At 46.1% G+C, this 882704-nt stretch overlaps 3 protein-coding genes and 1 pseudogene across 5 annotated transcripts in view; 1 reads left to right on the top strand and 3 right to left on the bottom strand.

The window, feature by feature from the left end:
• The window catches only part of UBXN4 (UBX domain protein 4), a 230193-nt gene extending 131846 nt beyond the window's left edge, over positions 1-98347 (bottom strand). Inside the window, exons 1-9 of one of the 2 annotated variants that reach the window (XM_078682452.1) lie at positions 98154-98347; positions 50861-50963; positions 50208-50236; positions 25716-25834; positions 25199-25325; positions 10800-10905; positions 10145-10199; positions 9985-10020; positions 9467-9631 (exon numbers count right to left, since the gene is read on the bottom strand). In XM_078682452.1, the coding sequence (XP_078538578.1) occupies positions 9467-9631; positions 9985-10020; positions 10145-10199; positions 10800-10905; positions 25199-25325; positions 25716-25834; positions 50208-50236; positions 50861-50963; positions 98154-98235 (822 nt within the window). In that variant the 5' untranslated portion in view covers positions 98236-98347. The remainder of the gene's footprint in view (positions 1-9466; positions 9632-9984; positions 10021-10144; positions 10200-10799; positions 10906-25198; positions 25326-25715; positions 25835-50207; positions 50237-50860; positions 50964-98153) is intronic. The other variant, XM_078682453.1, reaches the window with a different exon arrangement.
• A 63220-nt stretch (positions 98348-161567) lies between these two features.
• LOC144825603 (28S ribosomal RNA) lies at positions 161568-162714 on the bottom strand (annotated as a pseudogene).
• Positions 162715-240044: 77330 nt separating this feature from the next.
• Positions 240045-462119, bottom strand: EAF2 (ELL associated factor 2). 2 transcript variants are annotated; one of them, XM_078682450.1, is made up of 6 exons: positions 461865-462119; positions 390343-390437; positions 374046-374182; positions 304292-304437; positions 268670-268891; positions 240045-241005 (listed from the first exon to the last, which is right to left on the bottom strand). In XM_078682450.1, exons 1-6 carry the CDS (start codon positions 461965-461967, stop codon positions 240959-240961), a joined length of 750 nt encoding a protein of 249 aa, XP_078538576.1. In that variant the 5' UTR covers positions 461968-462119; the 3' UTR covers positions 240045-240958. The 2 variants fall into 2 exon arrangements, with proteins under 2 accessions (XP_078538576.1, XP_078538575.1); XM_078682449.1 differs by lacking the exon at positions 240045-241005 and adding an exon at positions 266992-267199 and having other exon boundaries at positions 461865-462105.
• Positions 462120-462850: 731 nt separating this feature from the next.
• Positions 462851-841503, top strand: IQCB1 (IQ motif containing B1). Its single transcript, XM_078682448.1, has 15 exons — positions 462851-463017; positions 480579-480641; positions 508694-508808; positions 508920-509082; positions 515183-515312; positions 525210-525303; positions 562723-562822; positions 573972-574144; positions 577610-577719; positions 587210-587319; positions 602935-603077; positions 628857-629005; positions 805735-805866; positions 811928-812084; positions 840970-841503. Exons 3-15 carry the CDS (start codon positions 508700-508702, stop codon positions 841263-841265), a joined length of 1866 nt encoding a protein of 621 aa, XP_078538574.1. The 5' UTR covers positions 462851-463017; positions 480579-480641; positions 508694-508699; the 3' UTR covers positions 841266-841503.
• The last annotated feature ends 41201 nt before the right edge of the window (positions 841504-882704 follow it).

The raw sequence follows: 882704 nt of genomic DNA, 5'->3' as shown, positions 1-882704 counted from the left end.
ACTACTGACATATTACTTAGTTGTTGGTGCGCTGGTCATTCTGGGCGAGCACGCTAGGACTTACTTGGTGTCTACGTTGACTGTTGCTCCTAAATGGCCCCTTTGACAGATGCACTTTACGCAACAAAATAGTTATGTTATGCTGCTATGTATGTTTGGTCGAACAATGTTCTCCAGTTGCAACTTGTAGTGGGGTTTTCTTGGGGGTTCACGACGGGTGCCAGACACACACATTGCTCCGACCTTATAGACCTGAATTGGGCGAATGCACGGAAATTATAACACACATGACAGCAACCCAACACTATAACTTCACCACTTGGAATATTCGTGGGATGGGATCAATTCATAAGTGACACTGAATATATGCACAACTGGCCAGGCGTGAGGCATATATAGTCTTTTACAGGAGACTCATCTGTCCACCTTGAAGGCGGCTAAACTTCAAAAGAAATGGAAGGGGCATCTATTTCGTACAGCATACTTAGCTTTTGCACAGGGAGCTGCGATCTGGATCGTGGCGGGGGTCCTTTTTATCACACAAGATATGCGTATAGACACCAATGGTAGATACACTATGGTTCGGGGCATGCTAGATTGCATACCAGTGACTTTTGGGAGCCTCTATGCCCTGAATATCATGTTCGCAACCTTGGCTTTATTATTGATGATTCACTAGCTATGCGTCAACAAGCCACGAAGGTTGCTGCAACATGTTTCACCATCTTGAAATGGTTGAGAAAAATTGTGTGGATGCTTCCTTGCCCTTCTCAGAGAACAGTAGTCCCAACTCTTGTTACATCTAGACTGGACTAAGGTAATATCCTCTATCTTGGAGCTAACAAAGATGCGATACGGAAGCTACAGAGAGTCCACAACTCCGCGGCCAGATTGCTCTGTCGAATTCCTAAGACAGCTTCTATCTCTGCTTCTTTGAGGGACCTTCACTGGGTAAGAGTTGACAATCGGATTAAGTTTAAAGCTCTAAACTATATGTTCAGAATCAAGCATGGTATGGCCCCCACATATGTGCAAAATCTAGTCCATCCGTATATGCCTTCACGCACCCTTAGATCTACTGCGCAGGCTAAATTTCAGGTGCCTAAGATTAGACTATCCCGTATGGGTGGCCGTTCTTTTTCTTATTTAGGCCCTGTTCTGTGGAATGTTCTTCCGATGTCTCTTCGTACACAGACGAGTGTAACACTGTTTCGTAAATCACTGAAACCTTGGCTTTTTGATTTGTAAGTTCCATTCCTCTTCTCTGGGTGTTTCTGTTGGGCGCCGGAAAACCCTTTTTGGGTAGCTGTTGCGCCTAGATATAAATTTAAATTAAAAAAAATGCAAAAACATGGAGAAAGACACTTTTCTTACCCAGGTGGGCGCAGCGCTCGCGTATTGGACCACATACCCTTGCATAGTGGGGTGGAGATTTTAATGCAGTCTTGGACACCAACTTGGATCAGTCCCACCCCCCACTGCCGGGTGTGATATCAATACGGGAGGCTAGAGCCCTACAGACGTGGGCTCAGGATTGGAAACTGAGGGATGCATGGAAAATTCGAAACATAGGTATGTGCAAATATTCTTATATACACAGAAAGTACACTCCGAGGTGGACAGACAGGGCAATCTGTCAGCGCTTTGATTAGGAATGCTTCCCAGCCTACACCGATACTTGAGCTAGTCACCCGACACAAACCTGTGTAACCACTATTACCGAAATTAATACACTTCGATCAAGGTGGTTTTGTTTCCACGCGCAGTACCTCACTAAATATATGCACGCTCTACCATGTCATGTCTGCCTGTCCAGAGACTCTCACTGGTGCAGGGTGCTTATCGCTGGACCTTCGCCAGGCCTTCGATACACTGGGTTGGGATTACATGTTGGCCACTCTTTGGAGGTTTGGGATCCCCACCATTTTCATTCATTGGAATAACCTGTTGTACACTACCCCTACTGCCCGGGTTTCGCACTGGGGCACATATATCACAGGCCTATGATACAAAGGGGCAGGAGACAGGGGTGTCCCCTCTCACCCATGTTGTTTGTGCTCACGCTCGAACCCCTTGCATGTCGTTTACGCACCGAATCAATAGACTGGGATATCCCTATTAACCATATGGTCCACGCACTGTCACTGTATGCGTACGACATAAGGCTCTACTCAAAAGATCTGTGGAAAAACTTGGATACGGTTGCTCTCACCTTTTCCCAGTTTGAATCCCTCGTGGGACTTCCTAAAAATTTAGAGAAATCGCATGTATTTCCCTTTAGGGACGATCTTCATCTACAAGCCATACCCTTTGTATTGTATTGTATAGTAATTGCATTTATATAGCGCTTACTACCCCATACGTGGCGTCGAAGCACTTTTTCGGCGGGTAGCACGCTACTCCAGGACCCATAGAGGATTAGTGTTGAATTAGTATAGTGAAACATGCAAGTACATTTTAAGTAGTGGATAGGTTAGTCAGTTATTTGGATTTGGAATGATAGCAGAATATAGAGGAGGACAAAGGTTTGTATTTATTTATCACTCGCTTGTTGACGCATGCTATTCAGGAAGCCTATAAAGGATTAGTGGTGAATTAATATGGTGAAATATGAGGTAATTTCAGTGATGGATATTAGTCTGTTACTTGGAGTGAGAAGGATAGCGGATGGATAAAAGGGGTAGAAAGATGTGCATTCATATAGCACTTGTTACCCCTGATGGGTGTTGAAGCGCTTTTCTGGCGAGTAGCACGCCACTCCGGAACCCATAAAGGATTAGTGTTAAAAATTAGTATAGTATAAATATGAAGTAATTTGAGTAGTAGATATGTTATTCAGTTATTTGGGCAGTATATTAGTATAGTTAAATATGGAATATGGAATTTGAGAATTGAACATGTTAGTCTGTTAATTTTGATTGAAAAGGTTAGTGGAGGGATAAAAGAGTGAAGGATTTTTTTTAAGGTCTTAGCAGTAGGAAGAGGCTTTTGGATGAGTAAAAAGGAGTTTTGGAGGGAAGGAGTCAGAGGGGAGAGTTTAGAAAGGTTTGTTTTAGGGGATCGGTGTAGTAAAAAGAGGTGTCAGATGATGCAAGGAGGGGTAGAGCAGGAGAGAGTCTAGAAAGGGTTATTTTGACGATCATAGTAGTGGTATGGGGTTTGGGATAAATGAGAGATTGGATGTAGAGGATATATTGATAGATGTATAGGATGAGAGATAGGGTAGTGCATTAGAAGGAGTTGTAGAAAGAAGTTTGAGATAAGTCAGAAGGTTGGGCTAGAAGATATATAGAGCGAAGTATAGGCTGAGAAATAGGCTAGTGCATTGGAAATGCTAAATTAGAAGAAAGTAATAAATATATAGATCTATAAGTACATTGAAAGTATATAGAAACATAAAGGAAGTAAGTATATTTAGATTAAATATATTGATAGAGGCACAGGATGAGAAATAGGGTAGTGCATTGGATATGCTTTTTCAGGAGAAAAGTAAGACACACAGATCCAAGTACATGGAAGGTACATAGATGCACAATGGAAGTATGTACATGTAGACCAAAGATGATTTTTATTTATTGATGAATATTATTATTATTATTATATTCTCTTAACATAATTATTTTACATGTTTTATAAAGTAATACACAAAGATAGGTACATATCTAAAGTGAAAACAAATGCTTAAATACAAAGGATATGCTGTAAATTTCTTTTTCCGTATGGTGCTTATGTGGGGAAGAACCAGAACTTGAGTAGTTTTCTGAAGACAAGGTGGTTGTCGGTGGATCTTATGTTGGGGGGGTGAAGAGTTCCATAGTTTGGCTGCTTGAACCGAGAAGGATGTGCCACCCATGAATTTTTTCTTGTATGTTGGAATTTTTTGGGGGGCTATGTATGTATTTTGTGATGGTAAGTATTATGAGGTGTCGCGCTCTGAAGATCTTGTTGCGCTGGTGTGTGCGATATGTTTTGCTTTTGAGGTGTGGTGAAAAGGGGTGCTGATGTATATGTTTTATGCACCTGATTTGGTTGTGTAGTATTGTTTGTGAGAGGAGGTTGTGACAGAGGGGGTGGTGATGTGTTTATGAATAGAGTGTATGTTGTGTGTAGGAGGGAATGAAGTAGAGGTGAGAGTGTTTATCTTAGACTGGTTTGTTTCAAGAGTTACAAAGCGTGGTGGTGTGCAGTGTGTGTGTTGTGTGTTAGTGTTATGGTAGTAGGGAGAGCAGGGTGTTTGTTGGACAACTGATGGAAGGATCATTATATGTTTGGTAGTGATAAAAAGTGGACTGTTAGGTGTAATTACAGCAGGGGAGAGTGTGTCTGATTGGGATGTAGTTATGTATGGTGTTGATTGGTGTTGTGTTAGTGATGAGGGTATTGGTTAGTGGTATAGGATAGAGTTGTGTACTGTTTGTGGGTGATGGTGGATGTGTGGTAGTTGGGATAGTAGGGTGTGTAGATGTGGTGTGGTTGGGTTTGTGGTGCATGCTGGTACATTACTCTGTGCATAGGGTTGTGTGTGGTGTATATTTGGTGTGAGTGGGTTGCTCTGTTTGTGGATGGTGTGGGCTGGGTATTGTTAAATGAGAAAAAGGGCAGCATTTCTGGCCCTATTCCCGACCAGGCTCGACCAGGCAACTACCCTTGTCCTCTCTGCCCTTCACAGGCACAAACAGGCAACTACCCTTGTCCTCTCCGCCCTTTGCCTCGACGCCCGGGCTGAGACGCCCTAAGCCTGGCCTTTTTTGTAGCCCTAGTAATCAGGTGACCCCTTCAGCCAATGGGAGCCCTAACACTATCCAATCACAACACTAGCCCTAACATCTAGAGCCAATAGGAGACCAGGACCTTGCAGCCAATCTTAGCATTAGTCCAAGCACCCAATCAGTTCAAAAACCCTGATCTCTACGTCCAATAAAGGCCTTAGCCCTACCACTAGTCCCAACCCAAGTCCAAGCAGCCAATGGTACAGGTAGCCCTAGTCCCTACTTCCAATAGAAAGCCTAACCCTACTCTTAGTCCCACAACTGGTCCAACAACCAATCACACCAGAAGCCCTAAATAGCTACTTCCATTTAAAGGTCTAACCCTAGCCCTAGTCCCACCCTACTCCCAACAACCAATAACATAGGAAGCCCTAGTCCCTACTTCCAATAGAAATCCTAACCCTAGCCCCAACCCTACAATGATTGAATCACAGACCGAGAAACCAATCAGAACCCTCAAATACCCAACCAATGAGGACATTAACCCTAACCCAATAGAAACACCAGATACAACCACCAATCAGTGTACACATGTGCCAACCACTAGCAGACCATATAAGGTCCCAGAGACCTCAGACAAGGTTTGCTGGCCAGGGAGTTGGAAGCTGTTTCTCCTGTTTAGAATCTCCTAGGAGACAGACAGGCTCAATCCACAACTTTGGACTTCTGCAGGTAAAGGCTTCACTAACTCGAAATCTAACAATACTGTTTGAATAAAGCTTTACTCCCCCTGTGGCCCCCCACTACTTTTCGATATCTAGAGATACTGATATATAGAGATACAAATGACATACTGGATGGGAATCTAAAGAAGACCAATGTCTTGCTGCATTCTCAGGTTGCTTTCTGAACATCGCTCTCTCCTACGGTTGCAGGCCTACTGGCAATTTCCAAGATGGTGATGCTTCTGTGAATCCTCTACTTCTTTACAAATCTACCAGCAGTGATTCTTAGCTCAACTTTCCGCGCACTAAACACACTTCTGGTTGAATTAATGTGAGGTGCAGGTCGTCGTCGTATTAGCTTAGCGAAGCTGTAACTCCCATCTGAGGATAGAAGGATGTAGGCACCTGACTTTTGTGCATACTGCTTTGCGGGGCAACTACAATGGCTCTCATATTGGTTGGCGGGATGAAACCGTCAAGAAATAGCTAACACACCCCGAATGATAGACCAGGGTAAACATCATAGACTTATGCCCAGGGATACTAGTCCCAATGTCGGCCTGGTGCTACTCAAGACTGGACCTACTTACTGGAAACAAGCCCTGAAATACATTGCAAACACCACCAAGTATGCTACTTATATATAACTCCTCGGCCTTCCCACTCCCACGGGTACACTAACGAGACGCAAGCTGTCTCCATGGGCACGGGCGAGCATGTCAGAAGTGGAAGCACTGTTCAGAGATGGAACATTACTCACCCACAAAGACTTCATACACAAGCAAGGGCTCACTGGGCTGCTCTTTATGGTACATGCCAGTCTGGTACGATACATCCAGCGACATTGGGCACCAGATGGATGAGATTGAACCAGACACCAATTAACTAGTTCATTCACTACACTTGATGGGGACTGGCAGACACCTGATTCGCTGGTTGTATCGTAGTATCCTCTCACACCAACCCTCACCTCTTTTACCAGAACAGCACACCTGGGAGAGAGATATTAATAGAACGCTTCTAGACAGAGTGGAAGACTAGATTAGAATACCCCAAGAGGGTATCCCACAACTCACGACTCAAATTTATAAAATTCATGATAACACAGCGCACAGAATACACTCCATTTTTCCAAACTACAGCAGCGTGTCCCAGGTGCCGTGAACAAGATGCCAATTTCCTTCACATGCTCTGGGCCTGCCCAGCCCTGCTTCCATATTGGCGCTAGGTTACAAGAGAAGGTAGTTGGGAACACTCATGGTAGACCGTGGAAAGTTGCCCCATAGGTCTCTACCCACAGAGAAAGGGTTACGGAGTCCAGGCCACATTTGCAGATCTAGCACTTATTTTGGAAAAACGCAGCATCACCAGGCTGTGGAAATCTGCCGGCCCTCCCAGGGTATTGGCATGGAAAGAAGAAGTAAAGCACTGGGGACTAGCAGAAAGTGGTGCTCTTCGCTAGGAACAGCGCCATTGCCTACGGAAAAGACCTCTAGAAATGAGCTGGGAACTCTACCTAGAGTCCTTTAAGGCTTCAGACACAATTAACCCCCAGGGAAATGCCATTATTACACCTGCACGGCTCTGGACCAAGTTGGCTGTGTATTGGTTAGTTCTTGCTAGCATGCTCGCCTTGCCCCCCTGCCCTCCTCACTACTACACAAAAACATACGAACACAATGGGTTACAAAAAAGTCTTCTCGATGTATGCCAGCCTACGAACTTGACAAGAAAGGTACCTAAGCCGCACCACCCCTATCCCCCCCCACACTTCCCCCTACGCACCTGTCCCTTTGAATGTAGTATTAGGCAAAGTAAATTGATATGTTCCTAAAGCCGGGGTGAACTATTACAGGTAACCACGACTCTACCAACACGGTACCTGGCATTATGTATTCACTGCTGTAGAAGACATGGACTCTCACTCATTCCACAATATGTTGTTACCAAATGTGACCCACAATACTCACTGATATTGTATATGTATGTTATCACATGGAATGAGACGCTTTGAGAAACCCAATAAAATTTGTTATTAAAAGAAAAAAAAACAGATGCATCTAGAAACAAAGTAAGCAAGAAGGGGTGTCATCAACGCTCCCAAAACAACGACAAACCGGGTGTAAAACTGTTACCAACGTAGGTCAGATAAAGGCCGCAGAGGACTATGAACACTAAGACTATGGAGAGGGCATGCCCTGAAAAAGTTAACAAATGTAAAAAAAAGTACCTATCAACCCTTGGCAGCTCTGGATCCCATGTCTAAGGAGGTGCAGAAAAAAAAGCTGTATTGTCGCCAACACTTAAATGACTAACATCTCGGCTATCTTTGTATATTTCATATCTCCAATATGTCAATTGTGGTTTCAGTTGTGAGACATCAATCATGTAGTTGGAAGATGCCTCTTCGTAATATTAAGGGAATCTGATAACTAGGAAGCCATCAGAACAACTATTGCTTAAGAACACCCAGCTCTGTGGTAGGTGGATAATGAAGCAACAACAGAGATGTGTGAATAAAGAAACTGCTTTTGAGTGGGTTAAAGAATAGTGAAGAGTGCTGCTCGGGCCACCGATGGTTGGACTAAGGTGCAGAAACTGCCTTCTATGTTGAGGTTTATATGGAAATGGTCGAACTAAGTTGGTGGTCCCCAACTGTGAAGTTAGTGTTTAGGGAGACATGGATGTTGACAGGGACTTCAACAAGGTGTAGCACATGTTACAACTAGTTTGCATTTGGTACCACTGGCACTGACAAGGGGGGGCAGGGCCACTAGCATTAGTTGACAAACAAATAACCATGGAATGTCACCTGAGGAAAAAAGATCACACGTTTACAATCCCTCTATTCAGAAGAATCAATGCCAACAGAGGATGAGCTTGGGTTGCGTTGTGAGTAGGTTGTTTTGGTTAATTGGGATAAGCAAAGGCTGTCCATATTGGAGAGTGCTTCTTGGTCATGCAAGTAGGAGGGATCATCTTGGCATATGTAACAAAAAGCTAAAATGGCTTCCAGTTAGTCGAACTTTCTGAAAGCACTCTGCCCCAGCAATGCTAGCATTTTAAAGGGATGGGCCATTTTTGGAACTAGGGGACTTCTAGAAATCTTTTTTTATGTCAAGTCTGGGCAGCGCATGCGCTGCTCAGCGAGCCATGTTGCATTGGAGTACGTACTTGAAGCCCCGCCTACTCTCCGCCCATATTGGTCATTGGCTTATGCCATTGTCCTTCATAAATGCTGGCTTCTGATTCACTATTAGGCTTGTTAGTCCCTCCTTAGTGCTGCCTTGTCTTCATTGGTAACCTCCCATGAGGATAGGCCCTTTTAATTTGGTTGTTACAAGGTACATCTTCTTTAGTCTGTAAGCACTATTTCCTGTAATGAGTTTCTCTTACTGCAGGACGGTCTCTTGTGGGCAGTTGTGATCACCGGAATGTTTATTTAACTCATTGCAAATCGGGAGTTCTTCAGGGGCCAAGGAAGACAGAAGGGGGCAACTCATCGATGCCTTCAAACATTTGGAATGCAATAGGTTTCACATTTGCAAGAGTTTCAACTATTGGGATTGCAAATGACAATGCCTTTTATTTATGTTTTAAAAACCAAAACATTAATAAAAGGCATTGTCATTTACAATGCCAATAGCTCAAACTCAGATAAATGCGATGTCTATTGCTTTGCAGATGCTGGTTATTAAATAGGGAATGGTGTAAAATATGGCAGAATACAAAACGTGTATATCAAATGCTGAACTGTGCACAGAGGAAAAAAAGTGCAGCACTGAATTTAGAAAAGAGCAAGTCATGACATTTTCTTCTGTTAGTCACCTTGGGTTAGTTTTGACCCAAGGAGCGTAATAGTAGATATGCCCTTAAGCCACAAGTAAACTATTTTTACTAGAATACTATAGCAATGCCGGGTACATGCAGCATTGGGCTAATAAACATCTGAATTATATTCATACTATACAGTTTTTAAATTTGAGATCAACTTTGACCCTAAACTGTTTTAATAGCCAAAGCAATCCATACCAATGCAATCTGCTGTTTGATGCGGTCTCTGGCAGCTTTTTCTTCAGCCTTCTCTTTAGTACGCTCCTCCAATAATCTTTTAGCCAAGTCATCTTCATGTCTTCTTTTAAACTCCAAGACTTCTTTCCCAGTTTTTCTTCTTTCTATTTCCTTTTTTATTTCATTCTAGGTGGAAAGAAATCATAACTGGAGTGAAATTACAGAGAAATCCAATTATACTCAAGCAAATGGATGTTCCTTCATTCAACCACAGACCTCCATGTTTATTCGAAACTTGACAACTATGAACAGGATGCTGGCTTTAATAATCTTCAACACATTTCTGACAATGGTACTAAAAAAGTACAAACTCCAACCAAGCACAAAGGTACTCAGATAGTGGTGGTAAGATAATTCTGACCTATGTGATGGTAATAAAATAAATATTCTAGGTCGTGCATTATAAGTGACGGGAAGTGGTAAAAGCTGCATCTCCTAACACCGTAAAGGAACCAAGCTATCCTTGGAGTGATACTCACAGGGGCATTCTCATTCAGCCCTCTGCAGTTGAGGACCTGGTGTAAATTGGAAAGAGGAGAAGAAGGGAAACAAAAATATGGATAAAGTATTGACTCTCATGAGGAGGAGGAACAAATGGAGCAGGCAAATACAAATGGCATGTTTCGTTTTCAACATTACCTGCTCCTCTGTTTTCTGCTTTTCTTCTCGTCTTTCTTCTAGTTTTTGGGTAATTCTAAACAGAACACAGTACACTTTAGATGAGGTTTCATTTAAAATGTCCTAGTTTACATGTAAACATTTAACACAATGTAACGTCTGATATAAAAGTCAAAAACTGAAAAGTGAAGTAAATCTAGGTTGGGATCAAGAAAAGAAATACCTCTCACAAACAAATGTTCATATGTCAGAATTCAATGTTGTGCTCTCTTGCATTCCCAAACTAAAAACATCATGGCCTTTCTTAATTTTCCATTAATTTTAATTAGCCAAAACCTTTGAAATCAGAAAGGTCTTTTGTGGTCAAGAAGTGAAACATAACTTAATTAATGTTCAAGTGATACATGTACTGCGAGGCATTATGGCTCTTAAATGACACAAAAGTTGTATAACATGATACCACCCAAACATTAGAGAACTTGAACATACTGTCACAATTGGACTCTCTAGCCACCATGCCTTGCCAAGGATCAATTAACTGTGATTTAAGCAAAAGACCACTATTCTTGCCCTCTCCCATTTTAAATACAAATGAAAAGTTAATAATAAATATACTCAGTTTACACAACTCATTGAGAATGCTATAAAACAAAAGACTAAACATATAGAAACAAACCTTTCAATTTTCTCTGAAATCTCCTCTGCAGACCTCTGATCTGTTGATGCCTCTGTAGAACCAGAAGCAGCTTCTTGAGAAGGGTTAACTTCTACGGGATCTTGTACTGGTTTAAAAATATTCAGTAATAACACAATATAAGCCACTCAGAAATTACTTCTGATGAACAAATTGTAATGTGAGAATAGGTAATATGTTTCTATTCCACAGCAGTATAAATACAAATAGTAAGGTGAGATTGGGTAATATGTTACTGCTCTACAAAAGTATACAAAACACTATAAATAACACAACAGAGACATACAAAAAAAAGTAAAAAATAAAAAAGGTATTCTTGGAATAAAAACCCATTATATATATTTCATAGCATTCTGCATTTATAAGGGCACCAAGATATAAAATCTGATCCACATGAACCATTTACCATTATCTGGGAACATGTCCGGCTGCCATACTCATGCTGTCACTTTTACTGAGGCCAACCACTCTAAGACTGGTTCCTTCTCATTTGGGTTTGAATTATCATAGCATTATATGTGTTACCTCTATTTTATAAGCACTGTCAGTGGATAGTGTGTACATTTCACACCATTGTGCTTTTCATACCTTATAGAAGTTTAATTAAGCACTTGATGACAATAATCACATAAATCTACTCCATGCAATGAAAACGATTGCCATTTCATAAAGTGTTGGTTCTAACGCCAACACCAAATTCACACCATTGATGGACAACTATTATATTTGTTATCCATATCCTTCACTTGAAACGTGTGATGGACATTGTCTAGTTCCCATAATAGCTCAAGGTGAATAAATAAATCCAAGTCACCCTAACATGAAGTGACTATTCTTAGACCTGAAATGCAATTAATTCATTTTACAAGCCTTGAGTACAAGAGTTTTCTTTAAACCAACATCTGCTGTAGTATCTGGTATTTTTTTCTCACTCAGTATGATAGGTTTGTTTCATTGGACAGACTTAAAACCCTCAATTATTACAAGGATTAATGTTACAACAATAAAGCATTTAGTCTTGAAACTAAAAGACAGAATTATGAAGAGTGCATATGGTAAGAATGAATAGACAAGAAACAGATTATTATTCGTATTAACACATTAGGTTGGCCATGAGTTGGTGCCGGCTCTGTTGAAGATGTGGTGTGGGCATGGGTCTGATGGAGAGCCGGAGTGGATGGTGTTCAGGACTTTGATGGTGTCGTCGTCGTTTATATTGGTCCAAGAAAGCAGGGGACAGGTGCTGATGGTGGTCGGGAGGGGGCGGAGGTCTCCGTGGCTGTCGTGGTGGTCGAGATGATGAAACTGTTATGGATGTCTGCGATCTTGCGATGGAAGTAGGTGGCCGCATAGGTCTTGTGAGGGTGGTATGTCGTTGGAGCTGGGGTTGGAGAATTCCTTCACAATGTTGAAGAGCTCTTTGCTGTTGTGTGCGTTGTTGTCTAGGCGGTCTTTGAGGGAGGTCCTTTTGGCAGATTTGATGAGCTGATGGGGTCTAAGGGTGGTGTTCTTGTGGGCAGCGTAACTGTCCAGTGTCTGTTCGCTGTGCCATTTCTTCTCTAGTTTTCGGCAGGCTTGCTTGGAGGCCTGGATGTCCTCTGTGAACCAGTTGGCTTTCTTGCAGGTGTGTCTGTTTGAGGGTTTCTTGATCGGGGCGAGAGAGTTGGTGCAGTCTTCGATCCACTGTGAGGTTGCGGGCCGCGGTGTCTGGGTCTGTGCGGTCAGCGGGTGGGCTCCGGGCGAGGGTGGTGGTTAGCTGTTCTTTGGTGACTTTGCTCCAGCAGCGGCGAGGGATCTGTTGGGTGCGGTGATGGGTTTCCGGAAGGTGAAATGGATGATCCAATGGAGTTCGGTGTTGTGGCTGAAGGTTACATGGCAGCTTGCGGAGAAGATGGGATCAAGCGTGTGGCCGGCAGAGTGGGTGGGTGTTGTGACGAGCTGTCTGAGTGTGAGGTTGGCGAGGTTGTCAATCAAGGTGGTGGAGTTGGTGTCCTTGTTGTTCTCGAGGTAAAATTTCAGGTCTCCGAGGAGGATGTAGTCTGTGGAGGCGAAGGCGTGTGTACTGACAAGGTCGGCGATGGAGTCGCTGAACTGTGGCCGGGGGGGTCTGTAGACTAGGGTTCCTCTAAGGGTGGTGTTGGAATCGGTGTGGATCTGGATGTGTAGGTGTTCAGTGGTGCTGAGGGTGTCGTCGGTGTAGGTCGAGACCCTGAGAGTGTTCCTGTGGACGATGGGGATTCCTCCTCCTGTTCCGTTGGTGCAGTCCCTGCGGGTGATCTTGTAGCCGTCCGGGATGGCTAAGGCGATGTCGGGTGCCGAGGAGGGGTCCATCCAGGTCTCTGTCAGGAAGGCGAAGTCTGGAGAGGTTGAGTCAAGTAGGTCCCAGAGTTTAACAGCGTGTTTGTGGGCGGAGCGGGTGTTGAAAAGAATGCATCCGAGATGGTTGCGTTCTTTTCACGGTGGGTGGGTTGGTGGGACGGATGCTGGTGAAGCTGCAGTTACGGCAGGTGAAGGGTCCTTGGGTGCCCTTCAGGGAGGCCCGGAAGCAGGTGTGCGATCGACCAGTGTTGAGTGCGAGGAGGGTGTTTGCATCGTAGCGGAGACTGGCGTCGTGGCGATAGCGGGGGTCAGGGGTTCTGGCGCTAGGCACGGTCCAGGCACAGACGGGCTTGCCTTAGGCGTGCCCGCTCCGCGCAGCCACTCAGCGACCGCCATATAAGGGGAGGAGGGAGGGAGGAGCTGCTGGGAGGCGGGAGCAGGGTGGCGAATGGGCACTGAGGGGGCGGGCCGCATGGGAGTCAGCGGCAGGAAAAACGGCGGGAACGATCACAACGGGGCAACAGTAAAAACAGAGAATAAAGAAGTAAAATATGGGCAACAGTTAACAGGAATAAAGAAATAAAATAGGGGCAACAGTCAACAGTTAACAGAGGAGAAATAGCCAATAGACAGGAGCAAAAGTAGACAGTAGAAAACAGGAGGCACAACAAGAGACCAACAGCAGTGGCGAACTTACAGCAGCTGTGGGCAGGGACACGAACACACAGGTGGTGCTGTGTGGCGTGGGGAGCGGCCTACCCTGAAGACAGGGTCAAGGGTCGCTTGGGTGAGAGGTGAAGCTTTTGATGTGGTACTACTGATAGTTCCAACAGAGTTGTGAACCATGGTTGCCTTGTCCATGTCGGAGCAACTAGGATCATTGTGAGGGAATGTTGTTGGAATTTCATCACTAGTAATGGAATGAGTGGGAGAGGCAGAAAAGCGGAAGCAAATTTGCCTGACCAGTTCACCCATAGCGTATTGCCTTTGGACAATGGGTGTGGATACCTGGATGCGAAGCTTGGGCATTTTGAGTTTTGGTGTGTGGCAAACAGATCTATCTCTGGGTGTCCCCACATGTGGAAGAATGGAAGAATGGAATTAGAACTTGAGGATGAAGTTCCCATTCGTGGATCTGTTGTGTTTGACGGCTGAGCAGATCTGCTATCTGATTGTGTACTCCTGGTAGGTGTTCTGCCAGGAGGTATATCTTCCGCGGAATGGCCCATCTCCAGATGCTCTGTGCTAGGTGGGATAACTGGAGTGTGTGTCCTCCCCTTTCTTTTAATATGCAATACATTGCTGTGATGGTGTCTGTACGGATTAGGACAGCTTTCCCTAGCAGTTGCGATTGAAAAGACTCCAACGCTAGAGAGATTGCTAACAATTCCAGGTAGTTGATATGAAATTGTTTTTGTTGGGAGGTCCATAAACCTTGAACGGTATGGGTTTGAAGGTGTGCTCCCCAGCCGGTGAGCGATGCATTTGTTGTTAGCACTATCTGTGGGACTGGCTCGAGAAACGACTGCCCTTTGGAAAGGTTTTTAGTGGTCCACTTCTGCAGAAAGCAATGGGTGTGGTTGTCCACCAACACCTGATCTGTTAGTTGACCTTGATTAGCTGGCTTGGTTCCACTGACATTCTAGACACTCTTGTAATGGATGCATTTGCAGTCTTGCATGAGGAACAAGAAAAATGCAAGAGGCCATCATTCTTATTAGCTGCATGAACACACTTGCTGGTAGTGAGTGTTGTAGCTGAAATCTTTGAACTAGCATTTGTATAGCACTTATCCTGACCAGATTGGGATATGTTAGGGCTGTGGAAGTATTCACTGTAGCTTCTAGATATTGTTGTATTGTGCACGGTTGGAGATGGGATTTGCCTATATTTATTGTGAATCCCAGACTGTGACGCAACTGTGAAGCAACTGTAATGTACGGAGTGTGTGTTGAACACAGCTGTTGTGGGACTGTGCCTTTATGAGCCAATCGTCCATATAAGGGAAGACATGAATTTGTTGTCTTCTGAGATAGGCTGCAACCACTGTGAGGCACTTGGTGAAAACTCTGGGTTCTGTAGCGACTCCAAATTGGAGAACTTTGAACTGGTAGTGTTGACCATCTACCACAAACCTGAGATATTTCCTATGAGCAGGATGTATTGGAATGTGGAAGTAGGCGTCCTTTAGATCTAGAGTGCAGAGAAAGTCGCCTTGCTGTAGTAGTGGAAGCACTTGTTGTAAAGTGACCATGTAGAAGTGGTCGGGTTGAATGTAAAAGTTGAGTGGTCTGCGGTCCAGTATTGGCCTGAGAGGGCAGTTCTTTTTTGGGATTAGAAAATAAAGGGAATAGACCCCTGTGCCCTGATGAGGTACAGAACAACGATGCCAGTACTGATGTGGATAGTTCAATTAAACCAATAACCATCCAACACTAGAACAGAAATTCAAGAGTGGGAACTACTACTCAATATCATTTTATTCAAAGATTTTTTAGAGAATTAGTTTAAAAATTTAATACATAGTACAAAGAATATATATATAGCAAACACGTGGGACATTAAAACATTAACAATATACTTAATCTTTCATTCAATTGTTCAAGCATATCACAAACATCCATATCACATACACGCGCTCGGGGGAAAAAACAACTATTTGTGTAATATATATACAATTAAAGAGAAAGGAGGAGAAAGTGAAAAAACACACAAAACAAAAGGCAACCGGATCTGCAAATGATTTCCAAAATTAATAAAATACACTTTTTTTCAAAGTACATTCCTGTGTGACTAGCAGATTAATCAACAACTCAATAAAAATTAATCCTGCAGGGTAATGTACAAAATAGAGCTCAGGGTTCCGCTACTTGAATGCCCGGATGCTCTCGCAGACCGGTAACAGCAGGGCCTACGCGTTTCGAATCCCACTGCAATCGTTGGGGATTCTCTTCAGGGCCTTCTAAGTTCTCTGTGACAATTAAAGCAAGAAAGAAAAGAAAAGAAAAATATATAAGTTGCTGATATTCTACAGTTTAGGACAACATCGGGCCACATCTAAAGCACTGCCTGGCGATGCATTAACCAGTCTCTGTTGAGGCTTACCAATCGTGAGGGGTCCTAAACGAGTACTTAGAGGAGAAGATTATTGTTGCTAGATCTGATCCTGCGAAAAATAAAAATAAAAATAAAAAGTTCCACCATCAGAACGATGACTCAACTCTGTGAATCCTTTCCTTAAAACGGGAGATGTTGGGTATCCTAGATACTCAAAAGCTGTTATAATACTCACTTTTTGGTTAGAAACAGCGTATCTGCATAAAGATTCCACGTGTTCCCATGGACTGATGTCAGGGTTGTAGTGCACGGGAAACATGAAGGCTACCTAAAGACGAAGATGCTTAATTTAGACTTTTTTCACGGTAGAGTTGCATTACGGAATCAAGAAACTTGATAATATCTTACCCCTAGTACTGCAACATTTCTACTCGGGGCTGGTGGCCGAGTGGACGGTGGGGATGAATTAACGAGATCTTAACTGTAGGGCAAGAAACAACCGATTACTTTTACATGTGGGAGGACCCGTTTAACGTGCTGTCTATGTCGCATATTCGATCGGTCTTACCGGTCTTGTAAAAACTTGAAAACCAGAAGATTGTTGAGTCGGTTATTACACAAAATAGAGACGGTAGAAGACACTGCAATAGAAACAAAGAATTTATAACAATCGGCTCTCTGCCGCCCGTCTTTAAGTTCCGGTAAAGTTTTTTGGAATCTTACCAGTCTTATTCGATCTACATACTTCAAGGTACGGTGTGACAACTCTCTCGTAACGTTCTAACGGGAGCACTGTAACAAACACACACGAAAGAAACTATCATATAGGGAATTCTGTATATGTGGGGGTATGAAGGGGTCTTGGTATAACAACTCTTACCGGGAACATCGAGTATTTAAAGGTGACCCGTACTCTTGTGTGCACGCGCCTCAAGTTAGATCCTGGGGCGGGCGTAAAACGAACTCTATGATGGAACAAAAGACCATCAATATCAAAAAGGGGCAGAGAAGAAATCTAGCCTCTAGTACAAGCAAGACACTTACTGGTATCCCGGACATCCACACGGGCCGGTGGCGTTTGATTCAGCACTACTCTCTCGCGCATGCGTGGAGAAGCGTGCTCGGCGAGATGTGCGTTTTTTAAGCAAAATTGCGCAAGGCCAGCCCATAAGGGGAGTGGTGGATTGCTCGTGGGGCCAAGCACAAATATAGAACAAAAAAGGACACGAATTACCGATTACATAGATGGAACATGGATATAAACGAGCTCAGAGGTTCGGTATAGCAAGAACAAAAGCATTTCGCGGGATGGTATAAACAGATTTCTTTTCCAAAGGGCATCTCTATAGTTTATAAATTTCACTCAATTCATTAAGGCCTGATGTTGCCGTATCAAATTTGACTATAAGAAATGCCTCTCTCTTCGATAGTTTGAGATCCCAGTCACCTCCACGAGGGTCTTTTTCGACTTTAGATATAACCGTCCACCTCAAGTCAGAGATCTGATGTGGCTTCCGCCCCAAATGATTAGCCAGGGGTGCATTTTCCACTTTGTCACCTCGTGGAGGTGACTGGGATCTCAAACTATCGAAGAGAGAGGCATTTCTTATAGTCAAATTTGATACGGCAACATCAGGCCTTAATGAATGGAGTGAAATTTATAAACTATAGAGATGCCCTTTGGAAAAGAAATCTGTTTATACCATCCTGCGAAATGCTTTTGTTCTTGCTATACCGAACCTCTGAGCTCGTTTATATCCATGTTCCATCTATGTAATCGGTAATTCGTGTCCTTTTTTTTTTCTATATTTGTGCTTGGCCCCACGAGCAATCCACCACTCCCCTTATGGGCTGGCCTTGCGCAATTTTGCTTAAAAAAACGCACATCTCGCCGAGCACGCTTCTCCCCGCATGCGCGAGAGAGTAGTGCTGAATCAAACGCCACCGGCCCGTGTGGATGTCCGGGATACCAGTAAGTGTCTTGCTTGTACTAGAGGCTAGATTTCTTCTCTGCCCCTTTTTGATATTGATGGTCTTTTGTTCCATCAGAGTTCGTTTTACGCCCGCGCCAGGATCTAATGTGAGGCGCGTGTGCACACAAGAGTACGGGTCACCTTTAAATACTCGATGTTCCCGGTAAGAGTTGTTATACCAAGACCCCTTGATACCCCCACATATACAGAATTCCCTATATGATAGTTTCTTTCGTGTGTTTTTGTTACAGTGCTCCCGTTAGAACGTTACGAGAGAGTTGTCACACCGTACCTTGAAGTATGTAGATCGAATAAGACTGGTAAGATTCCAAAAATCTTTACCGGAACTTAAAGACGGGCGGCAGAGAGCCGATTGTTATAAATTCTTTGTTTCTATTGCAGTGTCTTCTACCGTCTCTATTTTGTGTAATAACCGACTCAACAATCTTCTGGTTTTCAAGTTTTTACAAGACCGGTAAGACCGATCGAATATGCGACATAGACAGCACGTTAAACGGGTCCTCCCACATGTCAAAGTAATCGGTTGTTTCTTGCACTACAGTTAAGATCTCATTAATTCATCCCCACCGTCCACTCGGCCACCAGCCCCGAGTAGAAATGTTGCAGTACTAGGGGTAAGATATTATCAAGTTTCTTGATTCCATAATGCAACTCTACCGTGAAAAAAGTCTAAATTAAGCATCTTCATCTTTAGGTAGCCTTCATATTTGCCGTGCACTAGAACCCTGACATCAGTCCATGGGAACACGTGGAATCTTTATGCAGATACGCTGTTTCTAACCAAAAAGTGAGTATTATAACAGCTTTTGAGTATCTAGGATACCCAACATCTCCCGTTTTAAGAAAAGGATTCACAGAGTGGAGTCATCGTTCTGATGGTGGAACTTTTTATTTTTATTTTTATTTTTCGCAGGATCAGATCTAGAAACAATAATCTTCTCCTCTAAGTACTCGTTTAGGACCCCTCACGATTGGTAAGCCTCAACAGAGACTGGTTAATGCATCGCCAGGCAGTGCTTTAGATGTGGCCCGATGTTGTCCTAAACTGTGGAATATCAGCAACTTATATATTTTTCTTTTCTTTTCTTTCTTGCTTTAATTGTCACAGAGAACTTAGAAGGCCCTGAAGAGAATTCCCAACGATTGCAGTGGGATTCGAAACGCGTAGGCCCTGCTGTTACCGGTCTGCGAGAGCATCCGGGCATTCAAGTAGCGGAACCCTGAGCTCTATTTTGTACATTACCCTGCAGGATTAATTTTTATTGAGTGGTTGATTAATCTGCTAGTCACACAGGAATGTACTTTGAAAAAAAGTGTGTTTTATTAATTTTGGGAAATCATTTGCAGATCCGGTTGCCTTTTGTTTTGTGTGTTTTTTCACTTTCTCCTCCTTTCTCTTTAATTGTATATATATTACACAAATAATTGTTTTTTCCCCCGAGCGTGTGTATGTGATATGGATGTTTGTGATATGCTTGAACAATACAATGCAAGATTAAGTATATTGTTAATGTTTTAATGTCCCACGTGTTTGCTATATATATATTCTTTCTACTATGTATTAAATTTTTAAACTAATTCTCTAAAAAATCTTTGAATAAAATGCTATTGAGTAGTAGTTCCCACTCTTGAATTTCTGTTCTAGTGTTGGATGGTTATTGGTTTAATTGAACTATCCACATCAGTACTGGCATCGTTGTTCTGTTAGTTAATTATTCGGCTCAGCCTTACTGATTAGAGCCAGCCCCCTGTTGTTTGTAGCTGATGAGGTACAGGAACTGGTTCTATTGCATTTTTTGTAACATTGCGAAGACCTCCTGTTTGAGGAACATCAGGTTTTCTAATGACATTGGACGCTGTTTTGGAGGAATGTTGGGAGGCGTCAAAGTGAGTTCCAGGCAATAACCATACTGGATAATCTGTCTTACCCACTTGTCTGTTGTGATGGAATTCCAGACAGGCAGGAACTGCGAGAGGCGTCCCTCGACAGGAGTGGGATGATCGGGGGGAAGCGTAGGGAAGTCACTGTTTGTTATTAGGGGAGTCGTTACCTCTGCCTCTACCCTTGTTGTTGTTCCCTCTGTAACCTCCTCTATTGTAGCCCCTGGTAAAGGAGCTCTGGTTAGGACTTTTATAGGATGAGGACGGGTGTTCTGATATATTTTTCTTGGAACCTGCTCTATAGAAAGAGCGACGAAAGGAGCCTTTGGCAGATGGTGACTAAGGCTCCCATAGACTTTGCGGTCTCCGTGTCCTTTTTCATCTTTTCTAAAGATGTGTCAACTGCAGGGCCAAAGAGGTGCTCCTGATCAACGGGTTGATTTAGGATGGTATTTTGTATCTCTTGTTTAAATTCAGATACCGTGAGCTAGGCGTGTTTGCGTAGCAAAACACTGGTATTTATTGCACGTGACGCTGGGTCTGCTGTGTCAAGAGCGCATTTAATGGATGTATTGGTTATTAGTTTGCCTTCCTGTATAAGGTCATTGGCTTTGAGGTAGCTGGGAATGAGCTTTTCCAGCTCATCATAGTGGGCCCTATCGTATCTTGCTAGAAGGGCTTGTGTGTTTGCTATTCTCTATGAGTTAGCAGCTTGAGATGCCATACATTTACCTGACTCGTCTAATAATTTAGATTCTTTGTCAGGAGGTGGTGGGTCACCTGACCCCTGAGAGTTTGCCCTCTTGCATGCATTGGCTACAACCAGTGAATCTAAGGGAAGTTGCACCTTGACGCATAAAGGGTCAGTGGGAGCAACTTTGTATTTCTGCTCTACTATGGGGTTAAGAACCCTAGCTCTAACTGGGTCTTTGAACACCTCAGGAGCGTGTCTAAGAAGGCCTTGTAACATGGGTAAGACATGAGTAGATTTTTGTGGTTGAGCAAAAGTCTCCAGTAGAAAATCCTCTTCTACAGGATCTGAATGAAGTTTGACCTTACGGTATGCGGCGGCCCAATTGATTAGCTGGGCAAGACCCACATTGTCATCTGGCGGGGATGGTTTTGAGGGGTAGAAATCTGGATCATTGGTTAGATCAGGATCAGTATTAGAATTATGCCATGGGTCTGGTTACTGTGGTGAATCATTAGGATCTTCAGTGGTACGACGTCTTCATCCTGTGAATGGTCACTATCCTCTGGTGTGGAGAAGGTGGTGGTGAAATGAATAGATTAGGGTTAACTGGTGGTGGAGGCGAAGGTAGTGGTGAAGTATTAGTAGCTATGTGTATTTTTTTGGGAGGAACTGGAGCATGTGGCAAATGTTATGGTTTTCTCTTTGTAGGTAGCTTGGTGACTATGTGACTATGTGACCAGTCTTTGGGTGATAAAGATGGTAGTCTGTTTTGGATCGGGACAGAAATGTTCTTCGGGATCGATAGATTTGTTTGGCGTCGAGGATTTCTCCTTGGAAACTGTTCTTGGTTGTTTCGGGGCAGTGTCCGGTACATAATCTTTCCTTGGCTCAGAGGCCCTCGGTGCGGGTTGTTTTGGCTCCAGAGGCGTTTGTTTAGGTTGCTAATTTATATGAGTTTGGTCCTTTAATGGTCTTGGCTCTGAAATTTTCGGTGCAGAAGTATGGTCTGTGTGCTTCGGGACCAAGGTTTTATCCGGCTGCTTCGGTACTGGTGCCTGATCTGGCTGCTTCGGTGCCGGTGCCTTATCCGGCTGCTTCGGTGCCTTATCCGGCTGCTTCAGTACCGGTGCCTTATCCGGCTGCTTCGGTGCCGGTGCCTTATCCGGCTGCTTGGGTGCCGGTGCCTTATCCGGCTGCTTGGGTGCCGGTGCCTTATCCGGCTGCTTGGGTGCTGGTGCCTTATCCGGCTGCTTGGGTGCTGGTGCCTTATCCGGCTGCTTCGGTGCTGGTGCCTTATCCGGCTGCTTCGGTGCTGGTGCCTTATCCGGCTGCTTCGGTGCTGGTGCCGGTGCCTTATCCGGCTGCTTCGGTGCCGGTGCCTTATCCGGCTGCTTCGGTGCCGGTGCCTGATTTGTCTGCTTCGGTGCCGGTGCCTGATTTGTCTGCTTCGGTGCCGGTGCTTTATCCGGCTGCTTCGGTGCCGGTGCCTTATCCGGCTGCTTCGATGCAGAGGGATCTTTTGTCGATTTCGGTGCCGAATGTTTTCTGGTGACGGTGGAGGAGGGCACGGCAACTCGGACGACTGAGCTTTCGGTGCCGAAGATGGCTTTTCGGTACTGGGTGGTTGGCTCAAGCCGGATGGCTTTTACTTGTCCTTCGGTGCCGGGTCGGAGGCGGGGCGCTCGAAGTTTTGGTACGGTGTGGACTAGAGCCTGAAGATGTTACTGGAGCCATTGGTATGGGCTTGGGTGAGGCGGGGGTCTCAGTACTCGCGTCACTTTGAGCCGGGGTGATGCCATCGTCGGAGACATCTGCTTCAGAGTCTGGGACCTGTTCTTCCTGTTCTGGCTCCGGAAGTCTATCGGGACCTGGATGGAAGATGTCCAGAATGGAACCTGTGCCTCGGGACATCTCACGACGTCGAGCTCGACGATCCCGGATGGTCTTCTTGGACTTGAAGGAGAGACAGGCCTCACAATTGTCCTCTCGATGTTCTGGAGAGAGGCACAGATTGCAAAAAAAAAATGGAGGTTCGAGTGTGCAAATTTAGCACCACACTGTGGACATTTCTTAAAGGGAGTCCATTCCATCGACATCAGTCTTTACCGGCGCGGGTAGGCCCAGCAGCCTGCGTCAAAGTCCGCAGGCGTCGAAGTTTATTCGAAGGTTGTCGAAGGCGCGCATCGAAGGCACGTAATCTAGACAATATCGTCGGTTAAGTGTGATTGCGCGTCGAAAGGGGGTTCGATAACGACACCGATCCGGAGCGCAGCAGGTCACATCTGAACCCGAAGGCGGAAAAAAACAATCTAACGATGGAGCCGATGCCCATGCGCTTTGTCCACTGAAGGATGAGTCACCTGTCTCATGACTACAACACTTCTTCGAAGATAAAAACAACATGCAGACATCCGATCCCAACACCAGATGGCGATCTATGCATAGTGTACAATCTGCAGCTCATATTCCTCGAAGAAAAAAATTATATATATATATATATATATATATATATATATATATATATATATATATATATATATATATATATATGCCCCCTGCAGGTTATTAAGTGCAGAAGGAGGCCCAAAAATTAGCATTTCTCAATTAAATCATCCAAAACTAAGTAGGTGTAGTGTAGTCTCCGACATCTACTTCTGAAGGCGCACAGGTAACATTGTACTGGCAAGACATAACTTCAGTATGAAAAGGGAGAAACACTATCGCCTTCCTCAGATACTAGAACAATATTACCCCAGACCAAGAGCAAGGGATAACAGCAAAAACTACATTTCAGTTGGATAGCAAAAGCAGAAGTCAAAAAACTAAAATCAACAAGAGACATTGGGGGGGGGGGTTATCTATAAAAGAATACATCACGATTGAAAGTCTGCTAGCTACTTTGCAGCTGATACACAAGTCAAAACATCCCAGAGTCCCAATAATCAAAGGATCAAAAACTGTATATCAAGGCTCACTGAAAGTGGTTTACAAAATATTTCCATTAGCAATAAAAGACAGCTACAGTTCAAACATGTGACCAGGGTCTGAAACCCAGAGTCAACTCCAATCTTCCCAGGGATCTTTAAAACCAACTTTGTATTATTTTCTCCATAATCGCTCCACAAGCCCCTCTATGTTGCCATCCACTAATGTGGTCTACGATTCCCTAATTTATAACCAATCTGCCATAAACGTTACATTATGGTTCTTCGCCTTACATGCAGATCTGCAAGAGGAAGTAAAATACCTGCATGCAGGAAACATCCATTATTAATATTTTTTATAATTTAGTAGTCAATAAATGTTACATTTAGATTTTTTTTTTCTTTTGAAAAACTGGCATTTTAACGAGGAAATGACAATTATATGTTTTTTATTTTCTGATGCTTTTCCCCAGTATTATTTTATATAAAATACAGCAAACCCTAGCAGTCTATGCTACTGCTTACTCTAGTATTTATTGTAAGTTTGTTCATTTGTTTTCACTAGACTGAATGTACTTATTTATAAGGAATCATTACTGGCAATTGCTACATGTAGATAAACTCTTTGAAAAAATCCCAATTGTTGCCTCAGTCTCCACTTCACATATGTTATCTTGGATGAAAGACTCTTTAATAGACATGATCTATCAATAAAGCTTCTTAAAAATACCTATGCAAATTACAAGGCACACTGAATGATGTGTTCAAATGAAGCTGTCTAGGCTAAATTCAACGATCCTATTATATTTAATGTTTATGCCGAAACGTTTTGCAAAATACTATCTACGTCATCAGATGGAAGTTACAAATGCACCATTTGACTTCATTTTACTTTTAATCGATACACTTCAGATAACACTTTTTAACCTCAAAGCAAATTGACACATATATACACACATGTATATTCTGGTATGTGTAACCAACTTTGTTTATCTACAGCATGTGTTGTACTAAGAGTAGTAAGAGTAAGCACTAATTTCACTTCAACAGTTAACTCAGAGGGAGCACCAAACAACTAACTATTTATAACCACAAAACCACATACTTCGGTTGTTGTATTTTACCTTCATCCTAAGATTGTCAGAAAATCCTCAAGTCAAGAGTTCGGTATACACACAGAAATATTCGATTTGCATTGGCTTTCATGCACGTTAAAAGAAATGCTTATGGAATCGTGAAATTACTATTACTATTATTTTTGTTTGTTCTAAGAATATCAGGCCCATAACTCCATGCTCTCCTTCTAGTGAGTGGGAAACAATAATCTTGGTACATTGTTGTTAATGACAGCACCAAAACTTTTGATTTCAGGCTGCCATAATCGTTTTGCGATATACATATGTCCATTTACAATTCTGTACTTTAACAACGCCAGAGAACTAAAACTTTCTATATGAGATAAATAAAAAAGTAGCTGTGGTTATTCATGCATCTGCACTTCTCACATCACACCTTTGGAAGAGATGTTATTCATCTCTGGAGGGGCAGGGTCACAGCTCTCTGCTTGGTTGGTAGCTTCAGCTGAACATGCAGAATGGCTCTCACTGCCAGTTGCCACATCATTTTTTACCGTGTGCATCTAAGGAGTCAGAATATGTGTATTAGTATCCATTATCACAGGCCACTGCTTTTCTAACTATTATTTGGTTGAACACATTTTAGCTCTATACAATTATTGGGAGATGATAAAAGGTAGGGACATAAAATAGTGTTAAAAAAATTATACCTTGCTTTTTGCCCTTTGTTTAAGCTCTGTACACAGTAGTTTTACCTAATTTTGTAGTACTCAATGTATTGATCTCAGAACGGCGAAAGACTAGTCTGTTCTTCTGGGATATCAATGACATTCAGGTGTCAACAGATGCTAGCAGTAAACATCTGTCTCAGAGAGCTGAGCTATTGTACAGGGAATAAAAAAGGAATTTATGTTCAAGTTCCATCTTTAATGAGTGGGTCTAAGTATTGTTACCTGCTTCACTTTGTCAATCCTGTTCACAAGTTCTTCTGTAGACACACTCCCAGCAATTACTTCCAAAGGAACACCATTGTCCCCTATGAAAAAACTAGACGGTATGCATACGACAGGGTCTAGAAAATTAATAATCAAGGAAAATAAACTCCAATTTTGTGGCAAACTATTTTTAAAACTTGGTTAATAATAGATAATAAAAACATAATCCATTGAGTCTATCTTCCCCCATACAGCCACTTAACATCATATTGTGACTCCACCAAAAGCATATTCAGTTTGGTTCAACTCTGCCTAAGAGACATCCTTAGAGTGCTTTGCATTTCCTTTATGTTACAGTATGGTGAGGGAATAAAGGTTTGCCCACGTCTACACTAACTTTATGCTATTTTCAAAGTTCTGTATTGAAGATCAATTCATACGAGTTGTTTTACACTACAGGTATTAGTACTCAAATATTCTACATTTTACCATGTTGAGCTACCATATACATTGCAACTTAAAAAGTTATTTAAATAATGTTATGCAACAATAAATTGTCCCTGTGCAGTTCATGCCAAAGAAAAAGTTGGCTCCAATAAATTATCAATTATTAGTTTAAGAATCGAGAGATATAAAAACACGGATGTATACAAGGGAAAGTTAATTACTTGTAATCCTAGTTCTACATTGTACAGCGCCCCAACAGAGCACGGGAGAGAGAGAGAGATGTATAGTGGATTGAAACACACAAAAAGTGCTATCAGTAACATAGCGATCACTATGGACCATCAGCGGGTCAATTTACCACAATTTCAAATGTTTCTGCACTCCATTTATTTATAGTATTGAAACCAAGGTGAAAACTCTCCTATAAAGGAAAGGCAGACCTCTTTGCAGCATAACGGCTACATGCTGAACTAATAGAGCTAATAAACATGTAGAAATGCAGGGAAATGTAACCAGAGAGCAGATTTGTAGAATTAAATAAAAGAGAGACTACCATTTTAAGAATCGAGCAACCTTCCTTATCTCATCATGCCTTGTACTGATAGTTGTTGTTGAGAGGCAATTGTTGGGGCGGAACTCAAATTGATATGTATTTATAGCAAACAATGATTCATAGTAATTCTTATGCAAGACAGAGAGGAGGAAGGATTGTTTATGACTTCCATGAATATACCTTCCAGGCAGAACTAGGATTACAAACAAGTAACTTTCCAATCTGCATCGTAGGATCTTTATCAATAGTCATGAACATTACACAAGAATAGCGAGTTTAACACCTACCCAAGCGTCTTGAATAAATGGGATACCAACAGACTCATCAATAAGACTCTAGCCAACTGCCAATCAACAGTTAAACAAAAAATGTTTTAAGTGCAGCCTGACCAACAGTGCATCTAGTTTAGCATCTAATTCCAAGCAATAGTCCTGGTAAATGCGTGCACGTTTCCCGGTTTTGATAATTTCAATTGCTCATATTGGATGATTTCAAGAGCATGCTGCAACATTCAAGACCTTAATGGAATAATCATTCCTGGAATTTGGCTTGCTTGGGAGCATCCTGTGAGGTGCTTTGGAGAGGTGAAGTAGATCACCACTTTCTTGCCAAATCTGAAGCAATAAGGATCATCCCGGCGCTTGACTGAATTTGACAAGCATAGATGGGATGAGAGAAATTGGGTGAATGTTTACTGACAAATGAGACAGACTCAAATACCAAGCCCAAATTTCAAACAGGGGATGTTCATTTAAACAAAAGGGTACAAAAGCTGCATGTTCGGAAGAGAACCCTTGTCTGGATAGATGTCAAGCAACAGCCACTTATTAGGCAAAAGGAAGAAAAGATATACAACCTCTGTAGAGAGAACAATTGTTTTTAAAAAACATCCATGGCCACCTCTTGGAAATGTAAACATAAAAGAAACTGCTAAAAAACACATAGAGGAGGTGGAAAACCAAGACAGTGGGACAGGGCAAGAGGAGATACAGGACCTGAAGTGAAGTGGAACTAGTGATCCATAAAAAAAAACAAATGGTCTGGGCATGGAAATGGGGGTGGAAGAGAATGTTGAAAAGATATTGAAAGAATAAAAGAATGAACGAATAACCAGGGCTACCTAATGTAAAACACCATGCAGTAACAAGAACTGACAAGGCCAATAGGTCTCGCCTATGCAAGCTATGACCTGTGTCAATTGTTTTAGCCACATCGCACAGCAAAACAGCTGCTGTGAAGCAGGGCTGAAAATAAAACAAAAGGAAGCACTATGACGCAGCCAGCACTGGGCATGCCATAGTGGCTTTTTTTATTTTTTATTGCTGGCGGGAAGGTGGGGAGGGAGAAATCTACACTTTCCTTGTTACACAACCTCCCTCAGAGAAGCCTACCACACGCCCTCCCATAAGCAATAGAATAAAAAAAAACATGTGGAAGGCTTCTGTCTTGGAGGCGGCAAGGCTTGGAGTAAACAGTGCAATCAGAAAAACTGCGAGGGCCATAGATACATCTTGTGAGGTCATACACAAGTCTTTCTTCATAGATGACGTTGACCTTTGCTAATTTTTTTAGAAAACGAAGACGTACACAACTTCCGGAAGTGGATTTTAGAGGGTCCTATATTCAAACGGTAGTGTTGAGAGTTTGGGGGTAGTGGGTGTTGGGTGGTGAAACACTCATTCACTTCGGTCTCCTCGGGTTCCTGCCTCAGCACTGTTTTTTCAGCCATTTAACCATGTGGTCCTTAACAACTGGCTTTGGATTGATGTTTTTTAAAGAAGACCGTGCAAGCCTGAAGAACAAAAACCTTACCAAAGTTACCAAGGTCTGCCTGCCGCCCCAACTATGCAGCTCACTGGTAGCCCAGACCTAACCGGCGACCTTACTGAAAGGGGCGCCGGTCATGAGCCACTATACCCAACACTCCATCAAAGAATGGTTACATTGGAACAGTTGTAAGGGGACAGGCCAGGATGCAGAAGCATGTGGGCAGAGACCAAAATTCACAAAGAGGGCTCTGCTACAGAACACTAGTGTGCGGTGAAGAGACAGTCACATCGCTGCAGCAGCCCTCAGATATCAGGAAACGGAGAGTCCTACCAAAGGAATGGTTCTAACAAAGAGTTCTGCTCTCAGCAACTGTGTAACTGTTTAATATGTATCCAGCCAAATTAACGGCCTCTGCTTCAAAAACATGGAGCGCGAGACCATAAAATTCACCCTAAACCACCAACAGTCCTTCTGCTTTGAGCTTGTGTTTGTGCATCGAATAGGGTACAATATACTACTCACACCTCCCAAAAATAACAGCTGCAAGTAACCCACTGTAATCTTACTTGTCCCACATGGTTTACTAAAAAGAATCTGAAATATAAAATATCCAAGACTCTTTGCTGAAGTTTCATATGCAGAGCAGTGTGCATGAAATGCTCCTATTTTTGAACTTATAGATAATGGCAAGCATAAGCAGGGCCTGCTGTCCAAAGCTCTCGATTTGCGCTTCCCAGAGATGGTCTCTCCTGTGAAACTGTTTGAGTAAACAACAGGCGATATCTAAACGCGTTAGAGAGTATTATATAATCAATACATATTTTTATAAATACCTTGTGTGGTTCTTTTTCTTTTAATCTATACCTATAAGATTGCATTCTGGTAAAACAAGCAGCTTTACACTCCTGGACTAAGCCTGAAGGCTGCTCTCCAATGTTACCACTTAGAGAGCTTTCTATGGTTTTCGAAGACCTCCTAAATCACCATAAGGGTTGTCTGGACTGGTGCAGGGTGCCTACTTACATACGTGTACATCATATACCAGGCCAGCTTCTCACAAGTGGGAATAGCGTTTCTACAAGAAACGCTCAGTGGATGCAGAAGCTGGCAAATTAAAGTCAAAATAGACAAAGCAGTTATACTCAACAACTTACTGATTGTATGAGCAGGGAATGTGCTTTTGGGTGGCTCCTGGGATACGGTTACATTTTTGAGGGGTACAAGCAGGTATGCAGGGTAGATTTATCTCAATATATGGCCTACTAGTTGGGATGGGAATATGCTTGATGGGGACCTGGATAGGTTTCCTCCAAGACACAGCACAAAACTAGGAATGACAGAGAGGGTGGTCGTGCTCTGGGTGGACTGTATAGACACTTGAAAGTCGTTCTAACCTACACAAAAAGAATTCACATTCTTTACACCCATGCACAACATGTACTGCTGGCTAGATAGAATTCTAATATGTTCGTTGGGAATAAACATACAATCTGAAAACGTCTGGGCAGGTTAGTCTCGGATCAAGCCCCACAATTACTCACTTACACTTGGGCCCAATATAATCAGACTATCCCCACTTGGCATCTTAGTTTTGAAGCGGTCAACCATCCTGTTTTTCGTGCCTAGAAGCAGTAGCAGAGGGATGTTTTGAGAATAACAGGAGAACAACCATAACCAGGGCAAAAGAATGGGATGCGCTGAAGGTCGTTCTGCATGGGGAATGCCTTAAGTAAATATATGGTATAAAATGTCAATTCTTGCAAAGGTACTTGCAATGAAAGGAAGAGCTGTTGGCACATCTGCAGAGGAAAGACCAAGGAGACCTACATACAAATAGTGACATAGTTGAGGTGAAACAAAATAGCTGACCTACGGGATAAGTTAAATGGATTAACCCAATGCCAGTATATGAAGAAATTAAATAGGGAGGGGAACAGGCTAGGGAGGCTAATAGCTTGGACCCGAAATACAAAACTCCCACAGCTACGAACATAGTCATTATGGGAAGAGGGTGTGTGGTGGTGGTGGTAACTCCGCCTGCAATTAACAATGCTTTGCAGATTTATTTAGTTAAATTGCACAAGAGCCAGCGCAGCATCAAGTAACGGAAATCATGGGAAAGAACTTTTGAGGCTTAACCACAGACCAGAATGGGGATATGGAAGACAGTATTTTGAAGGCGGAACTGCTAGGGGCCATCTGAGACATGTCCAGGAGTAAAATGCCAGGAACCGATAAGATACTGCAGGAATTTTATCAGTTATAAATTAAAATTACTCTTTGATCAGCTATCAGAAGGCTAAAAGTTTATCTCCTATTGAGAGTTATCTATGATCAACAAAGATGTCAAGGTATGATAAAAAAACAATAGCTAATAGATTACAGAAGGTGACTGGCATTTTATTTCACAAAGCTCAATGCGGTTTCATAATAAAAAAAAGCATCCTCATGAATAAATAGGCTTACACACATCATGCAAACTTTACAGGGCTCACACATGGAAGATCGCTTTGAATATTGAAAAGGCTATTGACTCTATTGTATGGGAATATATGTAGGCAGTACTGACAAAAATGGGATTTGGTCCTAATTTTCTGGGTTGGATCTCCTTGATATATTCAACTCCAACAACCAGGGTCCGATCTGGAGTGTATCTCTCAGACAGATGGCATACCAAGAGGGGAATCCAGGTAGTGTGCCCCCTTTCCCCTCTATTATTCATTTTAGCAATGGAGCTACTGGCTGCTCATATGCAAACTATGAGGCAATGGAACATTTGGGTGGGAGAAACAGAACACTTTGTAACTCTGTATGCAGATGATGCTCATATTTGCAGCAGCCACTGACATTTGTATCACCAATTGTTGGCAGAGACAATGAGTTTTGGAAGTGCCTCTGGCCTACATCGAAACCAGCTTATAGGATGGATCGTCTGGTTCTCCAGCCAAGAGGGTACCTCCAAGCGCTACACACTGAGCCACGGCATCTTTCGCTGGAAGGCCCCACGGCACTTACAGTACACTTATGGCACTCAACGCTTTCCAGACTAGAATGGAAGAATACAATTACCAAACCTACGCCCCTATGGGAATCCCAACAACTGGTTGCAATGGGAACTAGAAAAGGCTTTGATGAATGGGACTTGATCGGAATCTCGCAAGTGGGAGACATGTTTATGTGGGTAGATATTATGTTGTTCAAACAGTTTCAAAGAACCCACAAACTGGCCCAAACAGAGTATTTCGCTATCTACAGATCCAACATGCCATACAGACAGTGGTGTCCCGAGAGTCGGAACTACCTGAATCAGCCATTGGAATCCATATTGCAGGAAGAGCACTTAACATGAAGAGAAATCTCACTTGCATACCAAAAACTCATCAACAACTTACCTGAAACTCTTATATCCCTGAGAGACCATTGGGGACATGACATTACAGACTTACAAGACAGACTGGCCAGAAGCTCTGCCCTCCCCAGGAGAAGTAGCCATTAGGGCCCGCTTCAGACTGGTCCAGCTCAAAATCCTCCACAGAACCTACATTTCCTGTGTCGCACTGGTTAAAACGGGTAGAAAGGTGGACACAATCTGTTACAGAACCTGTGGTGAAGAGGGATCGTTCTACCACATACTGCGGACATGTCCAAAAATCCAGAACTACTGGGAGGCGGTAGTATTGTGTATGTGGAGAATAGTTGGAGAGGACTTAACACTCTCTCCCAAATGGTGCCTCCTAAATGTGTGGGAAGACACTGATCTGGGACGAGAGGATCAAACCAGGACTACCTTAGGTCTAATGACAGCGAAACGCAACATAGCTCCTCAATAAGGGGCAGATATCCTACCAGCTCTCCGAGCCTGGAAGAGAGCTATGGACTGGTGTATGGTGGCAGAAAAGTCAGTTTATGTGAACAGAGGGTGCCCAAAAAAATAGGGGAAAATATGGGACAAATTGAATGTGTATAGAGGGAATCCATGCACAGTCCCCGCAGGAGAGATAAGACATCCTCTGACTAACCCAGAGGCAGATTAAAAGTGGTAACTGATTAGACAACTAACAGTGTCTAAGGTAAATGAAGTTTACCAATGACTCACTGTAATACTCTTTGGTTGCGTTTTCATAATTATAATGCAAAGTGTGTTTTTATGCTCTGTCATAAGAAAAATATAAATAAAAAAATAAAGAGAAGTGTTGGTGTTTCCTTTGGCAGGTTTGAAGGGATGATCGCTGGAGATGCTGCTAAACCAGGGACTGAGAAGAAAGATCGAGAAATTATGCTATTTGGGGATGCAAGTGACACAGACATCCGACAAACAATAGGATTACATGCGCGCAGGATATGGATTGGCCTGATGGCCTGTATTAGATTTTTAAATAAACTACTATTGACAGTTGCCAGTAGTACTGAAATAGTAAAAATAGCCTTTCTAACTCAATGCTTACATGTCTTATAGAATTGACAGTACCTTATACTTAGGAGCATGTTGAGGGAAATTGATAGCCTGTTGATTTCTTTGACATGGGCAGCTAAAAGGAGTAAAATTGGATGGGGAATGCTAAAGCTGGAAACAGAGGGTGTGGGAAACTACGGTCAAAGTTTTAATGCGCAAACCCCTCTTCTCTGAAAAGCTACCAATTTGGTTTCTAAAAATTAGCAATAGCATGTCCATAACCCAGTGAGGGAGGATGTGAGACGCTGAGAGACGTGTAACCAGGAGATAGTTGTAACACATTACTGAAGCACTGGAGATATTTGAGATAGGAACGGAAATTCTCACAGTTTGCTAAACTGACCAAGACAGAAAAAGTAAGACATGTTTTCCAAACACACTGCAGAGTATGCACAGACTGGCTGTCCTATTAGACAAGGGATCCTCCAGACGCCTGGTCTCCCGTTTATGCAAGTCCTTAAAGAAGAACAGAGTTAAAATAACAATGTCATAAAAATCTAAATGGAAAGAAGATCTTACAGAGCCATTGATAGAGAAAGTTTGAAAAAGAGTATGCGCATTGGTTTTAAAGGTGTCCGGAAATTTTCAATTTAAGCACGCTCATTTTTATGTGGTGTATCTTACCCGTCTCTAACAAGACTACAAAGAATTCACCGGACCAGATCAGACTGGTGTCCAAGATGCAGTATAGAATATGCTGATATTTTAGACTTGATCTGGAGTTGCACCAAGGTGGAGCAATGCTGGAGACAAATAGTCCAATGCCTAAGAGAGATATTATCAGATTACAGGCTTCCATACAGTCCATCTTCTTGATGTTATCCAAGGCCCTATGGACAAAATGTTACACTGCAGATTTGCGCTGCTAGGGTTATTAGAAAAAAGAAGGATCACCTTCCGATGATGGTCCAGTGCCGCACCTAATCTGCAGGCATGGACCAAGCACCCTGCATGGTATGGGCCGGGATGTTACAGGAGCAGGTAACTCCCATGACAATAGCTTCCTTCACAGGGCACCAAAGTATGTAAATCTGCGCTTGGGACATATAAAGATGGTCATGCACATTATAAAGATTCATCGTGCTTGGATCTGAACATGAGGGTTACATTACCCTTATTTGTTTTAAAAAAGGGGTGGGGATACTGAGAAGAAAGAGTGAACACTCTTTTACACATAACGCTGGGAGAAGCGGATCGTCACAGCAATTGCTGATATGAGCCAACATTCAATGTATTTATAGTACAAATATGCGTATGTAATTGATTGGAGTATTGTAAACCATTTTGCATAGATCCTATTGCTCGCAATTAATGGCGAGCATGTCTAGGCCATATCTGTCTTTGTTCATTGTTTATAATTATATTCTACAAAACCAGTGAAATTCAGCAATTATATTTACATAAGTGAACTATAACTTCCGCTCCCGCAATGCATTGCTTATGACCTCACATATTACATCACTGATGACATGGTCAGTGACATCACTGATGACATCCACAGAACCACTCACACACCCACTCATATCCCTATACAACCTCTCATATGCCCACTCACACACCACCATAACCACTCACATACCCATTCACAGACCCATACAAGTACTTCGACAACCACTCAATTTCCATAGAGCCACTCACAGCCTGATCATACAACCGGAGATGAAAATGTGTGAGACTGCAGGTAATCCCATGAGTTTGGAGGTGAGCTCACAAGCCTGCAGTGAGGAATCTGTTAACAAAGACAATTCCAGCCACAGGGTTAGTAAAAGGTCCCCTTTAAAAATGCTTCCAGTTTTGTAATCACTCACGTTGCTGCTCACATAAGGACAGTGCTCCTTTAGCCCACCCATTAAACTGGTTCCACTAAAAGTTAAATGCTCATGGCAATAGTGAATAAGGGACATGAAAGATACAAGACGCCTGCAGACTCATCCGGACATTACTGTTGACCCAGAATCTTCTTGAATAAAACAATACATCTCTGGAATATTAGTCACCCTCTCTGAGGGCAGATAGATAATTATTGTTTAATAACCTGAACTGCCCGCATGTAATAGAAGGACTGGATGAGGGACCGAACAGATTTTTTCTAGTTCGCCAATAAGTTCACCTTGTACAGAAGCAGGAAAGATTCTGGATCCTAGGAGCAGCAGTATTTCTCTCTAGCCAATTACCTACATAAGAATATGGAAATTATCAAATGAAACTACTTTGTGATGGTGAATGAAGGGCAATGCTCATTAAAGGCAATTTAGCTGGTATTAATGTGAAGGCAAATTTGTAAAAAAAATATATATATATATATATATATATATATATATATATATATATATATATATATATATATATATATATATATATATATATATATATATATATATATATATATATATATATATATATGGCTTTACAATAACCTGCACTTCCCTGACTTCGAAATCATTTGGTCAGCCATTCTTGGCAAAGGTGAGGTCACCCTTTGTACACAAGTTAGTAGCATTTTACAGCAAGGTTACCAACATGGATGGATTTGATTTAATGTACCGCCTTCAGATTGATGTTCAGACTCCTGTAACCTAGCCCTCAGTGTCAGATTATAATTGAATCAGCAGATAAAATATACATTTATGTCACAACTTCTATCCTTCTGCTATACTCCTCATTCTTCAACCTGAAACCCTTTAAAACATCTCATGTGGCAGGAATTTCAAAGGAACACGAATCCAGAATCGGTGGGCAACCTACATGAAGGACTGTTTAGCCAATGCTGATCTTGCATGAATCTGGCATGCTCACATCTTTTTCGAAGAGACAGCTACACTAGTGAACAGGTTTGTAAATTATTAATGGATGCCTGTATGAAAGGAAACAAAGGAGACATTTCTGAAGGTGTGTTTTTATTACTTCTAATTTAAAATGTAAAGAAATGATGCTATACAAAACTTTCTCAAAACAATGACTCTTTCCAGAGATTTATTGGCAGAGATATCCTTTTAAAGAAAAGGTTTGAAGATACTCTAAAATCTAAAAATGTGTGTTGAGGAGAATGCCTACACTGTGAAATGTAGGATATGGGTATGCTTATAATGGTATACCTGCAGCTCTTACTCATTAGAAACTGTAACAGCCCTACAAGCAACTATGATTTTAGTTCCCATTTATTTAATGTCCTGTGCCCTGCTTACTCGTTTTTATGCTAATTTTAATTGTAAAGTTTTCAAGCAATCAAAAATAAATACTGAACTAAAGATGTCTGAGTGCTGGTGTCAAGTTGCCACAATGTGGTCCCATTGAGTCAAAAATGGGAAGGAAGAATCATGCAACAACTTGTAACTTGGACATGGCATTGAGGCAGCAAAAATGAGGCTCTCCTACAAGAGATTGTCTGTGTTTACATTCATACGAACAAGATGGAGCTGAATTTAAACCATAAACCCGACCGCCATTTAACTAACTGCCCCTTTGTTCTGAATTCTTAAAAATATCAGTGTTCGCATTTAAAGACAACAATAGGTTCAGATACACCCACTACTATATTATACAAATGATCAACATCACTGAAATGTCAATTGATTCAAATACCTTCTGCAAATGAAAAAATAAGCAAACCATGCCCAACCCGAATCCATTTTAAAGGTGGCTGTGAGAAATTACCTTTTTGCGTGGTTACTCCATTTTGTACGGAGTGATGCTGCTGTTTTTATTAATATGCACTGTGACACTGCTGACCAGTTCCAATTTTAACATTTAAAAGGAGGTTTACTCCTGTCAAATCGTTCATTTTGACAGGTTGGCTGCAGTCTTAAAACTGCAGATGCCAGGCTACAGTAGTAGGCCTGATGTCATGTTTGTGTTGTCATACAAGTGGATGGCCCAGGATTGCTTTAGTCAAAGTTGTGGAGTCCTCCTCGGATAAAGCCTGCTGCCTTGTCAAGTACAAGATTATTTTATTTGCATAGTTACCTATAACACTTACAATAATAACACCAGCAATAAAACATTGAATACACATGTAAGACTGTGTTACACGTATGTTAAGATAAAATCTTTCTCATATAGTCGGATAAAAACGTTCTTATTTGCTAGACCCAGTTAAAATTACTTAAAAAAAGTATTGTAATGTCTCCAGGAGAGGGGGGCAGCTGTAGCCTCCGTGGCCCTGGTTACAGAGGCAGCACCAGACGATGTTCCGGAGGTGCCGTGAGGCCCGGGAGGGTACATTGCCGGCGTCGGAGGGGGGCATCCCCTGAAGGTACTCTAGTACGTCCTGCTGGATGAGTGAGTCCCGTATCGGGAATTGGAAGACTGGTACCTATTTCCCTTGCCTTTGTGGCCTGTATTACGAACTTTCGTATCTCACTTTGTCTTTTTCTGCTCCTGTTTGGTTCTGTTGTGGGGGGGGTTCGGTGTGTGTGTTGGGGGGAGGGAAGGGGTGGGCAGGGGGCGGGGGGGGGACTCCGCATCGGACCTCTGCCGATTGTGTATGACTGTGCATTTATGCTGCTTTCCTTCATGTCGATTGGTGTGTGCGCACAGCGTGTGGGCCGGCTGTGCTTTGCCCTGGAGTTGCTTTGGAGAGCATGCGATGCTGATCTGGTTGGAGTGGGATGGCTAGGGAGCTAAAGGTGGTGAGCCTCAATGTCCGGGGGCTAAACAACCCAGTGAAACGCTCTGCAGTCCTGTCCCTCCTTGAGCAATCTGGGGGAGATGTATGCCTCTTGCAGGAGACGCACCTCCTCCTCAAGGATGAGCGTCGAACGCGAGACAAGAGATTCCCGCTTCAGTTGTGGTCCTCGGGCCCTGCTAAGCAGAACGGAGTTGCCCTCCTTTTCAGCTCCCGGATGAGATGTAAGGTTTTGACCCATCTGGTGGATATACGGGGGAGATTTCTGGCGGTGAGGGTGCAGTGGGGGGACATGACTTTCACCATTGGGTCCTTGTATGCACCGAATACACGGCAGGAGCCTTTTCTGCGTACAGCTCTGGCCCAGGTCCTTGCTTCCCCTGATGCTCTCCGCTTGGTGGTGGGGGGCTTTAATCTTGTAATGGATGAGACTCTCGATAGATCGGCGAATAGGCTGCACACTTCAGGGACTTGTCTGCAGAGGGGAAGCAATGGTTGACGAATGGTGGTTTGCATGATGTGTGGCGGCTGCAACACCCCCAGGAGCGCGACTACACATACTACTCGGCCGCACACCAGACATACGCGCGCCTTGACCACTTTCTGGCTTCTTCTGCCCTGTTGCCCCACCTCCGAGACGCAGACATTGGCCCTAGATCCCTCTCGGATCATGCGCCCCTGACGGTCACGATTGCCCTATGTGGCCTGCGACCTCCCTCAGCTGCCTGGCGGCTGCGCGACTCCATGCTCAACGCTGATTCCGTAGTGGGGAAGATTAGGGACACTATCACACATTACTTCGCCGAAAACCCACTTGGAGATACGGCAATAGCATCTGTTTGGGAGGAACTGAAGCTGGTAGTTAGAGGGGACTTTATTGCTTTAGCGGCTACGTATGCCAAGCTTCGCAGAGATAAAAGAGGAGCTGGAGGGAGAAGTGCGGGGCTTAGAATCTGTCCATAAGCGAACTAGGGCCCGCAGGTTTTGGAGGGAGCTCGAGACCAAGAGGCGCATGCTGAAGCATCTGGATCTCGATAGGGCAGAATACGCGCTGCTGCGCCTGCGACACAAGTTCTATCTGAGTGGGGACAAGGGTGGTAGAATGCTTGCACATCGTGTGTGGGCCCAGGCCCAATCCCATGCCATCACGGAAATCTGCGACCACCTCTCCGTGTCATGTACCACGGACTCTGAAATCGTGGCGACCTTCCGCCGTTTTTACCAAACCTTGTACACAAAGGAGGGCACACCGCCCGTGGATGGTGACCGATACATTGAGGCGGCAGGCATTACGCCCTTATTTGAAAATGCTGTTGAGGACCTGAATATGGAGATACGCGTGGAGGAGGTTATCTCTGCCATTGCCCGACTAAAATTAGCTATATGCCCCGGGCCCGATGGCTTCTCAGCACTTTTTTATAAAACCTTTTGCCGGAAACTGGCCCCATTTTTGACCAGCCTCTTTAACTCGTTCTTGGACACTGGTTCGGTCACGCCCTCTATGTCTGATGCCGCCATAACGGTCATTCTTAAGCCGGGCAAGGACCCTGCTGATTGTAGTTCTTATCGGCCAATCTCTCTCCTCAACGTCGATGCCAAGCTCTTTGCGGGCATCCTGGCGGCACGGCTTAGCCCTCTCCTGGATGGAGTGGTTGAGCCGGACCAGTCGGGCTTCTTTCCTACCCGCCAAGGTAGTGACAACTCCAAGAGATTGCTGCACCTGCTGGATGGAGTCCACCGCGCAAAGACCCAGGCCTTCCTCCTATCCATCGACGCGGAGAAGGCCTTTGACAGGGTTGAGTGGGGGTTCCTTTTCCGAGTATTGCAGGCTTTTGGTCTTAAAGGTAATTTCTTGCGCTGGATTCAGGCCCTCTATGCGTCTCCGAGGGCGGTCGTGCGTGTCAATGGCTGTAGGTCGGACCCATTTTTTATCTCCAGGGGGCCGCGGCAGGGGTGCCCCCTTTCCCCGCTCCTATTTGCGTTTTATATGGAGCCCTTTGCCTAACGTGTCAAGCCCCACCCCGACATTGCGGGCATTCAATTTGGAGCTGACGAGCATAAAATCAGTTTGTACGCTGATGTTATCCTGGCGCTACAGAACCCCGCTACCTCTTTGCGCTGCCTCTCCGCGGAGATTCGTGCTTTTCATGGCGCGGCGGGCTTTAAGGTTAATTTTACTAAATCTGAAATCTTAAACATCTGTCCCGCCAGAGGAAGTGGCTGACCTGCAGCGAGATTTTGACTTCCGCTGGACGCAGTCTGTCATCACATACCTGGGCATCCGCCTTGCTCCGACTGCGTCCCAGACGCTTTCCTTAAACTACACCAAACTGATAGAACAGACCACCAAATCTATCTCCGCCTGGTCACGACTCAACCTGGCCTGGTTTGGCAGATTGGCGGCTATTAACATGACTCTTCTGCCCAGAATACGTTACGTTTTTCAAATGCTGCCCCTGACACCACCGAGGGGAGCTCTGAAGAAACTCCAGGGCTTGTTGAATAGGTTTTTCTGGGACAACAAGCGGCCCGGGGCAGCGTTTGCGACGACTACACTCCCGAAAGCAGCTGGCGGTTTGGGTTTCCCTCATCTCTCAGCCTATTTTCAGGCCTCCTGCCTTCACTACGTGGTTGAATGGAACATACCTGAATCAAGTAAGCATTGGTTGTTCATGGACCAGACAGTGGCGGGTTGCAACATTTGGCGGGAACTCTGGCTGCCTCGCAAGGATAGGGCATGGGGGCTGTACTCTTCGCCGGTGACGTCCCCAACACTCAAGGCGTGGGATCAATTAGCACTCCGTAAGGGTTGGACTGCGTCCCAGACGCTTTCCTTAAACTACACCAAACTGATAGAACAGACCACCAAATCTATCTCCGCCTGGTCACAACTCAACCTGGCCTGGTTTGGCAGATTGGCGGCTATTAACATGACTCTTCTGCCCAGAATACGTTACGTTTTTCAAATGCTGCCCCTGACACCACCGAGGGGAGCTCTGAAGAAACTCCAGGGCTTGTTGAATAGGTTTTTCTGGGACAACTAGCGGCCCCGGGCAGCGTTTGCGACGACTACACTCCTGAAAGCAGCTGGCGGTTTGGGTTTCCCTCATCTCTCAGCCTATTTTCAGGCCTCCTGCCTTCGCTACGTGGTTGAATGGAACATACCTGAATCGAGTAAGCATTGGTTGTTCATGGACCAGACAGTGGCGGGTTGCAACATTTGGCTGGAACTCTAACTGCCTCGCAAGGATAGGGCATGGGGGCTGTACTCTTCGCCGGTGACGTCCCCAACACTCAAGGCGTGGGATCAATTAGCACTCCGTAAGGGTTGGACGACCTTCCCTTCACCCATGACGCCGATTGTAGACAACCCCGCCTTCCCCCCTGGCCGTGCTTCGCCGGTCTTCCACCGCTGGAGGGCGAAGGGTTGTAAGAGGGTGGGTATGCTTTTTGATCTAGAGGGGCTTGTCCCTTTTTCGGAGCTACGGTTGGACCATTCCCTGCTGGACGTGTCGGATGGTTTTTCTTACGCGCAGGTGATACACTGGGTGACGCAACCGGCTACGGTGGCGTTGATGTCATGCTCCCTCACTGCTTTCGAACGATGGCTCCTGCGCAAAAAAGTTGATCGGAGCCTTATCTCTGAACTATATGCCATGATTTTGCGTGACCCGCGGCGGCAGCGTACAAAGTCGCAAGTGCGTTGGGAAATAGAGCTGGGGCGTCCACTCTCGCAGAGAGAGTGGGAACAGGTATTTTACCGTGCGCATCACACTACTGCTAACACGGCGGGTACGGAGTCGGCCTACAAACTGGCGACGTACTGGTACTATACGCCACCGCGCGTTGCATCCTGGGGACAAGGCTAAATCCAGTCTCTGCTGGAGGGGGTGCGGTATGTCGGGTAATCTTCTGCACTTGTTGTGGCGCTGCCCTAAGCTAGAACGTTACTGGAAAGCGGTTCTTGACGAACTGGATGATGCGTTCCAGATCACATTGCCTAGGCTCCCCGAGCACACATTGCTGGGCCTCCCACATCCCTCTTGTTTTCCCCTGCGCACGCTGCTAGGACGACAAATTGCACTAGGACTACTGACTGCGCGACAGGTCCTGCTAGCGCGATGGGGCTCCCCGGACGTCCCGGATGTGCGTGACTGGTTGATGCGCCTGTGGCATGCATTGGCGATGGAGCGTCTTTCCTTGAATATGGATGGCAGAGGGTCCGAATATGCTACTTTGTGGGCCCCGTTTCTGCGACTTCTGTCTAAGGAGCTTAGAGAAGTTACATGTCCGAAGTACCTACAAATCCTACAGCTCATCCCCCTGGGTCCGATGGGTGCTGTGCCGGTGCCCTAGTTTCTAGAGACAGATCTGTCTGGGTCCTAGGGGTGTGTATGATACACTTAGCTTGGCTTATGGTTGATGCGGAGTAGGGAGGGAGGGAGAGGGGGGATTGGGGGGGGTCGGCTAGGGGGGAATGGGTGGAGGGGGTTGTGGGGGGTGTTTCCTCTGTTTCCTTTTTGGTTCCTGCTGGTTTTCTCTTCTATGAAAATTGCAGACTCCGCTTTGCCGATGGGGGGTGCTTATGGTTTTTACTACGCAGGACCACCCTCCGGGTTGTAGGTCCAGACACTGTGTTTACTTCTTGCTTGCTTACGCCCTGCCGGCGAGTTGATGTAGGCAGCTGGGCTGTGTATGACGCTATCTGGCCACATAATAAAATGTTTGATTCTAAAAAAGTATTGTAGTATTTATGCTAGCATTAACTATAAAATTACAATAGTAAAAAAAACTGTTTGCACGTGCACCAACTAGAGGTAGCAGTAGGAGAGTGCAGGAGAAGTCAATTGAGCCCTTAAGGAAAGGGGAGTAGGTACGAAGGTTCGGAAGCAGAAAGGGCTGTGAGCAAAAACAGAGACTGAAGGTCAGGGGAACCAGGATGGAAGCAGCTTCACATAAAATAAGAACCAGCCTGACTTGGGATCAATACCCATGTGCAAGAAGTGCAGGAGATCTGACAGTGCTATGTGCAGAAAGAGGGATTAGGAATTAGGCAGGTCTCCGCCTGGAGTGGTAACCAGAGACCTTATCTCAAGGTCCCTGCTCCAAGCCCAAGTACAAAAGGTGCTGAGTGCTGATAGCACCAGTAGTTTGTGGATGCAAGCTACCAAGAAGAGTCTTCTCAGCGTATCACATCCTTTGACAATTTCCTACGCACCAATGCGAGGAATTTTACCAATTGGCACTACAGCTGTGGATTGTCTGGGGCTAAGCCAACACGGCCTGTCTCCATGAGCGGATACCTCTTTGGTTAAACAGAACTATCAGTATTTGTCTTTTCTCCACCAGCTTTTCACAGGTGCATACCCAGTGCGGTATGACCTCAGTGGCAGTATCGCACAAGCAGCAGATGTTTGTTATGGATTCTCTCAGCCAATGGGGAAATTGAGATATGCATGATAGAAAGCCCAGACAACATTTCAAGAATTAGTCTTTGATGGTGACAGGAAAGCCTCAGTGATATTTTATTGGGGTGCTGGTTCAGTGTAGGTGTTTAATGACATCCAGACATGTGCTCTGGCGTAGAATTCCACCTGGTCTTCTCCCAAGGAGAGAAGTTTAACTGATTTTCTTACTGATTTTTTTCAAACACAGGATGGGTGGTTGGGGTTTCCCATAACTGGGTCAACCCGATCCTGGCCAGGGAGTCCTTCAAATATACTATGGCAGGCGAGAAGTCCCTCTGTTGGAGCTCCTGCCATAGGAAGTCGTTAAGAGTACCGGGAGCCGCTTTCCAGGTTTTGCCCTAGAGGTTGATGAATGCTCCTCACCAGGGACTTCTTTTTGAGGCCAACCCTCAGCCTGATTTGTGCTGGTGAGGTGTACTTGGGTAGACAGAAGATGACCCTATATGCTTTCAATTGTGTGCTGCCTAAGAGTTTAGCATCCCTACCACTTTGAAGCTCGCTGCCATACGTTATTGTTGGCATCATTTTGGCATACAACATCCAGAGAAGAGGGGCGAATGACGGTCTGTTTAATTTTAAACTCTATAGCGACCCTGCTAGTGCCAGGCCTTTCCTTTTGGTAGCGTCCATTTGTTGCACAAAGTTGGCAGCTTTGTCAACGATCACCCCTAGGTTTTTGTAGTCTGTAGCTGGCTGAATATGCTTGTTTACCCAGAACCATGCTGGGTGATTTGACCTGTTGCTGCCAATCGTCATAGTATGCGTTTTGACGGAAGTGACGGTTAATCAGTTTTTATCCGAATATTCCGGTGTTGTGTGGAGAAGGCACTGTAAGCCTCCCTTAGTATGACTGACTAAAATTATGTTGTCAGCGTACATGAGACTCGACAGCGCCAAGCACCCTAGCATTGTGGCATGGGAGTTGCAGGCGTTGAGTACCAGCATCAGGTCAGTAAAAAACAGATTAAACAATGTGGGTGCCAGGACACACCGTTGCTTGAGTCCTTTGCTTGTTGGAATTCGCCTTGAGAGGTGCTTTCCTCCTCCGTTTCACCTGCACCCATGTGTCCATGTGAAGAGTGATGAGCAGGTCCAGGAGAGTCCGGGGAATGCCCAATCATGCCAATTTGCTCCAGAGCCTTGCTCTGTCCATATGGTCAAATGCTGCCCTGTAATCAATGAAGCATAGAAGTGGCTGGTTTGAGGCTTTTGCCTCATCTATGAGCAGTGATATGGCTGAGATGGTGTCCTAACCGAGGTTTGGTTTAGTGATATTATTACTTTGTCAGTTGCTCACATTGAGAGTTCCTCTAGTAAGGTCCCTGCAAAACATTTTGCCTTACTGTCAATGAGGAAAATTAGGCAATAGTTATTTTGCATGATCCTATCCCCAGAGCTTGGAATTATGCTGCTGAGACAGATTTTATGAAAGAGCGGCTCTAATGCTCCTGCCCAGAAGTCCATATTATGCTTAAAGATTGCAGGGGAAATGCCATTAGGTCCCAGTGTCTCTTCTCTTCAGGATTGGTGGTTTGACGTACGATTGAATTTATTCTGAGTGACCTTGGGGAGTGGGTTTGGTCGATAGGTAACAGAGGAGAAAGTCTCCAAAGGGGTGTTTGACTGAGTGCTGGCTCCCACGTCTGTTGTGTATGGAGGGCAGTGCTGATTAAAGTAGTCCCCCTGGTACGTTGCCCAGGCATCTTCGGCTATGTGAGAGGTGATTGCCCCGTGTGAAGGGTATATGAGTTTATTGATTGTACCCCAGAATTACATACTGTCATTATACTTCATGCCTGCAAATAACTTTGCCCAGACCTAATCCTCTTGTGGTCTGTGGATGGTCCACTTCAGCTTTTTCAGTAATTTTTGCTGTTGTAGTGCACTTTGCATTGCGAGGTCCTGAAGTTCCATTGTAGGGACCTTAAAATGCTGTTTATAGATCTTTTAAGCTGCCTGAACTGAATCCTTTGTCCCTTTGGAATGCACCCAATCACGTTGGCTACATGGGAGTGATTTGTTTTGAGCAGTGCAGTGAAGGCCTCCCCCAGCTTGGTGGTAAAGGATTTTGCTGTCTGTTGAACCTCTGTGTTCACGGAATAACACCACTGCAGACTGAGATAAGTGCCCTATGGATGCCGGAGCGAACTTAATCCTCTTGTAGTTGAATGAGAAGACAGTGTTGGAAACTTCCTTCACCCTGTTGAATATTGGCATGGTTGCTAATAGGGTTGTCTCTTGCGGGCGACGATCGCCTCTCTCACTTAGGTGAAAAGAAATAACCAGTTGGAACAGTGGGCCGCTGGTGGATTGTATTCCTAAAACCTGCCTTTAAGAGCTCTTAGATTCAGGTGTTCCAAGTCGGCCAATTAGTCTGCTCCATCTTCATTGGGCAGCTCTGGTTGTTTCTTCCTTGCACCAAGATATCCCAGATTGGGGTTTGAGCTACCATAGTTTCATCTGGAAAGGCCCCAAGCAGGTATAATGTGAGTTCCCCACTGAGAAGGTTTACCGTTTCGCCCTTGCTTATTTGTAACACGAGCTGATCAACCAACTGCTTGGAAGCTTTGGTGTTGTGTTTCCGGTGGATATGTACATTGACGATTATTGTTTCAGTAGCCTCATTCTGAGGTGATGTGGTGATTTTGACTGCATAAATGAATAGCAAGGTGGTGTGCAGAGGGCTAGCTGAGGTGATTCAAGCTACTGAAACGTACATTGCCAAGCCTACCTGTAAGTGGCTGTACCTTGCCCTTTTGGCTGCAGGCATTGAAAAGCACATATATCCCTACAATTGATGTGGCTCTGACAGACAGGTTTCCTGCATCAAGATAATGTCATTATTTCTGATGTTGTAGAGAAAGTCTCAGTATGCTTGCGAGACGGCTGATGTTCCATGTGCATAGCTAAAGGGCATCTTTGAAGGGCATAGAATCTGCTGCCGATTCCATTGCCTGTCATCGGTTGCCCTATTGACAATGGATTGTTCTGGAGATCCACCTATGGTCAGTGACTGAATAGTTTGGCTCGATTGTATTCCGGCAGCTGCTGTGTGCATCCAAGGTGGTCCTCAAACTCCTTGGGGAGTGGCCCAGGGCTCCTTTTAAGACCGAACAGGTTTGGTTCAGCTTGCTCACTGGCCTTACCTGATGGTAGCAAAGGAGAGGGGTAGCCAGGTTTGCAGTATGGGGAGATGCTTATACCCCAATTCTCAAAGCTGCACTTCCTGCAAGACTTTTCTGTGCAATTGAGATAATTCTCCTGATTGTCTTGGTTACTTCCTCAGTGGGGCCCTCTTTTGCATGCCAGGGTTGTGAGATGGCTTGGAGTTTAGCGCTGTTGTAGGTCATGGCTTTGATCGCTGCTTCACAGGACCTTGCTGGTGGTGAGCCTTGTTCAGTTGAACATCTCTCAGGGTCCCCTGAGGATTCCCCTGGAAACTCTGCCATCCAGCTGGGTTATTCCATTGTTGTGTCCGTTTTTGGTATATTTTAGGCCTGAAGATTGGGTATATGTCTACTGTGTTATGGATGTTTTTTTTATTCTGGCCCTTCCTCCTTTGAAATGGCCTTTGCCTAGCATTTGTTTTTTATAGTGTTTTAGCTTCCGGGTGGACAGGGGTAGATCTCCTTCGACAGTTGTGTCTGGGCATGTCCTGAGGGCTGCCATGGCAGTTGGGTGTCCGGTTTGCGGGTCTTGGGGATTTGTACTGAGCAAGTAGTTGGAGAAGTTGGAGCAGGGACCTGTTCTTCGTTCGATTGTGTGTCTAGCCTTTTTTGAAGCCCAATGTGGTTACTCATTGCCTACTTTTATACACTGCTGAGCATAGAAGGTAGGGAGGATAATTTATCCACAATTGGACCACAGCTGCAACTGAGTTGTGCAGCAAGCAAATCGGATTGTGCCTATTTGAAGATTAACTTCAGATCCCCTAATTTCCCCATCGATGTCTGCAACAAAAACTGCCTAGGATTTAAGTATCGTCAGCTGAACGTTCATATTGTCCGATTGATATTGGAGCACTTCAACCAGTAGCTGCATTGCTGTAGTTTGTAGCAGAGATGCCCGGGCACTCTCCGTACTGGTTTAGTCGGTTCTTGGTCAGTCCTCTCTGCCTAGTTTAACATTTTTGCCTTCGGTTGAGCTAGAGGCCGCTGAACTACCTTGTGTGATGACTGTTAAGTCAAGGGCCAGGGGCGAGTCCTGTGAGAATGCTGTTAACATGTACTCCCATTGTTTCATGCCGAGGTATGATAGCGGACCATGCTCTTCCACTCGATTCCCTTTAATTTCCTCCTGATGCGCGGAGGATGAGTGATATAGTTTGTCATCATTTGGCAGAAGAGAGAGTTGTGAAATTGATCATGAGCTCAGAACCTTGGTTTTTGTAGGAGATGGGTTGTCCTCCTGGGTTATGGTTAAGGTCTCATTTAATTGGCAGTTCTGCAGCCTTATGCTGTGTCTTTTGTCTTTGCGTGCATCATATCCTTCTGTGATCCTTTTTTGGGGTCTAGGCATGAGAAGGACTGGGTCCCATGCAGTTATGATGGGGCGATGACCGCCACTGTAGGGTGAATCGGAGTCCGGGTCCTTATCATGGGCTGCAAGAACATCCGCCAGGAACGTTGGCCCTATTATTCTTAAAGTCAACGATGCCTGACCATTGTTTGGTGGACTTGTGGCAGTATCAGGGCTGGGACCCAACTGTCCTTCCGCCTTAGCGTTGGATGACTGGAGGGTGCTTCCCTATCTTGAGTGCTGGTTTCTAGTGGCAAAGGGTAGGCTGCAGGCCTTGGATGTTGCCGTTACTCGAGAAGAGGACTGAACCTGCGTCCTTCAAGAAGCAAAACGGAGTACATTTTTGGTTGAAATAAACTAGTGTTGCATTTCTTTTCGTTTACTGTTTCCTCGCCAGCATTGCTGCTTGTTGTTTCTTCTTTGTCTGACTCAATTTCTATATGCGAGAGGCCAGACTGCATTTGGGCATGCTTTGCAACCGATCGTGATTTCCACTTCGCTTTCCTGCGAAGGATTTGCTTGGGAGAGGCCTCCTTACTCGTCCTGACCTCTTTTGAAATTTGTTCTCTTGACTGCCGAGATCGGGGCCTGGTGGTCAATAGTCAATGGCCACTTCTTCTACTGGGCTTCGGCTCGGGCAGTTTGAGCACATGGTTGCCCTTTAGTTGGCTGTTTCTTTGGATGTGCCGACTACCACCCTCCACCCCTCCCTGCTGGTTCTTTCTTGTTGGGGGGAGGGGGAGGGGAAGACGAGCACGCACGCCTGGGGGGTAATGGGTGAGTCCGCGTAGGTGGGGAGAAGTGAAGAGAGTGTCGGAAAGTGGATAGGTGTTGGGCAGCACCAAGACCTGGCTTGGCCGCTTCTGCTCGCCTGCCCCTCCCCTTCTAGCATGTGACATTTTGCGTAGTTTCACTCATGCTGTGCTCCTGATACTCTTTTTGTCAGTTAATCAGTAGGCTGTCCTGTGATTATATGGCACTGCCACACCCCCTCTTTGTGTGTAATTGTTGGGTGGAGGGCACAAGCACACACGTCTAGGGGATTGAAGGCCAGGTCAGGCTGTTCCGTTGCCATAGCCTTGCTCAAGTGCGTTTTCTGTACTTTTCCAAGCTACCTCCCAAATTGCTCCAAAATTTCAAAGACTCCAGGGATGCTGTATGCTGCAGTTGTACCTTTTCACCTTAACTTGATGCAGTGTAGGGCCAATGTCAGGGAGCTTGCTGAGAGCTTTCTGGAATTTTGGCAGTATGCTGAAGTCCCTTCTTCTGTCTGCTCAGCCTCCGCACCCGGTCTGCGTGTGCCTTTTCTCATTCTCGATTGCTTGCCACTTTTCTCTTCCCAACCCTGCCGCTTGTTAAGGGAGCCAGAGCCAGAAGTTTGAGATGGCGGCGCCTGAGCTCCCAGTGTTTGCTGCCACGCCCCCTTAGCGCCACTCCACAAGAATACGCTGGGTGATTGGTTCTCTGCTGTCACCATTCTGAATCAGTGGAGCAGGCCGCCTTAAGGCACTGTTGGAGTATGACTTCCAGAAAAAAAAGACAAAGCCCCTTGATATAATCTCAGATCAGGTCGAACCTGGTTGATGTATCCAAACCGAGCTCCAGCATGGCCAGCCTGAAATCATGCCTAGTTCCCACCTACCACAACCATTGTTGCTTTGCAGAACTATTATCACTTAAAACTTTAAACATTCATATTCTGTTTCCCCTTATTGGATTTTTGTCATTTTAATGTCATTTTGTTCAATACATTTTACTCTTTGTATCTTAATTGGCATGGGATTTTTATTACGTTATGGTTTCACATTTTTAACAGTGTTGGTAATTCTAAATGGTTTACACAATTTCCTAAATTGAGCCTCTGTGCCATTCCTATCAGCGGTTGAGTTCAGAATTAAATATTGAAACCTTTAACTGGACCTTACAGGATAATGAATGACCTTATTACTTGTGCTGGAAAACTATCTACTCCAATTAATAATCCACTTTCTCTCATTGTCTATTTATACTAAATACATACATTAATAAAACTTCAAGGTCTACATTTTAACATTATATTGTGTCGCTACTGTTACTCCAACTCCAGCTCTTCCCCCTCTTAGCACTCTTCATCTTTTGTGTAGCCCTCCATTTTTCTTGTTCCTCTTTATTACCCATTTTACGGTGAGAGGAATACAACTGTTCTCATCCTTCCTCAGAGAAACTACAGTACACAGATGCCCAGCCGACCGATGCCTTCTCAAATGACAACATTCCGGTTTCTTTGGCGCCCTACCTTCTGGGTACCAGTTTAGCTAATATTGTTGCAGCTGGAGAAGGTTGAACAGGATGAGGAGTCGGACAAAAATACATGTCTGCAGCTTACATTTAGGATGACAGTCTTTAACAATTCAATGCGAATTGCATTTGCGGAATATTTTACAGATTCCTGCCACTAACTATAAATCTTAGTTTACTATAGGAGTTAAATGCAACTGAAGAGCTAACGGTAAATCATCATAGCATTCCTCAGTAAAACCAACAACAAAATGCACTAGAAGGTACATAAATACATAAAGCAAATAAAACCACAAAATCCAGCCATGGGTACGGACCTTGTGGAAACAGACAACTTACATTTTTGTAGGAACCCCACACAACCAATATAGCAACATTTTAATGCTTGCATAAAGGATACATATTTGAGAAAACTGAAAGCATGTTTCACTGTATGAGAGAAGAGAGAAAGTTAAATATTTAGTAAAAAGGCAACAAATCTAAATGTATGTGTTTTTTAGGAACATATCTGGGTTTAGCCAGCATCAAAAAAGGAACAATTTTGTAGACATTTGGGTGCAGAAATCACATAACTGTCAATTATACTTAGGTGAAAAAGGCATCACAGCAAATCCATACAAGTTAATATAGCAGGCAAATCCCACATCAACAAAACTAAAAAAAGAAACAGACGGTCAATGGACCTGAAAAACTAGTTATGAATTCATAACAAGTAAATATTACAGGTATGACAGAATCTCACATGCTCTTAACGAACATTTTCAAAGGAATAATAATTTGAAATCCAAGTAAAGTGAAGAATCCTAAATTTAATTGGTCATAAGATAGCATAAGAAAAACAAAGTGCATTTACCCATATTCAGGCAGACTCCAAATCTTTATAGAGGTTACATTAGAGATAACTGCTAGCTTACTTAATTCAATGTCATTAAAGTGTCATGCTCCAGACTTTAGAAGGGCTGATTTTCTAAACTGTGGCCAATGCAGATATAGACAACAAGCATCGCATATTGTGAATGCCTCATAGTTTAAAATGTTAACATGCAATCAAACCTTTTGGAGTCTATTTTAATTGCAACAAATCCCTCGGCGGCTGTTTTTGCAACATTCTCACTCGCCCAGCTTTCAGCCATCTGCGTCGATTGCTCATCATCACCTGCAAGAGGTAGCAGCTTATTATCACATCCAGGAGGCTGAAGTGTATAATTACCAATAAGGATCATGCTTATTAAAATGAGTTTGCCTATGATTAGGTAGACTTGCTATTTTTACAGTGGAAAACAGAATTGCACGTGTTAACCATAAAGACTCAATGTGTAGCATACTCCTAGAGATTACAATAAAAACACTAATTGGCACAGAAATGTTCTACTAAAGCACTGGTTGAAAACAAATGTTCGGCACATTTGCACATACATTAAAAGCTAAACACATCTGCTAAACATATATAGATCCAAAATACATTATTGGAAACGAAATGCACCACTGTATCCTTGGATGTATGCAAGACATTTCAATAGTATGTATGCTTGTGAATTAGAATCTCCCACTATGACGCTTTACGGTACTTCAAGGAAAAACAAATTGCTCTTGTTTTACATTCTAGCAAAGTGACATCAAGAGGCGTTGTTGTAGTGGTGTTTCATTACCCCGATATCTCACATGGCCTCGCTTTGCCAAAGTGGTGCTTCAATTTCTTGAATGAACTGTTAGCACTGATCGGGGTGAAGGAAGTGGAAGGATCTAATCGAGGCAAATAGTTGCTTTGCTATACTGGAGCAGAATAAGGGGCATTCTCAAATACAAGGGATGAAACACTTCTTCATAGCCCGAACCCTCATTTAAGGACTGTGCTTGTAAGTAATGCTCTGACCAGAAAAAAAGTAGGCACTGCAGGACACAGCTTGATAGGTGATGATCAGCATTCTGGTCATGTTGGAAAAGGAGCAAACTGAACACCAGAGTCTGATCCCACGGATGCGCAACATCCTGTGATTCTGGGCAAATCACTTAATCTCCCCGTGCCTAATAAAAACAAGCATTTGCAATGCAATAGGTCTCGCAGCATTAAAGTTTGAGTTACTGGCATTGTAAATGACAATGCTTTGCATTAATTTTTTTTCTTTAATTTGCAATTGGTATATAAACATTGTTTGTGAATGGTTAGCTGTTGCTTATGCGAGCATTGGAGAATAAGACACCATTGTACACTGGAACAAGAGACGGTGACCGCTAGGACAGGAGTCGCATGCAGTACACTGGGGCATTGGAAACGGACAGAATGGAGATGAGACACTGACATGTTCAATTAGGGAGACACTTATGTGCATTAGGATGGCAAGGCATTGAGTCAAGTGGCCGACATTCACTTACACTTGGGCACGGAAGACTGACTACACTCTAGGAGAGGAGACAGCACAGTACAGGGAGACAGCACAGTACAGGGAGACAGCACACTATAGGGAGACCCTGCTGTGACTATTTCATGCTTTTTGTCCTAACGAGCTGAAACTGGGCAATGAGACACTGACAGTGCAATGACGGGTATCAAGGACAGCACTGTCTGAAGGAGAGACTGTCACAGGGCGTTTAACAGGCACGAGCACAGAACAGTGTGACAAAGTATTAACAGGCAACACTGAAATTGTACTGGGGCAGGAAGAGATAGGCTAATTCAGAGACCGTAGATAGCGACACAGGAGACGCTAACGGACACTCGTGTTGATATACCGACATGCTCTGGCAGACGCAAAGAGACCCTGATATACGCACAGGGAGGATGGAACAGGGGCACTGTGACAGTGCACGGTAATGGGAAGTACTAACATGCTCAATTGGAGAGGAGACATGCTCGGTGACTGTTAAACACCGATGCGCTTTGGGACCGAGACTCCGTTCTTTCTGCCACAGGGCATGCCAATACCATGGAGACACAGACGTACACTGAGGCAGGTGGCACTGAAATGCACGCGGAGACAGAGGGACAGTGACAGGCAATGGCACAAGGAAGCACCAATACCCTCACTGGAGAAGGGAGACCCTTAACCATACTTTGACAGGGAGACACAGGAACAGGACAACAGGGCACGGGGATAGGAGAAAAGAATACACAGCGCCAGGAAGACAATGATGCACACTAAGACATGAGACACAAATGCACACTGGGACACGACACTGCAATAGCCGCAGTCATATACTGGTGACAGCATTTAAGCCAGGGCACGACCCGCCCCCCTCCTGCCAAAGCTGCTGCCATGAGGCAGGGGGGCAGAAGGACGAGACACACAGCCTGCACTGACGTCGGAGTACTCGAGGCAGCAACGTTACATCCTGCTATACTCCTGCCTTCATATCTGTATTCCTGAACAACATGACAACTCTGACAGCTAATGCCACATACGGGATAAGCAGACGTACAGGAGATGGGGATACATACGAGCCATGTGCGTTCAACAAGCCTCACGAGGGCCAGGTCCATCTACTATTCAAGAGGCCAAGAGACATCATCCGTGCACCCTCCTCTAACTGCCCCGCTTCTAAAACTCTTAGATATGTGTACATCCGGGGCTTGAAGTGGGCGGGGTATATAGCAGTAGCGATGGAAACACTCGTCTGTTAGAATTAAAAGCAATAAAAAGAAACACAAACTGGCATGATTACAAAGTCTAACACAGTAACCAAGACAAGACGTGAGACATGAGACACAAATGCACACTGGGACACGACACTGCGATAGCCGCAGTCATATACGGGTGACAGCATTCAAGCCTGAAGCGATACAAAAGGGGATGATGGACGGAGCGTTTGAGCAAATCAAACACTCACCCCCAGTCAACTGATCTGGGTTTAATCCATCACCATTCTTTAGCCCACTCAGCCACCCCATTTCAGACATGGCTATATGCCAATCAGTCTGACCCTGTGCCTCATGGGAACAGTCCAGCCCGAACTGCCAAGCCATGTCTTCCATGGACCGGAAACAAGCATCCTGGGACCGGTTTCGGATTCATAATCCTCATCAGCCAGGCTATCTTGAATCCAGTGGCCAAGTGAGCAAGGGACTCACGTCTGACCATACCCTGCCACCCTTAGGGCGAACAAAGCGATACAAAAGGGGATGATGGACGGAGCGTTTGAGCAAATCAAACACTCACCCCCAGTCAACTGATCTGGGTTTAATCCATCACCATTCTTTAGCCCACTCAGCCACCCCATTTCAGACATGGCTATATGCAAATCAGTCTGACCCTGTGCCTCATGGGAACAGTCCAGCCCGAACTGCCAAGCCATGTCTTCCATGGACCGGAAACAAGCATCCTGGGACCGGTTTCGGATTCATAATCCTCATCAGCCAGGCTATCTTGAATCCAGTGGCCAAGTGAGCAAGGGACTCACGTCTGAGCATACCCTGCCACACTTAGGGGGAACAAAGCGATACAAAAGGGGATGATGGACGGAGCGTTTGAGCAAATCAAACACTCACCCCCAGTCAACTGATCTGGGTTTAATCCATCACCATTCTTTAGCCCACTCAGCCACCCCATTTCAGACATGGCTATATGCAAATCAGTCTGACCCTGTGCCTCATGGGAACAGTCCAGCCCGAACTGCCAAGCCATGTCTTCCATGGACCGGAAACAAGCATCCTGGCGGTTCGGCTTGGCAGTTCGGCCTGGACTGTTCCCATGAGGCACAGGGTCAGACTGATTTGCATATAGCCATGTCTGAACTGGGGTGGCCGAGTGAGCTAAAGAATGGTGATGGATTAAACCCAGATCAGTTGACTGGGGGTGAGTGTTTGATTTGCTCAAACGCTCCATCCATCATCCCCTTTTGTATCGCTTTGTTCGCCCTAAGTGTGGCAGGGTATGCTCAGACGTGAGTCCCTTGCTCACTTGGCCACTGGTTTCAAGATAGCCTGGCTGATGAGGATTATGAATCCGAAACCGGTCCCAGGATGCTTGTTTCCGGTCCAGGGAAGACATGGCTTGGCAGTTCGGCCTGGACTGTCCCCATGAGGCACAGGGTCAGACTGATTTGCATATAGCCATGTCTGAACTGGGGTGGCCGAGTGAGCTAACGAATGGTGATGGATTAAACCCAGATCAGTTGACTGGGGGTGAGTGTTTGATTTGCTCAAACGCTCCATCCATCATCCCCTTTTGTACAGCATTCAAGCCTGGGCACGACCCTCTACAAACAAAAGGATGCGAAGGCTAGGGGTAGATCATGCTTAATGTTTCTTACCCGTACTACCCAACATTGATGATTCTTAGTACATTAATGATTCGGGTACAACAGTAAAAATACACGCAGGTACTTACAATAATTTTTTCTCTGCTCCCACAACACGAAACCGAAACCTTCCGTGGGGCGGGACTTCCGTCTTCGGAAGCCCGCGCACGCGCCCACGGATGGCCAGAGAAGCAGTGCTGGTGACGCGGGGCTCCCATGCCCGAGCGAGAGCCCCGCGGTGGCGGCTGAAGTCCGGAGTGGTGGTAAGTGGGCCTTAGTTGTAGAGGGGGAGGGGGGTCTCGGTGCACGTGTGTGTGTGTGTGTGTGTGTGCACGTGTGTATGTGTGCGACGGCGGGGGGGTCTCGGTGCACTCATGTGTGTGTGTCGGTGTGTTTGTGTGTGCGCGTGTGTGTGCGTGTGTGTATGTGTGCGACGGCGGGGGTGGGAGGGTTCTCTGTATGTGTGCGTGCGTGCATGGGCGCTCGTGTGTGTGTCTCTGTGTATGCGCATGCGTGTGTGGTGTTGGAGCTTCCCAGGAGACAGCAGCTGGCCACAGCGGCGCGTGCGCGTGGCCTGCTCCGATCGCCTCCTCGAAGAGGAAATGTGCGCGGCCAGGTGATGTCTCCTGGAAAGCTGCGTCGGTAACAATAGATCTCTGGCGAGACAGCGCTTCGTGCTGTAATTGCCACGAGACCTAATGAATGCGTCGTGATGTAACGTAACTGGGGCTCATGTAAAGCTCTCCGATACCCGATACCTTCGGGTCAAGTTCGCTCTATATAAAACTCAAAAAAAAGGTCACATGCCATCCTGAACTGCAAAGTCACTTGGATTCACCCTGTAAACAAACTTTACCTAAAGCAAAAATGTCTGTTGCCTGTAATGAGAGAAAGTAAGAATGCCTCTCAAAGAGAAACTTAAGGAGCTGCTTTCAAAGCCCTCATACTCTGATAACTGTATGGGGGCAAAGCCCTGCTCCATGGCATCCAAGAATCAAATTTGCAAATCTGGCTGACACGCTAACCACCTCCTGTGGCTTTTGGCACACATGCAGACAGAGCAACCTCAGATTGGAGGCAGAGAAGTGCAAAAAAGAAAAATAAGGAAACTGGTTATCCCTATTTAAACACCTGCGTTCTGGAATTACATCTTAGTATCCTTCAGAGCCGGCCCATCCCTGCTTTAATTTAGTAAAGATTTGAAGATGCACCTCCTTAAAAGAGCACTACATCACGATGAAATAAAAGTGTACTTCTCCTCCCACAATCCAACTGCCTCTTCAAAGGCAACTGAGCAGTGTTTGTACACCTGGCATGTGTTCAGACACAGCCTGGTCCTTGTGAGGCGATGTAGCTACTGCAGTTCAAACCTCCTGCAAAATTTGGAAATCTCGACAGCAATTGTGGCCTACATGCTATAAATATGTCATCTTTTATTAAATGCTTCACATCGAGAACTCTTGGGGAGTGCTTAGGCAGAAGCACACGTGCACTCCTGATTCCAGGTGGAGCCTTCTAGTTTGGCCGAGTCTTCTACAAGGACCAGGCACCAAACCAGTGAGAAGCCTGAGCTAGATTCTTGTATTTTTGGAATTTGTTCAACCTGATCTGAAGACAGATGAAATACTAAATATGGTGTTTTAAATTCATGGATCCTAATTACACCATAGGCTGTGGTGACATGAAAAGACAAAATGTTTGTGTCTAAAAGACTTGATAGACTTCTGGGTCTAATTTCCAATGGTGTGTGTTCAGCTATGTATGCATAAAAGGATCCCTGCTGAGATGCCAATTGCATGTTAGAATTCATGACATTTGCGACACAGACGGTAGATGTTGGTGCCAGAAAGACTCATAGTGATACTGTTAAGAGTGTATTTAAATTGGAAGCTAGTGCACGTCTTGTGCAGTAGTCTTTCACATTTCGTCTGAGTTATGTCCTGCTTAGCAGTCTTTTATGATACCAGGACTGTACACAGTGGTATAGGTAAATTTTCCATTATATCCAAGTCAACTGATGTGCATGTTAGATGAATCTAGGCACTCCAGAGTGGGAAAAACAGAAGCTGGACCCCAGAATACTCAGATAGGAAGGAGTTTCATCTGCGCCAATATTGTGGCATGACATTTTACAAACAGACAATTGAGGTCTAAGGTTTGTATGCTTTCCTGACAGAGATCATTACAGTAATCGGCATCCCTATATACCATAGCATTGTAACCAGAACTGGACAGCACTTGAGAAATCCAAATGTATTTAGGCATCTGGCATTTCCAGAGTGTTTAATGTGGATTCCTTTACAGCGGGATAGGATGGGATATTAACTGTCTTTTCTCTTTTCTAACAGCTGCTCTGCAAGTGGAAATAAAACCCATTTCATTTTCATGTTGTCTTTATTATTTTAGTTTGTTGTGGGTGCCCAAACCCCTCCCCACGGGGCATCAGATCGCATCATAGTTGTAAATATCTGATGGAAGTCATCTGGTCAGACTATTGTAGGGCTCACGCTCCCTCCTCAAACTGCGGGTATCCATGTTCAAACTGGGGTCGGCAGGGAAACAGCAACACACAACTCACTAATTTCCGCTTCTGGGAAGAGACGAGCTGTTTGCAAGAGTAACCTATGTCAGTCTAAGCAAGGCAAGGAGATAGATGACAGAGAGGGCCACTGTCCGAGGTTCTCCTGCAAGAACACTGGTACTTGAAATCACTGGTGCCCCGATGACAAGGCAGGTCCTTCTAGGCTTCAGACATGCTTTTGAGTCATGAGGTAATACACTGCAGGTGTGCCACTCTACCTAAAGGGGAGGAGGTGTTGTATGGCATTTTAGGACCCTAGTGTAATTTTCCCGATTCATGTCCTTATATAGGTATAAATCACCATATCCTTATATAGGCATAGAAATCATAACCATATTTAGACATAGCTCATGCAGTCCAAATACGGCATGGCTACTTCCACTAGTCCCGAAAATCCACAACGATTTCTTGGAAAACTCGGCTTCAGCAGCTAGGGACTTCCCCTTGCTTGAATATTATTGTCCAAGAACTCATGGAGTTTTAAAAGAACTGAGACTCTTTGATGACGTTATTATGTCCAACTTTACGTCAAACTCTGCACCTTCAAGGTATAAATATGCCCACACTTGCCATAGCAAACACACGGTGGCTTGGAGCAGTTCAACTATCTACTTGCCAGACGCACCCTGATACAGCAAGTGCCGAATGAAGCCGACCCTCCAGCAGACGCACTGAGAGAGACTCTGTCTTTTCTCTGGCCGAGAAATCCAGCTCCAGTGTTTCCAACCTACACTTGCGGGTTGTTGGGAAATCGAGTCCTGAGACTGACCTCCTTCATTCTAAATCAAGGTACGGAGCCGATTAGACCCTAGGAGAAATCTTGGATAGATTCTTGGCAAAAGAATACAGAACTTATGCTACACCACACTTACTTCTTCCCACGTACTAGACTTAGGTTAGGTACATCGGGGTAGGCATATTTTAGAAGCACCAGTTGAGTACTTTTTAGCCTTTGTTATTTATTTATGTATGTATTTATTTATGGTCTAGGAACCATACAATGCGTTTACAGTATTATTTTATAATACTCTTCTTACTGTACGCATTATACTTTGCAACCAGTATCACGATTGTAGCAGTTTATTTCTTCTGTTTGAGAAGGAAGACTGTTCAATAAATACTTTCATTGACAACGCCCGTCTCTCTATTTCTCTGCACCTCTGGTGAAACGAAGCATGCACGAATGACTGAGTAAAATATCTATCTATCTATTGTTTCCACGACTCTGAAGATCAGTTTTATCTTGGGGAAACAAAGTTGTCATGTTTATGCGGTTTTCAGAAACTAAATCCCTTCTTGTGAATTCGAGAACGTTTCCAGTGACCTCTGAGCTAGCTGGCACTCACAATTAAGTTTAATATATTCGATAGACACCTAGTAGACCTAAGTACTACATCACATCTACAGGATATATTATTCCAATGCGCACAGCCTATTGGGAATATAGGAACTACACTACAGAGGTTGGAGTGGAGGGGCAGCCACGGATGCAATTTTTAGTCACAGAAGCACAATATATGTTCATTGCTGATGGAGTCATTGAGGCTAATCACTACCTGGGCCCAATCAGCCTTAATTCTGGGTGCGGACATTTTCAGGCAATACTGTCTGTAACCCCCAAGGTTCCTCTATGCATTGCAAAACACCCCATTTCCGGTCCCTCTCACATACTTCAAAACAATAGACGCCGAAATCACAGCACTATTATGGGACGGAAAACCGGCCCGCATAGCACATTCCAAATTGATCCGCAGCTGGTACGATGGAGGGATTGCCCTGCCAAGTGTTAAACTGTACTACTGGGCTGCGCAACTAATGGTGGTCAATCAGTGGCTGCATGCCCCGCAACATGATCCAGCTTTCAGTCTAGATAGGACTATCCTCCCCCCAGATCAACTTATGAGGGCTCTTTACACTAACAAACGACGTCACACATTCACAGGCCCGACGGCCCACACAATTAAGATCTGGCACACGGCTCAGAGGGCCTTAGGTTGGGAGGGAGTGCTCACACTAGCCACACCGCTCTGGGACACACGTCGTCTAGGTACCTTAGTGAATACTAAGGGTTTTAGGCAATGGGACCTCATTGGGATCTCCCAAATAGGTGACTTGTGGATAAGGGGGGAGATCATCACCTTTCCAGCCCTGCAAGAAAAGTACGGAATGGCGGATGCTGAAGAATACCGCTATGCAAAAATCAAGCATGCGTTGCAGGGGGCCATTCCACCAGGTACGACACTGGCTGAATCCTCCCCCCTGGAGGACAGACTTCTCACTGACCACCTAGATAAGAAGGCTATCTCGCTCACATACCGCGAGCTCATTAACAATCTCCCTGACCCCACGGTAGTTTTCCGAAGCAAATGGGAGATAGACCTAGGAGACATAGATGATGAAGACTGGTTGTATGCACTAGCATCGGCACGAGAGGCCTCTATACCGTAACGCTTAAACTCGTACAGTTGAAGGCACTGCACAGAATATACTATTCCCGCACGCTTCTGCACAAGCTAGGTCGCATCCCAGACTCGAACTGCCTCCGGGGTTGCGGATCCCCGGGTACATACTTTCACATACTATGGGATTGTCCCCGAATACAATCATACTGGGCCGAAGTTCTATCCGAAATCTTTGAGGCGCGTGGGGTGGAACTACAGAGCGAACCTAGGTGTTGTTTATTAAATATTTGGTCACCCACAGATCTGAATCGAGGTTTACAGACCTGGGCGACGCTGGGTCTGGCCCTGGCAAAACGGAACATTGCTATGAGGTGGGGTTCCGGACTGACACCCTCGTGTACACAATGGGGGAATGATATGGATGCAGCTATGGTAGCGGAAAAGGCAGTTTATACGCATAGGGGCTGTCCCAAAAAATGGTCCAGAGTCTGGGGAAAATGGAACGAATATCGGGGAAACTTATGTGAACCTCCGCAAGATCTGTCTGAGACTGAGGCAACGCCATGATGGGATACACTTAGAAGATTAACGTCATAGTGGGTATATGATATTATGTGAAGTGAAACGATAAAGGTCTATCATTGTTACTTATATCAATGGTTACGGAAGGGATGGGTCTCCAACCATGAGAGGCCTTGAGCACACCCATGGGGGAGGGTTCTTTCCAGTTTCAATTGCTCACATATAGCAAACGACTTACGCGAATAAATGGCAGGTACTGTTCGCTCTATGATATGCTGTACTATGTAACGAGAAGGAATTGATGTATGTATATGCAGACTCAAAATGATTCATACCTGTATGGTGTAACATAATGAAAAGCCAATAAAATTGTTATACAAAAAAAAAATACTGTCTGTAACCATTGATGTTCATGACTGCTACAGGTCACACAGGCTCATTAAGGAATAGGGTAATTAATGTGAACTACTTTATGGGAACATTAAAACTCCTTCCTGATTAGGCCACTCATGTTTATTTCAGCCAGGGACTTGTTAGTTGCTCAGTGGAGCCTCATTAATGCCAACGTCGATTGGGGTTAAATTCGGACAGACAACATTAATCATAATGAAAAGATGGGTTTAAACAACAATCAACGGAATACACAGGAAGAAATGTGTCAGTTAAGGTTGATGCTGGCTATAATTAAACACCTAAAGAGACAAGAAATGTGCCTATTACGGTAATAGTTTATTCTTAACTACCCCCACCATCCAGTAATGTTTTCACACATACAGTAACACACTGTATCATCTACAGTATCATTAATGATTACACTGAGATGGAATCCCACTCTGAAATACAAAATAGAGGAAGACATCTTGCAATACCGAACTACAGTCATCCAATATCATAAGGATTTTTAATGACACAGGGTAAAAGGTCATGAAACTCCTAGAGATCAAGTCACACAAAGAAACAATTGTGGAACTAAAAATTGAATTCACGTCTCACTCCATAAACACAATGACTGAATCATTCAAACTCTTCATGCCCAGTGATATGTTCCATGTCTTACTCATATTTTCCATCATTAAGAATAAGTAACGTTATAGTGATTAATTAAAACTATTAAGAATGCCAACAGTAAACTTACGAATGCATATAAATGTATTGGAATAAATATCTAAAATTAATCTAAAGGTTAAAAAGTTAGGCTGAAGTGGAACGGAGTTAAGGAGATTTTTAAAAACAGACTGTAGGAATTTAGCATAGTTTAGTAATAGCCTTTGCATTCAAACAGAGCCTTGCTGCTTCCTTGCATGTGGTTAGTGTAAGGTAATACTTCTTTCTGCATGATCACCCCCAAAGTTTTGTCTGATGCTGCTGATTTTTCGACTCAGAGTGTGCGAGGCCTGCTAACCAGAACTCAGAGCAAGCATTCTTACCCTGAAGAGTGTATATGTGATTGGCTTATTGCCAATCTGCATAAATTAACTCATTTATAAGTCCCTAGCATATGGTACCAGGGAAACTTAGGACCTGTAAGTTAAAATGCCGCTAATGGGCTCTAGCACTTATTGAGCTTCCAGGAGTGTGACAAAGTAAAGCATGTCTCCTAGCTTGCCATCGCTGACTCGAAGAGCAGTTTTAAACTGCTAAGTAGACTTTGCCATTTAAACTAATGACACAGTCCAGACCTTCCACTTTAATAAATATATATCTCTGCAATGGACCCAGTGCCCCCTTCGTACTTCAGAAAAATTGAGTCCCTCCAGCGGCAGCTTCTTTGGGAAGGTAGGCCACTGATGGAGCGAGATAGAAAACAAAATTTTGTTTAAACTCGCAAAGTCACATTTCCATAACATGAATAAAATTATTAATGATTTGTGATATGTCGTGCTAATACAACTTAGATTAAACTTTACACGTGGGGGGACTAACATGTGTGCTCATAAACGTGCATAAATGTTGCATCTTTTTGTTCGTGCAAAATAATAAAATTAATTTATTGTTTTCGTTTTTGTCATTACTAACTGCTGCAAACTTAAAAGAAGCATGTGCTTGTTTTGCTTTTCCTTGTCTGTGTGATGTCATTTCTACTATTCTAGGTGCATATGGGTCTCATAGAAAAACGGAGACTGGTAAATATAAACGCTGCTTTATTTGTTTGCATTAGCTAGGTAACATTTTGATTAATCGGGTGGGTTAATTAATTAGTAAACCATGGGGTGGATACAGAATATACTTTATTTCTTACATTAATACTTTTCTTGTGTTTGTTTTATACTAGAAATCATAAGTTGCCTGCTTTTGAGGCCTAGTTATTTGAGCCGCAGAAAAAGAGCTGATCTATAATTCTGCAGAAAGTCACGAGACGCCCATTCTGAATTAAAACGTTTATTGAAGCTGCATTCACAAAGCAAAAACTGATGAGCTGACATCATTCTGTCGGACATGGCCAAGGTCGAAAATGAACTTTTTGTCAGTCCTTAACTTGGCATCCGCGGAAGTTGCACTGAAAGACTATGGAAGCTGCGAGGATGACTTAATACAAAGTTGCAATCGCAGGAAGCTTTTGGCTTCACGTGGAAGAGACAATGGTCTTTGTAAGACATGATTTTGTGGAACTTTTTAAGAATCGGGTGACATGTCACTTGTCACTCTCAACCAATGGGACGTCGTAGATTTCTGAAAACTTTCCTTTGCTAGTTTAGTTAGCGTAGAAAGGTATAAAAAGTCATGCCCTTAGGGTTGGGCTGGCTGCTGCTTTCTGACTTTCCGATGAGGGTGATGTGCTGCTGGACTTTGCGTGGAGCACGTAAGAATCCTCAAAGATCTTTTACTTTAATTTCTGTCTATTTAGCTCAGTTAGGGAAATAGGTTTTAGAAATGCTAAACTTTATATAATTTCTTTAAATTTGATTCAATTGCTTAAATTGTATTTTTCCATATTTCTTACCATCATGCTTGCTTTATTGCAAATAAAATTCATTTATAAAACTTACAACATATATACCATAATTTAGAAAATAAAATCTTACTTTTGACAAACAAGCTGGTCTTGATTATTTAGAAGTATAGGTTACCATTAGCTAGATCACGTCACCTATGGTGGTCGTTTAAATGGTTGGGTTTTATTCTAATGACAATATTCTTTCTGCAAATGTATAAATATGTATATAGTGTGTAGATAATGTGTATATAGATTTATTCTGACCACCTGATTCAGTAGGCCCAAAATATATCAGGTTCATAAATGGGTCCTTATTTAGTATAGAATTTTGTTTATAGGTTATGAAGTTGGGTAGCGTAGTTTATGATATATTTTCTATAGCCCGCTGGATCAATTCTCTGGTAGCAGAAATTGATGGTTGCTAAGAGGTAACCAAGGTAATATGTTGGTTGCTAAGGGTTGCGTCATGGTATGGAAATAGGATCGATGTTTTAACAAATGTTAAGTTCGTTTTTCGTGCCTATCTGTAAGCTATACCGGTATAGATTGTGTGACGAGAAATTAGTCACGCAAGCCATCTGTTCAGTTTGTAGTGATATCGCCGAGTATCACAAGAGGTATCGCCGTGTACCATAGTGTTGTCGCCGAGCAGCACAGTTTTAGGGCTAGGTCTGAATCTTGTATAGTGAGGATTTTCTAAGAAATCAAAGCAGCATGAGAATAGGGACAAAGCGCCTTCCATAAAACTCACTGTGATGAGAGTATTAGTTATATCCGAGCTTGAGTGAAGGGTAAAATTAACGTCGGTGCATGATTATCTATAAACAGGTTAGAGTCCTGTACGGGTACATGTTTCATATCTATAAACAGGTGAGAGCCCTGTATGGATAACGTCGTTATTTTGCTAACGGTGCATGAATTCTATAAACAGGTGAGAGTCCTGTACGGATTTCATGTGTGTTTGAATTTAGGGAATTTTCCGTGTAAAAGTGCGAGTTTGAATTGTATTTTATGTTCAAGTGGAACTCTTAGAACTTTCACTTCGCGGTGGGTTCAGAGCAAAGCGAGTTCATAATTATACGTGTTAGAAGGGTGGGGTAAGGTTACTCTACTGACAATTGAATATTATCCTTAGTGTGAATAGCGCCGTCTATTCCGAAGTGTGGATACTTGAATGTATGTAAACTATCCTAATTAGTGAAACGAACAGATGTCGTCTTTACCAGACTTTGGGGGCATCTTGCACTTACCGGGTGACAGCGCGTGTGGTCCCCAGCCGCCGCAGGCAAACGCGGCCGCTGGGTAGAACTACACTACCCAGGATCCCCTGGGACGCCGACTTCCGTGCTCCCCGGACTTCCGCGCCTGGAGGCGCTTAAATCCCAGCAGCCCCTCCGGTGGAGCGGGGCACTCACCAGACTTTGGGGGCATCTTGCACTTACCGGGTGACAGCGCGTGTGGTCCCCAGCCGCCGCAGGCAAACGCGGCCGCTGGGTAGAACTACACTACCCAGGATCCCCTGGGACGCCGACTTCCGTGCTCCCCGGACTTCCGCGCCTGGAGGCGCTTAAATCCCAGCAGCCCCTCCGGTGGAGCGGGGCACTCACCAGACTTTGGGGGCATCTTGCACTTACCGGGTGACAGCGCGTGTGGTCCCCAGCCGCCGCAGGCAAACGCGGCCGCTGGGTAGAACTACACTACCCAGGATCCCCTGGGACGCCGACTTCCGTGCTCCCCGGACTTCCGCGCCTGGAGGCGCTTAAATCCCAGCAGCCCCTCCGGTGGAGCGGGGCACTCACCAGACTTTGGGGGCATCTTGCACTTACCGGGTGACAGCGCGTGTGGTCCCCAGCCGCCGCAGGCAAACGCGGCCGCTGGGTAGAACTACACTACCCAGGATCCCCTGGGACGCCGACTTCCGTGCTCCCCGGACTTCCGCGCCTGGAGGCGCTTAAATCCCAGCAGCCCCTCCCGCGTCGCGGGAGCGCGCGGGGCCGCGCCGGGCTAAGCCCGGGCAAAGGGCGGGCCCTCTGTGGCCCTCAGAGGCACAAAGAGGATGGGACGGGCCACCACTCTTGGTCCTAACATTAGAGGTACAGAGTCACCATACAGTTTACTTCTCTATGTTCCATTGTCTAGTCTCGTCGATGGGCCATTCTTAGTCATCCGATGATGTCTTTTTGGGAAGAGCTCAATGTCGTGTGCGGAACTAACTATGTCCCTGATATATTAACTCCCCCCAGACTGGGCAAAGACATAGATCTCATAAACTGTACCACCCAGATTGTGCCTGCATCCCCTGATTTAATGCAATTCAACAATGAGGAAATTCCATTAAATGTTAATCTAATGTGTCGTAGCTCTCCATCCCTCCCTGCCAATCAAAATGTATTAACGCCACATAAAGCTGGGTCTACGTTAAACAATCCTGTTTCCCCCTCTCAATCGACCCTATTGGCCGATTTTGAGCGATTGTTGAATGCTGCTTTGTTACCCCTGGTCACTAAAATTAAGGAGTTGGGAGACAGGTTGACCAGTGTTGAATTATTAGTAAAAAGGTCTTATCCACCTACTGTAAATTCTGCTGTTTCCCCTCGTTCCACGCTCTGCACAAACCCGGACAAGCCTTTTCCTATTGAACTCAGAAAAGCACGATCAATTGACCCTGCCCTGAGTATACCCTTCCCAAGGGGCCATAATAACGCTCCTAACCCCACTAGTGCCCCTTTTAAAGCCCCTAGATATCCTCAGCCAAGAAGGCATAGAATTAATTTACCCCCTGAAGCTGCCCCCTACGTGTCCGTTCTTTCTGGGGTGCCTGAACTTGGTCAGGGAAATCAGGAAACAACCGAGGAGCTGCTAAATAAGACCATCTTTTGGCTTCACAACAATAGACCGCTGCCGCCCGCCCTAGATGGCGGAATTGTGAGCGTCAGGAGGGTGGGGTGGTTAGGCAGACTGCCTAAAAACATTTCGGGAGATCTGATATTGATCAGATTTAAACACAGGAACATTGTCCCTTTTTTAAGATTTTCTCAACCAAAACCCGGTGATGCCCTTATTTCTACTTGGGACTTGTTCGATTTTTACCCGGGTCCCAGAGTGATGAACAATAACAATTGGTGAAAGGGGACTCTGGCCACCATGTGTTTTACTCAGACATGTAAAATGGAAAAAGATGTCATTTTGTCTTAATGCATCAAGGACTAATTGATTGCTCCTTCTTTAGCTATCACTCTAAGTTTGGTTTTCCAGATCTTGCTTTTTAATTGGTTACCATTTATTTATTTTATTGAATTGACCAAATTCTTTGTTTTAAATTATTTTTGTAATTGTAATTGTATGTTTGTATGATATTTTATGAAACTCTTCGCTTATATGATATTTCATTGCTGAATATCGAATAAAGCATATTTTGAACCTTTGAACCTTTGATGTCGTCTTTATAGTCATTGTTAAGAATTAATTTACACTGAAAAATGTTCTTAAAATGGCGCTGTGAAAAGATTTTGTGAAGGAGGGGTAAGCGCCAGGAGTGAGAAGCGAAAAACCGCAGCTGCTGTGTACGTCACAGAGCCGCGCTGGGATTGGGTGACCTACGTCACAAGCTGTATTCTGATTGGCTCCTGAGTCTCTGACGGCCTGTGAGCTGATTGGTCCTTCGAAAATTCTCCAAATTTATTGGTCGAGCTGAAAAGTGACGTAGCTCAACTGCCATTGGCCTGTTGGTGTGTTTCGCGCACGGATTGGTTGTTTTGCGGAACATCCCGGAAATATTTTACGAACGTTTTTGTGAATTAAATTTAACTTTTAAAAATGAGTTATCATTTTAAACATGTTGAGAAAAAGACAACATTATTTCAGAAATTTAAGAATTTATTTTCACCTGACAAGAAAATCGAAACGCGAGGTGGTAAACTACTTCATAAGTATAAAACACCTGCAGCGTACATGGAAGGTGAATACGGATATCATACTGTCTTATGGTTCGACAGTTGGAAACGTTATACTAAAAACGATGGTGTTTTAGCTTGGCCTGATGATGGTTCATTTAATGTAAGAGTTTTAAGAAACTTACGAGAGAAAATGAATGCTCTTGTTCCAAAACCGAGACCAACTCAATTTGAAGCTTTAGTTGAGTGGGAAGACGAGATGTATCAGTTACAAAGAGAAGCTAGTGGAATTAAAAGACCTTCTAAAAATCCATCATGGAAAAGAGAAACTCATGAAGATAGATTGCGAATGTGGAGACAGGGAAACATGAGTGAAGGATTATATTTAATTCATGAAATGGTAATGGGTTCTCCTACAGGGAAATCTATGGAAAGTGAATCTGAGGATGCAGTTATGGAAGAAATATATACAACTGCTAGAAAGAAACAGCCAAATCAGCCTTTGAGACCTCCTAGATCATGGTCTACTCCGGTGGTTTCTACTGAAACTTCACCGAGTGCACCTCCAATTAGCGAAGCTCCTAAACTTTACCCAAATAATAGTGAAATCGCTGAAACTCCTAGAAGATCAGAATTTGAGAATGCTCGAAATGAAGGTAGACATTTTACAATGACTCCAAGAGCAAGGGAACCTCCAAAAGATTATGCAAGAGAGACAAGAAATGTTGAGGATGTTGATTATAATGAATATTTAAGATCTAAAGAAGAATTAATTAAAAGAATGACAAAAGGCATGGAAGCTGTCACAGTTCCAGTAACAATAGGTCCTGTTCAGCCTGTATTTGATCAAAGAGATACAAACAAAAATGGATTAACTATTCCTTTAAATACAGAAACTCAAAAGGCTACTGAAAAATTTTATACAGACTTGACTGAATTAAACACTTCTAGATCGAGAATGCCTGATTTAACCTTTAATGAGGATTTATCTCCAAAAACACCAATGGGTGCTATGTCAGATGTAGGAAGTCCTGAAGTTAGGGTAACCACACCAAAACTTGATGTGGCCAAATTAAAAGCTAATATTGAAGAATTAATAATTGGAACAATTGGCCCAGATAGTTTAAATTACTATCGGGATGATGAACTACTGTTCATTTGCAAAAGCATTCAGTGGAAAACGAAAAACAAATACGATCAATTAGAGGATCTAGCTGCAGAACTTGAAATCGATGTAAGTAAACAAAAGAATTTTGCAAAGCATTACAGATTAGACTTTTCAGAAAGTGACATTGAGAGTTTGAACTCAATGGGAAGAATAGTTCACATTAAAGATTTGATTGTCTATATCAAAAAGCTAGGAGAACTGAACAAATGGAGAGTGAAATGGACGAAAAGGAAGGAAGATGAAAGATTGGAAAAATTGTCAAAACAATTTCCAATGAGGGAAGTCGCAGGTGGAGGATATGTTCATGTCCCATGGTCAAGACAGGACATTCTATTATTCACAAATGACTTTCCAAAATTGAGGGAGAAACCAGTTGAGTGGTACAGGCAAGTCGATAGATTTATCAAAGTGTCAAAAGTTCTGTGGATTGATTTAGATGGATTTTTTGACATTGTAGTTCCATCTGATCTTTGGACAGAATGTAAAATATCTATTAGTTGGCCAAAAGCAGAACCTGAGCGAATTAAAGAAACAGGTGCCCCAAATCCACTTGTAATGGATTTTTACGAGAAAGTAATTGTTTGGATGAAAAACAAAATTCCACCCAAAGAAGTTGATTGGGTTAAAATAGAAAGAACAGAACAGGAAACAAAAGAATCAGTTCATTCTTTTTATGAAAGACTATTGTTAATCTTTAAACAATACAGTGGTTATGAAAAATTAGATGAAAAAGACATGAGTCATTTTATCTATAGATTTGTTTATGGACTAAAACCTGAAATTGGAGAAATGATCAGAACTAGTATTGTCGGATGGCAAGCACTATCTGTAGATGATATTCTAAGAAAAGCAAAATATTGTAGCGATGAATTAGAAGTAAAACAGAAGAAGCTGAAGGAGAAAGCCATGTGGGCTCAGGTAAAGGTGGCTGAGCAACAGATTGCCAGCATGGGAAACAAGAACACTAATTTTGTTCAAACTGGAAATACAAACCAGATACAAGGAAAGTTTAAAGGTAATAATTTCCCAAAGAAATTTAGCCCAAAGATAGAAGAGCTGAAACAAAGATTACCTTGTTTTAATTGTGGCGAAATTGGACATTGGAGGGACGAGTGTCCTCATCCTCCTAGAAACTCAAAGAATCCCTTATTGAATCCACAGATGCAGAATGGTGTTAACCTGCAGCAACAGCTACAGATGCAACAGGGGTTAAATGAATTTAATATTCAGCGACAGTTACAACAACAGCAACAACAACAGGTGAATAATCGTCAAGACCAATTGCCACAACCACCTTTTCCGAATTGTGGGGGAGTTCAAAAATATAATCCAAACGTGGGATTTCAGGGATGTGAACAGGTAATAAAACCACAAAAACAGCAAAAGCAGCAAAAGGTTCAAATGCAAAATGCTTCACAACAATTTTTATTAACAGAAAGTCAAAACAGTGATTCTGATGATTATTGCTGACGGTGCCCGAGAGAGGAGGAAGAGTGTGTTGTTGGAGCCACTCTTGAGGTTGACCAGTCTGGTCCTTATGTAAACGGGAAAGTTAATGATGTAGACATCACTTTTCTAGTGGACACTGGTGCTACCCGTTCTACTGTTAGATCAGTGGAAATTGAAAACCTACCTCTCTCTGGGGATACCATCCAAGTTGTGGGAGTAAGTAATCAGCAAATTAAAACAGATTTAACTGATCCAGTACCAGTTGAAATTGGAAATTACAGAGACAAACACAGATTTGTGGTTTGTAATAGTAGTCCAGTAAATCTATTAGGCAGAGACATCCTATGTAAAATGAATTGCAGAATATATTGTTCTCCTGAAGGAGTTGAATTACAAACAATGGAGGAAGATGGTTTGTACAGAATGACAATGATGATGATGGAAGCAGAACAAACAAAATTGTTTCCTGCATTTGAAGAAAAGGATTTACCTGAAGAGCTAAAAGAAACAGTGAAATCTGAAATATGGGATTTTACTGGAAATGAGATGGGTCTAATGAAAAATGTAGATCCTGTAAAAATTGCATTGAAACAGGGAATAGAATTTCCAAATACTCCACAGTATAAAATGAAAACAGAAACAATTGAAGGTATTACACCTATAATTGAAAAGTTAATCAAGCAAGGTGTATTAAAAGAAATGAAGAGTAGCTCTTGTAATTCACCAATTATGGGAGTTAAAAAGTCTAACGGAACATTTAGGATCGTACAAGATTTGAGAAAGGTTAATCAAATTGTCATTCCATGTTGTCCTGTGGTTCCAAATCCAGCAGTAATTCTATTTCAGATTCCACATGATGCTGAATGGTACACAGTCATTGACCTTTGCAATGCATTCTTTACTGTCCCCTTACACCCAGACAGTTATGAAATCTTTGCTTTCAGATTCCAAGGTAAGACCCTTGGATGGACAAGAATCCCTCAGGGCTATACAGAAAGTCCTTCAATCTTTAATGAATTGTTAAAAAGATCATTAGAAGATTTAGACTTACCAGGTAGGTCTACGATGGTGCAGTATATTGATGATTTGTTAATAGCTGCAAAGACAAGAGAAAATTGTGTAACAGACACAATAATTTTGTTAAATCGCCTTGCAGAAGAAGGACATAAAGTGTCCCCAGCAAAACTACAGTTTTGCAAACAAGAAGTAAAATATCTTGGTCACAGAATTGCAAAAGGAAAAAGACAAGTAACAATAGAGAGAATAAAAATGATTCAAGCAATGTTACCGCCAAGAACACAAAGACAGGTCAGAATGTTCTTGGGAATGGTAGGTTACTGTCGACAATGGATAAGTGGATTTTCAGTAATTGCAAAACCACTACAGAGACTGACCAAATCAGATATAAAAGATCCAATTATTCTCAATGATGCTGAGATGGAATCTTTTGAGAACCTGAAAAAGAGCTTATGCCAAGCTCCTGCTTTGGGTATGCCAAATTATGAGAAAGATTTTGAACTGTATTGCAGTGAGAGAGAAGGATGTGCATTATCTGTATTAATACAGAGACATGGAAATTTAAAGAAACCTATTGCATACTTCTCTGCAGTTCTTGATCCAATTGCAAAAGCATTACCAGGTTGTTTGAAAGCAGTTGCAGCTACAAGTATCAGCCTTGAACAAAGTGAAGGAATCATAATGGGATTTCCTGTGAAAGTTTTTGTGCCTCATTCAGTTGAAATATTACTGACAAGAGGTAAGACTCAACATTTAACAAGTAGCAGATTGACAAAGTATGAGAAAATCATACTGGGAGCAGATAATGTTTCGATTTCAAGATGTTTGAATCTGAATCCTGCTACATTACTGCCTGATTCTGAAATTGTTGATGACATTGAGACAGAACATGAATGTTTAGATGTCATGGAATTCTGCACAAAACCAAGAAAAGACATCAAAGACAGACCTTTGTCTGAATCGGATTTTGTCTACTTTGTAGATGGCTCATGCTTAAGATCCGAAGGAGGTGTCTTGAAAGCTTCATACTCAGTTTGTACAGTCGAAGATGTTGAAGAAGCATCATGTCTTGAAGGAGTTCGTTCAGCACAAGTGGCTGAATTGATTGCTTTAATTCGTGCATGTGAGATATCAAAAGATATAAGAGTTACCATCATTACTGATAGTCAGTATGGGTACGGAGTTGTGCATGATTATGGACAACTCTGGTCACAGAGAGGATACATGACATCAACAGGATCACCAATTAAAAATGCAGTTTTCATTAGAAGATTAATTGAAGCAATACAATTGCCAAAAGAAATTGCCATAGTCAAGTGTGCAGCGCACACTAGAGGAACTGATTATATTTCCAAGGGAAATGCCTTCGCAGACGAAACAGCAAAGTACTGCGCAAGGAAAAATTATTCTTACAATCGGAATAGGAGTAAAGAAACTGATTCAAATTCATTAATGCTAACAACTGTTGTAGAAACATGGCATGAGATTAGAGATTTACAAAACGAAGCAGATGATGAAGAAAAAGACCTATGGTTAAGATCAGATTGTAGACCACGTGAAGAAGATGGAGTGTGGGTTTACAAAGATGGCAGAATAGTCTTACCAAATTGCATAATTGCTGACATGGCCAGATTATATCATGGTCCTGCACATTTAGGAAGAGATTCTATGGTCAGACTTTTTAGAGAAACATGGTTCAATACCAAATTTAGAACCATTGCAGAATCTTTTTGTCAAAGGTGTTTATCATGCCAACAAATGAATCCAAACAGAAAATCAGTGGTGGGGACAGGAATAATTGGTCGAGAGGGTGGTCCCTTTACCAGGTTACAAATAGATTTCATTGAAATGCCCTTACACAACTGTTTGAAATATGTACTTGTAATTGTATGCTTATTCTCAAGATGGGTAGAGGCTTTCCCTACACGACATTGTGATTCAATTACAGTGGCAAAACTAATGCTCAGAGAAATCATCCCAAGGTACGGTTTTCCAGTCACTATTGAGAGTGATGGAGGAAGCCATTTTGATAACAAACTGTTGAAGTTAATTTGTGAAGCTTTGAGCATTGAGCAGAAAATACACTGTGCATACAGACCAGAGGCATCAGGTGTAGTTGAACAAATAAATGGAACTATCAAAAACAGAATTGGAAAAATGTGTCTAGAGACAGGTGTTAAGTGGACTGATGCTCTTCCACTTGTTTTGATGTCAATAAGAAGTACACCAGATAAAAAGACAGGTCTGAGTCCTCATGAAATTTTAATGGGAAGAGTTATGAGGCAAGCTTTTGTACCTGTAGGTAAACTGTTGAGCATAAATGACAGTGCAATTTTGGATTACTGTAAAAGGTTATCTGATATGGTAACTTCTGTGTCTAATCAGGTTGGAACTGAAGCTCAATCAAATGAAAAAGTTTTGACTCATGATCTGAGACCTGGAGACTGGGTCAGAACGAAAGTACATCGGAGAAGGAATTGTCTATCTCCTAGATGGCAGAAACCTAGGCAGGTAATCTTGATCACTACTAATGCTGTAAAGTGCAGAGGATTGAAGCGCTGGATTCATCCAAGTCATACTATTCCAATACCAACTCCTGAAAATTCTGATGTTGAAAGTGATACCACAGATGACTCTGATTCTGAAGCAGAAGACAGAACAGAAGGTGAAGTAATTCCAGATTCTGAAGATCGACAAGAAAGTCGACATCTGGAAACTGTGCCAGTGAATGGAAATCTGACAAGAAAAGACTTAGAAATAATTGAAATAGATTCTGAAGGTGAAGAGAATCTGTTAAAAGGAAAGATAACTGAGGATTCGGTTGTCTATATTGAAGACAAAGAAGCTGAACCAAAAGAAGTTTCAGACCAGGAGAGTATCGAAAGGCAGAGAACAAGCTCTGAAGTAAGGAACAGAAATCCGAAATCTGGGAAGCTAGAGGTAATTGAAGAAGAGGAGGAGAACGAATTACCGAGTACCAGTGATGGAAGACAAAGTGAAGTTCCTGAAGGAGTGAAATTGCCGAATAGAGAAGTTCCTGAGTCAATTGAAATTTCAGACTACGAAACTGAAGAAAGTGACGTGGAAGGTGGAAGTGAAAACGGAAAGAAAAGGACTTGGAAGTCAGAATCAAATAATTCTGAACCAAAGAAAAAGTACGTGAGAAAAGCAGACTACTGGCCTGGTGGAAGATTGAGAGTGAGATTAATCAAAAAGCCAATAGAACAAGTTGAAGAAATAAGTAGTCAAAAGAGTCCTGGAAAAGAAGTTGGAGTTGGAAGAAAAATAGAAGTGATATCGAGAAAAGGGAAGAGAATAATTAGACCAAACCAGAAATACAAGTCTCCTGAGTGGACTTACTTAGTAATTCCACCTGTTATAGACATATATGATAGTAGTGAAGAAGAAAACGAAATCCAAGAAATTAGTGACAATGATTGAAGTACAAAATTATTAAATTGGCAAAAGGCTGAAGAAATCCTGTTAGTTGACACAAGGTCGAAGAAAAACTGTTCAGTAGAAGAAAACTTATGTATGACATAAGGTCGAAGAAATCTTGTTTAGGGTTATAAAAGAAAAATATATTTTAAAAGGGGGGTGTATATAAATTTAAAATTTATTTTTATTTTTGAGGCTAAAACTAACCTAAAAATGCCTTACGTTAAGGAGAGCACTTCAAAATGTTCTGTTTTTAAAAGATGCTGTAAGATGACTCTGGTATGTCTGCTCATTTTAATTCTGCTCTGGTTGATACTAGCTGTGATTATACCTTTAGAAATGAATAGAGAATTACACAAAGTTAACATAACAAGCAAAGCTCTGGTTAGCCAAACTAAACATAGTACATCTGCAAAAGTAATTGATCATCAGCCTAACATTCATCAAGATAAATCAATAGGTGATTTCTCAAGCAATACATTCACAAAACTATTGAGTGAATATGTAAAGGTAATGGATGCAAAGGACTGTTATGTATGTGTTAAGTTACCCGCTTCTGTTTCTGAGGGAGTAACATATAATATGCTTCCTCTCACTTATGCTGTTACATGTAGTGTATTAACTAGTTTATTTTATCAAACTGGTCGTTTAGAATATTACTATTCAAATTATGATGAGATTTTTGCTAATGTTAAGATTGATAATGCTTTAAATAAGCATAAGAAAGCAAAACAAATGAGAGAATATTTCCTTGTTACTAACGAACTCACTTATGAGTATGCTTATAAGAATAATCTAACATGTAAATTAAGTGCTGAAGGAAAGAAATTTTTGAATATGGTTGAGGAGAGAAGAGCAATTTATAAGAGAAATGAATTAGTCAAGCAGACAAAGTCATCCTTCTGGCAAAAAGAGGATGAGAAATTAAATGGCAAAATGCTTGAAAATATTGCAATTCACATAGACAAACCTGTTAGTGGAAAGCTTTGCATTAGAAGAGATAATACACTTTTTGATAATTATTTTGTAGGTGCAAGTAACTGTGAAGATACTTATCAGATTATGGGAGGTTGGGGATTTAAAGGTGGAAAAGATCCTATCTTTCCTGGAATTTATTTTGTTTGTGGTGACAAAGCTTACTATAACCTTCCAGACCATTGGTATGGAACTTGTTATGTGGGAATTGTTTTTCCTAAAGTATTTCATGTTGACAGAGATTCAGAAGGATTGTTTAAAATACATAATTATATAAATAAAGCCAAAAGAGAAACTTTTACTGAAGTTCTGGGAGATATTTTCCAAGCTGTAATACCTTTTGTTGGTATAACCCTAAATGCAGGGAGAATCAGAAAATTGTCCACTATAGTTGATAGATTATCAACTGACACTGCTGATGGGTTTCAATTAGTGAATGTTGAAGTTATTGCAATTAGATCCATGGTAATTCAAGATCGTCTTGCTTTAGACATTCTCCTAGCAAAAGAGGGAGGAGTCTGTGGCATTTTACATGTTCAACATTGCTGTACATATATTCCTGATGAAAGTAAGAATATTGAAATGTATATTAAGAATATTACACAAATGCATTCAGAAATAATTCCTTTAGAAGAAGAAGATTTTACAGGGAAACTTTCAAAAAGGTTTCAAGCAATTAAAAACTGGTTTCAAAATATCGGAAGTTCAATTCTTGGCAAGATTCTGGCACCTTTGATTATAATAGTATTCATTTTTATTTTGACTAAAGTAGGTTGTTTGTTACATAAAAGAAAGAAACATTTGAAGGAAAAGAAGAGAATCTATAAACTCAGAAAAGAAGAGGAAAGGGAGATCGAGTTACAGGAGTTACATAGAGAGCGTCATGTTAATTGCAAAGATTATGCTGAAACAGACTTTTAGGTTTACTAATACAAATGAATTTGAATCGATTTCTTAAAAATTTAATTTACCAAAATTTTGAGTGCTGGTGTGGTGATTTGTTAATCACCAGATGAGGGAGTTGATGGAGCGAGATAGAAAACAAAATTTTGTTTAAACTCGCAAAGTCACATTTCCATAACATGAATAAAATTATTAATGATTTGTGATATGTCGTGCTAATACAACTTAGATTAAACTTTACACGTGGGGGGACTAACATGTGTGCTCATAAACGTGCATAAATGTTGCATCTTTTTGTTCGTGCAAAATAATAAAATTAATTTATTGTTTTCGTTTTTGTCATTACTAACTGCTGCAAACTTAAAAGAAGCATGTGCTTGTTTTGCTTTTCCTTGTCTGTGTGATGTCATTTCTACTATTCTAGGTGCATATGGGTCTCATAGAAAAACGGAGACTGGTAAATATAAACGCTGCTTTATTTGTTTGCATTAGCTAGGTAACATTTTGATTAATCGGGTGGGTTAATTAATTAGTAAACCATGGGGTGGATACAGAATATACTTTATTTCTTACATTAATACTTTTCTTGTGTTTGTTTTATACTAGAAATCATAAGTTGCCTGCTTTTGAGGCCTAGTTATTTGAGCCGCAGAAAAAGAGCTGATCTATAATTCTGCAGAAAGTCACGAGACGCCCATTCTGAATTAAAACGTTTATTGAAGCTGCATTCACAAAGCAAAAACTGATGAGCTGACATCATTCTGTCGGACATGGCCAAGGTCGAAAATGAACTTTTTGTCAGTCCTTAACTTGGCATCCGCGGAAGTTGCACTGAAAGACTATGGAAGCTGCGAGGATGACTTAATACAAAGTTGCAATCGCAGGAAGCTTTTGGCTTCACGTGGAAGAGACAATGGTCTTTGTAAGACATGATTTTGTGGAACTTTTTAAGAATCGGGTGACATGTCACTTGTCACTCTCAACCAATGGGACGTCGTAGATTTCTGAAAACTTTCCTTTGCTAGTTTAGTTAGCGTAGAAAGGTATAAAAAGTCATGCCCTTAGGGTTGGGCTGGCTGCTGCTTTCTGACTTTCCGATGAGGGTGATGTGCTGCTGGACTTTGCGTGGAGCACGTAAGAATCCTCAAAGATCTTTTACTTTAATTTCTGTCTATTTAGCTCAGTTAGGGAAATAGGTTTTAGAAATGCTAAACTTTATATAATTTCTTTAAATTTGATTCAATTGCTTAAATTGTATTTTTCCATATTTCTTACCATCATGCTTGCTTTATTGCAAATAAAATTCATTTATAAAACTTACAACATATATACCATAATTTAGAAAATAAAATCTTACTTTTGACAAACAAGCTGGTCTTGATTATTTAGAAGTATAGGTTACCATTAGCTAGATCACGTCACCTATGGTGGTCGTTTAAATGGTTGGGTTTTATTCTAATGACAATATTCTTTCTGCAAATGTATAAATATGTATATAGTGTGTAGATAATGTGTATATAGATTTATTCTGACCACCTGATTCAGTAGGCCCAAAATATATCAGGTTCATAAATGGGTCCTTATTTAGTATAGAATTTTGTTTATAGGTTATGAAGTTGGGTAGCGTAGTTTATGATATATTTTCTATAGCCCGCTGGATCAGCCACGAATCGCGTTTAATAAACTCACCCTGCCCTGGTATGACCGTGGGATCGGATTACCGGACCTCCGGAAGTATTACTGGGCCTCTCAGCTAGCGGCGATTAACCATGCGATCTACAGATCTCCAGGAGATCCTGGATACGAGATGGACAGGGGTCAGATGCCTGGCGGAGACTATACGAGAGCCCTATATGCTAGACAGAAGCAGCCCCCCCTGGTGGGACCGGAAGCGCATGCGATTCAGGTGTGGCACACAGCTTATCGACACCTTAAATGGGATGGGAAGATTACGCTTGCCACTCAGCTGTGGAGTTCAGAGGGCCTTGGTAGTCTGTGGAAATCGAAGGGTTTTGATAGATGGGATCTTATCGGGATTTCACAGGTCAAAGATATGTGGGGGAAGGATGGAATTCTCACGTTTGAAGCGCTGCAAGAAATACACCAGTTACGGGAGAGCAAGAGATTCCGATATTTGCAGGTTAGACATACCTTGCTGGCAAATATTCCCCTGCGAGCCGAGCTTCCAGAGGCCTCCCCATTGGAGGATCGAGTGCTGGACGGTCACCTCCCAACCAAGACTATTTCACTGATTTATAAAAAGCTTATTAACCACACGGAGGATCCGCTAGTTAAAATTAGAGACCAATGGAGAGCAGATGGCTTTGTGCTGGAGGATGAGGGCTTGAGAGAGGCAGTCTCTTCCCCCAAAATAGTCGCGGTTCAAATGAGACTAAGACTAGTTCAACTGAAGATCCTACATCGGTCATATGTCACGGGTCCCCGACTGGTAAGGATGGGTTTAGTGAATGATGGGAGGTGTCGTAGAGGTTGTGGGGAGATGGGTACATTCATACATATTTTATGGAATTGCACAGAAATAAAGGACTACTGGGTTAAAATACACGGCTAGGTTCGGGAGGTGCTAGGGGTAGAAGTGCCGGTGGAGGCCCGAAGATGTGTCCTCAATGTTTGGGAACCGACTGACCTTAATACGCATGGGAAACAATGGGTGACACTGGCATGCATGATAGCCAAGCGTAACATCACACAATCATGGGGAGCTAACCAGGTGCCACAGATGGGGAAATGGATGGAGGACCTAGATTGGTGCATGTTTAGAGAGAGATCAGTGTATGTAGCCAGGGGCCGACCGGGAAAATGGGGGAAGTCTGGGGTGCGTGGAATTCCTATAGGTGAGATATATGTACTCCTCTGTCTGTCGTTGAAGATGCTGTGACGTCGGAGTCTCCCGAGCCTTGAGTAAAATCCTCGATAAAATGTTTGATATGGAAATGTATGTATAATCGATGCGATTGATTGTCCGTCACCTGATGCCTTTTATATGATAATAAAAAGATTTTTAAAAATAAATAAATATATATCTCACCCTTGAGGCAAGCCTGTCAAGTTCTAAGACAGGGTGCTGTATATTAACAGTAGTACATGTATTTTTATATGCCCTAGCAGATAAACCCAAAAATTACGTTTTTACTGTACTGACAACTCAGCTCTCCTAACTTCTAAATGGGACTACTAAGTTGGAACTTCAATGTCTCAAAGAAATTCTTACACTTAACCCGACTTGATGCACAAGTAAAATTTATTGAAGAATTGGAAACCTGAAGAATAAACATGGAGAAAATGTTGATGAAAATAAGATTAAATTGTGACGAAGTGGTCAAAGATTATGAACTCATTTGATTAATGTATGTATATGGCTGTGCAGCTTGATTGGGGACCAGGCGAGGCTCCATTTCTTTCAAATTTGCCATTCAGCTGCCCAAGTTTTCCAGAGGCCATTTACAGTTGCTGGACACAAGATAGTCATCTGCCCTCCTGGGGAGAGGGGTGAATGACTCCCAAGAAAAGACATAATGGAGGCCTGCTGTTTGAAAAGGCGTTACCTCTCCCTGGCAGAAGGTAAGCTTTAAAGGGGGAAGTCACTTTTGAAGGGCAAATGGTGGACTCACACGAGAGGGGCTGCTGTTTTGTTCTGGTATACAGGTTGGCATTGGGGACAGAGAGGAGAAAGCAGCTGCTAAACCGGTTTTCCCATGGGTGTGTAGCACTCAAGTAGCCACACCTCTAAGGTGGGCTACCAAGCTATAAACACTGTGAGACATGTTCTGCCTTATTGCACTCTGTGATAGCTAGATGCCACACATTGCGGGAAGTCAGCACAAGGCAAGAGGGGACTTGGTAGCCCATTGGTTAGTATTCACTGACCCCCCCCCCCCACCCCCCAAGCAAGTTGTAGGCGTAAAAGTGTACTTCTGGCAAACAGACCTCAGATAACATCTGTACTGGAGTGAGAACCAAAAAAGGACTGCCCTGATGTACCCTGGATCTGGCAAAGAAAGGCTGCACCAAAGACTTGACTGCACCTGCTGCTCCTGGGATAGAATCGAGAACTATGCCTGTGGTGTCCTGCTCGAGAAAAAGTTATAGCTCCAGGGTCACAAGAGCTGCAGAAGGAGAGTTGGTAGCCAGAATTGCTTAACTGCCGCTGACCACCAAATCACAGGCCAGGAGACTGAGCGATCAACACTCAAAGTTGCACCCAAGTCTGCTGGACCCAGAAGAGTCGTTGGCGTAAGGTGTAGTGGTCACCTAAGACCATAACTAGTCGTAGTTAAATGGAACTACTTGTTTGCTTTGACCGGAGACCAGTCAACCTGTGGCAACTGGTTTTTGGCTAGACTTCAAAAGACATCGACCTAAGTGGCTAAAGTCACCTCACCATGTTCATTAACTGAGGGGTGGCACCAGTAAGACCACTGTCGACTGGATAAGCATCCGCAGCTTTTTCAGCATCCTGTATCACTTGCATCAGGACCTATGAGGACCACTGTATTGATGTCTTTGGCAGTTTGCCCACAGAGCCAGGAACTGGACTGGAGACTGCTGTGACTGAAATGTAACTGTCCTGCTAAGACTGATTGGCCCCTCTGACTTGCTCCCTGCCAGAGTTGGTCACCCAAAGCAGGCCGGACGACCCAACCATAACTTTATTAAAAGTTTTCAAAGCAGCCACAGCAGTTACCAAAGCTTGCGTTTTCATTGAAAAGCAGTGATTTGCTTAATAATAATTTATATCTGCAGAACCCTTTGGTGGATTTTGTTCTTTTTGGTGTCTAGAAATGTGTAAATAAAAAAAATAATCTACTTTTACATATTGGTGCTGGATTTCTTTCATTGTTGCTCTTCCATCTTATTCAATTGTTTTGGAACTTCTTTGTAATTGTTCTTTTGTTAACCCGTTGACTGCGGTGCGAATTTCACCACGGTGCGGGTGAAATAATGGGTAGTCGTGTTTCAGATGGCCCCCAGCCGTCCTCCGCACACGCCCACCGTGACGTTGGACCGGCCGGGGGCCGTCCGACGCACCGAAAGAGTTAAACCTGACTGCTAGAAGCCACTGCTACCCATGGTTGAGCTAAGATTTTAAAAACGAGCCTGACTGGACCGAAGACCAGTTTGTGAGTGATTTGCACGATGAGATCACACAACAACACTATATAATAAACTGCATTTCCTCAATGTTAGTTTGCCTCATGGCATGATCCATTTCAGACAGTTTTTCTCAGCTTGATGGAGAGGCAAAGTGTCTGGTACTTTTTCAGAAAAAAGATATGTATCTGATAATTAATTTTAACCTGAACGGCCTACAGTCTTTAACTTCTAGATGAAATTGTTGGACAGCAACCTCAATACACACCAGTTAATCAATAACCTATAAGTAGGAAGCTCCAAACCTACCCTAAATTCAGATAATAATCTGGGGCATGCCACATAATGCTAAAATTTCAAAACTAGGTCCAGCATTGCATGCTGCTAACTGGATTTTTCTTACTAGCCGGAAGTATGAGATCATGTTCATGAGGCATCAAACACTCAGATCTTCCTTTCTCCTGATTCGCTATTTCAGTTCCCTCCGACACCCATCCAGGAAGAGCGTGACATTGCTCTCCAAGTTACCACACTCACCAATGGCACTTTCTTTTACTTTCAACAACCACGTTGGGTATTGCCTAGCTAAAATGTCATAAAACTCCTTTGAAGTGGTCATTTCCATACCAACATTGTGCAATAACATTAAAACCTAATGCAGAAACTTAAAAGCACAACTGCTTCTTTTAACTCTCCGAAATTGCAGAAAAAGCTACACAGGCTTTTTATCAAGAAAAGAGCTCAAGGCACCGAATACCAACTGATCATCTGTCCAGTCAGTTTTAAAATATATCAAGTACGATCCCTTCTTGTGCAGACCTCATCACTATGGGATACCCACCCTAGGATACAAGTCTAGAAGAAGACTTCATGTTTTGCAGTGGACTGAAGATCCACCTCTTCCATTCGGTTGATGCGTAGCTGGGACACTAGCCTCTATGCTCTTGACCCATGGTCGTAGTCCGATTAAATCATCAATGTACATAGTTCAACAGACATCTGCATTTCAAAAACAATTTGGTACTATGATGTCTGGCTCATTGTCATCATCATGCGATCTAATACAACTCTACCCGTGTCTAAGCCAGAACTTCATTACCCGACATTCTTTGGATGTGATGCAGCAAGAAAACTCCTGCCTTTAAAAGAGTATCTCACAGATAGGCCCACGCTGTCTCCATGGAATCTTTACCCTTCCTCAGACAGTGCAATGATGTAGCGATAACATGGACAATAAAATCAAAATAAATAATACCAGATAAATAAATAGTCAAAATATACAGACAGAAGTGTGAACGTGTAACTGAAGTACGGAAAAAAAAGAGAGGCACAGAATTCATGAATATATATATATATATATATATATTACCTACTGGCGGTCGCCAGTAGGTATATATAGTTAGGATTTTTTCTCTATGGGATTTTTGAAAATTCTATGTCTAATAACTTTGGCGTTTGTGGACGGAATTGGCTGAAATTTTCAGGAAAATGGCACATTCTGTTTCTGAGCAGCCCTTGAAAATTTGGGGGGGGTTCGTCAAGGGGGGGCCGAGAAAAAAGGGGGGTCCCAAAACGTGTTTTTAACATTGAGTTTTCCATAGGGCGGTTGGCCTCACTTTTAGCCCGAACGGCTGAATGGATTTGCACGAAACTTGGCAAAATTGTAGGGACTGGTAGCCCGATGTGCCTTTTGTAGGTCTCAATATATGTGCTCCAGTGGATTTTGAGAAATTAACGTTTAAAAAAAGATATATATCTGTAACAGCGGACCTGGCAGCGTCCCAGGACGCATACTTTACGCGCAACGGAGCTTTGTGAAGCGAAGCTGATTGGTTCTCCGGCGTCTGTCAACATTCCAAAAAGTCCGTAGCGGCCGCCATCTTGTCTCTCGGTAGGATCGAGAGACAAGAGGAGGTCAAAACAAAGGGGGAAATAACTATAAGGGGGCATAGTAGATCCTCGCTGACCCCCTAGGTTTGATGTGGAGGTTTTAAAAGGGCCCCGCGGGGCAAAAAAAAATAATAATAATAATAATCGAACGGCTGAATGGATTTGCACGAAACTTGGCAAAATATTAGGGACTGGTAGCCCGATGTGCCTTTGCTAGGTCTCAATATATGTGCTCCAGTGGATTTTGAGAAATTAACGTTAAAAAAAAGATATATATCTGTAACAGCGCTCCGCTTCGCGTAACGGAGGTTTGCGAAGCTGATTGGTCATTCTGTCACTGGGCTATAGTTGGGCTACATCTGGCTGATATTTGGGCTACATTTGTTTTTTTGTGTGTCTGGCGGCCATCTTTGGGCTACATTGGGCTACATTGGGCTTCATTGGGCTACATTGGGCTACATTTGGGCTCCAACATATATATAGGCCAATGTAGCCCAATATATATTTTTCAAAGTTAATTTTCGTAAAAACCACTGGAGCATATATCTTGAGACATAGCAAAGGCACATCGGGCTACCAGTCCCTACAATTTTGCCAAGTTTCGTGGAAATCCATTCAGCCGTTCGAGCTAAAAGTGAGTCCAACCGCCCTATGGAAATGAAGGAAATGAATGGGTAATTTGTAATTAGCAAATAGCTAATCGCAAACTAGGAATGGTAAAGAATCGCTATTTATTCCTTAAAGTTCGCTATTTAGGAAATGCAAAAAACTTTGATGATACATATGGCGGTTCATCTCTAACAAGATAAGAAGCATAGGGATACATTTATGATGACTGGCGCATCACCAGGGATGTGTTAGTCATTCTGTGCCGCTGTTCCGTCACCTATGGTGTGCTGCATTTACAATGCGGCGCATCATGGGGCAAAAACAGCACAGATGCGTGATGTATCTGTGCCGTAAAGGTGGCGCATTGCTGGAGTTGTATCGCAAGTGTGATGAAGCTCCAGCAAGGGTCGGGGGTGCCCCTGTCGCAGGGTTTCTGTTCTCACACAGAACTGTGGACAGAGGATTGGAACCTCGGCGAATTAGGGTGTCCCAAAACTCACGTTAGTAATCAAAAACTCCTTAGCAAGCTAGGTACAGTGTCACATTGGATATAACAAACTCTCAATGTTTAGACTATCCAGAATATGAACTTATAGTACCTCAGGATACGTGGAACTCATGAACAGTCGGTCGTTATATATTTCTTAGAAACCAGAACATGGAGTTAAGAAGAACACATGTGTATTTGAAATGTTTATTTACTAATGCCGTCTTCTCAGGCGTAGTATCTTAGATAATACAAGTACACATATTATCAGTAGCAAAATTACCAGCATAGTTACTAGTACATAAAAAGCGAATGGTGATAGTATGTTAACATGCTGTAAATGAATAAGAGTTAGCAACACTTATAAGCAGCCGCGGGCCGTGGAGGGAGTTACGGTGAGGCAGGGAGGCGGGGAGGGGGAGAAGCAGGGTGGAGAATACAAGTACACATATTATCAGTAGCAAAATTACCAGCATAGTTACTAGTACATAAAAAGCGAATGGTGACAGTATGTTAACATGCTGTAAATGAATAAGAGTTAGCAACACTTATAAGCAGCCGCGGGCCGTGGAGGGAGTTACGGTGGGGCAGGGAGGCGGGGAGGGGGAGGGGCAAGGTAGAGAGGGCTCCACCCTGCTTCTCCCCCTCCCCGCCTCCCTGCCTCACCGTAACTCCCTCCACGGCCCGCGGCTGCTTATATCTCACCCTCCCTAATACACATATTATATTATTTGCTAAGAAGGTCTCTTTGTGTTGGTTTAGGGCGTGCCCATACTTTAGTGTCTTAGATTTGAAGGAATCACATCAGCATACACCAGCTCTCTCTTCATGTGAACCGCATCAACTGTTGTGTATGTGTGTTCGGCAAAGCAATATAAAACCCGCCTCATGCCCAGAATTGGCAGAAGTTGCACTTATGTTATGAGTATGAAGTCGTGGAGATCAGACCTCATAACAATTCTGTATCGTGTTGTTCTTGAAACTTCAGCACTCGCTGTACAGATATAGTTTAACAAGCAAAGCAGATAGTAGAGCAATAACATATTATTCTCATGTAAACCACGATGAACTACTAGGTGGAAAGCTAAAGCAACAACTAAGTGTCGTGTGCAGAAGTTGCAAAAAAGGAAAAATGGCGTTTAAACCGGTAATGAGCCCATGCTAACTTAACACGGTGTAAAGATATCCAGGACCTAGATGACACCTCCCCATGATCCGGAAACGAACTGAATAAGATAATAGAAGTGCCATCTCATGAGAGCAGATTGCAAGTTTATATGTGGACGGTCCGCAAGGTAAAGCATTAAAAACTAGGAAAATTTAATGCTAAAGAAAAATAAAACAGCCAAGTACTTTATCGAGTCTTAAGCCAATAGGCAAGGTAAATAATAAAAACTTGACAAATAAGTCAATGAATTGTCAATGAAATGCTAGTACTCAGCATATCAAACATGAAAAAGGTCTATGACATAACTGTGTATGCAAAATAAGCTGCAACAGCCTCCAATAGGAAGTCACCGTCTTCATCCGAAAACAGTTCAGCCATCCAATTTAAAAGCGGAAAAGAACATACGTGCTCTCCCAGCACCGGATCCTCTATCACCATCAGAGGACAGCTCGGTGGGTTTTCAAGAAAGCTCTGTTCCAAGAAAGACTGTGCTGCCGCCAGTAAATTCCAGGGACCAAGTAGTCCATGCATCAATGCCACAGCCATAATCCTTTCGCCAGGACAAACCAACTCGTGAGTAATGATAGGAGTCATCAGCTGATTAAAGTCGACGTCAGGAGAAACCGGTCCGCAGAGACACAAATCAATGGCCCAATCGAAATCACAGGTCAGGCAGTGAAATACAGGCTGGACACAGGTGAAGTAGGAGAATCGAAAAGATAATCCATATGCCGTGCTTAATATCGCCAACGGCATTGTGCCATAATATTCTAGCATGCGATTGCGGAACAGTGTCAGCAGCTGCAGGGTGGGAGGTTGCATAGGAGGGACATCCATATTTAAAAATGTAAAAAAGCACAAGAGCGTCCGCTGGTAATGCAAGTAAAAATGCCAATCCACGAACCAGAGTGGAGAAAATAGAATGAAAGGAAGCAGGGATGACTCCAAAGATTTTCTCAAATGAAGTCACGAGACCACTGGTAACAACTTTAAAAAAGTGTGCCAGGGTCTTTGTGGAGGATGCGTTAAAGATAGTCGGAACCATCTTGCTGAAATTGAAAGGCAAATCTGAATTGAAAAGGGTCTGCACCTCTGTACGGGTGTTCGCTATGTGAAGCGCGAAAGTTTCACGGGCCGAACTCAAGGCCACCTCTCTCTGAGACAAAAGAGCTCTTATTCTTGCCATGCCGTTGAAATCTGTCCCAAGGTTGGTATTTGTGGCCAGATTGAAAACTCCCTATGTTCATGTGTGGGAGGAAATAGAACATTTCTGCAGCAAATAACCCGTTCACTTACTGTTACGATAAAAGGAATACTTTTAATTAACTCAGAACAATCTTCATTATTGAGCATCAAATAACTACCATTTTCCAACAACTTGAACGTGGGGATGATAGCAGGAACTGGCGTGCCTTGCAACACGCAAGCCATATTTGGTCGGTGTTTGTTGCATGAACCGTGTAACTGTATGTGCCTACACATTAGTGAATGATCTGGCGTCTCAGTGCATTCCTCTCCATTCAGATAAACTTCTTGATCATCTTTGAAACATCTGTATGTGTATAAAAGCGACCAGACCTCATGAAGAAAAGCACTACCTAAAGGTTCATAACGACCTATTGGTATATATTTCATACAATTTGAAAACTTATATAAAGCAAAAGGCAGCGTTATTAAACCGTGGATAAGGCACGTTGCCAAAAAACCCGCAATCCTCTGCTGATGATGTCACTGAGCATGTCATGAATGATGTAATATGTGACATCATCAGCAGTGGATTACGGGTAATAGTATCTCTAGTTTACTCCCCTATAGCTGTCTTTCTTTTAACATAAGTGTCTGTTTCCTTCCCTTATACTTACTGTTTTTGGTTCGCTTCTGGTTCGCGTACCGGCGAGCGAACTGGGAAGCGAACTAAGAGAAATAGAGGTTGGCACAGTTCCAAATATTGTACCAATTTTTTAATAACGGGGAGGTAGTTCTGAAAAGAACTTTTTTTTTTATTGTTTTTGTTGTTTTATATTTTTTTTATTATTTTTCGGAACATTTTTTTACTTTTTTTGAATTTTTCTGAACAGTTTTATATTTTTTGGGGTTTTTCTTGGAGGGGGCAATGAAAACGATTCATTGTAAAGGGCTCAACAGGAGCAACAAAACAAAAAAAGAAGTATTTATTATTTTGGGCGTTTCGTACAAACTTGCATATGATAGTCAATAGCTCTGTTGATCAGAGTGATGCTTTTTTCTCCGTAGGAAATGAATCCATCGCAAAATACGCAGATGTGTTTTACTTCACCAAATTTCATTTGTATATTTGGCACCATCTCCCTGCCCTCTGGTCCCGTTACTTCCGGTACAACAGATCTTCTGGCCATAATAGGGAGATTATCTAGGTCGTTCCGAAACTGTGCAGCACTGTAGTTGTTAGGATGCCACCTAGTCATATGGCGATGCATTGTGTAGTTTCCGAAACTGTATTTTTTCTCGGTTCCTCTGGACAGTCTATCTTGACATATAAGGCAAGTTACGTATCTTGCATTTACTTTTTTCTGACCTTTGGGAATTTTAAAAAATTGCCAAATGAAGTTTTCTTTCCGGTGAGACGTCCTGGGCTGCTCAGGCAAAAACTGCCTCTCTTCGTGCTCGTCGTCCTGTTCCTCTTCTTCTTCTTCTTGTTGAATTATAACTTGAGCAGGTGGTCCACTCTTCCTTGGATGTGGTGGAGGTGGTGGGGAAGCACCAGCTGAAGCTACTAAAGAAGCCATTGCTCAGTGATCACAAAGGGTCTTTCTCTCACAATGATGAAAGTCAGAGTGAGGAAAGAAGGAGGGATTTTCATCATTTGGGAAAAACAAGAGTTCTCAACCAATCAAAAGTGTTCATTTTAGATTATATGACCTAGTCTTACATCATTAGGAAACCAAAAGTGAAATGAACCAATGAAAAGTGTTATTACCAAGTCACATGACTTGCTGTGTTTATGTTAAGCGCTTTGCAGGGCCTCCCGGTTTGCTTCCAGAAACCTGCGCTTTGCGACTCGCTTCGCGTACCAGTTCGCTAACGTAGCACGTCATATGACGTATCACGCGACAACGTGAAACGTCATGCGGACGGGAGGCGTCACGATGTTGTTTTCTAACGCGGCACTTGCGGTAAAGAAACGTTTACCGGCTCGCGGTCTATTTCGCGGCATCAAGGTCAGCTAACGGGAAGCTTCCCGATTCGCGAAGCGGGAACGAAGAAAAAAAAATATTTAAAAAAAAAATTATTCATAAACATATAAAATATATTTTGGGATTTAAAGAAGAATACATTTTACAGCTACAGATATTAGCTGTTAAAAAACCAATGAAATTCACAGAAAAAACCATAGGTTATAGACCATATATAGTTAGGAATTAGCATTTAGAAAACCTTATTTTACTCACACAAAACCATTGAAATTCCATATATAGTTAGTTGCACTAACTATATATCGCGCACCCGCAATCCACTGCTGATGATGTCACATATTACATCATTCATGACATGGTCAGTGACATCACTGATGACATCACTGATGACATCTCAAATGACATCACTGATGACATCTCAAATGACATCACTGATAACATCTCAAATGACATCACTGATGACATCTCAAATGACATCACTGATGACATCACTGATGATATCATTCATGTGACAATACAATGCATCTCCTCACACTTTAATATAACCTCTGTTACACCCAGTGTTAAATACAGAGTATAATTTTTGAAACCATTGACACACCAATACTAGTTACTACATACGCACTCACTGATTCCTATGTTTACACACACATTCACTCATTCACCCATACAATCATTCATACATACAATCACTCATCTTTACAACACTATCATATGCACTCATACACCTATACAGACACTCACACTCTGTCACTCATCCATGGAGTTACTCACACACCTAGTCAGTCCTGTAAAGAATCAATCACACTTCCATTTTCTATACAGTTAAACATAGAGCACCTTACATTTTGAAACATATACTAACACATACTTACTCTCTTATACAATCATTGATACAAGTACACATTGATCTGCACAGAGTCACACACCTCCCAGCCAGCCACACACACACTCAGTCTCCCATACAAATACTTGGGCAATCAATCAATAATCCATATAGTTACTCATATAGCTACTGATCAACACATGCAGCAGTTTACAGAACAACAGACATAATGATGCACAAATTAAGACAGTTTAGTCACTAACCCATGCACTCAGTGAGACACATTAATCACTCACTCATACATTCAGTCATGCACCTACTAAATCCTTCGTCCAGACACTTATACATCTACTCATTCTTCAATATGTAAGACATATTTTAACTTTACAGAAACATACAGTCACTGGATGTTGTCATCAGTGATGTCATCAGTGATGTCATTTGAGATGTCATCAGTGATGTCATCAGTGATGTCACTGACCATGTCATGAATGATGTAATATGTGACATCATCAGCAGTGGATTGCGGGTGCGCGATATATAGTTAGTGCAACTAACTATATATGGAATTTCAATGGTTTTGTGTGAGTAAAATAAGGTTTTCTAAATGCTAATTCCTAACTATATATGGTCTATAACCTATGGTTTTTTCAGTGTATATATATATATATATATATATATATATATATATATATATATATATATATATATATCCAGCCACAACTTGCTCCTTCAAACACGAGCCATGAGACCCTGGTAGGGCGGGTCGGTGTAAATGGGGATGGAGCCACCCATTAATAGATCCAGCAATTACCAACTTCTCTACTGAAAAGAGGCACACCGACACCTGCTTTAAAACAGAAACGTTCAATAATTAACGGAAAGCAGCATAAATCATGCTGCTTTCCGTTAATTATAGAACATTTCTGTTTGAAAGTGCGCTTTGAGTGAGAGAATGTGACCTGCGTCTTTAAATCACGTGGTCATTTCAAAAAACGCAACTTTCCCGTGACCAAGGCTCAATGGAGTTGAAACATGTTGGGATTTGCAGTACCTGTGCGCTCTCTCTTTGTGTGAAATAAAGCGCTTGAAACCTCTTTCAGCAGGTGTCGGTGTGCCTCTTTTCAGTAGAGAAGTTGGTAACTGCTGGATCTATTAATGGGTGGCTCCATCCCCATTTACACCGACCCGCCCTGCCAGGGTCTCATGGCTCGTGTTTGAAGGAGCAAGTTGTGGCTGGATTTAATGTACGTGAGCCTGACCCGCCGACCTTTACTGAGGCAAGACAGGAAAATTCCTAATGAAACCTGCAGTTATGTCGGAAAGAGAGACGAGAGGAAACATTTCCTTTTGCCAGCTGAGAGAGGAGAAAGCGTTACCTGAAGAACATTGCTTGGATATGCAGGTTTGCAAACTTTAAAGCGCTAAAACAGTACGATTGAACACTGGGACTGCAGCAATGTGACACTGGCATGATTTATGCTGCTTTCAGTTAAATATTGAACATTTCTGTTTTAAAGTGCGCTTTGAGTGAGAGAATGTGACCTGCGTCTTTAAATCACGTGGTCATTTAAAAAAACGCAACTTTCCGGTGACCAAGGCTCAATGGAGTTGAAACATGTTGGGATTTGCAGTACCTGTGCGCGCTCTCTTTGTGTGGAATAAAGCGCTTGAAACCTCTTTCAGCAGGTGTCGGTGTGCCTCTTTTCAGTAGAGAAGTTGGTAATTGCTGGATATATATCTATATCTATATATATATATATCTATATATCTATATATATATATATATATATATATATATTATAATATGTAGTGAACAGCAACTGGTTAATTTGCAAACGTTCTGTATAACACCTGTCACAGATGGCCACCGGATACCTTAACAAACAAGGTGACCTTTTTTAGATGCAAACATTAAGCAATCCAAAGTATGCTAAACTTGAGATCTGGTTACACTACATAGTTCTTCACTGTGTCATAGCAGTGCGCTCACTAAAAGTGACGGTACAGATATGCAGTTTGGCACTATGAGTTTTGGGCTGATGTGAAAAGCATTAGCTTAGAGAGCCAAGGCAAAGAGAATAGCAGCAACCTGAGATGATGCAAAACGGTTTTTAGTGGAACTCCGATATCTAATTGCTAAAGAAAAGATCCACCACTATCAGAAGCAGATAATAAGATGGAACTCCATAAAGCTAAAACTTGAGGAAAGTGAGCTGGTATACGGAAACAGAAAGAAGAGGGCATGCCAGTATACTCACAGCGGTAAGGAGTAGGATACGAACAGACCACAGATGGCGATAGGTGGGTGGGCACCAGTTAACATGTGCGGTGGGAAAGATCCAGCAGACGGATGGGTGGAGGGCAGGGAATACGTTCAGTAGATAAATCAAGTGGCATGTGTGTTAGATTGGGAAATCATCCTGCTATACTATGCTGCAAAATGCAGGGAATGGTGCTAAAAAAAATGACATTTTGAAAAAACTAAAGTAGAACAAGTGATGTGGTGAAGAATAGGAGCATTATTCCCCAAAACGCGATTTAATTCATTGGAAACACCAACAAAGTTGTGATGTTTGTCAAAGATATTATTTAGATAAAACTTCAAAATGTCTAAGTAAATATACCTAGAATTGTACAAATACCACGAAGCTCCTTTGCAACATATTAAATCAAGGCTCTGAACACTAGCTCAGGGGCTATTTTTTGCGGTTGGGAGTTTTTGAGGCTTGTGCTTTTGTGTGGTGAATGCTACAATCCTATAAAGTTATAAATGTGGAGGGAAGAGGAGCACTCCTAAACTGAACGTTTTTTTTTAAAGTTACTTTTTTGTGTACGTTTTATAAAACATTATTAAATGGGTGCCTCACTGTTGCATGTGTTGACATCACATGCGTGTAATAAACTGAAAATCTAACAGGATTAAAACCCTGAATGCGTTCATGAGGCGATATGACAAGGACACCTCATGTTCCAAATGCCGGTGGAACTTGGTCGTAATATAACGATCAAAATGCTCCGTAGTCGAACTGGAAAGAGATGTGTACCATTTTGGATAACACTGACATTGATGAGGATACAGTCTAAGTTTTCAACAAAGATACGCCCCTGAGGAAGAGACCATAGAGTCCCGAAAGGCATGGGGCTGCATTTCAATGCCATGATATGATTTGCTATTCTTAAGTCTGTTATTTCTTATATATACTTTGGTTCGGATTGTAAACCACAACGGCAATTTGAAGGTTATCTTGTTGTCAATTCAATTTTTTTTTTATTCAAAAAGTCTTTATTTCGATTAATCATCATAAAATACAGGAACAATAGCATACAAGGATAAAAACTCGTCCTAAAACTGTCAGATAAAACGGTTTAAAATATAAATAACAGAGATACTTTAAAACCACATAATAATTGATTAAATCAAGTATAATCACAAGACTTTTGTAAGTTCTAAAAAGGGAAACATATATAAGAATATTCGGTCAGTAAAGCCAATTAATACAAACAGTTCATTGAGCTAAAGGCACCTGCTCTTTTTTTTCCCTAATAGCCCACGCCCAGCTCAAGAATTTAGATACCCCAATAACAATAATCTCGTTAGACCCTGATTTTAATAACCTTTTAGCGGCCAATGCAGAGCTAGTACCCAAGTATCTGCATAGAGGTTTGAGCCACGTTCTGCGGGGGAGCTTGTAGGCTGGGCAAACATAAAGAAGGTGGTTAATATCTTCGTTAAGCTCCGGGCAGAACGGGCACGCCGCACTAGCCCCAGAGGACCATTTACTGGTAAATTTCCTTATAGGAAGAGTCTCCACTCGGAACTGATGGTAAAGCTTGCGATCTCTAGGTTTAGTTATTAGATCCCAATAGCTTTCCTTCGAGGATTCATCTTTAAGATCACAATAGGCTTTAGTCAAAGATGAACCAGTCAATGACGAGAACCGCTCAAATTTGAATAAGGTTCCAATATGCAGCTTTGAAGGCGGATTTGGAAGGAAATGACGCAGTTTCTGGACAATTCCATAAATCACTCATCCCCATCTTGCTAAGAAAAGATTTGATGCTGCTTAGCCATGCAATTTTGTTTCTCGTTGTCAAGTATTAAGTACAGCACACCGAATGATGTGTTCTATATGATTTGTTGATGAGTAATAATGTGTACATGATACAACATGACCGAGTTGTTTTTTGATTACATTTTCTGTTTTTGGATTTAATTCAAGCAAACTGTGTAAAAGAGATTATGGAACGGTTAGTTCTAAGTGAACAGTGCTCACTGCATTCTGGGTTTTGATCCGGTTAGATTTTCAGAAAGCTACAATCCTGCAGAACACACTCCGCTATGGAAAGCCACACCATTTGGCAGTGGGGTTGTGCATACCTTTCTCTTGTGCAAACCTCACCTGCGTCAGTCTTTATGCATAGTTACAGGCTGTCACTCAGACTGTGACTAAGAATGAAGAAGATAAGCCCTCCAGATCGGCATGAGACCCTGGCTTCAATTGCGCCTGATGTCACAAGCTTAAGTAACACGAGGACAGACTTTCTTGTCCCATCATTCTGCCACCTGTAGCTTTGCAGTTCCACAGTGGGCCGGTCATCTAAATCATGTGCGACTGACTACCAACCTCCACTTCAGTCCCAAGTACAGGACGATGCACTGTGTGGGTACAGTGAATCTTAGCCCCTAACTGTTGCATTCCGGTGACGCATTGTGCCTGAAACCCTATGTAGAAGAGAAGAGGATTCATACATTTGTCTAATTCTTCTTGCACGTCTGGAAACACGTCCAGCTGATGAATGAACGTATTTGGTGCACAGCAGGAACGCGAGTCAGGCACACATGATGCCAATTAAATGTTTGTGTGGCGGCTTCCAGGGGTAACCTTTGTTTTCATCACTTGGTGAGGGAAGCCTGAAGTTACTAGATTCACTCCTGTTAACGGAAAACTAAGTTCATAGTACTGGAATTCCCAATTGCAATCCATTCTAGTGAGGTGCATTAGTTCAATGGAAGCAAACACTAAGACTCCCAGAAAGCAGCAATATAATAAATAAAAAAAGCCCTAAACTTGTAACATGAAGTTATGCTCAAGTTGGACAATCAGGGAACTCTTTTTTTCTTTCTAGCACAAATATTATGAAGCACAGAGAACCCAGAGGATTTTACCAACTTTAGTTGCGACGTCAAGCAATCCAGCAGCAGACAGTAGCAGTTTCGAAAGCCCTGCACCAACAACACCTGCCCTCATCTAAAAAAACAACTCCACATAACAAACAGTGAAACTCTGGGTTTGCATGAACATCCTGGCTTGGCCAGAAGAACTTAAATAAACGCTCAACCACAGAGTTCGGGTTGTTCCGGACTTTTTGACCCGATGTACCACTTATTTGTCGTGATGCCTTTGTCAACACAAATTAAATTTAAAGACTATATATACAAATCAAAATCGAAATACCAGCGCCAGTACTTACAGCAATAATGGCATTCAAAAAGTCAAACAATAATCTGTGGCCACTAATGCATGTGTTTAGCACCAGTTCCTTAACACACATGACTATCGGTTTAGGTTGAGAACTCAGATGTACCAATATAAGGAGGCGCATCACCAGCACAGTGACTAACAGAGCAATGTATGAGTCCCTGGAAGGGTAAGCCTCTTTGAAGTGACACCGATTAAAACATTAATGTCCGTTTCATACGCCACATGCAATAATCCTATACTGAGAGAATTTTAGACCTGTTACTTTATACCAGCGATTTGTCAGTTAATGCTTGACTCAAGTACATTAGAAGGTGAAGCCCAGAACACAGACTGGTATGGTTGGTAGAAATGGGGGAGGGGGGCAATACAAGCAGAATTACAAGTAGGTTGGATCGTTTAAGATTTGGCAGGGTGATGCAAGCGATTGAGGTGATCTGGAGATGCCTGTAGCAATTAAGTGGTACAAAAGGGGGTGGTGATGGACGGAGCATCTGAACCAATCAAACACTCACACCCAGTCAACAGATCAGGGTTTAATCCATCACCGTTCTTTAGCCCACTCTGCCACCCCAGTTCAGACATGGCCATATACAAATCAGTCTGACCCTGTGCCTCATGGGAACAGTCCAGCCCGAACTACCAAGCCATGCATCCCTGGACCGGAAACAAGCTTCCTAGGACCGGTTTCTGGCATTTCAGCCGTCTTCAGCCAGGCTTGCTTGAATCCAGTGGCAAAGTGAGCAAGGGACTCACGTCTGAGCATACCCTGCCAACTTATGGCAAACAAAGCGGTACAAAAGGGGGTGGTGATGGACGGAGCATCTGAACCAATCAAACACTCACACCCAGTCAACAGATCTGGGTTTAATCCATCACCGTTCTTTAGCCCACTCTGCCACCCCAGTTCAGACATGGCCATATGCAAATCAGTCTGACCCTGTGCCTCATGGTAACAGTCCAGCCCGAACTACCAAGCCATGCCTTCCCTGGACCGGAAACAAGCTTCCTAGGACCGGTTTCTGGCATTTCAGCCGTCTTCAGCCCGGCTTGCTTGAATCCAGTGGCAAAGTGAGCAAGGGACTCACGTCGGAGCATACCCCGCCAACTTATGGCAAACAAAGCTTTGCTCACTTTGCCACTGGATTCAAGCAAGCCTGGCTGAAGACGGCTGAAATGCCAGAAACCGGTCCCAGGAAGCTTGTTTCCGGTCCAGGGAAGGCATGGCTTGGCAGTTTGGGCTGGACTGTTCCCATGAGGCCCAGGGTCAGATTGATTTGCATATGGCCATGTCAGAACTGGGGTGGCAGAGTGGGCCATAGAACGGTGATGGATTAAACCCAGATCTTTTGACTGGGCGTGTTTGATTGGTTCAGATGCTCCGTCCATCACCACCCCCTTTTGTACCGCTTTGTAGCAATTAAGTGGCATGAGTTTGTGTGGAAGGGGTATCCTGGAGGGTGGAATAGATTAGCCAGCAAACTATCTGTTGTTTATGTGGATTCTTGCATAAACTTTTGGCGGGAGGTGGCCCAGGGCATATCGGACATCACGGCCTCGATTGGGGGGCAACGGACAGCGAGAGATAGTTATGTTTTGTTATTTGACTGTTCTGCTGTGATTATAGGATTTCTCCTTTCAAGGTGAGAGGTTACCCGTTTATGATACAATGTTCCTGTTCGTTTTCATTGCCTTTTCTTGAGATTTGCCATGCTGGGTGTTCGGGCCGCCTCTGCCCAATTGCTAATGTTACTTTTATTATGTTCATAAGGCAACTGTTTTGTTGACATGGCGATACCTTGCCCAACACTCCCCTCCTTTGAATACCTACCAGGGCAGACCCATCGCCCTCCCTAGCGCCACACTTGTGCCATCCGTTCCTATCCAATAAAAACCGTGCGCCCCCACTGCATTGATGGACCCTCGACTTGACACACACACCGCGCTTCCAAATCAGATGACCATGACCCCCTTTCCGTTTTTCCCCCTCTCTTTTGCATTCCTTCATTGTTTATTTCAGAATGTTATTTCCTTTGTTGCACCGACATGGCTGGAACAGTTGTGATGAATCGCAGACATGATGTATGAAGCGGAGGACTATTGCATTGTACGACATGCCCCGCAAACATGACAGACATCTTTGAGATGTAGAGATATGTATGTTGTAGCATTCATGTTCTCATTCCTCCTGTGATATCAATAAAGGATATTTAAACAAAAAAAAAAATAAGTCAACTGTTTTGATAAACTAATATATAAATATATATATTTTTTTAGGGGGTTCTAGCATATTGCCAGATGTGGTCGGGGGACTCAGGCAGACGAGCACATAACATGTGAATCCCAGCAGTTAAGAAGGCAGAGCAGGGATTTTGGAGGGGGACACGGGTGTTCAAGCAAAGTGGCAGATGGGCTGGAAATCCAGCATTTTTTGGCAGTTTTATATACCGCGAACTCGACCCGGAGGTATTGGAACGATTTACACGAGCACCATTTACATTACACAAGAACACAGTGATTTAATTTTTTTATGCAAGGTGAGATTACGTGATTTGCTCTAAATCTAAGGATGTTGAGCCGACACATTGAATCTGGGGGATCAAGTCTAAGTCGGCAAATCTGGCCTTTACGCAACAGCCTTTCTCCAAAATTGGTTGAGAGTGGTGCAACTCTGAGCGTGTGGTTGGAGAGGACTGCGGCAGCAGGTTTGTGCGGGCCAAACGAGGGGACTCCATTCGAGTGACAGAAATACGTGCAAGAAATACAAATACACCCAGTGCACAACCCAGCAAACGGAGTTTTCAATCGGAGCTCATCACCATAACGATTTGCGTTCGTGAGGTGATGGCTGCGTACGGGCTAGTGTGAGATTGACCCTGTGAACTGGCAGATGTTGGGTAAGCAGCGACAATACACCAACAGGTGTGGGAGGGGATTCAGCAAACTCTTCAGTGTCCTCTGGGAATAGTACCAGAGCGACAGCTGGGTCTCAAAACAGCAGTCGGGAGACAAGACAGGCCACGGAACGAAAGTGACAGGCCTCGCTCCTGTGAGCCCTAGAGAAGGCTATCCGGGCCTACCTGTTACAAAAACCACGAACACGGCGCTGCACTGCTTAGCCCTGGCAATGGCGTCCGGGATTGTGCCTTGAAACCACAGCATCCTCGCCTCTCCCAGTCCAGGACTCCTGACAGCAGCCTGTCACCCCGACTGCCTCGTACCACAACACCCAAACTGATGACTAACTGTTCCCGGCGGCGGTCTGCGCTTGCGCGTCGGCACAGAGGCATCACGGGAGTTGTAGTCTTATTATCCTTCCGCATTTCGTCGCTACCACTGCACCACACCAAATAAGATCTCAAAGGTACCCCTGGGGTACCAAGGCAGATATAGTACCCCCATTGTTGCTCAGGTAAATAAATGAAGTGTGGAGGACTCCACTATCGCTCTTATATTCCCTTTGATTTCTGATAAACTGAGCCGCAACTTTGTGATCGAGATTTGTCAGTTGCCGCGTCCTTTGCATGTGGTGTGACGAAATAAGTCACGTGAATAACAAAGAGCATATTTTATTTTTTCGTCGTGGCATTCTGCTGGAATTCATGATTTTTTATCACGCAGAGTTTAGAATTTTGGCCGTTATTTAAAATAATTCACTTCTTTAGTGTGTAGCATTATTACGTAAAAGCAACGTATAATACAGTTTATGTTAGCTTTTACCTATATTGGTTGAGCATCCAGAACCCAGCCATCTCTCCCTCAGGCCAAGGAGGGGGCACCTTTCATTGATCCCCTTGCTTTGACCACGAAACCCTTTGCCTAAGTCCTACACCCAAAGAACCTGTCTTCCTGGCCCATACTCACATATAGCAAGGTATGCACATCTGGTGGTGGTCAGAGCTGGGGTTGCTCGTCCAGTACAGGAGTCCGAAATTCCACCACTCCTTGAGCAGCCCTGGGGCTGCAGTCAATTGCACCAGTAGCGTTTTGAACACTTCCATCTCTTCAGGGGCTTCCTACCACCCCCCAAAAAGGGCCTCACCAAATTTCTCTCCTTGCTTTTACCGCATCACACTGCACCTCACTTCAGAGTTACTCCCATCAGCCCTGCCTACCAGACCTGTACTATTCCCAGCTTCCTCCACCTGGTGTTGTGTTTCATAGGATTCCCCAAAATAGGCTTGAGTAGTCCCCTAACCCTTCACCTACATTTACCGTACCATTACACTACATAACAGGTTTTGGTATTGACCTTTTACCTAGTTAAGTGCTGCATAAATGTTGTGTGGTTTTCCCCGAAAACTAACCTCATTAATTAAACATGAAATTTCTCTGAATCACAGCAGGAATACCATCTCCTGCATAATAACTATGTATAAGCGTCATCCCTTCTGCCATCCTCGGCCGACATGACACAGCAAGGTAGAGTCCTCTGAGGGTACCTTTTGGGTATATATACACCATATATTTGCCAGGTCAGGCAGAGGAGAAAGACTTCCATGCTGACACACTGATGAGAGACGCTGAGGTTCCTGCACACAGACACTCCAGCTTGCAGTGGTCTGACATCCCTCACGGGGTGCCCATCTTGAGACCAAGACGGTGTTCCACAGTCTCTCACCCCAAGTAATGGGGTTGGCTTCAGCCTAGGGCGATCCTTGGCTTTACACCTACATGCATGCTAGGTACACAGAGGTACATCTAGTTAGGGTTTCATCGTAGGAGTATGCAATATTATTGTAATGTATTTATATGCTTGTATATATTCATTGTTTTTAGCACTATGGTAGAAATCTACCATCCATTTACTCTATTGGTGCTTAATATCGTTTATATCTGTTTCTGTCTAATGGTTGTTTCAGGACACCTATTTTACACTAGAATGACACTGGTTCAATAAATGCTCATTGAAAACGTTCCCACCTTTTATTCTGTGTATCTCTCTGAGACAAAGTGAGCACTAGTGACTGAGCGAAAAGTACTGTACTGCTTCCACGATCCCTGCTGGGTCAGGGTTGTCATGTTCGATAGTTGCCAAGAACTATTCTCTCCTTGGTATGAGGAGTTTACAGTGGCACTGTGAGCTAACTGGTATAACAGGCGATCATACCCGGTGGGGGTTCTGGAATCAGTCTGGACATCAATCCCACAGTCTATTTTGTCTAAACAGGCAGATCCTATATAGGTTTATAGGAACTGAGATTGGCTCCATTAAAACAAAACTTCAGACATGCATATAAGAAATACAAGGGAAAACTCACATTCTAGGTCATCCAATCTAGTTCCAAGCTCTAACGTTGATGCACACACATAAGATCAGCAACTTTTATGGCGTAAGGTCTAAGTGTTAGAAGAAAAAAACATAAAGCTTCAAATCAAGCAAGAAGACCTTGAGAATGGGAGTCAGTGTAACATACAAATGAGAGGGCTACGATATCCTGAGCTTCGCCCATGATCTACTACAGTCTAGCCGCAGCCACGCAGCAGCCCCTCCTATCATGCTTCATCATGCTCACAGAGAGACATCGGTGACATCCAACTCCGGCTACAGAGCAGATTTCATCACATAATAAACTTTCTGCTCGAACACCACACCAGGTAGCAATGGGGTAATCTTTTTAGCCTTGTGAGTCCCGAATGTGGCATTTCAAAGGGGTACTAGCGCTACAAGGGGGTTATTACTGCATTTCAGATTTTAACTAAATTTAGGCTGTTTTAACTCCATTTTAAGGGTTGCTAAATACCTTTCCTGCGTTTTGCACTTTTTGCTCACTGTGTTGTTCTTTGGCCTTGTTCAGTGCTTGGCCCGTGGTGATGATGAGAGAAACACTGATGCCATTTGGGTAAGCATACTAATCGTTAGGCTCAGCTGACCACTAAATGATCCTGAGGATGCAAATGCCAGGTTGAGTCCCAAACGTGCAGCAAACCCAAAGCCGCATTTCATAGCGGTATTAGTGCTGAAAGGGGGGTTATAACTACAGTTCAGGTTGATTTAACTATATTTTAGGCTGTTTTAACTACATTTTAAGGGTTGCTAAACACCTTTCCTGCAGTTTGCACTTTTCACTCACTGCGTCAGGCTTTTGCCGTGTTGAGAGTTTGGTCTGCAGTGAGACAAACTGTTGGAGATAAATCTCAGGTCACTTCTAGTTAGTTACATGTAGATTTATTGTAGGACACAGCTGAGCGCACACCTCGCCGGCGAACTAATTTACAACACAAATACTGATGCCATTTTGGTCAGCATACTAGTCGTTAGGCACAGCTGACTACTAAAGGAGCGTGAGGACGCGGACGCACGATGGAGTCTCAAACTTGTGGCAAAACCGAAGATGCATTTCAAAGCAGCAGTAGTACTGAAATTGAGGTTATAACTGCTTTTCCGGTTGATTTGACTACATTTTAGGTTGTTTTAACTACATTTAAGGGTTGCTAAATACCTTTCCGGCACTTTGCACTTTACACTCAACGCGTCATGCTTTGGCCTTGTTTAGTGCCTGTCCCGCTGTGTGAGAAACACTGACACCATTTTGAGCAGCATACTAGTCTTTAGGCTCAGTCGACTACTAAATAAGCCTGCGGATATGCGGTTGAGTCCCAGATGTCTGGCAAAACCGAAGCAGCATTTCAAAGCGGTACTAGCTCTGCAAGGGTGGGTATTACTGCATTTCAGGTTGATTTGAATACATTTTAGGCTGTGTTAACTACATTTTAACTGTGCTAAATACCTTTCCCCACTTTGCACTTTTCACTCACTGCCATGTGCTTTGGCCTTGTTCAGTGCTTGCTAGGTGGTTAGACAAATACAGACTCCATTTTGGGCAGCATACTAGTCTTTAGGCTCAGCTGACTACTAGATAAGCCTGAGTATGCGAACACTCCATTGCGTCCCTGTTAGAAATGGAATCTCTGGTTGGCTAGGGCTCGTGCCACAGCGAGGCAGAGACCACCACTCTAGTCAGGGGCAAGGGAGTTACACGCCAAAGATAACCCCTGCTCACCCCCTTGGTAGCTTGGCACGAGCAGTCAGGCTTATCCCGGAGGCAATGTGTAAAGTGTTTGCGCAACACACAGACACAGCAGCAACACACTAGGCACACCACAAAAGGAACTCCACACAAGGTTATATATAAAAATAGCCTTTGTAGTACCATAAACACATTAGATCATAATCCCACAATTTACACTGTGCCAACTGGCACTGAGCAGTATCTACAGGGAATGATATACACATGACAGGGTCACATGGACTATCGTCAGAATCATCACTTATTAGAAATTAGGAAATGTAGAACATATAATAACTCTAGCACAAAATATAGATGTAGAGCACTACCAGTAATTATTGGTGCAAAAATGACCTCAGCATTATCACATTAGGTATAAAACATATCCTGCATAAATACATTATGCATAAGCACCATAGCATCACATTAGGCCTCACAAGCGTAAACACCTTAGGAAACAGATTAGCATAAAAGCAGTGTGCCCCAATCGGGAGCACAACACACTGAACCTGGCCCAAGGCCAACTGGCCTCTCACAAGGGCTCAAATGCTCGATGTCCAGAATGTCCTGGCAGGCTGCGCATGCAACAAAAGTAGAGTGTGCAAAAGTTCAGGCCTAAACGTGGCAGCTGCCCACTACTTGCTGGGCAGCTGTAGGAATGATCACAGGGACCAGCGTGCCCCTTGAGCCCCTCTCTGGGACTCTAAATGAAAATGAAGGTGCCCAAACGTCGCAGCTGTCTGTGCTCTCACAGGGCAGCTGGCAAAAATGTGCAAAGGATGTCTGGCACTCCTGGTGCCACTTGGGCCACCACTGCGGCTTCTCAACGCAATCTGCCCCACGTTGCAGTGGCCCGCAACTGCGACGCCGCTGTGGACCCAAAGAAAGAACGGGCACAACTGTGCCTGCGAGCCGAACTCGGGGGACTCTTAGCCTGCGAGCCGAACTCAGGGGACTCTTAGAAACAAAAAGCCCGATGTTGGAGTCCCGCTCTCGGACTCAGAATCACCAAATAGCCAGACGTAGCAACTGCTGGGCAGCTGTGAAGGAGTGCGCGGGCACCAACACTGCGGCGCCCCTTCTTAGTAGCAAAATGCCCACGACGTAAAATAGGCTTTGACTGGCACTAATAATGCACACACAGAGCCCCCCAGCCCTTTTCAACTCACCCGGGCTGCTCTCTGGGGACTCCGTTCCTTTCCTCGACAGTCTGCCGGATCCAGCAGCTTCCTCCTTCGCTGCTCCCCGGCTTCCGGTACGGCGTTTGGCGGCTTCAGGGAGAAGCGCTGAGGCCAAGACACCCCGCGCCTTCTCCGCTCTGAGTGGCTTCCGCCGATCGAGCCTCTCAGTTGCCAGGCAATGCCCACGGTTGGGTCCAATCTAAGCGCGGCAGGCTCCTGACGTCAGGGGCACAGCGAGGCATCAATTGGGAGACTCCTGGTACAGCGGCGGTGATGCGGGGTAGGTACCACCAGAAGCGGGGTGGGCACCCGCCACGAAAACAAGCACAAAGAGGAGTGGGCACCCGCCGAACACAGCAAATCACAGGGTGGGCACCCACTCCTCCTAATGCGGCCGGTAATGCGGGGTGGGGTGGGCTCCTGCTCGAGAAGGGCACAATTGCAGGGGGATCCCCACTCCGGGGATTCCCTCTTGAAAATGATCGCAACTCCGTGCTGCAGCCAACAATTAGAAGCGCTGCTCCTCTCGGCAACAAGGAATAAAGCGCCCCTCAGAACAAAGGTCAAGCACTTTTTCAGAATGAATAATAAAGCGCTCCTGGGCGCTGCAGCCCCAAAGTCCAGAGAAAGTCTTTTGAAATGAAGGGAGGGGGGGGGTAAAGGCTGGGCCCAGGCAGGCCAGCTCACAGGGCCCTCCAGCAGGGAGGCAGTCCCTAGTGATGGTTCCTGCTGGCGTCCAGCAGCAGCAGCAGGCCCCCCTCAAGTCAGGAACAACAGAGAACAACTTCATGGGGTCACAGCCCCTTCTTTTATACACATTTTTCCTTTGTTCACACAGCACAGGGCTGGGGGAAAACCAGATGCAACTGGTTTGGGGAGCTTTGGAGCACTTTGTTGTGCTCAGCTCCTCTCTCCATTGTAAGGTGGGGGCTAGGTGCTCAGACGCACCACAGGGGTCGGAGCCAGCATTGTGGAGGGAAGGCACAGCCCTATTCAGGTCCCAGGTGCAACTCCTCCCTCCCATTTACATGCAGATCTCCCTATTCACCATCTCCCTATATACATGACCGACTCCCGGTGGAGCTGCTCCGACAGCTATAGGGGAGACTGGCTCTGGCACACCACTATGGCCGTCACCTACCCAGCCGGACTTTGGACATTTGTCTCGTTTTCTTCCCCGCTGCTGTCTCCTCCTGTGGTTTACCAGCTTTCCCCGTTCTTTCTGATCTTGATTTTCATGTTCATCTGGTTTTTTTTGGAACCTTATGTAAAGCCGTTGAGACGACATGTATGAGTAATAAAGGGGTAGGCCCTTATAAACTCGGGAACCTGGGTCCATAGAACAGTACAAAAACAATTGGGTCCGAGTTGTGGTTTCTCTAGTACCAAGGCTCACTTAAATTTATGTTTAAACAGACATACACCACAAACTTTTTAAACAATTGAAATGAAATTTTAGAGAAAAATATAGCAATATTTGAAACCTTCAGTAGCATTTATTTATGCAAGGTTACTCTTTCATTATTTTGCAACAATTTCAATCATGTGCAATAAAGTTTTTCAATGTAATTGTATAATCATTATGTACAAGGTGCTCTCTGTGAGGAGGGGAAGGGGTGTGTAGAAAATGTGAGGGACAGGGTAAAGGTGCTGTGACTTTTTAGAACATCGCGTTAAAATCAGAAACGCCTTTACAATCAAATGCATGAAAAAAGTTCCCAAATTGCATCACACACAGGCATGAATCAATTCCTCATTTTAATCCTATGGTGTGTTGGATTGGCGCAGTTCTACGTTTCGACCCCCATGTACGCTAAAGGGTTATTCAGGCCTCATGTTGGGGTCTTCATCAGGAAGGTGGATTAGAGAGCATCAAAAGACGGTTGCCATCTATACCGTCTGGTCGTGGGTCTTTGTGTGCTCCTATGATTTTTAGACGGTGTTCCTCTGTGAGGTGTACACAACGCCGTGTCAGCTGTAATCAAAGGAATCGATCAGAGTGCAGAAACGTCTCTCTTTCCTTTTTCTTTTTCTTAAGGGGAAAGGGCCGCTGCCGTCAGTCCTTCAGGCGAGCTTCGACAGATGCAGCGCGGCACCTGCTCCCACTCATTCCCACGTTTCCCTTCTCTTCTCCCCCTTTTCCCTGACCCCTATTTTCCCTCGCTCCATTGCACCTTAATATCTTCTATTTTTGTAATGATCTAATCATTAGATGTATCTGTATAACCTTGTTTTTCCTCTTCCTCGCAACGATCTTTCATGTAAATTTTGTAACGTTTGTAATATGCTAAATGCTAAATTCCTCATGTAACCTGTTACCGGTGTAATTCTATAATTTTGTGGAAACTTATGTAAAGACGTTGAGACAACATGGCCGATGCCCGGTGGAGCCGCTTGGTTCGGCTATAGAGGAGTCTGGCGCCCTCGGCCGTCACCTACCCAGCCGGACATTGGTGCATGGCACTCCTTGTCCTTTCGCTGCTGTCTCTTTATATCTTCTTCCGATGACCTCCTCTCCCTCTCTCAGAACCCCTTTTCTTGTCCCCATCTTCCTTCTCACCCTCTCCTCTGATCCTGACCTGCCGTCTTGTTCCGTCCTTTGTCAGTTCCTTTCTCCCTGCTCCCACTCATTCCCACGTTTCCCTTCTCCCTCTTTTCTCTCACCCCTATTTTCCCTCGCTCCCATTGCTCCTTAATATCGTCTGTTTTTGTAATGATCTAATCATTAGATGTATTTGTATAACCTTGTTTTTCCTCTTCCTCGCAACGATCTTTCATGTAAATTTTGTAACGTTTGTAATATGCTAAATGCTAAATTCCTCATGTAAAGCGCTCTGATACCTCCGGGTCTAGCAGCGCTATATAAAACTCTTAAAAAAAAAATCCTGGCTCCTGGAGCCAACCACCCCATCCAGCCCCTGTCAATCACAAGCCAGACATGCACTCCACATCAGGCAGGCAGACAGACAGTACACAGAAGTGCCAGCTTCTAAAAGTGGCACTTCTCCACCAGTCACAATAAATCTGCGCACACCATTGCGCAGCATTTATTCTCACAAACGCACATACTAAACTCGCCCATGCACTCCTCTCATACCAGGAATTACCATGGACACACATATCCCCCATGCATTCCTATGGGAGGGCAGGCCAATCTCACCACACGCACTCAGAGAGCGCACACACTTTACACTGGGACACAGTGCAAATGTGCGCAGAGGCCAAAAAAAACTAATATCAAGTCACATTAAAAGGCAAAAAGTTTAAAGGTGAACCTGCCAAAAGTGCCAAGTCCAACAGTCCCGAACGTGCAGCAAAACCGAAGTGGCATTTCAAAGTGGTACTAGTGTTGCAAGTGGGGTTATTACTGCATTTCAAGTTGTTTTAACTACATTTTACGCTGTTTTAACTACATTTTAAGGGTTGCTAAATACCTTTACGGCACTTTGCATGAGCATGCTGCACCAAAGCAAAGCCCATCTGCACCTGTCTGCGTCCAGGCGGAGCCATGGGCTAGAATGCCTGCTCATTCTCCCTACAACCTGACAGTTTATCAGAGAGATAAACTCCTGCTACTACAACAACCTGTGAGTAAGGACTGCAATGACAGTTTAAACTCTAATAATGTTCTGCATACAGACAACTTTATATGCAAATCCTGTAACAAAAATGGTAGACTTATCAGAAAAAACAATACATAACAATAAGCTGATATCTGAGAAGAATAAAAGGGAAAAGTATAGTTTTTACCTGGTCAATTCTAGATCCCTTCCCAGACATACATTAGATCTCTTCACTTTTCTTGAAGAGAATAAACCAGGTCTTCTATTTCTTACAGAAACCCATCTGAAAAGCTACTCTCTGCTAGATAGCTCAGTCACCCTCCCGAAGGATTACACCATTGCACAAGTTGCCCGCAAAAGTGGGGGTAGGGTTGCCATTATTTAAAAAAAAAGACTTAAATGGCAAAATGCCTTCCTTATCTCTGCCCGGTTGTGAAAATCTTACATTTGCAATCACACTGTCCAACACTTTTACGCTGTCAGAAATATTATTCTACAGCCCACCTGGTGCTCCCGCTCAATTTATCCAAGCGTTACCTGACGTTGTTGCTGAACAGTGCATGCAGAAGGCGAACTACATAGCACTGGGAAATCTCAATCTACATTTTGAAAATACTGAATGCTGTAATGCAAATAACTTAACTCAAGACCTGGAGTCTATTTAACAACACACAATAAGTGACACAGCCCACTCATAAAAAAGGGCACCTCCATGACCCCATATTTTCAAATATCCCAAAAACCCTCTTCCTCTGTGATCCTTTGTCATCTAACTAAAATTGGAGTTAAATCGATCCTTGCCCGTCGAACTAGGCTCTGTCGAAGCTGGGCCAAACTTGATGAAGATAGCTGGATCAGGCTCCTTTCCAGTTCTGTTCCCACCATTACAAGAGACATCTGCCAAACACTCCACATTTGAAAACTGGATAGACAACTCAATTAGAGTAGATAATCTCAAAGAGAACCCAGAAAAATAGTTGCACTCAAGCCCGGGCCCCTTAGTGTACAAATGAGCTACTAACCTTGAAGAAGGAATGCAAACAGAGGGAGAGAAGGTGGAAAATGCATTATGATATAGCCAGCAAAAAGAACTTTAACAATTATGTAAAATAATATCATTATGCCATTAGGAAATCTAGGAAATCTTTTTTTAGTACAGAGATTGAAAATTCTGCTAATTCACAAAGGAGCTTTTTAAAATTGTGGCCAAGATGGTGGGCGGGTATGACGTGTCTTTCTCGTCTCCTCATCCGCGCTGCCCGCTGATGCTGTATCCAGGGCTGGAATCACCTAGCAGGACTACCAATTGCCGCCTGTGGGAGTCCTGACTGCTGGAGCCCGGGTGGCCAGCCGTTTACATCCGGCGGGGTCGTAATCTGAAGCTAGCAGAGAGGAGAAAGCCAGCGGCCAGCACTACAAGATGGCAGCCGCGGCCTAGCCTGCGGTGCAGGTTCCCAGATGATTTTGCCAGGCCTGGAGGTCATCCCCCTGGAGAGAGAAGGAGTGCAGGTCTGAAGCGGGGTCATTGCGTGGGTGCTCCCAGACCCCGGCGAGGCCCCGAGTGGGACTCGCGCTGAAGCCCACAGAGAGTGAGCATGTTGAAAGGCTGGAGGCAGCGCCCCTGGTAGAGGCGACGAGCAGCCATACAAGAGTGTCACTGACGTTGAAAGACAGCCGATGGGAGAGGAGCCAATGACGGGCCCGGCCAAGTGAGCTGGGCCCAGGAGTGGTTGGGGGACCCCCCATATAGTCTTCCTGGGAGCAACAGAGGGTCCCGGAGGAGTGACCCAGCAGGGAGGCACCATGGCAGTGACACACTTGGATCCAGGGACTGGCGGATATCACACAGCAACACAGTGAGCCGGCGATGTGCCACACTGACTTGGCCGCCACCCTCCCCCTCCTAGCAACAAGCAGCGAGTCCCAGGATGGAGCTGCAGCAGCTGAAGGGCCTGCAATACCCCTGGTAGTGGCCTAGGGTGAGAGAGCACAGACTGGACACAGCCTGTGGGGGGGTGGCTCTGTTCCTCACCACTTGTGACCTGTAGCAGTGGAGAGAGGGCCCTGTGTGAAGAGCGCAGGTGAGACAGCCCCAGTGCGAATGTGACAAGGGGTTTCATGCAGAATCAGCTTCACACATGAGATTTGTCCCTCAGCACCTGAGAGGCGGGTAGCGCCTACACCGGCTGGGGGCGCCCATATGCCAGGGGTGACCTTTGAAGGGCCACACCATGCAGAACTCGCAGAGCACAGCGGCCATCCCCGGAGGTGGGGGGAACCACTCTGGGTTGCAGGTGGCTGATGGTTGCTCCCTACCCCATCACTAGACTGTAAGGCGGCAGAGACTGGGCTCCTTCGTGGGGCCCTCTCGGCACTGGACGTGTGCTGTGGGTATGGGAGCGGGACCCACTTGGAGTTGCAGCACCGCCCTAACCCAGCACATTGGAGCGACTGCACCTGGGGGCCAATGGCAGCTCACCAGCAAGACACAGGATGAGGCACGGGCCCCTCGAGACATGGCATCCACAAGGACGAAGAAGGACCGGTCCCTGAAGAACATGCTGACCAACCTTCCAGCTGTAGCAGTTGGGGACTGACAAATGTTGCCAAACACAAGCCAAGTGCAGCAAGCGGAGGGGAGAGAAGAACTGTCACCTGCTCCATCCTGGAGGCATTGTTCTCCTCCCTGCGTGAAGCTCTACATGCCCTCAGGGGTGATCTTTCAAGCGATATCAAGGATATTTTTGCACAATATTGACTCTATCAGAGAGAGGGTCTCGGCGCTAGAAGACCAGGAACCCACTCAGGATGAGAAAGTGGAACAACTACAACAAGAGGTGATCCGCTTGTGAGAACATCAAATCGACCTCCAGGCCCATGCAGAGGACCTAGAGAATCGCTCGAAGCATAATAACATTCGCATTAACGATGTGCCACCTTCTGCGGAGGGTTCTGACCTGGTCTCTACCTGAGGGACCTTTCTTGCTACGTCTTGGAAGTCTCCCCTGACCTAGAAATAAAATTGACCACGCAGACAGGGTTGCCCTCCGAGGCCGGCGTCTGCTTCTCCCTCGGACATCCTGGCCTGCCTCCACGATTTTTAACTAAAAGAAACGATCTTGCGCAAGGCCCTAGAGAAGCATCCACTATCGTTACAGGGACACCCCTCCCCACTCTATCATGATCTTGCTATGATCACTCTTCAGAAGAGATGAGAATTCCACCCTGCGACCTCCCATTTGTGGAAATTGGGATCGCATACTCATGGGGCCACACTTTTTGCCTTATCTTCTGCCTGGAAGGTAAGCTGCACCAGCTGTGCTCTTTGGCGGAGATCTACTGAATCCTTGGAATTGAGGGTTCCCTCGATGGGGCCCCCGAACAGGACTTGGAGGGGTCCATCCCGCAGGTGCCCAGGATGGCAGAGGCACCATCCGCCTGCTGGGAACATGAAGCCCGACCCAGCCACAATTGCACTAGAGCGGCAGCCTTTCCTGGAGTAGTTGGCAGGAGAACAGCAGAATAAAGACAACACGTGAGAAGGCTGGGCATGACATTAGCTCACTATTAATTGGCCGGCTGGACAGGTGGCGGGGACATGGGAGGGGGAACAGTGGGACCCGACATGCACCCCTCACTATTCTTACCTTTGCACTTGTGGACACGCTCTGCCGGTCCTGGTCTTAAATTGGTTCATTCATGTTTACATATTTGCCTGTTTTTGTTTTAGTTGGGTACCAGTACTCAGCTCCGCGGTCAACAAGGGATGGGACAGTTACACTCACACCAGAATCTGGGGAGGGGAGGGAACAAGGGCTCTCGAGATGGACACACACAGATCACTATTCCCCATTAATCCCTAGATATGTCATCTCATATAGTAAAGGTCCTTTCACTGAACACGAAGGGCCTCAACAACCCCACTAAGCGGCGCGCAATAATATTATACATAGAACACTCAGCGGCAGACATATGCCTACTCCAGGAGACCCATATCATGAGCAGAGATTGGCATTGTCTCCACTCCCGAGCCGTTCCTCGCCAGTTCTTTTCTTGTACATCCACTAATAAAAGCAGCGGTAGCTATACTTTTTGCCAAATCCTTCAGGGGCAGGATGGGACCTAAGGTCACAGAGTTGAAGTGTAGACTCCTCACACACAAAGTATACATTGGAGGCCACTCCCTGGTGCTGGGCTCTCTCTATGCTCCTAACACAGGACAAGAACAGTTTTTACACTCAGTGGTGTCAGAGGTGATGGCCCTGCAGATGTGGTGGGTACTACTTGGAGAAGATCTGAACCTCACGTTCGACGCAGATAAAGATAGATCCGGAAATCACTTTGGTCAGGCTGGGGCTTTGTCAAAGGAAGGGGCCAGTTGGCTGCGGAAGATGGGGTTGCTGGACCTCTGGAGGGAATCCCACCCACAAACCATTCAATGTACACCCTCATAAAACATACGCATGGCTAGATTATTTGTTGGGGACAACGGACGCACACAATCTTTTGAAGGCCTCAGACATAGAGCCAGCCGCACTATCGGACCATGACACGGTTACCCTCACAATGGAACTTCCTTTACAGGAAAGACCTTCTAGGATTTGGCAGCTTAGGGAGACCCTGTTCCAAAGCCATGCAGTGGTACAACAAATCACTACAGCAATACAAACATATATAGACTTCAACGACATCCCGGAGACCTCTGTCTCATCACTGTGGGAAGCATTGAAAGCTGTAGTAAAGGGTGAACTCATAGCAATCTTGGCAGCAGACAACAAGGCCTATAAAGACAAGAAGGAGCAATTGACCAATCAGGTCAGGGAGCTCGAATGCATTCATAGATGAATTGGGGCCCGAGAGTATGGTGTCAACTACACACAGCGTGCACTCAACTCGTTGGATTAGACATAAACAGGGCGAAATACGTTCCTTCTATATCAGGGGAGATAAACCTGGACGACTACTAGCAAATAAGCTGAGTGCCCAGTGACAGCAAACAGGGATCCACTCCATTCAATCGCAGGGGGGAGGGGAGCTAGTGGATGATAATTCCATTGCAACAGAATTTTGGGACTTCTATGCAGAGCTATACTTGAGACAGGACTTGGAGCCACAGACCATCGCTTTATATCTGCAAGGTGTACACACGTGCAGCTTCATGCCAGCTCAGGGGGCCTCACTAGACTCCCCCATTAAACTAGAAGAGGTCCACTTGGCAACCTCATGCTTGAAGCCTTTAAAATCCTGGGTTCCAGATGGATACCCAGCAAGTATTTACAAAGCCTTCTGCCAGATCTTAGCCTCCATCCCCACTAGATTGTTCAACTCGTTTACAGGCCTTGGTTCTATCCCATCAGCTTTGTTATCGGCAGCCATCGTGGTCATCCCAAAACCAGAAAAGGATAAACAACAATGTAGTTAATACCGGCCAATATCGCTCTTAAACGTAGACATCAAGCTCTTCACGAGTCTACTAGCAGCACGACTGCCCCCCCAGATGCCGGGTATCATTGCCCAATCAGGCGGGATTTATTAATCAAATTCAAAGTAGCAACAACACAAAACAAATCCTACATCTGATTGACAAGGCCGATCACTTGGACACCGAGGCCCTCTTGCTCACGGTCGACACTGAGAAGGCATTCAATCGTGTAAAATGGCACTACCTGGAGCAGACTCTCGCCCTCTTCGGACTAGGTGACCAATTCCGAGCCTGGGTAGCGAGCTGTTACAGCTCACCTTCGGCTACAGTTAGAATGAATGCTATCACCTCATCGCTCTTCCCCATCAGCAGAGGCACCAGAGAAGGATGCCCCCTGTCGTTCCTGCTGTATGCCCTGTACATGGAGCAACTGGCTCCATGGATCAGAGATAACCCAGGGATCACTGGAATCCCCTTCGGAGCTTCCTTAGTCAAACTTAGCACATCCCTTCCGGCCTTTCTCGAGGCGCTGTACATGTTTGGCTCGGCCTCAGGATTTTGCATCAATGTAAACAAATCATAGGTCCTTGCCCTATCAACCACTTGTGCAGACTGTCTCATCTTAAAGACCGTTTCCCATTACAGCGGGCTACCGTGTTGCTTCAGTGTACCTTGGTATTCAGCTCGCCCCCATGATTTCACAGACTGTCACTATACACTATAATAACCTACTCTGCCGGATCAGGGTAGACTTATATGGCTGGAAACGTCACCGCCTTTCTTGGCTTGGGCATATTGCCGCCCTTAAAATGACGATCCTGCCAAGGGTCTTGTTTCTTTTTCAGACGATACCGGACACTTCCCCAAGGGGATGCTTACCACACTGCAGAGGAAATTGAACATTTTGGGTGGTTTGGGGCCTGACCTCGAATGCGCAGGGAGCAGAGTTACCTTGCCTCCGACGAGGGGGCTTAGGGATACCCAACCTCCAGCGCTATTTTCAAGAGACGCAGATGTGCTACCTCTTGGAGTTGAGTATAGATGAATCAGAAAAGCACTGGCTGTTCCAGGACAGAGTGATACCGGGACTTCCCTTGTGGAAAGTACAGTTCATTAAGAGAGCGAATAGGCCACGGAGCTTGTAAAAGTCTCCCATCACTAAGACGATCATCGATATGTGGGACCAGGTTACAACTAGATGGGGGCTCACCATGTTCCCCCCCCCCCGACACCCTTGTTTGATAATGAGGAATTTTCTCTGGGGTTGCAGCGGGAGGCATTTGAGGCCTGGCACCAGACACCATGCCGTGCAGCAGGCCATCTTTTCAATGAGGACAGAATCATTTCTCTTTTGCAACTACGCCAGCAATACAACTTACCCGAGACTGAAAGTCTACACTACTTCCAATTAGGACACTGGCTCCTACATCCTTTTAACTTCTCTGTGGTGGGTAGACAGTTTACACGATACATCTGAGCTATACACCTTTCTGCGCCAGACCAATCAATAGCAGAACATACCCAGTCAAAAACTGTGGGAAGGAGAACTGGGGAGAGAGCTATATTCCAAAGAGTGGAGTGGAATTTATTACAGGGCACGTCACACAGCCTAAAACACAACTAGTATAGAAGTTGCTACCAAGATAGTTACTTACTGGTATTTGACCCCGGTGCATCTCCACAGAGGCAACCAGGATCGGAGCCCAGATTGCTGGCGGCGCTGTGGCTACCCAGGCACACTCCTTCACTTGCTCTCGGATTGCCTCCGTCTTTCGACCTACTGGACCTAGATCCTGGATGACATAGACCTACACTTTGATACCCAGATACCCCGGTTCCCTTCCTGCATGGTCCTGGGTCTGCCCAACCCGCAAACTTACCCACTCAAATCTTGCAAGGGAAGGCAAATGGGACTAGCACTGGGGGCGCCACTTCAGAACATCCTTACTCACTGGGGACCCATAACTCTCCCACACACCAGGGATGGCTTCACAGATTATGGTATATCATGGGGATGGAGCGGTTGACCTCTTCCCTCAAGGCCTCTAAGACCTATTTTTGGGAGATATGGCGCCCATTTATTGCCCATCTATCTACAGAATTCAGAGAACTCACATGTCTTAAATACCTGCGCAATGTCCGATTAGCTGTACTCATCTTCGACCCGATTACAGGACCTTTGTACTCTCTACCATTCCTATGTGAGTCTTAGAGTATATCCATTCCTATCCCTTCCCTATGTATATAGAGATAACTCTAATCACTAGTATATGCAGTAGACCTTTGTACTCTACCACTCCTATGTGACTCTTAGAGTATATCCATTCGTATCCCTTCCCTATGTATATAGAGATAACTCTAATCACTAGTATATGCAGTAGACCTTTGTACTCTACCACTCCTATGTGACTCTTAGAGTATATCCATTCGTATCCCTTCCCTATGTATATAGAGATAACTCTAATCACTAGTATATGCAGTAGACCTTTGTACTCTACCACTCCTATGTGACTCTTAGAGTATATCCATTCGTATCCCTTCCCTATGTATATAGAGATAACTCTAATCACTAGTATATGCAGTAGACCTTTGTACTCTACCATTCCTATGTGACTCTTAGAGTATATCCATTCATATTCCCTCCCTATGTATATAGAGATAACTCTAATCAGTAGTATATGCAGTAGACCTTTGTATTCTCTACCATTCCTATGTGACTCTTAGAGTATATCGATTCGTATGACTTTACTACCTTTACATTTGCAATGTTTTTTTGTATCTCTTCCTTGTGTGACTTTACAACTTGTACATTTGCAATTTTTTTCTCTGTTTGTATCTGTTATGTAACGCATGTAACCCTAAGTCCTTATGTATCGCAACTAGTTCTTATGTAAAGCGCTCTGACACCTTCGGGTAATGTTCGCGCTATATAAAATCGCATTAAATAAAATAAATAAATACAAAAAATAGGTAACCTGGGTATGTCTCCACCACTGCTGACACACTTTACATTTCATTAGTGTGCACTGGAGGGGCGGGAGGGGGAAGGGGGACTTTGGGGATTGTTTACAGTTTAGTTCTATTCATTTTGTTTCCTAAAACGTCTACATGCAGCGCGCTGCGACGCTCTTTCTTTTGTCTCGCATAAGTGACACGAGCAGAGTGTAATTTTGTTTCTAAGCCCTGGTAACATTGTTTGACGCACGTGAGTAAAAAGATTTAAAGCATAACATTGTGAACTCATTTAACCGGGACATAGGGAGGACTGTGGAAAAAGGCATTACACAGTGTGCGTATTTGCCCTGCACTGGCCCCACCAATTTGTTCCCTACTATGCAATGTCCCTACTCACCGAGTAGCCTTCAGAACAAAACAAATGTCCTAAACCCACATACAATAGGTAGGGATACGTGAATTGGCACTGCTGACCTGTTTTAAACTTGTTTCTTGTTTGAGAAGGGCGGGCAGGAAGCAGATCAAACCCAAGAGCAGACGTCCAAGTGGGGCACAAACCTCCTCACACACTGCGACTTTCTAAAGGTTGAGAGGGCAAATCCTATCAAACCTATCTCCCTGAATGTGAGGGGGCTTAATTCACCAAATAAAAGGTGTCAGATTTGGAGCTATTTATTAAGTAGGGACAACAACATTATGCGTTATCAAGAAACCAACCTACTTAAAAGGGACCAAACAGTTACGAACATGTAGAATACCCCCCAATTCTGGGCTTTAGCCAAGGGCAAAATAGCCCGAATGGCCATATTGTGAAAAACACATATAGTTAAGGGCAACATAAGTATCGACAGAGATAATGAGGGGTGTTATATAAATGTTTTTGTACAGCATCACAGGTCTCCCATAACACTCTTAAACATCTACACCCAGAATAATACACAAGGCTCCTTCTTTTGTAAGACACTAAATTACTGTTACTCTACACAAGCGGGGGACATCATGGTAGAAGGTGATTTCAATCTAACCTGGAACCCCAACAGGAATAGAAGCAAATATACATATTCAGTCATTGAAGCAAGGTCAGCACACCTCAAAAAAGTGTTTACTGAACTATGGCTTGTAGATGTGATGTAGATATTCCTTCTACTTCCACGTGCACAACACATATTTCTGCATAGACTATGTGTTTAACACACACTCCCTATTGTGCTATTTGATATGAGTGCAGATTTCAAACATATCCTTTTCACACCACCCCCTCAGGGAACGAAACTAATGGTGGCGCATGAAATTGGGCACTCTTAGGGACCCAGTGTACAGGTCCTCCATAGAAGTGGCAAAAAGACAATACTTTGCTCTGAGTTCACTCCTAGCTCTTTCCTTGCACACAATCTGGGATGCATTCAAACAACAATGTGTGGAGTGGTTAAATCTATCTAGACTGGCTGTAAGAGGGAGGCCATGTTGCTTTAAAATACGCTTTCAGCGGAGATTAATATTCTAAACAATAGGCCTAGCAAAATCCAGGTAAGAAAACCCAAAGACTATTGACCATCTTTATTGGCCAGTTGAAAGTGCATAGGTTAAACAGGGTTGAGCGATCACTGTTTAAATTGGGGTATTTCTTCTATGACAAAGGTAATAAGGTGGGAGCCACTCTACTAGCAAGGACAATTAGCCTTCAAAGAGCCAGAACACACTGGGAAAAAATGAAGATGACTGCTGGGCAGCAAGGGAACACAAGAAACAGAAAGCCTTTAGCCATTTCTATCACTTGCTATATAACCAGGGAAAAGAAAACCTATCTGATATAAACAGGCACCTCAATAAATGTGCTTGGAAGTCTCGCTCCCCAGATCACAAGAAAGCTACTTGAGGCGCCCATAGATATTTCAGAAATAAAGCTAGCATTGAAAAGGATGCCATTAGGGAAAACGCGTGGCCCAGTCGGCTTCCCATAGAGTCTTCCATTCTTGAGCAACCACGTTTGCCCTATTTAATTCATCGACTACCATATCGGGTCTGATTCCTACTGTGTGCAAAAATCTTTCCGATTTTTTGAAAAAGCACACACCCAGGCAGACTTTGGCTACAAGGAACTGGCTAAATCGCAACACATTTGTGTGAACACATTATGATAAATACACAAAAAAACAATTAGTACAACAGACTGTTATGATATCAAAAATATATTTTTAATTTCAATTTCTTTTAAAACATTATAAAAAGAAGGGTTAGTAAATATCACTGAATATATATGGTGTATGTAATTACGAATTTGATACATTGATTATGAATGGCAATTCCATGATATATTGATAAAACCAAAACAGAAAAGAAAACAATTAAAAGTCAGTTTCAGAGTTATTTCTCCAAATTTTTGTTAGACTTGGGCTGTGTCAACGCGTTTCGACAAATCTTTTGTCTTCATCAGGACTTTAGAGTATGCAGCCACTTTTTTTCATGTTTTGTTGCAGCTATTCGGAAGACAGGGGTTGAGAGTGAGGCACCTTCTTTATACTAGATGTGGGCGGTATGTGATATCTGAGGAAGCAGTGTTCACTGCAAACTTCCCACTCCCACCTCTGTTTACTCCTCGTTAGTCTTCAGCATTAAATAAGGCCACGCGTCGATTTCTGTAGCCGTAGGCAAAGGAACAGTCCACTTAATCGTTATTAGCGGGAAAATTCCTTATCTGTTAGATACAGTTGTTCTAAACCAGACAGTGCGTGTTGAAGACTCGGTATCTATCAGTAGCTGCGGTCTTTAGGGGCGTGGTTCAACTTCGCCGTTCCCAGCGTCTTACGGTTAATTTTAGTCAAACTTAGAACTACTAATTATTTAATTCTCCCAGAAACATTCTGTCGGATTCAATCCGATTCAAAGACCGGAGACGGAGGCGTTTTTATGTCTGTTCGCTTTCCAGGGTCCTATTGCCGTACGGTATCCCCGCGGAGATATCAGTTGCGTTATGCAGAGTGCCCGTTACGGTGCGGTATTGGCCCAAAAATCGTATTCAGGATTGCAAGATTCGGCGTGTCTCCTTCCGTCAGGGCTTCAAGTGAACAAATGGAAGCTTGAAGCCCTGACGGAAGGAGACGCGCCGAATCTTGCAATCCTGAATACGATTTTTGGGCCAATACCGCACCGTAACGGGCACTCTGCATAACGCAACTGATATCTCCGCGGGGATACCGTACGGCAATAGGACCCTGGAAAGCGAACAGACATAAAAACGCCTCCGTCTCCGGTCTTTGAATCGGATTGAATCCGACAGAATGTTTCTGGGAGAATTAAATAATTAGTAGTTCTAAGTTTGACTAAAATTAACCGTAAGACGCTGGGAACGGCGAAGTTGAACCACGCCCCTAAAGACCGCAGCTACTGATAGATACCGAGTCTTCAACACGCACTGTCTGGTTTAGAACAACTGTATCTAACAGATAAGGAATTTTCCCGCTAATAACGATTAAGTGGACTGTTCCTTTGCCTACGGCTACAGAAATCGACGCGTGGCCTTATTTAATGCTGAAGACTAACGAGGAGTAAACAGAGGTGGGAGTGGGAAGTTTGCAGTGAACACTGCTTCCTCAGATATCACATACCGCCCACATCTAGTATAAAGAAGGTGCCTCACTCCCAACCCCTGTCTTCCGAATAGCTGCAACAAAACATGAAAAAAGTGGCTGCATACTCTAAAGTCCTGATGAAGACAAAAGATTTGTCGAAACGCGTTGACACAGCCCAAGTCTAACAAAAATTTGGAGAAATAACTCTGAAACTGACTTTTAATTGTTTTCTTTTCTGTTTTGGTTTTATCAATATATCATGGAATTGCCATTCATAATCAATGTATCAAATTCGTAATTATATACACCATATATATTCAGTGATATTTACTAACCCTTCTTTTTATAATGTTTTAAAAGAAATTGAAATTAAAAATATATTTTTGATATCATAACAGTCTGTTGTACTAATTGTTTTTTTGTGTATTTATCATAATGTGTTCACACAAATGTGTTGCGATTTAGCCAGTTCCTTGTAGCCAAAGTCTGCCTGGGTGTGTGCTTTTTCAAAAAATTGTTGTTTCCCTGACCCAGGAGTCGATCCTTAACAGGGGGTCCCTGATACTTACCTAACAAAAATCTTTCCGACCCATTGCCCCACTTAACACAGATGTTAAGCTATACACAAAAATCTCCTGGAACCTCTTCTTCCTACACTGATTGATTACAATCAAGTTGGATTCATCCACAGCCTATGAGTGGTGGACAAAGGAATGAGGCTTGTCTATGTACTTGAAAAACCTCACAAAAGAAGGATCCTGGCCATTATCCTCTTGCTCAATGCTGAGAAAACATTCAGACAAGTAAGCTGGGACTTTTGCTGAGTGGTGCTGGACAAACATCAGCTGGGCCTGAGGATGAAGGGTAGTATCTTGGCAGGATACAAAGCCCCCACAACATCAGTTAGGATTAATGGCCAGCTCCCCCACTCCTTCCTGTTGTTTCGCGATACTCAAGTTATTAGACTATGTAAATAAAAATTCCATATTTCCTAAGTGATTCACCAGCAATGTTTTTGCCTGCAACACTTGGAACATTAGCCACCCAATGTGATGGCTGCCTCTAGACCCCTCACCCTGTTTGAAAAGATGGCCCACACTTTAACAGGTTCCAAAGCCCTTTATCCAGAACATACCAAACACTCCAAAATTCGAATCCACAAACTCTCCTTTCATTACAGACAGGAATATGATGTGGAGATCAAAATCACTGACAAGCAATGGACAGTGTAAGAAATTGGGTTACTGGTTGAGGGGGGGTAAAACCCTACTCAAGCATCAACGACAATCCTTGTCAGGGTAAAGTCAGAAGCAAACACCGAATTAATCAGTATTTCTGCAACACTTCAAACAGTGATAAAGTGAAAACACAACACAAGATAAATCCCACACAGATGTAGAAAAATAGAGTAGAATTTAATAAATAATTTGACACAAAAGCAACAAAAATCCAATCAGTAGAACTGGAGATAAGCAATTTATAATATTTAAGTGAAAATAGTGCCAAAACGCAGAAAGTCCCACTCACACCTATCTAATGGTAGGCCTAAAACATGTTTGCAAGGCTACTTAAGAGGCTCGCACAGAAAGTGCTGCATGCCCACTAGCAGCATTTAATTCATAGGCCCTGAGTATATGTAGTACAACTTTACTAGGGACTTATATGTAAATTAAATATGCTGATTAGGTGTAAGCTGGGTATACCGTGTGTAGGGGAGAGAGCACAAGCACTTTAGTTGTAGTTAGCAGTGGTAAATTGCAGAGTCCTAAGGCCAACAAAAACGAGACCAGAAAAATATGAAGTAGTAAGACAAAAAGTGTAGGGAAGACCACCTTATGGCTGACAAGTCTAACCGACAGTATATCTTGTGATATTCTGAAAACGCCCCACAGCATCTCCCAGAAAGAGTCTGCTTATAAGGATCAATAGCATCTTACACATGTATGCCTCAAATACATGTTCCCCTCTGGGCCCCATGAATGTTGGTATGTGGATGTGTACAGGCACCAGGAGCACACATACACATTGTGTGGTCTCGCTTGGTGATAGACTTTTCTGGAAGGAAATCTTGGGGTATATTATAGGGATACTGGGGCATCAAATTCTGGCATACCCTGGTACTTTAATACTAGGTCAGAAACCAGACCCCTTGGAGGAAATGATACAGCCAATCTGGGCCTTTGCTAGACATACGGCTGGAGAAGCCAAGCAACTTATTGCCCTGCACTGGAAAAAAAAGCCAATGCCTCCCATCAGCCTCTGGTTCAATAGACTTTGGCTTAGCCTTGGCATGGATCAAATAACTCACACCCTATCCCACTCAAAAAAGAAATTCACAGAAAGGTGGAAGATGCTGATTAACTACCCTTCTAGACTGGAATTCACATGTTTCACACACCCCATACTGTAGGCTCTACAACTTTAGCAACTAGCCGGCCTCTAATCCTTATAAAAATCTAAACAAATCTGCCAAACTCGACACTCAACACTCCACAGTCCTGCCCTTTCTCACTTGTTGCCCTGCTATGCTAGGCCATTGTTTTCACCATTAGATGTGCTGCCACACAATTGGTATTCCATATGACAAAGGCTTCTCTTCCCCTCCTCCACAAGGGTTAAAATTGGATGAGATGGGAGTGGTTTACCAATGTTTTGTATGGGATTGTTATGTTTTGAGCAGTTTTCTTTTTGTGATAAATGCCTGAACAGCAAATATGTCTTTTAACACCCTACTTATCTGCACTCATATGACGTGATATTAAGATTGTTATACATCCCTATCTGTCCTTTATAAAAAATTTAATAAAAATATTTTGAAACAAGAATTATCAATGACAGTTAACTGTTGCTCCTCCAGGTAGAAGCGTTTAGTTCCTGGAGCTTGGCACCTAGATATCCTGATAGTAGTGTGGGAGAGTCTCCTGTTGCATCATCCTTCAGGAAGTGGCTAGGAATGAGATTCAAGGCATTGACAGAACATGGGATGTGAGAAATCGTAGTAAAGCTCGGATTGGCAGTAATATTGCTCCCATTGTCAGCCGCCACAAAACCAACTTGTTAGGGATGTCGCTGCTGTCACTCAAAGCAAACACAAGGAGATGATGGAAGGAGCTCTGAAACTTTTCAGTTACTCACCCCCAGTTGAATCCATCATCATTCTTTAGCTCACTTCGCCACTCCAGTTCAGACCCAGCCATATGCAAATCAGTCTTAACTGTGTTCCTTATGGGGACAATCAGGCCCGAACTGCAAACCCAGGTCCTTTCTGGATCGGAAACCAGCATCCTGGGACCAGTTTCGAGGTAACACCCCTCATCAGTCAGGCTAGCTTGAATCCACTGCCACTCATACAACACAGGGTCCACGTTTGCCTTCATATCGGTAGCTGAAGGCAATTTGTAGGTTGACATTGTGTACTGCTGCAGTGGGAGACTCAAGAGGATATATCAGCAATAAAGCAAACCAAGCGCTTTGTGGCAGCAATAAAGTCTATGTGCACTAATCCACATGTCCATGGCTCAGTACACCAAACCCTGCTCCACATTGCTCTGTCCTAAATGTACTATGCTCTCCACCAGCTGGTAAGGTTCTGGCACCGCAGTCCTGGAAAAGTAGTGTTGACTTGGTATGTTCCAACACAGGGCCATGAAAGCACTGCCTGAAACCCACATTCTCCACATAAGAAACACACGCCTGTCCTGGGAGTGAGGAGATCGAGCTCCTGAACCAGCTGGTGCTTCCTGTCACAGGGCACCAGGTAATCTAGGATCACTGGCAGAGTTGAAGTCCGTGACTAGCATTTCTTGGCACTGGTCTTGGTAATGTTGTTGCCAGAGTGTCAACAGGCTTGCAAGAGGAAATTGCAGTGATTGCCCCCCCCACCCCCCTGGAAATGCACCAGTTTTTTTTCTTCCACCCAGACAGCCTTATGGCGTTTAATGAGGTGGGAATTTTGACCCAATGTCCCTAAATGTGAAACCAACTCCCCCGATCGAGAGGCCAGTGGCTAAGTGAGAAAATTGCTATGTTAGGCTTGTTGTTGTCAAGGGCGAAGCCAATAGCAATCCCACAACAGAGTTGTCCCAGAGGACAGCGACGCAGGATCAGCAGCAGTGAGTGTGCCCTGTCTGGGAGCCTACACAGCACCAGGTGAGACGTTAGGAGCTGCATGTTTGCATCCAAGTTTTCTATTAACAGAATGCTGTTGCAGTGTGGCTGGCTGAGATGGCTGGCTTGGCTACTTTGCTGAGGAAGCAGAGTTCCTCTGCTCCTCCAGGTGCTGATGATCACCATCTTGCACACTGCAAGGGCACAACTGTCCTGCCCCAGATTGTGGTGGCGACCGGTTGACTTTTACGCAAATGACATGCTGCAGGCTTTATTATAACTCTAGCTCCAACTCTGAAACTGAGGAACTAGTCTACTTTTCTTGTTGATGCTACTATCTAGATCTTCGGTGTTGTATTGCACACCCTTCCACCTGGAGCTCCTGATGTCTGCCAGTATCAGTTCTGTGCCAACCTGACGCCAATTTCCATTGACAATGTGTTCAAGAGGCTGCAGGAAGCAAAGGAAAATAGCCATCAAGTAAGTTCATGGAACTGGAGAAAAGAAATCAAAGGTACCTGAAAGCAGAAGCCAATGGTGGCAACTGCTTTTGAAAACTGTGGTCACAAAACAAGCAAACAAACTAATCTTAGAAAAAACAAGCAAAATGGGAAGCAAACATTGACCGAAACACACTTCACTGCAGGAGACATATGATGAGAGACATGTTATGTGAAATACCGTAGTCAAACCACCGGCCAAAGCAGAAACAAAGCAAGCAGCCTGCAGAAATGGAAAGCTACATGCATAATGGACACTACCATCCTTATACCAACTCCGCCTGCCCACAATCAGCCTCAGAATTCAACAAGCATTTGCAATGCAATCAGTCTCGCATTTGGGACCTTATGTGTATTTAGCTATGCAGCACATTAGCCTGCGTGCTGAAACATCCACTGTTCTTTAACATGGAGGGAAAGTAAGCACCAAACAGTTTGACACGCCAGGTATGGGAACACATGGAGAGAAATATTGCCTTTCAGCAGGAAATGGTATAGTCCAAAGCTCTCTTTTTAATATAAGAGAAGGGCCTCCGGTGGTCATATCACTGAAAATACAAGATTTAAAAAAATATTATTGTGTAAGAGATGCTCGTGGAAGACAATTTCTATGGACTGGAATCTAGAGAATGCTAAATTGATTCTGGTATTTTACTGACCTCTGCTGGTCGTTTTATATCAAGACAGTTAAATAGAGGCAGTTGAACAGAAAAAAAGTCCCTAAGCAGAAGCAGACAAGTCCTAGGGCTGATATCCACAGCCCACAAAGTACATACACATGTAAGTATATATACTAAAGTATATACAAGAGCTCTCGAATGCTCGACCTAAAAAAGGAAAAAAGAGTAGCCTGACCATCACTGAAAAAAGAAAGCAAGCAACCTATAACAGGCTTGTGGTAGGGAACTGGTGGTAACTGCCAAGATAACTCCAAAGCTTGTTGCTTTCGCTGTAGCTGCCACCCTGCCTTCCTGTGTCCTTTTCCCAGACTTCAGTACAGTGAGATTTTCAGTGCTTCCTGTTCACTTCTTACTCGAGCAAAGAGAGTCGTGACCTCACTGCCTCACAGGTTGCCTTTTATAAGCCAGTATGCCACACCTGTGCATTGAGATGACCAATGCGGGGCGAGGCCTTACTGGCCAGAGCTGCCAACTTAGGAGCTGGGCAACCAGGTTCGAGCCTCAGCCTCTGCTCAGCGTCCTATGATTCTGGGCGAATCACTTAATCTCACTGTGCCTACAAAAATGAGTGTGTCCAGTACCTTCGTGTCGAGTTCGTCCTATATAAATCTGCCAAAAAATAAATAAATACCAGAGGACAGCACCCTAACAGTAAGGAACCATGAAGAAATGTCACAAAAATTGAAGAAACTGGAAACGTAGCACGAGGAATGCAGAGGAACTCGATAAACAAGAGAAACAAAGGTTTATGTGCTCTAAAAACGGTCATTTCCACTGCGAAATCAGAAATTCAGGCATAACTCCCAGGATTTCGCATGGTTGCTGGCAACCATGGATTTCTCATGTTTCACGTGTTGCGTGAAAATTTCCCCTACCCCTGAAAGTAAGAAGAGCTGTTAACAGTACATCAAATGGGAATTCATTTACTCGACCCCACTGCATAATAATGTGTCATTAATAAGAATGTTTCCTCGAGTGTCCCGAAAGAAGGAAATGGAAATGTATACACCCCTGTTGTAATTCTCAGGGTCATTTTGATATACAGAGAGAACATATATAAGAACATTCCTGGATACAAAGAGATGAAGTCAGTCAATTCAATAACTGTTAATTTTATTCTGGCCAGAGCAGGCCTGCAAAAGAATCTACTGAAGCAGCAATGAAAATTAAAACCATGGGTGATGCAATTTTGAAGGCTTACAAGATTCTTCTCGAGAAGGGGATTCACTTGATGGGCATACACTGCCAGCACACCCTAAAACCGTTGAAGCAAGGGCATTTAATAGGAAATGTGTAATTACTACTGATGGAAATTGTTTAATACGCTGAACAAAAATGTTGTCACTTGAAAGAAGAAGTAAAAGTCAAGAGCATAAAAATACCGCTCTAGAATATCTGATTGTGGGAGTGGGAAATATTTCTGTCGCACACTTTGCATCATCAAGTTTTCCCATAACAAGCATGATGCTTCCTTGACTGTTCTCTCTTCCTATACCTGTACCTTGCTTTTAGGTCGAGCCTAGCGCGCATGCGCTGCTCTAGGAAAATGACCTCTTGGAATCACTCTGGACTTTTTGGGGGGCATTTTTTCTATTGTGCTTTGCGTGCGAAGACAGCACGCAATTGGGCAAAGGCAGGTGCATGTCCCATCTTTCCCATAAATTGTATCTGCCCACGGCCTACCGCTTGCTGTTACTAGCAGCGGCGCGCAGGCTGCCATCTGTTTTGTGTCAGGTTTCACGCTTTCCTGGGAACGCGCGAGCGCATGCTTCAAAACCATTTCAGCATGTCAGCATTTCAGCATGTCTGGCTGCAGTCTGATTCTGCAGCACTGAACTGTTTATAACATGTAGCCAGTGTACGGGTTTAGCTTGGTGGTGAATTTCACGTTTGATTGTCATCTCATTCCTCTCAAGATTGCTCCATTTGGCTGCCTGCCGATGTTTTAATGTTGGTGTTTGATTCCACATCCTTTCTGTTGTACATATAGCGTCGCGGTACTATGGCTACCCAAGGATAAGGAGAGGTATTGCTGGTCTAGGTATTATGCATTTTCCTAGCTGTTCTTGACATTTCTTCTCTTCTGTGGCCTCTTCTGCTGTCCACTCTTGCCAGCTTTATGCCCCTGAACGCTGGTGTATGAGGACTTGCGTATGACCTTTCATTTATGCCCTATATGCCATTATCAATATTTTTAAATGGTTACTGTGAGAGGGGAATTGCAGGAAGCACCAGCACCAGTGCTTTTGAATTTGGGGCTAGATGTAGGTAATTCTCATTTACCGACTCTAGAATACCGAATTTTACTGATTCGGTATTCTAGATTCGGTAAATGAGATGTAGTTAAAAATTCGGTATTTTTTACCGAATCTGTAGGATTCGGTAATTACCGAATCGGTAATTACCGATTCGGTAATTGCCATTGATTCCTATGGGCCTTGAGGTAAAAATACCGAATTTGCAAGGGGGACAGGGTGTCACTTTGACACCCTGTTGCACCCTTGATTTTGGCTGGTGTGCCATGTGACACACATACATGCCTTAGGCCATGTATGTGTGCCACATGGCACAGGTGTACATGCACAGATGTGCATATATACTGGAATTCGTTATTTACCGTGCAATAGTATTACATGGTAAATAACGAATCGGTAATGGCCTGTGGCACTGTTTGAAGTGCCACCTACATCTGTATTTACCGATTCTGTAAATTTACCGATTCGGTATTTTACAGAATCGGTAAATATACCGAATCGGTAAATATACCGATTCAGTACATTAAAGGCCACCTACATGTCAAATCCCAAATACCGGTCGGTAACGGCCGAAATCGGCCGTTACCGACCGGTATTTGGCGACCTACATCTGGCCCTTGATCTTTTGCGGTTGCTACTTTTGGAGTTTTATGCACCGGTCCCGTTTCTGAATGTATAAACCGGTTCGTAAGTAGAATGCAGAGCCCTTGTGAGTTTGACCAGGCATGCTTCATTCATAGGGAGGCGTTTCAACTTGTTGGTCTGATTTTTCAACAATGCTGTACAATAAACACAAGAATACAATGGGAGGACTAATGGGTTTGCAGCAGGAAGACCGGAACTTTCCCGGATTACATGACCCCCGCCAGAATAAACCCTGATCCATCAGTGCAATCTCGGGCGCCCACCGCCTCCCCACCCTACGACCTCTCCTCCACCCCAACAAAGTTACAGGTATCAATCAGAATGGAATTAAGGGTGAGCTAGCTTCTTACAATCGCGTGTGACATTTCAAAATATCTAGGACTACAAACTCCACAATGCACTTTGCCTGGCAGCCTTAATAAAAGCTTTTGTTTAGGCCACCTGCAAAAAAGAAACCAGTATCTATTTTCTTAATGACAACATTACTTTGCATTTTTAAACCGAGAAGGTGAAGGCTTCGGGCAATGCTAATTTACTGTTCTAACTCCAGGTATTATTACCTGAGACCGGGGTGGTCATTGTGGTTCTGTCCATTGCACTCGGTGTGACATTGTGAACAGTGGATTGTCTGCTTATTAGAGGATTGTGGCCAGCCACAGTCGTAGTATAAAGCTCAAATGTACTCAATTCAGAAGAAAAAAACCCTCCCAAAGAGCATCCAATTACCCTAAAATAGTACACCCGAGACCACGAGTAGCCCGAAGCAGCCGACGGGAAACTGCCTAGAGGCAACCAGTTGGTATGAGGCGGTATAACTGTTTTGTTGTGAGAAACATAGTAAGTCAATGAATCTCCACTTCAGAGTCTTACATAAGAATTGTCGTGCCACATCTGAGTCGGAGGAGGCGCATGTGCAAGCAAGTCGAGTTTGGTTAGAGAGCAACTTGTTTAACATAACTATCACAACCACCAGTTCTCTAGAAAACATAACAAACTGAATTCACTTGGCACTTTAATTATTGGGTTTACTAGCGACCAACTCGTTTTCATTCATTTAATCACCCTCACACGGATGAACGGCTGAGACGGTCAGTTTCAGACCCGACTAGACAGATCTCAACAGCAGAAGATGCACGAATCCACTCGGGTGGGTTCCTGGCAGCGGTACCTGTGACTTACACGTACAGCCATTGTGAGCTGCCAGTGGGGGATAATGTACTGCATTACTAAACACTTCTAAGGTCCCAAAAGCGAGACCTATTGGCTATGCCAATGCTTGTTTAGGTCGAGCATTCAAGACCTCTTGTTTATACTTTAGTATATATTTATATGTGTATGTACTTTGTGGGTTCTGGAGATCAGCCCTAGGACTTGTATGCTTCCGCTTAGGGACTTTTTTTTCTGTTCAACTGCCTCTATTTAACTGTCTTGATAGAAACCGACCAGCAGAGGTCAGTAAAATACCAGAATCACTTTAGCATTCTCTAGATTCCAGTCTATAGAAATTGTCTTCCACAAGCACCCGCAGACAATAATATTTTTTTCAAATCTTGTATTTTCAGTGATATGACCACCGAAGGCCCAGATTTTATATTAAAAACAGAGCTTTGGACTATATCATTTCCCGCTGAAAGGCAATATTTCTCTCCATGTGTTCCCATACCTGGTGTGTCAAGCAGTTTGGTGCTTACTTTCCCTCCATATTAAAGAACAGTAGATGTTTCAGTACCCAGTCTAATGTGCTGCGTAGCTAAATACATAGAAGGTCCCAAAGGCGAGACTGATTGCATTGCAAATGGTTGTTTTCTTTGTATCACCTTCTCTGGACCTGTTTTATTATTCTGGGTAGGTCAGTTGGTTTCTCTTTTGACGTTCATAGGGGCTGGCCATATTTCAGAACTATGTTTGTCTCCTTTGGGTCAAAAATTGAATGAGAGCGTAGACCCAGAGATAAAGGGGGGACACGCGGAGACTCTTGTAACTTTGGCTTTATTCCCACTGCACAATAACTAACTCCTCCTTCATGGACCCTCGCGCCTCTATATAGGCGGTCTGACCTCCCAAGTTGACTGCTGCCCCCACGAGTCTAGCAACTTCAGGGGATGAGGAGCCTCACACACATCTCTCAAACATGTTGCCGCCCTTCCAATGCTTAGCCAACATTAATATAAAACAAATGTGAGCAAAACAGCAGGTGGCACAACTGGTGCATCAGAAAGTAACAAATTCTTGGTATTGTGACGATGCTCAAGGGTGTTTGTACTGTGCTATACCAGACCGTCGGCCTCCACACTGACCATTCTAGCTGTTCTTTGGGCTGACATCTTCTGTCCGAGCTGTGATCACTTAGTCATCCCCATTCTCAGGTTGAGGTTCTGCTCAATCATCTGCGTCCATCATCATGCCTCCTTGAGGCGGGTTCAAATGACCATTATCCCCGGAGGGCAGCACAAACTTTTTTGAATTATTCATTTTTTGAGTCTCTGTGTTCCCTCCATGAGTGGTGGTGACCACGGTGCCCTTGATCTGTACAACCCTCCATGGCTCAGGTTCAAAAGGAAGCCTACATTTTGTCCCAGGATTGTGGTCTCTTACAATCGCATGGTCTCCTACTTGGATGGCAAACCTCAGGCTTGGCATTGGTGACTGGCTGCATCATTCTGCTGTTGCTGTTTCGTGGCCACAACTCTTTCATCTAGGGTCTCTGGTGCCCATATCGTTCAAAGTGTGTCAGAGCTCGTGTGGCATAGGAGGCAGCGACCCATTCACCTCCATTCTGTTGCGACAAAATGGCCGCTAGACCATTCGATGTGGTGTCCACAAAATCCCGCTCGCTTTGGTTGAATAAAAAAAAACGAGGGTGGTGTCAGCAGAAAGCACCCCCTTTTTTATGGACAGGCTCTTTCTGACTTTCACCCCAGCTCGACGGGTTAGCAGACTATAGCAACTCGCTTAGGGTTGTAGTGAGCGCTGTGAGATTAGTTATAAATTTCCCACAGTAATTAACTATATCCAGAAAACTGGGTACCACAGTGACAGAGGAAGGAGTCCTCATTGCCATAATGTCTTGTACTTTTGGGGAATCACAAGCAACTCTTTTGGCGGAAAACTGTTAACTGGAGAAATTGATGCAGTTCTTCAAAAACTCATACTTTTCTTTGTATATGGCTAACCCACTGTTCTGTAGCCTCTGGAGCAGCTGGTAAATTTCTCCGAGCGTTGTGACGTAGGTCACAATATCATCACTCACATTGATCACTCCTGGCAGCTCAGCTAATTCCTCATTGATCTAATTTTGAAAGACCTCAGCAATTGAGCCATTAGTATCTGCTTAGGCCTACATGGGTTGAGAAGGTGGAGATGTACCTCGACTCTGGAGTGTGACAAAAATGGGTGTATTATTGTAATTATATTTACATAGCACTTACTCCTGATGAGACGTCAAAATGCTTTTCAGAGAGTAGTGTGCTGCTCCGGAACCCAAAAAGGATTAGTGGTGGATTAGTATAGGGAAATGTGAGTTAATTTGAGCAGTGGACTTACAAGTCTGTTAGTTGGACTGAATAGGGTAACGGAGATATCGGCGAGGGAAGAGTTTAAAAAGTGTTATTTGGGAGATCATAGTCGTAAGATGAGGTTTGGGATGAGCAAAAGGAGAGATAGAGGAGGGAAGAGTCTCTAGATAGGAATTAGGGAGTTCATAGTAGTAAAGGTTTTGGGATGAGATCAAAGGAGGGACACATGAGGGAAGAATTTAGAAAGGGTTGTTTGGGAGATCATAGTAGTAAAATGAGGTTTGGAGTGAGCCAGGGATGGACAGAGGAGGAACTAGTCTAGAAAGGGTTATTTTGGAGATCATAGTAGTAGAATAAGGTTTGGGATGAGTCAGAGAGTGGAGGTAGTGCATATATTGAGAGAGGGATAGGGTGAGACAGATTAGTGCATTGGAAAGAGTCAAAGATTTGTTTTTGCTTTTTTTCCTTCTTTTGCTTCTACAGTAGGAGTAAAGTAATAAATGTATAGATAAATATCTACATAAATATTATTTATTATACTTCACGTGGAATACACTTACCAACCCCTTTAGGACCAGTAGGTTTTATTTGTTAAACCCTCCAGCTCAACCCTGGGTAATTGTGGCTCTGAGCAGCAAGACGTACGCAAAGGAACAAGTGTAAAGCATTTAAGCAGCACCAAAACAATTAAAGAAGAAATACACGAGACACTCAGGAAATCTGTCAACAATTTATAAAAATAGACTGCATTTTTATGTATTTGTAGACACCACAATGAAAAAGATCCTCTTGAGGGGTTTAGAGATATAGAATTCACAAACTATAGTAAATATGTACTTTTCACTTAATAGCGAACAAGCATTGACAAATTCAACAACTTTGACACTTTGAAACTTTTTCACAGAAAACTTTGGGCAAGTCTCAATGCAGTTACTTAGATGTACTTTAGGCGACCAAATCTTTTAGGGAGCCTGTCAGGGGGACCATCAAGGTTCATAGAAACAGTTACCTTAATGACAGAAGGAGTCGTCAGTGAGTTCCAGGCTCTTTTATCCCTTTTCTGTAGGTTCCTTTGGAGGGATTCTGATGCAAGAGATACAGGATGCTGAAGATGCTCAAGGATGCTGTAGATGTGATGCAGTCAATGAGCGTCTTCCTGAGACTACTCCTTAGTTCATGAGCTTGGTGCAGCGGTCCTGCCCACAGGGGGTCAATATCCCTCGAAGTCCTCTTGGCCCTGGCAGATGTCTACTCACCACCCAGTATTGCTGTCACAGTGGAATCCTTCCTTGGATGATAACTTGCTTTCCGGGGGACTGAGCTGCACTGTGACGGCTCTCCCAGGTTCAGCAAACTCGGTGGAACTTTCAGCATTGGGTCCTGGTCTCTGGTGCTGCATGGTGACGAGAAGCACTGGCTTTGGGGTATTAACTTGCCTGAGCAGGCTTCTTCAGCTGTTGTGGCCCTGTGCTGTGAACAGGAGGTTAGCTAACTGACCCTTGGAGTCTCTTGCTTCCTCTGGGCTCTGGAGACAACATCTCCACAAGCAGGATACAGCAGGTGCAGTTCCTCTCCTTCGCTGGACACCAGTTTTAGCAGGTGCAATCCACACCGGTTCAGCCTCTCTTTTTCATTTCCATGGTGCAAATGTTGAGTCCCCCCCCAACCCCTTACCCTGGGAGGAATGAGGGAACAAAAGGACTCTAAAACCCTCCATGTATATACAGGTAATTAGAGCACAAATGGATGGCATGCTACCCCTACTGTGAGAGGGTCATGAGGCAACCAGGTAGTAGGACAGTGGCGGGTGATGACCCTTAACAGTAGAGGGTCGACGAGCCGAGAGCCAAACCCAGTGGCAGGCACTGTTATAAATCACAATGCCTTTAGGGTCACATTCCACAGCTCTCAATCATGGCTCATTAACAGATTTTATAACAGGTTGTAACTGAGAGCTCTGGAATTAAGGCTGATGGCAATGCAAGTTTCTCACAGTTCCTGTAAGTGGGCCAAAAAGCTTAAAATAAAATGAAAAATGTACTTACTCATGCTTCCTCGTCTTGATTGCAGGCAACGCAAATCCTCCTGGAGCCTCAGCCAACTCCCTCTCCAAATCCAGATGCAGATGAGCAGCATGGGAGCAGCGCTAGGATTGGCTGGAGCGGGCTGCTTTGACATTCCAGGAGACATTCCTGTGCCTGCTCTCCACCAAGCTGTCTTAGACATATTGGTGGATAGGTTTAAAGTACTCACGTCAGGCTGGTCGTCGCAAGACAGACGGCCAAAGAGACATGCACATTTTAAACTGGCATGAGCACCACTCCCCTGCTGCCAGTCAGCAGCAATGGCCCCACCCGCAAGCACTGCTCGGTCAGGGAGCAGTGAAAAATAAAATGGTAATTCTCACTTTTGCTGCACTGGCAGCAGGGGTGCAATGCTCCTCTGCCCTAATGGGGGGGGGGGCACTGTTGTGGTAGGAGGTTCTCAAGTAAAGGAGCAGGTCGACTCACACACAGGAAAATGATGGCTCCAGGAGAAAGGGGTGAAAGGGTCTTCCTGTGGGCTCCCAGTGCAAGGAGAGCAGCTTGCGCAGACCTTTTATTTGGAGGTTATAGAACCAGAAAGGTGACCCAGGGCTTTGTGCTGGGTGCAGTACCAGTAAAGCCAAAAGGACAGTGTCAAGATTTGTCTCTACTGGTCCTTTTCCTGACATCATCACATCCCTATAGCATAAACACATCAACTGGCTAAAGAAACATTTGCGTTATTGTCTTAGGGGTAGTTAATGGCTGACCTCTAGATAGGATATGAGGGTGTGCAGAGGGGTGGTAGAGGACCAGGACACCAGCAAAACCAAGATGAGGACCAGCAGCAGGAGGTCGAGGACCAGATAGGAGATGGTAAGATCCTGTTTTGGAGGACCAGGAGCAGTATGGCCTTGTCCAAATAAAGAACACAGAGGAGACTGGTACCCAGAGATGGATGATCAGGAAGAGAACCTAGAAGAGAAATAGTATCAGGAAGAGGTGGAGGTCCATGACCAGGAAGAGGAGGATAAGGACAAGGAAGGCTTGCACAAGAATGAGAACTTGCACAAAGAGTGGGAGTGCAACAAGCGGGACTGCAAAGATGGCCAGGAGGAGGGTCAGCAAAAATATACGGGCAACCAGGAGGAGTATAATAAGAGAAGAAGGCCCACTAGGATGATATCTAGCGGAAGACCAGTGTTGATATAACAATTAAATAGTAACAGGATTCCAAGTTATTTATTTTGTGGATCTGGAGCCCTCTAGCGCGTGACAGATGAATAGTTTGTGGCAACTCTCTGATGAACAGCATTTAGCAGCTTTGACAGCAGCATTGTGCCAGGCCTGCCATCACACATCCTTCACTAGTCCTTGTGAATTGGTCAAGAGGTCGAGGTAGGCAGTTTGAGTGCTGGGTCCTGATATATAAATAGTAGGGTTGTGGTGAGCTCTGGCTTGATCGTAGAGAGAACCAGCAGAACTATGGTGGGGTCCGGCATGTGTGCATTGGCATCTGGCTGGTGGATGGCGGGTTTCAGTGGTCGGCGGAAAGGTCATGCTTGTTGGTAGTGAGGTCTGGCTGGTGGATGATGAGGTCTTGTTAATGTGTGTCCTGTGGCCTCTCTGGTACTCTACAAGGTTTGGCTGCTGGATGGTGATGTCGGGCTTATGGATGCAAGTTTGGCTATTGTTTGCTAGGTATAGCTGGTGAACTCTGATATGTTAATGTGGGACGTCAAAATCCATCTGGTAGATTCTGATGTCAGGCTGGTGGGTTTCAGTTTCAGGCTAGTGGAACCTGAGGTCTGGCGTGTATGTCCTATGACTTGGCTGGTATGTTTCGTGAGGCCCAGCTTGTGTGTCGAGAAGCCAGGCTTGTGTGTCCTGAGATGTTATAGGTGGATGGAGTGTTACCAATGTTGAATGTAGAGGTCTGACTTGTGGTTTGAGATGATGGCATGCAAGTGATGATAACCGGCTGCTGGGTGTGGAGAGACGTCTCATGACTGATGAGATCTGATTGTTGTTTGCAGGGCCAGGCTAAAGGGTTGTGAGCCCTGGCAGGTGAATATAGACATTCTAATAATGCGTGCCAAGATCCAGCTGCTAAGATCTGAAGTCAGGCTGCTAGTTTTTGATGTCAGACTAGTGAGTTCATGTTGTGCTGGCGGAACTGAAGATCTGTCTGGTATCTCCCCTCCTGTGATCTGGTTTTTGTGCCGTTAATCCTAACCTGATTATCCTTGTTGTACGGCATGTACCAAGTGTGGTAAAACTGTGCATTTGTCGGACAACGTAAACGTTGGGATGTTGCGCGTGTGATTCCCTGCAAGCCCTCAGGAGATGTTGGCCTATAATCTTGCTAGCTCACAATGCACCCTCCGAACCCCTAAACTTACAGGGTAATAGATGTGGGTGCAACCTCAGAACATGACAACCCTGATCCCCCAAGGAAATTGTGGTAACAGATCTATAACCTTTTCATTTGGATTTGCGTGCATACCCAAAGAAGTACAAAGGAAATACTCAGCAAGGCTTTACAATATTTATTATAGCATTGTGATTCTTGCATAAAAGACGTGTGCTGCGATTATGAGTAGAATGAAACAGATTAGCGTAGTTAGCATTACAAGAACAGTGAAAAGAATAAACATTTCCACCATTGTGCTAAGGCAGTGTGTATATGCAGTCATATAAGTACTGTGTACAGGTGTATTCCTAACAAGCGCTCCCTAAACTAGTCTTTGCCTCACCATCTGCCAAATCCCTGCTGCGTGGACTAACTCCACATTAACTGTGGGTAAGGGGCTTCAGGCCACCCGTCTTGGTGTAGAGCTGGACATCTCTCGTGGTGGTACGGAGGACTTCCAACATATGGTAACCTCATAGAGTCAGCTGGGTGCTCTTCTGCCTAAACAAGGAAGTGACTGAGTATTTATAACAATAGAACCCATGTGGCCATGTCGCAACCCCTATTTAGGCCACAGTTGTTTATTCTAGCAGGATAACGGTTTCGCCAACCGGATATATACAAATATGACATTTGCGCAGTGAACTTTATCCTGTGTTTTGAATGATCAAGGTATCGTGATAGAGTGCCTACAAAGATTAAATTAAAGCAATGCAGATTCAAAGAATGTTATCCTGCACTGACAAGCACACAAATATATGTCAAATGTCACCATGTGTAAAAAGAGAAGGCAACTTAAGAAACGTGAGCATGTGAATGGTGCTGTTTCTGCTAGGCCTATCATGACCGAGTGACATCCTGAGGCCCAGCTCTGTATCCTGAGGACTTCCAGATTTGCATACCGGGGCCTGTCTTTTCTATCTGGAGGCCTGGCCTTTGTATACTGATGGTAGGCTTTTGAGTCCTAAGTTGTGGCTGGTGGGTGTAAAGGTTCGGGCTTTGAAGGGAGCAGTCCAGCAGGTAGTTGTTTACGTCTGGCTGGTGGATGGTGTGGTCTGGCTCAAGGATGATTAGGTTTGGCTATTGGTTACTGGGTCTCTTTATTGGACTGTATGGTCCGGCTGGTGAGCTCTGGTACCTAATATTGGGCACCAAGATCCAACTGGTGGTGTTGTATGGCTTACACTTTCTCAGTAAAAACGGTGTGATTGTTGAACATAAACATCAGAATTCTGAGACACTGACTCTGCACACACCATCCGGTTATGTTAGCATTAGTCCTGCTAGCTCACAGTGCACCATCTGTACCCCTAACCTGACAAGGTAACAAATTAATTGAGCAACCTCAGAACAGGACAACCCTGACTCCACAAGGAAATCATGGTAACAAATCTGTAAACCTTTTTGTTTGGTTACTACTACATACCCAAAGAGATACACAAGAAATACACAACATGCAGTATCAATATTTATTGAAGCATAGTGATTCTTGAGTAAAATATGTGTGCTGCAATATTCAATAGAAGGAAACAGAATAATGTTATTAGCATAACAAGAACGGTGAAAAAGATAAACAGTTCAACCATTTTGCTGTTCACAGAGAATATATCCTTGTATATATGTACTGTAATATATTGTACTCCTACCTAGCGCTTCCTAACCTAGTGTGCCTAGGGTGAGTGGTTCTGCCACATCCCTGTATGGTGATCTACCTCCCTGTTACCTGTGGTTGAGTGCCATCAGTATGTATGTTAGAACTGGGGCTCCCTAGTTGGCCATGGCTTGCACCTTTGTCCACATAGAGACCCTTGCTTCTAGTCAGAGTAAAGGGGCTACACTCCCAAAATAACCCCTGCTCCACCCTGTGGTAGCTTGGCACGAGCAGGAAGGCTTATCTCAGAGGTAGTGTGTAAAGCATTTGTGAACACATACAGTGATACAGTGAAAACACTACAGATGGACACAACACCGTTTTTATAAAAATAGGTATTCTTTATATAGACTTAACACAAGACCCAAACGACAAAAATCCACAATACAGTATTAAGAAAAATGATTTTAAGATGGTAGAAATAGCTTAGTTCACTTTAGATGGTAAATGTGACATGCTTCTCACAAAGTACCTTTGAATGCGTCATGCAAGATAAACAAAAGGTTTGCAGGGAGAATGATGCGTCAAATCCTTGCTTTGGGGGAGGCGATGCGTCTGTTCCTCAGTGCTTGCGCAAAGTAGGCAATGCGCCTGTCCCTTACCGGAGAGGAGGTGATGCAACAATCTCGTGGTGCGGCCCAGTTGCGATGTGACATTATGGCACCTTGATGCGATGCGATGATTCGGTACGATGTGAGAAGATGGTGTCCTTGATGCGATGATGTGAAGGCGATGCGTGCACCCCCGACGGCCGTGCGGCGACTTTTTAACGTTGGAGCCGCAACAGGCCCTGCAACACGCTTCTCTGGTGATGCAACGGCGACCCTTGCGGTAGCGGCGCGTTTCTCCGGGGTTGCGATGACACACAGCTGCAATGGAGACACGCTTCTCCGGTAATGCGAAGGCGACCCTTGCGGTGGCGACACGCTTCTCCGATGATTCGACGGCGACAGCTGCGGATGCAACATGCTTCTTCTCGTTGAGTCATGCTTCCAGCTCCCAACAACATGCAGGCTTCTGCAGACAGAATTCCCAGTAAGGAAATTCAGGAGGGAGCTGGTGGTGAAGTCTTGTATCCCTGAAACTTCACCAGGATGCAAGCACACTTCAAGCCCTTGGAGATTCTTCTTCAAGATGATGAAAGTTGGAAATAAAAGTCTTTCTCCTTTCCTTGGCAATAAAGAAACCACTGCAGGCCAAACCCAGAAAGCAACACACTGGCACAGGGGAAGTAAAAAACTCCTGCAGATTCTTTGGTTCTTCTCCTTGGCAAAATGTCAGTTTTGATGTCCAGAAGTGATCTAAAGTTCTGATGTCTGGGTCCCCCTTTTTATACACACAAATCCTTTGTCTCTGAAGGCAGAGAGTGTCTGTACCTAGTCCAAACCAGTTCTGGGTGCATTCTACCAGTGCACAACTTCTTCCTTTGTCATTGTGGGCACAACAGGAGGTGGAGCCAGCATTGTGGAAGGCAGGGACAGCCCCATTCAGGCCTGGGTGTCACTCCTCCCACCACTGGTGCTACTCCTCCTACCACTCCCAATGCAGAAAGGGGTATTCAGCCTAGTGCTGACTCACCCTGCCTCCTGGAGCCCCCTCAGCCCCTGTCACTCACAAACCAGACATGCATGTAAAGTTTTTATTTAGCATAGTTACTTAAAATCGTTGCTACAAAATATCTCATTGCAGATTTAAAACCAATTAAAAGACATTATAACCTAATGATATTTGCAACGCATTATAACAAGCAATTATTGTAGCAGCCTTTGTCCTTATACTTATCTGCTGTGTGGTAATTCAGGCTTTGGCATTTTCTTCTCTACTTGCATTAAACATTTTACAAAGCAACAGTTAAGCTGCGTGTCCTCGGGTGCAAAACATGCCAACACAGCTTGTCTCCGTGTGCGAATGCCTCTCTGGTTAAAAAGTGGTTTTAAAAACCGTCTCCTTTCCTCAGTTAATTCTTTACATGTACAGAGGAGATGCAGCATATCTTCTTGCATTGTCCCACATAAGCGGCAGTTGGAATCAGATTGGGTTTTCAGCCAATGTGGAAAGTGCTTTGTGCATGGCAACAGGCCTAGTCTGTATTTCAAAAATGAAATTTTTGTATGTTTAGCAAAACCCAAAGCTAGATACTTCTGAGCCCCCAGAGAGGAATAGGTGCTCAGAATCATCCAACCATGCGACCTCCTTGTTAAGGCTGCCTTATCTTCAATCCAGGATTAATTTCGCACCAATTTCTTTGTTAGTTTTTTAAGGAGGTTGTGACTTGTGGGTGTTGCCCAAAGTTCTGTAAGACCCAGCGTTGCCACGCATGTTGCTAAATATTTCGCCGCTGGTGATGACTCCTTCTGTTGTACTCTGTCCATAAGTGCCAATTTAGGGTGCCAGGTTTAGATTTCCTTAATTTGTCCCAGAAGATGCTTGTTGCACCTTTCCTTGCAATGGTCTGTTTTTGCACACCAAACTTAAGCCTAATTTGCGCTGGAGAGACTCGTGTTGGTAAACCAAAAATTATTCTGTATGCTTTTGCAACCACAGCATCCAAGAGCTTCGAGTCCCTCCCCCTCTGTGCCTCGCTCCCATAGGTTATTGTGGGTAGAAGTTGTGCCCGTATAACTTCTACCAAAGGAGCCAGTGAAGGACCCGTCAGTCTGGAATTGAGGTTTCTCATTGAGACTGCTAAGGCTATGCCTTTCCTTTTAATTGTTTCTCTCTGGGTTACAAAGTGCCCGCCTTTATTAATGATCACCCCCAAGTATTTATACTCATTGGCTGAATCTATTTGAATCTTGTCCCAAAACCAGACAGGTGTTTTCTTAAAGTTCTTTTTAATTGTCATGGTTTTTGTTTTTTCCAGGTTGATATTTAGATCATTAACCTTAGAGTATTTACATGTGATGTCAAGAAGACGCTGTAGACCCACCTTTGTTTGGCTGATCAACACTAGATCGTCAGCGTAGAGTAGGCAAGGTAATATTAGATTCCCAATTTTTGGCGAATGCGAGTTGGTTGCATTCAGTAACGGAATCAGATCTGCTAAAAACAGATTAAATAGCGTTGGGGCCAGTACGCAGCCTTGCTTAAGGCCTTTTGTTGTTGGAATTTTTCTCGATAGAGTTGACCCGTCACCGAGTTTTATTTGCAGCCAGGTTTCAGTGTGCAAATTAATTAGCAGGTTCAAAAGAGCCTGGGGAATGCCCCAGCCTGCCAATTTCAACCAAAGTTTATGTCGGTTTACATGGTCAAAAGCTGCCCGATAATCGATGAAGCACAGGTGTAATGGTGTTCTTGTATTCTCAGCCTTATCGATTAGCAGAGCCATTGTTGTTATATTTGTTATGGTCCCAACAGATTTGGAAAAGCCGGTTTGGTTTAGGGGGATGATTGAGTTGTCTTCCGCCCAGAGTTGCAGTTCGTCCAGCAGCGTCCCGGCAAAATATTTTGCCTCATTGTCCAGAAGGGCAACTAACCGATAGTTCTTAGGTTGAGTCTTGTCACCTGATTTAAAAATTGGTGAAATTATCGAGGTCCGCCATGATGGAGGAAGACGGCCTGTTGTTCTTATCTCTCGGAACAGAGGACTCAATGCCTTCGCCCAGTATTCTGTATCTTGTTTGTAATGCACGGGTGGGATTCCATTTGGCCCCAGTGCCCCTTCTTGCCTTCCCTTCTTGATGTATTTATTGATAGATTTTATATGATCGTTAAAGGGAGTAAGTCCCAGTAATTCTCCTTCGTGCAGTTCCTCCGGAGTTGCATTTTCCTTATTTGGTTGATAGTTCCGAATCCTAGACTGCAATACGTAGTCCATGCTAGTTTCAGCTTGCAATGTGTTGTTTCTTTGAAGAAAATGATTTCCCAGGAAAGTGGCCCAGTCTTCCTCAGATATGTTTGAAGATAGACCCTCATGCGTTGGATGGGTAAATCTTTTTATCGTTTCCCAGAAGCTAGCACTATTTTTTAGCTTAGAGTCCACATGCAGTTTCGCCCATAAGGTATCCTCATTGTCATGCCTAGCTTCCCAGATTGCTTGCTTTAGGTATAGTTTCTGCTGTCGCAGTTCAGCTAGTTTTGTGTTGTCGGTTGGATACAGTCGCACTTGCCGTAAAGAGTAATTAATATTCTTTTTGATAGATTTTATCTTGCTCTTTTGCGGCATGGTGAAATTATAGGACCCTGCTTTGGTTTAGATTTGATTGGGACAGCGAAAGATGTTACCAAGGCATGCGTGTAGTTTGTCCATTTCTCTGTTTTGTTGTTCCCTTCCCGTGCTTCAAATAAAAGTTTAGCAGCTTCCTGAAAATTGTCTTGCGTTGCTAGCTTGAATTTTATTTTCCTAAAGTTGATGGTAGCAGTAGTGCCTGGTAAGCCTTCCCATTTCGTTGATCTTAAGATGTTTGTGCGCAATATATGTTCCTGGGGGCAATGATCACTATCTGCTTTGTCTCCCATACTGAATGAGAAGATTTCTTTAAAGAGAGTTAGGGATACAAAAGTATAGTCCAGCGTTGAACTTTTTTTAAAGATTGATGGGTGAATGCATGAGGTATATCACCTGTAGTTCTGCCATTTGCTGCACGCAGCATAAGATGTTCAAGATCCTCTATAAGAAGTTGTCCAACTTTTGATGGAACTGCAGTTAAGTTGGTTCTCTGTTGCGGGATGTTCCATAGCTGGTTAATTAAAGAAACTTCCTCCGCTTTAGATGACCCAACTAGATGCAAATTAAAGTCTCCTGTCAATATCGTGTCTGGTTTATTAACTTCACTCATACAAGACTCTACGAAGCTGACTAATTGCTTTGCATCGTTAGATTTCCTATTAGGGTGTATATATGTATTTATTATTACTATCTCCTTGTGCCTATTCCCTAGGTGCCCCTTTATAGAGGAGATTTTGATAGCAATGGATTCCGGTGTAGTTAAGGACACTAGTTTGACAGAATTTGCGCAGATGTTACTTGCGTAGGTTACCAGGCCTCCCTGCAAATGGGCAAATTTAGCTTTTTTAACGGCTGGTGCATAGAATCGTATATATCCCTGTAGATGTGGTGGATCCGTCATCCAGGTCTCCTGGAAAGCGATAATGTGGAATGACATTAGATAATTCATGAAGGCACGGTCCGACGATTTGCTATTTAGCCCGTTAATGTTCCAGGAGCAAATCCGTAATAGGTTTGTTTCACCTTCTGAGGTGTTATCTTTGCTGTTCTGTCATCTACTTGTTTCTTGGTTGGAGATTACCCTCGTACCCCATCCTGAGTCTTCTTGACAGAGGCCTTGATAAAGATGAATCGGATATTGTCTGCCTTTGTCCTGTGGCTGCCTCATGCTAACCGGCGAGGGTCCCCTTGCCCCTGTCAGTATTGACTTAGGGGTGTATCGTTCTATTGGTCGACTATCCCTTTGGCTCTGTAATAATGGAGCTGGATAACCAGGTGAAATAATCAGTTTTATTTTTATGCCCCAGTTTTCAAATATCGAGGCTTCCGATAAAATTCTTTGTGCAATGCATTCTGACCTCCATATTGTCCGTGTGGTCTCACCCTCCCTAGGATCCCCTCGGCTGATGAACTCTACTGAGACCAGGTCCGTTGAGTTTACCTCCATTAATGAGGGTATATGTGTGAATAAACGGAGGATGTTCCCACGATTTAATATGTCATGAGTCTCTCTGGATCTATAGGCTGGTGCAAATTCTAGTGTTTTCACATTCCTTTTTAGATCATTTCCTCGGTTGTCTGCTTGTGGTTGGTTAGTGGACTCGTGGGTGCTTGTGCTTACTTTAGATGACTTTGTAATTAGTTCTGGTCTACTCTGGGCATCTAGAGTTAAATTTGTAACTATGCCAGCACAAAGCTGCCCCAAAGGTTGTTGGTCAGACTGACTAACCGTTATGTTTGTAAAGGATTTCATTTCTTTGACCATCGGTCCTACAGCTGTATATTTGGGGGAGTGATGCTGTGTAATGGTTCCTTCTGGTTTTGTTCCGGGTTGCAGTAACTGATGTTCTGTTTTTTCCCTGGGTAGATTGTAATCATTTGGAGTTTGTGTTCCTCCTTCTTCCCCTGATAGGTTTTGTTGCAGGGAACCACAGGGAGGCGACTATTGATTGGAGTTTGAATCCAGCGTTTGCCCTGTGCATGGTGCACCTGATTGAATTTTGTCCTTTCCCTCGGGGGTAATCTGATTAGATAGGCCAGGTTTTGCAGGTGGTAACTGCCTGAAGAGACGGGCGAAATCCTCCTTATTTGTGTTCGTTTTTTGGTTTCTGCCCTTTCTCCTTTGTGCTCGCCTTTGTTTGGCATTGGAGAATACTCCTGATTCTGCCAGTTCTTGATCCGAGCCCTGAGAGAGTCCGGTTAGTGATTTTTGTTTCTTAGAGCTCTCGTCTTTTTTTTCATGACCTGTGCAAACATGGTTTGAGATAGAATTTGTCAGACCTAGATGTCTCATGTTAGTTGCAATTAATTTGTCCTTGATCTCAGCAGAGTAGATAGCCTTTTGACTAGGCTCGATGTTTTTCCGTGCTGACTCTTTGATTTGGGCGCACAAGTCCTCCAGAATCAAGGGGAGAGAGGTGAGTTTGTCCACTATTGGACAACAGCCACAATTTAACTCCCGGTCCTGTTGTCTCCCATATGAGCTCTGAAAGAGTAGATTCAGATCGCCAAGTTTTTCATCGATAGCCACTACAAACACTGCCAATGTATTTAGTAAGGTTAACTGGGCAACCATTTTGTTAGACTGATATTGGAGTGCTTCCACTAAAAGTTGGACTGTCTTGAGTAAACTGGCCCAGGAATTTTCAGAGTTTTGCTGTTGGCGAACTTTATCTGAAGTTCCTAAATCAGGAGTCGGTAAAAGGGTCTCGCTGCCCTGGGTCCCTTTCAACTCAACGTTCTCTAATAAAATATTCTCTAATAGAGGGGAGTTTAGGGAGTTCCGCCTAAGTTTCACCGGAATTTGTTGTGTGTGATTAATTGATAGATTATTCCAATCTCCTTCTTCCAATTTATGTGCTTCCTTTATATTATCCAACTCTTGTCTGAATACCAATTCAGTGGTGTGGGGCGTTGATGACAATAATTGATGCGACTTTGGCGATGGGGTCCAACTGATTCTTGATTTTTTTATAGCGGCTGGTGGTGTGTCAATCTCTGTTATAGACAATTCCTTATTAGTAGTACAGTTATTCACTCTTCCACTACTACAGCTTCTCTCAATCTGATTGTCCTTGTTGTTTATTCCAATTTGTCCGACATTCCCAGGAGGCTCTACCAACTTATTTGTTGTTTCTAGATTGCTTATTAAAATTGCTTTTGATATTTCAACTGCTTGCTGATCATGTGGCCCTTGTGGGAGTGGTTTAGTTTTACATTGCGCAACTAAAGTTAAAGCAGAAGAACTGTGTGATTGGAATAGGAGTTCATTTGGTTCAGAGATGCTTTTTATGCCGATTGTTATACTTTGATCGTTAGCTGGAGACCTGTTCTCCCCATTATCTGATAGTTTGAGTGGCAAAATTGGATTTGTAAGGCCTTTTGCCACAATCGAGCTTGATAAAAGGGCGTCCCCTGGGTTTTTTAAAAAGTGGAACTTTGTATAGATCTTGGGCTGACACCATTTGTAACACTTCTGTGTTGAACCTGTTTCCAGTTTGATGTCGCTTATAGTGGAGCCCATATCTAGGGACACAATACCTGGGGATAAAGTGCCTTCACTAAGTTTGGTTTCAGTGGGTGGTTCAACCATGCTGTCCTTGAGAGTTGGAGGGTCTCTTTTACGCCTGCTTGTTTTTGGCTCCTTTTTTGTTCTTGACGGACACCCCCTAACCCTACCAGATCTCATTTCCTTTTTGAGGGCTGAATCACTGATTATTGGCGAGCCTTTATTCAATTGTATGTTCAGAGCGAATTCAAAGAGAATTCAGAGAGGGAGGGTGGGTGCCCACAGCTGCTCACCTAACCTCACCCCCTCTCCTCCTCTTCTCAGGCTGTAACACCTTTTAATGCTCCACCACACTCTGTCTCCTTAATGACCGCAATGGGAGAGCTGGCGGGGACGGTGGAGTAGGTTATCGCGATAACAATTCACACCACGCAAGAAGAGGAGCAAGTACAAGATACAGCGTGGACCATGCAGCCCCTATTATGGCCAGAGTAGGGGATGAGATGACTATGGTCCAAAGCAGTCAAAGAACCAAGTGTGTGTATGTAGGGAGTTACAAACTGCAAACTGGCTGTTAATTCATTGAAGGGGTCGCCCTCATCCCACCACGCCTCACCTCTAGGTCGGGGGGAGGAGATGCCACACAAGCCAGCCGAAACTGCAGCATCCACAGTGGTCACAGTGTTTGGCTCCACAGTCTAAAGCAGGCAGACTGGCAGGCAGTGGCAGCCAGAGGCTCCTCACAGACAGACTTTGCCTCCAAGCAGCTCTGCTAAAATCATAAAGACTGGGCTGCAATTGAGACGATCTCTGCCTCCTCCTCCGCCTCCTCTAGCAGCTCCCCGGGCTGCCAAGAGGTTTTCGCGGCTTTCGCGGCTTCAGCCGTCACTGTCACCGGCGGGGGGGCTCGCGGCTTCTGGGGCTCCTGCCGCGGCTAAGGGCTGAAGGGCTGAAGGGCTAAAGGGCTGAAGGCCCTCCTCAGCTCCAACCGCAACAGAGCAGCGCTCACAGTGAAGCAGTGAGGCAGTGAAACTCCGACAGCACCGACAGCTCCCTCACTCGGCCGAATGCAAAAGCGTTTCCAGTGAAAGTACAACGACAGACCAGTCATGCAATACACAACCTAGCAGAGGCAGGCTGGATGGTTTAGGCAAGGAAATACCTACTTTCTAAAAGTGATATTTTCAAACAGAGAATGTTAAAACCAACTTTACTAAAATATGTATTTAATGAGTTCAGACATACTAAATTAGTTTTTCTACCATGTTCCCAGGGTCAGTTAGGATTATAGGGTGTTATAATCAAACTGCCCATCTGGCATATAGGGACAGGTAGCCTTGCAATAGTGAAAAACGAATTTGGCTGTAATTTACTGTCAGGACATGCCACACACATCAGGGCATGTCCTACCTCTCACATACAATGCACCCTGCCCTAGGGCCTCCCTTAGGGGTGACTAACACGTAGAAAAGAGAAAATTTAGGGACTGGTAAGTGGGTGCACTTACCAAGTCGACATGGCAGTACTAGACTGCACAAAGGCTCTGCAATAGCAGGCCTGAGACACACTTTACAAGCTGCTTCTGTGGGTGGCACAATCAGTGCTGCAAGCCCACTAGCAGCATTTGATCTACAGGCTCCGGGCACACATGGTGCACTGTACTAGGGCCAGGCAAGTAAATCAAATAAGCTAATCATGGAGTCCCTAATCCATTACAATAATTTACAATAGGGAGCACTTGCACTGTGGCACTGAATAGCAGTGGTATAGTGCATAAAGCATCTAACTAGCAAAAACATATCAAAAACAAAGGAGACAACAGTGAAAAATGGAAGGAAGGCTCACACCAATGGTACCAGGTCTAACACGTGTCCCCTCCAACTGAAATGTGGGGAGAACTACCCAACCTCTTGGGAGTCCTCTTCACTAAGGCAGAAAAATCTGGACAGACCATCAGCATTGGCGTGTTCTGTACCAGGGCGATGTTCCACCGTGAAGTCCATCCCCTGTAGGGAAATGGACCACCTCCACAACTTTGGATTCTCACCCCTCATCTGCATCAACCATCTTAGGGGCCTGTGGTCCATCTGAAACCGGAAGTGAGTCCCAAACAAGTATGGTCTCAACTTTTTCAGTGCACAGACCACAGCAAATGCCTCACGCTCAATTGCACTCCACCTCTGTTCCTCCTACTGATTAAGGCTACAAGTTGGTTTAGGCCCTCCTCATTGATCTGTGAAAGAACAGCCCCCACACCATGCCTGGAAGCATCTGTTTGGACAATGAATTCCTTTGAGAAGTTGGGCACCTGAAGCACAGATGCTGTGCACATGGCAGTCTTCAGGGCGTCAAAAGCTTTCTGACAGGTGTCAGTCCAGTTCACTTTCGTGGGCTGCTTCCTGGAAGTCAGCTCAGTCAAGGTTGCATCAATGTTGCCATACCCCTTGACAAACCTCCTGTAGTACCCTGTGAGTCCTCACCTGTGTCTGGGTTTTAGGGGGGTTCCCATGCCAGGATGGTATCAATCTTGGGTTGTAGGGGCGCCACCTGTCCGCTTCCTACCTGGTGCCCCAAGTACACCACGGAACCCTACCCGATCTGGCTTTTACTCGCCTTGTTCATGAGGCCCGCTCTGCGCAGCATCATCAACACTTCCCAGAGGTGGCGCAGATGTTCTTCCCAACTGGCACTTAACACTGCAATGTCATCCAGGTAGGAGGAACTGAAATCTTCCAGTCCAGCCAACATCTGTTTGACCAACCTCTGAAAGGTGGCAGGGGCCTTCTTGATTCCAAAGGGCATTACCCGGAATTGATAGTGCCCATCTGGTGTGGAGAATGCTGACCTCTCTTTGGCCCCATTAGTCAAGGCGATCTGCCAATACCCAGGCGTCAAATCAAATGTACTGAGGGACTGTGCAGCCCCTAGCCGATCAATGAGCTCATCAGCTCTGGGGATGTGGTGCGCGTCAGTCCTGGTGACTGAATTGAGTCCTCGGTAGTCCACACAGAACCGGAGTTCAAGTGCGGCACCAGGCGCGGCAGCCTTTGGGACCTAGACCACTGGGCTGGCCCATGGGCTGTTAGAGGACTGAATCACCCTAAGGAAAACATCTTGGAGACCTCCTCCTTGATGTAAGCTATGACCCTGTCAGTCACTCTGTAATCCTTGTGCTTAACAGGAGGACTGTCTCTAGTGTCTACATCATGGATGCATCCCTCAGTGACACCAGGAACCAGAGAGAACAAATCAGAGAATTGTCCCAATAGTTGGTGACAATCATTCTGCTGCTCAGGAGTCAGGGTGGAAGAGAGGATTACTCCATCCACTGACCCATCTTGCTCTGTTGCATACAGGAGGTCAGGAAGAGGCTCAGTCTCCTCCTCCATTCCAGCATCTGTGGCTAGGAGCATGCCCACTTGGGACCTTTCTAAGTGGGGCTTTTTGGTGGTTGACATGTAGGACCCGCAAAGGGTTCCTGGGAGATCGCAAGTTCACCAAGTAGCTGACATCACTTTTGTGCCCCACCACCTCAAATGATCCGGTCCACTTATCCTGGAGCACACAGGGCTCCACTGGGGCCATGACCCAAACTTTCTGACCAGGTTGAAGCTCAATCAGAGTGGCATTCTGATCATACCACTGCTTCATCTCTTCTTGGCTGGCTTACAGATTCACCTGAGCGAGTTGTCTGAATCACCTAGTCTGGTTCCTGGAGGCCAGCATGTAGCTATATACATCCTGGGGAGGTTTCCTGGGAGATTTCTCCCAGCCTTCCTTAACCAGACTCAGAGGTCCTCTTACCAGGTGTCCATACAGCAGTTCATAGGGACTGAACCCTAAGGACGTCTGTGGCACATCACGGTAAGCAAATAGAAGGCATGGCAAGAGGGCGTCCCACTTATGCCTCATAGGTTCTTCAAGAACCATAATCATGCCTTTGAGAGACCTGTTGAATCTCTCAACCAGCCCATTACCTTGGGGGTAGTAAGGAGTGGTGAACTTATAAGTTACTCCTCACTCATGCCACAGGGACTTCATATACTTAGAAATAACATTTGTACCACGGTCTGACACCACCTCTCTGGGGAACCCCACACTGGATAAAATCCCAATCAGTGCACGTCCCACTACGGGGGCCATCACTGTCCTGAGCGGGATGGCTTCCGGGTACCGGGTAGCATGGTCCACCAAGACCAGGAAAAACCTGTTGCCAATGGCTGTCTTGGGCTCCAGAGGCCCCACAATGTCAATGCCCACCCTTTCAAAGGGGGTGCTGACCACAGGGAAGGGCTGAAGAGGTGCCTTGTGCTTACCTCCCACTCTTCCCACTTGCCTGGCAGGTTTGACAAGTCCTACAATGAGTATCTGAACTCTTGCGCATCTGGGGCCAATAAAAGTGGTTGACAAGCCTTTCAAAGGTCCTGTCCTGCCTCAAATGTCCAGCTAAGGGTACATCATGAGCGAAACCCAGTAGGAGGGCTCTGAAGCGCTGGGGTACCACCAGCATACGGGTTGACCCAGGCTCAGCATCCTTAGGCTCGCTATACAGGAGGTCATTCTCCCAGTAGATCCAATGTGATCCAGACTAGTCACCTGCTGTCCAATATTTATATACTTAAGACCAGACCAAATATGATGAAAACATCTACAATACTATACTTCAAAATCTTCACTTATCAAAATGTGCTTGTAAAATAGTTCCTTGATGTCGATAGCTCCGTCCAGGGCTATCACGGTGCTATGAACAACAAATCCAACAGTTCTGGCAGACCTCGGGGTTGCAGGCCAACTACGTTTTCGGGAAGACCCGCAAACAGTACCTTTCAGAGATGCAGGGCGATGGGGCCCTTGAAGTCACTCGCATTGCAGGACGAGCTCCTTTCTGATGGGATCCGGAGCACTGGCGCCAATAGGCGTCGGATGCTGTGGTGTGAAGCGCAGTGGTACGGCGTGCAGTGCCCCAGGTCGCGGTGCGAGCAGCATCTCGGTGGCAGCGTCAGATGGCGTCGTCAGTGAGACCAGGGTCGCGGTGCGAGATGGAGGCAGTGCTCGTCACAGTGCTAGCAGGTCACGTTGCAAGCAGCTGCGTTGTCGTTGCTGAAGCACTGTCATCAGCTGACGAACTGGAGTCAATGACACTGGCGTCGGTGGCCAGGGCTGCGGTGTGGGATGAGGGTGGTGCGTCGTGTAACTTACGAACAGTGCCCCCTAACCACAGTACAAGCAGCGGCCTTGACTTCGGCAGGAAGTGGTGGCGTCAGGAAGGCCACAGCATCGTCGTTGAGCGAGGCGGTGCAGAGTGCGGGCCCACAGGTCGCGGTGTGAGCAGCGGCTCGGTGACGGCATCAGCAGGCGTCTTCGGTGAGACTAGGGTCGCAGTGCGGTGTGGTGTCGGTGCCCTCTGCTGTGTCAAAGCTTTGGCGTGAAGCAAGGCGGTGTGGAGTGCGGTGCCCACAGGTCATGGTGCGAGCAGTGGCTTGGTGATGGTGTCAGCAGGTGGCGTCAGTGAGACCAGGGTCGCGTTGCGGCATTGCAGCGGTGCCCTCTGCTGTGCCTTCAGGACATGGGTTCGGCAGGGTCGTTGTAGACGTCGCCGAGTGGCGTTCTTTGGGTTGCAGCACAAAACACACAGTCCCCAGTGCTGTGGGTCAAAGAACCTGAAGTCTTTGCTGTTCCTTAGACTTCGTGAACAGGGGGCAAGTTCTACCTCAAGCCCTTGGGGACTCTCACCAATTCGGATACAGAAAGTCCAGTCCAGGCCTTTCACTGATCAAGACAGAAGCAGCCACTGCAGGTCAGCCCAGCAAAGAACGCAGCAAAGCGGTCGTTCCTTTTAGCAGCTTCTCTGGCACTTCTTCTGTGCAGTCTTCTTGATCCAGATGAGTTCCAAAGTTCAGGGGTCTGGGTCCCAGCATTTGTACACCAAAATCCTTTTATCTGCCAGGCAGAGGGTGTCGGTGTCCACCCAAAATCAGTAGGGCCTTCTCTGGTGTGAATTCCTGGCAGGCGGTGGAGACGGCTTTGTCAGAGGCAGACCGGGTCCTTTGAGGTGCAAGGAAAACTCCTCCCTCTTCCCCCATCGCAAACCAGGTCTATGTGGCCCTTTCCTGAACTACCTAGTCTATCAGGAGCCACCTTGCTTCCCAGCCATCTGTCGTCCAAAAACCAGACAGGCAATCCACATTCCAGCAGAGGCACATGGGATGACTGAGCAAAATAATACCCACTTTCTAAAAGTGGCCTCTATGAACTCAGAATGAAAAGGGCACCCTTGCTAAAGGCTGCGTCTTTAGACGCTGAGTTCAGGCATACCAAACTTCATTCACTTATACCTTTTTTGGGCTAAGTACCTGGGTGGCACAATCCGGGCTGCAAGCCCACAAGTAGCGGTTTACTCACAAGCCCCAGCACCCGCAGTGCCTTTTACTGGGGACTGACAAGTAAGACACACATCCAATCATAACACCATTTACCACAGGAGCACCAGCGCTTTACCACTGATCAGCAGTGCGAAAAGCGCGCATAAACGGTATACCAGCAAAGCCAGAAGGACGGAAAGCAAAAACTCGGGGGAAGCACGCCAAAAGATGCCAAGTCTAACACATATGCACAACAATATAATTTCAACTGGATGTCATTATAAATTGCCTTATTCTTGCAATTGTTTTGTTCTTAGTTACAAGTACACTACTGAAATTGTATTCACCTATATGTACAATTTGATACTTTTTAAGGATGTTTATTACTATTTGACGTGTGAAATTTTGCATATATACATATAGTTGTTTATATGCATTACCATGCAGAACGTCACAGCTCCTCCATTCTTCTTAACTACTCCTGGTGATCCTCCACTTTCATGGCTTAAATGGAAAAAAGTATTTTCTCACTATGCTCAAGTTTGTGGTACTTCACTAAGTGCAGAGAGGCGCACTTCTTTACTATTACATTGCTTGGGGTCCGGAGGACAAGAAGTCGTTGAACATCTCCCAGACTTATGTTCTAAGGAGGCTTTCTCACTAAATGAATTTGGAATGTGTATAAAGAAGCTAGACTTACACTACCTTCCCAAGGTAAGCACTGTCCTTGAACGCTATCATTTTGGGAAAAGGATGCAGAGACATGATGAATCTGTTGAACTATACATAACCAGTTTACGCAAATTAGCTTCCACCTGCAATTTTGGTTCAACTTTAGAACAGCGCTAAGGGATCAATACATGTTGGGCTGCACACTAGACAAAGCAAGGGATGCTTTGTGGCAAAACGACTCTCCTCCTCTTCAAGAATTTCTCACCATAGCAAAAACACATGAACATTCTAAAGCTTGTATTAATTGGATTTGGATAGGGATTTGTAGAGCGCATAGCTACCCTAGGGCGTCCCAGCGCTAACAGATGACCTATAATACCAAGGGGGAAGAGGGGAACTATGGAAAGAGCCATGTTTTTAACTGTCTATGGAAGGCAAGAAGGTTGTGTTCTTTCCGGATGGAAATTGGAATGTCATACGTAAAGACTCCTCTACTGATAAGAAAGAAAATTCCGATGTTAAAGTAGTTGCAGATAGTACTACTAAAGGAGACAGTTCTACCAAACCTAAAACGTTTCCCACCCAAAAAGTTCTCATCCCACAAAACTTTCAAGGATGGTGCTTCAGGTGTGGTAACTCTGGTCACTTGGAGAATTTTAAAGGATGCCCATGATGGAAGACAATGTGTAAAGCATGTGGAAAAAAGGGACATAACTATAAATGCTGCAGAACAAACAGGGTACAAAAAAAGGTCAGGGAAGTTGATCTTTATGAGGATGATCTAGAGGAAATAGAGATACTCCAAGTAGGATGTGATGCAAAGGATGGTCCACATGAACTTGTGTTGGTCAACGATTCACCAGTCAGTATGCTTTTTGACTCTGGGGTCAAGATCACCCTGGTTCCCAAGAACTTTTATGAATCTAATCTTTTAGGCAAAGTTACTCTTCTAACTCCAGTTGTAATGGCCCACAAGGCCAATGGTGAGATCCGGCTCTGTGTGGATTTGAGGGAACTCAATAAGGCTGTCATAGTTGACCACTACCCTTTGCCCAACATAATTAAAATGTTGTGTTCACTTGAAGGGGCAAAATACTTTTCCTCCCTAGACCATATCTCTGCTTACCACCAGGTCAAGATTCACCCTGCCTCTCAAGATTTGACAACTTTCGTCACACCTTTTGGCACATTTAGGTTTCTGAGAATGCCCTTTGGTCTTATTTCTGTTGCGTCAGTGTTTCAGAGGGCAATGGAGGGTATTCTTAGAGGCCTACATGGCGTTAAAGTGTACCAAGATGATGTACTCATCTTTGGCAGGGATCTGGAGCAACATAACGCGAGGCTGAAGTCTGTATTGGAAAGGTTAAAGGATGCAGGTCTCACTATTAGAGCGGACAAGTGCAAATTTGATGTAAAAGAAATAGATTACCTTGGTCACTCTCTGTCTGCTGCTGGCATCAGACATAAATCTTCGTTGGTGAGTTCCATTAACAGTCGACGAGCTCCGTCAAATAAGGACAAGTTAGTCAAGTTACTTGGTATGGCAGAGTTTTATCATAAGTTTGTTTCAAATTTTGCCGGAAAAACCTTATGTCTCAGATCGCTGTTAAAGAAGAGAGGTGAATTTGTTTGGTCTGAGACTTGTGAAGTGGAATTCCAAAACATCAAGAATCACCTTAATGATGCACCTTGTCTAGGTAGTTTTGACCCAACAAAGGTTTTGTATCTGATGACGGATGCGAGTGAAACTGGTTTGAATGCTGTGTTGTTACAGAAAGTTGATGGAGAAGAGAAAACTATTTTATTTCTTTCCAGACCATTGCGGGGTGCAGAATGTAGTTATTCGGCGGTGGAGAAGAAGGCTCTTGTTCTGGGCGGTGCGCAAACTAAGAAAGTCTTTGTGGGGAAAAAGATTAAACATTTATACTGACCACAAACCACTTTAGGATGTGTTTCAAAAAAAGGAATAGATTTTGTTTCTCATCGCATAAGGAAATGGGTGGTGGCCTTACAGGAATTTAATTTTGATATTTCATATTTGTCTGGTTCCTTGAATGTTTTGGCAGACTGCCTGTCAAGGCTCAGTGGTGAAAATGATAGGTTAGATGACGATGTTGAGTAGTTTGGTGGTGAAGAGATTGAACGAGGAGAAAGAAAAATAGACGATGAATAGACGGAAAGATAGATAGGATAAAAGAAAGGGTGTGAAAGACACCTTTGTCAGTGTGGGTGACTGGGTAAAGACTATATCTCCAAGGAAAACTGGTGGTCCTTCAAAATTCAGTAGACCTTTTAAGATGATTAAAGTCTTCAAAAATGCAATAAAGACAAGTGACCACAGAATCTGGAATTTGGGAAGTGTGGCGAAATGTTCAGTTAGATCCACCTCTGATGCCAGCTCTAGGGGTTGTGCTGCAGCTCAAAATCCTGTTCCAGAAAATGTCATTGTGAGTGAGAGTGGTGGTAGACCTTGTCGCTTGAAGCTTATTCCTCACCACTTGAAGACCGAGGTCCTGATTGTAGGGAAGCAGGCGGAACTCTGGGGAGATCAGTGGTGGCCTCTCGAATTGGGGATGGCCCCCATCCCAGCGGCCGAAGTTAAAAATCTGGGGGTCTGGCTGGATTCCAACCTTTCTTTTACCAGCCATACAAAGAAGATAGCAGCCACCTGCTATGGCATTCTGCGAGGACTGAGACCAGTCCTCAAATTCTTCGACCCTCCCACTCGGCAAATGGTGGTGCAGTCCTCTATCCTTTCCCGGATAGACTACGGGAGTGCCTTGCTTCTTGGAGTCAACCAGGCTGAGGCGACTAGGCTTCAGAGGGTGCAGAATGCTGCTGCACGGGCCATTGTAGGTTGTCCGAGACGTTGTTCGGTCTCCCCTGTCCTGGCCTCTCTTCACTGGCTTCCGGTCAGACAGAGAGTCAAATTTAAGGCTCTCTGTTTGACATTTAAGATTCTGAAGCTTTCCTCTCCTCCGGCCCTGGCGAGTCTCATCTCTCCGTATGTTCCTACGCGGTCCCTCAGATCCGAAACTCACCATCTGGCGACTAAGCCTAGGTTTAGGCTGAGCAGGATGGGAGGACGTTCCTTCCGTGTTTTGGCGGCGGACTTATGGAATTCCCTTCCTGTACACATTCGGGCCCTCAACAGCCTGACTCTTTTCAGACGCGCCATCAAAACCCACCTGTTCACTTCTGCTATCTGAACTCTCTTCTTTTCAGCTCTGATCTGTTGTGTTGTGTACATGATCAGGCGCCAGGACGCCCCTTCGCTGGGGCAGCTGTTGCGCCCAATAAATGTTATTAACATAACATAACATAACTTGCAAGATTATGTTTCTTGAGTCTTTTGCTCATAGCTTTGTATCAGTTGCGTACCTTTGGCACTGTTTTGGTTACTCCTTTGTATTCTTTTCTTGTGTTGGATGCGTTACTTACTTTTAAACTTATTTATATGTATTTTGATTTGGTAAAGCTTGCACGAAGTTTGTAAGTTTACTTTGGATGGTGGAGGGGGAAGGACGTGTGGTGTCCTGAATGCTTCTTCCCTTCACATTCCTTATGCTCTGGAATGTGGATTTGGTTGCCAGGCACTAACTTGAAATGACTGGTTGGACAGTTAAGCTGACTCCTTCGCTGGATGGGGTCTCTGCTACTATGTGTCTTGAATAAAGCTTCTTTCTACACTACTTTGCCATCTCCTGCCGTGCTTACTGAAGACACCTACATCTACCCCCACCTAGCTGCCCATCTGCAGTCTCAGCCTCCTCAGCAGGCTCTTCCACCTGCTCGGAGGCATTTCTTGCTTCCACCCAGGCTCTCTGCGCCTTTTGGAACTCATTTTTCTTGGTGAGGCCTGGAGTAGCAACTTTATATTTTATACAGAAGGCTTTCAGCTGTTTCACATTGTAGGCCTCCAATCTTTCTTCCTCAACATTTAGATCCATAGATGCGTTGGATGATGCTTTACTCATGGCAATAAGAACTGGCAGTCTTTATCAAAAATAACAGTTCCAAGGAAAAACAAATTCTACCAAAAAATGTATGTGGTTGCGTTTGGTCTGCACTCACTAGTAGTGTACACCACTCACTGTTTATGAGTCACAAATGCAAGGCCAAATCATCACCGCTGACCACCAATGTTAGAATTGGGGGTCTCTAGTTGGCAATGGCTTGCACCTTTGTCCAAATAGGGACCCTTGCTTCTAGGCAGAGTAAGGGGGCTACACTCCCAAAATAACCCCTGTTCAACCCTGTGGTAGCTTGGCACGAGCAGGAAGGCTTATCTTAGAGGTAGTGTGTAAAGCATTTGTGAACACATACAGTAATACAGTGAAAACACTACAGATGGACACAACACAGATTTTTATAAATAATAAGTATTCTTTATATAGACTTAGCACAAGACCCAAACGACAAAAATCCACAATACAGTATTAAGAAAAAGGACTTTAAGATGGTAGAAATAGCTTAGTTCACTTTAGATCGTAAATGTGACACGCTTCTCACAAATACCTTTGGATGCGTCACGCAAGATAAACAAAAGGTCCGCAGGGAGAACGATGCGTCGGTTCCATGCTTTGGGGGAGGCGATGCGTCTGTTTTGACTCAATGCTTGCGCAAAGTAGGCGATGCGTCCGTTCCTTACCGGAGAGGAGGTGATGCGATGATCTTGAGGTGAGTTCAGGCACACTAAATTCGTTTTTATACCATGTTCCCTAGGTCAGTTAGGATTATAAGATGTTATAATCAAACTTCCCATTCAGGCCTATGGGGACAGGTAGCCTTGCAATAGAGAAAAACAAATCTGGCTGTATTTCACTATCAGGACAGGCCACACACATCAGGGCATGTCCTACCTTTCACATACAATGCACCCTGCCCTAGGGCCTCCCTTAGGGGTGGCTAACACATAGAAAAGGGAAGGGTTAGGGGTTGGTAAGTGGGTGCACTTACCAAGTCGACAGGGCAGTACTAGACTGCACACGGTCTGCAATGACGGGCCTGAGACACACTTTACAAGTTGCTTCTGTGGGTGGCACAATCAGTGCTGCAAGCCCACTAGCAGCATTTGATCTATCTACAGGCCCTGGGCACACATGGTGCACTGTACTAGGGTCTGACAAGTAAATCAAATAAAAAAAACATGGAGTCACTAATCCATTACAATAATTTACAACAGGGAGCACTTGCACTGGGGCACTGAATAGCAGTGGCAAAGCATCTCACCAGCAAAAGAATATAAAAAACAGAGGAGACAACAGAGAAAAAGGGAAGGGAGACTCACGCCAATGGTACCAGGTCTAACAATGCCCATCTTGGTGGAGAGCTGAGAAGCATATCTTGTGTGAGGTTAACAGGAATCAGCTGGGCTGTAATTTCAGCATGGAGCAACTTCTCAGTGCCAGTGAAATGCTTCCCTGTTTAAAGAAGGGAGTGATGTAATTTCTACAATAAACATCATCCATGTTGCCATGCCGAAGACCCAGTCAGGCCGCTATTGTTTACTCTATTTTGATAGCTCTGTCGCTGAATAGACAATAACAAATAACATTTTGTGCAGTGAACTTAACACTTGTATAGAATGTTCAAGGTATTTGATAATGCGCCTACGAAGTGGAAATGCAAGCAAAGCTAGTTCAGAGAATATTATCCTGCACAGGCACGCAAACAATTGTGTGCCAGATGGCATTGTGTTTAAGAAAAGAAGGCAACTTAAAAACGTAAGCATGTAAAATGGTGGTGTTTCTATTTAGAGTTATAATGTGACCACATGACAGTGGATTCTGATGTTAAATGGCAGGTTTCAATTTTAGTTTGGTAGGGTATTATGTCAAATTGACGAACTCTAACATTGTGGCAATTTTTGCATATCCAAAGACACTTTATAATTCACACATCACCATCCCTTTCACTGTGCCATTTACAGAAACACCTATTTTTCAGATTCTGTGTATATGAAATGTCCTTGCATTAATTAAATACCAGGTTCATTGCATATGTGGAAGCGTACACATTTGTTGTGCTCAGGAAGCCTAAACTTTAAGTGTCCTCCAATGGAAGCATTATCAATATTTTGATTGGGTACCCAGGTTCCCAGGAATATCAGGTTGCCCCTTAATATTAGTCCAGGGTTGGGAAGTCTGGCTGCTGGGTGGTGAGAGCTGGCTCATTACTAATGAGATTTCGCTGTTTTCTGCAAGGTGAGGTTTGAGAGCTGTGATTTCTGACTGATGAGCTCTACAGTGGGTGCCAAAATCTGGTAGCGTCTGAGGTCTGGGTGTCGTAACCAGTGGTCTGACTAGTGCTTTGAGTGGTCTAGCTGGAGAATTGAGTGGTCTGGCTGGTGCTTGTGCAGCCTGTTTGCAGGTGGATTGCACAACCGAAAAGATGTGCTCTATAGTCTGACATTTGGGTGGTACATTTTATTTGGTGGGTAGTGAGTTCTGACTGGTGGGCGATGAGTTCAGGCTGGTTAATTCTGACTTGATGTCTGGCTTGTAAAGATTGACATTCAGCAGTGTGGTTCTGAATGGAAGAGATGATTTGGCTGTGGGCAGTGGAGTTCCAGCTGTTGGGGACATAGTCTGCTTTGGAAGAAAAGAAGGAAAATGTCATCAGTTGTTTGAGAGCTTGAGTGAGACACAGATTGTGCCTACAGCTTGTCTAGCAAAGTTGGTGTGTCTGGAAACTAGCTGGTGCAGATCAAGCACTCTGATTATACGTTAGAATGTGGTGGGTCGTGTTTGACAAGGTTGTAGGGGATGTATAGATTATGAAGCTCCAGTTTGATAATGGATAGAGAATTCTGAAAGACAAAGCAAATGTGGCTTTAAAAAGAGGTCTGTAAATCAGGGGAAGAGGGGAAGTACAACAAGTAATGAGTAAAAGATTCTTGTAGATGACAGCAACTTTTCCCCGAGTTCTTGGTAGTGTGGGTCAGAAAATGGATCAGGTGGTTGTCTGACAGAATATTGCTAGAAAAATATCACATGGACAGACTATTGTGCAAAAAATAACGAAGACCAAAATATCTTCAAGTATAGATTTATTATTCTTAACTCCACCTCTATGCACCTATGTATCATCATGTGCATATGTGTGTAGTTAAGTACAGTAAATCTTTGCTTACCCATAGAAACTCACCTTCATAATATTTTTATCCTCGATATTTTTGGCACAATATTTTGTCCACACAATATTTTTCTCCAACATTTTTTCCAGACACTGATCAGGTACCCAGAGGATTACCTCATGGAAGATGAAGAAGTATCTAAACTAAGTTTTTGATATTAGGGTGAGGTCCCGGTTTGAATCAGAGATGAGGTCAAACTTGAAACAGGAAGTGTTTAACATGTCAGGTAAATAGCTCACTTTGGGGGCAGTAAATACCTCACTCTTTACCTGTCTATTCATAATCAGGACTAGAGAGTGGAATAGATATACAAGGTCCAGTAGGTTTTCATTTTAAAGACCAAGAGTATTGAAAAGGGACGTGGGTAAGGGGTGGGATAGGAGAAAGCACAACGCTTGGATTTATCAACTGAAATAAAAGTAAGCCTAGGACGAGAAGTGTAAAAGGTACAGTTTAGTCTGAAATGGGTAGAGTGAAAAAGAGGAGTATGGAGAAAGGAAGAAAGTGAAGGTCTTATTGAGTAATGAGGTAGGGAAGAAAATAAAGGAATGGATGTAGGAGACATGGTAACTGTTCACTGAGGACAATTGTGTTAGGAATTAAGGATAGTAATTGAACTAAGAGGGAATAACAATAAAGTTTGCTGAAATAAATTGGCAAGTAGTGGTGTCAGAATAGAAATGAAAAAATGTGGTAGGGGTGAGAAGTGAAGGAGTAGGATTGTAGTAGTCATGGGGAAAGGACGAGAACATCTGAGTGTGGGATTTAGAATCAACAAAATAGGAAAAGAAGAGAGCAATGGGAGTAATGCGGGCCAGTCTAGCATGATGAGTGGATGTCAAAGGAGAAGGAGGATGTAGAAAGTAGAATAGGGATGGGAATCGGTAAAGGAATCAAGTATTAAGTGAGAGCTTCACATGTTGATCTGAATCCCAATGATGCACAGTGATTTCTTTGAGCTAGAGGGTTGTCTAGCCAAGTATAGAGTAGAGAAGTTGAAGCACAGCTTCCTGGAAGTGTATCTGAGAAAACTTTCAGGTATGGACTCCACCATACCATGTGTTACTGGGTCAGATATAGTCCCAAGCCAGCCCTGCATAAGGCTCGGGTTATCCTTGAAACTAGAGAAGATGACCAAAAGAGCCAGAGGGTACTACGAAACTGTGATGGACTAACTGCAGAAAACGTGAGAGTCATAGTTTACTAACATTACCTAAGGACTATGAAAAACTTGGTGATCAAATAGGGGTTTCCACCCAAAATGTAACCAGTGTGCATCGAGTGCCAGAGGGGGACCAAAGGCGCCCATGTGCCCTGACCCCATGGAGCCCTGGCCAGGGTCGCGGGAGCGAACAAGCCCTCATCGGGACTCCCAGGTCAGTCCGGCGATCTGGTAGCACCATTGCGTGCGACCAGATGGCCGGGCCCGGAGGATCGCAATCTGCCCAGCCTGCGCCTTAACCAGAGAGCTCCGATCTGCCCATGGAGGGCTCAGGGGCTCTGCATCAAGGGGGCTCAGAACCCCAGCTGGGCCTCAGGCACAGGGCTGTGAGGGGGGAACCGGACGGACTTCTGACCCGGGGCCCGCAGGCACCTTGACACGCAGGCGAAGTGGGGGACCACTGCCTGGGCCCAACGGAACCACGTTCGGGGCCCGTGGCAGAGCAGCAGGCCGGGGGATGGAGCCCAGAGCATGGAGCACCTGCCCTGGGCTCTTGGATCTGGCGAGTGCTCCGGGGACAGGAAGCGCAAGGGAGACCACCCTGGGCCCACGGGACCCCATTCTGGGTGCTCTGCCATGCAACAGACCCGAGGACGGAGACAGGATGAGGAGGGACCCTGGACAGAGATCCTGAACCCAGCGAAGCTGGAGAGGGCCTGTCCAGGCCCACAACAGAGCAGGAGGCCAGAAGGAGGTAGAGTCCCGGTGCTTGGACCACCAGCCTCAGGGCCCCTGGACCCGGCTAGAGCATCCGGGCCCGGACGTGCACGAGAGGCCACCCCAGGCCAGCGGGACCCCATCCTGGGTGATCTGCAACCCAGCTGGTCCGAGGACGGTGCCCAGGATGGGGAGGGTGCCCTCCCCAGGGCCCTTGGGGGCTCCAGTCAGAGCTCCTGATCCCAGCCCTGTTGAGGGAGCCTCCCGGGGCCTGAAGGACGCCCGTCCCGGGTGCCTGGACTCTCAGCGGCCAGCAAGACGGGGGCTCCGGCACTCCAGGGCCCACTGGGGCCCGGTCCCTGCTTCTGAAAACAGCCAGGCCGGGAGGCCCTCCCTGGGCCCAATGGATCCCCGTCCTGGGCACCTGAACCCTCGGCGGCCACAGGACGGGGGTTCCCGCAGCCCAGGCTCAGTCCTTGCTTTTGAAACCAGCAAGTCCAGGGGCTTGGCCTTCATGCAGGGCTGGTCTCCACTCCTTGCTCCAGAGCCAGCAGGGCGGGGAGCAAGAGAGTCGTCCCCAGTTAGCAGCTGCCCTACCCTGGCTAGTGACTGTCACCCCATACCCCGGGCTCAGGTTGCTGACTCAGGTGGGTGCGTTCCACCTTCCTGAAGCCTTGGGAGCCATTGACGGGTTAAGCCCAGGTCACGTCCTATCCCCGCGGGCCTGCCTGGGAAGCCCATTTTCCTCAACTATTAAGCCCCTACAAAGCGGGGGCTTACAGAACACTGGCGGAGCACAAGAGTTGGAGTTAGCCCGGCCAGCCGGCAGGCCAGCCATCTGATCACGCAGCCTGCCAGGCCATCTGGTCGCCCAGCCAGCTAGGCTATCTGGCCGTGCAACCAGCCAACCAGATGGCCTGGCATGACCCGGTGAACAATGGGCCTGGGAAAGACCGGACCCAGTTGCACGGCAATCCGGCAACAGCAAGAATAGCCGGCCACTCCGAGGCCGGTGCTTGGGAGAACTTCTTACTGGGGGCTGCTCGCCTCCTTGCGACTTGTGCAGAAGCAGTGGAAGGGGGAAGATCCTGTCCGAGTTATCTGGTCATCCTGCTGACCCTCAAGGGATTGTGGCCCTCGTCCCTCGGCACGTGGTGGAGGTGTCCTCCTGAGGGCCTGCGTTCCCCTCCTCCACTTCCCTCCCACCAGCCTGGAGGCAGAGAGACCCACACCAGGGTGTAGTGGATTAGGGTCCAAAGGCGCCCACGGATGGAGACAAAAGCTTGGCTCAGAGGATGACTTTCAATAGATCACAGCGAGGTAGCTGCTCTGCTACTTATGAAACCCTGACCCAGAATCACGTTGTCTACAAATCATTTAGCACTGGGTGCCCCATGAACATGTGGTGCACTCAGGGCGATGGAGGTGGCTCCTTTCTGTCTGCCTCTGGTCCCCAAGCAAGTAGCTCTACACACCGGCCCAAGACGCCAGCTATCCCAGGCCAACCGAGGCTCCACAGCACTGTGGTATCATTATGGTTTAGGGGTGATTCTGACCTAGAGGCGTTCAGTCATAATCCCACAGATGGTAGCTACGCCCCATTGGCTCCTCAGCCAATCACATACATGAAATGTCTGAACCTGTGGTTCCTCTTGCACTGAGCAGGATTACTATTGCAACAACACATCATCAGTAGTGTGAAACTAACCTGTCTCACGACGGTCTAAATGCAGCTCACGTTCCCCATTAGTGGGTGAGCAATCCAATGCTTGGTGAATTCTGCTTCACAGTGATCGGAAGAGCCGACATCGAAGGATCAAAAAGCGACATCGCTATGAACGCATGGCCACCACAAGCCAGTTATTCCTGTGGTAACTTTTCTGACACCTCCTGTCAGAAGGATTGTTGAGTCCTGCTTTCACAGTCTGTATTCATACTGAAAATCGAGATCAAGTGAGCTTTTCCATTCTGCTCCTCAGGAGGTTTCTGTCCTCCCTGAGCTCGCCTTAGGACACCTGTGTTATCGTTTGACAGGTGTACCACCCCAGTCAAACTCCCCACCTGCCACTGTCCCCGGAATGAGTTGCAGAGCTAGAAGCGAGAACCCAACAGGGCTCACCCCCCGCCAGTGGCGTAACAAAGGCCCTCGCAACCCCTGCAGTGCGGGGCACCCTCAACATAATATCCTGGGCTGAAAGCTCCTGAGTCTATCCAGAGGGGGGCCCCCTCCAAGTACTTTGCAGGGGGCCCCCTCAAGTTTCATTATGCCACTGTCCCCTGCCTCACTGGGTAAGTGAAAAAACAATAAGAGTAGTGGTATTTCACCAGCGGCCCGTGGGCCTCCCACTTATCCTACACCTCTCAGGACGATTCCCAGTGCCAGACTAGAGTAAAGCTCAACAGGACTTCTTTCCCCGCTGATTCCGCCAAGCCCATTCCCTTGGCTGTGTTTTCGCTAGATAGGTAGGGACAGTGGGAATCTCATTCATCCATTCATGCCAGTGCTTAATTTGTAAAATAATAAGTGCCAGGAGGCCACTCCAGCTTGCACCACCCATTGCCCCTGTCATCCCTGTCAAAACAAGTACTAACCATCTCTCTTGCTTGCAAGTGCAACAGTTCAGATTATTCCTGGTCCCCAAAGCTAAAGGAATAGTTGGGGAGGCAGGTATTAGTAATTTTTTAATGTATATGTGTTTGACTTGTCCCTTTTGGCAGGTTCACCCCGAAACTTTTTGCGTTCTCCTAGCCTGTTTCTGTAACCTGGTGTTGGTGATTTTAGGCCTCTGCGCACTTTTTACTGTGGTCCAGTGTAAACTGCATGCGCTCTCTGTGTATTTGTGGTGAGACTGGCCTGCCCTTCCATAGGAATGCATGTGGGATATGTGTGTCCCTGGTAGTTCCTGATGTGAGAGGAGTGCAGGGGCGAGTTTGGTATGTGCAAACTCGTGAGATTAAATGCTGCGCGATGGTGTGTGCAGATTGATTGTGACTAGTGGAGAAGTGCCACTTTTAGAAGTTGGTACACCTGTTGTTTTTGCTTTTGTCACCCCGAGTGGGACGGGTATGCTCAGACGTGAGTCCCGTGCTCTCCATGGCACTGGAATCAAGCTATCCAGGCTGATGAGGGCTGAAAGCCCGTAACCGGTCCTTGGATGCTTGTTTCCAGTCCAGGGAGGACCTGGCTTGGCAGTTCGGGCTGGACTGTTCCCATGGGGCACAGGGTCAAGACTGATTTGCATATGGCTGGGTTCAAACTGGAAAGGCATGGTGAGCAAAAAACGATGGATTTAGGCCCAGATCTCTGTACTGGGGTGAATGTATGACAATGTTCTGCATTCTGTCCATCACCTGTTGTTTTTGCTTTTGTCACCCCGAGTGGGAAGGGTATGCTCAGACGTGAGTCCCGTGCTCTCCATGTCACTGGAATCAAGCTATCCAGGCTGATGAGGGCTGAAAGCCCGAAACCGGTCCTTGGATGCTTGTTTCCAGTCCAGGGAGGACCTGGCTTGGCAGTTTGGGCTGGACTGTTCCCATGGGGCACAGGGTCAAGACTGATTTGCATATGGCTGGGTTCAAACTGGAAAGGCAGGGTGAGCAAAAAAAACGATGGATTTAGGCCCAGATCTCTGTACTGGGGTAAATGTATGACATTGTTCTGCATTCTGTCCATCACCTGTTGTTTTTGCTTTTGTCACCCCAAGTGGGACGGGTATGCTCAGACGTGAGTTCCGTGCTCTCCATGCCACTGGAATCAAGCTATCCAGGCTGATGAGGGCTGAAAGCCGGAAACCGGTCCTTGGATGCTTGTTTCCAGTCCAGGGAGGACCTGGCTTGGCAGTTCGGGCTGGACTGTTCCCATGGGGCACAGGGTCAAGAATGATTTGCATATGGCTGGGTTCAAACTGGAAAGGCATGGTGAGCCAAAAAAAATGATGGATTTAGGCTCAGATGTACTGGGGTGAATGTATGACATTGTTCTGCATTCTGTCCATCACCTGTTGTTTTTGCTTTTGTCACCCCGAGTGGGACGGGTATGCTCAGACGTGAGTCCCGTGCTCTACATGCCACTGGAATCAAGCTATCCAGGCTGATGAGGGCTGAAAGCCCAAAACCGGTCCTTGGATGCTTGTTTTCAGTCCAGGGAGGACCTAGCTTGGCAGTTCGGGCTGGACTGTTCCCATGGGGCACAGGGTCAAGACTGATTTGCATATGGCTGGGTTCAAACTAGAAAGGCATGGTGAGCAAAAAAACGATGGATTTAGGCCCAGATCTCTGTACTGGGGTGAATGTAAGACTGTTCTGCATTCTGCCCATCACCTGTTGTTTTTACTTTTAGAAGTTGGCGTTTCTGTGTGCAGTGTCTGCCTGCCTGATGTGAATTATATGTCTGGCTTGTGATTGACAGGGGCTGGCTGGTGTGCTTGGCTTCAGGAGCCAGGATGGGTCTGCCCGGTGGTGAATAGGGAGATCTGTATGTAGATGGGAGGGAGGAGTTACACCTGGGACCTGAATAGGGCTGTGCATTCCCTCCACAATGCTGGATCCACCCCCTGTGGTGCGTCTGATATCCCTGACCTGTCTGGTGAATAGGAGAGAAGAGCTGAGCAAAACAAAGTGCTCAAGTGCTCCTGAACCAGTTGTATCTGGTTCTCTCTTAACCCTGTGCTGTGTCACAAAGGGAGTTTACTGTATAAATAAGGGGCTGTGACCCCATGAAGATGTTCTTGTTTTTGACTTGAAACTACCAGGGGCGTGCTGCTGCTGGGGCCCAGGCGAAGTATTGCCTCCCTCGGCCCTGCCCTGCCCCTGGATGCCTGGAGGAGTTTCCTTGCTGGGAGCTGTTTTGCTCCATCTTTGATGCCCAGGACTTTTGCCGCCTTTTTGCGCTCTGGGAGCGCTTTATTCTTAGCTCTCCCCCAGGAGGAAGGATCGCTTCTGCTGGCCATGGCAGTGCTGGGCTGCAGCTGGTGGGAGGGAATCCCGACGTGGGGATCCCCCTCCCTACCGCTATTGAGAGCAGGTGCTCACCCTGCATTTTGGCTTTTTGTTTTAGACTGAACGCGGGTGCCACCCCGCTTATTGGAGCCTTTTTGTGGGTGCCCACCCCGCTGAGGTATTCTATTTTTTGAGGGTGCCTACCCCTTGTTTCTGCTGAGATATCACCGACGCAGCCCGCGGCAAAACAGGAAGTCAGGCAGCGTAGTGCCTGACGCCGGGCGGGACTTCTGGTTTCAAAGGGAAATCCCGCCCCCGCAAGAGGAAGAAGCTGCCTGGGAGGAGACTGGCGCCTGCCTGCGCGGGTCTCCCATAGCTGAGGGAGAGCCCCGCAGGCACCAGCCAGTGGAGACAGAAGGCGGAGGGGGCAAGAGGCACATTGCTGGTGCCTGCCCCCACCGCGAGCGAGCGGAAGAGAAGTGATACCACCGCTCCGAGGAGTCCTGCCTCCGCCCCCCCGAGCCGATGAGTTCGGAGAGGGAGTCCGGGTGGGGAGAGGCAGGGTCTGAGCGGTCCCACCAGGAGAGCGGGCCACTCCAACCGGACATAGTTCTTTTTTAGGGCACAGAGGGGTCCAGGCTTTAATCAGAGAGGCCCGGGCTATCTCCAAATTTGGGGGCATATTCATTCCAGAGCCACAATGCCTCCAGCGTGTCCACCTTTGTGTAGAAGACCCCAGTGGGGGCCTCGAGGGTTCCACGATGGGCATTTGTCTCTTATAGGGCCGTAGTGGTCCATGGGCAGTTCCAGGCCCCACAGTTATTTTCAGAGCCAGAGGGCTCCAACGGTCCACATGTTTACCTTGAAGAGTCAGATGGCTCCACTGTGAGGCGCAACTCGTAAGAGAGCCTCTGAGAGGGCCAGAGGTGGCACAGAGGTGCCAGGCCTTCCCCCAGCTGCGCAGCACTTAGTGCCAGCTGCATTGTTTAGGCCCTCATGCGATGGTTCTCAGCTGCCCAGCAAGTAGTAGGCAGCTGCAACGTTTAGGTTTGCGCAGATGGCGCACCCTTGACTTCCGCTGCATTGGCAGCGCACCCTGACTTTGTGGACATAGGACATTTGAGCCCCTTTGGAGAGGGCCAGTTGGCGCAAGGCCCTAATGTGATTGATGTGCTCATGCGATGTGGTGCTAGGAAATGTAATGCATTTAGCAGCGGCGGCTCCCCCATTTGGGCGTTGGGGCGTTGCCCCACTGCTTTCTCGCGGTGGGAGAAGGCAGAAACATAAACGGTAAAAACTACAATTTATGTTTCTGCCTTCTCGCATTGCGAGAAAGCAGAAGTGCCTCTGTGCCTGGTTGTGGGTGGGTGGGTGGGCGGTCCAGCCCAAGGGCAGGGGGTGGGGCTTACCCACTGTTGTGGGTACTGACTGTTTGGGCGTCCTGGGGCCGCCCAAACAGTCAATACCCACAACAGTGGGTAAGCCACTCCCCCTGCCCTCGAGCGGGACCGCACACTTTTCCTTGCTCTCTGTACGGAGAAAATGTCCCGGCTGGGCGCTCGCCTCCTGCGCCTACCAGCCTTATGATTGGCTTGCGCAACGGGAGGGAAGTTGTCTGCTGGCTGCTTCCTGCAGGAACATGCGGCCCCATCAGTAGCGCTTGACCGGCCTGGAGCGAGACGGTGTTATTTTAATTGTTTGTTCCCCACCCGCGAGCCCCCTCCCTCGAGCATGCCGGACGCTGCTGCTGTATACTACAAGTCATTAACGTTGTTTACGCCGATTAATGAACATATTTGACAACACCTCACTCGCAGGGCTGTGAGCCACAGTCTGTGGGCTTCCACGGGCGGAAAGCTCATAGCAAGTATTTAGGAAATATCTCATTTGTTACGGCTGGTAGTGGCAAGTATGCTGCATAAAGCGCGCACTATGCAGGGACCCTCCTCGAAGCGCTGCCCGGCAGCTTGAGCCAATTCAGCTCCCGGCCGCGGCTGGTTAATGCCTGAAAACGTCATAAGATTTGGGGCGACAGAGAGGGGAATCCCTTCATCGAAATCGCCTTTGATGGCTACCAGTCAACGTCATTTGCAGTGGTACACTTTACCTGAGTTTCTTGTGGGGACCAATGACTTATGAAGGATAGGGAGAGGCTGCAGCCTTCACTCCAGGGGATGAACGAGGCACCGGGGAAAACTGGCGGAGCACTGAGCAGGCAGCCGGAATGAAAGTCAGCAGATAGCATCATTTATATTTAAAAATACTTTCATTATGGCACAATATGCCGCATGAAGATAACCGCTCCATTTGAGCAGAACAGAGCTTTATGTTTAAGTGTCTTTGATTACTGGCTCTTTCGGTCTGTGATCTGTCGATGATGCTCAATGTCATTATTCCATTCTTTTCTCCTTCCTCTCCTTCACACTCCCCTTTTCTTGTGTTTCCATTGCATTGCTCTAAGTTTAAAACATTTGGATGCTTTCCAGCATTCCTATTTTACAGTTGGCAACCGGTGCCATTCTTAGGTCGCCTCCGAGTGCTGAAGGGTCATTGTCTATGTCCAGTGCAGCTGATGCTGACTGTTGCGCGTCCCCAGGGCCCAGTCAAAGGTCCTGGTCTGTGTAAAGGGCAGCACTGAGATACCGCCGTTTTGTAGCAAAAACAGAGGAGCTTTTCTTTCTCACAGGAACCATTTGGTACGAAGGATGCCCATTATTGCAACATTTATTTCTATTTCACTATCTATTCCCACACATTTCTGACTTTTCTGTAGAGTATAACTCGGTTTATTGTAAAACAAGTATTTCTGGCCACGACTCCAAGAGAAGACCTTTTAAAGTGCCGTACGGCTGGGTCTGTAAACATTCTTTACATGCACACCTGACGCTACTGTAAGTGCTCCTCTGCTTGACAGGGGCTGGGTGATTCTAGGAGACAGGGCGAGTCAGTCCAGTGGTGAATAGAGAGATCTGCATCTAGATTGGAGGGAGGAGTTCCACCTGGGAACTGAATAGGGCAGTGCCTTCCCTCCGCAATGCTGGCTCTACCTCCTATGGTGCGTTTGATGTCTCTGCCCTGCACTGTGAAAGGAAAGAAGGAGTCATGTAAACAGAGTGCTCCAGGACTGACCAGAACTGGTTTGGACTAGTCAAAGGCCTCTCTGCCTTCAGAGAACAAAGAGAAACTGTGTATAAAAGAGGAGACCCAACCACAGAATTTTGGATCACTTGGAACAACTAGAAGAAACCTTTGCTGAGGAGTGGAACCAGAGAGACTGAGGAGAGAATATCCTAAGCTGAAGTGCAGCTTGGGGGATTGGCCTACAGTGGTTGTCTGACTGCCAAAGGAGAGAGGAACTTTGTGTATTTTATTTCAACATGTGAAGGATCTCCAAGGGCTTGAGAAAAGAGCCTGCCTCCTACTGAAGTCTAGGGGACAACAGACTTGACCCACCAGCTCCCCAAGAGTTGTTTGAAAGTGCCTGCAGTTGTGCTGGACTTTCTGAGGAACTGCGTGTCACAAGGAGCTGGAAGCGCGACTCAAGAACAGGAAGCGTGTCGCCGAACTACCGCTGCCACTTCCACAACACGAAGCACCTCACATCACTGGAGAAGAGGATCAGCATCGCAGCAGACGCCGCCGCATCACCAGGAAGAGTGTCGCAGAAGAATCGTTGAGTCATCGGAGGGCCACCGAAGTGCCTCGCTTCGCCAGGGGAGAGGATCGACGTCGCAGCAGATACCGCCGCATCACTGGGAAGCGTGACGCAGGGCCTGACACGGCTCATCGCCGGAGACGTGGATCGATGTCGCATCAGACCCCGCCGCATCTCCGGGAAGCTTATCGCAGGGCCTATCGTGGCTCATCGCCGAAGAAGAGGATCGATGTCGCAGCAGACACCGCGGCATCACCGGGAAGAGTGTCGCAGGGCCTGTCGCGGCTCGCATCGTTGTGGAAGCAACTGGCATCGCCATGGGAGAGGATCGACATTGCAGCAGGCGCCGCAGCATCACTGGGAAGCGGGTCATAGGGCCTGTCGCGGCTCGTGTCGTGTGAAGCATATCGCATCACCGGAGAACAGGATCGTCGTCTCAGCAGACGCCGCCGCATCTCCGGGAAGCGTGTCGCATCAAGAAGAAAGCGCCATCTTTGTTTCTTTGCACCAGATCTTCACCGCATCACCATCCTTCCAACACTTTCGTTGTCTTGCATTACAGCTCTTAAGGTACATTGAACTCAGACTGTCGCATTTACCGTCTTAAGAGAACTAAGCTAATTCTACTTTTTTAAGAACAGTATTGGGGATTTTTGTAGTTTGTGGTCTTGTGTTAAATCTATATAAAAGATACTTATTTTTAATATACAACTTGTGTGGTGTCCATCTGTAGTGTTGTCACTTGATTACTGTATGTGTTCACAAATGCTTTACACACTGCCTCTGAGATAAGCCTGTCTGCTTGTGCCAAGCTACCAAGGGGGTGAGCAGGGGTTATTTTAGGAGTGTACACCCTTACCCTGACTAGAGGCAAGGGTCCCTATTTGTCACAAGTACCGACCTATGCTAACTAGAGACCCCCAAATCTAACAACAATTAAGTGGCGGTACTGAGCACTGAAAACCACCGGCTCAAATTAAGCACTGATTCATGCATATCACTAATTAGATGACGAGGCATGTGGCTATGTTAAACATGCAACTCCAATAAACATACACAACAGGAAGCCAAAGGAACAAGAGGATTGGGTAAGGGACAGCACTCTAAGACTACACAGAACAAGGAATGAATTCTGAGATAAAACCATACAGAGGCTATTATGAACAAGTATTTATAAATGCATTAGGTTTGACCTATGTGATTAATAATAAGCTGTTTTTCGTTGTAGCTTGGTGAACAGCTGTGCAATATAAGTTAGTGAAACTCCGGTAAAGTGTTATGATATGCTTACTGAGAAAGGCAGTATATTGTGCTGGACATAATGTGTCTGGAATGGCCAATATTTTGGCAGTGGGAAAACATGCCTTGTCCCATGAGGATTACGATACTACATATTAATCCCCTTGCCTATATAAGAAAAAGAAACAAATACAGGCAGTGGAAAGACCACCCACCTATTTCTTAAAAGGCAAAGGTGGAAAGAGTACTGTAAGCACAACACTGTGATAGGCTGACTGGGCATGCAGAGGTCAAGCAAGTAAGAGAAGCTAAATCAGTATTTAACTTAGACACTATGTGCCCCCTCTTTTGAGTATAATATATTCTGATGTGGCACAAAATGCAGCCACACTAAGCTTTAGTTCTAACCATACATGCAGTGAAGGAAAGGTAAATGCAATAGGTCTCGCCTATGTGATTAATAATAAGCAGTTTTTTGTTGGAAGTTGTATTAAATACACTTAGGTCAGTTGAAGTGTGCCTCTCCCTAGCACACAGCAGACAAGCTGTAGGCGGAACATGGGGCAACCGTTCCCCAGTGACAGAGCAGAGCAAAACAGAGGCGCAAATTACACTTGGTTATTTGGGAAACTCCATAGAAGCAGCCACAGAACTCGATCAAGTCAGAAGTGACAGCTGTCCGTGCAAGGATGCTGCGAGAACTAACTGTAGACTATCCTCGAGATGGAAGTCTGATGTGTGAACTGGCGAGATCAGTTTAAATGTGTCATGTTCAGGTCAGGGGGGTAAACATCGACGGAGTGCTGCTGTCACTACTTACAAGTAAGGGGATCCAGGGAGATAACCAGGGCATGAGTCGGGGTACACGGGGGTGGACGAAACCCCCCCACTTTTTTCATAGGTTGGACGTCGCCCACCCTGCCAAGAAGTTAGGCCCCTCTGAAAAAGATGCTGAATTCGTCCTGGTGTAATTTCCAAACACCGGGACACTTTCAGCAGCGCCTGCACGTTATCCGCTTTAGATCGGGGTACACGGGGGTGGACGAAGCCCCCCCACTTTTTTCATCGGTTGGACGTCGCCCACCCTGCCAAGAAGTTAGGCCCCTCTGAAAAAGATGCTGAATTCGTCCTGGTGTAATTTCCAGACACCGGGACACTTTCAGCAGCGCCTGCACGTTATCCGCTTTAGATCGGGGGTACACGGGGGTGGACAAAGCCCCCCCACTTTTTTCATAGGTTGGACATCGCCCACCCTGCCAAGAAGTTAGGGCCCTCTGAAAAAGATGCTGAATTCGTCCTGGTTTAATTTCCAAACTCCGGGACACTTTCAGCAGCGCCTGCTCGTTATCCGCTTTCGATCGGCAACAACGTGCAGGCTGGGATGGGATGGGGCTCTCTTATTTCTTACTCCCCCACTTCGGGCTTATAACTAAGGCTGGATCTGAGGGGTCATCAAGCCTCCTTCTGTTTGAGTCTCCTGGATAGCAGCAGTCAGGAGCCTCACACCTAGAAGCAAATGCAGCTGAGGGGAAATAAAGGTTCACACCTTGTTAGCACTTCACTCATACTTAAGAGAGGCAGCTTTTCACTTTAACATTCATTTACTCCGCCTTCACTCCACCTTCAGGATTTCCAACTTCATTTAAAGGCTTCTGCCATCACGACTTTTACCTCCTTTGCTTATCATCCAGTTACTCCATGTTCAACACGCACCCCCCTGCATGTAATTTTTCATACCAGCACTTGTTTTAGTTTTTAATCCACCGTTTATGATACTTACTCCGGCACGTTCTAAGCTTGGCCTTACCTTTGTTTGTGTACTTATACTTTGGAGGCGGCTTCTCTCCCTGACACGTTGTACTCTTCATTTTCAGATTGCGAATTGGCCCCTGATGAAGGGCCACAGTCCCGAAATGCATAGGGACACTATCAATGCAATTGGATTCTTTTGAATATTGAATTGTGTATACATTTCTTCGATGCAGTTACTATGAATTAATATGTGACTTTCAAAATAAATACACCTGAAATGGAGTATTGATGAACAGTATATTTCCATTCTCGACCTTGCTTACATTTATTGAATTTCCACTGAAGAAGTTTCCTTCTCCACTCGGAGTGCCACAGGAAGCAGTGCAGGTGGTTCCTGCACTCCCCCAGCCCTTTTGTTAAAATTTGGAGCCCCCACTGGCCGGGAGGGGCTCTTTCCTGGGCACCCTAAGATACGATAACTATCGTATTTAAGTAGACCTTGTTGAACTTTCACAGAGGGTGTGCCGCCATCCCATTTCCTATAGCTTTTCACTTTGTTCAGGCTCTGTTTAGTAAATATGCATGCCTGAAAGAACGTCAGATGCGTTGATCTTTCCCAGTATTTGCACAAAATAAATAACATTTATGTAGCACTTACTACCCCTGAGGGGGCGTTGCAATAATTTAAATATCACTATTTTTTCTTTTAAAGCACTATCGGTAGAGGAAGCTTTACACTGATAAAAGGCAACATTGGTTTATGTAAAGCTTACAAAAGTGTGAATCCTCTGCCTAAATCAGGAGGGTTTTAAAGTATACTCGAAATGTGCTAAAATGTATTCATGATAGACCTGCTAAAGATATACGTGAGGGCTTAAGATCTGATGTCACTTCTTGTGATGCCACTTCCTGCGATGTCACCCTCTGTGATGTTACGCGCCGCAATGTCACGCATTGCGATGTCACACGCCGTGATGCCACTTGCATACTGATTAAATAGGTTAGTCCCCCCACTTCTTTTTCTAGGACTTGTGCCCTGGGGATAACAAGCACAAGCTCAAACATTTTCTACAGCATATCCTACCCAGTTTTCAATGTGCTGGTACTCCTTTTATCGTTCCCAAAAGGTGTAGCCTGTAGATAATGAAACCCAGGACTTGCAGGTTGGCAGGAGGCGAATCAGCCCACTGAGCTAGTGCTTTAAAAGCTGACTGACAGGGAGAGAACGTAGGGAGGGCCATGCCCGAACTAACAAACCAAATCATACGCATTTCAAGGAATTCACCCGAAAATCCAGCTTCACTGCTCTCCATTCTCAGGCTGTCCTCAAGAACGGGCATCTTAACATATTGAAAACCAACAGGCAGAAGGTAAGGCGTTACCGAGGTGCTAGAGGAAAGCGATGAAGCCAGTCCATCAAGTGTGTCAGTGCCAAACCAATTCAGAGAAAGCCACCAGACGTCACTGAAAGGGCAGAAAAGTGCATTGTCTGATTTAATTCATTTGGCCCATGCGTTTAATACGTACCCTTTGCCAACTCTCTCTAATAATTAAGGGGGAAGGGGGGCAGCGAAGATTCAAACCTCTGATCTGAAACCACAATGGTGACATCACACATAGGCCCTCAACGGGTGCTGACTGAGTTTTTTTAGCTGTTTCCGAACCTTGAGCTGAGATTGATACAATATAAATTCACAAGAGCACTTTTTCAGCGCGCTCTTGTGCTCGCTTTAATGTTTTCATGAACTTAAATGTGCAGACAATTTAAAGGATACATTTCCCCATCAAGCCGATAAGGAGAAAGTACAGACAGCAAGCACACTGGGGATTGTGAAGAGCATAAAGCCATTTTAAATTTTAATGCTGATTTTTAATGCTTATAGTCTTTGGCATGCAACTGTCCGACACTACAAATAAAGAGGCACAACATTTTAAAACACACAAAGAAATATCTGTTTTAAGCTAAGACGTTTCCCCTATTGGACACATTTCTACTGTGTTTCGTAAAATAAGTTTAGTTACAAATCTTCCGGCATAAATGACGCTGAGCACACTTTTTGACGACACGCCTCTTTACTTTTCAAACAACATTGGGTCATCTGCATGTGCAGCCATCAATAAAAGAAATATAAATTACATTTTTGAGCACCTTTATTAATAAAGAAAATAGAAGTATATCTTGACGAAGTGAATGACACATTTTCCTATGCCACCAATCGGCTTGTGAAGAAGTAGGATGACAAATTAAAATGAGACTACCAATAGAACTTACTTTCCGGCCACTAGAAAATAAACATTCCGGTTGCAGGAAAAATAGCACATAGCATGCCCGTTAGCAAACCAGTTCAGCTGAAGGATTTTAAGTATACAGACTTAATCACAAACTGCCACTAGGTAGCACTGTTTGATCATTTAAGTTGGCTGTATTTGTATTGTAAAAACAAAACAGCGCACTCACTTAAATTGCCGCAACATATAATTCTTTATTGGTTTAAGCTTCTGAGAAACAAAGTTTGCTTGATAACAGCTCCCAAAGCGCAGACAAGATGGAGGCACTGCCAAAAGGACACTGAGTGCTGAAGACAACGGTGTGGAAGGGAACAGACGCTCTTGTGCCGTTTGAGGTTAAGAGCCGTTCCGATTATTGTGGCGGCTCAGTAATGAAAGCCCCCAAGTGGCATGAGCGCTTCTAACAAGCGGCCAGCCAATACATTTTGGCAGTGGTTCCAAATCAGTGCGCCATGGCTACCTGGTGCGCTGTCAAAATTATCCAGGTGAGCTGCGTACCAAGTATTTTAATGCATTTAATGTTGAAGGGTTTGTTGGCTTTAGTTGAACTAATTAGACTTAAACATATTGCTGATTTGTAAGTGACATGCCTGGAGCAGGAAATGTAGTGCTTAATTGATGGCATGTCGATGGAGATGGCCTCCATATTTCACTGAATCCCCACTCCCAAAGTAAGCGGAAGTTGCCTGATTTATTTTGTTAGACTCGTTGATAGTTCAGTTTTTTTCCTAATGCAGTTTATACCAGTGCAAGTTATCTGGAAAGTAAAGTTGTCCTGTTTCTGAAACATACTAAATGTTATTAAGTATTGACATGTGTACTTGAAACATGGGTACTTCCAGTACACATTTCTTTCAGTACACACACATTTCCAGAACCGCCTGCTCTCTCCATGAGCACTGGGAAGTAAAACGCCATAGGCGGCAGAATGCCAACATTTGGAAGCAAGAAAGAGGGGCATAATTTAAAAAAAAAGAAATCTGTGAAATATATTTGGCTTGTATTAAATTGGAGGCAATTTTTAGGGAGGAAACAGCTGAAATAAAGCTGTATTTGGTTTAAAAAATCACGAGTCAGCCAGTTGAGACAGGTGTGCTGTACAAAAGGGGGTGTGTTGGCACGTATGACATGGGTAGAAATGGAAGTCCATGCAAATATTCTTCAAGCGCAGAAACACTTTGGCAATGGGGCCTACATCCATAGGCATGCTATCTAGTATTGTAAGTGGGGTCAGGCAAGGGATTAACAGATAGTAAGCACGTCAGCCAGGCCGACGAGCGGGGTGACAGAGCTGATGCAAGCGGCCAGAAGGCCGAGATTGGAGACACTGCAGATGATGCTGTGGGCCCAGATGGTGAGCACCAGGAAGAAGTAGGCGATCACTGAGGGATGCGACACAGCAAGAGAGTGCAATCGAGGCCCTACGGAGTCGGAGGCCTGGAGCAAGCTCAGCTGGAAATTGGACAAAAGGAGAGCAGTGCGGGAGCCCCGACCCCGCCACGGTGAGGAGATATGCCGAAGGGGGCTGGGAACCTGAGGGGCGGACGCTCCGGGCACACAACACCAGTACCAAAGCCAGGAGCTACCACGGAAATCCCTTCAAGGCCCATTGTATAGAACCTGGACAGAGGCCCAATTGGAGCCGGCGGAGAAAGTAGGAAGTTAAAATTAGTAACAAGACCGGTGGCAAAAAGCAACCCCGATTAAGGCACAGGGAAGTGTGTACTAACAACAAAGGCCTAAAGTGGGGGAGGGTTGTAGCGGCCTTGGGGTTAGATCTGTAATTGTGTCTTTGCTTAAACGGTAGAATGTACTGCAACGGAGTTACACCACGAGCTGCCTGACCCTAAAATGGCGCCTTTAACTAAATGTACGGGGCACCCCGAGCTTGGGATTTTATGCGCGGCGAACCGAGTATGCCTTAAAAGTGCCCATTGTTGCTAGATCTCCAGCACAATGCCGATTCTTGATAAATAGCTGAGGTTGCTTGTGTTTGTGTACTCCAGTGTGGAGGTTGCGTCTCCATAATTGCCAATCTTGAAATGGCGATGGCTCCCATCTAATTTACATATTTCATGCATGTCCATGTTTGACACGCTGAGCTGCTGCTACATACTTTTGGTTTTCTATGAATGCTCCCCAAGGTCAGGTCTGAAATGAGGGGCATGAGGGCCACCATGATCTTTTGGCAAGCAAGTTCTTAAGCCCTCTCTGTTACTATCTGTTAATCCCTTGCCTGACCCAAAGATGGCTGCAACAGTGTTCCCTACAACATTGTGCTACTCCTCTGAGAAAAAAACGGATTTAGACCAGACCTCGAACACATCCCCCATCCGACCTACCCTTCAGGATACCAATCTGTTAACCTACTTCTGACCGTGGAAACCTAGCTTTTTGTCCGATGCCTGGTAGAGCTACTTGATAACTAAACAGGAGATGGGCTGTGGACTACCCCTTCGGCCATCACCTACCTAGCCGGACATTGGGCAGACCTTACTTCGTCTCTCCATCGTACTCTCCTTCCTACACCTTTACTCCGCCCGCTTTCTCCTTTACGCTCCATTTATCCCTCATCTTTGCTCTCTAATTGTTTTCTCAATAAGACCTAGCTGCTTGACTGATTTCTGGGTGGAGCTACCTGATAGCTATAGAGGAGATGGGCTGTGGAATTCCCCCTCGGCCATCACCTACCCAGCCGGACTTTGGGCAGACTCTCCTTTGTCTCTCCATCCAACCTTTCTCCATCCTTTCTCCCTTCGACACCTTTACCCCACCCCTTACCCTTCTAAGCTCCATTTATTTCGTCTTCCAAAGCTCTTTAAATGTTTTCTTGTAACTGATGTAACTTGTAACTGATGTAATTTTGAAATTTTGTGGATCCTTATGTAAAGCGCTCTGATACCTCCGGGTCTAGCCAGCGCTATATAAAACTCAAATAAATGAATACAAAAATAGCAATATTGTTTTAGAGATGCCGCATTACTAATACGAAACACCCTGCGTATAGGATTATAATGCTGTTGTCAGCTTCATCAAAACTATTTTCAGGGAGAAAAATTGTAGTACTCCTGAGGCTGGGCTTACATCCTCCCACCCTCCCAAAAGAAGGAACAGAGTGGGGAGCTGCAGCCAATAGATCAAGGGCGTGGCTAGTTGAAAAAGTTTGGGAACCACTGCATTTTGGTAATTACTGAAGTGGATGTCTGTTTGTACCCCGGGACGGTGGAACAAGCACACAATGCTGAATGCACTCAAGTGGGTGCCTGTTTGTGCCCCCTGGGCACTAGATAGTGCGTGCTTTGTCGGGAGCACGAGAAGGAATAAAAGGAAAGTCGGAGGATCTCCAGGGAGATAATAGTAACAGCAGGCTGAGCACACGGCACTTGGGCAGCTCTGTAACTTTAACCCGTTCCGTGCTCCCGTCGGCCAACGGGAGCACTCCCTCCCTGGTGCTTCGAATGACCGTTGGCCGACGCAGCCCCGCCCACCCTTTAGAATGCCCGCACTACGGCGGAATTGCCGCCGCGGTAAATGGGTTAAAGAAAGAGTGTAGCTCTTGTTTTTATTTTGTTTTTCCGATCATTACGTGAGAGCTTAAAAGAATTTGCACCAAAGTTCATGAACACATCACTTTGCTGATGGGATACTGATAAGAGAAACACAGGACGAACAGGAAATAAAACACCTACAACTAATAGAAATGAGGAAAAGTAAAGTGACAATCAAAAGGACCAATAGGAAGTGAAGGCTTTTAAGATATATTTAATACAATAGATTTCACAAGCACACAGCAAGCACTGAGCAGGTGAAACCTAAAAACTGCTTATCACACCCATCAGATCAGCTCTAATTTCAGCTGCCCACAACGCAGCACAAACCACTACAAGGGCAGCATTGAGAATTATGTTATGTTAAATTATTTGTAAAGGGCAACAAATACCCAAGGGTGTCTTGGTGCTGAAGCAGTAGAGTAAGCAGCGAAAGGGGTGTGACTGACCTATTGATTGCAAAGCCAAGTTTTTAGAAGCTTCCTGAATTGAGATAGGGAGAGAGCTGATCTGAGATTGAGTGGAAGGAGATTCCAGGCTGTCGCAGCTCTAACCACAAAGCTGTTGCCACCTCATTTTGATTTTTTAAATCTAATGGTGTTTACTGTGTAAGTGCCTGATGATCTTAAATTTCTTGAGGGACTGTACCATGATAGGGCTTTCTTGAGAAACAAGGGTCCTGAATCATGGAGGGCCTTGTACGTCAGGCAGAGGGCCTTAAATTTGATCCTGTTTTTGACTCTCAACCAATGGAGATTCTTGAGAGCAGCGGAAACCGAATGGTGCCTAGGCAGGTCAAGAAAGAGTCTGGTTGCCGAATTCTGAAGAATCTGCAACTTATTCTGATATTGTGCTTGCAGGCTGATGTAAAGGCCATTACAATAGTCAATTTTAGATAATACAAGTCTGGAAATAATTGACATCCTGACTGAGATGAGCAAAGAATATAGAATTTTTAAAAGTATTCTCAAGGTGTTATATGAGGAGACCACTGCATTGATTTGGTTTCCCAAGACTAAGTGGACATCAATCATGGCACCAAGACTCTTTGCTTTTCTGGTGGGTACCGGAAGGGGGCCCATCTCCCCAGGCCAACTCGGGGCAGACCAAAGGTTAGGGTTATTGCAGAGTAAGATCATCTCAGTTTTTCCCGCATTAAGCTTAAGGTAGTGTCTGTCCATCCAACTATATATTTCATGCAGTCATGTATGCAATAGATTACTGCAGGCGTTAGCTGCTCCTAGGTTACTGTTACTCTCAGGATACCATAGTTTGTTATAACTGCTTATACTGTGCCCTCATTACATAGGTAGTAACATCAATTCCAAGGGCAGCAGAGACAGATACACTATTCTTGGTACTTTAAATAAAAAAAGAGTGCTTTATTGAGTTTTGTAGTCATTGTATGGTAACAGCAACAGGTATAAATATAAGCATAACAATGTACCCCAGCAAATCGTGTACAGGATAGCAATTTAATGTGACATTATAGTAATCGTCACTCAACAGTGTTGTGAATCAGTATGATAAAAACATTAACAATTATTTGAAACTATTAAAACCATAGAGCCTGCTTAGAGTGGAAATGTGACAGAGTGTGCAGCATGTGCTGGATAGGGAGGGTCTGTCGTTGGAGAAAAAACAAAGGCACCCTGAACTATATTTGTTTAATTCCTAGGACAGGGATAAACATAAGTGGAAAAACAATTCCTAGGCAATCATCTATGCATACATATATAGATATGCGGAGGGTATAACAAGCACACTACAGAGTTAGTTAAAAAGCGTACGTAATAATATTTATTCAGTACAAAAAGTCACAATTAGTTCAAAACAGTTACATAGAGTCAAAAAGCGTAAATGCAACATTCATCTTATTTGCATATCTTATTGCAAAAACAATAAAAATAATATACATAAAAATCTAAATCAATACACAATAGAAATTCATAAAACAGTAAACAAATTGTTGTTCAAGTAGTAATTATTATCCAACACGCGTTTCGGCTTATCAAACGCCTTCTTCAGGAAATTACCACAATTCCTACAAAAAAATCCATTTATACAATATTAAAACACACTTTTAATAAAAAGACACATTATAAAACATCTTCAAAAGTGATTATCTTAGTCTATGATAATCCACTCTCTGACTCCAAATATTTACAACAATGTTCAAATTTACACAGCCACCTATATATATTTATCTGTATTTGAATCTATATATACACACTAATAGTATACCACTCCATTATTCAGAACATAGACAGTTTGTCTCTTGATACATATGGCTTCTACACATGTAGGAGAACTCACATGAATATTAGAAGTAAAGAATTGATAATTTAAAAGAACGCCAACAGTTAAATGATATTGAAGAAATGGCATTTATATAAATTAGTATACATAAAGTTAATAAAATATACTAACTTGACTAAGTAATTCAAGGGCTAATTAAAATATATTACCTCTTGTTCTTGACTCGCTAGATTACATAAATCAGTTGTCTCTATGTGATAAAGATACAACCGGGCCAATTATTCTTAGGTAATAGTCCTATTTATTGTAACCCTCTTATCATAATTATCATCCATGCTGAAAAATCGAATGTGCTTACTAATATGACCCTCTCTGGTGAATATCTGCCAGAACGCTGTGGGGCACCTACCTGCTGGACGTCTTCCTGTCCCTGGGGCCCTGACGCTGTGGGTCTCGCCGCTCGCCGTTGCCGCGTTCCTACATCTCGCGGCTGGTGGCGGCTGGAGACTACAGCTCCCAGAGGGCAGTGCGACCACTTCCGGCCACTTCCTGCCGCTGCGCGTCCGGAGGCGCTACTTAACAGGACACTTCCCCCCGCGTCGCGGGACGCGCGCGGGCGTCGCCGGGCGGAGCCCGGGCAGAGGGCGGGCCGTCTGTGGCCGTCCGGGGACGACCTGGGACGGGACGGGCCACCCCCTTTATTTCTACATGTGAGTTCATCCAAGTAGCATATTGTGACTTAACATTTAAACATTTGATTTTATTTTCTCACCGTGAACTGTCCTCGGATTTTCCACTCACCATGTCTATTCAATCCACCCTACCCGATAACTATCTGTTGAAGGTGGTTACTAGAATAAATACGGATAGGAGGAAATCGTTGGGGAAAAGCTCTCCGGAAATCCCCCCTTTAATAGAGTCTTCGAACATTAATGATGTGGATACTAATACTCCCAGTGAACATGCTACATTAATTGAGGTGGAAGAGAACAGTACCATTGTAGATAGTACCGAGGTTTGTAGCAATACCATTGAAGTGGGAGGTGATTTGTGTGATACTTGTGAGGGCACCCCTCAACATCCAAATAGGGCCACAAGATTAATGAGAGCCTGTAGGAAAACTGTACCTAAAAGGGGAAACTATCATCAAGGTAGAAAACATAAAAAGGATCTAACCCATAAGGATAACCCAGAGGATATAGGTTCACTAATCAAAGAAAGTTGTGTCTCCATCGATCCTGACCAACTAGATTTACTGATGGGTTCTATCGATAAGAAATTTAAAATGATTATTGATCCACTGATTGCTAAAATAGAGGGCCTGTGCGGGGACGTTCAAAGACTAAGGGATGTGGTTGATCATCAATCTGTCATTCTAGATAAAACGGTATCAACTGTTAAAGATATATCTACCCAGGATAAGAGGCAACCAGGAAATATAATTAGCCCACCTGTTATTGTTAACAACGGGAAACAACCATCTAAAGAACAACCTGTTCCAATTACCTCAATGACAACTTCTGTTGCACAGGATAAGGGTAGACCGCCTCATCAGCAACAGAGAGCGGGGTCATCAAGTAAAGGACAGGTTAGTCCTAACCAGGTTGTTAGACCAACATTACCTTTAAATGGGGAGCAGTCTGGTCATGTGCCAGCTGCGTTACCCAATAAAGCACAAGTGGCTGTCAATGGTGGAACAAGTAGGGTTCCAGCTAGAGCAAGTAAGCGCCCTGTGGACCTCCCACCTGAATGCGTACCATACGTTGTGGTTTTAACGAATGTCCCACCTATCACACAGGCCCCTTATACCCAAGAATCAGTAGATTCACTTAAAAACAAAGCTATCTCTTGGCTTAGTCGGCACTGTGGTTACCCAGTTGGCTACTCAGACCAGATCATCTCCATTAGAAGAGTCAACTGGATAGGTAATACCAGAAAAACATGTGGGGGGGACTGCGTGATCATCAACTTTAAACATCCGCAACACGTTGCGACGGTCCTCTTAAGAGCGGCCTCGATAACGCAGTCAGAGACAGACGTTGTCGCAAGGCCACTGGGATATTTTTATAGCCACTTAAACAGGTTGCATTCAGTAAATAGTTGGGAGGGATCTTCGATTAATAATAATTCTTACCCAAATGGAAACAGATTAGGGCAACATACCCCCTGTTTTGCCCCCCAGGACGGCACATTTGTTGCTCAAATGGATATGATGAACCCGGTTCATGGCGGGAATAGATTTATAACACACGCACCTAATTTTCCACCAGTAAGCGATAGCATAATGTCACCACTTAATGGGATGTTATACCAAGTCCCAACCCAGAACAGGTTTCAGACACTGAGCTTCCTGGACCAAAACGATTGACATAAGGGTAAATTAGCCCAGGTGAGAGTGGATGCTGGAGAGTTAAAAATGCCCTCAACTGAAAACATTAATATTGTGAATAAGGATTGTATGTTTAATGGGGGTGAAGATGAACAGGTAGAGCCTAACGTAGAGCATTTTAATGTAAATAACAACGTGTCCTCATTTTTAGATGATAAGCCCCTTGTCAGTCTAGAGAGGGGTAAGGCAACGTGCCATATGGCTAGCTGGAACATTGCTGGTTTGACGGCCAAAGAAGATATGTTGGGTTGGAATGATTTTATTGGCTTATTTGCCTACAGGAAACATGGTGTAGAGAATATAGAGGGAGTGATGGCTTTGTTTCCTATGAACTCCCCGCATTGGCCTCACCTCATGGAAGATCTAGGGGAGGTCTGCTGGTTCTGATTTCAGTGAAGTTGCCTGTACAAGTAAAAAAGTATGTAAAAGTGGGGGTTCATTCTCAAATCCTTTGGCTTGTACAAAATGACTGTAGAAATGTTCTGTTGATCAATTTCTACAATAATATATTTGACGGAACTAGGCACACAGTTGTTAATGATTTACACAAAGCAGTGTGTAATATAGTAGAGAATTTTAATGGTGTTTTTGAATTTATTTTTGTGGGGGATTTTAATGTCTCAACTTGCCCCTTATCATCCCAGAATCTATGTGGCGTCTATAATCATTCAGGGGATGCAGAAGTTCATTTCCCCCATCATATGTATGGGGAAACCCTGAATAACTTTCTGATAGATTATGACATGGTAATCATGGAAAACTTAAAAAATGATCTGGGAGATAGCGTCCCAACTTTCAAAGGGAGGGGGGCTAATACAATAATTGATTTTATATGCATGTCTACCTACCTAAAACTTATGTGCTCTGAAGTCAATGTGGTTGATTTACTGTTGAGCGATCATAACTGCCTTACCATAGAAATTAAGATCTGGAATTCTACCACCACTCCCGATTCGGGTACAATTGTAAATATTGAACCGCACAGAACTAACGGAGTTAGGTTGAGGTGGAAGGGCGAGAAAGCCGAAGAAACATCTGACTCCATCATTAACAGCTGTATGATGGAAATTTCGGCTATTCTCGAACAAGGGGAGTCAGATGGTGCCAGTATCGACCACTTTGACAGAATGAATGTCACTATCAGTAAGAGGTTCACTAAAGAGGTGGGGCACGTAAATAGACAGAATATGGGATGGTTTGATCATCTTTGTTCTACTGCCCGGAGAGATCTTAAAGAAGCTTTAGCGGCAAAACCCAGAGACAAGTGTTTAGTGATCCAACTTAGGCAGGATTTTAAACTGGTCCTTAAACGAAGAAAGGCTGAGTTGCAGCAGGAAGCCTGGGACAATCTAAGCCAAGCAGCAGAACAAAGGAACTGCAACCTGTTCTGGTCTACGGTAAATAGCCCATTATTCAAAGACGAGAAGGTTCCAGTGCTCACATCTAATGTGAGCACAGACTCATGGATCCAACATTTCTCGATCATATTTGATTCTGGCAATAATATAGACCCCCCAGGAAACTAGGTGTGTAGTATTCATAACATGTATACCTTTACTAGACTAATAGATTAAACTAGGATTAATCACTATAGGTATGTAGACATCATGGTGATGAGCTTATATAAGCAAATCCCCCTTTTCTCATTTAGCTTTACATTGGCTAACATCAAAACCCTATAGAAAGTGACTACATCGGTGCGTTCCAACAATCATCGTTATCTGCAGGTGATCTGTATTCTTATGCAGGTAGGAGGCTTTCCTTTTATTGTGATATAGCCTCTTCTTTAACATTAAAATTAACGAACCCATGTTAAGATCTTGTCATCATTGCTGCCCCTGACAGATTCAGGTTGTCCTCCGTTTGTTCGCCATCTGGCCTTTTTACAGAGCTCTAATTATAACTCATTATGGAGTTACTAAATATACCTGTTAAGATCATTAATGCTATTCGGTCGATGAATATAATATGTAATCATTAAGATGAAAATTGGGTGTAAACGCGATAAAGTAGTGAGAAAGACAACTATGAAAGTAAAATGATTTGTTCACTGCTAAATAAATTCCATGTTTACAGATGTAAAGGAGGTCCTGATATTTTAACATTTCCATGATCGAACGTGTTTATTGAGGCTACAATCCCTGATCACCAGAGAGGGTCATATTAGTAAGCACATTCGATTTTTCAGCATGGATGATAATTATGATAAGAGGGTTACAATAAATAGGACTATTACCTAAGAATAATTGGCCCGGTTGTATCTTTATCACATAGAGACAACTGATTTATGTAATCTAGCGAGTCAAGAACAAGAGGTAATGTATTTTAATTAGCCCTTGAATTACTTAGTCAAGTTAGTATATTTTATTAACTTTATGTATACTAATTTATATAAATGCCATTTCTTCAATATCATTTATCCATAACTGTTGGCGTTCTTTTAAATTAACAATTCTTTACTTCTAATATTCATGTGAGTTCTCCTACATGTGTAGAAGCCATAAGTATCAAGAGACAAACTGTCTATGTTCTGAATAATGGAGTGGTATAATATTAGTATGTATATATAGATTCAAATACAGATAAATATATATAGGTGGCTGTGTAAATTTGAACATTGTTGTAAATATTTGGAGTCAGAGAGTGGATTATCATAGACTAAGATAATCACTTTTGAAGATGTTTTATCATGTGTCTTTTTAATAAAAGTGTGTTTTAATATTGTATAAATAGATTTTTTTGTAGGAATTGTGGTAATTTCCTGAAGAAGGCGTTTGATACGCCGAAACGCGCGTCGGAAAATAATTACTACTTGAACAACAATTTGTATACTGTTTTATGAATTTCTATTGTGTATTGAATTAGATTTTTATGTATATTATTTTTATTGTTTTTGCAATAAGATATGCAAATAAGATGAATGTTGCATTTAAGCTTTTTGACTCTATGTAACTGTTTTTAACTAATTGTGACTTTTTGTACTGAATAAATATTATTACATACGCTTTTTAACTAACTCTGTAGTGTGCTTGTTATACCCTCCGCATATCTATATATGTATGGATAGATGATTGCCTAGGAATTGTTTTTCCACATAGGGTCTGTCGCCAGCATGGGTCACTCAACAAGATGGCGTAAGGGTGGGACATTGATAATGATGGTGTGGGCTTGGGGCAGAGGAGTCTTGTTATAGCGTGCATGGTGGTTGGTGTGTCGCATTCAGTTGACACGCTGCTACAGCACTTTACAGCACTTTACAGTACTATTGTCAGTACATTTTACATCAAAAGGACCAATTGGGTCTACGCATGAGCCTTTAAGAGATTCTAAGAGGCAAGAACCCTAAACACAATCATAGAATTTACCTACAAAATAGGCATACGCATAAACATAGGAAATTTCACACAGGAAAATCCACTCAAGGCAAGGTTTAAAGTGCAAATCATGTAGGTTTATGTAATATTACGAATCAATACAGGAAGCAAAATTAATTGGTTAGTCATATCAAATAATGCAAAATGCAAATATATCATTGGCAGTGGAATTTGAGCACTAATCTAGTGAAGTCAGAACCTATTAAGGTCAAGCATAATGTAATAACAAACAAAATATCTTAAGGACTGCTCAGTTCAAGGCAGGAGAAAAACATGAAATTATTTTAAGTGCAGATCGATAAAGAGACTAATATGGAGTCAGTTCTCGAAGAGGGCAAGAGAAAGACCTAAGCAAGGTAATCCGACACAGGGGTCTGCCATTAAGAATAGCAGTGGAAAATCTTGGCTCTCCTCCCAAATCGAGTCTTCAGACACTTTTGTACAGAAAAACCTTACAGTCACTGTGGTGTTACAAACGAAGATACACTCCTAAACCCAACAGTAAAACAGAAAATACATCACATGGTATGATGGCTTTTGCTCTATAACCAATGAATACGCTGTACTATGCCTTGCACAGAAAACAAAAGTACATGACAAAATATAGGGCCTAATTCAGAGTTTGGTGAATGGGATAGTTCATAACAAATGATACAAATATCCCGTCCGCCGTTTTTTAAGTGTCATTGAATATAATGCACTTGTAATAAGGCGGATGAGATATCCGTCATATTTGTGACAGACATCCCATCCGCCAAACTCTAAATCAGACCCCTAATTAGCACCTCCGTTTGGATAAAGAAAGTGGCCTTCAATTGTATACACTTGTAAATCTGTCCTCACCAGCGGTGCTACACAATGAAAACAAAGACATAACATGGCCCACTCAGGCTAATGTAAGAATTTCATCATGTTAAAACACATTGCAAACAACTAAATCACATTTTTTTAATCTCGGTTAATACACAGAAATGTTTTTTTAGAATTCTCACCCACACTGTCTTTGCTGCTGGGTGCTGCCCCAGTGACATCACACACCTAACCTATTGCTGCCCTCCAGGAGGGAGAAAGATTTGTTGCTTAGGAGGCTTTCCTGTGTACCGAGGGCTGTAGGAGAGATTAACAATGATTTCTTCACATCAAGAAAAACGTAAGGCATATTCTATCATATGTACTGTCTGCCAAAGTCGGGTTCTGACACTCCAGTAAGCACTGGGGGCACCACCCTATTTCCATTGGCAGTGCCACACTGGTTTCACAGACTGATAGCACATCATATTACCTCAGACTATCCACCCTATTCAGGTCAGGCATTCTGTCATACCTTTTTTCCTATTGGAGACTGCCAGGGAACAAATGAGTCTTGTGAACAAGAAACCAAAGATATGTACGACCATTCCATTTTGCGGATCGCAAATTGAGATTTTTTGCGACATGCAAAACAGATTGTCCTAATGTGTCTCAGTCACATTTAGTAATTCCCAATAGGGTCGCAAAATGACCTGTCTCATCAATATTCATGAGGCAGGTCGCAATTAGCGACCTATTGGGAATGGGCTACATTCATAGGGATGGTGGCCTGCTGGGGACAGCAGACCACCATGTCTGTGTTTGCTTTTTTAAATAAAGAAACATTTGTTTTGAAATACAGCCCATGTTCCTTAAAGGAGACTCTGCTGACGGCAACTGAGGGCTTTAGTAATATTTTTGCTCTCCAGAGGACCAGGACCTACTGTAGAGGCTCCCAGAAAAAGGTGCATTTTCAAAAAGCAGGTTCTTCCTGCTCTAAGTTTGTGTTCTATAAAGGAAAAAGCTTCAGCTGGATTTCATGGTTACCCACAGGGGGATGTCAAGAACAAAAGATGTGTCTAAGTCCAAACATAGGATTTCTGATCTGGGCAAGATGAAAAATTAATTTGAGAGGCAAAGCATTACTGTTAGCTACTGAATTTTTCCCACTGACATCTTTTGGTGGCAAAACAGAAGGCTTCAGTTGGAGCTTGAGTACAACATATCCCAAATTGAGTGGCTAGTGGCTACACTAGCTTCAGCATCCCGTCATGCCTCGGTAAAGTATTTTCAGAACCAAAAAAGTAAAAACTTACAGGATAAATCTTAGACTGGTTCGTTATATTATGTTGATGTGCATAGCGCACTAATCACCACAGAGGGTATCCAGCCACTTGGGCAAGGTGTGTAGGTATGTGGTCCCAAGGAACTTATATGAAGAGCCAGGTCTTCAGCTTCTTGCAGAACTCAGGTGAGGAGGAGATCTGATGTGCTGAGGAAGGTCGTTCTATGTCTTAGGTGCAATGTAGGAAAATTAGCAACCTCCAGTTTTGCTTTTGGGGATGCGGGGAGTGTGTGTGACTGAGAATGAGGCAGAGCATAGGTGTTTGGTGGGTTGGTGAATACGTATGCAGCTGTACAGGTATTTTGGCCCTGTGTTGAGTAGGGCTTTGTGTGTGTGTGTGAGAAGTTTAAATTGGCTGTGCTCGTGAATGGGGAGCCCGTGAAGCTTCCTGATGCATGGCATGGTGTGGGTGTGGTGTGGGAGGTCAAGTAGGAGTTTGCACCTGCGTTCTGGAGGAGTTTGTGTAGGAGTTGTTTGGAGATTACGGCATAGAGAGTTTTGCCGTAGTCCAGCCTGCTGGTGATGACCCATCTGGTGTTCTAGGACAATCATTTGGAGATCTTTCACAGAATGTGTAGGATGTGGAAGCAGTAGGTGCACACTGTGTTGACTTGAGAGATCATGTTGAGCTGGTCATCTTGGATGATCCATAGATTTCTTGCAGGGTCTGTGGGTATTAGTCCTAGCTCCAACAGCCACCAGGTGGAATCCCATGGGGAGTTCTTTTTGCAGTTGAGCTTCAGGCAGTTGGTTCATATCCAGTCTGATACCATGGTCATGCAGCTGGTGAAGTTGATTCTGCTGGGGTTTGTCTTGTCCGTCAGGTAGAGGATGAGTTGGGCATCATTGGCATAGGAGATGCAGGTAATGTCTTGTGATAAGATGATGCTGGCGAACAGTGTCATGTAAATGTTAGAAAGGGTGGGATTGAGAGGACTATCCCTGTGGGACTCCGCATATCAGTTTCTTGATCTCTGTTGTGAAGGGTGGCAGCCAGACCCTTTGCATTCTTTCAATGACAGCAGATCCTTGTATGCCTATCTTGTGAACTTCTGATCAGGGTGTTTTGGCAGAGACTGTCAAAGGCTGTGGAGAGGTTGAACAGGATGAAAGCCTCTGTTTCTCCTCGGTCTAGGATTTTTCGTATGTCATCAATGGCCGCGATGAGCGCTGTTTCAGTGCTGTGGTTCTTTTTGAATCCTGATTGTGTGTTCTCTAGAAGATGGTGAAGTTCGAGGAGTGGTTTGACCCACTAGGTTTACTGACACGTGATTGATTGCGGTTAGTCTGAAATTGCACTATTTATAACCAATAGCAGTGCATGCTGCTTTCGAGACAGCAGCCACCAGCCATTGTTGTAGGTCCTACCCCGGGGACAGATGTCAATAGCACTAGCTCTGCATGCTGCCTTTGGGGCTGCATTCACCAGCTATGTTTGCAGATGATGCCCCGAGGGCATACACCAACAACCCAACACTGCATGCTGCCTGGGAAGCAAGGGAAGTTGGTGCATGTGGGCAAGGAGTGGTGCCCAGCCACTTAGAAGAGGAGAGGAAGAAGAGATGGATGGAACACACGAGCAGCTCAGTACACGGACTGGCTGCTCCATCAGTTGTGAGGTGTTTTTTTTTCCTTTGCAGGGCATGTAACTGAGTCTTAACTGAGGCACAAGTGAGAGTGCTTGCATCATGAAAGGGGTGTGTTTCCTTGTCTGGCCTGTAGTGTGATTAGCCCTGGGCAGGGCCAACTCAGTGACATAGGTTTCAATGATAGGGGGGCAGGACAGACTTGCACAGTCCAGGTATTACTGGGTGGTGCAGGCTTGCAAGAAATTCATGCCTCCTCCCTCCTTTTACTTTCGTCTCTCTGTCGTTTGGGCTTTGTTACGGGATCGGAGGAGTCGATCAAGCAGATGGACTCACCTTCTCCTATCTAGCCCTTCCTAACATCCAATCAGCAGAAGTGCAAATCAGCAATACTCCCTGCCTCCAGGAGAGCGTTGCACATGCAGTGCACTTGGAGAGTCACTCCCTCATGCAGTGAGTGCTCCGGCTCTGGCTTCAAGGCCTACTGCTGTATGCTACCTCTCCCCCAAAAGCTAGTAATGCCTGCAGCATGCAGCGTGAACAAGAGTCGAGTTAACCTTTAATGAGCCTCTGACAGGCCTTCTTAACAAGGCTCAGTTGGTGGCAAGAGGCAATACCAGCAGGTATTTCATGCTGTCTCTCAGCAGTACTTGTGCAATGCTTCTGCAAACCTTCCAGGCTGGCCAGAGTGCAGCACTGAAGCATCTTCACACTACTTCATGTAGATTAGTTTGATTAGAGAGCTTGTTTATTTATGTTTATATGGTAACAACTGTCCCCATCTCCTAAAAGCAGGTTGGGAACATTAACTGCACTCCTGCAAAATCGATTAAGGTAATTATGCCTTACCACTTTCTAAGTTTGCCAGCCGCCACTGCTAGGGAGCAGCAGTCATCAACCATGGTAGTTGTCACTGCACTGGAGCTGCTATCAAAAGCCCTAGTACTGCATGCTGCCTTGAGGTCAGCAGTCAACAGCCAAGGTTGTGGTTGTTGCCCTGGGGACAGACCCACCTGCATCAGCATGCTGCCTTGGGGTCAGCAGTCAGCAGTTGTGGTAGCTCTTCTTGGGGCAGAGGTCAACAGCCACAGCACGGCATGCTGCCTTGGGGGCAGCAGTAAGGTTTGTAGGTGCTGCCCTGGAGGCATTCATGAACAGTCCTAGCATAGTGCCTGGGGTGCAGCAGTCACCAGTCATGGTTTTGGTCGTTGCCCTCTGGCAGATGTCAAAATCCTCAGTACTGCATGCTGTCTTAACCCCTTCCGTGCGGCGCACCTTCAGCGGATGTCGCGTGCACTACCTCGGTAGTGCTGCGCACGTCCGCTGAACGTTCCGGCCCCGCCCGCGCAATAGAACGTTCCGCACCAGCGCGGAACGTTCAGCACAGCGGAGGGATTAAAGAAAGTAATCAACAGCCATGGTTGCAGGTCCTGCTCTGGGGGCAGCCGTCGACAGCCCTTCCTCTGCATGCTGCCATGAGGGAAGCAGTCACAAGCCACATTTGCAGGTGCTGCCTTATAGGCAGAATTCAACAATCATACCACTGCATGCTGCTTTGGGGCTGCAGTCACTAGTCATTGTTGCTGGTTCTGCGCTGGGGGTAGCAGACCACAGCCATTTTTGCAGATTCTACAGTGGAGGCAGCTGTCTTCAGCAATGGTTGTGGTACCTGTCATGGGGGCAGCTGTCAGCAGCTGTGATAAAGGTAGCAGCCATGGGGGGAGCAGTTACCAGAGATAGTTGTGGTAGGTGCCTAAGGTGCACAAGTTAATAGTCATAGCACTGTATGCTGCTTGAGGGGCAAAATACATTTTTCCTGGTTCTTCCCTAGGTTCAACTGTTGTCATCCATTGTCATGGTAGAAGCGGTCTGTTCATTTTGTTTTTCCTACCTATTGTGCAAAGTTTAACTCACAAAATGTAATGTATGCACTGTAGACATTAAAAAAATAATTGCACAGACCCCTTCGGGTGCCATTGCTCATCATGAGGAAGGAGAGACCATGAGGAAATTATTGGTTTGGCTTGATTGCAAGAGCAAAATTGAACAAGAGTAAAATAATGCAGATTGGGTAATGCTTATTTCGATATGTCGTTTGCCACGTTTTGCCTTGTTGGTCCAATACAAAAGGGGCTTGATCCACAAGCCCAGTGTGCCGTCACTTATACTGATGTTCGGGCAGCGCACTGGGCTTACCCATATGTAGGAGGCCATGTAAAGCCACCCTGCGTGCCTTTTCCTGGTCTCAGATGTAGTATGAGGCAATGCAGCACGAGTCTCTGCGTTGCCTCACACTGCCCCGAAGAGACGTGTCATAGGCGTTACAGTGGGTGTTCCCACAGGTAATACCCATGGCATTTGACACATTCCCAGATTTACAACAAGCTGTAAACCTTGGGAATACGCCAAACGCCTACACCTCCCCAGGGATGGCGTAACGGTTTTTATTGTGAAGGAAGGTGTCCCTTTCTCCACAAAAACAACCTGATTTCAATGCAGACACCCTTACACCATGGTGCAAGGCAGCCGTTTGAGTGCCAGTGCAGTAAGAGGACAGGTACGCGCCCTATCTCATGGATACAGCGCATTCCTGCCCTTTTCTTTTGCTGTAGGGCAGCATCGCTGAAAAGCTTGCAGCACTGCCCTATGCCAAAAATAACTACATGAGACCCAAGGTGTCTTGAAAATTGAGGCATCATATAATCTCTAGGTTTATTTTTGGTCAAAAATGCAGGTACACAATACTGTGTATCAAGGCACTGGGGGGCATATTTACGAGTGGGGTTGCATTGTGCTTGCACCAAGCAACGGGTGCATAAGCGACGCAAGCCCAAAATGCGATTCATGAATCCACGCAAGGCCACCTTGTGTGTCCCTGAGTGGCATCATAAACGCAGAGTAACGTAGCGCACATCGTTGAGTTACTCTGAGCCAGAGAGTCGTTCCATGGGCGTTCCCATGCAACATCCATGGATTTTGACACATTCCCACATTTACCAAAAGTGATAGACTTGGGAATACACCGAAATGCTACGCCTTCTCAGGTGAGGTGCCACGAGGAGAGATTTTTATTTCTCCTAGTTTTTCCCTACTCTGAGTGTGCTGCATTCTGCAGCACACATAGAAAGTGGAAAATGAAATAGGATTGTTTTTGTGCAGGAAGGTGCCCCTTCCTGCACCAATGGCTATATGCAAATCAGTCTGACCCTGTGCCTCATGGGAACAGTCCATTACCACCCCCTTTTGGCCGCCATAAGTGTGGCAGGGTATGCTCAGACGTGAGTCCCTTGCTCACTTTGCCACTGGATTCAAGCAAGCCGGGCTGAAGACGGCTGTAATGCCAGAAACCGGTCCTCGGAAGCTTGTTTCCGGTCCAGGGAAGGCATGGCTTGGCAGTTCGGGCTGGACTGTTCCCATGAGACACAGGGTCAGACTGATTTGCATATAGCCATGTCTGAACTGGGGTGGCAGAGTGGGCTAAAGAACGGTGATGGATTAAACCCAGATCTTTTGACTGGGTGTGAGTGTTTGATTGGTTCAGATGCTCCGTCCATTACCACCCCCTTTTGTACTGCTGGTGGGCCTGCAGCACTGGTTGTGCCACCCACAGAAGCAGCCTTGTAAAATGTGTCTAAGGTCTGCCGTTGCAGAGCCTGTGTGCATTCTGGTACTGTCATGCTAACTGTGCACCCACTTGCCAGTCCCTAAACCTTCCCTTTTCTTCATATCAGACACCCCTTTGGTAGGCCCAAGGGCAGGGTGCATTGCAAGTAAAAGGTAGGACAAGCCCTGATGTGGGCGGCATGTCCTAATGGTGAAATACAGCCATTTTCGTTTTTCACTATTGCAAGGCTACCTGTTCTCCATTGGCCAGAATCGGCAGTTAGATATTACATTCTTTAATCCTAACTGACTCAGAGAACATGGTAGAAATTAGAGTTTAGTATGCCTGGACTCAGAATGATAAAATGCAACTTTTAGTGTAGTTGGTTTTAACATTCTATTTTTGAAAATACCACTTTTAGAAAGTAGGTATTTTCTTGTCTAACCTTCCAAGCCTGCCTCTGCTAGGTTGTGTATTCCTTTCCTCGAGTTTGAGTGACAGGGCTGGGGGATTCAAAGAGACAGAATGAGTCAGCCAAGTGGTGAATAGAGAGATCTGCATCTAGATGAGTGGGAGGAGTTGCACCTGGGACCTGAATAGAGCTGTGCCTGCCTTCCATAATGCTGGCTCCACCTCCTGGGGTGCGGCTGATGTCTCTGCCCTGCACAGTGAAAGAAGAGATGGAATCCGGTCAACAAAAGTGCTCCAAGGCTGTGCTTTCCCTCCACAATGCTGGCTCCACCTCCTGTGGGGCGTCTGTGCTGCACTGTGAAAGGAAAGAAGGACTCCTGTAAAAAAAGAGTGCTTCAGAACTGGTTTTGACTGGGCAAATGCCCCTCAGAGGACAAAGGATTTTTTGGTATAAAGATTGAGACCCTGATCCCAAAAATTAGATCACTTTTGGACTACAAGAAGAAACCTTTTCTGAGGAGAGGAACCTGAAGAAACTGAGGAGAGACTATCCCTAAGCTGAAGTGCTGCTTGGGAGATTGGCCTGCAGTGGTTGCCTGACTGCCAAAGGAAGGAGAAAGTAACTTTGTATACTTTATTTTCAACTTGTGAAGGATCTCCAAGGGCTTGGAAAAGATCTTGCCTCCTGCTGAAGTCTCAGGGACAACAGACTTCAAACCCCAGCTCCCCAGAGTTCCTTGGAAGTACCTGCTGCTGTTTGGGCCTTCTGAGGTACTGTGTATCCCAAGGAGCTGGAAGCGTGACTCAAGAAGAAGCGTGTCGCCATCGCTGCTGCCGTCGCAAATCCGAAGGAGCGTGTCGCCGCTGTAGCTGTCATATTGCACCGCATCGAGAGAAGCGTCTCGCAACGAAGAGGAAGCGTGTCGCTGCTGCTGCCATCGCATCGTGAATGTAAGCGCTGTAGCTGTCTTATTGCACCGCATCGAGAAAAGCGCCTCGCATCCCCATAGAAGCGCACCACCATCGGAGCTGCTGCCGTCGCATCTTGGATGTCGCTGCTGTAGTTGTCGCACTGCGGAGAAGCCTCTCGCAACGTCAGAGAAGACTGCCGCAGCCAAGGCTGTTGCCGTCGCATCGCTGAACAAGGGTGTCGCCGCTGCCGTATCAAACCGAGACTTCTCACATCCTCAGAGAAGCGTGCCGCATCTGGAAGATCTTCACGTCTTTATTTCTTTGCACCAGAACTTTGATGCATTTCCATTGCTGCAACATTACTTGTTGTGGAAGCGCAACGCATCGTAAGGTATATTGACGCAAAGTGTTGCATCTTAAGAACTGAACTAAGCTAAAACTACCATCTTAAGTATAGTATTATGGATGTTTGTGGTCTTGTGTTAAGTCTATATAAAGAATACTTATTTTTAATATACAACTGTGTGGTGTTCATCTGTTTTGTTGTCACTGGAATTACTGTATGTGGTCACAAATGGTTTACACACGGCCTCGGAGATAAGCCTGTCTGCTCGTGCCAAGCTACCAAGGGGGTGAGCAGGGGTCATTTTAGGAGTGTACCCCCTTACCATGACTAGATGCAAGGGTCCCTATTTGTCACAAGTACCTACCTCTGCCAACTAGAGACCCCCAAACCTAACAAGGCACCCCCCTACCATGGTGCAAGGTTGCCTGCGCTGGCGCTAGGCAGCCAAATCCTCACCAGTACAGGGATAAAGGCAGGAATGTGCCGTATTCTTTTAAATACGGCACATTCCTGCCCTTTCCCTGTCACGCAGTGCAGTAAGGTGACTTGCTGCGCTGCATGACGTTGCCATAACTATGGGGGCATATTTATGAGAGGACTTACGTTGTTCTTGCACAACGTTGCGTGGTGCTAGAGTGACGCAAGTCCAAAACGCTATTGATGAAGCACAAATTACTACTTGTGTAACGATATATCTGTAAGAGACATTAGTTAGTGATAGATTATTTACCTTAGAATATCCCCATGCGTCAGACTGGATCAGGAAAACAGTACCCCTGCGTGTCGGTAGGTGGCGTTGTGCGGCTCCACGTCCATCGCTGGAGAAGTAAGCGCCGAGATGACGTCACGGAGACTACCCAGGCGTCACCCATGCGCGCTGACGTCAGTTCTGTACCTGACTTTCCGCACCAGGAACGCAGAGCCATGCAAGAAACTGACCACTGGTGCCATGAAACTAGGGCCCTGAAAGGGATGAACTTAACCCTAGAAATTAGTTCGCAGAACGGGAAGGATGGGTGGGGCGGTAAGGAATTTATAACTAACTACTGTCTCTTACAGATATATATTTACACAAGTAATAACTTGTGCATCTGAAAGAGACAAGTTAGTGATAGATTCCTTACCTTAGACTAGATACCCCAGCAATACCAACCCCAGTGGTGGGTCTGTGAATAAGTTTACATCAGAAAGTCACAGAGAACAGAACGGCCAAACAAGCAGTCTCTCCGGACTTGACTGTCAAGGCAATAATGCTTGGTAAACGTGTGCAGCGAGGCCCACTTAGCTGCCTGACAAATGTCCTGCAAGGGAACGCCGCGTCCCAAGGCAGTAGTGGCTGCTGTCGCCGTGGTAGAACGGGCACGCAGCCCCACAGGAGGCTCCTTCTTAGCCAACGAGTAACAGGCTTTGATGCAGAGAACGACCCACCGAGAGATGGTCTGTCTGTGCCCGGCCTGACCTTTTATGGCACCCACGTAGCCAACAAAAAGCTGGTCATCCACCCAGAACTGTTGTGTGCGCTTCAGATAGAATACCACTGGATTCAAGCAAGCCGGGCTGAAGACAGCTGGAATGCCAGAAACCGGTCCTCGGAAGTTTGTTTCCGGTCCAGGGAAGGCATGGCTTGGTAGTTCGGGCTGGACTGTTCCCATGAGGCACAGGGTCAGACTGATTTGCATATGGCCATGTCTGAACTGGGGTGGTGTGGAGTGTAAAAAAACGATGGATTTAGGCCCAGATCTCTGTACTGGGGTGAATGTATGACATTGTTCTGCATTCTGTCCATCAACTGTGGTTTTTGCATCAGATAGAACGAAAGCGCACGTTTTGGGTCCAGACAGTGGAGCCTCTCTTCCTCTTTTGAAGGGTGCGGAGGCAGAAAGAAGGTCGGGCAAAGTGATGGTCTGCCCGATGTCGAAGGGCATGACAAGAAAGAAGGACGGGTCCTTAAAACCACCTTGTCCGGATGAACCGAAAGGAAAGGAGGTTTGGAAGAAAGAGCCTGGAGCTCACTCACTCTTCTGGCAGAGGTGATAGCTACCAAGAAAGCTGTCTTGAGAGTGAGAAGACGCAAAGGACAGTTATGAAGTGAGCACAGCCTTAGTGGTGCACCATGCCACAAACTTATTCCATCTGCAGGCGTATACAGTCCTAGTGGAGGGACGCCTGGCTGCCAGAATGACATCACAGACTTCGGGAGGAAGATCCACTGCTGTCAACTGTCACCGCTCAATCTCCACACACAGCGGTGGAGGCTGGACAGGTTTGGGTGGAGGACCATCCCCTGCTGCTGCGACAGAAGATCCTCCCGAAGAGGCAGTCGGATCAGGGGAATCGATCGCCACGTTGAGTAGCTTGGGATACCAGTATCTTCGTGCCTAACCGGGAGCTACAAGGATGACTTGGGCCCGGTCGCGCCGAATCTTCTTCAGCACTCTGGGCAGAAGTGGTATAGGTGGAAAGTCATACAACAGACCGAAACTCCACTTGCAACGAAAAGCGTTGCCTAGCGAGTGCCGCCTTGGAAATTCTAAAGCTCAGAACTGATGACATTGCGCGTTCTATCCGGTGGCGAATAGATCTAACCAAGGCTCTCCCCACTGCAGAAAGAGATCTTGTGCCACGTCCGTGTTCAGACGCTTTTCGTGATCCATCATGCACCAGCGGCTGAGTTTGTCTGCCCTGGCGTTCAGAGAACCTGCCAGATGTTGAACCGCCAAGGTAATGCCTTGATGTTCCAGCCATGTCCAGAGGAGCAGAGCCTCCTGACATAGGGTCCACAACTCCACCCACCCCGTTTGTTGCAATACCACATGGCAGTGGTGTTGTCCGTGAACACCTGCACTACACTTCCCCGGACAGAGGGAAGGAATGCCTTCAGGGCAAGTCAGATCGGCCAAAGCTCCAAAAGATTGATATGGAGCCGGGAATCCGCCGGAGACCAGAGGCCTCTGATCTCCGCCTCTCCCAAGTGGCCTCCCCATCTCAGGAGGGACGCATCCGTCACCACTGTGTGGTCCGGTTGGGGAAGGGAGAGTGATCTGCCATTGACTGAAACCCAGGACAGAGACTGAAAGATCAGAATCATAGCCTGAATATCCCGGAATCGCTGCTAGGGAGGATAAACCCGAAACTGCGTCAACACCATAACCGCTTTGATGAAGGGAAGCTTCTGAGAGGGACTCAGGTGCGACTTTGGCACGTTGATGGAGAACCCCAGCAAATACAGGTGGTCAGCCGTAGTCTGAAGGTGGGTGACGACTGCCTGGGGCAAGCCCGCCTTCAACAGCCAGTCGTCAAGGTAGGGGAAGAATGACACTACGCAGATGAGCTGCGACCACCGCCATCACTTTCGTGAACACCCGAGGGGCGCTGGTAAGGCCGAAGGGGAGCACGGCAAACTGAAAATGCTCCTGGCCTACCATGAACCGCTGGTTACGCCGGTGGTCTGGCAGGACCGGGATGTGAAGAATGCGTCCTGCAAGTCCAACGCTACCATCCAGTCTCCAGCGTAGAGGGCATCCAAGACCTGAGTCACAGTCAAAATTTTGAACTTCACCTTCTGGAGGAAGCGATTGACATTCCTGAGGTCCAAGATGGGGCGCAGGCCCCCTTTGTCCTCCTTGGGACCAGAAAGTAGTAGGAATAGCAAGCACATCCTACTTCCGGCCCAGGAACTCGCTCGATGGCCCCCTTGGCCAAGAGGGCCATAACTTACTTTTGGAGAAGTGCAAAGTGATTCCCCCGACATACGGTGGAACTGAGGTGGCATGGCTGGGGGGGGGAGGAGAGACTCGAAGGGGAGGGAGTAACCCTTTCGGACAATTTGCAGCACCCACCTGTCCGACTTGACAGAACGCCAGTGGGGGAGGTGATGTCGAATCCTGCCGCCCACTGGCGTGCAGTGCACCCCAAAGCTCAGATTAGGAAGGATTTGAGGCGGATGCAGCGGGAGTGGAGGTGTACTGATCCGCATGCTGGCCTCCTGCACCGCCAAGGCGGCCTCCACTGAGGTTGGTTCTGCACAAGCTTTTGGCTGAACGAATGTGTAGGGGCGCCCCTTCTGTGGTCACGAAAGGTAGACGTGACCAGGCATGTGGTGGAGAGACCCAAGGACTTGGCCGTAGCCCGAGAGTCCTTGAAACTTATCGCCAAACAGGCAAGTACCATCAAGAGGCATGTCCATGAGGGAACTCTGGACATCCCCCGAAAAACCCCGTGCCCAAATCCAGGCATGGCGACGCAAGGCCACTGTGGTGTCCAGCGCACACCCAATGGCGAACTTTGCTGCATCCTTCCCCTCCGTAATTGCTTGGGAAAGTACAGCCCGAACCTCTTCCAGGCACTGGGGCAGAGTTTGCGCCACCGTGTCTCACACAACGTGAGAATAGCAGCCCAAGAGGCATGCGGTGTTGACTGAACGCAGCCCCAAGCTGGCAGAGGAAAACAGCTTCTTTCCAAACTGCTCCAGCTTTTTCGATGCCTTATTCGGCGGAGCAGTAGGGAAAGCACTTTGGGAGGTGGAGGCCTGAATAACAAAGCTCTCCGGGCTCGGATGAGTTGTTAAACAGGTAGGGTTACCCGGTGCCGGGCGATGACACCTGGCCACGTTTTTATCCACAGGAACCCCTGTGGCTGGTCTAGACCAGGTGCCCATCAAAACATCCGTCAAGGCCTCATTAAACAGAAGCAGAGACTCCAAACAACTTGCTGCCGGCTGAAGCACTTCAGTACGGAGGTTCGTTTTGAGGGTTACCGTAGGCAGATCAAGGTCAAGAGCCTCAGCTGCTCTACGGAGAACCACAGTGTATGTGGCACCTTCCTCCATGACAGCGGGAGGAGACACAAAGCCAGGCTCAGAGGAGAGGTCAAGGCCACCTGCATCCTCCGAGTCCTCTGCCTACTCCTGTACGTACTCACACTGCCGTGCAAGAGGGTCCTCCGACCCCTCCCAGTCATCCCCCTCCTCCACGGAGTGAGGCACAGGCGGCAGCGGTGGGAGAGACACAGGGGAAAATAAATGCTCCAACGGCGCCGGGAATGGCTCCGGTCGGCGCCGATCCGGCTACATGTCCCAATATGTGTACCAAGCCGGAGCAAAATTGCCCGGAAACTCGGGCAAGGGCGGAGGTGGGACGAACAGAACACAGTGCGGTGCCAGGAACGGACCTGCAAAGGGCGCCATGGACGGAGCCGCCGGCGGAGGACCCTGCGGCGCTGGTGCCGCCGGCGGACCTTGCGGCGCCAAGCAAGAGCCCTCAATAGGGACCACGGGGCCCGAAGGCGTGCCCGCGGGAGCCCTAGGCCTGAAAAGGCGGTCCATGGCGGCAAGGAACTCTTGAACCTGGGCCGGAGTCGCTGACGGATCCGGGTTATGCGGGTAGGGCGCGGGACTCTCAGGCTCCAACGGAGCCACAAGGAAAGGACCCCTGGCCCCCTCGTCCTCGTCCGGAGACCGACGGGGCGGATGTCGGAGAGCGTACGCGCTTCTTCAACTTTTTCTTGTGATGACTCTTACCCGATTCCAAGGGTGAAGACTTGGACCCCGAGGAGCGATGATGATGATGATGATGGCTCCGCGGTCGGTCCCTCGAGCGACCCCTGGACCTCGAACGGCGCGGAGATGACTACCGGGCCCCTGGCAGCTTTCGGGACCGCTCCTGCAGAGCCTTCGGAGCCATGGCCTGACAGTCGGAACATTACTGTCTGGAGCGTGACCATGACTCCAGGTAGAGACAGACGCCATGGGAGTCGGCCACCGACATCGTACAGTGGCAGGCCCCCCAGGATTTAAACCCAGGCATCCCTCAAAGACTCAAAAAGAAGTAGACACAAAATTCTCACGGACGTTAGTCAAAAAGTGACTAGGGTACGTGCTCTAACCGGATCTGCGCTTGCTGGCACGGAAAAAGAAGGAACCGACGTCAGCGCGCATGGGTGGTGCCTGGGTAGTCTCCGTGACGTCATCTCTGTGCTTACGACGCCAGCGACTGACACGGAGCCGCACGACGTCACCTGCTGACGCGCAGGGGTACTACTGACTAAACACTTTCCAGATCCAGTCTGACGCCTGGGGATATTCTAAGGTAAGGAATCTATCACCAACCTGTCTCTTTCAGATACCACACAAGACCACCTTGTGTGGCTTCATAAATCTGGAGTAACACAATGCAGCGCAAATCACTGCACTGCAATACTCTGCCCTGGGAAGGTGTTTCATGGGCGTTTCATGAGTCTTCCCAAGCAACTCCGATTATTTTTACACATTCCCAGATTTACAGTAAGTTGTAGACCTGGGAATGCGCCAAAAGATATGCCTTCTCAGGGAGACATAATGAGAAATACCTTTATTTCGCCTTGTTGTTACTTCTTTCTATGTGTGCTGGCTGCATTATGCAGCACACATAGAAAGAGAAAGATGCCTCTCAGGATTGTTTTTGGAGCAGGATGGTGCCCTTTATTGCACAAAAACAATCCTGCATGCAACAAAGGCACCCTCGCACCATGGTGCAAGGGTGCCTATGTTGGTGCTAAGCAGCCAAAACTGCGTCAGCGCAGGAACTAAGGCCAAAAAGCGCTGAATTCTTTTAAATACGATGCATCCCTGCCCTTTTTCTGTCAAGCAGCAAGGTGACTTGCTGCAATGCGAGACACTTTCATAAGTATGCCCCTGAGTTTATAGCAAAATTTACTTGTTTTTTTCATTCTATATATGAAAATATGCTTGCATTTTTTCATCCTACATATATTGGCTCAAAAGGTATATACGAGACCGTACTGGAGTAACATTTACCCACCCGATGTATTTTGTTAAACTATTTTCACCCAAAATGTGCCTTTCAAAGTAGCTCTTGCCTTTACTCTTGAATACACCCAAATCGATGTCACGAAGCTGCTGTATCAGACATTGGCACTAGAGAGAAAATAAATACACGTGTAAACATTGTAACAGCCACAGTAATGCAAGTGATGTACTGGTGCAAGAAAAGCGCACTCGTAAGTTAATTTACAGTGACATCACTACTTCTTCTATTGAATGTTTAATGACAGGCGTCACAGAAATCCTATCGCTTATGCCTCTTCCATATTTTTTTGGATTATATAACTTCAAGCCCAGCAGCATCATCTTTTTTTCTAATTCCAAGTGAGCGGCTGGACATGGACTCAACCATTCAGTGCCCAAACACCACTCACTGACGGTTGGCCCTTCTCCCACACTGCTCCCTTCGAATAACCAGCGTGGCAAGGGGACCCCATGGAGAAAAACATTAACACACTGAATAAAAAGTCTCGACAATGGATCTGAGGGCGAATTGCTCAATAACATAACCTATATGGGATACACTTTTTACCTGACTAAAACATGAATTGCATTTTGTACAGTTTTATGCAAGCTACAGCGTGAATTATTTTAAAAACTGGTAAAAATTTTTTGTAATAGTGGATTTTGATTTTAAAGATTATTTAATGTATGCAAAGGTTTTAACTAATCCTGCATAATAAAAATTACCTTACCTTACCACACTGCTCCCCTTAGTTCCTCTGCGCTATCACCCTACCCTTGTCACCACATAGTGCCTGTGCCTCCCTTATGCTTCCTTCTCACCCTTTATCCATTTATAAGGAGTGAGAGGGGATTACTTGACATGAGAGGAGCAGGTCATTTGTGGCCCTGGCCCAGTAAGAATCGTTTAATATATAAATCGAATGTCCCGAGGTGCAGACAGGTTGTGAGGATGGGCATTATGTTGAATATCCAATTTATTTTAAACAGAGACAAACGTACATTGTAAAATTCAATCGAAATTATGTCAAATTGTTTTCTTTCTTTATATAATCTTAATAGAAATGTTTGAAAAGAAATATAAATTTCATTTGAAAGCGTCTGCGCTTTCACGACAGAACACTGGGACTAGAACACCTATGAGCAGTGGCGTAACAAAACATGAGCACCCCCCTTCAAGATATGCTGAAGGTGGCCCTCTCACACTCACATCAGTAGGTGCTAATCGGGCCCCCTCCAGCATGGGTAAGCCTGGGTGCCCGCACCGCTGCGGAGGCCTCTGTTACGCCTCTGCAAATGAGGTCACAGGCCTTGGAACGAGATGCCACAAGGACCTGGTTATATGCAAAGGGGAGGCCTCCACTACGGCAGATAGAAAAGGGACCCACTGTTAGGGACGATGTGACGGGTAGCACAGGGTCTTTTTTTTCTGGATCATGACTGGGTCATTTTTAGCGACAGACCATACAAACTTGTATCAGTGGTGATGATACATTTCTTACCAATCCTAAAAGGTTTCAAAGTTGGAGAATTGATAATATCATGCTTAATATCAGTGAATGCCTTTTCTTGTTCAGCTTCCCACACAAATGTATTACTTTGCCTTAGAAATCTTCTTAATGGCTCCATTTTGGTAGCAAAGTTTACAACAAATTTACTGTAATATTCACACATGTCCGAAAAAGAAAGCAGTTGTTCCTTATTGCTTGGGGCTGGAGCACTGAGAATGGCATCCACATTTGATTTTTTTGGAATTAAACCTTCCCCCGATAATGTATGGCCCAAATACTCAACCGATTTCCTAAAAAGTTAGCATTTATTCTCCGATCGTGATCGCCAGACGTTCCAATGGTAAGATCCGCATGTGTATAGATTTAAGGTATTTAAATGATAACATCATTGTGGATCAGTTTCCTCTTCCCAGGATTGATGAGATGCTGACGTTAACCAGAGGTGCTAAATGGTTCTCAACCATTGACTTGTCCTGTGCATATCATCAGGTCTCTCTACATCCCATGAGTAAACATCTTACTGCATTTTGTACCCATTTTGGGTGCTATCAATTTTGCCGCATGCCATTCGGACTTGCGTCCGCGGCTGCAATCTTTCAGCGGTTGTAGTATAAATTGTTTGGCAACCTGAAAGGGGTGATATTTTTTCAAGATGACATCTTAATCATGGTGTCTAACAAGAGTGTGCATGATGAGCGTTTGAGAGAAGTGATGAGTATCCTGCAAAGTAAAGGTGTCACGGCAGAACCATCAAAGTGTAAGTTTGCGGAGAAGAGTGTCACCTACCTTGGGCACGAAGCTAGTGCGTCAGGGATAAAGCCTAAGTCTAGTTTGGTAAGTGCCGTCCGGGATGCCCCGGCACCAAAGTCAAAAGAAGACCAGAGATCATTCTTAGGTCTTGCCGAATTTTATGGAAAATTTGTGGACAAGTTTTCAGAGAAAACTCACACCATGAGGTCTCTTTTGAAGAACAAAGTACAATTTAATTGGTGCGATGTATGTCAGAAATCCTTTGAGGAGTTAAAAAAAAGCTATTGCCCAGGCGCCTAGTTTACAAGGTTTTGATCCTGCAGCTGATACCATTGTTATGACTGATGCCAGCTGCAAGGGTTTAGGCAGTGTTCTTACCCAGATTAATGAACGTAATGAAGAGGTTATCATTGCATTTGCCTCGCGCTCTCTTACTCCTACTGAAGAACGTTATTCGGTTGTTGAGAGGTATGGTATGGGCATTGGTGTGGTATGGGCATTGGAACATTTCCGTAAATTCTTGTGGGGAAGGAAGTTTGTAGTTCGGTGTGACCATAAGCCCTTGATTAAGTTGTTGACGACTGATGGTCTCACCAATGCCACAGCTAGAATAGCTAGATTATCTATGAGACTCCAGGATTTCATGTATGACATTCAGTATGTTCCTGGCGCAAGGATTTTCACTGCTGATTTTTTGAGTCGTATGTCTTTGCCTTTGATTGAGTTGGATAAAATCAGTGGAATGACTTTTCTATTGCACATGTATCTTTTGACAGTGCTCAGAATAGTTTTAGCAAGGAAGAGTGGCTTGATGCAGAAAACTCTGATCAGATTTTGTGTGTTGTGAAACCGCTAATTATTAAAGGTTGGAAGGGAATGGATAAAAAAATTGTTAATGACGACTTAAGAGGATTCTGGAAAGTTCGGGATGAACTTAGTATCTCAGATATGTTGGTTGTCCGTGGTAATAGAGTTGTTCCACCCAAAGGCTTGAGAGGAAAAATTATTGATCTGTGTCATGAGGGTCACTCTGGGATTACTCGTACTAAACTTCGTGTCAAGGAACTGTATTGGTGGCCAAGGATGGATGTTGAGGTTGAAAGGTGCGTTAGGTCTTGTGTTCAATGTGAAGTTTCTGATAAGACTTTTAAAACTTTTAATCCACCATTGGCACCACCGGATTGTCCAAAGCTTCCTTGGGAGGTTTTGGCTATTGATTTTATGGGCCCAGTCATGTGGCAAGATGGTGTACAGAAATACATTTTAGTGTTGATTGAAACGTTTTCAAGGTGGTTAGAAATTAGTGTTGTCAATGTTATCAATACCAAGACCATTATTAATTTCTTGGATGAAATTTTCTTGACGGAAGGTTTTCCTAGGTGCATTTTGTCGGATAATGGGGTACAATTTAAATCCCAGGAAATGAAAAATTATTTATTGTCTTCTGGTATACAACAGAGGTTCCCAGCTCTTTATCATACGGCTGGAAATGGTATTGTGGAAAGGGCCAACCGCAGTATTAAGGGTATGCTACAATTGGCAAACAAAGGCAATTTATCATGGGATTTTGAGTTAAAAAAATTACTTTGGTCTTATACGAACACTATTCATGGTTCTACAAATCAAAGTCCATTTTTATTAATGAGAGGTAGAATTCCACATACAAAGGTCAATCCAGGGTGGATGGATAAAGGTGGTATGACTAATTGTGATTTGTCTAAGGTGAGAGAAGACATTAAGAATTCTCAAATGAAGAATAAAACCTACTATGATTCTAAACATGGAGATAAAGAGGTTAATCTGTCTAAGGGGCAATGGGTTCGTGTAAAAAGTGCTAGGAAAACCATTAAAGGTGAGAGTAGGTACAGTGAACCCAGATTGGTGAAAAAAGTTATGAATAACACAGCTTTATTACAGAATGGAGAAGTATGGCATTTTAGTCGTCTTGCTCCTGTATCCAAGGGTGAAAACAAGGTGGAGGAGGAAAATTGTGCACCATGTTGGTGGGACATCAGTGCTGAGGGTTCTCAGTGTGAAGATGTCTCGTGTAATCTTCCACAATCTAGGAATGAGTGTAGGAATTCCGATATTCATGACAGTAATTCTTTATCGGACTGTAATTTACAAGTTGAAGAGAATGTGTTATCTGGTACATCCAACGTGATTCCTGGTACATCCAACGTGATTCCTGATGAATTTATTGATAAAATGCCGTTACCAAGTACATCCAATGTGATTCCTAGTGATTCTATTGTTAAAACTTCAAGTGGAAGAATTGTTAAGAAACCAAGAAATTTGGAATTGTTTGATTGTTCTTAGTCAGCGACCGCTGATCCCTCCAGCCTAAAACTGGTGGTCCATCTTCAGCTACATAAAGTTTGCAAATGGCCCTTCTACCTTTGAATTCAAACATCAAGGTTCTAAAACCTAACATGATAATTTTCTGCCCAGTGTAACTTTCAGGAATTACATCTGTAGGATGCAATTGTGTTCCAATCTCACACACAATTTTTTTAACCCAAATAGATTTAGGTATAATAGTAAATGGCGAACCAGAATCAGCTGCCACCTGTACATTTATGCCACCAAAAGAAACAACACATAACGGTTTGTTAGTGTCATCACACGTAATGTTCACAACTACATGCCTAACTTTGTTGCTAGAGGCATTTGAATTCTCTTCACAATAACTTCCGTCATCATCAGATAAATCAAAATCATCACTTGTTACACAAGCAACTTTAGTTTTCTTTTGAGAACCCCTTCTGCATTGTTTAGAAAAGTGACCAATGAGGCCACAAACTACACATTTAGATGACAAAGCAGGACATTTATCAAATCTTGCAGTATGTGATGCACTGCCACACCTGTAACAAGCAAAAAATTGGGAAGGCTTATCTTCCTTCTTAAAATTCTGGCGTGGTTTCCAATTTTGATATTGTTTCGACTGTTTAAAATTAGAATTCTTGTCTCTCCTTGTATCAATGATCTTATTAACAGTCACTTGATCACTGGAACTAGAAACAGCCTTCGCACACCTGTCTGAAAGTTCCGCTTTCTTAACTAGGGTGATTATATCCTTAAGGCATGCATCCCCTTCTATCCACAATTTATCTTGGACATTCTTATTCTTGTTGGACATAACTATTTGGTCTCTAATCATATCATCATGTAATGACCCAAATTTGCATTTAATGGCCAGATTTTTAAGCACAGAGACATACTCCTCAATGGTCTCATTCGCATCTTGTTTACGTTTGTAAAAAGTACGTCTGGAAACTGCCACACAAACAATTGGGGAATAATGTTCATCAAGATCCGCAATAGCGCTTTTAAATACATCTACATCCCCACTCCTTTCAACTTTCTGCATCTGTAAATATACTCGGAGACCTTCAGGTCCTAAGCAGTGCATAAGAATTCTCTTTTTCCTTTCAGGAGACATAATGCTGCCATTATCTTCTAGGGTAGCTACATAGTTTAAGAAATATTCTTTCCAATCCAGCCATTTGATGATTAGTTCCCCTGGATTGATTAAAAATTCTTTAGGATCACTCAAAGTAATACCCATGTTGCCAGAAGGAGTAGAAACTGGAACTGAATTGTTACCTTGTGCAGCAGAGGTTGTTCCTGAATCTTGGTTCATTGTTAATGATCAGAATAAGAATAGAAAAATAAATAATCAAAATCTGTAGTCTTACTTTAGAATGACACCATACGAGAGACTGATAAAATCGTCCCAGTAGTAAACGCTAGAATAATGTTGATATTCAAGAGGATGTCTGCGCTGTTGATCGCGCTGAACAAAGACGATTTTGAAGAGAAAAAAAAAATGTCCGACACGTTGTGTGATCCCAGCGTGACCTATGACGTCAATACGTAGGGTCTCCAGTGAGAAGAATCGTGATGAATGACGTGATGTGCGTCGAAATTCCAAAGAAGACAGCATGCGCTGGGGATGTGCACACACGCGCTGGTTGCTTTGAAAAGAAACAATGGCTCGCTCTCAAATCGGTAAACGGCTCTCTGTTCCCTTGCTGATTTCAAAGAATAACAATAAGTGCAGCGCAATACTATTTTAACGCTAAAGTTAATGTATAAAAGTTAAATCGCTTGAAATCTGCTTGCGCTGTAATGTACACGCATAAGGCTTAAGTAACATCACTAACGTCTTCAAGTTCGGAAAAAAAACAACAAATCTTGCACAGATTTTGTAGTTTAAAATCTCACGAACAGCAAGAATCCAGATACTTCTTTTACTCCAGAAGGTTACTGTTCTTCACGTCCGTATTAAGGAATTTGAAACGTTTACTAAGGTTCTCCAGAAGTCGTTTCTCTGGACTTATTTTAAATATAAGTCAATAAAAATTCTCCTTTGAAGGTTGCACTGGGGGCTCCTGGTCCTCGTCGCCAAATCGGTGTAGTAATTAAAAGAAACACCGGTATTCTCAAGTAGTCAGGGTCTTTATTTAAACCCCCAGTACAGGAGACATCAATAGTACAGCAGTAAGTATTCAGGCTCCTCTCATAACTGATCCAAAGAACCCCACAAGTAAACAATTCCAGAACACAGTTAAGATTCCACACATACTTCTTAGCTCTTAAAGCAACATACTACAAGGACCTCTCATCAAGAGAATGTATAGTGTCCATCCATGCCGCCCCCCCCCCCCACTCCTCATCTTCCTCTAACGATGGAAAAACGTGGTATCATCCATAGTGGTGATGCACTGGTGACGTATTGAATGTCTCCATTTTGACGTGTCCTTGGTATAAAAGGCTGGTAACCAGGGGCCTGCTGTATTGCACGCAAGTACACCGGACAGGGTGGACCACTGCAGGGGGCTGGAGCTGGGGAGACAGAGAATCCGGAATCTGCAGGGACTGAGCAGGCTCCAAAATTGGGTAGGGGGCTTGTGGAAGGGAAAAAACTAGTTACTTACCTGTACACTATGGTTCTCCAGTATTATCTTTCATAGATTTACATGCTTGTAGCTTCCCCGTCATCATGGTGGGAGTCTCCCGGTAAAAATAATAACCATAGCAATAAAAGAAAAAACTGCCTGGAAACCATAGAGGAACATAACATTAGGCAACCTCTCCTCCTCATTATGTGGTCCAAACCTCAGCCAATCAGCTGCCAGCCCCAAGATACACCATCCCCAGCAGAGCCAGCATACCTCAGATTTCCAACAGCCCAATAGTGAGCTACGGAAGAAACCAGAGATAAAGGCGGTCCTACCTAAAAAGAAACAGGGAGGTGGGCAGACGCATGTGAATCTGAAAGATAATACTGGAGAACCATAGTGTACAGGTAAGTAACTAGTTTTTTCTCCAGTATTGAATCTTTCATAGATTCACATGCTTGTATCAGAATAGATAGCAGTCCTTTTTCCAAAGAGCCTTTCTAGGCTAGACCCCTTTGTCTCAGGGTTCTGCTGTGTCTTTTTTTTCTTTTTACAGAAAGGAGTTAATAAGAATTTTGCAACATCTTTTTACAATTGCAAATATGTATCTATAATTAACGAATTGTAAAGTGATTAAAACAAGTACCTTAGTGAAACAGGTGCCGCAGAACTGCTTGACCCACTGCTGAATCTGCCTTCTACTCTGTGTCCAGACAATAATGTCTGGTAAATGTATGCACATTTGACCAAGTTGCTGCTCTGCAAATGTCTGGTGGTGAGACGCCTGCCAGTAATGCTGTTGAAGTTGCCATCTTTCGGGTAGAATGAGCATGCACTCTTGTGCACAAGGGCTTTCTCGCTTTTTCATGACAGAAGACAATGGCGGATGCAATCCATCTAGAAATGGAGGTTCTTGAAAGAGCTAAACCTTTCCTTGGTCCCAAATAAGCTATGAACAATTGATTTGATTTACAAAATGACTGTCTTCTCTATGTAAAATTTTAGACATCTCCCAATGTCCAAAGTGTGCAGAGACTTTTCTGCTCTGGTGGAAGGGTTCTTGAAATATGTAGGCAGATTCACAGGTTCATTGAGATGAAAAGATGAAGGAATTTTAGGGATAAACTTCAGATTTGTTCTGAGAATTACCTTATCTGATCTGAACTGTAGGAATGGATCCAGAATGGAGAAGGCTTGGATCTCGCTGACTCTCCTTGCTGAAGTGAGAGCAAGAAGTAGGGCTACTTCCCACGAAATAAACTGCAACTCAGCTTTGTGAATTGGTTTGAAAGGAGCTCTCATGAGCTGCGACAAGACCGTGTTGAGCTGCCAAGGAGGGGATGGATGTTTGATTGGAGGAAATTTCCTGAATAAACCTTTTAGAAATTCTCTAATTAGCCTGTGAGACCAAAGCGACGGACAGTCTGGAGATCTGCAGTATCTGGAAATTGCCGTTAAATTAACTTTTATTGAAGTATGAGAAAGTCCAGATCTGGCTAGCTGAAACAGATATGGGAGAATTTGCACTGGAGAAGAATTAAAACGATGTACATTATTTGAAACACACCAGTTACAAAATCTCTTCCATTTTGCTATATATGTCTTGTTAGTAGAGATTGCTGTAGAACTTGCCAGTATTTCACAACATTTTTGAGGAATATCTAGTGACTGAAATTCATGTTCATAAGGTTCCAAGCTGATAATCTTAGAGGTGTCAATTGTGGGTGAAGAATTTGGTTCATGGATATTAAATTCTGAATTATTGGAAACTGTATCCTGGGCTCCACAGACAATTGGAGAAGTTCTGTGTACCAAAACTGCCTCGGCCAAGCAGGGGCTATTAAAATTTTGTGGCATGGTTCTGAACTCATTTTTCGCAATATCCTTGGAATTAGAGGGAATGGTGGAAACACATAAGCGAACATCCCTGTCCAGCGAAGATGTAGAGCATTTCCTCTCGATCCTTTTTGTGGGAATCTGCTTGCGAAATGTTTGCATTTCTTGTTGCTTCGATTCGCAAAAAAGTTCAAATTCAGCTTGCCGCATAGATTGAATATTCGAAGAAGTTGGTCTTGATTCAGCTCCTACTCATGGCAAATGGCAGATGATCTGCTTAACGAATCTGCCCTTGTGTTGTCCACTCCCGGAACATGTTCCACCTGTAGAGTAATGTTGTGATGCAAAAGCCAATTCCAAATTTTCTGGGCTTGAGCAGACAGGGGCTTTGATTTCATGCCACCTTGTTTTAGGAGATAAAACATTGTTGTTGTACTGTCGGTCCTTACTAGGACCGAAGATCCAAGAATTCTGGGAAGACGGGAAGACTCAGAAAAACTGCTTTCAATTCCAAAAGATTGATGTGAAGTGTGGCCTCTTGAGGTGACCAATGACCTTGAATTTCTAGGTCTTGCAGGTGCGCTCACTAACCTTGTAATGAAGCGTCTGATGTCATGACGTAACTGGGAGATTGAGGTTCAAACAGAAGACCCTTTGTCAAGTTGCTCCTGACATTGCCCGTTTGATCGGAGTGTTGATGACAAGTTTGTCCTCAAATTAACCTAAGGCTTGAACCCATTGCTTGTCTAGGGATTCTTGCAGTGGTCTCATGTGCAAACGGCAGTTGGGAACTAATGGGATGCAGGATGACATCATCCCCTGTAAAGACTTTAATAACCTGATTGAAGTGGACCTTTTTAGGTCTCGCCTGTCGATGCGCATGCGCATCGAGCTTGCGAGACTATTGGGGCTTAAACAGTCTTTAACTAACTTGCAAGGAATCGTGGCGATTCCTTGCAGTGCCCGTGAAATTCAAGCTCAATGCGCATGCGCATTGAGCTTAAAAGCGCGTGCACATGCCCCCAGCCGCCTGCCACATCAAAGGTAGCCCAGCCCCCCTCCCACAAGCTTATCAGCGTGCTCATTCCCTAATTATTCACGGCCGGCCGTGACATGCCCCCAGCCGCCTGCCACATCAAAGGTAGCCCAGCCCCCCTCCCACAAGCTTTTCAGCGTGCTCATTCCCTTCATTGTTCACTTTCCTTTCTACACTAACCTGTAACATTTTGATGTATGAGCTTGTAGCACTGCTCAACATCATTTCTTGTCTTTATTTTTTTAGACATCCGGTAATCTGACTCCTTTTTATTGCGACCCGGAGAGTCACAGTTTTTACCTTGATTAATCATTCCCTGCTCCGTGAAAAGTAGAAGTCTGTTTCACGTGCGCTTTAAGGTAAACGAGGTTTCATCTTTTGTACGCCTATGAAAGTGAAGCCTGTAACACTGCCCAACACTACCTCTCACATTTTTCCTAGTTCCTAGATTACAGGCAATTTAACTCTTCTCTATCCAGTACGGAGAGCTTTGAACTTCCAACCCATTTCTGCTCCGCTAAATAGAAACAGCTGTTCAATACGCACCTGCAGGTAAAACAATTTATCGCTTTGCTAGTTCATGCCAGCGAGGATACGCAGACAGGGGTGCAAGACAACAAACACAGTGTGATCTCTGTACCGACAACGAACTACTCCGTGTGAAAGCTCTACTCTGGATCACAACTACAAGGACACGGTTTACGCGCAGTCACTGGTTTATTATGACAGAGAAGATCATGAGTGAATGTTGTACCTTGAACACCGCGTTTTCCGTGCGTCCCCCCCCCCCTCCCCTTCTCTGCCTTCCCTCCGTCTTGTCTCTTTAGGCCCCCCTCCTCCTCCTACTCTCCTCCCCCCCCCTCCTCCTCCTACTCTCCTCCCCACTCTCTCTCTCACAGCCTCCCCCAGCTCCGCCCCCTCACTTCTTGGTTGCACGGCCGCTAGGCCGTGCCTCCCCTACTCTCCTACCCCCTCCTCCTACTCTCCTCCCCCCTCCTCCTCCTACTCGCATAGGAGCGTTTACAAAAGCAGAAAAAAACGAGCTCTTTACGAGACACCCACACGGGTTTACAAACTGAAATTAATGTATTTACCCTGCCTTCTACATTGTACAGCGCCTCGCACATTTATGGGGTTGAAGCACTGCTCTGCCAATATTTGCCGTGACTCGGGCTATTGTGTTATACAAGGCTAATAATAAAGCAGCATTAATGCGCTTATTTTGAGGTCTTGTCATGAGCTGCAGCGCGTGGATTCTGCTTTTCATTAGCGGATATTTGTTTAAAGATCTGTCGAGGCGACTCTGAACACACAAAGTAACCACAAACTAAGCAGCCGGTACGCAATCTGCGGGTTTTTGCTTTTCCTTATGAGTACCAAACCAACCAACAACAGGCAGACAGGGGTGCAAGACAACAAACACAGTGTGATCTCTGTACCGACAACGAACTACTCCGTGTGAAAGCTCCACTCTGGATCACAACTACAAGGACACGGTTTACGCGCAGTCACTGGTTTATTATGACAGAGAAGATCATGAGTGAATGTTGTACCTTGAACACCGCGTTTTCCGTGCGTCTCGTTACTAACTAGTCTCTACCCATCAGGTAAAGGAGAAACTCTAGTACGTGTGCATTCAGCCAAAGTGGCACTGTCACAGGGACATCATCAGCGTCTTGGATCAAGCAAGTGCATGCTTTGGTTTTTCATCGCGTGCATCAGCACACAGCTCCCGTGAGCATTTAGCCAGGCACTTCAATGGGTCAAGCAAAGTGCACGCACTGCTCTATGCAACCTAAATTAATGCATGTGAGGGAACATCCGGTCTTAGGTTAAGCCCTATTAGGATGCTTCGAATTCTAGCAAATAAAAATGGTAACAAATATAAAAGACAGTAAGTCCAAGACTCCCCTAGATGCAACTAAAAGCCTCGTAAAGAGTTTACCACTAGCTACTGGGGAGTTTATTTAAAACCCAGTCGCTGCCCGAGTCTCCTCCACCACCCCCACCCCCTCGCAGCTGTTCTGCCTTTCGCTTTACTCTCGGACTTTAAATGCAGGAGATTCTTGTCTGGTACCATACGCATCTCTTGGGGTCTCTTATTTGCGAAGGTAGTCACAGTCATGCAAGGCAGACGTGCATTAGGCTTTTTAAACAGTAACGATTATAACTTCTGATGAATTCGAATGACTACACATTTCAGGTAGGGAGTTTTTAAAGCTTCCACCCCCAAACACTGCAAACAGTGCCACCTCGTGGTAACTGTGCAGCACTCCAATATAAGGTATGTCAGGAGCTAAGACTCGCACTTCCCTTCCCAACCACTCTGGGTGAGGACGCATGCTGCTATATCCACGTTTCTGGTTATAAAAGCCTTTTTAGGTCTCGCCCCCTCCCTTCTCCAACCCCTCCCCACTCTCTCTCCCAGCACAGCACCATCAAAAAACCCCAGCCGACAGTGCAATAGGTCTCGCAGCATTTGAGTTAGAGCTTTTAGAAATGTTTATGGCTTTTTTTATTTGTAATTCTTTAGCATTGGCTACAGGAAACAAAAATGCTAAAGATTTTCAAAAAAAACCCATAAACAATTCTAAAAGCACTAACTCTAATGATGCGAGACCTATTGCATTTCCAATGCTTGTTGATTTTATTGATGTTGTCAAATTTAAAATCTTTCTTATGAGTTCCTCCGATGGAAATGCTTTCGCTTCCTGAGTTTTTAATAGTGCCCTGAGGAATTGCAGTGACTGTGTTGGAGTAAGGAAAGACTTTTCTCTGTTTATCCGAAGACCTAATTTTCAGAAAAGATCCATACAAATTCTTAGACTGTGGCGTCTCTTGATAGGATGCGCCTTTTATTAGCCAGTAGCCCAGATATGGAAAAATCTGGAGACCTTGTTGCCTTAAATGTGCTGCGATTGGCGCCATACATTTTTTGAAAACCCTTGGGGCAGATTTGAGGCCGTAGGGCAATATTTTGAACTGGTAATGGCGCCGCGCCACCATGAACCGCAGATACTGTTTGTGTTTTTTGTGAATTGGGATATGGAAATATGCATCCAAGAGGTGTAAAGAAACCATGTAATCTCCCTTGGGAAGTAGAAGGAGTATTTCCTGTAAGGACAGCATGCGGAACGAAATGTTCTTTATGTATTTGTTCAGATCTCTGAGGTCCATTACCTGCCTCCGTTTGGTAGACTGCTTTTTCTTTATTAGGAAAAAGTACAAATAGAATCCTGTCCCTTGTTGTTCACGAGGAACTTTTTCTATTCCCCTTTCATTATGAGAGTTAAAATTTCCGTCTTGAAGGCTGATAGATGGTTTTGTCTTCTGTAAATAGGTTGGCGATTTGGAGGTTTTTGTGAGAATTCCAGGGTGTGGCCTTGTTTTATATTAGATCTAACACACATTTGTCTGATGTTATTGATTGCCAATAATTTAGAAATTGAGAGAGGTAATGGAACTGTTTGAGATGAGACAGGGTCGGTGGCGCCTGAAGAACGTCACTGCCTTCTACCCGAATCTTGGGTCTTTCCTCTTGCAGAACATTTTCTCCTTCCTTGCTGTTGATATGATGTGTTAGAGGACCGATACTGCTGATTGTTGGAGAACTGACGGTACCCCTGTTGATGGTAAGGTTGGTACCTATTTGATTGAAAGGAGGAGCGTTGATGGAATTGTCCTCTCAATCCTCTGCCACAAAAAAATTGAAAACGGCCTTGTTGTAAAGACCCCAGAGCTCTAGCTGTGTCAGTGTCTGCTTTTACTCCCTGAAGCGCCTCATTAATGTGCTTACCGAACAGACTCTCTTCATCAAAAGGCATGTCGTTGATTTTAGCTTGGACCTCATGTCTAAAAGATGTTGACTTTATCCATCACTGCCTACGAAGAGCCACCGCTCCAGCCATTTGCCTGAATCCCACTGACACAATATCCATCGCACATCAATGGACTCTGATGCTGCTCTGGCTCCATCTTGAAGAATTGTAGTCGCTTCCTCTTTTTTGTCCTCGGGGAGATGGGACAGAATTGGAGCGATGTCCGACCACATCTGTCTATTGAATCTACTAATTAGCGCCAGTGCATTTGCTGCCTTGATAGAAGTTGCCGCCATAACAGCAAAGCGTTTTCCTATACTATCTATTCTTTTACCTTCTTTATCAGGGGGGCCAAACATACAGTCACCGGATTTTTGGAACGCCTCTGTGCCGCTTGGGTAACCACTGACTCAGGACGCGGATGTCCAATCAGGCATGCTGGGGCTGTCTCAGGAGCACGGTATTTCTTTTCAGTTTTTGGAATTGAGGCTGGAACTGAGGCCGGATTTTTCATTAATTTCAGACCTTCATCCCATATATGCTGGCTTATCGGGATAGCTCTTACTGATTTTCGAGATGATTCTTTAAAATCATAAAGAAAACATTCACTTTCTTTTACAGGCATTGTAAGTTCAAATCTCTTCGCGGCTTTTTCAATCAGGTCATGGAAATGGGCTATGTCCTCCGGTGGAGAACTCGCTTGAAGTAACGGAGACGAAGGCGAAGTTGGTACAATGTATTGGTCCCATTCATCCCAAACTATGTCATCATGGGGAATCTCTCCTTCTTCTGCTTGGTCTTCTTGATCACTCTCCATTAGGTCATCCCTAATAGTTATTATTTTCGGGGGGGCTATTCTTTGCACTGGAGGCGGAGATTGCACCACTGGAGTTTCAGATACAGTTTGAGGAATACTTGTAGGAACAGAGGCTGAAGCGTTATCTTCTGGGAAACAGCGATAACTGTCAATCATGTGCCTCAAATCAGAGATTAAGGATAAAGGCACAGACATAGCCTCTTCCTGAATATTACGACTCACTTCTTCCTCTTCTTCATATTTATATGCTTGATGGAATGATTCATAAGGTTTTGAGCCTTGCACTGGTCGATCATTAAAAGAAAATGGTTCCTGAACTTCCTGAAAATCATCATCTTCCGATTCCTGACTTTTATTGTGAAGTTGAGAGGGGCTATAGGCTGCTCCATAAGAACCTTCCTCCTCAGATTCTTGGCAATCTAGAATTGTGGACGGCAGAAGAGGAGAAATTTTAGGAGTTGAAAATTCTGATTTCTTGCCTGTCGACGAGCCATTCGACGGGGCAAATCGTTTAATCGAGATGAAGGTTGAAGTTTTCGCCGTCGTCGGAGATCTAAAAACTCTCACCGTCGAAGACTTGCTCGTTGACGACGGGATCGTTGACGATCGTAGATGGGATCTTCGTCGACGGAGTCGTAATCGCGGTCGATGACGCAGTCGTCGTCGAGATGGTTGTCGTCGTCGATGAAATCGGCATCTGACAGGAATTTCCTTCGTTTTCGACGGCGGCAATGACGACGGAGTCTTCTTTTCTAAAGCAGACTTGTGAGGAGTTTGAGGAAGAGAAGAAGAAGATTCACCTTCATTGCTTTTTCCTGATTTACGTCTCTTTTGATCTCCTTTCTCCTCAGAGGAATCTCTCGTGTTTTCTAGAGGAATGTCCTTTAGTATCTCCATAAGACTCAGAGTCTGCGGTTTTCTTCTTTTGAAGCCATAGTAATAGGCGTGCTTCTCTATCCTTAAGTGATTTAGCAGAGAAGGTACGACAATGTTTGCAGTCCTTTGGAACTTGCTTGGGATACAAGCAGTACAAGTATTCCTTATGTGGATCTTCAGAAAATAATCTGGCTTTTCCACAGGATCTGCAAGATCTGAAAAGTCTCTTTTTAGAGCCTTCAGACATTTTGAAAGAAATAGGAAGGAAAATCAGTACCTCACTTCTAACTGTAGAAGGTCAAAAGTTCAGCAAAGAACAAACTGAGCTCAGGGAGACGCCTTCTCGTACAAAGGCGGTTGGAAATCGGAGGTATGGTGGCTCTGCTGGGGATGGTGTATCTTGGGGCTGGCAGCTGATTGGCTGCGGTTTGGATCACCGAATGAGGAGGAGAGGCTGCCTAATGTTATGTTCCTCTATGGTTTCCAGGCAGTTTTTAGGTCGAGGGACCGTAGGGCTTGGCCGTAGGCCAAGACCGGAAGTCCGGAGAATTATTGTTGTTTAGTATGCCAGCTTAAACCCGCCTCTGTCCTTGTCTCTCCTCCATTGGCTGGCTTCCTAAACGGAGGCCAGCCATTGGAGGAGAGAGCCGTCCCTCCAAAGAAGCTCCGTCTTTTTCAGATTTGGGGGCATAAGTTTTGCTGTTCTTTAGACAGTGACGTTGTCTGTCACACAAAACAGCAAAACACGCCCCCGAATCCGAAAATGGTCGGAAGCTTGTGGCCGCCATTTTGCTGTTCGTTAAAGATGAGGTAGGTCGCCTGCTCTCGCTTTCCTCGTTCCCGCCGTCTATCCTGCACCAACCCGTCCCCTGTGAGGTCGCCTCTTCAGTCACCTTGCAGCCTCCCTCTCAGCCCCTGCAGACTCCCACCTCCCTACTCCCTTTCGCTCTCACCCGTCCTCCCAGTCCGTAGCTCCCTGCTCCGGCAGGCTCCCTCTCGGCGCTTCTCGTCCTGCGCGCTCCTCTGCCCTGTAACCTCCCACCTCCCTGCACTCTCACTCCCAGCTCGCCTCCATCCAGTCTCCCTCCTCCCTCTACCCTCCCGTCCCCAGCAGTCTCTCTCGCTTTCCTCGTTCCCGCCGCCTATCCTGCACCAACCCGTCCCCTGTGAGGTCGCCTCTTCAGTCACCTTGCAGCCTCCCTCTCAGCCTCTGCAGACTCCCACCTCCCTACTCCCTTTCACTCTCACCCGTCCTCCCAGTCCGTAGCTCCCTGCTCCGTCAGGCTCCCTCTCGGCGCTTCTCGTCCTGCGCGCTCCTCTGCCCTGTAACCTCCCACCTTCCTGCACTCTCACTTCCAGCTTGCCTCCATCCAGTCTCCCTCCTCCCTCTACCCTCCCGTCCCCAGCAGTCTCTCTCAGATCTACCCATTGCTGTCCAACCTGCAGCTCTCCACTCGCTCCCAGCTCTCCGCCCTCTCTCTCTCTGCCTTCCGTCTCCCCTCCCGTCCCCTGCAGTCTCCGTCGCCGGCCTCCAGTCCCCTCCTCCGCGCAGCGCCCCCCGTCAGCCGGATGATTGTCTCCGGGGCCAGAGGAGGCGGGCCCGGCCTGTTCCAGGGATGATGCTGGGCTCCGGGCAGGCTCCGGACAGCAGCAGGTTCCCGCTGCATCACCTGGTCTGGAGGAACCGACCCCTGGAGCTGAAGGAGCGCGGCAGGTGGGTGAGGGCGGGGCGTGGCCACAAGGCATGGGGGTGGGGGAATACTTGGGAGGGTGAGTGAAAGCAAATCTGGAGGGGGTGAGGAGTGGGGGTAAAGGGATCAGAGGGTATAAGGGAAAACTAGGGTGAGGGTACCGGCGTGGTGTGTGGAAAGCACAGGTGTAAACGGCATAGATGTGAAGGCATGGGCGGGGGGTGGTTGGGGACTCTCTACTACTCTCTAATGCTCACCTATTGCCATTGTAAATGACAATACCATTTATTTATGTTTAAAAAAAAATTAAAAAAATGTCATGAGCAATGCCAATAGCTCTACCTTTAATAATGCCTAGCCAATTGCATTGTAAATGCTTGTTTCTTTTACTGCTATGGTTATTCTTTTTACCGGGAGACTCCCACCATGAAGACGGGGAAGATACAAGCATGTGAATCTATGAAAGATTCAATACTGGAGAACAAGGTAAGTACATGAGCCAAATGAAAATTGAACTGAAAACCAAATTGAACTCGAAACCAAACCGATAACTGATTTGAAATTCGTAATCCCCTAATTTCTTCACCCCTATTTTTTCAACTCATGCCCTTTCTAACCAGCCCTCTTCCCTTCCTAGAGCACTCTCATTTAGTCATAGCCTCCCTTCCATTTCACTAGCCTCCCCATCCCCTCCCCTTGCAGTTTCCCCTCCTCTCCCTCTCACTTCCCTCACCCTCCCATCACCTCACCGCTCTACTCTTCACTTTCCCTTCCATCTACTCCTCTCTTCAATTCCATCCCCTCTGCTTGCACCACCCTCCCAACCCTTCCTCTCCCTTCCCCGCTTATCCTTTCCTCTCCTCCCACTCTCTTCCCTTCTATTTCTCTTCCAACTCCCCATTTTTCTTCCACTTCCTTCCCCTTGCTCCTCCCATACCCTCTTTTTTCCTTCCACTTCCCTCCCCACTCCCTTCACCCTCCCATCACCTCACCGCTCTACTCTTCCCCTTCACTTCCCTCCCGTCATCCCCTCCTCTCTTCAATTCCATTTAATTTCCTTCCCCTCATCCGCTCCGTTTGCACTTCCATTCTACCTCCACCCTCGCAACGCTTCCTCTCCCTTCCCCTCTTCTTTCCTCTCCTCCATCTCTACCTCTCCCCTCCTTTCTCTCTTCGGTTTCCCTTCCGCTCCCCAATTTTCTTCCACTTCCTTCCCCTCGTTCCTCCCACACCCTCATTTTCCCTTTCCACTTCCATGCCCTCCTCTCCCATTTTCCTTCCACTGCTCTCCCCACCGTACTCCCATTTCTTCACCCCACTTTCAGTTTCCTCCTCTACTCCCCCCTCTTGCCTTCCACTTCTTTCCCCCCTCCGTGTCCTCTCCTCTTCCTCCCTCACATCTCCTCCCCTACTCTACCTCATCCCCCTTCCATTTTCCTCCCTTTCCTCTCCATCTCACCTCTCTTCCTTTCCACCCCCCCTCCATTCTCGTCTCCCACCACTTCCCTGTCCCCTCCCCCATCTATTCTCTCCCATCCACCTACCCCCTCTTCCCTTCTACTTTCCGCCTTCCCCTCCACTTTCCCATCTATCCCATTTCCCATCACCTCCCCTCCTCCTCCCATCCCCTTCTCGCCCTTCCCCTCCATATTCCATCTTCTTCTCTGCCCCCACTTCCCTACTCACACCACCCAATCCCATCCCCCTTTCTCCTTCTCTTCCTCTCTCCTCCCTTCCACTTTTCTTCCCTCTCCCTTCTCACTTCCCAGTCCCTCTTCTCTTCCTCACCAATCCCACTCCCCTTTCCTCCTTCCCACTCCTCATTACATTCTTCCATACTCTCCTCTTCCTTCCTTTTCATCCCTCTCCCCTCTTCCATACCACTTCCCTTCCCCTCTCTTCTCCCATCTCACTCGCCACTATCCTCCTCTCTTCCATTTTTCGCTCTCCTATTCCATCCCTCACTCCTCTCTTCCTCTGGTCTCACCCTCCCTTCCCTCTTCTTTCCTTTCTTCTCTCCCATCCCAAATCCCCTTCTCCCAGCATCAACCTTCTTTCCTTCCACTTCCCTTTACTCATCCCCTCTCATGCTCTTCGCTTGCATTTCACGCCACCCTCCCATATCTTCCTCAACCCTTACATACCTTTCTCTGCTTCCTTCCCATCCACTTTCATTCCATTCCCTCCTCTTACCTTCCACTTCACTTTTACCCTTTCATCCCCTACTCTTCTATCCCTTCTTCCATTTTATTTCCATCCACCGCTCTCCTTGCACCTCTCCCTTTACATCCCATCCTCTGCCCACTAATTCCCTTCTTTCGCCTCCCATCCCTTCCTCTCCCCTTCCTCTCCCCTTACACTTTCCTCTTCTTTCCCATTCCCTCCACTCTTCACTTTCTTTCCCCACCTCTTCCCCTCCCATCCACTGTTGCCCTTCCCTCTCGTCTTCCCCCTCCCATCCACTTCATCCCCTTGTTCCTTCTACTTCCCTTTCCCACTCCCATTCACCTTCCCGTCTTTCTTCCCACATCACCCCCAGCCCATACCATCTCATTCCCTCTTCTACTCCCCTTTTCACATCTACTTCACTCTATTCTTCCCTCCATGCCCTCTTCTCATCTCCCCTCCCTATCCTCTTCTTTCTCCTTGCTCTCATTTGTTTCCCTTCCCCTGCCCTTCCTCTTCTATCCCATACCCTACTCTCCCCCTCCCAGCCTATCCCTTCCACTTCCCGCATGCGCTGCTCTTTCCCCCCTCTCCCATCCTTTCCCTTCTACCTCCCTACCCTCTCCTCTTACCTTTCACTTCCTCCTCACTCTCCTCTCTAGTCTCTCCCATCCTCATTCCCACTCCCCCTACATTGTCATCTACCATCCCCAATCCCCTCTTCCCTTCCACTTAACTTACATCTCTAACCTCCCCTCCTCTTGCCTTCCACCTCAACCTCATCTCCCTCTCTCCATCCTGACCCCTCTCATCCTCACCTCTCCCATACCCTCCCTCACCCCTCTACACTCTCATCACTTCCACTATAATCCCATCCCATCCCCTTTCCCTCTACCCTTCCCTCCCTTCCATCCCCTTCTCTTTGCTTCCAACTCCCAGACCCTTTGCATCCTTTCCACTTCCCTTACGCCTCCACCCTCCCATCCATCCTCTCGCCCCCTCCATCCTTGCCCCATTCCATCCTCTATGCTCCATCGCTCTCGCACCACCTCCACCCCATCACCTCCTTTACCCTCTACTTCTCATCCAATTTGCTTCCACTTGCATCCTCCCACGCCATCCTCCCCCTCTTTCCTTCTACTTCCCTCACACCTCCCACCCCTTCTTTTCCTCCCCCTCCCATCCTCTCCCTTCTCCTCCACTTCAGTTCTACCCCTTCCCTCTATTCTTCCCCATCTGCCCACCGAACCATCTGATCCACTGCCTCACTTGTTTCTATCATCTCCCTACCCTTCAACTTCTCTCTTCAGCCTCCCAAACCATTCTCTACCCTCACCTCTTGCACATTTCCTCATCTCTGCTCCGCTCTACTTCCCTGTCACCCCACTAAATTCCATCCCATCCTCACTGCATCTCTTTCTTTGCCATCCTCCTCTTTCTCTCCTTCTCATTTCCTTCCACTCTCCTTCTCCCCACCCATCTTTTCTCCTCCCACTCTCCTCTTCATTTCCCACTCCCTCTTTCCTCCTCACCACTTAACTAATTCCTCACCACTTTTCGCTTCAAACTCCCCTCTTCCATTCTGCTTACCTTCCCCTCTTCCATTTCACTTCCATCCTCCCCTTCCCCCTCCCTCCAACACTTCCACTTTCTTTTCTCTTGTATTCCACCCCCACTCCCCTCTTCGCGTCCACTTCCCTCCTCCCCTCCCTTCTTCTGTTCCTTTCCACACTCCATCCTTTCCACTTCCCTTTTCCCCACTCCCCTTCTCTCCCATTCCTCACTCACCTCTACCTTCCCCTTCCAACTCCCCATCCCATCCCTCTTCTTCTTCCCCTCCCTTCCAATTTCCTCCCCTCACCCATACCCTTCTCTCAATTTCTTTTTTATTCCGCCCTCCCACCTCTCTTCTTTTTCTGTTCCATCTCCCACTTCCTCCTCTGACTTCTTCCCTTCCACTTACCTCCCACTCCCTTCTCTTCCCTCCACCTTTCTCTTCCACTTTCATCCATTTCCACCTCCTCTCACCACCGCTCCCCTCTTCTAATTTCTCTCCTCTCCCCTCCCCTCCCCTTCCACCGCCACACTCCAATCTACTTTTCTCCCCTCCCATCATTACTTTCTTCCACTTCCCACCCCATCCACCTCATGCCTCCCACACCCTTCCCTCCCCTACTCTCCCCAAACAGTTCCCTCTCCAATGCCCTCATTTCCCCTTTACTCTCATCTACCTCCTTCTCTGCTCCCCCTCGCATCCCCATATTTCCCTTCCTTCTCTTCCCTTTCCTCCTCTTGCTCTCACCTTGCCTTCCTTCCTCTAAACCATCCACTCTCCCTCCCAGCCTCTCCCTTCACCCTGTCCACTTCCCCTTCTATCCACTACTATTTTCCCTTCCATACCCCTACATCTTCTTCCATTCTGCCTCCCCACTGTCCTCTCCTATCCCTCACTCTTCCTTTCCAGTTCACTCCCCCTCTCTCATCCACATTATCCTGTTCCCTTCTACTTCCCTTTCTCACCTCCCATCCCCTCTTCTACCACCCCCTCTACTCATCCCTTTCTCTGGCCTTCTACCTCTACCCTCCCATCCCCTTTTGTCACCTTTTCTCCTCTTCGCTTTTACTTCCCTCTCCTCCTGCTATCATTCTTCTCTACCTCCTCCGCTCCCCCTCCCATTCCCCTATCTTCCCTTCCCTCCAATTCCCCTCATCTTGCCTTCCACTTACCTCCTTCCCATCTACTCCACTCTTCTCTTCCACTTCCCTCCCCCATCTCTACCGCCTTCCATCTTCCCTCTCAAACCCCCTCATCTTGCACTTCCCTCCCATTCCCTCCTCTCCCCTTCCATTTCCAATTCCTCTCCTCTTACATCTACTTTCCTTCCCCTCTCAACCCCCTTCTCTCTCCCACTTCCATCCCCTCCACCCCTCTTCCCTTCCACCTCCCCCTTGAATCCCCTCAACTTTCCTTACACTTCCCTCCTCTTTCATCACCCTAATGTACCTCTTCTCTTCTCTTCTCCTCCTCCTCTCCTCGCCACTTCATTTCCCCTCTTCTCCCCTTTCACTTCCCTCTTACCCCTTCCTCCATCCACTTTCCTTCCCCATCCCAACTCCCCCTCTCCCCATTCCCCCCTTCCATCACCTCCTGTCCCTTCTCTCCCAGGTGCATCCCCTCATGTCCCCTTCCTTCCCTTTCACCTCCACCCCCACGCCATTCACACCCCTCTTCCCTTCCACTTCTCTCGTCCCAGCCATTACCACCAATCCCTCCACTACCCCCTTCCTTCCCACTTTCTCCTCCCCTCCATTCTCTCTTCTTCCCCATGCCTCTAACTTTACACTTCCCTCACCTCACCTCTTCCCTCACCTCCTCTCCTCCACTTCTCACCCCATCCTCCCCTACGTCTTCGCCATCCTCCTTTCTCCTACCTTCCTCCTCCCATCTTCCCTACTTGCCACTTCCTTCTCGACTCCAAACTTCCCTTTTCTCCTCTCCAATTCCCTCATCACCACTTTCCTCCTCCTCCCTTCCCACATCACACCCCTTTCCATCCCACTTCTTTCTTCCCTACCTACTTCCCTCTATTCCCTCCTTTCCCCTGGTCTCCCCATCCCGAGCCATCCTCTTCCTTTCACTTCGCTTCCCCTCTTCCTTTCCACTACCTCCCCCCGCCTCCTGTCCTCTTCTCACATCTCCACTTTCTTCCTCCTCCCCCTAATGTTTTCACTCAGCTCATCACCCACTCTCATTCCTTACTTCCCTTCCCCTCCATCCCTCATCTAACTTCCCCTACATAATCCTCTCCTGCCTCCCTTCGTCTTTCCTCCTCGCCTCTCCTCTACCCCTTCCAAGCCCTCCTCTGCCCTCGCCTTTTCTGTTCCTCTACTCTCCATCTTCCCCTCATCTCCCCTTGCCTACCTGCTTCCATCTCCTCCTCCCCATATCTGTTACCTTCCTCTCCTCTCCTTCCTCCCCTCACTTCTCCCTTTTTCCTCCTCTCTTCTCCCACCTATCTTTGCCTCGCCTACTTTTCTCTCTTCTCCACTCATTTCCCCTTCTCCACTCTGCCCCTTTCCTTCCCGCCTCCCTTACCATGCCCTCTCCCCTTGCCCACTCCCCCCTTTTTTTTCCTGTCCTTTCCTCTCCCGCCTCCCCTTGTGTCCTGTTTGATGTGTCCACAAAAGAATCATATACAGTGAAAGTAAGTATATGCTTTGTTACTAATTATTCTCCTACAGAGATCATCCCACTCTACTCCTTCTCTATTCATCTGCTCCGGTGTGTCTAGCCTCTCCCTTTCCAGTTTCTGGCTTTCCTTTCCTATCCCGACTTCTATTTTTCTACAGGATCCTGGTGCCCCAAAAGTAATGATATCACAGTATTACACCCAACCCCCACTTACAAAAATTCGTCTCATTTCAGGAAAACATTTAAAGTTCTTCAATGAGATGTGTAGGTCTTCAATGAGCAACTGTGGCCTGCTGGCCAAGTCTCGGTCGGACTGCTCTTTTTCCAAGAAGGGAGGGAAATACAGACTCACTGGCCGGTACTGGACGGATTATTATTATTACTTCAGTGTCCTCAACACCGTCTATTTCAAACACAGCTGGTGGCTCTCTGGTTGTTGGCATACAGTTGCAAAATTGGGCGACTTTCCGAGTTATCCTCTTGTCAGAGGCAGCAGTGATCATGATGCCTGTTTGATTTGTTACGTGCAGTGGAAGTGCATGATATCGACTGTCAGTCTTTCCCGTGTTCCTGCCAGAAAAATACCCAATCTCCTTCCTGGATAGTAGATGGCCTGGCCCTCCGAATACTGTCCGCATATTCCTTCATTTTGGCCTTACTAGTTCTGACTACCTCTGCCAACTCTTCATGATCAGAAGCTTGACAGACAAAGCTAGCTGAGCTTTCCCAAATAGGCATTCTCATATGCCCAGTGCGGGTCAGTATCAGGGCAGATGGACACTTGTTCGCAGTGCTGTGTGGGGTAGTTTGGTATGTTTGTAGTACCTCATTCAGAGCGGTCTGGAGAGCACGCCTTTACAATTCAGCTTGCTGTATGGTGGTCTTCAAGGTCGCCATAAACCGCTCTACCATCCCATTGGCTTGTTTCCACATGGGAGTGATTTTTCGATGTCGAAAGGCGAGGTGATCAGCAAATTTGGTAAACTCAAGTCCGTCGAACGGAGGACCATTGTCCATTTTAACCACTTTAGGTATTTCCCATGCTGCAAAGACTTCCTCCAATACTGGCATGGTGGTGGTGGCTTTGGCGGATACTTGGTGAGCGATTGGGAATCAGGAACACTCATCCATTAAGACAAGAACATATATGCTTGATTGTAAAGGACCAAAGAAGTTTACTGCTACATGTTGCCAGATGCCATCCCGCAGTTCAGACATTTGCTGAGGTGAAGGTGGCTCTTCTTAACTGACGAGTTGACATTGTGGACAGTCTTTCAGCGTGACTTCGACCATCTGATCAAGGGGGAAAACTAAACCTGTTCGCGCAATGCCCTTTTTGTAGCCACAGTGCCCTTCATGTGCCATGTTAAGGGCTCCTTGACGCAGATGTTTTGAAATGACGATCCCCTTGTCCCTTAGTAGGAGTCCATCTTTGGCAATGGAAAATTCATCCTTTAATGTTGATGTTTTCGTTGGTCTGGGCTCTTCCAAGTGTCTCCACCTGTTTGTTTGAATGCGGTGCATCACATCCTGTAAGGTGGCATCTGCTAAAGAGACACCAAGGATGGCTTCTAGGGGAACTGCAGGAAGTTTTACTTGAGCAGTGACAAAGTCGAATGTATTCCTCTGCAAGAGATTGTTTTGTACTTGAGGATGTCCTAGTGTGTCATGACAGTCAGCCGGATTTACTGCTTTTCCAGGTATGTGAATTATTGTTCATGTGTATTTTTGGATACGGATGCCCCATCGCTCCATCCTGGGTGGCATCTTTGCCCAGGGGTTTCCGAATATGGTTATTAGAGCTTGATGGTCTGTAATGAGTGTAACGTGTTTCCCGTAGATGACAATGAGCAAATGTTCGCAAGCCCAGACCACTGTCAGGCTTTCATTCTCTGGCTGTGAATACACACTTAGTATTGGTCAGGCTGCAGCTGGCGTAGGCCACTGTGTGTCTTTGATCACCTTCCTTGTCGTATTGTGCAAGTATGGCTCCAAGTCCCCACAGGACTAGCATCCACAGTCATTTTGGTCTTCCATCGAGGATTGAAGTAAACCAGATTGCTGACTGACTCAACGGAGGCTTTGTGTAAAACACTTGAGCACATCTTATTTTGCATTTGAACGTGTGACTTAGTTTTGACAATTCACGAAAAAGATACCACTTAGTGGCATATTCCTTAAAATAGAACACAAGGTAGCTGGCCATTCCTAGAAATGACTGAAAATCTCATTTCGAGGACGAAAGGGAAGAGGTTCCTTAGGCGTCCACAGAGCTGTGACCTTTTCAGGGTCTGGTCTCATTCCTTCACACGAAAATATGTGTCCATAAAATTTCAATGTGGATCTGTGGAATTCACATTTGTCTTTGTGGAGTGTCAGGTTTGCTTCCAGGAGAGCGTGACACACCCGATCCATTGCTTTTTTTGTGTTCTTGTACAGTAGTGCCAAACACAAGTAGGTCATTACTGTAATTAAGGGTGTTGGGAATAGGACAAATGACCCTGATTGCTTCTTGGAAAATCTCAGCGACTGATGAATCCCCTAAGATTAGCAGTTTATATCTGAATAGGCCTTGATGAGTCGAAAAAGTGGTGATATATTGTGAACTCTTGTGGAGTTTGAGCTCGTAATAACCCTTGTTAAAGTCCAACTTAGAAAAGATGTCTGCCCCATTTAACAGCATGATCATATCACTGATGAGGGGTCCCGGGTGCTTTTCTCTTTCAATGGCAGTATTTCGGGATCTCATGTCTACACATAAAACACACTTAACCATCTGATCCTCTTTTGGGCACTACAACTATTGGGGACATCCAGGAAGTAGGTCCAGATGTTTTCTCAATGATGTCCGTCCAGAGGAGATCTTGTAACTCATCCTCCACGGCTTGTTGGAGATGAAAAAGCACCTTCCTGTGATGCTGAGCTACAGGTGTCACTTGTTCATTGATGTGAAAATGAACTTGAGAATTAGCTATTTTATAAAGTATTGTTAATAGCTTTGGGAATTTGTGGTTAATGTCCAGTTCATCATCCACTCAGTACAGTATTTCTGCCAGTTGGAGTCGTTCTGCAGTAGGTAAGTTGAGGAGACAGTCTGCTTCTAGCCCCTCAATATTGTGAATGAGAGCTGAAATGGTTCTGTCTTTCTAACTAGGAGATGTCTAAAATTGTCAGAAAGGGAAGAGGTTCCTTAGACATCCACATATAAACTCACAGTAGCTTTGTGCAATTGAGGATTCATTTTGTTTTCTACGACAGATGTAACTGAGAGACGATACACTGTCCAACACAAATTTGGCATGGAGTTCTCCCATTTGGTGATATAATCTTGGGCATTTCTTCAGTCTGTCATGATCCACAACCGTGCAGACGTACTCTTTACTGTCTTGAAATATTGGCCTGAGGGATCTTGACTCCCGGGATTCGGATTGTCACTACCTGTAGGTGACCTGCGAATAGAGGCTTGATCGCGATGAGTTGGAGTGATCTTGTTGGTCACGTACGGCTTTTGCATGATGGTGAGAGCTGGATTCCCTCGACTTTCTATGAATGTCTTTTTGAGATGAGTATCATCACCACCCCCTTTTCTGAATCGTTTTTGAGATGCTCTGCATACCTTCTCAAAGTGATTATCTTTGCCGCACTGCCAACATTTCTGACCAACAGAAGGGCACAACTGTGTGTGGGAAGTCTTGTCCACAGGTATAGCATTTCAGCTGGCGCTCTCGTCTCTTATCAGCCTACTTGGAACTGCCATGGCAACTTGCGCTTTGAGGATAACCCGTGGATTTGGATGACTGCCAGCCTTCAGAGGAGTGACTGTCCTTATGACGTGACTGAAGCCGGAAAGCCTGTTTGCGTTTCTCTAACTTTTCAGCCTTCATTTTCTTCAGCTTGATCGTTGACTCGTCATTTCTTCTATTTCATCCAGAGAGGAGATTTTCTTTATAAGATGTCTGCGCAGGGACAAGGTGTGAAAAGCACAGTAGCGTGCTAGCCATTTGAGACGCAAAATTAACTATCCCATGGATCTATCTTTTTCCTGGGAGGCCAAATTGAAGGTGTAGCATTCATAATCAATGTTGCTTTTGTGAAGGAATTTTCTGTTCAGTGCCTCATGAACAGCTCGATATGACGTGACATCTGCCGGACGTTCCTTGATGATCTGACAAACTTCTTTTCCAATAAGATTGAGCAAGGCAATGAGCTGTTTATCTGGGTCAAAGACCTGTGAACCTTTCATGAAGTCTTCAAAATCTTCCAGCTATTCCTGCCATCAAAGACCCATACCACCACCAGTACGAGAGCTAGAGGTTCCGGTGGGAGCAGTAAGGGAACTCCCAGCATGGCTGAACTGTGCTCCACCTGCGAAGAGCCAGGGGGCTCCAACCTGCCCCATCAGCATTAGGACCACTGCGTCGCATCGAGGTCGGTGATGTAGTAAATGAGTTTTCCAATGATTACTGGGCAGGAGGAGAACTGATGTGGTGGAGGTGAATAATTGGGAAGCTAGTCACCAGGTACAGACATACAGTTCAAGGAGGTGATGTAAAGGCACTGATACGCTGTTGTATAGAAGTTTTAGAACATAGAGAAAACGATTGGAGTGAGGATTTGCCACTGTCAGTATTTCCAGGTGGTAAGAAATGCACCGGATGCACAGAAAAGAGCAGTATTCCAATAGTGCCTGACTTCAAAATGGTCACCAGTCATTTCTCAATGCTCATTATGGGAGCTACCGGACTCTAAGATGGATGCCAAAAGGAGGTGTAGTCTTGCGAGATGTCAGGGAAGAGCAGACGACTCGGAGACTCACATGGACAACAACCGGCAGGAAGGGCTCCACTCACCGCCCTGAAGACACACAAGCAGGTGACCTCCAAGGATGTATGCGACGGGGTGGGCTCCCTAAGTTGCGTCAAAGCAGTTTTCTCCTGTTCCTCCACAGAAAGTGCACATGACTGGGGTGGACTTCCAAAGTCGCGCCCGGCTCCAGGTGAGAGATGCGGAATCGGGGTGGGCTCTTGACTCCGTGCAGCTGCCGTCACAGGCTCACGTCCCATTCCTCAGCACACCAGCGAGGACCTGAAGGCACACACGTGTGCACGGTCGAAGGCTGCTGTGACCACCTTCATCACCAGTTATTGTGATCAATATGCCCACGACAGAATCACACACCTTGAAAGTAAGTATACGCTTTCTTTTTTCTCATAGAGATCATCCCGCTCTACTCCTACTTGTCTATCTCTCTTCTCTTATCTGTCTAACCCCTCCCTTTCTAGTTCCTGGATTCCGCTTTCTTATCCTGTCTGCTCTTTGTCTACAGGGTCCTGGTGCCCCATAAGTAACGCTACCCTCCTATTTGCTCGTTTCCTATCATCATCTCTCCTTTTCTCCCCAACCCTGCTCTCCTGTCTCCTCTTCAATTTTCTCCTCCCTTGCACTTCTCTCCGCTGGAGTAACAGATTAGGGGAGAGAAAGAAGGGTGAAGCTACCTGATTGCTATAGAGGAGATGGGTTTTGGGACTTCTCCCTCGACCATCCCCTACCCAGCCAGACTTTGGTCAGTCTTTCCTTTGTCTCTCCGCCTTATATCCCTCCTACCCAGTTACCCTTACCCCCTTCCCCTCTACACTTTCATTTCTCTCGTCTTCCATGCTCGTGTAATGTTTGTCTAGCAACTGATGTAAATTGTTACTGATGTAATTGTGTGGAACCTCATGTAAAGCACTCCGGTCTAACCAGCGCTACATAAAACTCTTAAAATAAAAATAAAATAAAGGAATGGGAAGTGTTAGGGAGAGTAGGGGCTGAAAAGGATGTGGGGAAGGAAAGTTGGAGAAGGGAATAGAGCAGGGGAGATGAAAGGGAAGAAGGAAGCATGAAGGAAAGAGCAATGACTGGGCTGCAAGCTATGGGGGTGCGAGCCAACGAAAGGAAAAGCACGTTAGAGGGTGGGGTTTAAGCACAAAGGGAAAGGACTGAAGTAGATTGTAAAGGAGCAGGGGTGGAGAACAAAGGGAACCAGAGAGCGAGTGGGGAAGAAATGGGACAGGAGAGAAAGAATGGATGGGAAAAAGAGACATATTAGATTGAGAACAAATTAAGTGAGTTGGGGGCTGTGTGTTAGAAGAATGGGTTGAAGAAATTATGGATAAATGGGAGGTCAGAGTCAGTTTGGTTTCGAGTTCAGTTTCTATTTAGCTCGTTCATTCACCTTGTTACCTTGCCCCCATTCCTGTTCCCTATTCTCATTGGAGCCTGCTCAGCCCCTGCAGTTTCTGGATGCTCAGTCTCCCTGGCTCCAGTCACCTGCAGTGGTCCACCTGGTTCGCAAACGTTCACAATTGCGCGCAATGCAGCATGCCAGGTTACTAGCCTTTTATACCAAGGACACGTCACAATGGAGAGCTTCACACATGATTGTACATCACTATATATGAAACCGTGTTTTCTAGACTAGATACAGCCCGTCACCAAAACATAACAAGCACTGGCTAAGCCAACAGGGTCGCGCCCATGGGCAAGCTATTAGCTGTGGCAATCGGGTGGGATTGCCAAACAGAGGGATGGAGTGGGCGATGGGATTATTTTAAAAAGTGCAAAGTAGCCGGCGCGGGGCGCTTCATAGTACTATTATGGCCGAGGCTTCAGACTCTTGGGCTGGTGGGAAGCGTGAGAGGAACCAGAGCTGGGGTGAGAAGTAGGGAGGGGGTGTGCCTAACTTATAATTAAAAAAATACTGGTGGATTAGGGGAGGGGAGAAACAGAGAGGGGGGGAAACAGGGAAGTGGGGATAAGTTAAAAACATTTTTTTTTAAAGCTATGACACAGCCACATTGACTGTGTAATAGCTAAGAAATAGTAATTGTAATGATATAGCACTTACTACCCCTGACAAGGCACTAAAGCACTTTATGGAGAGTAATATGCTACTCCCTACCTTGGAAGCCAGGGATAATCTAGTGGGTATTGTGATTAGTTGTATGCTCGCAAGAAAAATGTGACGGCACTTACTCCAGTTACTTGTGATTATAGAATACCCAATAGGTCTCATTTATGGGACCTTATACGTGTTTTGCCAGAGCTATCGGCTATGCCAATGTCTTTAAGCTTTGTTGTAAAGCAGAGTGGCAGCTGTGCAGCATGTTGAAAATTTATAACAGAAAAAGTTTTATAATTTTTTTGTTACCATTTTCGTTACCTTCTATATAACAAGACATTATGTACAACTGAACAACCCTATTAAAAAAAAAAAGAACTGAAAATGTCTTCAAGATTTTTCGTCCTTGCAATGCTGCCAACTTCTTCCTGCCTGTTCTAATGCTAGTTTGTTATAACTTTTTGTTTTGTTTCTGAGGGGGATATAAAGAACAGGAGTGTGGCGGTTCAGAAATAGTACCTGAATTACAATACGAGCAGCAGATGGACACTAGGAGAGAATCGACAGATGCCATGTTCAGAGGGCAGACTGTACTTGTAGTAATGGGGCACATTTAAAAGTGTGTGAATAGAGTCTGCAATCAGTTAAATATCAATAGAAGCACTGGGGATAGAGAATGAAATAAAGGTAAGAGGGGTGTGTGTGTGTAGGGTAGAGTTAGTATGAGAGGAATAGAAAGAATGATACCCACATGAAGGACAAAGGGTGAAATAGAAACAAGAAAACAAGCACTGGCGTTGCCAATAGGTCTTGCAGTAGGAAAGTTGGAGCTATTGGTTTTGTAAATGACATTTTATATTTATGTTTTGTGATTTACAATGCCAATACTTTTAACTTTAGCAAATGTGACACTTTTAGCATTTGTAATGCCACATGTTTTGTATTGACTTTTGTGAAGATTATGTTCAGTGACGAAAATCCAAGAACAGAAGTGAAATATTAACATTTTTTTGTGACATTTGTAATAAAGCTTGAAACATTGAAAGAACATATTTGAACCAGTGATGCTGTGGTGGTGCTGAGTGATGCTGTGGTTGTGCTGGGTGATGCTGTGGTTGCGCTGAGTGATGCTGTGGTTGCGGTCAGTGATGCTGTGGTTGAGCTGAGTGATGCTGTGGTGGTGCTGAGTGGTGCTGTGGTGGTGCTGAGTGGTGCTGTGGTGGTGCTGAGGGATGCTGTGGTGGTGCTGAGGGATGCTGCGGTGGTGCTGTGGTGGTGCTGAGTGGTGCTGTGGTGGTGCGGAGTGGTGCTGTGGTGGTGCTGAGTGATAATGTGGTGGTGCTGAGTGGTGTAAGAAAGAGAGTGAAAGAGAAAGGTTAAAAGCATGTGAGAGATTAAGTGGAAATGAAGAAAGCGAGTAAGAGATACAGGGAGATGAAAAGCGAGGGTGAAGGGGAGGTGTGTGTGTGCATTTGTAAAATAAAGATAGTGGCAGTCTAAGAGTGGGAAAGCATGAAATACAGCTCTAAACAAACGCAAAAGGTTCAACAGTTGTAAATAAGAGGTTGGGCTGGGCAGAAATGCGAGTCACGGCCTAGCGGCACATGAGCCAATACGTGCAAATATGGCACTTGAAAAGGGCTAAGAACGTTTACAAATCTGGCCAGGTCATCTTGGAGGAGAGTGGCACTTTATAGTGCAAAGAAAGCCCTGCTGCCATGAAACGAACATTACACAACATTAGACGCACATGACATCAAGTGTGCCTATCTGAAAACATCGTTCGATTGCGTCAACCAAACAGCTGTGTTGTAACAAATAACTGCGCAGATCATGGTTTTTTAGTAAAAATAAAACATATATTGTGCCATTCGAACAGGTTTAAACAGAGCAGAGAAAGGTCGGGAAAACGATGAGTGAGAGAAGGAAGAAAGGCATGGACACAGATCAAGAAGGCTGCGAGTGGGAGAGAGAAAGGTGGGGGTGAAAGGGTGAAAGGCTCAGAGTGGATGTGGGGGGGGACAGTGGGCGTGAGAAAGAGTCTAAGGCGGAGTGCGAGCGGTTTGCAAGGCCGCGAAAGATAGTGTTTTTGAGAAAGTGAGATTGAAAATGAGTAAGAAAGAGAGTGAAAGAGAAAGGTTAAAAGCATGTGAGAGATTAAGTGGAAATGAAGAAAGCGAGTAAGAGATACAGGGAGAGGAAAAGCGAGGGTGAAGGGGAGGTGTGTGTGTGCATTCGTAAAATAAAGATAGTGGCAGTCTAAGAGTGGGAAAGCATGAAATACAGCTCTAAACTAACGCAAAAGAACAGTTGTAAATAAGAGGTTGGGCTGGGCAGAAATGCGAGTCACGGCCTGGCGGCCGTGAAGTGTGAAGCAGTGGGCGGGGAGGCAGGAGCAAATGGTAAGGGGAGCCTTTGAAGAGCAAGGCAGGGGGATAGAAGCGCGTTCACGAGCACGTGCACTTCTACAAATCCGCATCGTGAACTCAGCTTTCTGGTTTGACTGCAATAGGTCTCTCTGCGAGACCTAAAAAACATAGAAAAGGGTAGCGAAGAGAAAAGGAGGCTGGCAGAAGACAAACTACGGGTAAAATAAACAAGCATAACGCGGCAATAAATGGCAGGCACTGTAACGGAAGAGAAGAGCAAAAGAAACGTGCTGAAAGCCGTGAATCAAGGTGGGGGCCTGAAGCAGTGGAGTGGGAGAGGTGAGGGGGGATCACGGGGAGATTAAGGGACAGAAGGCAAGCAGATTTGCAGACCGGATGAGCGAGGAGAGGGTGCGAGGGATGAGTGAGGATGGGGTAGCAGGGGAGGGAACACGGCCTGGGGGAAGCTGGCTGGGGAGGGTGAGGAGAAATCCAAGTAAGGCTGTGTGCGGGGAGAGAGAGGGGAGGTGCTGGAGCTGGGGAACAGATGGCCGTGAAAGTTTATGGCCCAAAAGCGCGTGCCTGTGGCCACGTGAACTCGAAGAAAACCGCACCAAAAAACCCTTGGTTTGACGAGTATTTTGACCACTAGAATTCTCTCCATTTTCCATTCCTGCGGAATGGAAAAGGCGAGACCTAAAGAGCAAGAAATTGTGTGTGTGTGTGTGTGTGTGTATGAGCTTGAGATAGAGGTGATGCTGTTCTGATCCTGAGGTAGTGCTGCGCTGGGATTGAGTGATGTTGAGGTGGTGCTGCTGAAGTGACATGGAGTGATGCAGACTGGCACTGAACAGCTGCTGCGCTGATGCTGATGTGGTGCTCAGGTGGAGCTGCACTGGTGTTGAGAAATGCGGAGATGGTGTTCCCAACCCCTGAACATGCAAACAGGTCATCGAGGAGGATACTTTGAAATTAGCTCATAAACGCGTCCCTTTTGACAAGGATGTGCTTCCAAGTCCGAGTGAAGCACCTCAGCACAGATGGTCACACCAGAACAGACTTTCTGGGACAGAAAAAGAAATGATGCTGCACCTCTTATGCCTCATCAGATGAGCACTGCAGTGGGCGACAGACATGGGCAACAATGTCAACGTGTACAGTACACTCAAAGCATCTTAATTCACCACCTGCAGATATTAGCTGGTTAACCGGGGGCCAGTCTATCTAGCTCAACAAAGGCAGCACTAGGCATCCGCAATCTTGCTTGAGAAATTTAGACTCTGGACTCCACAGGTGAAACAGGCAGACGGTTGTGAAAAACAAGTGTGGCTGCTATTCAGTATGGCTAAAAGTTATTGGTGTAAAGCCAGGTGAAGTATTCTAAAGATGGATGAAGTGGTGTGGCAGACAGTGGAGTGAAGTGCCAGGCAGTTGCTTTGTACAGAGTGGAGTGGCATGACGTAGAGTGGCGTGCAGTTGCATGGAGTGGCATTGCTTAGAGCACAGTGGCTCTGCATAGATTTTAGTGGCGTGGCATAGTGGAGTTGTGTGGAATGGGATGGCATTGTGTAAGGGGGAGTTGCTTTTAGTGGCACTGAGTACAGCATGTGCTTTAGTGGCTGTTTCAACACAATATTAACAATATTATTGCACCAAAAACTAAGCTGAATGTCCAAGATTCTTTATGGGATATATATGCTCCAAAGTCTGCTTTGCAAAGAATTTACTGCACATGGACAAGTAATGCCATATGCCCAATACCACACCTTTTTATAGAATTGAGAATCAGTGACCAGAAACTATGAAGGGAAAGCAAGACTTTGCAGTCCAGGTATATGTCAACCCCAGCATTCAATATCACTAGTGGTCGGAAAAGCATTTTGCACCTGCAATTTGTTACTAAGAAATTAGGGATCGAATAAATCAACAAATTAAAATATAATTAAGTGATGAAAATTGGATTACATTGTTTAAATGTCACCGCCTCAAGACACCCGAGAAATCTATGAATTAAATTCAACAACACATCAAAATACAGAGCTTCCAATTTCTCTATATGTCTCTATATTCTCCTGGGTTAAAATGCGGGGTGCCTCTTATTGTTTCCCAATTAATCTGTGCATTTATTTCACACACTTATTTTTTTGCTGTGTAACATTCTGTGTAATAACTGGTGTGTGTGCCAACTAAACAAAAATAGATCAACCTGTTTTTATATTTTACTGTTTACTTTCAAAGTTCTCTATGCGAACATACAGAGGTTCAGAAAGACAATAGCAGAGGGAAGTGGAGAAAGGGAGGTGGAGAAAGCGCAGTATTCGCTTCAACGATCCAAAAGGAGGAAGCACCAACTGAGCTGTGTCAGGATACAAAGATGTGAGCTACAGAGCGCACATAGATCTGTCTGCAACGGATGGTCAACCCGCTGAGCTATCTTCATGGTGGCGCAGAACAGCAGCCTCTCTCGTTGAGAAGTTGCTACCGGGGAGGCAGCGGTCTCCTATCAGCAGCGGCAGAAAGCGGGTCTCTGACGTGACCTGTCAGCAGCTGAGACAACAGCCTGGGTTTAGTCCAGTTCTTTCTCTGCCTTGCCACAGTTGACCATGAGCGGTAAACTCACCCACCTCACGGTAGGCGGAAAGCTGACTGCGCTGAGTTCCACATCGGCTGTCGGGATCAGGGTGTCCAAGATCAATACCAGCAGGGCAGCGGTCAAAGTGCAAAAAAAAGTAAGGCAACAGTGATGCTGTGCACAATGTAAGTGGGGTCCAGAGGTGTGGCAAAAAACCTAAATATTCAGAAACTTTTTTCGGTCTTTCACCTTCAGGTGTGTACATATACAATAACAGCTTAAATGTAAAATAAAGGCAAGTTGAGTTTATCAGTGGGAAATGCACCATTGACCTTTTATGAAACCTCTATTAGTTAATGCACTGCAGAGCTCTGTGTCTGCAATCGGAGTGCCACAGAATTGAACCCTAGTAGGAGCAGTAGAAAACAGTTAGGAGCGTAACACAGGCCCTTGAAGCCCCTGTGGCGCAAAGGCCTGTGTTATACCCCTTTAAAAAGCACACAATGTACAGCTCAGCTGGTAACACCTTTCTAATACCCATCAAAAAGAATATACATCTGGCATCAGGTAGCAACAAGTTATTACATTAATTAAAGTCAATATTGTCTTCCGAGCTCCCTTTACATTTGCAGATTGATCCGTTGTGCACATTTACACGTCTTTCAGGTAAGCAGGCACCCTGTCAAGGAGGCTTGTTTAGCTGTCTGCTCGCCTTAGGTTTCACAGTACAGGAGACTCAATGCCTAACACTACTACTGAAGTATTTCAGCTCTCAGAATTAACCGACCCGGAGCGGTTGTCTTTTCACAGAAAGTGGGGAAACTGTTTTCTTAGATTAAAAGAGTATAGGCACGTCGCGCCCTTTCGATCTCACCCATTTCGACCACTCCAGCAGCATATGGAAAATCTTAGCACAGGAGCAGTGTCGGACTGGGACAGAAAATCGGCCAGTACATCAAAATAAAAGATGCCCCTATATAAAAACTAAGTGGCCCATATTTTCAAATCCGGTCAGTTTTCAATTTATAAAAACAGATGGGAGTCGCTGGTTTTCAATGTAGGAGAGACTACATGCATTTCTGCTTGCTGCAGGCAATATTTGTGGCAAAAGCAGAGAACAGAAAAAACAGGGTACCACGCCACAAAAATCCCACAAACAGCCAAAAAACGGGCCACACACTGACCTGTCAGACCAGCACATCAGGCACTGCCTGTCTGCCCTGTAGGCAGGGTCACTGGTATTATGCGATTCTGTGCCAGGGCTTTTTTGCATAGATAAGGATTCACCACATAATCTATCATCTGCTGCATAATTGACTGATTGTAACAAAAACAATTGTTTCAAGCTCAATAGGATCAAAAGTTATTAAAAATGTTGAGATATAGGTTTGCACGCTTTGGAAGACCCTTCGCAAAGGTTAACTGGTCACCTTTCAGTTACTTATTTATGTATTTGCTTGTTAAACTGGCACTAATGTGGCGAAACCTTTGCCCAGATAGTATTACCATGTGCAAAAATGACAAAATAATGAAGTTATGCTAACAAAAAACGTGCTGCATGTTGCCTCATAATTTGCCATTTCGTGCCGCATGAGTTAGTCAACCATGCTACATAATTTGGTACTCCTCCTACTGCATAGTTCCATTGGCCATGCCTATAGGCCAGTCTGACACTGCACGGGAGGAGGGTGGGAGTGAGGCTGGCTACTATTTTGCCAACCCCCAGCTAAACAGGAAAGTTTAGATAGTATGTAGCCAGCGGCCGGACAACAGCACTTCCATTAGAGGTTGAAGAGAAACACAAAAGTAGTCAAACTGGAGATTAGCATGAACTACATTTTTGTTGAAATTAAGCGGGGCACCTAAGTGTTTCCCAATGTGTACATACCTGGTAGCGTACACGTTTGGAAAGACTTCGGTCTTTTGACCAACGGATACCTTCTCCTGATAAAGGGCTTGTCCCGAAATGCATTCAGATTGGTTTAACAAAATGAAATACTAATTTACGTTTCAGTGTGTGACTACTTAACACAATGAGCAGGAATTATGAAATACTGATCAAATAAAGGATTTCATTTAAAAATCAAGATGATATGAACGAACATTAATTATTGAATGTAATTTACTCACGAGTGCCAGTGGGGACATTGCACTTGTTCAAGACAACCTAGACTGTACATAATCATGGTTTAGTCATGGTGTGGGACGCTCTAGTGCATTAGGGTAAACATATTTCACAAACTCCAAACAGTGCTCCTGAAAGAAACTACCCCAGCAGGGAACCGTGTGTGCACCCTCAGCCTGGAGGGTCCTCCTTGTGCTCCACGGGGGAGGTGCTATATGCAGGCTTTAAAACTTAATGCAATGACCATTAATGTAGTTAGATTGTCCAGCACCTAACAGCGCTGGACAGTGGACGAATTCCAAGTTCTGAGCATTTCTCACTCTGTGTAATGAGAAATTCTTGAGGGGCAGGACAGTCTACCTATGTTTCACCATAACTTTTTTTTTAATTGGGGGTAGGTGGATGCGAAACCAGTGGGAACGGGAGGAACTACCCTAAATTTCACATCGGTTTACCACTAGATTTAAGTGGCGTTTGGATTTGTAATCAGGAGATAAGACTGACAGAAGTTGGGAATTCAAGCAGGAGACAAAGGTTGAAAAGCAACATATTAGACAGGCAGAAAGTGCTAACATGGCAGTAGCAACATACTTTGCCCTCTCCATGTAACAAGGAACCTCGTAAAATCCAGGCACAAAAGCAAGTATCTCTTATGCTACAGAGACAACGGACCCTTTAAAGCATCCTAGATCACCAGCAGAAGTGATGCTGCACCTCATGATTTTAAGACTCATTACAAGCAACACGTTCAAAGGGATAAATGCACTTATAATTATAAACAAAATTTGCCTTGATGGAAGGCAATGGCTATTTTTAGTGAAACGCATTCTACTCTTTTGGTGCTTTATCCATTTTCTCGCACACATTTACGTAAACCTTCAGGATGGAAATTTTCTTTAAATATTGAAGGGCGGCGTTTAGGCTTTAAGAGCGTCAAGTTCTACACAACAGTACAAACAAATGTCAATGCGAGGACAGACACGTATTAAAATCATAAATATTTGCTTTATTAAGGCATCATGTGCCTGCCCCCAGGGAGATGTATTGCATTTTCTGTGTGGATTATTGCCAATACTTTATTGTGCAGTGAAAAGCAGCAAAATGGTAACTAAAACACAAATAACGGTCGGTGAATAACTAAAGGATGAGCAATTACTAAGGCAACCGAAACTGGGTGCTTCGATGAATAAGAAAGAAAAAGGTAAAACAGAACAAAATACGTAAGATGGGGTGTTGTGTTGGTCTTGAGGAGTTCAGTGCTACAGTGAAGTGGTGCTCTTTGCACGTAACTTGTTAGGCTTTAGGACGGAATGAAGGACCAGAGACATCAAGCCAATGCACAAAGGGTACAGAATATAAATGAACAAGACACCAAAAGAAAACCAGTCACAAAACAGGAGCTGTAAATAAAGCAGTCTAGCACATAACATTTCATCACAGAAGGTATTTTGAATAGGGCGTTGATACCCATATAACACAATCCACTCCAGATTTCAGATGAATTCATTAACTAGACCAACCCCAGGAGAGTACTTCATATCTACACCGAATAAAGAAATATTTAAGCACGCTGAAAGTCATCCATTCCGTAATTCCACTGCTTAGTAGTCAAATGATCATAGACCAAATTATAAGTACAGAAGTTAGCATGTAATGCATATCCGAATCGGACTGTAAACAGAATAAAGCAGTTAATTACAAAATCGTCCAGTTAATTGTAACACTTAGTTGTATCACTGATGCGATATGATCAGTGAAAATTAAATAACAGGGTCAAAGATCTTTATTACCAAACCTTTGAAGAAAAAAACAGTCCTCCAAATGGATTTTAGTGCAAAATAGATGGCAACAGCATTAACGATTGAGATGGTACAATACACGGTGGACCAGAAACTGTGATTAGTCATCACTGTCACTTCCAGATTCACTCAGTTGCAAGTCATTTCCTAAAAAAAGGAAAACAGTTTGTGGTTATAAAGTGAAATGCAGCAAGGGAACTCAAAAATCTATAGATTTGGTCTAAAGGGAACCATACTTTCTAACACCCAGTAATACGTATTTGTTACTATAAAAAGTTGTACTGTCAGATTACATCATGGTGGCGACTGTATCTTAACCCAGGATGCATAGTGAAGTAACATGTTACTTGCCTTTAATACTCATGTACTACCTAGAACTGACACCCATTCGTGCAGGCTGATCAGATGTTCAATAGCAATATATCAAAAGATGAGAGAACATTTGCAGAGCATAAAAGATTTACAAACTCCAAGTCCAGAATATGTCCAAGCCTTTCTGCAAGACATCCCATGCCACTCTGTTACCATAAGAAAACAGGATGGTGTTTAAAAATAAAGGTCATACAAAAAAAAAAAAAAAAAAAAAGAACAATTTCAAAGGTTTATAGGTTTCAACTATGAAGAGTATTATCTATTGCCTGCTTTTCCCCGGGATGGCCGCCGTGAGACTTTTTTAAGCCATACCAAATGCCATTCAAAGACCTTACAGATGCCACGTAGGCATAGTTTTACTTAAAGCACAAGAAAATGTACTAAAAGAAGAGGCCACCAATATCCAAGCATCTGTGACAGCTATCTTTACATTTTCTTATGCTTTACCAACACCTATTCAAACATGTCCTCCAAGCGTGCACATGCAAACATAGCAGTCATCTTTCTACTTTCTTTTTCATTTACCAATCCAGAATCAAGCTCTGCGGTTAACTGTGTGCTGTACTTGCAGTCCAAGGCGGTGTGGGAAAGACACCTGTAGTAGTCCAGCTCTTGCAGCAGCTCCTGCCTAGTCAAAGTGGGCGCTGCAGCCTTGCAATGAACATGCCTTGGCATTCTAAGTGCGTAAGCTTAGGCACTTCTTTTTTTCAACAAAATCTTTTTTTTTTTTTTTTTTTTAAACCAACCCAATGTGGTACATTTGGAAGAGAATTAATCACACTCTTGAAAATATTCCCTCACCTATAATGTGTACCTTCCAATTATAGATTGGGCCAAGAGGACTACAATTGAAGGAGCGTAAAAATAACCCCATCCCCCACATCGAGTGAACCCCGGCTGAGGTGTTAGATGTCATGTTCCATAACTAATGGATACTGTTTTGGACACGTCATATGTGTCTTTCTTTGAATATATTTAAGGTGAGTGACCATAGATAGGTCCCTCCGAGTTGAATTGGGGTTTTTTAAACAAGGATTAGCTGCCATCAACCACACAACATTAATATAGGGAATTTATCTCCTTTTAGACTGCCATTTGGTCTGGTTTAGTCCAGAGGAAGACCTGCCATGATGTATAGTCAATAACTCTTGAACACAGGGTCGAAACGTTGACATTACGTTATGTCCAATGTTAGCTATTCTTGGAATATGTACAGAAGATACAAGGATACACTGAACAAAACATGTTTGGGACATTTTGATTATATGTGGTTCCAAGGTCTCATGTTTGTGTATGTGATCACTGGGAGATTTTTGATTTTCACGATTTATATGTTATTGTGATGTATTGCTCTTTATGTTCTCCGGACAGACGTTGAAAAGAGAATTATGAAAAGAGATAGATGTACAAATTTTGACATATGAAGAATAATATATTTAAAACAAGTTAAGGGTTGTGTTGTGTCAGTGGTTTTTAGATGTCATTTTCTTGAAAGATTTGTGTTATTTGAGTCAGGAGAATTTTCACACATTTTAGGGATCATTTATAGGCCCTTTTAGTATTTAATGTTTAATGAAAAACATTATTTTGCAATTCCCTTTGAGATTCTGTTTTAGCTTATAAAGGTATAACCAGGTTCTGAGGGATTCAGGGTAACCCCACTATATTTAACGGTCTTCAATGTTGGCAGGGATGGCACCAGTCTCTCAGTCACGGCGGGCCGGTGATCTGGGTCCAAGCTTATATTTGCAGAAGTCTTGATGAGGTGTATGACCAGACCCTTTCATGAAGACTGGGGGACCCCTTCCACACACATGGCACTCCTGGCTAACTGTCTTTGCAATCTCTTGCACTCAATAGGCTTATTAGCGTGCTAGAAATACGCTGAGTTTCTCCTCCTGGACAGGCTTTCCTCCTGAAGGGCCAGGAACACTCCCCCCCTCTCTTACGAGGCACGTAAGCTTTTAGGCTGCACCTCAGCTTCTCAATATGAAAGTGCAGATTTCAGATTATGTCTTCTCACCTTTGGGAGAGTGACTGTTAAGTAGACATCAGTCCTGCTCACACAACCATCCTTAGAAAACCCTGCATAGCACTCCTTTCTTGGTCAGGAAAAACTGGAACAAAGCAGAGTGGTTTGGATCCCACTTTTTTACAGATGGGTTTCAGAAATGGTCAGGGGTGCTTGTCTTTCAAATGTAATTTTCTAGCTTTTCAGGACAAAGGAACAGGCCCTGCCTAAAATAGTCACATTGAACAACAGAAACTGCAGCTCTACCCCCCACCCCCTTTAACATTTCCCAAACAGCAATGCTCAGGAAGAATTCATTAATCAGCAGCCTTGTACTATAAGGACCTCATGACATTACTAAGGGGAGCACTAAAAAGGAGGATTAATGTCTAGGAGTAAAAGAGTCATTAAAAACATGAATATTGAGAAGTACACATTTTTTCTCTGCCCCCGCCTCACCTCTCAACTCAACTCATGGACCAGTCGAATGTCACCTTAATCCTCGGCAGGGGTGGAAAACAGCAAAATGGAATCCCAAGGTCAGGCATATTATTGTCTTTAACTTAGCTTGACCAAACTGTCTATATGACTCAACTACACTCTTACAAGATCCCTCTAGAGTACATCAAAGTGGAACACTGCACTAAAAAGTCCCTTAAGCTACCTGGGACATACAGCATATTTAGGACTACTTTTTCCCAAGAGAATTGTTCTTACATGTACAACACTCTAAACTACAAGACACAAAGCATGGATAGGTAGAGGTTTTAGAAACCTTCATACTTTAAAAATGCCAAAAAGCCCCTCGGACTTCCTTAAATCAATCCGCTTAAGTCCATTTCTTCGTCACTGAATTAGCATTCAGAACAAAAGGTGTGCAGGATTCAGGCACAGTTTAATGTACACAAACACATTTAAATGGCAACAACATGCATTGTATTGCTAGACAACGGCCGCCTACCTAAAACCAGATATTCTGAATATCATGTTTTAGGCTCAGAAGTTAATGCCAGATAAGAAATAATACATAAAACAATCCATCAAGTATTACCCCAACCTTACTGCATAAACTGCATATTAAAAATCTAGAAAATGAAGGGACAAACAGCCAGATAAGCAGCAGCCAAGGAAAGCTGAAAACAGATGAGCAGCATCCTTATCCCATTCATGTGTTTCACTAGCACATGCTCCAGAGCTTCATTTCTTGGGGCTGTAATTCAGAATAAATACTATGGAAGTTTCGATACTGACCTATTGTCAAAGAACTCAAGAATGTATAGTTTGCGACATCAAAGAAGATTCCTACAGTGCAATGACTAACTGCATTTTGCATCACAGAATCTTGACTATTTATTAAGTGTTCCGGGGTCCACTCTTCTAGACCAGGAAATCCTGGAGAACAGAACGTGCAAAGTGACCGTCCCTCCTCACTTCGGAATCCAAGCAATAATGCTTCGCGAAAGTGTGGAGGGAAGACCAAGTTGCGGCTCTACAAATATCCTCTACAGGAACACCTCTAGCCAATGCTGAGGTTGAAGACTTAGCTCTTGTAGAATGAGCCCTTATACCCTCCGGTGGTTCCTTACCGGCCAAAGAGTAGCAGATCTTTATACAGAGGACGATCCATCTCGACAAGATTCTTTTATGGACTGCTCTTCCTTTCTTGCAGCCAGCAAACCCAATGAAGAGCTGGTCATCCAAACGAAAGTCTTTAGATCTGTCCAAGTAAAAGGACGTCGCCCTTTTGGGATCCAGACGGTGCAACCTCTCCTCATCCTTAGAAGGGTGTGGGGGAGGATAAAAGGTAGGGAGGGTAATGGATTGACCAAGGTGGAAAGGAGTCACCACCTTAGGCAGAAAAGCAGCCCTGGTCCTAAGAACCATTCGATCAGCATGAATGGTCAAGAAAGGGGGCTTGGAACTAAGAGCTTGAAGCTCACTTACTCTCCTTGCCGAGGTAATTGCAACGAGAAGACTGTTTTAAGAGTCAGAAGCCTCATAGGACATTTGTGAAGAGGCTCAAAGGGAGCACCCATTAAAAAGGTCAATACAAGATTTAAGTCGCACTGAGGCACAATAAAAGGAGTAGGAGGGAACTTATTTGTGAGGCCCTTCAAAAACCTTAAAACCACAGGAGATTTAAAAAGAGATGGCTGGTCAGGCAAACAAAGAAATGCCGATAGTGCTGAAAGATAGCCCTTCACTGTGGCAACAGCAAGCCCCTGTTGCGCCAGAGAAAGGGCAAACTGTAGAACATCAGACAAATGGGCTCCCAAAGGGTCAATAGATTTTTCCCCACACCACGTGACAAATTTCGACCATCTATATGAATAAATGGACTTAGTGGAGTCACGCCTGGCTGACAAGATGACATCCACAACGTCAGGCGGGAGGGAAAAAGAATTCAGGTTGCCCCGTTCAATCTCCAGGCATGAAGGTGTAATGTCTGGAGGTGGGGGTGTAGAACTGCCCCTCCATCTGAGAGAGGAGGCCTGCCCTGAAAGGGAGACGGAGCGGCGGGTGAGGGGAGAGGTGGAGAAGATCTGTATACCATACCCTTCTTGGCCAGTCCGGGGCAACCAATATGACTTGGGCCTGGTCTTAGCGAATCTTCCTCAGAACCCAAGGAATCAAGGGTATGGGAGGAAACGCGTAAAGGAGTTGATTTCCCCAACTCAAAATGAACGCGTCCCCCAAGGCTCCTTGCATCGGATACTGGAGACTGCAGAATGACAGGCAGTGAGCATTCTTGCGAGTGGCGAACAGGTCCACCCGAGGAGTCCCCCACATCTGAAGGATGTCGTGAACCACCTCCGGGTGAAGCCTCCACTCGTGGTCGGCAGAGAACTGCCGACTGAGACTGTCTGCACGAACGTTCAGAACTCCGGCCAGATGATTTGCCATCAGACAAATCTGATGGTCCTCAACCCAGGACCAGAGACGCAGAGCCTCTCTGCAGAGATACTGCGACCCCACTCCTCCCTGTTTGTTGATGTACCACATCGCAGTCGTGTTGTCCGTCAGGACCTGGACCGAACGACCGCGAAGGGAGGGGAGGAAGGCCTTGAGCGCCAAATGTTTCAGCCGCAATTCTAGAAGGTTGATGTTAAGCAACCTTTCCTCTGGAGACCAAAGACCTTTGATCTCCAGATCCCTCAGATGAGCACCCCACCCTAGAGTGGATGCATCCGTTATCACTGTGGTCACCGGAGGAGGCAACTGAAAAGGTTTCCCCTGAGACAGGTTACCTTCCACGCCCCACCAAGACAGATCCGCCGAAGCTTCTCTGGAGACCCTCACTGACTCCCTGAGATCTCCGTTGTGCTGATACCACTGCCTGCGGAGGCACCACTGGAGCGCCCTCATGTGCCAGCGTGCATGGTTGACCAACAGAATGCATGAAGCCATCAGACCGAGCAGGCGAAGGACTTTCAGGACTGGAACGACCGCTCCATTGTAAAATAAAGGAATCATTTCCTGTATGTCGTGAATCCTTGGAGGAGGAGGGAATGCACGACATACAGTTGTGTCCAGTACAGCACCTATGAGCAGGTTGCGCTGGGAGGGCACCAGGTGAGATTTGGGCACATTTATCGAAAAACCCAACCTGTACAACAACTGGGTTGTCTCTTGCAGATGATGCAGCACCTTCTCCGGCGACTCCGCTTTGATCAGCCAGTCATCCAGATACGGGAATACAGGTATCCCCGACCACCTGAGATGTGCTGCCACCACTGCCATCACCTTGGTGAAGACTCGAGGCGCAGTAGTAAGCCCAAATGGAAGGACCGCAAAATGATAGTGCTGCGATCCCACCGTAAAACGGAGATACTTCCTGTGCGACTTCAGGATGGGGATGTGAAAGTACGCATCCTGCAAGTCGAGTGACACCATCCAGTCTTCTTCCAGCAGTGCCATAAGAACCGGAGCAAGGGTGAGCATCTTGAATTTCTCTTGTTTCAGATAAAAATTCAAGATCCTGAGATCCAGGATTGGACGAAGCCTGCCATCCTTTTTGGGAATCAGGAAATACCGGGAGTAGCATCCCTGACCCCTTTCCTGCTCTGGGACCACTTCTATCGCACCCTTTAACAGAGTTTGAACTTCCTCCTGTAGGAGTAACAGATGTTCCTCTGAGCAATATCCCTGGCAAGGAGGGTAATTGGGAGGGAATTCCCGAAAGGGAAGGGCATACCCATTTTCTACGAGATTGAGAACCCAAAGATCTGATGTAACCGATTCCCAATCTCGTAGAAAGTGGGTAAGCCGACCCCCCACCGGACCCAAAGGATCCTGAATGGCGGATCTAGGGCTGCTTTTCTGTGGCTGGGGGGTTGGAGGAGGTGGAGGAGGAAGAGGCTTTACGCCCTCGAGGACGTGACCTTTGCTTTCCCCTGTATGACCTATACAAGGTATTTTGCTGCTGCTGCTGCTGCTGCTGCTGCTGACCTTGTCTATAGGTACGAAAAGAAGAGCGTCCAACACCTCTGAATTTCCTGGTCGTTGAACCTCTAACTTGAAGACCAAGAGATCTAGCAGTCGCCCTGCTATCCTTAAATCTCTCTAAGGCTGTATCTGCCTTCTTGCCAAAGAGTCCTTCACCATCAAAAGGCAGATCTAACAACGCAGACTGAACATCAGCAGAAAAATCCGAGGATTTTAGCCAAGCTGAACGTCTTGTGGCAACCGCAGTGCCCATGATCCTTGCCACAGAATCTGCAGTATCTAGACCACTCTGGATAACTTGACGAGCTGCTGCCTGAGTATCCGATAAAACTTCCTCAAAGTCACCTCTGCAGTCTTCTGGAACCTTTGGAATCAATGAACGCATTGAGTCCATAAGTGCGTGCACATATCTTCCCATAAGGCAAGTGGCATTCGTTGATTTTAACGCCATACTTGCGGAGGAGAAAGTTTTCTTGGCCACTTGATCCTGTTTTTTTAGCTTCCGTGTCACCAGGCACTTGGGGAAAAGCACCCACTGACTTTTTGAACACGCAGCTTGAATCACCAGACTTTCAGGAGAAGGGTGAGATGACAAAAAGGCAGGGTCCTCAGGAGTCACTCTATATCTCCTAGCCACACCTTTTGAGACATCAGGAGCAGAAAGAGGCTTTTTCCACACCTCCATAATGGGTTCAGTCAAAGCCTCATTAAATGGGAGTAATGGTTCCACAGCTGAGCTCGCTCGGTGAATGGAGAACCTCAGTAAGCAGATTTGATTTAAATTCAACAGTAGGCAATGTTAAACCTAAAAGTCCTGCTGCCTTTTTCATTAACACATGATATGGCTGAACATCCTTAGAGGGCGCATCAGGACCTGATGGCAACACCCACTCTGGGGAAAATTCAAGACCACTAGCATCAGCTAGCTCCTGGAAATAATTTTCATCCAGCTCACCTTCTTCCAAGTCTGAATGAGACTCATAATACCTCCGTTCTTCCAGGAGACGTTGAGCTTCTCTCCTAGATCTCTGCTTAACACGGATTGCAGCCGGATCCACTGTCGACTCCGACGGCGCCGGAGCCGACGTCGGTACCGAATCCGCAGGTTTAGAAGGATGGTCCAGAGATTTGCTTGGAGCAGGCGACGCCGGCGCTGGAGTCGTCGACTTCGGTCGAGCCGGCGCCGACCTCGGTGGAGCTGGGTACTGCCACAGCGGAGTCAGGGCCGGCATATACGGCATGAAAGGTGCCGGGGCATAAGAGTGAGGCACACCCAAATTAAATGCCATTGGACCCATGGGACCCGAAGGCGCTCCAGAGGGGTACCATGACCTCGAGAACACACCATACATAGCGTTGAGAAACGCTGAAGGATCCTGACCTGGAGCTGGAAAAGGTGGAGGATCACCCTCAGGTCGATCTCGAGGCAGATTCGAATCTGTTTCAACAACAGGAGTCGATTCCTCTTCTTCATTATGAACTTCACCGACCTCTTCTTGAGCTGGAGAAGGTGCCGGAGTCGGATCGGAAACCGGAGTCGGAGAATGAATTTGCGACTCCGAAGGCGAGGCCTCGCCTTCTTGATCTGAAATCTCTTGTGGAGGGATCACTTTCGATTTAATCTTCTTGGGTGATATCGACCTCGAGTCTGACTTCTCACCCGAATGACGTTGAGATTCATGTCTCCTTTTCTTATGCTTCTTATGTGACCTCGAAGCATGATCCAATGAGGACTTCGAAGCAGACGCCTCCCGAGATCTTGATCTTGACTTCGACCTCGACTTCTTGGAGCGGGATTTTGAAGACTTCTTTCCTTTATCAGCCTTCAGTTTTGCCACAAGAAGCTTGGTCTCCCTTTCTCGCAGGGCCTTTGGATTCATTTTTTGACATGACGAACATCCATCCACGTCGTGGTCGGAGCTCAAACACCAAATACAGTCCTGGTGTGGGTCCGTAACGGACATCATCTTTCCGCATTCTCTGCAGGGTTTAAACCCTGTCTTCTTTGTCGACATAATAAAGAGACAAAGAGGCAAGAGAACAGAGAAACGAAGAAAAACAGTGACAGAGTTACCAAAAGCTACTGAGTATCCCGAAACCGTTAGCGTCGACGACACGGAAAAAAGGGAACTGATGTCATCACGCCGGCGTGGGCCTATTGTAGGCATCGGTGACGTCAGCGGAGTCGCGAGCGATGCCGTGCCTCTATGACGTACAAGTCCACGTCGGCGCGAAGCTACAAAAAGAATTTCCGAATGTTGCGGACGCAAGGGGATATTCACAAGGTGAGGAATCCACACGGCAGATGTATCTATCAGAAAATTCATTACAAAAGAGATTACATGATCCATAATTCAGGGTGACAGTGATCAAATGATGTGCAGAGACTGGCGTTATGTTGTCAGACTACGCGTGTTTCGGCATGGCCTTCGTCAGGACTCAGTCACAGAAATGGCTAAATGAAGTAACAGACAACATAAGGACTAGAAGTTAAAATGCCCGCTATTTAAAGCGAAATTAAATAATCCTCAATAAGAGGGACAGGTAACATATAAGATAATTGAAGACAGAGGCTAGTGTCTATCGTTGATGGCAGAGATTAAGTGGTAAAAGTCCAGATATCCGAAAAGACGTTTTGTGAGATAAGCATGCATCAATGTGAGAATACCAAAAAGACATGTAAACACATACACCACATGCACCTAGACCATAAAAGAATAGTGAATACTAATAGATAGGGTGCAGCACAGAAGCATCATTTTTGAGGCAGGTTGAGACACCACTTATATCCTGCAGGTGACAGAACACATTAATTGAATGTCCTTTAGATGTTACAGATGGGGACCATACCTTTAAAATGAGCAATGCTTGTGAGCTCAGCAGAAATATAAGGAGCATGAGGCAGGAGATTCACACTACAAATATGAAAAGAAAAGCACCCTTCCTGAAAATATATGACAAAAACAGGAGATTACAGACTTCGGGAAGAAGGTCAAAAGCGGTCAACTGTTGCCACTCAATCTACACGCAAGGAGGTGGAGGCTGGACAGGTTCGGGTGGAGGACAGTCCCCCGCTGCTGTGACAAAAGATCCTCCCGAAGAGGCAGTCGGATCAGAGAAGCAATGGCCATGTGTAATAGTTCGGGATACCAGACAATTCGTGCCCAATCTGGAGCCACAAGACGACTTGGGCCCGGACGCACCTGATATTCCTCAGCACTCTGGGCAGAAGTGGTCTAGGCGGAAAGGCATATAGAAGACCGCAACTCCACTCGCGATAAAAAGCGTCGCCGAGCGAGTGCCGTCCTGGAAATTCCAAAGCGCAGAACTGTTGACATTGCGCGTTCTCTTCGGTGGCAAATAGATCTAACCAAAGATCTCCCCACTAACGAAAGAGACCTTGCACCACCTCAGAATGAAAACACCATTTGTGATCCATCATGCACCTGCGGCTGGAGTTCGTTCGGCATTCAGTGAACCTGCGAGGTGTCGAACCACCTGGGATAAGTCCTGATGTTCCAACCCTGTCCAGAGGCGAAGGGCCTCTTGACATAGGGTCAATGACCCCACCCCGCCCTGTTTTTTTGCAGTACCACATGGCGGTGGTGTTGTCCCTGAACACCTGCACTACTCTACCCCCGACATAGGGAAGGAATGCCGTGAGTGCAAGATGAAGTGCCCGAAGCTCCAGAAGGTTGATATGGAGCTCGGACTCTGCCAAACCCCAGAGGCTTCTGATCTCCGTCTCACCGATGTGTCCGCCCCATCCCAGAAGTGATGCATCAGTCACCACTGTGAAATCTGGTTAGGGAAGGGAGAGGGATCTGCTGTTGAACCAATCCTGGTTTGCTAGCCACCACTGTAATTCGCGTGCAGTGCCCTCCGAGATCTGGACGCAATCGGACAGGTTCCCCTGATGTTGTGCTCACTGGAACTTCAGGTCCCACTGCAGAGCCTGCATATGCCACCTGGCATGATATACCAGCAGGATGCAGGAGGCCATAAGGCCTAGCAGCCGCAGGGTCATCCTGACCGAAACCCAGGATAAAGGCTGAAAGATCGGAATCATAGCCCGAATATCCCGGACTGGCTGCTTGGGAGGATAGACCCGAAACAGCGTTGTGTCCAGAACCGCTCCAATGAAGAGGAGCTTCTGAGAGGGGATCAGGTGTGACTTCGGCATGTTGACAGAGAACTCCAGCAAATGCAGGAGGTCCACCGTAGGGTGGAGGTGTGAGACGACAGTCTGGGGCGAGCCCGCCTTCAACAGCCAGTCATCGAGATAGTGGGAGACTGGAACCCCATATCTGTGCAGATGAGCTGCGACCACCGCCATCACTTTCGTGAACACCCGAGGGGCACTGGTAAGACCAAAAGGGAGCATTGTAAACTGAAAGTGCTCGTGGCCCACCTTGAACCGCAGGTAATGGCAGTGGGCCGGCAGGACTGGGATGTGAAAGTAAGCGTCCAGCAAGTCCAACGCTACCATCCAGTCTCCAGGGTCGTGGGCAGACATGACCTCAGCCAAAGTAATCAGCATTTTGAACTTCTCCTTCCGGAGGGAGCGGTTGACGTTCCCGAGATCAAAGATAGGACGCAGGCCCTTCTTCCTGGGCACCAGAAAGTAGTGGGAATAGCAACCACGACCTACTTCTGGGGCAGTAACTCGCTCAATGGCTCCCTTGGACAAGAGAGCGGTAACTTCCTTTTGGAGAAGGGCCAGATGATCCTCCAACATGCGATAGCACTGAGGTGGCATGGCAGTGAGGGTAGTCTCGAAGGGGACGGAGTAGCCTCTTGGGACTATTTGAAAAACCCTCCTGTCCGACGTGATGGTGCGCCAGTGGGGGAGGTGATGGGAAATCCTGCATCCCACTGGCGAGTGATGGGCCTGAAAGGTCAGACTAAAAGGGTTTGGAGGCTGCTGCAGAGGGGCCGTTGGTGGACTGGCTGGCTCACTGGCCCCCAGACCCACGACGGTGGGTCCCATGTCCCCAGCCGGGCCGGGCCTGACCAGCTTGCGCCGGGCTGTGGCCCTGGGTGTAACGTGGTGGGCACCCCTTCCGTAGCCACCAAAGGGTCGAAAAGCAGACGGCGCATGGTGGAGAGGCCCCAGGACTTGGCCGTAGGCCGAGAGTCCTTGAAGCGCTCTAGTGTGCGGTCAGCTTTGTCGCCGAACAGGCGAAGGCCATCAAAGGGCATGTCTATCAGGGTGGTTTGGACATCCCCGCAAAAGCCAGTCAACCTCAGCCAGGCGTAGCATCGAAGAGCCAAAGATGTTGAAATCGTCCGGCCTAGCGAGTCGGCGGTGTCCAGACCACAGCGGACGTTAAACTTTGCTGGGTCTCTCCCATCGCAACTGAATGGGAGAGCACGGCCCGGGCCTGCTCCGGGCACTGGGGCAGCACCTGCGCCACCATATCCCACACAGAGTGGGTGTAACGGTCCAACAGACATGCAGTGTTTCCCGACCGCAGTCCCAAAGTGGAGAATTAAAACATCTTCCCAAGATGGTCCAGCTCTTTGGATTCCCTATCAGGTGGTGCGCTAGGGAATGCGCCTTTGGACGTTGAGGCTTGGACCACCAAGCTCTGAATTTAGGGTTCGCCCGAGGCCAGGCAGTGGCGTTGGGCAATTATCCAATTGATGGAGTGGGTGGTGGTGGTGGTCTTGGAGTTGTGTTCCAGGCAGAACAGGCACACACAGTGCGGATACGTCCCTGGCATCAACCATCGGCAGGAAGCGCAAGACTTTAAACTGGCCACCAGGAGTCGAGGACTCAAAACGTTGTCGACAAAAGTCTACAATAAAAGTTAGACAAAAAGTGACTGGAGGTACTGCTCTCTCTGTATCTGCGCTGGCTGGTGCGGAAAAAGAAAGAACGGACGTCAGCGCGTGAGGGCGGCGTCTAAGTAGCTACTGCGACGTCATTCCGGCGACCACGACGCCAACAACCATTGCAGAGTTGACCGACGCCACCTTTCGACGCGCAGGGGTACTGCTAACGTAACACTTTCCGGATCCAGTCTGACGCCTGGGGGTAATTCACAAGGTAAGTAATCCATAACTAATTGTCTCTTTCAGATAGTCCCATCCGTCACGGAGAGGCGGAGTGCCTGGGATTTCACCTTCCTCCTGACCATCATCTGTTGACGATGGGTTGTCTCTTGGAAGTACACTATGTTTGAAGCAGGTGTCATCCTGGGTGTAATGGGCGGAGGCAGGGGTCTTGGAGTTGCAGGGGAGGTAGGCTGATGTGGAGTCACAGGTTGCGCCTGAGGTGGTGCCGGAAACCTCTTAAGATAGTCTTGCAACATGGCCTGCTATCTTGATAGAGAGATAGAGGTACTTGAACTCCCCCTTGTCTTGGCTATGGTCCAGGGTAACCTTGTTAAGGTTAGTGATATTGTTCTGGCTGAGAAGCATAATAATGCGGATAGTACTGTTGTTCTCACAGGTCATCATCTTTAATCTTGTTAAATAACCTGCAGCTCTGATGGGCTACGAGCTGAACCGAAGGGGCCATCCTCATCATCATCATCATTCGAATCCTCCAGGCCCAATAGGGGACTTGGTAGGAGAGGAGAAACATTGCTCTGGCAGGTAACCTCAGGTCATAAGGATGTTTCAACTACCTCAGAAATCTTTTAGTGACATAGGCGTCAACGAGGTCGTAGTCAAGCGAATGTCCATAGGCTTAAAGGCCCCCGACTGATTTGCTCTTGGTGCTGTCAATGCACTCTCAGTCGACGGGACTGTCGTCAATGGGGTCATCAATGGTTTCCTCGATGACTACTGTTGACCCAGACAGTGTTGTCGACGGAGTTCACGTCGACTGAGTTCTTGCTGATGAGATTCTCATCAACGGGATCAGTGAGGCAATGGCTGACGTCGTCATTGTCTGCGCCATCGACCGTCTCGACGATGAGATGGTAGCAACTGTTATGGCCGTCCTCCTCGACAATATCACGGACAACAACGTCGTCGACAGGACTCTTAAATGGGGTTTTTGCTTTGGCATCTACTGCAATTGTCAGTCCTGCTAGATTCTATTCTACTCAAGATGTCTTGTATAACGCACAGCAACCCCGAAAGGCTTCAAGCACTGAGACTGGGACACCTGAAAGGCCTTGACAAGCCAGAATTAGAATGGATGAGTCTTTAGGAGTTTCTGGCTGGGCCAGTCTCAAATTGGCAGGAAGCGTGTTCCATAATTTAGCAGTCAGAAAGGCAAAGGAACAGATGCCACACATAGCCTTTTTGACCTTAGGAATGGTCAACAGAAAATAATTCTCTTTGTCCACTTTGGATGTTGCACTGTGAAAATTTAACAGCACTTGTGAAAAGTAATCTGCAGGGTTTTGATCTGTCTGTATGACCTTACCACGCCTTCCTTCACCACGCATGTTTTTTACATCGCATATTTTACAACGCATACAACGTATTGATCTCTTAGGCGTGTACGGGCAGAGTAGTATTAGAATCAAAAGGGGGCCTTTCCTTGCTTCACTCAGTGCACCGTATGTAAGCCCTTGAAGTGTGTCTTGTTTTGTACTGGGAGCCAATGCAATGCAGCCAACGCTGGAGCTGCAGAGCGGTTTTTGGTGGAGCTGTAAGAGTAAACAAGCTGTGGCATTCTGAATAATTTGTAGGCGTTTTAGGAGATATTGAGGACTTTCCCAGAATAGGGAGGAGCCATAGTCAGGCGGGGAGTTAATTTATCGTTGTATAGTCACCCTTTGGAAAAGGGTGGTAGCCACTGCATGACTTTTCTTATTGTTTGCAATAGTCCGAAACACACTGCGGACAGTGCTGATCCCATGTTCGAGGACTACGCTCCCAAAATCGTTCTGTACCACCCGTCATTAGTGACTGGCTAGTGCAGAAACTAGTTTAGATTCAAGGTGGCACAAAGAAAGATGATTTATGTAAGGAAACTGAAGCAATCATCTAATATAAAGAAAACAGTGCATGAGAGACCTGTGATGGAACAAATAAATACCTTTTCAAAAGAACTTCATTCCAACTCTTACGAATCAGCCAGATTTATACATTTGAATTACATAATGTAAATAAAAGAGTAAGTTGTAGCCTAGGCCTTTTTTAAGGAAATGGACTCTTTAATGGAGGTATTCTAAATAAGGGTGGTCTTTGCCTATTATGAAAGTAGACTGAACGGCCGTTAGATGCTTGCATAGAGAAATGAATAGTAAGTCAGCTAGTCTCAAGGTCAATAGGTAATACTACAGTATGACTCGAACTACCTGCAAGGGAGCAAGCCTCTTCGCTGGGCACGATCCACCAGCAAGCTGCAAATTCAGCTCTGGTCACGAAACAGGATTTCTGCAGGATCTGCATGGATTCCTTCAGTTTTGCAAGTATTCAGACTAAGATTTCAATTTGTGTTCTGGATGCAAGATTTAAACTTCTGCCTTTTGGGATATTATGAGAGTTTCTCCACATCGACACGTTGGTACTTTGGCAATTAACAACAGATCTTCCCAATACCATTGAGTGATACACCACTCTTGCATGGTTTTATATGTTCATTGGGAACCATGGCAAGATTCCATCATCTCCAAAAGGCAAGTCCCACTGACCTGGTATGTTGGGGCTCATGATTGATCAGAAATGTCTGCATTCATTAAAAGGTGGGCCTAGGCATTCACTGGGTAGGAATTTCAAGCAGCCTTTAATCAGGTCTGGATTAGTTTAGGAATGGGGTGTGATTTGTTTTGAACTAATAAAGGACCCACTACAGACTGAACTGCTGCTTAGCTAAACTAATTTGCCTTTATTTCTGGATCAACTGCTACAGCAAATATATTGCTACCAATGTCATATTACCTAAAATTCTTAATGTAGTAGTGTTATAAGACAGAATGGTAAACTGATAACGTTTGACAATTGCAACACATCTGAGGTATTATTTATGGATCAGATTCACTTGCATGCAGAAATATTGATCCTTGAGTCGAGCACAGTCCCACATTAGCGATCCAACAACATGGGTACGTGTGGTTAAAACATTTTCAACTTGAAATAGGGGATCCTAAGCTACTGCATCAAAGTCCTTATTAAAAGATTGGCTTCAGTATTCATCCTTTTTGTGGATCAGAAAATAAACAGACTATCTCAGGGATTTTTCAACTTAAGGGACTCCCTATACAGCGCTTTCTGTAAAAGCTACACTTTCCTCAACAAGTGGGGCAGGTGGTCTGCTCACAATATTGGTTTTCATTGATGCTGCTGTAAGGTTTTTAGGTCTATATAGCATGATTATACAACTTTCTCCACTTTTCTAGTTACAAGTCGGAAAACTATTCAGTCCCCTATCTCCCAGACAGGCATCAAAGAGGGATGAGGACATAGGACCGGTCATTGCTGTCATCTGATCAATCAGATCTGGTTTTTATCACTGAAACCTGGGCTGACATCTTCCAATTCTGACCTTGTAGTAGCAGTTCACTCAGGTTTCGTATGTCATAGATTGGATAGACCTCTTATAAGGGGTGGGGAGTTTAGCAATCATCTACAGGGATCACTTTCTACCCAAATTTGATACAATTGCATCTCTACACCACGAGTAACGTACTTACGAAAAAGCAGCAGTAACAGTATGCTATCGTACCACACCCAGGATCGAAGAACTGCTTTCTAAAGCCTCTTGGTTCACTGCTGGAACACATGCATGTGCCAAAGATTTTACCATTAAAGGGGATCTTGACTTGAGGCCTCCTCAGATAAAGATACATAAGCCCTCCTTGAAATTATGAACACCTTTGGACTCTCGTAACTAGTTCATAAATTGACTCATCAGGCTGGTCATATGCAAGACGGAATTATATGAGTGTTAAGTAAGTATTATCATTGCTGTGATCGGACCATCATGCAGTTATTTTTCAAATTGACATACTTCTAAGTAATCATCCTAAATCTATACATGGCGGCTCTTCCACCCATTGGGCTCGGAAAAAGATGGATAAGGAACCACTTACCCAGTATCAGAGCAATCTCAGCCTTTCCTTTCTTAAGACCCCAATCAAGCCACAACATAACATGCAAATTGGCTAAATGGAATCTTTTCCACACTTTCTCCAGTTACAACCACTTACGACTACAGAAAATAACCCTCCGAGCCTTAGTTTATGGAGGCACCCAGAAAGGAAAAACAAAACTGTAGATGACAGGAAAGAAAGTGATGTTCAGATTAAAGTTCTTGTTGAGAAAGAACTGTACGAACAGCGCTTTAACCAAGTACAAAAGCTTACTGTCAAAAGAAAAAAGTTACAATTACTTGCAACGAATTGAGTCGGCAAAAACGCGTATACGGAGCTATTCCAGGTAGGGACTAAATTCACTTCGCGTCCAGGAAATAAAGCTGTAAGCAGCAGTCAATTCTTGTGCGACTAGCTTGCCATGAGCTACTAAGAGAAAGTAGACCAAATTTACCTGCAGTTTAACGTTAATAAAACCCACCTTTGAAAGAAAAAGGATCATCCATATAGCCTCTAATTTGCATCACTCTCAGAATTTTCTCCCGTCTCTAAAAAGCAGCTTGTCAACCTGACCATCCCACTAAATCAGGATCTGCATTAGATCCCGGTCATCAGTGATAACATTGGTTGCTGAGATCATTGCATCCAACCTCACCTACATTTTTAACTGTGTTTAAGGTGGGTCATTTCCCCGCCCAGTGTAAGAAACACAGAATAATTCGTCCCCTCCAGAAGAAACCCAGTTTGGATCTGGCAGACAGTAACAACTATCATTACATTTCCCGACTACCATTTCCTGCTAAAAGGGTTGAGAAAATTAGGACTAAACAACAAGCAAAATTTACCCAAGCTAACCAACTTCTGTAATCAATGCAGTTTGGGTTCAGACCTGAAAACAGTACTGAGATTGCCTTAATTAAAGCCACTGAGGAGATAACAGCAACACTGGACATGGGAGGAAATGCTGCCCTTATCCCCTAGGTCTGCCAGCGACCTTCAACACAGTCGACCACAGAGCTCTGATCGACCATTCAGGAAAGATCGGATTAAAGTTAACCCCTTCGACGCTGATGACGAGCTGGGCTCGTCATGAGGTAGCCTCCTCGCACGCTCATGACGAGCCCAGCTCGTCACGTAAAGTGCGCTTTCGCAAATCTCAGCGTACGGGCGGAATTCCGCCCGCACGCATGCGGTTAAGGCTCTCAAACTGCTAGATAATTTCTGAAAGGAAAAGAGCAAACTGGATCTAGATCAATCTGTCTCTAAACCATTTTCTCTGCCAGGTGGGATCCCTCAGGGATCTTCGCTTAGTCCTATGTTGTTCAATGTATATGTAACCACGTTAGAAATGCTGATTACATCGTTTGACCTCTCCCTTAAATCCTATGCGGATGACACCCTAATTGTGGTGTCTGGCCTTAAACAGAAAATCATTAAATTACAGGCCATGCAAAATGCAGCAGCCAGGATGATTTTGGGGATTCCTACATTTAAATCAGTTTCTAAAGGAATAGGTAAGCTTCACTGGTTACCAGTAAAGAATCACATTAAGTTCAAGGCCCTCTGCACACTCTATAAAGCACTACATGATACTGGGTCTGAGTTTCTAAGGCAGGCTCTTGTATGGTATGAGCCCAGTAGAAATCTCAGTTTCTCTGGGGCCAAGCATATAACAGCCCCCCCATTCAAGAGGACGAACAGAGGCGGTAGAAACTTAGGTGTGGCCAGTATCTGGAAACTTCTACCACTGTATATCTGAGCATTGACGAACATGTTACTTACCTTCGGTAACACATTATCTAGTAAAGACTGTCTACTCTATCATATTCCTTACCTCTGAATTTCAAAGGAATCAGGCTGAATCCGGAAACTTTTGCTGAGCAATACCCCTTGCACGCGACGTCGGGTGGCTCCATTTGGCTCCGCGTGACGTCGGTTATGACGTCCATTTGCCTACAAAGGCGCCACCCAGGGGCACGGACGTCAGTACTTTTCGTTTTTCCACTCCAGAAGCGCAGAGCCACAAAGTGACGGACGTAAACATGTGCAAAACTAGGGCCCTGAAAGGGGAGAAACTCTAGTCCTATAACATCAGTCAGTAAAGCGGGGAGGCATGGGCGGGGCCGTAAGGAATCTGCAGGTACATAGAGTCTCTACCAGATAATGCGCTACCGAAGGTAAGTAATTTGTTCATCTGATACAGACTTCTAGCTGCAGATTCCTTACCATTGAATCAGATACCCAAGCCATACCATTCCGGCGGTAGGTTGCAGACTCATGGACTAAACTAAAAAGTCTTGTAGGCTGAGCGGGCAAAGTGCCCATCCCTGCGCACTTGACCATCAAGGCAATACTGTTTGGCGAACGTCTGCAATATGCCCACGTCGCTGCCTGACAGATGTCTTGGACTGGGGCACCCCGAGCCAAAGCTCTAGTTGCAGCCTTTCCCCTGGTGGAATGGGCCCCGAATCCCTCAGGGGGCTGCCTCTTCACCAAGGGATAACAGATTTTAATGCAGAGAACATCCAAGCGAGAGATGGTTCTTTTCTGCACTTCCTTACCCTTCTTTGCTCCCATATACCCCATAAAGAGTTGGTCATCCACCCGAAACTCTCTTGTGCAGTCATGGTAGAACGACAACGCTCTTTTTGGGTCCAGTCAGTGGAGACGCTCCTCTTTCTTAGAGGGATGTGGGGGAGCAAAGAAGGTGGGCAAAGTGATGGCTTGAACCAGATGGAATGGGGTCACACCCTTTGGTAAAAAAGATGCCCTGGTGCAAAGCACCACCTTATCTAGAAAAGACATAAGATAAGGAGGCAAGCTGGATAACGCCTGTAAGTCACTCACCCCTTTGGCCAATGTAATCGCCACTAAGAAGGCTGTTTTGATGGTCAACAGCCGGAGGGGAAAATTGTGCAAAGTCTCAAAAGGAGCGCACATCAGGTAACGGAGGACAAAATTAAGGTCCCATTGTTGCATAATGAAGGGCGTGGGAGGGAAAAAGTGAACCAGCCCTTTTAGAAATCTATTTACAATATGAGATTTAAAAAGACATGGTTGGTCGGGCAGCCACAAAAAAGCAAACAGAGCAGAAAGAGTTCACAAAGCAGAGCGCAGCCGGGCATGGGTCCGAAAGAACAAAGGGTGAGTAGAAAGAGGAGCAGAAAGAGGGTCAATAGACCTTTCTGTACAGTATAATACAAATTTCTGCCAACTGCAGGCGTATACCAAATTAGTGGAGGGCCGCCTGCCGCCAGAATAACATTACAGACCTCAGAAGGAAGGTCAAAAGCTATCAACTGCCGCCAAACAATCTCCACGCATGGAGGCACAGAGTTGATAGGTTAAAGTGAAGAACCCTCCCCTGCTGCAGCAACAGAAGATCCTCCCTAAGGGGCAGTCTGATCGGAGGAAGATCTAGGTACCAGACTCTCCTTGCCCTGTCCGGCGCCACAAGAATGATTTGGGCTCGGTCGCTAATGATCTTCTTCAGAACCCTGGGCAGGAGTGGTATGGGTGGAAAGGCATACATCAGCCCTGAGCTCCACACACGACGAAACGCGTCGCAGAGCGATAGTTGCCTTGGAAAATCCAGCTCGCAGAACTGCTGACATTGCACGTTCTCTTCGGAGGCAAACAAATCTAACCAAGGTTCTTACCACTGCGGAAAGAGACCTAGCACCACCTCCGACTGGCGATGCCATTCATGATCCGCTAGGCATCGACGGCTGGGATCATCTGCCCTGGCATTCAGAGAACCTGCCAGGTGTGGAACCACCAGGGCTATGTCCTGATGTTCCAGTCATGTCCAGAGACGCAGGGCCTCTCGACAAAGGGTCCATGACCCCACCCTGCCTTGCTTGTTGCAGTACCACATGGTTGTGGTGTTGTCTGTGAACACCTGCATCAAGTTCCCCTTGACAGAGGGAAGAAATGCTTTCAATGCCAAGCGACTTGCTCGGAGCTCCAACACGTTTATGTGGAGCCCAGTCTCTGCCTGAGACCAGTGACCTCCATCTCTCCCAAGTGACCGCCCCATCCCAGAAGTGACGCATCCATCACAATTGTGTGATCAGGTTGGGGAAGGAGAGAGGTCTGCCTTTGACCCAATCTCGTTCGTTAACCACCACAGCAGATCCTTCACAGTTCCTTCCGAGATCTGCACCACGTCGGTGAGGTTTCCATGATGCTGTGCCCATTGGAACTTCAAGTCCAACTGCAGCGCCCGCATACGCCATCTCGCTTGTCGTACCAACAGGATGCAGGAGTCCATGAGGTGCAACAGCTTCAGAGTCAACCTCTCCGAAATCCAGGATAGAGACTGAAATATTGTAATCATAACCTGAATATCCTGGACTCGCTGCTTGGGAGGATAAGCCTGAAACTGCGCGGTCTCCAGAACAGCTCAGATGAAAGGGACCGTCTGAGAAGGAGTCAGTTGTGACTTAGGCACGCTTATAGAGAACCCCAGCAAATGCAGAAGGTCCGCTGTAGTCTGAAGGTGGGAAACGACTGCCGGGGGTGAGGACGCCTTCAATAGCCAGTCGTCGAGTTATGTAAAGACGGAAACCCCTAACCAGCGCAGATGAGCTACAACCACCACCGTCACCTTGGTGAACACCCAAGGGCCACTGGTAAAGCTGAAGAGGAGCACGGTAAACTGAAAGTGATCGTGGGCTACCTTGAACCGCAGCGAACGCCTGTGGCCTGGCAGGATGGGACTGTGAAAATATACATCCAGCAGGTCCAGCGTACCATCCCATCTCCTTGGTCTAAGGCAGACAAAACCTGAGCCAGTGTGAGCATTTTTAATTTCACCTTTTTGAGTAAGAGATTGACGGTCCGAAGATCCAAAATGGGCCTAAGCCCTTTGTTCTTCTTTGGAATCAGAAAGTAGCAGGAATAACAGCCACTGCCTACTTCTGTAAATGGAACCATTTCTATAGCCTCTTTGGTCAAAAGAGCTGCAACTTCTTCTTGGAGAAGCTTTAAGTGATCCTCCGCCAGCATTCCTGACACAGCAGAATAGGAGGAGGAAAAGAAATGAAAGGCACAGAAGAGCCCTCCAGGACGATCTGCAAGACCCACTTGTATGTTGTAATAGATCTCCAGCAGGGGAGATGTTGACGAATTCTCCCACCCACTGTAGTGTGGTCCTGCCGAATCAGTCTAGGAATGCTTGGATGCTGCGGCTGCCGGGGGCAGTGTGGTATAAGACTTCTGGCCTCCATTCCGAAGACGGAATGCACGGTGTCCATGTTCACAGAAGGCTTGGGCAGTCTGTGCGGGACGGAGGCTAGGATAGGGTTGACGTGGCTGGAAACCCCTTCCGTTGCCACAAAAGGAAGACTGACCACGAGGAGTAGTGGAGAGGCCCAAGGATCTGGCCATAGCTCGAGAGTCTTTGAACCGGACTATGGCCGACTCTGCCTTTTCCCCAAAAAGGCGGGTTTCATCAAAAGGCATGTCCATCATATTGGCCTGAACATCCCAGAGAAACCGATTGTGCGAAGCCACGCGAGGCGTCTCAAGGCCACTGTAGTTGAAATAGACCTGCTCAACGAATCGTTCGTATCCAAACCACACCGTATGGTGAACTTTGCCGCATCTCTCCAGTCCTTGACAGCCTGGGAGAGAACAGCCTGGGCCTCCTCTGGGACTTGTGGCAGCACCTGCGTAACAGTCTCCCAAAGAGAGTGGGAGAAACGGCCCAATAAGCATGCGGTATTCACCGACCGCAATGCCAGACTGGAGGAAGAAAACATAATCTTCCCAAATGAATCCAGTTTCATGAATTCCCTATTGGGAGGGGCGGAAGAGAATGCGCCCTGGAAGAAGAGGACTGCACCACCAAACTTTCTGGGGTGGAATGTTGGCTGAGGAACTTTGGGTCGCCCGGTGCTAGGCAATGGCGGTGTGCAATCGTCCTATTCACATGAAGCCCCTGTGCCTAGTGGGACGTCCGTAAGTGCCTCATTAAAGGGCAAAAGGGGTTCAGAGGTGGAAGCCCCAGGTTGAAGCACTTTGGTCAGGAGATTAGTCCTGACCTGCACTGGAGGGTAGTTCCAGTCCAAAGAACTCCGTTCAGATCAGGAGTGAGAGAGCCCAGGTCATCCTTGTGGCGCCCTTAACCACCATAGCATAGGATGCCTCCTCATCCGAGCCACTGTAGGTGAAGAGAGCATGCCAGTGTCTGGGTAAGTATCCAGACCACAGCTTCCCCAAGTTCCCCATACCAGCCCACTGTCTCCTCAAAGACATCCTGGTTCTCTAGAGGGTCTCCAGACTCCTCCCATTCCTCTCCTGAGCCTAGCACGTCCACTAAGTGCTCAGGCGACAACACAGAACCCCTGGGTTCTGTCGACATCTAAATCGTGCGACACCGTTCCAGCTCCGTGTCATTGGGGATGAGGTTGGGGCTTGCGCCACTGACAGCCGCCGGCTATGCCGCTGACCCAGACTACGGTTCAAAACTGGGGAAGGCTGTGTTGGTACGACAGACGTCGAACCGGCTCCGAGATCGGATCCCTGAGGCCCCACAGGCGCCGTGGCGAAGCCGACTGCGTTGAACCCAATGGGGCCCTAACCGACCCCGCGGGGTTCGAGGGCTCACCACCGGGGTTGTTCCGTCCAAATACGTGGCGCATGGCCTTGTAAAATTCCTTTATTTGAGCAGGAGTCTCTCTGGCTACCGGAAGTGGAGGTAGGCGCGAAGTTTGCTCCGGCTCCGGAGAACCGTGCCTAGAGCGTCGGTGCTCCTTATCTCTTTCGACGACGATAACAGTTGAGGTAAAGTCGAAGTCCGCTTGGACTTCTTCTTGTGCCTCTTCCCCAAGTGTCCAGATGACCTTGAATGGGAGAAAGAGGATTTAGGGCTCCGTGAGCGATCCCTTGACCTCCTCTTCTTCCAACGGGATCATGACCTCCTCCAAGTCTCGCTCAACGGTGTCGACTGCCGGACCGCGCGCAACTTCAATGCCCGCTACTTCAAGGTCTTAGGAGCTATCACCAGTCAGTCTGAACACGACTTCGGATTGTGGTTGTGTTCAAGACACCACAGACATACGCGGTGAGGCTCGGTAACCGACATCGTGCGGGATCAAGTCCCGCACGGTTTAAAACCAGTCTTCCTGCCCGACATCCCTCACACACTAAGCAGTCAAAAATATTGACAAAAGTCGAGAAAAAAGCCTGCCAAAAAGCAGCTGAGGGGTAGCTCTTCCTGGAATGGCGCTTAACTGGCACGGAAAGAAAAGAACGGACGTCTGCTGCACGCCTGGGTGGCGCCTATGTAGGCACCGTGACATCATAACAGACGCTACCGATGCCATCAACGTCACGCAGAACCTATTGGAGCCACCAAACGTTGAGCGCAAGGGTTATTGTTCAGCAAATGTTTCCGGATACAGCCGGAGGCCTGGGAAGTTCAAAGGTAAGGAAACCGCATCTGGTAGTTTCCATCAGATATCCCTGGTCTCCTTTAGAAAGGAGCTAAAAACATGGCTTTTTAAGAACTACGGGTCTTCCGATTGTGCTTCAGTATAGTTGGCGCCAAGACACCCCTGGGTATACGAGCGCTCTACAAACCGTTTTAACCAAACAAATATTCATCAGGGTGGAACCGCAGCACCAATAGCCATGAATTGTATTACAAAATGAGGCTGTGAAAATATGCCTGTTGTCAATATTGGTTGCATTCTAGCAGGCTGTGGTGCCTGTGCACAACGTATGGCTATCTGCATTGTAGATCCGTCAATTACTGCATTATGTCCACATCTGTGTCACGACAATCCTTTTCCTCCTCTCTGGTTATGTCATACCTGCCCATCAAGGCTTATGATGTAGCAATTAAATGTTGCCACCTTCGGCTCTGTGACTTTCGATCTGGATCTCTGGAGGAAGTCCATTCGTCTAAGGTGAATTAATAGACTGCATACGGGTGGGCGTATTACCCACCATGCCTGTCTCGGCACTACCACTTATGTACTACAGATCCTTTGGCACTGCATTGTATCTAGGTTCTAAATCAAGGATGGCGGCACATGTTGATGTACTTCTTTTCCAATCCCTTTTCCTACAGTGATCTTCAATATCGGAAAGAACTGATTACTATTCAGTCGTAGTGAGTGGTTCCAGGATTAAGTCTTGATCCTCCTATCCATCTGCACCCGATAGTGAAAGCAAAACTTTTGAGATTTGGATGAGATTCTCTGCTCTTTTAGAAGTCCAATCCTTCCTCAAGTGATGACTTGACCGGATACTTTTCCTATATAGGATCAAAATAACACTCCCATGGTGCTACATGCATCACTGACATCACCAGACACGGAGGAGTTAGGAATAAAGTAACTTTACCATAATTTGGTTTAACGTACGTAAAAATGGCAACAAATCAACTGACCAACAAAACACAGTTAAGTTACAGCACTGGAGTTTACTGGTTATGCCTAAAACAACAATACCTCCACTGGTTTTCACAGACCACAAACAAGCTAAGCATACTCTAGCACCGTTACTGCATTAATAATGAAGATAACAAGCATTGGAAATGCAATAGGTCTCGCAATTACGCGAGTCTGAACTATTAGCATTGTAAATGATAATGGCCTTTATTTTTGCGTTCTGGTTTTTAGAACATAAATAAAAGGCTTTGTCATTTACAAGGCCTATAGCTTAAATTTGCGTTAAAACGAGACCTATTGCATTGCAAATGCTTGTTTTACTACCTGTGCTGCTTAGTACTGCTGCCAGGGCTTTAAGTGGGTGGGGTCTTGCCTGTACTCAGCTCCAGCAGTTCTAAAAAATATGGAGTTAAAAGCAGAGAGGAGGCTGAGAGCGCGTGGCTAACTGAGAACATCTAAGCGGCCGAAAGGGGATAAAGGAGGTGCGAGTGCACGCCGAGGTGAAGGACTGTGCGAGAAGGGAGGGGGAAATGCCAGCAGCAGAGGAGCCTGCAGGCTGTTTAAGGCAGATGGTGTCTGCGTGCAAAGGACTGGGCGAGAAGGGAGGGGGAAATGCCAGCAGCAGAGGAGCCTGCAAAAGCGTCAATTACGACCAGTCCCTAAGCCAGTTACAATAAAATAGCTTTTATACACGCTGTGTCTTCTTTAGCAAACAGCCTGCAATTAAGTGAGAAGACATCCTTCTAGAGCAGAAAAAAACGTGATCCCAAGAATTTGGCCAGTTTTAATGTGAATAAGCTTTCACAAATTCCAAAAGCCTAGAATCAAAGAACCACAATAGGTGCTTGCAAAAGCCTAACATTTTATTATTAAACAGGCGAGAGCGTGTTTGGAAGGCAGGTTTGGCTAAGTAAATGATCAGTACCAAAGTACAGAGTACACGAAGAACGGGTCTAATTTTCTTTCGGAGCAAGTAAGAGCAGCATCACTACACAAAGTATCCTGGTGCATGACATGTATTAGCAATTCCAATCACATCTAAGTAGAACCGAGAAGTCCGGGTAGGGCATTGTCTTCTGAAGATGTAGCAGTCGCGTCTACTCTTCTGTCACCTGAAACAGACAGTTGTTGTTCATAAACTATATTTTGTCTTGAATCGGAACACTTCTGAAAAGCACCAACTGGTTACAACGTGTTAAATTACAGAACAGTGGTTAGTAGGCCTGAAAACCCCTAAGGTGCGTTATAAATTTAGATCGCAACGTTGCGAGTTAAAGCTGAATCTGGCAACGAGGTAAATGTAAAAGTTAATAAAAAGGTAAAAAAAGACTGCCCGCATATTGTAAGTCGTGAGGCGGGGGGGTGGCGGAGCGGGGAGAGCGGCGGGAAGCAACAGTTGTTGTTCATAAACTATATTTTGTCTTGAATCGGAACACTTCTGAAAAGCACCAACTGGTTACAACGTGTTAAATTACAGAACAGTGGTTAGTAGGCCTGAAAACCCCTAAGGTGCGTTATAAATTTAGATCGCAACGTTGCGAGTTAAAGCTGAATCTGGCAACGAGGTAAATGTAAAAGTTAATAAAAAGGTAAAAAAAGACTGCCCGCATATTGTAAGTCGTGAGGCGGGGGGGTGGCGGAGCGGGGAGAGCGGCGGGAAGCAACAGTTGTTGTTCATAAACTATATTTTGTCTTGAATCGGAACACTTCTGAAAAGCACCAACTGGTTACAACGTGTTAAATTACAGAACAGTGGTTAGTAGGCCTGAAAACCCCTAAGGTGCGTTATAAATTTAGATCGCAACATTGCGAGTTAAAGCTGAATCTGGCAACGAGGTAAATGTAAAAGTTAATAAAAAGGTAAAAAAAGACTGCCCGCATATTGTAAGTCGTGAGGCGGGGGGGGGGCGGAGCGGGGAGAGCGGCGGGAAGCAACAGTTGTTGTTCATAAACTATGTTTTGTCTTGAATCGGAACACTTCTGAAAAGCACCAACTGGTTACAACGTGTTAAATTACAGAACAGTGGTTAGTAGGCCTGAAAACCCCTAAGGTGCGTTATAAATTTAGATCGCAGCGTTGCGAGTTAAAGCTGAATCTGGCAACGAGGTAAATGTAAAAGTTAATAAAAAGGTAAAAAAAGACTGCCCGCATATTGTAAGTCGTGAGGCGGGGGGGGGCGGAGCGGGGAGAGCGGCGGGAAGCAGCAGGGGCCTTTGAAGTGAAGCTAAGCTTCACTTCAAAGGTGTGGGAGGTGTGAGGAGTTGTAAAAAAAATGCGGCTGAGGCAGAGCGCACGCTGGGGGGAAGCTTGTGGGGCGGAGCGGGACGAGCTGCTGGGGAACAGATGGCTGGCATTTGATGCTGTGCACGCGCATTTTAGGTCAATGCGCTTGCGCATTGACCTAAAAGCGCACGGGCGCACGGGCACAGCACCAAATCGCCAGTTAGTTAAACTCTGTTTAAAGCCCTATAGTCTCGCTCCGCTCAATGCGCATGCGCATTGATAGGTCACGAGACCTAAAAACAGGTCTGCTTGAGCGTACTAGCTGGTTTAATATCAGAAGCCCGGTTTGTGCACTTACTCAGTGTATTAATCAGCTGACCACCACTTTCCTGAGATTGTTTAGGAGCAGCTTCGACGGCAGAGGTTTGGGATCCCTGAATGGATAAGGAGTGTGTTGATTTGTTCGCCTCGTCATCAGAATCACTGGAACTGTCTTCGCTGCTCGAAGAGGAACTTTTGGAATCTGATGAACTGCCCGAACTGCTCATTTGGTCCATTACACTTGCTTCTGCCATCAGCTCTAGAAAATGAGAAAGAAACAGAAGGGTTCTTTTTGTAATGAAGCAGTTCTCTGGTAATGGTTTTGGTATAATGAATTAGCACGTCATGGTAAGTCTTATAACAAACATTTGCACTAGTCTAAGAAGAAAAACGCCAGTTGGGAATATACAGTAACTTCAATTTACCATCCCTCTAGTTATAGTATATGGTGATAGTGCTACTTTGAACCCAACACCTGAAAATGTACCAAAACTAAATGAATAGGTCAGAAGAAAATTGCCTTTCCTCCTATACAAACATACACACTTGTGTGTCCCATCTCTTAATTTGTTAAACACTACCAGCTCCAGTGCAAGGATGCAGAGATTTCCAAGCAAAGTTTTATTTTGCCATTTGGGTGGCCCCCTTTCACCCAGCAAAAACAGTACACCATTTGTTTCCACCTCTTATGGTCGAAAATCTAAAATATTTACTTTATTCGGTTAAAATTTAAAACCATGAAAGTGCAGTTCATGTTACTTTAAAACATTATGTTCAATACCAAAAGTTAATTACAATTCATATACCATTCACAAGAAGGCCATGGGCCAACATATAGAACACATTCCTACCAAAGACATCACTTGGTGTTTAAATAAATAGCAAAAAAGTTTGTCACATACCAATAACCATTATATAATAAATTAATTTTTGTCGAGGGCACTTAAGATATACAGGGTGGTAATTATAAAAGTAGTCTATTCCTACGCCTAACTGCCCCTGTAATGTAACTGGAAACACCAAAACAAACACCTGGGGAACTCAGCATTTGCAAATAAACTAATGCTGGCCTAACTTGCTCAAAATTATGCCCTCTTAAAAGTGGTATGATAAATTTAACGTAACGTAAAAATCACAGAAAAATACCATATGGAGGGTATTCTGCACTGAGAAACTGTCGGGGGGACAAGGACCCAACAGCCCCTCTTTAGAGAAGCCTTTTGGGAATGATAGTAACCAGGGCACCATATTATACTTAAATCTGATTAGTGCAAATAAGTGATAAGGCTGGTTTATGCAAGTCAGATATCGCTGCATCTGCCTACCTACTCAACATAACAAAGCTCCTCACTGAGGGTTTGGCTAATTCCCCTTCCTCCTTCATTAACATTGCTCTATTCAGGAACTGCTGCTTCAATCCTCTAATGGCAGCCTTACCAAGAGCCCTGGGATTTAAAAATAATTCAAGACAGCCAAGTGAATCCATTTGAGTCTTAATATAACGGATCCAGGGGATCTCAAGTCCTTTGTCTAATGACACGCAGTCCTGAATGATAAGCTGATTCAAATTGGGTGTCGGTTGCGCCCAAATTCTCAGCCAACATAGTAGTGGGGCAACTGCGATCTGATCTGTAATAAAACCAGCGCCTAAATACTCATGGAGGTTAAAAATTGGAGTAGAGGCCAGGAGCGACAGTAACCTACGAAAAAAATGGTTTTCAGCTGCCTGTATGTCACCGGTCTCAGTGTAACCCCATACATCACTCCCATAGGTCACCATTGGGAGGCACTTGGCATTATAAATCTTCATGAGGGCCGGCAGAGGTGTAGAACCTATTCTTCTTGCCAACCGTAGTATTGCTTCAGTGGCCCTGGCAAGAATGTTCTTTTTATGTGCACGCTGTGTCACCCATGAACGTCTTTCGTCAAAAAGGACCACTAGATATGGGAAGGCGGGAACTTTCGTAAGTTCCAACCCCTTACAATAAAATTTAACCTTCCTTGCCCTAGCCGTACCAATCGACATTGAATGTGATTTTTTTAAGATTTGTAATTAAATCTAGAGAGTCCATAAAATAAAAAAAACAATCTAAAAGAGATTGCAACCCCCGCGACGTCCTTACTACCAAAACCGCATCATCTGCGTATAATAATGCCGGGATCATTTTTTAGCCAGCTTTTGGGACACCCTTACAGGAAGAAATCAGGGCGTCCCCAAGTTTATTAATGTAAAGTGTGAACAACAGGGGTGCCAAAATGCACCCCTCTCTTTACGGCCCATGCTTCTGTTAGGCTGCTGTCCTCATTATAACGGACCGCAGCCGTAGTATTTTCGTGAATGGCCGCCAAAAAGGAAATCAAAGCCGGCTCCAGCCCGATGCTATCAAGGGAAGCCCATAGTTTTTACCTATTTACAAGATCGAAAGTAGTGGATAGATCCATAAATGCCAAATGGATGTCCCCACGCTTCACGACCGTATACTTCACTACTACTAGCTGGAGATTAAGGCATTGTCCCATCGTGCCCTTTGCCTGCCTAAAACCATACTGAAGATTAGAGATGATGGAATTTTTGTCTAACCAGTCTGTTAACCGGGCAAGAACAACCTTCCCCATTATCTTGCCTGCAGAATCCAAGAGTGAGATTGGTCTATAACAGGCCGGATCCTCTCTTGAACCCTTTTTACATATTGGGATGATTACCACCTTAGCTCAGGACGGGGGCAAGCCAACCTGTGTTGCAGCGTTAAAAACAAAGGTTAAAATCTTAGCCCATACAATAGGATCTGCCCTGTAAAGATCAGCCGGGACACCATCTGGGCCTGGTGCCTTACCCCTTAATGTTGACATAATTGCTTCAGTGACTTCCCCTTCAGAAAACAAAACATTTGAGGCGTGGGTGGATACCCCTTGCCAGCTAAATAGCCGCTGGGTCACATCAGAGTATATACCCCCAAAGTGTTTGACTCACCTTTCCGGAGGGATAAGACAATCTGTAATGGAGTTAGTTGATTCCTCAAACGTTGGACTATTAACCACTCTCCAGAATCTGGTGCTACTAGTCAAGACGCTCACTTGGCTGAGTTAATCCCAGGCCTTTTCCCTTAGCTGCATCTTTCTAGATTTAACTGCAGTTTTATAGGCCCTCCTAAGCTGTTTAACCCTATTAGCATCCCTTGGGGACTCCTTCAACTGCTCCATAAGATCAATGTCCTTTCACATGCGCCCGGCCTTGCCATGGACAGTTTCAGGGCTTGCATGCAAGATCTCGCATCCTGGATGTCCACTAATTGCCTTAAATTAAATGGCAACAAGACCGAGGTGCTCGTGGTGGGGAGGAACCCATCTGTTTGGTCGTCGGCGTGGTGGCCCCCATGCTTAGGTGAGGTCCCAACACCTCGTCAGGAAGTCAGAAACCTTGGGGTCTGGCTTGATGCTGACCTGTCTTTTGGACCCCAGATAGACCGGGTGACGGGTGTCTGTTTTAGCGTTTTAAAAAGCATACGGAAGGTCCTAGTTCTCCTCCCTACGTCCGCAGAACGCTGGTGCACGCCCTCGTCACATCGCGTCTAGACTACGGCAACCTATTGTACCTGGGAGCAACCTGTAAGGCAATAAATCGCCTTCAGGTGTTACAGAATGCGGCAGCCCGCCTCATTTTAAAATTCCCCAAAAGATCGGCCTCCAAAGCTGCCCTTCAGACCCTCCATTGGTTGCCAGTAAGGAGCAGAGTTGAATTTAAAGCCCTCTGTACTTGTTATCGCATCCTTACTGGGAAGGCGCCAACACCACTTCAGAACCTAGTCACCAAGTATGTACCATCACGCGCTTTGCGCTCCTCACATGGAGGCCTATTAAAGGTCCCTAGGGTGAGAAGGGCCCGCATGGGAGGAAGATCCTTTCGCTACTTGGTGGCGAAGAGCTGGAATGCTCTACCTCTTAACCTTCGCCTGGATCCATCTGAATCTAGCTTCCGGAAGAAACTAAAAACACATCTATTCTCTAGATAACCGGGCCCACTCCTTACTTCTGTTCTGAGTTTTTCAGTTTCAGCGCGGGGACACGCTTCCGAAAGTAACCAAGCGCTATACAAAATTCCCTTATTATTATTATTATTATTACTTGCACACGCTTGGTCAAACCATTTCTTCTATTTCTTGGGCTTCTTTTTACAATGGAGCATCAGATTGGCCGCTACCTGTCTTGTAATACGGTCAAAAGCACCTAAAATTATGGACGGGTCCGAATCCTCATCCATGCATGCTCCAAAATCCTCCTCACAACTCTTGTATAGGTTTTCAAGAAAACTTTCCGGAGTAATTACCTCCCATCTTAGCCTCCGTGCTTGGTCTTTTGGAGCGATATTGGAATTGGATATATGTGCCAAGGGTTTAGCTTTCTCCATGGCCAGGATGTTAATATCCAAGGTCAATGGGTTATGGTCACTCAGGCAACTATCAGTAACACAAAAGGTACCTAATAGGCCCATCAGTGGGCCTGAAACAAAAATAAAATCAATGATACTTTGGTGGTCTTGTCCAGTGTATGTAGGGATAGGAAGCAAAGTATCTGACTGTACAGGACAGAACAGGTTATAGGCAGATAAAAAGCTCTCTAGAAAGGCCCCAGACTTAGTGTGTTCAAAGTGCGTTAGCCCCTGTGGGCCATGCTCCTCCTCCAGACTTAAACAATTGGTAGGACAAACGTGAGTATTAAAATCACCAAGAATTAATAAATGGTAGGGTGCGTCATCCCTGGCCTCGTAATCATCCAAAAAGGTAGCAAGGGATCTTAAATGCTCCAAATCATCAGTTCTTGTGAATGAGTTATAAAAAGTAACCACTAAGAGGGTTGGTAAATTTTCACCTTTTAATTCAACTGCTAATATATTTGGTGTAGCTATATCTATTGGCTTTGCTTTATACAATAATTTAAGACTGATCAATATCAAAAGCCCCCCTCTCGATCTCCCCATAGTTGAAGGTACGGCCTCTTTGCTAAATGAGAAGTACCCATCCAAAAAATAGGGATCATTTCTGTCCCAGGTTTCCTGCAATGCAATAATGTGATGGATTACAAGGAAAGATTCCCAATTGGTGTCCCCTCTTTTTGACCTTAACCCAGTTATATTCCATGAAAGGATTTTTAGTTCCGAAGCGGTTACGGTCTGCCCCATAAGGTTAGGTTCAATATCTACCAACGTAGTAAGATTTGGATCTTCAGTGTGGGGAGTTACCAACGATACTAAATTTGTAAAGGAATGCGGGGATTCAATGTCAACCACTGCCTCATTACTTGGTAGTTCCTCTATGTCTACGTAATTTGCTAACAGTCAACCTTGATCGTCTAGGTTGGATAGGGCCTCAAATCTATTTGAGACTGCAATAAGGGGGGTAAGCACCCCATGAGATCTCAGCGGGGGCCTTTAAAAATACCCCAATAGAAGTGCCGCTATAGAGGTAGGAGAGGGAAAATGATTGTCATGGGCTTTAAGAGTCATTTGAACAACTGCAGGGCTTTTAAAATTAACTATGATGCAGTCCCCCCCTACATTCTTCTGAGATTGTCCCACCCAAGCGACTCTATGCACCATCAGAATGTTACTGCTAAGAGAAAACCGAAAACCTTTGTGTCTGGTTAACCAGTCCACGGTTTTATTTCTTAGCGGAGTCCAAGATTCGGGCTGGTCCGATCTCAACGGGGGGACACCAGCCAAGACTACAACAAGGGGACAGGCAGCTGCCGGTAAGTCTGTCTCTTGCCGGTTTGAGCAATGCATTATTTGATGTAATAGATGTAATACATCCACCAGCAGGACACACCGAATTGGTGGTTAATGTCCCGGGTGGTTCTCTTAGCATTTGCATGTTCTGGACACCTGCGCGAGGCATAATAGACTGCCTACCCGTGCCCTGTGGTATGACACTGGGTTGTAAGGGCTGCCCCCCTGAAGATAAACTAGTAGCCTGGGCTAATGAAGATGCAGAGGACGTCAATGCATTAGGCCTAGCAACTACACTATGGGTCACAACCTTATTTTGGATCCCACTTGGGCCGATATTCCTCAAGCCCGTTGTGGGTGCATAGCACTCCCCAACATCATTCAAAACATCCGTATTTGCCCTTGATTCAACGCCTTTTACCAAGAGGGCAACTTTTCCTTCAATTTCCCGTAACTTGGACCAAAAGGGAGCAAGGATGGATGAAATGAGTGTCTCCATACGTTTCCAGTAAGCCGGGTTATCCCCTATATCCGCCAGCTCAGTCACATTGGGGCTTAGCGAAGGAGGCACACCCAACTCAGATCTTTGGGGCAACTTCCCTTTTTGATGCTTAATTTTCCCTTTATCTTAGTTTTTGTCCCTCATGGCTAAGCCGCCCCTAGTACACTTCGCCAAAGGTTCCCCTGGGCCACCCACCACCTCTCCGACACTATCCCTTGCAAGTATCTTGGGTCTAGTCACCTGATCGTCTTGAGCAGCCCTGGTAATAATAGAAGGGTGGGATTGGACGGGATTGGGTGGGGTGGGGCTTGATTCCAAAAGGGAGTCTGGTTTCTGCGAGTTGGTAATAGCCTCTATGGGATAATGAATGACACCATGTGGGATCACTCTCGGGGGAACTAATGCCCTACGTAACACAAGGATCGGCCACATTTCCCTGTTCTAAGTCCAAGCTCTGGGACATATCAATCATACTTCCTCGCGGGATTTCTATGACATCTGTACTTCGATTATTTGTAGAATGAATCACTACCGTCGGAGATTTAGCCGTTCTTATTGCCCCAAGGATGATCTTTTCTGATTTACATAAGTTCCCATAGACAATCTTTGCTCAGTGAGCTGGATCTCGTGCTGAAGCATGGATTCAACCCTGTTTAAAAAGGCGTCCCCACCATCGCCGCCCCTACCCTTTGACCCACAAAATGTCTTTTTGTGGCCATAGTGCCCAATTACTCAGACCACTTAGCTCAGACTTAATATGAAGTGAAATGCTCAGGGCCCCTGGGGTGTAGAATGCTTATATAAACAAATCCCAATTGCTTGGACCCAACAAATAAAAATATACACAACCAAACCGAAGTCACTAACCAAGTCTGCCAATGAGTTCTCCGCGAGGGGCAGGAAAAAATGAAAGGGGCGTAGCCCAACCCAGTCTCCTCCTGGCTACGACGGGCATGGACGGGCCCGCCCTTGGCCCGCGCCCCCTCTTAGGCGCCTCCTGGCGCCAACAGCGTACTCCCGGCGTCACCGCCGCAAAGGCTGCTGGTAATTGTAGTCCCCCCGATGTCGGTGGGGAAAATGGCGGCTCCCTGCAGCGTCTAGCAGGGTCCGGTGGTCAGGCAAGTCCCCCAAAGGTAACAGGCAGCGTGGCGGCGAAACAGTAGATCAAGGGTGGGAAATACAACGGGCCCCAAGATTCATGAAAAGGGTATCGGGTCCCATCAAGATGTCCGGTTTAGGAGGAAGCAGATATAATAGCTACCGCGATTCTAACTAATATAGCTTGGTGGGAGAGGGCACGGTGGGCGTTGGTCACAAGCAGCCGATCAGAAAAAAGGATTTATCTCACGGTTGGCTGATGAACATGATTCTTTGCTTAAAGAGGAGAGACAGCTCTCTGTAGTTAGCGGTAATCTGTGTGTTTTATAACCACAATTCGGAACACTAAAAACGGGCTTGTTTAGGCGAAAAAGGCATCAGGACTGGTCAGCCTCAGCATCGACATCGACATCCGTTAATGCGTTAGTCCTCTTTGCAGCAGTTCTCATTACTTGCTATTTTGCTATTCTGCCAACAACCCCCGTACGTGCCTTCTTCAGAGCAAGCATACAGTGTGCTTACCGGCAAGCTTTCTTCCCTGTGTGGTGCCTCCTTCAACTCAAGGATGTCTGAAGTGCCGTCGTATCATCGCAGCAGTCTCGGAAAGTCAGCGGCGTCCACTCGGACTCGGGCTCTCCATCCCAGCCAGTCCGTTACGAGCTTTGCCTGTCAGCAGCAGCGGCGTCTTTCGAGCGTTCTCCGGACCAGACTCTAGCCCTCCTCTTCCTCCTCCTCGTTACAGGTGATCAGTAATCAGGCAGTCTTCTGGTCATTTGTGACAGTGGCATGAGGATGTGATGGTGACGCTCTTCTTTCCTGCAGGCACACCTCTTGGGGTCCGAGTGGGGATAAGAAGCCCTTGCTAGTTGTAGTTTGTCCAGCAGGTGCCTAGGGTGCTAAGTGGGATCTCCCAAAAGAATGCCTATAACCAGGAGGTCTACTTTCTCCTGCCTGAGGGTGCCTGGTGTGTGCACAATGGTATATTCTCCATGAGTTGGTGACACTGGCACCACGGCTCTCGCATCTCTCAGGATTTGATGGTGCTCATGAGTCGGTCTTTAAAGTATCAGACATTTCTTGGGCGATGGCTTCATCACGTTGCAGGAGATCATCCCTGGTGGTGGTGTTGCTGGCCTGGGGGTGCCCATTTCTCAAACTACTATCACTGTGCCAGGCCTGAGCCGTCCCTCAGACCGGTGCCTGGAGATGACCCCCCAAGTTCCCTTCACACACACTTAAGGTGCACCTTCTGGTAGTGAGATGTTTTACCACGTGAGGCTGAGTGTGGCTGTCAGCCTCTCCTTGCTAGAGTAAGGTGGCTCATCTGCCTAGACTTATTTTTTTGTGAAGACATTTGTTTGACTTTTATAATTTTATAATAGAGGAGAATATCAGAGCGACATGAGACGTACACTTTATCTTTAGGGTAAATCAGATAATATCATTAGTCCCCCTCACCACATGAATATTCTGGGCTGAAAACATAATACAATAACACAGGTAGCAACCGATATCTAACTATGCACCATATCATCATGATACATTATTGTATTGGTTTCTCGTATCTCAAGTATAGGTGATTTGATAAAGCTGGTATCTCGTTATTCATTTTCATATGTTATTATCCCTTTTACTAATTGACAATCTGCTATATTGTGTGTCTCCAGGGAAATATTTCTGTAGGTGACCCACCTCTTTAATATTTTGGTGTATTTTTGTGGGCAACCAGAGTGGTAAAGTTAGCGAGTTCCAAATCCATAATTAAGTCCATGCCTTTCTTCCAAAGCATTATAGGAAGGTGGGGTATCTGCCGTCTATTATCTGATAATGTCTTGTTTTGCTAGTGTGAGGCCTAAAAATAATAGATGCCTTTTATATCTATTTCCCCCTATTCCTTCTGCGCAGTGTAGGAGCGCAAGTTTAAAGGATCTAGGTAAGTCCCATGCAAACACCGCTGTCAGGCAATTTAGCACACCGTGCCAGAAGCGATCTAGGGCATCACATGACCAAATCGTGTGCAAGAAGCTGCCCTCTTCAGATTGACAACGTAGGCAATGCGGGGAATCGATGAATCCAGCCGTCCAAAATCTATGTCTAGTGTAATATACCTTGTGCAGCTATTTGAATTGTAGGAGGCAGAGTCTGGTAGAGATTGCTGCTTCTTGTGGTGATTGAAGTGCCTCAGCCCAGTCGTCATCATCAATGGGTCCCACATCGGCATCACACATTGCTCATAGGGTAGCCAAAGTTGTGGGGTTATCCGTAACCAGATTTGGTAGATTTTTGATATTTTGTGATCACCTAGGTCCCCCATCAGGAGCTTGCCTTGTAGTGAGCTGAATTCTGGACGATTAGTAAGGTCCTTAATATAGGGATGAAGGGCATGCCTCAATTGTAAGTATTTGTAAAATTGGGAATGGGGAATTTGTAGTGACTCGTGCTTGTTTGAGAATGTTGTTTCCTGAGAACACCTTAACCTAGGTGTTCTATGCTAAGGTTCTAGGACGGACAGTTGATAGTCTTTCCCTGAGGCTGCAGCTGCTCTGCTCCGATGGCCCGGCATTAATGTAGATTAAAAGACTATTAATCTACTTACGGTGTGTTGTCTTCAATCAATTACCACATCCTTTTTATGGCGACGAGGGCCGGGTCATCATCAAGAACCCACGACATCTCCATTTGCCAAGAATCACCGGGGAGCTGAACGAAGCCTGTTACACGTTCAACTCGACGATCAAAATCCAGAGTGATTGTTGAAATGGCATCCGGTGTGTGGACAGCATGAATAAACAGTAAGGGGAGCAGAGCGGATAAGAAAATTTTGAAAGTCAGTGACCTGGAACGCACTGTACAGACGTGCGTTCCAGCAACGGTAAAGAAACACGCATTACGTAAGACGCGTCTTGAATGATGCGCATTTGCATATTTGACGCTGCGCTTCGACAATGAAACGCACGACTGGGCTTCTGGGAAGTTGGATGTCATTTCGTCACAGTGCAATCTCCATGAGCGTTCCATGAGTGTGAAGGAACACAGAGATTCTGCCAAAACAATCTGTCCCACGTCACAATTAGACAAAGGTGGCGGAAAATCGGAGCAATAAGCAATCTTTAAGAGATTTTTTTTTCAATGTGAATGGAAAACTTTATTCAAAAATTCGATCTGGCATCGTTATTATATTCCATTGCACGTAAAGGAGCAAGATTAAATTAGTTTTATCATCCAAGTCCACAGATATTTTTGCAAAATAGAAAATAGAGTCTACTGATATTTTTTTAATGTCCATATTTATTTATTTTTCTTCGCTGATACACACAGCATTACTATTTTACATTACTATTGTGACATTTGTGTCAGTTATTTTTATTAAGAAAATATCTTTGCTGATACACACAGCATTGCCATTATTAACAAACTCTTAATAGTAGTGTTAGTGTTGTTATACTGCCATCTAGTGGTTGAATGTGTTATTTCATTTTTGTTCAATTTAACTAAGCAAAATACTGTATACTTTTCTTTATTATTTCAGACATTAATATTATATTACTCTAGAAATATGCAGTGTTACTTCTCCTGCACCTTTTTTAGAGACACCAGGTGATCCACCCATCAAATGGAAGCAATGGTATGATGGTTTTGAGACATATCTCGGTGCAATTGGTGCAACTAGATTCAGAGCGGAAAGAAGGAAATACCTTCTATTATATTCATTGGGATACGAAGGAAGAGAAATTTTAAAAAATCTTCCTGCTTTAGCTGTTGATGAAGAAAATCCACTGGATGAGTACCGGGAAACATTAAAGAAATTACAAACTAGATTTGATGTCCAGCCCAGTCTTGTCATGCTACGTCACAAGTTTTTTTTACAAAAGCAAAATTCAGGCGAAGATGTAGATACCTACATTACTGCTCTCAGAAGGCTTATAGCTGAATGCCAGTTTGAAAATTTTGCTGACCAACTTGTTCGTGATCAGTTTATTTGCCATTGTACTGACAAGACCATCAAACAAAAATTACTTTCAATGGGCAATCCTACAGTGGAAGAGTCAATAAAAGTAGCAAAGAGTATTGAGACGTCACTATTGTCAGCAAAAGAATTAGAAGAGAAAAAAGTGAACCTGTCTCTGTGGTTAAAAATAAAGACGTAAAAACTGTGGAAAACAAAACATTTGAACGTCAAAGTTCATCGAACAATTTGAATACTTTCTTTTCAAGAAGTAATATTTGTTTTAGGTGTGGTTACAAACCACATGCGGTTGGAGTTAGGTGCCCAGCTAAATTTGTTACATGCAAGAACTGCAATAAGATGGGACACTTTGCTAAGGTATGTCAGACTGGCAGAAGCTACACACTGGGTAAACCTGTTACAGTAAAATATGTTTCTCATCAAACTGTTCATGATGAAGAGGAGGAAAATGTTACCAAAGATTTGAGCAACATGGTAGTTGTAGTATGGGACAATGGGGTTATTGTAGGAGATCCTGAGTTGTGTGTGGATCCTTATGTAGACATTTTGGTTGGAGACCGAGTATTACGACTCCTTGTTGACTCAGGTGCTCGAATTTCCATGATCACCTTGGATTTGCATCAAGCAACTTGGCCTAATAGATCTCAGGTTACCTCCTGATCGTAAGGCTGTGTCATATGAAGGACGAGAAATTGACCTGTCAGGTTACATTGAAGACATACTTGAATATAAGGGTAGGAAGATTGCTGGGAAAATTTATGTGGCACATAAAGGCTTAACCATCTTGGGGTGGTTCCACCAGGGATTATTCGGCAAGGTGCTCAGACCGGGAGCCAAAGATCAAGTTCTTGCCATAAGAGACCATCCTGATCTTGAGAAACTTGTTAATGAATTTCCTCACGTGTTTTCAGGTGAGTTAGGAAAAATTAAAGATTTCAAACATGAAATTATTGTAAAGGAAGGTGCATGTCCTATCAAACAAATTGAGGAAAGTTCCTTTCAGCATCAGGCAGGCCCTTGAAAAAGACCTTGACTCCTTGTGTGCCAAGGGTATAATAGAACCTATAGAATCATCTTTATGGTTATCTCCTTTGGTAGTCGCACAAAAACAAAATGGTGAATTAAGAGTCTGTGTTGATATCCGGTGTTTGAACAAAGAGATTTGGGTGGACTCACATCCTCTCCCTAACATTAATGAGCTGTTGGCTAGCCTCAAAGATGCTAAAATATTTACAAAGTTAGACCTAGTGTCAGCTTATAACCAAGTTGAACTAGCTCCTGAATCAAGATGCCTTACTGCATTTGTATCACCGTTTGGCACGTTCCAATATGTACGCATGCCCTTTGGGCTTGCCTCAGCGGCCTCGGTGTTTCAACGCCTTATGTCAAAAATGTTGAAGGGGATTGATGGGTTGTCTGTATTTCAAGATGACGTACTTGTTTTTGCTCCTGATAGTAGCACGCATGATACTATTTTAATAGAAATACTTTCTAGGTTTCAAGAAAACGGGGTTGTTCTACGAAGAGACAAATGTGTTTTCATGCCCAAAGAAGTTGAATATTTAGGACATTCAGTGAGTGAGAAAGGCATTCTTCCTAAATCAAGTTTGGTTGATTCCATTGTTAAGTCCAAAGCACCTTCTGACAAAGCCACTCTAAAGTCTTTTCTTGGATTATGTGAATTCTATTCAAGATTTATACAAGATTGTGTGAGTAAATTGAGACCTTTGTCTAGGATGTTAATGAAAGGAGCCGTGTTTGAATGGACAAGTGAGTGCCAAGCGGTTTTCGAATGGGTGAAACAACAATTGGTTTCTCCTGTGGTACTTATGATGCATCACTTACCTGTGAGTAGATGCAAGCAATGTTGGTCTGGGAGATGTTCTTTCCCAAAAGAAAGGAAGTGAGGTTAGGACCATTGGATTTGCATCTAGGGTCCTATCTCCTTCGGAAGTAAAATATTCAGTTATTGAAAAAGAGCTTTTGGCATGTTGGTGGGCTGTCATGAAATTCAAAAAATGTATTTGGGGAAGAAGGTTTTGCCTGCAAACAGACCATAAGCCTTTGGTTTTTATCCTCAGTGGAAAGAATGTAAGAAGATTTACTCTCAAAATTGCACGCTTGTCATCAAAGCTTCTTCAGTTTGACTTTAGTGCAGAATATATTCCTGGTTCAAAAAATGGACGCGCACATTTTTTGTCTCGCTCTTCTGACATTGTGGAAGAGGAGTTAGAATCAAGGCAAGAAGACAAAGAGGATTTCATTGTAGCGGCAGTGGATTTACCATATTTGTGTGCAGTCTCAGAGCAAAATTGGCATCAAGCTCTCAGTGTTGATGTTTCCTTGGTTCAAGTCATGAGTTTTATTGAAAAGGGTTGGCCTAAGTAGAGGAATTTATCTTTTGATTTCAAAACATTTTTACAAGTTGCAGATGAACTTACTATTGAGATTGGTCTGTTGCTTAGAGGTGATAAGCTTATCCCTCCTGTTACTTTAAGAGCAAGTTTAGTTAGAGATGCTCATGAAGGACACCTTGGTGCCACTTTAACAAAAAAAAAGGGTGCAGATGTCGTTTTGATGGCCCTCTATGGATAACCTTGTGGATGAGTTTGTTAAATCCTGTGTGATCTGTTCAAGTTGTGACATGGCAGTTATATTGCGTACATCTCCGCTTTCTCCCATAGAATTACCTTCTGCACCTTGGGTAAAATTGGGATTGGACATTGTAGGTCCTTTCCATGCTTTTGATTCTTCTTCTAAATTTGGTCTAGTGCTTATGGATTACTATTCCAAGTGGCCTGAGATAAAGCTTGTCAAAGAAGTAACCTCCAAGACAGTTGTTGAGTTCCTCAATGATGTATTTCTAAAGGAAGGGGTCCCTGAGTTTCTAGTAACAGACAATGGGACGCAATTTGTTGCTTCTGAGTTTGAAAGTTTCCTTCACAAATGTGTTATAAAACAACTTAAGAGTTCGCTTTATCATCCACAAACTAACGGATTAGTTGAACGTATGAACAGGGTACTATGTGAATGCACTCAATGGGGCCTTTCTAACAAGTGTGTGGTTTCCAACTCAGTGAGGAGTATGTTATGGTTTTACCGTACTACTCCTCACTCAACTACAGGTGTGTCACCTTTTGAGTTGTTGAGGGGAACGCAGAGCTGCCACAACTTTTTGTCCTGCTTAGATGAGTAAATGGGTCAAGGGGACAAAATGGTCTGATGAGTGTTAGAAAACAAGTGAATCTAGCTCAGAACAAACAAAAAAACTATTTTGATGCTAGAATGCGTACCAAGGAAGTTGGGATTAGATCTGGTGATTTTGTTTGTATTAAAACACCTGCACATGTACAGAAAGGTTCTTCTAAGATTAGCTCACCTATTAAGGTGATAGATGTAAGAGGGAGTTTGGTCAAGCTTAGCAATGGGCAGTGGTGCAATAAATCTCTTTTGGTTAAAAGAATTGTTCCTAACACTCGACTAGATGGTGAGATCATTGAGAGAAGTGCAGATTGTGTGGGCAATTCTGCCTCTAGTTCTTGTGCACGTTCTGAATTTAGTTTAGATTGTACGGGGGAACCTACCCTGAGGCGCAGTGTGCGGATTAAGCAAATTCCTCACCGGTATAGGAAATAATAAGTATTTCAATTTTATTAGATTTTATTCTGTTTCTCTTTTCCGTTTCTCTTTTGATTTTGTTTTTCTTTTTCCTGCTTTTACTTTACCTGTTCATTATTTTCTCGTTTCTCCTATTCTTGTCTTTACTGCTTTTCTTTCTTCCTTTGTTTTGTGTTGTATTAAGGAAGGACCCATGTAGTGACTTGTGCTTGTTTGAGAATGTTGTTTCCTGAGAACACCTTGTCCTAGGTGTTCTATGCTAAGGTTCTAGGACGGACAGTTGACAGTCTTTCCATGAGGCTGCAGCTGCTCTGCTCTGATGGCCCGGCATTAATGTAGATTAAAAGACAATTAATCTACTTACGGTGTGTTGTCTTCAATCAAATTCCCACAGAATTCTTTTTGGAGGTCTTGAGAGGGTTTAATGATAAGCCCCTCCACTGATCAAGGTTGAGATTCCGATTAGATCCCAGCCGTAGAATCCCTAAAGGTCCGCTACTTGCGGAAGTAGGCAATTACGCCACAACGGGGTTTCTCTCATAATGCAGCCCCCCAACAAATTCGGCGAAGGGTCTCTCGCCAGGCCATGATCACTAAACGTGTCACTGAGGGAAGGTCTTTGGGATCGTCCTGCTGTAGAGGACTGAACGTAAGGAAGGTTCTACCAGAATCCAATGTTTGACTTTGTATGCAGGCTCAGCTCTGGGCCCAGACCACCATTCGTTCAGGCTCTGCAGATGCGCAGCTGCGTGGTAGGATTTATTATCGGAGACAGCTATACCACCGCAGTATGTGGATTGTGTGCAAGTGCGTAAGGCTACCTGGGACGTGCTACCCCCATAGGAAATGTCCCAGAATTGTGTTGATTTGACAGGACAAGGAGATTGGGTAGGGGTGGGACAGTAGTTGATATAGTAATCTAGGCAGAGAGACCATCTTGAAGATGGCTGACCTTCCGTAAAGGGACAAGGGAAGTGTAGACCAGTTCTTCACCTCAGTTTGTACTTTTCTGTCGTTACTTCTGGTTACATTTCCATGAATCAGCTTGGCTGTTCAACACAGATGCCCAAGTAGGTGAAGCTGTGTGTGACCAATGTAAGTCCTTGGGACCAATGTAAGTCCTTCTGCCCAATGGCCATTCCCCAGGGGCTCTCTTATCGGCCAGATCAGTTATTTAGCATTATTCATGTGAAGGCCATACGTCTCGCCGAAGATGCGCATTATATGAAGTACTCTGGGACCAGACTAGTGGGGGTCGGTAAGGAACAATAGGTTATCATCTGGGTACAATGCTATACGAGCGGGAATTTAACAAGCCCATTCTAAGCCACAGTGAACTGCATCCCGTCTAACCCAAGCTGCAAGAGGATCAATAACAAGGGCAAATAACAGGGGTAGAGGGGGCATCCTTGTCTGCTTCCCTGCTGGATTGGGCCGATGTGACATCTGCCACCCAAATGGAGGCCATAAGAGCTGTATATAATAATCTCACCAGTGCTATAAATTGGGGGCACATGTTTAAATGCCTCAACAGTATGAACATGTTCGTCCAGGTGACAGAGTCAAATGCCTTGTCCTGGTCTTCTAGCAGTAGGGCTGCTGGCCTGTGTAGTCAAACTATGGTGGCAATCGCATTGTGAACTCTGCAAATGTTATTCCAGGTCGCTCTTTGCGGCATAGAACTAGTTTGATCTGGATGGATCAGGTCTTTTGCGATGTGGGACCAGTCTATTCGCCAGTAGCTTGGCTTCGATGTTTAAAACGGAGATTGGCCAGTCGGATGATTCCACCAGCAGTTTTGTCTTTGGTTAGACTCGGTGATTCACTTTTTTCCACAGAGGTGTTGGTTCTTTCATTCTCAATGCAATCGACAGTGGGTAGCTACACCAGTGTTCATTGTCCTTTGTCACTAGCACTCCTTTGACCACTGGCTTGTAACCCTGGTCGTTCTGACGCTCTTTCTCATTGGTCATTCAATTTATAGATGTGCAAGATCACAAAACTTGCAGAATGCTTTAGATGTTCTTTGTTTTACAGTGCCCCCGAAGAAGGGATTGCATCCTGAAATGCATTGGGAATAACTTTGAATACAGTACAATATTGTAGTAACATGATTATATATGCTTGTTTGACTTAAGTTTGTTTTACACTTGTTTTTTTAAAACAATTTTTATTATTTTCATATCTTGCAAACGTACATAGAACGACTCTTATTTAGCCATGCCGCAGATGGCTCAGTGAGTATTGTTCAACGTTCCAACCCCCCTCAAAGAGTGCTTTCCCCAACTGTCCTAATCCCCCACCCCTCTGCCCCCACCCCCTGTCAGTGTGCCCTTCACGCCCTACTACTGCAAAAACAATCCGAAAGTTCCATTGAAGTTTGTTTTACACATGACACCATGTTCATGACAACAGTAACAAAATGTGTTTCTTCTGTTGATATGGTTTCTTAAACAATGAGCACAATGCTTGTATGTAGTATCTTGTGATTAATTACTTTTGACACTAATAAGTGGTTGTACAAAAACTTTATTGATTCACGTTTTGATGCAATTTGTATTACCGTTGTTCATATCTTTAATACTTTAATTCTAGCAGTGCGCCTGGCATACTGGTGGTAATTCATCAGTTCTTTTCTCTGGTTTCATAGCTTCCCATAGTGTAGTGGAGGAACTTGCAGTCTCCTCTTTTAATAAAAAGTATTCTAGCAGGGCTTGGTGACGGTTAGTTTTGTAACTGGGATTGTGCAAGTGCCAGGGCGATAGTCACCAATAGAGCGGGGACCGCCTGGGACCTATCCCTAACTGAAGCAGAACGGGGGAGTGATCGGACAGACCTCTAGGCAAATTCTCAGTCTTAACCAGCCTATGAATGTACTCCCTAGTGATAAAGATGTTGTCTAATCTAGAGAACGACCCATGAACAGTTGAGAAGTATGTGAAGTCCGCTGCTGCTGGGTGGAGAGTCCTCCATGAGTCTGACCAACCCAGTGCCTCCACCATTGTCCCCAGGCGATACTCTCTTTGTGTGTAATGTATGGCTGTGGGGCACCATCTGTCACGGTCAGGATGAATGATATCATTCCAGTCTCTCCCTATTAATGCAAGAACATCAGGTAATGGTCCCCAGGTATTTATAATACGTTCAATGAATGTTTAGCTAATAGGTAGGGTGGATATATGCTACTCCGCACTATAGGTTCTCCGCCAATTGTCAATCAATCAGGACATTTGTTAAGCGTGCTACTTACCCATGAGGGTCACAAGGTGCTGGCGGGAGGGAGGGGTGCTGCTACTGGTCAAAGAGCCAGGTCTTGAGAAGGCCAGTAGATCTTGGATCTGCGGTAGGTTGGTGAAGAGGGTGTTCCAGGTCTTGGCGGCGAGGTGGGTGAAGGATCTGCCGCCGGCGGTCGTTCTTCGGGTGCAGGGGACTGTCGTGAGTGCGAGGCCGGCAGAGCTTGCGGGTAGGGGTGTAGAAGTTGAGTCGTCTGTTGAGGTACGCTGGGCCGGCGTTGTGAAGGGCCTTGTGTGCGTGGATGAGGAGCTTGAAGATTAACCTCTTGTTGAAGGGGAGCCAGTGTAGGTCTCTGGTGGGGTGTGATGTGGCTGTGGCTGGGGATGTCGAGGATCAGTCGTGCGGAGGCGTTATGGATGAGTTGCAGCCGTCTCAGGAGCTTGGTTGATGTTCCTGCGTATAGGGCGTTTCCGTAGTCCAGCCTGCTGGTGACGAGGGCCTGGGTGACTGTTCTTCTCGTTTTGGTGGGGATCCACTTGAAGATCCTGCGGAGCATTCGGAGTGTATTGAAGCAGGATGAGGAGACGATGTTGACCTGTTTAGATATGGAGAGGGTGGAGTCGAGGATGACTCCCAGGTTGCATGCGTCGTTGGTAGGTGTCGGGGCTGTTCCCAGTGATGTCGGCCACCAGGAGTCGTCCCAGGCTGAAGGGATGGAGCCGAGGATGAGGACCTCCGTCTTGTCCGAGTTCAGCTTCAGTCGGCTGTTCTACATCCATTTGGCGACGGCCTTCATTCCTTCGTGGAGGTTGGATTTGGCAGTGTGAAGGTCTTTGGTGAGGGAGATGATCAGCTGGGTGTCATTGGCGTAGGAGATGATGTTGAGGTCGTGCTGTCTGGCGACGTGGGCGAGGGGTGCCATGTAGATGTTGAACAGCGTTGGGCTTAGGGAAGAGCCCTGGGGTATGCCGCAGATCTCTGTGGCGGTGGAGCGGAAGGGTGGGAGGTGGACGCTCTGAGTTCTGCCGGAGAGAAAGGATGTGGTCCAGTCCAGGGCCTTCTCTTGGATCCCGGCGCCGTGTAGGCGTGTTCGTAGTGTGCGGTGGCAGACCGTATTGAAGGCGGCTGACCGGTCCAGGAGGATGAGGGCTGCTGTTTCTCCGTTGTCGAGCAGGGTCCTGATGTCGTCTGTGGCAGAGATGAGGGCGGTTTCTGTGCTGTTGTTGCTGCGGAAACCGGACTGGGATGGGTCCAGGATGTTGTTGTCCTCGAGGTTGCGGGTCAGTTTGTTGACGATTTTCTCGGTGACCTTCGCCGGGAACGGGAGCAGGGAGATGGGACGGAAGTTCTTGAGGTCCTTGGGCTCCTAGAGTAGGGCGTTGATCTCGGCGTGCTTCCAGCTCTCCGGGAAGGTTGCTGTCTCGAAGGAGATGTTGATAGCTTTTCGGAGATGGGGAGCGATGATTGTGCTGGCTTTGTTGAAGACGTGGTGTGGACATGGGTCAGGCGGGGATCCGGAGTGGACGGAGTTCATGATCTTGATGGTGTCCTCGTCGATGTTGGACCAGGCGATCAGGCGGCTGGTGGTCACGGCGGTGGAGGTCTCGGTGATTGGCGGGGCAGTCATGGTGTTGAAGCTGTTGTGGATGTCGGCGATCTTGCGGTGGAAGGTGGCGGCCAGGGAATCGCACAGGTGCTGCGAAGGGGGGGGGGGAGGTCGTTGGTGTTGGAGAGATCCTTCACGATGCTGAAGAGCTCTTTGCTGTTGTGTGCGTTGTTATCTAGGCGGTCCTTGAAAGCGGTCCTCTTAGCGGTTCTGATGAGTTGATGGCATCTGCGGGTGGCGTTCTTGAGGGCCGTGTAGTTGTCTGGTGATCGTTCATTGAGCCAGTTCTTCTCCAGTTTCCAGCATGTACGCTTGGAGACCTGGAGGTCTTCAGAGAACCAGCTGGCTTTCTTGCTGGTGTGGCTGTTGGAGGATGTCTTGAGCAGAGCGAGAGTATTGGCGCAGCCGTCGATCCACTGTCGGAGGTTGAGGGCGGCGGTGTTGGGTTTGGTGGGGTCGGCTGGTGGGCTCTGAGCGAGGGTGGTGGCTAGCTGCTCTTCGGTGAGTTTGCTCCAGCAGCGACGAGGCGTCTGTTGGGTGCGGTGGTGTGTGGTCGGCTTCCTGAAGATGAAATGTATGCACCGGTAGTCGGTCAAATGGGGTTGAAGGAGACGTGGGGGCTTGCGGAGAAGATGGGGTCAAGCGTGTGACCGGCGGCGTGGATGGGTGTTGTCACAAGCCGTCTGAGTCCGAGGTTGGTGAGGTTGTCCATCAGGGTGGCAGAGTTGACGTCATTGTTGTTCTCGAGGTGGAAGTTCAGGTCCCAGAGGAGGATGTAGTCTGTGGAGGCGAGGGCGTGGATGCTGATGAGGTCGGCGATGGAGTCGCTGATCTGTTGTTCTGTGTCCAGGGGGTCTGTAGATGAGGGTTCCTCTGAGGGTGGTGTTTGGGTCGGTGTGGATCTGGAAGTGCAGGTGATCGGCAGTGCTGATGGTGTCGTCATTATTGGTCGGGCGCCTTTCTAACACATCTGAGTGACAACTTCCATCTCCTCTCCACAGAGAATCGCTTTCTGAAGAATGAGTGGTAAATTTATGGTTTAGTATAATCTAGTTATACTCCTGCCATTTAGTGTTGGCTTAGACGTTTGTAATTTGCTCAGACGTTTGTAACTTGCTCTTCTAAGAAGTCTGAGTCACAAGACTTGTGATTCCACCTTTGATCCACGATGCACACAGGCCCCCAACTCAAATTGTTTTGCATTCTGTAGGTGAGTATTGTAAGTGGAGTACAGTGTTGAAGACAGTGCGCTGTGCTTAGTAAATGGAGTAAAAAGTACATAGAGAAAAAACAACTCATCGCTGACTTCGAGGGGAAGGTGGTAACATGTCAATCAACAACACTACACGCAGCAAACAGATGGTTACAGAGCAACATTTTCAGTTTGTAGCATGTATGGCTGCAGATACACATGCTCTACACAATTTTTAACCCCTTCGCCGCGGGGGTAATTCCCTCACGGAGCCGGGAGGGTGGTGGGGCCCGGGGCGCCGCGTGACAAACCCAGCTCATCATGAGGCACAGTGGGGCCGTGCTCATGACGAGCTGGGCTCGTCACGACTCCGACCACTGATTGATTTGTCATGAGCACAGCTCCATTTTGCCTCATGACGAGCTGGGCTCGTCATAAGCATGGAAGAGGCTAAGTGAGTTCCTCTCCAAAGCCAGAGCTAGCTAGCAGACGATGGAGAGGTTTTGTAAGACTGTTCTTAGGACAACTTGGTTAACTAACGCTAGAAACTATACACAATAATGTTTAGTAAAAGTAGGAGGTTTTGATCAAGTAGCAGCCTGGCAGTTGCCAATTTGGGGGATATTAACCGAGAAGCCTAAGGTGGCCCCCTTCTAGCATGCGAGTGGGCTCTAGTGGCACAGGGAGAGTCATCTTGGCCTTAGCATTTCAAGTCTGGATGCACTTAACTATATATATATAGCGGTGACTGCTAGTAGTGGCATGACCCCTGTGGTGTTTGACAAAGCCTACAAAAAGGTGATTGGACTTTCTAAAATAGTTAGAAATATCAATATATTACATGAGCTTCCCCTTAACATACAAAGTGTGAAGGACTCTTTCTGCTACAGAAAAGACAGGCAGCACAATGGTCTGGTTCATTTTAAACCGTGAGACAACTTTCAGCCGAATTTTGGGGTTAGTATGGAGAACCACTCTTTGTTAACATGAATTAACGGTTCCTTGATCGTAAGAGTTTAAAGCTCACTAATGGATCTCAGTTAGTCAATGTTTTGTTACTGTTTTTATTTTTGTGGGGTTCATAAATGTTTCCTCAGCTACTATCAACAGCCGGGAACTGATGATAAGAAAGGTTTAGGTGCTGCCCTAGGCTGGAGTGTTTCTAGTAAAACCGCCACAGAATGCTGTGGTGTTTTCAAGGAGGATGGTAAATTTTAATGCCCCTCTTTCTAAGGTATCCTTTAAAGTGACGTCATCAATAGGGGATACATGAGATGGTGACTGAGCAGGAGATGTTGGGAAATAAGGCGTCACACCCGTATCAGTGTATGATGACAGGGATCTTTTATGTTGATATGAGGAGACGCGATTTATGTGGATATAGATGTTTCCACATTATTATTGGTGACAGAAGTCACCTTTGGCGTTTTTTTTGGTGGCAAGAGGCTTAATGAAGTCTGTATCTGATCATTAAATGGGGATAATCAGTTATAGGCAGATATGGCAGTGGAGCTGGATGTGGCAATGATGCTTGATGTAAGCGTGGAGGAGTTGTTGAGGGACTCCTGGGATGAGCATGATCATTTACAGGTGAAGATCTGCCAACCTGCGAGAATGAGAGACAGTTTTTGTCTCTTTGACATCAAGGGTGAACATGTTCTCTTAGCGGGCAATGTATCTGACAGTGTAGTGCATGTATGTTAGATTTGGGGGTCTCCAATTGGCACAGGTAGGTACTTGTGACAAATAGGGACCCTTGCCTCTAGTCAGGGTAAGGGGTTACACTCCTAAAATCACCCCTCCTCACCCCCTTGGTAGCTTGACACGAGCAGACAGGCTTATCTCAGAGGCAGTATGTAAAGCATTTGTGACCACATACAGTAACCCAGTGACAACACTACAGATGGACACCACACAGTTGTATATTAAAAATAAATATTCTTTATATAGATTTAACATAAGACCATGAACGACAAAAAATACACAATACTATACTTAAGATGATGGTTTTAGCTTAGTTCAGTTCAGTTAAATTTTTAAGATGCAACACTTTCCGTCAATGTACCTTACGAGGCGTTGCGCTTCCACAACAAGCAATGTTGCAGCGAGGGAAAATGCGGCAAAGTTCCGGTGCAAAGAAATAAAGACGGGAAGATCTTCCAGATGTGGCACGCTTCTCCGATGATATGAGAAGTCTCGATTCGATGCGTCAGCTGCAGTGGCAACACCTTTGTTCAGTGATGCGACGGAAACAGCTTCTGCTGCGACACTCTTCTCAGACGTTTGCGAGAAGCTTCTGCACGATGCAACAACTACAGCGGCGACATCCTTGTTAAGAAATGCGTCGGCAGCAGCTCCGATAGTGGAGAGCTTCTCGGGGGATGCAAGGGGCTTTCCTCAATGCGGTGCAATGCGACAGCTACAGCGGCGACACCCTTGTTCAGAAATACGACAGCAGCAGCAGCGACACGCTTCTTCCTCGTTGCGAGACACTTCTCTCGATGCGGTGCAATACGACAGCCCCAGCGGCGACACCCTTGTTCAGAAATGTGACTGCAGTGGCACGCTTCCTCTTCGTTGCGAGACGCTTCTCTCGATACGGTGCAATACAACAGCTCCAGAGGCGACACCCTTGCTCAGAGATGCGACGGCAGCGGAGGCGACGGCTACACACTTCTTACTCGTTGAGTCGCGCTTCCGGCTCCTTGTGACATGCAGTCCCTCAGAAGGCTCAAAACAGCAGCAGGCACTTCCAAAGAACTCTGGGGGGTTGAAGTCTGTTGTCCCTGAGGCTTCATCAGGCGGCAAGCTCTATTCCATGCCCTTGGAGATCCTTCACAAATTGAACACAAAGTACACAAAGTTCCTTTCTCCTTCCTTTGGCAGTCAGGCAACCACTAAAGGCCAATCCCCCAAGCAGCACTTCAGCTTAGGGATAGTCTCTCCTCAGTTTCTTCAGGTTCCTCATTAAAGGTTTCTTCTTGTAGTCCAAAAGTGATTTAATTTCTTGGGATCAGGGTCCCAATCTTTATACCCCAAAATCCTTTGTTCTCTGAGGGGGAAAAGGGCCTTTGCCCAGTCCAAGCCAGTTCTGAAGCATTCTGTTTACCAGACTTCTCCTTTCCTTTCACAGTGCAGGGCAGAAACACCAGACGCCCCACAGGAGGTGGAGCCAGCATTGTGGAAGGCAAGTACAGTCCTGGAGCACTTTGTTGACAGGACTCCTCCTCTTCTTTCAGTGTGCAGGGCAGAGACATCAGCCGCACCCCAGGAGGTGGAGCCAGCATTGTGGAAGGCAGGCACAGCAGTATTCAAGATTCAGGTGCAACTCCTCCCTCCCATCTAGATGCAGATCTCTCTATTCGCCACTGGGCTGACTCATCCTGTCTCTTGGAATCCCCCAGCCCTGTCACTCTCAAACTCAAGACAAGGAATACACAACCTAGCAGAGGCAGGCTTGAAAGGTTAGGCAAGAAAATATCTACTTTCTAAAAGTGGTATTTTCAAAACACAGAATGTTAAAACCAACTTCACTAAAATATGTATTTTATCATTCTGAGTTCGGGCATATTAAATTCGAATGTCTACCATGTTTTCTGAATCAGTTAGGATTATAAGAATGTAATAATCTAACTGTCCATTCTGGCCGATGGAGAGCAGGTAGCCTTGCAATAGTGAAAAACGAAAATGGGTGTAATTCCCTATTAGGACATGCCACACACACAGGGCTTGTCCTACCTTATACTTACAATGCACCCTGCCCTTGGGCCTACTATAGGGGTGACTGATATGAAGAAAAGGGAAGGTTTAGGGACTGGCAAGTGGGTGCACTTGCCCAGTCAGCATGACAGTACCAGACTGCACACAGGCTCTGCAATGGCAGACCTTAGACACTTTTACAAGCTGCTTCTGTGGGTGGCACATCCAGTGCTGCAAGCCCACTAGCAGCATTTGGATTTACAAGCCCTGGGCACTCCTGGTGCACTGTACTAGGGTCTGACAAGTAAACCAAATGACCCTGATGACCACGATCACCAGTGCGATAGACCAATAACCAAGTCTAAACACGCACGCCGCTATTTTTAACTTCCTAGTTCACACGCCTCAAGAATAAAATACATGAGTCTTGAATTTAGGAATTTTAAAGTCACTTTTTTAGTAAGAACACGCCCGTTCTTTTGATTTCTGGCCACTACTGCAAATCCAGTTGGTCTTCCTCCAGGTGGAGGTCTGCATAACGTACAAAGAAAAGACCCAATGATTATGCTGTAACTGTACACAAAGGCGGAGAATCAGCATATACCGGCCAACGCCTGTGTCCCTATATGAGTTTTTTTTTTACAATGATGGTCTGCCACGTTAGTTGAGACCCTGGTGACACAGGACAAGTGGTCCACTCTCCCCCTATTTGATTTTTAAAGTAAACCAAATAATCAATCATGGAATCATCAATTAATACATTCATTTACAGTAGGGAGCACTGGACACTGGACAGCAATGGCATAGTGCCCAAAGCATCTAACACCAGCAAAAATACATGAGGCAACAGCAAAAATGGAAGGGAGACCCACGCCAATGGCGCCAGGTTTAACAATGTAGGTGATCAGTATGACTGATGTCAGCGGGGAATGCCCTCAAGGTTTTGAAGTCTACTGATTTAAGTGTCAATGTGATTTTGTCGCTTCTGCCCTCTGCGGTGAACAGATTGGCACCAATGTTCTCGTCAGCAGCTTCTGTGATATCAACGTTGGTCTCTGATTTTTTTTGTTGTAAATATCTTTATTGCATTTTATCTTTTCTGTTGCACAAAGTTTAAACATCGGCATATGGTGTACTTATAATATTATTATCAGTGCTGAAGTATTATACATAACAATCAAGTTAATTCCTGCTTATAATCATAGTACATCCTGTATCTACGTCTCAGGATTCGACGTGCACTTCTAAAATAACATAGGCGTCAATAGCCCAGATACACCGTTATCCCTAATTGAGGAGTGAGACGTAATTATCATTTGTAACTCTTTCCAGCAGTGGTCATCATTGCATAAATACAACAGTGCATACAGGGGTACATGACCCATACTCAACTCAGCTTTGAGAGCGTAACATGCTATGCTTCATGGGTGAAAAAGATTATACATATGCCGTAATTTGTTGCTAGATATCCTCATTTTTCAACATTAAACCACAACTGATAAAACAAAATAAAATCAAAAGAAAGAGAGACATCAAATATTTAAAGATATGTGTGGCTGATACATAGAATGCCGTTCGAGTGTAGTCGCGTCTAGGTTTGCGTGGTCGTATGAAAGTGAGCTGTCATATGTGCCATGCACGGTCATATGGGTATTAGTGTCTTGTGGCAGAAGTCATGTCCAAGAGTTGTCATTAAGGAGCGTGAGGGTATTTCCCAACCCAACAGCCGTGTCAGAGGGTTCCCTTAATTGCTGCGTGTCTGCTACAACCAAGTGACATGTCAGGTATCGTCCCCTGTTTGTTGTGTGGGTGGTGCACGCGGTATGGCGTTAGATTGTGTAAGGGCTTTGAGGACATCATCCCAGGAGTGTGAAATAGGGTACTTTCACAGCCCTGTTGTTTCCTCCCCGTGAAGGATAGTGCTTTCTGCTTGCGCCCAAACCTCTAGGGATTTTATCCAGTGAGGTACCTCCGGGGGTTCTATGTGTTTCCATCTCTTAGTTATCTGTGCAATAGGGTACTTTCGCAGCCCTGTTGTTTCCTCCCCGTGAAGGATAGTGCTTTCTGCTTGCGCCCAAACCTCTAGGGATTTTATCCAGTGAGGTACCTCCGGGGGTTCTATGTGTTTCCATCTCTTAGTTATCAGTCGTTTTGCGGTTATTAGGCCTAGGTCTCTGAATCTAGAGCTTACTTTGTTGGCCTTAGTCTGTTTGTAAAAGCCCAGGATGCAGACTTCCCATGTGTCAGGCACCTCGTTACCGGTGCAGTTTGTAAGTGTCTCTGTTATTGTGCACCAGTAGGGTAGAAGCAAGGGGCAATACCACAGCATATGGCATATGTAGTAGGTCTGCGCCAGGGAGATGGCATCTTGGGCACTCAGAGGTATTGATATTGAAATATTTATTGATCTTATCTGGTGAGAGATATGCTCTATGTAGGATATATGTTTGTATAAGTTTAAATCGTGAATTACGCGGCACATGTGTGGCACTGGCCAGGACACGCTCCTATTCCTTGTCGGTCCAGGGTCGACCCCTGTCCTCAGCCTAACATACGCGGAGTCTTTGTAGTGGTTTCAACACATGAGTGAGCAGGGCCTGTACCAACCAGTGGACAACATGCGACCCCTCCCCCATTACATGTAAATACTGCAACAGCTGGTGCGTCGACGGTTCATTTGTCAGGTCTCTCCATGCTTGTGTCAGAGTCCGTATGATGGCTGCATGTAGAAGGAACTGGCCTATCGGTAAGTCATTATCCGCCATCGGGGTCGCGAAAGGTAGCAGGGTACCGTCCGCGTATAGGTCCCCCAGCGTCTCCACTCCTGAGTCATTCCAGGACGTTAATGTTGCATCAGTTATAGAGTCTCTGCCTCTGGGTGTCCCGATAAGTGGCAATATTGGGGCATATGGGACCGTGTCTTTTGTGAGTTGAAGGCTCCTCCTGTAGCATCTATAGGCTAATTCAATGTGCATCTGCTTCGGGCGGGGAAGTTTCGCCAGTGGGTGAAACAAGCTATACATCTGTGTCTGTCCCCACATCGATGCCTCGGTCGTTGTGTCGGTCAGATTTTTCCCACTTCGCAACCCACTGTAATTGTGCAGCTAAGTAGTATAATTCCAAATGAAGAACTGCCAAGTCTCCACACTCCGGTGGTGAGTATAATTTCCGAAATGCTATCCTGGGTCACCCGGTGCTCCCTAAATAATCGTACCGGGACATATACCGGAAGGTTTGCAAAATAATACAATAGTCGTGGCAGTACTATCATTTTCGTTAAAGTGACGTGGCTCATCACATTGAGCGGTAGGGTCTTCCAGAATTGCATCTGCGCTCTTATGGAGGAAATGACGCGCACCAGGTTACCTTCCAATATGTCCACAGGGGAACGGTAGATATATACGCCCAAGTACCTGAACGTGGTCTGGTACCAAGTAAGCGCAGTCCCTTTGAATACTATATCCGCCACGTCCTCGTGGAAAGAGTAAGCGAATGATTTACCCCAGTTCACCTTGAGGCCCGACACCTCCTTGAAGTTAAGGAACATCGCGGATATGGCCGGTGGCACAGCATGCAGGTCTCTTATGTACAGCAGCAGGTCATCCACGTATAGGGACACTGCATGGAGACCATCCTGCAAGGGGATGCCCCAGTCCTCACCACCTTCTCGGAGAAGAGCCACTAAAGGCTCCATGGCAAGGGAAAAGAGCAACAGCTATAAGGGGCATCCCTGCCTGGTTCCTCGCCTAACCCCGATTTTTTCAGAAATGAGCTTACCCGTGCGAGCCCGTACCTTGGGGAGCCGATACAGCAGCTGCACCAGTTATAGATACTGTTCTCCCAGTTCGTATTTACGTAGGACCGCTGCAAGATAGGGCCACCCCAACGAATCAAAGGCCTTCTCTAGGTGCAGCACAGGACAGCCAGCGGCCAGTTTTTCGTTGCGTACTGCTGGACTCTAAACAATCTACGAATATTGAGAGGTATTTCTGGTTGGGACAAATCCGTTCTGATCGTTGTGTACCAGTCTGCACAAATGGGGCTATCCGTTTAGCTAGGGTGGAGGCCAGTATTTTACAGTCTGTATTTTAACAGAGCCAATGGACTGTAGGAGCCCAGCAGCTCAGGGTCTCTGCCCAGCTTTAAGAGGGAGATCAGCGTTGCCTCATTTTGCGTGGGTGTGTGCTCGGAGTCATCTAGTGCCACTGCATATACCCGCAGCAGCTCCGGTATAAGTATATCGGAGTAGGCTTTGTAAAATTAATCCGGTAATCCGTCCGAACCCGGAGACTTACCGTTCGAAAGAGAGAAAATACTATCTCTTATTTCCTCTGGCAGTAGGGGAGCACCCAATTCTTCCTGTTGGTGTTCCGTCAGTCGCGGTAGCGTTAAGATAGAGAGAAAGTCCTGTATTGTGGCATCTGTGGCTAACAGACAGGATCTGTACATTGTGAAATAATGTTCCACAAAAGCGTGGTGTATATCACTCTGGGTGTGCATCGTGACACCTAGCGTGTCCTGTATGGATATCACAGGCACGGAGACTGCATCTTGCCGTATCAGCCACGACAGTAACTTGCCAGGTTTGTCTCCCATATGGTGGGTGTGTGCCGAATGTGCCGCATAGTTCAGGTTACAAAGTCGTTCAAGCAACCTGGAGTGTTTCTCTTTGTCTCGCTCCAAGGATCTAGCATTTCCCTCTAGCGCCTCCTTCTCACCTCGGAGCAGTTCCGTTCAAGGTGTGTGAGTTCAGCTTCCAATTGCCTCCACATACCCACCTGTGCACAGAGGCAATCACCCCTGATCACTACTTTAAACGCGTCCCATTCCGTCTGCGGCGTCGCAGCCGTGCCAGTATTTTCTTCAAAGTATTGGGTGATATTGGCGGCCAGCAGAATACGAAAGGGTGCGTCCAACAGTATATTTGGTTGTAGCCGCCAGGTTGGGACTGGCTAGCGGGGATGTTCCCATGATACCTCCAATACATGTGGGTTGTGGTCCGAATGTGTCCTGCCCAAGTAATAGACTGCAGTTATATGTGGGAGTAGCTCTTCTGAAAGCATGTAGCGATCTAATCGCACATGCAGGTCGTGGGCACCTGAGTAGTAGGAATATACCCTGTCGTGGGGGTGGCGATGTCTACAGGCATCCCTCAGGGGCCATTGCGCTGACCAGCCAATTAATGCCTACATGGCATTATGCATGCTCGTACCCAGTAGGGTTGGGAAGGAGCGGTCCAGTGATACGTCGAGCACACTATTGTAGTCTCCACCCAAGAACGTGGGGATGTCGTGCCATGGCACCAAGACGCGTGATACGTTGTCAAGAAAGGCAGCTTGCTCAGTGTTGGGAGCGTATAGTGATACAAGTACAACCTGCCGGCCGTCTAGGGTACCCTTAACCACAACATATCTGCCCTCTGTGTCCACCAATGATTGCGTAATTTTAAGCGGGACCCCTGGCGGTACCCAGATTAGTGTGCCTCTTGCAAAAGCCGAACACCCAGTGGCGTACAATTGACCACGCCATCGGCAGTGCAAGCGTTGAGTTTCTGTGGTGACCAGGTGAGTCTCTTGTAAAAGAGCTATTTGTATGTGGTGCCGCTATGAATATATCTGATACCTGCGTAATGGTGAATGCATGCCCCTCACATTCCATGTAGCAATTTTAAGTGGAAACATAGTTCTTATAGGGTGTGAAGTGGTCTTGTGTCTGCAGCAACCCAGCAAACATGCATGATATACATGCCTCGGCAACACATAACTCTCCTAACATACTGCCTTGTGGCATGTCATAGCGTATGACTCTGCTTACTTAGATGATGTCTCGCAATACATCAAAAACATTTCAATAAACAATTCCAAAAGGGCGAAAATGCAACCAGCAATCGTCCAAACTCTCAATAGAGACAAAAGTCAAAAACGATCGGGGGGGAGGTGGGGTGCTGCGTGCTAAACTTATATAACTTACAATTTGTACACCGTGTCGTAGAGGCTCCCCATCTACAGGCAAAATACAGTATGTAAAAAGAAGGCAGCTTATGCACACCGGCTCAAAAACATTCAGTAGGTAAGCAGAGTGGACTGATGTGCACGTGACTATAACAGAGCATGTGTTCAAATTCCGTACCTCCCTCCTACAACAGGATATCACCCCTTAACCTCATGTGAACTTTCAGAATAGTAGCAGCATCTATCTCAAACAACTATGCTACCAGCAGCTGCATACTTCATCACACAATACCTCAAATAGGGTCCCACAATGTTCACACTATTATGCCAGCCGTCTGCGGGGTGACATCCAGTTGTTCTGTCGAGTCCTGTGAGTTCTGTAGGCCATATATCTGCTCATCGTCACTAGATGGGTCTCGCTGGCTAGAGTTAGATGCATCCTCAGTCACCAAGGAGCCTCTGATTTCCGCTATTGCTTGCAGGGCGTCTCGTTATCCACCGAGATTCAAATCTGAGTACGGCCCTACAGATGTGAAGGTGGTGTTCGTGCTCCTGTCGATCTCCGCTCTCTCCGGCGGCGGCGGAAGGGACCTCTTAGCTTCGGTAGGGTCGCTGTCACAGTCTTATCTTGAGGTCCCGCAATAGTGAAGGTGTCCAGCCAGTCCTCTGCCTCTTCTGGTGTGACAAATAAGTGAGTTTTATCGCTTGCAACTACTCGTAGGCATGCCAGGAAGAGTAGAGAATATTTCAGGTTGTTATGCCGAAGGCGTTTTTTCACCGCTATGAATGAGAACCTCTGCCTCTGCACCTGGATGGTATAGTCCAGAAAGAACATTATTTTGTGATTGTCTATATGGAGGTCTTGTAGCTTCCTAGTTTCCTGTAGGATGGAGTCCCGGTCCAGGTAGTTGAGGCGTCAGAGCCTGTGGGAGGGCGTCTCGCCGGGACTCTGTGTGTGCGTTCTATGACAAAGTGTGAGGAGAGGGTCCCCTCAGGCAGTAGATCTCGAAGCCAATTTTCCATATGCATATGCAAGGTAGGGTCCCTTACTTCCCATCGCTCCGGCACGCCCACTATGCGTTCATTATTGCGTCGTGCTCACCTTTCAGCATCCTCGGCTCTATCCTCCAGGAACACCACGCGGTTCAATAAATCTTGAACATGTTTATCTGTCTGTGTCACTTGTGGTTTGATTTCAGCAAGCGTGGTCTCCAAGACAGTGGTGCGGTCTGTGAGCTTCCGGTGATCTACATGCAGCTGGGTAAGGTCGATAGCCACTTTATCAATTTTGGATTCCAGGGAGGCGCGGGTCTGATTAATGGTTTCTTCCAGCCGTTCCATTGCAGCCAGCACCGCATCTAGGTTATTTGCAGTTTGGTCCATGAGTCCCTGCTTCGCCATCTTGTCAGATTTTGGCTTGGACGGCGGCTGTAGGGTTTAAGCCCCTCCCGTGCCAGTCCGCGCCCGGGTGCCACCCGACATGCGTTGCAGTGGTCGTACCCAATGTTAGTCTATACGTGGCAAGGCCTCAGCGCAACATCTGCAGGGCGAGTGCTTCACAGCGGGTTTTTAGCCGACCCCAACGGGTCACAGATCGCGACCACCCCACAGTTCGTGACCCTGACGGCTGGGCTTCCCGGCTATGTAAAGGAACCCCCTCCACAACATGTCACTGTTCACACCGTACAGCCACTCAAGTCGCGCCAGATAGTGGTGCACGTCTTCGCCCCAAGGAGAGGTCTCAGTCTTGGCGCTGATGGCGTAAATCTCTGTGGGCGCCAGCTATTTCCACCTACGGTCACTTCCTGGGTATCTTGCGCGGGTCACTCAAGATGTAGCACACCAAAGCCGAGACATGCCTATGTCAATGGTGCATCAACCACCAAAGTCCAAGAGATGTGTATCTTAGCGCTGCCAGTGGCTGTGGTAGGTCGTGCACCCAGTTGGTGCCTGGGTATCCATACAGTGTCAGCCCAGAGGTTCACCAGCGTTTTAGGTTTCGGGCAGCAGGCAGGGTAAACTCAAAGCTTCCCCATAGACTTCCATGCATTTCTCAGAGGGGGATCAGAAGCACACCACACACTACAACGCTGCAGCTCAGCACGTTCCCGCCATCCTCAGCAACGTCGCAGGTATCAGAGGGAGAGGTCGTCGGGTTGTAGCGGGCAGCTCCGCATTAGTGGCGCCCTTTGCTGAATCGCGCTGTTCGGTTAATGGCTGTTCTGGCGAGTCCAGCAGCAGCTGCACACACTGTCCTCCCCCCCCCCTCCACAGCGGCAGCCAGTAGGTGGTCTAGAGGGCCTCAGGTGGCGGCAACATGCGGGCACGTCCAAAGGAGCCCAGGGGGCCCTCCAACTGCAGTCAGTAAACATCCATGGGGGAAGCAGCAGGGCGAGCAGCCACAGGTGTTATGTATTGGCGGTGGCTCATTAACCGCCTTCGTGCCACAGAGGCAGCAGCGGCTCAAGCGGTTGAGGCAGTGTCCACCCCTGCAGACTCTCCCCGCCCGCCGCGGAAATCAGAGGCCGATCCGGGGGAGCTCTGCAAGTTGTTTAAGGAGGTCCCAGTCGCAGGTGATTGGAATGCTGCAGAGCAAGCAATTGAGGTTCTCCTCCGCAGGCAGGGATCCACTTACCGTAGACGCGACGTGGAGGCAACAGCAGATCAGGGAGTAGGGCAGCGCCTCCCTCCACAGTCCACCCTCTTCCGACACGGCAGGCAGCAATTCGTTTATGGACCACGCATATCACAGCCAGGTATGTGACCTAGCAAGGTTCCCGATCTCTCTCCGCCAAGCAATTAGCAGTGTCCAGTCAGACGGCGGCGGCAGAAGCAACAGCCGCGACCCGCTTTCAGCACTTTATTTCCTCTGCGCCATTACTTGCAGCCAGGGGGGCTGAGTTAAGCCCCGGGCTCGATTAGCTGGAGCGAGCCGCAGAGGGATCTCAGGTCGGGCGGGCCATTTAAGCGGGATCAGCAAAGCGGGACTCGGGCAAGGCGAGACTCGCAGCAGCACCCCGGATTGTTGTCTCGGTGGGGCTGCGCCTGGTGAGAGCCTCCATGGGTGGCTGCATTCGGAGAGCAGGGCCTGTTTAGGGGAGCCTCCGACGGAGCTCTACTCAGACACATCTGCCTCCATTGCAGTCGTAGCCACGCCCATCAACGTTGCCCTCTGATGACGGTGAGAATGGTGTTTTTCCTCCCTTGATCTACCTCTGTGATGGTATTTTCCAGAGGATGGGCAAGACTAGGAGACTGGTTGAGATGTAGATCTCTCTCTAGTCTTTTTAATTTGCTCTTCTGCTCTCATGTGCTCCAACATTTATCTCAAGAGGATTTCTTCATTGTCTCATTGTTCAATTGGACCTTTTTATACATATGTCTCAGTCAGAGACAGAATGCAAGGAGGTAGATATACTATGCACCCTTTATAGGTGTCTGTCACAGCTTTCTTTCGCCCACATGAGGTACACACTGGTAAAAGGAATGGCATTTTGACAGAAAATCCAGTCAGAAATGAGAAAAAATATTTCACACAACAGGACTTGTTAAAAGACGTTCAGTGAAGTATATAGAATTATTTTTCAATGCTGAAAAATTCTCTAAATTGAGGTGAAAAACCTCCGCTGTGTTTCTAGGATCCTTCTCTCACGATCCAGAAAAATGAACTGGGTGAGGCAATCAATTGCCAGAGCAAGACTTGCTGAGAAGAGATCCCTCCCAGGCCCTTAAATGTTAAATGGCTAAATAGAAAGACTTCAAGGCTGCATTTTTACATTCATGTTCTTTATTCAAAGCTTCACTAAGCTATATTTTATACTGAAAGATGTTGCAATTCAGTTCCATGAAACAATTTGGAAGGGCTATTCTGAACATTAATGAAAAACTAGGCTGGTTCTCAAAAGATTTACAAAGAAGATTCATTGACAAGGACAATCTTTGACATTGTTTCCATATGATGAACTATATAAAAGTGTATTTTGGAGTCCATGCACACAGCAGCTAATTAAGCAATTGTTTAGGACTATCAATTAAGATTCTACAACACAGAACAGAACATGACTACCCTTTTTTGTTTCCAAAAAAGAGTCTTTAGTAATACCTGGTAGAATGCAAGACTTGCCCCCAAAAAATCTACGGACAAGACAGTTCAGCACTAAAGAGGGCCAGTACGAGGAACATCATCTGTGACAGTATATACAAACAATACTCAAGCTTATTAATAATTTGTTACTATTTGCGTGTGTGATAATGGTTGACAATTGTTGCAATAATATGAATAAATATGTGCTAAAAACCACATGCCCCTCAAATGGCTCAATAGTACACAAGTATGTGGCAGCTCCTCGCCATCGAAATTCTAACTCCTAGATTAAACATACAGAAGGGAAATTCACCCACATCTGGCAGACTTTCATACTCTTTGAGACTGGAACACTCGTGCTTCACACCTCCTAGGCTCAAGGCCCTTCAGCTGTTTGACGGAGCCTACACGTCCTACCCGAGTGGCTAGTCACCGCTCCTTGCCTCAAACTCCTCTCTCATAGGTCCTCCCAGGATCACTTCCTGTCCCAGATGGCTATCTTTAACCTGCAATCTACTGACTTCTTTTCACGCACACTATTTTCTTTGTCTTGTTGAATGTTTTTCCTGACCATGTTGAATAGATTGTTCTTAGGCCCCCTAAGCCCTTTGGCGATCCTGCAGTAATAACAGAAATGTAAAACAGCTATATTATGGCTGGTGGCCTTAGCGGTGCAATGTAATGGGATACTGTATACTTGAGGTATCTAAGAAATGTTTTTTCATTGTGTTTTTTGTAAATGGAAACTGATAATAAAGAGATGTCGGAGTAAAAATAAATATGTGCTAACAAAGGATTCTGAAAGAAGTTTGAAACTGAAGGAAGATTTAAAGGAAGGTGTATGTTTATATTCTTTTTGTTTTCACCAAATAGGACCGATAATATCACTCTTAATGATTCCTCCATTAGCGGTACAGGCATTTAATAAACAAAACCTTTTTTTAATAAGATATTAATACGGTAAGTAATAAGATATTGTAACTCACCTCTCTCAATGTCGTCCATTGGAGAGGTTGGAGACATTTTTTCTTTAGGTGGTGAGCTTTTGGCACTGCTGGGAGTCTTATTTGCAATCCGCATTTGCTGCTGCTGCTGTTCAATCCGGGACTGAACTTTACTGCTTCCTTCAGCTCTGTATGTGAAAAGATGATGTCCATTACTACTGCAACAGTTTTATTACAATCTGCTAATCTAGTGAAAGGCCATATTTCAAAAGAGAATCATGTTTGGTGATGAGCAATTCAAACACTTTGAATGAGTCTTCACTGATATTTCCGTCACTAGCATGTAAATTAATATGAAATGAAAGGTACTGCACCATTACAAATACATAAGTAGGATGTACTTTGATCATGTTTAACAATAAGCAACATCAATCCTGGTTTAGGGAAGCACAGAAGGTCGAATACTTATTTTAGAGAGACAAATTGTAAACCTAACTCCAGATGAGGGAACGGGATGAATAAAACTTCCGCACAGGACAATGGATCCTGGCTGGTACGAAGACATCATAAAAACAATCTCTTTGCCATAGGACACTGGTTGGTACAAAGATTTAGGGTGGTACAAAGACATAATTAAAAAAACAATCTTTTACCTGAAAAGGTATGAGGTTCTGGTCCATGGTCTTTTGGCCTTCTTCAGGATATTCAAATACTTTTGAGGTAAATTTAAACTAGGGCCACTATGCAGGATTGCAAATGCCATGCTGCCAAGCCCAAAGATCTCACGTTAGGATGATGTAACTGTCCTTGCATCGTGGATAGCAGATACAGTTTGCATAGCAGCTTTCACTGAGATTTTATAGACGGACGAAACAGCTCCGGACACCATCATTGTCATGGCCACTCAGGAGCAATAAGAATAACCGACATTTGAGTACCTTATCTTCCTTACAACTGCTTGAACCAATAGTAATGTCAGAAAAGCTCTGAACTTTTTTCTGACTAGTCTATTGTTCTCTACAAAGAATCGGCTGAGGAATTCTGCTTCACAGTTTTGAAGGCCAAGAAGAGGCACAGTGTTCAGGGAGAAATTTCTAACCAAGAACCAGTACCAAGCTGCTAAGGTTTCCAAAGAATGATTTCTGGATCTGGTGCCACCCAGCAAGTTGAGATAGTGATTCGTGGTTGTGTTTGTCTGGATATAACTTTTGGCCATAGTTGGACACTGCACAGAAGCCAATGAATTGTAAATGCATCGCTCTTAATTCCAGGACACTGATGTAAGAAAGATGTTCCTTGGCCGACAGCAAGTATTGAACCATCAAGTTTTATAGATGAGCTCTTTAACCCAGCAGCAACACATCTGCCACAATGGCGAGCTGAAGGGAACTGATCCTGAAGAAAGGAGATTCCTTTCAGGAGAATGATCCTCTTCCGCCACAGATGGAATTAACCTGTCCTCCCAGCAGTCCCACTGATCCTTTGAGCAGTGTTGCAGAGCCCTAATGTGAAGTCTTGCAACTGGAACAATGAGAATGCAAAAGGCCATTGATCTGACACTACGGTGGAAAAAAATCCCACAAGCAGCTGAAAAAGGAGTTTCATGAAAATCAAGGCCTTTCTGAAAAATGGCAGACATGCCCTACTGCAAAGGATACGTTACTACTCCCTCTGTGTATTAAGCAGTCCTTACGATGAGAATCTTTACAGGAATTGCCATGAATTTCTAGAAGTTGATTTGGAGGCCCATACATCAAAATAGCACAGTTGTTTTGAAATCTCGATGTGCACTCTGTAATGTCTTGGCTTTTATCAACCAATTGACAAGATGACGACAGATGTAGAGTTTTTTTCTGAAAAGATGTGCTGCCACTATTGACATTCACTAGGAAAAAGATTACAAAAAAATGGAGCACTATGTCCACTGCATAGGTGCGCTCTAAAGTGGTAGTTGCCTCCCTATCGCCTAGCAATTTCCACAGTAATGTATAACAATGTGTAAGCAGCACCCAAGAAGTATTGTATAAAATGTTGTTTCCTTCAAACCAATCCAAGTTCATTTATTGTAACCAAATTTACAAACAATTATGTTAAATACAGTGAAGCAGCCTAAATGAATACCCATGTAAGTTACATATTTAATGTTAAACACCCCTAACATTAGTTGGAGTGCATCCAAAATGGTAGTATTCAATAAAGATTACAGCAATGTATTTCAAACACATGAGAATGAGGAATCTGATGAAAGTACAGGCAACATGTATTTCACAACTCCTGAAGCTTTTTCAAGGCTGTAACAAAACAAGAAAGAGTAAAATCATCAAATGAGGAAACTTACAATTGCCCTTCACTAAAATATGCAATGAATTATCATGACAGGTAGCATATGTCCAAATGAACAAGTTACTTACCTCCGGTAACGCTTTTTCTGGTAGATACTATATCTGCCTGTGGATTCCTGTTATGTTATGTTATGTTAAAACTATATTTCTTGAGCGCACGGCTACCCAGAACGGGTGTCCCGGCGCTTTGGCAGAAAGTCGTGAACATAACCAAGAAAAACCCAGAGGCAGTAACGCTATAGACCCACTGGTTTAGGCGGAAAAGAGGAACGTTTTGAGCTCCTTTCTAAAGGCCATGAGATTGTTAGCCTTACGGAGTGACAGAGGGAGCTCATTCCACAGGCTGGCCGCCATAAACTGGAAAGACCGGCCGCCCATCCGCACGCGCTTGATCGCTGGTACCTCCACTTTGGCCAGGTCCGCAGATCTCAAACTCCTCCGGGGAACGTAAAAAGCAATCCGCTTCCTGAGGTAAGCTGGGCCAGTACAGTGGAGGGCTCACCTTGTGAATATCCCCTTGCGTCAGCAACATTCGGAAATTCTTTTTGTAGCTTCGTGCCGACGTGGATCCGGACGTCACAGAGGCACGGCACCGCTCGCGACTCCGCTGACGTCACCGACGCCTATAATAGGCCCACGCCGGCGTGATGACATCAGTTCCGCCCTTTTTTCCGTGCCTTCGAGGCACACGGACGGCCCGATGACAGTAGACATATACACAGTATACGCAGTATAGAAATCAAGGTAACACACACAGTGTGAAGCAAATGCAATAAAACATTTGAAATAAACAACTCCTTGACAATAAAATAATACATTAAAGAAACCCTGGCATAGAAGAGTGGACAACGGGGAGGCGGGTGGGTCAGTGAGGAATCCACAGGCAGATATAGTATCTACCAGAAAAAGCGTTACAGAAGGTAAGTAACTTGTTCTTCTGATAGATACATCTGCCGTGTGGATTCCTCACCTTGTGAATAGAGTCCCACAGCAGTCCCCACTCCCGGAGGAGGGTGTCCACTCATCTAGACCAGGAAATCCTGGAGGACAGAGCGTGCAAAATTACCTTCCCTCCTCACCTCGGAATCCAAGCAGTAATGCTTCGCGAATGTGTGGAGGGAAGACCAAGTTGCCGCTCTACAAATATCCTCAACAGGCACACCTCTAGCCAACGCTGAGGTTGATGATTTAGCTCTTGTATTATGAGCCCTTATACCCTCTGGAGGTTCCTTACCGGCCAAAGAGTAGCAGATCTTAATACAGAAGACGATCCATCTTGATTAAGTCCTCTTATGGACCGCTCTTCCTTTCTTGCAGCCAGCAAAGCCAATAAAGAGCTGGTCATCCAAACGACAGTCTTTAGTCCTGTCCAAGTAAAAAGACACCGCCCTCTTGGGGTCAAGACGGTGTAATCTCTCCTCCTCCTTGGAAGGGTGTGGGGGAGGATAAAAGGTAGGAAGGGTAATGGATTGACCAAGATGGAAAGGAGTCACCACCTTTGGCAGAAAAGCAGCCCTGGTCCTAAGAACCATTCGATCAGCATGAATGGACAAGAAAGGGGGCTTGTGACTAAGAGCTTGAAGCTCACTTACCCTCCTTGCCGAGGTTATTGCAACGAGGAAAACCGTTTTAAAAGTCAGAAGCCTCATAGGACATTTGTGAAGAGGCTGAAAGGGAGCACCCATTAAAAATGTCAAAACAAGATTTAAATCCCACTGAGGCACAATAAAAGGGGTAGGAGGGAACTTATTCGTAAGGCCCTTCAAAAACCTTAAAACTATAGGAGATTTAAAAAGAGAAGGCTGGTCAGGCAAACAGATAAAAGCCGACAGCGCAGAAAGATAACCCTTTACCGTGGCCACAGCAAGCCCTTGCTGTGCCAGAGAAAGGGCAAACTGGAGAACATCAGATAAATGGGCCCCCAAAGGGTCTATAGACCTCTCCCTGCACCAAGTAACACATTTAGACCACCTATAAGAATAGATGGACTTAGTGGAGTCACGCCTGGCTGACAAAATGACATCCACCACATCGTGAGGAAGAGAAAAAGAAATCAGGTTGCCCCGTTCAATCTCCAGGCATGAAGGTGTAAGGTCTGGAGGTGGGGGTGTAGAACCTGCCCCTCCATCTGAGAGAGGAGATCTGCCCTGTGAGGGAGACGGAGCAGCGGGTGAGAGGAGAGGTGGAGAAGGTCTGAATACCACACCCTTCTTGGCCAATCCGGGGCGATCAATATGACTTGGGCCCGGTCTTGGCGAATTTTCCTCAGAACCCGAGGAATCAAGGGTATGGGAGGAAACGCGTAAAGGAGTTGCGAGCTCCAACTCAACTGAAACGCGTCCCCCAAGGCTCCTTGCATCGGATACTGGAGACTGCAGAATGACAGGCAGTGAGCATTCTCGCGAGTGGCGAACAGGTCCACCCGAGGAGTTCCCCACATCTGAAAGATGTTGTGAACTACCGCCGGATGGAGCCTCCACTCGTGATCGGCAGAGAACTGCCGACTGAGAACGTCTGCACGAACGTTCAGAACTCCGGCCAGATGATTTGCCATCAGACAAATCTGATGGTTCTGAACCCAGGACCAGAGACGCAGAGCCTCTCTGCAGAGACACTGCGACCCTACTCCTCCCTGCTTGTTGATGTACCACATCGCGGTCGTGTTGTCCGTCAGGACCTGAACCGACAGACCGCGAAGGGAAGGGAGGAAGGCCTTGAGCGCCAGACGTATCGCCCGCAATTCTAAAAGGTTGATGTGAAGCAACCTTTCCTCTGGAGACCAAAGACCCTTGACCTCCAGGTCCCCCAGATGAGCACCCCACCCGAGAGTGGACGCATCCGATATCACTGTGGCAACCGATGGAGGAAACTGGAAAGGCTTTCCCTGCGACAGATTGCCTTCCACGCTCCACCAAGTCAGATCCGCTGCAGTTTCTCTGGAGATCCTCACAGACTCCCTGAGATCTCCGTTGTGCTGATACCACTGCCTGCGGAGGCACCACTGGAGTGCCCTCATGTGCCAGCATGCATGGTTGACCAACAGAATACAAGAAGCCATCAGACCGAGCAGGCGAAGAACCTTCAGAACTGGAACGACCGCTCCATTGCAGAATAAAGGAATCATTTCCTGTATGTCGCGAATCCTTCGAGGTGGAGGGAATGCACGACACAGTAGTGTCCAGTACCGCACCTATGAACAGGTTGCGCTGTGAGGGCACCAGGTGAGACTTAGGTACATTTATCGAAAAACCCAACCTGTGCAACAACTGAGTTGTCTCTTGCAGATGATGGAGCACCTTCTACGGCGACTCCGCCTTGATCAGCCAGTCGTCTAGATACGGAAACACATGTATCCCCGTTCTCCTGAGATGAGCTGCCACCACTGCCATCACCTTGGTGAAAACTCGAGGTGCAGTAGTAAGACCAAACGGAAGGACCACAAACTGGTAGTGTTGTGAACCAACCGTAAAACGGAGATACTTCCTGTGCGACTTCAAGATGGGAATATGAAAGTACGCATCCTGCAAGTCGATCGACACCATCCAGTCTTCTTCTAGCAGCGCTTGAAGAACCTGCGCAAGAGTGAGCATCTTGAACTTTTCCTGTTTCAGGTAAAGGTTCAAAATTCTGAGGTCCAGGATTGGCCGAAGCCTGCCATCTTTCTTGGGGATCAGGAAATACCGGGAGTAGCACCCCTGACCCCTTTCCTGCTCTGGAACCACCTCTATCGCACCTTTTCGGAACAAAGCCAGGACTTCTTCCTGCAGGAGAAGCAGGTGGTCCTCCGAACAATAACCCTGGCAAGGAGGGTAATTGGGAGGGAATTCCTGGAAAGGAAGTGCATACCCATTCTCTACAAGATTGAGAACGCAAAGATCCGATGTTATTAATTCCCAATCTTGTAGAAAATGTGTAAGCCGACACCCCACTGGGCCCACATGATCCCGAATGGCGGATCTAGGGCTGCTTTGCTGCGTTGGCAGGGGGTTGGGAAGGGGAGGAGGAAGAGGAGGAGGAAGCTTGACGCCCTCTAGGGCGGGATCTTAGCCTGCCCCTGTACGACTTGTACAGCGTATTCTGCTGCTGTTGTGGCTGCTGCTGAGATGGTCTGTAAGAACGAAAGGAAGATCTGCCAAACCCTTTGAAGCGTCTTCCAGTAGTACCTCTGGACTGGAGACCCAAAGATTTTGCAGTGGCTCTACTGTCCTTAAAACGTTCCAAGGCAGCATCAGCCTTCTTGCCAAACAATCCTGAGCCATCAAAAGGCAAGTCCATCAAAACAGACTGAACGTCTGCAGAGAACTCTGATGATTTAAGCCAGGCAGCCCTCCTAGTGGCCACGGAAGAGCCCATGACTCTCGCCACCGAATCAGCAGTGTCCAGACCACTCTGAATCACTTGTCTCGCAGCTGCTTGAGTGTCCGATATCACCTCCTGAAAATCTTTCCTCTCTTCCTCAGGGATTTTCGGAACCAACTGCTTGACAGAATCCATCAATGCATGAATATACCTCCCCATCAGACAAGTTGCGTTAGTTGACTTAAGCGTCATACTGGCTGAGGAGAAGACTTTCTTAGCGGTTTGATCCTGCTTCCTGGATTCCTTATCCCCAGGAACCTGCGGAAAAGCCCCAGCAGACCTTTTTGAACAGGCAGCCTGTACAACTAAACTCTCAGGCAGGGGGTGTGTTGACAAGAATTCAGGGTCACCTGGAGCAACTCTGTACCTCCTCGCTACTGTCCTAAAAACTGCAGGAGCAGACAAAGGCTTCTTCCAGACTTCATAGATGGGCTCAGATAAGGCATCATTGAAGGGTAACATAGGTTCAATAACAGATGAGGGTGAATGAAGAACCTCAGTTAAAATATTTTGCTTATAATCAGCAGTGGGCAGAGTAATGTTCAATAAACTCGCTGCTTTTTTAATAACAGTGTGATAAGGCACCACATCTTTCGACGGTACATTTGACACTGAAGTCCAGTCCCACTCAGGAGACAGTTTAAGCCCACTGGCTTCACCCAAGTCCTCAAAAGGATCTTCAGAATCCTGTAACTCCCCTTCTTCAGTATCTGAATATTAATATCTTTCTTCCTCCAGAAGTCTCTGAGCTTCTCTCCGAGATCTTTCCTTCACAATAGAAGCCAATGGATTCGGAATCGACTCCGACGGGGTCGGTGCCGGCGTCGAACCCGAAGTCGGATGAGGTCGTTTTATACGAGGTCGAGCAGAATCCTGCTTCGGAGTCTTAGGTATCGGCGTTGATGGAACCGGCGTCGACGGAGTCGGCGTCGTGCGCTTCGGCGTCGACGACACCGGTGGTGTCGGAAAATGCCAATGCGGTGGTATAGCCGGAATAAAAGGCATGAAGGGCGCAGGGGCATAAGCTTGGGGAACACCCAAGTTAAAAGCCATAGGACCCGTGGGACCAACAGGTGCACCAGACGGGAACATTGCCCTGGAATAAACTCCAAACATGGCGTTCAGGAACTGAGATGGATCCTGACCTATTGTCGGAAAATCCGGATATGGACCTCTTGGTTGTTCCGGAGGAGGCGGAGTCGAAACGACGTCGACCTCTTCATCGAGTCCAGGAACCGGGGTCAACGAACCCGCAGGTACCGGAACCTCGACTTCACCAGCCCCCTGCTCCTCACCTTCATCCTCCTGACCAGAAGGATTGGATAGAACTGGAGACTGGACCTGCTTCTGAGACTCGGGCGAATTCGGATGAGAAGCCTCACCAACAGAGTTATGATCTTCCGATTCCGAAACTTCCACTTCCTTACTCATAAGTTTGACCTGGGACTTCGGTCTTGAACTAGAGTCCTTTTCTGAGTGATGACGTGACTCATGGCTCCTCTTCTTGTGCTTCTTCTTCGAAGATTTCGAAGCATGAGCCGAAGACGACTCCGAGCGTGACCTCGAACGAGACCTCGACCGCCGAGATCGAGACTTCGAAGACTTCTTAACTCTTTTATTCTTTAGTTTTGCCACGAGGAGTTTTGTCTCCCTCTCTCTTAAAGCCGTCGGGGTCATCTTGCAGCAAGGACAATCTTCGACGTCATGGTCGGAACTCAGGCACCAGACACAGCATTCATGCGGGTCGGTTATAGACAAAGTCTTGCCACATTCCCCGCAAGCCTTAAAACCAGTCTTCTTCGACGACATCTCGAAGAAATTAAAGATAGACACAGTAATAGAATAATAGTAAAGTTACTGTGAAGCTACAGTCCGATCCCAGAAAACCGTTAGCGTCGACGACGCGGAAAAAAGGGAACTGATGTCATCACACCGGCGCGGGCCTATTATAGGCGTCGGTGACGTCAGCGGAGTCGCGAGCGGTGCCGTGCCTCTGACGTCCGGATCCACGTCGGCGCGAAGCTACAAAAAGAATTTCCGAATGTTGCTGACGCAAGGGGATATTCACAAGGTGAGGAATCCACACGGCAGATGTATCTATCAGAAAGTTTTTGTTTACATATCAGTTAATCCTGAGAAAACGGTGCAACTTAGTTAGAAAATTACATATTACTTTCAACCTTCCAACATGAAGAATTAAATACAACAGAGGTAGAATAATTATGTATTTGTTTCTACCTTACATCACGAAGAGAAGTAAAACACTTCCACGTATTGCTCATATGTAATGTGTTGATCTATTTTCAATGGAGCAAATATTTACCAAACAATATTTAGAGCTAACTCAAATCAGTTAAGTGAATAAGTCACATAAACATGGCATATGTGCATTACTACATCTACTTATCTTCCCTAGACAAAAGAGAACCAAGACCACTCAAGACAATTATGCGAGACAATCATATGGCCATAACTATAACTGTGAATTGAGGTGTGTGAAATGCACTCCTTTTTGCTCTATTTTGTACTTTTATGCAGTTTTTTGTTTGCTTATCCACGGGTGTGCTGGGAGGGGAGGAGCGGCCAGTCTCCACTGTGAATGAATAGAAGTGTACTAATGACAGTCGTCAATAGACCCTTTCCGCACTACCTTTAGCAGAAATCCATCTGCTTGTTGTGATCTGAATTAAGATCCATATACTTTTGAAGTTTTCAACAAGTTTATTAGTATAACTTTTCTCAAAAATACGTGATAAACGTTTTTCTTGTTACAAACACAATCTTTGTTGCTTCTTTGGTGTGCAACTTGCTCAATTAGTTGAGTTATGTGAACTGAGCTTCATTATTTAAAAAGGAAAAGTTTCCTATCCCAATGCATTTCGGGATGAAAAATCCCTTCATCAGGGGCACTGTAAAACAATATGATAAACATGTTTAGCCTCAGGCTCTCGGCACACTGCGTGATTCATAAATTCATTAGATACAAAATTAAATTTACTTTTTACGACATTCATCAATTGATATTATTTGCTACATGCAAAAAATCTGTAAAAGAAACCTCTTTTCAGTGTGGTATTGTATGCACATAAAACAATCATATCCCTATAGATACCTAAGTTGTCTGTGTCGCCAACTATAAAAAATTGAATATGCTACTTACCAGTATGCATCTGTTCTTGGCATGTAGGGCTGCTAACATTCATATCTTAGCATTAGATCGCCGCCTAGTGTTGGGTCCGGATGATCGCACATTGTTGTCCTGGAAGAGTCTTCGAAGTATCCTGAGATAGGTGGCTCCTCCCCTGGACTACAGTGCGCATGGGCATCGGCTCCATCCCCAGATTGTTTTTCGCCATTGTGGCAGAAGATGGAGTGAAAAGTGTAAAGGATGTCCATGCTAGTGATTGAATACAATAGTATATCTGCAGCTGCGACAGGCACCGGGGAGGAGGGTGGGCGATATGAATGTTAGCAGCCCTACATGCCAAGAACAGATGCATACTGGTAAGTAGCATATTCAGTTCGAGGCATGTGGGCTGCTAAATTCATATCTTAGCATAGAATACATAGCAGTCCCTCCATTAGCGGCGGTTGCCCGTGCCAGCTGCAGAAACCTGAAAAAGTGTCTTGAGAACAGCCTGTCCAACAGCAGCTTGCTGCTTGGAATGCACATCAACACAGTAGTGTTTTGTAAAGGTATGTGGTGTAACCCACGTGGCTGCTCTGCAAATGTCCTCTAAAGGAATGTTCCCTAGGAAAGCCATGGATGCCCCCAATTTGCGTGTGGAGTGCGCCCTTGGGGGTATCGTTAAAGTGCGCTTGGCCTTTTGATAACATATTTGGATGCACTTAACAATCCACCTGGCTATTCCTGCTTTGGAAATAGGGTTGCCTTTGTGTTGTGGTGAGAAGGCAACAAAAAGTTGTTTTGTTTTCCTAAAGTGTTGTGTCCTGTCTATGTAGTACATCAACGCCCTCCGTACGTCTAACGTATGGAGCATTCTCTCCGCCACCGTTTGTGGGTTTTGGAAGAATGCCGGCAAGTCAATAGTTTGGTTGAGATGAAACTGTGACACCACCTTCGGAAGGAATTTGGGGTTAGTACGTAGCACTACCCTATTTGGATGAATCTGAATGAATGGCTCTTGGATTGTGAGCGCGTGCAGCTCACTAACACGCCTCAGTGACGTAATAGCAATTAGGAAAGCTACTTTCCACGTTAGGAACTGGAGTTCACACAAGTGCAGTGGTTCAAATGGTGGTCCCATCAGCCTGGTGAGGACCACATTGAGGTTCCACACCGGAGCTGGCGGTGTTCTTGGGGGAATGACTCGTTTCAGACCTTCAAGGAAAGCTTTAATGGCAGGCACCCTGAAGACAGAGAGATGCTGCCTATTCTGAAGATATGCTGCGATGGCGGATAGATGTATCCGAATAGAAGTGAACGCTAGATTGCACTTGTACAGATGCAGCAGATAGCAAATGATGTTAGGGATAGATGCATCTAGCGGGTTGATGTCATTGGCTGTACAGTAAATGACAAAACGCTTCCATTTTGCAGCATAGCATGCTCTGGTAGTTGGCTTCCTTGCCTCCTTGATGATGTTCATGCATTCTGGAGGTAGGTTAAGGTATCCAAACTCTAGGACTTCAGGAGCCAGATCGCCAGGTTGAGCTGTTGCGGATCTGGATGCTGAATTTCTCCATGGTTCTGCGTCAAAAGTCTGGGCGTGAGGCGCAGTCTTTGATGCGGCACCACTGAGAGTTCGAGGAACGTGGTGTACCATGCTTGGCGCGCCCACGTTGGAGCAACCAGGATGAGAGTCATCGCGTGTTGCCTTAGCTTTCTTGCCACCAGCGGTATCAGAGGGGCTGGCGGAAAAGCGTACGCAAATTTGCCTGACCAGGTCATCCATATCGCATTCCCCTGCGACTGTGGGTGAGGGAACCTGGCGGCAAAGTGTTGGCATTTTGCGTTTTCCTTTGTTGCAAACAGGTCTATCTCCGGATGACCCCACTGCTGGAAGTACGGGTGGAGCACAGATGGGTGTAACTCCCACTCGTGCATTTGATGGCTGTGTCTGCTGAGCAGATCCGCCATTTGATTGTCCTTGCCCGGGAGGTGTTCTGCCATGAGGAAGATGTTCCTCTGAATGGCCCACCGCCACATGCCCTGAGCCAGATGAGACAGCTGTGGCGAGTGGGTGCCCCCCTGCTTTTGAATGTAGTACATCGCGGTCATGTTGTCCGTCCGGACTAACACTACCTTGTTGCACAGATGTACAATGAAGGACTTGAGTGCCATGAAGATTGCCATCAGTTCCAGATAGTTGATGTGCATCTTCTGTTGCTGCGTCGTCCATAGTCCCTGCACTGTGTAAGTGAGCAGATGAGCTCCCCATCCCTGGAGAGATGCGTCCGCTGTCAGGGTAATCTGTGGCACTGGCTCCTGGAACAGTCGGCCCTTGCAAAGGTTGTGTGGAGTCCACCAATGCAGAGAGTCGTATGCCCGACTGGTAACCAACACTAGGTCTGTTAATTGTCCTTGAGCCTGTGTCCACTGATTTGCTAAGCACTCCTGGAGCGGGCGCATATGTAGCCGTGCGTGAGGGACTATGAAGATGCAGGAGGCCATCATGCCTATCAACTGCATGAACACTCTTGCTGGAAGTGAGTGTTGTGGTCTGAACTTCTGGATTAGAGACTGCATGCTGTCTATCCTGACTTGGTTTGGATGAGCCATGGCCGTCAGGGTATTGATCGTCGCGCCTAGAAACTGCCGGACATGTGCCGGCTGAAGATGCGACTTTGGGTAGTTCAACGAGAAACCTAGATCGTGAAGGAGGTGAATGGTAGTCGACATGTCCGCGGCGCACTGTTCTTCCGACTTGGCTTGAACGAGCCAGTCGTCCAGGTAGGGGTAGACATGGATGCTCTGCCTCCTGAGGTGCGCCGCTACTGTCGCCAGACACTTGGTAAACACTCTTGGGGCTGTGGTGACTCCGAAGGGTAGGACCTTGAACTGATAATGTTTGCCTTGGATAGTAAACCTGAGGTATTTTCTGTGGGACGGGTGTAGTGGTATGTGGAAATACGCATCCTTGAGGTCCAAGGTTGCTAAGAAGTCCCCCTGGTTTAACAAGGGAAGAATCTGTTGCAGTGTGAGCATATGGAAATGTTCTGACAGTATATACAGGTTGAGGGGACGTAGATCTAGAATGGGTCTGAGAGATCCGTCCTTCTTTGGAATAAGGAAGTACAGGGAGTACACCCCTGTGCCTTCCTCCTCCGCCGGCACGAGCTCGATTGCGCCTTTTTGCAGCATCACCACTACCTCCTGCTGCAATAAGTGCAAGTGCTCTGCGGACATAGGCCGTTGCCTTGGTGGAATGTTGGGTGGAGTGGATCTTAACTCTAGACAATAACCGTACTGTACAAGTTGTCGCACCCACCTGTCTGTGGTGATGTTTTTCCAGACGGGCAGGAACTGCTGCAGTCTCCCTCCGACAGGTGTTAAGTGGTCGGGGGGCAGCGACAGAGAGTCACTGTTTGCTTGGGGCAGAGGAGCGGGAGTTGTTGTTCCCTCTGCCGCGTCCTCTGGTGCTGTTTCCTCTGTAACCCCCCTTGTTCTGTTTGGGGTACGAGGATTGTGCTCCACCTCTAGAGAATTGTGACTGTTGACCCATCTGTCCTCTGGTGACTCCACGTGCACCTGAGCGACGAAAATTATTGCCACGAAACTGTTGTGATTGTAGGGCCCCCATAGACTTAGCAGTTTCGGTGTCTTTTTTAATCTTTTCCAGGGTGGTGTCAACATCTGGACCAAACAGTCTATCAGGATTGACAGGCTGATTAAGTATGGTTGTTTGTATGTCAGGTTTAAACCCCGATATGCGGAGCCACGCCTGTCGTCTCAGCATGACGCTAGTGTTAATGGCCCTAGCTGCTGTGTCTGCGGCATCAAGTGCACACTTTATGGCTGCGTTGGAGATCAGTTTTCCCTCCTCTATAAGCAGTTTGGTGCCCTCCTGGTACTGCGGAGGCAGGTGTTGTAAAACTTGCTCTAGGGTGTCGTAATGCGCCCTATCATAACGTGCCAAGAGTGCCTGTGTATTTGCAATACGCCACAAGTTGGCAGCCTGTGCAGCTACTCTTTTGCCTCCAGCCTCTAGCACCTTTGACTCCTTATCCGGGGGAGGAGCTTCACCCGTAGTTTGGGAGTTGGCCCTTTTGCGGGCATTTGCGACCACCAGGGAGTCCAGCGGCAACTGTCCCCGAATGTATGCAGGGTCTGCAGGTGCTGGTCTGTACTTTTTTTCAATACGTGGATTGACCACTCTCGCCCTGGTAGGTTCTTTAAAGATGTCCGCAGCATGTTTGAGGACCCCTTTGAGCATAGGCAGTGTCTTTACTGTCCTTTCAGAGACTGAAAAAGTGTCAAATAGAAAGTCTTCTTCTACTGGGTCAGCATGCATGTCCACATCATGATTAGCAGCTGCCCTTTCAAGGAGTGCATGAAAACCTGCAGAATCTTCAGTTGGGGATGCACGTGCACTGAAAGGCTGTGGGTCAGGCTGTGGGTCTTGGCCCACATCCTGGGTGCCTTGGTCACCAATGTCCTCATATGAATCCGGCTGTGCATCTGGTTCATTGATGGGGAAATTGTACTGGTCATCTTCATCATATCCCTCACCCTCAGATTGTTCTGGGGAAGGAGTTGGGCTCCTTCTTGGAGGAGGCTGGATAGGCTCCATGAGGCCTGAAGCGTCCTGAGGAAGCCTTTTCTTCTTGAGGGGGATGACATAGGAGTCCACCGGCTGTGAAGTGATCCTCCTCTTGTAAAGGGTCAATTTGCCCGTGTCTGCGTCGATAAAACGCTCCGAATCCTCATCTGAGTCGAGTACCCGACTTGAAAGTGCCCCTGCCGTTGAAGAATCCGACTTCTTTGGCGTCGATTTCGTTGAAAAGGCCTTCGGCGCCTCTTTTGGCGGCAGAAGAAAGAGAAGTTTACCCGCAGGCTTCACCGGAATGTCCATCGGCTTCTGTGGCGATGGCTTCGGAGCCGACGTAGCAGAGGCCTTTTCCCTGATTCTCTGCAGTGAAGAGGCGATGAGGGACGTGTCACTTTCAGTGGCCTTTGGCGCTGACGAGGAGGTCTTGACCTTGCCCTCGGATCCGACGTCCTGGTGGCCCTTCTGAGTCTTGGACGAAGATGCCGCAGCCGCCGACCCAGAGTCCTTGGACCGATGCGCAGATGTACCAGCCTTCGATCCATGTGACTTTGTCGGCTCCGTCTCCACCACGCGTCCGACTAACGGAGTCCCAGTCGGAACCGGAGCCGTTTCGCTGGCTTTTGCGGGCTTTGACGGCGCCGCAGCGGTTGACCCGTGCCGACTACCCTTCTTAGAGGATCCCTCCACCGGCGTCGAATTTGACACGGTGGAATCGACAGATTTCTTCGACTTCTGTGGACCGGAGGTCGACGGAGTCGATGAAGCAGCGGGTTTGGTCGGTTTCGTTGGTACGGCCGCCATCTTAGGTATGCTCGAATCCATAAGTTTCGGTTTCGATTTTGGGTCGGCCATTTTAGGTGTAGTCGATACCGTAGGTTTCGGTTTCGATACGGCCTGCCCAGCAAGTTTGTCCGTGGCCGGGCCGGAAGGCGGGGCCGTGGCTTGCGGTACGGGGTCTAGGGTAAGGCCGACAGGCGATCCCGTGACCCGATCTCGATCTTCGTAACCTTCGGGGCATAGCTCGTCCCCTGAGCTATCTTCCGCGGCCCCATAAACCTCTTCGACGTCCCCTACCTCTTCGACGTATGCAAGGCCTTGACCCGCGACTCCGTCGCCGTCTTCCGGATCCGCCTCGACCTCCGTCTCGGGCGGGGAGATTTGAAGATGATGACTCTGGTCTTCGTCTTCTTGGTCGCCGAAGATGTTTTCTGGATCTGGGGCCGCTTGTCTGGCTTCAAGGCGCACCGCGCGCCGAATCTTGAGTGTTTCCTTGGACCTGAACTGCGCGCAGGCCCTGCAGTTGCCGTCGTCATGGTCTGGCGAAAGGCATTTGTTACAGACCGGGTGTAGATCTATATGTGGGTACTTGGACCCACAGAGCAGACAGAGTTGAAACGGACTCCGCTCCATGCTGTAAAGTTGCAGTCGTGTCGCGATGAGAAGGCCTCGATGTCCGAAGAGCGTAAGCACTCCGCTGATTCCGACTCCAAGAGACGGAAGAACTCGAGACCGTGCGCAAACAATACCGACGCTATGAAAACAAGGCCTTTTGGCCTTAAAAAGTTAGTTTTTCTCGGTTCCGACAGAGAGACGTCGAGACCGCATCCGAACCCAATGGCGGAAAAAAAGAATCTGGGGATGGAGCCGATGCCCATGCGCACTGTAGTCCAGGGGAGGAGCCACCTATCTCAGGATACTTCGAAGACTCTTCCAGGACAACAATGTGCGATCATCCGGACCCAACACTAGGCGGCGATCTAATGCTAAGATATGAATTTAGCAGCCCACATGCCTCGAACATATATATGCCAGAGATTTTAGGAGAACATAAACTATCATGTGATTCCTGATAAAAAAGGATGGAGGGTTAAATGACCAATCTCAAGTTTAGACAATGTAAAGCAATAATGGATGACTCTGACGTGGTGGCTGAGGTGAGCCGAAATTTGAAAACAGCTATAAAAAACGAACTCACCATGAGTACTCACTATCATATGGTGTTTAGAGAGAGTTCAATGACGGAGGATCAATGAATGTTCCAGATAACGCCTAAGAAATTAGTAATAACACTATGATTATTAAACTTGCTTTACATTGTCTAAACTTGAGATAGGTCATTTAACCCTCCATCCTTTTTTATCAGGAATCACATGATAGTTTATGTTCTCCTAAAATCTCTGGCATATATATATTTTTTATAGTTGGCGACACAGACAACTTAGGTATCTATAGGGATATGATTGTTTTATGTGCATACAATACCACACTGAAAAGAGGTTTCTTTTACAGATTTTTTGCATGTAGCAAATAATATCAATTGATGAATGTCGTAAAAAGTAAATTTAATTTTGTATCTAATGAATTTATGAATCACGCAGTGTGCCGAGAGCCTGAGGCTAAACATGTTTATCATATTGTTTTACAGTGCCCCTGATGAAGGGATTTTTCATCCCGAAATGCATTGGGATAGGAAACTTTTCCTTTTTAAATAATGAAGCTCAGTTCACATAACTCAACTAATTGAGCAAGTTGCACACCAAAGAAGCAACAAAGATTGTGTTTGTAACAAGAAAAACGTTTATCACGTATTTTTGAGAAAAGTTATACTAATAAACTTGTTGAAAACTTCAAAAGTATATGGATCTTAATTCAGATCACAACAAGCAGATGGATTTCTGCTAAAGGTAGTGCGGAAAGGGTCTATTGACGACTGTCATTAGTACACTTCTATTCATAACTATAACGGACCATGAGGCGGCCTTTTTATCCAAATCATTCTTTTTTACCATCATCATGTACCCCATTACAGAATTCAATTCATTGTGCACCTGACCTGTTGGTATAAATATGAAAACGTATGTCCTTCACCCGACTGTGATGCTATTCGGTTTGCTCCCCCATTCTTAACTTCTCGCAGTTAATGCTGATGGCAACAGGGATTAGTGTCAATAATATGACTAAAGCTGCAAGCAATACAGAAAATCAAACGATAAATATAAGCCTCAATGATTAAGGACAACTCACTATGCATCATTTATGAGCATTATTTTGAAAACATGTAAGGAATTGTACAACGTATCAAAGAGGTGTGCAGTTCCTAGTGAGAGGGACGGGGAAAGGGAGGTCTTTCTTCGTGTCACAGGCCACCACCCCTGCAGACAATGTGCAGTCTGTCCCCTAACAAAAGCCACCAAGACAATCTCCCTAACAGAAACTTGGAGCTGGAGGCAAAACAGTCATACCAACTGCAACACAAGTAATTGTATTTATTTAGTCACCTGCCCTTGCCATCTTCAGTTATATATAGGTATGACAACTCGCCCAGCAAAAACAAGGATGACCCAATATAGGAGCAACATCAGATGTAGAAAGACCAACACAAAGATCCTGGAAGCCTTCCCAAATATCTCAAAAGAAGCTCTATTTAGGAAGGAACAAAACTGGGTTTTCACACTCATCTGACACCCGGGGTCTCAAGGACAACATCCTTTGGGCTGAATTAAAACGGTTCTAGATAATGCACAACACCATACTTCCATCCATCGCACCGCAGTAATATGGTATTATTGGGTGCCTTATGACCTTTTAGACACCCCACATGGTCGTTGAGATACTTACCCCACTAACACCGGCCTTCTATGAGGCAGATCCTTCCTACCTGCCAGGGTCCTGCACTAGCTACTAAGACCTTGTTAATCAAGCTCCTTCCTAAGCCGCTAGGCTCATTGTTTACCCCTTTAACTCCTGGTATTTTCCCCTAGTGGGTAATGCCACCTACCAAAACGCAATTTTTAACCAAGCGCTTTGACATTCTTGTTTCTTAACATGATGCCAATGCATTATTGACACCCATAAACGTCCATTCGCAGTCGCCCATGTTGCCCGTGGCTTACATTGCTTACATGTCTCCCAGTCTTAATTTCATTTTTATTTCTTTATCAACACTTTTGAGCTTGTTTAGCGGCAGCAATTACAGCCACCACCTATACACCTTTTATGAAGTTGCATTGAAATACGCAAAACTAACCAATGCGTCTTTGCGTATTTCTAACCACTATGCCTACACATAATTGATGCCTATAAATATCCATTTACAGTTTCCCTGGACGCCATAATTATGCCCACCCCAGTCTTACTTTTGTATAAATACTCCTGGGCAAGTTCAGCGGCAGCAAGTACAGCCACTGCTTATACATTGACTGAAAGTTATTCAAACTACTACTCCCAAGATGGCCGCTCTGGTCACCATTCTAGCGCCGGGACGCTTCTGACGTCTCAACGTGTACTTAAGGATTGGACCCGGAAGTAGCCAGCACGGGGCCCAGAGCAAGGGTAGGATAGACAAATGTCGGCTGCCACCCTTTTGTAAGTATACCGCTTCCCTGACGCATCCACACCGCATGGACACCGGTAAGCCTTGCACTACTGCTTGCCTTTTGACCACCATACTCTTCTTACACCCACAGAGCAACAACATGCTCTGCCTCCCCCCCGTCAGCTGTAGGCACGCATACCACCGGTGAGTCATATGTCGCTACTTTTGCACTCTGGTTGTGTTAGCATCGGCATTCGCCGTTTTTATCTAAGTGTGCGCTTTGTTTGGGTTAATGCAATTACTTTGGGCACTTATGAGCATTTCCATCACTCTGCGTGTCCTGTGTGAATACGTCCCGCACACCATCATGGCACACGCCTGTGCTTTTGGCTGCAGTCACGTCACTGTGGAGGCTAATCTACTGAGCATTCCCAACATGGCTTGTCGTGTGCTAGAGTCACACCTACCTCTATGGCACACGATCAGCCTTTTGGCTCAAGGCATATCGCAGCTAGGGTTTTCTAAATATTTGGCTAAACTTGCACCCCTTGTCTGACATAAACCAGCACAGTATAAATAGGAGGACCTCCCCGCAAACGTGTACTACATCAGTTTTTGCCTGTGAAACTAGCTTTTGACCACCATTTTATTCGCTGCCTTAGTACGGAGTACTGCCTTAATAGGCGTACTCAGAGCACACTAGCGCACCAGTGTCTTTAACATCCTTCAACAGAACTAAGTAATGAGTGTTGTATAGCATTTTAGGACCCTAATGTAATTTTCCCGATTCATACCCTAATATAGGTTAGTATAAATCACCATATCCTTATATAGGCATATAAATCATAACCATATTTAGACATAGCTCATGCAGTCCAAATACGGCAGGGCTACTTCCACTAGTTCTGAAAATCCACAACGATTTCTTGGAAAACTCTGCTTCACTAGCTAGGGACTTCCCCTTGCTTGAATACGGACTTGTCCAAGAACTCATGGAGTTTTCAAAGAACTGAGACTCTTTGATGACGTTATGTCCACCTTTACGTCAAACTCGGCACCTTCAAGGTATAAATATGCCCACACTTGCCATAGCAAACACACGGTGGTATGGAGCAGTTCGACTATCTACTTGCCCGACGCATCCTGCTACAGCAAGGGCCGAAGGAAGCCGACCCTCCCGCAGACGCACTGAGAGAGAGTCTGTCTTTTCTCTTGCTGAGAAATCCAGCTCCACTGTTTCCAAGCTACCCTTGCGGGTTGTTGAGAAATCGAGTCCTGAGCCTGACCTTCATTCTAAACCAAGGTAAGGAGCTGATTTGAACCTTCGAGAAATCTTGGATAGATTATTGGCAAAGAATACTACATTTATGCTACACCTCACTTACTCCTTCCCTCGTATTAGGCTTAGGTTAGGTACATCGGGGTAGGCGTATTTTAGAAGCACCAGTTGAGTACTTTTTAGCCTTTGTTATTTATGTATTGATCTATGGTCTAGGAGCCATACAATGCTCTTACAGTATTATTTTATCCTACTCTTTTTACTGTACGCATTATACTTTGCAACCAGTATTACGATTGTAGCAGTTAATTTCTTCTGCATGAGAAAGAAGACTGTTCAATAAATACTTTTTATTGAAAACGCTCGTCTATCTACTTCTCTGCAAACTTTGGTTAAACGAAGCATGCACGAATGACTGAGTGAAATATCTATCTATTGTTTCCACGACTCTGAAGATCAGTTTCATCTTGGGGAAACAAAGTTGTCATGTTTATGCGGTTGTCAGAAACTAAATCCCTTCTTGTGAATTCGAGAAAGTTTCTAGTGACCTCTGAGCTAGCTGGCACTCACAATTAAGTCTAATATATTCGATCAACACCTAGTAGACATAAGTCCTACGTCACATCTATAGGATATATTATTCCAATGAGCAGAGCCTATTGGGAATATAGGAACTACACTACAAGAGAAGCACTGGCACTGTGAGATACCACACCAGCATGTTTTCCTCCCCTTTTTCCACTAGATCTCCTACCCCGGTGTAAGTCTACTAGGGTAACTTTTATTGCGTCTGGTTATCAGATTTAATCACTAGAACCAGACTTCTGACAGTGAACCACTCACTTTTAGCTTTTCATGGTCCTGGTGAAGTGCCATCTGACCAGTTAAGGGCAAAACCGGCACGAAACATGTTGACCCACCACACCAGCCCTGTAGGAACAATATATCCATTTAGGGCACCAACAATTTTTAATTAAGCCTGAGCTACCACAGTAATAAAAACATACAAGAATAGGACAGCTCTAGACTTATTTTAACCCACCTTCCTGTGCACTACCCATCTCACGCACCCTACGGCTTCTTCAAAAGATCTCCGCCAAAGAGCCCCATTTACGGGAGCCCGGACACTGCAGCACCGGCCCGACGAGGAGCTTGGCCCAATGATGAAGCAGGACATTCTTCGGGTGTGTGAGGGCATCAGGAAGAAAGACATCAGTTTCCCCGTCCCTCTCACTAGGAACTGCATACCTCTGATACACAGCTCTATTTGGATCTTGTGAGCAGGACCTGTTTGAATACGGCTCCTGGTCCCCCTTGTTTTTGATATATAGGAATTGTACAAAAACTAACTTGCGGCCCCGCCATGCACTGCTGATGACCTCACATCATATCATTCATGACATGCTTAGTGACATCACTGATGACATCTCAAATGACATCACTGATGACATCATCCAGTGACTGTTTCTATAAAATGTAAAGATGTTTCATGTACATGCCATGGTGTATTGAAGAATGAATGGGTGTATAGGAGTCAGGATGGATGATTTAGTAGGTGTGTGACTGACTGTATAAGTGAGTGATTAATTGAGTCTTACTTAATGCATGTGTTAGCGACTGATGCAGACATTCACACAGTTTAGGTTGTCAGTTGGTGTGTAAGTGGTTGCATGGGTTGGTGAGTAGCTAAATGAAGATCTATAGGGGCTATTGATTGGTTGTCCGAGTATCTGTATGGGTGCCTGAGTATCTGTGTGGGTGGGTGGGGGTGTGTGACTGTGCATAGATGTGTGAGTGGATGATTCACTGGGTGTATGTGTTCAAGACTATCTGTGAAGGGCTTTATGGCTGGGAGGGTATGGGTGTGTTGGTAAGTGAATGGATGCCTCAGTGGTACATGTGTGAGTAACTGCATATGTGAAAGGCAGTATATGTGAGTGTTCAAGTGCATAAATAACTATGTGAGTGACTGTTTGTGAGTGCCTAAATGGATTAGTGTGTGCTTGCATTAGTTATTGTATTAGAGTGTAAATATGCGTTCGTATATCTACATATATAAAAACGAATGTATGTCTGTCTGTCTGTCTGTTTGTCCTTTATGCATTACTACACCATTCATCCGATCGCCAGGAAACTTTGGGAAGTTGTTGAGTACACTCCTGCGAAGGTTTCTGGCATACATTTTTTTTAAATAGCAGCCCCCCAGGGCCCTCAATCTTTCGAAAACTGATGTACGCACCAGACTGAAAAACAAAAAAAATTGTGTATCCACAAACACTCGAATAAATAAATAGAATTAAAACGACACTTTGAAATGTTTTCCATATTAAAATGAACAAGTTTCAATAAAAATGACACAATGTAAATTGAATGTTATAACGAGTTTCCTTGAATTTCCTTTCTTCGGAGATCGCAGCAACGCGCGACGGGTAAGCTAGTGTTTAAATAAGTGAGGTGGTATGTGTATAACTGTAGAGGCGAGTAAATGAAAGTATGATTGATTATTTCCATGACTGACTAGGTGTGTGGATAACTATGAATGAGAGGTGGCCTGTGAGTGTCTGTATAGATATGTGAGTGCCTATGATAATGCTGTATTGATGGCTGACTGTATGTATGAGTGACTGTATGAGTGGACGTGTGTGTAGAGCTAGGAATTAGTGAGTGGATACGTACTAACTGGTATTGGAGTGTTCATGGTTTCGAAAATGATATTCTGTATTTTAGAGTGGGTGTATCAAGTGTTATATTAGGGTGTGATGAGGTGCATCAGATTTTCATGTGGATGATGTAATCAGTGATGTCATCAGTGATGTCATTTGAGATGTTCTCAGTGATGTCACTGACCATGTCATCAATGATGTAATATGTGACGTCATCAGCAGTGCATTGCGGGGACGCGAGTTATAGTTCGCTCAACTAACTATAACGGGGGAATTTCTATGGTTTTGTATGAGTGAAATGTCCAACTAACTATAACGTGCCTGAAACCTATGTTTTTTTTCAGTGAATTTCAAAGGTTTTTTTAAATGCTTATTTCTATCTATAACGTGCCTGAAACCTATGTTTTTTTCAGTGAACTTCAATGTTTTTTAATGCTAACTTCTAATTATAATGTTCATTTAACTCAGGTTTTTTCGACACCTAAGAGGGACACAACACCCACTGCCACAACCCTCAGGACCTCACCCAGTACCACCCCTCTCCCTACTACCACCAAGGCAGTGCAGAACAGGACAGCAAACCCTCCAAAAACGTCATGGTCCCTCAGTCATATAATAGCTCAATGTTGGAAAAGTGCCAATCGTTTTTTCAGTCAATTTGAAAAAAAAAATGAATACTAATTTCTAACTTTAATGTTCCGGAGATCAATTTTTTTTGTGAATTTCAAAGGTTATTAAATACTAATTTCTAATTATAAAGTTAAAAAAACATAGGTTTCTCAGTAATTTTGAAAAAATTTATATTGTATTTTGTAACTTTAATATCCTAAAAATAGTTTTTGTAATTTTTTTATTTGTTATTTAAACTATATAAATGTCTTTGTTTTTTAAATATTAAACAACTACATACAGTATGAAAGGGACACCAGCCCAGAGCCACATCTGAAGGCAAACACATGTTATAGACCTACTGATCAAGCAGCTCCGACACGCAAGAACGCCACAACACCCACCACATCTCCAGTGACCCCCCCCCTACCACCGAGGCATCGCAAAACAAGACCGCAAACTTTCCAAAAACAACATGGCACCTCAGCCAAACAATAGCTGAATATTGGGACAGAGGCGAACAAACTATATGTGAAGGAAGGAATTCACCCATGAATAACATTGCACACAATGCAAAGTGTAGCAGTTATGTGCTGGACACATCTCAGTATGCACAACACACACCTCTCCATGTGCACAAATACTACTAGTGCTTGTAGTATTATGGACAGTGGACCCAACGTGCTTCACTTGTGGGAAAGCTAAAGTGTCTGCCAGGGCGGCGCCCCTCACCCTGCCACGAGGCGGCTGTCGTGACCGCCAGCCTCCTCAGTCGATCGTTGGCTTCCACCACACAGGCCCCCAGCGGCATAGCACAGAGGACTTATGTCTGTACAAACTACTGCCTTCGATATACACTGCGGACAGCAAGGCTCACAATTAACATAGAGTCGCGATTGCCGATGACGCAGTCCAGTAAGCAACAGACATTGCTCAAGTCATCATCGGCAGAGTAGATCCCACACGAGCAACTGTATTTGAGTCCTGAATGGCAGTGACCCCAAGTCCGTGGCACCTACCACAGCACCAGACTCCCTTCGATCAGTGAGACATATTATCACTCAAAAATTGAATAGAGGCAGAATTCAATAGACAAAAGACATTGCTCCGAGTGCGCCCCACTCGGTCCACGCATCATTGCAGGGTACGTACATGCTGAGCACCAAAGGTACCACTAACTTACTGTACCATAAGTCATCGCCACGTGGCCTTATTTACGCAGAATTCAATAGACAAAAGACATTGCTCCGAGTAAGGCCCCCACTGGACCACGCATCATCGCAGGGTACGTACACGCTGAGCGCCAAAGGTACTACTAACTCAGTGCACCATAAGTCATCACAAAAAAGAGTGAACAGTTTTATGTCAGCAGTAAGGCATACTATCACTCGAAAATCACCCAAAAATACTTATAATATGAAAAGAACCATCGAGGAACATTAATGATTACAATGCGGTGATTTAGAAGATGTGGAACTAAAGTGCTGTTTCTTACTATGTCACGTCATATTACCAAGTATGAGTAGACCGAATTGAAAGAAATGTTGGGAACAAAATATTTTCACAGGAGAACATACTTCGCAACAAATTGTACAGCTTCAGCTTAAAGATGCTTTCACATCGAGAAATTAGATCCTACAAATGTTCACGTTGATAGACATCTGCAAGTTTATATATGCAAAGTCAAGGGGTATCATCTGGATAAGTCTGAGTCTTGCTGCAGCCTGAAATGGAGTTTTAATATAAATGATATAAAAAACTGTGATGATGATATAGAGTTACGTTTCTTTGGTAGTCAAGAGAAGTGTACAGAAAATATCAGTTTGACAAGTGTAGGTGTTGAAGAAGAGATGGAAGAGAATAGTGATGTAAAGTGTCAAAATTAAATAACAAAATTTAAAGTAGTTTCTGGTGAAAATCCCAAGTATAACGTCCCTCAAATCTACACAATATCCTTTTAGTATCCTTACTTCAAGAACTTGTTTTATATCACATGGTGCCACTGAACCTGAACTACGCAAGCCAATCCCACATGTGTAACTGTGTCCTTAATGGCACTGACCCCAAGACCGTGGCAGCGGCCACAGCACCAGACTCCCTTCGATCAGTGAGGCATATTTCCATATGCAAGGCCGGCAACACGTAGTCCCACTAACCCTCTTTAATCCTTACAGATGATCTTACGACTACAAACACTGGTGAACAAAAACTGACCAATACAAGTACCAGCATGATAATAATGGCTCCTTCGAAGCGGCTCAGACCATTGCCTCCATAAACAAGAACCCTCGGCATATTAGGTGTATTTTACTAAACACCAGGTCTATGGCGAAACACAAAACTCACTTAGAGTGTTTGATACAAGTAGAGGATCCGGACCTTGTATTTCTTACTGAAACTTGGGCAAATGAAAACCGTGACCCTGACTGGCACCTAGCAATTACAGCCGGATAAGTCGTCGCTAACTCTGACAGAAGAGGGGCAAAGGGTGGTGGAATTGCGATAATTTATCGATCCCAGTACAGTTAGATTCACTCCAGAATCTACCTTAGACGCCGAAGCAATGTCTTTCAGCATAAAACTTAACAACATAGAAGTGTTTCCAGGTCTGTTAATTTACAAACCCCCTGGTAACAGAGGGGATCCTCTTTCTCGACCTCCGTCCAGACATATCTGGAGTCATATTTAGACACAGAATCTTTCACCATACTAGGTGACTTTAACTTCCATCTGGAAGATAATAATAATCCGGACACTATCAGTCTATTAGATAAATTAGCTAGTTTTGAATTAAATCAAATTATCTGTGAGTCTACACATCTAGCAGGGCATACATTAGATGGTATCTGCACCAGTAACTCTCTTATAGAGGTTAAGAAAGTCTGCCCTATACCTTGATCCGACCATTCTGCAGTGCATTTTACCATCACGCTAGCGACATTAAATGGTGGGTGGAGGATTAGACCCTCGGCTGTCAAACATCGCGCCTGGAAGTCAGTCAGCAAAAACGATTTTATATCAGCACTACGTGAAATGCCTGCAATTCCTACTGACTCTAATCAAGCTGGGACAGTGTTCCACAACTGGCTAAATAGAGCAGCAAATATTGTTGCACCAGAAAAGATAATGCGATCGACAAAAAAAGGCCTTGTCCCCCTAGTACTCTGCAGACTTCAAACTAGCTTAAATCAAGTGCAGGCAAAAAGAACGCATCTGGAGATCTCAATATAATACTGCACAAAGGAAAGTTTATTGTGCTGCCCTTGAAGAATATAAGGTCGCAATCATACAGGCTAAAACTGTCTACTTTCCCACCAAAATCCAAGAGACTACAAACACTCCAAAAGAATTGTTCAAAATGGTCTCTACATTATTGAAGTGTCCGCGGGACACAACATTCACACCAGACCAAAAGTTTATAGACAAACTGGCAGGCTTTTTTCAAAGTAAGGTCCAGTCTGTATATAATGACCTCCTAAAATCAGCTAAGGATACAGTAAGAAATGTTTCAGCTCAGCCTGATGACAAGGTTGTGCACTGCGGCCTGTCGCAATTTCCACTACTGGCAGAGGAGAAAGTAGCACACCTGCTGTTAAAAACCAAATCAGGCTCTCTCCTAGACCCTTGCCCGCCATATATACTACATCTGGCTCCAGAGGAGATAAGTATTTTGCTATCCCCTATATTAAATCAAACTTTGACTTCAGGAGTCTTTCCAACGACCTGGAAAAATGCCTGTATTCCTCCTCTTAAAAAAAAAACCAAGCTGGATCCCCTAGACGAGAAAAACTAGCGTCCCATCTCCTGCTTGCCTTTGCCAGCCAAAGTTCTTGAGAAGGCTATGAACTCAGACCTAACATCTTCTTTAGAGACCAATAACATCCTTGATATTACACAACATGGCTTCCGTTCAAAACACTCCACGGAGACACCCTTGATCATAGCAGCAGCGGAAATAAGTAAGGTGATGGATGAAAGAGGAAGGGCTGTACTGGTCCTGCTTGATTTAACAGCAGCCTTTGATACCGTGAACCATGCGGTATTAATACAAAGACTACAGGATGTAGGTATAAATGGTAGTGCTCTCTTCCTTTCTATCGTCTAGGGAACAAGTTATTCTTTGGGATGGATATCGGTCTGAGGATTTTACACTTCCAGGTGGAGTCCCACAAGGTTCAGCCTAATTCCCCACACTTTTTAATATTTATGTAGCCCCTCTGGCCAGACTAATAAAAAGTTACGGTTTCACGCTGGTGTCATATGCTGATGACACACAGCTTATAGTGTAGGTAATTCAGTCAGTGAATGCCTGGGCAGCCAAATTTTGCAAATGCACTTCCGCCCTGATTGAATTCTAACTTTTTAAAGTTGAACACTGATAAAAACCGAGGTCCTAGAGTTTGGTCAGAAAATCTCAATTTGAAACCAACTTTGGTGCCCAACCGCAGCCGGCATCTGTCCCGCTCCAGTCAACAAAGCCAGGAACCTCGGTTTTATGTTTGACAAAGACCTCATTTGGGCCCATCATATTAATCAAGTTTCTTCCGCTCACTTTTTTATGTTAAAAGGCCTGAGGAAGATTCTCCCATTAATTCCTTTTTCCTGGAGGATAAGAGTGTTAGTAGCCACGATTCTGTCTACAATTGACTATTGCAACGCTCTATATTTGGGAGCAGGTGCAGCTCAAATGGCCAAACTTCAGTCAATCCAGAACGCGGCGGCAAGAGTCTTGCTCAAACTACCCAAACATCACCCTACATCGAACAGTATAAAACAACTTCACTGGCTCCCAATCCGACAACGTGTTGACTTTAAGAAGCTATGCTTGGTTCATAAAGCCTTGTTTGGTGGTGGAGCAGAGGATGTGCAATCCCCGTTTTCCTGTTATGTACCATCACGGTCTTTAAGGTCGGCCTCCCTTGGTTTGGTAAGACTCCCTAAGATAAAGAGAGTAAGGTGTGGAGGAAAACACTTCTCTTTCTTGGCATCCAAACTTTGGAACTCATTGCCCACACACTTGAGACTTTTACCAAATAGATCGGTCTTCAGAAAGGAAATTAAAACATGGCTCTTTTCCCAACCCTGAACATGCTGGCCTTTATGCCTAATCACATTACCCAGTGCCAAGACACCTCGGCAGTAGTGCGCTCTATAAATACCTTCAGTCAGTCAGTCAGTCAGTTGTTATCAAATCAACGTAAAAATAGTAATATTAGGCATGATATATCAAACAAAAACCTCTTAATACACACAATTAGAATAAATTAAATATGTAAACATATATACTGGCACTGTGTCATCATAAGTAGCAAGCGAATTATATACGTTCATTCATTCCATATGGCTTCATACCGTCCAATGTTTTTATCCAGTAGTTCTCACGCTGGAGGAGGTATTTTTTATAGTCACGACCTTCATTTTTGGTAACCACTTCAAGGATCCATAAGCAACGGCGGAGACAGATGGTGCCACTAACCGTCTTTAACACAAGCCGATCCCACATGTGCAACTGTGTCCTGAGTCCTGAGCGGCAGTGACCCCAAGTCCGTGGCAGCGACCACAGCACCACACTCCCTTCGATTAGAGAGGCATATTTCCATCTGCAAGGCCGGCGACACGTAGTCCCACTAACCCTCTTTAACACAAGCCGATCCCACATGTATAACTGTGTCCTGAGTCCTGAATGACAGTTACCCCAACTTTGTGGCAGCGACCACAGAACCAGACGCCATTTAGTTTTATTTGTTGTGGTTTTCTTTAAATAAAATGTTTTATATGCAAATTTATACATGACCGAGATTCTTCTTTGTCCAACTGCACAGGGACACTTCCGGGCCCAAGAAGGTTGTTGGGGGTATGTTGGTAAGGTGGGAAGCAGGTGAGTTACCTGCTGATGTGGGGACAGGCAGCGTGAAAGTGGTATCTCTCACAGAAAGAACTCCGGTATCTTTCCCGAAATGCCTCGGACAGATGCCAGCTGACTGACTGAATCACAAAATGATTTTTCATTTGTGTTATGAACAGCTCGCACCCAGGCTCGCAGAGGGACAGCTGGGGCCCCTGGGCTCAGCTTGCACAGGGAGAGCTACGGGCCGTGGGTTAGGCTCGCACAGTGTGGGCTACTGGCCATCGACTCGCAAACGCACACCAGCGTGCTGGCTTGCAGAGGGAGAGCTCGGCTCTAACTCGCAAAGGAACAGCCCCTCCTACACCATTCACCCCCAAGCTTTCAATATAGGAGCTAATCAAAAAAAGAGAAACTTTTTGGATAATTTCATAAAGATTTGTCAAACGACGCCAAAGTTACAAGAACATAGAAGACTCCACAAGGGGGGCCATGCAACCCCCCTCCTAACATAAGTGAAGCCTCTGGGCTGCACGGACCCCATCAGACCCCCGCAACCCATGCGAGCCACTGCTATTATTTTTTAAGAAATACCCCCAGAACCTAGCCCACCCAAGGGCCTCATTCAAATGAAACGTGAGAGCCCGTGACCCCAGTGCAAATTTCGGACCCCAGAGGACCCCCGCAACCCCTGCGAGCCCCTGCTATTATTATTTAATAAATACCCCCGGAACATAGCCCGCCCAAGGGCCTCATTCAAATGAAACGCGAGATCCAGCCTGAATTTTTGCCTTTTTTTTTTTTGATTATTTGGGCCCAGAGGGTCTTTCTGGGACCCCTTGAGCAGACCTAGGGGGTCAGCAATTTTCTACCCCACCCCCTTCTCTTGTTTTATACCTTTGTTTCTTCGTTTTCAAGTTACTTGCTTCTTCCAAGCCACAAAATAACTGCCAACACTTCCTGGTTTGGAGTGCTAGCCGCAAATTACAGTGAAGCTTGCGCACGCGACTTAGGCTCCGCCCAGATATCAAAATTTATTTTTCTAATTCCTCAGCAACTACTGAACGGATTTACACCATTTAAAAAAGTCACTTTCTGAACCAAGCTCTATCTTCCTGCCAAATTTGGGGTAACTCCGTTCAGCAATAGCTCATCGCAAAATTTCCTATGGAAATTAACATGGAGGTAACGACTTTTGGGACCCCCCTTTTTTCTTAGCTCCTGCTTGACAAATCACCCACAAACTTTCAGGATAGGAGCTGACCTGGATAGACTTTTTTTTTGAGAATGTCAGGAAGATTTGGCAAACGACGCCAAAGTTATTAGCAAATCAAAAAATGGTTTTCCTATGGAAACTAGGTTCTAACTCTAACTAGAACTACCTACTGGCGACCGCCAGAAGATTATGGAGATGAACAAGTTACTTACCTTCGGTAACGCTTTTTCCGGTAGATACAATATCTGCCTGTGGATTCCTCACCTTGTGAATATCCCCTTGCGTCAGCAACATTCGGAAATTCTTTTCGTAGCCTCGCGCCGAAGTGGACTTGGACGTCAGAGACACGGCATCGCACGCGACTACGCTGACGTCACCGACGCCTATAATAGGCCCACGCTGGCGTGATGACATCAGTTCCGCCCTTTTTTCCGTGCCTTCGAGGCACACGGACGGACCAATGACAGTAGTAATGTACATAGTATACACAGTACACGATAGTCAAAATAACACACAGTGTGAAGCAAATGTAAGCAAACATTCGAAATAACACATTTTCTTGACCACAAAATAAACACAATACAGATATACTGGTATAGAAGAGTGGACAACGGGGAGGCGGGTGGGTCAGTGAGGAATCCACAGGCAGATATTGTATCTACCAGAAAAAGCGTTACCGAAGGCAAGTAACTTGTTCTTCTGATAGATACATCTGCCGTGTGGATTCCTCACCTTGTGAATAGAGTCCCACAGCAGTCCCCACTCCCGGAGGGTGTCCACTCTTCTAGACCAGGAAATCCTGGAGGACAGAGCGCGCAAAGTGTCCATCCCTCCTCACTTCGGAATCCAAGCAGTAATGCTTCGCGAAATTGTGGAGGGAAGACCAAGTTGCCGCCCTACAAATATCCTCTACAGGAACACCTCTAGCCAATGCGGAGGTTGAAGATTTAGCTCTGGTAGAATGAGCCCTTATACCCTCTGGTGGTTCCTTACCGGCCAAAGAGTAGCAGATCTTTATACAGAGGACGATCCATCTTGACAAAGTTCTTTTATGGACCGCTCTTCCTCTCTTGCAGCCAGCAAACCCAATGAAGAGCTGGTCATCCAATCGACAGTCTTTAGATCTGTCCAGGTAAAAGGACACCGCCCTTTTGGGGTCCAGACGGTGTAATCTCTCCTCCTACTTGGAAGGGTGTGGGGGAGGATAAAAGGTAGGGAGGGTAATGGATTGACCAAGGTGGAAAGGAGTCACCACCTTTGGGAGAAAAGCAGCCCTGGTCCTAAGAACCATTCGATCAGCATGAATGGTCAAGAAAGGGGGCTTGGAACTAAGAGCTTGAAGCTCACTTACCCTCCTTGTTGAGGTTATTGCAACGAGGAAGACTGTTTTAAGAGTCAAAAGCCTCATAGGACATTTGTGAAGAGGCTCAAAGGGAGCACCCATTAAAAAGGTCAAGACAAGATTTAAGTCCCACTGAGGCACAATAAAAGGAGTAGGAGGGAACTTATTTGTGAGGCCCTTCAAAAACCTTAAAACTACAGGAGACTTAAAAAGAGATGGCTAGTCAGGCAAGCAGAGAAATGCCGACAGCGCAGAAAGATAGCCCTTAACTGTGGCAACAGCAAGCCCTTGCTGCGCCAGAGAGAGAGCAAACTGGAGAACATCAGACAAATGGGCTCTCAAAGGGTCAATAGATTTCTCCCCACACCAAGTGACAAATGTTGGCCAGCTATATGAATAAATGGTCTTAGTGGAGTCACGCCTGGCTGACAAGATGACATCCACCACGTCAGGCGGGAGAGAAAAGGAATTTAGGTTGCCCCGTTCAATCTCCAGGCATGAAGGTGTAATGTCTGGAGGTGGGGGTTTAGAACCTGCCCCTCCATCTGAGAGAGGAGGTCTGCCCTGAGAGGGAGACGGAGCGGCGGGTGAGAGGAGAGGTGGAGAAGATCTGTATACCACACCCTTCTTGGCCAATCCGGGGCGACCAATATGACTTGGGCCCGGTCTTGGCGAATCTTCCTCAGAACCCGAGGAATCAAAGGTGTGGGAGGAAACGCGTAAAGGAGTCGTCTTTCCCAACTCAACTGAAACGCGTCCCCCAAGGCTCCTTGCAACGGATACTGGAGACAGCAGAATGACAGACAGTGAGCATTCTCGCGAGTGGCGAACAGGTCCACCTGAGGAGTCCCCCACGTCCGAAAGACGTGACGAACCACCTCCGGGTGAAGCCTCCACTCGTGGTCGGCCAAGAACTGCTGACTGAGACTGTCTGCACGCACGTTCAGAACTCCGGCCAGATGATGGTCCTGAACCCAGGACCAGAGGCGCAGAGCCTCTCTGCAGAGACACTGCGACCCCCACTCCTCCCTGCCTGTTGATGTACCACATCGCGGTCGTGTTGTCTGTCAGGACCTGGATCGACCGACCGCGAAGGGAAGGGAGGAAGGCCTTGAGCGCCAAACGTATCGCCCGCAATTCTAGAAGGTTGATATGAAGCAACCTTTCCTCTGGAGACCAAAGACCCTTGACCTCCAGATCCCCCAGATGAGCACCCCACCCTAGCGTGGATGCATCCGTTATTACTGTGGCCACCGGAGGAGGCCAGCTGAAAAGGCTTCCACTGAGACAGGTTGCCTTCCACGCCCCACCAAGACAGATCCACCGCAGCTTCTCTGGAGATCCTCACTGACTCCCTGAGATCCCCGTTGTGTTGATACCACTGCCTGCGGAGGCACCACTGGAGCGCCCTCATGTGCCAGCGTGCATAGTTGACCAACAGAATGCAGGAAGCCATCAGACCAAGCAGACGAAGGACCTTCAGGACTGGAATGACCGCTCCATAGTAAAATAAAGGAATCATTTCCTGTATGTCGCGAATCCTTTTAGGAGGAGGGAATGCACGACATACAGTTGTGTCCAGTACAGCACCTATGAACAGGTTGCGCTGGGAGGGCACCAGGTGAGACTTGGGTACATTTATCTTAAAACCCAACCTGTACAACAACTGGGTTGTCTCCTGCAGATAATGGAGCACTCTCTGACGACTCTGCTTTGATCAGCCAGTCGTCCAAATAGGGGAATACCGGAATCCCCGACCTTCTGAGATGCGCTGCCACCACCGCCATCACCTTGGTGAAGACTCGAGGCGCAGTAGTAAGTCCAAAAGGAAGGACCTTAAACTGATAGTGTTGCGATCCCACCGTAAAACGGAGGTACTTCCTGTGCGACTTCAGGATTGAGATGTGAAAGTACGCATCCTGCAAGTCGAGCGACACCATCCAGTCTTCTAGCAGCGCTTGAAGAACCTGAGCAAGGGTGAGCATCTTGAATTTCTCTTGTTTCAGATAGAAATTCAAGACCCTGAGATCCAGAATTGGACGAAGTCTGCCATCCTTCTTGGGAATCAGGAAATACCGGGAGTAGCATCCCTGACCCCTTTCCTGCTCTGGGACCACCTCTATCGCACCCTTTCTTAACAGAGTCAGCACTTCCTCCTGCAGAAGCAACAGATGTTCCTCCGTGCAATAACCTTGGCAAGGAGGGTAATTGGGAGGGAATTCCCGAAAGGGAAGGGCATACCCATTTTCTACAATATTGAGAACCCAAAGATCTGATGTAACCGATTCCCAATCCTGTAGAAAATGGGTAAGCCGACCCCCCACCGGACCCACATGATCCTGAATGGCGGATCTAGGACTGCTTTTCTGAGGCTGGAGGGTTGGAGGAAGTGGAGGAGGAAGAGACTTGACGTCCACGAGGACGCGCTCTTTGCTTTCCCCTGTACGACCTGTACATGGAATTTTGCTGCTGCTGCTGTTGTTGTTGCTGCTGCTGACCTTGTCGGTAATTCCGAAAGGAAGATCGACCAAAACCCCTCAATCTCCTGTTGGACGAAGAGCCTCTGATCTGGAGACCTAAAGATTTAGCAGTCGCCCTACTGTCTTTAAATCTCTCCAGGGCCGTATCTGCTTTCTTTCCAAAGAGACCAGATCCATCAAACAGAAGATCCAGCAAAGTCGCCTGAACATCCGCTGAAAAGTCTAAGGATTTCAGCCAAGCTGATCTTCTAGTGGCGACAGCAGTGCCCATGATACGTGCCACCGAGTCTGCAGTGTCCAGACCACTCTGTATCACCTGGCGAGCCGCTGCCTGTGCATCCGAAATTACCTCCTCAAAATCCATCCTGTTGGCATCAGGAATCTTAGGAGCTAGAATACGCAAAGAATCCATAAGGGCATGCACATACCTCCCCATCAGACAAGTGGCATTAGTCGACTTCAACGCCATGCTTGCAGAGGAGAAGGTCTTTTTAGCAACCTGATCCTGCTTCTTTGCCTCCTTTTCACAGGGTACCTGGGGAAAGGCACTCACATTCTTTTTGGAGCAGGCTGCTTGAATGACTAGACTCTCTGGTGATGGATGAGACGTCAAAAAAGCAGGGTCTTCAGGTGCAACCCTGTACCTCCTTGCCACACTCTTAGATACTGCAGTAGCTGACAGTGGTTTCTTCCACACCTCCAAAATGGGCTCCGTTAAGGCATCATTAAACAGAAGCAACGGTTTTACCACAGAACTAGGTGAATGCAAAACCTCAGTGAGAAGATTGGACTTAAACTCCACCATTGGCAAAGTCAATTGCAAAAGTTCTGCAGCCTTCCTCATCACCATATGATAAGGCTGGACATCCTTAGAAGGTGTATCAGAGCCTGAAGGCAACTCCCACTCCGGAGAGAAATCCAGGCTACCAGCGTCAGCCAGTTCCTCAAAACAGTCCTCATCCAATTCACCTTCCTCCATATCAGGATGTGACTCCATATACCTTCGTTCTTCCAAAAGGCGTTGAGCCTCCCTTCTGGACCTCTCTTTCACACGCCTCGCAGCCGGATCCATCAACGGCTCAGACGGAGTCGGGATCGACGTCGGTATCGAATCCGATGGCCCAGCGGGATGCTCTCGAGGCCGTTCTGGAGCGGGCGACGCCGGAACCGGCGTCGACGGATTCGGCGGAGCCGGAAACTGCCATGTCAGCGTCGGAGCCGGCATATAGGGCATGAATGGAGCAGGAGGATAGGAGTGAGGAACTCCTAGATTGAAAGCCAGAGTACCCATGGGACCCGAAGGTGTGCCAGAGGGGTACCACGTTCTTGAAAAGACGCCAAAACGCCGATGGGTCCTGGCCTGAGGTTGGAAAGGGTGGCTGTAAACCCCCAGGCTGGTCTTGAGGAGGGTTCGGATTCGGCTCTTCGGCAGGCGCAGAATCCACATCCACCTGAACCTCTTCCTCATCTCGGGCCGGAGACGGATTCGAAGCCGGAGTCGGGGACTGCACCCGCGACTGCGAAGGCGAGGCCTCACCTTCTGGTTCTGAGACATCCAGCGTAACCACCCTTGAACGCACCTTCTTCGGTGACCTCGACCTCGAGCCCGACTCCTTACCGGAACGACGTCGGGACTCATGCCTCCTCTTTTTATGCTTCCTCTTCGACGCATGGTCTGAAGCGGACCTCGAAGACGACCCCTCTCGAGATCCGGATCTTGACTTCGACCTCGACCTCGCCCTTCGAGAATGAGACCTCGAAGATTTTCCATTTCCAGCCTTCAGCTTCGCTACCAGGAGCTTGGTCTCTCTTTCCCTCAGGGCCTTCGGTTTCATCTTCCGACAAGACGAACATCCATCCACATCGTGATCAGAGCTCAAACACCAGATGCAGTCCTCGTGCGGGTCAGTAATGGACATCATCTTTCCGCACTCCCTGCAGGGCTTGAAGCCGGTCTTCTTTGTCGACATCGTCGAAGATACAAGAAACAAAGAACCAGAAAGTGGTAACAAAAAGGCAACAAAGTACCAGTTGGCTACTGAGATTGCCGAAACCGTTAGCGTCGACGACTAGGAAAAAAGGGAACTGATGTCATCACGCCGGCGTCGGCCTATTATAGGCGTCGGTGACGTCAGCGGAGTCGCGTGCGATGCCGTGTCTCTATGAGGGCCAAGTCCACGTCGGCGCGAGGCTACGAAAAGAATTTCCGAATGTTGCTGACGCAAGGGGATATTCACAAGGTAAGGAATCCACACGGCAGATGTATCTATCAGAAATATATATATATATATATATATATATATATATATATATATATATATATATATATATATATATATATATATATATATATATATATATATATATATATATATATATATATATATATATCCATTACCTACTGGCAGTCCCCAGTAGGTATTTATAGTTAAAACCTAGTTTCCATAGGAAATCCGCAACATTCTATTTGGAATAACTTTGGCGCCGGTGGACGAATCTTCGCGAATTTCTCCAAGAAGATGGCCTGCTCCGCTCCTTCCCTGAAAGTTTGGGGGTTATTCGTGAAGTGGGGGTCGAGAAAAAAGGGGGGGTCCCAAAACGTGTTTTCCCCATGCAATTTCCCATAGGACCTTTAGCCGGGGCTACAGCCCGAACGGCTGAAAGGAATTACACCGAACTTGGCAAAAAGGTAGAGTTCTGTTCGCAGATGGGCCTTTTTGTTAAATGGTGTAAATCCGTTCAGTAGTTCCTGAGAAAATCAAACAAAAAATCATAAGTATATCTAGAGGTGCATACAGTAAGCTTACTGTAAGCTTACTGTTCTCTGTACCTTCCCGAGCACGAGCTGAATGCTAATTGGCTGTCAACTGGCTGTCAACACTCTAAACTAGAAAGTGTTGGCAGCCATCTTGTGCCTCGGTAGACTGAGGCACAAGAAAGCAGAAAAACAAACGTGTAGAACGGAAAAAGAGGGCAGGGTAGAAACACCCTGACCCCCTAGGCCTGCTCAGGGGGTCCCACAAGGACCCCCAAGGCCCCCCTCCCCAATTTAATTTTTTTTGACAAAAAATCGTGGGGGTACGAGTACCGTACGAGTACGGTAAGCTTACTGTACTCTGACCTTCCCGAGCTGAATGCTAATTGGCTGTCATCTGTCTGTCAACACTCAAAACCAAAAAGTGTTGGCAGCCATCTTGTGCCTCGGTAGACTGAGGCACAAGAAAGCAGAAAAACAAACGTGTAGAACGCAAAAAGGGGGCAGGGTAGAAACACCCAGACCCCCTGGGCCTGCTCAGGGGGTCCCACAAGGATCCCCAAGGCCCCCCCCCCCAATTTTTTTTTTTTACAAAAATCATGGGGTACGAGTACCGTACGCATACTTTTCCGAGTACGAGCTGCATGCTCATTTGCTGTGAACACTCCAAACAAGGAAGTGTTGGCAGCCATCTTGTGCTCGGTAGACAAAGGCACAAGAAATCAGAAAAACAAACCTGTAGAACGCAAAAAGGGGGCAGGGTAGAAACAGCTTGACCCCCTAGGCCTGCTCAGGTGGTCCCACAAGGACCCCCAAAGCCCCCAATTTCTTTTTTTTTTTTAAACCCGGTCTGCTTTTTTTCAAATTACACCCCAGGGGGAGCAAATTTCGGGGGCATAGTGAAAAAGAAGTGTGGGGGGGCTCCAATCCCCCCCACACTGCCCCGGGGACCACCCCCCCTCCCGGGGCAAAGCAACGCAGCCCCCTGGCGCATACTGTAGGTTCCAGGTGGGCTAGTAGGCCCCCATGGACCCACAGTATGCAAGGGGAATTGGTTCCCCCTCTGCAAACGCGCCAGGAGGCTGCGTTGCAGAGAGGTGTAAAAAGGAGGGTGGCCTTATTACACCTCTCTGCAATGCAGCCCCCTGGCGCATCCTGGAGATTCCTGGTGGGCTAGTTGGCCCCCAGGGACCCCCAGTATGCAAGGGGAATTAGTTCCCCCCTCTGCAAACGCACCCGGAGGCTGTGTTGCAGAGAGGTGTAAAAAGGGGCGTGGCCTCATTACACGTCTCTGCAACGTAGCCTCCTGGCGCATACTGGAGGTTCCCGGTGGGCGAGTTGGCCCCCAGTATGCAAGGGGACTCAATCCCCCAACTTAGAACACTCTACAGGGCGCGTTAGCACAGTGGTGAAGGTAGGGGGCGGGGCTTGAGGTGATGTGAGTGCAAACATGCCCATAGGCGCGTTTTAAGTTGGGGAATTAATTCCTGTTCAATCCAGAGGTCCCCTAGGGGGCAACTAGTACAACAGGTATCTCCAGTAAGCGCCACGGAGCTGTGTTGCAGAGTGTTGTAAAAAGGGGGCGGGCCCTTTGAACGACTCTCTGCAACACAGCTGCCTGGCGCCTACTGGAGGTACCTGGTGGGCTAGTTGGCTCACAGGGGACCTCAGTATTGAAGAGGAATTAATTCCCCAATCTAGCTCACTACTATTCCTGAAAAGTAAATGTAACTGTACTTACAAGTAACTTGAATTTCCTTCCATAGATCATTGCCTGCTATATAAAATATATATAAATTAAAAAAATATTATATAAAAACAAATATTACAAATTCAATATTTTTTCCAATTTATATTAAAAATGTGTAATGTAATTTAAAAAATAAAATATCTAAAAATAAATAGGTTAAAATAATGTAGTAAATCAGTATAAAAAAATAACAATTAATACATTTAAAAATGAGTGATGTCATCAGTGATGCCATATGAGATGTCATCAGTGATGTCATGAGTGATGTCACTGACCATGTCATGAGTGATGTAATATGTGACGTCATCAGCAGTGCATTGCGGGAGCGCGAGTAATAGTTAGCTGAATTAACTATAACGGGGGAATTTTAATGGTTTTGTACGAGTGAAATGTCCAGCTAATGTGTGAAACCTATGGTTTTTTCAGTGAATTTCTAAGGTTTTTTAAATGCTAATTTTGAACTATAACATGGCTGAAACCTATGGTTTTTTTCAGTGAATATATATATATATATATATATATATATATATATATATATATATATATATATATATATATATATATATATATATAAATATATAAATAAAATAAACATCATGGTTTTCAGCTACAATTGTGCCGATATTTCCATACGCGTTTCGGGCGTTCCTCGCCCTTGGTCTCTGGATCCGCAGCGGAGATCAGACAGCAATGATTTACATCGCACTTGTGATGGTTCTTATATATCCCGCCCCAATGGGCGTGTACAACAAATGCATTGTGGTTTTTGAAATGTATATTCCCTTAGTGGATGCCACAAAAGTCTCCATGATTCAATATTCAATGACACAGTGGGTGCTGTCAACTCACAAAGCTGACGCTCCGCTTTCTTGAAGTCACTGCGTGTACAACGAATGCATTGTACACACCCATTGGGGTGGGACATGTAAGAACGAGTGCGATGTAAATCATTTCTGTCTGATCTCCACTGCTGATCCAGAGACCAAGGGCGAGGAACGCCCGAAACGCGTATGGAAATATCGGCACAATTGAAGCAGAAAACCGCGATGTTTGTTTGCCCCACAGTCCTGCAATCAATGACGGAAATGTAAACATGCTGTGTGTGGCACCTTCACTTGGGAGCACTTACATTTGGAATATATATATATATATATATATATATCAAACACACAAGAGTTGCCTCGAATGATGGAGCCCTCACGGGTTATTTTTTTCTGCATCTCTTTAATGAAAACTGTGACACGGAAATTGCACCGCCAGCAGCACAATCATTAAAAGTCAATATGCTGACGCGTTTCGGGCTCCCGCCCTTCGTCACAGGCTGACTTTTGGAATGAGCCCTCGTTATCCATAAGCGCTGAATTAATGAAGTTCCCGCCCCAGTGGGCGTAGCTGCTCCTGCAGCATCCTGGTACTAATAGTTCAGCGCCGGTATTCCTCGAGTGAGTTAAACGAGGGCTCATACAGTAAAATTAAGTAAAATCCCGAGTGGGTAGCTGTTCTGTGCAAAACACAATGTCATTGTAGTCAGTTCTCAAAGGCAGCACCTCGTCCCCACAGCAAACGCCCGATGGTGTTACCAAGGTCCACAACAGCGGCGGGGCATCCATCGCGGCTGGGCTCGCCGCTTCACATCAAACACACAAGAGTTGCCTCGAATGAAGGAGCCCTCACGGGTGATATTTTGTCTGCATCTCTTTAATGAAAACTGTGACATGGAAATTGCACCGCCAGCAGCACAAACATTAAAAGTCAATATGCCGACGCGTGGGGGCTCCATCATTCGAGGCAACTCTTGTGTGTTTGAGATAGATATATATATATATATATATATATATATATATATATATATATATATCTCAATGATATTTTAAAGTACACATTATGATAAATACCTTTCCAAAGAAAACAAACCACTCAGTATCTGTCTCAGAGAAACAATGGTATTCAATCAGCAAAAGCAGCGACTAAAACAAATAAAACTGTATTTAACAACTTTATTGTTAGATTTGAGAACAAACTTAACAAGGAACCAATTTGCATCATAAAAAAACACAAATCCATTACAATATCGAATGACATACAATCAGTTGTTTTGAGATTCTACTTCCAGTTTCAAAGAAACTGAAATGAAAACCAGCAAGAGAGAAAGTATAAATGTAGAGGGTGAAAGGTATTGCCCAAAAAACGTAAATAAAAGGCAGGCCTAAAGTGTGTACGAGAATCAACCACATCTAATGTACACACCTTGCCCTTCATAATTAAACATACCTACCATAAAATGTTAACATGAATCCCAAATCTGCAATATGTGCTTAAATACCCATAAAGAATCATATAAACTACCAGGGTACTTAGATTAGAACAGCAAAAACTAAAAACCCAAAGTCCATTCAATTATTTCAACAAACTTATCAGTCCCCCAGTACAATATCACTCTTCAAAATCCAATGGCCAGAGCAGTCCTTTAATAATGTGCATGCATACCTAAGATATGCTGTGTACATCTATCATATAAAAGAAAAAATACCCTTAATCCCTCAGTGTTCCACAGTTATCCAGACAGGGTTCATAACCCAATTTCCAGACTCACAAGCTTACCTGCGACAACATATAGGATCCTCCAAAACCACATCAGAGAAAAAGGAGGGCATCCTGTCAACCAGGTTTAAATAGGTCACAAGAACAAATCTCAGAACCACTCAAAACTTGCTACTAATTAGATTCGACCATTATCACAAAAACAAACCACAGTGTAGATACGTCGTATGTAAGAGCCATCAATTAGAGCCGCTGGCTTTTAACTAAAAATTATAATCACATTTCAATACACAATGCACAAACTTAGACATCTTTTTTCACTGACAGACTGAAATTAAAATAAATGACCCATATTACAAAATATGATTAAACTTTCAGAGATAAAAAAAATAAACAAATGGGACTCAGTCTGGGGTTAACCCAGATCCATATTCTCAATGCTATCCTACTGTAGTAATTTGCATTGATTAAATTTAGGCTTATAAAAAAATAAAATAAATAGAATACGTCAAATCGACACACTAAACATTTATTTTCAATTACTACTATAAGTCTAAGGAGGGCTTGAATCTAACATTCTAAAAGCAATCCAATACCCTAATCCTCAGTGCTATTCTGCAGTGACAATTTACCACATACATTTCAGGCTCATCTATAAGTAGAATGAAGTAAATCAAAACAGACTTAGTACTCTGTAGCTAATAATTTATAGCTTCCATGATCTAGTATTCAGTGCAACCTTGCTCTGGTGATATCAGACAATTGATATCGAATGTACTACCAAGATGGTCATCATAGGGACACAAGCTCTAGTTTACTGCATTATCTTGCCTGCCTCACGCAAGAGGCCAGTAACTCCCCCCACACCTCATCCCACCCCTCCCAGGCGTCTCTTAACATTTTGAGTTCTAACAATATGAACTCTCCTTATACACTAATGGGTGGTGCAATCCATATTTTACCCAGATTCCATCATTTCCAACCATATCTACAAACTATATACAATTGTAAAGGTACCTTCGAATAGCTAAAAGAGGACACATCTCAACATCTTCAAATTAATGGAATTCCTTCTGTCTTTCAATCTATAGGAAAGCTTCTTCTAAAAGCCAAAACATATAACTGTCAAACGTCTAATCCAAGCCTCTAATATCATCTTACAACGCTTCTTATGAATTTTATGAGTAGGACCCAACTTGAATTACCTACATTATAAATATAGCTGTCACAAATGAGTGCACTATCTTCGTTTAAACTTTTGATCATACTCCGTAAACACAAATTCTCCATCAAGGTACAGGACCCAACATCCTATAATACACGGAAGTGCCAGAATCAATGGCAATCATTACCCAACTGTAAAATAAAAACACGGTTGGCTCTTCATCAAAGTATCTATTTCAGTGTAAACTTTACACTATCAGGTCAATTTAAGGGACAGTCCCTGTCCATATACGACAGGCAGTACATCATATCCTTTATCAGAATTCTATATTCCCTATATGTCCGTCACTATCAAGGGCAAACAATGCCCCTAAATTTGCTAGTTTAAACAAATAACAACAAAGGGGCAACTGATATGATCAACCCAACACAAATATATGTAGTTCCCAGTCTATGTTGAGTCCATAATCAACACATTGCAATGTGTCTATCCACTATGTGACACATTTTCTCAAACTCAGAATTTTGTGCCCCACTTCCATCAGTGTTATTTGTGGAATATCTACAAGTTTTATAATACATAGATTTGTACACTCATGGTGACTCAAAAATGTTTTGCAACTGGAAACGATTTATCCTAAATGATTATATCTCGTATGTGCTCTTTCCACAGAATGTTCAAAGCTTTTGTCTTTGAGAATGGAAGTAGAATTTCTAAACAACTAGTTGTATATTGTCTGATGTAATGTGTTATGTGGTTATTTATGACACACATTGGGTTCTTCATGCTGTAAATTTTGACTCGGATCTATGTTAAATGTAGTTTTCCGTTATTTCAATCACTGCAATCGCTGCTTGAATAATGATCTGTGGGAAAAATATCGGGTGATTCGCTTTCTGGGTAGGATACTTGCAGGTGTTTGTGAATGATTCATACTTCAAAATATCAACCCAACGGTGATATATTATAGATACAGACTGAGATAAAACAATATACTTTATAGTGATTACAGTTTATGCTTAGGCATAATAGTCCTCTTAACTTGTATTTTTTCACAATTTCTCCCATGTTTTGGATATAATACACCACAACGATGCGCAGTGAGTTAATCTTAACCATTGATCATTATATGTATAGTTCTGTTTTCACTAAGGCTTGCAGTTGCAATCATATTATTGACACTAATCCTTGTTGCGGTCAACATTATTTGCAAGAAGTTAAGAATAGCGGAGCAAACAGAGTAAAATCACAATAGGGTGAAGAACATACATTTTCATTTTTACACCAATGAGTCAGGCACATAATAAATTTGATTCAGTTTAGGGTAAGCGATTATGGTAAAAAAGAATGCTATGAATGTAAATATGTCCTTATGGTCAGGTGCCTATGCGATGTTCTCGCGCAACTGCCTTGAGCAGACTTGGTTTTCTTTTTTTATATGCATGAGGAGTAGATGTAGTAATGCAAGCATGCCACTTTTATGCAACTTTATCACTCGACTACTTTGGGATATATACTTTAATATTGTTTTGTAAATACTTGAGCAACTGTATATGGATCAGTACAATACATATGAACAATAAATGGGAGCATGCTACTTGCCTTCGTGATGGAAGGTAGAAATGAAATACATAATTGTTATACCTTTAGGTTGTACTGAATTCTTCATGATGCAAGGTTGAACCCAATATGTAATTGTTCTACTGCCAAGTTGTATATATTTTCAGGATCAACTGATATGTAATAACAAATACCTTAAAAAAAAACTATTGTCATGCTACCTATCATGGTAATTCATTGTATATTTTAGTGAAGGACCATTTTAAGTTTAAGTTTCCACATGAAATGATGTTTTTTTCTCTGTGTTGTTTTAGCACACCCTTGAAAAAGCGACGTGATATGCAAAATAAGCGTTCTTACAATTGATTCCAGTGTTAAACACACTGATCTAACATATCGAATACTACCTTTGTGAACACATCAAATTAACTTTAGGGGGTGTTTAACATTAGATATGTAACTCACAGGTGTATTACTTTCGATTGCTCACATGCATTTTATATGATGTGTTGGTGAATTTTGATATGATAAATTAACGGATTGGTTTAATGGAAAATATATTTTGTACAATAATTCTTGAGTGTCTCTTACACATTCTTATACATTATTGTAAAATTTACTAGGAAAAAGATTTTGACAAAAGAAAATAACTGTTTATTACTAATGGGATTGCCTATTGTTGAACCAGTAACGTCTTGTACATGATGTACAGCCATGTTCCCTGCTCTGCATGCCAGAACAACATACCTTCGATCCTTTTATTAGGTTACAAGGTACCAGACAAGGAAGTGGTTTGCTTTGCTAAAGATATCTTGGGGAATTTCAGAAAGTTGATAAAGGAATGCAGTCTGCCCATTGATTACCATTGGCTTTGTGGGTTTGTAACTCACATTTTCTGGTTTTAATTTGCTGGCTTTATTTGCTTTAGGTTCTCCAGGTTCAGTCGTCCCTCCCGTTGCCTAAACCGTGTTTACTGTATTCTTACATCATCTCACTTTCTGTAAACAAGCCTTCAAATCTTGTTCTTATCTGGTTACAAATGCTGTGCATTCAATGACTGAGGTCAAATTTCAGGCGTTGTCTTCCGAGGGAACTTGTTAACTTTTCTTTCTCCAACTTCAAAGAAAGAGAATTTATGTGACAATCCTGCTGGATAGTTGGGGGAAGGATAAAGCGTATTTTCTGAAGTGTGTTGAAAAGGATTAGTTACTTACCTGTAATCCTGGTTCTCTTCCAGGGGTATCCTCATCAAAATCATAAGAACTAGAATATTCCCGCCCATGATATATATATATATATTCCATCGGTTTCTGCGAAGGCAGAGGTTCTCCCGCACTCCCGGTTTCAAGTACGACTACACCACAATTTTAGTCGTTTGAATTTTCATTTATTTCCACAGCTCGTTATCAGCATACTCCTCGACGCGTTTCGCGGCACCACGCCGCTTTCTCACGAGGCAAAGAAAGCGGCGTGGTGCCGCGAAACGCGTCGAGGAGTATGCTGATAACGAGCTGTGGAAATAAATGAAAATTCAAACGACTAAAATTGTGGTGTAGTCGTACTTGAAACCGGGAGTGCGGGAGAACCTCTGCCTTCGCAGAAACCGATGGAATTACTAGCAGCGGGGCCCTGCTGCAATCTCCCTCGCACCGCCAAGAGAGCGCTCGGAAGCCTCTGCCCGGGCCAGTCTAGTGGGATATAGATATATATATATATATATATATATATATATATATATATATATACACACACACACATATGCACATACATACATACACACACATATATATATATATATATATGAAAATAAGCAAATGCAGCCTCATACACATCAGAGCTGAACAATGCTGTAAGGAATTCCCAACATAACATGAAATTATGCATTAGAAATAGGGAAAATAAAACATGTTTTGAAACGGTTTTATTGCTCAGCAGTAAGCAGAATACTCTCATAAATGACTGAAAGCATAGAAAGCTCCCAGGCTGCATTGCAAACACACAGTCTATAAAGACTGAAAAGCTAACTCATAGCACCACAGAAATGAACTGACACCGTGCCTTTAAGGCACTCATGACCCCCAGCTACCCATCATGCCTCAGGGGTGACAGTTAGGTCAGTTCTTTGCGGTGTCTGAAAAAAGACATGACACAAAGAGTTGATAACATTTATAAAACTTAAAAAAAGTCCTTTGTCCGGGAAGGCGGGAGGGTTGCTTATGACTTTGATGAGGATACCTGGAAGAGAACTAGGATTACAGGTAAGTAACTAATCCTTCTCTTCCAGGGGATCCTCATCAATAGTCATAAGCACTATAATAGAATAGCGAGCCTCACCTCATCTCCCTGCGGGCAAAGTAGCATAATCAGCAAATCAACCGACAAAGCTTAAAGAAAACTAAGCCACTACAAATAGACTGCTATCCAAACAGATTTCTCAAGGAAGCTTGGCCCACTTGAGAATCAGCCCTGGAATTGGATTCTAAACAGTAATGCCTTGTAAAGGTATGAACCGATTTCCAGGTCGCAGCCTTACACATTTCTGACATTGGAACATCATGCAAGAAAGCCACTGTGGCCACTTTTCCCCTAGTGGAACGCGCTTTAGGCGACAAAAGCAAGGGTCTTTTAGCTACCTGATAAGCCAATTTTATGCAGGACACGATCCGTCAGGAGATGGATCTCTTAGAGGCTGGGAAGCCTGTCCGCATGGCGCCATAATTCAAGAATAACAGGTCCGTTTTTCTTATGCCTCTGGTACCCTCCAGATGGAATTTAAGCACCCTCCTGAGGTCCAAGGAATGCAGCGACTTCTCCGCAGGGGTCGAAGGGTTAGGAAAAAAGGAGGGAAGGGAAATGGATTGATTAATATGAAAATCAGACACCACCATAGGCAGAAAAGAAGCGTGAGCCCTTAATACCACTCTGTTATGGTGGGAAACAGTGTACGGCTCTTTCGCACATAGAGCTTGGATTTCACTTACTCTGCGCGCCGATGTTATCGCTACTAGAAAAGCGGCCTTCCAAGACAGATGCTGCAAAGAGGCTTTGTGAATAGGCTCAAAAGGGGGGCCCATGGGCTTGGCTAGTACAAGGTTCAACTCCCATGGAGGAGAAGGGTTTCTAACCGGGGGATAAACTTTCTTCAACCCCTGTAAGAAGTCCTTAACTACCTGCATCTGGAAAAAAGAGCTGGCTGGGTGACTTTCTGTATGCTGTAATGGCTGATAAGTGAACCCTGATAGAAGCATACTTTAACCCTGATTTAGCTAGATACAGAAGGTAAGGAAGAATTACATCCTCCTGTCCCTTCGTAGGATCAAAGTGATGTTCTACACACCAAAAGAAGAACCTTTTCCACTTGGACGCATACGACGCTCTTGTGGAGGGTCTTTTAGCCGCTTTTAAAATGCACATACAATCTTGTGGAAGTTTTAAGTGTCCGTATTGCAGGACCTCAGGAGCCATGCTGCCAAGTTCAGGGAGGGAAGGTTGGGATGAAGAATCCTCCCGCCCATCTTGGTCAGCAGGTCCGGTCTGCACGGCAGTCTCCTGTGTGGAAGCACCAATAGCTGAAGAAGGTCCGGGTACCACCACTGCCGCGGCCAGTCTGGCGCTATCAGAATCATCTTCATGTTAGTCCGGATGAGCTTGGACACCACCTTCGGGATCAGAGGCAGTGAAGGAAAGGCGTAGGCAAATGTCCCTGACCAATCCATCAAAAGTGCATTCCCCCTTGTCCCTGGACGGTGGAATCTGGACGCGAAGGCGTTGCATTTTTTGTTTTCGTCGTCTGCAAACAAATCTATTGATGGACGACCCCATTGATGGAAAAGGTCTGCCACCACCTTGTCGTGCAGCACCCAGTCTGGCTGATGTTCGAAATGTGCCAGCTGAGTGCGTCTGCTTTGATATTTTGCTCTCCTGGGAGGTGTACTGCCACCACAGAGGTTCCGGGCTAGCAGCCAGTGCCAGATCGCAGGAGACTTCAGAGAGAGGGCGTGACCACGTACCACCCTGCTTGTTTAGATAAAAACATGGTGGTCGTGTTGTCTGTCTGGATCAGGACAGAGTTGGACTCGATCGCAGGTAGAAAAGCTTTCAGAGCAAGGTCGACTGCTCGCAGCTCTAACATGTTGATGTGGTAGGATTGTTCCTTTGCGGACCACCGCCCCTGCATCTGAAGTCACCCCATGTGCGCCCCCCATCCTTGCAGAGATGCGTCGGTCACCAACGATTGCACCAGAAGTGGCTGGTGAAAAGGAACTCCCACTATTAGATTCCGAGGCTGAGTCCATCACTTGATGGAGGATCTCGCTGCTTGGGAGAGCACGATCCGATCTTCCCAGCGACCAGTCGCTTGATCCTAATGGTCTTCTAGGGCTTGCTGCAACGGGTGCATTCTCAGCCGGGCGTTGGGGATGAGAAAAATGCAGGAAGGGGTCGTCTAGAGCTTGCTGCAAAGGGCACATTCTCAGCCGGGATTTGGGGATGAGAAAAATTCAGGAAGCCATGGATCCCAGGAGGGACGCCACCTGACGGACTGTCGGATCCTGCCCTTCTGCTGCAGTGAAGAAAGTCTCTTCTCCGAAGGAAACGCTCTTCCCATGTTTGTATCCAGAACGGAGCCCAGGTAATGGATCGTCTGGGTGGGCTGCTGCACGAACTACATGTTGACATGAAGGCCCAGGTCCTGTAACTGCTGCCAACAAAATTGGAAGTTGCTCCCTACTTGTCGAGGGGATGGTCCTTTTAGAAGCCAGTCGTCCAAGTATGGGTAGACGAACAGACCTCTTGGTAAAGACTCGAGGAGCTGACTTTAGCCCGAAGGGTAGGACTTTGTACTGATAGTGTTTGTGTCCGACCACAAACCGCAGACATTTGCGATGATGTAGGGCAATCGGTATATGGAAGTACGCAGTGGAGTGGTGTGGCTCACTGGGTAGAGGCAGCAGACCCGGAAGCAGAGAACAGCCTGGGGCCAGGGTTCAATTCCCGACGCGGCAGGGTCATGGACCAGGGTCAGCGGACTCGACAATTCTCGCCTCGGTGCCTACTCTAACCAGGGATCACACTCGGCAACTCTGGGCATTAAGCTTGCCTCATCTCTACAACGGCCCCCCACAGACGCCGGGGATGCCTGGTTTCACCTTGGAGATACCCAGAAGGGACCATCTCACAGGGAAAGCCAGGACGGGTTCCCCAGCGGTCTCCAGCGCCGGGACGCTTACGGGCAGCTGTGCGCTTTACAAGTCCAACACATTTACATTACATTACATTTACATTACATTACATTTACATCTTGGAGATCCACCAAACACATCCAATCTCCTACTTGCAGATGTGGACATATTTGATGAAGGGCCAACATGCGAAACTTCTCCTTCACGATGACTTTGTTCAGAAGTCGAAGGTCCAGGATAGGTCTGAACTTGTGCTCCTGATCTTTTTTGGGCACAAGAAAGTGCCTGGAGTAGACTCCCTTTCCTCTTTGAGAGGGAGGAACTTCTTCTATAGCTTGTTTTTGAAGAAGAGCCTTCACCTCCTGCCGGAGTAACTTTAGTTGGTGCGGACGAGATCTTTTCGAAGGAATGTCCTTTGGAAGTACACAGAAACGTAGTGCATATCCATTGCGCAGTATATTTAGCACCCAACGATCGTTTGTGATGCTGCACCACTCTGCCAGTTGTTGTGAAGCACTTCCTCCCACTGGAGTAGGCAACGGCGCTAGAGGAAGCCACAGCTCATGACTTTCCTCCTGCTCTAGCCGTGGTAGAGGATTGTTGCAGGTGACCACCTCTACCTCTGGTTAGACTTACGGCCCTGAAATTGGGACTTGCCCTGGTTCTTGTTTTGGGACCACTGAGGGGTTTGAACCCTCTGTTGAGATCCCTTGCGCTGGTTGGGCCTGTACCGACGCTTAAACTCTTTCTTCTTCTCCAGGCCGATGGCCTTGAGTGTCCAGTTAGGCCTTCATTCTGTTCATCTCATCTGCGTGTGTGCCAAAGAGAGAGGAACCAGAGAATGGGAGGTTCAAGATTCTCTGCTGCGCATCAGGTTTGAGACCGGTCAGCCTCAACCACGATGATTGTCTGGCGCAGATCCCATGCGCGCAAGAATGCACCAATAGCGTAGCGCCGTCCGCTGCTGTGCTGATCATTAGGTTTGCCACCAGTGATCCCTCGGTAACTATCTCATCGAAGTCTTTTTGGTCTTCCTTTGGCAGCTATTCTTTGAATCGTTCCAAAGAGTACCATAAAGACCTGTCGTATCGGCCTAACAACGCAGCCGCGCTGGAGACCTTCAGGGTTGAAGCCGCCGAAATGCAAACTTTGCGTCCCCAAGAGTCCTTGGACCTGCTTTCTTTATCAGGAGGAACCGATGAAGAAGCAGTGACAGCATGCGTTTTTCGTGCTGCAGCAACGATCACCGAATCTGCAGGCGGATCCGTCTTCACGAAGACGGGATCTGAAGAAGCCGGTTTGCACTTCTTTTGGATGCGAGCCGGTACTGCCTTGATGGTAGCTGGCAACAAAAAGGTGTCCATAACATGGTCAAGAATCCCTGGAACTAGGGGTAGTAATGGGCGAGACGCAGCTTTCTGATGCAGAGTCTCGAAAATCACTGTCGTTGCCACCTGAGGGACAGACATCTCGATGTTGAGTTTCTGGGCTCCTCTGAAGAACCTCATGGTAGGTGTTACGGTCATCTATCGGAGAGACCCTCGAGATAGGGCTGTCCGACAACGTAGGGGAATAATCCCTCTTAGACAAGCGGGTAGAAGAAGTAGATGGTGTTCTCCTACTTCTGTGATGGGCACTTTGTCTCCGCCCCCGTGATCTGTTCGCGCGTTTCTCACGTCTGGGGGGAACGTGACCGGTCATGCCTTCTTTCACGGGACCTTTCCGTGCGCTCTCTCCGTCTAGGAGAGCTCGCTCTGTCCACCTCTTGCACCAGTCTTTGTAGAGGTGACCTGTGGATAGGACTGGCATAGTCCTGCATTTGTCTCGTCGCCCCAGAATCCTTCCAGTCATGCAAAGGAAGAAGCCACCGTGGAGACCAATGTACAGCAGGGGAAGCCTCCCTCTGATGTGATGGACTCATGGGCAGGACCTCCAGCCTCTGGAGAGGCTGCTCTTGAAGAAGGCTGCCTGGAGGAGTGAGAGGAAGAGTGGCCTGAGGCTGACTCCGTCACCAGACCCACCGATCCTTCCTTAGATCTCAGTGAGGCAGGTTTCGACGACGGGCGTGAGCCCCTCGACGCCGAACCGGATCGCCTCCTAGACGTCGATCTTCTGTCTGAAGCGACTGGTCTCAATGGATTCTGACTTCTCGACGTCGGAGCGGACGCCGCCTGGACCTCCCGTCTGCTCGACGGCGACCGCCGCCGTTGGGAACCATGTGAAGGATGTTCATGCCTCGACGTCGAACGTCGGTGTAAAGACATCGGCGGAGGACTTCTTCTCAACGCCGATCGTCACCGAGACGACGGCAGAGCAGAGTCTACTCTCGACGTCTAAGGTCTTCGAGACGACGGCGGAGGGGTGTCTATCCTCGACGCCGAATGCCGTCGAGACGACGACTGAGATCTAATCCTCTACGTCGATCTTCGGCGGAGGACTCTCGCCCCTCTACGTCGATCGCTGATAGATTTGCGACGACTGTGGGGAACCTGCTCTCGACACCGAACGTCGTGTCTAGGACGGCGGAGAGCCTCTACTCCTCGACGCCGATCGTCGCCGGGTGGACGACGGCGGAGGGCTCTTACTCCTCGATGCCGATCGTCGCCGGGTTGACGACGGCAGAGGGTCACGAATCTTCGACGTCGAAGACCTACCTGAGTGACGAGGTCTTCTCGACGGCAAGCCCGCTGTCGAAGTTCTTTTCTTGGATAAATGACCTACCGGTGGATCTTTTCTCAGCTCCGAGCCCGATGTCGATGTTGAAGGACGTGAGGTCCTGCTTCTAGATGGTGTTCTAGACCTCTTGGATCCCTTACTCACCGAAGACCTTCCTCTTGAGTAATTTTCTGCCAGGCCATAGAGGCGAATCCTTTCTCCGTTCTTCAGAGTTCTCCTGGACAGGGTTTGGCAGTGAGGACAGGTCTTCGGGTCATGGTCCTCAGGTAAACAAAGGATACAGACCTCATGGGAGTCTGTCTTGGCCTTTTTACCACAAGAAGGACAGGAGTCAAAAAGAGATGGCATTATGAGATGTAAAAAATGTCTAAAACTGCCAAAAAAGGACAGTTCCTTACTTCACAAGGTGGAAGACGTCGAAGTAAGGTAAAAAAGTTCTGAAAAATAAAGATTATTTCTGACTAAAATCAGAAAGAAGTGGAGCTGTGTCACCAGGATTCTTCCTGAAGGAGCCGGAAAGAACAACTGACCTAACTGTCACCCTTGAGGCATGATGGGAAGCTGGGGGTCATGAGTGCCGTAAAGGTGTGGAGTGGTGTGGTTCACTGGTTAGAGGTGGCAGACCCGGAAGCAGAGGACGGCCCGGGACCAGGGTTCAATTAGCGGCACGGTTTTGGACCAGGGTCAACAGACTCGATAATTCTCGCCTCGGTGCCTACTCTAGGGATCACACTCGGCAACTCTGGGCATTAGCTTGCCTCATCTCCACAACGGCCCCCCACATACGCCTGGGATGCCTGGTTTCACCTTGGAGATACCCAGTAGGGACCATCTCACAGGGAAAGCCAGGACGGGTTCCCCAGCGGTCTACAGCGCAGAGATACTCCTTCGGGAGTCGATTCTAGCGCTTTAGAAACCCACAATCAATCAAAGTCATGGTGTCAGTTTATTTCTGTGGTGTTATGAGTTAGCTTTTCAGTCTTTCTAGACTGTGTGTTTGCAATGCAGCCTGGGAGCTTTCTATGCTTTCAGTCCTTTATGATAGTTTTCTGTTTACTGCTGAGCATTAAAGAAGTTTCAAAACATGTTTTATTGTTGTTTTTCCCTATTTCTAATGCATAATTTCACGTTATGTTGGGAATTCCTTACAGCATTGTTCAGGCTCGGATGTGTATGAGGCTGCATTTGCTTATTGAGATATATATATATATATTCGGTATGTAGACGTCTTCCAAAAGAACAACAGCTGGAAAAGTAGACGATGCAAGACCCATAGATAGTGCAGGATTATTTTTATTCAAAGACCCAACACCAGTCCGCCATAATATGTATATGTGGGGCACATATATGATTGTGTTCCTGGGGTCCCGCGCACGGGAATATTCTAGTGCTTATGACTATTGATGAGGATCCCCTGGAAGAGAACAAATACTTTAATATGATCAAAACAAATCATTACACGTGATGCATTTTTCACACATTTTTGATTCTGTACTGCATAGTTTTATTAGTAAAACTATAGGACTATGCAAATGCAATGGTTATTCCAATAACAAATGTGTTTTCTGTAATGGCAGTGCACTACCATAACATGCATACCCTGCTTTACTCCATTTCACACCATTTCACGCCACTCTACTCTGCATCACTGTCATCTAGGCCACTTGACTCCACTCTAGATCACTGTACTCGCCACTCTACGCCACTTGACTCTACTCTGGATCAATGTACAGTGCTTCACTGCACTCTACGCCGCAGTACCACTGTACTCCATGCCGCCACTGCACACCATCACGGTGCCACTGCACTCTACTACAGGGCCGCCACGCCACTGCACTCTACTACAGGGCCGCCACGCCACTGCACTCTACTACAGGGCCGCCACGCCACTGCACCCTACTACGGTGCCACCGCACTACTGTATAACGTGGCACTCCACTCTGCGCCACAGCTCTCAGCACTAATCCATCCTTCAGCTGGAGATTGCCTTGCTGGGCAGAGCATCCTTTCAGATAGAGGTCCAGGCCTAGAAAAGGACATGAAAAAGGTACACCGATCCAAGGTTCGAAGGAAGCACACCTGGAGAAAACATGCTCCATCTGCTAAAGCAAAAAACACAGTTGATGGACAGAATGTAGAACAATGTCATACATTCACCCCAGTACAAGGATCTGGGCCTAAATCCATCGTTTTTTTGCACTCCACACCACCCTGGGTTAGACACTGGCTATATGCAAATCAGCTCTGACCCTGTGCCTCATGGGAACAGTCCAGTCCGAACTACCAAGCCATGTCTTTCCCAGACCGGAATCAAGCATCCAAGGACTGGTTTCTGGCTATCAGCCTTCTTCAGCCTGGATAGCTTGACTCCAGTGGTGTGGAGAGCCTGGGACTCACGTCTGAGCATCCCCAGCACACTCGGGGTGAAATTGCAAAAAACACAGTTGATGGACAGAATGTAGAACAATGTCATACATTCACCCCAGTACAAGGATCTGGGCCTAAATCCATCGTTTTTTTGCACTCCACACCACCCTGGGTTAGACACTGGCTATATGCAAATCAGCTCTGACCCTGTGCCTCATGGGAACAGTCCAGTCCGAACTACCAAGCCATGTCTTTCCCAGACCGGAATCAAGCATCCAAGGACCGGTTTCTGGCTAACAGCCTTCTTCAGCCTGGATAGCTTGACTCCAGTGGTGTGGAGAGCCTGGGACTCACGTATGAGCATCCCCAGCACACTCTGGGTGAATTTGCAAAAAACACAGTTGATGGACAGAATGTAGAACAATGTCATACATTCACCCCAGTACAAGGATCTGGGCCTAAATCCATCGTTTTTTGCTCAGACGTGAGTCCCAGGCTCTCCACACCTCTGGAGTCAAGCTATCCAGGCTGAAGAAGGCTGATAGCCAGAAACCGGTCCTTGGATGCTTGATTCCGGTCTGGGAAAGACATGGCTTGGTAGTTCGGACTGGACTGTTCCCATGAGGCACAGGGTCAGAGCTGATTTGCATATAGCCATTGTCTAACCCAGGGTGGTGTGGAGTGCAAAAAACGATGGATTTAGGCCCAGATCCTTGTACTGGGGTGAATGTATGACATTGTTCTACATTCTGTCCATCAACTGTGTTTTTTGCAATTTTCACCCCGAGTGTGCTGGGGATGCTCAGACGTGAGTCCCAGGCTCTCCACACCACTGGAGTCAAGCTATCCAGGCTGAAGAAGGCTGATAGCCAGAAACCGGTCCTTGGATGCTTGATTCCGGTCTGGGAAAGACATGGCTTGGTAGTTCGGACTGGACTGTTCCCATGAGGCACAGGGTCAGAGCTGATTTGCATATAGCCATTGTCTAACCCAGGGTGGTGTGGAGTGCAAAAAAACGATGGATTTAGGCCCAGATCCTTGTACTGGGGTGAATGTATGACATTGTTCTACATTCTGTCCATCAACTGTGTTTTTTGCAATTTTCACCCCGAGTGTGCTGGGGATGCTCAGACGTGAGTCCCAGGCTCTCCACACCACTGGAGTCAAGCTATCCAGGCTGAAGAAGGCGGATAGCCAGAAACCGGTCCTTGGATGCTTGATTCCGGTCTGGGAAAGACATGGCTTGGTAGTTCGGACTGGACTGTTCCCATGAGGCACAGGGTCAGAGCTGATTTGCATATAGCCATTGTCTAACCCAGGGTGGTGTGGAGTGCAAAAAAACGATGGATTTAGGCCCAGATCCTTGTACTGGGGTGAATGTATGACATTGTTCTACATTCTGTCCATCAACTGTGTTTTTTGCAATTTTCACCCCGAGTGTGCTGGGGATGCTCAGACGTGAGTCCCAGGCTCTCCACACCACTGGAGTCAAGCTATCCAGGCTGAAGAAGGCTGATAGCCAGAAACCGGTCCTTGGATGCTTGATTCCGGTCTGGGAAAGACATGGCTTGGTAGTTCGGACTGGACTGTTCCCATGAGGCACAGGGTCAGAGCTGATTTGCACATAGCCATTGTCTAACCCAGGGTGGTGTGGAGTGCAAAAAAACGATGGATTTAGGCCCAGATCCTTGTACTGGGGTGAATGTATGACATTGTTCTACATTCTGTCCATCAACTGTGTTTTTTGCCATCTGCTAAAGCAGCATAAAGATGGGAGCTCATTACCAATTGATGTTTATTGTTGAGGTATTTTTTAAAGAAAGGGGTACTCCACAGCGTAGACTGTCCCTACTAGGTAGCCAAGGGATATGTTACACTGACAGCCAACTACCCAGAGGCAAAGGAACATCCAGGGGTGGTTTCTCCATTAGGGCTGTGGGGCTGTGGCCCTCTGAAAATTCCTACACATTCACATAAAAAAATATAAAATAGATCTATTTATTTAGAGATACGATCATATCTCTAAATACATCAATTTATTTAAGTCTGGGTTGTCTGTTTCAGGCTTCCTGCCCGCTTCGCTCTGAAGCAGGAGACGGAAGACGGGCAGTAAATCAAGTTTCTTAACATGATGCACAACAACGGGCTTTCTGTTTTAAAGCACTTTATTGACATTGGGGTCTCTGAATGTCTGCACACTGTAGCCCAGCGACACAATAAGCGGCATGGTTTCGGGCGTAGGAGACTTCATCCCTGCATTGTATCAGACGTCCGTCATTCAAAGACCTAGATCCCACCTTTTCGTCATACGTGAGAATGGATGCAAGCAATTCTGATCCGGTGCCTTGTTCTCCATGATGGTAAGTGATTGCAAGCGAATGCGGGGTTCTGTATATTGTGCAGAGACCCCTCATCAGTCTAACCTCCCTCATTGTGACAGCCCAGGCCCTCGCTGCACATTGCACGCTCCTTTAGAAGTGGAGCTGCAGCATTTGCTCCCTTGTGAAATGGATCCAAATAAGGAGCAGGGATCGTTCTTGCTCGCTTGCAGAAAGGGTCCAAATATCCTCAGGCCCAAAGCAAGAGATATGTGCTTACTGTGTAACATGTGCCCACAATGACCAATACTGTGATATATGGCATTCTGGTCCTGTGTACATGCCACAAAGTTAACTCTGATGCAAAAAATATGGATTAACTTGCAAACAATGAATGTTAAAAACGTAGAGGGAATGCATTTCAGCGATTTCTTTTACATGCTTTACTTAATCTTGCATTCCCCACGAGCTAGCTATTTTATAATGTTGTTTATCTGCAATCCACAAAGGACCAGTCAGTGGTTTGGCCTCTCTGCAAAGCACACAGAACAATGTTTGTGTATTCCATTTGCTACTGAAATTCTGTGGATGTGTGTGTGAAGGGAGTACACTGATGTCAAAATATTTGCAAGCAAAAGTAAGAGAAATTAAAGTGCTTAAATTTGAGGGAGTGCAGTGCATGTTGGGTGCAGTGAAGTGACAGATGAGAGGAAGGGCATTCGGGGAAGAGTGAAAAGAGAATGCTGAAGACGAAAGTGATGGGGTTGAAGATGTGTAGATGGACAAGATATCCAGAGAAAAAGATACATATCTAACATAAAGCACACATAATTTAAGGTCAAAACTCCTTCCACGAGCCTCAATGCTATTTAATTCACAGACTCACTATTTCAGAATTTAAACATTTCCAATATAGACATCATTGTTGTTACTCATTTAACTTAAACAGCTAACATCCAGCGGCCAAGCCAATCATACTGACAGGCTTTAGGCGTATGTCAGTTGCTGTGCCATTTATCTGGATAAAATTACATCTCAGAGAGAAAACAAAATACCGGTCTAATGGCACATTATGGGAATCACAGAAATGTGCCATGTTTTAATATTTCTTAACGTAGCTGAGTTAGTGAACAACTAACACTTTAGAAAGGTTCAATAAATCTGCTGTGGCCTTTCTTTACCAAAATTTGCTCCTTCAATTTGACAAAATCATCAATAGACAATTTCACCCGATGCACTCCATGTTTCTGATAATAGTACTTTGTAATTATTTGCTTACATCTTGTTGATGTTCTCTTTAGTTGTCTCCAAGGATAGTTCCCTTTGTTTTTAAGACTTCGCAAAGGTTATTACATGGTTCCCTTCGTTTTAGTACTTTAAAGGACAATACCCCATTGCAGTGTCAGTAAGCCCACAACAATGCTTTACAAACCCAATCCTTACACCCCCATAAAGCAATCTGTATGTTCTCCATAATAACTGTGTTGAAGCGTTCAACAGCACCAAACCCAGCTTGACAATATAGTAATGTGCGTTTCCTAGTTATGTTGTTCTTAATCAAAAAAGACTTGAACGCGTCTGAGACAAATTGAAGACCATGATCACAAACTAAATTTGGGAATATCTTTATGGAGGAAAATGTAATTAAAAAATGTAACAACCGTATTGGACTCAACTCTCTCTAGGAAGCATAGTTACGGTCAGTCTGAAAACAAGTCTTTTATGAATTGTCCAATCTTTAAGATTCATAATGGGACCCAAAGTATCAATGGCTAAATCTTCCTATGGCTTATCTGGAAATTTTAAAGGAAACTAAGGTGGTCTCAAAGTAACCTGGTCTTGTCAACACAGGAATAATCAGCACATTCCCTAATAAATATTTGTGTCTAGGTCTATCTAAACACCGAAAAAAGAAGAACCGGGGGTCTACAATGCCTCAAATCAGGCAGATCTATCGCACACTCTCACTAGTGGTGTGTTGTCTTATTTGTACAAAGAATGCACGCCCCCTTTTCCTACTATAACCGGCGCTGAGTGCGAGCGTCCAGGTTAGAACCACTACTCCTGAGGCGGAAGCCGGGAGCTTTTTACTGCTTAGCTAAAGAATCTTAAAAATTTACACTTGAGAGTCACGTTATTTTGTGTTGTGTTTTTTAAACTCACCAGCTTCTCTGTTGCTCAGTTAGGGCAGAGACCCTGACGCTGACATACCGCGCTGCGGACTTTAGCGCAGCCGCCGCCCTCCTGTAAACACCAACAGCTGCCGCCATCACCGGCGTGCACAGAGGCCACGCCCCCTCGAGACCACGCCCCCTTTTTTGCCTCCCCTCCTCCCATAAATCATGTGTATGTGGAGGAAGCGCAGCGGACGAGCGCAGCGGGCGCGACGACTGCGCGACGAAGGCGCGCTTAAGGCAAGCTCGTCTGCGCTCGTCCGCGCAGAGACCGGGCTTAGGGCTATCCCCCCTACATCTCAAGCCGCAAAGCCCAGGCATTATAGTGCCGATACCCTCTTGGGATTAAGGCCCCCTCGAAAGGAGTGCAGCCAGCATCTGCTTCATGTAGAAAAAATCCCACAAACCTGCCCTACCTGCAAATCCACCCTTAAACCCAAGCTGGCCCCAGACCAGTCGCATGAGTACCGCATGTTTATGCTAAACTGTAGATCCCTACCTAAACATAGGGATGAATTTGCACTACTGATGGAAGAACAAATGCCAGACATTGTCTTCCTGACGGAAACTTGGCTTGCCACAGATTTGGACCCTGCCCTGGTCACAGCCCTTCCGCCCGGCTTCCAAATCACTCGTCAGGACCGTCCCGAGGGTAGAGGAGGAGGCTTAGCAATTATCTATAAAGATCAGTTTCTCTGCCGAATCATCCCGGAAACCATTCCTAATTGCGAGAGCTTAGCCTTTAGTCTCGAACTCTCCCCTAATAACTGCTTCTCAGGTACCTTAATTTACCGCCCCCCTGGTCCCCCCAAGCAATTCCACAACCATATTGCTTCAATTGTGGCTGAACGGGTTAGTACCTCTTCTAACTTCACCCTGCTAGGTTTATTTTATTTATGTCATTTCTAAAGCGCGCTGCAACCCTACGGGCATCCTGGCGCTGTGAAAGTGCGACTAAAGAACTGAACAGCAGAGGGCAAGTGAGTGGAAATTCTCTAGGGAAGTTTGATTTTGGGGAATAGCCAAGTCTTTATCCTTTTGCGGAAGGGCATCAGTTTGTTGGTTTTCCTGATTGCCAAGGGAAGACTATTCCAGAGATGAGCTGCAGCTATGCTGAAGGCTCTGCCACCGTGAGTAGCTTTCCTAATCCTAGGTATACTAAGGAGATTGGTGGATGAGGAACGGAGGGTCCGTGTGGGTTCATACCACTTGAATATGTCATGAAGAGGTTTGGGACCCAAACCATGTGCTGCCTTAAAAACGGTGCACAGGGATTTGAACCGGATCCTCTGATGAACGGGCAACCAGTGCAGCTCAGCTAGAGCAAGGGAGGTAGAGGACCGGCGTCCTCGATAAAGCACCATCTTCGCAGCTGCCGCCTGGATACTCTGGAGTCTGGAAATCAAATAGGCAGGAGATTCCAGTAACAGAGCATTGCAGTAATCCAGGCGGCTGAGGATGGTGCTCCTGACCACGGTTGCTCTGGTGTGTGCTGGAAGTAAGGGCAGCAGCTTTCGGAGGCCCCGCATTAGGGCGAAGCAGCTGCTCACTAGGTGATCTTAACTTTCACTTTGATTCCGTAGCAGATCACACGGCAACCTCACTTACAGACGACCTAGCAGCTCTGCAACTAATTCAATTTGTCAGCTCTCCAACCCACGTCAAGGGTCATTTGCTGGACCCAGTATTCAGCAACTGTGTAGATCTGGCTACTAGTCTGCCAATCCCCCTCCCGTGGACTGACCATCTATTAGTTCCCTTTACCTGGACCACATCTAGGCCTTCAACCATCACCCCGATAGTAAGAATAACCAGACCCTGGTCTCGCCTACCAGTCGAAAAATGGACCACCAAACTGGCTAGCAGCCTACCTCTCTACAATGAGGACCCCTGCCTAGCAAACCAGACATACGAAGAATGGGTTACTCAATCACTCGACCACTCCCTCCCCAAAAGAAAAACCACAGTGAAACGTTCTCATAAATCTGCTCCCTGGTACTCAGAGGCCCTGAGGGCAAAAAAACGCCAGTGTAGGAAAGCCGAAAGGAAATGGCGTCTGGATTTCTCACCAGGAAATAAAATTCAATACCGAAATTTAATCAAAGAGTATAAAGAAGAAATCAAAGTCATCCAAGCAGCACACTTCTCCAATAAAATTATCTCAGCTAAATCAAAACCCAGCGAAATTTTCTAGATTGTGAAAAATCTCACAAAACTGCCACCTAGCCTACTTGAGACCAAATCCACAGAACACTGTAACAAGATGGCAGACTTCTTCCACCAAAAAATCAATAAAATCTACGAATCTTTCCCTCCCCTGGCCACCGCCCTCCCAGCCCTGTCCAACACAACTCAGACACACCCTTCATCTCAGCCTCCTCCCACACTGGACCACTTTCCCCCTCTCAACCTTGCGTCCCTGGAATCTGTGGCCCGGAAAGTCAAATCTGGTTCCCCGGACGACCCAGCCCCGCCAGACATTGTCATGTCAGCATCCCAGGTCACTCTGCCCATCATAATGGACCTCCTGAACTCTTCTATCACCTCTGGCACGGTCCCACCTGAATGGAAGCGGGCCATGGTCCGAGCCCTGCTAAAGAAACCCAGCCTGGACCCTTCAGACTTTAGCAACTACCGGCCAATCTCTCTACTCCCCTGGCTGAGTAAAGTCTTAGAGAGATGCATTAACGGCCATCTGGTCGCTTATCTAGAAAACAACCAACTGCTGGACCCCACTCAGACAGGCCTCAGACCTAAGCATGGAACTGAAACTGCACTCCTCATGGTCACCGAGGAATCCAGAAACATCCTGGACCAAGGAGGATCAGTGGCAGTGATCCTCCTTGACCTCAGTGCGGCCTTTGACACGGTCAGCCATGACATCTTGCTGAATCGTCTGACTAACATTGGCATCAAACACAAAGCCTGGCTATGGTTCAAGTCCTTTTTGAAGGACAGATCCTTCCGGGTATTTGACGGCGAGTCAATGTCCACTAGTAGACCACTAAGATGCGGGGTCCCACAAGGTTCCTCATTAAGCCCTGCGCTCTTCAACATTTATATGAGGCCACTGGCTGAGGTTGTCCGTCCGTTTGGGGTTAAGATCATTTCCTACGCTGACGACACCCAGCTGGTGGTCTCATTGGCGCAGGAAGCCAATAAACCAATGGGAGGAGGGCTCAGAAAATGTCTAGAGGAGGTAAAGAACTGGATGTCCGGCTAATCACTCAAAATGAACAGGGACAAGACAGAGCTGATGCTCCTGGGCCCGGCTGATCCCAGTTTCTTCAATGCTCTATGGCCACCCTGTCTGGGCATCTCCCCGGCACCCAAGGATAACATTAAGAGCCTTGGGGTGTGGCTGGACAGTTCCCTATCATTCGGTACTCAAGCCACCAAACTCTTGGCTACCTGCTTTGGCCTTCTTAGGATGTTAAAGAAAGTTCTTCATCTTTTACCTATGGAGGCTAAGCAGGTAGCCATTCAGGGTTTGATCCAGTCCCGCCTGGATTTCAACAACGTCCTCTACCTTGCAGCTCCAGATTATACACTGCGGAGACTTCAAACAGCGCAGAACTGTGCAGCTCGCACACTACTTCGGCTCCCTCGCTGACAATCTGTGAGAGCTGGCTTGATCAGCCTACACTGGCTGCCAATACGCCAACGAATCCACTTCAAAGCCATGTGTATCGCTCACCAGGCTTTTTGGGACACAGGTCCTCTAATCACCCGTAACCTAGTCTCCCACTATCACCCAAGCAGAAACCTTCGCTCAAACCAAGCCTTCATAGCCACATTACCCAGAATAAAAAAAGGCCAGATCAGGCGGCAGGACCTTCACCCATAATGCTTCCAGGATGTGGAACGCCCTGCCCCTTCATCTGAGAGCCAACCCCAATCTCTCCTCATTCCGGAAACAGCACAAAACATTCCTCTTCAACTCCCCACAGTAATTTTCTGCCAGTACTCCTGCTTCCGCCAATCTCATCTGCTGGTTCCTAGCGCTTGGACGCCCCCGGGCAGCAATCGCGCTCTACAAATCCAAATACAAATAACACTCTGACTCAAAACCAAAAATCAAGATCTATATAAGGGAGAATCCGCCTAAAACAGAATCTGAATAACCATCAACTCTTCAAGGTGATCAGTTTTATCATTTGGTCATTCAGTTTAAGGGCTGGTGTACCTCTTGATCATAGAGAACACCATATCTGTATGCATTCGGCTGGATCCCACCCAAATATATTGTGAACAAGTACAGTGAACCACACTATACTAGATCACTGAAAAAATGGAAGCAGTGCAAAACAAAAACCTGTGAGTGGTGAATTAAAATAGGGTGGTGTGCCCCAAATTAACAAACTTTATTCGATGTGCGGACACTACCCCCTAACTAAAAACAGAACAATGCAAGACGCAGTATGAATAAATAACTGCAAAAACGGGCCAACATGTTTCAGCCAAATGGGCCAACTGTCCCTAGGCTTTCTTCAGGGCCTCTGCTCTATACTCTTTGCTACTGCATCTATCGATCAAAACCTTAGTGAAAATTAATCATGCAAAATACTTGCTGTGATACATCAGTGTAGTGACGTGAATGAATATAAACATAATCCTCCACGTCAAGGAATGCAATTGGCATCCAGCTTGACTGGGGACTCGACCTCACCTCACCTGGACCGTGCTCAGGATATGGAGGCCCGCTCTGTAAACAGTGAGATAGAATGGAGAACTACAAAGTATAGAAAATGTGGAGCCACATATTAATTGGTCTCTACTTCAAGCTATTTACTCGCACCCCCATTCTACAATACCAACTGTCCAGAAGGCAAAATGTCCGAGATTACCCCAGGTTTATCATCTAACACCCATTGTATACATACATCTCTATACCGGTAAACTGAAACATATAAGATACTTATTCTGTCTGACATCAGATAGACTGCGGCTCTGTACTACCTCTGCCTTTCTTACAATTTTATACCATGCCACATATCTAAAGGCCAGCACTGCCTTCAGCTTTCCCGCAGAATACTCTGTGGTACGACTGGATAGGGTGGGTAAGAGGGGTGGAGGGCTAGCGATTGCTGTACATCCACCCTATCTTATTAAGACGTTTGACACTGTTTCCTCTCCCAACATAGAACTGTTGATCTTTAGGGTGGAGTCACCCCAAGCAACTGCCTGGTCTGGAGCCCTAATGTATCATCCTCCAGGAGAAAATAAGGAGTTCTGTACGACCCTATCAGAAAGACTGGCCCCATATATATTTTGCGTACGGATAAGTTCCTTTTGGTAGGGGACTTTAATCCTCAGCTAGATCTCTCCTCCAACACAGAGTCTCTGCTAGTCCAGTGTTGGCCATGGAATCACTAGGTCTCCTCAAGAGTTGTCAGTTCCACACAACGGGCCGGGCACCATTTAGACACAATTTTCTCCAATATGCAGGAATTGGTAGTTGAACCCCCACAGTCACTAGGTTGGGCTGATCATACGGCCTTGAGTTTTTACTGGGCATTTTCTAAGCCGCTCGCCCGACCACAAGGCCGTATAGATTTTCCTAGATCTTGGAAAAAGGTGACTGCAGTGGTCTTTGGCAAAATATTGACGGCCCCCTCACTTAGAGACTGTCAAGACTGCGATACAGCCTTAGGGAAGGTCGAGGCCTCAATTATAGAGGCCCTTGACTTTTGCCCCGCTAAAAAGGGTTAAGATGCAGGAGAGGGCAGCCTCTGTGCTTTGGTACTCTGATACTCTGAAGAGAGAAAAGACCCTTTGCAGGGCCAATGAAAGGAAACGGAGGAACTTGAAATCTGAGCCAGACGAAGCGCTGCATCGAACGGGCTCTCCAATCGCAGAAGCTAAGAACTCCTCGAGGGAGCTCTTTAAGATTCTGAAGGAATTTATGAACCCTAGTGCCAACAACCTATCCCTGCCACCCACCCAGGAACAATGTGAAAATTTAGCCAGGCACTTCACCAACAAGATCGATTCAATGTACCATTCCTTTGGGTCTGAAGAGACGCAGGACAAGGAAGATCCTACACAGGAGGCACCCACCCCTAGCCTAGGATCTTTTCCTGACATAATGAGTGAGCAAGTGGGTTCTGTAATCATGCACGTAAAATCAGGTTCCCCACTGGACCCGGTCCCGCCAGCAATTTTAGTATAACTTTCTCCTGTCTTGGCTGATGTGCCAGATGAAGTTTAGAACATCTCGCTACCCACGGCCACATTTCCCCGTAAGTGGAAAAATTCACGCATTAAACCATTGCCTAAAAAGGCATCGGTTGACCCGAATGATCTGCAAAACAATATGCCAATCTCTCTTCTCCCTTGTTGTTCAAAAATCCTGTAGACTATAATTAATAGGCACCTTTCTGACTATTTGGAAAAAATAACATATTGGACCCTTCCCAGTCCGGTTTCCAGGCCTCTCATAGTACAGAGGCTGCCCTACTGGAGGTTACTGACTCCATAAGGATGTTGCTGGACAAGGGAACCCCTACAATGTTGGTCCTTCTTGATCTCTCGGATGCCTTTGACACCATTTCTCATCGTAGCCCCTAGATGGGTTGCGAGGGTTTGGTGTCAGAGGTATGGCTTTGAAATGGATCCAAAGCTATCTGTCAGACAGGTCACAATGTGTTCAGCTGGACTCTCTGTCTCAAACGACCACGGTGGACAAGGGAGTTCTCCAGGGATCTATTCTTAGTCACACTTTCTTAAACTAAAAATATATGTGGCTCCCCTGGTCGGCATTATCAGAAGCAGCAGGTTTGTGACAATATCTTATGCAGACGACACACAGCGGATAGTTCCTATAGAGAAAGATGTCACAAAAACAAATGAAAAGTTCAAAAATTGCATGTCCACTATAACAAGCTGGATGAGGAAGAATTTCCTTCAACTGAACTCCACCAAAACCAAGATATTGCTATTTGGGACAGCAGAAGAGCTGTGGACCTCGGATTGGTGGCCTTCAGAACTGTGAGCGGCACCTTCCCTAAAGAAATGGGTCTAGCCAACAGAATCGACAATAAACTGTTGATGGAAGAACAGGTAAAATCACTCTCGGGCGCCTGCTTTGGAACAATGAGGATGCTTAGGAAGATATTCCCGTGGATCCCTCTTGAGGCCAGGAAGTCTCCGATTCCGTTGCTTTTGATCAGTCGACTAGACAGACTATGGCAACTCCCTGCTTGTGGGAACAAGGGAAGACATGGCATCAAAACTGCAGGTGGTCCAAAACACGGCAGTCCGCCTAGCTCTGAATAAGCCAGTACGTACAGCCTCTGCTACTCTCCTACATCAACTGTACTGGCTCCCCTCAAGAACTTACGGCCCATCTCTCTGCTCCCCTTCCCGGCCAAAGTAATTGAGAAAACCGTAAACAGACAGCTAACCCGATACCTCGAAGAAAACAAAATCCTGTACCCTTCCCAGTCAGGGTTCCGCAGCAACCACAGCACCGAGACTGCCCTCATCGCTGCCACCGACGACATCAGGACCCTGCTGCACTCATCCTCCTAGACCTCTCTGCCGCCTTCAACACTGTCTGCCACCTCTCACTACGCGCGCGCCTCCATGCCGCAGGGATCCGAGACAGGGTCTGGATTGGACCACCTCCTTCCTCTCCGGCAGAACCCAGAGCGTTCGCCTCCCCCCATTCCTTTCCAAAGCCTTCGAGATCATCTGCGGCGTACCCCAGGGATCTTCCCTCAGCCCTATGCTGTTCAACATTTACATGGCCCCGCTCGCACAAGTAGCCAGACAGCACGACCTCAACATAATCTCCTCCGCCGACGACACTCAGCTGATCCTCTCCCTCACCAAGGACCCCATCACCGCCAAAGCCAACCTCCACGAAGGAATGAAAGAAGTCGCCGACTGGATGAAGACCAGCCGTCTGAAGCTGAACTCTGACAAGACGGAGGTCCTCCTCCTCGGCTCCAACCCTTCAGCCTGGGACAACTCCTGGTGGCCGACGGCACTGGGGCAGCCCCGACACCCACCGACCACGCACGCAACCTGGGAATCATCCTCGACTCAACGCCCTCAATGACCAAGCAAGTCAACGCCGTCTCCTCCTCCTGCTTCAACACCCTCCGGATGCTCCGCACGATCTACAGATGGATCCCGACAGATACATGAAAGACAGTCACCCAGGCCCTCGTCAGCAGCAGACTCTACTACGGAAACGCCCTCTACGCTGGAGCCCCGACCAAGCTAATCAAACTACTACAACGCATCCAAAACGCCTCGGCACGACTGATCCTCTACGTACCACACAACGGCCACATCACCCCCCACCTGAGAAACCTGCACTGGCTCCCAGTCAACAACGCACACAAGGCACTCCACAAGACCGGCCCAGCCTACCTCAACAGACAGCTCTCCTACATCCGCAACCGCCAGCTACGCCGATCTCTCACTCGCCACCGTCCCATGCATCCGAAGAACAACCACCGGTGGGAGATCCTTCTCCCACCTCGCCGCCAAGATATGGAACACCCTCCCACTGAGCCTACGACAGACCCAAGACCTGCTGACCTTCAGGAGGATACTCAAGACCTGGCTGTTCGATCAGTAGCGCCCCCCCAGCACATTGACATCCTCGCGGGTATGTAGTGCGCTTTACAAATGATTGAATGACCAAAATCGCAGGCGACTCCCTCGCAAAACCAGTTCTTTTTTGTGATCGATAATTTTCAAGTCTCCACAGTAAGTTTTGGCCGATTTCCTTTTGCGTGCACTAGGCCAACCCAAACAAGTGAGGTACTGTCTTTATCGAGAGACTTCGGGGAATGCTGGGTGGGTGGATGTTTGTGGTATCCCGCAGATCCTAGAACTTTCCATCACAGAAATGTGAGGTAAATGTTTTTTTTTTCTTTACAAAGTTTGAGGTATGCAAGGGATTCTGAGTAACAGAATCTGGTGAGAGCCACACAAGTCACCGCACCGTGGATATCTAGTTTTAAAAAATGTCCAGGTTTGCTAGGTTTCTAAAGGTGCTGGCTGAACTAGGGCTCAAAATCCCCAACTAGGCGGAAAAATGTGATGTGTTCATGTTGCGTTTTGACTTGTATCCTGTAGTAGGCGCTAGGCTTATCCACGCAAGTGAGATTGTTTTTATTGGGAGACTGGGGGGACGACAAAGAATAGTAGGGCAAGTGTTCTCACTAGTTGTCTTTCTATGCATTTCTGCCTTCCAAATGTAAGACCGTGTGTAAAAAATCCCCACCTTATTCATATGCTAGTACGGCTACCCACTAATTCAGGGATGTGCAAATAACCACTGCTTCTAAACTCCATATCTTTTTCACATTTCGGAAATACATAGGTTTCCTTGATTCCTATTTTTACTCATTATATTTTACCAAATGAATTGCTATATACCCAGTACACAATGAAAAAACAAAGCAAGGTGCAGATCAGTTATTGTCTCTGGGTACCTCAGGGTTCTTTGTGAACCTTGAAGCCCGATAAATCCCGCAACCAGAAGGGTCCCGCAGACCTAACGGTTTATTGCTTTAAAAAATCTAGCAAAGTTTCAAGACGTTGGATGTATGCGCAAATGGCTGTTTTTTTTCAACTCAATTTCAATATTTATTTCAACTGTTACTTTCTATAGGAAAACCTTGAAGATCTTCACAAATGACCTCTTGCTGAATTCAGAATGCTGTCTTCTTTTTAGAATTGTATAGCTTTCCAGGATCCATTATTGTTTCACACCCATTCTACCACTAACTGGAAGGAGGTTGACAGAACACAAAAATAGGAAAAATAGGCTACGTCCCTGTAAAATGCCAAAACTGTGTAGAAAATGTTTTTCTGACAAAAGGTTGCCTGTTCCTGAAAGCTGGGTAGATGGTGATTTTAGCACCACTAACCATTCGTTGATATCATTTGCATGGAAAAAAACAGATGCTGTCTTCGGAGACACTTTTTTTCTAATTTTTCCCAAAAACCCAAAATGTAGCTGTATTTTGCTTCAATTCTTGGTCCCTTCCAGGGTAATCCTCAAACCCCGAGTACCTTTAGAATCCTTAGGATGTTGAAAGAAAAGTACACAATTTTGAAGTGGATAACTTTTGTGGACAAAATGTTATGGGGGCCTAAGCACAAGCTACTCCAGAGAGCCCAAATAAGATGTTGCAACGGGGAGAGGGGGGTGGGAGGGGTGAAGGTGAGAGATACTGTGGCATTACATCTAACATTTTCGCCAGATCATAATAATTAAAGTTCTCCATTTGGTTGCTACAAATGAACGGCAGAAAATATCTTGTGGGGTTGAAAGAAAGTTATATATATAAAAAAAATTACATGTCTCGACTACTCCAACTTTATTGGGATGATGAACAATATGTACATGAGCTGATAACGCAAAAAAATATTGCAGTTTGATTCATTATTGCACTTTGTCATGCATCTTTACACCACTGACTGGGTGAGCTAAAGACTACAGTAAAACAAAGTTCATGAAGCACACCAAGAACTGCCAAACTCTTTCTCGCAGTCAACCACTGGTCGTAGCACCATTAATATTTAAGTAGAACACTGTACAAAGTCAGCTTTATGTCAGTGTTTGACCACAGATTGTATGAGCTTCTCAGTATTTGTAGGCACAGGCATCATTTCTTATCTTGCATTACTTTTGCTCAAGTAAATAAGGATGTATTCCTTTTCAAATCTATAACTCTCAATGGACATTATTTTTTAGCGCATTTACTTGTATCAAAGTGTTTGAACTCCAAATGCTGCTTAACCTCAAGGAGTAAGTTTATATTTCTCAATTCGGTGCCTTTGGGCAAGTGTAACAAGGTAGTGCCATGGTTAGAATTCTGGATTGCACTAGTACCTGGATACTGGGACATCACGGTAAACAATAGAACTCATTGGAGATAAGACCGCACAGCTACATAATAAATTAACAAGAGCGGTTATTTAATGTATCACAATTGCTTTTTGCTTTTGGACCAGCCTCAATATGTTGGAAATAAATTTAGGCAATAAAACAAGTTTGTCAATAATCATGTATGGACTCACAAAGAAGGTGCTCTGTGATTAGCTTCTTCCTTTAAGCAATCATCAAGATAATAAGTAAAGTCACAATATATTTCCTACCTGGTTTTCTTGACAGAGATGTTGCTGCTAAGCTTCTCTAGTCTACATTCTCCTGTGTCATGGTTTACAATTAAAATGCATTCCTTCAGATAAGGCCTCTTCGACCCTTTAAAAACAGTTACTGGTGCAGTTGAACCCTGTTGAGATAAATAAACATGCCAAGAAAATATTCTTAGCATCAACCCATACATAAAAACTGTTTCATCAAGAATTTGAACTCATGAAGCAGTGAAATTGCTGTGTGTTCACAATACTGTTTCAACAATAAACCTACCAGGATGCATACTTGTAACAGGGCCAAACAGATAACAAATGACATTAAGATTGACACAAAATGATAAAAATACCTTCCGGGTAATTTCAGAACTTCAAGGTTCTTGCTCTCCCTTCTTTAGCAGGCTGGGAATTGCCTGAAGCGACTGAAAATTATAGACAAAATGAAGGCTGCCGCTTTTAATCGAGAGAACAAAAAAATCCCCCAATGCAAACAATGGCCACACCTTTGGAAGTGTCACCAATTGCCACACCCAATTCACAAGCTGCCTCGGATGTAGTAGAGTTACTGCCAATTGAGGAGAAAGTTGGATGGGTGTTAAGAGAGGCTAGACAAAAACACCAATATCGCCATGAAGGCATTTTTTGTCTCGGTTATCTGGGTCTCTCCCCCTCCCAAATGACAGGGAAATTGACTACATAAGTTAAAATGTTACCTGTGGGGTTCTGGGGTTGAGGCGTGGAGGTGGCTAGTGTAATTAGCAGTATTTTCCCAGACAAGCATCACACATCCTGCACAGAACTTTGGGATGGAAGACCCATCTTTCCTGTCTAGCAAAGGAAATTACTACAAAAAGCATGCAGAACTGTCCTTATACCATCGTCAGCAATAAGAATATGTCTTTCAAAGGCTGGGATAAGCAGAAGTATGTGAGTAATCTATATCAACAGCAAGAATGGGCTCGAGAAAGTTAACTGCATCTAAAAGCAATCTTGTGGAGAAAACCATTAGGTTTTTAAAAACAACCCTCACCAACCAACCTAGTTGGTGGCATGCTTCATCAATGGGTTCCTACCAGGGGTGTAGAGTGCATCCTAGGTGTGCTTCTAAGCCCGATTACAGCAGACAGGTTGTTTTCTTTGTGACAGTTTGTGAAAAAAGTGGGTTAAAACAGTCTCCAGGATCCCCTTCTTAACAAGGAGTATTTTATTAATGGGGTTCCGTGCAGGATTAAAAGTAAGAAGCAGATGACTCGGAGATATATTTCACCTTGTGCATCCTAAAAATGGGTCTACATGTTTCAGCCAGTTAGAGTGAATTGTCAAGGCTTTCTTCAGGACCGTTAGTGAAAGGTCATAAGAAATACGGCCTAAAATTATGTAGAAGCACGCGTGCCAAGGTATTCTAAGTGGTGGAGATCTCTCAGATTCCGAAAAAAAATCCTCCTTTTATGCCACCAGTGTTTGGGATGCTCCCACATATGCACAATATTCACCAGTCAGTACAGGTGCATGTTGATCTTTAATTTTCATTTCTCATTTGGCTTGCTCCCGCCAAAGTACAATATTTATCGGTCAGTGCGGGTACGCGTTGCTCAGTCGTTTTTATGCAAACATTTCTTGTTTGGCACGCATTGGGAAAGCGTGTGTGGGAGACAATGTGTGTCAACACTCAAACCTTTCCATCGCATACATTCGGGAGGTCAAGGCTCAATTCGATTCGGTTTCCTCTTTTGTCATTTGTCAGCAATGTGCGTTTACTTAATCAATTGTGCAGATAAACCTTTTCCATGCAGAGAAATCTGGGAGTTGTTTCATGTATTAGTAGTCCGTAATGTGCCAAAGCATATTTAAAATACTTCCCCAGCTCATTCAACAAATGTGTTAGTCATTTTTTTAAAAATAGGAAAACGATAGACGCCTTACTTGAGTCGTGATGATTCAGGTGACATGGATCCCGGCGGTGGCGCTGCCCGTAGTCACACATTAGCGAAGGGATAAAAGAGGGCTTGCAAAGTAAATAACTTTCATTGTGGTAAATCAAAAGAGTGTCCGGTGCTCCCCCGGTTCACCTTACTTGTTCAAGGTCCACTGCCTGTGTCAGATACCTATTGCGGCCCTGACACGAGATCCCGGAGATGCGCCAGTGTCAGCACCTCTTGCCTTAGTAATGGTAGGGGGCGCGACCAGCCTGAGCAACACACATATGACCTGGGGGATGCAGCTCACTATTGGTGCAGGCCGACAGGCCTCTAACTAGTTAACCCTTTCCGAGAGGGTTACAGAGGCGTTGGTCCACTCTCCAGATTTGTATGTGTGTGTGCAAATGCGGTGTGAGCATTATTTCATTTTGAGAAGTTTGCCCATCTATGGAGAATTACCCAAATGTTATTTTCACAGATAGCAATCTAGAAGCATGTTTTTGGACGTTACTACTATATTGTAATGCACAGTGTATATTACTGATGTAGATCCTTTTACAGTCAGTTTCAGTTTCATTAACTTTTATTCGATTATCATTTCAATAATCATAAAAAGTACATAAAAAGTTTTTAACACATGAATAAGAAGCACAATATAAAAGACATTTTTGAGTAGAAAAAATAAGTTTTTTTTTTAAATACTGTTCAGTTCTCATTTAACTAGAAATACTGCGACGTATTGTTAAAACTTCTTTAAGGAAGGTCGCTATGAATTTGGCTTCATGCAATGACTTTAAAGATTGCAGATAAAGGTATGCTGCGTGCGTTTGTCTGTGACCACTGATTCGAAGAATCGGAATAATCCATTTTTTCCTTGATGCTTTATAATATTTACAAAAAAGTACTACATGGATCGTAGTTTGTGGAGAAATTCCGTCACAGGGGCAGTTCAGCAAATTTGGCGACCAATTTTTCGTTTCAGGAAATGTAACTAAACGGAAAAAAATATTAAATCGGAGTCTTGTTAATAAGTACCTTTCATAATTAGATAAAAAATACGTCAAATAAGGCTGTATACATTTTCCAGTTTGTTGGGCGCCGATTTTTTCATTTATTGGTTTGATAATCTCTATCTGGTTCCGTAAATCCCTTAGATGGTTCAGACACATTGCCTTTAACTGCTTCCTGGAAATATCTTCCACTGAGGGTGGTTCTTCGAAGTAGGATTCGCGATCCAAGTCTTTAAAGAAGTTAGATACATAGTTTAGCCATGGAATTTTACGCCAATTTGCCAGGGCTAAGCAGTCAGAAATGAGGGAGCGGGTAAGATGACATTCAGGGTTGCACCATATTCGATGCCACAAAAGAATAGGCTGGCAACGAATGGTGTCAATGATATATTCCATGCCAAGCTCCCGATGTGAGGCTAATGTTGGGGAACTTTGAGGGAGGGACAGAATGTACTTTACAAAAGAGTTTTCAGTGACCTGTAATTGGTCAATACGACCATGGCCCCAGATTCCAGCACCATAAGTGGCCACGCTATGGCATTTTGCATAATATATAGTCAAAAGTTCAGATGGGGCTGGTTTCCCCAGTTTCCGCGAGAAAGATGTTAAAGCTGAAGTTGCACGTCGAAAGTGAAGATTCCTGGCCTCAATTGCCTTACGCCAATTCAATGCATCGTCCACTAGGATAACCAGGTATGGGTAGACCGGGGTTTTTTCCAGTTTGGTGTTATCTACCATTATTGGTTTTGTAGTTTTGGTCCTAGGGCCCAGGTGCATTGTGAAGGTTTTCTTGATGTTTACTTTGAGACCAAGTGAGTCCATAAATGCTGTGTATTTGTTAGTTTGGATCTGAAGTTGGTTTAAGGTCCGAGCTAGAATCACAGTCATCAGCATACAACAGCGTGGGTATCGGGCGATGATTTATCTGGGGGAGGTCCTGGCTCCCTTCCAGCATAGCCTGTTCAAGTCCATTAGTATAAAGATTGAACAGGAAGGGAGCCAGGACACAGCCCTGTCTTACTCCCTTCGTTATCTGAAATGGACGTGACAGTTCGCCACTGGTACCATAACGAACTCTGCCTTCGGCATTTGAATAAAGTTCTCGCAGGAATGTTGTTATCGGGGGATCCACACCCAGGTCGCTTAATATTTGCCAGAGTTTCGCATGCTGGACGCAGTCAAATGCCGCACTTAGGTCGACATAGACGAGGAAGATGTTACCTCCTTTGGCGTGTACATATTTACCAGCCAGTAAAACGAGATTCAGGGCCTGCTCCACAGTCCCAAGCCCCTTCTGGAAACCATATTGGAGGTCGGTTAAGATGTTGTTCTCCCGGGCCCAAGATTGTAAGCGGTCCAGGAGTACCCGACCTGCAATCTTGCCCATTGAGTCCAGAAGTGAGATTGGTCTGTAGCAAGCGGGATCGTTGCGGTCTCCTTTTTTAAAAATGGGCAAAAGGATGGAAGTAGACCACGAGTGGAAAAGGCCGATCTTGGTTACTGCTGACATGACCCGGGTGATTAGCTGCGACCAGAAATCCACATCATGGAGGAACAGGTCCATTGGGACACCGTCAGGGCCTGGGGCTTTGCCAGGTTTGGAGGCCCTGATTGCTTTTATGATTTCATTGAGATGAAAATGTATCTTAATTGGGTAGATGTTGTTGCTCGTTGACTGGACCTCATATGTTGTGTTTTCTGTTGCAGGGTCTAGTGCTGTTCCGAAGATTTTAGCGAAGTGGGAAACCCAGTTTTCCTCTGAAATAGCCACATCAAGGTGTTCAACAACTGTGTTATTGGCCAGGAAGGGCGATCTTATGGTTTGCCAAAATGCAGTGCTATCTTTTCTTTGGGCACTATCATGTAGGCGCAGCCAGAGGTCTTTTTTGATTTGTTTTTTACGATCTTGCCTTGCTAAATTATAGATCTTCCTCAGATAGGAAATTTCCTTGGGATCCCTGATAGGCTTATGCAAGGCGTCTTTAAGTAATGAAAGGGCCTTTCGACAAGCAGTATCAAACCATCTCGCAGTAGGGTGTTTAATCTTGTTTTTTATGTTGACAAAGAGCTCATCCCTTATTGTTTCCTGAATGTTTTGGAAACTGCTGACAATCGTCTGCGGTGATGCATTCAGAGTCGTGCATTTAGATAGCCACTGACCTGTTTTTTCGAGGACCCTCTGTGTCACCTCTTCAGGGTCGACCGTGGCCCATTTTACTGTGTACCCGTTCAGTTTGTTCATGGAAAGTGTTTGTTGTTTGAGGGAGCTCAATTTTATGGTATGGGCTCTTTTCCGTTTGATGTTAATTTTTTTATACTGAGCGGGTAGTGATCACTTGTTGGGTTTGACCCAGTTTCAAAGTTCGCTAATTGCCCTTTAAGCGAGGTTGAGGCTATTATATAGTCTATAATTGTACAGTAGCCTCGCCCGTGGAAGGTGGGCTGGAAATCCTGCTGCGGACTAACCAGTTTGTTCGCATAGTCCATATCTAAGGAGAATAGGATTTCATTGAGTTTGTTACCGCATAGCGAATGGACAAAATGAGGTATGGAGTCCCCAAGTTCGTTTTCGAGGCCGCAGTTTCCATTTATGTAGTTTGGACACAGAGGGAGATTGAAGTCACCACCCCAGATGGTGTAATTTGTGGTTTTAGTGTTATCATTTTGGAACACTGTTAAGGCTGAGGCAATCTCCTCTAAGTTTGACCGGCTGTCCAAGGTACCTAGATTGTTATAGTAGTTTATAAGTATATAGTTGTTATTGTCTTTGGATGCTGTCAACTGGGTAATTTCAAAGATTTGAAATGTTGATGACTCCTTTATTAGTTTCATTCTAAGGGGGAGGGTATTGGCTACATATGTCGTGAGCCCCCCTTTAGATCTGCCCATATTTCCCTGTACTGCTGTGGTGAAAAAAGTTTTGTATCCCGCAAGGTGGAGTGGGATTGTACACCAAGTTTCTTGCAGGCACAATATCTGATGTTCTCTTGCCGTGTCTAGCTATGGCCCTAGTGTTATTTTCGATAACAAGCCTGCGATGTTCCAGTATGCAATAGAGATGGTCAGATTTGTGGAGTCTGCAGGGACATGGGGTGTATCTAACGGGGTATTTACAGTTAAAATATCCTGGGGTAGGCGGAGTTCAGCCTGCGGGAGATTAGCAGAAAGTTTGGGAGCTGTTATATGCTGGAGATGCGAGCCAGTGTTGTTTCTATCTGTGACTACAAAAGTTTTGTCGATAACCTTATTTGAGTTACTTGTAGAGACAGATGGCGTTTCCGGGAGTGAGTTATCAGAGGTAAGAATATTGAGGAAGCTAGGGGAAGCAATTGATGTTTCCGGAAATGTGTTTCCAGAATTACAAGAAACTAGCTCCGAGGGAGCTTGAAACTGGATAGGGTTTATTTGTTGTGATAAGGTAGAGGTGTTTATGTTCCTGGGATCGACCCTGGGTGGTCAATCGACCATCTCCAGACAATCGAAGCGGTTTTGCGTTGGAAAGCCCTGCCAGCCTTCGTAAGATTGTAAGGGCCTGTCTTGCCAGTGTTGCCTTGGCCAGTCTCTCGGGAGGGTTTCTGCCTCCCTGATCATAGATGTACTCCGGCTGAAACCAAGGCTCTCTTGGGGTCTGGCGCCAGGATTCCCTAGGGGTCTGGTGCCAGTTCCAGGATGGAGTGTAGCGATGTTGTCGCGCAGGAGGGTAAAAAAAGAAAGGTGACGAGCGTCAATTCCCCCCTTTTTTTCCAGTGTGGGCCAGGCACAAATGTGAACCACTACGGAGGGATCTCTGCAGGTTACTATTACGCAGTCTCCGCGGGTCGTTTTTGTTGTTTTGCCTACCCATACTACCCTGCGGACTGTAGATATCCCTCCTGAGTGATGGGGTTCTAAGGGCCTATTTATGCTTAACCACTGCATGACCTTGTTTTTAAGAGACCATGCAGTTTCAGGTGTGTCATCGGTTAGCTCTGGTACTCCGGTGAGTACTAGCGTATATGGAGTGGCTTCTGGGGGCAGGTGGACTGGTCGTCTAATAGCTGATGTTTTGTTAGAGTTATTATTAGGAGAAGATTGGGGGACCGCTGATTTTGGCGGGGGAGGTACTGGCTTTTTTGTTGAGTGGGATTTGTTGGATTTGCTAGTCGTCGGTCCTGGAGTGTCTTGATTAGTCAGGCCTGTGTTGGACGTTGGCCGTTCTAGTACCACAGCGGTTTTACTCTGCTGTGGTTGGAGCTCTACAGTTTGTGAGTTATGATTTGTGACACTTTGTATTTGGTTTTTTAAGGGTGGGATAGTCAAATTTGGTCGTTTTATTGCTGTAGATGATTGTGGGTATGGATGGTTTTTGGAAGACTGGGGGGCATTTCGCTGGCCCTTTGTTTCTATACGTGTGTTAGTATCAAGTAGTACTGCCGAGAGAATGGTCATCTGGGCTTCCAGATTTCTAATGCTAAGTTGAATGGGTTTTAAGTACTGATACAGTAGATCTTTAACCGTAGTCAGGACTTGTGAAGTGACGTTGCATGTTCTACAGAGGTTGGCAGTTGCCTCATTCAGGGTTGTTTGATGGAAAATATTGACTGCCGGAGGAAGTGATGTGTTTTGTTGGAAAGACTGTACTGCAAGATTTAAGTGGTCTGTGGCATGAGCGGGGATTGGAGCCATTTCTGGTACACTGTCGATGGGTTTTGTGCTGCCTTGTTTTGAGATGGCTCCTTCCCTTTCTCCTTGGGAAAATGAGACAGAATTGCACTGGGATTCTGTCTGGGTTTGGATTTGGCAGGCCTCTAGATCAGGGGTTGCCTCGAGATTGTCCACGGTTAGTGAAAAGTCTGACTGTCTGAGTGACTGAAAGGCCTACTGTGGATGGTACTGTAATGGTTTCAGAGGCTGACATAGTCACAGGTAAGGAGCAGTTTTGGGAAGTAAGGTGGATCGGGGATGTGGCAGTTGCTATAGTTCCTAAAGATGATCGCTTCGCGTTCATAAGGTCCAGTGACACTCTCTTTTCGAGAAGGGAGATGCTCTGGTTTATTACCTCATGAGTACGGGTGATGAACAAATCAATGGGGCCGGTTATTTGTGCTACCTCCTGGGCGTTTTTGGATTTGTTCTTTGTAGTGCTCCTGGTTTTCGGCGGCATGTTAGTAAACTGCTAGGAGTGAATGCTGGAATAATAAGGGGGTGGCCCGGTCCGGTCTCTACCGGGCACTAACGGGCAACAACGGGCCCGCCCTTGGCCCGGGCTTTGCCCGGGCTGCGTCCCGCGATGCGCGTTACTGAACTTGCTTTAGTCCTCTTTTGGTAGCGAGTGGGCGTGGCACTGGGAGGGGGCGCGGCTCACACGGGAAGAGGAGACAGCTGGTGATATGGATTGCTGCTCCTCGCAGTCCCGGAACCGCGCCTCTCACCTCCTCTGCGGCCTCGCAGGTCTTGTGCTCCTCACGGTGGCAATAACAAGGGCTGGAATCAGGAATACGCTACTCCTGTAGCAAGGACAGAGTTCTCTCACTTCAAACCTCAGCAGCGAGCGGCACCCGCGAAGCGGGAGCCGCGAGAGGTTAAAAGCACTTGAATGTGGGCATGGCACTGGGAGGGGGCGCGGCTCACACGGGAAGAGGAGACAGCTGCTGATATTGATTGCTGCTCCTCGCAGTCCCGGAACCGCGCCCCTCACCTCCTCTGCGGCCTCGCAGGTCTTGTGCTCCTCACGGTGGCAATAACAAGGGCTGGAATCAGGAATACGCTACTCCTGTAGCAAGGACAGAGTTCTCTCACTTCAAACCTCAGCAGCGAGCGGCATTCATATTGAGAGTTGCCACTTGATTGGGAACCGGTGGCCCCGTCAGAATGACCTAGTGGTTATTTGAAAATATTCCCAGTTAGGAAGGGGATCCTGGAGAGAGTTTTAACCCACCTTTTTCACAAATTGTCGCAAAGAAAACAAGTAGCTCCGCAGTAATCAGGCGTCGAAGCACACCTAGGATGCACTCGGCACCCTAGGTGGGAACCCAACCAGGTTGGTAGGTGAGTGTTCTTTTTAAAAACCTAATGCTTTTCTCCACAAGATTGCTTTTGAATGCAGTTGACTTTCTCGAGCCCGTTCTTCTTGTTAATATGAATTATTCAGGTGAGAAGGATGCGCTCTTTCAGATCCTCACTCTTTTCTTGTTTAAATACAAGTCTGTGAGCAGCCAAAACACTCAAATATTGTAAGATTTAGAAATACAAAACATTATCTACAAAGTGGAAGTAAGTAAAAAACTTATTGTTTTTGATTAATGAAAACCATTACAAAAATAAACTCTAATAAAACATTTTTTGGTTAATTAGCCTTTTCAATCAGTACTCTAATAAAAGGCTTATGTAATAAAAAAAAATACAGAAATGTTTCCAAGATGCAGAGATCCTGATGTTTACATTATACTCTAGGCCTCTGGAGTCTACACGCAGATTACAATTGTAAAAGATTAAAGTTTATTGTTGGTTTTACACTCCCACAGGGTGCCACTGGGCCTTGCTTAGACCCTTCTAATAGCAGGAACTTGACTAGCTTCCCAATCAATTGAGGGTCCTTTGGATTAAAGCAGGCAAGTACTGCTGGTCACCAGGTACATGCCTCGTTCGGTAAAGTGGATTCTTAGGAGGCCTGCCCTCTTTTACCTTGGTACAGAAACATATTGGATGTTCAATGTCCTCGGATCCGACCCCGCATAGCCTGCATAATTTCCCACAATTCTCTCTCAGCCACGGTGGAAGATGTGGTATGGCTGGGAGGATTTCTATCCTATATTTTAAATAATATGTTTTTGACTTCCTGGAGTACCCCAGTTTGAAGTATGCCTGCGGCCCAAATGATTTGTTGCTGCCCAGAGTCATCCATGGATGGCTCCTATGTGCAAAGGAAGCTTTGTCTTCTGTGAGAGAAAGTTTCTTAATAACCTTATTTACTATATGCATAAAGTGCGAGTGCGAGTGCGATGTTGGAATTTCCCATAAATCGGCTAATCTGGTGATGGCCAGTGATTCCTCCAGGTAGGCTTTGGCCGGTGAGGTAGATGTGCTGCACAATTCCTGATAGAGCTGGTGGTTCAATGTATTCCTGGGCGAATTCTTGATTTTGTGCCAGCACTTGATGTATGAGAGTTGCTTTGTTAATCTAAACTTGAGTCGGATCTGTGCTGGTGAGGTATATGGCAGGAGGTTTAGCATGACTGTATGCTTTTGCCAAGGTGGTATCCTGCCTCTCAGCACTTGCTGCCATAAGTGAGTGACAGTGGAATTTTAGCTTGTGTAACACAACGGAATGGTGAGAAAATTGGTCCAGTTAATTTAGTTTTTAGTTGTCTTAGCGTTGTCGCTATCACCATCCCTTTCCTCTTAATGGCCTCAAGCTGTTTCGCGAATTGACCACCCTTATCAATTATGACACCCAAGTATTTATCCTCAGAAGAATTCTCAATTGGGGTTTTTCCCAGAGATCAAGAATGGGACAGTTTTTTACCATTGATTGTCAGGGTTTTGTTGGGGTTAACTTCCAGGCAATTTTTGGCTGCGTGTCCGTGCAATTTATTAAGTAGCCGTTGGAGACCTACTTGAGTGTGGCTTGCTAAAACAACATCGTCCGCATAAGACATACTGGAGATGGCTTTACCCCCTAGTCAAGGGGCATGAGCATTGAAGGCACTAAGGGCTGAGGTCATATCTGCTGTGTTAAAGGTTAAAAAGGGTTGGTGCGAGCCGCAGCCCTGTTTGAGACCTTTAGGTGTGGGAGGCTCCTCGAAAGATGGGAGCCATTACCCAGCTTAACCTGTATCCACGTGTTGGTGTGTAATTGTATGAGAAGATTCAAAAAAGATGAAAGGATCCCCCAGACAGGCAATTTCCTCAACATGTTAGCTTGGTTGACGAACGTCGCCTTAAAATCCACAAAGCAGAAATGAAGAGTTTGTTTGGTTAGTTTTGCCATATCAATAAGTAACGAAATTGTTAATAGGTTGGTTGTTGTACCGGTCTCTCTGCAGAACCCGGTTTGGCAAGGAGGGATTAGGTTGTGATCTGTTGCCCATTCATGCAGCTCTGTTAGTAGATTACCCACAAAGTATTTTGCCTCTACATCCAGCAGCGCAATCAAGCGATCATTTTTTGGTAGTGGTTTATCTCCAGCTTTATAAATTGGTGAAATGATGGGAGCCCTTCCATGATGCGGGCAAGCCCCCAGACTGACTGACAGAGCTGAAGAGAGAAGCCAGAGTTTGACCAGTATTCTGGATCTTGTTTGAAAAAAACTGGTGGAATCCTGTTTGGCCCATGTGCTCCTCCTTTCCTCCCTTTAGAGATTTGTTCCCTAATCATGGCAGCATCAATTTCATTGGCCTTGAGCTCATCAGTCGTCACAGTTTGAGTTGAAAGATCTTATGCCGTAATTGGCATCTCTTAAGAGCTGATGGAGTAATAGGAGACTCTATACCTGCTTCTCCACAAGTAACTTATAGAAGAAGCAAATCCTTAAAGGACATCTTAATGAGAAGCCATCATGAGTCAATCCCATTCGTACCACGCATCAGCTCTCTGACAGGATTTTTTCCGTGCCTGAAATGCAAGGCATGCAAAAGTATTAAAAAGGTTCTTTCATAAAAAGTTCCACACATATCTAAGCCTAGAGTCATCAACTAGTTTATGACATGTAATACGCGGATTTGTGTTTACTGCCTAGTCTGCCCCTGTGGGAAACAATACATCGGCAGTACAATTCATCCAACTAAACGCCGTATCTTCAAGAAAAAGTAAAATAAAAATACCAGGATAAACATAAATCTTAGGTGTTTCTCTTCAGAGCGGAAATTATTCATGCTTCCTGAAAAACCGAGGTATAGGTGCACTTTCAGTTGCTCTTAAAATCACAAGAGTGGCTCTTTTATTACACCCATACTCATGTTTGAATGTCCATACAGTCATCATCTGTTCTTCCCACAAAAATGCTTCCATCATATTTAGCCAATAAGGAGAGATCAGCAGAATTGAAAGGATTATTCATAGAGTCGGCGTTCTCAGATTTGTCAAATATGTACATTTATTATCTATCACCTCAGGAATCATTTCTGGTTTTAGATCAGAACTGGATCACCCCATTGTTTTTTCACACATTTTTGTGTGGGAATGCGTGGCACCACTGGGCTCACACAAATGTCCTCCCACCCAGTGTTCCCCCAGGTCTCCCGATAAAAATGGTACCTCACTTGCATGGGTGGCTCAAGGACCCGTGACAGGCAAGGGCCCCAAACCTAAGGAGGCGACATCAAAATAACCAAACACTAACCAACCTGTTTTTGAAAGGGGGTTGTGTGGGTGCCCCAAAGGAGAACAGGCTAAAAATGAATTTTAAAAAATTGTAGTATTTGGGATTGACAAATTAAGCACCTCACCTTAGTCACAGGCCTTTGGCCCACCCACACAACTAAAGTATCATTTTACTCAGGAGAACAAGGAAACGCTGGGCGGTAGGACATTTGTGCCGGCACGGAGATCCCACGCAAACATGTATGAAAGTGATTTTTTTAACCTAATTTTAAGGTTTGCAGGGAATTCTGGGTAGGTAAACCTTGGGGGACCCACGCATGCCATACCTCGCTGGACTCCCCCGGGTGTCTAGTTTCCAGAAATGTGTGGGTTAGGTAGGTTTCCCTACATGGCCGCCGAGCCCCGGGCCAAAAACTCATGGGAACCCCCTTGCAAAACCAGGTTGGTTAGTGATAGGTTATTTTGATGTCGCCTCCTTAGGTTTGGGGCCCTTGCCTGTCGCGGGTCTTTGAGCCACCCACGCAAGTGAGGTACCATTTTTATCGGGAGACCTGGGGGGACACTGGGCGGGAGGAAATTTGTGTGAGCCCAGTGGTGCCACGCATTCCCACACATAAAGGTGTGATAAAAACGTTTTTTTTCAGCAAAAAATGAGGTTTGCAAGGGATTCTGGGTAAGAAAACGTTGGGGGATCCACGCAAGCCATAGCTCCTTGAAAGCCCCGGGTGTCTACTTTGTAGAAATGTGTGGGTTTGGTAGGTTTCCCTAGATGTCCATCTAGCACGGGCCAAAAACCCAGTTGACCACACTCTCAAAAGCTGGTGGGTTTGGCAGAGTCAATGTTGAAGTCGCCAATGTCAAAACCTCCAGCTTTTGCTAGTGGGGACATCTGGGTTTTTGGCCCCGTGCTAGACGGCCATCTAGGGAAACCTACCAAACCCACACATTTCTACAAAGTAGACACCCGGGGGCTTTCAAGGAGCTATGGCTTGCGTGGATCCCCCAACGTTCTCTTATCCAGAATCCCTTGCAAACCTCATTTTTTGCTAAAAAAATTCGGTTTTTAGTCACACATTTTTGTGTGGGAATGCGTGGCACCACTGGGCTCACACAAATTTCCTCCCACCCAGTGTCCCCCCAGGTCTCCCGATAAAAATGGTACCTCACTTGCGTGGGTGGCTCAAGGACCCGCGTTAGGCAAGGGCCCCAAACCTAAGCCATAGCTCCTAGGAAGCCCCCGGGTGTCTACATTGTAGAAATGTGTGGGTTTGGTAGGAGCCCCGGACCAAAAACTCATGAGAACCCCCTTGCAAAACCAGTTTGGTTAGTGATAGGTTATTTTGATATTGCCTCATTAGGTTTGGGGCCCTTGCCTGTTGCGGGTCCTTGAGCCACCCACGCAAGTGAGGTACCATGTTTTTCGGGAGACCAGGGGGAACGCTGGGTGGGTGGAAATTTGTTGATCCACGCAGATTCCAGAACTTTACACCACAGAAATGTGAGGAAAATGCTTTTTTTTGTAAATTTTTTAGCTTTGCAAGGGATTCTGGGTAACAGAACCCGGCAGTCGAGTCACCCCATCCTGAATACCCCTGGGTGTCTAGTTTTCAAAAATGTATAGGTATGCTAGGTTTCCCTAGGTGCCAGCAGAGCTAGGGTTCAAAAACGAAAGGTAGGCTCTTTGCCATTAACTGCAAAATTGAGGTGTGACCACGTTGCATTTTGCGCCGTTTCCTGTCGCAGGCACAAGGCCGACCCACACAAGTGAGGTACCGTTTTTATCGGAAGACTTAGGGTAATTCAGATTTGTAAATCAACTGTTATTACCTATTGAGTTTTCATGCATTTCTCCCTTCCCAATGAAAGACATTGTGTAAAAAAAAAAAATCTTTTTGAAAAATGACCAATAATTCTCATGCTAGTATGAGTATTCCCAATTTTGAAAATGCGCAAATATATACTGTTTCTAAACTCTATAATTTGAACCCAATTCAGAAATACATAGGTGTCTTTCATACCGATTTTTCCATGTATACATTTTCCAAGAATAAGTGCTCTATACCCAGTAAAAAATAAAATACCATTGCAAGTTGCTGCTCAGTTTTTGGCTCTGGGTTCGTCGGGTTCTTGGTGAAACTACAAGTCCTATATATCCCCACAACCAGGAAGGTCAAACGGATGTAACGGTATATTGTTTTCCAAGAGCTATTAAAATTACAAGAAGTTATAGGTGAAAACGTTGAGACAAAAGGCTGTTTTTTTCAACACATTTTCAATTATTCCAATATTTAACTGTTAGTTTCTATAAAGAAACCTTCATGGATTTAGACAAAGGACCCCTTTCTGAATTCAGAATTTTGTCTACTTTTCGAAAATGTATATCTTTCCAGGATCCCTCATTTCTACCATTAACTGGAAGGAGGTTGAAAGCTCTAAAAATAGCAATAATAGGCTATGTCCCAGAAAAATGCCAAAACGGTGTGAAAAATGTTGGTTCTCTGACAAAAGACTGTCATTCCCTAAAAGCTGAGAACAAGGAGATTTCTGCCCCACAAACCCTTTTTTGATAACATTTGCAGGGAAAAACCCAGAGGCTTTCATTTGCAGCCGGTTTTTCCCATTTTTCTGAAAAAAACTAAAATTTCACTGTATTTTGCTTAATTTCTGGGACCCCTCCAAGGGAATCCACAAACTCTGGGCACCTTTAGAATCCACATGATGTTGGAAGAAAAGGACGCAAATTTGGCGTGGATACCTTATTTGGTCAAAAAGTTACAGGGGCATAAGCGCGCACTACCCCAAATCGCCAAAAAAAGGCTTAGCACAGGAGGGGAAAAGGCCTAGCAGCGAAGGGGTTAAATCTCTACACATTAAATGACGGTATGTACTTTAAATATATTCAAATTCAAGACTTTTTAGTTCGGAAAATGAAAATTAACGAAGTTGGTCATTCTGATATTTTAAATTGTCTCTATTCTGACCGGACTAAATCACTGATTAGTGAAGGCTATGGACACCTAATCCATGTGAAAGAAGAGGATTGTGGTAAATTAGCTGCCAAATGGACCACTAGAATGGGATTAAACATAACACCAAATCAGATCTCTGCGTCTCTGTCAAATTAACCAGTTGGTTCAATCCTCCAGTTTAAGACTTCAATCATATAGAACCGTCTGTCAATTATATTACACTCCTCAAAGAATCAAGTTGGCTACCAAATAATCAATCAAGTGATCGTATTAAATGTCCCAAATGCAATTTGGTGGCTGCGACTTGGAGCATATGCTTTTTTCCTGTCCTGCTTTGGTAGAATTCTGGAAAGGAATTTAAGGGGTTCTAATCAAGAAGCAAATTATTTTCCCGCCCCTTTCAGCACACTTGATCTTATTAAACTTACAGGATGTAAATAGCTCACATAAAGAGTTAAACATTATTTTATTTGCTTGTGCAAGATTGATAATAGCTAGGGCTTGGATCTCTCCGAACCCCCCGCATGTTATGGAGTGGTTGACTTTAGTCAATGAAATTCATGCCATGGAATTAGCACTCGCAAAGATAAGGGCCTCACGCTCCTTGAAAAAACGAGAGAGAATTTGGGGAATGTTTATTTGAATCTATGACTTTGTTAAGACTAGTACAATTAGGCTAACTGTTGTATTATCCTATGAAATTATTGTTATAAAGGATACCTCTGTATTGTTAATTTACTATGAGCTGCGTAATACTATGTTTAGATTGAATGATTTTTTCTGGTTTTTTTTGTGTCTCTCTTGCAATGAAAATAAAAATATTAATTAAAAAAAAAAAAGGGAACCCTGGGTAACTTCACAGGTGATGGGGATATTTTGTGACCTGGAGGTGTCCATGTGAACAAACTGGTGTTGGCTGGAAAGGTGGGAGAATCAGTGAAGGACATTGCCAGTGAATCCCATTTGTGACTTCAAAGGGTGTATGAGGGTCGGATGGTCTGCTGATTGACATGATGGAATGATCTGCTTTGAACCAAGTAGTATCAAACTTCAACTCGCAGTAAGAGGATTTTGTACATTACACAGAAGCATTCAAACTGACCTCCAGATTTGGTAGCGTTATGGTCACCTGTTCACCTTTACCAACTTCAACGTCACCTTCACAAGACGTATCGATAGATGCAGGCTTGAAGTCATCTAATAAAATATTAAACCAAATTAAACCTGTGATGCACTGTTCAAAATAACCAAAGGTTTTACACAGCAAAGCTTGACAAAGGTGTCGAAAATGACATCTTTCAATTCAAGAAAGATTGCATAATATGTACAAAACAAGATAAACCTTCAACCACAACACCTTTTTTCATTGAACAAATCTAGTGAAGTTAAATACAACATACACAAAATAAACATCAATTCACAATAAACCACACTACTAAGCATGAGTTACACATATCAACAGTAATTTAGGATTGCACAAAAAAGAGATAAACAGACTAACATCACTTTAAGTTAATAAAAAATAATTAAAACAAATTGTATGGAAAATAAGAAACCAAGATGTTACTCAATTACACTGAGAAATGAGGTTGCAGTCACAAAAACTTCAAAATGTCATGGAACTTTATCATGATTTGTGGAATCCTCATAACATGCCTCATGGGGTGCCTAAGTGCATTATAAGCAAGATTGAACTAAATAAAAAAAGATCCAATAACATTTGCATACTGAACTAGATCAGCCTACTAAAAGAAGTAGATCGGTTTTGAATTCCTTTCTGGAACTCAAAAGCCTAGTATGGTCTTATATCTGCTGGAAGAGCATTCCACTTCCTCGAGCCAATAACAAAGCATCATTGTTCCTCCTTCAGGCATAGCAAGTTCCTCAAGATCATCTGAGATCGTCAAAAATACTAAGATAGGGGGCATGGGGGACACACAGATAGTGGCAGTATTTACTAATGGTCACGTAGAGCTAGAATGGGGTTAGTTTGTTAAGGCATATGAAGACCTCCCCTCAATAACCGCATTGCAATAGTCACATTTGAAGTGTGTAACTTCGGGCAATCATCTAGAACATAATTTGGACAAAGAATAGTATAGTAGCTGTGTAATATGCTCCAATATTTTTATCTGGGGGTTTTGGTCGCATCACCCCATGGTCTGAAGGGCAAATAGTTTGTACATTTTACCATATCCCCAGGAGGAGTAATATAGGACTATATTGCGAATGCTAGCCATTTTATATATTATTATTTTTTAAACATTTTGGGGTAGTTAGCTTGAAAAAACCGTTTTCATCAAAGGTAAGTTAAGAAAGAGCACTGGCTGGAATTAGAATGTTTATGTTTTATTTACATTTCATGACAATTTTTGCTTGGTTTAGAACTTGGGTGCAATTGGACAAACCTGCATGAAACTTTTCCAATTCAATACAATGAAAGCAGCTACGTTTTGGTGAGTGCACGTGTCGTGTAGATCAGCCCATGGAGGTAAAATAAAATGTAATGGACAAAATGTGCAGTTTCTATTTCAACTCCCTAAGGAATCTTTGATCTTCGTAAGATAAAAAATAAACCCTGAACAGAATTACTTCATACTTGGCATGAAACTATAACTGTCCACAGAGGTGTGCCTATGCTAGGTCTTGTAAATCAGTTCAGGAGCTTTTCCAGAAGTAAGCATTACATAAAGGTGTCTAGTCTGTTTGAACCAGTTGAACTATACAGCTATTTTATCTGTTAATTAACCAAAACAGTAAACAAAACAAGAGTTGAAAAAATTAAAAGAAAGAATAGGACAATAAGGGGGAAGAGTGCTCATGTGCTGAGCCCCAGTCTATCGTGGGGAGCCCCAAGTGCATTGAAGTTAATTTAAAAAAAGTATAAGTTACAGGATTCCAACAGGTTAGGCAACATTCCCAGATACTGGACCTTGCCAATTCACAACATGGGATGGATACTAGTGGATGGATGGGAAATGGGCATGACCAAATGCCAAGCAGGTTCACCAACCCCTAATGCACGCTATAATGCACAGCAGGGACTAGCTATCCACAGAGTAGGTTGAATATTAGATTCTCTTATCAAGTGGAGAGCAATTTTTTCGAAACTGTCAGGAGTCAAGTCAAGAGAATTCACAAGAGATTCCCTCATCAAGGGGTAAGCTATACCATTGGGACTCAAAGAGATTTAGAGAAGATGAATATAAGACAGCTGTCTTGTGAATTTGAAGGAACAAGACATTGTTACAAATAAGTTTAAGAATTTTAGAATATTGGTGAGCCCTGAAGAAGCGACGGGGGTCGTAAAACATGTGTTGGATGTGGCTGTATTATTTGAATAAAGAACTAACTGGATTAGCTGTTGATGAAGTGTTGTTTTCTCAACTACAGGTTTTTGCTTATAGAACTTCTCAACGCACTCTAGGTCACCAGTGATCTAGGGTTGTAGGGCCTGGATTTATTTCTTGTCACCCAAACATATGTGTATGTATGTACACACTCACACACACTAACATTGTGCCTGGATCTGCTTAAATGGTAGCAAATATTACTTTAAAGAAAGGCTGGAAAAGCTCAGAACGCAGCGGTACTACCTTAGATCGCAGAACCGAGGGTCGACCGACGGGCATCCCTTTGGATTCCAGACCCACCTGTCCTTACTCCCCTTGTCTTGATAAAGACCCGCCGCGACCACCAATTGGGGCGCTATAGGGTCGAAACATCGACGCTCATACTTGGCCAAGATACCCCCCAGGAACTTGGACATTAACCATCTGTTTTCTTGGAATATTAACTTTGTAATACTGGCCTTCTAATGAAAGACAATACCCCTTCCCCGTCCCTCAACTGTATAATTTGTATATAAGTGTCACTATATGCTATGCACTAGTCACTTTGCACACAACAGTCACGAATCACGTTTTAAGCATCCAACCAAAACGGAATGAAGTAATTGCTGTTTTGTGTTCCCTGTTTTTACTATAAAAAAGTTTTTCTCAGAGAGGTTTGCTTGTGTGTTCTGAGCTTTTCCAGCCTTTCTTTAAAGTAATATTTGCTACCACCCGACAGAACCAATTTTGTTGTTAATCACGCTTACCCAGGTTCTGAGGGACACAGGGTCACCCCTTTTTTGTAAAACATGGATCTGCTTAAAGGCTGCTTTCAAAATGGCAAAAGACTATCACTCTAGCTCGGCATGGATTGCCCTGTGTTAATCCTATGGTTAGAAAACTGCTGGAAAAACAGACTTGTGGTGGGCAGATTCAGAGCAGAGCACATTTAGAGTGCTGGAGGTGTCATATGTGCTATATATAAAGATGCCACTCTTTACTTAAATGTGGGTAGTACCCAGAGTTCCCTGCTTCCTTTTTTGAAATATATATATATGTGCACGTTCAATGAACAAAACAAAAGTCAAAGCTTTGTTATAGTTATGAAAAGTGTATTCTTACTATACAGAACCGACTTAAAATACACAAGCCTTAGAAATTCTAAAATTAGTTCTAACTTGTGCTCCGTCCGAAATTTCCTATAACTTGTGCACCTCCGCATTAACTCTAACTCACCTTCTCCATACACCCTTTCATATAACCTCATTTATAGCATGATACATTATAGCATTCCTAACAAGACTTATGACCTGTTTAATTAAATAATTTATGACAACACTGCACATGATAGAGCGCCGAGTACACAGTTTAATTTTTTTAATTTCTGTAAGTTTCGTGGTACCTTCTAGATAGTACCACGGTACTCTGTAAATTATTATTTCTTTTTTTAAACCACTTATCCTTACCTTGACAGACTAAACAAAAAGGTATATATGATCAAGACCTCATGTGAGGTCAAAACGCGCCTTTTTGCTACCTGAATAAACACCTCACTTACATATCCTAATCTGGAGTGGCTCGGTTTTCTTACCAGGAAGAGAGAGAATATCTATCTCTATCTATCAATATCTATATATCTATATATCTATATATCTATATATCTATATATCTATATATATATATATATATATATAGATATATTACCTACTGGCGATAGCCAGTAGGTATATATAGTTAGAATTTTCAAAAATCCCATAGGAAAAAAATCCTATGTCGAATAACTGGCGTTTGAGGACAGAATTGGCTGCAATTTTCAGGAAAATGGAACATTTTGTTTCTGAGCAGCCCCTGAAAATTTGGGGGGGTTTCGTCAAGGGGGGGCCGAGAAAAAAGGGGGGTCCCAAAACCTGTTTTTCCCATGCAATTTTCCATAGGGCGGTTGGCCTCACTTTTAGCCTAAACGGCTGAATGGATTTACACCAAACTTTGCAAAATTGTAGGGACTGGTAGCCCGATGTGCCTTTGCTATGTCTCAAGATATAGGCTCCAGTGGTTTTTACGAAAATTAACTTTGAAAAATATATATTGGGCTACATTGGGCTATATATATGTTGGAGCCCAAATGTAGCCCAATGTAGCCCAAAGATGGCCACCAGAGACAAAAAAAAACAAATGTAGCCCAAATATCAGCCAGATGTAGCCCAACTAAAGCCCAATGACAGAATGTCCCAGAGTGTTCTAAAGAACAACTAGAGTGCTAACAGTCCTGCTTATTACAAAGGTATGGCACACCTGAAGCCATCTTGATTGGAATAAAGTGGTAACTCTTAAAACATTTAATTTAAAAAGGAACAAAATGAGGGGGTTCATTTTGCCATAGAAAGTATGATTAGCGAATATATGACGAAATCCCGCATACCATCAGTCCGCAAAAATAATCCCGCATGTACTATTAGGCCGCAAATTAAAATAACGAAAACTTTTAGAACGAATATGCCTTTAGCATACACTAAACAACTAAACTACCCTAAACCCTAAAACACTACCCCCAGCATGACCCTACACTACACAAACAGTACAACACTACCCTAAACCCTAAAACACTACCCCCAGCATGACCCTACACTACACAAACACTACAACACTACCCTAAACCCTAAAACACTACCCCCAGCATGACCCTACACTACGCAAACACTACAACACTACCCAAAACCCTAAAACACTACACCCCAGCATGACCCTACACTACGCAAACACTACAACACTACCCTAAACCCTAAAACACTACCCCCAGCATGACCCTACACTACACAAACACTACAACACAACCCTAAACCCTAAAACACTACCCCCAGCATGACCCTACACTACGCAAACACTACAACACAACCCTAAACCACTACCCCCAGCATGACCCTACACTACGCAAACACTACAACACTACCCTAAACCCTAAAACACTACCCCCAGCATGACCCTACACTAAGCAAACACTACAACACTACCCAAAACCCTAACACTACACCCCAGCATGACCCTACACTACGCAAACACTACAACACTACCCAAAACCCTAAAACACTACCCCCAGCATGACCCTACACTACGCAAACACTACAACACTACCCAAAACCCTAAAACACTACACCCCAGCATGACCCTACACTACGCAAACACTACAACACTACCCTAAACCCTAAAACACTACCCCCAGCATGACCCTACACTACGCAAACACTACAACACTACCCTAAACCCTAAAACACTACCCCCAGCATGACCCTACACTACGCAAACACTACAACACTACCCTAAACCCTAAAACACTACCCCTAGCATGACCCTACACTACGCAAACACTACAACACTACCCTAAACCACTGCCCCCAGCATAACCCTACACTACGCAAACACTACAACACTACCCTAAACCACTACCCCCAGCATGACCCTACACTACGCAAACACTACAACACTACCCAAAACCCTAACACTACACCCCAGCATGACCCTACACTACGCAAACACTACAACACTACCCAAAACCCTAAAACACTACCCCCAGCATGACCCTACACTACGCAAACACTACAACACTACCCAAAACCCTAAAACACTACCCCCAGCATGACCCTACACTACGCAAACACTACAACACTATCCTAAACCCTAAAACACTACGCCCAGCATGACCCTACACTACGCAAACACTACAACACTACCCTAAACCCTAAAACACTAGCCCCAGCATGACCCTACACTACGCAAACACTACAACTCAACCCTAAACCCTAAAACACTACCCCCAGCATGACCCTACAATACGCAAACACTACAACACTACCCTAAACCCTAAAACACTACCCCCAGCATGACCCTACACTACGCAAACACTACAACACAACCCTAAACCCTAAAACACTACCCCCAGCATGACCCTACACTAAACAACCACCACAACTCTACACTACACTAACACAACACTACACTACACAACACTACACTACACTACACAATCACTAACCCACGAAAAAATTAACACAAACCCACTTACCTCTCTCGTCATCGTGGTTTTCACAACGCAAATGCATTTACCATACATGCCTTTAAAACGCAATTCTTTGTAAAGGCATGCGCGATAAATGCACATGCGTTTTGAAAAAATGCGGGATAATGGCATGCGAGGTCAATGACCTTGCGGGATATTGGTATGCGGACTGAAAGTCTGCGGGATAAAAAATGCGGGAAAATGGCTGCAAACCATGATTAGCAGCAGACTTCCCTGGTGAGCACTAGCTTTACTACTGTGATCTAATGAGCAACTAGAGTGCTAACATTCAGAATTTATGGCAAATGTGTGACACATCTGAATGCCTTCTTGATAGAACCAAAGTAAACAAGCATTGAAAATGCAATAGATCTCGCCCTCGTTTAAGTTAAAGCCATTCTGTTTGTAATGAGGTGGCTTTTTAGCTTTGCTTTTATTAGTGTTTTTAAAACTTTCATGTAAATAACATGCATATGTATGCATATATGTATATGTATGCATGCATTTATATTTATATAGATATGCAGATTATATATGTTTATATATGTATATTACCTACTGGCGATAGCCAGTGGGTATATATAATTAGGATTTTTTCTCTATGGGATTTCTGAAAATTCTATGTCTAATAACTTTGGCGTTTGTGGACGGAATTGGCTGAAATTTTCAGGAAAATGGCAGAGTTTGTTTCTGAGCAGCCCCTGAAAATTTGGGGGGGTTTCGTCAAGGGGGGGCCGAGAAAAAAGGGGGGTCCCAAAACGCGTTTTTCCCATTCATTTTTCCATAGGGCGGTTGGACTCACTTTTAGTTCGAACGGCTGAATAGATTTACATGAAACTTGGCAAAATTGTAGATATGGTTTGCCCGACGTGCCTTTGCTATGTCTCAATATATGTGCTCCAGTGGATTTTGAGAAATTAACGTTTAAAAAAAATATATATCTGTGACAGCGCTCCGTTTAGCGCCCCGGTTCGCGTACCTGCCGCGTAACGGAACTTCGCGAAGCGAAGCGGATTGGCTCTCCGGTGCCTGTCAAGGTGTCTGTCAACATTCTAAACAGTCCGGAGCGGCCGCCATCTTGTCTCTCGGTACGATCGAGAGACAAGATGTGGTGAAAAATGAAGGGGGAAATGAAGGAAAGGGGGCAAGGTAGACCACTCCTGACCCCCTAGGATTGTTGAGGGGGATATTAAAGTGCCCCGCGGGGCGATTTTACGCCGTAGAGGCGCGTCCCGGTACGCGAACCGGGCAGCTCACCGGGCAGCTCACGGGGCAGCTAACCGGGCAGCTAACCGGCAGCGTAGCTGTCAACATTGTAAACAGTCCGGAGCGGCCGCCATCTTGTCTCTCGGTAGGTTCGAGTGACAAGATGTGGTGAAAAAAGAAGGGGGAAATGAAGGAAAAGGGGCAAGGTAAACCCCTCCTGACCCCCTAGGATTGATGAGGGGGATATTAAAGTCCCCCGCGATTTTTCGCGGTAGAGGCGCTTCCCGGTACGCGAACCGGGCAGCTAACCGGCAGCGTAACGGGAGTCCGCCATCTTGTGTTTTTGGAGCGTCCGGTTCGCGTACCGGGTAGCGTCCTGGTAAGCGTAACAAGGGAAAAACGAAGAGAAACAGTAAAAAAGAAATTAAGGGAATAGATTTCCAGCAAACTTGGCAAAATTGTAGGGACTGTTTGTTTGATGTGCCTTTGCAAGGCCTCAAGATATGTGCACGTGTGGATTTTGTCTAATTAAGGTTAAAAAAAATATATATATCTGTAAGCGTGCTCCGGCACGCTTACGTTACGGGTTTTGTTTGCGCTGCAGAGCCGATACGTCACGGTTATGCGACGCGTCATGAGGCGTCTCACGTGGCTAAGTGATACGTCACGTAATAAAGAATATATTTTACAGCTATAGATATTAGCTTTTAAAAAACCAATGAAATTCACTGAAAAAAACATAGGTTATAGACCATATATAGTTAGGAATTTGCATTTACAAAACCTTGAAAATTCACTGAAAAAACCATAGGTTAGAGACCATATATAGTTAGCTGGACATTTTATTGACATAAAACCAATGAAATTCCATATATAGTTAGTTGCACTAACTATATATCGCGCACCCGCAATCCACTGCTGATGATGTCACATATTACATCATTCATGACATGGTCAGTGACATCACTGATGACATCACTGATGACATCTCAAATGACATCACTGATGACATCACTGATGACATCTCAAATGACATCACTGATGACATCATGACACACCAATACCAGTTACTACATACGCACTCACTGATTCCTACGTCTACACACACATTCACTCATTCACCCATACAGTCACTCATTATTACAACACTATCATATGCACTCATACACCTATGCAGACACTCACACACTGCCACTCATCCATGGAGTTACTCACACACCTAGTCAGTCCTGTAAAGAATGAATCACACTTCCATTTCCTCATCTATACAGTTAAACACAGAACACCATACTTCAGTGACATCACTGATGACATCTCAAATGACATCACTGATGACATCTCAAATGACATCACTGATGACATCATGACACACCAATACCAGTTACTACATACGCACTCACTGATTCCTACGTCTACACACACATTCACTCATTCACCCATACAATCACTCATACATACAGTCACTCATTATTACAACACTATCATATGCACTCATACACCTAGTCAGTCCTGTGAAGAATCAATCACACTTCGATTTCCTCATCTATACAGTTAAACACAGAACACCATACTTTTCACACATATACTAACACATACTTACTCTCTTATACAATCACTGATACAAGTACACATTGATATGCACAGAGTCACACACCTCCCAGCCAGCCACACACACACTCCGTCTTCCATACATCCACTCTTTCTTCAATATGTAAAACATATTTAAACTTTACAAAAACACACAGACACTAGAAGATGTCATCAGTGATGTCATTTGAGATGTCATCAGTGATGTCATCAGTGATGTCATTTGAGATGTCATCAGTGATGTCATCAGTGATGTCACTGACCATGTCATGAATGATGTAATATGTGACATCATCAGCAGTGGATTGCGGGTGTGCGATATATAGTTAGTGCAACTAACTATATATGGAATTTCATTGGTTTTATGTCAATAAAATGTCCAGCTAACTATATATGGTCTCTAACCTATGGTTTTTTCAGTGAATTTTCAAGGTTTTGTAAATGCAAATTCCTAACTATATATGGTCTATAACCTATGGTTTTTTCAGTGAATATATATATACATACATACATACATACATATACTCTTTGCCAGCAGCTGTCATCCCCCGCAACTCATTAACAGTATTCCTTATGGAGAGCTATTAAGACTCCGAAGGAACTGCTCCAAGGACTCCGATTTCGAGGCGGCTGCCTCGGATTGCCTGTCCAGTTTTATGATCAGGGGATATGGCGAAAGTCTATTGCAAAAAACGCTGAAGAAAGTCAGAAAGATCTCAAGAGGGACTTTACTCACTGCCAAGCCCATTATGACTGGCCGTGATAGGGATACAACCACTAATAAAGGCAAATTCAGGTTCATCACTCCATACTCAGCAGGGGCCAACGATTTTAGAATGATGCTTAGAAAGAACTGGCACATTCTACAAACAGACCATGTAATGAGAGAGGATTTACCATTTTACCCACTGCTAACATTCAGCAAGGCAGTGGGTGACATGCTTGTCACTAGCCACTTAGAAAAGCCCCCGCCCAGAACTAACACCTTAAGGGATCAAAAGGGGTTTTACCCCTGTGGACGCTGCAAAGCGTGTGTTGGTAGTACTAGGGTCTTAGCGTACGTGATATCTGAAACAGGGAAGCAGATAGCCATAAAGAAATTCATTACCTGCAGTACGCAATATGTAGTTTATTGGTTGCACTGCCATTGTGGCCTTCGCTACATCGGCAGTACAATCAAGGAACTAAAACTGAGGGTATTGGAACACCTCAGGGCTATAGACAAGGCAGATTCTAGTTACCCTGTGGCCTGCGACTTCGCAGAAGTGCATGGCCGGAATCGCAATCACCTACAATATTTTGGCCTTGACACGGTACCTCCAAATGTACGAGGTGGAGACCGTTTGAGACGACTACGTAGACTAGAGTCGCGATATATCATAGATCTTTCTACAAAGCATCAGAAGGGTCTCAACAGCGGGGAGGAGATGGCTTTCCATATCGGAAAATGATACCTGTAAACATTAAGATCATTACAATGAAAAAAGAAAGAAAGACACGAAAAAATAAGTAGTCTGTAATCTGTATCTGCACCTGTTTATGGAAGTATATGACAATTAAGCTAATATTTTTTGGACATTTTTTGGACACTTACTGTGTGAATTATGGATGAAATTTGCCCCTTTTAGATACATTGCAAATATATTGTATATAATCGAATTTTGAGTTATGAGTGTAGACAGAGGTTCTGTTAGGGGTGCTTTGGGATCAGAGCACCAATTGAAAAATACAATATACGGATGATTTTTTCCATTACATCTTGCTCACTCATTTCTATACTTTTGTATATACAATTAAGAATATTTCATTCATTCTTTTCATATTATGTAATGACTGGAGTAGAAAATACTAAGATCACCTATGAATGTGACTTAAATGACCGAAATAATATGAAATCTGATGAATTGCTTCTTGATATAAATTCTCTACAATGGATTGGAAATGTATCTGTATACTAGCATATAGAAGCACTGTCATGTTGATAACAAATGGTAGAGGACATTAGCCGATCCACGGCTTTATGCTTTGTTGATGTTTTATATAACGTTTAAAACACGATATACCTCCTGTCTCCGTGTATTAGCCCATCGGTGGGCTTTATTTTACACCGTGAGTGCAGAGGGGTTAGTCCTCTATCCATTTCTGTGCTTAGGAAATGCTTCATTAACAAACTGGTCGTTGTACATATGTAATCACACTGACGAAGGTGGAAGACCGAAACGCATCTGTGTAACCGCCCGCTAAATAAAACTTGCGTGGTGAGAAAAACTCCTCGAGTGCTGTTTATTTTCTTCAGGATGGAAGAAATTTGGAGCGTGAGATATATATATATATATATATTTGCAGCAAAATTTCTTTTCCTTTGGTGGCCAAGCCTATCAACAGCTTAGGGGGGTTGCCATGGGGTCTTGCTTTTCCCCCAGTTTTGCGTGTCTCCACATGGGGCTGTGGGAGGAGCAGACCCTTATGGGACAGCACAGAACTATCGTTGAACAAAACATTCGACTATACCTCAGATATATAGATGATTTGTTTTTTGTCTGGAGGGGTTCAATGGACAGTGCTGTGGAATTTGTTGCCAAACTTAATACTAATGATGTGAATTTACAATTTACATCGTCAATTAGTGATGTTTCAGTGCAGTTTCTGGATGTAGAAGTCTACATTGATAGACTGAACAACAAATTGGAGACGAGACTGCATAGGAAAATTACTGCCGGTAACACATTGTTGCATGCTTCAAGTAGCCATCCTCAACATTTAATACGCAGCATCCCATATGGAGAGATGCTGCGCATTAAACGTATCTGCAGCACTGAGTCTGAATGCAGGTTAGCCCAAGAGCAGTGTAGATCACGCTTTTTGGAAAGGGGGTACAGTAAAAAGTTGGTGGAAGTTGCTATAACCAAAACTAACAAATCTACTCGAGAGCAACTATTAGGAATTCATCCAGTGGATGACGATGACCTAGCTGAAAGTCAGATTATAGTGAAGGAGAAAGTACAGTGTCGAGCCATTGTTACGTATAGTCAACAACATAGTGAAATACGTAAGATCTTTTCACGAAATTGGAATTTGGTTCGTGGTGATCCCATAATAGGAGATCTGGTAAAGAACAAACCTGATATCACTTTTAGGAAATCTCCATCATTAGGCAATGCCATTGTTAGCAGCACCATGGACGTTCCCAAAAAATGGTGGGAACGTATCACTGGATTTAAGAAATGCCAGAGCTGTAAAGCATGCAAACATGGCATAAATAAGACCCATTTTATCAGTCCTTTTCATGACACTCCTGTTGCCATTAGACAGAAGTTGGGATGCAAGACCGAATATGTTGTTTACGTATTGGTCTGTCCTTGTGGCCTACAGTATGTGGGGAGTACTCGTCTCCCGGCCCACAAGCGCATCCTCCAACACTTACGAGCAATCATTGGGAAAGATCAGGCATACCCCGTGGCCAGACACTTTGAGAAACACCATCAAAGTAATGCAGATCTTTTAAAGTACTATTTGGTTGATACTGTATTACCATTAAAGAGGGGTGGTGATAGAGATGGGAAACTTCGTCTCTTAGAAACGCGCTACATCCTCGAACTAAATAGTAAACAGCCTGGGGGATTGAACCATAGTGAGGACCTGTATACATGCCTTGGATGATCTATGGTTCTTTTTAAGAATTTACTTGCAGGACACTGGCTGTCGTTAGAGCTAAATGAAAATATATGTAAATATGTATATAAGGCAGCCTCTATATATCTGTATTTCTATTTTGAATAATAGATACAATTTTAATGCACGGTCACTTTACTATAAATTGAATGACCCCCGAGGAAGCACATAGTAGAGAATGGGTACGAATATGAATTTCAGATGATATAATGGAGAATTGAGGTTTGGTTCTGATCCAATTGTGATATTGTCCTGACAATTAATTTTGGTTATAACGGGAGTAAGGGTTGGACATTTAAACATATGAAATGAAGGTTAAAATTTTATATTTACTGACCTGAATATGCCAAGGGTATTTATACTCACACAAAGATTAACAAAGGGCTAGTTTTAGTCTGTCTTTTGAGGCAAAATGGAGTCAATGTGATATTTGTAAATAGGGTGTAAATATATGAAATTAGGATATGAATTTATACATATTTTTAAAGAAATAGAATTTTCTTTTCTTTGTTTTCTGTATTGAATATTCTTATTGGGTTTTTTCCCTTTTATATATATATATATATATGCCTTCTTACCCTGAACAATATCTTTGAAAAATGATACAAAATGTACATATATGATGATATGCCGTATCAATGTGGACATTGCAATTTTGAACCAAAAAATGATGAGAGCACTATGCTCTGTATTTTGTTTTCTCCATTAACTGTAAATTGGTGCATATCCCTTTAAATTTTAAAAGTGGAAGTACTGCCCATGTGATTATCACACTATTTATGTCACTTCCTCCTTCTTGACATGACATGTGATCAAGCCTCGGCTGAGGCGAAACGCGTCATGGCGACTGGTGGGCGTTTATATGCACAATAAACTCACTGGAACGAGAATCACCGAGTTTGTGGCTTTTTTCGAATTCTCGTCGAGCAGCGAAAGCGGATGCCAAGCTGGGCTTCGAGACTAATGGAAATATATATATATATATATATAATGCAATATATGCACTACAGTGCCCTTGCAATAAATTCTACATAGGGTGTACAACTAAACAGGCCAAACTGAGGATTCTAGAACATCTAAGAGCTATAAAAAATCTGAATCATCAGTATCCGGTGGCCAGACACTTTGCGGCTGAACACAACCAAAATCCTAACTTAATGAAGTTTTATGTACTGGACTGTGTTGAAAATACAGAAAGGGGCGGCAACAGATGGTTGGAATTGAGAAAACTCGAGTCTAAATACATTATAAAATACAATACAACACAACCCACAGGCCATAATTTAGGGGAGGAATTAGCAGTTCATCTACACCCCTAAGTATAAGCTGTATATTGTGATTATGCTTCGCTGCTGCCTAATTGGAATCTCCATTCTTTTAATTGTAACAATGTTTTAAATTTCTGACATGTGATCGTTACATATGTAATTTCATCAAGTAAATCGTTGCATTGTCCTTTTTTACAGGAACTGGATCTAACTGTTTAATATGCAGGAGTGCTGTAGCCCACTGGGGCAATATGTACGTTTGAATTGGAACATTACATAATCCAGGTTACAACATTAGAGGTGCCTATGAAAAGACGTTGGACATTAGCCCACTTGGGCAATACTGACGATTCCTTCTTTTAAACCTGGACCACTTTTGGATTTGATGATTCAAATATTTACTTTGTTTAATTGGTAGTCCTGCAGAATGTATAAAGTTACAACATTGTAAACTTTATTGTTCCCAACAAGCCTCTTCAGTTTTTTGAGATGTCATCAGTGATGTCCCTGACCATGTCATGAATGATGTAATATGTGACATCATCAGCAGTGGATTGCGGGTGCGCGAAATATAGTTAGTCCAACTAACTATATAGGAGCAATTTCAATGGTTTTGTATGAGTAAAATGTTCAGCTAACTATAACACCACTAAAACTTATAGTTTTGAGTGAATTTCAATGGTTTTTTAAATGCTAATACCTAACTATATATGACCTGAAACCTATGGTTTTTTCAGTGAATTTCCAAGGTTTTTTAAATGCTAATACCTAACTATATATGACCTGAAACCTATGGTTTTTTCAGTGAATTTGCAAGGTTTTTTAAATGCTAATTCCTAACTATATATGGCCTGATACCTATGGTTTTTTCAGTGAATATATATATATATATATATATATATATATATATATATATATATACACACACACACACACACACACACACACACACACACACATTACAGGGAAGCTATTGTTAGGCTCACATTTCACTCGTACAAAACCAGAGAAATTCAGCAGTTACAGTTAGCGGAGCAGAATATAATTTACGCCCCCGCAATGCACTGCTTATGACACCACATTGTACATCGCTATATATTTGTGTCACAGTCCTAAGCCAATTGTACGCCAGGAACAACGAAGTGCACCCACAAGAGTTCTTTTCATTTATTTATTGCCAAAAGAAACACTAGTCAGACGCATTTTGGCACTTTGCCTTTCTCAATGAGAAAGGCAGTGTGCCGAAACGTGTGGTGGGTGACTTCTTTTCCCCTAATAGAGGATAAGTACTTAACTACGATTACCTCAGCAGAACTACTTTTAGAGCTCCAGCTATTTAAGAAAAATGCCTTCTACAATTTGGCTTAGAATTCTTTACATTAATTATGTATAATTAAATAAAAACAGAGGAGTATAAAAGGATACATTTATTTGGGTTGTGGGGCAAAGCAACAATAAAGAAACAGTTTTTCTTCGACCTAGAGGGAATTGAGGATGGGGGTCCTGGCATGATGTTCAAAAGTAATATCAAAGAGTACCCACCAGATGATTAAAAATGAACAGTTGAGAAACTGGAGAAGAGATTGCAGTTTATGGATCAGGCAGCAATGGGTAGGTCTTCGTTAAAGAGGAGACATTCCAAAATGCTTATCTACTTATTTCTGTGAAAAAAGACCTGTTGGTTTAGGACAAAACAGCCATTCGACTTCATCCCCTCACCACCCCCAAAACAAACACGCCATCTATGTTAAGCCTTTATAAGACCCAGGCCCATCCTCTTCAGGGACGGACCCCTAATTCTCAACAACTTGAACCACGGTGTATGCCTCAACCAGATCATGTCTCCTAGCCACCTGCACATGATGCCAGATATTATATACCCCAGACTTCCTCACGTATACCCACACTAGTCATTGTATGAATTGTGTCTGTATGCTTCTGCTGGGCCCTTGTTACAAATGCATATTGCCACCTTACTTGAGACATGATGTACCAAATGAATGTTTGTATTTCTAAGTGTGTTATCTTCAATAAAAAGTCTTTTTTTTTTTAAAAACAACAAGCCTTTATAAGACAAACATAGAGAGTGTGTGATTTTATATGACCTCTTCATGCTGTAGCAGTTAAAATCATTTGAAGTTTACAAAAAGGAATTTAGCATTTAATGTGCAGGATAGATTACAATACATTCAACTAAATCACTTGGGACTGCACTCGCAGAACAAACTAGCGGCCACTTCACAAGGTTTTAACTATATGTAACACAATATAATGGCTCCAAGGGTTTAATCACAGATACATATAAAACACACAGCCCACTCTCAGAGCAATGACACATTCAAGTAGAAAGGGGTAACTGATTAAACCAGGTCACTGGAAATGAAGCATGGTTTGAGCTGTGTAAAGATTCCACACACCTTTTGAAGGATCACATACAGGGAATCAGCATACTAAGTCATGTATCAGTGGTGCTTGACCCCACAGCAGCAGCATAACATGTATTTTTCAACCACAGACATGTCTAGCTGCTCCAACAGAGTGGTTCATGTAGATCTGACGAAAATGCCCCTGCGTGCATATTTACTGGAAATAAATTCTTGGACACATTAGGGTGTGTCCTACAATTTCTTGCCCCGAAGAACCAAGCCTAATCCCGCTTTGTCTGAGACCCCCTCACATTGAGGATTAATGCTGCAGTAATGCCCAGAGAAAGCTGGGTGTTTCTAGTGCTAATGCTGTTGCTGCTAAGACATTGATTGATACTTATTGGAAATTAAAAGACAATCTGGATTCTTATTGTTGTTATTGCGGAGCTCTATTGTGTGGCTTAAACTGTGTTCTTTCCACAGATTCCCGATCGGCCGCAAAAGCGCTCCTCCTTGCGCTTACATTGCGGTATTTTCAGTTCACCGCTAGGCAGACCCCCCAGGATATAGCGGCATTGATTAGCAAATTTAGCGGCACAAAAATGGAAATTTAGCGGCACAAATATGGAAATTTAGCGGCAATTTAGCGGCATTTTATTTAGCGGTTTTTCCTACAACAAACACAGATATCTTCGTTTTTTTAGTTGTTTAACAACATGAAACCACGTATATTTGGTTTATTTACAATGTAGACACTTTGTTTGGCTTCAAGGCTGCATATAGGGCACAAAAATGTTAATGAATAATAATGCACACGATTTCAGTTTTTTGTCTTCACTTGTGCCATCGTGGAGGCACCTTATTGATTGGTTCACATACAGCAAGCCCTGAACCTCGTCACCACTTCACCCCCCCCCCCAAATTAAAAGTTTAATGTAGCATCATACTCATCTGGCTCCTTATCTCCATTATCATCATCTTCGTGAATGGATGGAAGTTATTTCAGTGGAGTTAACTGTCTGAACCCAAGCCACGGGAAAGCCGCTCTCCTCTAACATTAGTAACCAAGAGGCCATTGTTTAGCCCTCCTGACAGGTTCCACACCCACCTGCGTTTTACGGCATATTTCAAACAAGCATTACAAAACAGCTGAGCAAAACATCCTCACATGCACGCAATAAAAACACAGGCTGAAAAAAGTCTAATAGCGTTTGGGAAATATGTGTAAAAAAAATATGAACAACGTTTCCCATATTGCGAAACAAAAAATCCGACAATTGCTCTTTAACTCGTCACATTCTTAGTTTTCTCTTGATTTACACATTTAAATTTCATGAACATATTTCATACTTGACACTGTATGCTTTCTTCACATTCCTTTAGATGAAATTATAAGAGTAATGGAGAGAGGTGGGCGAGGGAGAGATGGACTGCTGTTAGATGAGGGTAGAGAAGTTTCTGAGAAATGAAAAGGGACGAGGTGGAGGGTGAGGTTTGGAGGGGTAGGTGGGCGAGGGTGGGGAGACGTTGGTGTCTGGTGAAAATAGAGGATGCTGCCAAAGCACGGGGAGGCCTCGGCTGGCACCGGTCTCCCCTGGGGCACACGCGTTGCTAGGTGCGCTGGCTTTGTCTCCTGCCTCAGTCCTGAGCCCTGAAGTTGGTCCCTGGTGGGGAGGGGGTTCAGTTCCCGTTAGCGCTGTTTTCTCTCAGCGCGCTGCACCAGATTGAAAGTGCACCAGCCAATCGCGATTCCCGGCTGCCTCCGAGCAGGGAAGCTCCAGCAGCACCGCGGCCGAGAAGACAGGGCAGAGAAAGGGACGAGCAGAGCCCCTCCCCCGCCGCCCAGCAGAGGCGGCAAGACTCAGCCCCGAGAGCCCACGAGAGAGAGAAAGAGGGGTGAATAACAATGCCTCATTAACAGGTGAATGGGTCTTTCAAAGACCTGTGAAGAGCTCCGTGCGGCTCTGTGTGTGCTCGGAAGCTGCCTCGGGCCCCGGCTGACACACACGACGAAGGGAGGGGGCGCACAGCCAATTAAAGGGCATTGTTTGTTATGCTGTCTCCCAGTAGAGTAAATATCGCGGCCAATATTGGTATTATCGCGGCCATCGCGGTAGTCTGCCGATTTCGCGATTTTTTCGTAAATCGCGAAATCGCGAAATGCTGGAGGGTCTGGCTAGGGGGGCTTCCCGTCTCGTTGGTCGGACGGCACAGATCCCCATCTGAGGAGCCGCGCTGTGTGAGCGAGTCGCGAGAGCATTGTCCCCGAACCGCCTCACCGGAACGCCCTTGTAAAAGTGTGTGTACTGCCCGCATTTGTTTAAAACAGCTTTCTTGAACACCCCTATGGGGGTCCGTATTGCGGTTAAACCGCGTGTAACGCCTGCGGGCTAAATTTGCTTCGGAGCACCTTGAGGGTGCGCTCGGAGGCAGGGAGAGGCCAGGTCCTGGGAGAGGGCCTAGCGTGCCTGGGGTTATAGTGCTCCCCCAACCTGCAGTGTTACTGCTGCCCCAACAGCTTTGCAGTCCTACGGTCTGCCCATATTTTACCCTCAAAAGACCCGGAGAGACTGTTTGAAGTGGCATTCAGGATTGTGCCCGTCTCTTTGTTATTAGTGCATGATGGAGTAGGACGAGGTCTATGTTGAGGAGGAGACTGAATATCTCCCTTATGATGATGCCTTCTTTGAGGCAGTGGATACATCCATTTACAGGTGTGTGAACAAAGTAGTGGGCCCCATGGAGCAGCGCCTATCAGAGCGCATTATTCAGGCGTGCGCCAAGTTGGCGCAAGCACGTTCCGAGGTCCCTGCGCAGGTCCCGTCAGAGATCCCTATCACTAATCCCACAGGGGAGGGTCCCCAATGAGGGTGACCCCGGGGACGCCCTAGTTGTTGCTAAAAGGTCATTCGGATGATGACACGGGGTCTTCACGTTCTTGGCGCCCGGCTGGCTCTTCCACCTCTCTGCCGCAGGACAGCTCAGGTATGCTGGACCCGGATGAGATTATTCTTCCCTGGTCGGCGGCATGGGCCCCTGGGGAGAGGGTGGCTAGGTTTGTGGCCAGCCGCCACTGCAAACCCCTAGAGAAGGCGGCGAGGAGTTACCTGCGGTCCGAATGTCCGTGCCCTACTTTGGAAGGGAACGTGGCCTGTACACCGGAGCTTGACTCTAAGATGGCAACCTTCCTGGTCGAATACATAAAAGACCCACGGAAGGGAATAGACAGGTCGTGGCGTTCCTGCCAAGATAAATTGCTGGACGCTTGTAACCCCAGGGTAATTCATAGCCTATTCTTAGACTAATAGTGACTATAATCTACTATCATTTCAGTCTTAGTAACATTTTCATTTAGTTATAGGGCTTAACTATGTACTTTGACAGGGCCTAGTGCCTTTTTCCCATTAGTTAGGCCTGTAGGCCCGAAAACTATAGGGCAGCCATCTTGGATAGCTGCCTCGTTCATTTTAGAGAGCTACCTCGTCTGTCCGAGGCGCTTGCAGAGCAAAGGTAATGTTTAGAATATAACTTATTATTCGCTAGTGAAGAACCGGTCAAGACCGGCCCTTATCGAAGGAATGTATTTTGCTCTTCGGCGGTAGACGCTACACGCAGGTGGCCACTGTGAGTGGTGTGAACGGCCGGACACTGGTACAGGAATTCGGTGGGAGTCGGCCTAAGGCTGGAAATTTCCATAGAGAAAGGGAGAGATATATTATCAAAGAGCACGTAGCAGACAGGGAGAGAGCAACGTGTGGAGCAGACAGATGAAGTTGGTCCAAGAGCTAGTGACCGACTTAACATCAATGAAGAGAGGAAGAGATCAAGAATCCTGTAAGGCTGAAACCCAGGAGTGGTAGAAACAGAGACTGAGTCCAGAAGAGGGTTCGAGTTTCGGAACCAAGGCAGCGTAGACGAGGTGTAGCGGTGCAGACGTGTACTCGTGAGCCATAGTGGGAGAGCAGAATACCGAGCGAGTGAAGACCCAAGAGAGAGGGATCAGCTCCGCTGCTGAGATGGAAAGACGCACGTTTAAGGTGAGGCGTTCTGAGTTAGTCTAGGAAATAACTAATCATTCCTTCTCCTCCCTTCTTAGGTTTTAGATGGAGACTAATTTCAATCATGTCTAGATTGCTAATGCTATTATGTTTAAATGTAGAATAAAGATATAATGTCCAATACATATATTTGAGTGTTGTTTCCATGATAGGACTAACCTTTCTTTTCAGCCAGATGCTGTCGTATAGAAGGATGAGGAGTTCCCTTCTAACAGGTAACTGAGAAATAAAGGACTGGGTGGTTTTTACCAGGAGAGAACTCCCAAATAGGATGATTAGCTAATTCTTCTAAATTAAAAATAGTACACATCGTCGGTGCACCTTAAGTGTACCGCCGACCCCTATAGAACGCCCTACTGGGAGACAAAAGGTCCACCAGCGGGAAGTATAGATAATATTGATCCTAAGAGTTAGGGAATAAGTCGCCGGACGTTAACCGAGAAGTCGCCGGACGTTAACCGAGAAGTCGCCGGACGTTAACCGAGAAGTCGCCGGACGTTAAGTGAGAAATAGTCGGGAGGCTCGAATCCAATAAGTCGCCGGACGTTAAGCGAGAAATAGTCGGGAGGCTCGAATCCAATAAGATGAGGTAAAGATAGGACAAGATATGAGAGTATTGTTAATTGTATAGGATTGTAAATAGCTAATAATCACCGTCTCAGGCAACTCCTCCAAATATCTTGCAAATAGCAACCTGAGAAGAGTGTGTTTGGTGACGACTGGGTTGGCCACCATTAGTGGGCATCCTGTTCTAAGAATCCGGTCGTTACACTTGGCGTCACGAACCGTTTTCGATTGTTGGGTGCGGGTAGGCCTTCGTGATTTCTTGTGGGGATCCGTGGGTTCTCGCCGTGTATGATTTTGTATATTTTTCATTGTTTGTAAATTTTTGATTGATTTCATTTTATTTGCGTTTATACTGTATAGTTACTATGTTTTCCAAAAAAGCGAAACCTCCTTTCCAATTGCCTGTGGATATTCTTGGTTGGGATGCGACTGCTTATGAAGCGCTTGCGCGTGAACGGGCTGATTCTACTGGTTTGAGTGAGAATTGGATTTCTTCCTTGGAACATGCCGAGCCAGCTCAGGTGGTTGCGTGCTTACAGAAAGTCCCGGTTGCGAAGGGTAATGAGCTCCCCATGTTGGGACGGAGAGGTTGGATTTTGTTGACTGCGTACAGGCTTGTACATGAGAATTGTTCCCGTTTGCGACGTGAGAATGTGTCCTTGGAAGAACAGTTTGTTCAAGTTCAGAATGATATTACTCTTTTGCGATGTCAGAATAAGTTGCTCGCTGATAAACTTGAGACGTATCAGACTGTAGCCGAAAGGACTGCTGTCCGTATTGCGAAGTACAAATATCGACGTAGGCGTGGAAAGGTTAACACTAGGAAAGTGCATATGGCTGTTGCGAAAGCAGGTCTCGATTGGAATCCCGATGAGTGGGATGGTGATATTTGGAATTCGTCGGATTCATTTTCTTCAACTGAGGAGAATGTTGTGCATGCGCCTTCTCGCGATAAGTGTCGAGACCCTTCTAAAGATCGTACTGGTATTTCTGCTCATCCGATTTATCGACGTAAATTACAGGGCAATCCTAAGGCTCCCCAGGGTATTCCGCTTGACAGCTTGGAAGATTACACACAACAAGAATTGAATGATATTTTGGACCGTTTCCGACAGAGGTTGGGTGAGTCCTTACTTACTTGGATGGTCCGTCTTTTTGACACGGGTGCTTCTGGTATCTCGTTAGATCAAGGTGATGCGATGAAGTTTTGTACTTTGAGTTCTGATACTACTGTTCAGGAGACTTTTCGCCATTTTAATGGCAATAATCAAACCAATCTTTTGCAGTTGGCGGTTGACGGCTGCAATCGTAAATATCCGACGGAATCTAATTGGCCTCTGAATGACAAGCCTTGGTATACTCTGAGAGATGCGTCTCAGCGATTGAAAGAGGAATGTATGAAGACCGCTATCTTTTTAGGTACGGCTGATCGATTGATGGATGCTGTGCTTAATACTTCTGTGAGGAACAGGATCATTCGTACTTCTCCTCCTGCTTACAAACAAGTGATGATGACTTTGTTGATTAATCAGACTGGTAGCACTTTGTCAGATGTGATTGAAGCTGTGCGTGAACTTGGTGAGTTGGGTGAATGGATTAAACCTGAAAGACAGTCTCGACCGGAGGGTGGCACTAATAATTACCGATTCACTAGACGTGATATGTTTCAGGCTCTGCTTAAGGACGGGGTCCGTGAGGAGGACCTTCATACTAAGGCTAATAATGTGCTTTGGGATATGTTCCAAAAGCGCGGTTTGGATAGAAAGGAAGGTGCCAGGAGGGTTCGTAAACAAGACTTGGACCACAACCGTTCTGATGGCAGTGACAATGATACTAGATCGTATCGAGGGAATGAGAGAGAGAGTGGGAGAGAAAGAGTGGGATAGGACACGAGATGAATCATCTTATCCTAGGAGAGAGAGAGATAGAGAGGAAAGAAGAGACCCATCTGTACAAGAGAGAGAGATCACTCCCCAGAGGTGAGAATGAGAGATAAAAGATCACGATCTCTTGAGAGAAGATCACAATATATTTCAAATGACAAAAATCCTTTTCATGAAGATTCAGGATATGAACGAAATGCGACACTACCCAAACAATATGAGAACCTTTACCCTGATTTGTCTTGGGCGCAAGAACACAGTAAACGAGACTAGGAAGTAGGTCAAGCTCCAGTGCGAAATTGGTCTTGTAAAGACCGTAGGCCTTATGTAGATATTGAGATTTATTGGAGACATCGAAATATACAGAGGGCCAGAGCATTGGTAGATACTGGAGCGGGGGCCACTCTAATTTCTGGAAATCCTAAAAAGTTTAAAGGACAGGGTTACACGATTACTGGATTAGGTGGTAAAGAGACCCCCGCAATACAAACTAAACTTGAGTTAAAAATAGGAAGAAATCCCTGAAAAGAAATCCCTGAAAAGAGTATCATGTGTTGGTGGTACCTCTTGATGAATATATAATTGGCATTGATATTTTAAAAGGTATGACATTGTAATTAGACGATGGATGTTATAAATTTGGACATGACTATTACATTTCGGCAAAAGCTGTAAGAGTGGGGCGTTTAATTATGCCTCCGATTAAGATTCCTCAAGCCACGAAGGTGGTTTCAATGAAACAGTACCGCATTCCCGGTGGGCACAGTGAGATCAGTGCTACCATTCAAGATTTAATGGGCGCAGGAGTAATAATTCCTGTTACTTCGGCTTGGAACAATCCTGTTTGGCCGGTCCGTAAGAGTGACAATTCTTGGCGCATGACAGTTGATTATCGAGAATTAAATAAACATACACCTTCTCTGACTGTTGCAGTCCCTGATGTTATTACTCTGATTGAGAGAATTCAGAAACATTCAGGAACATGGTATGCAACCATTGATATTGCCAATGCTTTCTTTTCCATTCCAATTGCTCCCGAATGTCAGGAACAATTCAGTTTTACATGGAATGGCCGTCAAATGACGTTCAGAAGTCTTCCCCGGGGCTACGTACATAGTCCAACAATCTGTCATCGGACGGTGGCAGAGCATTTAGATGGGGTGACTGTTGATCCCAAAGTCCAGGTGTGTCATTACATTGATGACATACTAATACAAGGTGAGACACAAGATCAGGTGCGAACACAATTTGAACAAATCATTGCACACTTACAAAGCAAAGGCTGGGAGATTAATCCTGACAAATTGCAGGGTCCAGCGCAACATGTGAAATTTGTAGGTATTCATTGGCACGAAGGAAATAGAGAAGTAATTCCTCAAGTGAAACAGAAAATTGCAGAATTTGCAGTCCCTAAGAATAGGAAGGAAGCTCAAAAATTCATTGGTTTATTTGGCTTTCGGCGCCAACATATTCCACATTTGAGTCAGATTTTGGCCCCCTTGTACAAGGTTACACGTAAAAAGAATGCGTTTGAATGGAATACAGCACAGCAAGATGCGTTTGATTTGGCAAAAGAAGTGATTCAGCATGCCTTGGATTTGTGGCCAGTGCGCGATGGTGATGTGGATCTGAATGTGTCTGTACAGGATATGTATGCAAATTGGAGCTTGTGGCAGAAGCAAGGCAACACTAGAGTACCGCTGGGTTTTTGGACTAAAAAGTTACCGGATGCTGGTGAGCGTTATACACCTTTTGAGAAACAGTTGCTTGCATGTTATTGGGCTTTGGTAGACACTGAACAATTGACATTGGGACATGATGTGAATTTGAGACCAGAAATTCCTATTATGCAATGGGTTTTGAGTTTGCCAAAAACTCATAGAATTGGACATGCTCAGGAATTGAGCATAATAAAGTGGAAATGGTATATACAGGACCGGGCTTGTGTGGGTCCAAAAGGAGTGGCAATGTTGCATGAGAAAGTGGCGCAGGCGCCGATGAAAGAAAGAGAGAATGAGTTCTCCGTACCTGTAGTACAGGAATCGCCTGTTAAATGGGGTATGCCGTTCGATGATCTGTCCGTGGAGGATAGAAAACACGTTTGGTTTACGGATGGTTCAGCCAGGTACATAGGAGAGATGAGACATTGGAAAGCCGTGTCCTATAATCCCAAAACTCAAAAGTTACTGAGCACGACTCGTGAAGGGAAAAGTAGTCAGTTTGCAGAATTATATGCTGTTTACCAAGTTCTAAAACAAGAATTGCCTGGAAAATGTTATCTTTTTACTGATTCATGGTCAACTGCAAATGGGTTGGTAATGTGGTTGCCTACGTGGCAGTCCCATAATTGGCGCGTTTACAATAAGGAGATCTGGGGTAAGGAATTATGGCAGGAAATTTGGGAGTTACTTCCTCAAAGTGATGTGACTGTTTTTCATGTTGATGCTCATATGCCTATTGATTCCCTTGACAAATTGTTCAATAATATTGCAGATGAGAACTCTAAAATTTCTGAGGCAGTGGTGGACCAACAGAATTCCGATTTGGCAGGTTTGGCGAAATGGGCCCACCAAAAAGCAGGACATTTCGGAGAGAAAATTACTAGCAGGTGGGCTGCTGAGAGAGGCATTTATATTCCTCTTGATTTGATTAAGACTGCCATTCTACATTGTCCTATATGCCAACATTCCCGACATAGAGAGGTGCCTCGAATAGTGAAAGGCCAGCTGCATCGAGGCAAATCCCCTGCACAGATTTGGCAGATTGGTTATATTGGTCCTTTGCCCACGAGTAGAAACTGCCAATATGTTTGTACAGTTGTTGATGCTTTTAGCGGTTTCTTAATCGCTTTCCCCTGTAAGAATGCTACACAAGTGAATACATTGAAAACTTTGGATTTAATTACATTGTATTATGGTACTCCACTTCAGGTGCAATCTGACAATGCTTCACATTTCAAAGGAAGATTAGTACAAAATTACTGTGCCGAAAATAATATAGATTGGATATTTCACATACCCTATTATCCACAAGCTTCCAGTTTAATTGAACGGATGAACGGATTGCTGAAAGATCAATTACGCAAATTGTCAGATGGTACCTTAAAGAATTGGAGAGATCATTTATCAGATGCTTTATTGATTTTAAATAATAGACCTTATCTGTACGAAAATTCTCCTTTAATGCGTTTATTTCCTCCAGCAGCTGATGTGAAACCTAATACGATTAAACATACAGTGTCCTATTGGGAAATCACCCCCGGAGCCTTGGCTCCACGTAGAGCTACCCCTGGATCTGCAGGCTTAGACTTGCATTCTTTAAAAACTCTACTTTTAAAAGTTAATGCGATTACAATAATTGAAACAGGAATAGGTGTCCAAATACCTACTGAGCATTTTGGTTTAATTGCCCGAGATCTGGTTTAGCTTTAAAAGGCATCCAGGTGCTTGGTGGAATAATTGACAGTGATTATCAAGGAGAAATTAAAGTTATTCTGTTGAATAGTGGCGATTCTGAAATTATGATTCAAGAAACTGATCGAATTGCCCAATTGGTCATTATGCCTGTTTTCAGTGGTGCGATTCAAAAGGGCACTGCTCCAACTCTATTAACAATGCGTGGAAAGGGTGGCTTTGGTTCTACCGACAATCCCGGAGCTAGAGTGTGGGTGCAGTCGCCGAATAATCCCCCTGAACAGGCCGAAATTATTGCAACAGGGTCTGATAATACAATATTAGTGATGAGGCCAGGTCAGTAAGGCTGGGATGTAGTCCCAGCTGATAAATGTTATCTGCGAGAATAAATGATACTCGATATTTGTATTGCAGATCATTATTTGGATTGCTGCTGCCGGATGTGTCGTCGTTGGACTCCCGTGGGTCTGCTGCGACGAGAGTCAAGAGAGAGTCCAGGACCGGAGTAGCCGTGTGGACGAAAGACATCATCCTGCTGCTTCGTGGGACATTACGACTAATTTCTGGGCGAGCTTGGCGCGAACTATTTCGAATTCATCCCATTTTTGTTTGACATCTATGAAATCCGTTAATGACCTTCTCACCACATGCCTTGTGGCTGTCCCAATCTCTATAGCCTCCCTTTTACATTTCTTTAATGTATCTGAAGCTCATTCTGAGTTCATTTATTCAGACTTTACACCCTACAGTTATTGTGCCTCATGTACTGTTCTAAATGGACAAAAACTTCCGCTAACCTTTCGAATCTCCACCTATAACATCACTGAGAGTAATGTCTGTTTTAATTTAACTTGTGACCCTAAGTATATAGGCAAATGTGCCCAATTGCGATTGCAACGTACTACTTCTTTTTCTACACATGAAAGAATTTTGTGTCAGACTAGAACTGCCGATTCATGCACTTCTTTCAACAATGGCATGAGCTGTAAACGTATAGTAGTAACTGCAAGTCATTATTTTCATGTGTTATTACCAACCGGATGGCTCTTTTCCTGTGGTAATATGTCCTGGTCCTATATCCCGGCAAATATTTCTGGAGGTCCATGTGCCTTAACGCGATTAAGTCTTTTAATGTTCTCCCCTGATGGAACAATGTCATCCCGTGTTGCACGTGATACTACACTTTCAAGTGATTGTGATTCATCACTTCATCTTTTCTCCACAACTGAATATCTTAGTTTAGCTGTATCCATTGTGGGTGTTCCTGCTTTATCTGCACATAATGCCAAAACTATAAGCAAACTTGCTTGCTGGATGGTGAAATCCCTTAATAGTACCTCAGCTATTCGAACTGATTTGTTATTAGATAATCAAGGAAAACACCGTGCCATTTTACAGAATAGAGCCGCTGTTGATTATTTATTATTGAAACATGATCATGGCTGCTCAGATTTTGAGGGTCTGCGTTGTTTTAACTTATCAGACCATTCCCAATCAATTAAATCCCACCTTAATAAATTACATGAGCTGACCCAAGAGGTGAGGGTACATTTAAACGGAGGGTGGTTTGATTGGCTTTTCAGTTGGCTACCAGATTTAAATTTCCTACGCCAAATTTTAGGCGGAATTATTTCAGTAACTTGTATTTTAATTGCCATTTGTTGTTGTATCCAATGTATTCCATCCTTTTTCCATATGCTCCGTCCACGTGCTATGACTAGATCTTTTAGTATTGTTTCTTATTATTCCTCAAACGATATACATTCACTATGAGATTGATTAGTTGCTGTTCTAATGCTTCAATGCTAGCATATTTAGTCAGGAGTGGAGTGTAACCCGAGGGTAATTCCTAGCCTATTCTTAGACTAATAGTGACTATAATCTACTATCATTTCAGTCTTAGTAACATTTTCATTTAGTTATAGGGCTTAACTATGTACTTTGACAGGGCCTAGTGCCTTTTTCCCATTAGTTATGCCTGTAGGCCCGAAAACTATAGGGCAGCCATCTTGGATAGCTGCCTCGTTCATTTTAGAGAGCTACCTCGTCTGTCCGAGGCGCTTGCAGAGCAAAGGTAATGTTTAGAATATAACTTATTATTCGCTAGTGAAGAACCGGTCAAGACCGGCCCTTATCGAAGGAATGTATTTTGCTCTTCGGCGGTAGACGCTACACGCAGGTGGCCACTGTGAGTGGTGTGAACGGCCGGACACTGGTACAGGAATTCGGTGGGAGTCGGCCTAAGGCTGGAAATTTCCATAGAGAAAGGGAGAGATATATTATCAAAGAGCACGTAGCAGACAGGGAGAGAGCAACGTGTGGAGCAGACAGATGAAGTTGGTCCAAGAGCTAGTGACCGACTGTTAACATCAATGTAGAGAGGAAGAGATCAAGATCCTGTAAGGCTGAAACCCAGGAGTGGTAGAAACAGAGACTGAGTCCAGAAGAGGGTTCGAGTGTCGGAACCAAGGCAGCGTAGACGAGGTGTAGCGGTGCAGACGTGTACTCGTGAGCCATAGTGGGAGAGCAGAATCCCGAGCGAGTGAAGACCCAAGAGAGAGGGATCAGCTCCGCTGCTGAGATGGAAAAACGCACGTTTAAGGTGAGGCGTTCTGAGTTAGTGTAGGAAATAACTAATCATTCCTTCTTCTCCCTTCTTAGGTTGTAGACGGAGACTAATTTCAATCATGTCTAGATTGCTAATGCTATTATGTGTTTTTTTTTTTTTTTTTTTTATAAGACCTTTATTGCACACGTAATTCAAGACATAGTGGAATGCCTACAACCTCTGGGGCCGGTCTCAATCAATTCAGCGATAAAGTTGGAATGTGGAAGTTTACACAGCCGTTTATTGGCATTCCTGAGGCCCGGCGGCAAACATATCTAGCGTGCATCATTACATTGTCAATTCTTATCGGTAGACATAAAGGTCTGCTTTTAACCTTAGAACCAAACAGTACCAAACAACAAGAGCACAGTCATCGATTAAAACCATAGAGCGTTCCCAGCGGGCAAACAGACTTGTATCCAGCATCAAAACATCATAACATTAGTGACGTAGGTCATGGCCCCTCCCACCTCCACCCTCCCTTGCTCTAGCCAGGCACCCACCAAGGCTGCAGATCACAGCAGCTCACATCCCCTCAGCAACATGCTAAATCTCAATCCGACAATCCCTCATCCAACTCCTCTCTCGGTGGTTCACAGATGTTTCCTCTGTATACGTTCCATGCCCCCCAGATCTGACCCCATTTCTTGGGGCAGCCCCTCCGGACAAACACCGCCTTCTCCGCCACCATTGCGTCGTCCATATCATTGCACCAATCTCTCAGTCGGGGCACTACAGGTGACCCCCACAGTTTAGCCACATTGCGCTTCGCAATCATCAGGCCCAACACCACCCAGTCCCGCTGTCGATGGGTCAAGTCCGTGGCCTCCCATACGTTTAGCAAGCAGCAGCGCGGGTCTGGCCGCAGGGAAACATTCACAGTCTGGGAGACAGTGCGGAGCACCGCTGTCCAATACCCTGCCAGCCTCCCGCAGTCCCAGATGGTGTGGTAGAACGTCCCCCTTTCTCCGCAGCCGCGGAGGCAGTACTCCCGATCAGCCTTTCCTATTTTATACAGAACCGTTCTGGTATAGTATGTACGGTGCAGGACTTTCAGTTGCACCAGCTTAAGTCTGGAGGGAATCGCCGACTCGCACGGGGACGAGAGAGCTTCCTGCCACTCCGAGTCATCAAGGTCACCTATGTCCGCCACCCAACTGGAGCGCAACTTGGACAACATGTCAGGGAGATTGTTAACTAGCTTCCGGTATGTGAATGAGGTGGCTTTTTGGGGCATGTGTTCAGTCAGCAAACGGTCCTCAAGGGGGGTAGACTCCTGCAAAGTCGCACCTGCTGGAATGGCTGCCCCTAGTGCGTGCCGTATCTGCATGAATCTGTACCGTTCGGACTCTCCCATACCATATTTGGACTGTAAAAACCCAAAATCAACGATTCTGTGATTTTTCCAAAGGTCCCCCACCACTGAAATTCCAATGTCGTCCCATGCCTTAAACCCTTTGGTATTGCCCATGTAACCCAACCTATGAGAGTCCCATAGGGGAGTCATCAGTGTAACAGTGTGTGCGCAGTGCAGGTGTCTATGTGCCTTATACCAGAGTTGGATCGTATGACGCGGCGGGCCCTGTAGCTCAGACGGGACGGTGCGACCATATAGGTTTCTCAGCAGACCTCTGGGTTCGATATTCTGCCTGTCCGCCATGTAGGCGGGGTCCGTGTGTGGGACATGCAACCAGAAGTTGATCTGTTTAAGGTGGGCAGCCCAGTAATACAGTTCAATACTAGGGAGTGCTATCCCCCCATCGTACCAGTCCCGCACCAGCTTGTTCTGCGCAATGCGGGCCGGTTTCCCATCCCAGAGCAGATTAGAAAGTGCCGCCGAGATGGCCTTAAAGTAGGCGGGGGGCACCGGAAACGGCGTATTCTCCAGGAGGTACAAAAACCGAGGCAGAGCAATCATTTTAAACAGGGCAGCTTTGCCCAGAAGAGTGAGTGGAAGGGAAAGCCATACCCTGACATCACGAACAAACCGCTCCAGTGGGGGTCTCCGGTTCAAAGCATGGAATACGTCCGGACTCGGAGTGACGTAATTCCCCAGATATTTAAAGGGGGCAGCAGTGTATGCCAACGGACAGCCCCTCGGAAGCGGGGGGGGGGGGGGTGGCCAACAAGAACGAAAAGAACTGATTTCGACCAGTTAATTCTATAGCCTGATACTCTCCAGAACTTCTCGCAGACATTGAGCAGCTCCGGGACCGACTTCCGTGGGGCCGTGAGGTAGAGCAGGACATCATCGGCGTACAGCGATATCCGATCTTCCCACGTTGGTGACCACCGGATACCCTTGATAGATGGTTCCCACCTGACCCAAATTGCCAACGGCTCAAGGATTAATGTGAACAGTAGAGGAGACAATGGGCAACCCTGCCTCGTTCCACGGCCAAGCGGGAAGGTCCTAGAGATATGTCCATTTGCCACAACCTGTGCCAGGGGGCCAGCGTACAACAGTCGGACCCACGCACAAAAGCGGGGCCCAAAGCCCATGCGTCGGAGCACAGAATGCTATTATGTTTAAATGTAGAATAAAGATATAATGTCCAATACATTTATTTGAGTGTTGTTTCCATGATAGGACTAACCTTTCTTTTCAGCCAGATGCTGTCGTATAGAAGGATGAGGAGTTCCCTTCTAACAGGTAACTGAGAAATAAAGGACTGGGTGGTTTTTACCAGGAGAGAACTCCCAAATAGGATGATTAGCTAATTCTTCTAAATTAGAAATAGTACACATCGTCGGTGCACCTTAAGTGTACCGCCGACCCCTATAGAACGCCCTACTGGGAGACAACAGGTCCACCAGCGGGAAGTATAGATAATATTGATCCTAAGAGTTAGGGAATAAGTCGCCGGACGTTAACCGAGAAGTCGCCGGACGTTAATCGAGAAGTCGCCGGACGTTAACCGAGAAGTCGCCGGACGTTAACCGAGAAATAGTCGGGAGGCTCGAATCCAATAAGTCGCCGGACGTTAAGCGAGAAATAGTCGGGAGGCTCGAATCCAATAAGTCGCCGGACGTTAAGCAAGAAATAGTCGGGAGGCTCGAATCCAATAAGATGAGGTAAAGATAGGACAAGATATGAGAGTATTGTTAATTGTATAGGCTTGTAAATAGCTAATAATCACCGTCTCAGGCAAGTCCTCCAAATATCTTGCAAATAGCAACCTGAGAAGAGTGTGTTTGCGTGACGACTGGGTTGGCCACCATTGGTGGGCATCCTGTTCCAAGAATCTGGTCGTTACAACGCTATAGGACCGTTAACTAAAATCTTGGATAAGGCGGAGGAGGCCAAAGATTCGGGTGCCACCATTTCCCCAGAAGTGCTTTCCAATTGGGCGCAGCGCGCCATTATATTCTTAGGCAACGCTAACTGTGCCCTGTCGACGGAACGTTGTTGATCCCTGCTAATTAAGTTGGACCCTAAGTTAGGGGACCTGGCCTCCACGGATGCAGGGGCACAAGGGGGAGCTCTTCAGGGATCCCTTTGTGAAAGAGCTTGGAAAGTTTGTGGCCACTTTCACCTTGCTGGACAAGGCGCAGACCAACATTAAGAGGGTCTTCCAACCCTGGGTCTCTCAAGGGGCCGGTCGCAGTAGGGGCCGGGCGACCGGCCGTGGCGCGCATTACGGTCCCGACAGGGAACAAGGCTCCGGATGTCATCAATACTCCACTAGCGCCACCTATTCCGACTTCTACCCCATGAGGGGGCAACGGTTCAGAGGCCGTGGTTTCAAGAACAACGCCAACAGGGAAAATAATTCCATTAAGTGTGTGGCCATCGACATGTCTTTGCATCGGTGGCGGCTGGCGCGGTTCCAGGACGCTTGGGCAGAGATTACAACAGATGCTTGGATTTTGCAAACTATCCGAGGGTTTCACATAGAGTTCTACGATACCCCTCGTCAGGAATACCACCCTCGTCACATTTCTTTCTCCGCCACGGATACCCAGTTGGGCGACAAAGAGGTCTCCGCTTTACTCCGCAAAGAGGCCATCTGTCGTTCACAGCTGCACCCTCGCGGGTTTCTCAGCAATATTTTCCTAGTGGAAAAGACAGATGGGGCAGTCAGCCGGTCATCAACCTGAAGGAATTCAAAAGCTGGTTGGTGTACCGACACTTCAAGATGGAAGGAATCCCTCTGCTCAGGGATATCCTCCTTCCAGCCGACTGGATGGTACGCCTGGACCTCAAGGATGAGTACTTGGTGGAGCCCATCCATCCGCCACACAGGCGTTTCCGCCAGTTCTGCTGGAAGGACCAGGTATACGAGTTCACCGCCCTTCCATTTAGTCTTTCCTCAGCACCTTGGTCCTTTACAAAGGTGCTTCACCCGGTAGTGGAACTTCTCAGAGCCCGAGGTATCTGCCTGATCGTCTATTTGGACGACATCTTGATCATGGCGCAATGCCCCAGGACTTTGTCGGTGTAACTTCATCAAGCGGTGACACATTTGCAAAGTCTGGGGTTCGTGATCAACTGGGACAAGTTTGTCTTGACACCGTCACAGGTTGTAACTTTTCTGGACTTTGTCATGGACTCGGTCAAGGCTTCCTTGAGATTTCTGTCCCGAAAAATTGCCAAGATTCGTCACAAGTTACGGCAAAGCATCTCCAAATCTCATGTCTCCCTCAGGCAGATTGCAAGGGTGGTGGGGCTTCTATCCTCGTCCATCCAGGCAACCTTCCCAGGTCCCCTGCATTATCGAGCCATGCAGCGATTAAAAGCGTCTCATCTTCGAAACGGGTTACCTTATGAGCACCTGGTACCCATTACTGCGGAAGTAAAGGAGGAGATGGCGTGGTGGCTCATCCACATTGAAGCGTGGAACGATCGGGCGATTTTCGGCTCAGTTCCGGACTTGGTCATAGAGTCCGACGCCAGCAGGTCAGGTTGGGGCGCACGCTGCGGGGAGTTTCAGAGGCGGCTTCTGGTCTTCCGCAGAACAGAGATTGCACATCAATTGTCTGGAGCTCTTGGTGGGGTCTTTTGCCGTCCAGTGCTGGACAAGGGACCAAGTCCAATCTTGTGTCTTTCTCAAGATGGACAACATCTCAGCGGTCCGTTATGTCAATCATCTGGGGGGCCCTCGGTCACAAGCTTGGCGAACCTGGCAAATGATTTTTGGGGGTACTGCCTAGCACATCATATCTCGGTGACGGCGGAGTACCTCCCGGGGCCTACCTACCAGGCCAACCAGGTAGCGGACTGGAATTCGAGGTACCTGGTCGATTCGAGCCAATGGAGGCTGGATCCGGAGGTCTTCAGGAGGCTGGCAAGTCTATGGGGACCATTTACGATGGATCTCTTTGCATCACGCCTGGATCATCAACTCCTGCGCTTCTTCAGGTGGAGGCTGGACCCTCTCGCGGAAGCCACGGATGCTTCCTTGCAAGAGAGGGGCATGGAAAAGGGTTATGCGTTCCCTCCCTTCTCCATGATCGTGCAGACGGCAGCCCAAATCCGCCAGCAGAAGGCAGAATTGGTGATGGTGACACCGTTCTGGAGGTCTCAAGTTTGGTTTGCGATTCTTCTGGAACTTTCTTGGGATTTTCCAATCCTACTCACCCGGTTTCCTCACCTCCTTCTGAATCCCAGCGGGGAATGTCATCACCTAGTCACAGAGGGGACTCTCCATCTCATGGCATGGCGGCTTTCCGGCAATGTTGGACGCGCACAGGCCTTTCGAGACCAGCTGAGGAGCTCTTGTTCAAGGCCTGGGAAGACAGCACCCCTAAATGTTATCGCTCCGCCTGGACGAAGTGGGTGCGTTGGTGTCTTAGATGGGGTTTGGATCCCATGGTGGCTGGAGTGGTTCTCGTCCTGAATTATTTGGCGGAATGGGCAACGACCGGGTTAGCATATTGTTCTATTAATGCGGTTCGTTCTGCGATTTCCGCGGCTCACTGCCCGGTGGACAGATCACCCTTGGGGAAGCATCCTTTTGTCTGCAAGTTGTTGCGGGGTATTCGACTCTCGTTACCTCCAGAACTGCGTTACTCATCCCTATGGGACGTCAATTTGGTCTTGGATCTTTTCCTTTCTTGGCAACAGAATAAGTAATTTTCTTTGAAGGAGCTTTCGGCCAAGCTGGCCATGCTTTTGCGTCTGGTGTCTTGTCGAAGGGTGTCTGATGTTCGCACTCTGGACGTTTCAGCGCGGGTCTTTTCACCGGATGGGGTGACGTTCACAGTGGGCCGCAGAACTAAGTCCTTGACACGGTCCATTTCCTATTCTGCGTTTTTGGACAGTGCCAAGTTATGTGTGGTTAACTGTCTTAAGGCTTACGAAGACCTTACTCAAGACGCCCTCTGGGCGAACGTCAACATCTGATTGCTTTACGAAAACTGCATAGAACAGTCTCCTACCCCACCATTGCCCGGTGGGTGCGTTGGGTCATGCAAGAAGCGGGTATTGACACCAAACAATTCGGTGCTCACTCAGTCAGAGGCGCAATGGCTTCTAAGGCGTTTTCTCTGGAAGCACGTTTAGAAGATTTAAGGCGAGCGGGGGATTGGTCCTCGGATTCTACTTTTAAGAGGTTTTACTTTAAACCGGTCTTGGACGTTGCTCAGTTGGTGGTAAGTAAGCTTTAAACTAGCATAATCAGAGCCTCCGGTCCTGACATAGAATCGAAATTTGCCTAGCATAACTAACAGTAAGTTTCAATTCTATTAAGGACACAGAGGCGAGGATTATCCCACCCGTTGCATGTTGATGCGAACCCGCCCGTATGGGAGTAAAAACTTCTTTTAATCTCCACCTCTTTAAGAAGTGTTTTGGATTCTGAATTGTGCTGTAGTAGGTACTTGCATGTTGAAGCTGTCCGTAATGTGCCTTACACTATCTTTGTCTCTTCTAGGACATGATGGTGTTAAGCAGAATCAATAAAACGGTTGCGTGATTGGCGCGAAGAAAGAGGAAGGACATCGAGGACAAGGGGACTATGTAGGGTGCATGGACACTGTTGAAGGACTTGTGTGGACAATGCCCCGGAGGATCTTGGGAGTTGTGGTCCAAGTTGGATTTTGTTTCTGTTTATGATGCATTGTTCTCGTTGTTTCCTTGTTTTGTGAAGGAAAACAATGAAATTATAGCTTTTCAGGCTGCTGGAAAAATTGTAATTGAATAAAGCGAAGAGAGAAAAGAATAATCCTCGCCTCCGTGTCCTTATTAGAAATGAAACTTACTGTTACTTATGCTAGGCAAATTTCGATTCCCTGAGGAAGTAAGGCACGGTCCTGCATGTGACTGATTGTCATTCCTACATCAAAAAAACTCCAGAAAAAACATGGATTATTAGACCTGAAATCCTGGACGACACCGCCTGCTTCCTGACTTCTTAGGGCTGTTTGTTAAGCCACCAACAAATGCCACTTTCACTTGAGCCTGCTTTTGTACACCTATACAGACAGGCACCTACCCCATGAAAGGGGCCAGGTTAAAGAAAGGGGGCATACCTCACCCACATGCTGACACTGGGTATAAGATGAGCAAATTCGGAACCTCTCATCAGAACCCTCCTAGACCTGTGAAGAACGGTAAGCCCTTCTGTCTAAGGAAGACGACTAGACCTGCTTGCCTTGAACCCAGGGTCTCCGGAAGTGATTCCAATGGTCAGTTGGCTGATCTCCTGTTTGAGCAAAAGAGTTGATTAAGCGTGGACGCCCGTCAGAGTCCTTCCGCTTTTCCGGTGGTTTGTGACCCTCTGACTCTTTTACAGTGGTTTGCTGGTAGGACTCCACCTATCAACTACCTGGTCGGTGCATCCTTGAGGTGAATTAGAGCCCCCATGCCCTGAAATTGCCATAAAGCCATCGACAATGAAACATGTCAGCTGTTCAGGTTAAGATGCTCTAAACATGATACTGTGTTTTTTTAAACAAGTACGGACACTATCAAAATTAAAGATAGGTGTGATATGTTTCCTGAACTCAGTATTAACCTTGTAGGAGAGTATATTTAACCTCCTTTGTAAAACGGGTCTCTGGATTGATTATCACTTTAAGAAAACGTGTACCAAAATAAACTACACATAATTGGGAGGTTGGTCACATTCCTTTTATGTTAGGTAAGTGCTAATGACATAGTGAGCCACCTTGGAGTACCTACCAGTTGCTCCCTTGGTGTTTATTACGTGAGGCACTTCCTGACTCACCTCACACACTTTTTTAGACCCACATAGTTATTAAAGTTTTGTAGGCTCCCAGCCTGTTCTGCTCGATTTTATAGATTAAAATGACACATATGGGTGGGCATGACTAGATAGTGAACCCTGTCCGGCCAAGAAGAAATGGTGCGATGTTCCCTTGAAAATTGGATTTATACATGTAGTATGTAACCAGATCTTAATATTTTGACATGGAGTGGAAGGCGTCCTTGTTCATTACCCCTCGTGCTCCCCTTTTGTAATATGAGCTACAGGGACACACGTTTCTAGAAGCCTCCCTTCAATTGCCCAGCATCAACTGAACCTGACTGAGCTCTCTGCTGGCCTCTGCTGTAGTGCAACCTGATCTTCCAGAGGAGTTCCAAGGTTCAGGAACCTCGACTTGCATCAGAATGTACTCAACTAAATGTGAAAATGCTAACATCTTGAGCTCAATGTAACAGTGAGCAGACTTCATGTAATGTAACAAGCAGATTCAACACGCTGAGAAAACGACATTCTGCGATGCCCCAACAAGGATTGTGTATATCATTTGAGAGGAGCTCTCATCTCTCTCAACTGCTAACCCAATTTCTTACATTGAAAACATTACAATAGTAACTGATTATCTATACAATGCTGTTTTATAATCAGTTATTGATTGCAATAAAAAATATAAGGCAACTGAACGTACTATCTAAATAGGTGGTATTTTCTGGAAGCATTCTGTACTTTTGCTATTTTAGTGAGGTTTTGATTCAACATGCTTTTTTCCAACTCACTCCAAATACTGATATTACAGCTACAGAAATGCCCAAGTATGCAAACCTTAGTTTATAAAATAGTAAGCGCTGGGGCCAAAGTATTTTTCAGAAGCCAGTGCTGTCCTACTTTCGGGTTGCCCAATACCAAGACGATCTAATTTTGATTTCAATATACGCCTCTCTTGCTCACCAGCACACACATTACACATGCATATACTTCTTGCAGCCTCACCGTGGATTTCGATCTTGTCACGTTTTTCCCATACTTCTGTCCCCCCCCCCCCCATTCCCTCTTTTCTGGGTTTTCCTCTTTTGTTCTGGGTCAAAGTCTGATGATGGAAAAATAAGTTCCTGATCCCACAAATGAGTGCTGGCGGAACCCACCAGCTCAAATTAAGCACATCATGAATATGTGTGGTATTTGTAGGGTGCTTAGACTGGAAAAGCCTGTTTTTTAGGGCTCTGCCTACGGCCCACAAAGTGGGCGTGGCCTAAGAGTCATTTTCTGAGGGCTTCGAAAATCGTACCTACCGAATTCCAGAAAGCTCGTGATTTTTGCTGGTTTTTTTTGCCAGCTGCATGGCAATTGGCCCTCGCATGCGTGTGTTTTCACAAGAGAGCACGCAATAGGCCATAGGCGTTAGAGTTGCTCCGCCTAGTGCATATTCCGTGCGGACACGCGCAGCAGAAGGGCATATTTCTTCAATTACCAGCTGTCAGGGCCCGCGGTAATTGAAGACAGATGCTGGGCGCGGGTGCACCACTCTCCAGTTTGTTTTATTTCAGCTGTGTGTGTGTGCGCATGCTGGCTCCCGGCCAAATCGTTTGTGTAGTGGAAAGCTGAGCACGATGACTGCGCGGCCACCCCCGTTGCACTCGCCCCAGGCCCCCCTTGCCTACGTAACATTTTTTTCTTGTGCTGGAGATTGTCATTTATTGCAGTATTTTACCCCTACTTGTACTTTGTAATCTTGGCAACCGCCACACATCCCCTTTTCCTCCTGTACTGTACCGATTGCTACCTCTATATTTTCGCTGTCCACTTATCACTTTTCCCATGCGTCGTAGCGTTCCTTTCGTAATTTGTTAATTTGCAATGTTCCCATGACCAGCTCTGGTCCTATTGTGAAGCACTCTGATGCCTTCCGATCAAGTCTGCGCAATCCCTTTTCCTCCTGTACTGTAATATAAAACGCGGCAGCTGCTTTGAAACTTATTACATTTTCATGTAACGCCTGCAAGCTCGGCTGAAAGCAATGGGCAGGATGTACCACTCAGTACGAGAAACGGCTGCAAGGTTGGCTGAAAGCTGTGGGCAGGATGTACCAGTCAGTACGAGAAAAATTATTTGAATGGAACATTGTCATCTAGTGTCTTAGAAAACAAAGTTATGATATCCGAGAGTTAATTTTAAGAACTTAGCACCCCTGTCCTTTTCCATATATGGTAGAGGTTTGCAAGAGCGCTCTGACGCTTTTCGGCTGTTTATCAGCGCTCCTTTCGTAATTTGTTAATTTGCAATGTTCCCATGCATCAGCTCTGCTCCTATTGTGAAGCGCTCTGACGCCTTCAGGTCAAGTCCGCGCAATCCCTTTTCCTCCTGTACTGTACCGATTGCTACCTCTATATTTTCGCTGTCCACTCATCAATTTTCCCATGCGTCCTAGCGTTCCTTTTGTAATTTGTTCACTTGCGATGTTCCCATGTATCAGCTCTGCTCCTATTGTGAAGCGCTCCGACGCCTTCCGGTCAAGTCAGCGCAATCTAAAACCCATAGAAACCCATTCCGTATCCTAGCTCCCCCACATTCGTTATTCCTGGGTCTGAGAAGTAATAATCTGAAAGCCGCATATAGCTAAATTGGACAAACTGATAGTACTAGAAAACTCTTCACTTTCCTAATTGGAGGCGCTCAAAATGCAAATTTGATAATTCGCAGCACATGTATATCACAGCACTACTGTTTGCTTAAAAGACTTTGCAGTATTCCATATACAGTCACTTTTATTCATGTGTACCATTACATACAACTACATAATGAAACAAGTTACTGTATTTCCTATAAGGTACATTTTAGTAATATAGACATTTACCTACAACTATATACTTATTCATACATTTGCAATATTTCATATCGTTGCATTTAATAATGTCTGCTCTTACCTCAACTGTGTAAATGAACACGTTTTCCTTTTCAATATCAATAAACAACTTTTACTTGCAAAAAGTGGGTTTTTTTCACAGACTGTAAATCAAAGTTACAAACACATATTTTACGTATAGTGTGTGAGTGTGCAGGGTAAGCAGTATGTGGGTGTCTAGGGCCAGCAGTGTATGATATCTAGGTGTCCATGGCAATCAGTCTCTAAGTGTGTGGGGTGTGTGAGTATGCAGAGTGAGAGCAGAGTGAGAGCAAAATGAGAGCACAGTAAGTGCAGAGTAAGTGCAGAATAAGAGTGAGTGCACAGAGTGAGAGTGAATGCAGTGCGAGTGCAAAGTGAGTGCTTAATGAGAGTGAATGCAGAGTGAGTGCAGAATGACAGAAGTGAGTGCAGAATAAGTGCAGAGTGAAAGTAGAATGACTGCAGAGTGAGTGAGTGCAGAGTGTGAGTGAGTGCAGGGTGTGCAGAATGAGTGCAGAGTGACAGTAAGTGCAGAGTGAGTGCTGAGTGCAGAGTGAGTGCTGAGTGCAGAGTGAGTGCAGGGGCAAAGTGAGTGCACTTGCAGGGTGAGTGCAGAATTAGTGTAGAGTGAGTGCAGAGTGAGGGTGAGTGCAGAATAAGTGCAGAGGGAGAGTGAGTGCAGAATAAGAGAGAGTGCAGAGTGAGTCTAGAATGACTGCAGAGTGACAGTGAGTGCAGAGTGAGTGCAGAGTGAGTGCTGAGTGAGTGCAGGGGCAGAGTGAGTGCAGGGTGAGTGCAGGTGCACAGTGAGTGAGTGCAGAGTGAGGGCAGGTGCAGAGTGCACAGAGAGTGAGTGCAGAAAGAGTGAGTGCAGAGTGAGTGCAGGTGCAGAGTCCGTGCACAGTGAGTGCAGGTGCAGAGTGAGTAAGTGCAGAGTGAGTAAGTGCAGGTGCAGAGTGAGTGCAGGTGCAGAGTGAGTGCAGGTGCAGAGTGAGTGCAGGTGCAGAGTGAGTGCAGGTGCAGAGTGAGTGCAGGTGCAGAGTGAGTGCAGGTGCAGAGTGAGTGCAGGTGCAGAGTGAGTGCAGTTGCAGAGTGAGTGCAGTTGCAGAGTGACTGCAGAGTGAGTGTGAGTGAGTGTGACTGCAGAGTGACTGCAGAATGAGTGTGATTGGAGAGTGTGTGTGGAGTGAGTGCAGGTGCAGAGTGAGTGCAGGTACAGAGTGAGTGTGAGTGCAGAATGACTGCAGAGTGAGTGTGACTGCAGAGTGACTGCAGCATGAGCGTGACTGCAGAATGACTGCAGAGTGAGTGTGCCTAGAGAGTGACTGCAGAGTGAGTGTGACTAGAGAGTGACTGCAGAGTGAGTGTGACTGCAGAGTGCCTGCAGAGTGAGAGTGACTGCAGAGTAACAGTGACTGCAGAGTGACAGTGACTGCAGAGTGACAGTGACTGCAGTGTGTGAGTGTGCAAGGTAAACAGTGTGTGAGTGTGCAGGGTGAACAGTGTGAGTGTGCAGGGAGAGCAGTGTATGAGTGTGTAGGGGCACTGTGTGAGTGTGCAGGAGACGAACACTCAAACTAAGTCCACCACACACATACATAAGACCACACACAAAACACCACACCCACTCATCACCACACACTCATCACCACACACTCACCACCACACGCTCACCACCACACGCTCACCACCACACGCTCACCACCACACGCTCACAACCACACGCTCACAACCACACGCTCACAACCACACGCTCACAACCACACGCTCACAACCACACGCTCACAACCACACACTCACCACCACACACTCACCACCACACACTCACCACCACACACTCACCACCACACACTCACCACCACACACTCACCACCACACACTCACCACCACACACTCACCACCACACACTCACCACCACACACTCACCACCACACACTCACCACCACACGCTCACCACCACACGCTCACCACCACACGCTCACCACCACACGCTCACCACCACACGCTCACCACCACACGCTCACAACCACACGCTCACAACCACACGCTCACAACCACACGCTCACAACCACACGCTCACAACCACACGCTCACAACCACACGCTCACAACCACACGCTCACAACCACACGCTCACAACCACACGCTCACAACCACACACACACACACAACCACACACACACACACAACCACACACACACACCACCAGTCGTTAGTGCACGCTTTCACCAGGCGCAAACACCACCAGCCATCAATGTACGCTTTCATCAAGCACAAACACCACCAGGCGTCAGTGCAGGCTTCCACCACGCACACAACACCAAATGGCAGTGCATGCTTTCACCAAACACACACACACACACACACACACACACACCCACAACACCAGCCGTCAGTGCATGCTTTCACTAGGCCCACTCGCCACCAGCTGTCAGTGCACCCTTTCACCAAGCACACACACCACCAGCCAACAGTGCACAATTTCTACAGGCACACACACCACCACCCATCGGTGCACACATCAATTGTTAACGCATCCACAATTAACTATTGTAGCAATTGCAATATGGTGCCCTTTACTTTTAAACATATTCATCTAAAGCGCAGCATGCCACCATTCCTACTATTCCAATCCAACACACATTTCCACTACACACCACCTGCATACACTCCATAACACATGGCTAAAAGACACTGCCATTTACAATTCTATTAGCTCTAACTCAAAATAATCCGAGACCTATTGCATTTCTAATGCTTATTCTTCATTGTACTTATCTGCTGTCTGATGGTCTCCTATCAGTTCAGTGGGTGTGTTGTGAGCCACCGGAGACCGGATAATTTCAGTTTTTATTATGTGTGTTCAGGTTAACCAGGAATGTTAGAACTGCTATTTAGTTTTAACTTAAAATCCCAAAGCAAAACAGATAGGTGGAGCACGACTTAAAAGAGTGTATTCAATCGTGAGAGTATTCGTTTTGCAGAGTGAGCATAGAGCCATATTGTGGGAATTTCCACTGCACACAACATTAGGCAAGGATGAATGCACAGTGCGTGTAATGACGGGAGGATTACTGGATATTGTGGTCACTCAAGGTTGGCTGAACAGTGACGGTAGTTGATGTACAAAAGCACAAAGGTTCAAAGGATAAGGAAGAAATACGATTTTAAAAACCTGCATTAGAATAGTCAGATGTGAGCTTAAAAAAAGGGACATTCCGGAAATCCAATAATCATGGTTAATGGCCTAGAGTCCAGCAGTTCACAGTTGAGAATGGTGGTTTGTAAGGGGCATGAATGTGGTATCCAAGAGAATTGAGCAATGTCAGATTGGACCCAGACCCTAGAAAACTAGCAAAATAGTTAAACAGTGGAGATACTGGATAAAGAAAAGGGAACAAAATCAATGATCACAAGAAGGGCCATCCATTAAATGTGTACATTTATTTATTTGCATAAGTTCATTAAAGCCATTGCATAACAGTAATAAAAAAGACAAGCATTTGCAATGCAATAGGTCTCATGTATGAGAGTTTGAGCTATTGACATTGCAAATAATGCCTTTTATTTTTGTTTTGTTTTTAAAACAAAGAAAAGGCATTGTCATTTACAATGCCATTAGCTTAAACTCGGGTAACTGCGAGACCTATTGCATTGCAAATGCTTGTTTTTAACTGGTAAAGAGTTGTGCCTTAGTGTTGCATGCCTTAGGAAAGCTATATTACATAAAGTAACAGCAGCACCTATAATTTCACATCTAATGAACAGGCAGCTTCTGACATTCAACTGTGTCTGTGGGCTATATGCCGAAAATTAGTTACTGTTGTCTACTTTATTTCAGCTAGACTTCTCTGTACATAAAAGGTACATTTTGAGTTTGCTGGGTTTACATTGCTTTGATGGCAAGTTTATGGAACGGAAACCATCAGACATTTTTAACATGGTTGGTGAATTCCACTATGAGAAAGAACTTCTTAATACACTCCGACTCAAGAATGGCTGCACAAATCTTAGATTGCCGAACAAGAGTTTGGAAGCGGTATTCCATATCGGTCCTGCTTACTATGGGCGACAGACAACCAATTGTGATACAAATAAAAACAAAACATATAACATAAGAGCAGACTTTGCTTGTGGCTTCACTGATATATTAATTACAGAATACGCAGTATTCGCGGTGATGCCGATTTCAACAATCAGATCCTTTCCCTATAGGCCATATTGCACCATTTGGTAAAGGTCTTGTCCTATAGCTGTTCTCTGGCATCTTCTGAAATATATATATTAGGTGAGGGCACGTGAGAGCAGCAGGCATCAGAGGATGCTAGACAGGCAGAGGCAGTGGTGTGACAGCGTGAGAGCTGTCCGTGGTCTGAGGGCATGAACGAGATAGGAAGTGATGCAAGAGCACGCGCAGTCTTGGACGGGATGTGAGGGCGCCTGCGAGCAACACCCGTCAAATATTGATCTGAGGGCATCCGCGAGCCGGGCAGTGATGTGAGGGCACCAGTTAGGAGGGGGCGAGAACCGGGCATTGATGAAGGGCACACGAGAGCCTGGCAGCGGTATGAGGGTTCGCACCTTGGTTTAAAGAAAAGTCTAAATATTGCAGTTGTGCAAAGTGATCACGAGGTGGTAACATGTTTCGTTCCCGCATCTCTGCTCACACCGCCCTAACGCTCTGAAGGCCCGCAAAGCACCTGCCAGCCTGGACCAGAGGTGTGCATAATATATTGGTGAGCAAAGGCTTTAGAAGAAAGCCAAAACAACCAACCCAAAGAACGACGCTGCTGCTCTGCGAGTGCGCGAGCAAAAAGGAAACAGAGATGGCGGAGCGAGTGAAAAGGCCGGAACGTGTGGGCGAGGAGAGGGGCATGCGTGCTTGGGACAGCAGTCTGCTCTTTTTGGAAGCACATACTCGTGCTTGTGGCGTGCACCCGCAAGGTGGATGCCGCCACAAGCACGAGTATGTGCCTCCAAAAAGAGCAAAGCGACGGCTAAAGGTCTCCTATACAGCGCATGCGTGCTGCGTAGGCGACACCCAAAAAAACACGATATTAAATCACAAAAATGATTAGGTTAGCTAAAAACATCAATTGCTTTCATGTCCGGTTGAAAGGTTTTTACATAAGCGTTGTGGCGGGCCCTTGCGTCAAAGTTCGCGATAGGCACAGTAGCTTCAGGTAATGTACAAGAAGGCACAAGCTTCTCGGGGGGCAGAACCCTGAAGGCAGTATCCCCAGAGTTCTATCCCATTAGTTCTCAGACTCTGTTGTGCTCACCCTTTAGTAGCACGTGTTTAGACCATGGGCCAGTTCTCTAGTAAAGGGCATGTGCTCTGTGCGATTAAGTGGCCTGAAAGCTTAGAATTCATGTTACTAGCATCCCCTTATTCAAAACGTTGGCCCCCAAAGACAGTCCACCTTCAGGTTCTTCCTCCATTTCCCTTCTGCAGTGCCTATTTTGCCCTTGATCCGTATTCCTTATTCAAAGTGCTTGTCCTTTGTACCGTCATGGAACCTATAGCCGACTTTTATAGAGTGAGCTCAGAGTGATGTGAGCTCCATCCAAGGCGTAGCTTTGCTGGAGTAAGGACATGACCTCATGATTTCATTTCGAGTCTGCAAATGGACCAACCCCAGGTTTCAGTTTAAAGTAGTCCAGTATCAGTATTTGCACTTTGTGGGGTCGTTGGAGAGTGCCAGGACGAGGCTGGAGAACATCTGAGGGTTTGTATGAATCTCCGACAGCGAGCCAATGTGGAGGGATCCTTTTGTGTAAAACATATGGCTGAGGCCTCTAGGCAGGGGCTTGCTCCTGCCCCTCAGATATAGTTCCCTAAGAAGGATTCTCCTTGCGTGGGCTGTGGCAGGACAACAAAATAAGAGATGTAGCCATGATTTGTGATTATAGTTACAGAGTCTACAGGCTCTTCCAGATGTTTGGATGGCCCAGGCCCGGTTGAAATCCGCAATTGGTAAGGCCACCAGTTGCATATACATTATCTCTCTTCTGGTTTTAGGATTGAGAGAAGCTAAGAGGTGAGGTTGTGGTTTGCTTTCCAGGTATGAGGCATTTAATGGTGCCAGGAAAGAAGAAGTTTTAGTGAGGCCTGGTCTTGCTGGAAGGAGACTAAATTGTACTTCGCTGTTAATGTTTTTTTTCCAGGTTGCATAGGGAATACAAGGCAGGACAAGTGCAGAATAATTTATCTCCAAGGTTACATATGCTTTCTTGAGCTGGGTGTTCCACGGGGAGCCGTTTTTTTGCAAATGTGACTGAGCCGGCTCTTTAGAGATTTTTCAGGTTATTTCACAATACTGATGTAGTATTGAAGAAAGTCAGCCCCAGTGGTTAGTACTTGTCTGACCAGTCCAAATTCCAGCCTGAGTCTGGTCCTAAGCAGATGCTTTGGTAATCAGAAAATCTTTTTGTATCCCACACACTGAGCCCACTCCATGATTTCATAGCAGGCTCCCTGGAATGCTTGATGTCCGTAAGAAAGTGCCGGGAGAAGGGATGCTTGAATGACTTTACTTATTCCCTCAGCTGACAGACTTTGTAGTTGACTGGTCAGACCATCATATCGTCACATTCTTCATCAATGAAAAAGTCAAACTCAACATGACTCAATCCTCCAGACCTAAAATATGGAAAAGAGACCTGAAAAAGCTCAACCCAGACTCCCTACCCCCGAACAGCCGCGACCTCCTGCTCCCTCCTACGGGCGCTACAGATGTCCAATCCTTGACTGACCACTATCTCAACGCCATGACCTCAATAATTAATGAGGCTGCTCCCATGCAGCTAAAAAGAGTCTCCGCTAAAATCTCCAATCCATGGTACGACGGGAGTCTCAATGAAGATAGACGAGCCATGCGAATGGCAGAGCGCACCTGGAGAACAGCTCCCTCTGCACTGCACCTGAAAACCCTGAAGAAAAAGAGAAACACCTACTTCAGGAAAATAAAGCGCTCAAAAGCAAACTTCTTCAGCCTCCAGTTCGACCAAGCAAAAAAACGTCCAAGAAAACTGTTTGAGCTAATCAGAACACAAGCCAAGGAACAACCCCAACCTCTCAGCACTTTGGGCAAAGCACCCTCCTGTGAAGACTTCGCCGCTTTCATTACCCAAAAAACTGACAACATAAAGAGTGATCTCCGCATTGACGCAAGCCTCTACACCACGCCCAACTGCATAACACCCACCGAACTAAAAAACAATGCTACATGGTCATCCTTTGACACCTACTCCGAAGAAGAAATAAGCAAACTGCTCAGCACCTTGAAACCTTCCAATCACCTCACGGATCCCCTCCCTGCCAACGCTGTCAAAGACTTCACCCCATGGCTCCTTCCACTGTGGACTAAAATTATCAACAGCTCGCTCCAACAAGGATCCATCCCTGACTCCCTCAAAGTTGGACAAGTCACACCTTTACTAAAGAAACCTACGGCCGACCCATCCGACCTAAACAACTACCGTCCCATTACCAATATTCCCACTCTCGCCAAACTATTGGAAAAATGCGTACAAATACAGCTGACTAAACACATTGATCAGTTTGATCTCCTCAACGCTCATCAATCAGGCTTCCGAGCAGGACACAGTACTGAAACTGCTATGACTCACATAATTGACGACGCCCTACAAATGCTAGATCAAAATGACACCTGCCTCCTCATCCTTCTTGATCTCTCCTCAGCATTCGACACTGTTAAACATGAGAATTTACTCGAACTTTTGAACACAAGAATGGGTCTATCTGGGACGGTTCTCAAGTGGTTCACCTCCTTCTTACACAACAGGTCGCAGAAATTCAAGAGTAACAACCTGATGTCCTCACCAATACCTGTTTCGTTAGGTGTCCCCCAAGGATCCTCCCTATCACCAACTTTGTTCAACTTAGTTATGGAACCTCTCACCACCTTGCTACAAGCATCCAATGTACTTTTTCACATGTACGCAGATGACACCCAATTATATCTCAAACTACAATCCCCCAATGACATTTTACTCCTGAACTCAACGATCAGAAGCACCCAATCCTGGCTTGCCAATAATCATCTCAAACTCAATGCTCTGAAAACAGAATTCCTTCTGATCTCACCCCCCTTCGAAGATCTCTACCACTCAAACCTGGCTCAAACAGCTAACTGCACTCAATGTCCTACCCACCATCGTGGACTCAGCAAAATCTCTAGGCATAACTCTCGACTCCAATCTCAACATGCAGCATCATATCAGCAAGGCTACTAAGGGAGCGAACTTCCAAATCAATACCCTGAGGAAACTTAAACCCTTCCTACCAGCCAAAGACTTCCAAATTGCAGTACAAGCACTGGTAATCCCGCGAATTGAATACGGCAGCATCGCCCTCTGCGGTCTCCCGTTAACCACCACCGCACCCCTAAGAGCCTCTCTAAACGCTGCAGCGAGACTCAACACTGGGTCAAAAAAACACTCGCATATCTCCCCTGACTTGCAATCCTTGAACTGGCTGCCTTTTGAAGCTAGAATACATCTGAAAATCGCCTGCATGACACACAAGGATGTACACCTGAGCTCTCCCGGATACCTCACCCAGAAGCTGTCAATCTCTGGCGGCTCTAGACACACTAGAGGCACAAACAATCTTCTGCTAAAACCTCGAAGATTCCGGAAGGAAAAAATGTATAAACGCTCTTTCTCAGGAATGGCACCCACGATCTGAAACTCACTCCCTCCTGAAATCAGGCTCATCTCCTCCGTCACACTTTTTAAGAAAGAAGTAAAAGCTATTCTCATGGCCAAATACACTTGAACTATTAACGTGGATCTGTAAAAGTCTCTGCACCGATCTGTATTAGTCTGCTCGCACCCTACGACTGTGTTTTTCCTGTATTATTCTGCTCGATCCCTACGACTATGTGTTTTACCTGTATTATTGATTCACTTACCTGACTATCTACTTGCAGTATTGATTTACCTGTGCTTGTATGCTCCCTCACGTACCTACCCATCCCACTTACTACCTATAATTTTGATATACCTAATGACCTGTTATTCACTCTCTTGTTGATATTCCCTGCTTTGTAAAGTGCTCTGATATCTGCAAAGATCTTGTTCGCGCTATATAAAACTTTCAAAATAAAATAAATAAATAAATGGCTGTAGCTTTCTTCTCAAAGTCATTTTTGTGAGCAGATGATTGAGCAGATTCTGTGAACCAGAACGGCAAGTATTTATACTTCGGCGCTGACGAGATGAACACTGGGCCCATAGTGCATACAACTTGTTTTTTTATACTTGAGCCGGCAGAATAAAAGGATTTTGTTGTTGTCTGGATTGATGGTGAGGACATTCTTTGCACTGTAATTGTGTAGGCTAGTGCACGTTGGGAGCCCCACTTTGCTGTGGTCCATGATGACTGTCATCCACATATTGAAGAATGTGAAGGAGGCAGTTGCCTAAGCGGGCCGAAACCAGACATCTATTCGCCAGGGCTTTCCCCAAATCTGCTGTGTACAAGTTAAAAAGTAGGGGTGCCAACACGCAGCCTTGTTTCAGACCCTCAGTAGTGCAAATTTTGGCAGATAAAGATGTAGGGCCTGTTCTCACTCGCACCCAGGTGTCAGAATAGAGGGAGACTATGGACGTCAGGAGAGGGGAGGGGATGGAATTTCGCAGCTTGCTAATTTCTTCCAGAGGGTGTGTCTACTGACATTATCGAAAGCTGCAGTGAGATCGCTAAAACAGCAGAACAATGGGGGTGGGTTCTGTTGGGTTGTTTGAAGGCAGAGGGTGGATCATTCTGTAATATTGTCAGTAGTGGCAGAGGGTGGATCATTCTGTAATATTGTCGGTAGTGGAAGCTCCTGCGCGGAAGCCAGCTTGAAAAAAGTGGAGCAGCTCGTTTTCTTTGGCCCAGCTTTCCAGTTTCTTCAATATTATTCAGGCAAATGCTTTAGCTTCCAGATCTAACAGTGCTATTAGACGGTAGTTGCTCGGTTTTAGGGGGGTCTCCTTTCTTAAAAACCGGGCATAGTATTGATCCTCGCCAGGCTTCAGGTCTTTTGCCCAGTATATAAGCGGTGTTAAAGAGAGGAGTTAATAACCCTGCCCAGTCCTCTGGGGCAGACTGGAAGATCCCAGCTAGGAGCCTGTTTAGGCCAGGAGCTCAGCTGGCCTTCATTGCCTTTATTAGCTTTGCTATTTACTAGGGTGAGGTTACGTCTTGGTCTTCTTCTGATTTTGACAGACAATGTAGCTTGGAGTGCGTGTGCTTGTTAGCAAGAAACAATCTGCTGATGTGGTTCTCCCAGTCTGATGCTGAAACCCGGTTTTCCAGTTATATCCTAAGTGATTTTAGGTTTTTCACGTACCTCCAAAAATGGGCTAGAGATCTTTCTATGAGCATAACAAAGATTTGTTTCCATTTCTCCTCCTGTTGAGCTAATTTCTAGGTCGTGAGAGCTTTTTTGTGAGCTCTAGTCATGGAATCCCAGTTTGTAAGAAGTAGTTCGCCTGATTGAACCCTTCACGGACCCATTTGCCAACATGAGGCAAGAGGAAGGGTTGCCACTTGATTCTCCTAAACAAAGTGTATGTTTCCGCTCCCGTCAAGATACCCAGCTCCTGGCCGTTGTCTGCTGTCAGATGATTTAGGTCCACACTTATGGCTAAAAGATTATATTCACTTTCTTCACGGTTTATTAGATCAAACCTCCAAAGATGAGTTGCCAGGAAATTTGACAAAGATGTAGCCAATTGTGGAAATATTCCTAAATGTGCGTTGCTTCTTATCCTCCGGGTCCAATTGGATCTGGTCTGCTGACTAAGCCTAATGACGTGAGAAGGCCATGAAGTTCTTCTTGTTCCTTACTCATTTGCAAAGCATTAGAGTGACTGCCAAGGGATTTGGTGTTAAAGTCCCATGCCAACATTACTTCGTGAGAAGTCTGGGTTTGAATGATTTCTTTTATGCTAGCACACAAGGAGCTCATGCCACAAGCTCTTTGGGTATTGAGAGGATTGAAATAGCAGTTGATAAAGAGCAGAGGGAGGACTTTCTTACCAATTTTTAGATCTTCTATGGCAAGGGCTTGCAGTTTAGGGTATCTTAGTCAATTTCCAAGACTGAATACCCGAGCGAGAGGAGGCCAGACCCAAATGACGAGACCTCACAAATTGTGAATGATGGGTTTTGGCAATGAAGTTTTCTCCTCTACTTATGAGGTGGCTGTTGTCTCAGCCTGTTGATATATTTTCATCCCAGCTTGTCCCTACCTCTGCTCATTTTTCACCTCCCTTATTAGACCCAAGGTGTTGTGAGGTATTTGACTGTTTATATAGGGGAAACACGCCTTGCAGGTCTTTAAAATGTTCCCTTAGACCCTCCTTAATGTCTTGTGTTTCGCAAGGGTTTGCAGATCCCTGTGAGTTTGTAAAGGGGAAAAGTGCGAAAATTATGGCGGATTGTTTAAAGAAAATAGAGAGACCCTCTGCAGGCAGTCCAAAAAGGCTTGCTTGCACTGCTAGTGGAAACACTTCATATAATCCGTATATTACTGTGGGGTTCAGTGACCACGTCTCCTGTAGGCAGCAGAGGTCATTACTTATAAGGAGTTTGCGACTAGCCTCGGATCGTAACGTTGAAGCCAGACCCGCCACATTCCAAGACATAATAGAGAGCTGATTATTTGATGCCTGCTTTCTAGGCTAGAGGCACAAAGGTGCTGAAATGGAGGATAATTCCATTTTGCGAGGTGGAGGAATAAAGATTGCTGCTCCTGAAAGTTGCCGTCGGAATTCTCCCCTCGTGGTCCTGAGCTGCTGTTTGAAGAGCCCCTCTGTTTAAGAAATTGAAAGGGCCGTTTGAGATGTAGTGGGGGGTGAATGCTAATCCCGCTCAGTGGGGGGTGAATGCTAATCCCGCTCAGAGGTGGTGCACCCTCCTCCGTCCAGCACCGTTTAAACAAGATGGTTTTAATTCTCCTGGTTGCTGGATAGGAAGATTGACGCAATCTTATGCTGGCGAGTCTCTTTGTTTGATGGTTCCAGAGGCCGCAGCCATCTGCACTTCTTTGTAGTTGGTCCTCACCTGAATGTATTGCAGGGGTCTGCTGCTATTCCCCCTTGTTTCCATGTCGACAGTCGACGATTTGTAGTGCAGAGAGAGTTATCACTTATTCGTCCTCTGGGATTGGACCCTGTGGGATGACTAGAGGATTCCTTGGTATTCATACTCTCACTAATCTGGCTTTCCTGGATCCGACCGTCATATCTCCACGAGACGACAGTGCTATCCTTCAGACTTACATGTTGAAAGGCTGTTCGAGTGGGCATTGCAGGTCTTATAGTGAAGGAGAAATTAGGAGTACTGGTGGTAGGGACTCAGTTCGGTGGAGCCAGGAGGTTTGAATTAGAGGGAGGGTCGAAGATAGCAGTTGGTACTGTTTGTTGGCATGAACTGGAGCCTTCTGGTTCCCCCAGTTTAGTTGTCCTATTCCCCAAGCAAGACTCGTGCACGATTACCTGTTCGGTATTGTGCCTTGTAATGTCCTTTATACAAGGTGGGGGCGGCAACAAGGCATATGGGTTAACTTGTGCTAGATTAATTGTGGTTTGCAACATTTGTTCACCTTTTTTTCCTCTTGTCTCAAACGTTTCCTGTGTTGTCAAGTTGCAGGCCCCTGGATGTATTTCGACTTTGTGATTTCACTTGAAGTTACGGCTTTCTTTGAGACTCTGGTTGAAAATTGGGAAGAATACAACTTTCTTTGTTGTTTGAGAGGATCCGCTATGAGTGCCTCTTTTGTAGGCGCTGTTTTTCTTTTAGAGCTTTTTCAATTTCTTTTTCGCTCTTCGAGAGAGGGAGGGTTCTTCCGAGGTAGGGGGAATGTCTGAACTGGGGTGGCAGAGTGGGCTAAAGAACGGTTATGGATTAAACCCAGATCTTTTGACTGGGTGTGAGTGTTTGATGGATTCAGATTCTCCGTCCATCACCACCCCCTTTTGTACCGCTTTTGACCGCCATGAGTGTGGCAGGGTATGCTCAGACGTGAGTCCCTTGCTCACTTTGCCACTGGATTCAAGCAAGCCGGGCTGAAGACGGCTGGAATGCCAGAAACCGGTCCTCGGAAGCTTGTTTCCGGTCCAGGGAAGACATGGCTTGGCAGTTCGGGCTGGACTGTTCCCATGAGGCACAGGGTCAGACTGATTTGCATATAGCTATGTCTGAACTGGGGTGGCAGAGTGGGCTAAAGAACGGTGATGGATTAAACCCAGATCTTTTGACTGGGTGTGAGTGTTTGATTGATTCAGATTCTCCGTCCATCACCACCCCCTTTTGTACCGCAGGGGGAATGGAACCATGCTGTGTTTAGTTTGTGTGTGACTGAGGGTTTGTGTAGGAAATGGAGTGTGCGTTAGAATCTGAATTAGCAACCGAATTGTTGCCACAGCTAGGAGTTACTGGGTTCGCTGCTGGTTGGTCTGTTGTTGAAAGATTCCAAGCGATAGTTGGTTATCTGCTAGTTTGATCCTTCGTATGAGGATTTTTTTTTTTGCGTTGTCGAGTAGAGCCCACAAGATTCCTGTTAGTGAGATCAGTCTGTCGATTAGTTGGGTGCAAGAACAGAATTGGCCCTCTTCTATCTGGCCTAGTTTGTGTTCTAGGAAAAACACCCTAGATCCTAGGTCCACTAGGCCAGTAGAAATCAACTGTATTGGAAAAATCTAGAGCTCCATTTTTGTGATTGCCAAAGAAGAGCTTTGGCTATTGTGTTCTGTTTAAATGAAGAATGATTCTGATTTGAAGTTACTAAGCTTGGGGGCGTGGCTTGGAGCTCAGCGAAAATGGCCGCACTGTAGTGCAGCTCCGCCAGCCATCGAGGGACACTTGCTAATATCCTTGCCCAATACCCTAAAAGTGGGAAATCTACGAGCGAAGTTATTTTATTGCTGTCCTGCTGCTGCTGAGCCGCCTTATTGGGTCGCTCAAAGGGACAACACGGCGGTGAACTGACCCGCGCGGCGGCTCCAACGACTCGGCGGAAAATGGTGGCTTGAGGCGGGCGACGGAATCCAGGGGGAGAGAAGGCTGCTGTGTACGGGCGCTCCCGGAGGAAACAACAGCGAAGCTGAGTAAAAATAGTGCAGAGGGCTCTCCCCCCCTTCATCCCAGCAGGGAGTGCTACAGGCCGCAGCCCAGGCTACCGTGAGGCACAAGGGGACAATCTACAGACCTCTGGCTCGCGGGGGGACCAGAACCTAATTAATGGTGGGAGCGCTGGACCATAACAGAGGAGTGAAGACGGCAGACACAGTGGGCAGTCACCCGCAGGAATCGCAGGGCCCAGCCTTGAGCACAGCAAGGTATTAACGCCGGGGCTGCCAGGAACACGCAGCGTGGAGTTGGGGACACCGGGGAGTAATTGATACCGTGTGAGAAGACCACGGCGGAGTGCACGACTGGCGCCATTACTGGCCCCCCACATTGTGAAACTATAGACCGGTGTACGAAGGGGTATTATAGACACTGTTGTAGAGAGACCTCGGCGGACAGCACGAGACTGCAAGGGCGACGGTTGCCAGCGGCGAGAATACACAGAGGGATAGCCCTGCTGTCGCGGATCTGAGTGTGTGTGACCTCTGGCTTGTGACAATGGGGAAACCGGACAAAACGCAGCCGAAACTTTGAACTGCGCAAAGGGGGGCGTCAACGGCACGACTCGGCGCCAGACACGGAGCGCAGAGAAGCTGCGATGCAGAGCAACGATATTGCAAAAACGCTAGTGGCGATACAGCAAAGCTTACAGACTATTGACGGTAAGATAGAAGTGCTCACAGGCAGAATGGATGACTTCTCGTCGAAGTTGGACAAGCACGCAGTGAGATTGGATGAGGCGGAGCAGCGAATCTCAGATGCGGAGGATGGCCTGCAACAGGTCGCGGACAAGACTAATGAGTTCGCCAAACTGCTATCACCCCTGTTTGCGATCGAACGTGCACACAGATCGCTTGCGGCGAGGCCTCCGCCGGGAGCGACTCAGAGGCCGATAATAGCACGGGTGTTGAATTTTCGCGATAGAGACACAGTTCTGAAAATTTCCAGACAGAAGGGATCCATCACTCACCAGGGAAATGTGCTGTCTTTTTATCCGGACTTCACACCTGCGGTCCAAGCGGCCCGCAAAGAGTACCAAACAGTGAAAGAAATGCTGCAAAAGGAACAAATCCCATATGCCATGCTCTACCCGGCGAGATTGCGAATAGGCATGTATGACAAGGGTAAAATATGTGCGTCGCCCAAGCAGGCTATGGAGTACGCTAAGACGCTGCAGCGGAATCAAAGACAGACCAACGCAGCAGCCACCTCGGACATAGAGGAGTGACCTGCACGAAGGGTATAGTATGTATTATGAGAGACATTACTTACCAAGTGGCGGTATGAGACCAAGAGCGTCTGCGGGGGCGCTATGGACATGGGCGGGTGGGATACACATGAAGAGATTACCACGACAGGGGTAAGAGGGAACAATTGTGATTCGATGGCTCCCCTCCCTTACACAATCTGGGAGTGGTGGGAGCGGGCACGACCCCCAATGGGTAATCCCCAAATGGACTGCAAAGATCTTAAGTTACGGTTTGATGGGGTGTTTGAAGGGGGTCATGTCTTTAGCGATTGGGGTGTGCTGAAGTGGGTGGAGGGAGTGGGGGGGAAAGTTGTCAGAGTTTGCAGTGTTGGGGTACTTGAATGTACTTCTTCTATATGGCAAGTAAAAGGGGTGGAATGCATATTGTACGATTATTTGACTAAGAATCATCCAGGATGGGTAGCACCACTAACGTGAGGGGCGCAGTGTACAAGGCAATATCGTGGAATGTACGCGGCCTAAACACGCCACGGAAAATAAGACAGGTATTGGCGCAGTTGGACAGGCAGAATGCTTCGATAGCGCCGCTTCAAGAGACACATTTAACGGGGGTAACAGAAGCGCTAGAGTAGCGAAAAGATGGGCAGCGTACAGATTGGCGTCCTCCTACTCCTCATACGCAAGGGGTGTGCTAATTTTGGTAAAGAAGGGGGTGATATTTCAGGAACTGGACTCAGCAACTGACAAGGAGGGCAGATGGGCGATGGTGTTGGGGCAGTTAGGACATGTACAAGTCACAATCATAAACTTTTATGGACCAGTCGTGGACGACACGACTGCTTATTTGAATATGTACAGAGTACTACGGACATGGCCAGATACAGCGATATTATGGGGTGGGGATTTGAACACACATTTGGATCCCACATTGGACAAGTCGAATCCACTAGGGGTTAGAATGGGCAGGGTTGCCAAGTGTGTAAAAGATGGCATGCTAGAGTTTGGGCTACAGGACGCATGAGACATTCACAGACGCTGGCTGGCACACACATAACACCCGCGACAAACGGGTGGTCTAGATTAGATTACTGGCTAGTCAGTGAGGAAGTAAACTGCTGGGTGGCTGATGTCACTATTCTGCCCAGAACACTTTGTGATCACAACCCAGTAATGAGAACGATGAACATCCCCCAAAACCAGAGGCCGCCATTCACGTGGAGATTCCACGCAGAGGCCTTACTAGACCCTCTATATGCGGACAGGATTAGGAAGGGCATTGAGATGTATTTTGCAGAGAATGTGGGATCAGTGGACAGTGAAGGGACGCTATGGGAGGCATTCAAAGTCACGATTAGAGGGGCGTGTATTGGCACGACTGCTGGGATTTTGAAGGATATCCGCAATAGATTGCACAGGCTGGAGAGGAGATTGAGAGAGCTTGAAACACAGTATGATGCCGAGCATGATGCGCAGACGCTGATGGATATGCGAGAGGTGGTGGATGAGTATAATGAACTTGCAGACTCCGAGATTAAATACCAGTCCAAACGTTACATGGCCAGACGATATGGGGAAGGTGGACGACCGGGCAGATCACTAGCGGCCCAGCTAACGCGACGAGCCATGCAGCCTCCTATAGATCGTATAGTAGATGATGAGGGGGTGGGAGATTCGTTTAGGCGATTCTACGAAACACTATATACCTCCAGGGGCGACACTGGAGGTCAGGCTATAAATGACTATCTAGAGGACGTTGCATGCGCGTGGCTGTCCGATGCCCATAGGAAATACCTCAGTTTACCAGTTGATGAACAAGAGGTAGTGGCGGCTATTAAATCACTCCCGAATGGGAAGGCGCCTCGACCAGATGGGCTGACAGCAGAATTTTATAAAGCACATACTCAGCTCCTTGTACCCCATCTATTGGCAATGTATGCTGAGGCTTATGAAGATGGCAAGCTGCCCCCGTCACTTCGACAGGCGTTAATTATAACACTTTTGAAAAAGGACAAGCCACCGGAGAAGTGCGATTCGTATCGCCATTTATCGCTTATAAACATAGATGCTAAAATCTTAGCGAAGATTCTAGCCACCAGGTTGCAGCCACTGATGCCCCTGTTGGTCCTACCGGATCAGGCGGGCTTTATACCAGATCGGTCCACGTCTCTGAACTTACGCACCATATTTGCAATGCTGCATGTGTTAAACCCTGAACTCCAAGCATTTGCGGTGTTATTGGACGCCGCAAAGGCGTTTGATTCAGTGGAGTGGGGCTACATGATACATGTACTGCATAGAATGGGCTTCCCCGTTATGTTCGTCCGGTGGAAACAATTGCTCTACGTGGAACCTACGGCACGAGTCCGCATCGGGGGAAGACATGTCTGACCCACTACGAATAGGCAGAGGCACATGACCGGGGTGCCCGCTGTCCCCGTTATTATTTGCTATCGCCCTAGAACCTCTAGCGTGTAAGGTGCGCCAGTTACACAGTGCTGCGGCGTTGAAGTTCGATACTAGACCGGTAGGGATATCGTTATATGCTGACGATATGGTCCTGTATGTGCGTGAACCGGCAGTGTACCCATCACCACTATTGAGGGAATACATAAAGTTTGGCCTATATTCCGGATTAAGTATTAATTGGCAAAAATCAGTGGTTATTCCGTGGACTGCTGCTACCACATCCCCTGTGATGGAATACCCCCGAATATGGTCCGCAGAACCGGTGAAATACTTGGGAGTGTGGGTACACAGAGATCCGGAAGTGGTGATCACCGAAAATTATGGAGCAGCATACGATGCGATTACTACACAGGTGGATGGGATTGCCATTATCGCTAGCAGACAGGATTGCTGTTATAAAGATGGTCATTTTACCTAAGCTACTGTACCGGTTTTGTAACGTACCGGTCCCTTTGACGGCGCATTTTTTTAAGACAATCCAAACGCAACTCCTTAGACTAGTGTGGGGCGTGAAACAGCCACGTATAAGTTGGCGCACACTGGCGCTTCCTTACGATAAGGGAGGATTCAAGGTGCCGGATATATATCTGTATTATCTCTGCTGCCAAGCACAATATGCATATTACTGGTTTAAACACCATGCATTCACACCACACGTGGCAGTGGAGCAGGGAGATGCGGATCCCACACCACTGAAGGGCATACTGACACATGCTCGTAGACACAGGCCTAAAACAGAAATAAACACAATAGATATTACGATAGCGGCCTGGCAAGCCATAGGGCGGAGAACACACAAGCTTCCATTGTAGGCGCCCGCTTTACCTATACAGGGGCACGCTGCACTGTTGGTGGCACAAGATACGGGGTCGATTAAATCCCTACGAGATGTGGGAATAGTCACCATGGGGGACCTTTATACTGAGGGGACGTATATGTCGGGAGACGACCTAACATACATCGAGAACCCGACATTGTTGTTCAAGTTTACGTGTCACAGGTTGAGACAGGCCGTCAGAGCACATTACTCTGACTTTCCGGCAGAACCGGCGCAATCACTCGCGTTGCAGTTGGTCATAACAGCCCCCACGAAAAAGAAAATGATGACTAAATTGTATAAAGCGATTCAGGCGGACACCCCACGCTCAGCGGATGGGAGTCTGACGCGTTGGAATAATATTTTGGACCCCCCGCTCACAGAGGTAGAGTGGGAACGGGTATGCGCGATAACAGGGAAATTGACCCCCAACAGTAATTTGAGGATCATTCATTTAAAATATCTCCATCAGGTATACCACACTCCGCACAAGCTGTGGAAAATAGGATTGAGAGAAGAGGGGAAATGCAAGAGGTGTGGAGTCGAAAATGCGGGATTCATACACCTGGCTTGGGAGTGTTCCCAGGTGCATACATACTGGGATGAAGTGCTCACTAATGTGGCAAAGATGACAGGCATTGAGATGCATAACGACCCAGCGCTGTGCCTGTTGGGGCACGGGTCTGTAGCAAAAGGTGCACTGGACAAACTGATTCAGGTGGCGTTGCTACTGGCAAGACGGCGTGTGTTGTTCACTTGGGACAATTGTGGGGGGGGTTGGATCACTTGTCCTGCTAACCTGGGTTTTCAGGTTGCTGGAATGTCCTTTGGTAAAAAACCCTCATACACGTGAGTGGGTATTCTTGTTGGTAGCGGTATATCTTAGTTCTCCGCTATTGCACTCTCGTGTCTGCATAATCACGGGGTTAGTTGGTATGCATCCTCCGCCAGGAGGTAGTAACACGAGGTTAAAAGCAGTAGTGTCCAGTGACAAGTGGTGAATGTGAAGTTAAAATAACTCGGACAGCCAGATTGGATATTTATTATTCCGGATTCGAGTTAGTGGTGAAAATATAGACAGATATGCGTAGGGAGAAATATTGAGGTTCTCACGCTATCAATTTTCGTAAAGTTAAAAGGTCGACTAGTTTCAGCCCTAGTTGCCTGGGAGGTCGGTGGGCTTTCTTCAGGACCGGGTAATGTATGTGTGGCAAAGCGACATATTAGTCCTTTGCTGGTTGAAGGTCAATGTTGTGCCTGTGAATATAAATAATAAGGGTGACCTCGGTGAGGATGATGGGGCTATTATACAGTACGTACTGTGCAAATTAAAAACGATCAATACTTGTTCGCTCACCATTTACTGCTGGCAGTTGCCACAAACTCCTGTACCTGGTAACTAGTTTTGTCATGCCTTGTTTGTTATTAAAAACCGGGGCTCTTAATTGCTAGAGTTGCAGAGGGTTAACACACGGTTCATATTTACATATTAAGTGCCGATTATATCTACGAGGTGTCTATGGTACCATACATGTGTGGTTATTCTGTGACAATCATTCGATACTTTCACATACCTCCGCGCACTCCGTTCTGCGCTTCCACGGGTAACAGGGAGTCTGGGGGAAAAGGGCTCTTTCTAAAAATAGTAATAATGAGGGGTAACAGATTAGTTTATGGGGGTGTACTTAACTGTAGGCACCATTAGAGCTCCGTTCACGATGTTACCTGTAGCTCCACGCTTCCCGCACAACTTGTGCTGACTCTGCCGTCCTGTACCCGGTAGAGTTAGTTTACTTCCGGGATTATTTATTCATCTCTTGTAAGTATAGAGCTGGAAAAAAGACTCTGCTACTCTCTCCTGCGTTAGTGGGTATGTTTAAGGAGAAAATCTTTAAGGAGAAAATATTTGTCGACAATTCCCATCAATAAATTTAAATTAAATCGTATAAGTTCTCTTCATGTCATAATGTTCTTTAGTTCAATACGGTCGACGTTTGACTTCAGTGCTATGTATGGATTCATCTGTTCAGGCTGGCCCATGGAATATTATCGTTCAGACCTCGCACATCAGTCCCTAGTCTGTGTACCCACCTCTGTTCTTTTTCGAATAGTATTCGTTCCGCATTGTGGTCCTTGGTTTTCAAGGTTTCGAGAATGATCCATTGCAGATCATTCACTGTATGACCTTGTTCTAGATAATGTGTGGCCATCTTAGTCGTTGTCTTACGACATTTAACATTGCTGCGGTGCTCGCAGATTCTCTGTTTTGCTTTTCGGCATGTCATGCCTATGTAATGGAGATTACATGGGCATGTGATCATGTAAATTGCATGGCTTGTATTGCAATTAGTGTGGTTCCTCAATGTCCATTTTAGGTGCGGGAGGAGTTGTATTTCTTTTGTTGGTCTGGTTAATGGGCAGACCAAGCATGATCCGCATGGGAAATGTCCTGTGATCGGCGGGAGATTCCAAAGGGTACTTTGATTCTGTGATGTGCTCAGTCTTGGTCTGGTGTGGACTAGGAGGTCTTTCAGATTTCTGGTTCGTTTATTGGCAAATCGCGGTTTGGGACAGGAGATGCTCGCAGAAGTCAAGATGCGCCAGTGTTTGTTTATTATTTTCTTTATTTTGTTTGAGGCTGGGCTGTATGTTGTGACGCATGTGAGCAGATCTTCAGTGGCCCTTTTGGTTGTTTCTAAGAGTGCCTCCCGATTTTGATTTCTGGCTCTCTTTTTACATTTATTGATCACCTTTTTTGGGTATTGTCGGGCTTCCAGTTTTTTACAGAGGTCATTTGCTTGTGCCTTTTAGTCATCGGTCTTGCTGCAGGGCAGATTCTCCCTCAGGGGACGTGGATGGTAACTGTTAAAGGATAAGAGACTGTTCTTTGCAGTGGGTTTAAAGAAAGTTCTGGTATGGAGGTGGTCATGCTCAACGTAGATGGTTATGTCCAGAAAGTCTAGGTTTTTCTTATCGGCAGTGTATGTAAATTTTAACCATTCATCCTGTGCGTTCAGCCATGTGTGGAAATTTAACAGACTCTCCATGTCGCCTTCCCAAATGAGGAGTATGTTGTCTATGTCTAGACACTTTTAAGACAAAATGTGAAATATCGGAATTCTGCCGAAAATTGAAACTAAAAGCCTTTTTCAAGGACCGAGTACAACCAATAGCAGATGGTGATACATCACTAAGGCACAAATCGAAATTCTGTCCCATGAACTCTCAGGTACCAATAGAAATCATAACATTCGAGCAGGCTGTAATAAAGGAACTAGACAACTTGGGCGAACACACAGAAAAACCTTTCCAGAACATGACTAAGGCAGAACAAAAGGCCCTGTACGAACTGAAGCACGATGACGAAATCGTAATCAAACCGGCAGACAAAGGGGGAGGGGTAGTTCTCCTCACGAAAGAAGGGTATCATAAACAATGCCAGGATCTCTTAGCAGACCAGAAATACTACCAGATCATAACAACTGACCCAACACCAAGGCAACAACGAACAGTTGCCTTGATGGTAGAGGAAGCCGAAATCAACGGTTGGATTTCAAAAAAAGAAGGTGAGTTCCTGGTGACCAAGACACCCAGAACACCTTATTTCTACTCTCTACCTAAGACGCACAAAGCGCGTCTCCCACCATCAGGCAGACCCATTGTTTCCGGCATAGAGTCCGTCCTTGAACCTCTTTCTCAATTTGCCGACGAGTATTTGAAACCCCTCGTACAAAAAACTCCAACCTACTTGAAGGATACTAGAGACCTTCTAAATCACTTAACACAAGTAACCTACTCGGAAAGTACCATGATCCTTGTAGGGATGGATGTAGAAAGTCTCTACACGAGTTTGCCACAAGAGAAGACATTGAATACCCTGGAGAACCTACTTTTCAACATGGATTGGCATTTCAAAACCCCCCGCCACTTTGTCCTGGAGTGCTGTAGACTTGCACTGACCGAAAATTATTTCGAATATGAGACAACCTTGTACAGACAATGCCATGGGACCTCAATGGGCAGTACATTTGCCCCGAGCGTGGCAGGGCTCTATGTCAGCAACTTCGAGAAAATGGTCATCAACAACATAGACAACCTTTACCAACATCAAATCCATTTCTGGAAGCGTTACATAGATGACATACTCCTCATTTGGGAAGGCGACATGGAGTCTGTTAAATTTCCACACATGGCTGAACGCACAGGATGAATGGTTAAAATTTACATACACTGCCGATAAGAAAAACCTAGACTTTCTGGACATAACCATCTACGTTGAGCATGACCACCTCCATACCAGAACTTTCTTTAAACCCACTGCAAAGAACAGTCTCTTATCCTTTAACAGTTACCATCCACGTCCCCTGAGGGAGAATCTGCCCTACAGTCAGTTCCTCCGTTTACGGAGGAACTGCAGCAAGACCGATGACTATAAGGCACAAGCAAATGACCTCTGTAAAAAACTGGAAGCACGACAATACCCAAAAAAGGTGATCAATAAATGTAAAAAGAGACAGAAATCAAAATCGGGTGGCACAGTTAGAAACAACCAACAGGGCCACTGAAGAAGATCTGCTCACATGCGTCACAACATACAGCCCAGTCTCAAACAAAATAAAGAAAATAATAAACAAACACTGGCGCATCTTGACTTCTGCGAGCATCTCCTGGCCCAACCCGCGATTTGCCAATAAACGAACCAGAAATCTGAAAGACCTCCTAGTCCACACCAGACCAAGACTGAGCACATCACAGAATCAAAGTACCCTTTGGAATCTCCCGCCCATCACAGGACATTTCCCATGCGGATCATGCTCGGTCTGCCCATTAACCAGACCAACAAAAGAAATACAACTCCTCCCGCACCTAAAATGGACATTGAGGAACCACACTAATTGCAATACAAGCCATGCAATTTACATGATCACATGCCCATGTAATCTCAATTACATAGGCATGACATGCCGAAAAGCAAAACAGAGAATCTGCGAGCACCGCAGCAATGTTAAATGTCGTAAGACAACGACTAAGATGGCCACACATTATCTAGAACAAGGTCATACAGTGAATGATCTGCAATGGATCATTCTCGAAACCTTGAAAACCAAGGACCACAATGCGGAACGAATACTATTCGAAAAAGAACAGAGGTGGGTACACAGACTAGGGACTGATGTGCGAGGTCTGAACGATAATATTCCATGGGCCAGCCTGAACAGATGAATCCATACATAGCACTGAAGTCAAACGTCGACCGTATTAAACTAAAGAACTTTATGACATGAAGAGAACTTATACGATTAATTTAAATTTATTGATGGGAATTGCGAACAAATATTTTCTCCTTAAAGATTTTCTCCTTAAACATACCCACTAACGCAGGAGAGAGTAGCAGAGTCTTTTTTCCAGCTCTATACGTACAAGAGATGAATAAATAATCCCGGAAGTAAACTAACTCTACCGGGTACAGGACGGCAGAGTCAGCACAAGTTGTGCGTGGAGCTACAGGTAACATCGTGAACGGAGCTCTAATGGCGCCTACAGTTAAGTACACCCCCATAAACTAATCTGTTACCCCTCATTATTACTATTTTTAGAAAGAGCCCTTTTCCCCCAGACTCCCTGTTACCCGTGGAAGCGCAGAACGGAGTGCGCGGAGGTATGTGAAAGTATCGAATGATTGTCACAGAATAACCACACATGTATGGTACCATAGACACCTCGTAGATATAATCGGCACTTAATATGTAAATATGAACCGTGTGTTAACCCTCTGCGACTCTAGCAATTAAGAGACCCGGTTTTTAATAACAAACCAGGCATGACAAAACTACAGACTAGTTACCAGGTACAGGAGTATGTGGCAACTGCCAGCAGTAAATGGTGAGCGAACAAGTATTGATCGTTTTTAATTTGCACAGTACGTACTGTATAATAGCCCCATCACCCTCACCGAGGTTACCCTTATTGTTTATATTCACAGGCACAACATTGACCTTCAACCAGCAAAGGACTAATATGTCGCTTTGCCACACATACATCACCCGGTCCTGAAGAAAGCCCACCGACCTCCCAGGCAACTAGGGCTGAAACTAGTCGACCTTTTAACTTTACGAAAATTGATAGCGTGAGAACCCTAATAATTCTCCCTACGCATATCTGTCTATATTTTCACCACTAACTCGAATCCGGAATAATAAATATCCACTCTGGCTGTCCGAGTTATTTTAACTTCACATTCACCACTTGTCACTGGACACTACTGCTTTTAACCTCGGGTTACTACCTCCTGGCGGAGGATGCATACCAACTAACCCCGTGATTATGCAGACACGAGAGTGCAATAGCGGAGAACCAAGATATACCGCTACCAACAAGAATACCCACTCACGTGTATGAGGGTTTTTTACCAAGGGACATCCCAGCAACCTGAAAACCCAGGTTAGCAGGACAAGTGATCCAACCCCCCCCCCCACAATTGATTCATAACATTACGTTCCAAGGAAAGTGGTTGGATCCAACTCTTTTTTCCTTCTCCCCACCTTATGATTTATGAGTTCACTTGGGACAGCAAACGTTCTCCTAAGGTATCGGGCTGGCTAAAAGATATGGTGTTCTGCAGAAACCAGCTTGAGACATATGCGGAAGAGTTGCCTGTGAAGTCGAAACCTAAAGACATATGGGCCCGCTGCGCGAATACCTGCAGGCCTGCTGTGCTGAACAGTCAGGGGACGATGAGTAAATGCTGGAAAGAGAGGGATGAGAGGTGGTCTGTCCTGGGGAAGTGTGGATCAGAACTAATACCAGAAAATGAGCTAGGGGGATGAGGTGTGATGGATGAAAGTATGTACGTATGTGAGACGTTCCCCCGAATGTGACTAGAACGTGATAGGAAAGTACGAGGAGTGTACGGTAATGTGCCCTGTTGAGTTTGCTCTACGTTTACACAGTTGACGTGTGCACACTGGCTAATGATTGCTACACAAGGTCAACAGGTATTTAAGTTGTAAAGGTTGATAAAAAAGTTGAGTTTAACACATGCCTGCAGAGCATAGGTTGCGCTGTGCCCTCTCTCCCTGTAAGATGCACTGAAGTCATACTGCAATGAGAAGGATGGGCATAAAAGCGATGTGGGAGAGGGGGGGGATGCGCAGATATGGTGCAGGACACCAGGCTGGCACAGTAAATGCTGATTTCATACGCGGCCGGCCCTATGTGGTTGTAGGCGGCATGCTGTGTTAATCAACGGCTTGGAAGCCAATACACCGTGACAGAACGCAAAGATCGAATTGTGAGCTGCCGGCCACGAAGTGGATGTAGGCGCACAGCTGTGTTACCTGCTAAACTATAAATAAAGATTTTTTTTGAAGACTCTAAAAAAAAAAAAAAGAAAGAAGTTACTAAGCTTGCGGGGCTGCCTGAACCACTGCCACCTACGTGGGAGTAGTGCGGAGAATTGAGAATACTAGTAGCACTCTTGATTAGTGGTGTTTGAGCCAGAGACGTTTCTATTTGTGCATCTACCGGAGCTTCTAGTGACGCTGACAACTGGTCTAATAGGGCCTCCTGCTCGAGGTCTAGTGTAGTACACCGCCTTTGCACCTTGAGTGGAGATTATAGCTCCGAAGATTTTAGAGAGCTTGGCTGGGTCTCAGTTCCATGAGGAGGGGGAAGTTGTATGGATTAGCACGGTTGTTGTAAAGCAATTATTTTGAGAGGTCCTCATATTTAGGTCGCAGTCTTGACAGAGTGTGAGGTGGGAGTTTACACGCCTGAGTTTACCCCTGTGAGCTCCGCAGGCACCGGGCTCATTAGAGGCAACCTGCTTAGGGATAGTGAATGCCTCATACTCTCCTTTGGGCTTTTCATGAGGTGAGAACGAGGGCTGATGGTTTGTGTAACTTTTTAAGTAGCTTTGAATTCGACCCCGGGGATTTGGGGTGAGGCGGGGCAGGGTGGTGGAGGCGGCGTGATATTTGAACCTTCTTTTGTGGGGCTGCTCTTCAGATGAGTTCCGGGTTCCATCGCTGGATGAGTTTGTGATTGTGGTTGGATAGCACCCGAGGTCTCGGATTCCTTGCTATCCCAGCTCCCCTCACACTTTCCCTCAAATTCTGGGCTCAGCTGCTGTCTCTCTTGGTGCAGGCACAGGCTCTTAGTGGGTTGGTCTGTTTGTCTATTTCTGGACGGATTTCTCTTTTTGGCAATGCTGTTAACCGTGCTACTGTGCCAAGAACGAAGTGTTGCGCTGCTGTTTTTGCCACTGTTTGTTAGAGGCTGATAGAAGCCCCTTTTCAGAGCCTTGAGACCTTGGGACTATCTGGAGAATTAGGCTCAGAACCTGAGTAACTGTTGCTGAAAAGAAAAGGGAGGCTGAGGGGGGTGGTGGACAGGAAGGATGAGCTGAAGATGGACTGGGGGCAAGCTGGAGCAGGTTTTGCACAGACCCTCCCGGTGTCAGCCAGCCAACTACCTCCTGTTTTCCTAACTGCAGGAGCGGCTGGTGGTGATCCTTGAGGCACGCTGCGCCTGGCTTGCAATCCTTTGCCTCCCTGGGCAGGATACTGGCGGGGCGGTGCGCCGAAGATCCACCCCCCCCCGCCACTCTTGAAGCATAGGTGTAGCTCCCATGGGCCTGGTGTTTTCTGCTGATTTCTACCACAACTTAAAAAGCGGCAACGCCAGCATGAAGAGCAACAGTGTGTTGCGCTTTGTGGAGCTAGAAGCGAGTGGGGCCAATCACTCAGCAGCCGCCGTCCGACGGCAACCGCACTCCCTGGGCTATGGCCGGCTCAGCCCCTTGTGCTGCCTAGAAGCAGACCGAGAAGTGCTGGATTGTACTGATCCGATAGGTGTGGGCGGCTGGTGGATCCAGGTGATGAAGCTCGGCGCTGCCCGCAACTCAGAGAAGCCGGTAGGCCGCCTGCGGAAAGAAAAGTTGGCAAAGCCACGGTATTGAGCCGGGCCTAGCTCCTACATGGCTCCTTCTCCTGCCTAGCACGTTGTACGTTCTACCACAGAGTTTTCCATTATATTTTCTATAACAATAAGTCCACTTCCAATGAGGACCAGTGAAAGGTGCAGTATATTTTGAATTTGTATTTTGCCATTTAAGGGAAAGCTTTGTTCACAGGAAACAAAGCGGTAACACTGGTGGGTCTCAGAGTATTGACATTTTAAATTTTGAAGATGGTTAGGAAATAAGTAGTGGAGGGCAGCCTAGCCTGCTGGTTTGCTGTTTTTGCGAGTGGTTTAAAACTGAATTAGCACTGTGCCCAGAAATGATCTGGTACCTATGGAAAGCAAAAGGCCAGAAGCTACAAAAATCGTACCTATCCTGTGAGAGAAGGGGCTTGGTAAGTTATCAAAGAGTAGGTTCACATAAAACACGTATTCCCAGCCCAACATTTCAATTACTATAAGCACAATGGAGTGTGCCATACAGTTATGCACTAGAAGGTTGACGGGACTAACGTTATAGCTTAAGGTAAACTGATTTCAGTTTAAGGCCACAAAGGCTTGAGGTAATTGACTGGGTAGAATGTACAGAAGAGCTTAGAGAAAGGACATAAATCAAGGGGCGTGCATGAAATGTTCAGAAAAGCCCCTCAATTTCCTGAATAATGTCCTGATAACCCTGCATTTAAAAGACCCTTAAAACACACAGAGTGAAGAAAAATGCATGGGTGTGAAACTAAGTAATGTGGAAACAGATGTAAAGCAACTGAAACTCAAGATTGTAAACAAAATCCAGGAATATTTTTTTTTTAAATGAACATTAAGTAGCAAACTCCTTTAATGACTTCACTACTGCCATGTATTCAATTCTGTCTACTTTGCTCGAATTTCCCTTTAACTGTCCTTGGGTCAACTATGCTTAAACCTTAGCAGCTAAATATAGGAACTAACTCTGAGGACCGAAAGAGAACCTAATTAGGGAGAAGAGGGATACTGTTCATATAAATGAGCAACACACAAACCAGCTACACAAACTTATAAAGGTAACAACATTTCTAGCAGGCCCTTCAATTGATTCTGCAACAGTTCACTTATTTTAATTCACAGATTAATAATCGAACTAAAGGACTGAAAATTAATCCAACTTAATCATTCAGTCTCTCAGAATAGAAAAGACATTACAGCTCATGTAAGCCCATGCGCCAACACACCTTGCAGGCAAAGATATGATTACCACTCACTACTGTGCTGCTCTATTAACAGAAACCTGCCTCACCCCCCCCACCTTTCGACCTAAACACCCTATTTCCATGTAACTATACCATTTAAGCACAAAAACCACAACACATATTTAGACTAAGGCTTACCATCATCCATAAAACATGCAGGCTATACACGTTACAGGAATTTGTTACCTTTCTCTGTGTGTAGCCCATGCTCTCTCTCTCGCTCTCTCTCTGCAGCACAAACTGCAATCTTCCACCTGATATACAGACATCTCTGCACAAACGAAATATTCCTTGAAGAAATCACAGACCAAAGTGACACCATCAACCACTTACACAACACTGTGGAAACTTCAACCACCCACAAGACCGGGCCAGAAAAAAAGCCAAGACATGTTGCCCAAGCTCCTCAACACTGTAAACTTCAATCAACATAAAGGCGACACCATCAAAATGCTAGTTACTTTCCATGTCAGTATGCTCTATTGCGTTGCTCTGGAATGTTTTAGATAATGCAGTGGCCATTCAACTGCAATAACAAATAGGTGCAAAGCAGCTACTAGACAACTGTCTGTACAGCTTCCAGTCATGTTGAAGCCCTGAATCAACTACCATCATAATAGTGGATGATGCCTTCAAGGTCACATTTTGGGAGTCCCCTACCTTTTGGTAGTTCCAGATCTCTGAATAACTACCATAGCATTGATCGACATGACACAATAAAGATATTTGCCAGATGTCACAGATTCAAGACCACTGTATTTTAGTGGTACACTACATATATCATTGACCATCAACTATTTATCCATACGACTACATTAAAATTTCAGAAACCTGAAGTGACCTATTTAAAGCCCAAGGGCCAGTCAGATTCTTCCTAGTCAACCTCAATCAAAGTACATTAAGAAGTTGAGCACAGCCAGTCTTATCTGAGAGTCTTGTCGGTCAATGGGATCCACGGTCCAAACAGATATCAACTGCTTACTTCAACGTAAAGAGTGAGTTGTCCACATTTTCTTTGAATGCCCGGACTATCGTGCGCCACGGATTCGTTGGCTCAAACCACTCTGTAGACTGCTGGGCATTCGTCAGTGTATAGTGGCAATGCGCATTTTAAAGACTGACACATCCCCCGTGATTGTATGTGCTGTGTCAAAATTCCTGAAATGCGCTTGGTTGATTCGCAATAGAAGGCTTTCCTTGTCAATTTAATCCTTGTTTTAATATGTCTAGTCAACTTTTGTACTTATTTTTATCAATTGTGTATAAAATTGTATATGTCATTTTTACATACTGTATTTTTGTATTGCTTGTATGGTATTTGCATACCGAAATAAAGCCTATCAATCAGTAAATCCAATATGAGAGAAAGAGAGCGCGAGCACATCACCGACAGCAGCAGACATTGCCAAATCCAGGGCTGTCTGGCACACAACTATGAACAATTAAACTCCTCCCGATTCCAAGTTGAAATTCCTAACTTCACCATCGGCTGCAACAACCAGGAAACATTGGCAAAAAAAAAAAAAAAGTTGCACGCTTTTAACAGATTTCATAACCAAAATTCGATTCACCACAAACCAAGTACAAGTTCCTGCCACACTGGATAATACAAAACTCTGCCTACTTATAGCCAGCCCCATATAGGGGAAAAAAACGGGTCCCGTTAAATAGAAATGTCAACGATCATGAACTCATCAGCAAATAACTAAAGAAACGTCACCACGTCACGCTGTCCAAGTAAATTTGATGACGATCCTGCGGGCCAGTATTAGCTACACGACGTGCTTCCTGCATCACATAAAACTGCTTCAAGTATTAATTCATCGTATTACTTGGAAGAAAAACAAACTTACAAGAGGACGGTAAAATGCAAAAATCCAAGAAACGACCACGCTTTATTGCAAGAAATGGAAGGGGAACAAATGGAAAATTAAACTCTAAATAACATAATAGCATACATAATTACTTATTTCATTTCAGCGCACATCGAGCGTGGCCTATTACTTCTGAAATTTGGAAAAAAATAATTGACAACTTTTGAAAGTGCATCTCTTGTAGCACTGTTAATCACCCAACTTGTAAGGGTCCGAGACTCAGCCAAAGAGACACACGTTCACATTCATTGCCAGATCATAGCCTCTTCTAAGAACGCTCTGAATACAAACCTCGCACGATCTGTATGTACAACGTAGTGTTACTTCTAGTCTCAGTTTGCGTTTTGAGATTAATACCATAAACGCCAATAGACCTGATTCTAACGGGAGACTCACGATTTTTAAAGCATGAAATGGCTTTATTATGGCAGTGAAATTGCCTCTGCTTCAATAGCAGTCAATGGGAGAAATATATTCTCCCGAATTTTTATTTTTTAAATCTCGGTGTCTAAAATGTTGGCATGTATGTAATACTTAAATCGTGCTTATCCAGAGACAAACGTGGCTAATAAAGGGTTGTTAAACTGTTTAATCCGAACTAATTCTAAACGATACCGATATAGTGTCTCACCATATTTACACCAAATGCATGCGGTGCAGTAAGTAGTAGCATCGAACAAACAGTTTATGACATTAACGCATGTGTGCTGCGCTAAAGATACAAAACAATACAAAGTTTCAAAAGTAACCGAGGAACCCTTTGCGGGGAACAAGGCGCGTCGGTTAACCCTCTTCCTCGCTATGTCACCCTTTCCTCCAACCACCCGTCACAGGACAGACTGGCTTTCTGCCGGGTTCTTACATCGGATGGTGTGGAAGCCACAGCGTGGCTGCTTCTCGAAGCTCTCTCCAAGTTTCAGGGCTCTCTCCTTGCTGTCGAAGATGGGGAAGGCTGCGCCATTCATCCTCCGACCCGGCACCCGCTGTCAACGATTACCATCTGTTGAACGCAAAAGAGAGGAAGGTGGGGGTAGCGAAGTCTGCCAAGAAAACTTTCCCTACTCAGCAGACAGGCGCGCGCACTGTGTGGTTGGGAGAATGCCGGGCTCGTGCGTTTGGGTTCCCAACGGCATATACACGTGTTTGTGAAACTAATAGTCAACTCCTTGTCAGCGTGGCGGACATCTTTTGTGGTCTAATCAAAGAAGTGAATCGTATCTCCTGAATGTTCTTGTATTTTCAACGTCAGCAAACACAGAGTCAACGAGCGCTAATTTACCAGCATTCGTTGATACAGTATTGGGAATCTTTCATTTGAACTGCCGGGGGTTTTGCACCATAATGAAGCGTTTGCGTGCTTTCACAAGAGCGCCCCAAGACCATCTTTAAACGGTATACTTTGTAGATTTTGTCGAACCACCACGAAGACGTGGCTAATAAAAGTTAATTGTCTGAAACGGTTTGAAGTCATTCTATATTAATACAATCTGGAAGATCCGTAGAAGGAATTATTTGGAAAACTTTTAGAAAAGTGTGAAGTTATCTGTCACGTGTAGTTTTCTCTGAATAACAACTGGGAGTTTCTAGCTCATCAGGACGCGGAAGCCACCCTGGTAGTAGGTCTTCACTCGTTCAGGAGCATTCAGTGACAGACGCGGCGTGGCATGAGATCACTTTTATCTGTGACGTTTAAGATGCTGTCGTGGACAGTCTTTTTATTTCTATTTGAAAACTCATTGTCCTTAAAGCACCGGAACCGCGCAAATAAGAAAGATCTTTTCGACTGCTGCAGCTGTAGCCTGTTTTAGCGAGATGTCAGAACCCCGTCCTCAGACTAGTTTCTCTTACCTAACATGGCCGCCGGTTGTTCCAAATGTTAGTGCGTGCCCTAGTGTTTTGAGACGCGTAGCCCGCCAGAGTCGCCCGTTGCTAGGGCCTGTTGGTATCATAGGACTGGTGAAGGAAGAAAGGGCGAGTGGGCGACTCATCTTCCCGTTTTTAATTGAAAAAATAAGGTAACTTGAAATTCCTCATTGCAGTCTGTTTGGTACTATTGGAGAGACCACTGCAATGCAATTGTTATTTATTTTGCGAACGTACTTTTTTGCTTCGTGTACTAATTCATTCCTTTGTAGAGAAATCGTCAATATTTTTCAGATTCCGATATTATTCGCTCTCCAAGGATGGCCTTTCAAACGGCTATTGATTTTTTTTAGTTTTTCCTCTAAAACAATTGATACAATACATACCTTGAGATGCTTTCTGTCACCGGGCTTCGTCCATTGGTCTGTTTACGACCAAAGCATGAGGCATGGTTCTGCCGACTTTACCCATTGGCTCAGACGTTAGTCATTTGCAAATCTGTGTTTTTAGGGCGAGGCCTCCGCCCACGTAAGTGGGAGGAGTTTCGAGATCCTAATGTTAAAGAAGAGAAAAAAAAAGTATCTCCTAGGGCTTTGGCGAGACACATTCCACACATTCCTTAGAGTGTTCTGTCATCTGGCCAGTGATTCGTCTTCGTTGTGGTGTCGTTTTAATAGGCTTGAAGTGATAGGGTAAATGTAGTTTTCGGACGCCATGTTGGGCATTTTTCGTGCGTGCTCGCGCAAAGAAGTACATTAATTATAATTAGGAGCTGTCAGGGTGCCTCCGTAAGTGAATCCAGATGGCCGGGCGCGTTCACCATTCAGCAGCGCTCCGCGCGCTGCTGCTGCATGCCAGGCCGGGAAAGGGCTTCATTAGCCTCACTCATCCGGCGCTGAGACAGCAAGACACGGGGGCCCACGCCCCCCTCCCTCATCGGTATCGGCGAAGCTCGGCCCACCCTGCCTACCACTTGCCATGCAAACGAGAAGCACCAGTATCGAACGACAACCCTCCTGCTTCTGGGCGCTATCGAAATACAGACGTTACTTTGGTGCAGTTGATGGCGACAGAACAGCCCAGCTGCCCCCTCGTGAGCTGGGTACTAGTGAGACTGCACCCTCGTGAACTGTGCAATAGTGAAACTTTGCTACAGCTGTGGCGACCAGCGCAGCTGCCCCCTCGTGTGCTCCGTGGCGTACAATCACCTGGTGGTTAGTTGGCATGGTTTGTTCATTCGTTCTGTCGCTTGTGACTGGAGCTGACCATGCCGCTGGTGAACAGCGCAGCTGCGCTCCCTACTGGCAGATATTAGTGAAACTGTGAGTAGCTGATGACGCGTGGTGCACGTTCACCAATTTCCATCTACACTGTGTCAGCGCGTAGAAATCCTCACCGGTGAGTGGTGCCACTACAAATCCTTGACTGAATGTCTGTCAGGAATGTAGTGACTGCGGGTCGTGTAGATTCGAGGAGGGCAAAGGTCACGTACTCAATGAGAGGTGGCAGCGGCTGAAGGCACGGAGTACAGCGGCTCCACTGTGTGGTCTGAGGCGCACTGAGCCCACAAGCACCTACCTCTTTTCCAATGGGTGAGAGTTTTGACTGACTGGTGTCAAACAGAGCAGCTGCACCTCAGCCTTCGGGCACAATTAAAGTTTTTTCGTCGTGTATGAAGCCAAAAACAAACACAAAGCGCCTAATTTGGGCTGGGTGCGTTTAAACCTCAAAGGGCACCGGCGAACACAAAGCACGGCTGCGTGACAATGTGAAAGCGACGACATTTTGTCATGTTGTGGCCCGAGTTTGCATCCTGGGGGGTTTTAAAGCTCTCTCCGCACCTTTACAAATTGAAATAAACGGACGGGGGTTTGCCCAAGATCACAACGTGTGGCCGAGGCTACCAGAGGCTCGCCATGCGTCCTCGACGCCACGAAGTAGGAGCCCCGTTGATGGTGGGATGCGCGAGTGACTACGTTTAAGCGCCTCGAAGCCCCTCGCCATCCTCATATAGGAGCTTCCAGGGCCCAGTACATATGTCTATAGGATAAGGCTGCCGAGGGGCCCTAGACCTCCCCCCTGAGGGTGAGTATAGCGCCCTCGCTTGAGCCTCTCCCGCCAAAAGTTGGGCGCTGCCCTCCACCGACCACCCGCCCCCTGTCCACCCGCTGTCACACCCGCAGATGAGAGCAACCGCCGCCGCGAGACTCCCCACCCTCCCTCCAGGCAGCGGCATTTTATTGTAGCGCCTTGAAGCAGGCCGGTATTCTGTATACATTCCCCATTTACTGCACGCGCAGTCCAGCTTCACTTTGAAAAGGGCGCCTCAGGTCACTCTCGAAAGACAGAACCACCAGTTTCTGCGTACCATCAAAGAGAAAATACCAAGTGCCCCGCCCCTACCCCCCCCATACCCAAGTTGGAAGCCATCCACACCATGGTGTTATGGGAAGGGAGGAGCATTAATAACTTTCAGCTGCCTTTGAAATACAGAACTGTCTTATTCTGGGCGCAATCCAGGCAGTTTGAGGGTTAAATTCAGCTGTTCTTTTTCAACACGTTCTGGCAGGCACCCAGCTCTGTATTTATAATACCTACACGAACAACTCCTGCTCTCATACAATGTACTTAAAACCAACATAATTCCACGGCATTTTAGACGTATTTATTTGTGAAGGCTGGGAAAGGATTAGTAATGTTGAAGAAAAAAACAAATTTACATAAACGCAGCATTTACATTCTTAAGTTTATGCCTTGCAAGGAGGCAAAGATGGCCATTTGTGCCAAACCGAGAAGTTGATTTAACTAGAGTAGTGGGCATGGCTTCTGGGCTTATTATTCTATGTTCCTAATTTTAATTTCGAGCCGTGCACGACGAGTGCGAGTTGTGCAGCACGTTCTAAACATGGGTGTCCAAAGTAGGCCCAAGGGGCAAAACCGCGCCAGATTTTAAGGCAACAAAGGTAAAATGATTTTATATGCAATTGATCAGAATCAAACTCTTTTACCTGGTTAGCAGTTAAACTAACAAACTTCCATGAATCCGGCTTATGGACAAATGCTGAACGCCACTGCTGCACATATTTGACCCACTGTTAAAATCAGTTTTTGATCTTTATTTGGGGTAGGAGGGCTTTTGACAGTGAGTGCAGAGTGACAGCAAGTGACAATGAATGCAAAGTGACAGCAAGTGACAGTGAATGCAGAGTGACAGCAAGTGACAGTGAATGCAGAGTGACAGCAAGTGACAGTGAGTGCAGAGTGACAGCAATTGACAGTGAGAGCAGAGTGACAGTGACTGCAAACTGAGTGCAGAGTGACAGTGACTGCAGACTGAGTGCAGAGTGACAGTGAGGGCTGAGTGACAGTGAGGGCTGAGTGACAGTGAGGGCTGAGTGACAGTGAGTGCAGAGTGACAGTGAGTGCAGAGTGACGCAGAGTGACAGTGAGTGCAGAGTGACAGTGAGTGCAGAGTGACAGTGAGTGCAGAGTGACACTGATTGCAGAGTGACAGTGAGTGACACTGATTGCAGAGTGACAGTGAGTGCAGAGTGACAGTGAGTGCAGAGTGACACTGATTGCAGAGTGACACTGATTGCAGAGTGACACTGATTGCAGAGTGACAGTGAGTGCAGAGTGACAGTGAGTGCAGAGTGACAGTGAGTGCAGAGTGACACTGATTGCAGAGTGACAGTGAGTGCAGAGTGACACTGATTGCAGAGTGACAGTGAGTGCAGAGTGACAGTGAGTGCAGAGTGACAGTGAGTGCAGAGTGACAGTGAGTGCAGAGTGACACTGATTGCAGAGTGACAGTGAGTGCAGAGTGACACTGATTGCAGAGTGACACTGATTGCAGAGTGACACTGAGTGCAGAGTGACACTGAGTGCAGAGTGACACTGAGTGCAGAGTGACAGCAGAGTGACACTGATTGCAGAGTGACACTGAGTGCAGAGTGACACTGATTGCAGAGTGACACTGATTGCAGAGTGACACTGAGCGCAGAGTGACACTGAGCGCAGAGTGACACTGAGCGCAGAGTGACACTGAGCGCAGAGTGACAGTGAGTGCAGAGTGACAGTGAGTGCAGAGTGACAGTGAGTGCAGAGTGACACTGATTGCAGAGTGACAGCAGAGTGACAGTCAGTGCAGAGTGACACTGATTGCAGAGTGACAGCAGAGTGACAGTGAGTGCAGAGTGACACTGATTGCAGAGTGACAGTGAGTGCAGAGTGACAGTGAGTGCAGAGTGACAGTGAGTGCAGAGTGACAGTGAGTGCAGAGTGACAGCAGAGTGACACTGATTGCAGAGTTACAGCAGAGTGACACTGATTGCAGAGTGACAGCAGAGTGACACTGATTGCAGAGTGACACTGATTGCAGAGTGACACTGATTGCAGAGTGACACTAGAGTGACACTGATTGCAGAGTGACACTAGAGTGACACTGATTGCAGAGTGACAGCAGAGTGACACTGATTGCAGAGTGACACTGATTGCAGAGTGACACTGATTGCAGAGTGACACTAGAGTGACACTGATTGCAGAGTGACACTGATTGCAGAGTGACACTAGAGTGACACTGATTGCAGAGTGACACTAGAGTGACACTGATTGCAGAGTGACACTAGAGTGACCCTGATTGCAGAGTGACACTAGAGTGACACTGATTGCAGAGTGACACTAGAGTGACACTGATTGCAGAGTGACACTAGAGTGACACTGATTGCAGAGTGACAGCAGAGCGACACTGATTGCAGAGTGACAGCAGAGTGACACTGATTGCAGAGTGACAGCAGAGTGACACTGATTGCAGAGTGTGAGTAGTGTGAACAGTGTGTAAGTGTGCAGGGTGCACATTGTGTGAGTGTGCAAGATGAGTCTGCAGGATGAACATTGTGTGACTATGCAGGGTGAACAGTGTGAGTGTGCAGTGTCAGCAGTGTGTGAATGTGTAGGGGCAGTGTGTGAGTGTGCAGGAAACAAACACTCAAAGTAAGTCCACCACACACATACATACCACCACACACAAGAAGACACACACACCATACACACACATACACCACACACACATACCACACACACACATACCACACACACACACACACACACACACCACACACACACCATATACACACCACACACACATACACGACACACACATACCACACATACACACCACACTCATCACCACTCATACACACCACACTCATCACCACTCACCCCCACAGACTCACCCCCACAGACTCACCACTACAAACACAACCACACACACAACAACACCAGCCGTCAGTACATGCTTTCACCAGGGCCAAACACCACCAGGCATCAATGCACTTTTTCACCAAACACAAACACCATCAGGCGTACAACACCAGGCAGCCGTCAGTGCATGCTTTTACAAGGCGCACTCAGCAGCAACCGTCGGTGCACGCTTTCACCAAACACACACCATCAGCCATCTCTGCACGCTTTTACCAAACACACACCCACCAGCCGTCAGTGCACCCTTCCACCAGGCACACACACCTCCAGGCGCCAGTGCACTCTTCCACCAAACACACACACCAACAGCCATCAGTCCACGCATCAATTGTTAACGCATCCACAATTAACTATTGTAGCAATCGCTGTATGATACACTTTACTTTTAAACATATTCATCTAAAGCACAGCATGCAACCATTGGTAAAATTACAATCTAACCCACATAATTCCACTACACACCACATGCACACACTCCATAACACATGGCAAAAAGACATTGGCATTTACAATGCCATTAGCTCAAACTCAAATAAATCCGAGCCCGATTGCATTTCTAATGCTTGTTTTATTATACTGTAAAAGTTTTACAGACTAATTTGCCTAAATAAACTATACTTTATTTAACTGAAAGATGCACCAGTATAAGTTAAATTACAAGTGAGCTAAATTCACATACAACTGCCCGGGTGCCTAAATTCTGTCTGTTTACCAAGTTGTCTAAGAACCAGGGTTACCACCTTGTCAGTTTTATTTACAGGCGTGACCAGTATTTTTATATTTTTTCCCGTACAAAAAGTAGGAAAATCACCCCAAGCCGAGGTTTCCTCCCCACCCTTATCAGTACATATTTTAAATAGTAAACATAAAAATAAATCACTTTAAAATGTGTTCTAGAGTAGCCTTGATGATCACTGACTTATAAATAAAGTAAACAAAGTCAGAAATGCCTTGTTTTAAATGATTACAACTGATTTTATATAAAGTTTTCTTTAAGTATCAAGTCAGGCCCTTTGCAGAATCTTAATCATCAACAATTGGCGGTATTTCTCTTTAGGAGAGTTGGCAACCTTATCAAGAATTCGGGTAATACTTTCCCTGACAATTATAATGCCTGTGTAAGCTTTCTTAATCACTGTTTTTAAATACGCTTTGTCCGGGTCTTTGTTATGCATCATATACTGAAGTGTATATTTACTGATAAGACCGGCCCCATCTTTACGCAATTTTGTGTGTGTGGTGTTGTATCACCTCAATTCAATAGGTCACAAATCTGGTAAATTAACAAACTGCAGTCATGCAACATTGTTGAAGATTCGGAAAGTTTTGTTTGCATGATGTTTCCATACAAAGCCCCAAATAATGGTACTCTTAATATTGTAATTATTTTACCATATATAGACTAGCCGAAGTTCTGACCCAATTTCCCAAAAGGCATTATCCTGGGTTTATGTATATTAATTGTCAATTTGTTTTCTTAGTTATATGTGTGAAGCACATTAAGCAGTCTGAAGAAACTACTGACATGACTGCAAGAAGGACCAAGTCGTCCGCATAGATCCTATCTTAGTTTACCATATGGCTGTTGGTGTTTTGTAGGATGGTAGATAGGTCATCCATATCTAAACAAAACAAAATGGCAAGATGCACTCTTGTTTAAGCAAGTTGGTTGTTCAAATGCTCAGTCAAGGAATCTGCCCCATTTGTTGCTTTTATTCTTACCCAAATATATTAGTGAAGTTGAATTATCAAATATAAAAACAAAGGTTTAATACTTCACTGTTAGTTAAACCATAGATGTCCCTGATCAACTTTGTCGAAAGTGAAACTGTAGTGCATGATAGGTGTACAATTTTGCTTTTGACTGACTGACTTCAATTGTGTCTGAAACCAGCCTGAGTAAAATCTACAAGACACTGCCCCTTGCTGCTTCTCCAGTAGGATTCTTACAGAGGTCTTGCCGTTCAGTCTAATAGTCAGATGGTCGCTGCTAGGCTCTCCCAAAATACGCCTTTCATGAATTGTTTGAAGAATAGATCCTTTCTGTGCTAGAGGCATAAATAAGACTTTAAATAAGGGTATTATTAGAAGGCCTTTCTGGTCTATCATTCCTTTCTCCCGCTTAGCGTACCCCCGCCCCCCACCCTCCCCCTCCATCCTCACTCAGGCACCAGGGTCAGGAGCTTCAAGTAGTGGGTTCTGAGCTTTCTATGCATATGGCTATCGCCCCAAGACACAGCTAGAAAAAGACAACTTCTTAACCGAGAGCAAAAAGGAGAGTATTATGTATATATTTTGATTGTATTGCAGCATAGTCAGTGAATTAATTCTGAATGATTGCATCAGAAGAAAACATATGAGTGGTGTCAGCTGGAGTATCCCAACAGTTATGCTTGAGGGGCGACAGATCACAGGTTACGTTTTGTTCTGTATTTTATCACTGACAATACAGATTGCTGTACAAAGCCTTCATCATTTCTAGGCTTGGTTTTCGGTAAGTCTACCATGGCTTTTTGCACCACAGTCCTAACTCCCTCCAATAAAAGCAACTGTACATTATGCACATATACTTTCACTAGCACAAACATTGCAACCATATCACTCTAATCCCCCCTTATCTTCATGTCCTGAATAGTGCCCATTGATTTAATTTCAAATTGTGTGCCTTGCTTATAAAGACTCTATGAAGGGATTGACCCTTTGAGGGGTAAAGGCCGGCAAAGTGACTCCTTCCTTTGGCGGCCTTGCCAGAAACCCAAGAAGAAACAAGCATTTGCAATGCAATATGTCTCGCATTTGCGAGAGTTTAAACTATTGCCATTGTAAATGACAATGCCTTTTATTTATCTGTTTTGCTAATTAACACATAAATGAAAGGCATTGTCATTTACAATGCCAATAGCTCAAACTCTTGTAAATGCGAGGCCTATTCAAAAAAGCGTCCGCCATTGTCCCAGGCTGCTCGGAAAGTGAATGCACGCATGGCGTGCTAAATGGTGCAGGAAAGCATGTCGTGCCTGCAGTAGGAAAACTCATTAAAGAAAATAGTGCTTACAGACTAAAGGGCCAGTCCTCATGGGAGGTTACAAATTAAATAAATATGAAAATACTTTGATGACTTATGCCCTACCGGGTTTGCACCCACGTTGAACAGTGAATCTAAAATTGGATTTATTTGAAACTATGTTGCTACGCTCATGCAAGGCGGAACATCTACGTTCAAGAAGCACGTTTATTTATTCAGGAGTTGGACGAACATTGAAACATTAGGAAAAGACATTGAAATATGAAAATGATAATGTGTTTTAAAGTTGTTTTTATGAAGTGGCACATACAATAAATGCTGATCGCAGGATTAACCAACGAGTATTAAAAGATTCAGATTAGTTGCACAGTTAAGGTCAGCACCTTGGTGCATTATGGGTAGTGTAGTGTTGGTGGGAAGCGCGGGAGAATAGAGTACGCGAAATCACGTGGGAAAAATGGGTGGTTATCTAAAAGGTTTAAATCTGGGGAGAGTAATGAAAGAGGTGAAAGCCGTTATGCAGGAGAGACGAAGATGATGTTAGACAGCAGGTACGTGCGGAAAAATAAGTTAGGCAGAGGTTGGAATTGTGAAGGGTGGTTGAGAATATAAGAGAAATGTTATTGGTAATACAAGCAATGAGTTAACTGGGCACGAACAGTCGAAGGGAGGTAGAGTGGGTGTGCAGAAAACTGAAGAGGTTTAGGCGCAGCTCGAGTTAAGTTGTGTTACATCAAAAATGAAGGAAGGAAGCACCGCCAGAGTAATTTCGAGGTGTAGAGGTATTACACATATAATGCCGTTGGTATTGAACATGGGAAATTGATGAGTAATTTTTTAACGAAATGTTGAACTTAAAATAAGTGAACAAGATTTAATGTATGTGTTATTTGTTATTATCAGTTGCCCCTGACGAAAGGCCCAAGAGGCCTGAAATGCATTGGGTTTTCTAAATAAACTGCTGTCGTTGAGCCCAGCGCTTGTACGTGTTGTAAATAAGAGGTTCGGATGGCCCGTTTTTAACATGAGAAACCCAGAAAAATGCTTACCTTGCATGTAGATTTGAACAGAGTAATGATCCCAATGAAAACAGAAAAGTTAAAGGAATAAACGGACAAAACAGAAAATATTGGAATAAGAAGTGCAAATGCAGTTTTCGGCAGTGCCATTGGAATTGGGGTGAAAGGTCGCCGCAAAAATGATGTTGTGTAGGTTACAAATGAAGACAAGGAGAGAGTAACAAGCCTATTAACGAATCAGAAGCTAGCATTTATAAAGTGCAATGACACAAGCCAATGACAAATATGGGTAAAGAGTGGGCGGGGCTTCAAACCCATACTCCATTACAGCATGCGCAGAGTAGCACATGCGCTGCACAGGCTCGACCAAAAATTGCAGACTGGAATGCATCCCAGAGCAGTTACTACTTGCTGAAATTTATTCAAGTATTCCGTCCACACATTTAATTCCTTCTGGGTGAATGAGGACAGATAGTGGAACTTGGTCACAAATGATAAGTCCAAAACATGATAGAATGGAATACAGAGCAGAGTAAGCAGCAGTTCTTTAGATTAAACCTAGCATTCCATCCATTCGTTCTTTCCTAATGAATGGCAACAGTCATGAAAGAAGAGGGAAAAGTGAGGTATGGGGAGGGGGTGTAGGAGTTCGAGTGCTCTTTCACTTTGGAGCTGTTGATGCTAATTCTGCATAGAGGAGTGATCGCGGAAGTGAGGATTGTGTGAGATGGGAAGCAATTTCCAGATAGGAGGAACTCAAAACTGACTGACATTTCTGTGGTGACAGTTTGACAAAAGTATCTACTCGAGACACATTCTGAATCTTCCACTGTACCCATCTCACTGAGAGGTGGGATGGAAGGGTTGGATAGTACAGCCTAAATTCACAGCATTACTCTTGTGGTCTCTACTTTGCCAAATGGGGCATCATGCCATCGGGTCTCACCCTTTGACCTGTCCTTCACAAAGATGTCTCGCTCGTGCCGTCTTTCGCACAGGGTTGTGGAACTGCAGCACACCATGTTCAGCTGCTGGAGGGCTGCGCCGCCATCTGGGTGCCACATAGGGTCACACAGTAGCATAAATCAGCCACTTTCCCAACTGAGCGGAAACATTCTGCGGCCTACTCCGTCACCAGCCTCCTGTGCAGACCTGGAACTACAGCTGGGGCAGGGAGACCGGGGTGGACGAGAGGGGTGTGCAGAAGCAGAGACAGAGGCCACTGGAGACAGGCAGAGAGCAGGCGAGACAGGCAGAGGGCGGCATACACAGAGGGGCTAGCAGAGGCAGAGAGAGGTCACTGGAGACAGATAGCAGGAGAGACAGACAGAGGGCGGCAGAGAGAGTGCGGCGAACAGCCGCAGAGAGGCCACTGGAGACAGTCAGAGAGCAGCCGAGACAGGCAAAGGGCATCAGGAAGAGAGGGATGACCAGCAGCAGAAAGAGACCACTGGAGACAGTCAGAGAACAGCTGAGACAGGCAAAGGGCGTTGCAAGAGAGGGGTGACCAGAGATGGAGAGAGGCCACGGGAGACAGTCAGAGAGCAGCCTAGACAGACAGAGGGCGGCAGAGAGAGCGGGGCGAGCAGCACAGAGAGAGGCGACTGAAGACAGTCAGAGAGCAGCCAAAGTGCGCCAGAGAGAGAGGCAGGGTCACGTCACTGGAGACAGCCAGAGAGCAGGCGAGCGGCAGAGAAAGGGAAACAGCAGCAGGGGAAGCAAGAGGGATGCAGGATTGCAAGGACAGAGGGCAGCAGAGAAAGAGCGGGAGATGCAGATACAGAGGAGAAACGACAGAGGGGCGATCAGGGGAGGAGAGCAGAGACAGAGATAGACCAGGAAGACAGAGTGAGAATTTGGCAGGAAGAGACAATTTTCAACGTAACGGGATGCTTAGGCACAGAGAAGTATTTATGCATTTTTTCAATCTGTAGATTTAACATCATTCTATATACAGATATATTTAGTATTTAGTATATGAAAAGCATAATAGATTCTGGTGTAGTCACTATCGTGGTCTGCATAATTAATCCGGAGCTGAAGGGAAATAGAAGACTACACAAAAGAAGACTTTTTAATCGATGTGCGCGAGGAAACATATAAATGTTGTGTTATAGGTTATGCTATTTTTTTGTATGACGCAATAACATTTCTATAGCACACATTGTCATTGTAGTGGGACCTCGTAGCACAAGGCCGCATCACAGGCCCCTGCAGCCCTTGCAGCGCATAGGGGACCCTCCAGAGGCGCCCCAACCGTTCAACAAGCATTTGCAATACAATCGCGGCACTCATGCTTTAGCTGTAAATATCTTAAGCTAAAGCGTGGGTGCTCTGATTGCTTCAAAAGCTATTTCTTTACTTTTGAAGCAATCAGAGCACCCACGCTTTAGCTTAAGATATTTACAGCCAAAGCACGAGTGCCGCGATTGAAACCAAAGTAAATAAAGAGAAAAAATGGCAGGCGCACGTTTTTTTCTCTTTATTTACTTTGGTTACATTCGCCGCGCTTGAACTGTAAATATCTTAAGCTAAATCGGGTGGCGCAAATGGTTCAAAAGTAAAGGAATTGAAAAAAAACCCTTTGTTTTCTATTTCTTTACTTTTGAAGCAATCGTGGCACCGCGCTTTAGCTTAAGATGTTTACAGTTAAAGCGCTAGAGTGGCGATTGAAACAAAAATTATAAATAAAAAGAACAAGGTGGCGAGTGGTGTGCGATGTGCGCGCGCGGTAAGGTTGCCCGCGAGCGGTGCGATGCGATGCGCTTAATGAGCCATGAGGAGAGAGGAAAGCCAGATGGCGCTTGTGCGCGTAACCGCGATTCAGGCCACACAAGCGTGTGGTCAGCTTTTTGAAGCCCACTTACTAAAAGTCTCGCCAGAGCAGCACATGCGCTGGCTCGGGCGAGACCTAAAAATCTTTTTTTCAAAGATAACTGGACCTTGTCTATAGTAGCAAAATTGAAACATATTTTCCCATTTCCTTAATGAAGGAGTCCCCAAATAGAAGGCGATTGGCTTGTGGGCCCTCTTCTTTAGTTGCATGGCTTAGAGTCTATTTTTTTTAGTAGAATGCTCTTACGTCTTTCTCAAGATATATATGTATTAGTGTTACCCAGCATACATATGGCATGCTGTGCCCAATTAGATAGGGTATCCAGGTCAACTTGCTCACCCTCCCTTTTTGCCTCCTCTGCAAAATCTAGAATTCTGAGAAAAGGCCCAACTAAATCCAAAATCCAATCCTGGCAATTCGACCCGGCCCTATCAACTTCTTTTTTTAGGTCCTTGCCAAACTTGGTGAAAAAAAATAACATAATGGGGTCTATGACGGGAGTATCAGCCACTTTATTGGAAAGGGATGGACGAGGGCATTCAGATTTTAGTTTATTTTTGGAAAATGTATCTTGGGCATGTCTTAAATAAGAAGAAACATAATCAGAAACATACCCAGAGGGGAACTACTTAGTGGCGTTGGGATGATGAATTTTAAACAGGGTGAAACATAGGTTTGCATAATTGACCCACAAGATCATTGGACACTGGATGAGACACACCACCATCAGAAGGAGAAATTTGAAACCTTTTCTCAGAAGGCCCATCAGAAAGGTCAGAAATTATATCTAAATTAGAAATAGCGTCCGCCAAGTTTTCATCATAATTATCATTGCCCTGTAAATTAGTAATATTAAAGGGGGAGGAGGGCAGCCCTGAATAAGAAACTTTTTAGGTAGGAGGACCAGCATAGAGAGCACACTTTGAAGTGCAGCACGTTTCTTTCTTTTTTAGAAGAAATGTCAGGGAAATTGTGAAATATTTTTGAAATGGAAGCCTCCAGTGACTTGGAACATCCAGCATGGAGACGGATAGTGCCTGCTGGACTGAGTTGTTAATGAAGGAGTTTACATTTTCCTTCAAAGCCTGAGACTTATCATCTTCAGACATAATGAGCAGGTAAAACTTTGTAAAACTGAATGAAAAGAAAAAGGGGTCTGAAAGGGTTAAAACACCAAGAGAGGGGTTGAAGGGTAAGTTAAGCTGAAGAAGGAATCTTCTTTAATGGGAAGGGCCTACAAAAGGGAATGGTGTGTTAGGAGGTGGGTCCGCAATCCGGGGAGTCTCACTACCGCAAGCAGCCTGCAGCGCATTGTGCCGGGCGCTCCAAACCCCACTGTAAACTTGGCGAAATCCCCACAGGTGATAGCAAGGAGCTCAGCCTGCAGCGCTGACAGAAATTAAAAGAGCGTGCTGGAGGGAATTGGGGCGTGGAGTGGGGTGTTGAGATGTTAAACTGAACGTTTCATGAAGCGCTGCATGTAAAGAACAAGCGCATTCTCATCAACACAGTAAGAAATCAAAGATAGATATATATTGACAACAATGCATAACAATAGAAACACTATGAACTGATAACAATAATAAATAAATAATATTTATGAGCAGAGTACCTATTTTGACTGCGAGCAGCAAGAAAAGAGGAATTGTTGTTTTCAGTCAAGATAATTATTATGGTGTATGACATCCTATTGGTTTTTCCATGATGATATAATATTTGTTGTTCTTTTCCCAGGATTTCTGAGTAATGTATTTTTATTTATTTATTGGCTGCTGTATAATAAATGCAAGAAAAGATAAGCATAATATGAGCCTCCGGTCTTGTAATAAAATCCACTGGTCTCATTTGGTGCGATGCGATAAGGTGTCAAATTATGGCAGCACTCTTATTATATTGGAGCCATGTCAACAGCTTCTCTGAATATACCAGGGTTCATAATAGGTCAAGCTTTGGATTCTAACAAATCTCTGATCATATCTGATTTATACTGGACTCTGACCATAGCAAGGTTCTATTTTTCTGAAATCTTTGAATATGCACATGCTAGGCATATGCAGTAAACAGTCTCTGTTCAGGCTAGTTTCCATTCACGATAGAGCTCTGATAATGCCTGCACTATCATGCTTGAGTTCTGATCATAGAAACGAGGATATGTCTTTGCACTCTTTGTTACTTAAATTTCCCAGTAAATGTCTTGTGAATTGTTCTTGCAAATTTACTTTTAAGCATTCATTTGATTTTACAAAATGTTACAGTTGGTAAGCTCAGATTTTCCTTGCAGCCCAGTGCCTAAGTTGCTGCCATTAGTGTCTTGGAAGAAAAGGGAATTGAAACAGTTCTGATATAGACTGCTTATTGGGAAAAATTCGTACATTGTTTGCAGCTATAGGCACAATGAGGAAACCGTACCCTCGCTCACTCACTTATAACTCAACACAGTATTGGGCAAAAACCCACCAAATAAAGGTCAAGGCATGGAAAGTATTGCAACAGCTACCCAACAGTGGCTCAGCAATGCGGCTGAGATTTGCCTACCAACCCGCACACTAAGGGCAATAGACATCGTCCCCCAGTCCCGTGGTTTAACGACTCACTTAAAAATGAGAAAACCAAATGTAAGGTACTTGAAAGACAGTGGCGGAAAGACTACGATCCTGGAAAGAAAAGGACGTATCAAAACGCAAGAAACCTATACCACACAGCATGCAAGAAAGCCCGCGCCCTGTACGTCTCTAATACCATCATGGAAGCAGTAAACAGGGCAAAAACACTGTTCAATACGGTCAAAGATTTAGCAGGGGCCCAAACTACTGCAACCACCCGCCCACTAAACGAGAGACAATGTCAGGATCTCGCTCACTTCTTCACCGAAAAAATAGACAATTTAATCGTAGAAATCAACATTAACAAAACTAACACTTCTTCTCAGGCTGACTTGGAGTATACCCCCAGTGTAAATCAGACCGTAGAACACTGGCCACCTATTACGATTGACACTCTTAAGTCCATCTTTAAGACCATCAAATCTGGCTCCCCGTACGATCCTATTCCTATTAATATAATGAAACAACTGGACACTCCCTCCCTTGAAATCATTGTGGACACACTAAACTCTTCCCTGGAACTCTCTACAGTACCCTCACTCTGGAAGCATGCCATGGTGAGTCCACTACTAAAGAAACCAACTGCAGACCCTGAAAAACTGTCAAACTACAGGCCCATCTCACTTCTCCCTGCTTTTCCCAAATGTCTGGAAAGACACCTGCACTCTGTTTTAACTCTCTTTACCGAAGAAAACTCTCTCCTTCATCCGTCTCAGTCTGGATTCCGAGCTGGTTTCTCCACGGAAACCGCTCTGCTGGGAGTCACCGAAACCATTCGGAAACTCCTTGACGACGGTCAAACGGTCGCCCTTATTCTTCTTGACCTGAGCGCAGCCTTTGACACTGTGTCTCATGAAAGGTTACTAACCATGCTAGAAAAAAACGGGATCTGTGGCAATGCTCTGAAATGTACCAGGTCTTTTTTGGAGCAACGGACATTCCAAATTACCTCATCCACAGCGTGCTCTGGACTTTTCAGCTCCCCCCACGGAGTACCGCAGGGTTCTATCCTCAGCCCGTTGTTCTTTAACCTTTACCATAGACCTCTGGCAGATTTAGTGGAGAGATCTGGACTAACCCTCATGACATATGCAGATGATTCACAGATTATCTTCTCTCTGTCAGAATCCAGCCCACTATCCCCGTCTCTCCTTAAACAAGGTCTCCAGAACATCTTCAGCTGGATGACTAACAACCAGCTGAAACTAAATGGAGACAAGACAGAGATTCTCCTTCTGGGCAAACAGCGAGATCTCTGGAATGCCTCACATTGGCCTTCCCAGATGGGAAATATCCCAACTCCAGTCACTCATGTAAGGAACCTGGGGGTAATTATGGACAGTTCTCTGTCCATGAAACAACAGACCAACAAGGTTGTGGGCCTTTGTTTTACCATCCTGAAGTGGCTTGGAAAGATCCTGTGGATGCTGCCCATCTCCACTCAGAAAACCGTAGTCAATGCCCTTGTTACATCTCGGCTTGACTACGGGAACATCCTGTACTTAGGTGCGAATAAAGCAGTCATAAAGAGGTTACAGCTTGTCCAAAACTCAGCTGCCCGACTTTTATGTAAAATTCCAAAAACAACCTGTGTTTCCTCCCCCTTGCGGGAACTACACTGGCTTAGGGTGGAAAACCGTATAAGATTCAAAACCCTGAACTAAATGTTCAAGATTAAAGCAGGCATCGCACCTAAATACCTACAGGCACTAGTTCACCCCTACGTTCCCAAAAGAAACCTACGGTCACAATCAGCAGCAAACTTTTGTGTGCCTAGGTTCAAACTCTCCAGAATGGGAGGGAGATCTTTTGCCCATCAGCGTCCGTCCATTTGGAATTCTCTTCCGCCCCATATACGCAAGGAGGTTAGTTACTCTAGGTTCAGGAAAGAAATAAAAACCTGGTTGTTCGATCAATAATCTGGAACAACCCCAGTGAACCTGTTCCACCTTTCTGCGCTGTGTCTCGGCGCCGGGAAACCCTTCTTGGGTAGCTGATTGCGCCTTATAAGTTCAAAAAATAAATACAAAATAAATAAATAGGATCACATTATACCCTGCAGTGCCTGCGACTACCTTGCTTCTTGAAAGCCAGCTGAGATTGTGGATGCCGGTCTAGGGAAACTGAGGCAGACAAGTTCAATATACTAGGCCAGGCATGCAGTGCAGCCTCTAATTAGCTGTGGATTAGTAACCAGACAGAATGATCCAGACATGAGACAGTTATGTGGATGTTAAGCTGTGGGCAGATAGCCCATATCTGGCTTCTGAGTAATTTTCAGACCAGCGAAACAGTGAGTGGACCTTGTGTCATGAACATACATATCAAACCACCAAGGAGTCATTACTGACAGATTCATCAATGGTCTGCGTTGATCCAGTTAGGGCCTACAAACGTATGGTGGTTACCAGCACAGGTGCATTCGGTGTAGAACTACTACAAGAGAAAACCCAGTACTCCAGAGTTCTTTGGAGTGTCAGCGGGAGTGGTGTACGCGGTGCAGGAGGCCCCCAAGCTCCAAAGGGGCCACATCAGCGCAGGATTCTGTGCAGAGAGCTCCTAATTGAGTCCGGAGGGGGCCCCTCCACATGCCTTGCAGGGGGCACCCATCAGTTTCTTTACGTCAGTGGTCAGCAGGACCCGTAGTTTGTTAGGACAACTTTCCTTATAATTCAAAACGTAATCCATAGAGATCATGTAGTGTGCCATCTACATCTATTCATGCATCTATTGTTCCTGACCATTCTCAAGCCACACATTCCACTGTATAAGGTTTGGACCCTCTTATGCAAATAAAAAAGAACCGGCAAAGCCAACAGGCCTTGCCTATAAGAGCTATTGGCTTTTGCAATGTTTTTGTAGCCATGCTGTACAGCAGCACAGCCACTGTGCAGCATGGTTTAAGTAATATTTAAAAAAGCATAATGACATGACTGGTGCTAATGCTTTTAATTTTTTTATTTTAAAGAGGCAACACGGAAGGAGGGAGAGAGAGAAGGACACAGGTGGAGGAAGAGGACATGCAAGATTGGTAAGGGAAGCATAAGGACAACCGAGGGTCTGTGGGAGGGGTTGGGGGAGCACACGGACAACAAAAGGTGGGTGGGCGGCATAGAGTACAGCAGATGCACAATGGAGAAAGGGCGATGTGACTGGCAGCAACCACACGCACAACAGAGGCTGGTTGGGAGGGTCTTGGGACAACCAGATGGGACACAGGATGGTGGTTGGTTGGGTTGCTGAGGGTAAGGACACAGGCAACAGAGGGTGGACAGGAGAGGCAGGGGTAACCACATAGATAACAGACAGTGCGTGGAGCAACCACTTGAACAATGGAAAGGGGGCACGGACAACCACACTTAAAATGAAGTGTGGGTGTCAGGTGCTCCAGTCTACCAGACAGACAAGTGAGGTAGGGCATGGGGGCAACCAGACTGACAGGGAAGGGTGGTCGGGAGGGGCTGGTGATAAGAAAACAGACAATGGAGATTGGCTGGGGCAAGCATACGGAGGGAGGGTGGGCCAAGTGACTATGGGAGGAACACAAAGGGGGAGAAGTACTCAAGGTTGAAAGTTGAAAAAGGACACACATTCGTAACATGCTTAAACAAAAAGAGTAAAAGCAGTATCTGAAAAAAGAAAGCGGTGAAAGGCACAGTAATGAGTCCACGCTCTAGGGTACGGACAAGCACATGAAGAGCAAGGAAGCCTAGATGAGTAAGAAGCAAGCAAATGAGAGTTACAATGAAGCCAAGCAATGGGGAGCCTCTTAGCCCCCTGTAAGGTAACAAAACATCTTGCAAGAGATAACACATGCTCTACTGTAGGTGAAACCTAGAAATTGATTTTACAGCTGCTAAAAAAAACAATTTGTCAGCCTGAGACAGACAAACTAGCAGAGTGTCTCGCCGTCCAAGACTTACCAACCTATTGTAATGCAAAGCAGTTGAGTATATTGAATAACATGCATAGATTATTTTGAGAGGTGCAACATTCAGAGCCACCAAGATACCGAACATTGTGCAAGCCGCTGTCTGGTTAATGCCTGTACGTGGGTGAGTCTAAGAAAGACTTTTCACTGTACCTCAAAGGACTAGAAGAATCTTCAAGCACTCGTGGACATCTAGCAGGGACTAATTGCTCAAAGGAGTGAATGCTTCAGGCAGGCAACTTTATTCTTCCATCCGATTCTCTAACCTGGCAAACTTTTCTGAGGGCTCATGAAAAATCAAAGTGTCACTGTTACCGGGACAGGGACCACAGGGGAAGGAACGTAGTCAGTAGTCGGGAAAAGTGCTGACCCGGGGCTTGGCGACGCTCTTCTCGCTCTGGCGGGCCGGCACCGACAGCGTGCCCCGGCCCCGCCTTCTCCACCAGCCCCTCGCGTGGGGCACAGGCCGGCGGGGTGGCCTCCCGCTCCGGTCGCTTCTCTCGGGGCTCCCTCCTCGGCACGGGGGCCCCGCAACGGAGCTTCACCCGGGTCCCCCTCCTACCTCACGGGGACCCGGGGCTTCGATTCCCCTTCTCCTGGCCTTCCCGGCCGATAGCCAATCCCTGCGCGGCCTTCAGGGGTCACGGCCGCGCAGGCCAATCAGTGCGTGGCGGGGGCGGGCCGATGACGCGGTCAGGCCCCCGTCACGTGACGAGGTAGACGGCGGCTTCAGGGCCTAGCGCGGCCCTCACTCCACTTCGGCGGCCCTCTCCTGGCACCAGGGGCCGCCGCAACGAGGCCCACAGCAGTGGGGGGGGTCCCACACACGCCGGGCCGCGGCGGTGATTCCCAGCGGCGATAAGGGGTAGGCTCCCTTGTAATTAATTAATTATATAGCGGACAGCGCGCTGGAACGAGGGTAGGCTCCTCAGCGCTATTCCTCCTCACAGTTTCCTCAGCGCCTGCACAGCGCGATTCTCCTCAGCAGATGGCGCTATTTACAGCGCACTGCTCCTCCCTCTGCACGCAGCCAGAATAGGGACAGTTCAGTCAGGCTACACAGTACTTCGGCGCTTCACCGTGGTCGCAGTTCTCCTCACACAGCTGGCAAAGGGGGCCACAGCTTCCTTGGGGGCACCAACCCTCCCCAGGCAGCAACAGTCTTTAGACACCCAGCGCTTAGGGGGCGATACTACAGTTTATGCCAGTCAGCTGTCCACAGCCCTTCACCATAGGCACCTCACAGCCCAGCGCTTCCAAAGGGCCTCACGCCACCTCAGCCAGCAACAATTCCTTTGGGGGCACAATCTTCCCCAGGGTGCTTCAGAGGGGCAGACAGTCCCACAGCAATTCCTCAGGGGCACACTCCTCACCTCCTGGGCGCTTCTTCACACAGCGCTGGCGTGGTACCCGGTCAAATAGCGTCAGTGACCTGGATAGGGGCCCTCCCTTGTCAGGGGCCCATGGGGACAGCAGAGCGGGGGTTTATAGGGGTGCAGGGCCCAGCTCACAGGCCCATGTGGCGGTAGCACCTCACAGCAGGTCCCCTCTCTTTCTTGTCCCTGCGCTGACTGACTCTCTGGTGACACTTCTCCCTATTTATACCCTCCTCCCAGGCAGTGCCAGGACCTTCTAGAATGTTGGCACATCTAGCCTAAACTGGTTCTAGGGGAGGGGGTGAGCACCCTGGGTGCCAGGCTTTCCCTCCAAAAGCTAGGGGTAGCTGGGTAATATTATCTAGACCGCTGACCTATGTCAGTCCAGTGGCAAAACCCATGGCCATGGCATCCATTTTAAAAGCAATACATTTCAGTCAGGTGCAGTTTTAAAATGGGGGTGCAGTTTTAAAATGGGGGATTTTACAAGTGCTCACATTATGTCAGGTAATTACATTTTCACAAGGTGTCTCACACCACTCATGGCCTATACAGGTTTAATCCCATGGGGGAGACAATCTAGATAAGGGGGTCAAAAGCGAAAAATTTTGGGGGGAAAAGGCCAAGTCCAACACGACTCCCCCCAGCCAAAAGCCAGGGTAGACATATCAATGCCTTGATGGGCTTCCCTGCTTGGGGCGGAAAAAGGTGGACGCAGGCCTGCAACTACAGGAGCACCTGCAGTCTCTCCTCCACTCTGGAACCCGATGGTTCTCTTTCGCAACCCTCCCTTCACCAACAAAACCACCCCACTGGTGTTCCCTAGTGGGATGTTTCTCCTTCCTAGAGTGGGAGGCTCTAGCCTCAGGCTTGTAATTCTCTTGGACCACTCTTCTCTCTCCAAATTGCCACTGGTCCACCCATCTGGGGTCTACACCCTCAGACTGACCAGCCCTTAGGGGCGAGGCTCTCCTCCCCCTACTTCTCCTCCTAGGGTTCCTCCATCTCCTACGCTGGGGGACACCCTCACACAACTCTCTCCCCAACCTGGAGCCGAACCCCACAGGCTGAACCGGTGACAGGGGCGAGTCCTCCCTCTCCCTGCACCCCCTCCCAGAGTCCCGCACCCTCCTAACTGGAGTAGTACCCCTGGGAGTCACTTCCGGGGGGACTCTGGTTACAGAGGTCCCTCCCACCAGAGCAGGCAAACCCTGTCCCTGGCCACCCAACCCAGGATCTGCGCCCTGTGGCTGAGCTGGTGACAGAGAAGAGACCTTCCTCCCTCTGCACCTCCTCCCAGAGTTCCGCACCCTCCCACTGGGAGTAGTACCCCTGGGAGTCAAATTGTAGGGACCTGAATTACAGGTACCCCACCCTCCAGGTCAGGCAACCCCTTAACCTTGAACCCCAGTCCAGGATCTAAACCCTGTGACTGGTCAGACCCCCGAACCACTGGAGCTCCAATTATTGATGCTCCGGGTCCTCCTGACATGAGGGGATCCCTTCCTCTGGATGACACATTGGGACAGCCTAGACTCCCAACCTGGGGTTCTCTTAAAGAACACTCCAGGCCCGGTGACCACAGCTGGGGCATCTCGGGACACCTCCCCGTCTCACTCCCTTCAGGATCACTTCCCTCAGCCTTCCCAGACGCTCTGGCACTTACCCAGAGGTCTGCCTCCCGTGCGAGTTCCCTGGGGTCTGAGAACCCACACCGCACCAGATGGTGACGCAGTCTTGGGAAACAACTCCTTAGCATGTGCTCCCGGATAACGGCATGGCACAGCCCTTCCCAATCCTCCACTGCTCTCCTCACCACCCAATCCTCCAGTACAGTCCAACACTCCTCCTCAAACTCTCCCCAGGACTGATGGAACAGCTTTCCCCTGCCCCTAAACACTAACCCGTCCTCCTCTTCCGGGGAATCAGGCACAGTCTCTTGGGCTTCGGGAGTGGGACTCCTTGCACTGGCTCTACACTCGCTGCCACCACTGGATCCCACCCTCTTCGGTGAATCCAGACTCCTGAAACCACTCTCAGGGGACAACCTACCCACCTGAGCTGATCTCTCTCTGGCGAAGGCCCTCTCCGCCTCCGCCATCCTCTCTTGGGCTAGGACTTTTTCAGTCTCTAGTCGCTGCTCTTCTACCCTCAGCTGCGCTAAGCCCTCGGCATGCCTGAGCTTTGCCAGCGCCAGCTGATACTCCCTTACTTCTCTCCTATCTACCCACTCTTCTGGGGACAGGGAAAGGGATGGGGCAGTGGCCCCAGGGCTGGACCCAGTGCGAGACTCCCTATCTTCGGTGTCCTCCACAGCTACTGGCGTCTCTGCCCTGCTAAACTCTTCCTCCTCCTCATCGGAGCAATTACCTCCCAGGGTTCTGGATGGGGAGCCCTCTCTCAGGTCTCTAACCCACTGACCCTTCAAAACTTCGGGGGGGTAGTCAGACAAGTCCCCATTAATCTCTAAGGGCTCTCCCCTCTTGAGGGCCTCATAGAGAAACAAATTCCTCCTAATGTTCCCTACTGGGGGTATCCCTCTCTCCAGGAGGAAGTCTATCACCTCCTGTTCGGTGTACTCCATCAGTTCCACTTCCTGGTAAATCAACCCCATCGTGGCGAGATACACCCGGGACACACCCTCAGTGGAACAAGGGGACACAATTGTCAAACACTTTCAGGAGGAAGCAATCAAAAACAATATTCAGCCAAACAGCAATAATCCCCACAACAAGGCTCGGATTACATCCAAAGCTCTATTTGCAGTGTAACCCGTGGCCGCTGTGGTACTGCGCAAACACAAGTCCTATCCCACCGCTCTGCCACCAAATGTTGGAAATGGGGGTTGCCCAAGTCTCAAAGGGGGTAGCATGGCATTAAGCGGGCAGGCCAAACTTCGAGGACATGTGAAGCACTCACGCAGTACCCTCAGTCAACACACCAGGCACACCACAAAAGAGGCAGGACACCAGTTTGAGTTGGAAAAAGATACGTCGTTTAGTAGGGTTTCCAACCTGCAAGGCAAAAGAATGCAAAACAGTAGTGTCACACAGGACGCCAAATGGCGCCAGAGCCAAGTGGATAAAGGGGGGAATTATTTACATAGGAAGTAGTCCATGCTGAAATAAAGAACAATTGTGATTAAATAACAGTAGACCTGGGGCCAATCTGGCGGGGCCAACTCAGGCTCTCATCCTTAGGGGGTTGGCTGAAATTGTAAGTTGCAACATTAGCGTAAGTACACCTCATGCGTGACCATACCAACCCAACCCCTGTTAGGGAAAGAAAACATTAGGGCATCACGGCATAACATGGGCAGGAACACCTGCAATAAATCAGCCTATCTGGCCCATCAATCTGGTACATAACAAGGGCCTGGAATAACATCAGGCCAACCCGTTGACCAACCTAGGCGGAATATACCCAGCATGATATCAGGTAGGGGCCCTCCTCCTAGATCAGGAACACCTGTCAGGACTCAACTAGGCTCCCTTTACCATCACTAAGGGGTATCAACATCAGGGTGTACACAGCAGTCAACCCTCCTTACTTCGGGACTCCCTTAGACATTTCCTTCCTCAGGGTACCTTAATAACTGGGGACCTCAGGGCAACCCGTACAGCAGGGACCTATATTTGCACTAAGGGAGAATAAAACTCTCTACCCCAAAATATGCGATAAGGACAACCGGCTTGCTCCTGAGTTGTCTAGAAGGACAGTTAGGTACAGGCGATGTAGGGCAGTTCAATACTTCTCGTGCCCAAGTTGCAGGTGCCCTCTGCCAGACGGGCCGCCTGATAAAGTAACACAGTCCCCGGGGCGGGCACCGGCAATGTACCCCGTTGCCCTCTTTATCCCCCACACAGTTAAATGTAGGCCCCACTCACCGGGCTCAATAGGTTCTGCGGGGCGTCCTTTGGGGTCTCCTCTGCAGGGGGGGAGCAGGCACCGACAATGTGCCTCGAGGCCCCCCTTTCCACGGCGTCACCCGGGGCCCAGGGGTTCCAAAACGGCCTCTGGACGGCCACACTCGCCTCACCCGGGCCTCCTTCTCTCACAGGGGCCTGGGGCTTCAACACAGTGTCTGGGCACCCGTGGGGGAAGCCTGCCTGGCTTTCCTCCCACGTTACAAGGCTCCTGCAGCCGGCTTCGTTGGAGGGGGCGGGGCTGGCACCGACAATGTGCCCCGGCCCCTCACTTAGGAACCGCAGACCGGCGGGGTGGCCTCCCGCTCCGGTCGCTCCAATTCGGGGCTCCCCATTGACCACGGGGGCCCCGCACCAACACTTCACCTGGGTCCCTTTCCCTCACGGGGACCCAGGGCTTGGCGACGCTCTTCTCGCTCTGGCGGGCCGGCACCGACAGCGTGCCCCGGCCCCGCCTTCTCCACCGGCCCCTCGCGTGGGGCACAGACCGGCGGGGTGGCCTCCCGCTCCGGTCGCTTCTCTCGGGGCTCCCTCCTCGGCACGGGTCCCCCTCCTACCTCACGGGGACCCGGGGCTTCGATTCCCCTTCTCCCGGCCTTCCCGGCCAATAGCCAATCCCTGCGCGGCCTTCAGGGGTCACGGCCGCGCAGGCCAATCAGTGCGTGGCGGGGGCGGACCGATGACGCGGTCAGGCCCCCGTCACGTGACGAGGTAGACGGCGGCTTCAGGGCCTAGCGCGGCCCTCACTCCACTTCGGCGGCCCTCTCCTGGCACCGGGGGCCGCCGCAACGAGGCCCACAGCAGTGGGGGGGGGGGGTGCCACACACGCCGGGCCGCGGCGGTGATTCCCAGCGGCGATAAGGGGTAGGCTCCCTTGTAATTAATTAATTATATAGCGGACAGCGCGCTGGAACGAGGGTAGGCTCCTCAGCGCTATTCCTCCTCACAGTTTCCTCAGCGCCTGCACAGCGCGATTCTCCTCAGCAGATGGCGCTATTTACAGCGCACTGCTCCTCCCACTGCACGCAGCCAGAATAGGGACAGTTCAGTCAGGCTACACAGTACTTCGGCGCTTCACCGTGGTCGCAGTTCTCCTCACACAGCTGGCAAAGGGGGCCACAGCTTCCTTGGGGGCACCAACCCTCCCCAGGCATCAACAGTCTTTAGACACCCAGCGCTTAGGGGGCGATACTACAGTTTATGCCAGTCAGCTGTCCACAGCCCTTCACCATAGGCACCTCACAGCCCAGCGCTTCCAAAGGGCCTCACGCCACCTCAGCCAGCAACAATTCCTTTGGGGGCACAATCTTCCCCAGGGTGCTTCAGAGGGGCAGACAGTCCCACAGCAATTCCTCAGGGGCACACTCCTCACCTCCTGGGCGCTTCTTCACACAGCGCTGGCGTGGTACCCGGTCAAATAGCATCAGTGACCTGGATAGGGGCCCTCCCTTGTCAGGGGCCCATGGGGACAGCAGAGCGGGGGTTTATAGGGGTGCAGGGCCCAGCTCACAGGCCCATGTGGCGGTAGCACCTCACAGCAGGTCCCCTCTCTTTCTTGTCCCTGCGCTGACTGACTCTCTGGTGACACTTCTCCCTATTTATACCCTCCTCCCAGGCAGTGCCAGGACCTTCTAGAATGTTGGCACATCTAGCCTAAACTGGTTCTAGGGGAGGGGGTGAGCACCCTGGGAGCCAGGCTTTCCCTCCAAAAGCTAGGGGTAGCTGGGTAATATTATCTAGACCGCTGACCTATGTCAGTCCAGTGGCAAAACCCATGGCCATGGCATCCATTTTAAAAGCAATACATTTCAGTCAGGTGCAGTTTTAAAATGGGGGTGCAGTTTTAAAATGGGGGATTTTACAAGTGCTCACATTATGTCAGGTAATTACATTTTCACAAGGTGTCTCACACCACTCATGGCCTATACAGGTTTAATCCCATGGGGGAGACAATCTAGAAAAGGCCAAGTCCAACAGAGGGTTTTATTTTTAAGTACGCTTTCTTTCTGCGATTGGACAGTCTTATTCGTGCTATCTTGTCAGGCTCCGTTCTGACGCCTCTAGGGAAACACGGGAGTTCCAGGGTGTGGGGGTGTGGCAGCCAGAGTGCAGACGTCCCGGCGACCTCCAGGCGAAGTCCGGGGTAGCAGCGACCACAAGGAAAGGAACAGAGAAACAAGGTATCAGGGGAGCGTCCTATACAATATGCTTAGGGACCGGGAGTGAGGGAAACCTGGTGCACAGTGAGTATTCACAATCCGGTGGTGATGTAGTGCTCGTGAGGTAGGGGGGACATGGGGGTCGTCTAGGCGGTCCGTACAAAGTGGATCTATCCACTCCAACCTGCTTACCCCGCAACCTTGCCCCGTACCTTTGTCAGCCACGCCCCTCCCGCGGGAGCGTGGCAGGGCGCTTCGCGGAAACGGTGGCCTCCTGGCTTGTGGTCTTCAGCTGGGCAGTCCTTGCTTTTCTCCGACGTCGGCCTCCACTCCTCCGCTCTCTCGTCCTCGATCTCCAGGGGAACTTCTTCCGGCGTCTTCCGGGCTCTTCCAGCTTTTGACGTCACGATGGGCGGAGCTTCGTCCTCGATGCACTCCGTCTTAAAGGGACATTGCTCTGGATCTGCCTCGCAACCCCACGGGTACACTGCGCCGGGGTCTGACCACTCTTCTGCTGGTAAGTATGATGGCTGCAGTGGGGAAAGAGAAAAGGGCGAGACAGGGACAGCTGACCACCAGTCAGGATACACGGGTTCCTTCACCCGGTCTTCACATGGGTGTCCCGCCGCCCCGTCACAGTCACCCATACAGAGATCCATCTAAGAGAGTAATTGTGGTGAAAAAAGTAGAATGATGCATTCTCTGTCAGTCTCTTTTGCAAACAGTGTTAAACACACTGTTGTACATGCCAAAGACACCTCGTAAATTGCGAGTCGCAAATGAGTCGTAATTTGTGAGGCGCTATTTTGCAGGTCGTACATCTGGCTTCAAGTGTGCAGCCTAGTTCACAATGGCCAAAGATTTCTCCTACTGTGTTTCTGCAGGTGTCCTTAAATTTAAATCATGGGTATAAGGTCAGCTAAACTGGTGATATGCAGGTTCCATCAGGAGATCAAAACTGACAAGGCCCTCAAAATCAGGGGATGGATTTTCATTAAACTAGCATTCTTTTTCTTCGCTAATAGTCTGAGGGATTTATGAAAACCTTTACCTTTAAAATGTTACTACGGGGGGGGGGGGCGTGATCAAGATGGCGGCGAGGTAGGATGCTTGTTTTCAAGCTCCTGCCTGCCGCCTGCCTGACACAGCACAGCACGGCTTCCTAGGGGCCCGTTCGGTGTGGGATTGACACTGTGAGCCCCCTAGGTACCCGCCGGTCCGTCTGTACCAGCGACTGGACTCCTGGCGGTGTCAGGGGCAACGGAGAGGCAAACCGGCCGCCATTGAGGGCGCGGCCTCGACAACGCGGTGCCCGTGGTGCGGACACTGAGGCCAGCTCCTTCCCTCTCCGACCGCTCTTCCGGCCCCATCCACAGAGCTAAGCCTGGCGGAGGATCCCCGGAGGCCTGTGCAGCGATGTGGGGGAATCGCAGCTGCCGCTGCACCTAGCAGGGGGCCCGGACTTGACTGATGCGTGGGGCTGCACTGGTCTCCGGCCTCGCGTAGGCTGGCCAAGGGTGCGGCGGAGACGGCGACGACCTATGGGAGTCCCAAGGCCTCTGAAGTGGCTCGCGGGTTGGCGCCGACTGGCGCCTGTGGCGGAATGTGCCCAACGTGACCCGCATAGTGTTCAGGGGCGTCTGTGTGCCCCGCTGGAGCCTCTGCCCCGCGGGCGTTGGGGTATTGACTACGCGACCCGCGGCCCACCACTAGCACTGGGAGCTGAGTGCTGTGAAGCCAGGCACCCCACTCGAGACACAGCGTACCGGGCTCACAGGAAAGGAATACCCGTGGAATTGGCAGCCGGGATATCACTCGACCTCCCCCTGCACCCCCCCCCCCCCCCCACCGGGCACGGGTTGAGTGCTGCGCGCGATCTGGCGCCGTGGAGGCGGGACGCGCAGATCCCCGGATTGGTGGGGGTGAGAGGGACTCTCCACATATCTACACACCGAGCAACAGGACGGCAGGTGAGGCCGGGGCAGTTGGGGGTCGGCCAGAAGATATTTTGACTTATCTGGACAGCGGGGGCAGTGACACCCCGGGCAGGGCCTACCCGGCTGCTCCTCGGGCCTGACGGGGGCCCTTCTCTGAGTCCCCCCCGAGCGCGTGTTGGGTGCTGCTTGCGGCCGGCCCTTGGCACCAGTGGGTTGTGCCGCGCAGATCCCCGGCTCGGGGGGAGGCAGACCTTGTGGCCCCCGACACGAAAGGGCTGGCTGTGGAGGACCTCGAGTGGCTGGGGGCTGATCTGGAGATAGTGCTACCTCCCACGCAGGACCTACAACGCGTGGTGCTCGGCGGCTTGGCTCTGGAGCACAGTTCTTGAGGGGTGCCTTGGTCTAGTGGGCCCTCCTCCCTGGTTGGCGCTGGCACACCTGCCCGACACCCGCCACCCTCGGATCCGGTGTGGGTCTGCTGCGCCTTGCCCTCGAGGCGCCCGGAGCGGTGGGGCTGGACACGAGTCTCGGTGGCGATCCTGACGACCAGGTTCATTCAGGGTGTGAGTCTTTGCGTCGTCCTTAAATGCATCTAGCCCGGGATTTCCAGAGCCCCGCATAGACGGCAAGTGGTGTTCCATCCGGGCCCGTAGTGACTGCATATCAGCTGGATCTACGCCCTCGCGCCCATCCTTACGGCGACTGGGTGATCTTGGGGCCTACCTCTCATACCCAATACCGTGCTCCGGCTGCCACCTCCGAGCCCCCACATTCTGTGCCACGCTCTTAGCTGATAGGGGTCTCCTACAGGCAGACCTGTGCTCACTTGGGGGATAGCCTTTGCCCGTTTGAGAAACCGCGAGCCATAAAGGAGCATGTCCAAAGCCAGAAGTGTGAAGGTGAAGCCTCTAAAAGACATCTTTGGCCGCGCTCAGTCCACCCCGGATATGGCAATGGCAGCTCCAGAAGTCGAGTCGTCCAAGCTGCCAGCGGCCCCCGGGGATGAGCCCATCACGAAGGCCTTTCTGGAGTCACTCTTCCTCACGCTACGAGAGGATATCCAGTCGGTAAAGGCCGAGTTTGCCACGGAACTTAAAGAAGTGCGCCGCGATGTCGATACTATTGGAGAACGAGTAGCCACGCTTGAAGAGAACAGTGACGCCACTGTGGCCGACCTGACAACATTCCAGCAAGAAGTTATCAGGCTACAAGACCAGAACATGGACATGCAGCTACATTTGGAAGACATCGAAAACCGCTCTCGCAGGCATATTATTCTCATCCGAGGGGTGAGAAGTTCCGACGACACCAGAGACCCGTTTGCCTTCACCACCAGCCTCTTCCGGCACATCTTAGGTGACTCCCACACGGCGGATGTTGTCCTGGACAGGGCGCACAGAGTGGGACCACCCCGAGGGCCTCAGGCTCCGCCAGCGGATATCTTAGTGTGTGTCCAGGACTTCAAAACTAAGGAAGCCATTCTCTCCATAGCGAGATCTCTGCACCCGATTTTATTCCAGGGCCACTCGCCGGTGCTGTATCAGGATTTAGCCTTACTTACGTTGCAGCGATGCAGGCAGTTCCGTCCGGTGACCGATCACCTACGACAGAAAGGGTTCTCCTATTCTTGGGGGCACCCATTCCGCCTCATCTTCCGATACAACAATAATCTGCACCAGCTACGCTCACTGTTGGACGCCTGTCGTCTGCTGGGCCTGACACCTCCGAGTAAGGAGGGGGACGCCGAGGATACGAGCACGAGACCTACTTTCTCTCCATCGGGCTGGCAGCAACAAGCCAGGAGACAATGTCCCCGGAAACCACCTGCCTCGGAAATCGCACGGAGCCAACGAGACGCCCTGGCAACAGCTACTGAGGCCCTCGCTGGAGAAAACTCAGATGACAAATGAGGGCGTGGAGAAAATCCCCATTTAAGATCCATTCTGATGCATCCTTGCTGGGTTTGGGCGGGTGGCGGTGGAGGGGTTTTTCTTCTTGTTGATTGACTATGATCCTCACATTGTTGCTTATTCCAGTCGGCCTGGGACGGTGGACTTTGTTCCAAAACTGTTTTGGTTCATTGGGTGTTTGGGCTACGGAGGGAGAGGAACACTTTGGAAGGGGTTTCGGGGTTTCCTCCTTTGCTCCCTGTGTTTTTTTCTTTTCCCCCCTGTTTTTGTCCTTTACTGGGTGGGTCCCCCTGTCCACTCTCCTACCTGCTTGCTACCACACATCATGCCCGAGGTCGCTGCGGCGGCCCCCTCACAGTACCCCTCTTGCGCCAGGCCGGCTGGGTGTCTAAGCCAGGTTTCCCCCTCTCTTCCCTACTAGATGGCACACAGCCCCCTTAAGGTATTGACCCTCAATGTACGGGGTCTGAACAACCCTGTTAAGCGGTGGGCAGTTCAGAGCCTTCTGGAGCACTCGGCAGCTGTTATATGCCTCCTCCAGGAGACCCACCTACTACATAAAGACCACCATAGGTTGAAATCCCAAGCTTTTCCCATACAACTATTCTCCTCACTGTCCACCAAGTCAGCTGGGGTAGCAATTTTGGTTTCTCGCACCTTCTGCGGTAAGGTGGCCCAGAGGTAGGCGGAGATCAAAGGCCACCTACTCACCTACCAATTCTTAGTTTCTGGTGTGTTTCTCATAATAGGGACGGTTTATGCACCTAATGAAGGTCAGGACAAATTCTTACACAATGCACTTCTTGCAGCAACAACCAATTCGGAGAGACGCCTGCTTCTGGGGGGAGACTTAAATCTCGTCTTCGATGACCTTACCGATCGCTCATGTCAACGCACCACTCAGGTGGGGGCCTTTTCGCGGTCTGGTCTTGCACACATCCGAGATCTGGGCCTCGTGGACCTGTGGCGAAACTTCAATCCCCACAGCTGATCCTACACCTATTACTCAGGGGCCCACAAAACGTACGCTAGACTGGACTATTTCTTGTGCTCTACTCCGTTAGTGGCCTTAGCGACGGACGCCGATATTCTTACGGCGGCACTCTCTGACCACTCCCCGGTAACAGCTTCTTTCTCCTTTCCATATACTCAATCGCTGTAGCGACATTGGCGTCTTCGCGACTCCCTTCTGCACCAGACCTCCGTCACCACCCAAATTCGGACCGCTATTTCGAACTATCTAGCCCTCAACGCCAATGCGGATACTTCTCTGGCGACACAGTGGACTGCCCTTAAGGCAGTCCTGAGAGAAGAGTTCATTGCCATCTCCGCGGCCATCAATAAAGAACGGTGCCAGAAGCGTGCCGAGCTCACACGAGTGGCAGAGCTGGAGCAGATGCACCAGCGTACTGGTGCAGCCAGGGCTTGGCGGCAGCTGTGTACGGAGCGCAAAAACACCTAGCGGCGCTGGACCAAGATAAAGCTGAATACGCGGCCCTTTGCCTACGCCACTCCTATTACACAGGGGGGGACAGATGCGGCCGCCTTCTGGCACACAAACTACGGGAGGTGAGGCAGAAACAGGGGGTTCAACACATACGCACTCCTGGAGGTGTCCTTGTCTCTGACGATGCTAACATAGCAGAAACCTTCCGGGACTTCTACGCTGGGTTCTACTCGGGGGACCCATAGCTGGGAATACCTCAACGAGGCACGGCTTCCCCCTTTAGACCCGGCTCAGGCTGAGCACTTGGACCAGGCGATCGGGTTGGAAGAGGTCATCGCGCCCATCGCACGCCTCCGATTAGGGAAATCACTAGGTCCGGATGGCTGCTCGGCAGCCTTCTATAAGGCCTTTTGCCCTCAGGTGGCCCTATGCTGCGTGACCTTTTTAACACCTTTGCCCAACCCGGGGCTATACCAAAGGAAATGCTAGAGGCCTCGATCATAGTCATCCCGAAGCCCGGGAAAGACGTCACCAGCTGCAGCGTGTACAGGCCGATCCCTCTACTCAACATCTGCATTAAATTATACACGAGTATCCTTGCGTCGCGCTTAACCCCGTATTTCTCTCAATTAGTAGAGCCTGATCAGGCGGGTTTTATCACTCAGCGCCAAACCAGCGATAACACAAAAAGGGTGCTACACCTCATAGAAACGGCGTCGCGCATTCAGAAGGACTGCATGTTATTGGCCATTGACGCAGAAAAATCCTTTGACAGGGTTCACTGGCCCTACTTAGAGCACGTGCTACGGAGGTTCGACCTGGAAGAGGTCCTGTGTACCCGTATACTAAATTGGTATCGCTCGCCTCGAGCCACGGTGCTGGTCAATGGCCAGACGTCCTCCCGCTTCCCTATTGACAGGGGCACCCGTCAGGGGTGCCCCCTCTCCCACATTCTTTTTGCGCTCTATATGGAGCCATTTGCGCGGAGAGTCCGACACCACCCCCTCATTCAGGGGATAAAATTCGGGGCAGATGTCCACAAAATCAGCCTATACGGGGATGACATTTTGCTCTCCGTCACTGACCCTGCCCAGACCCTCCGGGCCCTTTTTATTGAGCTGCATAAATTCGCGCAGGCCTCGAGATTTAAGATTAATGCCGATAAATCAGTTGCCCTTAACATCTCGCTATCAGAGGCCACACTGACCCACTTGCAAGAGGAACATCCAGTTCAATGGTCCGACGCAACGATTCCCTACCTAGGAGTGCAACTAGGTCCCACCATTCCAGCTATGATCACGGCTAACTATGACAAACTTTGCGCCCAAATTCGCAGGGAGTTGCGCAGCTGGAAGCATCACCCCATATCATGGTTGGGCAGAATAGCCACTGTCAAGATGACAATCCTCCCCCAGATACTACATATTTTTCAAACTCTCCCTCTGCGTCCCCCAGTAGGCTGGATCCAACAAACCCAGTCTGACCTTGCACACTTCATCTGGCAAGGCCGAAGACCAAGGTTCAAGCAGACTATTGCGGTCCTCCCCTGGAACAAGGTGGAGTCGGTATACCGGACCTGCATCTTTATTTTTATGCTGCGCAGCTCCGCTGTCTAGTAGAGTGGCACCGCCTGGAATCCGAGAAACACTGGTTGTTTCAGGCGGTTGCGGGTATGCCCTTGCAGGGTATCCCCTTTCTCCGGACGAAACATCGATCTCTTAATCTCTACGCCTCCCACATCACGAGTACACTCTTGGAAGCTTGGGATCGCACGGCTATATCACATGGGTTGACGTTGTTTCCCTCACCCTTGACGCCGTTATTCAACAACCCTGATTTTACTCCAGGGCTGGACCCCAAAGCGTTTGCGAACTGGCGCCTCTCCCCGTGCCGGTCTCTAGGGCACCTATTTGATTTACAGGGCATCATCCTGTTTCATCAAATTAAAGCAGACTATGGCATTCCAGAGACAGATAGAATGTATTACCTGCTACTTAGGCACCGGGCTCTCCAACTCCAAATTAAACCTGGGGCCCAGAGATTTTTAACTCCCTATGAGAAATGGCTGGTTACCCGCACCTCAGATGAAAAATTAATCTCGGATTTGTATAAACACCTTCTTGCGGCTAACATTCACACTTACAACGCAGGTCAGGCAAGATGGGAGCGTGATCTGGGCAGAACTCTCTCACACAAAGAATGGAGTGGTGTGTACTATAGGGCACGGCACTTCAGTCAGGTCTTACGGAGACACTAACCAAAATTGCTGCTTACTGGTACCATATGCCAGAGTGCCTACACCGTTTTGACCCTCGTAATAGTGATAGATGTTGGAGGGGGTGTGGTGAACTAGGCACCGTAGAACATTTTTGATTTCTTCCTTGTTTTGCCCCCTGAGTTGTCTATGGTTGACCCGCTCACAGCAATTACTTTGTAAAACGGACAGCGCTGACACTTGATGTCTGTATTGCTTTGTTTTGATGGAGCAGGGGGTCCTGTTTCCCTTTGTTATGTCTGAAATGCAATACAAAGATTTAAACCATAAAATGTTACTAAGAATTACGTAAGAGACATGCCACTGACCCACAATTGTCCATATTCAACTTCCAGTCTCCCATGAGATGCTCATTAAGAATATTGGTATTTTATTGTGACTGCATCATATATGCCCACATGGCACAATCTCGAGCACCAATAAAGAGAGAGTTGGAAGTAGAAGGATCTGTAATCACATGAGCAGAACCTGGAGAGCAATGCCATCTTATGTACAAAGAGGAAATCTGACATATATCCAAGACCATTTCAGATGCCATTGTGGGCCCAGCTAATCGGAGACCCAGTCCCTTTTGGTGACCTTGCCAAAAGAGCCATACCACCAATTGCATGTTTTTTATGAAGGTGAGGAAAGCAATCATGGAAGGTCCAGTAGATTGCTGACTTGGAGCCCTTAGAAGACAGTGGCGAGGGGAATGAACTTTATAATATATATTTTAACATCTCATCTGCTGAATACATTCCTAATGGATGTGAACATTCAGGACTCCGAAGGTGTCCGTGCTATTCTGAATGGTTACACCTTCATCAGGTAACAAGAGGCGCTCTTAAATATTGTAGTGCCATCATGGCCACAACTACAATTCTCAGTAAAAAGAAAGGATTGTATGAAGAAAACGTGCTTGATTCAGACTGGTTAGTATTTTGAGACAAACGTTATGACCCCTGACTTTGATACTGCAGGTAGCCTGTTAAAAAGACAGCTACTCATGCACCTGGGATATCTTGTCCACCTTGCAACCATCCCTAGAAAGCGCATACATTTTAAAGAGATATCTTGTGGAATTAACAGAGGGTCACTTATGTAGTTACTGCACTTGTGCCCAATCTATAATCCTTTTAAAAAATGTAACACTAATTACAACATAATTATGACAAAAACGTGTCTTAATCCTGCTGAAAGAAACTGGAATTCCATTCTAAAAATAATGCTCATGAGCACCCAATGCGCTTGTATAGTGGAGATGCCTAGAACCTCTTCGAGCAAGAGCGTCTGCTGTGCTTTTAGTTCTGGAGATACTGGTTACAGACATCAGGAGGAGCAAGAAGAACAATTTGGGTTATTTAAGGATGCCTAAATCCATGCACACTGGTAAAAAAAACTGTCTAGAATCCCGAGAAAGTGATGAATAAACGGATAATATAAATTAGAGGGGTGGTACCCTTATTACCCCCAACTACATATTATGAAGTCCTTGCTGGAATCAGCTCACGCAGGAAGAGCACTGACATTTAAGATCAAATGGGGCATCAACAGTTACACAATAACAAAGGTACATATGCCAAACGTGCATCAGGAGAAAACCCTAAAATCTACAATCGTGAGCATTCTAAACGGGGAAGGGGGGAAATTGATTATTGGGGGGACCTGAACCTGGTTATGGACACGCTGATAGCAGGGGCTTCTCTAAGGGATCACCGGCTGGCTATTGTACCAATGGAAAACATGGCGTAGGTCACAGATCTAGGCCTGTTAGATGTTTGGAGACACTGGCATCCAACAGCCAGGGGCTACTCCACCACACATAGTTGTTATGCTTGGCTGAACTACGTCCTAATAGGTCTTGCTCTTTTCCCCAGAGTGACCAAAACAGAAAAAGGATGCATTGCATTTTCAACCCTTCCTCCTTTAACACTAGACGTAACTCGCTCAGCATGCCGATAACAGCGTTCATTGAAAGCAGAATAACCGGGTATTCAGTAACACACTGGCACGGAAAGAACTAGGTAAATCCATGAAAGACTGCTTCAGAGAAGCAGGCACAGGGTAAGTTAAACATTATATGGTATGCTTTGAAAGTGATAATGTGGGGTCCTTTCATCTAAAAATTTCTTAACTGAATAGGGAACAGGGAGAGGCCCAGCAGAAATTATAACACCAATTGAAGAAACTTGAACACACACAAGAGAACAAATGCACTCAAATATACAAGGTAAAAATATCATAGATGGTGTAGGTGAGAGCTCTCAACAGTGACAAGGCCAAATGCATCCTACTTAGACTAAAGCAGAAGTACTACAGCAGAAGCAGCTGGGCAGGGAAGTTTTTGCTGGCACACTCTGGGCCAGAACCATGGGAGACATAATGAAAGGGATATAGTATAAACATGGACACCTGCACACACTTAATAGGAGCACTGGTCTTGTCTTCAGCAAGCTTTTCAAGGACCTTTATGAAGCTGAAGATGACTCATCCGACCAGGAACGGGTGAACCTAGGAAACCTCTGTATAACACCAACTGAAAAGATAATTTAGATGAACCCTATCACTGTAGAGGAAGTTAGCTGTGCAATAGCCATTTTCAAAATTGGCTAAACTCCAGGCCCAACCAGGTACGCTGCCCAGTTCTATAAATCTTCATGCACAATCATTGAACCCATACTAGCAAAATCCTACAGCTTTTTCAGCCCCTCATGGTAGGTTAGAAGAAGAAACAAGCATTTACAATGCAATGGTCTCGGCATTATTAAAGGTAGAGCTATTGGCATTGCTCATTATTTTTTAGGTCTCGCGACCTATCAATGCGCGCAAGCGCATTGAGCGGAGCGAGAATTCATGTCCTGAAAAATCCTCGTGAAACCAAGGGCTTCTTGCGCTGCGGTTTTCTTTAAGTTCACGTGAATCACGTGACCAAACAAGCACGCGCATCAGCCTCCCTCCCTCCTAATTGCATTTTTTTTTAACGGCCGCACAGCACATCAAAGGGCTTCGCCCAGCGTGCGCTCTGCGGCTTCTCGGCTTCTCCTCCCCTAATTATTCATGGCTCAGTTTCCCGGCGCACGCATTTGTTCACCTCTCATTTCACGTCTTTTGTTGGCTTCTTTTCCATTTCACTCCCTCAGCCGTTCACTAGATCTCCCACCTAGAGCTTTCGCCTCCTCGGCCGACGCCTGCTCCTCCCTTATTCCTCCTTCTCCTGCCCGCACCTCCTTCCCTGCTGCTCTGTTCCGATTACCTCTGTGTCCTCCACATCACCCGTTCTTTGACTCTAGCTTTCTCGTTACATGCCCATATACGTCTCCCTTCATTTTCCTCCACTTCTCCCAGGTCTTGTGCTGTCATCTTTTTTTTATCATTCCATCAAGTCCCATCCTTACTTTCTCTACCTTCTCTTTTTGACACCCTGCTGCTCTGTTCTTTGTTTTCGCAGCGCAATCTTACTTTTGTCCCTATTTTGATTTCCCTTCTTTTCCTTTTGCTGTGTCCTTTTGCTCCTCATTTTAGCCAGGTTTCCACTGTTGCTACATATCCGGCTTAGCTTATTCTTTCCTCAATTACTCTCTCCTTCCTACATCTCCTTCCTCCTCCATACCGCATCTTTTACATTCTGACATCTTCCTACTCCTTCCTCGTTCTCTCTGAGTCTCTTTACGCCTTCACTGTTGGCTTCCATTCCATTTCACTCCCTCAGCCGTTCACTAGATCTCCCACCTAGAGCTTTCTCTTCCTCGGCTGACGCCTGCTCCTCCCTTACTCTCCCTTCTCCTGGCTAGGGATGCTTCGTCTTTTTTTGGACAGGGTGGAGGTTGTCTATGCGATGCTGAACTGGGGCAGTTTTGTGTATCGATGTTCAGTCGCCCATCTTCCCCACGCTTTTTCCTCTGCAGACGGAACATGTCTGAGCACTTTTTAAAGGCAAGCATACATACAGCCCCCCACATCCAAAGCTTTAGCATCTGCGCCGCTTTTTAGATTCAGCAAGCACAGATGGGTATGCTGCCTGTCGTGCAGATGCTACTTTCATTTCTACAGCTCTACATGCAATAGTGCAAACGTGCTGAAGGAAAAACGAAGAGAGGTCAAAATACAAATAATACGTTCCAATATTTGTTCATTTATCCGCCTCGCACATGCTTGGTGGAAGGCACAGAAAATTTTGAATTGAAATTTTGATTGTGTGTTGCAGAGCAGGTTGTTGGGCGACATTATGTTAATGCTAAAAGAACAAAGAAACCTTTGGCTCGTAAGAACCATTTCCACCTGATCACGATGGAATCACTGCTGACGGATGCCTTAGCCCTCCAGGAAGTAGAGGTGGACGAGCCAACATATTAACACGGCGAGCCGAAGCCAGGGTCTGGCTTGGCTCTTAAAGTCGTGCACGAGCCGAGCCCTTAGAAAGTTTGCCCTGTAAAGCATGCAGAAACTTTGACATTAATTAGCACGTCACGTTACAGCGCTGCACTGAGAAGTGCTTTTTAAAAGAGGCAGTTTTAAAACCTGAACTTAAACTGTTCCTGCCCACCCTCCCCCCGACGACAGTACTATTAGTGAACTAAGAGGCAAGCAGTTGTCATGTGAACCCTGTGTGTCGCTAGATTCTTATAGACGGAGCAAAATTATAGTTTATTAAATCAAACACAATAGGTTTTGTACACCTGTTGTTCTGAACTTACACAGTGGCACACGCTTTGGGCCCCTCCCCAGCCAGCTTCCCCCAGGCCGTAGCAGCACTCCTCCCACACCTTTGAAGTGAAGCTTAGCTTCACTTCAAAGGCCCCTGCTGCTTCACACCCTCATCGCCGCTCTCCCCGCTCGGTCCCCTCCCCTGCCCGCCGTGTCGCATTTCTCCTCCCCCCCTCCCCTTCTCTGCCTTCCCTCCGTCTTGTTTAGCACTTGAAACACATGTTACGGCCAATCTATATACTTCTTAAGTATGAATCTCTAAGTATCCCTTGCAACGATTCCAATCTGTACCCTGCAGGATATAGACACTCGTCAGCAGCGAAACTCGTGGAATTGTAAGGTGGGTGTAGCATCAAAATCCCGCAACATCATCTGCGTCTCCACGAGGAATAAACACTTCTAACGTCATACCATTTTTCAGTGGAACCGTGTAGCAATTTGTGCACACGGCAACTAATTAACACGCACATTTCAAATGTTATCGGTCTCATGTTTGTAAAAGTTAGAGCACCTAATGTCTCCGATCAGGGAGACGTGGGTGTGAAGTACAGGCTGGGCAGCAGAACAAAACTAGGGAGCAGTCAAGGCTCACTCCAAGAGGTTGTAAAGAGATGTGAACTCGTACACAGGATGACATTTAAATGCTCAATATCCTGATGAACTATATTTTTTAAAATGGCTCGATATTAAGGAGGAATTATGAAATAAAACCAAAACAAACAAGCACTGGCGTTGCCAATAGGTCTCGCAGTAGGAAAGTTGGAGCTATTGGTTTTGTAAATGACAGAGCCCTTTATGTTTTTAAAATGAAAACAAAAATAAAAGGCATTGTTATTTGCAATTGTAATAGCTCCAACTTTCCTACTGCGAGACCTATTGGCAACGGCAGTGCTTGTTTTTTTTTTATTATAAGTAAATGGCATTGTCATTTACATTGCCAATAGCACAATCAGGGGGGCAGAGGCAAGAAAAATGGCACAATTAGCGGAGCAGAGGCAAGAAAAATGGCACAATCAGAGGAGCAGAGGCAAGAAAAACGTTTGCAATCAGGGGGCAGAAGGCAAGAAAACGAGCCCAATCGGGGGCAGAGGCAAGAAAAATGGCACAATTAGGGGAGCAGAGAAATGAAAAATGGCACAATCAGGGGAGCAGAGGCAAAAAAAACGAGTGCAATCAGGGGGCAGAAGGCAGCAGAAGGCAAGAGCTAGTAAAGCAGATCAAGCCTCAGGTGGGACTCTCCGCTCGAACAAAGCAGATATCACAGAGCATGGGCTACAGCTACACGTATCCACATTCTGAAGTCATTCCCCCAGCAAAGACCCTTCTTACCTTGTGATTGCCCGCCTCTCCCTTCTCGAACATCATCTTCAGGTTGGTGAGGGGCACATTGTACTTCTCGATCTTGGGGGACGGCTCCGTGCCCTCCCCGTGGGCTGTGCCCCTGTCCTCTTCCCCCTCGTCTTTCAGGTGGTCTTCCATGCCTGGGCTGAAGGGCGGCGAGCTCGGGTAGATGAAGTGCCCGCGGGCTCCGGCCGCAGGGCTGACGGTGGCTCTCGGGGTGAAGACTGCAGATGGGGGGTGGCTGTTCTTGCAGGGTGCCTCGGAGGTGCTGACCCTCGGCCGGACCTCAGAGGGGACACTGCGGGCAGCTTACCTCTGAGGCGAACCCTCCCTGCACGTAAGAAGCGTCTCAGCACAGCACCCCAGCACTCTCTTGGAAGAGCAGCAGGCACTTTCTCTTAACGCGAGAGCTGTAGGCAGCTGTCTCTCATTAGAGTAGCAGCAGCCCTCTCTCTGGAAGCACGGAAGAAGCATCTCAGCACAGCGCCCCAGCACTCTCTTGGAAGAGCACCACGCACTAGCTCTTAACGCGAGAGCTTCAAGCAGCTGTCTCTCAGGAGAGCATTAGCAGACCCCATTCAAATAGGAAGGGTTCACTGATCGGACACTGCGTTAGAAATGTTAATAAATTACATTGATAGTCAACTCGCATCGGTTTTTCAGTTCCATTTGCAGCATTCCTTTATACCGAGCGTTTGGGAGGCATCAGAATAAGGGCTCACGTGCGTTGGGAAATTTCCTGCTTTGTGATTGGCTGAGGAGGAGCCAAGCAGCGCTTCATGCTTAAGAAACGTAGTTACGTTTTGTTCTGCAATAATGTCGAATCTGGCGTTTTCACTGGTTTTGCTTTTAAAAAGAAGTCTCTTCTTTAAAGAAATTATTTGACTAGGCAGATACTTTCTGTGTGCGTATTGTTATATAAATTCCTGGCAGTAACATATTCCCTTCATGTCTGGATGCAAAGATATATTGCACTCTTTGATCTAATGTAAATAGAGGCTAATTAAAAAATTTCAGAGTGAACTGAAATGAACCGGTCTAATGAGCGTATTTTTATCTACGTTATTAAAAAATGGCAGAGCACTTTAAAGTACTTTGAAAACCGCTAACTAAAACAGATGATGTACTTCATCATAAAGCGAAAGCATATGTTTTTTAATGTAGAAAGCTAAACCTATTACTCTTCATTAAAAAATGTTTTCTTTTCCAACCATTCGTCCTTGCATCTGTTTGTGCATGGGCAGATCTGTAAATGGACCAATGGCATATGCTGCGCCTTCAACCACTTCTGGCTTTCTGGCCACTAGAACTCTTCAGTCTTGCAATGGTACTGTTCTAATGATGGACATTAACATTCCAGCGTGTAAAAAGGTGAATCCCAAAATCCCAAGGGTGCCTGGGTCACCAATTGCAAGGGACCACTTGGCAGCCGTACTCACCAAAAGTAGTGTTACCTGAAGCTTCAGAAGGTAAACATTGGAATGTTGAGGCCACGGCCGTGACTGCAGTCAAAACAAAAATGATGTGTAAGAAAGAAACGGACGAGAGGTCTGAGTAAGAGTCCACCTTGAGCCATGCTTTGATGCCCAGACCCAAGTTATGCTTTCAATGAAAAGGGGTGGAGTTTGGCCTTCTAGCATATACAAACACTGGCTTTACTACACACTTTACTCAGATTCCGCCAGCAGTGCATACAGAATATATGAACACAGATTGCTTTAAATGCATAATAATATCAAAGGGGGAGAAGAAGGCTTCAGTTACACAGTGACTGTCTTGCAACAAGAAAAAGAGTAGGCATATGGATGAGAGTGGGTGGCAGCAGAGGGACACTTGTCACTTCTCCTGCCGGGAAATCACAGGGACCCCACCCGATACCATCAAGAAGTAGGTGCAGATACTCTTCCTAAGACGCGTGGTCAGATGGACCTCTACTCCCTGCCTGCTCTCGCGATCCAAGCCAGGAGAGGAAGTGGTGGAGGGCAGTCCACGCTTCTGGTGCCCCAAGGGATCTCATGACAGGTGATCGTTGTAAGGCTTGGAGCTCCTGTGGATGAGGCCCCATCCCTGCTCGGCGGTGTCCCTCCTCTAACAGCGTGGAGTATGTAAATAGTCCAGACTGTGCAATGGTCCTTTTGGAAGTCGGAACTCTTCTACGAGCACGATTGAGTTTGTGTGGGTTTCAGCACTATCACTTCACTTGGAGGTGCCAGCACAGGAGACACCACCATAGGGCACAGCAGAGGCACTGACACTACATTTGAGATGGAATAACACAACTTTTACTCAGTCAAATACTGTGCTCCAGGTAACTAACATGAGAGTGGAGCTAAAGCACCTTGCTCAGTTTTGCCGTGGAATGACTTCAGTGCAGGGAAGGGGGAGAGAAGTGAGCATGTCCAGGGGTGTGAGAGTTGACGACTGGTTGAACCGCAGACTCGAGCCCCGCGCATCACTGCTGCTTCCACCCCCGGGGGCGACGCGGCTTCAACACAAACAGAGTGCAGGAAATGACAGCAGGCGGCTAATGACTGCACATACCTGAGGCCAGCAGCGGCCGACCTAATCAGCGGGAGGGGTCGGGAACAAAGACACGGACAGCGGGAGGGGGGCAGGAAAAAGACACGGCGGGGAACGAGAACAGCAGCGGCCGACCTAATCAGCGGGAGGGGGGCGGGAACAAAGACACGGACAGCGGGAGGGGGGCGGGAAAAAGACACGGCGGGGAACGAGAACAGCAGCGGCCGACCTAATCAGCGGGAGGGGGGGCGGGAACAAAGATACGGACAGCGGGAGGGGGGCGGGAAAAAGACACGGCGGGGAACGAGACAGCAGCGGCCTACCTCATCGTAAGGAGCAGGAAAATGGCGGCTGCAAAGCTCCTAACATTTTCGGATTCGGGGGCGTGTTTTGGCGTTCTGAGTGATGGATGACGTCGCAGGTGGAAAGAACACCAAAAACACGCCCCCAAATCCGAAAGAGACGGGGCTTGTTTGGAGTGACGCCTGTCTCCTCCAATAACTGGCCTCCGTTTAGGAAGCCAGCCAATGGAGGAGAGAGGAGGAGAGAGGCGGGTTCAAGCCCCCTTACTCCAAATCATTAAATCTCCGACCGGAGACTGCGCAAGCGCAGCCTTTAGGTCCTCGACCTAAAAAGGTAGTAGTAAGGAGGGAATACTAAGCCTATTGACCAATGAAAAGCGAAAATTTACAAAGGACAGTGACAGGAGCGAATAAAAAAAAATGGGCGGAAAGTGGGCAGAGCTTCATGCCAATCTCCTGAATATAGCATATCTTGAAGAGACAGCTCACGCTCTGCCGAGGCGAGACCTAAACATTATGATGTTGTGCCAAAACAAGTTGTTATTGCGCTCAGATAGCATGGTTCTCTGTGAATTCAAGGAAGTCTCGCTGATTGCTAATACCCACCTCTCATCCATGATGCTTATTTTGGTCCCGAAATTCCACAAAACGTTAATGATTCCACAAAGGAAATAGAAAATTGCCTTGAAAATCTCAACATTGCTCTAAATCAGCTAGAATAAAAACGCTATTAAGAATTCAAAGTGCAAATCGGCCAAATCGATCGAGGGTCTCATGACCTCAATCAGCAAGTACTCGTACCTGTCGGGATACAAGTTAAACAGAGATAAGTCCGAAGTTAAACCACTAAACATCTTCACCACCAAAGAAGTTCTTGGTACCTCAGGTCTAGCTTGGCAGACAGGAGCTATAAAATATCTAGGAATAGAGTTTACCGACAAATTAATGAGCACCATCACACACAACGAAACGTTGACATTGACAAAAGTTAAAAGAATCCTTGACGGCTGGTCCCCACGATTTATCACTTGGTGGGGAAGGATTGAAGCTATAAAAATGATGATATCACCGCTAATCAACTACCTGAGCACTATGCTGCCCCTCACATTCTCAAAGGATTTCCTTTCCAAACTTGATAAATTAATTTCCTCCTTCCTTTGGCAAGGGAAAAAAGCCAGAATTAGCATAAAAAAACTAAGGCTGGATAAATCCCTAGGAGGCGTCAATCTAGCCGACTTGAAGCTCTATCAAACCGCGTTCTTAGCTAGACAAGGGGCTTTTTGGCTCATTCCACACCCAGACTACACCCCAGTGTGGCTGATGGTGGAAAAATCCATTCTGCGTGGCCTTCCCCCTTCCACCCTCCTCACTACCAAACCACAACCCACTGTATCCTCAGGTACCATCTTCAGAAACACGAAGGCTGCCCTTCTTCACGTAAGCAAATTTTTACCGCACCAATTTTGTAAATCAAGATGGGAATCACTGTGGAACAACACCAGACTGCTATACAAAGGAAAACCAATGAATAATCCTACTTGGATAGAGAAGGGTATACACTTCCCTCATCAGCTGTTTGATGGTCCGTTGCCACTCACTTTCAACGACCTACAAAACAAGTTTCAACTCCAGAACATAGACTTCTATTACTTCTTACACATCAAAGTGGCCCTCTCCAAAACAGACTTATCCAACATCACCCCCTCCCTTCCTGGCTACTTACACACGATTAATAGACTGGGTCATCAGGTGTCCAGAATATACAAACTGATCCGCCCACAGTCCACAAAGCTGACAACATCCACACAGTCCTTCTGGGACTCATACTCTTCCACACCAACCTCGGAAGCAGAGTGGGCCAGAATATGGGAATCTGCCTCACGACACAAAATCAGCCCTACATTATCCCAATCTAAATTCTGGCTTCTCCACAAAGCTTTTTGGACTCCTAGGAGACTCTTCCTGCACAACATCAAGGAAGATGACTCCTGCTGGAACTGCATGGCAGAGGGTGGGGACCTTGAACATCTAATATTCAAATGCCCCTGTGTATCCGAATACTGGGATAGAATTTTCGAATTTATCACCAAAGTGCTGCATGTCTCGCTCCCGAGGGAATTTGCAACCTTAGTCATGGGTTTCACCAAAGCTGTTAACCTCAATGAAAATGATAAAGCCCTACTTGACTTACTTTTGACAGCAGCGGTCAAACTCATACTGAATAACTGGAAGGACACTGGCAAAGCTTCTTTCCCCCACTGGCTCAACTGGGTCTCGAACCTCAGAGGAGCCGACAATATTGCGCTGGCAGCTACACCTTGGCGCCCCCCCTATAGGAACCTATGGTCCTCGCTGGACGCTCACTTCGACCTATTTAAACCACCATGATTATGCACATATACACCCTGCCCATAGTTCGGGCTGCCTACCTGCCCAGGCGACTAACCTCATTGACTTATATGGCTACCTTGCTCCACCTATGACTGTAACCTTGTAAATGTACTGATGCAATGCCTGTGCTTTACATTATTATTTTTGTTTAAATTGATTATTGTTTTTAGTTTCTTATGTTAATTTAATTTACCCCTCCTTTGTTCCCGTTACACTTGCATTCTTGCTCTTGTTGATACCGGAACCATGCATGATTTCTGCTCACGTCTGTAATGCTTACTCATCTCTCTCAATAAAAAAAAAAAATGTGTGAAATAAAAAAGAATTCAAAGTGCATTCTGGATAGAATAAATCAGGTGCTAACAGTTCTGGTCGCTCTGAAAGAAGGTTTCTCATATTTGGACAGTCAGGTAAAACTGCTGCCTGTGGTAAAATTGTTACATTTTAGTATTGGAGGGGGCCGGCAGCATCCTTTGTCTGGGACTTCAAGTGTTTTACCACAATTTTCATCCAGTTGCTCTCTTGAGTGATAGACAGAATTGTGATTTACTTTTCTCATCCTTGGTGTGAGTCTACCATAACATTTCCGTAGCAGTAGTAGGAAGAGACTGGTGTATGTGTTTGTGTGTGTGATTTCAGTATCAACAATGTATTTGTATTATTGCACAAACATGAATTAGTGACGTTTTTGAATTTGGAATGATGTGACTGAGGTTATATTCTTGGGTTGTCCACAATGTGTAATCTCATATTTTCATTTCTGGTGTCTTTTTTCAGCCACAATCGACTAGTCAGAGATTTCTAGGTACAGACAATGTGCTGGTATGAGCTTAATAAAAATTGACACTTAACTTAGTTTTATGTTTTTCACCTTTATAATAGGGCAAAATGGCTCCTATGAAGACAGAGAATGTTGATGGAAGAATATTGTCTCTGGCTACTGAAGTTGCTGAAAGTTCCAATGACAATGTTCCTGTTTTACTTCTCAAGCTGAAAGGTAATTTATTTATAGTATACCCGTTCCCCCTCTGAATTCTGTGCACATAGTGAAGTCATTTTAATTTTTTTTCTCTTACTGCTGTATTTTAATGCCTTCTAATGTTCCTAGAAATATTAAAAAGTGTGCCATCAGTGAGCAAAGAATCAAAGAAACTCAAAGAAGACATATACAGCTACGATCTAATCCAATACTGTAGCATGGTTTTGAAGCAAGATTACTCTCGGGTGGCTGGTGGATGGTCAACTGCTGCAAATCTGTCAAGCATACTAAGGTAAACTCTCCTTTTATGTTGGACTTTCTTTAGGTCTGTTAAAGTATTGTTCTAATCCCAGCTCTTAACATAATTGAGCTCATAGCAAGAGGAAAGTTAATGTTTTTTATACCTTTCTTTACATACTACATATTTTTGGTAATTATGCAAGTGTTTTTGTACGACGTATTTGGTTTCAGAACTGCACCCATGTTGTTCTGGACCTTCCTCAAATATTAAGTGTGCAATGGCATGCCAGAGTACCAAAAGTAGAAAAAAAGCATTGCAAATTGACCAAACATTGGGCATTTTTCAGTTCACAGGTATGGTGTGGTATGGTGTGTATTTATAGAGCCCTCACTTTCTCTTGCTCCTCCTTCTCCCTCTCCCTCTCTCTCTCTCGCTCGCTCTTTCTCCACCCAGTCTCTCTTCCTCCTTCTATATGCAGTATGTATATTACATAGTGGGGATCGCCACTTTTTTATTCACGGTTTAGACACACTTGACGTTGAAAAGGCATTTTTTATTGCCTATAACTTTGGATCCCTTGCATGAAACTTCACCAAATCTGGCCTTCTCTTAGCATAAGAAGAAAGGTCCTGCGTGCTAATTTGTGTCCAGTTCTGTTGAGATGCCAAAGGTGATGGGATATGTCAAAAAGATGTATTTCCCATTTTAGCTGCAATAGGAAATTTTGCTCACTGGCACAGCAAACGGAGCTAAACAATTCTGCACCAAACATTGCATGAAATAGAACTTTACCTTGGTTTGGTCTAAACTTTTACAGTAGTTTGTGAGATAATAGCATTTGAAAAGGTGTCAGGCTTGAAATGGTTAACACTTTTCTGTAGCATAACATTTGAAACAGTATTTGTTGAATTGCCTGTAACTTTAAGCTCTGGTTGATGAATATATAGGAAATTTGGCTTGTTGAGCTTATCCGTGGTATTTTCAACTTTGTGCAGATGTACAAAGGGTTGGGGGTCCACTTAAAAGGTGGTGCCAAAAGTGATTGAATGCTAATAACTTTTGCACCGTGTGACAAATTTGCACACACGTTTGCATACGTTCAGAAGGATTGGATTTCTATTGGTATGTCAAGTTTTGTGCCAATAAATCAAAGGGGAGGGGCAATTAATGTTCATTAGTTATTAAGGGCCTGATTTAGATTGTGGCGGATGGGTCTCTCCTTTACAACGGTGTGGATATCCTGTCAGCTGAAATATAAATCCCATTATATCCCATGGGATTTATATTTTGGCCGAAAGATATCCATCACCGTTGTGACGGAGTAACCCATCCGCCAAGATCTAAACCGGTCCCTAAATTTGGCACTATTGGATGATTCTGCATGAATGTGGCAGGCAGTTAGCAAGCTCCATTCAGTGCAGGTATTCCAGTTTTTGTGTCCATATCCAGTAGGTCGGAGGGGAAGTGAGATAAAAATATTTCTTATTTGCTAATAACAATGGTACTATTTCATGGATCTGCACTAAGTTTGGCAGCCTCTTACCATGTTTAGTCTTGATTTTCTCAGTTGGAAGGTGATCTGATGAGGGTTCAAAGAATTGTTTATTTGGTAATAAATTTGGCACTGTTTAACAAATCCGCACAAAATGTGTCCGACACTTATCAGGTTTACCTTTATATTGCTATGTTAAGTTTTGAGCTAATCCACAAAAAGGGGAGGCAAAGATAAATGTGGGAGGGGCCATTCGTTATGATCAGGGTACTAGGAAAGGATGCCCCCTCTCCACTCTCCTTTTTGCCCTTGTCATCAAGGCCCTGGCCTGACTTATACGCAGTGATCCTCAAGTACAGGAGTGGGATATGGGACATGATGACCGCATTGCATTCTATTCCGACAATGTCTTCCTATTCCTTTCTAAACCTGAGGAACCTGGCCCACGTTTCCTTTGTCTCCTTCAACCTTAGGCAGAAGCCTCTAGTCTACAAGTTGACCATGTAACGTCAGCGCTGGTTCCTCTTCATCCCCCTGGTGAGTGTGTCAAGTGGCAAGACAACCTACTAGTGTAGCATTTGAGCTTCTGGTATATGGGCATCCATATAGCACTTTCTCCTGAGATGACTTGGACTCCTAATTTGACCCTGCTGATCCGAAAGTTGAAGGTGGACCTGAAAAGACAGCAACCCTATCTACTCAACTTGCTAGGATGGATTGCTCTATATAAAATGATGTCCTGCTAATGTTTTTATAATATTTTCCAAAACTTCCCACAGTTGATACCTCGACAGTGGTTCAGGGAGATGGACTCCCAGGCGACATCTTTTGTATGGCACAAGTCCAGGCTGCTGCTTGCTCTCCCAAGGTGTCAGTGGTCACCTTATGATGGCGGGTTGGCCAAAGCTAATCTATACATCTACAACTTAGCATGTCGGACACAAATGATTGGCCTAATGGGGGGTGATCAGACCCGGTATATCGTGTGTAGCTAACCTCACTGGGGTTTAGGGTGTGCTGGGGATGTTCTACGTCACCCGGCTCCCTAAGAGCCTTTCAGATATGACCAGAGTGGTCTGTCTTAGCTAGTGTGCCGTGCTCTGGCATTTCAGCTTGCACTCCAAACTCATTCAACAAACCCCTTTGTGGAAGGGGAGGTGGTTGCACAAAACTGCTGGCATTGAGGCATTTCTTCATTGGGATAGGCATTTCCCTGCTAGGGGATGTTAGGTCTGGAACCCGGATGTGTTGTTTTCAAGAACTTCAGTCTTTCTATGTCTTATCACCTGCACAATTTCATAAATACCTACAGTTGCAGCACGCGTTAAGGACACATATTTCCCTTGAACCAACATTCCCTTCACTTAGTCCCCTAGAGTCAAAAATCCTGATGGGCCTGTTATCGAAGGGAGGTATCTCCAAAATTTATCATTCATTGGTCCTTAATGTACCCGACACGCTGACACCCCTGCAGGCTGAATGGGAGGACTGGATGGAGCAGCTGAAAGGCGATGATTGGTGTGATACTATGATGACCCCCGAACTATCACGATTTCCTCTAGACTGCTGCTGGTCAGGACATATTACTTGTCCGGTGCCTACCTCACTCCCAGCCTCCTCCACAAAGCGCACCTTCTTTCAAGTCCGGCATGCTTCAGATGCCCATATGCTCCTTCAGATTTCTACCATATGGTCTGGACTTGCCCTGTTATTATGAGTTCCTGACTGTGGTGGCTGAAGAACTGTCGGAGGTGCTGGGGGGCGGGGGTGGGGGGGGGTCTCTCCTCCTGGGCATCTTGCATCTTTGTGGGACCGGGGGCACGAGGGCTGCTTGGGCACTGCTGGAGGTGGCCACCATGGTGACAATAAAGATATAGCAAAAAGATGGAAATCTCCCAATCTGCCCTTGATGTCTCAGTGATGTCGAGGGGTGGACTGGCATGCACAACAGGAAAAACCACTGTATGAAGCAAGAGTTTGCCCTAATAAACATGCAATGATCTGGAGTAAATGGTTGGACCACTTTGGCTTTGCCTGCTATGATGAATATGTGGGAAATATCTCCCCCAACTTGTCTGTTGTAGACCTTTTTCCTTGTCTGTAATAGTGATGCTATATTTTCTTTTGCTGATGACCAGCGACAGCCTGAAGGGGTCTGGATAACTGTTGTTGTTCAGAAAAAGAATATAGTTGTTTATAAAAAAAATTAGAAAAAAGTTGGGAGTGGCAATGTAAGTCCTGTTATTTAGTTACTTTGACCCTTATTGAGGAATTTCTATGAAATTCGATGGCCAGTGAGCAAATGAAACCTAGTGTGGAGATGTTTCATCCAGATCTCACAAGGGGTCACACCCACCGTCCTATACAATCACACACCTAACTTCATGCATCGACACACCATCCACTTATCTCAACACAGCCACCACAAATCTCCACACAATTACCTTCAAACATATACGCCCTTATATGCCCTCTCATATATAAATATAGGATAACGCTCCCACCATTATACAGCCAAACAACCAACTCATGAAAATGTCCCTTTGAAAAAACAATTCTGAAACTCACTGAACAAATACACTTGAAAGTAGGTTATGGTTCATGCAGTATTGAAAATTGGCAGTTCTGACACAGTACAAGAACCTTAACTTGCGCTCCTGCCATGCATGCTCATAACCTCACATCACACATGACCTCTCAAAACACATCATTGATGACACCGCTGACAATCCATATGATGTTCTATCCCCTGGGCTTATATTCATGGCTTATAAGGTTTTGCAATTGAACCATACATTGCTTTGACTTTGGTTAGTTTTGTGTGTGTGTGTGTGTGTGTCTGTCTGTCTACCAGATATTATGTAATATCTGGGATGTGTAGGATGTAACTGTAATATGCTCCTCCATACCCATCATGGGATACTCGTGATGTGATATAAACCACGATTGGGATGTCTGAGTGGTTTGTAAATATCACCAATCCCAAGATTGCAAACAAGCACTATATTACACACATAACCTGTTAAATATTGCTTATATTGCATATTCATTTTGTAGCAGTTACCCAAAAAACGGTGTATTTTCAGATGGAGGACTATATATTGAAAACACCAAGTGAAATACTGAACTATACTTTTTGTCTATAGTTAAAAAGGATACAATATTGTAATGGTTTAGACTTTGCCAGACATTGAATTAGAAGCTTGGAAAGGTATTTATTCTAGTTGGTAGTTGGTACAGCATGTCTGGGTTTTTAAAAATCAATCTTTTTTAAGTTAAACCAAAATAAACTAAAGAATCCCCAAACAGAAAGTCTGAGGCCTTAGATTCTTCTCACGTTGAATCTTCTTCAGAAGTGTACCTGCTTTGTCAAGATTAAGTCTTTTTTTATCAAAAGATATATCAGTGAGGGAGACTGTCTCTTGTACGAAGTGGTCAGTCGATATGATATGAGAAAAACGGGTATGTCACAGCATAAGTTATGCTCATAGAGAAAGACCAAAGTCTGGAAAAGGAACCACTCCAGACTTGATGCTAGTTCCATATTGCATGCCTGCTGTGTCCCTCTTCAATTCTCTTTCACACCTCTGGTCAATGCTGCTTCTAGTGTTTTGCTGCTTCCATCCCCGCTACAGCTTTCTCCTTTCTGCTCCTCCTCATTCTAAAAAGTCCTTCTTTCACGCAGCTTTGTTCCTTTGTTCCCTTCCAGTTCCCCTTTTCTTGTGAATGCCCTGTCCTCCAATCTGGGTTGGGTCATCTCGTGTGGGTTAAACTCCAATCATGGTTGACTCCGCTTGTGTGGGCCTCTCCTATTACCGTGGAATGATAAGGATACAGGGTAGGCCACCTGTGACAATTATGCTGTCAAAAATGTAAACCTTTGCTTTGGTAAAATACATTCCGTCTGAAGAAGGGAGTGATTGTTGAAGATGTGTTCTACAAAGCAAAGAGCAGCTATCAATGAGCAGTGATTAGAATTTTAAAGTTTTGTTTACTTTTCACAAAGAGAATGTTGATTATAACCGTGTAAAATAGTAAAGCTCTGCAGACTGGCTCGGAACTAACATGCCATTAATAAGGAATATAGAAGTTTGGAAACAGACATATCTTGCTTTAAAAAATACATTCTGCATGCAGACAGGAGGATTACTGAGCTGTGTACTGTAGATTGTTGCTAACATCGGATAGTTGATTGGAATTTGTATGTTCAGGTTTTGTTTACTTTTCATTAATGGAATGTTGGTTAATTAATTGCCAGTGGTGAAGTTCTGCAGAGTGGTTTGTAGCTGGTAGACAAGATTTGTCTTCAACACTGAAATTCACTCGAAGAAAAAAGGTCTGCAGTAAAAACAGACTTAATCGTTTGTTAGACTTGGAAAAGACTCCATGGCAGGAGTCCGAACCCCTGAGCTGTGGCAGTCATTCACAGTTTCTGCCTGTTATTGCACCCATCTCACTGGGCTTTAGGGAAAAGTTGCAATCAGCTCAACGGTTTATATCTGTGCTAATGGTTTCCTTCTGCTCCCTTAATATTAAACTTTTGAAATGAAGTAGTGTTTACAATTTTATTGTAGTGTTTATATGATCAAGAAGTTCTTATTGCTGAACACCTTGAAATGGTTTGCAATGCTAAAACAAAGTCTTTTGCTCTGTTACCAGTAACTGCTGTGTTGGCATGGACCCTGCAGAAAATCCAGAAGAATTTTACAGCAGTGTGCTTCCTTCAGCAGTTGATAATCTGCTATTTCTAGGCCGGCGACTGCAAGCACGTTTCATACGTGCAATAAAGGTATTAAAGTAAGACTTATTGCATTATGGGCCTATTTATTTTTCAATTCCATGATCAGTTTGTTTTGCACAGGATATCAATTTCTTACTCTTTTTAAATGGTTTTATTCAGTATTTCAAGGAAGTATTACAAAAGTAGCAAAATAGATAAATAAATCAAGGGTAACTCATAAATCAATATGAAAATAAAAGTAACTATGATCTATAACTGTCAAATTTAAGAAAAAAACTGTTATAAAAATTAAGGTTGCGGATTTCTGTGAGAGTATCTCTTGTTATGGCATTTTTAGTATGTCTCGTATTGATGTTTTATATACCTATTGTTGTTTTCAGCAGCATTTTTAAGTAAAGTTTTCTCTTAACAATTGTATTAAAGGTTCTAGGATTGAATCTATATTTTTTCTTGGTCGTTTTGTTCTGTAGATCAATTTATCACAAGAAGCCAGTTTTGACCGTTCTGCTAAATTTCAAACTGTGTTTTCTAAAGCGCTCCCTCGTTTAGAAGAATACATTGTGTAGCCACCAGTGGGTTTGTTGTTAGTCAAGATGTTCATGTTTTGTCAGACTAGATATGTCTAAGAAATTGTGGATTATATTACCTTGTCTGTCTGGGACTTGAAAACGTTCATGTTGTCTGTTTTCAGAATGATGGCCGTTGTCCAAAATGGCTGCTCCAAGTAGTAATTGAAGGTAATATCACAAAGAGACATGTGAAAAAGTATTCCTTGGGGACGTGGCCAACTGTCAAGGCCGTGTGGACGGAATCCACAGAGGCTCCACACCATACATCGAACATTCTCACTGTAAGGCTCTTTTCTGACCGCCAACCAATCATGGCTGATTCGATCCGGTGATCAGAGGGCCGGCAGCGACCCGGCCTGGCCCAGCCTGTCATCTGAGACCTGCCGCAAGGGTGTACCTCTGCTGCGGCCCTGTAGACCGCGTGACAGCATGGCGGCCAATGGGGCCAGTCCGGAGCCGCCAGCAGGAATGAGGAGTTTTAGTGAGCATCAGTGAAAGGGAATGTGCTCCAGCTGCCCCGGTGGTGTTTTCAGGTGAGATTGGAAGCTGTTGAGGCTGGAGACTGTGGCAGAGAGATTCCCCGGCACGGAGGCCTGACCTCAACATGGCTTCGACCATGAGGTGCCTACAGAGACTCCGGGAGATATCGGTTTTCACCCGGGACCACCGCGCCACCCAGCAGTAAGGTGAGCTGCAGCCTGAGTGCTCCTTCTCTCGTGGGGCTCCGCACGCCTCGCTTGGAGTGACTTAGGGCCATATGTATCAAGGTAACAATTTGCGATTCTGAATTAGCGATCCCTATTTATCTGCGAGAACCCAAAAAGCGATTCCTTAATCTCCGGAATTCGCAAATTAGCGATTCCTTAACGGAAAAAATCGCAAATTTGCGAATTTCGTAAATCAGCCAATCGGAAACTCTGGTGCAGCTTGATGACATCACTACCTGGAAGTGACTGACTAACCATGCTGCATCAGAGTTGCTGAGTGAGAGTCACAGTGAGGGAGAGAGGGAGAGTGAACAGTGCTACTGAATCACCATGGCTGAAAGTGGAAACATGCCCATGCCTGAAACACAGCAGCAGCAGCAGCAGCAGCAGCAGGAGGGAGAATGTGCCAGAAAAAGAAAACAAACATTCTCAGAGGCTGAACTGGAGACATTGATCCAGGAGATGGTGCCAAATCATGATTTACTGTTTGGCAAAAATTCCCTGACGGTGCCAGAGACCCGTAAAAGGCGCATTTGGGCTGACATACACGGAAAAGTGAACGCGCTGGGAGTGACACACCGGAGTGTGGATGTACTACGAAAGTGCTGGTATGACCTGCGCCAGCGCTCCAAAGAGAAGCTAGCTGCCAGGCTGGAGCAGTCACGGCACACCGGTGGAGGGACCTCAACTGTGCCGGACTCCACACCTCTGGAGGAACTTGTGGAGGGTACCCTGCTACCAGAAAGCGTGGCTGACCTAGACCGCTCAGATCAACCAGCATCTAGACCAGGTAAGAAGCATGCCATCACACCCCTAACACCCCCCAGACACCCCCCAGCAACGACCTAGGGTCAGGGAAAACACATTTGAGGCCAGAGCAGCTACACAGGCAGGCACAGCAATGCATCTTGGGAGATGTAGTCACATGAAATTCAAAGTTGAGTTAATCAGCCACGCTAGTCAAATATTGCATGTGCAGGTCAGGAAAGGGAAATAAAAAAGTAATGTAATCCCAAACTGTGAAATATTTTATTTTCACATTGCAAAAGAGTACAGTTAATAAATGTGTGCTGTTCTGTCCACAGCACCATCTACGACACAGCATATCGGCAGTGGAACAGTGACCGAACTTCCAGACCCTGGTGACGCAGGGCAGGAGCAAGAAACAGATGGGGAGGACAGCCCTGTCAATCCTCGCAAAAAACAGAGGAGAAACATAGTTAGACCACTACCACCAATGGAGGACGAGGCAGAGGACAACAATGGAAATTTGCACTCTGGAGACACACAGCCACAGTCCCGTCCACAAGACAGCCATGTCCCACAAGGCACAGCCAGGCGCAGACATCGCACGACCAGCAGTTTTGGAGATCAGGGTGATGAATCTGTGTTTGCCGGCCTGGAATTGAATATGTTGCAGGCGCAGCGCCTGCAAGCGAAAAACATTAAGGCATTACAACGAGAGGTGAGGGCAGGGCTCAGGAGAATACAAGGTGAACTGAGGGGTGCCATGCATGCGCTTTGTGGTGAGCTGCGCGCAGAACGTGCTGCTAGGCGCCGAGAGCTGGAGTGCATGGACCGCTATACACAGGCCATCTACCGCTTGGCCTTTGCCACTAACATCCAGACCAGGCGCAGCATTGTAATGCAGCGGGAGTTTGCCCATGGCATCCAGGACATCGCTACAGCAGTTGTGCAGGCAACATCTGCTCTTGACGAGCTGCGGGTAGTCCGTACTACAGGCCCTGGAGTACTAACTCCCAGTGAAGAGACGCACAGTCAGTGCGGAGCAGCAACACCCCATCATGGAGAGGCGCCGTAGTGGCAGGAACAAGAGGCCTGCTACGTACAATTAGGATTACGCGGTACAACAACCAGCAGGGGCCTTAGCTAGGCAGCGCCGCATATGGGGGGTTCATTGTGATACCATTGGGAGAGGTCAACTACAGACTTGACTTTGCAATCACTCCTGTATAATTGTAGCACTGTGACAAAAACATGTGCATGATAATAGGAGTGTGAATAGTTGGCATGAAGGACGTGTGGCATTGTTTCTCCTGCAATTAAGGAATTAAAACACAGTCACACACATAAGATTGGTCGTTGTGTCATTATTTCTTACCTAGAAGTAGTTGCGCGTAACCTCATCACGCCTCTGGCGCCCAGCTGCAGCACCAGCTACACCAGCTGCCATGCGTCCAGGTCCGGGCCCCTCCACGTCAGAGGATTCAGATTCACTCAGCTCCACTGGTGTGCCTTTCCTGGTGGCGATGTTGTTCAGCATGGAACATGCTACCACTATCTTGCAACATGTTTGTGGGCTGTATTGGAGTGCACCTCCACTTTTATGTATGCATCGGAATCTGCTCTTCAGTATCCCAAATGTGCGTTCAATGGTGCCTCTTGCAGAAATGTGTGCTCGGTTATATCGCCGCTCCCCAGCATTAGCAGGATTCAGGTAGGGTGTCCTGGTGAAATCCCGGACTGCATAAGCACTGTCACCTGTGGGTTGAAATGTCAATGGTTAGTCACTGAACTGCACATGGTAGTGAGTAGAAATGTGCCCTATGTTTAAATGCATTTACCTAGTAGGTATCCCTCGCCAAAATCACCTCTTGAGAGTCTACGGTATAGCCCACTGTGACGGAAGATAAAAGCGTCATGTGTGCTGCCTGGATACTTTGCTACTATGTCAGTGATGATGTTTTTGGCATCACACACCACCTGTATGTTAAGTGAATGGTAGCATTTCCGGTTCCTGAATATGTACTCATTGTTTGAGGGGGGGATATTGCAACATGTGTCCCATCTATACATCCTATGACGTGGGGGGAATTGGGCAATTTGGTAAAAGTCCTGCTTGGTCTGGGCTAGTTCCTGTGGGGTGCTGGGGAAGTAAATGTGGTGTTGCATCCTCTGTGCCATGCCATCGAGGAACGCATGGAAAAAGCGCGAAAGGGCACTTTGTGACACCACTCCTGCTGAGGGTATCACACCCTGAAAACTACCTGAGGCCAGCAGGTGTAGTGAACACAGGACCTGGATGTGAGTGGGGATGGCTTGTGTCCTGCGTGTGGGGTGTTCAAGATAGGGTCTGAGTTCTTCAATTAAATCTAGTATACTGTCTTCCTCCAGTCTGTTGTGGGTGTAGATGTCCTCCTCAGTGCGCTGGTAGATGGTGATGCACGCACGGAATATCCTCCCCTGGCGTCTCCTCCTCTGCGCAGCAGCTCTGAGTCGCATCCTCCTAGCTATCAAGTAAAGCCCCGCCATTGTTGGAAAGGGTCTGTTGCATTCTGGTACTCCTTATATAGTTTGCACCTGGTTACCACCTGCTCCCACTTGGTGGTAATTGCGATTCTGTATTTTGTGAATTTCGGAAAATCGCTAATTGCGATTTTTTCATACATTTCATTGTGATTTTTTTAATGCGATTTCCCATTTGCGATTTTCGCACAATTCAAATTTTCAAAAATTGGTATTCGCAGGAAAATCGCAATATTTTTACTTCTTGCAATTTTAGGAATCGCATTTTTAGCGATTCCTTCTTTAGCACGATATTTTCCTACATACATGCCATTTTGCTCATTCGCTTTTGCAAACGCAGAAATTCTGTGAATTTCGGCGTTTGCGACTGCGATTTAGCTTGATACATATGGCCCTTAATGCTGCTGACGCAGGGGCCCCTTCGACTGCTGAATGTAGGCCCTGCCTGAGCCATTGGTTTGAGCTCCATCTGGCCCTTTGCCTCTGATAACTGCTCCTACATGGCCCGGGCCGAGAAGACAAGCGCAGTTTGCACCACAGTCCTGGAGTGTGCACCACGGTCCTGGAGTGTTTCTGGCCGTGTGGTCTTCCCCCTGTGGACGCTTCAACAGCTCCCTCAGTTGCTAAGCACCTCGCATAGGAACTGTGCTACTGCCCTCCACTTTCTGGGGCAGCTCTGGGAATTTAGCCATATGCGGACCTGCAGTCACCTCTACTATTGCGACCCTCTGCACCCTGGGGCATGTTGGCACTACAGTGGAGAGCGGCGGAGGCTTACAATTGGGCTGGTCTCGTTGACTGGTGGTCCATGTGAAGACCAGGTTGCCTATGCCTTCACGACTGGCCGACAGTTGTGACATCCACATGCAGAGTATCACGTTAGCCCAGAAGCCCCTTTTTCCTTGACGAAAACCTGCGGGAGGCTGTCCCCTCCATTGATCCTTCGGGGACCCAGGCTTGATATTGGTGACAACTAAACGTCAATAGCCTCTGTGCCACCAAGGAGGGCCCAGTCTAATAGAGTCACCAGCTACTTTACTCAGGGAACAGGGCGAATCCAGGGAAACGCGGAAGGAGAGATGGTACTGACAAAGGAAGACATCCTTGCCTCGCTTGGAGACTTTAAGAAGGAGCTCAGGGAGGAACTAACAACAGACTAGACCTCATCACTGGATACCCTGAGGAAGAACATCAACACCTGGCTATCTTCCCTGGACCACGACAAGGCGACATGTCACGATCAGCGAGTGGCCCCACTGGAGGAGAACACAGAACTCATACGCTTCCAACTACAGACGGCACTCCTCAAGTGTGAAGACTTTAAAAATCGCTCCAGACGCGATAACATTCTTATCCGAGGGCTGGTTGAAGGAACGGAAGGCCCTGATTTAGAAGCATTTGTGGTGGGCATGTTCTCGAATCTCCTGGGTGATAACCTCCCTGAGGTGCGACTGGAGAGGGTCCACAAGGTTGTGCCACAGACGGCGGGAGATGGTAAATGCACTAGAGACATTCTAGCTAAGCCACACTCCTTCAAGACTAAGGAGCAGATTCTCCGTATCGTTTCAGGGAGCTCCCTGTTCCCTGTTCCAGGATGTGACACGTGCTACTTGGGTGAGAAGAATGCAAACTGGTCACTGACCATCTCCGAAAGGAGCATGTGAGATACAGATGGACATATCCTTTTGGCATAGGCTTTCAGTTGAAGAACTGGTCGTATCACTTCACTGAGTTGGAGGGAGCAGCGGCGCTGCTGGGTTTGGAGATCTCTGTCCCACAGGAGGAGAATTGGGCACAGAGAGAACCCTCCTCAGACCAACCCTGCGCCAAGACAGGAGGACATTAGCAACAGCAGCACAGAGGACGGCGCTCAAGCAAATGAGACGACGACAAACCTCCTTGGAACTTGGCTACTGAATCTCCGTGTGGGGACTGGGGGAGCGAGACTCACTTGCCTTGATCTGGACCGGGGAACTTGCCCTGTCCGGACGCATGTTCCAGGTTGAATTGCCACTCCGGCCCACAGGATTGATCGATGCTGCCCGGGGCAGGCTCCCACAGAAGATGCTGGATGCTCATTGTTTTTTTTCGGCCAGAGCCTGTGATCTCCAGCTCACTTTCAGATTATGCTCAGTGCACCTGCGGACATGGATCAAAGACCCCAGTTATATACTTATATCAACAGATACATTCTTATTGTAATAAGGAGCTCAAGCTCCTAAGCTCTGTAGTATTAATGAGTTATGTTTTGTTTTTGACTGCATGTCCAGAGATATTAGAAGAGGGGAAGACTGGGTGGGCGGGGAGGGTTGGGAGGGGGAACAGGCAGCTGTGGGGGAACATGCAGATATTCTTATCGGCTTCTCACTTAACAGACAAGCCTAACCACATAGAGCTTTGCCATGCAGTGTAAAACCTGTGGCAATCAATCTAGGTACCTGGAATATTAAAGGCCTTAATTCCCCACACAAATGATGCACATTCTAGAAATATATCTTAGACCGAACGTTTGGGATAGTAGCCCTGCAGTAAACATACCTAAAACGCACTGAGGAACATAGATTAAAACACAAATCCTACCCGCTGATATACAGGTCATCTGCAAGTTCTAAACATAATGTGGGTAGCCCTACTGTTTCACTCTTCCCTTAAATTACAAACAACCAACGTTAAGACCGAAAGGGATGGGAAAATGCTGATGGTCAAATGCCTCCGATATGGTCGCCAATGCACGATAGCCTTGTTAATGCCCCAAACTCGAATCAGATTTCCTCCTCCCCCTTTTCAGCCAGATAGGGGGTTTTGCAGATGGGGAATTAATGGTACTTGGAGATTTTAACCTCATTTGGAATCTCGGTTTGATGTACCCACCACCAGAGGCACCTTCTCCCAACCCGCGAAGCAGGAATGAACACAACTTGGACTCTCGAACGCATGACGTTCATTCCACCCACCACCAAAGATTATACCTTTTTTTTCATTCACATAGAACCTACTCCCATCTCGACCATGTCTTTGTGAGCCAAACACTACAGCAGGCGATTGTAGATACTAATATTCACCCCATAACGATTTCCGATCATGTTCAGGTGGAGGTTACCCTAGACTGGTCAGGGTATGACTTGTGTTCTTATTTTATGAGGCGGATTCCATCCAGACACAGCCTAAAACAGAACTTGTGATCAAATTAATTTGCAGGAATAGCAAAAAACAAATGCAGCCCCGTTATTAGGTCACAGGTGTCTGGCGACCAAGTGGTAACCAAATATTGTACACAGTAACTGCATGATGCTTGTGTGCAGACATGTATTTATCCGTTTGTTTACCACAGCAAATACGAGCCTTTCGTTGGCGAAACTTAATTACAGTTGTTGGATTATATGAAACGGCTCAACTAAACAGGCAGTATGGTGTTTAGCACCCAATTGCCTGTTCATTTGAACCGTTCTATATAATATAATAGAACAGAATATAAATCGTATAATTCCTTGTGCACCACTTTTGAGGATTTTAGTGTGAACTCCAGTGGAAGTCATTAGTTTCAAATGCTTTTCTACTTCTTCTACAGCAAACAGCTACAGTTTTAGCTGCAGTTTGTGTTTTATTTTGCATTGTCGTTCCTCTGTATACCTTCAGATTATTTGAAGAGGAGCACTATGGCTAAGAAGTGTACAGCTCATTTTATATAAAAGAGCACATACATTACGAAATCCTCATTTATGCACATTCGGTTTCGGCACCATCTCCTAGTGTCTTGGCGAAGAGCTCATTGATAGACATGAAATTATTTCCACTGCTTCATGGACGATACTGGCAGTGTGTTGCCAGGCATTGCTTTTCTTTGCAAAGCCGTTCCTAGAAGTAAAAACAAGGATTTCTGTTATGAGTTAACATATCATAATTAGAATTTCTTATTGATTTACACTATTGTAACATTGCAGTTGTACTTCTGTCACAGTTGCTTTCTGAGTCAAATCCTTTGAAGTATTGTGGGGCTTCCCAAGGATAGTAACCTACCTACCATCCTGGGGTTTGGGCACCATATGAAAAGCCCAGTTAAAAAATAATGCTCAGGGTTACTTTTTCATGTTTTTATGAATTTTACTTTGTGATTTTGCATGTACAAGTGACGTTGAGTATTGCAGAGCTGGCATATCATTTTATGCTCACCAGCTTCAAACCAAATCACAGGAATAAACAACATTTCATTAATTCTCCTCAAATTTTGTTATCCTTGCCTCGCATATCCAATATCTCCCACTTGGCTCTCTTCATAACCTCCTTACCTTTCTGCCATTACACCTATATTCTACTCACTCTGTGAACGTACTATCGTGACGCGATTTACTGACCTCCTTTCTCCATATTCTTCCGCTCACACATGCCTCCTTATACATCCATTCCCTGCACTTGGTCACTGGTCCTTCTCTCTTCCTGAGACTTACTCCATGTCCTAAAGGCTCCTTCTCCACATTCTCCACCAGCTTGCTCATTCTTATTTAGGAAGTGAGAAGAGGAGAAGGAAGTGCTCTAGGTCATGGGGGGCAGGTGGAGAGTGTTTGTTGCACTATTAGTTACATGCACCCTTTTGCGGGTGCTGTTAAAGCCTGCTTTCTCTTAGCAGCTGATGTCAACGTAGTCATACATATTATTGTTTGCTGACGCGTGTATTGTACAATACGCAAAAAAAATCCCAATAAGTGTGCCTTTTAAAATCTGATTGCTGTGGAATAGGGAATAAAAAAAAGACCAGGCTTTACTTGTTCGAAACAGATTTGGTGCACAATCTGGTACTCTCATACACATGGCTAAATCATGCCTTTTTCCATTGACTGAGGAGGGAGCAAGGCTGTTGGTTTCACCAACGGTGTTTTGGTTACTAGTAGCAATGCCAGCATTTTAAATGATTGGGGTTCAGAATAAACAAGGACCAGCACAACGTAATACAGGGTAACCTAGGAAGGCTAATAATAGCGGCTGCCTTGATTTTGCGTAAGGTGGCAAAATACATTTGAAACTGCTATTTGAAGCCCTATATTGACCATAACCCTCTCATGCTGTTTGTTTTGTACATGTCTTCTTCCTCACAGCTTATGTCAAACCTTATGTTTTTTGTTGGCCTGATAAACGTTTCAATAAACATGGGTGGGGGGAGGGGGAGTTTAAGTCAAGCAAAACATATTTCTTTCTTTTTACCATATTTTTTGTCTTTACTGTGTGGCTGAACTAATGACGTGAGGGGCTATTTGTACTCCTACAAAATGAATATCTGGTATGTTATTATATTTAAATGTCTTTTCATAAAGAATATGAACTAACCTGCACATTTAAAACAAAATAAAACAATGTTTTACTTGTTTAAACGTTGAGTTGACTTCTTTAAATTGTGCAATTTCTTTGAGGATGAAGAGAAAAGTGAATTTCTGAGGTGTTTCAGGACCGTCACAGATTCCCTATGCTGGCTGTTTGGTGGACATGTTCAGCTAACAGAACATGGTAAGTGAAAGTGTAGTATGCAGTTCTAAATCTGAAGACGCTAATGTAATTCTCACTGTGTCAGATTACAAACCTTTTGCAACACCTTGTGCCATTTTGATTGCTCTTGGGCCTCGTCTAGATAGTAGCCACTAATAAATGTTCTACGTTTTACTTATGTGTCTGTTCAGCATATAATATTTGCATCTTGTGGCAATCTTTTTAATGCCACTTTTGTTCCTTTGAAATACTATAATTGTTTTTTTCTCATCATGCAACATCTGCTTTTTTTAAAACAACATTGAAATCGTGGGTTGTTGATAATTCTTATACGTTTTCCTACACCCCTTCGACATATTCATCTGTTACATATTTTTCCTGGTTTTATAATGAGTTATACTTCATTTTTATTGAAAGAGACCAAGAGGTTTAATTTTAAAACTCCTAGGCTCCTCCCCATTTCTAGATATTTATAAAGAGTGGTAACTTCCCTCCATTTAGGCGATTTGCTTTTGCAGAGTCTTTCTAACTTTATACATTTATGACACAGAGCTACTTTTTTGTGCATCTGTTCCAGCCATTGTCCCAGCATTTAGTGTGGCAGGTCCAAAAATATCCTGTGCAATTGTTTGGTGCTTTGAAATATGTAATACCGTTAAAATAATGAAAACTTGATATTACTCTATCAGCATCGGTGCTGCTAGCCACTTGAGTTTGCTTCCCTATTTCAGACCTTGGATTGCCTTACATTTCACTATTAATTTATTTAGTGTTCATGGTGCAATCATGAAATCAAATCTCGAGTCTTTTTTTAAAATCCAGAACGCTTCACAATTTTACCCACTTATTTATAATATAAATGTCTAAACTTTTGTTTGCAATAAAATATTTTTTATTATCTTTTGTTTAAAAACATGCAGCTGATTTATTTTGCCTTGTAATTATGCTTAATCAAAGCTGCAAATCAAGAATTACATTAATGTATAACACTTTTTCTTTAAAAATATGTTTGACATCACTAAAAAACATAAGCCTTTAGACAACCAATATGAATGCTTCCCTCAAAATGTATAAGCTGCCTATTTTTCATAAAGCTGAACAATTCAAAGTAAACATTTTAAAGCAGTTCAGGGGAAAGGTTATCTGTGGTGTTGCGAAGTGGGTGCTATTGTTGTAAAACACTCAGTAAATTCAAGGAAGATGTCCTACAGGCTCACCCTAGATTATTTCTGCAAAACTATTATTATTATTATTTTTTAATATTTTGAAGTTTTATATAGCGCGAACAAGACTCATGTGAGTAACAGAGCGCTTTACAAGTCATATGTGGAAAGCACGTAATAACATACCATGATCTAAGTGAGAAAGTTATACACAGTTCATAATCCTAGAGACAAGGCTAACAGAAGATCAACTGTGGAGCGTAAAAAACATCATACGTAAAACAATACCGTAAGCAGTTATAGAGTTCACGTGAATTTAGCCATGAGGATCCCTTTCACTTCTTTTTTTAATGCGGCCGAGGAAGGGTTCATTTTTGTTTCACTGGGTAAAGCATTCCATATCCTGGGAGCCATCCCAGAAAAGGATCGGTTATAGGTTTTTTTTAAATTTCTATTAAGAGAACACATCTTTACAGATATGAACTGTATTGTGTAGGTCCTGAATCAAACTGAGAATGTTCTACATATGCGTACACATTTGTTGTTTTTGGTGTATAGCACTCATGCTAAAGGAAAATCTCTTTGATATTGGAGGAACAGCTCAGGCTAGCATGTAACTGAGAGCTCTCCCAGCTCCTTCCTTCTAGTCCGCAGCATAAGTGGTGAGTTGAGAATTAGGAGGAAAGAGACAGGTGTGACAAACAAGCAGATATCGCACCCGCTGTATTCCATCTGTTTGGTGGTGTGCCTTGCAGTCCTGCAGCACAACAAGCATTAGCAAAGCAAATAGGTCTAGCATTCAAATTCTGACTACAACACAAAAAAAATTGTGCTCCAGGGAAAAGCAATGCCCCCTCCAACCAGCACTTTGAAATGAAACCATGTTGCGCACACATTCTTTTGGTATTCCCATATAGGTTTCGTGCAGTCTGCCTTAGTATTTCATTCTTGTGGAAATTTACAGAGGTTTTTAGTATTACATTCTTGCGTAAATATTGAGGGGTTTCTAAGCATATTGTGTCCAAACACCAGAATACTTAGCTGTATGTTTAGATGGTGAAGCTGGCTCGCGGTATGTGCCCTATAGTCTTAAAATTACAGCTCCATCTCCCCTTTAATTATTAGATGCAAAAATATTTAGACTGACTCTGGAAAAACATTTCCTTACAGCCTGGAGGAGCAGGAGACTAAACATGTTGTAGAGTATGTTGAAATTCCCTGTGCTGTTCAGGTCTTCAGGCTGGCCTGGGGCTACAATTCAATGACCGAAGGGGGCCCATCAGTCCTTAACCTGCCATGTGTGCTCATGGAGATTTACTGTCCTAGAATTGCCATCCACTTGCTGGGAAGGGGGGCATGTGCTCAGTGCATGTCTGGCAGGAGGGGAAGAAGGGAAAGAGGGGGCAAAGGAACAGCTGGCACACTTCTGGGTGTCCTGCTTCCAAACTTGCATCCTTGGGGGTGGGGGGGGAGGGGTCAGGTGTCAGAGGCACAACCTCCTCCGCTGGTACATACGGCATAAGTCTGTTTCCAACAACCCACCCCACAGCCGAGGACAGTCCCGCCTCAGAAAGATCTAACGTGATGGCAGCATTATGCCTGCCAGCATCAAGCTCCTCTTAAACCTTTTTGGGCACTTAGTAATTTAACGTTTACTTTCTCTCACTGCAAAAAGTGCTATTGTACTGAATGTCAGTGCAGTGCGCCCACGAGGCAAAAGAGGAAAAACAAGCAGGCACCTCGTCTGCTTTGTATGCTGGAATACACCTCCATTTTGGGCCAGGGATCCTTCCATCCAGCAGTTAGCATCCTATTCAAGGCTGGGCAGGTATTTCCTCCGCTGCCTCTTCCTCCTCCTCCTCCTCCTCCTACTCTGGTCCCTGAAGCCGCAGCCATGCTGCACCAGCAAGCAGCCACCACCTGAGGGGTTGTGTGCATAGAGTGGGCTGGGAGAGCTGCCTCCAGTTCCTGTCGCCTGCACCTTGCAGCTGTCTCCCGCCGTCTTCTCTAGCGAAACCTCCGCTGAACATCAATATGGCTGCGGCACTGCTGTCTATGCAGCAGGAATATCTATTGGTACCCGGCACATGTAATCGAGCGGAGGAGATCCCTAGACAGAAAAATAAACTAGCTACTATATCCGTACTTTTGGTTTACAAAAACTAGTGACATTTCCTCCAAGATGCTCAGCCATGTCACCTATCGAACTTCCAGACTCAGACCTTGCTCTACTAAATCAGCTACTCACTATTGCCCTTAAAGTCATATTTATTTACTGGAAATCCTTTAACAAAGTGTCTTACCACACATGGTTGGTGTGGGTCATTTATCTTAGAAGTACACACACATCCCAATCACTTGACAAGGGCAATCCTGTTACATTGCAACTCATATGGAAAGTCTCGATATCTTCATTCACAATTTGTCACCATTGTAAAGGTTCTCTGTGATCCTGCTACACTGTCATAGGTGTCATATGCCACCTCAACAGTGGCAGATTATTTATTTATTTTATGAAATTTTTATAGCGCGCAAATACCCGGAGGTGTCTCAGCGCTGAAAGATAAAAGAACATAAGGTTGATAGGAGTCCTTCCTGGTTGAATAGCCACGTTTTTACCAACTTCCTGAATATCAGGAGGGATGGGCTGGCCTTGATGTGTAACGGGAGGGTATTCCACAATTTAGCGGTAGCAACTATAAAGGATCTGTCTCCCCATGATGATTTCTTTGGGTGTGGGACGGTTAGGCAGCAAGCTGAAGAAGAGCGAAGGGTTCTGGTGGGAATATACAGGCAAAGTGCTTTTTTCAGGTACTCTGGTCCAGAGTTATTGATTGCTTTATATGTTATGCATAATGCCTTGAATTTGGTTCGGCTTCTGATTGGTAGCCAATGTAATTGGTGAATAACTGGGGAGATTGAATTAAATTTAGGAGTCCCGGAAAGCATTCTTGCCGCTGCACTCTGAAATAATTGCAGTTTATTAAAAACTCTCTCCTGAGCATTACCAGCAGCTCACATAGCTCCCTCATTCCCCCTCCTTCTATCTACCTACCTTCTTCTTTTTAGCTATCTGTTGCTAAATTTTCTGTGTCGATTGCACCCTGAACTAAGGAGCAACCCAACTGTTTTGTTTGTTACCGGAATGACTTCAATCTCAACCGTTACTCGCATCGACTATATCGGTACCCAAATTTGACTCTGCGTTATCCATACAAGTTACTTTGATATCACCTCAATCATAATTGTTGTTGTCTTATTGTTGCAGTGCTCCTTGATCTCCCTACATCTCCATGTATCGACATTTTAATTATGTTATGCTTTTATTGTTTTACCTAACACGATAATAAAATATTTAGAACAACAAGAAAGCAAAACAAAAAGATGTGGCTACTCATTACGTTTGATGCTGTGGCTATCTTGGGTTATTAGAAACCCCTAGGGAGCCAATGAGGATGCAAACATTACTTTATTTTGGAGCAAGTACATGACTTCTGCCCTGTGAAATCCTGCACTCCTGGCTCCCAGCAAGTGGGCAGCGTGAAAGCCCCTCTCCCGTTGATTCTCCCAATATTGTCTGGCGAGAGCTGTACTGTGAAGCCAGACTATAACCAGTAATGTTGCATGAATACCTTAAGTGTTTGGCCTTCTTCCTTGTGCTTGATACCTCTGCCCTGGACCAAAAACTGATTCAGAAAGGCCACAGAAAGTTTATGCCGGCCTGTTTGCCTGCCATACCTGCATCCTCCCCTCCTTCCCCCCCCCCCCCCCCCCCCCCCTACGCCCAAACCAATGCATTTGGCAGTAATGACCCTTTTCATACAACTTGTACACTTGTTTGGAGAACAGGGTGCACATGTATACATGTCATACCTTTTGACGATGATAGTGTGCGAGGAAAACGGCGTCGGAGGTGGTCATGCTTTCCGAAAGTATCACTGTACATACAGGAAAAGCATTAAATCAAGAGATAGCACAAAGCAAAGGAGAGCACATCAAATCTTCTGGTTCTTTTATGTGCCCGTCCTTCCCTGCCAATCACCCCCGACACACATATACTTAAAAAAATGTGCTGGAAGAACCTGGATTGTCACTACAGGGTGTGCATAGTAAAACCTACTTTGATGTCTTTTCAAGTAATTATCTATCACATGGCTACCACCTATATTCATAATGTTTTTTATAGAACATTTTATATACAATTATTTCCAATTTGTAACTAGTGCACCTTTTAATTAACCTCCAAACCATAAGAGTCTAAGTCTATCATGCTAGAATTAAAATCTGAATCAGGCAGGTTACGTATAGATGACATCAGTAAGTGCTTAGTTCAGTTTTAGTTTGTCAGATCGAATTTAAAAAAACTTGACAGGTACACACAGATAACATAAATCAGTAAAAGTCAGCTTAACAGTGCATTCATTACCTTAAAAAAACAATTAAAACATGACCATTAAAAATACATGAAATCACATATCAAAAACATAATATAAAATACTTTTTCTTTAAAGCCCGAATGTATCACTTGCTCTGCAAAACTTCTTAACATACAGTAGGGGGAGAGCAGCCAGTATGCACAACCTAGCCAACCATGCAGCGTGCAGACATTTAGATACAGTAATTACCACACGTATACTAGCATTATTTTTACAAGTTGTTAATGCAGTAGTCTGGTTGGAAAATCTATTAACAAGTTTTTCTAAGCCCAGAGTGATCTTAGAAATTGAAAGGGTATCATCTGCAAAGAGTAAGGCAGGCACCTTATGTTCAGCTAAGATAGGAGAGTCATTTGCGCATTGTCAAAAATCCAATACAACTATTGATAAACAAAAGTATGCCCTGACATACTCTAATCTTTTTTTTTTTTAAAACCTTTATTTTTATTTATTTTCATATTGCAACACAGCATAAAGTGCATAGTAACAGGTGCCATTATCACAATCAAAAAATGCAGGCACGCAACTATCCATCCAGTATATTGGAATAATCTTTCGAGCTGTCAAAACATAATGTAAATTAGGAATACTCCATTCTTTGACCTCTCCGTTAGTTGACCACTAGTTCCCCCACCGGATCTGCGTGTATTTTCCCTCATGGGGACGCTTTATAACGTTAAGTAGGTCACTTAGCATGTCCATGTTGCACAATACTTCCCAAAGTTTAGCTCTCTGGACCAAATAAAAGGCAGCACGTAGGTCGGCTAAGACAAAGAAAAGGTCGCCCCTGCCAATGTCAACAGTCTTCCACTTGGTTAACCAGAAGTTTTGGGACAGGACTGACCCATTTGTGTCAGCAAGAGAAAACATCAGTAGGGGAGCAGGAGGTCTGGGCAGTTGCTCAATTCCTGGGGCAAAACAAACCAGTCTGAATAGAGGTGTACACGGGGAAGAGTAAAGCAGCCCAAAGTGACCTGACCACTTTTTCAGCTGAATGCGTACCTCAGGAGTTTTTATTTGATGTTCACAACCCTGGCTAACAATTTTCCAGAATGTTCTAGACTCTTGGCAGTTTTACAAAGATCATCCCCATTCCCAAGTCAATTTAGCTTGCCTTAACTCTTTTTTTATACAAGCCTCTAACCTCCCTGATCATTTGCCTATCTCCTTGTTTAATTGAGGCTAAAAGAGCATCCTTCTCAGACTGACATGCTTGGGAAAACCACTCCTGGGTTTTGTGTGGTCTATTTACCTTTTTATAATCTTTTTAGAAGCAGTCTTTCAGCTGTAAAAATAACTAGCTATGTACCTCAAGAACTGCATTAGGATGCTCCCAGTTCTTAATCATCAAGCCCAGGTGTTCTGCAACCGTACTACAAATTCTTGGAAGTGAGTTGACAGAAGAACAAAAAGCATCCCACTTGATACTTCTCAGGTTGTTACTCTGTACAAATGCATCCTCATAGATTGTCGATTGTGATGCTGAAAAAACCCCTCTGTAATGATCACTCTCGACTCTATGAACTACCTCAGTATTCTTAATTTTACTTCATATTCTCACATCTAGTATTTTATAATCTATATTACTGGTTACTCCAGTATTGGAACTTTCATAGATTCCCATTGCTTGTATCATTCCCCGTCGAAAATGGGAGTCCCTGGTAAATAAAAAATACGCGAGTTTCCTCATCTCCATTGACTTTGTCGACGATGACTTCGATGACGCCACACTCAGAGGTACCTTTTATCCAGTCTTCGACGTCGATTTTGACAACTTCCACATCGCCATCGACGACTGTAATGGTGTCGATGGCGACCAAGTCGACGACGACGTCGACAGCTTCAAGCCTAATAGTGACAACGGTCTCGACAACGGTCTCGTCAACGGCTCAGACTTCGTCGATGGCGGCTCAGTCGACGACCTCATCGACAATTCAAAATGTGGCAATTTTTATTCGGAGACGTTGCATTACTCCAGAAATGACTTCTCCAAGGAAAGTGACGCCCCTGCCTGCTGCTCTTCTTTTGGAAGAGGAGTTTTCTGAGGACGATGACTACATTATTCCGGACCCCGCCTCTCCCGAACCCTGATCAGGTGGATTCTCCTCTAGCTGATATTGGAGGCTTTGTGCCACTTGCTTCCGGCCTGAAGTCCAGAACAAGATCCTGGATCTTCCCTTCGACAGTGAAATGCTCTATGGAAAGCATATTGATGATGCCCTGCAAGACATAAAGAAAGATACGGATACTGCGAAGTCCCTTGGGACTCTTCAATACCGCAAGGTCCCTTTCCGTGGAGCGAGAGGTAGAGGTTTTTCAAACAGAGGCGTTATTCCTCTTACTCGCAGCCTTCTCAATCTTACAGGCCGCAATATTCTCAACGTCAAGGCCAGTCCTCTTCTTTCTCTCGCTCATCCTCTAGAGGAAGGCAAGGGTGCCAGGGGAGGGATTCCTCTAGGCGCCTGTGGCGGGGCCGGGATGGGAGGCGTGGAAGACTGGTGGACCCCTGACTCTAACTCCCCTCCTTCCCCACAGACTGGCACATCGAGGGCAGAATGGGGAACACAGCCGGAACAGGACGAGGAATACGATACCGGCGCCTTTAATTGGGCGTGTAATGACACCGGCGAGACCACGCCCCCGGATGACGTAGGAGGACCTGGATGGATGAAAGAGACGGAAGCCATGTATGCGGCGTGTGACGTCACCGCGAGGAAGAGAGACGGAGCCGGAGAGGAGAGACCGAGAGCGCAGCAAGAGGAAGACGGAGAGGACGGGAGAACCGAGAGCGGATGAGAGCCAGGAGGCCAACGACCCCGTGAACCGCCGTGCCACACTCCCGAGGGAGGAGTGTGGCTTTCTCAGGTACGGCGGCGTTGGGCAACTTGGGTGGGGAGAAAGAGCGCCCCTGTGTGAATAGTGTAGATAACCCCAGTGTGTGCCTTTCCTGTGTCCTTTCCGCTTCCCTCCAAGCTCCCCTTCCCTTCCTAAGTTCCTCACGTCACCCCTCCCTCCTGAGCACGAGCACTTTGTTTGGAGTTGTGCAGTTCACGGGTGCTCCCTCACAACCACTGGTCCTGCCCTGGGAAAGACGTTATCAGTCGTGACACTAACGGCTTCCCTCTGTTGGTCTCCTTTCTCCTTGGGTTCCGGAACCGCTTCTCCGGTGAGGAGGACGACGGGGTACCCAGGACGCCAGAACCGCTGCACCTGTGAGGAGGACGACGTGGTTACCCAGGACACCGGACATAAGACACCACCACCACGGACAAGCTGGAGTTTGCCAGAGACTAACGTTCAGAACGAAACGTACTATACAAATAAAGCCAAGTCTAAAGAAACATACCGGTCTGCAGCCTATTCCTGATAAAGAGCCCGTTCCCAGCACAGCGCCCGTTCCCAACCCCCCTCCCACGCTTACAGCGCCAGGAGCAGCTTCCCAGCTCTTCCTACTGTTCCTTTGTCCCCTGTATCACCAGTGGGGGGCAGGATAGCCCAATACTTCCACAACTGGCAGCTTATAACATCAGATCGGTGGGTTCTCAATATTGTTTTGTCAGGCCATACTCTGGAATTCCAACACCAACCACCATCCAAAGCCCCTCGCGCCACCGAATCCAGACATCTACACCTTCTACGTCTAGAAGCCCACCAACTTCTTCTCAAAGGAGCGATGGAACCAGTTCCCCTATCCCAGCAGGGAAAATTATTCTATTCCCGGTTCTTCCTTGTTCAAAAGACCGTAGAAAAATGGCGCCCAATTTTAGACCTGAGGGAGCTAAACACCTATCTCATAAAACTCTCTTTTCGGTTGTTCTCCTTACAGGACATTTTACGGCTTCTCAGTCCAGGAGATTACATGGCCACCCTGGATCCGGAAGACGCATATTTCCATGTTCCCATCCAACCAGCCCACAGGAAGTTTTTACGCTTTACAGTACCCAAGAGCCACTTTCAATTCAAGGTCCTGCCTTTCGGACTCAGATCTGCTCCGTGGATTTTCACAAAGGTTCTAGCACCAGTCACAGCTTTTCTCAGGAAACAGAGACTCCAGGTCTTTCCTTACCTGGACGACTGGCTGGTAAAAGCTCCATCTTATCATGCAGCAAAGGACGCGGTTGAAGAGTGCACTCAGCTCTTCCGCCACCTGGGGCTTCAGCTCAACACGGAGAAGTCAGTCCTATGCCCGTCCAAGTTGGCCAAGTTCCTGGGTTCCGTTCTGGACAAGACTTGTTGGAAGGCGTTCCCTTCAAAGGAAAGACAAGCAAGACTGATAACCTCTGCCCGTCGGTTACTAAAAAGAAGGTCACTTTCAGTTCGCCTCTACAAGTCCCTTCTAGGGTCAATCTCGTCCTGCATTCCCTTGGTTCTACATAGCAGGTTGAGAATGCGCCCTCTTCAAGAGCAACTAGATTTGCAGTGGCGACAAGCAGAAGGCTCTTTCGAAGACAAGATCACAATAACTCAGCCTATGAAGGACGCGGCCAGCTGGTGGACAGTCGGAGACAATTCTCTCAGGGTCTCACCTTCAAGGTCACACCAGCTCCTCTAATCATTACAACAGACGCCTCTCTAGAAGGTTGGGGAGCAGTCCTACAAGACCTTCAGGTCAGCGGCCGCTGGCTACCCCAGCATCGCCTTCTACACATCAATCTGTTATTCGATTCTGTTATGCGATTCGTCTGGCCTTACAGGCTTTCCTCCCACGGATCCGAAGATCCGCTGTCCTGGTCCATACGGACAACACGACTGCCATGCATTATGCCAACAAGCAAGGGGGAACAAGGTCTCGCCTTCTATCCAAGGAAGCTTAGGAGATTTGGGAATGGGCTATCCAAGAGGAAATATCTCTCTCGGCGGAGCATCTTCCAGGCTCCCTCAACAAGACAGTAGACCCACTCAGTCGCCTCAAGTCGGTGAGCCACGAGTGGGAATTAGACCAGGACACTCTGGAAAGAATTTTCAGTCTCTGGGGCACTCCGTCCATAGATCTCTTTGCCACTCCAGAGAACAAGAAATGGCGAGTCTACGCAAGCAGGGAGCACCATCTGGGATCATTGGGGAATGCGCTTTCAATGGCCTGGTCAGGCGCATTTGTTTATGCTTTTCCTCCAATCCCACTAATTCACAGACTTCTCAGGAAGCTCAAGGCGGAACCCTGCAGGATGATTCTAGTGGCCGTGCCAGTTTTGGTTCACGGAGCTTCTCCTTCTCTCCCTGGATCGTCCAATTCACCTGCGCCCAATTCCTTCTCTGCAGACGATGTCCCAGGGCCATGTGGTACATCCAGATCCGAGCTCGCTTCAGTTATCAGCGTGGTTCCTGAGCATCGAAAATTTCAGAATCTAAATATCAGGCCAGAGTGTAGAGAAGTGCTAGCGAAAATCCGAGCACCAAGTACGAATAAATCGCTTGAAATGGAAGCGTTTCTGCCTGTGGTGCCAGCAAGAGAACGTTCATCCTTACACTTCTGCTCCTCATCAGATTTAGCCATACATTTTGGGATTGGCTAAATCCTCTATCAAGGTGCAACTGGCAGCCATTTCTAGATTCAGACGAACTACGGCTGGACCTTCCCTCTGGTCAGCAAGGAATGTTAAACAATTTCTGAAAGGCCTTTTTACAGTTTTTCCAACAGTTAGGCCTCCACCACCTCTGTGGCAGCTGAACTTAGTCCTTACTCAACTAACAAGGCCACCTTTTGAATCAATTCATAGGGCGGATCTTAAATTCCTCTCATGGAAAGTGGCCCTCCTTCTCGCAGTGACATCGGCCAGGAGATTAGTTGTTGTTCTTACATTTTAAAAAGGAAACTCTGATTTTGAGGATGAATCCCAAATCTATCCCAAAGGTCCCTTCAGACCTCCATTTGAATGAAACTGTGATTCTCAAGTCCTTTTTTCCTAGACCTACTACTCTCCTGCGGAGAGGGCTCTTCACTCGCTTGATGTTCAAAGGTGTTTGACATTTTATCTCCATCGGACCAATGACTTCAGAAAGTCTACGCAGCTCTTTGTTGCTTTCAGTGCCCCTCGCAAAGGTTTCCCTCTTTCAAAACAGGGGGTTGCACGATGGATTGTCAACGCGATCCCATACTGTCACCAAGCAGCTGGTAAGCTCCTTAGGAGGGCGAGTCCGGGCGCACTCTATGAGATCCATGTCTTCTTCAGTCTTTCGCCGGAGTGCCGATCAAGGACATTTGCAGGGCAACGACATGGAGCAGTGCCCATACTTTCATGAAACATTACTGCTTGGACTCCTCCACGCGTAGTGACGCAGCAGTGGCATAGGCAGTCCTGAGGAACCTCTTTCAATAAGTGGTAAACTTTCCCTGCTAACCCTCCTTCCTTTTATTGGTTTTGCACATTTTGTAACCAATGATATTTACTTACTGTTTTTTGATAACTGGTATCTTTGATGACTGTATGCATCTTGCAATGTTTGAAACAATGTATTATTACACAAAATGTGCACTCTGACTACTAGCTATTCCGACACAAGCAATGGGAATCTATGAAAGTTCCAATACTGGAGTAAGAAAACAAGTTACTTACCTGTAACTTTGGTTCTCCAGTAGTGGTAACTTTCATAGATTCCCATGCGGCCACCCTCCTCCCCTGGGAAAGCTCAGCCTCTAGCATCTTCTGTTATACTGTTACACAACGGCTATGAAAATCTGAGGCTCTCTCAGGAAGGTTCTATGAGTTGAGGCTGTTCTGATTGGCTGTTCATTCTGTTTGGTCTCTTTTGCAAAAGGAGGTGGATATGCTACAAAATGAGATCAGGCCTAGGCCTTTTTTTCGTTTTTGTACCTATTTCTATGGTATTTTGTATTTCCCGGGGACTCCCATTCCGACGACGGGGAATGATACAAGTAATGGGAATCTAATAAAGTTACCAATACTGGAGAACCAAAGTTACAGGTAAGGGATGTATGACAGTACAACGCGATCATTTTGATTGCGGTACTTTACATCGCCGTTTTTACAACGCAAGTCGTTACAACGACTTGCGTTGGAGATAGCTGGATTGAGGATAAATATGATGTTCTATTCCAACTCCAGCCCACGTAACAGTAGGGAAGGTGTTGGAATAGAAAATCACTTTATTCCTTAACCTAGAGCGCCATCTAGCGCAAGTCATTGTAATAACTTGCATTGTAATGGCTGAGTGGTAAAGGTTGTGCGGTGTAAACAACGCTTCCCCATGTAAATAACTTGTTTTCTTCTTGCCCCCCTCCGAAAAGTTCGACGAACATTACTATCGTAGAGCAAGCGACCTTTAGAGGTGCAATGGCTGTAAGAACGACTTAAATGTCAGCCATTTGTAAGGCTGCCCTCGACAATTAGTTTTTTAAATGGGATGCTTAAAATTAGAATATCCCAATGAAAATCTTCATGTACTGCTAAATCCTGTATAATTCCAAAGGGCTTACATGTTAAATTTAAGTCATCTGCAAAGATCACATGGTGAGGGCTGATATATGAAGCCAGCATCTTATTTTGTGAAATGTTAGGGGCTTTTTCTGGAAACTAGAGCTTCTGTTATAGACATTTATTAAAAGAACTTGCTTTCCAGATGCCAGGGAAAATATGAATCGTAAGATATCTGCCTAGAGCACATCCACTTTTACAACTGAGCAAGGCAGCTGACGCTCCAAGGGGAGCTGTTCCGAATTGTAAAATCCTTCAATACCCTTAAATCGAAAAAGTCTCTGCCTAGTCCCTCAGAGGGACGCTGAAATAAACTTGCAGTCTATTTCCAAAACAAAGTGTCCTCCATTTACAGTGAACTCCAAAAGGGTAGAGAAGCCCCACTCACTGAACCAGAGACAATGCCTCAGGCCAAAGAAACAGACTGTCTCCATAGCTTCCCCCAATCACCGAAGAAGCGCTTCCGGTCTTGTTTGGGAAAGTGAAATCTGGCTCTCCTTTGGACCTGGACCCTCCCCATATTCTTGTGGAGGGAAGCCAAGAAATGTTTCCCATCATTCATGCATTACTTAACCTCTCCATCTCAACAGGCCTTGTCCCCCGAGAATGTAAACATACTGTGGTCAACCCTCTGTTAAAAAAGCTGAACCTCAACCCTGCTTTGCCTGGAAACTATAGACCTATCTCCTTGCTTCCTGCCATGAAAAAAAGTCCTAAAGAAGCATATTAATCTGCACCTTCCCCTACATCTGGAGGAAAATTTGCTCCGTGACCCTACCAAAAGGGATTCCTTCCAAAACACAGCACAGAATCTGCTCTATTGATGTTAACGGAGAACGTAAAATGAATTCTTGATATGGGTGGAGTGGCAGCTATCGCTCTCCTCGATCTGAGTGCAACGTTCGACATGGTCAAGCATGAGACCTGAGCACTCAGTTTGAGGGAAATAGGGGTAAAGAATGATGCCCTAAAATGGCTCCAGTCCTTTCTTGAGGAAAGATTCTTCCAGATTTGGAAGCCTCAGTGCTATTAAGAGGTGCTTCTCTTAAAATGTGGGGTACCGCAGGGGTCTGTACTTAGCCCCACGCTCTTTAAAGTTTATGTTTGACCGCTGGCCTCGATTGTCAAGGAATGTGAAGTATCCATTGTATCCTATGCTGACGACATGCAGCTGGTCGTCTCCCTGGCCCCCAGAGAGGGCTCTAAGCATCAGCTGGGCCCTTGCCTCGAGAACGTGGCCCACTGGAAGGTAAGCTGCTCACTAAAACGTAATTGAGACAAAACGGAATTGATGCTAGTGGGAAGTAATGTATCTCCACTGGCGTCACTAAGCTGGCTGAAAAGTTTATGGACCCTGCCAGGTCCCTCTTCTCCTATAAAAAGTTTAGGAACATGGCTGGATATAGTTCCTTTTCAATGTAAGCACAGGCAAAAAACTGACTAGCACATGCTTCGCCTTTCTGAGAACCCTGCGCAAAATTCTGGAGTTTTTACCACCTCTATAAAGAAGAATCGTGGTCCAGGCACTTATTTTGTCATGCATGGACTACGGGAACTCTTTGTACCTGGTTTCACTTAAATCTCTCTTAAAGAGACTTCAAGTGGAGCAAAATGTCACGGCCAGAACTAAATGCAAGTTACTCAAATGCTCGTCAGCCAAAGGTGCCTTGGCCTCCTTGCACTGGCTACCAGAGGAGAAGAGAATGAAATTCAAGACACTTTGCATGGCTCACAGGGCAATTAATTACAGGGGACCCAGTATGATTAGGGCACTTCTCACTTCTTACACCCCCAATAGGACTCTAATGTTCTCTAAAGAGACTTCAAGTGGAGCAAAATGTCACGGCCAGAACTAAATTCAAGTTACTCAAATGCTCGTCAGCCAAAGGTGCCTTGGCCTCCTTGCACTGGCTACCAGTGGAAAAGAGAATGAAATTCAAGACACTTTGCATGGCTCACAGGGCAATTTATTACAGGGGACCCAGTATGATTACGGCTCTTCTCACTTCTTACACCCCCAATATGACTCTAATGTTCTCTAAAACTGGTCTTCTGAAGGTCCCTCACATTCAGAAGATCAGATGGGGTCAAAGGTTCTTTTTCCTACATATGCCTAATCGGTGGAATTCAAAGCCTATTGGCTTGAGAACAGAGCCCAATAAACTCAAATGTAGAAAACTCCTTAAAACCTGTCTCTACTACAACTAATTCCTCTACCACATTGATGGATTAGAATAATGCTAACTCTGACAGCACTGGGAAGCCTATGGGTCGCCAGGCGCCCTACATAACCGCATACGGGTAAGATCATCAGAAGGAAGCCTTACTCCACACTAGCAGTACACCCGATGCTCTTCCTACTAAGGAGTTGGCCGCTGGAAAGTGGAAGCTTGTAAAACAACAACTGTAAACACTCTTCCTAGCCCAAGTCTCTTGGAAGATATAAATTCAATACTGACACACAAAAAGGACCCACTCGCTGTCTCCTGATCTGGATTTGATCCCTGCTATGTTCCAGCTTAATAATGCTACAGTGTTAACATCCGGAACGGATGATTGATAGAGACAGTCAGGAAGCTGTTGTACTAATGACTCCGGCCCAGACACGTCACTATATATACACACCTAACTGTTTCCTGCCCATCACTTCTAGGGCAAGAGGCATATTGCATTCTAAAATGTGTGCTACCATGGGAGGGCCTGGGGAAGGAGAAGGAAGAGGGGTGCAAGTAAGTCAATCAACTTCAGAGTCCTGTGGAAGGGCTGAAAAGTGATTCCCTGTGAGGATAAAAGGAGGGACAGACTGAGGACGTAGAACAGCAGCTAATCTCTAAGACTGGCATGTTATGGTGAAAAAAAGACCACGATGGTAGGGTCTTGATTGTCCCAGTATAAGCTGGATTCCAAGCCTGGTTGGTCAGTAAGCATCTGGGGATACTAGCAAAGCAAAAATGTATACAGTTGCCACTAAAGGTTTTATTTGACGTAGCAACCTTACGAACCATAAAGATATTGTGTACAGGTGAAAAGGAAAACCCAGCATTTGAATGTAGCTAGTACAATGCTTTTGTTTTTCAATTGGTCCAATGATTTCGTAACATTAGTGGCCAGTTGGGGGACATTTGTCAAAAGCTGGGGGAAGGTGTATTACCAGAGGAAGACATGCCCACTGATCTTCAACCACATCTATACCACATTCCCTCCCGCCCTCCACCATTCCACCCCTCTTGCATCACCCCCATCCACAGTGTCCTTGGGACAATCCGTGGATTCACACATGGCAGGAAGATGGTTATGGGACTCGACCTCTACTCACCATGCTTGGAAGCCCTCGGCTCCAGGAGGACCAGAATGTAACTTTAAGAGTGTACCAAACCGCCGTTTGGGGTACAGCAACATTAGCTTGTCTCACATGAAGTTGGGTGGGAGGAGCTAGAGAAATCATCTTAGACAAACGGACTTCTGTGGCCCCCAACTTCTCAAGTATAGGTCCTAAACTGGAGGCAAGAATGGAGTCAAGAATCGCAGACAGTTTAGAATGATCCAGCGCCCCTATAGAAAATATGCCATAAGCAACGCTACCCAACTCCACAATACTCACCATTAATCATAAATCATTCACAAGGCCCATAAACTAACATGACATATTTTGAGCAACTGAATCATGTGACCTAATTAATAAAACCTATTCACAAACTATATACATATTTATATACAACTGCAGTATAATATTTTCACCATGGTTATATAAAAGTTTGCATTTAATTAAGCCACTTAGGCGAATGAATCTGCTAATGGTAACCTAAAACTCATAAATAACAAGGCCAGCTTGTTTTTTAAGAATCTTATTTATTAACTATTATTCAAAGAAAAGTGCATTTTATTAGAATCTTTTTATTCAAGCTTTATCTTTTTAGAGGATTTAGCAAAAGTATTGACAGTCACAAGCAAAATCAGTTAGCATATTTTAAAAATGAATAAACAGTTTTCCATCACCTAAACCCTAACGTCCCTGTCTAAAACTCACTTTACCTAAAAGTATAAAGTTAAAGTCATTAGGCCTATTGATTCTTACGTGGTCCAAGAAAAAGTCCGACAGCACGTCTCAGTCTCAGGAGAAGATGAGCAGCAAGCGCGCCCTCCCTCCCAAGGGGTCAGTTTTTATACCTTTCTAACTAGTCTAAAGTAACATTATCGAACATTTTTTCGAAAAGCTGAACTCCCAATTGGCCAAACCACATCGGCCCACCATTAGGTCATTGTCCTTTGACCAAGTCGGGGCTTCATCACAGCCTTTATTGTTCATAGTTTTACCATCCTCTTTGCTTCCTCAAAAAGTTACATTTCCCGAGGAGGAACTCTCGTCTCTTAATCTTGGCGGGTTCCGCCGCATCCTGTCCTTGACAAGGACAGCAAGAACGCATCTCAACTCGACCATGTCTGATATCATTTAAACTTTGACTGTTCAGCGGAAAGATGACTTTTCTCATCAGTGCGACTGCGCATGGCTGAATTTGTTTTCTCTGGTCCAGTTTTCACAAGCTGCAAAACCCGCCATCCATTTTTGTCAGGCCCATTCGTAAAACTAATGCATAAAAAAACACAAAACATCAATTAATGTGAGAAATAAAGTTTGTTCTGTTTCCCACCCACCTTTGCTAATAATTACCCATTAATCTATGTTACCTAGCAGAAGCAAATGAAGCAACAAACAGATTCGTGCAACATTTAAGACAAGAAAACAAAACATGAGCACACAGAAATAAGCACATGCAATTATAAAGCCGCATTTAATATTGAAAAAAAAACGATAAACAAAATTAGTTTATTATTTCTCACATGCAAGCACTTTGCACATAATTGCACATATATGAGCACACATATTAGTTTCCCACATATAGTGATCTGCAAGTTTATTCTAGGTTGATTAGTACGTTTCACTGCACACCTTGTTAATATTATTATTTATTATGGAAGTGTAACTTTGCGAGTTGAAAACAAATTTATTTCCAAATCTCGCTCCATCAACTCCCTCATCTGGTGATTTCAAAATCACCAAACCACACCCAAAATGTAGCAAATTTTATCTTATAGATGAACATGATTCGGTTTCACTGTGTTAGTATTTCTAAAGACTTGTCTCAGCTGTCTGTCTGCAACTCTCATATTGTGCTCTACGGAACTTTTCCAGTTCGATCTCTTTCTCCTGTTCCTTTCTGATCTTGTAAATTCTCTTCTTTTCCCTCAGGTATTTCTTTCTCTTGTGTAACATGCAACTGATCTTCAACAAAAGTATCACAAAAATTATTACAAATAAAGGTGTCAGAATCTTGCCAAGAGTTGAACCACCAATTTCTTGAAACCAGGTTTTGATTGCTTGAAATCTTTTGGATAAACGTTCTGAAAAATCATCCTCTTCTAAGGGAACAATTTCTGATTGAAGCTTAGTAATGTTTTTAATGTACATCTCAATGTTCCCACTCTCATCTGGAATGTATGTGCAGCAGTGTTGAACATGTAAAATGCCACAAACTCTTCCCTCTTTAGCTGGGAGAATGTCCAAAGCAAGACGGTTTTGCATTACCATGGATCGTATTGCAATAACCTCAGTATCCACTAACTGGAAACCACCAGCTGTGTCAGTTGACAATCTGTCAACTATCGTAGATAATTTTCTAATTCTGCCTGCATTCAGGGTTATACCTACTAAAGGTATCACTGCTTCAAAAATGTCATCCAAAATTTCTGAGAAACGTTCTCTTTTGAACCTATTTACATGATTGCTGATTTCAAATGAGCCTTCTGCATTTCTGTCAACATGAAATATTTTTGGAAAGACAAGTCCAACAAAACGCGTCCCATACCAGTGATCTGGGAGGTTATAGTAGGCTTTGTCTCCACAAACAAAATAAATTCCAGGAAAAATCGGATCTTTGCCACCTTTAAATCCCCAACCCCCCATGATTTGGTAAGTGTCCTCACAATTACTAGCTCCAACAAAATAGCTGTCGAACAACGTATTATCTCTCCTGATGCAAAACTTGCCACTAATTGGTTTATCTATGTGAATTGCAACATTATCAAAAGATTTGCCATTAAACTTCTCATCTTCTTTCTGCCAAAAATTGGATTTGGTCTGCTTGATCATCTCATTTCTTTTATAGATTGCCCTTCTTTCCTCAACAAGGTTCAGGAAAGTCTTTTCCTCAGTTCTCAACTTGCATGTTAAATTATTTCTGAAAGCATACTCATAGGTGAGTTAGTTAGTGACAATAAAGAATTCCCTCATCTGTTTAGCTTGCCTGTGTTTATTTAAGCTTTTCTCAATTTTCAGGTTTGCAAAAATGTCATCATAATTAGAGTAATAATACTCTAATCGGCCAGTCTGATACAATAAGCTAGCTATTACACTACAGGGTATGCCGTAAGTAAGAGGAAGCATATTGTACGTCACTCCCTCTGAAACAGAAGCAGGCAATTTCACACAGATATAACAGTCCTTGACCTCCATGACCTTTACATACTCAGCCAGGAGTCTTGAAAAAGTATTTCTAGAAAAATCACTAACAGACCTATCTTGATGAGATTCTGGTCTATGATCAATAACTTTGTTAGTTTTGCTGATGCACTATGTTTGTCTTGTTTAACTGAAGCTTTGCTTGTCATATTGACCTTGTACTTTTCCTTATCGACCCCGAAAGGAAAAATGACTGCTAAAACTAACCAGAGCAGAATTATTAAGAACACACAAATCAGAGACATCTTACAGCATCTTTTAAAGATGGAGCATCTTGAGCTATTATTTACAAACACATAAGGCATTTTCACTAGACTTGTAAAGAGGAAAAAGAAAACAAAAATTTTAAATTGTCTAAATCTAACACCCCCCTTTTTCAAAAAATATATATTTTTTAAACCCTTTTAACCCTCTAACAGCTTTTCTACGACCTTGCGTCACAATTTGTTTTCCAGCTAACACAATTTCTTCGACCTTGTGTCACCTAACACAATTTTTTCAGCCTTACGCCAAAAACAAAACCCTAAATTTTAACAGAAAAATGCCTCAATCATTGTCACTATTGTCTTCAATTTCTTCCTGACTGCTACTGTTCACCTCAAGTACAGGTGGGATTATTATATAAGTCCACTTAGGAGACTTGTATTTCTGGTTTGGTTTAAGAGCTCTTTTTGTTTTTCTACTAATAACTTCTATTTTCTTTCCTGCTTCACTTTTGTTTTCAGGATCTTTTTGACTAGAAATTTCGTTAACCTGTTCTTTTGATTTCTTTACTAATTTGAATTTCAGACCTTCGTTTTCACTTGGCCAGTTATCACTTTTTCTTGGCAATTTCTTCTTTGGCTCAGTCACATTACATTCTGTTCTCCAAGTTCTTTTTCTGAAATTTCTTATCTGTGATTCTTCATCACTGTCTTCAGTTTCACTGTCAGAGATTCGGATTCTTGACTCAGGTACTTCTTTACTCGGCCATTTCACTCCGTTAGGAACTCTATCCTTGTAATTGGTACTTGGAAATTCGTCTTCTTCTTCTTCTTCAATTACCTTCAACTTCCCAGTTTCGGATTTCTTGTTCCTGCTTTCAGAGTTTCTTTTCTGCCTTTCAATACTCTCCTGGTCTTAAATCACGATTTGATCAGACTCTTCTTTTGCTACGTTTTCTAGCAGATCTTCATCATTTTCAGAGTCTACAACTATGATATCCAAATCTTTTTCACTCCAATTTCCATTCACAGTTTAATTTTCCAGATGTCGACCTGCCTGTCTTTCAGGTTCTTCTTCTGAATCTGAATCAGTTGTAGTATCACTTTCTTCATCAGAGTTTTCAGGTGTAGGCACACGAATTGTGTGACTTGCATGAATCCACCTCTTTAGGCCTTTGCACTTCACTGCATTTGTTGTCACAAGAATAACCTGTCTTGGTTTCTGCCACCTCGGTACCAGACAATTTCTTCTTCGATTAATCTTTGTTCTTACCCAGTCACCTGGTAACAGGTCGTGTGCTTGCTCCTTTTCTCTTGTCTGTACTTCAGTTCCCACCTGATTAGATATAGAAGTCACGACATCAGACAGATTCCTGCAATACTCCAAAATGACGCTATCATTAATAGCCATCAACTTTCCCACTGGTATGAAAGCCTGTCTCATGACCCTGCCCATAAGAATATCATGTGGGCTTAAACCTGTCTTTTTATCAGGTGTACTTCTTAGAGTCATCAAAACAAGTGGAAGAGCACCTGTCCACTTTATTCCAGTAGCTAGACACATTTGTGCAATCCTGTTCTTAATTGCTCCATTTATTTGTTCAACAACTCCAGATGCCTCTGGTCTGTATGCACAATGCAACTTCTGGTCTATGTGTAAAGCCTCACAAATCAATTTTAACAGTCTATTTTCAAAATGTCTTCCACGATCACTCTCCACAGTCACCGGAAAACCGTACCTAGGTACAATCTCCCTCAAAAGTAATTTTGCAACAGTAATTGCATCATTGTGACGTGTGGGAAACGCTTCAACCCATCTTGAAAACAAACAGACAAACACCAGAACATAACGCAATTTGTTATGCTGCGGCATGTCAATGAAATCCATCTGTAATCTGGTGAATGGACCACCCTCCCGTCCTATGGTTCCCATTCCCACAACTGTTTTCCTGATTGAGTTCATTTGCTGGCAAGTCAAACACCTCTGACAAAGAGATTCTGCAATTGTTCTGAACTTTGTATTAAACCAAGTCTCTCTAAAAAGCCTAATCATCGAATCTCTTCCAATGTGTCCTAAACCATGATACATCCTGGCCATGTCGGCAATCATTCAGTTTGGTAAAACTACTCTGCCATCTTTGTATGTCCAAATTCCATCCTCATCTCGCTGTCTACATTCTGTTTTCAACCATGTGTTTTTCTCTTCATCATCAGCTTCATCCTGTAAATTCTTGACCTCCTGCCATGTTTCAACTACTGATGTTAGCATTAGTGAGCTCAAAGCATGTTCATCATTCTTTTCCCGATTAATTGCAAAATTGTTTCTTGCACAATATTTTGCTATCTCGTCTGCATAGGCATTTCCTTTGGTAATAAAATCATCTCCTTTTTTGTGTGCTGCACATTTCACGACAGCAATTTTTTCTGGTAACTGAATGCCATCAATTAACCTCTTAATTAATTTTGCATTTCTGATAGGTGAACCCGCAGATGTTAAATAGCCTCTCTGAGACCAGAGCTGTCCATAATCATGCACAACTCCGTACCCATACTGGCTGTCAGTTATTATGGTAATCTTCAAATTTATTGCTCTTTCACATGCACGAATCAAAGCAATCAATTCTGCTACTTGAGCTGAACAAATTCCTTCAAGACATGATGCTTCAACAACATCAGCAACTGTGCTCTCAAAAAGCCTTCCTCTGTTCTTAAACAAGAACCATCAACAAAGTAAACATAGTCTGACTCAGGCAAAGGAACATCTTTAATGTCCTGCCTTGGCTTGGTGCAATATTCCAAAACATCCAAGCATTCATGAGCAACATCATTTTCATTTCTGATTTCAGTTACAGTACCATCAGGCAATAATGTGGAAGGATTTAGATTCACACATCTTGCTATCGAGACATTATCTAATCCCAGAATAATTTTCTCGTACTTGGTAAGTCTGTTACTTGTCAGGTGCTGCGTTTTGCTTCTGGTGAGAAGAATTTCAACTGAATGGGGAACATAGACTTTTACAGGGAACCCCATTATAATTCCTTCACTTTGCTCAAGACTCACACTTGTTGCAGCTACTGCTTTTAAGCAGCCTGGTAATGCTTTTGCAACTGGAGCAAGTACTGCTGAAAAATATGCAATTGGTTTTCTCAGCTTCCCATGTCTTTGTATTAACACAGACAATGCACACCCTTCTCTTTCACTGCAGTACAGCTCAAAATCTTTTTCGTAGTCAGGCATGCCCAAGGCTGGAGCTTCGCACAAACTCCTTTTTAATTTTTCAAAAGCTTCTATCTCTGTCTCTGTAAGTACAATTGGGTCTTTTATATCTGATTTTGTCAGTCTTTGTAGTGGTTTCGCAATTACCGAAAATCCACTAATCCATTGACGACAATAGCCAACCATTCCTAAAAACATTCTGACTTGTCTCTGCGTTTTTGGAGGTTGCATTCCCTGAATCATTTTGATTCTCTCAATTGTCACTTGTCTGATTCCTTTTGCAATTCTGTGACCAAGGTATTTTACTTCTTGTTTGCAAAATTGTAATTTTGCAGGGGACACTTTATGTCCCTCATCTGCCAAATGATTCAAAAGAGTGATTGTATCTGTAACACAGTTATCTTGTGTTTTTGCTGCAACAAGCAAATCATCAATGTACTGAACCAATGTTGATCTTCCAGGTAAATTTAGATTCTCCAATGATTTCTTTAACAATTCATTAAAGATAGAAGGACTCTCTGTATACCCTTGAGGAATACGACACCATGCTAATGTGCGACCTTGGAACCTGAACGCAAAGATTTCCTGGCTTTCTGGATGCAATGGAACTGTAAAGAACGCATTACAAAGGTCAATAACAGTGTACCATTCTGCATCATGCGGAATCTGGTAAAGAATCACTGCTGGATTTGGAACAACTGGACAACATGGAACTACTATCTGGTTAACTTTTCTCAGGTCTTGAACTATTCTGTACGTTCCATTTGGCTTTTTTGATCCCCATGATCGGTGAATTACAAGGACTACTCTCAATTTCTTTTAAAACACCTTGCTTTATGAATTTTTCAATCACAGGCATGACACCTTCAATTGTTTCTGCTTTCATCTTGTACTGAGGAATGTTTGGAAAATCTATTCCCTGCTTCACTGTAATTTTGACTGGATCAACATGTTTCATCAGACCCATCTCACTTCCAGATAAATCCCAAATTTCAGTTTTGACTGTCTTTTTTAATTCTTCAGGCAAATTTTCTTTATCAAATACAGGAAATAATTTTGATTTCTCTGCTTCAACCATTAACATTGTTAAATTATAAAGTCCATTCTCTTCAAATGTCTGCAACTCAATACCTTCCGGTGAGCAATATATTTTGCAGTTCATTTTGCAGAGGATGTGTGTTTATCTGTGTTTATCTTTGAATTTGCCTATTTCAATCTTTACAGGCTCTGTCAGGCTTGTTTTGATCTGCTGATTTGCTACACCAACTACTTGGATGGAATCCCCAGAGAGAGGGAGGTTTTCTATTTCCACTGATCAGTAGAACGGGTAGCACCAGTGTCCACAAGAAAAGTGATATCTACATCACTTTGCCAGTGATAAATGGACCAGACTGGTCAACCTCAAGAGTGGCTCCAATCACACACTCTTCCCCCTCTCTCGGGCACCGTCATAAATAATCCTCAGAATCACTTCCTTGATTTTCTGTCATCAAAAATTGTCCAGACAAATTTGGCACATTTACTCTTTGTGTTCTTATTACCTGATCACCTCCGCTGAATCCTGTTTCCGATTTATATCTTTGTGCACCTCTACTGTTTGGGAGAGGAGGCTGTGGAATTTGACTCTGCTGATTCGCTAACTGTCGCTGTAGCTGTCACTGAAGATTCAGCTCGTTTAACTGCTGCTGTAGCTGTTGCTGCAGATTTACATCATTCTGCATCTGTTTCTTTTTGTATAGCGCGTATATCTGTGGATTTAATGATGCATTTTTGAAATTTCTGGGCGGATTTTTACACTCTCGCTTCCAGTGTCCAATTTCCCTGCAATTAAAACAAGGCAATTTTTGTTTCATCTCTTCAATATTAATATTACATTTTGGCTTGTTAAAGTTGCCCTTAAATTTTCCCTGACCCTGATTCTGGTTGTAATTTACATTTTTATTCTCTAAACTTGCGATCTGTTCAGCTACTTTCACCTGTGCCCACATTGCTTTCTCTTTTAATTTCTTCTGTTTGGCATCTATTTCATCACTGCAGTATTTTGCCTTTCTGAGTATGTCATCAACTGAGAGTGCTTGCCATCCAACAATTCCATTTCTGATCATTTCACCAATTTCAGGTTTCAGGCCATAAACAAATCTGTAAATGAAGTGGCTCATGTCTTTTTCACTTAGTTTCTCATAGCCACTGTACTGTTTGAAAACCAACAGTAATCTTTCATAGAATGAATGAACTGACTCTTTTGGCTCCTGATTTGTTCTGTCTATTTTTACCCAATCTACTTCTTTTGGGGCAATTTTTCCTTTTAACCAGTAAATCACTTTGTCATAGAGTTTCATGACAATTGACGATGGAGCACTTGTCTCTTTGTCTCGAGCTGGTTTTACCTTGGGCCAACTCACAGCAATTTTGCATTCTGTCCAGAGATATGATGGGACAACAATATCAAAGAATCCATCAAGATCAACCCACAGAACTTTCGACACCTTAATGAAATGTAAATGTACAGGAATTTATATAGCGCAAATCACCGAGCGGTTTCTAAGCGCTTGCTTAGGGAACCCGTCCTGGTATTCCCCTGTGAGATAACCCCGGCAGGGTATCCGCAAGGTGAAAGCCAGGCATCCCGCCACGAGGGGCCATGAATCTGTCCACCTGTCGCTACCATTCCACAGGTTTCTCTCTCAGCCGAGGGATATCATTTGTGAACAACAAAATGTCCTGCCTGGACCAGGGAACATGCACATAACCACCACCTGCAACTTCTCTCATTGGGTACTGACTAGCCAATTTCTCCCTCCTCTCTTCCTCCTTCTTTTTGGTCCACTTCACCCTCCATTTACTTAAGTCTCCCAACTTTTTGATGTACACAATCAAATCTTTTATAGGCATAATTCTTCCCATTGCATTGAAATTCCCAATATCCCTTTCAGTAAAATCTAATCTGTAATGCTTTGTAAAAAATTTCTGTTTGCTCAAATCAATCTCTAATTCTGCAGCCAATTCTTCCAATTGATCATATTTATTCTTTGTTTTCCATTGCATGCTTTTGCAAATGAACAGTAGTTCATCATATTGATAATGCTTCAAACTGTCAGGACCAATTGTGCCAATTATTAATTCCTCTAAATCTGCTTTCAGTTTTGCGACATCAAGCTTTAAAGTAGGATCTGTTTTCTCAACACTCTTTTCTGGGGACTCTGCACCCATTGGTGTTCTGCATAATGAATCTGGATTAAAAGTTAAATCAGGCATCATTGTTTTTTCTCGATGTATTTCAGTTAAATCTGAGTAAAATTTTTCAGCCACTTTCTGAATTTCTGCATTTAATGGAATTGTTAAACCTGGTTGTCTAATTTCTCCTTGATCAAAAACAGGCTGAACAGGACCAATCGTTACTGGAACTGTCACTGCTTCCATGCCTTTAGTTAACTGCCGAATCAATTCTTCCTTTGATCGTAAATATTCAGAAGTATTTCCAACTTCCTCATTTCTACCAGTTCCTATTGGATTTCTAGGAATTTCTCTTTCCATTGGTGTCTCAGGAAAGTTTCTGCTTTCATCATAAACGCTAGAATTTGTTCTTGTTTCTAACCTTTCAGGAGTTTCAAAAGATTCGGAATTATTCGGGTACAATTTAGCTGAACTCACATTTAATGGAGGTGCACTTGGTGTGGTTCCTGTAGAAACCATCGGGGTAGACCATGAACAAGCTGGTTTTAAAGGAGTCTGTTTTTTATTGGTCATGAAAAAATTTTCTAAAACTTGGTCTTCTGATTCACTGTCTACAACCACATTATTTCTCTTTTGAGTATTCTTTTGACCTAGTATTTCTGTAATCATTTCCCTCACTGTATAAAGACCATCACACATGTCTGCCTGTCTCCACCGACGCATTCTATCCTCATGAGTTTCATTCTTGAAATTTGATGATTTCGGAGGTCTCATCATACCACTTGTTTCTCGCTGAAGTTGAAACATCTCATCCTCCCATTCAACTAAAGCCTCAAATTGTGTTGGTCTAGGCTTCGGTACAAGAGCTGTCATTTTCTGTCTTAAAGTTTTCAAAATCCTCCTATTGAAAGAGCCATCTTCCGGCCAAGCCAAAACACCATCATCCTTAGTGTAATGCATCCAGACATCAAACCAAAGGCAAGTATGATAACCATATTCACCTTCAATATAGGCTGCGGGAGTTTTATACTTATGAAGTAATTTTCCACCTCGCGTTTCAATTTTCTTATCGGGAGAAATACAAATTTTAAATCTCTGAAGCAATGTAAGCTTCTTCTCCTCTTTTTTATAATAATAACTCATTTTTTAATCAAATTCGCTTAATTGGGAATGATCGTAAATGTTTCCTGCTTGTTCCGCGAAACCAGCCAATCCGTGCGCGAAACACACCAACAAGCCAATCAGGTTAAGCTACGTCACCACCTTGCTCAACCAATAGAATTGCTGCTTTCTGGGAAAGCCAATCAGCTAACAGCTCGCCAGAGTCACGTGAACCAATCAATGCGCTAGCTGTGACTTATGTTAGCCAATCACAGCGCGAACCCTGTGACGTAAACAGCCGCTGCAGCTTCTCGTCTCTCACTCCAAGCGCTCACCCCTCCTTCACAAAAACTTTTCACAGCGCCATTTTAAGAACACTTTTTCAATGGATTTCAGTTATTAACAACGAATAAACAAACCATTTGTCTTTTTCGCTAAAATAAGGCGATAGTTTTTACAAACATTCAAGTATTCTTTGCATGAAATAGACAACGCTATTCTCACAGAATATACATTAGTTGATAAAGTAAACTTCTGTAGTAGGGGATCTCTGTGTATAGTCATAATCTAGTGAATAGTCCCGCCCATGTGCATGGACCCCGGAGCAATAAAAAATAATCTCTTACAGTGTCGAAAAAATGCAGAACTACACAGACACTTAAGAGAGAATTTAAAGACAGATAATGCAGCCTATAAAAGCTACACTGTCCAGTACTTCAACTAGAAATTCCACCACAAAACAGCAACGCCTGTACAGATTTCCCTTGCTTTAACAGCAAACACCCTCTGGAATGATAGAGAGGAGAACCTGGACAGACAAGCCCCATAGGCTGCCATTATGTGGCTCAGAATAGGATACTGTGCCTTCCAGAACTTCACAGTATCCCAGAATGCACTGCAGGTCCCAGTTACTTTCAGTTCTTTTTTCCGGCTCCTGCAAGCAGGACCCTGGAGCATTGAGCTCTCATTGTTTGCAATGGATACAGTCTTCGGTTCACCAGCCCTCCTCCATCGATTCCTCCGGTCAGCTCGCAGTATCAGCTGTGCGAGCTCCAGGCGGAGGCCGATATCCTGTTAAGGAAAAGGGCGATAGAAGTCGTACCTCTGTCTCAAAGAGGAAGAGGTCTGTACTCCCGGTTCTTTCTTGTCCGCAAGTAGGACAAGAACGAGTTCAGGCCCATTCTAGACTTGCGACAGGCAAACAAGTGGATTCGCAGAGAAACGTTTCGCATGCTGTCGTTGCATCAGATTTATCCTCAGTTGCAACAGGGAGACTGGCTGTGTGCCATAGACCTACAGCAGTGGTTCCCAAATTTTTGACTCCTGAGGACCCCCATTGAGTCACCACTGGAAGCCGGGGACCCCCAAGAAATTTGTATGAGTTAAATTTCAAATATTAAAACAGTAATTCGAAAAAATACACATGTGTGCACACAAAACAAATACTCAAAGTACTTAGAGGCAGATTTACAATAAGTGACGCATCCATGCGTATCTGGAGGGATGCGCCACTAATTGTGCGCCATGCCTCCGTCACCATTGATGCGCCGCATTTACAATGCTGCGCCTTGTGGGCAAAAAAGCACAGATGCATGACGCATCTGTGCCGTAAAGGTGGCGCATTGCTGGAGTTGCGTTGCAAGCGCAACACAGATCCAGCAATGCTCTGGGGGGGCGAATCTTGTTAATGCTGCATCAATCCTTACGCCTGCTTCAATCAGGCGCAGGGTTTTGACGCAGCATGGGCCCCAAAGTGACTGAGTGAAATCTTGTAGATTTCACTCAGCCACTTTTAGGAGGCGTTCCTGTGCCGGAACGCCTCTTTCTGGCGCAGGGCTTTACAACGTGGCGCATCTCTCAGATGCGTCACGTTGTAAATACCCTGCACCATGGCGCATCTTTTGCGTTGCCGCTGCATCACGAAAGTGAGGCAACGGTGGCGTAAAAGAGGAGCAAGGGGCTTGTAAATCTGCCCCTAAGGATTTTGGGGCCAGATGTACAACCATTTCATTTAGAGCCTCGCAATTGGCGACACATTGCGAGTGGCAAATTGCGAGTCGCTAAATGAAATGTACAACAGTGTGTTTAACACTGTTTCGGATTCCCAATGGGGTCGCAAATGGCGAGGTTCATTAATATTAATGACCCTCTCGCAATTTACGAGCCTATTGGGAATGCCAGCCCTCCTAGGTATGGTGCCTGCTGGGCTCTGCAGGCCATCATGTCTGGGACTGCTTTTAAATAAAGCAGTTAAAAAAAAAAATGCAGCCCATTTACCATGCATTTAAAAAAAAAAAAAAAATGAAACGTTTTCGTTTCATTTCCTGAGGGCAGGCAGAGGTCCCTGGGACCAATGCCTGCCCGTAGAAAATAATTTTGAATGCATTTGCAAAGGGGAAGGGGTCCCCTGGGGACCCCTTCCCATTTGCAAATGCATTACCATCTACTTGAAGTAAGTGGTAATTGCGAGTGTTTTGCGACCGCAAAACATTTGTACATGGTTTTAAGACTCGCTATGTGGAAGGGAATGTCCCTTCCAAGGGATGTCAGAGCACTTCACATCACACACATATAGAGACATTGAATCGTACATGTAAAACAGTGTGTATATAAAATGTTTAAAGAGTGCTTGGTCAGGAAAAGCACAAACTCAGGACTCAGAACATAACACAGTGGCTAGCACTGACTTTAACATTAAAAATGTATTTCCACCCAAATAAATCTTTTTAGCAGCATCAGGATAATGAATAACTGGGAAAAACAAAAGTTACTAACTGGTACCATGCAGTTTGCAAGCAGCTCTTTGGTGACAGTTTATAGGACCCTCTGCTACATTACGATTGTCACTTATGAAATGCACAGTAACAAAAGAATCTCTGTGACAAAAGCAGATAAAATGCTGCTTTTTAAAATGCATGTTACACGTTCTTTGCAGTAGGCACATTAACCCTCTGTGCTACATTAGTTAAGTCAAAGCTGCCACTAAACAAAACTCTCCTCACGCTCCAGCAGGTACATTAATCACTGTCTTTATCTTGACACTTTTATTGCTGCTGGAAAGCTGCTAATTATACAAGGAACTTTTCTGTGCTTTTAAAACTGTTGTCTGCGGACCCCCTGGGAATGTGTCACGGACCCCTGGGGGTCCGCGGACCACAGTTTGGGAAACACTGACCTACAGGATGCATACTTCCATGTGCCCATTGCACACACACACAGGAAGTTCCTGCGATTTCAAGTCGGCACCAATCACTATCAGTACACGGTACTTCCGTTCGGGCTGAAGTCTGCGCCCAGGACTTTCTCGAAGTGCATGGCAGTGGTAGCGGCACACCTGCGGAAGAACAAGGTGTTTGTCTACCCGTACCTGGACGATTGGTTGATCAAGGCCTCCTCCTTCTCGGAAGCTCGAGCGCACTTCCAGAAGACGTGCGTTCTCTTGAACAAGCTGGGGTTGCACATCAACATGTCCAAGTCTGTCCCGACTCCGGTCCAGTGCATTCAGTACTTGGGAGCCTCCATCAATACACTGTCAGCAAGCGTATTCGGAGGAGCGACGATTATCACTCCTTCGGAAGGCTCAGGCTCTCATGACCACTCCATCTACGACAGTGCGGAAGGTGTCTTCTCTACTGGGATCGATGGCCTCTTGCATCTTCCTGACGCCACATGCGCGACTGCACATGAGGCCGCTGCAGGAGTGCTTGGAGGATCAGTGGGACCAGAGGAGAGGATCTTGGGACGACAAGATACGACTGTCTCTGCATGCTCTTCAGTCTCGGAAGTGGTGGTGTTCAGCGGAGAATTTCCTGAGAGGGGTTCCCTTCCACAAGGACATTCCCACACAGACTATCGTGACGGATGCTTCTCTCCAGGAATGGGGAGCGCACTCCGGAGACTTACAGATTCAAGGGACGTGGTCCCCGACGGAGTCCACGTACCACATCAATTTCCTGGAACTCGGAGCTGTTCACTTGGCACTGAAGGCTTTTCACCCGTCCTTCCAGACCAACTCTCTGCTTGTACAGACGGACAACACGACCACGATGTATTACCTCAACAAGCAGGGGGGCTCGAGATCCCGCACTCTGTCGCAGGAGGCGCAGGCGATCTGGCACTGGCTTCTGGCCCGAGGACTGACGATAACGGCCACACATCTGCCAGGTGTGCAGAATGTTCAGGCAGACGAACTGAGCAGACTGATTCAGGAGAACGACGAATGGGTCATAAACGACGAAGTACTAGGAGAAGTCTTCGCAAGGTGGGGAACTCCAGACGTAGATCTGTTCGCCACCGCCGAAAACAGCAAATGCCGAGACTTCGCCTCCAGGTACTACCAGCCGGGGACGCTGGGGAATGCGTTATGGATCAACTGGTCGAACAGCTTTCTGTACGCTGTTCCACCCATTCCCCTGATTCCGACGGTTCTCATCAAGCTGATACCGATTGCCCCGGAATGGCCCAGGCAGTGGTGGTTCACGGACCTGCTTCACCGGTCTCTCCTTCCTCACATGAAGCTGCCGTGCAGGCCGGACCTTCTCACGAAGTTCGGGGGGCGGATGTTGCACCCCAACCTCTCGTGTTTGAGTTTGGCGGCATGGCTCCTGAGATAGTGCAATATGGCCATCTGAATCTCCCAGAGGATTGCATGGACATACTGAAGGAGGCTAAGCGACCTTCCACTAGGACTTCTTATGCTTACAAGTGGAAGAGGTTTTGCATCTGGTGCAAGTCCAAGAACTATGACCCTACGACATGCAAGGAGGATGTCATCCTTCCATATCTACTACATCTGGCGCAGTCTGGCCTTAATGTCCATTCCATTAAGGTTCATCTGGCTGCTTTGACTGCCTACAGGAAATGCCCTTCACAGACTTCCTTCTTCCAGATCCCTGTGATCAAAGATTTTTTGGAAGGCTTGAAGAAAGTATTCCCTCCTGTCAGGCTTCCTTCGCCTTCATGGGAATTGAATGTGGTGCTGTCCAGATTGATGAAGGAGCCTTTTGAACCTATTCATAAGGCTTCGTTGCAGCACCTGTCCTGGAAGGCGGCGTTCCTCGTGGCCATTACATCGGCCCGCAGGGTGAGTGAAATTCAGGCGTTGTGTTGCCAAGAACCTTATACTGTATTTCATGCTGCTAAGGTTGTTATGCGTACTCACCCTAAATTTCTTTCCAAGGTTATTTCTGATTTTCATGTCAACCAGACTATAACTTTGCCTACGTTTTTTCAGAATCCTTCATCTCCAGCAGAAAGGTCTTTACATTCCCTGGATGTTAGGAGGGTGTTGAAATTTTATCTGGATAAAACCAAAGATATTCGTAGGTCAGACCAATTGTTTATTAATTATGGATCAGTCAGGACGGGTCTTGCTACCTCTAAACAGTCCATTTCGAGGTGGATTGTGTCCTGCATACAATTGTGTTACTACAAAGCTAATAAGACCTTAGGGGGCAAACCTAAGGCTCATTCCACCAGGGGCAAAGCTGCCACGACAGCTTTGCTTCGTAATGTTCCCATTGCAGAGATCTGCAAGGCGGCCACTTGGAAGTCGGTCCATACCTTTGCTAAGCATTACTGCCTGGACACTGATGCCAGGGCAGACGCTCAGGTTGGGCAGGCTTCTCTGCGAAATCTGTTCGCACAATAGTGGTGTTATTTCTCTTTTCTCCACCGCCGCTTGGTGTGGGGACGGGCTTGCCATTCTATTCACTAGATTATGACTATACACAGAGATCCCCTACTACAGAAGGAGTAGTTTCTGTCCTGTAACTCCAGTTCTGTAGTAGGGGTATCTCTGTTATAGTCATAAGCGCCCGCCCTCCTCCCCGGTGGAGAGAGTTATTCATGTAAGGAATGCTACAGGTCTGGCGTGTTACGACCTTCAAAAAGAACTGAAAGTAACTAGCGATTCTGAGCGCGATGCTGAAGGGGCGTCGCAGACACCGTAAAACTACAGGTCCCAGAAAGCCCTGGGCCTTGGCAGTGCGGAACGGGCGAACAGGAAAGAGTATAAAAGCACCTCCCAGGAAGTAGGAGGTGCTTGTCAATCTACCCGGATACCGAGCCCTGACCCGACCTCGACTACAGCTGAACCCGCGGACGCTTTCTTTCCCGCTATCAGGAATCACCGCAGCTGAACCCGCGGACGCTTTCTTTCCCGCTTTCAGGAATCACCGCAGCTGAACCCGCGGACGCTTTCTTTCCCGCTTTCAGGAATCACCGCAGCTGAACCCGCGGACGCTTTCTTTCCCGCTTTCAGGAATCACCGCAGCTGAACCCGCGGACGCTTTCTTTCCCGCTTGCGGAGTGGAGGTAAGAGTTGCACGGCTGTGCAACTGTTATTACTGTTCTATCTTTGGAGTCTGAACCTAGTGCTTGCCTCTTCAGGCAAACTCCACGACTTGATAGGAACTGCGTATACTGTCGTTTGTAACCCTCTCAGAGTCCTGTGCGTTAACAGCCTGAGCAGCCTCAATTAAGTTCCCGCTCCCTTTCTATTTTCCAAGACAAGACTCCGAACGCAGTGAGGCATACCGTGAGTGTCTCCCCTTGGTTCTTACTCTATTGTTGTCTAGCCTGTTTCGTGGAACCTAGTAACAGTGTCCTTTATTTTCCAGTATCAACGAACCTCGCCAGACCAGACCTAGAGGATTCGTCCCCAGGATACATCCCCTCCCTCTTCCCCCAGAGTGCTATCTTTCTCCAGTGTATCCATCTCCTTGGGAGGGTTGGCACATAAGGGAATTGGGAGGCTTCTCTTCCGACCGTGGTCCCCGTGGGCAAGTTAAAGAGACAGGTTAGTGGTGCTCTGAACAAAGAGGGGTGCCGAACCTGTCGGACCTTGACAGTAACTGGGACCTGCAGTGCATTCTGGGATACTGTGAAGTTCTGGAAGGTTCTCTTAAAGGCACAGTATCCTATTCTGAGCCACATAATGGCAGCCTGTGGGGCTTGTCTGTCCAGGTTCTCCTCTCTATCATTCCAGAGGGTGTTTGCTGTTAAAGCAAGGGAAATCTGTACAGGCTTTGCTGTTTTGTGGATTTTGTGGTGGAATTTCTAGTTGAAGTACTGGACAGTGTAGCCTTTATAGGCTGCATTATCTGTCTTTAAATTCTCTCTTAAGTGTCTGTGCAGTTCTGCATTTTTTCGACACTGTAAGAGATTATTTTTGATTGCTCCGGGGTCCACGCACATGGGCGGGACTATTCACTAGATTATGACTATAACAGAGATACCCCTACTACAGAACTGGAGTTACAGGACAGAAACTACTCCTTTTACTCTACCATTCAAACAGGTAATAACGTACTCGTTTCTCTCTGAATGCACATAAAGTAGCAATTCAAAGTTTGACTCGAACGGAATTACAAATTCATTTACGCACTTTCAAACAGAAAGTTTCCCATACCACATGTAATGAAATCCTGGCAGGACTTTAACCAGCCATAGAAATCCACATTTGCCAGTAAAATAGACGACGCTACTTTTACCCTTCACACAATCTCGAATTCATTCTATTACTCTTTTCACAGTGAGTTTTAAAACAGGCTCCAAGTCCCTATACTCAAAGCTACGATTTCATAGACAATCCTCACTATACATTCTACCTAGCACACCTAGAATCCCTAAATTCGTGCTGTACGACCACAACACTAGTGATAACAATACCTCTATTTTGAAACAGAACAAATGCACTGTGCAACTTCACTTTGTCACACCACTCATATGCCGGCTCAACTAGGATTTTTCACACTGCAGGAAAAAAACCTTTCGACTACATATAACGAATGAACAAAACTCAACATGTGTTAAACATCGATCCTATGTAACTACCATGTAGCATATTGGTTACCATAGCAACCGTAACTCTGCTACCAGGAAATTGATCCAGCGCCCCTATAGAAAATATGCCATAAGCAACGCTACCCAACTCCACAATACTCACCATTAATCATAAATCATTCACAAGGCCCATAAACTAACATGACATATTTTGAGCAACTGAATCATGTGACCTAATTAATAAAACCTATTCACAAACTATATACATATTTATATACAACTGCAGTATAATATTTTCACCATGGTTATATAAAATTTTGCATTTAATTAAGCCACTTAGGCGATTGAATCTGCTAATGGTAACCTAAAACTCATAAATAACAAGGCCAGCTTATTTTTTAAGAATCTTATTTATTAACTATTATTCAAAGAAAAGTGCATTTTTATTAGAATCTTTTTATTCAAGCTTTATCTTTTTAGAGGATTTAGCAGAAGTATTGACAGTCACAAGCAAAATCAGTTAGCATATTTTAAACATGAATAAACAGTTTTCCATCACCTAAACCCTAACGTCCCTGTCTAAAACTCACTTCACCTAAAAGTATAAAGTTAAAGTCATTAGGCCTATTGATTCTTACGTGGTCCAAGAAAAAGTCCGACAGCACGTCTCAGTCTCAGGAGAAGATGAGCAGCAAGCGCGCCCTCCCTCCCAAGGGGTCAGTTTTTATACCTTTCTAACTAGTCTAAAGTAACATTATCGAACATTTTTTCGAAAAGCTGAACTCCCAATTGGCCAAACCACATCGGCCCACCATTAGGTCATTGTCCTTTGACCAAGTCCGGGGCTTCATCACAGCCTTTATTGTTCATAGTTTTACCATCCTCTTTGCTTCCTCAAAAAGTTACATTTCCCGAGGAGGAACTCTCGTCTCTTAATCTTGGCAGGTTCCGCCGCATCCTGTCCTTGACAAGGACAGCAAGAACGCATCTCAACTCGACCATGTCTGATATAATTTAAACGTTGACTGTTCAGCAGAAAGATGACTTTTCTCATCAGTGCAACTGCGCATGGCTGAATTTTTTTCTCTGGTCCAGTTTTCACAAGCTGCAAAACCCGCCATCCATTTTTGTCAGGCCCATTCGTAAAACTAATGCATAAACAAACACAAAACATCAATTAATGTGAGAAATAAAGTTTGTTCTGTTTCCCACCCACCTTTGCTAATAATTACCCATTAATCTATGTTACCTAGCAGAAGCAAATGAAGCAACAAACAGATTCGTGCAACATTTAAGACAAGAAAACAAAACATGAGCACACAGAAATAAGCACATGCAATTATAAAGCTGCATTTAATATTGAAAAAAAACGATAAACAAAATTAGTTTATTATTTCTCACATGCAAGCACTTTGCACATAATTGCACATATATGAGCACACATATTAGTTTCCCGCGTATAGTGATCTGCAAGTTTATTCTAGGTTGATTAGTACGTTTCACTGCACACCTTGTTAATATAATTATTTATTATGGAAGTGTAACTTTGCGAGTTGAAAACAAATTTATTTCCAAATCTCGCTCCATCAAGAAAACAATCACTTTCGGGAGCAGTTAGTCCCAATTGATAAGTGCTTAATTCACCTTAATGACAGTATACATGCGAATAAAGAGGTGGAGAATGAAATGGCATTATTCATAGATTCAGATAAGACCCACAACACCTCTGCAATTAGGCTATTATACATATGATAACATAAAATGCTTCAAAAATCTAAGAATGCACCCAAGAACTGCCTGAACTCTTGTAGAAATACTGCTGTATCTAAAAAGTTAATTCACTCCAAGCCTATCGGAGAGGTATATTGAAATTGCATGAATTTGAGAAAGATACTAAAGAACATGAATATAGGCAATTCATGTTTTCTTGTGACCAACTGTCTCTTATTCAACCTCATTTATTATTCCTCCTTTTAGAATTAGATGGACTCCAGAGATACCAGATTCCTCCTGTGTCCCTGGAGCCAAAAACAGTTTGTAAAAGTAGTTTGGAGGGCATTTCCAATCGTTGTACATGTGGTATCTTGTTCTGTGTATGTGTGAATGTATGTAAGGTATTTGAATCTAGAGAGAGTGTGTGTAAGTTAAGTCATTGTGTTCCTTGATGAGTGTATTCCATTATTGTTCATTGAGAATCAACAGTCTGTGATTGGAGAGCGTTATCAATTTCATGATCTGGCACGCTGTCTAGGAGGAACTACTTAGCTGCTACCTGAACTTTGTTTCCTGGAAATAAAGCCACCTATTTTTACCAGCTAGTCTACTGAGTCTACCAACAATTATGTTTTGTTTGAATGCTGCAATACACTTAAAGTAGTAACTGTCCCCTTGTATTTCCTGTTATTTTAGTTTTGAAAAATGAGCATTTTCTGCAGTTGCTGATGACGAATGATGTAGAAACAGGAACTATGGTGATATCTGTCCTGCAGAACACAGTTAGAGCCAACAGGTAAATGGATAGCGTAAACTGCAATCCCAAAATGCTGAATCCTATCTTAAAAAATATTAGATGTTGTTTTTGGGGCTTATGCTGGTTTTTCATAGCTTTAGCAGTCATCTCACAGAGAAATAGGCAGTACTTTGCTTAATTAACTATTACTTAGTTGAAGAACAAGAAGTTAATTTAAGGATGTGTTGACCTCCTGGCTGTTGTAATATATTTTCCTTTTATTCAGCATAATTTATTATTGTAGGTATACTTACATTGGCATACCAGTGTCCTGTCTTTCATTTTCAGAGTATTTTTAGGTTGATTATCCTTTAGATACTCTATGATGTGGCCCACGTTACCTAACATAGACAGACACGTCTGTCTAAAAACACACTTTATTCTATTAAATTGCTTCAAGCATTGATGTGATTAAAAAAGGTAGTCTCGTACTTCACTTTCAAGAAAGTGTCTCCTCCTCTGTAAACAGTCGATCCTCTTCCTTGTGATCCATCGATGGGTCAGCAGATTGCAACAGAGGCTGCATATTCAGATCCATTATGAACTTCAGATTGATTTATAATTTCTTATGGCGAGTGATGGTTTCTGGTTTAAGGAAACAATGGAATCGTGTTTGCCCTAAGGGTACCCATTTTTTAAAGATCTTTTTGTTGTCCATTTTATACAATCTCACCAAAACCCTTTCACCCTTCATCTTTATTATTGAGTGAGGAGTTCCTGACATGTCTTTTGTGGTGGCGTCAGACCTTCTTGAAATCACCATCATGCCCTTCAGCTGAACTTCAGACCCTCGGTTGTCCACAAAGATCATGCAGGTGGTTGCGGCCCATCTTAATAGAGTGGAGATACACCTATTTCCTTATCTCAACAACTGGCTCCTGACTTCATGTTCACATTAGTTTGTTTTTGGGCACCTGCAGGCAATGGAATTGTTCCGGTCCACCCTTGGATTCTGGCTTAACAAACTGATTTCCCACCTTCACCCTGTGTATTTATAGGGGCCATCCTGGACATGGTGGCTTCCAAGGCCTTTCTGCCCCTGCAACAGTCCAGGACATTCATTCTCTGATCCTGAAGTTTTCAGAGCGAGCACTTGTTTCAGACCACCTGTTACTGAGGCTTCTTGAGCTCTTGGCTACGTGCATCCTCCTGGATCCTCATGGCTGTTAACACAAGCAGGTCCTTGAATGGAACTTTCGCCTTCATTGGGCCCAGCTCTGGTGGTGCTTTTCAGACAATATCCACATCTGGAGTGAGGTGGACCTGGATCTGCGGTGGCAGTTTCCGTCCTAACCTGCAACTGACCATTCTCCGCATCCCAGTTTTCTAGTGGCGTCAGACGTGTTATCTCATAGTTGGGTAGGTCATCTGGATAAAGGGGAGATCAGGAGCCTCTTGTCGCCAATGGAAGCACTATTGCATTAATGTTTTGGAGCTCCATGCCATCCCACTGGCATTCAAGACTTTTCTGCCTTCTGTCAGGGGCATGCCAGTCCAGTTACTAACAGACAACAAGACTGTCATGTGGTAGTGCTACCAGGAGGGCAGAACGTGGCCCTGCAACCTTCTCTGGGGGCCCTGAGACTGTGGCAGTGGCTGGACTCTGATTAGATCTCCCTGACGATCAATCACCTTGCAGGTTCCTGCAACATCAGGGTGGATGAACTCAGCACACATAATTTTGCTGATCACAAATGGCATCTGCACTGAGAGGGGGCACAGGGCATTTTCGCCCAGTGAAACGTAGCCGTAGTAGATCTGTTCAGCACTTCGAGGAATGCTCAATACCCAGCCTTTTGCACTATTGAGTTTCATCCTTGAGGATCCCTGGTAGATCCCAAAGGCGTTAATAAAGTCCAGGATGGAACATGTTCAGTACTTCCTGATTACCTCAGACTCAAATCGTAAGTGTCCAGTACTAGGAGGTCCTGAATCTAAGCATATGTTCTCCTCATGAACTGCCTCTGTGGGAGGCCCTTCTCGTCCAGCAACCAGGCTGATTCTTGTATTTGAACCTCCACAATCCATACCTCTGTGCTTGGAGACTGAGCAGCGTCGACTGAGTGGTTGTGATCTACCTTCGTACGTGATGGATGTCATTTTGGCAGCTCGCAGTCTATCCACAAAGTACATTTACTCTGGCCGTTAGTCTACATTTATCTGGTGCGAGAATATGCAGGTTGACCTTCTGCAGACATATATGTCTTATGTCCTTTATTTTGCTTTGTACCTGGACCGACATGGCTTTGGTGTGGGCACTCGTCAATCATATTTATCAAACCTATCGACATTATTTGTTTGCTTGATTAGCCTTCTTGGCCTGAGTCACCTATTGTGATGTGTTTTTTGAAAGGGCTTTCAAACATGTCTCCTCCTGCACCCTTCTACGGTATATTGCATTGGGATCTGAATTTGGTCCTTACTTTTCCGATATGTGCTCCCTTTGCGCCTCTGCACAATGTACCTTTTGGCTCTTGACTCTAAAAACTGGTTCTCTCTTTACCATCCTTCTGGGCATCATGCAGGTGCGATGCAGGCACTATTCTATCTCCCTTTCTGAACAACTGTACTCTTCAGCCACTGAACCCTTTGTCCCTCTCATCCTTTTCCTTGTATGTTGCGTTTAGTCCCAGTTCTTCGTCGTGTTTTGTCAAGAAAACAATTCTGCCGAAATACCAATAAATTGAGTTCAGTGCACTGCCCGCCTACTCGAGGTGCTCCTGGCGCATCCACTTTGTCTAACTCCCATCTGTTGGTTCCAGATTTGTAAAGCGCGACTTACCACCCCTAAGGGTATCCAGGCGCTGGAGGGCATCGGGGAGATTAAGTGAGCTATTGCCCAGAGTCACATGATGCCGAGCTGTGCTGCCGCTGGCACCGGGAATCGAACCATGAGCCCGTGCTCTGGAGGCAGCCACTCTGGTCACTGCGCCACACCTCTCTCACCGTTCACTTAGGAGAGCAAACCTTCTTGCAGTTCAGCCCCTGGTTCCTGGACATGCAGTCAGCAGCCATTCAAATTCTTTACCTGGAATGCACGAAAATTACACCATCTGATTCACAAGGTGCAAGCAGTTAACCGGAGAAAGAGAAATAAGCTTTGGCAATGCCAACTGTTTCCCCTTTTATACCTTGACAAGATGTTTACATAACTGAGGTGTACACTGAAGAGAAATCAACAGGAAAATATTATTTTCTTCTAGTTGAACGGAAGCCCTACTGTGCCCCCCCAACTAACATGTAATTCATATTCAATAGTTTTACCAGCTTCCTGTTAAATGATGCAACTTTGTCAAAAAGTTTTTAAAAATATAAATTTCTTCATAACAATTGAGAGGATTTACACAGATAATGGCAATTATATTTTGGCTGATTTGTTATATCGAGATGGCTAATTCGTTCAGATGAGCACTGTTTGGAAAAAAAAACATTTTCTCCCTGAAATTTTTTTCTGATTTAATCACGACTCAACTTGTTGCAACAAGAGCGTCACTAATGATACATTTGTATATTTATTTATTAAAAAATGTGAACAAAAAATTATAGCAGGCAGTATTGGGATCAGTATACACATCTTTTAGTGTGTATACAAATAGTAAGTGAAGCGTTCTTAGAAAAATCAAGCTCTTTTTGTTAGGGAAAAGCACAATTTCAAGTATGCTTTGTAATTTAAGGAGGTAAACCAGTCAGTCGCAGGAAGGCAACAGTCAGTTTGCATTGACGAATGCCAGTATTTCATGTTACCACTCAAAGGTGATGTAGCATTAGGCACTCTTTGAATGTAAAAACAAAACGTGAAACCTAGAGTACGCAGATTCACAGGTCTGACTCTTTAACACGAATAACCCATTTTCCCCTGGTGGTGCTAAAGTGCTGCAAAGTCAAAACATAAAGTCAGAAAAATAGCACACTACAGACATCTTTAACTAAAATGAAACCTATGTCTGTACATGCCGAATGCACGAAAGTTAAAAAAAGAAAGGAAACTGACGTCAGCACTTCAATATAACTGCTTACTCAAAATCTGCATGAAGTCCTCCTTGGTCTCTCTGTAACTAGTATTGTAGTCAAGAGCCCTCCTCCGAAGTAGTATATTTCCTTTCCATGCTCCTCCATACTGAGTGTGCTACTGTTATACCTTGGAAACTAAATGTACAAGGTTGCTTTTTGGCCCTACAGAAACGTTGTTCTCTATGTACCAGTTTTATTTTCCTACAAAGCCCACGCATTTACGCCTGAGAATCTCTATAACGGGATCTTCATTAATATTCACAAAAACATATTAGGCCCACACTTCTGCGGGATCACACAATCTCTCCAAAGAATGCATACGAAAATGAAATATTTGCACATAATGAATCTCAAAAACTAATAGGAAAAATAATAAAACAATCTTTCAAAAATAAAAAAAAGGGGAAGAGGGGGTAATCTTGTAAAGGGGGCATGAGTGCTCTGAGTAAAAGGATATGCAAATTATGTGTAATTATAATTGGTAAGGACAGCCTAGCTGTAAGTCCCTAGTTTAAAATAGGACATGTAGATTTAGAGCCCAAATAGACTGAATGCACTTAAGCGTGCACTACTGTGGTGACCGCTGTCATTTTAAAGGCAGCAATGCCATTCAGGCTGCCTGTACCTTGCATTTAAATGCAAATTCGACTTTGGATTTAAAGGTACTTCCAAAGGTAAACAGCCTTTAGTGCACAATTGCTAGTGCGCATACCAAAACCGAGGTTATATTTTTCCACCAGCCCACGCCTCTGGACTCCAACTTGTGGTGGCCCCTTGAATTGAGCACACACCCCTCACCTAAAGACTCAGTTAAAAATCTCGGGGTAATTTGGGATACCAACCTCTCTTTCCAAAAACAAATCCAGACTGTATCCGCGGCCTGTTTTTCCAAGATGAGGATGATGAAAAAGTTCATCAATTTCCTCCCCAGCCAGACTAGGAAAACTATCGTGCAGGCTTTGATCACCTCCCAGCTGGATTACGCCAATGGACTGTACCTTGGTCTCTCCTTGGGCCTCCAACGGCGTCTCCAGACAGTCCAGAATGCTGCTGTTCGTCTGGTCTGTGGCCTCCCCCTTCATGAACGTATCACTCCCCACCGGCATAAGCTGCACTGGCTCCCCGTTGACAAAAGGGCGGAATTCAAGGCACTTACCCTAGCTCACCGGGCTGTCAAGGGAAAGGGCTCTGCATACTTATCCTCCTGCCTCCGTCCATACAGCAACACCAGACTTCTCCGATCGAGCTCTAAACATCTTCTTTCCACCCCCAGATTTAAAAAAGCTCGTTCTGGGGGAAAAACATTCCAAGTCTGCGCCTCTTCCCACTGGAACAAGCTACCTATGTCCATCCGGACCATCCAGGAGGAACTCCCCTTCCGGAGAGCCCTAAAAACCTTTCTCTTCTGTTCGTACCATCTGAGTCAGACACAGCATCAATTCTCACAGAAGCGCCGGGACACCCCGTTGGGGTATCTGTGCGCTATATAAAACTCCCTAATAATAATAATAATAATACCATTACTTCGCAAGCGTTACTACGCTTGCGATGTTTCAAAGCGTACCATTAGTACGTACGCAAGTTGTTACATCGCAAGCATTGTTATAATGCATGTGTTGTAATGGTAAGCGCTATTCTCATCGTTGTTTGGAAGGAGCTTCCGTTTCCAAACAACGTCGTGCAGATCTGACGTCGCTGGAAGCCGGAGAAGAGAGGAACCACGGAGGAGAGAGAGGTAAGTCTAGGTTTTTTTTGTATCGTACATGGGTAGTCTTTTAGGTTGTAGGGTTGTGTTTGAGTAGTGTAGGTTCGTGCTGGGGCTACTGTTTTTTGGTTTAGGGTAGTGATGTGGTGTATGTGTAGTGTAGGGTAGTGTTTTAGGGTTTAGGGTAGTGTCGGGGGGCCGAGCAGGGTAGTGTTTTAGTGTAGGGAACGGACGAGGTAGGGTCATGCTGGGGGTAGTGTTTTAGGGTTTAGGGTAGTGTAGTGGTGTTAGTTTAGCATAGGTTAATGTATTAGGGTTTAGGGTTGTGTCGGAGTGTAGTGCAGGGTAGTGTTTGGGTGTAGGAACAGGACTGGGGGTCGGGGAGGGTTGTGCAGGGGGTAGTGTTTTAGGGTAGTGTTGTGGTGACTGTGTAGTGTTGGGTAGTGTTTATGGGTTTAGGGTAGTGTTGGGGTGTCGTGCAGGGTAGTGTAGTGTAGGGAGAGGACTGGGGAAGGGTGAGGGTCGTGCAGGGAGTAGTATTATAGGGTAGTGGTGTGGTGTTTGTGTAGTGTAGGTTAGTGTAAGCATGATTTTAGAGCGATTTTTTTAATTAGCATAAAGGGTAGTGTTGTAGCGTAGTGAGCAGACTAGGGAAGGGTAGGGTTGTGCAGGGGGTAGTGTTTTAGGGTTTAGGTTAGTGGTGTGGTGTTTGTGTAGTGTAGGGTAGTGTTTAAGGGTTTAGGGTAGTGTTGGGGTGTTTGCAGGGTAGTGTTGTAGTGTAGGGTCCAGGCAGGGGGGAAGGTGGTTTAGGAGTAGTGTATTAGGGTTTTGGGTAGTGTAGTGATGTTGAAGTAGTGTAAGGTAGTATACGGTAGTGTAGTGTAAGCATGATTTGAGTGCAGTTTTTAATTAGCATAAACTATAGTACATTTATAACCATTTGCGTTATAAATGCATGCACAGTTAAAACTTGCGAAGTAATGGTTTATGCTAAGTAAAAACATGCGAAGTAACGGTTTATGCTAAGTAAAAACATCACACTAAATCATGCGAAGTAATGGTATGCGAAATATCAACATACATTCACTTCCAAAGTCTCAAGCTATCTTATATTTACATATAAGTCGCCACTTAGGTCTCCCCTAGGGGCAGGGTGCCTAGTAACTATAAGCAGGGACATTATAAAAGATGTTTTATAAGCCCTGGTGAGGGAAAAACGGCCAATTCTGTTTTCCCCATTGTAGTGAATGGCTCCATAGGCTAACATTGAGATATTTTATTTAAGTATAAATATTGACCGGAGCCACCTAAAAATATACTTCTATAGTTAAGATAAATCTAACAACTTGCCACTGTTAGATTTATAATATCTGTGAAAGAAAATAAGTTATTAAACTTTATTTTCTGTGAGCCAAAATCCAGCCTTTCAGCTGCTCTCTCCTGATTGCCCAGCCTCTGGCCAGGCTGCTCTGAGTTGTGAAAAGCCTTGCTCAAAAGACAATGGTTTCCTATGGATAGAGAAGTACAAGCCGCAGAGCAGATGGCAGAAAGTGGCCAAACTGGTCTTCAAAAGGAGAATGACACTTTAGGACAGCACAGGCTGACCTCGGCATACTGCCACCAGAGCCACACAGGAGCCCCTGTAATTAGATTAGGGACAGGGTTGGAAGGGGAGTGTTTAGGAAAAATAGCCACACGAGTAGGTTGGGTTAGCCTGATCCAGCTCCTTTTGAGAGACTTTCTCCATTTTGGATGTTGAGAGAATAGTACTTTCTGGGACAAGAATATGCCACATTTAGAGGAAGTGGTTATACACCTGGGTGACACCCTGCATCCCATTTGTCAGGGGTGCCCCCCCATCTGACACCCAGGAACACTGGATACATATGGAAGGGCTGCATAGCTCCTCTGATCTGATGACTGAAACTACAAGAGGAAAGACTGCCCTGCTGGGTTCTGGATCTGCACCCAAAGGACTGCACTCCGAAGGACTGCACCTGCTGCACAATCTGGTACTATAGCCCTAAAGACTTTTCCTTGCTGCAAGAAGGATTAAGGAGTGGACTTCTTGCAAGCTACAGGTTAACAGAGCACACCTGCATCATCGCCACCAAGAGTCCCCATCCTGCCGTGTGTGTTGTGGACTTTTAAGGATTTGGCCATGTGCATTGTGGTAATTGTAGTCCGGACATCCCAAGGACTATTAAGGAGATGCCAGACCCTTGGATTTGTAATTTGTGTTTTGGGCACTTTGAACCCTCAAAAGGAACTTCATGAAGAAATTCCAGAAGTTTGGAGCAACGTTTGGGAAAAGTTTCCATAAGGTGACCGACTCGATGTCAAAAGTCAAGTTGGCTACCTACAACCACGACCCGGTCTGGATTTCAAGTTCATCCTGCTGAAAGCTCCGCAGCTCCAGACTTCCAGGATTTGACCTGCGCCTTGTATAGAAATAATCCGACGTCACATTGAAATCAGCGTGCTGGAGGGGACCGCTCGATGTTGTGAGAAAATCCTTCAGAAAAGTTTCTAAGTCCGAAGGAAAAATTTAGACCGAGGCCTCCCGCTTAATGTAGCCGACCAGGGCCCCATCACAGTCGGCCTCAAACTTTGACTTTGTCCCTGTCAAGCGCGACCAGATGTCTCAAAGTGGCGCTATTTGTTTTTAAGCAGTAGAAAGTGTTTCTTTTTGAAAAAAATCATTTCTTCGGTTCTGTACATTGGATTTTTGTCATTTTGGTGTCTTATTTGTTTATAAATATAAATTGGAGTTTTATTTTTATTGTGTGTTTTGTCTTACTTATTTCTTGTATTGTTTTTTAAAAAAATGCTTTAAACACCTGTCTCCTAAGTTACGCCTGCCTGCTTATTGCCAGCTACCAAGTGTTGATCGAGGAAATAATTTATTGAGATCTTGACTGACCTTTTTTATTGTGTTTGTGGTCTTATTACTAGTGGTAAGTTACTACTTATCACTACTAATAAATCACTTTCCAATAGGGGTTTAGGGAAAGGCAAGCACATTCAAAACACACACCTAAAAAAGCATAAGACCATTGTAGCTCACCAAATAATATTAGTACAGCGCTAATAGTGTCAAAACACGCTTAAATATGCTCCATTTTAGTGTTGGAGTAAGTAAAGCACTACACAAGGCTAACTTCTAGTACTGCAGTACATTCTGAGAAAAAACTATGGAAGCAAGGATTTAATCAAAATTGTATGAATGTTATATTATTCTAAAATTAAAGTTTTATAAATTTAGTGGTAAATTAAGTGTAGTTATTGTTTTGAATTTTTTTGAATAATAACCTCAGTTTTAAAATATTAAACATAACGTTTTTTTAAGCATAAAAAATCATTTATTCGTAACTGTTAAACAGGTTTACTGCAAATTAAACCAAAACATGTTAGTGAAGTAGATAATGTTACTTTTTAATTATTGTTTAAAAATATTTATAATTTAAGTTAATATATTTAAATGATTTTATAATTTAATGCAGATCTTATTTCTGTAAGTAATATTGTAAATATGTTCTTTCATTAGTTTGAGGTTCATATTCATTACTTTAAAGTAATTTACGTATATATTTTACAATAAAATATTTTTTCAAATGAAATTCATTAACATTGTACTCATAAATTCTTTCATTGTAGAAACTACCTCCCACCTCCTTAGATGGGGTAGAGACATGTAAGTTTCCCCTTGGTGTAAGTCAGCACTTTGAAAATGTTAAGACCAAAAAGTGGAGAGTTACATCTTGGTGTAGGAGTAGATCTACATGTCAGTAGACCTCTACATGTAAATGTACCTTTGTGAATTAAGCCCTTCGTGCCTAATCTCAATAGAATAAGTGTGGTGGGGTCACTGACAGTGAGCTATGGAAGTGTCACCTTGCTGCCCCAAGAGAACAAAATGGGGCATTTTAAAGACAAACACTTATTCAGCCCCAGACCCTGTATACCTGGGAAATACAGAAAGGATGTCTGCTGATCAATGCCTCATAAACCTAATTGAAGTAGGATCAGTGTGTTGTTTGAGATACTAAACGACTTGAAGCATTCTTCCCAAATTACTTCAGATAAAGTGGCAGATGCATTATAAAGTGGAAATCACAAAGTGTGAGGTGTGGAACCATATACTGTTACATAGACACATGATATACAGCTATACGGCATGAATCTAACATCCAGGATCAGAAAACATTTAAACATTGCACAAGTGTCTCTGAACCATGTGGCTCCTTGACTCTTTACACATCTGTTTTCGGGACCTCTGGGTGCAGAACAGATGCATGATTCACTACATGTTTTCTGTGACATTATCTTGAGTGTCAAAGGGCACCTTGCAGCTATTTCTGAGCAGGTATCCTGATTGCATTAGCAAAAATACTACCAAACTATTCAAAAGTTGAAATAAATAAAAGCCCTTGAAAACATGTGAGCTGATTTACCATGTACTGACTACAAGTAATCCAACTATTTATTTAAAAAACTTTGACTGTTCACCAACTAGTTGAAAGGTCTTAATAAACATATCTTGTCAATCTTTTAGTTTCTGGTCCTAGATATAAAGAGAAGAGTATCTTAATGATATTTAGAGATGGGGATCTAGAAACTAAAATCATTCCAGGGCACCTACACAATCCAAATTCATATTATGTATTCAATTTAGAAATGTTTCTGCTTTCTGAGCATTACAGTTGGCAACAATTCAGCCGTGGTGTTTTGTTTTCCTTTTGAGCGGGGTAGATGATGATGATGATGATAGATGGTTCTTATAGGTTAGGGATCATTTATCTTGAAATATCTCTTTATTGTTGCAAACATGTTTAACATGTTTTTATTGAAACGTTTGCAGCATACATCATTTGTATCTATGACAGCAATTGCACAATCACGTTACAGTAGAACTCTAGAATTCACGTTATGAACTGTTTCGTATTGGAGCTTATGCAGTGAGACATAAAAGAATTTGGCATTATATTAGGAGTCAAAATAACAATCATTGTTTCTGATTTGCGTCTAGTTAGTCAGCAACCCAAGCGCATCTCCTCTCTAAACTTCATCGTCATCATCATCAGAGTTTTCTAGATCTTCCTCTGGCAACGGCTCACACAAGTCCCCCTCTGAAAGTATTCCATGGTGCCCAGATTTTGTTCCATTTGCGCGGACTTCCCCTGCTTTCATATACTGTGCGTTCGGTTACCATGATTAAATCCATGTTCCTGCACCACAATGCTAATGTGGGGGGGGGCTGCCGTGCACAAATATTTATTTTGCCACATTTCATTTGTGATTACCTTTCATGGTCTCAGTTTCTTCTACATTTTGAATAACAGCACACATCGCAAAGTCTCCAGAAAAATCTAGTGTTCTTTCTTTACTTTGGTAATAATGAATACCCTTTGTCTTTTACTTCTTTTCTATTAGTTCTGTGTTGCATCACATGGACGAGCAAATCATTCAAGCAATATTGGATGAGCTTATTTATAAGTTATCCTCCAGCACCAACCCTGTGACAGGAAGTGCTGCAACAAAAGCATTGTTGCTCATAGCAGAATCTCATCAGCCAATTGTGCTAGTACTGGACGTGCGCTACAAAGGTATGTTTGTCTTCACAGAACACAGCAGACAACCTAATATGCCGCAAGTAACTTTGGTAACATATGCATGTGCAAAACAATGGTTCACTCCAGACTAATTTGTGATTCAACTACAGGATAGACAGTGACTCAATCACTAATTCAATGTATTATTTGTTAGAACATTTGCCTGGCCTTAGTCTATTCAAAATGCATATTTAATAAACAGTAGTCACACAAAATGAGCGCTAAGACAAAAACATAAAGAGTCAAAGATGTGCTTAATGTCCTCAGTTATCGCTCAAAGAAAAATTCAAAGTACAACTTCAAAGGTGTATATACAATATTACAAACAATTATGCTCCGCAGGGTAGAGCCGGATAAGACAAGTACTATATTTTTTCATGTTCATACTTATTCTTTTTTTGCTAATAATTATTGTTTATTGAAATTGCATTCAAATAAAATAGGAGACTGCATAGTGAGTGTCCTGCTCAATAACCTGGTTGTTGGACCACATATCCCAGTGATCAGTGCGGCATACAAGAAGCGCCTTTTAGCTGCTTTCCCTACGAACCAGATCTGATAGAGACTTCTAGCTGTAGATTCCTTACCTTTGACTTTCCCAGATTTCAGGCTCGATCTGCAAACATTTACGTGCGCCATACCCCTGCGTGACATTCGAAGCCTCCGTTAGGCTCCGCATGACACTGCCGGTGTCATTAGTGTTGGTTATGACATAGCTGTCACCTATATACGTGCCACACAAGCGAGCGGATGCCAGTTCTTTTCTACAGGGGCTCTAAATACATTTGTTCCTGACAATTCATTACTTGACACCATTCGTCATGCTTGGATGACAGTCGGACTCCTCATAATTCCAGTTCTTACAGCCATCCCTTAGTTGGAGTGTGAGTGTCTTCATTCCAGGGGCCGTTTTTGGCGTAAGAACTCGTCTTTCCCGCTGGCTGCTGGGTTCCCACAGGCACCCTGCTGGTTGGTGCTCCACGTGGGAATTGCTGGGTATTGATCATACAACCAGCTTATGGAAAATACAGCTGAGTCCCGTCGCAGACCTGTGCGATGCATGGTTAGAGCCGCGCACGCTGGTTTTGGCACACTGTACGTCCTGCCTAGTCTTATACTTTTGTTTTACCCGTGACTTTGCCTGATTGCTTGTTTATTCTAGGCAGCGCATTTTTGTTTCCCTGACAACACTTACAAGAGCATGCTCACAGCATGCTCACAGACGGAGCAGTGCCTCGGGCTAACAGCCTACTTATTTATGCGTGCATGCTTTATTTAGGTCGAGCCTAGAGCCAGCGTGCATGCGCTACTCTGTGAGACTTGTTGTGGTTGAGTAGCGAATAGAAGCCCTGCCCACTCTCCGCCCATATTTGCCATTGGCTTGTGTCATTGTCCGTCCTAAATGCTGGATTCTGATTCGTAAATAGGCTTGTTAGTCCATCCTTAGTACCGCCTCCTCTTTATTTGTCACCTCCCTTGGCAACTGGCCCCTTTTCTTCGGTTATCACACGGTATGTGTTATCGAGACTGTGAGCACTGTTTTCTTTAACAAGGTTCTCCTATTGCAGGCACGACAAACTTTGTTGCCTTCTTTATCCGCCCCACTCTCACTCCTGTAGTCCGTGTCTTCTTCCCCCGACTGCCGTCCCTCCAATTGTCTGTGCCTTCAAAACACCAACACCCACCCTCCCTCTCGTTGTCTGTGCATTCTCCCCCCCGCCCGTCCACCCGTCCACCCGTTGTCCGTGATGCCTACCATTTGCAATGCTATAGGACTTGCGTAAATGAGAGGCCTGGTGCATTACAAATGCTTGTCATTACTATGTGAGGCATCCATTAAGCCTCTTGATTTTCTACTCGTCTGGAGAGAGGTTATCGCTGGACTGTTTATCATGACCCTCGGATTTCAAAGCTGCCTACTTTGTGACTTTTACCAGCAGGGCCGGACTGGGAACCAAAACCGGCCCCGGCAAAGTGCTCGGCCGGCCTCTGCCACCCCCCCAGCCCCCTACCCCCCCGGGGGTTGGGGGTGCCGCCGAGCTCTTTGCCAGGGCCGGTTTTTGGCCGATTTTGTTACAGGGCCGATTTTGCAGCTATGCTGCAAAAACGGCCCTGTAACAAAATCGTCCCCCAGGGGCCCAAAACCGGCCCCCACCCGTGCGGCGCACCGGGGGATTACCCGGTGCCCGCTACGGCCAGTCCGGGCCTGTTTACCAGTACTTAGGGTGTTCTTGCCCAGACACCCCCTCTTTCTCAATTCGGATTCCTTTCTTTTCTGATGTTTGATGAGGAATAAAGTATCCAACTCCTGTTGCCTGGAGTAGCAGCCCTTCCTTTGATGGGTGGTTGCATGTGTGAGTGTTAGAGATGGGAGCCATATGGTATAAAGGAAGCTCAATGTATGAAGAGTGGCCTTTTATATATGCTGGTTAACCATTTCCCCATTGAGAACTCAGCTGGACAGGTTGCCTGGTTATCTTGGTTGTTTTATCCACTCTTCCTTTCCCCTTGGGTGGGCAGTTCTTATTTGTCCCTCAGGGGAGGGGAGAAGGGGAGTGGTCAGACTGTCTTTTCTCCATCGCTCCTGTTGACTGGCTTACTCAGGTTAGTGGTTATGAGCTGACAGGTTCTATCCATGCCTTAGAGTAATGACAACTGAGTCTGGCATGAACTATTGATTTGTATGTGTGTAAAAGGGTATGGGTGGTCAGAGATGCCAAAGAGGAAGAACTTTGCATCAGCATAACTGGGATCTATAGATGCACCTAGTTTAATGCAAATAGTATTAAAACACAGAAGGTGGTTTATTGATGAGATTAAATATTTTTAAAAATGAAAGATCAAGAAATGTACATTTCTTATTATTTAATCATTCTTTTGGTTGCAGCATTTTGGAACTAAATGAGGAACCTTGGGGATGCAATAGCCTGTCCACTTGCCCTTATCTTCATTTCCACAGAGGAGTTGTTATTTTTTAGTAGCACTGAGGGTGAAGAAATCTAATGTTAATAGGTGAACACTGTATGCCTACAGCCAGATTCACCTCCTTCATACCCTCCATTACCCTCTCTGACACCAGCATAGTTAGAAGACATTGTATGATTCGGGCTCATGTATGCAGGTCTAGGCTGAGGAGGGAAAAATGCATGCATTCACCCCTGCCCAGGTCTGGATCTAAGGAACATTGCGCTTTGTTTGTTGATAGGTGTTCCCATTTAAAACAACAGAGGAAACTCTGCTGAACATGACTAGATAGATGAAAAAGGTATGTGACAGGTGATAGATTTGTACACCAATCAAATATTAGATTTACTATTAATTTAAAGCCATTTACCTTAAAACAAAATTGTCCACCCCTTCTGACTGGATAATACCAAAACCCGCTCCAACATGTAATTCCTTCTATGTGAAACAGGTGTTTGAAGAGAGCCGCAGTCATATTTTACTTTCTCCTTCCAGGACTGCAAACACTTCTCAGCAGACAGTGGACTGGGAAAGGGTTTGGTCGAGAACTTGGGAGACTTTTGGATATATTACGCTTTGGATCCTACCAGCAAGCTGAAATGCAGGTACCAAGTACAAAGGGGAAAAATAGCTGAACTTTTAGTTCTTTTTGATAATGCCTTTGTATGTTTTAAAAACACAACATTATTAAAAAGGGCATGGTATCTGACATCTTTGTTTAAATATTTTTATTTAAATGTTATAGTTTTTTAGAGACATTGAAACCATTGTTTAAAGGCCAGAATATGTCCTTCTTAAACTTTCCAAACTACCACTATGACCAGGTTTTGCATTGAAGGATCCAAATAAATATAAACATGTAACCCTCTCTCTGAAATTGAGGACATGGGGCAGGAAATTGTTCCTGCATCCTAGAATTAATACAGAGTGGCATAAAAAGCTGTGGTAAACATGAATATATCGAGCAGTTAAAGATCCTTTTGAGATGATGGATTGCAACACATTTAGCCCCTAGTTTTCTTTGCTTGCTCGACAACCCTGTTTTTTTGGAACTCTGCTGTGAGTCTCACTGAGTCTGTAAGCTCTGTCAAAATGGATTAGGAGTGCTAGCTCTCAATGCTGCCTTTTAAAATCAGATCTATTGCTGCACATCTGGGGTAAGAGGTTCTCGATCGATTACACATGCCAGCATACAAGCGACTTCTGAGAAAGTTCAACTTTCTTTGAATTTTTAATGAGAAGTGACTCTTCTTTTCAGGGTACACACCTCCTGTGGATCCTGACTACTGCATTCATCTTAGTTATAATATTTGAGTTCTAAATAATTCAGCTTTGGCTACATGCTATAGACGCTTCCCTGTTTCCTTTTGTAAATGACCAAGATGGCTTTTGATGCGATTGCACTTCAAGTTTTGAGTTTAATATTGCATGATCATTGCCTTGACAAACTCAGATTTAAAGGAAGAGAATTTCTGAATTAAATCATAACTGGTTATAATGAAGGAGCCAGTGATACACTTTCTGGTATGAGCGGCCTGGAAGTCCCCTTCAGTTCTTCCATTTAGGATCACACAATTTATTCCATGCAATGATTTCAGTAGCATTTTTCCGCATTTGTCTTCCTTAGCTTTAGGTGGAAAGATGGGGTTGGGAATGGACTAGGCTTCCAAATCTTTTTTTAATGGACTTTTATTGACATTTCTTAATAGAATAAAGAGTCTGCAGAATAAGCACTCACTTTTGGTAGTTTGATTTGGATGCATTGTTCTTGTGAGAAAAACAAAAAGGCCACCTTTGTCATGGCCCTTCCTGACTCTTGCAGCAGAAACATTAATAACGTAGTAATTGACCCAGTCAAATGTAACTACAGACAAGGTTTCTTGGAGACAGATGATTGCTGGACAGTAGTGCATCAGGCTATTCAGCTTATATGTTTCCAGGTTGGCCAAATTCCAGGGGATGATCTCCAGGTTATCGCTTAAACTGAAGCTTGGAGTTACTGTTCAATTATTTTCATTTACATTCCTTGAGAACTAAGACAAGGAGACGTCAGTTTTTGTATTATCCATTTTGGTCAGGCTTTGGTTTCATATCTGCCTACCTCATTGGTCAATATGTACTGTGAGAGTGTCCACAGAACCACTATCACGCTCATGGCCATTTCAGTTGCACGGAATGGCCAGGAGATTGACTCCCCTATCTGACGCCTGCCTTGAGAACTGTGAGACAGGAGACTTATAGGGGCTGATTATGAGTTTGGTGGTGTGGGAGCGGACCGTCATGCTGGCGGCCTGCTCCCGCACTGCCAAATCCTTGGTTGCCAGATTGCGAGTTTACCTGTGTCTGGCGGGCTGTTTTTGGAGTTTCCACGGTCATGCCTCTGAAAATGGACATTGCAATGGGAACGCCAAAAACAGGTCCTGCACAGCATGGACTGTAAAGTCAATGCCATGCAGGGATTGTGGTGCATGCACAGAGGGGGGCACATGTCGTGCCCCCCTACATGCACCCCAGGGTCCAGAGGCACAAGAGGGCCCGTAGGGCCCCCTTTGTTTCTTCTCCACTATTGTTTTCATAGAAGAGGAATCATCATGAAAACTTTGGCGGAGAGGAAACTCATAATATGCTTGGCGGGTCCGCAGCAGTCCTGCCAAGCATATTTCTGCCTCTACTCTGCCATGCCACCGCCAGGGATTGGCAGTTCCCTGGCGGCGGGCATGCTGCAGTGGCTGTCTGACCACCCTACGCGTAATGGGGCAGTCGGAGCGCCGGTGAGGGGGTGGCTGGACCGCCATGCCTGCGCGAGCCTATTGAAGATGTCAAGCTGGACAGCATCAGGGCCTTGGTCCTTTTTAAGAGGACAACATTTGAATAACTTTGCATACCTCATCTAATTAGAAAGTAATGGGAAAATTAGAGTAGTCAGTCAAACCACCGAAGGATGTGAAATTAGGCACATCATAAATAGATTTCAAATGATTGACCCAATCCACAGGCGAAATAGTGGGCAATAAGGCATGTTCCACTGCTGGCCTGAAAATCGGACGGTTGACAATTTCCCAAAACTTTTAGCTATCTCTCAGGCAACTAGCTGGCATAAATTCTTCCCAGGCTTCCTCTTTCAATTGCTTCTTGCGCTCCCCTAGAATGCTTTTGTATCAGGCAGACACCCATTTGTTATCTCTGAGAACCGTCTTTACTGCCGCCAAAAGTACTCTGTTAGCCCTGAAGCATTTAGCATCAAACCACTTTTAACATTACTAGTACTTATTAACTTGGGAGGTATATTACGGGTGATAACTTTAAATGATTTTACAATACTGTTAGCAGCAAAAGTTATATTTAAAGATAAATCATCTCAGTCCGACATAACAAATAAATCTCTATGAAATACTTCTGGGAGTACTGTGCTCAATCTCAATCGCCGGCCTTGTTAGGTAAGGCTCCCACTAAACAATGCTAAACGTGCTGCGCATTCGTGACTGGGGCCCAGTGTAAAGAAACTGATAAGGGATTGTGGTCACTTAATATACTCTAGGTCAGAGCTTTCCAAACTGTGTGTCCCGACACAGTACTGTGTCGCCTGCAAGTGGTGGGTGTGTCGCAGGATGAGGCACTTAGCACATAACTGCTAATTAGGAGGCATTCCTTTGAAAGAGTGTCTCTGAGTCAGCCACAGCAGCGCAGACTCCGAGACACTCTGCTCTGGTGGGTGGGGGGGGCGGGAGATTCACAACAAAACCCCATTAACAAGTAAATCGTCCTTTAAAGACTTGCGAAGTACTCTGCGTGTGTGCCCGGGAAGCTGGGCTGAGGTGCCATAGGGTGACAGGCAGAGGGAGGGAGACAGTGAGATAGAGGGAGGAAGACAGGGAGAGAGAGGGAAACAGAGAGAGGGAGACAGAGGGACGGATGCAGAGAGATTCAGACAGAGGGAAGGATACAGAGGGAGACGGAGACGGAGAGGGAGACAGACAGAGGGAGGGAGACAGTCAGGGGGAGGCAGAGGGAGACAGTCAGGGGGAGGCAGAGGGAAGGAGGGGGAGACAGTCAGGGGGAGGCAGAGGGAATGAGAGAGAGACAGACAGAGGGAGGGAGGCAGAGGGAGACAGTCGGGGAGGCAGAGGGAGACAGTCAGGGGGAGGCAGAGTGAGACAGTCAGGGGAGGCAGAGGGAGACAGTCAGGGGAGGCAGAGGGAAAGAGAGGGAGACAGTCAGGGGGAGGCAGAGGGAAGGAGAGGGAGACAGTCAGGGGGAGGCATAGGGAGACAGTCAGGGGAAGGCAGAGGGAAGGAGAGGGAGACAGACAGGGGGAAGCAGAGGGAAGGAGAGGGAGACAGTCAGGGGAGGCAGAGGGAAGGAAAGGGAGACAGATAGGGGGAGGCAGAGGGAAGGAGAGGGAGACAGACAGGGGGAGGCAGAGGGAAGGAGAGGGAGACAGACAGGGGGAGGCAGAGGGTGGGAGGCAGAGGGTGGGAGGCAGAGGGTGGGAGGCAGAGGGTGGGAGGCAGAGGGTGGAAGACAGAGGGTGGAAGACAGAGGGTGGAAGACAGAGGGTGGAAGACAGACAGGGGGAGACAGAGGGTGGGAGACAGAGGGTGGGAGACAGAGGGTGGGAGACAGAGGGTGGGAGACAGAGGGTGGGAGACAGAGGGTGGGAGACAGACAGACAGACGGAGACAGACAGAGACAGACAGAGACAGACAGAGACAGACAGAGACAGACAGAGGGAGAGAGGGAGGGAGAGAGAGGGAGGGAAACAGAGGGAGGGAGACAGAGGGAGGGAGACATAGGGAGAGAGAGGGAGGGAGACAGAGGGAGAGAGAGGGAGGGAGACAGAGGGAGAGAGGGGGAGCGGGACATAGGGAGAGAGAGGGAGGGAGACAGAGGGAGAGGGAGGGAGACAGAGGGAGGGAGACAGAGAGCGACATCCAGACAGAGGGAGGGAGACAGAGGGAGGGAGACAGAGGGAGGGAGGGAGGTAGACAGACAGAGACCGAGAGATAGACCGAGAGATAGACAGAGAGACAGACGAGAGACAGACAGAGAGACAGACAGAGAGAGGGAGGGAGAGAGGGGGAGGGAGACAGAGAGTGGGAGACAGAGGGAGGGAGACAGAGGGAGGGAGACAGACAGAGAAACAGAGGGAGGTAGACAGACAGAGGGAGACCGACAGACAGAGACAGACAGACCGGGGGAGACCGACAGACAGAGACCGACAGACAGAGACAGACAGAGGGAGACCGACAGACAGACAGACAGACAGAGACAGACGGAGACAGACAGACAGAGACAGACAGAGAGAGACCGACAGCGGGAGACAGACAGAGGGAGACAGACAGAGGGAGACCGACAGAGACAGACAGAGGGAGACAGAGGGAGACAGACAGAGGGAGACAGACAGACAGAGACAGACAGAGGGAGACAGACAGACACAGACAGACAGAGGGAGACCGACAGACAGAGGGAGAGAGAGTGAGGGAGATAGAGGGAGAGAGAGGGGTAGGGAGACAGAGGAAGAGAGATGGAGGGAGAGGGAGGGAGACAGAGGGAGACAGTTACAGAGAGAGAGAGGGAGACAGAGTGAGTGAGAACCCCCCCACCCCAGAACCACCCTTAGGTAGTTTGGGCTCGCTACGCTACGTTCGCTCGCTACACTGCCTTACTGTGTCCCAAAATGATGCATCTCCAAAAAGTGTGTCCCCAACATAAAAAGTTTGGAAAGCTGTGCTCTAGGTAATCTCGAGCTTGGTTCACAGATCAATCAAAGGGGGGGGGAGAATAAATAAAAATAAAATCAATATCACTGTTTGCACCACGACTGGTAAAGGTAGGAATAAACCCTGCCGGAGAGGTGACCATATCAGGAAAGAGTATAGACTAAGTTATGCTCACCGAAGAAAGAATTCATACGATCCCCTGCAGGAGTATGTGAGAAGTGCAGGGGTTCTACAAAAGGATTACTCGAGTCACCTGGCTGATAAAAAAAGACCTATTTATATAAGGGTGTTAATTAAAATCACCAGCTAGGATGACTAAACATTTTTTTCCCTCGACATGATTTGGGCAATGTGTCAAAAAAGCTTTTAAGAGTCTCTGTTTAACTGGGATTTTCAGGCTGGGAGGGTGCATTTTAAAAGTTAAATACCTACAGGCTAGGAGAATTAGTAATTTCAACTGAACAGGTGCTAAATTAGGAGAACCGGTATGAATTGTAGACACGGTACATACAAGGGTTAATAAACCAAAGTAAGAAGTCCTCCCCTAAACCTCCCATGAGTGGAAGGAACGGTAGTAACAGGAAGAGAAAGAAAACCATTAAAAAAAGTCAGAAGCTATTTCCCATGTCTCTTGCAGACATGCAGTGTTTAAATTGGCAAAAAGTAGTGAAGGGCCAAATTATCCTTCTTGCTGGTGATACCTGCTATGTTCCAACTGAATGAATTGATATCAAAAACCAACTTGTTGCCCTTAGAGTCAGCCAAAGGTGGGGACAGACGTCTGTCAGCAGGATTGGGCGTCAATCTTTAACACCTAGAGAGCTTTATGGAGTGAAACGGTTAAAGGTGGAAACATTAACCTCTGGCAAGGATGTTGTGATAGATACTAAAGGGCCAGTGGAAATAGCTGTTGAACCTATAGACCCCCTTAAAACAGGAAGGAGAGGTTTCAAAGATAACCCAAAGGAAACACAAAAATACCTGCTTTAGGCACAATGCTAGATGATAGCTGAGATAACAAATACGCTGCTAATTGTGGGTTATCAATCTTCACTAACACACAATCACCATCCAATGTCTTTGGTTGTGATCTAATCCAAGAAAATCTTCTGGCCATAAGAATTTCTTTAAACAGAGGAACACTACAGCCCACTCTGTTGTGCAATCATTGTACCACTTTGTTTTTGAGTGGACCTTAATTTTCAACCGCATTTGACACCTGCACTGGGACATTTGCCAAAATATTATAGGGTGTGGCTGATGGTGGACGTTCTAAGTTGTAAGGCCCAACATGTACTAATGAGGGGTTATTAACTGTTAAAGGATTAAAGTTTGTGTGGTCAACAGCAGTAGGGGATCTTGTAGCTGAATTCTGAGGATGTAGAACTTCTATCCTTGCAGCAAGGGACATACCTCTTGCCGGAATAGGGCTGTGGGTAGTAGGGCAAGCAGATTGCGGAACCAGTGCCTGAACAAGCGGAATCCCAGATTGAAGTGAGGAAACACAGTACCCCCTCCGCTCAGTTATTTAAAATTTTAGAGTTGTTGGGGCAGCGCTCTGATACCCTCACGGGTCAAGTTCGCGCTCTATAAGACACCAAAATAAATAAATAAATAAGACCAGATGTCCCCACCTCTCAGGCCTTTTATGTGACAACGCCACAAGTTGACCCTTCAAGTTATTCATTGCTCCTTCAATTTTAGCAAGTCTAAGCTCACAGGAAGAAAAGGTAGAAACAACCAGGGATTCCAGCTTCTTGGACAACAAATCCACAACTCTGCCTACTATATTGTTGGAAAAATTAATTGCCATTGGACAGGATAAATGGTTGCAAAAAGAAGGCTAGTTCTCTGCCTTGAATGAGGGCCCTTAGTATGTCTTTTCTTCAGTGGCAAAGTGGGCCTAGTCCCACCCAAGATGACTCTGGCATCAGCAAAACTAGAGCCCCCCAAAATGTCCTGAGAAAATGGGGCCAATGTACCCGAGGAAAACGAAGGGTTTACAGCAAAAAATGTAGTGGCGCTTACCGGTGTGCCTGATAAACTCATTAGGTCTGACTTTAATGACTGCACCCAATAATATTGTGTTCATCGTACGTCTGGAGTATTGTGGTTTTACGGTTCAGGTTTTACTCTGATGCTACCTTTTAGAGTGTATCACCATAGGAATTTCCATCTGCCATCTTATATATATATATTTGCAAGTTACTGTGTAGTATTGATTAGTGTGTGTGCTATAAAGTATTTTTCCTTTTCATAAGAAATTATACTGACTTGATGGTGATTTATTAAGTGTTATATGTTTTGCTTGGAGAGCTGTGTCACTAGCCACATCACCTCCCTTTAGTAGGCCTTGTACTGCTCTGCCTCACTACCCAGAGAGTCAAGTACTCCCCAGGGGTATTTTGATCTAGGGTCGAACTGTGACAAAATAAAGTGGCCCCATTAGAGAACTAATTAGCTAAAAAGTGTCGCATGTTTGCAAATTTGGGCAGTTTTGGAATTGTAAAGATTGCTGTTTCAGTGTCCTGCAAGGTATGGGATACTGCATGGATTTGAGCTTGGTGCCGGCAATAATTGTTTTAATTCCAGAGAAATCAAGAGTAAAAATAATTCCTGCAGACTATAAAACCGGCCCACAATAGGCAAACAAAACCGCCCACACACTAACCTGTCAGTCCAGCTCTTCGGGCAGTGCCTGATGGCCCTAGAGGCCAGTCCCACAATGCTTTGATCCCATGTTGGTAATTTTTTTTTTTTGTTGTTTTTTTTTTTTTAGAGTTTTATATAGCGAGAACTAGACCCGAACCGAATCAGGTATCAGAGCGCTTTACATAGTACCAGTTACATTACATGAGGACACACATGAATTTTTTGTTAGGCACGGGGAGATTAAGTGATTTGTCCAGAATCACAGGATGTTTTTGTTTTTAGCGTCGTTACCGAGACTCGAACCCAGGTCCCCAGGTCCGAGGTCGAACGCCCTAGCCATTACTTGTGAAGAACCCGCATCATCCCCAACTAATAACGCACTTTCTGACATTCCCCAAGAGCAGTGTCCTGCAATAATCATAACAAGCGTTTGGTACATGCTCCTAGTGTTCAGACTTAAGGTATCTAATTTATTTATTTGGGGTTTCAGACGTGCAGACAGCACCCTTGTGAGGTCAAAGGACATGTCATCTACAAATAAACTGGGATTGGATCAGGGCACACATAAGTTCCGTAGGTTGTTCCTCATATAGGATTCCGACTCAACTTAATCCAGTGTGCTGCAGGTTTCCCCAGACTAGGATTCCTTCTGGTTCAAAGGAAAGTGAATGTAATGTGGTAAAGAAACAGAATCGGGCTATTGGTCTAAGTGAAGGGGGTGACCCTCACATTTGCTCCTTGGAGCAATTCTTAATTCTGCTGCAGTGACACCTAAACCAGGAACATATTCCTGCAAACTGCATGACTGATACCAAGACTGAAGCCAGCACACACCCAAGACTTACATTAGGGTGCTTCCCAGGGCATGTGCTACCAACGAAGTTGGTGGTTGTATGTGGTATGCGACTCGTCATAGGTCTTGCACTACTTTAAGAAACACCATTTCCATATAGGCTATTTTGTGGCTCCTAGCAGCTTCTTGAACTTTCCCTCACAGAAGTGTGAGAAAAATCTCAGATTGTAACCAAAGTTTGATGTTTTCAGGGCTTTCTTAGTAAGAACACATTGTGGGATCCATGCAAGTTACACCAACGTGTACTCCCTTTGGTGTTTAGTTTTCAGAAATGTATGGTTTGTTATTTGGAACCAAGTAGCTGGCTCAAAAAACCTGGCACAGTGAAGAAGTATTTAAAACTTCTAATGTCTTGTAGCAAAAAAATAAAGAAAAGAACTACAGGATGAAACAATAGAATACTAAGGATGTACATGACTATACTGAGTGTGCAATAATTTTTGGTGATAAGGATTGTCAACAACAATCAATAAAGAAGCTGACCTTTCTGCTTTCATCAGGCCTCCAAACTGATTACAAATGGCAAGCTCTACTAACTCTACTCTGCTGGTGAACCATGGTAGTTGGCAACAAGGCTGTAATTGAGTGAGATGTTTCAATTCACTTGCACATTCACATGTCACCCAGTCTTTTATACATATTTTAACTGTCCATTCAAGTATAATTTGCCATATAAAGAAGACTAGTTTCCTTTTGTTTTAACTACTGCACATCAATCATTATGAATGCTGTTTACCTTTGTAAAGGAAAGATACCTCAAAGTACAATGCAGCCAATTGAAAAATTTGAATTGGCTGAAAAGCAGTTAGTTGATAAACAGACAATTTATATGCTGTTCTTTGACCTCATACTTTTGCTGTTTTGTTGCAGAAACTCCATCATGCCGCATGTTTAATACAAGCAGTTTGGAGAGGGTTCCGTATGCGGAAAAGGCTCAGGAACTTACCAAAAGCTGTGTCTTCTCTGCAGAGAAGTTTCAGGTGAAGTAATCGGTTCTCGAATAGCTGGAACCTTCTAGCGCTTTGTTGGTATATTTGCAACCTCTTTTGTGCCTTATGCAGATGTGTAAAGCACTGAGCTTATATCTGGAGGCGCCACTGGAGAGAATCTTTACACACATTTCACTTGGATATCAATATGTTAATGAAATAACTTATTTTTATAAAGCAGTCATGTATAAAAAGATTGGCTTTATGAAGAGACTGTCACACGGAGCACCCCGTCTTAAAACCTTTAACAAGTTTTGGTGGCAAGATGGCACAGTGAGATAAAATACCTGCTACAGACATCTGCTGTAAACTGTAGCTCCTGAGTTCAAAGCCCAGTCTGGTCAACTCAGCCTTCCACCCTTCTAAGGCCGGTAAATCATCGACTACTACTTTTTATTCCTCTCATAGGGGATTTCTATGTATAGTCATAAGCACTGAATAATCCCGCCCACATGCGGGAACCCTGGAGCACTTTATCCAATATATCTTCTTAAGTGTAGATGTTCACTTTTCTCCGGGAAATCCTACAGAATCACTTAAGAAAGGAGGAGACTATAATGGGCAAGTTCTTCATTTTGCAGATAAAAGAGGTTGCCTGGAGAGGTGTCTACACATATTAATGCATAATGCTTTTATAAAACAATTCAAATGTCTTTCACAATCCCTTTTTTAGAAGAGTGTAGAAATTAAGAAGCACAAGACAATGTAGTCTCATAGGCTGCCAATACAAGAGCTGAAAATAGGCATGGTGTCTTTAAGGCCCCAGAGACCTCCAGTATCCAGTCATGCATGGCTAGAGGCAGTTACTTCAGTTCTTTTTTAGGTGAAGAATGATGATAAATATAAGGGGGGAGGAGGGAGGGTTGCTTATGACTTATCATGGAAATACCCCTTCAAGAGAACTGAAGTTACAGGTAAGAAACTATTTCTTCTCTCGTTGGGGATTTCCATGTATAGTCATAGGCACAAAATAGAATAGCAAGCCCATACCTGCTTATAGCGGTGACAAAAACAGAGAGTGAATTGCAGAAGCAGTTTAAGCAAATAGAGTGAGGCCTACCCTACTTTGGCATCTGCCCTAGCATCAGAATCAAGGCAGTAATGTTTGATGAACGTGCAAATAGACTTTCATGTAGCTGCCTTCCAAATCTCTGTAATGGGAATATTACGCATTAGGGCAGCGGTGGCTGCTTTACCTCTACTGGAATGTGCTTTTGGTCTGGCATCGAGTGCTTTATTAGCTTTCTGATAACATAACAGGATGCAAGAAACCATCCATCTTGAAATGGATTGCTTAGAAGTGGCTAGACCAGTGCAGACTGGACCAGAATTAGTGTATAATTGGTCTGATCTGTGGATGTCGCGTGCTTTATGGAGATACAATTTTAACACTCTCCGTACATCTGAAGAATGAAGATCTCTCTTAGGCTCGTGTGGATGGATTCTGAAAGAATGTGGGATTAGCATGGAAATCTGAAACTACCTTAGGGAGGAATTCTTGGTGAGTTCTCATAACCACCTTAAAAGAATGGAAAACTGTGTAAGGTTCGTGAGAACACAAAGCTTGGAGCTCGCTAACCCTCTCCTGGCAACCTTTTTTTATCTGCAAAATGAAAAATTTGGCCATTGTAACCTCCTCCTACAGGCTGCTTAATATTTTCTCTCTTAAGTGACTCTGCAGGGCTTCCTGAAGAAAGTCGAACATCTACACTTCAGAAGATTTATTGGATAAAGTTCTACCTGCACATTGGCAGGACTAATCAGTGCTTATGAGTGTAATATAATGAGCTATGTAAAAAAAAGCCCTCTTCACTGGACATAAACATGGATTTTTATTGGGATGGGAAATGTCCCTTACATGTTAGATTGAGGTGCACCCCTGTCCTGAGTTACCCACCTGCAAGTGAATCTGGTATCAAGATTTTCTTTTGGGCCTACACTTGCAAAATCCTGTGTGTGCTGAGGATTAGGCCCAAAATTGACCATGAGACACAGACGCTGTCTTCCAATTCAATTGGAAAATGCCAAAAGCATACTCCTTTACTGACAGAAGACCACTGCTTTATCATGGTGCATGCACATGAGTGGTGGTAGCAGCATTCTGTGTATGAATCCATAGTGATTCAACAGTCCTTTCTCCCTGTTGCAAGAAAGAGAGCAATCCCTCTGTCCCACTCATCCAAAGTTCTGCTTGTGTATCCTGCCCAGACCCTGTGCTGGTAACTCTGTGTGTTTGTCAAGTGCATATTGTGTGTACAGTGCCTACTAGGAGGACTCCATGTTGTTTGTGAGTGTGTATGCTGTAGCCAGTGGGATCTATTGAGGATTGCTCTTGGTTTTGACATGGCACAAGACAGAGGTATTGATGCAGCCTCCCCAGGGAGTGGAAGTGTATTGCCTGCATTCCTGGCCTTGAGGATGTAGCTTCAGACACTGACGTGAAAGGGAAGGAGAAAGGGCTGCCTTTAGGATGTGCCCTATTTGGCATGGAATTGTTGGCTAGCCCTCTTGGAGCACTGGCATTTGGGTAGTGGTAGTAGAATGGGGGTGAGTCAGCAGATTCAGTTGTAAGAGGAAGGGAAGTTTCTAGGTAGGGCCTGGACCATTTGTCTTTTCATGAGGGGCCCATCGAGGACGGTTGATGAAAAACAGTTGCAAGAATTCACACTTATTGTGCCTATGTTATGGGCACTCCTACTTGGATCCATCATGATCACTGCTTTTGGGATAGCTATCAAATTACACGAAGAATTGCCTGCAATGCAGAAAGAAGATGAAGTTAGGAAAAGGAACCCCCGTCCAAACCGGTTCCTGAACTTTATATCCACATCCACTGTCTGAAAACTATTTATAGAAGTGGGGCTTAAACCTTCCTACTTTGTTCCACTTTCATGACCAAAGATGGGCTAATCCTCAGAGTACTCAAGGACCTGTGCATTCTAGGGCTGGTATCGCCAATAGCCAGGTAAAAGGAACATTACTTGGATTTGGAACATCACCTTAAATCTGCACATCTTGCTGGAACAGTTGTGGGTCTGCCAGAGATCTGCTTAGTGAGAAGGCATTGCCTTGTCCTACCGAATCTGCCTTCCCAAGAAGGAAAAGACCAGTTTTCAAGTCCTGGAGAGGAGCAGTCCATAAGAAGCAGACTTGCTTGAACAAGAGGGTCTTCCAATGTCACTGTATGGCTATGAATCCAAGTTCATAACCAACAATTCACCAGAGCTTCCAGTACAGTGACAGCCACAGCAGACTGGGGACATATGCTGATTATGCCTTCATTGTACGTGAGGATCTGTTCCTGCACCAAGGACCAGTAGAACAAGATACCCCCTGCAAGAGCTGTAACCACTTTCTCATGTGCCGTATCTGAGCCTCTGCAATCTTCAGTAGCTGAAGCAGAGAAAGAGGTATTGCCACTGAAACAAGCTTCAGTGACCCCTTGCCCCATGCAGACAATAGCTGCACACTGGGGCTTGGAAGTTCCAAGTGTGCGCTGTAAAGCAACAATGCCGTAGAGACATCAACTCTGAATTGTCTAAACAGACTTTGGTGGACCTTTACGAGATAGCTGCAAGTCACATACAAAAACTGCATACTCCAGGAATACGGACTGATCTAGGGTCACAGATTACAGGAAAGCTGCTCTGCTTTACCATAGTGAACCTGCAACTGCATTTAGGTCTAGGACTTTGGTTCTGTATGTAGTGTACCCTATAGACTCCGCAGTGTGCGTCCCAGTACATCTGCTTCTTCTTTATGAACTTTATTACGTTTTGGTGTGTCTTTTTTCTTGAAAGAGAAGCACTGGGCTGGACATTCGCTTATAGCTCCTTATGTTTGATTGCTTGAGCATTGAGGCTGTTAACCCGTACTACAAACTGACCCCAGGATATAAATGATGAATATCCCCAACCATATTGGTTGAGGCCCAGTAAACCGTGCTTGCCCTGTGGCCCTATGAACGGGTTCTGGAACTCTGGGTTGTTGATTTAGAAAGGTTCCATTAGGTCTGATGAATGCAATTACTTTTTGAGATTGCTTCTGTATATTGTTTTTTTTTATTTGAGGTTTTTGATGTTTTCATTCCTTTGTAGTATTTTTTGAGACTTTTGAAAAAGCAAGTCCATTTTAATTTAGTTGATGAATCTAACTAACCTACAAAATATCACAAATATATTTGTTCCCATGGCAAATCCTCCACTACTTGTAGATTGCTTACAATTCAATGGGCTCTATGGTATATTCTTTGAATGGCTGTCAAATTAATCCAAAGGTCTTTGATTCTTTTTCCCAAATAATCTCTTTTGCATTCCGATAAATATTAATAAATACAGTCTGCTTTAAACGTCCATATGGATGCAGAAAAACAAATAAAATTGTTGATGCATCTCCATAAAGTTCCTCCATACTATCACCAGAGGAGAAACCTTTTTAGCTGCGCGCTTTATAAAAGACACAATAATAATAATAATAATAAGCATCCCTTTATGCATTTGAGTTGTTAGCCCATCAGCGACGCGTTTGCGTCCAAACCAATGAAGGGCTGGTGGTCATGATGGAGAGGAGAGGAATCAGCATTTAAAGCAGCCAATCTAAAAGCCATGGTCCCCTGCAATGAGGTTTGACTCCACCACCGCTTCGTTTACCAAAGTGCTAGTTCAACCTTTATACGTGACAATCACAGAGAAGCAGTTCTAGAGAAGCTGGAGTCTCCATCTTGATTTTCTTTCCTGGCCTTTACTCCCTCCACAGACATACTAAAAATACAAGATTGACTCATCCAGGTTAATTCCTCGCATTGTTAGACATCCCTTTACTGAGGTGGGACAGAGTCAATTGGGCTCAATGGCAGATGCCCATTTTGCATGTAGGTCTCACTTCCGGTCTCCTACTTGCGGTCTCCTACTTGCATGCCCTGAGAGGCGAAGTATCACAGGAAGTAGTGTTTAAATAGACCTTAAAAGGAGAAAACAGAGGTTTCACCCTGTTAGAGATATTGCATAGGAGCTCCTTTGAGGCATATTGCCAAGAGATCAACTCCCCGCTCCCTGCCATGCTGATGAGATCCTGAAATGATGGTGATGTTTTGCACTGAGGCACTGGCCTGGAGCTTCGTTTCATGGAGCAAAGATGCACCAGAAGATTCTATGAAACTTAAGTAGATAATGGGTTGAATTAGGAAGGACCAATGAGTGGAATAAAAGGCTAGCCGATACCTCATTGGTCTCTCAGGACGGCCAAAGGGCTGTTTCTGAAAAGGGTGGGAGTGGAGATTGGAAATGGCTGTAGCTTAATAAGAGTGCACCGCTAAAGGAAGGGGGATGGTGTGGGGGCGGGAGGGGGGGGAGGGGTGTTGAAATTGCTTTTCATTCAGCTAGCTGTTTTTAGTTGCCATAAATAATGGCTACATTGGAAAGGAATGTAGGCATTGGTCACAGGAGGGGTCTTTAGAAGGACACTTCTTAGATGTTTAGAATATAACTGGATGGTGCAATTAAGCACATGCAATAGAACAAGCGTTTCGCTTCTGGAGCTCGGAAGAGAATAGGGATGCATTTTGAGGTTTTTTCTTGTTTGCAACAAGATATGTTCGGAAATTTGTCAGAGAGGACTTGGTCACCGAATTGCCAACACCCTCAACGTTTCAGAAAACAAACATTTGCAATGCAATAGGTCTTGCATTTACGAGAGTTTGAGCTATTGGAATTGTAAATGACACTGCCTTTTATTTATATGTTGTTTTAAAACCATATAAATAAAAGACATTGTCATTTGCAATGCCAATTGGTTACATTCTTGCAATTGCGAGACCTATTGCATTGCAAATGCGTTCATGCTATTAATTATTTTTTTAAAAGCTTGAGGAGAGATCAAGTCCTGCCTTCTTTTCCAGTCAGGACAAGGCTATTTGAGAAAATAGTGCTTGGAGGCTGTAATCGAAGCCATGTAACAGGGGGTGTCGCCATGGGAGGTTGCAAAATGACACAAGGCGGTACTAAGAAGGGACTACTAAGCCTATTGACCAATGAACCGCCCCAGATAACAGTGGGCAACGATACAAACTAATGAAAAATATGGGCGGAGAGTGGACGGAGCTTCAAGTCCCTACCTGAATACAGCATGGCTCGCAGATCAGCGCATGTGCTGCCAATACTCGACCTAAAAAAGGAAAGAAGTGTTCCACAAGGTACTGGTGACCTCCAGCACTGACACCAGCGTATGCAGAAGGAGAGGTGATCATTTTCAAAATAGTTTATTTTGGAGAAAGCTCGTGTCTGCATGGCATCCTTCCGCTCTATTACATTTTGGCAAGATTTTTCTTTAGGAGTGGCAGTATAAGATTGTTTTACCCAATCAAGTACAGCAACACTCATTTGAATAGATTTGCGGATCAGAATAAATAATTTGGAATTAGAAGTGATTTTTCTGGTAGCCACTCAGTAAGTGGGGCTGCAGAATTAAGAGGCATGCACGCTGAGCAGGAAAGTGTTGTTAATGCTACTGTCCCCAGCAGCAGGCATTATAATATCAGAAATCAACATTAATACATCAATACAGTGGAATACAGATATAATGTATTCTTATGGTGAGATGTTATGTGACCAGTAAATTGTAATAAGAAATTAGGGACAGACTTTTATGAAAGGATTACAGGAGTTTATGTATCATACTGAAATTCTGTAACTGTCAAAATGAACCTGGCTACTCACATTACAATAATAATGCTACAAGTCAGATGCTACCCTTAGTTTGAGACTTATCCAGGAGGAGAAGCTGCAAAAAAAGATTCAACATTTATAATATCCATGTTAACTAAAGCAAGAATACTTAGGCTTTTCTTTTACAAATTCTGATGGCACAAACACTTTTGCCACTACTGTCATACTGCAAGTACCTTTAGAATTGGCAGTCTGGAGCATTGGTGACATTGTGTTTGCTTGGTTAGAAAAGGCACCAATAAGTGGTCTACAAAATACAGTCTCAGAGAATAGGTGGTAGTACCATCCTAAACAGGACCTCTTTTGTGTCCGTGCCAGTACACTTCCCCTTGGTCTTGACTTGGGCCAGTGATAAAAAGGAGAATAGCCAGCCCCTGGCGCAACACTCGTACCTGTCATGACCTTGAAAAAAGATTGGGGTGAAGACAGCACTTATCCCATCTAGTCTATTTTTTTGTGTTTATTTATTGTGCTATTTATATATAGCAGACCTTTCACACATGGGCAGCAGAATGCTTCACGAAAACAACAGATTACATATACCTAGATATTAACACAGAGAGGCTCTGTCTATAGTTGTAGAAGAAACTGAATGTAAAATCACAAAACATTAAACCAGTAACAGTTGCAACCGTAGAATGTAGACACATTTCCTAGTTCTAGATGGAGTCTGAATAAGTGAGTTGTAGAGCTTTAGGAAGGCTAGGAGGTTGAAATTGCGCCTGAAATCTTCAGGGAAGCTATTCTACATTATGGGATCTTGACTGGAGACTGCTTAGTTGAGAGTTTTGGACACTTTTTCACAATAGGGATTTCAATAAGACATGTTGATTTACCTCTGGTGTATCTATGTCCTCCTTGATGTAGACTTTGCTCTGTGGGTAGGGCAGCTGACTGAGGTGTAGCATCTTGTGTGTTTGGCAAGATTTTTTGAAGTAGGTTCTAGTCTCAAGTAGTAGACAGTTGAGGTCTCCTAAAATGAATGTGATGCCATCTGATTTTTTGCTACCTTAACTAGGCTTTGCTGCAGCTACTAAATGGCATTGAGAGGTGGTATGGAGGCTTCAGAGAAATCAGCTAAAATGGCTAAGTCTGCCGGTAGGGTAGAAGGCTTGAGTTCCCTGCTGAGGAAAAGTTGGAACAGGTTAGGTTTACCCAGGTTAGATATATGGAGCTGCATAGTTATATTTTGTTCAATGATAAATTAGAATGATTTTTCTAAACGGACCAGTGTGAGGAACATACCAACAGAGGAGTATGTAAAGTCAGGATGGTATTGGTAGGATGGGTTATATTGAGCATAGGAGAAGAAACTCTGTTTTAGCTTGGTCTTGTTTAAGAGAGAACATGTTCATATCGTCCTTTAGTTTTACCCAGAAGGCCTTTCAAGACTGTTTCATGGGTTGGGGATTTTCAAGTAATGATAGTTATCATCTACATACTGAAGAATGTGTATTCCCTTTTCTTTTACCATGGAACCCAGTGCTAATAATTATTAAATAAGTTGGAGGATAATATAGAACCTCTGGTGCTCCCCACATTTTAGTGTTAAAGGAGATCTGAATGATTTCATCTGAACTAATTGAGATCTTAATGATAGGAAATGCGAGAACCATTTGACTTCAGTTCCCATCATGTTGGCTTGGATGGTGGGAAGGCTTTCATTGTTTCGAAAATCAAAGGTTAATAGTAAGTCTAGCATGAGTCACATCCGTCCAGGGTTTGAGTACGCCATCAAGTATCGCTAGTGTTGCGGTTTCAATGCTGCATTCTGGTTTCAGTCCTGATAAGTATGTTATTGATCCACGTATGTACCAGGAGTTTTATTGAAACAATTTTTTCAATGATTGTTCCCAAGAAAGGCAATTTGCCTTGGAACCCCTTGCTGCCGGTAGGGTAGAAGGCTTGAGTTCCCTGCTGAGGAAAAGTTGGAACAGGTTGGGTTTACCCAGGTTAGATATATGGAGCTGCATAGTTATATTTTGTTCAATGATAAATTAGAATGATTTTTCTAAACGGACCAGTGTGAGGAACATACCAACAGAGGAGTATGTAAAGTCAGGATGGTATTGGTAGGATGGGTTATATTGAGCATAGGAGAAGAAACTCTGTTTTAGCTTGGTCTTGTTTAAGAGAGAACATGTTCATATCGTCCTTTAGTTTTACCCAGAAGGCCTTTCAAGACTGTTTCATGGGTTGGGGATTTTCAAGTAATGATAGTTATCATCTACATACTGAAGAATGTGTATTCCCTTTTCTTTTACCATGGAACCCAGTGCTAATAATTATTAAATAAGTTGGAGGATAATATAGAACCTCTGGTGCTCCCCACATTTTAGTGTTAAAGGAGATCTGAATGATTTCATCTGAACTAATTGAGATCTTAATGATAGGAAATGCGAGAACCATTTGACTTCAGTTCCCATCATGTTGGCTTGGATGGTGGGAAGGCTTTCATTGTTTCGAAAATCAAAGGTTAATAGTAAGTCTAGCATGAGTCACATCCGTCCAGGGTTTGAGTACGCCATCAAGTATCGCTAGTGTTGCGGTTTCAATGCTGCATTCTGGTTTCAGTCCTGATAAGTATGTTATTGATCCACGTATGTACCAGGAGTTTTATTGAAACAATTTTTTCAATGATTGTTCCCAAGAAGGGCAATTTGCCTTGGAACCCCTTGCTGCTTGGATCCGATGGGACCCAATGATAAGGGGGCTGTGGTGGTCCCTCGGATGGGAGGACCACATATCTTTGTATGCGGACGACATACTGCTCTACTTGGCCTCCCCTAGAAAATCTCTTGTAGTAGTGTTAGATATCCTTACCATCTTCGGCAGATTCTCTGGGCTTTCCATCAATTGGGGGAAGCCCCTATTATTTGTCTTGAGTGGGGACCCTCCTGTCCCAGTCCGGAACTGTCAAATACAAATCAATACGGTTGGATTCAAATATTTGGGGATTTTTTTCTCACTCGCCCCCTCGGTCTGCTATGCCCGAAATCTTCTTCCCCCTGTTCAAAAACTCAGAGGTGACATCACCAGTTGGAAGACACTCCCTATCTCCCTCCTGGGCAGGGCCGCCCAATTCAAAATGATGGCCTTACCAAGATTCCTCTATGCCCTACAAAACACCTTGGATCTGGTTCCAGCCCATTACTTTAGGGAGATTGACGGCCTTCAGAGAGATCTATTATGGGACGGCAGGCCCCGCATAGCCCTGAACAAACTAACTATAAACTGGTACGATGGAGGCATTAGTCTCCCAGATATCAAGAAATACTATTGGGCTTCCCATCTGGCAGCCATCAATCACGGTACGTATGGTCGTGCGGACGATCCGTGCTACGCCATGGACAGGTGGCTCCTTCCGGGTGGCAACTACGGTAGAGCACTGTATTCCCGACCTAAACGGTTTTTGTTGACAGGCCCCACGAAACACTCCGTTCAAATTTGGCATGATGCTACCAACTCGCTTGGTTGGAAACATAAACTAACCTTAGGCACCCCTCTTTGGGATTCAGAGAAACTGGGCGATCTATGGAAAATGAAGGGTTTCGATAGATGGCATCTGATCGGAATTTCAGCTTTCAAAGATGTGTGGGGAGGAGGAGGGGTCAAGTCCTTCAGTACGCTTCAGAGCGAATATGAGCTTCCAGACACAAAACATTTTGTTTACATACAGTTTTACACTCACTCCAGTCTTCGTTGCCTAGAGAAACTGATCCCCCGGAGGCTTCTCCCCTGGAGGACAGAGTTTTGGACGGACACCTCCCCGAAAAAACGATCTCATTAATTTACAAAAAGTTAATCAATCACCTGGCAGACCCTCTCCAGACACTGCGGGATAAGTGGATTCATGATGAGATAGAACTAGACGTTGAGGATTAGCAAGTAGCAGTGTCCTCCCCTAAAGAGGTGGCTATCCCGGCACGCTTGTGAATAGTTCAGCTTATAATCTTTCATAAGATATACATAACGGGCCCCGGTTAGTGCACATGGGGTGGTCTGACTCGGGAGAATCTAAAAGGCGATTCGGCCTTACTGGCACGTTCATGCACACTATCTGGGAATGCACGCATATCAACTCTTACTGGCTCCAAATCCACGACAGTCAGCGAGGTGTTATGTGTGTCCCTCCGCCCGGAGGCGAGACAATGTCTTCTAAATATTTGGGAGCCCACGGATTTGAACGCTTCTCAGAAGCAATGGGCCACTCTAGGGTTCATGTTGGCCAAAAGAAACATCGCCCAACTTTGGAGGGGGCAGCACAACCGCCTACTTTAGATGCCTGGGGGAAAAACCTTGATTGGTGTATGTTTAGGGAAAAAACTGTATATCTGGCAAGGGGGTGCCCTAAGAAATGGTCCCGTATCTGGAACCCGTGGAGTGTTTATAGAGGAGAGATTTGTACGCCGCCTCGCAGTATTGAGCATGATGACCCCATTTCCCCGTAATGTTTCTCGTATGTGAAGTCAGTGTATCCTTCCACTCGTGCGTACTGTAATGTATAACTTCCACAACCCTCTGTATTGTATTACTTACCGATGTATTTTTAATAAAAAGATTTATAAAATAAAAGAAGGGCAATTTGGATACTAGTTTAAGATTTTGGAAGTCGAGGATGTCAAGGTTGGGTTTCTTCACAAGAGGTGTAAACTGTCCCTATTTTGGTGATATTGGGAAGGTTCCTCCTTTGAATCATGCATTGATAATTTTGAGTATAAGGGAAACAGTTTGCACCTTGAGTGCATGTTTTTATTAAGCTGGCTTTACTGGTTTAATTGACGTAAGATAAAGGTTTGTACTCTGAGGTTTTCTATATATGCGTTTTTACATATTTCGATCAGGTTTTACTAATGTATAGCTCTTGGTGTACCATGCATTAGAGATTCTTTCCCTGACAGATTTAAGAGTTAATGGCACTGCTGTATTAAAAACGTCCAGAGTCTCAGTTTTGTAGGTCTTCCATAATTTGGAAGACATTTAGATTCAAAGTTCCAGGTTTTTTTTGGGGGGGGGGGGCAATTCAGGGTGGAAAATGTCTGTTATGGGTGTTTTTCAGCTCTTCTTTAGTTTAGTTTGACCATTTGCACAGGGTTTTAGAAGGACAGTGTAAACCGTAATGGCTGAGTGGTCCACAAGTCTAGCCTAATGGTTTTTTGAATGTTTATAGTGTACTGAGAAGCTATGATCTGGCCCAGTCTTTTGTATTTGTTGTGATTTGGGGAAGGAAATACATTAATTGAGGTAATGTAACAAACACATTTCCAATCATCTGCAATTGAGTGGGTTGTAGCAATGTTCCTAGGAATGTTAGTCTTCAAGGAAACTACTGATGGAGTAGTGCATTGACATAGATGAAAGGAGATCGTTAAAAATGTTCAGGGGAAAGATGATAAATTATGTGAAGGCAAATAGTTTTGTTCTCTGTAAGCTTGATCAATGCTGACATCAGCTCGAAGAAGGGGAAGTCTACTACTCTACAGGACCATTTATGTTAACGAATAATGGTTAGGCTTCTCCCATTATGGCAACTCTGCCCTTGTGTAAAATGCCATTGCTGTAGGGCAAAAAAATGTTGAATCAAAATAAAGAACCATGTTTCTGCTAAAAAGAGTAGGTCTAGGTTATGTAAAATTATACGGTCTACAAACTATGCAACATGCTAGATAGGAGTCTTGTCTGGGTATAGTGCATTGCTTTCCAGTACTAGCAGTTTGCAGTAAATTCTTGCTATGAGTGCCTTGCTAAGGTTTGAGAGAAGGCAGAGAGTGCCTGATTTCCATTGTTAATATGGCAACGTGGATGTATTAATTCTTTGAGAGGCACATAGAGAAGGAGGGGAGTGGCGAGATGCCTCTGCCAATAAAGGGCAAAATTACTAGAGAAGAGGATAGGCTGCTTTGAAGTTGAAATGGCGGGCAGAGGGTTGGAAAAGATCCCAGAAGACAGGAATCTTTACACAGACAAGAGGTTGGTGTCAACCTATCATAAGGATGGTGTCACTCAGGCACGGCCCGTGCAGGGCGTTATACTGGGGCGGTGACGTCAGGCAGGGGAGGGTCAGGGTGGGGGGTTGTAAAATGCGGGATATGGACCATTAGAGATAAGTACCAAAATAAATTAATACAACGAATTTCGTTGCCCACGCTGTATCGCCAAATGTGATGCAGCGTGGGCAATGAAATTCGTTTTATTCATTTTTTTCGGTACTTACCTCTAATGGTCCATATCCCGCATTTTACAACCCCCCATCCTGACCCTCCCCAGCCTGACGTCACCGCCCCAGTATAACGCCCTGCACGGGCCGTGCCTGGTGTCACTGCTACCTGTCTAATGGCAGGTAGTGAGGGCTATAGACAATCTATAGGTGCTAAAGCAACATATGTATAAATTGGACTGAACAGCTTGAAGAAAATAATCTCTTGGGCCTGGAGCACTCTGAGTTTTGAAAAGAATGGAAAATAAGATCCAAGAGTGATTTCTCTTGAGAAGACGATTGGAATAGTGGCAGCAGAGCATTGCTTATTTATGTGGCTGCCGTAATGGTATGAAAATAATGTTTAGTCCTTTGGACAGAAGGTAGCCCTTAATGGATAGTTACCATTACAGACTTGATAATCAAACTCAATGAATGCCTGATGAAGCAGTGTAGCTGAGGCGTGTAAGAAATTGGGTTATTGGTTGAGGGAAGTGTGAGCTCTTCTCCAGCAACAACCTCAATCTCTTTCAGTGTGAAATACAAAATGTCACTACATGAACCTGTGCTTAACCTTCTGGTAGCTTGGCACAAAGCAGTCAGGCTTAACTCAGAATGAATTTGCAAAGTATTTATGCAGCACTTAAACAGTAATAAAGAGAAAACACAACATAAGGAAAATCTTACACTAATTTAGAAAAATAGAGTAAAATGTAATAAATTATTTGACACCACAACAACAAAATCCAATTAGTAAAACCGTAGATATGCAAATTTAAAGATTTTGTTCAAAATAGTGCCTATATGCACAAAGGGTCAACTGCAGTTATCTGGTTGTGGCAGACCAGGACAAAGTTGCACGTTCATGCCGACCGCGATGGAGTGTTAGCTGGATACAGGAACCAGGTTAGGCCTGCTGAGAATTATACCTTATGTTCTGGATGTAGGGTATTGTGCCATGCAGCAGCAATTCCAAGGTACATGCGTACCACTTTACTAGTGGCTTACAAGTAAATGTTAATGTGCCAATTGGTTGTAAGCTAATTGTACCGTATTTAGAGGCAAGAGCACAAGCACTTTAGCACTAGTTAGCAGTGGTAAAGTGCACAGAATCCTAAAAGCCAATTTAAATGTGTTCAGAAGACAGGGTGGTGAAGGCAAATGTTTTCAGACAGACGTTGCAAAGAGAGAGGGCCAGGTCCAACAATGTGTTTAGGGCAAAGGCTAGGTATCTGATTGTTGTCTTCCAGTAATTCTGCTAATGGTGTCTTGCAATAATGTTTCTGTTTAGAGGTTGCTGGATGATTGGCGGAAAGGTGTGATAGTATATTTATGCACTGTGGCCACTAGCGGAGAGTTAACTCCTATGTAGCTAATGGGGTGCCAGATCGAAAAATGATCAGGATTGGAGACGGATTTTGATGAAGTGACAAGATCAGTCCATCATTGAGAGCAGCACTAGCAATTGTACACTGTTTTCTCAAAGCTAGATGAGCTGATTACTGAGGCTCGTTTTATCAATCAAGTCAGAGCCTCAAGGGATTGTATGAAAGACCAGTGACTTGTTTTAGGGACATAGGTTCTTCCAAGTTCCCTGTAGATTTGTGTGAGATAAGGATGCAGCGGCAGCAGATAAACTAGTCTTCACTTGGTGTGTTGATGGTTTGTGTGAGATAAGATTGTAGCAAAAGCAGATAAACTAGTCTTCCCTTGGTGTGTTGATGGTTTGTGTGAGATAAGGTTTCAGCAAAAGCAGATAAACTAGCCTTCGCTTGGTGTGTTGATGGTTTGTGTGAGATAAGGTTGCAGCAAAAGCAGATAAACTAGTCTTCACTTGGTGTGTTGATGGTTTGTGTGGGATAAGGTTGCAGCAAAAGCAGATAAACTAGTCTTCACTTGGTGTGTTGATGGCCAATAGAATGCTTGTCATTGAGCAGTGTACTTCTTCTATGTTGTTTGCCTTACGAAGCCTCTCTGGTTCTCTAGCATTGTGTAGTTGAGACCTTTAGTTGGGTGATTTTTTAACAGTTGCCACTTGCATTCCAGGACCCAAGTCCTTTTTTTTAGGGCTTAATATTTGTTTGATAATGACCCCAGGGACTCTGAAGTCATTCCTTACCGCTTTGTCGTTAAAGTGAATAGTCCTGCATCGCAAGTCCTGGGGAAAATTACTAATTCACCTGAAGTGGCGGTCAACAACATTTTTAACAGGTGCAGCCCAGAGAATGGAATTACTGAGCACCTGTTGCTTGAACATTCAGTAGCTTTTCGAAGAAGGTGGCATGTGTACGCCTGACTCGAGCATTGTTTCTTACTTTGGGCTAGCAGATCTGCTCCAAATGACATTACTCTTATAGGCTACAGCTGCTTCGCTATATGTGGAAAACCCCAAGGAATCATCTCGAAGTCAAGCAGTAGATAGTCACAAACCTTTTATTTCATCCTCCTCACAGTAAATATTCATGTTTCACTAGACTGTGCTCCTTTTCGCCTAAGTTTGCTAGACATAGTTCAATTAAGTTCCCAAGATGCTTAAAGTATGCTTTGTGCCTGGTGCACAATATGTAGTGATGCACTGCTTTGTCCACAGGGATGATCTCAAGAAAGATTCATAGCTATGACTTCATTTAAATGAATGTCTTTTGAATAAGCATTTCACTTGATTCAAATTATTTACTTTAATTTTAGGGCCAAACGAGAACAAGAAATTATTATTTTACAACAACAGAAGGAGGAAGAGGATTTAAGACGGCAGCTACAGATCCACAGACGGCGAACTATGCGACAGTTTCATGAACGCCAACTAACAATGTTAGAAATTGTCCATGCTGGTATGTTGAGATATATATGTCAGGGAAGGAGTTGCGATAGCACTGCATAGATTTGGCAGTTATCTCTATGCTGTGTAAACTTAGAGGAGAATATTTTCTAATGTGTTTGAAGCATTTTATTTTGCTTCATAGAATGCTTATTAATAATGGTAAAAAGAAAAATTGGAGTTAAAGGCTAAAATTACCTTAGACATTTAAATGTAAAAAATGCTTAGGCCTGATTCAGAGTTTAGCAGGTGAGTTACTCATAAAAAACGTGACAGACATCCCGTCCACCTTATTATAATTACCTTGTAATAAGGGGGACGGCATATCTGTCACGTTTATGATGGAGTAACCCGTCTGTCAAACTCTAAATCATGGCCATTGTCTTTTGTATATTAAGAACTACATATGGATTTTAACTGTGAGGATACAGGAGTGTGAAAGCATGATAAGTGTGAGTGGAAAACAGTGTTGAATTAACGTATAACAACACTTTCAGTTGAACAAAATATACCTTGGAGCTCTTGCGTGATGTTTAGTCCAAACAAAGGAGACTTTAACCGTTAAAGAAAGTAAAGGGTATCAATGTATAATATATATGACATCATGATAGCAATCTAGAACATACATGCCTATAAGAAAAGACGTGTGTCCATTTTGTTTGTGTATAACATGATAAATCGGAGCGGGCGCAATACTGAAGTATAATAATAATGGAGGGGAGTTGTCAGCACTGCTGGGATTCAGGCATCAGAACCCAGGAAGCCTAGCAGGCAAAGGGGCATTGAGTTGGAGGATTCAGCCGCACTCTCAGCTTCTTCTCTGACAGTCTGCAAGAATAGTGTCCCAAGCCGGTGCGTGTTCCAAAGTGCCCCTGCCCTTGCGCTTTTAACGCAGTAGAGCAATACCCTCCTGGGTTGCCCATTGTAATACGTCAGCCTACCAGTCCTTACCTTTCTTAATGCCTAAATTGCATACCAAAGACTGTGTGCTGCTTTGCACTCCATTAACTGTATCAATCCAGCGGCCCAATCACTTTTAGATTCCTTATAGGTTTATCCTGTTTTATGGTGTTGCCTGCAAGGACTAGGAACTTTGGTTGTCATTGGCACTTCATGAGACACTGACTTCTGCTCCCAGATTTCTGACTGCTCCAGGCATAACCACACCAGCAAAGTAAAGGTCTTGCTAAAGAAGTATCCTAAGAGATTTTGAACTTCATCCTGAAGTTTCGGGGACATAAAGTGTTAAGGGAGGGAGAGTAAATACTAAGTGCTCGATTAAGAGTTTGGCGATCTTGAAGCGGGCCTCCCCTCTCTCCAGGACCACCAACCAGAGCCGCCGGGCGGCTGCCAGATTACAAATATTTGTGTACTCTGGCAGGCAGTCCTGCCTGGACTCCTACTTTCTTCACGCAAATCACGCCATTAGTTCATTGCCTAGAAGTCCTGTTTCGATTCATTGTTTCTTGCAAAGACACGTGATGTCAGATATCATTTTGGATCGTATTCTATCGGAACAGGTTACATGGTAAACGTACATTTCTTACAAGGCAGGGGACTTCAAAAAATCTACATCAGAGAATTCAGTTGTCATAACCATAATGATAACAGCCTTACTTACTATGATATGGGTTTTGGGTTCGCATCTTAATGATTGTTGGGTGGAATAATCTTTGCCTCTATGTCCTTAATAGAAATGAATTTTACTTTCATGTCGTTAGGCACATTTTCAGTCTATGTCAGGACTGGAGGCGAGGATTATGCTAGTTCAAAGCTTGCTCACCACCAACTGAGCCACCCTCACCACCTGCTTAAAGTAGAATCTCTTGAAGGTAGGGTCCGAGTACCAGTCTGGTTCTCTTTGACATGCTCCCAAAAAGAATGCTTTGAAGGCCATTGCTCCTCTTGCGGAATGTACTCCAAATTTCTTGGTATCTCTGCCTGCTTCCTGCATCACCCAGCGGACCCAATGAGCTATTGTGGATGAGCATACAGCCTTATATGGCTTCTTTAATGTAATGAGGAGCTGGAGGGGAGACCTCTTGGGTCATTTCCTCATATGTCTTCAGGCAGTGCAAAACACGTAACTTGGGAGAGTCATTGAACGCTGTGTAAGCAATTGTATGAGTATTTGATTAGGTATGCCGACTCACAGAAAAGACTACTCAGTCTAGGTAAAACACTCTCGCAGAACTGTCTAAGGCCCGCACATCCGAGACCCATGTACATGAAACCATGTAAAGTAGCATCAACAATTTAGCTGAAAGTTCCTTTTTAGATAAGTACTTGTTCGGTTGCCAGGACAGAAAAATGTTTAGGACTATATTGATATCCCACAGAACCGAATGGCATGGCTCAAGGGGAAGAGAAAGATGGATGACTCGAAGCAGCCAGCAAACAAAGGGATGCTCCCCAACCGGGGCCCTGTCTACAGGAGCATGCCCTGCCAAAGTGGCAGGTCCAACAGCGTGAATTGAATGGTAGTCTAATCCGTCCTCTGCTAGGTCTGATAGGAAATTCAATACCTGTTCTATATCAGCAATCAGGTTCCGTTGCAGACCCCAACAAACCCATCTCGTCCAGGAAGAATGGTATCATTTGGTGATACTGTCCGCCTAGGCCTTGGATAGGAGGAACTTAGCCTGTCGTTAAAGGCCTGAGAGCAACCAGCGTTGCCTGTAATACACAACACCATCAACTGGAGGGAACCCTCTGATAACAGGCGAGGCAGTGTCTGGTCCAGATTCAGCAGAAAGTGTGGAAGCAGGGTCAGATTGGAGAATAACAGGAAAGTTCCAGAAGAACTGGAGACCAAACTTCTGACCTCCAAATGGGGGCTATCCTGACAATCTCTGCTGCCTGCCGGCGGACCTGAGACAATGACTGAGGGATAATCGAGGAGAGGGGAAAGACATAGCCCCGTTTCTTGCTCCAGTCCTAGAGAAACACGTTGGTTGCCACCGCTTGTGGGTCCGGCCTCCAACTGAAGAACCGGGGTAGCTTGTGATCGAGATGGACAGAAACAGGTCTATTAAGACCAGGCCACAAAAGGCTGAGAGACACATTAAGGTCTGAGGATCCAGCTTCCACAGGATGGAGTCGTGAAGATGGTTGGAATTCTAATCCGCCACCTGATTGGCCTTGCCCGGAAGGTATTCCTCCATGACCAAGATGTGATGCTCCAGACAGAAGTTCCAGAACTCCTTTGCCATGTCTGCCAGAATCTGGTGCCCCCTAGCTGATTGATAGAGCTCACTGCCGAGACATTGTCCATTTTCAGTAGAACGCAGGATTGGATCCGGTCTTTGGTCCAAAACTAGACCACGAGCAATCCCGCCAGGAGCTCTAGGCAATTTATGTGTAGACTCTGTTCTTATAATGATCAACTTCCTCCTGTGGAGAATTCCCCACAACTGGTGCCCCAGCCCACCTACTGGCATCTGATTGCATGACCAGATCGGGGATGGAACCGAAGATTACACTTCAGTTTCATGCCTCCATATGAGTCAGCCACCAGGCAATGCGATCCCCTCTCTGGCCCCTTCCGTAAGGGGCACCGATTGGGTGTACATCAAATCCTACCTCATGTGGTGCGCCTTTAGGTATTGTAGGGACCGGTAATGAAGCGGACCCGTAAATATCACCTGAATGGAGGAGGAGAGGAGGCCCACCAGGCAGGCAATGTTTTGGAGAGATGCGTAGGTCCTGGCCATCGTCTGGCAAAGTTTGTGCCATATCATGGCCATCTCCCGAGCGATGCTGACGTGGAGTCCACGATAAAGCCCAAGAAGGTTGAACTTTGGGAGGGGGTGAGAAGCGATTTCTTTTCATTGATTACGAACCCCAGGCTTTGCAGGAGGTCTATCAACAACTGAAGCTGAGAAACCAACTTCTGGGGGCATTGGGCCATGAGCAACATGTCGTCCAGGTAAACGATTAACCGGATGCCCCGTGGAACTATATCGCTGGCTTGAACACCTTGGTAAAACACCATGGCGCCGACGATAGGCTAAATGGGAGTGTGGTGAACTCGAAAACTTAACCCGCCACCGGAATTGCAGAAATCTGCGATGGGGAGGAAAAACTGGGATGTACAGGTAGGCGTCCTTCAAATCCAGGGGCACCATCCAGTCCAACAGGAGCAGTCCATCCTTGAGATTAATTACTTCCATTTTGAAGTGGCGGTACACCAGCCACTCATTGTAATCTAGGAGATGATGACTGGCCTGTGGCCGCCGTCAGACTTGTCAACTAGAAAGATGTTTTCTTAGGAAACCTTTGGGATGCAGGTCCGCGTGTCTTATGGCTCCTTTGTGTAAGTGCGCCAAGACCTCGCCGTAGATAATAGACATATGTGCTATGGGTGTGAAACCTGAAAGAGTGGTCGTAAAGTTCTACTTGGAAGCTCTGAACCGCCTGCGAGACCCTAGCATCTGAGGTGATAGAAGCCCAGGCTGAGAGAAACCCTGCGAAGCCCCCCCCCCCCCACCACTCTGATCTGAGCAGAGGGAAGGACACTCGTCATTTGGGTAGGCATCGCCTGCTTGTCCTCTTGATCCATCTCCACCTCAAAAGCATTGCCCTCTTGTCGGGTAGAAGTTGTTGAAACATACATTATTTTGATATTGGCCGCGCATGGAGCGTTGTCCTCTGGGAGGGGTTTGGTATGAAGGGCAGCCGGTCGAGCAGCCCCTGCCTAGTCCTGCCCCATGGAAAACCTGCAGGATAAAAATGCGTTTAATATTGGATTGGGCCTTATCCAACGATGAGAACGTTTCTACAAACTTTCTAAGTTCCTTGACGAATGTTGGTGAGTGGCTGGAGGCTGGATGAGTCATAGGACAAACAATCACTTTGCCTGCCTTTTTCCCACCTCTGCACCCTTCCAAAGAGGAGGACAGACTCCAACGACTGGACCCTAAACGTGCGCTGTCCTTCTACCTTGACCACACAAAAGATTTCCGGGTTGAAGATCAACTCGTCGTTGGCTATGTAGGTGCCAAGAAAGGTCGGGCTGTTCAAAACCATATCATCTCTCGATGGGTTGTCCTTTGTATTAAAGCCTGTTACGCTTTAGCGAAAAAAGAACCTCCAGTGGGGCTGCTGTGCTCATTTCACTAGGGCTACGGTAGCAACCACTGCATTGGCACGTGGAGTCGCACTTCCTGACATCTGCCAGGCAGCCACGTGGGCTTCCTTGCACACTTTCACCTGACATTACTGCCTCGGCAGCCAAGTCCGGAGGGACGGCTATTTTGCCCGTTCGGTCCTCCAGGACTTTCTGTTGTGAACTTAGTTCGCAAACCCACCACCAAGGGTGGTATTGCTGGGGTATCTATTCTAATGTAAGGAATCTACAACTAACTGTCTCCTTCAGATGAACAACTTACTTACCTTTGCTAAAAATGTATCTGTAAGAGACATACAGGCACATGCATCAAAGCATTTTGCGATCGCAAACGGTGCGAATCGCAAAAATCGGCCGTTTGCGATCGCAAAAATTGCTTTTGGAATGCATGAAACAAGTAGCCCCTCGCAATTTAAGAAATCGCAATGCGATTGCATTTAAGGAATCGCAATTTACGATTCCTTAAATGCAATGCAAGAAAGTAAAAAGATTTGCGATTTCGCAATTAAGAATCGCAATTTACCATCACATGTAAGGTGATGGTAAATTGCGATTTAAAAAAAAAAAAACCCATTAAAGTGCATTTTTTACGGTCCCATGTTAAGCACACACATGCCTCTGGGACATGTGTATGCGTAACATGGGTGCACATATCAATTTAAGGGGTGCAACAGGGTGTCCTTTGGACACCCCTGCACCCTTGAATTCGCATTCTCCGTTTGCGAATCGCTAATTGCGATTCGCAGAATGAAAATGTCTTCCCATTCATTCCTATGGGCCTCCAGCCCATAGGAATGAATGGGGAGGGATTCCTTAATTGCGAGTCGCAAGTAAGGAATGTTTAGAAATCACACATTTTTCTGAGATTACTACATGCATAGGCATTTGCGAATTCTTAATTGCGATTCCTTAAAAATCGCAATTAAGAAATCACAAATGACTACAATGATGCATGTACCTGATAGTTTTGTTGTAGATTCTTTACCGCCCCACCCATCCTACCCGCTCTGCAAACTGACTTCTAGGGATAGGGACTCCCTTAGAGGGCCCTAGTTGTGGCGCACCAGTGGTTAGTGTTTTTCATGGCTCTGCGCTTCTGGCGTGGAAAGTCGTGTCAGAACTGACGTCAGCCGTCAAGATAGGTGTCTAAGTAGGAACCGCGACGTCATTCCTGCGACCACGATGCCGACGACTGACACGGAGTGGACCGACGGCACCTACCGACGCGCAGGGGCAATGCTAAGAAAAAATTATCCGGATCCACTCTGACGCATGCGGGTAATTCTAAGGTAAGGAATCTACAACTAACCAATGTCTTTTACAGATACATCGTTACTGAAGGTAAGTAACTTGTTCTATACGGTGGAATATATTCACCTAAACTAATCAGAACATGCCAGTATAGCCACTGTTGGAGCGAATACACAGGCCTCTTTCCAGCCAGCTTCATCAAGTTGCTGTGCCATTTACTGTTCATCTTACCCAAATTTTCAGTCATATTGTTAATCAATGTCTTGAACACTTTGTATACTACTTTCTTGGTTTTTGGGGTATTTGCAACCTATATTCTGGTGGGGAAAATTTTTACAGTCTGATTACTGTGGTATATCTATAGAGCACATTTTTGAGCTGTATGCTCTTCTGTGAATCTGCAGGGCCATATTTTCAAGCTGCTATTTATGGCAAAACTGTGGATTATTTATAACGAGCATGATCACTTCTTCAACTACTCTAGAGGGGGTGAGGGAATGGCTCAAATCAGTAGACAGAAAAGCAAGCATCTCGGGGAAGTGTGAATCCTGGAGAACTCACAGAGGCTCTTTAAGAAACACTGCAGTCAGAGAAAAAGCCATAGGATAGCTTCTGTAACTCAAAGCACACCAAGAGTGGTCATCAGAGAAGCAGGAACTCTGTGAGTAGTAAAGAACACTGTGCTTGAGAATGCTGTGAACATGACAGGCCCCAAACATAAGAGCTGAAAGAACAAGGAGAATATGAACATGTGAAATGGTGACAACCATTGGCAAAAATTCACACGTATTCTTGTACGAGCAGAATAACCCTTTTTATTGTTTCAGGAGGTTAATGGCAGAAGTTGGAAATGATTATCCTGAATTCCTGTTGAGGGAGAGGAAGTAGCTGTTGAAACAATACACAAATGTTAGTTAAAAGAGGTTATACAGAGCAAAATGACTCCTTGGTAAAATCTTGCAGATGCCGTAAATGCAAGAATGCACATAGGATTACTGTAGGGGACGTGATTTTGGGTCACTAACAGACATGCACAAGAGTTGGGTCTGTTGCGGTAGACTTGGCCCGGCAGCAAGAAAGCCTCCTGGTACACCGACGAACTCAAAACATCCAAGAAAAACTGCCGCACCCTTGAAAAAGCCTGGCGCCAAGACCAGACCACAGAAAACATGACTGCCCTCAAGAACGCCACCCGCAAAAACCACCAGCTGATCCGCACCACCAAAAGGACAACATTCAAAGAACGACTGGACAACAACACCCACAACAGCAAGGAACTCTTCAGCATCGTCAAAGAGTTCTCCAACCCCAACGCCGGAAACAACGACATCACACCCTCGCAAGACCTCTGCGACTCACTCGCCACCTTCTTCCACCGCAAGATCGCCGACATACACAACAGCTTCGGCGCACAGACCACGCACCCAACCACCGAACCAATGCCCCCCACCACCACCCTCTGCAACTGGACCCCGGTCAGCACCGAAGACACCACCCGCACGATGAACACCATCCACTCCGGATCACCAACTGACCCCTGCCCCCACCACGTCTTCAACAAGGCCGTCTCCATCATCGCACCCCAACTCCGGGACATCCTCAACATCTCCTTCAACACCGCCACCTTCCTGGAGAGCTGGAAGCACGCCGAGCTCCGCGCCCTCCTGAAGAAACCAACAGCGGACCCCACCGACCTCAAGAACTTCCGCCCCATCTCGCTCCTCCCTTTTCCTGCCAAAGTCATCGAGAAGACCGCCAACAGACAACTCGCCGCCTTCCTCGAGACAAACGGATCCCTCGACCCTTCGCAGTCCGGCTTCCGAGCCAACCACAGCACCGAGACCGCCCTCATCGCAGCCACCGACGACATCAGATCCCTGCTCGACAATGGTGAAACAGCGGCCCTCATCCTCCTGGACCTATCTGCGGCGTTTGACACTGTCTGCCACCGCACTCTAGTACAGCGCCTCAGCAACATCGTTATCCAAGGGATGGCTCTGGAGTGGATCATCTCGTTCCTCGCCGGAAGACCCAGAAAGTCCGCCTACCCCCGTTCAGATCCAAGGCCACTGAAGTCATCTGCGGCGTACCACAAGGATCCTCTCTCAGCCCCACCCTCTTCAACGTCTACATGAGCCCCCTCGCAGCCATCGCACGCCAACACAACCTCAACATCATCTCCTACGCCGACGACACCCAGCTGATCCTCTCACTCACCAACGACCCCGCCACCACCAGAGCCTGCCTACACGAAGGGATGAAAGACGTCGCCGAGTGGATGAAGAACAGCCGCCTGAAACTGAACTCAGACAAGACGGAAGTCCTCATCCTGGGATCATCGCCCTCTGCCTGGGATGACTCCTGGTAGCCCCCTGCCCTGGGCACCACCCCCAAGCCAACGGATCACGCACGAAACCTGGGCTTCATCCTGGACTCCTCCCTCTCTATGACCAGACAAGTCAACGCCGTGTCGTCATCGTGCTTCAACACCCTGCGCATGCTCCGTAAGATCTTCCGATGGATCCCCACGGAAACCAGGAAGACAGTCACCCAGGCACTCGTCACCAGCCGACTGGACTACGGGAACACCCTCTACGCGGGAACTACTGCCAAACTACAGAAAAGACTCCAGCGCATACAGAACGCCTCTGCACGACTCATCCTGGACATCCCTCGCCACAGCCACATCTCGACCCACCTGAGAGACCTGCACTGGCTCCCCGTCAACAAGAGGATCACGTTCAGACTCCTCACCTACGCACACAAGGCTCTCCACGACATGGGCCCGAAGTACCTCAACAGCCTCCTCACTTTCTACACACCCACCCGCCAGCTACGATCGTCCAGCCTCGCCCTCGCCGCCGTACCACGCATCCGCAGAGCCACCACTGGAGGAAGATCCTTCTCCTACCTGGCGGCCAAGACATGGAACTCCCTCCCCATCCACCTACGGCTGACCCAGGACCACCTCTCCTTCAGGAAACGACTCAAGACCTGGCTTTTCGAGCAGTAACGGACCCCCCCCACCCCCCCCACCCCCACCCGCGCCTTGAGACCCTACTGGGTGAGTAGCGCGCTATACAAATTGCTGATTGATTGATTGATTGACTTGATGATACCTATCATTGAAGTAGTTTATGAAATGTTGGCACTTAGAGTATCTTACAGCACTAACTACATCATTGAGCAGTAGGGGCTATCTTATTGCATAGAGTAGTTTTGTGTCTAAAATGGGTGGGGAAAAGAGAAAATGCGTGCAACATCTCGTTAGAAATGCCATCTGGGGTAAGGAGAAGTGGGGAATGTTCAGCACCATTCTAGCTCAGGAAACATAAAACATGTGGCGAACAACTAAAGCAATGATGTATGTGTGACACGTGAATAGACAGCAATACTGCGGGAAAACATTTGGGCACAGAGTAGAGAAGACATTGGAGGGAAGAAGAAAACGGCATGTCTCAACCGAGGGAAAATATAATATATTATTGTCCTCTCGGGGAACATTCAAGGAACAAATAACTATGCTAAAAAATATAGAGTCCATACTTATTTTAAACAATACGAGGGGGAGCATTATACCTCTAAGACACACATCTCACTAAATTAGAAGAAACTAAACTTCACAAAAAGTAGAGCAGCCATTCCTACACCTCATTGTTAAACCAGACGAAGTGGAAAATATATGGTAGTTCATGGGCTACTTAATGGTAGAGAGACACCCATGGTCAGTATTTAAGTGCCGAGTACAGATGTTAAAGATTTCTTTAGATAAGTATCACAAGTAGTAACACCCTATGTTCACATCTCTACGATAAGGGGGAGAAGGAAAACAAACTATTTCTTAAATACACAATTTGATAGCTACACTTGGAGAGCGACCATAAAAGCGAGCATGTTGGCGGTGCTATCAGAGGTTATGAGGGACTTGGGCTCAGTGTGTATATGACTAGTACAAAACCCCCAAAAATGTATTTTACTGTACATTGCATGCCACATATTTGAACATTTTCGTTTACAAGAGGGTGCTATTATAGTGTACATATGCGCAGTATCAGGATGAATCCTATTGGATCATTACCCACTGATACTGACCCGGGTGGGGATCGGGGGCCCCAATAGGACAACAGTCCCAAGCTGGAAACTGAGAGCTGAAGCTCTGCAGGCGAATGCCTTTGCAGAGATAGTCAAAGATACAGTCAATCTTCACCTTGAGGAAAATTGGGGAACAACTGTTTTGAGGGCAGTAGAATGAGCGGCCATGAAAGTCGTGTTGAGGGGAGTATACATGTCTACCATGTAAGGCACACACCTACAATTAGAACATGCTGATGACATAAGAGGACCACCTAGAATAGTTAGAGTAGATTAGTACCATTGGATGAGAAAAACAGGGAGGAACTTGTAACAATTGGAAGAGCCATTCAAGATGTATGATTTGACTGTCTCAGTTCACGCAGATTACACATCGACAAAATCTGTTCATGTAAAGGGATAAAACAGGTAGGCTTTGGAAATGACTACTGGAAAAAACGCCCAGAAACAATGATAATGTGACTAAGTGAGAGCGACAATACTACCTATGCATTCAGGTATCAATGAGGCCCTCAAAGAACTTATAGCAAAAGTATAACTGGCAATCACCTCAAGAAGACACTGCAGGGATCAACCCATATATTGACGGGCCTGCAATCCCTCGCCTGCCTGATGAACCAATAGCCAAATTAGAAGCCTCATTGACTGAGGAGGAGATCTTGGAGGCAATAGCTGACTTTTCAAAAACACCAAGTTCCGGGGAAGTGATAGTTTCCCAACAAACCTATGTAACAGAATATCTGATCTGAAAAACTGCTGGATATTTTTCTTAAAGAACTTGAAGTAGAAAAAACGCATGAGCCTCTTAGAACCATGATTCCTAAACTGGATAGAGACCCATTAGAAGGTATGTCACATGGACATATGATCATTGTAAAAAAATTTAGCAAGACACTAGCTAAATGACTGATGCCAATAGTTGGATCCTGTTCACTTTATGACCAATGTGAGTTTATCCTGGGACAAAGCACCACATACAACATATGCCAGCTCACACATGTCTTGCAAAACTCAGCACATCATTAGGCATTAACAATCTTTGATATAGAAAAGAATGAAAGTATAAAGGCTCTGGAAATAGGAAAGAAACAAGAATCATATTTGCCTGTGGGAAAGTTAGATACATCAAATTTATCACTGATATTGTGTAAGGAGCGAGACATAATATTTGGTGCTCTTAAGCCCCCAGGGAGCAATGGAGTGATAGTAGATAATCTACTGAGGAATAATGATTACAGTGTAGGCAAGCTCCAGTAAGCCCCTCCGACTGAGATAGCCAGATATGTTCTTTAAATGAAGAAAACACGTACATCAAGTGATAGGGGAGGCGGGAAGTGCCAAATGAGAATAGGATTACCCTATGGGCCCAGCATTCCTTGAAGGGGTAGTACATTCTCGACTAAAAGGCGGCGTTAGATAGTGGTGAGGAAAGTAGTAGTGGACAACTGCACCAAAGGTTTTAACATAGGCCAGGAAATGGTGTCATGTAGATTCAGAGAAAGGGTCTTGTAAAAATGGAAAGGACAGTTAATTTTTAATCAGGGCATAGGACACGAGGCCAGGGAATCTGAAGGAAAAGAGGGTCTACACACCAAGAGCCTACACAAAGACTATTTCATACTACCACGCACAAATAGAACAGATGGTCGCAGCGCAGCATGCCATAAGTGTAATTACCATGAATGCAGGAGCATGCCAGGTGCAAGCACAATTTATATGGTATGAGTCCCAAATTAGAATAGTTGGCCTTGGAGAGCCAGACCTCACTTACTGAATTTGGAGTATGATACAATGTTACTCAATGATGAGATCCAACATGTTCAATGTTAGAAAGTATCCCTCACTTCCCTTATGGATACCTACACAGAGATACCCCGCTCATCCAGGTCTAAAACATAGTTTATTATTTTTGGATTATTCTTCTAATTTTGTTAGGGGCTTAAACTGAATTCTGGAATTACTATCACCTCTCCAGTTCATTATTCATAATGCCAATCTGGATTTTTGTCCTGCTGCCTCGGAGTCTCATAATACGACTAACCTATTCCCTGGTTCTGAGAAACAACATACCACAGATATTGAGGTAGTTCACTGACTACACCTGAGGTTCTTAACCTGTGGTCCGCTGACCCATGGTGGTCCTCAAAGTCTACTCTGGGTGTCTGTGACTGCTTAGAAAATTAAATAAAATCAATAGATTAATAAAGTGTATATAAAGAAACAAAATGTACTAGTATAAGTTTTAACTGATCTATAAATGTGAAGAAATTTGAAAATGGTAGCTAAAAATGAAATTTGCATCCTCACATTGATTCGTGGAAGCACTGCAAGTGTATCACATAGCATATATTAAAATTATTTTGTAATCACTCTGCACAAAGGCCTAGTCTGCAGAACAGCCTGGGGAAGCATTTGAAAACACAAGCATTGGCATAGCCAATAGGTCTCGCTTTTGGGACCTTATAAGTGTTTAGTCAGAGCTTTTGGCTTTCCCAATGTCTTTAAGCTATGCTGTAGAGCACCATGGTTCCCGTGCAGTATGTTAAAAAGTTATTATAAACAAGCATTTACAATGCAATGGTCTCGGCATCATTAAAGGTAGAGATATTGGCATTGCTCATGACATTTCTTTTTTTTTCTTTAAATCATAAATAAATGGCATTGTCATTTACATTGTCAATACACAGCACACACCACTCAACAGCACACACCGCTCTGCACCTGCACTCACTGCTCTGCACACTCACTCTGCATTCTGCCCTCGCCACTCTGCCCTCGCCACTCTGCCCTCGCCACTCTGCCCTCGCCACTCTGCACTCACCACTCTGCACTCACCACTCTGCCCTCACCACTCTGCACTCACTACTCACTACTCACTACTCTGCACTCACTACTCACTAATCACTACTCTGCACTCACTACTCACTGCTCACTACTCTGCACTCACTACTCACTACTCTGCACTCACTACTCACTACTCTGCACTCACTACTCTGCACTCACTACTCTTCACTCACTACTCTGCACTCACTACTCATTACTCACTACTCTGCACTCACTACTCACTACTCTGCACTCACTACTCTGCACTCACTACTCTGCACTCACTACTCACTACTCTGCACTCACTACTCACTACTCTTCACTCACTACTCTGCACTCACTACTCATTACTCACTACTCTGCACTCACTACTCACTACTCTGCACTCACTACTCTGCACTCACTACTCTGCACTCACTACTCACTACTCTGCACTCACTACTCACTACTCTGCACTCACTACTCACTACTCTGCACTCACTACTCTGCACTCTGCACTCACTACTCTGCACTCTGCACTCACTACTCTGCACTCACTACTCTGCACTCACTACTCACTTCTCTGCACTCACTACTCACTTCTCTGCACTCACTACTCACTACTCTGCATTCACTACTCTGCACTCACTACTCACTACTCTGCACTCACTACTCACTACTCTGCACTCACTACTCACTACTCTGCACTCACTACTCACTACTCTGCACTCACTACTCTGCACTCACTACTCACTACTCTGCACTCACTACTCACTACTCTGCACTCACTACTCACTACTCTGCACTCACTACTCTGCACTCACTACTCTGCACTCACTACTCTGCACTCACTACTCTGCACTCTGCACTCACTACTCTGCACTCTGCACTCACTACTCTGCACTCACTACTCTGCACTCACTACTCTGCACTCACTACTCACTACTCTGCACTCACTACTCTGCACTCACTACTCTGCACTCACTACTCACTACTCTGCACTCACTACTCTGCACTCACTGATCTGCACTCACTACTCACTACTCTGCACTCACTACTCACTACTCTGCACTCACTACTCACTACTCTGCACTCACTACTCACTACTCTGCACTCACTACTCACTACTCTGCACTCACTACTCACTACTCACTACTCACTACTCTGCACTCACTACTCACTACTCTGCACTCACTACTCACTACTCTGCACTCACTACTCTGCACTCACTACTCTGCACTCACTACTCTGCACTCACTACTCTGCACTCACTACTCACTACTCTGCACTCACTACTCACTACTCTGCACTCACTACTCTGCACTCACTACTCACTATTCTGCACTCACTACTCACTACTCTGCACTCACTACTCTGCACTCACTACTCAGCACTCACTACTCACTACTCTGCACTCACTACTCTGCACTCACTACTCACTACTCTGCACTCACTACTCACTACTCTACACTCACTACTCTGCACTCACTACTCTGCACTCACTACTCTGCACTCACTACTCACTACTCTGCACTCACTACTCTGCACTCACTACTCACTACTCTGCACTCACTACTCTGCACTCACTACTCACTACTCTGCACTCACTACTCTGCACTCACTACTCACTACTCTGCGCTCACTACTCACTACTCTGCACTCACTACTCACTACTCTGCACTCACTACTCACTACTCTGCACTCACTACTCTGCACTCACTACTCACTACTCTGCACTCACTACTCACTACTCTGCACTCACTACTCTGCACTCACTGCTCTGCACTCACTACTCTGCACTCACTACTCTGCACTCACTACTCTGCACTCACTACTCACTACTCTGCACTCACTACTCTGCACTCACTACTCACTACTCTGCACTCACTACTCACTACTCTGCACTCACTACTCACTACTTACTACTCTGCACTCACTACTCACTACTCTGCACTCACTACTCACTACTCACTACTCTGCACTCACTACTCACTACTCACTACTCTGCACTCACTACTCACTACTCTGCACTCACTACTCACTACTCTGCACCCACTACTCTGCACTCACTACTCACTACTCTGCACTCACTACTCACTACTCTGCACTCACTACTCACTACTCTGCACTCACTACTCTGCACTCACTACTCTGCACTCACCACTCACTACTCTGCACTCACTACTCTGCACTCACTACTCACTACTCTGCACTCACTACTCACTACTCTGCACTCACTACTCTGCACTCACTACTCACTACTCTGCACTCACTACTCTGCACTCACTACTCTGCACTCACTACTCACTACTCTGCACTCACTACTCACTACTCTGCACTCACTACTCACTACTCTGCACTCACTACTCTGCACTCACTACTCACTACTCTGCACTCACTACTCTGCGCTCACTACTCACTACTCTGCACTCACTACTCACTACTCTGCACTCACTACTCACTACTCTGCACTCACTACTCTGCACTCACTACTCTGCACTCACTACTCACTACTCTGCACTCACTACTCACTACTCTGCACTCACTACTCTGCACTCACTGCTCTGCACTCACTACTCTGCACTCACTACTCTGCACTCACTACTCACTACTCTGCACTCACTACTCTGCACTCACTACTCTGCACTCACTACTCACTACTCTGCACTCACTACTCACTACTCTACACTCACTACTCTGCACTCACTACTCTGCACTCACTACTCTGCACTCACTACTCACTACTCTGCACTCACTACTCACTACTCTGCACTCACTACTCACTACTCTGCACTCACTACTCACTATTCTGCACTCACTACTCACTACTCTGCGCTCACTACTCTGCACTCACTACTCTGCACTCACTACTCTGCACTCACTACTCACTACTCTGCACTCACTACTCACTACTCTGCACTCACTACTCACTACTCTGCACTCACTACTCACTACACTGCACTCACAACTCTGCACTCACTACTCTGCACTCAATATTCACTACTCTGCACTCACTACTCACTACTCTGCACTCACTACTCTGCACTCACTACTCTGCACTCACTACTCTGCACTCACTACTCACTACTCTGCACTCACTACCCTGCACTCACTACTTTGCTCTCTGCACTCACCACTCTGCACTCACAACTCTGCACACTCACTACTCTGCACACTCACTACTCTGCACACTCACTCTGCACTCACTCACTCTGCACTCACTCACTCTGCACTCACTACTCTGCACTCACTACTCTGCACTCACTACTCTGCACTCACTACTCTGCACACTCTCTCTGCACACTCTCTCTGCACACTCTCTCTGCACACTCACTACTCTGCACACTCTGCACTCACTACTCTGCACACTCTCTCTGCACACTCTCTCTGCACTCACTACTCTGCACTCACTACTCTGCACTCACTACTCTGCACTCTGCACACTCACTCTGCACTGTGCGCGCCGCTGATATCATGGAATCTTCCACCACACTTTCCAAAACTCTATAGTCCGAAGCATAATAGGCACAGAACCAAAAGAAGGGTAGACATTTGCTTAAAATAATCTTATTGTATTTATGAGAAGCAAAAGCGAGACTGTGAAATGTGCTGAATATCAGTTTGTTACGAATCAACAGAGTGGAGTTAGAGAACCAAGAAATAGTAATTTAGAATCCGGGTTAGAAGGAGTAGTAATCACAAGCTGAGGATCAACGGGCGCAAAACAGCGTGGTGGGCGCACACGAGACGCAGCGTGGGCGTGCATATCAGCTGAAGATCGCCGGAGAAGACACCGAGCCTGCCTGCTGCCGTGACTGACCCGCTGCGGAAGGTAAGAGCCCGGTGAGTGGGGGTAGAGGGGGGGCGGCAGAGAGGGAGTGGGCAGAGAGGGAGGGTGTGTGTGTGTGTGCGTGTGTGTGTGTGCGTGTGTCTGTCTGTCTGTGTGTGTCTGGCGTGTGCCTGCCTGCCTGCCTTTGAGTGTGCGCGAGCACAGACCCTGGTCGGCTCGTGCACCGCTCTGTGTTCCCTTGCGAGCTTACTCGGCGACAATAGTTCTCGTTACCGAGACCTAAAAAGTGTTATAATCATTTTTGTTACCTTAACCCCTTCGACGCTCATGACGAGCTGGGCTCGTCATGAGGTAGCCTCCCAGCACGCTCATGACGAGCCCAGCTCGTCATGAACAATGGGTTTTTGCATATTCCAGCGCAGCAGGGGAAGATGTGCCGCAACGATGCGGTTAAATATTACCAATAAGACATTGTGTAGGCGAAACCTAAAAAATGAGGTACTGCAATTTATTTCAACGCCTACAAAGAGATTAAACATTGCTAAAAAATGCAGCATCATGGGCTGCTGCACAGTGGAAGACCCTTCCCAAAGGTTGATTGTTCACCTTTCAGTAGTTTATTGCTGTATTTGAATGTGAAAGAGTTATTAATAGGGTGAAACCTTTGATTTAACAGTATTAACATGTGTGTAAATGACATAATGTAGTAATAGTGTTACAAAATATGCTGCATAATTTGCTGTTTCTGCTGTATAATTTTGTTAACTCTGCCACATAATTTGGTACTCACCTGCCAGATAATTCCAGTGAACCTGGGTATAACCAAATGCTTATGCAATTATGAGAGTATGCTACTGCAGTGTTTTATATATAATAATGGATTAACCACACTTTCCATATAGTAACTACAAAAAGTGTGACAGGTGAGTGCCAAGCTTTGGCAAATGTTTGACAAAGGTTCGTTAATCACGCCTCAGTTGCTGTACTCGTGTGTTCAGTGCTACTAATAACGTGAAACATTTGAACTGACTGCATTAATCAGGGGTGGCTCCTCTGTTTGAGCAGAGGCGCTTCGCCAACAAAGAAAAGCCCCATGCCAGAGCTGAAAAATAAAATGGTAATAAAGTTTATTTATTACCATTTTATTTTTCAGCAACCGACCCGTCCCGAACTGAGTGATAGGGCGGGGCGGGACCAGTGTTGCCAAGTGGCAGGAGGGGGCTGTGTGCTTTAAAATGTGCATTTCTCTTTTGTCGGCTGTCTTACGACGGCAAGCTTGACATGTGCATTTTAAACTTCTCTAACCTAGCTGTCTTAGACAGCTGGGTTAGAGAAAGTGCAGGCCTCCAGTGCTCTTGAGAGCGGTGAGTGAGGCTTCTCCCTCCAATCCTGGTGCTGCTATCATGTTGGTGAGAGCAGCGCCAGGATTGGTTAGGGGAGTTGGCTGGGTACCACGTTGGAGCCTGCCTTCAGAAAAGACCGATTGCCCAGGACGTTAATTGTATTTTACTTTATTTTAATTTTGTTTGTGTCCCCCTGCTTACCACCCTTGGTACATGCCAGCCGCCACTGGCATTATTGTGGGTTGAAATTTCAAAATAGTACCTCATCATGCGTAATATTTAGCGCTTTCTAGCCACACAGTTTGTCAAAGCTGCCGTATATTTGGTCTTCCACTGCCACATAATTCTAGTGCCACTGGCAAAGAAAATGTGCTGTAGCAAGAAGCCAGCACGGTCAGCAATCCGCGAGGAGCCCATGCCGAACAGTAATACAGTCAGGGTGTTGTAATGACATGCTGTTAAGCTGTGAACTTTAAGTAAGGTTATAGATTGTGTGACAGATATCAGTTGCTTGAATGAGGACTTTATAATGGACGCTGGTTACAAACTGAGTGAATGATGTTGGATTCTTGAATGGGGATTGCATGATCGATGCTTGTTGCGGAATGTGTGATGGATGCTGATTACCAGAATGGGATTGCATGATGGATGTTTGTTGAGGTTTGTGTGACAGATGTTTGTTACTTGAATAAAGGTTACCCTATGGATGCTGGTTATGGATTGCCTAATGGATGCTGGTTACCTGAATGATGACTTCATGATGGACACTGATTGTCTGAATGGGAATTGTGTGAAAGATGATAGTTGCCCAAATTACAACTATGTGATGGCTATCGATTGTCAAAATTGAGATATCATGATGAATGCTAGCTGTCCAAATGGGGATATTATGACAGATGCCGGTTGCCCGAATGGGGATTGTGTGAAGGACGATGGTTGCCTGATTAGGGGATTGCATAACAGATACTTGTTGCCTAACTGGCGATCGCTTGCGATGTTCTAAGCACCCCTAACCAACTTCAGCAGAGTTTCTGCAGCCCCTAACCTTCAACAAAGCTGTGGTTAGAAAAAAAATGCCTAACTATAAATCATTCAGTAAACTGGTCATTTAGTGCCAGGTGTGGCCAGAGTCACGTCTCCAGGTCGCAATGGTCTTAACGCTCCTTAGACTAAGGTCCTGATTACGGTGCTCAAACACCACTAAACTTGTTTGCTGACCACCCGCCAGATTAGGAGTTTTCTCCTGGTCTGACTGACGGTGCTTTGGTTGTCCTTGGCAGTGAGCCTTAGAAAGACAACGCAATGGGAACACCAAAGCAAGACCCTGCACAGCATGGACTGTTAAGTCCATGCCATGCAGGAAAGGGGGGTGCATGCATACAGGGGGGCACACCATGTGCCCCCCTTCATGCATCCCCTAGACCTGAGGCATCAGGGGGCCCCTGTTTCCTCACCGTCACCTTTTTCTAGGTGGGCTCACCGCCATGAAAACTGTGGCAGTGAGGAAACTTATAATTAGGTCTCCCGATTTTATATTTTTTAAACAAATTTTAATTTACATCTGTATTGAGCCATATTTATTTTTTGCCCATTTTAACTGTATTTATCCATATTTATTTTGAGTATAAATGAAATTATAAAACAGTAAATTTCCATGTTTATTTAACTGATAGACACGCACTCATACTTTGATGTCTGTCGTGATCTTGCTATTTAAGCTGCCAAATATTACGTTACAATACATCTACTAAATATTAGCGTTATACCACAAATGTGTGTGGACATTTGTCTTTTTTTTAAAGAAATTTCATACTGTTTTTTTATTTCCCACGCTGTCAATCTGTTCAGCTGTTGGGCTACAATTCATGAAAGACAGCATGGCAAGTCACTTAAAAGAAGCACGATTTTCTGTATGTATCCACTTTTAAGAATAAATGCAGGCAGAAAACACATTGTTTTCTGTTTGTATTTATCTGTAAAAATCCATACAAATGGAAAACAGTGTGTCTTACTTGTAATATGCTTGGCCTTGCAGCAGCAGCACCGCCAAGCATATTGCGGGCCTCAGAATGCTGCGACACCGTCTGGGATCCCAGATTCCCGGCAGTGGTCCTTTGGCGGTCCGGTCCCCAAACTCATAATAGGACGCTGGACCGCTGGTGCGGTGGTGCCCGCACTTCGTAATCAGAACCTAAGTCTATTTTCTTTATAATTGCTTTTAACGTCAATATGAAGACCAGGCTGAAAATTGAATTTATTTTCCCCATGCTGAAACCAGCACATGATCACATTATGATAACAAGTTTTCTATGTAGTAATGAAAACAAGTACCTCCGCTTGCAACAAATTTGTACCGCAACACAAAGAGTTGGCCAACTATCTCATCTTTGGCCTCACTGCTAACACGCATGTAGCACTTAGAACCTGTACTTTTCTCCTTCCGGAAGTATTTTTCCTATGATGCGCAGCAATTTACTTGTTTACTGACTCGTTCCCATCACAGGAAACAATGCAGAACCATTGCATATGTCGCGTAATCCTACATCACAAATGCATGGAATGCACAAACACTGTTTACTAGATTTCTACTTTTCTGCCTTCAGTGGCAGCCTATTCACCGAATAGTCAACAGTGTGAGTTCTTACTGGGCTGCTATTGGTTGATCTTGGCATGAGGAGAAGCGACAGGTCGAGATAAAAACTAGGGGGGGGGCGTGTTGTATGCCAATGACAGGGGAAGAAAACAAATACAGCGCTAGGGCCGTAAAACAGGCGCTGCACATAAGATAAAGAAAAGTGCAAACCCAATGATATTGGTCCACTTTCTCCATAAAAAACAAAGACGAACAAAAATCTAAAGTTTAATAATAGAAGTGGACTATTTTCGCCGCAGAAAAACAAAAAATAACACAAATCTAAAGTTGATGTAAAAAAATAAAACACAACGGACATAAAGCCACTACCGCGTAAAATATACAAAATGAAACAAACACTGTGAATGGGGTTCAATTTCACAGTAGCAGTGCGGAACACATGAAACGGGAACAGCGCTGAGACAACAGCAAAACACGATCACTTTGAAGAAGTGCTTGTTCCACATAGACAAAAATGTGCCACAAATCCAAAATTCAATGACAGAAGTGGGAGTGTACAAGTCCTCCGGCAATACCCCATGGGAGTTAACAATTGAGAAAAGGTGGGACAAGTAGGAACAAGTATCTAATTAGAAGCAACTTTTTTTAAAGGCCATTCAAAAGTTGGAGGCGAGATCTAATCCCATAGACTGAATAAACCATGTTTCGAAGACAGAGCATGTGCGCTGCCTAAGGTCGACCTGAAAAGGAAACCACCACAACCTGTTCAGCCTATCTACATAATAATGTTTGTCAGTTCACATAGCATTCGAAATACTAATTCATGTGTTAGAAAAGAGTTTATGTCTATAAGCGCACATTGTTTTTGAAGTATAAGCGAAGTATGGTTGTGTGTATATATATTGTAAAGTTGCAGCACAGCACTGTGCCTCCCCCTCATACAAAGAGCCGTCTACTACAGTATTCTAATTTTGTATTAGTATCCCTAGCATGCAGTCGTTCATAGTGCTCTTAATCAGAAGAGTGGATGTTATTCAATATGACTGCTCTAGATTGTCCTTGCATGGCTGAAAGGTCGAGTGCCTCTCAGCTACAAGCAGCTTATGTCTCATCTCTCAAGAAATATGTCGACAAAATGCATTTTTTACAATGGAGCAATGTGACCGGAGTTTGGACTACATAGTAGGCCTGGGCGGTAAATTCCGTTCCGCTAGCGGAATTTAGGTAATTTTGTGTTCCACGGAGAATGCAAAATTGCCCAAAATTCTGTGTTCCGCGACATTTTTTGCTTGTTTGCGTTCTCAAAATGCGTGTTCGCGAGATATTTCCCCCCTGAGCACGCAAACAGCAATTGCGAACAGGAAAAAAGCATTGCGAACAAGCAATTCCGCATGTTTGCGGAATTTCTACGAGTTCGCAGAGAGTTTTTTTACTGTTTCGCAGAGATTTACGTAACACGATTACGCAAATTCCGCCCACCCCTAGCTAAGCGCGAGCATACAGACAGCATCAGAGTTTTTTTGTTTTTTTTAGAAGATAAAGCGGTCTCAGGTCATATTACTCTTGAGGACATTTTGGTCCACATTTTTTCTGACCCCTGAAAAAGGGACCGTGGGTCCCAAAATGCATTGGGCACCGAGTAAATTATTTTGTGGACTACACAGATGAAGATACAAATAGTGTCATTTAAGAAGTTTTATGTCGTGGAATGAACATATTCTAGTTTTATTTTTTCGATGTTATAATCGTGTAATATTATGTTCAAACACATATATGAATAATTCATTAAACAAATGTTTTGTTTGAAAATTGATGCTGATGTTGAATACATTTCTGAAAAGCAGTATATAATGTTGTGTTTAATTATTGATTACACACGAAGTTGAACACACCAAGCAGTGCACACAGGTGTTTCTGGCAATTGTTGTTCGGAATTCTCACTTTCTGATCAGGAATATAGGCAGTTCCCTTAACCTGTATTGCAAACACTCCGTGATTACACTACACGATGCAGTGGAAAAGAATAAATAGGTGTGCACCACCCATCATACAATTATGACAATATGAATGTAACATTCTGAAGCAGTGAAATGCAAGATTGCTGTTACGTGTGGTGTGCACTGCTATAATGTAATGATGCAGCCGAAGAAACCTTTCGAAAGAGACTTTTACATTCCCTGAAATGCACCTTTTTAAGTTCAAACCACAGACTGCAGGGCACTGTTTGAAGCGAAAAGACAAGGTCTGCTCCTCCTCCCCACCCCGAATCAACAAACAAACTGGCGTCTGGTTTCCTGAAAACAACAGCTAAGCTGAGGCGCCCTTCTGGAAGGCTGGGCCTGCAATCATGTGCCATTAGGGTGCCCTGCTAGAGTGCAGCGAGTCAAGGGGCACTTTGAAAACCAATACATGGATATGAACAAGCACATACATACTTATTATAGGAAAAACACCCCATGCATGATATTCTTTTATAAAAGCCTGGTCCAGTTTGCTGGGCGTCCAACCTGGGACCTTAAAGTTACACTATTCTTCCAATAGGAGCCTTGACCATCTGAGCCATCTCCTCTGTTTACACTCTTTGGAGACCCTCTGTGCACTCTCGAAGTACCCACTGCCCTCACTCGCTGTGCCCTTCGAGTTCAACGGCAGACTAGAGCGCCAGAGGCTGACTCACAGCAGCTCACACACTACTATAGGCGCCTCGTCTTCTGCCTCCAACCCAACATCAGGGGATCATGGCACTGATAAGCCCTATAACGCAGCACAAGGCAATCGCGTCCAAAATTCCAGGAGGAGGAGCAGCGGAGAACGGGGGCCATACCGAAGGCACCGTGGCGTTACTACGCTTCTGCGGACCCCTTTTGAAGCCGGAGACTTCGTTGGGCACTTAGACTCCCTTTCCCCTCTGGAGTTCCCCCGAGGGGTCCGGATTTGTTACTTTTATTGACCTATCATAGTGACAGCGATCTAATATTTCGTGGAAACTTGGACCTTCACTCCACTTGGATTTCAACATTAAGCATTCTGCAGGTACACATTGTGACCCACTGTGACTGCCCTTCAAACTGTTCTTGAAGAAGCACGATATCGAGAGTAACCGCACAGACTAGACTGTCTAAAACATGCCCTGATGAAATTCCCAAGGCACGAATGGGAATGAAACGCGTTGGCTGTGCCGCTGTACATGAAAATAAAGAAAACTTTTACAAATAAGAACCGAAGATCTACAATTCATTTTGGACTTCCGTATACTATTGACTTCACTGTGTGCGCCTCTCTGCTCTTACACAACCATTGGTCTGATATCCATCCTTGGCAGCGGATGGTGAGAGTAGCCGCACCGCCTAATAATTTTGAAACAGACGAAGTGGATGTGCGAAACCTTAGTCAGCTGCTGGGTGCTTCTGTTTATTATACCGGTACTCCAGACTGCATTGCCACTTGATTAGTGCATGTTGTTGCTTCAAGAGACTTGTGCCAAAATTCTAAAGATGAAAGGCCGATTGGGCTCTGTTGGAGGGAGGGTATGTGTTTTACCCGGATCTCTGCCTCGGCCCACTGGGCTATCTTCATAGACATTCTAGCCATCACCCACACCGAGGGCTCTCTGCAGCGGACTGACTCCCAAACCTAGGTATGGTTTGAGCGACTGTCAACGTGAACGCAAAGACTGCTTTGGAGGCTAGAAACCCTGCTATCAGAACTCGCCAGAAGAGTGTTCTCCTGTGCCCTACCCCCAAAATAGTACAATAATTCCGAGGTTAAATCGAGTCTCACTCCATAGTACATTTTCACCCCTTAATACTCGGCAGGGTACACTCTCGCCCTTAGCAACTAGGATGAAATCAAGGGAGTCTTGCTCCTTAGTACAATCTCACCTCTAAATACTCAGCAGGGTACACTCTCGCCTTTAGCAACAGGATGAAATCAAGGGAGTCTCGCTCCATAGTACAGTATAGAATTGTACTTTGGAAACAAGATTTTCCTGTTTAAGGCTTACTTAAGAATGTGAGGCAGCCAATACCTTGAGCCCTGGGTTGACAGTTTATGAGTGGAAGTATGGAATATTGAGATAGGCTGGACTTGATAGAAACTTCTAAATTGTAAATAGATTTGCTTAAACAAAATTAACAACAAATGTAGCCAATGTTAAGTAACAATGGGATTGAAAGGGTGTGAAATTCTGAATGTTTGAAAATACAAAAAGGTAGGTGTGTTTTCATTAGATACACAAGTAAAGTGTTTTAATAAGTATTATAAACTACCTCGATTTTTTGTAAAATGTTTATAGTAAAGAGACACATTAAATGATTTGTACAATATTATTGTTGGTCTTTCAGGGTAAAATAACTTATTTGCAAAGTAGTGAAAAGGGTAACGTCAGATTTAGAAATGGAAAACGAGGGAAGTGTGTTTAAGAGCTTTTCTTCCAACAGATAGTTTGAAAACATCTATACTAGGTTAACACCAAAAGAAAAAAACACGGGGACAATATCCTAATATTACTTGGATTAGTGCAGTTGTTCCAGAGATAGAAATAAAAACATGCCTCCGATACTGTCGGATCTTACCTCAAGAAGACAGCGGATTGATTTGTGTTAAGTCTTTATACACTTCATAGCTTGGAGAGCAAGACCTACATTGATTTGGTGAGTGTGTGTGCAAAATGGAAATATAAAGTAGCCTATGTTTCAAAAGTAAAAAGTTGAGAGACTTTTTTTTCTTTAACCAGTAAGTAAATTTTCTGAAAATTACAGTGAAGTACAATTTATCTGAACCCTTCTCTCCAGGTCAGATGGATAAACACATGCAGGAAATACAGGAGAAATCGGCATTGTTGGTGCAGAGACATTGGAGAGGGTACAGAGAAAGAAGGAATTTTCATAACCAGAAACAAGTGCTTAAACAGTACAAAGCAGCTGTCACAATCCAGAGAGCCGTAAGACCCACATTTTGCATCATTTGTCATACATAAACTTCTGCAACATTGAGGTTTCTTGTTTACAAATTCCTAAATCTGTTTATTTTGAAAACTGATGTTTTTCAAGAATTGAACACATTCTTTGCTGTGAATTCTGCTTCTATCGAGGTTCATGACATATTTTTTATTTCAAACATTTTTTGGCAAAAATATCCCTAGTCATAGGTGTATGAAATGCAATATGGGGAAGAGATCTATCGTTCTTAATAATGTATTTATTTTTGACGAAAAGCATTGTTTTTTTGGGACTTAGTACTGTGGATATTACGTTTATGGGTACTGTCAATTTGATTTTCTTTTTTTAACGGGGGACTGTCTCCCTCTCCCTTTTCCTCAACGCGACCTGTCTGTTCTAATACCTTCTGTCTCTCTGATCTTGCCCCATCCTAACATCTCTAGTCCCACTACTTTGTCCGCTTTACTTTTCTCATGTTTACAGTGAGTTACTTATCTGCCTATATTTTTTCGAATGTCTTTGTTTTATATGGCAGACCTACTTTGATGGATATTGAAACACAATTACAATCCTACTTTGTTAAACTCAACAACTCCTGACTGAATTTAGTATCATGAATAAACCACCTGTTGTTTTCCTGTCGAGAACTCTTTGGCCAGTCACCTTCGCTCTCAGCTTCTCATGTTCTTCTATCGAGCTTTCATGGTCAGAGTGTTGCAGCAGTCCCATAGTTTGTTTTTTCTCTGGCCTACCCCAATGCCTTTAGTCATTCACCCAGCTTGCTTACTAACCATTCTTCTCCTGTCTCATCTCACTCATAATCCACATATGTCATTGCAGTTTGGGGCCTCAATCTGTGACGGTTGCTTTGAAGAAGTTAAGCAGGGCAAATGCTACTTTAGCCTTTTGCTTTAGCCTAATAGTCCACTGCAGGGGCCTATAAAGAGGGAAAGTGATTTTTACAACCAGTATAGCCCTACGCAGAAGGGCTATAAAGGTGTTAGGACATTCAGCCCACAGAGAATGTTCAAAATGAATATTGGAGAAATAAAGTTAAACATTCTAATAAGTTTGGAGCGTAAAGCCTATAACAGCCATTATTGGCCCTAATCAACGCATTGTCTTTAGTAGCGCTCTCAACCTTCCAATGTTCTAATCTTAAGAAAAAACAAACAAGTTACACTTGGGTCATTTAAAGATAACGTTTTACCTCTTAGCATTGTGGATTACTTTTCTGCGATGGTAAATGGAAGTTTTGGCATCAGTGATAATAAGACTTCATAGCCTCAAAGAAGCAGTTGTTTCCTGGTATTGTGTTGTGAGCATAGAGAAATCCAGGAGTATACCTTGGTTTGGACTTTTGTGTTCAACTGCCATGGTGATGCTCTGACGTATTCAGGCTGCGTTTTCCACAGTTCCCAAAAAAAGATTATATATCTGCAGTCATAGCCCCATAGATGGGAGCCTCCAGCAGATAAATGTTGAACCAAGCATGGGTGGTACCTGTTGGTGGTGAGAGTTTATAGGTACTACAGTGGTGTAGGTTAGGAAAGCTGCTAGATTGGTTTAGGTCACCCTTAGTGTTGATCCAACCCTTCCTCAGGAGAGCGGACTGTGGTGGGTAGTCCGAAACTAATGGGTGAGACCACCGTGCTATCTGTAGCAGTTGGGGTTGCTCTGAGGGAGGAAACATCAGTGATCTGTGTGCCACTGGAATTTCCTCAGTCTCTCTAAACAACTAGAAGTGCTGGTGGATTTAGATGGGAATGGAAGCCCTGATGATAACTTACTGGATGCGTAAGAAATGTTGGCCTTGTTGCAGAGCTCGCAGATAGAAACAATAGCACAGGTTGCCATAGATTTTTTTTAAGGTCTGAGAACAAAGCTGGATGGTATAGGCTGTATCAAAACTTGTTTAGCATTCAAGCCTTGTTCAGGTCCCTTTACAGAAATGGTTTCTTGCCATACTTTTGAAAAACAGATGCCATGTAGGACATCCAACACTGAACCAAAGGTTTCTGCTATTTTTATCCCGGTGCTGAGCACAAAGAGAGAAACAGGAGTAACGTTTACGCAACCTTAGAAGGGCCAAATAGAATAACCGGTAAAAAAATATTAACAGTCAATGAGTAGTGTATGAACCCCCTGTCATGCCAGTGAAAACACAAGGAGAGAGTTATTACTGGTGCACGTGGGGATATATGGCAGTGAACCTGAATCTGCCATGTATAGTCTAATGTTCAGGACTTGCTCTAAGAAAAATACATAATTTAATGTGAATAAATTAAATTTAAATGAAAATGAAGGACTGGCTCTTACCATACTGGTGTTGGACTAGACAACAACATGGACTGAAGCCAGCCATATTTCACACATAGTGTGGATCACAAAGAAATGTGTGAATAATTGGTTGTTGACATATGATTCCATACACACCTATCAACGGATTGTGCCCATGACACATAATATAATTGTAACAGCCAGTAGTAAGGAAATTGTATTTCCATATCTGTGTGGTTCTTGGTGCCACACCAGTCAGAGCAAAATCTCCTCAAGGGACTGGTGTTTATTACTATGTACAACTGGTATGTTAATCAGATGCAGAAAGAACAATTGATAGATGGAATGCTGAACAATGTCAAACGTTCACCACAGGGTTGCTCAACATGCCATCCCAGTTTGGACCCAGCCATTATGTGTATGTTTTGCTTTATCGCCCTAAGTGGGAAGGGTATGCCCAGACATGGGTCCCATGCTCACTATACCACTGAATTCAAGCTAGCCTGGATGATGAGGGGTGATATCCCAGAAACCGGTCCCAGGATGCTTGCTTCTGGTCCAGGGAGGACCTGGTCTTGCAGTGTGGGCTGGACTGTTCTTATTGGGAGCCGGGTCAAGACTGGGTTGCATATGGCTGTGTCCAAACTGGAGCGGCATGGTGAGCAAAAAAAGAAATTGATTTAACCCAGATCTCTGAATAGGGGGTATGTTTGATTTGTTCTGCATTCCATTCATAATTTGTGTGTTTTTTAAACAGATGAGAGATGGCACTTATCAGTGTACAATCACTTATCAAGAACGGGTCAAATCACAGGTTTTAAAAATATACATTTGAACATGCACCTAATATTGTTTATGATACCAAGCAACACTAAATATCAACCCATGAGTGACATCAGCAGTGGCATTGAAGTTCATGTAACTGTCAGGTGGAAGAGAATTATAGTTATCCAGTTTTATGGGTATCTTTCATAGATTCACATGCCTGAATCATTCCCCGTCGTCGGGGTGGAAGTCCCCGGTACATAACAATAGTAATGTCATATAGACATATACATACTAATAGGCCAGAGGCCTCACATTAGTAACCTATCTGAGTCCTTTTGTAAAAAGGACCAAAGTTTGGCCAGGAGCCAATCAGCTACTACCACCCTCTAGAACCTTCTTGGAAGGAGCCCTAGTCCCTCAGATTTTCTACCGCACGTCGTGCTAAGGGAGTCTCCACTGAGCTCTGCTCAGCTTTCTAGTGTTTCTGGATTTATTCCATATTTTTTCTCACAGAACTTGTTCTTGTGGAGGAGTACTTCAGTCCATCATGTCTGACACTCCTAAAAAAGGGCTCTTCAGACCCTGTGCTTCCTGCAGCAAGTTGAGACTACATGTGGATGGCAGGCATGAAGACTGCCTTTACAGTCTCTATCCTGACCACTCTGCGAAGGATTGCAAGGTCTGCCGCACTTTCTCTGCCAAAACCATGACAGAGAAGGGCGCCTGCTTTTATGGCTCAAGAGACTTAAGGAGAAGGATCAGACAGTCTCTTCAGATGAGAGCGAGTGTTCCTTTAGGAGCTCACACTCCTCCAAAAGGCCCAGACAGTCATCTCCAGGCCGGTCTGCAGAGCCACCTCAGAAGAAGACGCCCAAGTCTTCAGAGGTTTGTACACAGGACATAGCAGGAAAAAGTTCTCTTCAGGATGTCACCTTAAAGAAGCCTTTGCTGGTCACTCCAGCCATGCCTGTGACGACGTCGACAGCAACTTTATCTACGTCGACGGCATCGTCCTTCTCCGCCATGACCTCTACCACGGCATCGTCGTCGACGGGTAGGTCGATTGTGTCAGTCATTGCTATTAAAAAGTCGTCGTCGACGCCTCCGTCGACGACATCCACCATGTCGACGCAAGCAAAGTCTTCGTCGTCGACGAGAGTCACTTCAGCGTCGACGATTTCTTCATCGACGGCATCTAAGACACCGTCGACGGCTCCATCGTCGACGAAGCCATCGACGAAGCCAACGACATCGACACCGGCGTCGAAGAAGTCATTGAGACCATCGACGCAACCGTCGACGAGACCGTCGACACAACCGTCGACGAAGCCATCGGCGACAGGTCCAAAGACGACACTGCCGTTGATGAAGAAGGACCCGTCGACGCTGCCGTCGACAGCATCGTCGTCGATGAAGATACCTGCTGAGGCCATTGACGCTCCGCCATCGACGACCGTCCCGTCGACGGGCTTGTCGACTACAGGATCTCCTACACTGCAGTACTCTTATACACACTATAGACTGACAAAGAGTACTTTGACACCAGAATTAACGTCGCCTAGCAGGGTCCAGTCACTGCCACCGACCCATCTGCTTGACACAGATGATTCCGACGACGGTTCAATGTTCCAGCCTGCGACTAGTCCATCAGAGCTCCATGTTAAAGTCCATGAAAGCTCAGACTATGAAGACCTGGGTCAGGATGAAGGACGATCTCAGGAGGAAGGTCAAATTACTCCGCCTCCTTCCTCAAAACCTATGGTGTGCCTCCCAGCATCAATAGTGACGGACCTGCAATTTCTCATAGCGGACTTTAAGCAGCGGTTTCCGCCCACTCCGCCTCCTCTGGTACAGCAACCTACACCTGTAATACCTCCTCGCCCTAGACAACCTCCATTGGTCATTCGTCAAGATCCTGTCACTTTACCACCTCTACCTTCTTCTGATGAAGAGGAGGAAGGTCAGCAGGAGGAAGGAGAAATTCAGGATGAAGAATGGAATAACTATGTCATTCCGGATCCTGCATCCCCATACCAGGCACAGGTGGAGTCACCCCCAGAGGATATCGGGGGTTTCATAATATCGTGAAAAGAGCTGCGGCACGGTTTAAAATCGAAATGACCACGCAAACACAGGATTGCTTCCTGTATGACTTCAAAGAGCCATTTAAGAAGATTGTACGATCCATCCCTATCATCGAGTATGTCTGGGATCAGGGGGTGAAGATAATGCAGAACCCCTCATCTCTGATTCTAGTTCTGCCCAGACTTGACAAGAAATATAAGGCCCCAGCCACGGCTCCGGCATGCCTTATAGGCCAAACGAAACCGGACTCTGTTATTACGCAAGCTGCACAGCATAAGTCTAGTAATCTGTCGGCAGCGTTGACTGCTCCACCGGATAAGGAAGGCCGTAAACTTGATAATATTGGTAAAAAGTTTTCGTCCATGTCGGCCCTTTCCATCCGGGCGGCAAATGCCATGGCCCTCCTAGGACTATACAATCGCCAGATGTGGGCGGATATTGCCCCATATTTAGGAGCAATACCAGAAGACCAGAAGGAGGAGGCAAAGAAGATACTCCTTGAGGGCGAGCGATCTGCCTCGGAAATGATAGATGTGGCGATGAATATAGCCACAACAGGATTTAGACAGATGGCAGGGGCAGCTGTCCTAAAGCGCCAGGGGTGGCTTAAAGCCACATCGTTACGCCCGGAGGTACAAACCAAAGTTCTGGACATGCCGTTCGATGGTATACAGCTCTTTGGGGAGCATATAGATGAGATGCTGCAGGGTATCAAGAAAGATACAGAGACCGAGAAAGCCCTGGGTACCCTCCAGTATAAGAATACTTCCTTTCGGGGCTCCAGAGGAACAGGACAACAGACAAGAGGTGGCTACCAGGGATACAAGACCTTTTATGGTTCCTCACAGCAGTACAAGCCTCAATACCAGCAAAGGCAGCAACAAGGCCACTCATCATACAACAAGCCTTCCTTTCGAGGACGAGGAGGAAATAAGGACGCAGCCAGAAGGCCATGACCTCTTTCTCCCACAGGCCTCCACATCTTCTCCACATTACGCAGTTGGAGGGAAAATATCGAACTTCCTTCACAATTGGCAAAAGATCACGACGGATCGTTGGGTTCTCCAGCTGGTTCGGTTCGGACATACCTTGGAGTTCGTAGAGCCTCCTCCTCCGAACCCCCCACGTCCTATGCAGCACAAGAATCTGCATCTCCTTCAAAAAGAACTCTCTCTAATGCTCCAGAAAAGGGCCGTGGAAAGAGTTCCCCGAGGTCAGAAGGGGAAAGGATTCTACTCCCGCTTCTTCCTAATACGAAAAAAGGAGAAAAAATTGAGACCTATATTGGATCTCAGAAGGCTCACAGATACCTCAAAAAACAATTGTTCCGTATGGTATCCATTCAAGAGGTGTTACAGCTACTCAATTCCAAAGATTTCATGGTGTCCTTAGACCTCCAGGACACCTATTTTCACATACTGATTCACAAGAGTCACAGACAGTTTCTGAGATTTGTGGTGGCGAGACGGCACTACCAATTCAGAGTGTTACCATTTGGCCTGAAGTCGGCACCACGCATTTTTACAAAATGCCTGTCTCCTGTGGCAGCGTACCTACGCCAACTCCATCACCAGGTTTTTCCCTACTTGGACGACTGGCTCGTCAAGGCTCCTACTCTGATAGGCTTAACCAAATCTTCCAACGCCTGTCTTCAACTCTTCGAAAGCCTAGGACTTACGCTTAACCAGGAAAAGACCATCGCAACGTCTCACTTTCCTGGGAGCAACTCTGGACACGCGCCAGGGAAAGGCCTTTCCTTCACTGGAGCGTCAAACCAAACTGAGGTCTCTAGCAAGCCGAGTTCGGACCAAAAAGACCATCAAGGTGCGACTCTTCAAATCATTGTTGGGGATGATGTCCTCCAATATCCTACTAATTCCACACTGCCGCCTTCGTATGCGCCCATTACAAGAAGCGCTGTCTTCTCAGTGGATCCAGTGTTTGGGGTCCTTCGACGATCTGATCAAAATCACTCCGATCATGACACAGGCTCTGCACTTGTGGCTACAAACAAAAAATCTGAACCAAGGCCTTCCTTTCCTGCTTCCAATCTCACCCCACGTAATAACAACAGATGCCTTGTTGGAAGGATGGGGTGTGTTCCTGCAGGAGCTCCAGATCAACGGCCAATGGTCACTGGCAGAAAAGGAGCTGCACATCAACCTGCTCGATTTGAGGGCAGTATACCTGGCTCTTCGAGCATTCCTGCCTCGGATCAGGAACTCCCCAGTGCTTATGAGAACCGACAACACCACCACAATGCACTATTTGAACAAACAAGGGGGTACTCGATCAATGACGTTGTCTCAAGAATCTCAACGAATTTGGAAATGGCTACTCCGCAACTCCATTTCTCTTCAGGCCGAGTATGTCCCAGGGGCAGACAATACCCTGGCAGACTCTCTAAGCAGACAATGTTCCATCTGCCACGAGTGGGAGCTCAACCACCATGCTCTCAGCGCAGTTTTCTCCCGCTGTGGCACACCTCACCTGGACCTGTTTGCAACAGAAAGCAACGCAAAATGGCAACATTATGCAAGCTGGCTTCCCCAGCCAAGATCTCTCGGGGATGCATTTTCGATGGCATGGTGCAACGTATTTGCTTACGCATTTCCTCCATTTCCCCTGATTCCCAGGGTTCTCCGGAAAATGAAGACGGAGCGTTGCAGCACTGGTTTACAGAACTCCACCTTCTATCGCTGGAGCCGCCGATCCCATTCAGGCCATACCCGAATCTCCTCACGATGAACCAGGGGCAAGTTCAGCATCCAGATCCAACATCTCTCAGATTATCGGCTTGGCTCCTGAGTTCAGAGAGTTCCAGGACTTAGATCTTCGTCAAGAGTGCAGAGCAGTCTTGGCCCAGGCCCGGGCAGACAGTACCAACAGGACGTATTCCCTTAAGTGGAAAAGGTTCTGTATGTGGTGCAAGGCTAAAAAAACTGCATCCGTTTTCGTCATCTCCAGCGCAGCTGCTGCCTTACTAACTTCATCTGGCTAACGCGGGATTGGCTCACGCCTCAATAAAGGTCCATCTGGCGGCCATCTCTCGATTTAGGCGCTCTTCGTCTGGAATGTCACTATGGTCCAATAGACTAGTCAAGCAATTTCTGAAAGGGTTATTCAGAACATTCCCTCCAGTGACACTGTTACCACCTACGTGGAAACTTAACATCGTCTTGGCTCAGTTGATGAAACACCCCTTCGAGCCAATTCATAAAGCAGATATCAAATCCTTGTCATGGAAGACAGCTCTCTTGTTGGCTCTCACGTCAGCAAGGAGAGTAAGTGAGCTTCAGGCTTTATATAGTCAGGACCCTTTCATTCAATTCAAACAGGACAGAGTCATCTTAAGGACCAATCCTAAGTTCATAACAAAGGTTCCGTCTACTTTTCATCTCAATGAACCTATTGTTCTAAAGACTTTCTTTCCGAATCCATCGAAGGCAGTGGAGAGATCTCTCCACACTTTAGACCTGAAGAGATGTCTGAACTTCTATATCCATAGGACAGAACAGTTTCGAAAAACCAGCCAACTATTCATTGCCTTTAGTAGGCCCAGAAAGGGTCATCCATTGACAAAGCAGAGTATTTCAAGGTGGATCTCTGCGGCCATCGCCTTCTGCCACCAACAGGCAGGACATCCTCTACCTTCCAAAGTTCGGGCTCATTCCACAAGAGCAGTCTCCACTTCCATAGCGCTCTTTGCTGGGGTGCCCATTGTCGACATTTGTAGAGCGGCGACATGGAAGACGCCTCATACGTTCACCAGGCACTACTGCTTGGACTCAGAACTTATGAAGGATGCAGCAGTGGGACAAGCGGTGCTCCGTCATCTATTCAAGTAGAGGTCAGCCTTCTTCCTTTCATCCCACCTTTCCTATTTCCTTCTTGCACATTTCTTTCTACTAATAATGTTTACAGGTTCATGGAATTGCACTACTGATAAGGTGTTATTAAGTGTCTTCCATGATGTACTAGACGAAATGTGCTGACTGTTGCTTGCTACTCTGATTCAGGCATGGGAATCTATGAAAGATACCCATAATACTGGATAAGAAATGCGTTACTTACCTGTAACTGCAGTTATCCAGTATTGGTATCTTTCATAGATTCACATGCAACCCACCCGCCTCCCCTGGAAGGGCTCACCTTAGTTCTCTCAGTAGGTACTACTTAGCACTGTGCTTACGAAAATCTGAGGGACTAGGGCTCCTTCCAGGAAAGTTCTAGAGGGTGGCAGTAGCTGATTGGCTCCTGGCCAACTTTGGTCCTTTTTAGGTCTCGGCCTAGAGACGCGCGAAGCGCGTTCTCGGCAGAGAACTATTGTAATCATGTCAGCCGCCAAAGCCTACAAAAGGAGACAAGAGCTGGGCACGCGCCCAGCAATCCTAATGGGAGAGGGAGCGACAAGTGCTGGCCACGCGCGGGTTCAGTCGCGCGCACGCTCACGGCGCCAGCGTCCCCGCCGAGCGCCGATCACTGCTCTCTTCCTGGCCGGCATCGAGAAGTTTCGCAAGGCAGTGAGGGCACTGAGAGGTAGGTGCTTGTTCAGAATGTTATGTCCTCTAATTGCATGGACTTGAGTGCAGAGTGGTGAGTGCAGAGTGGTGAGTGCAGAGTGGTGAGTAGTGAGTAGCGAGTGCAGAGTAGTGAGAACAGAGTAGTGAGTGCAGAGTAGTGAGTGCAGAGTAGTGAGTAGTGAGTGCAGAGTAGTGAGTAGTGAGTGCAGAGTGGTGAGTGCAGAGTGGTGAGTGCAGAGTATTGAGTGCAGAGTGGTGAGTAGTGAGTGCAGAGTAGTGAGTAGTGAGTGCAGAGTAGTGAGTGCAGAGTAGTGAGTGCAGAGTGGTGAGTGCAGAGTGGTAAGTGCCGGGTAGTGAGTAGTGAGTGGTGAGTGCAGAGTGGTGAGTAGTGAGTGCAGAGTAATGAGTGCAGAGTAATGAGTGCAGAGTAGTGAGTGCAGAGTAGTGAGTAGTGAGTGCAGAGTAGTGAGTGCAGAGTAGTGAGTGCAGAGTAGTGAGTACAGAGTAGTGATTAGTGAGTGCAGAGTAGTGAGTGCAGAGTAGAGAGTGCAGAGTAGTGAGTAGTGAGTGCAGAGTAGTGAGTAGTGAGTGCAGAGTAGTGAGTGCAGAGTAGTGAGTAGTGAGTGCAGAGTAGTGAGTGCAGAGTAGTGAGTAGTGAGTGCAGAGTAGTGAGTGCAGAGTGGTGAGTGCAGAGTGGTGAGTGCAGAGTGGTGAGTGCAGAGTGGTGAGTGCAGAGTGGTGTTGTGTGTGCAGAGTGGTGAGTGCAGAGTGGTGAGTGCAGAGTGGTGAGTGCAGAGTAGTGAGTGCAGAGTATTGAGTGCAGAGTAGTGAGTAGTGAGTGCAGAGTAGTGAGTGCAGAGTAGTGAGTGCAGAGTAGTGAGTGCAGAGTGGTGAGTGCAGAGTGGTGAGTGCAGAGTAGTGAGTGCAGAGTAGTGAGTAGTGAGTGCAGAGCAGTGAGTGCAGAGCAGTGAGTAGTGAGTGCAGAGTAGTGAGTAGTGAGTGCAGAGTAGTGAGTGCAGAGTAGTGAGTAGTGAGTGCAGAGTAGTGAGTAGTGAGTGCAGAGTAGTGAGTGCAGAGTAGTGAGTAGTGAGTGCAGAGTAGTGAGTAGTGAGTGCAGAGTAGTGAGTGCAGAGTAGTGAGTGCAGAGTAGTGAGTGCAGAGTAGTGAGTGCAGAGTAGTGAGTAGTGAGTGCAGAGTAGTGAGTAGTGAATGCAGAGTAGTGAGTAGTGAATGCAGAGTAGTGAGTAGTAAGTGCAGAGTAGTGAGTAGTGAGTGCATGCAGAGTAGTGAGTGCGGAGTAGTGAGTGCGGAGTAGTGAGTGCAGAGTAGTGAGTGCAGAGTAGTGAGTGCAGAGTAGTGAGTAGTGAGTGCAGAGTAGTGAGTGCAGAGTAGTGAGTGCAGAGTAGTGAGTGCAGAGTAGTGAGTAGTGAGTGCAGAGTAGTGAGTGCAGAGTGGTGAGTGCAGAGTAGAGAGTGCAGAGTAGTGAGTAGTGAGTGCAGAGTAGTGAGTAGTGAGTGCAGAGTAGTGAGTGCAGAGTAGTGAGTAGTGAGTGCAGAGTAGTGAGTGCAGAGTAGTGAGTAGTGAGTGCAGAGTAGTGTGAGTGCAGAGTAGTGAGTAGTGAGTGCAGAGTAGTGAGTGCAGATTAGTGAGTGCAGATTAGTGAGTGCAGATTAGTGAGTGCAGATTAGTGAGTGCAGAGTAGTGAGTGCAGAGTGGTGAGTGCAGAGTGGTGTTGTGTGTGCAGAGTGGTGAGTGCAGAGTGGTGAGTGCAGAGTAGTGAGTGCAGAGTATTGAGTGCAGAGTAGTGAGTAGTGAGTGCAGAGTAGTGAGTGCAGAGTAGTGAGTGCAGAGTAGTGAGTGCAGAGTGGTGAGTGCAGAGTAGTGAGTAGTGAGTGCAGAGTAGTGAGTGCAGAGTAGTGAGTGCAGAGTAGTGAGTAGTGAGTGCAGAGTAGTGAGTGCAGAGTGGTGAGTGCAGAGTAGAGAGTGCAGAGTAGTGAGTAGTGAGTGCAGAGTAGTGAGTAGTGAGTGCAGAGTAGTGAGTAGTGAGTGCAGAGTAGTGAGTAGTGAGTGCAGAGTAGTGAGTGCAGAGTAGTGAGTAGTGAGTGCAGAGTAGTGTGAGTGCAGAGTAGTGAGTAGTGAGTGCAGAGTAGTGAGTGCAGATTAGTGAGTGCAGATTAGTGAGTGCAGATTAGTGAGTGCAGAGTAGTGAGTAGTGAGTGCAGAGTAGTGAGTGCAGATTAGTGAGTGCAGATTAGTGAGTGCAGAGTAGTGAGTAGTGAGTGCAGAGTAGTGAGTGCAGAGTAGTGAGTGCAGAGTAGTGAGTGCAGAGTAGTGAGTGCAGAGTAGTGAGTAGTGAGTGCAGAGTAGTGAGTAGTGAGTGCAGAGTAGTGAGTAGTGAGTGCAGAGTAGTGAGTGCAGAGTAGTGAGTAGTGAGTGCAGAGTAGTGAGTGCAGAGTGGTGAGTGCAGAGTAGAGAGTGCAGAGTAGTGAGTAGTGAGTGCAGAGTAGTGAGTAGTGAGTGCAGAGTAGTGAGTGCAGAGTAGTGAGTAGTGAGTGCAGAGTAGTGAGTGCAGAGTAGTGAGTAGTGAGTGCAGAGTAGTGTGAGTGCAGAGTAGTGAGTAGTGAGTGCAGAGTAGTGAGTGCAGATTAGTGAGTGCAGATTAGTGAGTGCAGATTAGTGAGTGCAGAGTAGTGAGTGCAGATTAGTGAGTGCAGAGTAGTGAGTAGTGAGTGCATAGTAGTGAGTGCAGAGTAGTGAGTGCAGATTAGTGAGTGCAGAGTAGTGAGTAGTGAGTGCAGAGTAGTGAGTGCAGAGTAGTGAGTGCAGAGTAGTGAGTGCAGAGTAGTGAGTAGTGAGTGCAGAGTAGTGAGTAGTGAGTGCAGAGTAGTGAGTGCAGAGTAGTGAGTGTAGAGTAGTGAGTGCAGAGTAGTGAGTAGTGAGTGCAGAGTATTGAGTGCAGAGTAGTGAGTAGTGAGTGCAGAGTAGTGAGTGCAGAGTAGTGAGTGCAGAGTAGTGAGTGCAGAGTGGTGAGTGCAGAGTAGTGAGTAGTGAGTGCAGAGTAGTGAGTGCAGAGTAGTGAGTGCAGAGTAGTGAGTGCAGAGTAGTGAGTAGTGAGTGCAGAGTAGTGAGTGCAGAGTGGTGAGTGCAGAGTAGAGAGTGCAGAGTAGTGAGTAGTGAGTGCAGAGTAGTGAGTAGTGAGTAGTGAGTAGTGAGTGCAGAGTAGTGAGTGCAGAGTAGTGAGTAGTGAGTGCAGAGTAGTGAGTGCAGAGTAGTGAGTAGTGAGTGCAGAGTAGTGTGAGTGCAGAGTAGTGAGTAGTGAGTGCAGAGTAGTGAGTGCAGATTAGTGAGTGCAGATTAGTGAGTGCAGAGTAGTGAGTAGTGAGTGCATAGTAGTGAGTGCAGAGTAGTGAGTGCAGATTAGTGAGTGCAGAGTAGTGAGTAGTGAGTGCAGAGTAGTGAGTGCAGAGTAGTGAGTGCAGAGTAGTGAGTGCAGAGTAGTGAGTAGTGAGTGCAGAGTAGTGAGTAGTGAGTGCAGAGTAGTGAGTAGTGAGTGCAGAGTAGTGAGTGCAGAGTAGTGAGTAGTGAGTGCAGAGTAGTGAGTGCAGAGTGGTGAGTGCAGAGTAGAGAGTGCAGAGTAGTGAGTAGTGAGTGCAGAGTAGTGAGTGCAGAGTAGTGAGTGCAGAGTAGTGAGTAGTGAGTGCAGAGTAGTGAGTGCAGAGTAGTGAGTAGTGAGTGCAGAGTAGTGTGAGTGCAGAGTAGTGAGTAGTGAGTGCAGAGTAGTGAGTGCAGATTAGTGAGTGCAGATTAGTGAGTGCAGATTAGTGAGTGCAGAGTAGTGAGTGCAGATTAGTGAGTGCAGAGTAGTGAGTAGTGAGTGCATAGTAGTGAGTGCAGAGTAGTGAGTGCAGATTAGTGAGTGCAGAGTAGTGAGTGCAGAGTAGTGAGTGCAGAGTAGTGAGTGCAGAGTAGTGAGTGCAGAGTAGTGAGTAGTGAGTGCAGAGTAGTGAGTAGTGAGTGCAGAGTGGTGAGTGCAGAGTGGTGAGTGCAGAGTAGTGAGTGCAGAGTGGTGAGTGCAGAGTGGTGAGTGCAGAGTGGTGTTGTGTGTGCAGAGTGGTGAGTGCAGAGTGGTGAGTGCAGAGTAGTGAGTGCAGAGTATTGAGTGCAGAGTAGTGAGTAGTGAGTGCAGAGTAGTGAGTGCAGAGTAGTGAGTGCAGAGTAGTGAGTGCAGAGTGGTGAGTGCAGAGTAGTGAGTAGTGAGTGCAGAGTAGTGAGTGCAGAGTAGTGAGTGCAGAGTAGTGAGTAGTGAGTGCAGAGTAGTGAGTGCGGAGTGGTGAGTGCAGAGTAGAGAGTGCAGAGTAGTGAGTAGTGAGTGCAGAGTAGTGAGTGCAGAGTAGTGAGTAGTGAGTGCAGAGTAGTGAGTGCAGAGTAGTGAGTAGTGAGTGCAGAGTAGTGAGTGCAGAGTAGTGAGTAGTGAGTGCAGAGTAGTGTGAGTGCAGAGTAGTGAGTAGTGAGTGCAGAGTAGTGAGTGCAGATTAGTGAGTGCAGATTAGTGAGTGCAGAGTAGTGAGTGCAGATTAGTGAGTGCAGAGTAGTGAGTAGTGAGTGCATAGTAGTGAGTGCAGAGTAGTGAGTGCAGATTAGTGAGTGCAGAGTAGTGAGTAGTGAGTGCAGAGTAGTGAGTGCAGAGTAGTGAGTGCAGAGTAGTGAGTGCAGAGTAGTGAGTGCAGAGTAGTGAGTGCAGAGTAGTGAGTGCAGAGTAGTGAGTAGTGAGTGCAGAGTAGTGAGTAGTGAGTGCAGAGTAGTGAGTAGTGAGTGCAGAGTAGTGAGTAGTGAGTGCAGAGTAGTGAGTAGTGAGTGCATGCAGAGTAGTGAGTAGTGAGTGCAGAGTAGTGAGAAGTGAGTGCAGAGTAGTGAGAAGTGAGTGCAGAGTAGTGAGAAGTGAGTGCAGAGTAGTGAGTAGTGAGTGCAGAGTAGTGAGTAGTGAGTGCAGAGTAGTGAGTGCAGAGTAGTGAGTAGTGAGTGCAGAGTAGTGAGTAGTGAGTGCAGAGTAGTGAGTGCAGAGTAGTGAGTGCAGAGTAGTGAGTAGTGAGTGCAGAGTAGTGTGAGTGCAGAGTAGTGAGTAGTGAGTGCAGAGTAGTGAGTGCAGATTAGTGAGTGCAGATTAGTGAGTGCAGAGTAGTGAGTGCAGATTAGTGAGTGCAGAGTAGTGAGTAGTGAGTGCATAGTAGTGAGTGCAGAGTAGTGAGTGCAGATTAGTGAGTGCAGAGTAGTGAGTAGTGAGTGCAGAGTAGTGAGTGCAGAGTAGTGAGTGCAGAGTAGTGAGTGCAGAGTAGTGAGTGCAGAGTAGTGAGTGCAGAGTAGTGAGTAGTGAGTGCAGAGTAGTGAGTAGTGAGTGCAGAGTAGTGAGTAGTGAACGCAGAGTAGTGAGTAGTGAGTGCATGCAGAGTAGTGAGTAGTGAGTGCAGAGTAGTGAGAAGTGAGTGCAGAGTAGTGAGGTGAGTGCAGAGTAGTGAGAAGTGAGTGCAGAGTAGTGAGTAGTGAGTGCAGAGTAGTGAGTAGTGAGTGCAGAGTAGTGAGTAGTGAGTGCAGAGTAGTGAGTGCAGAGTAGTGAGTAGTGAGTGCAGAGTAGTGAGTGCAGAGTAGTGAGTAGTGAACGCAGAGTAGTGAGTAGTGAGTGCATGCAGAGTAGTGAGTAGTGAGTGCAGAGTAGTGAGAAGTGAGTGCAGAGTAGTGAGTGCAGAGTAGTGAGTGCAGAGTAGTGAGTGCAGAGTAGTGAGTGCAGAGTAGTGAGTAGTGAGTGCAGAGTAGTGAGTAGTGAGTGCAGAGTAGTGAGTAGTGAGTGCAGAGTAGTGAGTAGTGAGTGCAGAATGGTGAGTGCAGAGTGGTGAGTGCAGAGTGGTGAGTGCAGAGTGGTGAGTGCAGAGTGGTGAGTGCAGAGTGGTGAGTGCAGAGTGGTGAGTGCAGAGTGGTGAGTGCAGAGTGGTGTTGTGTGTGCAGAGTGGTGAGTGCAGAGTGGTGAGTGCAGAGTAGTGAGTGCAGAGTAGTGAGTAGTGAGTGCAGAGTAGTGAGTGCAGAGTAGTGAGTGCAGAGTAGTGAGTGCAGAGTGGTGAGTGCAGAGTAGTGAGTAGTGAGTGCAGAGTAGTGAGTGCAGAGTAGTGAGTGCAGAGTAGTGAGTAGTGAGTGCAGAGTAGTGAGTGCAGAGTGGTGAGTGCAGAGTAGAGAGTGCAGAGTAGTGAGTAGTGAGTGCAGAGTAGTGAGTGCAGAGTAGTGAGTAGTGAGTGCAGAGTAGTGAGTGCAGAGTAGTGAGTAGTGAGTGCAGAGTAGTGAGTGCAGAGTAGTGAGTAGTGAGTGCAGAGTAGTGTGAGTGCAGAGTAGTGAGTAGTGAGTGCAGAGTAGTGAGTGCAGATTAGTGAGTGCAGATTAGTGAGTGCAGAGTAGTGAGTGCAGATTAGTGAGTGCAGAGTAGTGAGTAGTGAGTGCATAGTAGTGAGTGCAGAGTAGTGAGTGCAGATTAGTGAGTGCAGAGTAGTGAGTAGTGAGTGCAGAGTAGTGAGTGCAGAGTAGTGAGTGCAGAGTAGTGAGTGCAGAGTAGTGAGTGCAGAGTAGTGAGTGCAGAGTAGTGAGTAGTGAGTGCAGAGTAGTGAGTAGTGAGTGCAGAGTAGTGAGTAGTGAGTGCAGAGTAGTGAGTGCAGAGTAGTGAGTGCAGAGTAGTGAGTGCAGAGTAGTGAGTGCAGAGTAGTGAGTGCAGAGTAGTGAGTGCAGAGTAGTGAGTAGTGAGTGCAGAGTAGTGAGTAGTGAGTGCAGAGTAGTGAGTAGTGAGCGCAGAGTAGTGAGTAGTGAGTGCATGCAGAGTAGTGAGTAGTGAGTGCAGAGTAGTGAGAAGTGAGTGCAGAGTAGTGAGAAGTGAGTGCAGAGTAGTGAGAAGTGAGTGCAGAGTAGTGAGTAGTGAGTGCAGAGTAGTGAGTAGTGAGTGCAGAGTAGTGAGTGCAGAGTAGTGAGTAGTGAGTGCAGAGTAGTGAGTAGTGAGTGCAGAGTAGTGAGTGCAGAGTAGTGAGTAGTGAGTGCAGAGTAGTGAGTGCAGAGTAGTGAGTAGTGAGTGCAGAGTAGTGTGAGTGCAGAGTAGTGAGTAGTGAGTGCAGAGTAGTGAGTGCAGATTAGTGAGTGCAGATTAGTGAGTGCAGAGTAGTGAGTGCAGATTAGTGAGTGCAGAGTAGTGAGTAGTGAGTGCATAGTAGTGAGTGCAGAGTAGTGAGTGCAGATTAGTGAGTGCAGAGTAGTGAGTAGTGAGTGCAGAGTAGTGAGTGCAGAGTAGTGAGTGCAGAGTAGTGAGTGCAGAGTAGTGAGTGCAGAGTAGTGAGTGCAGAGTAGTGAGTAGTGAGTGCAGAGTAGTGAGTAGTGAGTGCAGAGTAGTGAGTAGTGAGTGCAGAGTAGTGAGTAGTGAACGCAGAGTAGTGAGTAGTGAGTGCATGCAGAGTAGTGAGTAGTGAGTGCAGAGTAGTGAGAAGTGAGTGCAGAGTAGTGAGGTGAGTGCAGAGTAGTGAGAAGTGAGTGCAGAGTAGTGAGTAGTGAGTGCAGAGTAGTGAGTAGTGAGTGCAGAGTAGTGAGTAGTGAGTGCAGAGTAGTGAGTGCAGAGTAGTGAGTAGTGAGTGCAGAGTAGTGAGTGCAGAGTAGTGAGTAGTGAACGCAGAGTAGTGAGTAGTGAGTGCATGCAGAGTAGTGAGTAGTGAGTGCAGAGTAGTGAGAAGTGAGTGCAGAGTAGTGAGTGCAGAGTAGTGAGTGCAGAGTAGTGAGTGCAGAGTAGTGAGTGCAGAGTAGTGAGTAGTGAGTGCAGAGTAGTGAGTGCAGAGTGGTGAGTGCAGAGTGGTGAGTGCAGAGTGGTGAGTGCAGAGTGGTGAGTGCAGAGTGGTGAGTGCAGAGTGGTGTTGTGTGTGCAGAGTGGTGAGTGCAGAGTGGTGAGTGCAGAGTGGTGAGTGCAGAGTAGTGAGTGCAGAGTAGTGAGTAGTGAGTGCAGAGTAGTGAGTGCAGAGTAGTGAGTGCAGAGTAGTGAGTGCAGAGTGGTGAGTGCAGAGTAGTGAGTAGTGAGTGCAGAGTAGTGAGTGCAGAGTAGTGAGTGCAGAGTAGTGAGTAGTGAGTGCAGAGTAGTGAGTGCAGAGTGGTGAGTGCAGAGTAGAGAGTGCAGAGTAGTGAGTAGTGAGTGCAGAGTAGTGAGTGCAGAGTAGTGAGTAGTGAGTGCAGAGTAGTGAGTGCAGAGTAGTGAGTAGTGAGTGCAGAGTAGTGAGTGCAGAGTAGTGAGTAGTGAGTGCAGAGTAGTGTGAGTGCAGAGTAGTGAGTAGTGAGTGCAGAGTAGTGAGTGCAGAGTAGTGAGTGCAGAGTAGTGAGTGCAGAGTAGTGAGTGCAGATTAGTGAGTGCAGAGTAGTGAGTAGTGAGTGCATAGTAGTGAGTGCAGAGTAGTGAGTGCAGATTAGTGAGTGCAGAGTAGTGAGTAGTGAGTGCAGAGTAGTGAGTGCAGAGTAGTGAGTGCAGAGTAGTGAGTGCAGAGTAGTGAGTGCAGAGTAGTGAGTGCAGAGTAGTGAGTAGTGAGTGCAGAGTAGTGAGTAGTGAGTGCAGAGTAGTGAGTAGTGAGTGCAGAGTAGTGAGTGCAGAGTAGTGAGTGCAGAGTAGTGAGTGCAGAGTAGTGAGTGCAGAGTAGTGAGTGCAGAGTAGTGAGTAGTGAGTGCAGAGTAGTGAGTAGTGAGTGCAGAGTAGTGAGTAGTGAACGCAGAGTAGTGAGTAGTGAGTGCATGCAGAGTAGTGAGTAGTGAGTGCAGAGTAGTGAGAAGTGAGTGCAGAGTAGTGAGAAGTGAGTGCAGAGTAGTGAGAAGTGAGTGCAGAGTAGTGAGAAGTGAGTGCAGAGTAGTGAGAAGTGAGTGCAGAGTAGTGAGTAGTGAGTGCAGAGTAGTGAGTAGTGAGTGCAGAGTAGTGAGTAGTGAGTGCAGAGTAGTGAGTGCAGAGTAGTGAGTAGTGAGTGCAGAGTAGTGAGTGCAGAGTAGTGAGTAGTGAACGCAGAGTAGTGAGTAGTGAGTGCATGCAGAGTAGTGAGTAGTGAGTGCAGAGTAGTGAGAAGTGAGTGCAGAGTAGTGAGTGCAGAGTAGTGAGTGCAGAGTACTGAGTGCAGAGTAGTGAGTGCAGAGTAGTGAGTGCAGAGTAGTGAGTAGTGAGTGCAGAGTAGTGAGTAGTGAGTGCAGAGTAGTGAGTAGTGAGTGCAGAGTGGTGAGTGCAGAGTGGTGAGTGCAGAGTGGTGAGTGCAGAGTGGTGTTGTGTGTGCAGAGTGGTGAGTGCAGAGTGGTGAGTGCAGAGTAGTGAGTGCAGAGTATTGAGTGCAGAGTAGTGAGTAGTGAGTGCAGAGTAGTGAGTGCAGAGTAGTGAGTGCAGAGTAGTGAGTGCAGAGTGGTGAGTGCAGAGTGGTGAGTGCAGAGTAGTGAGTAGTAAGTGCAGAGTAGTGAGTGCAGAGTAGTGAGTGCAGAGTAGTGAGTAGTGAGTGCAGAGTAGTGAGTGCAGAGTGGTGAGTGCAGAGTAGAGAGTGCAGAGTAGTGAGTAGTGAGTGCAGAGTAGTGAGTGCAGAGTAGTGAGTAGTGAGTGCAGAGTAGTGAGTGCAGAGTAGTGAGTGCAGAGTAGTGAGTAGTGAGTGCAGAGTAGTGAGTGCAGAGTAGTGAGTAGTGAGTGCAGAGTAGTGTGAGTGCAGAGTAGTGAGTAGTGAGTGCAGAGTAGTGAGTGCAGAGTAGTGAGTGCAGATTAGTGAGTGCAGATTAGTGAGTGCAGATTAGTGAGTGCAGAGTAGTGAGTGCAGATTAGTGAGTGCAGAGTAGTGAGTAGTGAGTGCATAGTAGTGAGTGCAGAGTAGTGAGTGCAGATTAGTGAGTGCAGAGTAGTGAGTAGTGAGTGCAGAGTAGTGAGTGCAGAGTAGTGAGTGCAGAGTAGTGAGTGCAGAGTAGTGAGTGCAGAGTAGTGAGTGCAGAGTAGTGAGTGCAGAGTAGTGAGTAGTGAGTGCAGAGTAGTGAGTAGTGAGTGCAGAGTAGTGAGTAGTGAGTGCAGAGTAGTGAGTAGTGAGTGCAGAGTAGTGAGTAGTGAACGCAGAGTAGTGAGTAGTGAGTGCATGCAGAGTAGTGAGTAGTGAGTGCAGAGTAGTGAGAAGTGAGTGCAGAGTAGTGAGAAGTGAGTGCAGAGTAGTGAGAAGTGAGTGCAGAGTAGTGAGTAGTGAGTGCAGAGTAGTGAGTAGTGAGTGCAGAGTAGTGAGTAGTGAGTGCAGAGTAGTGAGTGCAGAGTAGTGAGTAGTGAGTGCAGAGTAGTGAGTGCAGAGTAGTGAGTAGTGAGTGCAGAGTAGTGAGTAGTGAGTGCAGAGTAGTGAGTGCAGAGTAGTGAGTAGTGAGTGCAGAGTAGTGAGTGCAGAGTAGTGAGTAGTGAGTGCAGAGTAGTGTGAGTGCAGAGTAGTGAGTAGTGAGTGCAGAGTAGTGAGTGCAGAGTAGTGAGTGCAGATTAGTGAGTGCAGATTAGTGAGTGCAGAGTAGTGAGTGCAGATTAGTGAGTGCAGAGTAGTGAGTAGTGAGTGCATAGTAGTGAGTGCAGAGTAGTGAGTGCAGATTAGTGAGTGCAGAGTAGTGAGTAGTGAGTGCAGAGTAGTGAGTGCAGAGTAGTGAGTGCAGAGTAGTGAGTGCAGAGTAGTGAGTGCAGAGTAGTGAGTAGTGAGTGCAGAGTAGTGAGTAGTGAGTGCAGAGTAGTGAGTAGTGAGTGCAGAGTAGTGAGTAGTGAGTAGTGAGTGCAGAGTAGTGAGAAGTGAGTGCAGAGTAGTGAGAAGTGAGTGCAGAGTAGTGAGAAGTGAGTGCAGAGTAGTGAGTAGTGAGTGCAGAGTAGTGAGTGCAGAGTAGTGAGTAGTGAGTGCAGAGTAGTGAGTGCAGAGTAGTGAGTAGTGAGTGCAGAGTAGTGAGTAGTGAGTGCAGAGAAGTGAGTAGTGAACGCAGAGTAGTGAGTAGTGAGTGCATGCAGAGTAGTGAGTGCAGAGTAGTGAGAAGTGAGTGCAGAGTAGTGAGAAGTGAGTGCAGAGTAGTGAGAAGTGAGTGCAGAGTAGTGAGTAGTGAGTGCCGAGTAGTGAGTGCGGAATAGGGAGTGCAGATTAGTGAGTGCAGATTAGTGAGTGCAGAGTAGTGAGTGCAGAGTAGTGAGTGCAGAGTAGTGAGTGCAGAGTAGTGAGTGCAGATTAGTGAGTAGTGAGTGCAGAGTAGTGAGTGCAGAGTAGTGAGTGCAGAGTAGTGAGTGCAGAGTAGTGAGTGCAGAGTAGTGAGTGCAGAGTAGTGAGTGCAGAGTAGTGAGTAGTGAGTGCAGAGTAGTGAGTAGTGAGTGCAGAGTAGTGAGTAGTGAGTGCAGAGTAGTGAGTAGTGAGTGCAGAGTAGTGAGAAGTGAGTGCAGAGTAGTGAGTAGTGAGTGCAGAGTAGTGAGTAGTGAGTGCATGCAGAGTAGTGAGTAGTGAGTGCAGAGTAGTGAGAAGTGAGTGCAGAGTAGTGAGAAGTGAGTGCAGAGTAGTGAGAAGTGAGTGCAGAGTAGTGAGAAGTGAGTGCAGAGTAGTGAGTAGTGAGTGCCGAGTAGTGAGTGCGGAGTAGTGAGTGCAGAGTAGTGAGTGCAGAGTAGTGAGTGCAGAGTAGTGAGTGCAGAGTAGTGAGTGCAGAGTAGTGAGTGCAGAGTAGTGAGTGCAGATTAGTGAGTAGTGAGTGCAGAGTAGTGAGTAGTGAGTGCAGAGTAGTGAGTAGTGAGTGCAGAGTAGTGAGTGCTGAGTAGTGAGTGCAGAGTAGTGAGTGCAGAGTAGTGAGTGCAGAGTAGTGAGTAGTGAGTGCAGAGTAGTGAGTAGTGGATGCAGAGTAGTGAGTGCAGAGTAGTGAGTGCACAGTACTGAGTAGTGAGTGCAGAGTAGTGAGTGCAGAGTAGTGAGTGCAGAGTAGTGAGTGCAGAGTGCAGAGTAGTGGGTGCAGAGTAGTGAGTGCAGAGTAGTGGGTGCAGAGTAGTGGGTGCAGAGTGCAGAGTAGTGAGTAGTGAGTGCAGAGTAGTGAGTGCAGAGTAGTGAGTGCAGAGTAGTGAGTAGTGAGTGCAGAGTAGTGAGTGCAGAGTAGTGAGTAGTGAGTGCAGAGCAGTGAGTGCAGAGCAGTGAGTGCAGAGTAGTGAGTAGTGAGTGCAGAGTAGTGAGTGCAGAGTAGTGAGTGCAGAGTAGTGAGTGCAGAGCAGTGAGTGCAGAGTAGTGAGTGCAGAGCAGTGAGTGCAGAGTAGTGAGTGCAGAGTAGTGAGTGCAGAGTGGTGAGTGCAGAGTAGTGAGTGCAGAGTAGTGAGTAGTGAGTGCAGAGTAGTGAGTGCAGAGTAGTGAGTAGTGAGTGCAGAGTAGTGAGTGCAGAGTAGTGAGTGCAGAGAAGTGTGAGTGCAGAGTAGTGTGAGTGCAGAGTAGTGAGTAGTGAGTGCAGAGTAGTGAGTGCAGAGTAGTGAGTAGTGAGTGCAGAGTAGTGAGTGCAGAGTAGTGAGTGCAGAGTAGTGAGTAGTGAGTGCAGAGTAGTGAGTAGTGAGTAGTGAGTGTAGAGTAGTGAGTGCAGAGTAGTGAGTAGTGAGTGCTGAGTAGTGAGTGCTGAGTAGTGAGTGCTGAGTAGTGAGTGCAGAGTAGTGAGTAGTGAGTGCAGAGTAGTGAGTGCAGAGTAGTGAGTAGTGAGTGCAGAGTAGTGAGTGCAGAGTAGTGAGTGCAGAGTAGTGAGTAGTGAGTGCAGAGTAGTGAGTGCAGAGTAGTGAGTAGTGAGTGCAGAGTAGTGAGTGCAGAGAAGGGAGTGCAGAGTAGTGAGTCGTGAGTGCAGAGTAGTGAGTAGTGAGTGCAGAGTAGTGAGTGCAGAGTAGTGAGTAGTGAGTGCAGAGTAGTGAGTAGTGAGTGCAGAGTAGTGAGTAGTGAGTGCAGAGTAGTGAGTAGTGAGTGCAGAGTAGTGAGTAGTGAGTGCAGAGTAGTGAGTGCAGAGTAGTGAGTAGTGAATGCAGAGTAGTGAGTAGTAAGTGCAGAGTAGTGAGTGCAGAGTAGTGAGTAGTGAGTGCGGAGTAGTGAGTGCAGAGTAGTGAGTAGTGAGTGCAGAGTAGTGAGTGCATAGTAGTGAGTGCGGAGTAGTGAGTGCAGAGTAGTGAGTAGTAAGTGCAGAGTAGTGAGTGCGGAGTAGTGAGTAGTGAGTGCGGAGTAGTGAGTGCAGAGTAGTGAGTAGTGAGTGCAGAGTAGTGAGTGCAGAGTAGTGAGTGCAGAGTAGTGAGTGCAGAGTAGTGAGTGCAGATTAGTGAGTGCAGAGTAGTGAGTGCAGATTAGTGAGTGCAGAGTAGTGAGTGCTGAGTAGTGAGTGCAGAGTAGTGAGTAGTGAGTGCAGAGTAGTGAGTAGTGAGTGCAGAGTAGTGAGTGCAGAGTAGTGAGTGCAGAGTAGTGAGTGCAGAGTAGTGAGTGCGGAGTAGTGAGTGCGGAGTAGTGAGTGCGGAGTAGTGAGTGCGGAGTAGTGAGTGCGGAGTAGTGAGTGCGGAGTAGTGAGTGCAGAGTAGTGAGTGCAGAGTAGTGAGTGCAGAGTAGTGAGTGCAGAGTAGTGAGTGCAGAGTAGTGAGTGCAGAGTAGTGAGTGCAGAGTAGTGAGTGCAGAGTAGTGAGTGCAGAGTAGTGAGTGCAGAGTAGTGAGTGCAGAGTAGTGAGTGCAGAGTAGTGAGTGCAGAGTAGTGAGTGCAGAGTAGTGAGTGCAGAGTAGTGAGTAGTGAGTGCAGAGTAGTGAGTAGTGAGTGCAGAGTAGTGAGAAGTGAGTGCATGCAGAGTAGTGAGTAGTGAGTGCAGAGTAGTGAGAAGTGAGTGCAGAGTAGTGAGTAGTGAGTGCAGAGTAGTGAGTGCAGAGTAGTGAGTAGTGAGTGCAGAGTAGTGAGTGCAGAGTAGTGAGTAGTGAACGCAGAGTAGTGAGTAGTGAGTGCATGCAGAGTAGTGAGTAGTGAGTGCAGAGTAGTGAGAAGTGAGTGCAGAGTAGTGAGTGCAGAGTAGTGAGTGCAGAGTAGTGAGTGCAGAGTAGTGAGTAGTGAGTGCAGAGTAGTGAGTAGTGAGTGCAGAGTAGTGAGTAGTGAGTGCAGAGTAGTGAGTAGTGAGTGCAGAGTGGTGAGTGCAGAGTGGTGAGTGCAGAGTGGTGAGTGCAGAGTGGTGAGTGCAGAGTGGTGAGTGCAGAGTGGTGAGTGCAGAGTGGTGAGTGCAGAGTAGTGAGTGCAGAGTAGTGAGTGCAGAGTAGTGAGTGCAGAGTAGTGAGTGCAGAGTGGTGAGTGCAGAGTAGTGAGTAGTGAGTGCAGAGTAGTGAGTGCAGAGTAGTGAGTACAGAGTAGTGAGTAGTGAGTGCAGAGTAGTGAGTGCAGAGTGGTGAGTGCAGAGTAGAGAGTGCAGAGTAGTGAGTAGTGAGTGCAGAGTAGTGAGTGCAGAGTAGTGAGTAGTGAGTGCAGAGTAGTGAGTGCAGAGTAGTGAGTAGTGAGTGCAGAGTAGTGAGTGCAGAGTAGTGAGTAGTGAGTGCAGAGTAGTGTGAGTGCAGAGTAGTGAGTAGTGAGTGCAGAGTAGTGAGTGCAGAGTAGTGAGTGCAGATTAGTGAGTGCAGAGTAGTGAGTGCAGATTAGTGAGTGCAGAGTAGTGAGTAGTGAGTGCATAGTAGTGAGTGCAGAGTAGTGAGTGCAGAGTAGTGAGTAGTGAGTGCAGAGTAGTGAGTGCAGAGTAGTGAGTGCAGAGTAGTGAGTGCAGAGTAGTGAGTGCAGAGTAGTGAGTGCAGAGTAGTGAGTAGTGAGTGCAGAGTAGTGAGTAGTGAGTGCAGAGTAGTGAGTGCAGAGTAGTGAGTGCAGAGTAGTGAGTGCAGAGTAGTGAGTGCAGAGTAGTGAGTGCAGAGTAGTGAGTGCAGAGTAGTGAGTGCAGAGTAGTGAGTAGTGAGTGCAGAGTAGTGAGTAGTGAGTGCAGAGTAGTGAGTAGTGAACGCAGAGTAGTGAGTAGTGAGTGCATGCAGAGTAGTGAGTAGTGAGTGCAGAGTAGTGAGTGCAGAGTAGTGAGTGCAGAGTAGTGAGTGCGGAGTAGTGAGTGCGGAGTAGTGAGTGCAGAGTAGTGAGTGCAGAGCAGTGAGTGCAGAGTAGTGAGTAGTGAGTGCAGAGTAGTGAGAAGTGAGTGCAGAGTAGTGAGAAGTGAGTGCAGAGTAGTGAGAAGTGAGTGCAGAGTAGTGAGAAGTGAGTGCAGAGTAGTGAGTAGTGAGTGCAGAGTAGTGAGTAGTGAACGCAGAGTAGTGAGTAGTGAGTGCATGCAGAGTAGTGAGTAGTGAGTGCAGAGTAGTGAGAAGTGAGTGCAGAGTAGTGAGAAGTGAGTGCAGAGTAGTGAGAAGTGAGTGCAGAGTAGTGAGTAGTGAGTGCAGAGTAGTGAGTAGTGAGTGCAGAGTAGTGAGTAGTGAGTGCAGAGTAGTGAGTGCAGAGTAGTGAGTAGTGAGTGCAGAGTAGTGAGTGCAGAGTAGTGAGTAGTGAACGCAGAGTAGTGAGTAGTGAGTGCATGCAGAGTAGTGAGTAGTGAGTGCAGAGTAGTGAGAAGTGAGTGCAGAGTAGTGAGTGCAGAGTAGTGAGTGCAGAGTAGTGAGTGCAGAGTAGTGAGTAGTGAGTGCAGAGTAGTGAGTAGTGAGTGCAGAGTAGTGAGTAGTGAGTGCAGAGTGGTGAGTAGTGAGTGCAGAGTGGTGAGTGCAGAGTGGTGAGTGCAGAGTGGTGTTGTGTGTGCAGAGTGGTGAGTGCAGAGTGGTGAGTGCAGAGTAGTGAGTGCAGAGTATTGAGTGCAGAGTAGTGAGTAGTGAGTGCAGAGTAGTGAGTGCAGAGTAGTGAGTGCAGAGTAGTGAGTGCAGAGTGGTGAGTGCAGAGTGGTGAGTGCAGAGTAGTGAGTGCAGAGTAGTGAGTGCAGAGTAGTGAGTAGTGAGTGCAGAGTAGTGAGTGCAGAGTGGTGAGTGCAGAGTAGAGAGTGCAGAGTAGTGAGTAGTGAGTGCAGAGTAGTGAGTGCAGAGTAGTGAGTAGTGAGTGCAGAGTAGTGAGTGCAGAGTAGTGAGTAGTGAGTGCAGAGTAGTGAGTGCAGAGTAGTGAGTAGTGAGTGCAGAGTAGTGTGAGTGCAGAGTAGTGAGTAGTGAGTGCAGAGTAGTGAGTGCAGATTAGTGAGTGCAGATTAGTGAGTGCAGAGTAGTGAGTGCAGATTAGTGAGTGCAGAGTAGTGAGTAGTGAGTGCATAGTAGTGAGTGCAGAGTAGTGAGTGCAGATTAGTGAGTGCAGAGTAGTGAGTAGTGAGTGCAGAGTAGTGAGTGCAGAGTAGTGAGTGCAGAGTAGTGAGTGCAGAGTAGTGAGTGCAGAGTAGTGAGTGCAGAGTAGTGAGTGCAGAGTAGTGAGTGCAGAGTAGTGAGTGCAGAGTAGTGAGTAGTGAGTGCAGAGTAGTGAGTAGTGAGTGCAGAGTAGTGAGTAGTGAGTGCAGAGTAGTGAGTAGTGAACGCAGAGTAGTGAGTAGTGAGTGCATGCAGAGTAGTGAGTAGTGAGTGCAGAGTAGTGAGAAGTGAGTGCAGAGTAGTGAGAAGTGAGTGCAGAGTAGTGAGAAGTGAGTGCAGAGTAGTGAGTAGTGAGTGCAGAGTAGTGAGTAGTGAGTGCAGAGTAGTGAGTAGTGAGTGCAGAGTAGTGAGTGCAGAGTAGTGAGTAGTGAGTGCAGAGTAGTGAGTAGTGAGTGCAGAGTAGTGAGTGCAGAGTAGTGAGTAGTGAGTGCAGAGTAGTGAGTGCAGAGTAGTGAGTAGTGAGTGCAGAGTAGTGTGAGTGCAGAGTAGTGAGTAGTGAGTGCAGAGTAGTGAGTGCAGATTAGTGAGTGCAGATTAGTGAGTGCAGAGTAGTGAGTGCAGATTAGTGAGTGCAGAGTAGTGAGTAGTGAGTGCATAGTAGTGAGTGCAGAGTAGTGAGTGCAGATTAGTGAGTGCAGAGTAGTGAGTAGTGAGTGCAGAGTAGTGAGTGCAGAGTAGTGAGTGCAGAGTAGTGAGTGCAGAGTAGTGAGTGCAGAGTAGTGAGTGCAGAGTAGTGAGTAGTGAGTGCAGAGTAGTGAGTAGTGAGTGCAGAGTAGTGAGTAGTGAACGCAGAGTAGTGAGTAGTGAGTGCATGCAGAGTAGTGAGTAGTGAGTGCAGAGTAGTGAGAAGTGAGTGCAGAGTAGTGAGAAGTGAGTGCAGAGTAGTGAGAAGTGAGTGCAGAGTAGTGAGTAGTGAGTGCAGAGTAGTGAGTGCAGAGTAGTGAGTAGTGAGTGCAGAGTAGTGAGTGCAGAGTAGTGAGTAGTGAGTGCAGAGTAGTGAGTAGTGAGTGCAGAGAAGTGAGTAGTGAACGCAGAGTAGTGAGTAGTGAGTGCATGCAGAGTAGTGAGTGCAGAGTAGTGAGAAGTGAGTGCAGAGTAGTGAGAAGTGAGTGCAGAGTAGTGAGAAGTGAGTGCAGAGTAGTGAGTAGTGAGTGCCGAGTAGTGAGTGCGGAATAGTGAGTGCAGATTAGTGAGTGCAGATTAGTGAGTGCAGATTAGTGAGTGCAGAGTAGTGAGTGCAGAGTAGTGAGTGCAGAGTAGTGAGTGCAGATTAGTGAGTGCAGAGTAGTGAGTAGTGAGTGCATAGTAGTGAGTGCAGAGTAGTGAGTGCAGAGTAGTGAGTGCAGAGTAGTGAGTGCAGAGTAGTGAGTGCAGAGTAGTGAGTGCAGAGTAGTGAGTAGTGAGTGCAGAGTAGTGAGTAGTGAGTGCAGAGTAGTGAGTAGTGAGTGCAGAGTAGTGAGAAGTGAGTGCAGAGTAGTGAGTAGTGAGTGCAGAGTAGTGAGTAGTGAGTGCATGCAGAGTAGTGAGTAGTGAGTGCAGAGTAGTGAGAAGTGAGTGCAGAGTAGTGAGAAGTGAGTGCAGAGTAGTGAGAAGTGAGTGCAGAGTAGTGAGAAGTGAGTGCAGAGTAGTGAGTAGTGAGTGCAGAGTAGTGAGTAGTGAGTGCAGAGTAGTGAGTAGTGAGTGCAGAGTAGTGAGTGCAGAGTAGTGAGTAGTGAGTGCAGAGTAGTGAGTAGTGAGTGCAGAGTAGTGAGTGCAGAGTAGTGAGTAGTGAGTGCAGAGTAGTGAGTGCAGAGTAGTGAGTAGTGAGTGCAGAGTAGTGTGAGTGCAGAGTAGTGAGTAGTGAGTGCAGAGTAGTGAGTGCAGATTAGTGAGTGCAGATTAGTGAGTGCAGAGTAGTGAGTGCAGATTAGTGAGTGCAGAGTAGTGAGTAGTGAGTGCATAGTAGTGAGTGCAGAGTAGTGAGTGCAGATTAGTGAGTGCAGAGTAGTGAGTAGTGAGTGCAGAGTAGTGAGTGCAGAGTAGTGAGTGCAGAGTAGTGAGTGCAGAGTAGTGAGTGCAGAGTAGTGAGTGCAGAGTAGTGAGTAGTGAGTGCAGAGTAGTGAGTAGTGAGTGCAGAGTAGTGAGTAGTGAACGCAGAGTAGTGAGTAGTGAGTGCATGCAGAGTAGTGAGTAGTGAGTGCAGAGTAGTGAGAAGTGAGTGCAGAGTAGTGAGAAGTGAGTGCAGAGTAGTGAGAAGTGAGTGCAGAGTAGTGAGTAGTGAGTGCAGAGTAGTGAGTGCAGAGTAGTGAGTAGTGAGTGCAGAGTAGTGAGTGCAGAGTAGTGAGTAGTGAGTGCAGAGTAGTGAGTAGTGAGTGCAGAGAAGTGAGTAGTGAACGCAGAGTAGTGAGTAGTGAGTGCATGCAGAGTAGTGAGTGCAGAGTAGTGAGAAGTGAGTGCAGAGTAGTGAGAAGTGAGTGCAGAGTAGTGAGAAGTGAGTGCAGAGTAGTGAGTAGTGAGTGCCGAGTAGTGAGTGCGGAATAGGGAGTGCAGAGTAGTGAGTGCAGAGTAGTGAGTGCAGAGTAGTGAGTGCAGAGTAGTGAGTGCAGAGTAGTGAGTGCAGAGTAGTGAGTGCAGAGTAGTGAGTAGTGAGTGCATAGTAGTGAGTGCAGAGTAGTGAGTGCAGAGTAGTGAGTGCAGAGTAGTGAGTGCAGAGTAGTGAGTGCAGAGTAGTGAGTGCAGAGTAGTGAGTGCAGAGTAGTGAGTAGTGAGTGCAGAGTAGTGAGTAGTGAGTGCAGAGTAGTGAGTAGTGAGTGCAGAGTAGTGAGTAGTGAGTGCAGAGTAGTGAGTAGTGAGTGCAGAGTAGTGAGAAGTGAGTGCAGAGTAGTGAGTAGTGAGTGCAGAGTAGTGAGTAGTGAGTGCATGCAGAGTAGTGAGTAGTGAGTGCAGAGTAGTGAGAAGTGAGTGCAGAGTAGTGAGAAGTGAGTGCAGAGTAGTGAGAAGTGAGTGCAGAGTAGTGAGAAGTGAGTGCAGAGTAGTGAGTAGTGAGTGCCGAGTAGTGAGTGCGGAGTAGTGAGTGCAGAGTAGTGAGTGCAGAGTAGTGAGTGCAGAGTAGTGAGTGCAGAGTAGTGAGTGCAGAGTAGTGAGTGCAGAGTAGTGAGTGCAGATTAGTGAGTAGTGAGTGCAGAGTAGTGAGTAGTGAGTGCAGAGTAGTGAGTAGTGAGTGCAGAGTAGTGAGTGCTGAGTAGTGAGTGCAGAGTAGTGAGTGCAGAGTAGTGAGTGCAGAGTAGTGAGTGCAGAGTAGTGAGTGCAGAGTAGTGAGTAGTGAGTGCAGAGTAGTGTGAGTGCAGAGTAGTGAGTAGTGAGTGCAGAGTAGTGAGTGCAGAGAAGGGAGTGCAGAGTAGTGAGTCGTGAGTGCAGAGTAGTGAGTAGTGAGTGCCGAGTAGTGAGTGCGGAGTAGTGAGTGCAGAGTAGTGAGTGCAGAGTAGTGAGTGCAGAGTAGTGAGTGCAGAGTAGTGAGTGCAGAGTAGTGAGTGCAGATTAGTGAGTAGTGAGTGCAGAGTAGTGAGTAGTGAGTGCAGAGTAGTGAGTAGTGAGTGCAGAGTAGTGAGTGCTGAGTAGTGAGTGCAGAGTAGTGAGTGCAGAGTAGTGAGTGCAGAGTAGTGAGTAGTGAGTGCAGAGTAGTGAGTAGTGGATGCAGAGTAGTGAGTGCAGAGTAGTGAGTGCACAGTACTGAGTAGTGAGTGCAGAGTAGTGAGTGCAGAGTAGTGAGTGCAGAGTAGTGAGTGCAGAGTGCAGAGTAGTGGGTGCAGAGTAGTGGGTGCAGAGTAGTGGGTGCAGAGTAGTGGGTGCAGAGTAGTGGGTGCAGAGTGCAGAGTAGTGAGTAGTGAGTGCAGAGTAGTGAGTGCAGAGTAGTGAGTAGTGAGTGCAGAGTAGTGAGTGCAGAGTAGTGAGTAGTGAGTGCAGAGCAGTGAGTGCAGAGCAGTGAGTGCAGAGTAGTGAGTAGTGAGTGCAGAGTAGTGAGTGCAGAGTAGTGAGTGCAGAGCAGTGAGTGCAGAGTAGTGAGTGCAGAGCAGTGAGTGCAGAGTAGTGAGTGCAGAGTAGTGAGTGCAGAGTGGTGAGTGCAGAGTAGTGAGTGCAGAGTAGTGAGTAGTGAGTGCAGAGTAGTGAGTGCAGAGTAGTGAGTAGTGAGTGCAGAGTAGTGAGTGCAGAGTAGTGAGTGCAGAGAAGTGTGAGTGCAGAGTAGTGTGAGTGCAGAGTAGTGAGTAGTGAGTGCAGAGTAGTGAGTGCAGAGTAGTGAGTAGTGAGTGCAGAGTAGTGAGTGCAGAGTAGTGAGTGCAGAGTAGTGAGTAGTGAGTGCAGAGTAGTGAGTAGTGAGTAGTGAGTGTAGAGTAGTGAGTGCAGAGTAGTGAGTAGTGAGTGCTGAGTAGTGAGTGCTGAGTAGTGAGTGCAGAGTAGTGAGTAGTGAGTGCAGAGTAGTGAGTGCAGAGTAGTGAGTAGTGAGTGCAGAGTAGTGAGTGCAGAGTAGTGAGTGCAGAGTAGTGAGTGCAGAGTAGTGAGTAGTGAGTGCAGAGTAGTGAGTGCAGAGTAGTGAGTAGTGAGTGCAGAGTAGTGAGTGCAGAGAAGGGAGTGCAGAGTAGTGAGTCGTGAGTGCAGAGTAGTGAGTAGTGAGTGCAGAGTAGTGAGTGCAGAGTAGTGAGTAGTGAGTGCAGAGTAGTGAGTAGTGAGTGCAGAGTAGTGAGTAGTGAGTGCAGAGTAGTGAGTAGTGAGTGCAGAGTAGTGAGTAGTGAGTGCAGAGTAGTGAGTGCAGAGTAGTGAGTAGTGAATGCAGAGTAGTGAGTAGTAAGTGCAGAGTAGTGAGTGCAGAGTAGTGAGTAGTGAGTGCGGAGTAGTGAGTGCAGAGTAGTGAGTAGTGAGTGCAGAGTAGTGAGTGCAGAGTAGTGAGTGCAGAGTAGTGAGTGCAGAGTAGTGAGTGCAGAGTAGTGAGTGCAGAGTAGTGAGTGCAGATTAGTGAGTGCAGAGTAGTGAGTGCTGAGTAGTGAGTGCAGAGTAGTGAGTAGTGAGTGCAGAGTAGTGAGTAGTGAGTGCAGAGTAGTGAGTAGTGAGTGCATGCAGAGTAGTGAGTAGTGAGTGCAGAGTAGTGAGTGCAGAGTAGTGAGTGCAGAGTAGTGAGTGCGGAGTAGTGAGTGCGGAGTAGTGAGTGCGGAGTAGTGAGTGCGGAGTAGTGAGTGCGGAGTAGTGAGTGCGGAGTAGTGAGTGCAGAGTAGTGAGTGCAGAGTAGTGAGTGCAGAGTAGTGAGTGCAGAGTAGTGAGTAGTGAGTGCAGAGTAGTGAGTAGTGAGTGCAGAGTAGTGAGTGCAGAGTAGTGAGTGCAGAGTAGTGAGTGCAGAGTAGTGAGTGCAGAGTAGTGAGTGCAGAGTAGTGAGTGCAGAGTAGTGAGTGCAGAGTAGTGAGTGCAGAGTAGTGAGTGCAGAGTAGTGAGTAGTGAGTGCAGAGTAGTGAGTAGTGAGTGCAGAGTAGTGAGTAGTGAGTGCAGAGTAGTGAGTAGTGAGTGCATGCAGAGTAGTGAGTAGTGAGTGCAGAGTAGTGAGAAGTGAGTGCAGAGTAGTGAGAAGTGAGTGCAGAGTAGTGAGAAGTGAGTGCAGAGTAGTGAGTAGTGAGTGCAGAGTAGTGAGTAGTGAGTGCAGAGTAGTGAGTAGTGAGTGCAGAGTAGTGAGTGCAGAGTAGTGAGTAGTGAGTGCAGAGTAGTGAGTGCAGAGTAGTGAGTAGTGAACGCAGAGTAGTGAGTAGTGAGTGCATGCAGAGTAGTGAGTAGTGAGTGCAGAGTAGTGAGAAGTGAGTGCAGAGTAGTGAGTGCAGAGTAGTGAGTGCAGAGTAGTGAGTAGTGAGTGCAGAGTAGTGAGTAGTGAGTGCAGAGTAGTGAGTAGTGAGTGCAGAGTAGTGAGTAGTGAGTGCAGAGTGGTGAGTGCAGAGTGGTGAGTGCAGAGTGGTGAGTGCAGAGTGGTGAGTGCAGAGTGGTGTTGTGTGTGCAGAGTGGTGAGTGCAGAGTGGTGAGTGCAGAGTAGTGAGTGCAGAGTAGTGAGTAGTGAGTGCAGAGTAGTGAGTGCAGAGTAGTGAGTGCAGAGTAGTGAGTGCAGAGTGGTGAGTGCAGAGTAGTGAGTAGTGAGTGCAGAGTAGTGAGTGCAGAGTAGTGAGTGCAGAGTAGTGAGTAGTGAGTGCAGAGTAGTGAGTGCAGAGTGGTGAGTGCAGAGTAGAGAGTGCAGAGTAGTGAGTAGTGAGTGCAGAGTAGTGAGTGCAGAGTAGTGAGTAGTGAGTGCAGAGTAGTGAGTGCAGAGTAGTGAGTAGTGAGTGCAGAGTAGTGAGTGCAGAGTAGTGAGTAGTGAGTGCAGAGTAGTGTGAGTGCAGAGTAGTGAGTAGTGAGTGCAGAGTAGTGAGTGCAGATTAGTGAGTGCAGATTAGTGAGTGCAGAGTAGTGAGTGCAGATTAGTGAGTGCAGAGTAGTGAGTAGTGAGTGCATAGTAGTGAGTGCAGAGTAGTGAGTGCAGATTAGTGAGTGCAGAGTAGTGAGTAGTGAGTGCAGAGTAGTGAGTGCAGAGTAGTGAGTGCAGAGTAGTGAGTGCAGAGTAGTGAGTGCAGAGTAGTGAGTGCAGAGTAGTGAGTAGTGAGTGCAGAGTAGTGAGTAGTGAGTGCAGAGTAGTGAGTAGTGAGTGCAGAGTAGTGAGTGCAGAGTAGTGAGTGCAGAGTAGTGAGTGCAGAGTAGTGAGTGCAGAGTAGTGAGTGCAGAGTAGTGAGTGCAGAGTAGTGAGTGCAGAGTAGTGAGTGCAGAGTAGTGAGTGCAGAGTAGTGAGTAGTGAGTGCAGAGTAGTGAGTAGTGAGTGCAGAGTAGTGAGTAGTGAACGCAGAGTAGTGAGTAGTGAGTGCATGCAGAGTAGTGAGTAGTGAGTGCAGAGTAGTGAGAAGTGAGTGCAGAGTAGTGAGAAGTGAGTGCAGAGTAGTGAGAAGTGAGTGCAGAGTAGTGAGTAGTGAGTGCAGAGTAGTGAGTAGTGAGTGCAGAGTAGTGAGTAGTGAGTGCAGAGTAGTGAGTGCAGAGTAGTGAGTAGTGAGTGCAGAGTAGTGAGTGCAGAGTAGTGAGTAGTGAACGCAGAGTAGTGAGTAGTGAGTGCATGCAGAGTAGTGAGTAGTGAGTGCAGAGTAGTGAGAAGTGAGTGCAGAGTAGTGAGTGCAGAGTAGTGAGTGCAGAGTAGTGAGTAGTGAGTGCAGAGTAGTGAGTAGTGAGTGCAGAGTAGTGAGTAGTGAGTGCAGAGTGGTGAGTGCAGAGTGGTGAGTGCAGAGTGGTGAGTGCAGAGTGGTGAGTGCAGAGTGGTGTTGTGTGTGCAGAGTGGTGAGTGCAGAGTAGTGAGTGCAGAGTATTGAGTGCAGAGTAGTGAGTAGTGAGTGCAGAGTAGTGAGTGCAGAGTAGTGAGTGCAGAGTAGTGAGTAGTGAGTGCAGAGTAGTGAGTGCAGAGTAGTGAGTGCAGAGTAGTGAGTGCAGAGTGGTGAGTGCAGAGTAGTGAGTAGTAAGTGCAGAGTAGTGAGTGCAGAGTGGTGAGTAGTGAGTGCAGAGTAGTGAGTGCAGAGTAGTGAGTAGTGAGTGCAGAGTAGTGTGAGTGCAGAGTAGTGAGTAGTGAGTGCAGAGTAGTGAGTGCAGAGTAGTGAGTGCAGATTAGTGAGTGCAGATTAGTGAGTGCAGATTAGTGAGTGCAGAGTAGTGAGTGCAGATTAGTGAGTGCAGAGTAGTGAGTAGTGAGTGCATAGTAGTGAGTGCAGAGTAGTGAGTGCAGATTAGTGAGTGCAGAGTAGTGAGTAGTGAGTGCAGAGTAGTGAGTGCAGAGTAGTGAGTGCAGAGTAGTGAGTGCAGAGTAGTGAGTGCAGAGTAGTGAGTGCAGAGTAGTGAGTGCAGAGTAGTGAGTAGTGAGTGCAGAGTAGTGAGTAGTGAGTGCAGAGTAGTGAGTAGTGAGTGCAGAGTAGTGAGTAGTGAGTGCAGAGTAGTGAGTAGTGAACGCAGAGTAGTGAGTAGTGAGTGCATGCAGAGTAGTGAGTAGTGAGTGCAGAGTAGTGAGAAGTGAGTGCAGAGTAGTGAGAAGTGAGTGCAGAGTAGTGAGAAGTGAGTGCAGAGTAGTGAGTAGTGAGTGCAGAGTAGTGAGTAGTGAGTGCAGAGTAGTGAGTAGTGAGTGCAGAGTAGTGAGTGCAGAGTAGTGAGTAGTGAGTGCAGAGTAGTGAGTGCAGAGTAGTGAGTAGTGAGTGCAGAGTAGTGAGTAGTGAGTGCAGAGTAGTGAGTGCAGAGTAGTGAGTAGTGAGTGCAGAGTAGTGAGTGCAGAGTAGTGAGTAGTGAGTGCAGAGTAGTGTGAGTGCAGAGTAGTGAGTAGTGAGTGCAGAGTAGTGAGTGCAGAGTAGTGAGTGCAGATTAGTGAGTGCAGATTAGTGAGTGCAGAGTAGTGAGTGCAGATTAGTGAGTGCAGAGTAGTGAGTAGTGAGTGCATAGTAGTGAGTGCAGAGTAGTGAGTGCAGATTAGTGAGTGCAGAGTAGTGAGTAGTGAGTGCAGAGTAGTGAGTGCAGAGTAGTGAGTGCAGAGTAGTGAGTGCAGAGTAGTGAGTGCAGAGTAGTGAGTAGTGAGTGCAGAGTAGTGAGTAGTGAGTGCAGAGTAGTGAGTAGTGAGTGCAGAGTAGTGAGTAGTGAGTAGTGAGTGCAGAGTAGTGAGAAGTGAGTGCAGAGTAGTGAGAAGTGAGTGCAGAGTAGTGAGAAGTGAGTGCAGAGTAGTGAGTAGTGAGTGCAGAGTAGTGAGTGCAGAGTAGTGAGTAGTGAGTGCAGAGTAGTGAGTGCAGAGTAGTGAGTAGTGAGTGCAGAGTAGTGAGTAGTGAGTGCAGAGAAGTGAGTAGTGAACGCAGAGTAGTGAGTAGTGAGTGCATGCAGAGTAGTGAGTGCAGAGTAGTGAGAAGTGAGTGCAGAGTAGTGAGAAGTGAGTGCAGAGTAGTGAGAAGTGAGTGCAGAGTAGTGAGTAGTGAGTGCCGAGTAGTGAGTGCGGAATAGGGAGTGCAGATTAGTGAGTGCAGATTAGTGAGTGCAGAGTAGTGAGTGCAGAGTAGTGAGTGCAGAGTAGTGAGTGCAGAGTAGTGAGTGCAGATTAGTGAGTAGTGAGTGCAGAGTAGTGAGTGCAGAGTAGTGAGTGCAGAGTAGTGAGTGCAGAGTAGTGAGTGCAGAGTAGTGAGTGCAGAGTAGTGAGTGCAGAGTAGTGAGTAGTGAGTGCAGAGTAGTGAGTAGTGAGTGCAGAGTAGTGAGTAGTGAGTGCAGAGTAGTGAGTAGTGAGTGCAGAGTAGTGAGAAGTGAGTGCAGAGTAGTGAGTAGTGAGTGCAGAGTAGTGAGTAGTGAGTGCATGCAGAGTAGTGAGTAGTGAGTGCAGAGTAGTGAGAAGTGAGTGCAGAGTAGTGAGAAGTGAGTGCAGAGTAGTGAGAAGTGAGTGCAGAGTAGTGAGAAGTGAGTGCAGAGTAGTGAGTAGTGAGTGCCGAGTAGTGAGTGCGGAGTAGTGAGTGCAGAGTAGTGAGTGCAGAGTAGTGAGTGCAGAGTAGTGAGTGCAGAGTAGTGAGTGCAGAGTAGTGAGTGCAGATTAGTGAGTAGTGAGTGCAGAGTAGTGAGTAGTGAGTGCAGAGTAGTGAGTAGTGAGTGCAGAGTAGTGAGTGCTGAGTAGTGAGTGCAGAGTAGTGAGTGCAGAGTAGTGAGTGCAGAGTAGTGAGTAGTGAGTGCAGAGTAGTGAGTAGTGGATGCAGAGTAGTGAGTGCAGAGTAGTGAGTGCACAGTACTGAGTAGTGAGTGCAGAGTAGTGAGTGCAGAGTAGTGAGTGCAGAGTAGTGAGTGCAGAGTGCAGAGTAGTGGGTGCAGAGTAGTGAGTGCAGAGTAGTGGGTGCAGAGTGCAGAGTAGTGAGTAGTGAGTGCAGAGTAGTGAGTGCAGAGTAGTGAGTGCAGAGTAGTGAGTAGTGAGTGCAGAGTAGTGAGTGCAGAGTAGTGAGTAGTGAGTGCAGAGCAGTGAGTGCAGAGCAGTGAGTGCAGAGTAGTGAGTAGTGAGTGCAGAGTAGTGAGTGCAGAGTAGTGAGTGCAGAGTAGTGAGTGCAGAGCAGTGAGTGCAGAGTAGTGAGTGCAGAGCAGTGAGTGCAGAGTAGTGAGTGCAGAGTAGTGAGTGCAGAGTGGTGAGTGCAGAGTAGTGAGTGCAGAGTAGTGAGTAGTGAGTGCAGAGTAGTGAGTGCAGAGTAGTGAGTAGTGAGTGCAGAGTAGTGAGTGCAGAGTAGTGAGTGCAGAGAAGTGTGAGTGCAGAGTAGTGTGAGTGCAGAGTAGTGAGTAGTGAGTGCAGAGTAGTGAGTGCAGAGTAGTGAGTAGTGAGTGCAGAGTAGTGAGTGCAGAGTAGTGAGTGCAGAGTAGTGAGTAGTGAGTGCAGAGTAGTGAGTAGTGAGTAGTGAGTGTAGAGTAGTGAGTGCAGAGTAGTGAGTAGTGAGTGCTGAGTAGTGAGTGCTGAGTAGTGAGTGCTGAGTAGTGAGTGCAGAGTAGTGAGTAGTGAGTGCAGAGTAGTGAGTGCAGAGTAGTGAGTAGTGAGTGCAGAGTAGTGAGTGCAGAGTAGTGAGTGCAGAGTAGTGAGTAGTGAGTGCAGAGTAGTGAGTGCAGAGTAGTGAGTAGTGAGTGCAGAGTAGTGAGTGCAGAGAAGGGAGTGCAGAGTAGTGAGTCGTGAGTGCAGAGTAGTGAGTAGTGAGTGCAGAGTAGTGAGTGCAGAGTAGTGAGTAGTGAGTGCAGAGTAGTGAGTAGTGAGTGCAGAGTAGTGAGTAGTGAGTGCAGAGTAGTGAGTAGTGAGTGCAGAGTAGTGAGTAGTGAGTGCAGAGTAGTGAGTGCAGAGTAGTGAGTAGTGAATGCAGAGTAGTGAGTAGTAAGTGCAGAGTAGTGAGTGCAGAGTAGTGAGTAGTGAGTGCGGAGTAGTGAGTGCAGAGTAGTGAGTAGTGAGTGCAGAGTAGTGAGTGCATAGTAGTGAGTGCGGAGTAGTGAGTGCAGAGTAGTGAGTAGTAAGTGCAGAGTAGTGAGTGCGGAGTAGTGAGTAGTGAGTGCGGAGTAGTGAGTGCAGAGTAGTGAGTAGTGAGTGCAGAGTAGTGAGTGCAGAGTAGTGAGTGCAGAGTAGTGAGTGCAGAGTAGTGAGTGCAGATTAGTGAGTGCAGAGTAGTGAGTGCAGATTAGTGAGTGCAGAGTAGTGAGTGCTGAGTAGTGAGTGCAGAGTAGTGAGTAGTGAGTGCAGAGTAGTGAGTAGTGAGTGCAGAGTAGTGAGTGCAGAGTAGTGAGTGCAGAGTAGTGAGTGCAGAGTAGTGAGTGCGGAGTAGTGAGTGCGGAGTAGTGAGTGCGGAGTAGTGAGTGCGGAGTAGTGAGTGCGGAGTAGTGAGTGCGGAGTAGTGAGTGCAGAGTAGTGAGTGCAGAGTAGTGAGTGCAGAGTAGTGAGTGCAGAGTAGTGAGTGCAGAGTAGTGAGTGCAGAGTAGTGAGTGCAGAGTAGTGAGTGCAGAGTAGTGAGTGCAGAGTAGTGAGTGCAGAGTAGTGAGTGCAGAGTAGTGAGTGCAGAGTAGTGAGTGCAGAGTAGTGAGTAGTGAGTGCAGAGTAGTGAGTAGTGAGTGCAGAGTAGTGAGAAGTGAGTGCATGCAGAGTAGTGAGTAGTGAGTGCAGAGTAGTGAGAAGTGAGTGCAGAGTAGTGAGTAGTGAGTGCAGAGTAGTGAGTGCAGAGTAGTGAGTAGTGAGTGCAGAGTAGTGAGTGCAGAGTAGTGAGTAGTGAACGCAGAGTAGTGAGTAGTGAGTGCATGCAGAGTAGTGAGTAGTGAGTGCAGAGTAGTGAGAAGTGAGTGCAGAGTAGTGAGTGCAGAGTAGTGAGTGCAGAGTAGTGAGTGCAGAGTAGTGAGTAGTGAGTGCAGAGTAGTGAGTAGTGAGTGCAGAGTAGTGAGTAGTGAGTGCAGAGTAGTGAGTAGTGAGTGCAGAGTGGTGAGTGCAGAGTGGTGAGTGCAGAGTGGTGAGTGCAGAGTGGTGAGTGCAGAGTGGTGAGTGCAGAGTGGTGAGTGCAGAGTGGTGAGTGCAGAGTAGTGAGTGCAGAGTAGTGAGTGCAGAGTAGTGAGTGCAGAGTAGTGAGTGCAGAGTGGTGAGTGCAGAGTAGTGAGTAGTGAGTGCAGAGTAGTGAGTGCAGAGTAGTGAGTGCAGAGTAGTGAGTAGTGAGTGCAGAGTAGTGAGTGCAGAGTGGTGAGTGCAGAGTAGAGAGTGCAGAGTAGTGAGTAGTGAGTGCAGAGTAGTGAGTGCAGAGTAGTGAGTAGTGAGTGCAGAGTAGTGAGTGCAGAGTAGTGAGTAGTGAGTGCAGAGTAGTGAGTGCAGAGTAGTGAGTAGTGAGTGCAGAGTAGTGTGAGTGCAGAGTAGTGAGTAGTGAGTGCAGAGTAGTGAGTGCAGAGTAGTGAGTGCAGATTAGTGAGTGCAGAGTAGTGAGTGCAGATTAGTGAGTGCAGAGTAGTGAGTAGTGAGTGCATAGTAGTGAGTGCAGAGTAGTGAGTGCAGAGTAGTGAGTAGTGAGTGCAGAGTAGTGAGTGCAGAGTAGTGAGTGCAGAGTAGTGAGTGCAGAGTAGTGAGTGCAGAGTAGTGAGTGCAGAGTAGTGAGTAGTGAGTGCAGAGTAGTGAGTAGTGAGTGCAGAGTAGTGAGTGCAGAGTAGTGAGTGCAGAGTAGTGAGTGCAGAGTAGTGAGTGCAGAGTAGTGAGTGCAGAGTAGTGAGTGCAGAGTAGTGAGTGCAGAGTAGTGAGTGCAGAGTAGTGAGTAGTGAGTGCAGAGTAGTGAGTAGTGAGTGCAGAGTAGTGAGTAGTGAACGCAGAGTAGTGAGTAGTGAGTGCATGCAGAGTAGTGAGTAGTGAGTGCAGAGTAGTGAGTGCAGAGTAGTGAGTGCAGAGTAGTGAGTGCGGAGTAGTGAGTGCGGAGTAGTGAGTGCAGAGTAGTGAGTGCAGAGCAGTGAGTGCAGAGTAGTGAGTAGTGAGTGCAGAGTAGTGAGAAGTGAGTGCAGAGTAGTGAGAAGTGAGTGCAGAGTAGTGAGAAGTGAGTGCAGAGTAGTGAGAAGTGAGTGCAGAGTAGTGAGTAGTGAGTGCAGAGTAGTGAGTAGTGAACGCAGAGTAGTGAGTAGTGAGTGCATGCAGAGTAGTGAGTAGTGAGTGCAGAGTAGTGAGAAGTGAGTGCAGAGTAGTGAGAAGTGAGTGCAGAGTAGTGAGAAGTGAGTGCAGAGTAGTGAGTAGTGAGTGCAGAGTAGTGAGTAGTGAGTGCAGAGTAGTGAGTAGTGAGTGCAGAGTAGTGAGTGCAGAGTAGTGAGTAGTGAGTGCAGAGTAGTGAGTGCAGAGTAGTGAGTAGTGAACGCAGAGTAGTGAGTAGTGAGTGCATGCAGAGTAGTGAGTAGTGAGTGCAGAGTAGTGAGAAGTGAGTGCAGAGTAGTGAGTGCAGAGTAGTGAGTGCAGAGTAGTGAGTGCAGAGTAGTGAGTAGTGAGTGCAGAGTAGTGAGTAGTGAGTGCAGAGTAGTGAGTAGTGAGTGCAGAGTGGTGAGTAGTGAGTGCAGAGTGGTGAGTGCAGAGTGGTGAGTGCAGAGTGGTGTTGTGTGTGCAGAGTGGTGAGTGCAGAGTGGTGAGTGCAGAGTAGTGAGTGCAGAGTATTGAGTGCAGAGTAGTGAGTAGTGAGTGCAGAGTAGTGAGTGCAGAGTAGTGAGTGCAGAGTAGTGAGTGCAGAGTGGTGAGTGCAGAGTGGTGAGTGCAGAGTAGTGAGTGCAGAGTAGTGAGTGCAGAGTAGTGAGTAGTGAGTGCAGAGTAGTGAGTGCAGAGTGGTGAGTGCAGAGTAGAGAGTGCAGAGTAGTGAGTAGTGAGTGCAGAGTAGTGAGTGCAGAGTAGTGAGTAGTGAGTGCAGAGTAGTGAGTGCAGAGTAGTGAGTAGTGAGTGCAGAGTAGTGAGTGCAGAGTAGTGAGTAGTGAGTGCAGAGTAGTGTGAGTGCAGAGTAGTGAGTAGTGAGTGCAGAGTAGTGAGTGCAGATTAGTGAGTGCAGATTAGTGAGTGCAGAGTAGTGAGTGCAGATTAGTGAGTGCAGAGTAGTGAGTAGTGAGTGCATAGTAGTGAGTGCAGAGTAGTGAGTGCAGATTAGTGAGTGCAGAGTAGTGAGTAGTGAGTGCAGAGTAGTGAGTGCAGAGTAGTGAGTGCAGAGTAGTGAGTGCAGAGTAGTGAGTGCAGAGTAGTGAGTGCAGAGTAGTGAGTGCAGAGTAGTGAGTGCAGAGTAGTGAGTGCAGAGTAGTGAGTAGTGAGTGCAGAGTAGTGAGTAGTGAGTGCAGAGTAGTGAGTAGTGAGTGCAGAGTAGTGAGTAGTGAACGCAGAGTAGTGAGTAGTGAGTGCATGCAGAGTAGTGAGTAGTGAGTGCAGAGTAGTGAGAAGTGAGTGCAGAGTAGTGAGAAGTGAGTGCAGAGTAGTGAGAAGTGAGTGCAGAGTAGTGAGTAGTGAGTGCAGAGTAGTGAGTAGTGAGTGCAGAGTAGTGAGTAGTGAGTGCAGAGTAGTGAGTGCAGAGTAGTGAGTAGTGAGTGCAGAGTAGTGAGTAGTGAGTGCAGAGTAGTGAGTGCAGAGTAGTGAGTAGTGAGTGCAGAGTAGTGAGTGCAGAGTAGTGAGTAGTGAGTGCAGAGTAGTGTGAGTGCAGAGTAGTGAGTAGTGAGTGCAGAGTAGTGAGTGCAGATTAGTGAGTGCAGATTAGTGAGTGCAGAGTAGTGAGTGCAGATTAGTGAGTGCAGAGTAGTGAGTAGTGAGTGCATAGTAGTGAGTGCAGAGTAGTGAGTGCAGATTAGTGAGTGCAGAGTAGTGAGTAGTGAGTGCAGAGTAGTGAGTGCAGAGTAGTGAGTGCAGAGTAGTGAGTGCAGAGTAGTGAGTGCAGAGTAGTGAGTGCAGAGTAGTGAGTAGTGAGTGCAGAGTAGTGAGTAGTGAGTGCAGAGTAGTGAGTAGTGAACGCAGAGTAGTGAGTAGTGAGTGCATGCAGAGTAGTGAGTAGTGAGTGCAGAGTAGTGAGAAGTGAGTGCAGAGTAGTGAGAAGTGAGTGCAGAGTAGTGAGAAGTGAGTGCAGAGTAGTGAGTAGTGAGTGCAGAGTAGTGAGTGCAGAGTAGTGAGTAGTGAGTGCAGAGTAGTGAGTGCAGAGTAGTGAGTAGTGAGTGCAGAGTAGTGAGTAGTGAGTGCAGAGAAGTGAGTAGTGAACGCAGAGTAGTGAGTAGTGAGTGCATGCAGAGTAGTGAGTGCAGAGTAGTGAGAAGTGAGTGCAGAGTAGTGAGAAGTGAGTGCAGAGTAGTGAGAAGTGAGTGCAGAGTAGTGAGTAGTGAGTGCCGAGTAGTGAGTGCGGAATAGTGAGTGCAGATTAGTGAGTGCAGATTAGTGAGTGCAGATTAGTGAGTGCAGAGTAGTGAGTGCAGAGTAGTGAGTGCAGAGTAGTGAGTGCAGATTAGTGAGTGCAGAGTAGTGAGTAGTGAGTGCATAGTAGTGAGTGCAGAGTAGTGAGTGCAGAGTAGTGAGTGCAGAGTAGTGAGTGCAGAGTAGTGAGTGCAGAGTAGTGAGTGCAGAGTAGTGAGTAGTGAGTGCAGAGTAGTGAGTAGTGAGTGCAGAGTAGTGAGTAGTGAGTGCAGAGTAGTGAGAAGTGAGTGCAGAGTAGTGAGTAGTGAGTGCAGAGTAGTGAGTAGTGAGTGCATGCAGAGTAGTGAGTAGTGAGTGCAGAGTAGTGAGAAGTGAGTGCAGAGTAGTGAGAAGTGAGTGCAGAGTAGTGAGAAGTGAGTGCAGAGTAGTGAGAAGTGAGTGCAGAGTAGTGAGTAGTGAGTGCAGAGTAGTGAGTAGTGAGTGCAGAGTAGTGAGTAGTGAGTGCAGAGTAGTGAGTGCAGAGTAGTGAGTAGTGAGTGCAGAGTAGTGAGTAGTGAGTGCAGAGTAGTGAGTGCAGAGTAGTGAGTAGTGAGTGCAGAGTAGTGAGTGCAGAGTAGTGAGTAGTGAGTGCAGAGTAGTGTGAGTGCAGAGTAGTGAGTAGTGAGTGCAGAGTAGTGAGTGCAGATTAGTGAGTGCAGATTAGTGAGTGCAGAGTAGTGAGTGCAGATTAGTGAGTGCAGAGTAGTGAGTAGTGAGTGCATAGTAGTGAGTGCAGAGTAGTGAGTGCAGATTAGTGAGTGCAGAGTAGTGAGTAGTGAGTGCAGAGTAGTGAGTGCAGAGTAGTGAGTGCAGAGTAGTGAGTGCAGAGTAGTGAGTGCAGAGTAGTGAGTGCAGAGTAGTGAGTAGTGAGTGCAGAGTAGTGAGTAGTGAGTGCAGAGTAGTGAGTAGTGAACGCAGAGTAGTGAGTAGTGAGTGCATGCAGAGTAGTGAGTAGTGAGTGCAGAGTAGTGAGAAGTGAGTGCAGAGTAGTGAGAAGTGAGTGCAGAGTAGTGAGAAGTGAGTGCAGAGTAGTGAGTAGTGAGTGCAGAGTAGTGAGTGCAGAGTAGTGAGTAGTGAGTGCAGAGTAGTGAGTGCAGAGTAGTGAGTAGTGAGTGCAGAGTAGTGAGTAGTGAGTGCAGAGAAGTGAGTAGTGAACGCAGAGTAGTGAGTAGTGAGTGCATGCAGAGTAGTGAGTGCAGAGTAGTGAGAAGTGAGTGCAGAGTAGTGAGAAGTGAGTGCAGAGTAGTGAGAAGTGAGTGCAGAGTAGTGAGTAGTGAGTGCCGAGTAGTGAGTGCGGAATAGGGAGTGCAGAGTAGTGAGTGCAGAGTAGTGAGTGCAGAGTAGTGAGTGCAGAGTAGTGAGTGCAGAGTAGTGAGTGCAGAGTAGTGAGTGCAGAGTAGTGAGTAGTGAGTGCATAGTAGTGAGTGCAGAGTAGTGAGTGCAGAGTAGTGAGTGCAGAGTAGTGAGTGCAGAGTAGTGAGTGCAGAGTAGTGAGTGCAGAGTAGTGAGTGCAGAGTAGTGAGTAGTGAGTGCAGAGTAGTGAGTAGTGAGTGCAGAGTAGTGAGTAGTGAGTGCAGAGTAGTGAGTAGTGAGTGCAGAGTAGTGAGTAGTGAGTGCAGAGTAGTGAGAAGTGAGTGCAGAGTAGTGAGTAGTGAGTGCAGAGTAGTGAGTAGTGAGTGCATGCAGAGTAGTGAGTAGTGAGTGCAGAGTAGTGAGAAGTGAGTGCAGAGTAGTGAGAAGTGAGTGCAGAGTAGTGAGAAGTGAGTGCAGAGTAGTGAGAAGTGAGTGCAGAGTAGTGAGTAGTGAGTGCCGAGTAGTGAGTGCGGAGTAGTGAGTGCAGAGTAGTGAGTGCAGAGTAGTGAGTGCAGAGTAGTGAGTGCAGAGTAGTGAGTGCAGAGTAGTGAGTGCAGAGTAGTGAGTGCAGATTAGTGAGTAGTGAGTGCAGAGTAGTGAGTAGTGAGTGCAGAGTAGTGAGTAGTGAGTGCAGAGTAGTGAGTGCTGAGTAGTGAGTGCAGAGTAGTGAGTGCAGAGTAGTGAGTGCAGAGTAGTGAGTGCAGAGTAGTGAGTGCAGAGTAGTGAGTAGTGAGTGCAGAGTAGTGTGAGTGCAGAGTAGTGAGTAGTGAGTGCAGAGTAGTGAGTGCAGAGAAGGGAGTGCAGAGTAGTGAGTCGTGAGTGCAGAGTAGTGAGTAGTGAGTGCCGAGTAGTGAGTGCGGAGTAGTGAGTGCAGAGTAGTGAGTGCAGAGTAGTGAGTGCAGAGTAGTGAGTGCAGAGTAGTGAGTGCAGAGTAGTGAGTGCAGAGTAGTGAGTGCAGATTAGTGAGTAGTGAGTGCAGAGTAGTGAGTAGTGAGTGCAGAGTAGTGAGTAGTGAGTGCAGAGTAGTGAGTGCTGAGTAGTGAGTGCAGAGTAGTGAGTGCAGAGTAGTGAGTGCAGAGTAGTGAGTAGTGAGTGCAGAGTAGTGAGTAGTGGATGCAGAGTAGTGAGTGCAGAGTAGTGAGTGCACAGTACTGAGTAGTGAGTGCAGAGTAGTGAGTGCAGAGTAGTGAGTGCAGAGTAGTGAGTGCAGAGTGCAGAGTAGTGGGTGCAGAGTAGTGGGTGCAGAGTAGTGGGTGCAGAGTAGTGGGTGCAGAGTAGTGGGTGCAGAGTGCAGAGTAGTGAGTAGTGAGTGCAGAGTAGTGAGTGCAGAGTAGTGAGTAGTGAGTGCAGAGTAGTGAGTGCAGAGTAGTGAGTAGTGAGTGCAGAGCAGTGAGTGCAGAGTAGTGAGTAGTGAGTGCAGAGTAGTGAGTGCAGAGTAGTGAGTGCAGAGCAGTGAGTGCAGAGTAGTGAGTGCAGAGCAGTGAGTGCAGAGTAGTGAGTGCAGAGTAGTGAGTGCAGAGTGGTGAGTGCAGAGTAGTGAGTGCAGAGTAGTGAGTAGTGAGTGCAGAGTAGTGAGTGCAGAGTAGTGAGTAGTGAGTGCAGAGTAGTGAGTGCAGAGTAGTGAGTGCAGAGAAGTGTGAGTGCAGAGTAGTGTGAGTGCAGAGTAGTGAGTAGTGAGTGCAGAGTAGTGAGTGCAGAGTAGTGAGTAGTGAGTGCAGAGTAGTGAGTGCAGAGTAGTGAGTGCAGAGTAGTGAGTAGTGAGTGCAGAGTAGTGAGTAGTGAGTAGTGAGTGTAGAGTAGTGAGTGCAGAGTAGTGAGTAGTGAGTGCTGAGTAGTGAGTGCTGAGTAGTGAGTGCAGAGTAGTGAGTAGTGAGTGCAGAGTAGTGAGTGCAGAGTAGTGAGTAGTGAGTGCAGAGTAGTGAGTGCAGAGTAGTGAGTGCAGAGTAGTGAGTGCAGAGTAGTGAGTAGTGAGTGCAGAGTAGTGAGTGCAGAGTAGTGAGTAGTGAGTGCAGAGTAGTGAGTGCAGAGAAGGGAGTGCAGAGTAGTGAGTCGTGAGTGCAGAGTAGTGAGTAGTGAGTGCAGAGTAGTGAGTGCAGAGTAGTGAGTAGTGAGTGCAGAGTAGTGAGTAGTGAGTGCAGAGTAGTGAGTAGTGAGTGCAGAGTAGTGAGTAGTGAGTGCAGAGTAGTGAGTAGTGAGTGCAGAGTAGTGAGTGCAGAGTAGTGAGTAGTGAATGCAGAGTAGTGAGTAGTAAGTGCAGAGTAGTGAGTGCAGAGTAGTGAGTAGTGAGTGCGGAGTAGTGAGTGCAGAGTAGTGAGTAGTGAGTGCAGAGTAGTGAGTGCAGAGTAGTGAGTGCAGAGTAGTGAGTGCAGAGTAGTGAGTGCAGAGTAGTGAGTGCAGAGTAGTGAGTGCAGATTAGTGAGTGCAGAGTAGTGAGTGCTGAGTAGTGAGTGCAGAGTAGTGAGTAGTGAGTGCAGAGTAGTGAGTAGTGAGTGCAGAGTAGTGAGTAGTGAGTGCATGCAGAGTAGTGAGTAGTGAGTGCAGAGTAGTGAGTGCAGAGTAGTGAGTGCAGAGTAGTGAGTGCGGAGTAGTGAGTGCGGAGTAGTGAGTGCGGAGTAGTGAGTGCGGAGTAGTGAGTGCGGAGTAGTGAGTGCGGAGTAGTGAGTGCAGAGTAGTGAGTGCAGAGTAGTGAGTGCAGAGTAGTGAGTGCAGAGTAGTGAGTGCAGAGTAGTGAGTAGTGAGTGCAGAGTAGTGAGTAGTGAGTGCAGAGTAGTGAGTGCAGAGTAGTGAGTGCAGAGTAGTGAGTGCAGAGTAGTGAGTGCAGAGTAGTGAGTGCAGAGTAGTGAGTGCAGAGTAGTGAGTGCAGAGTAGTGAGTGCAGAGTAGTGAGTGCAGAGTAGTGAGTAGTGAGTGCAGAGTAGTGAGTAGTGAGTGCAGAGTAGTGAGTAGTGAGTGCAGAGTAGTGAGTAGTGAGTGCATGCAGAGTAGTGAGTAGTGAGTGCAGAGTAGTGAGAAGTGAGTGCAGAGTAGTGAGAAGTGAGTGCAGAGTAGTGAGAAGTGAGTGCAGAGTAGTGAGTAGTGAGTGCAGAGTAGTGAGTAGTGAGTGCAGAGTAGTGAGTAGTGAGTGCAGAGTAGTGAGTGCAGAGTAGTGAGTAGTGAGTGCAGAGTAGTGAGTGCAGAGTAGTGAGTAGTGAACGCAGAGTAGTGAGTAGTGAGTGCATGCAGAGTAGTGAGTAGTGAGTGCAGAGTAGTGAGAAGTGAGTGCAGAGTAGTGAGTGCAGAGTAGTGAGTGCAGAGTAGTGAGTGCAGAGTAGTGAGTAGTGAGTGCAGAGTAGTGAGTAGTGAGTGCAGAGTAGTGAGTAGTGAGTGCAGAGTAGTGAGTAGTGAGTGCAGAGTGGTGAGTGCAGAGTGGTGAGTGCAGAGTGGTGAGTGCAGAGTGGTGAGTGCAGAGTGGTGTTGTGTGTGCAGAGTGGTGAGTGCAGAGTGGTGAGTGCAGAGTAGTGAGTGCAGAGTAGTGAGTAGTGAGTGCAGAGTAGTGAGTGCAGAGTAGTGAGTGCAGAGTAGTGAGTGCAGAGTGGTGAGTGCAGAGTAGTGAGTAGTGAGTGCAGAGTAGTGAGTGCAGAGTAGTGAGTGCAGAGTAGTGAGTAGTGAGTGCAGAGTAGTGAGTGCAGAGTGGTGAGTGCAGAGTAGAGAGTGCAGAGTAGTGAGTAGTGAGTGCAGAGTAGTGAGTGCAGAGTAGTGAGTAGTGAGTGCAGAGTAGTGAGTGCAGAGTAGTGAGTAGTGAGTGCAGAGTAGTGAGTGCAGAGTAGTGAGTAGTGAGTGCAGAGTAGTGTGAGTGCAGAGTAGTGAGTAGTGAGTGCAGAGTAGTGAGTGCAGATTAGTGAGTGCAGATTAGTGAGTGCAGAGTAGTGAGTGCAGATTAGTGAGTGCAGAGTAGTGAGTAGTGAGTGCATAGTAGTGAGTGCAGAGTAGTGAGTGCAGATTAGTGAGTGCAGAGTAGTGAGTAGTGAGTGCAGAGTAGTGAGTGCAGAGTAGTGAGTGCAGAGTAGTGAGTGCAGAGTAGTGAGTGCAGAGTAGTGAGTGCAGAGTAGTGAGTAGTGAGTGCAGAGTAGTGAGTAGTGAGTGCAGAGTAGTGAGTAGTGAGTGCAGAGTAGTGAGTGCAGAGTAGTGAGTGCAGAGTAGTGAGTGCAGAGTAGTGAGTGCAGAGTAGTGAGTGCAGAGTAGTGAGTGCAGAGTAGTGAGTGCAGAGTAGTGAGTGCAGAGTAGTGAGTAGTGAGTGCAGAGTAGTGAGTAGTGAGTGCAGAGTAGTGAGTAGTGAACGCAGAGTAGTGAGTAGTGAGTGCATGCAGAGTAGTGAGTAGTGAGTGCAGAGTAGTGAGAAGTGAGTGCAGAGTAGTGAGAAGTGAGTGCAGAGTAGTGAGAAGTGAGTGCAGAGTAGTGAGTAGTGAGTGCAGAGTAGTGAGTAGTGAGTGCAGAGTAGTGAGTAGTGAGTGCAGAGTAGTGAGTGCAGAGTAGTGAGTAGTGAGTGCAGAGTAGTGAGTGCAGAGTAGTGAGTAGTGAACGCAGAGTAGTGAGTAGTGAGTGCATGCAGAGTAGTGAGTAGTGAGTGCAGAGTAGTGAGAAGTGAGTGCAGAGTAGTGAGTGCAGAGTAGTGAGTGCAGAGTAGTGAGTAGTGAGTGCAGAGTAGTGAGTAGTGAGTGCAGAGTAGTGAGTAGTGAGTGCAGAGTGGTGAGTGCAGAGTGGTGAGTGCAGAGTGGTGAGTGCAGAGTGGTGAGTGCAGAGTGGTGTTGTGTGTGCAGAGTGGTGAGTGCAGAGTAGTGAGTGCAGAGTATTGAGTGCAGAGTAGTGAGTAGTGAGTGCAGAGTAGTGAGTGCAGAGTAGTGAGTGCAGAGTAGTGAGTAGTGAGTGCAGAGTAGTGAGTGCAGAGTAGTGAGTGCAGAGTAGTGAGTGCAGAGTGGTGAGTGCAGAGTAGTGAGTAGTAAGTGCAGAGTAGTGAGTGCAGAGTGGTGAGTGCAGAGTAGTGAGTGCAGAGTAGTGAGTGCAGAGTAGTGAGTAGTGAGTGCAGAGTAGTGAGTAGTGAGTGCAGAGTAGTGAGTAGTGAGTGCAGAGTAGTGAGTAGTGAGTGCAGAGTAGTGAGTAGTGAACGCAGAGTAGTGAGTAGTGAGTGCATGCAGAGTAGTGAGTAGTGAGTGCAGAGTAGTGAGAAGTGAGTGCAGAGTAGTGAGAAGTGAGTGCAGAGTAGTGAGAAGTGAGTGCAGAGTAGTGAGTAGTGAGTGCAGAGTAGTGAGTAGTGAGTGCAGAGTAGTGAGTAGTGAGTGCAGAGTAGTGAGTGCAGAGTAGTGAGTAGTGAGTGCAGAGTAGTGAGTAGTGAGTGCAGAGTAGTGAGTGCAGAGTAGTGAGTAGTGAGTGCAGAGTAGTGAGTGCAGAGTAGTGAGTAGTGAGTGCAGAGTAGTGTGAGTGCAGAGTAGTGAGTAGTGAGTGCAGAGTAGTGAGTGCAGATTAGTGAGTGCAGATTAGTGAGTGCAGAGTAGTGAGTGCAGATTAGTGAGTGCAGAGTAGTGAGTAGTGAGTGCATAGTAGTGAGTGCAGAGTAGTGAGTGCAGATTAGTGAGTGCAGAGTAGTGAGTAGTGAGTGCAGAGTAGTGAGTGCAGAGTAGTGAGTGCAGAGTAGTGAGTGCAGAGTAGTGAGTGCAGAGTAGTGAGTGCAGAGTAGTGAGTAGTGAGTGCAGAGTAGTGAGTAGTGAGTGCAGAGTAGTGAGTAGTGAACGCAGAGTAGTGAGTAGTGAGTGCATGCAGAGTAGTGAGAAGTGAGTGCAGAGTAGTGAGAAGTGAGTGCAGAGTAGTGAGAAGTGAGTGCAGAGTAGTGAGAAGTGAGTGCAGAGTAGTGAGTAGTGAGTGCAGAGTAGTGAGTGCAGAGTAGTGAGTAGTGAGTGCAGAGTAGTGAGTGCAGAGTAGTGAGTAGTGAGTGCAGAGTAGTGAGTAGTGAGTGCAGAGAAGTGAGTAGTGAACGCAGAGTAGTGAGTAGTGAGTGCATGCAGAGTAGTGAGTGCAGAGTAGTGAGAAGTGAGTGCAGAGTAGTGAGAAGTGAGTGCAGAGTAGTGAGAAGTGAGTGCAGAGTAGTGAGTAGTGAGTGCCGAGTAGTGAGTGCGGAATAGTGAGTGCAGATTAGTGAGTGCAGATTAGTGAGTGCAGAGTAGTGAGTGCAGAGTAGTGAGTGCAGAGTAGTGAGTGCAGAGTAGTGAGTGCAGATTAGTGAGTGCAGAGTAGTGAGTAGTGAGTGCATAGTAGTGAGTGCAGAGTAGTGAGTGCAGAGTAGTGAGTGCAGAGTAGTGAGTGCAGAGTAGTGAGTGCAGAGTAGTGAGTGCAGAGTAGTGAGTGCAGAGTAGTGAGTGCAGAGTAGTGAGTGCAGAGTAGTGAGTGCAGAGTAGTGAGTGCAGAGTAGTGAGTAGTGAGTGCAGAGTAGTGAGAAGTGAGTGCAGAGTAGTGAGTAGTGAGTGCAGAGTAGTGAGTAGTGAGTGCATGCAGAGTAGTGAGTAGTGAGTGCAGAGTAGTGAGTAGTGAGTGCAGAGTAGTGAGTAGTGAGTGCATGCAGAGTAGTGAGTAGTGAGTGCAGAGTAGTGAGAAGTGAGTGCAGAGTAGTGAGAAGTGAGTGCAGAGTAGTGAGAAGTGAGTGCAGAGTAGTGAGAAGTGAGTGCAGAGTAGTGAGTAGTGAGTGCCGAGTAGTGAGTGCGGAGTAGTGAGTGCAGAGTAGTGAGTGCAGAGTAGTGAGTGCAGAGTAGTGAGTGCAGAGTAGTGAGTGCAGAGTAGTGAGAAGTGAGTGCAGAGTAGTGAGAAGTGAGTGCAGAGTAGTGAGTAGTGAGTGCCGAGTAGTGAGTGCGGAGTAGTGAGTGCAGAGTAGTGAGTGCAGAGTAGTGAGTGCAGAGTAGTGAGTGCAGAGTAGTGAGTGCAGAGTAGTGAGTGCAGAGTAGTGAGTGCAGAGTAGTGAGTGCAGAGTAGTGAGTGCAGAGTAGTGAGTGCAGAGTAGTGAGTAGTGAGTGCAGAGTAGTGAGTAGTGAGTGCAGAGTAGTGAGTAGTGAGTGCAGAGTAGTGAGTGCAGAGTAGTGAGTGCAGAGTAGTGAGTGCAGAGTAGTGAGTAGTGAGTGCAGAGTAGTGAGTAGTGGATGCAGAGTAGTGAGTGCAGAGTAGTGAGTGCACAGTACTGAGTAGTGAGTGCAGAGTAGTGAGTGCAGAGTAGTGAGTGCAGAGTAGTGAGTGCAGAGTGCAGAGTAGTGGGTGCAGAGTAGTGAGTGCAGAGTAGTGGGTGCAGAGTAGTGGGTGCAGAGTAGTGGGTGCAGAGTGCAGAGTAGTGAGTAGTGAGTGCAGAGTAGTGAGTGCAGAGTAGTGAGTAGTGAGTGCAGAGTAGTGAGTGCAGAGTAGTGAGTAGTGAGTGCAGAGCAGTGAGTGCAGAGCAGTGAGTGCAGAGTAGTGAGTAGTGAGTGCAGAGTAGTGAGTGCAGAGTAGTGAGTGCAGAGCAGTGAGTGCAGAGCAGTGAGTGCAGAGCAGTGAGTGCAGAGTAGTGAGTGCAGAGTAGTGAGTGCAGAGTGGTGAGTGCAGAGTAGTGAGTGCAGAGTAGTGAGTAGTGAGTGCAGAGTAGTGAGTGCAGAGTAGTGAGTGCAGAGTAGTGAGTGCAGAGTAGTGAGTGCAGAGTAGTGAGTGCAGAGAAGTGTGAGTGCAGAGTAGTGAGTGCAGAGTAGTGAGTAGTGAGTGCAGAGTAGTGAGTGCAGAGTAGTGAGTGCAGAGTAGTGAGTAGTGAGTGCAGAGTAGTGAGTAGTGAGTAGTGAGTGTAGAGTAGTGAGTGCAGAGTAGTGAGTAGTGAGTGCTGAGTAGTGAGTGCTGAGTAGTGAGTGCTGAGTAGTGAGTGCAGAGTAGTGAGTAGTGAGTGCAGAGTAGTGAGTGCAGAGTAGTGAGTAGTGAGTGCAGAGTAGTGAGTGCAGAGTAGTGAGTGCAGAGTAGTGAGTGCAGAGTAGTGAGTAGTGAGTGCAGAGTAGTGAGTGCAGAGTAGTGAGTAGTGAGTGCAGAGTAGTGAGTGCAGAGAAGGGAGTGCAGAGTAGTGAGTCGTGAGTGCAGAGTAGTGAGTAGTGAGTGCAGAGTAGTGAGTAGTGAGTGCAGAGTAGTGAGTGCAGAGTGCAGAGTAGTGAGTAGTGAGTGCAGAGTAGTGAGTAGTGAGTGCAGAGTAGTGAGTAGTGAGTGCAGAGTAGTGAGTAGTGAGTGCAGAGTAGTGAGTAGTGAGTGCAGAGTAGTGAGTGCAGAGTAGTGAGTAGTGAATGCAGAGTAGTGAGTAGTAAGTGCAGAGTAGTGAGTGCAGAGTAGTGAGTAGTGAGTGCGGAGTAGTGAGTGCAGAGTAGTGAGTAGTGAGTGCAGAGTAGTGAGTGCAGAGTAGTGAGTGCAGAGTAGTGAGTGCAGAGTAGTGAGTGCAGATTAGTGAGTGCAGAGTAGTGAGTGCAGATTAGTGAGTGCAGAGTAGTGAGTGCTGAGTAGTGAGTGCAGAGTAGTGAGTAGTGAGTGCAGAGTAGTGAGTAGTGAGTGCAGAGTAGTGAGTAGTGAGTGCATGCAGAGTAGTGAGTAGTGAGTGCAGAGTAGTGAGTGCAGAGTAGTGAGTGCAGAGTAGTGAGTGCGGAGTAGTGAGTGCGGAGTAGTGAGTGCGGAGTAGTGAGTGCGGAGTAGTGAGTGCAGAGTAGTGAGTGCAGAGTAGTGAGTGCAGAGTAGTGAGTGCAGAGTAGTGAGTGCAGAGTAGTGAGTGCAGAGTAGTGAGTGCAGAGTAGTGAGTGCAGAGTAGTGAGTAGTGAGTGCAGAGTAGTGAGTGCAGAGTAGTGAGTAGTGAGTGCAGAGTAGTGAGTGCAGAGTAGTGAGTGCAGAGTAGTGAGTGCAGAGTAGTGAGTGCAGAGTAGTGAGTGCAGAGTAGTGAGTGCAGAGTAGTGAGTGCAGAGTAGTGAGTGCAGAGTAGTGAGTAGTGAGTGCAGAGTAGTGAGTAGTGAGTGCAGAGTAGTGAGTAGTGGATGCAGAGTAGTGAGTGCAGAGTAGTGAGTGCACAGTACTGAGTAGTGAGTGCAGAGTAGTGAGTGCAGAGTAGTGAGTGCAGAGTGCAGAGTAGTGGGTGCAGAGTAGTGGGTGCAGAGTAGTGGGTGCAGAGTAGTGGGTGCAGAGTAGTGAGTGCAGAGTGCAGAGTAGTGGGTGCAGAGTAGTGGGTGCAGAGTAGTGGGTGCAGAGTAGTGGGTGCAGAGTAGTGAGTGCAGAGTAGTGAGTAGTGAGTGCAGAGTAGTGGGTGCAGAGTAGTGAGTAGTGAGTGCAGAGTAGTGAGTGCAGAGTAGTGAGTAGTGAGTGCAGAGCAGTGAGTGCAGAGCAGTGAGTGCAGAGCAGTGAGTAGTGAGTGCAGAGTAGTGAGTGCAGAGTAGTGAGTGCAGAGCAGTGAGTGCAGAGTAGTGAGTGCAGAGCAGTGAGTGCAGAGTAGTGAGTGCAGAGTAGTGAGTGCAGAGTGGTGAGTGCAGAGTAGTGAGTGCAGAGTAGTGAGTAGTGAGTGCAGAGTAGTGAGTGCAGAGTAGTGAGTAGTGAGTGCAGAGTAGTGAGTGCAGAGTAGTGAGTGCAGAGAAGTGTGAGTGCAGAGTAGTGTGAGTGCAGAGTAGTGAGTAGTGAGTGCAGAGTAGTGAGTGCAGAGTAGTGAGTAGTGAGTGCAGAGTAGTGAGTGCAGAGTAGTGAGTGCAGAGTAGTGAGTAGTGAGTGCAGAGTAGTGAGTAGTGAGTAGTGAGTGCAGAGTAGTGAGTGCAGAGTAGTGAGTAGTGAGTGCTGAGTAGTGAGTGCTGAGTAGTGAGTGCTGAGTAGTGAGTGCAGAGTAGTGAGTAGTGAGTGCAGAGTAGTGAGTGCAGAGTAGTGAGTAGTGAGTGCAGAGTAGTGAGTGCAGAGTAGTGAGTAGTGAGTGCAGAGTAGTGAGTGCAGAGTAGTGAGTAGTGAGTGCAGAGTAGTGAGTGCAGAGTAGTGAGTAGTGAGTGCAGAGTAGTGAGTGCAGAGTAGTGAGTCGTGAGTGCAGAGTAGTGAGTAGTGAGTGCAGAGTAGTGAGTGCAGAGTAGTGAGTAGTGAGTGCAGAGTAGTGAGTAGTGAGTGCAGAGTAGTGAGTAGTGAGTGCAGAGTAGTGAGTAGTGAGTGCAGAGTAGTGAGTAGTGAGTGCAGAGTAGTGAGTGCAGAGTAGTGAGTAGTGAATGCAGAGTAGTGAGTAGTAAGTGCAGAGTAGTGAGTGCAGAGTAGTGAGTAGTGAGTGCGGAGTAGTGAGTGCGGAGTAGTGAGTGCAGAGTAGTGAGTAGTGAGTGCAGAGTAGTGAGTGCAGAGTAGTGAGTGCAGAGTAGTGAGTGCAGAGTAGTGAGTGCAGATTAGTGAGTGCAGAGTAGTGAGTGCAGATTAGTGAGTGCAGAGTAGTGAGTGCTGAGTAGTGAGTGCAGAGTAGTGAGTCGTGAGTGCAGAGTAGTGAGTAGTGAGTGCAGAGTAGTGAGTGCAGAGTAGTGAGTAGTGAGTGCAGAGTAGTGAGTAGTGAGTGCAGAGTAGTGAGTAGTGAGTGCAGAGTAGTGAGTAGTGAGTGCAGAGTAGTGAGTAGTGAGTGCAGAGTAGTGAGTGCAGAGTAGTGAGTAGTGAATGCAGAGTAGTGAGTAGTAAGTGCAGAGTAGTGAGTGCAGAGTAGTGAGTAGTGAGTGCGGAGTAGTGAGTGCGGAGTAGTGAGTGCAGAGTAGTGAGTAGTGAGTGCAGAGTAGTGAGTGCAGAGTAGTGAGTGCAGAGTAGTGAGTAGTGAGTGCAGAGTAGTGAGTAGTGAGTGCAGAGTAGTGAGTAGTGAGTGCAGAGTAGTGAGTAGTGAGTGCAGAGTAGTGAGTAGTGAGTGCAGAGTAGTGAGTGCAGAGTAGTGAGTAGTGAATGCAGAGTAGTGAGTAGTAAGTGCAGAGTAGTGAGTGCAGAGTAGTGAGTAGTGAGTGCGGAGTAGTGAGTGCGGAGTAGTGAGTGCAGAGTAGTGAGTAGTGAGTGCAGAGTAGTGAGTGCAGAGTAGTGAGTGCAGAGTAGTGAGTGCAGAGTAGTGAGTGCAGATTAGTGAGTGCAGAGTAGTGAGTGCAGATTAGTGAGTGCAGAGTAGTGAGTGCAGAGTAGTGAGTGCAGATTAGTGAGTGCAGAGTAGTGAGTAGTGAGTAGTGAGTGCAGAGTAGTGAGTAGTGAGTGCATGCAGAGTAGTGAGTAGTGAGTGCAGAGTAGTGAGTGCAGAGTAGTGAGTGCGGAGTAGTGAGTGCGGAGTAGTGAGTGCGGAGTAGTGAGTGCGGAGTAGTGAGTGCAGAGTAGTGAGTGCAGAGTAGTGAGTGCAGAGTAGTGAGTAGTGAGTGCAGAGTAGTGAGTGCAGAGTAGTGAGTGCAGAGTAGTGAGTAGTGAGTGCAGAGTAGTGAGTGCAGAGTAGTGAGTGCAGAGTAGTGAGTGCAGAGTAGTGAGTGCAGAGTAGTGAGTGCAGAGTAGTGAGTAGTGAGTGCAGAGTAGTGAGTGCAGAGTAGTGAGTGCAGAGTAGTGAGTAGTGAGTGCAGAGTAGTGAGTGCAGAGTAGTGAGTGCAGAGTAGTGAGTGCAGAGTAGTGAGTGCAGAGTAGTGAGTAGTGAGTGCAGAGTAGTGAGTAGTGAGTAGTGAGTGCAGAGTAGTGAGTAGTGGATGCAGAGTAGTGAGTGCAGAGTAGTGAGTGCACAGTACTGAGTAGTGAGTGCAGAGTAGTGAGTGCAGAGTAGTGAGTGCAGAGTGCAGAGTAGTGGGTGCAGAGTAGTGGGTGCAGAGTAGTGGGTGCAGAGTAGTGGGTGCAGAGTAGTGGGTGCAGAGTAGTGAGTGCAGAGCAGTGAGTGCAGAGTAGTGAGTAGTGAGTGCAGAGTAGTGAGTAGTGAGTGCAGAGTAGTGAGTAGTGAGTGCAGAGTAGTGAGTGCAGAGCAGTGAGTGCAGAGTAGTGAGTAGTGAGTGCAGAGTAGTAAGTAGTGAGTGCAGAGTAGTGAGTAGTGAGTGCAGAGTAGTGAGTGCAGAGCAGTGAGTGCAGAGTAGTGAGTAGTGAGTGCAGAGTAGTAAGTAGTGAATACAGAGTAGTGAGCAGGGAGTGTAGAGTAGTGAGTAGTGAGTGCAGAGTAGTGAGTGCAGAGTAGTGAGTGCTGAGTAGTGAGTGCAGAGTAGTGAGTGCAGAGTAGTGAGTGAAGAGTAGTGAGTAGTGAGTGCAGAGTAGTGAGTGCAGAGTAGTGAGTAGTGAGTGCAGAGTAGTGAGTGCAGAGTAGTGAGTGCAGAGCAGTGAGTGCAGAGCAGTGAGTGCAGAGTAGTGAGTGCAGAGTAGTGAGTGCAGAGTAGTGAGTAGTGAGTGCAGAGTAGTGAGTGCAGAGTAGTGAGTAGTGAGTGCAGAGTAGTGAGTGCAGAGCAGTGAGTGCAGAGTAGTGAGTAGTGAGTGCAGAGTAGTAAGTAGTGAATACAGAGTAGTGAGCAGGGAGTGTAGAGTAGTGAGTAGTGAGTGCAGAGTAGTGAGTGCAGAGTAGTGAGTAGTGAGTGCAGAGTAGTGAGTGCAGAGTAGTGAGTGAAGAGTAGTGAGTAGTGAGTGCAGAGTAGTGAGTGCAGAGTAGTGAGTAGTGAGTGCAGAGTAGTGAGTGCAGAGTAGTGAGTAGTGAGTGCAGAGTAGTGAGTGCAGAGCAGTGAGTGCAGAGTAGTGAGTAGTGAGTGCAGAGTAGTGAGTAGTGAGTGCAGAGTAGTGAGTAGTGGATGCAGAGTAGTGAGTGCAGAGTAGTGAGTGCACAGTACTGAGTAGTGAGTGCAGAGTAGTGAGTGCAGAGTAGTGAGTGCAGAGTGCAGAGTAGTGGGTGCAGAGTAGTGGGTGCAGAGTAGTGGGTGCAGAGTAGTGAGTGCAGAGTAGTGAGTAGTGAGTGCAGAGTAGTGAGTGCAGAGTAGTGAGTAGTGAGTGCAGAGTAGTGAGTGCAGAGTAGTGAGTAGTGAGTGCAGAGCAGTGAGTGCAGAGCAGTGAGTGCAGAGTAGTGAGTGCAGAGTAGTAAGTAGTGAATACAGAGTAGTGAGCAGGGAGTGTAGAGTAGTGAGTAGTGAGTGCAGAGTAGTGAGTGCAGAGTAGTGAGTAGTGAGTGCAGAGTAGTGAGTGAAGAGTAGTGAGTAGTGAGTGCAGAGTAGTGAGTGCAGAGTAGTGAGTAGTGAGTGCAGAGTAGTGAGTGCAGAGTAGTGAGTGCAGAGCAGTGAGTGCAGAGTAGTGAGTGCAGAGCAGTGAGTGCAGAGCAGTGAGTGCAGAGTAGTGAGTGCAGAGTAGTGAGTGCAGAGTAGTGAGTGCAGAGTAGTGAGTAGTGAGTGCAGAGCAGTGAGTGCAGAGTAGTGAGTAGTGAGTGCAGAGTAGTAAGTAGTGAATACAGAGTAGTGAGCAGGGAGTGTAGAGTAGTGAGTAGTGAGTGCAGAGTAGTGAGTGCAGAGTAGTGAGTGCAGAGTAGTGAGTAGTGAGTGCAGAGTAGTGAGTGCAGAGTAGTGAGTGAAGAGTAGTGAGTAGTGAGTGCAGAGTAGTGAGTGCAGAGTAGTGAGTGCAGAGTAGTGAGTGCAGAGTAGTGAGTAGTGAGTGCAGAGTAGTGAGTGCAGAGTAGTGAGTAGTGAGTGCAGAGTAGTGAGTGAAGAGTAGTGAGTAGTGAGTGCAGAGTAGTGAGTGCAGAGTAGTGAGTAGTGAGTGCAGAGTAGTGAGTGCAGAGTAGTGAGTGCAGAGCAGTGAGTGCAGAGCAGTGAGTGCAGAGTAGTGAGTGCAGAGCAGTGAGTGCAGAGCAGTGAGTGCAGAGCAGTGAGTGCAGAGTAGTGAGTGCAGAGTAGTGAGTGCAGAGTAGTGAGTAGTGAGTGCAGAGCAGTGAGTGCAGAGTAGTGAGTAGTGAGTGCAGAGTAGTAAGTAGTGAATACAGAGTAGTGAGCAGGGAGTGTAGAGTAGTGAGTAGTGAGTGCAGAGTAGTGAGTGCAGAGTAGTGAGTGCAGAGTAGTGAGTGCAGAGACGTGAGTAGTGAGTGCAGAGTAGTGAGTGCAGAGTAGTGAGTGCAGAGTAGTGAGTGCAGATTAGTGAGTGCAGAGTAGTGAGTGCAGATTAGTGAGTGCAGAGTAGTGAGTAGTGAGTGCAGAGTAGTGAGTGCAGAGTAGTGAGTAGTGAGTGCAGAGTAGTGAGTAGTGAGTAGTGAGTGCATGCAGAGTAGTGAGTAGTGAGTGCAGAGTAGTGAGTAGTGAGTGCAGAGTAGTGAGTGCAGAGTAGTGAGTGCGGAGTAGTGAGTGCGGAGTAGTGAGTGCGGAGTAGTGAGTGCGGAGTAGTGAGTGCGGAGTAGTGAGTGCGGAGTAGTGAGTGCGGAGTAGTGAGTGCGGAGTAGTGAGTGCAGAGTAGTGAGTGCAGAGTAGTGAGTGCAGAGTAGTGAGTGCAGAGTAGTGAGTGCAGAGTAGTGAGTGCAGAGTAGTGAGTAGTGAGTGCAGAGTAGTGAGTGCAGAGTAGTGAGTGCAGAGTAGTGAGTAGTGAGTGCAGAGTAGTGAGTAGTGAGTGCAGAGTAGTGAGTGCAGAGTAGTGAGTGCAGAGTAGTGAGTGCAGAGTAGTGAGTGCAGAGTAGTGAGTGCAGAGTAGTGAGTAGTGAGTGCAGAGTAGTGAGTAGTGAGTGCAGAGTAGTGAGTGCAGAGTAGTGAGTAGTGAGTGCAGAGTAGTGAGTGCAGAGTAGTGAGTAGTGAGTGCAGAGTAGTGAGTAGTGAGTGCAGAGTAGTGAGTAGTGAGTGCAGAGTAGTGAGTAGTGAGTGCAGAGTAGTGAGTAGTGGATGCAGAGTAGTGAGTGCAGAGTAGTGAGTGCACAGTACTGAGTAGTGAGTGCAGAGTAGTGAGTGCAGAGTAGTGAGTGCAGAGTGCAGAGTAGTGGGTGCAGAGTAGTGGGTGCATAGTAGTGGGTGCATAGTAGTGGGTGCAGAGTAGTGGGTGCAGAGTAGTGGGTGCAGAGTAGTGAGTGCAGAGTAGTGAGTAGTGAGTGCAGAGTAGTGAGTAGTGAGTGCAGAGTAGTGAGTGCAGAGTAGTGAGTAGTGAGTGCAGAGTAGTGAGTGCAGAGCAGTGAGTGCAGAGTAGTGAGTAGTGAGTGCAGAGTAGTAAGTAGTGAATACAGAGTAGTGAGCAGGGAGTGTAGAGTAGTGAGTAATGAGTGCAGAGTAGTGAGCAGGGAGTGTAGAGTAGTGAGTAGTGAGTGCAGAGTAGTGAGTGCAGAGTAGTGAGTAGTGAGTGCAGAGTAGTGAGTGCAGAGTAGTGAGTGAAGAGTAGTGAGTAGTGAGTGCAGAGTAGTGAGTAGTGAGTGCAGAGTAGTGAGTGCAGAGTAGTGAGTGCAGAGTAGTGAGTGCAGAGTAGTGAGTAGTGGATGCAGAGTAGTGAGTGCAGAGTAGTGAGTAGTGAGTGCAGAGTAGTGAGTGCAGAGTAGTGAGTGCAGAGTAGTGAGTGCAGAGTAGTGAGTGCAGAGTAGTGAGTGCAGAGTAGTGAGTGCAGAGTAGTGAGTGCGGAGTAGTGAGTGCGGAGTAGTGAGTGCGGAGTAGTGCAGAGTAGTGAGTGCAGAGTAGTGAGTGCAGAGTAGTGAGTGCAGAGTAGTGAGTGCAGAGTAGTGAGTGCAGAGTAGTGAGTGCAGAGTAGTGAGTGCAGAGTAGTGAGTGCAGAGTAGTGAGTGCAGAGTAGTGAGTAGTGAGTGCAGAGTAGTGAGTGCAGAGTAGTGAGTGCTGAGTAGTGAGTGCTGAGTGCAGAATAGTGAGTAGTGAGTGCAGAGTAGTGAGTGCAGAGTAGTGAGTGCAGAGTAGTGAGTGCAGAGTAGTGAGTAGTGAGTGCAGAGTAGTGAGTAGTGAGTGCAGAGTAGTGAGTAGTCGATGCAGAGTAGTGAGTGCAGAGTACTGAGTAGTGAGTGCAGAGTAGTGAGTGCAGAGTAGTGAGGAGTGCAGAGTAGTGAGTGCAGAGTAGTGAGTGCAGAGTAGTGAGAAGTGAGTGCAGAGTAGTGAGTGCAGAGTAGTGAGTAGTGGATGCAGAGTAGTGAGTGCAGAGTAGTGAGTGCTGAGTAGTGAGTGCTGAGTAGTGAGTGCTGAGTAGTGAGTGCTGAGTAGTGAGTGCTGAGTAGTGAGTGCTGAGTAGTGAGTAGTGAGTGCAGAATAGTGAGTAGTGAGTGCAGAGTAGTGAGTGCAGAGTAGTGAGTGCAGAGTAGTGAGTGCAGAGTAGTGAGTAGTGAGTGCAGAGTAGTGAGTAGTGAGTGCAGAGTAGTGAGTAGTCGATGCAGAGTAGTGAGTGCAGAGTAGTGAGTGCAGAGTAGTGAGTGCAGAGTAGTGAGTGCAGAGTAGTGAGTAGTGAGTGCAGAGTAGTGAGTGTAGAGTAGTGAGTGTAGAGTAGTGAGTGCTGAGTAGTGAGTGCAGAGTAGTGAGTGCAGAGTAGTGAGGAGTGCAGAGTAGTGAGTGCAGAGTAGTGAGTGCAGAGTAGTGAGGAGTGCAGAGTAGTGAGTGCAGAGTAGTGAGTAGTGAGTGCAGAGTAGTGAGTAGTGAGTGCAGAGTAGTGAGTGCAGAGTAGTGAGTGCAGAGTAGTGAGTAGTGAGTGCAGAGTAGTGAGTGCAGAGTAGTGAGTGCAGAGTAGTGAGTGCAGAGTAGTGAGTGCAGAGTAGTGAGTGCAGAGTAGTGAGTGCTGAGTAGTGAGTGCTGAGTAGTGAGTGCCGAGTAGTGAGTAGTGAGTGCAGAATAGTGAGTAGTGAGTGCAGAGTAGTGAGTGCAGAGTAGTGAGTGCAGAGTAGTGAGTGCAGAGTAGTGAGTGCAGAGTAGTGAGTGCAGAGTAGTGAGTGCAGAGTAGTGAGAAGTGAGTGCAGAGTAGTGAGTGCAGAGTAGTGAGTAGTGGATGCAGAGTAGTGAGTGCAGAGTAGTGAGTGCACAGTACTGAGTAGTGAGTGCAGAGTAGTGAGTGCAGAGTAGTGAGTAGTGAGTGCAGAGTAGTGAGTAGTGAGTGTAGAATAGTGAGTGCAGAGTAGTGAGTGTAGAGTAGTGAGTGCAGAGTAGTGAGTAGTGAGTGCAGAGTAGTGAGTGCAGAGTAGTGAGTAGTGAGTGCAGAGTAGTGAGTGCAGAGTAGTGAGTAGTGAGTGCAGAGTAGTGAGTGCAGAGTAGTGAGTGCAGAGTAGTGAGTGCAGAGTAGTGAGTGCAGAGTAGTGAGTGCTGAGTAGTGAGTGCAGAGTAGTGAGTAGGGAGTGCAGAGTAGTGAGTGCAGAGTAGTGAGTGCAGAGTAGTGAGTGCAGAGTAGTGAGTAGTGAGTGCAGAGTAGTGAGTTGTGAGTGCGGAGTAGTGAATCCAGAGTAGTGAGTGCAGAGTAGTGAGTAGTGAGTGCAGAGTAGTGAGTGCAGAGTAGTGAGTGCAGAGTAGTGAGTGCAGAGTGGTGAGTGCAGAGTGGTGAGTGCAGAGTAGTGAGTGCAGAGTAGTGAGTGCAGAGCAGTGAGTGCAGAGCAGTGAGTGCAGAGCAGTGGGTAGTGAGTGCAGAGTAGTGAGTAGTGAGTGCAGAGTAGTGAGTGCAGAGTAGTGAGTAGTGAGTGCAGAGTAGTGAGTAGTGAGTGCAGAGTAGTGAGTGCAGAGTAGTGAGTGCAGAGTAGTGAGTAGTGAGTGCAGAGTAGTGAGTGCAGAGTAGTGAGTGCAGAGTAGTGAGTAGTGAGTGCAGAGTAGTGAGTAGTGAGTGCAGAGTAGTGTGAGTGCAGAGTAGTGAGTAGTGAGTGCAGAGTAGTGAGTGCAGAGTAGTGAGTGCAGAGTAGTGAGTAGTGAGTGCAGAGTAGTGAGTGCAGAGTAGTGAGTAGTGAGTGCAGAGTAGTGAGTGCAGAGTAGTGAGTGCAGAGTAGTGAGTGCAGAGTAGTGAGTAGTGAGTGCAGAGTAGTGAGTGCAGAGTAGTGAGTGCAGAGTAGTGAGTAGTGAGTGCAGAGTAGTGAGTGCAGAGTAGTGAGTAGTGAGTGCAGAGTAGTGAGTGCAGAGTAGTGAGTGCAGAGTAGTGAGTGCAGAGTAGTGAGTGCAGAGTAGTGAGTAGTGAGTGCAGAGTAGTGAGTAGTGAGTGCAGAGTAGTGAGTAGTGAGTGCAGAGTAGTGAGTGCAGAGTAGTGAGTAGTGAGTGCAGAGTAGTGAGTGCAGAGTAGTGAGTAGTGAGTGCAGAGTAGTGAGTGCAGAGTAGTGAGTGCAGAGTAGTGAGTGCAGAGTAGTGAGTAGTGAGTGCAGAGTAGTGAGTTGTGAGTGCGGAGTAGTGAATCCAGAGTAGTGAGTGCAGAGTAGTGAGTAGTGAGTGCAGAGTAGTGAGTAGTGAGTGCAGAGTAGTGAGTAGTGAATGCAGAGTAGTGAGTAGTGAATGCAGAGTAGTGAGTAGTAAGTGCAGAGTAGTGAGTAGTGAGTGCATGCAGAGTAGTGAGTGCAGAGTAGTGAGTGCGGAGTAGTGAGTAGTGAGTGCAGAGTGGTGAGTGCAGAGTAGAGAGTGCAGAGTAGTGAGTGCAGAGTAGTGAGTAGTGAGTGCAGAGTAGTGAGTGCGGAGTAGTGAGTGCAGAGTAGTGAGTGCAGAGTGGTGAGTGCAGAGTAGAGAGTGCAGAGTAGTGAGTAGTGAGTGCAGAGTAGTGAGTAGTGAGTGCAGAGTAGTGAGTGCAGAGTAGTGAGTAGTGAGTGCAGAGTAGTGAGTAGTGAGTGCAGAGTAGTGTGAGTGCAGAGTAGTGAGTAGTGAGTGCTGAGTAGTGAGTGCAGAGTAGTGAGTGCAGAGTAGTGAGTGCAGAGTAGTGAGTGCAGAGTAGTGAGTGCAGATTAGTGAGTGCAGAGTAGTGAGTAGTGAGTGCATAGTAGTGAGTGCAGAGTAGTGAGTGCAGAGTAGTGAGTGCAGAGTAGTGAGTGCAGAGTAGTGAGTAGTGAGTGCAGAGTAGTGAGTAGTGAACGCAGAGTAGTGAGTAGTGAACGCAGAGTAGTGAGAAGTGAGTGCAGAGTAGTGAGAAGTGAGTGCAGAGTAGTGAGTAGTGAGTGCCGAGTAGTGAGTGCAGAGTAGTGAGTGCAGAGTAGTGAGTAGTGAGTAGTGAGTGCAGAGTAGTGAGTGCAGAGTAGTGAGTGCAGATTAGTGAGTGCAGAGTAGTGGGTGCAGATTAGTGAGTAGTGAGTGCAGAGTAGTGAGTAGTGAGTGCAGAGTAGTGAGTGCAGAGTAGTGAGTAGTGAGTGCAGAGTAGTGAGTGCTGAGTAGTGGGTGCTGAGTAGTGAGTGCAGAGTAGTGAGTGCAGAGTAGTGAGTGCAGAGTAGTGAGTGCAGAGTAGTGAGTAGTGAGTGCAGAGTAGTGAGTAGTGAGTGCAGAGTAGTGAGTGCAGAGTAGTGAGTGCAGAGTAGTGGGTGCAGAGTAGTGGGTGCAGAGTAGTGGGTGCAGAGTAGTGGGTGCAGAGTAGTGGGTGCAGAGTAGTGGGTGCAGAGTAGTGAGTGCAGAGTAGTGAGTGCAGAGTAGTGAGTAGTGAGTGCAGAGTAGTGAGTGCAGAGTAGTGAGTAGTGAGTGCAGAGTAGTGAGTGCAGAGTAGTGAGTGCAGAGTAGTGAGTAGTGAGTGCAGAGTAGTGAGTGCAGAGCAGTGAGTGCAGAGTAGTGAGTAGTGAGTGCAGAGTAGTAAGTAGTGAATACAGAGTAGTGAGCAGGGAGTGTAGAGTAGTGAGTAGTGAGTGCAGATTAGTGAGTGCAGAGTAGTGAGTGCAGATTAGTGAGTGCAGAGTAGTGAGTAGTGAGTGCAGAGTAGTGAGTGCAGAGTAGTGAGTGCAGAGTAGTGAGTAGTGAGTGCAGAGTAGTGAGTAGTGAGTGCAGAGTAGTGAGTAGTGAGTGCATGCAGAGTAGTGAGTAGTGAGTGCAGAGTAGTGAGTAGTGAGTGCAGAGTAGTGAGTGCGGAGTAGTGAGTGCGGAGTAGTGAGTGCGGAGTAGTGAGTGCGGAGTAGTGAGTGCGGAGTAGTGAGTGCGGAGTAGTGAGTGCGGAGTAGTGAGTGCAGAGTAGTGAGTGCGGAGTAGTGAGTGCGGAGTAGTGAGTGCCGAGTAGTGAGTGCAGAGTAGTGAGTGCAGAGTAGTGAGTAGTGAGTGCAGAGTAGTGAGTGCAGAGTAGTGAGTAGTGAGTGCAGAGTAGTGAGTGCAGAGTAGTGAGTGCAGAGTAGTGAGTGCAGAGTAGTGAGTGCAGAGTAGTGAGTGCAGAGTAGTGAGTAGTGAGTGCAGAGTAGTGAGTGCAGAGTAGTGAGTAGTGAGTGCGGAGTAGTGAGTGCAGAGTAGTGAGTGCGGAGTAGTGAGTGCGGAGTAGTGAGTGCCGAGTAGTGAGTGCAGAGTAGTGAGTGCAGAGTAGTGAGTAGTGAGTGCAGAGTAGTGAGTGCAGAGTAGTGAGTAGTGAGTGCAGAGTAGTGAGTGCAGAGTAGTGAGTGCAGAGTAGTGAGTGCAGAGTAGTGAGTGCAGAGTAGTGAGTAGTGAGTGCAGAGTAGTGAGTAGTGAGTGCAGAGTAGTGAGTAGTGAGTGCAGAGTAGTGAGTAGTGAGTGCAGAGTAGTGAGTAGTGGATGCAGAGTAGTGAGTGCAGAGTAGTGAGTGCACAGTACTGAGTAGTGAGTGCAGAGTAGTGAGTGCAGAGTAGTGAGTGCAGAGTAGTGAGTGCAGAGTAGTGAGTGCAGAGTAGTGGGTGCAGAGTAGTGGGTGCAGAGTAGTGGGTGCAGAGTAGTGGGTGCAGAGTAGTGAGTGCAGAGTAGTGAGTGCAGAGTAGTGAGTAGTGAGTGCAGAGTAGTGAGTGCAGAGTAGTGAGTAGTGAGTGCAGAGTAGTGAGTGCAGAGTAGTGAGTGCAGAGTAGTGAGTAGTGAGTGCAGAGTAGTGAGTGCAGAGTAGTGAGTGCAGAGCAGTGAGTGCAGAGTAGTGAGTAGTGAGTGCAGAGTAGTGAGTAGTGAGTGCAGAGTAGTAAGTAGTGAATACAGAGTAGTGAGCAGGGAGTGTAGAGTAGTGAGTAGTGAGTGCAGATTAGTGAGTGCAGAGTAGTGAGTGCAGATTAGTGAGTGCAGAGTAGTGAGTAGTGAGTGCAGAGTAGTGAGTGCAGAGTAGTGAGTAGTGAGTGCAGAGTAGTGAGTAGTGAGTGCAGAGTAGTGAGTAGTGAGTAGTGAGTGCATGCAGAGTAGTGAGTAGTGAGTGCAGAGTAGTGAGTAGTGAGTGCAGAGTAGTGAGTGCAGAGTAGTGAGTGCGGAGTAGTGAGTGCGGAGTAGTGAGTGCGGAGTAGTGAGTGCGGAGTAGTGAGTGCGGAGTAGTGAGTGCAGAGTAGTGAGTGCAGAGTAGTGAGTGCAGAGTAGTGAGTAGTGAGTGCAGAGTAGTGAGTGGTGAGTAGTGAGTGCAGAGTAGTGAGTGCAGAGTAGTGAGTGCAGAGTAGTGAGTGCAGAGTAGTGAGTGCAGAGTAGTGAGTAGTGAGTGCAGAGTAGTGAGTGCAGAGTAGTGAGTAGTGAGTGCAGAGTAGTGAGTGCAGAGTAGTGAGTGCAGAGTAGTGAGTGCAGAGTAGTGAGTGCAGAGTAGTGAGTGCAGAGTAGTGAGTGCAGAGTAGTGAGTGCAGAGTAGTGAGTAGTGAGTGCAGAGTAGTGAGTAGTGAGTGCAGAGTAGTGAGTAGTGAGTGCAGAGTAGTGAGTAGTGGATGCAGAGTAGTGAGTGCACAGTACTGAGTAGTGAGTGCAGAGTAGTGAGTGCAGAGTAGTGAGTGCAGAGTAGTGAGTGCAGAGTGCAGAGTAGTGGGTGCAGAGTGCAGAGTAGTGGGTGCAGAGTAGTGGGTGCAGAGTAGTGGGTGCAGAGTAGTGGGTGCAGAGTAGTGGGTGCAGAGTAGTGAGTGCAGAGTAGTGAGTGCAGAGTAGTGAGTAGTGAGTGCAGAGTAGTGAGTGCAGAGTAGTGAGTAGTGAGTGCAGAGTAGTGAGCGCAGAGTAGTGAGTAGTGAGTGCAGAGTAGTGAGTGCAGAGCAGTGAGTGCAGAGCAGTGAGTGCAGAGTAGTGAGTGCAGAGTAGTAAGTAGTGAATACAGAGTAGTGAGCAGGGAGTGTAGAGTAGTGAGTAGTGAGTGCAGAGTAGTGAGTGCAGAGTAGTGAGTGCAGAGTAGTGAGTAGTGAGTGCAGAGTAGTGAGTGCAGAGTAGTGAGTGAAGAGTAGTGAGTAGTGAGTGCAGAGTAGTGAGTAGTGAGTGCAGAGTAGTGAGTGCCGAGTAATTAGTCCCGAGTAGTGAGTGCCGAGTAGTGAGTGTCGAGTAGTGAGTAGTGAGTGCAGAATAGTGAGTAGTGAGTGCAGAGTAGTGAGTGCAGAGTAGTGAGTGCAGAGTAGTGAGTGCAGAGTAGTGAGTAGTGAGTGCAGAGTAGTGAGTAGTGAGTGCAGAGTAGTGAGTAGTGGATGCAGAGTAGTGAGTGCAGAGTAGTGAGTGAAGAGTAGTGAGTAGTGAGTGCAGAGTAGTGAGTAGTGAGTGCAGAGTAGTGAGTGCCGAGTAATTAGTGCCGAGTAGTGAGTGCCGAGTAGTGAGTGTCGAGTAGTGAGTAGTGAGTGCAGAATAGTGAGTAGTGAGTGCAGAGTAGTGAGTGCAGAGTAGTGAGTGCAGAGTAGTGAGTGCAGAGTAGTGAGTAGTGAGTGCAGAGTAGTGAGTAGTGAGTGCAGAGTAGTGAGTAGTGGATGCAGAGTAGTGAGTGCAGAGTAGTGAGTGCACAGTACTGAGTAGTGAGTGCAGAGTAGTGAGTGCAGAGTAGTGAGTGCAGAGTAGTGAGTGCAGAGTAGTGAGTGCAGAGTAGTGAGTGCAGAGTAGTGAGTGCAGAGTAGTGAGTGCAGAGTAGTGAGTAGTGAGTGCAGAGTAGTGAGTAGTGGATGCAGAGTAGTGAGTGCAGAGTAGTGAGTGAAGAGTAGTGAGTAGTGAGTGCAGAGTAGTGAGTAGTGAGTGCAGAGTAGTGAGTGCCGAGTAATTAGTGCCGAGTAGTGAGTGCCGAGTAGTGAGTGTCGAGTAGTGAGTAGTGAGTGCAGAATAGTGAGTAGTGAGTGCAGAGTAGTGAGTGCAGAGTACTGAGTGCAGAGTAGTGAGTGCAGAGTAGTGAGTAGTGAGTGCAGAGTAGTGAGTAGTGGATGCAGAGTAGTGAGTGCAGAGTAGTGAGTGCACAGTACTGAGTAGTGAGTGCAGAGTAGTGAGTGCAGAGTAGTGAGTGCAGAGTAGTGAGTGCAGAGTAGTGAGTGCAGAGTAGTGAGTGCAGAGTAGTGAGTGCAGAGTAGTGAGTGCTGAGTAGTGAGTGCTGAGTAGTGAGTGCTGAGTAGTGAGTGCGGAGTAGTGAGTGCAGAGTAGTGAGTGCAGAGTAGTGAGTAGTGAGTGCGGAGTAGTGAGTGCAGAGTAGTGAGTGCAGAGTAGTGAGTAGTGAGTGCAGAGTAGTGAGTGCAGAGTAGTGAGTGCAGAGTAGTGAGTGCAGAGTAGTGAGTGCAGAGTAGTGAGTGCAGAGTAGTGAGTGCTGAGTAGTGAGTGCCGAGTAGTGAGTAGTGAGTGCAGAATAGTGAGTAGTGAGTGCAGAGTAGTGAGTGCAGAGTAGTGAGTGCAGAGTAGTGAGTGCAGAGTAGTGAGTGCAGAGTAGTGAGTAGTGAGTGCAGAGTAGTGAGTAGTGAGTGCAGAGTAGTGAGTAGTGAGTGCAGAGTAGTGAGTAGTGGATGCAGAGTAGTGAGTGCACAGTACTGAGTAGTGAGTGCAGAGTAGTGAGTGCAGAGTAGTGAGTGCAGAGTAGTGAGTGCAGAGTGCAGAGTAGTGGGTGCAGAGTGCAGAGTAGTGGGTGCAGAGTAGTGGGTGCAGAGTAGTGGGTGCAGAGTAGTGGGTGCAGAGTAGTGGGTGCAGAGTAGTGAGTGCAGAGTAGTGAGTGCAGAGTAGTGAGTAGTGAGTGCAGAGTAGTGAGTGCAGAGTAGTGAGTAGTGAGTGCAGAGTAGTGAGCGCAGAGTAGTGAGTAGTGAGTGCAGAGTAGTGAGTGCAGAGCAGTGAGTGCAGAGCAGTGAGTGCAGAGTAGTGAGTGCAGAGTAGTAAGTAGTGAATACAGAGTAGTGAGCAGGGAGTGTAGAGTAGTGAGTAGTGAGTGCAGAGTAGTGAGTGCAGAGTAGTGAGTGCAGAGTAGTGAGTAGTGAGTGCAGAGTAGTGAGTGCAGAGTAGTGAGTGAAGAGTAGTGAGTAGTGAGTGCAGAGTAGTGAGTAGTGAGTGCAGAGTAGTGAGTGCCGAGTAATTAGTCCCGAGTAGTGAGTGCCGAGTAGTGAGTGTCGAGTAGTGAGTAGTGAGTGCAGAATAGTGAGTAGTGAGTGCAGAGTAGTGAGTGCAGAGTAGTGAGTGCAGAGTAGTGAGTGCAGAGTAGTGAGTAGTGAGTGCAGAGTAGTGAGTAGTGAGTGCAGAGTAGTGAGTAGTGGATGCAGAGTAGTGAGTGCAGAGTAGTGAGTGAAGAGTAGTGAGTAGTGAGTGCAGAGTAGTGAGTAGTGAGTGCAGAGTAGTGAGTGCCGAGTAATTAGTGCCGAGTAGTGAGTGCCGAGTAGTGAGTGTCGAGTAGTGAGTAGTGAGTGCAGAATAGTGAGTAGTGAGTGCAGAGTAGTGAGTGCAGAGTAGTGAGTGCAGAGTAGTGAGTGCAGAGTAGTGAGTAGTGAGTGCAGAGTAGTGAGTAGTGAGTGCAGAGTAGTGAGTAGTGGATGCAGAGTAGTGAGTGCAGAGTAGTGAGTGCACAGTACTGAGTAGTGAGTGCAGAGTAGTGAGTGCAGAGTAGTGAGTGCAGAGTAGTGAGTGCAGAGTAGTGAGTGCAGAGTAGTGAGTGCAGAGTAGTGAGTGCAGAGTAGTGAGTGCAGAGTAGTGAGTAGTGAGTGCAGAGTAGTGAGTAGTGGATGCAGAGTAGTGAGTGCAGAGTAGTGAGTGAAGAGTAGTGAGTAGTGAGTGCAGAGTAGTGAGTAGTGAGTGCAGAGTAGTGAGTGCCGAGTAATTAGTGCCGAGTAGTGAGTGCCGAGTAGTGAGTGTCGAGTAGTGAGTAGTGAGTGCAGAATAGTGAGTAGTGAGTGCAGAGTAGTGAGTGCAGAGTACTGAGTGCAGAGTAGTGAGTGCAGAGTAGTGAGTAGTGAGTGCAGAGTAGTGAGTAGTGGATGCAGAGTAGTGAGTGCAGAGTAGTGAGTGCACAGTACTGAGTAGTGAGTGCAGAGTAGTGAGTGCAGAGTAGTGAGTGCAGAGTAGTGAGTGCAGAGTAGTGAGTGCAGAGTAGTGAGTGCAGAGTAGTGAGTGCTGAGTAGTGAGTGCTGAGTAGTGAGTGCTGAGTAGTGAGTGCGGAGTAGTGAGTGCAGAGTAGTGAGTGCAGAGTAGTGAGTAGTGAGTGCGGAGTAGTGAGTGCAGAGTAGTGAGTGCAGAGTAGTGAGTAGTGAGTGCAGAGTAGTGAGTGCAGAGTAGTGAGTGCAGAGTAGTGAGTGCAGAGTAGTGAGTGCAGAGTAGTGAGTGCAGAGTAGTGAGTGCTGAGTAGTGAGTGCCGAGTAGTGAGTAGTGAGTGCAGAATAGTGAGTAGTGAGTGCAGAGTAGTGAGTGCAGAGTAGTGAGTGCAGAGTAGTGAGTGCAGAGTAGTGAGAAGTGAGTGCAGAGTAGTGAGTAGTGAGTGCAGAGTAGTGAGTAGTGGATGCAGAGTAGTGAGTGCAGAGTAGTGAGTGCACAGTACTGAGTAGTGAGTGCAGAGTAGTGAGTGCAGAGTAGTGAGTGCAGAGTAGTGAGTAGTGAGTGCAGAGTAGTGAGTGCAGAGTAGTGAGTGTAGAGTAGTGAGTGTAGAGTAGTGAGTGCAGAGTAGTGAGTAGTGAGTGCAGAGTAGTGAGTGCAGAGTAGTGAGTGCAGAGTAGTGAGTAGTGAGTGCAGAGTAGTGAGTGCAGAGTACTGAGTAGTGAGTGCAGAGTAGTGAGTGCAGAGTAGTGAGTAGTGAGTGCAGAGTAGTGAGTGCAGAGTAGTGAGTGCAGAGTAGTGAGTGCAGAGTAGTGAGTGCAGAGTAGTGAGTGCAGAGTAGTGAGTGCAGAGTAGTGAGTAGTGAGTGCAGAGTAGTGAGTAGTGAGTGCAGAGTAGTGAGTAGTGAGTGCAGAGTAGTGAGTGCAGAGTAGTGAGTGCAGAGTAGTGAGTGCAGAGTAGTGAGTGCAGAGTAGTGAGTGCAGAGTAGTGAGTGCAGAGTAGTGAGTGCAGAGTAGTGAGTAGTGAGTGCAGAGTAGTGAGTAGTGGATGCAGAGTAGTGAGTGCAGAGTAGTGAGTGAAGAGTAGTGAGTAGTGAGTGCAGAGTAGTGAGTAGTGAGTGCAGAGTAGTGAGTGCAGAGTAGTGAGTGCAGAGTAGTGAGTGCAGAGTAGTGAGTAGTGAGTGCAGAGTAGTGAGTAGTGAGTGCAGAGTAGTGAGTAGTGGATGCAGAGTAGTGAGTGCAGAGTAGTGAGTGCACAGTACTGAGTAGTGAGTGCAGAGTAGTGAGTGCAGAGTAGTGAGTGCAGAGTAGTGAGTGCAGAGTAGTGAGTGCAGAGTAGTGAGTGCAGAGTAGTGAGTAGTGAGTGCAGAGTAGTGAGTAGTGGATGCAGAGTAGTGAGTGCAGAGTAGTGAGTGAAGAGTAGTGAGTAGTGAGTGCAGAGTAGTGAGTAGTGAGTGCAGAGTAGTGAGTAGTGAGTGCAGAGTAGTGAGTGCCGAGTAATTAGTGCCGAGTAGTGAGTGCCGAGTAGTGAGTGTCGAGTAGTGAGTAGTGAGTGCAGAATAGTGAGTAGTGAGTGCAGAGTAGTGAGTGCAGAGTACTGAGTGCAGAGTAGTGAGTAGTGAGTGCAGAGTAGTGAGTAGTGAGTGCAGAGTAGTGAGTAGTGGATGCAGAGTAGTGAGTGCAGAGTAGTGAGTGCACAGTACTGAGTAGTGAGTGCAGAGTAGTGAGTGCAGAGTAGTGAGTGCAGAGTAGTGAGTGCAGAGTAGTGAGTGCAGAGTAGTGAGTGCAGAGTAGTGAGTGCAGAGTAGTGAGTGCAGAGTAGTGAGTGCGGAGTAGTGAGTGCTGAGTAGTGAGTGCGGAGTAGTGAGTGCAGAGTAGTGAGTGCAGAGTAGTGAGTAGTGAGTGCGGAGTAGTGAGTGCAGAGTAGTGAGTAGTGAGTAGTGAGTGCAGAGTAGTGAGTGCAGAGTAGTGAGTGCAGAGTAGTGAGTGCAGAGTAGTGAGTGCAGAGTAGTGAGTGCTGAGTAGTGAGTGCTGAGTAGTGAGTGCCGAGTAGTGAGTAGTGAGTGCAGAATAGTGAGTAGTGAGTGCAGAGTAGTGAGTGCAGAGTAGTGAGTGCAGAGTAGTGAGAAGTGAGTGCAGAGTAGTGAGTAGTGAGTGCAGAGTAGTGAGTAGTGGATGCAGAGTAGTGAGTGCAGAGTAGTGACTGCACAGTACTGAGTAGTGAGTGCAGAGTAGTGAGTGCAGAGTAGTGAGTGCAGAGTAGTGAGTAGTGAGTGCAGAGTAGTGAGTGCAGAGTAGTGAGTGTAGAGTAGTGAGTGTAGAGTAGTGAGTGCAGAGTAGTGAGTAGTGAGTGCAGAGTAGTGAGTGCAGAGTACTGAGTAGTGAGTGCAGAGTAGTGAGTAGTGAGTGCAGAGTAGTGAGTAGTGAGTGCAGAGTGGTGAGTGCAGAGTGGTGAGTGCAGAGTGGTGAGTGCAGAGTGGTGAGTGCAGAGTGGTGTTGTGTGTGCAGAGTGGTGAGTGCAGAGTGGTGAGTGCAGAGTATTGAGTGCAGAGTAGTGAGTAGTGAGTGCAGAGTAGTGAGTGCAGAGTAGTGAGTGCAGAGTAGTGAGTAGTGAGTGCAGAGTAGTGAGTGCAGAGTAGTGAGTGCAGAGTAGTGAGTGCAGAGTGGTGAGTGCAGAGTAGTGAGTAGTAAGTGCAGAGTAGTGAGTGCAGAGTGGTGAGTGCAGAGTAGTGAGTGCAGAGTAGTGAGTGCAGAGTAGTGAGTAGTGAGTGCAGAGTAGTGAGTAGTGAGTGCAGAGTAGTGAGTAGTGAGTGCAGAGTAGTGAGTAGTGAGTGCAGAGTAGTGAGTAGTGAACGCAGAGTAGTGAGTAGTGAGTGCATGCAGAGTAGTGAGTAGTGAGTGCAGAGTAGTGAGAAGTGAGTGCAGAGTAGTGAGAAGTGAGTGCAGAGTAGTGAGAAGTGAGTGCAGAGTAGTGAGTAGTGAGTGCAGAGTAGTGAGTAGTGAGTGCAGAGTAGTGAGTAGTGAGTGCAGAGTAGTGAGTGCAGAGTAGTGAGTAGTGAGTGCAGAGTAGTGAGTGCAGAGTAGTGAGTAGTGAGTGCAGAGTAGTGAGTGCAGAGTAGTGAGTAGTGAGTGCAGAGTAGTGTGAGTGCAGAGTAGTGAGTAGTGAGTGCAGAGTAGTGAGTGCAGATTAGTGAGTGCAGATTAGTGAGTGCAGATTAGTGAGTGCAGAGTAGTGAGTAGTGAGTGCATAGTAGTGAGTGCAGAGTAGTGAGTGCAGATTAGTGAGTGCAGAGTAGTGAGTAGTGAGTGCAGAGTAGTGAGTGCAGAGTAGTGAGTGCAGAGTAGTGAGTGCAGAGTAGTGAGTGCAGAGTAGTGAGTAGTGAGTGCAGAGTAGTGAGTAGTGAGTGCAGAGTAGTGAGTAGTGAACGCAGAGTAGTGAGTAGTGAGTGCATGCAGAGTAGTGAGAAGTGAGTGCAGAGTAGTGAGAAGTGAGTGCAGAGTAGTGAGAAGTGAGTGCAGAGTAGTGAGAAGTGAGTGCAGAGTAGTGAGTAGTGAGTGCAGAGTAGTGAGTGCAGAGTAGTGAGTAGTGAGTGCAGAGTAGTGAGTGCAGAGTAGTGAGTAGTGAGTGCAGAGTAGTGAGTAGTGAGTGCAGAGAAGTGAGTAGTGAACGCAGAGTAGTGAGTAGTGAGTGCATGCAGAGTAGTGAGTGCAGAGTAGTGAGAAGTGAGTGCAGAGTAGTGAGAAGTGAGTGCAGAGTAGTGAGAAGTGAGTGCAGAGTAGTGAGTAGTGAGTGCCGAGTAGTGAGTGCGGAATAGTGAGTGCAGATTAGTGAGTGCAGATTAGTGAGTGCAGAGTAGTGAGTGCAGAGTAGTGAGTGCAGAGTAGTGAGTGCAGAGTAGTGAGTGCAGATTAGTGAGTGCAGAGTAGTGAGTAGTGAGTGCATAGTAGTGAGTGCAGAGTAGTGAGTGCAGAGTAGTGAGTGCAGAGTAGTGAGTGCAGAGTAGTGAGTGCAGAGTAGTGAGTGCAGAGTAGTGAGTGCAGAGTAGTGAGTGCAGAGTAGTGAGTGCAGAGTAGTGAGTGCAGAGTAGTGAGTAGTGAGTGCAGAGTAGTGAGAAGTGAGTGCAGAGTAGTGAGTAGTGAGTGCAGAGTAGTGAGTAGTGAGTGCATGCAGAGTAGTGAGTAGTGAGTGCAGAGTAGTGAGTAGTGAGTGCAGAGTAGTGAGTAGTGAGTGCATGCAGAGTAGTGAGTAGTGAGTGCAGAGTAGTGAGAAGTGAGTGCAGAGTAGTGAGAAGTGAGTGCAGAGTAGTGAGAAGTGAGTGCAGAGTAGTGAGAAGTGAGTGCAGAGTAGTGAGTAGTGAGTGCCGAGTAGTGAGTGCGGAGTAGTGAGTGCAGAGTAGTGAGTGCAGAGTAGTGAGTGCAGAGTAGTGAGTGCAGAGTAGTGAGAAGTGAGTGCAGAGTAGTGAGAAGTGAGTGCAGAGTAGTGAGTAGTGAGTGCCGAGTAGTGAGTGCGGAGTAGTGAGTGCAGAGTAGTGAGTGCAGAGTAGTGAGTGCAGAGTAGTGAGTGCAGAGTAGTGAGTAGTGAGTGCAGAGTAGTGAGTAGTGAGTGCAGAGTAGTGAGTAGTGAGTGCAGAGTAGTGAGTAGTGAGTGCAGAGTAGTGAGTGCAGAGTAGTGAGTAGTGAGTGCAGAGTAGTGAGTGCAGAGTAGTGAGTAGTGAATGCAGAGTAGTGAGTAGTAAGTGCAGAGTAGTGAGTGCAGAGTAGTGAGTAGTGAGTGCGGAGTAGTGAGTGCAGAGTAGTGAGTAGTGAGTGCAGAGTAGTGAGTGCAGAGTAGTGAGTGCAGAGTAGTGAGTGCAGAGTAGTGAGTGCAGATTAGTGAGTGCAGAGTAGTGAGTGCAGATTAGTGAGTGCAGAGTAGTGAGTGCTGAGTAGTGAGTGCAGAGTAGTGAGTAGTGAGTGCAGAGTAGTGAGTAGTGAGTGCAGAGTAGTGTGAGTGCAGAGTAGTGAGTAGTGAGTGCAGAGTAGTGAGTGCAGATTAGTGAGTGCAGATTAGTGAGTGCAGAGTAGTGAGTGCAGATTAGTGAGTGCAGAGTAGTGAGTAGTGAGTGCATAGTAGTGAGTGCAGAGTAGTGAGTGCAGATTAGTGAGTGCAGAGTAGTGAGTAGTGAGTGCAGAGTAGTGAGTGCAGAGTAGTGAGTGCAGAGTAGTGAGTGCAGAGTAGTGAGTGCAGAGTAGTGAGTGCAGAGTAGTGAGTAGTGAGTGCAGAGTAGTGAGTAGTGAGTGCAGAGTAGTGAGTAGTGAGTGCAGAGTAGTGAGTGCAGAGTAGTGAGTGCAGAGTAGTGAGTGCAGAGTAGTGAGTGCAGAGTAGTGAGTGCAGAGTAGTGAGTGCAGAGTAGTGAGTGCAGAGTAGTGAGTGCAGAGTAGTGAGTGCAGAGTAGTGAGTGCAGAGTAGTGAGTAGTGAGTGCAGAGTAGTGAGTAGTGAGTGCAGAGTAGTGAGTAGTGAACGCAGAGTAGTGAGTAGTGAGTGCATGCAGAGTAGTGAGTAGTGAGTGCAGAGTAGTGAGAAGTGAGTGCAGAGTAGTGAGAAGTGAGTGCAGAGTAGTGAGAAGTGAGTGCAGAGTAGTGAGTAGTGAGTGCAGAGTAGTGAGTAGTGAGTGCAGAGTAGTGAGTAGTGAGTGCAGAGTAGTGAGTGCAGAGTAGTGAGTAGTGAGTGCAGAGTAGTGAGTGCAGAGTAGTGAGTAGTGAACGCAGAGTAGTGAGTAGTGAGTGCATGCAGAGTAGTGAGTAGTGAGTGCAGAGTAGTGAGAAGTGAGTGCAGAGTAGTGAGTGCAGAGTAGTGAGTGCAGAGTAGTGAGTAGTGAGTGCAGAGTAGTGAGTAGTGAGTGCAGAGTAGTGAGTAGTGAGTGCAGAGTGGTGAGTGCAGAGTGGTGAGTGCAGAGTGGTGAGTGCAGAGTGGTGAGTGCAGAGTGGTGTTGTGTGTGCAGAGTGGTGAGTGCAGAGTAGTGAGTGCAGAGTATTGAGTGCAGAGTAGTGAGTAGTGAGTGCAGAGTAGTGAGTGCAGAGTAGTGAGTGCAGAGTAGTGAGTAGTGAGTGCAGAGTAGTGAGTGCAGAGTAGTGAGTGCAGAGTAGTGAGTGCAGAGTGGTGAGTGCAGAGTAGTGAGTAGTAAGTGCAGAGTAGTGAGTGCAGAGTGGTGAGTAGTGAGTGCAGAGTAGTGAGTGCAGAGTAGTGAGTAGTGAGTGCAGAGTAGTGTGAGTGCAGAGTAGTGAGTAGTGAGTGCAGAGTAGTGAGTGCAGAGTAGTGAGTGCAGATTAGTGAGTGCAGATTAGTGAGTGCAGATTAGTGAGTGCAGAGTAGTGAGTGCAGATTAGTGAGTGCAGAGTAGTGAGTAGTGAGTGCATAGTAGTGAGTGCAGAGTAGTGAGTGCAGATTAGTGAGTGCAGAGTAGTGAGTAGTGAGTGCAGAGTAGTGAGTGCAGAGTAGTGAGTGCAGAGTAGTGAGTGCAGAGTAGTGAGTGCAGAGTAGTGAGTGCAGAGTAGTGAGTGCAGAGTAGTGAGTGCAGAGTAGTGAGTAGTGAGTGCAGAGTAGTGAGTAGTGAGTGCAGAGTAGTGAGTAGTGAGTGCAGAGTAGTGAGTAGTGAGTGCAGAGTAGTGAGTAGTGAACGCAGAGTAGTGAGTAGTGAGTGCATGCAGAGTAGTGAGTAGTGAGTGCAGAGTAGTGAGAAGTGAGTGCAGAGTAGTGAGAAGTGAGTGCAGAGTAGTGAGAAGTGAGTGCAGAGTAGTGAGTAGTGAGTGCAGAGTAGTGAGTAGTGAGTGCAGAGTAGTGAGTAGTGAGTGCAGAGTAGTGAGTGCAGAGTAGTGAGTAGTGAGTGCAGAGTAGTGAGTGCAGAGTAGTGAGTAGTGAGTGCAGAGTAGTGAGTAGTGAGTGCAGAGTAGTGAGTGCAGAGTAGTGAGTAGTGAGTGCAGAGTAGTGAGTGCAGAGTAGTGAGTAGTGAGTGCAGAGTAGTGTGAGTGCAGAGTAGTGAGTAGTGAGTGCAGAGTAGTGAGTGCAGAGTAGTGAGTGCAGATTAGTGAGTGCAGATTAGTGAGTGCAGAGTAGTGAGTGCAGATTAGTGAGTGCAGAGTAGTGAGTAGTGAGTGCATAGTAGTGAGTGCAGAGTAGTGAGTGCAGATTAGTGAGTGCAGAGTAGTGAGTAGTGAGTGCAGAGTAGTGAGTGCAGAGTAGTGAGTGCAGAGTAGTGAGTGCAGAGTAGTGAGTGCAGAGTAGTGAGTAGTGAGTGCAGAGTAGTGAGTAGTGAGTGCAGAGTAGTGAGTAGTGAGTGCAGAGTAGTGAGTAGTGAGTAGTGAGTGCAGAGTAGTGAGAAGTGAGTGCAGAGTAGTGAGAAGTGAGTGCAGAGTAGTGAGAAGTGAGTGCAGAGTAGTGAGTAGTGAGTGCAGAGTAGTGAGTGCAGAGTAGTGAGTAGTGAGTGCAGAGTAGTGAGTGCAGAGTAGTGAGTAGTGAGTGCAGAGTAGTGAGTAGTGAGTGCAGAGAAGTGAGTAGTGAACGCAGAGTAGTGAGTAGTGAGTGCATGCAGAGTAGTGAGTGCAGAGTAGTGAGAAGTGAGTGCAGAGTAGTGAGAAGTGAGTGCAGAGTAGTGAGAAGTGAGTGCAGAGTAGTGAGTAGTGAGTGCCGAGTAGTGAGTGCGGAATAGGGAGTGCAGATTAGTGAGTGCAGATTAGTGAGTGCAGAGTAGTGAGTGCAGAGTAGTGAGTGCAGAGTAGTGAGTGCAGAGTAGTGAGTGCAGATTAGTGAGTAGTGAGTGCAGAGTAGTGAGTGCAGAGTAGTGAGTGCAGAGTAGTGAGTGCAGAGTAGTGAGTGCAGAGTAGTGAGTGCAGAGTAGTGAGTGCAGAGTAGTGAGTAGTGAGTGCAGAGTAGTGAGTAGTGAGTGCAGAGTAGTGAGTAGTGAGTGCAGAGTAGTGAGTAGTGAGTGCAGAGTAGTGAGAAGTGAGTGCAGAGTAGTGAGTAGTGAGTGCAGAGTAGTGAGTAGTGAGTGCATGCAGAGTAGTGAGTAGTGAGTGCAGAGTAGTGAGAAGTGAGTGCAGAGTAGTGAGAAGTGAGTGCAGAGTAGTGAGAAGTGAGTGCAGAGTAGTGAGAAGTGAGTGCAGAGTAGTGAGTAGTGAGTGCCGAGTAGTGAGTGCGGAGTAGTGAGTGCAGAGTAGTGAGTGCAGAGTAGTGAGTGCAGAGTAGTGAGTGCAGAGTAGTGAGTGCAGAGTAGTGAGTGCAGAGTAGTGAGTGCAGATTAGTGAGTAGTGAGTGCAGAGTAGTGAGTAGTGAGTGCAGAGTAGTGAGTAGTGAGTGCAGAGTAGTGAGTGCTGAGTAGTGAGTGCAGAGTAGTGAGTGCAGAGTAGTGAGTGCAGAGTAGTGAGTAGTGAGTGCAGAGTAGTGAGTAGTGGATGCAGAGTAGTGAGTGCAGAGTAGTGAGTGCACAGTACTGAGTAGTGAGTGCAGAGTAGTGAGTGCAGAGTAGTGAGTGCAGAGTAGTGAGTGCAGAGTGCAGAGTAGTGGGTGCAGAGTAGTGAGTGCAGAGTAGTGGGTGCAGAGTAGTGGGTGCAGAGTGCAGAGTAGTGAGTAGTGAGTGCAGAGTAGTGAGTGCAGAGTAGTGAGTGCAGAGTAGTGAGTAGTGAGTGCAGAGTAGTGAGTGCAGAGTAGTGAGTAGTGAGTGCAGAGCAGTGAGTGCAGAGCAGTGAGTGCAGAGTAGTGAGTAGTGAGTGCAGAGTAGTGAGTGCAGAGTAGTGAGTGCAGAGTAGTGAGTGCAGAGCAGTGAGTGCAGAGTAGTGAGTGCAGAGCAGTGAGTGCAGAGTAGTGAGTGCAGAGTAGTGAGTGCAGAGTGGTGAGTGCAGAGTAGTGAGTGCAGAGTAGTGAGTAGTGAGTGCAGAGTAGTGAGTGCAGAGTAGTGAGTAGTGAGTGCAGAGTAGTGAGTGCAGAGTAGTGAGTGCAGAGAAGTGTGAGTGCAGAGTAGTGTGAGTGCAGAGTAGTGAGTAGTGAGTGCAGAGTAGTGAGTGCAGAGTAGTGAGTAGTGAGTGCAGAGTAGTGAGTGCAGAGTAGTGAGTGCAGAGTAGTGAGTAGTGAGTGCAGAGTAGTGAGTAGTGAGTAGTGAGTGTAGAGTAGTGAGTGCAGAGTAGTGAGTAGTGAGTGCTGAGTAGTGAGTGCTGAGTAGTGAGTGCTGAGTAGTGAGTGCAGAGTAGTGAGTAGTGAGTGCAGAGTAGTGAGTGCAGAGTAGTGAGTAGTGAGTGCAGAGTAGTGAGTGCAGAGTAGTGAGTGCAGAGTAGTGAGTAGTGAGTGCAGAGTAGTGAGTGCAGAGTAGTGAGTAGTGAGTGCAGAGTAGTGAGTGCAGAGAAGGGAGTGCAGAGTAGTGAGTCGTGAGTGCAGAGTAGTGAGTAGTGAGTGCAGAGTAGTGAGTGCAGAGTAGTGAGTAGTGAGTGCAGAGTAGTGAGTAGTGAGTGCAGAGTAGTGAGTAGTGAGTGCAGAGTAGTGAGTAGTGAGTGCAGAGTAGTGAGTAGTGAGTGCAGAGTAGTGAGTGCAGAGTAGTGAGTAGTGAATGCAGAGTAGTGAGTAGTAAGTGCAGAGTAGTGAGTGCAGAGTAGTGAGTAGTGAGTGCGGAGTAGTGAGTGCAGAGTAGTGAGTAGTGAGTGCAGAGTAGTGAGTGCATAGTAGTGAGTGCGGAGTAGTGAGTGCAGAGTAGTGAGTAGTAAGTGCAGAGTAGTGAGTGCGGAGTAGTGAGTAGTGAGTGCGGAGTAGTGAGTGCAGAGTAGTGAGTAGTGAGTGCAGAGTAGTGAGTGCAGAGTAGTGAGTGCAGAGTAGTGAGTGCAGAGTAGTGAGTGCAGATTAGTGAGTGCAGAGTAGTGAGTGCAGATTAGTGAGTGCAGAGTAGTGAGTGCTGAGTAGTGAGTGCAGAGTAGTGAGTAGTGAGTGCAGAGTAGTGAGTAGTGAGTGCAGAGTAGTGAGTGCAGAGTAGTGAGTGCAGAGTAGTGAGTGCAGAGTAGTGAGTGCGGAGTAGTGAGTGCGGAGTAGTGAGTGCGGAGTAGTGAGTGCGGAGTAGTGAGTGCGGAGTAGTGAGTGCAGAGTAGTGAGTGCAGAGTAGTGAGTGCAGAGTAGTGAGTGCAGAGTAGTGAGTGCAGAGTAGTGAGTGCAGAGTAGTGAGTGCAGAGTAGTGAGTGCAGAGTAGTGAGTGCAGAGTAGTGAGTGCAGAGTAGTGAGTGCAGAGTAGTGAGTGCAGAGTAGTGAGTGCAGAGTAGTGAGTGCAGAGTAGTGAGTAGTGAGTGCAGAGTAGTGAGTAGTGAGTGCAGAGTAGTGAGAAGTGAGTGCATGCAGAGTAGTGAGTAGTGAGTGCAGAGTAGTGAGAAGTGAGTGCAGAGTAGTGAGTAGTGAGTGCAGAGTAGTGAGTGCAGAGTAGTGAGTAGTGAGTGCAGAGTAGTGAGTGCAGAGTAGTGAGTAGTGAACGCAGAGTAGTGAGTAGTGAGTGCATGCAGAGTAGTGAGTAGTGAGTGCAGAGTAGTGAGAAGTGAGTGCAGAGTAGTGAGTGCAGAGTAGTGAGTGCAGAGTAGTGAGTGCAGAGTAGTGAGTAGTGAGTGCAGAGTAGTGAGTAGTGAGTGCAGAGTAGTGAGTAGTGAGTGCAGAGTAGTGAGTAGTGAGTGCAGAGTGGTGAGTGCAGAGTGGTGAGTGCAGAGTGGTGAGTGCAGAGTGGTGAGTGCAGAGTGGTGAGTGCAGAGTGGTGAGTGCAGAGTGGTGAGTGCAGAGTAGTGAGTGCAGAGTAGTGAGTGCAGAGTAGTGAGTGCAGAGTAGTGAGTGCAGAGTGGTGAGTGCAGAGTAGTGAGTAGTGAGTGCAGAGTAGTGAGTGCAGAGTAGTGAGTGCAGAGTAGTGAGTAGTGAGTGCAGAGTAGTGAGTGCAGAGTGGTGAGTGCAGAGTAGAGAGTGCAGAGTAGTGAGTAGTGAGTGCAGAGTAGTGAGTGCAGAGTAGTGAGTAGTGAGTGCAGAGTAGTGAGTGCAGAGTAGTGAGTAGTGAGTGCAGAGTAGTGAGTGCAGAGTAGTGAGTAGTGAGTGCAGAGTAGTGTGAGTGCAGAGTAGTGAGTAGTGAGTGCAGAGTAGTGAGTGCAGAGTAGTGAGTGCAGATTAGTGAGTGCAGAGTAGTGAGTGCAGATTAGTGAGTGCAGAGTAGTGAGTAGTGAGTGCATAGTAGTGAGTGCAGAGTAGTGAGTGCAGAGTAGTGAGTAGTGAGTGCAGAGTAGTGAGTGCAGAGTAGTGAGTGCAGAGTAGTGAGTGCAGAGTAGTGAGTGCAGAGTAGTGAGTAGTGAGTGCAGAGTAGTGAGTAGTGAGTGCAGAGTAGTGAGTGCAGAGTAGTGAGTGCAGAGTAGTGAGTGCAGAGTAGTGAGTGCAGAGTAGTGAGTGCAGAGTAGTGAGTGCAGAGTAGTGAGTGCAGAGTAGTGAGTGCAGAGTAGTGAGTAGTGAGTGCAGAGTAGTGAGTAGTGAGTGCAGAGTAGTGAGTAGTGAACGCAGAGTAGTGAGTAGTGAGTGCATGCAGAGTAGTGAGTAGTGAGTGCAGAGTAGTGAGTGCAGAGTAGTGAGTGCAGAGTAGTGAGTGCGGAGTAGTGAGTGCGGAGTAGTGAGTGCAGAGTAGTGAGTGCAGAGCAGTGAGTGCAGAGTAGTGAGTAGTGAGTGCAGAGTAGTGAGAAGTGAGTGCAGAGTAGTGAGAAGTGAGTGCAGAGTAGTGAGAAGTGAGTGCAGAGTAGTGAGAAGTGAGTGCAGAGTAGTGAGTAGTGAGTGCAGAGTAGTGAGTAGTGAACGCAGAGTAGTGAGTAGTGAGTGCATGCAGAGTAGTGAGTAGTGAGTGCAGAGTAGTGAGAAGTGAGTGCAGAGTAGTGAGAAGTGAGTGCAGAGTAGTGAGAAGTGAGTGCAGAGTAGTGAGTAGTGAGTGCAGAGTAGTGAGTAGTGAGTGCAGAGTAGTGAGTAGTGAGTGCAGAGTAGTGAGTGCAGAGTAGTGAGTAGTGAGTGCAGAGTAGTGAGTGCAGAGTAGTGAGTAGTGAACGCAGAGTAGTGAGTAGTGAGTGCATGCAGAGTAGTGAGTAGTGAGTGCAGAGTAGTGAGAAGTGAGTGCAGAGTAGTGAGTGCAGAGTAGTGAGTGCAGAGTAGTGAGTGCAGAGTAGTGAGTAGTGAGTGCAGAGTAGTGAGTAGTGAGTGCAGAGTAGTGAGTAGTGAGTGCAGAGTGGTGAGTAGTGAGTGCAGAGTGGTGAGTGCAGAGTGGTGAGTGCAGAGTGGTGTTGTGTGTGCAGAGTGGTGAGTGCAGAGTGGTGAGTGCAGAGTAGTGAGTGCAGAGTATTGAGTGCAGAGTAGTGAGTAGTGAGTGCAGAGTAGTGAGTGCAGAGTAGTGAGTGCAGAGTAGTGAGTGCAGAGTGGTGAGTGCAGAGTGGTGAGTGCAGAGTAGTGAGTGCAGAGTAGTGAGTGCAGAGTAGTGAGTAGTGAGTGCAGAGTAGTGAGTGCAGAGTGGTGAGTGCAGAGTAGAGAGTGCAGAGTAGTGAGTAGTGAGTGCAGAGTAGTGAGTGCAGAGTAGTGAGTAGTGAGTGCAGAGTAGTGAGTGCAGAGTAGTGAGTAGTGAGTGCAGAGTAGTGAGTGCAGAGTAGTGAGTAGTGAGTGCAGAGTAGTGTGAGTGCAGAGTAGTGAGTAGTGAGTGCAGAGTAGTGAGTGCAGATTAGTGAGTGCAGATTAGTGAGTGCAGAGTAGTGAGTGCAGATTAGTGAGTGCAGAGTAGTGAGTAGTGAGTGCATAGTAGTGAGTGCAGAGTAGTGAGTGCAGATTAGTGAGTGCAGAGTAGTGAGTAGTGAGTGCAGAGTAGTGAGTGCAGAGTAGTGAGTGCAGAGTAGTGAGTGCAGAGTAGTGAGTGCAGAGTAGTGAGTGCAGAGTAGTGAGTGCAGAGTAGTGAGTGCAGAGTAGTGAGTGCAGAGTAGTGAGTAGTGAGTGCAGAGTAGTGAGTAGTGAGTGCAGAGTAGTGAGTAGTGAGTGCAGAGTAGTGAGTAGTGAACGCAGAGTAGTGAGTAGTGAGTGCATGCAGAGTAGTGAGTAGTGAGTGCAGAGTAGTGAGAAGTGAGTGCAGAGTAGTGAGAAGTGAGTGCAGAGTAGTGAGAAGTGAGTGCAGAGTAGTGAGTAGTGAGTGCAGAGTAGTGAGTAGTGAGTGCAGAGTAGTGAGTAGTGAGTGCAGAGTAGTGAGTGCAGAGTAGTGAGTAGTGAGTGCAGAGTAGTGAGTAGTGAGTGCAGAGTAGTGAGTGCAGAGTAGTGAGTAGTGAGTGCAGAGTAGTGAGTGCAGAGTAGTGAGTAGTGAGTGCAGAGTAGTGTGAGTGCAGAGTAGTGAGTAGTGAGTGCAGAGTAGTGAGTGCAGATTAGTGAGTGCAGATTAGTGAGTGCAGAGTAGTGAGTGCAGATTAGTGAGTGCAGAGTAGTGAGTAGTGAGTGCATAGTAGTGAGTGCAGAGTAGTGAGTGCAGATTAGTGAGTGCAGAGTAGTGAGTAGTGAGTGCAGAGTAGTGAGTGCAGAGTAGTGAGTGCAGAGTAGTGAGTGCAGAGTAGTGAGTGCAGAGTAGTGAGTGCAGAGTAGTGAGTAGTGAGTGCAGAGTAGTGAGTAGTGAGTGCAGAGTAGTGAGTAGTGAACGCAGAGTAGTGAGTAGTGAGTGCATGCAGAGTAGTGAGTAGTGAGTGCAGAGTAGTGAGAAGTGAGTGCAGAGTAGTGAGAAGTGAGTGCAGAGTAGTGAGAAGTGAGTGCAGAGTAGTGAGTAGTGAGTGCAGAGTAGTGAGTGCAGAGTAGTGAGTAGTGAGTGCAGAGTAGTGAGTGCAGAGTAGTGAGTAGTGAGTGCAGAGTAGTGAGTAGTGAGTGCAGAGAAGTGAGTAGTGAACGCAGAGTAGTGAGTAGTGAGTGCATGCAGAGTAGTGAGTGCAGAGTAGTGAGAAGTGAGTGCAGAGTAGTGAGAAGTGAGTGCAGAGTAGTGAGAAGTGAGTGCAGAGTAGTGAGTAGTGAGTGCCGAGTAGTGAGTGCGGAATAGTGAGTGCAGATTAGTGAGTGCAGATTAGTGAGTGCAGATTAGTGAGTGCAGAGTAGTGAGTGCAGAGTAGTGAGTGCAGAGTAGTGAGTGCAGATTAGTGAGTGCAGAGTAGTGAGTAGTGAGTGCATAGTAGTGAGTGCAGAGTAGTGAGTGCAGAGTAGTGAGTGCAGAGTAGTGAGTGCAGAGTAGTGAGTGCAGAGTAGTGAGTGCAGAGTAGTGAGTAGTGAGTGCAGAGTAGTGAGTAGTGAGTGCAGAGTAGTGAGTAGTGAGTGCAGAGTAGTGAGAAGTGAGTGCAGAGTAGTGAGTAGTGAGTGCAGAGTAGTGAGTAGTGAGTGCATGCAGAGTAGTGAGTAGTGAGTGCAGAGTAGTGAGAAGTGAGTGCAGAGTAGTGAGAAGTGAGTGCAGAGTAGTGAGAAGTGAGTGCAGAGTAGTGAGAAGTGAGTGCAGAGTAGTGAGTAGTGAGTGCAGAGTAGTGAGTAGTGAGTGCAGAGTAGTGAGTAGTGAGTGCAGAGTAGTGAGTGCAGAGTAGTGAGTAGTGAGTGCAGAGTAGTGAGTAGTGAGTGCAGAGTAGTGAGTGCAGAGTAGTGAGTAGTGAGTGCAGAGTAGTGAGTGCAGAGTAGTGAGTAGTGAGTGCAGAGTAGTGTGAGTGCAGAGTAGTGAGTAGTGAGTGCAGAGTAGTGAGTGCAGATTAGTGAGTGCAGATTAGTGAGTGCAGAGTAGTGAGTGCAGATTAGTGAGTGCAGAGTAGTGAGTAGTGAGTGCATAGTAGTGAGTGCAGAGTAGTGAGTGCAGATTAGTGAGTGCAGAGTAGTGAGTAGTGAGTGCAGAGTAGTGAGTGCAGAGTAGTGAGTGCAGAGTAGTGAGTGCAGAGTAGTGAGTGCAGAGTAGTGAGTGCAGAGTAGTGAGTAGTGAGTGCAGAGTAGTGAGTAGTGAGTGCAGAGTAGTGAGTAGTGAACGCAGAGTAGTGAGTAGTGAGTGCATGCAGAGTAGTGAGTAGTGAGTGCAGAGTAGTGAGAAGTGAGTGCAGAGTAGTGAGAAGTGAGTGCAGAGTAGTGAGAAGTGAGTGCAGAGTAGTGAGTAGTGAGTGCAGAGTAGTGAGTGCAGAGTAGTGAGTAGTGAGTGCAGAGTAGTGAGTGCAGAGTAGTGAGTAGTGAGTGCAGAGTAGTGAGTAGTGAGTGCAGAGAAGTGAGTAGTGAACGCAGAGTAGTGAGTAGTGAGTGCATGCAGAGTAGTGAGTGCAGAGTAGTGAGAAGTGAGTGCAGAGTAGTGAGAAGTGAGTGCAGAGTAGTGAGAAGTGAGTGCAGAGTAGTGAGTAGTGAGTGCCGAGTAGTGAGTGCGGAATAGGGAGTGCAGAGTAGTGAGTGCAGAGTAGTGAGTGCAGAGTAGTGAGTGCAGAGTAGTGAGTGCAGAGTAGTGAGTGCAGAGTAGTGAGTGCAGAGTAGTGAGTAGTGAGTGCATAGTAGTGAGTGCAGAGTAGTGAGTGCAGAGTAGTGAGTGCAGAGTAGTGAGTGCAGAGTAGTGAGTGCAGAGTAGTGAGTGCAGAGTAGTGAGTAGTGAGTGCAGAGTAGTGAGTAGTGAGTGCAGAGTAGTGAGTAGTGAGTGCAGAGTAGTGAGTAGTGAGTGCAGAGTAGTGAGTAGTGAGTGCAGAGTAGTGAGAAGTGAGTGCAGAGTAGTGAGTAGTGAGTGCAGAGTAGTGAGTAGTGAGTGCATGCAGAGTAGTGAGTAGTGAGTGCAGAGTAGTGAGAAGTGAGTGCAGAGTAGTGAGAAGTGAGTGCAGAGTAGTGAGAAGTGAGTGCAGAGTAGTGAGAAGTGAGTGCAGAGTAGTGAGTAGTGAGTGCGGAGTAGTGAGTGCGGAGTAGTGAGTGCAGAGTAGTGAGTGCAGAGTAGTGAGTGCAGAGTAGTGAGTGCAGAGTAGTGAGTGCAGAGTAGTGAGTGCAGAGTAGTGAGTGCAGATTAGTGAGTAGTGAGTGCAGAGTAGTGAGTAGTGAGTGCAGAGTAGTGAGTAGTGAGTGCAGAGTAGTGAGTGCTGAGTAGTGAGTGCAGAGTAGTGAGTGCAGAGTAGTGAGTGCAGAGTAGTGAGTGCAGAGTAGTGAGTGCAGAGTAGTGAGTAGTGAGTGCAGAGTAGTGTGAGTGCAGAGTAGTGAGTAGTGAGTGCAGAGTAGTGAGTGCAGAGAAGGGAGTGCAGAGTAGTGAGTCGTGAGTGCAGAGTAGTGAGTAGTGAGTGCCGAGTAGTGAGTGCGGAGTAGTGAGTGCAGAGTAGTGAGTGCAGAGTAGTGAGTGCAGAGTAGTGAGTGCAGAGTAGTGAGTGCAGAGTAGTGAGTGCAGAGTAGTGAGTGCAGATTAGTGAGTAGTGAGTGCAGAGTAGTGAGTAGTGAGTGCAGAGTAGTGAGTAGTGAGTGCAGAGTAGTGAGTGCTGAGTAGTGAGTGCAGAGTAGTGAGTGCAGAGTAGTGAGTGCAGAGTAGTGAGTAGTGAGTGCAGAGTAGTGAGTAGTGGATGCAGAGTAGTGAGTGCAGAGTAGTGAGTGCACAGTACTGAGTAGTGAGTGCAGAGTAGTGAGTGCAGAGTAGTGAGTGCAGAGTAGTGAGTGCAGAGTGCAGAGTAGTGGGTGCAGAGTAGTGGGTGCAGAGTAGTGGGTGCAGAGTAGTGGGTGCAGAGTAGTGGGTGCAGAGTGCAGAGTAGTGAGTAGTGAGTGCAGAGTAGTGAGTGCAGAGTAGTGAGTAGTGAGTGCAGAGTAGTGAGTGCAGAGTAGTGAGTAGTGAGTGCAGAGCAGTGAGTGCAGAGTAGTGAGTAGTGAGTGCAGAGTAGTGAGTGCAGAGTAGTGAGTGCAGAGCAGTGAGTGCAGAGTAGTGAGTGCAGAGCAGTGAGTGCAGAGTAGTGAGTGCAGAGTAGTGAGTGCAGAGTGGTGAGTGCAGAGTAGTGAGTGCAGAGTAGTGAGTAGTGAGTGCAGAGTAGTGAGTGCAGAGTAGTGAGTAGTGAGTGCAGAGTAGTGAGTGCAGAGAAGTGTGAGTGCAGAGTAGTGTGAGTGCAGAGTAGTGAGTAGTGAGTGCAGAGTAGTGAGTGCAGAGTAGTGAGTAGTGAGTGCAGAGTAGTGAGTGCAGAGTAGTGAGTGCAGAGTAGTGAGTAGTGAGTGCAGAGTAGTGAGTAGTGAGTAGTGAGTGTAGAGTAGTGAGTGCAGAGTAGTGAGTAGTGAGTGCTGAGTAGTGAGTGCTGAGTAGTGAGTGCAGAGTAGTGAGTAGTGAGTGCAGAGTAGTGAGTGCAGAGTAGTGAGTAGTGAGTGCAGAGTAGTGAGTGCAGAGTAGTGAGTGCAGAGTAGTGAGTGCAGAGTAGTGAGTAGTGAGTGCAGAGTAGTGAGTGCAGAGTAGTGAGTAGTGAGTGCAGAGTAGTGAGTGCAGAGAAGGGAGTGCAGAGTAGTGAGTCGTGAGTGCAGAGTAGTGAGTAGTGAGTGCAGAGTAGTGAGTGCAGAGTAGTGAGTAGTGAGTGCAGAGTAGTGAGTAGTGAGTGCAGAGTAGTGAGTAGTGAGTGCAGAGTAGTGAGTAGTGAGTGCAGAGTAGTGAGTAGTGAGTGCAGAGTAGTGAGTGCAGAGTAGTGAGTAGTGAATGCAGAGTAGTGAGTAGTAAGTGCAGAGTAGTGAGTGCAGAGTAGTGAGTAGTGAGTGCGGAGTAGTGAGTGCAGAGTAGTGAGTAGTGAGTGCAGAGTAGTGAGTGCAGAGTAGTGAGTGCAGAGTAGTGAGTGCAGAGTAGTGAGTGCAGAGTAGTGAGTGCAGAGTAGTGAGTGCAGATTAGTGAGTGCAGAGTAGTGAGTGCTGAGTAGTGAGTGCAGAGTAGTGAGTAGTGAGTGCAGAGTAGTGAGTAGTGAGTGCAGAGTAGTGAGTAGTGAGTGCATGCAGAGTAGTGAGTAGTGAGTGCAGAGTAGTGAGTGCAGAGTAGTGAGTGCAGAGTAGTGAGTGCGGAGTAGTGAGTGCGGAGTAGTGAGTGCGGAGTAGTGAGTGCGGAGTAGTGAGTGCGGAGTAGTGAGTGCGGAGTAGTGAGTGCAGAGTAGTGAGTGCAGAGTAGTGAGTGCAGAGTAGTGAGTGCAGAGTAGTGAGTAGTGAGTGCAGAGTAGTGAGTAGTGAGTGCAGAGTAGTGAGTGCAGAGTAGTGAGTGCAGAGTAGTGAGTGCAGAGTAGTGAGTGCAGAGTAGTGAGTGCAGAGTAGTGAGTGCAGAGTAGTGAGTGCAGAGTAGTGAGTGCAGAGTAGTGAGTAGTGAGTGCAGAGTAGTGAGTAGTGAGTGCAGAGTAGTGAGTAGTGAGTGCAGAGTAGTGAGTAGTGAGTGCATGCAGAGTAGTGAGTAGTGAGTGCAGAGTAGTGAGAAGTGAGTGCAGAGTAGTGAGAAGTGAGTGCAGAGTAGTGAGAAGTGAGTGCAGAGTAGTGAGTAGTGAGTGCAGAGTAGTGAGTAGTGAGTGCAGAGTAGTGAGTAGTGAGTGCAGAGTAGTGAGTGCAGAGTAGTGAGTAGTGAGTGCAGAGTAGTGAGTGCAGAGTAGTGAGTAGTGAACGCAGAGTAGTGAGTAGTGAGTGCATGCAGAGTAGTGAGTAGTGAGTGCAGAGTAGTGAGAAGTGAGTGCAGAGTAGTGAGTGCAGAGTAGTGAGTGCAGAGTAGTGAGTGCAGAGTAGTGAGTAGTGAGTGCAGAGTAGTGAGTAGTGAGTGCAGAGTAGTGAGTAGTGAGTGCAGAGTAGTGAGTAGTGAGTGCAGAGTGGTGAGTGCAGAGTGGTGAGTGCAGAGTGGTGAGTGCAGAGTGGTGAGTGCAGAGTGGTGTTGTGTGTGCAGAGTGGTGAGTGCAGAGTGGTGAGTGCAGAGTAGTGAGTGCAGAGTAGTGAGTAGTGAGTGCAGAGTAGTGAGTGCAGAGTAGTGAGTGCAGAGTAGTGAGTGCAGAGTGGTGAGTGCAGAGTAGTGAGTAGTGAGTGCAGAGTAGTGAGTGCAGAGTAGTGAGTGCAGAGTAGTGAGTAGTGAGTGCAGAGTAGTGAGTGCAGAGTGGTGAGTGCAGAGTAGAGAGTGCAGAGTAGTGAGTAGTGAGTGCAGAGTAGTGAGTGCAGAGTAGTGAGTAGTGAGTGCAGAGTAGTGAGTGCAGAGTAGTGAGTAGTGAGTGCAGAGTAGTGAGTGCAGAGTAGTGAGTAGTGAGTGCAGAGTAGTGTGAGTGCAGAGTAGTGAGTAGTGAGTGCAGAGTAGTGAGTGCAGATTAGTGAGTGCAGATTAGTGAGTGCAGAGTAGTGAGTGCAGATTAGTGAGTGCAGAGTAGTGAGTAGTGAGTGCATAGTAGTGAGTGCAGAGTAGTGAGTGCAGATTAGTGAGTGCAGAGTAGTGAGTAGTGAGTGCAGAGTAGTGAGTGCAGAGTAGTGAGTGCAGAGTAGTGAGTGCAGAGTAGTGAGTGCAGAGTAGTGAGTGCAGAGTAGTGAGTAGTGAGTGCAGAGTAGTGAGTAGTGAGTGCAGAGTAGTGAGTAGTGAGTGCAGAGTAGTGAGTGCAGAGTAGTGAGTGCAGAGTAGTGAGTGCAGAGTAGTGAGTGCAGAGTAGTGAGTGCAGAGTAGTGAGTGCAGAGTAGTGAGTGCAGAGTAGTGAGTGCAGAGTAGTGAGTGCAGAGTAGTGAGTAGTGAGTGCAGAGTAGTGAGTAGTGAGTGCAGAGTAGTGAGTAGTGAACGCAGAGTAGTGAGTAGTGAGTGCATGCAGAGTAGTGAGTAGTGAGTGCAGAGTAGTGAGAAGTGAGTGCAGAGTAGTGAGAAGTGAGTGCAGAGTAGTGAGAAGTGAGTGCAGAGTAGTGAGTAGTGAGTGCAGAGTAGTGAGTAGTGAGTGCAGAGTAGTGAGTAGTGAGTGCAGAGTAGTGAGTGCAGAGTAGTGAGTAGTGAGTGCAGAGTAGTGAGTGCAGAGTAGTGAGTAGTGAACGCAGAGTAGTGAGTAGTGAGTGCATGCAGAGTAGTGAGTAGTGAGTGCAGAGTAGTGAGAAGTGAGTGCAGAGTAGTGAGTGCAGAGTAGTGAGTGCAGAGTAGTGAGTAGTGAGTGCAGAGTAGTGAGTAGTGAGTGCAGAGTAGTGAGTAGTGAGTGCAGAGTGGTGAGTGCAGAGTGGTGAGTGCAGAGTGGTGAGTGCAGAGTGGTGAGTGCAGAGTGGTGTTGTGTGTGCAGAGTGGTGAGTGCAGAGTAGTGAGTGCAGAGTATTGAGTGCAGAGTAGTGAGTAGTGAGTGCAGAGTAGTGAGTGCAGAGTAGTGAGTGCAGAGTAGTGAGTAGTGAGTGCAGAGTAGTGAGTGCAGAGTAGTGAGTGCAGAGTAGTGAGTGCAGAGTGGTGAGTGCAGAGTAGTGAGTAGTAAGTGCAGAGTAGTGAGTGCAGAGTGGTGAGTGCAGAGTAGTGAGTGCAGAGTAGTGAGTGCAGAGTAGTGAGTAGTGAGTGCAGAGTAGTGAGTAGTGAGTGCAGAGTAGTGAGTAGTGAGTGCAGAGTAGTGAGTAGTGAGTGCAGAGTAGTGAGTAGTGAACGCAGAGTAGTGAGTAGTGAGTGCATGCAGAGTAGTGAGTAGTGAGTGCAGAGTAGTGAGAAGTGAGTGCAGAGTAGTGAGAAGTGAGTGCAGAGTAGTGAGAAGTGAGTGCAGAGTAGTGAGTAGTGAGTGCAGAGTAGTGAGTAGTGAGTGCAGAGTAGTGAGTAGTGAGTGCAGAGTAGTGAGTGCAGAGTAGTGAGTAGTGAGTGCAGAGTAGTGAGTAGTGAGTGCAGAGTAGTGAGTGCAGAGTAGTGAGTAGTGAGTGCAGAGTAGTGAGTGCAGAGTAGTGAGTAGTGAGTGCAGAGTAGTGTGAGTGCAGAGTAGTGAGTAGTGAGTGCAGAGTAGTGAGTGCAGATTAGTGAGTGCAGATTAGTGAGTGCAGAGTAGTGAGTGCAGATTAGTGAGTGCAGAGTAGTGAGTAGTGAGTGCATAGTAGTGAGTGCAGAGTAGTGAGTGCAGATTAGTGAGTGCAGAGTAGTGAGTAGTGAGTGCAGAGTAGTGAGTGCAGAGTAGTGAGTGCAGAGTAGTGAGTGCAGAGTAGTGAGTGCAGAGTAGTGAGTGCAGAGTAGTGAGTAGTGAGTGCAGAGTAGTGAGTAGTGAGTGCAGAGTAGTGAGTAGTGAACGCAGAGTAGTGAGTAGTGAGTGCATGCAGAGTAGTGAGAAGTGAGTGCAGAGTAGTGAGAAGTGAGTGCAGAGTAGTGAGAAGTGAGTGCAGAGTAGTGAGAAGTGAGTGCAGAGTAGTGAGTAGTGAGTGCAGAGTAGTGAGTGCAGAGTAGTGAGTAGTGAGTGCAGAGTAGTGAGTGCAGAGTAGTGAGTAGTGAGTGCAGAGTAGTGAGTAGTGAGTGCAGAGAAGTGAGTAGTGAACGCAGAGTAGTGAGTAGTGAGTGCATGCAGAGTAGTGAGTGCAGAGTAGTGAGAAGTGAGTGCAGAGTAGTGAGAAGTGAGTGCAGAGTAGTGAGAAGTGAGTGCAGAGTAGTGAGTAGTGAGTGCCGAGTAGTGAGTGCGGAATAGTGAGTGCAGATTAGTGAGTGCAGATTAGTGAGTGCAGAGTAGTGAGTGCAGAGTAGTGAGTGCAGAGTAGTGAGTGCAGAGTAGTGAGTGCAGATTAGTGAGTGCAGAGTAGTGAGTAGTGAGTGCATAGTAGTGAGTGCAGAGTAGTGAGTGCAGAGTAGTGAGTGCAGAGTAGTGAGTGCAGAGTAGTGAGTGCAGAGTAGTGAGTGCAGAGTAGTGAGTGCAGAGTAGTGAGTGCAGAGTAGTGAGTGCAGAGTAGTGAGTGCAGAGTAGTGAGTGCAGAGTAGTGAGTAGTGAGTGCAGAGTAGTGAGAAGTGAGTGCAGAGTAGTGAGTAGTGAGTGCAGAGTAGTGAGTAGTGAGTGCATGCAGAGTAGTGAGTAGTGAGTGCAGAGTAGTGAGTAGTGAGTGCAGAGTAGTGAGTAGTGAGTGCATGCAGAGTAGTGAGTAGTGAGTGCAGAGTAGTGAGAAGTGAGTGCAGAGTAGTGAGAAGTGAGTGCAGAGTAGTGAGAAGTGAGTGCAGAGTAGTGAGAAGTGAGTGCAGAGTAGTGAGTAGTGAGTGCCGAGTAGTGAGTGCGGAGTAGTGAGTGCAGAGTAGTGAGTGCAGAGTAGTGAGTGCAGAGTAGTGAGTGCAGAGTAGTGAGTGCAGAGTAGTGAGAAGTGAGTGCAGAGTAGTGAGAAGTGAGTGCAGAGTAGTGAGTAGTGAGTGCCGAGTAGTGAGTGCAGAGTAGTGAGTGCAGAGTAGTGAGTGCAGAGTAGTGAGTGCAGAGTAGTGAGTGCAGAGTAGTGAGTGCAGAGTAGTGAGTGCAGAGTAGTGAGTGCAGAGTAGTGAGTGCAGAGTAGTGAGTGCAGAGTAGTGAGTAGTGAGTGCAGAGTAGTGAGTAGTGAGTGCAGAGTAGTGAGTAGTGAGTGCAGAGTAGTGAGTGCAGAGTAGTGAGTGCAGAGTAGTGAGTGCAGAGTAGTGAGTAGTGAGTGCAGAGTAGTGAGTAGTGGATGCAGAGTAGTGAGTGCAGAGTAGTGAGTGCACAGTACTGAGTAGTGAGTGCAGAGTAGTGAGTGCAGAGTAGTGAGTGCAGAGTAGTGAGTGCAGAGTGCAGAGTAGTGGGTGCAGAGTAGTGAGTGCAGAGTAGTGGGTGCAGAGTAGTGGGTGCAGAGTAGTGGGTGCAGAGTGCAGAGTAGTGAGTAGTGAGTGCAGAGTAGTGAGTGCAGAGTAGTGAGTAGTGAGTGCAGAGTAGTGAGTGCAGAGTAGTGAGTAGTGAGTGCAGAGCAGTGAGTGCAGAGCAGTGAGTGCAGAGTAGTGAGTAGTGAGTGCAGAGTAGTGAGTGCAGAGTAGTGAGTGCAGAGCAGTGAGTGCAGAGCAGTGAGTGCAGAGCAGTGAGTGCAGAGTAGTGAGTGCAGAGTAGTGAGTGCAGAGTGGTGAGTGCAGAGTAGTGAGTGCAGAGTAGTGAGTAGTGAGTGCAGAGTAGTGAGTGCAGAGTAGTGAGTGCAGAGTAGTGAGTGCAGAGTAGTGAGTGCAGAGTAGTGAGTGCAGAGAAGTGTGAGTGCAGAGTAGTGAGTGCAGAGTAGTGAGTAGTGAGTGCAGAGTAGTGAGTGCAGAGTAGTGAGTGCAGAGTAGTGAGTAGTGAGTGCAGAGTAGTGAGTAGTGAGTAGTGAGTGTAGAGTAGTGAGTGCAGAGTAGTGAGTAGTGAGTGCTGAGTAGTGAGTGCTGAGTAGTGAGTGCTGAGTAGTGAGTGCAGAGTAGTGAGTAGTGAGTGCAGAGTAGTGAGTGCAGAGTAGTGAGTAGTGAGTGCAGAGTAGTGAGTGCAGAGTAGTGAGTGCAGAGTAGTGAGTGCAGAGTAGTGAGTAGTGAGTGCAGAGTAGTGAGTGCAGAGTAGTGAGTAGTGAGTGCAGAGTAGTGAGTGCAGAGAAGGGAGTGCAGAGTAGTGAGTCGTGAGTGCAGAGTAGTGAGTAGTGAGTGCAGAGTAGTGAGTAGTGAGTGCAGAGTAGTGAGTGCAGAGTAGTGAGTAGTGAGTGCAGAGTAGTGAGTAGTGAGTGCAGAGTAGTGAGTAGTGAGTGCAGAGTAGTGAGTAGTGAGTGCAGAGTAGTGAGTAGTGAGTGCAGAGTAGTGAGTAGTGAGTGCAGAGTAGTGAGTGCAGAGTAGTGAGTAGTGAATGCAGAGTAGTGAGTAGTAAGTGCAGAGTAGTGAGTGCAGAGTAGTGAGTAGTGAGTGCGGAGTAGTGAGTGCAGAGTAGTGAGTAGTGAGTGCAGAGTAGTGAGTGCAGAGTAGTGAGTGCAGAGTAGTGAGTGCAGAGTAGTGAGTGCAGATTAGTGAGTGCAGAGTAGTGAGTGCAGATTAGTGAGTGCAGAGTAGTGAGTGCTGAGTAGTGAGTGCAGAGTAGTGAGTAGTGAGTGCAGAGTAGTGAGTAGTGAGTGCAGAGTAGTGAGTAGTGAGTGCATGCAGAGTAGTGAGTAGTGAGTGCAGAGTAGTGAGTGCAGAGTAGTGAGTGCAGAGTAGTGAGTGCGGAGTAGTGAGTGCGGAGTAGTGAGTGCGGAGTAGTGAGTGCGGAGTAGTGAGTGCAGAGTAGTGAGTGCAGAGTAGTGAGTGCAGAGTAGTGAGTGCAGAGTAGTGAGTGCAGAGTAGTGAGTGCAGAGTAGTGAGTGCAGAGTAGTGAGTGCAGAGTAGTGAGTAGTGAGTGCAGAGTAGTGAGTGCAGAGTAGTGAGTAGTGAGTGCAGAGTAGTGAGTGCAGAGTAGTGAGTGCAGAGTAGTGAGTGCAGAGTAGTGAGTGCAGAGTAGTGAGTGCAGAGTAGTGAGTGCAGAGTAGTGAGTGCAGAGTAGTGAGTGCAGAGTAGTGAGTAGTGAGTGCAGAGTAGTGAGTAGTGAGTGCAGAGTAGTGAGTAGTGGATGCAGAGTAGTGAGTGCAGAGTAGTGAGTGCACAGTACTGAGTAGTGAGTGCAGAGTAGTGAGTGCAGAGTAGTGAGTGCAGAGTGCAGAGTAGTGGGTGCAGAGTAGTGGGTGCAGAGTAGTGGGTGCAGAGTAGTGGGTGCAGAGTAGTGAGTGCAGAGTGCAGAGTAGTGGGTGCAGAGTAGTGGGTGCAGAGTAGTGGGTGCAGAGTAGTGGGTGCAGAGTAGTGGGTGCAGAGTAGTGAGTGCAGAGTAGTGAGTAGTGAGTGCAGAGTAGTGGGTGCAGAGTAGTGAGTAGTGAGTGCAGAGTAGTGAGTGCAGAGTAGTGAGTAGTGAGTGCAGAGCAGTGAGTGCAGAGCAGTGAGTGCAGAGCAGTGAGTAGTGAGTGCAGAGTAGTGAGTGCAGAGTAGTGAGTGCAGAGCAGTGAGTGCAGAGTAGTGAGTGCAGAGCAGTGAGTGCAGAGTAGTGAGTGCAGAGTAGTGAGTGCAGAGTGGTGAGTGCAGAGTAGTGAGTGCAGAGTAGTGAGTAGTGAGTGCAGAGTAGTGAGTGCAGAGTAGTGAGTAGTGAGTGCAGAGTAGTGAGTGCAGAGTAGTGAGTGCAGAGAAGTGTGAGTGCAGAGTAGTGTGAGTGCAGAGTAGTGAGTAGTGAGTGCAGAGTAGTGAGTGCAGAGTAGTGAGTAGTGAGTGCAGAGTAGTGAGTGCAGAGTAGTGAGTGCAGAGTAGTGAGTAGTGAGTGCAGAGTAGTGAGTAGTGAGTAGTGAGTGCAGAGTAGTGAGTGCAGAGTAGTGAGTAGTGAGTGCTGAGTAGTGAGTGCTGAGTAGTGAGTGCTGAGTAGTGAGTGCAGAGTAGTGAGTAGTGAGTGCAGAGTAGTGAGTGCAGAGTAGTGAGTAGTGAGTGCAGAGTAGTGAGTGCAGAGTAGTGAGTAGTGAGTGCAGAGTAGTGAGTGCAGAGTAGTGAGTAGTGAGTGCAGAGTAGTGAGTGCAGAGTAGTGAGTAGTGAGTGCAGAGTAGTGAGTGCAGAGTAGTGAGTCGTGAGTGCAGAGTAGTGAGTAGTGAGTGCAGAGTAGTGAGTGCAGAGTAGTGAGTAGTGAGTGCAGAGTAGTGAGTAGTGAGTGCAGAGTAGTGAGTAGTGAGTGCAGAGTAGTGAGTAGTGAGTGCAGAGTAGTGAGTAGTGAGTGCAGAGTAGTGAGTGCAGAGTAGTGAGTAGTGAATGCAGAGTAGTGAGTAGTAAGTGCAGAGTAGTGAGTGCAGAGTAGTGAGTAGTGAGTGCGGAGTAGTGAGTGCGGAGTAGTGAGTGCAGAGTAGTGAGTAGTGAGTGCAGAGTAGTGAGTGCAGAGTAGTGAGTGCAGAGTAGTGAGTGCAGAGTAGTGAGTGCAGATTAGTGAGTGCAGAGTAGTGAGTGCAGATTAGTGAGTGCAGAGTAGTGAGTGCTGAGTAGTGAGTGCAGAGTAGTGAGTAGTGAGTGCAGAGTAGTGAGTAGTGAGTGCAGAGTAGTGAGTAGTGAGTGCATGCAGAGTAGTGAGTAGTGAGTGCAGAGTAGTGAGTGCAGAGTAGTGAGTGCGGAGTAGTGAGTGCGGAGTAGTGAGTGCGGAGTAGTGAGTGCGGAGTAGTGAGTGCAGAGTAGTGAGTGCAGAGTAGTGAGTGCAGAGTAGTGAGTAGTGAGTGCAGAGTAGTGAGTGCAGAGTAGTGAGTGCAGAGTAGTGAGTAGTGAGTGCAGAGTAGTGAGTGCAGAGTAGTGAGTGCAGAGTAGTGAGTGCAGAGTAGTGAGTGCAGAGTAGTGAGTGCAGAGTAGTGAGTAGTGAGTGCAGAGTAGTGAGTGCAGAGTAGTGAGTGCAGAGTAGTGAGTAGTGAGTGCAGAGTAGTGAGTGCAGAGTAGTGAGTGCAGAGTAGTGAGTGCAGAGTAGTGAGTGCAGAGTAGTGAGTAGTGAGTGCAGAGTAGTGAGTAGTGAGTAGTGAGTGCAGAGTAGTGAGTAGTGGATGCAGAGTAGTGAGTGCAGAGTAGTGAGTGCACAGTACTGAGTAGTGAGTGCAGAGTAGTGAGTGCAGAGTAGTGAGTGCAGAGTGCAGAGTAGTGGGTGCAGAGTAGTGGGTGCAGAGTAGTGGGTGCAGAGTAGTGGGTGCAGAGTAGTGAGTGCAGAGCAGTGAGTGCAGAGTAGTGAGTAGTGAGTGCAGAGTAGTGAGTAGTGAGTGCAGAGTAGTGAGTAGTGAGTGCAGAGTAGTGAGTGCAGAGCAGTGAGTGCAGAGTAGTGAGTAGTGAGTGCAGAGTAGTAAGTAGTGAGTGCAGAGTAGTGAGTAGTGAGTGCAGAGTAGTGAGTGCAGAGCAGTGAGTGCAGAGTAGTGAGTAGTGAGTGCAGAGTAGTAAGTAGTGAATACAGAGTAGTGAGCAGGGAGTGTAGAGTAGTGAGTAGTGAGTGCAGAGTAGTGAGTGCAGAGTAGTGAGTGCTGAGTAGTGAGTGCAGAGTAGTGAGTGCAGAGTAGTGAGTGAAGAGTAGTGAGTAGTGAGTGCAGAGTAGTGAGTGCAGAGTAGTGAGTAGTGAGTGCAGAGTAGTGAGTGCAGAGTAGTGAGTGCAGAGCAGTGAGTGCAGAGCAGTGAGTGCAGAGTAGTGAGTGCAGAGTAGTGAGTGCAGAGTAGTGAGTAGTGAGTGCAGAGTAGTGAGTGCAGAGTAGTGAGTAGTGAGTGCAGAGTAGTGAGTGCAGAGCAGTGAGTGCAGAGTAGTGAGTAGTGAGTGCAGAGTAGTAAGTAGTGAATACAGAGTAGTGAGCAGGGAGTGTAGAGTAGTGAGTAGTGAGTGCAGAGTAGTGAGTGCAGAGTAGTGAGTAGTGAGTGCAGAGTAGTGAGTGCAGAGTAGTGAGTGAAGAGTAGTGAGTAGTGAGTGCAGAGTAGTGAGTGCAGAGTAGTGAGTAGTGAGTGCAGAGTAGTGAGTGCAGAGTAGTGAGTAGTGAGTGCAGAGTAGTGAGTGCAGAGCAGTGAGTGCAGAGTAGTGAGTAGTGAGTGCAGAGTAGTGAGTAGTGAGTGCAGAGTAGTGAGTAGTGGATGCAGAGTAGTGAGTGCAGAGTAGTGAGTGCACAGTACTGAGTAGTGAGTGCAGAGTAGTGAGTGCAGAGTAGTGAGTGCAGAGTGCAGAGTAGTGGGTGCAGAGTAGTGGGTGCAGAGTAGTGGGTGCAGAGTAGTGAGTGCAGAGTAGTGAGTAGTGAGTGCAGAGTAGTGAGTGCAGAGTAGTGAGTAGTGAGTGCAGAGTAGTGAGTGCAGAGTAGTGAGTAGTGAGTGCAGAGCAGTGAGTGCAGAGCAGTGAGTGCAGAGTAGTGAGTGCAGAGTAGTAAGTAGTGAATACAGAGTAGTGAGCAGGGAGTGTAGAGTAGTGAGTAGTGAGTGCAGAGTAGTGAGTGCAGAGTAGTGAGTAGTGAGTGCAGAGTAGTGAGTGAAGAGTAGTGAGTAGTGAGTGCAGAGTAGTGAGTGCAGAGTAGTGAGTAGTGAGTGCAGAGTAGTGAGTGCAGAGTAGTGAGTGCAGAGCAGTGAGTGCAGAGTAGTGAGTGCAGAGCAGTGAGTGCAGAGCAGTGAGTGCAGAGTAGTGAGTGCAGAGTAGTGAGTGCAGAGTAGTGAGTGCAGAGTAGTGAGTAGTGAGTGCAGAGCAGTGAGTGCAGAGTAGTGAGTAGTGAGTGCAGAGTAGTAAGTAGTGAATACAGAGTAGTGAGCAGGGAGTGTAGAGTAGTGAGTAGTGAGTGCAGAGTAGTGAGTGCAGAGTAGTGAGTGCAGAGTAGTGAGTAGTGAGTGCAGAGTAGTGAGTGCAGAGTAGTGAGTGAAGAGTAGTGAGTAGTGAGTGCAGAGTAGTGAGTGCAGAGTAGTGAGTGCAGAGTAGTGAGTGCAGAGTAGTGAGTAGTGAGTGCAGAGTAGTGAGTGCAGAGTAGTGAGTAGTGAGTGCAGAGTAGTGAGTGAAGAGTAGTGAGTAGTGAGTGCAGAGTAGTGAGTGCAGAGTAGTGAGTAGTGAGTGCAGAGTAGTGAGTGCAGAGTAGTGAGTGCAGAGCAGTGAGTGCAGAGCAGTGAGTGCAGAGTAGTGAGTGCAGAGCAGTGAGTGCAGAGCAGTGAGTGCAGAGCAGTGAGTGCAGAGTAGTGAGTGCAGAGTAGTGAGTGCAGAGTAGTGAGTAGTGAGTGCAGAGCAGTGAGTGCAGAGTAGTGAGTAGTGAGTGCAGAGTAGTAAGTAGTGAATACAGAGTAGTGAGCAGGGAGTGTAGAGTAGTGAGTAGTGAGTGCAGAGTAGTGAGTGCAGAGTAGTGAGTGCAGAGTAGTGAGTGCAGAGACGTGAGTAGTGAGTGCAGAGTAGTGAGTGCAGAGTAGTGAGTGCAGAGTAGTGAGTGCAGATTAGTGAGTGCAGAGTAGTGAGTGCAGATTAGTGAGTGCAGAGTAGTGAGTAGTGAGTGCAGAGTAGTGAGTGCAGAGTAGTGAGTAGTGAGTGCAGAGTAGTGAGTAGTGAGTAGTGAGTGCATGCAGAGTAGTGAGTAGTGAGTGCAGAGTAGTGAGTAGTGAGTGCAGAGTAGTGAGTGCAGAGTAGTGAGTGCGGAGTAGTGAGTGCGGAGTAGTGAGTGCGGAGTAGTGAGTGCGGAGTAGTGAGTGCGGAGTAGTGAGTGCGGAGTAGTGAGTGCGGAGTAGTGAGTGCGGAGTAGTGAGTGCAGAGTAGTGAGTGCAGAGTAGTGAGTGCAGAGTAGTGAGTGCAGAGTAGTGAGTGCAGAGTAGTGAGTGCAGAGTAGTGAGTAGTGAGTGCAGAGTAGTGAGTGCAGAGTAGTGAGTGCAGAGTAGTGAGTAGTGAGTGCAGAGTAGTGAGTAGTGAGTGCAGAGTAGTGAGTGCAGAGTAGTGAGTGCAGAGTAGTGAGTGCAGAGTAGTGAGTGCAGAGTAGTGAGTGCAGAGTAGTGAGTAGTGAGTGCAGAGTAGTGAGTAGTGAGTGCAGAGTAGTGAGTGCAGAGTAGTGAGTAGTGAGTGCAGAGTAGTGAGTGCAGAGTAGTGAGTAGTGAGTGCAGAGTAGTGAGTAGTGAGTGCAGAGTAGTGAGTAGTGAGTGCAGAGTAGTGAGTAGTGAGTGCAGAGTAGTGAGTAGTGGATGCAGAGTAGTGAGTGCAGAGTAGTGAGTGCACAGTACTGAGTAGTGAGTGCAGAGTAGTGAGTGCAGAGTAGTGAGTGCAGAGTGCAGAGTAGTGGGTGCAGAGTAGTGGGTGCATAGTAGTGGGTGCATAGTAGTGGGTGCAGAGTAGTGGGTGCAGAGTAGTGGGTGCAGAGTAGTGAGTGCAGAGTAGTGAGTAGTGAGTGCAGAGTAGTGAGTAGTGAGTGCAGAGTAGTGAGTGCAGAGTAGTGAGTAGTGAGTGCAGAGTAGTGAGTGCAGAGCAGTGAGTGCAGAGTAGTGAGTAGTGAGTGCAGAGTAGTAAGTAGTGAATACAGAGTAGTGAGCAGGGAGTGTAGAGTAGTGAGTAATGAGTGCAGAGTAGTGAGCAGGGAGTGTAGAGTAGTGAGTAGTGAGTGCAGAGTAGTGAGTGCAGAGTAGTGAGTAGTGAGTGCAGAGTAGTGAGTGCAGAGTAGTGAGTGAAGAGTAGTGAGTAGTGAGTGCAGAGTAGTGAGTAGTGAGTGCAGAGTAGTGAGTGCAGAGTAGTGAGTGCAGAGTAGTGAGTGCAGAGTAGTGAGTAGTGGATGCAGAGTAGTGAGTGCAGAGTAGTGAGTAGTGAGTGCAGAGTAGTGAGTGCAGAGTAGTGAGTGCAGAGTAGTGAGTGCAGAGTAGTGAGTGCAGAGTAGTGAGTGCAGAGTAGTGAGTGCAGAGTAGTGAGTGCGGAGTAGTGAGTGCGGAGTAGTGAGTGCGGAGTAGTGCAGAGTAGTGAGTGCAGAGTAGTGAGTGCAGAGTAGTGAGTGCAGAGTAGTGAGTGCAGAGTAGTGAGTGCAGAGTAGTGAGTGCAGAGTAGTGAGTGCAGAGTAGTGAGTGCAGAGTAGTGAGTGCAGAGTAGTGAGTAGTGAGTGCAGAGTAGTGAGTGCAGAGTAGTGAGTGCTGAGTAGTGAGTGCTGAGTGCAGAATAGTGAGTAGTGAGTGCAGAGTAGTGAGTGCAGAGTAGTGAGTGCAGAGTAGTGAGTGCAGAGTAGTGAGTAGTGAGTGCAGAGTAGTGAGTAGTGAGTGCAGAGTAGTGAGTAGTCGATGCAGAGTAGTGAGTGCAGAGTACTGAGTAGTGAGTGCAGAGTAGTGAGTGCAGAGTAGTGAGGAGTGCAGAGTAGTGAGTGCAGAGTAGTGAGTGCAGAGTAGTGAGAAGTGAGTGCAGAGTAGTGAGTGCAGAGTAGTGAGTAGTGGATGCAGAGTAGTGAGTGCAGAGTAGTGAGTGCTGAGTAGTGAGTGCTGAGTAGTGAGTGCTGAGTAGTGAGTGCTGAGTAGTGAGTGCTGAGTAGTGAGTGCTGAGTAGTGAGTAGTGAGTGCAGAATAGTGAGTAGTGAGTGCAGAGTAGTGAGTGCAGAGTAGTGAGTGCAGAGTAGTGAGTGCAGAGTAGTGAGTAGTGAGTGCAGAGTAGTGAGTAGTGAGTGCAGAGTAGTGAGTAGTCGATGCAGAGTAGTGAGTGCAGAGTAGTGAGTGCAGAGTAGTGAGTGCAGAGTAGTGAGTGCAGAGTAGTGAGTAGTGAGTGCAGAGTAGTGAGTGTAGAGTAGTGAGTGTAGAGTAGTGAGTGCTGAGTAGTGAGTGCAGAGTAGTGAGTGCAGAGTAGTGAGGAGTGCAGAGTAGTGAGTGCAGAGTAGTGAGTGCAGAGTAGTGAGGAGTGCAGAGTAGTGAGTGCAGAGTAGTGAGTAGTGAGTGCAGAGTAGTGAGTAGTGAGTGCAGAGTAGTGAGTGCAGAGTAGTGAGTGCAGAGTAGTGAGTAGTGAGTGCAGAGTAGTGAGTGCAGAGTAGTGAGTGCAGAGTAGTGAGTGCAGAGTAGTGAGTGCAGAGTAGTGAGTGCAGAGTAGTGAGTGCTGAGTAGTGAGTGCTGAGTAGTGAGTGCCGAGTAGTGAGTAGTGAGTGCAGAATAGTGAGTAGTGAGTGCAGAGTAGTGAGTGCAGAGTAGTGAGTGCAGAGTAGTGAGTGCAGAGTAGTGAGTGCAGAGTAGTGAGTGCAGAGTAGTGAGTGCAGAGTAGTGAGAAGTGAGTGCAGAGTAGTGAGTGCAGAGTAGTGAGTAGTGGATGCAGAGTAGTGAGTGCAGAGTAGTGAGTGCACAGTACTGAGTAGTGAGTGCAGAGTAGTGAGTGCAGAGTAGTGAGTAGTGAGTGCAGAGTAGTGAGTAGTGAGTGTAGAATAGTGAGTGCAGAGTAGTGAGTGTAGAGTAGTGAGTGCAGAGTAGTGAGTAGTGAGTGCAGAGTAGTGAGTGCAGAGTAGTGAGTAGTGAGTGCAGAGTAGTGAGTGCAGAGTAGTGAGTAGTGAGTGCAGAGTAGTGAGTGCAGAGTAGTGAGTGCAGAGTAGTGAGTGCAGAGTAGTGAGTGCAGAGTAGTGAGTGCAGAGTAGTGAGTGCTGAGTAGTGAGTGCAGAGTAGTGAGTAGGGAGTGCAGAGTAGTGAGTGCAGAGTAGTGAGTGCAGAGTAGTGAGTGCAGAGTAGTGAGTAGTGAGTGCAGAGTAGTGAGTTGTGAGTGCGGAGTAGTGAATCCAGAGTAGTGAGTGCAGAGTAGTGAGTAGTGAGTGCAGAGTAGTGAGTGCAGAGTAGTGAGTGCAGAGTAGTGAGTGCAGAGTGGTGAGTGCAGAGTGGTGAGTGCAGAGTAGTGAGTGCAGAGTAGTGAGTGCAGAGCAGTGAGTGCAGAGCAGTGAGTGCAGAGCAGTGGGTAGTGAGTGCAGAGTAGTGAGTAGTGAGTGCAGAGTAGTGAGTGCAGAGTAGTGAGTAGTGAGTGCAGAGTAGTGAGTAGTGAGTGCAGAGTAGTGAGTGCAGAGTAGTGAGTGCAGAGTAGTGAGTAGTGAGTGCAGAGTAGTGAGTGCAGAGTAGTGAGTGCAGAGTAGTGAGTAGTGAGTGCAGAGTAGTGAGTAGTGAGTGCAGAGTAGTGTGAGTGCAGAGTAGTGAGTAGTGAGTGCAGAGTAGTGAGTGCAGAGTAGTGAGTAGTGAGTGCAGAGTAGTGAGTGCAGAGTAGTGAGTAGTGAGTGCAGAGTAGTGAGTGCAGAGTAGTGAGTGCAGAGTAGTGAGTGCAGAGTAGTGAGTAGTGAGTGCAGAGTAGTGAGTGCAGAGTAGTGAGTGCAGAGTAGTGAGTAGTGAGTGCAGAGTAGTGAGTGCAGAGTAGTGAGTAGTGAGTGCAGAGTAGTGAGTGCAGAGTAGTGAGTGCAGAGTAGTGAGTGCAGAGTAGTGAGTGCAGAGTAGTGAGTAGTGAGTGCAGAGTAGTGAGTAGTGAGTGCAGAGTAGTGAGTAGTGAGTGCAGAGTAGTGAGTGCAGAGTAGTGAGTAGTGAGTGCAGAGTAGTGAGTGCAGAGTAGTGAGTAGTGAGTGCAGAGTAGTGAGTGCAGAGTAGTGAGTGCAGAGTAGTGAGTGCAGAGTAGTGAGTAGTGAGTGCAGAGTAGTGAGTTGTGAGTGCGGAGTAGTGAATCCAGAGTAGTGAGTGCAGAGTAGTGAGTAGTGAGTGCAGAGTAGTGAGTAGTGAGTGCAGAGTAGTGAGTAGTGAATGCAGAGTAGTGAGTAGTGAATGCAGAGTAGTGAGTAGTAAGTGCAGAGTAGTGAGTAGTGAGTGCATGCAGAGTAGTGAGTGCAGAGTAGTGAGTGCGGAGTAGTGAGTAGTGAGTGCAGAGTGGTGAGTGCAGAGTAGAGAGTGCAGAGTAGTGAGTGCAGAGTAGTGAGTAGTGAGTGCAGAGTAGTGAGTGCGGAGTAGTGAGTGCAGAGTAGTGAGTGCAGAGTGGTGAGTGCAGAGTAGAGAGTGCAGAGTAGTGAGTAGTGAGTGCAGAGTAGTGAGTAGTGAGTGCAGAGTAGTGAGTGCAGAGTAGTGAGTAGTGAGTGCAGAGTAGTGAGTAGTGAGTGCAGAGTAGTGTGAGTGCAGAGTAGTGAGTAGTGAGTGCTGAGTAGTGAGTGCTGAGTAGTGAGTGCAGAGTAGTGAGTGCAGAGTAGTGAGTGCAGAGTAGTGAGTGCAGAGTAGTGAGTGCAGATTAGTGAGTGCAGAGTAGTGAGTAGTGAGTGCATAGTAGTGAGTGCAGAGTAGTGAGTGCAGAGTAGTGAGTGCAGAGTAGTGAGTGCAGAGTAGTGAGTAGTGAGTGCAGAGTAGTGAGTAGTGAACGCAGAGTAGTGAGTAGTGAACGCAGAGTAGTGAGAAGTGAGTGCAGAGTAGTGAGAAGTGAGTGCAGAGTAGTGAGTAGTGAGTGCCGAGTAGTGAGTGCAGAGTAGTGAGTGCAGAGTAGTGAGTAGTGAGTAGTGAGTGCAGAGTAGTGAGTGCAGAGTAGTGAGTGCAGAGTAGTGAGTGCAGATTAGTGAGTGCAGAGTAGTGGGTGCAGATTAGTGAGTAGTGAGTGCAGAGTAGTGAGTAGTGAGTGCAGAGTAGTGAGTGCAGAGTAGTGAGTAGTGAGTGCAGAGTAGTGAGTGCTGAGTAGTGGGTGCTGAGTAGTGAGTGCAGAGTAGTGAGTGCAGAGTAGTGAGTGCAGAGTAGTGAGTGCAGAGTAGTGAGTAGTGAGTGCAGAGTAGTGAGTAGTGAGTGCAGAGTAGTGAGTGCAGAGTAGTGAGTGCAGAGTAGTGGGTGCAGAGTAGTGGGTGCAGAGTAGTGGGTGCAGAGTAGTGGGTGCAGAGTAGTGGGTGCAGAGTAGTGGGTGCAGAGTAGTGAGTGCAGAGTAGTGAGTGCAGAGTAGTGAGTAGTGAGTGCAGAGTAGTGAGTGCAGAGTAGTGAGTAGTGAGTGCAGAGTAGTGAGTGCAGAGTAGTGAGTGCAGAGTAGTGAGTAGTGAGTGCAGAGTAGTGAGTGCAGAGCAGTGAGTGCAGAGTAGTGAGTAGTGAGTGCAGAGTAGTAAGTAGTGAATACAGAGTAGTGAGCAGGGAGTGTAGAGTAGTGAGTAGTGAGTGCAGATTAGTGAGTGCAGAGTAGTGAGTGCAGATTAGTGAGTGCAGAGTAGTGAGTAGTGAGTGCAGAGTAGTGAGTGCAGAGTAGTGAGTGCAGAGTAGTGAGTAGTGAGTGCAGAGTAGTGAGTAGTGAGTGCAGAGTAGTGAGTAGTGAGTGCATGCAGAGTAGTGAGTAGTGAGTGCAGAGTAGTGAGTAGTGAGTGCAGAGTAGTGAGTGCGGAGTAGTGAGTGCGGAGTAGTGAGTGCGGAGTAGTGAGTGCGGAGTAGTGAGTGCGGAGTAGTGAGTGCGGAGTAGTGAGTGCGGAGTAGTGAGTGCAGAGTAGTGAGTGCGGAGTAGTGAGTGCGGAGTAGTGAGTGCCGAGTAGTGAGTGCAGAGTAGTGAGTGCAGAGTAGTGAGTAGTGAGTGCAGAGTAGTGAGTGCAGAGTAGTGAGTAGTGAGTGCAGAGTAGTGAGTGCAGAGTAGTGAGTGCAGAGTAGTGAGTGCAGAGTAGTGAGTGCAGAGTAGTGAGTGCAGAGTAGTGAGTAGTGAGTGCAGAGTAGTGAGTGCAGAGTAGTGAGTAGTGAGTGCGGAGTAGTGAGTGCAGAGTAGTGAGTGCGGAGTAGTGAGTGCGGAGTAGTGAGTGCCGAGTAGTGAGTGCAGAGTAGTGAGTGCAGAGTAGTGAGTAGTGAGTGCAGAGTAGTGAGTGCAGAGTAGTGAGTAGTGAGTGCAGAGTAGTGAGTGCAGAGTAGTGAGTGCAGAGTAGTGAGTGCAGAGTAGTGAGTGCAGAGTAGTGAGTAGTGAGTGCAGAGTAGTGAGTAGTGAGTGCAGAGTAGTGAGTAGTGAGTGCAGAGTAGTGAGTAGTGAGTGCAGAGTAGTGAGTAGTGGATGCAGAGTAGTGAGTGCAGAGTAGTGAGTGCACAGTACTGAGTAGTGAGTGCAGAGTAGTGAGTGCAGAGTAGTGAGTGCAGAGTAGTGAGTGCAGAGTAGTGAGTGCAGAGTAGTGGGTGCAGAGTAGTGGGTGCAGAGTAGTGGGTGCAGAGTAGTGGGTGCAGAGTAGTGAGTGCAGAGTAGTGAGTGCAGAGTAGTGAGTAGTGAGTGCAGAGTAGTGAGTGCAGAGTAGTGAGTAGTGAGTGCAGAGTAGTGAGTGCAGAGTAGTGAGTGCAGAGTAGTGAGTAGTGAGTGCAGAGTAGTGAGTGCAGAGTAGTGAGTGCAGAGCAGTGAGTGCAGAGTAGTGAGTAGTGAGTGCAGAGTAGTGAGTAGTGAGTGCAGAGTAGTAAGTAGTGAATACAGAGTAGTGAGCAGGGAGTGTAGAGTAGTGAGTAGTGAGTGCAGATTAGTGAGTGCAGAGTAGTGAGTGCAGATTAGTGAGTGCAGAGTAGTGAGTAGTGAGTGCAGAGTAGTGAGTGCAGAGTAGTGAGTAGTGAGTGCAGAGTAGTGAGTAGTGAGTGCAGAGTAGTGAGTAGTGAGTAGTGAGTGCATGCAGAGTAGTGAGTAGTGAGTGCAGAGTAGTGAGTAGTGAGTGCAGAGTAGTGAGTGCAGAGTAGTGAGTGCGGAGTAGTGAGTGCGGAGTAGTGAGTGCGGAGTAGTGAGTGCGGAGTAGTGAGTGCGGAGTAGTGAGTGCAGAGTAGTGAGTGCAGAGTAGTGAGTGCAGAGTAGTGAGTAGTGAGTGCAGAGTAGTGAGTGGTGAGTAGTGAGTGCAGAGTAGTGAGTGCAGAGTAGTGAGTGCAGAGTAGTGAGTGCAGAGTAGTGAGTGCAGAGTAGTGAGTAGTGAGTGCAGAGTAGTGAGTGCAGAGTAGTGAGTAGTGAGTGCAGAGTAGTGAGTGCAGAGTAGTGAGTGCAGAGTAGTGAGTGCAGAGTAGTGAGTGCAGAGTAGTGAGTGCAGAGTAGTGAGTGCAGAGTAGTGAGTGCAGAGTAGTGAGTAGTGAGTGCAGAGTAGTGAGTAGTGAGTGCAGAGTAGTGAGTAGTGAGTGCAGAGTAGTGAGTAGTGGATGCAGAGTAGTGAGTGCACAGTACTGAGTAGTGAGTGCAGAGTAGTGAGTGCAGAGTAGTGAGTGCAGAGTAGTGAGTGCAGAGTGCAGAGTAGTGGGTGCAGAGTGCAGAGTAGTGGGTGCAGAGTAGTGGGTGCAGAGTAGTGGGTGCAGAGTAGTGGGTGCAGAGTAGTGGGTGCAGAGTAGTGAGTGCAGAGTAGTGAGTGCAGAGTAGTGAGTAGTGAGTGCAGAGTAGTGAGTGCAGAGTAGTGAGTAGTGAGTGCAGAGTAGTGAGCGCAGAGTAGTGAGTAGTGAGTGCAGAGTAGTGAGTGCAGAGCAGTGAGTGCAGAGCAGTGAGTGCAGAGTAGTGAGTGCAGAGTAGTAAGTAGTGAATACAGAGTAGTGAGCAGGGAGTGTAGAGTAGTGAGTAGTGAGTGCAGAGTAGTGAGTGCAGAGTAGTGAGTGCAGAGTAGTGAGTAGTGAGTGCAGAGTAGTGAGTGCAGAGTAGTGAGTGAAGAGTAGTGAGTAGTGAGTGCAGAGTAGTGAGTAGTGAGTGCAGAGTAGTGAGTGCCGAGTAATTAGTCCCGAGTAGTGAGTGCCGAGTAGTGAGTGTCGAGTAGTGAGTAGTGAGTGCAGAATAGTGAGTAGTGAGTGCAGAGTAGTGAGTGCAGAGTAGTGAGTGCAGAGTAGTGAGTGCAGAGTAGTGAGTAGTGAGTGCAGAGTAGTGAGTAGTGAGTGCAGAGTAGTGAGTAGTGGATGCAGAGTAGTGAGTGCAGAGTAGTGAGTGAAGAGTAGTGAGTAGTGAGTGCAGAGTAGTGAGTAGTGAGTGCAGAGTAGTGAGTGCCGAGTAATTAGTGCCGAGTAGTGAGTGCCGAGTAGTGAGTGTCGAGTAGTGAGTAGTGAGTGCAGAATAGTGAGTAGTGAGTGCAGAGTAGTGAGTGCAGAGTAGTGAGTGCAGAGTAGTGAGTGCAGAGTAGTGAGTAGTGAGTGCAGAGTAGTGAGTAGTGAGTGCAGAGTAGTGAGTAGTGGATGCAGAGTAGTGAGTGCAGAGTAGTGAGTGCACAGTACTGAGTAGTGAGTGCAGAGTAGTGAGTGCAGAGTAGTGAGTGCAGAGTAGTGAGTGCAGAGTAGTGAGTGCAGAGTAGTGAGTGCAGAGTAGTGAGTGCAGAGTAGTGAGTAGTGAGTGCAGAGTAGTGAGTAGTGGATGCAGAGTAGTGAGTGCAGAGTAGTGAGTGAAGAGTAGTGAGTAGTGAGTGCAGAGTAGTGAGTAGTGAGTGCAGAGTAGTGAGTGCCGAGTAATTAGTGCCGAGTAGTGAGTGCCGAGTAGTGAGTGTCGAGTAGTGAGTAGTGAGTGCAGAATAGTGAGTAGTGAGTGCAGAGTAGTGAGTGCAGAGTACTGAGTGCAGAGTAGTGAGTGCAGAGTAGTGAGTAGTGAGTGCAGAGTAGTGAGTAGTGGATGCAGAGTAGTGAGTGCAGAGTAGTGAGTGCACAGTACTGAGTAGTGAGTGCAGAGTAGTGAGTGCAGAGTAGTGAGTGCAGAGTAGTGAGTGCAGAGTAGTGAGTGCAGAGTAGTGAGTGCAGAGTAGTGAGTGCAGAGTAGTGAGTGCTGAGTAGTGAGTGCTGAGTAGTGAGTGCTGAGTAGTGAGTGCGGAGTAGTGAGTGCAGAGTAGTGAGTGCAGAGTAGTGAGTAGTGAGTGCGGAGTAGTGAGTGCAGAGTAGTGAGTGCAGAGTAGTGAGTAGTGAGTGCAGAGTAGTGAGTGCAGAGTAGTGAGTGCAGAGTAGTGAGTGCAGAGTAGTGAGTGCAGAGTAGTGAGTGCAGAGTAGTGAGTGCTGAGTAGTGAGTGCCGAGTAGTGAGTAGTGAGTGCAGAATAGTGAGTAGTGAGTGCAGAGTAGTGAGTGCAGAGTAGTGAGTGCAGAGTAGTGAGTGCAGAGTAGTGAGAAGTGAGTGCAGAGTAGTGAGTAGTGAGTGCAGAGTAGTGAGTAGTGGATGCAGAGTAGTGAGTGCAGAGTAGTGAGTGCACAGTACTGAGTAGTGAGTGCAGAGTAGTGAGTGCAGAGTAGTGAGTGCAGAGTAGTGAGTAGTGAGTGCAGAGTAGTGAGTGCAGAGTAGTGAGTGTAGAGTAGTGAGTGTAGAGTAGTGAGTGCAGAGTAGTGAGTAGTGAGTGCAGAGTAGTGAGTGCAGAGTAGTGAGTGCAGAGTAGTGAGTAGTGAGTGCAGAGTAGTGAGTGCAGAGTACTGAGTAGTGAGTGCAGAGTAGTGAGTGCAGAGTAGTGAGTAGTGAGTGCAGAGTAGTGAGTGCAGAGTAGTGAGTGCAGAGTAGTGAGTGCAGAGTAGTGAGTGCAGAGTAGTGAGTGCAGAGTAGTGAGTGCAGAGTAGTGAGTAGTGAGTGCAGAGTAGTGAGTAGTGAGTGCAGAGTAGTGAGTAGTGAGTGCAGAGTAGTGAGTGCAGAGTAGTGAGTGCAGAGTAGTGAGTGCAGAGTAGTGAGTGCAGAGTAGTGAGTGCAGAGTAGTGAGTGCAGAGTAGTGAGTGCAGAGTAGTGAGTAGTGAGTGCAGAGTAGTGAGTAGTGGATGCAGAGTAGTGAGTGCAGAGTAGTGAGTGAAGAGTAGTGAGTAGTGAGTGCAGAGTAGTGAGTAGTGAGTGCAGAGTAGTGAGTGCAGAGTAGTGAGTGCAGAGTAGTGAGTGCAGAGTAGTGAGTAGTGAGTGCAGAGTAGTGAGTAGTGAGTGCAGAGTAGTGAGTAGTGGATGCAGAGTAGTGAGTGCAGAGTAGTGAGTGCACAGTACTGAGTAGTGAGTGCAGAGTAGTGAGTGCAGAGTAGTGAGTGCAGAGTAGTGAGTGCAGAGTAGTGAGTGCAGAGTAGTGAGTGCAGAGTAGTGAGTAGTGAGTGCAGAGTAGTGAGTAGTGGATGCAGAGTAGTGAGTGCAGAGTAGTGAGTGAAGAGTAGTGAGTAGTGAGTGCAGAGTAGTGAGTAGTGAGTGCAGAGTAGTGAGTAGTGAGTGCAGAGTAGTGAGTGCCGAGTAATTAGTGCCGAGTAGTGAGTGCCGAGTAGTGAGTGTCGAGTAGTGAGTAGTGAGTGCAGAATAGTGAGTAGTGAGTGCAGAGTAGTGAGTGCAGAGTACTGAGTGCAGAGTAGTGAGTAGTGAGTGCAGAGTAGTGAGTAGTGAGTGCAGAGTAGTGAGTAGTGGATGCAGAGTAGTGAGTGCAGAGTAGTGAGTGCACAGTACTGAGTAGTGAGTGCAGAGTAGTGAGTGCAGAGTAGTGAGTGCAGAGTAGTGAGTGCAGAGTAGTGAGTGCAGAGTAGTGAGTGCAGAGTAGTGAGTGCAGAGTAGTGAGTGCAGAGTAGTGAGTGCGGAGTAGTGAGTGCTGAGTAGTGAGTGCGGAGTAGTGAGTGCAGAGTAGTGAGTGCAGAGTAGTGAGTAGTGAGTGCGGAGTAGTGAGTGCAGAGTAGTGAGTAGTGAGTAGTGAGTGCAGAGTAGTGAGTGCAGAGTAGTGAGTGCAGAGTAGTGAGTGCAGAGTAGTGAGTGCAGAGTAGTGAGTGCTGAGTAGTGAGTGCTGAGTAGTGAGTGCCGAGTAGTGAGTAGTGAGTGCAGAATAGTGAGTAGTGAGTGCAGAGTAGTGAGTGCAGAGTAGTGAGTGCAGAGTAGTGAGAAGTGAGTGCAGAGTAGTGAGTAGTGAGTGCAGAGTAGTGAGTAGTGGATGCAGAGTAGTGAGTGCAGAGTAGTGACTGCACAGTACTGAGTAGTGAGTGCAGAGTAGTGAGTGCAGAGTAGTGAGTGCAGAGTAGTGAGTAGTGAGTGCAGAGTAGTGAGTGCAGAGTAGTGAGTGTAGAGTAGTGAGTGTAGAGTAGTGAGTGCAGAGTAGTGAGTAGTGAGTGCAGAGTAGTGAGTGCAGAGTACTGAGTAGTGAGTGCAGAGTAGTGAGTAGTGAGTGCAGAGTAGTGAGTAGTGAGTGCAGAGTGGTGAGTGCAGAGTGGTGAGTGCAGAGTGGTGAGTGCAGAGTGGTGAGTGCAGAGTGGTGTTGTGTGTGCAGAGTGGTGAGTGCAGAGTGGTGAGTGCAGAGTAGTGAGTGCAGAGTATTGAGTGCAGAGTAGTGAGTAGTGAGTGCAGAGTAGTGAGTGCAGAGTAGTGAGTGCAGAGTAGTGAGTAGTGAGTGCAGAGTAGTGAGTGCAGAGTAGTGAGTGCAGAGTAGTGAGTGCAGAGTGGTGAGTGCAGAGTAGTGAGTAGTAAGTGCAGAGTAGTGAGTGCAGAGTGGTGAGTGCAGAGTAGTGAGTGCAGAGTAGTGAGTGCAGAGTAGTGAGTAGTGAGTGCAGAGTAGTGAGTAGTGAGTGCAGAGTAGTGAGTAGTGAGTGCAGAGTAGTGAGTAGTGAGTGCAGAGTAGTGAGTAGTGAACGCAGAGTAGTGAGTAGTGAGTGCATGCAGAGTAGTGAGTAGTGAGTGCAGAGTAGTGAGAAGTGAGTGCAGAGTAGTGAGAAGTGAGTGCAGAGTAGTGAGAAGTGAGTGCAGAGTAGTGAGTAGTGAGTGCAGAGTAGTGAGTAGTGAGTGCAGAGTAGTGAGTAGTGAGTGCAGAGTAGTGAGTGCAGAGTAGTGAGTAGTGAGTGCAGAGTAGTGAGTAGTGAGTGCAGAGTAGTGAGTGCAGAGTAGTGAGTAGTGAGTGCAGAGTAGTGAGTGCAGAGTAGTGAGTAGTGAGTGCAGAGTAGTGTGAGTGCAGAGTAGTGAGTAGTGAGTGCAGAGTAGTGAGTGCAGATTAGTGAGTGCAGATTAGTGAGTGCAGATTAGTGAGTGCAGAGTAGTGAGTAGTGAGTGCATAGTAGTGAGTGCAGAGTAGTGAGTGCAGATTAGTGAGTGCAGAGTAGTGAGTAGTGAGTGCAGAGTAGTGAGTGCAGAGTAGTGAGTGCAGAGTAGTGAGTGCAGAGTAGTGAGTGCAGAGTAGTGAGTAGTGAGTGCAGAGTAGTGAGTAGTGAGTGCAGAGTAGTGAGTAGTGAACGCAGAGTAGTGAGTAGTGAGTGCATGCAGAGTAGTGAGAAGTGAGTGCAGAGTAGTGAGAAGTGAGTGCAGAGTAGTGAGAAGTGAGTGCAGAGTAGTGAGAAGTGAGTGCAGAGTAGTGAGTAGTGAGTGCAGAGTAGTGAGTGCAGAGTAGTGAGTAGTGAGTGCAGAGTAGTGAGTGCAGAGTAGTGAGTAGTGAGTGCAGAGTAGTGAGTAGTGAGTGCAGAGAAGTGAGTAGTGAACGCAGAGTAGTGAGTAGTGAGTGCATGCAGAGTAGTGAGTGCAGAGTAGTGAGAAGTGAGTGCAGAGTAGTGAGAAGTGAGTGCAGAGTAGTGAGAAGTGAGTGCAGAGTAGTGAGTAGTGAGTGCCGAGTAGTGAGTGCGGAATAGTGAGTGCAGATTAGTGAGTGCAGATTAGTGAGTGCAGAGTAGTGAGTGCAGAGTAGTGAGTGCAGAGTAGTGAGTGCAGAGTAGTGAGTGCAGATTAGTGAGTGCAGAGTAGTGAGTAGTGAGTGCATAGTAGTGAGTGCAGAGTAGTGAGTGCAGAGTAGTGAGTGCAGAGTAGTGAGTGCAGAGTAGTGAGTGCAGAGTAGTGAGTGCAGAGTAGTGAGTGCAGAGTAGTGAGTGCAGAGTAGTGAGTGCAGAGTAGTGAGTGCAGAGTAGTGAGTGCAGAGTAGTGAGTAGTGAGTGCAGAGTAGTGAGAAGTGAGTGCAGAGTAGTGAGTAGTGAGTGCAGAGTAGTGAGTAGTGAGTGCATGCAGAGTAGTGAGTAGTGAGTGCAGAGTAGTGAGTAGTGAGTGCAGAGTAGTGAGTAGTGAGTGCATGCAGAGTAGTGAGTAGTGAGTGCAGAGTAGTGAGAAGTGAGTGCAGAGTAGTGAGAAGTGAGTGCAGAGTAGTGAGAAGTGAGTGCAGAGTAGTGAGAAGTGAGTGCAGAGTAGTGAGTAGTGAGTGCCGAGTAGTGAGTGCGGAGTAGTGAGTGCAGAGTAGTGAGTGCAGAGTAGTGAGTGCAGAGTAGTGAGTGCAGAGTAGTGAGAAGTGAGTGCAGAGTAGTGAGAAGTGAGTGCAGAGTAGTGAGTAGTGAGTGCCGAGTAGTGAGTGCGGAGTAGTGAGTGCAGAGTAGTGAGTGCAGAGTAGTGAGTGCAGAGTAGTGAGTGCAGAGTAGTGAGTAGTGAGTGCAGAGTAGTGAGTAGTGAGTGCAGAGTAGTGAGTAGTGAGTGCAGAGTAGTGAGTAGTGAGTGCAGAGTAGTGAGTGCAGAGTAGTGAGTAGTGAGTGCAGAGTAGTGAGTGCAGAGTAGTGAGTAGTGAATGCAGAGTAGTGAGTAGTAAGTGCAGAGTAGTGAGTGCAGAGTAGTGAGTAGTGAGTGCGGAGTAGTGAGTGCAGAGTAGTGAGTAGTGAGTGCAGAGTAGTGAGTGCAGAGTAGTGAGTGCAGAGTAGTGAGTGCAGAGTAGTGAGTGCAGATTAGTGAGTGCAGAGTAGTGAGTGCAGATTAGTGAGTGCAGAGTAGTGAGTGCTGAGTAGTGAGTGCAGAGTAGTGAGTAGTGAGTGCAGAGTAGTGAGTAGTGAGTGCAGAGTAGTGAGTAGTGAGTGCATGCAGAGTAGTGAGTAGTGAGTGCAGAGTAGTGAGTGCAGAGTAGTGAGTGCAGAGTAGTGAGTGCGGAGTAGTGAGTGCGGAGTAGTGAGTGCGGAGTAGTGAGTGCAGAGTAGTGAGTGCAGAGTAGTGAGTGCAGAGTAGTGAGTGCAGAGTAGTGAGTGCAGAGTAGTGAGTGCAGAGTAGTGAGTAGTGAGTGCAGAGTAGTGAGTGCAGAGTAGTGAGTAGTGAGTGCAGAGTAGTGAGTGCAGAGTAGTGAGTGCAGAGTAGTGAGTGCAGAGTAGTGAGTGCAGAGTAGTGAGTGCAGAGTAGTGAGTAGTGAGTGCAGAGTAGTGAGTAGTGAGTGCAGAGTAGTGAGTAGTGGATGCAGAGTAGTGAGTGCAGAGTAGTGAGTGCACAGTACTGAGTAGTGAGTGCAGAGTAGTGAGTGCAGAGTAGTGAGTGCAGAGTGCAGAGTAGTGGGTGCAGAGTAGTGGGTGCAGAGTAGTGGGTGCAGAGTAGTGGGTGCAGAGTAGTGAGTGCAGAGTGCAGAGTAGTGGGTGCAGAGTAGTGGGTGCAGAGTAGTGGGTGCAGAGTAGTGGGTGCAGAGTAGTGGGTGCAGAGTAGTGAGTGCAGAGTAGTGAGTAGTGAGTGCAGAGTAGTGGGTGCAGAGTAGTGAGTAGTGAGTGCAGAGTAGTGAGTGCAGAGTAGTGAGTAGTGAGTGCAGAGCAGTGAGTGCAGAGCAGTGAGTGCAGAGCAGTGAGTAGTGAGTGCAGAGTAGTGAGTGCAGAGTAGTGAGTGCAGAGCAGTGAGTGCAGAGTAGTGAGTGCAGAGCAGTGAGTGCAGAGTAGTGAGTGCAGAGTAGTGAGTGCAGAGTGGTGAGTGCAGAGTAGTGAGTGCAGAGTAGTGAGTGCAGAGTAGTGAGTGCAGAGTAGTGAGTAGTGAGTGCAGAGTAGTGAGTGCAGAGTAGTGAGTGCAGAGAAGTGTGAGTGCAGAGTAGTGTGAGTGCAGAGTAGTGAGTAGTGAGTGCAGAGTAGTGAGTGCAGAGTAGTGAGTAGTGAGTGCAGAGTAGTGAGTGCAGAGTAGTGAGTGCAGAGTAGTGAGTAGTGAGTGCAGAGTAGTGAGTAGTGAGTAGTGAGTGCAGAGTAGTGAGTGCAGAGTAGTGAGTGCTGAGTAGTGAGTGCTGAGTAGTGAGTGCTGAGTAGTGAGTGCAGAGTAGTGAGTAGTGAGTGCAGAGTAGTGAGTGCAGAGTAGTGAGTAGTGAGTGCAGAGTAGTGAGTGCAGAGTAGTGAGTAGTGAGTGCAGAGTAGTGAGTGCAGAGTAGTGAGTAGTGAGTGCAGAGTAGTGAGTGCAGAGTAGTGAGTAGTGAGTGCAGAGTAGTGAGTGCAGAGTAGTGAGTCGTGAGTGCAGAGTAGTGAGTAGTGAGTGCAGAGTAGTGAGTGCAGAGTAGTGAGTAGTGAGTGCAGAGTAGTGAGTAGTGAGTGCAGAGTAGTGAGTAGTGAGTGCAGAGTAGTGAGTAGTGAGTGCAGAGTAGTGAGTAGTGAGTGCAGAGTAGTGAGTGCAGAGTAGTGAGTAGTGAATGCAGAGTAGTGAGTAGTAAGTGCAGAGTAGTGAGTGCAGAGTAGTGAGTAGTGAGTGCGGAGTAGTGAGTGCGGAGTAGTGAGTGCAGAGTAGTGAGTAGTGAGTGCAGAGTAGTGAGTGCAGAGTAGTGAGTGCAGAGTAGTGAGTGCAGAGTAGTGAGTGCAGATTAGTGAGTGCAGAGTAGTGAGTGCAGATTAGTGAGTGCAGAGTAGTGAGTGCTGAGTAGTGAGTGCAGAGTAGTGAGTAGTGAGTGCAGAGTAGTGAGTAGTGAGTGCAGAGTAGTGAGTAGTGAGTGCATGCAGAGTAGTGAGTAGTGAGTGCAGAGTAGTGAGTGCAGAGTAGTGAGTGCGGAGTAGTGAGTGCGGAGTAGTGAGTGCGGAGTAGTGAGTGCGGAGTAGTGAGTGCAGAGTAGTGAGTGCAGAGTAGTGAGTGCAGAGTAGTGAGTAGTGAGTGCAGAGTAGTGAGTGCAGAGTAGTGAGTGCAGAGTAGTGAGTAGTGAGTGCAGAGTAGTGAGTGCAGAGTAGTGAGTGCAGAGTAGTGAGTGCAGAGTAGTGAGTGCAGAGTAGTGAGTGCAGAGTAGTGAGTAGTGAGTGCAGAGTAGTGAGTGCAGAGTAGTGAGTGCAGAGTAGTGAGTAGTGAGTGCAGAGTAGTGAGTGCAGAGTAGTGAGTGCAGAGTAGTGAGTGCAGAGTAGTGAGTGCAGAGTAGTGAGTAGTGAGTGCAGAGTAGTGAGTAGTGAGTGCAGAGTAGTGAGTAGTGGATGCAGAGTAGTGAGTGCAGAGTAGTGAGTGCACAGTACTGAGTAGTGAGTGCAGAGTAGTGAGTGCAGAGTAGTGAGTGCAGAGTAGTGAGTGAAGAGTAGTGAGTAGTGAGTGCAGAGTAGTGAGTGCAGAGTAGTGAGTAGTGAGTGCAGAGTAGTGAGTGCAGAGTAGTGAGTGCAGAGCAGTGAGTGCAGAGCAGTGAGTGCAGAGTAGTGAGTGCAGAGTAGTGAGTGCAGAGTAGTGAGTAGTGAGTGCAGAGTAGTGAGTAGTGAGTGCAGAGTAGTGAGTGCAGAGCAGTGAGTGCAGAGTAGTGAGTAGTGAGTGCAGAGTAGTAAGTAGTGAGTGCAGAGTAGTGAGTAGTGAGTGCAGAGTAGTGAGTGCAGAGCAGTGAGTGCAGAGTAGTGAGTAGTGAGTGCAGAGTAGTAAGTAGTGAATACAGAGTAGTGAGCAGGGAGTGTAGAGTAGTGAGTAGTGAGTGCAGAGTAGTGAGTGCAGAGTAGTGAGTGCAGAGTAGTGAGTAGTGAGTGCAGAGTAGTGAGTGCAGAGTAGTGAGTGAAGAGTAGTGAGTAGTGAGTGCAGAGTAGTGAGTGCAGAGTAGTGAGTAGTGAGTGCAGAGTAGTGAGTGCAGAGTAGTGAGTGCAGAGCAGTGAGTGCAGAGCAGTGAGTGCAGAGTAGTGAGTGCAGAGTAGTGAGTGCAGAGTAGTGAGTAGTGAGTGCAGAGTAGTGAGTGCAGAGTAGTGAGTAGTGAGTGCAGAGTAGTGAGTGCAGAGCAGTGAGTGCAGAGTAGTGAGTAGTGAGTGCAGAGTAGTAAGTAGTGAATACAGAGTAGTGAGCAGGGAGTGTAGAGTAGTGAGTAGTGAGTGCAGAGTAGTGAGTGCAGAGTAGTGAGTAGTGAGTGCAGAGTAGTGAGTGCAGAGTAGTGAGTGAAGAGTAGTGAGTAGTGAGTGCAGAGTAGTGAGTGCAGAGTAGTGAGTAGTGAGTGCAGAGTAGTGAGTGCAGAGTAGTGAGTAGTGAGTGCAGAGTAGTGAGTGCAGAGCAGTGAGTGCAGAGTAGTGAGTAGTGAGTGCAGAGTAGTGAGTAGTGAGTGCAGAGTAGTGAGTAGTGGATGCAGAGTAGTGAGTGCAGAGTAGTGAGTGCACAGTACTGAGTAGTGAGTGCAGAGTAGTGAGTGCAGAGTAGTGAGTGCAGAGTGCAGAGTAGTGGGTGCAGAGTAGTGGGTGCAGAGTAGTGGGTGCAGAGTAGTGAGTGCAGAGTAGTGAGTAGTGAGTGCAGAGTAGTGAGTGCAGAGTAGTGAGTAGTGAGTGCAGAGTAGTGAGTGCAGAGTAGTGAGTAGTGAGTGCAGAGCAGTGAGTGCAGAGCAGTGAGTGCAGAGTAGTGAGTGCAGAGTAGTAAGTAGTGAATACAGAGTAGTGAGCAGGGAGTGTAGAGTAGTGAGTAGTGAGTGCAGAGTAGTGAGTGCAGAGTAGTGAGTGCAGAGTAGTGAGTAGTGAGTGCAGAGTAGTGAGTGAAGAGTAGTGAGTAGTGAGTGCAGAGTAGTGAGTGCAGAGTAGTGAGTAGTGAGTGCAGAGTAGTGAGTGCAGAGTAGTGAGTGCAGAGCAGTGAGTGCAGAGTAGTGAGTGCAGAGCAGTGAGTGCAGAGCAGTGAGTGCAGAGTAGTGAGTGCAGAGTAGTGAGTGCAGAGTAGTGAGTGCAGAGTAGTGAGTAGTGAGTGCAGAGCAGTGAGTGCAGAGTAGTGAGTAGTGAGTGCAGAGTAGTAAGTAGTGAATACAGAGTAGTGAGCAGGGAGTGTAGAGTAGTGAGTAGTGAGTGCAGAGTAGTGAGTGCAGAGTAGTGAGTGCAGAGTAGTGAGTAGTGAGTGCAGAGTAGTGAGTGCAGAGTAGTGAGTGAAGAGTAGTGAGTAGTGAGTGCAGAGTAGTGAGTGCAGAGTAGTGAGTGCAGAGTAGTGAGTGCAGAGTAGTGAGTAGTGAGTGCAGAGTAGTGAGTGCAGAGTAGTGAGTAGTGAGTGCAGAGTAGTGAGTGAAGAGTAGTGAGTAGTGAGTGCAGAGTAGTGAGTGCAGAGTAGTGAGTAGTGAGTGCAGAGTAGTGAGTGCAGAGTAGTGAGTGCAGAGCAGTGAGTGCAGAGCAGTGAGTGCAGAGTAGTGAGTGCAGAGCAGTGAGTGCAGAGCAGTGAGTGCAGAGCAGTGAGTGCAGAGTAGTGAGTGCAGAGTAGTGAGTGCAGAGTAGTGAGTAGTGAGTGCAGAGCAGTGAGTGCAGAGTAGTGAGTAGTGAGTGCAGAGTAGTAAGTAGTGAATACAGAGTAGTGAGCAGGGAGTGTAGAGTAGTGAGTAGTGAGTGCAGAGTAGTGAGTGCAGAGTAGTGAGTGCAGAGTAGTGAGTGCAGAGACGTGAGTAGTGAGTGCAGAGTAGTGAGTGCAGAGTAGTGAGTGCAGAGTAGTGAGTGCAGATTAGTGAGTGCAGAGTAGTGAGTGCAGATTAGTGAGTGCAGAGTAGTGAGTAGTGAGTGCAGAGTAGTGAGTGCAGAGTAGTGAGTAGTGAGTGCAGAGTAGTGAGTAGTGAGTAGTGAGTGCATGCAGAGTAGTGAGTAGTGAGTGCAGAGTAGTGAGTAGTGAGTGCAGAGTAGTGAGTGCAGAGTAGTGAGTGCGGAGTAGTGAGTGCGGAGTAGTGAGTGCGGAGTAGTGAGTGCGGAGTAGTGAGTGCGGAGTAGTGAGTGCGGAGTAGTGAGTGCGGAGTAGTGAGTGCGGAGTAGTGAGTGCAGAGTAGTGAGTGCAGAGTAGTGAGTGCAGAGTAGTGAGTGCAGAGTAGTGAGTGCAGAGTAGTGAGTGCAGAGTAGTGAGTAGTGAGTGCAGAGTAGTGAGTGCAGAGTAGTGAGTGCAGAGTAGTGAGTAGTGAGTGCAGAGTAGTGAGTAGTGAGTGCAGAGTAGTGAGTGCAGAGTAGTGAGTGCAGAGTAGTGAGTGCAGAGTAGTGAGTGCAGAGTAGTGAGTGCAGAGTAGTGAGTGCAGAGTAGTGAGTGCAGAGTAGTGAGTAGTGAGTGCAGAGTAGTGAGTAGTGAGTGCAGAGTAGTGAGTGCAGAGTAGTGAGTAGTGAGTGCAGAGTAGTGAGTGCAGAGTAGTGAGTAGTGAGTGCAGAGTAGTGAGTAGTGAGTGCAGAGTAGTGAGTAGTGAGTGCAGAGTAGTGAGTAGTGAGTGCAGAGTAGTGAGTAGTGGATGCAGAGTAGTGAGTGCAGAGTAGTGAGTGCACAGTACTGAGTAGTGAGTGCAGAGTAGTGAGTGCAGAGTAGTGAGTGCAGAGTGCAGAGTAGTGGGTGCAGAGTAGTGGGTGCATAGTAGTGGGTGCATAGTAGTGGGTGCAGAGTAGTGGGTGCAGAGTAGTGGGTGCAGAGTAGTGAGTGCAGAGTAGTGAGTAGTGAGTGCAGAGTAGTGAGTAGTGAGTGCAGAGTAGTGAGTGCAGAGTAGTGAGTAGTGAGTGCAGAGTAGTGAGTGCAGAGCAGTGAGTGCAGAGTAGTGAGTAGTGAGTGCAGAGTAGTAAGTAGTGAATACAGAGTAGTGAGCAGGGAGTGTAGAGTAGTGAGTAATGAGTGCAGAGTAGTGAGCAGGGAGTGTAGAGTAGTGAGTAGTGAGTGCAGAGTAGTGAGTGCAGAGTAGTGAGTAGTGAGTGCAGAGTAGTGAGTGCAGAGTAGTGAGTGAAGAGTAGTGAGTAGTGAGTGCAGAGTAGTGAGTAGTGAGTGCAGAGTAGTGAGTGCAGAGTAGTGAGTGCAGAGTAGTGAGTGCAGAGTAGTGAGTAGTGGATGCAGAGTAGTGAGTGCAGAGTAGTGAGTAGTGAGTGCAGAGTAGTGAGTGCAGAGTAGTGAGTGCAGAGTAGTGAGTGCAGAGTAGTGAGTGCAGAGTAGTGAGTGCAGAGTAGTGAGTGCAGAGTAGTGAGTGCGGAGTAGTGAGTGCGGAGTAGTGAGTGCGGAGTAGTGCAGAGTAGTGAGTGCAGAGTAGTGAGTGCAGAGTAGTGAGTGCAGAGTAGTGAGTGCAGAGTAGTGAGTGCAGAGTAGTGAGTGCAGAGTAGTGAGTGCAGAGTAGTGAGTGCAGAGTAGTGAGTGCAGAGTAGTGAGTGCAGAGTAGTGAGTAGTGAGTGCAGAGTAGTGAGTGCAGAGTAGTGAGTGCTGAGTAGTGAGTGCTGAGTGCAGAATAGTGAGTAGTGAGTGCAGAGTAGTGAGTGCAGAGTAGTGAGTGCAGAGTAGTGAGTGCAGAGTAGTGAGTAGTGAGTGCAGAGTAGTGAGTAGTGAGTGCAGAGTAGTGAGTAGTCGATGCAGAGTAGTGAGTGCAGAGTACTGAGTAGTGAGTGCAGAGTAGTGAGTGCAGAGTAGTGAGTGCAGAGTAGTGAGTAGTGAGTGCAGAGTAGTGAGTGTAGAGTAGTGAGTGTAGAGTAGTGAGTGCTGAGTAGTGAGTGCTGAGTAGTGAGTGCGGAGTAGTGAGTGCAGAGTAGTGAGTGCAGAGTAGTGAGGAGTGCAGAGTAGTGAGTGCAGAGTAGTGAGTGCAGAGTAGTGAGGAGTGCAGAGTAGTGAGTGCAGAGTAGTGAGTAGTGAGTGCAGAGTAGTGAGTAGTGAGTGCAGAGTAGTGAGTGCAGAGTAGTGAGTGCAGAGTAGTGAGTGCAGAGTAGTGAGTGCAGAGTAGTGAGTGCAGAGTAGTGAGTGCAGAGTAGTGAGTGCAGAGTAGTGAGTGCAGAGTAGTGAGTGCAGAGTAGTGAGTGCCGAGTAGTGAGTGCCGAGTAGTGAGTGCCGAGTAGTGAGTGCAGAATAGTGAGTAGTGAGTGCAGAGTAGTGAGTGCAGAGTAGTGAGTGCAGAGTAGTGAGAAGTGAGTGCAGAGTAGTGAGTGCAGAGTAGTGAGTAGTGGATGCAGAGTAGTGAGTGCAGAGTAGTGAGTGCTGAGTAGTGAGTGCTGAGTAGTGAGTGCTGAGTAGTGAGTGCTGAGTAGTGAGTGCTGAGTAGTGAGTGCTGAGTAGTGAGTAGTGAGTGCAGAATAGTGAGTAGTGAGTGCAGAGTAGTGAGTGCAGAGTAGTGAGTGCAGAGTAGTGAGTGCAGAGTAGTGAGTAGTGAGTGCAGAGTAGTGAGTAGTGAGTGCAGAGTAGTGAGTAGTCGATGCAGAGTAGTGAGTGCAGAGTAGTGAGTGCAGAGTAGTGAGTGCAGAGTAGTGAGTGCAGAGTAGTGAGTAGTGAGTGCAGAGTAGTGAGTGTAGAGTAGTGAGTGTAGAGTAGTGAGTGCTGAGTAGTGAGTGCAGAGTAGTGAGTGCAGAGTAGTGAGGAGTGCAGAGTAGTGAGTGCAGAGTAGTGAGTGCAGAGTAGTGAGGAGTGCAGAGTAGTGAGTGCAGAGTAGTGAGTAGTGAGTGCAGAGTAGTGAGTAGTGAGTGCAGAGTAGTGAGTGCAGAGTAGTGAGTGCAGAGTAGTGAGTAGTGAGTGCAGAGTAGTGAGTGCAGAGTAGTGAGTGCAGAGTAGTGAGTGCAGAGTAGTGAGTGCAGAGTAGTGAGTGCAGAGTAGTGAGTGCTGAGTAGTGAGTGCTGAGTAGTGAGTGCCGAGTAGTGAGTAGTGAGTGCAGAATAGTGAGTAGTGAGTGCAGAGTAGTGAGTGCAGAGTAGTGAGTGCAGAGTAGTGAGTGCAGAGTAGTGAGTGCAGAGTAGTGAGTGCAGAGTAGTGAGTGCAGAGTAGTGAGAAGTGAGTGCAGAGTAGTGAGTGCAGAGTAGTGAGTAGTGGATGCAGAGTAGTGAGTGCAGAGTAGTGAGTGCACAGTACTGAGTAGTGAGTGCAGAGTAGTGAGTGCAGAGTAGTGAGTAGTGAGTGCAGAGTAGTGAGTAGTGAGTGTAGAATAGTGAGTGCAGAGTAGTGAGTGTAGAGTAGTGAGTGCAGAGTAGTGAGTAGTGAGTGCAGAGTAGTGAGTGCAGAGTAGTGAGTAGTGAGTGCAGAGTAGTGAGTGCAGAGTAGTGAGTAGTGAGTGCAGAGTAGTGAGTGCAGAGTAGTGAGTGCAGAGTAGTGAGTGCAGAGTAGTGAGTGCAGAGTAGTGAGTGCAGAGTAGTGAGTGCTGAGTAGTGAGTGCAGAGTAGTGAGTAGGGAGTGCAGAGTAGTGAGTGCAGAGTAGTGAGTGCAGAGTAGTGAGTGCAGAGTAGTGAGTAGTGAGTGCAGAGTAGTGAGTTGTGAGTGCGGAGTAGTGAATCCAGAGTAGTGAGTGCAGAGTAGTGAGTAGTGAGTGCAGAGTAGTGAGTGCAGAGTAGTGAGTGCAGAGTAGTGAGTGCAGAGTGGTGAGTGCAGAGTGGTGAGTGCAGAGTAGTGAGTGCAGAGTAGTGAGTGCAGAGCAGTGAGTGCAGAGCAGTGAGTGCAGAGCAGTGGGTAGTGAGTGCAGAGTAGTGAGTAGTGAGTGCAGAGTAGTGAGTGCAGAGTAGTGAGTAGTGAGTGCAGAGTAGTGAGTAGTGAGTGCAGAGTAGTGAGTGCAGAGTAGTGAGTGCAGAGTAGTGAATAGTGAGTGCAGAGTAGTGAGTGCAGAGTAGTGAGTGCAGAGTAGTGAGTAGTGAGTGCAGAGTAGTGAGTAGTGAGTGCAGAGTAGTGTGAGTGCAGAGTAGTGAGTAGTGAGTGCAGAGTAGTGAGTGCAGAGTAGTGAGTAGTGAGTGCAGAGTAGTGAGTGCAGAGTAGTGAGTAGTGAGTGCAGAGTAGTGAGTGCAGAGTAGTGAGTGCAGAGTAGTGAGTGCAGAGTAGTGAGTAGTGAGTGCAGAGTAGTGAGTGCAGAGTAGTGAGTGCAGAGTAGTGAGTAGTGAGTGCAGAGTAGTGAGTGCAGAGTAGTGAGTAGTGAGTGCAGAGTAGTGAGTGCAGAGTAGTGAGTGCAGAGTAGTGAGTGCAGAGTAGTGAGTGCAGAGTAGTGAGTAGTGAGTGCAGAGTAGTGAGTAGTGAGTGCAGAGTAGTGAGTAGTGAGTGCAGAGTAGTGAGTGCAGAGTAGTGAGTAGTGAGTGCAGAGTAGTGAGTGCAGAGTAGTGAGTAGTGAGTGCAGAGTAGTGAGTGCAGAGTAGTGAGTGCAGAGTAGTGAGTGCAGAGTAGTGAGTAGTGAGTGCAGAGTAGTGAGTTGTGAGTGCGGAGTAGTGAATCCAGAGTAGTGAGTGCAGAGTAGTGAGTAGTGAGTGCAGAGTAGTGAGTAGTGAGTGCAGAGTAGTGAGTAGTGAATGCAGAGTAGTGAGTAGTGAATGCAGAGTAGTGAGTAGTAAGTGCAGAGTAGTGAGTAGTGAGTGCATGCAGAGTAGTGAGTGCAGAGTAGTGAGTGCGGAGTAGTGAGTAGTGAGTGCAGAGTAGTGAGTGCAGAGTGGTGAGTGCAGAGTAGAGAGTGCAGAGTAGTGAGTGCAGAGTAGTGAGTAGTGAGTGCAGAGTAGTGAGTGCGGAGTAGTGAGTGCAGAGTAGTGAGTGCAGAGTGGTGAGTGCAGAGTAGAGAGTGCAGAGTAGTGAGTAGTGAGTGCAGAGTAGTGAGTAGTGAGTGCAGAGTAGTGAGTGCAGAGTAGTGAGTGCAGAGTAGTGAGTAGTGAGTGCAGAGTAGTGTGAGTGCAGAGTAGTGAGTAGTGAGTGCTGAGTAGTGAGTGCTGAGTAGTGAGTGCTGAGTAGTGAGTGCAGAGTAGTGAGTGCAGAGTAGTGAGTGCAGAGTAGTGAGTGCAGAGTAGTGAGTGCAGATTAGTGAGTGCAGAGTAGTGAGTAGTGAGTGCATAGTAGTGAGTGCAGAGTAGTGAGTGCAGAGTAGTGAGTGCAGAGTAGTGAGTGCAGAGTAGTGAGTAGTGAGTGCAGAGTAGTGAGTAGTGAACGCAGAGTAGTGAGTAGTGAACGCAGAGTAGTGAGAAGTGAGTGCAGAGTAGTGAGAAGTGAGTGCAGAGTAGTGAGTAGTGAGTGCCGAGTAGTGAGTGCAGAGTAGTGAGTGCAGAGTAGTGAGTAGTGAGTAGTGAGTGCAGAGTAGTGAGTGCAGAGTAGTGAGTGCAGAGTAGTGAGTGCAGATTAGTGAGTGCAGAGTAGTGGGTGCAGATTAGTGAGTAGTGAGTGCAGAGTAGTGAGTAGTGAGTGCAGAGTAGTGAGTGCAGAGTAGTGAGTAGTGAGTGCAGAGTAGTGAGTGCTGAGTAGTGGGTGCTGAGTAGTGAGTGCAGAGTAGTGAGTGCAGAGTAGTGAGTGCAGAGTAGTGAGTGCAGAGTAGTGAGTAGTGAGTGCAGAGTAGTGAGTAGTGAGTGCAGAGTAGTGAGTGCAGAGTAGTGAGTGCAGAGTAGTGGGTGCAGAGTAGTGGGTGCAGAGTAGTGGGTGCAGAGTAGTGGGTGCAGAGTAGTGGGTGCAGAGTAGTGGGTGCAGAGTAGTGAGTGCAGAGTAGTGAGTGCAGAGTAGTGAGTAGTGAGTGCAGAGTAGTGAGTGCAGAGTAGTGAGTAGTGAGTGCAGAGTAGTGAGTGCAGAGTAGTGAGTGCAGAGTAGTGAGTAGTGAGTGCAGAGTAGTGAGTGCAGAGCAGTGAGTGCAGAGTAGTGAGTAGTGAGTGCAGAGTAGTAAGTAGTGAATACAGAGTAGTGAGCAGGGAGTGTAGAGTAGTGAGTAGTGAGTGCAGATTAGTGAGTGCAGAGTAGTGAGTGCAGATTAGTGAGTGCAGAGTAGTGAGTAGTGAGTGCAGAGTAGTGAGTGCAGAGTAGTGAGTGCAGAGTAGTGAGTAGTGAGTGCAGAGTAGTGAGTAGTGAGTGCAGAGTAGTGAGTAGTGAGTGCATGCAGAGTAGTGAGTAGTGAGTGCAGAGTAGTGAGTAGTGAGTGCAGAGTAGTGAGTGCGGAGTAGTGAGTGCGGAGTAGTGAGTGCGGAGTAGTGAGTGCGGAGTAGTGAGTGCGGAGTAGTGAGTGCGGAGTAGTGAGTGCGGAGTAGTGAGTGCGGAGTAGTGAGTGCAGAGTAGTGAGTGCGGAGTAGTGAGTGCGGAGTAGTGAGTGCCGAGTAGTGAGTGCAGAGTAGTGAGTGCAGAGTAGTGAGTAGTGAGTGCAGAGTAGTGAGTGCAGAGTAGTGAGTAGTGAGTGCAGAGTAGTGAGTGCAGAGTAGTGAGTGCAGAGTAGTGAGTGCAGAGTAGTGAGTGCAGAGTAGTGAGTGCAGAGTAGTGAGTAGTGAGTGCAGAGTAGTGAGTGCAGAGTAGTGAGTAGTGAGTGCGGAGTAGTGAGTGCAGAGTAGTGAGTGCGGAGTAGTGAGTGCGGAGTAGTGAGTGCCGAGTAGTGAGTGCAGAGTAGTGAGTGCAGAGTAGTGAGTAGTGAGTGCAGAGTAGTGAGTGCAGAGTAGTGAGTAGTGAGTGCAGAGTAGTGAGTGCAGAGTAGTGAGTGCAGAGTAGTGAGTGCAGAGTAGTGAGTGCAGAGTAGTGAGTAGTGAGTGCAGAGTAGTGAGTAGTGAGTGCAGAGTAGTGAGTAGTGAGTGCAGAGTAGTGAGTAGTGAGTGCAGAGTAGTGAGTAGTGGATGCAGAGTAGTGAGTGCAGAGTAGTGAGTGCACAGTACTGAGTAGTGAGTGCAGAGTAGTGAGTGCAGAGTAGTGAGTGCAGAGTAGTGAGTGCAGAGTAGTGAGTGCAGAGTAGTGGGTGCAGAGTAGTGGGTGCAGAGTAGTGGGTGCAGAGTAGTGGGTGCAGAGTAGTGAGTGCAGAGTAGTGAGTGCAGAGTAGTGAGTAGTGAGTGCAGAGTAGTGAGTGCAGAGTAGTGAGTAGTGAGTGCAGAGTAGTGAGTGCAGAGTAGTGAGTGCAGAGTAGTGAGTAGTGAGTGCAGAGTAGTGAGTGCAGAGTAGTGAGTGCAGAGCAGTGAGTGCAGAGTAGTGAGTAGTGAGTGCAGAGTAGTGAGTAGTGAGTGCAGAGTAGTAAGTAGTGAATACAGAGTAGTGAGCAGGGAGTGTAGAGTAGTGAGTAGTGAGTGCAGATTAGTGAGTGCAGAGTAGTGAGTGCAGATTAGTGAGTGCAGAGTAGTGAGTAGTGAGTGCAGAGTAGTGAGTGCAGAGTAGTGAGTAGTGAGTGCAGAGTAGTGAGTAGTGAGTGCAGAGTAGTGAGTAGTGAGTAGTGAGTGCATGCAGAGTAGTGAGTAGTGAGTGCAGAGTAGTGAGTAGTGAGTGCAGAGTAGTGAGTGCAGAGTAGTGAGTGCGGAGTAGTGAGTGCGGAGTAGTGAGTGCGGAGTAGTGAGTGCGGAGTAGTGAGTGCGGAGTAGTGAGTGCGGAGTAGTGAGTGCAGAGTAGTGAGTGCAGAGTAGTGAGTGCAGAGTAGTGAGTAGTGAGTGCAGAGTAGTGAGTGGTGAGTAGTGAGTGCAGAGTAGTGAGTGCAGAGTAGTGAGTGCAGAGTAGTGAGTGCAGAGTAGTGAGTGCAGAGTAGTGAGTAGTGAGTGCAGAGTAGTGAGTGCAGAGTAGTGAGTAGTGAGTGCAGAGTAGTGAGTGCAGAGTAGTGAGTGCAGAGTAGTGAGTGCAGAGTAGTGAGTGCAGAGTAGTGAGTGCAGAGTAGTGAGTGCAGAGTAGTGAGTGCAGAGTAGTGAGTGCAGAGTAGTGAGTAGTGAGTGCAGAGTAGTGAGTAGTGAGTGCAGAGTAGTGAGTAGTGAGTGCAGAGTAGTGAGTAGTGGATGCAGAGTAGTGAGTGCACAGTACTGAGTAGTGAGTGCAGAGTAGTGAGTGCAGAGTAGTGAGTGCAGAGTAGTGAGTGCAGAGTGCAGAGTAGTGGGTGCAGAGTGCAGAGTAGTGGGTGCAGAGTAGTGGGTGCAGAGTAGTGGGTGCAGAGTAGTGGGTGCAGAGTAGTGGGTGCAGAGTAGTGAGTGCAGAGTAGTGAGTGCAGAGTAGTGAGTAGTGAGTGCAGAGTAGTGAGTGCAGAGTAGTGAGTAGTGAGTGCAGAGTAGTGAGCGCAGAGTAGTGAGTAGTGAGTGCAGAGTAGTGAGTGCAGAGCAGTGAGTGCAGAGCAGTGAGTGCAGAGTAGTGAGTGCAGAGTAGTAAGTAGTGAATACAGAGTAGTGAGCAGGGAGTGTAGAGTAGTGAGTAGTGAGTGCAGAGTAGTGAGTGCAGAGTAGTGAGTGCAGAGTAGTGAGTAGTGAGTGCAGAGTAGTGAGTGCAGAGTAGTGAGTGAAGAGTAGTGAGTAGTGAGTGCAGAGTAGTGAGTAGTGAGTGCAGAGTAGTGAGTGCCGAGTAATTAGTCCCGAGTAGTGAGTGCCGAGTAGTGAGTGTCGAGTAGTGAGTAGTGAGTGCAGAATAGTGAGTAGTGAGTGCAGAGTAGTGAGTGCAGAGTAGTGAGTGCAGAGTAGTGAGTGCAGAGTAGTGAGTAGTGAGTGCAGAGTAGTGAGTAGTGAGTGCAGAGTAGTGAGTAGTGGATGCAGAGTAGTGAGTGCAGAGTAGTGAGTGAAGAGTAGTGAGTAGTGAGTGCAGAGTAGTGAGTGCAGAGTAGTGAGTGCCGAGTAATTAGTGCCGAGTAGTGAGTGCCGAGTAGTGAGTGTCGAGTAGTGAGTAGTGAGTGCAGAATAGTGAGTAGTGAGTGCAGAGTAGTGAGTGCAGAGTAGTGAGTGCAGAGTAGTGAGTGCAGAGTAGTGAGTAGTGAGTGCAGAGTAGTGAGTAGTGAGTGCAGAGTAGTGAGTAGTGGATGCAGAGTAGTGAGTGCAGAGTAGTGAGTGCACAGTACTGAGTAGTGAGTGCAGAGTAGTGAGTGCAGAGTAGTGAGTGCAGAGTAGTGAGTGCAGAGTAGTGAGTGCAGAGTAGTGAGTGCAGAGTAGTGAGTGCAGAGTAGTGAGTGCAGAGTAGTGAGTAGTGAGTGCAGAGTAGTGAGTAGTGGATGCAGAGTAGTGAGTGCAGAGTAGTGAGTGAAGAGTAGTGAGTAGTGAGTGCAGAGTAGTGAGTAGTGAGTGCAGAGTAGTGAGTGCCGAGTAATTAGTGCCGAGTAGTGAGTGCCGAGTAGTGAGTGTCGAGTAGTGAGTAGTGAGTGCAGAATAGTGAGTAGTGAGTGCAGAGTAGTGAGTGCAGAGTACTGAGTGCAGAGTAGTGAGTAGTGAGTGCAGAGTAGTGAGTAGTGAGTGCAGAGTAGTGAGTAGTGGATGCAGAGTAGTGAGTGCAGAGTAGTGAGTGCACAGTACTGAGTAGTGAGTGCAGAGTAGTGAGTGCAGAGTAGTGAGTGCAGAGTAGTGAGTGCAGAGTAGTGAGTGCAGAGTAGTGAGTGCAGAGTAGTGAGTGCAGAGTAGTGAGTGCTGAGTAGTGAGTGCTGAGTAGTGAGTGCTGAGTAGTGAGTGCGGAGTAGTGAGTGCAGAGTAGTGAGTGCAGAGTAGTGAGTAGTGAGTGCGGAGTAGTGAGTGCAGAGTAGTGAGTGCAGAGTAGTGAGTAGTGAGTGCAGAGTAGTGAGTGCAGAGTAGTGAGTGCAGAGTAGTGAGTGCAGAGTAGTGAGTGCAGAGTAGTGAGTGCAGAGTAGTGAGTGCTGAGTAGTGAGTGCCGAGTAGTGAGTAGTGAGTGCAGAATAGTGAGTAGTGAGTGCAGAGTAGTGAGTGCAGAGTAGTGAGTGCAGAGTAGTGAGTGCAGAGTAGTGAGAAGTGAGTGCAGAGTAGTGAGTAGTGAGTGCAGAGTAGTGAGTAGTGGATGCAGAGTAGTGAGTGCAGAGTAGTGAGTGCACAGTACTGAGTAGTGAGTGCAGAGTAGTGAGTGCAGAGTAGTGAGTGCAGAGTAGTGAGTAGTGAGTGCAGAGTAGTGAGTGCAGAGTAGTGAGTGTAGAGTAGTGAGTGTAGAGTAGTGAGTGCAGAGTAGTGAGTAGTGAGTGCAGAGTAGTGAGTGCAGAGTAGTGAGTGCAGAGTAGTGAGTAGTGAGTGCAGAGTAGTGAGTGCAGAGTACTGAGTAGTGAGTGCAGAGTAGTGAGTGCAGAGTAGTGAGTAGTGAGTGCAGAGTAGTGAGTGCAGAGTAGTGAGTGCAGAGTAGTGAGTGCAGAGTAGTGAGTGCAGAGTAGTGAGTGCAGAGTAGTGAGTAGTGAGTGCAGAGTAGTGAGTAGTGAGTGCAGAGTAGTGAGTAGTGAGTGCAGAGTAGTGAGTGCAGAGTAGTGAGTGCAGAGTAGTGAGTGCAGAGTAGTGAGTGCAGAGTAGTGAGTGCAGAGTAGTGAGTGCAGAGTAGTGAGTGCAGAGTAGTGAGTAGTGAGTGCAGAGTAGTGAGTAGTGGATGCAGAGTAGTGAGTGCAGAGTAGTGAGTGAAGAGTAGTGAGTAGTGAGTGCAGAGTAGTGAGTAGTGAGTGCAGAGTAGTGAGTGCAGAGTAGTGAGTGCAGAGTAGTGAGTGCAGAGTAGTGAGTAGTGAGTGCAGAGTAGTGAGTAGTGAGTGCAGAGTAGTGAGTAGTGGATGCAGAGTAGTGAGTGCAGAGTAGTGAGTGCACAGTACTGAGTAGTGAGTGCAGAGTAGTGAGTGCAGAGTAGTGAGTGCAGAGTAGTGAGTGCAGAGTAGTGAGTGCAGAGTAGTGAGTGCAGAGTAGTGAGTAGTGAGTGCAGAGTAGTGAGTAGTGGATGCAGAGTAGTGAGTGCAGAGTAGTGAGTGAAGAGTAGTGAGTAGTGAGTGCAGAGTAGTGAGTAGTGAGTGCAGAGTAGTGAGTAGTGAGTGCAGAGTAGTGAGTGCCGAGTAATTAGTGCCGAGTAGTGAGTGCCGAGTAGTGAGTGTCGAGTAGTGAGTAGTGAGTGCAGAATAGTGAGTAGTGAGTGCAGAGTAGTGAGTGCAGAGTACTGAGTGCAGAGTAGTGAGTAGTGAGTGCAGAGTAGTGAGTAGTGAGTGCAGAGTAGTGAGTAGTGGATGCAGAGTAGTGAGTGCAGAGTAGTGAGTGCACAGTACTGAGTAGTGAGTGCAGAGTAGTGAGTGCAGAGTAGTGAGTGCAGAGTAGTGAGTGCAGAGTAGTGAGTGCAGAGTAGTGAGTGCAGAGTAGTGAGTGCTGAGTAGTGAGTGCGGAGTAGTGAGTGCAGAGTAGTGAGTGCAGAGTAGTGAGTAGTGAGTGCGGAGTAGTGAGTGCAGAGTAGTGAGTAGTGAGTAGTGAGTGCAGAGTAGTGAGTGCAGAGTAGTGAGTGCAGAGTAGTGAGTGCAGAGTAGTGAGTGCTGAGTAGTGAGTGCTGAGTAGTGAGTGCCGAGTAGTGAGTAGTGAGTGCAGAATAGTGAGTAGTGAGTGCAGAGTAGTGAGTGCAGAGTAGTGAGTGCAGAGTAGTGAGAAGTGAGTGCAGAGTAGTGAGTAGTGAGTGCAGAGTAGTGAGTAGTGGATGCAGAGTAGTGAGTGCAGAGTAGTGAGTGCACAGTACTGAGTAGTGAGTGCAGAGTAGTGAGTGCAGAGTAGTGAGTGCAGAGTAGTGAGTAGTGAGTGCAGAGTAGTGAGTGCAGAGTAGTGAGTGTAGAGTAGTGAGTGTAGAGTAGTGAGTGCAGAGTAGTGAGTAGTGAGTGCAGAGTAGTGAGTGCAGAGTACTGAGTAGTGAGTGCAGAGTAGTGAGTAGTGAGTGCAGAGTAGTGAGTAGTGAGTGCAGAGTGGTGAGTGCAGAGTGGTGAGTGCAGAGTGGTGAGTGCAGAGTGGTGAGTGCAGAGTGGTGTTGTGTGTGCAGAGTGGTGAGTGCAGAGTGGTGAGTGCAGAGTAGTGAGTGCAGAGTATTGAGTGCAGAGTAGTGAGTAGTGAGTGCAGAGTAGTGAGTGCAGAGTAGTGAGTGCAGAGTAGTGAGTAGTGAGTGCAGAGTAGTGAGTGCAGAGTAGTGAGTGCAGAGTAGTGAGTGCAGAGTGGTGAGTGCAGAGTAGTGAGTAGTAAGTGCAGAGTAGTGAGTGCAGAGTGGTGAGTGCAGAGTAGTGAGTGCAGAGTAGTGAGTGCAGAGTAGTGAGTAGTGAGTGCAGAGTAGTGAGTAGTGAGTGCAGAGTAGTGAGTAGTGAGTGCAGAGTAGTGAGTAGTGAGTGCAGAGTAGTGAGTAGTGAACGCAGAGTAGTGAGTAGTGAGTGCATGCAGAGTAGTGAGTAGTGAGTGCAGAGTAGTGAGAAGTGAGTGCAGAGTAGTGAGAAGTGAGTGCAGAGTAGTGAGAAGTGAGTGCAGAGTAGTGAGTAGTGAGTGCAGAGTAGTGAGTAGTGAGTGCAGAGTAGTGAGTAGTGAGTGCAGAGTAGTGAGTGCAGAGTAGTGAGTAGTGAGTGCAGAGTAGTGAGTAGTGAGTGCAGAGTAGTGAGTGCAGAGTAGTGAGTAGTGAGTGCAGAGTAGTGAGTGCAGAGTAGTGAGTAGTGAGTGCAGAGTAGTGTGAGTGCAGAGTAGTGAGTAGTGAGTGCAGAGTAGTGAGTGCAGATTAGTGAGTGCAGATTAGTGAGTGCAGAGTAGTGAGTGCAGATTAGTGAGTGCAGAGTAGTGAGTAGTGAGTGCATAGTAGTGAGTGCAGAGTAGTGAGTGCAGATTAGTGAGTGCAGAGTAGTGAGTAGTGAGTGCAGAGTAGTGAGTGCAGAGTAGTGAGTGCAGAGTAGTGAGTGCAGAGTAGTGAGTGCAGAGTAGTGAGTAGTGAGTGCAGAGTAGTGAGTAGTGAGTGCAGAGTAGTGAGTAGTGAACGCAGAGTAGTGAGTAGTGAGTGCATGCAGAGTAGTGAGAAGTGAGTGCAGAGTAGTGAGAAGTGAGTGCAGAGTAGTGAGAAGTGAGTGCAGAGTAGTGAGAAGTGAGTGCAGAGTAGTGAGTAGTGAGTGCAGAGTAGTGAGTGCAGAGTAGTGAGTAGTGAGTGCAGAGTAGTGAGTGCAGAGTAGTGAGTAGTGAGTGCAGAGTAGTGAGTAGTGAGTGCAGAGAAGTGAGTAGTGAACGCAGAGTAGTGAGTAGTGAGTGCATGCAGAGTAGTGAGTGCAGAGTAGTGAGAAGTGAGTGCAGAGTAGTGAGAAGTGAGTGCAGAGTAGTGAGAAGTGAGTGCAGAGTAGTGAGTAGTGAGTGCCGAGTAGTGAGTGCGGAATAGTGAGTGCAGATTAGTGAGTGCAGATTAGTGAGTGCAGAGTAGTGAGTGCAGAGTAGTGAGTGCAGAGTAGTGAGTGCAGAGTAGTGAGTGCAGATTAGTGAGTGCAGAGTAGTGAGTAGTGAGTGCATAGTAGTGAGTGCATAGTAGTGAGTGCAGAGTAGTGAGTGCAGAGTAGTGAGTGCAGAGTAGTGAGTGCAGAGTAGTGAGTGCAGAGTAGTGAGTGCAGAGTAGTGAGTGCAGAGTAGTGAGTGCAGAGTAGTGAGTGCAGAGTAGTGAGTGCAGAGTAGTGAGTAGTGAGTGCAGAGTAGTGAGAAGTGAGTGCAGAGTAGTGAGTAGTGAGTGCAGAGTAGTGAGTAGTGAGTGCATGCAGAGTAGTGAGTAGTGAGTGCAGAGTAGTGAGTAGTGAGTGCAGAGTAGTGAGTAGTGAGTGCATGCAGAGTAGTGAGTAGTGAGTGCAGAGTAGTGAGAAGTGAGTGCAGAGTAGTGAGAAGTGAGTGCAGAGTAGTGAGAAGTGAGTGCAGAGTAGTGAGAAGTGAGTGCAGAGTAGTGAGTAGTGAGTGCCGAGTAGTGAGTGCGGAGTAGTGAGTGCAGAGTAGTGAGTGCAGAGTAGTGAGTGCAGAGTAGTGAGTGCAGAGTAGTGAGAAGTGAGTGCAGAGTAGTGAGAAGTGAGTGCAGAGTAGTGAGTAGTGAGTGCCGAGTAGTGAGTGCGGAGTAGTGAGTGCAGAGTAGTGAGTGCAGAGTAGTGAGTGCAGAGTAGTGAGTGCAGAGTAGTGAGTGCAGAGTAGTGAGTGCAGAGTAGTGAGTGCAGAGTAGTGAGTGCAGAGTAGTGAGTGCAGAGTAGTGAGTGCAGAGTAGTGAGTAGTGAGTGCAGAGTAGTGAGTAGTGAGTGCAGAGTAGTGAGTAGTGAGTGCAGAGTAGTGAGTGCAGAGTAGTGAGTGCAGAGTAGTGAGTGCAGAGTAGTGAGTGCAGAGTAGTGAGTAGTGAGTGCAGAGTAGTGAGTAGTGGATGCAGAGTAGTGAGTGCAGAGTAGTGAGTGCACAGTACTGAGTAGTGAGTGCAGAGTAGTGAGTGCAGAGTAGTGAGTGCAGAGTAGTGAGTGCAGAGTGCAGAGTAGTGGGTGCAGAGTAGTGAGTGCAGAGTAGTGGGTGCAGAGTAGTGGGTGCAGAGTAGTGGGTGCAGAGTGCAGAGTAGTGAGTAGTGAGTGCAGAGTAGTGAGTGCAGAGTAGTGAGTAGTGAGTGCAGAGTAGTGAGTGCAGAGTAGTGAGTAGTGAGTGCAGAGCAGTGAGTGCAGAGCAGTGAGTGCAGAGTAGTGAGTAGTGAGTGCAGAGTAGTGAGTGCAGAGTAGTGAGTGCAGAGCAGTGAGTGCAGAGCAGTGAGTGCAGAGCAGTGAGTGCAGAGTAGTGAGTGCAGAGTAGTGAGTGCAGAGTGGTGAGTGCAGAGTAGTGAGTGCAGAGTAGTGAGTAGTGAGTGCAGAGTAGTGAGTGCAGAGTAGTGAGTGCAGAGTAGTGAGTGCAGAGTAGTGAGTGCAGAGTAGTGAGTGCAGAGAAGTGTGAGTGCAGAGTAGTGTGAGTGCAGAGTAGTGAGTAGTGAGTGCAGAGTAGTGAGTGCAGAGTAGTGAGTAGTGAGTGCAGAGTAGTGAGTGCAGAGTAGTGAGTGCAGAGTAGTGAGTAGTGAGTGCAGAGTAGTGAGTAGTGAGTAGTGAGTGTAGAGTAGTGAGTGCAGAGTAGTGAGTAGTGAGTGCTGAGTAGTGAGTGCTGAGTAGTGAGTGCTGAGTAGTGAGTGCAGAGTAGTGAGTAGTGAGTGCAGAGTAGTGAGTGCAGAGTAGTGAGTAGTGAGTGCAGAGTAGTGAGTGCAGAGTAGTGAGTGCAGAGTAGTGAGTGCAGAGTAGTGAGTAGTGAGTGCAGAGTAGTGAGTGCAGAGTAGTGAGTAGTGAGTGCAGAGTAGTGAGTGCAGAGAAGGGAGTGCAGAGTAGTGAGTCGTGAGTGCAGAGTAGTGAGTAGTGAGTGCAGAGTAGTGAGTAGTGAGTGCAGAGTAGTGAGTGCAGAGTAGTGAGTAGTGAGTGCAGAGTAGTGAGTAGTGAGTGCAGAGTAGTGAGTAGTGAGTGCAGAGTAGTGAGTAGTGAGTGCAGAGTAGTGAGTAGTGAGTGCAGAGTAGTGAGTAGTGAGTGCAGAGTAGTGAGTGCAGAGTAGTGAGTAGTGAATGCAGAGTAGTGAGTAGTAAGTGCAGAGTAGTGAGTGCAGAGTAGTGAGTAGTGAGTGCGGAGTAGTGAGTGCAGAGTAGTGAGTAGTGAGTGCAGAGTAGTGAGTGCAGAGTAGTGAGTGCAGAGTAGTGAGTGCAGAGTAGTGAGTGCAGATTAGTGAGTGCAGAGTAGTGAGTGCAGATTAGTGAGTGCAGAGTAGTGAGTGCTGAGTAGTGAGTGCAGAGTAGTGAGTAGTGAGTGCAGAGTAGTGAGTAGTGAGTGCAGAGTAGTGAGTAGTGAGTGCATGCAGAGTAGTGAGTAGTGAGTGCAGAGTAGTGAGTGCAGAGTAGTGAGTGCAGAGTAGTGAGTGCGGAGTAGTGAGTGCGGAGTAGTGAGTGCGGAGTAGTGAGTGCGGAGTAGTGAGTGCGGAGTAGTGAGTGCGGAGTAGTGAGTGCAGAGTAGTGAGTGCAGAGTAGTGAGTGCAGAGTAGTGAGTGCAGAGTAGTGAGTGCAGAGTAGTGAGTGCAGAGTAGTGAGTGCAGAGTAGTGAGTAGTGAGTGCAGAGTAGTGAGTGCAGAGTAGTGAGTAGTGAGTGCAGAGTAGTGAGTGCAGAGTAGTGAGTGCAGAGTAGTGAGTGCAGAGTAGTGAGTGCAGAGTAGTGAGTGCAGAGTAGTGAGTAGTGAGTGCAGAGTAGTGAGTAGTGAGTGCAGAGTAGTGAGTAGTGGATGCAGAGTAGTGAGTGCAGAGTAGTGAGTGCACAGTACTGAGTAGTGAGTGCAGAGTAGTGAGTGCAGAGTAGTGAGTGCAGAGTGCAGAGTAGTGGGTGCAGAGTAGTGGGTGCAGAGTAGTGGGTGCAGAGTAGTGGGTGCAGAGTAGTGAGTGCAGAGTGCAGAGTAGTGGGTGCAGAGTAGTGGGTGCAGAGTAGTGGGTGCAGAGTAGTGGGTGCAGAGTAGTGGGTGCAGAGTAGTGAGTGCAGAGTAGTGAGTAGTGAGTGCAGAGTAGTGGGTGCAGAGTAGTGAGTAGTGAGTGCAGAGTAGTGAGTGCAGAGTAGTGAGTAGTGAGTGCAGAGCAGTGAGTGCAGAGCAGTGAGTGCAGAGCAGTGAGTAGTGAGTGCAGAGTAGTGAGTGCAGAGTAGTGAGTGCAGAGCAGTGAGTGCAGAGTAGTGAGTGCAGAGCAGTGAGTGCAGAGTAGTGAGTGCAGAGTAGTGAGTGCAGAGTGGTGAGTGCAGAGTAGTGAGTGCAGAGTAGTGAGTAGTGAGTGCAGAGTAGTGAGTGCAGAGTAGTGAGTAGTGAGTGCAGAGTAGTGAGTGCAGAGTAGTGAGTGCAGAGAAGTGTGAGTGCAGAGTAGTGTGAGTGCAGAGTAGTGAGTAGTGAGTGCAGAGTAGTGAGTGCAGAGTAGTGAGTAGTGAGTGCAGAGTAGTGAGTGCAGAGTAGTGAGTGCAGAGTAGTGAGTAGTGAGTGCAGAGTAGTGAGTAGTGAGTGCAGAGTAGTGAGTGCAGAGTAGTGAGTAGTGAGTGCTGAGTAGTGAGTGCTGAGTAGTGAGTGCTGAGTAGTGAGTGCAGAGTAGTGAGTAGTGAGTGCAGAGTAGTGAGTGCAGAGTAGTGAGTAGTGAGTGCAGAGTAGTGAGTGCAGAGTAGTGAGTAGTGAGTGCAGAGTAGTGAGTGCAGAGTAGTGAGTAGTGAGTGCAGAGTAGTGAGTGCAGAGTAGTGAGTAGTGAGTGCAGAGTAGTGAGTGCAGAGTAGTGAGTCGTGAGTGCAGAGTAGTGAGTAGTGAGTGCAGAGTAGTGAGTGCAGAGTAGTGAGTAGTGAGTGCAGAGTAGTGAGTAGTGAGTGCAGAGTAGTGAGTAGTGAGTGCAGAGTAGTGAGTAGTGAGTGCAGAGTAGTGAGTAGTGAGTGCAGAGTAGTGAGTGCAGAGTAGTGAGTAGTGAATGCAGAGTAGTGAGTAGTAAGTGCAGAGTAGTGAGTGCAGAGTAGTGAGTAGTGAGTGCGGAGTAGTGAGTGCGGAGTAGTGAGTGCAGAGTAGTGAGTAGTGAGTGCAGAGTAGTGAGTGCAGAGTAGTGAGTGCAGAGTAGTGAGTGCAGAGTAGTGAGTGCAGATTAGTGAGTGCAGAGTAGTGAGTGCAGATTAGTGAGTGCAGAGTAGTGAGTGCTGAGTAGTGAGTGCAGAGTAGTGAGTAGTGAGTGCAGAGTAGTGAGTAGTGAGTGCAGAGTAGTGAGTAGTGAGTGCATGCAGAGTAGTGAGTAGTGAGTGCAGAGTAGTGAGTGCAGAGTAGTGAGTGCGGAGTAGTGAGTGCGGAGTAGTGAGTGCGGAGTAGTGAGTGCGGAGTAGTGAGTGCGGAGTAGTGAGTGCAGAGTAGTGAGTGCAGAGTAGTGAGTGCAGAGTAGTGAGTAGTGAGTGCAGAGTAGTGAGTGCAGAGTAGTGAGTAGTGAGTGCAGAGTAGTGAGTGCAGAGTAGTGAGTGCAGAGTAGTGAGTGCAGAGTAGTGAGTGCAGAGTAGTGAGTAGTGAGTGCAGAGTAGTGAGTGCAGAGTAGTGAGTGCAGAGTAGTGAGTAGTGAGTGCAGAGTAGTGAGTGCAGAGTAGTGAGTGCAGAGTAGTGAGTGCAGAGTAGTGAGTGCAGAGTAGTGAGTGCAGAGTAGTGAGTAGTGAGTGCAGAGTAGTGAGTAGTGAGTGCAGAGTAGTGAGTAGTGGATGCAGAGTAGTGAGTGCAGAGTAGTGAGTGCACAGTACTGAGTAGTGAGTGCAGAGTAGTGAGTGCAGAGTAGTGAGTGCAGAGTAGTGAGTGCAGAGTGCAGAGTAGTGGGTGCAGAGTAGTGGGTGCAGAGTAGTGGGTGCAGAGTAGTGGGTGCAGAGTAGTGGGTGCAGAGTAGTGAGTGCAGAGTAGTGAGTGCAGAGTAGTGAGTGCAGAGTAGTGAGTAGTGAGTGCAGAGTAGTGAGTGCAGAGTAGTGAGTAGTGAGTGCAGAGTAGTGAGTGCAGAGCAGTGAGTGCAGAGTAGTGAGTAGTGAGTGCAGAGTAGTGAGTAGTGAGTGCAGAGTAGTGAGTAGTGAGTGCAGAGTAGTGAGTGCAGAGCAGTGAGTGCAGAGTAGTGAGTAGTGAGTGCAGAGTAGTAAGTAGTGAATACAGAGTAGTGAGCAGGGAGTGTAGAGTAGTGAGTAGTGAGTGCAGAGTAGTGAGTGCAGAGTAGTGAGTGCAGAGTAGTGAGTAGTGAGTGCAGAGTAGTGAGTGCAGAGTAGTGAGTGAAGAGTAGTGAGTAGTGAGTGCAGAGTAGTGAGTGCAGAGTAGTGAGTAGTGAGTGCAGAGTAGTGAGTGCAGAGTAGTGAGTGCAGAGCAGTGAGTGCAGAGCAGTGAGTGCAGAGTAGTGAGTGCAGAGTAGTGAGTGCAGAGTAGTGAGTAGTGAGTGCAGAGTAGTGAGTGCAGAGTAGTGAGTAGTGAGTGCAGAGTAGTGAGTGCAGAGCAGTGAGTGCAGAGTAGTGAGTAGTGAGTGCAGAGTAGTAAGTAGTGAATACAGAGTAGTGAGCAGGGAGTGTAGAGTAGTGAGTAGTGAGTGCAGAGTAGTGAGTGCAGAGTAGTGAGTAGTGAGTGCAGAGTAGTGAGTGCAGAGTAGTGAGTGAAGAGTAGTGAGTAGTGAGTGCAGAGTAGTGAGTGCAGAGTAGTGAGTAGTGAGTGCAGAGTAGTGAGTGCAGAGTAGTGAGTAGTGAGTGCAGAGTAGTGAGTGCAGAGCAGTGAGTGCAGAGTAGTGAGTAGTGAGTGCAGAGTAGTGAGTAGTGAGTGCAGAGTAGTGAGTAGTGGATGCAGAGTAGTGAGTGCAGAGTAGTGAGTGCACAGTACTGAGTAGTGAGTGCAGAGTAGTGAGTGCAGAGTAGTGAGTGCAGAGTGCAGAGTAGTGGGTGCAGAGTAGTGGGTGCAGAGTAGTGGGTGCAGAGTAGTGAGTGCAGAGTAGTGAGTAGTGAGTGCAGAGTAGTGAGTGCAGAGTAGTGAGTAGTGAGTGCAGAGTAGTGAGTGCAGAGTAGTGAGTAGTGAGTGCAGAGCAGTGAGTGCAGAGCAGTGAGTGCAGAGTAGTGAGTGCAGAGTAGTAAGTAGTGAATACAGAGTAGTGAGCAGGGAGTGTAGAGTAGTGAGTAGTGAGTGCAGAGTAGTGAGTGCAGAGTAGTGAGTGCAGAGTAGTGAGTAGTGAGTGCAGAGTAGTGAGTGAAGAGTAGTGAGTAGTGAGTGCAGAGTAGTGAGTGCAGAGTAGTGAGTAGTGAGTGCAGAGTAGTGAGTGCAGAGTAGTGAGTGCAGAGCAGTGAGTGCAGAGCAGTGAGTGCAGAGCAGTGAGTGCAGAGCAGTGAGTGCAGAGTAGTGAGTGCAGAGTAGTGAGTGCAGAGTAGTGAGTGCAGAGTAGTGAGTAGTGAGTGCAGAGCAGTGAGTGCAGAGTAGTGAGTAGTGAGTGCAGAGTAGTAAGTAGTGAATACAGAGTAGTGAGCAGGGAGTGTAGAGTAGTGAGTAGTGAGTGCAGAGTAGTGAGTGCAGAGTAGTGAGTGCAGAGTAGTGAGTAGTGAGTGCAGAGTAGTGAGTGCAGAGTAGTGAGTGAAGAGTAGTGAGTAGTGAGTGCAGAGTAGTGAGTGCAGAGTAGTGAGTGCAGAGTAGTGAGTGCAGAGTAGTGAGTAGTGAGTGCAGAGTAGTGAGTGCAGAGTAGTGAGTAGTGAGTGCAGAGTAGTGAGTGAAGAGTAGTGAGTAGTGAGTGCAGAGTAGTGAGTGCAGAGTAGTGAGTAGTGAGTGCAGAGTAGTGAGTGCAGAGTAGTGAGTGCAGAGCAGTGAGTGCAGAGCAGTGAGTGCAGAGTAGTGAGTGCAGAGCAGTGAGTGCAGAGCAGTGAGTGCAGAGCAGTGAGTGCAGAGTAGTGAGTGCAGAGTAGTGAGTGCAGAGTAGTGAGTAGTGAGTGCAGAGCAGTGAGTGCAGAGTAGTGAGTAGTGAGTGCAGAGTAGTAAGTAGTGAATACAGAGTAGTGAGCAGGGAGTGTAGAGTAGTGAGTAGTGAGTGCAGAGTAGTGAGTGCAGAGTAGTGAGTGCAGAGTAGTGAGTGCAGAGACGTGAGTAGTGAGTGCAGAGTAGTGAGTGCAGAGTAGTGAGTGCAGAGTAGTGAGTGCAGATTAGTGAGTGCAGAGTAGTGAGTGCAGATTAGTGAGTGCAGAGTAGTGAGTAGTGAGTGCAGAGTAGTGAGTGCAGAGTAGTGAGTGCAGAGTAGTGAGTAGTGAGTGCAGAGTAGTGAGTAGTGAGTAGTGAGTGCATGCAGAGTAGTGAGTAGTGAGTGCAGAGTAGTGAGTAGTGAGTGCAGAGTAGTGAGTGCAGAGTAGTGAGTGCGGAGTAGTGAGTGCGGAGTAGTGAGTGCGGAGTAGTGAGTGCGGAGTAGTGAGTGCGGAGTAGTGAGTGCGGAGTAGTGAGTGCGGAGTAGTGAGTGCGGAGTAGTGAGTGCAGAGTAGTGAGTGCAGAGTAGTGAGTGCAGAGTAGTGAGTGCGGAGTAGTGAGTGCAGAGTAGTGAGTGCAGAGTAGTGAGTGCAGAGTAGTGAGTGCAGAGTAGTGAGTAGTGAGTGCAGAGTAGTGAGTGCAGAGTAGTGAGTGCAGAGTAGTGAGTAGTGAGTGCAGAGTAGTGAGTAGTGAGTGCAGAGTAGTGAGTGCAGAGTAGTGAGTGCAGAGTAGTGAGTGCAGAGTAGTGAGTGCAGAGTAGTGAGTGCAGAGTAGTGAGTAGTGAGTGCAGAGTAGTGAGTAGTGAGTGCAGAGTAGTGAGTGCAGAGTAGTGAGTAGTGAGTGCAGAGTAGTGAGTGCAGAGTAGTGAGTAGTGAGTGCAGAGTAGTGAGTAGTGAGTGCAGAGTAGTGAGTAGTGAGTGCAGAGTAGTGAGTAGTGAGTGCAGAGTAGTGAGTAGTGGATGCAGAGTAGTGAGTGCAGAGTAGTGAGTGCACAGTACTGAGTAGTGAGTGCAGAGTAGTGAGTGCAGAGTAGTGAGTGCAGAGTGCAGAGTAGTGGGTGCAGAGTAGTGGGTGCATAGTAGTGGGTGCATAGTAGTGGGTGCAGAGTAGTGGGTGCAGAGTAGTGGGTGCAGAGTAGTGAGTGCAGAGTAGTGAGTAGTGAGTGCAGAGTAGTGAGTAGTGAGTGCAGAGTAGTGAGTGCAGAGTAGTGAGTAGTGAGTGCAGAGTAGTGAGTGCAGAGCAGTGAGTGCAGAGTAGTGAGTAGTGAGTGCAGAGTAGTAAGTAGTGAATACAGAGTAGTGAGCAGGGAGTGTAGAGTAGTGAGTAATGAGTGCAGAGTAGTGAGCAGGGAGTGTAGAGTAGTGAGTAGTGAGTGCAGAGTAGTGAGTGCAGAGTAGTGAGTAGTGAGTGCAGAGTAGTGAGTGCAGAGTAGTGAGTGAAGAGTAGTGAGTAGTGAGTGCAGAGTAGTGAGTAGTGAGTGCAGAGTAGTGAGTGCAGAGTAGTGAGTGCAGAGTAGTGAGTGCAGAGTAGTGAGTAGTGGATGCAGAGTAGTGAGTGCAGAGTAGTGAGTAGTGAGTGCAGAGTAGTGAGTGCAGAGTAGTGAGTGCAGAGTAGTGAGTGCAGAGTAGTGAGTGCAGAGTAGTGAGTGCAGAGTAGTGAGTGCGGAGTAGTGAGTGCGGAGTAGTGAGTGCGGAGTAGTGAGTGCAGAGTAGTGAGTGCAGAGTAGTGAGTGCAGAGTAGTGAGTGCAGAGTAGTGAGTGCAGAGTAGTGAGTGCAGAGTAGTGAGTGCAGAGTAGTGAGTGCAGAGTAGTGAGTGCAGAGTAGTGAGTGCAGAGTAGTGAGTAGTGAGTGCAGAGTAGTGAGTGCAGAGTAGTGAGTGCTGAGTAGTGAGTGCTGAGTGCAGAATAGTGAGTAGTGAGTGCAGAGTAGTGAGTGCAGAGTAGTGAGTGCAGAGTAGTGAGTGCAGAGTAGTGAGTGCAGAGTAGTGAGTAGTGAGTGCAGAGTAGTGAGTAGTGAGTGCAGAGTAGTGAGTAGTCGATGCAGAGTAGTGAGTGCAGAGTACTGAGTAGTGAGTGCAGAGTAGTGAGTGCAGAGTAGTGAGTGCAGAGTAGTGAGTAGTGAGTGCAGAGTAGTGAGTGCAGAGTAGTGAGTGCAGAGTAGTGAGTGCAGAGTGCAGAGTAGTGGGTGCAGAGTAGTGGGTGCAGAGTAGTGGGTGCAGAGTAGTGGGTGCAGAGTAGTGGGTGCAGAGTAGTGAGTGCAGAGTAGTGAGTGCAGAGTAGTGAGTGCAGAGTAGTGAGTAGTGAGTGCAGAGTAGTGAGTGCAGAGTAGTGAGTAGTGAGTGCAGAGTAGTGAGTGCAGAGCAGTGAGTGCAGAGTAGTGAGTAGTGAGTGCAGAGTAGTGAGTAGTGAGTGCAGAGTAGTGAGTAGTGAGTGCAGAGTAGTGAGTGCAGAGCAGTGAGTGCAGAGTAGTGAGTAGTGAGTGCAGAGTAGTAAGTAGTGAATACAGAGTAGTGAGCAGGGAGTGTAGAGTAGTGAGTAGTGAGTGCAGAGTAGTGAGTGCAGAGTAGTGAGTGCAGAGTAGTGAGTAGTGAGTGCAGAGTAGTGAGTGCAGAGTAGTGAGTGAAGAGTAGTGAGTAGTGAGTGCAGAGTAGTGAGTGCAGAGTAGTGAGTAGTGAGTGCAGAGTAGTGAGTGCAGAGTAGTGAGTGCAGAGCAGTGAGTGCAGAGCAGTGAGTGCAGAGTAGTGAGTGCAGAGTAGTGAGTGCAGAGTAGTGAGTAGTGAGTGCAGAGTAGTGAGTGCAGAGTAGTGAGTAGTGAGTGCAGAGTAGTGAGTGCAGAGCAGTGAGTGCAGAGTAGTGAGTAGTGAGTGCAGAGTAGTAAGTAGTGAATACAGAGTAGTGAGCAGGGAGTGTAGAGTAGTGAGTAGTGAGTGCAGAGTAGTGAGTGCAGAGTAGTGAGTAGTGAGTGCAGAGTAGTGAGTGCAGAGTAGTGAGTGAAGAGTAGTGAGTAGTGAGTGCAGAGTAGTGAGTGCAGAGTAGTGAGTAGTGAGTGCAGAGTAGTGAGTGCAGAGTAGTGAGTAGTGAGTGCAGAGTAGTGAGTGCAGAGCAGTGAGTGCAGAGTAGTGAGTAGTGAGTGCAGAGTAGTGAGTAGTGAGTGCAGAGTAGTGAGTAGTGGATGCAGAGTAGTGAGTGCAGAGTAGTGAGTGCACAGTACTGAGTAGTGAGTGCAGAGTAGTGAGTGCAGAGTAGTGAGTGCAGAGTGCAGAGTAGTGGGTGCAGAGTAGTGGGTGCAGAGTAGTGGGTGCAGAGTAGTGAGTGCAGAGTAGTGAGTAGTGAGTGCAGAGTAGTGAGTGCAGAGTAGTGAGTAGTGAGTGCAGAGTAGTGAGTGCAGAGTAGTGAGTAGTGAGTGCAGAGCAGTGAGTGCAGAGCAGTGAGTGCAGAGTAGTGAGTGCAGAGTAGTAAGTAGTGAATACAGAGTAGTGAGCAGGGAGTGTAGAGTAGTGAGTAGTGAGTGCAGAGTAGTGAGTGCAGAGTAGTGAGTGCAGAGTAGTGAGTAGTGAGTGCAGAGTAGTGAGTGAAGAGTAGTGAGTAGTGAGTGCAGAGTAGTGAGTGCAGAGTAGTGAGTAGTGAGTGCAGAGTAGTGAGTGCAGAGTAGTGAGTGCAGAGCAGTGAGTGCAGAGCAGTGAGTGCAGAGCAGTGAGTGCAGAGCAGTGAGTGCAGAGTAGTGAGTGCAGAGTAGTGAGTGCAGAGTAGTGAGTGCAGAGTAGTGAGTAGTGAGTGCAGAGCAGTGAGTGCAGAGTAGTGAGTAGTGAGTGCAGAGTAGTAAGTAGTGAATACAGAGTAGTGAGCAGGGAGTGTAGAGTAGTGAGTAGTGAGTGCAGAGTAGTGAGTGCAGAGTAGTGAGTGCAGAGTAGTGAGTAGTGAGTGCAGAGTAGTGAGTGCAGAGTAGTGAGTGAAGAGTAGTGAGTAGTGAGTGCAGAGTAGTGAGTGCAGAGTAGTGAGTGCAGAGTAGTGAGTGCAGAGTAGTGAGTAGTGAGTGCAGAGTAGTGAGTGCAGAGTAGTGAGTAGTGAGTGCAGAGTAGTGAGTGAAGAGTAGTGAGTAGTGAGTGCAGAGTAGTGAGTGCAGAGTAGTGAGTAGTGAGTGCAGAGTAGTGAGTGCAGAGTAGTGAGTGCAGAGCAGTGAGTGCAGAGCAGTGAGTGCAGAGTAGTGAGTGCAGAGCAGTGAGTGCAGAGCAGTGAGTGCAGAGCAGTGAGTGCAGAGTAGTGAGTGCAGAGTAGTGAGTGCAGAGTAGTGAGTAGTGAGTGCAGAGCAGTGAGTGCAGAGTAGTGAGTAGTGAGTGCAGAGTAGTAAGTAGTGAATACAGAGTAGTGAGCAGGGAGTGTAGAGTAGTGAGTAGTGAGTGCAGAGTAGTGAGTGCAGAGTAGTGAGTGCAGAGTAGTGAGTGCAGAGACGTGAGTAGTGAGTGCAGAGTAGTGAGTGCAGAGTAGTGAGTGCAGAGTAGTGAGTGCAGATTAGTGAGTGCAGAGTAGTGAGTGCAGATTAGTGAGTGCAGAGTAGTGAGTAGTGAGTGCAGAGTAGTGAGTGCAGAGTAGTGAGTGCAGAGTAGTGAGTAGTGAGTGCAGAGTAGTGAGTAGTGAGTAGTGAGTGCATGCAGAGTAGTGAGTAGTGAGTGCAGAGTAGTGAGTAGTGAGTGCAGAGTAGTGAGTGCAGAGTAGTGAGTGCGGAGTAGTGAGTGCGGAGTAGTGAGTGCGGAGTAGTGAGTGCGGAGTAGTGAGTGCGGAGTAGTGAGTGCGGAGTAGTGAGTGCGGAGTAGTGAGTGCAGAGTAGTGAGTGCAGAGTAGTGAGTGCAGAGTAGTGAGTGCAGAGTAGTGAGTGCAGAGTAGTGAGTGCAGAGTAGTGAGTAGTGAGTGCAGAGTAGTGAGTGCAGAGTAGTGAGTGCAGAGTAGTGAGTAGTGAGTGCAGAGTAGTGAGTAGTGAGTGCAGAGTAGTGAGTGCAGAGTAGTGAGTGCAGAGTAGTGAGTGCAGAGTAGTGAGTGCAGAGTAGTGAGTGCAGAGTAGTGAGTAGTGAGTGCAGAGTAGTGAGTAGTGAGTGCAGAGTAGTGAGTGCAGAGTAGTGAGTAGTGAGTGCAGAGTAGTGAGTGCAGAGTAGTGAGTAGTGAGTGCAGAGTAGTGAGTAGTGAGTGCAGAGTAGTGAGTAGTGAGTGCAGAGTAGTGAGTAGTGAGTGCAGAGTAGTGAGTAGTGGATGCAGAGTAGTGAGTGCAGAGTAGTGAGTGCACAGTACTGAGTAGTGAGTGCAGAGTAGTGAGTGCAGAGTAGTGAGTGCAGAGTGCAGAGTAGTGGGTGCAGAGTAGTGGGTGCATAGTAGTGGGTGCATAGTAGTGGGTGCAGAGTAGTGGGTGCAGAGTAGTGGGTGCAGAGTAGTGAGTGCAGAGTAGTGAGTAGTGAGTGCAGAGTAGTGAGTAGTGAGTGCAGAGTAGTGAGTGCAGAGTAGTGAGTAGTGAGTGCAGAGTAGTGAGTGCAGAGCAGTGAGTGCAGAGTAGTGAGTAGTGAGTGCAGAGTAGTAAGTAGTGAATACAGAGTAGTGAGCAGGGAGTGTAGAGTAGTGAGTAATGAGTGCAGAGTAGTGAGCAGGGAGTGTAGAGTAGTGAGTAGTGAGTGCAGAGTAGTGAGTGCAGAGTAGTGAGTAGTGAGTGCAGAGTAGTGAGTGCAGAGTAGTGAGTGAAGAGTAGTGAGTAGTGAGTGCAGAGTAGTGAGTAGTGAGTGCAGAGTAGTGAGTGCAGAGTAGTGAGTGCAGAGTAGTGAGTGCAGAGTAGTGAGTAGTGGATGCAGAGTAGTGAGTGCAGAGTAGTGAGTAGTGAGTGCAGAGTAGTGAGTGCAGAGTAGTGAGTGCAGAGTAGTGAGTGCAGAGTAGTGAGTGCAGAGTAGTGAGTGCAGAGTAGTGAGTGCAGAGTAGTGAGTGCAGAGTAGTGAGTGCGGAGTAGTGAGTGCGGAGTAGTGAGTGCGGAGTAGTGAGTGCAGAGTAGTGAGTGCAGAGTAGTGAGTGCAGAGTAGTGAGTGCAGAGTAGTGAGTGCAGAGTAGTGAGTGCAGAGTAGTGAGTGCAGAGTAGTGAGTGCAGAGTAGTGAGTGCAGAGTAGTGAGTGCAGAGTAGTGAGTAGTGAGTGCAGAGTAGTGAGTGCAGAGTAGTGAGTGCTGAGTAGTGAGTGCTGAGTGCAGAATAGTGAGTAGTGAGTGCAGAGTAGTGAGTGCAGAGTAGTGAGTGCAGAGTAGTGAGTGCAGAGTAGTGAGTGCAGAGTAGTGAGTAGTGAGTGCAGAGTAGTGAGTAGTGAGTGCAGAGTAGTGAGTAGTCGATGCAGAGTAGTGAGTGCAGAGTACTGAGTAGTGAGTGCAGAGTAGTGAGTGCAGAGTAGTGAGTGCAGAGTAGTGAGTAGTGAGTGCAGAGTAGTGAGTGTAGAGTAGTGAGTGTAGAGTAGTGAGTGCTGAGTAGTGAGTGCTGAGTAGTGAGTGCGGAGTAGTGAGTGCAGAGTAGTGAGTGCAGAGTAGTGAGGAGTGCAGAGTAGTGAGTGCAGAGTAGTGAGTGCAGAGTAGTGAGGAGTGCAGAGTAGTGAGTGCAGAGTAGTGAGTAGTGAGTGCAGAGTAGTGAGTAGTGAGTGCAGAGTAGTGAGTGCAGAGTAGTGAGTGCAGAGTAGTGAGTGCAGAGTAGTGAGTGCAGAGTAGTGAGTGCAGAGTAGTGAGTGCAGAGTAGTGAGTGCAGAGTAGTGAGTGCCGAGTAGTGAGTGCCGAGTAGTGAGTGCCGAGTAGTGAGTGCAGAATAGTGAGTAGTGAGTGCAGAGTAGTGAGTGCAGAGTAGTGAGTGCAGAGTAGTGAGAAGTGAGTGCAGAGTAGTGAGTGCAGAGTAGTGAGTAGTGGATGCAGAGTAGTGAGTGCAGAGTAGTGAGTGCTGAGTAGTGAGTGCTGAGTAGTGAGTGCTGAGTAGTGAGTGCTGAGTAGTGAGTGCTGAGTAGTGAGTGCTGAGTAGTGAGTAGTGAGTGCAGAATAGTGAGTAGTGAGTGCAGAGTAGTGAGTGCAGAGTAGTGAGTGCAGAGTAGTGAGTGCAGAGTAGTGAGTAGTGAGTGCAGAGTAGTGAGTAGTGAGTGCAGAGTAGTGAGTAGTCGATGCAGAGTAGTGAGTGCAGAGTAGTGAGTGCAGAGTAGTGAGTGCAGAGTAGTGAGTAGTGAGTGCAGAGTAGTGAGTGTAGAGTAGTGAGTGTAGAGTAGTGAGTGCTGAGTAGTGAGTGCGGAGTAGTGAGTGCAGAGTAGTGAGTGCAGAGTAGTGAGGAGTGCAGAGTAGTGAGTGCAGAGTAGTGAGTGCAGAGTAGTGAGGAGTGCAGAGTAGTGAGTGCAGAGTAGTGAGTAGTGAGTGCAGAGTAGTGAGTAGTGAGTGCAGAGTAGTGAGTGCAGAGTAGTGAGTGCAGAGTAGTGAGTAGTGAGTGCAGAGTAGTGAGTGCAGAGTAGTGAGTGCAGAGTAGTGAGTGCAGAGTAGTGAGTGCAGAGTAGTGAGTGCAGAGTAGTGAGTGCAGAGTAGTGAGTGTAGAGTAGTGAGTGCTGAGTAGTGAGTGCTGAGTAGTGAGTGCCGAGTAGTGAGTAGTGAGTGCAGAATAGTGAGTAGTGAGTGCAGAGTAGTGAGTGCAGAGTAGTGAGTGCAGAGTAGTGAGTGCAGAGTAGTGAGTGCAGAGTAGTGAGTGCAGAGTAGTGAGTGCAGAGTAGTGAGAAGTGAGTGCAGAGTAGTGAGTGCAGAGTAGTGAGTAGTGGATGCAGAGTAGTGAGTGCAGAGTAGTGAGTGCACAGTACTGAGTAGTGAGTGCAGAGTAGTGAGTGCAGAGTAGTGAGTAGTGAGTGCAGAGTAGTGAGTAGTGAGTGTAGAGTAGTGAGTGCAGAGTAGTGAGTGTAGAGTAGTGAGTGCAGAGTAGTGAGTAGTGAGTGCAGAGTAGTGAGTGCAGAGTAGTGAGTAGTGAGTGCAGAGTAGTGAGTGCAGAGTAGTGAGTAGTGAGTGCAGAGTAGTGAGTGCAGAGTAGTGAGTGCAGAGTAGTGAGTGCAGAGTAGTGAGTGCAGAGTAGTGAGTGCAGAGTAGTGAGTGCTGAGTAGTGAGTGCAGAGTAGTGAGTAGGGAGTGCAGAGTAGTGAGTGCAGAGTAGTGAGTGCAGAGTAGTGAGTGCAGAGTAGTGAGTAGTGAGTGCAGAGTAGTGAGTTGTGAGTGCGGAGTAGTGAATCCAGAGTAGTGAGTGCAGAGTAGTGAGTAGTGAGTGCAGAGTAGTGAGTGCAGAGTAGTGAGTGCAGAGTAGTGAGTGCAGAGTGGTGAGTGCAGAGTGGTGAGTGCAGAGTAGTGAGTGCAGAGTAGTGAGTGCAGAGCAGTGAGTGCAGAGCAGTGAGTGCAGAGCAGTGGGTAGTGAGTGCAGAGTAGTGAGTAGGGAGTGCAGAGTAGTGAGTGCAGAGTAGTGAGTGCAGAGTAGTGAGTGCAGAGTAGTGAGTAGTGAGTGCAGAGTAGTGAGTAGTGAGTGCAGAGTAGTGAGTGCAGAGTAGTGAGTGCAGAGTAGTGAGTAGTGAGTGCAGAGTAGTGAGTGCAGAGTAGTGAGTGCAGAGTAGTGAGTAGTGAGTGCAGAGTAGTGAGTAGTGAGTGCAGAGTAGTGTGAGTGCAGAGTAGTGAGTAGTGAGTGCAGAGTAGTGAGTGCAGAGTAGTGAGTAGTGAGTGCAGAGTAGTGAGTGCAGAGTAGTGAGTAGTGAGTGCAGAGTAGTGAGTGCAGAGTAGTGAGTGCAGAGTAGTGAGTGCAGAGTAGTGAGTAGTGAGTGCAGAGTAGTGAGTGCAGAGTAGTGAGTGCAGAGTAGTGAGTAGTGAGTGCAGAGTAGTGAGTGCAGAGTAGTGAGTAGTGAGTGCAGAGTAGTGAGTGCAGAGTAGTGAGTGCAGAGTAGTGAGTGCAGAGTAGTGAGTAGTGAGTGCAGAGTAGTGAGTAGTGAGTGCAGAGTAGTGAGTAGTGAGTGCAGAGTAGTGAGTGCAGAGTAGTGAGTAGTGAGTGCAGAGTAGTGAGTGCAGAGTAGTGAGTGCAGAGTAGTGAGTGCAGAGTAGTGAGTAGTGAGTGCAGAGTAGTGAGTTGTGAGTGCGGAGTAGTGAATCCAGAGTAGTGAGTGCAGAGTAGTGAGTAGTGAGTGCAGAGTAGTGAGTAGTGAGTGCAGAGTAGTGAGTAGTGAATGCAGAGTAGTGAGTAGTGAATGCAGAGTAGTGAGTAGTAAGTGCAGAGTAGTGAGTAGTGAGTGCATGCAGAGTAGTGAGTGCAGAGTAGTGAGTGCGGAGTAGTGAGTAGTGAGTGCAGAGTAGTGAGTGCAGAGTGGTGAGTGCAGAGTAGAGAGTGCAGAGTAGTGAGTGCAGAGTAGTGAGTAGTGAGTGCAGAGTAGTGAGTGCGGAATAGTGAGTGCAGAGTAGTGAGTGCAGAGTGGTGAGTGCAGAGTAGAGAGTGCAGAGTAGTGAGTAGTGAGTGCAGAGTAGTGAGTAGTGAGTGCAGAGTAGTGAGTGCAGAGTAGTGAGTAGTGAGTGCAGAGTAGTGAGTAGTGAGTGCAGAGTAGTGTGAGTGCAGAGTAGTGAGTAGTGAGTGCTGAGTAGTGAGTGCTGAGTAGTGAGTGCTGAGTAGTGAGTGCAGAGTAGTGAGTGCAGAGTAGTGAGTGCAGAGTAGTGAGTGCAGAGTAGTGAGTGCAGATTAGTGAGTGCAGAGTAGTGAGTAGTGAGTGCATAGTAGTGAGTGCAGAGTAGTGAGTGCAGAGTAGTGAGTGCAGAGTAGTGAGTGCAGAGTAGTGAGTGCAGAGTAGTGAGTAGTGAGTGCAGAGTAGTGAGTAGTGAACGCAGAGTAGTGAGAAGTGAGTGCAGAGTAGTGAGAAGTGAGTGCAGAGTAGTGAGTAGTGAGTGCCGAGTAGTGAGTGCAGAGTAGTGAGTGCAGAGTAGTGAGTAGTGAGTAGTGAGTGCAGAGTAGTGAGTGCAGAGTAGTGAGTGCAGAGTAGTGAGTGCAGATTAGTGAGTGCAGAGTAGTGGGTGCAGATTAGTGAGTAGTGAGTGCAGAGTAGTGAGTAGTGAGTGCAGAGTAGTGAGTGCAGAGTAGTGAGTAGTGAGTGCAGAGTAGTGAGTGCTGAGTAGTGGGTGCTGAGTAGTGAGTGCAGAGTAGTGAGTGCAGAGTAGTGAGTGCAGAGTAGTGAGTAGTGAGTGCAGAGTAGTGAGTGCAGAGTAGTGAGTGCAGAGTAGTGGGTGCAGAGTAGTGGGTGCAGAGTAGTGGGTGCAGAGTAGTGGGTGCAGAGTAGTGGGTGCAGAGTAGTGAGTGCAGAGTAGTGAGTGCAGAGTAGTGAGTAGTGAGTGCAGAGTAGTGAGTGCAGAGTAGTGAGTGCAGAGTAGTGAGTGCAGAGTAGTGAGTGCAGAGTAGTGAGTAGTGAGTGCAGAGTAGTGAGTGCAGAGCAGTGAGTGCAGAGTAGTGAGTAGTGAGTGCAGAGTAGTAAGTAGTGAATACAGAGTAGTGAGCAGGGAGTGTAGAGTAGTGAGTAGTGAGTGCAGATTAGTGAGTGCAGAGTAGTGAGTGCAGATTAGTGAGTGCAGAGTAGTGAGTAGTGAGTGCAGAGTAGTGAGTGCAGAGTAGTGAGTGCAGAGTAGTGAGTAGTGAGTGCAGAGTAGTGAGTAGTGAGTGCAGAGTAGTGAGTAGTGAGTGCATGCAGAGTAGTGAGTAGTGAGTGCAGAGTAGTGAGTAGTGAGTGCAGAGTAGTGAGTGCGGAGTAGTGAGTGCGGAGTAGTGAGTGCGGAGTAGTGAGTGCGGAGTAGTGAGTGCGGAGTAGTGAGTGCGGAGTAGTGAGTGCGGAGTAGTGAGTGCGGAGTAGTGAGTGCGGAGTAGTGAGTGCCGAGTAGTGAGTGCCGAGTAGTGAGTGCAGAGTAGTGAGTGCAGAGTAGTGAGTAGTGAGTGCAGAGTAGTGAGTGCAGAGTAGTGAGTAGTGAGTGCAGAGTAGTGAGTGCAGAGTAGTGAGTGCAGAGTAGTGAGTGCAGAGTAGTGAGTGCAGAGTAGTGAGTGCAGAGTAGTGAGTAGTGAGTGCAGAGTAGTGAGTGCAGAGTAGTGAGTAGTGAGTGCGGAGTAGTGAGTGCAGAGTAGTGAGTGCGGAGTAGTGAGTGCGGAGTAGTGAGTGCCGAGTAGTGAGTGCAGAGTAGTGAGTGCAGAGTAGTGAGTAGTGAGTGCAGAGTAGTGAGTGCAGAGTAGTGAGTAGTGAGTGCAGAGTAGTGAGTGCAGAGTAGTGAGTGCAGAGTAGTGAGTGCAGAGTAGTGAGTGCAGAGTAGTGAGTAGTGAGTGCAGAGTAGTGAGTAGTGAGTGCAGAGTAGTGAGTAGTGAGTGCAGAGTAGTGAGTAGTGGATGCAGAGTAGTGAGTGCAGAGTAGTGAGTGCACAGTACTGAGTAGTGAGTGCAGAGTAGTGAGTGCAGAGTAGTGAGTGCAGAGTAGTGAGTGCAGAGTAGTGAGTGCAGAGTAGTGAGTGCAGAGTAGTGAGTGCAGAGTAGTGGGTGCAGAGTAGTGGGTGCAGAGTAGTGGGTGCAGAGTAGTGGGTGCAGAGTAGTGGGTGCAGAGTAGTGAGTGCAGAGTAGTGAGTGCAGAGTAGTGAGTAGTGAGTGCAGAGTAGTGAGTGCAGAGTAGTGAGTAGTGAGTGCAGAGTAGTGAGTGCAGAGTAGTGAGTGCAGAGTAGTGAGTAGTGAGTGCAGAGTAGTGAGTGCAGAGTAGTGAGTGCAGAGCAGTGAGTGCAGAGTAGTGAGTAGTGAGTGCAGAGTAGTGAGTAGTGAGTGCAGAGTAGTAAGTAGTGAATACAGAGTAGTGAGCAGGGAGTGTAGAGTAGTGAGTAGTGAGTGCAGAGTAGTGAGTGCAGATTAGTGAGTGCAGAGTAGTGAGTAGTGAGTGCAGAGTAGTGAGTGCAGAGTAGTGAGTAGTGAGTGCAGAGTAGTGAGTAGTGAGTGCAGAGTAGTGAGTAGTGAGTAGTGAGTGCATGCAGAGTAGTGAGTAGTGAGTGCAGAGTAGTGAGTAGTGAGTGCAGAGTAGTGAGTGCAGAGTAGTGAGTGCGGAGTAGTGAGTGCGGAGTAGTGAGTGCGGAGTAGTGAGTGCGGAGTAGTGAGTGCGGAGTAGTGAGTGCGGAGTAGTGAGTGCAGAGTAGTGAGTGCAGAGTAGTGAGTGCAGAGTAGTGAGTAGTGAGTGCAGAGTAGTGAGTGCAGAGTAGTGAGTAGTGAGTGCAGAGTAGTGAGTGCAGAGTAGTGAGTGCAGAGTAGTGAGTGCAGAGTAGTGAGTGCAGAGTAGTGAGTAGTGAGTGCAGAGTAGTGAGTGCAGAGTAGTGAGTAGTGAGTGCAGAGTAGTGAGTGCAGAGTAGTGAGTGCAGAGTAGTGAGTGCAGAGTAGTGAGTGCAGAGTAGTGAGTGCAGAGTAGTGAGTGCAGAGTAGTGAGTGCAGAGTAGTGAGTGCAGAGTAGTGAGTAGTGAGTGCAGAGTAGTGAGTAGTGAGTGCAGAGTAGTGAGTAGTGAGTGCAGAGTAGTGAGTAGTGGATGCAGAGTAGTGAGTGCACAGTACTGAGTAGTGAGTGCAGAGTAGTGAGTGCAGAGTAGTGAGTGCAGAGTAGTGAGTGCAGAGTGCAGAGTAGTGGGTGCAGAGTGCAGAGTAGTGGGTGCAGAGTAGTGGGTGCAGAGTAGTGGGTGCAGAGTAGTGGGTGCAGAGTAGTGGGTGCAGAGTAGTGAGTGCAGAGTAGTGAGTGCAGAGTAGTGAGTAGTGAGTGCAGAGTAGTGAGTGCAGAGTAGTGAGTAGTGAGTGCAGAGTAGTGAGCGCAGAGTAGTGAGTAGTGAGTGCAGAGTAGTGAGTGCAGAGCAGTGAGTGCAGAGCAGTGAGTGCAGAGTAGTGAGTGCAGAGTAGTAAGTAGTGAATACAGAGTAGTGAGCAGGGAGTGTAGAGTAGTGAGTAGTGAGTGCAGAGTAGTGAGTGCAGAGTAGTGAGTGCAGAGTAGTGAGTAGTGAGTGCAGAGTAGTGAGTGCAGAGTAGTGAGTGAAGAGTAGTGAGTAGTGAGTGCAGAGTAGTGAGTAGTGAGTGCAGAGTAGTGAGTGCCGAGTAATTAGTCCCGAGTAGTGAGTGCCGAGTAGTGAGTGTCGAGTAGTGAGTAGTGAGTGCAGAATAGTGAGTAGTGAGTGCAGAGTAGTGAGTGCAGAGTAGTGAGTGCAGAGTAGTGAGTGCAGAGTAGTGAGTAGTGAGTGCAGAGTAGTGAGTAGTGAGTGCAGAGTAGTGAGTAGTGGATGCAGAGTAGTGAGTGCAGAGTAGTGAGTGAAGAGTAGTGAGTAGTGAGTGCAGAGTAGTGAGTAGTGAGTGCAGAGTAGTGAGTGCCGAGTAATTAGTGCCGAGTAGTGAGTGCCGAGTAGTGAGTGTCGAGTAGTGAGTAGTGAGTGCAGAATAGTGAGTAGTGAGTGCAGAGTAGTGAGTGCAGAGTAGTGAGTGCAGAGTAGTGAGTGCAGAGTAGTGAGTGCAGAGTAGTGAGTAGTGAGTGCAGAGTAGTGAGTAGTGAGTGCAGAGTAGTGAGTAGTGGATGCAGAGTAGTGAGTGCAGAGTAGTGAGTGCACAGTACTGAGTAGTGAGTGCAGAGTAGTGAGTGCAGAGTAGTGAGTGCAGAGTAGTGAGTGCAGAGTAGTGAGTGCAGAGTAGTGAGTGCAGAGTAGTGAGTGCAGAGTAGTGAGTAGTGAGTGCAGAGTAGTGAGTAGTGGATGCAGAGTAGTGAGTGCAGAGTAGTGAGTGAAGAGTAGTGAGTAGTGAGTGCAGAGTAGTGAGTAGTGAGTGCAGAGTAGTGAGTGCCGAGTAATTAGTGCCGAGTAGTGAGTGCCGAGTAGTGAGTGTCGAGTAGTGAGTAGTGAGTGCAGAATAGTGAGTAGTGAGTGCAGAGTAGTGAGTGCAGAGTACTGAGTGCAGAGTAGTGAGTAGTGAGTGCAGAGTAGTGAGTAGTGAGTGCAGAGTAGTGAGTAGTGGATGCAGAGTAGTGAGTGCAGAGTAGTGAGTGCACAGTACTGAGTAGTGAGTGCAGAGTAGTGAGTGCAGAGTAGTGAGTGCAGAGTAGTGAGTGCAGAGTAGTGAGTGCAGAGTAGTGAGTGCAGAGTAGTGAGTGCAGAGTAGTGAGTGCTGAGTAGTGAGTGCTGAGTAGTGAGTGCTGAGTAGTGAGTGCGGAGTAGTGAGTGCAGAGTAGTGAGTGCAGAGTAGTGAGTAGTGAGTGCGGAGTAGTGAGTGCAGAGTAGTGAGTGCAGAGTAGTGAGTAGTGAGTGCAGAGTAGTGAGTGCAGAGTAGTGAGTGCAGAGTAGTGAGTGCAGAGTAGTGAGTGCAGAGTAGTGAGTGCAGAGTAGTGAGTGCTGAGTAGTGAGTGCCGAGTAGTGAGTAGTGAGTGCAGAATAGTGAGTAGTGAGTGCAGAGTAGTGAGTGCAGAGTAGTGAGTGCAGAGTAGTGAGTGCAGAGTAGTGAGAAGTGAGTGCAGAGTAGTGAGTAGTGAGTGCAGAGTAGTGAGTAGTGGATGCAGAGTAGTGAGTGCAGAGTAGTGAGTGCACAGTACTGAGTAGTGAGTGCAGAGTAGTGAGTGCAGAGTAGTGAGTGCAGAGTAGTGAGTAGTGAGTGCAGAGTAGTGAGTGCAGAGTAGTGAGTGTAGAGTAGTGAGTGTAGAGTAGTGAGTGTAGAGTAGTGAGTGCAGAGTAGTGAGTAGTGAGTGCAGAGTAGTGAGTGCAGAGTAGTGAGTGCAGAGTAGTGAGTAGTGAGTGCAGAGTAGTGAGTGCAGAGTACTGAGTAGTGAGTGCAGAGTACTGAGTAGTGAGTGCAGAGTAGTGAGTGCAGAGTAGTGAGTAGTGAGTGCAGAGTAGTGAGTGCAGAGTAGTGAGTGCAGAGTGGTGAGTGCAGAGTAGTGAGTAGTGAGTGCAGAGTAGTGAGTGCAGAGTAGTGAGTAGTGAGTGCAGAGTAGTGAGTGCAGAGTAGTGAGTGCAGAGAAGTGTGAGTGCAGAGTAGTGTGAGTGCAGAGTAGTGAGTAGTGAGTGCAGAGTAGTGAGTGCAGAGTAGTGAGTAGTGAGTGCAGAGTAGTGAGTGCAGAGTAGTGAGTGCAGAGTAGTGAGTAGTGAGTGCAGAGTAGTGAGTAGTGAGTGCAGAGTAGTGAGTGCAGAGTAGTGAGTAGTGAGTGCTGAGTAGTGAGTGCTGAGTAGTGAGTGCTGAGTAGTGAGTGCAGAGTAGTGAGTAGTGAGTGCAGAGTAGTGAGTGCAGAGTAGTGAGTAGTGAGTGCAGAGTAGTGAGTGCAGAGTAGTGAGTAGTGAGTGCAGAGTAGTGAGTGCAGAGTAGTGAGTAGTGAGTGCAGAGTAGTGAGTGCAGAGTAGTGAGTAGTGAGTGCAGAGTAGTGAGTGCAGAGTAGTGAGTCGTGAGTGCAGAGTAGTGAGTAGTGAGTGCAGAGTAGTGAGTGCAGAGTAGTGAGTAGTGAGTGCAGAGTAGTGAGTAGTGAGTGCAGAGTAGTGAGTAGTGAGTGCAGAGTAGTGAGTAGTGAGTGCAGAGTAGTGAGTAGTGAGTGCAGAGTAGTGAGTGCAGAGTAGTGAGTAGTGAATGCAGAGTAGTGAGTAGTAAGTGCAGAGTAGTGAGTGCAGAGTAGTGAGTAGTGAGTGCGGAGTAGTGAGTGCGGAGTAGTGAGTGCAGAGTAGTGAGTAGTGAGTGCAGAGTAGTGAGTGCAGAGTAGTGAGTGCAGAGTAGTGAGTGCAGAGTAGTGAGTGCAGATTAGTGAGTGCAGAGTAGTGAGTGCAGATTAGTGAGTGCAGAGTAGTGAGTGCTGAGTAGTGAGTGCAGAGTAGTGAGTAGTGAGTGCAGAGTAGTGAGTAGTGAGTGCAGAGTAGTGAGTAGTGAGTGCATGCAGAGTAGTGAGTAGTGAGTGCAGAGTAGTGAGTGCAGAGTAGTGAGTGCGGAGTAGTGAGTGCGGAGTAGTGAGTGCGGAGTAGTGAGTGCGGAGTAGTGAGTGCGGAGTAGTGAGTGCAGAGTAGTGAGTGCAGAGTAGTGAGTGCAGAGTAGTGAGTAGTGAGTGCAGAGTAGTGAGTGCAGAGTAGTGAGTGCAGAGTAGTGAGTAGTGAGTGCAGAGTAGTGAGTGCAGAGTAGTGAGTGCAGAGTAGTGAGTGCAGAGTAGTGAGTGCAGAGTAGTGAGTAGTGAGTGCAGAGTAGTGAGTGCAGAGTAGTGAGTGCAGAGTAGTGAGTAGTGAGTGCAGAGTAGTGAGTGCAGAGTAGTGAGTGCAGAGTAGTGAGTGCAGAGTAGTGAGTGCAGAGTAGTGAGTGCAGAGTAGTGAGTAGTGAGTGCAGAGTAGTGAGTAGTGAGTGCAGAGTAGTGAGTAGTGGATGCAGAGTAGTGAGTGCAGAGTAGTGAGTGCACAGTACTGAGTAGTGAGTGCAGAGTAGTGAGTGCAGAGTAGTGAGTGCAGAGTAGTGAGTGCAGAGTGCAGAGTAGTGGGTGCAGAGTAGTGGGTGCAGAGTAGTGGGTGCAGAGTAGTGGGTGCAGAGTAGTGGGTGCAGAGTAGTGAGTGCAGAGTAGTGAGTGCAGAGTAGTGAGTGCAGAGTAGTGAGTAGTGAGTGCAGAGTAGTGAGTGCAGAGTAGTGAGTAGTGAGTGCAGAGTAGTGAGTGCAGAGCAGTGAGTGCAGAGTAGTGAGTAGTGAGTGCAGAGTAGTGAGTAGTGAGTGCAGAGTAGTGAGTAGTGAGTGCAGAGTAGTGAGTGCAGAGCAGTGAGTGCAGAGTAGTGAGTAGTGAGTGCAGAGTAGTAAGTAGTGAATACAGAGTAGTGAGCAGGGAGTGTAGAGTAGTGAGTAGTGAGTGCAGAGTAGTGAGTGCAGAGTAGTGAGTGCAGAGTAGTGAGTAGTGAGTGCAGAGTAGTGAGTGCAGAGTAGTGAGTGAAGAGTAGTGAGTAGTGAGTGCAGAGTAGTGAGTGCAGAGTAGTGAGTAGTGAGTGCAGAGTAGTGAGTGCAGAGTAGTGAGTGCAGAGCAGTGAGTGCAGAGCAGTGAGTGCAGAGTAGTGAGTGCAGAGTAGTGAGTGCAGAGTAGTGAGTAGTGAGTGCAGAGTAGTGAGTGCAGAGTAGTGAGTAGTGAGTGCAGAGTAGTGAGTGCAGAGCAGTGAGTGCAGAGTAGTGAGTAGTGAGTGCAGAGTAGTAAGTAGTGAATACAGAGTAGTGAGCAGGGAGTGTAGAGTAGTGAGTAGTGAGTGCAGAGTAGTGAGTGCAGAGTAGTGAGTAGTGAGTGCAGAGTAGTGAGTGCAGAGTAGTGAGTGAAGAGTAGTGAGTAGTGAGTGCAGAGTAGTGAGTGCAGAGTAGTGAGTAGTGAGTGCAGAGTAGTGAGTGCAGAGTAGTGAGTAGTGAGTGCAGAGTAGTGAGTGCAGAGCAGTGAGTGCAGAGTAGTGAGTAGTGAGTGCAGAGTAGTGAGTAGTGAGTGCAGAGTAGTGAGTAGTGGATGCAGAGTAGTGAGTGCAGAGTAGTGAGTGCACAGTACTGAGTAGTGAGTGCAGAGTAGTGAGTGCAGAGTAGTGAGTGCAGAGTGCAGAGTAGTGGGTGCAGAGTAGTGGGTGCAGAGTAGTGGGTGCAGAGTAGTGAGTGCAGAGTAGTGAGTAGTGAGTGCAGAGTAGTGAGTGCAGAGTAGTGAGTAGTGAGTGCAGAGTAGTGAGTGCAGAGTAGTGAGTAGTGAGTGCAGAGCAGTGAGTGCAGAGCAGTGAGTGCAGAGTAGTGAGTGCAGAGTAGTAAGTAGTGAATACAGAGTAGTGAGCAGGGAGTGTAGAGTAGTGAGTAGTGAGTGCAGAGTAGTGAGTGCAGAGTAGTGAGTGCAGAGTAGTGAGTAGTGAGTGCAGAGTAGTGAGTGAAGAGTAGTGAGTAGTGAGTGCAGAGTAGTGAGTGCAGAGTAGTGAGTAGTGAGTGCAGAGTAGTGAGTGCAGAGTAGTGAGTGCAGAGCAGTGAGTGCAGAGTAGTGAGTGCAGAGCAGTGAGTGCAGAGCAGTGAGTGCAGAGTAGTGAGTGCAGAGTAGTGAGTGCAGAGTAGTGAGTGCAGAGTAGTGAGTAGTGAGTGCAGAGCAGTGAGTGCAGAGTAGTGAGTAGTGAGTGCAGAGTAGTAAGTAGTGAATACAGAGTAGTGAGCAGGGAGTGTAGAGTAGTGAGTAGTGAGTGCAGAGTAGTGAGTGCAGAGTAGTGAGTGCAGAGTAGTGAGTAGTGAGTGCAGAGTAGTGAGTGCAGAGTAGTGAGTGAAGAGTAGTGAGTAGTGAGTGCAGAGTAGTGAGTGCAGAGTAGTGAGTGCAGAGTAGTGAGTGCAGAGTAGTGAGTAGTGAGTGCAGAGTAGTGAGTGCAGAGTAGTGAGTAGTGAGTGCAGAGTAGTGAGTGAAGAGTAGTGAGTAGTGAGTGCAGAGTAGTGAGTGCAGAGTAGTGAGTAGTGAGTGCAGAGTAGTGAGTGCAGAGTAGTGAGTGCAGAGCAGTGAGTGCAGAGCAGTGAGTGCAGAGTAGTGAGTGCAGAGCAGTGAGTGCAGAGCAGTGAGTGCAGAGCAGTGAGTGCAGAGTAGTGAGTGCAGAGTAGTGAGTGCAGAGTAGTGAGTAGTGAGTGCAGAGCAGTGAGTGCAGAGTAGTGAGTAGTGAGTGCAGAGTAGTAAGTAGTGAATACAGAGTAGTGAGCAGGGAGTGTAGAGTAGTGAGTAGTGAGTGCAGAGTAGTGAGTGCAGAGTAGTGAGTGCAGAGTAGTGAGTGCAGAGACGTGAGTAGTGAGTGCAGAGTAGTGAGTGCAGAGTAGTGAGTGCAGAGTAGTGAGTGCAGATTAGTGAGTGCAGAGTAGTGAGTGCAGATTAGTGAGTGCAGAGTAGTGAGTAGTGAGTGCAGAGTAGTGAGTGCAGAGTAGTGAGTGCAGAGTAGTGAGTAGTGAGTGCAGAGTAGTGAGTAGTGAGTAGTGAGTGCATGCAGAGTAGTGAGTAGTGAGTGCAGAGTAGTGAGTAGTGAGTGCAGAGTAGTGAGTGCAGAGTAGTGAGTGCGGAGTAGTGAGTGCGGAGTAGTGAGTGCGGAGTAGTGAGTGCGGAGTAGTGAGTGCGGAGTAGTGAGTGCGGAGTAGTGAGTGCGGAGTAGTGAGTGCGGAGTAGTGAGTGCAGAGTAGTGAGTGCGGAGTAGTGAGTGCAGAGTAGTGAGTGCAGAGTAGTGAGTGCAGAGTAGTGAGTGCAGAGTAGTGAGTAGTGAGTGCAGAGTAGTGAGTGCAGAGTAGTGAGTGCAGAGTAGTGAGTAGTGAGTGCAGAGTAGTGAGTAGTGAGTGCAGAGTAGTGAGTGCAGAGTAGTGAGTGCAGAGTAGTGAGTGCAGAGTAGTGAGTGCAGAGTAGTGAGTGCAGAGTAGTGAGTAGTGAGTGCAGAGTAGTGAGTAGTGAGTGCAGAGTAGTGAGTGCAGAGTAGTGAGTAGTGAGTGCAGAGTAGTGAGTGCAGAGTAGTGAGTAGTGAGTGCAGAGTAGTGAGTAGTGAGTGCAGAGTAGTGAGTAGTGAGTGCAGAGTAGTGAGTAGTGAGTGCAGAGTAGTGAGTAGTGGATGCAGAGTAGTGAGTGCAGAGTAGTGAGTGCACAGTACTGAGTAGTGAGTGCAGAGTAGTGAGTGCAGAGTAGTGAGTGCAGAGTGCAGAGTAGTGGGTGCAGAGTAGTGGGTGCATAGTAGTGGGTGCATAGTAGTGGGTGCAGAGTAGTGGGTGCAGAGTAGTGGGTGCAGAGTAGTGAGTGCAGAGTAGTGAGTAGTGAGTGCAGAGTAGTGAGTAGTGAGTGCAGAGTAGTGAGTGCAGAGTAGTGAGTAGTGAGTGCAGAGTAGTGAGTGCAGAGCAGTGAGTGCAGAGTAGTGAGTAGTGAGTGCAGAGTAGTAAGTAGTGAATACAGAGTAGTGAGCAGGGAGTGTAGAGTAGTGAGTAATGAGTGCAGAGTAGTGAGCAGGGAGTGTAGAGTAGTGAGTAGTGAGTGCAGAGTAGTGAGTGCAGAGTAGTGAGTAGTGAGTGCAGAGTAGTGAGTGCAGAGTAGTGAGTGAAGAGTAGTGAGTAGTGAGTGCAGAGTAGTGAGTAGTGAGTGCAGAGTAGTGAGTGCAGAGTAGTGAGTGCAGAGTAGTGAGTGCAGAGTAGTGAGTAGTGGATGCAGAGTAGTGAGTGCAGAGTAGTGAGTAGTGAGTGCAGAGTAGTGAGTGCAGAGTAGTGAGTGCAGAGTAGTGAGTGCAGAGTAGTGAGTGCAGAGTAGTGAGTGCAGAGTAGTGAGTGCGGAGTAGTGAGTGCGGAGTAGTGAGTGCGGAGTAGTGAGTGCAGAGTAGTGAGTGCAGAGTAGTGAGTGCAGAGTAGTGAGTGCAGAGTAGTGAGTGCAGAGTAGTGAGTGCAGAGTAGTGAGTGCAGAGTAGTGAGTGCAGAGTAGTGAGTGCAGAGTAGTGAGTGCAGAGTAGTGAGTAGTGAGTGCAGAGTAGTGAGTGCAGAGTAGTGAGTGCTGAGTAGTGAGTGCTGAGTGCAGAATAGTGAGTAGTGAGTGCAGAGTAGTGAGTGCAGAGTAGTGAGTGCAGAGTAGTGAGTGCAGAGTAGTGAGTGCAGAGTAGTGAGTAGTGAGTGCAGAGTAGTGAGTAGTGAGTGCAGAGTAGTGAGTAGTCGATGCAGAGTAGTGAGTGCAGAGTACTGAGTAGTGAGTGCAGAGTAGTGAGTGCAGAGTAGTGAGTGCAGAGTAGTGAGTAGTGAGTGCAGAGTAGTGAGTGCAGAGTAGTGAGTGCAGAGTAGTGAGTGCAGAGTGCAGAGTAGTGGGTGCAGAGTAGTGGGTGCAGAGTAGTGGGTGCAGAGTAGTGGGTGCAGAGTAGTGGGTGCAGAGTAGTGAGTGCAGAGTAGTGAGTGCAGAGTAGTGAGTGCAGAGTAGTGAGTAGTGAGTGCAGAGTAGTGAGTGCAGAGTAGTGAGTAGTGAGTGCAGAGTAGTGAGTGCAGAGCAGTGAGTGCAGAGTAGTGAGTAGTGAGTGCAGAGTAGTGAGTAGTGAGTGCAGAGTAGTGAGTAGTGAGTGCAGAGTAGTGAGTGCAGAGCAGTGAGTGCAGAGTAGTGAGTAGTGAGTGCAGAGTAGTAAGTAGTGAATACAGAGTAGTGAGCAGGGAGTGTAGAGTAGTGAGTAGTGAGTGCAGAGTAGTGAGTGCAGAGTAGTGAGTGCAGAGTAGTGAGTAGTGAGTGCAGAGTAGTGAGTGCAGAGTAGTGAGTGAAGAGTAGTGAGTAGTGAGTGCAGAGTAGTGAGTGCAGAGTAGTGAGTAGTGAGTGCAGAGTAGTGAGTGCAGAGTAGTGAGTGCAGAGCAGTGAGTGCAGAGCAGTGAGTGCAGAGTAGTGAGTGCAGAGTAGTGAGTGCAGAGTAGTGAGTAGTGAGTGCAGAGTAGTGAGTGCAGAGTAGTGAGTAGTGAGTGCAGAGTAGTGAGTGCAGAGCAGTGAGTGCAGAGTAGTGAGTAGTGAGTGCAGAGTAGTAAGTAGTGAATACAGAGTAGTGAGCAGGGAGTGTAGAGTAGTGAGTAGTGAGTGCAGAGTAGTGAGTGCAGAGTAGTGAGTAGTGAGTGCAGAGTAGTGAGTGCAGAGTAGTGAGTGAAGAGTAGTGAGTAGTGAGTGCAGAGTAGTGAGTGCAGAGTAGTGAGTAGTGAGTGCAGAGTAGTGAGTGCAGAGTAGTGAGTAGTGAGTGCAGAGTAGTGAGTGCAGAGCAGTGAGTGCAGAGTAGTGAGTAGTGAGTGCAGAGTAGTGAGTAGTGAGTGCAGAGTAGTGAGTAGTGGATGCAGAGTAGTGAGTGCAGAGTAGTGAGTGCACAGTACTGAGTAGTGAGTGCAGAGTAGTGAGTGCAGAGTAGTGAGTGCAGAGTGCAGAGTAGTGGGTGCAGAGTAGTGGGTGCAGAGTAGTGGGTGCAGAGTAGTGAGTGCAGAGTAGTGAGTAGTGAGTGCAGAGTAGTGAGTGCAGAGTAGTGAGTAGTGAGTGCAGAGTAGTGAGTGCAGAGTAGTGAGTAGTGAGTGCAGAGCAGTGAGTGCAGAGCAGTGAGTGCAGAGTAGTGAGTGCAGAGTAGTAAGTAGTGAATACAGAGTAGTGAGCAGGGAGTGTAGAGTAGTGAGTAGTGAGTGCAGAGTAGTGAGTGCAGAGTAGTGAGTGCAGAGTAGTGAGTAGTGAGTGCAGAGTAGTGAGTGAAGAGTAGTGAGTAGTGAGTGCAGAGTAGTGAGTGCAGAGTAGTGAGTAGTGAGTGCAGAGTAGTGAGTGCAGAGTAGTGAGTGCAGAGCAGTGAGTGCAGAGCAGTGAGTGCAGAGCAGTGAGTGCAGAGCAGTGAGTGCAGAGTAGTGAGTGCAGAGTAGTGAGTGCAGAGTAGTGAGTGCAGAGTAGTGAGTAGTGAGTGCAGAGCAGTGAGTGCAGAGTAGTGAGTAGTGAGTGCAGAGTAGTAAGTAGTGAATACAGAGTAGTGAGCAGGGAGTGTAGAGTAGTGAGTAGTGAGTGCAGAGTAGTGAGTGCAGAGTAGTGAGTGCAGAGTAGTGAGTAGTGAGTGCAGAGTAGTGAGTGCAGAGTAGTGAGTGAAGAGTAGTGAGTAGTGAGTGCAGAGTAGTGAGTGCAGAGTAGTGAGTGCAGAGTAGTGAGTGCAGAGTAGTGAGTAGTGAGTGCAGAGTAGTGAGTGCAGAGTAGTGAGTAGTGAGTGCAGAGTAGTGAGTGAAGAGTAGTGAGTAGTGAGTGCAGAGTAGTGAGTGCAGAGTAGTGAGTAGTGAGTGCAGAGTAGTGAGTGCAGAGTAGTGAGTGCAGAGCAGTGAGTGCAGAGCAGTGAGTGCAGAGTAGTGAGTGCAGAGCAGTGAGTGCAGAGCAGTGAGTGCAGAGCAGTGAGTGCAGAGTAGTGAGTGCAGAGTAGTGAGTGCAGAGTAGTGAGTAGTGAGTGCAGAGCAGTGAGTGCAGAGTAGTGAGTAGTGAGTGCAGAGTAGTAAGTAGTGAATACAGAGTAGTGAGCAGGGAGTGTAGAGTAGTGAGTAGTGAGTGCAGAGTAGTGAGTGCAGAGTAGTGAGTGCAGAGTAGTGAGTGCAGAGACGTGAGTAGTGAGTGCAGAGTAGTGAGTGCAGAGTAGTGAGTGCAGAGTAGTGAGTGCAGATTAGTGAGTGCAGAGTAGTGAGTGCAGATTAGTGAGTGCAGAGTAGTGAGTAGTGAGTGCAGAGTAGTGAGTGCAGAGTAGTGAGTGCAGAGTAGTGAGTAGTGAGTGCAGAGTAGTGAGTAGTGAGTAGTGAGTGCATGCAGAGTAGTGAGTAGTGAGTGCAGAGTAGTGAGTAGTGAGTGCAGAGTAGTGAGTGCAGAGTAGTGAGTGCGGAGTAGTGAGTGCGGAGTAGTGAGTGCGGAGTAGTGAGTGCGGAGTAGTGAGTGCGGAGTAGTGAGTGCGGAGTAGTGAGTGCGGAGTAGTGAGTGCGGAGTAGTGAGTGCAGAGTAGTGAGTGCAGAGTAGTGAGTGCAGAGTAGTGAGTGCAGAGTAGTGAGTGCAGAGTAGTGAGTGCAGAGTAGTGAGTAGTGAGTGCAGAGTAGTGAGTGCAGAGTAGTGAGTGCAGAGTAGTGAGTAGTGAGTGCAGAGTAGTGAGTAGTGAGTGCAGAGTAGTGAGTGCAGAGTAGTGAGTGCAGAGTAGTGAGTGCAGAGTAGTGAGTGCAGAGTAGTGAGTGCAGAGTAGTGAGTAGTGAGTGCAGAGTAGTGAGTAGTGAGTGCAGAGTAGTGAGTGCAGAGTAGTGAGTAGTGAGTGCAGAGTAGTGAGTGCAGAGTAGTGAGTAGTGAGTGCAGAGTAGTGAGTAGTGAGTGCAGAGTAGTGAGTAGTGAGTGCAGAGTAGTGAGTAGTGAGTGCAGAGTAGTGAGTAGTGGATGCAGAGTAGTGAGTGCAGAGTAGTGAGTGCACAGTACTGAGTAGTGAGTGCAGAGTAGTGAGTGCAGAGTAGTGAGTGCAGAGTGCAGAGTAGTGGGTGCAGAGTAGTGGGTGCATAGTAGTGGGTGCATAGTAGTGGGTGCAGAGTAGTGGGTGCAGAGTAGTGGGTGCAGAGTAGTGAGTGCAGAGTAGTGAGTAGTGAGTGCAGAGTAGTGAGTAGTGAGTGCAGAGTAGTGAGTGCAGAGTAGTGAGTAGTGAGTGCAGAGTAGTGAGTGCAGAGCAGTGAGTGCAGAGTAGTGAGTAGTGAGTGCAGAGTAGTAAGTAGTGAATACAGAGTAGTGAGCAGGGAGTGTAGAGTAGTGAGTAATGAGTGCAGAGTAGTGAGCAGGGAGTGTAGAGTAGTGAGTAGTGAGTGCAGAGTAGTGAGTGCAGAGTAGTGAGTAGTGAGTGCAGAGTAGTGAGTGCAGAGTAGTGAGTGAAGAGTAGTGAGTAGTGAGTGCAGAGTAGTGAGTAGTGAGTGCAGAGTAGTGAGTGCAGAGTAGTGAGTGCAGAGTAGTGAGTGCAGAGTAGTGAGTAGTGGATGCAGAGTAGTGAGTGCAGAGTAGTGAGTAGTGAGTGCAGAGTAGTGAGTGCAGAGTAGTGAGTGCAGAGTAGTGAGTGCAGAGTAGTGAGTGCAGAGTAGTGAGTGCAGAGTAGTGAGTGCAGAGTAGTGAGTGCGGAGTAGTGAGTGCGGAGTAGTGAGTGCGGAGTAGTGAGTGCAGAGTAGTGAGTGCAGAGTAGTGAGTGCAGAGTAGTGAGTGCAGAGTAGTGAGTGCAGAGTAGTGAGTGCAGAGTAGTGAGTGCAGAGTAGTGAGTGCAGAGTAGTGAGTGCAGAGTAGTGAGTGCAGAGTAGTGAGTAGTGAGTGCAGAGTAGTGAGTGCAGAGTAGTGAGTGCTGAGTAGTGAGTGCTGAGTGCAGAATAGTGAGTAGTGAGTGCAGAGTAGTGAGTGCAGAGTAGTGAGTGCAGAGTAGTGAGTGCAGAGTAGTGAGTGCAGAGTAGTGAGTAGTGAGTGCAGAGTAGTGAGTAGTGAGTGCAGAGTAGTGAGTAGTCGATGCAGAGTAGTGAGTGCAGAGTACTGAGTAGTGAGTGCAGAGTAGTGAGTGCAGAGTAGTGAGTGCAGAGTAGTGAGTAGTGAGTGCAGAGTAGTGAGTGTAGAGTAGTGAGTGTAGAGTAGTGAGTGCTGAGTAGTGAGTGCTGAGTAGTGAGTGCGGAGTAGTGAGTGCAGAGTAGTGAGTGCAGAGTAGTGAGGAGTGCAGAGTAGTGAGTGCAGAGTAGTGAGTGCAGAGTAGTGAGGAGTGCAGAGTAGTGAGTGCAGAGTAGTGAGTAGTGAGTGCAGAGTAGTGAGTAGTGAGTGCAGAGTAGTGAGTGCAGAGTAGTGAGTGCAGAGTAGTGAGTGCAGAGTAGTGAGTGCAGAGTAGTGAGTGCAGAGTAGTGAGTGCAGAGTAGTGAGTGCAGAGTAGTGAGTGCCGAGTAGTGAGTGCCGAGTAGTGAGTGCCGAGTAGTGAGTGCAGAATAGTGAGTAGTGAGTGCAGAGTAGTGAGTGCAGAGTAGTGAGTGCAGAGTAGTGAGAAGTGAGTGCAGAGTAGTGAGTGCAGAGTAGTGAGTAGTGGATGCAGAGTAGTGAGTGCAGAGTAGTGAGTGCTGAGTAGTGAGTGCTGAGTAGTGAGTGCTGAGTAGTGAGTGCTGAGTAGTGAGTGCTGAGTAGTGAGTGCTGAGTAGTGAGTAGTGAGTGCAGAATAGTGAGTAGTGAGTGCAGAGTAGTGAGTGCAGAGTAGTGAGTGCAGAGTAGTGAGTGCAGAGTAGTGAGTAGTGAGTGCAGAGTAGTGAGTAGTGAGTGCAGAGTAGTGAGTAGTCGATGCAGAGTAGTGAGTGCAGAGTAGTGAGTGCAGAGTAGTGAGTGCAGAGTAGTGAGTAGTGAGTGCAGAGTAGTGAGTGTAGAGTAGTGAGTGTAGAGTAGTGAGTGCTGAGTAGTGAGTGCGGAGTAGTGAGTGCAGAGTAGTGAGTGCAGAGTAGTGAGGAGTGCAGAGTAGTGAGTGCAGAGTAGTGAGTGCAGAGTAGTGAGGAGTGCAGAGTAGTGAGTGCAGAGTAGTGAGTAGTGAGTGCAGAGTAGTGAGTAGTGAGTGCAGAGTAGTGAGTGCAGAGTAGTGAGTGCAGAGTAGTGAGTAGTGAGTGCAGAGTAGTGAGTGCAGAGTAGTGAGTGCAGAGTAGTGAGTGCAGAGTAGTGAGTGCAGAGTAGTGAGTGCAGAGTAGTGAGTGCAGAGTAGTGAGTGTAGAGTAGTGAGTGCTGAGTAGTGAGTGCTGAGTAGTGAGTGCCGAGTAGTGAGTAGTGAGTGCAGAATAGTGAGTAGTGAGTGCAGAGTAGTGAGTGCAGAGTAGTGAGTGCAGAGTAGTGAGTGCAGAGTAGTGAGTGCAGAGTAGTGAGTGCAGAGTAGTGAGTGCAGAGTAGTGAGAAGTGAGTGCAGAGTAGTGAGTGCAGAGTAGTGAGTAGTGGATGCAGAGTAGTGAGTGCAGAGTAGTGAGTGCACAGTACTGAGTAGTGAGTGCAGAGTAGTGAGTGCAGAGTAGTGAGTAGTGAGTGCAGAGTAGTGAGTAGTGAGTGTAGAGTAGTGAGTGCAGAGTAGTGAGTGTAGAGTAGTGAGTGCAGAGTAGTGAGTAGTGAGTGCAGAGTAGTGAGTGCAGAGTAGTGAGTAGTGAGTGCAGAGTAGTGAGTGCAGAGTAGTGAGTAGTGAGTGCAGAGTAGTGAGTGCAGAGTAGTGAGTGCAGAGTAGTGAGTGCAGAGTAGTGAGTGCAGAGTAGTGAGTGCAGAGTAGTGAGTGCTGAGTAGTGAGTGCAGAGTAGTGAGTAGGGAGTGCAGAGTAGTGAGTGCAGAGTAGTGAGTGCAGAGTAGTGAGTGCAGAGTAGTGAGTAGTGAGTGCAGAGTAGTGAGTTGTGAGTGCGGAGTAGTGAATCCAGAGTAGTGAGTGCAGAGTAGTGAGTAGTGAGTGCAGAGTAGTGAGTGCAGAGTAGTGAGTGCAGAGTAGTGAGTGCAGAGTGGTGAGTGCAGAGTGGTGAGTGCAGAGTAGTGAGTGCAGAGTAGTGAGTGCAGAGCAGTGAGTGCAGAGCAGTGAGTGCAGAGCAGTGGGTAGTGAGTGCAGAGTAGTGAGTAGGGAGTGCAGAGTAGTGAGTGCAGAGTAGTGAGTGCAGAGTAGTGAGTGCAGAGTAGTGAGTAGTGAGTGCAGAGTAGTGAGTAGTGAGTGCAGAGTAGTGAGTGCAGAGTAGTGAGTGCAGAGTAGTGAGTAGTGAGTGCAGAGTAGTGAGTGCAGAGTAGTGAGTGCAGAGTAGTGAGTAGTGAGTGCAGAGTAGTGAGTAGTGAGTGCAGAGTAGTGTGAGTGCAGAGTAGTGAGTAGTGAGTGCAGAGTAGTGAGTGCAGAGTAGTGAGTAGTGAGTGCAGAGTAGTGAGTGCAGAGTAGTGAGTAGTGAGTGCAGAGTAGTGAGTGCAGAGTAGTGAGTGCAGAGTAGTGAGTGCAGAGTAGTGAGTAGTGAGTGCAGAGTAGTGAGTGCAGAGTAGTGAGTGCAGAGTAGTGAGTAGTGAGTGCAGAGTAGTGAGTGCAGAGTAGTGAGTAGTGAGTGCAGAGTAGTGAGTGCAGAGTAGTGAGTGCAGAGTAGTGAGTGCAGAGTAGTGAGTGCAGAGTAGTGAGTAGTGAGTGCAGAGTAGTGAGTAGTGAGTGCAGAGTAGTGAGTAGTGAGTGCAGAGTAGTGAGTGCAGAGTAGTGAGTAGTGAGTGCAGAGTAGTGAGTGCAGAGTAGTGAGTGCAGAGTAGTGAGTGCAGAGTAGTGAGTAGTGAGTGCAGAGTAGTGAGTTGTGAGTGCGGAGTAGTGAATCCAGAGTAGTGAGTGCAGAGTAGTGAGTAGTGAGTGCAGAGTAGTGAGTAGTGAGTGCAGAGTAGTGAGTAGTGAATGCAGAGTAGTGAGTAGTGAATGCAGAGTAGTGAGTAGTAAGTGCAGAGTAGTGAGTAGTGAGTGCATGCAGAGTAGTGAGTGCAGAGTAGTGAGTGCGGAGTAGTGAGTAGTGAGTGCAGAGTAGTGAGTGCAGAGTGGTGAGTGCAGAGTAGAGAGTGCAGAGTAGTGAGTGCAGAGTAGTGAGTAGTGAGTGCAGAGTAGTGAGTGCGGAGTAGTGAGTGCAGAGTAGTGAGTGCAGAGTGGTGAGTGCAGAGTAGAGAGTGCAGAGTAGTGAGTAGTGAGTGCAGAGTAGTGAGTAGTGAGTGCAGAGTAGTGAGTGCAGAGTAGTGAGTAGTGAGTGCAGAGTAGTGAGTAGTGAGTGCAGAGTAGTGTGAGTGCAGAGTAGTGAGTAGTGAGTGCTGAGTAGTGAGTGCTGAGTAGTGAGTGCTGAGTAGTGAGTGCAGAGTAGTGAGTGCAGAGTAGTGAGTGCAGAGTAGTGAGTGCAGATTAGTGAGTGCAGAGTAGTGAGTAGTGAGTGCATAGTAGTGAGTGCAGAGTAGTGAGTGCAGAGTAGTGAGTGCAGAGTAGTGAGTGCAGAGTAGTGAGTGCAGAGTAGTGAGTAGTGAGTGCAGAGTAGTGAGTAGTGAACGCAGAGTAGTGAGAAGTGAGTGCAGAGTAGTGAGAAGTGAGTGCAGAGTAGTGAGTAGTGAGTGCCGAGTAGTGAGTGCAGAGTAGTGAGTGCAGAGTAGTGAGTAGTGAGTAGTGAGTGCAGAGTAGTGAGTGCAGAGTAGTGAGTGCAGAGTAGTGAGTGCAGATTAGTGAGTGCAGAGTAGTGGGTGCAGATTAGTGAGTAGTGAGTGCAGAGTAGTGAGTAGTGAGTGCAGAGTAGTGAGTGCAGAGTAGTGAGTAGTGAGTGCAGAGTAGTGAGTGCTGAGTAGTGGGTGCTGAGTAGTGAGTGCAGAGTAGTGAGTGCAGAGTAGTGAGTGCAGAGTAGTGAGTGCAGAGTAGTGAGTAGTGAGTGCAGAGTAGTGAGTAGTGAGTGCAGAGTAGTGAGTGCAGAGTAGTGGGTGCAGAGTAGTGGGTGCAGAGTAGTGGGTGCAGAGTAGTGGGTGCAGAGTAGTGGGTGCAGAGTAGTGAGTGCAGAGTAGTGAGTGCAGAGTAGTGAGTAGTGAGTGCAGAGTAGTGAGTGCAGAGTAGTGAGTAGTGAGTGCAGAGTAGTGAGTGCAGAGTAGTGAGTGCAGAGTAGTGAGTAGTGAGTGCAGAGTAGTGAGTGCAGAGCAGTGAGTGCAGAGTAGTGAGTAGTGAGTGCAGAGTAGTAAGTAGTGAATACAGAGTAGTGAGCAGGGAGTGTAGAGTAGTGAGTAGTGAGTGCAGATTAGTGAGTGCAGAGTAGTGAGTGCAGATTAGTGAGTGCAGAGTAGTGAGTAGTGAGTGCAGAGTAGTGAGTGCAGAGTAGTGAGTGCAGAGTAGTGAGTAGTGAGTGCAGAGTAGTGAGTAGTGAGTGCAGAGTAGTGAGTAGTGAGTGCATGCAGAGTAGTGAGTAGTGAGTGCAGAGTAGTGAGTAGTGAGTGCAGAGTAGTGAGTGCGGAGTAGTGAGTGCGGAGTAGTGAGTGCGGAGTAGTGAGTGCGGAGTAGTGAGTGCGGAGTAGTGAGTGCGGAGTAGTGAGTGCGGAGTAGTGAGTGCGGAGTAGTGAGTGCCGAGTAGTGAGTGCCGAGTAGTGAGTGCAGAGTAGTGAGTGCAGAGTAGTGAGTAGTGAGTGCAGAGTAGTGAGTGCAGAGTAGTGAGTAGTGAGTGCAGAGTAGTGAGTGCAGAGTAGTGAGTGCAGAGTAGTGAGTGCAGAGTAGTGAGTGCAGAGTAGTGAGTGCAGAGTAGTGAGTAGTGAGTGCAGAGTAGTGAGTGCAGAGTAGTGAGTAGTGAGTGCGGAGTAGTGAGTGCAGAGTAGTGAGTGCGGAGTAGTGAGTGCGGAGTAGTGAGTGCCGAGTAGTGAGTGCAGAGTAGTGAGTGCAGAGTAGTGAGTAGTGAGTGCAGAGTAGTGAGTGCAGAGTAGTGAGTAGTGAGTGCAGAGTAGTGAGTGCAGAGTAGTGAGTGCAGAGTAGTGAGTGCAGAGTAGTGAGTGCAGAGTAGTGAGTAGTGAGTGCAGAGTAGTGAGTAGTGAGTGCAGAGTAGTGAGTAGTGAGTGCAGAGTAGTGAGTAGTGGATGCAGAGTAGTGAGTGCAGAGTAGTGAGTGCACAGTACTGAGTAGTGAGTGCAGAGTAGTGAGTGCAGAGTAGTGAGTGCAGAGTAGTGAGTGCAGAGTAGTGAGTGCAGAGTAGTGGGTGCAGAGTAGTGGGTGCAGAGTAGTGGGTGCAGAGTAGTGGGTGCAGAGTAGTGGGTGCAGAGTAGTGGGTGCAGAGTAGTGAGTGCAGAGTAGTGAGTGCAGAGTAGTGAGTAGTGAGTGCAGAGTAGTGAGTGCAGAGTAGTGAGTAGTGAGTGCAGAGTAGTGAGTGCAGAGTAGTGAGTGCAGAGTAGTGAGTAGTGAGTGCAGAGTAGTGAGTGCAGAGTAGTGAGTGCAGAGCAGTGAGTGCAGAGTAGTGAGTAGTGAGTGCAGAGTAGTGAGTAGTGAGTGCAGAGTAGTAAGTAGTGAATACAGAGTAGTGAGCAGGGAGTGTAGAGTAGTGAGTAGTGAGTGCAGATTAGTGAGTGCAGAGTAGTGAGTGCAGATTAGTGAGTGCAGAGTAGTGAGTAGTGAGTGCAGAGTAGTGAGTGCAGAGTAGTGAGTAGTGAGTGCAGAGTAGTGAGTAGTGAGTGCAGAGTAGTGAGTAGTGAGTAGTGAGTGCATGCAGAGTAGTGAGTAGTGAGTGCAGAGTAGTGAGTAGTGAGTGCAGAGTAGTGAGTGCAGAGTAGTGAGTGCGGAGTAGTGAGTGCGGAGTAGTGAGTGCGGAGTAGTGAGTGCGGAGTAGTGAGTGCGGAGTAGTGAGTGCGGAGTAGTGAGTGCAGAGTAGTGAGTGCAGAGTAGTGAGTGCAGAGTAGTGAGTAGTGAGTGCAGAGTAGTGAGTGCAGAGTAGTGAGTAGTGAGTGCAGAGTAGTGAGTGCAGAGTAGTGAGTGCAGAGTAGTGAGTGCAGAGTAGTGAGTGCAGAGTAGTGAGTAGTGAGTGCAGAGTAGTGAGTGCAGAGTAGTGAGTAGTGAGTGCAGAGTAGTGAGTGCAGAGTAGTGAGTGCAGAGTAGTGAGTGCAGAGTAGTGAGTGCAGAGTAGTGAGTGCAGAGTAGTGAGTGCAGAGTAGTGAGTGCAGAGTAGTGAGTGCAGAGTAGTGAGTAGTGAGTGCAGAGTAGTGAGTAGTGAGTGCAGAGTAGTGAGTAGTGAGTGCAGAGTAGTGAGTAGTGGATGCAGAGTAGTGAGTGCACAGTACTGAGTAGTGAGTGCAGAGTAGTGAGTGCAGAGTAGTGAGTGCAGAGTAGTGAGTGCAGAGTGCAGAGTAGTGGGTGCAGAGTGCAGAGTAGTGGGTGCAGAGTAGTGGGTGCAGAGTAGTGGGTGCAGAGTAGTGGGTGCAGAGTAGTGGGTGCAGAGTAGTGAGTGCAGAGTAGTGAGTGCAGAGTAGTGAGTAGTGAGTGCAGAGTAGTGAGTGCAGAGTAGTGAGTAGTGAGTGCAGAGTAGTGAGCGCAGAGTAGTGAGTAGTGAGTGCAGAGTAGTGAGTGCAGAGCAGTGAGTGCAGAGCAGTGAGTGCAGAGTAGTGAGTGCAGAGTAGTAAGTAGTGAATACAGAGTAGTGAGCAGGGAGTGTAGAGTAGTGAGTAGTGAGTGCAGAGTAGTGAGTGCAGAGTAGTGAGTGCAGAGTAGTGAGTAGTGAGTGCAGAGTAGTGAGTGCAGAGTAGTGAGTGAAGAGTAGTGAGTAGTGAGTGCAGAGTAGTGAGTAGTGAGTGCAGAGTAGTGAGTGCCGAGTAATTAGTCCCGAGTAGTGAGTGCCGAGTAGTGAGTGTCGAGTAGTGAGTAGTGAGTGCAGAATAGTGAGTAGTGAGTGCAGAGTAGTGAGTGCAGAGTAGTGAGTGCAGAGTAGTGAGTGCAGAGTAGTGAGTAGTGAGTGCAGAGTAGTGAGTAGTGAGTGCAGAGTAGTGAGTAGTGGATGCAGAGTAGTGAGTGCAGAGTAGTGAGTGAAGAGTAGTGAGTAGTGAGTGCAGAGTAGTGAGTAGTGAGTGCAGAGTAGTGAGTGCCGAGTAATTAGTGCCGAGTAGTGAGTGCCGAGTAGTGAGTGTCGAGTAGTGAGTAGTGAGTGCAGAATAGTGAGTAGTGAGTGCAGAGTAGTGAGTGCAGAGTAGTGAGTGCAGAGTAGTGAGTGCAGAGTAGTGAGTGCAGAGTAGTGAGTAGTGAGTGCAGAGTAGTGAGTAGTGAGTGCAGAGTAGTGAGTAGTGGATGCAGAGTAGTGAGTGCAGAGTAGTGAGTGCACAGTACTGAGTAGTGAGTGCAGAGTAGTGAGTGCAGAGTAGTGAGTGCAGAGTAGTGAGTGCAGAGTAGTGAGTGCAGAGTAGTGAGTGCAGAGTAGTGAGTGCAGAGTAGTGAGTGCAGAGTAGTGAGTAGTGAGTGCAGAGTAGTGAGTAGTGGATGCAGAGTAGTGAGTGCAGAGTAGTGAGTGAAGAGTAGTGAGTAGTGAGTGCAGAGTAGTGAGTAGTGAGTGCAGAGTAGTGAGTGCCGAGTAATTAGTGCCGAGTAGTGAGTGCCGAGTAGTGAGTGTCGAGTAGTGAGTAGTGAGTGCAGAATAGTGAGTAGTGAGTGCAGAGTAGTGAGTGCAGAGTACTGAGTGCAGAGTAGTGAGTAGTGAGTGCAGAGTAGTGAGTAGTGAGTGCAGAGTAGTGAGTAGTGGATGCAGAGTAGTGAGTGCAGAGTAGTGAGTGCACAGTACTGAGTAGTGAGTGCAGAGTAGTGAGTGCAGAGTAGTGAGTGCAGAGTAGTGAGTGCAGAGTAGTGAGTGCAGAGTAGTGAGTGCAGAGTAGTGAGTGCAGAGTAGTGAGTGCTGAGTAGTGAGTGCTGAGTAGTGAGTGCTGAGTAGTGAGTGCGGAGTAGTGAGTGCAGAGTAGTGAGTGCAGAGTAGTGAGTAGTGAGTGCGGAGTAGTGAGTGCAGAGTAGTGAGTGCAGAGTAGTGAGTAGTGAGTGCAGAGTAGTGAGTGCAGAGTAGTGAGTGCAGAGTAGTGAGTGCAGAGTAGTGAGTGCAGAGTAGTGAGTGCAGAGTAGTGAGTGCTGAGTAGTGAGTGCCGAGTAGTGAGTAGTGAGTGCAGAATAGTGAGTAGTGAGTGCAGAGTAGTGAGTGCAGAGTAGTGAGTGCAGAGTAGTGAGTGCAGAGTAGTGAGAAGTGAGTGCAGAGTAGTGAGTAGTGAGTGCAGAGTAGTGAGTAGTGGATGCAGAGTAGTGAGTGCAGAGTAGTGAGTGCACAGTACTGAGTAGTGAGTGCAGAGTAGTGAGTGCAGAGTAGTGAGTGCAGAGTAGTGAGTAGTGAGTGCAGAGTAGTGAGTGCAGAGTAGTGAGTGTAGAGTAGTGAGTGTAGAGTAGTGAGTGTAGAGTAGTGAGTGCAGAGTAGTGAGTAGTGAGTGCAGAGTAGTGAGTGCAGAGTAGTGAGTGCAGAGTAGTGAGTAGTGAGTGCAGAGTAGTGAGTGCAGAGTACTGAGTAGTGAGTGCAGAGTACTGAGTAGTGAGTGCAGAGTAGTGAGTGCAGAGTAGTGAGTAGTGAGTGCAGAGTAGTGAGTGCAGAGTAGTGAGTGCAGAGTAGTGAGTGCAGAGTAGTGAGTGCAGAGTAGTGAGTGCAGAGTAGTGAGTAGTGAGTGCAGAGTAGTGAGTGCAGAGTAGTGAGTGCAGAGTAGTGAGTGCAGAGTAGTGAGTGCAGAGTAGTGAGTGCAGAGTAGTGAGTAGTGAGTGCAGAGTAGTGAGTAGTGGATGCAGAGTAGTGAGTGCAGAGTAGTGAGTGAAGAGTAGTGAGTAGTGAGTGCAGAGTAGTGAGTAGTGAGTGCAGAGTAGTGAGTGCAGAGTAGTGAGTGCAGAGTAGTGAGTGCAGAGTAGTGAGTAGTGAGTGCAGAGTAGTGAGTAGTGAGTGCAGAGTAGTGAGTAGTGGATGCAGAGTAGTGAGTGCAGAGTAGTGAGTGCACAGTACTGAGTAGTGAGTGCAGAGTAGTGAGTGCAGAGTAGTGAGTGCAGAGTAGTGAGTGCAGAGTAGTGAGTGCAGAGTAGTGAGTGCAGAGTAGTGAGTAGTGAGTGCAGAGTAGTGAGTAGTGGATGCAGAGTAGTGAGTGCAGAGTAGTGAGTGAAGAGTAGTGAGTAGTGAGTGCAGAGTAGTGAGTAGTGAGTGCAGAGTAGTGAGTAGTGAGTGCAGAGTAGTGAGTGCCGAGTAATTAGTGCCGAGTAGTGAGTGCCGAGTAGTGAGTGTCGAGTAGTGAGTAGTGAGTGCAGAATAGTGAGTAGTGAGTGCAGAGTAGTGAGTGCAGAGTACTGAGTGCAGAGTAGTGAGTAGTGAGTGCAGAGTAGTGAGTAGTGAGTGCAGAGTAGTGAGTAGTGGATGCAGAGTAGTGAGTGCAGAGTAGTGAGTGCACAGTACTGAGTAGTGAGTGCAGAGTAGTGAGTGCAGAGTAGTGAGTGCAGAGTAGTGAGTGCAGAGTAGTGAGTGCAGAGTAGTGAGTGCAGAGTAGTGAGTGCAGAGTAGTGAGTGCAGAGTAGTGAGTGCAGAGTAGTGAGTGCTGAGTAGTGAGTGCGGAGTAGTGAGTGCAGAGTAGTGAGTGCAGAGTAGTGAGTAGTGAGTGCGGAGTAGTGAGTGCAGAGTAGTGAGTAGTGAGTAGTGAGTGCAGAGTAGTGAGTGCAGAGTAGTGAGTGCAGAGTAGTGAGTGCAGAGTAGTGAGTGCAGAGTAGTGAGTGCTGAGTAGTGAGTGCTGAGTAGTGAGTGCCGAGTAGTGAGTAGTGAGTGCAGAATAGTGAGTAGTGAGTGCAGAGTAGTGAGTGCAGAGTAGTGAGAAGTGAGTGCAGAGTAGTGAGTAGTGAGTGCAGAGTAGTGAGTAGTGGATGCAGAGTAGTGAGTGCAGAGTAGTGAGTGCACAGTACTGAGTAGTGAGTGCAGAGTAGTGAGTGCAGAGTAGTGAGTGCAGAGTAGTAAGAAGTGAGTGCAGAGTAGTGAGTGCAGAGTAGTGAGTGTAGAGTAGTGAGTGTAGAGTAGTGAGTGCAGAGTAGTGAGTAGTGAGTGCAGAGTAGTGAGTGCAGAGTACTGAGTAGTGAGTGCAGAGTAGTGAGTGCAGAGTAGTGAGTAGTGAGTGCAGAGTAGTGAGTGCAGAGTAGTGAGTGCAGAGTAGTGAGTGCAGAGTAGTGAGTGCAGAGTAGTGAGTGCAGAGTAGTGAGTGCAGAGTAGTGAGTAGTGAGTGCAGAGTAGTGAGTAGTGAGTGCAGAGTAGTGAGTAGTGAGTGCAGAGTAGTGAGTGCAGAGTAGTGAGTGCTGAGTAGTGAGTGCGGAGTAGTGAGTGCAGAGTAGTGAGTGCAGAGTAGTGAGTAGTGAGTGCGGAGTAGTGAGTGCAGAGTAGTGAGTGCAGAGTAGTGAGTAGTGAGTGCAGAGTAGTGAGTGCAGAGTAGTGAGTGCAGAGTAGTGAGTGCAGAGTAGTGAGTGCAGAGTAGTGAGTGCAGAGTAGTGAGTGCTGAGTAGTGAGTGCCGAGTAGTGAGTAGTGAGTGCAGAATAGTGAGTAGTGAGTGCAGAGTAGTGAGTGCAGAGTAGTGAGTGCAGAGTAGTGAGTGCAGAGTAGTGAGAAGTGAGTGCAGAGTAGTGAGTAGTGAGTGCAGAGTAGTGAGTAGTGGATGCAGAGTAGTGAGTGCAGAGTAGTGAGTGCACAGTACTGAGTAGTGAGTGCAGAGTAGTGAGTGCAGAGTAGTGAGTGCAGAGTAGTGAGTAGTGAGTGCAGAGTAGTGAGTGCAGAGTAGTGAGTGTAGAGTAGTGAGTGTAGAGTAGTGAGTGTAGAGTAGTGAGTGCAGAGTAGTGAGTAGTGAGTGCAGAGTAGTGAGTGCAGAGTAGTGAGTGCAGAGTAGTGAGTAGTGAGTGCAGAGTAGTGAGTGCAGAGTACTGAGTAGTGAGTGCAGAGTACTGAGTAGTGAGTGCAGAGTAGTGAGTGCAGAGTAGTGAGTAGTGAGTGCAGAGTAGTGAGTGCAGAGTAGTGAGTGCAGAGTAGTGAGTGCAGAGTAGTGAGTGCAGAGTAGTGAGTGCAGAGTAGTGAGTGCAGAGTAGTGAGTAGTGAGTGCAGAGTAGTGAGTGCAGAGTAGTGAGTGCAGAGTAGTGAGTGCAGAGTAGTGAGTGCAGAGTAGTGAGTGCAGAGTAGTGAGTGCAGAGTAGTGAGTAGTGAGTGCAGAGTAGTGAGTAGTGGATGCAGAGTAGTGAGTGCAGAGTAGTGAGTGAAGAGTAGTGAGTAGTGAGTGCAGAGTAGTGAGTAGTGAGTGCAGAGTAGTGAGTGCAGAGTAGTGAGTGCAGAGTAGTGAGTGCAGAGTAGTGAGTAGTGAGTGCAGAGTAGTGAGTAGTGAGTGCAGAGTAGTGAGTAGTGGATGCAGAGTAGTGAGTGCAGAGTAGTGAGTGCACAGTACTGAGTAGTGAGTGCAGAGTAGTGAGTGCAGAGTAGTGAGTGCAGAGTAGTGAGTGCAGAGTAGTGAGTGCAGAGTAGTGAGTGCAGAGTAGTGAGTAGTGAGTGCAGAGTAGTGAGTAGTGGATGCAGAGTAGTGAGTGCAGAGTAGTGAGTGAAGAGTAGTGAGTAGTGAGTGCAGAGTAGTGAGTAGTGAGTGCAGAGTAGTGAGTAGTGAGTGCAGAGTAGTGAGTGCCGAGTAATTAGTGCCGAGTAGTGAGTGCCGAGTAGTGAGTGTCGAGTAGTGAGTAGTGAGTGCAGAATAGTGAGTAGTGAGTGCAGAGTAGTGAGTGCAGAGTACTGAGTGCAGAGTAGTGAGTAGTGAGTGCAGAGTAGTGAGTAGTGAGTGCAGAGTAGTGAGTAGTGGATGCAGAGTAGTGAGTGCAGAGTAGTGAGTGCACAGTACTGAGTAGTGAGTGCAGAGTAGTGAGTGCAGAGTAGTGAGTGCAGAGTAGTGAGTGCAGAGTAGTGAGTGCAGAGTAGTGAGTGCAGAGTAGTGAGTGCAGAGTAGTGAGTGCAGAGTAGTGAGTGCTGAGTAGTGAGTGCGGAGTAGTGAGTGCAGAGTAGTGAGTGCAGAGTAGTGAGTAGTGAGTGCGGAGTAGTGAGTGCAGAGTAGTGAGTAGTGAGTAGTGAGTGCAGAGTAGTGAGTGCAGAGTAGTGAGTGCAGAGTAGTGAGTGCAGAGTAGTGAGTGCAGAGTAGTGAGTGCTGAGTAGTGAGTGCTGAGTAGTGAGTGCCGAGTAGTGAGTAGTGAGTGCAGAATAGTGAGTAGTGAGTGCAGAGTAGTGAGTGCAGAGTAGTGAGAAGTGAGTGCAGAGTAGTGAGTAGTGAGTGCAGAGTAGTGAGTAGTGGATGCAGAGTAGTGAGTGCAGAGTAGTGAGTGCACAGTACTGAGTAGTGAGTGCAGAGTAGTGAGTGCAGAGTAGTGAGTGCAGAGTAGTAAGAAGTGAGTGCAGAGTAGTGAGTGCAGAGTAGTGAGTGTAGAGTAGTGAGTGTAGAGTAGTGAGTGCAGAGTAGTGAGTAGTGAGTGCAGAGTAGTGAGTGCAGAGTACTGAGTAGTGAGTGCAGAGTAGTGAGTGCAGAGTAGTGAGTAGTGAGTGCAGAGTAGTGAGTGCAGAGTAGTGAGTGCAGAGTAGTGAGTGCAGAGTAGTGAGTGCAGAGTAGTGAGTGCAGAGTAGTGAGTGCAGAGTAGTGAGTAGTGAGTGCAGAGTAGTGAGTAGTGAGTGCAGAGTAGTGAGTAGTGAGTGCAGAGTAGTGAGTGCAGAGTAGTGAGTGCAGAGTAGTGAGTGCAGAGTAGTGAGTGCAGAGTAGTGAGTGCAGAGTAGTGAGTGCAGAGTAGTGAGTAGTGAGTGCAGAGTAGTGAGTAGTGAGTGCAGAGTAGTGAGTGCAGAGTAGTGAGTGCAGAGTAGTGAGTGCAGAGTAGTGAGTGCTGAGTAGTGAGTGCTGAGTAGTGAGTGCGGAGTAGTGAGTGCAGAGTAGTGAGTGCAGAGTAGTGAGTGCAGAGTAGTGAGTAGTGAGTGCAGAGTAGTGAGTGCAGAGTAGTGAGTGCAGAGTAGTGAGTGCAGAGTAGTGAGTAGTGAGTGCAGAGTAGTGAGTAGTGAGTGCAGAGTAGTGAGTAGTGAGTGCAGAGTAGTGAGTAGTGAGTGCAGAGTAGTGAGTGCAGAGTAGTGAGTGCAGAGTAGTGAGTGCAGAGTAGTGAGTGCAGAGTAGTGAGTGCAGAGTAGTGAGTAGTGAGTGCAGAGTAGTGAGTGCAGAGTAGTGAGTAGTGAGTGCAGAGTAGTGAGTGCAGAGTAGTGAGTAGTGAGTGCAGAGTAGTGAGTGCCGAGTAGTGAGTGCCGAGTAGTGAGTGCCGAGTAGTGAGTGCCGAGTAGTGAGTGCCGAGTAATTAGTGCCGAGTAGTGAGTGCCGAGTAGTGAGTGCCGAGTAGTGAGTAGTGAGTGCAGAGTAGTGAGTAGTGAGTGCAGAGTAGTGAGTAGTGAGTGCAGAGTAGTGAGTAGTGGATGCAGAGTAGTGAGTGCAGAGTAGTGAGTAGTGAGTGCAGAGTAGTGAGTAGTGAGTAGTGGGTGCAGAGTAGTGGGTGCAGAGTAGTGGGTGCAGAGTAGTGGGTGCAGAGTAGTGGGTGCAGAGTAGTGGGTGCAGAGTAGTGGGTGCAGAGTAGTGAGTGCAGAGTAGTGAGTGCAGAGTAGTGAGTGTGCAGAGTGAGTGTGCAGAGTGAGTGTGCAGAGTGAGTGGGCAGAGTGCAGAGTTGTGAGTGCAGAGTGTGAAGTGTGTGAGTGTGTAGGGTGAGCAGTGTGTGAGCGTGCAGGGTTAACAGTGTGTGAGCGTGCAGGGTGAACAGTGTGTGAGCGTGCAGGGTGAACATTGTGTGAGCGTGTAGGGTGAGCAGTGTGTGAGCGTGCAGGGTGAACATTGTGTGAGTGTCAGTGTCAGAATCCCCGGGACGTGGCGGGACACCGAGGGTTACAACTGTCGGCTCGGACGCCGATCGCCGCGTTAGGAGCGAACAAGGGACCACAGATCCAGCAGGCTTAGCGCGATCAGCACGCACAGGGAAATGCGTACATAAGTCGCATTTGTCGCAGGGATCAGTGTCGGATATTTTGGATTCTTGCCGGCCGGCCGTTTGTTCGGGTCTTGCTGTTCTGCGGATTCCGGGGACACCGAAAGGTGTTTCGGATCACGAAGCGGTCCACATTGCTGGTGTCAGGGACACGTCGTTGGAAGCGAGCGGCTGCTCGTTCAACTATAGCACTTTGGAGTCCGGGTGGAGCGTTTGTTTCTACGCTCCCTGGACGGACTGGAACAGAGACGCCCACCAAAGGAGGTGTTTCCGCGTCTCTGTTTTGGGGCTTGTTTATCGCATCTGACCCCTCGGTAGAGCGCCCGGCTGGGTGTTCCTGAGTCGAGTGTCAGAAAACAGCGCCTGGACGCTGAAGTTCGTCCTTACTCCATCAGTCGTCCTCGAACGGCATTGTCGGCCGTTATTTAGCACGGTGTCCTCTGTTGGCTGAATACCGGGACCGGTATTCATGCAGAGGACGGTTGGTTCCTGGCCCTCCTGAGAATAGGGCAAACGACTGATGGGTATCGTATAATTTTAATTTCCTTCGCGAGACTGTGCATCGCATTTTCTATTGATTTCTTTTTTCTATGTGTACTTGTGTTCATTAAACAAGAACATAGCAACATACGTATACCTTGTTGGGTTTCTTATTACTGTCTCGATCCCGAGAAACAGGGAGATTACAGTGAGCGTGCAGGGTGAACAGTGTGTGAGTGTGCAGGGTGAACAGTTTGTGAGTGTGCAAGGTGAACAATTTGTGAGTGTGCAGGGTGAACAATCCCAATCCAAACCACATAATTCCATTACACACCACATGCATACACTCCATAACACATGGCTAAAAGACATTGCCATTTACAATGCCATTAGCTCTAACTCAAATAAATCCGAGACCTATTGCATTTCCAATGCTTGTTACAAAAGCACTCAGATAGGTTACTAATGTGAGGCCTCTGGCCTATTAGTATGTATATGTCTGTATGACATTACTATTGTTATGTACCGGGGACTCCCACCCCGACGACGGGGAATGATTCAGGCATGTGAATCTATGAAAGATACCAATACTGGATAACTGCAGTTACAGGTAAGTATTGCATTTCTTTTGTAGCTTTTTTTGTTGCAAAACCTGGAGAAAAACTCTTAATAACTGAAACACGCAAATCATTAGTCACAAGCATAATCTTAAATATTCATTGAGTTATCACCTGTTAGTGCACAATCAGATATCATACACAAAGAAGAAAAGGAGTAGTCACTGGAATTGAGCCCAATCCTTTTCATTGCCACAGAATATTGTATACATTAACAGTAGGTTGCACACAAGTATGATTCAGCTTGAGTCCTGACTTTGTAGGCATGAAATAGAAGTTTCATTGTTAACTATCAATTGTAATGAAATTATCGAAATATGAATATTATATCCATAGACCCAACAAACCTTGTACAGACCTTCTCATGTGGATATGACTATTTCATACATTTATTTATGTGTGCAGGTTCTGAGATTTTTGGAAAAACGAAGGCGGATCAGGGAGGCGTACTTACCATGGGAAGGACCAAAAGAAATCTCGGATGCACAAAGAATTGAGCTGCAACAAAAAGTTGACCATTATCTCAAATTACATCCGGTGTGTATAACAAATTTTCCAATTTTAAAGACACTCCACATATGACCAAGAGCTGGATATTTTTTATTTTTTTTGCAGAGTTTTATATAGCGCGAACTAGACCCGAACCGAATCAGGTATCAGAGCGCTTTACATATTTTTCCAGTTACGTTACATTTTTACGTTTTCCAGTTACTTTCATTTTAGGCACGGGGAGATTAAGTGATTTGCCCAGAATCACAGGAGGTTTTGGCGTCGTTACCGAGACTCGAACCCAGTTCCTCCAGGTCCGAGGTCGAGCGCCCTAGCCGTTAGGCCAACTCCTCTCCCCAGATACCTCGAAACGCGTCATACTTGTTTGTTTGCCCAAATAAACAACACTTACTTTACTTACTTTACTGGATCGGTGTGGCCCTTACTTCTTTGGAGACGAGCGAAGCTGTTAGTTGGATATAGAGATATATATATATATATATATATATATATATATATATATATATATATATATATATATATATATATATATATATATATATATATATTCTTTCATACCATACTTGTACGATTGGAAGAAGGCGCTGACTCCGTGGGTCTGAATCCAAACTTTTATTCAAGGATCAGTGTCTGCTTAGACGCGTTTCGGCGTTGCCGCCTTGTTCACTGTTAATATATATATATTCACTCGATCCTACGTAGCAAACGAAGGGAAGACAAGCCACACCAGCCAGGTACTGTTCCAATTTTTCTTTATTGGGCACAAAGAAGACGCGTTTCGAGCGCACAGGCTCTTGGTCACATGACCACCACGGACATTTTACTGTGTTTATAGACAACAAAATAATAAACATTGTAGAGAGACTCTGTGTTCGAGTCACACAGAGTTCCCAATTGTACCACTACAAATCATAATATTGAAACAACGTTCATTAGTGTTTAAAAAACGTAGGGCACAATTACAATGTTGTGTGATTTATGCAAAGCAATATCTTGTTTTAAGGCAAAAGGTTTGAGAAACGTTATTAGGGGTGTAGTACCCAAGTGAGATTTCTATTAGATGAAATTTAAGAAAATGTTGAAGACAGTGTTAAAAAGAAAACGACAATTAGTTCATGATAATTATTCCACATGTGACAAACGATCATTACTATTATACGAAGGGATACCGAAGTATATACAAGTAATAAGCCCCTACGTGAGACAGTATCAGTAATGGGATATATCTATTTATAAGAGCAGTATAAACGTTGGAAAACCAAGTCGGGTAAAGTACCTCTAACAGAGTAGTCTGGCATTTTGCACATAAAGCAACTGTTCCCTTATCGGTATATATTCTAGTAATAATATACATTCTATGTTTTTTGATCATGTCACATTGGTCTAAATGTTAAGAAAACTGTCTCATCATTTAAGCAAGGGTATACTAAATCAGAATGAAAACCTAATAACCCATTACCTACAACATATCATCCCACCTATTATTTAATCAAGATGATCAATATTGGCACAGGGTATCTATATTTTGAATTCCATATAGAGCCGTGCTCATAACAATAATATTTACAGTTAGGTGGATTACTGAAGTGCTCATAGCCATATCTTTAATCCGTGATTGAAGGTCGTATCATATTTAGTGCTCCATTCACAGCCAGTAGTCTATGAAAGATATAGAAAAAAGAGAACAGAGATTATTTATAAGTCTTTACCAATCAAGGCTATCTATTTTAATCTATCAGTGATACACCGTACAGTCTTTTCTCAGAATGATGGTTCTGGTTGTAGGTCTCAATCTTCCAGGTAATTAAGATGCTTGCATTTTTACACACAATTACAAATTTAGATACAGTGAAAACTATATAATTAAAATCACATAATCATAGATTCAGAGTTCCTTATAAAGGGGAAAAGGGTAGGGAGGCTCATAGGTCAGAAAACATGTTATAAATGGACATACATTTCTTCATCAACGTTCATCCCTATTGGAACGATACTGCCTGCCTGTAAGATGAACCTGGACTCTGCTCTGTGTAGTGCTGTCACTCTGTCTCCACCTCGTACATGTTTGGGAATTGAATCCAGGGCAAAAAACTTTGCCTTTGTCCAATCTCCCCCATGATGAGTGTAGAAATGTTTGGCTGTGCTGTATGAGAAATCCTTGTTAGTAATGGCACGCCAGTGCTCCAGGATTCTCTTTTTTACCGGGAAAGTAGTCGACCCAATATACCATTTTCCGCACTGGCACGTTACTACGTAGATGACAAAGTCTGTGGTGCAAAGGATAGTTTTGTTTATCTTCCACTTTTTGTTTACCCTGCTGAGTACTACCTCCTTGACATTCGTACTATATCTGCAGGCCTTGCACTTTCCACATTTTTGGAAGCCCCCTTTTGTTTCCAGCCATGATTTTTTCTTGTCCATATGGCTCTGTACAATTAAATCTTTGATCGATTTATTTTTTCTGTAGGTTATTGATGGATGCTGTCCTATTCTATCCTTCAGTGTTTTATCCTGTAAAAGGATATCCCATCTTTTTCTTATGATCTTACTGAATTCAGGGGATTGGGTATTGTATGTGGTGATCAGCCTTATTGGTGTGTTAGAAGGGTCATGTTTACTCTTGGGTGCTTGGAATAGAGCATCTTTCCGGCTTATTTGAGAGACTTTAGTTTCACCTTTCTGAAGCATATTTTGATGATAGCCTCTCTCAGCAAACCTCTCCCGCATAGCTGTTTTATGGTGTACAAACGCTTTCTGGGAGCTGCAATTCCTCTTAGTGCGTAAGAACTCGCCATAGGGGATTGCCCATCTGAAGCTAGGGGGGTGACAGCTAGTAGAGTGTAGTACTGAGTTACCAGCTGTTTCCTTCCTAAAGATTTCAGTCTCAATCTGGTTCTCAATGACATTTAATCTAATGTCTAGGAAGTCTAAGGTGTTCTGACTATACTTCATAGTGAATTTGAGATTAGGCCAACTCCTCTCCCCAGATACCTCGAAACGCGTCATACTTGTTTGTTTGCCCAAATAAACAACACTTACTTTACTTACTTTACTGGATCGGTGTGGCCCTTACTTCTTTGGAGACGAGCGAAGCTGTTCCGTTGGATATATATATATATATATATATATATATATATATATATATATATATATATATGAACAAGGCTGCGGTGACGCAGCCGAAACGCGTCATGCTGGAGACAATGGAGAAATAAACCACTTGAATTGCAATTTTCTGGCGTTTTTGTGATCTGTACCTGTGGAGACACCAGCGATTGTGGCGGGGTTCAGGATTCTAGGACTTCATATATATATATGTATATATACTATTCTGTTTGCAAAGGTTTATACATCTGTAGTCATCAATATTTATCTGATACATTTTTTTTTCATTTTTTTTTAATTATTGGCATTTAAAGTCATATACAACAACAGAACAAAAGAACTTACAATGCCAGTACATAAAGAGGAGCAATAACTCAAAAAAGTGCGCAGTTACATTCACAGTGTAAAACAATAATCACATCAGAGTGTTACGCCGTCGACAGGAAAGATATCGTACGTTCTTCAATGGCTGTAGAGTTGATAGTCCGCTCCTCAAATTACCCGTAGGACATAGGGAAGAACCATAGCCAATACATGGTATTAAATAGGTAACCATAGCTAATACATGATAATAAACAGGTAATAGTGCACAATAAACTCACAGCCCCCCTAGCAACGCCCACCTCCTTAGAATCCCTCCCGGCACAGCACATATCAAGCAATAGCTCGTGTCTGAAGGAGCGCTCAGCTATTCGCCCACTATGCTAGCATTGTCAGCTTCCTTTACATTGTCTCTCTTCCACTGCAGGAATGGTTCCCATATATCTCGCGGCCTAGAGGCCACAGACATCAGCTCCCAAAAGGTGCCCAGTTGTGCGTGACCATAAATGACATCAGCAAGCCAAGTTTTGATTGTGGGCACCCTTCTTCTACCCGAGTTTACGGCCACCTGTCGTTTAGCATATAACAGCAGCATAGCATGCAATTTTCGAGACTTGGGTGGGGTGTGTTGGACATATCCCAGTATTGCTAATTCAGGGGACGGGGTGTCAGCCCGACCCAGCACACTATTAATGGTTGCAAACACCGGGGCCCAGTAGTCCGCTAGTCGCTCACATGCCCATGCCATGTGTAAAAATGAAGCTGGGGAGTATCTACATCTCCAACAACGGTCATTCTCGCGGAGACCCATCCTCGCAAGCTTATCGGAGTCCTATAAAAACGATGCAGGTACTTAAAATGTATCAACCGCAGCCTGTAGTTTGGGGACAGTTCAGACAGTTGCCCGCAGCAGAAGGACCACTGTTCCTCAGTGAGCGGGGGGTCGAGCTCAGTATTCCACTTTTCCAAGGCTGTGATCTGCACTAGAGGCGCCGCTGTCTGCATCTGCCGGTATATCCTGGTGATCAATTTGCGCGGAGATGGAGAGCCCCCCACCGCTTCCAGCACCTGAAACACCGGGGGAGCTCGTGGAAATTCACTGCACAATGCCCATCAGGCAGACCTCAATTTATGATACAAGAACATGTCCGAGAAGGAGCCCACAGTTCCTTCCTCAGCAACGGGGGGGGGCAATGAACTCATCATTAGGAAACAAGACACCGAGCGTATGAAGATTCAGCCTTTGCTGTACGTCCCTTCCAATTCCACCCTCAAGGCAAGGCAGTAATGGATTTTGGGCTAGGGACAGCGACGGTGCATATAGGAGTGGAGCACCTGCCCTCTTCCGCAACTCCTCCCAGGTCCACTTCGGCATCTCGGCAGTGTCTATATCTTCTCTGGGTCGCCTTGCCTTTGCACATATGGCCACTGCCAGCGGGGTAGGTGCCATACTATCTCGCGCCACGGCCACATGCGGTTGAAATGGAGTTGGGTGCACCCAAAAATGTAAGTATTGGGCCTGAGCGCATAGTGCATACAGTCCCATATCTGGGGCCCCCAGTCCGCCCTGTCGCAAGGGCAGCGATAGCACGTCCCAAGCCTCTCGTGCTTGTCATCCCGCCCACACCAGGGAGGTGAGGTGGGATTTTAGAGTGGCAAAGAAATGCGCTGTCAGAGGGATTGGGATATTCACAAAGAGGTACAAGAACTTCGGTAGTACTATTATCTTGACCAGGGCGATCCGTCCAGTAAGGGACAGTGGCAGTTTCGCCCATATTTTCACCTTCCCCTCAAGCCACATTACAGCCCTTCCATAGTTCAAATTCCATATCTCCTGGAGGTTGCGACTGATCCAGATACCTAGGTACTTCACCTCGTCATTCTCCCATCGCAATGGGAATTCAGAATTTACCCTTGGAGTGCCATCTGTTAGTGGGAATATTACTGACTTTGACCAGTTTATGCCTACTCCCGCTAGCCCACCGAACCAGATGAATTCACGCAGCTCCGGGTGTAGGTTGATCTCAGGATCCACCAGATACAGCGTCACGTCATCCGCGTATAAGGGGATTAGCAAGCTGCATGAGGCGAAGCCTATCCCCCGCGCCGTGTGATGCTGTCTTATTCGTGCCGCCAGCGGCTCCATTGCTATGGCGAATAAGAGTGGGCACAATGGGCAGCCCTGACGCATGCCCCATGTTACTAGGAAGGATTCCGATATCACCCCGTTGACCTGGATCCTGGCACAAGGGGACGTGTACAGCAGACAAATTTTAGTAATAAATAAAGCAGTGAATCCCATGTTAGCCAGGATTGCGAACATATATGGCCATTCCAAGGTGTCAAAAGCTTTTGTAGCGTCTAGAAACACCACCGCCGCATGCACACTTGGGTGTAGGTAGTGAAGTGTGGAGAAAATGGTACGCAAATTATATTTATCTGGTAAATTAGTTGTTTGATACACGTGTGCCCATTTTGCAGAACACAGGTTTTTTTATGTTTAGTAGAGGTTTTCCGGAAAAAATAGACCTCAATTAAATAAAGTCCTCTAGTTTATTGTCTCATGTTTTCACAAAGTCTTTACTTTTCTTCTGTATGTGCATGGTGTTGATTATTGTCTGAAGAAAGTGCTATAAAATGCTTTGTTAATTGTCGTTTTTAGGTGTCTGAACTATCAGAGGAGAGGAGTAAAGAGCTTCATCTTCGAGCCCAGAAAACCCTTGGACAGTACCTGCTAAAGAGGAAACTTGAGCAGAAGTCTGCAAACCGCAGAGATGCTTTGCTGGCCCAAGTCAGCACAGATATACAAATGCTATACAGTATGTATAATTTATTCTTTGTGTTTTGTGTAGGTTTGGACGTTTGGTTCTACTGACCACTAAGCCCTCAGCAGATTTCTAATCTTTGTAATATCTCATGTACAGAATGGGATTCTAGAAATAATTTACACACTGTCACAGGACTAGACGGATTACAGCCTATGTCCAAGGGTATGACAACACACAAGTAGGTACATGTTGCCACCTCAGACAACCCTTCAGTTCACAGGGTTCAGGCATCTAGAATTCACTGGTAGCCACCACCATTTGAGTGGTCATACAAGTTTGAATTTTGTTGGCATTTTTTCTTTTTTTTAAAATCTTATTATGCATTTGCTTCCGTTCTGCGCAAACATATAATGTAAAAAACAGAGATTTGTTACCACTCTGTGTGTTGTTAGGAAGTTCAGAAAGGAATACAAATAGAAGTCAAAGTCTTGACATAAATCTCAGTCTCCCAAACACAACATTCCTCTAAAAATAGTCTCTTTCCGGGTATTATCAATAACCATAGCTTATTCTGACGTCATTTGGCGAACAGCTCTAAGAGAGGGCCTGGAGTTCGATATCCGATGTGGAGAGAGCCTTGGCTCTTGTGCAGGTATCTTTCTAAATGGTGCAATTTGAGACCTGTAAAAGAGAGATCCTTTACTCTATAATCCAATTGAGAGAGCAGTGGCTGCTTCATTCTCCACCTTGCTTGTTCCACAGTGTGAATCTATGCTGGCAGGACAGCACACGTCGGAATATTATTCGCTTAATGTATATTTGAGCTCACGGAAGTAGCTATGAGGTGTTAGGTGAGGAACAATGTTGTTGCACAAGGCTTCATCTTTGTGAAGCAGAAGGGCTGGGTTGTTATAGGGGACTTGATGGTTCTGGATCATCAGCTTCTGCTACCTTCGATGCTGTTGCCCCAGACCTCATCACCCTCCTCGGCACCCAAAAACTGTGTGCCTCCTAGGGTAACTAAATGATACTCCTGCCATGACCAGCCTGAGGAACGTTATTACAGGTGACAGGGCCTGCCTTTTGCACAATGCACATTCCTTGATGTTGAGTAGCGAGGTGATAAGAGAGAGGACATTGCTGGAATCTTGCTGAAATTACAGTATGCAAGTGATCTGCACTCTTAACCTGATAGAATGGATTTATGACTTTGCAAACCATGCCTTAAATTGATTATAGTTCATGCCCTGTTAAAAAGTCTACAAATTTGGAGTAGGCGCCTCAAGCTACATAAAGAGTTGTTCTGTATAAAAAAAAGTAGCTGATATTTAACTCTGTATGCCAATTGTCATAGCTTTTAACAATCTCATTGTGGCTGATATGTGAGAAAAGCCAGCTTCAGTGCCTGGTATTTGTAGGAGTGGGTTAGGCAAATATAAATAGTTGTATATTGTGAATCCTCTCTGATAATTCATGCAGCTTTTGGTAGAGGACGTACTACTGCTTTCCAGTTGTTGCTTTCCAGCTTTGCCTCTTGATAGACAATCCAAAAGGGAAGATGAGATGGCAGAAAGACTTTGCTTCTTGCTCCTTGGCTTTGAGTTCTAGGAATGCTTTTGGTGACTGTATACCGGTATTGTTTTTGGCAGATGGTAGAGAAAGCAGGGGATCTTTGGCCTAATGGCCAGGAAGCTGGTTTAGGACAAACAGCGGCGTATGGAATGAATTTACAAAAGCACACAACTGTACATTTATTGGTTGATATTTGAAACTTTGCATTCTAATAGTAGACCCACCGTAGTGTTCACAAGTTTGCTGGTGGAGGGTGCATGTCTGTATTTCTTGGTAATACAAGTATGTTCCTGTTTAAACGGGTGGCTCCTGAAGGTTGTCTTCCATCCAACATTATTGCTAGCACTTCTTACACAAAGTGGAACTTTCTTCGAGCTCTCTAAAATATGCCAACCAGGGAAATTAAACGTACTGTTTGGTGGCTTACACTTCTCCATTAATCCATTTTTGCTGAGGCAAGAGGTTTCAAATCATAGAAATATACGGTTTCTATATTTATGTTTTTCGAGTGGGTTCGGACAGTACAGTTTTTCAGATTATCGGACCTCATGGCATCCTGCATTTGGTAAATCTTCCAATGGTCATTGAGGATTTGGTAAATACTACATTTTAGACAATGCAGGAGGCAGAAAATTTGCTATGGCCTGACTTGGAGGTCCTGCTCCTGAAGGGATGAAACTGCTAGTATTGGTTGTCTTATGAAAGCTCCATTTCATATTGCGTGTCAGCCGGAGGAGTTTGATATACCAGTATAAATGCAGTGGTTGAGGTCCTGTGAATTTGATCAGAGGCATTTTAATTTGCTTAGGTCTTCTTGGCTGAAGCATTGGGTTTTTCTTTACAGCTTTGCAAGGAAGGTCTGCTCAGTCAACCAATAGCGGTTAAGTGGTGGCACTTTTGAAGTTTATGATGAAACCTGATAAAGCCATCTTCGTAGGACATTCTGATGGTGTTTCAACTGTTTTTATTTTTATTTTTTTGCCGAGTTTTATATAGCGCGAACTAGAACCGAACCGAATCAGTTATCAGAGCGCTTTACATAGCACCAGTTACGTTACATGAGGACACACTTTCAATTTAGGCACGGGGAGATTAAGTGATTTGCCCAGAATCACAGGGGGTTTTTGGCGTCGTTACTGAGACTCGAACCAAGTTCCCCAGGTCCGAGGTCGAGCGCCTTAGCCGTTAGGCCAACCCCTCTCCCCTAACTGTTAAAGGCTTTTATTAACCGATTTACTCATGCACTGAATATTGTCGCTCATTATGGCTTCAATACTCTTGGCCAGGTTGATGGTTGTATTTGAATCTAAATATTTGTGTTGTGAATTGCTTTACTCTGACATTTTCTTGCTCGCAGTAACATCAGCCTGGGAGGTAAGTGAGTGTTGGACGTTGTCAGAAGATGTACCTTACAAAGTATTTTCATAGGACAAGCTGCTTGAAGCCGCCTTTCCTTCCTAATCTGGTAACAAAGGCAATTTGAATAGTGGGTTGCCCTCTTTTTCGTGCGACTTCTTAGGCAGAGGACTTCCTGTCTTTATATTTCCATTTCTGATGAGTACAGGATACATATACGGCTCTTTGTTGCTCATGGAAGTGCTCCAGTGGATGTTTCATTCTAATAGAGACTTCTAGTTGCAGATTCCTTACCTTAGAATTTCCCAGGAGTCAGACTGGATTTATTTTTATTTATTATTTAGCAGTATTTATAAAGCACAAACAGTCATCCCCAGGGGGATATCACGGTGCTATAGATGCCACATATTGTATTACTTACTATTCACAGGGAAGGACTGAAGGATAACAGCAGATTAATCAGGAAAAAGACAAGTTTTAATCGTCTTTCTGGAGCTAAGGTAGTCGACAGTGCAGCAAAGATGCAAAGGTAGTTGATTCCATTGGACTACTGCAAGATAAGTGAAAGATCGGCCACAGGCTCTAACGTTCTTGATATGTATGGTTTTGGCTTGATCTGTATGGTTTTGGCCAGGGCTAGGTTCATGGATCTCAGATTTCTTGAAGAAGTATAACACTCCATTTTAGCACGAAAAATCAATGGACCAAAGTTATGTAGTTCCCTATGCGCATGACATTTTTAGGCAACCAAGGCAGAACTATATTTGTCTTAATTGTCTTAATTGCATATGAGCTTTGCCGCCATATTTTGAAGCACCTGTAAGTGGGTGAAAAGGTAGTCAGCCATCCCTATATATAGGGTGTTACCATAGTCCAATCTGCTAATTACAAGAGTTTGGACTATGCTCCTACACAAATTTACTGGATCCTTTAGAAGAATTTTTAAAGTAGTCTAAGCAGGACCTAGGATTTGCCGCATGTGACAGTAATTAGCTCCTGCCTGTCAAGGACTCATCAATAAGAACACCCACATTTTTACGGTATTTTTTTGGCGTAGGTGGGGGTTCCAGAGACGCCGGCCACCATCTGGAAGCTTTTTCACGAGCAGTACTCCTGCTCGCCGGTAGGTGTTGTTGTTCATGCCAGAAGTGATGTCTGCAGCACCTATATAGGCACCACCCAGGTATGCTGATGTCAGTTCTTTTCTTTCCCCACCAGCTGATCTGGAGAAGAGCTACCCCTCAATCACTGTTTGAATGGAATTCTTCAAAGTTTTTTGTCGATTCTTTTGAGGTTTTTTTCCTCCTGTTAGGATAGTATATCATCCAGGAAAGCTGGCTTCAAGCCCTGCTGAGCCCGTCACCGACCGATTTCGGTGACAGATCAGCATCATTTATGCCTGCAGTGCCTCAAGTGTGACCCAAAGTCATGCTCCGACTACCGCACCATGAATCCTTAGGCCTTGCGGGAGCTGTGCCTCAAACTCATGGTGGCACGGCGGGCGATGCCACAACACTCGAGGTCCCGGTCAAGGGGAAGGTCCTAAGAGCATTCGTGAAGTCAGATGTCATCGTCCCGCTCCAAATCCTCTGGACATTTGGGTAAGTCTGGACACAAGAAGAGGAAGAGGTCTTCAACTTGTCCTTGTCAGGCGAATGACGAGGGAGTGTCAACATTCAAGGCTGCCTCCGCAGTAGAGCCTGCACCTAGGTCGACTCCGCGTCTCTCCGACTTTCTAAGAGCCGGAGCGACAACCGCCCAACTAAAAGAGTTTTATGAGGCCATGCTCCTTGTATCTGGGCAGCCCAACTTCACTGTGTACCTTTGGGCCTCGCAGGGTTGGAAGGGGCCCCATCTGGTCCTGTGCTGGCAGCTCTGGTTCCAATCGGGCCCAAGAATCCGTTCCATGATCCGGTCCGGCGCCTGTCGTATTATCTGAGCCTTCCCTGGCATCGGTCCCGATGCTGCTGGTCCTGGCGCCTCCGGGGGCACCATCCACATTCTGGTCCTCGACTCTAATACAGAGCCTGAAGCGAGTCGCCCAATGCCCTATCTGGTGCAGACAGGAGCCTTGCCTCCTAGATCAGAGCCTGAGCCTTATTCTTTTGGGTTAGGATTCAGGAAGGGGGGGGGGGGGGGTACCTGGACCCTGAGGAATACCAGCCATACAAACAAAACCATAACATGAACATGTGTCAGAAGCTCTTGTGAATAGGATAAATGCCCACTGCCCCGCCCCAGGGGATCCAAACTTCCTCCCTCAACCCCCAACCCTGGAAAGCTTGAAGGTCCAAGCCTTGACATCCCAAGGCGCATTCCCCGGATGATGGAGGATCACCTGGGCTTTCTCTGCCAGAAAGTTACGGCTCTCTTGGCCAAGGGTGCCATAGAGAGGGTGCCGATGCCAGCAGTGGGTTGTGGTTGTTATTCCCGCTACTTCCTGGTGCTCAAAAGGGATGGAGGCCTTCGTCTCATTCTAGACATATGGCCCCTCAATTACTTTCTCAAAAAGGAGAAGTTCAATATGCATACATTAGCTCAAGCCCCATCTGCTCTGGACCCAGGGAACTGGATGGTAACGTTGAACTTGCAGAACACATATTTCCCCATTCCTGTCTTGCCTACCAACTGGCGTAACCTCCGGTTCATGGTAGGCCACAAGCTTTTTCAGTTCATCGTGTTCCCTTTTGGCCTTACCAGTGGCCCTTGATTGTTACCCAATGTGATGGCGGTGGTCGCAGTTCATCTGGAGAGATCAGGGGTGCCAGTCTTCCGCTACCACAAAGACTGGCTGTTGAAGGCGGGCTCACGCCAGACCGTTGTCTCCCACCTCTAGACTACGGTAGACCGCCTGCACTCGCTGGGGTTTGCTATCAACATGCCAAAGTCACACCTGACTCCCTCTCAGATGCTCCCTTTCATACGAGCTCTTCTGGACACAGAGCAGTTTCGGGCTTACTCTCCCAGGATATTCAGGCTATGATACTGATGTTTCAGCCTCTATCCTGCTTTTTCTGTGAGACAGACCTTTAGGCTGTTGGAACTCATAGCCTCCTGCATCCTGTTGGTGACTCATGCCAGATGGCATATGCAGGCTCTGTAGTGGGATTAAAAGTTCCAGTGGGCGCAGCATCAGTGGAATCTCTCCAACATGGTCTAGAGCTCAGAGAGAACTACACAGGACCTGCAGTGGTTTCTAACAGACCGCAACTGGGTCAGAGGCACACCCCTCTCCCTTCCCCAACAAGACCACACAGCAGCGACAGATGCGTCACTCCTGGGACTCCAGAGGACTCTGGTTTCCGGCGGAGTTCGGACTCCATGTCAACTTGCTGGAGCTCCAAGCAATTTGCTTGACGTTGAAAGCCTTTCTTCCTTCAATCAAGGGAAAGCTGGTTCAAGTGTTCACGGACAACACCACCGCCATGTGGTATTGCAACAAACAAGGCGGGATGGAGGCCATGCACCCTTTTTAAAGAGGCCCTGCATCTCTGGATGTGGCAGGAACAGCAGAGTGGTTCAACACCTGGTATGTTCTCTGAACGCCAGGGGGGACGAACTCAGCCGTCGATGCCTAGCGGATCACGAATGGCCATCTGGAGGTGGTGCAAGGTCTCTTTCAGCAGTGGGGAGAGCCTTGGTTAGATCTCTTCACCTCCACTGAGAACGTGCAATGTCAGCAGTTTTGCACGCTGGAGTTTCCAAAGCAGCACTCACACGGCGACACGTTTCATCTCGTAGCGGAGCTCAGGCCTAGGTACGCCTTTGTGCCAATATAACTCCTGTCCAGAGTGCTCAAGAAGATCAGGAGCGACCGGGCACAAGTCGTTTTTGTGGCTCCAGACTCGGCACCGAGAGTCTAGTATCCCGAGCTTCTCCAACTGAGCATCGATCCTTTGATCAGGCTGCCCCTTCTGGAGGATCTTTTGTCGGAACAGCGGGGAAGGGTCCTCCACCCGAAACTGTCAACTCTACACCTTCCTGCGTGGAAATTGAGCAGCAGCAGTTGACAGCATTCGACCTTCCTCCCGAATTTTGTAATGTTATTTTGGCAGCCAGGTGTCCCTCTATCAAGATGGTCTATGCTTGTCGGTGGCATCAATTTTGTAAAATGTTGTACAGAAAGATCTATTGATCCTCTTTCTGCTTCCTTCTCTCAAGTCCTTCTCTTAATTTTGACCCCTGCCCAGCAGGGCTCTGCTTCGGGCCCTCTCAAAGGGTACCTTTCGGGCCTGTCTGCCTTCTTCTGGCTGCCAGACCAACACTCTTTATTTAAATCCCCAATTGTAAATAGATTTCTTAAGGGTCTTGTACATATGTTTATACATGACTCTTTAATCATACCTTATTGGGACCTTAATTTGTTTCTCACCTTACTGATGTGTGCGCTATTCGAACCTCTGCATAACGGCCCCCTCTGGCTGCGTACTATCAAACAGCCTCTCTAGTGGCAATAACTTCTGCCAGGATGGAGAGCAAATTGCAGGCTCTCTCATTCAAGCCTCCTCACCTGACCCTCTTCCCTGATAGGTTGGTGCTTTGCACTAGGTCCGCTTTCTTACCGAAAGTGGTTACACCAATTTACGTGGGGCAGTCGGTCACCTTGCCCACTTTCTCCACTCCTCCGCACCCCTCTAAAGAAGAGGAGCAACTTCACTGACTAGACCAAAAAAGAGCATTGCCGTTCTACCGTGACCGGGTGAACAACCAACTCTTTGTGGTGTACGATGGATCAAAGAAAGGTTGTGTGGTCCAGAAGAGGACTATCTCACGATGGATTGTCCTCTGCATCAAAATTTGCTATGCTCTGGCCAAGAAACCGCCTCTTGAAGCCTTAAGGGCTCGTTCCACCAAAGCTAAGGCTGCTACCACGGTTTTGCGAATTGTCAGGCAGCAACTTGGGAATCCCTGCACATGATTACCAAACACTATTGCCTGGATAGTCAAGTCTGCTGGGATGGCCTATTTAACAGCACTATCCTGCGGGAGTACCTGGTCTAAACTTGTCTCTAGTCCCTCTTCTGGGGATGGTATTGCTGGAGTATCTATTCAAAGTTAAGGAACCTGCAGCTAGATGTGTCTATCAGATGAACTGGTTACTTACCTTCGGTAATGCCTTATCTGGTAGAGACATGATCTAGAGCAGATTCCTTACCGACCCGCCCATCCTCCATGCATTGTGGACAGGTTTTTAAGGTTAGGGTTGGTCCCTTTCAGGGCCCCAGTTGTTCAGAAAAACACCAATGTCAGTGCACTTCGTGGCTCCGTGCTCCTGGCGTGGAAAGTAGTGAAAAGTAACTGACATCAGCGCGCCGAGGTGGCACCTATATAGGTGATGCGGACGTCACAGTGGCGGAGACGATGATGATTATGTCAGTCTGAGCCGACCGACGACACCTACCAGCGCGGAAAGGTATTGTTCGAAGAAAAATGTTCTGGCTCCAGTCTGACGCCTGGGAAATTCAAAAGTATGGAATCTGCGGCTAGATCATGTCTCTACCAGATAAGATGTTACCGAAGGTAAGTAACTTGTCCTATATTTATGGGTACTTATTGAGCTTCTTGTGCTACTTTTAGCCTCCTTTAAGCGATTTGAAAGAAAGTCTGAGACTGAGTCATGAGAGAGTAGTTAAATGGTTGTGGGTCCCGTTAAGATATTATGTTATGTTGGTCAAATGGTTGGACTGAACAACCATTGTACAATTCTATGCTAGGAGTTTGAACACATTTCATATGCCTTACCTGAGCCTAACATACTCAGATTGAGGTAGTTGGGTAGTCCACGGCTCTGGACTACCCACCGCCTCAGTGGCTGCTGCTCGCTGAGGAGAATTCTTCGTACACAAAGAGAAAAAGACTTCCTACACCACCTCATTCAGTAAAACGCAGCACACCGTAGACTTCCATCTCTACAGGCAAAACACAGATCTGCCATCCTGACTGAGCAATAGTCAAGAACTTCCTCCACCAAACAAAATCGTCATTAATATAGACAGTGGGGTGTGGCTAGGAAGCTGAACATGGCAGGTGATGTTCCCTGTGCTCCTTTACCACTCCAATGCCATGTTCCCACTGACATGTTTTATTGTCGCCATTGGACTGGCAGCCAGGAGAACGGAGTTACACCGTTTACTCCGAGGCCACAAGGTCATCTCTTGGCTTGACTTTTTTCTCCTACTCGTATCGGAGTCCCACAAGGAGCGGGATGCCCACATAGGGATGCCCACGTACATTTCTTTTTTAAGTATCTTTATTGGCATTTATGACATTTAATACAATACAAACCATGCATTTTCGCAACATCAACAATATATGCATATTCCAAACATCAAAGAGATTTCACAACATCTATGATAGTCCTCAGGGTTAAGTAAACAGTAGACCAACCTCAAGGATCAATTCCCAATCTTGTTGTGTCAAGATATCTTACGGGGAGTAGTTGTGTCCACTGCCCGTGCATCATTCTCTCACATTTATGCCCTTTATGAGTTGGTATGTGTGCTATTATACAGATCAAAGAGAAGAAAAAAGAAACCCCAACTTTAAGGCATCTGTGAATCAATAGATACCTATCCAATCTTAACTGCGACTAAAACTAAAAGTAAATCATTGCATTTTCTTTTCTGCTTTTTGAGGGTTAGTCCCCCCGGAGGACTGGGGAACTCCAGGGGGAGGAGGAGAGGAGGGGAGGCCTCCAAGGGGTTGTGGGGGGCGACGGGGACAGGGGGAGTGAGAGAAATCTATAAATCTCGGTCAGTCTCGTTATGGGTATCCTAAGCTCTCAGTATTTCTGCCTATGGTTCTGCTGAGTGTTTACGCCTTTTTGTAATCTTGTCTTCCCAGATCAAAGCTCTCTCCTCTGCTCTAGCCCAGCAGTCAACACCTTTCTCCCAGTCAGCTGTTAGTGGGCACTTCGCCGCCTTCCATCGTAGGGCTATTCTCCGCTTAGCCAGCAGGAAGGCCAGATCTACAAATCTGTGCCCCATTCATTTGGATTTCGGCCTCGGAAACAGTCCTAGTAGGCATACTTCCGGACAACATGGCATATCGCTGGCCAGGACCCCATTCACTGTCTCTACTACTGTGGCCCAAAATTGCTGTAGTTTCGGGCAGGACCACATCAAGTGATCGAAATTGGCATCTAGCCTTATATACCTGGCACAAGTCAGGTCATCTCTCTTGTATATTACATTCAATTGATGAGGTGTAAGGTATGTTCTATTCAATATATTAAATTGTATGAGCTTAAAGGCTGCATTCCTTGACACCTTTTTCGGGCTCCTTAGGACCTTCTTCCATTCTCTCTCCAATAGCTGCCTACCCAGCGAGCCCTCCCACTTCTCCTGTATGCAGGGCAGATGACATCTCTGTTATTGCCTGGTAGAGCCATTACACCAAATGTCCTGCAGACCCCAGCGTCACCATTGCTTGGAGGGTCCCATGGATGGCAGGTTCTCCCGTGCCTTTGCCAAATAATTCAGCCAGCGTCCCCCCCCCCCTTATTTTATAGTAGTTTAAAAACCGTCCCGGGGGTAAATCATGGTACTCTAACAAATATTCCAGTGTAAGCAGCTCACCGTCCTGGTAACAATCCCCCTCAATGCCTCTTCCCTGCCCCGTAGCTGGTTCTGTGTGAAGGGAGGGCCCATTCCCATCTGCGGAATTCCCGTAAGGGTAGATTTGGTGCATATAGCAACACACCCGGAACCCTTTTGGTGTATTTGTCCCAACACGCCACCGCCACCCCGAGAAGTACACGCATATTTTTGATCTTTGGCAGGGATTAAGCAGTCTGGCAAGCAGGGTTCCCCGGGAGGTCTGAGCCTGCAGCGTCAACGTCTCCAGCCCCCTTCCATCTACCAGCTACTGAAGCTGTGCCACCAAATAGTAGGCCTCAAGATCTGGGGCTCCCAGCCCTTCTCCCGCCAAGGGCACTCGTAGCGTCTGCAAAGAGACCCTGTTGCGCCGAACGTCCCACATTAAATCCCTTAGTAGTGAGTCCAGGGTCTTAAACCAACTCCTCGGGATCACCACTGGGGCGTTAACAAAAAAATATAAAAGTCTTGGTAACACCACCATCTTAGAAAGCGCCACTCTTGCCATCACTGGTAGCTTGAGGGAGCGCCAGAAGGCTACATTCGACCGCAGGGATCTCAGGGCTCCCCCCAGGTTTCCTTCCATCAGATCTGTTTGCCGATGATATACCTTTTTTTTTTTTTTTGTGAAGTAACAAGGGCCCCCTGGTAAGGATGAGAATCCTGGGTCAGGGAAAACATACAATGTGAAGGTAAACACCCAGGCTATCTATATAACAAAACACCAGCTATATATTAAACTGCACCATTCCCAAAAATAAGAGAACTTAAACCATAACACAAACAATCATAATGATATCAAAAATAGTGTATTTTAATAAAAACAGAGATACATTTTTACAATGTAAATATACAATTTTGATTAATTGTTGATAAAAAGTGATATATTTTTTATATTTAAGAAAACACAAATTAAAAAACATTAGACGGGCAATGATACATGTCCTATCTATTGTTGCTGTGGCTGTTGTATATGAGTCAACGCGTTTCGACACGTCGTGGTGTCTTCCTCAGGACAATTATAGTTTAAGCCAATTTATCTATAAAGAACAAAATGATATTAGTTCTTATTTTTTCTTTTTCCGAACAGTGTCACAGTTTACAGTTTCATTTTGTTCATTCACAATAGGTGATAGCGAACCCCAGAACAATTATTCATTTCATTTCTGTTATTTGATTCACTTCATTTAGCATGGGAATATCTAGTGCAGTTCGTTATTTTTTCTAGAGTCTTACTTAATACATAGCAAAGTGTACAAGAGATACATTATTACAGGAGGTATCCTAAGGTGAACAGGCCTAGACAATTACAATTTTGATATGATCTATTTTGTCTACAGTATGCGTTTGTTCCACTGTTAACATTCTTTAAAAATCCTGTTCAAGTTTCATTCAATAACCTCAATTTTTTACCCTTCTATCAAGAAAACGCGGGAGAACCCAGAAAGAAAGTTTGAGCAGCAAGATAAATGAAAAAAAGAGAATTTACAGCTACAGATGTAAAGCTTCAGGCATCTTTTTCAAAGAGATTCAAATATTGGCCTTAACGCCACCAACAACTCTTATCCTATCCTATAGTACTCCACGTAACTGATACTACATTTATATTCTCGCCATTACTATGTTGCAGTTGGATTGGTGTATACCTATTCATATTTTCCCAAAATGTTAAGCTTCCCATGTCTTTACCTGACATAGACCTCTGTTTAGACGGGTCATCTGTGGATCTCTTCAGTTAAAAAACAGAGTAAGTGAGGCACCGTTATTTTCTTTCCCTAAAATCGGCATGTGAAACCTGCAGAGGACATAATTTTGTATTCCTTAATATTCACTCTGTTTATTCCATTGGCACGATAGAGAGCGGCATCTAAATATACTCATTCTCTCTTTATATCAGATTGCATACCTCAATGTTAAGGATCCACTGCTCCCATCTCACTTAGCCTGCATTCACACTTTCAGAGGGTTACTTCAAGTAAAAAAATGCCTCTTGGCTGTAGATGAAACCATAAGAACTAAGCGTTATAATGACACACAGATCTTTTATTTTGGGTACAATTAAATGTGCTTGTAATAGTATTTTTCTCACCACGTCAAAAAAGGGGTTTTCCAAATATGAAGAGCAGCTCACCATAGGGCAGTAACTGGTTGATTTTCAAACTAACCCACGCGGTGTCTATAAAAGATTACTGCTCCCCCCGTCTAATTACAGCGTCAACATGGAACTGTTGGGCAAAAAATAAAATGCAAAGCTTGTTTAACTATTTTGACCTAGCTTTTCAAACACGCTCCTGTCGGTGCCCCGTGGGACAAGGGAAAAAAAACCTGTGTTCATACCTCAATGAATCTATTTTTAGACGAATGACAGCCGCTCAGATTTCTAAATGTTTCAGACAGCGCTGCCGTCAGACGGGTTTCTCCGTTTTTCCCTTCCGACCGCGGAGACCAGCAGTTTGTTTTGTTGAGCGCTCGCTTCTAGCAGGACTCTAAGCTATTGGCAGAGTACCTGGGAAGTACCTGGGAAATTTAAAACATAGTTCTATCAGTATGCGGGCTATTCTAAAACTATTGCATTTAGCAAATAGAGGCCAGGAACACCATTTCTTTTCAGGCTTACCTTTTTGGCGCTCTTTCTTCCTCATGCAATGGTCCAATCACCGGGCGGCTTGTAACGGCGGCAAACGAAGGGATTCATACACTGTAATCCAATTGGTCTTTATACTCTACCTCTATGACCTCATTTCCCTAAAGCTCCTCCCCTATTTAAAGCTATAGTTTCCTATTCGCCTATGTTGTTTGTTTGTTGTGGGATAAAAATGAAAAAGTACAGCGTCTCCCAGCGTGCTCTGGTGAATGCACTTTTCCTCCCTGTGAATCGGTTTGTACCTTATCTATTTAGGTTGAAATCCCTAATACCTTCATACTAGAGACGTTTAGGGGTTTTGATGGTCAATTAAGCATTTTATTAAGATGGAGTTAACTATACATTTTTATACATTGATTCATGCGATTATTTAGGGATCTGCTCTTACATTTGGTAATTTCATCATATTATAGCGTTTACCCACGGGCATTCTAAGTTCAGGCCATGTTCATATGTATTAAGGGTAAAAATCCAGTATAGTTCTCGCTTTTTCCTAATCTTTTCCCCTCCTTTGTCATTTGGCAACTGTATTTTTTCTAGAATTCGCCATTTTATATCTTCTGGAGAATGTCCGAAGTCCTAAAAATGGCTAACTAGAGGTGCTGTCACTTTTTTCGTTTTTATTGCTGACCTGTGCTCGGTCAGCCTAATTTTTATTGCTCTTCCTGTCTCGCCAACATATCCTAGCTGGCAAGGACATGTAATAAGATATACCACATTTTGTGTATTACATGTCCATAGGTCTTTTGCTTTTATTTCAACCTCATTCAGGGTCATTGTCTCTCCGAGATGGATATTCTTACATGACTTGCATGAGCCACAACTCGATGTGCCTTTTATTGGGTTATTATTTGTAAAAGACCTTTGCACAAATGGTGGATTTTCAGGACTTTTACTAAATCTGAGCGGACAATTTGATCCTTCAGGTTTTTATTGCGCCTGTGCGCATACATAGGTTTGGACATTTTTTGTTGAGCGTTGTTCAGGTTCAGTAGGTGCCAATTAGAATTAATAATTTGCCTAATGGTCCCATCTAAAGTAGAATGTTTAGTTATACAAACCAGGTTCGGTGCATTTTTCGTTCTTGGTGAATTTAGGAGTGCATCCCTATCGTAAAACCTAGCTCTCTTGTAAGCCTCTCTAACTAGGCGACGGGGGTAGCCTCTTTGGATGAATTTAATTTTCATATTCTCTGATTGTAAGTCGTAGTCTCTTAGATCGGTGCAGTTGCGCCGTACCCTGAGAAATTGGGAAAATGGAATAATGTCTTTTTGACATTTCGGGTGAAAACTTTTAAAGTGTAACATAGTATTCCTAGCGGTAGGTTTGGTGTATAAGTCAACCTTTAGGGTGCCTTCATCATTCTTAATAAAAATATCAAGAAACTCTACCCTATCCTTGTTAGTGTGGGCAGTGAACCTCAAGTTCACATCTGCTTCGTTCAGCCACAGGAGGAATTCCTCGAGAGTCTGTTCCCCATTGGTCCACACAAAGAAAATGTCATCTATGTAGCGGTACCAATGGGAAACAGACTCGAAGAAGGGGGCCATTTCATTAAAAATGTTTTTTGTTTCAAAAGCAATCATGTATATATTGGCTATTGATGGAGCCATAGATGCTCCCATGCTGACTCCCTTTGTTTGTAAGAACAATTGCTCACCGAATTCAAAACAGTTCTCTTTCAGCACTAGAGTAAGACATTCCCTTATAAAATTACTACAACAAGGGATCTGATGTTCTTCAATAAACCATAATGTTGTCTCTATGGCTCCGATTTGGGGTATGTTGCTGTATAATGACTCGATGTCAAGAGTCACTAAAATATCTCTCTGAGGGTTGAATTGGAGATTCTCAACTTTTTTTATTATGTCACCTGTGTCCTTAATATAGGAGGGTGATAAAGAGATATATGGGCGCAGTATATTGTCCAGATATTTAGAGATGGCTTCCAAAGGGGTCCCTATCGTTGAAACTATTGGACGATATGGAGGGTCTTCTTGGTTTTTGTGGACCTTGGGTAGTCCGTATATGCATGATACTTTCCTATCGGATTTATTTAAAAATTCAAATTCTTTTTTGTTTATAATTCCTGTGTCTAAGGCTTTAGTTGTTATTTTATTGATTGTTTTCACTATCCTATTTGTAGGGTTCAACTTGATCTTTTTATAGAATATCGGATCATTAAGCATCTCTAACATTTTATTCTCATATCTTGCAGTGTCAATCAGGACTATTCCCCCACCTTTATCGCTGCTTTTAACAGTGACAGTTTTGTTATTTTTGAATCTATTTATTGAATCATGTTCGTCCTTTGTGATGTTATAGATTGGTTTAGGGACAAATTTCAAGGTTTGGTCTAATTTATTTAGCACCGCTTTCTCAAAGATAGCGATCTCTGGACCTACCTGCTCTAAGGTAGGTGTAAAGGTGGATGGTAGGGCCACTATATTGGGGAATATGTTGTCTAATGTTAGAGGGTCATTTTCTGTGAAGTATCTTTTTAACCTGATTTTTCGAAAAAAGGCATGAATATCTTGATACAATTCGAAGATGTTAACTTGAGCATACTGGTGCAGTTTAATATATAGCTGGTGTTTTGTTATATAGATAGCCTGGGTGTTTACCTTCACATTGCCGATGATATACCTGCATACCCAGGTATTTAAAGGAGCCCGGGGTCCACTCTAAGTCTACAGGGAGGTCTAGCGGCCTGCTAAGATCGGGCCTCAGTGGGGAAGAAATTTTTTAGGGGTATTTACGCGCAGTCCCAACAACTCCACAAACTCCTCTAGGATAATCATCACTATGGGGATCCCGCGAAAGCCATTACGTAAATAAACCAAGATGTCATTTGCATATAGCGAGACTATATGCTCAGTCCCGTCCAACTCTATTCTCACTCTCCTGCCTAAGATGCTGTACCAGCGGCTCCATGCCGAAGGCAAAGAGCAGTGACGACAAAGGGCACTCCTGCCTCGTTCCTCTGTAGATAGGGTATTGGGTAGACACTGTGCCTCCCGTGCGCACTCTAGCCCTGGGGCACGCATATAAAAGGCGGACACATTTCAGCCATTCATCTCCCAACCCTATCCGCTCCATCACTGCTAACAAAAAGCCCCACCGCAAGGAGTCAAAAACCTTTTCCAGGTCTACAGCCATCAGTACCGCATCAGGAAACATCTCTAAACCTTGATGGTACATCACATGGTATAGCCTCTTTAAATTATTGGATGTTGAACGTGTGGGGGTAATCCCGTTTTGGACTATGTGGACCAGTCTCTGCATTTGTGGCAATAGCCGTACCTCAAGCACCTTGCTGAGTATTTTAAAATCAAGGTTCAACATCAACAGTGGCCTAGAATCTGTCGTGCTCGCCACTTCCTTCTTGGTTTTCCACAAAGGGATCGCCAGCGCCTCCCTAACTGATGGCGGAAGATGACCTTCCCTGAACGCCACCCCGTACATCTGCACCATTCTCGGGGCCAAGCTGTTTACGAAGGCATCATAGAATTCAGCCGGAAGGCTGTCCGGCCCTGGTGCTTTACCCCGTGCCATTTCTTTGATGGCAGATCTGATTTCTTGTAGGGAAACTTAACAGTTTCCCTAGAAGCCTGGTCCAGACCTCGCAAACCTATTCAGGTACCCAGTCAGCCTTTCCCTCTCTACTTTCGCCAGTTTCCCATATATCCTCTTGTAATGGTCTCTAAACGTGTTGTTGATTCCTTTCGGGAAGTAGATCACCTGTCCATTAGGATCCAGGATGCTAGGAACCGGGGTTCCTCTGCCGTAATCAACCAGGTCAGTAGTTTCCCTGCTCTGTCACCCTCCACATGTTGCCCTTCATGATAGGCCCGAGAATCCAGCATCCGTAGCCTATCCCATGTAGTGTTATAAATGGTCTTCACAACTGCCAGTCGTTTCCGAGTGTCAACCTCCGCGCCAGACTACCTATCTAGTGATCAAATCTGGGCCTCCAAGGATTAGAGTTCCTGGTGGATTTCTTTCCTAGCTCCCACCATCTGCCCCATGCATTGCCTCCTGACTACAACCTTAAAGGCGTCCCATTCAATCAAAGTGGAGCTAGCTGTCCCCTGATTCTTCTCAAAATACCTTGTTATAGCCCCGGAGAGTGTTTGTCTGAAGCTGTCGTCATCAAGTAAGTTGGGATCTATCTGCCACAGTGAAATGGGGGCCCTCTCAGGTGTGGGGGCGAATCGCATCAGTAGAGGACTGTGGTCCGAAATGGATCTTCCCGAATACTACGCCTCAATGTACATCGGGGCCAACCTGTTTGAGCAGAGGAACATATCCAATCTAGTGTGCAGGTCATAAAGGAAGGAATAGTAGGAGTATTCTCTCTTCTGTGAGTTGTATACTCTCCAGACATCCAGCAGCTCCCACCCTGCAATCCAGCCCCACAGGCCCTTGGCAGTTACAGCCGCTGTTGTGCCCCTCAACGGGAGAGTGGATCTGTCCATGTTTAAATTGCTTATACAGTTAACCCCCCCCCATATCAAATCGCCCTCCACCACCCCCGAAAGCGGTTTAGAAAGGGGAGTCAGGAAGGCTACCTGGTCGTGATTTGGTGCATAAACACTCCCCAACGTCACCTCTTTACCCTTCAGCTTACCTTTTAAAATACATACCTTTCATCAGGGTCAATTATTGTACGAGAAGCCCCCTCGCAAACGCAGAGTACCCAGTCGCCATCTAAGCCGCAGTCGAACAACCTCTGCCTCTGTAAGGTGGGTCTCCTGCAACATCACCATGTGCACGCCTCTGGCGTTATATATTTAAGGATACTATACCGTTTTGAGGGAGAACCCATACCCCTAGTATTCCAAGTCAGGAGCTTAAACTCCTCAGCCTGTCCATTACTCATGATTAACATCCTCCCCCCCCTCCAACTCCTCCCATCAGTGTCTGCAGTAGACCCCATAACGTGGAACAACAAGCCCAACTATGAAACTCCCCATCCCGTGAGCGGACTGACAACGGTCAGCTGCCCAAACTTACAACAAACCATCATTCCTAGCAGAACGCTGCCTAGTTCAAAGATGGCGGAAGACCCATCTGGTCCTGTATGTAGTGCGGGGGCAGTCCCCCTCTCGCAACACTCAACAAGATCCTCCATTCAGTCATGGTGCCACCATATGGAAGCACCCTGGCTGTACGTCATATTTAAGCAATGTCATCTGCTGTGCGTGGGGTCAGCTTCAGCAGCTCTATGTAATTTCCAGCGTTGTCCTCTGAGTTGGACGAGCAGCTCGCCCGACCTGAAGAATTGTCCCCGACCTGATCCCGCCCTCCGGGCGACATCAGCCGTGCCACTGCTTCCAGTGCAGCCTCTCTTTCCTGTTGTGTCTGAGAGGCATGGGCCTTTGCAGCGCCCTCGTCTTCTTGGGGTGATGCTGCCGACCCCTAGCCTCTTGCTTCTCACCTCTCGCGCCCGGCTGTGACTTAGGCATGGGTGCACCTTTCCCATATGCCTCCAACCAGGTCCAGGCATCCTCCGGTGTGTAGCAGAAGTGAGTAGTGCCATCTAGTATAATAAGGAGCCTTGCTGGAAACATCAAGGAGTACTGCAGCCCTGCCTCTCGGAGGGCTTTCTTGAATGCTATGTAAGAGGCTCTTTGTGCCTGTACTCTGGCAGTAAAGTCCAGAAACATGGACACTTTACTGTTACCCAATGCGTACGGGCCATGTGATCTTGACTATGGCATCTCTGTTTCTGTAATGGAGGAGCTTGGCCAGCACCGGTCGCGGAGGCCTCCCCGGGGCCTGTGCTCGTCCCGCCACTCTGTGCACCCTCTCCAGAGCAAAGAATTGAGTTAGTGTGCCAGCCAGCATCAGCTCCTGAAGCCACTTTTCGAGGAAAGACACCTTGTCTGACCCTTCCATGTTCTCTGGGATCCCAACAACTCTGATATTATTGTGCCTATTTCTTCCTTCGGCATCTTCCGCTCTTCTTTCAAGCTCCGTCACTCTTGAGGTGAGCTCCTCTAGCCGAACTGACCCCTGCTTATGGCCCGGTGCTAGCTCCGTAAGAGAGTTCTCGACTTCTGTGACCCTATCTGCTAGCTTACGGTGTTCTGCCTGCAGGAGTCCCAGCCCGACCGACACCGCTGCTATATATTGCTGCAGTGCCTTTTGGTTTCAGAGATCACCGCCAGTATTTTATCCAAGTGGATATGTAAAGACAGGTCTTTATCAGCAGGGTCCCCTTTATCATTTCCGCTGTGCTGGGGGGATGGTTCCCGGGTGTTGGGTTGGGTTTCCAGTTTTTGGTCTTCAGGCGCCCCATTTCACTCACCGGGGATTTGGTTCCGGTGTCTCCCCCACCAGTGGGCGGCCTCCGCGCTTGACAGAGCACCGGACCCCGGCCTTCAAGTTTGCTTGTCCGTTCCTTTACCAGCTCCCACCGCAGTGTCTCAGGACACTCATCCCCTTTCTTTACGTTTCTATTAGTTGCATGGGCCCTGCTATTTAGAGGCTCTATACGGCTGGTGCTGCGCTGCCAGCACTTTGCTGGAACCTCCTGCGGCTACTTGACCCCTCTGGTTACTACGATTTCCCGGTCAGGACTAATCTCGGATTGTGTGCTCCTCTGTTCTCATCTCCACCTGTACAGCACTAGTATTTCTCTTGCTCTTAATGGCCTTGAACTGCCTCTCTGTCCGGACTCTTGGTTCTCTCTTCTTGCCGGTGTTGCAGCACCCTGAGCAGATCCCTTCTTCCCTGTCCTATTCTCGTGTCACCCTCTCAGCCAAGGGTTTGGTTCACCTGCACACTTGAGGGACGATGTGCTGTTCTGGCCGAGCCCTGCCTGTCTCCCGGCCGGGCGCAGTTCTTCTTGCCTTGGCTTCGTTGCGCCACAATGTGGCGCCTTTCTCCTGTCCGAGTGCAATCGGACGGCCACCCCTGCTCTATGCCTCACGAGATCCTCTGCTGTTATAGGGTCCTCCGATTTCACCCAGGCCTTTCGAACTTGTCTCCCTCGCCGCAGGCTCTCTTGGGGCCTTTTGGGCCGCTTCACTACTCCTCTAGGCCTCTTCTTTCCGACCTTCTTCAGGGGGGGAACATTCAGTTCCGTTCCTCCCCCAGCCGCGCACCCGACCCGTCTCGCGAAGGCCCTGCCAAGGGAAACAAACTCCCCCCCCGAGCAGTGGCTCCTCACCTCTGGCTCCTATATTCGGGCCTGAGAGGTCTCCACATTTCCAGCACGCCACTGCCCAGTGATGCTAGGCCAGGATTCCTCCCCGGAACCGGCTCTGAGGACTTGCACAGCTCAAGGGTGCCTGTCTTCTTGTACCACCGCTGCCTCCTCAGAGTGCTTCGCTTCCCGTGCCATCTCCTCACCTTCTGTGTTCTTGTTATAGGAGTGCCTCAGCATCGCACAGCCTCGGTTAAGACTGGGCGAGGCCTCCCTGGGAGCCGCATCCCCCCCACGACTACGATGCTCCAGGGCCTACAGGCCACTTCTCATGCACGTCACTGCGGGAGTCCTGGGTGTGTGTTCTGCTACTTCCTGCCCTCTTATCCAGGCCTCCTCAGCTTTCCCAGATATTGTCTCTAGTATCAGAGGGGTGCAACCAATGTAATTCTCTACCTAGTAACATTCGGCCAGGATATCCCACTCGGGTCCATCTCCGGAGCTCTGCATCTGAAAGAGACACGTTAGTGATAGATTCCTTACCTTAGAATATCCCCAGGCGTCAGACTGGATCCGGAAAGTTTTTCATCAGCGGTATACCTGCGCATCGGTAGGTGGCGTCGTAGGCTCCGCGTCCATCCCTGGAGTCGTAAGCGCCGAGATGACGTCACGGAGACCACTTATGCGTCACGCATGCACGCTGACGTTAGTTCTTTCTTTTTCTGCGCCAGCAAGCGTAGATCCGGTTAGAGCACTTACCCTTGTCATTTTTTGACTTACTTTTTGGGAGACTTTTGTCTCTATTTCTTTTGAGTCTTGACTCCTGGTGCCACGTAAGGATGCCTGGATTTAAATCCTGTGGGGCTGTCGCCGTACGATGTCGGTGGCCGACCCCCATGGCGTCTGTCTCTACTGTTTGGAGCGCGACCATGACTCCCGGTCATGTTCTGACTGTCTGGCCATGGCTCCGAAGACTTTGCAGGAGCGGTCCCCAAAGCTGCTGGAAGCCAGGCAGTCGTCTCCGCGCCGTTCGAGTTCTAGGGGTCGCTCGAGGGACCGTCCACGGAGCCATCACCACCACTCCTCGGTGTCGAAGTCTTCCCCCTCGGAATCGGGTAAGAGACATCACAAAAAGAAGTCGAAGAAGCGTGATCGCTCTCCGACGTCCCCCGCGGCTCTGTTGGAGCCTGGGAGTCCCACGGCCTACCCACCTTATCCGGGTCCGTCGGCGACTCCGGCGCAGGTGCAAGAGTTTCTTGCTGCCATGGACTGCCTTTTTAGGCCTAGGGCTTCTGTCGGCGCCCCTTCGGGCCCCGCGGTCCCTTTTGAGGGCACTTGCTTGCCCCAGGCACCGCCGACGGCTCTGACCCCGGCACTGCAAGGTCCTCCTCTGGCGGCTCGGGCCCCAGCGCCTCCAGGTTCCCCCGGGGCTCCGGCCCCTGCGCCCTCGGCAGCTCCGTTCCCGGCGCTGCCATGGGTTCTGTTCATCCCACCTCCGCCCTTGCCCGACCTTCCGGGCAATTTTGCTCCGGCTTGGGACCCTAAATGGGACATGGAGCCGGATCGACGCCGACTGCCCGGCGCCATTCCCGACACCGTTGGAGCACTTGTTTTCCTCTGTGCCCCCACTGCCGCTGCCGCCTGTGCCATGGGCCGTGGAAGAGGGGGATGACTGGGAGGGGTCGGAAGACCCTCTGGCACAGCAGTGAGAGTCTGAAAATGAGTGGGTGGATGACTGAGGACGCAGGCGGCCTTGACCTCTCCTCCGAGCCTGGATTTGTGTCTCCTCCCACAATCATGGAGGAGGGAGCCACGTATGCTATGGTGCTTCGTAGAGCACCTGAGGCCCTTGATCTGCCTACTGTCACTCACAAGACCAACCTCCTTACAGAGGTGCTTCAGCCAGCGGCAAGTTCTATGGAACCTGTGCTCCCGTTTAATGAGACGGATGTTTTGATAGGCACCTGGTCTAGGCCAGCCACAGGGGTTCCTGTGGACAAAAACGGGGCCAGGCGTCATCACCCGGCACTGGGTGACCCGGCCTTTCTGGCAAATAATTCCACTCCGGAGAGCCTGATCATTCAGGCCTCCACTTCCCAGAGTGCGTTCCCTACCGCTCCGCCAGATAAGGAATCGAAAAAGCTGGAGCAGTTTGGTTAGAGGTTATTTTCCTCTGCCAGCTTGGGGCTGAGGTCCGTCAACACTGCATGCCTTTTGGGCCACTACTTTCACATTGGAGACCCTGCCCCAGTGTCCGGAAGAGGTTTGGGCTGTGCTTTCCCAGGCTGTGGCAGAGGGGAAGGATGCAGCGAAGTTTGCCATTCGGTGTGGCCTGGACACCGCGGATTCTTTAGGGAGAGCAATCTCCACAAGAGTGGCCCTGCGTCGCCATGCCTGGCTACAGTCCACTGGGTTTTCAGGGGATGTCCAGAGTTCCCTCATGGACATGCCTTTTGATGGTACTCGCTTGTTTGGCGATAAGGCAGACAGTGCGCTGGAGCGTTTCAAGGACTCTTGGGCTACGGCCAAGTCCTTGGGTCTCTCCACCACACGCCCGGCCACGTCTACCTTTCGTTCCTTTCATGGCCACGGAAGGGGCACCCCTGCCTGCTCGTTCAGTCAGAAGCCTGTGAAGGAACCAACCTCAGGGCAGCCGTGGGCGTGGAGGCCGCCGTGGCAGCACAGGGGGCCAGCGTGAGGGTCAGTAAACTCTGCTCCCGCAGTATCTGCCTCAAAGCCTTCCTAGTCCGAGCTTTGGGGTGCACCCCACGCCAGTGGGCGGCAAGATTCGACATCACATCCCCCACTGGCGTTCTGTCACTTCCGACAGGTGGGTGCTGCAGCTCGTCCGGAGGGATTACTCCCTCCCCTTCGAGTCTACCCCCCAGCCATGCCACCTCAGTTCCACCGCATGTCGCGGGATCACTTTGCGCTTCTCCAATTGGAAGTCATGGCCCTCTTGGCCAAGCGGATTCCTGGGCCAGAAGTAGGGCGTGGTTGTTATTCCCACTACTTTCTGGTCCCCAAGAAGGACCAAGGGGGCTTGCACCCATTCTTGGACCTCAGGAACGTCAATCGTTTCCTCCGGAAGAAAAAGTTCAAGATGTTGACTGTAGCTCAGGTCTTTGCTGCCCTCGACCCTGGAGATTGGATGGTAGCGTTGGACTTGCAGGACGCATATTTTCACATCCCCGTCCTGCCGGCACAGCGGTGTTATCTGCGGTTCACGGTAGGCCAGGAGCATTTTCAGTTTGCCGTGCTCCCCTTCGGCCTTACCAGGGCCCCTCAGGTGTTCATGAAAGTGAGGGCGGTGGTCACAGCTCACCTGCGCAAGTCAGGCGTGTCAGTTTTCCCCTACCTTGACGACTGGTTGTTGAAGGCGGGCTCGCCCCAAGCAGTTGTCACCCACCTTCAGACTACGGCCGACCTCCTGCATTTGCTGAGGTTCTCCATCAACGTGCCAAAGTCGCACCTGAGTCCCTCTCAGAAGCTCCCCTTCATCAGAGCGGTTCTGGATTCGATGCGGTTTCGGGTTTATCCTCCCGGGCAGCGAGTCCGGGATATTCAGGCTATGATTCCGATCTTTCAGCCTCTATCCCGGGTTTCAGTCAGGATGACCCTCCGGCTCCTGGGCCTGATGGCCTCCTGCATCCTGCTAGTGCAACATGACAGATGGCATATGCGGGCTCTGCAGTGAGACCTGACGTTCCAGTGGGCACAGCATCAGGGCAACATGTCCGATCATGTCCAGATCTCGGAGGGCACTGCACAACAATTGAAAGTTTTGTACAGAACTGATGTCAATGCGCATGGGTGGCGCCTAAGTAGTCTCTGTGATGTCTTCTCGGTGCTTACGATGCCAGCGATGGACGCGGAGCCCCACGACGCCACCTACCGACGCTCAGGGGTACCGCTGACGAAAAACTTTCCGGATCCAGTCTGATGCCTGGGGATATTTTGAGGAATTGAATCTATCACTAACTAATGTCTCTTACAGATATATCGTTACACAAGTAGTAACTTGTGCGTCAGGCCGAGAATATCTTGCTGACTTCCTTAGGCTCCGCTATTCTCCCACGGCGCTCCGCTCTCCGAGCTTCTGCCTCTCCTTCCTTCTTTTAGCAGTGGGGGTTGCCTCAGTTCAGCGCCGCTCCGAAGTAATCCGATCGAGGCCCCTCAGAGGCCGCCTCCCTCCTCCGGAGACTCCAGTGGTTCAGGGCCTACGGCCTGCTGTTTACTCTCATTGATTCTCCACAGAGCCCTTCGGCGTCGGTGAGTTCCTTTTTCGATTTTGCAGCTGCTGGTGTGCAATTATGGAATTCCCACCCCTTCGGTGAGCCACAGAATCGCCCCACCTCGTATAAATGCAGGATTCATTTGGAACCAGGACGTAGCCTCGCTATTATGCGGCCGTCATGTTGGTGCTCCCGGCCACGCCCTCCCAGGGATGCCCACATACAAGACCATGGTCTTTGAGTCCACTCCCCTTTGCTAACACAATTGCAGTTTGACCATCATCACTCACAGTTGGGTTGGCGCTTGAATGTATGGTGGATTCAGGTTGCCGAGACCAAGACACATGTCCATACAGCCATTTCACGCTACATTGATGCACATAACAGCACGGTCAAGTCTCCAGTGACACGCTGGAGGCCTTGAAGGCCACCATTATAGGTGACATTAACAGTCATATCTCGGGAAGGCGCAATAAGTGCCACCAGGAGATGACTGACTTGGAAACTTGCATCCTGAGACTGAAGGAGGCCTACGCCGCAAACTCCCTATACGAACAAGAGGTACTCCGTCAATTTCTTGTGGACAAGGCCCGAACAGCCTGGCTTACTGCATAGAGTTGCATCTACCAATGGAGCGACAAAGCCTCTGCACTGGCTCTGTACTAATATGGGGCACTGCACACCTATTTCTTACATAACAGATGGGAAGGGATTTAGACATACTGGGGACACGGCCATTGATCAATGCTTCGCCACGTACTGCACTTCCCTGTATGCATGACCGCTGTGGAAGGACCCATAAGCCCTCCGAATTTTTGTGAGGAACTTGCCTACATGCCCCTTGGCTGATTTGGAATGAGCCTCCCTAGACAAAGAAATCACCTGCAAAAAGCTGCGTGAGGCCCTGTCTATTCTCCGTTCAGGCAAGACTCCTAGTACTAATGGCCTCCCGTTGGAGTTTTTTAAGTCATGCAAAGGGCTACTCATGGACCCTATTTGGAGCATGTTTAGGTGGGCTCAGGAGGATAGCGTGCTCTCCCTTGACGTCCATTTGGCTGAAATAGTACTTATTCACAAACAGGAGCTACCATCTGATGACTGCTCTTCTTACCATCCCATTTCCCTCCTTAACACGGAGGTTGAGATATGGCCAAGGCCTTGGCCAACAGGCTTTCCTTTGTTATTGCTACCTTGGTTTGGGCCAACCAGTCGGATTTTATGCCTAAGACGGCTACTCGACACAATAGCCGCCACATGCACATCATAAAGGCACTGGCACATAGGTTACCGGGTGCCCATGCATTTCTCCTAGTGGACTTCCCTAAGGCGTTTGATTCCATCTAGTGAGACTACCTATTCTATCTGCTACAGAAACTCAATATCGGGCCCAAATTCGTCTCTTGGATATGACTATTATATACTGACCTTCAGACAAGAGTGAGGGTGGTGGGTGCGATGTCTGCCCTATTTCCACTGTATAGCAGGACGAGGCAGGGATGTCCTTTGTCCTCGTTACTGTTTGCAAAAATGACCGAACCCCTTGAGGGATGGTTAAGGGTTGACACCCTGGTGAGTGGCCTGAGTGGGCGCCAGGGATCACGGACAGGGTTGCACTATACAGTGATGACATGCTTGTTTTCCTGGATAACCCCTGGTGCCGGAGCCTGGATCCTTTAGATCCTAGGGATTTTCAAGACTTCTTCCGGAATACACATTAATAAAACTGAATCCTAGGTATACCCCTTGGCGTGGCCCCCAGCAGCACTTCACTGGGCTCCTGACATTCGGATTCGCCCAGAGGGTTTTCATTACTTGGGAGTGTATGTGATGGATGGCCCTTCTTGAGTTTGGGACTACAATCTTAATCCTCACATAAACTGGGCGACTTGTGACTTTAGTTTTTAGCTCACTTTGCCTTGGCTAATTTTGGGGCAATCTGCCATATATAAAATGGCTGTTTTGCCCCGTTTGTTATATCAGCTACCGAATTACCCCTTTCCGCTCTTGACCTCAGTCTTCAAGACATTAAATAAAATGCTACAGAACTTTCTGTGGCAGCACCACGTCCCGAGGGTTGCCTTGTCCAAGCGGCATAAATCCCATTACAATGGAGAGGCCTTGCAACTCCAGATATACTCTCCTGTACCAGGCATCTCATCTCATTATCATAAATGAATGGTGGTTTAACTCTACAGCAGACCCCGGCTTTGTCACCGAGCGGTAATGGCTCATGAAAGGGACCCCCCTCCTGCATCTGCTGTATGGAGGGGTTCCTTCAGAGGACCTGCCCACAGCTACGAAAGTAACACTCCAGCTTTGGAGGGGGACCCATAGGGTCTTTGGGTGGGCAGGATGCTTGACGAGGAAAACCCTGTTGTGGCATGGGACCCAGTTGCAATAGATTACCACCTTAGAGGGCTTCAAGCCATGGAACATTATTAGCATCTCCAAGTTGGGGATGCGATGTCAGGTTCCGCAATTAAATTGTTTTTTAGAGCTGCGAATTTCCCCAAATGCGATGCAGTGCGCGCAACAAAATTTGTTTTATTTATTTAAATGTTTACTTACATGTAAAAATCCGTAATCCATACATTACTGCCTCCCACCCTGCCCCTCCCCCTCCCCACGTCACCCCCCCTGCAGGTCCTCCCACTGCCGGCCGTGGCTGAATTCAAGCTACGAGACATCCGCCCAGTCCGGCCTGTAGGCTAGGAGAACACACCCACATACTATGCAGTGGTCATTCCCATCTCCACACCTTCCCTTCCTCTCTTGCAGGAGACATGTTGTACAGACACATGGTCCCAAAGGTCTAATTCGCCAAGAAGGAATGTGTATGAACTTACAGCCTTTCGCTGTGGACTGAGCTGTTCTAAGCAATATTTAATGTTTTAGTTCCCATCGGCAAAGAGTTTGGAAGAGGAAATGGGAAAAGCTGTTTTAAGAGAGAATTTTAAGGTTCTCCACATGAGTTTAAGATTGTCCAGTCTGTTTTTTGGAATTTTTCTCAGATAATCACTCAGAAACAGTCTGCGACTGGCACTTAGCATCCGAGAAAATGGCTATAAACAAAATTGACATTTTGCCACAGGGAGTAATGCCCAGTGTCCAGAGTTAGCTTCCCAGCTGAGAACGGACAAAAGACAGTTGGGGAATGCCCTCCTGATATCAGCAAGTCTTACAAATCCCTTGATGTGAGAAAGTCCAGGCGTTGATATAGCTTTGGATACTTCTGTGTCAACACACCACTGAGTGCTGGAAGAGGAGCATACTTGCTCACAGGAGGAGCATACAAACATACTTTAACACCGGTGCATTTAACCCCTCCCATGCTCATGACGAGCTCAGCTCGTCATGAGCCACGGTGGCCGTGTGCTCATGACGAGCTGAGCTCGTCATAACGGCCACAACGCTCGCACACGGGGCTAATTCTCCCACTGTGCTGAGCGTTCTAAAGAAACAGGTGTGGCCGTGACGAGCTCAGCTCGCCATGAGCACACGGCCACCGTGGCTCATGACGAGCTGAGCTTGTCATGAGCACCGGGGCGCTGTGCGTGCCCCCCGCCCCAGGCAAGGGGTTAAAGAGACACAGTTTTTAATACGGTACAGGGGGTCACCCTGATTGCGGGCTTGCCTGACTACTAGTGCACGTGGCAGAGGATACTTACATTTGCAGCCCGGACGGAAGTAGAACCGGCGGAGAGCAACAAAGAGGTGAATGCGTCTGCCAGACAGCCCTGAAGAAGTCTAGGGGTAATCCCCTAACGACGAATCATGTGTTGGCTAGGCGCAGAAAATTAAAAGACCAAGAAGAAGTTCTCAGTGTTATCATTACTAAAACATTGTTTATTGAATTGAGTCTGTGCTGAGAATTGATGTTCAAAGCTTTGGATAGACTTATTGTAGTAAATTGCTGTGATTGGTACAGGAATTGCACCTCACGAAGAGCTGTTGTTACTTATCAGCCCTTTATCTTCTGCCACTCCCAACAGGCTCCGGCTGACTCCTCTCTCTCACACGCACATGCCTAGTTACATCACACACTCCAGGGAACCATCACAACAGGTATATTGGAAAGGTACAGGAGAGGCCCACATAATACTGGAAATAACAATAAGACACTCCACAATCATGTGTAAAAATACATTTGAAAGGAAATCTAGGGAGCCTTACTCATAACATGTGGTTTGCCTTCACTGTCCTGTCCGCTAGAGTAGCAAGAAACTACTTTGCATCTGGAATGTTTACACCATGAATATATATGTGTTTACCTTTTCCCGATGGATATTACAGTTACACGATGTGTTTTTTCCTCCCCACTTCACCTATATGAAATTGTAGCACCACTTTTAATATTTTATTTTACTTATTTATCTTATAGATGCCCCGAGCCTTAAGGAGTCCACAGAAAAGGATGTCGAAATGTATACAAGTAGGTCAATGCCTGTGGCAACTAAAGCCAAACAGTGCCACAACCTGATGCTAAAATATACTCGCTGGCCTTGGTGGAAGAAGCTAGGAGATGAATTCATGGACGAGGATGATGTTGTCGTAGATGATGTCCGCTTAGAAAATAACAGTTTATATATAGCTGGATTTAAACCATCTCTTTTCACCAACTTATCTGATGCAAATGCAGAAACAGGAGATTTAACCCAGGATGCACCAGTGCCTTGACTGTTCCAAGATAATTTATTTGCATACTAAGCCGGAACTTTTTTGGACTCTTCTACGTAAAAATATGGCATCTGCGCGAAGAATAAACAAGATTGTACTCGGAATGGTACTCCGATCACTCTTTGGCATTTTGAATTTCCCAAATATCTCTAGAATTGTCTCAAATCGTTGGTTATACTGTTTGTATTTATTTTATAGGCATAATACTCAGAAAAATAAAAATATATTTTATATTCGATCTTTGGTACATTTATTTTGAATGTAACATTTGCATAGTTATACACCAGGTTTTTGCAACCTTGCATCGTTTTTTAGTAATTATATATTTGTTCGAAAAATGAAATAGAGCATTTCTCTTTAGCAAGCCATGTGGTAATATTAATATAAATTATACTAATACTACCATGTTTTTAGGTCTGTCATTTGAAGTTTGGTCAGGATATTGTTTTTAGTATTATATAATATACAAACCAAACGGGCCTTAGTGAGGGGTCTTCACCCACTGGTCAGTTAAGTTTTAATTCGTATATTGCTTATGCTTGTGGCAGCATATAGAAAGGGGCAGTGAGTCAGCCCACTTCAGCCACTGGCTCCCCTCACTATGAGTGATGGCATTGTTCTTGTACACAATGTGCACATCCACCGTCAAAGTAGTTGCCTTATATGCCAGTGCTGGTGAGTGAATAATGTGTCCTATTGTTCGCTTTAACTTGTTTTTCCTTTTGCAAGGGCTGGGCAGCTCCTCACACACTGGTACCATTGTGAGTACTGCTGTGGCAGCCATCTTTGAATGCTTTTTTTCTTATTCTTTACCATTGCTAGATGGCAGGTAGGGTTGTTTCAACACAAAATGACAATGAATCATAAAAAAGAAGGTATGTGCATGCAAGAATGTGGGAATTGTTTAATCCTTTTTGCCACACTTTATCTTTACTTTATGATTCCAAAGTGGCTGATGTGTTGAAAGCAATGTGTCGCCATCTTGGGATGGAAAACTACAATAAAGTATTGCCAACTAAAGAAGTATTGACAAAGCCTATCTGCAGCCAGATATTAAGGGGTTAGACGCATTGTTTTTGCCCTTGCTTGTTTATTTAGTGCTTAAGCATGTAATTGTGAGATTTCTAAATCACCTATATCTGATGTAAATAAGAAATGTCACTATTGCCATCTGTAGAGATATTTAGTTTACGTACCTCAGAAGGTTGGAAGACCCAGTCACCATTGTCGGAGCTCCAACTCTTCATCTACTGAGATCAGCAGAGAACATGTAACCATGAAGGCATCGTGTACACATCAGGGTATTTTATGCTGATGTGTGCATTGTGTCCTCCTGGTGCGTCCTTATTAAGGACGCACCAGGAGGACACAATGCACACATCCTTATGTATTAAAAAGTCAATAAACACCAGTTCAAACTCGCAATGAAAAGTGACCCTTTCAATGAATTTCTCAATCGCATAATGGAAGGAGTCTGGGACCCAATCAAGCTATATGTGTTCGACTTCAGTGCGACTTAGGAGTGCCCTTGTGCCCTTTCTTACCACAATGTCAGTGTGTCCAGGGGTAAGAAACGTGAAATGCAAGTGAACGGAAGTAGCCAAGACATACACATTGTAAAACCACGTATTACATTTTGAATTACGTCTTGCCTGGATACTTTTGCATGGATCAAATCACATTACAGGGCGAATGAAATGAAATTCTAATTAACTTGGTTAACTGAGTGCACATTATTGAATTATTGTAAAACCATCTGTGCCACCCTATAGTTTATCTTGGAGACAGGTTAAAAATTTCAGAGGGCTCCCCTGACACCAGAGTTCTAGCAGTTTGCAATTTTAAAATTCGGAAAAATTGTGCTTTCTCTAGAGGTGCTCAACAATTGTGAATAGTCTTCCTTTAACTATTCGTTTTTTTCGGATTTCTTTGCTAAAACGCGAAAATGTTAACCTTAAATCTTTCCTGCTTAGTGTTGTACGATTTTCATCTTTAATATTTTATTTGGAAAAAAATGTTAGTTTTGCAGCTAATTAAGTCAGTCTCTTATAGATACTTCTTTAGATTCCTGTAGTCCTATGGTTCTTAACCTGCAGGTCCATGAGGCCTACTCGACGGGCCTGCGACTGCTAAGAAATGTAAATAATATTACAAAATTCATCAAATATTTATAAATAAAGGAGAAAAGTGTAAAATTGAAAATTTTAAAACATTCTGTGAATGTTAAGGTATTTGAAATTGGAGGTTAGATAAAATTGGTATCTTATGATTGATTTGTGGTAGCAGTTCAAGTGCATCAAACAGAATATAATATGGAGAATTGGCGACCTCAAGTGAATTTCGAAAAGCCCCTAACTTCCCACTAAAATTAAAAAAAAAAAAAATGTGTGTGTGACTTATATAAAATATTTCATCATTTATGTATGTGTATGATGAATACTTGTTTACGTAGTTTTGTGTATTGTTTTGGAGTTCAAATTATAAAGGATGCTTAGGCCGGGGGCCCCGGATTCCGATAATAACTTAGTTTACGGTCCCTGAATTCCGATATTGATTTATTGAAAATCCCCGGACTCCAGTAATGATTAATTGTGGGTCCACAGAAGTCAAATGGTTGAGAACCACTGTGTATAGTATATGTGCACTGTGCTTCACTCGTCCAACCTGGTGGCATGACGATTGCTTACTGACAGGTTTCTTTAACAGTTCTAATCCTCTTGGTTTTGTTTTCAGGTTTGTGTGGGTCGGGAGGCTTAAACCATTGCACAGGTTAATTGTAGCATCATTATCTGCATATCATTTTACAAGAAAGCAAGCAGTTCTACTTTTCTGCCAAGTATGGTGTAAAATGGTTCAGTTGTTATGGATACTGGCACGCACAATATTTCATACGGGAGTTAACATGGGAAACACATTTCTTTTCTCCCCCTCCCTTTAACTATATTTACCTTCACGTATGTGCATGAAAATGGCATGCCAGCCTTTAGCTCAGTATGCAAAGTGATTGCCAAATTTGCTGCAAATCTGTCCATGTGATGAAAAGCAATAGGCTGCCTTTGTGTAATATATATATATATATATATATATATATATATATATATATATATATCTCGAAAATCCAGAGAAACTGTCCCTTTAAACTGGAGGAATGGACTGGTGTCCTTTTTCAATGTCTGTGAAGCTACGTTTTTTTAAAAACTCAATAAACCCACTGACATGGCAGTAAGAGGCATTTGAGGAAGAGTCGCCTGACTCGAAACGCGTCATGCCTGTGTACCTTTTAAATAAAGAACAAACCAAGTATTTCTGGTGTGGTCCTTGCAGCGCTGCATCTAGCGCTTGTTCCTGTTTGATATATATATATATATATGTGTGTGTGTGTCTGTTTATTTAGGAACGTGTGTGTGTATGTATAGGATGGGTGTGGACAGATGACCTTTGGGACAAATATAGTGGAAAAACATCTGTTTGTAAGCACATTAGGCCAGTAATTATATAATATTTGTCAAACTTTTGGGGGACGTAAACACTACTATGAGGCTGTGGGTGACAACCATCCCCAGTGCCCGTCATGTCAAGCCGCCTCTTACATTTGACTGCTTTTTTTAGGTATGGTTGGTCCCTCTCTGTGATGACAAGGTGAGCAATAAAGTATTGAATGGAGAGCTGCCCAAAACAGTGGCCACGTACAGATTAATTGAAACATTTCAGCAGTCCTGTTTCTAGGTCTCTGCTACAGCCAGCTTTATCCGACTGTTGGCAAACTCTTCTTTTTCAATATGGAATATATACTAAAAGTGGGCTTTGGGTCAGCCCATGCTTATGATTGAATGGATATTTGTTTTCTGTCTCGTGTCTGCTCTTTCATCCCTATTCTTGTGTTGGTTCCACCCAGGAGCATTTTGGTCTGACAGCATTCTGATTGTTTAAGTTATATTCTTCCACTGCTAACTTAAGAGCACACCTTTTTTCTTTTGTTTTCAGCATTATATAGATGTGCATGTGTTGTCTTGCTCAATTCCATGCTTGTTACTCCCTTCGTACTCTCTATTAACTCCCCTCTCTTTTGTTCCCGCCTCGCTCCTCATGCACTCTTGTTTTATTTATTTATGTTGCAAGGGCTCTTCATCTGCAAGCTTGTTACTTTCTTTATTTGTACTTTTTGTTCTTACTTTTGATGTACGGTACTGTTCTAATGTCACATGCCGCCATAATAGAATGCTGAATTAAAAGTAACAAAATAACCTCGTAGCATCATAACGAATGAGCATGCGCACACATCACAAAATAAATGCAGGTGTTCCAATGCACGCGTGCCTATGAATCTTGACGCATGCATCCGCATGGGAACAGCAATCAAAAAAGCATTTTCAAAGCCAAGAGCTCGGCCTTTTAGAGTCGTAATGTGTTGGTTTGGCCAATGGATTTTCCAAATTAATTTTGGAAGCACGTCACAGCTTGCTTGTGTAGAGGCAGGCCACTCCTTTTCCCATCTCGCTATAGCTACGTTCCCTGCACTTTACACATGCACAATTCTGAGTTTGCCCAGGCGTTGAGTGAGTGCCATGCTTCTGAACAGAAGCTGCGTGACTTTTTTGACCTTGATCTTTTAGAACAGACCTGTTAGTCCACTGCAGTCATGTCAACTGTAACCACAGCATAGTAATGACAGGCCTTAGTAGATCAAGATACCCAGTGCCTATCTGAAAAACCCTGAAAAAAGCCTTGAGCATTTAGAACCGCTAGGCCACTTTAAAGAAGGGGGGTTCAGATTAGAGTATTTATCAAAACATTCCAATGCTAGGCAATAGGGCAGTGTCCTTGGATACGCTTGTAAACAGTAGATTAAACACAGACCCCCCACACAAAGTGCTTCTCACCCCCTCGGCCACTGTACCCCTCCTGCAACAGTTAGTTTATTGCTCATCATTCAGTGATCAAATACAAATTCTCTGTGGGACATTACAGTACCTTTTGTTATTGTATCTGTAACCACATTTATATAGTGCTTACTATGTAGGAAAAATAACTCTGCAATCATTTTCTAGCTATTTACAAGGAAACCAGACAAAGTGCGGAACGAGTGATTGACTGAATGTGCTCACATCAGCTTCAATGTGTCCAAAACGCAGAACGTTCCTTAAAAGTGTCACTTTATCATCATCCAACTACGAGAAATAATCAACATGGGCGCCTTTTATAAACAAAGTAAGACAATTCCATTTGAAATCTGCGCAGACTTATATTTTTTATCAAAGGGTACTTGCACGATAGTTTCAAATCTCAATTTATTTTTGGTTGTATCTTCCATCCTGTGACCTCTCTGGGATTATAGTGTCACTTCGACAAAGTAGATATTTAATCATACAAGCCAACACACTCTATTCAAGCGGGTGACACCCGGTTTTAAGACTGAAAATGCTGTTTGTAGGTGTTTGTGGTATTTCTGTAGCGCAAACCCAGCCAAAAATGCCGTGGGGCACTCTAAGGAGTTATTTTTATTTTCTACATCTTAAACCATTCTGTAGTCCATTAAAAGATAATGGAGAAATTAAATCCCCTCAATTTAATTGCTAAATCTCCCTAGCTTTTTCTAAATGCTGAAATGTTTGGCAGACACTGCATTGTCAGCTCTGAACCAAAAGAGTACGGGACGCAAAAAGATACAGAAAAATAGGTATATTCAGTATTTTATAACCGTAGGGTTGAATCTTAGTTCCAGATTTTCTAGAAGAGTAAACCTACGTAATGTGGAATGCTTCATCATGGGCTTCCTAACCCCACCCTGGTAAGATGGTGCTACCAAGGCGGGTCAACCTCGCAGCATGAGGAAGCTCTTGATAAAATATATTTACTGGATAGAATGGGGATCCAGATTTTAAAATACCTTAGGGTGCACCTCCTAATCCTGCAGGTTTACCCTCAGGTGCTTTAAGACCTGGATACCCTTTTATTGGTAGTTACTCTGGGTATGATGAAAAACTAAAAAAGGGGATGTGCAATAACTTTCTCATCCATTCTCTTGCTGACATGTTTCTGCCCATGTTCTAGCCTAATGAAAAGTCACACAGGCATTCCTCTTGGTTAATCAAAGAGAGGATCCCAACCTAACTTAAAATCACACCTTTGTGCGGGTGAAACCTGCAACATATATATATATATATATATATATATTTATATATATATATATTTTATATTTTTATTTTTTTTAAATATTTTTTTTGCTTGCAGGTTAACTGGCAGACATCGCCCCTTGATGAAAGTGTGACCATGGTTTTTGACCATGGTGTAAGCACCTGCCCATAGTGGGGCTGCTATTTCCCTCAATGTGAAGACGGGAAATCCCTCTGAAAGATCCGTGGCTGCAAACTTAAGTGATGTTAAGTAGTTTTGTAAAATAATGCAAAAAGTTGACAAAGCACCCATGGGGCATAAAGACTAGGATCAGTAGAAGAGGCATGATAATGAAGCCCAACATGTTCCTGGTATACCAAGCATGTGCAATGCAAAACGTTTTGCATAATAGATTAAATGCAGAGAGGAGGACAAGTCGTTACAAAAGACAGCACACCATTCTGGCAAGGATCGAGGCAATTATTCAAGATTAAATCCGATCAGGAGGCCTCATCAGGCCCTGTTGACTTGCCCTGAGGAGTCTGCATGATAGCTAAGGAGTCACCCTTCCACCTCAAGTGTGCTCCTCAGGGCAAAAGTAGAGCTCAGTTTGGCCTATTACTACGTAGTGCAATTTGTGCAGTGCCCATGAGTAATAGTGATAGTCCTCTCAGCAGCTTCACAATGCATCTTCGCATATACACAGTATATGTGACTACAACAGATACGTGCCAAAATGTATACAAACCCTTTGCTTTTACTACGCATAATGTAAAGCTTCCTGAGACTGTTAAGGGAATTAATTTATTGTGCTCATCAAGGCATTGTCAAGCTTTGCCTTTTCTCTCTGCGTTAGGTCTGTCTGTCTGTGAATCTCTTAATCTTACTGTGGATTTAGAGCCCAACTATTGCTTACCACTGGTTAGCTTTAAATATTATTCCTTTTTGTTTGCTTCTTATTCAATGGCTTGACTTACTCTTCTTATGTTTGTCCCTCACCAAGCGCATAACCCCTTTACCATATTTTTGATTCGATAGCTTTAATCCTTCCACTGCTTAAATCTTTCTTTCTTTCAGCACCCCATGAGAGTGCTTGGGTTTTCCAGCTTTCTCCCTCATATGCTCCTTCCCACCACCGAACACCCACTAGCTCGCTCCTTCTTGCTCTCTCCCTATTATGCTGATCCTTTCCTCGTATGCTGCTTCCCCACCCTCCCGTTCCCATGTTGCTCTTTCCCTCATGTGCTGCTTTGGCCCTCCGCCCCCAACCCAACAATATTTTTATTTAATTCCCCCCACTTGCTCCTCCATTCCCCTCTACCCCTTGTGGGCCTTTCAGCTTTTTTTTGTGGACTATTTTTGGAAGGTCCAGCAGCTGCCAGAAAAAGCGCTTCCTTGCACTTATTGAACTATGAGACTGGCAACAGTGCCCACCTCGTGGTGCCTTTTTTCTTCTTTTTTTAATGTGCACTGCATCGAAAAAGCCAATAGGTCCAAAGTGCGTACCCTATTGACTTTTCCAATGCTTGTTGGTTTTTATTTCCATTTGTTGTTGCAGTGACATTCAGCACTGCAGTGGGGTCAGCCTGCTATGTCGCAGGGGCATATTAGATAATCTTCTGTATGTGGCTCTACTTTCTCCAGGTGGTCTGCCAGATTGTGGACCCTCTCCCAGCAAAAATAAGACCCTCAGAGCTCGAATTTAGAGGAATATGTATGAACTGGTTCTTCTGAGGCTGGCCATAATAAACAACCTCTTCCACCATCATAAAACACTGGATACAGAACACAAGTCCATCTGCGTTTTCCACTTGACAGAAATGCAGTCCAACTTGACAAAGAAATATGAGAGAATGCAATCAATCCTAGTGGCAGGCGGACCGTTTGACCGATTCTAGTACCTAACAAAAATACTTAATACTGCACTAAATCACATGCAAATGTTGTTTCTTTCTTCAGTTTTACATCCACATCCACATATTACAAGTTTTCCCAAGAAGCCTCTAACCAAACCGCTGCATTCAGAACTCACTTTGACATAACACTTTTTATAGTTCCCTCTACCTTTTTTCAAATGGCCCTCTCCTTACCCCGTCCTCTGCATGCCCCGTCCTCTGAGAATACCCTAGGCCAAGTTGAATGCCTGTATACCTTAATCTCTTTTATTGTTTTTCTGCAAATTTCCCACACCTCTGATTAGAATTTTTATAACTAAATGTTTTGCATATACATTTACAATAATCAATATCACACACATTTATTTATTGCGTGTACTGTGTGATATTCATATTAAAGTTAACTATAGCTAATGTAGGCCCCAATTTAATATGATGTGTTTAGCCAAGTAGGTAATTTCCCTTCATGGTAAACAGAGCCTGCCCTGATTTACTTTATCACAACTTCAATATAGATTGTCTTTTAATTTATGATTTTGAAATGCTTTAAATCATATTGACTAATCTATTAATGTATTTACTACTGATTTACGCCAAATGTAAGATTTGAATTTGTGATTTTGCTAATCTGTTAATGAATCTTCATACTTTGCATATCACACACTCCCTGTCATTTTTGTAGGGCCAAATGTGTTAAACGTTATTGAAATGTATTGATTTGTTGCATCAAGCCTCAATCCGGAACTAAAGGTCCATCTGCTTGAGTGCAGCTTGTACTTGAGTAAGGACTAGACATTTGCATGGTGCAAAGTGCTGCAACCTCACATTTCATAGATCATAACCTTCCCTTCTTTGAAACAATATCCCTGTAACATAACAGTACTTCTCTGGCCTATTTATTCATCTCAAGAACTTTTGCAAGCATTCATATAACCCCATTAATGATCACACCGAATTCCTAATAATGTAATCTGCCACAATGAAACTTGAGTAAATGCCTGCACCAATTTCCTTGAGAGCACAAGTTTAATCCCAGTAACTAACAACCACTGGAATAACCACCCACCTTGAGTGCTGGAGTAGCATGCTGCTCACTTTAAATCGCTTCAACGCCTCGTCAGGAGAGGGCAACATATAAATGCCTTTAGAGTACAATAAGAGGCAACTAATGTACAAAAAGAATAATTTATTTAGATTTTGAGGCTTGCCTATTGGGTTTTCCTGTAAAGGTAAGATTTATGTCCAGAGTGCCATCAGCCGTTATCCATAAAGCACAGTCTACCACATTTGTCTAACTGATGTTACACCAGAAATTCTGTGATCCTAAAGGCTCAACAAATGTTAAATGCAGCCCTAGTTGAGCTTAAACCACCGGATCCTCGCTGAAGTAATCAGCAAGGCAACCTACGGTGAGTACTTGAATGCTGTAAGACCAGGCTATGACTAGGCAAGAACTTGTGCAAACTTTCAATGCCCTTTGGAAGGTTTCTTTCACCATGATGCCTCTGCCATTCCTAAAACATGAGCACCTGGGAGTTCCCTTGATTACCCTACCTCTGTCCTTTTTCAGCTGTCGGCCCAAGGGGAAATATATCTATTAAGACGAGACTACAGGAGAGGTCTAATGTAAAACAATGGAGGTGAGTGGGATGATTTGTAGAGGGCACTCTTATGACTGCCAAAGGCTCCTTCTAGTCTATTGAAGCATCCCTTGAACATTCTAGCAGGATTTCTAGAGCTATGTTAAGCCATAATTCCTCTCACTTCCACCTATGCCCTCCATAAACCATGACGTTCATCCCTTCCCTCTAATTGTTCCATTTGCCCTCTTTCACTCTCCTGCTCCTCCATCCCAGTCCACTGGAAAGTCAAGAAACCTAGGACTGGCAACTCTCAATGTTGTATTGTTCCGTCTTTTGTGAAGCAAAGGATTTTGGGAGAGTCGTTTCACAGAGTTATCTTTCCATCCCTTTTATATTGTTCCCTACTTTTCTCTCTGCCTCCCCTTTTTCCATCTCTTAAGTCACTCACCCTGTTCTTTGAGGTGACCCTGTTGTAAGATACAGTACTATACCAATAAGGAACATATTATAACACATAAGCTTAACTGTAAAAAACAAGGGACATAGCCATCATTAATGTAGAAAGAACAGTGGCAGCGGGGTCTTGCTGCATGGAATGCCAAATCCAGTTACGCTCCCTTTACTAACTAGGAAGAGGTACATTTCATCTCCTGCATTATGACCAATGCAACTCATGCTCTCCAACTGCTAAAAACACCCAACATTTTGCTAAATTACTTGGCAAGTTTTCACCTGAACTACGGTGATGCAATGAGCATCTCCTGAAGCAAAACAAGCTGGTTTTATGATAGTTGTTCCTTGTTTGGAATTCTTTGCTGGGACGCGCCTATGCAGACTCTCGCCTGGAGCGTCACTTTAATTTACAATTTTGCAATAGTATTACAGCTTCTTCTTAAACAAACTATAAGACAGGCAGCCTGGAAAACAGGTAGATATGACAAGATCTCAAAACTTTGGAGACCACTGTAGAACCACCTCTTCTTGCTGCAAGGACTCATTCACAAGTCATGTAACCCATCTATTCCGGATTTTTTATTGTATGTAAATAAACAAGACAACGTAATCCTCTTGCCTTAAAATATCAGTATAATTAACCGGTGGGAAAAGCAGTCAATAAAATATATGTATGAAGATATATTGTCAGTATCAAATAACCAATACAAGGGTGGAATAATCCTCACCTCTATGTTCTTTTTTTTTTCCTCCGTTGTGAAAACTTGCAAAGGCATATAATCATGTGTTATGTGGTTCTGGCGCCCCGAGCCCGCAGGCTGCCGGGCACAATTGCTCCTGGTGTGCCTTTCTGCTCCATTAGAGGGCGATGATGAGATCACCCGCCCAAGATCTCTCTAGAGGCGAGTGTCCTAATCATTGTACCGATTCCTGTCAGAGTTATGTGTGTGCTAGTTCCAACCTGTATGCGACTAGTGGCTGCCAAGTTTTAATTCGATTTAATGACCCACTTAAGCAATCAAGTTTACCAATACATTCAGCTGTTGATAGCCATTCAGCACAAGTTGGAGATAAACGTGAGACCTATTTTATGCAGATTTCCCTACGTGTGATAATTATCAGTGTAAGTAATAGTTGTTCTTGGGGTTTCCTAGCTCTTCCACTAGGTCATTATCTTCTAAGGCCCCAAAGACAATCAGTGATAAGCTTACCTCTATTCTTCTTTTCAATAGGATAGTTAGTACTGAGGTTACGTAGTTTTCGGCTCCGTCTCGCTACAGCCGCCATTTTGTGTTTAGCCGCCATTTTATGTTGCCTCACTCAGGCAGCACGGCTAACGCGGTAAAATGGTCTTTTCTGCCTTTACTGCTACTCCATGTCTTTCCCGTTAAAGAACAACCTTTGTCCTTGTGTACAGCACTGATGTCAGGGTCTGGCCGAGTTCGTAAAGCCATGTCTAGACTGATTAATCCATGTCTTACTCCACTGTTTGGGTCCCACCATTATTCTCATCTTTATCTTGTTTAACTGGCCTTCACCATTCTCTCCGTGTGTTCTCTTGTTAAATAGCCCTTCTTTTGAAGCATTCTACACATGTTTGCCACCTGCAAATTGAATTACGGGCACTAGTGTTGATTAACCTGAGGGGAGGAGAGCACACGGGGTCTGAAAGGAGGGTGTGTTTTAGACATCCGATAGCTTGTTTTCAAACTATTCCTATTTGTCAGTTTTGTGTATATTGGGAGTTGTCATTGTAAACTTGTTCTGTATAATAGACTGTGCGCCACGGATTGAAGTAGCAGTCTCTTGAGAACCTACCTGTGTGGTACTTCTTAGATAACTGTACTTAGCTACAGCTAATCAATCTACTTTTCTACGCCTAACAGAGTGTCTCGTGTCTCTGTCGGTCGAGGCAGGTGAACTCTGAGATCTTAGGCGTGCCATGCGCCGCCTGGCCCATAAGGTCAGGTTCTCCAATTGGCGGCCCAACGTGTGGGCGACTTCAGCGGTAGTAGTTTTGCCCGAGAGTCGTGAGGAGCTTCGCAAGAAAATTCCGGAGGATTTCACGACCCACATGAGCGACCCCTGCATGTCGAAGTGGACCGAAGGTCTTTTGAAGCGTGGCTACTCCTTCCCGACGGCTGCTGACGACTGCTGCCCTGACTGTCGCCCTGCCTTGGCCCTTTGGTGATGATTGGTATCGCGAGACGTTAGACGGACATCTGTTGGCGTGAGAAAAACATTTAGTTAAGTATTTGTGGGTAGCGCCCACTCTTTGTTTTTGTTTTTGTTATTCGATTAGCGCGCTAACCAAAGCCATGGGGTAAGTACGTTTGTGCTGTGACTCTATTGTCTGAAAATCCCTTGACGTTTGTAAGGACGTCCAGTTCGTTACGAAATGCCTGGATTTAGTAAGTTTAAGAAATTTTGTTGTTTTGGTTGTTCTAGGGATTCCCGGCTAGAGGATTCTTGTCCAATTCCTCCAGTTGGAACTCCTACTTACGAGCTTTACTCAAAACATGGTCTGGGTCCTATTGTTTTTAATGAAACGTGGATCCGATATACTAAAAAGGATAGTGTTTTACAGTGGCCACAAAACGGTTCTTTTGAGGCCGGTATATTAGATAGTTTGGAAACAATTCTATTCAAGAGAAAAGCCCGGCCGGCAATGTTTCACTCTTTCCGCCTCTGGCGTAAGGAAGCCAAACAGAAAGAAATTAAGCAAATGAAGAAAGACAAGAAAGAGCAGAGTATGTCGATTTTACAGGCTGCCGAACAATTTAAAAATGACGAAGCTGATCAGGTGATTGAGGTGTCAGAAAGACAACATCGTATGGCAATAGATAGATGTTATCCTGTGTTACCTACTGTATCGAAGAGTAAAACCCCCAATGACGATTCTTTTATGTCCCATTTGTTGACATTACCTCCACCTTATGTGTTAGGTGCTAATGCACCGCCATTACAACCTGCTGTTGATCCAGCTGTTTTGGTTCCTGCACGATTGCCTATTCCTGTGATTCCAGCTCCGGCCCCTTTGCCAGCGACTTCTGTACCCCAATCTCCCGTGCCTCAGCCCCCTCCACCCGTCGTTTCTTTTGCTACAGATTCTTCTTCTGTTTTACAGAATACGTTGTCTCCTGTTTTAGTGTCAGATTCCCCTACAGCTCGACAACGTTTAGTCGACACTGTTTCAGGTGTTTTGTCGCCTTTTCCTGGGCCTCTCTACTTTTCTCCTGCGTCGTCTAGGAGACAATCCCGTAGTCAGTTTCCAGATTTGGAAGAACGGACTAAATTAGATTCTCTTGCTCGTAATTGGATTATGAGTAGTGTACAGTACAGTGTACGTGATATTTTAGATACTTTCCTTCAATGGAACACGCCCACACAGAGATACGTGTTTAATGTTATGTGCAATACTTTGATTAAAGAATGGGGAGATGTGGATCTAGATTCACCTCCTCAGGATTTATTCGACATACAAGATCAATTTGATAAGGGACTCATTGTGGGTCTTGCTGTAGAGCGTGCTGTTCAGAAGGTTGTTACTTTTCGATCGACCTTTCTCTCTCAAAATTCTCTTGAGCCTGATCCCGCGGTTCTTCGTAAGATGGCGCAATATCCAATGCAAGAAGTTCCTCCAATATGGAGAGATGCGGTTGCACAGGCAGGTAATGTTCCTGGTGTCACCCCTCATTTTCAGCGTATATGGGTACATGACCCTTGGAAAAGGTCAGAAGTATTGGCACTTGAACGGTCTTTACCGGACCCTCGTAAGAATCCTGCTGGGTATTATAAAGAGTTGTCCCAGACTGTTGATGCTTGCATTATGAATTTGGCAGATATTGATTTACTTATGGGAAATGTAGTCCCACAAGCGATATGGACCAAGATTCGTAGACAGTATCATGATGCAGCTTTAGGTGGTAATTGGCTGCTATTACAGCTGCGGATGCAGGACAAATAGGTGGTGCCAAACCAGATGACTTGATCACGGAATTACCTGGAAGAATAATAGATTTGGAGAAAACCATGATGCCTGCGGTGCGAGTTAACTGGGGTAAGTTAGCGGCGTGTAAGCAAAAGCCGGATGAAAGTGTCTCCGACTTCTTTACTCGTTTCGAGGAGACTTTCATCGACCATAGTGGTCAAGACATGAGCACTGAAGGTGGACAGCGATTGTTCGTAGACAAATTTGTTTTTAATTTACTTCCAGAATGATCACATAAATTGAAACAATCAGAGAGTTTGTGGGCTGTTTCTTCCACTGCCCAGATATTGGCTACTGCTCAATACTATGAGAATAGGGATAAGGAAGATAAGGAGAAAGCGGAGAAAAAGACTAAAGAATTAAAAACGAAGGTTCTTCTGCAACAGGCTTATCCCCCTCGTTCTGCTCAGCCCCAATTTCAACAGCCCCCGCAGTTTCAGAGGTTGTTGCAGAAACCAGTACCCTCAGTTCCACGAGTTCCATTGGGTCCTAATCAGTGTGCCTACTGTAAGGAAGATGGTCATTTTAAGAATACTTGTCCGATTTTATTGCAGCGGTATGGTGGACCATTAGCACCACGAAGTCGTGGTGATTCTCGGTCCATATCCAGAGGTAGGGGACGTGGTGCGTCGACTCAGGAACTACGTCCCTCTCCCCCTCAGGATTCCACAAATTACTTTGATCAGCAGACTTCTCAATCTGCACAATATTACAATGATGACTATTGTCTCGATAATGGGGACGTTGATTTTCATCCTAGCTAGGACAGCCATAGGCAAAGTAAGGGAGTCGTATCAGTTCCAGTGGATCAGGAAGGACCTTATGTTAATGTTATGGCATTAGGTGTTACAGAACCATTTCTCTTGGATACTGGTGCAATGAGAAGTTCTATAATGCATTCTAAACTCCCTGGGGCACCTTTGTCTGTCTTAAGAAATGTTTCTGTAGGATTCTCTGGCGCCCCAGTTTCAAATCCGGTTTCTTGTCCTTTGCCCATTTCTATTGGTCCATACGATTTGGAAGCTCCGCTCATTTTAACAACAGGTTGCAGAGAGAATTTATTGGGTTTGGACTTATTGAAACGTTTGCATGCTACGCTGTATTGTTCACCCTCTGGTGTGCACCTCACTTTGGGTGATAAATTGACTTCTCCAATGTATGTGTCTAAAGAACAGCTACCACCTGAATTGCGTTCACTTCCTGCTACACTTTGGGCTACGGGTCCGAATGATGTTGGCTTATTGCAAATTCCGCCATATGTGATTACCGTTAAACCCAATGTTAAGATGCCACGTGTTCCTCAATATAAAATATCTAGTGATAGTGAGAGAGCCTTGTTGGCCATTGTTCATGATTTGGTTCAAAAAGGTGTGGTTGAAGAGACTAGAGGGAATGTTTGCAATAGCCCTGTTTTACCTATTCTTAAACGTACTGATCCCTCCCAGCCACCTGTGTACCGTTTTGTAATTGATCTTCGAGAGGTCAACAAAATTGTTGTCCCTCAGTTTCCTGTTGTGCCAGATATCACTGCTTTGCTTACTATGATTCCTGCTTCAGCGGTTTGGTTTTCGGTTATTGATCTTAAGAATGCTTTCTTTAGCATTCCTATTGCTGAAGAAAGTAGGGATCTCTTTGGCTTCTCTCTCGGAGGCCGAAGCTTCCGGTTTAAGCGTGCACCTCAGGGCTGTTGTGAAAGTCCTTCGATATACAGCCAAGCTTTGAAGTCTCAGCTTGACACATTTTCTTTGCCCTCGGGTGCTACTCTTATCCAATACGTGGATGATTTGTTGGTGGCTGCTGATTCGGAAAATGTCTGTAAAACTGCAACTGTGTCGCTCTTACAACATTTGTCTGATCTACATCATAAAGTATAATCTTCTAAGTTGCAATATTGCCGACAAGAAGTTACCTATTTAGGTCATCTCTTGTCGAAGGAGGGAAGGCGATTGACCCCAGAACGTATTCATGCAATTACACGGATGCCTGTACCGTCCACACAAAGAGAAGTACGTGCTTTCTTGGGCATTACCTCTTACTGTAGACAGTGGATTCCAAATTTTCCCTACTTGCTAAACCTCTGTTGGCACTTACACTTAAAGATACGCCCCAGCCTCTTCCTTGGACCGATGAGTGTCAAAAGAGTTTTTCTGATTTACGTACTGCCTTGTGTTCTGCTCCTGTGTTGGGTACTCCAAATTACAGTAAACCTTTCACGCTTTATGTCCACGAAAGAGAAGGTTGCGTATTATCAGTCCTGACGCAACAATTGGGCGACAAACAAAGGCCGTCTGCCTATTTTTCGGCAACATTAGATCCGGTAGCTAAGGCATTGCCTAGTTGCCTCAGAGCAACAGCAGCAGCGGCAATTTCGATTCGTCAATCTGCTGGACTAGTGTTAGATCTTACTCTTAATGTTATGGTGCCACATGCAGTAGATACTCTTCCTAACAGGACAAAAACTCAGCACTTAACGAGTGCCCGTTTGTCTGGATATGAGTTAACACTTTTAGCTAGCCATATACATATAAAAAGATGTAATGTTCTGAATCCAGCAACATTGTTGCCTATTTTGGATGCGAACCATGTACAAGATCAGCATGATTGTTTTCTTCGCACTGAAGAAGAAACAAAGGGTCGAATAGATCTGAAGGATACACCACTTGTGGATCCGGATGGGATCCTATGGGTAGATGGGTCTTGTTTCAAACTTCCTAATGGCGAAACTACAGCTGCTTATGCAGTAACAACTTTGCACACAGTGGTAGAAACTGCACGCATTTTGCAAAATTCAGCGCAAGCTGCAGAGTTGATTGCGTTGACAAGAGCATGTGTGTTGGCGAAAGGGAAGAGAGTGACTGTTTATACTGACAGTCAGTATGCATTTGGCGTGGCCCATAGTTTTGGCCGTTTGTGGAAGGAAAGAGGATTCTTTACCTCCCACGGCACCAAGATACAGCATGGTCAGTTGGTAACTGACCCCGTTGAATCACTTGCTTTGCCTACTCAAATAGCGATTGTGAAGTGCAGTGCACATAAAAAGATTACTGATGACGTAGGTCAAGGAAATGCATTTGCAGATGAGATAGCGAGGGAAACAGCGAGGAATGTTGAAAGTCGCATGTATGTTGCGGGCCCTGCAAGCTGGGTCGCAGAAGGTGGTATGTGTGAAGACACAGTGGAAAGCGTGAAAGCGATTCAGAAGGAAGCCACCAAGAAAGAACTGAGTACGTGGAGAGAGAGTACGGGAATGTTGATAGTATGGGATGTTGGACGGAATTGTCAGAGCATCAACGATGGTTGTTACCAGATGCGTATGTATTGCCTGTAGTTACTATGGCTCATGGACCAGCCCATATTAATGCAAGGGGTATATGCAAGCTTTTAGCTCCAGTATGGCAAAATGAAGGTATTCCTAAGTGTGCAGAAAATGTGGTGAAACATTGCATTGTTTGTTTGATGCACAATCCAGGAAAGGGAACTCCAACTCCAGCAGGTCACTTTGCACCCCCTACATACCCATTCGAGGTACTGCAAATAGACTTTATACATATGGAACGCTTTAACAATCTCAAGTATGTCTTGCTGGTGGTTTGTGCCTTTTCCAGATGGATAGAGGCCTACCCCCTAAAGGACAACACTGCCTTGTCTACTGCAAAAATACTTTTGAAAGAATTTTTCCCGAGGTTTGGTTTGCCGCGCATTGTCTGGAGTGACAATGGAAGTGAATTTGTAGGTCAAATTATGCAAAAGGTGTGTGTAGGTCTAGGCATTAAACCATCCTCAGTCAGCAGGTCTGGTAGAGTGCTATAATGGCACTCTCAAACCTAAATTAGCAAAGATTCAGGCCAGCACAGGTCTTTCTTGGCCTGATGCCTTGCCTTTGGCACTCCTTTCAACTAGAACGACTGTCCATTCTCGTTTGGGGCTTAGCCCATACGAGATTGTTTTCGGATGCCCAGCTAATGTTTGGGGAGTCCCCAGACCCAAAAAGTACTCAGATATTCCGTACCCGGTATTGGTTGACTACTTGCATGATCTCACCACTAAATTGCATGTTATTTGTCAACAGGTCCAAAACGCTTTGCCGGAGGCCTCCTCAGATCCCGGACACTCCATCCAGCCTGGGGATTGGGTGTGTCTGAAGAACTTCCAGAGGAAAAAGAACTTGGAACCTCGCTGGGGGCCACCGAGACAAGTGTTACTCACAACTCGTACAGCTGTCAAAGTCATCGGAAAGAAGAACTGGATCTACGGCGTGCACTGCAAAAGGGTACCATTGCCTTTACCTTATGACCAGTGGGTCCGAGAAGGTGTCGGTGATAGTGAGTGTGAGAAGGTACCCAGGTTCGTACCGTTCAGCAGTGCACGCCTGGATTGGACTAGCTCAGAGAAGGAAGACGATGTTGTCTTACAGGAAGCTGTACCTGTACATTTGAGACTTGACACAACAGATCCCGAACATTTATTCAAGGACCAGACGATACCTGGAAAGAGACGATACAACCTGAGAAGGAGGTTGCCTAAAGACAATTAATTTTGTTTTTCTTTTATAAACTCTGTTTGTATTTCAAAAAGAAACGTTCCTTTTTCCTTTATCCATCAAGTTGCAGGGTCACGGTAGTAGTCTTGAGCTGTGACCTGAATAGTGACTAGGTCAACAGGACTTGCAGTGTCATAGGACGGCTAACAATCACAGCCAAGTGATTAAGGAAGATTATCGTGAGCAACGCCTTTAGAGTAATGGATAGTACAGGGAAAGGAAGTGATATTAAAATAATGAAACGAGCTCATTATAAGAAATTATTATTCAGTCGTTGTGGCGTAGCATTGTGTATTTTAGTATGTTTATGTAGTTTATTAGCATGCATAGGATGGCTTATTCACGTCCTACAGTTAGTACCTGTTCCCACTTCTGTCCCTCTAACTCCCTCTACCACTGTTTCTCCGCATAAATTTTACTCACTCCCAGACCATGAGCAAATGAGAAGAATGGAATATCTTAACAATTCGTTCATTCAATTACTACATCAGCATCAATTGATAGTAAATGTTACTGATTGTTGGGTCTGTGGTCTCATACCACATAACACACAAAGAGGAATGCCGTACCTAGTCCTCCCATTTTCATATGAAGGTTCTGCTTGGGCCTATCTGGCCATGTTCTCCAATGCATACCAGAACTTACTTCGATATCCTCCTGGTGGATCATATAATGGTGGAGTGGATTTCAGTCCACAGTCCTTTGATAAAGGGTATTGTAACCATGGCAAAGATTGCTGACATTAGCAAGATTCCCAAAGATGAGAAGAAAGCATACGATGGGTGGAATATAACTCGTTATACTCTCAGCCTCACTGACAAGGTTAAGCAGCAGAGTTTTACACCGATTTGGGTCTTACCCCAAAGAGGTCGTTTGTGTTTGCAAATAAATGGCCAGAATACCAAAACTAAGCAAGAGAGGAGTAATTGCTCCCATACTTATGTTTATACTCCTTCTACTCCTGCACCACTAGTGGCATCCCAAGGTACATATTTTAACTGTCATGACAAGGCTTATACATGGCTTCCCACATACTTCTCGGGAACGTGTTATGTAGCTTTTCTCCTTCCTCCAACTTATACTGCTCCTGCTGATTATCATAGGACAAGAGTTCGTAGAGGAGTTGTAGATTCGGAAGATACAGCAGGACAAGAAGGAGGAGACTTTCTAAAAGGGTTTCTTCCCTTTTGGGGTCCGATGGTCAACAGCAGAAATATCAGACAGTTAGTTTGAGTGGTTGATGCCACAATCAATGTAACTTCCGGAGCATTAAAGAATTTGACCGCCGAGCTTCAGGCGGATCGACTTATGACTTTACAGAATAGAATGGTGTTAGACATGGTTCTTGCAGATAAAGGTGGAGTCTGTAAACTAATTGGATCCAGTTGTTGCATTTATATTCCTGACAATGCCCCTACAGTATACCAAGCCATCTCTAAGCTACATGTCATCTCTGAGTCTATTCACCAAGATACTGGAGATTGGTCTGCAATGGGATGGTTTTGGGGCTACTGTCCACTTGGGGATGGAAAGTGTTAACTTTCCTTGGAATGATTTTAGCGATCATCTTTTCCTGTTGTCTCTGTCTACAGTGTGGTCCAGCCATTTGTGGACTTTGTGCCACGATTTGTGTCTCCAAACCAGTAGCACAGCAGACGGAAAGTATTAAGATGATGGTGCAACAACACCTCAATGACCTCATGACCATTGATATCGACTCATACTAACATGGGTCTCTTTGTGCATTGCCTGAGTATGGCAAAAGGAGGGTCTGAGGTTACGTAGTTTTCGGCTCCGTCTCGCTACAGCTGCCATTTTGTGTTTAGCCGCCATTTTATGTTGCCTCACTCAGGCAGCACGGCTAACGCGGTAAAATGGTCTTTTCTGCCTTTTCTGCTACTCCATGTCTTTCCCGTTAAAGAACAACCTTGATCCTTGTGTACAGCACTGATGTCAGGGTCTGGCCGAGTTTGTAAAGCCATGTCTAGACTGATTAATCCATGTCTTACTCCACTGTTTGGGTCCCACCATTATTCTCATCTTTATCTTGTTTAACTGGCCTTCACTATTCTCTCCCTGTGTTCTCTTGTTACATAGCCCTTCTTTTGAAGCATTCTACACATGTTTGCCACCTGCAAATTGAATTACGGGCACTAGTGTTGATTAACCTGAGGGGAGGAGAGCACACGGGGTCTGAAAGGAGGGTGTGTTTTAGACATCCGATAGCTTGTTTTCAAACTATTCCTATTTGTCCGTTTTGTGTATATTGGGAGTTGTCATTGTAAACTTGTTCTGTATAATAGACTGTGCGCCACGGATTGAAGTGGCAGTCTCTTGAGAACCTACCTGTGTGGTACTTCTTAGATAACTGTACTTAGCTGCAGCTAATAAATCTACTTTTCTACGCCTAACAGAGTGTCTCGTGTCTCTGTTGGTCGAGGCAGGTGAACTCGGAGATCTTAGGCATGCCCTGCGCCACCTGGCCCATAAGGTCAGGTTCTCCAGTACCTTACCCATATCTTACCAAAAGGGTTGAATTTCTGGGCATTGCCAGAACATGTGGATATCATCTGCTTTATCGTCGTCGCACTTAGGGCAATGCTTAATGTCCTCTCCTGATTTAGGCAATTTTTCAAGGGAGACCAATATACCCTAGGGGAAGTAAACAAATGGTTCTTTCTTAATGGGGCATATCTGACAAAGGACTAAAGAGTAGCCATAGAAACTTGCCACAGAGATGTTATATCAGCTGCAGGGAGAGCTCCCTTCCATCTTCCTTCAGGTAGGGTTTCCGGGCCTTCTTCTGCGTGTATCATCTGTAAGGATGCAAGTGCTGTTTCCGCAGGAGTGCCAGGAACCGAAGACAAGCCCAACCCGTCCCCCCTACACCTCTTGTGTCTATCAAACACTAGAGCACAATGGTGATATGGAGGGAAAGGAGGGAACAAAACAAGGAAAGGAAGGGAAAAAAGACTCCACGGACAGGACTTCCAACAGGTCGGAAACAGGTGCTAAAAGAAAGGATTAGGGTCAACATGCAGCAAAAGAAAACATATAACAACATCTTGTATTTTCTATATGTGTTTACCTAATTGGTGTCTTGAAGTTTCAAGCAATGCCAATGACCAAATTGCTCCCAGGAGTATCATAGGACCGAATCAACACAGTAATGACTTTCATAAGCCTGTTCGAATGAAAGGTAGAGATATCTCCAGGATGTGCCTATTCCCTGCTATAATATTCTTATGTATAGGTGTTGTTTCTTACCCTATCGTGAAATAGGTAAAGTAGAGGAGGTAAGCCTGTCCTATTAATGGGTTCTCAGGTCTGCAATATCTGCAATATAACGATACAAGCATAAGTAATATATATAGCTCAATTTAGAGGTATTAGGGAAAGTGCGCTAAGCGCTTTACCATGTCTTCCTTCTTCAAGACTGTGACGAATGCCAGCTTCCGAATACCAGTGGGAGTCCAAAAGAACCAGGGAGGAGGAATGATAAGGAGAAGGTGGCCTCTAGGCGGACCACAACTACCACAATGCCCTGTGAGCAACCACACACAAGCCCAACCCAAGTCCGGCCGACCAACGGAACATAAAGTCTGGTGGGCGGCCGGAACCAGGAGAAGCAGGCTGGTGCTCCAGGGAGATGTGGAGAGGATAGCCGGAACCAGAGAATAAAAGGGGAACCTTGAGTCCGCCTATAAACCAAGGACGGAGGCGAAGTGGGAGGTTTTAACAGGGCTCTCAGCAAAAAGCAAGAAAACCCCTAAGGTGTCAAGATCACAGGAGGGGCACAAATACCGAAATTCGTGGTCCCGCAACTTTGAAGAAATCGCTCCAGCCACGAGAGACTGGACGAAGCAAACAGGAGACAGTGTACCGGCAAAACGGCTCGGCAGAAGTGACGTGACGCAAGAGGCCCGAAACACTAGAGCGCGAAGCACCGTTCTAGGGGGGAAGTCAGGCTTTTGACTCTTGCCTGACCCCCTCGCACATGCACGTTGCAGGGCGGCCATCTTTACTGGAAAGCGCGAACTGGCCGGCAAGCTGGCAGGCGTGACATCATCATCCAGTAGCAGGTTGAGATCTCTTTTTTTTTGCACGTTGATGTCGCAGATTTTTTTTACCCAATCCATGGCCTGACCTGCATCTGGTTGTTCACGAGCCCAACTTGTTAATTGTACATATTTAAACCTTGACAGCCTGTTTTTTGTTTCTTGAGGAAGGTGGTCCCGTGAGATTATGTTCTTTTTCCCTAGCAGTTGGCCCCATTTTTCTATTCTGGCGTGAGGAAGTGGTGTTGCTAATGAGTCCATTAAGCATGCTGGCATTCCCGGGGATTCCCAAATAGGAGCCAAATGACAATAGTGGGAAATTCCAAGAAGTCTCCTAACATGTATCCATACTTTACGTGCCGTGATTAAAACCCTGAGTCGCACCTTTTAAAAATATTTCTAGTTCTTATCTCTTCCAAGAGGGCGTGCAATAGGCCTCCTATGTCTTGTAGTGGGGAGGAGACAGATGCATTCTCCTAGACTGCAGTATCTGTTGCTATTTCAGGAACCTCTGATTCCGTCTCTGATGTCATCTCAGGGTGTATTACATTTTTCCCTAGAGCTTGGAAATGGTTAGAAAGAGGGAGCCCTTCCTGATTTCTGGGGTTTCTGTGGTCTGTTGTTGATGATGCCATTCCTTTATGGATGTTTGTAGGGGGCAGAGTAGTGAATGCAGAGTTTTCCTCTTTCCCTTGGACCTTAAAGTATGATCTTAACGATGGAGGGATTTTGCCAATTTTCTCCTACCCTTTTTCCTTTGTTTACATTCAAAGTGGGACTCTTTGACTAATAGAGTACTATGGTGGTATGAGGCACTGGGTTGGGAAATGCAGTAAGTGTGGATGTAGATATAGATGTAGGAAAAGTTATTGGAGGGGATGTGTTAGAGACCTCGGCTCTAGATAGCCCAAAACTAAAATCTACCCTCAAATTTCTTAATGCATAGCGAGAAATACTTTGAGGCATGCCTTCTGCAGCTGGGATAGATCCAGTCTTATCCACCTTCTTGGCTACCCTCGTCAGTCTCCCTTGTCCTTTCTCTTTGGCACCTGGAAGAGGGATCCTTTTGGGGTACCTAGAATGAGGGGATGTAATTTCCTCAACAAAAGAGAAGCGTGCCGGGAAATTTGTGCTGATGCTGCCGACAGTGACCTGGTGGTGGAACTGGGCTGCAGCTCGCCGGTCCCGACGTAGCTGTGAGTCTGCCAGAAACCACCGGTCCCCGCGGGAGGCAGGCTGCTCCTGCGTGGAAATGGCGAAAAAAAGAAGCTCCAGGGCATATTGCCCTCTTTCCTGATGAACTAGGTTATGCTTATACGAGCCGCTTCCTTCTGCTGTGTCTCTGTGGGGGTCCGTTACACGGCTTGGCTCAGTGCGGTTCGGTGGTTGGCCGTTTTCAGTCCCGGAGAGGTGAGTGGCAGCGACCCGTGGTTAGCCGGCCACCATGTTCCCTACCTCTGTTTTCTTAATAGAATTGAAAATTCTTGTTCATGAATGCTAGAAAATGTTTCTTACCATGACAGAACTGGAGACTTCAGATTATGCAAGTTTAAAGCTGTTCAATAACTATCAAAAATGGGTTACTTAGTGGTTTAAAGTAGAACTTAATATTTAGGCCAGGCAGAGAAACAAAACAAATACCTCTGTCTGAGATGTTTCAAAACCAAGAGATGTTTCCCCACCTGATGATATGTCACCGGAGTATGTGCGGCTGAAATGGCTGATTGATATGAATTGACAGTTGTGTAAGAGACCTTCGGCTGGGAAATTTGCTACAAAAGTGATTATAGAAGTCACATCTGCCCCCACGATCATGATCTGGTTCAGGACACCAGCATGCCCATCTATCCTAAGCTGATGTATAATGTCTGTGATTAGAGCAGGACCAGGTATGTCTATGAAGAAGAGAGCTTGGCTCAAATGTTCTGGCACCTATGAACGAGCCCTGAAAAATTCCATGCCACTAGTTGGGGCTGATTCGAAGGAACTAGGGGTTGAAGTTGGCCTGATGGGTCTAAGGACACATTGGGAATGAAAGGATGACAAAGAGAACGGCTGCACAACGGTTTCAATAGTATGGGAAATCAGGGTTGCATTCTCCACAATGGAGTTATAAGGATTACCCTGCTGCTCGTCTCCTGATTTGACAATTTAGTTTGTTGCAAAGTAAAGGAAAGGCATAGTTCCTCTCCGACCACTCCTGGAGAAAGGCATCAGTTGCTAAGGAAAAATAGTCTGATCTCTACAGCTCTAAGATAACAGGATTTGAAAAGTCAAGTTCAAAATCTTTATTCGGGTACATAAAGTATCCATAAAAGCACAGACATATACAATACAAACAAATAAACACATAGTAATATGCAATGTATAAAAACAATCTTTTAAAAGGATCTTTGTCTTCAATGCAATCACAACTCTTAGCAGCATAATCAATGTATCCAAATTAATTATTATTCTTAGAGCTACAGGCTCACACTGCTGTTCTAAAAAAAAGTGCCTACATGAACAGTTACCTCTTCATTAGAAAGTTGATACAGCATATTAAAAGCTATCTTAATATTATGTCTCTTTATAAGGGGAAGTAAGAACTGACTAGTGTACATTCAATACATGTTTTTAAAAACATAGGAAATGCAGTGTGGTTTGCCCTGTCAGGGGCACGATGTTAGATCAGATTTCTTTGAAAACCCAGAGGGAAGCACAGTAGGTATTTGATTGTTATGGTCCTAAATCAGAACAATAAACTGTGCATGTTAGAAATGGGGGTCTCTAGATGGCAATGGTATACACCATTGTCCAAATAGGGACCCTTGCTTCTAGTTAGAGAAAGGGGGATACACTCCGGAATAACCCCTGCACGAGCAGACAGGCTTATCTCAGAGGCAGTGTGTAAAGCATTTGTGAACACATTCAGTAATACAGAGAAAACACTACAAATGGACACCACACCAGTTTAGAAAAATAAGTAATCTTTACTAGACTTAACACAAGACCAAACGACAAAAATCCACAATACTGGAATAAAAATATGATTTTCGAATGGTAGAAATAGCTTAGATCAATGTAGATGGTAAAAGCAATACTTTACTCTCAAAGTACCTTGGATGCGTCATGCAAAATAAACAAACGGGTCGAAGGGAAGGTGATGCATCGGTTCCCTGCTTCGTGGGAGGTGATGCGTCAGTTCCTTACTGCAGCGCAGAGGAGGTGATGCCTCGGTTCCTTACCGGAGAGGAGGTGATGCGTCGGTTACTTACTGTGACACGGTGTGATGCGACAAGATGGCGCCGCGGTACGATGATCCGGTGCGATGCGACAAAATTACATCTTTTATGCGAAGCGACAATGTAGATGCGATGTGTGCACACCCGACAGCCGTGCAGCGAAATAGATGATCTTTGGAGCCGCGACAGGCCCTGCAACACGCTTCTCCGTTGATGCGACGATGACCTTTGTGGCAGCGGCATGCTTCTCTGGTGATGCGACACGCTTCCTCTGCGATGCGACGGCAAACAGCTGTGGCCGCGGGACGCTTCTTTGGCAATGCAATGGCAACTGTTGCGGCTGCAGCACGCTTTTCCTCGTTGCGTCGCGCTCCCAGTGACAAACAGTCTCTAGAGGTCCTAAACAGCTGCAGGCACCTCTCTGTAGGTTAGAATTCCCAGCAAGGAAATTCCGGGGGGACTGGTGGTGAAGTCTTTGTGTCCCTGAGACTTCAGACAGGAGGCAAGCTCAGTTCAAGCCCTTGGAGATCTTCCTCAAGATGACAAAGCAAACAGCAATGTCCTTTTCTCCTTTCCTTGGCAACAAGTAACCACTGCAGGCCAACCCCAGACAGCAAACAGCACAGGGGCAGTAATCCTCTTTCAGCTTCTCCGGTTTCTTCTCCTTGGCAAAGGTTCCTCTTGATTTCCCAGAAGTGATCTGAAGTTCTGGGGTCTGGGTCACCCTTTTTATACACACAAATCCTTTGTCTCTGAAGGCAGAGAGTGTCTGTACCTAGTCCAAACCAGTTCTGTCCTACTAGGTGAAGCTTCCTGGCAGGAGGTGGAGACAGCGTGGTTTGAGAGCAGACCTGTCCCAGGTAGATGAAAGGAAATCTCCTCCCCCTACTCTCTATTCTATGAGGGCTCAGGTCAGTGAAGGGAAATCTCCGCCCCCACTCTCTTTTCAATGCAGGTCCTATTCAGTCCAGCCCTGACCCATCAGACTGCTGGGGCCAAGGCCCTCTCCAGCCTCCTGTCACTTACAACCCAAACATGGAAAACACAAGCCTAGCAGAGGCATGCTGGATGGTTAGGCAACAAAATACCTATATTCTAAAAGTGGTATTTTCAAACACAGAATGTAAAAATCACCCTCACTAAAATATGTATTTTAACATTCGGAGTTCAGGCATACTAAACTCGAATTTAGACCTAGTTCTCTGGGTCAGTTAGGATTATAAGATATTATAATCAAACTGCCCGTTCTGGCCTATGGGAACAGGTAGTCTTGCAATAGTGAAAAACGAAATTGGCTGTAATTCACTATCAGGACATGCCACACACACAAGGGCATGTCCTACCTTTTACATACAATGCACCCTGCCCATGGGCCTACCTTGGGGGTGACTAATATGACGAAAAGGGAAGGTTTAGGGACTGGCAAGTGGATGCACTTGCCAAGTCGACCTGGCAGTCCCAGACTGCACACAGGCTCTGCAATGGCAGGCCTGAGCCACATTTTACAAGCTGCTTCTGTGGGTGGCACAATCAGTGCTGCAAGCCCACCAGCAGCATTTGATGTATGGGCCCCTGGCACACAGGGTGCGCTGTACTAGGGTCTGACAAGTAAATCAAATAACCAATCATGGAAGACCTAATCCATTATATCATTTTACAATAGCGAGCACTTGCACTTTGGCACTGATCAGCAGTGGCAAAGTGCCCAAAGCATCTAGACCAACAAAAACAGATGAGGCAACAGCAAAAAAGTGGAGGGGAGACTCACGCCATTTGTGCCAAGTCTAACAGTGCCCTCAGTGGCCTGTTTGTCCAAACAGATATCTTGTGCCTGGGCTATCCGCTGTCATCTTCAGATAGGCTACCACAGTCAATTTGAGGAGTCAACCTGGAGGGAAAGAAGTCTATTCAACAAGGCCCCCATCTATCCATCAGTTTCAAGAATGATGGATGGAGTTTCCACTCGCTGGAGGACAAAGGTTCTAAGTAAAATCTGTTTTCAAAGCAGCTTGGTTGGGCCTTACCTAAGAAAGAGAAAATGCTGACAAATGTAGTCACTTCCATTACAAAGAGTTTGCCAAATAACAAACCCCCAGCCAATTGACAAGTCTCATTAATGGCTAAATTGCAAACCTCAGGGTCAAACCTTAATAGAATAGATCTGCATGTCGCTGCGGAGATGTAGCAGTACGCTTTTCTCTAAAAGACAGATGGCCTGTTGGGTCCAACACACAAACACCCAAGGCTCCTTGGCTGTGAAGGTCAGATCCAAAACTTTAGAAAAGAAGACCCAAGAGATATACAAGTTTACCATGACATGCCTGCTAGGACCTGTCAACACACTTTTGGATCCATAATGTACTTCCCCAAACAGGATGACAAATGTGAGTCAATCTCAGGAGTGTTAATAACTTGACCTTCTAAATAAGGGCGAGGACAATCCGCTTTGGGGCGCTTGAGTACCTCCTGAGGAAATGGTTTCCTGAGATAAGATTAGACATAAGCCACAGTTCCAGCAGAGGAAACCAGGTCTGATGAATGTAGGTGCACAATCTCATCTTGGTCAAATGTGTTGCTTAGAAACTCAGATAGAACTGTATTAGAAGGACCTTCCCAAGCCTCCTTTTTGAATTTCATTAGTTTGGGCAAAGGATACTATGGTCCCTGTAAGTCCCCTTTTCAGGAATTAGCTGCCTTCTTCGAAATCGTGACCCTCTGATTTTTAACAGGAATTCCTCTTCAGCGTCTTGCATGCCCTTGGGTGGATAGTCAAGATAAGCCTTCTTTAGGCTGTCTAAGGGGCTCTCATTGGCTTTGTAGGAGCTTCTCTGTCTACAAAAGGGACCTCACCGGTCAAGGTTTGAAGGGCTTGGGCATCAGGCACTGATAGGATGTGCAAAAACATCTTCAATTGTTGAGCCAGAAGGCCCCAGGAGGAAGACACAGATGTTTGCATGTAATTTTGAATGGATATATCCAAAATTGATCTGTCGCTTTTGAAAACATACTGTTCCCCTCCATCTAGAGTGAGGTCGAACGTAGCAATGCTAGGATTACCTTGAGACATCTTCCCAGAATGGAAAAAAATGCTGGCAATATCTATTTAGGCCTTATTACAGCACAACATTATCTATACATAGGGTACTCACTACCACGCACTAGCAGGCCTAAAAGAAGGGAGGGGGCATTTCCTCAGCAAGGGTGACAGAAGCTCAACTAATTAAAACAAACGCGATTGCCCAGGTTCTACAAACCCATTCTTGTGTTATTTAGGCCCAACACTCAATGTTGAGGCAAGCTTCAATTTTCTCCCAGGGAAGTAAGGATTAGGTCGAGAGACCACAGCCTACTGTACCTCCTTTGGACCAGGCCTCCCGTTGTATTGAAGGCAGAGTGTAGAGGTTATCAGGCGAAGGGTGGGAGGAGATGGTGAACATCAGATAGTCCGTCTGTTCATGAAGGGCTATGGACAGCCTAGGTAAGGTGAGTTACAGACCGGAAGGGAAGGCGGCATCAAGACTCACTCGCTGCAGTCTGTGAGGCACTGCAGACAGCAGAAAATGGCATCTGCAGTCTGAGGTCAGAAGTGATGGCGTGAGATTTCCAGCTTCGGTTACTCATAACACACCATACTCACCTGGGCCCACAAATATACACACTATAAGCCGGTAATTTATTTGCTGCCGATCAGGAATTATTTACCTTATAATGACTTATACCTGTACACCATAACTTACCAATTCCTTGTCACTTTGATTATTAAGTTATTTAGGTCAATGGATCAAGTAGATAGAATAATAGACAGAAATAAACAATTTACATTTATTTAATGCAATGACCACAGACTCTGGAAAGTTTTATAACCTTTATCTGTGCAATATTTTGTGAGTCAAATGCCAATACATACTAATCACCAGTTCTCAAGAATAAAAATAACGATCAAAGCAAAAATCTTTAGAGACTTAGTTACATTTCTAGACATTGGTACCTGGGAAGGGTGAGAAAGGGAAAACAATACAAGGACATACCACACAGATTTATATTTACCTAGAATGGTGCGAGGACCAACCCCGGCCATAGGCTGAAAATAAGGGGCCCCTGACTAGACAGGCGCCAACAGGTCAGGACATGTGCAGGCCAGGACAGAGAACCTCTTCTAAGTGCAAAGCCAGCATTACACCCTTCTCTGGTACTACTCTCTGACACCTCTAGATGGATCAATTCTTCTCCTTCAGCAATACCCCGATTCTTCTGTCAGAGTGCTCGACCAGCCCTCTGCTCTCGGTACCATCCACGATCTCCTTCAGCATACGTTGGGTCAGTGACACATCTGTGACAAGTCAGACAATCTAACTGACTGAGCCTACCTTAATTATATCAATTTCCAGGGTATGTACCACCCCCAATGTTTCAATAATCGTGAATTCCCTTCATTTGATTAGTCAGTGGGATGAGGAGAGGTCATCACACCTTACTAGTATGAAGTCACTTTCCTTGACTTAATTGTTCTATTTTCCCACCCTTAATTTTATTTCCCATGCTTTTAATCCACCCAGCAACATTCACATCATTTCACATACAATGTATAATTTTCATTGAGTCTTTTTATTCCCCTCTCCGGGTCAAGAGGTAAAGTTCTCAGGCGCATCACTGGTGAGATGACACTTGGTACTTTTTCAATGACAGTTCGAGGACTTGCAGTGTTCCCAGCACATGCGCATTCGGATTTTCAAGATGGCGATTCAAGTCACTCTTCAGGCCCAAACACGAGCTAATAGTAAAATTAAAGAAAGACATATTAGAATAAGAAAATAAATGAATGCACTGTATACCACTTTTTTATACTCTATTCCCATTACTTTAATTTAACTATGGCATTAGCAGATTAGCAAAACACTCAAGGTTTAGTTCAAGCAGAGGCATATGCATCAGCATGTGAGATTTAAGCTGCCATTTTAGGCACTACTGTGTAGCTGCAAAGAATTCCCACCAAAAGCAAAAGACGTCATACTACGTAGATGCAGTTGACGCATGCGCAGAAGAGTTCCCGAATTTTCAGCAGCCATTTTAATACACACAAATTATTCGTTACTAAAGCACATTTGAAAGCTTCCCCTAGATACAGAAATGTCGTCAGGTGCAATTAGTAAACACAAAACATGTTGGTTAACTTATTACATGTTATTTCGAGAGGATTGAGTCCAAGCAAGTTTCTGTACATAGAAACCTTGCTCCATCAGAGGTGTGCTACTGATTACATGCTGGCCGCACTTCATTCAAATTACATTAAATGTAATATGTTGAGCCCGAGGGACAAACAGTGTGAGGATTTGTGTCATCGCCAAAAGTTTGTGCAACACCAGGACTCAAATGATAAATCAATTCAGGGTGAAATCACATCATACATTACATGAAGATATATATAAAGCAGTATTTTGGCTGCTCCGAGCAGCAAGAAAAAGGAGGTTCTACAGTGGGAAATGTTTATGTGCTTTACAGGATTGTTATTAGTTGACAGACTCCCATCTTGGGAGTTGTATCTTTTCTTGTAAGAACTATGGGTATTGTAGGTAATTGTTTATGCTCATTTATGCATAGATGCTGCTAAAGGAAACGTAAAAAGAAGAATGCATATTCTGAAGCCTCCGGTCCTGTCATAGAAATTGTCCCTGTTATCCTGATTACATTCCATGCATACCAACACATGTGATGACATGATACTGAGACCCTGATCACCTCACCGACATAGCAAAGTGTGATAATATGCCACTGCTAACCTGAACAAATCAAGGCAAAAGTATGTTTGGAGTCTGATACTGTGGCCCATCCAGTCTGATCACATTATGGACATGCTAAAGGGAAAGTGTGATAATATACCACTCCTAGCTTGATTGCATTATATAGGATGTGAGTGCTGTCTACATAACGACATTGTGGCTATTCAAAAGGGTAAGTGTGATGATGTGGCACCGCCAGGCTGACTGCAACAGATGAGTCCTAGGGGTTAAATTGCCAATGTCAGTGTGTTCACTTTGTGGGCATTTTAAGTAGAGAGTGTGTAAACACGCCACTGCCAGACAGCTCACATTGTGGACAACGTAGCATAATAATGACATAGATTGTACATTACATCAAATGTCCGTTGGCAATATGTTGACATCACAGGAAATCACATTACATTACATGTCTTTTTTACCCGCTTGGCCTTTATTTTTTAAATTGAGACTGGTAAGGTGGCAACACTAGTGATCATAGATAAGGACAGATTGGCTTTAAGCTCTGACCCGGATGGTGTCTTAAGAATTAACATGTTATGATATGAACGTGGGAACTTTGTTGTGGCCAGTTTTCATTTTCCTAATGCATTCACTCATTAACCAATATAACTTGTGAAGGTGCTATGCTCGTTATGGGAAGGTTGCTGTATTAATTACATATATCGCGGGAGAGCGCAGAGCGTCCTCTCACCTCCGATGCTCGGGGTCTCTGTGCGCATGAGCACCCGCTCTGGAAATGGCGTCTTCACGCATTGCGTCGTGACGCAACTCGCGAAGACTAGAGCGCGACTCTACATATCTCCCCTTTTTATCCATATACAAAAGAGTTCTCAGAGTCCCCAGGGGCTTAACATCCCCCCAGTTCAAAGTCTTTGAAATGATTTGGTCTGACCACCACTCTACCAGCGCGCGTGCGTCTTACCGGTGTGGAGGCTTCTCTGGTGCAGTTCTCTGCAGGGCTTACTGTCCTGTCTCTCTGATGACTCTGTTCTTCCCTCCTTGGTGTCACGCTCCTTTCTTCCTGTGTCTCCTCAGCCACAGGCCTTTCTTGAACTCCCAAGTCCTCGTAAGATCCTTCTTCCATCTGGTGCTCTTCTTCCGCGGAGGTATCTCCTTCTCTATCTCCAGGTTCCCGCTCTAGCAGGGCTCTCTCTCCCTCCGCAGGCCACTGTAGGATTTTGTTGATTTTAGCCATGCGGTCTTGGGACCACACATTCCCATCGCTGAGTAACGCCGCTCTGTCGTATACTTCTTCTACTTGCAGGGGCGGGCTGTACTTGCTTTCTCCTTTCCTTTTCAGCACTGCCAATTTGACTCTCACCCACTCCCCTCTTTCAAGTGCTGTCTCTTGCACATTTCTTCTCCGATTGTAATGTTCCTTATATACCTTCTGAGCTTTCTCCAAGTTATGTTGTACTACTGCAGGAGACCATTTGCTGGTGATGGTCTTCTCTCTCCAGACCACGTTGTCCTTAGTGAAGGGGTGCCTGCCCCTCAGGATTTGGAATGGGCTGTACCCTATGGAGGTGGGGTTAATCCGGTAGGCCCATATCATTTTCTGTATCTCTTTTTCCCAATCCATGCCTTCATAATGGAAGCTTGGATGGACCCATGATGACCCGATTGAACCTTTCCACCTGACCGTGCTCGAGGGATGGTATATGGAAGTGTGTTTGGTTTTGATCCCATTCCTTTCAGCATATTGGTACCATTTCTCAGAGGTGAATTGTGGGCCATTGTCGCTCAGGATTGTCCTCGGGATCCCTTCCCTCAGGAAAACCGAGGTGCGGAACTTAATCACAGTTTCAGAGTCCATCTCTTCTTGGATGTGAATTTCCGGCCACTTGGAGTATTTGTCCACCAAGACACATACATAATGCGGCACTCCTTGGTTGTCCAGAACAGGTCCTAGAATGTCGACCGAGACGTCTTCCCAGGGTCGCGTGGCTGGTCAAATCTTCTCAAAGCTGGTCTTAGGGGCCTCAGGATTTTGTCAGCTCCTTGGCTCTGGTCACAGTCTCTTACATGCCGTTCCACTAGCATGTCTAGTCCAGGCCACCAGTACATTTGCTTCACTCTCATTTTGGTTTTGACAATGCCAAGATGCCCCTCATGCAACTGGGTTAACAGGAACGGAATCAATCTCTTAGGAGGCACCATTTTGTCTCCTCGGTATAGAAAGATGCCTGAGTCACTCACAGATAGTTCCTCGCGGACTTCATAAAACTTCCGGAGCCCCTCCTTCACTCTCTTCTTTTCGGGCCAGCCTTTGATTATGTGTTCTTTGACTTCACAGATCTCTTCATCCTCATCATATGCTAAGGCCCATTCCTGCTTACTGATCACTCTTTCAGGATCGCCCGTCATCGCTACCATCTCTTCATCCTCCGCCGAGGGGTTTGGGGCTTCTTCCACGGCTGATGCTCTGCTAAGGTAATCAGCTACCTTGTTGCGTGTCCCCGGTATATACTCCACGTCATATCGGTGTTCTAGTAGCTTTAACGACATCTTGGCTATGCGTGGCGTGGCAGTTGCATGTCCACTCGAGGTTAGCACTTTGACTAACAGTTTGTGGTCTGTCTGCAGTCGAAACCTCGTGCCCCACAGGATTTGCCTGAACTTCCCCATGGCCCACACTACCGCTAGCATTTCCTTCTCGATAACACTAAATTTCTGTTCTGTGGGTGAGAGAGTCCTGGAAGCAAAGCTGAGGGTCTCCACAGTTCCGTCCGTTCTCTCCTGCGCGAGGACTGCTCCCAGTCCCTTCTCACTGCCATCTGTCGTCAGTATGGACCGCCCCATGGGGTCATATCCTTGTAATGGCACCGCTTGACTGATGTTCCTTTTCAATTCTTCAAATTCCTTTTGTGCTTCCTCATTCCACTTGAACACCGTCTTGTCTCTTATCAGCTGCCTCAGGTGATGTGTTTTGGTAGCGAAGTGCTGGACAAATTTGCTATAATACTCAGCCATTCCCAGGAAATACCTCACCTCCTCTTTGCTGTCGGGCGCCCTGGCATCACAGATTGCTTGTACATTCTCTCTTTTCGGCGTTATTCCGTGTTCTCCTATTTCATGTCCGAGGTAAGTGACGGAAGTCATTCCTTGTCGACATTTTTCCCATTCTGCTATCAGTCCTTTTTCTTGCAGTACACCTAGCACCTTGTCCAATTTCCTGTCATGGTCTTTCCAGTCCTTCCCCATTACTAGAATGTCGTCCTGAAAGTATTGGATGCCCTCGATGTCTTTGAATAGACGGTGCATTAGCTTTTGGAACACGGCCGCGGCCGAGCTAAGACCAGAGGGCATCCTGCGGAATTGATAGCATCCAAAGGGCGTTATGAAGGATGTGAGTTTCCGGCTTGTGGGGTGCAGGTCTATTTGGTGATAGGCCGACGTGAGGTCGATGGTGGAGAACCATTTTACTCCTCTCGTTTTGGCCAACATTTCTTCTATGCGAGGCAATGGGAATTTCTCCACGATCAGGCACTTATTGAGTTCTCGGAGGTCCACGCACAGACACACCTTGCCATTCGGTTTTCTCGCCACGACCAAGGGCGCGAGCCACTCCGAACTGTCTATGGGTTCAATTATTCCCTGTTCCTCCAGTCTCCGCAATTCTTGTTGTACTGCTTCCTTTACCCCTAAGGGTACATTCCTCACCTTGTGGGACACCGGATTGGAGTTTTCTTTGAGTAGAATTTCGTGTGTGAACTTTTCTAGTTTGCCCACTGTCCCTCCGAACACCCTCGGTAAGTCCCTTTTTACCTACTCCAGGTCCGGCCATTTCTCAGGGGCTGTCATAAATACTTGAATGTCTCCTCCTGGGTCCAGTTTTATCCCTAAATCACCTTGATCCATCCATCCTAAGACTGATGGACCCTTTTCTGCCACATACAGCTTGCATTCTGCTGACCTTCCTCTGAATTCAAACTTTAGAGTTCTGTACCCTACCATGGGGATGGGTGTGTTTAAGTATGTCACCGGTCGTATGTCTGGTGGTTCCAGTCTGGATCCTAGGCTGGATTCGAACTCTTCCTCCCATACTGATCTTTGGATTATGGTGAAGGGGGACCCCGAGTCTATTACAATCTTGATTTTCACGCCTCCAATCACCATGTCGCATTGAGGTTTGCGAGAGCGCTTGTTCCCTATTACCAGCACCTGCTCCTCAATACACAACACATGGTCGTCCTTGTCCAGCTCGTCCTCTTCTTCTTCTGTTCGGTCTTGTGTGACATATTTCACCACTGGTCTCTTCAATTTCCTGAAACACACTTTTTCATAGTGGCCCAGTAGGCCACAGAACAAACATTTTGCCCGGAATGCTGGGCAGCATTTATCCTGGGCTGCGTGGTTCGGGCTTCCACACCTGTAGCACGTGGTCTTGCTTTCCATGAGTTGTTTCCTTGGCTGTCTGGGTTTTTCCGCCCATCTGTTTGTGCCTTCACTTTCTCCGGGCGCCGTTCTATTCCTTCCTGAAGGCTCCGAATCTTCTACCCTGTTCACCATTGTCTTCTGGGTGGATTCCCTTTTCGCCGCTTCGGCACAACGTTTCGATAACTCTGCCTTCTTTACCATGGCGATGACTTCTTTCAGCGCCGCTTCTCCATGTGCCCATAGTTTATCTTGTACAGTCTTGTTGGTGGTGTGCATGACAATTTGGTCTTTTATGAATTCATCGTGAAGGGCTCCGTACTTGCATGTCATCGCTAACCGTCTTAGAGCCGCAACATAGTCATCTATGGATTCTCCTGCTTCCTGCTTCCTTTGCTGGAAGTTGTAGCGATCGATGGAGACGCATACCGCTGGACGGTAGTGATTGTCCAGATCTTCTAAGGCATGCTTGAAGACGTTGACATCCGCTTGTGGTCTGGTCGTGGGCACTAGGTTCGTGAACACCCTTATCCCCTCGGGGCCTAGATTATGCAAGAGTATCCTTCTTCTCCTCGCACTGAAGGGGTTCCCCATTTTCATCCTCCAGGGCTTCGATATAATTTTTGAAGTACTCCCTCCAGTCTTCCCATTTCATCTGGGGTTCACCTGGTTTGGGTAAGAACGGGACCGGCGCAGTGAGTGACGACGTTTGCGCAGTCATTCTGGCCTGTTCTTCCGGTTCCGCTCCCTGGTTTCTTGGACTTCGTGGCGCGCTTGCGTTCTCACCTTGCGCCGGGTTCGGTCGGGGTTCTCCTAGTCCCCCTGCTCTGCGGTCTTCCAGTTCTGCCAGGGCCTCTGCGGGGTATTGTCTACTTGTTACGCACTTCTCCCCCTTGGCTGCTGCTCACTGGCACTGGTGCTTGCAGTGGGTGCTCCCCTCTTCTCTGCGCTTCTGCCGCGCTCTCCCTGGGATCTTCTTGTGCCCTCCTGGACGTTATTCCCTCCAGCGTCGTCCCCCGTCAGGGCTGGCCACTGTGGGGGTGTGTTCTCCTAGCCTTCTGCTGGTTCTCAGTTTTTTCTGCCCTTCTTTTTTTTTTTTTTTTTTTTTTTTAGTATTAGTTTTTTTTTTTTTTTTTTTATAGAAAACCTTTATTGCACCTCACAGTAATACACAGCTGTTGGCCTACAACCCTCCGGGCCGGCCGCCATCATGTATGGATAATCAGTCTGCCCCGAGCAGGGTCATTCACAGTGTAAATTATTGATTACAGAAAAAGGCAAATCAGTGATAAATGAAAAGGGACAGTACGAAGGATAAAGAAACGGATCAGAAAAGGTTTTCGTTTTTTGTTTTGTAGAAAGAGAACAAACAACTAGGAAATCACATTGTGGTCATCGTGGAATCAACAACATTTCAATTGGTCGGCTCAAAAAGGTCTAGAAATCGCCAGGCATTTCCCACACATTGCTATCTACGGGACCCACCCCATTCTACTCGGGTCCGGGCCTCCCCACCCCGGGCCATTCATTCCACTACATTCTGAGCATACCCACCACCCACTCTCAGGCCCAATCAGCTATCCTCCCCTTCATCATCGGAATCCATGGGGTCCTCCTCCGGTAATGGCTCACAGATGTCACCCCGGTATACATTCCAGGGGGTCCATATTTTATTCCATTTCCTCGGACACCCTCGGCCCAGGTATACTGCCCTCTCCGTCACCATTGTTCTATCCATATTTTTGCACCATTGTGTTTTCGTCGGTAAGTCTGCCACTCCCCAACGCTGCGCAATATCACGTTTTGCCATCATCACGCCCAAAGTGACCCAAAGCTGGCCACTTCTGGACAAATCATTCGGACTCCATACATTTAACAGACAAACCCGCGGTTCAGGGAGAATGGAGGTCCCAAGGGTCTGTGAGATTGTGCGCATTATCTGCCTCCAATATTCCTGTAGGCGCGGGCAGTCCCATATAGTGTGATAAAATGAACCCTCTTCCCCACAGCCTCGAAGACAATAGGGGTGTTGTGCTCTGTGAATGAGGTGCAGCGTCGTTCTGGTGTAGTACACTCTGTGTAGAATTTTGAGTTGCACTAGTCTCAGTCGAGCAGAGAAGGCCACCTCCCGCGGGGACGCCATCGCCTCTTGCCATTCATGCTCGTCCATCTCGCCTATCTCCCCCTCCCATTTAGATTTCAGCAGAGTCATCGGGTCAGGTAAGTTATTAATGAGTTTGCGGTAAGTCAACGATGTCGCCCGCTCAGCCATAAAATCGGTAAGGAGCCGATCCTCGAGCGGGGACGATTCTGGTACCTCTTCCCCAGGGGTCGTGGCGGCAAGTAGGGCATGTCGGATCTGTACGTATCTGTACAACTCCCGTGTTCCCATCTCGTACATCGCCCTCAGACGGTCGAACGGTATAACTTCTCCCTTTTCCCATAGGTCCCCTACCGTTGATATTCCGATGGCGTCCCACTGGGAGAAACCCTTGCTATTTCTCAGGTTTCCCAAGGCACGGGAATCCCAGAGCGGGGTGAGCAGTGTCAGCCTTCCTTTCCAACCCAGCGTTGCCAGTGCCAAATGCCACAATGCCACGGTGAGTCTTGTGGGTCCCAGTAATTTCCGCCCTTGACGTTGGTCATAGAGCGGGGCCAACATACTATCAGTGCCCAGTTGAGCCCAGTCAGCCTGGAAGGCCGGGTCGGCGCGGGAGACATGAATGCACTGATTGATGGGCTTGAGATGGGCCGCCCAATAGTACAGCTTGAGGTTCGGCAGCGCTATCCCACCGTCGTACCATCCCCTATGCAATTTAGTCTGTGCAATCCGCGCCGGCCGGTTATTCCACAACAATCCGGACACCAGGGCCGCCACCTTCTTGAAGTAACCCGGAGCCACCGGGTACGGCGTGTTCTCCAATATATATAAAAAACGGGGAAGCCACATCATCTTATAGAGCGCCGCTCTGCCCAGCATCGTCAAAGGCAATCCCGCCCAGAATTTGACGTCCTGTTTTAATCGTTCCAGCGGTGGTGCCAGATTCAGACGCGCAAACTCTACAGGATCTCCTGTTACGTGGATCCCCAAGTACTTGAAAGAGGAGCCAGCCATCCGCAGTGGACAGTCCACGCCCAACTCCGGGAGCGGGCCTCTCAGAACATACAGTTCTGATTTATTCCAATTTATCGTGTATCCCGACACAGCGCCGTGGGCGTTACAAAGGTCTAAAAGAGCCGGCACCCCTTGTTCAGGGTCAGTTAAGTACACCAGCATGTCGTCCGCATAGAGGGAGAGCCGGTCTTCCCACCCCTCCCTCCACCGTATGCCTTTGAGCAGCGGGGTCTGACGTATCAGGATCGCCAGAGGCTCCAGGGCGAGTGCAAAGAGCAAGGGGGAGAGGGGACAACCCTGGCGGGTGCCCCTTCCCAAGGGGAACATCCGTGAGATATGTCCATTAGCGACCACATGAGCAACCGGCTTCGCGTATAATAATTTGACCCACGAGATAAATACGGGGCCAAAGCCCATGTGAGCCAGGACCTCAAAAAGATAATTCCACTCAACTAGGTCAAAGGCCATCTTGGCGTCCAAGGCCAGTATGACCGCACGTCCTGGGACCTCGTCCGCCCTCGCCAGCACTCCGTGCACCCTGCGGAGGTTCATCGCCGTGTTCCTGTGCGGCATAAATCCAGACTGATCCGGATGTATAAGGTCTGGCAGGTGTGACATTAGCCGTGAGGCCAGGAGTTTGGCCAGGATTTTAACTTCCGCATTCAGCAATGAAATGGGGCGGTATGAGGAGCATTCCTCCCGCGGCTTTTCAGGTTTGGGAATCGCTACTATAGTGGCTATCCTCTGGTCCAGTGGGAGTTCCCCCTGTTCTAAACAGTCCTTATACATGGCCAACAAGTGGCCGCTGAGGTTGTCTGTCTCAGCCTGGTACCACTCCACCGGAATGCCATTGGGACCGAGCGCCTTGCCAGGCTTCAGCGCTCGGATAGCCATCTTAATCTCCTCTTCGGTTATGTCAGCCTCCAGCTCGGACTGTGCCTCCGGAGTCAGGATCGGAGTAATTATCTGACCCAGTGCTGCACCCGCCATATCGGAGGAGACCTCCCTGTCAGGGGTGTACACCCCTTCGAAGTGGTCAGCCAGCAACCCCACAATCTGTGCAGGGTTCGACCGTAATACGCCTTGACCGTCCGTCACCTGCTGGATACCCCTAGCGCTACCCCCTCTCTTGTCTAACCATGCCAGCATCTTACCTGCCTTATCCCCAACGTCGTAGACCCTGTTCTGCGAGTCTGCTATTTGGCCCCTCACTTGATGCCGGAGGTGATCCGTATACAACTGCTGGTGTAATGAGAGGGTGTGTGCCGTGTCTAATGTAGGGTTTGCTTCATGCAGTGTCGTGGCGTCGTTGAGAGCCAGTTCAAGTCTGTGCAGCTCTGCAGCCCCTTCCCTTTTATGGCCCGTGATTGAGTTTATAGCTTGCCCACGTAGGACCGCCTTGTATGCTTCCCACAGGATCCCGGAGGACTCCACCGAGTCAACATTTTCTTCAAAGTACTGCGTGGTCGCTTCACGGAGGGCCTTCCTGATCCTAGGAACCTTGAGATATGAAGCTTGTATGGGGTAAATACGTCTACGGGACTTAACCTGTGTGGAGATCGTGAGGGATATCGGAGAGTGATCAGAGATGCCTCTAGGGCATATGTCAATGGTATCTACATGTTGTATCCCGTCACATAGTGACAGAAAGAAGTCTATCCGGGATAAGCTGTTGTGGACCGTGGAATGATATGTGTACTGCTTGGCTCGAGGGTGGACGTATCGCCAAACATCCACCAGACCCATCGCCGTTAGAAAGCTCTGAAACCGGGAAGGACCCCCTGACGGGGCCGACACTGGGAATTTATCAAGTTGTGGATCAAGTATAGCATTAAAATCCCCCCCGATAATGACATCACCCTCGGGAAGGGTCAGCAGGAAGTCGCCCAGCGCCGGGAGCTTTACTGAGTGAAGCGACGGGGGGATATAGACAGACACCACATTAAGAAGCCGCCCCTCCCACCGTCCCTGTACCGCTGCGAAGCAGCCCTGTCCGTCGGTCATTGTGCCCAGGGGAAGGAAGTGCAAGGATTTCTTAATCAGGATGCCGGTGCCCCGGGATCCCGAAGAGAACTCCGAGTGAACCAACATTTTATAGCCTCTCCTATCTAAGGCCCTAGTGGCCCCCCCAGTTAAGTGTGTCTCCTGTAGCAGTGCCAGGCTGGGCCTCTGCCTCTTTAAAGCTGTCAATACCAGGCCACGCTTCACTTTATCTCCCAATCCCCGTACATTCCACGTCAGCAAGCGCAGGGGGGAGCCGCAGGAGTTCAGCCCTGCTTCTCCCGGGCTACGTGTCGGGCCAGCTGCCATTG

The sequence above is a fragment of the Lissotriton helveticus genome, chromosome 3_1, assembly GCF_964261635.1.
Source record: "Lissotriton helveticus chromosome 3_1, aLisHel1.1, whole genome shotgun sequence".
NCBI classification, from domain to species: Eukaryota; Metazoa; Chordata; class Amphibia; order Caudata; family Salamandridae; genus Lissotriton; species Lissotriton helveticus.
This window is presented reverse-complemented; position numbering and strand designations above follow the sequence as displayed.

Coding starts and splice junctions, on each gene's coding strand:
- IQCB1 (XM_078682448.1), top strand. CDS start 508,700: ATGGCTCCTATGAAGACAGAGAATGTTGATGGAAGAATATTGTCTCTG. Junction 562,823..573,971: donor AACACAGTTAGAGCCAACAG/GTAAATGGATAG, acceptor CTTTTCTATTAG/TTCTGTGTTGCATCACATGG. Junction 574,145..577,609: donor ACTGGACGTGCGCTACAAAG/GTATGTTTGTCT, acceptor TTCTCCTTCCAG/GACTGCAAACACTTCTCAGC.
- EAF2 (XM_078682449.1), bottom strand. CDS start 461,967: ATGAATGGCGCAGCCTTCCCCATCTTCGACAGCAAGGAGAGAGCCCTG. Junction 374,183..390,342: donor TAACGCTACCAAATCTGGAG/GTCAGTTTGAAT, acceptor TTATCTCAACAG/GGTTCAACTGCACCAGTAAC. Junction 267,200..268,669: donor TCAGCTGATTAATACACTGA/GTAAGTGCACAA, acceptor TGTCTGTTTCAG/GTGACAGAAGAGTAGACGCG.